Source organism: Anolis sagrei, chromosome 3 (genome assembly GCF_037176765.1).
Source record: "Anolis sagrei isolate rAnoSag1 chromosome 3, rAnoSag1.mat, whole genome shotgun sequence".
Taxonomy (NCBI): Eukaryota; Metazoa; Chordata; class Lepidosauria; order Squamata; family Dactyloidae; genus Anolis; species Anolis sagrei.
In genome coordinates, this window is record NC_090023.1 from 144,599,834 (window position 1) to 145,753,266 (window position 1,153,433).

Below are 1,153,433 nucleotides of genomic sequence, written 5' to 3' on the forward strand. Positions count from 1 at the left end.
GACAGAAATGTGGAAGAGTAAATAATGTATAGAAAAACAACACAAAGACCGCTATGTGCATGTATGAGTGCGAGAGACTTGTGTGCTGTATAAGTAGGTAAGTCATTAATTTGGTAGCTAAACTGATTTGATTCATGTTGCAAAAGCAACATGAATCAATATAAAAGTTAAATTCAAAATATTTACGATAGGTTTTGTGCAGCATTATTCCCACATATTTTGTGGTAGATATTCTGATGCAAATGAAATAGCTGCTGTTTTCTAATGTTAATGTACCATAATCTTCAGCCCTTTAAGGCCTGTCCACAGGGGAGCTTGAAACTACTCATTTTTTGTAAGGTGTGTCGAAATGCCTACTGCGTATGTAAGATGATACAGAGGAGGATGCCACCAGCAATGTTCTTGATGTTTTACAAAGTGACTTTATAAAAAGAGATATTCAATATAAAAACTAAAGGAGAAGCAACAAAAGAAGAGGAAGGAGGAAAAAAGATAAACACATATAATGTATGCAGAGTATAAATTACACATATTTAAGCTGTAAAATATTTACAGAGAGTTTTCATTTAGAATGAAAACCACACTATTATGCCAAAGAAACCAGTTATTTTATGTTTATATAAATCTTGGTATGTCTTGTACAGGAACAGAATAAATCACAGTGATAGAAATCCAATTTTGGTAGCACATCAATAACAATTAAGAGTAGAGTTTCCCGAAGTGGGCAGTATTGCTCCCTAGGGCGTGATGGAACGATTCAAGGGGGCAGTAGTAGCCTGGGGTGCAATTGACAGGCATTAAATAAGAATAGGGGTTTGTGCATGGAAATATAAAGAAAGAAGAGAAGGAAAGAAGATTCCACTTGAACATTAGAAAGAACTTTGTGACCGTAAGAGGTGTTCAACAGTGGAACACTCTGCCTTGGAGTATGGAGAGGTTCCTTGTCTGGAGGTTTTTTAGCAGGGACTAGATGGCTGGACTGGATGGCCCATATGATGTCTTCCAACTCTATGATTTATGAGAAAAAAATGAAAAACAATTTGTACATGTTTCATCTATTGTGTAACATAGACTAAAAACCATAGTGATTACCATATATACTCGACTATAAGCCGTGTTTTTCAGCCCCCTTTTTAGGCTGAAAAAGTCCCCCTCAACTTAGACTCGAGTCAAAGTTATTTATTATTTTACTCTGTAATTATTATTATTATTATTTGAAACACAACAAGATTAGTACACAGCAAACAAGATCACTATGTTGGCTGTTGTATTGAATCACACGTCGGATGCTTCCCAAGTGTCTAGGACTGTGTAATGTATTGGTGAATAATGCGTGCAGGTCCGAGTAGGGTGGCCTTTGGCAGCTGACAATTGTTAATGTCAGTGCCAATTGTGTTTAAGTGCAGGCCAAGGTCTTTAGGCATTGCACCCAGTGTGCCGATCACCACCGGGACCACCTTTACTGCCTTGTGCCAGAGTCTTTGTAGTTTGATCTTTAAATCCTCATATCGTGCCAGTTTTTCCAGCTGTTTCTCTTCAATCCAGCTGTCGCCTGGGATTGCAACATCGATGATCCATACTTGGTTTTTTAACATGATCGTGAAGTCAGGAGTGTTGTGCTTCAAAACTCCGTCAGTCTGAATTTGAAAGTCCCAGAGTAGTTTGACACGCACGTTTTCTGTAACTTTTTAAGGCTTGTATTATTACTATTATTATTACATTTCTTCTTTTACTCTATTATTATTACATTTATTATTTTACTCTGTTTATTATTCTTATTATTCCATTTATTATTTTACTCTATTATTATTGGAAGGATATATAAGCATATTTACATTTTTTATAAATATCTTTATTAGCATTTTCATATTTACATTACATATTACATTAAAGAAGGTTCGAATAATGGTTTAATTAGAGTTGGACAGTCTTATCTTAAATTACAGTTTTATGTAAATATTCAAAAACATTTAACCTACTGATGCCTCAATTAATGTAATTATATTGGTATCTATTTTTATTTTGAAATTTACCAGTAGCTGCTGCATTTCTCACCCTCGGCTTATACTCGAGTCAATACGTTTTCCCAGTTTTTTGAGTCGGCTTATACTCAAAACTTTTCCAAATGAACACACAAAGTGCAAGCTATAACCAAACAGTTAGCAAGTCAGCTGATGGGTCTGACTAAGCGAGTGTTGGCAGGCAAGCATGTCACACATTGTCAGGAACTCCAGCATGCATCAGCAGGAATATGTGGATGTGATGACTTGTTTATAATACAACATTATAAATAGGTTTATACAATTTAATTTAGATTGCTTCAGAACTGAATAACATGCAATTAATAATAGTGCAATGGTAATAAATGTTTAATTTATGATGCTGACAAAAATAGAAGTGAACATTAATAAATTGTTAAAGGATGTAGATAGAAATACAGATAAATAAAGGAATGCAAATTTGTTACTTCATATTTTTCTTTGTTTGCTTAAAGAAGATAGCTTTCTAGGGGTGTGCTAAGTATTTTTTAAAAAAGGAGATGACAAGCCAAATAATTTTGGGAATCTCTGATTTAGAAAAAACAAGAAATAGATTAAGCCATAAAACACATATGAGGCACAGATAGTACTGTTGTTTTAAAAGCCTTGGCAAATAAACAGAAAAGTGTTAGTCTGATTCAAAATTCATGTCCATAACACTTCTTCTTTGGGGAAACTTTTGGTGTCAACACAGAAAATATGTTATCTTCTGCAGAAATGTATTATGTCTCTGAAAGAAAGAACTCATAGGCTTACAGTCTCTTACAGTCAGGAAGTTGTATTGTCGAAGGCTTTCATGGCCGGAATCATTGGGTTGTTGTAGGTTTTTTCGGGCTATATGGCCATGGTCCAGAGGTATTCTCTCCTGACGTTTCGCCTGCATCTATGCCAAGCATCCTCGGAGGCAAGCATCCTCATTACCTCTGAGGATGCTTGCCATAGATGCAGGTGAAACATCAGGAGAGAATGCCTCTAGACTATGGCCATATAGCCTGAAAAAACCTACAATAACCCAGTCAGGAAGTTCTTCCTAATGTTCAGATGGAATCTCCTTTCTTGTAGTTTGAAGCCATTGTTCCGCGTTCTAGCAGAAAACAAGCTTGCTCCCTCTTCCCTATGACTTCCTCTCACATATTTATGCATGGCTATCATGTCTCCTCTCAGCCTTCTCTTCTTCATGCTAAACATGCCCAGCTCTTTCAGCCGCTCCTCATAGGTCTTGTTCTCTTGATCGTTTTAGTCACCCTCCTCTGGACACATTCCAGATTGTCAACATCTCCCTTCAATTGTGATGGACACGGTATTCCAGGTGTGGTCTAACCAATACAGAATACAGGGGTAGCATGACTTCCCTGGATCTAGACACTAGACTCCTATTTATGCAGGCCAAAATCCCGTTGGCTTCATCATTGTCATGATTCATCAGTCATTATCATTGTCATAATTTCCCAACATGGAACTTGTCCTTGCTATTTGTTACTTTGGGGGTGGTTGGAGATGGAAAGCTTAACCAAGAAAGTGCTATTCCCTTTTATTATTATTCTCCATAGCTACAGAAAAATCCCTGCCTGCAATGGTCTTGGGCTTTATATGTGCACATTAACACATGATGTATTTATGCTATAGTTGCAAAGCTTAATTGACAAGTGAATTTGGAAGAAATAGAGAAGGAAATAAAGTCTTCAAATAATGTAGGATCTTAGTTATGGTTGTTCATTAGCTTTATGGTTTATCATTTGCTACTGGTAGGTCTTCCTGCAGGAAAACTGAAATCTAGAACAAATACCTGTTCAGGAAAATAAGCACATTGAAATGAAAATAATTGTGAAATCCTATACTTGCACTTCACAATTTGGAACTTTGAGAAATGTCCACAAAATCATTAACTTCTTGCAGACTCAGTATCTTGTTTATATTGAAGATTCAGCCATCAGCATGTTGGCAGACTGCAAATGCAAACTTGTGGTGGATGATCTGTGTGAATAGTCATGTTTTGCATATGTTGATTTCATCCTAAGATTAGACATTGTCTCATGCAATCCCAATTGTGGGGAATTTGTAGATTATAAATAAAGATAATAATGATCTAACTGTCTGCATTTTTTTTTTAAATACACCATTTATACATAAATAGCAATGTCTTCACCAATCTCATAAACTTTGCAACCACTGGACACACCACTTGAGCAACCAAAGTGCAAATGTCAGATTTCACAATGTGATGAGCAGGTCAGACAAAATAAAAGACACATGAAGCACATCATTGCTATGCTTTTCTGTCATTGTGTCAGTCAGATATGACATCTCCTCCTCTTCTTGATGTCAGCAATGCCAAGACCGAACAGTGATGAATCTGCATCTCTTGACATCCCAGGCAGACTGACAATGTCCTCAGATTCAACTCAGATTTTCATTACTTCTAAGTCTACTGGGAAGAGATTACTTTTGTGTTGCTCACACCATTGAGGGCTGTTCGGCTTCTGTGGTAATGGTATGTTACCATTATCCTGTATTTATAACACACATTAACTCATAACAATGACTGGATTAGCAAGCCGTATTTTTGGCTTGGACTTCAGTTAAGAAGAGACTTCGGGAATAGCTTGACACAGGATGCCTGAGGGCCTTGGTCAACTCTTAAGCTAGAAGGGTTTGAAAACATCTGGATTTGGGAAGCCTAAGATTTAAAACAGCAGTTCCCAACCTTTTTTTGACCAGGGACCACTCTACAACATTAGGACCAATAGGGTTGCGAATCAGTTTTTGTTCAACTTTAAATTTGGTTTGGTTATTTGAGGTCCTGATTCAGAAAATTGCATTGGATGGACCACCTCAGTTTCTGATACGGAACATATGCCACCTAGTAGTCACCATCTGCTCATCCACAGAAAACCATATTTAATAAGCCTTGGCACTATAAGAGAGTTTTGCAAGTCCAGTCACACTCGTTGGAATGGTGCAGAAACGGTGAGGCTGCAGACCATATTTGGTTCTTGTGGACCACTGGTGGTCCATGGACCACAGGTTGGGAACCATTGGTTTAAAAGTACAGCATTACAATGCCTGAGGTTTAGTGGAGTTTCAAGTGCTCTCCCTTATCTTTAGAACTGCAGATTCAGCCAAAACTGAAGATACACTCTGCATTTATTAGGGTTTTCAGGGGTAGGTGGTTAGGGATGGTATTTTGGACCAGGCTGAAATTTAACTTATGATATTTCTGTAACTTTGCAGCCACATTATATCTGAACCTGGAGAATGATGCCACCTTTGTTAGAAGTGATGTCTAATTTTCCTTCCCCCTCTGCTACATTTTACACTTGTTAGCATTAGCAGATGAGGGTGTACTACAGATCTTACCCATTTGTGGGAAAAGAAAAGGACTTCATGTTGGCTGGGAGGACTACATGTGGCCAGGTTTTTCCTATAGTGAGGAGGAAGAGCTAGGAAGACAAGAGAGAAAACCCCTGGCAGCCCATTCTCCAGATGTCAATAATTGGTGCTTCCCAATAGGGAAGTGGGTGGCAGCCAACTCGAAAGCACAGAAGAGAAAGAAAAAGCTCCCAAATTACATTGGGAGCTCCAACTCCACTAGACATCAGTGACAAGTAGTGACAACTGTCTTTGGAGCAAAAACACTATTGGGAATGACTTGTTTTCATCATTACTCTAAGCAACCAAGAGAGATTTCTCTTACGGAGTAGCATATAAATATTGCTAATAAATAATATATAATTTCACTTGAAAGAGTATGTGAGAGACCATCTGGTCACAGCCGTCTAGTCTGTCTTTAGGCTTATAATAATAATGAATGATCTCAGGCTTACATTCATTGTCTGAAAGTGTAACATCTCCATACACAGAGGAAAGGATAAGCACTCTAGGGTACTTTGTCACATAACGGACAAGTGTCAAATCTTTATGAAAACCCCAAATGCTGCTTTTCACACATGCAGATCTGTGGGCAGAGAATACTGGGGGGGGGGGAGTTCTACTTTGCTTGTTTTGAACACATTAAGTAGATTTTTTTAAACTAATGAGTGAGTGGCACATTGATGAAAAGGCTGGCAGTTGTAGTTCCTCTGGAAACTTACAAATATGACATTGCTTATTGAAACATTCAATAGATTAGTGTGTGGGCTGTTAGGCCAACCCTACATAATGTCAGAACCACAAATCTATTTTTAAATCTCAATTTTGGATGGTCTATCTTTCCTGGCTGAGTATTTTTCACTGGTGACTGCATATTATTTGAGCACAGTGTCTTACAATTCTTATTGAAATGTCTCAAAAAGTTGCATTAGAATACATTTATGTGGAAGAGTTATTTTGCTTCCCTGGAAAAGAATTATTTAAAAATCAGACTAAAAGGGTTCTGTGAACCTATAGTTTACTGGTGACCCCATTGATAATGGTGAAGGTAGACAATGATTATACTGTCTGTAATGGAAACAGAGAAAATATACCCTCTAAGTGTCCTTTTTTTCATGGAAAATGGACAGAACGATTTTAGATCTAAACTTCTATAGATGTGTTAGATGACTAATAAATGTGAACATCATCTCATGCAATACTGGTAGAAGAACCATCCAAGTGCTTTATTGAATACTTTTAATGATCTCAAGAAGAAAATTGATCCCAGAACCTGAAAAAGTAAAAATATTTTGGGTTGTTGTAGGTTTTTTCGGGCTATATGGCCATGTTCTAGAGGCATTCTCTCCTGATGTTTTGCCTGCATCTATGGCAAGCATCCTCAGAGGTAGTGAGGTCTGTTGGAACTAGGAAAAAGGGTTTATATATCTGTGGAATGACCAGGGTGGGACAAAGGACTCTTGTCTGCTGGAGCTAGGTGTGAATGTTTCAACTGACCACCTTGATTAGCATTTGATGGCCTGGCAGTGCCTGCGGCAATCTTTTGTTGAGAGGTGATTAGATGTCCCAGATTGTTTCCTCTCTGCTGTTGTGCTGTTGTAATTTTAGATTTTTTTTAATACTGGTATCCAGATTTTGTTCATTTCCATGGTCTCTTCCTTTCTGTTGAAATTGTCCACATGCTTGTGGATTTCAATGGCTTCTCTATGTAGTCTGACATGGTGGTTGTGAGAGTGGTCCAGCATTTCTGTGTTCTCAAATAATATGATGTGTTCAGGTTGGTTCATCAGGTGCTCTCCTATGGCTGACTTCTCTGGTTGAAGTAGTCTGCAGTGCCTTTCATGTTCCTTAATTCGTGTGGGCAATGCTGCGTTTGGTGGTCCCTATGTAGACTTGTCCACAGCTGCATGGTATCCGGTAGACTCCTGCAGAAATGAGAGGATCCCTCTTGTTCTTTGCTGAATGTAGAATTTGTTGGATTTTCTTGGTGGGTCTGTAGATAGTTTGTATGTTGTGTTTCCTCATCAGCTTCCCTATGCGGTCAGTGGTTCCCTTGATGTATGACAAGAACACTTTTCCTCTGGGTGGATCTTTGTCTTTACTCCCGAGGCTTGTTCTCGGTCTTGCAGCTCTTCTGATGTCTGAGGTGGAGTATCCATTGGCCTGGAGAGCCCAGTTGAGGTGGTTCAGTTCATCTTGGAGGAGGTGGGGTTCGCAGATTCTTTTTGCCAAGGCTTTAATGGTGCTTCTTTTTTGACTTGAGTGATGGTTGGAGTTTTTATGTAGATATCTATCTTTGTTTGTGGGTTTTCTGTAAACGGTGTGACCCAATTGTTGATCTGGTTTACAGATGACTAGGACATCTAGAAAAGGCAGTTTTCCTTCATTTTCTTTTTTCATCGTGAACTGGATGTTTGGGTGGATGCTGTTAAGGTGGTCCAGGAACCTGTTTAGTTCTTCTCCTCCATGGCTTCAAATGGTGAAAGTGTTTTCCACATATCTGAACCATATAGTGGGCTTTTTTGTTGCTGTTTCCAGGGCTTGTTTTTCAAAGTGTTCCATGTAGAAATTAGCTATGACTGGGCTGAGAGGGCTCCCCATAGCTACTCCATCTTTCTGTTTGTAAAATTCATTGTCCCACCGAAAGTAGCTGGTGGTGAGGCAATGGTGAAACAGAGCTGTGATATCTTCTGAGAACTTCTTTCAGTGGGACAATGAATTCTATGAACAGAAAGATGGAGTAGCTATGGGGAGCCCTTTCAGCCTGGTCATAGCTAATTTCTACATGGAACACTTTTTTTCCTTCCTTTCCCCTCAGCATCATTATTTTCTCCAAGCTTTCATGTCTTCTCATTATATGGCCAAAGTATTTCATCTTTGCCTCTAACATCCTTCCCTCCAGTGAGCCGTTGGGCTTTATTTCCTGGAGTATGGACTGGTTTGATCTTCTTGTGGTCCAAGGCACTTTCAGAATTTTCCTCCAACACCACAGTTCAAAAGCGTCTCTCTTCCTTCTTGTTATAGTTGAAGATGATCTGGAAGGAGGTGTTGTGGAAGACATACATAAAGATGCTGTGAAAGTTTATCAGTGGTTTCACAGTGTTATTCACCTTCTTGTTGGTAGAGGATTTAGTTATATACAGACTCTTAGTTTTTATTCCATGTGAAAAAAGCAACGTATCACTGAAATATCCCCGGTGGACTCTGTGGCTAACTTATCTCTAAAGACATGATTGCTTTCAACTAGCTATTATGAGCAGCATAGTCGTATTTGTTGGTGCGATGAAATAGGTCTTGTCACTGGTCTACTTTCCTTTGTGTAGTTGCATACAGGAACATAATTATTAAAATAAGCAGATCCTGCTGACCTTCACGTGTTTTGCATTCTGTGGATTGCGAGCATTAGCTTTAAAAGGGCAGCCAGGAGCCTATTCCTGCCTGTTCAATGAAAGCTCTGTTTACCACCATCTCTTTGTCTTTGCTCTCTGTTTCTGTCTCTGTGTGCAAAGAGAGAGAGACAGAGACAGCACATCTCTTTTAAATAGCCCGGCTGCTGGATTGTCAGGAAAAGGTGCATAAAGTGTAACTGTTGGTTTGTGAGTAAGTGTGTGTATGCGTATAATGAGCAAAACTTAAATCATGGCATTAAAATGCTCGCTGACAGGCTGTCAAGATAACAAGCTAATTATGGCAAGCACATGGTGTCTAAAAGCAGCTAAGTACTTTGCAGGAAAATATACATTCAAAACAACTAATCAACCTGAAGAAAGGGAATGGGAGCAGTTATCCTATTGGAAAAAAAATCAAAACCTGCTTTGATTTTAATGGATCAGGATTCCTTATGGACAAGTGCACATCTTCAAGGTTTTTTGCCTACAGCCTAAAACACATTTTTAAAAAACCGATATAGGGAGAATTTTACAAAAAAAGTGGTATCTACAAATGTGTTACATTCCTTCATATAGTAATTGTCAAGGTGATTTTGGTCAATTACAACTGATCTAAGAATTTTCCAAATTCCTGTCTGTGTTTTCTTTTGTTAAGTTATAGTGGGCTACATTGATGGTGGTAAATAAACTGGAAATATTGATGCAGATGCGTTTAGTGGCTTATAGCAAAAGTTAATTGTGCCACGTGAATTCAGTAAGGGACTCTCGAGTGGAAGTCTGGTGGAGTTTTAAGGCATGAAAACACCAAATGTCCTCATTCCACATGTCTGGGTAGTTGCTTCCACAGCAGAGCCTTCCAACAGGAAAACAAAATCCAGTTCAAATAATTTGCAGGACTCATCTTAGCCCCGAATCTGTTGCATCTCACTTTGTTTGGCAGCATTGCCATGAGGAGACCTTATTTGGCTTGTCTTCAATGGTTCAGACTTCCTTGTTGCCTACTACGTGACTTTGGTATTGTACTTGTGTGTGGACCATGAACACCCTTCAGAGATCCCTTACATGGATTTCTACCATAGAGCTAAAAGTAACAATATTTTCAATACAGTTGGCTGCATGATCAGACAGTTGCTCTAACATTTTTCCATAATATGCTGAAATGTGTCAGCAGAAATAATATAGACCCAAAGTATATGTTGAAAAAGTAAAAAGGTTACTTTCTCTCAAGGCTTTTGGGTTAATGGTCCTGGTAGTGTTCTTATGTTAAATCCAGAAACAAGAGGAAGCAAGTTTTCCAGTAAGTTTTCCACTAAGGGTCCTGTATAGGGTACAGGGTAACTTTGTGAGTTGTGTTTGTCACAAAAATTTAATGTGCAGATTTTATAAATGTGGATTTAATATGATGTATGGGAATGAATGGAAAAATGGAAGGATGTATGGAGTTAATAATTTTGGAGACACCAGTCTAGTATTAAGGCCTGCAATGACTAACTACCTGCTTGCTGGACTGTGATTAAAACCTGCTAATAAGAGCTGAAAAGTAAACTCTGATCAAGACTGTGACAACGGTTCTTTCAAGTTAAGGAAATGTTTGCAACATTCCTTATGTTAAGAAGGAAGTCAACACAAGCCTTGTGTTTGTCAACACCAATCAAGAAGATCAACATCTGGCCAGGAAACCGAGATGGATCCAGGAAGGAAGACGCCCATCATTAATTTACAACTTTGGGACTACATCAGCAGAAAATTAGACTCAGTCTAATAATACTCGAAGTGTGGCTGACCTGAGGAGTCTGTTCCACTCACTATGCTCTGCTCCATGGGAAGGAGAGAGATAGTGTACCTATGGAGAGTGTCAGATTTGCACTGGAGCAGTCTGGTCACTTTAGGACTTCTTTCTCAAGGGAAGAGGAAGAAGTGCGCTTTTGGAGTCTTGGGTTTTGTTTTCTATGTTAAGAGGTTAATATGGAATGTTTGGAACCTTTCTCTCTTACATATCAAGGCTATTTCAAACTCAGCAGGACTCATTCATCTTCATATCGTCCCTTTTTATAAACCATATCAGAAGTGCTTTGAGAAATTGCAAGTCGCCTTTGAGAAATTGCAAGTGTGAGAAAACCGGCCGTCTGCAAGGATGTTACTTGGGGATGCCTGGATGCAGGCATGTAGTCGGTGGTCCGCGAGAAGGCCTTACTGGTACATTATTTAAACTGTTATGTTTATTCATATCATGATCTGTTCACTATGCTCAATATATCCCATATGCATGGGGGTATTGGGGTAACGATACAAAAGGTTTGCAAGGGTAGACCCTCTTTCACTTAGACTCAGCCCCCCCCGAACCAAACTCAGCCCCCCCTCCGAAACAAAATCCTGGCTATGGGCCTGCCTGGATGTGTTACCATCCTGTGGGAGGCTTCTCTCATGTCCCCGCATGGGAAGCTGGAGCTGACAGATGGGAGCTCACCCTGTCTCATGGATTCAAACCACCAACAGCAGTTCAGTCAACACAAGGGTTTAACCCATTGCGCCACTGCAGCTCCTATATCATTCCTGTAACTATGCAAATAATTTAGCAGAGAAGGATGAAATAAGACTGAGACTTGCTGCTCTGGCTAGGAATGCTCACATCTTGACCTGGTTGTGAAGGACTTTTTCTCAGCTAAAGGAATCTCTGCAACCTTCTTAAGGTACTGGCACATGTGCCACATTTATTAAAGAAAAAGCTTGATCCTCCCAGTGCTCCCCAAGTAACCCTTCTCAGCGATGCCATTTATACAACAACTCAAAAGATTAAAAAAAAAAAACCCAATAGAAGCCTGTGAACAGCAAGCATAAAAAAGAATTGGTAGTGACGTGCCATTGTTTTAGCTGGGCACTCTCAAAAATGTTTTTAAGGTTAAGTTAAATCACTTTAGCAGTCCATTGGCCTGGATTGGCATTTTGATGTTCTCAGGGGAGTTATTAATTTTTAATATTGCCCAGAACAGCTAGATGTACTCTGCTCTTAAAATGGATCCCCTGATCTATTACTAACTTCTTAGGAAACGTGTTGTTGAAGGCTTTCATGGCTGGAACCACTGGGTTGCCGTGAGTTTTCTGGTCTGTATGGCTATGAAAATAAAACTGGGATTGCAACAAAGGGTTATGCATTGTCTCAGGATACTGAGTCTCTATAATCTATTAACAAGATTTTGAGTGTGCGCCACACTAGAGGGGCATCTATGTTTACATCAACCTTCTCAGATTACTCTGTTATCAATGGATTAGCTTTCAGTGGACTCTTATGTCATTCTCTTATGTCAACTAGGTCTTGAAGAATGATTCACAATAGCAATGGACTTGCTTATATAGCTCCACCCAGTAAAATAACAGGGTCAGTGGTCACTAGATTTTTTCATGGCTAAATATCCCATGGCCAGGATGGTGTGAGCTAACATAAGTTGCTCTCTTCTGGAGGGCATGGAACTATTGCTACCTCTATTTCCCTTTCTTTCCACTTTAGTCCCCGAAATAGCAGGGCTCCTCAAGAGTTTGAAATGGAATATTTCCTCTTCACCTGTTCTCCTCTTGCTCCTTTTCGTTTAACAGTATAAGGTATATTTGTGGGCACTATGCCACCCACACATCCACCATGCAGATTTCATTAAGAAACTATTTCTACTGCAGATGAAACAGTGCAGTCTCAGGGCCCTCTGTTCTTATGGCACTACTATGTGCTGGTTAGTAAGCTGCCCCAAGTGGTTCTCAACTTGTGGGTCCCCAGATGTTTTGGCCTGCAAGTCCCTGAAATCGTAACAGCTGCTGCTACACTGGCTGGGATTTCTGGAAGTTGTAGGCCAAAATACTTTATCATCTTATGACAGTGGTTCTCAACCCATGGGTCCCCAGGTTTTTTGGCCTACAACTCTCAGAAATCCCATCTAGTTTACCAGCTGTTAGGATTTCTGGGAGTTGAAGACCAAAACATAGAATCATAGAGTTGGAAGAGACCTTGTGGGCCATCCAGTCCAACCCCCTGCCAAGAAGCAGGACAATCACATTCAAAGCACAGATGGCTATCCAGCCTGTTGCACTCCAGATCAGGAAGAAGCCCTCTGACTTTAAAACATCATATGAAAAGTGAAGAAACAAATCTTCTTTTATTGAAGCTTAGTGAATAGTCAGAAGAAATAAATGCTTCTAAGAAAATAAGAAGATTCCAAAAAGTAATAAGTCCATAAAAAGAAGTAACACAAAGCAAAGTCCACACAAGTAATAAAAGCAATCCAAGATAGCATTAATCCAGACAAGAATCACACAGGATGCAAAGACAATCAAAAAGGCTAAAAAAACTCCACAGGAACAAGGCCCCTTGAACAGGATTTCCATGGCACATGAACTTGGTTTCCAAATGATGCTTGATCTAATAGGTTTCCCCTTGAGGTAAACCTTTTATCTCAAAACTCAGGAATTGGTTTCGCTTCCCCCCATTTTTCCCCCTTATCAGACGAAGTCTTTCGGAACGGCGTAAATACTGAGCTTGTTGTCGATCCTGACTAATCTCCAGCCGCTTATTCTTCAGCTCCCTATCTGGCTGCTCATTAAAATTCCCAGGTGTCAGATTGTTTTCTGAACCCAAATCTTGAGAGCTCACAGAGAAAGGGAGTGAACTCTCATTGCTAGGCCCAGCAGGAATGTTCTCATGAGAAACTGCCCTTTGCACTGGGGCCTCTCTGTCATTGTCTGCCTGAAAATCATTGACAAAACCATCTCCATCTTGTACCTCAGCCTTTGCACCATCATTTCCCTCATCATTTCCCACATCAGGATCCTGAAACACAAACACAGGCTGATTCCCAACACAGCCTCTGTTTAAAAACCTCCATAGAAGGAGCCTCTACCACACTTCGGGGTAGAGAGTTCCACTGCTGAACAGCAATCACCGTTAGGAGGTTCTGTCTAACGTTCAGGTGGAATCTCCTTTCCTGTAGTTTGAAGCCTGGGGACCCACAGGTTTAGAACCACTGTCTTATGGCATTAGTTTTCACTTTCCACCCCAGTGTGAATGGGTGCATTCCTCACTTCTATGGGAGGTCCTTCAATCACTGTTGGCAACAATTCTTCTGATATGTTCAGTTTATTAAGGATTGCTGTCTTCACTTCTTGTAGTATCCTGCCTCCTTCAAGATTAGCATCTCTATTGCTTCTTTAATAAGACCTGGTAAACAAGGCAGTAAGGCTAATGCACACTGGGTCTTGAGCCCTCTTGTTGCTCTGGCCACTTTCTTGAAGGTATTTAGAAAAGATTCTCTTCAAAGTGTTCTTTCCTTCTTTCTCTTTCTGCAACAATGACCACCTGATCATGGCCAGGTGGTCATTGTTGAAGCAGACATCTGTCCTTGCCTGCCCGTGTCAGTGATCTCTGGGGAATGGGCCTCCACAGTTGGTCCTTGTCTCTGGTCCTTATATTTATAATGGCAAGATGGCAGTTGTCAGGCTCTATGTCTGTCTGTGTCTGCTGAGGAGCAGAGACACTGATTCTCTTGGGAGGGACAGCACTGCCCTCAATGCTACTTCATCTCACTCCCTTCCCACCCATCGCTGCACTTCTTCACTGCTGCTATCATTATAACTCACAAGATTTCATGGTTGCCACTGATCCTATTTCATCTTCTGCATTTTATGGAGCAAGGTTTAGCAAGTCAATGGGCTATTTTTGTATTGCCTGTAATACTGAAGTGTCTCTGTGTCTTTGTGTCTAAGAGCTGCAGATGACAGATCATGCGGTTGCCTATACGGTTCTTTTGAGCTTAGGTTTAAAAATCTAACAAAACAGAACACCACAGGAGGGGATAATAAAATAAATAAAGATGATCAGAGGAAAATTTGACATTTCCATTAAGAATGATTCAGTTCAGCCAGTTTTTTTTTTTTAAAAAAATAAAAAGCATGGGTTACAGATAATTTTACATTAAATTGTATGTGTCTCGCTGCTTCTGGAATACTTGATAAAAACGTTATGCTCGTGTGTATATCTGAGCAGGGAAGAGATGAAATTCCGCTTGTTTTGAAATCTTTCCAGACTGAAAAAACACGCCGTGCATATTTAACTGCAATTTCCCCATCACTTTCAAAAAGGCCTGCTGCATTCCACGTTGCCTTTACTTAGTACATACCCAAGTTCACATTTTACAGAAATGTTAAAGATGAATGATAAACTATTTAATTTTTTTTAAAAAGAAACTCTATTAGTTTTTCCTCTCATGTGGTCATAGACATTACTCTGATGGACACCATTCAGGATGACACAGTGTGGCGAATGAGGCCAAGCGGAGCATGTCTTCCTATCTACTGGCTCCGGGAAGTTCCTTCTTTTCCCTCCAGAGTGTAAGCAGTTAACTCACACACCTTAAGCAGTGAATTAGTTTGTATGTTTTGCCCTTTACATGGATGTCCTTGAGTTGCTCGGTGTAATTTGTGTCAGTTCTGTTCTGTTGTCACTGCACAAACTGAAGCTATGACACGTAACTCTGCCAGCCAGAGGAAAAAGCCACACAGAGAGGCAAGACAAGCCTGTATCGCTTAAATCAGGCAAGGGAGTAGGATGGAGGCGGCTTCTCTTGCTTACGATTGGGTTATCAAGAAACCCCCAATGTATGTAGCATTTTACAGCAGCCTTTAATAATGTAAAAATGTTAAATTCTCAAGCAGACACAAACTAAAGGGAATTCAATATGTAAATACAACGGTGCCCTAACAATAATCCATCATATAACCACAAAAGAGGCCAATTATAGATTCAGCCGAATTACCATATGTTGTGCAAATATTTAAGCTGACAGGGGACAAACGGATAAAATCTTATTGATGAGATAGTTTGTAGCCTCTACCTTATCTTTTTAAAGGAGTGCCAGGTGTATGCACTCAGCTTATCTTGCAATAATGAAAAATACCTACCGGGAATTCCCTCCTACACCCTCATTAAAAATAGCATGACAGATAATATATATGAATAGGCCACGTACCAGTGACAAATAGAGAATACATACATTATATTTTAAGACATTGCTCTCATGCCAGTAGTCAACATTTAGGATGACTTTTGCAATTTCTGCTGAGTACCAAATGGTTATTCTTTTCTTTTTCTTGGGGATCACAGTTCAAATGAGAGCAGGAGGAGTAGAATATGCCACATCTGAAGCAGTTTGGACAATGTCCCAAGCACAAGGAGAAATTGATTCACCTGGACAAACTGCAGCACTTTCAAATAAGGTCCCAAGAGGATAGACAGAAAGTCTGTGAAGATCTGAATGGACGACACTGCTTTGTGAAGGAATGCACCATAGACTGCATGCATCAAACCATAGATTGCATGCGAATCTAGGCCACCATCTTTTATGTGGCTCTCCAGATGCTGGACTACAGCTCTTCTATTCCTCATCATGACTAGAGCTAATGGGAGTTGTGATCCCGTATTATGTGGGAGGATGCCTTTTATTCTATAATCTTTTGTATCTTTTATCTATCTGTATCTTTTTTTATGATATTATTATTCTGATTAGTCAGGAGAGTGAGATTTTGGCAACCTCAGAGCCACAAATGTTGTTGGGTTGCAATTCCCATTATCCCCAGTCTGTATGGTAGATAACCAAAAGTGATGGGAGTTGTCATTCAATAACACCTGGGGACCCAAACTAAGTAAAAACCAAAGAGCACTGACCATTGTGTGAAACAACGATAATTGCCCTCTGTATCCACGGATTCTCCGTCCATGGATTTAAGCCTTTTGAAGAAACCATGAGGCTGATGTGGCCCTTGATAGAAATGAAATTGATACCCCTGCCATAGATGATGTGGCTGATCCTGTGGCAAACAGCAAGCTCTGAGAAAAGCTCTTTTACCAAATTCACACTCAGAGTGAGTGTGCTGCCACACGCTGGGCCTGTAATAATTGATTTTTTAAACAGGACATGCTCTTTGTGCCCAGCGGGGAGCCAGGGTGCCACAGGTGAGAGGCCTTCAAGGATTTTCCCATACACAGTCTTTAGAAGGCTTGAAATGTTTAACAAAGTTCTTTATTATTGCTTAGGTCTTCAATAAAACAACAAACACTTCTTGGATCTTCAACAGATTAAACATATGCTTCTTAACTTGCCCCAAAATGGACAGGCACCTTGCTTGGAGAACTATTTTTTTTCTTTAACAAGGAAAACCCTTTTTAACCCCTCCCAAGCAATCTACTGTCTAAGCTTTGCTGATGTGGGTTCTACTAGCAGTTCCAATCTGCGTCTTGGGTCCCGAGTAGACCTACCAATTAAGGCTACGTAGATTCTCCAGCTGGAGTTCTTTGGGTCTGCAAAACTGTTTTCTTCTGAAACTTTAGGACTGTTTCCCTCAGATGCTGTAAAGCTGAGAGGCTGTAAGCTCCCAGCCAAAGCTTTGGGACTGTTTTCCCCTGGAATTTCTGCCCCGGATGCTGTAGAAAATGAAGCTTTTCTATGGATGGAGCTAATCCACGTCCTGTAGCTTAGCTTTCCACTATAAGACTGAACTAAAAATGGCTCCCTCTCTTCCCATGGCCCTGGGGAAAGGGGCAGAACCAAAACTTAACAATGATAGACAGGTGGCTAGCCCTATGATTGCAAACCAAGGGAAGCCACCTTGTTGCAAATGCATGGAACATTTCTCCTTCCTCTAACTCACCCCCCCATTATATATATATATATATATATATATATATATATATATATATATATATACAGGAATAGTTATGGTGACGATAAAACAAAACACCAAGTCCCTGTTGTGGTGAAAAGCAATAGTAAAGTAAAGGTAACGTCTAGTCGTGTCCAATTCTGGGGGTTGGTTCTCATCTCCATTTCTTAGCTGAAGAGCCAGCATTGTCTGTAGATGCCTCCAAGATCATATGGCCAGCATGACTGCATGGAGCGCCATTACATTTCCGCCTAAGTGGCACCTATTGATGTACTCACATTTGCATGTTTTCGAACTGCTAGGTTGGCGGAAGTTGGATCTAACAGCGGGAACTCACTCTGCTCCCTGGATTCAATCCACCAAACTTTTGGTCAGCAAGGTCAGCAGTAAAAGAAGGCAATAAAATTATTTCCTGTGTTCCCAATTACTTCATGGCCATGAATAGAAGGTGAGGGCAGGGACCTTGTTCAGGCCTGAACCTTCTGCCTGCACAGACCTTCTAACACAGGCATGGGCAAATTTCGTCCCTTCACGTGTTTTGGAATTCAGCTCCCACAATTCTTAAGAGCTAGTAAACTGGCTGGGAGTTGAAGTCCAAAACACTGGAAAGCCAAAGTGTGCCCATGCCTGTTCTCACATCTTAAACAAGCAGAATGCAGACTGGTGACAAAATCATTCTTCTCCTTTTGAATGATTTTTAAAAGTACATCTGCTTGATAAAGAAGCCAGTGGGCATCAAAAGTTAGCGGGATGATTTTTTGCATCTTGTGGTTGGCCTAATATAGGTGTCACCACAATGTGGACTTTGGGTTTCACTTTTTTCAATGTGATTACAGCACAGGAACTGCAATGCAATACATCAAAGGAACACAAAATTCTTAATATTTTACTGATCATCAGTTTCTTTCCCCCTGAACTGGCAGCTGTTTACAAAAGAAGGGGGAGTTTGTGTATTCCTACAGCACTGGAGAATTTACGCCCTCCCTGTGGCCCTCTTCTCGTGGCTTCTTGAAAGGTGCTCTGTGTTTCAGTTCCTTTGAATGTGTTCAAGCCTGGGAATGTCAGACAGGAAGGAGCCAGGAGAGGTGCGTCTGTCTTTTTATCCCCTCTTTGCCTCTCAAGCCATTCTCCCCCATTGTCCCTGTGGGATGCGGCCAGCCTTCCAGGGTAGCTCCTTCCTGCAGTTGCTCATCTATAATTTAAGGTACGATTTACTCTGTAACTAAGCCAACAGAATCGAGAGCTTTTTTCCCTGCCTTAGTAACTAATGAAACCTCACTTTCTGTTGTTTAGCTGAATATGAGCTCTCCTCCATACCAAGTACTGTACAAGTTAAAATGACAAGGCGTTGTATTAAAAGATATTGAAATGACGGGACACACCACAAAATAAGAATGGTGTTTATTTTTTCCTTTATCACTAGCCATCCCCTGCCACACATTGCTGTGGCCCAGTCTGTGTATATGTGTTTGGTGTGTGTATATATTTCTGTATATGTGTGTTTGTGTATATATGTGTGGTTTTGCACATGTGCTGTAATGTATTATTTGGTTTTTTTGCTTTTTAGGTCTCTCCTGTTGTGTTTTTCAGTGTTTTTATGAGTGATGGTCACCTGTTGGCCTGTTAGGTGTATTGTGTCCAAATTTGGTGTCAATTAACCCAATGGTTTTTGAGTTACGTTAATCCCACAAATTAACATTACATTTTTATTTATATAGACTAGCCGTCCCCTGCCACACATTGCTGTGGGTCAGTCTGATGATCTGGAAAACAAAGTAATGAGAAAGTGTTGGTTTCTAATATACGTAATTTATGTATGCTTTGAGTAAACAGTATTTCTTGTTGTTTCTTTGTCAGTGTGATGTCTGGTTTGCCCACTCGGGAACATGCAACATATAATTGTCCTTCTTTAGGGATCCCTTTCAAAACTATGATGCTATATCTGTTTGTGCATGTGCGTGAATCATATCTATCTATCTAAATCTATGGCTGGATGGATCTTTGTCAGGAGGGCTTTGATTACGTTTTCTTGCCCTGGTGAAGGAAGTTGGACTCAATGGCCTTAAGTATTTTCTGTTGGTCATGGGGGTTCTGGGTGGGAAGTTTGCCCCAATTCTATCGTTCATGGGGTTCAAAATGCTCTTTGATTGTAGGTGAACTATAAATCTCAGTAACTACAACTCCCAAATGTCAAGGTCTGTTTCCTCTCAAAGCCGATCTGTGTTCACATTTGGACATATGTAGTATTCAAACCAAGTTTGGTCTATATCCATCATTGTTTGAGTCCACAGTGCTCTCTGGATGTAGGTGAACTACAACTCCCAAACTCAAGGTCAATGCCCACCAAACATTTCAAGTGCTTTCTGTTGGTCATGGGAGTTCTATGTGCTACGTTTGGTTCAATTCCATCGTTGGTGGAGTTTAGAATGCTCTTTAATTGTAGGTAAACTATAAATCCCAGCAACTACAACTTCCAAATGGCAAAATCAATTTTTTTGAGTGATAGTCACGTGTTGGCCTGATAGGTGTCTTGTGTCCAAATTTGGTGTCAATTCGTCCAGTGGTTTTTGAGTTATGTTAATCCCACAAACAAACATTGCATTTTTATTTATATAGATTTAGAAAGTAACTGTAATCTTGGATTGAGTAGGTTCCTTGCCTCACAGTGTGGGGATAAAAGTACACTCTTTGTGGTGTTTCTTTGCATTAAGCATGCAAAGTATCACAATCCTCCCCTTTCGGTTACAGAACTACGTTCTTTTCCCCATTGGGAGGTAAACACAACCTTTGGAAGCATCATTACCGTTCTAACAGTGGGTGCCAGTGTTGACAAATTGATTGAATGATTTGATTAACTGACTGATGAAGTTTAAACAGCTGCCATGTCCATTACGAATAATCTTGGGGTGGTTTACAGAGAAGAAGCATTAACTTTGGGATCAATCACAGCTTTTCCTAAGAGCTGTGTATGCTAATCTTAGGGTTGCAGCGAGAACCTCCTGAAGTTTCAGATCATTCTCCATGATGGAGATTTTTCCATGGGTTTACAGAAATTTTCTATAAGAATGATCTGGATCCACACTCATGGGCTGCAAACCCAGTGGACTAATAGAGGTTTCTCATTAAATTTCCTTCCTAGATGTGGGAGTGCAAATAATTAAATAGAAAATCACATCCTACTGTTGTCGATTGGCTAGTAACATGTAACATTTTATTTGTTTGTTTTTAAATAATTATTTAAGTATTGGTTTATTGTGTCTTATCTTACAAAGATTGTCAAGGTGATATTAAATACCACCCTGGTTTTTTTGTGCCAAAAGCTCTACAAAATAATACAACTCTGACTGATTCTTGCACTTGCTGCTGCCCTTGCTTTCATCTTGTAATTTAATCCAATTCTATCAAACTTCTTATTTAATCAGGTTTAATTGTGTTTTAATTAATTTTAGTTAACTATGAGAGGGGTTTAAGGATAGTGATTAGTTTTTATTTGTCTGTGTATTTTTTGGTATTTTATTGTTGATATGGCCAGTGAACTAATCAACAAACAGATCTATCTATCTATTAGGAATATGCAAAAAAAATCAGAAATTGGATCAGGTTAGTATGACTCGTACTAATCTGATGTGCATGTGCAGTCTGCACCAAAAATTAAGAAATTGAAACTTACCCCATACTTTTTGTTTTAGTTGTGTAAATCTCGGAAGGCTTCCAAAGTCAGTTTCATATTTGGTGCAAGGAAGCAAAGCTCAGAAAGCAAAGCCAAAAAGGGTGCCTTAGTGCCTGTCTTCCCTGTTCTCTGTAAATTAATGGGCTCTCACCATTAGGAGAGGTCAGATGTGACCCTCTGTAGCCAACCAGAGTTCCAATAAATTATGGTTTTTATTCCTGGGTTATAAAGTCAGCCAACGCTCCCTAGTTTTGTGATGACTTTTGAACAATTTTATGGATTGCACATCCCTACTATCCATCTATCAATACAACTCAGCTATCTGACAAAAGTAGAACAGGGATGGCACCTGGTCTCCCTTCATACTACACAGTAATTGCAGTGTGACTCGACTTTAGTTGCCATGGTTCCATTGTCTAGAATCCTGGGACAGACAGTTTAGGCCAGGGGTCCTCAAACTTTTTAAACAGAGGGCCAGGTCACAGTCCCTCAAACTGTTGGAGGACTGGATTATAATTTTAAAAAATTTGAATAAATTTCTATTCACACTGCACATATCTTATTTGTAGTGCAAAAACACTTTAAAACAATACAATAATTAAAATGAAGAACAATTTTAACAAATATAAACTTATTAGTATTTCAATGGGAAGCATGGGCCTGCTTTGGGCTGATGAGATGGGAATGTTGTTGGTGCTGCTGTTGTTGTGTGCTTTCAAGTCGTTTCACTTAGGTTGACCATGAACGAGGGTTGGATAAATGATCTTGCAAGGCCATATCCAGCCCTTGGGCCTTATTTTGAGGACCCCTGGTTTAGGACTTTGGAATTATCAACAAATGAAAGGCTTCACGGGAAGTTGTTATGGCAGTTAAAGTGGAATCACAGTGCCATAATTATGTAGTGTAAATGGGTCCCAACCTGACTTCATTTGGGAGGGCATATGATTGGGAAAGACTTGTCTAGTGTACTTCCCAACCTAGTCTTGAGAAGTTTGAGCCATACAACAGGGTCTTCACTGGATTGTGGTTTCTACAGGCAGTCCCAGTGGCAAAATGCATGATCATGAAGAACTGGAAGTCCCCAAATGCAGCAGACAGGCTGCTGGACAAACAAGTCATTCTTGAGTTCTTTCTCTTCTCTTTTGTTACACCAGCTAACGAAAGAAAGAGTATGAGTGTTGAATAGGAGGGAAGCAGGAAGAAAAAAATGTCTGAGTATATTATTTGCTTTCTTGGAATGGTCCAAAGCTTAAATTAGATTGAGGATGCCTTTGCAGCACTGTAAGGCAGGGGTCAACTTTAACTCAACCCCCTCAACTTATATCTGTTTGCTTTAACGGTATGTATGTGTAGACTGGATATTGAATCCCACCCATTGGAGAAAAGTGGGATAACAATAAATAAATAAATAAATAAATAAATAAATAAATAAGATTTTGGAATAACCACAGCTGTGATTATACATATACAGGGATGGCAAGAGAGGGTTATGATGGAGAAGTCTGGATAGGTCAAAAGATAATGAATAATATGGTTTTGCGGATCAGATTAAATATATTTTTAAAACTCTGTAATTGCTGTGGACTTTGTCCTGCCATGAAGACCAATATAGTAATTCCACAGGGCAGCTAGAAGCCTACTATATAAGCATGAACAGAAGATCTTTTCAAATGAAATTGCCAGTACAAATGTTGGAAATTGTGACCCATCTTCTTGAGAGAGGGCTGAAAGGGAGGAAAGAAGGAGTTCGAGGCAGACGTACAAAGAAAAAATCAGAATGCAAAGTTTTCTGGAAGAGGTTGCTAAAATCAAGGCTCACTCTTAGGATGTTGACAGCTGCTTCCAACTCATTGGAAACAAGCATTTGCTCTGGTTTTGAAAGGAGCTGTCCCAAGTCCTGAAACCAAAGTACTTTCTCTGAGTGCTTATGGGACTCATCCTCAAGGCAAGGCCAAAAGTGCAGGCAGCTAGGTTGATTCAGATTAACAACTCACTTCTAGCAGGTTTAGGCTCCACCAAGAGGTCTTTTGTACATCCAATGTGTTTTTATTATTCATCCAAGACAAAGTCAGTCTTTCTCTCTCTGAAAGGCAGGATGATGACCCAATAAATGATTTTGCTTTCCCCAATTTCAAGGCATTTCATTTTAGGTCTACTTCTTAAACATTTTCCACCTGCTACCCTTTTCTGCCTGAGATTTTTCTATGGGACCTTAGATATATACGTATTTTAAAAAATCAAACTTTTCCTGATAATCAACCAGCATTTGCAAGGCTTGCCAAACAAAATAAAAAAATCTGTTCCTGGTTTAAAAGTGTCAATTTCTGTTTAAGTGTGCAATAAAGCACTGAGCTGCTGAGCTTGTTGACCAAAAGTTCACAGGTTCGATTCCAGGGAGCGGCGTGAGTTTCTGCTGTCAGCCCTAGCTTCTGCCAACCTAGCAGTTCGAAAACATGCAAATGTGAGTAGATCAATAGGTACCGCTCCGGCGGGAAGGTAACGGCGCTCCATGCGGTCATGCTGGCCACATGACCTTGGAGGTGTCTATGGACAATGCTGGCTCTTTGGCTTAGAAATGGAGATGAGCACCACACCCCAAAGTCAGACATGACTGGACTTAATGTCAGGGGACAACCTTTACCTACTTCCTTTGAAAGTAGTTGTGATACTCCAGAAACTTTATTTTGGTGGCTGCCATAAACTATATTGAACTGGTTGAGACTCGATGAGATATTCATTGAAAAACTATAGCAATCTGCGATATGGCAGGATGTCCTGCAAACACAAAGTTTTTGCAGGTTAATAAACTTTCCCCATGTTTTCATAATAGAACCAATTAGGAAATGACATTGATAATGCAGGAATAAAAAACTGTGTTATATAGTGTTATCTATCATGCAGACTGGGGATAATGGGAATTGTAACCTATCACCCCCTCATGGCTGTAATGGCTGTGAAAGGGCATTTTCAAATCAGACATTGTATCCACAAACCTTGTATATAAATTCACGCTCTGTCCTGGTCCACCCACATTTCTTCTATTTCCCTGAAAGCACAAGTTAGCAGATCTGCCATTTTGTGTTTTAGCATTACCAAAAGGGGTCGGTATTTACCAGGCTTGGGTAAACTTTGGCGCTCAAGCTGTTTTGGACTTCAGTCCCCACAATCCCTAACAGCCTGCTATATGTTAGGAATTGTGGGAGTTGAAGTCCAAAACACCTGGAGGACCAAAGATTGCCCATGCCTGGTATATACCATCAGCTATTTAAAAATGTAATGCCAAGACGCATCCAGCACCTGGATTGGTGGCTCAACACCTAAGATAGATTAGCACCAACCACAGTTCTTGAGGGCCGTCTTCCAGTTCCCCAGATGTGTGCCATCCTGTGTCTTACTGTTAAAATCTGGGGAAATCCCCCTGTCAACAAAAGCTTGGTGGTGGGCCCTTAAATATTGGATTACGGTCAGTGTTTTCAGACTGGGCTCAGGTCTGATTTACCATCTAGCTCAGAATGATTACACCAGCAACTGGTTAAAGCTTAACTCTTCTATTGCCTCTTCTATTGGCCTCTCTTCCTCCCTCTTATCTCATATTGGCACTTTAATCTATCAAACAAAGACTGTAGGACAGTGTTTCTCAACCTGGAGGTCGGGACCCCTGGGAAGGTCGCAAGGGGCTTTCAGAGGGGTCACCAAAGACCATCAGAAAACACTGTATTTTCTGTTGGTCATGGGGATTCTGTGTGGGAAGTTTGGCCCAATTCTATCATTGGTGGGGTTTAGAATGCTCTTTGATTGTAGGTGAACTATAAATCCCAGCAACTATGACTCCCAAATTTCAAGGTCTATTTTCCCCAAACTCCACCAGTGTTCACATCTGGGCATCTCGTGCCAAGTTTGGTCCACATCCTTCATTGCTTGAGTCCACAGTGTTCTCTGGATGTTGGTGAACTACAATGCCAAAACTCAAGGTCAATGCCCACCAAACCCTTCCAGTATTTTCTGCTGGTCATGGGAGTTCTGTGTGCCAAGTTTGGTTCAATTCCACCGATGGTGGACTTCAGAATGCTCTTGGATTGTAGGCGAACTATAAATCTACAACTCCCAAATGACAAACTCATTCCCCCCTCCAACCCCACCAGTATTCAAATTTGGGCGTATAGGGTATTTGTGAATGAAAATACATCCTGCATGTCAGATATTTACATTATGATTCATAACAATAGCAAAATTCCAGTTATGAATTAGCAACGAAAATAATATTATGACTGGGGGTCATCACAACATGAGGAACTGTATTAAGGGGTCACAATATTAGGAAGGTTGAGAAACAGTGCTGTAAGACATTGCCTTCGGTGAGCTGCATTACTGCTCATATGTTTCTTCTTCCCCAAGTGCACTGAGCATACACTTTGCTGGCCCTTTTCATGAAGCAAATTATCTTAAAAATGTGTCTGTGGCCAAATATCGCCACCTATTCTCCAAGCCAAGGTGCAATGTGTTCCCATCCGAAGTGCTTTGGGGTAAATTTGCAGAGTCTCATGCAATGCAAGACTTTGCCTTTGTAATAACCAAGATGTTGAATGTATGGACCCTTCCACACTGCCCTTTATACCAGGATCTGATCCTAGATTATCTGCTTTAAACTGGAATATATGAGTCGCCACTGCCAGATAACCTAGAGCCCCTCCCACACAGCAGAATAAAATCCCACATTATCTGCTTTGAACTGGAATATATGGCAGTGTGGACTCAGATAAGCCAGTTCAAAGCAGATATTATGGGATTTTCTGCCTTGAAATTCTGAGTTATATGGCTGTATGGAAGGGCCCTGGGGTAAAATGATAAACTGGGATCAGATCCTGGGATAAAGAGGTAGTGTGGAAGGGCCCTATGCCTCACATTTTATTGTCCTGCAGTTTTTACAAACAAGCTCAGCTACATATTAGTAACCTACTACTGATACTGGAGCCCCCGGTGGTGCAGTGGGTTAAAGCACTGAGCTGGTGAGCTTGTTGACTGAAAGGTTGCAGGTTCAAATCCGGGGAGCGGCGTGAGCTTCCAGTGTCAGCCCCAGCTTCTGCCAACCCAGCAGTTTGAAAACATGCAAATGTGAGTAGATCAATAGGTACTGCTATGGTGGGAAGGTAACAGCGTTTCATGCAGTCATGCCGGCCACATGACCTTGGAGGTGTCTACGGACAATGCTGGTTCTTTGGCTTAGAAATGGAGATGAGCATCAACCCCTAAAGTCAGACACGACTGGACTTCATGTCAGGGGAAAACCTTTACCTTTACCCTACTACTGAGAAACCTTCCCAATAGATCAGCCCAAATCCAAATAAAGTTCTTACTAGGTTTTTTTTCTTCAAATTCCCCTACGTGACCATTATTGTTGCCAAACTTCTCTCTGAGGTAGCCAGGATAAGACAACTTCTGCTGTCAAGAATTCAATGACTGCACGTTGCTTAAGTCGCATTGACGTACTGCCTGCACAGGGTTCCATACTTCTCACTTTAACAACACAACCGTTCAATGCTAAGGTTTCCTGCCAAAATGGAACTGTAGAGGAGTGTCTACTGAACAAGCCAGTACCTGCTGCATACCAGTACTGCCATCTGTTGAGGAGTTACAGTACCTGCTGCATAGCAGTACTGCCTTCTGTTGAGGCATTACTTTTCATTCAACCCTGGAATTATATAAAGGAAGGGGGGCCATAGAAAAGTCCAGAGGCTCGGGGGGGGGAGGGTTCTGGGCTTGGGTCTCCCCCCCCCCCCCAGTTCCCTTCCAGGTGAGCAGGAGGAGGGTGCCTTGTTTCCATTGGAGTAACAGGGGCGTTCAATGACTGCACGTTGCTTAAGTCGCATTGACCGACCGTCTGCGCAGGGTTCCATAATTTGCACTTTAACAACAAAGCCGTTCAATGCTAAGGCTTCCTGCCAAAATGGAACTGTAGAGGAGTGTCTACTGAACAAGCCAGTACCTGCTGCATACCAGTACTGCCATCTGTTGAGGAGTTACAATGGTGGAGGCATTACTTTTCATCCAAACCTGGTAGTATAGAAAGGAAGGGGGCCCATAGGGGCTCCGGGGGAGGGGGTCTGGGCTTGGGTCCCTCCTTCCTCCTTTCCCCCCAGTTCCCTTCCAGGTGAGCAGGAGGAGGGCGCCTTGCTTCCATTGGAGTAACGGGGGCGGGGGGTGCTCCTGGGCGGCCCTCCTGGAGCTCTGCGACGCACCTGGCGAACGCGTTGTCTGCGCTTGTCCTCGGCGGCAGAATTTCGCCTCGGTCCCTTGCAGCAGCCAGTCAGTGAGAGAGAGCGAGAGAGAGAGGCGGCAGGAGCAGCAGCAGCAGCATCCGCTCCTCCTCCTCCTCTTGCTGCTGCTGCTGCCTGGGTCCAGCTCGCCTTCGCCCAGCCTCCTCTCCCTCCCTGCCTGCCTGCCTGCTTCGCTCGCCCACCCGGGCTGCTGACAACCCGCGCGGCGCCACCGGGATCTGGCTGGACTTCTGCGCGCAGGTAAGGGAAGGGGAAGAAAGGAAAGGGAAGGGGAGGAAGGGGCAGCCCCGGAGAGCGGGCGGCAATGGCAGCAGCAGCAGCGGCAGCATCCACCCGGCGGGGTCCCGCTTCCCATCCTCAGTGGGGAGAAGGGAGCAGGCCGGGCCAGGCAGCCAGGCAGCCAGCCTGCGAGGGGCTTGGGGCAGATGGGCGGCGCGGAGGGGCTCCTCCTCTGCCTCCTCTTCCTCCTCTGCTTCTGCCCTTGGTCTCCATCCCTCCTCCTCTTCCTCCTGCCAACCCCAGAGTCCAAAAGTTTCCTCCTCTCCCGGCCTGGCGCCCCTTCCTCCTCTCTTCCTCTCGGGAAAGGGGAGCAGACCCTCCCCGCCCCTCGGTTGGCCCCTCCGTCCACCCCCAGGCGGCTCTTGCAAAGGAAGGGAGGACTTTGTGCCTTGAAGGCGCTTTGCCATCACCCCCCTTCCTCCTGAAAGTTTCCTCCTGTCACTGAAGGGGGGGGGGGGTTGGAGCCAGTCCTCAGTCCACAGGGATGGAGAGGGTCGTGTCCCTAGTGCCATCTCCTGCCCAAGGCGAGACCTAGGAGAGCAAGGACCAAGGAGCTGACTTGACAGCAAAAGTTTCCTAGATGCTTTGTGGGCTTTTTGGGGGTTGATAGTGGAGGTTCTGAAAACTTGATAGTATCCATTTTCAAGACCTGAATGGCTTCATTTCACCTGAACTTTCTGACCTTAAGAGCTGTTCAACAGTGGAACTCTCCCTGCCTTGGAGTGTAGTAGAAGCTTTAAATCAAAGAGTTGGAAGAGACCTCATGGGTCATCTAGTCCAACCCCATTCTGCCAAGAAGCAGGAAAATTGCATTCAAAGCACCCCCCGACAGATGGCCATCCAGCTTCTGTTTAAAAGCTTCCAAAGAAGGAGCCCCTACCACACTCCGGGGCAGAGAGTTCCACTGCTGAACAGCTCTCACAGTCAGGAAGTTCTTCCTCATGTTCAGATGGAATCTCCTTTCTTGAAGCCATTGTTCTGCGTCCTAATCTTCAGAGCAGCAGAAAACAAGTAGGAGAGGCTGGATGACCATCTGCTGGGGGTGTTTTGATTGTGCTTTTCCTGCATGGCAAGGGGTTCTCCTATAGATGGCCCATGTGGTCTCTTCCAACTATTATTCTAATGTTGGTCACGCGTCAGGGCATGTCAGAGGCAAATGGGCAATTGGTCCATCCCTTTCCATCAACCAGAAGGAAAAGAGAGCTTGGGTTGTTGGGAGTTTTTCAGACTGTCTGGCCATGTTCTGGAAGCATTCTTTCCTGATGTTTTGCCTGCATGTATGGCAGACATCCTCAGAGGTTGTGAGGTGTGTTGGAAACCAGGAAAATAGGGTTTATATATCTGTGGAATGTCCAGGGTCGGAGAAAGAACTCTTATTTATTGTTTTATTTATTATTTTACTATATTTGCATTCTGCCTTTGTCCCCAAGGAAACTCAAGGTGGATTGCTGTGAGTTTTGTGGGCTGTCTGGCCATGTTCTAGAAGCATTCTCTCCTGACATTTCACCTGCATCTATGGCAGGCATCCTCAGAGGTTGTGAGGTGTGTTGGAAACTAGGAAAATTGGGTTTATATATCTGTGGAATGTCCAGGGTGGGAAAAAGAACTCTTATTTATTATTATTATTATTATTATTATTATTATTATTATTATTTTACTATATATATTTACTTCCTGCCTTTGTCTCCAAGGAGACTCAAGTTTTTTTTTTGTCGTGTCAGGAGCGACTTGAGAAACTGCAAGTCGCTTCTGGTGTGAGAGAATTGGCCGTCCACAAGGATGTTGCCCAGGGGACGCCCGGATGTCTTGATGTTTTACCATCCATGTGGAAGGCTTCTCTCATGTCCCCGCATGAGGAGCTGGAGCTGACAGAGGGAGCTCATCCACGCTGTCCCCGAATTCGAACCTGCAACCTGTGGGTCTTCAGTCCTACCGGCACAGGGGTTTAACCCACTGTGCTACCGGGGGCTCTGAGACTCAAGGTGGATTGCTGTGAGTTTTCTGGGCTGTCTGGTCATGTTCCAGAAGCATTCTCTCCTGATGTTTTGCCCACATCGATGACAGGCATCTTCAGAGTTTGTGAGGTCTGTTGGAAACAAAGCAAGTGGGGTTTATGTATCTGTGGAATGTCCAGGGTGGGAGGAAGAACTCTTGTCTGAATGAGAGCTTGTTTCAACTCAGGAGAGTTGGACAGCATCCTTCCTTCTCTCCTGAGGGGAGCAGCCTCGCTTCAGGAACAGGGCATCAGTCGCTTGCTCGCTTCTTTCTCTCTCTCTGTCTGCCCCAGAGGTGACTCCCTAATGTAAGGTCTGGCTTTCTTGGGTGTCATTGCCGCAGGGAAAAAAAGCTATCCAAAAGATGGTGAAAATATTGGCTAGTCTCCCAGGGGTGCCCCCCCCCCCCCACTTTCCCCTCTTCTTGGATGAGTGCCAAGGGTGAGAGATCACAGTCTGCAGGCTGGGAAATGAACAGCCCAACCACCACCTCCTTGCAATTTCAGGAGACGGTGGTGTGGAAACGAGTTGCACTTCATAAAAGCCCACGCGTTTATTTAGCTTTGTTTTTCTTAAGTGTCTCTATCTGTTTGTGCCTCTTATTTTTGATTGCCAGTGTAAAAAATACCCAAGAACCAAGTCTTTGTCAAAGAGAAAAAGTCTTTCAGATGGCAGACAGGCAGCTCTTCAAATTCTAGACTTGATTGACAGGAGCTTGGAAAGTCTTTCCCTCTCATTCACATGTTGTGCATGTGGGGGTCTCGAGGGTCTCTAGCATCCCAGATTTATTACTAGCCGTCCCCAGCCACACATTGCTGTGGCCCAATCTGTGCATATGTGTTCTATGTGTGTATATGTGTGCATATATTTATGTATATGTGTGTATGTGTGTTTGCGCATATATATATGTGTGTGTGTGGTTTTTGCGCATGAGTTGTAATGTAATTTTTATTTTTTGGCTTTTTAAGTCTCTTTTGCTGTGTTTTTATGAGTGCTGGCCACTCGTTGGCCTGATAGGTGTATTGTGTCCAAATTTGGTGTCAGTTCATCCAGTGGTTTTTGAGCTATGTCAATCCCACAAACAAACATTACATTTTTATTTATATAGATTTTGCTATATTTACATCCTGCCTTTCTCCTCGAGGAGACTCAAGGTGGATTGCTGTGAGTTTTCTGGGCTGTCTGGCCATGTTACAGAAGTATTCTCTCCTGACGTTTTGCCCACATCTATGACAGGCATCTTCAGAGTTTGTGAGGTCTGTTTGAAACCAAGCAAGTGGGGTTTATATATCTGTGGAACGTCCAGGGTGGGAGAAAAAACTCTTGTCTCTTTGAGGCAAGTGTGGATGTAAAGTGTGAAGCCTTGTAGCTTCAAGGCTTGGCTGCTTCCTGCCTGTGGGAATCCTTTGTTGGGAGGTGTTAGCTGGCCCAGATTGATTCTTGTCTGTAATTCCCCAGCTTTTTGAGTATTGTTCTTTATTTACTGTCCTGATTTTAGAGTTTTGTAAAAAACACTGGTAGCCAAATTTCGTTCATTTTCATGGTTTCCTCCTTTCTGTTCAAATTGTCCACATGTTTGTGGATTTCAATGTCTTCTCTGTGTAGTCTGACATGGTGGTTGTTAGAGTGGACAAGTCTACATAGGGACCACCAAACACAGCATTGCCCAAACACGAATCAAGGAACATGAAAGGCACTGCAAACTAAGTCAAACTGAAATGTCAGGCATAGCAGAGCACCTAATGCATTCTGCATTCTGTATTTTATTTTGCTGTATTGTATTTTTGGGCTTGGCCTCACGTTAGCCGCCCTGACCCCCCTTTGGGGAGATGGTGGTGGGGTATAAATAAAGATTATTATTATTATTATTATTATTATTATTAATGAACCAACCTGGGCACAGCATATTATTTGAGAACACAGAAGTACTGGACCACTCTAACAACCACCATGTGTAAAGAAAGCAAGCAAAGGTGTTTTGGCCTCAGTTTTTAGACTACCAAAATCTGGGAAGTCAATGAGTGAGATATGTATGAAAGGAAGCAGTTCTTTACACATATGAAATTAACTGCCACAAGAAAGAGTCCACCAACTTGACTAAACAAATTCATAAAGGTGGCTGTACTTGGTTCCAAAGAGTTAGAAATTCGGGGGGGGGGGGGGGGGGGGTCCATTGATCCCCTTCTTTTGGGAATCCCGAATGCACCTAATTGTTGCTTCCTATCCCATCTCTTATCTGTCCTCCATAACCACTGCGGTCTCAAGCATTTATTTCAAGCAACTTTTAAAAGACTCCCAGCCTCGGTGGGAATTGCATTCTTATTCAAAGCATGTTTACTCTGATGCACTGTGCTCAATGGTCCTTGCTACACGGGAAGCACACACCAGATTGCAGCCCGAATCATCTTAAATACTTCATGTTAACTGCCTACAGCTTCAAACTGTCAGTCCTGCTCCTCTCAATCTGGGTTGCAAACTTGTTCATTATTTTCAAACCTCTGAAATCGTAAGGACACATCCTTTCACTTCTCATTGAAAACACAACATATTTGGGTGTGACAATAGAAGAAGCCTCCATACAAGAACTAGTCCAGAACTGCCTACTTTGCAAGACAACTCCTGGCCTGGGCAGCAGTTTCTTTTCATCCCAATTGCTCATAGCTGAGCAGGTTGTGGGTGGGATTTTTTTGGGGAGGGGGAATTATGCATTTTAATGCATTTTAATTGTATTTAATATGTTTTAATTGAATTTTTAACCAGACACACAATACTATTTAATTATTTATTAATTTTCCTATTTGCTTTGTTTTAAATGGATCAAAGTGTGTGATTGTTAGCCACTTCGAGTTTAATGTGTTGTCGAAGACTTTCATGGTCAGAATCACTGGGTTGCTGTGAGTTTTGATTCTGTCAATTCTTTCCCATTTCTCTCCTTACCTAACTCATCTTCTAAACAGAAGAGACCTAAGGCTGACAGGAGAATTGCTCCAGTCCATGTTTCATCGGGGGTTGCCTGTTTCTGCACCTTTTCTGGAAAATAGTGTGCAAATGTTGAGAATCATGGTGACAACTGATTTACATGTAGTCAGAATATCATAATGTATGCGGAGAGGTAAAATGTTAACTAAAGTATCCATGGTCTCAATTCACCTATTTTGCCCTGTATGAGGGTTATATTTGGCCAGTAGAGGTAGTCTCAGTTTAACATATTTGCAGAACCAGGCAGGACAAGGTAATTGAATCCAGTTGTTTTGGGACTTCATGGCTGCTATGACAAGTGTAGGATTGTCCCAAGGGGACTCAGGGCAGCCTCACATAGGCAACAATTCAATGCCACACAGACACACACACACACACACACACACATACACACAGCTAGATAAATAAACAAAGCATTAAAATCCAAAATAATTAAAACATCAAATATTAAACAATTAAAATCACACAATCCAAGACATATTCTAAGGCTGGTCCAAGTTGTCATTATGATATTTGTAATCTCTTATTGCACAGCTCCACTTTACTCACAAAAAGCTTGGTTCCAAAGTCATGTTTTAGTTTTTTTCTGAAGTCCAGGAGGGAGGTGGGTGACCTAATTTCACTGAGGAGGGGGTTCCATAGATGAGGGGCCACTACTGAGAAGGCCCTGCCTATCATTCCCACCAGTTGCACTTGCAAGGGAGAGCGAAGGACCAAGAACAGGGCCTCCCCCGATGATCTTAGCTTCTGAGGTGGATCATAGAGGGAGATACATTCGAATAGGTAAGCTGGGCCGGAACCATTTAGGGCAGTGGTTCTCAACTTGTGAGTCCCCAGATGTTTTGGCCTTCAACTCCCAGCTGGTAAACTCGCTGGGATTTCAGGGAGCTGTAGGCCAAAACACCTGGGGATCCACAGGTTGAAGACCACTGATTTAGGGTTTTATAGACTAACGCCAGCACTTTAAATTGTGCTCGGTAACAGACTGGCAACTGGGGGGGGGGGGGGGGTAGGGTTTGTCTGCTCCCTGAACTCCTCTCCAGTGAGCAATCTGGCTGTCACCCGGACCACAATTGCATCCCAGCACATATAACAGGTTATATGTTGGATTTCCTGGATACTGGAGTTCTTTTGGTGCTGAATAGTGACATTTGTTACGGTTCTGAAATAAAGTGAATTGGTAGTAAGTGATGCAGCAGAAGCTATACACCAGAGCTTCTGCTGAAATACTTCCAGAAAAGGAGACTCCACAATCCTCAGAGGCTGTGTATTACAGAGAAGCTGCCTTAAAACCTTTGCTGGGAAGAGGCTGGCTTAGAAATAAAATGCAATAAATAAAAAAAAGCATTCCACTCCAGTTGCTATTGGGATCAGCTTCTCTTCCCAGCCAATAGTAGAACAACTAATGCTACCCAGACTATCCTTGCCTGGCCGTCCATTTCCCTATTGCTGGTTATGGGGTGAAAGGATTGAGGTGAACCAATGGAAGATGATATCCCAAGGGTTATAGAGAAACAAACAAAGGAAACCCAAGTGTGCAAGCCTCATACAAAAAGTCTCAAGCAAGGCCACTAATATAACAAGCCTTTCATGCCAGTAGGCACCTAGATATGATGCCAACAAGGAATCCAGAGCATATGTGTCTCTTGGCAGAGGCCCATCTCAGTACGCTCCACAGTGGCCATATACCACAGCCATTCAAAAATGAATAAATAACATTAATTAATGCCTTCTTGTTTAAAGACTTTCTTGAGCATCTAGAAGCCAAATATTTTCAGAAAATATTTGCAAATACGTACTGTTGAAGGCTTTCATGGCTGGAATCACCGGGGTGTTGTGTGGTTTCCGAACTGTATGGCCGTGTTCTAGCAGCATTTTCTCCTGACATTGTGCCTGCATCTGTGGATTGTATCTTCATACCAAACATTTGTTTTGATCCCAGGGTGGCTCGAGGGACCTCTTCACACTCAGTTGAGGACTTTATAGAGCATTTTGAGGCCACAACTGTAGTTCTAAGGGCTGCACTTTGCACAGGGCTTTGGAGTGTTTTCTGGTTAGTATAGCTAGTGCTCCTATTGATCTTGCATGGTTTGTGGAAAGTTGAAATGAACTGGGTGGACATTAGTTGGATAAAATAAAAGAATGTTTTGAATTGCCTGTAAATAAGCTAAATTTTATCCAGTGCTCTCTTCTAGTTATTAGATAAAAATAGGCTTAATATTTGCTATGGGATGCTTGATGTATTTGTAAAGTTATAATAGTTTTTTTTTTAATAATCACTGGCTCCATGTGTCAAAGTCCTTGCTGTGACCAGCAATTAATTCTTATTACAACCAGAACACAGAGTAGTGAAGGCTCATATCCTACGGCTGAGATGTTCAAGAGGAGCTACATGGTCTCTCTGGATGAAAATTAAATTTTGGTTCTGTTTCAGGCTTGCCTGCTGTGTTAAAACCTTGACCCAGAATGCAGGTCTTAGCCTGTTACTGTCTGGCCTCTGAGCTGTTCCTGGATGAATCCCGCGTGAAGATACTTCATTTCATCAGTTTTCTCCATCACAGTTTTCTGCAGCCTGTGATTTCTGTTCACTTGCCCTTTCTTTCAGATCTCCCACTTCCTCAGAATTAGTTGGAGAAAGAGATGCTGCAGAATACTTTGTAACAACTCCTCAGAATTAAAGAGACTCATGCTCTAGGTATTTTTTGAGAGAGTTGTCTATAAAGATCCCTATTGTCCACATGCTAAGGTCTCAGGTTTGTGTTGTTATGTCCAGAGTACCGTGGGCCCCTGGTGGTGCAGCAGGTTAAACCACTGAGCTGCTGAACTTGCTGACCAAAAGGTTGGCTGTTTGAATCTGAGGAGCGGGGTGAGCTCCTGCTCTTAGCCCCAGCTTTTGCCAACCTAGCAATTTGAAAACATGCAAGTGTAAGTAGAACAATAGGTACCACTTCTGTGGGAAAGTAATGGCGCTCCATGCAGTCATGCCAGCCACATGACCTTGGAGGTGTCTATGGACAACGCTTGCTCTTCGGCTTAGAAATGGATATGAGCACCACCCCTCAGAGTCGGACACAATTAGACAATGTCAGGGGAAACCTTTACCTTTACCTTGTCTAGAGTACGATTGTGAGGTCACATTCCATAGCAATAGGAACAGGGAAATAGATCCTACTATTTCAGAAGAAGGAGTAGCAAAAGCACCTCGGAGTAGTCCTTGTCTAAGAAAACTTTATGAAATGCAAAGCTATACTATACGTTGACAGGCAACTTGAAGGCATACCCACATAGAACCTGAACAGATTCTTTCTCACAGTATATATAGTGTCTCAGAAAATATTGACACATTTTTACCCTTCGGAATGAAATTGAAAGTATATAAATATAATTTTGTTACCTGTTCTTGTCAATTGTCTTTCATTGGGGCAGGGAAACATTTGACTTGCTGCTGGGAATATCACTAAACCAGTGGGAGGTTATTTTCCTTACCAACCTGAATCCAGTATATTGGTAGTTTGTAGTGAAACTTGGCTGAAATATCCAGAGGAGGAATTGCATTCAAAGGACAAATGTATCAATTTTCACTTTTAGCTTGATGTAGCTGTAGAAATGTATATTGGGTTAATTAGATATTTGGCACATCCATAGAGCTCTCCTAGTAGAACATGGATAGGGCATCACGTTGTTAGAACAGCAGGTGTTATTTTAATAAACAATATAACTTTGAGCCTTACAATGACAATAACTGCTACTTTTTTGCAATTCACCTCAAGGAAGCATGTCTTTTAATGTATCTTTAATAAGTAATAAATGGAGTGGGTCCCCACAATGGAAGAAAGAGAATTGACTTGGTCATGTTACAAAAAAGAGCAATAACCATTTTCTTGCAAAATATTACTGTTGGTTTCAATGGCCTGAGTATTTGTGAGCTGCCTTTTTACATTTTCAGTCATGGAGAAATGTCAAGCTATTTCATATTTCTCTTTTAGCAGTATTCTGCCAATGACATTTAGTCCCTCACTCACTGTGTGTGGTCCTATGTTGAATGTTTAGAAAGAAACATTGCTACATCCATTGGAAAACAGAGCACTGGTGATCTGGTCATGGCATTTTGCAGTCACTTAGGAATTTATTGCATGAAGGTGGCAGATCAGCATAGAAGCAGGATGTATCACTTGGCATTGTGCGCCACCTTTTTCTGGTCTGCTAATTCTCGGCAACAAACCCGTCGCCTGCTATTTTGTGGCAAAATCCATCAAAGTTCCTGATCACATCATGGAACTGCAGCCTACCTTGTGCGATGACCCCGAGCTGCTTCTGTGCGCCGTACTGAAACAGAAGAGATCTCAGGGGGCACGATTTTCCTGCTCTCCCCCTCTCCCCCTTGCAGTAAGTAAAGAATATACATTTATTTTTATTGTATTTTTTTTACTAAACTTTGTCGGTACTGCAAACTTGTTTTCAAAATACCGTATATTCCAGCATATAAGACGACTGGGTGTATAAGGCGACCCCCAACTTTTCCAGTTAAAAATAGAGTTTGGAATATACTCGTCGTATAAGACTACCCCTCTTCCAACACACACCAAATAGAATTTTTAAAAGCATCAGATTTGATTTCAATATGGTAATTTTCCTATTACTGTCCCTCTCAGATCTCGCACATGCGCACCTGCACCACTTCACTGCAGTCTTCAGGAGCGAGATCTGAGAGGCAGAGGAGGAGGTACAGTAATAGGATACAAGGGTGGGACAGACAGATAAAAGAGGTGTGTTTTTCTGGGCCTAGAGCTACTCTATCTCTTTTTTCCATACCCCGGGCGCCCCAGATGCCTGTAGCTTGCTCCGCCCTTCACTTACACCTTCCTGGTGAGGCGCCCCTTCACCTCACCATTGGGACCGCATTAAGTCCACGAATCCTGATAAATGGATTTTCTTTTTCTATACTTGCACAGTGTCACCCTTAATGCTTTCATACAATCGCTGCATACGGCAGGGACGTCACCACTACCATTTTGAGTCCCCCCCCCCCCCAATATGCAGCAACCACAGATTCTCCAATCCGGATTGGAAGTTTCAGTACCCACTCTATAAGATGACTCCCGGCATATAAGACTACTCCCACATATAAGATGACTCCCATACATAAGGCTACTCCAGCATATAAGACAACTCTCACGTATAAGACGACTCCCGCGCATAAGATGACCCCTGACTTTTGAGAATATTTTCTTGGGTTAAAAAGTAGTCTTAAATGCCAGAATATACGGTAAAAGCCTATGGAGCTGCAGGAAGGTAGAGTTGTATCCCTGGCAGGAAGCATGACCATAGCGCCACAAACTGGCTAATCCAGGGGTGTCCAAACTTTTTAGCCAAGGGCCAGTTCACAGTCCCTCAGCCTGGGGGGGGGGGGAGGGCAGAATATAGTTTGAAAAAAGCATTAACACATTCCTAAGCACACTGCATGTATCTTATTTGAAGTGGGGGGGGGGGCATATTTATTTATTTATTTATTTTCTATATTTATACCCTGCCCTTCTCCCCCTGAAAGGGGACTCAGGGCAGCCTAACAAAAGCATCATACGATGCTAGCATCATAAAAACAACCACAGTACAATAAAAAATTAAAATTAAAACAATTAAAACAATTAATTAAGACACATCCATTAAAATCGAAATCCAAAAACCAGTCTGAGTCAATTCATTGCCATAAGTTGTGTGATCTTCTTCCACTTGCTGCTAACTGATCAAACGCTTGGTCCCATAACCAGGTCTTGATTTTCCTTCTAAAAGACAAGAGGGAGGTGGCCAATCTGATATCTCTAGGGAGGGCATTCTATAGGTGGGGGCCACTGCTGAGAAGGCCCTTTCTCTCATCCCCATCAACCGTGTTTGCGATAGTGGTGGGATCGAGAGCAGGGCGTCTCCTGAAGATCTTAAACTTCGTGATGGTTTATGGCAGGAGATACATTTGGACAGGTAGTCTGGGCCAGAATCATTTAGAACTTTAAAAGATAAAACCAGCACTTTGAATTTATTTACAGTATTTATATTCCACCCTTCTCACCCCACAGGGGACTCAGGGCAGATTACAATGCACATATACATGGCAACCATTCATTGCCATTTAAACATACAACATCTATAGACAGACACAGAGGCAATTTAACATTCCGGGTTTTTTCAGCTTCATGAGGGTATGCTTGATTCTGGCCACAGGGGGAGCTGCTGCTTCACCTTCCACTTGTGACACTGAGTCCTTTGATGGAGTACTTCCTCATTCTTCTGCCTACGCAGCTGGAAGTTAAATTAGCCTCTCTTCATAAAGCGGTACATAAATTTCCTACTTGACAGATGCAACTGTCTTTCAGGCAGCATAGGTCAACAGCAAGTTAGACTTTTGATGGTGGGGAGCTCACTCCGACCCGGGCTGGCTTCAAACTCTTGACCTTTCAGTCAGTAGTGATTTAATGCAGCTGGCTACTAACTAGCTGCACCACAGCCCTTTCTACGAAACAGCAATACAATATATAAAATGAAGAAAATAAATTAACTAGCGTAAACATACCAGTCTTTCAATGGGAAGTGGGGGTCTGCATTTGGCTGTTGAGAAAGTTAAGTTAATTAGGATTCTTTTTGTGTGCCATAAAGCTATTTCAGACAGTGGCTTATGCTGCCCCAGAGTCTGGTGGAGTCTTCTTCTCTGGAGGTTTGTCAGCAGAGGCAGCATGGCCATCTGTTGGGAGGGCTTTGATTATGGCAGGGGGGTTTAGAGTTGTCTCCTTTATCTTTCCTTTTCTGCTCAAGGGAGGAGCCACAGCAAAAGGGCTACTGGGACAGAATGCCTGAGGCTGAAACCACCCAAGGAGAAGGCAACACTTAATTGGGGCAAAGGGATGTAAGAGGCTGCCATCTCTCTTTCTCTTCTTTCATAGATCGTGTCTTATCCAGACCCCTGATCCTCAAGAAAGAAGGAGCAAAGAGGGAAATGAAGTCAAGGAAGGGAGGAAAGAAACAAGGGAGGGAAAGAAACAAGGGAAGCCTGGAGAGGAAGGGCTAGTGGAAATTTGAACAGGGGCTGCAATTGGCCTCTGGGCCGGACTTTGGACATGCTTGGGCTCACCTCTGCTGTCGTGCAACTGAAGAGATACCAAAGATGATTGTCCCAATAAGTAACTGGCATCTATGATCACACAAATGCTGGCTTCATGTGCCAAAGTCATTGCTGTGACCAGCAATTCATCCTTACTAACTGGAACACAGAATAGTGAAGGCTCATATCCTACGGCTGAGATGTTCAAGGGTCTCTCTGGATGAAAATTGGTTGTTGGTGTGTCTTTGTGCATGTGTGTGTTTGTGCAGGGTTGTGGAGCAACGGAAGACTTTATTCCTCAGCTCAGTGGTGATAACTCTACTCAGTTCATAATCCAAATATTAATTGGAAATCTTTTAACTGAAGAAGAGTGCTTTTCCCTTGAGACCTGCCCAAGGAAACGAAAATAACATTGCATAACTGCAAGGAACCATGTATGGGAAATGAGTATATCATTAGAACATTATGAGTACTTTAAAAACATTTCAGAATGTGAACATGATAGAAGTTGAAGTTATTGATTATCTGCTGAAGTAAAAATGAAAGTATTTTTGAAACTTATTTGCTGTTATTGGGGTCTAGTTTATATTTATTGCTGCCTGAATGGTGTTGTGTAACACTCTTCCTTCAGTATCCCATTGTGGCACCATGTCTTTTATCTCTTGCTCCAGGCACTGCATCTATGCTTCCCGTCCCCTTGCTTTCCTTCCTGCTTAGAGCTGCTCCATGGAGGAGCCCCAGAATCCAGCATTTGCTGCAGTAATCTCATAAAACCTGGCATATGTGTGGCATATGTTTGGAGGTGCATCTCTTTCTCTCTGTTTTGCATTTCACATACTGGCTGCATTCTTTCTCCTTGAGTACATAATTTCTTTTAAAAAAATATTCTGTCTTTAATTCTGCTTTCCCACGAATGCCGTTAAACATAAAAGAATGTTAATACCTCGTACATGAAGAAATAAACAAAAGTTAAATTCAATTTTCATCCTAATGTTTTGAATACCTGATACTGCCATCATTAAGTTATTGACTACAGAATGACCCAGGCAAGAACTTTTCCCAGTTCTGCTACCTGGCTGCGGTGGTCTCACTATGAGTCAGGGAATTTGGATCTGGGCCTTGTGCATGCATGCAAAACAAATATTGCAGCACTGAGCTTGGGAATACCATGTTAGCAGGGTTTTATCCACTTGAATTTTAAATCAGGGTGAGGAAACTAGTGGCCTGCCAGATTTCAGGACTATACATGGAAATCTTGATGTTAAGAACAAAATAGATTATGTTGGTTTATTCTTAAGTTGAATTTGTATGTAAGTCGGAATAGGTACATTTTAAAAAGTGTAACTCCAGCCAAACACACACACATAGAGCTTTGGATAGCATAGGGAAGGGTTTACACCCCTCTAGTGTTTCTTTTGCTGTCTGTGCCCCTGTTCAGGAGACTTCACCTCACTTGTCCCTTGTTGTTTATTCGTTCAGTCGCTTCCGACTCTTCGTGACCTCATGGAGCAGCCCACGCCAGAGCTCCCTGTCAGCCATCACCACCCTCAGCTCCTTCAGGGTCAAGCCAGTCACTTCAATGATACCATCTATCCATCTTGCCCTTGGTTGGCCCCTGTTCTTTTTTCCTTCTATTTTCCTCAGCATCATTGTCTTCTCTAAGTTTTCCTGTCTTCTCATTATGTGGCTATTATTATTATTATTATTATTATTATTATTATTATTATTATATGAGTCCACAGCAGACAAGATCACTCTGCTGGTTGTTGTTGTTGTTATTGTTATTATTTGAAACATCACAAGATGAGTCCACAGCAGACACTCTGCTAACTGTTGTATTGGTTCACATGTCAGACACTTCCCAAGTGTCTAGGACTGTGTGATGTATCGGCGAATAATGTGTTCCGATCCCAGTAAGGTGGCCTTTTGCAGCTGACAGATGGTAATCTTGTCAGCGCCGATTGTATGCACGCCAAGGTCTTTAGGCACTGCACCCAGTGTGCCCATCACTACTGGGACCACCTTTACTGGTTTGTGCCAGAGTCTTTGCAGTTCGATCTTTAAATCCTCATATCGTGTCATCTTTTCCAGTTGTTTTTTTTTTCAATCCTGCTGTCACCTGGGATTGCAACATCGACAATCCATACTTTGTTTTTAACACGATCATGAGGTCAGGAGTATTGTGCTCCAAAACTCTGTCTGTCTGAATCCGGAAGTCCCAGAGGAGTTTGACATGTTCATTTTCTGTAACTTTTTCCGGCTTGTGATCCCACCAGGTCTTTGTCTCAGGCAGATGGTATTTGTGGCATAAGTTCCAATGAATCATCTAAGCAATGTTGTTATGCCTCTGCTTGTAGACTGTCTGTGCAATCTTCTTGCAGCAGCTGAGGATGTGATCTATTGTTTCATCTGCTTCCTTGCAGAGTCTACATTTGGGATCTGTCATCGACTTTCCAATTCTGGCTTTGATGGCATTGGTTCTAATGGCTTGTTCTTGGGCTGCCAGAATCAGGCCCTCCGTCTCCTTTTTCAAAGTTCCATTTGTGAGCCACAACCATGTTTTAATTTGTAAATTTTGCTCTCACTTTTTGCCAGGAACTGTCCATGGAGAGCCTTCTTTTGCCAATTTTCTCTTCTGCTCTGGATTATGTTTTTATGGTATTCCCTCTTTGCCTTTTGCACTTTAAGCAGTTTACTACTATTGACCCTCAATGTTAGTTCTTGACTGCCTTTTACATAATCTGCCAGTGTGTGTTTCTCTTTTTCTACCCTTTGTTTCACTTGCACAAGCCCTTCTGCCTCCTGATTTTCTGGGCAGGTAAAGTCTGTTGACATCATTACGCAGGTGTAATGCGTAGTGGATTGTCATCAGTTTTCTTTTTTCCCCTGTCCAGATCATCCAGCTCTGCTTGTGTCCAGTTCACAATTCCAGCAGTGTATCTAATGACGGGGATGGCCCAGGTGTTGATAGACTTGATTGTATTTCCAACATTTAATTTGCTCTTCAAAACCTTTCTGACTCTTTGGATATATTCTTTTCTGACCACATTTTTCACTTGCCCATGCTTGATATTGTCCAACTGTAGTATGCCCAGATATTTATAGGCTTCAAGCTGATTGCATTTTATGGTTTGTCCATTTGGCATCTCTATGCCCTCGCTGTGAGTAATTTTCCCTTTCTTTAATGCCACTGTCTAGGCCAAACTTCATACTGATGTCAGTGCTGAAAATTCTGACTGTGTTGGTCAGTGACTGGATTTCTGTTTCTGATTTTCTGTAAAGCTTTAGATCATCCATGTAAAGCAAGTGGGAAATTTTTGGTGAATTTCTTGCTGTATTATTATTATTATTATTATTATTATTATTATTATGTCCCTGCAATACTTGAATTTTGAAAAAAATTGGCTTATTATGGAAACAAGGATTGGTGAGAAAGCTTCAGTGGAGACATTTCCCCCCCATGATAGTTCTTCCTGGAATGAATTTCCCTTCCAAGGGGTAGATTTATCTAACTTCCTGTTGTCTCACTCTCATTCTTAACTATGAGTCAGATGTTTGTAACTCGGGGACTGCCTGGACTTTGCATCATCTTTGACCCAACTGCCCATCCTCACTGGCTGGGTTTCCTGGGAGCTGAAAAGCCATCAACTCTGCAACCCTGCTTTGAAATCTGATTTCGCTTCTGCTGAAATTGTTCTAAAACTCCAGCAGCGGGAGACTTTGATCCTGAACTATGCAGTCATTTTATATACATCATCTGTTTTCATTTTCTTATGCCTGTGGTTTGAGACTGTAGCCAGCAAAATGTATCTTGGCACTGGGCAGTAGTGTAACTTCAGAGATACTGAATGTGCATTGTGCCTCGCTAGAAAAAAAATTAAGTCAGGCATCTGCATTTCCTGATGGCCAATTTGCAGCTGCTTAGTACTCCCATGTCTTTAACATTCTGGTGAAACTATTGAGCCGTGCTGGGAAAGGGAGCATTGCAAGTCCTTTGCAGTGTGGACTTTGGTACCTAAAATTTCATACTCTCGATGGGTCGGTTTATTTATTGAAATTTACAGTTTTCCTTTTTCCTTTGAAGCAGTTTTCAGCATACCATTTTGCTGTTACTTATAAAATATTAATTATTAGGTCCCAGAGTTATCTTATCAGTAGCTATGGCTTCTGGGGTGAGAATAGGATACAATAATGGCCAGTGTGCAAAAATGAATAATTCCAGCAGTTTTTTTTCTTTGCTGTGCAGAAATGTTGCTTTTTGTAGAAAAGGCACATGCTTGAGTGGGAATGAATTTTGTGTGGAAAGTCCTAAAACTACATAATCTTTCCCCCAATTATGTCAGTGTATATAGTCCTTACGGTCAAGATGCAGTCTTTCTATGAAGGGATAAGAACATGTTTTGTATTCCTCTTTTTACATCTGTTGTATCCTAAATCTCATTTTCCTGGCTTTTACATTTTGCTCCCTGGGATTCCATCTTGGGAGACACATACTTAGCGGAATACTCTGGATCAGCATCCTGGAAGTCCGTGCAGCCAGTTGTTGATGTGGCTCATCACACTGTCCACACTTTGCTGTTGTGTTGTTCCAGTAGCTGAATGGAGTCTGTATAGTCCAGAGTTGTTGCTGCTGTATTATTAGATTGTTTGTTGAATCTTATTTATTCCTGACTCCACATTTCTCTTTCTCTGTAACATATGTTTCTCTCTCTCTCTCTCTCTCTGTGCGTATGGGGGGGGGGGGCAATAAGAAGTAGAGTTAGAATTTCTGATGTTTACTCTCTCTCTCTCTCTCTCTCTCTCTCTATATATATATATATATATCCCCTTCTCTAGATGACAGGTGTTTGTGGGATTTTTTTTGTTTTTTTAAGGAAATGTTCCCTTCACTGGGAGGAGAAATTTAATATATGTATGGGAGAGGGAAAGGGAGATGGGAAGTTTTTTATTTTTGTTTTGTGTCAAAGCGTTGCATAAATAAATAAGTATAAAACTGATAAAATAGAGGGAGCACAATTGGCTAAATAATTTCAGACCAAAAACGGGCAACAGCGACTGCATTGTCTGTAGCTTTAAACAGTCCTTCCTCTGTACATGAGGCAGGGCATTGTGGGCAAGCATACAGATGCTGAATTGTTTGTTCTGCTCCATAGTTGCACAAGGTGGAGGATTCTTCTTAGTAGATCAGAAGGAGTACTGGCACAATCAGCAAGAAAGAGAGGATTACTTTACTCCGTCCTCTTGCTAGTTCCCTATTACGATCTCAGCAAACATGGCAGGCAAATGGCAAGGAACTCATACAGAGCTTCATGGTCAGCAAGGCATGGCGGTGGCATCACATGGAAAAGGGCTAGCAAGGGGATGGACTGGAGCAGTCATCCTCAAATTGCAGCCCTCCTGCTGTTTGGGTCTCCAACTCCCAGAAGCCCCAATGAGCTTGTTCAATTGTCAGGAATTCTGGGAGTTGAAGGCCCAAACAGCTGGAGGGTCACACTTTGAGGATGCCTGGACTGGACTATTTGGATATATGGCCCAACATTCAACATATAAATGCCTTGAATCAACCTGCCCATGTTGATGTGACCTGAGATGTTTTGCTGAACAGCACCATAATTTAGCTAAGGACATCCCATGTTCTAAAGAAAGCCAATCTTCCAACAGTGTTGAACATCAGTTTTTTTCTCTTTCTCTGAAATATTTTAGGGCATGTTATAAAAAGTTACTTGCAGCTGAAGTGTGTGGCAATGTTGTATTTACTCAACATGTAAGAATATAAAGTGCACCCTGAACATTCTGGGTTATGGGGCAGAGAGACCTCCTAAGAAACCATTGATCATAAACTAAGCTCCTTTTTGACAGAAACAGAAAAGAAAGCACAGAACTAATAATGGTCTTGTTTCTTTTTGGTAATTAAAGGGATAGAGAGTTCTCTCCTATTGATGTTGCACACCTGGGGTGGGGGCATTGCACCTAGAAGCCTTGCCAACAGCCAGAGGATTTGGCTGGAGATCAGCAATTGAAGCCACTGAGAGAGACCAGTTTATATTGGAATCTGGTATTTTACACCAGTCTTAGCAGGTGGGAGGGGCCTGAGCAGGAGGTTAAGCAGCTGCCCCCCCCCCCCGCTCCTGCTTCAGATGTTCATCCGACGACCCACCTGCCTGCCCTCAGCACAATATGAGTGAATGCTGGTCGCACTAGGGGCTGGGTAGGACTTTTCAATCTCCTAAGGAGGGGAGGGGTTCGTCTGCCCCATATTGTGTTAATTGAAGGAATTTATTTGGGTGGTGCTGTTAACTAAGTTTCCAGTGGCAGGAACTGGGGGGAGAACATTGTTGGTGTTCACCTTGGCATGCTCAATTTGCGGATGAAGGGGGCTAACTGGGATGGCCCTTATAAGTTCCGAGGCTTGGGGGTATCTTGAGATTTTCTCCCTTGGGGCTGGACCAGGGGATACCCACTTTTTCTTATAAAGTTTTGGGGCTCAGGAGAGAGTGCCCTTGGAATGGCCTTCCAGTTATGACCATCTGGGCCAGCAAATCCGGGACTGCCTCTGGGGTTAGGTGTTCGCCCAGAGGTAGACGAGGAGGTAGCCATTGGGGATATCTTTTCCTCTGTCATGACCTATGTCTTTGTTAATCCCTCCAGGCTATTTTTTGCTGCAGAGGATTGAGTTTAAATAGGTCAACAAACAGCCCTTTGTTCCATATTTTTGTTGCCTGGTCCCTTATTTCACGGTGTTACTTCAAGTCCTGGATACTGTCTCCTGCATCACCCTTAAATGTTCATATATTGTTGTAGTTTATTTATATGAACATTTTATAACCTATATAATTCTATTCATTTTATATTTTTTATTTTATTTTATTTTATTTAGGGAAGAGTCCTTTTTATTTACATACATTAACAACTTACAGTATAAACAAAACAGAAAACAGTGAACATTTAGAAACACAGAACCCCACCACCAAGGCCTGAACCAGTATCCTTTCCTTTGCCATATATTTATAAATCAACCATTAATCAAATGTCATATCCAAAATTCCCGACCAACAAGGTTATATTGTTTTCCATTTTCACTCTCTAAAGCATATTTAACAAAAACCAACCAGTAATAATTCTATTCATAAAGTGAGAAATTAAGTAAGATAATTTGATTTGTGCTGGCAGTTTATGTGGTTTACAGCAATTTCCTGTAAGTTTGCTGAGTCTTTTGCCTTTACTCTAACTTTAAGGGATACTTTGGAGCTTGCAGACAACTTCGGAGTAACTAGGAGCTTCATGGATTCTGGACAGCTTGAGCTGTTTTCACCTAATCCATTATGAAGATGTACAACACTGCCATCTTTTTTCCTTTGCTAATCATCAAAGTAAAAGGCCAATGGATGGCTCCTGGTTACTGTTACTGTTCCTTGTCAGCATCTTTCAGTCATCTTATATTTGATAATTCAGGAGAAAGCGTTATTGATTTCAATGGTTCTTCTGAGTCAATTAGTCTGGGCCTGATCTGTCCCTCCTTTCCTTGGGATTCAGGCATGTAGTCGGGGGGGGGGGGGGGCTTGAGGGGTTTCAGCCCCTCCCTCGAAATTCTCATGGTGGTCTGCGAAAAGGCCTTACTGGTACATTATTTAAACTGTTATGTTTATTCATATCATGATCTGATTACCATGCTCAATATATCTCATATGCATGGGGGTATTGGGTATTGGGGTAACGATACAAAAGGTTTGCTAGGGTAGATCCTCTTTCACTCAGACTCAGCCCCCCCATCAAACTCAGCCCCCCCCCCCCCCCAAATCAAAATCCTGGCTATGGGCCTGCTGGTGGTGCTCATGTGGAGAGGACTGGTCTGCATCTGACCTGGCCATGCTATTTAGATTGTGCCCAAAGTGCAGGGTTGTCCTGATATTCCTTAGTGTGGGGTTAAGCTGGTTTTACTCCGTTTACTCTGTGTTCAGGACTGGAAGTTTTGGATGTCATGTAGACATCTCGGAATGGTTCTATGTGAACAAAAGGTTGAGGTGGAATGCAGAAGGAGATATACAGAGAATTTACTCCCACACTGTTATATCTTTGAGCTTAAGGAGGAAACATTTGCTCACCCTTCACATCTTTGTCTAGAACTGCACCTTCTGTGTTGTTTGTGAATATAACATCTCAGCAGTGGATGAAGGATGTCTTTTGGGATCCGTGTGAAAATTGCAACAGCTCTTTTGCAAAGGTGTGAAAGGAAGTCCTAAAGTGGCAGCTTTTTATTTGTGACCACATCCATACGACATCACATTAAAATAAAAATAGACCAGCCGAAGAGTTTTGGAATTTGCAGGTTTTTAGTTATAAAATCTTGCAGAATCTTTACTGTCTTTAGTTCTGCATTTTCTAATACAGTTTTCTGAGCTTCAATTACATTCCCATTTCTTTTTACATTTTGATCCTATCTGTTAAAGGAGTTTTTCAGTTCAGTGCTTCCCATGAGACTAAGGCTGCCTATTGGGTCCCAGGTGTTGGAACTTCCTGGATGGGCCTCAGCTGGCATCCAGACAGCACTCCTCCCAGTTTGTCTTTAAGCCTCCTTACACAAGGCTGCTACCTGGCAATTGCTTCAGGATAATCATATCTTTGGCTGTGGCTGATCACAAGATGTAGTTTTTTTTCTGTATTCTTTCATACAATTTGGAAGCTTGGAAAATGGGTTGCTTTGAGTTTTCCAGACTGTATGGCCATGTTCCAGAAGCATTCTCTCCTGACATTTCACCCACATCTATGGCAGGCATGCTCAGAGGTTGAGAGGTCTGCTGGAAACCAGGCAAGTGAGGTTTATATATCTGGGGAATGCCCAGGGTTGGAGAAAGAACTCCTGTCTGCTTGAGGCAAGTGTGGATGTTGCAATTGGCCACCTTGATTAGCATTGAATGGCCTTGCAGCTTCAAAGCCTGGCTGATTCCTGCCTGGGGGAATCCTTTGTTGGGAGGTGTTAGCTGGCCCTGATTGATTCTTGTCTGGAATTCCCCTGCCTTTTAAGTGTTGCTCTCTTTTAACTGTCCTGATTTTAGAGTTTTTAAAATATTGGTAGCCTGATTTTGTTCATTTTCATGGTTTCCTTCTTTCTGTCAAAATTATCCACCTGCTTGTGGATTTCAATGGCTTCTTTGTGTAGTCTGACATGGTGGTTGTTAGAGTGGTCCTGTATTTCTATGTTCCCAAATGATATGCTGTGTCCAGGTTGGTTTATCAGGTGCTCTGCTATGGCTGACTTCTTTGTGTGAATTAATCTGCAGTGCCTTTCATGTTCCTTGATTTGTGTCTGGGCAATGCTGCATTTGGTGGTGCCTATGTAGACTTGTCCACAGCTGCATGGTATATGGTAGACTTCTGTACAGTTAAGGGGATCCTGCATGTCCTTTGCTGAATGTAGCATCTGTTGATTTTCTTCGTGGGTCTGGGACTGTGTTTCGTCATCAGCTTCCCTATGCGGTCAGTGATTTCCTTGATGTATGGCAAGAACACCTTTCCTCTGGTTGGATCTTTGTCTTTCCTCCTGTGGCTTGTTCTTGGTCTTGCAGCTCTTCTGATGTCTGAGGTGGAGTATCCATTGGCCTGTAGAGGTTAAGTTCACCTTGGAGGTGGGGTTCACAGATTATTTTTTGCACGGTCTGCCAGTGCTTTAATTGTTAGGCCTGGGCGGTTTCGTTTCGTTAATTCGTAATTTGTTAATAATTCGTTAATTTTTCCAATTACAAAACGATAACGAACCATTCTGGAGCAATCATTAAAAAAAACGAATTTTTAAACACGTTTTGTAAATGCTTCGTATTTCGTTATTGTATTCGTTTCGTTATTGTTCTGAGGTCGTTTCGTTATTATTTCCGCATGTCTGGGCCAGTTTTATGGTTTAATTAGTGAAAAAAAAATATAATATCACACCAACAGTCAAGAACAGAGGGAGAGGGAAGCTTCAGAAGTTTTTGGAGGTTTTTTAGCGTATTTCGCGGTCGCGTCCGCCATTAACGAATTGATTCGTTATTGTTTCGGAAATCGATTCGTTAATTTTTTACCATTTACGAAATTTCGTAAATATCGAACTTTTTAAAAGGAAAATTTTGTAATTATTTTAAATATCGAAACAAAAAAACCCCCCAAATACAAATCGATTTTAGAAACAAATTTTTGCGTTGTTACCCAGGCCTATTAATTGTGCTTCTTTTTTGACTTGGGTGATGGTGGGAGTTTTATGTAGGCATCTCTCTGTATGTGTTCCTTTTCTGTAAAGTGTGTAATCCAATTGTTGATTGTGTTTGTGGATGACTAGGACATCTAGAAATAGCTGTTTTCCTTCATTTCCCCCCCATGGTGAATTGGATGTTTGTGTGGATGCTGTTGAGGTAGTCCAGGAACTTATTTAGTTCTTCTTCTCCATGGCTCCAAATAGTGAAGGTGTTATCCACATATCTGAACCATGTAGTGGGCTTTTTGTTGCTGTTTCCAAGGCTTGTTTTTCAAAGTGTTCCATCTAGAAATATGCTCTGACCAGGCTAAGAGGGCTTCCCATTGCTACTCCATCTTTCTGTTCATAGAATTCATTGTCCCACTGGAAGTAGCTTGTGGTGAGGCAATGGTGAAACAAGGCTGTGATGTCTTCTGGGAAATTCTGGTTGATTAGTGTTATAGTGTCTTCTACCGGGACCTTGGTGAACAGAGACACCACATTGAAGCTGATTAGTTTGTCATTGGTGTTGAGCTTGAGGTTGCTGATTTTTTCTTTGATGTGGGCTGAGTCCTTGATGTAGTGTGCAGTGAGCCCAACTGTTTGTAACTGTGTGGCCAGAAATTTTGCCAAACTGTATGTGGGGGATCCAATGACACTCATGATGGGTCTGAGTGGGGTGGAGTCCTTATGGATTTTTGGGAGTCTGTAAAGCCTAGGTGGGAGGAAAACGTTAATGTCCTCCTTTCCTGTTCCTGTTCTACCACACTTTCTTGTGTGAAAGTTTGATTCTAGTTTAATGTTGGCTTTAGATTGTCAGTGTGTGGTAATCACCGGGCATGCTTTGGGCATGGTTAGTTGATCAGGTGAGAAGGAGAAAGGATAAACATTTCACTTTTTGCAAAGAGTCTCTCCTGTCCTTTCTCTTCTCACCATAATGAATGAACTCATTTCTCCCCCACCTCCCCGAGTATTATCTCTTTCACTTTTCAGCATCTGCTTAGGAAGGAAGGAAGGAATTAACGAAGTCAATGCTTTTTAAAATGTAAAACTTTTTCATCTATATTTATGTGTGTAAAAGGATTATATGTGATTTGCCATGGTTTACATTAAAGAGAAATGATTTTAATCAGGGAGGCGGAAGTGAGGCTGATCTTCAGAGAGGCAAAGTCAAATTAGGAAAAGGGGCAGGGATAGGAGGGACTGGGTGGGTAGTCCCAAATGTGTGGCAAGCTTTTAAGTACAAACTAAAGATTGCAATCCCAGAAAAGTTCCTCAGGCGCGATAGGAAGAAGCACAATCTTGATTGCATAGCATTTTTAGCAACAACACGGCTGTAGCAGGGAGGACCTTGTGTGATAGAGCCCTTTGACGTTCCTCTGACAGCTCATCAGATGTTTTAGCCCACCTTGCAGAATCTGCCAAGCTCTTTCCTGCTGGGCTGTTTGGCTTCTCTTTGACTATTTCTGAAGTAGATGGACAAAGATCAGAGTAATACATGCCTACTCCTCGCAAACATCCGACTTGATTTAGGATTTCAGTCAGCCTCTGTTAAGAGGAGCACAACATCTGCATACAAGTGAGTGTTGTGCTTTGGAGGAGGTGTTTTGGAGAAAAGATGGAGATGGCAATTTAATAAGATTTATCTTTGCTGCAGCCTTAACTATATTTTCCTCTGATTGCCTTTTGCTAGAAAGCCAAAACAACCACCACTGGAATGTGATCAAGCGAAGCAAGGGGCGTGTGTGTGTGTCAGATTTCCACTGCACTGTTTAATTGCCCTATTTGTAAAAAAGGTGGCTAAAGTATATGTTGTCAACGAAACTCAGATGATTGACAATTTATGGCTTTTGTCATACAGGTATTATAAGTGGGCGCCTACAATCTCAGCCACTGCCTGCAGTGTGATCACGAATTTTGGGACTGTCAAAAGCCATTCTTTCTTAACCACACCACATCTCCTAGCTAGATATAATGTGGGAATAACAACACTGGATTACCCTGGAAAACAATTCCATTAAAAACAAAATGAACTCCACATTTTTTGCCAGACAAGAAGACCTTAGTTTTAAATAGCCTGTGTTCTGTCTCTACATCAAATTGCCTTTCAGGGTTGGAGGAGGCAGGTGAGTGTGCTGCTTCTAAATAACGGCAACAATAAACTCTTGGGTTTCTCTATTGTCTTGCGTGAGCAGCTGTCATTGTCACTAGGCTTAGGAGCTGCTGTTCAGCTTCTTTGCAATTTCTGCAGGAACAGTACAATTAAATTGTAATGCTCATACATACTCATAGCCTACATCACCTGCCGTTGCGCCCAAAGCTGCAATCATAGGAGCTAATTGTTTATCATTTGGTGGTATATCTGCTTGACTCAGAAAGGAGACAGTTACAACATGCACTTGAGATAACTGACTTGGTTGAGTTTCAGAAATCAGCTGCATAGGAATGAAGGTCGAATTGATGCCTTTTGCTTTTCATTCAAAACTCTGTATGCTTTTTTAAAATGGCAGAAGTCTTACACCAAGCTCTTATATGGTTTTTGATCATATGCTTATACATCAGTATGTGCAGAGCTGGAGATAGTCAGTCTGCTTTGAACCTGGGTTGCATAGGCTTTCCTACACACACACACACACACACACACACACACAAGGATATGCACCAATGGCTCCGGTGGCGCAATGGGTTAAACCCTTGTGCCAGCTGGACTGAAGAACAACACGTCAGAAGTTCGAATCCGGGGAGAGTGCGGATGAGCTCCCTTTGTTAGCTCCAGCTCCCCATACGGGGACATAAGAGAAGCCTCCCACAAGGATGGTAAAACATCAAAAACATCTGGGTGTCCCCTGGGCAGTGTCCTTGCAGACGGCCAATTCTCTCACACCAGAAGTGACTTGTAGTTTCTCAAGTCACTCCTGACACAGAAAAAACAACAAAAAAACCCGGCATGATGCAGTTGGGAGTACAACCCACTTATTCAGAAAACATCCCAATTCTACTTGGAGCATTTTGAAGGCTGCTTGATATGACTTGAGCCCTAATTTGATTCTTGAGCCAGAAATTCAAACCATTATGTCAACTCTTAGCTATTGTATTTTTTTGGTGGAACATCGTAATGGAGATTATATACATAGCTGAGAAATCAAAAAAAAAAAAAGAGTTTAGAATAGCTGGTAAAGTTTTTCATGGAAAGGAAGTTGTTCAAACTTTCTAGATGAGGAGAGATTTTTTTACTTTTGAAAGATATTTGGGGGGGGGGCATTTCTTAAAAATGGTGAGTCAGAGAAATGTTGCTAGGCAAGTTACCTACACAATTTCTTAACATTGAACGACATCGATAAACATGTATGCAGGAACTGGGGAGTCTTTGTGAAATATGAACAGGTGTTTGTTGGGTTTCTTATCTGCCTATTTGGTATCACTGTCACAAAAAAAAATACAATACAGCAGGAGTAGATGATGTCTGGATAGCATACATTAGGACATGAATCCCTTAGACATTTTCAATCAAATAGACAGTACTACAATTTCTAAGGGCACCATGTTTTTTAACCTTCCAACATGTCCTCAAATTCCCAGTAAAGAGTCCTGGACACTGAGAAAGAATTGTAATTTGCATTACATTCATGTTTTATCCCCAATGTCCCAAGCCATTGTTTTGTTGAAGGCTTTCATGGCCGGAATCACTGGGTTTCTGTGAGTTTTCTGGGCTGTATGGCCATGGTCCAGACTTTTCGTCCACATCTATGGCAGGCAAAGAGGCTGTGTACTTGTACATAGAGGCTGTGTACCTGTAGCTTGTACAAGGGTTGAATGCAAAGTAATGCCTCCACCTTCGTTACATGGGTTTAGATGGGAATATTTTAATAAATCAAATGCAGAAATAATTCTTAGAATGTGCTCTTTAACTACGACTATTCATTTTTCCACATAATCACCAGACAATTGGATACATTTCTGCCAACAATGAACAAGTTTTCTGAAGCCCTCACAGAAGAAGTCGACACTGTTTCTGCAACCCATCGTGCACAGATCTTTCGATAGCCAAGCAAAGCAATAATGTGACCCACACATTCTTGTGAAATGCCGATTATGCTTGAAATTTCTCTCTGAGCGATATGATGATCGTCCTGAATCAATTTGTCAACCTTTTGCTTGTGAAACTCGGTAGTTGCTGTCACAGGACGTCCAACCTTTGTTTGTCATGCAAGTCAGATGTTCCCATCTTTAAACTTACTCGCCCAACAATGCACAGTGCTCACATCAACACAATCACCATAAACAGCTTGCATTCTCTGATGAATCTCCTTTGGGGTGACATCTTTTGCTGTCAAGAATTCAATGACTGTATGTTGCTTAAGTCACATTGACCAACTGTCTGTGCAGGGTGTCATACTTCACATTTAACAACACAACCGTTCAATGCTAAGGCTTCCCGTCAAATGGAACCGTAGAGGAGAGTCTACTGAACAAGCCAGTACCTGCCGCATACTAGTACTGTCATCTGTTGAGGAGTTACAAAGGTGGAGGCATTACTTTTCATTCAACTCTGGTATATAGCAGTCTTAACACCTTTTTTTTCAAATGTACATGCTAAAGTAGGGACGTATGGCCATGATCCCAACACATGGGTGAGCATTGCTTCTGTATATCTCTTGTATCTGTACAAACCTGTCTGTTTGGCTTTGGGATTTGGCTGAACCGAAGCATACTTGCAGCTGTTGTACCCTAGACATGCTCAATGTAATGTCTGCAGTGGCTCTGTGTGATCGGCTTGCAAAGGAGTTCTTCTGCCTTATTGGTGATTGGCCTATTCATTCTTTTCCATTATTGGAGCCCTTCTTCTAATAAAGTAGCCTAATGTTTTTGTGCCTTTGTACCCTTAGCAACCGTTTGAGATAATTACCTTGCTGATTACTTCTGCCATTTATTTCCATTTCAACGTGGCTACTTCACAAACCCATCTCAAGGTTTTCACTTCTGCCCCTGTCTTTTGACATGTAGCATCAAATGCATTAGGAGTGCTCCTGCAGAACATCAGAATTCAAAGAAGAAGGGAAAGCTGATAGTGAGGAGTGTGGGCAGGAGGGTGGATCTTGGCTTGAATTCCCAAAGAAGACAGTATGAAGGCATAGGAAATGTGCAAAGGTCAGTGAGAGACATGAGTGAAATGGAAGGTGACAAGTGTTGGGCCAGATTTACCCTGAAAGATAATGGGAAAGGACCCAAAGAAGCTGCGGGCATGATTTTCAAGGAACACTAGAAAGTTAGAGGCAGCAAATTAGTTCCTGATGGAAATGAATTGATTTGACAAACCTGGGAAGTGCTAATGCAAGAGCCTGTTCGTTGACATTCAAGCTGTTTTATTTTTCTTAAAAGAAGGTTCTTTTTTTCTGGTTGGTGTCCTTAACTGCTTTATAGATGTCAGCACTACAACTTTTAAATGGAAAAAATATAACTTTCTTAGGTGTTGGCTATACAACTTTTAAATGGAAAGGAATAAGATCTGGTGATGAGATTGTGCTTAAAAACAGTCTAGACCAGTGGTTCTCAACCTGTGGGTCCCCAGGTATTTTGGCCTTCAACTCCCAGAAATCCTAAACGGCCTGGGATTTCTGGGAATTGTAGGCCAAAATACCTGGGGACCCACAGGTTGAGAACCACTGGTCTAGAACAGGAGTCCTCAAACTAAGGCCCGAGGGCCGAATACGGCCCTCGAAGGTCATTTACTCCACCCTTGCTCAGGGTCAACCTAAGTCTGAAACGGCCTGAAAGCACACAACAACAACAACAATCCTATCTCATCAGCCAAAAGCAGGCCCACACTCCCCACTGAAATACTAATAAGTTTATATTTGTTAGTTCTTCATTTTAATAATTGTATTGTTTTAAAGTGGGTTTTTTTTTTTTGCACTACAAATAAGATATGTGCAGTGTGCATAGGAATTCATGTTTTTTTCCCCCAAATTCATGTTTTTTCCCCCCAAATTATACTCCAGCCCTCCAACATTTTGAGGGACTGTGACCTGGCCCTCTGTTTAAAAAGTTTGAGGATCCCTGGTCTAGAAGGTCCCACTGGTGTAGACTGCATTTGCTCCTAGCTTTCTGGAGAAGCTCAGGGTTTCTTAATACTTCTTTTGGACAAGCTGCCTTGCCTATTTGCTTGCTTCCAGGGCCAGTTAGGATGCTGGAACTAAGCATCCTAATTGGATACATATTTATATATTTAGAATGCATATTTGTATATTTTAAATTGTATACTAATGCTTTTATGTCAAGCCGCTTTGTGTCCCCTTTGGGGAGATAAAGTGGGGTATAAATAAATAATACTTTAGGATCGGGTTATTTAAAAGGGAGCTCCCAGTAGTGCAGTGGATTACACCACTGAGCTGCTGAACTTGCTGACCGAAAGGTCGGTGATTCAAATTGGAGAGTAAGGTACCACTCTGGCGGGAAGGTAACAGTGCTCCATGCAGTCATGCCAGCCACATAACCTAGGGGATGTCTATGGACAACGTCAGCTCTTTGGCTTAGAAATGGAGATGAGCACCTCTCTCCAGAGTCAGACACGACTAGACTTAATGTCAAGGGGAAACCTTTACCTTTACTTATTTAAAGGATTACCCAAGAGGCCCAGCCTGAGTATGAAGATCATAACCTGAGTGCCACTTTTTCTGATGCTCCTGGTGTCTTTGGATTGTTTTCTCTTGGAAAGTGTGTGGCTTTGCTAACTTTTAGGAAATGGATTCATTTTCCAATCTGCATTAGATTAATTTCAGTGAGAATTGTTGAAGCCCTTGGGAAAAGCTTTTCAATACCCCTCCCCCTTTTATGGAAGAATGTTTAGCTTTTTTTAAATTGGAAAAACTGGGAGCTATGAAGAACATGGATGAAATCTCAAGTGAAATATTTTCCCATTTGGAATGCCTGATACTGCCTATTATAAGATTTGTGCATACGATAGCTAACAAAATTAAAGAATGACGCCCAGAAGAACTGCAGAACGAGACATTTGGTGCATGCAATAGGCTCCAGGGAAGTCCATCATTCTTTTTTGAACTTAAGTCAGCACTACTATCTTTGGTGTTAGCGCAAGGGCTGACTTTATTGCCTGTGGATTGCTGCTTGCATTCTTCTGTCAATAATTTAAATTTGAAGCTTTCAATTTTAATTGAATTTTGTGTTAACTTGTCCTATGTCAGGAGAGAAGGCAAGATAGATAGATAGCACAGCAGGTTAACCCAGCTGCAGTAAATCTTGCCAACCGAAAGGTTGACAGTTTGAAGCCTGGGTCAGGTTGAGCTCCTGGCCTTTAGCCCAACTTCTGTCTACCTACAGTAACATTTTCGAAAACAGCAAAGTTGATGAATAGGTCCTGCTTAATCAGGGAGGTATTTAAAGCACCCATAAGGAAATGCCAGAGAAATGCCGGTGATTCAATCAAGGAAAGTTTACGAACAAAGCTCTTTGGCAGGGAAGATGGAGCAAAAATACCTCCCATGTCTGGAACCAAGCACAGCCTCTAAGATACTGAGGATGAGAAAGCCTATATATGTATCATTGTCTGCCTTGTCAGTGTATAAGTGCTTTGAATGTTTGACTTATATGTGTTCTGTGATCCACTCCGAGTCCCCTTTGGGTTTTTTTTCCGTGTCAGGAGCAGATTTGGGAAACTGCAAGTTGCTTCTGGTGTGAGAGAATTGGCCATCTGCAAGGACATTGCCCAGGGGACTCCAGGATGTTTTGATCTTTTAGCATCCTTGTGGGAGGCTTCTCTCATGTCCCTGCATGGGGAGCTGGAGCTGACAGAGGGAGCTCATCTGTGCTCTCCCCGGATTAGAACCTCTAACCTGTTGGTCTTCAGTCCTGCTGGCACAAAGATTTAACCCACTGTGCCATCGGGGGCTCCTCCCTTTGGGGTGAGAAGGGCGGAATATAAATACTGTAAATAATAGATAGATAGATAGATAGATAGATAGATTGATTGATTGATTGATTGATCTTGGCCAGGGATAAGTCGAAAGGACATCTGAAAAAGAACACATGCCCCTCTTATGACTGTATCCTCAATCTAGAATAAATAGCAATAACATTCACCATCTTGACCATACTTTGATGTTGGACAATAATGCAGTATGCCAGTGTAGTGTCATGATCTGAGGGTTGGAGGCTGGGGTTCAAATCCCTGTTCAGCAATGGAAACCATTGAGTGACTTCCAACAAATCATTCTCTCAGCCTCAGAGGAAGGCAAAACCAAACCTTCCCTGAACAAATTGTGCCAAGAAAACCCTAAGATAGGGTCACCTTAGGGTTGCTATTTTTTGGAACCAACTTGAAGGTGACAACCACATAGCAATACAATGCTGTATTTAATTAAAGGCCTATATTTGTGAAGACAGGAAGAAAATGAGCTTAAGTGGCACCGTGTGTACATTTTGTGGTTGTTCTATCCTTGATTTATATAGCTTTTCTAATAGCAAAATGAGAAATTCCAGTTATTGAATTTATTCGTTCTTTTGGTTTGTTATGTGCATCAGCCTATAATTCCAGTGCCTCCTTCGAATGTTTTTTCTTTTCTTGGAAAGCAATGGATATTACAATCTTTTCCAGATTAATTTTGCATTCACCTTGCTCGGAGTCTAAGCAATTTGTTGTACCAGCCTGCTAAACTTTTCCAGACAATATTTGACAGGGAAAGTGACATTGCCTCCTATGTTTTCTCAATTTATTTCCTTGACTTAACCAGTTGTTAATCCCAAAGGGAGTAGATCCATTGAATTGATAACAATTTGGTAACCCATGTGTATTTTATTGATTTGGCAGATCTGCTCTAGTTGGAGCTAAGATTTGGCCTTAGGCAGGCCCATAGCCAGGATTTCGTTTCGGGGGGGGGGGGGTAAAAATCTTTCAGGGGGGTTTGGGGGGGCTGAGTTTCGGGGGGGGGCTGAGTCTGAGTGAAAGAGGGTCTAGCTTAGCAAACCTTTTGTATCATTACCCCAATACCCCCATGCATATGGGATATATTGAGTATGGTGATCGGATCATGATATGAATAAACATAACAGTTTAAATAATGCACCAGTAAGGCCTTTTCGTGAACCACCATGAGAATTTCAGGGGGGGCTGAAGCCCCTCAACCCCCCCCCCCCCGGACTTAGGTAATAGTGGTAAAACTTTGAGGATCATTTGCCTGATCCAGCAGGATCTTTTTTGACTTTGCCTGAGAAGCATATTCATTTACTCACCCTAGTGTCATGGCTATTTTTGCCCTGGCAGAAGCCTTCTCTGTTATGGTTTGGTTATACGTGTAGACCAGCAGAAGATTAGTCCTTTGTATGTTCAAAAAAGAGCAACACAAGTCGAAGAAAATGCAGAACTTAAACTTTACTCTTGCGCAGCAGAGTTCATGGAAAAGCAACAACTTCAACCCAAACTTTCTATTAATAATACAGTCACAGTTTCTCTGGAGTATCAAAATCACATATGGTACTTGCATTTAATTCATGCAATGCTTTCCATAAGAAAATATTCTTTCTCCCAGTCTTCATTTCTTGTTCATGGAAACAAGCATGGAAGACAAACTTGCCAGTGTGTAATAGGCTGCAAGCCAGGCACTTACGCTGAGTGGGCTCAGAAGTGAACATTCAGTAAGCCCAAAAACATATAACAAACTCTCCCCAGATGTTGGTTTTTTAAATTGATTTTTATAGCTTTATGGTTTTTAATGCATTTTATATGTATTTAAGATGTGTTTTAATTGCTTTTATTGATATATGTATTTCTATATGGCATCTAATTGTTGCTGATCTGTACTCCGCACTGAGTCGCCTTCGGACTGAAATGGGCGGGATAAAAATGTCGTAAATAAATAAATAAAAATAATAAATACCCCTTCAGGAGTGGTTCAAAACTTGTTGATCTTAATTACCCCAATTACGCAGCCTGTGGATTGTAATCAACTAGGGTGAGCCTTTCTCTCTTAACACACACACACGTACACACACGATAGTGATCCCACAGAAACTTGTGATCATAGATAACTAAGGTAAGGTAAAGGTAGTCCCCTGACATTAAGTCCAGTCATGTCTGACTCTGGGGTGTGGTGCTCATCTCCATTTCTAAGCCGAAGAGCCAGCGTTGTCCGTAGACACCTCCAAGGTCATGTGGCCAGCATGACTGCATGGAGCGCCGTTACCTTCCCGCCGGAGCGGTACCTATTGATCTACTCACATTTGCATGTTTTCGAACTGCTAGGTTGGCAGAAGCTAGGGCTGACAGCGGAAGCTCACGCCGCTCCCCGGAATTGAACCTGCGACCTTTCGATCAACAAGCTCAGCAGCTCAGTGCTTTAACCCACTGCGCCACCGGGGGACCCCATAGATAGATAACTAGTAGAACGTTAATGAGCTTTTCCCCTTGTTTTCTTCCTACTATTGTTGTAGAAATTTCTGGTCTCTTATAATGCTATAATAATATAGGATTCCAGATTATACATATTTTTAAGGGCAAATGAAGAACCTTTGATCCTAGATGTCTGTTCTCGGGGTTATTCGAGGTAATTCTTGATTTGCTCCCACAGAGGTCTATATGACCTTTTACTAAAGGTCCTGGAAAGTAAAATAGAGGCTATCTGGGACTGATGGACAGCATAATTATCTGCAAAAGCTTTCAGTAAGCACTGTTGTTAGAGCTGTGAAAATGCAGATTTCCAGTGGACTTCTACACTAACTAAGCTTTTCCTGGAGAGCAATCACTTTCCTTTCACTGCTAAGTACAAGGCCATTACATGCCTAGCCAGCAGATACTGGCCATTATAACAGGTATTTTCCTGTCCACGTGAATGGCTTTGGAGCTCTTGTCTATCAGAAAATGGCTATCTAAAATTAACAGCAAAATTTGATTCCTAGAAGCCAACCCATTGCCAGAGTCAAGCCTGAAGATAAAGTGTTGTTGTATGTTAGTCTGTCAACACTTTATCCCCCCCCCCCCCCCATAGAAGTAGATATAAGAGTCTGATCTGAATGGCCTCTTTCATTCCAATGGGTGAATCCATGGGAGTTTTCAGGGTGGTGAATTTGATCAGAAGGATCCTCTGTTCCTCCGTCTCATCTTTTATTATTCTGAAAAAAATACTTCTTTGTTGCTGTTGTTTAAAAAATACTTTCTGTGAGTTGCATGTGTCTACAGTCTCCCCCACCTCCTACCACTTTCAAGGTAGAATTTACCATCCTGCTTTTGGCCTGGGAAATGTAGTTGGGAGCAATGATTTTATGAGTAAGTTATATGAGGTAGTCAACATGAAAAGGAAAGATGCTCCATGACCGGTTCTGTCATTACAGCAGAGTGAGGCAGAAGTAGCAGGCTCCACCCATTATTATGGAGACATTATCTCCCACAGGTATGAAGGAGGAAGCTACCTCATGCTTACTGTTGAAGTAGGAGTTAACTGCCAGACATATGGCACCTATACATGGAAAGAAGTGTGTGTGTGTGCTCTTGACTCAGATGGCCAAACGTGTAGAAGACAACAGTACTGAGATGTCCCTTCTATATTGCACAATGGCCAATTTTGGGAGTGACATAATGCTGGCATCAGCTGTTCTGTTGAACATGGGCTCTGCTGCTTCTCAAGAGCACAGAACATGATTGGCTGGTGCATGCTGGTCCTGAGCTGTCCATCTGCTCATTAGTCTTTTGGGCTTTGAAAGAATGATGTGCACCACTTAACATCTAGGCTTAAGAGGAAGCAAACAAATTGCTGGGACTCAGCCATTCCTCGGAGGAAAGTCATTTCTTCAAGAAGCAGCTTTTGTCTGACCTTACTGCAACAGATGTGAGATTGGCATGCTGCTTGAAGTCCTCCATTTTCCCATATGGTGATAAACTGGTGGAGGATATTCTGTAGATAGATTTTCCATGGAGGTTGACGGTTTTGTGCTGTCAGATTACAGGCAGTCCCCGGGTTAGGAACAATATAGGTTCTGTAGATTTGTTCTTAAGTTGAATTAGTATTCAAGTCCGAACAGGTACATTTTAAAAGTGTAACTCGTATTTTAATTTTGGACAGCGTTGGAAAGGATTAACACCCCTGTTAACAGCAAATACTGTTTTTTCTTTTGCCCTGTGTGCCTCTGTTCAGGGGATTTCACCTTGCTTTCTGTCCCTGTGATAATTTGATTTTGAAAAATGTGGCTTGTTGTGGAAGCAAGGATTAGTGATAAAGCTTCAGTGGAGAACCTTTTCCCCCATGATAAATCTTTCAGGAGTGAATTTCCTTTCCGAGGGGTAGATTTCTCACACTTCCTGTTGTCTCACCCCTGATTGTAACTATGAGCCATTTGTAAGTCAGATGTTTGTAACAGAACTGCCTGTACTCCTTATTAAGAGTCCAGTTGGAGTTTAGCTGCCTATAGCAGAAAAAGATTTGAAGTCATACCTAAGAAATAGTATTTGGCAGTGGACCATGGATCTGATCCCATACTATATACATGTACTGGGCTTTGTCAAAAGTACATTAGGACTTAACCATAGAGGAAAACATGTCCTTTGCTGCTAGTTCCTCTGTGGAGGAACACATGGCTCAGATGCCAAGTACGTAGGCTTCTAATGTGGACATTTATACAATTAAAATTTAAGCCCCCAACTTCCATGACACTACATTTAAAAAGACAGAATGATGCAACAGAAACAGTCCTAATGAAAACATTTAACTGGGCAAAATATTTTCTTCAGATCTCCTCCAGCATTTAAGAAAGAGTTGACCTTGGATCCTCATAGCTTCTACTTCTACAGTGTTCTCATAATCCTAGACTCAGATATATATTTTTGCATTGATTTTATTTGTTGTTCAGCATTGTATGCTATTGTTTCATTCACATATGTTCTGAAATGTGCCTCTTCTGTCAATCAAGAGGAAAACGTGGCTGGACAGTCTACATTCAAAGTCATATGATCCACTGGGCAGTGCGACCTTCAGGATGTCCATAGGTGTTGTCTCTTTGCTCTTGCAATATAGAGAGCTTGAATTTCTAGCTTAGCCTGCTCCCCACCCCTGCTGCCCCATGGTATCTTAACTTTTCATGAGCAGAATCCTTAATGGTAGAAGGGAATTTTCAAAATAAGCAAATCTTCACATGTAGAATTTTAAGTAAGTCCACATAATCTTCTAATAGTCAGTTGACTGCCCACGATTTGGTAGGCATGTATACCACATCAGTAATATGGAAGGAGAAGGCACATCCACAAGCTATTTTCCAGTTCTAAAACCTTCTCTGGGAGATCGCCTGAAAGCAATTTGTACTGCAAGTGATCAGGCAAATTTACAAGCCAGGTCTGGTCATGAGAGAACTGCATTAACACAGTTGCATGGGCTCTAATCCATATGTGAAGGAAATGGCTTGTTCAGTTACTCCCTTTCAGCAGTATCTTCTTTGCCCAATGACGTTAGCATGCCCTGCTCAATTGTACTCGGCGATTATAGCATAACCAGTGAAGAAGAAATGAAATAATGAAATTCTTAATTAAAATTGCAGAGTAAGCTTGAGGATGCAGAATGTAATTGCATGCATGAATCAGCAGACGTGTTTAAAGGAAACATGGTCAATATGCTGGCATTTATGAAAAGCATTTTAGATCTTTAATAATGACCAACATTTTTGGTAGCCCATCCTTTTTTTATAGAATCATAGAGTTGGAAGAGACCACAAGGGCAGGCAAACCCCCTTGCCATGAAGAAGCATCCCAACAAAGCATCTCCAACATATGGCCATAGGACTCTATCAGGGTTGGAAGGGTTTTTAATGCTGTTCCTGGCCCCCCTTTTTCCACTGGTTTATTTCCAAATTGAAAGTTATCTGGGAAGGTCCAAGAGCTTGAACGCTATTATACTACTACTACTACTACTGCTACTATTACTGTTTTATTTATAGCTCACCCTATCTCTCCAAAGGGACTCAAGGCGGCTTACAACAAAATAAAACACAGTGGCAAACGTTCAGTGCTGAGGATAACATATAACAAATAATAAACAAGCTAAATAAAAATTATAAAAGCAACTTAAATAAACAAGACATAATACAATCCATACAATTGTTGTTGTTTATTCATTCAGTCATTTCCGACTCTTCGTGACCTCATGGACCAGCCCACACCAGAGCTCCCTGTTGGCCGTGGCCACCTCCAGTTCCTTCAAAGTCAAACCAGTCACTTCAAGGATGCCATCCATCCATCTTGCCTTGGTTTTGCCCCCTCTTCCTTTTCCCCAGCATCATTGTATTCTCCAAGCTTTCATTGTCTTTCCATGATGTGACCAAAGTACTTCATCTTGGCCTCTAATATCCTTCCCTCCAATGAGCAGCCGGGCTTTATTTCCTGGAGTATGGACTAGTTTGATCTTATCGTAGTCCCAGGCACTCTCAGAATTTTCCTTCAGCACCACACTTCAAAAGTGTCTATTTTCCTTTGCTCAGCCTTCCTTATGGTCCACTTCTCGCATCCGTAGGTTACTACGGGGAATACCATTGCTTTAACTATGTAGATCTTGGTTGCCAGTGTGATGTTTCTACTCTTCACTATTTTATCGAGATTGGTCATTGCTCTCCTCTCAAGAAGTAAACGTCTTCTGATTTCCTGGCTGCAGTCTGTGTCTGCAGTAATCTTTGTGCCTAGAAATACAAAGTCTGGCACTGCCTCCATGTTTTCTCCCTCTATTTGCCAGTTATCAATCTGCCTGGTTGCAGATCTCTCTCTCTCTCTCTCTCTCTATCTCTCTATCTATCTATCTATTTATCTGCAACCCTGCTTTTGTACTTTCTTCTTTCACCTTGGTTAGAAGACTGCTCAACACCTCCTCGCTTTCGGCCATCAGTGGTATCATCTGCATATCTAAGGTTGTGAATGTTTCTTTCACACACTTACAACATATTAAATTCTTAATATGTTCCCACTCTAAATATCTCGGCATCATCTTAGATCAAACACTGTGTGAGCACCAAGCACAAAGTAGCTGCATGTAAAAACATCCTGCACAAACTTACTGATAGTGCATGGGCTGCAGACCCAAAAGTAATAAGAACATCAGCCCTGGCCTTGCCTTACTCAGCTGCTGAGTATGCCTGCCCCGTTTGGCACAAATCTGCCCACGCAAAGCAGGTGAATATAGCACTGAATGAGACATGTAGAATAACCATAGGATGTCTTAAACCTACATCTGTTGATAGACTCTATATAAGCTAGCTGGCATTGCCCATTCTGATGTGCAATGAGAAGTTGAAGCCAGTTGCAAGAGAAATGAGGTTGAACACTGTGAAAGCCACCCACTGTATGGCGATCAGGCACCTCCCAGCAGACTTAAATCAAGGAAAAGTTTCATGAGAACCACCACCCCTTTTAATGTTCCTCCAGCAACAGCAAGAATATCTCTGTGGGTATTTAAAATCAAGCAATTCCAACTGGGTGGCCCCCTACGAAAGTCTTCCTCCAGGACAAGCCAAAAATGGAAGTCCCTGAACAGACTCAGAAGTGGTTGGCAGATCTAAAGACAATCTGGCAAAATGGGACTACTTAGAAGACTCCTCCACCTTGTGTGACTGTGGAGCAGAACAAACAACTCAGCATCTGTATGCTTGCCCACAATGCCCTCCCTCATGCACAGAAGAAGAATTGTTTAAAGCTACAGACAAAAGGTTGCTGTTGCCCATTTTTGGTCTAAAATTATTTAGTTGCTTGTGCTCCCTCTATTTTATCAGTTTTATACTTATTTATTTATGCAATGATTTTGACACAAAATAAATAAATAAATTTCTGTCTGCAATCTGCCTTCCTGCATATCGCACCAAAGAGACTAGTGAGATAAAAGACAAGTTGACAAGAGATTTAAATTCCAATCTTTTCAATAGCTCTATTATGAACTCTAGGTCCAATCCTATAAGAAAGAGTAGTTAAAAACCAACTTACAGAGAATATGTTAATTGACGGTGTGAATTTCAGTCTCTGGCTTCTTCTCTTCTTTTCCTACTTGTACTCTCAAACTGCAGGCTGACAGTTGGGAAACAGCTGCAGACATGAATCTTTAATATGTGAAAAATGAAGTCTGAGACTTACCTGGGGAAAAGGTCCCAAAAGTTTGTTTGCTGTTCATATTATAGGCAGGTATTTTCAGACATTCATTTTAAGACTGTATATTTAATTTATTTACTTTAAGATGTATATTCCAAATTCTGTATATATTTTTTAAAAAACCAAACCAAACCAAAACAGAATTGGTGTTGAAAGTGAAAAAACAGCAACACTTTTCTATAGCTCAATTAGGAACAAAGGGAACCCTGTAGCACATGCCTACTGCCTTGTTCTTCATCCTTACTTCTCAGATCTATGTAACTCAAACGTGTTGCTTCCTGCCTGTATGTTGCAGGTCACTTTCCTGATTGTCCCAGAAGTTTATTATCCTTTGTTTGAGAAGGGAGCATTATAGGCTTCCCTGCCTCAAGGTGCCTTACGCAGACATGAGAGTCAGCATTAGAGACTTTTGTATCACAGCTAGGTAATTCTTTCTTTTGTCTGTCTACTTTTTCATCCAAAATGCGTTAACCTGTAACAATAAAAGTAAAGAAATTTTAAAAATCTTTTTAAAAAAGCCTTGTTGGAACATCCTTTGTATTTTCTCTCCTTTTTCCTACTATAAACTCATTTATAGCTCTGACTAAGTTCTACTCTGCTATAGATAAATGTAAAATGTAGACCAAACATTACAACCTGTATTGATATATGAAGATTGATAAGGCAGACAAGCAAATCAACTGGAATGGCAAGTTAATGCATTTAATGGGTATTTGCTGCAGTGGTGCAGTGGGTTAAACCACTAAAGCTGCAGAATTTGCTGACCGGAAGGTTGGCGGTTCGAATCCGTGGGTCAGGATGAGCTCCCGTCATTAGCCCCAGCTTCTGTCAACCTAGCAGTTCGAAAACATGCAAATGTGAGTAGATTAATAGGTACCGCTTCTGCAGGAAGGTAACGGCACTCCGTGCAGTCATGCTGGTCACATGACCTTGGGGGTGTCTATGGACAATACTGGCTCTTCAGCTTAGAAATGGAGATGAGCACCACCCCCCAGTCGGACTTGACTAGACTTAATGTCAAGGGGAAACCTTTACTATGGACCTGATCATGAGAAATCAGTGTTTTAATTGAAATTTACGAAGAGAGACATCTGAATTGTCCCCATAAAGCTTGCTTTGGATGGGCCATTGGAATGGGGTTGTTGATCCAAGTAAAGATAAATATTCCAGTAAAGATATTAAGGAAGATTAAGGGAGAACAAGTCAAAACGTTCTTAAAGTATTCAAAGTATTTCAGATTTCGATATGCAGCCACTGTCCAGAGACAATATTTCTTTTTCAAATCATCATAATTTCTCCCCAAGAATCGACATATTCTGAATATCTAAAATATGGTCTCCCCCCCCCCTTCTCTCTCTCTATATGTATATGTATATAGATTGATAATCCTACCACAGTAACCTCCCAACGTAGCTGAGATGGAGTAAATACATCTGAGGCTGGAAATATTACAGTATTGAGAAAATACTTTGAATTGAACAGACACAAGGGTACCTGACCCACAATAGTTTGAGATGCAAGCAAAGCTAATGTGGGAGCGGAATTTATAAAATATGGTTACAGATTGAAAATAATTATAAAGCTAAAGAAAACAAGTTGATGGACAAATGATAGGCAATGGAGCAAAAGATTAAGAAAAAACCCCCGAGTTACCTTAATCTTTTCAGATTTCATTGTACAGTCCAAGAAATGAAAACCAAACTAAGCAAAATAAATTTAAATTTGTAAACAAACCTGTAAAGTGGTTTTCTTTTTAGTAGAGGTAGGTAAAGGAATCTGCCACAAAGATTAAGAGGAAAGATCATGTTGTTATGGACAAACTGAAAATATTAAAATCCTTTGATAAATACTACAGAGACTGTATATATGGGTTAGGAAAATATATGGAATATTACTTGGATAAACCACAATTGGATGAATCATGCCTTGAATTAAAGCAAAGTCTGAATGTACTGGTAAAAACTATGGAACTTGCTTAAGCAATTAAAAAAAATTAAATCTAGAAAAGTGCCAGGCCCAGATGCATTATTATAATAAATTTGAAGATGAGCTACTCAGGCCACTAAAGATGATGGGTGATGAATTATTAGAAAAAAGGAAGTTGCCAGATCTTGGAGAAATGCTTATATTACAGTGAAACATAAAGAAAATATAGATGAGACTTTAACAAACAATTGAAAACCTAGTTCATGATTAAACAATGATTATAAAATAGTATTATTGTGGTAAGCTGAGTGGGAAAACATATTGATATATTTGAGGACTGGAAAGTTTTCCCAAGGAGTAATGTGAGAACTATTCTTAATTTGATTGAATTTTTTTTTTGGAACAGCATAATGACAAAAAAGGTTGTTTTTATTTCTTTTAGAAACAGGCAAAACATTTGACAATATTTCTTGGACCTAATTATTTCAAGAATTGGAAATAATGTACTTTGCAATAAAATTGGGCAATAATGTTCAAAAGGTTCGGATTTTAGTAAGAAGCGATGTAACAAAACCAATTGAAATGTAAAGGGGACTGACTATCCATGGTTGAACTGTTCTTATCTTTCCTTTTTATTTTGGAATTGGGGAGCATCTTAAAATACATTAAACAATACAACCAAATATGGCATGAGAAGTAATAAAAGAACAGTATTAGTTGAGATATGCAGATAATCTTGTAATAATGACATAAAACTCATTTGATTTAATGAAGGCACTTCGGGGGGAAAATGACATTTGGGATATGGTCCACATTTAAAGTGAAATGTGATAAAATAAGTTTGATGGCAAAACAATGACCCAGAAGGTTTTTTTCATCTCAGGAGCGATGTGAGAAATGCAAGTTGCTTCTGATGTGAGAGAATTGGCTGACTGCAAGGACGTTGTCCAGGAGATGCTGGGATGGGTTTCTTTTTATGTTTTATCATCCTTGTGGGAGGCTTCTCACATATCCTTGCATGGGGAGCTGGAGCTGACAGAGGGAGCTCATCCACGCTCTCCCTGGATTTCAATCTCTAACCTGTCGGTGTGCTGGTATGGCTGTACCAGGAGCTCCTACTTCATTTTCTTTCTATTGAGTGTTTGCAAGTATTCCAAGATTCCATGCATTTTGCAATAAGGTGGTTTCCCTTGCTTTGCAATTATAGGGCCAATGACCCGTCAATCATCATTATGTTCTTTAGTTCCGCCCCTTTCCCCAGGGATCTGGGAGGGAAAAGAAAGACTTCAGGCAGTCTTTCGGTTTGGAAGCCCAGTTACAGGACGTGAGCTTTCTCCACCTGTAGAAAAGCTTCATTTCTCACAACATCCGGGGGGAACAGCCCTAAGGCTTATAAGGAAAACAGTTTTACAGCACAACCCTTGTTGGGGTTAAAGATACAAATCCACATCATTCATGGAGAAAAACCAAAAGGACTCCAGCTGGAAAATCTACAAGGTCTTGGCTGGTAGGTCTACTTGGGTAACCAGAAGCAATTGGAGCCGGGAGTAGGGCCCACACCACAGAGCCTAGAAAACAGATTGCCCAGAAGGGGTCAAAAAGGGTTTTTCTTGTTAAAGAAAGAAATAGTTCTCCAAGCAAGGTGCCCACCAGTTGATTCAAAGCCTTGAAGCATTTGTTTAATTTGTTGAAGATCTAAGAAGTATTTGATAGTTTGTTGAAAACTTAAGCAATAAAGGATTTTGTTAAACCTTTCAAGCTTCTAAAGACTCTGTATAGGAAAATCCTTAGGGCGTCTCAGTCGAGGTACCCTGGCTTCCCGCTGGGCACAAAGAGCACATCCTGTTCAAAAGCCAACTGCTATAGGCCCAGTGTGTGACAGCACAGTTGGTCTTCAGTCCTGCTGCCACATGGGTTTAACCCATTGAGCCACCAAGGGGTCCTACTTGGAAGGCGACAGTGGATTAACCGTTCTTTCAGAATTTTAAGTGGGGAAAAGGGGATCAAATATTTGGGTGTCATAATTACCTACCTTTACCTAATTATGAAGAATAAGTGTTCATTATTTCAAAGTAACTATGAAAATCTATGTACATAAATTTAAAGAAATTTAGAAGTGGAGAAAGGTAAAGTTATCCCTTTTGGGTAGAATCATAGAATCACAGAGTTGGAAGAGACCTCATGGGCCATCCAGTCCAACCCCCTAGATGTGGTTAATATGCAGTAATGCAGATGTGCAGTAATGAGGGAAATGTTTTGCCAAGGCTTATATTTCTCTTCGAAATGGCAGAAAGAGATTTCTTGATTTTGTTTTGTTTTGCCAGGCTAGGAAATCCAAATAAAACATAAAATGCTGCATACTGCAAAGGCCTGTTGTTCTAGGGATATTTGTTCTGGTACGGCCATACCAAGAGCTCCAGCGTACCTTGCTATTTGTTATTTGTTGCATGTATTTTAACGTTCTATGCTTTTGCAGGTAGATGGCTTTCCTTACTTTTCAGTTAATGGGTCAATGACCTGTCAATTATCATTAGGTTCCCTAGTTCCGCCCCCTTTCTGGGTTTTGGTGAGAATTAGGAACCATTTTAGCTCAGTCCACACAGAGAAGCCTTCCTTACAGGACCTAAACCAGGACCTCCTGTAAAAGGCTTCATCATTTACAGCTTGGCCGGGGAGAAATAGCCCCATAGCTTGGCCGGGGAGAAACAGCCCCGTAGCTTGGCCGGGAAGAAAAGGCCCCATAGCTTGGCCAGGGATATACAGATACAGCCTCACAGCTTTCTTGCTAGGGATCCAGTCCCACAGCGCTTCAGCCAGCCATCACTGGGAAGTGAACATCTTCCTCCTCCTGGAAGTTCTGCAAGGGACTTCCAGGAGTTCGGTAAGTTCGGTAAGGGACCTTCGCGGCAATCATAAAGCAGATTGGACCCGGTGTAGGGGTCCCATGCCAACAGAAGAGAAGACAGATTGCCCAGGGAGAGGTCGGGGATTTTCCCAACAATGAAGGAACAGTTGCCTGCCCTTGGGGGCAAGATTGAGAAAGCCAATAGTTTATTAAGAAAACTTTGAAGCTAATCGTTGAAGATGTGTTATTGGTTCAGTAACAAAGATTTTGTTGCATCTTTAAAGACTTTGAAGCCCATCTTTTCAGGAAAATCCCCAAAAACCTCTCTCTGAGGCAACCCCGGCATCCCGTTGGGCTCAGAAATTAAGTCCTGTTTACAGTCTTTTATAGGAGCCCAGCGTGCGACAGCACAATATTGCTTAGGGATAAGAGACTTTTGGAACTTAAAGGTCATGATTTAAGATTGGATTACCCTGGTTGTTTTGGGTACGGTAAGGTTACGGCACGTGTTGAAATTTAAAATCATTGCATTAGAAAGGCTCTCCTACAAGTCTGATATAAGTATAAACAGAGACCTTTTGCTAAGATAATATTAGCTACCTCACTGCAAGAAGCCTCTTTAAAGGAAGTTATTACTGTATGATGATCTTTTGTACTTAGAACAAGATATCTGGAAAGTGAAAAGAGGCAAAGATCTCAATTGGTTTGATTGTATGCAACTTAGATTTAATCAAGATTAGAGAAATGCAGCCACAGATGTTGGAGAAAATGAGGTCTATTTATAATTGTGTAAAGATGATGACCAGGTAATTAAAGAAGTGTTTAACTTTTTTAAACTAGAGATAGAAGTTGAACCTATACACAGGTTCACGATAAGGTAGGCTCCAAACTTGGGACATAATGTTCATATGGATGCATGGGGAAAATGTGGTTGAAAGATATAAAATGTACTTTGTGTACTAATTTAAAAGAAAACCTATATACGTTGCTGTGCAGATGTATTGGCAGCAATTATTCAATATTTCTCTGTGGATCAGCTTTGTCAGAAAGATTCCCTACAACTGGCAGACTTGCAAGGCTATGGTGTAAGTATTTTCCCTTCTCAGCAGCAGCTGGACAGTTAATCCATAATAATTCTACATTCTCAGTATTCACTGTGCAGCCTAATATTTGACACAGAATTTGGTTTCCTGAGAATCACAGTGTTCACTTAAAAGTAAAACTCATTTGCAGACGTGGTAAGCATCTGAGAACAGAGAGGCTTTGAAAGAGACTGAAGCTACATGCTGGGCTATGGAGGATGGGCTGTAGGATGAGGGAGCGGTGGAGTAGGATGGGGTGGCCTGGCTAGAGGTAAACATACTAAACAATAATGCTGCCTGGGGATGGGTGGTAGGTTGCGATGGACTATAATGGACTGTAAAGGCTCAACTCAATGTCCTTATTTGTCTTTATTACAATCTCCTGCACTAGAAACAACCTTGTGGTTTCAAGACACACTCTCATAGATTTTACCATCCACAAAAAGTGCTGCTGCCCCAGTGGTACAGGTAAGTGTTGAGTGTTGGCCTGAGCAGTCATAAAAAGGAGCTCTACTCCCACTTGGCTGTTCTCTTCCCTATGTGCATTGGGGGTGGGGGCCATGAGCAGCAGCAACTTCTACCAGATAGAGGAGTCTCCAGGCCATGCAGGCAGAGGGAGAGAGGGAGAGAAAAAGACTTAGGCACATGTGTTGCGGTGCAGAAGAAAAGCCAGGCAAGTCATAGCAGGAGAATACCATATGTAGTAAATAGCTTGTCCCTACTACTTGTACTCCTGGAAATCACTGCCCTTTCAGCAGGGTGGGTAACACTGAACTACCAGTCCAGGTAAATATCTGCAGATTGAATATAGGGGGGAAGAGTCTTGTCTATTGCTTCTTCTCAAGCAATCCCTCATTGTCCAAGTAGGATAGTCTTCCAAGATCAGTGTACTGGTGGTGGATCCGTAGGTGATTTGGAGCCTTATTCTTGATCTGCATATTCTCTCGCAATGAGGGCATTGGTCTCCAGGTGGAAGGTGGTCCCAGTCGGGGTTGGCTTGACATGCCTTCCTCTTGGTATGTTTCTCTCTTTCGCCCTCCATTCGTTGCCTCTTCAAATTCTACAGCACTGCTGGCCACAGCTGACCTCCAGCTGGAATGCTCAAGGGCCAGGGCTCCCCAGTTCTCAGTGTCTATGCCAGAGTTTTTAAGGTTGGCTTTGAGCCCATTTTTAAATCTCTTTTCCTGCCCACCGTTTTCCATTCTTGAGTTCAGAGTAGAGCAACTGCTTTGGGAGAAGATGGTCGGGCATTCGGACAACATGGCTGGTCCAGCGGAGTTGATGGCGGAGGACCATCGCTTCAATGCTGGTAGTCTTTGCTTCTTCCAGCATGCTGACATTTGTCCATTGGTTCAGGTGATGTAATGTGGTACATTGTTCATCTGAAGTGAGGGGCAAAGGTGGCAGAGGCAGCAGATCCCCCAGGGAAGTGAACTTCAGGTGATTGGAGGACTTTCTGAGCTGTGAGCTGTTGTTATAGGTCTCCAATGAGCATGAGATCTCTAGATAATACAACTTCCAGATAACCAGTTTGCTTCAAGAAATGTACTGCATGCAATGTTTCTGAAGTTAATAAGGAACAATATGTGGCTCACTTGCATGTTGTATATCTTGGAAGATGCCTGTGCGTGGATTTGTTTCATGCGTGTAGATCGGTGCACAATGAGCAACACAGTCTTCACAGAAAGAGGCATTGATCCAGAGGCATGGTTAACGCGATGACCACTGACTTCTTATTTGCTGTCACAGCTGTTGAGCATGCTCCATGTTATCATTTGCTTGCTCTGCCGTTGAAGTCTTATTTCTTTGGACGATGGTTGTTCTGGTTTCTCCCCTGTGACCTTGATGTCAAGGGAGACCCATCTGGGAGTACATGACACCCAATGGCTTTACTCACAGGTTCACTGGAACATGCAAACCCCCTTACCATGTCAAGGTGACGATCCATCAAGGAGGATATATTGGTAATAGCAGAGCAAGCAAATGATAACATGGAGCATGCTCAACAGCTGTGACAGCAGATAAGAAGTCAGTGGTCATCGGGTTAACCATGCCTCTGGATCAATGCCTCTTTCTGTGAAGACTGTGTTGCTCACTGTGCTCCGATCTACACGCATGAAACAATGGCCTATACAACCTCCTGTAATAATGAAGATGCCAAGAGGAGGGGTAGGTGAGGAGCATGGCATCAGGTTGGCTTACCTATGAATGCAGCTCCTGAGTCAGACGAGTTTGCTCGGGAATCAATTCTCTGTGTTTTAATGGTTTTGCTCTTTCACAGCTCCTGCAATATTCTTCTTGCAGTGGGCTAATGCTGAGTAATGATGAAACCAAGGAAGTCGGAGATCACATGCTGCTATAATGGTCTCATCAATTGATTGAAACTATTGGATTTTCTTTTTAACAGTAGAACTGGGCCTGGTAAAGAAAGAATAAAGACTGGCAGTTACTTATATTAGCTTTCTGTACGGAGATTGTTTGTGTAAAGGAAAGCATGGTTACTGAGAAGTATGAAATGCATTTTTTTTTACTGCTAGACACATAGTCAGCTATTTACACAGAGCATGGGGGCACCTGCGTTGAAACTTATGTCAGGGAGAACCTGTCTCAAGTCAGCTCTTTGAAAAGAAATAAAAGATAAAAAGTGGTGAAACTAGGGCTTAGCCATTTAAAAACAAATCAGTGTTTTTCTCCTAGCACAATAATTTATACAGAAAAGAAAATGTTCTTCCTAATATGGGCAGATATATCTGTCTACCTGCATGTGCAGACACAGAATTGTCAGTGCTGGGCTGCTGGGGGGAGGGGGAGGGAGGGAGGAGGGCATTTGCATAGCTGACAGCATTATTATAACAGATTAGAGAGATGGGCAAAAAGTAACAAAATGAAGTTCAACAGTGACAAATGCAAGATACTCCACTTAGGCAGAAAAAAATGAAAGGCAAAGATACAGAATGGGAGACGCATGGCTTGAAAGCAGTACGTGTGAAAAAGATCTTGGAGTCCTCGTGGACAACAAGTTAAACATGAGCCAACAATGTGATGCGGCGGCAAAAAAAGCCAATGGGATTTTGGCCTACATCAATAGGCGTATAGTGTCTAGATTCAGGGATGTCATGCTTCCCCTCTATTCTGCCTTGGTTAGACCACAACTGGAATATTGTGTCCAATTCTGGGCACCACAATTGAAGGGAGATGTTGATTAGCTGGAATGTGTCCGGAGAAAGGCAACTAAAATGATCAAGGGTCTGGAGAACAAGCCCTTTGAGGAGCGGCTTAAAGAGCTGGGCATGTTTAGCCTGAAGAAGAGAAGGCTGAGAGTAGACATGATAGTCATGTATAAGTATGTGAGAGGAAGTCATAGGGAGGAGGGAGCAAGCTTGTTTTCTGCTGCCCTGGAGACAAGGATGCGGAACAATGGCTTCAAACTACAAGAAAGGAGATTCCATCTGAACATTAGAAAGAACTTCCTGACTGTGAGAGCTGTTCAGCAGTGGAACTCTCTGCCCCGGAGTGTGGTGGAGTCTCCTTATTTGGAGGCTTTGAAACAGAGGCTAGATGGCCATCTGTGGGGGGTGCTTTGAATGCAATTTTCCTGCTTCTTGAAAGGGGGTTGGACTAGATGGCCCACGAGGTATCTTCCAATTCTATGATTCTATTCAGACAGAAGCCCAACCTGACTAAAGTCTCCTGGGAAAGTTAGGATGGCATATCGATAAGTGTGCCTGTTCTAACTATGTGCTGTGCCATAGTTAGGTGACTTTATTGTTGCATCAGGAAAACATGTCCAAATTATGGACAACACAAATAAAATTGCTGGTTATCTTTAGAGAAGGTTGAGAGGAGACAATATGTGAAAAGGAAGAGGGAGCAAGCTTGTTTTCTGCTACCCGGGAGACTAGGGGCCCTTCCACACAGCTATATAAACCAGTATATCAAGGCAGAAAAACCCACAATATCTGCTTTGAACAGGGTTATCTGAGTCCACACTGCCATATATCCCAGTTCAAAGCAGATAATGTGGAATTTTATTCAGCTGTGTGGAAGGGGCCTAAGACTGGGAGCAATTGGTTCAAATTACAGGAAAGGAGATTCCACCTGAACATTAGGAAGAACCTCCTGACTGCAAGAGCGGTTCAACAGTGGAATGCTCTGCCTCGGAGTATGGTGGAGGCTTCTTCCTCGAAGGCTTTTAAACAGAGGCTGGATGGCCATCTTTTGGGGGTGCTTTGATTGTGCTTTTTTGCATGGCAGGAGTTTGGACTGGATGGCCCACGTGGTCTCTTCCAATTCTATGATTCTATGAAAACTGGCAATGGACAATGAAACTTTGGCCCATAGTATATACAAGGGTTATCCAGAAAGTAAGGCTGTAAGATTTTTTTAAATACAAAGAATGAATATACTTTAATAAAACTTACAAGGATTGTAGCATAGGAATTACATTATTTTTCCACATAATTACCATTCAGTTCAATACATTTTGTCATCTGTGGGAAGAGTTTTTGATGCCTGTGTCATAGAAGTTTCCCTCCACCTTTTTTTTTATTTTCACCTCATCATCATTGGAAAAGTGTTTTCACCTCGTTGTGTTCCTTCAGTTTGGTGAATGGATGATAGTCACTGGGTGCGAGATCAGGTCTGTGAGAGGGATGGTTTAAAACATCCCAAACAAATCAAGTTTTGCATGAGCGGTGTGCGGATGCGTATTGTCATGAAGGAGACAGACTCCCGCCGTTAGCATCCCACAATGTTTGTTTTGGATGGCTCTGCGAAGTTTCTTCATGGTCTCACAATATATTCCGTACCCATTTTGTCACATGCTGTCTTGACATTACATCCTCTCCATAAACTGAAATGACGTGTGCATAATTAAATAAGGATGGGAATGCGTGCCACTTCATACAGTGGGCCAAACTGGAACTGTCCAAACTGGTTCCCCATTGTGTCCTCCAAGAGAGTGGAGACGTTTGTGTCGATCACATGTGTTCTTGTGTATGTATGCCCAAAACTGACAATTGATGAGTGAAAGCATAAAAATAGATAAACTAGGAACACAATGTTGCACATTAGAGAAACTGAATGACAAATTAGGAGTACACTAGGTTTAGTATCATTTTTGCTGTGTTAAATCCAGTAAGGTAGGTAAAATAACCTGACCAATCTTTGCAATAGAGGAGGATAGTTCTGAATGTTTTTCAAAAATGTCCCAATTCCCAATTTCCCAATTAATGGATTCATACAAGATTCTGTTAACAATACGTGGCATGTATGATTGTGTGGCCACAGACCCTGGGATGGCTCTCTGCTCATAGTTATCTGTCTAAGGAAAAAGAAATACCTATGGTCTTGTAACTCCTGCTGACATGCGCTGCCTAAAGTTGTGACGCCAATTGAGTAGTGGCTCTCTGCCAGAATATGAATATAATCAGTTTAGAGCTATAATTTGCATTTCTCATTCCTCCATGCGAATGTCATTCAACAAACCCTCATTTTTCCGAACAATACGCCTATGATTGCAGACGTCTTGCTTGACATCTCAGCTTGGCTGTTTCCATGAAGCTTGAATCTAAGAGACTTGGGTTGGGAGACGTTTTGCTAAAAGAAGGCCAGCTGCCAATAAACCTGTTCCTTCAGAGACTGGGAACCTCATACCATTACTGAAAAGTTGTACCACTTTTCTCGGTGGCTATTCAGTTCTACTGCTTTGTGGGCTATTCAGCTCTCATTAACTTGTGTTACAGTGTAACTACTGCTATTTTCAAGTGGAGAGAGCCTTCTTTGTTGTAATGAAATAAAGCAAATTATTTTACATTAGCCGCAATTAACTTTGCTAACCTCCCTGGTGGTTATATCCTGCAGAGGTTCCAAGAAGTCAATTCCACGAGAATAAGAGATCAGAGTACCAATGGCGGCTGTGGAACAGACCTTGGTCTTTAGAAAAACTAGTGTTTAAATAAAGCTGCAAGATGATATTGCTGAAATGGTTGAAAAAAATCATCTTGGCATGATTTAGGCCAGACTAACTGCCATTTTTTCTTTTCTTTTTAAAAAGTGTTTTAGCACATTCCTTCTTTATGGCTAAAACCTATAGGTTTTGCAGCTCCTCTTGCACAGTGAAAGCATGTTCCTTGTCTGAAAAATAATGTAATATCCAATATAAGTATTTTTTTAATGGAGATCCTCTTCACTTGATTCCCCCTGGCACCTTCTACACTGCCATATAAAATCCAGATTATCTGTTTTGAACTGGATTACGTGGTAGTGTAGACTCATATAATCCAGTTCAAAGCAGATAATGTGGATTATCTGATTTGATAATCTGGATGATATGGCAATGTAGAAGGGACCCCTAAGTACTGTGTATTATTGAGTGGGCAAATAAGGTGATGGCAGGAAAAGTAGTAAATAAATATAATAGCCAAGAGGGAAAGATCTTATCAATAATATACACCAGAGGTGTACTACAATGCAGCCTGATCCCTGCACAATGGAGGACCTTCTTACAGCGACACCAGAAGCACTCCCAAGTGGTCAGCTTCTGGTCAAAGGACATTTAGTATAATGCCAAGTTTTTTTAACTTTGTTTGTGTTTTTAAAAATACATTATAACTGTACCCTCAATTTGCTTCTGTAAGATGTTCAGCTGTCTGATCTTTCTCAACTCACCTCTTCCCCTCCCTTGCAAAATACCCACACGGGTTGATATCAAAGGAGGACAGGAAGAATGGTAAAGGATGCTCAACCTTCTCTTCCCTTCAGTGCCTTTCCTATGCACTCGAGAAAGATGTTATCCCCTTCCCCTTGCTGACTACAAGTTTGATGAGATGGCAATTTTGAGAGGATGCATGGCAGAAAGGGAAAAGGCTTAGGTATCCTTTACCACTTTTCCTGCTTTTGATTTTAACTCTTAGGCTACTTTTCAAGTAAAACAATTATAACTATAAAAATAAAACTCAGGAAGAAAGAATCGTGTAACTGACTGAGTTAAAATCTTAATGAGATTCCTCTGCCACCTCTTGGAAACCATCAGAACCCTATTTAAAAGTTATTTCATAGAGATTGTTTAACTAATTGGCTTAACGAACCACATCTGATACTGATAAATGGACCATTGACAGGTGATAGGATTATTATTGCCGTGCATCATAAAATTGTTTTATAACCGTATTTAATGGCAGGCAGCATTGGTACTTCCTACTTGTCCTCGTGCCCTCCTGCCTTTCTCTGCTGTGCGTTGATGGGATGTCGCTTTGGAAGTAGGGACTGGCAGCGTGGCGCTGCATACTTAAAGCCTGTAATATGGGAGTTGCAAATATGTTAAGCATTGGGTCAAAGAAATAAAAATCCAAGTTTAATTGAAGCCATAGAGCCGGAAGCTATTGTAGCCCATTTAGTTATCCTTCCTGCTCAGTGCCGGAAAAGGAGAGCTAGAACGTCCTCACCAGATACGTAGCTGTTTGATTAAATGTTTCCAGCTACTGCCACTTTCGTCACTTCTTTCATTGGGTAGTTTCATTTACAGATTTTAAAAAGTCTTTTTTGTAAGCTAGGTCTCTCTAGAGTATGCTTCAAAACATAAGCATGAAGTTTCAATATTCTGTCCAATGGCGAGTAAGTAGGACTGAAACTCAGCCTCTTATGTATATGTGTGTAAACATGCACACACGCACGCACGCACGCACACACACACACACACAAGGGCCCATTCACTGCAGCAAATAAAAGAAGCATATTGGGAAAGAAGAAAACATCCTTCTCTTATCAGTTTTAAATCTATTTGCTTTGATACATTGTACTTCTGGTTTCTTTATTTTTATTTTGAAATATCTTTCATATTTTTATTGTATTTGAGCAGACTATTGACTTGCCTTTATTATTTAAAATGTATGCAATACCTAGACCCAGATGTAACATGAACACATTTGTTGAACTACAGTTTTTATTAATTCCAAAATTTAGCAGTGTCCAATTTCCCAGGTGTACCTTTATTCTCCACTTGTATATTTTCCTACTCACATCCTCTTTCTCGTCTGTATGTGGACCGAATTATTCAGTGCAGTCATTTTAGCAGGATAAAGCAACTCACCTTTATTTTGTAGTAGTTATGTTTTGCCAGTCTCTAGTGTAGTATTTGAAGAACTGTTGTTTACATTACAAAACATTTCCCCAATTGTTTCTTTTAAATTTTGTCTTATGCCCTATTTACAAATCCAAATCCTAATTCTTCTCATCTTGATCATGCTTCTGGAGCAATAGGTTACTTTTCTATGAAAATCCGTAATTCTTTTAAAATGATATTTTACTATTATAATATATGTACTGAGGAGCCTTCTAATCAAGCCTTCTAATCAAGGTGAAAGAAGAAAGTGCAAAAGCTGGGTTGCAGTTAAACATAAAAAAACAAAGATTATGGCAACCGGTCTGATTGATAATTGGCAAATAGAGGGAGAAAATGTGGAGGCCGTGACAGACTTTGTATTTCTAGGTGCAAAGATTACTGCAGACGTAGATTGCAGCCAGGAAATCAGAAGACGTTTACTTCTTGGGAGGAGAGAAATGACCAATCTCGATAAAATAGTGAAGAGTAGAGACATCACACTGGCAACCAAGATCCACATAGTTAAAGCAATGGTATTCCCCATAGTCACCTACGGATGTGGGAGCTGGACCGTGCTTTTGAACTGTGATGTTGGAGGAAAATTTTGAGAGTGCCTTGGACCGCAAGAAGATCCAACCAGTCCATACTTCAGGACATAAAGCCCGACTGCTCATTGGAGGGAAGGATATCAGAGGCAAAGATGAAGTACTTTGGCCACATCATGAGAAGACAGGAAAGCTTAGAGAAGACAATGATGCTTGGGAAAATGGAAGGAAAAAGAAAGAGGGGGCGACCAAGGGCAAGATGAATGGATGGCATCCTTGAAGTGACTGGATTGACCTTGAAGGAGCTGGAGGTGGTGACAGCCCACGGGTAGCTCTGCCGTGGGCTAGTCCATGAGGTCACGAAGAGTCGGAAGCGACTGAATGAATGAAGAACAACAAATATATGTACAATGTATATATTGCACAAAAGGGCCACTGTAGCTCAGCTGGTTAAACTGCCTAGCTGCAGAAAAACTTGCTGACTGGGATGTTGGCAGTTTGAAGCCATGGATCGGGGTGAGCTCCCACTATCCGTCCTATCTTCTGCCTACCTAGCAGTTTGAAAACATATAATGTGAGTAGATCATTAGGTACCATCTCAGTAGGAAGGTAAAAGGCGCCTTGCAGCCATGCCGGCAAAATATGACCAGGAGAGTCTATGGACAACGGGCTCCTCAGCATGAAAAAATAGAACAAGAGCACCTCCCCATGGCAAGAGCTGAGCATCACCTCTCAATGCCAGAGATGGAAAGGGAAACCTTTGCCTGTGTTTGTGTATTGTATGTCATTGTTCACTGAATAAAAGGCATTGAATGTTTGCTTATATATGTGTATCCTGGAACCTGCTCTTGAGTCCCCTGTGGAAATAAATTGGAATATAAATAAATTGTATTATTATTATTATTATTATTATTATTATTATTATTAAAGTGTATTGTTACATCCAGTATAACAGTAGCGTTAATACATAATAGATAACTTATATTGCATTTATTATATAATTCCTACCTAAAAAGCATTTCCCCCCTCCTCCACATATAAACATTGAAATTGACTTTGGGCTTTAATCTGAACTTTAAGAGCTTTCTAAGGAGACGAGCTTATGGTTCCATCTACTCTGGCCAGACAACAAACTCCCACACATACATGAAATAAAATCCTCAATGCGCACCAGTGCTTTGTGTTTGTGTCATTACCATCCAGGCTTTTTACCGATTCCCAGATTTATGTGTTTATCTGTACAACAAAACCACTTTTTAAAATAACACATTAAGTGGTCAGTATAAATGCGGCCTGCCTTAGTGTTACAAATTGGTTCCTTGAATAGGTCCTTTGAAATCTGGACTAAAAACTGGATTAGACTCACTGCATCACTAACATGGAGCCATGAGCTGCTGTCACTAGAGTTGTGTGCAGAATTCATTTCTCCCTGTTCTTTTGTTTCTTTTCATGTCTTTCATTTCTTTAGGAGCACAGAACAGGAAGACCCCTCCTGGTACAAAAATCTGCTCAACACGAAAGCAGGCAGAAGCCGGTCCCGGCTCCTGGCTTGCTTTTTGGCATCATAGAGTAAGAGGCACTCGACTGCAGGCACTGGCAGGCACGGGTGTGTTCTGGGCCTGCACACCACACACACTCTCCTTGGAAAGAGAGTGTGTTTGTGGCATGCAGACCCAGAAAGTGTCCATGCCTGCCTGTGCCTGCAGCTGAGCGCATCCTCTAGAGTAGAAACTGCAGGTAAGAAGAAGCCTCCTTAAAGTGCATGCTGGGAAAGGGAGCCTGGGCGGTAAGCCCCCCCTCATAATGGGCCGATAGAAAACTGATCATTCGGTACCAACGAACAAAAACAGATATCTGCCCTCCCAATTGTGGAAGGCTCCCACAAAACAGATCTGGGCCCCCACTGAAAGCTGGGAAATGAAACAGGATGAGGTTTACCCCGAATGCACAACCCTAGCTGTCACTCTCTGCCCCAATGTGCGCACAATCTCTTCCTGTCTCCCGTTACAGGAACTTCTCCCTTACTCTGCTGCTGATGGCTCCATTGTGCCAGAGCTTGCCATAGCCAAGCAGGAATGTATTCATTGTGATGAATGACAGTGGCTGGAATTAAACAAGAATATGGAAACAAAGGGAGATGTCTACAATACTTAATTATGATCATTAGCTATCCAGTGTTCAAAAGGAACTTCAAGAATTGTGAAGCTCTGAGGGATGTTTTTGGGACCAAAATGCATTTGGTATCATATGTGGATTTTTAAATGTCCATGTTGGAGTTTACATCTTGCATGTTCTGACAAATATGTATTAAAATGACAAATAATATAAACGTAGTATGGATGGTTTTTTTTTTAAAAAAAATAGTGTTTTAAAATGGTAATACTTAAAAAAAACTTTATAACACTGCAGAGTGATTTTCTAAGCAGAAAAAGGTTGCATTGAGAAGTCATTCTGATAATATACATTATCATACTTTATGTATTTGTACATTTGTGGTTTTGTGTCCAAAATCAATGATGATGGTAAATTTGTTCCTCTTGTTACACAGAATTCTGGTTCTTTGAATAAAATAGGAAGAAACTTATCCTTTCCATTTTATCCGGAGCTCATATTGAACATGTTGTTAGTATTAAGAAAATATTTCATTTTGTTTAAAAATAATTGTAACTTTTGCTTTTTTTTTTGTATTTGTATTTTTTGTAAATACAATAGGCTGAACACTATTTTAGTGCTGACTAGAGAAGAGAGATTAGGGTGTATTATCTTAAATACCATTGACTTCCACTCTGATTCAAGCGAAATTTTGATTTTGTACAAGAAGAAGAGCAGTAGAGAAAACTTGTTTTATTTCTTGTGTTTAGTAGTATTTAAACTGATCTAGATTGCCAAGTATCCTTGATAGGAAATTTGCATCTGTTACTAGTTGGAATTGAATATTTCAGAATCACAGTTAAGCAGGGCCTTCATTCGAAAGCATTTTGCTTGTTTGTTTGTTTGTTTATTTACAGTATTTATATTCCACCCTTCTCACCCCACAGGGGACTCAGGGCAGATAACAATGCACATATACATGGTAAACATTCAATGCCAGTCAGACATACAACATATATAGACAGATGAAGAGGCAATTTTAACATTCCAGTTGTGCTCAAGCTTTTTCCAGCTTCATGAGGGTATGGTGGATTCCAGCTCGATTCCAGTCATGGAGTGTATGGGCAAATGAGAGAGAGGTATGTTGTCTATTACATATGGGGCCAGTTTGATATGGATGTATCCGTGCCTAAAAGAATTTCCTGCAGTTTTCCCATAATGCAGCAACATTTGGGAACGTTTCCAGGATTTTCTCAGAGGACTTGTAAATTAGCAATGCACTTTCTTTAGCTGCTGTTGTGTGAAACCCTTTTGCGTTTGAAATCTTGTTTGGATATAACCATTTTATTTCTTGTTTTGCACAGTTCCCTTTGGGAGTGCTGGATAGGGGCAAATGATTTACCCAAAATTATTTTTCCTCTAGTAGAGAATGCCTCCTATTGTGAAATACTTTGTGCTTGGGCAAAACGAAATTAGCAGTCAGTGTAATTAATGTAAAGTAAATCATCTCTAAGGTTTTCTTTCCCCATGAAACTAATTTCATGACTGACTCTTCATGTGTTTAAAAATAGCTTGCCTATTAGTTCAAGATGCTTGTACTGTGTTTTGTGAAGTGCACTTTAATTCAGGTGTAAAAAAATCTTGTAGACTAGAGACTGAACAGCAAGAGTAGTGTTGGTTTCCACCAGAAAAAAAAACTCCAATGACATGAAGAAAAATGGTAAGCCATTGGCAACTAGCACCCAGTTAGATACTCAATAGACCAGTGGTTCTTAAGATGTGGGTCCCCAGATGTTTTGGCCTTCAACTCCCAGAAATCCTACCAGCTGGTAAACTGATGGGGATTTCTGGAAGTTGTAGGCCAACACACCAGGGACCCACAGGTTGAGTGAGCTTCCGACCAATTTGTGTAGCTTGCTGTCGAACTTTGCAGCCTGAAAGAAAGTTGCATCTGTCAAGTAGGAAATTTAGGTACCGCTTATGCAGGGAGGCTAATGTAACTAATTTACGAGACCATAAAAATCTCCAGAAAGCAAGCAAAGAATGAGGAAGTACTTTATCAGTGTCATAAATGGTTGGTGAAGGGATAGCTCCCCTGGTGGCCAAAATACCCTCAAGAAAAGCTGGAATGTTAAATTGCCTCTGTATCTGTCTATATATGTTGTGTGCCTATGGCATGTGATGTTTGCCATATATATGTGCATTGTAATCCGCCCTGAGTCTCCTGCGGGGTGAGAAGGGCAGAGTATAAATACTGTAAAAATACTGTAAACAAACAAACCTTGCCTGGAAGGAAGTGCTACTTGCTAGAGGTGGATAGTCCATTGTCAGCCTTCATATATGTTAAGAGTTTGCTTCTCATCTGCTTTACACATTGTCTTGGTGTATACAAAGGCCCTGTTAGACTACTGTGTACAACTATGTGCAATTTTCTTGGTGGTATAACTGTTCAATATCTGAAATGATACCATGTGATGCTATTTGAAAGAAGAGATTGACATCACTTTTTCCTTGCAAAATGCACATCCTGGAGCTGTTGCATTCACAGGAACAGCGGGTCTAAATGTGCTTTATCAAGAACAGACATTGAATAGAAGGGAATGCTGACATGGAGATGGGGGTCGGGGGACTGCAGTCGCTTTGGTGAAAATCAAGTTTTCTTCCAAATAAGTTGGGTAAACAACACGGCTTCCATTCCCTCCCCTGAAAAAGCTATGATCTTATCTCTGTAATTGAAAATAATCTTCCAAGGCACTTTTTAACTGGAGTTACACAATCACCTTTTAAATCAGCTGTTATCTTCCACTGATTTTCCCCGTAAATGTTACTGGCCGCACTTGGATGGCATGGTCTTGTATAACAAGCTAGGCTCAGCAAGCAAAACAGGAGAAATCCGTGCCCTAGTTGTAGTGGCTCTGTAAACAGTGTTAGTGCAAGATAAAAAGTTTTCTTTTGCTGGTGTTGCTCTTATGCACTGAATTGATGTGGGGCGGTGTGGATTGCTGGTTTCTTGCTGAACAGAAATGTATTGAACTTTAATTTGAAACAAAATTTCAGTTTGTTTAGCATGACTTTAGTTATGAAGGCAATTTTGAGTTCTAGAGTATTCAAATCCCTCTTGATATATTTAACTTTGATCACAACACGCGAATGTATTTACATAGAAAATAGAAATTAAAATAATGTTAAATGGAGAGTTCTCCGGCTTCAGTTTTCAGCCCATAAATTGCAAAGTTAAAACGAGGGGGGAGGACTCCCCTTCCCTTCACCTCATGGCAGTAATTTCTACAGTCTTACAACTACATTACGGAACTTATATAGGAGACAACTTCACAATAGCGACATAGCCATGCGGACATGCCATTAAATGCCCATCCAGCTCAAGATACTGGTTGGTAATTATTGCCACACTAGCCATGGGGTGATCCTAAGTGATTAGGAATCATTCTGTACATTTAGTAGCTTCTTACCAGAAATATTACTAAAAGAGGAGAACCTTGAGAGCTATAAAATGTATTTCACATTACATTTGTCAATCACATCTGTGGATTCTGCACCCACATATTCAACCATTATGGCCTTTAAAAAAAACACTTGACTTTTGCTATTTTATACAATTACAATTTTTTTTATTTATTGAATTTTTGTACCACTTTTCTCACCCTTGGGGGGATTCAAAGCAGTTTACAACATAATAAATGGCAAAATTCAGTGCCTCACATACATGTAAAAATACATCACATATCTAAAAATAACATATAACTGTGGATTGAAATCATTAAACCTATAAAACATGGGACATAGACATGAAACATTTTACTTTTATAAGTGACAATATTTAACATTGCTACTGTATGTAATTGGACTTGGACATCAACAAATGTTGGTACCCACAGTATGTGTGTGTGTGCTGGCATAAACTCCAACAGATATCAAGGGCCCATTATATGCTCATTGTGATCCAGACTGATCTAGAACAGGACTTCTTAAACTTTTTCACTTTTGGCCTGACATTTTTTACAGTATCCACAGTTTAAGAAACAGTGATCTAGAGCACATTACAAACAACAACTGTGGTACTTGCTCAAATTTAGAATTCACCAGTACACAATACAATCAAAGTTACGGTGTAATTGCCAGCTTCACCTTCATGATGTAAAGATACTTCAAAGCTCTAATAGTAGTTACACTCAAGCGTTTGTAAGGCTGTAGTCATACAGAGCAAGAAGTGATCCTAAGTCCCAGCCTCTGGGCACATCTATGCTAAATTATAGTACAAAGAGGCCCCGAATCAGCTCTGTGACAGCTAAAAGTTGTTCAGATCTGATCTGGGATAATGCAATGCAAGACCACTTTAATGTGATATCGACTCTTATTAGCCAATTCACAGGATATTCTGAATTCTAGCCCAGAATTTGGAGCAACCTGTAACTTTGTGCCCATGTAAACAGCAACTGTTTACACTTCCTGGTCTTGGGTCACCTGAGGACAAGAGGAGGCACTTATTGTCCCACTTTCCATGTTACAGAGATTTCTAGCTGCAACATGGATCCTGCTGGTCATCTGTCATAGCATTAGGGTGATTGGGGAAGGGCAGAGTTGAGGAGGGGTGATCCCCCCCACATCTTTCATAGTCCTGACTGATGTCACAGAAGGCAGTGGCTGATTTCAAAGACCCATTTTGCACCTAGAAAACAGCACGATACAGAGAATGGGAGGGAAATGGTAAGAGTGGCCATCCAGTGTTGCTGGACTGGCTTCAGTGACATCCGGTGGTCAGTACTCTCTCAGTGGTTGTGGGGATGGCCGTTAAACTATCCTGGGCCTGATCTGGTATATGCCATGCCTAAAAAGCCCAGAGATTTTCTCTCTACTATGCGTTTCAAGTAAATGTATCTGAGGTGGAATTATATTTTAGGCTGTTTTGATCTCACACTGATTACTAGAGGAGGGCCTCATCTGCACAGAGGTCCTTTCTCTGGCAAAATAGGCAGTCTTGAATAGCTAAAACCTACATTTTATGATCTTTGGGACTCTATGATCTTTGCTTCTGGTTTGTATGCATTTGAAAGAAAGGATCAGTTGATTTTCTCCTAAGAAACCTCTGAGCCCTGATTATTTCCACACTGCTCCCTCTAGGTTTCTATCCAACTTGTATTTGAGTTATTGTCCTATTGCATTGGATTCTATTGCCTAATGGATGTGGAATACAACGTTGATCTGTGTCCTCAGGTATTTATACCTGTGTGCTCTGAGCATTGTTATACCTGCATTTATGCTTCAGAATTTTTCTTCATAGGCAGAAATGTAATGAAAGTTTCTGAGATGAGATTTTAAGCACACTATCTTGTCATGTGTGTTTCCACAACCTGCTTCCATAGACTATAATGCAGGCATGGGCAAACTCCAGCCCTCCAGGCTGTTAGGAATTGTGGGAGTTGAAGTCCAAACACCTGGAGGGCCGAAGTTTGCTCATGCCTGCTATAGTGGGAATGCATAATTGTCAAGACATGCCCCTCCAACATTTGTAAACTATAGAGCTGGATATCTTCTGTTTTAGAAAGGCAAACCATAACGTCCACATTCCAAGTACATGTTGTATCTGTACTATAGATTTTATAGGAATAACTGGTAGAAGTGAAAAGTGAGAAGATCTATAGAGAGCCATCTTAGGGATGAAGCTATAGATGGGGAAACTCTGGCTCTTTGCAATTAATAGAGACAATTTTGTGGTCTCGCAGTCCTATACTAACTTCCCAAATGCCCACAAACTCTTGAAGTGGCCAGTATATGTGGGGAAGAATTGACAATAATTATAAATTACAAATATAAAATGAAGTAATTATAAAATGAAGTACTTTGGCCACATCATGAGAAAACAGGAAAGCTTAGAGAAGACAATGATGCTGGGGAAAATGGAAGGAAAAAGGAAGAGGGGCCGATCAAGGGCAAGATGGATGGATGGTATCATTGAAGTGACTGGCTTGACTCTGAAGGAGCTGGGGGTGGTGAAGGCTGACAGGGAGCTCTGGCATGGGCTGGTCCATGAGGTCATGAAGTCGGAAGCGTCTGAACGAATAAACAACAACATAAATTACAACTCTAGGATTGGTGCAAAGGAAAAAAAACTCCAACATGAAAATTAGCCCCCAAAAGATGAACAATAATTCATTTCTTCTTTAGTTTTTGCTTATGCAGAGTCAAATCTTCAGATGGATTCAGCCTTTCTATGGGGACACTGGGGCAAAAACCGATTCCCACGCTCTTTGCAGTTGCTCATCCCTGCGGTAGATGTTACTGCTTATAAGCTGGTTGAAAAAGAAAATACTTGCTCACTTACACAGTCCTTTTCACTTTGTTGAATGTGCCACTATTTGGTTTTCAGGGTTTATATGTCAACATATATAAAACCAGGGCTGTGGTTCTATACCTATTTCCTAGGCCTGTCCCTGTCAGTAGTAACCACAAAACAGTTTTTTTTTAAAAGAGAGAGAATGCACAGGAAAGAAGTGATTTCAGCTCACGGTTAAAATGTTTAAAAAGATAAATGTGTTAATCTGAGAGGTAGTTAAAATGATGAGCAAATATTAGAGATGCCCTTTTCATCTCCACTGCACATTCCATTTCCTTAAGCAAGACAGATGGGAGAAATAGCCCAGATGTTACTTTTGATCTTTCTCTGCCAATAGAATAAAATAAAATAAAACCACAGAGAAAAGTGTATGGGCGCACTGCATTTAAGAAGACAGCCTCTTCTCTTAAGATCAGCATCACAACTTGTGAGACCAATATCAAAATATAGCCCTGCAGCCATGTGTTTTGGCTTGCCAGCAGGTTTACAATCGCCTGTTCTTTTAGTTCCACATAAGTACCAGCACCTGGAGGGCTGATCAGTTTCTGTTGAATTACCACTTCTGGTAGGACATTCGGGAGGGTTGAGAGGTGATTGTCAACAAAATGGCCAACAGCAGCCTGCCAGAAAGGGAGTCTATGCTGCTGATGGTGGTTTCAGAAGAGAAGGATGGGTGGGTGGATGGGTGTTGTTTTGAATTCAAACTTTCCCACTCAAAAATACTATCGAAACAGTATCTGACCCTCCTATTTAGAACAGGAAACCTTTGAACTGGGAACTTCCATTTGATCACTGTAAGAAATACATGAAGAAATAAGGGAGTTCCTCCTCACCAGGCATGTAGTGGGGGGGGGGGGGGGGGGCTTGAAGGGCTTCACCCCCCCTCGAAACATTTGGCGTGGTCCGTGAGAAGGCCTTACTGGTACATTATTTAAACTGTTATGCTTATTCATATCATGATCTGATCACCATTCTCAATGTATCTCATATGCATGGGGGTATTGGGGTAAAGATACAAAAGGTTTGCTAGGGCAGATCCTCTCTCACTCAGACTCAGCCCCCCCCCCCCCCAAATCAGACCTCCCCCCTTGAATCAAAATCCTGGCTATGGGCCTGCTCCTCTCCCTTTTCGGCTTTCTCTTTCAGAGTTTCCTGGAGCAGACTCTTCCCCTACAAACTAGGATCTTCATTACTTCAGTCTCATTGCTCCAAGTCTTGTAATATCTTGCAAGGGAAGCTAGGTGTCTTTCAGAGCTACTCAGCCTTTACATCCTACGATAAACAAACTTGTGCTTCATGGCAGTGTGGGGCATTTTCTTCTCCTATGTGTTCTGTGGGAGTACCAAATAAATCCTCCATATTAAAAATAGTGTTTATAAAGTGTGTTCTACCAAAACATTCAGAAATACTACATTCTAAAGTGGAATAAAAGTACAATTCAGATACACTAAAGTATAGACTCCAGTTAATTTTAAAGAAATTTTCAATTATGATGTTCAGTGAATATCGTAAGCATAGCTACTTACAACAAAATACATCACTTCTGCTTCCTTGCATTATGAGCAAACATGGAACATTTTTCCAGTAAGTTTCTTTCATTAAGACATAAAAAGTACTGTACACCATTTGCAGAAATCAGCAGATTTACTTGTACTTGGTTGCCCCCCAGCTTGTTTTAAAATGAAACTTTGGATATTTGTACATTTTGCCTTTGGGACAATAATGTCCACAATGTCCCAGTGTATTGGGAAAGATTCAAGGGTTATTTCTGACTGGTGCACTTATTTCCCAGTTATACACATCTAGTGCCTAATCATATAATTACGGCCCATTATACAGCATTAAATTAGTTTGTTTCTGAGATGGGCCCCATCTACGCTGACTAAAAGTTATTGTAATATGTATGAGGACAGATAATAAACTCCCACAAAGGAACACGAAAAGAAAGCCCTTAATGTTAATCAGTGATTTATGATTTGTTTAATCACTCCAGGATTTTCTATTTACATCGTGAAATCATTTTCTTCAGTATCACTTTGAAAATGCATTAAATTGTCAGTTTAGGTGGAATCTTTGTCCCAAGTCAGTTCTGGCTATGAGTTATATGTATCTTGAGTTACTTGTTTGTCACATTATAGCGTAGGTGAAAATATGTGTTATCCTTTGTTGTTTTATGGGAAACACCATGATGTGTTGTCGAAGGCTTTCATGGCCGGAATCATTGGGTTGCTGTGAGTTTTCTGGGCTGTATGGCCATGTTCTAGAAGCATTCTCTCCCGACATTTTGCCCACATCTGTGGCAGGCATTCTCAGAGATTGTGAGGTCTTTTGGAAACTAGGCAAGTGGGGTTTATTTACCCTGTTTCCCCGAAAATAAGACATACCCATAAAATAATTTGTGGCAGTATTTCTAAGCATTTGCGCAATATAAGCCATACCTCGAAAATAAGACATAGTGATAGGCATGGCTCCCCCTGCCTATAGAAAGTCAAAATAAACATCTCCACAGTGAAGTGAGGAGCAGGACACTCTGCTTTATGTATTGTGTGTTCTCAGGAGGAAGAAGTAAAGATGTGACTGCCGTCTTATTCAGCACTGTGGGTCTCGCTCCCCCAGCACCAACCAGAAACAGTTAGTGGGTCCCTCTCATCCCCCACAAATACCAGTAAAGCGGGTGCTCTCCAGCACTGACCAGTAACAGTCTGTGGGTCTTTCTCACCCCACACTAACACCAGGAGATATGGGAAAATCTTCAACAAGTGTCTACTACTGAGCCCAGAGAGATCATACTATAAATACAGATTGTTGTAGTAGCTATATAAATAAAACTGTAATGTTCATATGTGGGATTAACATAATTCAAAAACCACTGGACAAATTGACACCAAATTTGGACACAATACACCTAACAGATCAATGAGTGACCATTACTCATAAAACACTGAAAAACATAGCAGAAGAGACTTTAAAAGCCAAATAAATAAATAAAAATACATTACAACGCATGCGCAAAACCACATACACACACATATATACACACACATATACACAGACTGGGCCACAGCAACGCATGGCAGGGGATGGCTAGTACTTAATAAAAATAAGACATCCCCTGAAAATAAGCCATAATGTGTCTTCCTGAGGAAAAATAAATATAAGACAGTGTCTTATTTTCAGGGAAATATGGTATCTGTGGAATGTCCAGGGTGGGAGAAAGAACTCTTGTCTGTTTGGGGCAAGTGTGAATGTTGCAATTAGCCACTTTGATTAGCATTTAATGCCCTTGCACCATGATGCTTTTACCACAATTATTTTGTGTAAGGAACTCCCCAAACTATCTTGATATTACTCATGCCTTCCTTCTTGGATGTGTTCTTCCTTGCTTATTTCTTCTTGTTATCCTTGGCTTTGTTTGTTTGTGTAATGCACTTTTACAAGCCAGGAAGGAGTCTCTGAACAGTTGACAGTTAATTAGAAAACTAGGCTGACTGGTGTCTTCACCACACAAAAAAGAAAAAAAATGGATGGAAACAAGGACACTTTTGTGCCTTACCCCTCCTCTTCCTTGGTATTGTGAACCCTGTTTTAATTTATTGATTTTGAGATCTTACCCATCTCCCTCCCTGGCAATAATTGCTTTGGCTACACCAAGTGGCATGTTTACAGATAAAGGAGCCATTGCTGAATGGTAAAGGATATATTTGAATCCAGAAGATCCTGATTCAGAACCCAGCCTTTTCTTTTTAAAATGATGATGTCAAAACAGGCAAGCATTTTTTTTCTGTATAGAACAAGGAAAAGGATTATTCAGGAGTATGAAATGCTCTTGTCAGTAATTTATAAGTGGCATTTCAGTTGTGTTGTATATATCTCCATCAAAATATATCTCACTACATTGGGTACCTTAGCACTACGGAGAGTGATTTCTTGATGGAAGTATGGGTTCAAGGTTGGTGCTGGATTAATTGTATTCGTCTTCCTGAATCCTCTTTTGGCAGGAGTTGATTTTTAATGTATGAAAAGCATGGGTGTCTTTTAATTTAATAGCACAAAAGAGCTGAAAGCTTTAGAGTTATTGATGCAAACTTTGTTCCAGGCATAATTAAATGTGCCTATCTTTTGCCCTCTGTGCAGCTCTGAGGTAGTTGGAAATGCTGTGTCAGCTACTACCGTTTCAGGGGATGAATGAAGTCATAACTGAACATCCAAGAGGTAAATTTAAACTCTGCCCATCATTGGCATCCCTTTTATCCCTTGTTGGAAATAAATCCAATTATATGGGCTGTGGTATTTCAACAGCACATCAGTCAGTTAAGAATATCTAGTGCACCTACAGAGCATCATTATAAATATGCTCCAGGTTGCCATGTTTCAAATAGCAAGATAATTTGCATCCATGTGCATATGCAAGAACACATACTTGGCATGCAAAAGGTTCAAGATTCAGTCCCCAAGTCTGGCTAGGGAAAAATCTTGCTTGAATTTTCAAGAGATTTGGAGACAGTCAGCACACACAGAAATGTGCCAGAGGGACCAATGGTTTGGATCTGCAGAAGGCTGTTTTCTATTTCCCTACCTTGTGCATCATCTGTGCAAACAGCATTACTATTATTATTTTGGTTTAAACCTAAGAAGTGTTACTGCTTATGCCAAATAATTTTTTACAGCTCTTTCCTAAGTATGTTGAGATGCTCATCTTTTTATCATAGTCATTTCAACATCTGAACAGGTTATTTGAATGTCTTCCCTTCTGGATAATGAATTTGTTTTTTGTAAACATATAGAGCTAGTAGAAGAAAGGACTGTGGTGGATCAGATGGATTAGATAAATCCCTGTACACCTGGCTCCAGGGCCGGACTGTAGCCAGAAAAAAATGGGGGGGGGGGGTGTATGTGAATTTTTTTAGCGAATCATGAGAAGTAGCTCCATAACACAAAGTAATTTAATAGTGTGGTTCATTCTATATTTTATATAGACTTAATTAAATCAATTTTCTTGTCTCCTTCATGGGGGGCTTCAAATTTTCCCCATGCTTTAGGCTTTGCCTACCAGTTGTGGGTGGGCCAACTTGGTTGCTTCCGCTATTTCAGCTATTGCTGCAAGTGATGACTGAATAAATGGTCAACATTTGCTTGAGATAGTGCTTGCAGTTCTGGAGGGACTTTTAAAATTTTTGCTCCTCATAAATGTAGCATGGGTATTTGGTTAATCAGTTAAAATTCATGAGTAAGCCAGGTTTTTCTTTTTAACCTGAAAAATTTCGGGGGGGGGGGGGTTGAACCTCTAACCTCTCCCCCCCACCCCCACCCTTGGCTACAGCCCTGCTCCAGAGCAACTATAGTTTATCTTGGTCTAGTGGCACCTTCAAATCTAGTTTGGAAAGTTGTACCCAGAATGACAGAGCAGATGGATGACCATTTCATATTTAATTTTTGAGATGCCAATTGATAACTTAAAATATGTCAAAAGCTGATAATATGTAGGAGAGTCCTTGGCTTGACTGAACATCTTGGATCTAGGAAAGCTAATGTGCAAAGTTCTTGAGAAGAATCATAGTCTGATGTGACATCTGTCTCATAAGTTCACTTCTATTCATCAATAACAGAAATTGCACATAATGCAGCATATACCTTGCCTGATAAAATAGAGGATTGTTGTTATATGACTGATGGTGACCTTATCTTTTGATCTTTTCAAAAGAAAAATTGATTGTTTTACCATTGCCTTTTGCTTAAGTTGAGAGACTGTGCCTGTTGGACTTCCATATCTGAGTGTAGATTTGAATCCTGGTCTCTCAAAATCTTAGTGCAACACACTGGTCACTACACCTCACTATGAATGCACACTATACTACATCTCTAAAGGAAATTTTGTGATGGGTTATTTAAAATAACACTCTGGAATTTAACCCATTAGCGACTCATTAACAGTTTTACCTGAAACTATCCAAGACCCAAAGAAGTTCAAGGATGCTGGAATTATGCTTTCTCTAATGTTATTATTATCACTGCCTACATATGAAATCAAATTTCTTATTTGTGTTTCTGTAATGTATATGATTCTGTCCTTTCTAGGTAATGCATTTTTTTTAAAAAAACAACAACAACAACAAGCAGTGTCACAAGGCTTGCTCCTCTGAAGTCAATAATTAACTTAGTGATTTTACCAGGGGCTGCTTTTAATAACTATTGTCTTAGTTCTTTGATAATTGCAAAACCAATTTAGATTTCTCATTTGCTTTAAACCTCCTCTGCATTTTTTCTTTCAGTAATATTCTGATCTTTACCAGTATTTGGGTATACTTAATACAGCAGAGTCTTGCTTATCCAACTTTCGCTCATCCAACGTTCTGTATTATCTAACGCAGTCTGCCTTCTGCCCGGATCTACAACTGTTTCATGTTTGGGTGATAAATTCGTAATCAGAGTAATTACTACATAACGTTACGTTGTATTGAACTACTTTTTCTGTCGATTTGTTGTAAAACATGGTGTTTTGGTCCTTAATTTGTAAAATCATAACATAATTTGATGTTTAATATGCTTTTCCTTAATCCCTCCTTATTATCCAACATTTTCACTTATCCAATGTTCTGCTAACCCATTATGTTGGATAAGCAAGACTCTACTGTATGTGGTAATAGCAAGTGTGAATTGGGGTTGGTGGAAACATTTGCGGTAGCCAGCGTACCACAAGTGGGTGCAGAAGAAGCTGAATGTGTTGGGAGCTTGAGAACATAAAATGGGAAAGGAGAAGCGATGAGCAGAATTTCAGAGCAGGCACTGTGGTAAAAGGTGGAAGGTGAGATCTAGCTTGGATATCAGCTTTGGTGAACTCTTGGATTCAGGTCTGAGCTTGGCAGCCCTGCAGCCTCATCATAAAGGCCAGGCGAAGCATCCTGTTTTGCCTGGCATTTGGGAGGAAAGAGGAAGCAGCAGGGTGAAATTGTCACCCTGCATGCAGCTCCCTCTACGCAGTACTTTCCCCATCACATGGGGAAAGCGTCACCCCCATGGAGAGGCCTCATGCTGGCTCCATTGGAGCCTGCACAATATGGGAAGCCTCCCATGTTGTGGGAAAGCGTCCAGCAACACTTTCACCCCAGTTGGAGGCAGGATCTCTCCCGGAACTCACACAATGTCATGTGATGTCTGAAGTGGGGCTCCATCCTCTAGATCAGTGGTTCTCAACCTGGGGTCCCCGGATGTTTTTGGCCTTCAATTCCCAGAAATCCTAACAGTGGGTAAGCTGGCTGGGATTTCTGGGAGTTGTAGGCCAAAAACATCTGAAGATAATTTACTGTCTCAAGGACTACAAGATAACTAAGTAACATTCAGTTTTGTTTTGTGATTCATGTGCAGTGTATTTACACGCTTTATGTTAACACAGTTCTGTTTTGATAATGCTTTGCAACTTGTGTTTTGTTATTGTTCATAGATATCTGTGTTTCTTGGATGGAACGAGACAGGAGTTCCACACTCCAGTAGCGACATTGCTTGATCTGAAATCCTAAAAGCTCTCTCCTTAATTTAAGGATGCAAAACATGAACACATTCCTTTGACCTTGAGAGGCTTGCTTCTGCCTCTCTTTCTCATGGGTTTTCTTGCACCTGAATCTCTGTCTTCTCAGAAGCTGCCTGGTATCTCTGTCTAAGCCAGCTGCTTCCTTGGATGAGCTAATGTTATCTTCCCCTCCCTCCCTGTTGGCTTCCAAAACGGATTCACTCTCATACTTTGTCTCAGCAATAGCATCTTGCTCCAAAACCCCCTCCGTTCCCTCAACTCGAGAACCACCCTGCTCTAAAAACCCTTCTGTTTCCCCCTCTGTTTGCTCACTTAGAGAACCATCAAGCCCCGAATCCCCAAACCCCTCATCTGGCTGAACCACAACACTTCCTTGTTCTCATTCAAGAAGCCAGGGACAGCGCAGGATGAAGCTGGAGTAGATGGGACACACTGTGAAACGGTAAGGAGGTGATACAGGATGCTGTCCGACAGTTTTCCCCACTGCCCCACAGATTCACCCTGTTGCTCCACAGATTCACCTTCTCCACCTAATGAGGTCATAAGACACAGTCTGGACTCTGGAATTCACTCCTTGGTGAGATTAGGCAACCCCCTATCTTAGCAGCCTTCCAGAAGGATCTCAAAACTTGGCTTTTGTGTTGCGCTTTCAGAGAGTGACCATGTACCTCCTTTTTGTCATTCCTCCCACAATGTTGTACTTTTACTGTATTTCCCCCCACCTGTGTGAAAACCTGTTCTTCGCTATTTCATCTTACAAGTTTATCCCTTACAAACATTTCCCTTTCATTTTCTCATCCAGAGTTTTATCATTTTATGTTGTACATGTGGCCCGCTCACTGTTTTGTTTTATTGTATTCCTATGCTTTATTTCATTGTGATGTTAGTTCTGTTGTTTTGGTTTTATTTTATTGTATTCTGTTGTAATGTACAGGGTTAATTTTCTTATTGGCCTATTCATTTTGACTAACCCTGTATTTCTGGGCTCGGCCTCATGTAAGCCACCCCGAGTCCCCTTTGGGGAGATGGTGGTGGGATATAAATAAAGATTATTATTACTATTATTACTAATATCATTAATATCATTAATATTATTATTAATTGCAGCAAAGATAGAGACCAAATCCCAGGCCTGGAATTCACAGGCAAGTAGACCACATTATTACATTTCCTGGCATAACACTGGCATGTTTCTTTCCTTTCTTTTATGGCCCAAAGTGTATGAAGGAATTAAGAAAGAGCTTGCTCAAGGCATTTTTCTGCCAGAGGTGGAGCAGCAGATGGCACCCATCTCACTTAAATAATGGCACTCAGTAACAAAGGACAACCAAATTGTTTTGGCATCTGAGGTGCAGTATCCCCAAACAGCTCGCTCAGTCTCTCAGACAACAAACAAATGATAATATTAAACAGAGAATGATCAATTTGTTGTCTTTTCATTATACTCATAATCTGCTGCCTATTTTGGCGGCTTTGTTCTGAAGGGGCTGACCCTGAGCAATGAACACAGGTGTCTTTTTAGCTATGTTGCGAAAACAGCTTGTTTTGCTGAAAATGTTGTTCTTTTTATGAAATCGTGTTTAATTATATTTGTATCTAAAATAATGCAGTGGCTTAAATCCAATTAGTCATCCCAACTGGAGTAGACTCGTTGAATTGATGGAATTTACATAATGGTTGATTTAGTATTTAGCCTACTTTAATTGGAATGAGTGATTGCGTTTAGGCCAATATAGAACCATTTAGAAGAGCAACGTGCTTTGAAGATGATGAGGGTGATGATAATAATACGTACAAAGAAGATGATCAAAATATAAATAAAACTTCAAAATTGAAGTAATTCATGTGGAATGCTATGATGAAAATGCTCATTGTAATATAATAATGAGTGAAATCAATTATTTTGGAAGCAGAACTCTAGAAATAAGTGTGGAGACAGAATTCAATGGATTTGCCCCTAAGTAAGCAAGTGCAAGAATGCAGGATAGGAGCATATCACTGTGGGTCATGTTTCTTACTAGGAAGAGTGGAATGAGAATACTTTTGCAGTATTGTGACTTGATGACTCAACAAAATGTCAAAGATAAAGCCAACATTTTGTACCATTCAATTGAGTTAACGGTGATCTTGCAAAGAATATATGACAAGGCAAGCCATAGTGAAGTAATGATGAAACATCCAAACAAGATAATCAGAATTTTTTATCCAATTTTGTTAAGACAGAAGCTTAAGATGATGTCAAGGCTTTGCTGTTCTACTAACAACTGATATATTTACTAAACTAGCCTAAAATCACCACTAGTTGGGAAGCCAGGTCAAATGCGTAATACTAGAACATTAATCTTTCTAATACATACCCTTTGGTTTAGGAACCCTTATTGGCTTTTCTCTAATTCCACAACAAAGTTTGTGCAGATAAGACTGTATATATGAGCCCAGAAGGAAACACTAATAAGTTGTGGGGTTTACTCTTAGTTAATTGTAAGAGAATTGTATTGTTCTTGTTCAGAATTTGCTTATTCTCTTTTGCAGAATAGTAAGAAGTAAGACCCAAGGTTTGTTCAACTTGACCTTTGCAGATCTAATACATTTTATATTATCCTAACCTGTATTTGCCTTATTTTCAACTGGGAAATAATTCACCATAAAACGTTTTGGAGTGGGGGCTGCTTTGTGAGTTGTTCATAAGAGATATGATGACTTTTTCATAGAATGCACATTTTGAAAAAAATATGTTTAAGGAAAATAGATATAACGACACAGAGCCCATGTGTAACAGCAATGGAATGATAAGACTCTGGTCACAGCATATTATGCTAAACTTCGTATTCTAAGCTATCATATATTACGAAGTGTAGATATGAAATTTTGTTTGTCATTCTGCATTCAAATCAGTGCATCCTTTCATATTACTTCAAAGTGCTACTTTTGACACTTGTGGGCTGAATAAGCTGAGTTAAGAATTATATCATTAATCATAAGTAAGATTCTACACAGTTGAGTGAAATGTAAGGAATCTGAAAGGGTGACTCCACTATGGCTCTCCTGTCACTACCCCTGGGATGCTCAGTTGTGCTGTGATCACCCCATCCCCACAGCCTCTTCATAGCTGGTGGAAGGAGGATCAGAGAAATGCCTAACTAACTATATCCCCATAGCCAGATGCAGAAAGACAACACCATTGGCTGAGATTTCCAGAGGACCCCAGTGGATCTTGGAGAAAAAGTCGTAAGTCTGTGTCCAGTTATGGAGACATAGATACTTATCCAATCTGGCCTATTTTCTTCAAAACCAAGTGAATGGCTGTGTAGAGGCTTTGGATGTTGCACAGTGATGTTGCAGCAACCAAAAATGATATGTATGTATACAATGAATTTATACTTGCCTGTGTCACTAGCCAAATGCCACCTATAGTTTACTTCTTCAATTTTCCATTTGAAACCTCTTGCTTGGATAGAATGACCCATAAGAAATTGACAAATCCTTCGGAGTTCTACTTGGATTGTTTTCAGGCTTTCCTATGATTTAAAAAACCTTGAAAAATTCAGAAAAGTCCTGAGAAATGAGTGAGAGCACGGAAAGGCATTGTCCTGTTCCCTGCTTATGTCCAGTCTCTCTGCATTTGTCAAAGTGATCCACACAATTGCCCAAAACTCTCCCTCATCAAGTGGAAAAGGGTAATCTGGAGCACGGAGTCACCTCTCTTCACTGCTCCAGAAGGTAGAGCTAACAGATGAGAATTTTTAAAAAGTGCCTTTTCCCAAAGAATCTCAGAACTGGGAGACTTGTCAGCAGGAGGAGGCTTCTGTGTCTTTGATACCACTTCATTACACTTCACTTGGATCCCATTTTCACAGTCAAGGGTAACACCACATTCAATTGAGCACAGGAAGGGGTTGTCATCTTTCTGCCTGCACCAAAACCTGAAAGAGAGAAGCAATGGCACAAGAAGATGTTAGCAGGGCATCAAAGATCTGTCTAACTGTCCAAGACTAACAATTTTATACTTTCCAATTCCTTCTTTTTTATTTTTATCTAGTCTTCATGGGATGAAGAATATTCAATCATATGTATGGCTCAGAAGCTCACTCTGTTCCTTCCCAAGTTAGGATGTAGTCTGCATATACTTCTGGGAATGTCTCTTTCCTTATTTGTAGAATTAGATTAGGTTTGAAATCTGTAGTTTGTTGACCTGAATTATGAAGGGAGAGGGCTCTCTTCTTTCAGAAAAAAACAATATTTTTTTTGCCCTTGAAAATCATGATTGGCTGTCCCTGCTTTCTGGAGGAGTGAGGAGAAGCCCATGAGGCTGTTTGAGTGTTAATAGAAAAGAGCAGCAGAGACACACGGGAGTAGGACATGTGTGTGTTGAGAAACTAATTTCCCTGCATAGAAATCCGATTGGCAGAGGAAATTCTGGACTCGTAAAGTTCATATTTCCTTTTATGGTGGTGTTTCTTTGATCTCCAATTGTTTTCCAGGCCTGACTTTGGAAAAATCTATTATCCTTTCAATGCACAACAGTCAAGGAAAGGACATCCTTGTCTGTTGCCATACTGAAGACTAAATTCCGCACATAGTAAATTATTACACTTTTCATGAAGGTAGATTGTTGTTTCATATTGACTTTTATTTTTCCCAGAACAAATGCATAATTAGTTATTTAAAATAAGGGTTTTCCATCCAATTAACCTCCCTTTTTTGCATTTTAAAGCATTAAAGCACACATTCCCTTTATATGAAGGCTGATAAGCCTGGAATTCTAGGACCATATCTTGAGGCCTAGGGACAGATCCATTTAGCCTGATACATTGAACATCATCTACCGTTGTGTAAAATATACCCTTCAAACAGCAAACACAAAGTCTACTAAATAAGGAAATACTTATCTAGTTGGGAATTGAGTTTCTTAAGCTCTATTTTTGAAACAGAAAAGAGAAAAGTTCCTAGGCTTTCCCAAGATCTCCCTTAAAAAGAAACAAGCACATATCTCTCTGACTCTGTAGTAACACATTTGCAATCACTACAGTCAGACAAACAATCAAAACCTTTTCCAAGCAAAACCAAAGTTTTCTAGACTTTGGTTTTGATAGATGCCCCCAATAAGTATTGACCACTGCCGACTCCATTTCTCCCTCCAGGTTAGGTTTTAGAGTCCTCTTTCAGCCCCTCTCAATCGTTGTGATGATAATAGTCACCAAATATTTGGAGGAAGAAGAAATGGTGGTAATAGTAGTGGCGATAGAAATGATAAATATACATGAATAAGACCATAGAGATTACCAAGTTTTCATAAATATAAACCCCAATTGATTTAATGAGGCTTAAGCATTGGATGAAATGTAAATATGTAAAATGGTGCACATTTAAACATATCCAAGATATAGTTTCAGGGTTTTCACTGCAGAAAGATTTTGAGAGATAGAAAAAGGAAAAGCAAATTATCATTTTAAACAACAACAAAAATACAGAGATATAGCATGGGTGACACCTGGCTTGAAAACAGTATGTGTGAAAGGGATCTAGGTGTCTTAGGAGATCTGGGCTTTCCACAGAAGTTGAGGAAGCAGGAACCCATTTTGTTTCCTTCTGCTTCAGGGTAAGCTTGTTTGAATTTAACAGCTTTCAGGGCTGCTCTCTTTGAGAGGCGGGGCTTCCTGAGTTTAAAAACTAACTGCTAAGAGGCGGGGCTTCCTGGTTATCCTATATAAACCAGTGTCTGAACCCAAGGGGCAGCTGGGCTTTCCACAGAAGTTGAGGAAGCAGGAACCCATTTTGTTTCCTTCTGCTTCAGGGTAAGCTTGTTTGAATTTAACAGCTTTCAGGGCTCATACACTCAGTAACCTATACTTTCACCCCTGCATACAGACAACAACATCAAACACACACCAAGAGCATTAGCAACCTCCAGATGGAACAAACACGGAAACTTCCCATCTCATGCACAAGCTGTGGCATGTTCAGCTTTTTCACACTACAATTACTCAATTACATCTGCCCCAAGTGTACACAGATCACTCGCATGGAACACAGGATACGACAACTCGAGGACCGTATTAAGACCCTTAAGGACATTCAGGAACTTGAGCTCTTCTTAGACACCACTCACCACACTGGCCTAGACACGCAGCCCATATCACACCAACATTACGGGGAGGCTCAACAGAACAGCACCTCAGATGTGGACAACCCTCAGGCTTGGAGAAATGTCACCCTTAGAAGGACACATAGGACCCGGAAGCCTCCTCAGAATACCTCCGCTCAGCTGCAGTTACACAATAGATTCCAAATTCTCACACAACTAGCACCTGACCAAGAAACACAACATATTGGGGAAGACCAGAATGGCTTAGATACTGATCAGTGGCTCATCCTTGATCAGTGTGCGGAGGATAGCCCTGACCGGGACAACACTTCACAACATTCACACTTGCACAATCGTGCAGGTGTACCATCCCCAACCATAGACCAGGAGCAACAGGAACACATACAGGAGAACCATAGGCTCTCGGACGAATCTCAATGGATTGTCCTTGACGAATGCACCGGGGATGTCGAGGAGGAGGACAACACTTTTCACCTACACAATTCACACCAACAGGATCACTTTTCTGGAGACCTACACACTACATTGCACAAAAGGGGCGCTGTCATTCCTGAAAGTAAACAGGTCTTGGTAGTAGGCGACTCCCTCCTTAGAGGAACGGAAGCTGTCATTTCCAGACCAGATGGGATGGCTCGAGAAATATGCTGCCTACCGGGGGCAAAAATACACCATATCACTCAGAGGCTCACCAGGCTCCTCAAGCCCTATCACCGTCCTCCCCTCATGTTGATTCATGTAGGAACCAATGATACTGCAAGGCATACGTTTCAAAAGATCACAAATGATTTTCGAGCTCTAGGAGCAATACTAAAAGAATGTAATGTACAGGTGGTCTTTTCATCCCTCCTCCCTGTTGTAAGACACGGACCCACAAGAGCCAGAAAAATAGTACAGGTCAATGACTGGCTTAGAAAATGGTGTCAGGAGGAACGCTTTGGCTTCCTCGACCATGGCCTGCTATTCCAGGAGGATGGCCTACTGGCAAGGGATGGGGTGCATCTCACACAAGTAGGAAAACACTTTTTTGCTCACAGACTCGCAAACCTCATTAGACGCACTTTAAACTAGGTCCACCGGGGGAGGGGGACAACAGCCTTGCGAACGCTACTTTACCCATAATGTCTGGGAATCGCCAGAAGGCTAAACGGAGGGCTGCACAAACACAACAAGGACCACGTACCAAAAGCACAATAATCCCAATTAAACAGCTCAAGGGAAGATCCCAGGGGCTCACATGTCTTTACACTAATGCACAGAGCATGGGAAATAAACAAGACGAACTCCAACTTCTAGCACAACACCACAAATATGATATCATAGCCATCACTGAAACCTGGTGGGATGACTCCTATCGCTGGAATGTAGATATCGAGGGGTATAACCTCTTTCACAGAAACCGAACAAAGGGGAGAGGAGGCGGAGTAGCCTTATATGTCAAAAACTCTTATGCTGCAGAAGAAATTCAAGACAGCAATCTGGGAAACCAGCTTGAAATCATCTGGATAAGAATCAAGGGAACTGGGACTCAAAAAGATGTCGTTGTAGGCGTCTACTACAGACCCCCAAGCCAGGAGGAAGATCTTGATGAAGTCTTCTGCCAACAGTTGACCAAACAGGCACAGAAAAGAGATGTAGTAGTCATGGGCGATTTCAACTATCCCGATATTTGCTGGAAAACAAACTCGGCCAAGAGTACAAGGTCCAACAAATTTCTCGCTTGCCTTGCAGACAATTTCATGGTCCAGAAGGTAGAAGAGGCAACAAGGGGATTGGCTACTCTTGATCTCATCCTAACAAATGTGGAGGACCTGATTGATGCGGTCGAAGTGGTAGGATCCTTAGGGGCAAGTGACCATGTGCTCCTGCAATTTGAGGTACAAAGGAAGGCCGAAACTAAGACAAGTCAAACCCGCATTTTGGACTTTAGGAGAGCTGATTTCCAAAAAATGAAGGAAACGCTGAGCAGCATTCCGTGGACACAGATACTAAAAGACAAGGGAGCTACGGATGGATGGGAACTTCTCAAGAGTGAAATACTCAAGGCGCAATTGCAAACCGTGCCAACAAAGAGAAAAAATAGGACAAGTGCAAAGAGGCCAGAATGGATGTCCAAAGAACTTCTAACTGTGCTAAGACACAAAAGAGACATGCACAAGAAGTGGAAAAAGGGAGAAATCACCAAAGAAGAATTCAAACAAATAGCCAACACCTGTAGGGAAAAGGTCCGCAAAGCTAAAGCAAAAAACGAGCTCAGACTTGCCAGGGACATTAAAAACAATAAAAAGGGCTTCTATTCTTATGTCAGTAGAAAAAGGAAAAACAAGGAGGCGATAGGACCTCTTCGAGGAGAAGATGGGGCAATGCTGACAGGGGATAGGGAAAAGGCAGAACTACTTAATGCCTTCTTTGCCTCGGTCTTCTCACAAAAAGAGAGTCTTCAACCTCAGCAAGATGGAGTGGATGAGGGATTGGAGGACATCCAACCCCAAATTGGGAAAGAAGTCGTCCAGGAATACCTGGCCGCTCTTAATGAGTTCAAGTCCCCAGGGCCAGATCAACTACACCCAAGAGTACTGAAGGAACTAGCGGAAGTCATTTCGGAACCATTGGCAACCATCTTTGAGAGTTCTTGGAGAACGGGAGAAGTTCCAGCAGATTGGAGGAGGGCCAATGTGGTCCCAATCTTCAAGAAGGGAAAAAAGGATGACCCAAACAACTACCGTCCGGTCAGCCTCACGTCGATACCGGGCAAGATTCTGGAAAAGATTGTTAAGGAAGCGGTCTGCAAACACTTAGAAACAAATGCAGTCATCGCTAATAGTCAACATGGATTTATCAAAAACAAGTCATGTCAGACTAATCTGATCTCTTTCTTCGATAGAGCTACAAGCTGGGTAGATGCGGGGAATGCCGTGGATGTAGCGTACCTGGATTTCAGTAAGGCCTTCGACAAGGTCCCCCATGACCTTCTGGCAAGGAAACTAGTCCAATGTGGGCTAGGCAAAACTACGGTGAGGTGGATCTGTAATTGGTTAAGTGGACGAACACAGAGAGTGCTCACTAATGCTTCCTCTTCATCTTGGAAAGAAGTGACGAGCGGAGTGCCGCAGGGTTCCGTCCTGGGCCCGGTCCTGTTCAACATCTTTATTAATGACTTAGATGAAGGGCTAGAAGGCATGATCATCAAGTTTGCAGACGACACCAAATTGGGAGGGATAGCCAATAGTCCAGAGGACAGGAGCAGAATTCAAAACGATCTTGACAGATTAGAGAGATGGGCCAAAACTAACAAAATGAAGTTCAACAGTGACAAATGCAAGATACTCCACTTTGGCAGAAAAAATGAGATGCAAAGATACAGAATGGGGGACGCCTGGCTCGAGAGCAGTACGTGTGAAAAAGATCTTGGAGTCCTCGTGGACAACAAGTTAAACATGAGCCAACAATGTGATGTGGCGGCAAAAAAAGCCAATGGGATTTTGGCCTGCATCAATAGGAGCATAGTGTCTAGATCTAAGGAAGTAATGCTACCCCTCTATTCTGCTTTGGTTAGACCACATCTGGAATATTGTGTCCAATTCTGGGCACCACAGTTCAAGAGAGATATTGACAAGCTGGAAAGTGTCCAGAGGAGGGCGACTAAAATGATCAAGGGTCTGGAGAACAAGCCCTATGAGGAGCGGCTTAGGGAACTGGGCATGTTTAGCCTGAAGAAGAGAAGGCTGAGAGGAGATATGATAGCCATGTATAAATATGTGAGAGGAAGCCACAGGGAGGAGGGAGCAAGCTTGTTTTCTGCTTCCTTGGAGACTAGGACACGGAACAATGGCTTCAAACTACAAGAAAGGAGATTCCATCTGAACATTAGGAAGAACTTCCTGACTGTGAGAGCCGTTCAGCAGTGGAACTCTCTGCCCCGGAGTGTGGTGGAGGCTCCTTCCTTGGAAGCTTTTAAACAGAGGCTGGATGGCCATCTGTCAGGGGTGATTTGAATGCAATATTCCTGCTTCTTGGCAGGGGGTTGGACTGGATGGCCCATGAGGTCTCTTCCAACTCTTTGATTCTATGATTCTATGATTCTATTCTATGATTCTATGATCACAAGGTGAGCATGAGCCAACATTGTGATGTGGCAGCTAAAAACGCCAATGCAATTCTATACTGCATTAATAGGAGTATAGAGTCTGTATCAAGGGAAGACATACTACCTTGTCACACATGCCACCAAAGGAGACCTGGATTGCTTTGTTCCGCCAGCAGTCGTGTGTGGGACATGGGGACTCGCCTCCCCTCACCCTGTTCTGAGGTAGCTTTCCCCTTCCTTTTTTGGTGGCTAACTCATAATTCCTTATGGAAAGTCAGGGAGCCTGACATTGTCGGCTGTCACAATTTTTTGAGTGGCATCAGCACTCCAGCCACTGAGCTGTCACAGAAATAGTGTGATGAGAGCCATTGGGCACTGTGGCTGAAATCCAAAAATGCAATCAAACCCTGTAAAATAAGGTTTGTGTGAAAAGGTCCTTAGTCTCACTCCATTTTGCTTTGGTCAGACCTCACCTGGAATCAGGGCCGTAGCTGAGGGGGGGGGGGGGGGGTTAAAGATTTAACCCTGCCCTGAAATGTGTCAGTTTAAAAAGGAAACCTGGTTTACTGATAACTTGGTTAACCAGTTAAAATTCTTGAGCAAACCAATAGTAGAATGTGCTGCCTTGGAGTGTGGTGCAGTTGCCTTCACTGGAGCCTTTTAAGCCTTGTGTGTTGTGTGCTGCCTGGCAAGGTGCCAAGTTATCCCAGTGGATGGCTGGAGTCCACATGTCCCAGTAGCACTGAACCACCCTTACTGTCCCCCTCCTCCCCTTTCCCTTCTCTGTCGCTCAGCGTGAGTGGATGTGACAAGGGATGACCACAAAGAATTTTGCACCTGGTGGTTACTGCAAAGCTCAGGACAAGAAGGGGATGGTAAGTGTTATCCCTTATCCCTGGGCTGCCTGAGCTTGGGGAAAGCTGGATGGATCTGTGAATAGCTGTGGCTGGTTCTGAGGGAGAACCCGTCCAGCTATTTACATAAAGAAAGTGCAGACAAGCTCTGGAGCTTTGAGTAGCTTTAGTGTATCTCTCAACTTTGGTTAATAGGGGCCAAGGATGTGTTAAATAGCCTTGGCAGGCATTAGGATGCACTGTGCATCATAGAATCAGTTCACCTCTACACCTCATTTAGATGTTGTAGATCAGGGGTCCTCAAACTAAAGCTTGGGGGTCAGATACGGCTCTCCAAGGTCATTTACCCTGCCCTCATTCAAAATCAACCTAAGTCTGAAATGACTTGAAAGCAAACAACAACAACATCCCTATCTCATCAGTCAAAAGCAGGTCCACACTTCCCATTGAAATACTAATAAGTTTATATTTGTTAAAATTGTTCTTTATTTTAATTATTGTATTGTTTTAAAGTATTTTTTTTGCACTATGAATAAGATATAATCCGGCCCTCCAACAGTTTGAGGGACTGTGACCTGGCCCTCCCTCTGTTTAAATAGTTTGAGGACCCCTGGTGTAGATGGTCCTCAAGATCCTGTGATTCTATGAATCCCTTCTTAAACATTTTCGGTTCAATTTTTATTTGGTTATATTATCTCGTTTCTGTATTTTAGTGTTCAATATCCTACTTATTATTTCCTAATTATTTACTTATTACCCCTGATTTATTTTCTGCCGCACTGATTTTTCCCCAGCTAAAGCATTCTAAGGATTATTAATGTGTGTGATTCCTTCACTGACCTGTTTTGTCCATTCTTTCAGCCTCTTTATCTGCTTATAAAGACCTTAATGCCAAATCAATTTAAGGAAATAATAATCAAGTAACTCCAAAATTAATTAATCAAATTATCAATTTGTTGACTTTAGTTCCCTTTTACTCTCATAGTGTATTCATTTCTTTTTAATCCCTTGGCCCAAGATTAGTCTTCTTCAGCACAGCTCAAGATCAGCTTCGGTTTGAAACATTTACTCTGTGTTTCTGGGAGCATTATTCAGTTCCTCGGGCCGCTATTGGAGCCATGTTCAATCAGACAAGTCCCACTGTGTTTAATGAGGCTTAATCCTGAGCAAGTGTGCATACGATTGAAGCCATCATTTATTAAGTGTTCAGCTCATTAACTAGATTATCTAGTAGTCAAACAATCAGTTTACTAGCTACTTTGTTTATAAATCCCATGCCAGTTTCCCTTGAAAAGATATTAAATCATTAATGGAAGGTCTTTCCTACAGTAATGGCTTGCAGAAAGTTTCTTCACTGCTTTACATGTTGAGGATTCCAGATGTGGATTCTACTCTAAACATAATTGTTAATCCCAAATAGAGTAGAATCAATGGCATTGATGTATATGTGGACTTATCTAGTTCATGTTGATTCACTAGAACTTCTCCAGTTGCTTCTAAGAATGGGACATAGACCTCTGTTAGTTCAACATGGACTTGAAGATCACAGTAATGTGCATTTCAGATGCATCTCAACACAAGAACTAGTTTAGTGGCCCAAGCGTAAACAATTCTTCAAGATGTCACTTCTCTTAGACAGGATTTATGCATTACCGTGTAACCTTTCTTGACCTATTTCCCTAATTGGAATGCGGTTAGTGGCCTAGGAAACTCTCACTTTCACCTGGCCTTTCCTGCTTCTGTCTTAATGAAATTAATTGTAAACAGTCATGGCAAAATGCTCAGAATAATTTGTTTCAGGCCATCTAGGTCAAACTCACAGACAGCGCACATGGAGGTATTGATTTTTGATGAGTGACATCTACTTTGCTTGATGCAATGGACCAGCTATACGTGCTGACTTGCAGGGCATTCAGTTTTTCCTTTCAAGATATTACCTAATAGCTGTCCACATACACCCTGCTGTTGTGAATATTTTAACACTAGCCAGGATCATTAGTGGATCTGTATTTCTGAAGTCAACACACATTAGTGCTGCAATGAAGTGAATAGAGAAGCATTGGCTTTTGAAGGAAAGTTAGTGTTCTAAACACCTAAAATGTAAATCTTACAGTAAAATTGGGGAGAGGAAGCTATTTTTCATAGCTTAGTGATAGCTTTGCCTCTCTCAAAGTTGACATACCAGTAATTGTGTGTATGGTTCTTTGCTACTCCAAAACTCAGACCGCAGAGGTCACCAGTAAGGATGAGTTTAGTCTGACAGAAAAAGGAAAATGATTTTAAATTAGATGTCTGTTGAGATTAGCATAACCACAGGCAATTGCTCTGCTGATCATAATGTCGTCGTGTCCCCCCCCCCCCCCCCAAAATATTCCCTTTGTTAGCTGAATTTGAAGAAACTGGGATTCCCTTATCAGGGGAGATATTTGTTGGGGAGAATGTTTTCTGGATCCTGCTCAGTCCTTTAGCAACAACAGTATCATATTTGTATCTGTGTTTCTGTATGCATTCATATGTCATTTTAGTCTAACCTTTGGGATTCTATATTATGTATAATTTGGGTCATGGTTTAGCACAGTGAGTTAAACCACCAGTTGCAATAAATCTTGCCGACTAGAAGGTTGGCAGTTCAAGTTGCGGGCGGGGTGAGATCCTTCTGCTGACGTAGCAGTTCGAAAACAGTAATGTGAGCAGATCTATAGGTACCATTTTGGTGGAAAGGTAAAAGGTGCCCATGAAGACATGCTGGCAATTCAATTAGGAAGGCGTCTATGGACAACAGGCTCCTCGGCATGGAAAAATGGAACAGCAGCACCTCTCCATGGCCAAAGTTGTACATAGCCTCCAGAAAACAAGCTTGCTCCCTCCTCCCTCTCACATATTTATACATGGCTATCATGTCTCCTCTCAGCCTTCCTTACTTCAGGCTAAACATGCCCAGCTCTTTGAGCCACTCCTCATAGGGCTTGTTCTCCAGACCCCTGATAATTTTAGTCGCCCTCCTCTGGACACATTCCAGCTTGTCAATATCTCTCTTCATTTGTGATGCCCAGAATTGGACACAATATTCCAGGTGTGATCTCACCAAGGCAGAATAGAGGGGTAGCATGACTTCTCTGGATCTAGACACTATACTCCTATTGATGCAGGCCAAAATCCCATTGGGTTTTTTTGCTGCCACATGACATTGTTGGCTTATGTTTAACTTGTTGTCCACGAGGAGCCCAAGATCTTTTTCACACCTACTGCTCTCGAGTCACGCGTCCCCTATTCTGTATCTTTGCATTTCATTTTTTCTGCCTAAGTGGAGTATCTTGCATTTGTCCCTGCTGAACTTCATTTTGTTAGTTTTGGCCCATCTCTCTAATCAGAAATGAAAGAGGAAAGCCTTGCCTCTATCTACGTACTGTCTGTCTTTGTTGTTAATTGTATAACAGCATTGAATGTTTGCCATATATGTATTCTGTAATTCGCTCTGAGTCACTTCAGGGAGATAGAGCAGAATATAAATAAAGTATATTATATTATTATTATTAATTTACTAGGCACACTGCTGCATTTACTCATTTTACTGTTTTCACTTTCTGAGAAGAGTGGAAATCTATATTGAACTCAACTGGTTTTGATGAAAGGGGAGAGATAAGACAACATCTTTAATATCTGAAGGGGTCCCTTGTAGAATATTCCACAAAGCTGTTCTTTGCTGTTCTACTAAGAACAAAACATAAAGATTTCAGAGAAGCACATTTTGAGCAAGGCTTCCAAGAAAATCCCTCATGCTCTAGGTTTTTTTTGACAGTGTAGCAGAATGCTGGAAGAAGTGGTAGGTTCCCCTTGAGAAGGATTTGAGCACAAGCTGGATGGAGATCTGTCTTGGATGCCATAATTTTATTCTGCAGCACTGTTACAATGCCAGGGCTCTGCTGTTATTCAAGCAGAGGTGAATCAAACAAACACCTAGTTTGTATCAGACAGTTTAATTGAATCAGCACTTACTTCCTGGCTGTTTTAATAGTCCAAAATATATAACATAAAGATAGCACTCAGCCATAGAATATAAAACAAAAACTGATAGCAAACGCTACACCGTAGTCAAAGGGTCCAGTCCGGTGGTCAAATGCTGAGAGTTCAATGACCAAAGTCCAGGAATCAAGAGTCTATACTGTAGTCAGAAGCCAGTCCAAAGATTCAAGGTTCCAGGATTCCAAAGGCTCAGGAAACAGGTCAGGATACTGAAAATCCATAAACCTGGGGGGAAACGAGCAGCATCTACCACCAAGATAAAACAAGTAATTTTCTCTTAGTTCCTTATATCCAGAAACACCCAGCTGCAACCTGTCTCTTGCATACCTCCACCTTTAATTGCTTTCACCCATGAACTCTTACTTACAGATTATTCAACCCTTTAGAACTAAGACATATATTAACCTTTCCATCACCAACTGGTAGTCCTACCACCACCAACCACCATCAACTGCAGAACATGATACATGACAGACACACTTTCTTTATCAGGAAGGAGCCTGTAGTATAGATGATTTTCAGCATACACTGGCGATTTTTTCAACTCCATAAGTCTGTGTATATTTTGGCGGGACTCTTCAAAGGCTTAGTAGGATCAAATGTCCAGTGTATGCTGAAAAATGTAAATACAAGATCCGTTCTTGTCTAATTAAATCATATCCTAATTCATCTATCTGACAATATCTGCTAGACATGCAAGATTCTGAAAGGACGCCATTATCAACTTTTCAATGCTATTGGTACCCTCCCTTTTCACGGAGATTCCTCTGAGAATGCCTTGACTGGAAGTAATCCTAATTTTAGCTCCTAGGAACTCTGTGAGGTAATTAGGGCTAAGTTCAAATTTTCTCATTAGTGTCATGACAAAATTGAAATTTCTCATGTAAAGTATTTAAAGCAAAGAGCATATGGTGAGGAAACACTTCTGTATCACAGCCTTCCTCAAAAAATTCACCCCCTCTCCCTGCATTGCCAACCATTCTCAAAGTCAGGTTGGGCAATTTATGTTTGAGTGAGGACTTGAACCCATTTCACCCTGATCTACACCCCACTGTTCTATCCCAACTTCACCCACCTACCATCCTCCCAACTACAACTCTCATCATCCTCAGTTAGGTGAATTGAGTAGATAAAGGTGATAGGATAAGGCAACCAAGTTGCGGAAGGCTGTTTTATCCATGACTCCATACAGCAGTGGTTCTCAACCTGTGGGTCTCCATGTGCCTACAACTCCCAGAAATCCCAGCCAGTTTACCAGCTGTTGGGATTTCTTGAAGTTGAAGGCTAAAACATCTGAGGACCCACAGGTTGAGAACCACTGCCATACAGGTTTCTATGTACTGCTGAATCTGGAGCATCTTAAGAAAAAAAATCTTGATTGAGAAATATTTGTATACAATTTAATTCCTTAAATCGACAGTCTGAATCCTACAAATGACACACGATACCATTCAAAATCCAGTATAATTCAAGGAGCAAATCATTGACAGTTCAAACCCATTGCCATTCCTTCAGTGTTTTTTTTTCCTTTAAAGGTAAATTTGCAGTGGGGAATATAGACTTTAATAATATGTGATGCTGTGTTTTAACAGCTGGGTGGTATAACTATTAAATTATAGTATAGGTCATTAAACTTCCTTAATTATAGTAAAAAAAAATCTAGAGAGTGGCTTTACTCCCTCCTATCTACCAAGGAAGTACTATTTAATTCCACTAAAGGTTAACCATTATCATTAGAAAGTTAAATTATTAAATATTAAATTTAAAGCTGTCCTTTTTGTGGGATCCTAGAAAAGGTTTGTTTTTTCTTTTAGAAAAAAGCAAAGGGGTGCAATTTTTAAATTTCAAAATCATTTTTAAGGTGCTGGATGTGCCAGTTTTTTTTAATTTGAAAAGAAGTGGGTTGTTTTAATGAGGAACCTGTTAATGAAATCGATAAGTGAAAGGTAAAGGTTTCCCCTGACATTAAGTCTAGTCATGTCCGACTCTGTAGGGTGGTGCTCATCTCCATTTCTAAACTGAAGAGCTGGCATTGTCCGTAGACACCTCCAAGGTCACGTAGCCAGCATGACCGCATGAAGCGCCATTATGAAACTTTTTTGTGTGTGTCAGGAGCAACTTGAGAAACTGCAAGTTGCTTCTGGTGTGAGAGAATTGGCCATCTGCAATGATGTTGCCCAGGGGATACCCAAATGTTTTGATGTTTTACCATCCTTGTGGGAAGCTTCTCTCATGTCCCTGCATGGGAAGCTGGAGCTGACAGAGGAAGCTCATCCATGTTTTCCCTGGATCCAAACCTCTGACCTGTCAGTCTTTGGTCCTGCTGGCACAAGGGTTTAACCCATTGCACCACCGGAGGCCTCCATTATGAAACCGATATAAGGAATTAAAATGCTGATCAGAAGTCTGGGAGTCTCTGGTCCTGTCTACACTGACCATTTCAAGCTAGCTTTAAACTGTGGTGGCCAGACAACAAAAGTATCACAAAGTCCCACAAAAGGAAGCCCTTAATGTGCACTAGAGCTCCGTGGTTTGTGTCATTGCCATCTAAGCCTCAATCATGTTCCAGGTTTTGTTTCATATGTAATTTTGCACACACAAATCACTTTTTTGATTTGTACTGGTTTGAAACTGCATTAAATATTCTGCATCAATAGGGCACTTGTGGCAAAATAAAAAGTATAAATTAAATCTGTTACCTACAGGCAGGTCCCAGGAACATATAGGAATTTGTATTTCTCTGGATGTGACTTGGCTGCTGGTTCTCTGCTCATCTTTCTGTGAAAAGTCTAGTTTGCAGAAAAGTGAATTTTCATAGTCTTACATAATCCTCCAAAATCAAGGTCGGTGGGAGTTAAAGTTGGCAATTAGGACTGATAATTAGCCCTCAAGTCATCCAACTTGTATATTATGTGGGCGTCCAAAAGAGTAGTGCATGAATTTTACATATAAGCTTCAGTCCTTGGGCAGAATAGGGTAAATTAAGGACAGCATGTCAGATGCAATTTTCATCTTTAAACCTTGATCTGCATCCCCTTCTTCTTTGGGCATAACGTAAATGCAAGTGTTTTGCTTTTTGCCTTTCTAATAACTTTTTATTATGTACAATTTGCCACTAAATCATAGCCGTTGTCTTTTGATTTCCCCTCCCCCATCTGCAAATTTTACATTAAAGAAAACATTTGACGTGCTACAATGATCACCATAAACAATTTACATGTCCTTTCATTATTTGACAAATGTTACAACACAGCTTGCTGCAAGAACAGTGAAAATGTTCAGTACGCTTCCCTTGTAGTTGTGCAGCCCTGCTTCATAAAAGGTTGTTGTTTTTACTAGGTGATAATCTAAAATGTCACACTTGCAAATAAGTTTTAAGTGCTTCCTGGATGCAGGTATTTCGATGCCCGAATAAATTTTGAGTATTGCCATTACCTCTTTGGAAAATACCCACCATGGACTGATAAAATTTATGTAGTTTCTCTACCTGTGAATTTCCTTGTATAATGCATTACATTTTATACGAAGTACCATTGTTCAGTTTCCCAAACTCATGCTAGGGTGAGCTAAACAACTTTGAAAACACAATGGATTTCAAGCATGGCTTACCTCCAACCACACTGGCTTCAGAAAAAAATAAATAACAGGGGCATTCTAGGAGAAATAATCGAAAGAAGTAACTTTTCCAACCTCACCTTCCAGGTTCTGGTCCAAGAAACAGTGGCAAACGTGTATTTCAGGGTAAAACAGAGACAAATTGGGACTGGTTTGAGAGGATTGAGAATTAATTTTTTGTTTGCCATTTGATCCTCTCCCATCTCTGCATACTTATGGCACATTTATACTATACAATCATAGCACTGGGTTGTTATGAGTTTTCCAAGCTGTATGGCTGTGTTCCAGAAGCATTCTCTTCTGACGTTCCACCCACCTCTATGGCAGGCACCCTCAGAGATTGTGAGGCCTGTTGGAAACTAGGCAAATGAGGTTTATATATCTGTGGAATGTTTAGGATGGGAGAAAGAACTCTTGTCTGGGTTGCTGTGAGTTTTCTGAGCTGTATGGCCATGTTCCAGAAGCATTCCCTCCTGACGTTTCACCCACATTTATGGCAGGCATCCTCAGAGGTTGTGAGGTCTGTTGGAAACTAGGTAAGTGAGGTTTATATATCTGTGGAATGTTTAGGGTGGGAGAAAGAACTCTTGTCTGTTTGAGTCAAGTGTGGATGTTGCAATTGGACATCTTGATTAGCGTTTAATGGCATTGCAGCTTCAAATCATAGCACTAGTATTCCACTTTGTATACCATGGCTGCATCATATGGAATTCCGAGGCATGTAGTTTTGCAAGGCATTTAGAGCAGTTCTTTGGATAAGATTTCTAAATGCCCTCCTTGCAGGCCTGTAGCGAGGGGGTGGTTTTAGGGGTTCAAACCCCCCCGAAATGTTTCAGATTTTTTTAAAAAAACCTGGTTTACTCATGAATTTTAACTGGTTAACCAAATCCCCATGCTAAGTCTATGAGATGCAAAAAATTATGAGTCCCTCCAGAACTGTAAGCACTATCTCAAGCAAATATTGACAATTTATTCACACTGGCATTACTTGCAGCAATAGCCGATGTAGTGAAGCAACCAAGTTGGGGGTGTGTGTGTTGAATGCTCTCATTAAGGAGGCCAGACTTGGTGGAGGTGCTTGACAGGGGCGGAGATGCAGGATATTGAAGGTTGCTCTGCCCCCTGCTGTGCTCTTGGCTTCAGCGTGAGCTAGGTGGCAGGTTTCAACCCCACCCCCACCCCCAAATTTTCAACCCTCCCCGAAATTTTCACCCCCCCCAAAAAAATTTCAACCCCCCCCCCCCCCCCCCAAATTGTCAACCCTCCCCGAATTTTTTTTCTGGCTACGGCCCTGCCTCCTTGAACTTTCAATCCCAGTTAAAGTGGAATAATTTTGAAGACGGAATGAGCCCCTATTATTTTCAATATAGATAATGATTTCATCAGTGCTATCCCAGGTGATTAACAACGTTATTAAAAATACAATCAAAATGAAAATCAAAGAATTACTTCCCCAGGAATAGTGAGGGGAGAGGATGGAGACTAGGAAAGGAGGAGAATCCTATCGCTTGATGTCATCTCACAGCTGGCATGCCAACAAAAAGTGGAATGGACTCATTATACTAGGGAACTGATGAAACCATGGCACAATCTATAGCTATTGATAGGTTTTCCTATCAATAACAGGCAACAGATATATCATAAGGAGGAGGCAGACTGACAGCCTTTGGTGATTATCCTGCCTCATTGTTGGTTTGTGTCCTTTGTGTGATGAGGTCTTCCTAAGGTCCAAACAGAACTCTCCCAGTACCTGTTAAATGGTTCATGTGTGTTTGCAGTCAATAAGCATTCAAACATGGTGACAAAATGTAAAAATGCGACAAAAAGAATAAGAATAATATTTCCTGTGTTAATTTTAAGATTTCCTTTTATTTGAATGGAAGAAATTACGAGGCTGATGGTCTTAAACACAAAAAGAATTGGCAGAAAGCAATAATAATATTCTAAAGCTTCAGCAGTCCCAAGTGGCTGTGTTACTCTGCAGCAGAAATGTTTGTTATTGCACCCTGACCTTTCTGAATTCACAGAGGAATCTAATTCTTGCGCTTAGAAAGCACAGAGTTCAAAATGCTCCCAATATTCTTCATTTATATGAGTGGGTGGTGGATTTTTTCACCATTTTGTAGAGCACAGTATAGGAAATGTGAGAGCAGGAGACAGGAATGATGAATTATTGTGCTTCCCTGAAAATAAGACACTGTCTTAAATGTATTTCTTCTCAAGAAGACACACTATGGCTTATTTTCAGGGGATGTCTTATTTTTATTAAGTACTATTTTGGGGACCCGGCGATGCCCAGGTTATTTGGGAAAGGTATTGTTTTTCTGTGCTTCAAGTTTAGTCTATATCCAATGTCAGATGAGTTCAGAGGGTGCGGGTGAACTATTTATTTATTTATTTATTTATTTATTATTTACAGTTCTTATATTCCGCCCTTCTCACCCCGCAGGGGACTCAGGGCGGATTACAGTCAACACATATATGGCAAACATTCAATGCCAGTTTTGACAAACAACGTTTAACACACAAATACACCAAGGCTATTTAACTTTTTTCTGGCCGCCAGGGGAGCTGCTGCTTTTCATCGTCCATCAGCGACACCGATGAAGTTCTTCCGCATTCCACATTCCCCGGAGTCTTTTTTCTTTATGGCCTCATAAATTAGTTAAATTTAGCCTCCCACACAAGGTGGTGCCTTATTTTCCTACTTGACAGATGCAACTGTCTTTCGGGTTGCAAAGGTCGACAACGGGCTACACAATGGCTGGACACCCACTCCAGCCCGGGCTGGCTTCGAACTCATGACCTTTTGGTCAGAGTGATCTTAATGCAGCTGACACTCAGCCAGCTGCGCCACAATCCCGGTGCTACAACTTCCATATGCAAGTCCCATGGTCCATCCTCCACCAAATCGCACCAGGATGTAGAGTGGGTCATGGGGGCTCTGTGTGCTAAGTTTGTTCTTTTTTTTAAATCTTTATTTGGCTTAAAAACAGGATACATTTTATGTGTGCCAAGTTTGTTCTTTATTGGTCATTGGATGAGGGTTGCAGTTGTCTCTGGAAATGAGTGGAGGTACTACAAATCCCATCATCCATTGTCCGTTGTCCCCCAAACTGCACCAAGATGTAGATTGGGTGATGGGGGCTCTATGTGCCAAGCTTGGTCTAGATCAGTCATTGGTGAGGGTCACAGTAGTCTCAGGAAGTGAGTGAAGGTACTGAAAGTCCCATCATCCATGGTCCGTCCTCCTCTAAACTGGATCAGGATGTAGAGTGGGTCATGGGAGTTCTGTGTGCCAAGTTTGGTCTTTATTGATCATTGGATGAGGGTCACAGCGCTCTCAGGATGTGAGTGAAGGTACGTCAAGTCCCATCATCCAATGTCTGTCCTCCCCCAAACCGCACCAGGATGTAGAGTGAGTCATGGGGGCTTTGTGTGCCAAGTTTGGTCTGTATCGATAATTGGATGAGGGTCGCAGTGGTCTTAGGAAGTTATTTATGGTACTGCAGGTCCCATCATCCATGAGCCACTCTCCCCCAAACCACACGAGGACATAAAGGGGATCATGGGGGTTATGTGTGCCAAGTTTGGTCCAGGTCCCTCACCCGTGCAAGTCGCAGTGGCCTGTGAAAGTGGAGGCCAATCGGAAAGCTGCCACATACATACACTGCCCTCCTTCCCTCCTGCCGCCCAGTAGTAGACTTCTTGCTGAAACTTTCCCCCTATCCCCTGGTGTTTGTGTGTGATGAGAGAGACCCACAGACTGTTGTTGGTTAGTGCTGGGGAGCAGGAGCTTTACTGGTGTTTGCAGGGGGTGAGAGAGATCCATAGACTGTTGCTGGTTGGTGCTGGGAGAGAGAGAGACCCACAGTGCTGAGTAAAATGGCAGCCACAGCTTTACTTCTTCCCTCTGAGGACACACAATACCTAAAGCAGAATGTCCTGCTCCTCACTTCACTGAGGAGAGTTTTGCTTTCACTCTCTATGTCTCCCTCTATGCCTCAGCTTGCAACATGCACAGAATGACCAGGACTTGACAGAGGGAGCAGATCTTGTGTGCTGCATAGCCATGCATATCACTATGTCTTATGTTAAGTCCATAGCTTATACTGAACAAATGCATAGAAATCCTGCCACGATAGCCATGTTGAGGTTTTAGTTATGATAACAGTTTAACAGAAAAGGACATTTTTGATCTAGCAGCATACCCAACCTGCAAAATATATTGGGGAGGAGCATAACTAAATGAAGTTGAACATGACACATTCAAACATAGAAAGAGCTGCTCATAGATTTTAAGTCTAAAGTATGTGCCCGACCACCGTCTCCCAAAGCAGTTGCTCTACTCCGAACTCAAGAATGGAAAACGGAATGTTGGTGGACAGGAAAAGAGATTGAAAGATGGGCTCAAAGCCAACCGTCAAAACTCTGGCATAGACACTGAGAACTGGGAAGCCCTGGCCCTTGAGCGCTCCAGCTGGAGGTCAGCTCTAACCAGCAGTGCTGCAGAATTTGAAGAGGCACGAATGGAGGGTGAAAGAGAGAAACGTGCCAAACGGAAGGCACATCAAGCTAACCCCGACTGGGACCGCCTTCCACCTGGAAACGAATGCCCTCACTGCAGGAGAAGATGCAGATCAAGAATAAGACTCCACAGTCACCTATGGACCCACTGCTAGTACACTGACCCTGGAAGACTATCCTACTTGGAGAACGAGGAATCGCCTAAGGATGTTCAGTAAAATGGAACCCCATGGAACTCCATAACAGGAATGCCATACAACCCAGTAAGGTCCTCCAGCAATGTGTTCTGATGATGATTGTCCAGATGTGAAGATTCTCCCCACATTGCCATAACACAAAAATCTTAGTACCCTCTATAGTGTCAATACTGCTTATAAAATGAAAGGCCGTGATCAGGGTGAGCAAGGAGTTTCCATATCAAAACCACACCAGAGGTCTGACTAAAATTGATCTAGAAAATCAGATTTATAAAAATGTTTGTCTTCTCATGGGCATCATACTATTCTAACAATATGTTGGTGAATGGAAAAAAGTGAATGAGTTATGAGCAGTGTTTTCTTTGTTTATCATAGCTTGATGTATTGGATGAATTAGATCGTATTCCACAAAAATTCATGCCACAGTAATTACCTAAAGGGGACATAATACTCCGTTCGCTGTTTTTAAAACAGGGAAATTAACTTAATTATCATTCTGAAAATGATCTGTCACGGTTTCTCTTATCCTGCATATTATATTCTCCATCGACAGTACATAATCCCACTACACAGGTCTTACTTACTTTTACTTAGGCGGATCTTCGTAGTCCAAGGATGATGGTCTTCCAGATGTGATGTCTTGGTAGTGGGTTTGTAGGTGGCTGTGGAGCCCTATTCTTGATCCGCATGTTCTTCCGCAGTGAGGACATTGGTGTCCACATGGAAGGTGGTCTCAGTTAAGGTTGGCTTGATGAGTCTTCCTTTTGGCACATTTCTCCCTTTCATCCTCCATTTGTGCCTCTTCAAATTTTTCAGCACTGCTGGTCACAGCTGACCTCCAGCTGGAGCGCTCAAGGGCCAGGGCTTCCCAGTTCTCTGTGTCTATGCCACAGTTTTTGAGGTTGGTTTTAAGCACATCTTTAAATTTCGTTTCCTGTCCTCCAACATTCTGTGTTCTGTTTTTGAGTTTGGAGTAGAGCAACTGCTTTGGGAGATGGTGGTCGGGCATTTGGACAACAGGGCCAGTCCAGCAGAGTTGATGGTGACATAATTGATGTATTGGATGAACTAGATTGTAATCCACAAAAATTCATGCCACAATAATTACCTAAAGGGGACATAATACGCCTTTCCCTGTTTTTAAAACAGGGAAATTAACTTAATTATCATTTTGAAAATGATCTGTCACTGTTTCTCTTTTCCTGCATATTACATTCTTCATCGACAGCACATAATCCTGCTACACAGGTCCAGCAGACAGCTAGCTATATGTTGAAATGGCAGTTTTCCTAAATTGCTGAATACAACACCTTCCAAGGTCAGGTTTTGTGTGCGCAAGGTGTTGCCCTTTCCAATGATGAAAAGCAACCATTCGGCAATTGTTCCTCCTTGTTTCCACAAATTTGTGTCAGTAGAAGGGATTGAATGCAATGACACTGAAATGACTTTAGATCTCTTTCAAATACTTTCCTACTTTTTAGTGTCCAGCCACAGAGATTTTTTTTTTACAAAAAACATTCCTATGAAAGGCCTTTAATTAGTAAAATGCAACTTTCCTACTAACTTCATCACACTAGAGAATGAATCCACTTTAGTTGAGGTTTCTGCCTCCTGCAGAATTCTGGGGTTTGCAGTTTTGTGAGGCTGTTAAAGGCTTCTCCCTAAACTACAAATCCTGAATTCTGCAGGAGGTAGCAACCAGATTTAGAGTGAATTCATTCTCTAGTGTGATGTTTGAATCAAACGTATTTTATTTGTTTGTGACGCCTTGCTTTTATTATGATCTGAGTTCAGAAGTAGAGCACCATGATGTCAGAGGCACAAACAAGCTGCATGCCTATGGATCTGGAAGTCTAGACTGCAAAACCCTGGGAACAATTTGACGTGGCAATCAGCATTGCTTTTGTTGCTGCCCCTATCATTCTTATTGATGAGAGTTATTCTTCAGCAGGCTTGAAGCAGCTTGATTTAAGAAGGTCTTTGCTGAGTTGACAATTAATGAAAATTAATCTGGGTAAGAGTTTCTTAATAGTGTGTAAGGCTAAAGATGCTGAATTTGTCTTGCCTCGTTAATTCGTTAAGTGCCTAAAATTTGGAAATTTATGGATTAACTGGGGTTTGATTTGTTTTCAGCCTAATCCAGATGCCAAACCAAGTGCTCCGCTTCTGTTTAAATTGGTAAGAGCCTTATTAGTCGTCAGTTGGACGACAAGTTTAGAACCCCAAGCCTGTTTAAAATTGGATTGCATTTAAAAAGTAATAGTCTTTCTAGTTTGAAAAACTCCTGTGCAAAATAATGCATTCTTTTTTGAACAAGCAACATGTAGAAAACCTTCTTATATTAACATCATTATTTATCATTATTTTTTAAAACAAAAAATGAGCTTGATTGAGACTGAAACAGCCAGCAGTTTTAACTTTTTCTTCGTGGTCTCTGTGAATGCACACATGTGGAGTGTCTGCGCCTGCGTGGGCACCAACAGAAACTTCTCTAGTTTAAACCCTAACCCCGCCCAGTCCCTGGCAGGGCATAAAAGGTGCCCCGCGCGCATGATCCGCAGTTCCTGTTTTTCCGCCGCAAGGCTCACTTCGGAACTTCTAGCGATGTCCACAACTCGTTTTAAACACTGTATGCCGTGTTCAAGGAAAATACCGGATTCGGACAAGCACTCTCTGTGCCTTCTTTGCCCTGGCGAGGAACATATCGCCGCTTCTTGCTGTCATTGCCAGGCTTTGCCGGCACAGTCTCAAAAAAATCGAGCACATCAACTGCGGTACCTGTTGTACCAGCAGTCTCTGGCACCGATACCGTCGACATCAACTGCTCGTCCATCGACATCAGCGGCAGTACCGGCATTGACATCAACGTCGGGGAACCCATCCACTTTAGCAGCTCACCCCTCAGCTCAACCGACAAAGTGGCCAAAGGCCCACAGAAGTTTTTACTCCTCTCTTCCTAAAATGGATAATGTATCTTAGCTTCAGAAACAAGCAACATATCACATGCCTTGGATAGTAATAAATTAATTGTAGGGCAGTGTCACAGCTAATTGGTTGCTGGATCCTGCTATTTATTCTTAAGGCAGAATGCTAATATTTGGCTATTTGTGTTTCTAACAACAAAAACCAGAATTCTATATGTCTTTGACAACTATAAGTCATTAGTTCATTATGTAAAATACCTTGCAATAAGGAAATACTTTTGATTGGTGCCCAACTTGGAGTTTCAAATCCAAATTCCAAATATGGGAGGCTGAAGACGGGGGGAGAGGAGGTGTCCTATGAAGCAATGATGCCTTGGTAATCTCCCAAATCCAGCTGTCTGATCCTTGCAAAGTATTTTTTAATTAAATATACTCAGTAGAAATTGCGCTACTTCAGGAGATCCTCACTATGCTTTCACTTGATTCTAATCTTTCAAAATTGTGCTTTTCCTGCCTTTTCTTTCTTCTTTTTAGAGCTTGATTTAGCGGTCCATAAAAAGCCAATTGAGAGGGAGAACAGAAAAACCCATGTGGAGAAATAGGCTCTGCCCTAAGAACAATGTTTCCTGTCTCCTCAAAAGTAGGGCCACTGGTCTCCCACCAGTGAAATCATGAGACAACACCACGGTGTAGGTTAACTATGGGCAACCTTTATTATAAGTTAACAGTCGATTTCTGTGTGATCTACCAACCAAATTTAAGGATTTAAACATGAACTTGAACTTGTACATGAACTTAAATTTATCCTTGAATTTGTTATGTCATAATGTGAGACAGTGGCTCTCAGAGGCCACCTCATCCTCCAACAAGGATGAGACACCACAGTCCCCAGATGCAACCCACATGTTGCTCCCAAGGGGACCCATCAGGTAAACGGGTGGAGAATTTAGCTTCAATCTCCACCTCCTGTGGTACACACCAATGTGTGCTGTACCTACTATACACTTGAAGCCTATTTAGGAGCCCTTCACCTAATTTGCCATGGATTAGCAGTGTAAAGTAAGTACCCTACCCACCCCAGAATTTAAGGGGAAAAAAATCCTACCCCGTCCCTGTTGGTGACCCTTATAAAGTACATTGTAGAAGAGGCGGGTGGGTGGGTCACCATCGAGGATGAAATGAAGTGGGTGGGGAGTGCACTCTGGCTGGCCCGACTCACAACTAGTCCTGGCTGGGACTACTTTGCCTCTCCCTTCACTGGTAGGTGTCATGCATTATGTTCTGCAGTTGATGGTGGTTGGTGGTGGTAGGCCTAGCAGTTGGTGATGGAAGGGTTAATGTAAGTCCTATTCTAAAGGGTTGAGAAATCTGTAAGTAAGAGTTCATGGGTGAAAGCAATTAAAGGTGGAGGTATGCAAGAGATGGGTTGCAGATGGGCATTTCTGGATATAAGGAGCTAGCCTTGGGACTGATCTTCGGGAGAAAAGTATTTGTCTTATTTTGGTGGTAGATGTTGCTGATTTTTCCCCAGGTTTGTGGCTTTTCGGTGTCCTGACCTGTCTCCTGAACCTTTGGACTGGCTTTTGACTACAGTATAGACTCTTGATCCCTGGACTTTGTTTACTGAACTCTCGGCGTTTGACCACTGGATTGGACCTTTTGACTACGCAGTTATCTTGAACCTGCAACAGTGTTTGCTGTTTTTGTTTTATATTCTGTGGCTGAGTGCAATCTTCTTTTTTATATTTTGGACTATTAAAAGAACCAGAAAGTAAGAGCTGTTTTAATTAAATTGTTTTATACAAACTGGGTTTTTGTTTGGTTCATTTCTGCCTATGTAAAGGCAGAACCCTGGCATCATGACAGTAGGGAACACAGTGCTTTCCTGCCCTCATGCTGAGGGCGGGAAAGGAATTGATCTTCCCCCAGTGAAATCATGAGACAACACTGCAGTCTGGGTTAACTATGGGAAACCTTTATTATATGTTACCAATCAATTTCTGTGTGATCTACCAGCCAAATTTAAGGATTTAAACATAAAGTTGAACTAGTACATGAACTTGAGCTTGAATTTACACTTGAATTTGTTATGTCATAACATGAGGCAGTAGCCCCCGGAAACCATGTTATCCTCCAACAAGGGCAAGATGCCACGGTCCCTGGATGCAACCCACACTGTGCTCCCAAGGAGACCCATCAGGTAAATGGGTGGATAATTTAAGCTCTGCTTATGAGGGTTTGCTTACCGCCTCAGATTACTGGCAAGCATCCACTTAGCCACGCTAAGGAAATGAAGTGGGCAGGGAGTGCTCTCTAGCTGGCCCCGCCCACAACGAGTCCCGGCCAGGACTATTTTGCCTCTCCCTTTGCTAAAAAGGAGCAAAACTCTTCCCCACTTTCATGCTGAGGGCGGGAAAGCACTTATATGTATCTATATATTTTATTTTGAATGAGTTTTTAAAAGGTGGCATTAAAGTTACACTAATTGCTCTTGTCAAGAGATTTGTGGGACTATGGAAGAGGTTATTTTGTTCAGTTGAGTCCCTGCATTCACACAAAAACTATTCCCAAAGATGATTTGTTGAGGGCACTTGGATTACAGGGGAGGACAATCTTATTATGTGAGTCAAAGTCCATCTGCATGGTATTGGATTTTGTCAACATGGGGTATTTATTTACCAGCAACAACTCTGGTAAATAGAGGCAATAATCTCCTGTTGCTTGCTGCTTAGTTTGTTTTTTTAAAAAGAAAACTCTTAAGCAACATAAAATAATACAAACTTTTTTGTCCTTGTCCTTGTTTTTCAACCTTTGTTTTTTTTCCAGTGAACACTATTTTTATATGGAGGAATGTTCAGTGGGTTCTGAAACGGTGCTGTGCAGTTTACGACTTCAGTAAGACTTAAGCGACAATATTGCATTGCGATATATAGTCCAAATTACTTTGAAGTGATGCTTACAATGTTTAGAATGCACTAAAACATAATCAAATGATTGATAAAAGGGTTCAAGTAAGATTTTGTGTCAATATGAAACAGAATTATGAAATTATTTGACTGTCTTATAATCATTGTGAGTAGTTATATTTTGCTTGTTTCTTCTCTTCATATGTTATCGTCTCATTTACTCATTATAGGACCCTGTACACATTTTAAAAAATTCTGCTCCATAGAACAGCTGTCAAAATTAACTGTGTGTGTCAGATTAATCAGTGCAAGAATGAAAACTGAAATTTGAGGCTGGGTGGAATATTTTCACTGAATATTATTGGGAAAGATCCAATATTAATATTCATTGTGTTTCTATAATGCATGGCTTTAATAAACATTGTAATTATACCCTTCTTTCATCTTCTCTCAGCATCTGAATTGTTGGGTGCTCCAACAGAATATTGAATCATTAGACATAAGAAAAGTAACATTTTTGAAATAGATGACTTCCAGTTAGGAATTTCAAAAAAAATGTTACATTTCTATTATATTTTATACCCTTTAATGATAGATTTATTTATTAGCACAATCATATTATGCATAAAGTTAAGAACAGTAAAGCATATTGTATGTGTGTGTGTATATATATATATACACACACACACCTGTTTCTTATAGTGTTATTCCTTCACTGGCAAAATATGTTGTATCACTTTGAGAACAAGAAGTTGGAATTGGAGCCCTTCTCTAATACTAGAGCATTCTTCATGTGAATGGAAACCTAATGGGTTCCTTAGTTTTGTGGAGAACGTTGGGACCGGAGGCAGGGCAGAGTTAATGTGGTTCTTTCTTTGTACCATTGTGTGAAAGCAAATGAGCAGAGAGGGCTTTAATCTGTTGCGTTAAGATGTCAAAGAGCTCTGTGTGACTTTCTAGGATGTGATGCAAGTTTCTTCAAGTACATGTTGGTTTGCTTCTTACATTGCTATAGGACTTCATGTTATTTTTCCCCGTTTCGTTTTCTTTTTGGATTGAGACTGAGAAGGTAAATTCTCCAGGTTCTCATCCCACGGAGGCAATGATTCAGTTGATGTTAGGACCCAGATCAGATTATTCAGTTCAGTTATTGGACAAAATATTTGGATGATAGTCATCAAGCTGAGTAGTTTTCCTTCAGTATATAAAGCTTTTATCGATTCCTCTTTCCCCAGGGGCTCTTTCCAAAAGCTTAGGCTTAGTGCACCCAAAGTGATTTATTAAGAACCAGCATGATTTGGTCAGAAAGATTTATTGAGAGATAATCTGATAGCAAATGACATCTATTTCAAGTAGTACAAGAATGGGTTTGTCGTGCTGCCGTGTTTGGCCCTGGGCCTTTAAGCATTTTATAAACTCTCAAGATAGTTATCTCTTGCTCCCTCATTTATTATAAATGTGGGTATTTGTTCCACACTTTGATTTCTGGTTTGGAATTTAGAACACATAAACCAATGGGGGTTTGGGTTTTTCTTTCCTTGTAAAAATATTTTCCGCCTATTCAAGGAGAGATCTGTGCCTTATAGACAAATATGATAAATCGGAACAGCTTAATTACAAATATAATATTTAAAAACCAACAATGACGTGTACAAATGACTCCATTCCACTCTCATACTATGTTAAGTCTTGCAACTGACCTTTTGGGGGAATTTCCCTTGATTCAGCACATGTATGTCAGGGGTGATGTGGAAATCAACCTGAAAGTATTCTGTTTGTACTAGGTGCTTAATCCAGTGTAGTTTGTGAGTTTCCAGATTTATCTATGGCAGACGTGCACAACTTGGCCATAGGTGGGGGCCAAAAGTAAAATAAGCTAAATTTATTTGCGACACAGATAGGCTTTTAGCTCTTCATCCAGGATTCCATAGCATTGAACATGGCAGTTAAACTGATGTGTTTGCTTGTTGTTAGAAGGAATTCTCTGTGTTCCTTGTACATGTGCAATCCATATGCTGTTGCTACAAATAACCGGGCAAGGAGAGGAGAAAGGGAGGCCTCTTGCAGCTGTCTTGAGCTGAGAAAGGAGGAAAGCCATGTTTCTCTCCCTGCTCCTCAGAGCTTGGGTAGTTCCCATGTTCTTCTGCCCATGTTCTTCTGCCAATCCAGGGTGCTTCCTCTTTACCACTAGGACTTGGGTGAACCTTTATTTTCTTTTACACCCTCTACATTTTTCATGGGTTGGTAGAACTCCTTTGTTGGGCACCAAGCAGCCTGCAGGCTATATACTGTGCAAGTCTGATCTATGATAATATAGATTGCTAGGAATTCTCTTTTTCTTCCTCTTCTCATCTAGTGTCAGTCCTAATCAGAAATGAATCTGATGAATGGAAACTGATGCCTTCCAGGTGTTTGTTGCTGGACTCCAACTGCCATTAGTCTCATCAAAATAATAAGTGGTAAGGCATTTTAAGCGTCATAGGCCCCTTCCACACAGCTGAATAAAATCACACACTATCTTTTTTGAACTGGGAGTTTGGACTCAGATATTCCAGTTCAAAGCAAATATTGTGGGTTATTTTGCCTTGATATTCTGGGTTATATGACTGTGTGGAAGGACCCCTACTGCATTACCATATGGAAGATCAGAGGTGTTGCATTTCCAGTATAAATATACTCAGCATGCAGATAATTCAAATTGTGGTTGCTTTGCAGTTGGGGTCCTACACTATGTAAAAATGTTTACATAACCGATGTAAACATGACGTAATAATGTTTGTGTTAGTGATCTCAGAAGTTGCACTAAGTCTACAAAAGTCAACATTTCCGTAAGTACATGCATACATACAGTCTCATACTTGACTTGGTAGATGTGATCACAATGTGATCAAACCTAACTAGTTGGTGCATATTTATGCTGTTAAGAGGGCACAAGATCTTGGCCTGCCTGCAAAAGCTTTTATGTGTTTGTGTGATGGCCAAGGGTTACAAATCCATGCTGCCATAAATTTAATAGGTGAATTAAGCAACCCACTGGCTCACAGCATTATAAGAGGGTAATTGTATTATCTACCTAGGATCAGCATTTTATGCCTGAAGTGGAACAACAGATACACACCCACTTCCAGCCAAGTCAAGATGTATGACATCAGGCCTGGCCAATTTATTTGGTACCAGAGGCAGAAAATTCTACAAATGCATCCTTGAAAGTCACAGACAGAATAATAAATTAAGTAGCTGACAATTTGCCACTCTTTGACATCTCAAAATAGCTGCTCTAGGCCCAATGGCAGACTGGCTCTAAATTACTTTTGTAAATAAGTTGTTGCGATGACCACACCAAGGTAATATAATTTGAAATGTTCTAAATATTTGAAAGCAGTATATAAATCATGATGGTCGCAAGGGATTTGTATTCTGTTCCTCCATTAACATGCAGATGGAAGCGAGCAGTGTTGCCAAAACCAAATCAATACAAAATTATTAAAGATAAAAATTTGATTTTGTTGAAAAATGAGCTCCGTGCATAAATTTTTGGTACTCACCACCTTGTTTAAAAAGTGGTAATGTGCTGTCCTGTATGATTTATGCAGTGTTGGTATATTCCTATTGCGTTCTGAACCAGACAAGAATAACAAATAAGATATTACAGTACTGAAAGGGAAAATGGTGTGCTGATATGGAAAGTCAAGATGTAGAAGTAAAAAGATAGCTTGGGCGAGTTAGAGGCACCCTCTTAGTATGCAAACCCATAGCTAGTATTATTCAAGGGAAATATATAGTCCCACTTATTTTCTTACTTTCTAATAAGGATCTGTTTCTCCTTCATGGTCTCTGTGAAATCGCATATATGGTAGTTTGTTGTGCACTATCATATATGCGGATTTCACAGATGACCACCTGAAACAATACAGTTACGGGTAAGTAATGTTTGGGATAAAATTGTATTCACACCAAGGTCTTTGAGCACAAGAATTCTAGCCCTCTGTGTGTGTTCATTTCGCATCTGCTTCAGGCAGCAAAATGTTTTGGCTAGTGTTGTAAGGGAGAGGGGATACCTCTTAGAGTTGTGCCTTAATATTTTATTGATCTCATTCCAATCATCTAGTGTCAGGGGTATCATGATCCCATGAAAACTAGACTCATCTTGCTTTCATAGAATCATGGTACTCTTGACACCAGAGTATATGCACTTGAAAAAAGGCCAAGCCCTAGTAAGCTAACTGCAAAGCTGACTTCTTTTGTAACTGTTACTGTTGACAGAAACAAAGGGAATAGATTAAGGACACAGAAAACACTTTCTGTTCATCAGCAGTTTCTCAGAGTCCAGCACTGGCAACATGACCAAAATAGTGATCTTGAAGCTTTTTGGGCTGTGGGCATGTTTAGAAATCTGAGAAACAATTGCAATTTATCATAAGATAATACCTGGTCAAAAAGTGGCTGTTGTAGGATCATGTTACAAAACAAAAGAAGACCAATTTAATTTTTTTGAACATAATAAAAAGGATATTTGAATCTCAAATGATAAATCACTTTTTTTCCTTCCCAGTAAGTCCAACAGAATGCCAATTGACAAGGGTCGGAGTTGCCTCCAAAACTGAATAGTATTTGTTAGGGCTGTGCAAAACTTCATTTGTAACTCATTTGTTGTGTCTATTTCATAACATTTGTACATATAAAGTGATATGAAGAAACTGGAGGGGTGGTCACACAAAAACTTAAGATTGAAAACACTGACCTTTGGGAAGAGTTATGTATGTCTCATAAATGGCTCCAGGTCTCTGTTGCGGGTGCCGCTTTCTCCCCCAAAGGGCTGGGTTTGGTTCCCCCAAAGGGCCCTGAGGAGGATGGTGAGTGGAGGGAGAAGCCCTACTCTTTCCCCAAAGGAGGTGGTGAAGAGGGAGGGATGCCTGGCTGAATGGCCGGACAAGGAAGAAGCATGTCTGGCACATGACTGGCCCAGAGAGACAGACAGAGACCACACTCACATTGAGGCTTTAATGCGGGAAGCAGAATTCTGGGAAATGTAGTTTAGGGTGGGGCCTTTTGAATTCTCTGTCTTCCCAAACTACATTCCTTAGAATTCTGCTTGCCACCCTCTCTTCCTTGAAAGTTTTGATGGGGGGAAACCTGTGTTCATTCTCTAAAGGTGTTTTGAGATAAAAGGGGATTGTTGGGAGTTGAATTAACCCTGTGAGATAGACAAAGCTGAGTGGCAGTAACTCCAAAGTTCACCTAGTGGGTTGTTTCTTCTTCTTCTTCTTCTACTACTACTACTACTACTACTACTAAAGGCTGGGTGGGCATTTTTTGGGGGGTGGTTTGACTATGTTTTTCTGCTTGGCAGAAGGGGGTTGGACTAGATGACCCCTGGGATCTTCCAGTGAAATAGTACTGTTAAGCTTATGCTAGTTAACATTCCCTAAAATCAGTGGATGTGTAAGCCGCGCTGAGTCCCTTGGGGAGATGGTAGCGGGGTACAAATAAAGTATTATTATTATTATAAATCTTTTTGAAACATTGGGGTGGGGAGGTATGATGCCCTGGTTACGTTGTATAATTGAAAATAGGAATTCAAGGAGATAACTCTTCTAGTTTTTTTAAAAAGAAATCTTGTTCATTTTTCAATTCCCCCAAATCAGTGGATAAGTGAAATGTTCTGAAACTTGGGGTGGTGGTGGTAAATGTGTTTTACCATTGTAGCAAGTTTCATCCCAATAGCTCTAAAAAGACAGAGAAAGGAACCCTGGAAGCTCCTCCCTTATTCAATTACATGATGAAAAAGTAACGAAAATCATTATAGTTATTATACAGACCCTTTACTATACTTTAGAAATGATCCTCCCCTCTAATTTAGTAATAAGTATTTAAACATTTTTTCATTGATTGCACAGGTCTAGTATTTTGGTACGAGCCCCAATTGCAGCACCCAAAACATAACAAAATGGCAATATGAAAATATTTCAGCTGGCCCTGTGTTCTTCCTCATCCTAAGAATTATGGTTGACCCAGAGGCAATTTGGGGACAGGAAGAGGGCAAGGGCATTTGTTTTCTAGCACTGCCCAGGACTTGACTTTGTAGGCCTCAGGTTTAGTACAATGCTGTGAATTGGGACTCAACAGAGGAACATTTCCCAGCCCTGTTGGGGTAAAAAAAAAACATGTGGGGAAGTTGGAGAAAAATTTCTAGGTTCTTGTATTGAATTTTTAATTACAATTAATTTTAATTGTCATGTTTTAGTAACACTTACTAAGTCAAAGATTGACTATGCCACATTTTCTTTTGCTTCTGCTTTGATATAGCTTATTGTATGTTTTCTAACATGGTTTAACTACTAAAGGATGTGGTTAAGATCTTGAAGATCTCCAAATCCCATGATCCCCCTTATGCTGTCAGTTTGTATCCATGGTATTAGATTTGAGCCTTCTGTGTAGTTTTAGTTGTTTAAACCTCTGTGTGGGGTAGAGGGCATACTGTGTGCTTGTCGTACAGCCTTAGCAAACTTGAGACTTGCTGGAAAAATGTGATTGAACTGTCATTCATGCAGACATCCTCCGTTGGCTTTCCTATTTTAACCCAAAGTCTGATCTCAAGCTACTATCTGTCTGGTACTGTGATAGGGCTGTGATATCCTCCTGTTGTATTTAGAAAACAAGCCATGGAATGAGCTCAATGCTGTGCTAAGACCAGCAGGGAAAGAACCTAGGCTACAGGTATCAGTTCCCAACTTTATTTTTCACTGGACTTGTGTTATTAGATTTCTTAGTGTAATAGTCTTCTTATGGAATCAACCAAAGTATTCACAAGTGAGAGTGGGGGATCACAGAGGTATGGGGGGGAGGGGCTCTTTCATCCTATTGCTGATGCCCAAAGTAGTTAATTCAGTTTGCATTGAAGTCTTCCTGGTGATTAATTTGACCACAAATTTCTACACATTTTGTGCAAAAAACTGGAGCTTAGCAGAAAAAAAAAAAAGATTCTAGCCTGAATCTGGAACATAACAGTTTTGATCCCGCCTTTGGCTCAGTTTCTCACAGAACTTGGAATGTTAGATTTGGAAATTAATTCAGAAAGGTGGAGGTTGATTTATTGCCACTAGCATTAAGAACTGAAATTGTTTACTTGGTTGAATTATAATTATTTACTTATTTTTATTTGTTTTTTCAAAGCAATCCATTATATTATTTCCATAAAATGGCACCATGAACTGCCCAAGGCATATTTTAATTTTTGAATAGCTCTTTTTTTATTTGTTTTTTTATTATTTCCCCCAATTTTGGGGTTTTTTTCAGGGTAGTCTAATAAACCCATTATACAATGGTTATCTGGGAAAGGAGCTGTGGTGGCACAACGGGTTAAATCCTTATGCTGGCTGAACTGCAGTCCTGAAGGTTTGCAGTTTGAATCCGCAAGATGGGGTAAGCTCCTATGTCAGCTCCAGCTTCCCATGTGAGGACATGAGAGAAGCCTCCCACAGGATGGAAACACATCCGGGCGTCCCCTCTGCGGACAGCCAATTCTCTCACATGAGAAGAGACTTTCAGTTTCTCAAGTCGCTTCTGACACAATAAAAAAGCTGGGAAAGGTGAAATTCCAACACAATCCTCACCTTTCTCTTTCCATTCTTCTTTAATTGCCTCCAAAACCCAGATTTTCAAATGCTTGTCAGGTTTTCTACTCCTGGGACCAAGATGTTTTTCTGTCTCTTGCTGCTTCCAAAGAAAGTGATGCTACAGGATTAGCCTGACTAACAACAAGGCCATTTGATGCATTTTTTTCCGATTTAATATCTTTTTTCCCCCTGAGGTCTCCCTGTTTTACTCAATCAGGTTGAGGGGCATTTTGCTGTTGTTAACTTTTTTAATATTCCATTTTCTCCCCAAGCCTGGGACTCAGGGCAGTTTATACATTTTAAAATTACCACAATTAATAGCATACAAAAAGCCTCATTGAAATATAATTAAACTAAGAACTGTATTAAAAACACACACTCTAAAGGGCCTCAAAAACAATACAATTTAAAACTCTGCCCTTTTTTCAATTCTAAAAACCTGTATGAATAAAGAGTCCTGGCCTGATGATGGAAGGACAGCAAAGACGGGCCATTCTAGCCTCCCTGGGGAGGTCTTTATACAATCAATCATCAAAACGCCTGTCCAAACAGAAAGAAATATTGACTTGTCTGCAAAAAGAAAGTAGGGAGGAGTTAGTTCGTCTGCCTTCTTTGTGAGGTTGTTCCAGTGTATTTCCACTGCCATATCCATGTAGGTAATGGGGCTGACAGAAGGTCCTCTCCTGTGGGTCTCCGAGGCTGGACATTTCCTTTTGGGAAATACATTCTGTCAGATAGCTTGGACCTACAACATAGAAGCCGTCCCCTGCCATGCATTGGTGTGGCCCAGTCTGGTGATCTGGAAAATAAAGTAATGAGAAAGTGTTGGTTTCTAATACATGTAATTTCTTTATGCTTGTGGGTAAACGGTATCTGTTGCTGTTTCTTTGTCAGTGTTGATATGGAGATTGTCTGGTTTGCCTACTCTGGAACATGCAACATATAGTTGTCCTTCTTTAGAGGTCCCTTTCAAATCTATGATACTATATCTCTCTGTGTGTGAATCATATATATTTATCTATATGGCTGGATGGCTCTTTGTCATGAGGGCTTTGATTATGTTTTCTTGCCCTGGTGAAGGGAGTTGGACTGGATGGCCTTAAGTATTTTCTGTTGGTCATGGGGGTTCTGTGTGGGAGGTTTTCCCCAATTCTGTCATTGTTGGGGTTCAGAATGTTCTTTGATTGTAGGTGAACTATAAATCCCAGTAACTACAACACCAAATGTCAAGGTCTATTTCCCCCAAACTCTATCTGTGTTCATACTTGGGCATATGGAATATTCATGCCAAGTTTGGTCCAGATCCATCATTGTTTGAATCCACAGTACTCTCTGGATGTGGGTGAGCTACAACTCCCAAACTCAAGGTCAATGCCCAACAACCCTTCCAGTGTTTTCTGTTGGTCATGGGAGTCCTGTGTGCCAAGTTTGGTTCAGTTCCATTGTTGGTGGAGTTCAGAATGCTCTTTGATTGTAGGTTAACTATAAATCTCAGGTACTACAACTCCCAGATGACAAATCAAATTTTTTGGGTTATAGTCACTCTTTAGGCTAGTAGGTGTCTTGTGGCTAAATTTGGCGGCAATTCATCCAGTGGTTTTTGAGTTCTGTTAATTCCACAAACGAACATTGCATTTTTATTTATATAGACAACTAGCACACCAACAACTCGCAATCAATTAACCGTGTTAAAGCATAGGATGAACTTCAGAACTGACCAGGAGATCTTGTGACTGAAGCCATCTTGCAAGAATATCTGACACATTAATAATTCAATACACCAATTAACTAGTTATTTCTAAGCTTGGAGTTCTCAGACGTTCATTGAAAGAAAAATATGCACAAGAGTTTAGCTTTGTAAAACAAATCTTTTTAAATAGAGCTTATCAAATAACATTAGTTAGATCTGAATTATTCAGAGGTCTACTTTCTGAGCAGATGTAGACAGTTTACAGTGGAAAGCAGGGTAATGGTCGAGCTTTCAGAAGCAACACTTTAGCAAAAATGTGGGTGAAAGGAAAAGATGCTGATTGCTTTGTGGGTGAAAGGTAGGTGCTTAAAGGAAGAGGAAATAAGAAGATGCTCATTACTTCTAGCATACCAAGAGACTCTTTCCCCCAAATAATAATAACAATAAATAATAAACTTTATTTATATCCCACCACCATCTCCCAAAAAAGATTTGAGGTGGCTTACAAAGCACTACAAGTGTAGTATATAACATATAGACAGTACGTGAGTATAAAAACAATATCAGATAAGAACTATAAAAACAACCACTATTAACACATCGAATAAAATAAAAACGCAGACCATCTGTAGTTAAAACTAGCTGCCTTCAAATCACAACTAAAGTGCCAAAGTGTCAACCTCATATGGGCCCATTTCAGCCTACTTGAGGTCAAAGGCCTGCTTAAAAATGCAAGTTTTTAGGCTGAATCAGAAGGAGTCAAGGGTGGGGGCTAACCTAATCTCTTTTGGGAGGATATTCCAGATATTGAAGACACAAAGCCTTCCTCTTGATGCCAAAGAGCTGGTTTGAAGGGCTGGGCATGAAGTATGAATCTTAAGGGTATAAACGTTTTCCCCAAATAGGACTCAAAGTATCTTATGAAAGTTAAAAAAAACTTCAAATTCTATATCTAATGAAAATATTGCCATTACAGTGTTAAAACTAAACTACACATCAGATACTGAAAAACTAAAAAACAGCATACCGAATTAAATTTTACCCATCACTTGGTGCAGGGATTGTCTGTGTACCCTTTTAAATGAAAGCAGGAGAGAAAAATGGCCAGCAAATAAGGAATGTATTCACACATGACCTTAAAAGTGACGTTTGCGTTTCCCGTGTCACTGATTTGACAAGGCATGTATGCACTGGCTAGGGTTGTATATTTGCTTCAAAACTGCCCACTCCAGTGCACAAGGGAATCACAAACACGGCTCAGAGAGACAGTGACATGTCATCTGTTAGGATGCCCTGAGTCACTCAGAGAGAGCCAGCCAGGCTGCATGCGCCTGGGTTGTAGTAACTATGGCAACATAAACGAGAAGTTCAACAAGCTGCAAAGATCGCAAATGTGATGAAACCCGAGACTGGGAAGATGGCAATGCTAATGCTTCCTACTCCCTTGACAGCTTGTGGATGGTGTCAGGTTCCACTTTGGAGAGTCCTTGTGGTAGCAAAAACAGCAGCCAGAATGCTCTCTCTGCCTCTTTTCACTTCCCTCGTATCTTTAATGCTGTCTTTGCAGCCCAGTTTGACTTCTCCCCCAACTTGAATCTTTAATCTTAACACCTACTTATCTCCATCATTGTGGTGGTAAAAGCTGAGGGAGTAGATATAGCTTATTTTTAAAAAGGCAACCTCTGAAATATATAGTCCACAAACATGTTTTGCTACCTTCTGCCTCCTGATTCCCTTAATCCACAAGGAATCCTGACACGGGAAGACCTTGTGAACTTTAGATGGTCCTTTTAGCAAGATCTCATCCTATTCACCTCAAAAAACTCCTAGGACGCTTTCACCTTATCTTCTGGACAGAGCCCCACATTGGCCATCAAAAGACATCATGAAAACATCACTGGAGGCTTCCTTCACAACATGAGAGGCTTCCCGTGTTCTCTCCAGAAGGGTGATGCTTCCCCCGTGTGATGGGGAAAGCATCGTCGAGAGGGAGCTGGATGAGAGCTATACAATTCTGGCTGTCTATACATTTTCAAGCAGACCCTGATAGCTATACTTCCTCTTTGTTATCAAATCATTTTATTTCAGAATGGTATTCTTTGGTTGTCAGAAAAATAGAAGCAATTGTCCTGTCTTTCAAAGCAGTCTTAACGCTTTCAAATGTGGACGCCTACAAGTCAGTCATGAGCAGACTTTTGGATCTTGACTTTCATAATCTGACTCTTGCAGCAAATACATATAACTTGTTCCCCTACCACGTTATTAATTCCATGTGAGTGTGGAGTATATCTCCTCATTTTGATTAATCCCACCCAAAGGAGAGCTTTGGCAACTGCAAGATGTAATGTGTTGCCATCAGGTCTTTTGGATGGAAGATATAAAAATGTGAACATTCTAAAAGGGTTTGTTCTTGTTACTTGGTTTCTGTTGAAACACTTGACCATTCTATGTTTGTTTGTCCCAGGTACGATAATATATGTTTGAAATACAAGAATTCCAGTTTTTTTACAGTGTTCCCAATGGCAGGGGTGTTATAAAATTGCATATCTTTTGAACAGCTCTGATGCATTCTTTTGTGAGACTGTTTCAAATTTTATTCTTGAGATTAGTAATTTTAAGTATCTTTTCCTTTTTATCTGTGACTTCCTCTTATTGTATATGCCTTAGTGAAGATTTTACTGTTGTATGCCATCACCTATGATTATCCACCATGTAGACTGGGCATAATAGGAATTGAAACCCAATGCCACTTGTGGCCCTGAGGTTGTAGAAAGGATAAGGGACATTTTAAAGTCAGGCTTCATATCCACAAGCTTTCTATCTGTGTAAATTCAAACCCTACTCTGTTGACTAACTAGAACAAACTGCAACCTTCCAGGTGTGACTGTATCACAACTCCCATCTGCTGTACTCATTATGTCTAATGATAAGGAATACAGGAGTTGTAGTCCAGCACCCAGAGGGCCACATACAATGACACGATGGGACATAGGCTTTGGGTTTGACACAAGAACAGATTGATTAAAGGCAGCTAAGAAAATATAATAACCTATAATCGTATATTATTTCAGCTCCCTGAAGCCATAGGTAGTTTCCCTCTCTTTCTTGAATTCATTCCTCTTTCTACTTCACCTCTAATCTCTCTCTCCATGAGCTCAAAGCCCCATCTATGTCAAGTTCACCTGATGAGTGCCAGCGCAAAGCTGGTCTGAAGCCCACAGAGATGTCTTCTGATTCCCAGAAGCCCATCTTCACAGCTTCCTTGAGCCATGATTGGCTGCCCTCATGCCAAACCTAGCCAGTGCTTTCTTCAGCATTAGTCTTTCTTTACTACCAGAACTTGGAAAGTTAATCTTGAAAAGTAAATAATTACCTATCCTAGGATCTCAAAAGTAGTTATTTACTATTATTATTCCAAAGCATCCCCTCCTTTTCTGTTACTTAGAAATAACTAACATAGTTTCTTTACTCTTGACTTTGAAAAATCTACCTATCTGTCTGTCAAAGTATGGATATGTATGTATGTTTGCCTTTCTGTCTGTCTTGTCTATTGCTAGATGAAGTGATTTCACTGGGAAAGAAAAATAAGGTGTATGAGGGGAAGCGAAGGAAAGAACCAAAGAAAAAGTAAGGAAAGAAAGAAAAGGTGAAGGAAGGGGGGGGAGAGAAAGAAAAAAGAGGGAAGGAAGGAAGAGTAAGGAAAAGGGAAAATAGGAGTGGAGGAAAGGGAAGCAAGAGAAAGAAAGGACTAGAAAAGAAGGGAAATAAAGATAGAAAAACAGACAGAAAGAAGAGGGAGAAGGTGTGTAAGGGAAAGCAAGAAAAGAAAGAAAGAAAAAAAAGAGAGGGGAAGATGATATATTAGGAAATGGAGAAAAGAAAGAAAAGTCACAAAGAGATCCTGCCCACCATTGTCAGAGCTAGAGAAGGGATAAAGTAAGTAGGCAGCAGCCCCCCATCCCGATACCTGCACAATGCTGAGTATATGCTAGTTCTGAATAACAGAAGCCACTACCATGAAGTACACATTCTTCCCATCCATCTCATGGTCCTTTCACACCTGTTTTGCGGAACAGGAGGCAGTAACAAAAGCTAGCTCCTTGAATCATGTGCTATTCCTCTTGGCCACATCCCGCAAATAAAAATTCCCATTAAACCATTAGGGAGTGAAGTTATCCTTTCTTTATTGGAAAAAGGAGTTAATCACATGTCTAGTTATCTGTAATTACTTTCTTTGGGATTATCATATCTGTGGCTGGAAACCTGTATCACAGTGTCAGATGGTGTGGTTTTGTGTAGCCCAGCTATATGTCTTCTCTCCTTCCCTCCCTCCCCAAATACAATTCTGAAGCAACTTGTACATGATGCCTTGAAATGATTCTTGTGTGTTCTATTCAGAGCTACTCATGACTAGGAAATTGCATTTAGAACACAATGCAGCAGTACATACAGTTAATACAAATAAGTTACTTAAACAAAGATTAATAAGCTTAATAAGTTGCTAGAAACACACATTCTTGCTGCTTGAAGAGCTATACTGGCTCCTAGCTGATTTCTGAGCTACAACTTCTAAAAGCATTAATAGTTTCCTTTCACGTTCAACTTGGGTTAGGACATAGGACCTGAGGGAACATCTTTTCCCATATTGGTGCTATGATTAGATTTGGAGGCCCTTGTTCAGGTGCTTCGATTTCTAGGCAAGGTCAGTGTGGTGAGTTCCCGCTTTTGGACCGCAGCTTCTTGAATTTTTCGCCTTTCGAAAACAGTCTCCCAGGAGCCCTAGTTCATTCTGCACTACATTAAGATCTGTCTTCCCCCAAGCTTTAAAGCATCTATTGAGCTACTAATGCTGCTATTTTTAACTGTTTTTATTGATTCAGCATCATTTTTATGGATCTCGATTTGCTGCTGTCTTTTCTTCGTTGTTGCAAATGGCTTTGGAAATGTTTGTTTTCTCTGTGCCTTTCTTTAGCTCTTTTCAATAAACAAATGCCATGGCTGACATTCACAGCACCATTCTGAAGCCCACCTGGCTACTTAAAGAAAGAAAAGGAAAGTGTTGAGAGCTTTCACCACAGATTTGGGATTTGAAGGAGCAAGCTAACCTCATTGGAAGGATTCAAGAAATTGCTGGCAAAAACATAGGCCAAGATGTGATAACAAAGATATTTCAAACTTTAAATTATTCTAGCCGTGAATGCGCTTCCTTGCATTTCTAAAATCCTGGTAGCTTACAAAAACTAATCTAGCAATGTGCCAAAGTAATTAAAGCAAAGCAAATAATCTCCAGTGTTCTTATTCCCCACAGAAATTGTTTAATATCTTATCTTTCCAAGCTAGTTTTTTGCTTATTCATGGTGTCCGTGGAAAGGTTCTTCAGCATAGAGAGAAGATAGCAGTTTTTCCATCAGAGTGAGAATGTCTCCAAACTACTATGGGGTGTGTGATTTGCTTTGGGAATTGTATCCTCTCCAATAAATGGGATGTGTAAGGATTAAAGGACACAGTCCAGTGAGTAGGCGATCTGGTGCAAGTTTCATAGCCATAAATGGGAATAGAAGTGTGCTTTTGTTCAACTTGCATTCATATGAATAGGCTTGTGCTACTGAATTCTCTAATGCAGTGGGCACCATGTTGGCAGATCCTCCCAAAGTTAACATGGAAAGTCAGTCTAAAGCAGTGTTTCTCAACCTGGGGGTCGGGACCCCTGGAGGGGTTGCGAGGGGGTGTCAGAGGGATCGCCAAAGTCCATCAGAAAACACATTATTTTATGTGGGTCATGGGGGTTCTGTGTGGGAGGTTTGGCCCAATTCTATCGCTTGTGGGGTTCAGAATGCTCTTTGATTGTAGGTCAACTATAAATCCCAGCAAGTACAACTCCCAAATGTCAAAATCTATTTCCCCCAAACTCCACCAGTGTTCACATTTGGGCATATTGAGTATTCATGCCAAGCTTGGTCCAGATCCATCATTGTTTGAGTCCACAGTGCTCTCTGGATATAGGTGAACTACAACTCCAAAACTCAAGGTCAATGCCCACTAAACCCTTCTAGTATTTTCTGTTGGTCATGGGAGTTCTGTGTGCCAAGTGTGGTTCAATTCCATCATTGGTAGAGTTCAGAATGCTCTTTGATTGTAGTTTAACTATAAATCCCAGCAACTACATCTCCCAAATGACAAAATCAACCCATCCCAGCCCCAGTATTCAAATTTGGCCGTATTGGGTATTGCCAAATTTGGGCCCATGAATGAATGAAGATACGCCCTGCATGTCATATATTTACATTACAATTCATAACAGTAGTAAAATTACAGTTATGAAGTAGTAATGAAAATAATGTTATGGTTGGGGGTGTCCACAACATGAGGATCTGTATTAAGGGGTCACGGTACTAGGAAGGTTGAGAATCTTTAGTCTAAAGTATATTATTTCAGGCCTGTTTTGTGGTAAATGAATTCTGTGTCACTCTCTGTCATAATAATATTTAATATTTTAAATATAGTTTTATGTATTATTTTTAATCTTGTGCATTCTACCCTCTGAAAGTCTCTGAGACAATTGATAAGCTATACAGCAATAACACAGATGCTGTATTGATTAAATAAGACTATTGAGAGCTACTCATAATCCAGTAAAGCCAAGCATAATGTCATTGAATAAACTAGGAATCACGGTAGCACAGTGGATTAAAACACTAGCTGCAGAAAAGCTGCTGACCAGAAGATTGGCAGTTCAAAGCCACAAGTTGGGATGAGCTCCTGACTGTCAGCTCTAGCTTCTGCCAATCTAGCAGTTTGAAAGCATGCAATGTGAGTAGATCAGTAGGTACCGCCTCAGCAGGAAAGTAAAAGGGTGCCCCATGCATATGCAGATATGCCGGTAACACAGTCAGAGGCTCCTTGGCATGGAAAAATGGAACAAGAGCACCTCCCCATGGCCAGAGTTGAGCATCGCCTCCAGATGCTGGAGATGGAAAAAGGGGAAGGCCTTTACCTTTGTCTGTATGTCTGTGTGTAAAAGGCATTTAATATTTGACTCATATGTATTGTAATCTGCTCTGAGTCCCTCCAAGGAGATAAAGTGGAATATAAATAAAGTGTATTACTATTATTATTATTATTATTATTATTATTATTTAAAGAAAAGGATTCAATATATTCAAGTAAAACTATTCTTCAAAATAATACTGATTATGAATGAAGAATATAAAAGTTAGTAATATATTTAATATTTTGACAGAATTCGCAGATGGAAAGCATTTGTGCAATCCCTGCAACAATGAGTATTATTGTCCCTGTTACGCAGTTCATGGGGGTCAAAAGAATGGCTTGCTTAGGGTTACCATACTGTATACATCCATAGCAATGGTGAAACTAACAAAGAGAGTCTGCCCTACCATACAAGGTGAAGTAGCCTGTTAATTCATAGTTCAGCTCTGCCTTACAAACTCTGGGACTAATAATGTGACTGTATTAATAGCATATATTGTTTACAGATACAAAGCCTGAAAATACAAATGTGAGTTGCAACTGATACATTTTTAGAAGAAAAATTCCTTGTCACAAGAAAAATAGCTTTTCATTAGGCAGCCTCTGTGACGTTGTTGTTGTTGTTGTTGTTGTTGTTGTGTGCTTTCAAGTAATTTCTGACTCAAGGCAACCCTATTCTAAGGTTTCCTGGCAAGATTTGTTTAGGGTAGGTAGGTGGAAGGAATCTTTGCCATCTCGAAGACTGAAAGTGTTCTCAAGGTCACCCAGTGGAGCTCCATAGCTGAGCATTGATTTGAACCCTGATCTCCAGAGTCATTGTCCACACTCAAACCCTTACATGATGTTGGTTCCTTTGGACTTCATAGTCACCCAGTTTTCTCCACCAAAGGAAGGCATGTGTATATGTGTACGATTAAAACTGAACATCAGTGATGGTGAATGGAAAGGTATCTAAAACTATATTATAAATGTTAGCCAAAGGGGGAATAGTTATAAGTGATCTCTCCTTCAGTGTTTTTTTTTTAATGTATTTTAATGTGTGTGAGAGAACGGAGGTGGCTTAAGATCTCTATGTCAACGCGGTGACAACCCTACTTCAGATTTCAATAAACGGAAGGAGCTGAATCCTATTCCCCCAAATGAGTGTTCCATTTTGGATATTGCTTGCAAAACTGGGCTAAAGACTGGAACAGATTTATTGGCCTACAGCAGCCACTGTTGCTCTGTATATGTTTTGTGGAAAAACAGGACAACTGTGTATTGTTATCTGCCCTTCTTTCTGCAATACCCAAGTTTAATCTTGGATTGCAAAATCTGTTTTGAGAATGTAGATTGTATTCTGAAGTGACACCAGTGCTACAGAGGAAACTGGTTTAAGTAGTCCTGGAAGGTTCAAGTTGCAATGTAGGGAAGGAGAGTTGGATGAGCCTATGCATGTTCTTCATATAATGAATTATGGTCATTCTTCAGATGTTCTTGTATTGGAGCTCCCACCAGCCCTGACCAGCACAATGATATTGAATGATGGGAGCTGCAATCCATAACCAGCTGGGTAGGGACACAGGTTGCTCATTCTAAATCAAGATAATGTCTTAGTGGGATGTTTGCTTGTGCCAATGGATAGGAGAGGAAGATAACAGATGGGTTGTTGTGAGTTTTCCGGGCTGTATGGCTATGTTCCAGAAGCATTCTCTCCCGATGTTTCACCCACATCTATGGCAGGCATCCTCAGAGGTTGTGAAGTCTTTTGGAAACTAGGCAAGTGGGGTTTATACATCTGGGGAATGTCCAGGATGATAACAGAGTTTATGCTAATGTGAAGGTGGTGGTGCTGGGTCTGAAAGAAAAATGCTTCCCCTGACCTGTCTAGTAAGCCCCCCCTCTCCTCTCTCCATCTGAGCAGCTTTTATAAAAAAACAGTGATTTCTGATTTTTTTTTAAAATGTGGTTTCCTGTGTGTCCCACAGGACTTGGTTGAGCCTGAGTAGACAATAATGAATGATTCCCTTTTGCGAGCATTTCCAAGGCAAGAACTTTCCACTTTCTTACAAGGCTGTTTCACTTGTGCTCAGTTGAGACGTGCTGAATTTGCTGCTTGTGGACAGCAGTAGTTTGTCATAGACGGAAGTGAGTGGGGATGAGAAACCAGAAAATGAACCTGTGTTTTACTCCTGTCAGCTGTTCTGCCTGGTCAGCTGCAATGCAATACATAACAGGCAGCAGTACGGCAGTTTCCTTGTGGGCGCCCTGCTCTTTTGTCTGAGAAAACAGCAAATGGGGTGGAGGAAGGAAAGAAAGAGGGAATGATAAATAGCAGGATGATGTGGGAAGGGGTTTAGGATATGCAGGAGCAGAGGCACTAAACCTTCTCAAGAGGCCATATTTAAAACTGGGCTACAGTCTAGAAATAAAGAGTTAACATTGACCCATTCTTTTGCTTTCTGTTTGAATATTGGAGCAGAACCATCAACTGAATGCAGTATGTGCAAACCGATTTTGCCAGTCCTGGATGGATAGACACTTCTTACTTTTTCAATACTTCTCAGAGGGTTGGAACTTGCAATGTCTGGTATCCAAACGAGTACGTTTTGGAGTTTTAAAATCTTTCTCTTGAGGCATTTTTGTGTGTCTGTCTGGGCACATGCACACTCCCTCTCAAATCAAAGAGACAGGTGTTAACATTTGGAAATTAAAATATTAAGAAAATGCTGCTTACATACCAGTTGTTGTAGAAGGTTTGTAGCAGAAGAGTTTGAAAGGTTCCTGTTTGATCTGTGTTGATAATTACATTTCTTGATTCATTCATCATGACTGTGATTAAGTTGACTTTGAAAAGGGCCAGTGCCTGGGGATACGATTGTCAGTGATCTGTCAAAGAGGATGGAACCAGGAATTATTAGAATACACAAAGAAACCAAGTGATGGAGTGGCATAATGGCCTTGGAAATTATCATATGGACTTCCTTGAGCAATTCGACTGACAGTCCCCCTCCCCACCTGAACATAGATAATGACAACAACGGAGGATGGAGCGACTACTAATGAGCAAAGAAAACAAACATCAGCAAATTTCACAAAAATAATAATCTGGAACATGAAAATCTGTGTACATTGCAGGGGTCACAGTTTTTCCTAAAGAAGTCCCCTGAAGAGGACAAGATCATTCACATTGCTATGGAGGATTTCCCTTCTCAATAGATTATAATGCTAGTGTTCATGAAAAGGATAATAGCTATTTGGATCCTGACTAAATTGTTTGAAAATACTTACACATGCTTGCTTGCTTGCTTGCTTATTTATTTATTTATTTATTTATTTCTAATATTTATATCCTGTCCTTCTCACCCCTGGAGCGGGACTCAGGGTGACTTACAACCAGCAACCATTAGATGCCAACAACAATAATAAAAGCATACTTAAACATTAATTAAAACACCATCAAAAGTTAAAAAGACAATTTAAAAAAGACAAATCCAAGTCCAGAGTCATAATCCAAAATCCACCCATTATCAATCTCCAGAATTTGTTTATAATTGTTACTGCTGTGACTGCTGCTCAAAAGCTTGGTCCCACAGCCATGATTTCAATTTCTTACTGAAGGTCAGGAGAGAGGGGGTTGACCTGATATCATTAGGGAGTGTGTTCCACAGACAGGGGCCACCACTGAGAAGGCCCTGTCCTTTGTCCCCTCCAAACGCACCTGCGAAGGTGGTGCGATCGAGAGCAGGGACTCCTCCGATGATCTTAACCTCTGAGGTGGATCATAGAGGGAGATATGTTCGGAGGAGTAAGCTGGACCAGAACTTTTTAGGGCTTTATAGGCTCGAGCCAGCACTTTGAATTGTAGCAGACCGGCAGCCAGTGGAGCTGATGTATTAGGGGGATGGTATGCTCCCTCTACTCTGCTCCAGTGAACAATTTGGCTGCCGCCCATTGGACTAGATTCAGCTTCCAAACAGTCTACAAAGGCAACCCAACATAGTTTCCATGCTTCAGTTTCCATGGGAGGAAAGTGATGGAAACATTTTTAGTTCTTATTTTCTTGTGTGCATCTGCACTATAGAAATAATGCACTTCAACACCACTTCAGCTGCTATGGCTCAATGCTATTGAATCATAGCATAAGAGAAGGCTAAAGACCTTGGAAGACCATTTCTCCCTTGATTACATAGCATTGAATCATGGCAGTTAAAGTGATGTCAAACTGCATTAATCAGGTACATTCTAATTCTACTTCTGTATTTTGATTGCTTATCATTGCATAGAATCTTTACCTTTGATAGCAATGTGGACTTTTTCTTCCTTTTTTCTCTCCCCCTCCTCAAAACACATAACTTCTATTAAAAGATGTCACTACAGTTTCTGGGTAACATAATGTGAGCCACGAATGCTTTTGCAGAAATAGTGGATGCCTTCTCCTATCCTCCGCTTTCCTGTGACAATGATTTATCCTGTGTATCTTCTTCAAGATCACAAATAAAGTGATCTGGTGAGTGAGGAAACATGGGTTTGGTGGGATGGAGTGATGCATGACTTATAGCTACTCTTCTCTTCCACCAATTCTTCCTTGAAAGTGTTCTTCTTGATCCTACGTTAGCACTATCAGATGAACATGACCCGAGGCTCCCTTTGGACTGCATTTTGTTCTGGTGTCAACAGAAAAAGTAGCCTCTTTTAGAGAATTTTAAAATGCTGCTTAGCAATCCAAAATGACCATATGAAATGGCTAGAGATTTGAGACTTTCTACTGCCCTTCCAAGGCCAGTAACAATAAGTTACTGGCCTGGGAAGGAGATATTGAAAATCAGATGATTAATCTTTTGGTAAAGATTGGTAAGGATTTCAGTACATGTGAGCTCACTGTGTGGGTGTTGAGTGCTTGTTAAATATTCTCTCTGAAGTATTAATCATAATGCTCATGAGAGAGATAATTTAGCACCCCACCCTCTCTCAAGGGCTCCGGGCAGCATGAAGTATTGTAACATTACCTCCTCCTTCGCTCATCTTATGTCCGATTCTCCTAATCACTATCCTTTCCGTTTTGACTGATTTAAATGATCTCAAAACAAATTATCAGAAAATTGCTTTTACTCCCATTTTAAAAATTGTTTACTGATTCATATTTTAAACGTTTTCTTCATTGGGAATACAAGGTGAAGAACTGACATTAGTTTAAAAAAAGTTTTAAATCTCACTAAATTAATTAAGAAGAACAGTAAGAACAGCAGTTACTTATAAATTCGAAACAAACAAGCAAAACTTCCCTAGGGCTATTAAAACATTTAGCCAAACATACTTTTAAAGAATGAGGCTTTTTTTTTTGCAAATTCCTCAAAGCAATGCAGTAAGACCTCTGTAAATGTGGAACCCATATTAATAGTTTCCATTACCTGTGCCAGTGTAACTGCCAGGGAGAAAATAGTCTCTCTAGGAATTTGCTAGTTCCTATTGATGGTTTAAATGCATGCTATTCCTAGAGGTGACTAAACAGTCAACCTAGTAAAGGTAAAAGTTATTCCCTGACATTAAGTCCAGTCATGTTGGACTCTGGGGTGTGGTGCTCATCTCCATTTCTAAGCCGAAGAGCCGGCGTTGTCCATAGACACCTCCAAGGTCATGTGGCTGGCATGACTGCATGGAGCGCCCTTACCTCCCCTTACCTACCTATTGATCTACTCACATTTGATGTTTTCGAACTGCTAGGTTGGCAGAAGCTATGGCTGACAGTGGAAGCTCACGCCGCTCCCCGGAATCGAACCTGTGACCTTTCGGCAACAAACTCAGCAGCTCAGCGCTTTAATCCACTGCACCATCGGGGGTACAAAGATCAAGTCACCCTGGGGGATCCAGCAAATTCCTACAAAGAAAAACTCTCTAAAACTGTTTAGATCGTCCAGAGTGACTCTATGGTATGCTGGAACTGGAAGTCAGAGAATTTAATGGCATTTGGTTGTATCCATGGTTTCTGCTAACTGAGGTTCAGCTGGAAGTGTAGTCGTCACAGTGGCACTGTACTTGAGTTTATTTATTTATTTATTTTGTATCAAAAGCATTGCATAAATTAGTATAAAACCTATAAAAATAGAAGGAGTGCAGGTGGCTAAATATCTTTTGACCAAAAACAGGCAACAGCAATGGCATTGTCTGTCACCTCCAACAATTATTCCTATGTACATGAGGCAGGGCAAAGTGGACAAGCATACAGATGCGGAGTTTTCTGTTCTGTTCCACAGTCACACAAGGCGTGAGATTCTTTTAGGTAATGCCTAAAACTGCCCACTCCACTTCTGAGTCTGTTCAGGGACTTCCAAGTTGCCCATTCTTGATTTGCCCCTAGAGGAGGACCCTCGTGGGGGGCCATCCAGTTGGGATTTCCTGATTTAGCTGCCCAGAGGGATACCCATGCTGTTGCTGGGGGGACGCCAAGAGGAGTGGTAGTTCTCATAAAGCCTTTCCTTGATTTGAGTCTATTGTGAGGAGGCTGGTAGCCATGTAATGGATGGCTTTCACAGTGTTCAACCTTATTTCTCTCACATTTAGCAGCTACTTCCTGTCACACTTGGGGAGGGGGGGGGCAATGCCAGTTAGCTTCTAGAGTTTATCAACAGGTGTAGGTTTAAGACATCCTGGGATCATTCTGCATGTTTTGTTCAATGCTATGTTCACCTGCTTTGCATGGCAGACCTATGCCAAACAGGGCAGGCATACTCAGCAATTGAGTAAGACAAGGCGAGGGCTGATGTTCTTATTAATTTTGGGTCTGCACCCCATGTGCTGCCAGTAAGTTTCCACAGGATGTTATTGCATGCAGCTACTTTGTTCTTGGTGTTCAAGAAGTGTTTCCTATATGTTAGTGTTCGATCTAAGGTGAGACCGAGATATTTAGGATGGAAACAATGTTCAAGCTCATGACATGATCAATGTTCAAGCTCATGAGTTCATGACATTCAGGTATGGTTTCAAAGCAGAGATTTGGTAGGGATGTTTGTCAGAGGTAGGTTAGTGACATCAAGGCCCCATTTGTACCGACTATTTAATGCAGTTCAAAGTTAGCTGCAAACTGCAGTGGCCAGACAACAAACTCCCACAAAAGTGCACAAAAGAAAGCCCTTAATGTGCATTAGTGCTATGTGGCTTGTTTAGTCACCATCCAAGTATCAAACTTGTTTCAATATCTCCTTTGTAATCATCTACAAAGTGAGACTACTTTTTTCAATACCGAATTGAAACTGCATTAAATGATCAGTGTAGATGTGCTCTAAGTAATCTGATTACGCTTGCATTTCAAGCTCCCTTTAAACTGGCAGTTTGTTTTGCATGCGGCGTATGATTAGCTGATATTATGAACAAGGGGAAGCCTGTGTAGACATAGGATGCTGTCATTTTTTTTAGCAGAAGATGTACATCAACTGGATACATTTAAAAATGTGTGTGAATTAAAATCTCCTCAATGGTGTGTTGATAAGGGAATAGCTCAGTTTCTCCCTGAGAGGTTCTGTGGTCAAAGTCCCTGTTATCCTTCATGCCTTCTCACCAGTAGCTGATGCCGTATCTGGGTGAAGATGTGAGCTTCCTTTGACTGTTGTGTTCCTGTTCAAGATAGGCAGAAGACATTTTATCTGATTTCCTGATTGGTTTGCTTTCTTGGTGTCAGCTGCTGCTAGGAACAGCTCTTCAGCAGAGGAGGACTCTTTTTAGTGTTGCAACAAGCTTTGGAAGGATTGACCTGACCTCCTCCTCAAGGGAAGCATCACAGGCACCTGGGATTATCTGTGAAAACTTGATGAAATAAGCAGAAGCTGAGATCTCTTGATAAAAAGGGGTCTGGAAGAGATAGCTCTTTGGTAACAGATAATGTCATACCTTGGTAATCTTGTCTTGGATCTGCTGTTCCTGGGGTTGAATTCTGTACCCTGTTTTTGCTGTAATCCTGTTCTGAATCCTTGACTCTGAATTTTGGACTAACTTCCTGGCTTTGATTTGTGGACTTGGACTTCAGTTTAACCCTTGTCTACTTGGCCTGACTTCAGTTTGTATGCTTGAATTCTTGAACTTATTTTAAGAACAATAAGTGAACTCCTATCAACTTTGGCTATTTTTATCCTTCCTTCTGAACTGGCTCAGTAGTACTTGGCTTGTCTGCATTGATTGGACTCTTGACCTTGATTTTTATTCATCATTAATTTGGCTGTGTGCTGCAATTCTGTTTTGTTGGCCAGACCTTTGAATGACTCAAGGCTTTAGTTTTCCTTATAACTAAATATGGTATTGGCTTATTTTGTGTTTGTTTGAATAAACTTCAGCACTTTATACTTGGTGAGAATCCAGCCATCCATGACACCCTTAAGAGAGAGTGCTCATTGTGGACTGTTTATTGAACTGTGATATATGCTTAAATCAACCCCAACACTTTCAGCAAATACCCTTTATATATGTTGAGGATGAGATGGCTATTTAAAATAAGCATCTTCTGACGCCATCGCTCCGAAAACCTGACAACAGTCATCAAGAAAATCTACAGAGTTTACCTTTATGAGGGATGACACAGATTTTCTCTAGCTGTGCTTTGTACTTTTCAACTCCTGTCAGCATTTGCCAAATTTACTTTTTATCCTCCTGCCATGAAGGGATCAGGGTAGAAATCCTACTTCAGTGAGGGATGTTCTGTGTTCCTGTTGGGGGTCCTTTGCTCTTCATAGGTTGTGTGGTCTGTGAACTGATGCGCCCTCTGTTCAACATGCTGTTAAGTGAGACCATCAATTATTTGAAACAGTCTGGAAAACTGCAAGTCAACTAATGTTAGAGTCCATTTTCCCCTATGACTATATAAGGCTGTTAGCATCTGTGTTTGTACTTTGCTTTGTCTCATAAAAGGAAAGTTTTGTGTTTGCTGTTTCCAGCATCCAGTTTAAGTGCAGTCTATTTCACAAGTCCCAATTTGTCAAGGACAGTTTGAATTAATTCTCTGCCCCCTCCACTTTCAGGGGCTTTAAAAAGTCTTGGTTTCTTTTCCCCCATCTCCCTCAACCCCTTTGTCCACAGCATATTTCAGTATCTTCAGATTGAGGACCCTTCCATATTGCCCTTTATCTTTGTATCTGATCCTAGATTATCTGTTTATCCCAGTTTATCTTCCAGATCAAAGCAGATAATCTGGGATCAGATTCTGGAATAAAGGGCGGTGTGGAAGGACCCTCAGTTAGAAGCCAGTTAATTCAGCATAGGGGAAAATCTTGCCTTTCCCAGTATGTTCGGGTAAAAGCATACACTAGTAACTTCTCCTAGTTTGCATTTTCCTTTAAGACTATTCCCCATCTTCATCACACTGATATTGCTTAGTTGCATGTGTCCGTTCCACTGCTGCACACCCTCCACTTCAAAAATGTTTCCAGAAGACTGAAAAACATTCTAGAACAGCATAAAAAGCAGGAAGGAATTGGCCGGGGGGGGGGGGGGGGAGAGGGGAGGGTGATAATGTGTCAACACCTTTAAGATGCATTGGATGTGTTTTTATAGTTATCAACCCGCTTCTTCAGATGCAGTACACCATTCATTCCTTTAGATCAGTGTTTCTCAACCTGGGGGTTGGCACCCGTCCATGGCTCACAAGGGGGTTTCAGAGGGGTCACCAAAGACTATAAGAAAACACATATTTCTGATGGTCTTAGGAACCCCTTTGACGTAGTCATTTGGGTTCACAGTGACCTCTGGATGTAGGTGAACTACATCTCCCCTAAATCACTGTCAATTCATCCCAAATCCCTCCAGTACTTTCTGTTGGTCATGGTAGTTCTGTGTGGGAAGTTGGGCCCAATTCTATCGTTGGTGGGGTTCAGAATACTCTTTGATTGTAGGTGATCTATAAATCACAGCAACTACAACTCCCAAATGTCAAGCTCTATTTTCCCCAAACACCACTAGTGTTCACATTTGAGCATATTGAGTAATCATGCCAAGTTTGGTCCAGATCCATCATTGTTTGAGTCCACAGTGCTCTCTGGATGCAGGTGAACTACAACTCCAAAACTCAAGATCAATGCCCACCAAACCCTTCCAGTGTTTTCTGTTGGTCATGGGAGTTCTTTGTACCAAGTTTGGTTCACTTCCATCATTGGTGGCATTCAGAATGCTCTTTGTTTGTAGGTTAACTATAAATCCCAGCAACTACAATTCCCAAATGATAAAGTCAATCCCACCCACCCCACCAGTATTCAACTTTGGGCGTATTGGGTATTTGTGTCAAATTTGATCCAGTGAATGAAAATACATCCAGCATATCAGATAGTTATATTAAGTAAAAAATATAACAGTAAAAAATAATTATTATTATTAAGTAGCAAAAAAAAAAATTATGGTGGGGGGTCCCCACAACATGAGGAACTGTATTAAGGGGTTGCAGCATTAGGAAGGACTGGAAATACTGCTTTAGATACAAGGGAGTAACATGGCTACTTCTTTTGAACCTCCTCACCCCCCCCCCCCCCATACCTTGAAAAGGTCTTTAGTAGCTTGAAGGGATGGAATGGAAACAAAGGGGAATAAGTTCTGTTGTGCCAGATTTGGGGCACATGTCAATGAATGTTATTGCTAAACACCTTGGACGAAGAAGCGTAGGATCAAATGGGAGTGTCTAGTGACCAGCTGAGGAATCAGCTTTACCAGTTCATTTGCCAGAGGAAAAGTTTGTGAACAGGAAGCATTCAGCTCCTTTTGTTTCTAGTGCTTCAGAGACCAGTTCCTGTTACCCAAATCACTGTGGAAAAGAATAACCTGCAGGCTTCTGAAGATTTTTGAGATCTTTTTCTACCTTTCTCTGTTTGTTTCCTCCTGATGTATTATTGTTGCAAGATCTTTTGTGTAGCGAAGATTGTGGGAGTTTGGATGAGAATTGTAAGGCGACACTTGTGTGCAATATCATTGTAATAACAGGACAATAAAAATAAGATTACAGTCTCAGCTGACAGAGCTGAGATGGAAAGGCTGCATAATACGTATCAATCAGTTCCTCCAGGAGGAGCAGACCTGTTGCAGAAGGAAAACTTGAAAAGCCTTTCAGGAGCTGATGCCATCGTGCCTGTTGAAAGCTGATAGATGGGTCTGCTGGCCAGTTGTTCAATGTTGTGTTGTGATGAACGGGCCATTCAATTACTCCGACACTTGCCCAGGTTGTTGTTTAGCACTCAAGGGAGATGAGTAAAGACATTCATGGAACCTATGTCTCAACTTGCATGTCACTAAGTGTCAGAAGGTATGCGTATTGGTTCTGAGTTAAGCAGCAAGGAAGTGAGCTGCAAGGGAAACAATTTTCCGAAGAAAGATAAGGAGAGCTGGCCCCGTGACAAAGTCTGCAACCCAATGCACACTGAATTGGGAGGGGTATAGTCACACTGAATTTCCTTTTGAAACGACATGCATAAGATTGCATTATAAAAACCCATCAATTTGCATCACAACTAACTGGTTTATATAACTGCTAACATATGAGTAAGCCATGTAATGCCTGAAAAGTTCAGGGGTGGAATTCCTGCCTCTGTGTCTTCTGTGAACATGTGCTTATGCTTTGCCCTGCTTGCAGGACTAGATAATTCACACAAACAGTTATTTCCATAAAATGATCCTGATGTGGAAGATGGCTTTATTGTCTTGAAGTCTCCTATAGTGTTAAAGTTTCACAAAGCAGGTGTTCTTTGTATTGTCAAAGGCTTTCATGGCTGGAATCACTGGGTTGTTGTAGGTTTTTTGGGCTTTATGGCCATGTTCTAGAAGCATTCTGCCCTGACATTTCACCTGCAGCTATGGCAAGCATCCTCAGAGGTTGTGAGGTCATATAGCCCGAAAAACTTACAACCAAGTGTTTTCTCTTTTTTTTAAAAAAAAAATGGGAATGTTCCAATGACATATTTTTAATATGTGAACTGGTATAGTACTAGAACAGGAATAGGGAGGGGTGGAGGGTCATTTTGAAGTGTAAAGAAGAATAATTCCAGCCACGAAAGCCTTTGACAACACAAAGAAGCATGTCATTGTGTGAAGAGGGGATGCCAGGCTCACACAGCAGCAGCAGAAGCCTTGAGAATTCCTACTTGTAGGTAGGTCTGCAGGTTCCTTGAGAAATTCCTTGGGTAGATCTGTGGGATAGTGGCAATTATAGGGGACATCATTTTCTCCCTGGACAAGTGGTTCCCAACCTTTTTTTTTGCATCACTTTGACCAGGGACCACTCTCCAACATTAGTACCAAAAGGGTTAGGAATCAGTTTTTGGTCAGCTTTAGATTCTGTTTGGTTATTTGGGGAGCTGATTCACTAAATTGCATTTGATAGACCACATCAGCACTAGTTTCTGATACAGAACATATGCCATCCAGTAGTCGCCGTCTCCTCGCCCATAGAAAGCTATATTTCATAATATAGAGCTGAAGTAGTAGTAGTAATATTTCATGGGTAGTCAGCCTCCCCCTTCCCGACATCCCTAGGCACTATAAACGGGTTTCGTGACCAGCTGCTCTCATTGCTGCATGGTTTTGAGGCAATAATGTAGTAATGGTGAGGCTGTGGACTATATGTTTGTTCTTGTGGACCACTGGTGGTCTGTGGACCACAGGTTGGGAACCACTGCCCTAGATGGATAGAAGACATGGAATAACTACACATGTTGGGCTCTTCATTAATCTAGTGCTGAGGACATTGGATCTTTTCCTCTTTTAAGCATTGCTATTATGGCCTGCATTAAAAATGCTTAGGCAGTGAGAAAGAATAGACTGAACTGCCTCAGAAGCATTGGCACTGTGTATCTTAATTGGGTGCCCAATTACAATTACACAGATTTCAGCATTTAGCCATCATTTACTATGTCTAAACATAGTTTATTTTCATTTATCGGCATGATAACTTTAGAAACCATTTGTGGGATGCATTAGTTTCCATTTCCAAGGCTATAAAATAGGAGGACATATCAGGCTAATTTTCCACATGTCCTTTAGTTTTTTTTTTCTCCCTTGTAATTAAATTTTAAAAATTAATAAGCGAATTAGGGCAGGAAAACCTGATGCATCAATCCTTTCATCCTTTCTTGAATTTCTTAGGAAGATATATTTAGCAAGAGATTTTTTTTCCAGATGAAGGTAGGAGAATTAATGTAGAAAGCCAGAAAGAAATGCTTTCTAATATATTTAATGCAGAGATGATTCCATTACTTCTGTTTAGAAATGTGTATCAAATATGCTATTTCATGAATTGTATGGACATGGGAAAACTTAAATTTATTTGTATTGTATATAAATAGAACTATATAAGACTGGATATTTATTTTCATCGCATAGTGTCTTCTGAACAAGCCCTGCAAAGGAAATCCTGAGATAGAGGTTTCCATAGGATCTCCATAGGTTAGAAACCACATGAAAGTTCACAACTGCAAACTGGTAGCATGTATGTAATTATTCTACTGAGTCCATTTTTTTTTCCATGTCAGGGGCGACTTAAGAAACTGCAAGTTACTTCTGGTGTGAGAGAATTGGCTGTCTGCAAGGACATTGCCTAGGGGACGTCTGGATGTTTTGATGTATTACCATCATTGTGGGAGGCTTCTCTCATGTACACACATTGGGAGCTGAAGCTGACAGAGGGAACCAATCTGTGCTCTCCCTGGATTGTGGTTCAAATGGTCATGGAAACTGCAGTGATTACCATTATCCTATGGACTCAGGAACCCTAGGTGGCACAATGGGTTAAACCCTTGTGCTACCTGGGGTTCCTGAGTCCATAGGATAATGGTAATCACTGCAGTTTCCATGACCATTTGAACCACAATTGCATAGAACAGAATTTTATGCTAGTATACAATTCAAGGAATTCTGTAATAATAATAATAATAAAATATTAATTGTAAGTATTAATTATTAATTATTATTATTAATAATAATTATGCATTACTCGCTGATACATCACATAGTCCTAGACACTTGGGAAGTATCTGACGTGTGATCCAATTCAACAGCTAGCAGAGTATCTGCTATGGACTCATCTTGTTGTGTTTCAAATAATAATAATAATACACTTTATTTATATTCTGTCCTTCTCCCAGTGGCAACTCAGAGCAGATTATAGTATAAACAGGTACTGGCAGACATTCAATGCCTTGCTGCAATACAATGAGACACACCAACACAAACAAAGGCGAAGTCTTCTTTCATTTCTGGCTTTGGAGGTGGTGGTAATCACTGGCTCTGGGGGCGGTACTGTTCTCCATTTCCAAGCCGAGGAGCTTGCATTGTCACCTTCTGGTGATGTGACCAGCATGACTGCTTGGAGCATCTTATGCCTTTCCCACAGAAGCGTACCTATTTATCTACTCACATTTGCATGTTTTCAAACTGCTAGGTTGGCAGGAGGTATGGCTAACAGCAGGATCTCACCCTCTCCCACAGACTTGAGCTGCCAACCTTTAGGTCAGTAGTTCAGTAGCACAAGGGTTTAACCCATTGCAGCACCACAGCCCCTATGGTCTGGCCCAAAAAGTGGTGGCCACCATGATGGCTGCACTGTAGGATACAAATGTGGGGAATAGTCCAAATTGTAGAGGAAAGGGGATTTTGGCTGTGGCATTTTTCAAAGCAATTCCTTTCTCTTTTGAAAAATGTGTCCAAATTGAATCATCTTTGACAGTCGGAGTGAAAGAGATGGAGGAATCCATATGTGAAATGATGATCTTTCTTCCCATATGTGCTGTCACCAGCATTTCTTCTCCTTTTCCATTTTCAGTAATACATTTTACAGTTGCTGACTGAAGAACAGTCAAGAAAAGGAAGGAAGGTACCAGTTCTAAAAATGGAAGGTGAAAGGAATTTTTTTTCTGTTTTTGCTTGCCTGTGGCTATTTACTTCCAATGTATGCCAGGTCAGCAAACCTATATACAAAGCCAGTCTGCACGTAATGCTCTTCACATGTTGAAGCAAGCAGGCTTATCCTTGCTGACTTGCATTTGTAAAACAAAAACGAAAACAACAATCATCAGTTCTAAAATGTGATCTTGATTAGAGTCATTGCACTGACTTTCTTTACTGTAGGATAGTCTAGGTCTCAGACTCAATCTTGATAGCTACTCGTTCCACATTAGTTTAAGGATTGTTAACTAAGAGACACTAATGATGTTGGTTTTCTTGTTTCTGTTGTGGTTTTATATTGTTTTAATGTTTAATTTGTATTTTGATATTATGTGTACTGGCTTATTGTAAACCGCCTTGAGTCGCCGATAGGCTGAGAAAGGCGGTATACAAGTATAGTAAATAAATTAATAAATAGTTGATCTGAGCAGAGAAATGTGAGGGAAAGCATTTCTTTTTGTTTTGACTTTCAAGTCTAATTCAGCAAAGGTATCCTTATGCTGATATCTCTAGGTTTAATTGTGCTAAGGTTTACAATGAGATTGGGATCTACAAGAATTCACTGAAATGCAACATGTAAGGACAATGTTTTATGCAGACCATTTCTAGAAAAAAAAATCTCCCTTTTGTTAATTAGGAGCATAGATTACAGCTCATAACCTCATTGTAGTGTGTCTGTTTGCTTATCTTATCTCTCTCTTGTTAAATGTGTAGAATTAAACTGGTTTTTAGTTGCAGGAAAAGAAAACAATCCTGGCTTGTGAAGGGCAACATACACATGATAAACGTTTTGTGATCTGAGTTTTGAAAATCATTTTACTAGAATTTCTTATTTTTTGGCATGTTTCATTGACAGGTTTGTGACATTTTTGTCTGTTGTGTAGAGTCACACCTGCTTTTAAGACCTAGCTTAAGAACTGTGATCATTTCCAATGTTTTATGATAGTTTGGAGAGGGGTGGAGGGAACTTTTTCACATTGTGGTTCTTATCAGATGTTTTCTTTTTGAAATCTGTGGAAGAATACTTAGATTCCAAAGTGACTTCTATCAGGTGCATAATGCATCAAATGACTTTAATAGAGTGTTTTGTCAAAAGCGATTGGCTATCAAAAGCTGTTGGTTTTCCTGCTGTTGGCTGTCAAACAACTTATTACTTCTGGCTTCACAACCTGCTGTTTACTGCTGCTATCTTATGGGGTTTATAGGATTTACAGCGTTTATTATTCTGCTGCTGCTCCTCTACTTTTGTTGTAGGCTTATGATTATGACTGTAATCACCAGTGTTTTGTTTTGTATGTGCGTTGTCTCCGGTACTTTAGCAGAAAAGCAATTAATGAATATATTAGATAACCTGGCAACCTCAGCTCTACATCAGTACATTGCATTATTTTTTATTGTTGCTGTAGTTAAAATTCTTGGTGATCCTCAAAAGGACTTCCAGTTGATTGGTTTCAGTACTGTTATTTTTATATTTTCTATTTAATAATGGTTCTATTTCCTGTTTTTAATATCTAGCTCTAAGTGACTTTGAATCCATTCTCAGTAATGGTTAAGTGGTTTGTAAATTATGTATGTATGTAAGTAAATAAATACATTCTTGAGGGATAATAGTCTAAGCTTTGGGAACCTGATGATCGCAAAATTTACTCACTGGCCAATACTTTTCTGTGGAAATGAAAATCCAAGGAGCTTATCACAATTTCTGTTCGTTACATGTAAAAGATAACTCTGAAAATCTTAAAAGTATACACATTTACTGAAATGGTGTTTTAAGCAATAATTGGTTACACTAATGACTAACAAAAATGCTACCTGCTTCTCGGAAGCAGTTACTTTTGGGACTACAACTCCCAGAATCGCAGTATGCAAAATATAACAGTTCCATGCTCTGCTGTGGGGATGGAGGTGGGAGTCAGGAATCTGTTTGAACATCTAGGATGATATATAGGTTGCTGCTTAGGGGGGTGAGCTGTAAATCTAATTGCCAGTCTCAACTAATGTAGAGCAGTTGACTCAATTGCTCAACTGTAAACCAACATTTCCCTGGCACCCCTTTCATTTAATAGGTCCACTCTAGTCCAGATCAGCAGTTTGATTTTGGTCTCCACAAAATAACTTTTCCAAACTTACTGCAGTGTGATTATGGAAAAATATTGTAGATTAAAACAACCTGAATCCAATGAAGGGGATGGTGAAGGAGATGGTGAACCTTGAACTCATGAGGAAGGTGTAATACTTGGTTTTATTCTATAACAATTAAAAGGCATAAGCTTGGTTCTTAGTAGTTGAATGGAATCATAGAATCATAGAATCATAGAATCAAAGAGTTGGAAGAGACCTCATGGGCCATCTAGTCCAACCCCCTGCCAAGAAGTAGGAATATTGCATTCAAATCACCCCTGACAGATGGCCATCCAGCCTCTGTTTAAAAGCTTCCAAAGAAGGAGCCTCCACCACACTCCAGGGCAGAGAGTTCCACTGCTGAACGGCTCTCCCAGTCAGGAAGTTCTTCCTAATGTTCAGATGGAATCTCCTCTCTTGTAGTTTGAAGCCATTGTTCCGCGTCCTAGTCTCCAGGGAAGCAGAAAACAAGCTTGCTCCCTCCTCCCTGTGGCTTCCTCTCACATATTTATACATGGCTATCATATCCCCTCTCAGCCTTCTCTAAATAAATAAAGCAATAGCCAGTTTTGGCAGAAGACAGTGAAGCTTAATGTAGGCATTTCTCCACTTTTTGAATATTTATATGACACCACCCCCACTCCTACTCCTGCAAAGATACTGGTTGACTTCCCCAAGCGTTTGCTTTGCATCCTTCTTTGGGTAAGTGTTCTTGGTGCTTCTGGACTCTCAAAAGACTGAGGAAGCCTGTTAAAGGATTTCCCCAGCTCTGTTGCCTCTTGGGGGCATCTCTGCCAGATGGTAATCTCCTTGGAAGTGTATTACTATCACCAAACCCAGGTGCTCCTGGTATTTTAACCAAAAGGGTGCATCTATCTATCTATCTATCTATCTATCTATCTATCTATCTATCTATCTTATGTAATACTCAAATATGTGACTCAAGATCTCCGTCTCCACACTTGGATGGAACTCAGTTTCTTTGAGAATCACTTAGCAAGTTACTTTCTATATTCATGTATAAGCCTGGATATTTTAGTTTAAAAAACTAACCCCAAAACCTGGATCATACTGTGTCAAGGAAAAACTGTAAGGAAAAAAACACATTATCATTATTGGTTCACCTCCATACTCACCCCTCTGTATGTCAAAGGTAAAGGTTTCCCCTGATACGAAGTCTAGTCATGTCCGACTCTGGGGGGTGGTGCTCATCTCCATTTCTAAGCTGAAGAGCCAGCATTGTCCATAGACACCCCCAAGGCCATGTGGCCAGCATGACTGCATGGAGCACCGTTACCTTCCCGCAGAAGTGGTACCTATTGATCTACTCAAATTTGCATGTTTTCAAATTGGTAGATTGGCAGAAGCTGGAGCTAACAGTGAGAGCTCATCTTACTCCCTGGATTCGCACCGCCAACCTTTCAGTCAGCAAGTTCAGCAGCTCAGTGGTTTAACCAACTGTGCCACCAGGGGGCACACAAATTTCCCTTAAATGGAAAGAGTGGGCTCTTATTTCAAGCTGTTGAGATTTCATAAATGATTCTCAATAGTATGTGTGGAGAGCTGGGTTAATTGACCTAGATGAGTTATTTGCAAGGGCTGTCCCATCACAGGCTCCAAATCAGAAAAAATGAAAATCTAAAGGTGTGAACAGGCCACAAAAAATCCTAAAATTAAGGGCAAAACATCAACACCCAACTTTGGGAGAAAGTAGTTAGTCTTGAAACTTTGATTTGATTGCCCTACAAAATCCTTAAATTGTGGACTCCTGCAGCTTATTGCTATTCTTTGATTTTCCTACCCTTCCTTCTAAGTCTTTGATGAGAGCACCCTTTCAAATAAAACATAACTCTCCTAGTCTGCCTGTCTCCACATAACGTTGTGAGCAAATTGTGCATATCCACAGCTTAAAGGGAGCTATATCTGGGCAATTGCCACAAAGTCCCTGATTTGAGAACATCCCACAGAGCTTCAGGGCTTTTCTTTCCAGCAGACTGAAACAGCATTTCACTGATGCCTAAAGAAATATGCATACAATATTTTCAAAGTATGTACAGACTTTCCTTTTAACTGCAATGTCCTTTGAATGGAGCCATAAACGACTAAAGAAACTGGAGTAATCAGGGTTTAAACCAACCATGTAATGGTATGAACAAGAGGATAACTGGATAAAGAACACCATTTTGGAAAACCAAATGAATGTATTTGGAGGGAAAATAGCTCAAAACTCAAATATTTAGGAGGGAAGAAATCAACTAGAAACCCATTCCACCAAAAAATGCACTTAAGAGTACTAATAGACAGGCGAAGTTAGCAATTAACAGTGTTGTGGAATCTATGCTTTCAAATGATACACTCCCTTGATATATAATTATCTTTGAATCCTTTATCATAATTTTTGAACAAATGTAGCAGACATAATTGCATCTACAATATTAACTTTTTATGCCTAGGAAACCTAACTTTTGGAAATCTTGAAAACAACTATGGCATTTTGCTTGACTGGCTGTCATGGGCTTTTCTGTGACAATAATTACCAGAACCAAATCTCCAGAAGAGACCAACTTAATTAACAACTTGATTAAGGGCATCGTGTATAGCAGCAAGATGACACAGGTTTTAGAAATCTGATTCATGATCATCAAGTTTGCAGACAACACTAAATTGGGAGGGATAGCCAATACTCCAGAACACAGGAGCAGAATTCAAAATGCTCTGAACAGATTAGAGAGCTGGGCCAAAACTAACAAAATGAAGTTCAACAGGGACAAATGCAAGATACTCCACTTAGGCAGAAAAAATGAAATGCAAAGATACAGAATGGGGGACGTGTGGTTCGAGAGCAGTACGCGTGAAAAAGATCTTGGGGTCCTCGTGGACAAGTTAAACATGATCCAACAATGTCATGCAGCGGCAAAAAAGAAAAAAGAAAAAAAAAGCCTGTAGCATTTTGGCCTGCATCAATAGGAGTCTAGTGTCTAGATCCAGGGAAGTCATGCTACCCATCTATTCTGCCTTGGTTAGACCACACCTGGAATATTGTGTCCAATTCTGGGCACCACAATTGAAGGGAGATGTTGACAAGCTGGAATGTGTTCAGAGGAGGGCGGCGACTAAAATGATCAAGGGTCTGGAGAACAAGCCCTATGAGGAGTGGCTTAAAGAGCTGGGTTTAGCCTGAAGAAGAGAAGGCTGAGAGGAGACATGATAGCCATGTATAAATATTAGGGCTGGGCGGTTTCGTTCGTTAATTTTGTATATCGTTTTTCCCCCCGTTAATTTTCCATATACGAAACGATATCAAACTTTTTTCCAAACCCGGAAGTGTATTTTAAAAATCGAAACAGCATGCACCAAATATTTTTGTATTTCCGTCCATTTCGGAAATACGTAAGATGGCTAGATGCTTGCTGGGAGCTCCGGGAGCCAATCAGAAGAACCCACGGAGCTGATTGCCCTGTGGGTTCTCCTGATTGGGCGGGCTCAGGGGCGGCTCAACCATTACGCGAAGCAAGTAAGCCATTGTGGAACACTTTATTTTGGCAGGGGCGCCGAGAGCGAGGGACGCAGGAAGCTATCAGAGGCCAGAGGGACCCTGCTGCTGGTGGTATCGAAGCCTGCTGCTGCTCCTCCTCCCATCCTCCTCCTTCTCCACCTCCAGCAGCAGCAGCAGCAGGGTCCCTCTTCCTCCCCGCCCCCACCGAGCGGCGCAGCCTGCTGCTCTTGCCCTGGCTGCTCTTGCCCCGCCCCTGTGGATGGCCCCTTCCACTGCCGGCGCCCCCCGTCACTCCAGGCTTGACAGGGAGCCAGGGGCAGGGACAGCTCAGCTGGCCACCACCCCGCCAGTCTCCCTGGTCATGGGGGCCTTCCGTTCCTCCCCCCCCTCAATCCTCCGACCCTTTCTCTTCCTCCTCCTCCTCAGGCCGCGCCGCTCGGAGATGCTGAGGGCGAGGGGGGAGGAAGAGGAGGAGGAGCGGCAGGCCCGGTTATCAGGGAGACTGGTGGGGTGGTGGCCAGCTGAGCTGTCCCTGCCCCCGGCTCCATCTCAAGCTTGGAGTGACTGGGCAGCGGCGGCAGGAAGGGGCATCCATGGGGGCGGGGCAAGAGCAGCCGGGGGCGACCTCTCCCGCCGACCTCCTCACTCCACTCCCAGCCACCCATCTTTACAAAACATTTTGTAAATATTAACGAAATTTCGTAAATACCAAACTTTTTTTAGGGAAAATTTCAGATATATTTTAAAATACAAAACGCTGAGGCACCCTAAAAACGAATCGATTTTAAAAACAAATTTTTCCGTTGTTACCCAGGCCTAATAAATATGTGAAACGAAGTCATAGGGAGGATGGTGCAAGTTGGTTTCCTCTGCCCTGGAGACTAGGACACTGAGGTATTGCTTCAAACTACAAGAAAGGAGATTCCACCTGAAAATGAGCAAGAACTTCCTGACTGTGAGAGTAGTTCAGCAGCAGAACTCGCTGCCCTGGAGTGTGGAGGCTCCTTCTTTGGAGGCTTTTAAACAAAGCCTGGATGGCCATCTGTCAAGGGTGCTTTGAATGCAATTTTCCTGCTTCTTGGCAGGGGGTTGGACTGGATGGCTCACCAGGTCTCTTCCAACTCTATAATTCTATGATTCAGGATGGGCATCTTGAGTCATACATTTATCTTCTAACAACTCAGGCATTTGATGAACACTGGATAAACTGGTCTCTGAAATCCCACACCCTTGGCTAAATTATAGTGAAAAGGGCATCGCTCAACAATCCTAAACAAAAGTTAATTCTATATTCAGAGTAAGTATCTCTCATAAAGTATTTGTTTATGCTCTTGCTATGCCTATTCATCACCTGTGTGAGAAAAAGAAATCAAGTGGAAACTTGTGCTGAGAAGAGTCAAATAGAGTACAGAAATACAACTTGCAGACAGTTATGGATACAGAAGCAGATGAATATTACTTAAATCTGCAATCTGTAGGGAAATATTCCAACCTGTTGGCTACCTATTCCTCTTCCTCTTTTAGGAGAAGCATGAGGCTCGAAGGGTTCTGGGAGGCAAGATCACCTTGATCCAAGTAGTGTCTTGTAGATCAGTTTGCAGGAATGCTGAAAAAAGTAAGATTACTTGGTGTATTTTATTCAATTGCAACCAGACCATAAATTTACTGTAGACTATGAATGATAATTCAGAGAGCTTGACTGAACAAACAAAATAATAATAAGACCACATGTGATCGAATTTATTTATTTATCGTGTCAGAAGTGAAGCAAACAGTTGTATTGTATTTAAAAACAAAACAAAACAAACCTACACACGTTTGCAAACTTGGCATTCTATTAAATGTCCTTTGACCAGTAGCTGGTCACTTGGAGTGCCTCTGGTGTTGCTATAAGAAGGTCCTCCATTGTGCATGTGGCAGGGCTCAGGTTACATTGTAGTAGGTGGTCTGTGGTTTGTTCTTCTCCTCACTCGCTTGTCGTGGATTCTACTCTGTAGCCCCATTTCTTAAGGTTGGCTTTGCATCTCATGGTCCCAGAGCACAGTCTGTTCAGCGCTTTCCAATTCGCCCAGCTTTCTGTGTGCCCAGAAGGGAGTCTCTCATTTTGTATCAGCCATGGATTGAGGTTCTGGGTTTTAGCCTGCCACTTTTGGACTCTTGCTTGCTGAGGTGTTCCAGTGAGTGTCTCTGTAGATCTTAGAATATTATTTCTTGATTTAAGTTGTTGGCGTGCTGGCTGATATCCAAACAGGGGATGGTCCGGAGATGTCACTGCTTTGGTCCTTTATATTAGTTGCTACTTCCCGGTGGATGTCAGGTGGTGCAATATCGGCTAAATAGTGTAATTTCTCCAGTGGTGTAGGGCACAGACACACCGTGATAATGCTGCATGTCTCATTAAGAGCCATATCCACTGTTTTAGCATGGTGAGATGTGTTCCACAGTGGGCATGCATACTCAGTAGCAGAGTAGCAAAGCGCAAGGGCAGATGTCTTCACTGTATCTGGTTGTGATCCCCAGGTTGTGCTAGACAGCTTTCGCATGATATTGTTTCTAGCACCCACTTTTTGCTTGATATTCAGGCAGTGCTTCTTATAGGTCAGAGAACGGTCCAGGGTAACTCCCAGGGATTTAGGTGTGCTTTAATGCTCCAGTAGGATTCCTTCCCAGATAATTCTCAGAGCATGTGATCAAATAATTAGCACATTTAAAAGGGTTTAATATTAATTTGTATGGAATTTCCATAGAACTGTAAGGTATCATCTAGACCAGGAATGGATGACAGTAACCTTACGAGTGGCCCATTGTCAAGGAGGATAGGTAATGGGAACACTGTCTGTTTGTCTGTCTATCTATCTATCTATCTATCTATCTATCTATCTATCTATCTATCTATCTTCATAGCCACAGAATACAAAACTGTGCCCATTTTCCTACTTTTTTGCTATTTCTATTGGTTTCCACACATGCAGGAGCAACTACTTACATTTACCTGCAACCAGCACATCTATATCAAGCAATTGTTTGGGAGATTTCCTTGTGGAAAGGTGTTGACACAGTAAGATCATGTGTTTTGCTGAAGCACATGAATCCAACAGCAAGCTTCTATTGTTTGGATGCCCAAATCGAACAGACATACATAAAACTTACGTTATTCTTATCTGGTTAGCATCTACTAAAGACATGTGTCAACCCCAAAGAAAGGAGGAATAGAGATTCTTCCGTAATGAAGAGAAACCAAAATTCCTTTCTCAACCTGGGATTTCTCATCAGGTCAGTAGATGTTCTGCTAGAGATCATGACTGAAGAAAATAAACATTTTAAAAGTATAGATATGACTTTAATGCAATAGTTCCCAAATACCTAAAATTCAAACTCAATCTCACGATAAAAAGTTTAAGAAAGAATGGTATAATAAGCTGTATCATCGACCCATCAATGGGACAAATTTAAAGTAGCAAGATTAAGATTCCTCTCAGTGTCTCCAAGAAAAAAAGCAAGGGAAATTTCTTTCCTTCCCAAATGAAGTAATTGCTTCTTAGTAACAAAACAAAAAAGACACATCTATCTTGCATTTAATGTGTTAAGAATGGTTGCCGAAATAACACTGCAGAAAAATGTAGTACTGTTGCTCCTTCCCCTCATGAAATACTATTACAAGAAAAATTGACCTTGTGTTATAAATGTATTGATCATTATTTTTGCAGCACCAGCTACTCATAATTGGTTTAAACTCTGTAGTTCTCGAATGCCAATGACTTTCAGGAAAATTACCAACAGGATGTTGCTGCAATGTCTTTATGCACTGCTCCTATTTTCTGTAGAAAAAAAGGGCCCAATCAGATGTGACAGCATTATCACATCGGGTTATTTACAAGACCGATAGGTCGCAGGTTCAAATCCACGGAGAGCGCGGATGAGCTCCCTCTATCAGCTATAGCTCCCCATGTGGGGACATGAGAGAAGCCTTCCTACAAGGATGGTAAAACATCAAACCATCTGGGCAACGTCCTTGCAGATGGCAAATTCTCTCACACCAGAAGCAACTCGCAGTTTCTCAAGTCGCTCCTGACAATAAATAAATAAGTTTCAAGTTTGCTCTGTTCAGATAGACATTGTACAGTTTGGGAAGTAGGGAGGGGTGGGGTTTGTTACAGTAAATGCATGTATATGACTAAGCTTCTGTAAGAATCGTCTCCTCTGTGTGTGTGTTGTGGAAAAACACCTGGATAATTGAAGCAATCAAGGATAACAAGCTTGAACCACTCCCTGAATGGAGTATAACATGAGGAGTGTTTGTACTGGATTTTGGGACTTACTGAACCACTTGCTTCAAGACTTGTCTCCTTGCACCATTGAGGAAGAAGAAGATGCATGTATTTAATGCATATGATTTTGTGTGAGTTTTATTTCTGCAAATGGACTGAATTATGGTTATTTTTGTGAAGCTGCTTATTTAACTCTGTTACCTAAGAGTAAATTTTGTTTTTCTCATTTTCTTGGCTCATATCTATTCTTTGTGAATGAACAAAGGGCTGGGAAGTCTGGACAGGACTGCATGTTTTCTGGGTTAGCTTTCGTATAAACCGCAACAGGGTGGGATGTGATGTATCCCCATATTTTATAGCAGAAGGGTTTGTGTATTTGAGAATATCTCACCTCCATCTTTCTTTCCCACAATCTTTTGCTCTGGGAATTTTTCTATCCTGTCTTATTTTAACACTGGTGGCAGTTGGGACAGTATATGACTGATCCATATATACTCATGTATGTTGCCCTCCTGAATAAGTCGGGGGTAGGATTGGGGGCCAAAATTATGGATTTTATATGATCCATGGATAAGTTGAGGGTCCTTCTGTGGAAAGGGGAAAGGGGCTCCACCACAGCCAGGCATTCAAAAAATCCAAAAACATCCATGGTGGAGAGAATAGATGGGGGTCAAGGTGTCTTTTAGGTCCTCCTGGGATGGACCGAGTTTTCACCTTTCATCACTCTATTCAGATAAGGAGATGATTTATTTTTTGGTAAGAATTCTGGTGCAGTCCTTTAACTGAGCCATGGATAAGTCAAAATAGGACATCTTGATCTGTAACATTTCATGTTTCTTCTCACTTCTTAAATTAAATCTCATTGATATCAATGGGCCTGCTCATAAGAATTACTAAGTCTGAATCAATTCCTTTGGCTGTGATGGATAAAATTGGGGATTAAAACCAATTAATTCACTGGGTTGTTGTAGGTTTTTTGGGGCTGTATGGCCATGTTCTAGAGGCATTCTCTCCTGACATTTCGCCTGCATCTATGGCAAACATCCTCACCTCACTACCTCTGAGGATGCTTGCCATAGATGCAGGCGATACATCAGGAGAGAATGCCTCTAGAACATGGCTATATAGCCCGAAAAAACCTACAACAACCCAGTGATTCCGGCCATGAAAACCTTCGACAATAAATTACTTCACTGGTTGAAATATTAACCTTGATCTTGAGGAAGAATTTATTTACTGGAACTGCTGTTTGATAGTGGAATAGATATCCTCAAAGGGTTAGACCTTTGGAGGTCTTTAAACTGAGATTGGATGGGCATCTTCTTGGATTTCTTTAGTTGTGTATTTCTACATAGCATGCGGTTGAACTAGATTGACTTTGTGGTCCCTTCTAACTGTTATTCAGTGATTATATGATTCTAGCACTTGTCTGCCCAAATCATATTCATTTCAGCTTTTCCATGAGTCAGTCTAACATATGCTCCCTTTGCAATATCCCAGTAGCTAAACCGTTAAGCTTATTGCTTTTGCAAGGTTGCCATTTCCCTATAGTTGAAATCTGGGTGGCCTAATAGGCATCATATGTATATTAGATATACTAATCATGGAAATTAGTCTCACCAAATTAGTATGTGTCATTTTGCATTTCCTCCTATTGCCTTATCTCAGCTTACAGAAAGTTTTGGAGGCAGGAGGTAGAAGGAAAAGGAGAAAAAGGCCTTGGCAGTTTTCCTACAATTACCTTGTGATCTTAGTATTGGGCTCCTGATTTGCTGATAAAACAGTATAAATCTGTGCTGCAACACCATGCTGCTTGCTTTATTTCTCAAATCAGTGGGTCCTCTTTAAGCCAAAGCCTTCAGATGAAAACCACAAAGGACACAATTCAATACTTGCTATCCAGTGCAAGCCTTAATAAAAGCATGGTCTTACAGAGTTCCTGTCTATTTAATGTATTTGTAACCTTGTATTTTTGGTGCTAGTAATATTAGATCAAATAATAACATGCATAAAAGGTATTTAAATTCAACTATTTTCAAAGTAAACCCTTTAAGTTTGGGGATGGCGTGGCAGACATGACGGGAAAAACGCTATCTGCATCTGTAGCAGAATATAATTTTCCTTTCCAGGAGATTAAACTGTTGGTTCTGTTTGTGTAGCACACGGCTGCCAAGCCACCATATACAAAAGAGAGGAAAATTATCTTGAGGAAACCAAACTAGCTTTATTTCGAAGACAAATTGGATTGCTGGATCTCTGTAGATTTCTTCCTAAGTTTGTTATTTAATGATGGGGTCCCAGGCCTTTCCTATAATCTAGCAATTTGCATACTTTCATTAAGCTAAGTGACAGGGATGTTTGGTGAAAGGTTGTTTTTGTGCCTCGTTGTAGCTTCATGCAGAGTGGTTTTTAAGCAAAGACTGTGGTCTTTAGTGACCTGAAAAGGGGCAATGCCATATCGTGAATCAGGAAGTGCTAGATTTATTTTAATTAAATAATTACCAATCAAGCATTTGAAATGAGCCATTATCTTTACAGATGCCAATGCAATATATGACTTCTGTTAAACCAGTATAATATTATTTATTAATAATTTATTTACGATATTTCAATCCCATCTTTCTCGAACTTGAAGGTGACTGCTGTTAAACCAGTATAATATTATTTATTTTTTATTTATTTACAATATTTCTATCCCACTTTTCTCAAACCTGAAAGTGACTCAAGGTGGCTTTTAGCTAGGCAGCCATTTGATGTCTTAACAATATACACTTAAAACCACATTGAAAACAGAATTTTAAAAGTACGTAAAATAAGACCTTTAAAAACATATAAAACCAATATATAAAACCAGTACCTTCACTGTTAGCCTCATTGTCCAATCAGCCCTCCACACTCAGTCAGCCTTCCACATTCTCTGGGGTTAGGGGTTCAGGACCCCCACAAAAGTGAAAAATATATATATCAAAATGCTTTTAAAAAGAAAATTGAACAATCTCTGTTTAAAGACCTCAAAAGATCTCTAACACTTTGAGGCTATCTATTCTACTACCAAACAGCAGTTGCAGTAAATAAATTCTTATGCTGGAAATAGAAAAGAAAAACAGGAACTTTCCAAATGTGATGGACCTGCCCAAGAGCTAGAGTTTTGAATAAAAATACATAGTGACATGCAAATAATATTAAACAACAAAATAACACTGAAACCAGAAACTATTCTATTGGCAAATACCAAAACACCAAGAGAGCATCTTCCTCTATATGACAACAGCAGCAAGAATTGAATATGCAAAATTATGGAAGCAACAAACTACACCAACAACTGATGATTGGATTACAAAAGTTTTTGAAATGGCTGACATGGACAAATTAACTTTAATTTTACAACAAGCTAATTCACAGAAACTGCAAGAAGAGTGGAAACCTTTTATGAACTTCATAAAAATCAGAAAAATATTATCATAACAGGATTTGTGGACTAACGATAAGTCCAGCTGTGCCCTTCCCTCCTTGTGCCCCCTTGTGTTTCCTGAGTTATTTAAATATACAAGCTTTAATGACGTTTTAAGTTTTATACCTAGCACTGTTGTTTTTAAACTCACATTTTAGAAGTTGTGTTTTGATGTCCAAATGTATGACTTGCTCATGTCTTACTGGTTCTTTTAATGCTGGTCATTGACCAAAATAAAAATGTTCAGACTAAATTTATTTATTATTTACCGTATTTATACCCAGCCTTCCTCTTCCCCAAAGGGGACTCAAGGTGGCTTACATATGGCAGTTATTCAATGCCTTGGAACATATGCACACATTAAACTTAAAATCAATTGAATTAAAATACATATTACACAGTTACATTACATTTAGTGTTAAGATAATACGAATAATATGTTTGTATTTTGTACTCTAAAACATAAAAGATTGAAGATAATTGTTGAGTTAATAGTTTGAATAACATAATAGCAATGTATAGAATTTCAATGATGTGGATGCTAAAGAAACACACACACACACATAGACACTTATATATACAGAATCTGCATAGAAGATGCATTAATACAATAAGTATTTAGATATTTACATATGCATTATTAGCAATAGAATCTATACAAAAGTATTAAGAAAATAACCAACTATGAGATATGATACTGGATGGGTATTAATAAAGCTAAGGGGGAAATACAGTATGTAAGTAAAATGATAAAACAAGCAAAATGAACACATATTTCATAGATTTAGAGGTAAAGATAAGAAAAATGATGGGACGATATAAGAAGACAGCAAAACCAATGTGAATGCTAGATGATAATAATTAATTTGCTTTTGGAATAGAAGATCAGCTGGAACATATAATATTCTTTATGTGTTAAAGGATTATTTTTGATATATATTATTGTGATAATTTTATGCTTATATTGTTTTGTTAATTTTATGTTATGCTGTTTTGGTGATGTTGCTTGGAAACCACCCTGAGTCCGCCTCAGGGAGAGAGAGCGGTATATAAACAAAGTTTTATTATTTTATTATTATTAAAGAATATTAACAATGATTTTCCCCCTCTTTCCACCTCTGGTGATACAACAGATTCACACGTAAAATTAATCAAAACTCTGTGACCAACATATATTTTTTATTATCTCCCATTTTTTCCCCTTCCCCTGTCCCCATTTCCTTTATGCCATAAACTGTGAAAATTGAATAAATTATAATTTGAAAAGAAAAAAAAATCTTCTTCAAGTAATTGTTTTTAATTCCCAATTTATCAAATCACACCAAAGGACCTAGAGATTCTTAGAGAGCACATTAAATTCAGGTCTGTGAATAACCATATCCGCTGAAGAAACCCACAAATATGGCGAGCTAACTGTAAAATTGAAAAAAAAAACATATCAAGAAAGAGAAAAACCATAAGCTCCCATCTCTGCAATTAAATAACCTGATGGGCTTAGATTTATTTATTTATTTATTTGGGGTTCTTTTACCCCGCCCTTCTCACCCCGAAGGGGACTCAGGGGATCCCCCTCTTGTTTTAAATAGCCAGCATAACAAATGCTGTCAGCTACATTCAGGATCAGGAAGGAACTGATGAAACCACCTTTGACCATTCCTTGTCTAAGAAAACCTATTGCTGATAGGAAACTTGAAAACACCCCCACACACAAACTCTAGAATGGTAGAAGCATAGATTTAGAAGGGGCAATGGAGTCCAAGTCCTTCCTCAGTAGTGAATTTTCAAGTAAAGCATCCCCAGCAGCTAACTGCCCAACCTGCTTTTGAATATATCTAGAGATCTCACCACATTTGTAGTTAATTTGTCCCTTTGCTAAAATGCTCTTGCAGTTAATCATTTCCTTCTAATTTTGACTTGAAAGCTACCTTTCCCAAACTTAGACCGAGTTCTATTATTTATTTATTTTCAAGATTTATATGCCACCCTTCTCACCCTGAAGGGGACAAAGAGTGGCTTATAAGATATATATATATACATACAATCAGGGCCGTAGCCAGAAAAAAATTTTGGGGAGGGTTGACAATTTCAGGGGGGGGGGGGTTTGAAAATTTCGGGGAGGGTTGAAAATTTCGGCCGGGGGGGTTGGTTGAAACCTGCCTCATAGCTCACGCCGAAGCCAAGAGCACAGCAGGGGGCAGAGCAGCCTTCCATAGCCTGCAGCTACACCCCTGTCAACCACCTCCACCAAGTCTGGCCTCCTTAAGGAGAGCATTCAACACACACCCACCCAGCTTGGTTGCTTCACTACATCGGCTATTGCTGCAAGTAATGACAGTGTGAATAAATTGTCAATATTTGCTTGAGATAGTGCTTACAGTTCTGGAGGGACTCTTGATTTTTTGCATCTCAAAGACTTAGCATGGGGATTTGGTTAACTAGTTAAAATTCATGAGTAAACCAGGTTTTTTAAAAAAATCTGAAACATTTCGGGGGGGAGGGGGTTGAACCCCTAAAACCACCCCCTCGCTACAGGCCTGCATACAATATATTATTAGTATTATATATTACTATATTGTACTATACCATTATATTGTAATATTATTAGTAATATTACATGTAATATAAAATATATAATTAAAATAGCATATTATTAGAATTATATTGTATTACATTATAATATTATAAATATTATATGTATATCCAACATATTATATTACATTATATCATTTTATATTATTATCATAGCACAGGAGACAAGGTAGAACTGTCCCTTGCCCCCCCCCCCCCCCCTTCACTCTGGCCCAGAGCAGTTCTACCCTCTGTGTAGCAGGGAATAAGCCTACATCCTCTCTGTGTGACAACCATCGAAGTATCTAAAGAATGCAATCATGTTACGCTTCAGTCTTCTCTAGACCAAACTGCATAAGCCCAGATATTTCAATATTTATAATATATTTTGTTATCCATATCTTTTAACCTTCATTTTTGCCCTTCTCAGAACCCTAACTTGCATGTTTCTTTCTTAAAATGTGGCATCCAGAACTGAATGCAGTTTTCTGTATTAGGCCTGACCCAAAATTGGGTTTCCCCTTCCAACCATGCTGGATGGGGAGGGCTATTTGCCACCCCGATGAATGAGACCAAGTTCTGGAGGTGGGGCACAATATATAGGCGCCCACCCCTCTCAGCTCTTATTTGCCTTCTTTGCTGCAATATCATACTGCTTTGAGATATTGCAGCAAAGAAATTTGATATGCAATACTGCCAACTGAAGTATTCTCTATCTAGTTTAATCATTAAGTTTAATCATAGAAGTTGGCACTTGTCTCTGTTGAATTTCATGTTATACATTTTGTACTTGGATCTGTTTTTAATTTTGGCCAATTTTCTAGCCCTTTCAACTTTGTCATCTTCCAATGTGTTAGCCATCCCTTCCAGTTTTGTATCATCTGCAAAACTGATAAGGATGTCTTCACCATTCCAATTAAATCATTAATACAATGTTGAAGAGGAGATGCCCCATGACATAATTTCCTAGCAATCTACTTGAAACCTCTTTCCAGTTTGAAGTGTATCTAGTGATGGTTAATCCTTGAGCACAAATTAGGGACCCCTCTGTCAGAGTTTCCATCTATTTCATATTTAATCAGTGTTTTATATAAAATATTATAGGGTACCTTATCAGATATTTTACTTAAATCCAGATAAATGCCACCCACAGCGTTCCCACCATCTACTAAATGAGTAACCCAATTAAAAAATATATATTCTTGACAAACTCATAGTGGCTCCTACTAAACATTACATTGTCATAAATATATTTTCAGACTCCTGTATAATGGGTTTTAATATTTTTGCTGTTATTGATATGAGCCTGAGTAGCCTATAGTTTCCCTGAATATCCTTTTGCCCTTGAAGACAGGGACCAAGTTCTAGTCATCAGGCTCCCCTCCCATTTCTTGGAAATTATAAGAAATGAGGGCAAATGGTTCGGAGAGTAAATCAGTAAGTTTCTTCAAGATTTTGGGGTGCATTTCTTTCTTCAATTGAATTGTTTGTAATTGTGTGTTTTTTTTCAACTCCTTTAAAAGCTCCCATTCTTGCTGGGTATTTTTGTCCTTTAGCATTGGAAGCAGTAGAAACTTATCAGCTTTCCTGAAATACAAATTCTGTGTTTGACTATCCTCTTCCTTGCCCTGTTCCACAGTAATAAATCTTAGCATTACATAGCAATTTCCCCCCAAATCAGCAACTCTTGTGATTCCATGCGTTGTCAAAGGCTCAGAAACTAGGCAATTTTGATTCCAAACTAATTTCTTTTAGAATCGAGTCCAGGATGGCTATTGTTCCTTCTTTATTTTTGAAAGAGGAATTATATAGAAGGCACATCAGGAATTTGTTGGACAGTCTTTGCTTAGCAGAGTTAGTTTCCCAGGAATTATCAGGATATTCAAAGTCCTTTAGAACTTCCAATTCTTGCATCATCAAGATTTCTGAGAGTTGTTTTAGAGAAGCACCTCACAACCTCTGAGGATGCCTGTGACAGATGCAGGCGAAACATCAGGAGAGAATATTTCTGGAACATGGCCATACAGCCCAGAAAACACACAACAACCCACTTCTTCTTGGTTTGGTGGCCTGTAGTATGCTCCTTTTTTGATGGCTTGTAGTAAATTTGTCTTTGGGTCTGTCCACTCTTCTTCAACAGATTATCCTTCAGTTCTTGTATTCTAATCAGGGAAGTCATTACACCAATTCTCTGTTATGCCTATGAAATCATGTACATTTTCATGCACAATGGCTTCAAGCCCATCTTGTTCATGCCTAAAAAGTGTGTTGGTTTATCGACATCTAAAGCCTTGTTTGTTTTCACCTTTAATTTACACTGGGTTTTAATGGGGCTTCCATCCCTCTCAGCTCTTCCTGTGGAATTCAAATCCTTGAGTTTAGAGTTAGTCTTTAGGTAGATCTTTAAGCCATCATCTCCAAACCCCCTAATGATCTAGTTTAAAACCCTCATGATAAAACTCAACATCAGTTTCTTTTTGTTGTTAGTTACCATCACCTTGACTTCATTTTATGGCAACCCAATGAACACGAGACCTCCAAGAGTTGCCTTCTCAGACAAACTATGGTCATCTTGATTATTACATGGTCATCTTCAGGATCCAAGTGGTAAAACTGACCTGTTATACAGGGGTGTATATGGAAGTTTGAGCACTTCAGATACATATATTAATAGACAAAAGATCAGTTTAAAACTTTTTATTAATAATAGATTTCGGACAAACATGTAGCATACAGGATTCCATGTTTGAAAGGATCTTTGGTAACTTCAAAGAACCCCTTTAAAATCATCCTCTTCAACTAGAGGCATACATTAGTGCAACCACTGATTTAACACATAACCCATCAAAAAATCTTGGTGTCTTGGTTTTTAGGTCTGTTTCTGGTGTTATTTGGGGTACTGTTTCAGAAAATTGCATTGCAAATTCTGCATCAGCTCTACTTCCTGAGATACAGTGATCATGGTTTTCTATGGGCAACCAGATGGCATATGTTCTGTGTCTCACAAACTAGAGCTGATGGGGGAAACTGGTGCCATTTTTTGAAACAGCAGGTAAACATGCCCAGAAACAGGGCCAACATTTGAGTCATCCAAATATGTATTGGCCAGTGGAAGCACCACCATAACATCCAACAGTCCCACTTCTCTTCAGCGTTGTATTGGAGCATCACCTTCTTGTTTGAACCACCACAAGTTAAATAACCAAGGTATTTCCAAGTAATGTGAATGACAGGTTTCTACATCTGTTGTTTTGTTTTCTTTCTTATAAACCTAATACAGAAAGGCATTTTCTTCACCGTCTCAACTGGTTAATGATCTTTTACAGTTTTACATACTTTCAATACTGGAATGATTTTTGAGCTATGCCATTAGTAGTGACACAGGGACTGTAAAGCTCTTTGTAGAGTAAAATCGTTATATGAATGATTAATAAAATGGCTTGTTTTTATTTATATATGAATCTCACTCTAGCCTTAGGGCTCGGATTAGCATGAATAAACATGTTTTCCCTCCCATTCCAAATATAAATATATTTAAAAATACATACGTTGCAAAAACAGCAGTGTGTGGATTATGTAGATATTGTCAGCATTATTCTGGAAATACCCGACAAAGATCGGAAAGCCTGAAAGATTTATTGAGAGTAATCATATTACAGATTTTATGGCTTATTGTAAGCTATTCAGGGTCCCCCCTGAACTGAGCTGGATGCAAATAACGGTCAAATTACCAATAGTATAAAGCAAACAAGGCAAAGTAATGTAGCAGCATGACCAGAAGAAACCAAAATGGGAAAAATAACCATAATGCAGTGATAAAGCCTAATTTGAATGCAATAAAATTATTAACTCCCCTGAAAAACAGAGTACAGTAAACAAGCAAGTGTGGGCTCCCAAGAGACTTCTTCACAAATTCCAAAATGTCAGTGTCTCTCCGAAGAAATTGCTCTTGTGCACCAGCATGAATATTGTACATTTTATGGCAGGAATCTGAAACAGCCACCTTCACTGGTCTCACAGGATTGTAGAAAATACCTTGAAAAATGTCATTAAATTATTTGGAAGTGGTCACCAGGACTTGGCACTGCGGTATAGTCAAAATTCTTATGTTCAGAGTGTGAATTATTGGAGGTAGGTGGTGGATGTGGGAGGCAATTCTTGTCTGAATAAATCATGTATTAAATCACTTCTTGAGATGTTCCAGTGTGTGAGAGATTTCTCTTTCCAATCAACTCTTCACCCTGACACGATTCAGGGTGAAAAGCACCTTGGAAAAGCACCTTGGACCCAGATGTATTTTAAGATTATAGGAGTTGTTAAAATAGACGAGAAACTTTAGGTAGAAGAGCATCTCCCAGTGATGGCAGAGCCTAGCACTCAAAATGGGGGGGGGGGGGAGCCTTATTTCGATTCTCTGACTAGTGTTGCCTACTGTCAAAAATGTACTTGGAGCTGTCCATGGTGCTGCCTGGAAGATAATTTTTTAAAAAAATTGCTCTGTTCAGCAGAAAGATTACTTTGACAATGTAGTCCTATGCATATTCATTCTGAAATAAGGTTCCTAGAATTCAGTGAAACATTCTTCGACTTAAGTGTGTAGGTGGGATTTCTTGGACCTCTTCGCATGAGTTTTTTTTCGGCGGCGGCAGCAACAGGTTTTTTGAAGCTTGCCCACAGAGCTCCCACACACCCATTGCAAGTAATTCCAAGGAGGCTACGTCGTTCCATTAGGAAACATGGGTTGAGGTTTCTTACACAAAAGACAATGGATTCCCACAATCATAACAAACACAAATCCAGAGGTTTTCACACACTTGTAGTGGATTTGTGTTTGTTGAAGTGCCTTACCCCACATATGATAGGGTAGGGGGGAAGCCGGGATGGTGTGGGGTGGGAAGTGACTACTTCCCATGCCCTCTGGACGGGCTTATGGGTTAGAAGTCATCCTGAAGTAGAGGCAACAGCAGCAAGTGGAGAGAGACAGGAGGAAGACCTGTGTACCAGGAGTGTGAGGTGGCAGCTCTCCATTGCTCTTGGGGCACAGGGTGTCTTCCTGTCTCCTTGTCCCCCCATCACAGCCACTTCTGAAGAGAGGGGGGTCCCACTCTCTCAACTGCCATTCTTTTTCATCCCCTTAATTCAAAATAGGCTGAAGGTGGTGTGTGTGTGTGATGTATCATGTTCTGCAGTTGATGGTGGTTGGTGGTGGCAGGCCTAACAGTTGGTGATGGAAGGGTTAATGTAAGTCTTAGTTCTAAAGAGTTGAGTAATCTGTAAGTAAGAGTTCATAGGTGAAAGCAATTAAGGGTGGAGGTATACAAGAGATAGGTTGCAGCTGGGTGTTTCTGGATATAAGGAGTTAGCCTTGGGACTGATCTTTGGGAGAAAAGTATTTGTTTTATTTTGGTAGTAGATGCTGCTGGTTTTCCCCCAGGTTTGTGGTTTTTCGGTATCCTGACATGTCTCCTGTACTCTTGGAACCCTGGAACCTTGAATTTCTGGACTGGCTTCTGATCCCTGGACTTGCTAATTGAACTCTCGGCGTTTGACCACTGGACTGGACCTTTTGACTATGGTGTTATCTTGAACCTGCAACAGCATTTGCTGTCAGTTGTTGTTTTATATTCTGCGTCTGAGTGCTATCTTTTATGTTTTATATTTTGGACTATTAAAATATCCAGACAGTAAGTGCTGCTTTAATTAAACTGATACAAACTGGGTGATTGTTTGATTCACCTCTGCCGGAATAACAGCAGAGCCCTGGCATCATGACCGGGGGGGGGGGGGTGGAGGGGTGTCCCCATGGTCATAGCCTCCCTTCATGTGGTGGCCTCGGGTCTGTAGATGAGAAAGGCCATCTACCAGCATTCTCACTGCCCCATGGCCCTAGACCACCTCATTGCACTGTGTGTGTATGGCGGGTGGGCGGGGGGGGGGGGGGGTTGAGGGAGGTCTATCTCTCACCAGACACGGGGGGGGGGGGGTTCTTGCCCAAGGCTCTGGCGCCAGTTGTCCACGTAACATGACATGAGGCAGGAGGCAAGGCATAATGAGGTACCTCCTTGGCTCACCTTCCTCCCCCCCCCCCCATGCCATGAGGGGAACCTGGGAGAGAGTGGGGCATGCCCCCCCCCCCCCCGACAGGCCAGACTGGCTAATTCTGTCAGTGTGTGTGACAAAGCCTCCTAGTTTTAGCTCTATGTTATTAGGCAGCTGTGGGAATTGTGCAACCTCAGGAAAGGCATGGGGGGGGGGGGGGGATCCATAACTTCTTGGATGCCTCGGACTCCTGCTATCTTCGTAAAAAGTTGATGAAAACTGATGATTGCTTTTTCTCTTGAAGCCTCCAAGATTTGGAATTCCCAATTAGAAACCCAAAAAAACAAACAAACTAGATAGCTAGAGTATCTTTCTTGATTTGTCAAAAACAGTGTAGTGTTGTCTGAAAGGTTCCAGGGGTCCTGAAAAAGATGTAGGTGCTTCTTCCAAACTTCTGCATCTGTCCATAACTTCTCCAAACATTATCCCATCAGATGCAAAGAATATTACTCTGAAATAATTGGGAGTATTTCTGAAAGATCCAGTTATAAAGACATCTCACAGGCATGATTTTGCAATAAAAACACATATAGCCAATTGGATTGTGTGTCATGATTGACTTTAGGTCTTGCTAAATGCTTCATATTAAGGATCTGTGGATTAGGAATTTAAAGTAGGACATCTTTTTATATTGGAAAGGTACAAATTTTGTTTGCTTTTGTTTCATTCAGTGTTACTCCAAGTCACAGTGTGTTTTAAGGAGAAGGAAAAGATAAAAAGTAAAAAGGTTTATACTGTTTTCATTGTGACCCTTGGTCAGGCTGATATGAATTAATCATTCTGGATAGTCAGTTATATCTAAAATGCCTTGACTCAAATCAGTACATTAGAACTAGTTGGACAGAAACCTACAGCTGACATGTTGGCTGACAACTGAAGACTATGGGTGGATAATAGTCAGACTAAAAAGGGAAGATATGCCTGAATGAGTAAAGTGATGGAGAAGAACTAAAATGGGCCTATATCATCAGGGTAACTTATAAAAGGTCATGGAGACTGTCACATTGACATCATAAGAAAATCTTGTATATTTGCAAGTATATTGAAAATACGATGACCAAACTAAATGATGAACGTGAAAAAAAAAAGCAGGTTAAAAAGTGGTGAGAAGGTTTGTAGCCTTTCCATGAGGCACTCGTCGTTTCTTTCAACCAAATAACTGCTACCTGTTTGTAGGCAAATGCCTCTCTGCTTTTCACATTAGTTTTAATGGATTCCCTTTGTAGTCCCTATACTTCTCACTTGTGAAGTTCTGTCACTTCAGAGGTTCTGTAAAAGCTGGTACAATGTATTCTGTTGCTTTTATTTATTTATTTTTCTGTGCCACTTTTTTAATGTTCAAGGCTACTTTCTCTGTCTTAGAACTAAAAAGGGAGAAATTGTAATAACATCAGTTTCAGGTTAGTATATTAATGACCTCTAGCAAAAGTAAGATGGGGAGGAGATAGTTGCGTAGGTATTTCATTTATTGCATCAGGAGCAAACCATTAAGTTGAAAAAAACACAAAATTTAAAAACTTTGCATTCTATTAAATGTCCTTTGACCAGTAACTGGTTACTTGGAGTGTCTCTGGTGTTGCTATAAGAAGGTCCTCCATTGTGCATATGGCAGGGCTCAGACTGCATTGGTGAGCTGTGGCTTGCTCTTCTCCACACTTGCATGTTGTGGGCTCCATTTTGTGGCTCCATTGCTTAAGGTTGGCTCTGCATCTCATAGTGCCAGAGAGCAGTCTGTTCAGCACATTACAAGTTTCCTAGTCTTCTGTGTGCCCAGGAGGGAGTCTCTCATTTGATATCAGCCATAGATTGATGTGCTGGGTTTTAGCCTGCCACTTTTAGACTCTCGCTTGCTGAGGTGTTTCTGCATGTATCTCTGTAGATTTTAGAAAACTATTTCTTGATTTAAGGTGTTAGTGTGCTGGCTGATATTCGAACAGGGGATGGTCCGGAGATGTCACTGCCTTGGTTCTTTCATTATTGGCTGCTATTTCCCAGCGGATGTCAGGTGGTGAAATGCTGGCTAGACAGTGCAATTTCTCCAGTGGTGTAGGGCGCAGACAGCCTGTGATAATGTGGCAAGTCTCATTAAGAGCCACATCCATTGTTTTAGTGTAGTGAGATGTGTTCCACACTGGGCATGCATACTCAGCAGCAGAGTAGCAAATCACAAGGGCAGTTGTCTTCACTGTATCTGATTGTGATCCCCAGGTTGTGCCAGTCAGCTTTCGTATGATATTGTTTCTAGCGCCCACTTTGCTTGGTATTGAGGCAGTGCTTCTCTTAGGTTAGAGAATGGTCCAGGGTAACTCCCAAGTGTTTGGGTGTGCTGCAATGCTCCAGTGGGATTCTTTCCCAGGTTATCCTCAGAGCCTGAGATGCAGAAGTGACCAGAAGTTGCATAGATGTAAGCCAGGAATCCCCAAATTTCTGCTTCAGAATTACATTAAGAATTTTGAGTATTTGCAAACGAAAAGCATCCTCAGTTATGCTTGTTCATAGATTTTCACCTTTCTTCAACTATTACAAATGAAAAATGGTAGCCTTGGTCCAGTAGCTAAAATTGAATTAAAGTGGTTGTGTTTGACAGTTTCCATGATGTTCCTGTCATGCCTCCTCAAGCTTTCTCACTGTTCGCTTCTGTTAAGCTCTTATTTAGAGGGCATTCGTATTTTATGTATAGTTTGTGGAATTAGTTTAGATAACCTTTTCTTTCTGGCATTTGAAACCTCCCTTGCCCTGTCCCTTTAAGACTCCTCTCAGGGGAGAGCCAAGGAACCAAGGACAGCCTCCAAGATGCCGAAGATGGAAAGGTCTATATATACCTCTATCTATGTATAGTTGTCTGTCTTGTCAGTGCCTAACAGCATTGAATGTTTGCTGTGATCCACACTTGAGTCCCCTTCTGGGTGTGAAGGGAAGAATATAAATACTGTTGAGTCTCTTCCAGTCCCAACATGAGAGACAAATAGCCCTTGAGTAGTTCAGGGAGTGTATCATGAATGAGGTCAACATAAGGGAAGATAACCCCTTGCCTTTGAGCCTGGATCAAGGTCGCTCTTTAAAGATGAGCATTGTGTTCAGGACTGGAAGACAGGATGAAATTACTTGTAAGCACCTCTAATTATTGCCAGTAAAAGTTGCTGACTTGGAGCTTCCCATGAAGTTACAACCACTGTTTTGCCCACCAGGTATTTGTAATAGATGCACCAGAACAGAGGATCTGATATTTCAATGTGTAAAATTTTGTAGGCATTGGAAAATGAAATGGAACATATATGTAACAAGGAAGAAGGATTACAGGTTGACTTAGAATTGTTTAAGCCTGTTTGCAGTAATGGGCCTGCCCAGTGGTAATTGGCTGTGTTAATGCCTCTTCCATTACTTGTACTTGACGAACAGCTCATTCTGTTACAAAAAAGGACAAGGAGCCAAGGAAGATTATCATGTCTTTTTAATTCCAAAAGGATTTGAGGATCTAAGTAGTTTTCTCTCCACGTAGATATGAAGAAAAACAGGTGGATTTGACCACATTTATTTGATCTCTAGAAGCATGAAAGGAGCCAACAGTTAGAGCGGAATTGATTACTTGGAAGAAAGAAGACCAGTGTCAGACAGACAAAATCTGAGGTTTAAGCTGGTTGGTCTTTAATGATATCATTTATATTTCCTCTTTCATCTTGTTCTCAGAAATCATTTTTGCAAAGCTGGAGCTGTTACTATTTTGGTTTTATAGCTGGGAAAAGAGAGAACTTTGTAGGAAAAGTGTTTTGGGCACCTTTAACCTTCTTAAATTCAGCTGCTACCTTGTCCTTGTATTTAATTAATCATGAGCCACTTTTCTCTATGGGAATGGTTTTGGTGTGAGCACTGTTTTATTTTATACAGAGAACTTTTAAACTGCCTTTCAGAATAAATGATTCTCTGAAGCTGTTTATAAGAGTCAGTAGAGAAAATAATGAAATCACAAAAATAATATTAAAATATCAGTGAATGACTTAATAATAAGAGATCAAAACAGTGGTGGCAATTTGAAACATTACTAGAGCATTTGCAGATGAAACAGTTATAACATTAAAACTATTCATATGCTGACTAGGCTTGTGAACCTTGGCCCATTTTGTGACCCGGGTTTCGATGAGGGCCCCAATCGGTTTTTTGGGAGCCTCCAAAGATCCGTTTTCTATCGGCCCATTATCGGGGAGGGGGACTTCCCAGGCTCTCCTTCCTGTCATAGGCATTTAAGCTGTTTCTACTCTAGAGGAGAGGCACTCCGCTACAGGCAGGCATGCGCTTTAAGGTGGCTTCTTATCTGTTTCCTTACTCTAGAGGAGAGGCTCTCGGCTGCAGCCAGGTGCACACATTTTCTGGGCCTGCATGCGACACATGCACTCTTTCCAAGGCAAGTTGTTTCTTACTCTAGAGGAGGCGCTTGGCCACAGGTGGGCACATGAGCTTTCTGGGCCTGCACACTATACACACACTTTTTCCAAGGCAAGGGGACTGCTTGCAAAAATCAGGCAAGCAGCTAGGATCAGCGTCCGCTTACGTTCACATCAAGCTGATTTTTGCACTGGGAGGGGGCTTCCCGTTATGTGCTCCTGAAGTTAATGAAAGTAATGAAAGTATAGATGTAACAAAGGAAAACAGATCTGTGCACAACTCTAATGCTGACTGTCTGGTTTGGGCAGGGTATTCAAGAAGACACCACAGAAAAGGCTATCCTATCAGTCAGCACAGCTCCTGTTGCTGTTGGATGAAAGAACAGGATCTCAGATACCAGCCAAGGCAGTTACACACATGAGTACTGTATTAATCCAGGTTACTTCATTGATATGTGCTTCCAAGATTTCTGGTTCTAACATTCATATTAGAAATGAATAAGCAATGCAAAGTGCATGACAGCAATCCATGATTGGAAATGTCCATTAGTCCCTGAAACGATGTTTGTCTACAGAAGAACTTGCTGACATGAAGTTGGTCAGAAGTGTCTCACTGATAATAACTGTGCCTTCATGGAGTGTGCCAAGTCCTGGAGTACGCCCAAACTACAGATTTGATCATTAGGGGGAATGCAATCCCATTAAGGACCAGTTGGAACCTGTACTGGAGTGAATCTACAATAAATAATAAGTCATGTCTGTCTGGAGTTGACATGCTACCACTTATACAAGTGACTTGCATTGAAAATGCCAAATTAGAAATTGCAATCATTTCCTGAGCCATGAAATATACATCTGATTTTTCATTTATTTTTTTCACTTTTCATTTTCTTCTTTAGAACCATTGGGACTCCATTATCCCTTAGTGAGGTGTTTTTATCTGAGCTACTGCCCATAGTTAGAAGCCAGTTTCAAAAGCCAGGATGGGCAAAGAACCCAAGAGCAGGTGGTTGGTTTCACCTTTCTATTCTAAGCAGCTTGTCATCAACCTTAGACTGCGTGATCTAGAAATTATCATAACAGAACCAGAAAACTTCTTGTCTCCATATCTGATGCTGTTTGAATTATGGCATCTAGCCTGAATCAGATATTTGAATGATTTTTGTCCGCAAAATACAAGACAAACTGAAGGCAACCTGTTCTCTGTTAAATCTGTTGGAAGTACAACAGTGTGTCAAGGATGTATCAGAGTAGTCATTAATAACAGGAATAGTTTGAATGATCCAAAATGTTCTTCCTTTTTGTCGATCTATCCTGACTCTTCTGCAATGTGAATTGATACTTTTAAAGATTTTTTTCACCTCTTTCTCCCTGAATTTTTTTCTCTCAGCTCTTCTCTAGAATAAACCTAGTTTAGATTAGCACCCCAAGCAACTAGCAAAAATTATTGCAGATGAATGGGATCTCATCAGAAGTAGTTTCAGTGTCTCAAGGCAAAAATTGAAATTACAGTTTCTCCTGCATGAAACTCCTCATGTTTTAAATCCTTCTTCTTGAAGAACCTTTTCCCCATGGAGACTAGAGTCTCTCTATATCCAGAGCAAGGCTTTCTGTTAAACACCACTGTGATGGGACAATCTTCCTAATGATCCCACCAGGCAACTTCTGTGTATACAACTATGTGTTGTTTTCCATTGACCTATCTTGGTCATCTCTGCAGCTTGACTGGCTATAGAGCTTGTAAGAATTCAGAAAATATGGGGAGATGGGGAACAAGTAGAGTAATATTCATGATTATGGAGGAAATATGTTAAAACGTAGGTACTTGCTGCTTTTGAGAAAAGTAACAATACTCCTCTTCCCTGATGTAACTATAAAGACAACAGGTAAGATGTTTCCAAAGTTAGTAGGGTGATAATAATTAGTTGACACCAATTGCAGGAAGCTGTGCCAAAAGATGATTACAGGGCACAGTTGCTAGTTTCATATTTCCTTCTCTCTGGAGAACCCTGTACAGTCCAGCTGTTTTGTAACAGAGTCTCCCTTTCTAAAAGGTAGTTTTAGGTGTCCTGTAAAATAATACTTTATAGATTGCTTATATAAGAATGCAGTAAACACATTTGAACCTGGCATGTGAGTTTTCTTTATTTCCTTCCTGCAGTTTTATTTCCCTGCTCTGCAAGTAGACTGGCCCCAGTGTGTTCTAATGATACATATAATGACAGTTAATTCATTATATTATTATTAGTTTTTGCTTCTTAGCAATATTGGAGGGGCATACTATATTCTTTGTTAAGATGGGACACTGAGCATAGACTAACATAAATTGGTCACAAGTGGATATTTTAGAAGATGTATTATGACAGAGTGAATATCTGCATGTTATACTTGCTTTAAATATCATTCAGTCATTTGTGCCGCAGTCTCTCCTCTTCTGCACTTGAAACATGTAAATTATGTACTACATTTTAGTTGTCTTTGACCAACTTTCCAGTTGAGATGGTGTCGCTGAGGACAATTCCCAGTTCATTATTCAAATTCCTAACAAATAGTTACTTCTGTTTTCCATGGAGAGTGGGAAACAGGGCAGAGGGAAGGCAGGGAAGAGAGATGAGTCATTTTTCGCAAATGTCATTACTGTGAATTGTCGAAAGACTATTGTCTGATTTTAAACCCCTCCTGTCCTATAAGTCCATGAGCAAACTTTTGAGGGATGGAATTGTTCCTTTTTTTCAGTACAAACCTCTGCATGGATATGGAATATGCTTGTAGAGCAAAACCTGACATTTTACAAGTTATTTGGTTAGGCTCATTCTAAATTGTTGATAATACATTAGAGAGCAATTGCATTTTTCTTGGTCTTAAAGGAGTATGCTGTTTTTATCTGTGAAATATTTTGTGTGTGTATGAGAGAGAGAGAGAGAAAGAAAATGGGGAGGGAGGGAGAGGGGGGGCAGGATATGTGTATTTCCCCTCTAATTCTACTTCATTATAGCAAAGCAATCTTTTTCTTAATAATAACAAAATTTGGTCAGGGAAAAAAAAACTATAGGACTGCAGTAGGGCAAAGGTAGCCTTCATAAACAAGTGAGTCACTTGTTTATGAAGTGTTTCATAAACAAGTGAGTAAATGAAAATGAAGCCAGCAAAGTGCTTTCATGGAACATAACAGAACTCCAGGAAGTCCTGCATGAAAAAATGAATTCTTACATTTCTCTACAAGAAGAGAATGATATGTGCTTATTGTTTATTGCTTATATAATTTACTGTATTTGTTTGGTTGTTGTAAGATGCCCTGACTCCCTTTGGAAAGAGAGGGGGTATGATACAAATAAAGATGATGAAGATGATGATGATGATAAAACTGCACTCCAAACCAGATCTGACAGCTGGCACAACAAAGCATTGCATGGGCAGTTCTTTGACAAAATTGAAGGAAAAGTTGATAAGGAGAAGACCTGGTTATGGCTCACGAATGGAACCCTGGAGAAGGAGACAGAAGGCCTGATTCTTGCAGCCCAGGAGCAAGCCATCCGAACAAATGCAATAAAGGCCAGGATTAAAAAATCAGCTGATGACCCAAAATGCAGACTGTGGAAGGAAGCTGATGAAATCATTGATCATATCCTCAACTGCTGCAAGAAAATCGCACAGACGGACTACGAACAGAGGCACAACTCTGTGACCGAAATGATTCATTGGAACTTATGTCACAGGCAGGCCTGTAGCGAGGGGGGGGGGGGGTTAGGCGTTCAACCATCCCCCCCGAAATGTTTCAGATTTTTTAAAAAACCTGGTTTACTCATGAATTTTAACTGGTTAACCAAATCCCCATGCTAAGTCTATGAGATGCAAAAAATTAAGAGTCCCTCCAGAACTGCAAGCACTATCTCAGGCAAATATTGACAATTTATTCACACTGTCATTACTTGCAGCAATAGCCGATGTAGTGAAGCAACCAAGTTGGGGGGGGGGGGAGTGTTGAATGCTCTCATTAAGGAGGCCAGACTTGGTGGAGGTGGTTGACAGGGGCGGAGCTGCAGGCTATAGAAGGCTGCTCTGCCCTCTTCTGTGCTCTTTGCTTCAGTGTGAGCTAGGAGGCAAGTTTCAACCCCCCCCTCCACAAAAATTTCACCCCCCCCCCCCCCCGAAAATTTCAACCCTCCCGAATTTTTTTTCTGGCTACAGCCCTGGTCACAGATATCACCTGCCAGGAGTAAAGAATTGGTGGGATCATAAACCTGCAAAGGTAGTAGAAAATGAACACACACAAATATTTTGGGACTTTTGAATCCAGACTGAAAAAGTTTTGGAACGCAATACACCAGACATCATGATTGTGGAAAAGAAAAAAGTTTTGATTATTGATGTTGTCATACCGGGTGACAGTCGCATTGAGGAAAAACAACAGGAAAAACTCAGCCATTATCAGGACCTCAAAATCGAACTGCAAAGGCTCTGGCATAAACCAGTACGGGTGGTTCCAGTTGTCATTGGCACACTGGGTGCCGTGCCAAAAGATCTCAGCCGACATTTGGAAACAATAAAACATTGACAAAATCACAATCTGTCAACTGCAAAAGGCCACCTTACTTGCATCTGCACACATCATTCGAAAATACATCACACAGTCCTTGGGAAGTGTTCGACTTGTGATTTTGTGATACAAAATCTAGCATATATATCTCGTTTGCTGTGACATACTGTGTTTTTGTGTCAGTAAAATAATAATAATAATTAATAATAATAATAATAATAATAATAATAATAATCCAAAAGTACATTGGCCAAAATGTTGGTTGAAAATGATGGAGGGTATAGTCAGACATCTGGAAAGCATCAGGTTGTGGAGGCTGCTCCAAATATATTGTTGGGTTGTTGTAGGTTTTTGAGGCTATATGTCCATGTTCTAGAAACATTCTCTCCTGATGTTTCGCTTGCATATATGGCAGTCATCCTCTGTGATTGGAGATCTTACTACTACCTCTTAGGATGCCTGCCATAGATGCAGGCAAAACGTGAGGTGAGAATGCTTCTAGAACATGACCATATAGCCCGAAAAACCTCCAACAACCCAGTGATTCCAGCCATGAAAACCTTTGATAATACAAATATATTACTGTCTGTTTTTTCTTTCTAGTAGATTCAAGCTAAGAAGAAGAACTATTAGCCTTACTTGGGCGTTGCAAAAGAGAAAGAAAGATGTACATTTTTTATAGCCCCATATAATTGGAGTTTATAAAATAAAACTCCATAAAGATATATCACAGCCACAGAAGAGGTGTTGGAGCGCTCTCCAAGTCCTGATATTGTAAGGTGATGGCAGGATGAGATTATTAGTTCTTAAACTTTGGTTCTCCAGACATTTTGGATTTCTGCTCCCCAGAATTCCTTCCAACATGGCCAGTAGTAAGAGATTCAGAAACACCTGGAGGACAAAGAATGTAATAAGCAATACTATATTTAGCAAAGGCATCCCTAGTACAGCAAACATATCTTTAATCATATTTTAAAAATCAAAACAATCTCCCAAATTTTCAGCACTAGCTGTGAAGCAATCCTAAGCTTTGTGCATTCTACCTGAGGATATGGTGGGCAAAGGCTGATTTGAATGCACAGAATAAGGTACTTTTCACTTTCAGAACATTGTCCATCAGCTAAAAATTAACTCAATTATTTATCAGTCATCCACTTGCTAATGAATCCTGACAATCTAAATTGCTCCTCTGTCAGGAACTCAACCACCAACTATGTTGTTATACTGGTAATTACCGTAAGAGGATGTAGTCACTGTACTCTTTCTAAATGTAAAGCAAATGCTTTTTGATTTTTAAAAATACTTTCAATTCCAGGCTGCCATTAATTTAATTACATTTAATTAGTTTGACAATAAAAGAGCCACCGTCTTAATTCCCCAGCCTGTTTCTTGGAATTTTATTCCTAAGAGAATGGGACAGGCTGCTGATTAACAGCTGAATAGGGTTGTGGGACAAAAGAAGCTCCGATAATGGATGTGGTGCCGCACAAGCTTTGTGTGGATGGTAACATTTGGCACTACTATTCATTATTGCAACCACTTTGTCCTATGATTTAATGTAACATAAAGCAAATGTTTTCTCTATTATTGTTTCCCAAATGCAGCAGACACTTTCTTGGGGAAAAAAAACCTGGTGGTTACTCATGGAAGATGGTCACTCTGCATGGAGTCCTACATACCTTGGCTTGCTCATTTTAGCTGCCAATGCATTCTGCGACAAATGACTGTCCATCTCAATAATGAAAACAGAAAATAATGAAAACAAATTAATGAATGAGAGCTTCATTTTATTAATTTGGGCCAGTGTTAAGTGGTGAAGGTGAATTTTAACCTGTAGGTCTATAAAAGTAAGAGCACACATGCTATTTGTGGAAGGCATTGTAGTTATTGTATTCTCATGTAATATGAAATGACAGAAAGTACTTTAATAACCTCCTTTTCCCAGTTGCAGTCTCTTCAGTTTAGTAAACAAAGGGTATTTTATGTACCTGCTTCGTTATTTCAAAAAGACAGCTATTCCAATTTTAGTTATAAGTTTGCTTAAATAGTGATGAACCGTCTTGGACACAGCATATTATTTGAGAACACAGAAATGGTGGACCACTCTAATAACTGCCCTGTCGGACTACACAGAGAAGCCACAAGCATGTGGACAATTTCAGCAGAAAGGAAGAAACCATCAAAATGAACAAAATCTTGCTACCCGTATTAAAAAAACCCTCTAAAATCATAACAGTAAATAAAGAACAACATTAAGAAAACCAGGGGAACTCCAGACAAGAAACAATTAGGAACAGCTAATCACCTCTCAACAAAGGATTCCCCCAGGCAGTAAGAAGTCACACCTTAAAAACTGCTAGGCCATTAATTGCTAATCAAGGTGGCCAGTTGAAACATTCACACCTACCTCCAACAGACTAGAGTTCTTTCTCCCACCCTGGACCTTCCACAGATACATAAACCCAATTTTCCTACTTTCCAACAGATCTCATAACCTCTGAGGATGCCTGCCATAGATGTGAGCAAAATGTCAGGAGAGAATGCTTCTGGAACATGGCCACAAAGCCCAAAAAACTTACAGCATCCATTGCTGTTTTATCTTTATTAATTTGTAAACCTTCTAGATCTCCACAGTTCTTTAAAATCTATATTAAAGTCCCTGCAAATTCCAATTATTTTTCCCAAAAAATGACCAGATTTACCAAATAAAATTAATTTGTTTATTCTTTTTAATTTCTTATAACTCTATTCAAAACCTCTAAATACAATATGAAGTCAAGAGAAGGTATATTTGTCTTGTTCCTTTTTTTGTATCATAAAATTTGGTAGTTTCTCCATTAACCAAAATCAATACCCTAGTAATAAAATTCATATATACATATTGTATTTTCTTATAGGTAGAAAACCAGACTGGACCTCACATATTAATTGCAAGTCTACTCCATCCAAACAACCATACATAACATCAGTATAATTTTTGGAACAAAAAAAAAGCCACAACTTTATTGGATGCAGCTAACAATGGGTTGGACACACATATGGGCAGAGTTGATGCCTGCCATAGATGCAGGCAAAACGTCAGCAGAGAATGCTTCTGGAACATGGCTATACAGCCCAGAAAACTCATAGCAACCCAGTGATTTGGGCCATGAAAGCCTTCGACAATACATAAAACAGCAATGTTTATTCAAAATATGAGCCAAGATTATGAAAAAGGATTAATAGGCAAGACTGATTTTATAATAGAGAGGAGATATTTGAGTACTATGATCAAATCAAAATTCGAAGCTGTTCCAAAAAACGGTTAAAATTTGGAATGGACTCAAACAAGGTTTGAAAAAAATGGAGTAAAGTGAGATTATCACTGATGGGAAGAATTTCAGTAATTAAGGTGAATGTTTTGTCTGAAATGTTATGTCTGTTTTGGACGCTACCAATTTTGACTAATTACATACCATTTATGTAATTACAAAAGGTTTTGGCAAGGTTAGATGCCTAGAGTTAGATTTAACATACTCCAAGATACAAAAAAGAGGAGGTTTGGGACTTCCATATCTGAAACTATACTTTATTGATGGCTTGGATAAAAAAAAAACCTGGATGAATTTGGGGGAAAAGATTTGCAATTGGAAGGTCTTCACCTGAAGTTTGGATAGCATGGGAATCACTTTATTAGACAACCTCTATTAAGGATATGGAATATATATAATATAAGATTGTCCAAAATTGCCATTATGGATATAATCCAATGAAGCTTCTTTTAAAAGAGTAATTAAATCTATAGATACATGGATAACACATAAAGATTAGCCTGCAATGGGAAAAGGTACATAAGAATGAGAATAATGGAAGAACTAGAAATGAAGGGTATAAACCACACTGGCATTCATATAGACAGCTTGCTGAGAGGTTTAAAATAGGTTGAACCAAGTAAATTGGAGTTTGAAAATCAGTTGTGTACGGATGACGAACATTTAATTATGAAGATATGTAAATTATTGTTGGAAATAGAAATTGAGGATGAACAAGAAATTGTTTTGTTAAATAGATGATAGTTCATTAGAAATATATGTCAAAACATATAAAAACAATGCCAATAATGGCTGGAAATGTACTGATAAAGAAGGTATATCTTATCACCTATGGAATATGTGATAAAGCAAAAAAAAAAAAAAAACTGGAGAGAAATCTATCCCTTAATGGAGGACATTTTTAAACTCCATCTGTAACCAGAACTTTTCTTGCTGGGACTGATAGACCATCGCCTATTGAAATTGTGCAGTATATCATTAGAGGTGCCGAACTACTTTATGCACAGAAATTGATAAATTGATGATGCTAATTAAACAGAAATGATAAACTAACTTTGAACAAGACTGAAAAACAATTTCATTTCAAAGAAACTACTGGGGGAGATTATTAGTATTTTGGTTTGAAGAAAAGTAGAGGTCACATATAATTAGAAAAATGCTTAGACTAAACTGAAGAATTAAGGAAGTTATGGGTGCAAATATTACCATCAGCAGCAGGCTTTAGCCAGAAAAAATATCAGGAAATATGTGTGTGTGTTTGAAACAATTTTCAATTTTTAGCAAATCACAAAGAGTAGGTCCATAACATAAAATAATTTAAATTCTATGACTAATTCTATATTTTATATAGACGTAATCAAATCACATTTCTATTTTAGCTACAAAAGTTGAAATCTTGAAAAAAACTGAAACTGGCTCTTAATTGGTAATTTAGTTGTTATAAAAGAATAGCACAACACCTATTGGAAACACTTGAAAACTGTGTCAAAATGCTGTGACAGATTCTGATATCAGTTTTGGTGGCTTATATTGCCTTAATGTCGAAAATGTTAATTAAACATCAGTGACGCCAAAACTTGGCTGCTTCCACTATGTTGGCTATTGCAGCTTTTGCTACATAAATTGGTGGAAAGCTAGATAACGATAGTGTTAATAAATTACCAACATTTGGTTGAGATAGTACTAGTAGTTCTGGAGGAACTAGAATTTTTTCTTATCATAGACAGCATGAGGATGTGCTTAACCAGTTAAAATTCATGAGTAAACCAGATTGTTTTTAACCAGAAACCTTTCCCGGGGGTTGGGGGGTTGAACCTGTAGTCCCTCCCCCCAGCTTGGCTACAGGCTTGATCAGCAGGGTAGCTGGAAGTCATGTCTTATTCCTTTTCTTATCTTATTGGGTTTTTAATATCCTAATTGTTAGTATGTAGTGTAGTTTTGTTTAGATGTTGCTTTTTTATATGGTTACTTTGTTGTAGTTTTCCTTATATATAGTTTAATATCATATGTAAGATTTCTTTTGTATTCTTCTTTGTTTATTAAAGATACTATTTAAAAATATGGGAGCCCCCGGTGGCGCAGTGGGTTAAAGCACTGAGCTGCTGAGCTTGTTGAACAAAAGGTCGCAAGTTTGATTCTGTGGAGCGGCACGAGCTTCCGCTGTCAGCCCTAGCTTCTGCCAGCCTAGCAGTTCAAAAACATGCAAATGTGAGTAGATCACATTACCTTCCGCTGTCAGCCCTAGCTTCTGCCAGCCTAGCAGTTCAAAAACATGCAAATGTGAGTAGATCACATTACCTTCCGCTGTCAGCCCTAGCTTCTGCCAGCCTAGCAGTTCAAAAACATGCAAATGTGAGTAGATCACATTACCTTCCGCTGTCAGCCCTAGCTTCTGCCAGCCTAGCAGTTCAAAAACATGCAAATGTGAGTAGATCACCGTTACCTTCCCGGCGGGAAGGTAACGGTGCTCCATGCAGTCATGCCAGCCACATGACCTTGGAGGTGTCTATGGACAATGCTGGCTTTTCAGCTTAGAAATGGAGATGGGCACCACACCCCAGAGTTTGACATGACTGGTCTTAATGTCAGGGGACAACCTTTACCTTTTTTTACCATTTAGAAACGTCTTGGTTGTGCAGCCAGTTCTGTGATTAATGTACTTAAACTTTAGAAACACTTATCAAATACATCTTTGTGCTTTCAAAGAAAACTTTGTGTGTGTGTGTGTGTGTGTATTAAAAGGTGTTCTTTGAAGATGTGCAAAGGAATCTTGAGAAAATAACAGCATGGGAATATTAGCATGGTTCTCTGCCTCTCAGGGGATCATTTATTTTCTGTGCTCTTTTGGCAAAAAAACAAAACAGCCTTGCAGCTTTAAAGTTGATTTGGCTTTGCAGATCAGCTGGATAAGTCAGCTAGGTCAGTGATTCATCTAGCAGAATGCCCTTGTGCAATACAAATTGGGCACAGTTTTGGAGTAATTATAGCCATACGGTGTTGGGTAGTATCCTGACATTATTGAGAGGTTACTTTGTCATTTTGGGTGACTTCCGTAGGTTCCACAGTAAAGAAAATATAGTATTTGGCTTTAACATAATGAGTTAATTTTATTCTCATCATCATGAGAATTCTCGGAGGGAATTGTGCCTTGCCTTGGCTCCAGTGTTATTTCCAATAAATATGGAAATAATGTCTCGCAGTGCTGCAACCTGTTTGGAGATCTCGTGGGAAATATCACAAGATTACGTGATGAGTGTGAAATTAATCCATGGCTCCATTACATTTGCACCGTATTGTTTCTGTGCCTGTTACAGGGAATGGTAAATACCTTCATCCAAAATTGGTAACAGGGCTAGAAGCATGGTATTTCTGCTAAAAGTAATGTATTTATTTATATTAATCATGCTGTAGAAACATAGTTTTATAATATTCTTGGACATCACACAAGAATATGCTGGTTGTTTGTGTGTTTCTGCTGCTTTGTGACCTCATTGGTCAGGTTTCTTGAATTTCTGTTACTTAACACTGTTTCTGATATTCATCTTTGCTTGTTACTTCAAATAACAACATTGTTTGGTACTGTTTTAAATAATAAATGAATAAGGGCTAGGAGAAGTAAAAAGAAGATATCGATTCTTATAGAACTGTGTGCTTCCAGGTGTCGTTTCTATTTCTTTGTTTGTATTTTTGCCTAAAATGCTCTGGAGACTTTTCTTAAGAACTGTTCTTTTCATTACAGGAATCTTGCATGGATCTCTTTCCTGAGTACAAAAACTGCATTTACATCTTTTGCTGAGACCAATGCATTTGTTTTAAGGACATCATTGAAAAGTAGGTGGTTAGAATTACTCTTTTTGTCAATGTTTTCCAATGTTTTTAACCATTCTTAAATCATTGATTATAATACAAATATGTTACTACCATGACTTCACCATCACAATGAAATGTGTAGGTTTTCTGAATCCCTGTCAGCGCAGATATGGGAAGTATGTCACTTTCTGTCATTTCACAGAAAATGAACTTTCTCATTTAACAACAACCACAACCAATGGAATCTAAAATAAACATGGCTAATGAAGTTATTTGTTAAAATAGCTGGGTAATTCTTATTAAGCCAGGCCCGTAGACAGGATTTCGTTTCGGGGGGGGGGGGGGGGGCTAAAAAATTTTCAGGGGGGGTTTCGGGGGGGGGGGCTGAGTTTCGGGGGGGGGGGCTGAGTCTGAGTGAAAGAGGGTCTAGCCTAGCAAACCTTTTGTATCATTACCCCAATACCCCCATGCATATGGGATATATTGAGAATGGTGATCAAATCATGATATTAATAAACATAACAGTTTAAATAATGCACCAGTAAGGCCTTTTCGCGAACCACCATGAGAATTTGAGGGGGGGGGGGCTGAAGCCCCCCGAGCCCCCCCCCCCCCCCCGGCTACATGCCTGTATTAAGCGTGCTGGATTTAACCAGAAACTGGACAATATGTGGTGATTCGATGAACACTTTACAGCTTGATTTGTGTTGCAATTCCTAAATAATTGCAAAAGTCATTTTTCAGGATAGCAGTATGCACTTACCTGTATTTAGTTGTGCCCCAAATAATGCTGCATGCTAACAATAATAGCAAAGTGGATTTTTTCTTTTTTGTTCCCAATTCTGTGTAGACAAAAGCATGTTTTTCAGCAAAGCTATAAGAGTTGGAAGTGACCTAGGATGTCATCTTAGTTTATTCCAATCCAATATATTTTTGCCTTCAGGATTTTAAAACTGCAGTCTCCAAGGCAAGCTGTGTATAATTTGCTTTCACAGAGGTTGAAGTCTGCTTGAAAAGAAATGAAGAGCATTTTGAATTGCATTGATATAAACATTATGTGTGTGTGACTTTGCTGTAATGGGTTCTGGTTCCATTTGATCTGCTGTATGGGGTTGTATCGCTCACATGTTTGCAAATATAGAAAAGAACTCTGGAGTATTATTCAGAGCAGAAAGGAAGCAAAAAGAAAACAAAAAGGATGGAAGCAGCGGCCTCCTTGGAAAGGTTGCAAGAGCTGGATATTTTTAGTTGATGACAGCTTTCAGATGCCTTTAGGCTTCTAGAAGGAAGAGGAAGACCAAATGTGCCAAAAGGCCATGAAACAGATTCAGAGTGGTAGTAAGAAAATGCTGCAACAACAACAACAAAAAACCCAGAACATATTATTCAAGACTGCAAAAGGGAAGGATCAAAAGAGAAAGCATAACAAAGGTTTGTTTTTAGGTTTTGATTGTTTCCATAGTTGTTGTCTGAATAGATGAAGACAAGCATTTAAGAGCAGACTTCATGATGTATTTTCACTATAGGTATTTGATTCTATATCTGCATTGTGAATGGTATATGTCGGCAAGGGGTGAAACACTTGAGAGTTATAATTGTGTTGTTGATGTGATGTGTGTATGTATTGTTTACTAGTCATTGCAGTCCTGTCTTTCCCTCCCAATTCTTATTGTCCACCTAAAGCTGATGGTTGCCTATTTCTTGCATTTCAAGTTGAATACAGACATCTACTTTGCATTTACATCCACAGTAGAAGAGATCTAGCTAGTCATCAAACTGGTGATGAAATGACAGATTGGTTCAATGAGATGAATGTATTTAGTGTCATAAAAATAGCATATTGCTCCTTATTTCACTAGTTGTATTTTTACTGGAGGAAAATTCAAAGAGTGCCTCGGACTGTGAGAAGATCCAGCCAGTCCATACTTCAGGAAATAATGCTTGGCTCCTCATTGGAGGGAAGGATATTAGAGGCAAAGTTGAAGTACTTTGGCCACATTATGAGAAGACAGGAAAGTTTAGAGAAGACAATTATGCTGGGGAAAATGGATGAAAAGAGGAAGAGGGGGCAACCAAGGGCAAGATGGATGCATGTATCCTTGAAGTGTTTGGCTTGACTCTGAAGAAGCTGGGGGTGGCGATGGTCAACAGGGAACTCTGGTCCATGAGGTCATGAAGTGTCAGAAGCAACTGAACAAATAAACAACAACATTTTTACTGCTAGGTAGATGGAAATGTTCTTTCATCCACCACTGTGATGGAAGTCTTCTCCAGGGTGGCATTGCTGTTCTATCCCTGTCAGTCACCATTCCCCTTTTCCTGGCAAAGATCCCCCTCTTCATGTGGTACTCAGGCCTCAAAGTGATGCTCATTGGGTTCAACATGACAAAGCATGGCCTGTTCAATTCTTAAATGAAAACAGGCTCAAAGTGTAAAAAATCAGGCAAGTGAAAGATTTATTATATAAGAATGAGTTTAGATGTGAACTCCTTAAACTTATTCCAAACAGGGTATAGGGTCACAGCCTGTGCTGGATGGGGTTACACTCCCCTTGAAGGCACAGGTTCACAGCTTGGGTGTCCTCCTGGACTCATCGCTATGCCTGGAATACAGGGGAGCTTTCGCACAATTAAAACTTGTGTGCCAGCTGTGCCCATACCTTGGGAAGTCAGACTTGGCCACAGTGGTCCATGCTCTCGTTACATCTGAGATAGACTACTGCAACACACTCTATGTGGGGTTGCCTTTGAAGACTGCTCAGAAGCTTCAAATAGTCCAATGAGAGGCAGCCAGGTTAATAATTGGGGCGGCATACAAGGAGCATAAAACTCCCATGTTACATCAGCTCCATTGGCTGCCAGTTTGCTACTGGGCACAATTTAAAGTGCTGGCTTTGGCCTATAAAGCCCTAAACAGCCCCGGCCCAATTTACCTGTCCAAACGCATCTCCCCCAATGAACCATCGTGGAGATTAAGATCCTCCGGGGAGGCACTACTTTTCATCCTGCCATTGTCACAGACACAATTGGTAGGGACGAGAGACAGGGCCTACACGGTGATTGCCCCCCGGCTATGGAACTTGGGACAACTTTTGGGATAGGGCAATAAAGCAGCAATAGGAAAGATTACCAGGCCAATTAGATTTGACGCTGATGACCAGGACGGTTTTAAATGGTGTATTTTAATATTGAGATAAATGTTTTAATGTTTTTGTATGTGTATATGAATTCTTGTCCCGACATTGAATGTTTGCCATATATATGCTGTACTGTGTCCTGAGTCCCCTTCGGGGTGAGAAGGGCGGAATATAAATGTTTTAAATAAATAAATAAGAAATAATTCCTCATTCATGGCTCCTAAAATGCACTTGAGTTCTTATCAGTTCCCCTCTTCCTAACTGGATTTCACTCTGGCTCTGTCTTCCATAACCAGGCTTCATCCATCTCCTATTTTATTCTTCAAGAAACAAGCCTCTAGGTTATATTCTCCATAGACTCCCCTTCGCAGTGTTCTGACAGTTACGATTGTCTGACTCTAATCGGCCAGCTTCTCATTTCGTACTCACTATGCCACTTTGTACATAAATAGGAAGGGTGGGAATGAATAAACATTGTTTTTTGCCTTATGCGTATCTCATGAGGCTTCACGAAACAGGCGTCAAAGGGGTTCAGGAACAATGTAGCTTTGCAAGCCTTAAGAATGATAGCCCAAGCAGGTAACTAAGGTAACCTTCATGTCCGTAGCTTGTTGGGTTATTTCTTTGCCATCAAAATCCTTTGCTTCTAGTTGCGGACTGTGATATTGTGTCTTCTCTTCGGTATAGCTTACCAGGAGGGAGAGCCAGCTTTTCCTTGTGAGCCTTAGTTCATACCAGCATCATCATGTTGTATTTCTGGGGGTCCAGAGACTGTTGCTGAGGTGATTACACGGGATGTCATTGTCAGCGTGATTACAAGGTCAATGTGTCAGCTCATTATTAAAGGAAATTATGTATAATGAGCAAAAAGCCCATGGTGAGCCTTCTTTCACAGACCTTGGCTAGGATCCAAAGAAGCAATAAACTCGTGTGAGAGAAATCATGCGTGCAAACATTGGGTATTATAATTAACGCAAATATGCAATCTTTCTCTCTTCAATCTTAATGGTGCATTGTTTTTATTTGCTCAAACAATAGAGTACTCATCTGTCACAAAAATAGTAGTGATGTGTTCTTTGAATTTTCATAATGATCTACTGTTTCCTTTTCATGATTTTATTTGATGTTGAATCAATGGAGACCGTGAAGGAGACTGACTTTTTTTTCCTGGGATGGGGAAGAATAATTACTTTAATACAAGTTAGACAGTTTCTGTGGCCTTTCCACCCCTTCCTCTTCATCTTTTCTGATGGCACTCCCTCTAATTTTATACTCAAATAATGAGTGCCAAAAGGGCTGGCGCCAATATGGCACTCCTGAAAGCTGTAGAGAGAACGTGTAAGAGAAATTTGAAGTTTATCAGAAATATAAAAAGCTTAGAGAGAGAAAATGAATATATTTATTTACTAAAGATGTTTAGCTTACATTCTCTAAGATAAAAGAATCACTATTCAAATTTTACCCTTCATATAACAATAGTGGGGGAGAACTACCATCTTTTTTCAATTGTAAGAAGCTATTGATTATTAGACACATACTCATTTTAGTTCCACCACCAACAGCAAAAGCACATAAGATGGCCCAGCTTATTTGTCTTAACGCATCTCCCTCTACGTCCCGCCTCGCAGTTTAAGATCATCCGGGGAGGCCCTGCTCTTGCTCCTGCTAGCGTCACAAATACGTCTGGCGGGGAAGAGAGACAGGGCCTTCTTGGCTGTGGCCCCCCGCCTGTGGAGCTAGCTCCCCAAAGAGGTTAGATCAACTCCGTCCCTCTTGCCATTTAGGTTGAAATTCGTAGTTTTGGGATCAAGCTTTTGGACAACAGAAATAGATAGCGCTTTGGACATGGAATTGGATATGGAATTGACTGGAATGATGTTACTTCTATTAATACTGTTTTTTACTGTTTTAATGAATGATTTATTTATTGTTTTAATTGCTTTTATATTGCTGTGTTATATGTAGTGGCATTGAATTGCTGCCAAATGTAAGCTGTCCTGAGTCCCCCTTGAGAAGGAATGGGATAGAAATACCGGAAATAATAAATAAATAAATAAATAAATAAATAAGATATGCTTGAGATTCTAAGATGCACCCCATTTTTAGCCACGTTCTTATAGTGAAAAAGTGCATCTTAGAATGGAAGAAATACAGTATATAGTACATCAAAAATAACAATAAAATGAATACAAATAGTTAAATGATTTCTGCATCAAACTAAATAAGCATCATCATAAAGTTTCTTTACGAAAAGACATTCCCATTGGAAAGGCAGTCCCACTCTCTTCATTTCCTTCCTACCATATGCTAAAATAAAATAAAACAAACCCTTGAGTCTAGTTCTAGTGGATGAAAAGAAACTAGAGAACCGGCATTACTTTTTTTTTTAAAAAAAAAATAGCAGATGGTAGGAAAAAAGTGGAGTGGGAGAGGAGAGGAGAAAGATAACCTTCAAGGAATTATCTTGCAATCAGGCTAGGAAATGTTCTGAATGAATGTATATAAAACTGGGCAAAGATCAAGTCTTTTATTTAGACCTCAAAGAACTAAAGATTTTGATTTTAAAATTCACTTTATTATTTGAAAAAAGAATTTTATTATTAGTTTATTTTTTGTTTCAGTAAATGGAATGGGATTTTCAGCCTCAGCAATTTCTGCTGTTTGATGGTATGGGCTTTAAGCCTGTAGGCTTTAAGCAATGTACAACACTTGGAGAGGTATCTCTGCCCCCCCCGCCCCCCCCCCCCGGTGAATTTCAAGTTGGGTGCTCTCCAGTATCTGCCTCTTCTACTTGGAATTCATCGAACTGTTGCTTGTTCTAAATAAAGTTAGTTAATAAACTGAGGTAGTTAATCGGTAGTTCATCATGTCTGTTATAATTCAACAAAATTTATCCATAAATCTAGACACTTACTGTATATACTTGTGTATAAGTTGACATCATGTATAAGTCAAGGGCAGGGTTGGGGATTTTGACATAACCCATGCATAAGTTGCGGGTCAGTCTGCAGACAGGAAAAAGCAGCACCACCATATCAAGAGATCTGTTACCCATTTTACCAGCCAGACATTCAAAAATAACTTTTGCCACTCTTCTTAAAGAAGGGGGCTCTTATTTTCTAAAATAAAATTGAAAGTGCAGTACTAACAGAAATAGAACCATCCCCTTCTCTGTGTAGGGTGATAAAGAGTTCAGCCAATTCTGGGAGACCATTAAAGGCCTGGTCCTGTTCAACATCTTTATTAATGGCATAGATGAAGCGTTAGAAGACATGATCATCAAGTTTTCAGATGACACCAAATTGGGAGGAATAGCCAATACTCCAGAAGACAGGAGTAGAATTCTAAACAATCTTAACAGATTAGAAAGATGGGCCAAATAAAATTTGAAGATACAGAATGGGGGACATGTGGTTCGAGAGCAGTACGTGTGAAAAAGATCTTGGAGTCCTCGTGGACAACAAGTTAAACATGAACCGACAATGCGATGCGGTGGCAAAAAAAAAAAAAAAAGCCAATGGGATAAGTCAACCCAGTTTTTTTGCGGGAGGTGGGGAGGTGAGTTTATTTTGCTAACATTTCTAGATGTATACATGAATATATACAAAAGAAAGAATTTAAGTAAAGAGTAGCTTCCATGCTATTACTGAAGTTTGGACATAATATAAACATATATAAGGGAAGGGGAGTGGGTTTCAGTTGAGTGTCCTTGAAGAACCCAGTTGATGTCTCTGAACTACAACCTATACTGAACAGGATGGTCTATTGTTCTCATTCAGTTTAGTTGCTCTCATATTCCTATGAATGCAGGATCTTATTTCATGCATGCTTCTTATTAAACACTAACAGGGTATCGGTTTAATCTGAGTTATGCTCAAATGATTGTTTTTCCCTTGCATGCCAAAGTAATTTGGAATTATAATGCTGAAGCTCTGTTCTTTTGGAAAAAATAGCAAGCTGCTGAGCAATTCTTTTCTTTTCCAGTCTCACCATTGTTTTTGTCATTGACTTGAAGTTCAAGGGCTTGGTTTATTTCTCTCTAGACAACAATTTTTCTCTGTTTAACATGAGGTATGCAGAGCTTTTTGGCTTCATTTTTATTACTTATTTATTGTGAGAATCATCTGTCTTTTTCTTCCATTTTATGAGAAATGAGTCTCTACACTAAGAGGACATGATCCTTCAGCACAGGGAAGATAAACCCTCTCCCATTTCAGAATATTTAGCAGTATAAGATAAAATAATTCAGGTTACTTAAATTTTTGCTGGTAATGACCCTCTTGTTTTCTTTTAAAACACAAGCTTCTGTCTGATCTCTGATAATGCAAAAATATTGCAGAGTAGCTAGATATGATCTGAAATTTTTGTTTGCTTGTTTGTATTATTTGACCATTGTATTGGGTGGCAACCTGTCCTGGATGGGGTTGCACTTCCCCTGAAATCACAGGTCCGCAGTTTGGGGGTCCTCCTGGACTCAGCGTTGATGCTTGATGCACAAGTGTCGGCGGTGGCCGGGAGGGCCTTCGCACAATTAAAACTCATGCACCAACTGTGACCTTACCTTGTGAAGATTGACTTGACCATGGTGGTCCATGCCTTAGTTACCTCTAGACTAGACTACTGCAATGCACTCTACTTGGGGCTACCCTTGAAGACAGCCCAGAAACTACAACTTGTCCAACGTTCGACAGCCAGATTAATAACTGGGGCAAGTTATAGGGAGCGGTCGACCCCCCTGTTTAAGGAGCTTCACTGGCTGCCATTTATTTTCCGGTCCCAATTAAAGGTGCAGGTTATCACCAATAAAGCCTTAAAAGGTTTGGGACCCACCTACCTTTGTGACCCTATCTCCCTCCATGAACCAGCTCGGGCCCTCGATCTTTGGGGCAAGCCCTCCTTTCACCCCTATCAATCTCACAGGCTCGACTTGTGGGTCCAAGGAGAGAGCCTTCTCCTCTGTGCCCCCCCCCGACTCTGGAACTCATTATCCGGAGAGATTAGGAAAGCCCCCACCTTAGAAACCTTTAAAAAGAACCTTAAAACCTGGCTTTTCCGCTGTGCCTTTGGTGAGTAGGCACGCAACCTCACACTATTGCTCCTCTCAACGTTTCTGCCATTGGAGTACACATCCCCTTCATGGGAAAATTTGGTTATACAACCCCGTTCTATGAGCCCTCCTTCGCACATAACCTGCTCCTCTTTTATCACACCCCGAGTTTTTAACATTTTATCCTGCACATGCGGCTCACCCATTGTTATTGTGATTGTGTATACTGTTCACTGTATTATATGTTTTTATGTAAAATGTTATTGCTTTTGTTTTTGTTTTATTTTGTTGTAATTTGTTGTTTGGGCTTGGCCTCATGTAAGCCGCCCCGAGTCCCCATTGGGGGAGATGGTGGCGGGGTATAAATAATAATAATAATAATAATAATAATAATAATAATAATAATTATTATTATTATTTATTTGGAATGCAGCTCCTAGAATTGCTGAGCCAGCTAGTAGTTACACCGGCTTGACAATATTGGGAGTTGTAGTCCAAAATGTCTTGCTCCTTTTCTGTGTACATCGAAATAATCAAATCTTACTCCAAAACATGCCACAATTAGAGAAATGTACATATCCAAATTAGGACATTCATGATTGCCCTAATTGCTTTGTTACTTAAATTCCCCTTTCTTCCAAAAGCAACCACCCCCTCCAATTCTGTGGTTGCCTGAAAAATTACTAAAAAGGCAAATGAAAGAATTAGCTCAAGAAATTCTTGAGCATAAATCCACTGTGCGTGCATTAAGGGGATGTGAAAACATGCAGATAGGGGAGGCCATAGAAGTCAGCATGTGACATATTTCTTGTTTTAGATATAATAATTTTATGGATCGTTGGTTATGGTCTAGAGGCATATGATACATCAGCCTTATTGAAATTAAGAAAATGTTTTCTTATTGTTTTTTTTCCTCTGCTGAAACCCAAATTTAGGCATGCTATGCTTTTTCTTGTAGTTGCAAATCTTGGATCCTGCTTCCATAAGAAAACAGGCCAAGCATGCAATGCAATGGATAGGATAGGACTCCTGAAGTTTTCTTAACAGTTTTATAAAAGTAAATAAAAAACAAAACTCAAACATAGGGGAACTTCAGAGAAGAAACAATCAGGAACAACTAACCACCTCTCAACAAGGAATTTCCCCAGGCAGTAACAAGCCACACCGAAAAACTGTCAGACCATCAAATGCTAATCAAGGTGGCCAATGGAAACATTTGAAAAGTGTTTTATGATTTTCCTGCTTTTTGTTGGACCTTGACCATGCTTTGAAATGTATCAGCAAGGTCTCTGTTAACTTTGCCCATTGTGAAACATGTACTAGGATGTTTGTCTGCTTTGATAGCATCCTTTTTTCATGGAAGAAGAAGGATGTGTGAAGATTGTGTGGACAGCTTTCGATGATCTCTGCTTTTTAACTTTTTTTTTTTTGCATAGTATGATTGTAATCTTCCAAGGTGCCACAAGGAAACTGAAATGTAAGATTGTCAGCTGTACAGAATATTGTGTGTCATGGAAGACCCCATTTCAAAACTGAAGAGAAAAGAACAGGAAACATTCTATGGAAGCTCAGGACAGGAAAATGTCTATGGAAGAGATTTCTGTTGTCATTCTCTAGCTGACAACAGAAATTCATATAGGAAGCCTGTAAGATATTGACATTGGATAGAATACCTAGGGAAGTGGTGTGATGTTGAAACAGCGGGGTTTTAAAAAACAACAACAAAAAACAAAAATAAATGCAATGCTCTTACTTTATAATGATGTGACATGGGAAGATTTACAGACTCTTGCTATAGCATTCCATAATGAAATCTGACAAACTGTAAAATGAGTACCTCTAAAATACACACACAAACACTACTGGGAGTTGTCTTTTAAGAATTGGAACAAGGCCAGAAAGATACAGAGGTTTTCAGACAGCTTCCAAAAGATAATGGCATCCAAGGAAGCAAGTGGTGTCTCTTATATCATCATCATTATCTTCATCAATAATTTTATTTCTTACTCATCTCTCTGCATGGCCCAAGGCGGGTTACAGCATAATTAAAACAAATAAACATTGTAAAAGTTTTATAAGTATACATATTTCTATAAAAGATCCATATTAAAATGTATTTCTATTATTATTATTATTATTATTATTAATAATAATTAATATTAGTTACCCCCTTCTCATAATGGCTTGAGGTGGAATGCAACAAAGTTGAAAGGTATTGACATAAAATACATACACTAAAATACATATATCAAAACACAAAGACCATCAAACAGCGGCAATAGATGCAAATAAAAAAAAAAACCACGATTCAAAATTTACTGTGGAAGAGATGGGTCTTGTGATGTGTCTTAAATTCTGACAGCTCATTTAACTGCTGGACTCTTCTGGCAGGTCATTCCACAGTCTTGGGGTGGCCGATGTGATTCAGTCCTGTGTGTACTTTCCTCTGTGAAAAGATTTTCAGTTTGGCGACACAACTGCAAACAAAGACAAAAACAAAGTGAGAAATAGGTTTGTGAAAACTGAGCTAGATCTGGAATTAAACATTAATAATATATCTCCAGAGCATTTGGATCCATGAAAAAAAAAAACCAGATTTGCAAAAAATAGAAAGAGGTAAAAATACCTTGTTGTATTTCAGTTTAGTATCAAAGTGATGTATTGGCCATTGATTTGCAGACAGATTGTATTTAAAAAGTGATAGAAATTGCTTCCAATAATGGCTGTCTTTGAAAACTTTGATAGAGATTTACTTTTTTTAAAAAAAATGATTCACTTTATTTTGAAGGGGTTTTCCATATTTGTTACTGAATGAAATGCTGGGGAAAATGGTATGGGAGAACACAACACAAAAAGAACAAGAATAGTATCAAATGCAAAACAGAGGGCTGACCATTGCTTACATTTAACTGTGTAAATTAGTGCAATTTAAACAAATTATACTGGTTTGATTAGAACACAATGGTTTTATGTGCAGAAAAACTACATGAATTTTTGGATGTGAAGAAAGCATGGGCATCTGTGTATTTTCTACCCTGCAAACCTTCCTTCCTATGTGCAATCTTGCACAAATAAATTTTCCAAATAAAGTCTGGAAGTAAATGTATTTCTTAAAGTTTGTGCAGAAGCCCACGTAGTCTCTCAGAGCAAGAAAGAAATGGCAAGAATTATGTGTTCTAACACATGGGAATAAAGTGAGAGTTTACATGTCTACTAGGGGTGTCATTAATCCTTGTAAGTCAGATCAAATTAGTTAAATTTGTACTTATGAGGCAATATCCGACATGTTGGCGTGGTCCACGCCAAAAACTTAAGAATCAAAACTTAGCCAATACTTTTTGTTTGCATTTTGTAAATCTCGAAAGTCTCCCAAAGTCAATTTCATTTTCAGCACAAGCAAGCAAAGCAAAGCCAAAAGGGCTGCCTTTCCTCTTTAGATCAGTGGTCTGTTGCCATTAGGAAAGGGAAAGCAGGGAGCAGAGTTTGCTTGAAAAAAAAGACTGAGAAAGCACAGAACTCTGGGAAATGTACTTTGGGAAGGTGAGGAGCCCTATGCTAGAGAATTCAAAAGGCCCTGCTGTAAACTACATTTCCCAGAATTCTGCCAGAAAACCCCAATCAGGCGAGGGGAGAGATTTGTCCCTTCATAGCAGCAGCCAGCCAGAGTTCCAAGAAATTGTTGACTCTGCAAAGAGAAGGGCTGACTTATACTTCTAGTAAGTAGTAAGTAAATATCTCTGCTGGTCTGGAAAGAAATCCCTAAATGGATAGCCAATTGGGGTCCCTTCCAACTCAACAGGGGAAGCATATTAATTAGTTTAAAGGCTAGACGGCCATCTATCAGGAGAGTTTTGATGGTGCCCTATTGCCTGGAAGAATGGAATTGGTCTAGATGTCCTTTGAAGGTCCCCTCCAACTCTAGGATTCTATGAAAATGTGAACTTGACTAGTATTAGTTTATATTGGTTAATATGAGAGACATTCAATGGGATAGCTGCTATGGCTTTAAAAAAAATATCTTTGATACCACTTCAACTGCCATGGCACAATTCTATGGAACAATGGGAGTTGTAGTCTGGGGAGAGGCCAGCACTCTTTGTCAGAGGAGGCGAAAGATCTTGTAAAACTACACTGATGGCCAACCCTTCTAACTTACCAGTTCCTAGAATTCCTAGTATTATCCTGTATCCCTTTGTGTACTGGGCAAGGATCTAGTGCAGGGGTCCTCAAACTTTTTAAACAGAGGGCCAGGTCACAGTCCCTCAAATTGTCGGAGGGCTGGATTATAATTTGAAAAAAAACCCCATGAATGAATTCCTATGTACACTGCACATATCTTATTTGTAGTGCAAGAAAACAACAACTTTCAAACAATACAATGATTAAAATGAAGAACAATTTTAACAAATGTAAATTTATTAGTATTTCAATTGGAAGTGTGGGCCTGTTTTTGGCTGATAAGGTTGTTGTTGTTGTTGTTGTTGTTGTTGTTGTTGTTGTTGTTGTGTGCTTTCAAGTCATTTCAGACTTAAGTTGACCCTGACTGAGGGCCAGGTAAATGACCTTGGAGGACCGTCTCCAGCTCTCGGGGCTTAGTTTGAGGACCCCTGATCTAGTGCATCCCTCTCACCCTCCCACCCCCAATTGCAAAGAGTCAGCTGGCTGTTAGACAGTCAGTCTGAAAAAAGAAAAGCAGCTTGCTGATAAGTAATAATAGAGCAGGGACCAAATATCATCAGTCCACCTCTTTCTGTTGTGTTCTTCTCTGTGCACGGTACCCTCTCATTCCATCTTTGAAGTCTTCAGCTTTTGAAAAAGGATTCCTTTGCAATGCATCAGGACACTATTAGAGATTAGGACAGTCTGTCTGGATTCCTGAGGGTCAAGGCTTTAATAAACACAAAGGAGTCACTCACTTCCATTGCGTGCAGAATCATTCCATCCCTCCACAATACCACCTGCTGCAATTTAACCATGAAGATGTTCAAAACCCTTAGCTGACCTTGCTGAAACGTAACTGGTATACACTGAAATCTCATTACATAAAACCATTGGGAAAGCAAAGAAATCGAGTTTCAGATATTTCTTGCTGTGCCCTAGATGATAAAAGAGAAAAAATGCAGAGAAAATAGGATTCCAGTGGAGCTATGTTGTGGCTCCAGTGCTTTGTCCTTTTTTGACTTGATTTTTAAATGGCCTTTAAAAATGGTCTCGAGGAAATTAGTGTTTTGTATTCAGCAGCTTGCCCTTGATGTGATCTCCTTCTGGTGGAGTCCTGGAGTCTGTCGTGTTGCTGGCTGCTTCTTTTTCTTGAAAACATTCTTTATCAGAAGGATTGTCCAGAACAAGGCTTAATCTGTTTGGAAAGGACTAAGAATATCCGGGCATTGCTATTTGGGATCAGTTGAGACTTCTTTGAAGCAGGATTTCCTTAATGTACCAGTCAACATTTTGAAAATCTAAAGAAGGCAGAACTGGACATCTTTGTGGTTTGAATTAATACAAGACAGATTCATCTGAAAATAAAACATATACAAAGCTGTCTACACGCAACACAAAGGAGCTGAATTGTGTTTCTAACTTTTTTTTGTGTCAGGAGCGACTTGAGAAACTGCAAGTCGCTTCTGATATGAGAGAATTGGCCGTCTCCAAGGACGTTGTCCAGGGGACACCCAGATGTTTTACCAACCAATGGGAAGCTTCTCACTTGTCCCTGCAGAAGAAGGTGGAGCTGACAGATGGGACACCCCTCCCCCCACTCCCCCGATTTGAACTACCAACCTTTTCGTCAATGATCTTTTGGTGAGCAGTCCTGCCAGCACAAGGGTTTGAGTTGCCTTCGGGCTGAGAAAGGTGGGATAGAAATATCATAAATGAATGAATGAATGAATGAATTTAATCCATTGTGCCACCAATAGCTCCTTTCCTAACTTGTAACAAAGGTGCTTGAGAGTGCAGGGATGCAGAAGATTAACGCAGCTGGGAGTGAGTTTACCTTTATTGTTGTGACTGCTATTTTAAATAATAATAATAATAATAATAATAATAATAATAATTAAACAGCAGCAGCAGAAACTTGTACATAACGACACAGCACACATGCATATTAGGTCCAAGTGTCTGGGATTTGTCTCAATATCAGGCTCTTCCCAAGGGCCTAGGATATTAGAGGTATTTTTGCAGAATGTGCGCAAGTCCAAGAAGTGCTGCTTTCTACAGCACATGGATTGATGTGCCCAAATTAAGGCTTTTCCAGTGCTTTTCAGGGTTTCTTGGAATGCCTCCAAGCACGCCAACCACTATTGGTACCACTGTTGTTCTCTTTTGCCATAGTTATCCAATTTCAATTTGTAAGCCGTTGTATTTTGTGATCTTTTTGAGTTCTTTGTCCTCTACTCTATGGTCTTCTGGTACTGCAAGGTCTAGAATAAAAACATCCCCCTCCCACAGCTGTTATATCTGGTGTGTTATGTGGCAAGTGTTCATCTGTTTGGATTCTAAAATCCCACCGTATTTTTGCATTGTTATTATTATTATTGTTATGGAAATAATAATAGTACCAATAACACAACAAAAACAACATGTTTATGTATTCTGGTCACAACTATTATATATATACTAGCTTGGGGACCCGGCGTTGCCCGAGTTATTAGAGAAAGTGGGTAATGGTGGTTCTGTATGCCAAGTTTGGTCTTTATTGGTCTTTGGATAATGGCTGCATTATTTTCAGGGAGTGAAGGTACTTGAAGTCCCATCATCCATGGGCCATCCTCCTACAAACAGCAGCAGGATATAGAGTGGGTCATGGGGGCTCTGTGTGCCAAGTTTGGTCTTTATCAGTCATTAGATGAGGGTGGCAGTGGTGTCAGTAAGTGAGTGAAGGTATTGCAAGTCCCATCATCCAAAGTCCATCCCCTTTCAAACTGCAGCAGGATGTAGAGTGGATCATGGGGGCTCTGTGTGCCAAGTGTGGTCTTGATTGGTCATTAGAAGAGGGTTGCAGCAATCTTTGGAAGGGAGTGGAGGTACTTGAAGTCCCATCATCCATGGTCTGTCCTCCTCCAAACTGCACCAGGATGTAGAGTGGGTCATTGGAGCTCCATGTGCCAAGTTTTGTCTTGATTAGTCATTGGCGAGGGTCTCAGTGGTCTCAGGAAGTGAGCAAAGGTATTGCAAGTCCCATCATCCATCTCCAAAATTTTCCAAATAACACCAGGACGTAAAGTGGGTCATGAGAGGTCTATGTGCCAAGTTTGGTCTTGATCCGTCATTGGATGAGGTTTGCAGAGGTCTCAGAATGTGAGTGAAGGTACTGGAAGTTCCATCATCCATGGTCCACCCTTCTCCAAAACTGCAGCAGGATGTAGAGTGGGTCATGGGGGCTCTGTGTGCCAACTTTGGTCTTGATTGGTCATTAGATGAGTTTTGCAGCAGTCTTGGGTAGTGGAGGTAATTGAAGTCCCATCATCCATGGTCTGTCGTCCTCCAAACTGCTCCAGGATGTAGAGTGGGTCATTGAAGCTCCATGTGCCAAGTTTAGTCTTGATGAGTCATTGGTGAGGGTCTCAGTGGTCTCAGGAAGTGAGTGAAGTGACTGCAAGTCCCATCATCCATTGTCAAATTTTTCCAAACCGCACCAGGATGTAGAGTGAGTTATGCGGGCTCTCCTGATCCATCATTGTTGGCAGTTATAATGGTCTTAGGAAAGGAGTGCAGGTATTGCAAGTCCCATCGTCCATGGTGCATCCTCCTTCAAACTGCACCTGGATGTAGAGTGCGTCATGGAGACTCAGTGTGCCAAGTTTGGTATTTATTGGTTATTTGGATGAGGGTTGCAGTGGTCTGAAGAATTGAGCAATGGTACTGCAAGTCCCATAATCCACGGTCCATCCCCGGCCAAACCACACCAGGACGTAAAGTGGGTCATGAGAGGTCTCTGTGCGAAGTGTGGTCCTGATCAGTCATTGGATAAGGTTAACAGCGGTCTCAGAATGTGAGTGGTGGTACTGCAAGTCCCATCATCCATGGTTCATAGTCCTCCAAACTGCAGTAGGATGTAGAGTGGGTGATGGGGGCTCTGTGTGCCAATTTCGGTCTGTATTGGTAGTGTTCTGACCCAGCCCCTTCTGGCCTTTCCTTTCCTCTCTTTGTCATCTCGGAATGTTGGATTTGAGGCTGGCCAATCAGAGACCATATGCAAATTTCCTTCTGTCATGCCCCGTTTCTGCCATGAACCCTCTTCTCCACCAGGGGCTCCTCTTGAAGCTGGCCAATCAGAGACCATATGCAAATAGCACCACTGCGGCAGCCAATCCGAATGTTGGAACTTTCAGGCTGGCCAATCAAAACGCTGGCACATACACCGCCCTATGTCCTTCCTCTGTCCGATACAAACAAACACTCTTCTTTATTATATAGATATATATATATATATCCAACATGATAATAAATTACAATAATCTGACCTTGTTTTTTCCCTCATCCCACCTCTCTTAACCCTTTTCTACTGACTTCCCATTCCCTGAGCTGAAGACATATCTTTTTCTTTTAAAATGAAATTTAATAATGTTTTCAGACCTTTCTAAAACTCTTTCAAGATTTTTCTTTAAGCATAATTTTAAGTTGTTCACTTTTGCTATAATTTGAAGATTTTTGTTATTCATTCTTCTGATGTTGACACCTCTGCCTTTCCACAACTTTTTGTGTTTAATATTCTCATTCCTAATGTCTTATAATTAAAATAATAATAATAATAATAACAACAACAACAACAACAACACTTTATATCACTCAGAGTGGTTTCCAAGTAACATCATCAATACATACAGAGTAAACAACATAACCATAAGATTAACAATATAAACATAAAAATTGTCGCCATAACACACATATATTAAAAGTAATACTGCCTGTTCAACACAACTTAAAAGGCTGGGCCGGGCTGAGAATTTGATTAGCGCAAAAATTCTAGGGGCCTTGGGAATTAAGTGCATTGCTATAGCAGGCAACAACAACAAGAAAACAATAAAACTAAAGGGAAAACAGGTGATGGCTGTTTTAACTTGAAAGCAGTTAAGGATTTCTCCCCCAGTATTGGCACTTAGGCATGTTGGGATAAATAAGAACTGAAGCACAACACTCAGTATGTCCAGAGTAAAGCATTCATCCACCAGTTCTGTTTCTGTACACTCCAAAGTAAATCTTTACTTTGTGGGTCTGGTAAACTGGTGATTGCTTCTTGGGTGGAAGTGGCTCATTTTAACCTTCAGACTGGAAATACATGACAGAAACAAAACTGGGGCAACCACTCTACAAAGCCTAGTGTTTTTTAAAATCCTGGAGTAAGAGAAGGAGGTAATTGACCTATAGGTGGATGGGGGAGATGGATACACAAAAAGAAAAGGCTGATGTGTGTGTGTGTGTGTTCAGTTCCCTCTGAGAAACTAGATTGAACCTTTGTTGGGATATGATGTTCTTGAGGTCTGTTAGAGGGAACCTGAGATATTTTCAGGGTTTCAGGTCTCAGCCTCAGGTAATGATCTGAATTTAGTCTGAGCAAACCTGTCGAGTCAACTGGGAATCAGGACATATGAGCATGACCAGAGACAAAGAAAGGGGTTAGCCTTGTTGCTGAGGCTGCAACAGCAATTACTCTTTTTTGCTCAGAAGGATCAATAGCCTTTGCTGTTCTGTATCTGGAATAATCTTTGTTTCGAAGCTGCAGTGATGAACCATTGGCCTTACTGGTTAGTGGATTCGAGATACAGTTTAAACATGTTTCCAAATTTTTCTGAACAACCTGTTTCTTGCCTAAACATTAGTGGGAGACTGCCAGTGCAGCAGTGCATAGAGAGCAATGGAACCATGGATGCATGGCAGCGCTTACTTTCAGCCCAGTTGCTAATGGTTTGCAACCTCATTCTGTCATGATGTGCAGAAATGGCTTCTGCTCTGCATTTATATACTGTTGAGCATTGTCAGCATTTGTTAGCTAGCTATTTTTCTTGATTTGTGTAGCACCACCAGGTGTGTAGCACTTAATATTGTTCAAGGAACCTGTCTTGGTTTTCAGAATGGAAAGAACAGTTCGACTTTGATAAATATGAAGAGATACTTCATATCTCTATGGCAGAGATACTTCCTAGAATTTGAAAAGTTATATTTTAAATTTACAAAGATACAGTAAACTTTGCATAATTTGCTCCTCAAAATTACAGTTTAGAAGTAACATTGAGCTATTTTTTTTCAAAAGGAACAAAGATACAGTTAAAATGCAATAATGTTGATGATGTGTTCCTGGGTACTACTTTAACAGGTAATATGGTACCAGAATCAGGAATATAACATAAAAAAATAAGAATAGTTTTTGTATCATGGACTGTTTTTTAAAATCTTGCAATATCTACATGTGAAATAAAATAGCTGGATCATGAAATGCTTGCATACGTAAACAAAAACTTCCAACTTCTACTTCTAAGATTTTTCCAATATATATGCTGAGATTTTTTTCCCTTTCAACAACTTCTATTTTTCTTATAATTTCCATTTTGGTGTTCAAAAGTATATACAGTTAGGGTGCTGCTATGAAACTTTCACCTACATGGACGAACAGGAAATGATTCCAACATAAAAAGACTTTAGGACGTTATCATATGAGGCTGATAAAGCACAATTGTGATAGGATAAAAGTGCCTTTCTTTGACACTTACTGCATGTCCCACCTGTAGCTGCATTGTGCTTGAATTGGGGTTGGGTACTCTCTTTTTATTACTGGGAAAACCCATCAGTGAATCCACCATTGCTGCTTTTCTGCCACTCATTGTTACGTGATAATTTTCTTCTGCTGCAGTCCTATTATTGGAAGACAGAGGAAGATCATGGGAGAACTCCACAAGTGTGTGACTATGCAATTGTAGCAAAACAGAAAACAAAATATCTCAATTTGCATGGACTGGATAGGGCTATGAGGAAGACGGATCTGGGGAATTTGTATTAACAATGTGTCAGCATAGCACAATTGTACCAAGGTGCGAAAGTGATCATTTCAATAGTGTGTGTGTGTGTGTGTGTGTGTGTGTGTGTGTGTATATATATATATATATAGAGTCTATGAGCAGCACTAAAAAAAATGAACAAACATCAGAATAGGAATATCTACATAATGTTTAGGTATTAAAAAACACTGTCAAAAGCAAAGTTAAAACCCAGCATTGAATATGATAATGGTTTTTCATTGTCTTCATGCAATTAGCATGAGACAACTGGCTGGTGTGATAAAGAGCCTCATTGCCAGTGGCTTTGTTGATGACTTTGTTGTGACTGGAGTTGGTCGTGTTATTTCAGCAATACCTGGCCTCTACTGTAAATATCACCAAAGGAGTGAGACTTCTTAGAAACTATAAAAGTAGTAGCAAAGAACTGTAGTTATATTTACTTGTAACATCGCAACAGTAAAGCAACTCATATTTCCATAGTGCAAAGCAAATTTGGGCAGTTTTTGTGACTCCCAAATCTAGTATAACAGTATCAGGAGGGCCAAATTTACCTACACCTCCCTGTACTGTTATTGGTATTATTATCCCACCTTTTCTAAAGTGTGAGACTCAAGACAGCTTACAACGAGTAGAAACAAATAGTTAAAAAGTAATTCAACCATAAAAATGAAACTATTTTAAACAAATTAAAGCAGTTCCTTATACTGCTACTCCTATTACTACTGCTGCTGCTATTATTACAAGTCTGGGACACTATACAAGGCCTGCTTCCCCTGAAAAATGCATTCTCACTGACCTGCTAGAATAAAAATCTTGTGGAAATATAGTAAGGAACGTGCCAGTCAATAAGCTCAATAGCCTGAGAGCAGCCATTGAGAAGGCCCTCTTCTATGTTCTCAAAAAATGTGCATAAGACTGTGTCCAGAAACAGAGTTTCCCCATATATCATCAACATGGGCAAGTTTGTATGGGAAACTATGGTTCTTCAAATAACATGGTCGTGAACTGCAGAAGGTTTTATAGGTCTATATAAAATTTAAAACTGGATTTTTATTGTTGCTATAAAATGTGGGGATAGTCACTGGGTTGGATTGCTTTCAAAAGACACAAGGCTCTCCAAAGTGGTTTTTATCTTCCAATGAGTCACCTCTCATTGGAATCCTACTTTTCTCTGTGAAAAAAAGGTGGAGACTGAGTTGGCTATTAGCTTCCAGACCTAACTGTGAGCTTCTTGAAAGCATCAATGTGACTACAGTGGGGAAGAGGAAGTTGGTCTAGACCAGTGGTTCCCAATCTTTATTCCTCCAGTTGTTGGACTTCAAGTCCCAGAAATCCCAGCCAGCTAGCCAGCTGTTAGGAATTGTGGGAGCTGAAGTCCAAAACATCTGGAGGACCAAACATTGGGAACCACTGGTCTAGACCAACTTCTTCTTCCCCGCTATAGTCACATTGGGAACCACTGGTCTTAACCTTTACTTTCCAGAAGATACTGCACTACAGCTCCCATCTTCTCTGACTATTGATCATGCTGGCTAAGGCTGATAGATGCCTATTGACATCTGTAGAAAAAAACATGCATTTTATGAGCATTAGCCTGATTATTCAGACCTTAAATTCAGAAACAGTTAATGAAAGACTTTTCGGCTCTGTATGAATATATCATAATTTCTGGATTATTTATGATGTGCCAGTTCATTGTGTAATAATTGGACCGCTACTGTTGTCACCATTTTGTACTTCTTGAGGGCCTTCTTTTGCTTGACCTCAGAAGTTCACTGCAAAAATGTTAAAATGTGTGTAATAGCAGAAAGCTCCCTTGAAATATATTTCCCACACAAGTCAGATGGATTGTTTTTGGAGTGGGTGGGAAGATGTACCGCAGTCAGTGTGTAGCCCTGGGAAAGAAAACCACAGCGTGGAGAACAGCAGCTGAAGAGGCAGTTTCTAGGGATACCGCTTCTCAAATAAGCTGATGTTACAACTCCTTAGAGGACTGGGGAGAATGAATGCTCCAAGCAGAAGACTCAGAAGTACTCTTTAAAAGTCCACTTAAGAGATGTTGATGGCTGCATATGCACATACTTCAGGCGGAAGATCGCCTCTTAGGAAACTGGTTGTGGGAGAGGGGAGAACAACACAGGATAATGCATTTGTACAGCTTGCATGTGAGGAAGACCTTCCTGGCAGATTCAGACCTCCACTTTACCCACCCCCCTTTTGCTGAATTAGTGCAGAGCATTAAAATACTGCAGCTGTTTTGATGACATAGCTATTCAAACTTGTGGGTGTGACAACTCTTGAGAAAGTCATGCAAGTGTACTTTTTGGCTCTTTGTATCAACATGGGTGGGGTGAGGCAAAACAACAGCAGACACCCGAACACACAAACTTCACATAACAGCTGCTTTCAAAAATACAAATAAGTAACCAGACATTTAATCCAATTACATGACCAGGACTGGGAATTACCGGGATTTTTACACTGCTGCTATTTAATGAAATATTAGTTGAGCTGTCTGAGAGAGGATTTAATTATGATAGTTAGCTGTATGGATTTGTTTTCTCCCCTCCACACAAAAAAAAAATAGGAAAAGACTAGCCAGTAGATTATAAAGCCAGATGTATTGCATGAAATGAAATACCATCTCAGTTTTTTTTTTTTTTGGTAATTTTTATCTTGTACTGAGGAAAATTGATCAACTTGGACAACTCTATACCATTATCCCAACAGTTGCTTTATCAGCTGTTATATGAATTTGTCCTTGGAAAAATTGGAAGAGAACTGATTTTTCATTAATCCACTACTGCCACTTAAAAATGTGCAGTAAAGCTTAAAAATCCTAGTTCTGTTCTGCTTCAAAATTATTCAATCTTCTACAACATACTTTTGTTTTTGTTACTGTCAAGACAGACACAGAAGGAAACGCCCTGTATATCATATTTGTATTCCTCCCATTCTCAAGAGATTGGTGCGTGTTTGTGACATATATGTGCGATATTCTCTAACAAACTTAAAAGAGTCCTCTAACATAGATTTGGGAGAGAGATTGAGAGAAAAAAAGGAAGAAGCAGGGGAGGGAGCTAGAAGACTGAGATCGCCCAGTGAGTGAAGTAGTAGCTAGTACATGAATGTATTACTCACATGTGGGAAGCCTGTGCTCATTAATTTCACAGTCTGACCTTTCATTAAGCTGCTGATTCACTTTCCCCATTGTAGAATGGCAATAGCTATCAACACAAGCATTGGGTTGTTGTGCGTAGAGGACAAATACGATTTGATTGCAAAAGCTTTTGCAAACTAATAATAGTGATGAATTAGGTTCTGAATTGGGCCATTTTGGAAAACTGTTCTTTTTAGCATGTGAGTTCAGAGTCTTTGTTTTTACGTCTTTGGAGCAATGCAAAAATGTTTAAAGATTTTTTTAAACGGTTCATTCTGTATCTGATTTTAATTGGGACATATTAAACCAACAACAAGATGGCTTTTCAGAAACCATCTGGAAAGGGTACGCCCAGTTCTTCCTTTGACATCTGTTTAGTGGCAAGTGAAAAAATGCTTATGAATTTTTACTCTAGAAGCTCATTGCTGTCTTTTTCATTATGCACAGAGATAGTTTTGAATTATATTTAAGAATTTGAGAAGGAATTGGGGCTGTCTAATAAAAATGGGAATGGTATATAAAATATAAAGACATTGAGAAATGTGAGCACTTTCTTTCTCTTCTTCTTCTTCTTCTTCTTCTTCTTCTTCTTTTGATTAAGCACTTTGTCTGGTCTGCATGGTGTCTACAAGGTGTCTGGTCTACATGGTGTCTACACTGCCATGAAAACTGTGTTGGCACTTGTCCATCTTTGTAGGATGATGGATCTGCCCTGTCCCTTCTAGAAGGTTTTATTAGTTTAAGCTTCATTTCCTCTTGTGAACAAAGAATTTGAACCTGAACTTAAAGGCCTGCCATAAGAAAGTCACCTCTATAATTTCCTGTGTATAAATCATGTCATGCCCATTCTTCTTCCATAGCTTTAGAAATAAATACACCTTGTGTTATGTTTGCTGCTCCAAGATGTAGGGTGTCTCTGTAATTTACCCAAATGTCTCTACTTGTTGATATTAATGACAGAATTACTCATGACTCATCTGTGCACTTTAAAGTAAATTCCTTGGGTGTTTTCCATTTTTATGTGTATATCCCACTATAAAGAACCTTTTTCACTGTGCCTACAATTTGCATTTTATTTATGTGTCATGACTAGAGTCAGTCTGCATGTTACAGTGGTGTCACAGTTGAAAACCATCTATAACTGCCTCCCACAGTAGTGATACAAATTACCACATATGCATTTAATTTTACTCATCTACACTTTATTGTTGTCTGTATAACTCTGAATTTCTATAAAATACTGGTACTTGAAATTAATATAATCACTCTTAACCAGTGCTGTGAGAAGGCTGGACTATAAGTACTGTTAGAACTTGCTGGACTCTTTGGCCAAAGTTGTTGTTTGTTGTCTGTTTGTTGCTCAAAGTTGTTGTTTGTTGCTCAATTTCAGGGCTCATACAAGCTTTGTGTCTCATTTGGGAGATACAATATGGCTGATATTTCAGATCCTACCCAACATTGTCAAATGCCCAATTTCTATCTGTCTGTCTGTCTGTCTGTCTGTCTGTCTGTACATTTAGGACAAGCTGGGAGAAGTTACTTTTAGAACTGCAAATTTCAGAATCCATTAAACAGAATAGATAGTATTGTAGTTGTCCTGTGTTTCAGCCAGAAAATGATCCAAGAAGTTGGTGATTGGACAAAGGGTTGAAAGCAACAAAGCTGCCAGGAAGTGGGTGGGAGATTTATAGGTATTTGTTTCTGGACACCAGGTGCCTAATTAGGAGAGTGTCCTCCACTTAATAATGACTGAGTGAACCCCAATCTCTCTCCTTATCTTCATCATTTGATAAATGAAGACAATAAACCTTCAGCAAATGCAATTTCTTGGTGTGGAGTAGGAGTCCCTTCTACCCCCAACCCTTTGCTCCTCAGATTCAGAAAGTGCATCCTTCTCAGAAGATGCAGAGCTTTGGCAATCAGTCTTCTTCTCTCCATCTGAATGGCCTGGCTCTAGAGAGCAAGTCATGATAGCAGTCAATCGAAGTAACATTTCAAATTTACTCTACATTTAAGTGCTTGTATGGACAGACCTCTACATAGCAAGGATCCATCATGGCCATGCCTTCAATCCACTCTTAAGCAGTCAAGAAATATCTTCTAGAGATAAGCAATTGATTGTTTTGACTATACCTCATTGAAAAATAAGCAATAAACTTGAACAGCTCTGGAGGGTTTGTTGTCAACATGGTTGATTTCTTGACTTAGGATAAACAGAATATATATGGAAAGAAGATCTTTTGTGATTACAGTTTCCATCATCCATAACCTCAGACAAGGGGACCAGCAGGATGAATGATGGTGGCTACAGTTCCACTACCTCTTGAAGGCTACAGTTTGTGGGAAGCTGGATCAGCAGGTCCTCTATAGAGCCCCAAACATGGCACTTTTCTCCCTGTAAGGCATGAACTTAGTTGCTGAGCTTTCACGCCAGAACTAGAAAGAATAAGGGTTTTCTTTGCTTTGTTTACATTGGGAATACGTCATTACTTGAACTGATGACTTCTTGGAAAAGATGCTTGTGCTCTAATATTGAAGTGCGGGCCCAACAAATACTGCTAAGTATGTGTGGATGAATATAAATATTTAAATACCTAGCCAGGTTTTGCTAGCTTTGTTTTTAGCCTAAGGCAAATGTGATTGTCATAATGGTTGGCAATGTGTTTGCTTTTCTTATTAGTTTCTCATACTAATGCCATACAAGACTGATTTAGTATAATGAGGAATGACTTGGTGATAGAGGGGGGAAAACAGAGAATAACCGAAAGAGAAAAAGAATGTGAAGAGGAGCAAGATTTCTGAGTCTCAGCTGGTATTCTTTGATACTACTAGTTATGCCAGTGTTTGGACTAGAAAATTAATATAACTTGAGAGTGTCTAATTTTCCAAAATAGCAATGCATAGAAATAAACAAATTTGTTCAAGTGGCTCTTGTTTGTGATGTTGCTGGGCATTCTTCAGCTCATAGGCAGTTGCAATCTGACCACAGGTGAATCACACAGAGTTGCCCATAATTTTCTTTGTTACTGTGAAGCTTCTCCTTGCTACCTGTTATGTGTGTGATTCCAGGGGCGGGTCAACCCATTACGCAAACTAAGCCTTTGCAGTAGAGTTGATTTTGCCCAGGGGCGCTCTTGAAGCACTCTTGGGGAAAAATAGACCTTGACATATGCGAGTTGTACTTACTGGGATGTATAGTTCACCTACAATCAAAGAGCATTCTGAACTCCACCAAATATGGCACACAGAACTCCCACGACGAACAGAAAATATATATCAGTGATTGGTGGGTGGGGTGGGGGCGCCAAAGTACTGTTTGCTTACCATTGAAAATTACCTAGGGCCGCCTCTGTGTGATTTCTCTGCAGCACTGCACAGTGATTGGTAGATACAGAATCCCAGAGATGTCCATGATGACTTGCTCCAATAATGCAAGAGATTGAGTATTATCACAGTCTTAGCAGGGAAATAACACACATGTTTATAAGTTTGATGCCACTGGCAGAAAACTATAGTTGGCAACTTCCCTCCTATTCTGCATCACTAACTATGGAGCATGCACTGCGGTATATTTGATGGATTTGTGGGAGAAGGCTGACATATTTGTCAAAATGTCAGCTGAAGATTGATCAGCCCTCTCAACTCTTCAACAGGAGGCCACTTTGTTAGCCACAATCAAACACAACTCACCAAGCACATAGTCGACGCAGTGGGTAAACTTTTCTCCAAGATTCTTCATGACCAAGGATTCCAGGAAGGAAATGTGTCCATACCACTAATATTTGACTTCTTCACTGGGCTCACCTCTACGGGTCTTTCTCTAACATTGGTTAGTTGTTACCCGTCTCACTCTTATGGCACCTCTAACGTAGAAATACTTTGGCCACATCATGAGGAGACAGGAAAGCCTAGAGAAGACAATTATGCTGGGGAAAGTGGAAGGAAAAAGGAAGAGGGGCCGACCAAGGGCAAGATGGATGGATGGCATCCTTGAAGTGACTGGACTGACCTTGAGGGAGCTGGGGGTGGTGACGGCCGACAGGGAGCTCTGGCGTGGGCTGGTCCATGAGGTCACGAAGAGTCGGAGACGACTGAACGAATGAACAACAACAACGTAGGGGCCACCCATTGTGTTTTTCTTACCCATTCATGAGAACTTTCCTCCAAGGTTATAAGAACCTTTTCCCTCCAATAATTCCACCAGCCCTGGGATAGAGCCTGCAGCTCATACTTCCACAGTTTTTGGATGTACCCTTTGAATCTTGGCAACCTGTGAATGATACCTCCTCTCCTGAAAGGTTACTTTTTTGATGGCTGTGACCTCAGCACATAGTACCTTGAACTTTCTGCCCTATGGATTGATTCTTGATACCTCACCTTCCATCTGGATTATGTGGGCCTCTGGCCAGGCCCGTAGCCAGGATTTCGATTCGGGGGAGGGGGGGGGCTGAGTTTTTTTCAGGGGAGGATTCGGGGGGGGGGGGGTGAGTTTCGGGGGGGGGGGCTGAGTCTGAGTGAAAGAGAGTCTAGCCTAGCAAACCTTTTGTATCATTAGCCCAATACCCCCATGCATATGGGATATATTGAGTATGGTGATCAGATCATGATATGAATAAACATAACAGTTTAAATAATGCACCAGTAAGGCCTTTTCGCGAACCACCATGAGAATTTGGGGGGGGGGGTGAAGCCCCTCAAGCCCCCCCCCCCCCCCCCCCCCCCCCCGGCTACATGCTTGCCTCTGGCTTAACATTTCCTTCCTTCCAAAGATGTGTTGACCTTCCACATCAATCAGAACATTGTCTTGCCAGAATTAGCACAGAACCCGAGCATTTCTTTGGAAAAGAAGCTCCACTACCTCAATATACGGCATGTACTGCTGTTTTATGGACAGTATACGGCACCGTATTGCCACTCCAACAAACTGTTCCTATGCTATGCCAGCCCCAGTCAAGGCAAGCAATTATTGACACAGAGACTGTCTAATTGGATTTCATCCACAATTGAACTTTGTTACACCATGGCTCAAAGGGATCCACACAGCATGTGCACCCTCACTCCACTAGGGTATTCCTTCAGGGTATCCCACTAAATTCAGTCTGTAAAGCAGCTACATGAGTAAATACAGTTACAGGTAAGCAACCTGTCCTTTTGTTGACCAGAGGCCAGGTCCATTTCGATCTTTTTGCTATTACTGCCTGACATTTTGTGTGATGAAATTTCAAATGGCATCTTGACAGGCAAGGAGACAAGAACTTTAAAACTTGTTGGCAGGGACATGGATTGTATTCACATTGTCATCAAATTTTGTGGCGCTTTATAGAGAAGAATGAACAAACAAACCAAACAGAGTGCACCATTTAAATTTAATTGCAGGCGAAATAAACAATGGAAGTAGGATAGTTAGTTATGGGCAGACTATTGTTTCTTTGTGCTTTAATTTAACCAGTGTATTTGCTACATGTATATCCTTGCTTTTTTCAGAGAGCTCAAAGTGGCATACATTAACTCAAGGTCCAAACGGGACAAGGCATCTCATGTGCTCAGATAAAAGGGATGCCACCGGCATGCTTATTTATCAATTATGAAGGCACACAAAAGCATGTTTTAAATTGACATAGTGTAGCAATAGTTTAATTCTGTTTTAATATTGATGTTTTGAAGTTAACTGTATTCAATTAATTTGTAAGCTGCCCCTGAGTTCTGGCTTGGAGAGTGCAAGGCAGGAAATAAACATTGTCATCATCACCATCACCATTGATGCAAGGTTTAATGTATTGTCGAAGGGTTTAATGTAATCCTCAGAGGTAGTGAGGTCTTCAACAATACATTAAACCTTCCATCGAAGCAAGGTTTAATGTATTGTCGAAGACCTCACAACCTCTGAGGATGCTTGCCATAGGTGCAGGCGAAAAATCAGGAGATAATGCCTCTAGAACATGACCACATAGCCTGAAAAAACCTACAACAACCCGATGCAAGATTTGTTCTAGGGAGATTTGCAGAGATCTTGGGCAAACTCCTAGAGGACAGCTGTGCATGTATGACCTCAGAAAATGCAAACACCATGGCTGCCTTCTAGTAATTTTGCAAGGACTGTCCAGAAGCAATTTAGAAGACTCTACAGCAAATATTGTCCCTTTTGGAAGTAATGCATGCATGGACAAGTCAGTCCAAAGTAAATATGACCCAAGTAGGGATGGCTAGATTTCACTTTTTTATTGTGGGGAAGTTTATATTTAGTGTAATTTACAGATATAGCATTAAAATTTAGTTATTAACCCCATTGAATCTGAAGAAGGCCTGCAAATAGCAAGGCCAGAATTTTACAGTTTGCAAGGGTTCTTCTTTACCTAAATAGGTAGACTGGAGAATTCAGCCAGATTGACTCACAGTTCCATAACACTGTTATCCTTTGGATTGTGTATTTGTCTAAATTGTGAAATTATAATTTTCGTATCCAAAAATACATACTTATTTTATATAGAAACCCATACTTTTTTTTAAAAAAAAGATAAGAATTGCAAAAAACAAAGTAGATGCCATTTCAAAAAAGGACACATGTGAAAGTACCATTTACTGAAAGTAGACTGCTCTTCTCCCTCAACATAGGTGGTATTTTATTGGTCCTTATTTTATTTGAATGTATTTAATTATCCAAGAATGACTATGTAATACAGACTTTCGGGTTTTCCAGTGGAAAGTCAAAAAGTGGACTGCATGATGAGTCCTTGAATACTGGTTGAATTACATTTTAGGCTTAGCTGATGCACTTCTGATAGTTTCACTGATGTCTTGTTAGCATACTTTCAGTTCCAAAGTCACAAGTTGAAGCAATAGCTCATCCTGTAAAGATGCCACATAGGTAGACATGAAATGGATCTTAAGATTCTCAAGCTAGCATACGTGCCTGAATAGTGGAAATAGCAAAAGATAATTGGCATAAAAGTAAGGGAAAATGTGTTTTCTGCTCTCAGATCATGGTTGAATAACAGCCTGTACACATCTGGAGCAGTTCATCAGAACAGAGCAGATGCTAGTGTGAAATAGGTCATTTGTGCAATGAGGCATTAGAAGACATTTCTTCTTGTATCTTCTTTTTTCCATGGAGCAACTGCTATTTATTTTTTGTCTGAAACACTTATCAAGAAACTAAGTTTAAAAAGCTGTATTTGGATGGATGCTTCTGAAGGGCATGGGTCCAAAAACTGAAACCTACAGTTGGACTGTCTTCATTATATCTAATGTCTAAATAAGCCAGGCTTATAGCTGTGGTGTTTTTTTTAAAAAAACAACCCAACAACAACAATTCTCTGTTGTAAAATAAATATTGTGACTTTCAATATTATCAATATTATCAACATGTATCTGTGGTTGTTTACTTATTTTACATACTTTTGTAACCTCTATGAATTATTACCTCTATGAAACCACCCAATACCAAACTTAAAACTATACTATATAGCAAATCAGTTAAGGTATATTATTGAAGGGTCAAAAGAATTTAAAATGGTTAGAAGAAGATAGTGAAGATATAGATATGAAACTAGAATATATTTTCTTTATAGGGAGAATTAGGAATCTAGAGAAGAAATGGTATAACAAAATAGAGTGTTGTGGTTCAGCACCAACTTGATGGGAATGGGAGTGAGGAGAGTGCTGGGAATGCTAGTGCAGATGTGGGCTCTCAGTTTTCTTCCCATGAATTTAGAGACAGGCAATTTAGAGACAGGTCTGTGTCTTCAATGTTTTCACAAGATTGGAATGTGGTTGATAAGACAGTTGCTGGGAAGCAAGGTCAGACGGTTCCTGGGTTGCAAGGCCGCGCAGGACAGGTGGTGCGAAGGAGTGCGCGGCTGGCAGAGAAGTGTTGACCTCATCTGTGGGAAAACTGCTAGTTAAGGCTTGTTTGATGTTTGCTGTTTTGATGTGTAATGTATAAGTAATCTGCCTGGACATGGATCCTGTGTTAGTTTCAACGTTGCAATATGGCTTGCAGTAGCTCCAGTCCGGGGGCTAGGGATTTAGAAACGGCCTGCTTCATGTAACCTTAAGCTGCTTCCTGGTCTTGGCTTCTTGCTTTACTTCATGTCACTCCAAAGGATTATATTGAACTTTTTACCTTGTAACCACTGAATTTTTACTGCTTTTACTTTGATTGTTTCAATAAACTTCCTACTTCTCAAGATTGGCTGGTTTTGTCAGAGAAAGCAAGGTGAATCTATTCTGAGGCACAACATAGAGGACCCTTTAAAAAAATATTGGAAATATGGTCTAAGTATGAAGAAAAATTAATACTGCCAATCTCCCCATTAACTCCAGTGTTGATTACAAATAATTTCCCTATAAATCTCAAAAAGGAGTTAAAAAAAAGAGAATTCAAGGAAAAAGGAATAACGAAATTAAAAGATTGGGAATCAAAGATGAAAAATATAGAGGAGATAAAGGACCAGTTATCAGGAGGAAGTATTAGATGGTACAAAGTTCTACAACTGGAAAGATGGTTTAGGGAAATAAGAAAGAAATATAAAGGAGATAGAGAACTTACCAAATTTGAAGAATTGATTAGCCAAAGAGGGAGTAAGGAAGAAAAAGAAAGAGCAAAAGGTATAACAAGTGATACCTAAAAATGCTGTTGGAGGGAGTCCAGGAGCAGGGTCACCTCAAAAAAGTGGGAGTCAGATTGTAATAAAGTAATAACACACCCTCAAAACTGGAAAGGAATGTGGAATATGCGTATATTAAAAATATGTCAATAAATATGAAACCAGCCAACTTTTCCTGTGCATTTACAAGTACATGGTTACAGCCTTAAAGACTAGAAATTTGGTAATTAAAAACAATTCCAGGAATGTATTGTCGAAGGTTTTCATGGCTGGAATCACTGGGTTGTTATATTTTTTTTGGGCTATATGGCCATGTTCTAGAAGCATTCTCTCCTGACGTTTCACCTGCATCTATGGCAAGCATTCTCAGAGGTTGTGAAGTCTGTTGGAAACTAGGAAATGGCTCTCCACACCAACAGACAAAAACAAAAAATCCACAAACACCAAAAGCAACAGCTGAAACCAGAACTGGATACATCGCGGACCATCATCTACTTGACAGACAGACAATTTTCTGAAGACCAAGTGTCCATACTAGCAAAAGGAGGAAATTTTGCTGTCACCGCCATCAGGATCCCAGTAGAAAACATAATTGCCAATGTCAAATCAGCAATTTACCGCCTCCCTGAGGAAGAAGCAGAAGAAATAAGAGGGGAAACAGCAAGGATCCTGAAAAAGGAAAAACTTCCCCCAGCAACATAACAAGGAAGGAAAGACAAGCCACCACAGACCTGAACTCAGATCCAGATATCATCATTCTCCCAGCAGATAAGGGGAATGCCACAGTAACCATGGAAACAGAACAATACAAAGAAAAGATCAGAAAACCCCTGGATACAACTAGATACAGAAAACTTAAACAAGACCCAACTTCCAAAATAATCAGAAAAACCAACACTCTGATCAAGAACTCCTTGATAAACTTTGGCATATGCCAACAACTCCCTCCCTCCCTCCTTCTCTCTCTTCCTCCCTCCCTCTCTCTCTATCTCTCTCTCCACACACACACATACACACACATATATGTACACACACACACACCTAAGCTTTGGATAGCATAAGGACAAGTTAACATCCCTGTAGTGTATGTTTTGTTGTCTGTGCCCCTTTTTGGAAAATCTAACCTCACTTCCTGTCTCTGTAATTATTGGATTTTGAAAAATGTGGCTTGTTTTGGAAACAAGGATTGATAATAAAGTTTCAGTGGAGACACCTTTTCCCCATGATACCTCTTTCAGGAATGAATTTCCTGTCCTAGGGACTGATTTCTCTCATTTCCTGTTGTCTTGCCCTGTTCTTAACTATGAGTCGTTTGCAAGTCGGATGTTGGTGACTTGGGGACTGCCTGTACTCCATTTGGACTATGGCTATTAGAAATGCCATTTGACTTGGCTTGGTAAGCACACGGTCTAGCAAATAACCTCCATCCCTCCTGGGTTCATCCAGGGCGTTGAGATTTCCTTTCTTTTTCAGGACAAGCATCGACGGTGAGTGCCACCTAGATGGCAAATGCCCAGCAGCAGAGATGTTAATTCACAAGCCCTTCATCCGTCATTTCTAAGGAGAGGTCACACAGATAAGAAGAATGAACAGCATGCAGCAGGCACAGCTGTGACATTCGATGAGTCCTTGTCATTGGCAGCCATTAGCATGCAGGCCAGTGTGGCTTTCTTTCTGAGTCACAAGTGAACGTTCCCTGACCCAGGCAGTGAGCCTTTCAAGGAACTGATGTAGCAACTAATACTGTCCAAGTTGTTTTGTACTACAGTGGGTTTTTTAAAAAAAGCACGGTGGTGAAATTGTTCCGCTCCTTTCTGTGCCTTTTAAAAAAGAACATAAACAGACGCATTGTTTAGATGCAGGAGTAATGGAATGACTCAATAGAATCTGCAATGAGGATGGTGTAACATTTTCTTGTCCCCGAGGCAGGAATTGATTGCGCATGTTAACTGGAAAAAGTTGCCCCGGGGAGGCCTCGATAATTATCTTTTGCAACCAGAAGCCGCCTGTCCCCCAAGGCGCTCAAACATTATCCCAGACTGGACTGAGTCTGTCGCATTGTTGCCATGGTGGAGACCCAAGCCAGAGCTGTGTCAGAAGGAATGAAAGATGGTTTTCTCCAGTTATAGCCCAATGGAACATGCATGCATTTCTCTCCCCTCCCCACTGTTTCCGATGTTCCCTTTCCTTTTCCTTTTTAAAGAAAGATGAAACTCTCTGCTAAAAAAGGCCAAAGGTCTTCCAGTCGAGCATCCCGCTTGAAACTGTGGCCTGTCGGTGCCTTTGGGGAAATCTTCCTACCCTTGTGTCGCCTGGCAACTGGCATTTAGAAACAGCAACAAGGAAGTTTCCTTTGCCAGTCGGATCGTCCACACCTTATAGCCACTGACATACTTTCCCGTATGTTTTAAAGCCTCATGACACAGCAACCTTCTCTCCTCTGCATCTTGTATCACATAACTTAAGTCACTTTTTTGGGGGGGGGGGTGTACCTTTCTGTTCTGCTAACCCATTTCATCTGGGTAATCCGAAATTGTTTTATTGTGTTTGTATGTTTTAAATCACTAGCAACCTTTCGTTGCAGTCCAGTAGTGATCCTCCAGGTTACTGTTTCTTAAACTGTGGGTCCCCACCCCTTAGCTCAATGTTGGGGGTCACAAAAGATTTGGTAAACAGCCAAGGATTTCTGAATGCCAACTGGATGCTTACAAAATTGATTAGCAACATCATTTATTTATTTATTTGCCACACTTTTATCCCGCCCTTTTCCGCCCGAAGGTGACTCGGGGCAGATGCCGAACACACATAAATACATTGTTTAAAACAGGTTAAATCACATAATAAAAACAATTTAAAACTATAAAAATCAATGACTTCCAGGTTTAAATGTAGAATGATAAACCCTTGTGTTGACTGAACTGCTGATCTGAAGGTCGACGGTATGAAACCGCGAGACAGGTTGAGCTCCCATCTGTCAGCCCCAGCTTCCCATGTGGGGACATGAGCGAAGCCTCCCACAGGATGGTAACACAACCAGGCATCCCCTGGGCAATGTCCTTGCAGGCGGCCAATTCATTCACATCAGAAGTGACTTGCAATATATTCTCAAGTTTCATCTGACATGATACAAAACAAACATGTGGACTTTAGAAAATACATCATAAAAAGGAAAATCGACATGTTTAACGAGCATTGCAAATGTGGGTTGATCATCAGTAAAGGGTTGATTTTTATTTCTATTTTTGTATACCTATATACCCAGGGTTGTGTAAAAAATTATTGGGTGAAAAGGGGTCATGAATAAAATCCTCAAGCAAAAAGGGTTCATGAGTGTAAAAAAATTTAAGAACCCTCTTTGGATTGTGGCACCCATCCTCTCTCACCACTGGCTATCCTGCCTTGGGACCTTTCTACCAAATACACCCAATGGGCTGCATGTTGCCCATCCTTGCCCTATTCAATGCACAATTTGAGAAAGGATTTTCTGAAAAGTATTTTTCAAAGCTGCACCCATGAGCAAAGAGCAACATAGGTCAGCCGACATGGCTGCTTTGCCCTTTCCCTTCTGCCATTTGTCTGTTCAACCTTTTCCCAGCTGCTTAGCCTGAGCAAAATACCTACAAAGACCTAATGTCTCTGTGAGAAGGAAAATACAATGGTCACTCATTTTTTCCCTTGACTGGACATCTGCTCATGATTGCAACTCCCCACCCCTTCAACTGCCTGACCTTAGAAAAGCCCCCAAACAACATGTCAGGTGAGAATTACACTGAACTGCTCAGAATATATCCCGAAGCAGCTTTGAGAGGATTTGGGGATGGAGCGGAGGTCAGGCAATCCATTTAAAGCTGAGGCATTTATTTATTCTTGATTTTTTTTATTCTTTCCTTCAAAGGAGAGCGGACTGAATATGGGAAGGACAGCCAGTGCAACCACAAGCCTATTTTTGGGTCTTGTTGAACTAAAAGCCTGCAAATGCCATGTCTAGGAAGAAATGTTTATTTCTTTTGATATGTTATATGTTTGAAAATGCACTCTTAGATGTGTGCTATAGGCATTTCAAAGAGAATATAAATTGAGGAGGCATTCTTTTTATCCTTTTCAGTTGCGTATGTATCCGTTTCTCAGGCATCAAAACAGTTTCCAGAGGCCTATTCAAGTAGGCGATTGCGTCTTTTGTTGTCTTCTGCACTCAGTCCCAGAGCAATTCAAAATGCTTCTTCTAGAAGTCATTCTCAAATGGGGCTAACTTTTGACAGGCAGTGTCAGCCATTGTGCTCATCCCTGGGTCACATACATGGAAATCAAATAGTTTATGCCTCTTGTGCCTTTCCATGGATATATTACCCAGAACAGAGCTTTCCAAAATATGTGTTCCGACACATTTGTGTGTTGGTGCCATCTGTAGATGTGTCATGCAAACGTAATGGGAAACCTCAGAGCCTGTGTGAAATATGCAATAAATCACATATTTTTAAAAATATAGCTGAAAGGTTTTCAAGAGCTATGCTAGGTCCCAAATATTTTGTTATTACAATTTATGTGTGTGTCTGTATCTCTTATAAGAGGGTTGGTTGTTAATAAAAACTGAATGTCTGTGCCATAAAAGGGTGAGTGTCTCAAAAGTGTGTCACCAACATGAAGTTTTTGGAAAACTTTGATCCAGAACAATGAAATTCAGGGATTTTTTTAAAAAAACTCTAAAGCAAAATGATGGGGATTTGAGTGTAGATATGAGGCTAGGTGCAATTTAAATTTAAATATAAACATTTCATTGCATCTTACTCATGCTTCCATCTATAAAAACACATCACATGAGTTTTTATAAACTCTGCAAAGTCTCTCACTTTCTGGAAATAAGTCCCTTTCTGCAGAAGGGAGGAAGGATGTGTAATACATTGTTACCTGTCAACACACCCTTGGAGTTTAGAATTGAAGCACCTCCTGACCAGTGCCACCATTAAATCAGATACATATCAAGTGTGCATGGGGCTCAAAATCCTCCTATATTTCAGTAGTGGAATCACTAACAGTTTCCCATGCAATTATTTCATTGCAAAAGGTCTCACACAATGGGTTAGAGATGATATGTCTTTTGTCATGCAGCTGCAGTTGAAGCTGCTTAAAAAAACATGTCCATGCTTGCCTGCAAGTTCCTGCTTAGTTAAACCTTTGAGTCTGAGCTGAGCCTGCTTAGCTAAATCTTTGAGCTATGTATGCAGATCCCTGAGGAATGGTCTGGTTATGTTTTCAAAGGATGGATCCGAATTTGAAATCGTTATATCTCTGCAACCAGGAACCGCCCAGAAGTGAAACTCTTACCACATGCAAGGGTGGGGCATAGGGTTTCAAATGATTTGTTAGATGCCTGTCCTAGTGCACAAACAGCCCCTGATATCTCCGTCATTTGCAAGATAGTAGCCTATAACATAAGGCCTGATGAGATAATCTCCATTAATGGGGTTATTTTTTAGATTTGTTTCTGTCTCAAAATGGTTAGTAGATAACTCATGAAAGCATTTGTAATTTTTTGTGTAATTGTAACATTTGTTATCATGAAATACACTGTTTTGAAATTAGGTCCATCCTTTGAAATGCTCTATACTCTCTGTTCTCAGACTGAGCTGGCCCTGCAGATGCTGGCTCCTCATTACTGTCATATCCTTCTAGAGATATGTATGACAGATGGCCTTCCCTGTGTCCTGTAAACTATGCTCAGATATGGGGTGAAGCAATGCTTTTGGCATCCTCCCCCCATGTGTGACAGAAGGTTTATTTATTTATTTTATTTATTCCCTATATTTATACCCCGCCCTTCTCCTCCCGAAAGGGGACTCAGGGCGGCCCAACAAAAGCATCATATGATGCTAGCATCATAAAAACAACCACAATACAATCAAAATATTAAAAATTAAAACAACAATTAAAACAATTAATTAAGACACATCCATTAAAATCGAAATCCAAAAACCAGTCCGGGTCAATTCATTAAGACAAATCCATTAAAATCGAAATCCAAAAACCAGTCAGGGTCAATTCATTGTCATAAGTTGTGTGATCTTCTTCCACTTGCTGCTCACTGATCAAATGCTTGGTCCCATAACTAGGTCTTGATTTTCCTTCTAAAAGAGAAGAGGGAGGTGGCCAATCTGATATCTCTAGGCGGGGCGTTCCATAGTTAGGTTGCCTCTAACTGCAAGAGAAATAAGGTTGAACACTGTGAAAGCCATTCACTGCATGTCTATCAGTCTCCACCCAGTAGACTTAAATCAAGGGAAAGCTTCATGAGAACCACCACTCCTCTTAACATCCCCCCAGCAACAGCAAGAGTATCCCTCTGGACAGCTAAATCAGGAAATTCCAAATGGATGGCCTCCCACGAGGGTCTTCTTCCAGGGGCAAACCAAGAATCGGCAACTTGGAAGTCCCTGAACAGACTCAGAAGTGGGGTGGGCAGATCAAAAGACAATCAGTCAAAATGGCACTACCTAAAAGAATCCCACACCTTATGTGACTGTGGAACAGAACAACTTCACATCTGTATGCTTGCCCACAGAGGAAGAACTGTTTAAAGCTACAGACAATGCGGTTGCTGTTGCCCGTTTTTGATCTCAAATTATTTCACCGCTTGTGCGCTCTCCATTTTATCAGTTTTATACTTATTTTATGCAATGCTTTGACACGAAATAAAAAGGTATGGGGTTTCTGTGTTTCCAAGACTCACTTGACTGCACAGTCTCTTTGTATGGAGTGCAGAAGATGCATTTTATCTTCTGGCTCAGGCAGCCAAATGTTTTGAACAGCTCTGCACTCATCTACTGAACTTATAATCTGGTTTGCACTGTCAGTAGAGATTTAAAACAACATCCCTATCCTGTTTGGACTATCAATCTTCACGTTTTTACCAATTGTTATATGTAATTTGTGCTAATCTGATTCCAACCTTAAAGATGACTCTGTAGGTTAGTTGCTTTCCTGTCTGTGTTGGAGTTTCACATTTTTTTTGGTTAGGAACCTTCTGTTCTGGCCACAATCCATTAAGCACATTTTGTGCTAATTTCGACATATCTTTGGTGGGTGGAATATTTGGCTGGTTTCTACTCATTGGCAAAAACAGAGACTGAAATACTGAGCTTAGCCATGAGATCAATTTGAGTACTGTAACCTTCCATTGCTTCCTTTGTGTGTTTTTCCCCTTTAAAGATAATCTTTCTTTTCAGAGAAACCGTGTACTTTTCCTTCCTCTTCATTAGCCCTTGTTTGTTCCCTCTCTGCCCCTTCAGTTTTATTCTCAGTGCCTTCTGCTACAGACTGATTGGCTTCCAGTAATACATACAGATAGGAGCTTGAAGGTGCCTCAAAGCCCAGCTTGCATCTTTTGGAAGAAAGAGGATCTTTAAGTCGGGGGTGGATGAGAAAGAGGATAAATCTTTGGGATTTTTAAAAGTAAAAAATAAAACAAGTCGAACTCTTTCTGAAGATGTGGGATTTGCTCTCATGTTACTTTCAAGTATTTCCATCCTCTCTGTCTTTGAAGAGTCATTTTTTCAGTGTTCTCTTTCTTTTGTATTAGTTTTTTTTAATATTAAGTAATTGTTTATATTGAGGTGGAAGTGTGGATTACTGGCTGGCACCTCATACTGTTGTTTGAAGTTGCCTGTGTTTCAGATATATAAAACCAACTGCATTTCAAAATGCAGTTGTACTACTTTTTTCCTGGTGTAAACCCATATGAAATATTGTTATTATATTTATTTACATTCCACTTTTATCTTGATTGGGCTGAAAAGCAGCTCACAACATTAAAAACAGAGCCATTTAAAACCAACAATATACAAATATTAAAATAGATTTAACACACCAGTCAATTAAAATCCCTTAAAACACTTCAAACAATTAAAATTGTTTAAATAATCAAATACCATCCAGCACCCTTGCTTGCTATTAAAGTCTGTCTTTAAAAGCCCGTGTGAATAAAAATCCTTGCCTCCATAGATAGAGTTAAATATGAGTTAGTCCTTGGTAGTTTTGTCATGAATATTACACCTTGAGCTTCTCTTCTAAGAGTAATAGAATAAGAATATACAAAACTACTTTATACTGAATCTGACTATTGGGCCATCTAGTCCCTCAAGAACATGAGAACAGAACAAGAATTGCATTGGAGTAGACTAAAGAGCTGTCTTGTGTGTAATACTCCATTCACATAGTGCCAATCAGCTGCCCATGAGATTCTTCTCAGCTGGAAATGAGTGCAACTACACCCACCATCATGCAGTCTCCAGCAACTGGTATACAGAGGCATACTTCCTCTGACGCTACCGGTGATATGCATCCACTCTAACTATTAGGTATTTGTGGCCCTGTTCTCCATGAATTTATCCAAACTCCTCTCAAAGTCATCTAAGGACCTCATCAGATGCTGTCTTCTTTGTGTCTTCTCTATGTCTTCTCTCTGTTTCTCTGCACTGCCAAATGGTCCCACTGAGGCCATCACATCTCGCAGTGCAGAGAAACAGAGCCCAGAATGCCTTTTGAAGAGTTGGTTGTTACCCAACACCAAACGAGAGAAAGCGGGGGAAAGACAAACAGGTAAAGGACATGGGATGGCTGGCTATTCCAGAAGATGGACCTCGACGAGAGGGAATGGAGTAAGAGGGTTCCCTCCACTTTCCCCTCCACTCATGGAATGAGGTCCTAAGTGTTTACAATTCGGACTATTTATTTATTTATTTATTATTTATTTACTTTATTTGTATACCGCACTCTCTCAGCCTGTAGGCAACTCAGTGCAGTTTACAACAAAACCAATATACAAAGTGCACAACATTAGCAATTAAAATAGTAACTAAGGCAACTACGTCAATATAACAATACATCAGTACATCAATATAACATCAATACATCCATATAAGTAATCCATCACGTCTCATCAGTAAAGTCAGAATCCGATCTTCTCGTCCATTATTCCAAGTTCCAAGATCAATCAATTAATTGCACTGCTTAATTAAATGCCTGTTCAAAGAGCCAGGTCTTCACTCTTCTCCTGAACACCAGCAGGGAGGGGGCTGATCTAATATCTGCGGGAAGGGCGTTCCACAGCCGAGGGGCCACCACTGAGAAGGCCCTGTCTCTCGTCCCCGCCAGCCGTGCTTGTGAGGCTGGCGGGATCGAGAGCAGGGCCTCCCCGGATGATCTTAATGTCCTAAGGCCCGTCGCAAACTAGGTTCCTGCTGGAGGAAAATTGCTAGCATGTCCCTGACGTCACGAGACTCCGCCTCTCGCCCCGCCCCTTTCTCCGCCCCTTTCTCTTTGCGAGCGTGGTTTTTCCTGTGCTAGGGCAGCATTGCCCGCATTTTCTCTCAGTTGGCAGAATTCAACTGAGAGAAAATGCGGGCAATGCTGCCCTAGCAAAGGAAAAACCACGCTCGCAAAGAGAAAGGGGCGGAGAAAGGGGCGGGGAGAGAGGCGCAGGCTCATGAAGTCAGGAACTTGCTAGCAAGGTTTTCTCCAGCAGGAACCTAGTTTGCGACGGGCCTAAGACTAGCAACAGTGGTGTCCGCCGGAATTTCAGGCTGGATTCTATCCTAACTCTGATGATCCCTTGTGTTGGCTGGTGCCTCCCATTTAAGCATAAAATAAACATTTACCCTGCTTTTCAAATCAGATTATACGTGGGAGGGGGTGTGTGCATCTGTATTGTATAATTAACAGCATTTAGATGTCAGTGTACTTGTTGTGGCTTCTTCCTGTGGAATCCTGTAATTTCTAGTTTGGGATGTGTGTACAGCCCTTAAAGTTTCCTTAAAAGAACCTCTAGTCCACCTTTCACTGCAGTATTGCAGCACTCCCTCAACCTAAGAGAGAATCTAAGCAACTCACCATATTATAAATTCAGGATTTCTGGGGATGGGACATGGCAATTAAAATTGTGTCCATCTGCTATAATTGTACACTGTGGATATGTCCTGAATATAATAGGATTTACATGGTAGCTCTGCCCTTCAGATTTAGTGTCAGCGTTGCTGGGATCCAATTGTTCAAATCTAGTAGAATTTTGGACTGTACCCCTTCAAGGCTGGGCATCATATTTTTGTGTGCTTGTATAAACAGATTCCTGCATCAAATAAATCAGAACAGTCCCCATTTTGGTTTGTGGTTTAGTGCATGCAAGAGAGCATTTTATATGTGGGAGCATTCCAAACTGTTGAGTGATCAGTAGTGGTTTGAGTGTTGGGCTAGGACTGTGGGAGATCATTGTTCAAGTCCCATTTGGTCACTAAAGTCCACTGAATGGCCTTAGACACATCACATTCTTTCAGCACCCTTTGCATGAGAAAACCCTGTCATAGGTTCACCTTAGGGTTCCCACAAGTTGGAAATGATCTCAAGGTGTGCAACAGTGATAACATAGTGGGTTAGATCAATGATCTGTTCTCCATCTAACCCAGTGGTTCTCAACCTGGGGTCCCCAGATGTTTTTAGCCTACAACTCCCAGAAATCCCAGCCAGTTTACCAGCTGTCAGGATTTCTGGGAGTTGAAGGCCAAAACCATCTGGGGACCCCAGGTTGAGAACCACCGAGTCCTCTTTAACAATAATTCTTCAGTGTAAACATGCAGGCTGTATTCTTATCTCTGAGAGCCAAAATCTTTTCATTGGGGATGTAAACACAGCTCTGAGTCATGCTTCAGTATATGACAGCTCGAGGGAGGCAGGTATTGGAAAGTGTCAGCCCTTTTTAGGGGCCAATGTAATATCATTAAAATATTCTGTATATCGGAGGAGCCCCTGGTGACGCAGTAGGTTAAAGCGCTGAGCTGCTGAGCTTGTTGACCGAAAGATTGCAGGTTCGAATCCAGGGAGCGGCGTGAGCTTCCGCTGTGACCCCCAGCTTCTGCCAACCTAGCAATTTGAAAATATGCAAATGTGAGTAGATCAATAGGTACTGCTCTGGCGGGAAGATTATGGTGCTCCATGCCAGCCACATGGCCTTGGAGTGTCTACGGATAATGCCAGCTCTTTGGCTTAGAAACAGAGATGAGCACCACACCCCAGAGTTGGATACGACTGTACTTCATGTCAGAGGAAAACCTTTACCTTTACCTATGCTATATATCAGGTTCAAAAATCTCGGTGAAGCAGGAGTGTGCAGGAGGCCCTGGACAAATTGTAATCCCTCCTCCTAACCTTCACTGCAGTATTGCAAGGATAGAAAAACCTAAGAGCTTTAAGACATTGGAAACGATGCCTTGGAAATCATTTTAATTGAGGCCAGTCACAACCTTCTTGTCAAGAGGACTTAGGTCCAGAAAACACAATTCTTTTCTAAGTGCTTTTTTGAGCAAGATCCTGGCAATTACTGGCTTAGGACGAGCTGTCACTTAGTTCTCCGGAAATCTTTCCAGGAACAGGCCACACATTCTTGGTCTTATCAGCCAAGAGTGGCATCGATCTAATTTGCAGGTTACAGTCTGATTCTCCCTAAGTACTCAGAAAGCTTCAGCGAGTGACACTTGCTGAAACCTGCAGTTTTTACCCCCGGCTTTTGTACACTGAATTTAAGCAACCAGTTCCTTAGAATCCAAGCCACTATGTCAATAAAACAGTTGAAAATGTATTTGCGCATAGCTGCTACCTTATGCTTACATCATGCTCTCTTAACGGCTTTGGAATTCCTGAAGGAGTTAAGGGGAAATAATCACCTCAAACCCTATAAAACATGTTTAGGGAAGATAAGTTTATAAAACTCCTTTAATCTCTGTGTGTCTTTGAAATCACTTGTATATTCACATTTATATTTATTCTTCTTCTCCAAAAGCTTGTTAACAATGATTCGCTATGCTTTACCTGCAATAACATAAAAGAAATTAGTGTAAGAATCATTCACTTACAGATCGATTTAGAATAAGGGAACAATTTTCTTCTGTTCTCAACATGTCAACTTAATAAGGAAACCATAGCAACAGAAATAATGACTGGGGAAAGTATTAATTGTTGATAGAAATTGGCATAAAGGAACTAACAAAATTATTCTGGGATCTGTTTATTACATTGCCCTTGGCTTTGTCTGTTTTGGTATGGAAAGTCCAAAAGCCTGACCTGTGGAACTAAAGCCTGTCCATCAGGTTTGACTCTTGCAGTGAAAAGTGCTGTCACAATCCAGTCCTTTTTATAAAGAATACATTACATCAATTTATTGTGGGTGTTTGTGTTCTTTTTTTTAAAATCCCAAACTGGATTAAAATGATTAACCATGCTTCCTCCAAACCACCTAATGCCCTTAGAAAACATAGCACATTATTAAACATTTCATTGATGTCAGGGTCTGCTCTTCAATGCAGCCCAGAAGCATGCTTCATACCTTGTCTATTGTTTATGAGCTTATAATTACTCATTGTTCATAACTCAGACCTCAGTTATTTACCATTCAGTTTATAAATATACCTTTTCCCAATCTGAAACATTCTTAACAAAGGTGTACAAATAATGATCAATGAAGGAATGGGATTCCCCACAGAACACAGTAGCCAATGCAACAACAACAACAACAACAATATTTTATTTCTTACCTGTTTCTCCTCATGGTTTGAAGCAGGTCACAGCACAGTCAAAAACACACAAATACTATAAAAATTCTTCAAACACACATATTTCATCCTGTTTCATTGATTCAAAGATGCATGTTGCCCATGCATGGAAGTGCAATCTGGTGTTGTTTGAAGCAATGCATTTAGCCCTTATCCATTATGAATTGATTTAATAAATATTTGCATATCTCCCTCCCAGTCCACAAGGCGGTACACAACAAGATGTTTAAGATAGAACAGAGATAAGAAAATAAAAAAGGAACATTCAAATAATATTTTAAAAAGTTAACATCAGGTTAAAAGCAATCTTTAAATATAATTTTAAAACAATTAAGGCAGGAGTTTCAGCCTTCAAGGTCACTATAGAACAACACTACTGTAGCTGCCCACCAGAAGCTCCAAACAGATAGAGTCAGCCATTCTTTGATAGCCTAGTTTCCTTTGAGAGGGAATTCCACAATCAGAGTGCTGCTACTGAGAAAGACCTGCTTTTTTGCACACCAGCCTAACTTCATATGGTCTTGAGATGAATTTCAGACAGATCTATCAGGAAAGATATACTGACCCCCAAGCCATTTAGAGCTTTGCAATTTGGAAACAAATTGGAAGCCATTTCGGTTCTTGCAAGATTGGGGTTATACGGTCTCTAATATGTACTGCCAACACCACTCTGGTGGGGTTTCTTTGCACTAGTTGAAGCATCCAAATACAATGTGCTCTACATGGAGCTTCCTAGATAGCTCCATGAAGAGCACATTGTAATGCCTAATTGGGAGATAACCAAGCCATAAACTTCCGTGGCAAAACCTGCCCTCCCCAGGTAAAGGTATACCAAGCAAATGTAGGCAGAGGGAGGCCTTTGACAAGGTCCCCCATGATAAAGAAGTAAAATGTGGGCTAGACAATGCTACTGTTAGGTAGATTAGTCATTGGTTAAATGTCCAAACTCAAGGGTGTTTAACAATGGCTTCTCATCATGGAGAAAACTAACCAACATAGTGTCAATGACATGGACAATGGAAAGAGGACATGCTCATCAAATTTGCAGAACACCAAATGGGGAGGTTTAGCTAGTACCCCAGAGGACAGGTTAAGAATCCAAAATGACCTCAACAGATTAGAGAGCTGAGTCAAAAGTAACAAAAATGAATTGTAACAGGAGAAAATGTAAGGTACTATACTTAAGACAACAAACAAATGAAATGGATAGATACAGGATGGGTGAAAGTTAGCTTGAAAACACTGCATATCTTTCTATGGTTCTATGATTCTATAAGAAGTGCTGAGCCCAAAAGCACCATCAAGTGTGAACCTCATCCTTCACATTTGAGTACAATCTCCTTTAAAAAAAACCTGCCATCCCAATCTCAGAGTGTATTTGCCTACTGTCCAGCAGAACTTGGAAGGGGCCACGAAAGCCGTCTAGCTGCAGAATTTGAAGAGGCATGAATGGAGATTGAAAGAGAGAAATGTGCCAAGAGGAAGGCATGTCAAGCCATCCCTGACCGGGACCACCTTCCTTTTGGAAACCAATGTCCTCACTGCGGGAGAACATGCGGATCAAGAATAGGGCTCCACAGCCACCTACGGACCCATCACCAAGACACCACAGCTGGAAGACAATCATCCTCGAACTATGAGGGATTGCCTAAGAAGAAGTGCAGCACCTACCATACACTGAAATATGCCCATCCAATCTCTCATTAAATAACTCAGAAGATCCAGACTTCGTAATTCCATCTAGACAGTTGAACAGTTTTCACAGTAAAGAAGTCCTTTCTGATGCTGAAATTGAATCTTTTAATTTAATTTCAATCATTTTCAATAAATTCTAGTTCTAGTTTTCTGTTTTGTCTGAATTGACCCTCAAATTATTCACTGACATCGATTCCTTTAAAGCATTAATAGTTCAAGGCTTCAATCATTTAGTTAAAATCACCTATAAAGGGGAGATATGGCCATTTCTGAGACTCGAGATGACTTCCCCCATGGCTTCATGTAGATGTTAAAAAGCATAGAGGACAAAATTGAACACTGTGGATCCTCACAGGCTACTTGCCAAAAGGACAATGGTTCTGCACCACAACTTTCTGGGAATATTCCACTAAGAAAATGTGGAACCACTGTAGAGTGATTTTGCCAAGTCCTACAGCCAAATAAGCCCAGGAGGATCTTATGACAATTCTGGAGAAAATACTAAGTTTTCCCATGATGAAATGTGTTACACATTAGAGAGTTTTTTGTTAATTGTCCTGAAGTTCAGTACATTTCTATTATTTCCTGTGTTTTGAAAGCCTTTGTGACTGAGTAGGAACAAAAACAAGAAACAGGTGGTGTGACTAGCTGTCAGCTGTTTCTATTTGAATCTACCCCCTATGATATCTGTACCCAACAGGATGTCATCGGGTAGCTCCATTGACTCAGGTTCTTGCATATTTACTAGCTTGTTAATTGGGAATATGCTGTTCCAGTGAGCTGGGCTCCTGATCTCTGTGTTCTAATTTATCAAGTCATTCTTTGCCAATGATTCAAAATGCTAACATATCTAGCATGCATTTTGTACTTGGAGTTTCCTTTTGTTCACCAATTAGGTCTTTACAATCTAAATCCTGTTTTATTTGTCAATGGGGAAATATCAAGTTTTTGGTGGAATAAGGTTTTCTTCAGCTTCCAAGTGCTGTTTGATAAAATGATTTATTAAGGTACTAGAAGAATTATTGATCTGGCTAATAGCTTCTGCCTTGGTGCATAATGCCTTACATTTTACTCAGCTGAAAGGGTCCCATATTCCTTTGCTCATCCTCTGATTAACCTTAAATGTTTTGGCCTTTCCCCTAGCAATTATCACATTGAACAATAGTTATAGATAAAAATCCAGTATTTGCAGACAGATTTACAAAGCCAACATGTTGATCAGTGATGGGATCCCTTAAAGGATGTTTCAATGGGATTCTAAAGGGCCAAATATTTATTTAACCATTCTCACTAGAAGATTCACCAGAGCCATACACAAGAATGAGAGTGAAGGTCTAGAAGAGACAACCTGAAAGTTCTAGTCTATTTCTTTGGGAAGCAATGGTAGACCAAGCCAGGTGATCTGGCCCAAGTACCAGTTTCTTCCAGACATGCAAAATAACTAATCTCCAAATGACAGGCAGTTCATCGAATCCAGGGAAGATGAGACTATTGTTGATAAGAAGGCTTACAGTAATCTATTTTTGATCGAGCATGCCTACAATTTCCCCAATTTTCAGGAATTTGCCTATTCGTAGTTTGCTAGAAGCTATGAAGGGGCCCACCAGATTCTCTAGGTTTTAGGAAATGCAGTGGTGGAGCTTAGAAGGTGAATTTTGTTGTGCTAAAGTGGGTTTTTGTCAGGTCCAATGCAGAAGACACAATAACATTGCACACAGGCAAGAGGAAAATGAACAGAATTTTTTTACTCTTATCAGCAGAGTTAAAACATAAACTTGCAGTGTTGCAAACAAAACAAACAGTGCGACAAACTTACATAGTCCTTGTAAGCAATACAGAATAAGGTTTCTTCCATTTTCTCCAAATGAGAGAGTAGTACAAATGGTTGAGCAAAATGCCTGAGGAAAGACTCCTCAGAGCAAAAGCTGAACTGTATTCTAAAATCCATACAGTTATACCCCACCGGGTGTGGTCCAAACTTACTAGTTGACCTACATTAGCAGCTGCACATAATAATCAACAGTATAAGGTTTTCTTTAACACACATACATACTTGATCCGTTATGACTTACTGTAAGAAATTCTGATTAGCAATATATTGATTTAATAGATTGCCTTCCACTTTCAGAGTTGCGAAATATAGAGAAATGAAAGAGCTGTTTGGGGCAGGAGATCGTGGTGGTTGCACTAACATTTCCTCTAGTGGACATGACTTAATAAAATAAAACAGGTAGTGTCAGATTGGGAGGGGGGGCATGCTTTAGAATGGGAGAGGAAGTTGTCAAAGAAACACAACCAAGGAAGTTGTGACTAACGTAAGCTACTTTTGGTCCATCAGAGTAACAGGAACTATTGCAGAAGTCAGCATGAATGCCAAGGCCTCTCATATTTGTCTGCTTAGCAAAACTCCCCCAAAGTTGCTGCTGTTTTTTTTTTTTTGTTTCTCTTTACATATATTTGCATGTGCAAGAAGAAAACAGCTAAGAAGGAGGAAGTTGCTTGTTAAAGCCTACAGGCTGAATGTAGGAGCTCACCAGGGTGCTGAAACTATCTGCTTCTAGGGAGGGAGTGAAACATCAGTGAATAAAGTATGCAGTAACTGCTTGGTTGCCTTTTCTAATAAAAACTCTTGATGGTCTATGTTTAGTGTTTGCAAATAGTGTGTTTACAGTGAAAGCAAGGGCTGAGTTAGGCACCAATGTTTTCCTGGTTAATACACTCCAGATGTCAGCTAGCTTGAATATATAAATACCTGATTATGCAGCAGTGGTATCCCCCCTTGGTATCCTTGTCCAAGAGGGAATGTCTAATTTCATATTAGTCTCCAAAGCATCATCCTGGGTTGTACTCTAATGAGGATCTTGGTTTGCTGTTGTTGTCTTCTATCAAGTTGTTTATGACTTGATAGGAGTATAGTGTCTAGATCCAGGGAAGTCATGCTACCCCTTTATTCTGCCTTGGTTAGACCACATCTGGAATACTGTGTCCAATTTTGGGCACCGCAATTGAAGGGAGATGTTGACAAGCTAGAATGTGTCCAGAGGAGGGTGACTAAAATGATCAAGGGCCTGGAGAACAAGCCCTATGAGGAGCGGCTTAAGGAGCTCGGCATGTTTAGCCTGAAGAAGAGAAGACTGAGAGGAGATATGATAGCCAAGCATAAGTATGTGAAAGGAAGTCATAGGGAGGAAGGAGCAAGCTTGTTTTCTGCTGCCCTGGAGACTAGGACGCAGAGCAATGGCTTCAAACTACAAGAAAGGAGATTCCATCTGAAAGTTAGGAAGAATTTCCTGACTATGAGGGCCATTAAGCAGTGGAACTCTCTGCCCCGGAGTGTGGTGGAGGCTCCTTCTTTGGAAGCTTTTAAACAGAGGCTGGATGGCCATCTGTCAGGGGTGCTTTGAATGCAATTTCCTTGCTTCTTGGCAGGGGGTTGGACTGGATAGCCCATGAGATCTCTTCCAGTGCTATGATTCTATGACTTGTGATGACCGTAAAGTAAACCTAGCATGATTTTTTTGTATGATTGGATCTAAGGAGGGTTACATTTACTTTCTTCTAAAGCTGAAAGACTATCACTTGCCTAAGCATTAGAGATTTGAATGCTGCTCCCCAGAGTCCTAGATTGACACTCAAACCACTATACCTTGCTGGCTCTCACTTTAATAGCACTGTTGTCATAAATCTTGCCAGAACAATAACAAAAGCAAGCAATTCTTTATTACCCTGCAAATCCAGATTCATCATGAAAAATACAACATATAAGATAAATTAAGAACAGAAAGAACAATCGGTGAAATCACGCAGTCAGAGCTTATTTTAAACATATACTTACCTGGCAGGGGAGATATTATGATTGTGAAGACAATAATATAATGTAATTATGCTAACTTGGTAAAACTTGGGTTATGAAGTGGAAAAAAAGGATTTTATTTGAATGTAGATATTACTGCTTGTACCTCCTCAGCTGGCAATTCACATGTTCCAGTGCTCAAGCATTACACATAGAAAACTAGATGCTAAAAAGAAAGCTTCGTTAGAACCTTTCTCTCTGACATAATAGTTTTTTGTATGGAGAGTTTTTAAAAATCTGTTTTTTTGTCTTAGTGGTCATGTAGGCCCCCATTGCAGCAAGAAATTGTGTGATGCATTCCTAGAGTACATTGGGAAGGGTGTCGGTATTGCGGTGTTTCATTGCCAATCCCACTTGTTGTTACTTATTTATTAGAGTATTTCTTGATTGCTTTTCTGCGTCAAAGGTTTTTAAAAATCTGCACAACTACTGTGCTGCTGCAGAGAATGCTCTCCCTTAGGACCTGGAGGAATCAGTTCAAATTACAGGAAAGAAGATTTCTCCTGAACATTAGGAAGAACCTCCTGACCATAAGAGATGTTCAACAGTGGAACTCTCTGCCTTGGAGTGTGATTGAAGCTCCTTCTTTGGAGGCTTCTAAACAAAGGTTGGATGGTCATTTGTTGGGAGTGCTTTGATTGTGATTGTCCTGCATGGCATAGGGTTGGACTAGATGGCCCATGTGGTCTCCTCTAACTCTTTGATTCTATGATGGTTCATTCATCAGCCTCAGCCCGGAGGGCAAGGCCTCTGCTGTAGATAACTTCTGGGCAGCCTGATATCGCAAGAGGCGGCCGTTCAGATAGCTTGCCTCTGAATGTTCATTGATGTTTTAATGTTGGGTATTTTTAATTTGTTTTGGGTTTTAATGCATTTGTTTATTTATTTTTATATATGTGTGTAGCATGGAATTGTTGCCTTTGTAAGGCCGCTCTGAGTCCTCTTCGGGGTGAGAAGGGCAGGATACAAGTGTGGTAAATCTATATAAATAAAAATTTAATGTTCACTTGTGGGATTAACACAACTCAAAAACCACTGGATGAATTGCCACCACATTTGGCCACAAGACACCTACTAACCCAAGGAGTGACCATCACTCAAAAATTGATTTTGTCATTTGGGAGTTGTAGTTGCTGGGATTTATAGTTCACCTACAATCAAAGAGCATTCTGACCTCCACCCGTGATGGAATTGAACCAAATGTGGCACACAGGACTCCCATGACCAACAGAAAACACTAGAAGGGTTTGGTGGGCATTGACCTTGTGTTTGGAAGTTGTAGTTCACCTACATCCAGAGGGCACTGTGGACTCAAACAATGATGGATCTGGACCAAACCTGGCATGAATATTTCATATGCCCAAATATGAACACGGATAGAGTTTGGGGTAATAGACCTTGACATTTGGGAGTTGTAGTTACTGGGATTTATAGTTCACCTACAATAAAAGAGTATTCTGAACCCCACCAATGACAGAATTAGGGAAAACTTCCCACACAAAACCCCCATGACCAACAGAAAATACCTAAGACCATTCAATTCAACTCCCTTCACCAGGGCAAGAAAACATAATCAAAGTCCTCCTGACAAAGAGCCATCCAGCCATAGAGATAGATAGATATGATTCACACACACACAGATATAGTATCATAGATTTGAAAGGGACCCCTAAAGAAGGACAATTATATGTTGCATGTTCCAGAGTGGGCAAACAAGACAATCTCCACATCAACACTGACAAAGAAACAGCAAGAAATACTGTTTACCCACAAGCATCAAGACATTACATATATTAGAAACCAACACTTTCTCATTATTTTATTTTCCAGCTCATCAGACTGGGCCACAGCAACGCATGGCAGGGGATCGCTAGTAAATAAATAAATATTTTTGTATTGAATTTCTCCATTATTAATTGCAGTGCATTCCCACTCCCATTTTTTCATTAGTCCTGTTTTCAGGCTTTTCAGCCATGTCCTGAAACCACTGTCCGAAGCGGTTTTACTTAAATATTCTGAAACCACCAGATTCCATCTGATTTTGGAAATTAATCAGGGAGGACGACTGCCAGGGAATACTAGATGCTGCAGGCTATTTGGCAACCCTCTTCTGGGTATTCATTGCCTAAGAAAATCTTATGAAATTCATGAGAACACCACAAGTCAACAAATAATTTGGAAGTCACAGATTCACTTTGCAGAAACCTAACTACTAGGCTTTTTACCCACAACCCTTTGAATGCTTGTCTTTCATTTGAATCTGTCTTCAAGAAGCGTAATCCTTAGCATTTTTGAGTTCAGCTTCAATGACCTTTGAGTAGGCTCAAAATCTTTGCCCTGTGACTTTTTGAAGGCTCAATGCAACAGAATTTCAGATCCTTGTTCATCAACATATCTCTAGGCTCGGAGTCTAAATGTTTTGAGCTCATGCCGATTAGTCACCCAGGTACTGCTTCCCAAACAATGTTGCCTAGTGATGTTGTATCAGCAAAGGAGCGAGGAAATTGCATGTGCTGTGATATAAGGAAAGAGCTTCTCCTGGCAACAGACATCGTATTTCCTGTATACAAAGAGCAATTGCGGAGTTCCTATTAGAATATAATCTTTGAGAGCATATCACTGCAAACAAGCACTTGGTGGCATTAAAATAATAATTAAAATAAAATGGAAAGGTCAGTAGCTTCTTGGAGATGAGGGAGGGTGGGGGGAAAATCCCAGAAACACAAGCAGTTGACATGCTTCAGCTTTACTGCTCCTCCTGACATCTCAATATGGGCAAATGTCAGCCGCTTTCTGTATGCATATCTGGTCTGCAAGGAGACAGGAAGAATGATTGGTTTGTACAGCTTTAGTGGGAAAAGACAGAAAGAGGCTGCTGCTTGTCTCTGTGTGTTTCTGCTTCTAAATAAGCAAACACTGCAAAATGCCTTTCTGGTTACACAAGGTCTCACCTACCTAATTAGTTTAGAGATGACTTTCTTTGTGAGTCCTGTCCCCCTTCAAGACAGCCTCATGCCACACACTTAGAAAGGCATTTTTGTTTTGACTCATTTTTTATTCCCCTAAGAGAAGTTGAAAAGCTCCCTGATCATTTGTGCTAATAAATGTTAATTATCTCTCTTTGGATATTGTATATTGCAGATTTCCCCAATTCCTAGTATTTCTCATACACCACAATGCATTAAAATATATGCATATCCAATATATAGTGCTGCAGCGGGTTAAACCACTGAGCTGCTGAACTTGCTGACCAAAAGTTTGGTGGTACAGATCTGGGGAGTGGGGTGAGCTCCTGTTGTTAGGCCCAGCTTCTGCCAACATAGCAATTTGAAAACATACAAATGTGAATAGATCAATAGGTACTGCTTCTAGAATCATAGAATCATAGAGTTTGAAGAGACTTCATGGCCATCCAGTCCAGTCCCCTGCCAAGAAGCAGGAAAATTGCATTCAAAGCACCCTAGACAGATGGCCATCCAGCCTCTGTTTAAAAGCATCCAAAGAAGGAGTCTCCACCACACTCTGGGGCAGAGAGTTCCACTGCTGAACAGCTCCCACAGTCAGGAAGTTCTTTCTAATGTTCAGATGGAATGTTCTGAGGGAAGGTAGCGCCACTCCATGCAGTCATGGTGGCCACATGACCTAGGAGGTGTCTACTGACAACACCGGCTCTTCGGCTTAAAAATGGAGATGAGCACCACCCCCCAGAGTTGGATACAACTAGACTTTATGTCAGGAAACCTTTACCTTTACTACTGGAGATGCATTACACAGGTGTGTACTGCACTCTCATAGGATCAACCTGGCTATGTCTTTTAAAAATAATAACTAAGCAGAATGTCCAAATTTTGACTTGTTTCTGAAATCATACTAAGGTAAAGGGAAAGGTTGTTCCCTGACATTAAGTCCAGTCATGTCTGTCTCTGGGGGTTGGTGCTTATCTCCATTTCTAAGCCGAAGAGCCAGTGTTGTCCGTAGACACCTCCAAGGTCATGTGGTCAGCATGGCTGCGTGGAGCGGCGTTACCTTCCCACCGGAGCGGTACCTATTGATCTACTCACATTTGCATGTTTTTGAACTGCTAGGTTGGCAGAAGCTGGGGCTGACAGCAGAAGCTCACGCCGTTCCAAACCTGTGACCTTTTGGTCAACAAGCTCAGCAGCTCAGTGCTTTAACCCACTGCGCCACTAGGAGCTCTGAAATCATACTAAAAGGTCCCTTAATTCTTCTAAACCTCAAAGGAGTGTGAAATATGACTAATGTTTAAGGGACACAGTTTAATTGTAATGAAAATGTAAAAAGAAAACCCATGTTCATTACACAAATCTAGCAGTAATTGAGACCACTTTGCAAGGTTTCAGCTTTACAGAATCCTGATATTTTTAGATTCATGAATTGCTTAGAATTGTCTGCCTGAGAGATCCAGCCCACTCTTCACTGAACTTCCAGGGTAGTGAAATCAATGTGCTGTAAATGTGCAGTGTAGATATATCCCTAGTCTCCCACAACTCCATTTTATAGGAAGTCTTCAGCAGCGATACAGATGTGAATCACGGTTTGGTGTTCAATGAAAAACCAGCTACACCAAATTCCCCTTAATGTTATTAATTGATTTCTCTGTCTATAAATTCTCAGTTATAGATGACTGCCTTAGGCAGCTGGTTGAGAATATTGGGTTGTTTATGGGTGATTATGAGTGTCATTAAACTGCAAGTTATTTAATTACAGGTGGTCCCCAAGTTGCAAGAACAACAACAACCACCACCATAATCTTTATTTATACCCCTCTTTGTCCTTCATGGGATCCAAAGCAGCTTACCACATATTAAAATCATACAAAGAGCAGTCCAAATACATCAATAATAAATATAAAACATCATAAAATAAGCAATTTAAAAACAAACTACAATTGTTGTTTATTTGTTCAGTTGCTTCCGACTCTTCATGACCTCATGGACCAGCCCATGCCAGAGCTGCCTGTCGGCCATCACCACCCACAGCTCCTTCAGAGTCAAGCCATTCACTTCAAGGATACCATCCATCCATCTTGCCCTTGTCGGCCCCTCTTCCTTTTTCCTTCCATTTCCCCCAGCATCATTGTCTTTCCCAAACTTTCCTGTCTTCTCATTATGTGGCCAGAGTACTTCATATTTGCCTCTAATATCCTTCCCTCCAGTGAGTAGTTGGGCTTTATTTCCTGGAGTATGCACAAACTACAATACAAAAAAGATAGGTTCTGTACATTTGTCCTTAAGCTGAATTAGTATGTTAGTCAGAACAGGTATAGGAAAGCTGTTGTGTCAACCAGTTGATACAATGGCAGAAATCTCCATGAAGGATATACTCCATCCAGCTATTTTGTTTCCTCTACCACACACAGCTGATGTCAAATATGGTAACTGGACAAAAGACTTCTCAAGTAGCATGCTGCTAAGGAGCTGTTATAATGATGGGGTACATATGTCTTTCTAGATTCACAGGGGTTATTCAGAACCCCACATGCACTTGTGTTAGTTTTGTGTACTGTATACTGTGAGAATTGTTGACTTCTATGACTTGTTCACAATAGCATGAACTCACACACTCACAAAACGTGTTCCATGACATGTATTGCTAGTATGTTTTTTTTGAAGGGGGGGGGGTACATTTGAATCCTGTACCATATTTAATTGATGGAAGACTAATGAGTCTTTAATTACATCAGCCGGCTGTCGTTAGAAGGTGCATTCAGAAATGTAAGAAATATCACCAGGCGCCAGCTTCTGGGTTCTTAAATAATCCTTTAAACATGCTGTGAGCAGTAGTGGCAGAGAATAGAGGCCCTAAATCTTCCTGCGTAAATTCTGGTGTTCCTAATTGCTTTTAGGTAAAATCAGGCTTTTCTTTGCTGTTCATAGTTGACCTAGCAAAAGATCACTTAATTTTTCTATTAAGATAAAGTGGCTTAGAGTTTTTTTGTTGTTCCTAGCATTTTTTAATGGATCCAGGCAGCCAAGAAGGCTTTTAGGCAGGTATGCTTTGGCCCAAAGGGCTCAGAGATTAGCTTCTAATGCATGCAGCACATAACCTTCCGCATGACATTTCGATTTCTGTTAAGTATAGTGAGCATTCAGAGGTGAAGCTTGTCTCCCTGGTAACTGCAGTTAGGTTAAACAAAAATATCCAATATTCCAAACATCCAAACTCTGCAAAGATTTGTTTTTTGTGCTGCTTTCATTGTCTTCTGGGCAGTTTGTGCAGGGGCAATTTCGCGCGTGTTATGTCTACTAATTGGGTGTATCATAATGAGAAGACATTCCTAAGCACAGATACGGTTGCTATGTCAGATGTTGGTGAGTAAGTGACATTGTTCTGATGTGTGATGTTTCATTTGGGATGGCTAACAGTGAAGAACTCTGGAAAATTAGCTGTCATACACTATGTCAGAGGACTAATTCATTTCACATGGTCTTGTCTGTTCCAGGGTAGGCAACTCCAGGGAGGACAAAGGCATCAATTTTTGCCCCTTTGAAAGCTATACTCACACAACCTGGCATAGCCTTGGTGTTAGAGTCTCAGTGGCTAATAGTGCTGGGAGACTTCAACATCTATGCTGAGACTGCCCTGTTGGGAGTGGCTCAGGACTTCATGGTCACCATAAGTCTGTCCCAAACTGCACCAGTTGCTTGATACATCCCTTAGTTTAACCATGTCTGGATTACTGTAATGCACTTTACATGGGGTTGCCTCTATAAATTGTGCTCAGAAACTTCAGCTGGTCCAAAGAGCTGCAGCCAGATTGCTAAGTGGGCCTGGCTGCAGGGAGAGGACAACCCCCTGTTGAAGCAATTCCACTGGTTGCAAGTCTGTTACCAGGCACAATTCAAAGTGCTAGTTATGACCTGTAAAACACTAGATGGTTCAGGTCCTATGGCCTTACTTTACTTACTTAGTCGATCCCTTGTTGTCTGAGTAAGATTTTACTCCAAATTCGGTGTCCTGGCAGTGGGTATGTAGGTCCTATTCTTAACCTGCATGTTCTCCCACAGTGAGGTTATCAGTTTCCAGGTGGAGGGCGATCCCAGTCTTGACGTACCTTCCTCTTGGCATGTTTCTCTCTTTCACCCTCCATTCATGCCTCTTCAAATTCTACAGCACTGCTGGTCACAGGTGACCCCCAACTAGAGTGCTCAAGGGCCAGGGCTTCCCAGTTTTTGGTGTCTATGCTGCATTTTGGCTTTGAGTCCATCTTTAAATCTCCTTTCCTGTCCTCCAACATTCCGTTTTCTGTTCTCAACTGCTTTGAGCGATGGTGATCTTCAATGCTGGTGGTCTTTGCTTCTTCCAGCATGCTGACATTTGTCCGCCTGTCTTCCCAAGAGAGTTGCAGGATTTTTCGGAGGCAGCGCTGATGGAATCATTCCAGGAGTTGCATGTGATGTCTGTAAATAGTCCACTTTTTAACAGGCATATAGCAGGGTTGGGTGGACAATAGCTTTATAAACAAGCATCTTGGTATCCCTACAGATGTCCCGGTCCTCAATCACTCTGTGCTTCATTTCGAAAAATGCTGCACTCGCAGAGCTCAGGCGGTATTGTATTTCAGTGTCAATTTTGACTCTTGTGGAGAGGTGGCTGCCAAGGTAGTGGAAATGGTCAGCATTTTCTAATGTTACACCATTAAGCTTTTTTTCTGGCCTATTAGGGCTCACAAGACAATGCTCAACATTTTTTTTTAAAAAAATCAAAGCAATTGTTTTTGTTTTCCCTTTTTGTCTCTACAGTCCTATAACACAAGTAAACTGAGATTAATTAACCAGTGATCATAAATGCAATCTTTAACACATAGGAGTTGTGTCAGAAGCCTATGGTGTAAGTTAAATTAAGTCAGAATTTTTTTTAAAAAAGTAGGAGGAAGCCAGTGGTTCTCATTGTAGACCTTTAAAAATGGTTGCAACCAGATTTTATTTAAAATAGATACATACGCGCACACAGGGAATTACTACTTTTTCCCTTTGAAAAGTTGTAAAATGCATCTCGGTTTCCAGCTGCATTCATCAATGTCTTTATAGTGTAATTACAAATCCTGTGAATGTCGAGATCCCTAAATTGAAATACAGAGAGGAGTCCGGAAAATGCTGCCATGTCAGCACTGTTAGTGCAATAAATATGAGGCGCAAAGTAAACGCAGGCGCTGAAGCTGTCTAAGCAGGCATCGTTTTTCTTTCTTTGTGACATATGGTTCTCTGCCCCCTTTCTTTTTCATTTCAAGGTTATGTTTTGTCTGAGTTTGGGAGAGTTGAAGAATTGCCACATCCCAAGAGGCATCTCTCCCCCGCTTCCCTGCTTTTGTTTTGGAGCCATATGTGACTTTATTTCTGCTACAAATAGCTTCAGTAATACATACCAATATGTTGTCATCTCTCGACATATGGTTGACAGGTAGACTGGTGGAGCAGGAGGAGAGAGGATCGCCTGCTCCCAGAGGTCATGGCTATGACTGCAAAGAGAAAGTGCTTTGAGGGATTTTTTTTTTAAAAAAGGGCAGGCTTCCTTTGTAGAGCTCTGTTCAAGTAAGCTTTTTACTATACAATTCAGAAGGTGTGCAGCTGGCAGCCCTGAGACTTTATGCCCTCTTTGGCTGCTTTCAGCTTGACCCTTGCTGTTGGATGGATCCCACCCTTTCTTTTGAGCAGAGGAAAAAATACATTCCTTGACTACATAGATCATTAGAGGAATCACCTGGGATTTTCACATCCGCCACACCATAGCAATGAGTGGAGAAGAGAGGTTTAACTTACATTTATATATGCCCCCTTGGTCAATAATGAATGCAGCCATTAGGGCTGAAAAACTTCTGTGCCCCCATCTAGTTACCGGGGTATGAGGAGGAGGACTAAATTCCCAAGACCAACTAAGCTCTTGCCTTTCCCATCTTATGTTCTGTGGCACCCTTCTGTTGCTTCAGACACCTTTTGCTTGGTTCTCACTTTCAGCACTTTATCTTCATCAAGAGACAAGCAAACAGTGGCATCTGAGTTATAGGAGAAGGGAGGTAATGATGTGGCTCCTTCCATCCCTTTGCACCCTTTCCTACCCAATAGTATGATCCTTCCAACTTTTGTATGAGCAACTGCCCTTGAAGATGATTTGGAAACTACAGCTGGTGCGAAGGTCGGCAACCAGATTGTTAACTGGAGCAAGTTACAGGAAGTGGTCAACCCCCCTGTTTAAACACCTCCACCAGCTGCCAATAAGTTTCCGATCCCAATTCAAGGTGCAGAATTTATTACCTATAAAGCTCGAAATGGTTCAGGACCTGCCTATCTTCATGACTATATCTTCCCCTACAAGCCCACAAGATCTTCTGGGGAGGCTCTTCTCTTGCTCCCACCCCTGTCTCAGGTGTGGTTGGTGGGGACGAGAGAAAGGGCATTTTTGGTGGTGGCCCCTCATCTCTGGAACTCCCTTCCCAAGGAAGGAACTAAAGATGTGGATATTCCATTGTGCTTTTGATCGACAATTCCTTTGATAGATGGTCCCTACCCATGGCCTAAAATCAAGTTTCTGTATTTGATTACTGAACGTAAAGTTACAATAATCCTGTCACAACTGCTCTAGTCCCCCCCCCCCCATGAGACTAATGAGACTAGAAGTATTTCTGGTTGTTGCTATGATGCTTGTTTTATTATTGTTTATGATATTGTTTTTATGCTGTTTTAGTATTTTATTTGCTTTGTTTAAACTGTATGTTGTTTTGGGCTTGGCCCCATGTGAGGTGCCCCAAATCCCTTCGGGGAGATGCAGGCAGGGTATAAAAATAAAGTTTTCCTCCCCCCCCCCCTCCTCCTCTTCTTCTTTTTCTTCTGGGACAGGAGCAACTAATGTTAAAGTTGAGCCTTATAAAGACATTAAACAGCACTTTATAAAATACTTTGATGATAGAAACTTTATTTTTTTAAAAAATCAACACCTCAAAACCTGGGTTGACATATCTATTGATCAGTATGAATATTGCACCATAATTTTTATCACAATGGTACTATTCCTTTACCTGAAATAGAATCACTTCAGGTAAACCCTAGTCTAACCCCCTGCCATGCAGGAAAAGCACCATCAAAATACCCCTGACAGATAATCATAGAATAGGGAAAGACAAACCTTTAGTCTGTCTTGGGGGAATGGGAAATAAGCATTGACCTCTCTCTCTCTTCTTTCTACTGTAGCACTACTTCTGGCCTTTTTGGGCGAGGAAGTGGTGGTAGTCCGGAGCAGTTGCCCCCCTGAGGTGGCCTTGGTACTTTCTCCTCTGCACAGGTCATATCAAAATCTATAATTTTGATTCCCAGTCTTGCTCTTGACTTATAAACAAGGTCAGCTTATACATGAGTATATACAGTAGTTATAGTTTCAACACCCACGAATAATGCACAATTACCATTGTAGTTATAGATGTTTAAAGCAACTAAAATACTTCTATGGTTTTTTTTTAAAATAAGGATAAAAGAATAATGGTGTATATGGTACAAAATACACTATCCACTATATTGCTTCAACATATACAAGCCAGGAATTTAACTGTATGATGTTCCTTCTCCACTATTTAATATGGCAACCTCTATAAAAATAACTAAAATGTACAATTACTGTGCAAAAGAAGTGAATGCATCCATTGATATGTAATGTTAGTTCTGTTTGTTTTATTGTAAAAAGAGTGAATTCCAAGTAACTAATTTTTAATTAGTTAAGTATGGCAATGACTTTGTTCTTGAATTAGTTTTGAAATAGTTTGTGTAAAGACAGGGTGCATTAATAGCATGAGTAATTATTCAATAAAATGGCAGGACTTTGGCAGTGAGTGGATGGGTGGAGATATATGCGGAAGAAGTCATTGCCTCAGTATCCCTGAAACATTTGAATGGCACTAATAGCAAAAGGCCAAATATCATAACAAACCAGGGGATGGGGATTTGGAAGAAGGTCAGTGGAAGATAAGTGAACTTGTGATGCTTTTGTGATGCTGCTGCTGATACAGTGAAGTTTTGTATGCTCAACATACAGCGCTAAACTAAGCATATGAAATTGTTTCACCCAGTCTTAGGCTGGGTGAGTGATGGTGGTGTAGAGATTTTGTTGCCACTTCAATGTATTGACTGAATTTGACACGTTGCTACAGAAAGGATTTTGCTTATGTTCCCTCATGGTATGTTAAGGGATCCAGGGAAGCTCTGGCCAGCCTTTCCTTACTGGTCCCAACTGCTTCATCAGCTTAGCTGTGCCCCAGGTTTCTTTCTTTGCTTGAAGAGTCCTATACCAATATTCTATTAATATGCAGAGCAACTACTCAATGGCAGGTTAGGGCTGTGCTTGCAAGGCTTATTAATGCCTTTCACATTCTGCTCACAATGTTTTTATGTGGACCTACTTTTATGGTCTCTGTAGGCACAGGTAGTATCCTTCTCTCCACCAGCCCTTCCATCTGCCTGTGGGCAGAAACTACGCAAGTAAGCCACATGAAGATATTCCCTGAAGATACAGAGTATGGGGCTGGTTAGCATCATTGTGTATTGATTGATATGCAGATGAAACACCTACAAAGAGACAGCATATAGGACCTAAGAACTGTTGGAAATTGAACACCTGGTGTTTCTTCTTTTAAGCACCATCCTTCCATCCCTGATTAAAGTATTCATGGTATTTTTTCTGAGTTCTTCTAAAGGATATTGAAGCACTCTGCTTGAATTTCCCCGTGGCACAGGTTCATTATATTCCTAATCAGCAGTCCACTTGGCATCTCCTGTGTGTGAAAAAATGTTATTCTGTATATAGTTAACATTTGTATCAAGCCATTGCTCTCAGAAAGAATCCAAAAAAGTACAGAAGCAATGAAATAATTTTCCCCATCTATTCAATGGATAGAGTGGCAATCTAGGTATCTGCTCACAGAAAAGGTGACACAGCGGACATAACGGTGATGATATTTGAAATTATTTGGAAATATGGCAGTGCGTTGGCTGTGTGAATTAATGCCATGCTACCTCTTGCACTATATGAGTCCCTTGCTGCTATGTCTTATAAAAACCCTATTAACAGCAGGGTGGAGGTATGTAGATGTTTACTTTTCAGCCATAATATATAGGTTTCATCAGAGCCTACGTGGCTCTGATGAAACCTATACCTTAGGCCTCTTCCACACAGCTGAAGAAAATCCCACATTTTCTGCTTTGAACTTCAATATATGGCAGCGTGGACACAGATGACCTAGTTCAAAGCAGATATTGTGGGATTTTCTGCCATGATATTCTGAGATACTGGGCTGTGTGGAAGTGCCCATAGTTGTCAAGTATCTTGGGAAGAAAGTTTACATTGCTGGCAGTATTTCTTTTCTTGAGAAGTAGTTAAAATTCACTGGGGCTGTGGTTAACTTCCTTTCCCACTTAGTCTCCCCCCTGTATTATCAATTTAAGCCAGGCATGGGCAATCTTAAGACCTAGGGCCTGGAGGCAGCCTCCTGGGTGGCTGCATCCAGGGTGGCTGCATCATTTTCCCTGTCCTCTTGGCATAAGGACACAGTGGCCCGCTACATCCTAATGCCAAAAAGATGGGGGAGGAAAGCACGTAGCAGCTGAGAGCCCTCTGGAATGCTCCCAGCCATCATGTGTCTCATCCTCCTCCTGGCATAAGGACAGTGTGGGCGACCCCATCCTTATGCTGGGAGGATGGCTTGAGGAAGGCATGCAGTGGCTGAGAGCCATCGAGAACACACTCAGCTGCTGCCTGTCTTGCTATTCTTCCGGCATAATACCAAGAGAACAGCCTGAGGATAAGGGAGGAGGATGAGAAGGAGGATTTTATGAGCAACCCTGTTCTTATGCTGGGAGGACAACCTGAGTATGATCCAGGCCCTGCCCTGTCCCCTCCTGGCCTGTCCTTTCCCGGGCCCTCCCCACCTAGCGTGTGCCCAGCCTCCCTCCCTCCTGGCCCGGCCCTCCCCTCCCAACCGGGCCCACAGTGCAGCCCCAAGTCAAAAAAGTTTGCTTATGGCTTGTTTAAGCAGTAAGTAATGTAGTTAGCATCATTTTCCTCACCCCTTCCATTTCAAATGTGCATCTTAGATATACCAGCATTGTGCGCTAATGAACATTGATTGTCCTCTTCTATCACTCTTTTAAGAAACTTAAACCTAAGTAAATCATCTTTGCTTTGATTCCCCAAAGAAAAGCCTAGATCAAAGCTCCCCTCCCCTCAATCTGGTGGTAAGTTACAAAAACAGCTGTATCAGGCTTTCCAGATGATCGGTTTATAGAGCAACTGATGTATTCTTGTTCATTTGTTGCTGTGAATCCAGATGTCGTTCCCTCAAGGAAATATTTGTACTTTGGTGGCATTGCATTTCTCAGTCCTTGGGAAAGAAGAGAAATGTGATTTCTTTTTCAAGTAGCAGGGTGAATGTAATTAGAGATGCTCTCAGAGGATGAGGAGGAAAATATTCAAGGCTGGCTACCCTTGTGACAACCTTGACTTCGGTCTTAGCCCCACCTTTTCTAAAATAACAAAGGACGAGTGCAAAACTCTTTTGCAAACAAAAAAGTAGTCTCCTGTTCTCCCTCCTGTCTGCCTTACCATATTTTCATCATGTGTACAAATGAGTTTTAGCTCAAATGGTTGAGACTATTCCTTTAAAACAAGCTTACTGTTAGAAGCCGATTTCCATTGTTGGTTTATGGTGTGGCAAAATGGTTAAAGTGAAGCAGTAGTTAGGAAGTACAACATGTCATCTGGAATTAACCAAGCATCCGCCTCACGGAATTAGTCTTAAAAATTACACAGAAATACAATGTTACCTCTGATCTACTAATTACCTGAAAAGCTTTTCCCTTTCTGATCTGTCATTCAACATTGAGTTACAACTGATTTGAAATTACTGTATTTTCATGAAAGGCCCTTGCAGGTCAAAGTAATTGGCAAGCTTTGCTGGCTGGAAACGCTGGAAGGTCAGTGGCTGTCACCAGTATAAAAAATATATATTGTTCTGGAAGAAGAAGCATTGTTCCTTCCAAATCTTTTCGAAGTAAGAGAGTGAATTGCTCCTTTCTCATTCCTCATATCTCCTCACTCTCACACAGCCAAGGCATTAATTCTAAAAATACTCTAGTTTCTTCTGGTTCTTATCCCTTTCAAGCCAGGAAGAAGTACTATGAGCAGGAAGAGCATGTTTTCAGAACCCTTCTGAACAGAAAAGCGACAAAAGCAAATGTTTCAGTTTTCCAGTTTAATATAATTCCAGGTCTCTGTGGTTGTTGTAATTTTCTATCACCTGGCATTGTTTGGTCAGCAGAGATAGAAACATGTTCCTACTACATCTTCAGTGAAAGTCTTTTGCACTACCCCTGCCACGCTCTGTTTGTTGATTCAACAAAATCAAATATATGGGCAGAAAAAGTCATGATAAATAAGCAATATCTGCCAGTTGCCAGCAGGCAGTTGGAGATTCATTTAAAAGAGAACAAACATGGAATAATCTCTAAAGAAGTCCTGCTCTGAGCCCCTGCCCTCGAAGTTACCTGCACAAATTTGAAAGATGGCATAATATCCTCATTGATAGAGGCAGAGGGTGGGTAGGGAAATGTTTAACACAGAAGAAGTCCAGATTGCTTTAAAAATCATTTTAAAACTTGATTCTTGTGTATATTGAAGAAATACTGCCCATGCAACAGTGGAATCAAAGGTAACTTTGAGGAAGGTATTGGAGGATGAGGACAACTTCATGCATTCATATTCCTCAGTCCTATTCTCTCTCTCTCTCTCAACATAATAAAAAATAAGAAATATTCAGTACAGTTGATTTGCACAATTAAAATATTAGAATCATAGAGTTGGAAGAGACCTCGTGGGCCATCCAGTCCAACCCCCTGGCAAGAAGCAGGAAAATCACATTCAAAGCACCCCCAACACATGGCCATCCAGCTTCTGCTTGTAAAGGTAAAGGTTTTCCCCTCACATTAAGTCCAGTCTTGTCCAACTCTAGGGGTTGGTGCCCATCTCCATTTCTAAGCTGAAGAGCTGACGTTGGCCGTAGACACCTCCAAGGTCGTGTGGCCGGCATGACTGCATGGAGCACCATTACCTTCCTGCCAGAGCAGTCCCTATTGATCTACTCACATTTGCATGTTTTCGAACTGCTAGATTGGCTGACAGCGGAAGCTCACATCGCTCCCAGGATTCAAACCTGTGACCTTTCGGTCAACAAGCTCAGCAGCTCAGCAGTTTAATCCACTGCACCACTGGGGCCTCCCAGTGCTGCTTAAAAGCCTCCAAAGAAGGAGCCTCCATCACACAGAAAGTTACTTACAAAAAAACCCTGATATTGTACCTTGTTGATACATGTGCCAACAAGGTACAGTGTAAGAATGCCAGAAGTGGACTGAGTTCTTAGATTATGTGCTCCAGGCTTCCTCCTTGACTGTAAACAAAACTGACCTCACTCACTCTTTAAGCACTCCTGCAGAAAATACCCTAAGCTTTTGTGGACTACTGTATGGGGTTAGAAATTGATTCCGTACCCTGATTATACAATTTGGAAGCATCTCCTTACAAATTGCTGTCCCCTACTTAATACAAGTATATGCTGGCTGGAGATAATGAGAGGATTGTGGTCCAACACCTGGGAGGAGTGCTAAATTGGAGAAGGCTGCTTTAAGGCAAGACTGCCTGGGGATTAGAATCTGCATTAGAATATCCATTGAAAAATATGAGTTGCCAGACTTTCAATGTGATCCAGAAGAAGACTGGATTAGATTGGCTCTGCTGCACTGATTGGCATTTAGGGTTTATGTATATACAATAGAGTCTCCCTTATCCAACATAAATGGACTAGCAGAATGTTGGATAAGTGAAAATGTTGAATAATAAGGAAGGGTTAAGGAAAAGCCTATTAAACGTCAAATTACGTTATGATTTTACAAATTAAGCACCAAAACAGCATGTTTTACAACAAATCAACAGAAAAAGCAGTTCAGTACACTGTAATGTTATGTAGTAATTACTGTATTTACGAATCTAGCACCAAACATCACAATGTATTGAAACAGCAGTGGATCCAGGTGGGAGGCAGACTGCATTGGATAATCCAGAATGTTGGATGAGTGAAGTTTGGATAAGCAAGACTCTACTGTATATTTTTTGCCTATTGCAGTGGTTGGTTCTCTACTATATCCTGCTTTATTTTTAGTATCCTTCTGGTCTTTCCCACTTTTTGCTTATTCCTAGTGACCTTCTCATATGGTACCTGCTATTCCCCTTTAGTGTCATTTTCTCAAGCTTTGCATCTCCCATAGAGATGAGAATTTAAGAGGTACTTCTAGAACAGTGGTTCTCAACCTGTGGGTTCCTAGATGTTTTAGCCGTCAACTCCCAGAAATCCTATAAGTGGTAAACTTGCTGGGAATTCTAAGAGTTGTAGGCCAAAACACCTGGGGACCCACAGGTTGAGAACCACTGTTCTAGAAGATGTTCACTCTTTGTTGGGCAGATTTGTACAAGAGCCGTCTTGAGTCCCTTGAGGTTGAGATAGGACGGGATATAAAAGCCCAAAATAAATAAATAAATAAATAAATGCATCAAAAGTCTAAAGGTTTTATAAACAAATGATTGGAATAAAGAGGATACACATATATATTCTGGTATAAACAGACTTCATGTATAAACTGAATTTCTGGGGCCAAAATTATGAATTTGATACAACTAGTAGATAAGTCCAGGGTCATTGTGTGAAAAGACGAAATCACCAGTGCCATCTTAGGAATCAGCAATGGCCATTTCCATTCTCAGGCATTCAAAAAGTCCAGAAGCGGCCCATGGTGGAGAGATTAGATGGGGTCAGTGCTTCTTTTAGGTTTTCCCAGGATGGACCGAGCTTTCACCTTTGACCTCTGTCCTCTGAGAAAGTGATATTCCGTTTTCATCAGAGGTAATGTTCAGTACTTACATTGATCCGTGGATAAATCAATGCAGGCTTTTAGGGTTAATTTTTGACTAAAATTTCTAGACTTCTACATGAGTATATAGAGTTTTCCTTTTTTTAACCCATGATTTCAGGCCTTTGCAAAAGTGTGTGTTTCCTGCTCAGAGTGTATATCTAATGGCTGGGCTTTGTATGTTATATCACATTTTTAGCCATTCTGATGGGGCTTGTCAGTTTTAGTTGTAAAGTATACTTCAGGATGACTGTTTTATGTTTTCTCTTGCATTGTTTAAATCTCTGGTTGCATTGGAAAGCAGTGCAGAGAATGACTAACAGGGTTCTGGCCTTCATTGTGCCCTATCTGGAATAATAAAAACAACAAAACAGCATGGATTGTTCAACCAACATTGATAAATTAGTTGCTAGGCGTTCCTTTTTCATTAGGACCAGTTTTTGCCAGATGGGATTATTTGACTTTAACATTTTGGCATTATTTTAAAAGGCAGAGAGAAATTAAATTTTCTTCTAAGCAGTGCCTTCTGCCAGTTCATTTAACCACAAAATGATTATGTGTGATTGTATATCTTGTGGGCAGCATAGTGAACAATTTGTACTTTACATGCTAATGAGTTTGTTATGTATCCTTTGTTTATGTTCCTGACAACTACCTGAAACATTTGGAGGGCCTGTGTATGTCTGTCATTACAAGGGAACACAGGCTTCTGCATCTTGGGTCCCTTCTACACTATTTTATAAAATCCAGATTATCTGCTTTGAATGGGATTATATGGCAGTGTAGACTCATATAATCCAGTTCAAAGCAGATAATGTGGATCGATCAATATAATAAAATACCACCTGTTTTGGGTGTGTTTAACTTACAAAGGAGCCAAAGAAAAGGTAAGCTCAATACTTTTTTGAAGAGTAGAATAATTATTTTAGTGATATAAATGATCTGAGCCAAACAAGAACAAAAGCAAGCAAGTCAAATAAATGTATGCAAAAGGATCTTGTAGCACCTTAGAGACTAACTGGGAAAACAAAGTTGGTGGCATAAGGTTTTCTTGACTCATGGCCTGGCCACGCGGAGGAAAGAGAAGAGCAGCAGGACAAATCCATCACCCTGTATGCAGCTCCCTCTCAGCAATGCTTTCCGCATCACACTTCCACTGGAGCCTCCATTGGAAGTCTCCTGTGTTGTGAGGGAAGCATCCAAGGATGCCTCTACCCCAGTTGAGGCCGAGCCTCCGCAGGAAGTCCCATGACATGTGATGGCCGGCGTGGGACGTGGGACACTGAATTTGCTGAGTGATGAGGTTGTCAATCTAGTCCTTTAGATGCATGGAGTAAAGTGCATAGGGACACATTTTTCTAGGTGGACTGTGTGTATAAATAACTACAGAAATGCAAAACTTGGGAGTATGGTGATAAGGTGACATGCTCAGATTTAACCAAAGTTGTTGTTGAACATAGACAGGAGATAGGATGTTACCTAAAGCCAAAATAAGTATATAGGCAGTAGCAGAAGTAGCCTTTTGGCTGAACTTGCTGACCTAAAGGTCGCAGGTCATAGCATCATAGAATCAAAGAGTTGGAAGAGACCTCATGGGCCATCCAGTCCAACCCCCTGCCAAGAAGCAGGAATATTGCATTCAAATCACCCCTGACAGATGGCCATCCAGCCTCTGTTTAAAATCTTCCAAAGAAGGAGTCTCCACCACACTCCGGGGCAGAGAGTTCCACTGCTGAACGGCTCTCACAGTCAGGAAGTTCTTCCTCATGTTCAGATGGAATCTCCTCTCTTGTAGTTTGAAGCCGTTGTTCTGCGTCCTAGTCTCCAGGGAAACAGAAAACAAGCTTGCTCCCTCCTCCCTGTGGCTTCTTCTCACATATTTACACATGGCTATCATATCCCCTCTCAGCCTTCTCTTCTTCAGGCTAAACAGAGAGCTGGGTGAGCTCCCGCTGTTAGCCCCAGCTTCTGCCAACCTAGCAGTTTGAAAACAGGCAAATGTGAATAGATCAATAGGTACTGCTCCGTTGGGAAGGTAACAGTGCTCCGTATAGTCATTTCGGCCGAATGACCTTGGAGGTGTCTACGGACAATGCTGGCTCTTCAGTTTAGAAATAGAGATGAGCCCAGAATGTCAGGGGAAAACCTTTACCCTTACTACTGAATACCTAATACAATTTGAAGGCAGTTTGACAGCATTGCATTTAGATACTGTAGGTTGCAAACTGTCCTGAGTTGCCCTTCAAAAACGGCCTTTAGACAATGTGCAAGTAAAAGAAAAACGCTTTACTTCAGCAAACACAAAGGATAAGCAAATGCTATTGAAAAGTGCAAGAGAAAACAAGGAAATCTTAATCCAGACACAAATTAAAGTCTCTTACAAAATCCCAAAAGAAACACCAGTCTTCCATCAGACAGCAGGCAATGAACTAAGTCTTTAGCAGCAGACACAAAGCAGATTCCATTGGAGTGAAAACATCAGTATCAGGGTCGTTGTTACCAGCGAAAGCTGACTGCCTCTGATTTATAGCCCTGAATTCCCCACGCAGGAGGTGCTAGGGCATCTCCCAATTAGCTCAGCGTTTTTAGCAGCTATTCTGGCTGAACGCCGTCTGTGCTCTGTCTCTTTTTGTATCTCTAGAAATGTGGGCACTTTCAAACCCTCCTCGTCGTCTTCTTCTTCTCCCTCCAATTCCTGAGCACTTCCCTGCTCCCCTTCCTCTTCCGAAGATGAAGAATCTCTAACACAAACATCCTTTAGGGCTTGAAACAATGATATGCATAGTTAGAGCATACTCTGAAATAGAACATCAGTGTACTTCACTATAAACCATATCACATGGTGAAAGCAATTAAGAGACAGGTACTTCAACAATCTGCACATGTGCATTGTGGCAGGAGGAGTTGGGGGAAAAAATCCTGAAAGCTTCATGGCTGTGACATTGTGAATACTGCGGATCCTGGAACTAGGTTGAAACTATGCTCTGCAGTATGTGTAAGCACTGTCAACGCCTTGACTCAGTTCCAGGACCTCCTGTGTAATCAGCTCCACCTTGAAATCATTCCTCCTCATTTACAAGAAACTATTAGAATGGTCCACAGATAGGGAAAATGAAAAGGAATGTATGAAAAGATGGAAAGAAAATGTAGGAAGGAATATTAGAAAAGAAGAATGGGAAGAAATATGGAATAAAAAATTAAAATATACTTGTGCGATAGATTTGAAAGAAAATTGGATAAAGATGGCATGTAAGTGGTAAGTGGTATAACCCTTGGACAGTGAGAAGATCCAACCAGTCCATACTTCAAGTAATAAAGCCTGACTGCTCATTGGAGGGAAGAATAGTAGAGGCCAAGATGAAGTACTTTGGCCACATCATGAGAAGAAAGGAAAGCTTAGAGAAGACAATGATGCTGGGGAAAATGGAAGGAAAAAGGAAGAGGGGCCGACCAAGGGCAAAATGGATGGATTGATGGTATCCTTGAAGTGGATTGACCTTGAAGGAGCTGGGGGTGGTGACGACCGACAGGGAGCTCTGGCATGGACTAGTCCATGAAGTCACTAAGAGTCAGAAATGACTGAGCAAATGAACAACAACAAGTGATATATGACACCACAGAAAATTGGGAAATATTGTAAAAACACAAATGCAGGAAAATAGAAGGCTCATACTTCCACATGTGGTGGACGTGTAGCAAACCAAAAAATTATTGGAAGAAAATCCAGAAAAATATTCAAGAAATTTTAGAGGTAAAGATACCGCTAAAACCGGAAACCTTCCTATTGGGGATACATGAACAAAAAATAGACTAAAATAAGGATAAGTTATTATTCTTATTAAATACTGCGGGAAGGCTGTGCTACGCAAGATTATGGAAAAGTAAAGAGATACCAGAAGAGGGAGACTGGATGATAAAAATTCAAGACATAAGAAATAGGGACAAATTTACATTCCTGATCTCCAGAAATAAAGAAAACTCTAGAAAAGAAACTAATTGGAACTCAGTTACAGAATATTTTAAAAGAAATAAAAAAGAAATATTGATATGAGGAGAAAAAGTAAGCATACCAGGGACTGTGGTGCACTGAGACTGTGGTGCAGCTGGCTGGGAGTCAGCTGCACTAAGATCACTACTGACCAAAAGGTCATGAGTTTGAACCCTGCCCAGGTTGGAGTAAGCTTCCAACTAATTTGTGTAGCTTGCTGTCGACCTTTGCAGCCCGGAAGACAGTTGCATCTGTCAAGTAAAAAATTTAGGTACTGCTTATGCGGGAAGGCTAATTTATGGCACCATAAAAATCTCCAGCAAGCATGCAAAGAATGAGGAAGTACTTCATCAGTGTCACAAATGGACAGTGAAGCGACAGCTCCCCTGGTGGCCAGAATACCTGCATGTTAAAATTGTCCACATGCTTGTGAAATTGTGGAATTGTGAAACATTATTCCAGCTTAATGCATATATATGTATCTTTGTATGTCAGTAGTCTCTGAAAGGGCCCCTTGGTGGTATGGTGGCATAATCCACTGATCTGCTGATCTTGCTGACCGAAAATCTGGTGGTTTGAATACAGGGAATGAGGTGAGCTCCCGCCGTTAGCCCCAGCTTCTGCCAACCTAGCAGTTCGAAAACATGCAAATTTGAGTAGATCTATAGGTACCTCTCTGGCAGGAAGGTAACGGCGTTCCATACAGTAATGACCTTGGAGTTGTCTATGGACAACGCCGGTTCTTTGGCCTAGAAATGGAGATGAGCACCATCTTCTAGAGTTGGACACGACTTGACTTAAGGTCAGGGAAAAACCTTTACCTTTGCCTAGCCTCTAAAAGCAGTGGCATGTTTCAAAAATTAAACCCATTGATATTTTCCTTTTGTATTCGTTGAGAATTAGAGAAGGGGGGCTTTTAAAATAGCACACTACTGGATATATGGACCTATATCAGCAAAATGTTTTTCATGTAATAATAATAATTAATAATAATAATAATAATAATAATTTATTATTAATAATGATACATAATAATAATAATAATAATAATAATAATAATAGCGGAAAAGAAAAAAGTCTGGATTATTGATGTCACCATACCAGTTGACAGTCGCATTGAGGAAAATCAACAGGAAAAACTCAGCTGCTATCAAGACCTCAAGATCGAACTGCAAAGGCTCTGGAATAAGCCAGTACAGGTGGTCATTGGCACACTGGGTGCTGTGCCAAAAGATCTCAGCCGGCATTTGGAAACAATAAACATCAACAAAATCACAATCTGTCCACTGCAAAAGGCCACCTTACTTGGATCTGCGCACATCATTCGAAAATACATCACACCAGTCCTAGATGTTTGGGAAGTGTTCAACTTGTGATTTTGTGATACGAAATCCAGCATATAGATCTCGTTTGCTGTGACATTCTGTGATTTTGTGTCAATAATAATAATAATAATAATAATAATAAAGATTGACCTGCAAAGATTCTGGCACAAGCCAGTAAAGGTGGTCCCAGAGGTGATCAGTACACTGAGTGCAGTGCCTAAAGACCTTGGCCTACACTTAAACACAATTGGCACTGACAAAATTACCATCTGTCAGCTGCAAAAGGCCACCTTACTGGGATGTGCACGCAGTATTCGCTGATACATCACACACTCCTAGACACTTGGGAAGTGTCTGACATGTGATCCAATACAACAGCCAGCAGAGTGATCTTGTCTGCTGTGGACTCAGCTTGTTGTGTTTCAAATAATAATAGTTTTATTTCTTGCCTGCCTCTCCTCATGGCTCGAGGTGGGTTACAGCATTACTAAAACAGAAACAAACATACAGCCATTTTAAAACACTCTGCAAAGTACGCATATTAAAACATACCTGCATAAAATGCATATCAAAATACACAAAACAAAATGAATGTAAAGCACATGCCATAAGAAATCTGATGTTCTCTTTGGCCACATATCCAAAGAACTTGCACCCAAATTAGAATTTTCTTTCCTCCAGAACTGGAATGTGTTGGAATTCAACACCACATGGTAGTTTTCCTTAACAGAATACACTGGAAATTGTGGACTGAGCAAACTTGTAAATACCACTGATTTTTTTAACACTGACTTTTTCTCTTTGTTCATCAAGACATTCCCCACTAGCTGGGCAATGCAGATCATTAATTGAGGAGAGGAAGCAACAGTGCAGAACAGTAACAGTGCAGAATCACTTAAGCTTCCCACTATTTGAAATTCAGATCTGAGAGAAAGAATACAGATTGCATGCTGCACATAACATAACTGATATCGTTTTGTGCTTGCGCTGAGGAAGACAGACAGTGAGTGGGTATTGTTGTGGAGGGAGCAATGTTTTCAGCAGCCTGACCTTTCGTTTCTGTCAGTTGCATGCAGAAGCCTCCTTCCCCTCAAATCAAAAGTCTGTTTGGATTTCAAATTGTTTAGCAGGAACTTCTCCCATCTCCCCCGGTTGTTTTTGCCGATTTTGGTTTAACAGGTGGCATTTGGAAATCACAGGAATATTTAAGATACATTGCGACATGTACTGAAAGCAGTGCACGGCACTTTGTGACAGTCACACAACTTTTGTCAAATGAAAATATATTTCCTGGTTGGTTCTTGAAAAAATGTTCATCTGACGACATCTTTTTCATTGTTTATTTTAAAATCAGTTCAGCTAAACTAGTGTTTCTCAACCTTCCCAATGCCGCAACCCCTTAATACTATTCCTCATGTTGTGGTGACCCACAACCATAAAATTATTTTCGCTGCTACTTCATTGCTGTCATTTTGCTACTGTTATGAATCGCAATGTAAATATCTGATATGCAGGATGTATTTTCATTCACCGGACCAAATATGGCACAAATATCCAATACGCCCAAATCTGAATACTGAGTTAGGGGATGGATTGATTTTGCTACTTGGGAGTTGCAGTTGCTGGGATTTGTAGTTCACCTACAATCAAGGAGCATTCTGAACTCCACCAACGATGGAATTGAACCAATCTTGGCACACAGAATTTCCATGACCAAGAGAAAATACTGGAAGAGTTTGGTGCGCATTAACCTTGCATTTTGGAGATGTAGTTCACCTCCATCCAGAGAGCACTGTGGACTCAAACAATGATAGATCTGGCCCAAACTTGGCACAAATACTCAATATACCCAAAAATGAACACTGGTGGAGTTTGAGGAAAATATTGGGAGTTGGGAGTTGACATTTGGGAGTTGTAGTTGCTGGGATTTGTAGTTTACCTACAATCAAATAGCATTCTGAACTCCACCAATGATGGAACTGAACTAATCTTGGCACACAGAACTCCCATGGCCAACAGAAAATACTGGAAGGGTTTGGTGGGCACTGACCTTGAGTTTTGGAGATGTAGTTCACCTCCATCCGGAGAGCATTGTGGATTCAAACAATGATAGATCTGGACCAAACATGGCACAAATACTCAATATACCCAAATGTGAATACTGGTGGAGTTTGGGGAAAATAGACCTTGACATTGCTGTTGTTGTTGTTGCTGGGATTTGTAGTTCACCTACATCCAGAGAGCACTGTGGCCTTAAACAATGATAGATCTGGACCAAACTTGACATGGATACTCAATATACCCAAACGTGAACACTGGTGGAGTTTGGGGAAAATAGACCTTGACATTTGGGAGTTGTAGTTGCTGGGATTTGTAGTTCACCTACAATCAAAGAGCATTCTGAACTCCACCAATGATAGAATTGGGCCAAACTTCCCACACGGAGACCCCCATGACCAACATCAAATACGGTGTTTTCTGATGGTCTTTGGCGACCCCTCTATGTGACCCTCCCCGAGGGGTCCTGACCCCCAGGTTGACAAATGCTGATAAACAGAAATGGTGATAAACAGAAATTTGTTTTGGAATATTTTAAAAAACATAAACAATGAACTGTCATAAAGTTAGTATTAATTAATTTGTATACAGTTAATATTGTATTTGCAGCGTTTTCAATGCAATTAATTATATCCCCTCCCCAATTATCACCCTTGTTCCTGTGCTGAGCTTTCGGTTGTGTTCCTTTCACACACATTTTCTGCCACACTCACCGCCTGGAACATATGACATTTTTTTCTGGAATTGATATTAGGCAAACAAATTAGCCCACACAGATTAGTTCAACAGTTCCTACACTGCCCGCCCCCCCTTTTCCTAGCCTTGATAAGGAAACCAATTAAAAGCCACAAAGCATGTTTAATGGCAATGCTAAATGGGGCACATCACAAATTAAAAATTCACCATGCAAAGAGAAAGTTATTTACTGTGGTTTGTTAACAAGATTACTTAGGAAAATAGTATCCATTATTTTTACTCCCTGTTTTAGCAGTAGATTTAAAAGTACTGCTCACAACTGCAGATGGAAGCAAACAAAATGGAATAGACTTGAGAAAGTTTAGTGGTTGCTTGACTTTGCTTGGCTGATGTCTCAGAAGTCTTTTCATCATGCTTCCCTTATGAATAACCTGTAGCTTTCAGGTGCCCAAAAGCTCTATCCTTTTTGCCATCAGTTCTCAATACTGGCAAACATTCTTGTTTATGGCAATGGCAGGAAACAATGGGCCAGGTAGGGAAAAGTTCAAAACAGCGATTAAGAAGGTAACCAAGAACATATAAGGCTTCTTTCCAGTAAACATAGAAAAAGAATCCTCTCACTCCATCCAATACACTCCAAAGACAACAACAGATCTACTGCTACTTAGGAACCCCTGGTGCAATGGGTTAAACCCTTGTGCTGGCAGGACTGAAGATCGACAGGTCGGAGGTTTGAATCTGGTGAGGGCGCAGATGAGCTCCCTCTGTCAGCTCTAGCTCTCCATGCGGGGACATGAGAGAAGCCTCCCATAGGGATGGTAAAACATCCAAACATCCGGGCATCCCCTGGGAAACGACCTTGCAGACCGCTAATTCTCTCACACCAGTAGTGACTTGACGTTTCTCGAGTTGCTCCTAATACACACACACACAAAACTCTAGTGATTGAGTTATAACAGGGGTCCTCAAACTATGGCCCAGGGGCTGGGTGCAGCCCTCCAAGGTAATTTACCCAGCCCTCGCTCAGGGTCAACCTAAGTCTGTAATTACTCGAAAGCACACAACAACAACAACAACAACAACCCTATCTCATCAGCCAAAAGCAGGCCCATACTTCCCATTGAAATACTAATAAATTTATGTTTGTTAAAATTGTTCTTCATTTTAATTATTGTATTGTTTTAAGTGGTTTTTTCACTACAAGTAACATATGTGCAGTGTGCATAGGAATTCATTCATGGTTTTTTTTTCTTAAAATTATAATCTGGCCGTCCAACAGTTTGAGGGACTGTGACCTGGCCCTCTGTTTAAAAAGTTTGAGGACCCCTGATTTATAATGATGTAACTGTATTGATTGAAATGATGACATTGCAGCAGATTGAATAGCCTGGAGCTGACAACTGGAATAAGTCTAGGGACCTATTTTCATCTTTTTATTCATATAGATCACAATCAGAAGTCACATCTGGTTAGTTTCTAGTTTCTGGTAAAATTATTTGTTGTGATTATGGCTATTTGGGAAAATTAGTAAGAATAAAGCTAAACCTTAGTGGAATTTGGTGATTTTTTTGGAAAATAATTCAGATTTGGAAGGTTTTGGGAAATTTTGAAGCAGCCTGGTTGGTGGGGCTGTAAAAAATAAAAGCTATATCCCACAGACCACTAGCAATGGAATTGTGTTTGCAGACCTGCCCTTGTTACACACTTGTTGAAGGTAGCACTTGATCTGCCAGGAGCTCAATTTGAGTCAAGGCAAAGAAGCCGAAAATCACCCTAACCATCCTTGCCATTGTCCTTAGAAGGAGAGAAGAAGAGAATGCAATCAAAAGTTAACAGCAGTGGAAATGTTCTTGCCCGCTCTGGCAGAAAGCTGTGTGGAGGAAGAATGCATGTTTATCTTCCCTTCAAACATGACCTTTTCCTCTGTTGGTTTCCATAAAATATATTCTAGTCTAGAATAGAATGTAAGATATGAAGAGAACTGAGCTTCTAATTAATATGTTACAAGTAAGAAAGTTATGTAATGTGTTACTTTTGGGAACATAGCAGTGCTATTTTTATGAGGTGGGCTCACATCTAGTGATGTGAGTGTGCAAAACTGACACGTATATGGGTTGCTATTAAAAACAAATCAAAATAGGAAAATAAAGGGTAGAAAATGCTTCTAAATTTCCTACCACTACAGAAAGCTTTAAGCTTTTGTTTAAAATATTAAAAGTTAAAAGAAACAAGACCTAACATGGGCACATCATTTTAGAAATATAATGTTCTAAACTCAGAGAATAATGAACTAGAGCAAGAGAAAGAGAGGGGTTGTAAATAAGTCACAACTAAAAATAAATGGCGCCAATGGACTGGGGCTGTTATGAGGTAAGGGGATGAGTTATCAGATGGTGTAAAATGGCATCAGTGGCTGCACTGCCCAGTGTCCATCTTTCCTGCATTTCAAATGTACTGGGAAATGCTGAAAAGGCCAGCCTGTTAGGGTAGACATGCCTGCTTCAAATTGATGGACTGGATGCTGGTTGACCTGAGTCGAAACATCCAGAGTTATTTTCACTCAGGTTGGCCGTAACCCTTTAAATTCGGGAGTTCTGGCCAACCAAACTAGTCATCTCCAAACCAGTGGCCCACTCTTGTTCCCTGTAGTCCTTTTTCCTCTTCATCACAGCTCTTAGGTCAGGCAGTTGGCATGGGTCTTGAACCTGGGAAAAGGAGTCCTATGTCTTGGGGCACTGGGCTATTGTGGGGGTCCATATGGATACCCGGGTGGGGCATGGTACGGTCAAACTACGGCATAACCATTCCACAGGATGCATCATGGGCACCTCTCTCCAGGCATACCAAAGAGTCTGGGCCAAAATGAGGCATTTTGTACAGTGGATATTCCACCTGGGATTTGGTGTGGATCGGATGTGGCAAGTTCATCAATCAGTCGACAGGTTGATCTGTGCCCAGGTCTGGACTCATGTGCAGTGCCAAATGCCTCTGTCACTTGGATCTACCAAGAGTCGTAGCCATATCTTTCCACAAAGCAATTCTGATTCATTATTTGTGAAAATGGGAACTTGTTATGAATCTACCAAAAAGCAATGCAGTTGAAAAGTATTGTTATTACCATGATTTATACTATAATTCTCATGTTTGCACCTTATGTTATGTCTTTGCATCTCTGTACATTATTACATTTGTATAATAATGATAATAATAATTTAATCCTTTACCCGCCTCTGCTCACAGCTCGAGGTGGGTCACACCATTGCTAAAACACATAATCACATGTGCCTGCCTGCACAAGTCAATGACAAACTTCCATTCAAATTATGAAAAATGCCATTTAAGATTATCTCTGCTTTTCTTTTTTTTTAATGGAACCACTTCTATTTAAGTTCTCCTGCAGACATATATTTTATACTGATTTCTATTTGTTGTATGCAAATCAAATGGCTATTTCGCTGTCACTACAAGCCATTTCATAAAATTTGTACTTTGATTTGTATGTGTTTATCTTATTTGCATATAAGTAAATCACTTGCTGATCATAAAAATATGGGTAATATAAAAGTATCTTGTTTCAATTACTTAGATGTGCAGGTACTTACTTTATTCATTAAAGAGTATCAGTTTGTGTGATGTATGGAAGAAATTTATGGGCAGTAGCTATCTATAGAAAAGTTGTAGGCGTTATTGCAATCATATCATTCCATTTAGATTTTTAATAGTTTAAAATGTTTGAGTCCTACTTGTTTTCCTTGTTATATTTGTATCTAATTTGAAATTGTGTGCACTATGGCACTTCTGGTCATTGTGATGTATGGGAGGGAACATATAGCCTGTGTCCCTCCCCCCCCCTCCCAAAAAAATTATGTGGCAACTAGAGTTCTTGCCATTTCTGAATACTTATCCCTTAAGGACTGTAAAATGAATGACATTGAGATGTGAGTGCACACCACCAATGAGAGACCAAGCAGTGGGGCTGGTGTAAGGGATGTGAAGCAGTAATTAATGTCTGCCTTGGACAATGTCAAGAATAAACTTCTGTTGTGGGCTTGGTGTTGGGTTAATTCTGAAGACTCTTATCTGTTGTCCACTGGTTGCCGATAAGTTTCTGGTCCCAATTCAAGGTGCAGGTTATTACCTATAAAGCTCTAAATAGTTCAGGACATGCCTATCTTCATGACTGCATCCTCCCCTACGAGCCCACACGGTCCTTAAGATCCTCCTGGGATGCTCTTCTCTCACTCCCACCCCCATCTCAGGTGCGGTTGGTGGGGATGAGGGAAAGGGCATTCTCAGTGGTGGCCCCTCATCTCTGGAACTCCCTCCCCAGGGAGGCTGGCACCCTCCCTAGCCACATTCTGTAAGGAATTAAAGACGTGGATGTTTCATTGTGCATTCGACTGACGACCCCTGTGACAGATTACTTATATCATGACCTGAATCATGACCTGATTCTGAATTCCTGTATTACATTACTATATATATATTCAAGTTAAACTGAATTGATCCTGTTAAATTGCTCTGTTTCCATGCTATTTCCTATGTTATTATACGCTGCTATCCACCTTATTGAACCACCTTATTCTTTAACCAGCTTACATAGTGGTCCTCTTTCCCCTCTCCAAAATTAGTCTGTTGTTGCTTTTGATGCTTGTTATTATTGTTATGCTGTTTTATGCTGTTTTAATTGTTATTGCTTTGCTTTTAATTGTATTTTGCCTTGGGCTTGGCCCCATGTAAGCCACCCCGAGTCCCTTCAGGGAGATGGAGGTGGGGTAGAAAAATAAAGTTATTCTTCTTGTTGTTGTCAAGAGAGATATTATTTGCAGAGGAACTTTTCTTTTATTGGAGGAGGGAGTTGTAGTTGTTGTTGGTAGTGAAAAACATAGCATTGTTATGTCCTGTGCTTCAATGGTTGAATTGTCTGCAAGTCAATGAACATGGCCAGATCCCTCAATCTTTTCTCTTATTTTCTGTCTTCAATACTTTTTGCATTCTTTGATGCACATCTCTGAATCTTCTCCAACTTCTCTGTATCTTTGCTTAAATGATGTACTCCAGGTGCAGCCTGGGTAGTGAATATAGTTGTGTTAGTACTTCCCTGGTCTTGGAAACTATATTTCAGTTAATGCAGGCTAGAGTATTATTTGCTATGGCATGATATTGCTGGGTCACATTCAACTTTTAATCAACAACAATCCCAAGATCCTTATCACATTTAGTTGTGCAAAACCATGTTTCCTCCATCCTAGATGTATATTTGTTTTTTTTGTAGCCTAAATGCAGAATTTTGTATTAATCTCATGTTTTTATACCTAATTTCATCAGGATACTTTAGAACTCTGTTCCTGTATATCTGGTAATTTGATAAGAAACCTTATTTCTTCTAACCAATAATCTATATAATTGATTTAAAAAACTGACGATATTTTGCGATACTCTACTCAAACCCCCGCCAGTTTGAAGGCCAGACATTGATTATTGCTCTTTGAATGCATTTGTCTAACCAATTATGGATCCATCTGACAGTATTCCCATCTAATCACCTTTAATCAATTTGCTCATCAAAAAATAACAGGGGACTTTTAAAAATGCATCACTGAAAATGAAATAAACAATATTTATAGTATTCCCACCAGTGACACAATTAAAATTATACTAGATTAGTTTTCAAAGATTTGTTCTTGATAAACTCATGCTGGCTCCTCTAATCATGTCACTTTTACAAAGATGCTTTCAAACAGACTCCTCTGTAATCCATTCTGATATTTTTGCTGGTCCTGAAGTCAGGCTAACTGATCTGTAGTTCCCTGGAAATTATTTTTTAAATCCTTTTTTGAGGAGAAGGACAAAGTTTTCTCATCTCTAGTTCTCTGGCATGTCACCTATTCCCAACCCTTTTCTGGTGTGTAACAACTACTTTCAAAGAAAGTACTTCATAATGAAATAGGAAAAAAAAAACCACTTTCAAACCAGAAACAGGTTTTTTTTTCTCAAAATGTTTACTATGCATTACAAATTTTATGTCCTTATTCTCTCTCCCCCCCCGGGGTACACCCACTTGAATATTAAGTCCAAAATTTTGGACACCTTCAATCTCCATTTCAAAATATATTTATATACTTTTAAAATAAAGTCCACAGATTTTGATTAGTGAGGAATTAACAAATTGGTATGATCCAAAAAGGGATATGGCATGACTGTCCACTATTTCTCTGCTTTTCATTTTGGCTCTTGAAGTTTTAAACAGAGCAATACAAAAATAGGAGATTATTAAAGAGTTGGGTGCTAAAATTCAAACTTTAGATTGAGGGCATCCATAGATGGTATAGTAATTGTTTTAGAAAAACCTGTGAACAATACTAATGTGTGGTTAAAATTATTTTAAAATGTGGGAAAGTGGCAGGGTTTAACATTTACAAACAGGGGAAGATAAATTGGTGGAGAAATCTGGTTTCAAATTGGAAAAAAAGATTACTGTGTGAAATAAAATTATAATTATGTGAAAACTTAGAATGAGATAAAACAAGACTTGTCACTGTTAGAAATAATTTCAATGATAAAAATGAATGTTTTACCAGAAATGCTATTTTTATTCTAGACAATACTGATTTTGAGTAATGACATGCATTCCCAAAGGTGGCAGAAGGTCTTGTGATTTCATATGTCCACTGAAAAATCAAGAGTTAAATATAAAATCCCCCAGGATGCTAAGCAAAGTGGAGGATTAGTTTACCAGATTTAAAATTGGACTTTTCTGCAGGATAAGTGTCGATAACACTGAATAATTTTGAGAATTGACCTCACTACCTCTGAGGATGCTTGCCATAGATGCAGGCGAAACGTCAGGAGAAAAATTGCCTCCAGAACATGGCCATATAGCCCGGAAAAACCTACAACAACCCAATTTTGAGAATTGTTGTTTCAATAACGTAACCTTTTACCAAGTCTCTTTGTAAAACTGCCCTCTGACTTTTACTCTAGACGTCGTATCTCCTGTAGCTATTTGTACATTTTTGCATCTCTTTTTAAAAATCTAGAAGCCATATTTTATCAATTGTCCTCTCATATAAGCTTTGCTTGCAGCCCAAACTGCTAAAATCTTTCTATATTTTTACAAGCATACAAATAACAATAAATCACATGAAGCTGCAGCAACATACAGATTGCGCTGCTGATAGTTCAGCTATCTTGGCCAGAGTCCACCACTATGCTTTTTTTGAGTAGTATTTTCTGAGTTTATTCTGCATATATTGGTAGAAACTCAACCAACTGTTCATCATTCATTAACTTGATTCCTCCTGTGTGCCACTTTTGAAGCAGTACAGTCTAGTCCTCACATCCTAAAAAGCAACTAGGTTAAGCAGTGGCTCTGTGCATAGCTCTTGTTTTCTTGTTATCAAGCTTCAAAACCTTGTGAGGTTAAAGTGACAGTGTTCTCCCTCCAATGCTCTGTTCTATTTGTTTGCTGCCAGAAGGAAAAGCCAACGAGGACTTTTTGAACTTACTTTGGAAGGAAGTTTTATAACCTCACTGTGGCCACTGAGAGTGGTGGAAGTAAGAAAACAGCCTTTGCTGTCAGTCTCAAAGTAAACACTCAGGCTTATGTAAGGCAATATGGTCTTTCAGATAGTTTGGGCCCAAATTGTATAGGAGTTTATGGAATGTATGGGTAATACTCAGCACTTTGAATTGTTTTTGAGAACAGTATGGTAGCTAACAGAGCTGTTGAACCATGAGAGTTCTATATTCTCTGAAACCTGTCCTGGCCAAGATTCAACATTTAGGACTTGCTACAATTTCTGAAAATTCACAAAGACAGCTCCATATAGAGCAGGCCTGCCCAACATGCAGCCCAGGGGCCTCACAAGGATTTGACATGGCATGCAGAGGATCTGAACCTAAGCTGTAGGGAGGGTGTTCACATGCACAAGTATAGCAGAGCAGCAATCCAAACGTGCTCTTTCCTCTAAGTGTTTTACCTCTACATGTCTCCTTTTTGTAAGTTACCAAACTGACCTGTAACAAAAGGGGTGCCACGTCAGGATGCTGGTAGTGCTGGTCTCCATTTGAAATGTGGCCAAAAGGTTGGACTCAGGTTGGAGTAGTGAGAAGTGGGAATACGCTTTTAAGGGGCATCAAACCTTTAGAAAGGTTGGAATCTTGGGCTCAAGTTTATGTTAAAATTTAACAGATTGGCCATTTAAGAATGAGAAGAAGGCAGTAAAGAAGAAGGATCATGGTTCTTGCCTCTGTTGTTCTTCCTTCCTCTTTGTCTCTGTTGTCTCCTTGTCATCAGCAGCAAATCGACCATCACCGTTTGCTTGTGGGGTAGAAACTTGGCTAAACTGCTCTTCCTTTTCCTTTGTCGCTGGGTTGCCTCTGTCATCAACTCCTCCTCTGGTGGAAAAAATTGCAAATTTTCCACCATTTATTTCCATCACTTGTGAGGGAGAAATGTAACTTCACCATGAAGTTGTTGCGGGGCTAAGTTTCTGACGCACAAATGAGGGAAATTAATGGCACAGTTAGTGGTTTTTCCCTCTGTAGGTGGAGACAACTGAGGCAAAGAGAAAGGAAGAGCAACAGAAGCAAGTGGTGAAACACTTCTTTCTCTTAGAAAAGGAAACTTGCAACCATGCTAAGGGGTGACATGGAAATTAAGGCTAATTCATTTTGCTGCTTGCCCTCTCATAAGCACAGAAGAAAATTTTGGTTGCACAATTACAAACCCATATTGGGCTCACTAAGCACTACATCAAGGACTCAGCCCACTTCATAGAAAAAATCAGCAACCTCAAGCTAAATACCAATGACAAACTGATCAGCTTTGATGTGGTGTCTCTATTTACTATGGTCCCGGTAGCAGACACCATCTCACTAATCAACCAGAAGTTCCCAGAAGACATCGCAGCTCTGTTTCACCATTGCCTCGCCACCAGCTACTTTCAGTGGGACAATGAATTCTATGAACAGAAAGATGGAGTAGCTATGCGGAACCCCCTCAGCCCAGTCATAGCAAATTTCTATTTTGAAAAACAAGCCCTGGAAACAGCAACAAAAAAGCCCACTATATGGTTCAGATATGTGGATGACACCTTCACCATTTGGAGCCATGGAGAAGAAGAACTAAACAGGATCCTGGACCACCTTAACAGCATCCACCCAAACATCCAGTTCACTATGGAAAAGGAAAATGAAGGAAGACTGCCTTTTCTAGATGTCCTAGTCATCCGTAAACCAAATCAACAATTGGGTCACACAGTCTACAGAAAACCGACACACATAGATAGATACCTACATAAAAACTCCAACCATTACCCACAGACATCAGAAGAACTGCAAGACTGAGAACAAGCCACGAGAGTAAAGACAAAGATCCACCCAGAGGAAAAGTGTTCTTGCCATACATCAAGGGAACCACTGACCAGATTGGGAAGCTGATGAGGAAACACAACATACAAACTATCTACAGACCCACCAAGAAAATCCAACAAATGCTACATTCAGCAAAGGACAAGAGGGATCCTCTCACTTCTGCAGGAGTCTACCGTATACCATGCAGCTGTGAACAAGTCTACATAGGGACCACCAAACGCAGCGCCCAAACACGAATGAAGGAACATGAAAGGCACTGCAGACTACTTCAACCAGAGAAATCAGCCATAGCAGAGCACCTGATGAACCAACCTGGACACAGCATATTATTTGAGAACACAGAAATGTTGGACCATTTTCACAACCACCATGTCAGACTACACAGAGAAGCCATTGAAATCCTCGAGCATATGGACAATTTCAACAGAAAGGAAGAAACCATGAAAATGAACAAAATCTGGCTACCACAGCAAAGCAATACTCAAATACAAGGGAACTCCAGAAGGGAAACAATCAGGGACAACTAATCACCTCTCAACAAAAGATTCCCACAGGCACTAACAAGCCACTCCTAAAAACTGCCAGGCCATCAAATGCTAATCAAGGTGGCCAATTGAAATATTCACACCTAGCTCCAACACACAAGAGTCCCACCTCCCACCCTGGACATATCACAGACATATAAACCCAGTTTTTCCTAGTTCCCAACAGACCTCACAACCTCTGAGAATGCTTGCCACAGATGCAGATGAAACATCAGGAGAGAATGCTTCTAGAACATGGCCATATAGCCCGAAAAACCTACAACAACCCACAGAGTGAAGTGTTGAAAACCTATTTGCAGCCCAAAGGGGGTTAGCCTGTTTAATATCATGCCCTTAGTACTGCCAAGTTGTGCAGGCATGATATAGAGCATATTATAGAATACCAAACAAGGTGTAATTAAGGTATATGTCACAGTGGTTATATCAGAAATAGGTACAAATAACTCACTACCTTTAATTCTACAAACATGCTCTTAGCCACTACTGGGAATTTAGGGTCAAGGCTTGAACTGAGGAGCACATTCAAACTGCAAATCAAAATATAGATTCTTCCACCCCTGCCTCTCACAACATCAATTTCTCCCCATGGTGCTTCTTAGAAAAATCTGGAAGACATACATTTCCTGTCTTGTGTTTCCTGCCTCTTGGATGATGTTGATGGTGGCCATGGGACCAATTTCTTCTATGTCTGCTTGGAAGCATTTCCAGAGGCAACTTCTCAACTGTGCTTGTACTTGACAAACACTCTGGGGAAACATCGACCTAAGGTTCTTAGTAGCTTTCAGAAGGGTAACACACTGTGTTTTCATTTTCTAATATGCACCGATCACTCTGAGAGTCCATTTGAAGAACCTGCTCTGAAGCTTCCTCTGAACTATTATATTTTTCTTTCATTGCACTTTCACATTTCAGAACAGGCAAAATACCTATGGTCAGATTTTAGTGATTTTAGAGTCCATGCCTGGTGAGTGTATGTTAAACCAGATAGGTCAGGACAGATAAACCACTCATAAAGTTGAAGATAAGCCACTGAGGTTTCACAGAATTTGGCCAAAAAAGATGCATGTACAGACAATTTGTTTCAAAAAGTTCAAGCATAAAAATACAGAGAAATGCAAGACATCCAGTTCCAACAGCCATTCAAACCTCTTGCTCCCTCCTCTGATTGGCTGGAAAGGAGACTGGTCAGGATCTACTCTGGGATTAGCTGAGAGCTGTGTTGATGTCATTGCTTCCAGGTGGGGATTCCCTTGGTGGAGGGAATAGCAGTCAGGGATTAGTCTGAGTGGAGGACCAATCAGCTGTAGAGGTGCCCTCTGGGTGGGTGCAGTCCAGGGAAAACAAATGGCACAGATATGCTGATGAGCTTTCGATTAGCTCAAATTTCCAGTTCCATGCCAAACAAAGATATGAATCTCAGGAAAAAAAAGGTTCAATACTCAGGAGACAAAAATGCTGATCTCAGGTAATCAAGGGCTTGGGTATCAATAAAAAGGTTAACAAATGCACATACTGTAAACTGTCTCTGCAAAGGAGTGGCAGACTCTCAGCTTCAGGTGAATTGCACAAACATCCTGGGCTTATCTGACTGGCAAAGGAAATCACCTAGCTTTGGATACACACAATGAATCTGATGATTACCTGGCTTGCGAAATAGCCACAGGGATTTGCCCAACCCTTTTCATTTCCCTGAGATTATTTTAACAGGGTCACAGAGGGGTGGTAGTCTCTAGGCTACATTTTGATACATTTCTAAGAAGCAATTTTTATATATTTTATATAAGAAATATATACAGTTTGAAAGATACAAGTTACACAAAAATCAATGTATTAAATGGTTAGGCACAATATAGTTCATGGAGGTACCGCTGCTGCTGGGTTTATTACCTATCTTCTAATCTTTGAACTTGTATACCTCTGGATCTTGAAGAAAGGCTTTTAACAAAAAAAATATATAAATAAAATCATATAGTTTTTCATGGTCCCTCAGTCAACTATTAATCTTTCAGGGGTGGGAGGCATGACTCAATAACAAGATGTTCAGATCTGCTACTTTTGACCATCTCTGCTTCTTTCAGAAGAAAATGGCTATTCTCACCTTCCTATCCATTGCATGATAAAGCAACAGTAACACGGAGATTTATCTACTATCTTCACTTACCTCACCAAGAAATACATGGAAATATTTGCAAATAATAAATATGTTTTTGCAAATATTTCCAAGTGATGTCTTCCAGAAATCCTGAATGCCACCATTGCTTGGCTGCATTTCACTGTCTTTCTGCATTTCACTGTCTTCCAGAAATCCTGAATGCCACCATTGCTTGGCTGCATTTCACTGTCTTGCTCTACATCAGGCTATTTATGCAGGTGGGGGGGATTTCAAGTCAAAGCTGTCAGGCAGTCTCGCTCTGAGTTGTTCTTCATTCAAACTGTCACCAACTTCTTTGCATCACAACGTCATGTTTTGACCATAAAATGGCTTGCAGTATTTTTTGTCTCAATACATGACATTGGCTGGGACAAAAAGGACCCCGGGGGCAATATGCAATAGATTTGTCAGGACAGTTTTTATCCAGCATTTTCTTTCACCTGTAAAACAATAGCAGCTGAGCATATCATGTCATGTCAGATAGCTTAAACTCAGGAATGTTGTTTATAGCTCTTCAGATGATCATGTTGATGAATTCTGGACCAAAATATGGTTTAGGGGAAATAAAGCTGTCCCTTCCATTTAGGCCATAGGTGATGCCATCATCATGATTAGAGATCACCATGGTTAAACTTATTTTAATATCTGAAAAGTTCAAGATAAGGGTGATTATATGTGCATTTCTATTACATTTATTTAAGACTAGCTGTACCCGCCACGCGTTGCTGTGGCCAACCTTCCCCTTTCTTTTATTTATCTCTTTCCTTTCCTCCCAATTTTCTTCCTTCTTTCCCTTTTTTCCTTCCTTCCTTCTCTTCCTCTTCCCTTTCTCCCTCACTCATTTACTTTCACTTCCCCTTTCTCCCCTTTTTTCCTTCTCTACCAATTCTTGGACTGCAACTCCCAACAGTCCTCCTGATCGATTGATCTATCTACCTATCTACCTATCTCCATCTAATCTATCTATCTGGAGGATTGCTGGGAGTTGCAGTCCAAGAATAGGAAATTGGAAATATGCCGGGATTGGGATGCTCTCCAAGAAATCCAAGGAGAAGAAAGCTTGCATCTTGAAAGCAGTGCATTTGGATCATCCTCCTCTCCTAAAAGGTCTGGTTGAGTGGATGCTGGGAGCTGTAGTCCAGAAGGGAGTGTGGATATGCTATTGTGGGTTTTGTTTGCCGGGGGAGTCATTTTTGTGCATGCGTTGTAGCATCTTTTTGCTTTTTTGACCTTTTAAGTCCCTTCTGCTGTGTTTTTCAGTGTTTTTTTTATGAGTGATGATCACTCATTGGCCTGATAGGTGTATTGTGTCCAAATTTGGTGTTGATTCATCCAGTGGTTTTTGAATTTTGTTAATCCCACAAACGAACATTACATTTTTATTTATATAGAAGGGTATTATAATGGGGTGTTACAAATATAGTTCTGCCCAGGTTTCCTTTGGTTGCTCAGACATGTTCTTGTTTGCATACTAATCTAAATTCTTTTCCATTATAAGAATAAGTTTAATAGCTTTAGGCAGCAATCCTCAAATTCTTTACTCTGGAATAGTTTCCTTTGACTTCCTTTTTGAAGGAAAAAGGTTTGAGGATTGTGGCGTCATCTGCTCTATCATACTACTTTGCATTAGAAATGGGGAGAGGGAGAATATAGGGAGCTTTTCTGATTCACAAATTTGGTTTTTAGGCTTTGTCAGAATAGCTCCTTTGATGTGAACAAAACTCCCAATCCTTTTTTATATTAAATTTAAGTAGGGAGCGTGTTTAAGAATGCTTATGCATTAAATGTAGATTCTATAAAACTGAGTGATAACGAAAGAACTGAGATGTCGAATGCTGCCTCAAAGAGCCTTCCATTCAATGCCTGTCTTTTGATTATTGCTGAAATACAGTTTTAAAAGTGTAATAAATTTCTATATTTTCTGTCGCAAACTGGCTTCACTGTTTGTAAGGAAGCCGTTTGGAAGAATGATTAGAACATGCACTTGCTGTTTCCTCTGGTGGTCATCAAACCCACCCCTGCTCCAACCTTTATCTTTGAAGATGGTCGTTGCTACCATCACCACTACCAAAAAATAGGAATAATACATTAAATCACAAAGAAAGCTAGGGTCATTTGACATAGTTTTAAACATTTATTCCTAGTTACACAGGAAATAGTTGTCATCAATTGCAACATTTTGCCACGAGTGGTTCTGGGTTAGTTTAGCTAATCCCTCTTCAGTATTTTTCCCCTTTCAAAAGTATGGATTTGCTTTCTTCTTAAAAATGTTCTGTATTTTTAGCTCAATTTTTACCTAAGTCTTAGACATCAAGTCTTAAAAATAAAAAAAAACCAGTTTGCTTTTAACTTATTTTTTTCTGAGAAGTCCTTCATGTCCAGTGCTTTGACAAAAACAAGAAAGTTTTTTTTTAAAAAAAATCATTTATAATTTGCATACATATTTGAAAGTCTATCCTCTGTCAAAAATGCATATTTTGACAAGAAAATAGATTTCATGTCAATAGAGTATTGCATTTGAAAAACAGAACTCACTGTTTGCCTACGCTGGGTAGCTGTTGCTGCTGGAGAGTTTGGTTGTTGGCTTCATATACAGCAGTGTTTCTCAACCTGGGGGTTGGGACCCCGGGCGGGGGGGGGGGGGGGGGTCGTGAGGGGATGTCAGAGGGGTCACCAAAGACTATCAGAAAAGACAGTATTTTCTGTTGGTCATGGAGGTTCTGTGTGGGAAGTTTGGCCCAAGTCTATTGTTGGTGGGGTTCATAATGCTTTTTGTTTGTAGGTGACCTATAAATCCCAGCAACTAAAACTCCCAAATGTAATGGTCTATTTTCCCCAAACTCTACCAGTGTTCACATTTGGGCAGATTGAGTATTTGTGCCAAGTTTGGTCCAGATCCATCATTGTTTGAGTCCACAGTGCTCTCTGGATGAAGGTGAACTATAACTCCAAAACTCAAAATGCCCACCAGTATTCAAATTCCAGTATTTTACTGTTGGTCATGGGAGTTCTGTGTGCCAAGTTTGGTTCAATTCAATCATTGGTGGAGTTCAGAAGGCTCTTTGATTGTAGGTGAACTATAAAACCCAGCAACTAGAATTCCCAAATGACAAAATCAATCCCTCCTCAATCTCACCAGTATTCAAATTTGGGTGTATCAGGTATTTGTGCCAAATTTGGTCTAGTGAATGAAAATACATCCTGCATATCAAATATTTACATGACAAGGCATAACCGGAGCAAAAGGACAGTTATGAAGTAGCAACAAAAATAATGTTAAGGTTGGGGAAACTGAGAAACTGAATTAAGGGGTCACGACACTAGGAAGGTTGAGAAATTTTGTTTCTCAGGATTTTGTTTATATGCCCCTGGTGGCACAGTGGGTTAAACCCTTGTGCCAGCAGAACTGCTGACTGACAGGTCAGCAGTTCAAATCCAGGGAGAGCAGGCTGAGCTCCCTCTGTTAGCTCCAGCTCCCCATGCAGGGACATGAGAGAAGCCTCCCACAAGCATGGTAAAACATCAAACACCCAAGCATCCCCTGAGCAACGTTCTTGCAGACGGCCAATTCTCTCACACCAGAAATGACTTGTAGTTTCTCAAGTCCTTCCTGACATGGAAAAAAATGCCACTGAGAAAATGGTTTCCCCTGTGTATTTTAAATCTCTGGCAGAGATTTAAAATACACAGGGATCTAGAGTCCTTCAGATAGACAGGTAGAACTTCATACAGTTGATCATGATCAGCATTTTGAATTGAATTTGAATTAGTCAATTGCAGGGTGGGAGAAAGAACCCTTGCCTCCAACAGACAAGAGTTCTTTCTCCCACCCTGGACATTCCACAGATATATAAACTCCACTTGACTAGTTTCCAACAGACCTCACAACCTCTGGGGATGCCTGATATAGATGTGGATTTTTTTTGTCATATCAGGAGTGACTTGAGAAACTGCAAGTCACTTCTGGTGTGAGAGAATTGGCCGTCTGCAAGGATGTTGCCCAGGGGACGCCCAGGTGTTTTGATGTTTTACCATCCTTGTGGAAGGCTTCTCTCATGTCCCCACATGAAGAGCTGGAGCTGATAGAGGGAGCTCATCCGTGCTCTCCCCGGATTCGAACCTGCGACTTGTCGGTCTTCAGTCCTGCCGGCACAGGGGTTTAACCCACTGCGCCACCAGGAGCTCCTATAGATGTTGATGAAACGTCAGGAGAGAATGCTTCTGGAACATGGCCATGCAGCCCGGAAAACTCACCGCAAGCTAGTGATTCCGGCCATGAAAGCCTTCGACAACACATTTTGAATTGAGCTTGGAAATGAACCACTAAATAGTGAAGATGCTTTAACAAGGGAGTTATTTGCTCCCTGTAGTTACTCAAATGGCACACAGTGCTGTGTGGCAGTAGCTGAACTTGCCAATTACTTTGGCTGATTATCAGCAGAAGGAGGAGTAAATGACCTCCTTTGATGTTTTCAAGAAAACGCTGGCTAGGCAAAGCTAAGGGTTGCTTGAGGTGTATGATGTCCTTGTGCCAGCAAGAAAGATGGAATATGCTTTTTGGAGTTTGTTCTTAGTCTGCAACTGTCACTGCTAGAAAGAAAAACAAAAGCCTGCCTCTGCTCCTTTAATAGACTGAGAATGTAGAACAAAAGTGGGCAAAAATACTAGAACCAAATCTCAGATGTATTGATTACATACATATATTTTTATTCACTTGTTATTTTGATTTTGATTGATGAGACTGAAATGATGCATGCACGCCTCAGAGTGTCCTTCTCTGTGATTTCTCTGTGATTTATGATGAAGGGAAAATATAACATTTTTGGAACTAGCAAAACGCTAGAGTGTAATTCTTTCATTGGTATTCACAGAATAAATGAATTGCAGTGTTCATCCATAGATGAATTTGTACCACTATGTTTGATGTGAGAAGTCCAGTTGTTGGATAATAGCTCTGTTCTTTTCATCTTCCCTATCTATATAAATAAAAATGTAATGTTAGTTTGTGGGATTAACGCAACTCAAAAACCACGGGACGAATTGACACGAAATTTGGACAATATACCCCTAACAGACCAACGAGTGATCATCACTCACAACCCCCCCCCCCAAAAAAAACAGCAGAAAGAACTTAAAACCCTAAAAAAGGTAAATGATGAAAAGAGGGAGGGAGGGAAAGAAAGAAGGAAAGAGAGAAGGAAGGAAGGAAGGAAGGAAGGAAGGAAGGAAGGAAGGAAGGAGAGAAGGAGAGAAGGAAGAAAAGAGAAAGCAGAGGGAAAAGAAAAAGGGTGGAAGGAAGGAAAGAGGTAAATAAGCAGAGGCAGCCCTAGGTAATTTTCAACGGTAAGCAAACAGTATTTTGGCACTCCCCCCCCCCTCCCCAACCAATCACTGATATATATTTCTGTTCGTCATGGGAGTTCTGTGTGCCATATTTGGTTCAATTCCATCATTGATGGAGTTCAGAATGCTCTTTGATTGTAGGTGAACTATACATCCCAGTAACTACAACTCGCATATGTCAAGGTCTATTTTCCCCCAAGAGCGCCTCAAGAGTGCCCCTGGGCAAAATCAACTATACTGCAAAGGCTTACTTTGCGTAATGGGTTGAGCCGCCCCCTGTAAATAAGCAGAGAAGGAGAGAAGGAAGGAAGGAAGGAAGGAAAGAGGTAGAGAAAGAGGAAAAGAGAAAGCGGAAGGAAAAGAAAAAAGGTGGAAGGAAGGAAAGAGGTAGGTAGGGAAGGAAGGAGAGAAGGAAAGAAAAAGGAAAGGAAGTAAAGAGGGAGCAAAGAAAGGAGGGAAAGGAGAGAAAGAAGGAAGGAAAGAGAGAAGGAAGGATGGAAACAAAAAGCAAAGGAAGGAAGGAAAGAGGTAGAGAAAGAAGGAAGGAGAGAAGGAAGGAAAAAGGAAAGGAAGGAAAGAGGTAGCAAAGGAAAGAAGGAGAGAAAGAGGGAGGGAAGGAAGGAGAGAAAGAAGGATGGAAACAAAAAGTAAAGGAAGGAAAGAGGTAGAGAAGGAAGAAAGAGGAAGAGGAAGAGAAAGAGAAAGAAAAAGGGGGAAAGGAAGGAAAGAGGTGGAGAAGAAAGGAAAAGGAGAAGGAAAGAAGAAAAGGAAGGAAGGAAAGAGGGAGTGAAGTAAAGAGGGGGAAAAAAGAGAGAAAGAGGGAGGGAAGATTGGCCACAGCAACGCGTGGTGGGTACAATTAGTTACTTATAAGCACTCCTTAGTACAGTGTTAAGGGGAAAGTTAGCACAAGTTAATTACTAATAGGAATGTAAGGAAGATCTCTTTGTTCTTGCACAATGTCCTGCTTTTGAGACAAAGTTTCAGGAATCAGTATGATGAATGATATTATATTGCTTTTAGGAACCGTAAGTATAAAGTCAGAACCTTCTTCACAAGCATACTTAAAGGTAGATGCTGTCTAGCAACCTCTTTGCTTCCAGCTGGGATTTTTCTTTGCATGAATACCCGCAGGTTCTGCTGTGTACAAACTATTGTGCAACGCTGTCAGCCAATTATCGGGCAACAGATAATAGGTAACAAACAAACAACAATACATTTATTTCTTAGCTACTTCTCCTCTTGGATTGAGGCAGGGAACAACATAGTTAAAACACAACATCATAAAAATGTATTTGCCATTACATTCTGGCAAAGGATCTGTGGTTTTCATCTGACTGGCAAACGGATCTATGGAACAAAAAAAGATTAGGAACTTATGGTGTAGAAGCACCCTAATATATAAGCTGTTATTGGTAATAATAACCTAAACTTTAAAAACAGAAAAAACTCAGCAAAATCCCTACCTCCCTTGCCCCGTCCTCCAGAACATTCAAAAATTTTGTATAAGTGAAGCAAATTTTAGTTACGACACCTGAGTCATACTGGTATTAGTATGACTCAGGTATCATATCATGTCACCTGACGCCTCTAGAAATATTTCACCTTATTGTTTAAAGTTTTCTGTAACTGAGGTGAAGGAAAAGATTGTGGGGTGTTTCACTTGTTAGGTAGCCCAGATATTACATATTGTGTATGAACTATATTGGAAAAACCAGTTATGAGAGATGAAAGGGAGACACTGAAACTGTGAATCTCCTTCCCCCAAACCAGTCTGCGTACCCACATGGACTATGGGAACTCTGTTGTTTTCCAAATTTTGATCTTCCCTTGGATTTCCCTGACAGAAATAATTCTGGTTAATGTGGTGGATAAGTTCTGATAAGGATAAGGGTGAAAGAACTTATTTTAGATTTCTGTTACTGACGTGTTTCTGAAATTTGCCTTCCCCACTTTCTTCCTCCCTGCCAGTTTGTTTTCCTTTGGTTGCTAGTCTATGACCATGCGTAGACTGCGTAGAGTCACATCATAGTTGAAGTGCTAGACACAGATAAAGAACTAACTACTGTCATGTTCATTCTTCTGCCATCTACGTTACATATCTGTCATGTCTTCTGTTCTTGAAACAAGTCCCGAAATGTTGTAAACTGTAGTGGCTTTTCATTTGTCAGGTGTGTTCCCATCCCGTATTTATTTATTTATTTATTTATTTATTTATTTAAAACATTTATATTTTGCCCTTCTCACCCCGCAGGGGTGCACAACATAAATACAGCAAACATTCAATGCTGGGACATAAAACCATAAATATATACAAACATTAAAATCACTTATATTCACATTAAAAGTTGCTTAAAACCCATCTCAGGACACCATTTTGGCTCATTGCACTGCCCCAAAGGCTCGGTCACACAGCCAGGTCTTCACCATCCTTCTGAAGGACAGGAGGGAGGGGGCTGATCTAATATTGCCAGGAAGGGAGTTTCATAACCGGGGGGCAATCACTAAGAAGGCCCTGTCTCTCGTCCCTGCCAAATGCGCCTGTGATTGTGGCGGGACGGAGAGCAAAGCCTTCCCAGAAGATCTTAGTTTCCGCAGTGGTTTGTAAAGGGAGATGCGTAAAGGGAGATGCATCTCTCTCTCTCTCTCTCTGAAAAAGGCATTGCTTACAAGTTTGTTTCTGTGCCCAATTCAAGGACTGACCTTGAGTATATTTATTAACTTCTAAAGTACTTCTAGAGAAACAGACTGGACAGAATTTGAATATCACAAGTATCCAAGTGCATATTGATTACTGTCAACTAGCCAGTTCTAGCAATTTTCATCTGTGTAGATCCAAGGCTTCTTATTTGTCCATTCAAAGTCAAGCCACCACCCTCCAAAACAAGATACCCCATAATGACAAAATGATAGTGAATTCATCATGTACAGATGCCCACCTAGGCCCCCTCCACATAGCTGTAAAAATCCACATTGAACTGGGTTATCTGTCAGTGTGGACTCAGATATTCCAGTTCAAAGCAGATATTGTAGGTTATCTGCCCTGATATTCTGGGTTATATGGCTGTGTAGAAGGGCCTTACGTAAATTATTTCTGTAGGCCCCTCTCTCCCAGTTTCATTGTTGTAAGAGATCTACAGATCCTCTAATGGAAAGAATTAGATCTCTTATACTAGCTTCTGCCCTTAATAGAAAACAGCATATTGAATGTTTTCCCTCCACATCCTGTTGATTTTCTACTCAACTTACCAGGAGGAAGTAGCTTTTCCCCAAACGTTTCTCAGTGTTCCCAGTGCCAGAAGCAGCAATATCAGTAAATGCACAACAAAGTAAAACAAAAAGCAAGAACTTCTGTGTTTTTCAGATACCGCTTGATATAAAACTGATTTTGCGTTCCTTCCATGGTTTCAGGATTGGTTAACTGCTTACAAAGAGCATAATAAATGTGAGAAGGGAAAGAGTATCCTCTACTTGGTTATAAAATAAGAATTATTTGAATTATTGGAAGAACAGTTTTGCTCTACTTATATTTGTCTATTACAACTGTGTTTAGAAGGTTTCCCCCTCCTTTTCTCCTCCTATGTGGGACCCAAGGTGACTCACATAATACGTTCAAGCTATACAGCTAAAACAATCTGAAATACAAAAAATTAAAAAAGGATGAAACACCATAACAATGGAAAGCATGCTAAAACCTACTTGGTGCTTTAAAACCTGTTCCAGCACATTAAAAGTCACGAGCCTGGTTGTCCTCGGCTTGGCCTGGAAGGGTGGGACTGCTAAAAAGGTACTCCTCGGCTATTTTGGGACTATCCCAAGGAATCATATCTGGTGAAGCAAAGTGATATCAGGTAAAGCAGATTTACGGCAGATTCTAGCCACTACAAATATGGTGTGAACTCTGCTATCACATTGCAAGAGGCACTGAATCAAGCAAAAAAGAGTTGTGGTCAGCAAAGACCCATAGTCAACTGAATCCTTTAAAATGCTGGGTGAGCCATATCTCCTGAATGCAGACTGCAGTGATTTAAGTTGCTACTGTCATTTTTGTCATCTTGTTCTTGTGCATGACAGAGGGATAGGAGTAACTGAAGGTGAATCATTTTGGGAGCCAGATGTTGGTTCCAGATGTTGGTTCCTGGATAGCTATATCAGGAATAATAATAATGATGATAATAATAATAATAATAATAATAATAATAATAATAAATGGGTTGTTGTAGGTTTTTCCGGGCTGTATGGCCATGGTCTAGGGGGACTCAGAGCGGTTTCCAAGTAACATCATCAATACATACAGAGTAAACAACATAACCATAAGATTAACAAAACAATATAAGCATAACAATTCACCATAACACACACACACACACACACACACACATATACAGTATAATCCTGCCTGTTCAATGCAATTTAAAAGACCGGGCCGAGATTAGTGCAAGCTCAAAATTTTTAGGGCCCCCGGGAATTTAGTGCAGTACTATAGCAGGCAACAACAATAATAGGTACAAGTCTATGGCTGTTCATTTCCAGGGCCTATTAGAGCAAGTGACCTGGGTAATTGGTAGGAAGAATAAGGCCATATTCAACAATGTCTAGGGCTGAGCTAGAACTAGTCATTCTCAAAGACTTGTTAAAACCACCAGGTCTTCAATCTCTTACGAAAGGAGGGGAGGGATGGGGCCTGTCTAGTTTCCCTGGGGAGGGCATTCCAGAGGCGGGGGCCACCACTGAGAAGGCCCTCCCTCTTGTCCCCACCAACCGTACTTGTGACGGTGGTGGGAGCGAAAGCAGGGCCTCCCCGGAAGATCTTAGAAGGAGATGTGATTGCGGAGATAGGTGGGGCCCGAACCGTTTAGAGCAGGAGTCCTCGAACTTTTTAAACAAAGGGCCAGGTCACAGTTCCACAAACTGTTGGAGGGCCAGATTATAATTTGAAAAAAACATGAATGAATTCCTATGCACACTGCACACATCTTATTTGTAGTGCAAAGACTACTTGAAAACAATACAATAATTAAAACAAAGAACAATTTTAAGAAATATAAACTTATTAGTATTTCAATGGGAAGTGTAGGCCTGCTTTTGGCTGATGAGATAGGATTGTTGTTGTTGTTGTTGTTGTTGTTGTGTGCTTTCAAGTAATTTCAGACTTAGGTTGACCCTGAGCGAGGGCCGGGTGAATAACCTTGGAGGGCCGTATCCGGCCCCTGGGCCTTAGCTTGAGAACCCCTGGTTTAGAGCTTTACAAACCTTGAATTTGGCTCTGCAACTTATCGGCAGCCAATGAAGCTGTTTTAATAGAGGCGTTGTATGCTACTTATACATATAGAAGGGGATGCCAGGAACTCTTCCTGAGGCTTGGAAGTCAGTGGATCGCCTGAGAGGAAGGCAGTGGCAAATCTAAGTCACCAGGGAGACATGAAGCCTTGGGCAATGTGACAATAGCAGAAGTTGTGCAAAGAGTCTGACCAATGTTATTTAGTTGGCAGAACTAAGATACTAAAAACCAACAGAAGTTTTAATACTAACAACTGTTCTGTGCTCACACAATATTTTAAGTCCATGTAGGTGAGCTGGTCGTTATCAGCCTTATGCTTCAAAGCAATAGCACAAAATTCTGCATGTTCAAAACACTCAATTTCCTTATTTGAATGCAGGATTCCAAGACAGATCACGTTTTCCCTCTTCTCCTTCCCTCTGTGAGACCTTCTGTTGGCGTAGAGACAATACATTTGGTTGCTTGCTGCTTTGTGCTTAAAAGGAAAAGTCAACGTGCAAAGTGCCCAGATTGATGGGAGCAGCAGAGTGTGCAATGTCTGTTGCTAAGCATCGTTTAAAGTGCAGCTCTCCTCTGAGAAGCAATTGCAAATATGGCACCATTGTACTCAACAGATCTTGTCCCCGGGTGTATTTGGAATCGTGCCTCTTTGTGACACGAGCCTGTCCTTAATTGCTGTTTATTTCTGTTCATTGTGCGGAGCCAGCATAGCTTTTAAAATGTAGGTTTTCTTTTTATCACCCCCAAAATGTTATAATTGTTCCCTAAAACCTACTTTAAATGCTAAATCCTGCTTCCATTGCATGTATGTTGAGTTATGTATAATAGTCTGCTTTCTGAGATACTCTTTGGGACTCTTCTAACATAAGATGTAGCGCAGCATTGCTGATGTTGGCAGAAGGTCTGTTCCAGTTCTCCTGGGTCATCCCCTGTCTATAAGACGAAGAGTTAAATATCTAAAAAATTGAATCGGGCATGGTCCAGTGGAAATTTCTAATAAAATCAGTGGGAGCTGTGTGAAACCTGTTCATTTCAGCTTGTCTGTTTGCATTTTCTGCTTTGCTTATTAAACTAGCTTGAGATCTATGTTCCACTTTATATTTCTGTATCCGGATGCATAGCCGCCTTCATCTTGAAATTCTTTGACTTTTTTTTACTGCAATTTGTACAATTCTTGAGCCCTGTTTCTGCTGGTTTAGCCTTATAGGAGCTGTACTACAATGTAATAGGAGGACACTAATTCATCACTACTGCTTTGAAGTACAAGGAGAACTTTCTGCTCAAGACAGTTAGAATATAATACATGTCAATTTACAGTGTGTGTTTGGAATACCGTATTTCATTGCATAATTGATGCCACTGTATAATAGTCGTACCCCCATTTTTGGGGTGGCAAAATTAGTATTTTTGTGTTCAATACATAATAGTCACATCATTGATTTGTCACCCCAGTGTTCTGCTGGCACAGGAGACGACCAGCACACAGTGTGGAAGAAGACAGCCTTTCCAATGTTAACAGTCTACTGGTAGCTAGACTTGACTTCCACTCAGCTGCTCTAAATAGCTTTACCTGCTTACACAACCCCTTTCAGTAAATATACTTCACTCACTCATCCTCCCACCTACTTCTTCAAGGCACAGTAGTGCACCTCACTCACCCACCTCCTTTCAGGCATGGTGCCTTCATTCAGCCACATGAAGCCCAATGATGGTGGCACTTCATTCACTCACTTGCTCACCTGTGTGTCCACTCACTTTTCATGTGGCTAATTGAAATGCTGTGCCTGAAAAGGGGTAGGTGAGTAAGTGAATGAATGAAGTCTCAATAAAGCTGTTTAGAGCAGCAAGACACATAGAAGGGGAGCCGAGGTGCTAGTAGACTGTGTTTACACTGGGGAAGGCTGTCTTCCTCCACACTGTGTGCTTGTCATCTTGTCTACTAGGAGCCCACAGTGGCACAACAGGTTAAACCCTTGTGCCGGCAGGTCTGAAGACTGACAAGTTAGAGGTTTGAATCTGGAGAGAGCATGGTTGAGCTCCCTCTATCAGCTCCAGCTCTCCATGTGGGGACATGGTAAAACATCAAAGATCTGGATATCCCCTGGGCAACGTCCTTGCAGACGGCCAATTCTCACACCAGAAGCAATTTGCAGTTTCTCAAGTCGCTCCTGACACGAAAAAAAAATCTTGTTTACTAGCAGTACATTGTTGTGCACAGAATTTCTTTCTGACCATAGAGTAAATAATAAAAACTATTCAGCAGGGTTCAAGCTACAGTTTAATAAGTTATTTTAATGATATATAAAACCAGCACAATTTTTTATTGTGGAAAAAAGGGATACTGTGATGAAATATGGCATTTCACATATTTTCAAAAATGTAACTGAGTATATGAATAAAACATAAATTGCTACTTATTTCTAGTGGCTCCATGAGAGGTCATTAACCTTAGTTTTGACCAAGAAGAAGATTGGTTTCAGCAATGTGGAGGAATAAAAGGAGTTCACATGCAAACTCAAATCCATATTCCCCCTTCTCTACTATACTACAAAATGAAAAGCTCCTTTCTTTTTCCTCAGTTATTGTCAGTGTTTTCATCAAAGATAATTATTACTATTTGACTTTATTTATTTTATTTTCCTTCTAGAATTTGGAGGATGTGAGGATCAGCGGAAGGTTTGGTAGCTGATGAATTTCCAAACTGGGTTGCAGTGCTGCCACTAGGTAAATTAATATGCTGGATGTAATGTTCTTGGGTGGAATGCCTTTAAACAGTTCACTATGTACACAGCAATTTCAACCACCATGTCTGGCCATCCCATTCTATGCTTTATAATTGATTTCAAAACATTTCTGGTGTGTTAGAGCAAAATGAAGTGAAACAAAACAACAGAGAAATGTTTTCCAATTCTATTTTTTTTTACCCTAACAAATCCAGCTTTACATTTTGAACTGACTAAAACTGTAACAACTATGGAAATAACATGAAAATTGCTTGTGGAGCTCTAATTCTAAACCTAATTACAGTGTTGCAGAAGTGAATAAAATCATCATAATTGAAAATATTTTGCACTTTTTTGTGTTGGGAGTGACTTGAGAAACTGCAAGTTACTTCTGGTGTGAGTGAACTGGCTGTCCGCAAGGATGTTGCCCAGGGGAAGCTCAGATGTTTTACCATCCTGTGAGAAGCTTCTGTCATGTTTCTGCATGAGAAGCTGGAGCTGACAGACAGGAGCTCACCCTACTTCCCAGATTCAAACTGCTGACCTTTTGGTCAGCAGTCCTGCCAGCGCAAAGGTTTAACCCATTACGCCACTGGGGGCTCCATTTTAGCATTTACACTATTCATCAAGGTTAACTTTGGACCAAGCCTAAGGCAGACTCAAACTATTTTGTTGTCTAAACCTATTTCTAAAATGTAGAAGTGAATAACATAATCTAAATTGAAAATAATTAGCACTTATACCATGCATCGAGGTGGACTTTGGTCCAAGCCTAAGGCAAACTCAAAATATGTTATTGTCTAAGAGATTTTAAAATGGTAACAGAATGACATTTCAGTTGTCCTAAAGTTACAGCTATTCTGTGATATAATTCATGTGTTAAAGCAGGAGTCCTCACATTTTTTAATCAGAGGGCCTGTTAAAGTCCCTCAGACTATTGTGGGAAGAGGAGGATGAGACTATTGTTTTAAAAAAAACATGTACACATACCTATGCACACTGCACACATCTTATTTTTAGAGCAAAAAACCATGAAAGGACAATACAATATTTAAAATGAAGAATGTATTGTCGAATGCTTTCATGACCAGAATCACTGGGTTGTTGTAGGTTTCTTGGGCTGTATGGCCATGTTCTAGAAGCATTCTCTCCTGACATTTCACCCGCATCTATGGCAAGGTTGTGAGGACCTCTAAAATGAAGAACCAATGGAATTTACCAGTATTTCAATGGGAAGTGTGGGCGGCCTGCATTTGGCTGATGGTATAGTCAAGTTAATTCGGATGGTTGTTGTTGTGTGCTTTCAAGTTGTTTCAAACTTAAAGCAATTTTAAGTCTGAAGTTTAGGGTATGGGATGGGTAAATTACCTTGGAGGGGCTTAGTGTGGAGACGCCTGCCTTAGAGCAAACACACACACCCAAAGTTACAATGCTTTTGCCATTTCCCTGTCAACATTTGTAAAGACATGATGGAGAAATAATAACAACAACAACAACAACAACAACAACACTTTATTTATATTCCGCCCTTCTCACCCCGAAGGGGACTCAGGGCAGATCACAAGTACACATACACAGCAAACATTCAATGCCATTTGTATAGACAGTACACAGACAGACAGCACAGAAGGAGGTGTTGTTTCGATGCCATGGATGGTTGGCCTCGAGTCCATAGGGCAGAGGCGGCCCTAGGTAATTTTCAATGGTAGGTGCCACCCCCCCCCCCTTACCCAATCACTGATATATATTTTCTGTTAGAGTTCTGTGTGCCATATTTGGTTCAATTCCATCATTGGTGGAGTTCAGAATGCTCTTTGATTGTAGGTGAACTATACATCCTAGTACATCCTAGAACTATACATCCTATACATCCTACAACTCGCATATGTCAAGGTCTGTTTTTCCCCAAGAGTGCCTCAAGAGCGCCCCTGGGCAAAATCAACTATACTTACTGCAAATGCTTACTTTGCGTAATGGGTTGAGCCACCCCTGCCACAGGAGGTGCTGTTGCTCCATCCTCTATGACGAAGAGCCATCAGGACTTCCTCATTCCATCATTTTCTGATCTTATTTTTCTTTATGGCCTTACCTCCCCCTCTTTTAGTGGTACCTAATTTCTCTAATTACAGCTAAAGCTGTTTTCGAACTGCTTAGGTAAACAGTGAGCAGGGCTGGCAATCGGTTGCTCACGCCGACCTGGGGCTTTGAACTTGCAACCTTTCGGTTGATAGATGCTATAGATATAGATATATAGTTGATAGATGTTATACAATAATTGCTGATGATTTACCAGCCCTGTATATGAGAAAAGGTTATGTTGAAAAGAAGATTGTGGCTACAGTTCTAATATTTTGCTGCCTTCTTGGCCATAGAACTATAATAACCAAGAATGTCTCCAAAATGTCTTTGGCAATCTGGATTTTAATTACAATTGGAGAAAAAAAGGTGTCTACTGCTTAGTGTGGCTTGGTTCTTGTGGCATGCACCACTAATCTGGGGATAATGGGAGCGGGAAAAGAGGGAAGAAAGTCACACAAACACACATAATCCTTGTTGTCCTCTTTTTCTGCCCTGTCAAAACCACATTTTCCAGTGTTCCAGCCATTGGGGGGAGGCAGAGGGAAGCACAGAAGCCAGAGAGTGGGGCTGATCACTGGCTCCTGCAGCTGTAGAAAGAGAGGAAGGTAGAGCGAGAGATTGGCAGCTGCTGTCCATGGCAGCTATCAGATAAACGGATCTAAAGTGTCTATGGAGCAAACAGTAATTACCAGCAAATTAAGCCTTTTTGAGTAAGGGAAGCCATGCCTGCTCCCATGCACTTCCTTGTACAAGGCTAGATCAAGCTTAGTAGAGCAAATACTGGCCAACAGATTTGCTTTAGCTTTGCTTCATTTAGCAGTTCTCTAGATTTTTTGGACTTCAGTTCCCAGGAGCCTCAGCAGGGATTCTAGGAGTTGAAACGCTGAACTGAGAGTCATAAAAACTATTACTGACATTTAGAATGCTATGATTTATTAGAAAAATCTGAAAATGGATTGTTTTTATTACACTTCCTTGAAATGTGTGGTCTGCCTCCTAACAGCAGCCAGCACTCTTGCTGGAGAGTGAGCCAAGTTACGCATAGACTCCATTAGCTTAGCTTCAACTAACACGCCCTCTATACTTCTGCATGCTCAGCAGATGTATGAAAGGGCTCTCTTTGTTCACAGCCTTGTCCATAACAGAAATTAAGAATACATGTAAGTTAAATTTATTAATAATGATACAGTGTCATCACAAAACTTCAGCACAGTTTTGGCTGCTAGGCTCAATAGTGAAAACACACAGAGAGATATACTTCTAGCTGCCAGGAGGTCAACTCCAACTACAGCGACATCATAGGGATTGATTTGGGGAGTGCTTGGTGTGGGATTGGATAGATGATAGAATAACATTCATATTTAAAAACTGTCTTTGGTTGGTGTATGTGTGTGTCTAGCTAGGATAGTCCATTTCCAAAGCTCATTGTCGTCATTTTCCTTGTCAATCTGCCAGATTACCCAAAGGCCTGGTCCCATATCCATGTTTTTAATTTTCTTCTAAAAGAGAGGAGGGGTGACAATAATTTAATTTCTCCAGAGAGTGAGTTCCACAGGTGGGAGACCACTACCAAGAAGGCCCTGTCCCTAATCCCCGCCAGTCTTGTTTGTGACAAGGGCAGAGCCAAGAGCAGGGCCCCTCCAGAAGATCTTAAATTCCTTGGCGGGACATAGAAGGAGATACGTTCGGACAGGTATCTCCTTCTACCACAGGGTAGGAGGGAGCCACAGGGAGGAGGGAGCAAGCTTGTTTACTGCTTCCATGGAGATTAGGACAAGGAACAATGGCTTCAAACTACAAGAAAGGAGATTCCATCTGAACATGAGGAAGAACTTCCTGACTGTGAGAGCCGTTCAGCAGTGGAACTCTCTGCCCTGGAGTGTGGTGGAGGCTCCTTCTTTGGAAGATTTTAAACAGAGGCTGGATGGCCATCTGTCAGGGGTGATCTGAATGCAATATTCCTGCTTCTTGGTAGGGGGTTGGACTGGATGGCCCATGAGGTCTCTTCCAACTCTTTGATTCTCTGATTCTATGATTCTAGGTATGCTGGGCCAGAGCCGTATAGAATTATTTAAAAACAATGGCAGGACAGTTTTGAGGGAAGGACATCTGGTCAAGGTATTAGTATTGGGTGGCAACCTGTGCTTGACAGGGTTGCACTCCCCCTGAAGACACAGGTCCACAGCTTGGGGATCCTCCTGGACTCAGCACTAATGCTTGATGCGCAGATGTTGGTGGTGGGAGGGCCTTTGCACAATTAAAACTCATGTGCCAGCTGCGACCATACCTTGTGAAGTCTGACTTGACCATGGTGGTCCTCTAGATTGGACTATTGCAATGCACTCTACATGTGGCTTCCCTTGAAGACGGCCCAGAAACTCCAATTGGTCCAGCGTTTGGCAGCCAGACTACTACCTGGGGCAAATTACAGGGAGCGGTCAACCCCCGTGTTCAAGAGCTCCATTGGTTGCAGTTCATTTTCCAGTCCCAATTCAAGGTGCAGGTCATTACCTATAAAGCCTTGAACTGTTTGGGACCCACCTACCTTTGTGACCGCATCTCCTACCATAAACCTGAATGGTCTCTTTGATCTTCTGGAGAGGCCCTCCTTTCGCCCCTTCCTCTATCACAGGCACGGCTTGTGGGAACGAGGGAGAGAGCCTTCTCTGCTGTGCCCCCCCCCCCCCCCCGGCTCTGGAACTCGCTACCTGGTGAGATTAGGCAAGCCCTTTACAAAAGATCTAAAAACTTGGCTCTTCTGGTGTGCCTTCAGAGAGTGACCATTTTGTTTGGTTCTATCTACAGTTGTCTTCATGATACACTTTCCCCTGTCTTTAACAAAGACCAAACCCCACTGTTCCCCCTTCTTGGGCTCCTCCCTCACAAATACATTTTATATACCTTTTTGTTCCTATCTCACCCAGGGTTTTAACGTTTTATCTCATTCATTTGGCCTGCCCTTTGTGTTTGATTTTTATTATGTTACTAGCTTGGGGACCCGGCGTTGCACGGGTTATTAGAGAAAGTGGGTAATGGTGGTTCTGTATGCCAAGTTTGGTCTTTATTGGTCTTTGGATAACGGCTGCATTATTTTCAGGAAGTGAGTGAAGGTACTTGAAGTCCCATCATCCATGGGCCATCCTCCTACAAACAGCAGCAGGATATAGAGTGGGTCATGGTGGCTCTGTGTGCCAAGTTTGGTCTTTATCAGTCATTAGGTGAGGGTGGCAGTGGTGTCAGTAAGTGAGTGAAGGTAGTGCAAGTCCCATCATCCAAAGTCCATCCCCTTTCAAACTGCAGCAGGATGTAGAGTGGATCATGGGGGCTTTGTGTGCCAAATGTGGTTTTGATTGGTCATTAGAAGAGGGTTGCAGCAATCTTCGGAAGGGAGTTGAGGTACTTGAAGTCCCATCATCCATGGCCTGTCCTCCTCCAAACTGCACCAGGATGTAGAGTGGGTCATTGGAGCTCCATGTGCCAAGTGTAGTCTTGATTAGTCATTGGCGAGGGTCTCAGTGGTCTCAGGAAGTGAGCAAAGGTACTGCAAGTCCCATCATCCATCTCCAAAGTTTTCCAAACAACACCAGGACGTAACGTGGGTCATGAGAGGTCTATGTGCTAAGTTTGGTCTTGATCCGTCATTGGATGAGGTTTGCAGAGGTCTCACAATGTGAGTGAAGGTACTGGAAGTTCCATCATCCATGGTCCACCCTTCTCCAAAACTGCAGCAGGATGTAGAGTGGGTCATGGGGGCTCTGTGTGCCAACTTTGGTCTTGATTGGTCATTAGATGAGTTTTGCAGCAGTCTTGGGTAGTGGAGGTACTTGAAGTCCCATCATCCATGGTCTGTCGTCCTCCAAACTGCTCCAGGATGTAGAGTGGGTCATTGAAGCTCCATGTGCCAAGTTTAGTCTTGATGAGTCATTGGCGAGGGTCTCAGGAAGTGAGTGAAGTGACTGCAAGTCCCATCATCCATTGTCAAATTCTTCCAAACCGCACCAGGATGTAGAGTGAGTTATGCAGGCTCTCTGTGTAAATTGTGGTCCTGATCCATCATTGTTGGCAGTTGTAATGGTCTTAGGAAGGGAGTTCAGGTATTGCAAGTCCCATCGTCCATGGTGCATCCTCCTTCAAACTGCACCTGGATGTAGAGTTTGTCATGGAGACTCAGTGTACCAACTTTGGTATTTATTGGTAATTGGATGAGGGTTGCAGTGGTCTGAGGAATTGAGCAATGGTACTGCAAGTCCCATAATCCACGGTCCATCCCCGGCCAAACCACACCAGGACGTAAAGTGGGTCATGAGAGGTCTCTGTGCGAAGTTTGGTCCTGATCAGTCATTGGATAAGGTTAGCAGCGGTCTCAGAATGTGAGTCGTGGTACTGCAAGTCCCATCATCTGTGGTTCATCCTCCTCCAAACTGCAGTAGGATGTCGAGTGGGTGATGGGGGCTCTGTGTGCCTATTTCGGTCTGTATTGGGAGTGTTCTGACCCAGCCCCCTTTGGCCTTTCCTTTCCTCTCTTTCTCATCTCGGAATGTTGGATTTGAGGCTGGCCAATCAGAGACCATATGCAAATTTCCTTCTGTCATGCACCGTTTCTGCCATGAACCCTCTTCTCCACCAGGGGCTCCTATTGAAGCTGCCCAATCAGAGACCATATGCAAATAGCACCACAGCGGCAGCCAATCAGAACGCTGGCACATACACCGCCCTCCACAATTCCTCTGTCCTATACAAACAAACACTCTTCTTTATTATATAGATAGATTTTGCACTGTATATTTTATTCTGTTACTTTATGTATTTTGTTGTGATGTAATTTTTCTGTTGTTTTATGTCTAACTTTGCTGTATTATTTTTGGGCTTGGCCTCATGTTAGCCACCCCTAGTCCCCTTTGGGGAAATGGTGGTGAGATATAAATAAAGTTGTTTATTATTATTATTATCATTAGTAGTAGTAGTAGTAGTAGAGGTAGTAGTAGTACAATCTCATTTAACAGAAACTAAAGGAATTGATTTTTGAAAGGTGGATTACTGCAACTAAAAAGCTTAAATGGATCAGAGAGTTATAATAAAGGATTTTTTGTGGCTAAATGAAGACAATAGTAAGAATTCCTTGCAGTAGCCCATGCATAGATTACCAACAATTTGCATATGAAGCAAAATGGTGTAAGAAATGCCTGCAGATCTGACGGGTTGAATTTTGTGTAGATCAATTTGCAGTTGAGCCAAGGCCTCATAGGATGCGATATATGAAGGCATATGTTGGTGTTGGGCATGAGTCTAGGTCAGAGGCATTCATTCTAACTCTTAGGTGGCATATCTCGAGAGACATTGTGCTGATCTGTCAGACTGAGGGATTGCAGAGTCTATGTCCTACTTTCTCACATAGAACCTTATTGATTGTTGTGTCTTGCAGGAGCCATAGTGACTATTTTAACATCTGCCAGGCACAATAAGACGGGACTTAAGCTTTCTTAGGCCCCTTCCACACAGCTGAATAAAACCCCACATTATGTGCTTTGAACTGGGATATATGGCAGTGTGGACCCAGGGCCCTTCCACACAGCCCTATAGTCTGGAATATCAAGGCAGAAAATCCCAAATTATCTGAGAGGGATTTTCTGCCTTGATATTCTGGGATATAGGACTGTGTGGAAGAACCCCCAGATAACCCAGTTCAAAGCAGATATTGTGGGTTATTCTGCCTTGATATTCTGGGTTATATGGCTGTGTGGAAGGGCCCTAAGGAACCAGAGCAAATCTAGAAACATGAAGTCACACTTCTCAACAGCAATGGTTGTGAACTATTCATAATCATACAGGAGGTGGCTTGGCATATTCTGTAAAAGCGTCAAGAAATGAAGTTTGTGAACCTGGTGCAAACTGTGCACAAGGGGAGATAAATACCCCCCCTCCCATTTTTATTCTCTTTTCTCATATTATTTGTAACATGATACTATAAAAGCCCATTGTAGGTAGAAAGTCTAGAATGGGCTTTCATACTATATCTTGGTGTTCTAAAATTAATTTATGAACACATTATGATAATTATATGTGACGGATAAAATTAGAATAATGTAGAAGTATTAGAATTGACAGTGCTGTATTTTTATAGCGCTATGTAAAAAAAGGTATTATAAAAGCCCATTGCAGTTTGAAATTGTGTTTAAGCTAAAATGGGATTTTCACTTTTTGTTCATTAATAGGAGAGATCATCTCTATACCAATAGTTAAAGGTGGGCATGGGGAGGAGATAGCATTTTCTGTACAGCGAGTGTGATATTATCAGCAATAAGTGCTAATATGGTGACACCATTGACTTCTAATGCCTACTGTTATTTTTGTTTTAGTATTAAAAGGTATCTGAAAATTCATAAGATGGCTTTCAATCTATAATGGGCTTTTATAACATGATGCTACAAATAACAGACAAAAGAGAATAAAAATATTCAATCAAACAGAACATTTAATTTATTATTTCTGATATGTATGCCCTATCTCTTATAGATAACAATAAAATGAGCAGGAAAGTGGCTGAGTAGATCTCCTTAGGAAGGTTCTCTTCCAGAATTTTGACATTACAGTTGAAAATACCCTTCCAAATAGGGGTATCCCTCTACCACAGTGGTTCTCAACCTGTGGGTCCCCAGGTGTTTTGGCCTACAACTCCCAGAAATCCCAGCTAGTTTACCAGTTGTTAGGATTTCTGGGAGTTGAAGGCCAAAACATCTGGGGACCCACAGGTTGAGAACCACTGCTCTACCATAATTGATGGTGGAAAGTCTCAAAGCATTCAGAAGATAAGCAAACTTGGCTGGACAACTCAAATGGAGGAACATGATTCCCAACTAAAATGCCTGAGTAACAGATAAAATATGAACAGAATCAGCAAGAATCTAAGCAAAATAAACATATGAAAGAGGAAACATAACCAGTTTTGAAATGCATGTCAAAAAAGGCATGTCAATAAAGGTCAATAAAGAAGAATTTACATGCTGCCCTTCATATTGCAATATTCTAGAGTATTTAGAGAATGATAAATAGAGCAAAGTAAAAATGAAAGGCCAAATATATAGCTCAATAAACCTCAATAAAAAATATAAGTAGCGTAAACCAGTGGAGTCCGCAAAATCCATTAAAATGGTATCTATAATTAGCTTAAGTGACATACTGGAAGGCCGCTCCAGGAGCATATCCCACCCACAGGTCTAGCCTCAGAAGGACAAAAGCCTTGAAGGACCTCTGAAGATTAGCACAAAATTCAGATAATTCCAAGTGGGAATAAGCGGTTCTGAGCCAATGGGATACGTGGTGTAGCATTTTCTTATCTGACAGTGGCTTTTGGATAATTGTTTCATAATAATCTTGTGATAGCAAGGACTTGTTTGAATGTTGTGGTTTCCTGGAGGGCTTTCCTCTTCTCATTACTCCTGGAACTGTTTTTATTTTTCCTCAACACTATTAGGATGACTGTTTCAATATCACCTGGAATGTTGTTGTCTCATAAAACTGTAATGTGAGCTCACCTCGTCATTGTGCAATTGAACACTGCACATCCATTTCCCAAATATGCTTGCCAGAAGATGTGCTTGACTTTCTATGTATCCCACTTCCCCTACAAAAACTCAAAAATAGGAATAAATATGAACTTTATGTGAAGTTCTTTAATGGTTGTTCCAAAAATACCACACAATAAATATATGAATATGAAGTTTCAAATTATAAGTAGGCATTTTCTTTCCTCTACACATATATCTAAAGTTGATGTCATAGCACCTTAGATAGAATATTCTCCCTTGACTCATAATGTTGTTTGTGTTGGTAATATGTATTCTTTGCTTTTCACTGCTGCCTGTACATTATAAAGACTGGGGAGAAAAATCTTCACAGCTGTATTATTCATAGCTTCCCCCACACCCCTACTGGCTTAGGAAAATAGGTGATGGTGTCAATTGTGCAGAAATAATAAGTGACAATATTTTTTCATCTCAATGAGTTATTGGACTGATGAATATGACATTAAAATGGCTCAATTTTCTTGTATTGGTCAAGAGATTTTACTGAGTGCAACTGAATAGTACAAGCAATTCACATGCCTTGTGAAGGCATAATGGGGCTTCCCAGGAAAAAAACAGCAGCAGCAAAATGAAATGAAATCATTTGCAGATATCCAGTTGCTAGCGAATATTTCTTAGAAATATTCAGGGAGGGGGTTGACAGTGAATCAGAGACAGAAGGAGATCAGGATAATGGAGTTTGCTTTTCCTGTGTGAGGCAGGAGAGTGTATGAAGGTATAGGATGTTACCTACATTTTAGGTTTCTTTTTAATTTCTGAGCTCTTGGGTTTTATTATCATGTGATCCTAGATTCATCGTTGAGCCTGGAACCCCAAGTCTCAGCGGTGGCTAGGGGAGCTTTTGCACAATTAAAACTTGAACCAGCTGCACCCATACCTTGGGAAGTATGACTTGGCCATGGTGGTCCACGCACTTGTTACATCCCGAATAGACTACTGCAATGCACTCTACATGGGGCTGCCTTTGAAGACTGCCCAGAAGCTTCAGCTAGTCCAATGGCCGGCAGCCAGGCTGCTCACCGGAGCGGCGTACAGGGAGCACACAACTCATTTGTTACGCCAGCTCCACTGGCTGCTGATCTGCTACCGAGCACAATTCAAAGTGCTGGTTTTAACCTTTAAAGCCATAACGGTTCTGGCCCAGACTACCTGTTCGAACATATATTCTGTTCCGAACCATCACGAAGTTTAAGATCATCTGGAGAGGCCCTGCTCTTGATCCCACCACCATCGCAAATGTGATTGGTAGGTACGAGGGACAGGGCCTTCTCAGTAGTGGCCCCCACCTGTGGAATTCTCTCCACAGTGGCATCAGGTTGGTCTCCTCCCTCCTGTCCTTTAGAAGGAAACTCAAGACTTGGTTGTGAGACAAAGCGTTTGACTACTGAATAGCAGCAAGTGAGAAGAAGACGTAAGCAACAATGAACTGACCTGGACTTGGATTTTAATTGGCATGTTTTTAACAACTGTTTATTTAATGTCTTGTTTTTAATGAATTTGTTGAATATTTTTATGACTGTGATGGCACAAAATGGTGCTTGCTGTGATGCTGTCCTGAGTCCCCACTCAGGGGTGAGAAAGGCAGGGTACAAATGCAGGAAATAAATAAATAAATAAATAAATATGCATTTCACATTTTAAGGTACTAAAATCTCCACATTAATGTTAAAGTGTACACTGATCTAAAATTGATGGATAGCTTAGAAACCACTATGCTTGTTGTATTTCTTTATTAATATTTGAGAGGGGATGAGTTCATAAATGTCTAAAGGCATAGGCCAAAATATCTGCAAAACACCTGATGTATAACCCCAGATTATGACGTATAACCAAGATTATGGCAACAAGAATGATTGACAACTGGGAAATAGAGGGAGAAAATGTGGAGGCAGTGACAGACTTTGTATTTCTAGGTGCAAGGATTACTGCAGACGCAAACTGCAGACACAGATTACTGCAGACGCAATCAGGAGACGCTTCTTGGGAGGAGAGCAATGATCAATCTTGATAAAATAGTGAAGAGTAGAGACATCACACTGGCAACAAAGATCCACATAGTTAAAGCAATGGTATTCCCATAGTCACCTACAGATGTGAGAGCTGGACCATAAGGAAGGCTGAGCAAAGGAAGATAGATTTTTTTGAACTGTGGTGCTGGAGGAAAGTTCTGAGAGTACCTTGGACTGTGAGAAGATCCAACCAGTTCATACGTCAGTAAATGAAGCCCGACTGCTCATTGGAGGGAAGAATAGTAAAGGCCAAGATGAAGTACATTGTGATCAAGATGTTGTCCTGCTAAGTCTTTTCAGTACACACACACACACACACACACAGATCATCTGCAAGAGTCTCTTGAGTTGCTTCAGCCTTTTCAGTTGTGCACGAAGAAAGCATTCCTGAGCACTCAGGAAAGTAAATCAAGACATCTTTATGGAATGGATTGTTTTTCAAGCAAAAGCTCTAAAGCTTTTCAGTTCAACCACTAATAGCCCTAGTACTGATGAATGTTTGGCATAACAATTTTACTTTCCTTAGTAAAATAATCCATCTATTGCACAATCTGGGATATCAGTAGGTTTTTTTATACCCTCTTGGAGTCAGAATATGAAAACATCTGTGGCAATCTGGCTTGCTTGCTAGAAACTTGTTGATTAAATGCCTAGCATCCAGTCTGACTTGGACCCTACCACGGAAACACAGGCCAAGCCTGACCTGTCTATGTGTGATTTTTTTTTTGGTCTGGATCTTTGTCAGCTGTCTTCCTGGATCTCAAAAGCAGGAATAAGCTTGATCCTGCTATATCTGTCCTGCTTAATTCAAAGCTATGAAGTGAAAGTAAGCTCCATTTCAGAAAACATTTATTAAAACCTTTTTAAACAGAATGAAGACTTCCCATAACTGCGAAGGAGACAACAGCTAGCAGTCTATCACTGCATAAATTGTCTACTGAAATATTTCCTGAAAGTGCTGAAGTGTGTGGATGCAATGTTTCTTGTTTGGCCATTTCCAGTGTGGCATTGACTTTTTTTTCTGTTGTCAGGAGCAACTTGAAAAACTGCAAGTTGCTTCTGGTGTGAGAGGATTGGCCATCTGCAAGGACATTGCCCAAGGGACGCCCAGATGTTCTGATGTTTTACCATCATTGTGGGAAGCTTCTCTCATGTCCCAACTGGAGCTGACAGAGTGAGCTCATCCGTGCTCTCCCTGGATTCGAGCCTCCGACCTGTTAGTCTTCAGTCCTGCTGGCACAAGGGTTTAACTCATTGCGCCACTGGGGGCTCCAATATGGCATTGACTGGAGTTTGGGTAGATGGTGCATTAGTATCTCTTAAGGAGAATCTTAAGATAGAAGGGAAAATATTTATCTGTTGATCTTACTGGATAACCAAGAGGCCTTTAGAAATGAGTAGCTCGTATAGCTTCTGTTGAGATGTGCTGAAAAGGAACTAATGTTCCTACCCTAGACAGGAAGCATGCTACAATACAAGCAGGGGTGGCTAACCCATTACGCAAAGTAAGCCTTTGCAGTATAGTTGATTTTGCCCAGGGGCACTCTTGAGGCGCTCTTGGGGGGAAATAGACCTTGACACATGCAAGTTGTAGTTACTGGGATGTATAGTTCACCTAAAATCAAAGAGCATTCTGAACTCCACCAACGATGGAATTGAACCAAATACGGCACACACAACTCCCACGATGAACAGAAAATATATATCAATGATTGGTTGGGGGGGGGGGGAGGCACCAAAATACTGTTTGCTTACCATTGAAAATTACCTAGGGCCGCCTCTGAATACAAGTCAAGTAGGACACATGGCTGCAATTGATCCTCAAAGTTACAAAGATAGAAACTGTTAAGCTCTGTCTCCCCAGAAGGGTTTTAGCCTCTGGATGAGGCTTATTTATTGAATTGTTACCCTTCTTTTTGCCCAGACACAATGCATTTGGTTACAAAGCAGAAACCTCAAGTCTGTTCAGAACTGCTTTTAAATGCTGCATCAAAACATTTTGCAAGTTTGAGCCTGAAAACAAAATTCAATTCAGACTAAATCATGGCCAAAAGTCTTCCATCCTCTATTATGCCATGGTCTTTGCTTCTCTGACAGAAGACTAATAGATACAGATAGTCTGCACCTCACAAAGACTAGGAAGAATGTCTTTGGTAATAGCATGGCAAGTCTGATCAAGAGGGCTTTAAACTAAATCCTTGGTGGATAGGAGATGATAGCTCAAATAATAGCCCTAAGGCAAGCTCTAAACACTCTGACATGAATTCTAGAGGAAAAGCTGAGTGAGAGAATGAGATCTACAGAAAAACGAACAATAAATTAATAGGTTAGAACAAGCAAGGCTTCAGATGACTGTACACCAGTACACATCATGGGAAGTGAACAAAATGAGCTTGAAGTCTTAGTGCAGGAAGGTAAATATGATTTTATAGGTATAATGGAGAGGAAAAACTGATAGGACAAATCACAAAGGAAGAATACAGACGAGTACAGATAGATAGCCTATGCTTGCAGAAATAGAATAAGGAAAGCTAAAATGCAGCTGAGACTGGTTAAGCAAGCAGGGAAAAAAACAAAATATTTTTTTTTCCTCAGCTACATTTGAAACAAGAGAATGAGCAAGGAAACAATGCGGTCACTGAACAATAAGCATTGCAAAAACGCTTACAGATCAGACTGAAAAGACAGAACTACTCAATACCTACTTTCTGTCTCCCCCTGCCCCCAAATGAGAACTATGTGCACCCATGCATTTTGGTAAGATATCCAGATTGCAAATCAACACTATGATATACTCATAAATAAGTCCAGAAATGTTAATAAAAATACCAACCCTCCAAAACTGGGTCAACTTATCCACAGTTGGTGTGAGTAGGGTTCCTTAACTCAAAAAAGGAATCATCCCCTTCTATGAGTATAGGCAAGATCTTAGTCCATACTGGATAACTTAAAAGAAGCATCCCCCTCTATAATTTTTGCTGTTGCACCACTTCTGGCCTTTTTGATTGTATGGCGCCAGCAGCCAGAGGCACTGATGCTTTCTCCTCTTGCAGAATGACCATCAACTTATACACAAATCATATAAAAATCTATCATTTGGGTCCCCAAACCTGCCCTCAACTTTTTCCTGAAGTTGATGTATACATTTGTACGTACAGAAATACGGAAATAGTTAGGAATCACCTAGTTCAAATCTACAGGTTCAAACAGCATTCCAGAGTACCTAGAGAACTTCCTGGTGTGCTCTCTGAACAAACTTGCCATATTTTTGAGAACTCTTGGGAACAGGTGAGGTATAAAGGTATAAAGGACGCAAGAAGATCAAATATTCTTCCTCTGTTCAGAAAAAAAAGTGACCTGAAGAACCACAGACCAGTGAGCTTGACCTCAATACTAAGAAAATTGTTAGAACTTACTTTTCTTTTCTTTTTATAATGCCTTTCTCCTTATAGGGAGTTGAAGCAGCTAACGATGGCATGGCATAACATGATAGAATTTAAAAAACAGTGCAAAAACATGTGAATACAAAAATTAGAAAACAATTCAATATTTGTGTCATGGACACAAAAGTTAAAATACAATAAAAACGTAATTAAAATTACATTTAAAAACTACTCCCTCTCAAACCCACAGATAAAAATTCCCAGCATCCTGTCCATCATCATCCTCCAAATGCCTGGTGGCAGAGGTATCTTTCCTCCTGTTTGAAAAGGGAAACAGGGATGTGAGGTCTGTTGACAAGTATCTAGATGACAATGCAGTGATTAGTTGCAGCCAGCATGGATTTTTGGAGAAGAAATACTGCCAAACTAATTTTGTCCCATTTTTGTAAGGTTACTAGTTAATGGATGGTGGGAATGATTCAATATAATTGATAAACTTCCCCATGATATTTTGATTAGTGAGTTCATCTACTCTAGAATAAATGAAAACACCACTAGATAGATCTATAATTTGTTGGCAAACCTTGCTCAAAGAGTTGTCAGTGGTTGTGTTTCAAGCTGGAAAGAGGTCTTAAGTCTAGTACTATACTGTTTGTCTTGAAGCTATTAATCTTAGAATAGTGATTTAGAATATGTTAGAGGAAATCCTTATCAATGTTGCTGATGAAACAAAACTGGGAAGGATACTGAACACATTTGAAGTATCGCTTAGGATTAAAAAGAAAATGGTACACTAGAAAATTGGTTTGAAACTGATAAAATATAACTCAACAGAAAGAGAGTATTCTATATATTTAACCACAAAATCCAAATGAAAGGAGATATTTGGCTTAGCAACAATAAATGAGGAAATTATTTTTATTGTTAATCATAAATCGAACATAATCTGGCAATCTGGTGCTGCAGCAAGTAACAGTTTAGTCCCCATTAATATAATCAACCCATATAAAATTAATGGGATTACCATAAGTTGACTGGAAACTTGAAGACACACACAATAACCTAGTTTTCAACATAAGGGATGTAATACTTTCACTATATTTTACACTACTCGGTCCACCTCATTTTTTAAGAAAAGAGTATTTGCAGCAGATTTAGAGAAGTGCAACAAGTGCAACAAGAGGTATGAGGAACAAACATATAAAGAAAATGTGAAAGATGTTGGTCATGTTGAGCTTGATGAAGAAAAGACAGAGATGACATGACTATACTTTTAAAATATCTCAAGGGCTGTTACAGAGAGGTGGACAAACCCCTTCTCTCCTGCCTTGGAGAGCAGGACCAAGTTTAATGGCTTTAAGTTTCAGGAGGGTACGTTTTGATTAATCTTTAGAGCATTTTGACCATAGAACAAATGACCTAGAATAGTGATGGGGCCTCCTTTGAGTACCAGTTGAGCTTGTGCTATTTTCAACGATCAAATTGTCTGGCCAGGAAGATACTACAGTCACCCCTCCACTTTCACACGGGTGATGGGCACATCTTCCCTGTGAAAGTGAACCATGAATATCTTGAAACCGAGTGGGGAGATGGTATGCCACCATTGTGGTCTCTGGAGTAGGGCTACTTGCCAGGAGGGAAGAGAAAGAACTCACTCCATGTGTCACTTAACTTATCTGGCTCCCTTGCCTCTTTCTGCATGCCACAAGTGTCTGTTTAACCTCAGCAAAATAAGGGAAATACTGTGTGGAACAGAAACATGCAGCAAACCAGAAGAGGAATTGTCCTCATGTAAGCCTGCAAGGTTCCTTACTCAGTATATCATGTTTGTCCTCCTTTCCCCATTTGTCCCATATCCCATCCTTCTCCCGATACTTCCCTTCTTTGTCCAGGTGAAACAGATGTTCACTGCATTCAGGAATATGAGCCAGATCAAAGGGTAAATGAAGACATTCATGGGGCCAATTCCTCCTCTTCCTACATACTGTAAATGCCTATTTTGCCTGGTCAAAGCAAGGGAAGAGCACTTTGGTTTTTTCGATGTTGAGTGAGAGGCTGAGCTTCTTGTATGCTTCTGCGAAGGTGTTTAGAGTGGCTTGTAGGTCTTCTTCTGAATGTGCACAGACTACATTGTTCCTATATTCCATTGCTGAGTGAGTTCCTGTTCCAGTTATGGAATTTATAACAAATAAGTTCAAAAACATCTTTGTTTCTAATCCTGCCAAATGCTATTAATAGCAAATAATAGTAAACTGGTTTAAATATTAAGTATTGATTTATCAATCAAAATAAAATAATATTTACCCCCCCCCCCCAAAAAAAAAAAACCCAAGGGAAATACTGGGTGGAACAGGGTGGAATTATTGTGTGAATGTTCACATGAGAGCCCCAACTTTGGGGAGCAGGGCTAGCAGCACAGGTTCACAAATAATCAAATTGTGCTTGTAGAGGGATGATTGAATTTCCAAAGCTATAGTCTGATTCCTTTCTACTTTCATTTTGATGTATATGTTCACAAGACTCATAAAACCTTTTTAATATTGAAAGCCAGTGTTGGAAGACATGGTTTCACTGTTACCATTACAAACCTGCTTTGTATTCTTCAATGAATACATTAGACTCCTGTTCGGTGACAGAGTTTTCAACATGGAAACCAAAATGTGAAACACAAAGAGATTATCTTGATCTCAAGACTGTTATCCGCAGGCTAAGAAGAAAACTGGTGACCTAGAAGCAGAACAACTGAAGTGCACAAAATCTGAACTTCAGGGTTTGACAAAGCATATGATTCTAACATATGGCAAACATATCTGGCTGGGGAAAAATCAAAATGTTCATACAGAACATATTATTTTTTCAAGGTAGAAAATGCCTTGTGGAACATAAATAGCAATTAGGAATTTGATGGGATGCCTACATCACCAAAATAATTCAGCTAAAATTTGCAGTATTTTTCATTGGCTTCACCCCACTGACACTATACCTTGTCCAAATAAACTAGATTCCAACTATATCAATAACCACAGATTTCCCATACCTGCATTTAAATCATTACAAAAAGGCTGTGCCTTTGCTTTCTTTCTAGCATGCATGAATCTACCAGCCAGTAGCCTCTTTGAGTCTCCTTCGGGAGAGATATAGTGAGGTATAAATAATAATAATAATAATAATAATTATTATTATTATTATTATTATTCACCAATACATGACACAGTCCTAGACACTTGGGAAGTGTCTGATGTGTGATCCAATACAACAGTCAGCATAGTGATCTTGTTTGCTGTGTTCTAATCTTAGGGTAAAGGTAAAGGTTTTCCCCTGACATTAAGTCCAGTCGTGTCCAACTCTGGGGTGTGGTGCTCATCTCCATTTCTAAGCCAAAGAGCCGGCGTTGTCCGTAGACACCTCCAAGGTCATGTGGCCGGCATGACTGCATGGAGCGCCGTTACCTTCCTGCCAGATCTACTCACCTTTGCATGTTTTCGAACTGATAAGTTGGCAGAAGCTGGAGCCGACAGCAGAAGCTCACGCCACTACCCGGATTTGAACCCTTTCAGTCAAATCTTGTTGTGTTTCTAATAATAATAATAATAATAATAATAATAATAATAATAATAATACAGTAGAGTCTCGCTTAGCCAACCTTCATTCATCCAACGTTCTGTATTATCCAATGCAGTCTGCCTCCTGCTTGGATCCACAGCTGTTTCAATACATGGCGATGTTTTCGTGCTAAATTAGTAAATATTACATGATGTTACTGTGTATTGAACTGCTTTTTCTGTCATTTTGTTGTAAAATATAATGTTTTGGTGCTTAATTTGTAAAATTATAACATAATTTGACGTCTAATAGGCTTTTCTTTAATCCTTCCTTATTAGCCAACATTTTCGCTTATCCAAAGTTCTGCCGGCCCGTTTATGTTGGATAAGTGAGACTCTACTCTAATAGCCTTTATTGTCAATGTTACCACTCAACCTATGCTTTCATTCAGTGCCTTCTCAATTTAGTTCCCTTTCCTACTTTGTGCCCCAATGTGTGATCATGAGTAAGGAAAACATTTTCAGTGTTTTCACACACACAAACACACTGGACGGAGAAAGAAGGGAAAAGTCCCTTTCTCCTTTTCCACTTCCCACCCGAGAGAGTGGCTGATCATAGAGGTAGCAGGTAGGAGAGGAAAATGGAATATAAGATAGGGGAGGAAAGAATGATCATGCACTCCCTTAAATCAGTCATTTATTTGTGTGGGAAGACAATCAGGTGGGAAGGAAGAGGAATGGTGCCCACATCCATTAGTTCAGTCTCACACTTAGCCATATGTTTATTCACTGGAGTTTTAAAAAGTTGACTCAGGTTGAACCCTTTTGGAATCTTTCCCACTGTGATTTTGGACCACCCCTGACTCATGCATACATGTATTTGAAAGGAACCAAATACAGTCATGGTTAATATATAGTGACATTAAAAAAATGATGATCCATATACCAAGATTACCGGACCAGGTAATCTGACCCATTCCCAAATTAGCACCCCTTCTGATTCCACCCCAATCCTGACACATGTATAAAAAATATGAAAACTACAAACAGGGAGTTTTTAAAAATCACATTAATGCCTTAAAGAACCACTTTCACTGCGAAACAGGTCAAATGTCCTATTTTCTAAAATAACTAAAATAAGTTGAGCATGAGTTCATTTTTGCCTGTGTAGACAGTGCCTAAGAATAACCAAACTGGATCTTACTGAAAATTTGTAAAGTCTAGGATTCTACTTCCCAGGCATGTAGCCAGGGGGGGAGGGCTTGAGGGGCTTCACCCCCCCCCCCGAAATTCTCATGGTGGTTCGCGAAAAGGCCTTACTGGTGCATTATTTAAACTGTTATGTTTATTCATATCATGATCTGATCACCATACTCAATATATCCCATATGCATGGGGGTATTGGGGTAATGATACAAAAGGTTTGCTAGGGTAGACCCTCTTTCACTCAGACTCAGCCCCCCCAAAACACTCAGCCCCCCGAATCCCCCCTGAAAAAACTCACCCCCCCCCCCCCCCCGAATCGAAAACCTGGCTAGTGGCTACGGGCCTGCCACTTCCTCAGCATTCAACCATGTGTCTGGAAAAGCCAGAAGGAGGAGACACCTTGTTATCCAAGACTGACTTCAGCATAGCTGTACTGTCAGTCTGGTGTTCAGATGCGGAGGTGGTTCAGGATGGTCTTGTATAACTTCAGTGTAGTTTGGAACCCAGATATGTCATACCAGTTTTGAGATGCAAATTGTGCCTGTGTGGAAGGACCATGAGAGAAGGAAGTTCTTAGCATGAGCTTTTATAGTCTGATTTACTAGATGCATGGAGTCAAGTGCCTGGGAACAGACATTTATGAGCACATTGTATGTGTGAATTGCAATAGAAATACAAAATTTGCAGTAATGGATGTGAGGTGACATGTTCAGTTATAATGATGGATATTGAGGGACAAAGGTAGAAGGAAAGATATTGCCTTAAGGCAAGGTGAGTAGATAACCTTATGAAGGATAAAGGGAATTGTTGGAATGTAGTGTGGTGTTGGCTTGGAACCAGAAAGGTGTGATAAATCATCCAAGAGAGCCCTCATGAGGTTGAAGTGTCAACTAGTATTATAGTATATGATGTTCCAAGGAAACTGTTGTGCTTTTGCATTTTGGATACAGATTTCTATCACCTCTGTTTGACTTAAATTCATTGTAATAACTTTATTTTTTCCCTTCACTCACTGCTGTGATGAATTCTGTACTGTTTTGTGTCCAGAGATAAACCCAGGAGTAGAGCAGTGGGTGAACTATATATGTGCACCAACTCAGGAGGCACTTTGTTAAAATTAACATTGGGAAGCAGGCACCACTAGTTATTTCACACGTTATTAACTTATATTACAATTCAAATAAGCTTACAGCTGGCAAAAAGTCTCTTTTGTAAAGTGATCTCAAACATAATAGGCTTAATCAGAGATAAATTAAATTAGGCAGTCATGCATACTACAGCATATTAGCAGTGAGTAGTTATTAAATACACTTTCTGCTATCAGTTGCACAAGCGGGGATTGTAAGCAAACAGAAGATAAAAGCCACCAGTAAACAAAGTTTTCGAAAGAAGCCCTCTACTTTACAATTCCTTCTTTTCCTTTCTGAATATGTTGCAAGCTCTACAAACTCAAATCTTCATGTATGTTCTAACTCTACTCTTAGGCTATTAGCCAAAAGCATAGCAGACAGAACTAATGAACACTTAGACAACAGATGTTTGTTGGGCTTTCTGATGGGAACTTTTTACATGACAATTTTTTTAAAAAAAATGCATGAATGAGTCATAGCTATTGAAGTGAAAGACGATGCTGCCCATTCGTAATTTTTATAAGGTATGACTTAATGCTGGAAACTTTGCATTGCAAATATTATCCCAAGAGCTGTGAGATACTCTTGATAGGTCAATCCTGAAATTTGAGCCATTACACCCAACAAGGTGCAACAGGCATCTGAAATTGTTATATTCTGAATTAGGCAATTGGTTCATCTGTCTTAATGTAGCGTACTCACTAACAATCTTAAGCCCTTTGCCAGACTCTTTCCTATCCCTTTTCTTTTCAAGTGGATATTCTCAAGACTGAACCTGGGGAAATCTATATACCAGGCATTTGAGGAATATAATTTTATCATTTTTATCTGCAGACTACCACCACATGTCCAAATATCCTGCTGTAGATTTATGCCATTTCCTCATACTCTGGTTTCTCTTCAGATCTTATAAATCTTTTACTTTCTGTTTTCTTTATCATGCCTTGTTCTGGGCTCAAAATTGCTAAAACGAGACATCAATATTTTGCCTCTAGCTGTCATTCAGCATTGTAGGAAGTCTAAACTTTGTTCATATATATGTGTGCACTGCTTTATAACTTTAAAAATATATCCTGAGAAAACGGAAAAAGACACTTGCGTAAGGAAGGGGGAGGGAGTGTTGTGCAGGCAAAAGGTTAAGAAACTGTCTCTTTCATCAGAGTTCTTAGCTGTCAATCCTTCAAAAAAAAAAAGAATGGTATCAAGGGTTGAATTATGTACATTAAATGTATGGGATGTGCACTTAGTCTGCTTCCAACCCTGCTTTATCTTATTAAGAGTCAACTTTCCTTGACTCAAGATATAGTGAGGATGACATTGAGGACCACCATTGTTGGCCTTCATTGAGGACCACCATCATTGCTTCATCAATAGCATTAGGGTGGCAAAACTGATACAAAATAAGCTGATACTCAAATATTTCCCTCTAAATGTGCTAATGCATTTTGCTGTAGTTTATTTATTTTATTTATTTAGAACATTTATATCCCGTCCTATACTCAACCTCCAAAGAGGGACTCAGGGCAGCTACCAGCAGGCAGCAATTTGATGCCAATACAATATAAAAACAGCAATAAAATACACAATTACATAAAAGGATTATAAATATACATTGAAAATAGTTCACCAGGTTTAAAACATCCTCCAAATCAGTCCAAATTACGATCCATAAATCTCAACTTCACCAATAAAATCAATCTTGTCTATGGACGCTTGCTCCCACAGCCAGGATTTAAGCATCATGCAAAAATTCAGGAGGGAGGGGGCAAATCTAACCTTCTTAGGGAGGGATTTCCACAGCCGGGGAGCCACCACAGAGAAGGCCCTGTCTCTCGTCCCCACCAAATGGGACTGCGATGATGGCGGGACTGAGAGCAGGGCTTCCCCAGATGGTGTTAAGGTCCTTGATGGTTCATAGGGGGAGACACGTTAGGACAGGTAAGCTGGGCCAGATCCGTTTAGGGCTTTATAGGTTAAAACCAGCACTTTGAATTGTGCTTGGAAGCTAATCGGCAGCCAGTGGAAATGGTGTAGTTGAATCTTAAGATGTTTGCTTATCCACAAGTAAACTCACAGCTTAGTGTAACATTACACTGAGTGTGGGAGCATTACAGTGATGCAGATTCTAGCACCGTGGGAATTAAACTTTTATTTAATACAATATTTCTAGCTCTTTTATCTGTGAATATCTGCTTCAATGTGTTCGTGAGGGCCATCCCTGGTGAAATCACAGAAAAAAGAGGTTGATTGAGTAAGATCACCAGTCATTAGAGCACATCTGCACAACCTCTGGTCCTTCAGTTGTTTTGGACTATAGTGCCCAGAATTCCAGACTATTGGACAAACTGTCTAGGGCTTCTGGAAGTTAGAGCCCACAAACACCTGGAGGGTCACAAGTTGTACAGGTCTGCATTACAGGCAAGGCTTAAAGGTTATGCATAGCTTTTCACAGCCATTGATCAGAAAAGCTAGAATATAAATAACTCATACTCGAGGAAATTGCAGAAAAGAACACACACTGAAAGAAATATGATATACATGACTTTAATTTATAATGTTTTGTGAGATTTGTTTATGTTTTTCCAGGTATGTTTATCTTTTTCCAGGTATGAATTGACAAACCATACTTCTAAAAGCACAATACTATAAAAAGTAATTCTTCAAGTGCATTGTGACCACCTTTTCTTCAAGGCACCCAAAGGAGTGCATGTTGCTGTCCCTCTTTCCAGTATTATCATCACCCAAACTCTGTAAAATTGATTGGACCTGAGAGATATCAAACTTCATAATGAAGTATTAATTTGATCCTGTTCACTTAGGTGTTCAGCTGATCCTCCTTACCTATAAACAAAAAAGAACAGAGAGCCCATCTAAACAGTGGTAAGAACTTCTTAACTGTAAGTGCTATTTAATTGTGGAATGGACTGCTGGGCTGGGAGTGGACTCTCCTTCTTTGTAATATGACTACTACAACTACTACTACTGCTACTAATAATAATAACAAAATTTATTTGTATCCTGCCCATCTACCTGAGGGGACTTGGGGCAGCTCACAACAATATAGTTATACAAATTATCTCAATAACAGTACACATAGATATATTCAATTTAAATTTGTAGGTTTTAAACAGAGGTTGGATGGGCATCTCTTGGGAGTGCTTTAGTTATGTATTTCTACAGTGTGGAGGTGGGTCTAGGACTAGGTGATCCTCATGGTCTTTTCCAATCCTTATTATCTTGTTATTCTATAGAATGTCCATGTGAAAGACAGGGATTCAGGTGACATCATCTTCTGAAATTCCTGTTTCTGCTTTTAAAATAGTCACAACTGATTATTACACCATGATTAATGGTGATACTGCTTCTAGAAGTGGCATTTTCTTTAACAAGTACAGATGCAGGAGATGACGGATTAAGGCTTTGAGAGCAATTGTTGATGCCTCGGGTTTGCTTGTTTGGAGAGATGCAAGCAAATCAGTGGATGATGTATTAATTGAACTCTTGGATGAAATAGATTATTTGATTCATCACAATCTGGATTCAGACCTGGTTATGGGACAGAGGCAGCTTTGGTTGCCTTGGTGGATGACCTACACAGAAAGCTGGACAGGGGGAGTATGTCTCTCTTGGTTCTGCTGGACCTCTCAGTGGCTTTCAATGCCATTAACCATGGTATCCTTCTGCTCCGTCTTGCTGAGATGAGACTTTGGACCTCATCACATTGAGCTAAGGGACAGTGGGAACATCCATGTGGCAGTGGAGCAAATCCACCAGGCAGCAAATCCATCTTCCCGTGCTCTGCACCTCCCTCTTCCCCATCACATGTGGGAAACTGTTGCTGCCCAGCTTCCCCCTGCGCTTTTCCTGGCTTACCTAATGAGAACATGGGTAGCCACCCATGTTCTCAGGACTCCATCCCAGGATGCTTCCAGGATGGAGTCAGGATGGAGTCCTGCCGAAAGTAGCGTTGCATCATATGATGGACTCTGACTCCAGCCTGAAAGCGCCCTAGGATGGTGCCCAAGCCTCATCTGATGAAGTCCTTGGAGGCACTTTTTTTTGCAATGGCTCAATTCATTCCTGGAGAGGAAAACCCAGAGGTTGGTGTTAGGGAACTCCTGTTTAGATTACTGTAATGTGCTCTACTTGCAGCTGCTTTTGAAGAGTGAAAACTTCAGCTAATCCCAAGAGCTGTGGCCAGGTTGTTGACTAGGACTGGCCACAGAGAGAAGGCAAGTAACCTTTTGTACTAGCTCCACTGGCTGCCAGTTTGTTTCTAGCCACAATTCAAAGTGCTAGTTATGACCTATTTTGCAGACTATATCTCCCAGTATGAACCTGCCTGGGCCCTGAGATCCTCAGGAGAGGCCTTTCTCTTGGTTCCATCAGTATCACAAGCTTGATTGTGATGTAAACCTGTTGCCCTACACCTTCATTGCCAAACTCACCTATGTCCCCATACCATGAGGGGAAGCATCTGCTGCCTGGCTTCCCTACATTGATCCACAACAACACAGGAAGCCTCCTGTGTTGCTGTTTTCTGTGTGTGTGTGTGTGTCTGTGTCTGTGTGTGGCGGGGGGTTGGCATACACTGCTTTGCCTTCTCCTTTAAAATGGTACAGACATTGCAGTGTGTTGTGTAATGAGAACCTGCAGAGTCTGTTTTAAAGGAGAAGGCAAACTGGCGCATGCCGCCAATTTCTCCCCCATGTGATGAGGTTGTTAGTATGTCTTTTAGGGTTTAAATGGTATATTCTATTGTTTTTAGTGTTGTTAGCCTCTTTGGGTCTCTTTTTCTTGAGAGAGAGAAAACATAACATGAATTGATAATAATAATAATAACAACAACAAATAAAATTCAAGGACTCACTTGTAGAGACTTAGAAGCCCATTCCTCATTTCAAGTTTTTCATGTGTTTGTAAATGTGGAGAAAATGTGAGATTGGAGAGGACACTATAACTGATGGTGTTACTGATCTAGCTACTCCCCCCCCCCCCTGCCAAGCCTTCCTCTGAGGTCTAAAGAGAAGCCACAACTAGTGTCAGCCCATAGAGGCAGCATCAGCATTTCCCTGCTCAGTCAACATTTTTCTGAAAAAGAATGAGGTATAACAGCACTCTGTCCTATTTGACAGGAAAAATACATTTGCGACAGGATTCAGGCAGCTTGCCTTGTTCATTCATCCATCTCTTAGAAACCTATCAGTGCTGAACCCAGAGATGGCGTACGTTCCTGAACATGACCCTAAAGTCTTTGGAACACGCCTGACATTCTCTTATGCTCTGCACATTTAAGACTCAATGTAAGGTGACAAGAACATTAAGCTGCCCACAGAGCAAATTGTGTAACTAATCTTTATCTGTTCTGAGCCACAGGTACAATAATTGGAAAATTAAAGTGCCTGTAAGCTTCTAGGCTGGCTGCATTGAAATGCAACATTTTGAAATGATTAATGAAGACAAAGGTATGCAACTATTTCTATCGACATGCCTTTCAGACATCCGGAGAGGAAGAGTAGCATTTTGTTTGCTCCTTCTCTTCCTGTAAAATCCATCCATTTTTCAATCCAGAAATATTCCATCCAAATAAAATAATCCTTATTCATAAAGGCATCAACTAGGAAACTCTGGGAATGTTAATTAAGAGGAACCCCATTCAATCATTTTCTTCATTGTTTAATGAGTGTGGAAGTGGGGGGGGGGGGGGGGGGGGAGGAAGGCGGCACAAACTTGTTTTGCCCCCTGATGTTGTCTTTTTTTTTATTATCTTCCAGATGTTGAAGATGAGTGCCTGCAGCAAGGGGCCATCCCTATCCATGTAGGGGCTCTCAGACAATTTAGATCCCAGTTTAGTAAATGATCGCCACAGTCATACTGGCATTAGCTGACCCTAACAATCAATCAAAATAGTTTATTGTATGGGCCCAAGGCCATGACAAAAAGATCCACATGTGCACAATAGTGCCTTCGAAGCAACAGGCACCAAAGATGCTAAACAGAAACCATAATCATGCTCCCACAAAGAGCAAAAACAATGCAAGTTAACAATAATTAAAGTACATTTTGGGAGAGGGTCCAGTTAAACCTTAGAGTCTCCTCAGCAGTTGATGGCAATTTTATCTAACTCTGTCTTTCTGATCTTTTTTGCAGATAGAGCAAAATTAATTTGCAAATAAATTTGTTAAAAATCAGACAATGTGATTTTCTGGATGTGTTTCTCATGTTATTTCTCATAGTTGAGATCTACCTATGATGTCAATTACAGGCCTCTCTCATCTTTTGAAGTGGGAGAACTTGTACAATTGGTATCTGACTAAATCCTTCCCCTCCCCACCCCCACACACTGTATTTTGTAAGTTACAAAGTCATTTGTGTCGCTCAGCAGAAACTGCACTGCTTTTGCAATAGAGTAGCAGTGGTTCTCAATCTGTGGGTCCCCAGATGTTTTGGCCTTCAACACCCAGAAATCCTAACAGCTGGTAAACTGGCTGGGATTTCTGGGAGTTGTAGGCCAAAACACCTGGACAAGGCTTTCTTGTTAGAGTTCATTTCTGAAGTAACAAGTAGTAAATGATGTAAGTGATGCCAGGATCAATGCAGCAGGGAATGAGCCAAACCACCTGGACAATATTGGGTGGTTACAGCCAGGGTGGGGCAGCTGTAAGGAGAATAAAGGAACCAAAGCACTACTCCTTGGTGTGGGTTGTTGGCGGTGGATTGTTGGAGGTGGATTGTTGGAGGTGGATTGTTGGGGAGAGGTTTGTTGGAAGGAGTTTGGAGTTCCACAAGGCTTGTGTCTCAAAGAGAACATTTGGATTCTGTATATATTTTCTTTTATAAACTCTGTGAAAGACAATGACTAAGTTTGTTCCTTGATCAAAGGCAAAAGGCTTCCACGTTTGTGAATGTCTGCATTCATCATCATCATGATATTTCTCTTGGGTCACTATACAATGGGCAGACTAACAAATGATGCACAATGTCTTCTACCTGACATTGACTACAAATACATAGTCTGTTTTCATATGGCATATTATGGTAGTGACCATCTAACACTACAGTAGGAATTACTTGGAATCGCAGCTCAGTGAAGGCAGTTCTTAAGGAAGGTGACTTAAACTTAATTTGGCTCTGCAATGTTCAGTTTTCAAAAAGGGGAACCATGGGAAAAATTTTTAATTCCTGGTTGATTTCAGAGTCCTTCCTGAATCAATCTAAAATAGCCAGTCTCTTAGCTGACTCTAATCCATGTATATGGCAGAATTCAATTCAGAAAGATAGTAGTTGAGTAGGAGGTTTTCTAGGCTGGATTTCCAGTGTTGATTATTACTCATTTCCTTGTAGTACAACACTATTTGTACCTGGGACAATGTCTTCCAAAAACCATCACCTTTGTCTTAGAGTAGTTTATTGATAGATATTTTTCTTGGCAATATTTACTGAAAGCCTTCAAAAGATTTTTAAGACCCAACCAAGAAAGGGATAACAGCACTAAATCATCTGCGTACATCAGAATGAAAATCTTTTGACTAAACATGGAACTAAATAGATGTTAAAAAGTGTGGGAGCCAATAAACATCCCTGTTTTACTCCTCTTGTTGTAGAAAAGGCTTCTGTCAGTGAAACATTTTTGCCAGCTCTGACCCTCATGTCTGTGTTGGTGGATAGTTCCTGAATCAGTCTCACCAATCTGCAATCTATATCCAAATTTTGTAACATTCCCCATAACCATTTTCTGTTAATGGAGTCGAAAGCAGAAGAAAGGTCAATGAAAGCAGCAAAGACATTATTGTTGTCTTGCTTTGTTTATTTCCTTATGATATGGTTTAGTGTGAAGCATTGGTCTGTGGTGCTATGTCCATTTTTAAAGTCCAGTCTGCTCTTCATGTATTCATTGTTTTTCTTGTAACCAGTTTGTCAGTTTATGTAGCAGGTGTTGAGCTGACTCTAAAAGTTTGGTGATCAAATCAATTAAGTAAATCACAAAATATTTTCATAAACAATACAATATGTGCTCTCTCTAGCTATCTATCTAGCTATCTATATTAGATACAAGCTTTTAACATTTTTTCAAGACTGATAAGAAAAATGAACAGAGCAAAGTGAAAACGTTATGCTGTAGGAAGTGTGGTTCTGCTCTGATACTTCTTTGTGAAATTAAATCTTTTTGCCTTCAGAAAGCAAGCAATTCTGAAAAGGGGTGGTGGAGTGTAGATAGAGTCATTGCACGTACAAAACCTCAATTCCATGTACCATTTGGCAAGTTTGTGAAGTTTCAACCTGTTCTGCCCCCAGGGCTCAGTAAGTACCAAAAAGCAGCATCCTTGAAAACGTGCAGGGTATTTTTTGTGTATTTCTGAAACAATTACAGTTGGACTGCTTCAGACAAAAGAGTCAAGTTCCCTGGCAAATCTTAGACCTGACCATGGATCCGTGGAATACAAAAGGGGAAGAGGATATTGAAGGGTCTCGCAGAATACAATCCATACTTATTTGATTCCATTCAGCTCTCTGGGGAGTCAGGCGCAACGGATGGATGAGATGCTTAGAGAATATTTTCGCTGTCCCTTATGTGTGCTGTGAGACAGGTGGAATGTATAATGCTTACCACTTTGAGACATATTTTCTAAACACTTGCTTTTTGTATTTACATGCGCACAGGCATGGCTAAGTACAAATATCACTCCATTATTAAAAACATCTTTCTCCGTCCTATTCCATTTCTGAGTGCTGTTCAAACCCTGGCACTTATTTTTCAAGGACTTCACAGTTTTGGATACAGGTAACTGAGCAAATATCCTTCCTTATGGGCTTTTGAACCTTGTTTTATATTAGTACTTTGTACATTTTAATTTTTGTTCTGAATGACTCTTCTGTAACTCCCCCCTGACTGCAGAGTCTTGTATGTATGTGTGCGCGTGTATAATCAGTTTTTCTTCATGATTTCAAAGTACATTACTCTGACACAGATAAAGTGATGCACTGATTCAGTGTATGAACCTTCCCAAGTAATGATCTTCCATGTCACATGCCTCAACATAAGCACAGAGGCATTTCATATTTAGAGCACAAGATCTAAAGGTGAAAACTTTAGAAGGGTTCAATCCTTTTAGAAGGATTGAGGTTGACAAGCAAGTGATCTAAATATGGAAGCATGTCTCCCTCCAAATTTAGACTAGAAATCTTATTGAAGTTCAAGAGAACAAGAAAAAAGAGATGTGTGCTCGATAATACAATGTTCAGTCTTGTTAATTTACAATATAGAATGTGCGACTCTGAGGTTATTGCCAAGAATATATGCAATTCTTTCTCCTTCCAATAAGACAATGTCATTCAGTAAAGAGTTTGGCATGTAAACAGAAGGAACAGGCAGCTTCTTGAAATGGAGAGGTTTAAGCTTCATTCAGAAAATGAAAAATTGTGTGGCAGACACAGAAAAGGTACAGCGCCTCTCTAAATACATGGAGCAATATCTGCAATTTCCAGTTTAACCAAAAAGAAGATTCTGCCATATAGCAGAGTGATGAGACAACAAATCAATAGCTGAAAGAAAGATTTATTAACAACTTGGTTTCCAAATGTCTTAATGGGTTCCCAGCATAAATGGCTTCTTCTGTGTGGAGAGCTATTCAGCATATAAATTAAAGAAACCAATATTAGCTAAGTGGAGGGAGTGGTTTCTCTGGCTAGTGCACTAAATTGGCGAGGGTTTTCTTTTTAATCTTTGGTAAATCTACAGCTGTTGAATAATTATCTTTGAGTAATTTTTAGGACCTTGAATTCTGTAAGTATACCGACAATTTCCTTTTAGAGAGACCATTATGTTTTTTTCTAGATCGCAGTTTGTAAGCTGTACTACTGTGCCACAAACCTTTGGGATTCTTGATTAGCTGCAGGTATATAGGAGCTGTAGGTTTATTGCATGCTTGGAAGCTGTAAAGAAACATTGTTAGCATTGACTTACGATAAACTTATTAGTGGTTGTGTGAAATGTCAGGCTTATGCCTATGTTCAGAGAGCAATATGTGGTGGGCAAGGTGGATTAAAGTGCTTGGGGCTTTGGAGCATTTACTAAAACAGGCCTCCCTTTGTGTTCATGGGCAAACTATTATAAGCGGAGTGGCATTAAAGAAATCAAACAAACAAGATACAAAGTATAATTTTGGTGGATACGGCAAAACAAAGCCATTCATTCTGCTATAAAGAGATTATGAAAGTCAACTCTTGTTTCATGTTGTCTGTTTGCCATGCATTGGGTTCTAATAAAATACTTTACATGAGCTACAATTTGCATTGGGTTCTAGGAAAAGATAATACTTTACATGAGCTGGAATATGAGTGAAGGTGTGGAAAATGAGATGGATAGACAACTGCTAAGGGAGCTGGTTAAGTTTAAATTGGGGGAAACAAGCTGGAGATAATATGATAAACATCTTTAAATATTTGAAGAGAGGTCACATACAAGATGGAACAAATATTGATGTGAATATATGAAAAAGTAAAGCTAATATGATTTTGCTGCATACTACCAAGACAACATATTTGTTAGGCTGCAGTCCTAAACAAACTAATTAGAGAATCAGTCTCAGGGTATATCTACACTGTAGAATTAATGAAGTTTGACACACTTTAACCTTCATTGCTTAATGACATGGAATCATGGGAGTTGGAGTTTTACAATATCTTTAGCTTTCTCTGCCAAAGAATGCTAGTGCCTCACCAAACTACAAATCCTGGGATTCTATAGCACTGAATAATAGCAGTTAAAGTGGTATCAAACTGCATTAATTCTGCTGTGTAGATGTACTCTCAATCTTTAGAGTCAAATGAGATGTTAAGCCACAAGTCTGCCTTAGAATATGTGCATAAAGTCCAAAATTAGGATCAGAAGGTAGTTGGGAAAGGTTGCAACCTCTCATTTGTTCTTCATTTTATTTCATCATCTTCTGGATCTGTTTGGAGAACACACTGAATGAAAGTGTGTTCTCCAAATAACAATTGCTCCAGCACACAGAGACATTACTACACTTGGGCCTGCAGCAGTTGTAACCAAGTGGGCCATTGATAATCCAGTTCTACTCATGGATATATATGTTGTGCTGCTGTAGCAATGTTGGAAGTGGCAAATAGCAGAGAAAGTAAAAAAAAAATGTTTCTTACATTTCATGTGTTCTCCTAGAGCAGGGGTTCTCGGTGGTGGCCCCCCAGCTCTGGAACTCTCTCCCCAGGGAGATTAGATTAGCCCCCACCTTGTCCACCTTTCAGAAAGACCTGAAGACTTAGATGCTCCAATGTGCTTTCGAATAATAGTTCAGCTACTGATCATGTCTGCTCAGCCCTCATCTTTTGGTGGGATCTCCAGCACTTTATTCCAAGCTCTCGGCCTTACAGTTTACGTTGCACTAGCCCTGTCCTCCTGCTCTATTAGTCTCAAATCTGCACATGCCCAGTTTTCTCAGCTACTGGTTGTTTGTTGCTTTATGTTTTATTATGTCTTTGATTTTATTGATATTTTGTTGGTTTAATTTTTAAATACTGTTGATTGTTATATGTTTTAATGGTATTACTTTGCAACCTTGTTTATATTGGGCTTAGTCCCCCATGTAAGCCGCCCCAAGTCCCTTTCAGGAGATGGAGGTGGGATATAAGTATAAAGTTATTATTGTTATTATTATTATTATTATTATTATTATTATTAATGTTTTCAGTCATGGAGCCCTTTTTGAAGCAAAGGTTTCTCATGAAGCCCCAAGAAATATTTATATATTATATTATATATAATGTATATATATCAAGCATGAGCCGGGCCAGTGGTGGATGGATGGAGAGTTTTGTGTGAACTAATTCACACAGTGCAAAAAGAAAGAAAGAACAATACAATATTTAAAATGAAGAACAATTTAACCAATATAAACTTAACAGTATTTTGGTGGAAGACTGCATTTTATGAATAGACTGGTTATACAGTTGGGGGGGGGTATTTAGTCAGATACCAATTGTACAAGTTCTCCCACTTCAAAAGATGAAAGAGGCCTGTAATTGACATCATAAGTACACCTCAACTATGAGGGACAACATGGGAAAACACATCTAGAAAATCACATTGTCTGATTTTTAACTAATTTATTTGCAAATTATGGTTGATTTCTTCACACCAAGCTGCTTGCCTATTGCAGAGTCAGACTTCCCAGTCTGGTGGAGGGCGACAATTTTGTTTCTGGTGTCCTTTGATAGCTCTTTGACCTTCACCATAGTGGAGTTTGGAGTGTGTCTGCTTGAGGTTGTGGACAGGTGTCTTTTATACTGAGAAGTTCAAATACGTGCAATTACTAAAGGTAATGCGTGGAGGATAGAGCAGCCTCTTAAAGAAGAAGTTAGAGATCTGTGAGACCCAGATATCTTGCTTGTTTGTAGGTGAACAAATACTTATTTTCCACCATAATTTGCAAATAAATTTGATAAAAATCAGAGAATGTGATTTTCTGGATGTGTTTTCTCATGTTGTCTCTCATAGTTGAGGTCTACCTATGATGTCAATTACAGGCCTCTCTCATCTTTTTAAGTGGGAGAACTTGTACAATTGGTATCTGACTAAATACCCCCCCCCCCCCACACACACACCGCCACTGTATGTACATACAGCGAGGCTAACATAAAATGAAGGAAGCAATTTCTCATGAGACCAGAACTACTGACCATGTTTTCCTCTGCTGTTCTGCCACTACAGCAGCACAATAGAAACAGTTATTCAGTGGAAAATATAGAAGACTAAAGAGCTTTATAGCATAACAAAAAAACTAGGTAACAAACACCATGATTCCGAATTGTAGCTAAGATCGTACCAGCATTCTGTTCGTGCAGTTTCTATGGGCACCATTTCTTGCACCTGGCTGCAATTTTGCAGTGAATCCTGCTTCCTAAGTGCCCACTGAGTATGCTTGTGTACACTGAGTATATATGGGAGGGGACTTATCTTCTCTTATTTGTGGAACTGCACAACCCATATGTTCCCTTACCCTGGCCACTAAATAACTCAGGCCTGTGCTGCAGTGTTGGGAACTACCTTCCATATGGGAGAAGAGTGCATGCATAAGGAGGCATTTAATGCAGGTTTCTCCCATTTATCCATCTTTGTATATGTTGGCTTGCCTTCGGTTACCACACTATATTCACCAGCACACAACAACACATGGGATGGGTTGGTCAGACGTTGCGGGAAAACATGAAGTGGTTGCATTTTGTTGGAGTAGCAACACTCTAGGTATAAAACAATTCATAGTAAGGGGGCTTGGGGGGCTTAAAGAATTATTTTAGAAATGTTTGAGTCTGTTTTAGGAATGCTGATTAATAGTTAACCTGTGTGTAAAAAGGCTGGAGGAATTGAGGAACTTGAGAGGTGTGTCTTTGGGTGGATCATATAGCATAATTTAATAATCATGTTAGCATGAGCTGATTGGACCCTTAAATATACACATACTTCTGGGGAAATGAAAGTTTTGTAGAAACTTAGCACTGTGCATGAGCACGCTTCAGCCAATAAGGATAAGACACTTGATTTCTGGGACGTCAGCTGTTTCTTAAGAAATAGAAAGTAAACTTTGAGAAAGAGTATAAAAAGCACACCCATCTGTGTTCGGGGTGGCAGTTTCACTTTTTACCTGTGCTAACAGGACTATCCACCTGTTTTTCTGGCCAGAAAATAAATCTGGTTGTTTCCAGTTAGTTTGTTTTCTCTTCCTGCGCCTTCTCAAATCCTGCGTCTTCACAAATCCACTACAGTAGGATTTACTTCCACTGAGAATGGAGAAACCTACTCTATTGGAGGGTTACAGCAAGAAATTGTCGCCTTAAATACTTAAGATTTATGATGTCATATACTTTCCTGAACTAAAACTCATGAAATAAATTAAAATGGCCCTGCATTATGATGGAATTTGAGATGTTTAGGTGCTAGTCTGGAATTTTTGATTAACTCTGCTGTCTCTAGTAGCTGTATGGCTTAAATATACTGTCTGGAAAATAGTTTTGTGGGGACAAGTGTTCTATTGTATGGATGGAAATAACCTGTGATCCTGAAAACGTACTCCTATAACTCTTCCAGTACTGGCAGCCCAAACCGTAAATCATATAAAAGAAATCTTACTGTTTTAAAAACTCTTGGTTGCTCTGTGATATTCTCCTCATCTTTATCTGTCACTTTTCCCTTAGCCTTTTTCTAAATCCTTTCATGTATCCCGGTATTATTCTTAAACCCAAGAAATGGTATCATTGCCTTTTCAGAACAGGTGAAATTATCTCTTGCAGTTTCACATCAAGAAAGATTTCTGTTATTTGGATCACTCACTCACTCTTCATTCTCAGTGTCCATAAAATATTATCTCCCACTTTGTATTTTCACCCATTCACTGGTGCACACATCCACTTTAGTATATAATTTGTTCTCCTTTTATCAAGTAAAGATTCTCTTACTCCCCTCTCATTAAAAAAATAACATTAGTCAGTATCAGTATTGGTACCCACATGGGGGCTGTGGTGCAAAAATGTGGTAAGAGCACTGCAAGAAAGGAGCCTGCCATAATCCATAGACGTGGCCAGTAACTATTCAGCAGGAACTGTCTGAAAAACTTTGTCAAAGATACTTGTGGTCATAAAGGTTCTGCAAGCATCTGTTACATTTCTGAACAACGCATCTCAGTTGTGGTGGTGTGGAGATAATGTTTTTGCCGTTTCTGGAATTAATGAAGGGTTTAAATAACACCCCCGCATATCCTGACTATTTGAAATAAAATTGGAAATGTAGAATATGGATCCAGGTTAGTTTATTTTTTACTGCCTACTTGCCAGCTGGCATTGTTTTGTGCCAGTATGAATGCCCATAGGCAGCTGGTGAGATCAGAAAACGCACCCCCCATGTCTCTCTTCATGGCTCTTTGAAGCAGCTCCTTTATTTCACAAACACCTCTTCCTTGTCTGTTTTTTCAAACCTTAAGGCGCACTTTATTTTGACAATGATATGCAAATGGAAAAAACTGAGGAAGAAGTTGGCCAATGTTATTTTTTAGAGAATATATATCTTATGTAAATGTTACTCTCCCCCCCCCTCCTTATTTGTTCCTTCAAATTGTTATTTTAAAATTGATAGCCTTTGGCAGTAGGTATCTGTCACAGATGGGAAAGACTCGGTGTTAACTACAACAGCTGATGCAGTCCATCTTGCTGCAGATTTCCCTGCACGCTTTCTGTTTTTCCATTATTTAGATTTCTGATCTTCAAAACATGTGCAAATAGATAATCCACAGCTCAGTTTGCAGTTTTTAAGGCCCGATGCAGTAATCCTTTATACTTGCTGCTGTCCATCCACAAGCATGTTGGCTGGGCGAGAGGAGGTCCGTACCTAGAGACATAGGAAGTAAACCCCTAACACCAATTGTCACAGAGCCAATTTCCATAATTAAAGCTATCTGTGGCAATGATGAGATCCAAAATGTTTCACATACAAGTGCATAGAATGGAAAAATTATTGGAAAGATTCTGCTGAGACATTAATGAAAGCTGAATCTACATCAGCATGTAGGGACTTTTTCTCTGTTATTAGATTGGTGATTGGTGCATCACAGAAAGGAAAGGTAATGTTACTTGTGATGGACTTGCAAATTAAAGTAGGGGAATCTAGGCATGGGCAAACTTTGCCCCTCCCCCAAGGTGTTTTGGACTTCAACTCCCACAATTCCTAACAGACTACTGTGAGTTGAAATCCAAAACACCCATAGGGCCGAAGTTTGCCCATGCCTGATCTAGACTGTGACTTGCATTTCTGCTGCATCGACTATTATTCAGGTATTATCATGGAATTTGTTTCAGTTTTTATAGCTCTTGATATACTCTCTTACCATCTCCTGTCTGGGAAAAGCAGATCCACTTACGTTTAACTCATCTTCCACCCCATTTAAAGATACTTGCAGCACAATCCTATTGATGTCCACTCATAACTAACTGGTGGATTTATGTTACTTCAAAGTAAATTAATTTAGAATTTCAGCCTCTTAATATATCAATGTAGCTTTTCTCCCTTTTATATCCATTCTGAGGATTATTTGTTTTCAGTTCATTTTCCGCTGCAAATGAAACACAGTATGAATGAATAAATGAATGAATGAAACTTTATTCATAGCCCACCCTATCTCCCCAAGGGACTCGGGCGGCTTACAACAAATACAGGGTTGAGAACAGTGGGGCATAAATGCAGTAAATACATACATACATACATACATACATACATACATACTATATAAAATAAATAAAATTGTCCACATAGGTGACTGAGACAACAATACCTTTGCTTGCTGATGGTTCAACTTTGTTTTATGCACAAAGTATTTAAAATATTACCTTAAGGCTATATGAATAAAGTATATAACATAAATGAAGTTTGTGTTTAGACTTGGTTCTCATTTCTAAAATACCTCATTATCTATATCTAGATCAGGGGTCCTCAAAATTTTTAAACAGAGGGCCAGGTCACAGTCCCTCAAACTGTAGGAAGGCCAGTTTATAATTTGCAAAAAAACATAATTTGAATTCCTATGCTCACTGCACATATCTTATTTGTAGTGTAAAAACACTTAAAAACAATACAATAATTAAAATGAAGAACAGTTTTAACAAATATAAACTTATTAGTATTTCAATGGGAAGTGTGGGCCTGCTTTTGGCTGATGAGCTAGGACTGCTGTTTTTGTGGGCTTTCAAGTCATTTCAGACTTAGGTTGACCCTGAGTGAGGGCTGGGTAAATGACCTTGGAGGGCTGTATCTGGCCACCCGGCCTTCGTTTGAGGACCCCTGATCTAGATAGTCCATACTCTGGTCCCAAGCATTTTTCATAAGGGATACTTAACCCGTAACATTTTTTCTAAATTGCTAGTCTAAGTTTTGCAGAAAGTAGTTTGCTGGTTTGATCCTTTTGTCTGTAAAAGGATCAAAGAAGTCGGTGAAATCCATAGGAGACCCTTCAATGGTCTCCTGTGGATTTCACTGACTTCTTTGATCCTTTTACAGACAAACCAGACTTCTAGACAAGGCAACAAGGCATTTTCTGAATTGTAGGACATTGTGGACAAAAAGCAGACCTATAGCTACCCTATATTGCATTGCACCTGTACTAGGCATCTTTGAATGTACCATAAATGTTTTCAAAGAGGGCTCTTTTGCACACATGCAGTGGCCTCCATGAGAGTCATTAACCTTGATAGCACACATATTTGCTGTTCCAAACATCTTCATCCCGATATCTAATTTAAAAAAAATCATTTGCAACAAACTATATCCATTAAGTTGTTTTGTTTTGCAGCCTGAGCTCATTGCCTTGTAATATACAGATAATAATGCTGTTGCAGAATGACTGAGATAGTGTATGTGAAACAATTTAGAGATTCAGGAGTACTGTTATTGTTTCTTGTACTGCATCCAGCATTCCTTTTATGAGTTTCAAGTCATTCCAAAGATATCATTTATAATAGTGTACGGAATAATAATAATAATACACTTTGCTTACATTCCGCTCTATCTCCCTGAGGGGACTCAGAGAGGATTACAACCTACACAGATAGGCAAGTATTCAATGCTTTTAGTACAGTGAAATAACAATGACACACAATTACACAGAACAAAGGTAAAGCCCTCCCCTTTTATCTCCAGCTTTTGGAGGTGGTGCTCAACACCGGTCATGGGGAGGTGCTCTTTTTCCATTTCCAAGCCAAGGAGTTGTTGTCCATAGACACCTCCTGGTTGTGTTGCAGGTACCGCCAGAGTGGTACCTTTTGATCTACTCATATTTGCATGTTTTCAAACTTCTAGGCTAGCAGGTGCTAAGGCTAACAGTGGGAGTTCACCCTGACCTGCGGCTTCGAACTGCCAACTTTTAAGTCAGCAGATTCAACAGTTCAACGGTTTAACCCGTTGCTCCACCACAGAACTTACAAGTTTCCAAGATGATAATGAATTCCAAAGTCTTTTAGTGTAGTACGTGTATTGAGGAAGGGCAGTGGTGGAAAGAGGTTCATAAAGTATAAGAAAAGTGTAAATGCTTTCTTCTTGCTTTTCACTTTAAGAACTGTTTCCTATATAGATAAAGGTTTAAGTTTAACTGTTTTTCTCAGTAAAAGTAGATCCACAGGTAATTTATTATTATTGAATTACAGAATCCCCATTGCTTCAGTAGGTCTGAGTCTAACAACTGGATTTCAGCCACAATAAAACCTATTTCTAGCATTGCAATTTAGAGGAATTATACCTTGTGAGCTATTTGAATCTTCAGGGAAGCTGCATAGGTTCATAAGTGAAGCTTCGGGCAACACATAAGGTGTTTTTACCTTAATGTTCTATTTACTGTTTTAAGCTGTTGTTATGCTTGTTTATATTTGTATTATCTTGCGGCATCGAACTGTTGCCGGTTTGTAAGCCGCCCTGTGTCCCCCCTCTGGGGTTGAGAAGGGCGGGATGGAAATGTTGGAAATAAATAAATAAATAAATAAATGCTCTTTTTCCTTTTTACCTTAATTCTGTTTTGTGGGGCACAGAGCAAAATAATCATATATTAGAAATTATTTTTTGGGACCCCCTTGAAAAGCATTTATCTGCAGAAAGGCCAGCAATGTTTGACAGCAGGATCTTAAAGAGAAAAAAACCCCAACCATTATTATCTTGAGGCACTAAATGCAAAAATATGAAAGCCTTTTCTTTAGTGTAGTTCAGTCTGCAGATATTTTACTGTTAACAACTGTATCAGCCCAGACTTTTATCAGATGATTGATTATTAAACATTTCATCCATTTTTAAAGACATAATTGCAAGATGAGTGGGGCACGCTCCTGAAAAGAGTAAATAGATGTGCAACATTTTAATCTCTAGAAAGAATTAAATAGATATCAAGTACATTGATTCGTCCTGGCGTGCTCTAGTGATCTGGAAAAGGCCATGATGTAACAATGAATCACCAGATACCATGCATTTACAAAGGTTATTCACTGAGGTTTTCCTTGAGAAAGTTCTTTGTCCTTTCTGAAGGAGTTTATCAGGTTCATTGGGAATATCATTAGGAGGCTACTTATTCCTGTGTGACAGCATTGCACGTTGGACATTAGCAAAGGATTGCTGAGAGCCATAAAATGAATCCATCACTGGTTTTGTCACCTTCAGTGCATTAGGCAAACTCTTAACATTCGCTTTAAAACAGAGGTGTGCTCATGGGAATTACAGCTCTAAAGTGTAAAGTTGGAAGAAAGCATATGTCTGTTTCAGAGTTGACCCAAAATGTTAATCAGCGCCTGTCTCGGTTAGCAGAAAAATGGTTAAGGTCTGTGTAAAACCTGGGAGTGCCAAGCCTCAGGAGGCTGGCTGACGTGTCCAGGAGCTTGTGTGCTTCCTTGAATCTCCAGGAGATGAGACAAATTACAGAGTGAGCAATGCTCGAGAAAGTTTAATTTTATTATATGAGATGGTTTTAAAGACTAGATATCAATTTCCTTTTCTTAATACAAATTAGTAGCTGCAATACAGGATAAAATAAGCCATTTTGCAAATGATGCTTAATGACTTTCAGGCCCCAACTTTTAAAAGATGATTATATATCTGAGTCACAGTTCGGAGCACAATGAAATCAGTTTGGATCCATTAGCAGAACTAATAGTAACTGTCATCTATGTTGGAGGAGGTCCTCGGGATGTATAAACTCCATAATCTTTGTTTAGGAAATAGCATCAAATGCAGATATAAAAATAAAAAATAAAACTTTATTTATATCCCGTCCTAGAAGGGACTTGGAGTGACTCACAAAAGCACTTAGTAGTGCGGCAAAATACAGTAAAATGCATGAACATATATAAAACAATAATTATGTAAATTTACATAAAACAAATATACATAAAACATCATATAAAACCCCTACTAATTTAAAAAGATATTCAATAAAATGCAGCAATGATGTGGATATAAAATAGGCCATACTGAAATTCAGTCACATAAAGTGCCAGAGCGAAACAATTTGCTTGGTCCTCAAGTTTTAACATTTGAAGTTCTAATCATGTTTGAAGGCCTGTTTGAAGAGCCATGTTTCCAAATTTTTCCAAAAACATTGAAGTGTGGGGGCTAGCCTGATTTCTCTAGGGAGGGCATTCCAAAGCCAGGGGGCCACCACTGAGAAGGCCCCCTCTCTTGTTCCCACCAGCCACGCTTGAAATGGTGATGGGACCGAGAGGAGGGACTTCCTGGGAGATCTTAGAGCCCTTGCTGATTCATAGGAGGAGATGTGGTCTTGAAGATGGGTTAGACCCAAACCATGTAGGGCTTTGTAGGTAATAACCTGCACTTTGAATTAGGCCCGGAAACTTGTTGGCAGCCAGCGGAGCTGCTTTAATAGGGGCGTGGTATGCTCCCTATAGCTAGTAATCTGCCTGCTGACCTTTGTACTAAACTGCAGTTTCTGAGCAGTCTTCAAAGGCAGACCCACGTAAAGTACATTGCAAATAATCTATTCTAGGTGTAACAAAGGTGTGGATCACCATGGCCAAGTCAGGCTTTTTGAGGTACAGTCACAGCTGACATACAAGTTTTAACTCCGCAAAGGCCCTTCTGGCCACCGCAGACACCTGGGCGACACCAAGTGTCAGCACTGAGTCCAGGAGGATCCCCAGACTGCGGATCTGTGTCCTTGGGGGAGTGTAACCCTGTCGAGCCCAGGTTGCCACCCTATATCCCAATCAGCCTTGGAATAGGCCAGGAGGTCCTCTGTCTTATCTAGATTAAGCCTCAGCTTGTTGACCCTCATCCAGTCCATTACAACTTGTTGGTCCTCATCCAGTCCATCACAGATTGTCCTGCTCACTCTTTAATGCATGTGTACATGCACATACACATTATGTTAACATTGCTACAGGACACCACTCTTTGTTACTTCACAGGGTTTTGACCAATCCCATGTTTTGGTTAGGGGAAGGAACTCCGCTGACCTGGCAACAACTTCCCATAGCACATGCTGAATCAATTGAAAGCCCTTTCATTCCATTATTTACATTGTATGGCCATTCTACATTTTGCTCTTCCAGATTTTGTTAAATTTGAAGAGGTCTTGGTTTGGCAGATGTCTCTATAAAGCTGAGACACATTCCAAACATTTCTAAAACAAAAATTGCAACCAACTCATCTTCTACCTAACCTTAGTCTTTTATATTCCACAAAGAAGGAAAGAAAGAAGTAATCTACCTTTGCTGAATATAGCAAGACAAGGAACTTTAAAATGAAAACAGCAGCAGCTGGTGAGGAAGGAAACTTTAACCTTTCCTCCCTGGTGATCCTGAGAAAAATCCCTTCTCTGAAGCTGGCATTTACTTTCACTAGGATGTATCCCATTGGTGCCAGGGTAGGATTTCATTTCAATGCAAATACCAAATGAGAGGTTTTTCTCAGGGCTGCAGGAGTGAAAGAAAGAATATCTATGTCCACATCCAATACAAATGTAATAATGTCTCCAGTCAGCCAAGAATATTTTAAAACTGCTACTTGTTAAAAGGGAAAGTCGCACGTAACATTGTGGTGTAAATGAGGTTGCTGATCAATTAGGGTGAAACCACTTCATCAATTGCTGAGTAATTGATGAACACTGACGAAAGAAGCATTGATTCAGTGGGTCTCTTGAAGCTGGAAATAGCAGTTAGATTTAGGTCTATGTCTGCTTTGGCTCTCAAGCCCTTCCTTTTCTCAAAAGCTTATAGTGTTGTGTTTGAGAATGGGACATATCTCAGCAGTTATTTTGACCATTATATGAGAGATAACTCTTAACAAGATGTTATGTGGTAAGTATTCCCATTCAAAATAATTGACTTTTAAAAATCTTTCCAATTATTCAAAAGTTTGAAAATTGATTTATTCTTATTTGTTTTGGGGCTCCAATTCACCTAACAGTCTTGGAACAAGGGTGGAAAACTATCCTCTCTTTCATTACCCTCCGGTGGCGCAGTGGGTTAAAGCACTGAGCTGTTGAGCTTGTTGACTGAAAGGTCACAGGTTCGAATCCAGGGAGCAGCATTAGCTTCCGCTGAGAGCCCCAGCTTCTGCCAACCTAGCAGTTCGAAAACATGCAAATGTGAGTAGATCAATAGGTACTACTCCAGCCGGAAGGTAATGGTGCTCCATGCAGTCATGCTGGCCACATGACCTTGGAAGTGTCTACGGACAACACTGACTCTTTGGTTTAGAAATGGAGATGAGCACCACACCCCAGAGTTGGACACGACTGGACTTCATGTCAGGGGAAAACCTTTACCCATATATATATATATATATATATATATATATATATAATACATATATGCACACACACACACATACACACACACACACAACATCAAGGAGCTAGTCTCAATGCATGGGACAGGAGTCCCATGGAAATCCCAAGGAGGCCATCACATGACGTAAGGGTACTTTTGGTGGGTTTCTGTGGAGCTCTGTTTCCACAGCACATGGAAACAGAGCCAAAAGTCCATCTTCAGGAATCGGGTTTAAGCCAAATGGCTTAAAGTGGGAAAAGATGGGCAGAAGATGGGGAAAGGATGTGGCGTGGCTGGCCATCCAATAAGATGGGGAAAGATGGTAGGGAATGAAGATGATTCCCTTTGCTTTCCCCCACTTTCTCCCCACCCATGGGATGAAGTCCTAAGAGAGTTTCCCTTTACACATTCACTGGTGTTTTTAGATCGGCAGTCAATACATTCCATTTTTGTTGCTGTTAACTGTTTGTATGTATTGCTCTTTTTATGTCTTTTTCTATAGGGATTTAATTTACAGTTTTTATTGTATAAGGATTTTTTTTTGCTTTAAATTAACTGTGGGGTCCTTGTAGGGACTAAAAGTGATATGTATATGTTTCAGTAGATGGATAAACAGCTCTGATAAACATTGTACTTCTGAAAATAATTGCTGGAATATGTCAGCAAACCTGTATAGATTGTAAAGTACACATCTAAGGAGGAACACTGAACTATTCTTTTTCACACCTTTCAAATTGCTTGAAAGAGAAGGGGAAAAGGCAGAGGGATTAGAGGTAAAGTACGTTATAAAGAATATCCAAAAACAGAGTAAGTCTGTTGACAAGCCTAAGAAAATTAGGTAGAAATCTATCCCCGATATGTTGAAACTGTAAAAGGCGGAAGACTAGTTCATACTGTTGACAACATTCACTAGGGTTATCTCTGTAATTTCAAACTTTTTCTCGAGGTTTATTCATTCAGTTGACAGGAGTGTCCAGGGTGGATGGAAGGGAACCACATCATCATGACACAATGCACACTTCGTATATTTCAGCAAGAGATAACCTGGGTTGATACTGTCATTTTGCTGCTGGAGCAATTTCTTCTGTGTCAGCCTTTTCTTCTCTTACTGTTGTAGGATCTCTAAAATAAGAAAGTCGTGATACAGAAGCTCATATGAACCTACATCCTGTGTTTGAATTGTATGAAAAGCAGGCACAGACCAGAAAAAGGTAAAAATTTAAGTCGTGCTCAATCTCAATTCCACTGCATTTAAATGTTCTTTGTATGCTTTTCACATTTAATTCATGTTATGATTATCTTAGACCATCTGATGTGGGGCCTTTAGTTTTTAAAGTGGGTGGCATATTTTAACATAAAGATGTCAAAGCTTTTTCCAGCAAATATATTTGTACTGCACAAAGAGTGGGGGTCAGAGGTACAAATTGATGCATTGCATATACATTTCTATATTTTATACCATTTTGCTCAATTTGCACAATTTATTCCAAGTACAGTGTATGACATTTAGCTGAACATCTGTGTTCTACTCCAAGAATATTAAATGTTTTTTGTCATATATAGTTCTGTTACTTGGAAAATTATAGCCATAAGTATAGGGGTAGGTTTTTTACTGCAAAGAAAGTGCTGCTACAGTCCTTTACACGCATTCTTAAAATGTTTAAAATGTTTAAAATTGTATTGAATTTTTTTGAATAGGCCAATTTAACTGGGTTTTAAGGTTGAATTTAGTTTCCTATGTTAATCTACATTATAAGATGCCTCAGCCCTGAATTTTGGGAAATATATATGATTGTACACAAAACTCCATTCTTTTGAGGAAGATGTATGCGTACGTATCATCAAATTGTCTGCTGATTTATGGCAAATCCATTATTTTCATATATTTTTTCTTAGACAAGTTATATTCAGAGGTGGTTTTGCCAGTTAATTCCTTTGAAATATAGGCTGCCATGCTTGGAATTCATTGGCTGTGTCCTATCCAAAACCCTTCTTGAGTAAACATGGATATCAATTGATTGTGAGATGATAGTATAGATACTATACTAACTTACCTAGGAGCAAGCACCCACAAAACAATGAAACTTATGCTTGTTTAGATACATCCATGGTTGCTTTGTGAAACCTTTGAAATGTTATCATGTCTGTTTTGGAATAGATGTGCTTAGGATTTCTGCTCCTGCTCAAGATGTGTTCCAACCTGTTCCAGTTTCATGTCTAGGTATACCTATGTGGAATCATAAATATTTGAATATCCCTGTAAATAAGTAGAATATAAGTAGTATTGATATATATACTATAAGTAGTATTGCTATATAAGTAGTATTGCATAAGATGATTGCTATGTGACTGCTATATAAATGTTGCAGGATATTACCACTTAACCATGCAAAATATGTAAAAGGTTTACAAATATGTTAAAAATATTCTTCATTAGATACATATGCAAGATAAGTCTGGCTGTGCAACATCACGGAGACATATATATGGATTGTAATGGTGTATATATTTGGACAATTCAAGAAGTGTGGTTTTGAATATGGTTTGTCCTGCCATTCTCTATGACATTCCTGTTCTATGTATTGAAGATACAGGGTCACACATTTGGATTTTTTGATTACCACCATAGAAGGCACACTTGCATATGAGCTCATTGGACATGGTTTCAGTTATACTTGAAGAGCTTGGAATACCATAAAATTGTATAGGAGGATTTGTTGATGTGTTCTTTCCTGGCCTTCAGTTTGATTTTATGGTCAGCTTCCAATGGGAATTCACATTGGACTTGAGAAAACACTTGGTAGATCCTACTATGTGATTCTGCTAGAAGTCCAATACATCATTAATTTCAGGTAGGAAAAATAAAGTTTCAGATTATACATGCTTACAGATAAATTACATTACATTTGACCCTTGGTTGGTTAAAAAAGGTGTCTAATCATTAAAGAGATTAGACTAGCCCCTACTCTTCAAGTTTTCAGAACAAATCTGAAAACATGGCTCTTCAAATAGGCCTTTGACCATGTTTAGAATTCTACCTGTTATATTCTAGGAACTAATGATTTGTTTCACCCTTGCACATACTACTTGCACTTTATGAAACTGATTTTAATTACAGTTTTATTTTTATATCCGTAGCCACTGCAGCATTTTATTGATTCTTTTAAGTCGGTATGTTTTATACAATGTTTATATAATTTGTTTATGTGGACTTTATTGTTATTTTGTGATTTTGTTTATGTGCCTTGTTGTATTTATATGTTTACACCATTGAGTGCTTTTGTGAGCTGCCCTGAGTCCCTTCAGGGAGATGGTGGTGGGACACAATATTATTATTATTATTATTATTATTATTATTATTATATATTGAGGATATGGTTTTGATTTCTTTTTTTCATAGAAGTCTAAGGAGGCTGTTCTCTAATCACAATTTATTTTGTTCTAGACAAAAGTTAAACATCAATGAGGAATGGATCTATTGTGTAGTATGTGGGCATACTGTAAAAGAAAAAAAAGGAGCAACAATTCCTCTCTAGGAATTTTTTGCCTCCTCCAGGGTTTTTTATTTTGTATCAAAAGGATTGCATGAATAAATTAGTCTAAAACTGACAAAATAAAGGGAGCACAAGCAGCTCAATAATTTTGACCAAAACCCAAAATCATCCAGGTTGATTCTATGGTAACTTCTGCTAGAATCGTTAATTTCAGTCGGGTTCACTTTCATTTATTTTATGGTAGCAAGTCACAACCATCACTTATATATAGTCACTATAGTCATCTTTTCAAAAAAGGGAAAGCAGGAAAATGTTAATGCACAATGAAAGGGGGGGGGGTGTTAAAAGTTGTCTCCATGGACACTCCTCCCAGTGCCTTTGTTTCCATGATCCCTGAGAGCCACCAAATGTATTTTTATTGAACCAGCAACTGTGTATTCCCTGTTGTCCTTCCAGTGAAGACTAGGGAACTCCAGAACACTGCTGCTGTTGCCAGTGTTTTCATCTCTCTCCTCTTTCTTCACATGGCTACTGAAAAAAGAAAAGAAGAGGCAAGGCTGTCATTGTCACTGGCATCATAATATTTCCACCCCTCACATATACACACACTTTGTCAGGAAAATAGGTAGAAACTGATTGAGGTCAAGAGGAGATAAAATTTACTCTCCAACTGTCTGACTGTACTCACAACAGAATTAGCTCACTCTCCAACTGCCTGGCCATTCTCACAAATAGAAAGTTTTATGAAACACTGGTTCTTGCTGGAGATGAAAAATGCTAAAATAATCTATCTGTCTGACAGCATGGCTATTCTTACATTTGGATTCTTCTTGTGGGTTGTGCTATAGGGATTATTATGATGGGAGCTTATACTTTAAATCTGACCACTACATCACAGGCTGTGGCCATAAATCCCTGGTAATGGAGGCATGAGAATCTGCATCCCTCCATCTCTTCCAATATTATGAAAACAGGAATAACTCCTTTGTGTTTCAGGGCATCACCCACAGAGTGTATTCACTTCCCCAATATGCCAATGATGCCCAAACATTTTCATTACATTCTCATTCACGTCCGTTTCATCTTTGTTTGGTTATTTTTTCTTCATACATTCTCTTCCATATAGAAAAGCTTTTGAATCTCTGGGACTCCCAAGGCTGTTTCTCATCATCAACTTGCTAAACGACTCTGTTATCTAACCTGTCTATATTTATACAGTCACTTTCCCCCCTGAAAAACAAGCTTACATTTGTCTAATGCTCTCCCTGTACAGTGTTTCAGAAGCAGGAATAATCATTTTAAAAAGCATTGTGATAAACATTATGTTGCGTTAAACCTCTTGCTGTGCTCCAGTGATTGTTGTTTTGTCTGTCATTTAAGTTTTAAATAATGAAGGATAAGATGTCATGCAGGGATGAACATGTAATGCAATGTGGTTTCTAGACAAATAGAATGATAATATGATTAATTACATTGATGCAGCAATAACATTTTCAAATCCTGGCTTATTAGTGAAACATTAAATGAACAAGTGCAGTTCTTAGAATTACATCCCAATCCTGTGTATATTCATCCAGACATAATCACTACTGGTTTCAGGAGGACTTACATCTAGGTAAGCATACATAAGATTGTGTTGTTTTATGCGTCCTTCAGTAGAATGTCGATTTCTCAGTGGCATATTCTGTATTTGCCATGGGGTAAGAGGGTGTAATCAATATGACTGGAGGCTATTCACAGGTGGAATACACTTGAAATATTTATTTAAATCACAGCAAGTAAACAGAGGATCAGGTCTGTGAGAAGGAGTCACAAAACAGTAGTAAAGTAAAAGAATTTCAGGCTGGTGCTCTTCCTCTGCTCTTGAATTTATAAAGGAAAAGAAAAGGTTCTGGGTAGACTTTCTTAAAACCCTGTTTGCCTCACGTTCATCCTTAAGCATGCAGCAAATATTGGGGATACTTCTTTCTGTGAAGTGAGGTGAAGTAGTTGATGGATTGCAGCCCGTATGGTCACATTAATGGAAGACATTATCTGGGAACTAGGAAGGGATGTGTTTCCTTGTGAGATCTGCAGGATACCTAGTGCCTTTTAATAGTATCATTCAAAGCATCCTAAAGCTGTGGACAAGATATTATTTAATTTATACCCAAATAACATATCAGCATTGTCTGACCTAGAATTTTTTTCTTCCCTCAATTGGTCAAAGAAGGCATCTATTCTTTTATATGCTGATGACATGGCTTTAATTTCTTTTTCTCATATAGGTCTAAGGAGGGTGCTCCCTAAGCTTGGTTTATTTTGTTATAGAGACAAGCTAAACATCGATTATACCAAAATAAGGGTGATGGGTTTTGGAAAAAGGCACTCAGTTTCAATGGTCTATCAGTGGTCACCAGATTGAACAATGTCAGGAACTTTAAATACCTGGGCCTTCATTTTACAGAAAACATCTCCTGGAAGCCCCACATAGAAGCAACTAGAGCAGTGACTTTGAGGTCTATTGAAGCAATCTTTAGATTTTACAAAATTACAAGGGCAGCCTAGTTATCCCAGCCCTGAAAATATTCTTGGAAAACAATCACGGCCCAGATTCTGTATGCTACTGCTGTCTGGGGATGGGGTGACTCGCAGGCAGCTAAATCGGAGGCCCCTCAGAATACATTTCTCAAAAATCAATACTTCCACCTGATACTCTTTCAGCTCTTGTTTAAAAGTCTGGCTTGCCTTCTATTAGATCTCTCATTCATTTATTTTCATTTAGCTACTGTCGAATTTTAAAAGATTCTTTAATTAGGAGTTCTCCCACACTCATGGTACGAACAGCTATCAAACTGTGAAGTTTGGAGCTCAAGACATCAAAAGTTGTTTCAATCATATCCTATTCTGCTTGGATTTTTTCTATCCTGAACTCAAAAGAGAAGCTTCATGAATACGTTTTTTGGTCACAGTGTACAACCAGAAAGAAAGGCTATTAACAATTCTAATTTTTCAAAATGATATAGACTTTATCAATTTAATCAAGAAAGGGCTGTAACTGGGTAAGTTCACATTTCCAAAACCTGGGAAAGTTTTGACACCTCTTCATCTTCAAACCATGCCTACAGCTACAATCATTGGCAGATATTCTCATACCTTGTGGCTGTCTATTTGTGCATTATAAACCCAGAAATAGAAAATTTGCTACATTATTTGCTCTCCTCATTATATTCTGAACCAAGATGCAAATCCTTAAATCTATTTAAATTCTAATAATGTTTTGAAAAAGTTTTCTATCTTCTATGTGATAACTATTATACGATAACTTACAGGATTTTTCTTTTTGCTCTGACAGTAATGGACATTTGAGTGAAATTTATCACTAATATTGCAATTTATTTTTCTTGGGTTGCTCCTTTCCAGATCTAATTTTATATAGTTTAGTGTTTTTGTATACATTTAAATGTTGTATTTTAATTGTATTTTTAATTTGCAAGATCTGTATGCTAGTCTTATGTAGTACTTTCATATTGTGGCACTTTTATATCATATTTATTTGTTTTTTATGCAAATTACTTATGGCCTAAGACAGGAAAGATGAGCCTGCCGCCTTAAGGCTGCATATGGCCTTCTAGGTCTTTGTTTTGAATGGTTTTAACATTGTTATTAGCTTGATTCTGTTCAAATGTTGACTTTTTGTATAGTTTTAAATGTATTATGTCATTAATTTGTAGCATATCTTAGGATCTAGCTTCCTTGTGGGCCTGGGGAAAATGTACCATGAAATTTTGACACATACATTTTTCTACTATGTTTGCTTAGTGCTTCTTATGTGTTATATTTGTATCTCAGGTTTTGCCGACAGTAATTTCCCCAAAATCCATTCTGTGGCTAACTGGCAAAATGCATGTAGGTGTTCTTGGTCCTAATACAAGCATGTTTTTCTTGGCCCCTATCCCAGCTTCTATGAGAAAGCACTCACTATTTTGCTGATGCTGATTTTAACATCAATTTGAGAAGTGAAGTTCCATGTTTCTCATCAGTTTCCATTTGTAGTTGAATGATCTGGCAGAGAAATTCAGAACTTTTGCATAGCTTAGAAACTTACATGTTTAGTGCTGGTTTTTAATAACTCCTAGCTGACAAAAATTAAAATTGCTTTGTAGAGCACATACAGCTTGACATTTTAAGGCTGAACATTTTAAATAAAAAGAGGATACGAGAATGTGGGCATCTAAGAGCTGTCATCTGAGGAGTCATTTGTACTACTTGTTTTCACAAAGTGAATTTTTGCAGTCACTTTGTGAGTGAAAATGCAAATCTGTGCGTCCTTTGCTGTTCACACTGATTGCTAATAATTAATATATTTTAGGACTATATGGTCAGGTTAAAGTAGTAACAGCCATCCCAGTTATGTCAGATGTTTTTTCAAAATCACAGAGGCTGGGAAACACAGAAATTAGTCAGCTGATCAGTCTTAAAGGTTTCTCCAGGCAGGTGAAATGTGTCACGTGGTACTTGTTATTGCAGTTCATGTGTTTGTTAAAAATATCTCAACAAGATTTTGGTTGTCTAAACCTGTTTTGTGGCAATTGCAGTACAACCTGCAACATTTTATTCCCACCACCATGTGAGGTCATTTTGGAAGAAAAAAGTTGCCATGTGCTTTTTCTATTTTTTAATCATTTTTCTTTCATTTTATTGCATTCTAGATAATTAGAATATCAGTGAAATACCAGTTTTGTACTGTAAGATTATGACATTTTAAAAAGGTTTTCTTTTTTAAAAAAAAAAACTAGAGGGGGGAAATTTGTTTTTCAAACTGTAGGGCCGTTCCAGAAAAACATATTGTTTCAAACATTTAAGCTATTTCTGACTTTTGGTGACTCTAAGGCAAAAGTACCATGAAATTTTCCTGGCAGAATTTGTTTAGAGGGGTTGATTTCTGCTGAGGCTGAGGCTAAGGAAGTCACCTAGTGGTTTTCCATGGTCAAGCAAAGATCCGAGCCTTGGTCTCCTGATATCCTAGTCCAATACTTGAAACATTACACCATGCGGAGTCTACCAGAAAAATCATGCACCAGCTCTTTTTTTTTAAACAACCTTTGACAGATTGGAGAAATTGCGAGAAACATCTCCTGCAACATAATGGAACAAGCGGAAATGGAAGGAATCTTATTACGTGAACTCATGATTCTTTATTCCAATATGGAAGAACCCTAAGGCTCTGTGCCAATTACTGCTGTCTTTTACTTGTCTCTAGGATGACACTTTATCTTAGTGATCAGGTAATTTTGATAGAAAGCTTGTTCTTGGAAGATTTATTTGACTTGCTGAAGAAATGGCAGCAGGGTAATAAGTGCCTATCCTCAATGACAAATGTTCATCATACTTTTTGGAAATTGTATTGGTATGAGATTTTTGTAGGCCGGTCCAGTAGATCTTGTTGCCTTTTTAATGTTCTGAAATTAGGCAAGTGCTTTTGCCCTCTATAAATGAGAAGCATAGACTGAGTGGTTGCATACACTATATGCATTCATTGTTCTCCCAATTCCTTAAATCTTATAGCAATCCGTTTTTAAAAATATGTGTGCATTCCTGGCACTTTAAATATATCTGCTATTACCACTCCAGTGAGGAAAGGTGAAGTACATATGAAGGAGGTGTGTAGCACATTCACTATTGCTCTTTTTTTATATAATTATATGCCAAAATATGGGTTTTTCGATCTGTCTTCTTTTGCAATGTGGCTTCTTAAAATTGTGAGACTCAGCACTATTTGAAGAGCTGGGTTTGCTCACTGTGATCTGTTATGACGCCCTTGTCCTCAAAGCCAGGCTGAAGTATTTAATTATTCAGTGTTTATAACTGTTTTTCTTAAGTAACATCATTTTTAAAATAACAAAATAGGTAAATTTAATGAAGTGTATGATGGTCAGGTTGGGCAGCAGCAACTGCATGCCATGCTGTCTAAATAGCAGCTGTTGGTGATGATAAGAAATATGAGTGAAATTGAAAGGGACAGGTTTGATTCCTGCTGTGGGCCCTGGCTCTTGCATCAAAGGGTTATGGTAGATTTGTGGAGAAGGGAGAAGACAGGGAAGAGAAACATATAAATTGAAAACATGGCAGAAATCACAAAAGGATGTGTTATGAAAATAAATCAGCCACTGTCAGCATCTGATTTCCATAAATCTATATTTTGGTGAACATTTGAAAGGCTCACAAAGCCTAGAAAGCATCAGGGATTTTCAATGTACAGCTAAATTATTTTGTTTAAAAGGGGATTTAGTGAAAATTGGATGGACTAATACCATTAGAGTGCTTGAACTAGTTTTAATAGAAATGTCTACCTTATATTTTCTCAAATGAACAACAATTTCATGTGACAAAATACACATGAAAAAGGTGGTGCTTCTTTCTGCTCCCCACAATGAGCTCTCATGGGTAGTGCATGGACCAAGTGGGGGAGGATATCCCTGCCCGTTTGGGGTGTGTGAAAGCATGCCAATGTGATTTGTTCTCCCCATGCATTTTTCATGTATGGATTTAAGAGATGCTTTTATATCTTTATTGTAATGCCACTCAGTGGCTTACTTTACCTGAAGTACAAATCTTGTTATGCTACAGCATTTGCCTTATATAAGGCTTTCTGTACCTGGAGATCGTGCATGGGAGGATCCCAAAAGACACAGTTAGTTTTGGTGGTGTATTTTTGTAAAAACACGCTTTCTTACACTACTATATCTATCAATTACAAAAGACCCAGATTCAACAATTGCTGCAATCTTTCCTAATCAAATCAGCCCTTGCAAATCAGGTAGGTCAAGTGCTACCTGTATATTGCTAGGTGAGCAACTTGACATTTTCCTTAAGTCTTGTGGTAGTTAAGAAACGAAATGCTTAAAATACCATTTAGGTTGTTCCCTGTAGCGTAATTATAGCCTTTTCAGTAAGTGAAGTAATTTTTAAATTATAGATTAGTCTAGTCATTTAATTTGATAGGAACAATTGTGGTTAATTTTACAATTTCTTATGCTACAACAACAGTGACAAAATGATTTTGTAGTTGCCTCTCTTTGTTCCCAACTGTCTGTCATTAAAAGTATGGATTTTTACACTTAGAAAAAGACAAATGGCATTATAAATTAATCAGGTTGTTTTTGTTGAATACGCTTGTGAAGGAGGAGTGGTGCTGAAAATAGGGACCAAGACCAATTCATGATGAAAACCCTGGGTGGAAACATATGGTACACAATGCTGGCAAAGTGAGGTCTAAAGACTCAAGAAATAAGGTACTAATTGTAAACCGCCCCGAGTCGCCTGCGGGCTGAAAGGGACAATATATAAATATAGCAAATAAATAAATACCTAACACCCTTGTGTTGGAAGTGTCTTCCCTTTGGTATCTACCGGTCTCTTTGTTTCTCTTATATATTTTCTGAACAACCCAACAGACCAGAATGCTGTAAAGCAATGGGCTGCTACCGGTTCTGTCTATTGGATCAACAAACTGGGCTCAAAATAATGGATTTGTGGTTTTAGACTGGATCCCAGACCTTTGTCTGCCTTGTATTTCTTGTCCTTGGGCAACCCTCTCACAGTCAATTTGTTTTGAAAAATTGAGTGGAGCCATCTTCCATTTTTTGTTGTTGTAAGAACAACTAGAAGAACTTTGAAAACTGGTCCAATGTAGATATTTTCATCCATGTTCCAGTAAGTATCAAAGATATCTGTATGAATATTTCAGCTAATATTGTGTAATTATCTTCTTGTTCACTCAGATAAAAAATTCTAGCTATTGGTAAGAGTATTATTAAAGAGAATTTTATTTGTGCCATTATTTTTATAAAAGAATCTACCTAGACTTATTGCATTAAAAATAGTTAAATGTCTGTGTTAGGGCAGGGAGGCAAGAATTTTGGTTGAGGCAAACACCGTGTTCCCATACTTTAAAGTAGTTATTCATTGCTTTATAGTATGTGTGTTTGACATATTTGGGGAATATCCAAGTTGCCCCTTACAGCTTGGTGCTGGCAAAAATGATCCTAGCTATCAGATGAGAACAATGTTGTGTTTGGAAGTAAGTTTTTTATATGCATGGAAGCAGTGGATATGAAAGCAGGATTTAATATCCATTTTCTACACCTTCCTGGGTATTTCACATGAAAGGATAGTAGTTTACAAACCGAAGTAGCATGTAGTCTGAACAAGGGGTCTAGAGTGGAGAGTGAAGCACACTTTGCTTTTCAGACTCCAGGCTATATGTATTTTAAGTGTATGAAGAATGAGAGGAAATGAAAGTCACCCAGCTTTGAACTCAATGTATTTTTCTAGCCAAGGTAGGTTCCATATTTCAATTGCTCAAAATACAGAAAGCAATTCAACCATTGCTTGAAAATATGACCTTAGCATGTGGGAGAACAATGGAACATGCAAGGGTCACCAGTTTCATCCATACAGTTACCATCAATTCAATGAAATGAAGGCAAGCAGGGTAGCTCATCAAGTGACCCAAAACCTCTCAATCAAGTGGATTTTTCTGTTGGATTTTTCATTGACTTTATGGCACACTTTTTTGAAACTATCCCCTGAAGAAAGATAGTGTAATAAATGGGATCTCTGCCATTGAGCAGATGGGTTTCAAGTCCTTATAAGTATCATGTCCAAACATTAACAGCTATCCACTGTAGAATAAGACTCCATTTGTGCTTTTGTATTAACTTGACTGGGAAAAGACCCGGAGGCTGAGAACAGATTGGGGAGGGGAAATCTTTTTTGGTTCTAACCTGTTTGCAGGGGTCACACTGCAACCCCCAACACATGGCCATCTAGCTTCTGCCTAAAAGCCTCCAAAGAGTTTCCAATGCACTCTGAAGCAGAGAGTTCCACTGCTTAACAGCAGTTTCAAACAGAAAGTTCTTCCTAATGTTAAAGTGAAATCTCCTTTCCCATAATTTGAACCCATTGCTCTAGGTCCTAGTCTCCAGGACAGCAGAAAACAAGCCTGCTTCCTGACTCATTTGTAGGTTTTGGTATGTGTGTAAGTGGAATTTGTTATTACTCATGGTTGATACATTTATATATTTACTTATTTAATTAACAGTATTTCTATTCCACCCTTCTCACCCCATAGGGGACTCAGGGCAGATTACAATGTACATATACATGGCAAACATTCAATGCCATAGACACACAACATATGTAGACAGACACACAGAGGACATTTAACATTCCAGCTTCATGAGGGTATTCTGGCCACCAGGGGAGCTGTCACTTTACTGTCCATTTGTGACACTGATGGAGTACTTCCTCATTCTTTGCATGCTTGCTGGAGATTTTCTCTATTCTTTATTTTCTTAAAATGCCTGTGAGTCAAAACCGGTTGAATGTTGGAGTCTTCTCTTGTGTAATGAAGAAAATAGGACATTTACTGTGCTAGGACTTGGGATCTACTGATCTGTAGTAGAGACACAAGGACTATTTCCACGCACGTGAAGGTTTTTTTTCATATTTCAAGAAAATAACAAATTATTTCTGTTAAATGTGAATGTAACAATCCTATGTTTTATCAACGTTTGTATCTGTATGCATACATTGAGTTTCTATGTCTTTAGATACATTTGTCTTGAACTTGCCCAGGCCTACCATTGGGAACTCTTATTGTCCAGGAGGAACTGTAGCTCACTGATGTTCCATTTGAACCTTTTCCACTGAGAACTGCCTGTGAGAATAAGTGGGTTTCTACCACATTGTCTTCCCTGTTTGACTTGTCATAAATCATATCCGTCTGTCAACGTGTTTTGTCACTTTGTTGTAATTTGAGAAATGCCTGTTGAAAAATTCTCGAGTTGTGAGTCTGTGTCCAATGAGTCAGAACAGATGTGGTTGCATTTATAGTGTTTGACTGGAGACAGTGGATTTTCTGGCATGTTCTTGGCAAGAGTCATGTAAATATATGCAGTCACAGTCATTTTTGGGATATGAGAAGAATATGTGTTCCTTATCTAAATAAGAAAGCTTGTCCATCTTCATCATCGGTTTTACTTACTATATTGGTCTGCAGCTATGACTTGCAAAGTGATGGTGGCCATGCTGATAAGCAATGGTTTTGATCCTGGCAGCCATGCTTAGAAAACAGTGACAAGTTAGGCATAGCTAGCATTAGTCTCATTAGTTCAGAAGATCTAAATCTGTATTAATTTATTTTATTTATTTACAGTATTTATATTCTGCCCTTCTCACCCCGCAGGGGACTCAGGGCGGATTACAATGTACATATACATGGCAAACATTCAATGCCATAGACACACAATATATATAGACAGACACAGAGGCAATTTAACATTCCAGCTTTTTCATGAGGGTATTCTGGCCACCAGGGGAGCTATTGCTTCACCATCTATTTGTGACACTGATGAAGTACTTCCTCATTCTTTGCATGCTTGCTGGAGATTTCTATGGCATCGTAAATTAGCCTCCCTGCATAAGCGGTACCTAAATTTCCTACTTGAAAGATGCAACTGTCTTTCAGGCTGCAAAGGTCGACAGCAAGCTACACAATTTGCTTGGAAGCTCACTCTGACCCAGGCTGGTTTTGAACTCATGACCTTTTGGTCAGTAGTGATTTTAATGCCGCTGACTGCCAGCCAGCTGCGCCACAGTCCCAGTGTATGTAACTCAATACTGGATTGTTGTAGGTTTTTTCGGGCTATATGGCCATGTTCTAGAGGCATTCTCTCCTGACGTTTCGCCTGCATCAATGGCAAGCATCCTCAGAGGTAGTGAGGTCTCAGAGGTAGTAACGCAATGCTTTTTAATATAGATCTCCAAGGTTTAGTTGGTAGCTATATCAGCTAACCCTTTCTCTTATTATTTGGTTCATAATTTAATCAAAGGTGCCCATAATTGTCATGTTATTCGAAAAGGGAATATCAAAAGATGACTTTTTCCCCTTACTATGAGTAGTTATTTTCATTTATTCAGTTGTAAGTTATTGCTTGCTTTCCTCTATTAGAACATAGTTTTGTTGAGGTTTCCATTTAAATTAATTTGATTAATCAATTGGGTTAAAAGGCAGTTGATTAATCAAACTAAAATTGTTTCATTGTGACAGCTCTACCTTAATTATCAATAAATCCCTTAGGAAATGGCTATTATCCATCAGCACTAACAGGGGTTTCAGGGGTAATAAAGAAAATTGGGTAGCCTCACCGGAATCACCCAAATGTCACTCGACATCTCTATTGAACTTGCATTTTTATTTTCAAATTGACAGTGCTCCAGCCTTCTCTGTCAATAGCAGTAATTGGAAATGAACACGCAGATTGATCTTCTGGATCTTTAGCCAGTGGGCTCCTGATAAAACTGTCTTCCTCTCTTGTGGCAGTGTTTGTTTATTTTTTCCTCTTTTTACAGAAGGCTGTTGAGTGTTAAGCACATGAACTTCAGAGCAGTCTGTTTCTTCTCTTCCTTATTTGTAATGAACCGTAATTAGTTGAGTTCCCCCAGGCAGACTCCGGTTTTGCCAGCAAGATACATGGATTCTAGGTTTCAGTCCATTTTCCAGCACTTTTTAGAATCTATATGAGCAATTCCACAGGAAAAAAAGAATGTGTATTCATGTCCCTGGTGCTTGTTATATTCCTGTGTGTTTTCCCTTGATGGCAATAACATTAGACTTGTTGATTTTATTTTGATGTTTTCTGCATAATAATAATTTCCAGTCTGAGAAAGAGATTTTGTTTTTTAAAAAAATAGGTTTAATTTGTGTTAATGAAAAACATTGTTTCACTGAATACTTGTTTTAAGTTTTTCCAAAAATCTTGTGAAGTAACTTTGTATTTAAATAAAAAGCCCCTTTGAAGCAAGGTTAAAAAAACACCCTTGTAAAATTGATTTTTCTCCATACAGAAGGCTCTTGTAAATATTTCTTTGAAAATCCAGCAATCATGAGATAAAAGCTAAGTCTTTTTCTTAGATTGCTAGTTCAATGTCATGAAAAAGAGCAATCAGGAAACCAAAGGTAAATGAAGGGGGTAAATGGAAACAGGGAGCACTATTTAAAGTGCTGGGTATCCGAGAGCACCCTTCATGACTTGAATCCAAATTCATACTCTCCCAAATATTATACTCCTAGAGATCCTTTGCTCTATCCTCTCCACTTTTGGCCCATTAGGGTCCAGATCATACCATGTTGTTATTTTGTTCGAAAACCACTTCAAGGCTATAGTTGATTGCTGGTGCAGTGCATTGCGACTTTGCCCCATTTCTACTTTTGTGATTTCAACTCCACACCACTCCATTGGCAGTAATGCTAGTATTGATTTGGACATGAGAAAGGGTAATGTTAGGGTTGGAAGGCATGATCATCAAGTTTGCAGACGACACCAAATTGGGAGGGATAGCCAACATCCCAGAAGACAGAAGCAGAATTCAAAACAGTCTTCACAGATTAGAGAGATGAATGGCCAAAACTAACAAAATGAAGTTCAACAGTGACAAATCTGAGATACTCCACTTAGGCAGAAAAAATGAAATGCAAAGATACAGAATGGGGGGGCGCCTGGCTTGAGAGCAGTACCTGTGAAAAAGATCTTGGAGTCCTCATGGACAACAAGTTAAACATAATCCAACAATGTCATGCGGTGGCAAAAAAAAAAAAGCCAGTGGAATTTTGGCCTGCATCAATAGGAGTTTAGTGTCTAGATCCAAGGAAGTCATGCTACCCTTCCATTCTGCCTTGGTTAGACCACATCTGGAATACTGTGAGCAATTCTGGGCACCACAATTGAAGGGAGATGTTGACAAGCTGGAACGTGTCCAGAGGAAGGCAACCAAAATGATCAAGAGTCTGGAGAACAAGCCCTATGAGGAGTGGCTTAAAGAGCTGGGCATGTTTAGCCTTCAGGAGAGAAGGTTGAGAGGAGACATGATGGCCATGTATAAATATGTGAGGGGAAGTGACAGGGAGGAGGGAGTAAGCTTTTTTTCTGCTGCCCTAGAGACTAGGATACAGAACAATGGCTTCAAACTACAGGAAAGGAGATTCCACCTGAACATGAAGAACTTCCTGACTGTGACAGCTGTTCAGCAGTGGAACTCTCTGTCCTGGAGTGTTTTGGAGGCTTTTAAGTAGAGGCTGGATGGTCATCTCTTTGGGGTGCTTTGAATGCGATTTTCCTGCTTCTTGGCAGGGGGCTGGACTGGATGGCTCACAAAGTTTCTTCCAACTCTATGATTCTAATGTAACATCCTTCTAAGTAGTGTTAGGCTGGTGTTCTCCCTAGTCTTCTATTAATAGAAAAGCCCTTTTTATGCAAGAGAGCACCCAGGTAGGCTGTCTTTACCACAGTTGTCCTTATCTTTAGTGGCTTGGGTGCTTGATCGTGGCTTTCAATGGGCAGGTATGGTATTTTAGTTTGCAAACACTATTATTTTAAGCACTATGCTTTTATAAACCAGTTCTAATTCAATTGTGTTGTCACACTATAACTAATTTAATTGCATTTTAATATTTTACCATAGTGTTTTCTGGCATTTTACATGTTTTATTATATTATGTCCACCTTGGGCCTCACCTCTTAGCAAAACATGGGATAGAAATTTAAATTTAATCAATCAATGAAGGAGTTTTCATAATGAAGTAACAATAATGGGATTTCCAAGATATGTGAAATGCTATTGTTCTATAGTTTTCTTTATTTCATTTTTCTTTTGGAGCTTTTTTCTGCCAGAGGAACGTTTAAAGCTGCTAAAAATAAACAAAAACAAATGGAATAGCAAACCAAATAGTGTGAAAAAAAATCTAAAAACAACATCCAATACATTTATATTAACTACTTTAAATGTAATTAATATATTCAAAATTATGAATAGCAGCTCTTATGTAGTGATTACTGAATATTGAGGGAAATCACTTATGGAGCAACTCTCTACTACATGTGTATAAACTAATACCTACAGCTTTCATAGATTTAGCCAACATTGATCTTCCATTTTACAGTTTGGTCACTGAGTGTCTGGGAGCATGAAAGGCAGACCAATAACTTTCTAGAACAAAGCCAGAAGCACAGAGAAGAAGGGGATAATGCATCATCAGAGCTGGGTGACATTTCTGAGACCTTTTACCTAGGGTTGTTTCAAGTCAAATGTCAGTTTCCTTTGTGCAGGAGATAGCCATGTCAAAGTGCTACAAATTTGAGCAGGCTGTGCTTAATTTATACAATTATAATGCATTAATCTTGAATATGTTTATCTCAAAGCTAGTCTCAAAAAATAGAATAGACATTTTTTCCATTAAAGAGGATTAAGATTATGCTGCAAGTAGAGCTAGGCTTGTTATTTGTGTATGTCAGCCATATCAGATTGCAAATACAGAGAGGAAGGGGGGTTAAATGTTAAGAGGTCAGACCAATATTGCTGCCCTATGTTCCCTGAGCTAGGACTTCATCAGACAAACTTTTGGCTCCATTTCCATGTGCTTCAGAAATGGAGACTCATGGGAGACCCGTGGAGGCTGTCACATGATGTGCAGGCACTTCCAGTCCCAGGACTCTGGGACTCTGTTTCTACAGTGCATGGAAACCGAGCCAGAATTCCATCTTCAGGAGTTGGGTAAGATCCAACTCCAAATCTGAGAAAGTGGGGAAAAAAGCAGATAAAAGACAAGGACAGGACATGGGATGGATGGCTATTCCAGAAGAACAGGATAAGACGGTTCCCTTCGCTTTCCCTCCACCCGTCTGACGAAGTCTCTAGTCTGTTCTCTGCAGGTGAAGAGGAGGATGCTCTTCCATTTGTCAGCATTCCCTACACTGGTGAGCTCTATAAACAAAATGCAGAAAAATGCCATCTTGTATTTTATCAAAATATTGCACGATGGCCTTGGCTATAAGACCTAGCATGAATCTACACAGGCATGAAAATCAAGACTCACCCTGAATTGACTCTTATTTCTATACTTCTGGTGAATCTTTCAGGCTATCCTGGGTTAAACCAGCTTAGCCTCACTTCAGGAAAAATCTGGGGAGGTTCTGGAATTTGAAACTCTGGAGTATCCTGTGGGTTCTGTGAAGTGTGGAAAGCTGGATCAGATCCAATTCAGACTGGCCTGCTGTCCACACTGAACACCACCACCCTCTCCTGTGGTCATCAGTGGAGAACCAGTGGAGGAGGGGTGGACCATATTGTGTCCCCACTACCTCTAGCCAGCCATAGAATTCCATGTGAGCTTCTGATATTTGCAGGTTTCTTATCCTGACACCAATGGAGGTGCCTATACTACCAGGAAAGAGGTGGGAAATCAGCCTTTGCCTTTTCCTGTATTGCCTCTGCTGATGTCAGAATGGGGCACCTCTGGTGACTAGGAATCCACACACAGCTCTGTGGTGGGCTGGGAGCGGGAACGACAATGGTGATGGTGAGCTGACAGTTTAGTGAGAACTGGCCAGTGTAGACTCACCCCAAAAAAGGAACACATAGATTGGGTTTGGAAAATAATACCAAAGGAGGATACCCTGTCAAAGATAACTAACAGAGACCAATTGTTGCAAAATCTAATCAAGGGTCCCACATATCTCAAGAAGTTTGGACATGAGTCTGCAAATATCATTTTAAAGCAAACAAACAGTAGTTGTTTCTCTCTGAGCTTTATGCTGGCTTTGAGACATGTATGCGTGGTTAAACACAGACAAATGCACATACTTACACTTCTTTTCTTCCTGCTTGTTTCCTCTTTCTTACTTGTTCCCATCTTTTGACATTATCTTCCCATGGTCTAATAGTGTGCTGAGGCATTACAATTCCATTCTCTGTGAAAACAGGAACACATCGATATTGCTTTTCTTCCTATTGTTGCATTTCAGCCACCTGAGGATGATCATGGAAACAGAGCCAGATGATGAGGGGTTTGGAAGTGCAGGGCCTGCTGGGCCTGATGCTTCAGTTGAGGATGATGATCAGGGGTTTGGGGGTGCAGGGCCTGATGCTTCTGAAGGTGCTCAGACAGATGGGATGTTGAAACAGGATGGTGATTCCCCAGTTGGGAGAACAGAGGGGGATTTGGTTGATTCTCTGTGTGAAAAAAAAAACTGTTTTAGAAGCTGACAGGCAGAGAAGGGAGGAAGGGAGGGGTTGTACAGAGATTCAAAGCTGCTCCTGCGGGAGAAGAATTCCAGGTGCAAGTCGAGCCATGGGAAAAGGAAGCAGAGGCCAAGAGAGACTTCTCAAGGCCAATGGAATGCTTTCATACATTGCTATCCTTAATTAGAGAAAGACTAGCTCTCAGGTCTCCGATCAAGCAACGTAGCAAATTAAGCAAGAAGCTCCTGCCTTATTCCTGCTCCTATTTTAGTTTCTAGCCAAATTTTCTAGTCAAGTTTTGCTACCAGTCTTGGGGATTTTACCATGGACTCAAGCTAATGTTTTGTTCTTTGTTTCTTGGACTACTCAAGTTCATGTTTTATTCCTTGTCTCTTGGATTAATCAAGCTCATGTTTATCCCATGCACCTTGGATTAATGCTCATGCTTTAATCTTTGCATTGGAGATTATTTCTGGCTTTTGGGACTCTTTCTAGCTTTACATATTTGGATTTTTAACTCTTTTACTGTGTGTACTTTAACAATAAACTATTTATTACTATGCTTGGCTTTCTGGTAAGTGCTTGAGCAAGGTGAATTCTAGCTGAGGTGCAACACCTATTGCATTCCCCTACTCCAGTAATGCTCTATTAACACACAATGTGCTTACCTTAACACTTTTAAACCTCCTTCGCTCATCGCTTTTCATGTTTTGCTTTTCTAGTGCATATTTCCTTTAAAAAAATAACCAAAAGAACAGTCCAATTCCAAGATTTGGCTCATTATCACTAATTTTGTGTTTTTGCTGGTTTGTGATTTTGGGGTTGCTTAGAAATGTTTTTTTTCTCCCTGGGTTGCTGTGCACATATTTGTCTTTCTGTACCTGTATGGCAGTGGATTTCCAATCCCAGCTCTATACTCATAATTGCATGCTGCCAGTGGTTGGTGCAATTTTCAGTGACAAATCTGCTTTTGGGATGCTGGGGACACCCCAGAAGAATTCCAAGTGTTACAGTTGGTGACAATGTTTGTCAATTGAATCCAACATATCACGTCACAATTAAAGGTATGTATCCTCATTAACATTGCATCCTTGTATCAAATCAGCACTGTTTGCAAATGTGTGAATGTAGCTGAACACACAAAGCCGTAACTTTTCAAAAAAAAATCTCTACAGTATATAATACTTGCTTAGTCAACAAACTAAAAAGCAGATTTGTGCCAGGAAAGAACTGTGGAATTGTGCAGTTAAATCATTTTTTTTTAAACGCTGGCAAACAGGCCAAAAAGGCAACTAATAGGAGTGCAGCTGGAGATCCTCATTATCTGCTCACTGGAAGTTGAATGGCCTCATTTTGTGAACATGGAAATGAAGCAGAGAAAAGTTGCACTCACAAGAGGAAGGCGAGTAAAATGATCAAAGATCTGAAAACCATGCCCTCTGAAGAGCTGGGTATGCTTACTCTGCATAAGAGAGGGGTGAGAGGAAGCATGATAGCCATGTACAAATATGTGAAAGGATACCAAAAGGAAGAGATAGCAGGCTTGTTTCTTGCTGCCCTGGGGACTAGGATTCAGAAACATGGGTTGAAATGACAGAAAAGGAGATTCCACTGGAACATTAGGAAAAACTTCCTGGCTATAAGAGCTGTTCAACAGTGGAACTCACTGTCTTGTAGTGTTATGACAGTGGATGTTTCATTGTGCATTCGATTGATGATTCCTTTGATAGATAGTCCCTAACCATGACTTGAATTCAAGTTACTATTTTTGATTACTACACTTTTAAGTTAAGCTGAAATGATCCTGTTATAATTGCTCTATTCCTATGCTCCTTTGCGTTCTATCCACTTTTTGACCAACCTATCCTCTAACTCGGTTCCACATCGGTCCCCTCTCCCCCAAAAATGAGACTAGAGATATCTCTGTTGTTGCTTATGATGCTGCTGTTTATGTTATTATTGTTTATGATGATGCTGTTCTTATGTTTTAATACTTTATTGTTATGTTTTTAATTGTATGTTGGGCTTGGCTCCATGTAAGCCACCCTGAGTCCCTTCCGGGAGATGGAGGCGGGGTAGAAAAATAAACTTCTTCTTCTTCTTCTTCTTCTTCTTCTTCTTCTTCTTCTTCTTCTTCTTCTTCCTCCTCCTCCTCCTCCTCCTCCTCCTCCTCCTCCTCCTCCTCCTCCTCTTCCTCCTCTCCTCCTTATTTGAGGTTTTTACATAGAGGCTGGATGGCTATATGTTGGAAGTGCTATCATTGTGTTTTTCCTGCATAGCATGTGGTTGAACTAGATGGCCCATGTGGTCTCTCCCAACACTATGATTCTACAACATACCTACATTACAACATGGTAAATACCCATTATCGTGGCTACGGTGCTAGTTGTTTATTGCACCAGTGTCAAGCCTGGACTGAAGCACTTTTAGGTCCCTATTCACAAATTTCCCATGAATTACAACATATGGCCAAACATTGGAGAGAAACCTGAAATGCTACTGGTATGCTATGATACCATATTCTCTTAAGCAGCAACTAATGCACACTTCTTTTGATGCCACTATAATCTATCCTGTGGTGATACTACTATATTCACATGATACCTAGCTAAAAGCATATGCTGTTTCCCCCCTTTTAAGAAGCCTTGTTGTTCAAAGAATAGGATATAAATAAGCCACAAATAACCTTTCTCTTCGGGAGTCAGTTGCGGCTGTAGCTACAACCTCATGGGGTAATAGTGATACTGAAATGAAACCCTAATTCCTGTTCAGAATGGCCATCTGTTCTTCTATGGTACATTGAATTCTGCTCTGCATCTTAGTTTAATTACAGTACATTTAACTTAAACATTACCTGGTTCGAGCACTATCTCTGTGCTGCAGGCTGTGGGTTGGGCTGACCCAGTTCTTCTTGTATGTATAATGAACTGAATTGCTATTGAATGCATGTACTGATATACATATAAATGTATGTACATATGTATAATGGGTTGAGTTAAATAAGCAAATCATAAAAAATAAGCAACCCTATATGGAGACAGATAAATGGTTTATGTGGTACGGTAGCATGCTTCCAATTGAGGGCAGCTCCTGGGAATTGCATAGGCACACAAGGTCACTCATTCACATGTGTGCACACTCACTTACTTCAGCTGCAAGCTTTTTGCGTTTAGTGACTAACTTCTAAAGGTTTTGTTTATCTATTATAGCAGTCATTGAGAGACTAACCTCTTCCATTAAATTAAACCCCATTTAAGGCCATTTCAATAGTGCCTGTCAACACATCTTGTAGTGGAGAAGCCCCTGACTTAATTGTACCTTGTGTGAAGAAGTGCCTTGCTTGTCAAGCTAATGTGAGAAATCTGTGCTGTTTCCTTCACCCATTATTTTCGTTTGGAAGGGATTTAAACTTTATCTTTATAGTAACATCAAGTGGAAGAAATGTTGGATGAAATATAGTAATTTGGGTTTTTCTTTAAAAAAAGTCAGAAAAGAGAAAATACCTTAATGCATTTGTGTAAAAGACATGATGGGAAGATCAGTTTTAAGCTGTTGAATTTTTTTCAGTGCAGTTACTTGCCTTTGGCAGCCGAGGAAAGCCTTTTTATGTTAGCTACACAATTGCTCTTGGGATATCTATAGATGGCAGAAAGCTCTAATGCTCTTGAGATGGATGTTGGCAACACAGAACAGGATCCTTCCTGTGATATGCAAATCAAGCTCCCATTTAAACAGGGAAGACAGGTAGAGATAACCTTAATCACTGTATCAAAATCTGGAGATTGAAAAATACATTCCCCAGAATTGGAGTGATGTAGTACAATTGTGTAGAAGAACTCTCACTCCTTCTGCACACTATATTTTAGTTGCATAGGTTGCAGTACAACCCTATGTTTTTAATCATACTATAGTTTATAGTCTAGTCTACTACTAACCATTTATGAGCTACATTTCAGCTCAAACTCCAAACTTTTTTTGCCATTTATTAATCTCTAGTAGTATAGAGAAATGCTTACTAAGCTAAAAGACATTTTTTTATTTAAAATATTCACATCTGGTTTTTCTAGTACTCCAAGTCAGCTAACAATAAATGAAAATGAATGCACTATAACTTGTAAAGCTTCTCTGCGGACATTGATAGAAAGACACCTGCTGCCTTTATCGTTTGTACCACATAATTCAGTAATACCTACTGAGTCCTGCATCAAGATATGCATATTCAGAAGCTGGGGTCTAAAATACCTTAATGCCATCAGATCCTATCTGATAGTGGAAGCTAATCAGGGTTAGCCCTGATTAGTACTTACTTAGGAGACTACTACAAACAACAGATGCGGAGGGCTGTATTTCAGCCAAAGGAACTGGAAAAACGACCTCCGAGGGTTCATTGCCTAAGGACCTCTTTTCATGGCCCATGCAGGCCATGCCATTGCACCAGAAGTCACCAGCGAAAGGGAAGGCACACCATGCGCACCCTCCCTCCTTCCCCCATCACATGAACCTCTTGCATGAATTCAAACATCTAAACATCAGCATGGGTTAGGCTAAAGTAGGAAGTTAGATCAGGTCTTGAAATTGGCATTTAACATGGGCAGTTGTTGAAGTAACAGAATCACAGGAGGAGTTTCCTGAGCCATTGAATCGAACTCCCTGTTTGTGATGGCACGCCCAAAGTCTTTGGGAAAAGCTATAGTGTCTGTTTTTACTTGAGGGCTATCTGTATACCTTCTGTTAAGTAAAGACCCTTAACAGACAGAGGCACTTTAGGCAAGGTGAAAAGACAACCAATATGAGTTTACTGAAAACAAGATGAATAAAGAATTAACTCCACCTGGGACTGTTATAAAATAGCTTAAAACAATAGATTATAAAAAGAGATTTTGCTGGTTGGAGTCTTTGAAAGTCTCCTGCCTCTGGTGCAAAGCAATAGTTTACAAGCTCCATCTTCTTCCTTTTGGAGTTTAAGCTGTTCAAAAGCTTCTGTTGTCTCTGGGACTGCTGGGATATAAATACTGGCTGAATGCAGATGCTAGGAATTCCTATTTTGGATTGCTTGGGCCTAGGATTACCAGACAATGACCAAGCCTCTGGTCACTGTAGCTCTGCTGCAGAAAGAGGAATCTAGCAAGAGAGCTCTGTACAGGCAAATGGAATAGACCAACTAAGGCTAGCCTCTAGGGCAGCAGTTCTCAACCTGGGGGTCGCGACCCCCAGGGGGGTCGTTTGACAATTTCGGAGGGGTCGCGAGGCTGCCTCCTTAGGCCCTGCCCCAATGCTGCACCCAGCCGAGGGCTCTCCTCGCGCGAATTCTCCCTCGGCTGGGCCGCAGTCCCGCCTTCCGGCGAGGCCGCGATCCAGCCGAGGGCTCTTCTCGCGAGGAGTCCCCCTCGGCTGGGCCGCGGTCCCGCCTTCCGGCGAGGCCGCGATCCAGCTGAGGGCTCTCCTTGCAAGAAGGCTTCCTTCCTGGGCCACAGTCACGCCTCGAAAGAATTATAAATCCCAGAAACTACAACTCTCAAATATCGAGGTCTGTTTTTCCCAAACTCCACCACATTTGGGTATATTATTTGTGCTAATTCTGGTCCAGATCTATCATTGTCCACAGTGCCCTCTGGATGTAGGTGAACTACAACTCCAAAACTCAAGGTCAGTGCTCACCAAACCCTTCCAGTATTTTCTGTTGGTCATGGGAATTCTGTGTACCAAGTTTGGTTCAATTTCATCGTTTTTGGAGTTCAGAATGCTCTTTGATTGTAGGTGAACTATAAATCCCAGCAATTACAACTCTCAAATGACAAAATAAATCCTCCCCAACCCCACCAGTATTTAAATGCGGGCATATTAGATATCCGTGCCAAATTTGGTCCAGTGAATGAAAATACACCTGCATATCAGATATTTACATTATGATTCATAACAGTAGCAAAATGACAGTTATGAAGTAGCAACAGAAATAATTTTATGGTTGGGGGTCACCACAACATGAGGGACTGGATTAAGGGGTCACGGCATTAGGAAGGTTGAGAACCACTGCTCTAGGGGGTTTTTATGCTCCACTCAAAACTAATACAAAGGAAGATATCTACATTATTGGGAAAACCTATAAACGGGGGAACTAAAGCAGAGGAAAGGAACAGGCAAAGCCAAGAATTCACACTGTTTAGCAAAGGATCTCCAACTAAAGCACCTCCCAGGAGACAGCTGTTGATGACAGTTCTTTTACAAGATGCCCTTATTTGGGTTAGAGAATTGGAAACTCTTCCAATTCTCTAAGCCAGTGTTTCTCAAACTGTGTTCCTCCAGGTGTTTTGGACTTCAGCTCCCAGAAATCCCAGCCAGCTCACTTCTACTCCAATTTTTGGGTTCTAAGGGCTTCCAAAATGGACATCCACAGGCTATATGCTTCTCTTAATCTGGATTTGGAGAGGCAAGGGAGACATTTGCAGCAGTTCTCCAGTTCAGGATGGATATTTCCTATCTGTATCTGTGTGTGACTGCTCTGTCCCAGAACCCCAATTGTTAACAACTCCTCTCTTTTATGTGGAGAGTCCTTCCCTTTGTATGCAGACTACCTTTCCCCCATAGAATCTCTCTCATAATGAAGTAATTATGTATGATGAGATGAAAGAAATAAAGCCTCACTATACATCAAATTCATTTTCTATCAATATAATGAGCTTTCTGTAACAGTGGCGGTGTGTTGTTTGGTGCCGTGTTACACAACACCCCCAGTTCTGTTGTTCCAAGGCAATAGTTCTTAACCTTTTATGGGGCACAGATTCCACCTGATAATTTGATGAAAGTTATTAACCATTCCCCCGTAAAATGGTGATAACAACAATGCTATTTTACATGACCATATATAGTAGGAACACAAAGATTTAAAAAGCTCTCAGATACTAAAAGCCATTGCAAGAAATAAATAATACCACCTGAACATTAGAAAGAACTTCCTGGCTGTGAGAGCTGTTCAACAGTGGAACTCTTTGCTTTGGAGTGTGGCAGATGTTCCTTTTTGGAGGCGCTTAAACAGAGGCTGGATGGTCATCTGTCAAGGGTGCTTTGATTGTGCTTTTCCTGCATAGAACCGGGGTTGAACTAGATGGTCCATGTGATTTTTCTCCAACTTTATGATTCTATGAAACAATACTTTAGGAACCTAATTTGATGAAAAAGAAATCTTAACATTTTAAAAAAATAGTAGGAAGGAATGTGAAGGCAACAGGAAGCTTTTTTTGCACTCAGTTCATGGACCTCCTGACATTTAGGGATTACCTTAGCAGTCACCTTAAATCCATGAATCCATGTTTGGAAATGGATGGAAAATACACAATCTGTTACCTGAGCTACTATTGTTGAAGGGGCTTTGGATTTGACCTCAGCCTATGTCAGCCATTCTGCCAGCAGACATGCTATGGAAAACTACTCGTATGTTGGGATATCTGAACTTCCAGCAGCCTAGTGGTGGAACCCTGGCAGCATATCTATAGTTCCAGTGGCACAACTCAATTCCCTGTCATTACAATCACCTCGATATGGTGGATATTCATGTTAGAATCACATTACTGGTCTCTGGTTGTATTTCTTTATGACCACACTTGGCTGTGTTTAATCAAGTCTTGACAGATATTTAATCAATTTCTATTCCTCTTTTCTGTCTATTTTCTGTTCAAGGCAACTCTTAAAATTGAAAGCAATTTATAGCAGTTTTAAACAGTATTATAACCAAGCAAACAATTGAAAGCAGAAATTCATCAACATGAAAGCAGTGCTGGCAATGGGAAAACACTGCTTGTAAGAAAAATGTGGCACAGGACACACTGTACTGGACTGAGCCACCATTTTAGTTGATTACTTTTTAATGTCTTTTTTCCAGGAGTGCTTGTAATTTCCTTTTCCAAGCCACTAGAAGAATCAACTCTAAATTTACAGTTGAATAATTGTGAGATGACCCTCTGGGATGATGTTAATTGCCACCTGAAGCAGAAACCTCAAGGAATAAAAAGAATAGCAATTCTTCTTATTGGCCAGTAATAAAAGCAGATCAGTTCAAGTCAAAGGTTTTATCAGTGAGGCCTTCCTTCTCTCTCTAAAATGTTTTCTCTCCATGTCTCAGCCCCTTCTCTAGCACTGGTGTACTTACTTACTTAGGCGATCACTTGTTGTCCAAGTAGGATAGTCTTCCAGGATCAGTGTACTGGCAGTGGGTCTGTAAGTGGCTGTGGAGCCCTATTCCTGATCTGCATCTTCTCCCGCAGAGAGGGCGTTGGTTTCCAGGTGGAAGGCGGTCCTGGTAGGGGTTGGCTTGATGCGCCTTCCTCTTGGCACATTTCTCTCTTTTGCCCTCCATTCGTGCCTCTTCAACTTCTACGGCACTGTTGGTCACAGCTGACCTCCAGCTGGAGCGCTCAAGGGCCAGGGCTTCCCAGTTCTCCGTGTCTATGCCACAGTTTTTAAGGTTGGCTTTGAGCCCATCTTTAAATCTCTTTTCCTGCCCACCAACATTCCGTTTTCCATTCTTGAGTTCGGAGTAGAGCAACTGCTTTGGGAGATGAGGGTTGGGCACCCAGACAACGTGGGCGGTCCAGCAAAATTGATGGCGGAGGACCATCGCTTCAGTGCTGGTGGTCTTTGCTTCTTCCAGCACGCTGACGTTTTGTCCGCTTGTCTTCCCAAGAGATTTGTAGGATTTTTAGGAGGCAATGCTGATGGAATCATTCTAGGAGTTACATGTGATGTCTGTAGACAGTCCACGTCTTGCAGGTGTATAGCAGGGTTGGGAGGACAATAGCTTTATAAACAATATATAGCACTGGAGTAACCACACCAGCAAGCAATTGATTAAAGGGGAATAGTACTAGTAATGCGTGACAATGGCACATAGGGAGCAATTGTCTTGTGCTTCAAAACATTTTATGCAAGATAAAAGCAGGTTGTTTGAGAATCTACATGAGTATGTAATTGTTTTCCTATTGAAAATCTTGGATATTCTGGCATGGGCAAGGCAAAGGCATGGCAAGGATGGGGTCTTTCTGGCTTCTGGGAGTTCCCCAGCTTACCAACAGCATCTTGGTGCTATCTTTGAGCTACCTTTAAAGTCTAGTAGTTGAACTCTAAAGAATTGTGCTCTGGCTTGTAGCTGGAGAAAGATCTTCCACAGAACTTACATCGTAGTGAAGTGTTGCATTGATGGTTACACTTGGATAGGTGTGCATAGAAGGTATCACAGCCGCCTCCACGCACTTTTTTGTGGTCTTGCCCTTTGCTTCATCACTGGTTGGAAGCTGATTCCTGAAATCTGTTCCAGATTGGAATTCACCTCCTGTGCCAAAAAAAGAGCCCCCAACCTTTCTGTAAAGGTTCCATGCTCCTATTCGCATATGTCATTTAGCATAAAATTATAGAATCAGAGTTGGAAGGAGACACAAGGACCTTGGTCCAACCTTGTCCTGAAGGAATACACAAATTAAATACTTCTGGAAATAATTAAGTTACTGAAACTACATGACTACTGACTACGTGTCTCCATCCAGATTCCTTGATAGACAGGTGTGGTTTTAGAGTTTTGATTTCATAAAACAATCTCTTATCGCTGGTTTTTCTTTTAGGTTATATGTGAGAACAGTTCTGCTTATGCATGCTATTGAAGAAGGAAGGTGACAAATGACTTTAGGAAATTGCTGAGGGCTTTATTTTTGTGTATTTTTTATTAGTATGGTATTATGGGCCTCTGTCTTTTTTCTGGTATTGTGATTTTAAATTTCGAATTACTTCGTAGGTCCCAGGGCTATTTACAGTGGAAAAGTAGAATAGAAAAAAATTAAACAAACAAGAAAAATGCTTAGTTAAACCACTGAAAAAAAGAAAACGTGTGCTAGGGTGGGAAAAAGCAAGAAGATTACTCCCCTCCCCAGGCAATCCAGGATGCTTCTTTTTCCACTTTGTGAAGAATGTGGGCTATGTTGAGAGCAGAATTATATCATCTAAGGCTCCAAAATATAGAAAGAAAGTGAACCTGGGAATTTCTGCTGGTTTTAAACAAGAACCAAGTGCCCTTCTGCACTTTCTGCTATAGCAAAACTCTTTCTCAAGTCTGAAAAGGGTAGGCTTGTTTAGGGGGATCACTGAATAGCACAATGCTATTCTTGGTTTCATCCTAAGACAGCTTTGTTCATGAAGTTTATTTGCTGGCTATAAAAATCAAGCATATCAAAAGTGATGAACTCTGTTGCATTGCTAACTACAGGCCAAATGCTTTATTCATAATACCGCAATATGTTTGTTTAAAGAGTAACTAACATGCTGTTTGTGGCTCTCAAAAATGTCTTAAGCAGAACAAGTTGTTAGTTGACGTGGCTTACATTCTGCAGTACATTCCCCTTGCAGGCAAGTTGACCCAGATTTTTTTTCCTGCTGTAATGGCAGGATGCAGGTAACTAATTTACCAAGGTTTTTCCATACCTTCCTTCAAGGCTGATCACTCATCCTTTAAGATTAACATTTTTATCAAGTAAGTCAACATTTCACTGCCGATCCAGTTGCATTTTTTTCTGCTTGTGAACTATAAGGTTGAGGATTTAGTAATAATAATAATTATTATTATTATTAATAATAATATTAATATTATTTATATAATGCCACCATCTCCCCAAAGGGGACTCAGGGTGGCTAGCATGAGGCCAAGCCCAAGGATACAATACAGAAAAATAAAATACAGAATGCAGACAACAAAAAATTACATCAGAATAAAATACATACAGTATCAAAATAAAATAAATAAAGCAAATTAACACAATATAAAAACAAACAGATTGGGCAGGCCAAATGGACGAGACATTTTTTTAAAAAATAATTTTTATTAGTTAAAAGAAAAAAACTATTTGCAATATCATAAAAAGGGGGAGAAGAAAAAGACAAAACAAGAGAAAAAAATAAGGAAGTATTAAGGGTAAAATTTGAAGGTAAACACTTTAATACCTGTGCACAGTGAATTATACTATAAAAATGATAAAAAGAACAACAAAATAGAAAAAAAAACATACTAGGGGATTTGGGGAGTGGGGGAGGATAGGCAATAGAAAAAGAAAGGGGAAAAGAAAGACTTCCAATCTTCTCCACCATGGCCAACATTTTCTGTTTTTAGTTCTTTATAGTGTTCCTCTCCCTCCTTAACTTCACGTTTGGGTGAAAATTTTCTTCCTTACTTTCACTTTAAGTCTGTTAGTAGTTTTATTTTTTTCTCGTAGCATATAATCTCTTATTAGTGTCCATTCTGTTGTATCTTGAGACCAGCAGAAGATTTGTTCAGTACTTGAGTTAGTTTATCCATATTCATTACATCAATTATGTTCAATATCCACTCCTATTTTGTGGGTATCTCTTTTATTTGCCAGTATCACGCATATGTTATTCTAGCTTTATAATTGAATAGTCTATCTTTATTTTTAACCATTTCTATTGAAAATAGACTTTTAAAAACAAAGGACAATTGGAATAGAAGTTTCTAGAAATTTTTGATACTCATGAAAACCACTTATCTGGAAGAGGTGGTGCTTTCCCGGGATGGAACATTGGGAGAGAACAAGTGAGTGAAAGTGACTGAATACACATTGTTCTCTTCAGTTGTCCATGACCAACCCATTGAGAAGAGGTTGACCTGTGGCTTTTTGCTGCTGGTTGTATCAAAATAACCCTGCACTTTTATTAGCAAAAAATTATTTTAATTGGAGGTGCAGGGTACCTACTGACCTCAATACGATCTGCATGAAAAGCATGTGCTCAGTCCCTAAGCATTGGTTTCCTTCTCAGTCATAAACTTCTTTTACCCACGTACAAGAAATATCTAAACAATAAGAGGTAATATGTTTGCCTTTGATCTATATTAGAAATGAGGGGAAAAAACACAGGAACCTTAAAAGTAATGAAATGTAGATTCTGATTTTGCAAAAACAGCAGGATATAATCTACAAATGGGGGATTAAGGATAAACTGTGTTTCACCGCATAATAGTCACCCCCAAATCTTGGGCCCCCAAATCAGCATGTTGCTTACCTTGCATAGTAGCCGCAGTCTTGATTCATCACCCTGTTGTACTGCTGGTAGACAACAAGTATACTGTGCAGTCAACAGAGGAAGACAGCCTTTCAACTGTAAATAGTCTAGCTAGGCTTCTCTCTCCAGGTGTCTTACTACATTACACAAACAACAGCTTCATCTTCCCACCTCTCTCACCCTGCTTCTGATTTTCCTGATCACATAATGTTGATAGCTACCATCAAGTTGATATCAACTTCAGGTGACCCTATGAATAATAGACCTCCAGTACACCCTATTATCAACTACAGGTAATCCCCAAGTTATAAACAAGGTTCTGTAGGTTTGCTTTTATGTTGAATCTGTATGTAAGTTGGAACTGCCACATTTTAAGTGTAGCTCCAGCCAAAAATATATTAGCTTTGGATAGCACAGAGAAGGATTGTTGAGCTTGAGGTGCTTGTTTTTCTGTCTGTGTCCCTGTTCAGAGGATTTCACCTCATTTTCTGTTCCTGTGAGAATTCGATTTTGAAAAATGTGACTTTTTGTGGAAACAAAGACTAGAGATAAAGCTTTAGTGGAAATACTTTTTCCCCATGAAAACATTTTTAGGAGTGAATTTGCCTTCCTGGGGATTAATTTATCTTCCTGTTGACTCACTCCCACTCTTAACTATGAGTCATTTATAAGTTGGATGTTTGTAACTCGGGGACATTCTGTACACTGTTCAGATATTGCAGACTCACGTCCAAGGCTTTCTTCATTGAGTCTATCCATGTAAGATGCAATCTTATTTTTCTGCTGCTTTTTGTCTTGTTGTGTGCTTTCTGTCTTATGCTTTCAAGTATTTCTGACCTAGGGTGGCTCCAAGGCAACACTATTACAGGGTTTTCTTGACAAGATTTGTTCAAGAGAGATTTGTCATTGTCTTTTTCTGAGGCTAAGAGAGTTTGACTTGCTGAAAGCCATCTAGGTAGGTCCATGGTCCATTATGGATAAAATCCAATCCTGTAGTGTAGTGCCACAACCACTACCAAATATTAATATTTGTCTACAGCTTTGAGCTGTAAGAAGAAGCAGGCAACAAATAAAATTTATTATTAAAATGTATTGTTGTTGTAGTATTTATTTGGACTCATGGAAACCTATTTGATTTTGTTTTTGTAGCCACTGTATATTTGATCTGCTTTTTTCCTTTGTTTCTGCTCAGTAAGGTGAGGATTGGACATTTCCATCGTATTTCTTCAACCTTGATAGAAATGTTCATAAAAAGACATATGCACAATCTCTTGATTGTACAAGTTGTAAAATCTTAAATTAAAACAATTTGGGATTGGTGTGCCCTTTCTCTTTGGAGGTTTTTCTCAAGTAAAATGAGAAAAACGGCATAATTTATTCAATGAGCCTCTCTCTACTTCAAGATAGGAGAGTGATTCACATTTTAAAATCAAATTCTAGGCAGAATGAAAAATGGAGACAGAGGCATTGAGATATGGTGCTACTTTGTATATGAGCAACAGCCAGACCTGGTTTTTATCACCAGCACAGCGACTGCAGGCTTGCAAACTCGCTTTTCTCTAGATGATTTTTTTGTACTGCATATGCTTTTGTTATCGCAAAGCTGGCCTTCCATAATGCCTCATTTAATGGGTCTCCAGATTCTGTTATTTATAGATGTAGGTTTAGTCAGACTGCAGCTGCTGGCATGATCCAAGAAAGAAACTAGCACAATTCAAACCCGCTAAGAGCGCACACCAGTTCCCAATGATCTGGATTTAGCTTTAACTATTATAGAGATCACATTTAAAAGTGCATCTCAAGGGATGAGCTGTTTCACTTGCAGATTGTTGTTGTTCCTGTTTTGTAATTTTTATGCCTTCCTGTGTTCTGCTTCCTGAAGGAAGTCTGATTTATGTGTTCATTACAAATATTATATCTAAAAATTGCTTAGGTAGCCATTCAGCATCCTAGATGAGCATACTCTCTCCCAGCAAATGTTGGCCTTTGCTGGAAGTGAGAGTAAACTCTCTCTCTCTCTCTCTCTCTCTCTCTCTCTCTCTCTATATATATATATATATATATTAGCCATCCCCTGCCACACGTTGCTGTGGCCCAGTCTGGTGATCTCGACAATAAAGTAATGAGAAGGTGTTATTTTCTAATATATATAATTTCTTTATGCTTGTGGATAAACAGTATTTCTTGTTGTTTCTTTGTCAGTGTTGATATGGAGATTGTCTGGTTTGCCTACTCTGGAACATGCAACATTGTCTTTCTTTAGGTTTGCCTTTCAAATCTATGATAGTATATATCTCTCTGTGTGTGAATTACAGTTCACCTACAATCAAAGAGCATTCTGAACTCCAACAATGGAATTGAACCAAACATGGCACACAGAACTCTGATGACCAAGAGAAAACACTAGAAGGGTTTGGTGGGCATTGACCTTGAGTTTGGGAGTTGTAGTTCACCTACATCCAGAGAGCACTGTGGACTCAAACAATGATCGATCTGGACCAAACTTGGCACGAATACTCCATATGTCCAAATATGAACACAGAGTTTGGGGGAAATAGACCTTGACATTTGGGAGTTGTAGTTACTGGGATTTTTAGTTCACCTACAATCAAAGAGCATTCTGAACCCCACAAACGACAGAATTGGGGCAAACTTCCCACACAGAACCCCCATGACCAACAGAAAATACTTAAGCCCATCCAGTCCTACTCCCTTCACCAGGGCAAAAAAACGTAATTAAAGCCCTCCTGACAAAGAGCCATCCAGTCATATATACAGATAGATAAATATGAATCCCAGTAACTACAACTCCCAAATGACAAAATCATTTTTTGAGTGATGGTCACTCCTTGGGCTAGTAGGTGTCTTGTGGCGGCAATTCGTCTAGTGGTTTTTGAGTTATGTTAATTCCACAAACAAACATTACATTTATAGATGGATAGATAGATAGATAGATAGATAGATAGATAGATAGATAGAGATAGAGATATATGTTATACAAATATTTTGGCTTCAGAACTATGGATATTCTGTTTTTGTGTATTCATGAGTTCTGTATCCACAGGTTCCCCTATTTTATTGTGAGACTTTTGGTATTTGCTTGCGGCCCTGCAACCAAATCCCAGTACAAACTGAAGGGCCCACTGTATTGTACTATAACTTGGCATGAAGCATAATTTCATGCACACTGAATAGTTTATGAATAATTGTTTCTGTATGCAAAACCACAAAAGCAATACATTGAAGAAGAAGTGAGTAGCATCATTTACATGATCATCATTGTGTAGTATATATGGTTTCTGTGCTGAATTTTGTGTGCTACTTATTTTAATGCTGGACAGACCTATGTGACCGCAGGACCCTGCAGCCTGTCTGGAAAAGTTTGTATTCACAATGAAACAGCTCTATTCTTTGCCTGACATTTTAAGGTTGCTTCAAAGCTGGGTAATGTGACATTGTTTAACTGAAATATTAAATGACCGCTCCAGTTACATAATTGATGAATCAACTGTCGCAAAGTGTTATCACTCAGAGGCCATGTTCTCATACCTGCGGCAGTGTAGGAATAATGTGGAATATGACAATGGGAGTCCGGCATTAAAAAAAAAGGCCAAATGCCCAGCTCTTTCACTCAGGCCAAGACAAAAGGTTGCTAGGAAACAGGAAGCTTGGAAATGCAGAGAACCATTGTTTAGCTTCTCCGCTCGTGGCAGGAGAGGAAATGATTATCTACCACCATGTTTCTAGGGGACAAATTTTGCTTGGATTACTCATATTTACTCAAATCTAATGCTCACCTTTTTTTGGGGCTAAATTACCTCACCAACATTAGGGTGTGCCGAGCCAAAGCAAAATGGAAAGTTGTTTCAGGAGCAATATAGCACAATGCTATTCCATCTTGGGATTTCTCGTTTGGTGAGGAATCAGTATTCTTTGGCAGAGAAAGCTCAAGACCTTGTAAAACTATATCCCCCATGACTCGATAGCATTGAACCAAGGCAATTAAAGGGGATTTATTATACAGCATAGATGCATTCCAAGGTTTTGTTCTCATTGCTGGAAACACGACATGCGAGTGCTACAATGCAACCTGAGCCCTGCCACATGCACAATGGAGGACCTTCTTGCAGCAACACCAGAGGCACTCCAAGTGTATTGTTGAAGGCTTTCATGGCCGGAATCACTGGGTTGCTGTAGGTTTTTTTCGGGCTATATGGCCATGTTCTAGAGGCATTTTCTCCTGACGTTTTGCCTGCATCTGTGGCAGGCATCCTCAGAGGTATGACCCTTCAGTTTGTACTGGGATTTGGTTGCGGGACCACCAGAATATCCATAGTTCTGAAGACAAAATATTTGTATAACATATCTCTCTCTATCTATCTATCTATCTATCTATCTATCTCTCTATCAATGTAATGTTCATTTGTGGGAATAACATAACTCAAAAACCATTGAACGAATTGCCGCCTCACAACCTCTGAGGATGCTTGCCGAAACGTCAGGAGAAAATGTCTCTAGAACCTGGCCATATAGCTCGAAAAAACCATATAGCTCGAAAAAACCTACAGCAATGCACTCCAAGAGGCCAGCTACTGGTCAAAGGACATTTAATCAACTACCAAGCTTGCAAACTTTGTGTTTTGTTTGTCTGTTTGTTTGTTTAAAAATGCAATGCAACTGTCTGGTCTGCCCCTGACATGATAAATAAATTGCTAGAAACATTGGTGTTCAAACACTTTTGTTTTTAAAGAAAAAATCTAAGCAGGCCAGACAGTAATACATGCATACCTTTTTGCCCAAATTATAAAGAGTGCATTTTTGCCACTGCACTGCACTCCAGCATTTATTTATTTTTTGCATTTCAGAGTTTTGAAAATCGAGATGCACATTAGATTTGATGGTGCATTATATGAGTAAATGTACATTGTAAGATATGATTTTGTTGTTATCATTTCACTGCATAGGGCTTGTCGGTTATTCCAATATTTATTTCCTACACATCGTTGCAAAGTTTGGATTTATCAAGCAATCTACACAAGTTGTATTGGGGAAGAAATTAACTGAATTTGGATATCCATCTACTTTCATGCTTTTGCAGTTGGAGGTGTGTCTTATCATTATTTATTTGTGTCCTACAGTTCATTCCAAAAAGAAGTCAGAAATGGCTTAACAATTACAAAACGCAGTAGCAAAAGAACTCACAAGAACCAGAATGGTGTACTAGTTTGAGCATTGAGCTACAACTCTGGAGAACAAGAAACTCATTGGGTTACCTTAGGTAAGTCAGACTCAGGCCCCTTCTCCACCGCCATACAATCCTGATTATCAAAGCAGATGATCCACATTATCTGCTTTGAACTGGATTATATGAGTCTACACTGCCATATAATCCAGTTTGAAGCAGTTTATCTAGATTGTATATGGAGTGTAGAAGGGTCCTCACAGGAAGGCCAAGTCAAATCCTTCTGAATAAATCTTGCCCAGAAAATCCTGTGGTAGATCCACCTTAGGGCTGCCATAAGCTGGAAATGACTTGAAGGACAAACCGTGACAAATTTTCAGTATTTAAGAAAATATCAGTGGGATAAAACAAGTTAATAACATTGTTATAAGTAGGCTTTGCATTGAATGTCAATTCAGAGCAATACTTTTGATGGACAGGACTCTTTGTTAGGAACTTCTGTTATGTTTGTATCTGAAATTCAGCATCTTGAAAAAGATTTTTGCAAACCGTATTTGCTAACCATAATCTGTGATGTCACTATTAACCAAAGTCATAGCCATTGTTGTATTCACTAAGGAAGTGGCAATTTAGTGATGAGATGAACTGATGCACCAAAATTCTAAGGGCCACAAAAATGAAGCAGGCAGGAGGTCATCTACATAATACATATTTGGCAGCTCAAAACCTGATTTGGGATTTGAAACAACAGTCGATGCAAACTTTAGTTTATTGTGGTAAATGAATTAAGCTGAATAATTTCTTCTAATAATTTTCTAGCTGAAGTGTGCTACTTAATTTATTAGTTGACCAAGATTGGTGCATTAAATAAATCAACAATCCACAGGAACTATTTTTCAAGCCAAAACAAATTCTCCATTGTGAGAAGTGGCCTACAGGTTTTACAGAGAACCATAGCACCACATTCTTCAGCTGCACAACTCTTAAAGGGGTTGATGCAAAAGACTACCAAAAAAAAAAACCAAACCAAAAACACAAACAACAATAAAACAGAGAAAGCAATTTATACATTTTGACAAGAAAATTTGACAAGAAAAAAAATCTGGGAAATACCAAACTTCCCATGGAACAATATCACAGGGTTTTTCCCATTATAACATTCTACCTCACCATGCTCCTTCCCTGGGTTTGCCAGGTTAATAAGGAACAGGGAGACTTGGTGGCCATCTGTTGGGATGCTTTGATTGTGTTTTTCATGTATGGCAGGGGATTGGACTGGATGACCCATATGGTCCCTATCACCTCTATTATTCTATTCTATGAGTGGTAGCCTCAGATAAAATAAGGTGGGAAGAGAAGATCAGAGGTGCAAGTAGCAAGGGAGAAGAACATAACAAAGGTGGAAGGTGAGGCAAAGAAGGGAGGAAAGTGAAGCTGTGGAGTGAGGACTAGTGACTATAAAGTAAGACAAGAGAAGGCAGTCATTAATGTGTTGGATTTATATATTTGGCATATAAATTAATACATACATAATGATAATTGGCATAATATAGAAAATAGATCACCAGATTTGATGAGCTGGAATATGACAAACCTATATACATATCTTAGTAAACTAATGGTAGGGGGGAAATGAACAATTCTAAGATTTGTTTTGCCTAGTCACTTTGTGTTGGTTGTTGCTGTTCTGAGGTGATCTGGGTGTTCAGAAGTCCATAGACAACAAACCTTTTATCCTCACTTTAATTCAGTGTGATGACAAAGATGGCAAAGTCAACTCATTTATATTATGTTATTTTGAGGAGCATAAGGAAATGCCTGCTTTTTCCATAATTTTAGGTGGACCGTTAGCATACCATCTTTCACTTTTCTATGTCTTATAACAGTTTCTTAGCTCATGCACTTATTTCTAAATTATTCCCAAGGTTGTTGCTTCACACACACACATACGCATAGAAGCACACCACAGTACCTCCAGTGCATCTGGGAATTTATTTAACAGGCAACAGTTTTCTTCAAACTTTCAGTATCAATTAATTTTTAACTTTTTAAAAAATTCATTTGCAGCCTCAAGTACGTCCTTCCAGTGTAAGCCAGCTTGTTAAGGCGGCTGTGCAGGTGCTGATAAGACCTAAACTGTGGAGAGGTTGCTCAGCCCAGCGGCTAGGCATTAAGCAAGTTCCTCCGTGGCACCGTTTGTTGTGTTCTCAATCAACAAGAGTTCGGGTTTGCTTAATTCCCCTTTGAATGCCTGGGGAAGGAGAGTGGGTGAAGTTGCTCAGAAGACCCAGTTCGGAGTGGTTAGCTGTTCTGTATGGATTTCCTACAAGTATCTGTTTTGAAAAGATATACTGAAACAGTATTTAGTTTTTGACTTTCTCCCCTTTTCTAGGACATAATGTTCTAAATGTGGATCCAGCATCCAAGGATGGAGAGACCATTTCACCTTTCAAGTTGTTAGCACTATAGCAAATGAGGAAGTCAAAGAGCATCAAGCTGAAGCAAGAGAAAAACTGGAAGAAATACCTACTAGAACAATGGCAACAGGTGAAAGAAGTGATTAAATGTGGTGTATCTCACTTTGGTCACGGTGGATGCACGGGCTTTCAATGTTTCTCTTCTTAACCAGAATGTGATATCGCCTTGAGAATCTCTGACAGTTTTACTCTAGTACCTTCTTCATTTTGGTGCTTAAATGTATTTCATTCTCAAATCCAGGGGAGTTTGTGTTGGTTAGGTGTAGCAAAAACATTAAAAAGTCTTTTGGCATTGTAAAAATGGGCAAAAGGTACAATGGTGTTCGGTTTCATGGACTACAATCCAATAAAGGAGCACTATGGTCCTCAAAAGCTTTTTGCTATTGTGAATTTATCAGTCGTTAAGGGTGCCACAAGATTCTGCCATTCTAAATTCGTTATACTTGCAAACATATCAACATCCTTGGGAATTTGTTTCCATAGGAACCTTTGCCCCTTATTGGATTAGGTTTCTACAGATACTGTGTATTGGATTTTTTGTTTGCTGTCTGTTATACTGCAAGTTTTCCCAGAAATAGTCAGGAATGGATGGCTGAAGTCCAAAGATCACAATGCTGCAAGAATTTTATCAGATTTTTTTCTAGTTTTTAATTTGCTTGCATTGCTTCTTTGTTTATAAGCTTAGAATGTATTTCTTTTCTTACAGCAGCTGATGGCTTGGGAAGCATAGCTATAGACACCACACAACTTAACATGTCAGTCACTGATCCAGCAGCTTGGGCAACTGCTATGAATAACCTGGGGATGGTTCCAGTGGGATTAACGGGACAACAGCTTGTGACGGGTAAGGTTTTGGGGTGAGATTTGTTGCATTGGCTTATGGATTTTTGTAGCGACCTCAGATAAATGGCTGATGTTCATTTTCAGAAGGTACATACGCTGTGTGTGTATGTGTGTGTGTTTAATATTTTTACAGAGCAATTTTTTTTCTAAAGGCATAGGTCCCCTTTATTAATATTGAGTTGGAGACATTAATCTCCTGGTATTAGCAAGCATCTAATCCATAGTGCTTCTTTAAGTTAGTGGAAGCAGCTGGAATTCCTTGGGGAAATGTTTAGTTTTTAAAGCCACTGAATGATGTGCTGAGTTGAATCAGAAAGTGAGATGTAATACAGATACATATGGGGGTGCTTTTTATTACATGTGATTACTTAGTTAGGGAGTAGGGGTGATGCTGTTACAGATAAATCAAAACCACCCTCTGTTCACATCCTCTCTGCTTACACCGTCTGTCCTTAGCCTACACTTTCAAGGAAGAAATTACATCCTTACTCATTAATAACAGATAGCCAAAAAGGAGTAAAATGTTGTTTTATAAAGGTTTTCTTTCAAGATGGTTGAATTACTTTGAAAGAAGCACAGAGTTAATTTATCTTCTAATTTCTATTTGAAATGGAAATATCTAGATTGAAGATATAAATCATCAGCTATTACATTCTCACATGGGAGAATGAATAGTTCATAAAGTTTTCTCCCTGCTGTGGGAAAGTTTCAAAAATACATGTGGATTTTTGTGCATGGGGGTTTCGTGCTAAAAAAGATTTTTCAGAAATAATGCAATTTTCAGAGGGACACATTTTGTGCAAAATGTCTTTTTTTGTGTACACAGGCACGATTTAGAGGCAAGCTCCGCCCATGTGTATTCTCAAATACTGTGTCCAGAAGCAGATATCCATTTTTACATTAAAATCATAGGAGGCTGTTTGAAAAACACATTTCAATGCAGGAGAACCTGTTAAAAACACACGTGAATGTATCGTATAAAATTCTTACATCTCTCTTTGCATAAAGCGGCTTTTTAATTTTTTCCTGCTCCATTTAATAAGAGATGTAACTGAAAGAACATCCAAGTTTTTATACATTTTTCAGTTTGACAGGTGATAATGTTTGAATTGAGTCTATATGAAAATCTCCTTCATTACATTCCATATTTGTCCACAGAACCTAGATATCACTTTTAGCCAACCACAAGGAGGGTGTTTTCATTGAATGGAATCATAATACAATTCAAAATTAAATATAATTGCATCTCCCTTTTTAGACAGAACACACACTTCACAGGGAGAAGCTCCCGCTTTCACAATCTCACCTACTATTTTCAAGTCAGAAGTATGTAAGATATCAAATCTAGAAAAAGACATCTTTCTAGATGTCCAAAGTCAACAGTTATGGACTATGTAGTGGTTCCCATGTCATTAATATTTTGGATACATTTTTGGTGTTACAATGTACCTTCAATGAGCTGTCCAAAGTGCTGAGCATAGACAGCATTCAGCACTTGAGATAGAAAGCCCCTTTAAAATTCAGATTAACTTCTCCAATGATACTGTGAATCTGTTATTTTTATGAAATATTTATTAATAAAAATTGTTAGGGAAAACTACCCTAAATATAGCAGAGTATCCAAAAAACAAACAGGATACAAAAAAGTTGAACGTTCCCTTTTAATAAGAGCTAGCAAAGAGTGAAGTGCCATGTGATGTGGCTGTAAAGAATTAAGAGCTTAGGAGGCAAACATGCAGAGTCCAGTTTTAAAAATCACAAAAGGTTTGTTTACAGTAATATGAAATAACTGCATTTCTAATAGGTACAGAACTGGGTCTGAACTACTCTAACACCCATCTCTTCTAAGGTTTCAAGGGGGGGGGGGATACTAATCACTACATCTCTTCTGACACACAAGGGATCTCAAAGCACACAGCACACTCCAAGATGGAAAAACCGAAGTCAAAGTAAAGGCTTGCAATAGAAAAGTATCCGTTCTACAGAACCAATCAGAATGAGAGCAGAAACACAGAGAGAAGAACAAAATAGATACATCCGTCATACATGAAACATGGAAGAAGGGGACCCCTTAGTCTTTATTAAACTAACTACACTGTTCCTCATTGAGAACTTAAGACTTAGGCAGTGTAGGGTTGAATTCCAAGAATAACATTCTAGTCAGAAGGTTGCTGAGGGTTTTCCAGGCTGTATGGCCGTTCCAGTATCATTCTCTCCTGATGTTTCACCTGCATCTATGGCTGGCATTGCATAGCCAATGAAGCTGCAAGGTGTATCAATGAGGGGATCTGCATAGAGGTAGCCTTGCTTCTGCTGCCTGAAGGCATCCTCTGTTTGGGAGGTGTTAACTTGCACTTGATTGTTTGCTGTCTGGAGTTCCCCTGTTTCTGAGTGGTTCCTTATTTACTGTCTTGTTTCTGGTGGGTTTTTTAAAATATATTGGTAACCAGATTTTGTTCATGTTCATAGTTTCCTCCGTTCTGTTGAAATTGTTCACAAGCTTGTGGATTTCAATGGCTTCTCTATGTAGTCTGACATGATGGTTGTCAGACTGGTCCAGCATTTCTGTGTTCTCAAATAATATGCTGTGTCCAGGTTGGTTCATGAAGTGCTCTGCTATAGCTGACATCTCTGGTAGAATTACCCTGCAGTGTCTTATATGTTCTTTGATTTGTGTTTGGGTGTTTCATTTGGTGGTCCCTATCTAAACTTGTCCACAATTCCATGGTATACAGTAGACTCCTGCATTGGTTAGACTGAGGATCCCTCTTATCCTATGGTATTCAACATAACATTTGTTGAATTTTGTTAGTGGATCTGTAGATTGTTTGTAGGTTGTGTTTCTTCATCAGCTTCCCTATGCAGTCAGTGGTTCCCTTGCTGTAGGGTAAGAACACTTTTTCTCTAGGTGGATCTTTGTCTTTACTCTCATGGTTTATTCTTGATCTTGCAGCTTTTCCGATGTCTGTGGTGGAGTATCTATTGACATGTAAAGCCTGGTTTAGGTGGTTCAGTTCCCTTGGAGGAGGTGGGGTTTGCAGATCCTGTTTGCGTTGTCTACCAGTGCTTTGATTGTGCTTCTTTTTTTACTTGGGTGATGGTTGGAGTTTTTATGTAGGTACATATCAGTGTGTGTAGGTTTTCTGTAAACTGTGTGGCCCAATTGTTGATTCAGTTTGCAGATGACTAGGACATCTAGAAATGGTATTTTCCTTTATTTTCTTTTTCCATGGTAAACTGGATGTTTGGGTGGATGTTGTTTATGTAGTCCAGGAACTTCTTCAAGGCTCCAAATGGTGAAAGTATAATTTACAAATCAGAACCATATAGTGGGCTTTTTAGGTACTGTTTACAGGACTTGTTTCTCAAAGTGTTCGATGTTAAAAAAATTCTTATGCCAGGAGTACGGCTACTCCATCTTTCTGTTTATAGAATTCATTATCCCACTGGACGTAGCTTGCAGTGAGAAAATGTTGAAACAGGGCTGTGATGTCTTCTGGGAAATCCCGACTGACGACTGCAATGGGGTCTATTATAGGGACCTTGGTGAATAGAGACACCACATCTAGGAGTTGTCTGATTTTTTTCTTTGTATTGTTCTGTTTTCATGATTACCACAGCATTCCCCTTGTCTACTGGGAGAACGATGGTTTCTGAATCTGAATTGAGGTCTTTGATGGCTTTTCTAGCCAGAGTTTTCATCTCTGTCATAGAAAATTTATCACCTGCAACAATTACTTGAATTCATAACCCTAGACTCTTTTCATTTTCCCCTTCTATTTTAACTTGTCTCTTACAGTTGCTTATCTTCTTTTTTTTCTCATTCATTAAAAACAGTTTTTCATGGGTTTTTTTAACTTACTAAAAGCAGCTACTCAGAAAAGAGAAAGTAAAGATTTCATTTCTGAAAACTACAACTATAACAGTCATGTTTGGGGACATGGGGTGCTTGGCTATCATTAATTAAACATTTATAGTTATCTCTCAATATTTGGAAATTACGTTATGAGCAAATTTGTATAGATTTTAATGTATGGGCATGTATGGGCATTTCAGGAAGAAGTTCTTGAAATACTTTGCAAGATATTGTCTGTTAAAATTAACACTTTGAATTGGAATGTGTCCTCTGGACCCTGGATTACATCTGCCAAGTCTGGGAATTTATGAATACTTTGACTTTTAGAAACAGTTTGCATGATTTATTTTCCATTGCATTTCACTTCCTGTGATTTTAGTTGTAAGTAAGCTAGATGTTTGCACCTTTTCTTTTTCCTTTTCTTTTTTCGGGGAAAGCAAACAAATTTCAAACAGAGATTTCCATTAAATAAGGCCATGCAGTTTGCTTAACAGAAGCATTGCCTTTCGCATACAAACATTAAAAACATGGCAGCAAAGTGCTTCTCATGCATTTTTACAGTGTTCGAAGTGCTGCCCTGAGAGAGAACTCTAACTTGTCTGAGATCATTCCTCAGTCAATACATTGCAGAGGTGGCTTTGAACTGAGGTTTTATTGAATCCACAAATAGGTAGGTTCCTGCTCTCTCATCTTTGGCAGATGCTGAAGGTTATCAGGAGTACATGCTTTTGCAATGGCTTTAATAGTTTATAAACTATTCATATAAGCAGTTCATATAAAGGGCCATGCAAAGTTTGGATTTTTTTTTGTTATTCCCTCCTGGGAAATACAGTACTTTGTCTGTGCATATGCCTATATGAAAATCTGACTAGGCTAAATGGAGAATCAATTTTATCATTGTTCAGCTAGTCAGATATTCTTTCTGTACTGGACAATTCTTTTTCTTTAATAAAATGCTACAAAACCAGATATTTTATCAGAGCAACTATCAAAGTGTAAATGCGCAGTGATGTTAACAATTATTTCTGTTTCGTGCTTTTTAACTTTTCTCTTCTATTCCAAAATGTATGTTCCCCACCCTGTAGATTTGGCTGATAAATATATATCATCTTAATCTTAGAATAAGATTTATACAAAGCATAGCTGGTTAATTATGCAATTCTTTGAATGGCTTAAAACTGATCCAGTATGTGATTATTGATGATAATTGACTTCCTTATTAATCATTATATGTATATTTAAAATTAAACCAGTAACTGAAATATCACGAGTATTGTCTGATTCTGTATATTAAAAATTTTGGGAAGATTTGTAGGAAATGTGTTAAAACTTTAAAAGTAATAAAGCAAATAAAGTAAAATAAAAAATGAACAAAATGTAAGGTGCCTTGGACCCCATATTGGAAGAACTGTAGGATTCAAACAACATTATTATTATGTTATGTTATTATGTTATTATTATTATTATATTTATTTATTTATACTCTGCTTTTTCTCTCCACAAGGAGACTCAAAGCAGCTTACATTAAAAGCATTTCAGTTCAATTTAAAATCTACACATATATAAACATTAAAACAGCATTAAATATCATTGGTATTAAATTTTTTTAATTAAACTCAATAAATACGTTAGGAAAAGAATTAGATGAAATGATGGCTGAGGCTACTTTACACTCTAATTCTATGAACAGTAAAATAAGGTGTAAATGAAGCTGAATCGACACTGTGCTGTCGAGTGCTGGGCCTATAGCAATTGGCTTTTGAACAGGACGTGCTCTTTGTGACCAGTGGGAAACAGGGGTGCTTCGGCTGAGAGGCCCTATGGGTTTTCCTATACAATGTCTTTAGAAGTTTAAAGGTTTAACAAAGTTCTTTATTATTGCTTAGGTCTTCAACAAACAATCTACAATGGACAGGCAACTTGCTTAGGGAACTATTTCTTTCCTTTATGAGGAAAACCCTTTTTAACCCCTCCCTGGGCAATCTGCTTTCTAGACTTCGCTGGTGTGGGCTCTACTCCCGACTCCAAAATGCTTCTTGGGTACCCGAATAGCCCTACAAGCCAAGGCTCTGAAGGATTTCCAGCTGGAGTCCTTAGGATTTTTCCCATGCAAGTTGTAGGTCTGTTTCTCTAACCCCAACGAGGGTTGTGCTGTAAAGCTATTTCTCTTAAAAGCCTTTCTTTAGAGACTGTTCTTAAAGCTGTGAGGCTGTAAATTCCCCAGCCAGAGCTTTTGGGACTGTTATCCCCCGGACTTAGTAAGAAACGAAGCTTCTCTACAGGTAGAAATCTTTCACGTCCTGTAGCTGAGCTTCCAACTGTAAGACTGAACTAAAATGGTTCCCTTTCCCTTCTGAACCTGGAAAAAGGGGCAGAATTAAAACTTAATGATGATAGACAGGTGGCTAGCCCCATGACTGCAGCCTAGCAGGAACCATCCAACTGCAAAATGCATGGCCAGAACAAGCACATGCAAATGCTCAAAGAACGAAAGGGAGTTTGGAGTTCCTGATACAGCCGTACCAGCACAGACACTATAGAATTAATGCAGTTTGACATCATTTTAAATGTCATGGGGATAATGCTTGGGGTCCTGGGATTTATTGTTTGTCGAGGACCAACACTTTTTGGCAGAGAAGGTTAAACCACTTGCAAAATTACAATAGCAAGCATTCCATAGCATTGAGCCATGGTAGTTAAAGTGGTGTCAAACTGCATTAATTCTAATACTACCTGTGAAAGGAGGAGAGGTGAATCAGCTGTGCCTGGTACCAGGTGAAGTTGGGAAAAGAAGGGTTTACAGATCCTGTGCTAGACACAGAGAAATCTGATTGACCCTTAGGCCAATATGGGAATCTTAGCCCAGTGAGATTTTCATATAGGCATATGCACAGAAAAAAATCTGTTACCAAAGAAAAATCTTGGAAGATTCCTTAGACGTGTCATTGAGCTCTGTCAATACCCTAAATGTGCCCAGCATTCACTGTAGAAAAGGCCACAAGAACAGCTCAAATCTGTCTTTTATTCCACCCAAAATTATTAAAATAAACCAAAGCCTGGATGTAATGGAACCAGCCTGGGGGGAAAACTGTCCTAGTGAAAACTGTTGAACTGCTGTAAAAACCCTAGTTTATTACCCACATAGCTTTGGTATCCACTGTTTGACTATAACTGCAATATATTTGTTTTCGTAGGTAAATGTCTTACATGATTGTAACAAATGCAGCACATGTGTTTTATGACCCCCCCCCCCCAAACAACCATCAGATCCTTTTGACACTAATTATGTTGCTTTTCTTTCCTGTGCTTCCATTTCTTATTTGAGTAGTCACTCGAGTTCTTGTTTTGCCTTTGATTCATTTGTATACATTATGCTGGAAACAAAGGAAACCCTCAAACACATTTTTTACTTCACTTGTAATCCATTTACAGTTGGGAAATGAACATCCTTTGTTTGCATATTCTAGGAGTGCAGATCCACTGTAAAGGGCTGATGAGAAGACCATTTCATGGAGTTATATATTTATTGGAGTCTGAGTAAAACCAGAAAACAGATCTCAGTTTGTATTATTCCCATTCCAGAAAAGATTATTCTAGGAAGTGTTAGCTGTTCTAACTGTCTATCTATCTAGTAAAAGAGCAGGCTTAAATTATACTGCAGGCCACATGGAACTGCTGCTCTGGACCAGAGTGAAGGGCGGGGGGGGGGGGGGGGGCAGTTCCACCTTGTCTCCTGTGCTATACTAATAATATAATATAATAATATAATATAATATAATATAATATATTGTGTATACATATAATATTTGTAATATTATAATGTAATGAATATAATACTAATAATAATAATATGAGATGATAATTATATATTTTATATTACATGTAATATTACTGATCATATTACAATATAATGGTGTAGTACAATATAGTAATAGATAATGCTGATATTGTACTATGCGAATAGTATAATGTATTGTATGTATATATATATCTTGTAAGCCGCTCTGATTTCCCTTTGGGGTGAGAAGGGCGGCATATAAATGTTGTAAACAAATGAATAATAAATAAGCTCTGAATAGGAATGAACAGAATATTTGAAAAATGATTTTTAAAAATGTTTCTTGAATATCTGGAAACCATGAGGAGGATGCGGGACTGTTGAGACTCTTCAGAGTTTTGGTTTAATTCTGTGCAAAACCTGCAGAATTTCCCCCTGTATAGTAATGTCTCTCCAAATGACTTTTCTCCTGGAGAAATAGTATTTTCCCACAGAAAAATCTGCATCATGTGCAGAAATACTACATGTGAATTTTGTGCAGAGTAAGTCCTGAAATGATCATCTTAGTCAGTGCTTCCTTTGAGAATAAATAAGTGAGGAAATGAATTCTTAGCTCTTCCTTGGTAGCAGCTGGGACCCACTCTATTGATGCCTCAAGGCTCGGCCATGCCAGTTGAGAACTTGCTTTTCTTGTTTATCACTTAACACTGTCTTGCAAAAACAGCTCCAGCTTCAAGCAAAAATATTAAAGTTAAAATCAGCTACCTTAAGTCAGTTGCTTTATTAGGACATTACTACACCCATTTCAGGAGCAGGGTATCTAATTTCTCTGGAGTGCTTGGACGCTGTACTTTCCCCATCCTGGCCTAAATTGCCCCTCTCCATGATAGCTGGAATATCTCTTACTTAAATCCCAAACTTCTTGTGTTAGGAACTCATTGTATACTTCTGTCTAGAATAGTCATTTTTAAATCTCTCAACTTGACACACTTTGAGACCACAAAGATTATGGCACATTGTGCTAATACATTGAGTCTGTTTAATGAGGTGCAAAAGAACAGAACCAAACAAGTATTCCTGTATCAGAGGAGAAACTGGATGCATCTGTGAACATCAGAGATTTGTCCTTCGTTGTATCCTTCTGAAGGCCTTTGTTGTATCCTGGTCTACATGTTGTATTACCTGAGGTGAGGAAGGAATCTGTCCCCAAGGCTGCCCTGGGGATTTCCTTTCACTTATGGTACCCTGTGACTTGGGTGGGAGTGCCATGGGTTTACCTTTCAATAAGTCACCACCCAGGAAGGAAACGAAGTACTTTGTTGGATTGCATGTGGGGATCAAGTTTTTCATCCAATGGAAGGCTGAGGAGGTAATCTAGTGTACACATCTTGGCCTTAGCTGGACTCTCTTGACCCTTTCAGATCCAATTAATGTAATCAGGATGTACATCAAATACAATGACAGTTATTTAATTTAGCTTTTTGTGTTTGGTCCCATTATTATATGGTTGGACGTTAATTGTATCATGTGCCTACTGACATTTATTCCAAAAGTGTACACCAAAGTTTTGAATTCTCCCCCAACTGTTTGTCACATGAAAGCCTACTTTAGGACACCACTGTAAGTCAATTATCAAAACTCTTCAGATAATTTTGGAGTAGATTAAAAAGATGGAGAAGATTCAGACCTGTTTCTGAAGTGACCAGTAAGTTCACACACTGCACTGAGAGCAAGAAGGTGGGCAACTTTACTACAATCCAAAGAAGCACATGATGGGGCCACCCAAGCCTTAAATAACCTATCAGCTCATCCCCATCATGTGCTGCATTCTGCTGCCTGGCACTATAGGCAAGACCACTTGACCTCTTACCATAGTGGTATCAAAAGCATACTCTCTGTTGCAGTGCTGATCCAGGTATGTAATTTTGTTATTTTGTAGCCCAGTTTCACTGTGGAATTGCCTAAGGACTCTAAGGACTTCATCATACATGTCTTTTGATCCAGTTGATCCACGGAGCCCCACTCCGCCCATCACACAAAACATGCTCACTTCCAGTAGGCCTCTGTAGATCAACTGTGCCACAAGCTTCCTATGACACTGTGCCCAGAGCATGGAAAGCTTGGGAACAGCAGGGCCAACATGGGAGGAAGCCATGTGTTGACACTTCCCCATGTGTGATGGTAAAGCTATACTGCAGGCGAGGCAGGGTGCTGGGATTGTCCTGTTGTCCCACCGGTTCACCACAGAGGTTGGTGAATTGCCTCACATGACCTCCTCAATGTGATGGAGTTGTAAGACGGATACCGTTGGGACTTGGACATCAAGGCTAACTCTACCAATAGGAAGGATTAAATGCCTTAAGGGACACATTGTGTGGTACAAAGGAATAGTCCAGTGTTGAAGTAAGATTAAATTTTCAGTTCAGTCTGCTTCTGTACATGGAATAGAATGAGGCATGGAAAACTTATTCAGACAACAGAATGCATTTGGATGGCTCTGTTGGTGATTGATTTGCTTTCAAGTTTCTCAGTAAGATTTTAGAACTTAATGTCTTGTCAAATTTTTAACACTTTGCAGATGAATTTAATTTTGCTGTCATGTTTCCCCGTGTTTCTAATGCGCAGCTTGAGAGTAAGGTAAAACATATCCTTTTTTGCTTTAGTTGAAATTGAGCTGCCATTGTAAATTGAGTAGATTTTGTAATTATGATATTATTTGTAACACTTTTCTGATTCGTTGTCTTGCTGACTAGAAAACAGTTTCAGTTTTACATACTGAAATCGATGAAGTGTAATAATGGATCTCCAAACTGAATTGACAAGCAATGTTTTAGGGGAAAACATTTTTCACTAGAAGTGATAGACTATGCATTTTTAAAGTGTTTCAGGTGATGAGACACTTCTGCTTCTACTCCTCTTTATTCCCCCACTCTTCATAAACACTTTCTTCATCCTTGCTTTCTTTTTTCATAACAGTGCTTGGAAAATATTTGTGCATCATCTTAGTTTTATATTCAGAGAGATGACTGTGTCAGTCTGCTTTAGCATACAAAGTTATTAAGGAATCTTATAGCACTTTTTACACAAATTGGTAGAAAGGTGAGGTGCAAAAAATATCCTCGTGTATTTAATGAAGTGAGAAGAAATCCTCCAAACTTATGCTAGAAATGTCTTTATAGTAGGATTTCATCACACAGACAAATTTACTTTTCATACAACACTTTCACCACAGTTTGGGATGGAACCCACCAGATCCCATCAAAAGATGTAGAGCTACTTCCAGTAAGGCTCTGTCCCTGAACTGTCATGAAAGTGTCGTATGAGAGAACAAAGAGAACACAGGGGTTTACTTTTGCCTTTTCCCTGAGACTGAGAGAATGTGGTTTGCCAAAAAAAAAATACCCAACGTATTTCCTTGGCTTAATTCGCACACTGTTTTCCAAAGTCCAAATATGTTATCACATGCATTTCATAAAATGTGTTCTCCCATGATTAATGCATCTTGGCTGAGATGGGAACATGCCTGCCTAGTCCCACGTCCTATTACACAGTTGCTTTTTGAATGTGTCTTGAGTCAATTGAATTTACTGCACATGAAGGATCACACTCTTTAAATACCCCAAGGACTGTCATAGAGGGGAGAGGAAAGGGCTGTCTCTGATGTCCAGGATGGTAGGGCTAGGTCTACTAATTCAAAATTACAGGAAAGTAGACTTGGATTGAACATTAGAAGGGATTCCTTGGTGGTAAAATTGGTTCAGCACTGGAATCAATTGTATAAAGTCATGGTGGGATGGTCTTATTTGGACATCTTCAAAAAGAGACTGGGAAGATATCTTCTGGGGATACTTATTTATTTATTTACTACACTTTTATCCCGCCCTTTTCAGCCCGAAGGCAACTCAGGGCGGCGTACAGACTAGCAACAATTAGATGCCGAACACACATAAATACATCGTTTAAAAGAGGTTAAATCACATAATAAAATTCATATAAAACAATTTAAAACTATAAAAATCAATGACTTCTGGATTTAAATCCATGTCCATTTGTTTTAACTGAAGATCTTGTGCTGATCAGGGGATTAATTAGACTTGTTGGACCAAGTTTAATTTATATACAGTGTACAACTTTCCCCCTTTATCAACATGGTGGCAACATGGCAAACTCCTTTTTTGCCCCTTATCATTGTAGGAGGCAAGAACCTCAATTGCTGGAAACAGGGCCTTTTTAGTGGTGGCCTAGAGGCTACTGGATGAACTGAGCACCGAATCAAGATTGCCTTTGATTGTCCTCTAGTCAGCTTTTGGCCTGCCTTAAGAAATATGAGATGAGCTGTTTGGGCACGTTGTGTCTATAAAAGATGTTTTATATAATTCTTGTGTGCTTTTATCATGTTGTTTTTCCCTTTACAGTAATGTTTTCTTTAAATGTATTTATTATTTATTCCAAACATCTCTGTGCATTCAAACACTTGTTATTCATGCTAAGCCACTTAGAGGTAGCGAGAAAGCAGTCTTTAATTTTTAAAATACAGATAAAATCAACCTGGACCACCTTATGCAACAAAACAAACATGACAGCATTTTAGTCCATAAAAAATAAAGGGCCTTTTTTCTCTTTAAAAAGAAATTTTATGTCAAATAAAGGCTATTTGACATCATTTGAACTCTGCCCTTTTAAAGCTGACACAGGCAATCTGAGATTTACTCCACTCTCCTCTCCCCAGTGCCATTTCCCGTCTTCCCGTCTGTTGAGTAATATGCCAGGAGTATAATACTCAGTTTCTCAGCAAAATTGTACTTAAATCAGAAGTAAAGTTCTGCAGAAAACAAGACATGTGTTCCCTTCATGCCATGTTTCCCAATAGAATCAATGGGATTGCGGCAGTGGAGACAGTGGCAGCCATTGAATGGAGAACGATAAGACCCTCAACCCGCAGGAAATTGCCCACATCTTTATCTCCAGATCCAAAAGGCTTTTTAATTGCTCATAAAATCCCCATGCTACTGAAATCATGTCAAAATGAATTTCATATAAAAGCCTTGGAATGATAAGAAAGACTAATAATACCTTGAATCGCTTTTAGGTCATTAAATTATATATACATTGTTGTGCTGACAAATGAGAGATATGAAGGTAGCCAAAAAACAGAGAAAAGACTCGGATTCTAGCCATAAATTCTTCAAAGATCACAGATTGTATGAAAACTAAAGCGCCACTTTAAATTAAAATATAACTAAAATGCAAGCAACCAAAACAAAAAGAGTTTGGATTTAACACTAATTGAAAAAGAGCTAAACTTATTTTAAAACCAGCATCTCTGCTGTGTTCTCTAAAATATGCTGCTTGGTTATAAAGCCAAAGATTTCCTGCCTGTGAAGAATGAATAATGAAATCATTCTTTGTAAGAAAGTCTAAAGTGCTGCATTTTAAAGAAGCGATTTCTTTCTCTGTATGATTTACTTTTAAATCCCATTGAAGATTCTAAAACATACTGTGAGTGAGTCATTTCTCTCCTTTATAGATGTTTATCAATTTTTCTATGTTCACAAAGAAAAAAAAAGATTTTTTCTCTCTGAGTATAATAGTTGGTATGCAGAGCTTGGAAACATTTCTTTAAAAAGCAATAGACTACTTGTTTTTTCATTTTATCAGAGTAACATATTTTCAATCATTAGTAGTCAGTACTGAAAAATGTTACTAAGGCTTTAGTATAATTAATATTTTCATATTCATTTTTGAATATTTTCTTCAACAACCCCTGGATCCCTTACCATAACAAAATCTACGAGGGGCAGTGAAAACTACTGTGTTTGTTCCTTCTCCAACAGCAATGTAATATGGGATATCTAGGAAACACGGACAGGGCATTTTTTTGTGTGTGTTGGGAGCGACTTGAGAAACTGCAAGCTGTTTCTGGTGTGAGAGAATTGACTGTCTGCAAGGATGTTGCCCAGGGGATGCCTGGATGTTTTACCATCCTGTGGTAGGCTTCTTTCATGTCCCTGCATGGGAAGCTGGAGCTGATGGATGGGAGCTCACCCTGCTCCCCGGATTCAACCTGCCAACCTTTCGGTCAGCAGTCCTGCCGGCACAAGGGTTTAACCCATTGTACTACTGGGTGTTCGAGACAGGCCATAAGTGAAGTATATGGAAAAGCCATATATTTTATTTATTTATTCATTCATTTGATTTATTTACCACTTTTCTCGCAAATGGGACTCTTTCTCATTTACAGTGTTCTGTGAAGCAGGCTTGCAAGGAGCTATATGTGAGCCATGTGTGTATATCAATTAAAGAAAGAACATAACAAAAAGGTTGGTCTTCAATACAAAGAGGTGGCCAAGTACACGCATATTCATTTTCAGAGTAATCTGGCTTCCAGAAAGAAACTGCATAAATTGTCTGCTTAGTAATATTACACATTATGAGTAATGTGAAGATGTATCTTCTGTGAGCCATTTCTTACTCTCTGCTTACTGGCATTGGCTTCTGTATTCTTTAGTCCATTCCAAATATCTCACTGTTCTTGTGAATTTCCCAATCAAATTAAAGTAATATGCTATAGATATAAGGATGAACATCGAGAAAACCAGTGCTTTTCCAGCACCAGCCAATCGCCTCTGCAATGCTAGAAATACAGCTTAATGGTGTACCATTAGAAAATGTTGACCCTTTTCACTACCTTGGCAGTCACCGCTCCACAAAAATCAACATCGACAGTGAAATGTAACATCGCCTGAGCTCTGCGAGTGCAGCATTTACCTGAATGAAGCAGAGAGTGTTTGAGGATCAGGACATCAGTAGGGATACCAAGGTGCTTGTTTATAAATCTATTGTCTCTCAACCCTATTATACACCTACGAAACAGATGTCACACTCCACTCCTGGAATGATTCCATCAATGCTGTCTCCAAAAAATCCTGCAAATCTCTTGGGAAGAAAGGCGGACAAATGTCAGCATGCTGATGAAGCAAAGACTACCAGCATTGAAGCGAGGCTCCTATGCCATCAACTCCGCTGGACTGGCCACATTGTCCGAATGCCTGATCACCATCTCCCAATGCAGAGATTTAAATATGGGCTTAAAGCTAACCTTAAAAACAGTGAAGCCCTGGCCCTTGGGCGCTCTAACTGGAGGTCAGCTGTGACCAGCATATGGTGGAATTCAAAGAGGCATAAATGGAGGGAGAAACCTGCCAAAAGGAAGGCGCATTAAGCCAACCTTCCACCTTGGAGACCAATGTTCTCACTGTGGAAGAACATGTGGGTCAAGAATAGGAGCCTACAGTCACCTATGTATCCACCACCAAGAGATTATACTCTGATAACAAGGGATTGCTTAAGTAAGTAAAGTAAGTACCGATGGTACCGCAGTTGCCTTTGAGCCTTGTTTGCAACAAGTAACAACAACTAGATGCCTACTTACATTTTGTCTCCAAACTTTTGAGAATCCTATCTGAAACTATTACCTGGATCCTTTTGGTACATCCCACCTAAAGGAGATGAAGCAGCAGGATTTATGAACAGCAGTGATAAAACAGGCTCATTTTTGCTCAAGTGATTGATAGAGTTTGCTTGGTTGGGACAAACCAACAGGATCCAAGCCAACGTTTTCTGCATTCACCAAGCAAATTTAACATAGGAAAAGATCACATATTCAAAGTGATCTGATACCACTTGAGGGAGTGGACTTTGGCAAATGCTGGTACATTCCAACACAGATGTGCACATAGACATGTGTTTAAAATGTGCAGTACAGTCTGTTAGTAGTCTTTTAAAACACAGATTTGTTGTATCCTGTTGCCACATAAAGGTACTTTTTAAAAATGGCACAAAATTAAATTTATCTTTACAGACATTTCCCTTAATATATGTATTTAATGCAATTTTGTGAATATACAGATTTTTGCAAGCAGGTTCGTTAATGTTATATATGTTCTCATATATATGTGTGTGTGTGTGTGTGCATGTGTATATATGTGTGTTTGTGTGTGTATGTGTGTGTGTGTATATATATATATATATACATACACACACACACACACACACAGGCAGTCCCCAAGTTATGTATGTAAGTCAGAACTTACTGGGATGTTTGTATGTTAAAATGGCACTCAAAAGTTAAAGAGAAATTCAGGCCAAGTGACGGCTCGAAAGTCAAAAAGTATGTGTTGTGACGCTTGTAAGATGGGTTCCACTTATATATATTACTTTTGGATACCAAAGAGAAGGGTTAACACCCCTGTGGTGTGTGTTTTGCTGTCTGTGCTCCTCTCTGTTTCACATCACTCTCTGTTTCTGTGATAGATTTTTTTTAAAAAAAATGGTTTGTTGCGAAAACAAAGATTGGTGATAAAGCTTCAGTGGAGACACCTTTTCCCCATGATAGCTCTTTCCTAGGGGTAGATTTATCTTACTTCCTATTGGCCCATCCCTGTTCTTAACTATGAGTTATTTGCAAGTCAGATGTTTGTAACTCGAGAACTGCCTGTATATATATATTTGTGTGTGTGTGCAGGTACATGCACACACACACACACTTACTCCTAATTGAGACATTTTGTATATATGTATTTCTTGGACAACCACACCAGAAAATGCAGAGGTAAGTGTAAGGACAGCTGCATTCTTGTTCTTTTGTTGGTTCAGAAAGTGCAAATTAGGTCAATTAGGGTGAGATGGGACAAAATTTGCTCCCATCCCTAAATCTTCGTGGGCTTTTCATGTGGAATCCTTCATAGATCTCTTGCTGTATTTGAGTGAAAGACTAACTGCTTGTTAGAAGCTAAAAAAGTGAGTAGTTTCAACTAATAGATAGAAGGCATGTCAGAAGAACTAGGCTTTCCTCCTTTTTGTAAACTGATGGATGGAAAGTGATAGAATTATTATTATTTTTTTGCAAAGGTTGGCTTTGAAGAGACTGATATAATCTTTCCACATGGAAAACCGAAAGAAAAACAGAAAACACATTTTAATGGTTCTAGAACATCTACTAAGTTCCTTAAAAGAAATACACCACCCTGAGTCCCCTTGGGGAGGTAGGATGGGATAAAAATTAAGTATTATTATTATTATTATTATTATTATTACTAATATGTAACTATTAAGAATTGTTGACTCATACAGCCCTTAATTTTGAAAACTATCACCTAGATAGAACATTTAAACATTTAAAGCTGGTGCAGATTCTAGAAGCACCAAATTCAATTAATTCACAAGAGTAGTAAGAAATAGTAACAACTGCAGAAGAGACATGACTTTTCTTCTGTTCTGTAATGGAAAACCCACAAACAAAAAATGCCTTGTAAACATTTATAAGATGAAGAATTTCACTGTATGTCAGCATTTTATTTGGAGGAAGAGTGACAAGCCTACTTAGTTTTACTAAGTTTGCAATTTAGCATATTAGAGAGGAGAAAATAGTTGTATAATAAGTGGATAAGAACATTTGGATTTTGTAATTAGGATGGACAGCATGATTTTTCATGCTTAGCTCTGTTCCAAGTATATTTGGATTTGCCAGGTTGCACATTAGACCTTTCCTGGGCTATTTATTTATTTATTTATTTATTTATTGCATTTATATTCCAGCCTTCTCACTGCGAAGGGGACTCAGGGCGGAGCACAATATAAAAACGGCAAACATTCAATGCCAAAACATACAAGACCATACACACACAAAAACATAAACATCACTTATCTTGACATTAAAATCCTCTAGTTAAAACTTTCTCAACAACTATATCGAATAAGAGTTCCTATCGCCACCTCATTACACAGTCCCAAAGGCTCGGTTCCACAGCCACGTTTTTATCATCCTCCTCAAGGACAAGAGGGAGGGGGCTGACCTGATCTCATTAGAAAGGTAGTTACATAGCCAAGGGGCAATCACTGAGAAGGCCCTGTCTCTCGTTCCTGCCAAACGCACCTCTGATGGTGGCGGGACTGAGAGCAGGGCCTCCCCAGAAGATCTTAATCTCTGCGGTGGTTCATAGGGGGAGATGTGTTCAGACAGGTAAATTGGGACAGGTAAATTTACTGGGCAGTGTAGAAGTGGATCAGTGACAAAGAAGTCCTACGGCTTGACTCATGGAGCATGAAAATGAAACTAACATCCAGCTACAGAAAAATCCAAATAGTGTGGGTTTTGTGGAGATGAGGGAGAACACATGCCATAGTTGCACATATGTATTTCTGATCTAGGATCTGCTAACTTTAAAGCTATAAGAAATCAAATCCTCTATTCAGTCTGGCAACACTAAGTAAATTCAAATTAACCACTGAAATTTAATTACACTCATGGGTAGAAGAGATACAGCATTATGACTGAGGAAATGAGAACCTCACTTTAGATCCACAGGACCACCACAGGCTTTTAGGTAACTGAAGACTCCATAGTACAGTGTTCCCGCACTTATGGTGGGTGTTATGTTCCAGGACTATCCATGAAAAGTGAAAATCTGCGACGTAGGGATGCTATATATGTATATAGCATTCTGAGGATGAGGCAGAAGCGAGGAGAGATTTAAAGGCACTGCACACCTTTTTTTTGGTAGCTATCTCTACTTTGCTTTGTAATCTTTTGATTGGCTGCCTCTCTCCCGAGGGGGAGGGTAGAACCCCCTCCCCACTCCATCGTTGCCAAGCATGCTCTGGGCAACAGCAACCATTCATAAACTGGGAGGCAAAAACCTGCGAAACAGCGAGTCCGCAAAAAGGGAACCTCGAAGTAGTGAGGGAACACTGTAAACCACAGATCAAGCAGATATATAGATAGGTAGTGAACCAGTACCAATTAGAATTCTGACTGAGACCATGTGCTAACAACTGAGTTGGCAGCATGGTTCTGTTTATGTTTTACTTGAGTATAGACAAGAGTGCAAAAATACATGCTGCATGTAATTTTGCCCAAATTTAGCACCCTTGAGACTCACTGGTGTCAAAGGGAAAGTTAAACATACGCTTACATCTAACTGAAATCAGTAGGACAAAAACATTGCTTAATTTTGTCTGGATTGTATCCAGCTCATAGCGTGTCAGTTATAAACTGCACTTATATGTGACTAGCCAAGTGTTATGTGGAATTTACAGCAAGTTCTCATAAGTATTTGAGGTCTTTGTGGCTTTCTTGTTTGCAAGAAAGTTTAAAGATGAGCATCAGAATTTAATTTTAAAACTGATTTTTCATGGCTGCATAAATGCCAAAATTAAAAGAAAGAGTGCTGTCACCTGTCTCAAACTATAGAGATAAATCCAATTAAAATTATTTTCAGAAAATTTGATTTTTCTGAGCAGTTGTAGAAGTTGCACACTTAGTAGGGCCAATCCAAGTTGCCATGCTCTATTTTCTGAATCTGAAAATATGAAAACAGATTACTGATTTCAGAGTGTATAACTCTAGAGTTACATGGAAGAACACATAATTGCTTTCTGTCCTGTAATGAAACATAAAATTAATATTAATTGTTTTCCAACTACCATTTCAAGTCTTCTCATTCACATCCACTAGACAATGTCAAGAGTTTTCCCATGGAGAGCAAAGATGTAGTATTATGACAGGGTTGGATTACCTCACATAATTGACCCCAGGTTGGATCTACACTGCCATATAATGCGGTTTGAACTGCATTATATGGTCAGTGTAGTAAACATATATACTTTAGTCTACACTGTTCAAACTGCATTATATGGCAGTGTAGTTCCTAGATGTAGATGCTAAGACTTGATGCATTTGGCTAAGCATCATAAAATTTTGGTTATCTATCCACTACCAAAGCCCCAGCAACTCTCTGATCCAACTCACCTTGAGAGAACTCCATCACTCAAAATGGTGCTCAACAGTTCTAGCAAAGATCGAGGAATTGGGATATGATAGCGACTTCTTGAACTTGCTAACTTTCACCGAGATCTTTACCCTTATCAAAAAGAGGCTGCTAGAAAGGGATTATAACCTATTGTTGTGCTTGGCCAATAAATCTTGTTCACCCTTGAACATGGCAATTCCATTAATACAGGGAAACCCAGCGTTTTACATTGCAGCGTTCACCAACCCCTCTTACAGGAGAGCCTACGTGCTGGCTAGATTTAATATTATGCCATCTCCGCTCCATAGAGGAAGACTCAATGGTCTACCAAGCAATAAGAGGCTTTGTCCCAGTAGCACAGGACAGCTGGATTCTGTTCCGCATATTCTTCTGCACTGCCCACTTTACCAGGAACCAAGATCTACAACACGTTATAGATTCCTTGGAAAATCACAGTGACCTAAGCAAAGTAATTATGCTTTTAAATTGTCAAGATTTTAACTGCTGCATTTCAGTGGCAAGATTCCTGAATGAAGTCTGTAAACCGAATGTGTAGCAAATCTAAAGTTCCCTTTTCTATGGCTTGTACTGTATCTTATACCTTTTTGCTATGTATATGCCAATAAAGGCGGATTGGATTAGATTAGATTGGATTGGATTGGACTAGATTTATATGAGAGTGACTACAAACACAGAATTTCCATTTTCTTAACTTTCTATCCCTTTGCTGAGACATCAGAATTCAAATAGAAACCCACTCACTGCATTATCTTGTACAAGTTGCACTGCTTCAGTTTGAGAAAGAGAATGGTAACCCCCCCCCCCCCCAGAACAAATAAAATAATTCCACCTTTTCATCCAAAAGAGTTTATCTTGGGTCAGAAAAAGGATAAAAGTGGAGTGGGGGACATGTAATGGTTACAAAGGAGATAATAACATTTCCCCATCCCACGATACACTTGTCTGAACAAAGTAGTGGGATTAGCCTATACAAATGTCATCTGCAACCTCACTCCTCCACAGATATTGCCTTTTTTTAGTTACTGAAGTCTTAGATTGGGTGAAAATTGTGGTTCTCCAAATTTTATTAAATAGACATTCCCTGCATTCCTTACTATTGGTGGGCTATATAGGCCCTCATGTTGTGGAGGACAATGAGTGTAGCAATCATTCATCCAAATGCCATCCTATTCACTCTATTAATCCTAGCCAACATTTATTTGAAGCTGTTGGTGTCATTATGGTGAATGAATGGATGAAACAGCTGGAAAAGCTGACCATTCTGTATAGGTCTCTGTGGGTGCATTTACACTGGAGAAATAATGCAGTTTGACACCACTTTTCCTGCTCTAGTTCAATGCTATAGTGTCATAGGAGTTGTGATTTTTTAAAGGCATCAGCTCTCTTCAACATAGAATTTTGCAAAGCTATTATTATGTCATGGCATTGAGCTATGGCAGTTAAAGTAGTGTCAAACTTTATTGATTCCACAGTGTAGATGCACCCTGCAAATCTGGCACAAAAGAAATAGTTGATAGATTTTGGTAAAATTGCCCTTAGTTCAGGTACACAACCAAAACTCTTCATCCAGGAAAAAAGTTTGTTTGCTTGTCTTTCATCACCAGATTGTTCCTTTTGTAGATGAATGGCATAGCAACAGCCTCAATGAAACAGATGCTAGCTTTTACTAATTTGGACAGCAGAGCAATCAGGCAATTGCTCTTAGTCTTTCAGAAATTCTTTGACTTTTAGCTTCCACTTAGCTATCAATGGCCATTGAAAGATGCAGCCAACTAATCTGATTAATCCATTTAGGCCATCGGAGCTGCAAGCTGTCACTGTGTCTTGTGTCCCTGTAATCCATATCTTGATTATTTGCTTTTTGAAGAAGTCCTTTAATTTTTACCTGTTTTGAACCTGCTTATTTCCTCTGTTGGGTGACTCCAGGTTCTTATGAGTACAAGACAAATTCTCTTTATCTGTCTTTTTTATATTGCACATGATATTACACCCTTCTGTTATAGAGGGTGAATGGGATTCCTGAGAACAATAATGGGACATGGAGCTGAACCGCTGACCTGCTCTGAAGTCATGTGTCCCTTCAGCCTTAATGTCTGTTTGTTAAATGTGAAGATATAAAGAAGTCAGCATACGTGCATAAAACCCTATTGTGCATATCATCCCTTTCTTCAGATGTCCTCTCTTTATGCACAGAGGTCCAGAGTAGGATAAAGGAGAAGCACGATGCAGCCCAACATCTGGTTAATATTGTGGCAAATCTTCACGGATATAACTGATGAAGCAGGGGAGAGAGAGCTTGTTGCTTTGCTCATTTTGGCAGACATTTTCCATTTTTTGCTGTTCTGTCTGAACTGAGACATATTCAGGTACAGTGGTATTTCTATGGAGACTGTGGGGCCAGCCCATTTCCCTTCTGACTCTACCATCACACTGGTCTTATATATGGGGCAGGTTTGCAGAGGGATAGCTTGCTGAAGAACAATGGATGTGAATCCTGAACAGTCAGAATTCAGGAGTTGTTGGCATTTCTCATTGGCAAATGTGCCCTCATTGCATGCACTTGTGGATCTAGGGAATGCGGAAGTCTCGCTTTCCCTTCTTGTAGTTTTTATCATATGAAGTACAGAACAGTTGGATAAGCCTCATAGTTCCACCATTTATTTATTTATTTGCAACATTTATACCCCACCCTTCTCAACCCCCCCCCCCCCCCCCCGGTGGGGTGTGGGACTCAGAATGGTACTGTGCTGTAGATTTATATGAAGTGACTGGACTGACCTTGAAGGAGCTGGGGGTGGTGACGGCCGACAGGGAGCTCTGGCGTGGGCTGGTCCATGAGGTCACAAAGAGTCGGAGACGAATGAACAACAACAAACACAGAATTTCCATTTTCTTAACTTTCTATCCCTTTGCTAATAACTGACATTGATTTTTTTCCCCTGCTGTACTGAGTTGATATTTCAGTGAGCCATGAATTCCAGGATCTCATTCTTACTTAATCATCACCAGTTGAGCATCTTTGGTGTATTTATGAAGTTGAGATTTATTTATTTATTGTCCTCAAAAGAATGGGTTCATTGTTCTTTTTACACTGAAAAAAATGCTGTATTTATTGCAGATAGGAACGTAAAAATGGCAGAGGTGGGAATTCACTATAGCTTTGCAATAGTTTTAGTACAATGTGAAGCAATTTGCAAGGGTGTGTGGTTACAAGTATCCCAATCATCTCATGTAGCGTATTTTATTCAAGACACCCGTTAGTTTATAAATGGGTATATACTAGGCCTGGGCGGTTTCGTTCGTTAATTTTGTAATTCGTTAAATATTCGTTATTTTTAACAATTACAAAACGATTACAAAACTTATTTTCAAACCCGGAAGTGTTTTTCAATATCGAAACGGCATCCTCCATCTTTTTTACGAGCTTCCGCCCGTTTCGGAAATGACGTTTTAGGGATGGAGGATGCTGGGTGCGCCGGGAGCCAATCCGGCGCTCCCAAGCACCGTGGCTCATTGTGATTGGGCGGGCTGCCCTTTAAAAGCGGCTCCGCGTGGCCGCATTGCTCATTGCGAAGGAGACGGGAGGTGCGGGAGGGAGGCTTGGTTGGCTCTTGGCTGCTTGCTTGCATTCATTCATTCGTTCATTGCTTGCTTGCATTCATTCATTCATTGCTTGTGCTTGCATTCATTCATTCATTCATTGCTGGGAGCAGCGGGGAGGCTTTGCCCTGTTTTCACCCCACAACAGGGCAGGGCAAGCATTTTGTTAATTTTCCATTTTTAAATATTTCTGATAAATATTTCTTTTATTCTTAAAAAAATTCAAAAAATATTCTAAAAAAAGAAAAAAAAGTGATTTGCGCATGCGCGGGGGGTTCGCCATCTTAACGAATCGATTCGTTAATAATAACGAAATTTCGTAAATACCGAACTTTTTTAAAGGAAAATTTTGTAATTCTTTTAAATAACGAAACGCAAAAAACCCCCAAAAACGAATCGATTTTAGAAACAAATTTTTGCGTTGTTACCCAGGCCTAGTATATACATATAGTAATAACCTATTTGGAATATTTCAATGGGTTTTTCTGATTTAGGGTTCTATGGTTTAGAGCAGTGGTTCCCAACCTTGTTTTGAACAGAGACCACTCTCCAACAATAGTACCAAAAGGGTTACAAATCCGTTTTTGGTCAATTTTAGATTTGATTGGTTATTTGGGGTGCTGATTTTGAAAATTGCATTGGATAGACCACATCAGCTCAAGTTTCTCATACAGAACATATACCATCCAGTAGTCACCATCTGTTTGCCCACAGAAAACCATATTTCATAAGCCTCAGTGCTATAAGAGAATTTTGTGAGACCAGTTGCACTTATTGCAATGGTGTAATAATGGTGAGGTCACGGACCATATTTTAGTTCTTGCGGACTACTGATTTCCCACGGACCATAGGTTGGGAACCACTGGTTTCGAGTTAAGGCTGGTTGTTGTTTTCTAGAATCTAGCAGTCTGACATATGGCTGCAAATAAAGAGGCATTTTTTTGTTCATGCCTCTTTTTCTTTCTTCTGTTTATTAGTTCAGCTACAACTCCCAAGTTGCCAAACCCTTGATTGTACTTGTTATCATTAAATATTGCTGAGCTGTTATCCAAAAGCTGTACAACAAACTTGTGGGAACACCCAAATAACTACTTGCTTCTGAATAATTGATGGCATCAAATAGCAGCAGGGTTGTATCAACAAAAAGATTGCCTTCTCAAAATAGTTTAATGTATCTCAAGAAACAAAAAGTCTTATTTTATTCAGCTCCCACCTCAAAGGAAAGAGCTGATGAGATTGGCTTTGAATTCTTCTAACACATCTGCTGCTTATATTCCGTAGCCTTGTAATTTTGGGTGCTATAGAGCAAACATCTGTTTCATCTTTGAACTTTGTGTGTGTGTGATGGGGCGGGAAGAAAAAGAGAGGGAAAGAGGAGAGGGATGATAAAAAATTATGATTCTGGAAGCAATTTCTGGACTAAAGAGTGAAGGCAAGCCAAAATTTTGAACCAGAGAGAGTGGGATTCAATATTACCTAATGGCCCCAGGCAAGTGCTTCCAGTCTAATTTAGTTTACAGTTGGATAATCTCCAGAGCTGAGCTTATGAACTAATAAGAGATGACACGACAGTGGGAAGGACATACATCCTTATGATCAGAGGTGGCCCTAGGTAATTTTCAACGGTAAGCAAACAGTATTTTGCCCCCCCCCCCCCAACCAATCACAGATATATATTTTCTGTTCATCGTGGGAGTTCTGTGTGCCAAATTTGGTTCAATTCCATCATTGGTGGAGTTCAGAATGCTCTTTGATTTTAGGTGAACTATACATCCCAGTAACTACAATTCACATATGTCAAGGTCTATTTCCCCCCAAGAGTGCCCCTGGGTAAAATCAACTATACTGCAAATGCTTACTTTGCGTAATGGGTTGAGCTGCCCCTGCTTATGATCATGGTGGTGCTGAAAGCTTCTGTGACAAGCATGATACCACAGACCTTTCAATACTTTATGAATGAAATTAAGGATACTCATTACCTGGTAGTCAGCAGTGGGGATCAAACCAACCAAATGTAGAATCTGAGAAGTGAAAAAAATGTATGTAGTAGATTAATTCATGAATCAGTGAAGCAATTTAGCCATTCTCAGTAGTCATTTTTCTATGATATGTACTGCAAGGTCCTAGGACCCCCCCTCCCCCAGTGGCGCAATGGGTTAAATCCTTGTGCCGGCAGGACTGAAGACCAACAGGTTGCAGGTTCAAGTCTGGGGTGAGCATGGATGAGCTCCCTCTATCAGCTATAGCTCCCCATGCAGGGGTATGGGAAAAGCCTCCCACAAGGATGGTAAAACATCAAAAAAACATCTGGGTGTCCCCTTGGCAATGTCCTTGCAGACGCCCAATTCTCTCACACCAGAAGCGACTTGCAGTTTCTCAAGCCGCTCCTGACATGAAAAAAAAACCTCCATTGGTCTTATGCCCCTCCCCCAGTTCTGTGTGCATTCCCCAGATTCAGGAATCCTCCCCCCCCCCCCCCACACTACCCCAGAGCTAGTGGACTTTGTAAACTTCTGTTGTAATCCCTCATTACAAATAAGGAGATACTAGATATTTGATTGAGCATAGTGGAAAATCCTGGACTAGGTGGACATTTGTGATTCTAAGTTCTGTGAATAACAATCATGGGTTTGTTTTGTTTTTTTTAAAAAAAATCTAAATAATATACAGCCAAGGTTTTTTCTTTTTGCTAGTGGTAATAAGAAAGCCACTTTTAAAAAATTCATTGAAATGAAGCATAAACATGTGCCCTGTTTTATAACAGAATGATAGTTTTGGAAGGTTTCTGGAAGCATAATTGCGCTTAAAACAAGATATGTTCTCCATGTGTCATTGAAATTCAGTGATACAACAGAAGGCTTAGGAATTAAATGGGATAACAAGGCAAGGTGGCACATGCAGCTTGCAGCCCATCCTGATCTAAACTCTTTGAAAGCATAGGAATGTAGCAAGGCCGCTTTCTACAGCATTTTCAAAAATCAGCCTGTGGAAAGAAGCAGTGAACTGGTATTGAAAGTCAAACAGTTATCCAAAAAAGTAGGAGTGGTTCTAATGCAAGTTTTTGCATCAGTATATAATCAATCATATTTATAATTATATATGTTTCTATCTTAATGAAGTATTCTTGTTTTTCAGAAGTAGGACTTGGCTGCAATATCCACATGTGTATGCTGAAGGGGTGGTTAACAGTGAGCAGTAAATAGAAACCCTTTGAACACTTAAAAGCCAAAATCTTGTGTTCTGTGTTTGCAGATTCAATATGTGTGCGGGGATTTGATCCAAACCTCAGTATGATGACTGGAATAACTCCAATTAACCCAATGTTGCCGGGCATGGGATTAGTACCCCAACCACCAGTGACAGAGATACCTGTCATTAAAGAAATAATGCACTGTAAAAGCTGCACGCTCTTCCCTCCAAACCCAAGTAAGTGAGGCTGATTAATTTAATTTGACTCAAAGCTACTGGACTTGAACAAGTGTAGTTTTTATGCACTCGTTATCTTTTTTAGTGAAAAATTTCTGCAAGGAAAATTATCCCACAGCTTTGATATGGGCAGCATTATTAGGATAGTCTGTGCATGTCATCTGGAAATCTTTTAGATGTTAAAATATAATCTCATCATTTTTTTGGTGTGAGTCTTGTGTGCTGCTCCTACACATTTAAGTGAGATTAAAATGTCTATATATAGGTTTATATATTCTTTGGTTTTATTATTGACTAAATTCTAGGAACTGGGAGATATTATATTACCAGCATCACCAACATGATGCCCAATATCATAAGAGGAAGATGCCTGATAATGACCTGGTCCTTCCAAGTTGCGCCATTATGCAGAATACTTGTACATGCCATGCAGTGTAAAAAGCACATGTACACATGTAGCTGCATAGGTTTAAAGTATTTGTTTTTGCCATTTTACATTTTCCAACAATGCCTGAAAATGTACAACAGGGATTTTCAAACTTTTTAACTGAGGGTCCGGTTCACGGTTCCTCAGACTGTTGGGGAGCCAAACTATATTTGGGGGGGGGGGGGAATGAACTGATTCCTATACACACTGCATATATCTTATCTACAATGCAAAAAAAAATCAATAAAAGACAAAACAATATTTAAAATGAAGAACAATTTTCTCCAACATAATCTTACCCATCTTTAAATGGGAAGTGTGGGCCTACTTTTGGATGATGAAATAGTCAAGTTAATTAGGATTGTTGTTGTGTGCCTTCTAGTAATTTCAGACTTAAGGCAAACCTAAGTCTAAAGTTTAGTGCAGGGGCCAGATAAATGACCTTGGAGGGCCACATCTGGCCCATGGGCCTTACTTTGGTGGCCCCTGGTATACAAAAAGTGGGACAAGGAGCATTGGTAGCACATATGCTCCCATGAGGTCCATGATATTTGTTGAACCTTCACACATTTAGAAGAAAAGTTTGAAGAGAGTGCTGTACGTCTGCCCAACTGAACACTGTTAACAAAGCTCTCATGATTGGGGATCCAGTCTAGGCAAGATCTTCAAGTGTTAAAGCAGTGATGGGCAACCTTTTGAGCTTGGTGTGTCAAAATTTGCCAAAAAACTGAGCATATCTTGGGTGGGGTGTCAACTTCGAGAAAAAATAAACATAATTTTGCAATATTTGTAGTTTAAATAAGAAAAATGTATATATATGTTATGGAGTGAACAATGCTCAAACGCGCAGATATTAAATTTGTAGAGCCTTTTACAAATTTAAGGATGGAATTAGATTGGCTCTTATAAGGTGTACTTCTCTGTATGTGGCTGCGTGTCATTAAAAATAGTGCTGACACGCGTGTCATAGGTTCACCATCACGGTGTTAAAGACATATAATTAAATATCAAAGTCAAGATCATCCATGTTGTGATATTTTTATACAGGGTTAGTCAAAATGAATAGGCCAATAAGAAAATTAATTGTAGCCGAATTGGCCTATTCATTTTGACTAACCCTGTATATTGCTATGAAAGATGGACTGTAAAGAAAATCCACTGATTATTAATGTGGTGCTTGATGACAGTACCATTAATACTGCAGATTGCCTAAATGTCTACTAAAAGGGTCAAAGAGTAAATTGATCTTGAATTCTCCCTAGAGGCTAAAATGACCAAACTGAGGCTGTCATACTTTGTTGAGATGACATTACTCATAGAAAAAACAATAGAGCTAAGTGATGTAGGAAAAGAAGAAGGCCACAGCCCAGGTGGGTTGACACAATCAAGGAAACCCTGACACAAGGCTGTCTTGGAGGTTTCTTCATTTGTAGAGTCTCCACAGATCAATGCTGACCTGATGGTCATGCCAGTGCAATGCTCAAATTGATGCTTATTTTTTTCCTTAGATCTTCCACCACCTTCAACAAGAGAGAGACCTCCTGGGTGTAAAACTGTGTTTGTTGGAGGACTACCAGAAAATGCCACAGAGGAAATAATTCAGGAAGTTTTTGACCAGTGTGGGGACATCACAGCAATTCGGAAAAGCAAGAAGAATTTTTGTCATATTCGATTCTCAGAAGAGTTCATGGTTGATAAAGCAATTTACCTTTCTGGTATTCATCACATTCTTCAATAGATATTCTTCCTGCTTCTAATATATGCTTTGTGATGCCAGTGTGATCTTACTTTCTATGATTACTGTTTTTCCCCCCATCAAAACTCAGTCTTGCATGGTTTAATGTGACTTTCTGGCACTCTGTGGTAATTCAGAAGATAATGGTCTCAACATTATGTTGGGAAGTATTTGTTTTGTATGGGTTTATTAATTTCAAGTATAGATCTGAACCTGTACTTCATGAAAGGAGACCAGGACCATTAGCATTAGTTTTCTCTACATTCAGTGGCTACAATCCTGTTGGCGTCATACTTAGATATAACCCCTGTAAAGGAATTTCGTATCTGTTTTGCTACTTCATTGTGAAAACACAATTGATGTAGCCTTCATATCTAGCATTGTTTGTGAGAATCATTGAAAATCATTGATTGTTTCTGCTGCTGTGGAAGATGAGTGTCATTGTCTCAGAGTTCACCAAGGCTCTTCATAGTGTACAGCAGCCTCGCTGACTCTTGAGAGAGCATGCCTCTCCATAATAGCTGAAAATACATTACTTCTGCATTAATGAACAAGAATTCCCTCTCCCGCCATGAATTTTCTGCCCAAATTTCAAGTAAGGCCATCCCAAAAATGTTGTCCAAACTTGAAGAAAAGCCAAATAAAATGTTGACATGTTTTAACAAGCTATCCAAAACATGCCCTTTGAACTAGCTGAAAGTGTTTCTTTCTGAGAAACAGACATATAGGCAGAAAAATAATTTGATTTCTATTGCTTTCAAATCAAATTGGATTGTAGAAGTAGAATCCAAAATGTCTTGCAACAATAACTGAAATAGGTAAAGTGAGGTGCAGTGAGTTATAATACTGAAACACAATTAAACAAGCTATAAAATAGTTGGATTACAAATATTTTTATAAGTTTGATACTGAGCTGAATAATTTGCCTATATTATTTATTTCTAGCATTTCTACCCTGTCCTTCTCAACCTCCAAAGAGGGACTTGTGATGGCTTACACTTGGCAAAAATTGGATGCCGTTACATATAACAAATACAATAAAACAACAATTAAAACAATAGAGTATTAATTAAAACCATAAAACAGTAATGTCAGCCATATCCCCATTCCAGTCGAATTCCACATCCAAAGTGCTATTATGCCTGCTGTCCAAAAGCCTGGTCCAAGAACCACCATTTTAATTTCTTCCTAAAAGACAGGAAGGATAAGGCCGATCTTACTTGTTTGTAGATTCTCTTGGATTTCACCAAGAAAGTTTATAATAGACATTCCATTTTTGATTATGATTATCTGATTTGTATAATGCATCAGTTGTTTGTAATACATTACTTTTTATAGTTCTGAGATATGAAAGTAGTCTTTTTTCAAAATAACTTAATGATTGGTAAGAAAATATATAGCAAGCACCTTTTGCTTATTGTTTTTTCTTACTACTTCTGAGAAACTTTATAAACATTTTAAGACCATTTTCTTACATTGTAACTTTGCTCCTCCCAAGTACTGCAAAAGCAGCACAGAATGTAATGAGCCACTAAATTAATGGTAATTATTTATCCCAGAAGTGGGGGTTCTGAATGGTGCATTACTTTTTAACAGCTTTCCAAGTTCTGCCTCAGTCAGTGGGAACTTGCATGAAAAGAAATTATTTGAGTTGAGGCAGATAAGAAGCCATTCTCAACTTTCTGCTCAAAAGCACCGGAAAAGTCTATCTTTTAAAAATGGCTGAATATTTGTGTGTTGAGTCGGTATTGGCAAACAGAGTTAATATGGGAGCTGGAAGGAAGTTAATGCTTGGTTCTTACTAGGTTGTATCTATGTAAATTGATTTTAATGGCTCAAGCCACAGGAAGAGGCTATTATTATTATTATTATTATTATTATTATTATTATTATTATTATTATTTGAAACACAAGAAGATGAGTCCACAGCAGACACTCTGCTGGCTGTTGTATTGGATCACACATCAGACACTTCCCAAGCATCTAGGACTGTGTGATGTATTGGCGAATAATGCTTGCAGATCCCAGTAAGGTGGCCTTCTGAAGCTGGCAGATGGTAATTTTTGGCACTGCCGATTGTGTTTAAGTGCAAGCCAAGGTCTTTAGGCACTGTACCCAGTGTTGTTGTTGTTGTTATTATTATTACCATGTTTATCATATGTCTTGAGATCTGAGATTGTGAGCGGTTATATATAATACCTAAAATAACAAATAGTTGTGGAATGTTTGAATTTTTGACTTGACATGCTTGGAGGAGATCTGTTTTTGGATGCTTTGATTCTAGGAAATATGATCCATGTCTATTGGATGTGACTCATAACAGTGAATGGATAGAACCTCTCTGAACATCTATAGTTAACCTAAAATGTGAGGTTTTCCATTTTAAGTCTAGGGCTTGAGCAACCTCTGCATTATCTGAGATTTTGGAAAGCTGTGCTGTTGGTTGTTCTTTTCGTTCAGCTGTGAGAGGATGCACGTTTTCAAACTGTAGATGGATGGATGTGTGATTGGCTTCTTGTTTGTCAGGAAAAGCAATGTTTTTATAGACAAAGCAGTAACTATGAATATCAGTGCTCTGACATGATGATTTATTGAATGAAGGAAAAGCCTGATTAAAGCAATTCTCTAAAAACGTTACCACAAAGAAAGGAGGAAGAGCTGCCATGTTTTTGCTTGTTATTTTTAGGTTATCGCATGAGATTAGGATCTAGCACAGACAAAAAGGATTCAGGTCGCCTTCACGTTGATTTTGCTCAGGCAAGAGATGACTTTTATGAATGGGAATGTAAGCAAAGGATGTTGGCTAGAGAGGAACGTCACAGGCGCAAAATAGAAGAAGATCGAATGCGGCCTCCATCTCCTCCAGCGATAATGCATTATTCGGAACATGAAGCAACTTTGCTGGCTGAAAAATTGAAAGGTAAGGGAACATTTTGGGCACTTGATAAAGCTGCAATTCCACACAAAAAGAGATTGATTTTTCATGTTAACATGCATTGACAAGTCTTTTTCTTACTTGTCTTCCTAGCCTATCACTATCACTGTTGTTCAGCTATCTGAAAAGCTAAGATTAAACTTAGCTTTTTTTCAGCTGGTTGTGTCTAATGTTATTGAAGTCGCCATACAATATCAAAATGCTAACCTATCATTAATAGGACAAAATTTGAGGGGGTTGCAACCAATAATAGTTTACTCATAAATGCATGTATTGTCATGAGGAATTTTCATTACTGCTATAGAGTATGGTGTTATAAGCAGGATGCTGATTTGGGTTCTAATGTTACAATTTTAAGGTCCTTAAGACAGGATAGAAAATGATTAATTGTGTTTGTAAAGCATAAAAATGAATTATAAAGCTTAAATGTTAACACAGAAATGTCTCTGTGTTTAATACTGCTTGTTGACCGATGACACATTATACTTTTGGGCCAGGGTATCTAAAGGAACCCTTTTCCCCATATTAGCCTGTCAGAAATTTGAAATCTTCAGAGGAGGCCCAACTGCATATGGAGCAGTAGGCCCTATAGCCAGGAATAAAGTGGTCACAGTTTATTCTGTCATAAAGAAAAGACCACTGAACTATTCTGTATCATGTATAGATCATGGAAGGTAAATCATCAGCGGTCTTAGGATCCTTCCATCTTGTGCTGAAGATCATGAAGAAGAAAACCACAAAACATGGAAAATAAAAGCAACTCAAGTTCATCTACATCATATAACTTGTCATAGGGGTGGTATATCAAATAGAAGGTAGAAATTGCAACATTTACTCATGCTGCCTGTTGCTTAGACATGTGTGAGTAAAGATGGTGGTCTTCTGGCTTAATAAGGCAAGCATTAACATTTAATACATCAACACGTAGTAGCCAGAAATTTTCTACTAACAATGAAGAATTGACAATATTTGTCTGCTGAAATGCACATGTAGTTAACATTTGACAGTTTCGGATATGCCAGCCTTATTTGTATTTGTTTATTTTTTATCTAATCAATATATTGTCTATCAAATTGGTCCCAGGGTAATTTAATTTTGAGGAATAAAGTACAAAAACTAAGGAATACCACCATAATCATTAAAATGAGAATGTTAAAATATCTGGAAGACTTTTTTTTAAGTGCCCAAAAGTTCATATGAATTGGAAATGCTTTTAGAGGGCATATAGTCTTATCTGCTTGCTATAAGGTCTATAATGCAATCTGTACCTATTGTGTGGTCCACAAATTACTACTACCCAATATGCTTCAAACCCTCTTAGAAGTGAAGACTTGCCACTACTGGAATGATACTTTTTAATTGTAGAAGATCTCACACTATTAATACTTTTTTGTAATGTTTAGCTAATATATTTTGCTCAGTTTCTAGTTCTGTTTTCTGGAGCAACAGAAAACAGCAGCCCCTCAGGATAAATAGTGGTGCCACTTCCTGTCTCTCAGAGAATATGAGCAGAAATTAATTATACTCATCAATATTTCAATAGATTGGAAAATAGTGGTGGTATCTGATAAGGAGACCTTCTGTGGGATTTATTATTAATACCATTCATGTATTTAGCCAATCAAAAATGCATTGTGAATAGGAAACAAACCCAATATGGTTGATCTTTATAAAACCCAACCATTGAATGTTAAGGTTAAATTTTTCAGTGAAAAAACTACAAAATTTGAAATCCCACTGAATTGTTTATTTTTCCACCATACTGGTTCTTTTACAAGATCCACTGCTTTATAAAGTACTATGAATTTTGCATTTTTAAAAAAGTGATCCTTATTTGTTTCCTTAGCTCCACACCTAATATTTTATACCACTTTGCCAAGCAGAGCTGAAATGTCTATATGAGCTCCAAGGTCATGTTTAGCTCACTAGTTAGTAGCCGCAGTGGCACAATGGATTTGTACCAGCTGAACTGCTGACCTGAAGGTCGGTGGTTTGAATCCACAAGACAGGGTGAGATCCCATTTTTCAGTCCCAGCTTTCCATGCAGGGACATGAGATAAGCCTCCCACAGGATGGTAACACATCCAGGTATCCCCTGGACAATGACATTGCAGATGGCCAATCCTCTCACATCAGAAGTGACTTGCCCCAAGCCACTTCTGATAAAATAAAATAAAAGTTCACTAGTTGAGTCAGAATTGGAGTGTATATTTGGAATCATGTACAAATGCCTGTGAACATTCAATCTCAATTAGTTATACATGATTACATGTAATCAGACTTCTCTCTAAGGGATGAGGTGAAAAGCTTCACATAAACTTCACTCACCTCCCTTGCCAGAGCAAGGGAGGAAAGGGAGAAAAACATTAGCTACTAAGCAATCCAAAGGAAAATAATGAATACAAAAGCTTCTACAAAGCATCATGTTGTTTTTTAAATGTACATCTTTTAAAACTCAGTCACATAAAATAATCCATACATATTTAGGGATGTGTGCATGCATATAATACTAAAATCACAGAACCTGCCATTTTATCTGATCTTGTGTTGAAGAGAGAAGAGATTTAAAATTTAAATGAATATGTAGGGGCAAGTATGGAAGAAATTTACTAGATTTTTGCTTATGCAAGGCTTGGGTAACATGGAACTGGGAGAGAGAGATAATCAGAAATTCAAACATTTAATAGCTGACGGTGCTCTAGGGCGGTTGGTTTTATACATCACTCTATCAAGTTACATGAAGCTGATGTGGATTGCTGCCCAGCTCTTTGATTATTCAAGGAACATCTTAATATCTTTTGTGCAACAACTTGACACTTAAAAAAAGGAATGCCTGTTGGTAACTTAAATTTATCCCAAGTCAGGCAGAAGGTAATGAGAGTTTCAAGTCTGAATGGGCTAGGCTCTGTATATATAAGTTAAAACAAAATCTATTCTACTTATAATATAGGTCTTAACTTGAAAGCCAGTTATTTTTTATCCAGTCAAATCTATAGATCTGTTTACAACAATAATAGTTTACACAGCACCATAAATGCACAATAGCATAAACCAAAAATGAGAAGTAGCTTACTCTAGTGGTTGTGGCAGATCCGTTTGATGATCTAGGCCAATATTTCAGGATGCTCCAGGCAAAGCACAAATTAGTTGTCCATAGTACATAGACTGGCCTGGCAGAGAAAGGCAGAGAGGTGGGAAGGGATTCAGGGAGAAAGAGCAGAGTCTGCAAGGGAGCAATCATAACATGAAATGTTATATCTGTCAGGCTCAACATGAATGAAGAATCTTGTTTCTAAGAATCTCATGCTTGTAAACACAACACTTGTAATCTACATTTTAATGCAGAGGAGCAGGCGATAGAAAGAATGTGAAAGGCATTTGAAAATGTTCCAGATAAGAGCATTTCTAGAAACAGTATCATCGAAAATGTGAAATAACATATTTCACTGGTTGACATGTGATCCAGATACTAGATTGCAGATGCTCAACCTCAGGATGTGGCAAAAATCATATTTATTCAGAAGAGAAGTTACAAATTAATAACAACTACTAAGAAAGTATTCTCATGCTCAGAATCCTAGAATCATAGAGTTGAAAGACACCACATGGGCCATCTCGTCCAACCCCCTGCCATGCATAATCAAAGTATCCCTGACAGAACGTATAATAAGAATGTACATATGCATGATCTGTATTTTTACACTTACAATTAAAGTTGATTTCTCTGAGCTACATATGACCAGATCATCTGACTAACAGTCTTCTGTCGTTCTTCCAGTTTGAGGCAGTAGTTCTCTATCATTTGGACTTCATACATTTCACAGTGACAAAAAAAAGTATAAAGACATGGCTAAAATTAGTTCCCAAATGAACATACTAACAAATCAGTTGCATGCCCATATTTAACAGTGTGAGTCATTGTTCTACTGTTACATATTTCAACTATGTCATACATTCTGTGCGCATAATACCTGTGGCCAATTTATCATTTGTTGACCAAAGTGCTGGTGATGAGCCTCTGTCAAACCAGGGTTCTGCTTAAAACTTTATCAGCTTGTAGAACTGCCAGAGCCTATATTCTGGTGACATAATGTTCAGTAGCTTAAGGTCATTTTTCTGCCAGGATGAAGTGGGAGAGAGTAGGACTTTGACGAAACAGTCTGATGTTCATACAAGGCCAAATTCAAGCCAGAAGAACAGGCTTACTGGCGCTATGAAAACCTGGGTTGGTTTTTTTTTATGAATTTGCTGTGGAACCTCAAAATTTTGTCTTACTGGTTGAGATCAAGGGAAATCTTTTTGTAGCAGAAGTACATGGTGCCAATTCACTTGGCTCCTTGTAATGTGAAGAGAGCAATTCACATTCCCATTCTGGAGTTAGTTTTCAAAAATAAAGCAAGAAACAAGCATTACACTAAATATGCTCTGTGTGTGCGCGTGTGTGTACACCCAAAGCATATGAAAATAGACAAACAACTGAAACTCGATAGCCAATTTGGTGATTGTATATCTGGCCTTTCAAACACAAGAGATGGCTAGATTTACTATACAAAGGAAATATTCAGTGCAATTTTATTGCTCTCCCACTCATGAACTCACGAGACAACACCATAGTGTGGGTTAACTATGGGCAACTTTTATTATATGTTACCAATCAATTTCTGTGTGATTTGCCAACAAAATTTAAGAATTTAGACATAAACTTGAAATTGTGTACGAACTTGTACTTGAATTTGAACTTAGATTTGAATTAGTTATGTCATAACGCGAGGGCAAAACTCTTCTTTTAAAAAGTTACAGTGTGCCTTTCATGTTAAAGTTATAGTGTGCCATTCATGTTAAAGATGAAGGCATGTAGAATGGTACAGATATTATGCTCATCTGGAATATGAAGTGGAGATATAGGAAGGTAGTTAAACAGTATTGAATAGCACTTGAGAGCATTTTACTACACTGGAGAGAGTCAAGTACAAATCCACACGCAGCCATGAAGTTCATTGACCAATGATGTACTCTCATTCTTGTCGTCCTTGTAAGTTTGTTGTGAAAATAAAACAACGAGGGGAATAACAGCACATTAGTTTGAGTTATTTGAATGAAATACAGTATATAATTCGATAAAATAAGTAAATAGGAATCAGTGTTTATGTATCAGCTTGCTCCTGTATGTAACAGGTGGAAAATAAGCTAGATATTGTTGAATTGCAGCTATCAGCATTCTTCAGTCTTGTCTGAAATTGCTACAGATGCTGAGATTTATAATCCGTCAGCTATACAGTCACATTATGTGAATGATACATTCACCATTTGGAGCCACGGAAAAGAAGAAGTAAACAATAGGGCTCTGCACAGATCTCTGGCTGTTCTGGCTCTTTTGGACAGCTGTAACAACTCACTATTTTTTTTGTGTCACCTAAGTTGGCATCTGCAGGCTAATGGTTACTCTTCTTCAGATATCAGGAGAGCTGCAAGACCTAGAATAAGCTACAGGAATAAAGATAAAGAGCCACCTAGAGGGAGGGTGTTCTTACCATATATCAAGAGAACCATTGACCGTGTAGGGAAGCTGATGAAGAAACATAACCTACAAACTATCTGTACACCCACTAAGAAAATCCAACAAATGCAAGGCATTTGTTGGATTTGTTGAAAATCCAACAAATGTGGTTGGCAAAGGATAAGAGGGATCCCCTCACCACTGCAAGAGTCTACCGCATACCGTGTAGTTGGGGACAAGTTTACAAAGGGACCACCAAACGCAGTGCCCATACATGAATAAAAAAATTATGAAATGCACTGCAGATTAATTCAGCCAGAAAAATCAGCAATAGAAGAACACATGATAAACCAAGCTGGATTTTATTTTTTAAAATCTCTTCTTCCAAAACGACTTCACCGCAGAGTTGTTATATGCCGGACTGGCGCTTAAACATTGAGACTTCCAGAACAGACTTATCCATGATTGATGCAGGATCAAAGAAATCCGGCTTTAGCTCTGTCCTCTCTCTCCTCTTTTTTGAAGGTGGTAGATCTATGTTCATGGTGTCAAAATCCATGCCTTCGTTGAGATCCTCAATGTTGTGTTTGAGATCTCATGTTTGAAAACACAGAAATTCTGGACCACTCTGGCAACCACTTTGTCAGACTACACAGAGAAGCCATTGAAATCCACAAGCACGTGAAAAAAATCAACAGAAAAGAAGAAACCATGAAAATGAACAAAGCCTTACTACCAGTATTGAGAAACACCAGAATCAAGATAGTAAATAATGAACACCACCCAGACACAGGAAGCCCCCAGGGAGCAAGCAATTAAGGGCCAGTGAACACCACGAAGGATGTGTCCAGGCAATAATAACTCCAAGGGAATAAAGGCCTAGCTCCCTCCAGGTCGATGCTCTCACTATTTGTTATGCAATCTTCACAGTTACTCATATTCTAATTGATGGATCCCTTTCAAAAACTTGCAAATCAGGCTTGCTAATTGCACCCTATATGCTTGATTAATAGACATTGGTTCTTTCTCCCACTCTGGACATTTCACAGATACATATACACCACTTGCTTCTACCATCATCAGATGCTCTGAAGCCACAGAAGCAGGTGAAACACGAGGAGAAAATGCTGCTAGGACCACAGCCACACAGTCCAGAAACCACACAACACCCCAGTGATTCTGGCCACAAAAGCCTTCAACAATACAGATTGGCCCCATCTTTTTTTAAACTTCTAGCGGGCAACCAACATGGTGCTATTCTCTCTTCAGTGTTTGAAATTGCAGTTTTAATTTTTTTAAAGCTGGATTTTTGACTTGTTTTTAGAATTTAATTTGTTTTTAAAATATAGAAATATGGAGGGAGGGAAGTTACATTGATTTATATGGTTGCCCGTGTATACCCTCTGAAATGGAACCATTGTGCATGTGGTGCCCAAGCTTATAGCCTCCATGCAGAGGCCCTAGCTCTCACAAACACTGACTTTGATGTGAATGATCCTCAGGAGTAGCTCTCCCCTCCCTATGAACACACTCCCAAGACACACACATGGAGGATATATCAATTGTGAGCAAGGCTGATATTCTCTTTGATTTTGTTTTGGATCCTTGTAAATTGAGAGTTTCTGTCTGCAGATTTGAAACCCCGAGGATCAAAAACTGGCAAGGATAATTTACAATGGACACCCAGCTGGCTGACATTGATAAACTGATGGTATTCAAAGATATACATCAGAGCTTTCAAGACAAGTCCTGCTTTACAAGACATAAGTGCAGCTTCCCATAAGTATGTGTATGTTTGAGTAATTGACGAGCTGTCATCACAGCAATAATTTCTCTAAAACATGCTTTAAAGTTGGGGAAGAATGACTTCTTAGAGCAAAAAAGTACTCACGCTTATGGTGGATTTTAAAAGAGCAATTATGCAAAGAAACCTAGCTAGTACATCTATCTAAGCAACAAGGCATTATGCTTTTATTGTCATTTGGTTGAGAAAATATTTTTAACAGTGTCTGCTTGTCTTCAAAAGTGGAAAAAGACAAGCCCTGATTTTAAAACAGGATTCTATTATTTGCTTTCATAGACAGAAATTGAATTTACTGTAAGGGATCAAGGTAAATTTCAGGTGCAACAATGAAAATGAATTGGGCAGTCAATCCATCTCTTTCCAAAGCAAGGAGTGAATATGAAATTAGATTTTTTTAAAATAACCCATAGAAAGGACATGAAGTTAGTTGCCTATTTTTACCGTGAATAATTTCCCTCTAGAGCACTGCTTCTTAAACTGTGAGTCCCAACCCCAAATAGATCAATGGTCTGCAACAGACTGCAATAGGGAGGGTTCCTTTAAACCCACAATGCTCTCACACAACTTCTATTCCCTATAGTGGTTCCAGTTCAGAAGGACTTCACACTGGATTGTATGAAGTCCCATCTATAAATCCACATCTGGCTTTCTTCCATATGGGGTTGACTCTGAAATATGAGGTGTTGACTCTGAAAAAAAAGAACAATAGTTATTGTTCCTTTTTTTTCTATGAAATTTACATGGTGGTGCCATGAATGTATTGTTTTCCTTGGGATTCCTGAGTATCTTTTTAAATTGAAGGAAATGTAACTATTTTAGATTACTAGCATATCCATTGCTCATGTGGGTCACCCTAGCACCACTCTTCTTATTCATAATATTTAATGCATTTTTCCATCACTGAATGCAAGGAGATAAGCAAACAAAGAAAAAGTGATATCCCCCGGCCCAGTGGTTCTCAACCTGTAGGTCCCCAGATGTTTTGGCCTTCAACTCCCAGAAATCCTAACAGCTGGTAAACTGGATGGGCTTTCTGGGAGTTATAGGCCAAAACACCTGGGGACCCACAGGCTGAGAACCACTGCCCCACCCCAAGCAAAGTGTAAAAAGTAAATTCCTGTTTTGCGTGTAGAAAAACTGATGAGATACTCCCAAAAGCCACCAATCTGGAAACACTATAGATGCATGGATGTTTATGAAACACTCATGAAAAGCTCTATAGAGAGTATATTAATGGTTTTTATCTTAGTCTGGTGCTGGGGGTGGGAGGGGGAACACACATACGTAATAACACTTAACATTTAATTATTCCCAGAATGAAGCTGCTTCATCTTGCTGGAACAGTGTAAAGAGTGAATGAAATTTCAAGCCACAACATTTTACTAGACTCAGGATAATCAGGGCTTTGGAGAGCAATTTATAAAGTTTTATGTTAGGGTGTAAAGTAAGCTCTAGTATAAGATATATCGTAAACATTCTTTATGAGATTATTAATTCATAAGGGCAGAAGTGTATTCTGAATAAGAAGCATGTGGCCATCAATTAAATGTTTGAATTGATAATTCTAGATGACGGCAAGTTTTCAGAGGCCATAACAGTGTTGCTCACCTGGATAGAGCGAGGGGAGGTCAACCGCCGTACTGCCAACCAGTTCTATTCAATGGTGCAGTCAGCTAATAGCCACGTCCGGCGACTCATGAACGAAAAAGCAACTCATGAACAAGAAATGGAGCAAGCCAAGGAAAATTTTAAAAATGCCTTAACAGGAATCCTTACTCAATGTAAGTAAACCATTAGTCCTGTGTTGTTGGTGGTGTTGTGTTAATTGGTGGTGTTTTTTTAACCATGAGGGTAAGTAGTTGTGATATCGTCATTTTCTGTTCATATCCCATGGCACTTTGGAAGAACCAGGACCATCCTTAAGCCATTACTCCTCAAGGTGAGCAAAGTTGTAGTACTTTCTTTCTTTCTTTTGTAACTAAACCGAAGTTGTATAAATATGAGAAAACTGGCCATATAATAGTACTTTTCATCTTGAACAATTTATTTGCTTTTAGGGTGGGATTAATTAATCAGATTATCAGTAAATACTCTCGAGCTATAACAATTCATATAATTTGTGAAACTTTGCTTGAAGCACCACACATTTTCAACATTTTCAGTGTGTGGCCTTGCTTGAAAAACAAGGAAGCAATAAAATCCACAGGCTTGGAGGGTTAGGAGAAGGACTAGACAGCCATGAAACACGACATTGAGAGAAGGACCAAATAGCTAGGAAACAGAAGGTCCAGCAGCACTTGCTATAGATGAGTTCTTTCCCTCTGCCCTTAAGGAGTAGAAAAAGCCTATATTCCAAGATGGAAGGCAGGGCATGCTGTATGCCAAAGAGGTCAGAAACAGTCTAATAATAATGATAATAATAATAATAATAATAATAATAATAATAATAATAATAATAATGTGTCCCTCCATCATCTCCCCGAAGGGACTTAGGGTGGTTTAGATGGGACCAAGCCTAGAAAAGCAGAAATTAAAACATAACACTATAAAATTCATCAATGATCAAACCATCAAAACAACCAATAGCCTAAACTAGGGCCAGGTTTAATTTAATTTTCTGTTTTATATCTCGTCTTGGCACACTTTTCTGTGGTATTGGGGTTGCATGCTCCAGTGATGTAAATATGTATGTTGATAGTAGCACTTCTGCTAGTACGATCACCATCATGAGATAGGCTTTTGTTGAGGATCCAGACTAAATGAGAGAAACAGCTACTTCACAGCAGCCGTATTGGGTAACCTAAGTGGAAGATCTCTCAGAGACAATGACATTGATACCCTAGCTACCCGTAAAGGAGCTAGTACTGCACAGAAGAAGGCAGTAGCAAAGCATCCCTGAATGCCTTTTAGCTTGAAAACTGTATGGTGATACAACCCAAAATTAAATAAGAAATAAGCCTGACTTGAGCTCTTTGAAGTCTTTCACTCATAGGATCACCATAACAGCACAACAACTGTTTTATATAAGCTGAATGGGACTCCTTCAAGATTGAAAGCTGGGATACATCAGACAAATAAGTAGATAAACATGAGCTCTAATATGCAAATTGTACTTTGCATACAGATATTAATTTTCTCAGGCAGCTTCCAGTAGGCAAAAAGGAATGTGCTGCAGAACTTTTGGCAGGAACATCATTCCACTGATTTTCTGCAAATGCTTACTTGGCAGAAGACCTCTCTTTAATATTTAGCGCTGGCAGTTTTTCTGTGGACAAAATATAATCAGTTTTGTTACCTTAATGGGCCTTGCTCATAAAACAATAATCAGAATAATTGTCTGGTGGATTATATTTTCTTTTTTTAATGTGTTCTTTTGCTATTTTAATGATGAAAATGTACAATACATGGTCAAAGAAAGAAGCATGGAAACCTTATTTTTCTCAGATTGTGTGGGAAATCATTTGGATCCAGTTAATCGTGAGCAATGATCATTAGACTGGTGTTTTATTTATGATGAAATATGCCTTTCATAATTTATTGGGCAAAAAAATTCACATAGTATGATTAAATATGAAATATTTACCAGTATCCAAGAACACAGCTACATAAATTAAGAACCAAATGAAAAATAATCATTTCTTTGAAAACAGCAGGTGTCATGAAGGCCCAAATTAGATTTCTTCTTTATGGGCTAGAAATGCATGTGGGTACAGTTTGCTCTAATTAGAGGGTTTGCACTGCTTTGGGTCAGATCACAGGGCACCTCTTTTGACTCAGGTGTAAATCTAAATCCCAGTTTGGAAATCCATGTATTTCTGCCTCTGTGTTTCAATACAAAGTTATAATATTTCCCCCTTTGTTTGAATATGATTCAGTCTGTAGACCGCATGGGCTCCTCCTTTATGAAATTGTGCATACCATTAAAAACAATCTGTTGATTTGATGAAAGTTACAAGGCTGTGTCCCTAAATAAGAGGAAGTAAAATGCAGATTAAAAATTACAAGCAGCAAAGTGCAAAAACAGACGTTTCCAAAATGATACCCTTATCTCCCTGAAAAATTTCAGAAGGCTCGATACTGTGATATGTATGTGTGTAAATAAATTTGCAGGGGAAAGCAGCTTACTTCCTGCTTTTATTTGATTTCTTTTTTTGTTTTGTATGAAAATAGCAAATATCATATTGATATTCCTAGACCAGAAACTACAAATTTCAGACCCGTTACTGGGAAATGTTGATGAATGGGGGGGGGGGGGGGGATTCTTCCCTGTTGGCAGGAAAGGCAGATGAGTTTAAGAGTATAAGAGGGCAGGGGTGGATAATAAATCCTGACCACTAAGTGGCAAAAGAAGAAGAAAACATTACATTCCAACATTTATGAGGCAAGCAAGCACACAATGTAGTGAGCAATGTGGAAGACTCCCAAGACAAGCATTTCAGACACTTGTCTTATTACAGGGTGGGTCATCCCACATTTTGAAAGCATATAAAATGAACAAAGCTATCTTTTTAAAAATTGTGTATATTACAGAAAAGTACAGTTTTGTTTTAATGGGTTTTAAAAATCATATCAGGGATTTTCTTTTCAGTGTGGATACAGTAGCCCAAAGAATAAAAATCCATAGCAAAATCATTTTTAATCTGATACAGATGCATTTTGACTGAGCATGAAGTATGTACAGTATCTATGTTGTTTTCACAGAATAGTTGTTCTCATAATACCCTTGAACAACAAAGCCCTGATGTTCACCAGTCCATCTCATGATGGATACTGAAAAGGGCAGAGTCTAACCTACCGAATTAGACCTCCCCACCTCTCTACCCCCACTACTGCTCACACGGAGCCCCCGGTGGCGCAGTGGGTTAAACCCCTGTGCCGGCAGGACTGAAGACTGACAGGTCACAGGTTTGAATCCGAGGAGAGGCAGATGAGCTCCCTCTACCAGCTCCAGCTCCTCATGCGGTGACATGAAAGAAGCCTCCCACAAGGATGATAAAAACATCAAATAATCATCCGGGCGTCCCCTGGGCACCGTCCTTGCAGACAGCCAATTCTCTCACACCAGAAGCGACTTGCGGTTTCTCAAGTCTCTCCTGACACAACAACAACAAAAAAAGCCCACACGGTGTCTCTTTGAAATATGGAAGCTTTATGTCCCACCCTGTGCAAATTGTTTTGCCTCATAACCAAGGCCATCACGACTATCCACTTCAAGTGCTCTAGAAATGGGCCAACTAGAATAGATGTGTCTCATTTAAACCTCATGCAGAGCATCTTAAAACCACCAAAGTGTAATGTCCCAGTATCTCAGTACAACTCATTCTTTTTTTTAAGCCTGTCAAAATACAGATGCTTGCATGCAACCTCTTTTTCTCTGGAGATTTTCTTTGAGGGACTCTTTTCTGATCATATAAACATAAAACTAACACCTCTATAGTTAGCAAGGTTATTTTTAAAATGGAAGAGAAGTGAAGAAATACTCTTGCATAAATAAATCCCAATTAGGAAGATGATAGACAAGTCCCATGCATGGGTGTTGGTTGCACTTTCCTGTGGTCCAGGGATCCCTGAGTTTGGGCTCCAGTGCCCAACTGAGGGAAATCAGTCCCAAGTAAATTTCAGATCATACTGGAGTATGTTTAGGAACACTTGTTTCCATGAATCCATGGTCCCTATTGTTGAGATTTAAGATCTATATGGAACTGTAATGGCATTAGGACTTTGGGGGTTGGATGCTATCAATATGCTGATTAAACTTAGGCCTACTCTTGCTGCTCTTTCAAATTAGTTAGGGCTGTGCAGCTGCCTAGACTAACCAGGAAAATCTGTTGACCCATTTGAGTTGAAAACTGAGATGCCTCTTCTTATCCACAGGAAATACATATGCTGGCAATGGAGTTCATGGATTTTGCACTAATTGAGCTTTCACTTGGTGATCAGAAATAGTCTTGTTCAAATAAAGTCCAAGGCCTAACAATGACATAGCTTCTTGTCTTTGCTCCTGTTCCATGGCTTCTTTGGCAGGGCTTGGATTAGATGAACCTGTCAATACAAACCTCAGTTTCCACAGTTCCCTCGGATTCCACCTGTACTTCAGGTGTGCATGTTCTGGGGTCTTCATCTGCAATGGTTCTTCACCCTAATGCATTCTTCATCTTCAATATTTGGCTTTTTCTTTTTTCCATGAACTCAAAAACATTCAGTAGCTTTAATAGGCATCTTCTGGAGTCAGGTGGAAAGATTTCAGGGGAGGGGGGTTGATCCCGTAAACAGCCCCCCACCCCCTACAGGCTTGGGTGTTATGTTCATTGTGCCCTTTAAAAATGTATCCTAAAGGTTTAATGATTCTATTTACTTCAAGAAATTTATTATATGGCAGAATACCAAAGCCTTGCATAACACAGAAGAGCTAGCCACTTTGATTGTAGATCTCAACCTATTTTCTATCTAAAGGCATTTTATAAAGGCATTTTGAGAAACAGAATTTTCAAATGTTCCCTTACTCATTTCTCTTTACTTTATGGATATTCTGTTTATTTCAGTATGTAACAAGAACTGTTACTACAATTCTCATAGATGATGCTTCTGAATTATTAATACCAATCTTCAGAACATGGGATTGTACATGTTTTGTTATGGAGTATGAGGCAGATGGAAGTTAAAGTATTCCCAAGGTATCTCCAAGCAATCCTTTTCACTGTAATTTTTCCTTCCAAGAAAAACTAACATAAGAGAACAAACAGTATCCACAGCTAGAGCAATCATGTAAACACATAGGTACTATAAAGTTTTTTTTTTATGCAATGAGGACATTGGTTATGTTCTTGAGTCCTTGAACTTACTTTTGTTTTGATATTTTTTTTCCATTTTATTAGTATAGAGAGTAAAAAATATGTGATACAACCTAGGCAATATTTTCCAGTATGATACACATAATTACACATTCTTTTTGTTTTTATTTTACTTTCATTTCAAATTCTTTATGGTCTTGCATTGAGCCTCAGTGCAATTTTGTAAGGCAAATCGATCTATTTCTTATAGAAACATAAACCTGAAGTTGAGAGAATGATGTAAATGTTAAAAGGCTGTTAAACTCAGCAGCTGCAGTGATGAAACCCCAGAGTGACTACCAGACTCTGAACTAACAGGTATTTTCTACAAAAGGAAGCTCCACTATGTTTTCCCACATTTATTATTATATTATTTTACTTAAAATATTTCTATTCCACCTTTCATCACACTGTGATTTTAGAACATGGTAAATAACTCTTATAAGAGACTTGGAAACATGATTTTGCAATACTGGGGCAAGAAAGCAGTTCTTGTTTGGTACCAATAGATTTGTAATCTAGGCCTCAGACTAGCCTTCTTTTGTAAAGGTATTGCAGAACCAGAGCCCTTTTCTCCAGAAGACTAGCTTCTTGTTGTTGTTAAAATAGAAATTACAAAGGCTCCCAAAAACAGATCTTAAATTATTTAAAGGTTGATATGAGAAGCCCTTGTTCATGTATTTGGGTCTGGGTCTTATGTTCTTTGGACCTTGAAGGTGTATGCAACAATGTGGTGTAGTATTCGTCTTAGAATAATAGAATTATGAATTTGGAAGAGACCACATGGGCCATCCAGTCCAGTCACCTGCCAGAATCATAGTACCCTCTCAGGTGGCCATCCAGACTCTTTTTTCAATGGCTCCAAATAAGGAGCCTCCACCGCACTCTAAGGCAGTGAGTTCCATTATTGAACAGCTCCTACAGTCAGGAAGTTCTTCCTAATGTTCCAATGGAATCCCATTTCCTGTCATTTGAACCCATTACTTCAAGTCCTAGACTCTAGGGCACCAAAATAAGCCTGCTCCCTCTTCTTTATGGCATCCTTTCAAATATTTAAACATAGCCATCCTGTTTCCTCTCAACTTTCTCTTCTGTAGGCTAAGCATGCCCAGCAGCTCTTTAAGACACTTCTTATAGGGCATGGTCTCCAGACCTTTGATCATTTTAGTTACCTTCCTCTGGACACCTTCCATCTTGTTGATATCCCTCTTAAATTGTAGTGCACAGAACTTGACACAGTGTGATTCCAAATGAGGTCTGACCAAAGCAGAAGAGAAGGATATCATTACTTCCCTTAATCTAAATCTATACTTTTGATACAGCACAAAATCTCATTGGCTTTTTTAGCTGCTATATCAAATTGTTGTCTCATGTTCAACTTGTAGTCTACTAAAACACCAAGATCTTTTTCACATGACTGTTTCTGAGCCATCCTGTATCTGCACATTTTTTTTGCTTACGTATAGTATCTTAAATTTCTACTTGTTGAAATTAATTGTTAGTTTTGATCAATTAGCTCTCTAATCTGTTAAATTCATGTTGAATTCTGATCCTGTCCTCTGAAGTATTAGCTATCTCTTCCAATTTGCAAACTTGATAAACATGCCCTCTAAACCTTCATTCAGGACATTAATAAAGTTGTTGAACAGCACTGGGCCCAAGAAAAAATCCTGTGATACCCCACTAGCCATGAAAGGGAACTATTGGTGAGCACCCTTTGGGTTTGGTCACTCAACCAATTACAAATCCACCTAACAGTAGTATTATCTAACCCACATTATAATTCAGAGAATTTGAGCAAAACTAACTGGAAACTTCTATCAACGTGTGTATGTATGTATGTATGTATGCACGCGCGTGTGTGTGTACGTGTGTGTGATACATCTGCTGATTATTGCAGATGTGGAACTGAAGACTTCACATATTCATCATCATCAAATAATCTCTGTTGCAAAGCAATCCTTTGAAAAACATTACCTTTTGGTTACAAAGCTGGCATCAGAGTCCAATCTATTCATTACAGTATCTCACCTTGACTACTATAATTCTTACTGCCAAATCAATCGTCAGACTTCAATTTATTTGTGCTTCTAAGCATCTAACCAGGATCCCATTGAATGTATAAATTCTCTGTTTCATGGAGTTTCGTCCTTGGCTGCTGGAGAGACATGAATAGAGTAATTTGAAAGCTGCCCCCCATTTTCTGAATCTGTATTTGTTACTATAAGGACTGAAACACTGCTCTGTCTGAACCACTCCTCTTTAAAAAAATTTTTTTTGCTAAAATGCATATCAGGGAGCACAGCTAAGTTGAGCATTGTGCATAAGAATAATAGAATCATAAAGTTGGAAGAGATCACAAGGGCTGTTCAGGTTAACCCCCTGTTATGCATTTAATTTGAATCAGTTCTCAGATGAGATTTGCACTTAACATTGTTTTGTACCAATATGCTTGCAAATATTTTTGAGTCACACCTATGCTTTTAAGGTAATTCAACAGGCATTTAAACATATGTGAAGTTTTGACAAATAATTAACTTTATATTGATAGTTAGGGGATATTGAATATTGACAGCACTGAAAACAAACAAGGAGTATGCCTCCAAAAAAAGCAGTGTTCCAAGTAGGCTTCAATCCGAATTGCAACAAGATGGCAAGTGGTCCTCTTGATGAAGTCATATATACATACCTTTTTTACAATGATATTTTGAGGTCATTTGTATCCTATATAAAACAGCAGTGAAACGTGTACAAAATAATCCACATAATATGTTGACATATGTAACTTCAAAGTTACTGATGAAGAATTTGTTAAAGATTTTCCTTACATTGGTTAAGATATCAACTAAGCCAGATACTATAGTATTTCCAATTTCTATCATCAAATGTAGAAGGTAAAAAAAATGAAAAAAGCTAACAGGCTAAGAAAAACAACTTATTCAAAATATTACATTGAAATAAATTTTTAGAGATGCCATGGAACTGCAAAATAAAAGATAAAAGGGTTCTAGACCAAATCAAATCTGAACTCTCACTAGAAGCCAAAATCACTATAGTGATTATACTTTGGGTAGCTAACTATTAGAAGCATAACTCATTGGCAAAGACAGTAATGCTGGGAAAATCTGACGACAACAGGAAAAGAGAAAAAGCGCACTATGGATGGATTGATTCAATAAGGAAAGCCATGGCCCTGAGTCTCCAAGACCCAAAGATAGCTGTTAATAACAGGGCTTTCATGCTTAAGGTAAAGGTAAAGGTTTCCCCCTGACATTAAGTCCAGTCGTATCTGACTCTGAGGGTTGGTGCTCATCTCCATTTCTAAGGCAAAGAGCCGACGTTGTCCTTAAACACCTTCAAAGTCATGTGGCTGGCATGACTGCATGGAGTGCCGTTACCTTCCTGCCAAAGTGGTACCTGTTGTTCTACTCACACTTACATGTTTTCAAACTGCTAGTTTGGCAGAAGCTGGAGCTAACAGCGGGAGCTCACCCTGCTCCCCAAATATGAACTTGTGACCTTTCGGTCAACAAGGGGGAATGTTTAACATGCCATAAGTCAAAGGTGTCTTGTTGATGCTAACAAACAAGTATCAATGTAATTGTTGGCTTATACAGGTTTAGACCAAAAGTTTTTTTTAATGTGGGAATAGTACAATGAATATTTAAGAACCTCTCACTTTTCATAATCAATAAATTATTCAATTTCCTTATTGTCAGCTGAGATATTGCCAGTTATCAATAGTACAGCTCTATACTACACTCTACTTGTCTGTTATCTTTCTGTTTATATATCATTAAAAACTAGTATAATCCAATCAAAGTCACCAAAAATGTCCTTGACCTAGGTGTCCAGCTCCCCCTCAAACATTTATCCCATCTGATGATACATGTTAAATAGGGAATATGTGTAAATAACAAAAGTGCCGGTATGATCCTCATACTAATTCCTATCAACATTGTTTTGAGAAATAATCTATATTACATTACATTGGACAGTTTACAGAAAATATAGAGGGTTGGTTTTCCCTGAAAACAAATTTTCACCCACCTCCCGCTTTCCCAGAATGTTTTATGTTTAGAAGAAGAATTGCTTTTCAATGCTCCGTTTATTGATGGGGAGACAAAGTGTTGCATCTGGCTAATGAAAGTTTTATACGGCATTAGATTAATCAACAGATGTTTGTTGATGAATATTTAATCATGCTTATTGCACTTCGGCTGTATGGTGCTGCTCGACTACAGCTTTGTAAGCATCATTCACCTGTTTTCAGTTATGGAACTTGCTGGCATTCACATACGTGTAGCCATTGCCATCACCAAGGAATCCCTGGTATTTCTAACAGGTGGAAGTAGCATGATGCTTCCCTGATCTATGCCAAATCTTCAAAATCTTTGTAGTCAAAATGCAGAAACTAGAATAGGGGAAATGGACTGATTTTACCACTGATAACCAAATGAACAAACAAAAAAAATGGCCACTGAAAGACTCCCAACAGGGCATAATAAAATGATGCTCCAGTCTATGTTCAGTGTACTTTGGCCACATCATGAGAAGACAGAAAAGCTTAGAGAAGACAATAATGCTGGGGGAAATGGAAGGAAAAAGGAAGAGGGGCCGTCCAAGGGCAAGGTGGATGAATGGTATCCTTGAAGTGAATGGCTTGACTCTGAAGGAGCTGGGGGTGGTGACGGCCAACAGGGAGCTCTGGCGTGGGGTGACCATGAGGTCACGAAGAGTTGGAAGCAACTGAATGAATAAACAACAACAACAAATAGTAGTTTGGATAATGGACAAGAGCTGCAGACCAGGATTTGATTTCCTGCTCTGCAACATCAGCACACTAGTTGTCCTTGGCTGAGTCTCTCATCCTTAGAGCAATGACAAACCCTCTCTGAATATATAATGCCAAGAAAACTCCATGTAACAAACTCCATCATGTGTCAGAGTCAGCTTGAAGGCACATAACAACCAAAGCTCTCTGTAATCTGAATAGGGCTGAACCAGATAGATGATGATTCTTTGATAGTGACAAAATAGGCAATCTTCTTCTGGTAATTTGGGGCTGAGAATGTATTCGCATTATGGGGCTGCAGAAGTGTTCATTTTCTGATCTTAGCTTGATAAGTGGCTCACATGAACTGTATCCAAAGTATCCAAACTTTGTTTCTGATCACACAATTTAAAAAACAATGGTGTAAAAATATATTGTATAATGGGTTTTGTCAGTCCCAAGATATGCTAAGTAGGAAAAAAAAAGTTAACTTTTTGATCTAACACTATGGCGCATAGTTTTGAGCTGAGCATAACTCTTCCATTGGACAGGATGAAGAATCTAATTTTCAGCTTCAAAGAGCTCAGGGTCAGTTACAGTTCCCAGTAACTAGTAGAGTTCAGTTGGATTAATATTTTCTATCTCTATATTTGAGGCCTAGTGGTCCATCACCTTCCCACCAGACAAATAGTCCAGGTTGAAAACCTTGCATAGTTTTTGCAACTGGATGTTCATTCACTGATAGCACAGTCATGTAGACTGAGTTGAATATGGCCTAGTTCCTTATAAGTGTGTATAGGACTGCAGTGTACATTATATTGTTTTACCTATACATTGAAGCCCGGGTAGCACAATGAGTTAAACCCTTGTGCCAACAGGATTGCTGACTGATAGGTCAGTGGTTCAAATCCGGGGAGAGCGGGTTGATCTCCCTCTGTCAGCTCCAGCTCCCCATGCAGGGACATGAGAGAAGCCTTTCACAAGGATGGTAAAACATCAAACATTTGGGCGTCCCCTGGGCAACGTCCTTGCAGACAGCCAATTCTCTCACACTAGAAGTGACTTGCAGTTGCTCCTGACATGAAAAAACCCTATACATTTCTCATCTCCTAGTGTTGTAGCAGCCAACTGTATTTCATAATTAAAGTGCTGCAGGTTTTATGATGTTTCATGTGCTGAAATCTTTTTGAGTGATCAGATAAGGATTTATAATTAATGCTAACACCTGTGGAAAAACTCTCAGCCATTTTCATAATTAGACACTTCAAAGTTCAAGAGTTTCAGCAAAAGAATTCTGATACTTCCACTTATACCTTTTCGGTATAAAATGGTAAAATAATAATTTCCTTCCATCTTCAGGGATATTTTCTACTTGAATCTTCTGTCACTAATTACTTATACATAGATTGTTAATTAAGTTCAGTGCTCTTTGCACTTGTGATGGGTACAACAGAATAAAGATGAGAATCTACACTTCACTATTGAAATAGATTTCTTAATGATAAGCCTTACCTATTTTCCTATACTTCTTCAATTTAATTTAATAAAATTATGAAATACAAACTGCAAATTGGAATATGTTATCATTTATATTAAAGATTTATATTTCATCTATGAATCAGGTTGTCTCCCACCTATTAGCAGGAAAAGAGGACTGGTTTCCTCATGCGTATATAGCTGGACTGGGTTTATTATTTTAAAAAGTCCAACACATTTCCTGTACGTACATTAATTGGCCTTCTTTGGAGACTATACCAATGCATACATTAACTTAAACATTTACAAAAGGACAACATACAAATGAAAACATATTCGTAATATTATACTGCAAATACTAGGTTAGTGTTAAATTACATGCATACCATTAATCAAATCAACAGCAGATGTTTCTGGAATTATAAATGCACTTTCTCAATTAGCAGGACAAATAAACAGTAAGAGAAGACAATTTCAAATTTATTTTATATTTATATATTCCAGTGGGTAGTCAGAAATAGAAGAGGGCCTAAAGAGTGCAGTGTAACCAGTTCAAAGCACAGCTCATGCATTTCCACAGAAATGTTACCTTGCTTTTTGTTTGTTATGTGGAGTAGAAAGCAGATAGATCCTCACTGAGACCTAAGCACATGGAAACCAGTCTGCCTTTTCTGCAAATTCTGTACAATATGCAAGGTTGTATCCAAGGGAGGGGGGGATAGGTGTTCAACCCCCTCCCCCAACAAAATTTTTCAGGTTAAAAAATATTAATTTTTTCAGGTTAAAAAATACTCATGAATTTTAACTGGTTAACCAAATCTATGAGAAGCAAAAAAATAAACAAGTCCCTTCAGAACTGCAAGCACTATCTCAAGCAAATTTTGACAATGTATTCACACTCATAACTTGCAGCAATAGCCAATATAGTGGAAGTAACCAAGTTGACCTGCCTATAGCTAGCAGGCACAGCCTAAGGCATTGGGGAGGGGATTTGAAGGCCCTCATGAAGGAGACCAGACTTGGTAGGGGTGGAGCTGCAGGCTATTTAAGGCTGCTCCATACTCTGCTGTGTTCTTGCTTCAGCGTGAGGTGGGAGGCAGGTTCCTGATGGTTTTCTTGAGCATTGCTTTCACTGAGGTCCAACACTGCTGTTTTATATTTTTAGTTTTTTAATTAATTGTGTTTTTATGTGGATTGTTATGTTATACTATGTTCCAATTTTAATTGTGTTTTTGCTTTAATGTTTTGTTTTATATTTATATCTTGCAGGCATTTTGTCCTATATGTAAGCTGCCCCGAGTCCCTTCGGGGAGATAGTGGTGGGGTATAAGAATAAAGTTGATCATAATAATAGTAATAATAATAATAATAATAATAATAATGAGGGTTAAGCCTTTTCCTCCTTGCTCCTTCCCCTCCCCTTTTCCAGATAGTAGGGTTCCCATTGCAGCCATAATATGATAGCTGGGACCCTACGCTAGTTGTGCAACGCAGGTCAGAATTAATGAAGGGAACACATGTGCAAGACAGTGGAGTGAGTGAGAGACACAGCTGCGACAGGATAGCAGTGAAATAATTTAACTCAGGGGGGACAGAATAAGGGTGAGGTAATGTAACAGTATTTTCCCCCTCCTTTTTATCCTTCCTTCCATTGCAATGATTTCGCCGCAGCTGCGTCTCTCACTCGGTGTGCTCATTCGTACATGTGTTCCCCTAATTCAGACCTGCGCTGCACAAGCAGCATAGCATAAGGTCCCAGCTATCATACTATTCCCCCCATTGCTATGCCTTTACCCCAGGGTTTCACCCTGGTTCCTGAGCAGCTTCTGCCCTTGGCATTTCTTTTCCAACAGAACATAAGGGCTGGTAGTTTAGGTGGCAGCACTAAGCAGCGTTCCTCTCCTGGGTTACCTCATGTTCAGCTTTATAGCCTTTGCCAGTATATTAGGAAGCCTTCATTTGGAGGCCTGTCTCCATTTAGTTCAGACTACAAGTTGGGATTCATGCCTTTGAGCTGTTGTTGCCTCAAGCTGGGGGCAATCTAGAGGGGACGACGTGGTCTTCTTCTGTATCTGAGAGACCCTCCAGTTTCTGCCTGGTCAGGCTCATGACCTAACAATCCAGAAGGCATCAGATCTGGTCTGTTCTGGAAGCCATGCAGCCATACAAACTTGCTGCGGAGAGCTCTAAAAGAGAGGAACAGGGTAAGTTAGTGGGAAATGAGGTTTCATAGAGAAAAGCAAAGAAGAGGGAACAAAAAACAAAGCTGTTGTGCTGAGAAAGGGTGAGCCGTGAAATAGATGAAAGAAAGATCCAATTGTTTTAGAAGTTGTGGTGTGGATAACTATGTTTAGTCTCATCGGACTTCTAAAGGTGTCGGGTAAATTTAGTCCCTGCATTTGAGGTTCAAATTTCTCATCATGCCTACTAATAAAATTAACTGGGAATTGAAGTGTTCTCATTCCAGTATTCATACTCCTGCATTCTTGATTGTCCACCAAAGTTTATCGATGGAGTATGATTTCTGTCAAAGTGTATTGGCACAGTTTTCAAGTGTTTCCAACAGACGTTGTAGTATTCTTTTGTAACTATAAATTGCCAATTAACAGACATTTTAGTTATTTTAAGACTTGTCACTTTTAACTAAAATAAAAACTTGATCTCTATGGAACTATTCTTCATTATTCACTAAAAAAGTTACACACACACACACATAATTTTTTTCTGGGTATGGCCCTGACAATCTGCCACATCCACAGACTGAACCATTCACTATTCAAAGAACACCCTCACATTCTAAAAGGTATACCTTGATTTTTGCCATTTTAAATAAGGGACACCATGTTAATAGACTCTTGTATATAATAAGATTTGAGCATTCTTGGATTTTGGATTTTGGTATCCACCAGGAAACCTGGAACCAAAACCCTAAGATCTACTATGCATTCCTTTCAGTATCTATTGCTGGTCCCATCTCACCTATTAATGTCAATCTTTCTTTCCTGCATACAAATCAAGTGGTTTTTACATTAAAAAGCCTCTTAAGTAATCAAGTAGTAGTGATTACAACAGCAGTAGGAAGAAAATTGGGATGAGGAGAGCCAAGCTGCCACATTGGAGCAGTCCAGTTCTTACAGAACCTGACTTTGAGTCAAAGAAGGGCATGGTGGCCTTGTAGTCCATAGCATACTTCCTAGAGCCCTTGAATCCAAGGACCCTGGAAGGCAGGCATTGGAGAAGTAGCTTTCATGTTCTGATAATGGAAATGGTGACGTCAGCTGTCTTTACTGTGCAGCCCCGAAAGAAAGTGTTGTATGCCACATGTTACTAAGTGAGTGGACTGTATTGAGAAGATCAATTTCTACCAGAGATGGAGCAGTTCTGTTGTCTTATAACTGTTCCTTGCCTTGCCAGTGGTTGAGGCCAGGCTAATCTGCCCATTGCCATATTGATCTCCTGGTAAGCGCCAAATTTTCCTAGTGGACCCTGTTCTGAGGCTCACATTAGAAGCTAGGCTGTCCCCCTCTTTACTTCAGCTTTCCAATCCAAGGGCCACCATGGCATTGGCTTGTTCCTCTGGTTGGGGAATGGGCAGCTCATCCCTATCCACTTCCTCTCAAAAATAAATTTCACCACTTGGAAGGGGCTTACTTATATACATTATTGCTACCTAGATTAGTTGTTCTTATTTTAAAGAGTAGAAAGAGAACAGCCCTCTCAGTGAGAGAAACCAGACAGGGAAATAGTTATAATGTTCAATGCAAAACCACCTTCTTGCTTTCAGGAAAGACATATCTGACAAGCATAGTAAGTACCGCGTATGTGAATTTGTCACCAAATTGTTGTTATGCAACATTTTAAAAGAGACTGTTTGCACAAACCGACTTCTCATGCATCAGTCACATATATACTGTGATGCTAATGCTTGCAGAATGAAACTGGCTCCACTTATATACAAAAATGAAAGGGATGAACATGGTTACCCAAACCTTGAGGTTTACAGAAGTGCAATATAGGTTGAAAAATGTAAAAGAAAAGAAAATATATTCTGTTGCCACTATGAGATCCAGGGCTCATGCAGCAATATTATGCAAACTCCAGGCTAAACATAACGCAGCACTGAAACAGAGGAAGTTGGAGGTAAATCCTTGGAGGGAATGATTCTGAGTGATGGGCAGCCAGCCCAGGTTATGCTTTCAAAGCTTTTCTTTTTCACGCAGAAGGGAAACTAATTACACACATCTGAGGGGTGATGCCTTCGAGGGGACTCACTGGGATGGGATCCAATCTCTGTCCTCACAGTAAAATCATCTTGTGTACTTGGAAGGGCATGAGAATGGTTTGTGCACTTGATCCACTCTTTTAAAGCTCACCCTGCTTCTTGTGCTCTTGGTTGTGCTTGAAGGCCTGGATCATGTCAGTTGTCAACAGTAGGCCTGTTTGATCAAGAAAAAATTTGTTTCTAAATTCGATTCTTAATTGGGGTGTTTTTTTGTTTCGATATTAAAAATATTTACAAAACTTTCCAAAAAAATGTTTTGTTATTTACGAATTTTCGTAAATATTTTACAAAACATTTTAGAAAAAAAAATTTTCTTGATCAAACAGGCTAAGTGTGAATGTTGCAGTAATGATTAGCATTGAATGGCTTTCTCCCACCCTGGACATTCCATAGTATTAGATGATATATAACTCACCATTTGCCTAGTTTCCAACAGACCTCTGAGGATGCTTGCCATAGATGTGGGCAAAATGTCAGGAGAGAATGCTTCTGGAACATGGTCATACAGCCCTGAAAAGTTACACAAGCCGGATGGCGCGCGGAGGCCGCTTGTGAGCGCGCGCGCGCCATCCAATGGGCTCCGGCTCCTGCGCCCCCCTCCTCCTCCTCCTCCTCCTCCTCCTCCTCCTCCCATCTGGCAAGACGCGTTTCGGCTGTGCTCCAGGTCGGTGGGGAGCACTTTGGGAAGGAGGGTGCTTTTCCTCCTTCCCCTGCGAGGGCAGCCAGGAGCCTCGGCGTGGGTCGCTCCGGTTCGCCGCGTGGGCAGCCAGGAGCCTCGGCGTGGGTCGCTCCGGTTCGCCGGCGATTGGGCGGCTCTCGGCCCCAGTTTGAAGCAGCTCGCCTCTGTGCTTGGTCCCGGCCGGGTAGCGAGCGGCGGGGCCTAGTCGGGAAGGCCTCCGGTGCCGAGCTGTGGGAGCGCAGCGCGAGCGGCGCGTGTGCTTGTGGCCGCGCCTTACGTCACAATTTGCGGCAGTTACTTTGCCGATCGCCCCCCCCCCCTTTTTTATTCGCGGCGCGGTAACAAAGGCCGCGAGTTGAGTGGCGCGGGGGAAGTTTGTGAGCCGGATGGCGCGCGGAGGCCGCTTGTGAGCGCGCGCGCGCCATCCAATGGGTTCCGGCTTCTTCGCCCCCCTCCTCCTCCTCCTCCTCCTCCTCCTCCTCCCACTGCAGCACCACTCAGCAGCAGCCTCCATGCCATTAACGAGCGGAGCTTCAGCTCGTAAAATACATGGGGCTGCTGCTTCGATATTTTTAAACCCTTCCGGGTTTAAAAATATGTTTTGATATCGCTTCGGATATGCAAAAAAAACGATTTTAATACGAAAATAACGAATTAACGAAACGAAACCGACAGGCCTAGTCAACAGGCATGACCTGTCTCTTCAGAGCACCATTCTCAAGTGGAAAGATATTTCCAGTTTGGTTACCCTTTCTCTAATAAGGAGGCAAATTGGAGCCTCATGTAGTCTGAGTTCCAGCTTATTTGCTCTGTTTCCACTATTGAGACACTAGTTTTATTTATGGAGCCAAAAGAGAACTGCCTACACTCAAGAGGGAAGAATTAGCTGGCTTGGGAAGAATACATGAGTACAAAAAACTGGGAGGGACATGGGAGTATAAAGAGGGAAATACAGAGCAACCTAATATTGACTCAATATACTTAGTGACTACAAAGGGCTGCCAATTTGGCAGACAATCAATGAAAAACTAGATAGGAGGGAAATGGAATGGACTATTATGAAATCAGGCAATGAGTAGGAATACTCCTTACTATAGCCTTTCGAGGGTTGTCGAAGTGAGATTTAGAGAGGGCTCCTGTATCTTTAATTTTTGTGTAGTAGCAGTAGTAATAGTAGTCCTAGTCATAGCCGTAGTCATAGTAGTAGTAGTGGAAGAGGAGGACAGCCAGTTTAGTGCACTGTTTTGAGAGTTGAGCTAGGACTCTAGGAGACCACAGTTCAGTATCCTTGCTCAGCCCATTGGGTGACCTGAGTCCTAGCCACTCTCTTGGACTCAGAGAGAGATAATGGCAAACTTCCTCTGAATTAATCCTGCCAAGAAAACCTCATAATAGATTCACTTTAGGGTTTCCATAAGTAAGAAATGACTTGAAGATATATAACACTAACACTTTAGTTTCAAAAGGCATTTCTTGTCATGTAACCAGATAATCAATATCGGCTGGAATGCCCTCATCTACACATCCATTAAAGAGATAGAATCACTCTCCAGTTTGTTTGTTTTTTCAGGCAAACCTATTTGTATCCTTATTGGTAATAATTTTGGTACAAGTAACTGTGGAAATAATCCTGTGTGAAATAAAATTGGGATGTCATCCTGATTATCCTTTGAAATACTAGACTTGATATATCAAACTCTTCTTGTTCTTATTTTCCATACTGTTTATAGAAATTGTATAGAATTTAATTCCATAGGAAATAGGTAGACTAAAAGATGCAGTAAAGCAATCCTAAAGAGATAGTGTGAAAAGCTGAGGAGTTAGAAATGCAGCTGACAAACTTTAGATCTTAAACTCTAAACTTAATACAAGGCTTTACACCGAGAATGTCCATGTTCCATTTAAATAAAAAAATAAAACACAATTGAGAAACATGGAATATTTCCAGATGATATAGTCCTTCAATCAAGTGAAAGTACTGATGGCTTGTTTTGAGTAAATGTAATTTGACTAAACCCAGTTAAAGCAGAAAATTTGATTCACTGAGAAAGTTCTACTGAGTTTAATATCCTCCATATAAATCTTTTCGATGGCATGTCATGATTGCCTCTAAGAAATGTGATAAAGGAAATATCTTGTATTTTCTTTAATACAATTTCATTGTAAAAGTAATAATGCAAATGAGTTCATATTGGTGCAGAGAATGGAGGAATAGTTTTCCATATTAGAGATTTAAACATTTTATTTCTCGGGTACAATATGTTTTTTAATCCTAAATACAAGCGTACACATTGTGTAGTCTAGTTAATGTCTATGATTTGCTTCTCTGGTGAATCTGTGAACTGCAGTATTTCAGAATTTTATTTCTAATGTCCATGTTACACATAAGATTTCGACGATGTTTCTTACACTCTAGCTTGGCAGTACAAATGTTATGCTTTGGTTTGAAAATGTAGCTTGTGGAGGGGAGGACCAAGAGAGGATAGCATAATTTTCTCAGAAAGGAAAGAGGAATGCCAGTTTGCCCTGAATTAGCAACACAGACACTTTTAGTAGTCCTAAAAACCCAAGTTCGGTTACAAGAACATGACTTTCTTCTGTAGAAAGAGTGATTTATTATCAAGACGTGAAGAAGCCACCCTTGAAATCAGGGCTGGAAGTGTTGCTGAACTGTAGCTCGCATCATATCTCTCCATTAGTTTTCTGGCCCAAGACTGATGGGAGCACATCAAATACCATCTGTTTCTCACCCAGTGAAGTCTGGTGTTTCAAATATTTAAGGGGAAGGTGAATCCGCGTTGAGTTTTGATGCAAACTTTACAGGTGCTGTCCAAGGTGCTGAACCTGTTCTGTTAATGGGTTTCAGCAATTTGTGGTTTCAGCAATTTGGATTACTCCTTTCGATTTCAGAGAAAAACTGAGTGTATTCGCCACTTCACTAATCTTGAAGTAATTCATTCATTGCTTTAAATGAAAAGGTAACTAGATACTAAGAACAATCTTAATTGGTCTGAGTTAAATGTAGGTTTCAAATTGAAAAGACCTTTAAGACTTTGACAATGCAATCATATACATGTCCATTAATTCCCATCAAGCTCATTGAGGCTGATTCTAAGGATAGATAGGATTATCGCCTCAGGTAGATTTTTAATCACTTTGTCTCTCATGGCTCCTCCCACAAATTAGATTCCCATGAACACAAATCAGTCAGTAACAGAAAAGGCTAATGTGTTTGGGTAAACCGCATGCAGATTTGTCAGCATTCTATATATAGTTTGTGTGTACTAAAGTTATGGAGACAGACTTGAAGGAGACATCTCCAACAATTCTAAAATGTAAGTACAAAAAGACACATGATTGGATGGATATTGATGATGTTGTTACAGCAGTGACATCATCCATAGACTCCTAGTGTCTTTGCTTTGCATTTTTTTTCTTTAGCAATCACAACATAAATTGCTTGTCTTGTTTGACTTCCTTGTTCACCAAAGTTGAGCAGATTGTGGCCGTTTTCAACGCCTCCACCAGACAAAAAGCCTGGGACCATTTCTCGAAAGCTCAGCGCAAGAACATAGACATTTGGCGAAAGCACTCTGAGGTTGGTGAATTTCTTCTCATTTATCCATCATCTCACAGCCTGGAAAAAGGCCAGGGGAAGTAAGTGTGCCTGCTGTTAGTTGTGATCTTTTAGCAACGCTTAATTGCTGTAAGTTGAGAATTTATAAGTAATTAAGACATGGTTATGAAATCTATCTGAGATTAGGTGTAGCAATGTAAAATATAAATTCAGAGAAATTAGAGTAGAAAACCAAGAGTCCATCAGCTTCCAAGAAAATGGAATCATTTACTAAAATATTGAATTAATCCCCTCTTACTCCAAGAGACATATTTTTCTTTAAATATTGAATTGAGGGACCTATCAAAGCCATGATAAAAATAAAGTTTTATTCCTGCCTTTAATTTATACTGGAAATAATCTATTTCACAATTGATGAATATGAAATAACAGATTCGTTTGTTCTGTTGCCTTATCATTAATCTTCATGATAAAATGTCTTTACTGTTAAAAGAGAAATCCAATTTTCTTTTCTTAATAATTAGTAAAGTGTTTTCAGTCTAGATGGATTAAGCCCCCTTTCCAACATGGACCTTTTGACAAAATAAAAACAATGAGTCTTTCTTGACCATAATTCAGGGAGCTAAGGAGATACTTACAGTGTAGTACACTGTAACAGAATTCCAGATTTTTTTCTTTAATAAGACCACACAAGTAATGGGATTCTTAAAGATGTAACCCCTTCCCCCTGCAAGAAGTACCCACTTCTAAACTTTGCATGTGTGATAAGAAAATGCATGTCTGTGTTTCCTACATCCCATTGTGAGTATATGTTTCATACATGCATGTCTCTTTGATCATGCCATGCATATGCAGCTTTAGTTTCATGAGTTATGTGGTCTGAATGGAAGCTATTTCCTGCTTTTTGGCTGTGTCAAACTTGTGGGCTGGATTGTGTTGTGAGCTGCATCAGCTTGATGTCTTATGTGAGAATGGTTGTCTAACAGCAGAGAACTGGTAAGCTCATACACATGAAATGATATGAGCATTTTGATGGGTTCTCACTGGGATCCAGTCTTGAGCAAACATTGACTTCTGGACATTTCAAGTCCCTCAGAATTGCAAGAGTTGCCACCCAAATCACCAATCCAGGTTCAAGTACCTACTTGGCCCCTAACCTCTTGCTCCCATAACCTATGATGAATGTTTCTTTTTAAAATTAGTGTTCCATATTGTGTATGTCAAGCTGCTTTGAGCCCCCTTTGAGGAGATAAAGTGTGGTGTAAATAAATAAATAAATAAATATTTCCTTCATTTATACCCCATTTTTCTCACCCCACACGGAAGCTTACAAGGCAGCTTACAAACTGGCAAAAATTCAATACCGCATATAGACATAACAAAAAAAACCCCCAACATACCCCATCAAACTATAAAACAATTTAAACACATGAGCAAATAAAATACATAAAACAATAAAACAGATTTAAAACATATAAAGTGCCGGGTCTTGATTCCATAATTATTAATTGATCCATAATGCTTATTCAGACTGTTGAGGTTGAATCTCATAATACTCCACTCTCAAAATGCCTGCATACGAAGCCAGATCTTTAGCTTTTTTTCTGAAGACCAGAAGGGATGAGTCCTGCCTGATGTTACTAGGGTGGGAGTTCTGCAACCAAGGGGCCACCACTGAGAAGGCTCTGTCTCTCGTTCCCACCAGTTGTGCTTGTGAAGGGGGTGGGATTGAGAGCAAGGCCTCCCCAGCATATCTTAAAGCTCTAGTTGGCTCATAAAGGGAGGTGTGTTCAGACAGGTAAGTTGGGCCAGAACCGTTTTGGGCTTTATAGACCAAAGCCAGCACTATGAATTGGACCTGGTAGCAAACCCATGGCCAGTGGAGCTGACGCAACAGGGAGTTGTATGCTCCCTGTACAGTGCTCCAGTGAGGAACCTCAGAGTTTAAGATCATTTGGGGAGGCCCTGCTCTCAGTCCCTCCTTCTTTGTAGGCACAACTGGCGGGGACAAGAGACAGGGCCTTCTCATTCGTGGTCCCTTGGCTGTGGAACTCCCTCCCCAGGAATATTAGATCAGCCCCCTCCCTCCTGACATTCCATAAAAAGTGAATATATGGCTCTTTGATCAAGCCTTTGGAGAACCTGTGCAATAGACAGATACAGAATTGTGTGTAAGGATTACTTTAACAGCCTGGATTATCATTATGAACAGCATGATTTAACAGTGGTAATACTGGTTTAAATGTTTTAAATGTTTTGATGTATTTATAATCCTATTTTAAATGTTAATTTTAATTTTACATTGTTTTTAATGGCATCAAATAGTTGCCTATGTTGTTAAGCCACCTTGGGTCCCCTCCGGGGTTGAGAAAGACAGGTTAGAAATGTTGAAAATAAATAAATAAATAAATAAATAAATTTGGCTGCCGCCCATTGGACTTCTTGAAGTGTCAGGACCGTCTTCAAAGACAACCCCACGTAGAGCTCATTCCAGTAGTCTATTTGAGATGTAACAAGAATTATTCTTATTCTTATGCCATGGAGTATATCAGAGAGAAGGCCAGACATAACAAATCAGCATGATACATGTATGATCCTACACACATTTCCCCCCCCCCCCCCCCAAAACAACAATCACTGGTGAAAAACCAATGGCTGGTATTTTCTGAACAGTATCCAGTGAAACTATTTGCATCCAAACTGACAACCATGCACAAAAAATATACAACTTTGCTCAAAAGAAGCCACTTCTCATTTAAAATGACCTATCAATGGGTGAACAAAATACATTGTTCTCCATACTATAGATTTATCTCTTCGTTAGACAAGAATCTTGGAACTGCTGTAAACATATGACTTTGAGTGTCCCAGGTGAGGCCTTTTCTGTGGAACTACAGTGGACATTTGTGAGAGGTCCAGATAGTGTCATCTTCAGCTTGCAGCCCTGCTGTTTTTGCATTTTCTCCCAACTTATTTCTTACTTGAGAAAATCCGATCAGGAAAAATATAGAATGGCTGCCTATTTCTTTCAGTTGTGACCTCTGCTGCTCCCTGAGTCTACCAGATATCTGGAAACATCCACAATAACTAAACTTTATTTGTGCATTCTATGTTTGCTTTAAATTTAGTATACCGTGCAATGAGACTCTTCTTTCTGCAAAACAAGTACAACAGTCTCAATCCATTTTCCATTTTCCTTTATTTTGAAAAGAATCTAAATAGTATAGATCCATTTGCTTAGCACTTGGTTGCTTTAGCATATCAGTTGTTAACGGCACACTCCTCTTAATGTTTCCTTGCCTAACAGCATTTACAAGATGCATTTATTGAATTATTTTCTCCTCTGTTTGTAGAAGAAGGGTTGAATGGTTACAATTCAAAAGAAAACCAAATTGTGCTGAGATTTAAATCATTTGGGGTAACATTTTAAGAGCTCGTTAAAAATGCTAAACTGAACAGTGGTGGAACCAAATGTAACATTTACATGAATACAAAATGAATCCTTTATTATCACTGCTATTATATCACAAAACAACTTAATAATAAATGTGCCCTTTGTATATAATGTTAGCCTTTTATTAATGGGAGCATTATTTTATAGTTATACTTTTAAGGGGTTCAAATTCGTAGCAAAAAAAGGGGAACGTTTTGCTAATCTGGTTGGTTGTTTTTCTAATCTGCTACAGATGTATAAACCTTGAAGTTTGTGTGTTTTTCCTATTAGCAACATTAAAGATATTCAAGAGGGAACTAATTTGTTAGCATTTGAATTTTTAATGTGGCAAAATGCACTGGAAAAAAACCCTTTCCATTAATGTAAATCTAGAAAACATCTTTGCTTGGTTAACAGTTATTATCCTCCTGTCCTTTGTTGTTGTGTTTTGAAAAAGCAGCAGAGATTTTTTTGTAAAAAAAAAAAAAAAGGCTTCAAATGAAGGTATAACTTGGATCCTAAGATTGCTTTGTGTGCTTGATTTGCATGAGTAGGACATTTCTTTTCTTTTATAGTCTCTCTCCCGGCACCTCAAGTTCCTGCTTCAAAGCTACTTGATCTGGTTCCCCATCTCTCCTATGCTCAGGAGGCAGCCGAGGTGAAGATACTGGGGGGTAGGAAAAACTTCCAAGCAAGCAGTAGTCTTTTGGGGTCTCTTCCTCAAAGCCAGTTTCAACTGCTGCTCTGGGAACACTGTGAAGAGAGGGGCCAGGAAGACAGTTCCACATATAATAATATAATATAATATAATATAATATAATATAATATAATATAATATATTGCGTATACATATAATATTGATAATATTATAACATGATTATAATGATATATTTTATATTACATGTAATATTACTAATAATATTACAGTATAATGGTGTAGTACAATATAGTAATATATAATACTAATATTGTGCTATGGTATTAATATAATATATTGTATTTACATATTACTTGTAAGCCACTCTGAGTCTCCTTCGGGGTGAGAAGGGCGGCATATAAAGGTCGTAAATAAATAAATAGATAGATAAATTCTCCAAATGTAGTTGTTATGAGGGTAAGTCAAAAAGTTTTTCCTCCTGTGTCATAAAAACATTATGAATGAAACACACAACAGCAGAAGTTGCTACAGATCATAGCCTGAACTGTCCTCTACACAATACTACATAGTCAGCATCACTTTGTACACATTTGCACCATTCTTTAACCCAGCATCAAACCCATTTTGGAAAAATTCAGGGTTTTGCTTCGTGACCCATGATTTTAAAGCTGTTCCAACGTCATTCAAGTCATTGAATCTGAAACCATATAGATTGTCTTTCAGAGGTCCAAACAGACAACCTATGTGGTTTCAGATTCAATGACTTGAATCTGAAGTTTTGTGTAGAGGACAGGTTCAGGCTATGATCTGTAGCAACTTCTGCTGTTATATGTTCACAACATTTTTATGACACAGGAGGCAAAACTTTTTGACCCACCCTCGTATTAACATTGTTCGAAATAACCATTCAGTGTAATGAACAGCAAATATACTTCAAAAGGGGCTTTTAAAAATAACTGTTAAAGGGTACTCAAATATGAGACATTTACATGCTTGTGACTCAGCTTGATGTATAGCATCAAAACTTCACACATTAACCTATATGGCATTTGATGGATGTTATACTGAGTGGTTGTTGATTGAACATATGCACGTTGCATTGCAATTTACTTAAATTTATTCTGTTTATTCCTAACGTTTCCATCTATCAGACAGAATCCTGTTTCTCTTACATCCCACACCTTTCCATTCAACATAAATGTTTCATGGCCTGACGCTGTGACCAGCCGTTTCGGTGTGAAAACTTAACTGACCTCAGTTTCCAATGCTACCAGCTGTCAACCCATCCTGAAGGGAAGGAGAGCCTTGAAATACATCTCTTGGAACTGAGCCCCCATCTACCCTGATGATTTAATGCTGTTCAAAGCTAGATTCAGGCCCCTTCCATACAGCATACAGAATAAAATCCCACAATATCTACTTTGAACTGGGATATATGGCAGTGTAGCCTCAGATAACTCAGTCAAAATTTGCAAATTGCCACAAAATTGTGCATAAAAAAACCTTAATGTGCATCACTGCTTTTGTTTTGTATAATCACAATCTGGTCCAGGATTCCCCATGTAATCATAGTAGCCACGGTGGTACAATGGGTTAAACCCTCGTGCCAGTGGAACTGCTGACCTGAAATTTGGTGGTTCAAATCCACTATCAGCCCCAGCTTCCCATGCAGGGACATGAGAGAATCCTCCCACAGGAAGTAACTCATCCAGGCGTCCCCTGGGCAATGTCTCTGCAGACGGCCAATTCTCTCACACCAGACTTGCAGTTTCTCAAGTCACTTTTGACATGATAAAAAAATCTGCACAGTGAAATCACTTTCTTCAATACCAATTTGAAATTGCATCAAATGGTTAGTGTTAATGGGGCAAGAGTCACCAATCATTGGCAGCATTTTGTTTTTCAGTTTTGATTACATGAAATAATTTGTCATTTGCTGACATACATGGCCCTTGCATTAATCCCATATATGGTGCTCGTGCTTTTAGTTGTACATTTGGGCATATTTTGGTAATGAACAAGGATTGCAAAGACATAAGACTTGAAGAAATAACATTGGCAGTCCCAAAATTCAGACACACAAATGTTTTGGCATGGCAGATCCCTAATGTTGCAGTGGGAATAGCTAGTGCTACAAACTTGTGAAAGCTGAAATCCAATTAGATCTATTTCGCGAAATGTAAGTTAGAAATTGCTGGGCTAGACAGACAAAAAAACTGACCCTAACAAAGACACATTCACATTTTCAGTAGACCAATTCTCTTTGGGTAGACAGAACTAGCTGGATGGTTACTTAATGCAGGATCTGATTTCCTTATAAATGTCATGACCATTTATAAGTATGTGCATTATGATGCATTTATGTAATGTTGGTTGTTTGTGCTGCACACATTCACACATTTCAGGAACAGGATTCATGCACTCCATTACTTTAAAAAAAATCCTGATTTTCTAAGTACAGTATTCATATGTAAAACATACATTAATCAACGTCAGTGCCTCTCCAGTGATTAAGGGCTATGCACACCTTTATTATAATGGATTAGATTATTGATGAACTCTGGGTGCATCTCTCAAAGGAATTCTTTCAGGTTCTCATTATGTGCGAGGAATAAATAGCATGTTCTTTCGGTAACACTCATTCCTTGGATGTGACTTCTTTTCCTCATTTCAAAGATTTCAAACCACCTCTGTGGGAATTGGGCTCTTTGTCGATAGAAAAATTAGCTGTCTGCAGACTGAAAAGCCTGGCACTAATCACTGGTCTGCATCCTTGTGTTTCACCTGACAGTATTATTAGGAGAAAATAGAATTCCCTCAATCTTTCTTTTGCCCCTGTTAAGGAAGGCACCAATTACACTTACCCAATACTTTTCTGTGGAAACAAAAGCAATCTGAGATTTTCTGAAGCCTATACATTTGCAAATGGCATTCCCAGGCTGCTCTTCCTTCCAGTGATTTCTCTTCGGATTGCCTATTATTCCCCCCTCATTTGTTTCATAAATGCACAACTTTCTATAGAGGCTTATGGTTTTCGTCTTTCCTCTTAAAAATACTAAAAGAAAATACCTAGTTGATATGAAAGTAGTCTTTGGTGATGTATTGTGTTGAGGACTGGATCCTTCTTCCTCAGTCTGGAAGGCATACAAAAATAGGTAAGACAGTATCTTTTATTGGGACAGTTTCTGTCAAAAGACAAAGCACAGAGTTAAGTATCTCACTCTGGTAAGTATCACAATATTTTGAGAATATGAATTTCAATATGACAATGAAATTTGTAATCTTTAAGAGTGCAGTGATACAATTATGAAAATTCTCCCAGTAGAAATGCCACTTCATTTACATCTCATCATAGAATTAAAAAAACGTTAGGTTGAAGAATGTAAGAGAACCATAAGCACAGAATTGTAATATCTCAATCAAGTAGATAGCAAGAATGGTCACTGCAAGAGGGTACAACGTGCGCACACTGTAGCTGAACCTGCTGAAAAACACTGACAAGCAGTAATTCCTTTCCTTGTGTATATACTGTCATTTGTGACAGAAGCATATCCAAACAGTTTTGTTTCATCATTACCCTGAAGTGCTTAAGGTATCATTGTAAACATATGTTTTTACTTTCTCTTTATTATATCCAATTTTAATACATACTGTTCACATTGTAATAGTCTTCTTCAAATGAAAGCAATGATCGTAACAATGGAGTAAAATAGAGAAGCACCTATCAGGATCACATCTCAGTCAAAACGAAAATTAATACAAAATCTAATGTCCTTTCTTTGGATTGTAATAAGTTAAATATCTTCTAGAAATGTATTTATATGTTAACCTAAGCTAACAAAGTAAGATTTTGGGTTTTTTCGTCATTCATAGGAACTCAGGAATGCTCACAGTGAACAACTAATGGGAATACGGCGGGAAGAAGAAATGGAAATGTCTGACGATGACAGTACAGACAATCCCAGTAATAAAAAATTGAGAGTTGACGAATCAGGTAAACATACAAACCCCACAATTTCTGTACCTTGAAATATCATCTTGTTGAAATTTCTGTTCCTTAAAATGTCAAATTGTGGGTTGTCCATCTAGATTCCTTTTATGGCACATCCCTTTTTCTTTTTTCCCTTTTTTTCTGTAAGTACAGTATGTCAGTGTCAGCAGCCTAACCATTACACTCCAATAAAATGCTTATTATCTTGTTATCAAAATCTGACCAAAGGATAAAAAGTGATAGTTTTCCTAGCACCATGTTTACTTCCACTGGCAATAACAAGCTGGAAGAAACAGGTAACAAATTTCATTTTCTAGGAATTTTTTTCTGGGTTGTTTGCAAATGATTGTAATCGTAGCTGATTTAAGAGGTGAGCAAACTTGAAAATAGATTCAGGACCAACCTAATGATTTTTAAGTTAATGTTTGCAAGACATACCTTCCCTCCTATCCATTTGCACAAGCTGAACTACTTCATGATGTATTATATGCCTCTCAGCCTGGAATCTATTTCTGCTATTCCACGAAAAGAAGAGATGTGTTCAAATGTAACAGATCACAGTTTAGATTTTTTTTAAAAAAGGAAACTCCTATAAATCTACGGAGTAACAAGAAAATGAAGCTCTGATAGTACAAGTCCTTTATTTATTGGTTTTTGGAGATTTACTGTCGTTAAGTTGTCCACTTCTTGCAGTGATGTGACTCTTGAAGTGCTATGCACTTTACACTTTGCATCCAATTTATAATTTTTCCTATGCCTTTAAATACCTACTTGCTGATATTTTGTTTAGGTTTTGTTCTATTTAGTGTTTCTTTTGCTGTAATTGATATTTATTATGCACAAGAATCCTAGAAGCAGATCAGACCAAGACAGAGATGTGATCAGGATCACTGAATGAATTTCATAACTAAACAGAAAAAAATGATTCTATATCCATAGTAAAGTTGTTTTCTAACTCATTGGTTCACAACTTGAATATCCCATAAGCTGCTGGACTACCATTTTTGAAATCTCTTCCCAAATGATAACAAGATGACATTGGTGACTACATGTTTTAATAGTTTTATATATGTTTTTATATCGTTATGTTGACTGTTTTTAATCGCACTTTTATGAATGCATGGCATCGAATCGTGCCAATCTTTAACCCGCCTTGAGTCGCCATATGGTTGAGAAAGGTGGGCTATAAATGCCATAAAAATAATAAATAATGCTAGCTGCGTCTTCTGGGAAGCCCAACTACACCTGTGGATCCTAAAACATGAGCTACTTTTCCAACCACCACAAAATGCTGGCTGATAAAATAGCAACAGTGGTGGCTGAGTGATTGTTATAGTTAGCTGCTCATTGGGAAAATCTAGGTGGAATTAAGATATATTTTCAGACCAAATAAATAGAAACAAGCTTCTTAAGATATATTCTCAATTCACCAAGCTGGAAAAATGAAAACTTGACATATATCCTCTTCTTTTCCTGCTCCTTCATATTGTTTGTTTATATAATGACATCAAATGTACATGGTGCTTTACAATAAAATAAGAAAAAAACAATTGGTCCTACCAAAGGTTTACAATCTAGACCAAAGGTGTCAAACTTGTGACCCTACAGATGTTTGGGTCTCCAACTTCCAGGAGCCATAGCCAGTGTGTCCAATGGCCAGGAATTCTGGGAGTTGAAGTCAAAAACATTTGAAGGGCCACAAGTTTGACACCAATGATCTAGGCTTTATGTATGTACACACACACACAGGGAAGGAGCAATGAGAAATCATATGACCCTAGCACTGATATTTTCACATACAAGGTTTGAATCACATATAGGGGAAAAGTATAAAGAGCATCTAAGGTAGGAAACCTTAGATGTTCAGTCAAAGAAAAGACCCAATACACACAGAGAAGGCTGCCTTCTTCAAACTTCTGCTTCTTTGGTGTGTGGGAAGCTTTAGAAGGAACAATAAAGACTGACTGAATGAACAGCATAGCTCTAGTGAAGGTTCTTAAATTGTAGTGAACAGTATAGGAAAAGTCACTCATTTTATTATAATTAGTCTGCTTTTGAAGTACACATTGCCCATGCAAGAATTTTTTCAAATTGGTTTTAAATTAAGAAATAAAGCAAACATGTAATTACCAGCAGCTGAGATACTGACACTTTTGCTTTCTGATAGCTTAGTGTACAGAAACTATGTTTTATGCACAAGCAAATTACCTTCAGCTATGTGTAGGAGGTATATATGAAACATACACAAATTTTGCATTCAGCCTTGTGTTTTGTCTCCAAGATACCTCATGTGCATATGTGCAAATACAGGTATCCCAAAATCAGAAACAATTCATAATCCAAATCCAAAACATCTCTGGTCCCAAGCTTTTCAGATAAGGGATACTCAACCTGTAGTAGAATATAGTTCTGGTTTATCATTTTAGTCTGCTCTAGAGCAGGAGATAACATGTACAGAGAGTTATAGTGGCTTCATTCAGCACTTTATACTCAGACAGGGCTCAACACTCATGTCTGCTATTGGTTATTTTCGAATTGTATCCCCATGACATTATGCACCAAGAAGCTCACTAGCTCTACACCAGGGGTCCCCAAACTAAGGCTCACAGGCCAGATGCATCCCTCTGAGGTCATTTAGTTAGCCCCTGCCCTTAACATTAGACTTAGGGGTGCCCTAAATCTGAAGTGACTTGAAGGCACACAACAACAACATCAACAACAACAACAACAATCCTAATTAACTTGACTATCTCATCAGCCAAAATCTGGCCCACACTACCCATTGTGCATAGGTTTTCTTTCATGGTGTTTTGAGGCTGTAGCCTGGCCTCCCAATAGTTTGAGGACCGTGATCTGACCCTCTGCTTAAAAAGTTTGAGGACTCCTGCTCTAGATTGTTTAAATTTCTATAAAGACCAGAGTGATGCCATATCAGCTACATTGCCCAAAATTAAAAGCATAGCTAAACCAAACTGTCTGGTTCTCTGCTCCTGCCTCCATCACCCGGCAAGCCCTCCAGGACCTCCCAATTGGAAGCTTGGAAGCTTGGAAATGACTTCAAGGAAAATACTACTTAATTCTTTCATGGATTTTATAGATTGTCATTGCTCTACTTTGCACTTGTAGAAGTACTTCACTGCATGAAGAAAGTTACTTTAATGCTGATAATGGGATTTTTAAAAAGCAGTGCTCTTGTCATCCAACATGTGAACTTTTTGTTCCTCGTCTTTCTGTAATGAAATTTCTAGCTAAGGGCTAACACCAGCCTTCATAAAGGAGATAGATTGCTGATTAAACTTACCTACTTCAAATTGGTTCTAAAAGAACATTCATACTTACAATTTATTCCTTGAGAAGTTAAAATCGATTGTGGCAACAACTTTGCTTCTCATGATCAATGTCCCCAAATCACTCCTGATACATTTATTCCATATTTGCATTGTCTTTTTTGTCTTTGTACATTGTTCTTAATCCCTACAGTTGTAAGTTGTAGAAGGACGTAACACAACAAACAGTCATGGACATGAAAATAGTATTGTGCTCGTTGCTCCTGCTTGTACTTGTTTGAAACTGGTTGTCACATACTTCTTTGTCCCATACTTCATTGATAAGGCAGGTTAAGGATAATCAACCTTTCTCCAATTTATTATTCAAGAAAAATTGATACATGTATAAAGAAAGCTTCTAATCTTCTTTAAAAATATTTTCTTCTTTTTTTCTTTTTTATATCTCAACTGTTAAATGCATCTGCAATGGAATGGAGTTCTGATTTTCTCTTCTGCCTCACTTCCCTTTCCCGAGTATTTAAAGCAAGATACCCATTCCTTGTATAATCACTTTCCTTTTACTTTTACATACCGATACTTCAGGTTACTGTTTTAAATGGATAAGTAAACAAATAAATATGAAGGAGTTCTACTTTCAGTTATCTCTACAGTCTGCCAGTCAGCAACATGTTTGGAGTTTTAAGTACAAATGAAACTAGGTTTATATCAACGTGATACTAAAGCAAAGCATCTGTCCAAAACTGGTGTGAGTCTGGTCCTAAAAGAAACTTCAGGCAACTAGTTCATTCTGAGAATGATTTACTTAGCCATTTTACATTTGTAGGGTGCATGCAATGAGAATTTGGCCTATTGTTTCTGTTAAGATGTCTTTCATTAGGCTTGGCATTCACAGTTGCTTTTATGATGGTGTTCTTGGTTATTCTTCCAATGAGAACAACTTTTTATTGTTGTACCACTCCGGTAACACTTATAACCATGGTTCTCAACCTGTGGGTCCCCAGATGTTTTGGCCTTCAACTCTCAGAAATCCTAACAACTGGTAAACTGGCTGGGATTTCTCAGCGTTGTAAGCCAAAATACCTGGGGACCCGCAGGTTGAGAGCCACTGACTTATAACCTCACACCACAACTCACTTCTTTAGAGATGTCAATGTCCGTCCTATGCTTTTTATGCTTCTGGTTTTTTTCTCTCTGGTTCATTGATACAAAACTAGGATAGCTTATGTCTGTCTGAATGCTACTTCATACCCTATGCAAAGAAATAGACAAATTTTCTCCCTCCACGGCAAATCTGTCTGTCTGCCTTTTCTGTCCCTCTTCCTCTCCCCCCCCCCACCTTTTTCTTATTATTTGGCTGGGAGATAAATACATTACCTTTTGGAGATCCATTATGAGGTCATGGCTGCTGGGCAAGTGTTTCTCATGTGTTTCTATTCAGGCATCTCCCTCTTATATGTCACATAAAAGAGGGCAGCGGGTGCTTTGTGGAAATGACATCAATAATCTTGTCTGAAATAAATGAAATAGTGCTCATTTTAACATAAAAGGCATGAGGGAGAGAACATAAAAGATAATGCATGTGTACTTCAGGAGAGGAGAATAATAAGCCGTAACAACGCACTACCTTTGATGAATTGGGCTAAAAAAGAGTTGGGTATAGACATTCCTTCCAGATGTGTTGGCTTTCATTACATGTAGAATAATCTAGTCTATATATGAAATATTCCTACATAGCTAAAATTCATTAACAGCACCTCACAGAAGCCAACTTGACAATTTGGGATGGACAGAGCTGCTAAAGGGGGTTTTGACTGCAGATTAGGGGCAGAAGGTGGGATGTGATAATCAGAGAAGAAGAAGAAATTACGCTGTTTCTTTAAAAACAAGAGAAAATAAGCAAAAACCATTCACGTTGGCTTTGGACACTCAGCTAAAGCAATGAAGTTTTAGCCACTTTATGCGGAAACCCTGTCTCATTTGCATTCCAGCTGAGGTAAAGAATGGAATGAAAATCTGAAATAGCTGTTTGCCGAAGTAAAGCTGTGCATGATTTTCTGAAGGAATGGACCACTGGCTAGACTTAATAAAAATGGAAAAAAATTAAGATGGAGCTACTGAAGCATTTGTTCAGGAAAAAGTTGTCCCTCCCATCCATAAAATCTTCAAATCAAATGCCATCTTGTGGGTTCCTGCTCTCCTGCCTGTTGGCACCGAGAGCAAAGGCCTCAACGTGAAAGACTCTGAAGTAATTTTAAGAATTATTGAAGTGCAGCTGTGTGCACACAGCTAGCTGGAAAGAATTTTACCCTTAGGATATATTTGTAATTTCCCATGTAATGGAAGGGTGGTATTGTCACGCTTCTAATGCAGCAGTGGCACACAGAGGTTTTGTATTACAGTTTCGATGAGTGAAAGGCTTTAGGGAGAAGCATATAAAAGAGTGGGAAAGGGTGGGAAGGGGATGCTCCCTAACAATGGCCCACTGAAAGAAGAGCTTCACAAGGTCAACACTAGCCACAGGCTCCCTTGATCCCTCTGAGGTTTTTCAGAATCATTGTCCTCATTGTTATTCCAGCAATATCCACTCATTATATTACATTTGGAACTGGGGTATGCCCTTGCACCCATCACTAGCCATATGTAGGTTCTGAGTGTTAGAGCTGGCAAGGCCAAGGAAACTGAGGTGGATGAGGAGAGTGTAGGAAGGAAGTCAGTGGCCAGCTTTCTGTTTGCTGTATGCTTAACTTTATTTCCTCTACAACTCTCTATTCCTCCCCATTTCAATCTCTGTGGATAATATAAGTGATATAAAGGAGCAGACATACAGGAGTGGGCACGTAAAAAAAAATCCGACAGTAGTTCTGTGATTCTACCTTCAGGATTTGGAGCAGACTCTAAACCTGACCTACAGAGGTTGTTTTTGACATGACAATGCAATAGGAAGCAGGGCTCACATTCTTTGTCTTCGGGACAGCCAAAAAGGTATACATTTTCTAAAAATGTTATCCAGTATTCTGTATCAGCTTTTTCCTGGTCTCATCCCCTTCCCGAATGTGACCAAAACATCATTTGTCTGTGTGATTGTGTCGCCAGCAGAATGGATCTCTTTCATCCCGTGCAGCTCATGCCTGTTAAAGTATAATTGTGGAGGGAGTTATGACTGTGGCAATGGTGTCACAATCATGACTAAGCAGCAATCGTAGACACAGAACAGTTAAATACAGTAATTCTGAAATAGACAAATTTAGACCATTTTTAAAATTGGCAAGTAGGATATAAATTGCTAGTTTGATGTAAAGAAAAAGCATACATCAAATATAATTTTTCACAAGTGCGACCCAGTTCATGTGCTCAGTCCTCCCTTATGATCACCTATAAGAAAAAGTTTGATTACTGTTTGAAGTAACATGGACACAGTGGTCTTTGTGAACTGGAATGTCTAATATAATTTATACAGTCAGTCCATATCCCTGGATTTTGAAACCAGAGATTCAGCCATCCACGACTTGAAAATACCTCTCCCCTCGTCCACAAAAAATCCAAAAAGCTAATCTTTATTTTGCTATTTTATATAAGGGACAGCACTTTACTACATTATTGTATGTAATGGAACGTGAGCACCTATATATACTAGCATTAATGGGTGGATACCAGCAAATACCAAGTGTCCACTGCATGTCTATGACCACAGTATATTCACAGATGCACAATCCCAGTTGGAGAAGTACTAATTCCTACAACCAGTGTCTCACTTAATACTCACTAAACTGCAGGCTTAGCAGCAAGCTAACAAGTCCAGTATGCAACTGACAATCAGTCCTGAATGTGTGTGTGTGTGTGTGTGTGTATCTCACATTGTTTACTTAATTTAAACCAGCCAAAAAGTGTACTTAAGAAATACTCAAATCCCTGTTCAAACATTCACAACATATGCTATCACAATCCTTGTGCTAGCCCAATAATTCTTATGGCTTCTTTGCCATAAGAATCTGTTTCTCTCCTTCAACAGAGAAATAGATCCTTGAGGTACTCCAGACTTTCCCCAGTTCCTTTCCCTATCTTTTCTCTTTGGTGCATTAAAGAGTCTAAAGCAGTGATGGGGTGCTTTTCAGGTTGGCTGTGTGCTCAAGGGTACCAATTTCTTGTTTTGTTGTTTTTAATGCTTTAAACTTTGAAAGGCTTTTTGAAAACTAAAAATATGCACATTATAAATAAAATAACATAAAGTCAACCTATTTATTTACTTGTTTATTTATTATGACCTCCCATTCATTATTAACTCATGAATATTTGTTTAAATCTAATTGTATATATACCTATAAATGACATGGTACTGCTTTGAGTGAAATACTTCAAATTCACCATGTTAACAACAATCATTCACAAATTTGGAGCCTTTGCTGGCTTGATTGATGGTTCTGAATATCACAATCCTTAATGTTGCCTTTCTTGGGCATATTTTTAGCCTGTGGGCATTATTCCGTCTTTCGTATTTATTGGCAGATAATAGTTAGAACTTGAGTGGACTCTGTCTCTGTAGTTTAAAGCAGGCCTATTAGTATGCTATCTATTCCTGGTTATTTATTTATCTCTAACTAACTGTTGCATGTCACTCTTTAAAATTGTTCAGATGGGTCTTCCTAAAATGACTCTGTGATCTTACCATCTCTTTTATAAAGTTCTTCCTTGTATGATTTTCATTGTCTTTTTTTTCCCTTCTTGATCCTTAGATGCATTCCTCTAGTGCTTGTATGGAATCTCTACTCTTGGTTTAAATTTGCCTTTGATTTCTTGAATCTTGTGAAAGAGATGCCCTTTTCTACCATTTTTGTTGTCTTTTATAGTAGTTCTCTTTGTCCTTGCACATAAGTTAAGAAAAGGTTTCATTCAAAGTTCTGGAAGGTTTCACTGTTACTTTTTGTCTGGGTTTAACTGTCTGGAAAGTCTCATCTGCCATCTAATGTTTTTTCTTTCTTTGGCTATTGCTAGCATTCTCTCATAATGCTTCTGGTTTCAACCCAGAGATCTGCTAGCTTCAAATGTATTAGGATTAATAGTATATTATCTTTAAGTTTTACAGCAATTTACTTTAGTTTGTATTTTAACATGATGGTTGATTTAGCAACGTTCTTAATACTTATTATAGTTTTTTGATATTAGCAATTTATGATCTGGGCCACAATCTGCTCCTGATCTTGTTTTTGCAGGAGAAATGAGTTATCAATCTTCTGCTTCCAATTATGTAATTGATTTAACTTCTGTTTTAACCATCAGCTGATATTGATGTAATAATAACTTTATTTTTTTTATATCCCGCCTCCATCTCCCTGAAAGGACTGGGGGCGGCTTACACGGGGCCAGGCCCAATAGAACAATGAAAACATAACATTTTAAAATGCATATCAAGAAAATGATAACAAAAACAATATAATAAAATAAAAACAACATTAAACAGTATATAAAAGATACATCAAAACCAACACCCAATAGAAAAGTTCAATGTCTTGCCGTGGATGGGCGGACTGGTGCTACAACATTAAGAGGATAGAACTAATGTGTAAGGTGCAAATATCAGATAGAAACGATGAGGATTTACCATTAAGTATTTAGATATAACCATCGTAAAGTGTTTGAGAACAAGATTTTTTGGGAGGGAGGGGTCCTAACAGGGGCCAGTTGTCCAAGGAATTGCTTAGCCAAAAGCACAACAGAACATCCACGTCTTTAGGTCCTTGCAGAAGGTGGAGAGCAAGGGTGCTAGCCTGATCTCCTTGGGGAGGGAGTAATAATAGTGAGAAAAGATGTAGCAAAAGCAGTCAGAGTATATAAGGCAAAATCTTATGAATAATATCAGTATGACTTCAGGGAAAACACATCATTACCACTATAATAGAAATTTAGGCTCCAGCTACAGAGGTGGAAGAGGAAGAAATTTAAAGATTAATTTCAGGAGTCCAAGAGCAAATTGGTCACACATTGAAGCAGACATGTTGATGAGTATAGACAATTCGAATGGACAAGTAGGAAACCAAAATTGTTGGAGAGTTTTCTGGCTTGGGATCAAGAAATAAAACAGTAGATCACTTCTGAATTTTGTGATTTTGTTCATTGGAAACACATTATTCAGACAACAAAGGAGATGATTATGTACATTAGGTTCTTGTGGGTTTTTTCGGGCTATAGAGCCATGTTCTAGAGGCATTTCTCCTGACGTTTCGCCTGCATCTATGGCAAGCATCCTCAGAGGTAGAGGTCTGTTGGAATTAGGACAATGGGTTTATATATATCTGTGGAATGGCTGGGGTGGGGCAAGGAGCTCTTCCCTACTGCAGTTAGGTGTGAATGTTCAGCTGATCACCTTCATTAGCATTTGAAGGCCTGCCTGCGCCTGGGAAAATCTGTTGCTGGGAGGTGTTAATCTGTGCCTGGTTTTTTCCTCTCTGTTGTTTAGCTGTTATAATTTTATAATAATTATGTACATTGTTAACTGGAGCAAACTACAGGGAGCGGTCTACCCTCTGTTTAAACAGCTCCACTGACTACCGATAAATTTCTGGTTACAATTCAAGGTGCAGGTCATCACCTATAAAGCTCTAAACGGTTCAGGACCTGCCTATCTTCATGACCGCATCTTTTCCTACGAACCTACACAGTCTTTAAGGTCTTCTGGGGAGGTTCTTCTCTTGCTCCCACTTTTTCAGCCTCAGAGAAGGGCAAAGGTAAATCCCCTCTGAACAATTTTTGCCGTATAAACCCCCTGATAGATCTGCCTTAGGATCAGAAATGGTTTGAAGTTATATCAGAACAGTAACAGTTTCACAAAGCTTGGTTTTCTACCGTTTACCTTTTCTACATAGCAAAGCATTAATCACGCTTACAATCGAAATTGGAACAGGGAAGGGAAAGAATCTTAAGTAGCTCTTTTTTTTAAAAAAAACCCTACAGAATTTTATTGGAAAATCACCAAGTTTCACAGTTTATTACATGTCAAGTTCTAAAGGAGGATTTTAATTGCATGTGAGAATCTGCATCACTAGATACCATTCGGTAAGCTACATTGGAACTGCACTTGTATTGCCATATTTGTGGCTTGACAGTAATTAATAAGGAAATATGAAAAGGTGGGTTGGGCCCTAAATATGCTTTCATAAATTAGTATAAGAATTGCATTACGCTGAGAGGTGTTGAATGTGGGTGCAGAGAAATTGATGAGTGTTTTCTTACCAAGCTCTGAAGTTGCCTCCCAGCATGCTTGCTTGGAAAGCCTTAGCAGCATGGAGGAGAAAGAGGAGAAGGGGATATAGCTAATGAAACCCCACTGCTCCTCCTCCGTGGGCTCCTCCCTCACAAGCACACTTCCTCTATCCCTATTTCATCCAGGGTTTTAACATTTTATCTTGTGCATTTGACCAACCCTTTCTTGGACTGCAACTCCCAGCAATCCTCCAGATAGATAGATTAGATAGAGATAGATAGGTAGGTAGGTAGAGTGATTGACCAGGAGGTGCTGCTGGGAATTGCAGTCCAAGAATAGGTAGAGAAGGAAGAAAGGGGAGAAAGGAAGAGAAAGAAAAGTTGGGGGGGAGGGGAGAAGGAGAGAAGGAAGGATGGAGAGAAAGAAAGAAAGAAAGAAAGGGAAGGAAGGAAGGAAAGAGGGAGGGAATGAAGGAGAGAAAGAAAAATGAGAAAGAGGGAGGGAAGGTTGGTCACAGCAACGTGTGGCAGGTACAGCTGGTACACTAAAAAAAACACTTAATGCTCTGCCTAATTTGCAGTATGAGGATGGCAATTTATAGGTGTATCAGGACAGTTCTGTAGACACTCTTAGACACTATAAAAGATTTTGCCCATTCATTGGTTTGGCAACCAGACTTGCAAGAATTGGGGAGTCTCCCTAATCTGAAGAGGTTTTATTTGAATGATGCATGTACCGTTAAGTTATTTCAGTATGAGATCTGCTGATGCCGGGTAAACCATATATACTCACATATAACACAACCTCATGTATAAGTCAAAGGAAGGTTTGAGGGTCAGCATTAAGGGTTTTGATATGAGCCATAGATAAGTCAAGGGTTATTTCACAGAGAGGGGAAAACAGTGCTGCTTCAGACTAACATCTTTCTCTGGCAGCCACTCCCAGTGACCTGCCCAGGCATTACAAAAGGCCACATCAGAGATAGTAGAGGGGCTATATACTTCTTTTAGGTTCTTCCAGGATGGACTAAGCTCAGATAAGCTGATGATTCTTTTTTATAAATAAGAGTTAAAGACACTGTACTCACATTGATCTGTAAATAAGTCAACACAGGGGTTTTTTATAGACTTATATATGAGTATATATGGTAGGTTTTTTCCTCTTATTGTGTTTTTTTTTATGTCAGGAGCTACTTGAGAAACTGCAAGTCGATTCTGGTGTGAGAGAATTGGCTGCAAGTATGTTGCTCAGGGGGTGTTTTGCCATCCTTTGGGAGGCTTCTCTCATGTCCCCACATGGGGAGCTAGAGCTGACAGAGGGAGCTCATCTACGCTCTCCCTGAATTTGAATCTATGACCTGTCAGTCTTCAGTCCTGCCGGCACAAGGGTTTATCTCATTGCGTCACCACTATTGTGGTGTTATGATAACTTTGTCAGTATTGATGCAAATGACTAATATTGATGAAAACAACTATGAATCAAGAGAGTGAATTTAATTAAGTTTTAAAAAATAGCCATCGAATATCTAAGGGATTTAATCAAGTAAACCTTTTGGTGCCTAAAATCTCCCTGATGTTGGGAGACAATGTCCTGTTTAAGAAGACTGAAGAAGCTGTCAGAAACCTGGCTATTTTAGGGTAAATTCTATTGTAAGAAAAGCGATTGAAAAACAGGAGGTAGAAGGCATGCCCGGGCAGTGAATGGATGGGAATGATCATGAAATTATAGATGTTCAGATTCCAAAGAAAGAGAGCAGAAAAACATAGATATTATACGTTAGAACAGCAGGGATAAATTAAATAGCACATGAAGGGGAACAGCAATTCTGCTATAAGTCTTGTGGTAAACTTATTCAGATGCCAAAAAAAGCAGAAAATCAATTTGCCTGCCCAGGGTGCTTTTGAACCAAAGTAAAAGGAAGGTCAGGTTGTGAAGAATAAATACAGTCACTAAAGTATGGTTATATCCAGGCATTTTTTAAAAGTAAGAGCACAAGACTAACCCTGCAAAAGAATTTTGAAACAGAGTAAAATAACAAATGTCTTTGGATTATTTCCCAATTAAGAATAAGACATTTTAAAATCTACTTTATTTTCGCGTACATCTTTGCATTGCTTTGAAAAAGGAATAATAAATAAGAAGAATGTAACCTTTCTGATGGACAGTGTGGATCGGGAAATGTCAGTGCTCGGGTTTACAGCAGAATTCATGAAAGAACACATAGATATAGGATTCAGCAAAGGTTATTTGAGCTTATCTCAGAAATGTTGGCTGTAATATATGTAAATTAGAGAACATTTCTGAAAGATTGGAGAACAAATGTAAAGATTATATTCTTAAAAATGAAGACTGTCAGTCCAGTGAATTGAAGACCTGTTAATCTAGCTTCTATAATTAGGAAGATACCAAGGTAAAAGCATAAAATTCTTTTGTAGGTACCTAGCAGTAAATGGAGTTATTTTTCATTTTACAAAGAACAAGTCCAAGTCATACTAGAGCAGTTGATGCAGGTTCCTTATGGGCATATTACAAATGTCAGAGATTCACCTGTTAGAGATGCTTTCAATGTGCCACGTGCACATTCTACAATCTTTTAAAGACCATAATGAAAGACTTTTTAAAAAAGAATCAGAACCCTCAGATAGAAAGTTGTTACTGTTTAGTAGGTTCTCTTACCAATTATTTTATTATAATAGAGTTGAGAAGTTCTGGCTTTTGGGAGGCAACATTGGTTCCTCTAAACCTGCTAAGAGATATACCCAACTCTTGCTTACCGTACTTCGCTTGCATGGTTATGTGGAATGGTGCATTTTCTTTGCAAAGGGACTGCATATTTGCAGTAGCCTTCGGCACTGGTATTTTATTTATTTATTTCATGAATTTCTACCCCACCCTTCTCCCCGCAAAGAGAGACTTGGGGCGGCCTCACACAAGCATCATGTGACGCTATCAACATATAAACAACAAGAATTACAGTTAAAAACAGTAAAAATCATTAAAACACATTATGTAAATTCATTAAACAAGTTCATTAAACAATAAATTAACATGCCAATTAAAACCAAGACCAAGTTAAGGTAAATCCAATGTCGCAGATGTCCAAAATTTTCTTTCCAATTGCTGCTGTCCAGTAATTGAATGCCTGGTCCCAAAGCAAGGTCTTCAGTTGTCTTCTGAAGGACAGGAGGGAGGTGGCCAACCTGATGTCCTTAGGGAGGGAGTTCCACAGATGGGGGGCTACTGCCGAGAAGGCCCTGTCTCTCGTCCCCATCAACCATGTTTGCGAAAGTGATGGGATCGAGAGCAGGGCCTCTCCTGACAGTCTTAAGCTTCATGATGGTTCGTAACAGGAGATACGTTCGGCTGGTAGTCACTAAGTATGGCACATAAATGGCCCACGGACTATATGTTGCCCACTTCTACATTACCACAAACAGTTTCTTAAACAGTAACCTTTTTGTAATCCTATATCTACACATGTATTAAAAAGAAGCCTTGACTCCAGGAGATTTTCAAGAATTATTTCATTAGCAGCAGGATCTTGCAGTATGGCATCTCTCCCAGGCTCTGAATTTATTACCTTTCCCCAAAAGCCCTAGGAAAATGTTGAACTGCTTTCTGAGAGCATTCTCCCAGCTAATGGTGCTGCATGCACACACCTTATTACAGTGAAAATGGTAGTTTGTATCACATGCATGACTGACAATGCAGTAAATGTGGATGCTACAACATCATGGCTTAGATATTATTGTATCCATTTACTTATGGGCCACGGTGTTTCTAAATTACTTATCCTTTTAAGAATTTAATGTAATTTCACAGTAATCAATGAGCATTTCATTGAGTAAGTTATTAATATTAAAGAACTTCTGTGCATGCAGTTACAAAGTTGTTGGCTTTGGCTGGCTGTGCTCCTGAATGACACAGGCATTCTGAGCTGAAAGAAAACATCTGTTGAAAATGTGCTCAGTTTGTAACACAGTTGAGCATTTCATGATGGATTAACTTGTGTACTGAATGAGGTAACTTAAAGTTTGATGACATTACTAGCAGTTTCATTCCTGGACCTAAGATCTTGCTCTTGAGTTCTTCCAGAAAGCTCCCACAAGGATTTTGTGTTACAACAAAATGTTTCCATATTTTGTATATGGATTTCTTGTAAAGTATACAATTTAGTTGTGTTACATTTTGAAGTTTTTTTGTATGATTTCTGACTTCTAAAGTTTATGTTGTAACATTATTTTTAAAAGTTTCCCTCACTAATTGATGTCTAAAACACACTTTATTTACACCAAATTGTATGATGAAATCATTACTTAGTCCAGAAACCAAATGTCCTGCAGAGAATTGTTTCCAGCCAACAAACATCCTGTATGTTGAATGTTTCTGGCAAATTGTGATCCTTTCTGTAGTAACTTCCTACATGACATCCATGGCTATAGGATTCTGTACTAAACAAAATTGGAGATTTATTTTCATTTTAGATACAATTTTGCTGCAATGTATATTTATTTTTCAAATTAAAGGTGGTAAGGAGGGACATTTTGCAACAATAACAACAGGGTAATAAAACATCAAGTGATTTTTAAATTCATAGTTAAAACTAACTGGGTAGGTCGTGTTGTGTTTTAAATTCCAACAGCTCATTTAGCTGTTGTATCTCTTCCACAGGTCATTCCACAGTCTTGGGGCAGCCAATGAAAGGGTCCTCTGAGTGATGGTCACCAGTTGGGTGTTTCAAGCTGGAGTAGCTCCCACTCCCAGAGGACCTAATTGGCAATCAGTGAAATGACTTTAGTATAGTTACAATATGCTTACTTTTTGATGTTCCTGTAATTAGTCCGGTTGCCATGTTTTGAATTCATTGGAGTTTCTGAACTTGAGACAAAGGTAGCCCAATGTAAAGCATATTGCAGAAGTCCAACACTGAGGTTAGAGCAGGTATGGCAAACTTGGGCCCTCCAAGCGTTTTGGATTTCAACTCCCACTATTTCTAACAGTTGGTAGGCTGTTAGGAATTGTGGGAGTTGAAGTCCAAAACACCTGGAGGGCTGAAGTTTGCCCATGTCTGGGTTACAAGCATGTGCACTACCATGTTTAGGTCATTCAAATCTAGGAAGGGGCACAACTGGCATATCAGCCGAAGCTTGTAGTAAGCACTCCTGATCATCTCATCTAGTTGAGCTGACATTTGGAGAGATAGATCCAGGAGCACTCCCAGTGAATGCAGTCTTTCAGTCTATCAATCATCTAAAATTGGTAGATACATTTCCCAGGTTGGGACCATTGGTGGCAAGCACCTCTGTTCTGTCTGGATCCAGTTTCAAATCGTTTCCCCTCATCCAGTCCATTACCTCCTCAAGTCATTCATTCAGAGGAGACGCATTGTCTCTAGTTGAGTCTATTTTGAAGGCATGGAGAAATAAGTTTGGGTATCATCAGCATACTGATAACATCCCACCCCATGCCTTCGGGTGATCCCTCCCAGCAGTTTCATGGAAATGTTAAAAAGCATTGGGAAACCACTGCAGCTCGGTTCCTCCAATTCCCAACCACTCCAGGCATTCCAGAAGGATTTCATGGTCAATGGTATCAAAAGATCTAGAAGCACCAACAAGGACATACACTCCTTGTCAGGATCAAGACACAGATCAACCACAAAAGTGACTATAGCAGTCTTAACTCCGAATTATGCTCTGAAGCCAGTTTGAAATGGATCAAGGATGTGTGTGTCACCCAAGACTGCTTTGAGTTGGAAAGCAGCTTTCTTTTCAATCACCTTAACCAAAAAAAGAAGGTTAGACACTGGTCTGTAGTTATCAAGGTCCAGCTGATCCAGGGAGTTTTTTTTTTTCAGCACTGGTCTAACTACTGCTTCTTTTAAACAGGATGGAAACTTTTCTTCTGTGAGAGACGCAGTGATAATTTGTTTTTGTTTTTTGAAATCAAATTGCATCTCCTCTCTGAATGACCAGCTAAGAGAGGCAGGGATCAAGAAAGCAAATAATCCTTGTCCACTTTAGTAATATACTATTTATGTAAATTCATTCTGTGTTTTGATTATTATATTGTTGAAGTAGCTTGAAAAATGTCTGGAATTGGTTGAGAACGTGCATGATGGAATGGTAGAAAGGTCCACGCACTGCAGTGTGAATTTTTGCATCTTTCTATATTACTGTAGCTATACTTCGAATCTCTGTTTCTCAACCTTCTTGGGTTAGGGTTAAGGTTAGGGTTAGGGTTGGCTCTGCATCTATGGAATGCTCTCCCTAGAGCAGTGGTTCTCAACCTGTGGGTCCCCAGATGTTTTGGCCTTCAACTTCCAGAAATCCGAAGAGCTGGTAAACAGGCTGGGTTTTCTTGGAGTTGTAAGCCAAAACACCTGGAGACCCACAGGTTGAGAACCACTACTCTAGGGAAACCCAGTGCCCTAGAGAAACCCAGAAAGCACCATTTTATACTTTTTCAGCTTCAGACCTTACCTCCTAGTTCTTTTGAGTTAATGTACTTCTTGATATTGTTTATATTCTGTGTTTATAGAATTCTTCTGCTCAGTAATTTTAATGGCTCAGTTTTTATCTTAATTTTAAAAAAGGTAAACATTAGTTTCAAGTAAATAGGGTAGATTGTTCATATGTAGCATGCTATTATATTTTATTGTAGCATGATCTTTAAATGTTTACTGTTATATTCTGTAAGCTATCCAGAGAGCGTCCTGTAATTCATAACCTAAAAATAGCATAAATAAGTAAAATAAAATGAAGCATAAAATGAAGCAAAACACACCTGAAATTTAGGTAAAGTATGAAATGTCTGCTTTGTAAACCTTCTGTTATCATATTGTAAAGTTCATCCGATTAGTTCAGCATATCAAAGGACACTATCATACTTCAATTCATCACAGCAATGAAAGGTTTATTAACCTTACTTTTGTATGTGTGTATTTTTTCCCAAAAAAACAAGAAAACAGAACTTTCAAGAAAACATATTTAATAAGGGCTTTGGAAAAATGACTGGCTAACTACAAACAGTATTGAAATGCCTGTGGAGCTGCGATGCCTTTGATCTGCCAGAAAAGCTATTATCTAGATTACGTTTTATTATGTTTTCTGGTTTTTCATCCTGATAAGGTTTAATGCGGGATCATTACATATGAGAATAGATTTAATCCTGTTTTCTTAGCAGGCTTTAAGGACACCAAGGGGATTATTTATATAATAAGATGCAAGGTTGCTATGGAAAACTCTATAGCAACCTAACATCTTCACAAAAGCAAGCAGCCACTTGTGACAGCAATCTAAATTTACATTTATTTTAGTGTCATTTTTATCGGCACTCTTAGTCTCTCATTTTGACAAGATGCTAAAATATGTTTTGGGGTTTGTGCTTGAGCAGAATTAACAGTGCAGTACTAGTGTTAAAACAGTTCATAAAAATATTTTGGAAGAAATGGTATAATAGCTTAGCTTTCACAAAATAACATTTTAAAGTAATATAAAAAAGATGTTTGTCTTCTTTCTTCACAAGAATTATCATTATTTACCTTGCAGTTGTATATTTTGCAAAGGAGTTAAAGGTCTATGTTACCTTATCAATCTGCAGTTATGAAACATGCTGTGTCATGTTTATTCATTGCTTAGACTATAGGTCTTTTACATATAGGACAAACAAATAAATGCATAAAAACCAGATTATAAAATACAATACAAAATACACCATTAAAATACTATGTAAATCATTTAAAGACTAGATACATCAATTGTGAAATGCCTCCTTAAAATACTGCATAAAATGCTATATGAACTAGCTCTTGCGTAGTTAAAACCAAAATTCGGTATTAGTAAAACTTAAGTAAGAAACACTTTGAATATAAACAACCACACTATGATTAGATGAAAGCATCCCCAGAAGAGTCAACTGCGATATCGGAAATCTGCAGTTATGATGTGAAAGTCCCCAGGGCAACTTGGGATGATTAAGGTGGTTGTAAGGTACTCAGAAATTATTTCATGGCCACATAGTCCATCTGACCACTACTTTGGAAATAGTACCATGGACTAGCTTTTATACAACAATAAAGTAATAAAACAAGGTGCAGGTTGAGCATTCTTCCTCCAGAATATGAATTATTTCAAAATCCAAAATTGTATGTATGTATTTTGACTAAGGTGACCATGTGAAGCTCCAAACACACGGAGATCCATTGTCAGAACTTTAATCTTTTTTGCACTTTTAAATAACTATAGATGATGCCAAAGTGGACTGATGATGGAGATCTCAACCCTACTTGGTGTCATTCCATCTATCTAATTTACTTCCACTATTCCAATCTAATTTGAATTCCAAAACACTTGGAGGACCAAAGTTTGTCCATTCCTTGTTTAGCCTGAGTTATGAGAAGTGGAATCTAACAAACTCTCTTCAGTGTCCCCTGGAGTTAGGAAAAAACAAAGGAATTGATAGAGAATTCTCAGTCTCCATCCTTCTGCCAGTAGGCTGTTTGGGAATGTCCACGGCCTCCTGCATTAATGTGCCATAGTTCAAGATGACTTGCCAGATATTTCAGCTCCCTGCCTCTAACATTGGTATGGCCCAAATCTGGGCTAAAGTGGATTACAGAGGCACCATATGTTCCAAGTTTGAAATCATTAAGTCACCCCACATTATGGTGTCTTTTCTAGATTTGAGAAATTCCAATAAAATAAATTCCATGAGATTTTGAGACTAGAATTGATGATAAATCACTGCTGAAATTCTGGTCTTATCACTGGGTTTACACTGACACTGAGAAAACTTTGATTCTTCTGAGTTCTCAGAAATTTGGTTCTCTGGAGGCTACACCCTGTTCCCTCTGCTAGAAAGGGGATTTAGTGTGGAAAAAAAGATGAATGCCAGTAAAGCTAGTGCCCACACCTGCTCCATACAAAGGCAATGTTTAATGTTTCAATGTTTAATGTTTTATTTTTAATATTTTACTGTATATTTGTAATCCTTTTGTTCACCTAATTGTCAATTTGTTTTGTAATGTCATTGATGTTTTTGTTGGCACCAAATGGTTGCCATTTGTAAGCCTCCCTGAGTCCCCTCTCTGGGGTTGAGAAGGATGGGATAGAAATGTTTGAAATAAATAATAATAATAAATATTCCGCTACTGTTTTGAAAAGGGAATTTCAGCATAGAAAATTTTATCAGGCAAAAGTGCTTTTGAACTGTGCAGTAGCTTTTCTGCCATCGACTGTATGTACAAAACTCTGTTGACAGTCCATAGACCTCATCGATGTGACAAGGCCCCCAGTGTCGATTTAACAGCCTCCATGGTGAATTGGCTTGGCAGCAGGACAGTCCCAGTAACCTGATCCTAATCAGGCTAAGGATTTCATCACATTGAAGTTTCCATCCATTTTCTCTTCATTTTCATACGCTGGCAAAACAGAGTCCCACAGAGTACTCTGTTTTGCATGACCACTTTTGGGGCCAGCCATGGGAATTTGTCTCAGTGTGCTAAAATAGAGTGAAGACTACCTTTTTAGGAGTAGGGTGTTACCCGACTCCTGATTTATGAAACCAGGGGAGGCGGGTAGTGGGAGAAAGCAGAAAGAAGATGAGGAAAAGATGTGGAATTGCTGGCCATCCTCAAAGACAGACCTTGCTGGGAGAAAATGGGGTAAGATGTGTCCTGCCCCCCCCCCCCCGCCTCCCGCTTCCTCTCACCCATCTGATGAAGTCTTAGGATGGAAAGGGTGGGGCCAGGGCCATAATCCAGCAACTCTCCCTATGTTAAATAAATAGATATTTGCCCTTTAGGGGGAAATGGGCCAGCAGGCTAGATTTTGACCCACAACATAAAGGTGTGTGCATCTTGACTATATTTGATATCAACTTTTGACTTCTGTAGAGATCCAGGTTTTGAAGGTCCACTTTTAGCTTTAAAAATCTAGATTTATACACAAGTATATACATAATTTGGAGGGTTACTTTGCCTTGATTCTTCAATTTGGTCTCATTCTGTCTTTATACCTTCTTACCCATTTATTTTTTTAAAACTAGTACTTTTTCAATACTGGAGATGTTCTTAGAGGTTATCTTTTTCCCTTTAATGTAGTTTTCATTCTCTTGCTTGCTTCCTTTTTAAATGCATATTACTATTTTAATGTAAAAATATGAAATATGTGATTTGTCAGAGCCTTAAGAGTATTGTTATATCTGGTAAAGGACCCTGATGGCCAGCATGACAATGAGAGTCAAAGCTTAGAACATTATTTTTGAATATTAATGGCTTTCTTTTCTTTTCTTTTCTTTTCTTTTCTTTCTTTCTTTCTTTCTTTGGTTATTCTCTAAATTTGGTTGTTATTTAAACAGTTACTCATTGCTAGCTCATTCTGTTTTGACTGATTTTTTATTCCCCTCCAAAGTAATATTTGGGACATAGTAAGTGAACATTACTTATTGTGCCCAGACTAAAAAATTAATGATTCCCCATAGCTGTGCTCTCTTTAAAAGAAACAAAATTGCAATGGTCTTTGCCCAAAATCACTCATTACAAGTGAATTGTTACTATAAAACATTATTTCTAAGGTCTGGTGAGAAGATCTATATACACACTGTGGCCTGGATCCAAAAAACAAAACAAAACAACAACCCCTACACTGCAGTGTGATATGCCTCCAAACAGCACCCTGTCACAATCCCCATGGCCTTTGTTTTATATAGGTTTTGTGAAGAGTTTCTTGTATAGTCTGTAATGTGGGGGTGATGGGGGTGGGGAGTGGGGCTATGTGCTTTCAAGGGGTAGCTGGAGTCCTTAAGGATTTGAACATAGCTTCAATTTAGAGAACTGGAACTAGAGAAGTCCTATTTAAATGGTCTAAAGTAGATATTAACTTGTTTACAGCTCCTTATGACAGCTCCCCTCCCAGTTGGAGAGTTATGGGCTTTAGACAACAGAAACATCATAATTGAAACAAAATATACCATAGTCCTTTTATGGGGGGAGGTGTCCTCCATTATTAATATTCTCATGAGATGGCTCCAAACAGCTCCATTTCTCAGCTGAAGAGAGGCAAGGCACTTTACATTTGATTAATGGTACTTGAGGACTTGAGAAAAATGTTCATATAATTTCTGTGAAAGAATAAAACATCGCCATCTGATGAATTAACCTTTTAAAGAAACCCTTAAAATCATGCCAGAAATGTTGGAAATCCTTTTCTCTTGCCGTTTTTAACAAATCATTGCAAATTATATTAATTATAAAGACGTGAGTGTTGCTATACATTACAGAGATCTTGTTGAGTAATTTTTATTATCCCAAAATGTCTAGCATCCTCCAGATGTAACTTTTATAATGGAGCAAGCACTGGGGCAGGAAACAAAGAGATTGAGGAAAACAGCATTTTTAAAAAGATCTGAAGCGTAAAACTGCCTTCTGGAAGACACGCAAACATGCCCAGACCCCATGGCAGAGGTCTATCCAGTCTCAAGCATCTCCATCTGCTGCTTAGTTGTATACCCTTCAACATTTTACACATGAATACTAGGGCACAATTAGATGAACATTCGAGTATGGCCAGGCAAAAATAGAGCAAAATTATTAATATAGAAGAGTACACAAAACTGCCATTTGAAGCAGAGAATCCTTGGAATTTGTGTGCTGAATTTGGGAAAGCTGAGAAAAAAAGTTGTAAAATCAGCACACGTTTATGAGACCCTCCTCAAAATTGCAATTTTCTTTCTTAACTATGGTGACTGCAAGACAGCAATGAACACATGTGATATATCAGATCAAACCTCAAATTTCCACACAATCTTCGTTCTTCACTTCGACCCATTCAGCCTCTCGACCTAACATACTTCACAGGGGTTTTTTTCTTAAAATAACAATGGGGATGGGAAAATGGGCAATACTCTCTGTTCCAGGGATCAAATAGTTAAAACAAATATGGTTGAAAATATGTTCTAGAGCACAAATGCCAGATGCAAGGCTTGTGGGCCAAATCAGGCCCACTATGTCATTTTAGTGGTCCGCGATGCTTTCAATGCCATGGCAACATAGTTATACTTATAGTTTTACAATTACCAACAGCCCTTTGAAGGCAGCCATAAAGCCGATGTGGCCCTTGGTGAAAATAAATTCAAAAGCATGCCAATAGTGTCTTAGAATCACTTGGGTTACAATTCTATACTATGTTTCACTGAACTCATTGGGCTTACTTCTGAATAGATATGTGTAATGAATATACAACTGGCTCTGCATAGAAAGACTCTAAAAATAGAAACAATATTATATATCCCCAGAACCAGAGTTGGAGATGGGGTGGAGATATTTTTCAGATCAGGATTGCTTCTCTGCAGTATGTTATCAAAAGATGGAGCACGGATTCCCAGGAGAGATGTTGATGTATCTCAGCAATGGAGAGAAAGCCCACAGTTGTGAGGTGCCTATTCAAAGGGGATCTTCCTAAGAAAACCCTGTTTTGCTTGGACGTACTCTCCAACTTTCCTGTTTCTACAAAGTTCTATGTATTTCCTTTTATAGTGAAGCTCTTCAAAGAATCATAGGCTAGGAAGAAATCCAAGGCTCTATCCAGTTCCATTTTCCTGCGTACGAATTCTGTATCAGAGCACTATTGTTTAAAATCCTCCAGAGAATGAGATCCCATTACTCTCTAGGCAGCATATGGCACTGTCAAACAGCTCTTACAATCAGGATGTTCTTAACAAAGTTTAGATGGAATATCTTTCCCTTCAACTTGAATCCATTACTTCATCTCTTAAGACCTCATCACATGAGGTCTTGGTTCCATCCTAGGATGCTTCCTGGATGGAACCAGGATGGATTCTATCACATGATGCAGGGCTTCATCCTGACTCTGTCCTGGGAGCATCCTAGGACATAGCCTTGAGAACACAAGAGGCTTTCCGTGTTCTTATTTGGAGTGCGGGGGGAAGCTGGGTGATGATGCCTTCCCCCATGGGATGAGAAAGGCAGTGATGCAGGTGATGTGGGGTTACGGTTTCCCCTGCTGCCTACTGGATTCACCACACTGCCTGGCAAATCCCTCTGCTGTTGCCTGCTTTTTTGGCCATAATGTGATGAGATCCTTATCTCCAGAGCAGCAGAAACCAAGAAAACAACCCTGCACCCTCCTCAATATATTTCACATATTTAAACATGGCTGTAATGTCTCCTCACAACCTTCGAGAGTATTTAATCCAAAACAGTAGCAGTCTGTGTTAATTAACGGGCATTTTAGAATGCATGTTTTCTTTTCTTTGTAGTACCTGATCTTCCAAATAGCATTTGTGCCTGAATAGGACATCTCTGTCTCTTGGCGTTGTAGAATGATTGGCTCGTCTGACACAATGTTGCATAATGTTATGGCGTTATCTCCTTTGTTGGCTGCTATTATATATTGCAATGTTGTTTCTGTAGTCACTATAAATATTTATGTAGGTTGATTTCTAAACATTTCTTCTTGGCGGTTTTCTCATACTCTATTTGGTTAACATCTGCTTTAGTCTTTTCTGATGACCAAGTTCTGGTATGACACTTGTAAATATCATCTTACTGTTTTTCATGTGTTCTTGTGGTCTAATGTATTGCAGATCGAAACTATTAAATTGGGGATTAAATCTGGAGGGTCTTCCTGTCATCACATGAATAATTCAGTGGCAACATCCTAGTCCTCTGGATCACACCAAAGATTCAGATTCAGATTCATACCTGCTCATATACCTCCCATGAGCTTATCAAATAGCTGCAGATCAATGCAGCTATTTGATATGCACCTCGGTGATGTCTCAGTCTGTCCCTGGAGTAAAACTGGTAAATGTCACATTAAAACACCCCCAGGCCTGCCCTTTTATTCATAATCCCCTCTGTGAGTGAGTCAGTCAATCTACTCCTCATTCCCGCAGCCCTAAAATTAAGGCCTTGTGAAATTGTGCATTCCAGATGAATTGGAACAGGGGAGAATAATGATCTTTAAAATATTCCAACTCCCACATACTCACTCATGTTAGCCATATGATCTTATTAATATTACTTTCCAGCCATCACTGGTTACAGTCTTCACTGTATTTTTTCATGCTCTGATTTACGTTTTTCTGAATGTAATATGAAAGTGTCTCATACATATCTTCTTTTGAAACTTGTACAATATCTACAACAAAGAATCTGAGGGATTCCGTGCCATGATTTTCCTTCAAGACATTATAGGGACCAAAACTTATTTTTATTAGCTTTTGTTTTTTTAATAAGAAACTTATTTGATTACATCTTGAATTATTATAGTTCCGTAAATTGTGAATAATTTCAGCCTGACAAAGATTCTGCTGGTGCAAGTTATCATTATGAGTTTGAACCCCTTTTCAGCCATTATACTCATGTGTCCACAACCTCACAAGTAGCCTAGAAACAAGAAACAAATCTCACACAGAGTTTGAAAGATTGATATTACTCTGATTGCTGCTATCCCTGGAGAGAAAAAGGCAGGTGTTGAAGCTGATGTGTTAAAGAAAAGAAATCCTGGGAAGTAGAAATGATCTCAGGAGCTGATGCCTCTTTTCCAGTTCTTAGGACAAGGAGGAGAATGTCTTGAAAAGTGTATATAGTCTCCTCCTTACTTAAATGTATTTTAATTGGAATTGCATACTCTGTGTAGTGGTGGTTGATGCTTAATTTATTAGGATGAATGACATTGCCAGAGGTTGCCCCTTGTAATCTTAATCTGATAACATCACCGGGACCCACCTCAAATCACATCACAAGGAATAAGTAAAGATAATTTTATTTCTTTATTTATTTACTTCATATTTATTTATTAGCTCACCCCAGCGGGGGACTCAAAGTGGTTTCCAACATAATTATGGCAAACTTTAATGCCTCACATACAGAAACCAATAGTAGTAGTAATAATGATAATGATGATGATGATGCAATCCCAGGCAACAGAAGGATTGAAGAGAAACAACAGGAAAAGCTGACACGATATGAGGATTTAAAGATCAAACTGCAGAGACTCTGGCACAAGCCAGTCAAGGTGGTCCCAATGGTGCAGTGCCTAAAGACCTTGGCCTGCACTTAAACACAATCGGCGCTGACAAGATTACCATCTGCCAGCTGCAAAAGGCCACCCTACTGGGATCTGCGCCATTATTTGCCGATACATCACACAGTCCTAGACACTTGGGAAGTGTCCGTGGTGTGATCTAATACAACCGCCAGCAGAGTGATCTTGTTTGCTGTGGACTCATCTTGTTGTGTTTCAAATAATAGTAACAACAACAACAACAACAACATACAATTATCTATTAAATCATAAAACATGACATAAAGGTTTCTCCTTGACATTAAATCAAGTCGTGTCTGACTCTAGGGGGTGGTGCTCATCTCCATTTCTAAGCCATAGAGCCAGCATTGTTTGTAGATGCCTTCAAGGTCATGCGGCCAGCAGTATGTATTCATCTACTCACATTTGCATGTTTTCAAACTGCTAGTTGGCAGAAGCTGGGGCTAACAGCGGAAGCTCACCCTGCTCCCTGGATTTGAGCTGTCAACCTTTCAGTCAGCAAGTTCAGCAGCTCAGCGGTTTGACCCGCTGCATCACCAGGGGCTCACAAAGAATATTCCCCAAATAAAAGTCACCTGGTATTAGTCAGACTCCACATTAAATGCAGTGGCTCAATGTTATGGAATCATGAGAGTTTTAATTTGGTGAGACATCGACACTCTTGAACAGAGAAGGCTAAACACCGTGTTAAACTACAGTTCCTATGATTCTATTACATTAAACCATAGCAGTTAAAGTGGTATCAAAGAGGTCCAGTCAAAGGTGGAGATTCCTTCAGACTGTTGGCTTATATCTTGGCTGAACCAAGTCAAGTAGGACAGTAGAATGGCCTTTAGGGATAGAGAGAAAGCATATGTCCTTTTCTACCTCAGAAAGTGGTTTGAATGTGTAGGGGGGGACGGGACTACTGTATGCTATGGGCCAAATTGCCCTCCCATGTAACCTTGAACTGATGCATCTATTTATTGCATTCCAGGCACATATGAAACACCGCACATTCCTCCCAATCCCCCCCTAGTGCAGTTTTGCTATATTTTGGACTCCCCTAAACTATGTTGGCCCCAGGAGGTAGAAAGTGAGCTGAAAGTCGCTTCTTGTTCAATTCCTTTTTAAATAAAGTCCCAGGAAGGGTAAAGGGGGAACAAAATGCCTCCATACTTCCTAGTTTTTGGTTTGAGGTGGATAGAGAGCGAAAAAAACAGCTCTGGGGCTGCATGTGGCCTGTTCCATCCATTTATTCAACCTTTTGTGTGAATGAGTGGCCTGTCTGTCCTATGGCCTTCATGGGGGGGGGGGGGGGGGTGTCATCACTCCGGAGCTGGATCCAGTACTTCTCCTGTTTAGATCATTGGTTTCTAATGGCCCTTTTCTGCCTTCCAGTTCTACTGTAAGGGGCTTTTTCCAATTTGTCAGTTGGTGGAAGAGTTGATTAACAAATATTCTAATATTTAACCTTGCTGTTTTACTTGAAGAGATGGATTTGTTCCCCAGTATGTTCGGTCACCTTTTGAAGTTAGTACCATCCATAATTTATCTATATTGCTTATGTCAAACAGCAATTAAAGATTCAATAACATTGAATATGAAAATTATATAATCAGTAGTGCAAATCAATATTTTGTCCTTCATTTCAAATGCTCATAGAATAGGTCCTGGTTATGAATTTAATTAAAGCAACTTCAGAGTGATAAGATTTTATCACAGTCCTAGAATACATTCTATCACATATTTGTTCAGGCAGATAGAACTTGTTCTGGCCAAATGCAAGAACCCAGAGGAAAATTAGCCCATAGGATTATAATAATATTCCTAAAATGCTAGGTAACACACTCTCCTTCCCCATCTATATTTATGCTCAAATAATTTATTTAAATAATGTTGCTTTATGGCTTCCTGCATTTTGCCACACAAATTTCAGTCTACACTGCAGACGGTGCAATTCATTTGCTAAATGTAATTTCCATCCCTGCATACTAATCGATTTCTCCGCAAACACCTGCTATCAGTTATGATAATAAAACTGCCATTCTAAATTGAAAAGAGGCCAAATGGAGCTTCCTAAGGAAATGACTTAAGTGTCTTTCAATGCTACTAATGCAGTAATGCTTCTGTAGCATCAACATTTTTCCAAGCATTTGCATTTTATATCATTTTGTTCTGTTCTATCTGTCTAAACATAACCTGAAGGTGACGGGGGTGCAGGGGGAGGCATGATGGGATGGGACAGGATGGGGGGACAACAGAAATCCATAGGGAAAATGTACTGTTTTGAGGGTATCATTCTTGAACTAACATCCCTGCTTCAAGTGGACAGAGGGTAATGTGAGAAGGGCAGATGGCATTTCCTAAGCATGTGAGTCCTGTTATACTGTAAATATTAGAATGAATATGCACATAACTAAGGTAAAAGGTAAAGGTTTTCCCCTGACATTAAGTCCAGCCGTGTCCAACTCTAGGGGTTGGTGCTCATCTCTATTTCTAAGCTGAAGAGCCATCGTTGTCCATAGACACCTCCAAGGTCATGTGGCCAGCATGACTGCATGGAGCGCCGTTACATTCCCGCTAGAGTGGCACTTATTGATCTACTCACATTTGCATGTTTTCAAACTGCAGAAGCTGGGACTAACAGCGGGAGCTCACGGTGCTTCCCGCATTCGAATCTGTGACCTTTCGATTAGCAAGTTCAGCAGCTCAATGGTTGGCATATAACTCAATGTTTATTCAGAAAACTATACAACTAAATCTATATACTCAGGAGTGCTTTGAACATGTGTTTCTTCAAATCAGCTACTCCCTAATTAACAAAGCACACTGTATTTTGAGAATCAGTAGAGTTTCAAAATACATTTGTGGCCGTACATGCATGTCTGCAGTACAATTGCTCAGAACTGTGTACTGTTGTCAGTCTAACTTGAAACTGCAGAACAGAGAGGAGGCCATATTGGCTCAGCCATTCTGCCAGTAACATATGTGCATACTGTCTATGAGGTGGACCAAAGATGGGATGCCTTCTTCTTCTCATAGATATGTGAATGATGTGGTACGAAAATGTTAATGCATGTGCATTGGACAGAGCCATACCACAAGCTGCATTTGTCATATATGACACTCATACAGTGAGATGGGACAGAACAAGAACTGTGCAGGTCTTTTGGTCTTGTGATTCTTAATTTAAGACAGCCATCCCAAACAAGAGCCTGTGAAATTAAATTGTGTTCAGCCTAAGACATACTTAGAATAGATCCACTGCAACCAATGAGACTTAAGAGGTAATAGTTAACTTGACTAACCTAAATCATGTTTATTTCAATCGGCCTATTCTAAGTATGTCCCTGATATTTCTTTGTCCATACTTTTAAAACCTCGGATGTAAAATAAAACAAACATCTGATTTATCTTGGTGTATTAAACATTTGGAAAAAATATAAAAACAATTTTTCATCTATTTTGTTTTGTATTTTTTCTGGTGTAAATCTGCCCCCGAGCAGTTCTAGATTCAGTACATCCATGCCAAATTTGGGACTATTGTCCAGGTAGCCTCGGACCACATGTGTTCCACTGTGGCAACTCACTTATCACATTTTTTGTGTTGCAACTACTGGCGGCTAGCCATGGAACTCATGGAGTTCAAGCACTTGATCACTGCTGATGTCAGAAAGGCACCATAAACAAGAAGGCATGGAAACTGCCCCCATATTTTTGCTGGATGACGAGGAGGCAATGCAATGGTCCAGAGTTCGAAAGAAGTTCCGTATCCACTTAATAACAGTGGCACCAACTACATGGCTGAGTGGGCACTATGCATTACTTTTCTTCCACTGATAAGAGTGGGGAAAGGGTGATGAAACCAGTTTCTAGTCTGGATAATGTATCAGTCTAAATGACACCCAATCCCACTGTTCAGATCTAAACCCCAGAGTATCCCCCAAATTTGTTCAATGTGGAACAAACCCATGGTACTCACTGGAAGTTGGTGTGTGTCATGAAAAACAGCCAGCAATCCATTTGGGGAAAATTTGGGATTTTGAGCGGGTGTACACAAGCTTTAGTAGAGAATTTCCTTCACTTTGGATTACTTTTCCCCCTAGATGAATTATTTTACTTAACCCACAAGCTTCCTTTGTTGTGTAGTACTTTGTTAACTTTATCTTTTTTTCATCCACAGCTCTCTCACTCTATTCAGACATGTCATTATATTTAAGGTTGTTTTGAAGCAATTTTGCAACGTGTGGTTGTATTAATAGTAATTTAGGATAATGAATGCTCTTGCTCCATTCAGTCATGTATTAAATATATCTTGAATTGACTATGGGAGGTGGCAGAACGGTTAGATAGAAACTCAGTATATAAAGGTGATAGGTTGGTAGGTAGGAAAGAAGGAAGATGAGAAAAACATCAAATAGATTAAAAGCCATGGTTTATGTTTTGGGTTTATATTTGTGTTCTAAACTATGGTTACTTCTAATTGTGATTACTTTATTATGCCTGAACAGAACCTGAACAATTTATTTTGGCCCCTTTATTCTATGTTGTGTTAACTTGGTTTCTGCTGGGTGGTTTCTTAGAGTATTGAGCAAAGGAATGTCTGTAAAAGGTTGGTCTATTATTATTCTATAAAAGAAGGCACATACTAAAAGTGACCCCAGTGAAGCAACTATTTATTTATTTTTTATAATTGTAGCAGCTGCCACACAGAGATGTCTTATTTGTTCTGTTTGACCCAGCATGTTATTTGATGAATGTGTTTCCCTTTATATTAACTGCCACATTGTTTTTCTTCTCTCAGCATTAGCTGCCCAAGCTTACGCACTTAGAGAAGAAAACGACAGCCTCCGGTGGCAACTGGATGCATACCGAAATGAGGTGGAACTCCTAAAGCAGGAAAAGGGCCAACTTTTTCGAACTGAAGAAAGCTTGACCAAGGACCAACAGCTGCAGTTCTTGCAACAAACATTACAAGGCATGCAGCAGGTACTACTGCCCAAATTGCACTGCTGTGTTGTGCATCTTGACCATTTAAAACTAAAGTTGATGTTGTGCATGTGTGCTCCCTTTATCCTTTTCCTCTGCTGTTTATGAATTGATGAAGAGACACAAAGAAGAGATCATGTTGAGTTTTATTGACCTCATATCCATAGGTGAAGAAGAGTTATAGTTTAGTGCTACAGTTTTAAATTATAATCTTTCATGTGGTAGATGTTCGGTTCAGTTGTGAGTACAGCGGAAAGAGTACATTTGAAGTCTTGTACTGTAGCTCCCATAAAACCTTTATTGATGGCCAATCTGCTAAGGGCTTATAAGAGAGTGATCCAAAGAAATCCTGGTGGATATTACTTGCTAGTTGTGCTGCCCTAGTATTTTTGGAAGACACTTTTTGGAGATCATGACTTTTCAAGAAAAGCATGACCTTTCACAGAAGAGCCAAAAACCCTTTAGAGTAGAATCTTCTCTTATGGGACACAACCAGATGTAATTATGCTAGGCAATGGTTTTGGTTGTTAGACTGAATAGCCTGTTGTCTCTGATCTGTTAGAAAAACAGAGATTTTGGCAGTGCATAAAAAACAGCAGTGCTTCAGAAGTGTTTTTCAGTGCCCAAAAATATGGACTCTCCCATAAAACAACTTGTTTCATATCATGCACTCAAGAGACAAAAATGAAGTAGACTTTGATAAAAAAAAACATATTTGGTTTACTCACAGCCTTCATGTGTTCAGCATACACAGGTACAAAACTTATCAGCCCAGTTTCAGATATGTTTGAGATAATTCTCTGTGCCATCCGGCCAGGACCTCTCTCATAGCAAAACAGCAAGCGCGTGATCTGATGTCTGAAGTAGTCTGTAGTGATCGTGTAGTCTCCAAGCCCTTCTATAACTTCTCAGGAACCATAGAGTAAAGGAAGCTGCATACCAGAACAAACATACAGGAAACAGTAAGCAACAGGATCATAGATAAACATTACTAGAGAAGGCTTGAAGAAGGTTGTCATTTCCAGCAAGTATCTTCTGTTGAAGGATCTTAAAGGAATATGCAACAGCCTTTGCCTCCATTTGATGAAACTGTATGTTTTCATATGATGTAACTGTGTGTTTTCATAGCGTTATAGGACAAAAGAACACAGAATAAGAGCTGTGTCAACTATGAAATAATTGTTTTTCTCCAATATATCAGGAATCAGGATTTGTAGCCCAAAGACTACAATTCCTTCTTTCTTTCCTGGAAACTCTCGAGGAAATGAGAGCTGATAACTTGTGGATCTTCACTAGTCGATGAACTGCTACTGATGTCCTGGACACAGCACCTTGGGTCATGTGCTGGATAAAAACTGGAATAGAAATAAAAAAAATTAGAATGCTAAAATATACATTGCTAGGCATTGTTGGTATCTCTAGTATTAACAAATAGATTGGAGTCAACAGATTATTTGTGTCAGTTTCAACTGCAATGTCTGGGTTGATAAGGAGTGGAACGACTGAACTTACCTAGTTGAAAAAATGTAAGAACAGGGAAAATGTGATTTCCCTGCAATTAAAATGATGAAGATGTTTCAGTATGTCTGCAATTTTAATTCCTGTGTAAGTACTTGGGGAAAATATTCAACAGCTGACTAAGAACTGCATATTCCTTGTGCAATGAACAAATCTTCTGGGAAAATGCAAAATATATAGAAGTCTATCAGAAAAAAATGGATGTGTTTTCTCTTTTTAAAAAGTAAAGTAAATATTGCAAAACTAGTTTGGTTGCAAGTTCCTAGTACAATTTCTTCCTCCTCTGTTCCATTTCTGGATTCTTTTCCCTCTTCTCCTCTGGCAGAGGAAATAAAAAAAATCAGATGATATCTTTCTCAGTTCTACATACCAGCATCTTTTGGATAGAAATAATAGTTCTGCATTTGATCCTGCCTGGAAATAAAAATCCATTCAATTTAGTGGCAGTTCAGGCGCTGTGCTTATACTTTTTCCTTTCAGATAATTCTTGCCATAAAGCTATGTTACAGTTTAATTTCATACCCAGTATGAGGTCTCTAACAAACAAATGGAAATAATGTCCCGTATCCATGGTAACAAATGAGATATGCGTTACCTGAACTTAAGATGGAATTGAATTATAAAACTATGCCATTTTAACACTGAAAAGAGCCTTTAAGACTTACATTCCCTCAGCCTTAAAATAGACAGGTATTGTATCCTCATTGCATGTAAATTAGAGCCATTCACTCCTAAACCAACCCTGACAGAACTCTTATGAAGTCCATATTTAAAACCCGGCTCCTGTCCTGTACACAATTACTACTGTGCAGCCATCACGGAAAGTATAGCTATTAGATGAAGGTAACCACTCTTGTGGTTAGGAAAGGGACTGTAATTATTGTGGCAGAGGGAGGTGTTTCATGTATAAGACTATCGATAAACAACTCCCACTCCCTCTGTCCCCTTCAGGGGGAAACACAAAAGAGTGGTTTCATAACAAAACCCAATCAGCTACTCAAAGAACATTCCAGGGGTGAGGTTGTGGGTCTCATGGACTATTCCTGTCTCCACCCACAACATGAGACTGCCAAGTCGTTAGCCTTTTGTGCAGAATACATCTGAAGGACCTGTAGGTGTGTTCCAATAATGCAAATAGAATTCCACTACATGAAGAAGAATATGGAGTCCTTCCTCGTGAGGAGTTTTGTATCAATACCCATATATTTTTCAGAGCCCATACAGAGGTTGAGGTCATAGGGCCATCAGGATGATTGGGGTGGTGGAAAAGCAAAACTAGCTCATGAGGCCCGTTAATATTCCACCTTGCATGCTCTCTTAGCATGGAAGGTTCCCAAAACTGAAATTCTGAAATTCAATTTTCTCATTCCACGTTGTTCTGCAGTAGGGGTAGGAGGGGATATGATGGCAATTTTTAAATGTTATGGGAAGGGTCCCCAAACTAATGGTTGGTTGTGGCCTCCACAATTATTACACGGCCCCCATCCTAAACTTTAGACTTAAGGTTGCCCTAAGTCTGAAATGACTTGAAGGCACACTACAACAACAGTCCTAATTAACTTGTCTATCTCATCAGTCAAAAGCAGTCAAAAGCAGTCCACACTTCCCACTGAAATACTGTTAAGTTTATGTTGGTTAACATTGTTACTCATTTTAAATATTGAATTGTTCTTTCATATTATTTTGCACTACAAATAAAATATGTGCCATGTGTATAGGCATTTGAGCATTTTTTTTCAAACTATACTCGTTGTCCCCCAGGGGTTTGAGGACCCCTGGTCTAGGGTCTATCAGAAGAACATATTTCTTGACAGTAAGAACCTCATCACATTGATGATGTTCCCCATGCTGATTCTCCAGTCTCTGTGGTGAATTGGCTGGGTGAGTAAATCCCAGCACCCCATGCCCTGCCTGGTTCGCAGTAATGCTTTCACATCGTAGCTTGTCCTGCAGTAGCCTTGTCCTGCAGTAGCCACCATGGCTTGTCCTGCAGTCGCCACCTTGTTCCAAATAGAATACAGAGAGGCTCCCTTGTTGGCAGTGCAGTGTCCTACTACGTTGTCACCCCAGTTGGGCAACGGAGCCCTGTCAGAAATGAGACTATGTCATGTGATGGGTAACATGGGGCTCCATCATTTAACTGGAGTAGAAGCATCCTGAGATGCTGAAAATTCTTCATGTGATTAGGTCCTAAGAGATGTTCAGCAGATGAATCAACTTCCTTGGAAAGTGGTAGAGTCTCCTTCACTGGAGCTTTCTTAAATAGAAGCTGGAAGAACACTGCTCAGGAATACCTTAGCGTTCCATAAGAAAAGATGTTATAGTAGATGTACCATGTGGTTCCTTCCAATTCTGCAATTTGTGAAAGGTGGATCACTTTTTAGTTTGGCTTTTACCAAATAAGCTTTCCTTTTATGTATAATAGCACAAATCACCTCTCACCCATCCCTTCCTAAAAGAGCAAACTATTACCAATTTGGTCTTCAGAACTTTTGGTCTTCTGCAATTCAACTTTTTTTCTTGTTTTTTCTAAGCAAGTAAATTTTGCTTTGCAAAGTTTTGACTACAGGGATATGGAGTTACTTATTCAGCTGTTGTTTCTTAGATTTTTTTTCAATGTTGCTACAGAAGAAAAAAAACAGTTAATCTATTGGCTTTTGAACATCTGCTTCTAAAATCTTTGTGCTTTGAGCATTTATTTTTAATCTGTCTACCCTGATATGTTTTTAAATTATATAGGTAACACCACAAGGGGTTTGCCAAAACTGATGAAATAGGTATCCATGAGGATGATGCCTAAGCCTGTTTTTGATTACTACCAGCTGAATTTACAAATCCTCAGGAAATTGCCATTATCATCTCTATTCCAAACAATAGTTCTCATGGTCAGTTTATCTTTGCAGTGAGATCTCTAGCTAAGTATTGAAAATAGAACACTTTTTAAATTTTAAAAGAAGGTCCTTGCTTTGACTGTATGCGAGGATCATTTAGAAAAGGTTCTTTAGGAAAACATTGGGCAAATACAAGTGAAATGAAAAATGCAGCACAATGTTTCCTAATACTACACAGTGTTATGTTTCGCACACACAGATTGAATATCCCTTATACTGAAATTTTTAGGACCAGAAGTGTTCTGTATTTTTTATTTTTTCAGATTTTGAAATACTTGAACTCTGGTTTAAACATGTAATTCATTGATGTTTCATATATATATATATATATATATATATATATATATATATATATATATATATATCATACATTACACACACAGAGAGAGAGAGAGCCTGAAGGTCATTTTTTGCACAGTGTTTGTAATAATTTAATGCTTATTTATTTGTGTATATGGAACTTTCGAAAGGCAAAGGTGTCACCGTCTCAGCCATTCATGTGGACTATTTTGGATTTGTAGTATTTTGGATTTTAGAATTCCAGACTTTCTCAACTTGTAATATAACCACTAAGGCCAAAAGATCTTATAAAGGAAATTCAAGTATGTAGTTCAGCATTCTTCTTTGTCCCCACAGCTCCTTATCTTAAAATAAAATTAACACAAAATGCATGTAACAAGTTCACTTTGAGCACCAACAGCCCCTTCCACACAGCTGAATAAAATCCCACATTTTCTGCTTTGAACTGGTATATATGGCAATGTGGACTCAGATAACCCAGTTCAAAGCAGATAATGTGGGATTTTCTGCCTTGATATTTTGGGTTATATGGCTGTTTGGAAGGGCCCTAAGAAGCAGTATTAGCAGTAGTGAAGAGGATTAGTTTATAGGCAAAAACTATTTTTTTCCTTGTTACTTGCAATGTTTCTGAATTACAGAACTATAGCAATTTGATTTCACTTCTGTGACTCCATCCTATGTTAAGATTATATGTTTATGAGACACTTAGCATTCTTTGCTAGAGACCTGCAGTCTTGGAGTTTAGTACTAGAACACTGTAATTCCATTCTTTGTAATTTATATTAAGAAAAAAAAATCTGGCAGTTAGCCTTGGTCTATTTTGTTATCCTGCTCCACTATCTGAGCAAGGGTGTCAGTTAAAGTGAAGAAGTTGATGAAAAGGTAAAGGTTTTCCCCTTGACATTGAGTCTAGTTGTGTCCGACTCTGGGGGATGGTGCTCATCTCTATTTCTAAGCTGAAGAGCTGGCATTGTGCATAGACACCTCCAAGGTCATGCGGCATTGTGACTGCATGGAGCACCGTTATCTTCCTGCCAGAGCGGTACCTATTGATCTACTCACATTTGCATGTTTTCGAACTGCTGTGGAGATACCTGAGCAGAAAATACAGAAGTAGGATGTTTCTTTCCCCTCTGCCTTTGCGTGTCTGAAGTTGCCCTCAAAGTCTTTGAATTTCATAATATATTAGGGGATATATATATATATATATATATATATATATATCCTGGCATATTATCATATTAGAGAACTGCAAAATACAGTGATTGGTAAAGATGCTGCGTTGGAATACACATATCTGGCAAGTAGCCTTGATACATTTCCTGGTGCAGCCCTTTCAAAACCCACCCTTTTGTCAGCTCTCCTACCTCCAGTGGCCCTTTCTGTGCCAGTGAAATCCAGCTATTTTCCTTTAGCTGGGTGCTTCAGTGATCTGTGGGAAGTCCTTGAGGAATGACATTATTACTGTGCATCAAACTAAAGGAACATTTGCATACTGAAATATAACTGTCCTGCTCTATTGCTAAATAATCTCAGGGTAACATACAAATGAAACAGAATGTCCAACTCAGTAGTAAGCAAAATATTATTGAACCATTGTATTTCATTAATAAGTTGACTTCTGGCATTTTACAAATTGGTTATACTTGTGCCTTGCTAGGGAGCCAGTATTGTGTAGTGGTTTCGTGCTGAACTAGAGACTAAATCTGAATCCCACCTTAAGGCATAGAAACCCACTCTCTCAGCAGAAGGCTCTAGCTTATGGCCTCTGAATAATTTTTTCCAATGAAACTGTTGGATGAGAGTATGATAAGTTGGATTTGTTTTGTCGTCCAAATATCAGAAATGAATGACCGAGTTGCTAGGCCTGACATACCTGAAGGCCTTTAGATGACAGTCATGTTTGCTAAAGTAGATTCCCTGAATAAATAGAAAAGGCAAACCAAGAAAAGTGAAATATCTAATGTGTTGGCTTTGCATTGTCCGTTTACAGAAGATTGTTTATGTGCTGTTCCATTAGCAGATGGTCAATGTGCACTTTGCTACTCCTCAGGACAAAGTTCACTTTGAAAAATGCACCTGGGTTTATAGGAAGACCTTGGTGTCAGCCAGACAATATGTTTGGTGTATGCTAACAGTCTCTGCATTAGTCAGGTCACAACCTTAATTCCATTAAAAGTCCCACGAGCCAACAAAGTAATGCGGTGACCATTTATTCTGACTATTTAGACTGTGAAGCCGACGGGTAGAACAACTGCCATTAGAAAATCATGCAGGGTGTGGAGAAAAATAAATGCAGAAATTTTCTCTCCTTCTCATAGCACTAGAATATGGGGTGACCCAGGGAACTGAATGGTAGGAAATTCAAGATGCATAAAAGGAAGGATTTCTTCATACCGTGAACATGCTGAACTATGGAATTTTCTTTCCTAATGTATAATGATGGCTGCCACCTTGAATGGCTTTAAAAGGGAATAAATTCATGGAGGGCAAAGCTAACAATGGCTACACATCATGATGCCTAAGTGTGATCCCCTGTATAGTCTGTCACATTTGCTGGGGAACATGAGCACAAAGGTGCTATCATGATGAGGTCCACCTGCTTTGGGACTGCCTTAAAGGCGTCTACTTAGTGCAGGAAACAGGATGCTGAACTAGAAAAAGCCATGCATATTAATAAGGGATGTTCTTCTTAGGCTATTTCCTTTTTTCCTTTCTTTCTGTCTGTCTGTCTGTCTGTCTCTCTTTCCTTCCTCCCTTTGCCATGACCAGCAGCCATATTACTGAAATACTACAAAGCTTTTAATGAGTAAAATTCTTACTCATGTGCAATACCACACTTTGCAGGGTTTCCTATGCATGCATGCTGCAGTTTACGTAACCTAATGATCAGAAATCCCTAAAGAAGACAGAATCGTTGGCCTAACTTTGACCTTGTCTTCTTTCTTTGGTGATTCTACGGTTCTCATGAATGTTTAGTTATCAGCATATATTTCCATAGCTATTAAGAAATGTACCCATTAGTCAAGAGTTCCATATGTTGGTTGTTAATAATGTAAACACCTAGGGGAACAAACAGACTTGCTATTGTTACTGGACCAATCAGGCAAATTCACACAGGGGCATATCTATCAGTTGTGGCAGATGAATTGGACTTTCATAAACAGAAGCACTGTACTTTTAATACCAGTTACTGGAACAGTTCCTGCCTTCAAGCTCTGCTGGTGGGTTTGTCACTATTAGAAACAGTGTACTGGAACATTTGAAGTATTGGTAATTCAGCACACTTCTTCTGGCAGTCACTGAATTAAGTACTGTGAGATGGTTTCTATACATGCTGCTTGTGAGTCAGTGTTACCTGGAGCCTGCTCCTTTTATTGTAGAGGACATTGGACTTTATCTATTGAGATGTCTTATTGTGGAAGAAGTATGGGCTGTAGGTTGAAGTCCAAAACATCCCTCCAGGTGTTTTGGACTTCCACAATTCAAAACAGCTGATAAGCTGGCTGGGATGTCTGGGAATTGAAGACCGAAACACCTAGAGGGCTGAAGTTTACCTATGCCTGTTGTATCCTCATTTGAGTGGATGTATTTTCCAACTCGGAGTCCCTAATGCCTTTTGGTGGAGAGTAGTGTTGGAAGGTCTTGCTCTGTTGGCCATGAAAATGTACTAAGGGGGAAATATTTGTGCTAAACTTGGAAAACTTTGTATTGCGGTGTGGTAAAAGCCAGGTTTGTGTTCTGTTCTGCCTAAAATCACATAGTGCCTTCATGGCAAATGTAATGTTTCCAAGCAAAGTGTTTCTCAGGCATCAGACTAAATTGATTCTCATGATTTGTCAGAATTTCAAAATATTTTGGAGGAATGCAATGTTTTGATAATATTTGCAGATCTAAGTACATTTTATTTATTTATTTATTATTCATGCCTTGTACCATAAGATCCCAGGCAGAGGACAAGTAAAATATTTCTTAATCTGGAGGAGGGGAAGTTCTGATTATGTCAAATACAAGGTGGCAGAAAGTTATGATCCATTGCTTCAAGCAGCTTCTGTGGCATCTTTCACTGAGATGGCCCAATGCTTCATAACAGCATTGTTTCTTGGATCATGATAGGTGGGCAGATAGGGTGGTTGGTCTTAAATATTCTTCCCTCTAGTTCTGACACAGCATTATTTTCATTGCCCAATTCTTCATGAGAAATGTTGCTGGGCTGCTGCTTATTGTGACTCCATAACTCATTGCAGATCCTGCAAAACTTTTTTTTTCAAATACTATATGAAACAGAAGTTGGCACCTTTGTTCCTCTCAATTTTGTGGGACTGCAATTTTTGTTGGTCCTAACATGCACCATGCATGGTGAAATATCAGGGAAACTTCAATCCAATGACATCTGGAAGCCCACATGTTCCCCGTCCTTGAGCTGAAAAGAAAACTGAAATGAAGGTCTGGCACCCTGACATCAAAAGTCCCCAAAAATCTTCACTATGTTTCAGAAGAATCAAATTACTCCATAGATGTATATGTAGAGGAGGCATGGTAAGGCCAGCCTAGAAACAAGAACAAGGCCTCATTCATACTACATGTTTATAGCACTATGATTCTACTTTAACTGTCATAGCCTCCTATGGAATTCTGAAGCACTAGCAGACATCTTCAAACTGTGGCCCTCCAGCTGTTTGGGCCTCCAACTCCCAGAAGCCCCAACAAGCTTGTTCAGTTGTCAAAAATTTTGGGAGTTGAAGGCCCAAACAACTGGAGGGCCACAGTTTGAGGATGCCTGGGCTAGAGCTTTCACACAAAGTGCAATCAAGTCTTATGAAGCCTTGTTGTTTGGTTTGGTATTCTGATGTGGCCTAAGGGCTAATCAATAAAATTAGTACTACTACTACTACTACTACACTAGAGACTTTTGGTTGATGCAGCATAACAGCATTTTGTACTGCCTAAAAGGTTGTAGTAAGACTGTTACTAGAGGTGGGAAGTCTCTGGACCTTACCATGCTAGATAATTATAAGTCAGTCTCATATATTCTTTTATTGAGCACGTTTCTAGAACATGTGGTGACAGTCTGAGGACTGATGAACAAAGCAGATTTTCTAAATTCATTTCAATCCTAGTTATGGAAGAATATGGTTTTGGTTGTCTTGATTGATATGATTCTCATTGCTTGGATGGATAACCTATACAGGTAACTGGATGAGGTCCTGTGGCTTTGTTGGTTCTTATAGAATTGGAAGAGACTACAAGGACCACCCATAGACCTGAGGCACTGCTCTAAAGATAGACACTACTTTGGGGATACTTGACATTCTCCTCCAATCCCACTCTTCCTGAGGAGACAGGAAGCCTTGTTCTTTAGGCAGACCCCCCCCCCCCTCCACACACACCCACTTCTCTTGGCTTCTTCCTCCCAATCTCATTATTCCCAAACTTGGAAATCCAAAACAAAGTTTAAAAGCTAACAGTAGTGCAATTTTGAAAGCCAAAATTACTGTAAAGGTGAAATGACCGGGGAAACAATCTGGTGTTATCTTGAAATTTTGGTATTTCTGATTATTAAATTAAATTACCATGCCAGGCTCACAAAGCAGGATTTTGTGAGAGAAATGTCAATGCTTGGTAGGAGACCGCTCATATGTACACCCATTAGTCCGCATCACTGAAACGATTCAGCATGGGCAAATTTGGCAGATCTTTTCCCTATCTGACTCCTCCCTTCCCCCTCCCATTTCTTCACACTTTTTAAACACTTCACTAATGAAGTAAGATGGATGCAAGGGGAAAATCTCCCTGCATCATGTGATATGATAACTTTGTTTCCTTCTTGTTTTTGAAATGTTAAAAAAGGCAGTGTGTTAAATAACGTCCCAGGATTTCCTATGTAATTATCTACACTGCAGAACCATGTTCATTTTGAATCTGCATTAAACGTTGAGCTATTCTCTCCTGCATCTGATGATCTCTTGTCTTCAAGAAAACTGTCTCCTCCCACATAACTCATTTCAAAGTCTTATTGTTTAGATTTGTAAGATTCTCAGCAAAATCATTCCTTCCAACTGCTATGATGTGCGACTTACCACTTGCCAGAGTCCATCTTCATGAAACAAAGTCCATAGTCTAAAAAGCCTTTTTTTTTCTGGGCAGCACCATCTGTGGAACTATTCTTCCCTCTCTTCCTGGGCTTTGTCCTCCAACTGGCATGGTAGAGTGTTGTTGTTTTGCTTTTTTAAAAACTTGTGTATGCCTTTTTACTGACTTTATACTGTTTATAAGTTTTCATTAAGTATATTGTTTTGTTTCAAAATTGTGTTTCAATTTTACTGTTAGATTTTATTTTATTTCCAAATCCTTTGGTAAGCCACCTTGCACCTTGTGAGAAGGTGGTATATAAAATGAATAAATAAATAATATTCTAAATCATCATCTTTGAACTACAGATCCCAGGATCCTTTAAGGTGGTACTGTGGCAGTTAACATTGAATCATTGTGCAATAATTGTGTAATGTGAAGCCCCCTAGTGCCCACAACTACATAAACTGGGCTGTCCAAAAATATTGCCATTTATTTGACATTTCCTAAAGTTGCAGAAAAATCTTTGTAAATATTTTTTTAATATTTCCCTAACCTTGATTGAAAGCGGTCTCTGATTTATTCAGGTCCTATCTACACTGCCATATATATAATCCAGTATGACAGTATAGACTCATATAATCCAGTTCAAAACAGATAATCTGGGTTCAGAAACTGGAGTGTTGATCCAGCCTTGGAACTCACACTCACAGCTTTACTACTTCAATTTTCCCTCCTCTGGTGCAACACACCTGGAATATTTATTTTGTTCATATGGAATTAAAAAGTGAATAGCAATAGATAGACTGTGAATCTTTAACCTAAATGCTTGTAGAGATTGTAATAGGATATCAAGATTATTGCCTCCAGGTTTTTGATTCATACGGTACCCTGGGTAAATAAAGCTATTCACAAAGCATGATTTATTCACATGAAAAAAGAGTTGTGAAGATGGATTTAAGAACCTGACTACAATACTTTATTTTGGTGCCACGTTGTGATAGTTTTATTTTTTTTCTAAAGAGGCAGTTGAAGGGGAGGGAGACTGTATAGCTGTAATTTCCTGACTTTCATTTAGGTGCCTCAAAAGTTGAGAACAGATCTATTTAATCCCTCCCAAGCAATTCCAAGAAAATGCATTTCGTTGAATATAGAATCATGCCCTCTTGTCACACAGCAACTGCCAATTAGATGACATTTGTAACCTGACAATTAGCAAGCATTTTGGATTGCAGGATTTGACATGTTTGTGACCACAATGACAATAAATCATTCAGCTTGAGACTGAAAAAAAATCTAAAATAAGTGCTATTCCAGGACAGGGGGTCCAGAGATTAAGCAGTAGTCTGTACTTTACCAGCAAGACACTTTACACATGCTCTAAACAGCAGCCATTCTCTTAAACACAGCCACTCACTATCATGCTTATCAGTGCATGCTTAAGTTGCTAGTACACAGAAATATATGTATGGTAATGTTTCAGTACAGTGGTCCTTAAACACTAGTTCCACTATTGGGGCTTCTTAAGGCAAGTGCTCGAAGAAAAAATGATCCTGAAGTGCTCAATGTTCCCTAGGTGTTTTATGGAGGCAATGTGAACAGGCAAATTTGAACAACAGCCTTCAGTACAGCAAACCGTCAGTGCTGCTGATGTTTACTAACTTGCATATATTAAAGGTGGAAGGTTTCCATTCACCTGAAACTGAGATGAAGTGGGCAAAAGTGTTTATTTCTATTGAAAGCCTAGAATATATATGGTTCAGCTTTAGGTTCTGGAGGATCCCTGGACAATCTATATTTCCCTATCAGTTCTGCACATCTTTATGTATTTATTTATTTATTTACTGTATTTGTATATCGCCCTTCTCAGCCGACTCAGCGTGGTTTACAATGGCAACGATTCAATGCCCAAAAACACCATAAAACATTTAAAAACATTAACACATAATATAAAACAATTACAAGAATATTAAAACATGGATCACTTGCGTCTCTTAATAATAAACATTGTCCCATCTCATTGTCCAGTTGTTCCAATTCCTGTGTCTTTTACCTTGTATTTTCAAACGTTTCAAATGCTTGCTCAAACAACCAAGACTTGATTCTTTTCTGAAATGTAAAGTGGGAGGGGGCCGATCTAATGTCCTCAGGAAGGGCATTCCATAGCCCTTTCTGGGTCATATCCAATCTATAAAGCACTCCAGAGGAGGAGAAGGCAGGGTCTAGTGTGCATAGGGATTTATTTCATAGAATCATAGAATCAAAGAGTTGGAAGAGACCTCATGGGCCATCCAGCCCAACCCCCTTATTTATTTATTTATTTATTTATTTATTTATTTATTTATATCCTGTCTTCAAAATATATGTTAAAACAATGGCTAATAAAAATTTAAAATTTATACTAAAATTTTAATTATGACAATTAAAAGGGGAGTAATAATGTTGATAAAAGAAACAGATGGCGATACTCAACACCACCAGGTAAGTAAAAGATCTTTGCTTCCTGGTGGAAAAAGAGCAGAGCTAAAGTTAACTGAGATTTCCATAAGAAGGAATTGTACAACCTGGGAACAGAAACTGGAAAGGATCTTCTCTGTCACTTCACCTAAAATGTCTGTGATGTTGATGGGGCTGAGGTAAAGATTTTCCCCAAGGATCTCAAAACCTAGGCTCCCGATTGTCAGCCCAGCTTTATCCAACCTAACAATTTGAAGGCATGCAACATGAGTAGATCAATAGGTGATGCCTTGGTAGGAAGATAAAAGGATGCCCCATGCAGATATGCAAACATACCAGCAACACAATCAGAGATGTCTGTGGATATCAGGCTTCTGAGCATGGAAAAAAATGGAACAAGAGCACCTCCCCATGGCTGGAGTTGAACATTGCCTCCAGACACCAGAAGTGGAAAAAAGGGAAGGCCTTTACCTTTGTCTTTGTTGTATGTCGTTGTTCACTATGTATAAAAAGCAATGAATGTTTGCCTCATATGTATATATTATAATCCTCTCTGAGTACCTCCAGGAGATAAAACAGCATATAAATAAAGTGCATTAGTGATATTATTATACTGGAGATGGAGAGTTTCAGATACTGTAGCTTGGACTTGGGCCATATAGAACTTAGAGGATATAACAATGAGGCAAAAGGGATGGAGCAGCATGAGGTGAATCAAATATGGAGAATCTGAAGACCCAAGTTATTCCTGGCAGCTGCACCATACTGTGAATTGGATTAGATCTGGACATCTCATGTGGCAAATTTTCAGATGAACATGTACAGATATGGGTAACTCGGGATGAAAGTGCATTGCAACTATATGCTGTTAACAAGAATTCACATGCTGGTGCCTTTACTCTTTGGAATTTTCATATTATTTGGAGCATTTTATGCTGTCTTGGTATTAGTATTCTTGGCCATGCCGACAATATATATTGCAGAGGCCTGAGTAATTCAGTGGGCTTCTATAATGCTTTCTATATTTACTGTTTCAGAAGCACTGAAGATTGGTTTTAAGATGGTAATTTTCTACATGCAGTAGTGAGATCCGTGCACTGTGGGTGATGGTTACAGAACGAGATTGAGCACAGAATGGGTTTCAGAAACCAACCTGATTGACTTCTACAGAGATGATTTTATAAATGCTATTTCAGCTTTCATGGATTATGTTGCATAAATAACAGCAGAGCCTTAGGGGTCCTATTTATTTTAAAAGCCCATCACAAAAAGTTTGATTCTCCCCTACTGTGCTCATCCAATTACCTTGCCATTATTAAAGGCACACAGGTTACCGTCCCTGACCTAGATTTCTCGTATTTCTCCCCAAACCACTGCAACCACCTGGCACTTGTCACTGCATTTCCTCAAGCAACAGTGAGACTAAATGTTACAAAACAGCCTAATCACGTGTGCATTTACTGAGGATTAAATCCCACTGAACTGAGCGGGGCTTACTTTGAGGAAAACATGTATAAATATAGGAGTCTTTGATCGTATTTGTGTGTATTCTGTCCAAATTCTTAAAACATACATTAAAATCAAGTTGCTCTATATTTTCATAATTTAAAGGCATGGATTTTATTTTCTGTGTTTATTCTCTGTGTAAAAGGTTGACTCAATAGACTTCAAGTTGGCTCTTCAATAGCTTGGGCTGAGATACTTGGGAACTTGAGCATCTTTCTTCTATAATGAGATGCCAGATTTTGGATGAATGTGGAACTTTCCTCTAGCTATAGTCCTTGAGTTTATTTTATTTTACTGTGTTCTATTATCTGTTATAAAGACACCATGAGTTACATTTATACAATAAAGTAGATTTCAGAAGAGCATTCAAAACCATTACATTACTTTTGTGTGAAATAACTGTGGAGTAGTCAAGTGAATACAACAATTCCACTTAAAGAACCAACTGCTGAAGTCTCTTTCTCAGAGTGCGGTGGAAGCTCCTTCCTTGGAGGCTTTTCAACAGATGTTGGATGGACATCTGTCAGGGGTACTGTGATTGTACCTTTTTTGCATGGCAGGGAGTTGGAATAGATGGCCCATCTGGTCTCTTCCAACTCTATTATTCCATGAGTATTCTATGATTATATGCTACCATCCTGGGAGGATGGGTAATAAGAATGGAGCAACCATTATGACTGTAGCCATTATGTGCCCAGTTACCACAACCACATAGGATATTGCTCATTTGCTATTCTTTGCTATTCAAAGTGTCTCACTTTGAAATTCTGATCACTGGTAGCATGCCACTATCCAGAACCTATGGGCCACAAAACAGTGCCTTTCTAAGTTAGCAGAGAAGCTTAGTAAAGCTGAGGTGAGGAAATTGTACCTCAAAAGTGAATGAGCAGAACCTTGTTTGGTTTATTTATTTATTTACAGAATTTATTTTCCACCCTTCTCATCCTGAAGGGGACTCAAAGCAGATCACAGAACACATATACGGCAAACATTCAATGCTATTATACACTAACAAGACAGACAACTGTACATAGATAGAGGTATATATACGCTTTCCCATCTTTGGCATCTTGGAGGCTGTGCTTGGTTCTGGCTGTGGGGGGGGGGGGGTTGCTCCACTTTCTCTGCCGAAGAGCTTTGTTTGTAAACTTCCTCCTTGATTGAATGTCAGCATTTTTCTGACGTTTCCTTATGGACACCTTAAATAAATTCCCACATTAAGTGGTACCTATTTATCTACTCACATTGCTGTTTCAAAACTGCTAGTTAGGCAGAAGCTGGGCTAAAGGCCAGGAGCTCACCCTGACTTCGAACTTTTAACCTTTGGTTGCAAGATTTACTGCAGCTGAAGGTTAACCCACTGTGCTAAAGCCCAGCCTACTGTGGAGTCTGACAAATACAAGAGCAGAATACCAAATATCTTTATGCCAAACAGAAACCAAAAAACATTTGGGGGGGGGGGAGAGACAGCTTCCCATTTAGCGCTGTGAATTTAATAGCTAGATTTTCTTTTTTAATCTCTTAGAGGGATGGACAGGGTTCATCACCATCACTGGGCATTTAAGGTCGTAGCTTGAAGACCTTTTTGACTGTGTCACTGGAAGGGAGATGTTCTTGCATGTAAAACTGGTATCGTTTCTCCAGGCCTATTTGTTGGTGAATATGCAAAGCAACCGAGCTCTTAGAGTTTGAATAATTCTTGAGGCTAAAACATTCAGAGCAAAATACAGAACACTAAGAAGAAAGCCGGGATAGATTGAGTTAGCATACCAAAGACACTGAGGATGCTGCATTTCCACCCAAAAGCATAAAGATGCCTTGTCAAACTGTGACATTATTTCATAAAACTAATCCTGACACCCGAGCAGCACTGGGGGAGTTTTCGTGCTTGAGATCACCATTAAATAAATGCTCCAATTCATAATTCATATTCTCATGATCTCTCATGTGTAGTTGCAGTCTGAATTTGTTTAAATAATCAGCATGGACATTGAAGCAAAGGCTATCCACAGAGTCCTTCCTCTAGAGGGGAAGAAGGAAAATAATGAATGATTATATTCAGCACATTTTTCCATATATGTATGTGATCTCTTTTTGATGTTGTACAGGAAAAAAAAATGAGTTTTTCCACAGCCTGTACTGCTATATATACTGCTCTAAGAGAAGCTACCCACCTGAATTTAAAAACAGATACAGAAACAAAATCCAGCCAAATAATTTCAAACATTATGCTGCATGCTATTTTCATTTCTGCCAAGTAGCAGGGTTTGGAGCCAAACAGGAAATTTGCAAACTGTCTAACTGCTCTGCAGTCTTGCCCAACCTGGTACCTTTTGATTAAGTGAGAGTTTATTAAGCAGAGATAACTGGATTTACTGACAGACTGGATTGCGATATAAGAAGATTAAGTAGGCAACCTGGATCTCAAAGTTTAAGACAAAGCTTCCTTCTCAGGATCGAGTGAAAGAGTTTAGGTCTTGAAAAAAGTGACCAGAAGCAAAGAAAAATCAACATGCTGATTGTCTTGAGTTGATCCTGCCCTCATTAGCTTAATTCCATTCAAAACTGCCCAAAGCAGAGTTAAGAAAATTAGACGGGAAATGCTATTGTATTATGTTTATACTAAAAAGCCTTTGGAAAAGAACAACCATTTGTCGCATTTACATTTAAAGGGGGACATTTATTTTAACCTAGCATTTAAATTTACATTACATTCCTCCACTAACTAGCTTACCAGAAGGAAGATTAATTTTATACAAGATTTTATTGCTGTCCCAACCCTGTTTGATCTTGGGAGAGAGGGAAAAGCAGCTGCATGAATTTTGGAAAAACAAATTTCTCAACTACCCCACCCACTAGAAAGTATATATATATATATATATATATATATATATATATATATAAATGCACACGCACACACAGAAGGGTGGGGGAGGAAGCAAAACAAAACAAAACCAAAAAATGTTTATAAATTGGAGCTAAAAGTGAGACCCAACCCACCCCTGTTAATAATAACACACAATAAAATTTATTTTATTTATTTATTTATTTGATGCATTTATTAACCGCCATTCTCAGCCCTTTAGGGCGACTCATGGCGGTGTACACACATATAAAAGACAATTTACAAAGAGGCAATTACAACAACATATAAACTACACAACAATTACAAAGCTACACTAAAAATCCACTTCGTCTCATAGTGGAATCATAACCAATCTCATATTCCTTGTTCCATTCCAGTCATCTTTACCACATTGTTATAGCACTTAATTAAATGCCTTCTTGAACAGCCATGTCTTGAGGCTTTTTCGGAAGGACATGAGGGAGGGCGCCTGTCTGATGTCTGCAGGGAGAGTGTTCCACAGCCGGGGGGCCACCACCGAGAAGGCCCTCTCCCTCGTCCCCGCCAGACGTGCCTGTGAGGCAGGCGGGATCGAGAGAAGGGCCTCCCCAGACGATCTCAAGGTCCTCGTGGGCTCGTAGGCCAAGATGCGGTCCGAAAGGTATTTTGGGCCGGAACCGTTTAGGGCTTTGTAGGCCAAAACCAGCACCTTAAATTGGGTCCGGTAGCAAATCGGCAGCCAATGGAGCTGGGACAACAAGGGCGTTGTGTGCTCCCTGCCACCCGCTCCCGTTAGTAACATGGCTGCCGCGCGCTGAACCAGCTGAAGCTTCCGGGCTGTCTTCAAGGGCAGCCCCACGTAGAGAGCGTTGCAGTAGTCAAGGCGGGATGTGACCAGAGCGTGTACCACCGTGGCCAAGTCAGACTTCCCGAGATACGGGCGCAGCTGGCGCACGAGCCTGAGCTGTGCAAATGCTCCCCTGGTCACCGCTGACACCTGGGGATCCAGGCTCAACGATGAGTCCAGGGTCACACCCAAGCTGCGAACCTGCGCCTTTAAGGGGAGTGCGACCCCATCCAGCACAGGCTGTAACCCTATACCCCGTTCGGCCTTGCGACTGACCAGGAGTACAATAAAAATCAGAGTCTTACACACATTAACACTTTGAGGTCCCCTTTGTGGACAGAAAAAGTGGGGCATAAATAAACATAATATAATAATAATATTATAAACAATTATCTTATTCCTGATCAGAAATATTTAGAAAAACAGACAATAGTGATGGTGCATTGTTAGCGGGGAGAAGGGAATGATATGACTCTGCAGCTTTCTTTTTGTCATCTTCCAACAATATCCATTATTTATTTTTAATACACCCACAACAGAAGAAAGGGAGGAATCCTGAGGAAAAAAAATTAAAATTGAAACACGAGGGGGGGGGGGGGGGGTTGTTACAGTAATCTCAAAAACCAACTTAGGGTTTGTCTACAAAAAGCAACTTAGGGTTTATCTACACTGATTAAAAAAAAACAGTTTGCAATACATTTTTCAAGTCCACTTTCTTCCTACAGTGACCCTGTTAATGCCCCACACATATTTTAGTTAAATTGCCATAGGCAACTACACATTTTCCCCTGGTGAACTCATCATTCTGTTAGGGCACCAAATTATGTGCATTGTTTTCAGCCACATAGCTGTGGACACCCCCCTCTTATTTTTTATTTTCCCATCATCAAGTCAACACTATACTCCTATCAATGCAGCCTGGAATTACACTGGCTTTTTTAGGTGCTGCATCACTCTGTTAAGTCATATTCCACTTGTGGTCTGCCAAGACTCCTAGATCCCTTTCACATACACTATTTTCAAGCCAAACATCATTGATTCCATATCTGTGCATTTCATTATTTTTCTGCCTAAGTGCAGTACTGTACATTTTCCCCTGTTCTACTTCATTTTGTTAATTTTGGCCCAGCTCTCTAGTGTGTTAAGGTCATTTTGGATTCTGATTCTACCCTCTGGGGTATCAGCTGTCTGTCCCAATTTGGGGTTATCTGCAAACTTGATAAGTAAGCATACCCTCTTAACATTCATCTAAGGGCCCTTCCACACAGCCCTATATCCCAAAATATCAAAGCAGAAAATCTGATATTATCTGAGTGTGGACCCAGTTCAAAGCAGATATTGTGGGATTTTCTGCCTTGATACTCTGGATATAGGACTGTGTGGAAGGGCCCCAGGTCAGTGGTTCTCAACCTGTGGGTCCCCAGATGTTTTGGGCTTCAACTTCCAGAAATCCTAACAGCTGGCAAACTGGCTAGGATTTCTGGGTGTTGTAGGCCAAACCACCTAGGAACCCACAGGTTGAGAACCACTGATCTAAGTCATTAATAAAGATGTTGATCAGTACTGGATCCAGGACAGAACCCTGTGGCACCTTATTGGTCACTTCTCTCCACGATGAGGAGGAGCCATTGGTCAGCACCCTTTGGATTCAGCCAGTTAATCAGTTCCCAATCTACCAATGAGTAACGTTTTCTAGCCCACATTTTACTAGCTCCTTTGTGAGAATATCATGGGGATGCTTGATGAAGGCCTTACTGAAACAGGATATTCTCTAGCCACAACATTCCCTTAATATACAAATGTTGAAATTCTGTCAAAAAGAGAGAGATAAGCTTTGTCTGACATGACTTGATTCTGAGAAACCCATGCTGATGTTTTAGTCCTTTCTCAATGCTTACAGATTGTGTGTTGCGGATTTGGGTGTCTGTCTTTCTTCCCTCTTTTTATATATCTTAGTGTCTTCCCATATCTTTCTTTTCCTGCCTCACATCCTTATTTATAGCTACTCCCTCTCTCATACTACATGTTGCAGCTTCCTTCCTGTCCATACATGCTTCACCATAAGGCAACATCGCATGGGCTTCCTTTTTCTGTCCCTCCCTTTCATTCTCTGCTGCCCTGTTGATCATTCTTGCCATTTGTACCCACTCATTCTGGAGTATAAATTCTGGCAAGGAAAATGAAAGAGAGAACTAAAGAAAGAACCCTTGTAGATAAAAATGCTCACCAGGATTTTGTTCCTCAGAAAATGTCCTCGAAACTACATTGAATGTTGTGTTTAAAAAGAAAACACTTTGCAATCTGATTTATGCTTTTAAATATATAAAAATGTAATTCATAATAGTAACATATGCATTGTGATCACCTTCATCATCACAAAATAGTGTCCTTGTCCTGTTTTTCTGCATTCTGCTCCTTCCTGGCTTGGCTCTGTATCCCATATCTTAGATACTGATAGTCCAATAAGTAAGGGTGCATCTGCACTGGAAAATTAATGCAGTTTGATATCCTCTAACTGCCCTGGTTCAATGCTGTGGAATCCAGGAATTTGTAATTTGATGCAGCACCTGCATATATTGGCAGGGAAGTGAAAATACCATGGAAAACTACAATTCCAATGTTTCAATAGCATTGCTCAGTCAAAGTGGTGTCAAGCTGTTTTAATTCTGTGGTGTAGATGCACCCTAAGCTCTAAGCAAGCAAATGCTTTCCTCTTTTATTTCATGCTTTCCCAGGACAAATAACTTTGGAAATTGAGACTGCTCTAGTAAATAAAACAAAAATTAAATAGAATGTCTTGTGACAATCTTATGATTATAAATAAATTGAATGAATAAATTTCTATCTTCTATCACATGCATTCAGAATTTTAAAACAATCAGGTGATTAAATCTTTTGGGTCTTGGAAAATGCAGATAAAGTGATGGCAGAAAGCAAAGACATTCTGAGGTGGAGATAAAGCATTTGGACTTGTATCCATGTCACTATGAGACATTTGCTTCCAAGGAAGAAAATGTGTATTGAACTCACTTCCACCATATGTCGAATGCCTATTTGTTTTCATTTTATTATGTGATTTCTTACTGGACTGGAGAACACGAAGTCCTTCTTTTAAAACCTTGAAACATCTTGTAAATGGAAGACTGTCTTTGGCAATGAAGCACCTGTCTTAAATCAACATTTTCTCTGCTGATGCATTGGTTTTCAGGGCTTCGGTCTCACTCATCTAATCATTAAACCCTGCAACCGTAGACCAGCGGAAAAAAAGCTGTGTTTTGCCTTCTTGGCAACTCAGCACAAATACATTTCAGATTATGGCTTTGTGCAAAATGAGATGGCTGTGGGCCAGTGACTAATTATATTAAAGGGCTGTGTTCGTAAATTATTTATGGGTGAAATGTTTATTCCAGGATTATTAAACCCAAAGTGTCTCCTTCTACAAATAAGCCTTCGGTTCAGATGGATGTGACAGTTCCTCTGCAGATGGTATATCCAGCCAGGAGTTTGTGTGTTTTAATGTGTGGTTATCTGTTACATTAAGAGAAATGCATTTCCTTGCTGAGCAGCAGAAAACGCAGGCAGATATAATTTATGTCATGTTCGGCTTAGACATAACAGTCAAAGCAATAAAAACAGAAAATAGGAACAAACGTGAAAAATACTGCTTGCGTGAGACTTTGCAGTCCTGGATATTTATTCACAGGGTCTCAGACATCAGTAATCAGAAACATCTTTTCTTTCATGCAGCAACTTTTGAAAATCCAAGAAGAATTAAACAACAAAAAGTCAGAGCTTGAGCAAGCGAAAGAAGAACACACACACACGCAGGCCATGCTGAAAATTCTTCAGGAACAAGTGAGTAGCACCTATAGGACCAGAATTACCTGTGCTGTGCCTTGGGTGAGCAATACAGCACTGATTTCATTGGCTTTGTTATCTGCCACCTGCGGCCCATGTTGTTCCAGTTATTTGCAAGTTCACCTTACTTTGGATAAGCATGCCATTTTATTCAAGATGATTGTGTCAAAGCATAATAGAACCTTGCCTCTTTGGCAGCTCATGATCTTTTATTGCATCTCTTGTAGCACATTTTCCTCTGCACAGATACCAACAATGTGTTTTTCTATCTAAAGACAAATGGATCTGGGGAAAGTTAAATATACTGGAAAAGCAAACATATTTCAAATAAAACAGCCATTTCTTTGAAGACTAGTAGCAGAGAAAATGAGTTTAGCATCTCCCGTCTCATTCGGGCAGATGCATGCGTGCACGAGTGAATCATGATGACAATAAAAGATCCCCAGCATTTCTGTGCGCTTACCCAACAGTGGCTTGAAACAAGCTTTTTCTGTACTTGATAGATCTGTTAGCTACAGTAGTCTTTAACACTATTTGATGCTGAAGGACATGGCCTTTCTATTGATGGATAGGCCTGTAATAAAGAAACAGCTCTGTGATTCTCAAATAAAATATTGGACATGACTGTATATCATGTACACATGCTAAATTTATGTTGATAGCTAAAAGTTCATTTTCCATTTGGTTACTATTCTTATTGTCCATAGGGTTGCCAGGTTGGATATGGGATGGGGCTCTTGAAACTTTATGTGAAATAAAGTTTCTTGAACAGTTTGTGAAATAGGACAAGGTGCTTTAGGCATCCATCAAGAGAGATTACGGTACCTGTCCTCCCTTATATGCCAAATATCAACTTCTAGCTGGAGATATCACCTCACAACATTTGTATTTCATCACTGGTGGAAAGCAGAAGATCCATCGAGGAGCACTCAGCTTTGTTATTGTTGCAGAGACCTCCATGCTTCCTTCTCTCTGCACTAGCAACGCAATAGCTGTGTGGGGAGGGGATGGCTGTGACTGAACTATTGGGAAGACCTTTATCCCATTTGACACAGTGTTGTGGTGCCTCATCCTACTACAGGATCTCTTCAGTGTTAAAGTTACATGTGGCTAATGACATATCCAACCTAGCAACCTTGTTAGTTCATGCTGGCATTTTCTTTCTCAAAGATTGGGGTGAATAAGACAAAACCATATCTTCCTCTTCAGCATTGCAAAAGTCCATTTTATAACAAAAAAAGGCACACTGTCTGTTGTCTGTAGTGCATTCTCCCAGCCTGGCCCTTCTCCATTGTTGAGCAAAGTCTCTGGAGAAAGTGTATAAGGAGGCAAGATTGGGACCGGCTCATTCTGCTGGAAAGTGGGAGCCTACCCACACAGTAGTTTCAAGAACATGAGGAGGACACTCATGCAGGTTCATAAACTAATTCTCTCTTTTCTTGTCAAGAATGTTCAGAGATATATACAGTAAGTTAATCTCTATTATCTAGTTATAACATCTGTCTGAACTAAACAGCACTAGGGAAACAAGAGAGGATATTAGGCTCAGGAAAGCCTCAATATTTGCAGAAGTGGGGGGGGGGATGTCTAGGAAAACAAATTCAGAGAATATAGAAGTGAGAAAAAGGCCATGTTTTCTCCTTTATTTCAGTCAGCAAACTTTGGGTTGTCCCTGCTTTTGATGGAAAGAAGAAAGACTTTGGAATAAAATAGGAGTCATTCCAACTGAGGGGGCAGAGATATTCTGCCTTCATATCCTTCCATAAAGGTAGTTTTATTTGTTCAGCAGCTTTTGATGGGAAGAAGAGAGACTAAGGAGTAAAATAGGGTCATTCTCATTCAGGGGACAGAGATACTCTACCCTTCATATCATTCTATAAAGGCAGTTTTATTTGTGCTGCCGCTTCCCTTTGTAGAATAGGAGGCCATCACCAAAGATGTCTATATGGTTTTCTCCATATAGATTCTTCCTGAATCTCATGATGGCATAAAGAGAATAAGGGTCTATCATCTTGCATAACAAGGGAAGGAGAAGATGAGGTTTTTGGGCTTGATTACTAGGGACCAGCAAGACCAGGTTTCCAGAGCAGATGTTTTAGGTTGCTGTAATGATCATGTATTCACCAGTTCCTGGGCTACTTCAGTTCATTTCCAATGCTTTGTTGCAAATGTTTCATGAATCGTGTTAAAGAAAGAAAACAAAATGAGTGGAGGAAACCAGTAACATCTGGTAGCTTCTATGGGCGCTTCCAGACAGACCCCAAATTTGTACCAAAGCAGGTTTTAAAAGGCCGCTTTGGTGCAAATTTGAGTCCCCATGCTGGCCAAAAACTCCAGACTTTCACAAGGGAAGGGCTTGTCTATATTCCATTCCAATTACAATCGGGATGGCTTGATGCCACCCTGACCCCCCTCCCCAATTTCCCCATAAAAATAAAGTTAAACTTACCCTGCTGCCATGACTTTTCTCCTTGTGACAGGAAGGTACAAGGAGGAACGTTATGGCAGCCAGGTAAGTTTAACTTCATTTTTATGGGGAAATGTGGGGCTGGGAGTAGTGGGTGGGTGGGTGGGTGGTTGGGCACCATCCTGGATGTTTGGACTCCAGAAGTCCAGTAGGTTCAGGATGGCAAATGGGGACTCACCTCTGGGTAGTCCCAGGAGTACCTGGAAGTGAGTCCCCACAGGCCCAATATCCAATTAGACCTGGGCCTCGGGAAGGCTTGGATCTAATAGGGTATTTAATTAATAGCTTAGGTTATTCTGAATTAATTCATTTTTACCGGAAGCATCATTTGGATGCCCCCAGTAAAAACCCAGACAAGTCCCACATTGTGGACCTGTCTAGATGGGCCCTATGTTAGTGGGTGAGTGAATACAGTTTAGGTTTATCCAGGTTTCAGCACCTTGGAAAGTGCTTTCAAACTGTCCAAAACCTAGAGTGAATTAACTGCCTTAACAGCCACCACTGGTGTAAACATTATTGTATTGGACAACGGAGAAAAGAACAAAGAGTATTGCAGTAAGATGGATGCTGAATGCAATGGGCTTCTTGAATCCCTGCTTTAAAAAAGCCCACAGGTGAATTTTAGAACCGTACCAAGAATCCAGTCTGTGCTTCTTGACTGAAAGTGGGGAGGTAGAGAGGATGCAATGTTCCCTAGATGCCCAAAGATATTCAGAACATTTCTCATAAAGAATTATCCATCCTTTATTCACTGACTACTCTGCAGACCAGTGGTTCTCAACCTGGGGGTCCCCAAATGTTTTTGGGCTTCAACTCCCAGAAATCCTAACAGGTGGTAACTTGGCTGGGAGACAATCACCGACAATCGCTGCATTGGGTCATGGTCAGTTGCTTGAGCCAAACATATAGTTCCTTATTAACTTTAAACATTGTTCTTAGAATGACTATTAGTTGTGAAATGTTTTAGGACAGCTTTATATAACTCAGGCATGGGCAAACATCCGTCCTCCAGGTGTTTTGAACTTCAACTCCCAGAAATCCCAACCAGTTTACTGGCTCTTAGGAATTGTGGAAGCTGAAGTCAAAACACCTGGAGGACTACAGTTTACCCATGCCTGATGTAACCTGACAATAATTAGACATTCCATATGCAAAAAACATACAATGGGCTTTGTAGTCCATTTGGGGGGGAAAGTTGTGGAAAGGCAACTTCAAAGAGAACAAAAGAGCTTCAGAGATCAAAGGCATCAACCTCAATATCTTCTCTGTAAATCCTATGTCCTGTTATGAATTAATTAATCACAGTTTAATGAGTTAAATTGCCTCAGTTTATGGTGTTAATGACAATGAATTAGTCTCTCAATTTAGCATCAGCAAATTAATTTTCAGACCCAACTTTTCAACTCAGCTCCCTAATAAGCATAAGTATGATCACAGCTTTGTTTCTTTTCTACATGTAGATCCTCAAAGTGATTTATAGTAGCAAGGTCAGTAACAGGTCAAAGAGTAAAACCAAGAAAAATGCTGTCAATTAATATATAAGGTGTAAGTGGATTGGTAGCTCACTCATGGTTAAATAGCAAAACCAAGAAAACATGCAGTAAAATAAATATAGACAGATTGGCAACTCACTCATCATCAGCTTGACCAACACCTCCTCTAGACATCCATTCTCATTGAGATGTTAATTTTATTTGTCTGCATGAGTGCCAGTCAGATTGATATGTGAGGCCTGACTATTTCTGGAACATTGTTGTTGTAGCGAAGGTGCAAATCTAGACAGGAACATCACCTATACATGATTTTTTTGTTCTGTTAATCTGAGAACAATGAATGTTGCTCTTTGCAGGCTAAATTCTGAAGCCTTAAGTGGATCAATACAAATCTTGCCTTTTACAAGCACTCTTTGTCAGTTGCATGTTCTTCATGAATGTGCCGTTCCAAGCATTTGTTCGTGAACAACATAACAAGAGCTTGTCAAGGTATCACCATAAATGAAGGAAGAGATGGCAGCTTTTTAAAGACAGCAGCTAAGGGTAGCAGCTCCCTATCCTTTAGATAAAACCCAATTGCATCCTGATATATTTGGGGTCTCAGGGAAATGGTAATTGGCCAGCTGAGAAATTGACTGCATAGACAAGGGCTGGGAATTAAGCCTTACATTATTGCAGCCAGAGTAATTTAAGCTGAAGTGGATAAAGCTTTGTAATTTTGAAGTCTAATTGAATTGAATTTATTCTTGATTATCAAGCTATTATACAACTGCCCGAATGTAGAAAGATACAGTATCTAACTTACATACTTTTTACTCAGAAGTAAGTTCTATTGAGTGTGGTAGGGCTTATTGCAGATGCAACGGTAGGGCTCAAGACTTAATGAAGTAGCAGAAGGTTTTTGAATGTACATTTGGATTAAAATTAGGAGAGACTTCTAAGAAAGTCCTTTCTAATGAGTTTTAAGAATGTCCTTTCCAATGCAGGAGTGTGATGACATTCAGTGCTCTCTCTCTCTTGTTAATCAGTGCACTTTCCAGTATTTCACAGATATACAAACTAATACTCTTATATGTTTGCAACTAGTGTGTGCAAAACATATTGTATTGTTTTGTTTAATTAGTGAGTTAATCATTCTTTAAAGATCTTGTTTGTTTTCCAATTCATTCATAATTATCACATTTCATTTTTCTTTCCAGGCAACCAGATCAATTCATACAATATTAAACAACAACGACAGTAATTGTTCTAGCAGTTTTTATTTCACCAGAATTAGATTTTTTTTCAGAGCCATAGCTTGAAAACTTAACTCCAAACGTCCAGTTTTACCCTTAAAAAACATATTTCTATATAATAATAACCCTCTGATACTTAATATTTCAGCCAGAACTCAAACTACAAAAGCTGTCTGTGATGGCCTCTTCAGTGATCACCTAAACCAACATTTGATAAATAATGAATTAATATTACTCATCACACCAAAACCAAGTTAATGCTTGCATTATTTCACAGAAATGCATGATGTTATGTCCTTTTTAGCACTACCCCTCTCCCCCACCACCCAATGATGTAGTACAGCTAGCATTGCTACATGTAGTGTGTTGTTTCCAAGCTAGGCAATTATCCATATAGGACAAATCCATCTTAAAATACTTTGCAGTTTTGTAAGCAGCCTTAACCGTATAGCTAGGGGAAAGACAGGATGACATGATGGTGTTCTTTGTGATGTTGGTGTTTTGTTTTGTTTTTGTCGTGTCAGAATTGACTCGAGAAACTGCAAGTTACCTCTGGTGTGAGAGAACTGGCCGTCTGCAAGGACGTTGCCCAGGGGACGCCCAGATGTTTTGATGTTTTTACCATCCTTCTGGGAGGCTTCTCTCATGCCCCCGCATGAGGAGCTGGAGCTGATAGAGGGAGCTCATCCACGCTCTTCCCGGATTTGAACCTGTGACCTGTCGGTCTTCAGTCCTGCTGGCACAGGGGTTTAACCCACTGCACCACTGGGAGCTCCTGTTGGTGGTGCTCATGGGGAAATGCATCTCCCTCCATCAGCTACTGTGAAAATAGCTAAGCATGACAGGCATGGAAGTTATTATTATGCTGTTGTTGTTATTATTATTATTATATTTATTTATACCCCACTTTATCTCTCCCAAAAGGGACTCAAAGCAGTTTAACATAAAAACACCAGTTATGGAATTAACATAACTCAAAAACCACAGGACGAATTGACATCAAATTTGGACACAATACACCTATCAGGCCAAGGAGTGATCATCACTCATAAAAACACTGAAAAACACAGCAGAAGGGACTTAAAAGCCAAAAAAAAAAAAAAACCACCCCACATTACACTAAACTACATATATACACATACATATACACAAATATACACACGCATATACACACACATATATATATACATACAAAACACATATACATAGACTGAGCCACAGCAATGCATGACGGGATGGCTAGTTAAATATAAACAGTATTAAAAATTCACAGTTAAAATACCATTCAAATATATTCAATGCATATTTAAGTTAAAACCACAGCACCTCCTATTCATCCAAAAGTACAGGGTGAGGCCTCCAGATCCGATAGCTTTGGCTGCGTGCATGTTAACATTCATTGACTTTTAAATTTGATTGTAATATTTATTTCTTTTATTTTTATTTCACCCCAACTTGTAGCAGACAATCAGTCCTTGCACTTGCCATTTTACTTTCCTTGTCCCTGCCGTTTTAATTTTCCTGGGTATTTTATTATTCATAGAGGAGGAATCACGCTCCCTCAGGAGCTACTTAAAACAAGGTAATGTCCACAGGTCATTGGGTTTTACTAATGGATTGTTTGTGGCAGGAGGATAGATTAGATGGCTCTTGCAGTATCTGATTGTTTTCTAATTGTATAATTCAAAAATGCTTGGAAGCATTAACAGAATACAAAATGATGGCCACTTAAACCTACAATTGTTCCTACCATTACAAAAATTAATATCCCCACTCTTCGCAAATGGTAAGAGGAGATATGAATAGGAACAGGCTGCCTCAAACCATCCAGAGCTACCAATGGTGCACCATTTTTCTACAGCTCCATTAGCCTTAAGGCCAACCCAAGTATTGTGCCAGCTGAGACGCACACCTCCCTCTAGTACTCTAGCAAATAAGAAACAGTAATGATACATTAATAATGGACAATCTCTGTCTTATTATATATCAGGAATGAATACGAGTAAAAAGAACTCAGAGTTTGGGAATATTACTTTTTAAGGGATTATAACTCTCATGACCTCTCCACCAGTTGTATGATGGCTGGGGGATTCTGGGAGCTGTAGTCCAAAAAGGTGACTTTTCCAAACTTTTTATAACTCATCCCATTCATTTAATTCATCTGTCCATTTTTTCAGTTGAAAGGGCGCCATTTAGGTCAGTGTTTAAGTGTGTGCTGAATGGGATATGCATCACTGTATGTTTCATCCAGTGTCCTCATCAAGACCCTTTAATGACCCACAAAAACGTCTTGATTTCTTCAGCCAGTATATATATGTTGCTGAAGGCTGTTTGCTGCATCTGGTATTTTTTTACCTGGAAACATCCCAACTTGCTTTAGCGTTTGAAGCAGAATGCTTCCTAAAGTGACCATTAGGATGGTTTTTCAGTTTAATCATTTTTAATTTAATGTTTATTCTCACAATTGATCTGTTTGTATTCATATACTATAGCTGCAGCTCAAACATATTTGACAACATTTAGAACCTCACTAAAACATGGTAAGAGCATAAAAAAGAACAGTGCACTGGCATTTTATATAATGTATGAGAGTTTATGGGCATGCAAATAAAGTTGAGAAGAATCCGAACTCCTACAATGGATATTTAATTGTAATCCCATTCATGCATTCCTGGAAATAAGCCGCAGTGCACTGAGTGGATTTTGCTTTGAATAGACAAACATGGGAATACACTGTTAGCATTAGGACACATGTGGAAAGGAACACAGTACTATACATATCAATGTGTCATGGTACTTTCCTCTACCACAAAACACCATGCGTAGAAAGTCATAGGTGGGCTTGATGCCCTTCTCCCATGTGACAAAACATCTTTAGGAATTTATGAAAATGAGTAGGAGGAAAAGAGTTAATCTTTCTCTCTCCTTGTCTGCCCTTTGCTCAGTATTGCAATGGATGTGGAATATAAAATACAAAGGATAAAGAATCATTGCACGGCACATGAGCTATCATTCCTTTTACCAAGCTCTGTTCTGAATCCTAATGGATTTTGTTATAGAACTTGGGTTTGCAGCATTACTTTCAGCAGTGACTTGTTCTTTTCCTGTTCTACACATAAACAGCTGGTCTATACATATTCTTTCTGTACACATGTAAGATGAGAGGAGTTGCCATATGTTGTAGTAACTGCTTCTGAATTCTCTAGATTAATTGATGTGGAATTAGGTGACAGGCAAATGTTATTTGCAGAATAATTCCTGGTTTCTTGTGAACATATCAGGTCATCAAAGTGTATTACTGATTTTCAGCCATATCCTTGATGGGGTTTTTTGCAAAACGTTTTGTAAAACTAAAACTGAAGACATACATACATATATGAAAATAAGGACTTCATCAGATTGAGCGAGGGGAAATGTGGGAAAGTAGAGGGAAACATTTTACCCCATTCCCTCCCATCTTTCCCAATCTTGTGCTCTGATGATGATGATGATGATGATGATAATGGATGATTTTATTTATAACCCGCCCTGTCTTCCCAAAGGGTATGGCCGGCCATCCCATGTCCTTACTGAGTTGATGCCCATATTTCCTCCACTTTATCCTATCTTAAAGCTGTTTGGAGTTGGGTAACACCCAACTCCTGAATATGGATGAAGGGCTCAATTTCCATGCACTGTGGAAGTGGAGTTCCACTGGAAATGCCCTTAGTCATGTGATGATCTCTGTGGGCTCCCATGGTGCATGGAAATGGAGCCCTACACCCGTCTGATGATGTCCAAAGTCTTATTCAGCATATAAAATTGCTGAATAAAATTGTAGAGGACTGAGCCCAATATGCAGAGAACTGCATGAAAAATAAAGTACTCAACAAAGTTTCTGTACTTTCCCCCAAAGTTGAATAGCAGCTTTAGAACAAGGACTGAAATCAGGAAACTGGCATAGGGGGAATTATTAACTTAATTCCACACATTGAATAAAAAGTATCTAATCTGAATTGATTTCTCCATACTTTATTTCAAAAAGAAGTAAATCCTCTTATTGAATCTTCCATGTCATGTCTCGCTGAGTCCTCATCATGGAAAGTTTAAGGGATCATACCTCCGCAGCCCTGCCATTCACACCTAAGTGAGACATCATCACATACAGTAACCCTGCAAGCAACTTTCTGTTTCAACTTTTAGAACTGGATCTGTTTTTTTAAAAAAAACTAAAGCAATACATACTCAATATTAAATTGTAAAAATGAAGTACAACCCAAAATCCATTTGTTTATTACATTTATTAAGAAAAACTCAAACAAGTGTGGCAAAGTTACCAAGCATGAATTTAAAACAAAGTGAGTTTATGCCATTGATACGACTGGAACAATGGTCGTTTGGAGTGTTGAAGTAGGAAACTGAGAAAATGGAAAGGTCCAAAGGAATTGCATTGGTGTTGAAAGTGGGTGGCTGGGCTATCATTCACCTTCTCTCAATGGTGACCTGCTTCTGTGATCTCATGTGCCATTTTCTTTTATTCCTAGAAAGATTTTTCTCTTCCTGATATTCTGGAATCAATTAGACTTTGAGGAGATCTGTCAACCATTTGGGATATAAATGAGCTCCTCTTTCTTCTTCCAGGCATCTCCTTAAGAAGGAAAGCTTCTCATAGGCTTCTAAAGCACTCAGAATGTATCACTCAAAAGGAATCATTAGCCGACTGCTATTTAGCTAGCAGCAAGTTGCAACCACTGCAAAGTTTCAAATTAATAGCAACAAGAATGGGAAATGAAATCATTTATTACTCCTGAAAGCCAATTTTACACACTTCTTTTGTCTTGAGACTGCTTTCTAATCTTATTATTTAAAAAATAATGATCCAATCTTAGCCTTGGTTCTTCAGTTCTTTTCTAAGCCAGCCTTTCAGACCTTCGGTACTGTATGTTCGTTTCAAACTGGTTTCAGCAAAAACTCATTAGAATTATATGCCCCATCTGTTTTACTCACTGGGCGCCTTACAAAGAATGGTACTTTAAATAAATCAACAATAACTATGTGCACTACTCAAGTAATTGGGATTTTTTTTCCTTCACAGTTAAAAAAAAGTACCAAGGACTTAGCAGAGACTAATGGCCATGACGAATCTCAGGCAAATGTAGGTACAACTTTTTATTTCTGTGTCAAGTTTCTGTTTACTATTTATACTCCGAAAAAATAGTAGTTGCAGTGGATTAATGTTCCAGAGAAATTGTCATTTTTCTTTGGAGTCATAGGTTTACATTTCAGGATACCTGTTTCAATATGAATTGATTGGATTTTTTCAATTTTCTAAGAGCAGTTTTTCAGACTTTATGATAATAAAATCACCATGAAGACTCAGTGAGTCCCTTCATCTTATTTTTCAATCACTCAGTCACTATATTTCTGTCTTTGTAAATTAACAAAATAATATTTAAGACCTCACTTCACATCTATCAAACCTTTATCAAAGCAATTTACCATAATCAGGCTCGTAGCCAGGATTTCGATTCGAGGGGGGGGGCTGAGTTTGTTTCGGGGGGGGGGGCTGAGTCGGAGTGAAAGAGGGTCTACCCTAGCAAACATTTCACACCTAAAACCTTTTGTATTGTTACCCCAATACCCCCATGCATATGGTATATATTGAGTATGGTGATCAGATTATAATATAAATAAACATAACAGTTTAAATAATGCACCAGTAAGGCCTTTTTCTCGAACCACCATGAGAAATTTGGGGGGGGGGGGGCTGAAGCCCCTCAAGCCCCCCCCCCCCTCCGGCTACATGCCTGACCATAATCATATATAGCGCCATAAAAGCACCGGGGGGGGGGGGGATGGAATAGTAGAAAAGCAATATAGGCCCCTTCCACACAGCCCTATATCTCAGAATATCAAGGCAGAAAATCCCACAATATCTGTTTTGAACTGGGTGATCTGAGTCCACACTCAGATAATGTGGTAGTTTCTCCCTTGATATTCTGGGATATATGGCTGTGTGGAAGGGCCCTGAGACAGGCAATTTGAACCAGTAAAATGGTAATGGGTGAAACTGGCGTTTAATCCACCCTTGTTGCTTACCCTTCCCAAGTCTTCTTTTTACCTAAGAAAAGGGAAGTTTTTATCATATCAATATAACAAGCCATTTCACACCTAAAACCAAATATGATTAGTAGTGTGATGACATGGTTCCTGGACAAATCTCTCAAGCTGGCAATGTTTTCCCTAAGCCTTTAATCTACCAAGGCCCCTTCCACACAGCTGTAAAAAATCCACATTGAACTGGATTATATGGCAATGTGGACTCAGATAACTCAGTTCAAAGCAGATATTGTGAATTTTCTGCTTCCTGATATGACTTGGGCCATTGCCTCAGCTAGGATATTATAGCATACAGTGACTGGCAATGGTTCTTCGGGTATTGTTTTGTTTTGTTTGTTTTTGGTTTGTTTTCGGTTTTGTGGGGTTTTGGGGGGGTTGGAACTGTGAGATAGTTGTGTCAGACTCTAGGACCTTTTGAATGAGGGGCTTCTTGTCCTTTGGCAAGAAGAGAAAACTGAGGGCAAGAGTGGAGGACAACTCATTCACAAAGCATGCACAAATGTGTTAGTCATACCGATAGAATGAAAATATATGTATTATACAAATATAACAACTTCCTTTTCAGGGACCTAAAAATTACTGCGCAGTTTAAAACATCTGGATTTGCTTCCTACCCTTTACCAATATAATAATTTATCTGTAATTTGATTCAAAATGAGCAATGGAGACAAAAGGAAAGTGCATCTCGGGAACAGTTTCCATGGCACTAGAAATCATGAATTCACAATGTATGAGAGATTAATTCTATTTGGGTGGATTATACTTTCAAATTAATTTACTCTAGGGCTACAGCATTAAAGTAGCCTGACAAGAATGTGTTCTTCATCTGGAAATCCCAGACAGTCTAAGGCACTACCTCTCATGCATTGGAATTGATGGGGATCATGAGAGTCCCCCAGGTGCCAAGGAATGAAGGCAACACCATGTGTCAAATGCATTGCCTTAAGGCTATATTCTTGCTTCATCTGGACTTAGTCTCACAGCCAGTGACAGAATCGGATCTCAAAACAAATTCTACTTGGACTTATCTCTCAGCTGACAATCAAATCAAATGTACAGAGCTGGACAAAGGGAACTCTAAATGTGCTTTAAGTCTATATTGTTAAGCCATCAAATGGCTGCCTGGTTGTAAGCCACCTTGAGTCACCTTCGGGTTCAAGAAAGGCAGGATAGAAATATAGTAAATAAATAAATAAATAAACCCTTGAATTGAGGTGCTCCTTTCCCAAGGCAAAGCCAATAAAAGATGGCCCCTTGAGGATTAGGTAGTGCAGAAGCAAACAAAAAACATTGGCAAATCTGACCCAGCTCCTTGTCCCCAATAGCTATGAGAACAGGTCAAGCAGATTAGGAGCAGAGAAAAACCCATTCTCCCAGTCCATTCCCAGTCTATTCCCATTGTTTAATGAATGCAAAATGTATCCAACAAGATCTTTAATACAAATTAATCTTTTCATGCCTCTGCCTAACTTAGCATTTGGCCATGATGCTAACAGAGATTGAAAATCAACCTGGTGGCAGTGGAAAGGGTTATAATTTCCCCCATTTATTTGAAGTATTAAAATAGAATTCAAGAGATGCATCTCTTCAAAATCCATTAATAGAATCATAGAATCCTAGAGTTGGAAGATACCTCATGGGCCATCCAGTCCCTGCCAAGAAACAGGAAAATTGCATTCAAAGCACCCCTGACAGATGGCCATCCAAGCTCTGTTTAAAAGCTTCCAAAGAAGGAGCCGCTACCACACTTTGGGGCAGAGAGTTCCACTGCTGAACGGCTCTCACAGTCAGGAAGTTCTTCCTAATGTTCTGGTGGAATCTCCTTTCTTGTAGTTTGAAGCCATTGTTCTGCGTCGTAGTCTCCAGGGCAGCAGATAACAAGCTTGCTCCCTCTTCCCTATGACTTCCTCTCACGTATTTATACATGGCTATCATGTCTCCTCTCACCTTTCTCTTCTTCAGGCTAAACATGCCCAGCTCTTCAAGCTGCTCCTCATAGGGCTTGTTCTCCAGACCCTTGATCATTTTAGTCGCCCTCCTCTGGACACATTCCAGCTTGTCAATATCAGTTTAAACATTCAGTTTAAACAGCCTTCGAACTATGGTGAAAAGTTTGAAAAGTAGAACCATGAATGTTTGTGTGTACTGAGCATAAGAATAGACATGCAGGATCAGCAGGATGGTCCATCTAGCATCATATATCCCATAACTGCTAGCATACATGTTTCTGAGGCCCCTTCCACACAGCAGAATAAAAACCCACATTATCTGCTTTGAACTGGACTATATGGTGGCATGGGCTCAGATAATTCAGTTCAAAGCAGATATTGTGGGATTTTTTTGCCTTGATATTCTGGGTTATATGGCTGTGTGGAAGGGCCCTGAGATGTCAATAAGTTGGAAGTCAAAAGAGTAGTTCTTTCTTATTCCTCTCTATTACTGAGGGGTCTGTTTTACCCTCAGACCATGCAGGCTCTTCATGTAGACAGCCAGGTATCAAGGCTGGGCATCTAATGCACTTTCTCTCCTGCTGGGCTTCACACTACACTTTGCATTTGCACTCTGATTGATTTGCTGAGTGTCAACAAACATGGTTCCAGAAAACTGTGGCTAGGAAATATGGACCATATATTCAACTTGTTATATTAATAATGAATAATAATGAAGGTTTCACTTGCTGCAGTAATGAAGATTATTGATGGACGATATGCCCTGTAAAAAGCATATCATGACTAACACTTCTTTTAATATAGTGGGTATTAATATGCAAGGCTGACTTTTCTGGGAAAAAGCTCTCAAAACTGCATTTATTACTAAGGAAAGTTTACAAGTTCCTTTTCCCTTGAGGCTCATCTCTATGTCTGAGCAGATCAAAATGCCCTGAGAGGGAAGGATTTGGTGGCTCTTGCTTGGTTATTAGTGGTCTGTGATGCATTTAATGGGATTAGTACCTATTTGATACAGTTGACAAGTTGGATTTAGCAAATACCCTCATATTCAGTGCAAGATCAGTGCAGTGTTGGCAAGGAAATGCAGAGATGCCTGTCCTGCATTTTGAAATATCTATGAGAGGGTGTTACTTAAAAGTCCATAAAGAGGCATATTTCAAACAAGCCTGGCATTTTTGTCATATTGCGCATGGCAAAGCTACAAGTGCAAGAAACGCTGACCTGTTACAATTTTTGTTTTTAAAGCGCAACTGTGAAATGCTTTCTACCTTGGGACTGATGTTGTGCAGTAATTTGATACATTTCACTGTTGTTTCTTTCTCGGTTAAAAGAGAAACAAATAAAATGCAGGCACATTAAACATGAAATGAAGTGATGGCATAGAACGAAGCTCTTTGAAATGCCAGCTTTTAGCTTGAAGCATTTGCAAATAGGGAAATGGTACTACTCCAAAATTACCAACTGTGCATTGTAAGATTTTGTCATGTTCACTGGAGACGTGTTTGCATGATTAGGCACTACTAGGCAACTTGGACTTGTGAAATATTGCTCTTAACCTTCTCATCGCCTTCATCGCTTGAATACTGATGTAAAGGAAATATTCCAAGGATCCAGGTTTTGGGGATTAGGCAGGTATTGGGTTATTCTCAGGGAGATATCCACCTTCATTTTGTTTAGACTCCTCAAACTTCATTGGTATTTTCATTGGTACACATCTCACCATGCTAAAACACTGGATGTGGCTCTTCATGAGACATGCTACATTATCACAGGCTTTCTGCGCCCTACACCACTGGAGAAATTACACTGTCTAGCCGGTATTGCACCACCTGTCATCCGCCGGGAAGTAACAGCCAGAAATGAAAAGACCAAGGCATTGACATCTCTGGACCATCCTCTGTTCGGACATCAGCCAGCAAGCCAATGCCTTAAATCAAGAAATTGTTTTTTTAAGATCTACAGAGATACTCGCAGGAGCACCTCAGTAAGCAAGAGTCCAAAAGTGGCAGGCTAAAATTCAGCACCTCAATCAGTGGCTGATATCAAATGGGAGACTCTCTCCTGGGCACATAGAAAACTGGGAGACTTGAAAGGTGCTGAACAGACTGCACTCTGGCACCACGAGATGCAGAGCCAACCTTAAGAAATGCGGCTACAAAGTGGAGTCCACAACATGCAAGTATGGAGAAGAGCAAACCACAGACCACCTACGACAATGCAACCTGAGCCCTGCCACATGCACAACGGAGGACCTTCTTACAGCAACACCAGAGGCACTCCAAGTGGCCAGCTACTGGTCAAAGGACATTTAATACAATACCAAGTTTTTAAACTATTGTGTTTTCTCAAATACATTGGTTTGTTCCTGATACGATAAATAAATTGGTATTTTGAGCCGTCATCTAGTCAATGCACCGCAGAAGTCTCTTTACACTTGTTCATTGGCTGTCCAAACAGAGCCTGGATGGCCATCTGCCAGGGTTATTTGATTGTGCTTTTCCTGCATGGCAGAGGGTTGGCATGGATTGCTCATATGGTCTCTTAATCCTATGATTCTATGATGAGAGTCAATGGAGGAACATCTTAAGGACATGTTATTCCTGGCAATACTGTTTTTCAGACCTCAAAAGCTGTAGGTCTAGTGAGAGCTGCATTTTTTGCTTTCTTTTTCTGATATGTAGAGATCTCCTGCTCAGCCATTTGTCTGCCCTTATCCCCGATTCTTAATGGCTCTTGGAAGCTGCAAAAGTTTTTTCATTTGTTTTGAAAACTCTTCTTATAGAAGAACTATTTCATGCTCTATTTGTCTTGTTTCATGATCAACTTTGACATCTGTAGTTGTGGATTAGAGGATGGCTGTGCTGTTGGATGACAAGTCAAATAAAACGTATAATATAGTGAAGAAAAAAGGAGAATGCATTCACATCTCTTTATCTTGCCCCATTGTAGCACCACAGAATTGGGTAAGCTAGAACATAGAAAACTAAAGATGTTATTGCATTTGTTAGCCTAGAGAGTAATTACTAAGGACCCTTTTAAGCTACAAAATTATAGCATTATGATTTCACATTAATTGACATGACAACAATCTATGGAATCCTGGGATTTGCAATTTAGGAGAGGGTACTTAAAATTCTCAGTCTGAGAGCTCTAGTATCTCAGCAAATAGTGAAACCCATCATTCCATCAGATCCAGCCACAACTATTTAATGGGTTGTTGTAGGGTTTTTTGGGCTATATGGCCATGTTCTAGAGGCATTCTCTCCTGACATTTTGCCTGCATCTATGGCAAGCATCCTCACTACCTCTGAGGATACTTGCCATAGATGCAGGCGAAACGTCAGGAAAGAATGCCTCTAGAACATGGCCATACAGCCCGAAAAAACCTATAACAACCCAGTGATTCCGGCCATGAAAGCCTTATAATAACAACAATAATAATAATAATAATAATAATAATAATAATAATCCTTTATTTATATTCCACCCTTCTCACTCCAAAGAGGACTCAGGGTGGATCACAGTACACATACACGGCAAACATTCAATGCCATTCTTTTTGGATGGGACAAAGACAGACAGAACAAAAAGGAGGTATATTGTGTTGTGTTGACATCCAGTTGAACATCCAGCTTGTCGGTGCCTTTGGAAGTTGCCAGAACATGGTTTATATTTTGATAAATGAGATTATGAAGGCTTGACATAAGATAAAAGAAGATGAGATCAAACGTTTCCAGTTATATAATATTATTTGGGGCAAGATTTCAACAAAGACAGTACATTTGTCAGATATTGCCACAGCGTAGTGGAATCGCGGTGACATAATGGGTTAAACCTTTGAGCTGGCTGAACTGCTGACCTGAAGGTCGGCAGTTTGAATCCACAAGACAGCGTGATCTCCTGTCTTTCAGCTCCAGTTCCCATGCGGGGACATGAGAGAAGCCTCCCACAGGATGGTAACATATCTGGGCATCCCCTGGGCAACATCTCTGCAGATGGCAAAATCTCTCACACCAGAAGCGACTTGCAGTTTCTCAAGTCACTTCTGACACAATAAAAAAGTCTACAGCTTAAAAAGAGAATCTGTTTGCAGATATTTGAATTTCTTTTGTGATTATCTGTTGAAGAGGTAGTCTCTAATTGTTAGTGACTTTCCCCTGAAGCCTCAGAAGTCATTTCAAAGAAATGTTACAAAGTAAACATCTTCAGAGGCAAATGGATTTGCGATTTATCATGTCGTAACAAACTTAATTTCAATGGGGATTGCTCTAAATAGGACCATATCAAAATCCTGTATGTTAAAACTAATGGCAAGGTTGCATTTCTGTAAGGTCAGCTCAGGAACAGTACAAACTACCAGGAGAAGCGACTGGATTCTTTCCCAATAGACATTTTGATGTCAGAGGTGTACAGTAGCATGGTGTCTGGGCAGAAAGTTAATACAGAATTGCTGTACAAGTGGACCAGTAAGCCCTGTTCATTTTAGTGAGGTTGTGTTCAGCTAAGTAGGTCAAGGATTCTGGCTGAAATGAAGGGTTTCTCTGCACTACAGTTTTATATGTGAATTTTAAAGTGCAGATTTGATTTGACCTTTCTCATATAATCTAGCTGTATCATACTTTGGTTGGGAGGCTAAGAATTCTTAATGTATAATTCCCCCAAAAATGTGATAAATGTTTAGACAAGCTTAAAATAAACACTGAAGTGGTTTACCTCTCTAAAATAAACTATCTTAGATAGGTATTCTTCTCCTTGATTTTGTGACTGTATATATGAGCCATTTATTCTCTGATAAGTAGGTAACACATGCACATAATTACTATAAAAAAAACCCTCAAACAATGCAAGCAAGACTCATGCATCCAGATTAGAACAGTCTTAGAATTTTTCAAGACAAAAAATTGAATAAAATATGAAATGTTTTGACATGCACTCAGACTTTATGCTGAAACATTTCATATTTTGATGTTTTATTAATATGAAGTTTACAATGAAATTCATTAACACAAAAATATAGACAAGTAAAGGAACATGACTTGTAGGATAACATGCAAATGAGAAAATGCGTTGAAATGTGTTTTTAACAAAGGTCAGTTGCAAACTCTATTGATCATGAAGGAATCAAACACTGCAACTGTTTTTAGTCTTTATAAAAGGACATAAGTTATCAAAATGTGTTGGTTTTAGAAGCTTTAAAACTTTTCCAGGGTCCAGGTGTCCCATATTCTTTTTCACCAATGGTCCATTTTGGGGTCTCTGCTTTTCCAGCTTAAGCAGTTGTCATAAAGGAAGCAATAGAGCAGTGGTTCTCAACCTGTGGGTCCCCAGATGTTTTGGCCTTCAACTCCCAGAAATCCTAACAGCTGGTAAACTGGAATTTCTGGGAGTTGTAGGCCAACACACCAGGGACCCACAGGTTGAGAACCATTGCAATAGAGTCTCTTTAAATGACAATTTCCTTTAGAGTAAGTAGAGTAAGAAAAGGCATAGCGTTCCAAAATAAAACTCCAAAAGCACTTTGTTTTTGGACATATAAGTCCCTTAAAGGTCACATCCCCTCCAAAACCATGGTGACACAAGTTTCACTATTCTTACAAACCTAATAGATGTGAGATACCAATTATGGGTGAATTTGAGATCACACTGTTGAGTAAAGAATGAGTGAGAACTGAAACCTGGAAAGGACCAAACATGGGAGCAATAACTTCAAATGCGGATATCCCAGATTTGGACCACCATCCTAATCTATGATAATGTTGCTTCCCCTCATTATTATAAATATTAGTTCAATATCTTACCTTCCCCCCCCCCCCAGTTTTGCACTCCTAGTAGCTTATAACAGTTAAAACATTGTTTAAAAATCTCAGTGTGCATAAGTAAAAAATAATTAAACCATCATAATATTAAAATTGTGTCCCATCTACACATGCTGTAAAAATCCAGAATAATGTGCATCATAAGGGAAGGGTGGATAGAAAATGCACACCCTCTAATGAGCGCTGTAACATTCATCCACATGGGAAACGTGTTACTAAAAGTCAGGAGAAAATCCAAAATTAGTGATAGAATATGCTGTAGCTGATCAGTGTATGCGTATTGCAGAGCATAAATTTGGGAGCAGCATGCACAGCACTCATGTAAACAGCGTCACCAGTGGAAAATTTGGATAATCAAATATGGCATTCTAAGAAAGGAAAACAAACACCTCCCCTCCCCCCAAAAAAGGAAACTGCACCCGTCTTTTTGTTTTTGAGTTGGAAGATGAGCTCCATTGCTGATTCTCATTTGATAGGCTCCTGCAATTCAGCACATTTCTCCAAATGGGTTAAGAAAAAAAAATGTTGTTCTGTTGGATAGTTCAACACACGGGAATCTTTGTAGACATCACACGAGCTGTTTTGTGGATGCAATTGAGACTCTCCGGAGTGAAACTGGATTTCTGGAATCCACTTTATGATCTGGATCATGTGGCTATGTAGAAGCAGCCCTAGATTAGTCCTGCTTAACATTTATATGGATATCCTGTCTCTATGCACGTTAAGTCAAAAACAGCAAAGAACTTAAAAGTTTCTCCTATACAGGTCAAATGTGCAGCAATAGAGATTATGTGATATAAATGATTCCAAGCTTTGTATTCAATAACTATAAAAATGCTTAACCACTGTTTTAAGTTTTCATATCTTAAAGAGATCCTGAATTATGAATGTCAGTATCTATCATGTGAATTTAACTGGCATGAAAATCATGGATTAAGAAGAAAAGGTCTAGTAGGAGAGAAAGAATTCCAGGGAGGATATTGCAAGTTTTTCAAGAAATATTATAATCTTGTCAACATAAAGAACTCAAATCAAATATTTTATTTCGGTCAGTGACCAGCATTACATAAAGAACTCTTTTGTTTATTTCTAGTCTGTTGGTCCCTCTGCATTATGAAACTGCTTTATATGACAGTGTAGATGGAGCCTGTCAATCAATTAGAGATCCACCTAACTGTAGCACTGTCCACAGTTTGCCTGCTTGCCTGCAAGAATATCATGGGAGACCTTTTTAAAAGCCTCACTGGAATGAAGATACATTACACCCACAGCACTCCCCTGATCTGAAAAGCTTGTTACTCTGGTTAAAAAAGAAATAAGGTTCATTTGGCGTGACCCATGCTAGCTGTTAGTAATCATAGCATTTCTTTCTAAGTGTACACAGGTTGATTGTTCAATGATTTGTAAGACTATTCAGTCATGGAATAGACTTTCACGGGAGAGCTCCAGGCAGGTTTGATTAAAGCAGGAAAGTGCAAATGATGGTGGATTGCCTTGTTCACCTTCAAATAAATATTGCAGCATTCCTGTGTGTTTTCAGGGTCTTCTACCTTGTTTTGTAGGTACTTCTAATATATGAATTCTATCATATTTGATGGCAGTTTCCTCCATGCCATATATACATCTTGAGAGAGCTTATTTATTTATCATGTCCGGAGCAAACCAAACAGTTGTATTTCATTTAAAACACACACACACACACACACACACACACACAAAGTTTGCAAACTTGGCATTCTATTAAATGCCCTTTGACCAGTAGCTGGCCACTTGTAGTGCCTGTGGTGTTGCTATAAGAAAGTCCTCCATTGTGCACATGGCAGGGCTCTGGTTGCATTGTAGTAGGTGGACTGTGGTTTGCTCTTCTCCATACTCCCAAGTCGTGGATTCCACTTTGTAGCCCCATTTCTTAAGGTTGGCTCTTCATCTCATGGTGCTAGAGAGCAGTCTGTTCAGTGGCTTCCAAGTCACCCAGTTTTCTGTGTGCCCAGGAGGGAGTCTCTCATTTGGTATCAGCCATTGATTGAGGTTCTGGGTTTTAGCCTGTCACTTTTGGACTCTTGCTTGCTGAGGTGTTTCAGTGAGTGTCTCTGTAGATCTTACTATTTCTTGATTTAAGTCATTGGCGTGTTGGCTGATATCCAAATGGGATGGGCCAGAGATGTCACTGCCTTGGTCCTTTCACTCTTGGTTGTTACTTCCCAGTGGATGTCAGGTGGTGCAATACCAGCTAAACAGTGTAATTTCTCCAGTGGTGTAGGGTGCAGACATCCTGTGATAATGCAGTATGTCTCATGAAGAGCAACATCTGCTGTTTTAGCGTGATGAGATGTGTTCCACACTGGGCATGCATACTCAGCAGCAGAGTAGCAAAATGCAAGGGCAGATATCTTCACTGTATCTGGTTGTGATCCCCAGGTTGTGCCAGTCAGCTTTCGTGTGATATTATTTCTTGTGCCCACTTTTTGCTTGATATTCAGGCAGTGCTTCTTGTAGGTCAGAGAACAGTCCAGGGTAACTCTCAGGTTTGAGAGAGCTGAAAGTTTAGAATCCATTGGTTCAAGAGCAAGTGGCCAGTCCTGTTAGAGATCTTTCGCTAACTGTTTACAGTAGATCTGTAGACAGGAGATGTGTTTCTGCTTGTGCTCCATCTTCCCCTTTCATTCACTTTCCTGAGCCTACGTATAGTGTTTTAATCACAAAGCTTTCTGCTTCTTCCAAGAGTGGTTTAGACTTTTGCAAGGGGAGTCAGAAGCCCCAAATCAACTGATCTGTATACATTGAGGCCCAGTATTTGTAAAACCATTTGTTTCTGCTCCAGTTTTGAGGGAATTGCTGAGGCTATGCTTAGTGTTCTTGCTTGGTGGCTGCTATGTTGAAATTAGCCTTTGTACTTATTAGCAGTGTTCTCATTCTTGTTTAGCACATCTTCTTGTGTCTTAATCAGTTTATTTATCTGTGTTTGCATTGTGTATCTTTGGCTGTTGAACTATTTGGGTCTTTGGACAAGCTTATGTTTGTTTTTGCTGTGTTGGATGGTCAGTGGTGCCCCTCAACATTTTATATATTATGAAATCTTTACAAAATGCCCATGTTTATAAAGTAGGAGAGTGAGACTTGAAGTCCTTCAAAGAAGTCCCATTTGTTTCCTACACCTAAACCAAGTCTGGTTTCCTCTGTCCCCATTCAGGTGTTTCCCAGGCCCTTTTTCATTTTAGTCTTTACCCCCATTTTACATTATTGGAATGGCTCAATTAAAGTTTGGCTTCCAGTAGTAAGAGCCTTTCAATGGAGCATACAGGTATTTAGTCCAGAATCCTGTTGGTGCATTATGCTAGTGTGCATTTTAGAAATAAAAGGCTTTCAGGAACTGTTTACTATTGCCTTCTTTTGTGCAGAACTGGCTCCTTCACTGTTACCAAAGGTGCCACTGTGTTATTTCCTTGTAATACAGTCATATAAAGTAAATTGAAAAGGAGAAACCACTCTCAAACATTAAAGTTGTAAGATCCCAATGTATACAGGTTTCAGAGAAGCATATTATATTTGAGAGCAGTTGCTCCTTTTCACTTCACTTTATGTGAATACACTGAACTATGTACTGAATATCATATACTTCATGCTCCTTGAGTATTATTTTTTTCCTGACATAGATTGTGTATTTTGATACCCAACAAGTATTCTGGGATAGTGTATAGTACTGTGTTATTTCTGACAGATTCTCTGCCAGTGTCACACATACAATCCTCGCTACTCCTGCTATCTCGAATCTGTTTGGTATACTCTACAAAGGGTTGTCTGGCTTGGGAGAGCCTACCAGTGGCAGTTCTGCCAGCAGCATAATTGCTTACTTCACTGAAGCACTCAGTCCCATGACCACAGAAAGGTAGTGCCAAGTGTGATGGTGCGAGTGGCGCCACCTATATGTAGAACTGTAAGTTGCAGGATTTGAACTGTTGTATCATGCCTGATTTTGCCTTTTTACCCTGTAAATGTATAGTTGGATTGGTTATTTATAGCTGTCAATCAATGTTGTTTGCACCAGTTGAATTGCTCCTCCTGCTCAGTTGTTTGACCCCACCTCTTCCTAGAGAGCAGAACAGTGTTTCCTTTTCCATTCCACCATCAAACTTTCTATCAGATGGACGTGAGAGAGGTACTTGGCTCTGAAGCCCTTGATTAAGTTACCTCTCAGCACCAATTCTGAGGTTCTTACCCTTGAGACTTATGCTTCATGTTCAGATCAACCTGGACAACGTTGAGAAGTCTCAAGCACCTTCAAACCAGTTCTTTGGCACCAGAGGAAGGTTTTCTGCTTTCAAAATATAGGCAATCGGAATTGGGTTTGTGATTATTCCAATATTCACAGCCATTGAGAAAGAGGGACCTGGAAAAGCTTCTCAGCTACAAAACTCCTTGGACCCAAGACAACCAGAGACTGCAATGTAAATTTTCCTTTACCCCTTTGAAACTTCCAGCTTATTGCCTTAAAGGGATAACTCTTTGTGAACAATTAAACTTACTTTGAGTTATCTACAGTGTTTTAGTCTTTGGGAGTTCCGGTTTTCCTAAAGGAAGGCAGGAAGCAATTCCTTGGGGGAAAGATGTCATGTCCATGCCTCTTTCACTAAGAGTTATAGCCCCCAGTCGCGACGGCACACCAAGGTAGTCAGAACATAGCAAAGACTTAGAGCAACAATTTCTGAAAGTTAAGGGAAAAAATTGAAAAGTATAGCCACAACTAAATATTAAGAAAAAATACTAATGGTCACGAGTGGTTTACATGAATTTATGAGAATAAGAAGGCATCAAAGTAGTTAAAAGACCAGTCATTAATCAAAATGGAATGGAGCCCCGGAGGTTCTAATCCGGGGTGAGAGCAGATGAGCTCCCTCTGTCAGCTCCAGCTCCCCATGCGGGGACATGAGAGAAGTCTCCCACAAAACATCAAAACATCCAGGCATCCCCTGGGTAACATCTTTGCAGACGGCCAATTCTCTCACACAAGAAGCAACTTGCAGTTTCTCAAGTCACTCCTGACACGAAAAAAAAATCAAAATGGAAACTCAAGTCAAGAAATGATAGCTGGCAGGGCAGCTATAAAAGCACTAAATTAGATCCTCAAGTGTAAAGATACATCACTGGATACCAAAATCAGAATCAGCCAGGCAAACAGAATTCCCCATTTCTATATATGAAGCGAAAGCTGGACAGTGAAAAAAGCTGACAGGAAGAAAAATCAATGCTTTTGAAATGTGGTGCTGGATGAGAATTCTATGAATATCATAGGCTGCTAACATGACAAATGAATGGGCTCCAGGGCAAATCAGGCCTGAATTCCTGGAAGGCAAAAGAAAAAGGGGAAGACCACATTACCGCTTGATTGATGCAACCAAGTAAGCACAGTCTGAGCCTGCAGGACCGGAGCAGGGCAGTTGATGAGGTCTTTCATTCACATACGTCCCATATGTCAAAGTAGACTTAATACAAATACAAATCACAGGTACACTAACAGCTGCATTGTTTTCTCTCCTTGTGCTGGGAAGAGGAAGGGGACAGGGCAGCTGCCTTCTCCTGTGACCATCACTGCTGCCAATGCTTTCTCCCCTAAGATCTCTTCCTCCTTCCCACAAAGTAGGAACATTATTTCAATCTGAGGATATACGTTGTTTGCCATGGCTCTGTCTTTTGGCTCTTAACAGTGCAAAAATATTTCTGTTATTTTATGCCACCAGTAGAATTGGCTTTCTGAGAATGTCTCTAGACTTGACATCTATCCTCAGATTGAAATAATGTTCCTACTTTTGTCATCAACTGAATGTGTAGTTTTTAGTTATTCATGTTGTTTGAGGTATTTCATTGTGCAGTTGTTTTCTGTATAAACAAACTAGACAGTGTCTTCTCTGTTTGGTAGTCAGCCCAGACAATTTATCCAGCGCTGGGGCAGAAGGTCTGTGAGCAAAAGATAAAGGGCAGCCATGCTCTTGCCCAACTCTAATTCATTCTAATGGAGGTTGTGCATGAGAACTTCCCAGTGGATTGGGCACAAAATGGGATAATGCTGCATTTCTCAGTATTAAAATTCATGAAGAGCAGTGCAGCAGGAATGGCATTCTCTGCCTGTGTTGTGTATTATTTGTGGCAGAGGAAGAATAACTTAAGTGCAAGACTCTGCCTGACAGTCATGAAGCCATTTCACGAATGGCTGGCCAGGTGCATATCGAAATATTTGTTACAGTTGGATGCTTTTCACATGGTTTGAAGTAGTTTACCATCCATTGCTGGGGTCCATCTTGCCAGCATTGTATTCTGGCACAGCAGGTGCCAGAAACAAAAAAAATCATTAGAACAATAAAAAAACTACATGAATGAGAACTGTCTTATTGCACAGTACAGTAACAAGTCCTGTTGCTTTGATGCAGTGATCTCCATTTTGAGTATGATGTAGCCTACAGAAATGATTGACTGTCCTTAATTCTTCCAGATTGCTGCAGTTGCACATCAATTCAGGAAGTATGTTAGTTTTAAAAATCTAAAATTATATAAGCAAAAAAAAACCAGATTCATCACGCAGAGGGAAAGATGAAGAGAATGCTGGATGCATTTGGTTTTCTCATATCTGCGCTTCTAAACTGGGGCTCATTCTCTGTTTTTTGTTTTGTTTTGTTTGGTGCTGAGAGAGATTGGGTTCCATTCTGTCTTTACTCTTTGAATCACACATATTCTTGGCTTTTCATCTAGTGTGGACTTGGTTTTTCCAGAGTTGACAAGGTTGCTTCATGATTATCACACAAAACCAGCAATTAATTTTGTCTTGACACTAAGAGCAGTTTGGCAGTGGAACCAATTGTCTAGATAAGTGGGGGAGGTTTCTCCTTCTCGTGCCGTGCCGTCTCATGCCAATCTCAGGCTGGAAGGTGTCACTTTCACTTCTGCCACATCACTGAGGGCATACCTACATTGACCATTTAGGTTGATTTGGAACTGGTTTGACAGGAACTTTTTTCACTGTATGGGTGATTAGTTTGACAGGTCTGGTCAGGAAGGTGGTTACCTTTACCAGGGAATCTTTTAGTACAACCTAGCCTCAAACCACTCTGGGTTATTTTCCAGGAGAGATGTGCATCAGCGTCCCAGAGCCACACCCTGTGACTTTGCTTTATGTGCTGTAAGCCATTTAATTTGCACTGCAGTACGAATTGAAGGTGTGCATTTTGTAGCTACTGCAGTTTCAAGTTATCTTAAAGATGGATAAACGTGGGGATGAATTTCACCATTGAACTAGAAGGACTTATTTTGTTATTTATTCATTCGGTCACTTCCAACTCTTTGTGACTTCATGGACCAGCCCACATCAGAGCTCCCTGTCGGCTGCCCCCATCCCCAGCTCCTTCAGAGTCAAGCCAGTCACTTCAAGAAGGAGCCTCCGGTGGTGCAGTGGGTTAAACCCTTGTGCTGGCAGGACTGAAGACCAACAGGTTGCAGGTTCAAATCCGGGGAGAGGCGGATGAGCTTCCTCTATCAGCTCCAGTTCCTCATGCGGGGACATGAAAGAAGCCTCCCACAAGGATAATAAAAACATCAAATCATCCGGGCATCCCCTGGATAACGTCCTTGCAGACAGCCAATTCTCTCACACCAGAAGCAACTTGCAGCTTCTCAAGTCGCTCCTGACACGACAAAAAAGTCACTTCAAGGATACCATCCATCATGCCATCTTCCTTTTTCCTTCCATTTTTCCCAGCATCATTGTCTTCTCTAAGCTTTCCTGTCTTCTTCTGATGAAAGACTTATTGAATAAGCAGAAAATATATTGGTCCACTGAACTAGCAGTTGCATAGGAAATGCTTGCTTCAGTGGGAATTTCCAGTTGGCCACAATTTTTAACAACATATAGTGAACACCTTTTAATTGCTACTCAAATCTCAGTTTTTGTAGTGTGATTTTTGAGGGTCCTGTGAGGCTCAGTGCTCTTCATCCTTGGTTTCGAATGAGGAGAAACTGATTTCTCTGGAACTGATTTCTCAGGGATTAGTGTTTGTATATACAACCCAATTGAAGTACATCTTCATACTGAGCTCAGTGCTCAAATTATGTGTGTCTCAATGTACTCTTGTTGAATCTGGATTTTTGGTTACTTTGTGAAGTTGAAAATTGAAGAACAGAGGAATTGAATCTGGGACTTTCTGGTCTTTCTTATTCAGTCTGAATGCAGCCTGATTTAGGGAAGAATTTGAACAGTATGATCTGGAACTATGTGTTCCACATAATTGGGAGGATGAGTCAAGAGGACAAGAGTACTTGTTGAAAACATGGAAGAAATAAGGGGAGGAAAAACACCTACAGATGGGCACAGGGTAATAATGGCCATGCAGGGTGGAGGAGTACAATAGTAGCTCTTTCTTATAGCAGTCCTCTTGAAACTATCACTAGTGGTGTAGAATGAGCTTTTCTGGGTCATATCACAACAGGAATTGCAGAATATTAATTCCTGAAGGTTGTGATAGCCAACAACTCAGTAGTGCAGTAGAAATCATATTCTGATTTCTTTCCCAGTATGATTTTAATCATTAAATAAAACTTCAGTACACAGAGCAAAGTTGAATTTCTATCATTTATCTTGGAAGTTATTTTTATTGGCAGAAATAATACTTGGCATTGTACCACCAAAAAGCAGATGGAAAGGGCGTGCATGTTGAATGCTGCCACGTATTTTAAAAAAACAAGCTGTCTGTAGGTGCATAGAGAAGTCTGGATTAGATTTTCTTTCTCGCACATTAGCTTTGTGATCATTGAATGTTTTTTATACACAAGGGATCTGTGAATGTGATAATCTTCCAGCAGTTTCAAGAAATGTATCACTTACTTTTCTGAACATTGGCAAGTTGAAAAAACTGGCATGCAATTCTCTGCCTCTTTCTTCCCATGATGCAATGCCAAGGCAGCTTTCCACTAGTGACAATAATGCAAAGTAATGAAGTGGGAATTATTGTAACTTAATTGGCATAGATTTAGCAAATGCAGAATTGGAAAGGAATAATCCAGAAGAGGGAATGTAACTTCTACTCTGAGGTACATAAATGTTACAGAATGACACTTGCATCTGTAGGATACACATAGGATACTCATGCGTAACCAAAAAACCCTCTCTAGTCATTTTCTAATTATGGATCTACACTGCCACATAATCCAGTTTCAGAATGCAGATTAACTGCATTGAACTAGATTATATGAGTCTACATTGTCAGAAGACACTGTTCCATTTTCTGCGTGGAGGCCACAAGGGGATGCTACAGAGAAGATAGTCCATTTTACAGCGGTGGGGTGGGTTGAAGGAGGAAAACCATTTTTCCCTGTTTTCCTGTTATCCTCCTCACCCATGTCCCCATCATGGAAATAACCTTTGTTTATTATAGGGGAAGGGGGGAGGGGGACTAACTCTCCCTCCCCCATAAAATGGACTATCCTTCTCTCTCAAGCTCCTCTTTGTGGCCTTCACCCAGATAATGGAACAACACTGTAATTCAAGTCAATACAATTCACATTTTCACTGTAACTCCAGAATTATTTGTCCCACAGGTATGAGGTACTATTGTAAGGGAAGAGGGGGTCCATAGACCCTCCGGGATCTTACCAGGTCGCTATGGATCACACCCAGAGTCCAAACAGTTAGAGAGCAAAACACCAGTTTATTTCATATTGTGCAATAGAAAGGCGGACAGACAGCTTACATAGAGTAGTGCTGGTACCAAGCTGCCGCCCAGACTGGCACGACTGTTGAGTTTATATCTCACAGGAGGGCGGTGGTCCAACTTCTCTCTTTGCCTTATTTAGACATTCCTTGCATGGTGGTAACTTTCCTTTCTGTCCCTATTTGGGCATATGTACATTGGACCATCCCAGACTCTCCTCTTCCCAGAATAACATACATCAAGTGAACACTTCCAGTAACATAACATGCCCCTTGTACCCTGGTGATCAACCCTGTGGTCAGCTACCAGTAAACATGTAGCACCTATGTACCCTATTGTTAGCTGTTGTTCCAAGGAGCTATGGGGCAACTATGTTCTCTTGTGGTTGGCCAGTTCCAGGCAACCATGGGGCAATCATGTACCTTTGTGATCAAGTAGTAGCATAATTGGGCAAGTGTGCCTTGGTCAATCATCCTGTTTATCACAAGAGACCAAGTACGACACTGCCCCAGACATCTTGCAATGTTCCCAATATAATATGCATGCAGCCTATATTTCTGAAGAACCCCAAAAGCCCCTAAATATGGCTTATTGTCCCCCTCACTATACCATTATTTTCTCTTCCAAAAGAGGCTGATGGCAGCTTTCATTATTTAGTGAAATATTGGAAGTGCCTATAAAAATATTACCACATGAAGGAGGTCTAAGGGACTCATTCTTACATTTGCTGAAACACTTTCAACTGACATCAGTTAATGATAGCACAACTCATATAAGCATTAAAGTAATTATTCAAGAAGATTCACACCTTTGTGAGCCAAAGTGATAGCTTGGCTGGTTTTCTGGTCTTGCATCCATAGAAAAATGACATAAATAGACAGTATTAAACATTTTTCTTGACACTCGGTATTCATGACTCCTAGAACATTGGTACGGGGTTGGCATAAAGACTTCCAAGAGAAGTCCTTAGTAAGATTAGTAGATTTAATTCTGAGGGGATGCACAGTATTACTTTAGAAATCAAGTGAAGGTTCACATTTTAATGCTCATTTAGATTTTTAAACACATACACATCTCCCTGTAAGTAGAAAGTATTATGCAGCAAGGAGCAGGCTGAGGAAAAGCCTTTCTTTTTGAAATTCTACTGTTAGTATGTATATCTGGTTATTTTGTGGGTTTTTTTGTAATTTAGGAAATCATTCAAAAATCAGAAAATAAGAAAGAGTGCATATCTACAGTCTAACCACCTTATCATATTGGGGTTTTTTGCCCCTCTGAAGCACTTTGGGGACAGGGCATGCCAAGTGCCATCACTTGACGCTCAGCAGGTCCCACCGCATTTTCCCTCCAAGTGCTGAGGAAGCATTACAAGATGCTTCCTTGGCAACTACAGAAAGGTAAGTGTGTTTTGGGTAGCTCCAATGAAGATAACCAATTTTTTTTTGCCCTTTCCTCCATCTGATGGAGACAGAGAAAGGGCGCCAATGCGCCTTTACCCATCCCCACCATGTTATGGGGGAAGGAGGGAGGGCACACAGGGCACCATAATGCTTCCTTAGCAACTATGGAAAGGTAAATATGTTTTGGGTAGCTCCAATGGAGCTGCCCACATTTTTTGCCCTGCGGATGGGGACAGGGACAGGTCGCCAGTCCACCTTTTCCTGTCACCACTATGTGGAGGGGGAAGGAGGGAGGGCATGCACGAGGCACCCTGCACGCCTGCTGTTTCACTGGCAACTGCTGGTGAAACAGAACAGGGCCAGGGACCGTGTGAAGAGCTCCAAGGTAATGTAGCCCATTCTGTCACTTTGTTCTGCTACATGTATACATCAGCCAAAAGATGCATAGCGGAAACTATCTTAGGCTCCCTGAGATTACTTGCTTTCTGAAACTACTGTGGGGAGATAGTCCCTTTCAAAGGCATGGCTGAACACATCTGATTTCTGACATTTTTCTGCACAAAAGCAATCAATAATTCAAAGGTACACTTTGCAAATGGAAGATTTTTGGACTCTATTTAACACCTAAAAGTCTGACATTAGTTTGATATAAATATCAGATTAGCATTTGTTGTTTGTTTTGTAGTATGTTTTCATTCTCAAATAATCATATGTATCAAAAAAGAAACACTAACAAGCCCTCTTCTAAACTTTATCCTTATCCAATCAAAATCAAAATTTGGCCAGCACCCTGATATTGACATATGTAAGCAGTTGTGCCACTAGGGTTGGTGTCTCCCAGTGCATTGAGTCATCATGCCATTTACATGGACCTCTTCCCATACTGGACCGTACTAAAATATTGTACTTAAAAAACAAGAAAATTTGACACAATCAACAACTATGAAAAATAAGCAGTGCAAGTGGGCAGCTTATGCAGATGAAATCTTTTTGTTCGAAGCATCGTTGCAATAGGGTAATAATGACGGCGCTAATCAGAGCATGTGCACACTAAAAGGTTCAAAAAATTAATTAACAGAGATTTTTAGTCATGTAGAAATAGTGACACAATACATGAACGCTGGGATTACAAAACGTGTTTTTTGTAATCACCAATATATCTAACTATTGGGATTTTAAAAAATAAAATTTAAAAAATTCTGCTGAAAGACTGCACAAAAAAAATTATGGAGTCATTTTGCTATCACTCCTTTGATGGTTCAACATGTTGGAGTTTGTACACACATTCCATGGCACGACTGTAAGTAGGTATATGTCTAATAGAATCATAGAATCAAAGAGTTGGAAGAGACCTCATGGGCCATCCAGTCCAACCCCCTGCCAAGAAGAAGGAAAATTGCATTCAAATCACCCCTGACAGATGGCCACCCAGCCTCTGTTTAAAAGCTTCCAAAGAAGGAGCCTCCACCACACTCCGGGGCAGAGAGTTCCACTGCTGAACGGCTCTCACAGTCAGGAAGTTCTTCCTCGTGTTCAGATGGAATCTCCTCTCTTGTAGTTTGAAGCCATTGCTCCGTGTCCTAGTCTCCAAGGAAGCAGAAAACAAGCTTGCTCCCCCCTCCCTGTGGCTTCCTCTCACATATTTATACATGGCTATCATATCTCCTCTCAGCCTTCTCTTCTTCAGGCTAAACATGCCCAGCTCCTTAAGCCGCTCCTCATAGGGCTTGTTCTCCAGACCCTTGATCATTTTAGTCGCCTTCCTCTAGACACATTCCAATACATGCCTCCATGTGTCCTCTTTTGTCATTGCTGAAGTTGGTGTTCTCTTACTCTGCAATAATCAGAATGCATCACCAGCTAACCTTTAGTTGTGAATGCTTCTTTCCACGGTCTTTTAATGGACAGTGGAAAGTCGATGGATCAGAAAAGCTTTGGGTTATATGGACCTTCATAGACCTCAGTATAGTGAGCCCTGGGGAAGGTTGGAGTGCAGCAGTAGTATAGCTCCACCTATCTTACACAGGTGAATAAACATTTCTGAGTGCTCATGTTTCCACAGTGATGCATACATCAGTGTTGCAGCATGTTTCTATGCCGCTACAGATGTGCTTTTCTCTTTCTTGTTCTACTCCCAACACTGTGAGTACCAGTTATAGCAGGTTCATAAGAAGACACCTGTTTACAAAAACAGATCACATTGTCTGAATCAGGGCACTTGCCTAGATGCTGTATCTCATGTCAAAGTTATTCTCACCCATGTACTCCTTCAGCAATTTATTTATTTTTCATTTTAGCACTTGTCGCTAGATGCACTTGTGAACTCATCACCCTCATAAAAAATAGACCAGAAAAGATAGGATTTTAATGGATTTCTAAAGTGTCTGACTCTGAGAATTAGGAAAAGTGTAATTCAGCATGTCCTGAAAGGAAATAACAGGATGAAGGGAATGTATGACTATAACATCACCAGAGTAGTAGTGGAGGTTTAATGAAATCCAGGCTTTGATAAAGATGGCTACTAAAAGAATAGGGAGCAGGCTTTGTGAGCTTCTTTGTCACGTCAGCATCAGATTCTGTGTTGTTGTTTTTCGGTTTGATTTTTGTTGATGTTTTCCCAAACAGAGAGTCCAGAGTTTGAGTATGAAACTAGGGTTTCATGAGACATTCCACATCATGAATCATATTCGCCCACAAATGTAAATCCATTCCCAACTTCAAAGCTCATTTCTCCCCCCACCCAACCCAGAAACCTAGGAGACAAATATTATTATCCTCACTTTCACTTATTTTTCAATGCAGAACAATTGGTTATATCCTCTTTCTTCTTCAAGAAATGCTTTCTCACTTATTTTCCTCTACTGTGCTCACAAAATGTATCAGTAGATTCAGCTCCCCGTTCTTTTGTGTACTTACTGTTTTCTCCACAGCTTTAATGGAGTTGTCCTTGCTCTTGATAATCTTGCTCAACTTTCTTTATTCAGCTAGGTAGTTACACTTGTATTCTATATTTCTATCCCTTTCTTTTTATTGACTTTGGCCATTACCCTCAAATTTTGAACTATCAATTTGAATTGAGGGGGGAAAGGACTTGCAGCACTTTAAGGTAGCTAACATATTGTATCTGGCATAAGCTTTCTTGCACTATTAAGACTAGTTGTCTAGGAACCAGAAGAATTCTGAAGGCAGGAAAAGTGTCAGGGAGACACTGTCTCCACTAAAAAGAAAAGGATATTTCAATGAATGACAGATCAAACTGTTTAATCAATTAAGGACAGATGAGATGTGAAATTAAAAGTGGATAGAAATAGTGTAGGAAACCCTGAATGCGGTTTTCAGGGAAACTACTATAATAATCAATGCAGAGAAATAGAAAGTGACAAGGAAAAAAGGAAGAACAAGAGGCCTTGTCCACAAGATCAGAAAAAAATCAAAGGGAAATTTAAACCAAGAGTGTGATGGCCAGCTCAGATAGTGATGACAAGGAGTTGCTTCAAGGGCCATCAGAGGAGATGCGGGTTAGCAGTTCAGAGTAGACTGCCTAGCCTAGCTCAGCCATTGCTGCAGATGAACCTTCAGCAGAAGCAAACACTCCTCAGCAGCCTGAAGCAAGCACATCTTGAGTAAGCTGCAGAAGAGTTAACCATATCCACACCCCTAAAATGTAGGAACGAGCAGGCAGGATATTGTAGGTCTCAGAGATTAGCTGAGAAAGTATCAGTAATCAAGTAACAGCTAAGACCTTAAGATAAAAAGACCTCTGTGTTGTGACTCTATGTAACAGACAGCATTGTGTTGCCTAGCTTGAGTCCAATGCTGTTTACTTGTGTCTTGGGAGCTGATTTTGCTGTTTCTTGGTTTGCTACTCCAAGAACTTCTGCTTTGAGTTCAGATATTCTTTTGGCTATGGCATGTTGTTTGTTTGAACCGCATGTTTCTGACTCTAAACCAGATTTATTTATTTTTTTGCTATTCTACTGTTTTTTAAGAACTCTGGTAATTAGCATCTATGACCCTGGACTGTTAACCTTGTTTGTTTAAGTGAGTTTGTTTTGACTTTGCTTCTACACAATGACTCTGTTTACAACAAAGTGTTGTACATGACCAATTAAAAATAGAAAGGTGAAATAATACTTGGAACAACAGTATAAAAGAATTGAATGGGTGACAGATTCATCCAAGGAAGAACAATATGAAAACAAACCTCCAATTATAGAAGTGAGTGGGAGAAATAAATCATTGGGAACAGATGGCACATCAATTGAACTGCTTCAGTCTACTCTAAATCTAACTAAAATCTGTCAAGATGAATCTACTCTAGAATCTAATTAAAATTTAAATCTGACAACAAATAGAAAACAATGCCCCACAGATATACATTCCCAGGAAAGGGGACACCAGGGATTGGAGTAACCACAGGGCCAGTGCATTAATTTCTCATATACAGTAGGTGATACTCAAAAATCTACTACAAAGTCTTCTACCATATACAGAGCAAAAATGGCAAATGTCCAAGCTGGGTTCGGGAAAGTAAGAGACACTACGGATCATATTGCAAACATAAATTGTATACTGGAGTACACCAAAGAATTTTTAAGCAATCAGCCTGTTTTACAAAATTTAAAGAAATGTCAGTGCCATACCATTTGATTATCCCAATTATGCATAACCTTACTTAGGTCAAGAGGCTATTGTTAGGAGAGAATTCAGAGAAACAGAATAGTTTCTCATTGACAAGGGGTCAGGTAAGGCTGCATTTATGTTTAATTTGTATTCTGAACATATACATAAAGCAGGTTTATTCTTGGAGGAAGGAGGAATGAAAATTGGAGAAAGGACATAAACAATTTAAGATGTGCAGACGACACCAAATTATTACCAGAAATAACAAACACTTAATACACTTACTGAATAAAATCATGGAATAAAGTGTAATCAGGTTTACAACTGAACATTAAGAAACAGAAATAATCATGACCAAATGTTTTATATACCTGTTTAGTAGGCAGTGAAGACATTGAAATAGTACAAGATTTTCCAAACCTTGGCTCAGATATTAATCAAATAGAGACTGCAGTCAAGAAATTAGAAGAAAACTTTGGCCCCATCTACACTGATCACTTAGGTTTATGTAGAAGCAGACCAGCCGTGAAGGCCAAACACTGCACAGGGCTGATCTGGAGTAACAGAAGTTGAGCTTTTCCCCTGATTATGGGAATAGTTGGGTTAGTTACAGCAGCCAGGGACGTGGGATGGCAGTCTCTTTCCCTGCATCCATGTCATAGTGTGATGAATTCCCTACCTTTTTAGGCCCAGGGAAAGCTCAGGAAGTAGGCCCAGGAAGTTCAGCAGCCATTTTATGAGATGGTGCAAGGAGGCAGCCATCTTAGGGTACCCATTTCCTAGAGGGGGCGATGCTTAGGAGCAGCCTGCAGGGAAATGTGGAGAAAAAGCTGTGTAATTGGCTGGGAGAGAGTGGGCGGAGCTTAGCTATAGGGCAGAGAAAAAAAGCCTTGAAGTAGGTGTATTTTAAAATCTGACAGCTCAGTTAGGGTCTGTCATTTGAAGAAGCAGTTAGGGTTTGGTGTTTAAAGAAGCAGTTGGGGTCTGGTGTTTGAAGAGTGGAGAGGGTTGGTGTGTTAGAAAAAGAATTAGTGAAGCCAGGAGTTGGTCAGTTAGTAAAGAGCTATTAGAGAGAATAGCTAGTCTAGAGTAAAGACAGATCCAAGGGAAAGGACTGCCTAGAGATTTAAAGAAGTCTAGTCAGAGGGAAGTCTGCTAGATTCCTAAGGGAGAGGAGAGTTGTTTGGAAACTATACCTTGAACTATTTTTAAACTAACTACACACTTTTATTCATTATTGCAACCGCTAAGCTTAAGTGCCTGTTTTGTCAAAGTTCTCTCAAATAAACAACTTTATTCTTTATTTAACAACTGTCTCAAAGTGCCTCTGTCTACAGAAGTTATATATCACTATCTAGGGGACCAAAATACCCAGATTGGTGGCAGCAAACTACGAGAAGGTTTTCACTTTAATTTACCTCAGAGTTCAGAGCCCTGAGTGTGAATCCAGCACAACACGGTTTACTTGAAACCTCTAGCCAAACCAGAAGCTTAGTGTGGTGGTTGCCAGTGATCACAGAACTTTACCTCAGAAAATAGTGTGTTGGTGGCAAAGTTTCAGCAGTCCCAAAGACTTAATTGAATTTATTTAATAACTTTTTACTGAGTGTGTGGATCTAGAAATTAACAAATAATCCATTACACATAGCAATCTCCAGCTATGATACAGATTGAATCTGTCCACTGTTGTGTGCCAATCTGTGCTGGGAAGGGACAGCTAGGAAGGGAGGGGAAGAAGAGGGTGTTTCCTTGATCTCCTCTTCCTTGATGCCCTGTCGCCCCAGCTGGCATGGGGCAATGGTGCCCCATGGCATGCATCAGATAGGACCTATACCACAGCTGTGGACTATCATGACATAGAATGTGGAAGAAGGAGAACAATTAGGGTGGCTGCCAGTGGTGGTGGGACATCTCTCCTTCCTCCACAACTGCTGTGTAGACCATACCTTGGATTGATCAGCATTCAGTGTGCTGAATCAGCCCTAAGCTATGGGTCCATGTAGATCTTCTATATCATTGAATGCTAAAATTAGGATTGCCTTTAGGATTCCCATTTTTCTGTGTGCTTGTGAATATTGGACTATGAAGAAAGCTGATAGGAAGAAAATTTGAAAGTGGTGTTGGAGAAGAGTTATAATACCTAAGCTGCTAAAAAGACAGATAAATGATTCCCAGAGCAAGTCAAGCCTGAACTCTCACCAGAAACCAAGATGACTAGACTGAGTCTGTCATGCTGTTGACATATCCTGAGAAGACATGACTCACTAGAAAAGACAATAAGGCAGAAAGAAGTAGGAAAAAGAGGATGAATTCATTCCACATGAATAGACTCAATCAAGGAACCCACAACTCTAACTCTGTAAGATCCAAACAGGGTTGTTGATGATAGAGTGACTTGGAGGTCTCTCATTCATGGGGTTGCCATATGTCAAAGTCAACTGGATAGCAGTTAGCAACAATAAGCACACTTTCTGGGATGTGGTGCCACTAGTTAGTAGCCAGCTGCATTAAATCACTACTGACTGAGAGATCATGAGTTCAAAGCCAGCCTGGATCAGAGTGAGCTCCTAATGATTAATAGTCCAGTTTGCTGTTGACTTATGCAGCCTGAAAGACAGTTGCATCTGTCAAGTAGGAAATTTAGGTACCGCTTTATGTAGGGAGGCTAATTTAACTAATTTACAACACACGCACAAAACCTTCCAGCAGTGTGTATAAGAATGAGGAAATATTCCATCAAGGACTTGGTGTCACAAGTGGACGGTGAAGTGGCAGCTCCCCCTGTGGCCGGAATCAAGCATACCCTCATGAAGCTGGAAAGCTGGAATTTTAAATTGCCTCTGTATGTGTATATATATGTTGTATGCCTAATGGCATTGAATGTCTAATTTAGGGGAGGGAAAGGCAGAATATAAATGCTGTAAATAAATAAATGCTGTAAATAAATAAATAAATAAATAAATAAATTTCTCGGATGGACCATTTTATGAAATGGGTTTTAATCCATTAAAGCTTTACCAAATAAAGCATGTTGATTGCATTTTGGGTTTTTTTTTTGTTGCTGTTGTTGAGGAAGCAGCACAAGAGCAATAGTTTCCTTTCTGGAAAGCATTTGAACTAATAATTCATAGCTTTCATCCCAGCTATTGGTGTCGTAGTTTTATCAAGGATTAATCATATTGTAGCGCAGATGTTGTTTTGGTAGACTATAAAATGCACTTACAAATTTATCTTCTAGGTGCATTATGTTCTTGTTTGGAACACTACACCACTAAGGCAGAAGATCAATAGCATTAATTAAGATATATTTTCTCCTTCTGGGTACATCTACAGACCTCATTAGGATATTTTTCATGATCATGAGCAAATGCTTGTTCTGAGCCCTTTGAATTTACTTGAATCCCCCTGCTTTTTTAAGCACTTAATGGATTTAGTACTAGATCTATCAATTTACATCTATCCAGGGAGCTATGTTGCTTGTCATTTCTTTAAATTGTTCCTTTAATACTAAGCTGAAAGCAATGTGACAATCTTTATAAAGTGATAGTCTCCAACAGGGCAATTGTATTTTATACATAAATGGAAGGGCCCTACTCAAAGGGAAGTTAGTCACTCTTAAACCACAGTGAAATTGATGGATATTAAGTTAGTCACACAAGTTTAATTCTCATCTTGTGAGACAGGACGTTTTAGTACTCTGGAGTCATGTTTTGTTGGAGAATTCATACTTTACTAAACCTACAAGGTAGACTTTTTGTGCTATTGTCACTTCCAGGGTTTCAAACAATATCCATGAGTTTCAGCTGCCTCCCACGTACAGAGAGGTTTTTTTAATGGACAAAGAAATGTCATTTCTTCCACTGGGTAATTTTTAGACCTCACTATATAATATATATAACATAATGTCACAGTCCAAAATGTAGTTGAAACATGCTAAGATGTGAAACAATACACACCCCAAAGATGGGAAAGTCAGTGGGAACAAGTTGACTTGATGCTCTCCAAGAAGCACCAGATATCAGGAAAGGCAAGGATAGAAAGACTCAGTAGATGTGTCCATAAACATTTAGAAATAAACAGCCAGAGAGATCATTAGGAAATGCCCAGGCCCCCCCCAAAAAAAAAGGTGCAGGCAAAGAAATGGTGCAAGAAAATCTTGAATTGCCCCTCACAGAAAGTGTACTTTGAAAGATATGAAACAAGGAAACTCACCTGAAGCAACATGTAGACACCCCCTGAGTGAAAACTTGCATTGGTCTCTTCCTGGTGTATCATGGGCAACCTGTAGCTTTGGAAGAATTGTATTGTCAGCATGTTGCCACAGAGCAATGAGCTCAAACACATTGTGTGCACTCATAAAGCACTTGAAGTTCAGCCAGGGAACAAGAGTGAGGCTAAACTGGTTGCCTTTAGCACATGTGAACTATGTCTCTGAGTAGCACTGAATGTGACGCAACCAAAGAACCTCTTATGAACAGCTGATTGAGTTCAGAGATAAGTGCCATAAGGAGGAGGCCGCTGTGCCTAATCCCTCTCTCCCAGGTGCTGTATGCTGAGACTGCACCTGTATGATGAAATTAATACAGTTTGACACCACTTGAACTGCAACACTATGGAATCTTGGGACTTGAAGTTTTGCAAGGTCTTTAGCATCTACCCATGAATGCTAATGCCACACCAACTATAAATCACAAGATTCCTTAGCATTGAGCCGTTTTGTGTCCGCTTTGGGGGAGATATAGCAGGATATAAATGAATATAATAATAATAATAATAATAATAATAATAATAATAATAAATAAATAATAATAATGTGGTGTCAAACAGCATTAATTCTATGATGTAGGTGCACCCTGAGTCACCTGCCTCCCTCTGCTTAACAGAAAGGCCAATCCTATTGCATGTTGGTCAATAATTATAATAATGATAATTCTGACCTCATGATCATGTTAAAAACAAAGTATGGATTGTTGATGTTGCAATCCCAGGTGACAGCAGGATTGAGGAGAAACAACTGGAAAAGCTGACACAATATGAGGATTTAAAGAACTGCAAAGACTCTTGCACAAGCCAGTAAAATTGGTCCCAGTGGTGATCGGCACACTGGGTGTAGTGCCTAATGACCTTGGTCTGCACTTAAGCACAGTCGGCATTGACAAAATTACCATCTGCCAGCTGGGATCTGCACACATTATTCGCTGATACATCACACAGTCCTAGACACTTGGGAAGTGTCCGATATGTGATCCAATACAATGGCCAGCAGAGTGATCTTGTCTGCTGTGGACTCATCTTGTTGTGTTTCTAATTATTATTATTATTATTATTATTATTATTATTATTATTATTATTACCCCACTTTATCTCTCTTGATAATGACCTTGTGGAACAAGTTGCTTCAGGAAAGCATTATATTTTCTCTTTGCCACAGGAGGTATGGGTAAAAATCTCTGTATTCACCACTGCTTGTGGTAGCAAAATCAACTTAGTGTTGTGACATCATAAAAACTAACAAGTCATATTTGGTATACATTTTCAAGGAATCCGATCCACTCAAATACTTACAGCTATGGTGAATGCTAACTGCTAAAACCTTGTGCCAAAACAAAAAAATCTTTAAAGTGCTATAAGGATCTTTGTTATTGCTTTTTGCCATTTTAAAAGAAAGGGGTGGATAAAGCCTCCCAGTGCATGCAACCATTCTGCTTAGTTTTGCAATTCCAGCAAAATTTATGTTTGCAGAACAAGACCTCAAAGTGCAAACCCTTCTACTAATTTCACCTGTGAAAATGTATTAACACATACTTTTTGTGAAGATTTTTGTTCACAGAAACATGTGCCAAATGGCCTGTGGTCCAGATGCATTTTTGCCCACTTTGGGGGGGATAGAAATTGTAACTAGAGCATCTAATTGAATTGACACATAGCTATTTTAAATTGTGTGTTTTGACTGAAACATGTTATTTTTTATGGAGATGCCTATTACCATATGGATACTTTCCACTCCGTGCTTAACCTTGATAAACTTGTTAACTTGTGGTGAACATCAGCATATAGAGTGTCCAGTTGTTCTGCAAGTGCATTATCTTTACAATCACCATAACAATGGTAGACATAGTGAAAGAAAAACTTCCATTTTTCAAGGCAGAAGGAAATATATTCTGAATGCTCAAACTGCGATAACTCTGCAGCAAAAAATGCTGCCTTGAAGGAAGACAGCTGGAGTAAAACCACATAATTATTGTGTAGAAAAGCAGTTGTATTGAAAGATTTCATGCATTACAAAACAGTTACAACATAATTAGGATTATATGTATCCATGTGCCACTCGATTGTGCAGCTGCCCAGTTAAAAAGACCACTCTATATTTTAATAACCTGGTGCTGCCATATGTAAACAGGCCAACTCTATTCATTTTGTCCTAACACATACTATAAAATGTACCAGTAATATTTCCCAAGTTGGTTGGGCATCTTTGTTTGTGTGACTTGTTTTTATTAATGCCATCAAGATGGCTTTTGACTTATGGCAATCCTATGGATGAGAGACCTATAAATCACTCTGCCATTAACAACCCTGCTCAGATTCCACAAATTCGGGGTCATAGCTTCCTTGATTTGAGTCTTTTAATTATATTATATATTATATTATAATTATAATTATATTATATTAACTTTCCCCTGCCACGCATTGCTGTGGCCCAGTCTGGTGATCTGGAAAATAAAGTAATGAGAAAGTGCTGGTTTCTAATATATGTTATTTCTTTATGTTTGTTGGTAAACAGTATTTCTTGTTGTTTCTTTGGTAGTGTTGATATAGAGATTGTCTGGTTTGCCTACTCTGGAACATGCAACATATCATTGTCCTTTTAAGGGGTCCTTTTCAAATTTATGATACTATATCTTTGCGTGTGTGAATGATATATATCTATCTATATCTATGGCTGGATGGCTCTTTGTCAGGAGGGCTTTGATTACGTTTTCTTGCCCTGGTGAAGGGAGTTGTACTGGGTGGCCTTAAGTATTTTCTGTTGGTCACGAGAGTTCTGTGTGGGAAGTTTGCCCCAATTCTGTCGTTGTTGGGGTTCAAAATGCACTTTGATTGTAGGTGAACTATAAAAAATAAAGATTAATCACTTCGGGGGGGGGGGGTGAGGTATAAATCAAGATTATTATTATTTGAAATACAACAAGATGAGTCCACAGCAGACACTCTGCTGGCTGTTGAATTGGATCACACGTCGGACACTTCCCAAGTGTCTAGGACTGTGTGATGTAGTGGCAAATAATGTGTGCAGATCCCAGCAAGGTGGCCTTCTGCAGCTGGCAGATGGTAATTTTGTCAGCACCAATTGTGTTTAAGTGCAGGCCAAGGTCTTTAGGCACTGCACCCAGTGTGCCGATCACCACTGGGACCAACTTTACTGGTTTGTGCCAGAGTCTTTGCAATTTGATTTTTAAATCCTCATATCGTGTCAGCTTTTCCAGTTGTTTCTCTGCAATCCTGATGTCACCTGCAACATCAACGATCCATACTTTGTTTTTTAATACGATTGTGAGGTCAGTAGTATTATGCTCCAAAACTCTGTCTGTCTGAATCTGGAAGTCCCAGAGGAGTTTGGCGTGTTCATTCTCTGTAACTTTTTCCGGCTTGTGATCCCACCAGTTCTTTGTCGCAGGCAGATGGTATTTGTGGCACAAGTTCCAATGAATCATCTGAGCAACGGTGTTGTGCCTCTGCTTGTAGTCTGTCTGCGCAATCTTCTTGCAGCAGCTCAGGATGTGATCTATTGTTTCATCTGCTTCCTTGGAGAGTCTACATTTGGGATCTGTTGTCGACTTTTCAATTCTGGCTTTGATGGCATTGGTTCTAATGGCTTGTTATTATTAGTAGTAGTCTTAGTCTTAGTATTTGTATTTGTATTTTATTTGCTTTCCTCCCTAAATAAGCATTTGCTACACTTTTTTGAGCAAAAATACCCCATCCCAAAATTCAGACAAACACAATCTGAAGGCAAACTGTTTTCTATCCACTATTAGTTTATAAAGTGCAGATAAGATTTAAAATGCCAACTGTACAAAATTATCTTTTATTCCTACCGAAAAGTGATCTTTCACATTCGAATAATAGATGCCGCCAATATTTATCACAATCTATTTTATAAGATCATATTATTTTCTTTTTACATCCCAAGCAAAGCATTTTCTTTTCAAGCGAAACCCTGTTGGAGGGAGACCTGAATGAAGTATTGTCAACAGGGAAGTTAGTGAGTTCTTGGAAACATTAGAAGTAGTCAGTATGGTATTTTTCAATTGAGTTATTTGCTTTTTGCAGGAATTCTATATGTATCATTGCATGAAAAGTGGTAATTTCAGGTATGAAATGGATTATTCACAGTCCCATCTGTATTTTTCCAACTGCAAGAGAAGGAAATGAGATAAATGTGATAGGCTCTTGCCATTACATTATATTACATGTATTTGTCTTGATTCTGAAATCATCTGCAGCGGTGTCAAATCTTAGCTTAGCTTGTTGGGGAAATAGCGAATCCAAAAGAGATTCTCTTTTATTGCTCAATCCGAACCTCTCAGTCATAAAGATGTGGGAAAGACAAAGCTAGCTGCTTCTTTTTCTTCTGTTGCCATTGGGAATATAGTGTCTGGAAACAGTTCAATAATTTATAATTGTCTTGTCTGTAGCTGTAAAATTAAAGTAATGATTTTTTTATAGAGATGAAGAATGTCAGCAATACTTATTTAAATGGATGAATTCCACATAAGCACCTGTTTTATTTAGTTTTGTTTTTAAACTTTATAGGAAATCAATGTGTTGACGGTACCTTCGGTCAACCAAGACAGAGAAAAAAATTCTGAGAAGCGAAGTCAGCCATTAAAATCAGAGAAAGAGGCGCTGTTGATAGGTAAGGCAACTTCCTGTGCTACTGTACCAATCATAACATCGCCTGTGGCAAACTCAAGGTAGTTGAAATAGCTTTGAAATATCTTTGCGATTTCAGAGTACTATGCCACAGCCAGACCAATTTTTAATTATCAGATATGGTTAACTATAGTCAATGCCATGGCCAATGTTGTGTCTTACCTCTGCAGTACTGGCCATGATTTAAAGAATATCAGATTAGTGAAATGTGTGTACTATATGAAATGATCACAAATGTGGTCTTCAGATGCTGTCACCTCTTTCACACAATATATGTTTCAGAATTTTGGATGTACTCACAAGAGCATCATTTCAAGTTTTGGTGGGCAAAGGCACATCAAAACTTCTCTTGGGATATGTTTCACATTTAATTGTAGGCAGGCCCATAGCCAGGATTTTGATTCAGGGGGTGCTGAGTTTGATTTGGGGGGGGGGGGGGCGCTGAGGATCTACCCTAGCAAACCTTTTGTATTATTATCCCAATAGCCCCATGCATATGGGATATATCTAGCATGGTGATCAGATCATGATATGAATAAACATAACAGTTTAAATAATGTACCAGTAAGGCCTTCTCGTGGACCACCCTGAGAATTTCCGGGGGGGGGGGGGAGCCTCTCAACCCCCCCCCCCCGCTACATGCCTGATTGTAGGAGTTGCATTTGAGTTCAACTACTTTTTAGTACATCAAAATCATATATACCTAAATATAGTCTCCTGAGAAGTGATAATGTCCCATAAAATAGGTCAATAACAACCACATTCTCATTGTTACTTTTGGACCATTTCCAAACTATTTGATGGAAGATTGCTATAGAGGCCATGCTACTTAACAATTATATGAATTCCTATTTCAATTACGAAAGTAAGACATGGATTTGCATATTCTAAGAAATGGACACTTGCTGTTTATGGTGTCTCAAATGGCCACATGTGTTTATACACACATTATTATAACTTAAAAAGAAACAGAAAACATCCCTCACCTCTAGTTATAATAGGGCCAATCCAGACAAGCCTTTAAACCAAGAGATGTCTTGGTTTTACCGTAGGTGTCCAAACAACACCTCTGGTAAAACAGAATTAATTTGGATCAAACCAGGGTTTCTTTGGTTTGATCCAAATTAATTAGATACCCCCATTAGATCTGGGCCTTCCTGAAAGACCTGGGTCTAAAGGGTTATTGGGCCCATGGGAACCCATCCCTGGGTAGTTCCAAGACCAACTGGAACTACTCAGGGGTGAGTCCCCACAGCTGTCTCTCACCTTTTGGGCTCCTGCATCCTCCTGGTGTGTAGAAATTATTCCTTCCCTTATATTTCATTTGATGTCCACCAATAACCATCCAGCAGACAAAGAACTCAGATCTTATGAAGGATATGTTCATGTTCCCTAGGAAAGGAAAATATGTAATGCCCATAGATAGTTAATATTTGTAAGAGAGACCACCAGGGAATACCAAATGCTGTTGGTTAAGCTCACAAAACAGCCATGACAAACCATCTCTGAGTATCCCTTGCCTGTGTTGATGCCATAATTCCATGGGTGAAGGTGCATGCTACTCTTCCTACTATAGCTGTGTTTACTGAATTAAATTAAATTCTAGATTTACTTCTTGACTGTAATAGAAGTCATAGAGCACAACCACTGGAGGTTATGGTTTTGTTGATTTTGCCATTTCCAATCATTTGAGTTCAGATTCCCAGAAAAGCATCTCAGTCTGAGAGAGATACCACCTATGAAACAATTTAAGCACGTGTTCCTTAATGGAAAGAGAGATTGAACAAATAGGTCCATTACAACAGACCTGATTCCATTTAGCATCCTCAATCCTTCTCCCAGACTACCTTATATCCCCCCTGAAGCAGTTAGAGAAACCTCAATCACAATATATGCCTTGGACATTAGAGCCCGATCTTGACTCAGAGCTGGTAATCACTGGTTTCAAAGGGATCAGTACTTGAAAGGCAGTGTATAACACTTACAGATGTACAGATACGTGTTTCAAAATATCTGCAGACATTGGGTTGGTCTACTCTAACTGAGCTTTGGTCTTCAGAGCTCAGCTGTTTTTGGCAAAGCGTGAGAATATAAATCTTGATATCAATACATACAACACCTTTTCCATTCTCAAATCCACTTATCTACGTCATCAAATAAAAGATATGTTAAATATATAATATAGAATTGGCACCATATAAAGTTTCTTAAATTTAGTTGAATTCATTAAATTATTTTTCATTTCTTCTGCATTTTCAATAAATCATTTAAGAGAAACTTTGCAATCAGGAGATAAATGCATTTGAAACTGGAAGAATAATAAACTTGTGAGGCTATTGGTTTTGCTTTTGTGAGACATCCTGCAGCACATTTTGCTATAGTTTTTCAATGAGTATCTCAACCAATTCAACATAGTTTGTGGCAGCCACAAAAATGAAGTTCTGGAATATAGCAACTACTGTCAAAGTAAGTACCACACAATGGGCTTGTTACCTCTACTCTAGAGTAGAAAGTAGAAACAGCTTTAAGGAAGCATTAAATTCAAAGAAGAAAGGCCTAAGGGGGGGAAACAGCCTGCAATGAAAATCAAGAGAAAAGAGAGGGCTTTTTAAAGGAAGGCCAAGGTAGGATAGCTCCAGGTCATTGCTTTTCCCTTTCCTGGGAAGTGGGAAGCCTCCTTAAAATGCCTTGGAATGCTGCATGCAGGGAGAGAGCACATGCTGTCTCCTCTAGAGTAGAAACAGCTTTAACAAAGAGTTAAACCCAGATCTCTTCTACAGACCAATGGGAAAGAATTGCAGAAAGAGTGGTATCTTAAGTCCTTTCTTTAAGCCCAGGTGTCCTCTGCAGACCGAAGGGGAAAGGATTGCAGAAAGAGTGGTAACTTAACTCTGATGTTTTTTAATCCAGGTCTTAATGAAGGATATTAGGACAAATGATGCCACTGCCTAAAATGATGGGAAGGGGAGCCTTCCCCTATGTTATTTTAAAAATTATTTATTTATTTATTTAAAACTTTTATATCCCGATCTTCTCAACCTCCACAGAGGGACTCAGACTGGCTAACAGCAAGGATTCAATGCCATAATACAGTCTAAAACATCATACAACGACAATAGATTAAAATACATATAAAATAAAATACATATAAGCCAGTTTGCCAAGAAAAAATCATGTCCAACTTACTCCACATATGTCAATAACTTCAGTCTGTTGCCGGTCTCAGCCATTATTCTGGGAATGCTTCATTCCATAGCCAGGGATTCACTAACTTCCTGAAGGTCAGGAGGGAGGGGGCAATCTCATTTGGGAGAGAGTTCCATAGCCGAGGGGCCACCACGGAAAAGACCCTGTCTCTCCTCCCCACCAGACGCAATTGCAAAAATGGCGGGACCGAGAGCAGGGCCCCTTCAGAAGATCTTAACAGTCTTGATGGTTCATAGGGGAGAATACTAGGGTTGGGCGGTTTCGTTTTGTTAATTCGTAATTCGTTAATAATTCGTTAATTTTTTCAATTACAAAACGATAACAAACCATTCTGGAGCAATTTTTTTAAAAAATGAATTTTTAAACACGTTTTGTAAATGCTTCGTATTTTGTTATTGTATTCGTTTCGTTATTGTTCTGAGGTCGTTTTGTTATTATTTCCGCATGTCTGGGGCAAGTTTTTTGTTTAATTAGTGAAAAAAATTATAATATCACACCAACAGTCAACAACAGAGGGAGAGGGAAGCTTCAGAAGTTTTTGGAGGTTTTTTAGCGTATTTAGCGGTCGCGTCCGCCATTAACGAATCGATTCGTTATTGTTTCGGAAATCGATTCGTTAATGTTTTGTAATTTTTTTCACATTTACGAAATTTCGTAAATATTGAACTTTTTAAAAGGAAAATTTTGTAATTATTTTAAATATCGAAACAAAAAAACCCCCCAAATACAAATCGATTTTAGAAACAAATTTTTGCGTTGTTACCCAGGCCTAGAGAATACATTTGGACAGGTAAACTGGGCCAGAACCATATAGGGTTTTGCCACCTAGCCATATTTTCCAGCTGTGGTCTGAAAGTGGCCATCTGGCTGTGCGCCCGTTTTTGGGAGGCACACAAAAACAGATACCAGGGCCTACCAGTATCCAGCCAGCAGAAACGGATCAAGGTTCAGCCAAAATGCACAAGCCTACCACACAATTAAACGGGATACAACACTTTCAAACCAGGAACAGGTTTCTTTTTTCAAATTTTGTTACATAATGTTACAAGTAGATTCCAAGGAAAGGGACCAAATGTTCACAATGCAGCAATTCTCATTAAGGAACATCAACACAAGAACAGAAATAATTTGGCAACTGTTTCTTGGCACCTTCTGTTAAAAGTCCCTTAGATTTTCTTAGATTTGAGTGGGGAAAGACTGCCTTGTATTTCAGCCAAACATTCAGCATTTTCCCACTGTTTCTGAGACCAGTTCTCAACAGAGAACTCCTAACCAACTCAGCCATGAAACTCATAGTTAATACATGACACCAAGGTTGCTCTCCTCAAAGGACCAAAAAGGAGAGATCTAGGATTTGAAACACAGAAAAATATGCCATTCTAGCAAAACAGCTAGGTCGGTCTCAGGCAGAATTACAGCAATAATCTAGTGCCGGTTTTAAAAATAACAAAACCCTAGTTCCTTGTGGCATGAGCTGTGTATGAGGAAAGAGGCAATAGCAGGTCAAGTCTCTTCCTATAAGACACAAGTCTCCTTCCTTATTTGTTGCATGAGGATACAGATAAGATAGACAAAATTGGTTTTTAAATGGGAAAATGTAAACAAAGATGCTTGGGAAAAATGGTTCTGTTTGCTCACTAATCTGGATTAAACACAACTCATGCTGAAATTATTAAGGAAACGCAAGGCAGTACAATTTTGAATGCAGTTGATATTCAACATTTTCATGACAAGAGCCATTGAAGGAGAAAAAAGCAGCAATTTTATCATCCCGATGCCTATATTTTTTTACTGGCAAATCAAGCATAAAATTGGGAGCCGAAACAAATGCTTCCAGCAAGGCTGTCTCAAAATCTGTCTCTTCGTCTTGGTCACTTGGTTACAAACGGCTGTCATTCTTGAAACAAAGTGCTTTTGTTTAAATGTGCTCTTCTTGCTGAAATGTTTGAGAAATAAGAGGTAACCGTTTGTTTTGGTACAGAGCAAGCTCTGTCATAGAAAAATATTTCTTTTTTCTTGTTTGTTAGGTTTTTCGTAAGAAAATGTTCCTATTTATCTTCATTTTTGTGCTGTGTGTGTTTTTAATACAGGCATCATATCAACGTTTCTTCACGTCCACCCTTTTGGGGCCAATATAGAATATCTTTGGTCTTATATGCAGCAGTTGGATTCCAAGGTAAATTAAGTTTGTTGATACTGGTTGTGGTGTTATAGACTATAAGCCTGTACAGTAGTGGTTCTCAGCCTGTGCTTCATAGATCACCAGTGGTCCCCAAGAACTAAAATATGGTCCGCAGCCTCACCGTTACTACACCGCAAGGCACCTTGGTGTCTTCGTTTTTAGGCCTGTTCCTGGGGTATTTGGGGTGCTGACTCAGAAAATTGCATTAGATAGACCACATCAGCTCTAGATTATTAAATATGGTTTTCTGTGGATGAGCAGATGGCGACTACTGGATGGCATATGTTCTGTATCAGAAACTAGAGCTGATGTGGTCTATTCAATGCAATTTTCTGAATCAGGACCACAAATAACCAAACCGAATCTAAAGTTGGTCAAAAACCAATTTGTAACTCCTTTGGTACTAATGTTAGAGAGTGGTCCCTGGTCAAAGTGGTCCCTGATTTTTTTAAGGTTGGGAACCACTGCTTTACAGGATCAGATAAGGTATTTGAACCAAGGGAAGAAAACTATGACCTTCTGGATGTTTTTGGAATGCAATTTCCACAACTCCTTGCCATTGGCTATACTGGGTAGATGGAAGGGAGGATTTGTAGGAAAGCAACATAGGAAAGTCACAACTGCTTACTCCTGACATACACCAATAAAAGGCCAAAAGTAGCAATCTTCCCTTAAGCCATTGAAGAGCTAATCAATCTCATTTGTATTAATTAAAATACAAACAATCTTCAGAATCCTCTATTGAGAGACATATCTCCAGAATATTATATCTACAATAAGTCTTCTTTCCAGTGTGGAACCCCTCTCCACCCAAGATAGGGATTCTCGTGTTGGTGAGAATTGTAACAGATTAGCCTACCGTGGTGTAAAGTCAGAAAACAGGCCCATCTTGCAAAAGCTAAGCAGAGCTAAGGGGGTGGGGCGATCAGGCAGCCTCTTAGCTAGAAGTTCCGTCTGAATGGCTGATGAAATTGGAGGGAAAAGCTTAGCAACTGGTGATGGTTAGAGCCAGAGGAAACGAGAAGAAGTTGAGGCAGCCATTTTAGTTCAGTTAGAAATTTGGTGTGGAAGAAAAAGAGTTAGGAATTTTGAAGGGGGAAGGAAGGAAGGAAGCGATTTGGGAACTTTTTGTTAAATGAAAGATACCTCTTTGAGGACAATAGTTAATAGGCCTCTATAGTGATTAGAGTGCTGTGGGAGGAAGGGAGATTCAAAAGGTTTAAAAGAAAAAGCATAGCAATTGGAGATGAGCAGAGCCAGAGGAAAAGAGAAGAAGTTGAGGCAGCCATTTTAATTCAGTTAGAAGTTTGGTGTGGAAGAAGAAGAGCTAGGAGTTTGGTGTGGAAGAAGACAAGTTAGGAGTTTTGAAGGGGGAAGGAAGGAAGAGATTTGGGAACTGTTTGCTATATGAAAAATACCTCTTTGAGGACAATAGTTAATAGGCCTCTATAGTGATTAGAGTGCTGAGGGAGGAAGGGAGATTCAAAAGGTTTAAAAGATCCTGTTTGGATTCCTGTGTGGGGAACTTTGTTTTAAGAAACTCAAGACAAAAGTACCATCCTCTGTAAGAAGTAAAGCCTGACAAGTTATTTGAAACCATTACGCATATTGGCTGTTCAAAATAAACAACATATTCCTGTTTTATTCCAACTGAAGGCTTCATGTGGCTTTTTAAACGTTTCATTGAAGGAGGTGGCCTATGAAATAATAAATTGGTGGCAGCAAAAGAACCTTTAATAAATAATTGGAGGCAGCAAAGGCAAAATATAATATACAGTGGTGGCTTCCCACTGCCTGGCCCTGTGTGTGGCGGGGGGTGTCTCTGATCCCCTCAAAGTCTTGCCTTGGTCCAGACCTTGCTGTTTTGTCCTTTGTCCTCCATCTTGTGTCTTGTTGTGTTGTGGTGCCTGTTGCAAGTATCATGGGAATCAGCAGGGATATGCCCAGCTTTTCCTTTGCTTGATATACTGTGACAGGCAGAGAGCCAATGTGGTATACTGGTCAGGGCACGGCATTGTGACTATTCAAATCCTTGCAAAATTGGAAACCTTGGGCACATTTTCTATGCTACAGAAAGAAGCAGAATAAATCTTTCCAACAAACACCAGTGATAGGTTCAACTTAGAGTTGCCATAATTTGGAAATGACCTGAAAACTCAGCATCCTCTGAGTCTTTGGAAGATCTCTGAAAATATCATTATTGCTGTGCCTCCTCCTAAAGGAGAACAGCCATCATGAAGGACTGCCACACTGAAAAAGTAAGTTTGAAGGGAATTTTATTCTTCACTACTATGTAGTTGAAACAGAAAAAGTGGGTTTTTGTGGCATGCCTTAGATTTATACTAGTGTAACGCACTGACAGGATGCTCATCCATGTTACATTCAGACCCATTCTCTATCATGTTTTAATCTGAAAAAAAGTGTTCATGGATATCTTTAGATAGAGGAGCTCAACAAGGAACATTCCATCCATCTAAATAAGTCCAACCAAACATTTATTTTATCTGATTTTAAAACAGATTAGATAAATGTGCTGGACTTGTTCTGTATATCGATCAACCTTATCATAAACCGAACAGAAGGAAGAAACCATTCTGCCCCATTTCAAGTATTTTAAAGGCAGTCAGATAAGATCTGTGGCTATTGTTAATGTGGAATAGGCACCAGTTTCTACTCCCTTTTTCTCATGGTTGTGTTCCTTTCCATCATTTCAAGCTCCTCTTAAGACCCTTTAAAAGGAAGTAGCAGATATTGATGTGTAAGAAGCAAGGGAAATGCATAAACATTAAACTAAATACAAATTCTTTATGGCACAGGAAGTATGCCATGTCTGTGCTCTTAATACCCTGTGGACTCACTACCCCAGTGGTTGTTCTGTAGTTTGTAGAGAACACACATCTGTGTATATGCGAGAGAGGGGGGAATAATCTAGCCATGTCCCCGCAGCCAAGCACAGAATGCTTGTATCATGCACTTTCAGGGTCCTTTGGGGTTATCATTCAGCATCTGATTATAGGAATATAGCCAGAAACTTCTCTGAACACCACCACCATCCCAGCAAATGCTCCACCAGCAGCAGAATGGAGGTGAGGAGTATCAAGCAACTAAAGAGTGAGTCTGTTAGTTGCAGATAGTCAAATATGAAATCTCTGTAACAACTAAAAAAACCACATATGTAGGCACAAAATGCACTTATGCCTACATATGCCAGCTAACGTGTGCCAACTAAGTACTGCCCAAGCTAAAGCAAAATGAAGCATGAAACATTGAATACAGCAATATCACCAGAGAATCTGCTACCCCGCTCTCCTCAGATACCAAGCTAATTTAGTTTTCTGATGCCAAGCAAGAAGAGATTTTCACACATTTATCAGAGACGAGATCTTATTCACCTGTAGTCTTTGATTCATTCATCCATTCATGCACTCACAGATAAATGCAAGATATTTTCCTTACTCTATTTTGTTGCTGTTCTGATAGAGGCTGGTGATGCAAGTGATTTTTTTCAAGAAAATGTGTATTTCTGTCTAGGGGAAATGTGTACTTCATAACAAAATAAAAAGAGAAGCACGGCCATTAAGTGCTGTAGAGTGCTTAATAATATTCTCCTGTTAGGAATCTTGAAGACAAGTATTCAGGGCTAGAGATGTTAAAGAAAGAAATCTTTCCTACTAAAGGTAATAAGTAGCATCACAACTTCATGTTGTGCTTGGTAGAAAAAAGGAAGATCATAAAAGTTTGTTCATGAGAGATGATCCACAGCATTCCTTATATGACTTCATTCCCATTCAATTTTTTTTAACGTAGGATAAATAAAGACGATGAAAGGGAGGATAAAGAGGAGTGGGACATTTTTTAAAAAAATCATCTTTATTGAGATGATAAATACTAGGTCAGTCAGTATTAAACTCTTGTGCCACCATAACTGAAGGCTGACAGGTCGTAGGTTCGAATCCAGGGAGAGTGCGGATGAGCTCCCTCTGTCAGCTCCAGCTCCCCATTCAGGGGCATGAGAGAAGCCTCCCACAAGGATGGTCAAACATCAAAACATCTGGGTGTCCCCTGGGCACCGTCCTTGCAGATGGCCAATTCTCTCACACCAGAAGTGACTTGCAGTTTCTCAAGTCACTTCTGACACGAAAAACAAAAAAAAAGTCATTAAAGAAGTAGGAGCAGGATATAGAACTGCATGATACTTCCATCTCCTTTTAAAAAACATACTTAAATAATATGTCTCACTGATATTAACCACAGTCAGAGATGGAAACATTACTTATTACAGGAACATAGCATACATTGGTCAAGTAAGTCATTCCAGTTCCACCCCGCCCCCACCCCCAAATTAGTAATTTCTCATATATCTTATTATGTCCCTTTTTTAGATTAAATCCATCTAAAAATTATAAAATACTTTAGAATGTGGACTCTTTTCCTAAAGGCATTTTAGGTCTCATCAGAGAGGGTTAGAGTTAGGGTTAGGGTTAGGGTTAGGGTTAGGAACATACCACGCACTGCTCAAGTAAGTCATTCTGATTTTCCTCCCCCCCCCCCCCCCGCCACCATTAGTAATTTCTCATATAGTCTATTATGCCCCTTTTAAAGATTAAATCCATCTAAAGATTATAAAGTAGTTTAGAATTTCGACTATCTTCCTAAAGGCATTTTAGCTCTCATCAGAGAGGGTTAGGGTTAGGGACAGAGAAGAAAATAAAAGCAACTGTTACAATATGCACCAAAAAAAGAGAGTAACAATATCTCTAGTCACTGGTCACTCTCCTCCATGTGCCTTGTTATGACAATAAGCTGTGCCTATCTTTGGCAGATAGTTTAATCTCGCCATTAACTAACTATACTCTTGACCAAGGGCTTCCTTCATTTCATTCTGTCTTGCTGGTCCTTATAGTAATAGAACTTCTCTTTTTTCCCAATCATTTTGGATGAACTCATTAGATCTTATTCCCAACCAACTCAAAGCTTACATGTGCAGTTAGCTGAATTTTCTCAAGTACTTTTTTAATGCCCTTACCTCTCTGTCTCTGCTGCTGTCAACATTTAACATAATAAGCCTGCAGCAGCCATGTATTATAGCTCACCTGGGGCTCTATAAACCTTCCGTTCTTTAAAGAGGGGGTTAGTATTGCCCACAATACATTAAGAGGCCACACTATATTTACGTTGATGAGTCGTGAATTGTTGCCCCCAGGTATGGCCTGTAATGCACACTGATTGTGCTGTATAAATAATAAAGGCTCTCAGGCTCAATGAATAGTTTAGACCCAAGTTTTGTATTTTCTTTTTCAACAGATATAGTTTGTACTATATCTGCTTCTCACTTACAAGCAAGAAGACTGATAAAAAGGAGATGTATTTGTGCCTTGGGTTGAGTTGGAAATAATACAACTCCTCTGTTCCGCTGTTTTTCGAGCCGGTCTGAAATCTCTTTTTTCCACATTGAAAAAGCAAAAGGTGCAGTGGCCTTTGGGATGTGCAGTATTCCCAAGGGTTACTGTACTTATTTTAGCCTGACCCCAAGAGAAATTGGATGGCTTGTTAAGCTTTCCTGTCATTTCACCAGGGTTGTTTCAAACTGCCAGCATTCTTTGTTGAGTCTGGCTCAGGAGAATTTTGCTGGTTTCTCTGGATGAAATATAAGACAATTCTATAAGTGCCACCAAAGGCTTTACCGAAATAAGCATGATAAACCTCCACTGTCAGAATGGCTGATCGTGTCAATCCATCCCGAGATCCCAGAAACATCTTTTGCTGTTTTTCTTCTTTCCTAGATCTCTGCAAACGAAATAGAAATGCTTTTGATGAAGCTTCCACGCATGTTTAAGCAAGAATTTTCTGGTGTCGGAGCAACGCTGGAGAAGAGATGGAAGTTCTGTGCCTTTGAAGGAATTAAAACAACTTGACGGTGGATTGGATTGGAGGTGACTGGTGAGGGGGAAATCTTCATGAGTTATGACAGCAGGAGTTCTTCAAAGTTATCAATGGAAGACAATTGGGTTTGGCATATACATTTCCAGAGTGCTCCAAGCCTGGCTTTAGTTACATTTGTAATGTCCTCTTGTGAAAATGTAGTTGTGTACCAATTTCAAAATGCAAAATGGGGGAGAAAGACTTCTGAAATGTGACCAGTGTTTCCTATGAAAACTCAGTAAAAAAAATACTACAATCATAATGATATTATTTAAAATAGGCTCCTTTTAAAACTAGCTCCCTGAGCAAGTAGAACGAATTCTGAGCTTACTAAGCTCCAACAATGTATATGTAATATGTAGTAGATCTTCCTCAAGTTCCATTCCTGAGAGTCTTTCCGTTTAATAAGAAGACAGAAGTGATTTCACAATGAGAGAAAGCATACCAAAAGTAAACTTGAAAATGTGTCTCAACAGTTATTGTATTTTGTAAATTACGTTATCTGCCGTACCAGGGACTTTTGCCTTATTGCTAGAGGCCTGAAAAAATGTGATTGGATTCCTTGAGAATGCTTTATCCAAAATATTATTTTTCTAACTATTCTCCATTCTGAGTTCATTTAACATGGATCGCATATTGATTTTCATAAACGTGTAAATAAAGAGGAAGGCAGTGTTACTGTATTGTATTTGGTATGTAACATTCAGGATTATGCATCCAAAAATAAGTATCCAGTTGCATTACTGTTACAGATTTTATAGCAAATATATTAATTTTTTTTCAATAAATAGGAATTCTACCCTATTGGTTTTTGTGTCTGCCTTTCATTCTCTGCTTTAAAATCATAAATACACATACAGTCATCTTTCTGCTGTGAAAACTATAGAGCCTGTTGCTATATATTAACTCCTCTGTTTAAGGAGTTATGTGGAAAAGCATCAAGCATCATCAGTTTGAGTCCAAAAACCTCATCATATTTGCCAGTGGGGAGAACCTGTCGCCCCACACCCCACATCATCCGACTTATCCCTAACCCCATCTCATAGGGGAAAATGTCCACCACCCAGCTTCCCCCCCCCCCCCCCTTGTTGCTAATAAAACATAGGAAGCTCTCTCCTGTTGCCATGGTGGTGGCAAATGCTGGCTCCTTTTCAGTTTTGCTATGGAACCCCACTGGAAGTAGCTGTACACCATGGAATAACAGCCAGTAGGCTCTGTGGCAAAGTTGAAGGGGAACCGGAATATGCCGCTGAATTTTGGGCTGTGTAATGAGGTTGTGTGAAAGGAAAATAAAACCTCGGAGCAGTGATACATAGAATACCTATATTGCAGAAAGTGAACTAATTTAATAATCAATAAAACATCTTGTTTTTGGGGGGGTTTTTTGCTTAAAATTCATAATAAACTTTACACGTTTTTCCATGTTATGGTTTGTATCAAAAACAACATAAATTAATATTTTTTAAAAAATTCCCCCAAGAATTTGCTGTCGAATTAGAGATGTTGTATCTTAAATGTGGTAATAGGATTCCTCTAAAATATTTATTAGTATCCATTTTATTTATTTATTTACTGTATTTGTATACCGCCCTTCTCAGCCCTCAGGCGACTCAGGGCAGTTTACAGAGACAATGATTCAATGCCCAAAGAACACCGTAAAATGTTTAAAAGCATGAACACATCATATAAAACCATAACAATAGTATTAAAGACATACATCAATTATGTCTCCTAATAAAAACATTGTCCAATCTCGTTGTCTAGTCATTTCAATTCCTATGTCATTTACCTTGCATTTTCAAACCCTTGTTCAAACAACCAAGTCTTCACTTTTTTCCGAAATGTTAAGAGGGAGTGGGCCAATCTTATGTCCCCAGAAAGGGCGTTCCATAGCCGAGGGGCCACCATTGACAAAGAACCTGTCTCACTTCCCCACCAAATGTATTTGTGACACAGGTGGGATAGAGATCAGGGTCTCCCCAGATAATCTTAAAGTCCTAGCAGGTTCATAAGGGATGATGCGTTTGGACAGATAAGTTGGGCCAGAACCATTTAGGACTTTATAGGCTAAAGCCAGCACATTTTGGGAGTTCTTTTGAAAGCAGAATGGATTCAAACCACTTTAATGAACCTTAAACTCATTTTTAAGCAAAATAAAACAGATCTATGTTTTCTGGAAGTGAATCATCCTGAGAGTTACAGTCTCATTTATGCAGATGCAAAAATCTCCAACAGACTTAATTGCACAAAAGTGGAGCATCCAAAGGACAAAGCTAGGATGCAACAGGATTTGGGGTGGGGCAGAATGCATGTGGATACACCCAGATTTGGTCCTCACATGTTCAACAGTATGCTTGAAGAGAGCTAAATTAAACTCTAGAATTCATGCCGAAATTGCATCTGTAGCATCTAAAACACTATTTTTACTTTCTATTGGTTCACTGCTTCCAGCTCACAAAACTAGACTAGGGGATTACTCTATAAAATTGTGGAATGGAAAATTAGTTGGATTTTGCTCTGGACAGTTCCTTCTGTTACAAAATGAATAAATAAATACAAAATTTCCTGCCAGCACATATTCCCTTCCACATGCTGTGGAAGTTTGTATAAATCTCATATTGAAATGAGATGAAATAGCTCCAAATAACTGAATGTGCACAAGTTGTTCCTTATTCCTCTCTGCAGTTGTATAAGAAAATGGGTTGTGTATGTTTTGGTAAATATGGAAAATTCTGAGGGAGGAAAACTTGTCCTCGCAGATGCAGGAATGTGATATGCTGCTCACTGCTGGACTCTGCTCATTATCCCTTATTTTAATAAACAAAGAGCTGGGACTCTGTTTCTGTGATGAGAAACGACAAAATCTTTTACACAGGAAGACATATTTGATTAAATGATGCCAGATGGTTGCTGAGAACCAGTGGTTAGGGGAGAGTTTTCATTTTTATTTTGCAATGTGCAATTTGGAAGCTGAAACCTATTTATTTGCAGAACATGTGCCATGCAGTTTGAGGGTTCCAGAAGCATTTTGTATCCCCAGCCTTTCTCTACCATCTGCTGCAACCACATCGATCTGCTGTAATGAACTCCTGTTGCCTTGGAACTACGGGAACCACCCATTTTCAAAAAATATGACTACCTGAAGGCGTTTGAGAGAGGTTTTTCTCTATTGTGAAACTTCTACTCTGCAAACATTCAGAAGAAATTACCTACCCCAGTGCCTTCACATAAAATATTTAGTACCCCATCAAATGGTGAAATCAGCTCTTAGTATTCTCAAAATATGAAAGGTCAGGAAACCCAAGTCCTATGAGGAACATCTCAGGGAGATGGATATGTTAAGCTTGGGGAAGTTGAAGAGGATATATTATAATCCTCTTTAAATATCTGAAGGGATGTCATGTAAATGATGGAGTGAGCTTTCTTGTCCCTCTGCTGCTTCAGAAACTAGAACAGAACCACTAGATGGAAAATACATAAAAATAAACTTCATTAAACATTAGGAAGAATTTCTAAACTGTAAAAGCTGTTCAACAGTGGAACAGACTGCCTTGGAGGGTGGTGGACTCTGCTTGGAAGTCTTTAGAGAGAGATTGAGTAGCTTTCTTTCAGGAGTGCTCATTTGTGTATTCATGCGTGGCTGAGGTTGAACTAGGTGGCCCTTGCGCTCCTTACTAAATCTACAGGGGACGTAAAGGGCAAGCAAAATGTTTCAGTGTCCCCAGCTCCTCTCTTTCTCCCCTTCCTTCTTCCCTTAAATCTCATGGTATAATTTTCAGAGCATCCCTCCTTCCCAAAAAAAAGGAAATGTGTTCAAAGTTATCTATAATATGTGTTGGGGGGGGGGAGGTTTAAGAGACAGGGAGATCTTGCGAGTACAAAGGGACATCTCTACAGGTGCGAACGGGGTCACAAAAGCAAATCATATTATGTGAGAAAGCTCATTTGAAGTTATAAAGAGTGTTATACAGGCAATCTTTGGGTTATGAACAAGAATATTTTTAAGGGTAAGTCAGAACAGGTACATTTTAAAGTGTAACTCCAGCCAAAAATACTTTTGAAAAATTGTTTTGGATAGCATAAGGAAGGCTTAACACTCCTGGAACATTTGTTTTCCTGTTGACACCCCTGTTCATTTTCTGTCCCTGTGATAATTGGATTTTGAAAATTTTGAGTTGTTGTGGAAACAAGGTGTAGTGACAAAGCTTCAGAGGAGACGTCTTTTCTGCAAGATAACTATTTCAGGATTGAATTTTCTTTCCAATGGGCAGATTTCCTCTCACTTCCTGTTGTCTCACCCCCATTTGTAACTAAGAGTTGAATATAAGTCAGATGTTTGTAACTTGGGGCTGCCTGTATAAATAATAAGCTTTGCAAGCACTAACTTAACACAGTAAGGTGGCTGTTTTAGGACTTCATCAGACAGGCAGGTGGGAAGTGGGGGAAAATGTTCCAAAGAGCAGGGAAACCATTTTATCCCATTCTCTCCCAGCAGGGTCTGTCATCCCACAACCTTTCCCAGTCATTTATTCACTTTCTCTTGCCGCCCCGCCCCCCCAATTTCTGGAAGCAGGAGTCAGGTAACACCCTGCTCCTGAAAAGGGAGCCTTCTCTCCCTTGTAGCATGCTGGCAAAATGGAGCACCACTGGTGGCCACCAAAAATAGGCATGTGTCATCGGATGGCCTCTGTGAGACTCCGTTTCTCCAGCGTGTGAAAATGAACAGAACACAGAGGCAAACATCCATGTGATGTGGTCCCTAAACTGCGACTTGATAGAGAGTGCCCTCCATTGATCTTACTAGAACATCTAAGTTAATATGTTGTGGAGTAAACATATTTAAAATGCTAATGGAATCTACTCTAATTATTTCATTGACTGAGTTTGATAGGAAATAAACTAATTACGTCTTTAAATGCAGTCTGACTTTGTTTGATAGTCTTCTAGCCATGGGAGATGTTTGCTAACAGCCATATACCTCTGTGTGTTTGTTGAATGGAGCAAGAAGACCAAGGCTAATTCACATTATGAACTAGCTCATGTAAACACAGTGAAACATCTTATTGGCTCGTCAGGGAGCCATTTGCTACTAAGAAAAATCGCACCAAGAGAGAGAAGCCCAACACATTTCTCACAGCTTCAAAGAGTAGAAAATCAATGCAGAGCAATACATCTGTAGACAAATCATAGCTTTACGTCTTTAAAGTTACCCTAAAGTCTTATTGAGAGATTAAGAAAAATATTTTGGGGGTTATAACTGCCAGAGTCTCTAACCAACATGGACTTCCTGGTGAGAGATTCTGGAATTTTTCCAAGCTCCAAATTTACCTTTGGCTTCATACCATTTCTACTATAGGTTCGTCTACATCTCTTTTTTGCCATCTCATCTGCAGAGCACCCAACTGTATTAAGTTCAAAATTATAAAGTTAATAACTTTTGCAAAATCAATGAACTTGCATTATTTTTAGACTTTTTATAACTTATTGTGCACAAAGCAATGCCATCAGTGTGGAAACTGGCTTTCTATTGGCACAGAATCTGAGTGGCTTTGATGGACCCTGTTAGTGGCACTAAACATCTAATTCATTACTAAGGACCATATGACATCAATACAGTTTTCTACATAGGTCTCCAAGTACTTTCTTCCTATTCATCCTGTGAGAAAGTAAGTATTTGTCATCATATCATCATTATGGAAGCAACCATTGGCATGCTTGTTATGAATTACATTTATATCATATAAATGCCCATTGTTCTCAAAAACAGTGATAAAAATTCCATCACAGAAGTGCCATGTTGGAACAGACCAAAGATCAATATGTAGAACCATCAACCCAGAGACACATTCGAGCAAGCCCCTCCAGAAGACCAGGAAGTCAGAGAGAAGAGGGGCAATTTCCTCACGGCTCAAGTCCCCAGATAAAACAACAGGGATGCCTGTGCCACTCACCCTCCCTCAACCAGTGGGCAAAGAAGGCTTTATACATCAAATGGAGACTCCAGCAACAGGTTGAAACCAGAAAGTGGGATGTTTCCACCTCTTAGAAGCAGAAGTTGAGTGAGCCAAAAAAAGAAGTGAGGAGGGGGTGCAAAGATAACCTAAGGCACTAGCTAGAAAAGATCCAAGCTGTGCTTTGTGAAGGCTCCTCCAATGAAGTCATAGCATGTAGGATGTTCCTTCATGTCATCAGGGGTAGAAGAGAATCTATTCCCTTGTCCCCAAATATCTACTGCCCATACCAAAAGCAGAACATGCCCAGCGTTCAATTTCCGCAATGACCAACCAGATATTGAATGGAAACCCATGTGGAGAACAGTAAGACAATAGTACCTTCCATCTCTCATGCTACAAAAAGCATTATGAAAGATATATTGTGTCCAAAACCAAAGGTAAATATTCGGCTACCATCCACAACTAATTTCTCTGGACATATATTCAAGCTATAATGTTGGAAGAAATCATCATAATGTAATAAGAAATCCAGAATCATGAATGAGAATGAACTATTTACTCCATCTCTCTATACACACACACACACAGCCTAATTTCATAAACTCTTATCTAGTCCTTCGCTCATCACTTTTCTGAGCTAAAAAGTCCAAAATGTTTTAACTGTCCCAAATTTCATGGGAATTTGGGACCAATCCTTTTGGTTGTCTTTTTCTGTATTATGTATCCTGATTTGAAATGCCAGAACTGTACACAACATTCCAACTGTGGTCACATCATAGATTTGTATAAAGGCATTACAATATTGGCAGTTCTACTTTTGATCCTTTTCCTAATGATCCCCAACATGGAATTCAGCTTTTTCACAGCTGCTACACAATTGGTTGGCAATTTCATTGAGCTATCCCAGCATGACTCCAAAATCTCTGTTGTGGTCAATCACTGTCAGCTCAGAACTTGATCAGTAGATATATGCAATGGGTTTTATTAAATGAATTTTGTTTTGATTTTGCTTATTGACTTTACACTTAGTTATACTGAACTATTTCCTCATGTAAAGATCCCAGAGAACCAGCCTTTGGGAGTCAGAATGGAGGTCCACAACATTCACTCTGAAAGGCACCAATTGACCTCCTATTCAGGAAGGGAACTGGATTAGAGTTCCCTCTCCCTCACTGTATCTGCACACACTTTTTTCTCTTTCTTTCCTCAACTTCTGTTACCTCGACACCTCCCAATCAGGTATATCAGATTTGCTCTGTTTGTAAGATGTCGATTCATAGCTCATCTAATTCCTTCGCCCCCTTATTTGAAGTAAAGCTCTCCTTCTTACATTCTTCATCCTCTTTCTTTGTCATTCCATTTTATATTCCTTTTTTCTGTGTACCTCTTTAGCCAAGATGCGATTGCCTCGGTAGCTGGGCATATTGGCAGTTAGCAAGCAAAGGCTGTTTCCTTTCTGAGTGCACAAGGTTTCCCAGATGTATCTTCACCCTTCAGCCCTGGTTGGCTGGGATGGAGGTCCCAAGACACTGTACAACTCCCCTTATGCACCCCGAGGAGAAGAGATCACTGCCAACATTTGCCAAGGATGTTTGTTTTTCTAACAGAAGCCAAGATTAGTTAAATTATAAATGTTTGGAACTCAGAAACTGCATATTTGAGTTCTTTAAGCATTCCTTGGTAGGTTATCAGTTGGACCTGATTACTCATTGTTGTTAAACTTGTTTTTGCTGAGATATGTCATATCCTAGTCCTACAAAACAGCATGCAAACTACAGTATAGACTCCGGTTTCATAACCTTTCCACAGCACCAGAAAAACACTAAAACTAAAAGTCTGAAAATGGACAAAAAATGAACATGGGATTGTTCATGATAAGTCATAATACAAAAAAAAATGCAATACATGATTACCCATATGTTTTGCGAAATAGCAATATGGAGGTTCTGCAAGTCCTTGTGCTATACAGTTTCTGGGAGGGAGAAACACTTCTTTGAATATTGGGTCGATACACGTATAACATTTAAGAATGGATTCCTACTTCTTAAACTTCAGTACTAATAGCACTGAGGAGCAAAGTCCAATAATTATATATCTGTGGAAAGTCCAGGGTGGGAGAAAGAACTCTTGTCTGTTAGAGCTACACCTCATTTCCTCTCTTATTTTTCACAGGACACATCTGTCCCTTGTCCCCTTCCTCCAAAATAGCTATCTAATGACCAGGGAAGAGTAAAGGCAATGGTCGGATATCTGGTTATGTCCCTATTGCCATACACACCTTGACAAATGCATCCCTGGGAACTCCTGCAGATAACCTGGATTCAGGGGCGGCTCAACCCATTATGCAAAGTAAGCATTTTCAGTATAGTTGATTTTGACCTTGACATATGCGAGTTGTAGTTACTGGGATGTATAGTTCACCTAAAATCAAAGAGCATTCTGAATTCCACCAATGATGGAATTGAACCAAATATGGCACACAGAACTCCCATGACGAACAGAAAATATATATCAATGATTGGTTGGGGGGGGGGGGGGCGCCAAAATACGGTTTGCTTACCGTTGAAAATTACCCAGGGCCGCCTCTGCCTGGATTTAAAGTAGGGTGATATCATCCAATTAAAGGGATATGGCCAGATCCCCTGCCTCCCCAGCACTATACTGGTAATTATTTGAGAGCAGCAGCAAAAGATAGGTAAATTTTGAGAGAATTGCTATTGTTGCATGAGGGAAGCTGAATTCTCTCTTCTCAAAGTCAATAAAAAAGACATAGGCCAATTTTATGTCACTAGCAAAATGCCAGAATTGGGAAGAATGACTGACCACTCAGAGAGAGAGGCAGGTGATGATAAGCCAGGCATACCAGGAATTTCAAAGGCTGCTGCTGGTCACCCACCTATTTTGAAAAAATATATATACTTGTAGGCATCCAGGCATGCACATGATTATAGATGCTATTATTACCTTAAAATATGTGTTCTTTTCTTTTTTGCAATAAAGTGGTGTTTATTTCCAAATAAATGTGTTTAGTAGCAGGGAAGCAGAAGCAAACCCCATTTTATTTCTGCCATTGTTACAATGCTATGATTTAAGTGAGCCCATAGTGCAAAACTGTCTGTACTTAGTCCCCCCGCCCTCCAATAGTTGGTGAATAGATCATTTTTGTTTTGCTCAATAACAGAAAAATTCTATAAACAGCAGTAAAGCACGTAAAGGAGTAAATGGGGAAATGAGATACTACTTCTGTGTGTCCCTCCACATGGCTGCTTGAAGCAGGGGTCCATAAAACAATTGCTTTCTAAAATTACTGCCTCAAAGTATCTATAGCACAACTGCAACCAAGGCAAACTATAGGAGATGGTGGGGATAGCTATGCTGCACCTTAAGTCAAGTTGTCATTGGGCAAAACAGACCATCCTTCCTCCACTGTGGCTAAATTCATTACTTGGTCAGTCTCAATAGCCCCTTCTACACTGCCATATAATCCAGATCATCAAAGCAGATAATCCACATTATCTGCTTTGAACTGGATTATATGAGTCTATACTTCAAAGCAGATAATGTGGATTTTATAAGGCTGTGTAGAAGAAGCCTATGATAAGTCATTCTACTGGGCTTGGGGAAGGGGAGATTGACTTGGTCAATCTCGATAGCCCCTTCTACACTGCCATATAATCCAGATCATCAAAGCAGATAATCCACATTATCTGCTTTGAATTGGATTATATGAGTCTATACTTAAAGAGAGTACACTCTCTTTAACAGCCATGGCTATAACTTTTAATGCCTTGTCCTATGTCTACTATATACAAGGGTGAAAAATTGTCTCAGGTGTCATCGACTGTAAAATGCATACCCAAATACTTCCAAAGCACAGTGGAGATGTTCAGTTCTCCTTATATGCGGCTTCCACATTTAGTCTTTGTTCTGATCCTGAACTTACATCCAAGTTGTCATTCCAGCCCTGCACCCAATTCCCTTCTCTGTTTCATACCACCTCAAACTATTTTTTGTCCTAGCCCAGCCATGTCAAGTCAAAACTAGTAAAGGTCATGCATCACATCTGACAGAGCATCCTTTCTCATAATTGTATTCTTTTTTTAAAAGTTTGGCCTTCTTTGACCTGTCTAGCCCAGAAAAGAAGAGACAAGAAGAGAAGCACTCTATTGAATCAGTCCCAGACTTTCAACCTTATCATACTTGGGCTTTTGGCTCCTTGCTTCTCTTCTGGGTTGGCTCCGCCACATTGATCCCTGAAATGGTAAGGAAGCATCGCAAGAGAACAACAGAAAGGTAAGTGGCTTTGCAATATCTCCAACGGAGCTCCCCACCTTTTAGGGCCTCTCCCTAGGTGATGGGGGAAAGGACAACACGGGAATGTGTGTTGCTGTTCTTTTCCCCGTCTGATAGGGACAACCTGCCAAAGTGCCTTGTCCCAGTGTCCTCATCTTCTGGTGCCAATTGCCAATAAAATGGAACAAAATGGGAAAGGGGAGGTTAGTGTGAAGAGGTCCTTTATCTAGGCGGGTTGAATGAAAAGTAATGCCTCCACCTCTGTTACTTGGGTTTGGATGAGAATATTTTAATAAGTCAAATGCAGAAATAATCCTTAGAATGTGCTCTTTAACTACCATTATTAACTTTTCCACATAATCACCAGACAATTGGATACATTTCTGCCACTGATGAAGAAGTTTTCTGAAACCATCTCGGAAGAAGTTGACACGCTGTTTCCACAACCAGAGTCTCACAGTTCTCTCAATGTCTTCATCAGAAGCATCATGATGTCCCCACAGATCTTTCATTATCGGGAAAAGATGGAAGTCAGACGGTGCTAAATCTGGACTGTATGGAGGATGTCGTATGGTGGTGAGATCCAGTCTCTGAAGTTTCAAGTCTGTGTGCTTTCATTTCAGGCATCAGCATCCTGGGTACCCATTGTGCACAGATCTTCTGATAGACAATAAAGCAATAATGTGACCCACACATTCTTGTGAAATGCCGATTATGCTTGAAATTTCTCTCTGAGTGATACGGCGATCATCCTGAATCAATCTGTCAATCTTTTGCTTGTGAAATTCTGTGGTTGCTGTCATAGGACGTCCAACTCTTTGTCACACAAGTCAGATGTTCCCACCTCAACATCTTTAAACGTACTCACCAATGACACAAATTACTCACATCAATACAATCACCATAAACAGCTTGCATTCTCTGATGAACCTCCTTTGGGGTGACACTATCTGCTGTCAAGAATTCAATGACTGTACATTGCTTAAGACGCATTGACCGACTGTCTGCCCAGGGTTCCATACTGTGCAGGGTTCCATACAAAAGAAATGAAGAAGGGGTGCAATGACAAGCTAAGGCACTAGCTAGAAAAGATCCAAGCTGTGCTTTGTGAAGGCCCCTTCAATGAATTCATAGCATGCAGGATGTTCTTTCATGTCTTCAGTGGTAGAAGATAATTTAACTACACAACCGTTCAATGTTAAGGCATCCCGCCAAAATGGAACTGAAGAGGAGAGTCTACTGAACAAACCAGTACCTGCCACATACCAGTACTGCCATCTGTTGAGGAGTTACAAAGATGGAGGCATTACTTTTCATTCAACCCTCGTATCAATTAAGTTTCCAACAGTGGCCAGCTAGAAACTGGTATTCAGAGTTACACATCCTCTGAACACAGAAATGATACTCACTACCCAGGTTAATAATTTGACTTTGCCATTATTCATTCACAAGCATGCCTTTTCTGATCAGTTTTAATTTTTCTCAATTTTATATAGCAAAAAAAAAAAATACTCATGGGAGGAAAAGGTGATACTGCTTTTCAAAATGTTTTATCAGATCCAAAACATCTTACTGCCATATATTCAGGGAGCTCTTAACCTAAATCACTTAATCTACTCTTATGCCCTGATGAGCAAGAACTGCTCCCCCATCTTTGGGCTCCTTGTTCACATCTGTGCACGGTGCCTTTAATTGGTTCATTTATGTGATTTTTGTTTGTGTTACTGTAAGCCTTATGATTAAAATGTAAAAAAAATACTAAAGGATGAATCATTTTATCAACCTGTGTAATAAAATATGTATAATGACAATGTTCCACATAGGACAAATTTACATGTAAATGGCCACCCATACAATTTACAAAGAAAGCGAGAAGCTAGCAATTACTATGAGAAACCCATAAAGATTGCTATAAATGCACAACATGAATTAGCCCAGAAAGATGAAAGTCAACTCACTGACGGTTATTTAACTCCTGAGAGATGAAAGGCTACCAGCTGACTGGCATGTAGATTTACATCCAGATTTCTCATATGTGAAGGATGGGAGCTGAGCCCAGCGCATTGGAGTTTCATTCGGATGCCAGACAAATTGTGGCAGTGAACATCTTTAGTCCAAGATTGATGCTGGGATCACAGGGTTGCATTTCTCAGTGATTGTCATGGCACAGTTTTTTCTGTTAAACACACACCTGTTCATCCCCTCCTGCCAGCTTCACTGATTCACAATGGCTACCAAAATGCCAAATCTTGTGAGATGGCTGAACTCCAGCAAATTCTGTGTTCTGCTTTGCTTCCTTGGAATGGGGAAGGCCTGTTTCCCAAGCAACATAGTCTGTAAAATAGGAACATGTCTAGGGTAGCTCGGCATGAACGGACTGGATTATTGTAGAAAGTGCTCATGAAAAAGAATACTTATAAGGGAACAACCCTGCCAACACAATCAAAATTGTTCTGAGCCTACTTCTGACCACATCAACAACTTGAACTGATTTCTCCTGGGTTCACAGCAGTCAATGTCTTAGCCCATCTGTTTTGAAATCTTTTAGCTTGTCTACCTAGAAGATGAGTCAAATATTTGTTTTTACACAGGCCAGCATTGCATATAGCTCAAACTCTTACATGCCTCTAGGCATCACCACATCTCATTTGGCATTTACACTGAATTCTGACAGGACCTTTATGCTTAACCACATGACTTTTCCCAAGGCATCACCTTATTGAGCTGGGTAGAGGGGTAGTCACTCAGTCAATAATTTATTGGCTTAAAACTGAAGGTCTATATAAATGAAAATGTAATGTTTTTGGGATTAACATAACTCAGAAACCACTGGATGAATTGACACCATATTTGGACACAATACACCTATCAGGTCAACAAGTGACCATCAATCCTAAAAACCCTGAAAAACACAATGGAAGAGACTTTGAAAGCAAAAAAAACCATTACAACGCATGCGCAAAACCACATATATACACACACATATATATATTTATTTATTTATGACATTTTTAAAATATTCTTTATTGAAGTTTTCATAAAACATAACAGAAAAAAAACAAAACAAAAAAAAACAAAGAATGAGAAAAAAAGATAAATCAGAGAAAAAAGAGAGGAAAAAAAGTAGAGAAGAGTGAGAATAAAGAGAAAAGAAAAAGAAAGAGAAGAAAAAAAGAGAATAAAGAAAAATAAAAAATTAAAAGTTGACCTCCTGGTATCTTCAGAAAATCTTATCCATCTTCTTGTTATTTATGTTCTTAAATTTTCTTCTTTCCCTCTTTTTAACGTAGTTCAGTCTATTTTTGTATTTCTTACAATACTATTTCTTTTTTCTTCTTTTTTAGGTATTCTGTAACGTCACTCCAATCCGTTTCTTTCCTTTTGATTTCTTTATTCTTTAACAATAGAAAGGTTAGCTTGTCTAGGTTCCTTATATCCAGTATTTTTGTTACCCAATCATTTATCTCTGGGATCTCTTCTTGCCTCCATACTTTGGCGTAGCACATCCTTGCTGCTGTCAATATCAAAAATAGTATTTTATCTTTATTCTCTTCCAATTTTCTATCATACATCCCCAACAGAAAGATCTCCGGTTTTAAGGGCAATTGTATTTTCAACATAGTTTGAATTTCCTTATGTATTCCCCTCCAGAATTTTCTCGCTTTGTCACACGTCCACCATTTATTTATGACATTTATATGCCGCCCTTCTCACCCCGAAGGGGACTCAGAGCGGCTTACAAGATATATATACATGCAATATATTATATTATGAGCATAGTAGAATATCAGTATTAAATATTACTTTATTGTACTATACAGTTATATTGTAATATTATTAGTAATATTACATGTAATATAAATATATAATTATAATATCATATTATTAATATTAGTATTATATTGCACTACATTATTTTTTATTTTTTATTCAAACTTATATGCTGCCACTCCCCTGGGGCTCGGAGCGGCTTACAAGAGCAGGCTAAAATCTAACACAATTTAAAAACAATTTAAAACAATTTAAAAACAGCAATATCAAAGATCAAAGGCCTGTCAAAACAGATATGTCTTACATGCCCTGCGGAAAGCTGATAAGTCCCGCAAGGCATGGACTTCAGGTGGCAGAGTATTCCAGAGTGATGGTGCCACTGCTGTAAAGGCTCTGCGTCTGGTTGCTGTTAGATGCAAGATCTTGACATTGGGAATTTCCAACAAATCTTGGTCCTCAGAACGGAGGGATCTCTGGGGTTGGAATAGCACAGGAGACAAGGTGGAACTGTCCCCTAGCTCCCTCTCTTTTCACTCTGGTCCAGAGCAGCAGTTGGTGCTGGGGAGAGGGGTCCCCAGCTGATGACATATGCAGGAGACAAGATGGAACTGTCCCCTGACCGCCTTTCACTTAACTCTTACACAAATATATATACACACAAACAACACATATACACAGACTGGGCCACAGCAACATGTGGCAGGGGACAACTAGTAGAACCATAAAATCTAGGTGATTCCAAGAAAAATAGAAAGGAGAGCAAATCAGTGCACGTTATGTATTGCTTGTATTGGATGATTTCAAAAGTCTGCCCAATGTGTTTTCTAGAGGAGAGGATGCACAGATTCAGGAAGCAGCATTGGAGTCATAGAGGAGAAAGGGTGATACTGTGTTCTTGCCTCCAAACTGTCTCCCAGATCAAATAGCCTGGATACCCTTGGAATTTCCCACTAGCTTGAAAAGGCAACTGTTCAATGCCTGGACAGTGAATGGAAACACATATGCTAATCTGAATAATTTGATCTGGATGAGTGTGCCAACCTAGCCTGTATTACAGAGACTTGGGTAAATGTGGTGGGTTCTGATGACCAATTTTTTCTGTGCAGCAACAAGTGAGATCTGAAAGGCAGGGAAACTCTCAAACTTTTTCAGCCTCAGAGCCCTTCTTGAAGAAAAAGTTTCTCATGGAGCCCAAAGAAATGTAATGTTATATTATATTATATTATATTATATTATATTATATCATATTATATATCAGACATGGGCAATCTTTTTGTCACATTGTGTTTTAAAATTTGACAGACAGGCTGGGCCAGTAGCAGATGGATGGAGAGTGTTTGTATGGACTATTGGGGAAAAAAACAAATTGGTTTTTTTAAGTTGTGAGCTGCCTCAAAGTCCAATTTTGGTGAGGAAAGTGGGATATAAATAAATATATGATGGTGGTGGCGACGATTGCTCTAAGATGATTCATACATTAACCAATGCAAAGAACTAGTAGCTTTTCTTTCAGCTACTGCAGAAAATGTGATCATATATTCTGCACACAAAAAGAAGAAGAAATGTATCAGAGATAGATAGCCAAAAACTGAAACAAATCAGGCTCCATTGATCTTTGCTGGAACAATACAAAATGCCATGAACAACAACTTGTACATTTTGTGCTCAGACAGAAAGATGTACTTTTGGAAATATCCATTTATACTGATTACTGTATTGTTGTTGGTATTGACTGAAATGCTGGTTTTTTTTACCCACATCCTCTTCAAACTATGAAAAATGAGCTTTGCAAACAATAGTGTTAGGGTATTATAATTGTTAATGTTTACTGTGAAGAGATAAAGCAAGAGGACAGGAGATGGGAAGTATGGGAAAGCATGCAGGGAGAAAGCTAAAAAAAAATGATCCCCAAAACTAGCTAACTAAGACACAGTATTAATTTAAAAATAATTATATATATGTAAAGTTATAACAATTGCAGAGCTGTGTGGGATTCTCCCATTTTTAATCTTGAGTAATTCAGTGAGACCCCACTACAAAAGCAATAGATAAAACAACTACAAAGTTGGGTTGCTGTGAGTTTTCCAGGCTGTATGTCCGTGTTCCAGAAGCATTCTCTCCTGACATTTTGCCTACATCTATGGCAAACATCCTCAGAGGTTGTGAGGTCTGCCATAGAAGTGGGCAAAACATCAAGAGAGAATGTTTCTGGAACATGGTCATAAAGCCCAAAAAATTCACAGCAACCCAGTGATTCCAGCCATGAAAGCCTTCGACAACACAACTACAAAGTTGCTTAACACCAGTAGGGTTTAACCATGTTAAAACAGAACATTATTCATTGTGTTGAAATTCATGAGTAATTAAAAGGGAATTGCATAGCTGAGGTGCCACAAAAAGTGTGAAAAACATGTACAACTTTAAAACAGAACATTATCCATTCTGTTGAAATTCATGAGTAATTAAAAGGGAATTGCATAGCTGAGGTGCCACAAAAAGTGTGAAAAACATGTACAACTTTTTTGTCATTGACAAGTAAATGTTTTGAGACACTGTGTGGTGAAAAATGAAGTGCCTCAAACCTTGTTTTGCATTTCAGTACTTTTTGTGAAAAGTTTGGGATGCTGTTAGAGATATTACAGGAAGGAAGACGCAGAGGAGAGGGCAGAAGGATCCATGGTGCCCTGCTGCAATGTATGTGCAAAGTTTGTCTTGGCAGAACAACTCAACAACTACACCTGCAGCAAGTACAAATTGGTAACTGTCTTGGAACAGAAGGTCAGTGAACTACAGCAGCTATGTGTTGAGTCCCTTCAATGCATCAGAGAACATGAGGACTTCCTGGATAGAACAAAAGGAGAATTGATCTTACAGAACCAGCAGGGAGAAACTGCCAAGGAAACTGAAGAGTAACTGTGAGGAAATAACCTGGAAAACAATCACAGTCAGAAGCAGTCCATACCAAAGGGATTCAGAATTGCTCCAATTAAACAATTGTTCCCTACCTCTTCAGGAGGATAGCAACACTGAAGATGCTCAAACAGAAAACCAACAACAAGGGACATTGCACACCAAAGAAGGAGTCAAGGTAACTGCCAACTGCAACTAGAAGAAACGAAAGGTGTAGGGGGTCGAAGACTCAGCGGCATAGAGATACCTTTGTGCCAGCCTGACAAGATTAATCAGAAAGAGTGCTTTCTTCCTGGTACGTGTATCTTGGATGTCACTGACAACTTGCCAAAACTCATCGACATCAGTACTCTTATCCTCCTTATTCATATGGGCAACAGTATGGCCAAGAACATTACTGAGCAGATCACCTTTGACTATGAAGCTTTGGGCAAGAAGCTGAAATGTTTTGAGGCACAGGTGGTATTTTTATCAGTCCTGTCAGTGAAGTAGAAATATATATGGATAGGAAAATGCTCAACTTAATTACTGATTACATTGATGGTGTAAACAAAAAAGGTGTTACTTCTGGGAGCAGTCTTTACTTCTTGGACAGGCTACAGATGGCCTGCAACTCACAAAAACAGGATGATGTCTTTAGTAATAGAATTGCAAATCTGATCAAGAAGGCTTTAACCTAAATTCTTGGGGAGTTGGAGGTGATAACATCAAACCAAAGGCTAGCTCTAAACACAATGATGTGAATTCTCAAGGAAAAGCCAAGGAAGAAAAACTGTCAGTAAATTAATAGGTTAGAACAAATGAAGCTTCAACTATCTATACATCAATGCTCAGAGTTTAGAAAACAAACAAGATGAGCTCGAAGTCATAGTGCAGAAAAGTAAATATGACTTTAAAGGATAACAGATGCTTTTGAGCTGTGGTGTTGGAGGAAAGTACTGAGAGTGCCTTGGACTGCGAGAAGATCCAACCAGTCCATCCTCCAGGAAATAAAGCCCGACTGCTCACTGGAGGGAAGGATACTACAGACAAAGCTGAAGTACTTTGGCCACATCATGAGGAGACAGGAAAGCCTAGAGAAGACAATTATGCTGGGGAAAGTGGAAGGAAAAAGGAAGAGGGGCTGACCAAGGGCAAGATGGATGGATGGCATCCTTGAAGTGACTGGACTGACCTTGAAGGAGCTGGGGGTGGTGACAGCCAACAGGGAACTCTGGCGTGGGCTGGTCTGTGAGGTCACGGGGAGTCGGAGACGACTGAACGAATGAACAACAACAACAACAAAGGATAACAAAAATCTGGTAGAATGACTCTCATTACAATTGAAGGTAAAATTACAATTGAAGGGAAAACGTATTTAAAAAGAATGGATGTGACAGAAACTGTATAGAAATCCAGGAGAATAATGATGGTAAACTAAGAGCATTTGGGTAAAAATAAATGGAGAAATAAATGCCATTTTGAGCCCTGCCAGAAGTAACTGTACGTCATGGAATGGGCTCCGTGGCAAAAGGGGAGAGCAAGTGATGTACGGCAGGCAAATTAGCCCGTATGATGTCCATAGTCGTGCTTCCTTGTAAGTGGAGGTTAGTGGACCACTAGTAAAGTAAACTAGGGGCTACATAGGGATTTTCAAAAAAATTGCAAGTGAATAAATCTAGGTTACATCTCTGTAACAGGAATTTACCTGTTGATATTAAATTGCTGCATGAGTTATTTGCCTAAATCAAAACATAAGTAAATCCCATTGATTAAGTTGGTCTACTCTATTTGGAACTACCACTTGTATTTAGGTATTTCTACTCTAACTGAAGATTAATGTTGTGATTTCCACCAAAATTTTCTCAATATTTCTCCTGCTTTGTAGGGAAAAAATTAAAGAAATTCTAATCTTAAATTTTACTAACTTTATTAATTGAGCACCTCAGACTCCCCACAAAATATAGTGTACTGGAAAGAGATAGATGATGCATAGACAATAGCTTCTCTCCTTATCCATCTCATTAATGACCTTATCAGAATGGCCAGGCTTCTAGCAAGGAAAGAGGGAACAGTGGGATGAATCTGTCACCCCATCTGCAACTCCCTCTTGCAACGCTTTCCCATCACATAGAGGAAGCACTGCCCCCACGGGGAGGCTCCCTGCTGACTCCATTGGAGCCAGAAGAACACATCAAGACTTTCACCTCAGTTGGGAACGTGATGTCCAACATTGGCCTCCTCCCCCCAGATGAGGTAAAAGCATCTTAGGATGCCAATTTTACCCCATCTGATGAGATCGTAAAGATGCATACACACACACATACAGATGGACAGAATGTCCAGAAAACTGTCATTTGTCAAAACTGTACCTGATTCCTTCCTTCCAACAGTTCCTGCAGTGATAGCACACATATATTCTCTTCCTCACCTTCAAAGCAGAAAGAGAATGTCTGATTGTAAGTAGTTGGCAAGGACATGACCATCCTGAGGCATAAAGGCCTCAAGAATTAATTAAGATTACAACAATCCTGTAAATGATCAATTAGGGTGTCTGTAGATGCAAAAGACCTGGCAGTCATACATTCTCCCGTTTAAAGGTGGATGTCCTGTTTAAATGCTCTGTGTATAATAAAGTACAAATGAATTGATCTAATGCAGATCAGGCGTAAAGAAGAGGGCTATTCTGGCTCAATGAAAAGTAACCAAGAATCGCGTGCAGTTAAATTGTGCTCTTCCATATTACTGATTTGCAGGAAATAATTATTTTATAATATTCATAGTGGCTGACCATGAATACAGACCATTCTAGTCCGAGGATAACATTCATAGGGAAGAAGATAACATACAAGTATTGTTAGTTTGGCGCTGTTAATAACTGCAATCTGATGAAAAGTGCAAGATGTCTTAATGCCAGTTGATATTTCTTTAATGGACAATCCGAATACATGGAACACTTTCTTATCTCTGATGACTGGATATAACAGCAGAAGTAGTTTGCTGATGGATAGGATATATTTGATTCATGGTCTCAGATCACCATGGAATGACCAAGGCAACTAGGGCTTGTCCTCTCCATGCCTGGAATCCCTACTTTAAAGAGTGTCTTTAAAGAGAGCCTTTTCCCCCCACTTCTTATCTACTAGTCATAATACCAGCTCTTGCTTATGATTAGGCTTGTGCAAGACTTGATGGTTTCAACAAATCTTCAAGAGTGACCAGTGCTAGCTCAGCCCAGACACTGTCTGGACATGACCTAGGCCCCTATATATTACCCTGGTCATTCTCCTAACAGGCCCCTGGAAACAGCCCATCCCCACTTTTGTTGTTTACCTATTACAGTACTGTACCCAAATGCCAATCCCATCTTATTTCAATTTGTATCAGTCTTAACCCAGCATTTTTAATTGTCCTGACCCATTCCTTTTCCATGCCCTAACAAATAGACATGAAGAGCAAGCAGGATTCTTTCTTTTAATATTTCTGTGTTGTTGGGTAATTCCATGATTATGTTGCTGTTACTGTTATTTTTTTGCTCATGTTGTGACTCTGTATGTTTTGATGCAGTTGCTTGGAAACCGCCCTGAATCCCCCCGGGGAGATAGAGTGGTATATAAATAAAGTTATTATTATTATTATTATTATTATTATTATTATTATTATTATTTCAGCTGAATCTCAATCAGTTTCTGCTGGCCGGATACTGGTAGACCCCAGTATCTATTTTCACACACCTACCAAAAACGGGCAGGTAGCTAGATACCCTTTTTTGTTCCTCGCCCGAAAGTACGGCTAGATCTCACCCATTGGTGGTAATGGGGAACTAACAAAGCTTCCATTTCTGTTCCTGGGACCCTTTACTTTCTTCCTTTTAAGGAAGCCTGGGTTTCAGAAATGGAGTTAAGGGAGCACCCTTTCCTGGTACCCTTTCCTTTTTTTTTCCCCTTCAAGGGAGCCTGGGTTTCAGCAACGGGGTTAAGGAAGCACCCTATCCGGGCCCATTATGGGAGGGAAGGACTTCCCAGGCTCACTTCCCATCATTTTACGCATTGTTTGTCCTTATAGCCTTCATTAAGACCTGGATTAAAACATCAGAGTTAAGATACCACTCCTTCTGCTATCCTTTCTTTTCTGTCTGTAAAGGAGACCAGGTTTAATGCTTCATTAAAGCTGTTTCTACTCTAGAGGAGAAGCATTGCAGGCAGGTGTGCGCTTCTCTCTTCCTTCAGCACGATTTCCAAGGCATTTTAAGAAGGCCCAGGGAAGCAAGAGCTATGTCCTGGAGCTTTCTCTTTTTTCTCTACTGCAGGCCCTGCCTGGAGTGGCACTCTTCAATCTCCTTTCTGCATCAAGTTTAATGCTTCCTCAAAGCTGTTTCTACTTTCTACTCTCTAGGAGAGGTAACAAGGTGGTAGTAGTTTATATTATTATTATTTAATCATTATCTTTTAGAAGTATTTACTGAAGAGAAAGAAGGGAAGGAGAAAAAGAAGCTAAAACTCTACTAGCCCCCAAACATGTATGTGTGTGTGTTTGTGCCCATCCCATCTGCCCTGCATGTCCCCAACTCCCAGTTAGTCTCACTAAATAAAAACGAATCAAGAAAATAAAGGAAAATCAAAAAGTTTCAACTGTGATGCCAAATAAGGGAGGAGGAGCTGCAATTGGCTGCTGCATGATTTCGTTACAGATGGGAAACGGTGATGGCTGGGCCCTTGCCATTATGGCCTTCCGATGAAGCCGAAGGAAATGACTAAAAATGGATCTACAGTCAAGCCTACTAATGATTACTACAGTTTGAAAACTTCAAAGTTTCTGCAACTAAATAATTTGCAATAACTCAGCAGGGACAAATATGGGAAGAGGATAAGAGAGGAAGGGTAGAAATTGGCAGCCACTCTTGCTTTGAAATCCAAGTTGCCATGTTCCCCTTCAAGAGACAAAGTGATTCTTTTTTCTCTAAAAAGGGGGGAAAGAATAAACACAAGAAGATGTGGAGAATCTTGCTAACTAAAAGGACTTTCCATGAAGGGATTCCACCTGAATTATAGCACCCCCAGAATTCTTCACCAAACTCCCCCATAATCACATTTAATGGAGTTTATCCTTCTCCTACATCTGCAACTTCCCTACAATAGAATCTCTAATGCAGACAATTGTGCTTTGAAAATATTTTACTCCCTCCCTTTCACTTCTCTATAGATTTGTATATTTTGGAAACAAGCATAAACTTTATATTTTTAAATCTTAGTTTTACTGAATAGGATATAAAGTTTTCTTCTCTCTTAAACTACCAATCCTCTGTGCATATGTGTGGGTGTTGCATATTGCCACAGGGAAAAAAAAACTTGTAGTAATACAGCATTGAGAGAGATGTACTAGCTTATTACGTTCAGAGTCTGCAAAGCAATATTACCTTATATTTACATAACAAAGCAATCATACACGCATTTAATCAAAAGCACAAAGTTGTTGCTCTGATCTTGCACCTAAGTAGAAAATTGTAGTAAAACTGAGACTGCAAAAATGCATGGATTTGTTTATGACAATCATGCTTTCTTCCAGTGAAAACTTTCTCATCTAATTTAATTTCATATATTTCCTGGAGCTAAAAATATAGTCTGAGATCTTGCATGGAGAAACTCCCCAAAAATCAACTTTTTCAGCAGTGCAGCCCTTCCTCCTCCCTTCCTGTCCCACAGAAGGATTTGCGGCACTGGAGAGCAGCAAAGTGTATTAGAAGAGGAGGAGGAGGAGGAGGAGGAAGGTGATGACTTTATTTGTATTCCGCCTTATCTCCTCTAGGGAACTCAAGGCGGATGTTATAACTCTCTCCTAGCAGTGTGGGATTTAACTATAGGGAAGTTGTGATATGATCCTTCAGTTTGATAAGACCTTTTTATTTTACAACACTGTATTATATATTAATTATGACTCATGGTCATTCTTCTTGGGCCTTCTTCTGGGATGCCTTATTTCCTATTTGCCACAGAAAATGCAACAAACTCATCATGATGTCCATACACACAGTATGTAGTAATCCTCAATGGCAGTTCACACACATATTGTAACTAAGTCCATTCTGGTGGATTGTCCCACTTAACTAAGTTCAAGCCATAAAGCTGTCAGAAAAGGGGCAGTAAACCTGCCCATGTCAGTGGAGTCCTCTAACCAGGGCCTTCTCGGTGGTGGCCCCCTGCCTATGGAATTTACTCCCTAGGGAAATTAGGTCATGTTCATCCCTCCTCTCTTTCAGAAAGAAGTTAAAAATGTGGATGTGGGACCAGGCCTTTGGGTAACTATGCTGACAAGGACAATGACAGTGATGACAATTGCTATGGTAATGGACTATGGACAAGCTTGATGGAGATCACAGAATTTGGCTAGCTAGGCCATAAAGGTATTACATTTAAGCATATTTTTAATTGATTTGATGTAATGTTTTTAATTGTATGCAATTATTGGTTTTATTATATATTTTATTATGTACACACAGAGGCATCAAATCGTGCTGGCTGGAAGCCGCCCTGAGTCTCTCCCCCCCCCCCCCGGGGGGGGGGGGTTGAGAAGGGCAAGCTACAAATATTTGAAATAAATAAATAAATAAATAAATAACCAGTGTTTGGGTCTTTGCACTTAAAAGCAGATAGGGGTTGATCTTAACTACTAGTATATAAAAGTCGTCTTCAAGGTTTATAAGAACCATTCCTTTACTAGCACCATTTGTGGCTAGCAAGGTGTATGAGGTGTATGAGAGGGTGGATTGTAACATTCCTTTACTTACTTCAGCTCCTTTATGGCAAATAAGTCCTGTACAAATCTGTATTCCTCAGAGTGAAGCTTATTCACAGGTTAAAAGTGAAGTATTAAAAGGTGAAACATCTTGTTGTAGCAGCCTGCATTTTAGAAGTTTCTCAATTAAGCATTTCAGTTATTTCTTAGCCGCCAAACTAATTGGCTGCTGTAAAGGTTTTAGGGCACATTGTTTATTTTCAAGGGAATCTCTATCAAACTGGTTTTCCGCTCCCAACTTGGCTTCTCCCCATCCCACACATCAGGAGCATCTTTTCCACAGCATGTGGAATGCATACTAGCATTTCGATCTTAGCCGAAACCAAATATATTTGGACCTTTGGAAAGACATGTGTAAGGTAACTTGGTTAATCCTAAAGGAAGGAGTCCTATGGATCCATTAATCCAACTGTCCTTCTAGCTGACAAGAGTGATCCAAGCCATGGCAGAAAACCGATGCCTTTATGTGGGAGCTCCCACTTTCTTTGCTATCAAAAAATAGACCAGATTTGGGAAAGTTAAAAGACAAGGATTGATTAGAAAAAAAAATGCATGAATGAGGAAATGCAGTGTGGGTCCTACTAAACAAATGATGCATTATCTTATATAGTCATTGATTTCTGTTGTGGGAATTCTTCCAAAGGTATTTTCTTATAAAGGTATGTTTTCCCATTGGTTTTGCCCACCCCCTCCATATGTAACTCACTCAAATGATGGTAGACAAATACTCCCAAATTATTTCTGTCAAGACCTTCACATTTATTAATCTAAGGCTTTGATGTCTTTTGCAGGCTTTCCCAAACTCAGTATGTTAATTCCAAGGTGTCCTTTCTTAAAATAGCTGTTTTAAATTCTCATTTAACTACTTGTGTACCTGTCCATATCCTGATTGAGTTGTTTTGTCTCTCCCTTTAGAACACACTCAGATGTCTTTTAGCTACACGTGCCCCTATTTTAATTTATGAGATGTTGGGCAATATGATGTATAGAGGACTCTGAAATTATACAATTACTTCATCTACAGGGAGGAGTATTAGGTCTCAAAAAAGGTATCAGCAAAAATTAGGCTTTGGGTATCAGGCATCATATGCCAACTCCTGTTCAACTTGGCTATTAGTTGTTTACTAACTTTTGGGTAGCCTCTTCAGTTTTGAGTACATTTTGTGATTTTATCCTTCTTGAAAGCCACAGAAAGGAAGGACTGTGATATAACAGCTAACCTTGTTCTGTCTTCCAACATGCTTAACCAAATAAAAATGCTTTAAGGTATTGTTGAGAAGAGAGAGCACTGGATACAAAAAGGAAAACATAATTAAAGCTTATGAATGTTATGAATGTGTGACAAAGGCAAAACTGTGTGGGACATATATAGTCATCTAAGTTCCCACTTCAGTGTCCAAGGATAAAAATCATCACCGTCATTTTTATTTCTATCCCACCCCATTTCCCCGAAAAGACTTAGGGTGGCTCACAACATGAGTAAAACACAATACACAATATATTGAAAGTAAATGATAAATTAATAAGGAAAACACAACAAAATAACAATTAAACAGTAAAACATTAATTAAACACTAGGGCTGGGCGATTTCGTTAGTTAATTTCGTAATTCGTTATTAATTCGTTTTTGTTTTTTTGATAACGAAGCAATATTGAACCATTCAGGAGCAACTAAAAAACGAAACAAATTTTTCAATTCGTTTCGTAATTGTTTCGAAATCGTTTCGGAATCGTTTCGGAATCGTTTCGAAATCGTTTCGAAATCGTTTCGAAATCGTTTCGAAATCGTTTCGTTATTATTTCCGCATGTCTGGTGCAAGTTTTAGAGTTGCTGTTTGTTTTCTCAGTGAAAAAAAATATAATTATCGCTCCAACAGTCAACAACAGAGGGAGAGGGAAGCTTCAGAAGTTCCCCCTGTCCCATTTGGAGGTTTTTTAGCGTATTGCGCGATCGCGTCCGCCATTAACAAATCGATTCATTATTGTTTCGTAATTGTTTCATAATTTCCGAAATTTCGTAAATTTCAAACTTTTTTTAAGGAAAATTTCGCAATTCTTTTAAAAATCGAAACGCAAAAAACCCCTAAAAACGAATCGAGTTTAGAAACAAATTTTTCCGTGGTTGCCCAGCCCTATTAAACACATCTAAAACAAAACAAGCAATATAAAATGCATACTGCTCACCCTGCTATCTTTCTCCCAACTTCTTGATTCTTGCTGAAAACAATGCATCTAAATTGTGTAGTGCCAATGGGACATGGGTGGGACACAGCAAAGTACAGCACATTAATGCATTACATCACAGAGTTCAGTTCTAAGGAAAAGGTAGGAATACCCATAGAGAGGCATTGCTTCATTTCACTTATAAGAGCTTGTTTGAACTGTACCCATGGATTACACCAACTTTCCATCTATCTCTGTGTTGTGCAAGCTGAGAAGAATAACTTATTTTCTCCTGTTACTGGGTGTTCCTCTTCTCCTGAGAGAGGAAGGCAAACAGTGTGGCTTCCATGTCAACAGTGTCTCCTTTTGCCCTGTGGGTCACTTAAATAGTCCATGAACAACAGTGTACTTACAAATGCTGTTGTGTCCTTGGTTTTGGCTTTCAGTCTGCTGAGGTTAAATAGCTTGTCATCTGTCCGATAGATGATTTCCACGCCGGTGGGAAGCTTCCCATCAACAAGATGAAGTATAATAGCAATGAAGGTGGAAAATATGGTTTGGACAATAACACATCCCTGTTTGACATCTGATTCCACCTTAAAACCAAGGTCACAACTCAAAAAGTTAATGAAATGTCATTTGTGCACATTCAGAAGAAGACCTGCAAGCCACTCTAAACACCTTTGCAGAAGCATATGAGAAACGCGGCCTCTCATTGAACATCGAGAAAACCAAAGTGCTCTTCCAGCAGTCACCAGCCAATCCCTCTGCAATGCCAGAAATACAGCTTAATGGTGTAACATTAGAAAATGTTGAACATTTCTGCTACCTTGGTAGCCACCTCTCCACAAAAGACAACATTGACACTGAAATGCAACATCGTCTGAGCTCTGCGAGTGCAGCATTTTTTTTTTTTGAATGGAGCAGAGTGTTTGAGGATCAGAACATCCGTAGGGATACCAAGGTGCTTGTTTATAAAGTTATTGTCCTCCCAACCCTGCTATATGTCTGCAAAACGTTGACTGTCTACAGACGTCATATGTAACTCCTGGAACGATTCCATCAGTGCTACCTCTGAAGAATCCTGCAAATCTCTCAGGAAGACAGATGGACAAATGTCAGCATGCTGGAAAAAGCAAAGACCACCAGCATTGAAGCAATTCTCCTCTGCCATCAACTCTGCTGGACTGGCCACGTTGTCCAAATGCCCGATCACCGTCTCCCAAAGCAGTTACTCTACTCTGAACTCAAGAATGGGAAACAGAATGTTGGTAGACAGGAAAAGAAATTTAAAGATGGGCTTAAAGCCAACCCTAAAAACTGTGGCATAGACACTGAGAACTGGGAAGCCCTGGCCCTTGAGCACTCTAACTGAAGGTCAGCTGTGACCAGCAGTGCTGTAGAATTCGAAGAGGTATGAATGGGCGGTGAAAGGGAGAAACATGCCAAGAGGAAGCTGTGTCAAGCCAACCCTGACAGGGACCACCTTCCATCTGGAAACTGATGTCCTCACTAAGGGAGAACATGTGGATCAAGAATAGGGCTTCACAGCTACCTACAGAACCATCTCCAAGACATCACATCTGGAAGACCATCATCCTCAAGTTACGAGGGATCGACTAAGTAAGTAAGTACTTAGAAAAGTTCCTTTATTCCATTCTCATCCCCAGCTTCCTTCCTTTTCTACCCACCTTATCATACAGCTTCCTACCATCAGCACATTTCCAGCCTCCACTTGCATATCTCTCCATGGAGTTAAAAAGCCAGTGCACTCAACACCTCTTACACCCCTCCCCCGCTTCTCAGGAAGGTAAAAAATCACAATCACTGCTCAACCCTGGCACATCCACAGCAGTCTAATTTACCTCCTACCACCCTCCATACCTTTCTTGATTGGACCCATAGCAACATGCTCTTCTTAATCTAAATGGTGAAGCTGTTCTCCATCGCAAAGTGCACATTAATTTGTATGAAAGAGCTGTCGCTGACAATCGCTTCTGACTGAGCTCGTCTGACCTTGCTTCATTTCAGTACATCCTCTGATGCATAAGAGATCTAATGGCCTTGACAATTCATTTGAGCAACCACTTTGCATGTCCTCGACCCCACCTCTTTCAGATGAGGTTCATATTCAGTATACTCACTAAAACTTTGTACAGGTAAACAAGTTGGTTGCATTAAGGTATACTTCATTCCTATAAGAATGTTGGGAGCAAATGGAAAGAAGAGAACATAACAGCAAAAAACCCCACACAGTTAAGCATTGTTTAACTGTGCAATGTATAATTGTTTTCATGTTGATGTATTTTAAGTATTATGTATTTTATGTATGGCATCTTTGTGTGCTATTTTGTAAGCCGCCCCAAGTCCCTATGGGGAATGATAGCAGGGTATAAATAAAGTTTTATTATATTTATTATTATAAGCAGAGGAGAAAACATTCAGTGCCAAACTGTCCGTATGTGGTTTTCCAAGATGTCAATATTCCTGGCCTAGAAGCAGCACCAGAAGATCAGGGATCATATCACAAGATAGAAAATAGAATCATAGAGTTGGAAGAGACCTCATGGGCCATCAAGTCCAACCCCCTGCCAAGAAGCAGGAAAATTGCATTCCAAGCACAACCAACAGATGGCCATCCAGCCTCTGTTTAAAAGCCAACAAAGAAGGAGCCTTCACCACACTCCAGGGCAGAGAGTTCCACTGCTGAACAGCTCTCACAGTTAGGAAGCTCTTCCGCATGTTCAGGTGGAATCTCCTTGCTGTAGTTTGAAGCCATTGCTCCACGTCCTAGTCTCCAGGGCAGCAAAAAACAAGCTTAATTCCTTCTCCCTATTCCCTCCCCTCACGTATTTATACATGGCCATCATGTCTCCTCTCAGCCTTCTCTTCTTCAGGCTAAACCTGCCCAGCTCTTTAAACCACTCCTCATAGGGCTTGTTCTCCGGGCTTCTGACCATTCCAGTCACTCTCCTCTGGATACATTCCAGCTTGTCAATATCTCCCTTCAATTGTGGTGTCCAGAATTGAACACAGTGTGATTCCAGGTGTGGTCTGACCAAGGCAGAATAGAGGGGCAGCACAACCTCCCTGGATCTCCATTACTCTCCTATTTATTCAGGCCAAAATCCCATTGGCTCATTTTGCCACTGCATGATATTGTTGGCTCATGTTTAACTTGTATCCATGAGGACTCTGAGATCTCCAAGATCTTTTTCACATGCCTACCTGACCTCCAAAAACATTGCAGAACCCCACCGCACTCACCCCCCAAACATCATTTGGTGGCATCCAAAAATGCAAACAGTTGAATAGGATACTCCCAGACAGGAGGTATTTTACTACCATTATATCATCCTCAGGAAGCCCACCACACTTTTCACTGGACTGGTGTAAGAGTTTCTTTTAACATTTTTATTCTATTTCTCACCAAATTTTTGTTGGGTCTGAGAACTACTTGCCTCATCACCCTACATCATCTGGGGGGAAAAAAGGTCATATCTAAGGATCAAGCAAGAAGGAAGCTATCAACAGTACTCCTCTTGTTAGATAATACTACTCATTCTTTAATGCTAAAAATGGAAAGCCTTAAAGGAGTGTCCACTGCTTTAAAATCTGAAGCCTATAACCTAAGATCTCAGTTAGATCTTTATCATCTTTGTGCTCATTGTGTTCCCTCCATTCTGTCCAGAGAGTCTTCTCTCTCTCAAAGTCACATTAGCTCACTAAACACTCTCAACTCTCCTGGAATGCCACCCAGATTTTCCTCATGTTTTAGTCAGCAAGGAAAGCTTCCCTCATTCACTTTTATTAGATCGTGTGTCTCACTGCCTCAGATTGTGTTTTCCTCTTCCTTCCTGTCAACAATACTCCCCCACAGCAACCAATTATACACACATTAGTTCTGTTTTTCAGCATTTATGGAATAATTAGCTTTTATGAATTATTTTAACCCTGCAAGTGCTTGCTATCATTTAGTATTATTGCACAGCTGCTTAAAATGATTAGAATCATAGAGTGAGAAGGGGTCTCCTGGGCCATCAGTTCCAACCCCGTGTTCAGTACAAATTTCCAACTAAAGCAGGGATGTCAACACATGTAGCCATCCAGATGTTTTGGACTCCAACTCCCAGAAACCCTAGCCAGCTTGTCCAATGACCAGACCAGGAGTTCTGGGAGCTGGTGCCCAAAAACACCTGGAGGGCCATACGTTTGACACCACAGGTCAAGCAGGTTGGACAGCAACCTGTTAGAAATGCAGGACAGCATCTCTAACAGGTTGCTGTCCAGCTACCTTTTGAAGATGTTGAAAAAAGATTCAACCACATCTCTGGACAATTGATACCAGTGCTAAACCACTCTTGTTGCCAGGGAGTTTCTTCTATTGTTCTTTTATTTTATTTAGTTTATCTAGGCCCTTTAAAATACTATTCTTATTTTCCCTTGTGTTAACCACTCCCCATTTGCAGACTTGATCAAGATCCCACCCCCCGTAATCTAAGCCATTAATAAGAATATTAAAGAGTAATTATCATAGGAAAAAACTCTGATATACTCTACTTGAAATTCCTTTTGGTATGAAGGACAAGCATCAATTATGATTCTTTGAGCATGGTTTTCCAACCAGTTATGGATCCATTTGACCGTGTTCCCATCTTTAAGCAGCTTTGTGATCACAACACCTTATCAATAGCTTTGCTGAAGTAAATTTAAATGACTTCTATAGCATTCTCACTAGTAGCATTTATGTTAACTTGAATGTATGAATCTAGTCGTTCTTAATCATTTTAAATGATCTGTCTCTATGATCTTTGATTTAATTTTCCTTAGGTTGCTGAGTGTAAGGTGCTTGTCTGAATCCTGGCACCTTTGCAGTCATAGAATCATAGAATCAAAGAGTTGGAAGAGACCTCGTGGGCCATCCAGTCCAACCCCCTGCCAAGAAGCAGGAATATTGCATTCAAATCACCCCTGACAGATGGCCATCCAGCCTCTGTTTAAAAGCTTCCAAGGAAGGAGCCTCCACCACACTCTGGGGCAGAGAGTTCCACTGCTGAACGGCTCTCACAGTCAGGAAGTTCTTCCTCATGTTCAGATGGAATCTCCTTTCTTGTAGTTTGAAGCCATTGTTCCGCATCCTAGTCTCCATGGAAGCAGAAAACAAGCTTGCTCCCTCCGCCCTGTGGCTTCCTCTCACATATTTATTATGCATGGCTATCATATCTCCTCTCAGCCTCTCTTCTTCAGGCTAAACATGCCCAGCTCTTTAAGCCGCTCCTCATAGGGCTTGTTCTCCAGACCCTTGATCATTTTAGTCGCCCTCCTCTGGACACATTCCAGCTTGTCAATATCTCTCTTGAATTGTGGTGCCCAGAATTGGACACAATATTCCAGGTGTGGTCTAACCAAAGTGGAATAGAGGGGTAGCATTACTTCCCTAGATCTAGACACTAGACTCCTATTGATGCAGGCCAAAATCCCATTGGGGTTTTTTTGCCACCACAAAAAAAGGGAAAATCATAGTAAATGGTGCCAGACACACTCAGCACTCAAGATTAAAGCATCACTATAGGTTGTATCTGATTAAGCAGACACCAATATGTTAACATGGGGAATTCTCTGTAAAGGGAAGAAGTGGACTAGAGGAAGAGCTACATGTTTTGTTTTAAAAGCAACAGCTTCTCAATCCCTCTCCCCCTTTGTAAGTTTCTTTCTTTAGCTCTTTGCCCTTTCACACTGTGCATCTCCAGGGCTGTGCTCCCATTTTAATTGCCCAGGCAACATCTAATTAAGTTCTGAGTAGGGGTTTAGGAAGGGACCTTTTGAATTCTTAGCCAAAGAGAGACCCTCTGGGATTTTTATCCAAAAAACAAATCCCAGAATTCCATAGGATGCAGCTATGACACTTAGTGGTGAATATACCACATGTGTATGTTTGTGCGTAGTATGAAATATCCTCAAGATTGATAAATGTTCAATGGAAAAAGGCTGTTAGATTACATAGGGGCTATATATACCATACCATATCATGTATGGCCTTTGACTGTGATATTGGATAATGTGATTTAAATAATTTTAATGTCTGATATGTTTTAGCAATTGCTTTTAATGTATATGTTTATTTTATTGGATATATGTTCGAATTGTGTCTTTATGTGAGCCGCTCTGAGACCCCTTCAGGGTGAGAAGGGCAGGCTATAATTATGGTAAATAAATAAATAAATAAAAAAACCTGTCCCTGCTCTTTTTTGGTCCTTTGGCTGGTACAAAAGCATTTTAATATAAACAGAAACCAGTTTAGAAGGCCACATAAGATCCCCATTATGTAGCCATACTAGAGCAAAGGAGGGTTGCTATTGTGTGTATGTGCATGCCATGTCTGTTCATGACATAACCAGGACCACTGAGTATGATGGTGGTGATGATTGATGCATGTGCATAATCACTTAACCAACTAGCCTTTCTTTTCCTTTCGTTCTGACTGTTGCCCTACACTTCTATAAAGTGAGGCTAGTAAACAAAGGGGAGGCGATGAAATTCTGACCTGTGAATGAGTGCATACAAACATCAAAAAGGGTGAAAGGGCAACAACAGCTGCACCCGTACCTTGTAAAGCCTTATCTAGTCACAGTGGTCCACGCTCTGGTTACATCCCAAATAGATTACTGCAATGCACTGTATGTGGGGCTGCCTTTGAAGACTGTTCGGAAACTCCAACTAGTCCAACGGGCAGTAGCTAGATTACTCACCGGAGCATCATACAGGGAGCATACCACTCCTCTGATATGTGAGCTCCACTGGCTGCCAATCCAATTCTGAGCACAATTCAAAGTGCTAATTTTGACCTATAAAGCTCTATATGGCTCTGGCCCAGCTTACCTATCCAAACGTATCTCCCTCTACATCCCACCTCAAAGTTTAAGATCTTCTGGGGAGGCCCTGCTCTCTTCCCTGCCTTTGGCACAAACATGCTTGGTGGGGACGAGGAACAGGGCCTTCTCGGTGGTAGCCCCCCGCCTGTGGAACTTGCTCCCCAGTGAAATCAGGTCAACAACATCCCTCCTCTCCTTCAGGAGGAATTTTAAAATGTGGTTATGGGACCAAGCCTTTGGTTAGCTTGCAGATAATTGACAATTACAATGATGATAATGCTATGGAAAATGGACTATGGAAAGGCTTCCGATTGTGTTGTGTTTCCTGAATTCGTTTCTAGATAAGGCTAGACAGCCAATATTATCATACTTTTATCATTGGACTTTCTATTTTAAAACTAATTTAAAACTAATTTTAATGTATTATCCATAGGTAATTGCTGTATGTATTATTTGTAAGTGGGGAAAGTGGAAGGCAAAAGGAAGAGGGGCCGACCAAGGGCAAGATGGATGGATGGCATCCTTGAAGTGACTGGACTGACCTTGAAGGAGCTGGGGGTGGTGACGGCCGACAGGGAGCTCTGGCGTGGGCTGGTCCATGAGGTCACGAAGAGTCGGAGACGACTGAATGAATGAACAACATTATTTGTTATGTAGTGGCATCAAATTGTGCCGGCTGTAAGCCGCCCTGAGTCCCCCCTCTGGGGGTTGAGAAGGGTGAGGAACAAATACCTGAAATAAATAATAAATAAATAAGATGTTGATACAAACAAGGCAACTATTCTTCTAGAGTGGGCATGATCAAGTCACCTGGATAGCCCTCTGACCAACATCACACACGCACAGCCTAATTCCACTACAATCCCAACTGAGGACTCACCGACCAGTTCTTCCCCAGAATAGTGTACTAAACTGGAGGGTTTTTTTAAAAAAAAATATTCAGCCATCAAGTACAAATAAGAAGTGTTTTCATACTTTTTACAAGGTCGAAGGAGAGGAACATTGTGTGTTTCAACAGAGCTGCAACTGAGGAAAGGGCACATTATATAGCCTTGTAAATTCAGCCAGAGAGAACTGCCTTGACATATAGTACTTCATTCAACAGCAAGATTTCCACTTCACTTCTGAGAAAACACATTTTCAGTGGGTTGTAGAGAGCACATGCAAAAAATGAAGGGGAAGCATAATACTGATATGAAACATGTCAAACTTTTTAAATCTATCTGTTCATAATTGTATTGAAGCTAAGAGCTGCAAACATAAAGTAGAAGAAAAATTTAATACCAATCTAAATAAGTGTTCTGTATCATATATGTTTGGGGGGCAGGTGGTTTTGCACACGTATTTGAAACCATTGCTAGGGCAACCATAGGGCTACTAGATACCTGAAATCAAAAATCTTATGTGGAGTTTCTAGTAGTTGAACAGAAGATGAAAATCACAAAACCAGAAGAACAGAATTTTGGAAGTAGTCAAAAATCTTAGAGACTTTCCACAAACAGAGCCGGAAAACATGAGATATCCCCGCACCCACCTATTAAATCTGTGGTGGAGAACAACACAAATATTATCCCTATTCCACCCTCTAAATAATTTAATTTTTACATAAAAAGTGGCCAGTGACAGAATACTTTGTTTTTCCAATCCACAATGAAGCGACTCAGTTGCAATGTCCCCTTCCCAGAAAATAGGAACTGGGAAATTATTGTACTCACATTAAGCCCTAAATCAGCAATATATTCTTTTGTTTCTACAGTGCATTTGGTATCATTGATGGACTCTCTCAAATAGTCATTGGTTGCCTTCTTGTCTTCATATATTCCTGTCATGTTTTCTACACATTCATTCTATTTTCTATGATGAGAATTTTCTTCTTTTTCTAAATAGCAGAGCAGAGGTGGGGGTGAATCAGTGCTGGCAGCCCACAAAAAGAGTGCGTTGGAAAAGCTCATCAGATGGGTTTTGCTTCACCAGGTATTACTGATTGCAGTATTTGGGAGTGAGAAAATAATTTACGGCTGTGTCAGATTTCAGACGAGAGAGTGAGGTATGGAATGTGATGTGGCCCACTTGAATTCAGATCATATATGCTGCCCTGCTATAATATTTAACTGATTAGTCCCATTTATTTGCTAAAGAAAAGTTAAGGAAAAGTGTTCCTGAGGTGTTGCATATCAGGATTTTGGAAAATGGAAAAGATTACCAGATAAACTACAAACTTAGACTGCCTAAATGTAGAACAAAAACTAAGACTAACAATAGTGATTTAGAATAAGTTTTTCTAAGTTTTCAAATGTCCATCGGGGATTTCCAATGTTTCAAAAACATTACTAATGATTTTTCATTCATCAAAATAAACAATTTAGCAAGTTTGCCTAAATGTTCAGTTTTAATTAAGCTTCTTTAGTAGGATTTCTGTGTATACACTAGTCTTGCAGCCATTTCCATATATATTTTCTAGTTGGTCATTCATCAGTCCTAGAAGAAAATGTTCAGGTTTTAATTGGATATTGATCTTGAAAATTACCTGTATCAAAGTATTATTTGGACCCAATTCTTTTTCACAAGTTCACAACATATGGTTAAAAAGTTTCTTCTTGTTTTTCATCTTTTCAACATATATTCGGCATTTCCTTATACATCTTAGAGAGTTTCTCAGGTGTCATGTATCTATGAAACATCATTTTACAAATAATAACATACTGTAAATTTCAATCTTTTTGACCACATCCTTTGCTCCATTGCATATTGTGCACATTATTACTAGACAGTATAATCACCAAGTTTTATCTGGTCCTCTGTGTACCAATTGTTCTCACAATCAGTACCAACTCTAAGTAGGGGATATATATATATATATATATATATATATATATATATATATACACACACACACACACACACACACACACACACATACATACATACACATACTTATTTACTGTATTTGTATTTCTCAGCCAATTGGCGACTCAAGGCGGTTTCCAACAAATCAGTATACATAAAACATAATATAGATTAAAAACATTAAACAGTATAAAACATCAAAAAGGCAATAAATAACATCATTAGCATCTTGTTATTATCAAGCATTGTCCAGTTTCATTGTCAGGTCATTTGATTTCCTATATTAGCTACTCTATATTTGTAAAAGCTTGCTCAAACAGCCACATTTTAGCTTGCCTCCGAAACGTTAAGAGGGAGGGAGCAGATCTGATCTCCCTAGGGAGGGCATTCCATAGCCGAGGCGCCACCACTGAGAAAGCCCTGTCTCTTGTCCCCACCAAACGTGCTTGTGATGAAGGCGGGACTGAGAGCAGGGCCTCTCCAGATGACCTTAAAGTCCTCAATGGTTCATAAGGGGAGATACGTTCGGACAGGTAAGTTGGGCCAGAACTGTTTAGGGCTTTATAGGCCAAAAACTATACTGCTGTTCTTCCTACATTGACCCTAGGATGATTTACATAGCCACCCTTCCAGCTGCTGCAGATCTGGGTGGAGCCCCAATGGCATAAAACCTGGCTTGTAGCCACCGGACCATCACCCTTACCATCCTCTCCTATTCTCCTTGTTGTGAGGGTCTTCGGGCATGACATGGGTCCTGCTAGTAGGCTGTCACCTGCAGTAATAATGGTCCAGGATGCCAGAGAGATGAGGGAGGACGAATTACATTCCCATATTGCCCTGTCACCCCAGCCAACATTACAATGTGGACAAAAAACCTGAAGGACCCGTGCCATGCTCAAAGACTGCCACACAATGAGAAGTGAAGGGCTCAGTAAATGTTACCCCATGTCCCTGGACTGCCCAAGCCTGTGAAATATAGGATGACCATGTAAACATTTGAGCCACTACATGTTTATATGGCCCTCAAGTCAACTTTACTTAATCCAGGTCAAAGTGGCCATGCCCCACATTACCCTGAATCAGCAGTGTCTCTTGTTGGACTGCCATGGAACTGATTCAGGGGCTCTTCGTGGTAAGTGTCCAGCTTTGATGTGTTCTATATCCTGCAGGAATATGTCTGAGCATGGCGAACGTATGAATAGGTTTTCTTGTATTTAACAAAACAAATTAAAACTTTGTATGAAAAAGCAAGCAATAAATGAATGTTACATCAAAGAAAAAATGTTTCCAAGGGGAATGATAAGAACCAGAGAAGGCCAAAGAAAGGAAGGAAGAATGGATAAAGGCAAAAGGTATGCAGGACTAGGTAGTATAGTGTTGTTTATTAAGGCTAGAGTTTGATTTGAAATAACTAACCAGCCATATTGTGGAGTGCAAATCTTACTTACTTACTTACTTACTAACTAACTAACTTAGGCGATTCCTCATTGACTGAGTAGGATAGTCTTCCAAGATCAGCGTACTGGCAGTGGGTCCATAGCTGACTGTGGAGCACTATTCTTGATCTGCATCTTCTCCTGCAGTGAGGGCATTGGTTTCCAAGTGGAAGGCTGTCCCGGTCAGAGTTGGCTTGATGTGCCTTCCGCTTGGCACATTTCTCTCTTTTGCACTCCATTCATGCCTCTTCAAATTCTACAGCACCGCTAGTCACAGCTGACCTCCATCTTGAGTTCTCAAGGGCCAGGGATTCCCAGTTCTCAGTGTCTATTCCAGAGTTTTTAAGGTTGGCTTTGAGCCCATCTTTAAATCTCTTTTCCTGTCCACAAACATTCCGTTTTCCATTTTTGAGTTCAGAGTAGAGTAACTGCTTTGGGAGACAGTGGTTGGGCATCTGGACAACGTGGTCGGTCCAGTGGACTTGATGGCGGAGGACCATCGCTTCAATGCTGGTGGTATTTGCTTCTTCCAGCATGCTGACATTTGTCCGCTTGTCTATCCAAGAGATTTGCAGGATTTTCCGGATGCAACACTGATGGAATTGTTTCAGGAGTTGCATGTGACGACTGCAGACAGTCTATGTCTCGCAGGCATATAGCAGGGTTGGGAGGACAATCGCCTTATAAACAAGCACCTTGAAATCCCTACTGATGTCCCAGTCCTCAAACACTCTCTGCTTCATTCAGAAAAAAGCTGCACTCGCAGAGCTCAGGCGGTGTTGTATTTCATGTGCAAATTTATTATCTTAATGTAAAATTTTAAAATTTTATGGTAAGTTGTTTCTTTATTAAATCTCTCCGTTGTCCACCAGATGATGATTTCTTGAAGGTTCGTATACAAAGCATAAGATGCAGTGAAACATAACATAAAGGTCTACAAAGATAAGCCAAAGCAGGATAAACCAAACCAGCGTCAAATCAAATTGTCCTATTTCCATTTATGCCAAAAGGTCAGAAGAGTTTAATCTCAGGAATTCAATAATGGGTGCAATTTTTTTGTGTCAAAGTGTGGGAGTTCTGCAAAATGAGGCATCATGCTAACCAGAAGAAATTCTGCAGTGTCTGTCACTTTGCTGCCTTTAGCTTTGTTTTACACTCAGGGCCTTTTTCAAAAGCCTGTCACTTACCAAAGGTTGTCAATGGGGAGGTTGAATGTTCAGGAAAGGGCACAAGGGCCAAAGAAGTCGACCCTCCTTTTGCACTAATGACTGAAATGTGTATGTTCTGGAATCTGAAATTATGTCACCATATCTTTCTACATCTCATTAATAAGTGCTAAAAAGGGAAGAGGGCCAACAAATACACAAAGAAAACATACAATCAAACCAAGTGTCACGCAGCTGCTTTTTATACTTAAGGATATAAAATTGTGACTATAGGCAGCTAATGTTGTTCTTCAGAGATAACCACGGTTGCTATGGTGAGGAAGTTTCCTGTCAGTCACTACGGGGCAGATGGCTTCCATGCCATCATCTGTCTGAAGACATTTTTGTTATTCAAACTTGTTGTTGTAGTCATTAAACAACTTCAGACTGGAAAATGTATGCTTATAAATATATACATTTTGTGTCATCGCAGCAGGATGGCACTTTTAAGAAAAACAGGTAAGCGTTGTGGTAAAGGCTGAGGCTGAAGAAAAACACAGGAAAGTATTACAGCTTGTTTTTATAGATAACAATGATCTTTAAGACTGTAATCCTGCTGTTCTGGATTTCTTCTTAGGGCAGAGTGAACAGGGCGCAACCTCAAAGCGGGAGATCTGACCCGTAATCCTCTTCCTAGCTGCCATGGAAATGTGTTCGGCCCTTTGTGTTGTAAAATCTGAGCTCCAACATCAGCAGAGAAGGAAAAGAGGAGTCCTCCTGCATGTGGATCAGGGAAAGGCTGGTGCCAAAAAATGCACACACATATAGACACACACAATCAGCAATACATGGAAGTCCACATCTGGTACTGAAAAGGAAACATAAAAAAACTGGCACTATTTAAGCTGCACCCAAGGTAATAATAATAATAATAATAATAATAATAATAATCTGATCTGCACATATTATTTATTTCTCATATTTCTATCCCGTCACTTCTCAAGGAGGGGACTCAGGACAGCTTACAATGGGCCCCATTATGAGGACACTATAGAACAATTACAATAATAAAACCACAATTGAACATAAATCATAATTAAGCAATGCATAAGCAATCAATAAAACAGTAAAACAGTCTTGTCAGTCGTATCTTCGTTCCAGTCATGTCCCTCTAAAGTGCTGCTTACATCTATTGTCTGAAAGCTTGATCCCAAAATCATGCCTTTAATTTCTTTCAGAAAGCCAGGAAGGAAGGAGCCAATCTTACCTCCATTGGGAGTGTGCTCCATAAGTGGGGAGCCACCGCCGAGAAGGCCCTGTCTCTTATCCACACCAGACAGATGATCTTAGATTACAAGGTGGGATGTAGGGGTGGATGCATTTGGACAAGTAAGCTGGGCCAGAACTGTATAGAGCATTATAGGTCAAAACCAGCACTTTGAATTGGGCACAGAGATGGACCAGCAGCCAGTGGAGCTGACACAAGGGGGTGGTATGTTCTCTATATGTCACCGCAGTTAGTAATCTGGCTGTCGACCGTTGGACTAATTGAAGTTTTCAAACCGTCTTCAAAGGCAGTCCCACGTAGAATGTGTTGCAGTAATCTATTCGGGATGTAACCGGCCTGTGGACTACCATGGCCAAGTCAGACTTCCCAACGTACGGGCGCAGCTGGCGCACAAGTTTTAACTTTGCAAAAGCTCCCCTGGCCACCACCGAAACCTGGGGTTCCAGGCTCAGCGATGAATCCAGGATCACTCCCAAGCTGCGAACCTGCGTCTTCAGGGGGACTGTAACCCCATCCAACACAGGCTGTAACCCTATGCCCTGTTCAGCCTTTCAACTGACCAGGAGGGCCTCTGTCTTGTCTGGATTCAATTTCAATTTGTTAGCCATCATCCAGTCCGAAATAGCAGCCAAGTACCGGTTCAAGGTCTGGACAGCCTCCTTTGTGACATTATTCACTGATACATCACACAGTCCTAGACACTTGGGAAGTGTCCAACGTGTGATCCAATGCAAAAGCCAGCAGAGTGATCATGTTTGCTGTGCACCAATCTTGTTGTGTATCTAATTATTATTATTATTATTATTATTATTATTATTATTATTTATTACTCACCTTCCCTAATAGCTCAAGACAGGGTACAACAAAGTCAAAAATGTATGATCATAAAATATATACAATAAATTACATAGATAAAAACACAAAAATATAAAACATGTACCAAACACAGATACAAAATTGACATATAGTAGCAATAGAATGTAAATCATAACTCATGATTGAAAGTTGACTGGGTAGGCTATCTGGAAGAGATGGGTCTTCAATTCCATTTTAAATTCCCATGGATGTCACATCCCTTCCAGTAAGTCATTCCACAATCATGGGATGGCCAATGAAAAGTCCCTTTGGATAATAGTCTCCACTTCGGTTCAAACTAGTTGGAGTAGCTACTCTGCAGAAGACCTTAGTGTTCTAAAACGCGTATTGTGCTGGAGAAGGTGATCCTGTAGGTAATTGGGACTCAAACCATGTAGGGCTTTAAAGGTTAAAGGTTAATTACTGTTGGCGTAGGCTTCAAAAAAAAGCAATTCACCTCTTTTTCCTGAAAAAAAAAGCAGTTCAGGAAATTTAGATAGGTGGGAGTGTGCAATAAGGAAAGGGGAAGAAGTAAAAATTACTGTATTTACTCAAGTATAAGGCACCATTGAATGTAATGTGCATCTCTATTTTTAAGGTGTGCACTATTAAAAATGGATTTGTTGTCAAAGGTGGCAGTGGCTGTGAAAAGGCTGGTGGGAAGCTGCACCCCTCAATCAGGAGTGATAGAAAGCCAGTAGTGGCCACGAAAAGGCTGGTGGAAAGCCATGCTCCTGCATCTGGTCTTCTTACCAGCCTTTTTGTGGCCTCCACTGACTGTTCGTCCTCAATCTCAGCTGGGATCTCTTGCCCAAAAGCACAAGCTGGTTTAGACGTGCAATTCTGATGCACCATCAAATCTAATGGACACCTCAATTTTAGCAATGAATTTAGCCAAAAAAGGTGAGTGTTAAGACTCAAGTAAATATGGCATTGCTCCTTCTTCTCTACCCTGAAATCAATGGCCTCCTCCACTTGCAGATTTCTCCCCTCTGTAAAAGATTGCTCTTTCCATCAGCAACACTCCAGACTAACCCATTTTTAAAATGCCCAGTACAATTGGTTCAGAAGAAATCAGTTGATTTAGTTAGGTCTCTTTATGCTAAATTTCTTTAGGGCCTGACCTTGTTCTTTTCCACTCTAATGATCTGCACTTTCTTCTGAAATTTATTCAAGCAATAAGCCACAAGAAATTGGTGATTTTCAGGCCTTTATGATGTCTTATTTAACACTGGATGGAACAGCAGTTTGTTTTGTGAAAAACTAATTCTGAGAGGTTTATTGCAGTTGAAAATGGCAATCAACCATTTTCATTACTACTACCTTTTTTTAAAAAGGTGTAACACAAATGACTAGTTATATGGGACAAATGCTAAAAATATTTACTTTGAAATTATGACTAATGATTTTTTTGCCTTAGATGTCAATTCTACCTGGAGAAATTGCTCAGTAATCTTTTATCATACTCATTCCTTTTCAAGTACAAGTATGTTTTTTAAAAACCAAGCACAATGAGAACACATCAATGAGTTGCATAGTGTCCAAGAAAGTCAGTTCACTATTTTGAAGTGTCACAGATATTTTATCTTTGTATTTTATAATGTACCTTCTATCCAAATGACTCATCTGTTAAAACAAGGTAGCTGACTATGAAGCAAGCCAAATCAATGACATAAAACCACAGAGACACAAACTCATAATCATGAGGGCAAACAGGAAAATTTGAGATTTCATTCAGATCTTTTCTTCCTTTCTTGATATTCAATTAAAAAGCAAAGGGAGTACAAGAATGCTCCATGATTTTTTTTAGGAAATAATGAAAATAAAAAAGCGTTATCTGAGCTCTTCCTTCCTTCTTTTATTTTCTCTAACCTTCCAGGAGTCTGGAGGAGTGATTAATGTATCCATATCCTTTGTTCTGTATGTGTTCGGGTAAGCAAAATTTCTCTTTGAACCAGCATAAGTAGCCTGGGTCAGAGTCCTGTCTTCAAAACTATATGAAAAGATGGAAGGAAAATATTGGAAGGACAATAAAGAAAGATGAATGGGAGGAAATTTGGAAAAGAAAAATTAAATACACGTATGCAACAGAATTAAAGGAGAATTGGATAAAGATGTCACATAGGTGATACATAACCCCACAAAAATTAGGGGAAAGTTATAAAAATATGAACCCGAAATACTGGAAATGTGGAAAGGTGGAAGGATCATACTTCCACAGGTGGTGGTCATGTGAGAAATCAGAAACATATTGGAAAAATATACAAGCCAAATTACAAGAAATTTTAAATCCCTCTGAAACCAGAGATATTCCTGCTTGGTATGAAAGGTCAGGATCTAGAAAAAAATACCAACAAACTCCTATTTCTTTTAAACATGACAGCAAGAATTTGTTACGCAAAAGTTTGGAAAAAGGAAGAGATACCAGATGAAGAACCTTGGATGGAGAAAATTGCAGATATCAGACTGACATATCTAACAGCCAAAAATAAGGCGACCCCGATAAAAGAAACAGATTGGACAAAAGTGACAGAATATTTGAAACAAAAAAACAGAAACATATGGATATAGAAAGAAGAGAGGAAAAGATAATAGGCATAAGGATAAAGAAAAAAAGGAAAAGGAAGAACCCACATGGACGATACTCAGGAAGTTAATAAGTTTACTATCTATATTTCTCTCCCTCTCCACTTTTTCCTTTTCTTTTTTTCTTTTTCTTCTTTTTCTTTCTTCTTTTCTAGAGATTTTATTCTGTTATTAAGAAAATTTTCAATAAAGATTATTTAAAAAATCAAACTCTTCTCAATGTTTCATGCTAGTGCAAAACCAATGGTCACATGTCCCTACAGAGGAAAACATGAGTACAGAGCCTTATGTAGCCATTTCTTCATATGTGGGTAACATGGCTGCCAAACACCATGATGATATCACATGTTCATAGAGGAGGAAGGAATGCCCCCACTGGCCATTTCCTCCCACATGCATCACTGGATTCTCAAACCTTCGGTAGTTAATATGTGGAGGGTCTTACATGCTAGTAAAGCAGTCACATACCTCACTGGATGTCCTTGCTGAAGGGAAGAACTTTTATATTTGGTATGGTCTCCATCAAGGGACCTATTTGCCTCTCAGTAAGATAGATGGCTAGTTTTCGCAAGCCAGTGAACTGATCACACTGGCATGCAAAAAAAAAATCCTTTGATGACCCCACTGGTTTGTGAAATCTAGCCATTTATTGCTACTACCTGTTTTCCTTTATTTAACCATTTACTATTACACAATGGATTTTTTTTACACCATGAAGACTAGGATTTCTGAGAAATCTTTAGTGATGGACTTTATCAGAGAGCTTTTGGAAGTATGAGTAAACACTATCTAAAACAAACATGGGCAAACTTCGGCCCTCCGAGTGTTTTGGACTTCAACTCCCACAATTCCTAACAGCCTTTGTGGGAGTTGAAGTTCAACTAGTCCTACTGGCTGTTAGAAATTGTGGGAGTTGAAGTCCAAAACACCTGGAGGGCTGAAATTTGCCCATGCCTGGTCTAAAATATAATCCTTGGCCTTATAGTTGTAGTTATGTGCCTTTTTGTCATTTCCAAGTTAATGGCAACATATATGGTCACCAAAGGATCTGTAATGCAACCAGCTCTTTGTGAAAGTCAAGGGGCACATCTACACTGACCATGGTAATGCAGCTTGGAACTGGTTTGATAGGAACCAGTTTTGCTGCATGGCTGATTAGACTGACAGTCAGGAACTAATCTGAGGCCAGGAAGGTGATTACACTTGCCACAAAACATAACCTCAAATTGTTCTGCAGAATTTTTTCCCAATTTCCAGTAGAGATGTGCATCAGTGCTCCAGAGGCATAGGAGGTGAAAAGAATGCAGGTAATTAGTTATCTCTCTCAGAGGGTCAAATAGCCCCCTGCTAGCCAGCTATGCCCTTGGGGCATTTTTTGCCAGCACCTTACCCTTCATTCTGATTTCTACAAAGCACATCAAGAAGGGAAAGGAGCCTTCAGTGGTGCAGTGGGTTAAACCCTTGTACTGGCAGGACTGAAGACCGACAGGTCGCAGGTTCGAATCCGGGGAGAGCGTGGATGAACTCCCTCTGTTAGCTCCAGCTCACCATACGGGGACATGAGAGAAGCCTCCCACAAGGATGGTAAAACATCAAAATATCGGGGCGTCCCCTGGGCAACATCCTTGCAGACGGCCAATTCTCTCACACCAGAAGCGACTTGCAGTTTCTCAAGTCGCTCCTGACACAAAAAAATAAATGGAGAGTGTCTACAATGAATTTTGCACTCTGCCGAGCCAGTTTTGCCCTGGGATGTGGAATATATTGGGATCTCCAGGAACAGATTAAGGAACTCCTTTAATTGCCCTATTTACCCTTTAATCTGTGCTGAAGCTCATATTGGCGACATGGATTTTTAAAGTCACCATTATTTCAAATCAGCTTGAAGTCACATTCAATGGTTAGTTCACACAGCACACAGTTAAATTGGCCAGCTCACTACCACAAATTTCCAACTTGGTTAGAAGCAGGGAATTAGATGTATTCATGAAAGTTATTGTTGCTGATGACTACTAATTGGGATGGCTATACACTGGACGATGAGACTGGGAAATGATTTTAGTAAGGAGACACTGAGGATTTATGTTTTTATTGCTTTGTACGGTTTTATATTTTATATGCTAATGTTTTAATTGTATTTTATACTGTTGGATGCATCGAATTGTGCTGACTGTAAATTGCCTTGAGTCGCCTCTGGGCGGAGAAAGGTGGTATATAAATACGATAAGTAAAGAAATAAGTAAATAAAATACACTGACTCCAGTATCAGAGCAAATGTGTCTTTGTATGTCAGAGTTATTTTGAATGGGACTGCGAGAGGCAGTTGCACCAAAGGCCTACTTGTGGGCTATCAATTGCATCACTTAATTGGATACTATGGGAACATAATGCTGGGTTATGTAGACCCTTAGACTGATCCATCAAAGCTCTTTATGTATTTTTAAATCATTGTGATTACTCCAGCCTTTTTACATCTACAAATGTATGGTTAGTTCTGAACAACCTAGAAGCAAAAGTAAAATTTTTGTAGCATTTATGGTCACAGGATGGTTGCTTATTTTGCACATTGGAGTTGTTTTACACATCAACAGGTGCATAGGAAGAGATGAAGCTGACGTCTATCAAGTTAGTAAACCCTGGTTTCTGTGGGATTTAAACAAGCTTAAACTGTGCTGTCATATTCCCCATTTTAGGGTTGTCACATTCTTATCAGTTCTCAACAAGAAAATGTGCATAGAAATTTAATTTTTCCTCCCTTGCAATGATCTCCAGAGAGCAAAGAGGCAGCCATATTTTCTTCCCATTTAATTCATTCCATTAAAATAACAACCTAATTTTTAATATGTAACACAAGTAATTAGTCTAGAAGTAGATAAAGAGGATTACAAGTTCCAGAAGTCCCCTGGGAAATCAGTTGGAAGGAATTTTGAGATAGTCTCAACATCTAACGTAAAACCTGGATAAAGCAGCCAGGAGCTGAGGAAAATCTTCTCCTAGACCTGCTGGGAAGGATTTGCCAAATCTGCAAAGTCTTCATTAGGCAGTTATCCTGTGCCAGTGGGATGTTTTTAAAAAAGCGGGGGGGGGGGGGGGAACAAGAAAGAAAATTCCTCACTATGATGTATAAAAACTTTAGATGTGTGTACCTAACAAACTATTGCTTATCATGTGTTACCAAAGTGCTTCCCATGCTGTTCTAGTGTGTATAGAAATAAGGCTGAGTGGGTGGGTAAACGGTGTTTTTGAGTTGTATGTGCCCACATGCGTTCTTGATCTTTTGCATCCAGGAAGCCAGTTAATCAGAACATTTCCTGTCATTTCTTTATGTGTGTGGGTCTATATTTCAGAATGTCAGCGATAGAAATTGCCAAGGCAATACTGGCTTTGTCCCAGAGAAGAAAAAGGAGCCATTTGTGAGGGGTTCTTGCCACTGAAAGATTGAAGATTTCCCAAACAAAATATTTTAATCTCACTTCTGCAGGAGTCTGCCGTATACCATGCAGCTGTGGACAAGTCTACATAGAGACCACCAAGCGCAGCATTGCCCAAACACAAATCAAGGAACATGAAAGGCACTGCAGACTACTCCAACCAGAGAAATCAGCCATAGCAGAGCACCTGATGAACCAACCTGGACACAGCATTTTATTTGAGAACACAGAAATGCTGGACCACTCTCACAACCACCATGTCAGGCTACACAGAGAAGCCATTGAAATCCATAAGCATGTGGACAATTTCAACAGAAAGGAGGAAACCATGAAAATGAACAAAATCTGGCTACCAGTATTAAAAAACTCTAAAATTACAACAGCACAACAGAGAGGAAACAAACAAGGACATCTAATCACCTCTCAACAAAGGTTTGCTCTAGGCACTGTCAGGCCATTATATGCTAATCAAGGTGGTCTGTTGAAACATTCACACCTAGCTCCTGTAGACAAGAGTCCTTTGTCTCACCCTGGTCATTCCACAGATATATAAACCCCTTTTCCTAGTTCCAACAGACGTCGCTACCTCTGAGAATGCTTGCCATAGGTGCAGGCGAAACGTCAGGAGCGAATGCCTCTAGACCATGGCCATATAGCCCGAAAAAACCTACAACAACCCAAAATATTTTAATTGTTTCTCTCCACTAGTTTTTTACTGATACACTTTCTGTTCTCATAAGGGTATGGAAAAAAGAGATAGAGCGGTGCTGTGCTCAGAAAAACACACCTCTTTCAACTGTCTGGCCCGCCATTGTATCCTATTACCGTACTTCCTTCTCGGCCTCTCAGATCTCTCTCCTGAGGACTGCCGTGAAGTCATGCACATGCGCAAGTGCGAGATTTGAGAAGCAGAAGAGGAGGTACAGTAATAGGAAAATTACCACATTAAAATCAAATCTGATGGTTTTTTAAAAAAAATTATTTGGTGTGTTGGAAGAGGGATAGTCTTATACAGCGGGTATATCCCAAACTCTATATTTTAACTGGAAAAGTCAGAGGTCGTCTTATAAGCCCAGTCATCTTATACGCTGGAAAATATGGTACCTGTGCGGCATTGATTTTTGCTGAATTTGTAAGTTGCCTTAAGCCCCCTCTTGGGTTGAGAAAAGTGGGGTAAAAATGAAGTAAAATAAATAAATAAATAAATTCCAGTTCTTACGTCTAGCTTCCTTGATGCATGCTTCTCATATTCCACATTTTTATAATATTTATTATGTAGATCCAGACTTTCCCTTTGTACCTGAGCACATCTTTTCTGGTTAAATCTAGTTGAGCTATTAGCCATTAGTGCCACAGATAGCCTTCCTTTGCTGTATCCCAGTAGCTTGTTGAGTGCCTTCTGACCTGGGAGTTCCATTTTGGATTATTTCATATTTGCCATTAGTACTGTGCAGTAATCTCAAGTGTTATCCATGTGTGGACAATATGTGTAGGCCCTTAAGCCTTCCACATAATATTCTGTCCATAACGTAGTACCATATATACTCATGTATATATCAACTTCACAGAGTCCGGCAACAATGCGGGGAAGACCTTTTGGGTGCTTGAGAAGAAGTAGCAGTGGAGATTTTAAGTAAGAGGTTAAGTGCATGAGTTCTTTGCAGAGAGGTGTGATGGCCACATTAAATTCAAAACGGCCACCACAGTGTCTGCAATGAACCTTATGCACTTAATTCCATATTTGAAATGGCCACTGCCTCAGTCATCCATAATAGCGCTCTCTTATTGCTTCTCAGGATGAAAAAAGAAGATAAGGAAAGGTGGCCTCTCTTTCTTCTGTTTGGACACGGGATGAGAAATGGGGTGGGAGACTTATTGCATCTGGCTCTTGTCTCCCCCTTTGCACTGAGTCCCTATTCAAGCACATTTATAAGTTGATTCAGGTTTTGTGGGTGATTTATTTGCCTTTTTAAAACTTATATATGAGTGCATGCGGTATAATTAAGCAAAGTATCTCATGGATTTGGCATAACCTTACTTTGCTACCTTGCATTCTAATGAAATCGAGTCTGAAGGGGAGACAGGTGCTCTGGTAACATCTGCAGAATCATATGTATCATCGTGTAGCTGAAATATGTGACCTAAACCAACTCCATGTAGTGTGAAAAGGCTTAATTGTGTATCATCAACATATGTAGGTTCCAACTGAGCATGAAAACAACTTGCAGATGTTACATCTTGCCTTCACACCTGGTTTGCAGCCTACAAATTCCCCAGGCCTTTGCTGAGTGCTTTTTTCATGCTAGAAATGGTGCTTCAACATTCCTCGGAGAATACAAACAATGCAATACAATATTCTACATGGCTCTGTCCCCTCATCTAATATATTCTTGGGATGAGTCACACATTGGCCCCTTCCACACAGCTGAATAAAATCCCACATTATCAGCTTTGAACTGGAATATGTGGCCGTGTGGACTCAGATAACTCAGTTCAAAGGAGCTCCTGGTGACACAATAGGATAAACCCTTGTGCCGTCAGGACTGCTGACTGACAGGTTAGCGGTTCGAATCTGGGGAGAGTGGGTTGAGCTATCCCTGTCAGCTCTAGCTCCCCATGAGAGAAGCCTCCCACAGGAATGGTAAAAACATCAAAGGTCCTTGCAGATGACCAATTTTCTCACACCAGAGCAACTTGCAGTTTCTCACGTCACTCCTAACATGAAAAAAACAGTTCAAAGAAGATATTGTGGGATTTTCTGCCTTGATATTCTAGGTTATATAACTATGTGCCTTTAGACATTCAGGAATGTTTTAATATTGGTGGGACAATTTAAATAGACTTGTGGAAACCTTTAATTTAACACAAGCCAAATGTGAACTTTGTGCAATGGACATGTTTTCAAGGCCAGAAACTAGGACAAAAAGAACAAGACATTTGTCCATGCTTTTTTTATCATATCAGAAGTGACTTGAGAAATTGCAAGTCGCTTCTGATGTAAGAGAATTAGCCATCTGCACGGATGTTGCCCAGGGGATGCCTGGGTTTTTTTGATGTTATACCATCCTTGTGGGAGGCTTCTCTCATGTCCCCACATGAGGAGCTGGAGCTGACAGAGGGAGCTCATCAACGCTCTCCCCGGATTCGAACCTCCAACCTGTCCATCTTCAGTCCTGCCAGCACAAGGGTTTAACCCATTGCTCCACCGGGGGCTCCTGACCATGTTAATTAATATGTATAAGTGTGTTTTGAGAAGTAATGAGATATTGTTGTTATTGTTATGTGAGTTCAAGTAGTTTCTGATTTATAACAACCCCAAAATGCCCCTATCACAGGATTTTCTTAGTGCCCTATATCCCAGAATATCAAGGCAGAAAATCCCACAATAATCTGCTTTGAACTGGGTTATCTGAATCCACACTCAGATAATGTGGGATTTTCTGCCTTGATGTTCTGGGATATAGGGCTGTGTGGAAGGGTCCTCAGTTTGTTTACCTCTGAGATCTAGAATGATCGTGTGAGTTGCCTGAGATCAAAAGTGTGTTTCTATTCCAAATTAATATTACAATCGCAAACCACCATGATGGTTCTATTTAAGGGAACATTATATTCAGTATATTTCATCATAGCATGAAAGACCTAAATGCCACTCAGTTGGCTGCACGTGTGTGGCCAAGATAGCAGGAGAATGAGGGAAAACACCAAAGCTAGGAGGGAGTGTAGGTGTTTGTTTTTGTTCTTATTGTCCTCTTTCCCTGAGTGTAAATTGTTTCTGTTCTTATTGTCCTCTTTCCCTGAGTGTAAATTGTTCTTGCACTTTGAACTCAGGGCTTGTATACACAAGCCCAAAAACTAGGATGACAGAGGATTAACGGGACTGTCCCTGCCAAATCATGAGTTTGAGGGTATGCCAACCCTCTCCCAAAAGAACCCCATAACTCTGGATGGATTGTTGACTGTTCCATGATGCACAGCCGTGTCAGATGAGTATCATAGGTTTTTTCCCCAGTTCAATCTGACTTTGGCTGGCAAGAAGTAGTAATGGCAGAAATATGGAGGAAGCAAGAGGCAGACCACCACAGTAAAGCAAATGTACATCTAGGCCACCTAGATCAGTAATGGGCAACTTTTTGAGCTTGGTGTGTCAAAATTCACCAAAAAAGCGAGCATAATTCAGGTGGGGTGCCACTTTGAGAAAAAAACCCATAATATTGCGATATTTATAGTTTAAATAACAAAAATGCATAACTGTAATATATAACCGTATTTAATAACCCCAAAACTAATTATTTAACTTACCTGCTTAGTGACTTCTTTGTTCATCCTTCAGTCTGTTTCTTTTGTTGGTCTTGATATTATTTAGCTTGTGTGGGTTGCCATAAACTAAGATAAGTGAGTGGGAGGTGAAATTCTTTAGCTAAGCTGCTTATTAGTAACTTTTTTGTTGCTGAATTTCATTGACTAAATCTTCAATTGAAGGTTGGTATTTTGTACACTTCAAGCTCAAGCAAGTGCTACTAACATCATCTGTCAATCTGTTTCTTTTGATGGTTTTGATATTATTTAACACTGAGAATAAGGTCTCACAAAAGTATATGGCCGTGTGTCATCAAAAATGGTTATGCGTGCCAGTGCTGACACACGTCATAGGTTCGCCATCATGGACCTAGATAATGGTCCAGGATATGGCATGAATGTATTAAATCAGAGACTGCTCCAAGACCTATTTATACCAGACTAAAGTGATTTTAATGTTTGTATATATTTATGGTTTTATGTCCCGGCACTGAATGTTTGCCGTATATATGTTGTGCTCCGCACTGAGTCTCCTGCAGGGTGAGAAGGGCGGAATATAAATGTTTTAAATTAATAAATAAATATTCTGGAGAAGATAAGCTCTCAGTTTGCAGCAGCTGAAGTAAAATGTGGATGAAGGGATAAAGTGAAAGGGAGACATAGAAGAAGTAGTTGACAAACTAGGATGACAGAGGATTAACGGGACTGTCCCTGCCAAATCATGTTTGAGGGTATGCCAACCCTCTCCCAAAAGAACCCCAAAACACTTGGAGGCTGCTTTGGTGCCCTATATAAACTGTCTTCATCACTGTGTACAACTTGGATTATTTGGATGATCACATGGAGGACATAAATCTCATTGTTGCCTCTCTGCACTTCTTTTGCACTAAACCTATATCAAAAATGGCCCATAGTAGCCTTCAGGGTCTCCAGCAGGTGTGATTATTTGACTCCATTTTTAGCCTTCATTCGCCTAATTAAGAGACCCACCTAAATCACACTACATTCCTCCTCCATTTCAGTGTAATGGTCATTTACAGAGGACACTCAAGGGTGATAAAATGACCTTGGCACTTTCATATTTTCCAGAAGCTGAGATATGTCCAAACCTGCAGGATATCAAAGCAAGCTAAACACCTGGGCTCTGCGAATACAGAAGACAAGGAAGAAAGCATGCATGGCTGTCATTGTGCAACTGGACAGCCTCTTTCATTACAGATCTTTTGGTTTCAATTTTATTGCATTTCTTTGAATCCCATCTCCATTTTCTTCCTATCCTTGCATCATATTTGAATGTGTTACTCTGTCTTTTCATACAGAAATCTCTGTGGATTTTAATGCATTTTTCTTAGTTAGCATTTTCTTAGAACACTTATGTTTTCTTAATTATGAATTTCCCCTGACTAGCATGTTTGTGAAATAATTATTTTCATAAATAATTGTTTCAGCTGTTCGCAGTTTGAAATACAAACATTGATTTGTGGGTACATTATTTCTCCAAAATATCCTATATGCCTTCCAAATGCAGTAATTTTAGAGGTAATTTCTTTCTCACAACAAATTCTAAAAGTGTGGAAACACTATTTTGATCAAGACTGGTCAAATACTTTTCCATGCCCATCTTTAGCCAGTTCAGTGCTTGTTGAATCATATTTATTAGAGCCTTGATATTCCTCAGAGTTGATCCATGAGTGCTTCAGAATAACAAACTTTCCAGAAAGACAGCTTGTCCACTTTGACCCATTTTCTTACTAGTACGAGTTAGAAATTGCAGTCTGTATGCACTCTTCACAAAAAGTAGTGTCAAAAATTAATGCACAACTTAAGATATCTGAGAACACTTTGGCAGACAAGTTTGGCAATTGGCAGACAAGTTGATGTGGAAAGGTTGCCTTGAGTGCAAGAAACATGAAGACTATTGATCTGTCCCTTCGGCAGCTCTACATATCTCCCCTACATTTTCCTTTCTACAGCACCATATAAATAAATGCTGCTTTGTTGTGAAAGAAATAGGAAGACAGTTATCAACAACTCTATAAAACATAATATGCCTCAAACCTTTGCCCTCTGTCCTGACAGGTAATAGAGAAATCGTTGAATTATTTCAGCTCCACTAAAACCAGGGGTGTGGGGCTGGCATATCTAGCTTCCCAGAAGGCCAAATCAGACACAGACAGGTAGAAGGCAAAAATAGAAGTTTATTCTCAATTATCAGAGAAAATGACAGCAGAGAAAGCACTCCAAGGTACTGACATAATACAATTGAAAATACAGAGCACTTGTATTTCATCTTCCAGCTATTCAAGAAACCCACACCAGCTCCTGATTGGCTGAAAAACTGTCTAACTAGGATCCATAACTTGATTGGTTCAGAACTCCATCGGATGTCACCGGTGGTTGGCTCTTTGCAGTGGTGGGAAATATAGTAAACAGTCATTTAACTTATAATTAAACGTAACTATAACTAATCCCTAGTTATATTTGCCCAGTCCCTAGTTACCAGATAGTACTCTGTTCTGTGTACTTCCAACTCCCCGGCCCTATCCTTGAGTCACTGCACCAAAATGAAGGGTCACGGCTCTCATGAGAGACGTGCCCCTTCGCTATGATATGTTGTTTTGCACTATTCCATCCTCAGCCCTTTTTATAGCCTGTTCACAGGCATTTTAGTATATCTGATTATTGGTCTTTTCAAGAATTATTTTGATGGAGTTTCAATGCTGCTGTTTTATTTTCTTATGCTTTAGTTATTATTTATTTATTTACAGTATTTATATTCCGCCCTTCTCACCCCGCACAGGACTCAGGGTGGATCACAATGTACATATGCATGGCAAACATTCAATGCAATAGACACACAACATATATAGACAGACAAACGGTGGCTATTTAACTTTCCAGCTTTCATGAGGGTATTCTGGCCACCAGGGGACTATCGCTTCACCGTCCATTTGAGGAGTACTTCCTCATTCTTTTTTGTTTGCTTGCTGGAGATTTTATGATGTCGTAAATTAGTTAAATTAGCCTCCCCGCATAAGCGGTTCTTAAATTTCCTACTTGACAGATGCAACTGTCTTTCAGGCTGCAAAGATCAACAGCAAGCCACACAAAGGTCGGAAACTCACTGCTACCCAGGCTGGCTTCAAACTCATGACCTTTATTTCATTGTGTTTTTATCTGGATTGTTATATCTTACTAGGTTTAATTTAATGTGTTTTTAATATAATCTTTATTGAAAATTTTATTTTAAAATACAAAATAATAGAGATAGTAATAACACCAAAAAAAATTTAAAAAATTATTTATTTATTTATTTATTTATTTACATTGCTTCTACCCTACCCTTCTCACCCCCGAGGGGGGACTCAGGGCGGCTTACATGGGCAACAATTCAATGCCATAATGTCAATACAACAACATAAAATCAAATACATAAAAATTAACAATAACATTAATTAAAATCACATACTCATATACTAACATAGTCGCCTAATCAAAATCACATATCTGTTTTCTATTGTCATAATCCTATGGTCCGGTTCAGTGTCCAAGTGCTGCTAAGTCCACTAGCCAAAAGCCTGACTCCAAAACCACGACTTTAGTTTTTTCCTAAAAGTGAGGAAGGAGGATGCCGATCTAATCTCATTGGGGAGTGAATTCCACAAGCGAGGGGGCACCACTGAGAAGGCCCTGTCCCTCGTCCCCACCAGACACGTTTGTGACGCCGGTGGGACCGAAAGCAGGGCCTCCCAGTAGATCTTAAATTATGAGGTGGAACGTAGAGAGAGATACGTTCAGATAAGTAAGCTGGGCCGGAGCCGATAAGTAGTTAAAACCAGGAGAAGGATAGTATATATCTCCTTTATTGACTTCTTAAGTATTTTCAGAGTGGTTTTTCCTTTTCTTTCTTTTATCTTGTCTTTTCTTCCATCTTATTTTCTCTTCCTTTTATATTATCGTATTTCCATTCTTCTGTTTCAGATAGTTTGCCACTTTTGTCCAATCAGTTTCTCTTACTGGGGTCTCCTTATTTTTTGATATTTAGTATGTTAGTTGTGTTTTTGTTTTAGTGGATTGTTTTGCTTTTGTGTCTTGTGGGCACTCTGTCCCATATGTAAGCCACCCCGAGTTTGGGGAGATGGTAGCAGGATATAAGAATAAAGTTATTATTATTATTTGAAGTTTCCACCATTTAATGGTCCACCTCTGAAAGGGGTGGGCTCTGGAAGGAATATGGTGTGGCAATATACAATGAGTCATTGATGGGCTTCATAAATTAGTTCTGGTTAGCACCATAGGATTAGGCTAACATACACAATGGATCCTCAGGGATGATGAACATCCCAATAGATGAAACCGGTTTGAGGGATTTGCGTGATATATTTCCCATATATAGCCCCAATCTTATCAATGGGAGCAGGAAATGGACCCAAGGAGCTCTGATGTACACTCATTGAGTGACTTCCCCTATCTCCCAGTTCATGGTGAGGGGGTTGTGGAAATTAAAGCAAGAGGTTTGAGGTGTGACCAGACAACAGTCCAAACGTCATTCATAACAAAGGCATAGGTAAGGCATATCTGTGTGCCCGCCAGGTCTGCACACATATGAATGGGGCTTATGTTGACCCCATGAATTATATAGGATTTTCTTATGCAAGATGGTTTTGTGAGTTTCTTCTTCTGAAATATGGTTTATAGCACCTGGTATTTGTTCTCAATCCCACATCTAAGTACTAACCAAAGCTGACCCTGCTTAGTTACCAAGATCAGATAGAATCGGATGCCTTTAAAGTATTCAGGCTAAAAGGCACATATGCCTGAAGGCAAATAAACTTATCATACAGTACTAAGTTCTCTTAAGACTGGCTAGCTTTGGAGTTTTAAATGTTTAAGCTTGGCCCTGGGAGACACCCCCCTTCCCCCAGTTGATTGGAATAGTGTAAGAGGAGAGATGAGATGCATCATATTCTCCAAATATTAATTTACAACAAAGAAAAATAGAGAAATCAATAGAAACATGGCACCTTATTAGCTTACAGTATTTTTCCCAGTATGAACTTATGTCTAGAACAAATAAATCTAATGTTTCCACCAATTGTGCCTGAAGGGGAAATGTTGTATTCCATCATTTAAATGAAGGGACTTGGACCGCAGTCAGTAACCTTAGGACTCAAGTCTTCACACTTCGCTTACCAGATCAATTTGTCCCCTAAAGCAATTTATACTACCATGATTCCCACTGATGCCAATGAAGGAAGGATAAAGTGTTTACTGACTAGCCTGCTGCTGGGTTCATATAAGTAGGTTACTCTCAGCAGGGCATCCAGCGGGCATTTTTCCTCTCACTTTAGGCCAATGGCTTCTATACGAAACATGCCTCTTTCTAAAATACTAATGGTCAGCGTACAACTGCGGCTTGAATGTGGTCTCAAGGGAAACAGTTTCCCTCAACCAGCACTTATAAACCTGTTGGAATTTCAGCCTCAGGATTGCCGAGTTTTGGGGGTACAATTGTTCAGGGCATGTTTGATCTTTCAAAGATTAAGAATCTAGAAACTAAAGAACAACTTGCTCAACTGACCTACTATTTGTTTCATTCTTCTTCTTTTGGACAGATCCATGCTGAGCAGGAAAAGAGTACTGTTGTGGATGTCTCAGCCGCATCTGGAAATAAAACCACATAGATTTTAAACTTAGAACACTGAAAAAATGTGGTTGTTGGGCTGTGCATTCAAATCATCTCCAAATTCTGGAGCTCCAAAAGCAACCCTATCATAGAAGTTTCTTGGCAGAAATTGTTCAGAAGAGATTTGCCTTTGCAAAGGGAAAGTGGGTTTCATGGTCAGTCATAGGGTGTGTCAACGCTTGAACTGCCATAGAATCTTGGGAATTGTAGTTTGATGAGGCACTAGCACTCTGTGGCAGAGAAAGCTAAAGATCTTGTGAAAAAACATCTACCAGGATTCCATAGCTTTGAGTGATGGCAGTTAAAGTGGTGTCACACTGTTAATTCTACATCAGGGTCCCCAAACTAAGGCCTGGGGCCAGATACGGCCCTACAGGGTCATTTACCCGGCCCTCACTCAGGGTCAACCTAAGTCTGAAATGACTTGAAAGCACACAACAACAATCCTATCTCATCAGTCAAAAGCAGGCCCACACTTTTCATTAAAATACTAATAAGTTTATATTTGATAAAATTGTTCTTCATTTTATTTATTGCATTGTTTTAAAGTGTTTTTTGCACAACAAATAAGATATGTGCAGTCTGCATAGGAATTCATTCATATTTTTTGTCAAATTATAATCTGGCCCTCCAACAGTTTGAGGGACTCTGACCTGGCCCTCTGTTTAAAAAGTTTGAGAACCCCTGTTCTACATTGTAGTTGCACCCTAAGAGTAGCTGTGACACTTCCAGTCACCAGTCTAAGAAAGTAAAACTGAGATATTTTGAAGTTATAGGGGGTTGTTCAGTGTGGAGCTATTTATGTACATTTGGAATGATGTTATTGCAATTTTCAAGCAAAAACAAGAAACTACATATTTTGGGGGATGAGAGGGGTGGGAGTAGATTTCAAGTTGATGGCAGACAATTCTGAAAGCACAAAAATAGATCCACGAAACCATCAGTAACCACATAAAATCAGCAGCATTAAACCCTCCACACCATTCTGTATAAACCCTATTGTCTGACTCTAAGATAACATATCAATCAACCAACAAGTTAATTAACAATAACTTAGTGAATTGAACAATTTCGTTTATCAGTGTTTGTGCTAATGAATTAATTTTCCCAAGTCTACCATTTAATATTATCAAATTAATGTTCAAGCCTAGCAGTCCAAGCTGTGGCACAGCAGACTTTGCTGCCTCATTTGTCTGAGACTGTATTCTCAGCTAACTAGTGTGTACTAGGCCTGGGTAACAACGGAAAAATTTGTTTCTAAAATCGATTTGTATTTGGGGTTTTTTTTTTGTTTCGATATTTAAAATAATTACAAAATTTTCCTTTTTAAAAGTTCGATATTTACGAAATTTCGTAAATGTGAAAAAAATTACAAAACATTAACGAATCAATTTCCGAAACAATAACGAATTGATTCGTTAATGGCGGACGCGACCGCGAAATACGCTAAAAAACCTCCAAAAACTTCTGAAGCTTCCCTCTCCCTCTGTTGTTGACTGTTGGTGTGATATTATAATTTTTTTTCACTAATTAAACAAAAAACTTGCCCCAGACATGCGGAAATAATAATGAAACGACCTCAGAACAATAACGAAACGAATACAATAACGAAATACGAAGCATTTACAAAACGTGTTTAAAAATTCGTTTTTTAAAAAAATTGCTCCAGAATGGTTTGTTATCGTTTTGTAATTGAAAAAATTAACGAATTATTAACGAATTACGAATTAACGAAACGAAACCGCCCAGCCCTAGTGTGTACAGCTAGGACTACTGTGTTCAAATTGGACTACACACTCAAGAAACTGCATTCTTTCTATATGAGTACTTTTTAATTTTAAACTAAGGCTCTTGGTCTGTTAACCTAAGATCACATTCCAGACGAATTAAGGAAGCCATGGCTCTGAGTCTGCAAGTACTGAGTAGAGCTATGAGCAATAAGGTGACTTGGTGGTCTCTCATTCATAGGGTCATCATAAGGTGGGTTTCAACGTTGTATTTTTTTTCCTTTGTACCTCTGCAAAACTAAAATCCTCACTATTGCAGAAATATTATGAGCACTGCCTCACCTTTGTGTTGGAAACAAGACAACTGGCAGGAATTTAATACCTTGAATATTTTTTTCTAATACTGCACCAACTGTTGTTTTCCAGGCTATTAACAAGTCTGTCACTTTGTTTCCTACAATTGCAATATCTCTTTCTCTGCTTTGTTTCCTCACAATTTCTTCCAGTTGTCAATTCCAAAAAATCCCTGACTGTTTTCTCCACGAATTCTGCTTAGCCATCAAGGACCCGTGGAGCAGTCTCTCCGCTAGCTGCTATTGCCACAGGGCTTTACTTCCAGCGCCGAGACTCAACACAACTTGAATATCTCTCAAAGACATTACAAAGTGTTTTCTTTCCCCCAGGAATGCTTCAGGAATCCACATAGTATAAAATACATTTTTTAAGGTTTAGGAATTAGTACGGATTAGATTATCATTTCCTGGACATTTATATTTTGGATTCTAAGCATGGATCCCAGAAGAAGCTCAAGTCCTACTACAACTAGGATGAGGGACTGGCCTTCCTCCTGAAATGATATGGCAAAACTGTTCCTATCTAGCTGCACCTGCTCAGAATTAATACTACTAATTATTAAACATTAACAAACATTAAAATGGATGTTGTCGATCCTTCTCACGAACACCAGTTTGCTTACAACCCACCTGATGCACACTCACATTAGAGTAGGGAATTTCTTTGCATTTTCTTCACTGACTTGCCCAAACATGAATCAAAGAATATGAAAAGCACTGCAGACTAATTCAACCAGAGAAGTCAGCCATAGCAGAGCACTCGATGAACCAACCTGGACACAGAGTACACGTTGATGCTGGACCACTCCAGCAACCACCATATCAGACTACACAGAGAAGCCATTGAAATCCACAAGCATGTGGACTGTTTCAGCAGAAAGGAGGAAACTATGAAAATGAACAAAATCTGGTTACCAGTATTTTAAAAACTCTAAAATCAGGACAATAAATAAAGAACAACACTCAAAAAAATAGAAGAATTCCAGACTTGAATCAATCAGTGCCAGCTAACAAGGGATTCCCCCAGGCAGTAAGCAGCCAGACCTTGAAGCTGAAAGATTATTCAATTCTAATCAAGGTGGCCAATTGCAACTTTCACATCTGCCTCAAACAGAGAAGAGTTCTTTCTTCCACCCTGGATATTCCCCAGATATATAAACCCCAATTGCCTAGTTTCCAACATACCTCACAAACTCTGAGGATGTCTGTGATAGATGCAGGTGAAACGTCAGGAAAGAATGCTTCTGGAATATGGACATACAGCCAAGAAAACTCAAAGCAACCCAGTGATTCCAACCATGAAAGCCTTTGACAACATGTTCACTGACTTTGCTCAGTAATCGTTGCAAGTCTTTGAGGTTTTCTGCTTTCTAAAATTGTTGATGTTCCTTCTCAGATTTTCACTCCGCTGTCCTCTGAGCCTGATCCAGCTTTGCATTAGATGTTCAGCATACAAGTTAAACAGAGAAGAGTTATATAAAAAAAGTCTTGTCTGACCCCTCTGACAAGTGGAAACCATTCCATTGCTCTAGGATAATGTTTCTCAAAGGTGTTTGGACTTCAGCTTCCAGAAATCCCAGCCAGTTTACCAACTGTTAGGAATTGTAGGAGCTGAAGTCCAAAACATCTGGAGGGGCACAAATTGAGAAATTCTGCTCTAGGGATATCTGCTGTCGGAATAGGACAAAGTGATACATGCCTTAATTACTGAGTATTTAAAACAAGGTACTTTATGTAGAAAAAGCATCCAAAAGCATCAGCCAGTTCAATTTGTTACAGAAACAGGATGCAAGACTTCCACTGAACAGATGTCACATTGGCTCCATCAATGGTCTGCTTAAGGGTATAGTTCAAATATTGGCTATAATTTTAGAATCAGGCTGCAAGAACTTCATGACATGGGGGCAGGCTTCTTTTGGCATCCCGAGGAAGGGCCTTTAATTCTTTCCCACTACCACGAATGGCAGAACGCAGGGATGGTTTTTTTGGCGGGGTTACCTAGGGAGGCCAGCCCAGTTCCAGCTGCAGTGGCCTTCTGCCAACAGGCGAAGTCATGCTTGTTCAAGACAGAGGCTTGGCTTTTACATTGCCTTCCATTGTTTTTGATTGAAGTTATACCCAAAGGGTCATGGCCATTATTCCATGTTATTTTCTTTTTTGTGATTTGCCTTAGGAGTATACTTTTGGGTTTTACTGCTGTAAGCTGCTTTCCTTTGTAGTGAACAGATAGGCTATAAAAGTAAGAACTGTTCCCTTTCTTATAAAACTCCCTCACCATTTTGATTTTGGTTTTTTTCTAAGCAGTAGGCTTGAAAATTTTATCTTTAGTTTATTTAGAGTATTTTACCCCACTTTTCTCTGCATTGCAGACGCAAGGCGGCTTACATCATAAAAAGATACAAATTTCAACAATACAAAATTTGTAAACAATAAAATAAGACCATGTTTTTGTTTGTTTTTTGTTTGTTTGTTTGTTTTGTCGTGTCAGGAGAGACTTGAGAAACTACAAGTTGCTTCTGGTGTGAGAGAATTGACTGCCTGCAAGGACATTGCCCAGGGGACGCCCAGATGGTTTGTTTTTTTTTTATCATCCTTGTGGGAGGCTTCTCTCATGTCCCCACATGAGGAGCTGGAGCTGATAGAGGGAGCTCATCCACACTCTCCCCGGAGTCGAACCTGTGACCTGTCGGTCTTCAGTCCTGCCGGCACAGGGGTTTAACCCACTGCACCACTGGGTAAAAACACTGGGTAAGACCATGGTAAAAACACACAACAATAAAACCAATAACATTCTTATCTGTAACTTTCTCTACCGGAGACACCCATGCTATTTACAGACTAAAATTCCCAATAATCCTACAATGAATTACTCAAAGACTTGCTTAAATAGACACCTTTCTTAAAAGTAAGTAGGGATTGTGCCGCTTTTAATTCTTCAGGGAGGGCATTTCAGAGAGCAAGTGATGCCCTCGAAAAGGATCCTTCTCTCATGCTGTGGAACCGCATACTTGTAAAATTTATTTATTTATTTCAAATATTTGTACCCCACCCTTCTCAACCCCCTGGGGAGAACTCAGGGTGGCTTCTAATAAAAGCACATGTGGAGATGAGTGTTTCCCCACTGGATCAGAGTGCTCACCCTGGTATGCAGCAAGGGACACAGTGCTTCAGGAAAGGGCTTTATAGGTGATAACCAGCACCTTGAATTGAGCCCAGAAACTGACAAGCAACCAATGGAGCCACTTCCGGATAGTCATGGTGCGCTCCCTGAAGTTGGCTCCCGTTAGAAGCCTGGCTGCAGCTCTTTGAACAAACTATAATTTCCAGGCACTTTTCAAGAGCAGACTTATATATAGCGTATTGCAATAGTCCAATCTGAATGTACTATTTTCTTCACTGTCTCCAGGAACGGACGCAGTTGGTGCACTAGCTTTAACTGTGTAAAGGCCGACCGAGTCACCGCTGCCACCTGGGCCTCCAGGTTTAAAGTGGAGTCTAGGATGACCCCCAAACTGCGCATCTGAGGTTTCCAGGGGAGTGTAACCTTGTCCATCTCAGGCTGGAATACTGCTCTCAGAACCACCTTCCAAGAGGTACCTCCTTGTCTGGATTGAGCTTCAATTTATTAACCCTCATCCAGTCCATCACTGCCTTCAGACAACAGTCCAAGGGGAGGACCGCTTCCTTGGCATCGGGAGAAAAGGAGTAGTAGAACTGGGCATCATCTGCATATAGATGACACCAAACTCAAAAACTCCGGATGATCTCTCCCAGATGCTTCAGGTAGATGTTATATAACATTAGGAATAGCAATGAGCCTGCAGGACCCCACTGGCCATGAAGTCAAGCAGGACTCTTCCAATACCACCTTTTGGGACCGGTCCGCAAGGAAGGATTGGAAGCACTGTAGTATAGTGCCTCCTATCCCTATCCCCTCCAGCCTTCCCAGGAAGATAACATGATTGATGGTATCTAAGGCTGCTGAGAGGTCCAGGAGTGTTAACAGGGTCACACTCCCCCCGTCAAGCTCTCCCCATATATTAGTGGTACTCAACTTGTGGGTCCCCAGATGTTTTTGGCCTTCAACTTTCAGAAATCCTAACAGCTGGTAAGCTGGCTGGGATTTCTGGGAGTTGTAGCCCAAAACACCCGGGACCCACAGGTTGAGAAGCACTGCCATAGATCATCCATCAAGGCAACTAAAGCTGTTTCTTTACCACGTCCTGGTATGAAGCCAGACTGGAATGGATCCAGCTAATCAACCTCATCCAAGAATCCCTGGAGTTATTTATTAGGAAGATCCTGCTTCAAGATCTTCCTAATAAATGGTAAGTTTGATACCCAACGGTTCCATTGCTTATGGCATAAGTAGCTAAATTAACTTATATATGTGAAGACTTTGTAATCTAAACCACAAATGAATGTGAATAGAAATCTAATTTGGAAAGTTAAAAAGGTAAAAACACAAGCAGTATTTGTGACTTAATCCCCTCCCATATTCCATTTTGTTCCTTTTTTGTCATGCTATAAATGGATGCAAGTCTTAGGGCAGGAAATGTGTTTTTACTTGTAAAACACCATGTTACAGGGATTGCGTTATATGTATAATGATGATGATATGGAGATAAAGCCCTTTCCCAAACTTCTTGAGGAGGACAAAAATACTCAAAGAGGGGAATACTTAATATGATGTAAAAGGATGAAGAAAAGACAAAAGGTAGTAACACAAATAAAGGGATGTTTAATTTAAAGCAGAAAGGAACATTAACAGTTTTATGTGTATTTATGTTTCCATTAAAATTTTATGTGAATTTTTAATAAATTATTTCCCCTAGCTTAGCAACAAAACAGGACATTTAGATGGGAACAGCAACAGTCATCAGATCATAAAATGGGTCAGAAGAACATTTTCATTGCCTACCAGAGAAATTGCGCTTTTGGGCAATGTGCCAGATAGCATACAGATTGCAGTGGGAACCAAGAAACTTTTGCATTTCTCCTCACAGCTCCCTTATTAGTGAAAGGTAAATCAAGCTTTCAGTGTGCAGGCAAGATATTCAGGCAATCATTTAAAGGCACTTTTTAAATTAGTCTGGTGTAGAAACTGTCAAAAATATATCATATAGAAGAAAAAATAAAATAACCTGTGGATAATAAGTACAATAAGCTGTGGAACTTTTATCCGGGCACAAATGATAAACACAAATGAAAAGTACATTCAATAAAACAAGCATTATCAAGACTCTTGAGTACTATTGCCTGCATGTTTCAACAGTAAATCTATTAAAGATAGATCATGACATTATTTTAAAAAGTAGATATTTCACTGACTGTGAATGTGCTCAGTGTGCAAGGGTGAGGAGTCATAAAAGCTCTGTCTAAAATTAATATTGTGAAGATACAGAGAACTGACAAAAAGGAATGCAACTGTTACAGGAAATAGCACTAAAAAGAGTACAAAGACATCCGTTTGAAAACAACGTTCACAGATGATAATTAGACAAGATCAACAAAATTTGCAGTGTTCCATAATATTCTGGAGAACAGTTGGGTCAGCACTTCTCCATCATTATTAAGTGACAGATGTTGGGAAAAGTTAGGTAAACTCATAAAATCTTTAGGCTGAAAAGCAAGTGGGTTTTTGCCATGTTCAATGCCACTTTCTTCTGTAAAGAAATATGTATAATCACAGCACTCTCTCTATAACACTCTTGTAGGTCTTTGGGTAGTCTTTAGGGTTGCCAGGTAGATTACGGAACAGGGCTCCTGTATGTTTAATAATTAATGGTGGAGACTGCTTCTTCAGAGGCTTTTAAACAGAGGCTGGATGGCCATCTGTTGGGGTTGCTTTGAATGCAATTTTCCTGCTTCTTGGTAGCGGGTTGGACTGGATGGCCCACGAGGTATCTTCCAACTCTGTGATTCTATAATAGATCATAGTTCAGATAGATGCAACGTATAATTCTTTTGGAGATAACTATGCTATCCCCTCCCCCCTTTTCCCGGCTTTATCAATGAGGTCCACCCTGTTATAGGGATATAATTAGACGCTTCTCTGCTGCTACTGCAGCTCTGCACTGGCTAATACGTAGCCATGCTGTGGGAGGAAGGCAGGAATAAGATATTTGTGTGGATTGTGAAAGATGAGGTGTTGTGTAGCTCTGCATAGTGGAACTATGGAAAGTCATGGCACTGATTGTGAATATTTTCTGTAGGCTAGAGTCATGCTTCAAATGTAATATCATGTAATGCACTTTTCCTGCAAGAATTGCACAAGTGAAATTCCATTCCAAACGCAGAGCTGACTTTTATTATTCAATCATGAAATGGAATCTTCAGTGTTTGTGGAACCATTAACAGATGCAGACATCCATAATTTTGTCCAGCATTCAACAGGAATCAACTGCGCTGGAAATCTTTTGGTGACTCATTTCCATTTTTGCACATTTAATCAGAAGTTCTGCAGTTCTTAATGTTTATTGCTGGATTCCAACAAGTCTTTTGCTTCATTGATTTTTGTTGCTAAGTAGGGAGAGCCACCTAAAGAAAAAGAATAGAAAGAAAATATCACTATTTATTTATTCATTTAATCTATTTATACCCCGCCTTACTCTACCGTGAATGGAGCTAAAAGCGGGGTATAAACAGAGTAAATAAAGACAATTATTTACATATAGACAATTATTCAATGCCTTAAACACATAAAATTCCAGTAACATTAACATTAATACATATTAAGAATTTAAAACATTTAAAAACATTACATTCAATATAAATTACGCCATTCATAATCGTAGTCCAAGGACGTTCTGGAGTCATTGCACATATTCCAAATCTGTTATTGTACTGCCTGATCCCAAAGCCAAGTTTTACTTTCCTTCTGTAGGCTAGGAGGAAGGGGCTAATCTAATGTCACTAGAGAGGGAGTTCCACAGCCAAGGGGCCACCACTGAAAAGACCCTGTCCCTTATCCCCACCTGTCACCCTTGCGAGGAAGGTAGGACCAAGAGCAGGGCCTCCCCAGACGATCTTCATCACCGAGGTGGTTCATAGAGGGAGATACATTCGGACAGGTAAGCTGGGCCATAATTACAATGGATTTATCCTAACATCATGATCCCTTGTTATGTGAATATATTTTACACATCTTTTCACAAATTAAGTTTCATGCAAGAATTTAACACAATTTCAAATGAATACCTTTTCAAAAGTACAGGAAAGCTCCCATAGGTCTTTCCCGTGCTCCCATCCATAGCCTTGTGTCATGTCTGACTGAGGAATTAGTGTTCTGGAAGATCCATGGGCAAAACTTTGAAGTGCTACATTACACTGCAGGCTTCGTTAATAATGTTACATTTATTTATGCACACCCAGGAGCTGCTTGTGGGAATCATCCTGTTACTTCTTTTAAAACCCCACAGGACTTGAAAATCATGTACTGTCTACTATCACATCAGAGTGAAGCACTAATGATGTCTTTCATGAATTTTTGGCCTAGTGCAGATATTATGCAGCAAGAACAGTTCCATCTTTAATGTATCCATTTTGATGTGCACTTAATAGTATCAAAAACCAGAGGTATTTTATGTCTCTCCAGTAAATTCTTTTAATATTTTGATAACATTCTTGAATAAAATGCTTGTAGGAATACTTTTAATGCAGATTTATTAAGTGTTCCGTTCATTCTTGATTGAAGGCAAAGGCACACCAGCCAAGAGCATCACAATAAACCTATTTAAAACACAGAATGCCTTCCTCTTCCCAGTTTTCAACACTGTCATTGCTTTCCAGTCCATCTAACAATCTGATTACAGTTCAGCAGTCTTGGTGTTTTGTTTGTTTTTTTACTCTCCCCTTGGGTGCCAACCATCTGCCTCCTGCTGCTGAAAACATCCAAAGGTCTGCTGTCATGACTTGCAATTGCACACACCTACGTGTTTGCCTGTGAAGATGTACACAAAGCTGTTCAAGGGAATGCCATCATGTGAAAGTACCAGTGCAAACGCAGTATTAGAACACAAGGTATATGACTATGTGAAATCTCTGGTGATCTTTTTAAAAATTCTGGCACAAACTCATGCGCTAGACCCTCTCTACTCAGCCACCAACAACTGTTTAGAGCTAGAAAAAAGGAAACATGGATGTATACACATACAGACCGAAGCACAGATATAGAACTCTTTGAAGCTCAATGCAGAACCCCATGAAGAACACAAATTTTATGTCTCTCACACTTGCTACAAGACTTTAAAATGCAGTCATACATATATAAAGCCATATAAATGTGGGGTGATCTAGCATGATGATGCAGTCAGGAAATTATTTTTCCATCAGAGAAACAGTGGGATGAATGGTCAAAATGTGAGACATGGCTGCATTCCCAAATGCCAGATCATGGCCACATCCAGATCTACAATACTCACACATGCTTTACCATTCATCAAATGTCTTAGGACCAGATCAACATAGATAAGTAATAGGAAATAAACTAGCTGCAGACTTTATTTTTTGTTGTTGTTGTTGTTCATTCGTTCAGTCGTTTCCAACTCTTCATGACCCCATGGACCAGCCCACGCCAGAGCTCCCTGTTGGCCGTCAACACCCTCAGCTCCTTCAAGGTCAATCCAGTCACTTCAAGGATACCATCCATCCATCTTGCCCTTGGTTGGCCCCTCTTCCTTTTTCCTTCCATTTTCCCCAGCATCATTGTCTTATCTAAGCTTTCCTTTCTTCTCATGATGTGGCTAAAGTACTTCATCTTTGCCTCTACTATCCTTCCATCCAATGAGCAGTCGGGCTTTACTTCCTGAAGCATGGACTGGTTGGATCTTCTGGCGGTCCAAGGCACTCTCAGAACTTTCCTCCAACACCACAATTCAAAAGCATCTATCTTCCTTTGCTCAGCCTTCCTTATGGTCCAGCTCTCATGCCAAATAGTCTTACTCATCTAAGACACTCCTACAAAATGATTGGTGTATCATCACTGGAAAGACCTAAATGGCGCTAAGTGAGAGAATTCCCAGCAGATGTTGCTCCTCATGTGGTCTTCAGCATATCCTCTGCTGCTACTCACATCAAACAGTACTAGTGTTGAGAAGCTTGCACTAGATTGAATACACTGAAAACAAGGAACTATAGAACTGTACAGTGGTATGTGAAATAATTTACAAACTAAGAGTTTCAAAGTAAAATATGTTACCAAGTTAGATAGAGAAGAACAAACACAGAGAAGTATTGATACTACATGTGTCTATTGAATAATTGTGTATTCCTTTTGTTGGAACTCAGTCACACCCTACACAAGTGCATAGTCTTCATCAAGGGAATAGACAGGCAGATGAGTTAGCTGGTAGGAAAAGGCCTTCCCCCATTGCTCACTTTGTCTGCCTGTCTCTCTATTCTCTTACTTTTCTGTTTGTTACACTGATCGTTCTCAAGGACATGCCTCTTTTTATTCAAAATTTCCAAATCGTATGGCAAGTCTGAGTCCTCAATTTTGCTCTTTTCCTGTGAGCATGGAGAGAGACAGGATGTTTCCAGAAAGATAGGCAGATAGCTAGACCCTTACTTTCCTATATAGAAATGTAATTCTTTTAATAAGCCTTTTATAACTTTTAAAGTTTGACTTTGCTTCTGTAATTGCTGAAGCCTATTCGTTCTACTGCTAGTTCAAGAAGCTTCTGATCCGCTAAAACTCCTGCTGTTGCTGCTTTACATTTCTAAATGCTTTTCCTTTTTTTGAAATTACCCAACATCTTTTTACAGTCTTCATTCAAGCCTCCAAAGAAAGCACATGGACACTGTAACTGACACTGTACCTCTAGTATTTCCATTGTGGGCAATTACACGAAGTGTTCTTATCATAACTTGATGCCAGAACTGATGTCTTAGTGAAGGTCTGACTCTTTAAAAATGCTTGAATATTCATATCCATCTGTGAAGACCAGGGCTGGGAAAACTCCTATGAAACAGGTCAGGAAAAAAACCTCTAACATTGGGCCTAAAAATGTAAAATGCATTTGCTGCCTGGGAATGTAAACAAAGGACCAGAGGAGACGAATGAGGTGAAAAGGAGCAAAGGGAGCCTGTGCCAGATGCTCACTTAAGTCGTTGCTGAGGACTGAGTCACAACTGCAATATGGTGACTTTTAGACAAAGCCCCTTCAAAAATGGCATCAGGTGCAAGCCAGACTTGCTATCCGCAACTCTCCCAGGAGCAAAGCTACAGTACAATAATGCAGAATTAAATGCAGACTCTCAGTATTCTGATCACTGTTCCATCACAATTACAATTCTTCACACCCATAAATGTTTTATTCTATGGCTGACTCAATCTGGATACACACTGTAAATCTAATGGCTAATTAAGTTAAAAATAACCATTGGAAAACCAAAAGTGTCTGTAATCCATACCTTTCACCTTAATGAGGTCAGAATTAATTTTATACTCCTGAAATGACAAAGAATAAACTACAAATCTGTCAAACAGATATAAAAAATCTTGACTTTCCCCTTTCTGGCTTTTTAAATACTGTGCAACTCTCAGCCATCTGTTGTATCAAAGTACAAACAGCAACGAACATATGGGCTTTCCCTTCTCAACCAGCTGTAGTGTAGTTAAAGTTATAATAAGAGCTTTTTGGGGAGGGGGGAGGATCAGTTTACATTAAAAACCTGGCTAGTTAAAACATCTGTTCGTGATTTTATTGTTTTAAGAGCACTAAAATATAGTACATATATTTGTCATTTCTACCACATTTTGTTAAAAATGTATGTGTTTGTCTATGTATAGTTGCAAAGATCCTATACAAGTAGATGTGGATGTTTTCACAGCTTCATGGCTAACATTTCCTCTTCTTCAAAAGCTGGCAGCTTGACAGATCAGCTCCACAAACTCGCTCTTGACAGCTAGTTAGGCTTGTGATCTAGTGAATGACCCCAAAGGCAACCATTACATTTCCTGCTACGGTTCATAGCGGAGGGATGTTAAACTGTTTGATACAAGCTGAAAATACTGCAGGTAACCGTTGATGCTTTGCTTTGAAACATCTTGCACAGAGAAACTGTAAAGTTAGCAACCAAGAGCAATCATTGAGTAATGAGGGAGGGTTTGTCAGCACGCTAATCTTCATGAAATACAAAAACATACCTTTATCGGGATGATTCAGAATCATGATTTGTCTGTGAGCAGCTCTAATTTTGTTCTTGCCAGCAGATGGGCTATAAAGATAAATTAATGTGCTTACTATAGGTAATTATTCCTGCAAACTGTAAAATAGCCATTTGTTCACTTCTGAAAAGCAAAAAAACTAGGGGCACTTGCCATCTGGTGGTTAGGAGATGATACTACGTTTCTGAAGAGAGGTCTCCCAAAGTTTATCTGTTCTGGGTTGCAGTCTGTTCTGTGCTCCACCCACCTTTGCACAAGAGGTGGTCTGGCCACTGGCATAAGCACCCGCAAACAATGCCAACAGCTGCATAGAGGCCCATCTTTGGACCAGAGCCTGTTTTTCTTGGCTAAGATCTGTGAGCTGGGATTCCTCAGTCAACAGCCCACTGCAAATTCCATGGCAGTATGTAAAGGTCAATACAAGTAACTACGTAATTCAAAAGCAAAGCATTTGCTAATAAAGGGATAAAAATCCACATACATTTGTGTACAAGCCCTTTTAAAAATATACTTAATCACAACTAAAATTATTTAGTGGAATATTTCTGTCCTACATTTTATATCATTTTTCATTTCAGATGAAAGCGATGTTATTTCTATGCAGAACACTTACCTTATGCCTAAAATAAGGCTAGCTTCTCGTCTATTCATTTTCTGCTCAAATCCTCCTTTGTAATATGAAGAAAGACTCTGTATGAGACAGGAAAGATAAAATAATTAGATCGATTAATGTTCTCTCATGCAGATGGCACTTTTTTTTATCTGGAGCCACAAAACTATGGCTGAATAGTATATAAGCTCCAGCTCTACAAGAGAAGCAAGAAATGTCCATATATGTTTATCTTTTCTTTCATTCATCTGTAATCTAAGCACAGTTGAGTTATGAAAGTTGAAAACTGGAATGAACTTAGGAGGTGATCTGTCTTAGATCACCATTTCTGCAATTTACCAAAGAACTGCTTGAGTCTGCTAATTGGCGATTTAAAAACCTATGGGAGATACAAAAAATGCCTCTCAGTTTGTCTTTCAACTACCTTCCCCTTCTCCTTTTGTAAAAAATAAAATGTGCCAAGTACCATACACAACCATGGCATTGTAAATGTCATTATTAATGTTCTCTAGGAAAAAAATGCAGGATACAGAGTTCCTTGAAGTGCTAAAATGCTATTATCTGGAATGGTTTCAGTATTTCTGTGCTTTGATTTCCAAATGTATTGATTTACATGCTATAGAAGGATGTTAAAGTATATGACAGTACCTCTAAGCCCCCCCCCCCCCAAGTCTAAATGTCTCATTAATGTAGCCAATACAATGCTAATGGGAGATATTTTAACCATGTGTCCAACTGAAATTAATGGAATAATGAGTTTGAGATGGACTATGGAGGTCAAATTACAATTTAGCCAATTATAAAAATTTAAAAAAATTAAGTTGAATTTCAATTTCATTAGGCCCAGACTCCTCCAGATCCACTGGAAAACGTCAATCATCAACCAAAAAACATACTGGCTGAATATAATAGAAATTTTAGTCTAAAATGTCTAAAAAGAAAAATCTGATTGAGATCTGAATTAGGTATCAATGAAAATCTTTTAAAATATATTCATTGAGTGCCATGCCCCACAGAAGCCTCTGCCATTTCCCTGAGCTTGGGCCTTTATTAGTTAGGAAAAATCTAGTTTTCTGTGTATAATAATCATGGGGACGGGGGACACTACAGTTAGCCCTTTCCTTTAAGACAATGGTTCTCAACCTGTGGGTCTCCAGGTGTTTTGGCCTACAACTCCCAGAAATCCCAGCCAGTTTACTAGCTATTAGGATTTCTGCAATGTGAAGGCCAAAACATCTAGGGACCCACAGGTTGAGAACCACTGCTTTAATAAATCCCTTTCCCCTGCCCCTTTAAGAATCCTCTCCAGGGTGGAGCCTCATAGCCAGATCCAATTGCTCCCTTGGAATTGTCTATTTTGGAGTAGCGGAAGGCTGGAGAGAAGCACAATGAGCATGTTACATCGGAGCTCCATTACTAGAGACAGATGAACGAAGGAACAAGAAGTCATCACACAAGATAAAGTTAAGTAAATAGAAGCCTCACATCTGCAAGATTTCCACCTTTTCTTAACAAAGACTCTGTCATGGGAGGAGAGAGAATTTGAACTTTGTTGTTTATTAAATTTTTGTTTACCGTTTATTTATGTATTCCAATCTGCTCTCAGCGAGATCAAGGCACCTTCCACATAAATAGCTTGCGCAAACAGAACATTGAGTGTTAAGGGAATAAAAGGCAGAGAGGGTAACTTATAATTAAGGATTTTACTGTTATTCCCAAACTTAGGATAAACTCTGAAAAGACTTCGGATCACAAATACTACCTTTGGTCTGTAGGGTATGAATACTATGAAGGTCTCATGTAGAGACACAAAAGGTTCAGATTTGATCTTGAAACATGATCAATGTAACAAGATTTTTCTGTCTTTTTTGTAGAGGTTTCATTGCTTCGGGAGATAAGGCCAACTTTTATCTTTTAAAAGCAAGTCATATTTGACATAATAGCTAAGAGCAAAGAGAAGCATAGGATCTTTTTGCACTTTCTAAAAACCATTTTTAACACTGAGGTCTTAAAAGGTGTAATTCAAATAACAGCGTCCTTTTATTGGCATACAAATAATAAGCAAGTACATATGTGGATCGATATCTTTTGATTTATAGAAATGAAACACTGAGAAGTCCTTTGGATAAAATCCCTTGCATTTCAAACTCAGTCAGACATAAAGAAAGGCTTTTGAAAACTGTATTCTCTGCATCTAATACCAATAAACTTAAATAGCAAGTTACTAGTGAATACTCTTGGAAAGTCTCTGTGTAAAAGAGTACTTTCTTCTTTAAATTGTGCAATTACAAATATATAAATGTTATATTTAAAAGTTATAGTTGTAACATCTGATCAAAGTGACTATGCAGTTTGAACCTAGCTCACCTAATCTGACCAAACTGAAAAGGAATGCTTGCCTTGAAGTTAAATTCAGTTGTCAATTCCAACTAGAACAGGTCCATTGAATGAATGGAATATGTTAAAGTAAAATCTTTGTACACTGTTTCTGATTTAGGGATTTTATTTTACTTGGGGCAACGAATTGCATTTAGCTCATTCTTCCTACAGAGGAATGTTTAGAACATGCATGTGATATTACAACAATACTTTATTAGTTCAATCCATTATCAGAATACATTATTTTAAAAATGATGCCCTTGGTGACAAATTAGGATGCATTATACCAACATGAAGGAAATTACCAGTATTGGACATCTGAACTGTAAAGGGCCTAATTTGCACTTACAGTGTCCCTCGACTATAGCGCATAAAATATTAAGACACTTAGAAAATGTTCTTGAATTGCAAAAATATGTTTCAAAACTTCGTATGTGCTCTCTCTCTCTCTCTCTCTCTCTATATATATATATATATATACCATATATACTCAAAGATAAGCCGAGTTTTTCAGCCCCCCTTTTCTTAGCTGAAAACATCTCCCTCGGCTTATAATGGGGTCAAGGCCAGGCAACAGAGCCTGGAAGCCATTGCTTGGAATAGATAATATTTTTCTCTCTCTTCTTCACCTCCCTTGCCAGTGTGTTGTTTTTTTTAGTCGAGGTGGGGGTGTGAGATATATTTCATGTCCTCCTTGTTTGTATGGCTCTCTTTCGAACCCATCCAATTTTCTAATCATATGTTTGCAGGTCTTTGCAAATCCTATATAGATATAATTATCTATCTATCTATCTATCTATCTATCTATCTATGAGTATAGATATATTGGGCTTGCAAATATTAAAGGGGGGAAATGCACGCACACATACATGTCTAGATAGATATAAACATAGATATATAGGGTTTGTAAATATTGTAGGAGGAAAATACACCTATAGAGAGAGAGGATTTGCAAACATTTCAGGGGTAAATGCATATGTGAAATTAGTATATATAATTATAGATCTATATCTAGCTCTGCATTGTTTATATAGGCATTGAATGTTTGCCTGTTAGTATGTTAGAAGCTGGCCTGAGTCCCCATTGGGAGATAGGGTAGGATACAAATGAAATTTTATTATGATGATGATTAAGTTATTATTGATACCATATTGTTTTTGTTGACCCTACTTTTCCACTTACAGAGATAGTTTTCTGTTTTTATTTGAAATACGGCAGATATTCAAAAACATTTAACCTACTGATGCCTCAATTAATGTAATTTTATTATTATCTATTTTTATTTTGAAATTTACCAGTAGCTGGTACATTTCTCACCCTCAGCTTATACTCGAGTCAAAAAGTTTTCCCAGTTTTTTGTGGTAAAATTGGGTGCCTTGGCTTATATTCGGGTCGGCTTATACTTGAGTATACATTACATAGCCACTTGGAAAACAAAAAAAGGAGTAGCTCTATTAATCTACTGCAAGAAAAATAAACTTGTGAAAAATATTAAAGATTGATCCATCATAGCACAAACATCTGTTGGTCAGTTCACAATTCATCTCTTGAATAAACAGCTAACCTGAATTAGGTATTTACACCTGAATATCATCTAACGTTTTTTTAAAAAACCCATAAATGAGATCTCAGCACTAAACTCACAGCAGTTGAGATTTTTCTTGCTGTTTCTGTGAAAACTTGTTCTAGTGGTTTCCAGAGATGGAATGCATAACGACCTATAAATATGGAAAGAAAAGTCAACTTAACATCTGTTCTTCGGATAAACAAGCAAGCAATAATAGTAATTTCGGGGAGGAGGGGCACAGAAAAGTATGTGATTTTTCATCTCATTGGTCTAAAGGTGCAAATTGGTGCCCTTCTCCAGACTCAAACCGTTCTCTGAGTGGCTGATTTTGGATGCAAGCCTAGTATAGCACCAAGATGAGTTGGCAAGTACAAGCAGTCTTTGCCGTTTATGGCATCATAGGGGAAAACATTTCTTTTTTAAAAAGAAATACTTACAAATTACAGCAATCACATATCATTACATTTAATATTCATGCGTGCTTTTAAATACAATATTTTGAATTTCAGGCAAAGCTAGGATAATTTCACTGATTATTTCATTTGGAAGGGGCTCATAACTAAATCTTCAATGTGACTTTCACTCTGGTTCAAAATACGAATTTTTTTCAACAGACTGGTAATGGCCTCATTCAAGAGTGCTGCAAGGAAAACTCTCCAAAAGTCATCAAATGGTACAGTTACAAGAGTAGTACAAGAACCGGCAGGATTTATGTGCACTTTTACTTGGAATATGTACCACTGGACTAAGCCATAAGATCGGAACAAACATACATGCAGATGGGGAAGTTTATGTATGAAGCAAATCCCAATTAATTTGTTTCCGAATGAGCCTATCCTATGACTGGCTGTTGGATTACAATTGGCATATGATTTATACAATAAATAAACTTAAAACAGGAGAAGAGGGGAAAGTAATTTACATGCTGTTTTTATTATCTTTAATTATTTTCTAATAGAATGTCTGAAGACAATATGCAAAAAGTAGAACACACCAAATAAACATAGTTCACAAAGGGACACAATAAAAAGATTCCATAAATGGACACTAAAAAATTAGGCTTAAACAAAACACTAGCAGCGCTTTTGTATTGCCTGGGATGAATACGGCAAGACTAGAATCTTTTAAAAGGAGGATTCAGAAGGAAAGAATATCTTACCATTGGAAATACCTCCTTTTCATGCTATTCATTTTCTGTCTTTAAAGACACTGACAAAAAGCTCAGTTTGTCTGAAACTTATTAAAGACACTAACTGCCAGATTCCTGGAAACATTACTACTGAAGATCTTCCCCAGATATTTGGGAACAAATAGCTTATGAACCCAAGTCTTTCTCAGGTTCCTTTCAGCTGCTGCACCAGCACAAACTCAAAAGTTTATTCTTACATCTCAGGGACAGTAGATAGAATCGTAGAATCAAAGTTAGAAGAGACCTCATGGGCCATCCAGTCCAACCCCCTGCCAAGAAGCAGGAATATTGCATTCAATCACCCCTGACAGATGGCCATCCAGCCTCTGTTTAAAAGCTTCCAAAGAAGGAGCCTCCACCACACTCCGGGACAGAGAGTTCCACTGCTGAACAGCTCTCACAGTCAGGAAGTTCTTCCTCATGTTCAGATGGAATCTCCTTTCTTGTAGTTTGAAGCCATTGTTCCTCATCCTAGTCTCCATGGAAGCAGAAAACAGGCTTGCTCCCTCCTCCCTGTGGCTTCCTCTCACATATTTATACATGGCTATCATATCTCCTCTCAGTCTTTTCTTCCAACTAAACATGCCCAGCTCCTTAAGCCACTCTTCATAGGGCTTGTTCTCCAGACTCTTGATCATTTTAGTCGCCCTCCTCTGGACACATTCCAGCTTGTCAATATCTCTCTTGAATTGTGGTGCCCAGAATTGGACACAATATTCCAGGTATGGTCTAACCAAAGCGGAATAGAGGGGTAGCATGACTTCCCTAGATCTAGACACTATGCTCCTATTGATGCAGGCCAAAATCCCATTGGCTTTTTTTTGCCGCCACATCACATTGTTGGCTCATATTTAATTTGTTGTCCACGAGGACTCCCAAGATCATTTTCACACGTACTGCTCTCGAGCCAGGCATCCCCCACAGCAAGACAACACCGGAAGTGGCTCCTAAGATATTATAGGGCTCCAGGCCGAGACAGGAAAATACAGGGGAATACTGACCAATTTCTTGTCAACCATCTTATATCCCATTGCTGTCTCAGTATACTGCAAAAAGGTTAATCTTGAGCTGATCTGACAAGCAACTTTTAATGTCCTTAAGCAGAATACATAGCCACTTATAAAGGGATATAAAATTTATTATATTTTCAAGCCATTGGAGCTGGGGGTTTTTAATGAAAGAACATAATATTGGTATCTGATACCCCCTACAAATGAGAAAATTGTTTTGTTACATTGATAGTATTGAGGACTGTGGCCCAATTATTAGGGTGATCCCACCGCTTGGCACCAATTATAAAGAAATCAGCCCACCAATAATCACACACAATGGAAGACTTTTGAGCCACTTCACCTCTCTCTGAGGGCTTACTAGGCTTAATCTTTTTTTTTTTTTACTTTCTTCTTCTGAGCTGAAGGATCGGTCTTTTCTGAATCTTCTATTGCAATGGAAGGAAGCAGAGCTTGTTCATACAACGCCGCTTTCAAACGTAACTCCCTATTTTTCCTTGTTTGCGGCATGAAAGCTCTACAAATGTCACATGCCTGGGAGAGATGTTCTTCTCCCAGGCAAACAAGGCAATTAGGGTGTGCATCGTTGTCCGGGTATTTATTGGGACACGATACACACTTTTTGAAAGACGTAGTGGTCATTGTTTTTAAGTAAAAGAGTCTCTCTCTCTTCGTTGCTGCTTTTTAGCGCGGGGAGAGGGGCGGGAGGGGCTGCTCCAACTGACTTTGAGTCTCGTGAACCTTCTGTTGCTGCCGGCGCGAGCGCCGGATATTACCATATGTGTAAATTGCAGTGACCACGTGGGGAAACTAACCCTTTACACACCAACTCTTTAGGGTAGCCCAATCCGTTACAGATAGCATTAAATATGTTGTGTATAATTTTCATATGTGATAAAAGTATCATATCTTACAAGGACAATTTACTTGAAAAATAATTACAAATAATTACATGAAACCACTGGGAGAGATCATCTGGAGTTTTGGAGTCTGTGTCACATTTATGTGAATTACACCCAACTCTTATTAAATTGATTACTCCTTTCCACTGAATGCCAAGGATGCCATTCTGCTCCTAAACTAGTGCCTGTCATCAGTGATGGACTGGATGAGGCTAATAAATTAAACTAAATCCAGACAAAACAGAGCTACGCCTGATCAGTCGGAAGGCGGACCAGTGTGTGGCATTACAGCCTGTATTGGAGGGGTTCACACTCCCCCTGAAGACATAGGTCCGCTGTCTGGGGGTGATCCTGGATTCATTGCTGATACTGGAATCCCGGGTGTTAGCAGTGGCCAGGATTGTCTTTGCACAATTAAAACTTGTGTGCCAGCTGCGCCCATATCTTGAGATGTCAGATCTGGCCATGGTAGACTACGCCTTAATCACATCCCTCCTGGATTACAGCAATGCTCTCTATGTGGAGCTGCCCCTGAAGATAGTTCGGAAGTTGCAACTGGTTGAGAGATCAGCAGCCATATTACTAACTGAAGTGCCGTATAGGGAGTGGACAATTTCTATGTTGCAGCAGCTCCACTGGCTGCCAGTCTGCTTCCAGGCCAAATACAAAGTGCTAGTCATTACCTATAAAGCCAAAATGTTTCAGGCCCAGACTATTAGAAAAACTGCATTTCTGTATACAAACCACGAGTGCTGCAGTTTGCAGAGGAGGCCCTCCTCTTGGTCCCTGCCCTGTCTCAAGTGCAGCTGGAGGGGACAAAAGAGCTTCCCGTCTCGGAAGAACAAAAAAATGGCCCCCTTTCTCCTCTAATAAGTTCCTAAAACTTATCTATACACTTTAGCCTATGTAGAGGAGGAGGACTAATTACACCTTATACGTATATCCTGCCTAGTTGTTGAACACCTACCTTCGTTAGTCTGCCGTATACCACTTGAATTCCAATAATTTTAGTTGATTTTAAGAGTTTTAAAGAATTTAATATGTGGTAAAAGAGTGAATGTACTATGTCATGTTTACTTAAATCACTAATTTATCATTTTTATTTACCTTGTTTTTGACTTGTTATATATTACTCTTGGCGTTGAATGTTTACCACTGTGTTTTACTTTGTTGTAAGCTGCCCTTAGTCCCTCTGGGGATATAGAGCATTATTATTGTTATTATTAGTATTAAAATGATTATTTTAGAAACAAATTCTTACATATGGAGTCATGAGGTCCTGAACTGTAAAGAATACCAGTGCTATAAGAAATCTCTTTGGTTCTGAATGTTTATAAGGAGCAGATTTTAAAAACCTAATAAAAAACAGAAGAAGCCATCAACATTAATAAAACAAAAGCAATTATTTTGTCTCTATCTTGCCAAGCAAGCAATAAAGTACTCATTCCCATAAAGCGAGCTGAGAAAGCTAAAGTAAGGCCATGAATTGCAATGGGGTGAAATAATGTATGCAGTCTTTTATTAAAGTCTACCTGTTGTTTAGTTTTTAGAAATAATTTGTGGGGTGTAAATATAGAGACATTCTGTCCTATATATTCCATTCATGGTTTTAAAAGGAAATATTCATTAATCCGGTTTTTCCAGTGTTTTCAAAATACAATGCTAGGATGGAGGGGCTTCCAAATTTTAGGTGTTTTTTTTAAATGTAAACACTTTAATGAGACTATGTAAGTATTTCACCAAGACTAACTTGGCTAATATTTAACTCTCTGAATATAGAAATATTAGCTTAACAACTAATCTCTGAACTGGTTCAATTTAACCTGTAACTTATATAGGATGGACTGAAAGTCACAAAGGTGCCTGATGTTTTAATAACTTTTAAAAATGCTATTTGCAGAATTTTATATAATATCATTTTATTTCTTAATATACTGTATATGATGCTATGGTATTGTAAATTAAAAACCCAAAATACATTATTAAATATCGAGGCCCCTTTGTGACTGCTGACCCACCCTGTACAAGACATTTCCATGTGAATACCTTGTATAAGTATTATCATTTTCCAAATACGCACAGTTGCATTCTTCCTACTGAACATATGCATTTCATTTAAATCTCATGAAGTGTAACTGTCCTAGTTTGCCTACAATCTATCAAATCTTTATTCAGCCTGTCAGTCATAGACATTTAGGTTTCTTTCTTGTAGAAATAGACTGGGGCTAGACAGCGTGAGCGTGAAACAGAAAGGAGGAACATGAGATAGTAGTGAGGTGCTCAAATTCAAGTAATTATTTACAAAATATAAAAGCAAAGTGCAATGAAAATCTTGAGTTTGCCTTGACAAAACATTTTAGAGCTTCTCCTGTGTCTTGATTCAGGTTTATGGTTTGTCAATAAACAGAGGGGCGAGAAGACTCACATACATATACACAAAAACTGGGATGCAACCATAGACATATTCCCGGGCACCCAAAGAAACATGATAAAATATATGAACTGGTGAAACTGTTGCGGTGGGAGAGGGTTGAACATCCAGAAAGCCAGCCTGATATCCAGCTAAAAGAGAATCCCCTCAGGGAAGCAAGGCCTCTTTAGAGATGTAAATAAGGCCAGATTCCAAGAAAGTCATCCAGGTGTTTCAGAAATTTCAGATGAGATATGTGCCTCAGTGAAATCTGTACTGTGTTATATGTTTCTTATTCAGTGTCTATATTTGCATAAGATTTGTCTTTTGTCACTGAGTCTGGCTTCTATTGTAAACCCATAATCTCCATTCGGGACTATTTCTCACTTTTCCTTAGTTTTGCCCTTTTTCTCCTGGGAGGATCTTCCAAATGGCTCCCACTTCAAATGGACAATTAGCAACTCTCAATTTTTCCCACCACAAGGGAGACTTTATCCATCTCTGACATCACAGGGAGTCCCTAGCCAGTGACAGCTCAGATCCTAGCTCAACCATTCCTGGGCCAATCAAGAGAAGGAGTTAAGTCTTCTGAATGGCTGCCACAGAGGATAAAATGCTTTGCAGTGAATTATATATTATGTCGGTTCTTTGGAGTGATTCTGCTGTTCTGACAGCCATCTGGCCAGATGAATAAAATTTCTGTTACAGGTTTCAAACCCAGGTACATTTTTCCTGGCTGTCAAAGCAGCACAGCGTGTCAGGCTGCCTCCTTGTGGTAGATAGCTGATTTCAGTAACATGATTTGTTCCCAAAAGCAGCCACTTTTCCGGAAAATCCCCTCAGTGATAGAGGGGTTTTTCTCCTTTCTTTCTCTGCCGAGAAAGAAGGTGGCCTTATTTCTCTTCAGAGAGAAATGCAACTTCAGTAACTTCTCTTCGCAGAGAAAGTAAACAGACTTCTTTCTCTTGGAAAAGCAAAGCAAATTGGTTTTAGTAGTTTCTCTCACCAGAAGAAAATATATGGCTTTGCACAACCACACTTCCTGGTAGGATTTGGAATCTGGAGAGAGATGAGATGGGAAGACTGCCTCCCTCCAAACAGGTGAGTCTTCCTTTCATCTACTCTCCTCTCTGTGACCACCAGGTGAGTGAGGGGGGGTATCCAGATGTTACTGGGGGGGTGTGTCCAGATGTTACATAAAAACCATATTGTGCAAGGGTACCATAAAAGACTTCTAGCATAATATGTGGGCCTAGTGTATTTAACCAACCTTCTCCTTTACCTCCCCCTCCCTCCAAAAGCAGTCACAGTCAACAGAAATGACGGATTTTTTAAAAACAACTGACTAAATAATCTCTGAACAACAGTTGCAAGCAGAGTTCTAAAAGAAGCCGAAGACCTCTTCAGCTTTGGCCTTTGCGAGTGCAGTGTGGTCTGTACCCAGATGCTACCCAGATGAATATCTAGTATGTTCTGCTTCTGCTACCCAGATGAATATCTAAGAGGTGGACCAGTCAATGCAGTAAAAGAATGCTGTTGGAGAATGAGCATACCTTTGCAGAAAGCATGTCCACTTGCCAAAGTGGAAGCTCTCCATATCTAAAAGTTAAGATTCCATTCCTCCTTGAAAAGCTACCAGTGTAGCCCTTTCAGCATAGATTAAGACAAAGGGCAAAGAAGTATAATAGATGGACAGGAAGATCAGTAAAAATTTGATGCTGTGAGTTATATAACCAGATGTACTCCCCCACTAAGGCAAAACCTTTATTTGGCAAACCCAATGCCTATCCCCTAGGTAAATAAAAAAGGCTCTATGCAAAACATCATTCTCATAACAGCAGCTGAAATAGCACTGTTCTAGAAGTTTGAACATTTCCTAAATGTAATGTTCCTTCAACAGTCTTGAAGCGTAAGACATAAAGCCAGCTCTGTACAGTCTACCACAAAGATGTACTCCAGCATGCCAATGTTGCTCCATCAAACACCTTCTTTGCAAGATGGGTCCAGCCAGTACAGAACTGAAGAACCAACATGGGAACAAAAAGGTGATGAGGGCACATGCCAAATGGTTTAAGTCAAAAAATAGGAACAGAATGTTTTAAAAGAAAAGCATCATCTGAATTATTAGACTGTATTGTATCATATTACACTCTGCACAGAGCTTCACCTTTTAATATAGCTCAGTGCCAGAACACATATTTTACATCCAATTCTTCAGGTTCAGAAACCTCTCCCGAATGAAACATAGTACATTATCATAGAGCTTATCTATTATGAAACACACATACAATCATTACACTTACCTGCAAAAGCAACAGCTGCAACGCCAAGACCAACAGCTATCATAGAACTGGCCTGTTTAAAAAACATAGAAGAAATGAAGTAAGAATTAAATTATTTTGGTGCAAGATCACTTAATATTCTATAAAGAAAACTACTACCAATACAGATATGATTGTGGGGAGTGCACTAGAAATGTATTCTCCCTGCAGTGCAAAGTCAAATGTGTAGATTGTTTTAATGATAAAAACCAACCAAGAAATCATTTAAGGGGCAGATAAATAAATGGAGCTTGCTTCCTACAGCTCCCTTGTGGTGCAGAAGAGATTTAAAGTACAGTATGAGTGGGGACAAATTCTCTCAAACTCTTCTCAGCAATTATTTTCTAACTATACATACTATAAAGGATTATACCAGAGCAAAAGGCACTGACTCCTAGCGTAATTGTTTTTAATTTGCTTTAGGTTCTGTATTGTTATGTTGTGTATTGAGGCCTTGGCCTTTGTAAGCCGCATCGAGTCCTTCGGGAGATGCTAGCAGGGTACAAATAAAGTTATTAGTATTATTATTATTATTATTATTAATAATAATAATAATAATAGCTCAAACTGTCTCCAACTGACTCAAACTTATTTTTTAAAATTCCCTCAAGGTTCCCTTTTTTTTCTTCTCTTGACCAAGCTCCGTCCACCTTTCCTCTAGGACTCCCATCCAATCAGGTGGCACTACACATTCCTCCAGGCTGCCTTCTGGCTCCGCCCCCTTCTGGCAATGTGTGCACAAGATGGATGTCTGCTGGCTCCTCCACAAAATGGATACCTAGCTGTTGGGCCTCTAACAGCTAAAACTGGTCCTGCAAGGTAGGACAGTTTGTTACACCTAGCTTCTATATTATTTACTTCTATATTTTCATTAAATGAAATGTTCTTTTTGCTCTGTGCTCATCATGCATGAGCACAGAGAAGAACATGCATGAATATAGAAATTTTAACTTAAAATTCATCACACTTCTTAAGGCAACTAAATTTTATTGTCTTGAACACTACTAACAGAGAGATAATGCACTATACGGATGCGGAGCTTGCCTTCATTCCCTAAGAAATCACATTAATATTCTTTAGCACCCCAGCAGATGCACTTCAAGTGATTACAGTTCACTGTTGGAATTCTTGTCATGTTTTGCCTTGTTACAGAAACCCAACTCATCATTTTCAAGAATAATTCTTACCACTTGTATAGCATCTTTAATCTAAGCCTCTTGAAAGAGTTTACAAACATTAATTCTTACAATATGAGACGCAAGGTAATTAGGGTGCTCATTTCACTAATGGGAAAAGGCGATGTTTGTTGCCCCTGCCCTTGAAAGTATGACAAAAGAAACCAGATACATTATGCTACATGAGCAGGAATATTAGTAGGCACCATCACAAAAATTGATCAAGGAGGGATTAGGGTAGTAGGATGGCTCGCCTTAATGGCAAGCAGCCAAGCAGTCTTCTAGCCCTTCTGTTAGGCAGTGCTATTTTCTTAAAATGTGTGTATGACTTTCATTTGATATAAGAACATAGAACACTGCCATATAAACACCATAAACATCTGACATAAAATATTTAGAGACATGCAGACACACAGGAACATACTTAAACATTAATATCAAGAAATGGAGCCATCTCGGAGGTGAACTCCCTATCACAGAAAATTGGCTTGGTCACTTTATTTTATGTGTTTGTAATATCTTTAATAATCATAATAATAATAATAATAATAATAATAAACTTTATTTGTACCCCGCCACCATCTCCCCAAAGGGGACTCGGAGCGGCTTACATGGCGCCAAGCCCAAACAAGAATTACAATATAACAATACAAATTGCAATAAAATAAAAAAAACATAACATTAAAATATAAAACATCAAAGTATATTTATTTATTTATTTATTTATTTAGCTTATATACCGCTGTATCTCAAGCCCGAAGGCGACTCACAGCGGTTACACAAAACTAAAGCATAATGACAGAAAGACAAAGGGCAGGCCGCATGATTAAAAAACTCCGGGTGAGATAAGGGGGCAGGACTAATTGCAAGGGAGAACTCATAGAGAGATAGGAAAATAAGCCAACCTTTGTATGGGGGGGGGGGGGCGCGGGCGGACTCCTGGGACAAGAACATTGGAGGAGCACTAGCATAAAATTATGTGGCTACTCTTCGAAGGCGCGACGGCAGAGCATTTAATTATATAGGACTATCAAAATACACTATCAAAATAATAAAAGAGGTAGATATATCTGTCAGGGGCAGACAAAGATCTTGAGGTTTACTTCTGTTCTTCTTGCATTGATGATAAGTTGGTGCAAGTGCTTCACTACTGTACATTAGATGCTTATTGGTGTACATTAGATGGTGTTCATCAAAAGTTTGTATTTTATAGTATGTTTATATTATTATACTTGTGTCTCACACACACACACACACAAGAGTTAAATATAGTCTATAATCATTTTAAACAAACAAACAAATAAATAAATAGTAGAAGCAGGATCTCTCAACGTTACTTGAACAATAGATTAATGTATGCTAGTGGGTCAAACTAGATGTCCCTTCTATCTTTAGAATTCTTGATTGCAATAATATTTTCTGGAGATAAGAGTGTTACTGTTCAATTGATACCTGGCTAGAGAATATATTGGATGGAAGTGTCGCTTCCAAGTAAAATCTCAAAGTGAATACAATTAAACACAAATATATTAATACAACATAATAAAAAAGCAGTTTTGAAATAGTTCTTTAAAATGTTAAGACACGTGAACAGTACACAAGTACAATAAGACAAGGAAGGCATGCATAAATCAATACAAGTGAGTGTTTATACTGCCTTAATTACACAGGTAAGAATGTTCCAAAAGGTGAATGGGACGACTGAAAAGATCAAACTTGAAAAGTAGCTGAAGTATTCTGTTCATTAGGGTGCAAAAAATAAGACCTTCAATGAAGATCAGAGGAGTTGAGTAAATAATTTAGGCATGTGCGATCAATAAAAAAATGTTTCAAAAATCATTACAAAATTAGGGGGCGCTGGCATTTTGTAACTTGCAACAATGGTAGAACATATTTACCATAGCTAACTCATCAAGTTTCAGAACATTTCTCTTATCCATGAATTTTTGGGGATTTTTTTAAAAAAAAACTACAAAAGCTATCTCCTTGAATTTTCTATACAACGACACAAGATATTTATTTATTTATTTATTTATTTATTTATTTATTTATTTATTTACAGCATTTTTACCCCACCCTTCTCAACCCCCTGGAGGGGGGGATCATTCTCTCCAACTTTCAGAAATATTTGTACATCTACTGATTTTAGGGAAATTTTTAAAGTTTTGACAAAAACATTTTTAAAAAGCCACAGCAGCTATTTTATTGAATGTTTATTATATTAACCAATAGAAACCAGTATTAACCAATTCCACATTTTCATAGAATCCTAGAGTTGGAGGGGACCCCCAAGGGCCATCTAGTCCAACTCTCTTCTTCCAGGTAGAAAGGCACCATCAAAACTCTCGTAACATATGGCCATCCAGCCTCTAAACTAATTAATATGCTTCCCCTATTGAGTTGGAAGGGCCCCACAAGGGCCATCCATTTTTGAGACTTCTTCCCAGCTCAGCACAGAAATTCTGCTGTTCTGACTAACGAAAAAAATGCACACCTCTAGTAAGAATTATAGAAAAAAGGAGACTGAGAATATCTTGATATCAACAATAAAGCCTTTAACATAGCATGCTGGCTGACAGGCAGCCAGTGAAAAATTTTCAATCACAGGCAGTTACGTGCACTGAGCAATCCCATAGGAACCCGAAATACTCAAGAATAAACTCCACTATTCTTCATATTAAAGATCTCTGGGTATAATGTGTGAAATCAAAATAAAAGGAACCCTGATTGTTACAAGTGGCATCTGCTCCAATGGATGAGTACATACTATTTAAAATACACAGAGTATGTTTAATGCAATGCATGATGAACCCTTTGACATAATCACTATACCAATTTATACTTTTGCTGATTAAATTTAGGATTAACGCTTTTGTTGGAATAAATATATTTAATTGATATATCACCAAGATCAAAGTTCTTGGGAATGTGCTTTCTGATGATATAAGCTGCAGAAATCATGACCTCTGAAACGGCTACTATTGAACTAAGAATCTATTAGAATGCCCCCCCCCCTCCTTATTTTTGAAAATGTCGGCTATAAACAGTAAGATTGGCTATGATGAAAATTGCATTATTGTTTCCACAAGAAGAATGATCACATTGACATTTACAGTAAAAAAAAACAAAAAAAAATTTACTTCTGGGATATCAGTGAGAACCAGGTGATTTCTGCATGATAAGACAGGGCTGATTGAGTCGGCACATACTGAAAACCCCAGATAACCTAATCACCACCTACATACATTTATAACATGCCTCGGAAATCTTACTATTGAGGACTTTGGAGCTGATTGTGACAATTATAGCTCTGGCATTTCTGTTTTCATTCATCATCAGGACATGCATGTCTTTTCAGGCTTAGTTATCTAGAAATCTATTCTGTTACACTCCCCACTAACCAGTATTAAGATATGTATTTCCTTTTAATACTGGAGGCATATAGAGAGAGCGCCACCAGACCTAATAGCCATTTGTCCATTAAAAAAACTTCCAAGTTGTGGCCACGTGGCCTCCTGGGGTTAGTTAAATTTCTGCAATCTAAAAAATGTTTCATTTTGTCAGGTGGGCAATATTTCACTGCACTGAAGTGCAGGTTTTGATTTTATAAAAAAAATGTATTTGGGACTACTGAATTTAGATTGTTATATGGAAGACATTGTCAATATCAGATTAAAAATGTGAAGATTGATGACATATTATCGTATATACTTGAGTATAAGCCAACCCGACTATAAGCTGAGAAACCCAATTTTACTTGAAAAAAAATGGGAAAACTTATTGACTTGAGTATAAGCCTGGGATGGAAAATGCAGCAGTTACTGATAAATTTCAAAATAAAAATAGATACCAATAAAATTACATTAATTGAGGCATATAGCTTCTCCTCTCGGCACAGCAACCCAGGGTGCGTGTATTCCTCTTCTCCTCTCTCGGCACAGAGATCCAGCTAGATTGCTGTGCCGAAAGTGGAGGAGGCACACAGCTGGTAGAAGGCCTTTAAAGGGCTTCTTTCAGCCCCACACCTTCTTGCCAGGACCCTCACTCAAGCATAAGCTGAGGGGACCTTTTTCAGCATCAAAAATGTGCTGAAAAACCAGGCTTATGCTCGAGTATATACAGTACTTTACAAAATTGGTGTAGTTACATTTTCAAGTTTCCTACTGGACATGAGAAGATTACTGACATACCAGTAATTTTGTGTTTTTTGCATAGAAAATAATTTAGTTATTAAAAGAAAAATTAATTAATGCTGCCAGCTTGTGTGCAAATTAAAACAGACATCTACGTCTTAGGTATCCAGGAAATGCATATCCAATCCTACACATTTTTAGAGCCATGGTAGATCCACTATTTGGTAGTTTCCAAAAAGGGATCTTGTAACACCTTAAAGACTAACTGAAAGAACAAAGTTGATCGTGTACAGCTAAGAAAGTAAACTTAAGAGTACATCTACAGTGTAGAACTAATGAGTTTGACACTTTAACGATACTTTGTCATGTCTCAATGTGAATCTAGGAATTGGTAATTTATGAAATCATAAAAATCTCCAGCAAGCATGCAAAGAATGAGGAAGTACTTCATCAGTGTCACAAATGGACGATGAAGCGACAGCTCCCCAGGTGGCCAGAATACCCTCATTTAAATAACCTGTGTCTGTCTGTCTATATATGTTGTGTGTCTATGGTATTGAATGTTTGGCATGTTTATGTATTTTGTAATCTGCCCGGAGTCCCCTGTAGGGTGAGAAATTCTGTAAATAAATAAATAATAAAATAATTGGTAGTTTTGCAGGGTCTTTTGCCTTTTCTGCCAAAGAATGATGGTACTTCAACAAATGACAACTCCCAGGACTTCTTTGCATGGAGCCATGGCATCAAACTACATTAATTTTGCAGTCAATGCACCCTATTTCTAAGCTTATGCTATCAATGTCGTTCTCTCAATTAGCCTTTAAGATGCTACAAGATCCGATTGCATACTAATACTCCTCACTACCGTTTCTATGTATTTGATTTTTTTTTACAACTGAAAGGGTACAAAGCCATACAATTACAGGAAAGTCAAGCTGCAGTTAAACAAGAGTTAGACTTTGACACAATGTGTGATGGGGATCCTGTTAAAATACTTTTACCTGCTGATGGAGATTACCACAATATAAAAGATAAACTACTTAAGAGCTTTCCTAAAGGAACACCTGGCATTAACATCACATAATTTTTGGTTTCTGAAATTTTGAAGTCTATCATCATAGTATGCTTTTTTAAGTGCAGCTAATTAAACTCATTAGAAAATCCATCTAAAACACAGTTAAATGCATATCTGATATAGGAATACAAATGGATACACGTCTCTTTTTTCATTAACTAAAACAAGCTAATTGGAGAGTGCTATATGTCATAATCAGTATGAAAAAATATATCATTTCCTATGAAAGTGGCTTACTGGAATGATCACATCTGTCTCCATTTTGAACAGCTGAAATTAATTGTTCAAAAGGACAGATTTGGTGGTATTCCAGCCTTAAAACACACTATATATGTGTGTGTAGCTGGATCACTGTAGGATTTCTCTCCCAGAATATCAAAACAAAACTTTAGGCAACTATATTTAAGGTCTCCACTAAAGAAAACAAAACACTGGCAAACAAACAGGAACTTTTTGATAGAAGGAATAAATAATGTGGTACTCAGAGAAGTATCACTTTTGCAGCTGACTTTAAAAAGCAGGAAAGGATTTCTAAATGCAATTGACACAGTCTGGACAAGGATTATGAACAAGGATTATGGATTAATGGAATCAAGTACTTTATATGTTTTAATCTGTTTTATTGTTCTATGTGTTTTGCTTGCTCATGTGTTTTAACTGTTTCATAGCTGTCTAGGGTTATGTTATGTTCATGTGCAGCACTGAATTTTGCTGGTGTTTGTAAGCTGCCTTGAGTCCCCTGTGGGGGAAGAAAAGTTGGATATAAATGAAGTAAACAAATAAGTAAAATAAATTGCAGTTAACTCCCAGGGAAACTGAATAAGGGTACCCATTTAGCTTAATAAGTTTTTCTGAGATATGTAGTGCTCTTCATCCATACTACTGTATCTTTAATTAACCACATGAGTAAAATTCAAAAGTTTTAAATGTATTTTAAAACTTTACTATAAATAACTTAAACATGGGGTTTAAATGGCTTTGATATGATCTTCTGACTAATTTAAATCATTTGATGTTGGTGATAAAACACATCCATTTCTCTATTCCAGGATTCTGGTTCAGTTCAGTTTTGGATGTATTAGCAAATCAGTTGAGTTGCAGCTGACTGAAAACTGAAGAGCAGACAATGAGAAGCTTCCTTTACTGCTTTTTGATGTGAGATAATTCTGAATTGACTGCACTTTATTAGTGTGATTGAGTAACAGTTCTTCAACATGATCACCTCAATCTAACAGCATCATTTTAATTTCTGTACTTTAACCTATTTTATATTAAATTATTTGCTGCCTTAACAGGTGGGGGCAGTGTTATTATGCACCTGGAGAAAGTAAAAACCAGGAAGGATGGGCATACGTAATACAGTAGCCAAAAGTAGAGAAGATGTGGGGCTGTACTAACCAGTAGGCTTGTGCACAGATTCGGTTTGGTTGGTTCCTTTAGCCAACCCAACTTGTTTGGCTGGTCGTAATGCTAAGGGCTCAGCTGCCTTATTTTTTTCGACCAAAACCAGCCACGCAGCAGCCGGTCACAGCTCATCCTCTCCGATTAGGCATCATGTGGTGTGCAAAGAGGCTGCCGCACACTTGCACGGGGTTTCCCTGTGAGCCCTGCCTGTTGAACCAATCAGAACAGAAGAATGCCATGACGTGTCTTATGCAAGGTGTGTCCATTTAATGGGGTGAGTGCTTCCATTGCTCTCAGTTGCATTCTGGCTTTAGAGAGTTGCTTCAATCCAATTTCCTTGCTGCTCGCTCTCAGCTTAATTTTTGGCTTGGCTTGGCTTCTCTCTACCATTTAATCTTTTTGATTTTCCTTTATTTTCTTGATTCTTTTTAGTCAGTAGGGCTGAATAAAGCCCCCCCCCCCCCCCCATTGCCACTAATGGGCTAGATCTACCCACATTTTTCAGCTGCGGACCAAAAATGGCTATCACGCATTTTTGGGAGGCGCTCGAAAACAGGTTCAGGGATCTCCCAAAATTCAGCCAGCGAATTGAGGTTCAGCCGAAATGCACAAGCCTACTAACCAGTTGAGAAGTTAGATAGGAGTTGACACAGAGCTATCCCTTGTTCTGGTTCCCGTTCCCATTCAACCTACCCCATTAACTTATCTCTAGTCTGAAAACACCGCTTATAAATGACAAGTCAGTCTAGAATAAAACAACTCTCATCTAGAAATCCACCACATAACTCAGTGGCTGACAAGACTCATCAGGCCCACTGAGCCTCCTCTTTTCATGTAGGAACCAATGATACTGCAAGGTGTAATCTTCAAAAAATCATAAAGGATTTTGAAGCTCTTGGAAGTAGCTGAAAGATCTTAATGTACCAGTGGTCTTTCCATCTCCCCTCCTGGTTATATGACACAGGCAAGAAAAATAGTAGAGGTAAATAACTGACTCTGCAGATGGTGTCAAGAAGAACATTTTGGTTGCCTGGACCATGGTCTGCTTTTCCAGGAAGATGGGCTACTGGCACTAGATAAGTTGTACCTCATAGAAGTAGGAAGGAATGTTTTTGCTCAGAGACTGGCAGTCCTGATCAGATTGACTTTAAACTAGGTTGTGTGGAGAAGCATGACAATATCCTTGGAATCAATAGTTTATCAAGACCCGGAGCAAGATGACAATAATCTTAAATAAACAGCTAAGAGGAACGTCCTACAGGCTTAGATGTCTTTACACTAACACCCAGATCATGAGAAACAGACAAGATGAGCTGGAACTCTTAGCACAACAAAACAGTTACAATGTAATAGATATAACTGAAACCTGGTGGAATGAGTCCTATAATTGGAAATGTAATAATGGAGGGGTATAACCTATTTCAGAGAACTAGACTAAACAGGAGAGGTGTGGAGTAGCACTATATGTCAAAAATGTTTACACCTCTGAAGAGATGCAAGACTTCAATTCTGGAAATCAGGCTGCTATCACCTGGATAAGAATTAAGGGAACATGGACTGAAAAAGATGTTATTTTGGAGGTGTACTACACACGTCCAAGCCAGGCTGAAGAACTGGATGAAGCCTTCCTTGCCCAGATGACCATGCACGCAGAAAGAAGAGATACAGTAGTAATGGGGGATTTCAACTACTCTGCTATTTGTTGGATTTGCCAAGAGTACAAAGTCCAATAAATTCCTCACTTGCCTTGCAGATAATTTTATTGTCCAGAAGGTAGAAAAGGCAACAACAAAGGGATCAGATATTCCAGACTTGATCCTAACCAACACTGGGGACCTGGTCAATGGAGTGGAAGTGATGGGATTCTTAGATGGGAGGAATGACCGTGTGCTCCTGGAGTTTGTGATAAAAAGGAAGGAGAAAACTAAGAGAAATCAAACATGTATTTTAGACTTTAGGAAAGCTGACTTCTGGAAATTTAAGAAAATACTGAGTGTAATTCCATGGACAGGAATACCGAAAAGTAAAAAGAGAGAGAGAGAGAGTTAATGATGGGTTGGAGTTACTTAAAAGTGAGATACAGAAGGTACAATTGCAAACAATGTCAGCAAAGAGAGAGAGAAAAGAGAACTCTAAAGAAATCAGAATGGATGTCCAAAGAACTTTCAACTGAACTAAGACTTAAAAGGGACATGTATAAGAAATTGGGGGGGGGGGTATCACTAAAGAGGAATTCAAACAAATAACTAACACATGTAGGGAAAAGATTTATAAGGGTAAAGTGCAAACTGAATTCAGGCTTGCCAGAGAGACTAAAAACAGTATTTTTGTTATTGGTTACATCAATAGAAAAAGGAAGAAAAAGGGAAAGGGTAGGCCTTTGCATGGAGAAGGTAGTGAAATGCTAACAGTGGATAGGGAAAAGGTAGAGCTGCTCAACAACTTATTTGCCTCAGTCTTCTCCTGAAAGGACATTGGTGTCATCTGACAGGGGTACTTTGATTGTGCTTTTCCTGCATGGCAGGGGGTTGGACTAGATGGCCCATGTGGTCTTTTTTAACTCTATGATTCGGATGCACTGGTGATATCTGCATGAGAACCTACAAATAAGCTATCCAAGCTATCCCTCAGAATCATGCTATTAAAGTTATCTGTGTATGACAAGGATGAATAAGGAAAAAGGTTGTTTTGGTAACAGACTACCACTTTTAGTGGAGAACAAGAACAGTATATGCATGAAGCGTGCTTTGCAAAGTCAAAGGAAAACCACACTAATCTGACCTTAGATCTTTAGATAGAAATTATCCTGAACATATACATGAAGATAAAGCCTGATTCAGTGTGCACCATGAAGAATAAAGAAATGATAAAGACTCACATAAGAAAGGTGTACTGTTAAGTATGGTTAAGGCTGACTGTCACTGCAAACATTGAGCAATCTACTGGAGTGAGAAAGTCATCGCCCTTGTTGTTGTTGCTCTTGTGTGCCTCCAAATTGTTTCTGATTAATGGAAACCATAAAATGAACCTATCACAGGGATTTTGCATTGGCAAGATTTGTCTTTTGCTGGGGTTGAGAGAGTGCAACTTCAAGATCACCCTGGAGTTTCCATGGCTGAACAAGGATTCAAACTCTGGTCATAGTTCAATGTTCAAACCACAAAACCACTAGGCTGGTTCCACCATCCTACTGGACATAAATCAGAAAACATTCAGAATCTAATAGGACACAGCCCTGAACCTAACTATCACTTCTTGGGGTGGTTTAACCTGCTCTTACTTCCCCTGGCTATGTGAAATGCCACATGAGCATAGTTTCTGACAGTGAAATATTGTTTTATGTTATGATCAGCAGAAGCTCACAGGGAAGCTCCAGCCAGCCACAATTATGTAAAAGAAGGAATAAAAATAAGCCCATGAAAGTCTGTGGGTAAGGAAAATATTATGATAGCGACAGTGATTGTACCAATAAAATTATCACATGTTTCCAGGTTAGACATCCAACAGCCTTCCAGAAATTTATGAGTGGTTCTTATAATTTAAAACAAGCATCACAGACTGCGCATGAAGGCACTGTTGGTATGCAGGACTATTCATGAATGGGGAAGAAAAAATTCTTACATCAAAAGACTTTCACAGCATGTTCATAAATGTATAAACAGATATCTTCATCTCTTCCTGAAAAAATCTCAGAGGTACAACAACACCAATATTTAATCATTTATTTCTTGAACTACTGGATTTTGTCATGTGAAATTGTCATAAGCAGACTGTAAATTTTGCACACAATAAATCAGAGTTTGGACCACTATTGTAAAAAGTGTAGTAGTAAAAATGGTACTGTTCCATTATCCGGGCAGAGGCCACTAGGAGGTGCTAGAGAGAGGAATAGTCCACTTTTGGGGGGGTTTGAAGGAGTTAAACCATTTCCCCCTGTTTTCATGTTATTCCCTCCACCCATGTCACCATAGTGAAAGCAACCCTCATTTATGAAATAGGAAAAGGGGGAGGAGGAATAACCAGCAAAAACAGTGGAAATTGTTTTCCTCCTTTCACTCACCCACCCCCCATAAAATGGACTATCCTTCTTTATCTAGGCCATCTTTTGGAGTCCGCCCGAATAATGGAACAGTACCATAAAAATATTAGAGGATCCTAAAACCTAATTCTGTTTTCATTAATATTAGTGAATATATTTATTAATACATCAAATCAACGGTTACACTTCGTGTCATGATAGGTTTGTAAGAAATTCCAATCGGAAGCATGTGCTATTGCAGTTAACACTGTTGCCTTCAGTGGCTCAATTTGTTCTTTGATTAAACTTCTACTTCTGGTTGTCTATTGCTCTATCTATTCTGCCACAATTAAACTGTATTATTAGAGTTTACACTGATCATATAATGCAGTTTCAAATGGCATTGTATGACAGTGTAGTCAGGGCCTTCTTCAACCTCCCCGTGCTCATATGCTCTCAATTACACACTGCACAATTCAATTGCTGTTTGTAATACAAATCCTCTGAAACTACCAGGTAGGGAAAGGCTATCCTAACACATCATATCGAAGAATCAATTTTCATCTTTCTCCTTTAGTGCCCCACCCACCATCCCTGTGATGGATGGGCAACATGTGAACCATTCTGTCACAAATCAAACAACATGATTTTTTGTCTGTATTATAGAAGATTAATAGGAATTACCAGCTAAATCCAATTAGTACCTAAAAGAGTAGACCAGTCGAAAATAGCAAAACTTAGTAAATCAACACTGATGTATGTCACATTCATTAAATAAATCTACTCTAATTAGGACTAGAAATTAGATTAAGTGTCAAATTTACACAAATTAGGTGACACTTGCAAGATTTCCCTGCTGTTAGATTTCTACACACAATGTAAGTGATATATTTGTAGAAGAGCATTAAGATGACTCAGTTTCCACTAGAAATCAGAAAGTATGTCAGCCCTGACAGGTTTCTCATTTTGACAATGAAAAAACTAGATATGCAAATGTTTATTTATTAAAATGTTTATATGCTGCCCAGCACAGTATCAAAATAACCCCCAAGAAGCAAATCGTTTTCACCTACTTCAAAGAACTAGACCTTAAGATGTTTGTTTATTAAAATGTTTACATCTGCCCAGCACAGTATCTAAAGTTGAAAAAAAAACATTTCAGTTGCTTTCAACTCAGGCAAAGGAGAATATGATCATCTCCCAGATCAGCTAAGAGAGTCCTGTACCTACTTTAAACTGCAAGAGAGCAGCACAGTAGTAGTTATTTCAAGATCAATACAGTCCCTCCTTACAGCTGCCCACAGCAATTTAGACTGATTCCCAACTATCATTAAAGTTGTGGGTCTGCTGGTAATATTTTTGGTATACCTTAAGTTAAATATTGACTGTAGTGACATTGGGAGGTTAATAAATTAATTCATTTGCATAGTTGATTAATGTAAAACCTTTGTAATCACAGACACTAATAGTATGGAAATGAACTAAACTAGTTTGGAAGATCTAAGGGGCTGAAAAAGATGGATCTAATCCAACAATATCATACAAATCTAAGTCTGTGGACTTCAAGTCAGTCAGTATTTTAAAAAATATATATTTAAAGTTGTAAAGCAGTAGCTTATAACTCTCAACCATCCTGTTGTCCTGTCTCTGACTTCCCACTTTTCTACAACCCGTCAACCATGGAGTTGAATGAATTGTTTATTGTACCAGCCACAGGCCATGACATCAAATGGTATACAACATTGAAAAGTACAATAAGCACTTTCCCATATCAACATTCCAATATAAACATTAACTTTCTGTCAGCCAAGGTGGGACTGTCCCAATCACCCAGATCCCCAATCCACAAAAATACTTTTTTTTGTGCTACAAAAGCAGCTTCTATCTTTCTTGTGGCAAGGGATCTCTGCTTGCACAAAAAAAAAAAAAAGACTACAAGTGAAGTAGCCTATTTTTTTCGAATCAGTTGCTATGAGTTGCTTGTTTTCAGACCTGAAAACCAAACATTGCTGCAGTTTCAAAGTTTTCTATGGCTGCACAGCTCAAACATCTTCCCCCCCCCCCCCAAATGACCAAATCAATACCCAGTAATAAACATTACATTAATATGTTATCCTATAGATTTGTTGTAAATGCAAAGAATCCACTGAATGCTGTTTCACTAATTTCTGGGATCCGAAAGATTAAAAACATCTCTAAACATATTACACTTACAATAGCCTAGCAACTGGACTGCAGAGTGAATTTTATTAATATATATGAGACTTCACTCTTTCAGCCCAGATGAGAAACTGAGTATTCCACCAGATGTGGGTGAGTTATAATTCTCAACATTCCTCACCATTAGCTATATTGACTAGGACTGATGGGAGGTACAATAAAGAAGACCACACAATTTCTATCCTTGCTTTCCAAATAATAGTACACAACTGAACAACATAAGCCAGCCTTTCTAAGTGGATGATAATATGCATGTGACCAAATCTGAACTCAATTTCAATTTTTGGAGCATGACTTATTTGATGCATCTTAAAATGGTAATTAATATGATTAATGTCTGTTCATTGAATTCTGGATAAAAAGGCTTTTGCACACTGAGTCTTTGCTGCTTGGGTTCTTTGCTCCAAACTGTGATTTTCCTGCTTCTTGGCAGGGGGCCCATGAGGTGTCTTCCAACTCTATGATTCTATAAAGCTGTGTGTGTCCCAATGACAGCCAAGACCATCATACTGAATTGCAAATGATGAGTCACTGAAACTATGCCTTATTAAATAATGGTTGCTATCCAAATAGATATAAAGTGGCATTGTGTTTCTTAAACACCCACTGCTTCTGACAAAAGTCCTGTGAATATATTCTAACATGGTGATTCTCAACATCTGGGTCCCCAACTCCCAAAAATCCTAACAGTTGGTAACTGGCTGGGATTTCTGGGAGTTGTAGGACAAAATACCTGAGGACCCACAGACTGAGAACCACTGTTCTAACAGGTCATTCATGAAGTTGAGAAAGAAAGGGGAATTATGTATGTCCTGCTTTTGTCATTGTATGTCTTAAAGTCATTTCCAACTTACGTTTGTCCCAAGATGAAGAAATCATCAGATTTTTTTGAGAAGGTTGGTTCAAAGAACCAACCCAGGGTCATGTAAAACAATTACACTATGTAACAAAATTTGGCTGAAAAACTGTCCGCACTTAAAACAACACTATATAACAAAATTTGGGGGAAAAATATGTTCTTGTGTTTGAAAGTGTTGTTTCCTGTTTAATTCTGTGGTACTTACTTTGAGAGCACTTGTTCTACTCCAGAAACTTTGTTTTTGTGGCTGCCACAAACTATGTTGAAGTGATTGAGGCTCTATGAGATATTTATTGAAAGACTATAGCAAAATGTGCTAAAGGATCTTTCTGCAGTTTCATACACTTCCCAAGGTTTTTTTTTTATGGTAGAACCAATTAGGAAATTGCACTTATGATCCAGTAACAAAAATAATGTTGCATAGTGAAGTTGTTCCTATTTTCTCTGTTCTTCTGGTCTGTAGGGAATTTGGAGCTGCACCATGATGTCCTGAGGTGGAACAAATTTAGTAGCTCTTGGCAAACTCTCTCACTGTCAGTAAACAATTTGTTTGGCAAGGGCAGCTTTGCATGTATTATTGGCCTGCTTTTTCCAGCACTTCTCACCACTGGCTCTATTAGTTAGGACTGATGGAAGTTTCTGTCCTGGGACATCTGGATTGGACTTTGGCCACCTCTGCTTCAGAGCAGGGCCAAAAAATGCTTGTGATTCCTATCCATAAAGAGCAAGGAGGAGGAGCCAGCCCAATGTATGGAATGATAATGATGTCATCAGCTGGGGACCCCTCCCCCCAGCACCAACTGCCGCTCTGGGCCAGATTGAAAGGGGGGGGGGGGCAGGGGACAGTTCCATCTTGTCTCCTGCATATGTCATCACTTGGGGACCCCTCCCCCCAGCACTAACTGCCGCTCTGGACCAGAGGGGGGGGGGGCAGAAGTCAGTCCCACCTTGTCTATGCTTATAATATAATGTAATATGTTGTATATACATATATTTATATTATAATGTAATGCAATATAATACTAATATATTATAATTATATATTTATATTACATGTAATCTTACTAACATTACAATATAATGATATAGTGCAATATAGTAATATTTAATACTGATATGCTATGCTAATAATAATATGCTATGCAAGGCTGGGGTGAAAATTGCTGGAATAAACATTAACAACCTCAGATATGCAGATGACACCACTCTGATGGCAGAAAGCGAGGAGGAGCTGAGGAGCCTTCTAATCAAGGTGAAAGATTAAAGTGCAAAAGCCGGGCTGCAGCTAAACATCAAAAAAAGCAAGATTATGGCAACAAGAATGATTGACAACTGCGAAACAGAGGGAGAAAATGTGGAGGCCGTGACAGACTTTGTATTTCTAGGTGCAAAGATTACTGCAGATGCAGACTGTGGCCAGGAAATCAGAAGACGCTTACTTCTTGGGAGGAGAGCAATGTCTAATCTCGATAAAATAGTAAAGAGTAGAGACATCACACTGGTAACAAAGATCCGCATAGTCAAAGCCATGGTATTCCCTGTAGTCACCTACGGATATGAGAGCTGGACCTTAGGGAAGGCTGAGCGAAGGAAGATAGATGCTTTTGAGCTGTGGTGTTGGAGGAAAGTTCTGAGAGTGCCTTGGACTGCGAGAAGATCCCACCAGTCCATCCTCCAGGAAATAAAGCCCAGCTGCTCATTGGAGGGAAGGATACTAGAGACAAAGTTGAAGTACTTTGGCCACATCATGAGGAGACAGCAAAGCTTAGAGAAGACAATTATGCTGGGGAAAGTGGAAGGTAAAAGGAAGAGGGGCCGACCAAGGGTGAGATGGATGGATGGCATCCTTGAAGTGACTGGACTGACCTTGAAGGAGCTGGGGGTGGTGACGGCCGACAGGGAGCTCTGGCGTGGGCTGGTCCATGAGGTCACAAAGAGTCGGAGACGACTGAACGAATGAACAACAACAATGCTAATAATATAACATATTGTAATGTATGTATATGTGTGTATACATCTTGTAAGCCGCTCTGAGTCCCCTTAGGGGTGAGAAGGGCGGCAAAATAAATAAATAAATAATCCCTTATCTGCTGGACTAAGAGTGGACTTATCTGGCAAAAGAAGGTGGTGCTGTGGGAGAGGGTGGTTTACAAGATAACACTGTAGGTCAGGGCTCTCCAGATCCTGGAACGCCAGTCCCTTCTAGCTAGGCCTGACAAGAGAGCGTTTCACTACTATAGCAGCTTGTCTGAAAAGTAATTCCTGCTATACTCCAACCTCCTCGCTTTCTAGCTTCAGATCCTGCCCCTGAAGGCCCCTCTCCTCTCCGGGGGTCCTCCCATGCTGAGCCAAAACCAAAAACACTCTGACTGACTTCTCTACTCTATCCGCAGCCAGTACTGTGAAGGGAGCGTTGCCAGGGCAACACCAGGCCGAACCGGCCGCCTGGCAGTCACCAGTGCGCATGCTCACGCCGGCGCCGGCTAGGCCCGAGCCACACGCGCTTTCCTCGACCCTCTCTGCCGAGTTGTACTCACCAGGCCCGGCTTGACGCCCGGCCCGTTGCCAGGTGCGTACTCGGCGTAGCGAAGGGCCTCCGAAGAACTCCCCATGGCTTCCTTCTCCTCCCAAAGGAAGCCCGGGAAGCACAAAATTCCCCTCACGCCGAGGCAGCTCTCAAACCTATGACACGCTGAAGGCTGGAGTCTAGTGAGCATGCGCCGACCCAGTCTGAGCATGCGCACCACTAGAAAGCGAAGTCGCAAACTCGCCGGTTTACCTTTACGTGAAAGGGAGAGGAGCCGCCGTTCCAAGGCGATATTATACTACAACTCCCAGGATGCCTCACGACAAGCCGTAGTGGTTGGGTCGTCTGGGAGTTGGAGTCTAACGGAGTTTGGGGAGCCAGGGCATTTGGTACAACCAACTCTTATGCTTTCCCATTGCCTAATTACAGCACTGCAATTCTATATTACAGCCGCCTCCTGGGGAAGCGTGGGTTTTGTGATCTGCTGAGGGTTTGGTTTTTTTTTTAAGAGCAATTACTCAACTTTATACAGAGTAAGAGGGAGTGCATTTACACCATTGTTCAGTTGCAGCACAAATTTATGATCTGCCACAGTACTGATAGGTAGGTATCAGGCTTCACACGATATAAGCAACTGCTGTTCTTTACAGGTTTTTACATCACCATTGTTTATTAAAGGAACAGGAGAAACAACACTTTAAATGGAAGTTCCAGAAACCTCAAAAGGCCAAACTGTTTAGCCATATCAGAAATACTAGTACTGTAGTACTTTGTACTAAACTGAGAGCTTAACAATTAAACATAAATCAGTTTTTAAAACCCTCCAATTAACTGGAGAATAAGCTAAGCAATTGTACCTAATAAACACCCTAATAAACACAATATACACCATATTCGATTTTAAAGTGGCATAACACTACCACTACGCAACGAATTAAGGAGAAAAACAATACAGCATTGTTTTATATTCACGATTCCTTATTTGCATAGAAAGCCACAGTCTGTACACTAAGTTGTGAAAACTATAGCCATTTGTTCTATGAGTAGTTTACCATGTTGGCATCATATCATAGCACCGCGACTGTGGCGCAGCTGTCTGAGTGTCAGCTGCATTAAGATCACTTCTGACCACAAGGTCATGAGTTCGAAGCCAGACCAGCTCGGAGTGAGCTTCCGACCAATTGTGTAGCTTGTTGTCAACCTTTGCAACCCAAAAGGCAGTTGCATTTGTCAAGTAGGAAAATTAGGTACCACCTATGTGTGGGGAGGCTAATTTAACAAAAATTTACGAGGCCATAAAAAAGACTCCAGCAAAAAGCATGTGGGGAATGTGGAAGTACTTCAGTGTCGCAGATGGACGATGAAAACGACAGCTCCCCTGGCGGCCAGAAAAAGTTAAATAGCCTCTGACTGTTTGTCTCTATCTGTTGCATGTCTTGGCATTGAATGTTTGCCATATATTTATTTATTTATTTATTTGATGCACTTATTAACCGCCATTCTCAGCCCTACGGGCGACTCATGGCGGTGTACAGTACACATATAAAAGACAATTACAAAAGGCCAGTGTCAACAACATAGAACTATACAACACTTACAGACTACACAAAATCCGCTTCGTCTCTTAGTGGAATCATAGCCAGTCTCATATTCCTTATATATGTGTACATTGTAATCTGCCCTGAGTCCCCTTATAGGGACTGCAGCCCTTCCTCCACTTCTCTCAAACACTTTGTCCCTCTTTTTACTTTCAGTCTTCTCTTGCTTTTCTTCATACACCTTTCCCTCTCTCTTTCCTTTCTCTTTCTTTCCTTCCCTTAGGCCTTTCCCTCCACCCTTCCTTCCCCTTCTTTTTCTTTCATCCCTTCCTTCCTGTCTTCCCCATACACATGTCACCTAGCAACAGCCAGTCCACTTTGTTCCCTATCTTTTCCTCAGCTGTAGGCCCTAAATGAGTGGGGTTTTGTTGAAATTATATTAAATTGGATAATGAAGAGTAGGCATTGCACCAGGACTGTGGCGCACCTGGCTGGGAATCAGCTGCATTAAGATCACTACTGACCAAAAGGTCATGAGTTTGAAGCCAGCCTGAGTCGGAATGAGCTTCCAACCAAATTGTGTAGCTTGCTGTCGACCTTTGCAGCCCGAAAGACAGTTGCATCAGTCAAGTAGGAAATTTAGGTACCACTTGTGCGGGGAGGCTAATTTACGATACCATAAAAATCTCTAGTAAGCATGCAAAGAATTAGGAAGTACTTCATCGGTGTCACAAATGGACGGTGAAACGACAGCTCCCCTGGTGGTCAGAATACCCTCATGAAAAAGCTGGAATGTTAAAAGCCTCTGTGTGTCTGTCTGTATATGTTGTGTGTCTATGGCATTGAACGTTTGCCATGTATATGTACATTGTATTCCACCCTGAGTGCCCTTTGGGGAATATAAATACTGTATATAAATAAATAATAAATCGTTTGTGGGAGTTTACCGGGGTAGTATCCTTATGTGCAGAGAAGAGTTTCCAGGCAGAATGTCCAGTTCTGAGAATTCAGGCCCATATTCTTCAAAAGGGGTGGCAGTTGGAAAGCAGGGAAGCAATAGCACATCTCAGTCTTGCCTCTTTGATGCAGTCAAATCTGTCAGCAAACCAATCAAGATTTGGGTAACAGGACTTGTTGTTTGAGCATAACCGATACCCGCTAAAATGCCTCAGCATTTTCTGGCCCCATTGCTCCAAGAGACAAGAAAAGAAAACAAAATGAAGAAAAGCCACAAAGTTAGGCAAGTTACAACTTGCCATGCAAATGGCACCATGTCAAAGAAAACGTAAGTTTCTGTTCTATTTCAGTAGTAGTTGCCCCTTCAGTGTCATAAAGATTTGGGAATCCCTTTGTGTATATATATAGTAGATAACCTCTTGCCCTATTTATTAGCTCGCTTGGGAGATTTTCAGTGGTGGAGAACTCCTTTCTAACATGAGGATAGTGTTTGTATAAGCTTATCAATGCTACTACATACCGTGCATGCGTTATTATATGTCCCACAATAAATATTGACGTAGTTTCATTAGCCCTGCATACATTCCATAGCGACCAGCCAAGGCAAAGAGCCTCCTGGAGATTCAGACACATGCATATAATCAAAAAGAGACTCGGGAAGAAGAGGACAACCACAAGGTTGAGCATATAAAATATTTCAAAGGGAAGATAATGACAAACAGAAATAGAGGAAGCAATCATAATGGCTATGTGAATGGGAGCTTTCTTCTCATAGAATACGGAGATAAACCAGAGGAATCTATTTTAATAATTACTCCTTTTCATTGATTGTAGCATAGTGGGCCTCTGGTACCCACTGGGGTTTGATTCCAAGGCTCCTTGTCGATACTAAAACCTATAGATACATAAGTCACTTAAATGTAAGAGGATTTGTGTGTGTGTGTGTGTCAGGAGTGACTTGAGAAACTGCAAGTCACTTCTGGAGTGAGAGAATTGGCCGTCTGCAAGGATGTTGCCCAGGGAATGCCTGGATGTTTTATCATCCTGTGGGAGGTTTCCCTCATGTCCCGACATAAGAAGCTGGAGCTGACAGATGGGAGCTCACCCCACTCCCCAGATTCGAACCACCAACCTTGCGATCAGCAGTCCTGCCGGCACAAGGATTTAACCCATTGTGCCGCTGGTGGCTCCCTGTAACAGATAATTTTTAAAAAGGTGTCTCTTGTATAATATGCAAAATTGGGATTTGCTTTCTGGATTTGGGCTTTGTAGATGGTCGAATACTTGGATGCAGAATCCATGAGCAGAGCGCTGGCTGTACATGCACCTACAAGGTAACCTCCTCAGCCTGAAAATCAACTCACATTTCATAGAACAAACTGCAGAAGAACACTGAGTAGAAATAACACCCAGTTTGTAATATGCTACGAATTAAAAGATAAAATATTCACATTCTGAATTACGTTTGACAACATCTAGCATAAAATGGAAAGAAAACATATTCCCCTTTGCAGAACAAACTGAGGCTTTCTCTACTGCATATCTCTCACCCCTTCTATTTCTACATTTTGTTTATTTATTATAAAATAATTTGCATTTTCCTTAAAGGAGTGCATGATAAGTTTTTTTCCCCTCTCATTTTATCATCAACTGTGTGAGGTTGGCTGGTCAAAGTCACATAGGAGTGCAGATTTAAAACAGAGATCTTCCCTGATCTATGTCCAGTATTCTGTGCACTGTATCATATAAAATATCTATTGCACTTTGGAGAAAATTACATAGCAGCTAAGTAATTTTAGACACTAGATCTAACTATCGAATGCTCTCCAATCTTTGAAAGTCCATACATCAGTTAAACACTTTAGTTAAGCAGATAAACCACATATCTTTCACCTGGCATACTTCTGTTTTGTTACCATATATCTGTACTGGCAATCCTCAAGTTACATACAAGATAGCTTCTGTAGGTTTGTTCTAAAGATGAATTTGTATGTAAGCTGAATTTTGTAAGTGTAACTCCACAAGCATACACACACACACAAGCTTAGGTACCCAGCGTTGCACGGGTTATTTGAAAAAGTCAATTTTAATTGTACAAAATGCATAAAGTTGTGGGTGAACTACAACTCACATCATGCAGGGTTAACCCAAAAAAACCATCAGTACTTAAGGTTTGTTATGTTGGGCAAGTTTGCTCTAGAATCTAGATGCGTCATCGGTGGGGTTCAGTGTGCCCTCTGGCTGTAGGGCGAAGTACAACTCCCACTATGGTGAGTCAATCCCCTCAAACCCCTCCAGTAGAGAGAATCATAGCATCATAGAGTTGAAAAAGATCTCGTTGGTCATTCAGTCCAACCCCCTGCCAAGAAGCAGGAAAATTGGATTCAAAGCACCCCTGACAGATGGCCATCCAGCCCCTGCTTAAAAGCCTCCAAAGAGTCAGCCAAGGGGGTTCTGTGTGCCAAGTTTGGTTGAGGTCCATCTGTTAGAAGTATTGTAAAATGTGCAAAATTATACTGTTCATTGTATGTATTTGGTTATATTTGTGTAAGTAAGTTTGTGCCTTTAATTGCTGAAATGCTTGTGGTTTGGGTTTGGTCAATTGGGTGCAGGTGGATCTCATTGCTGCTGTTATAATGGTTTGCATCTGCCTGCAGTCTTTAGGTATTGGTCTTGGATTTGGTTGGAGGTTTTTGTTTAGGGTCTGATGTCTGATTTCTGAGTTTCCACTATGAAGCTATAATAAAGTAAGCTTCTGCTGTAGTATTGTTATTTTTTATTTGATATTATAACTCTGCTGACAGGTTATGGGCCCAGAACGCTGCATAATCCATGTGTCTGAGGTGATGTTTGTTTTTGAAATATGTGGTGGAACATTAAGAAGTTTTTTGAAGGCATTTTTGAGTCTTCTGCTCCTGGCTGCTTTGGTGAGCAGCGAGGTTTAAAGTGATAGCTTGCTGCTGAACACTAAACCTTGGAAGATTTGCCTTCAGAGAAATCAAGAAGATTTATGGCTTGCTATGTTGGAGAATTTGCCTTCTACGTGCCTGAGCAGCAAGGGCCAACTATGTTGTTTTCCTGTCTTGCCTTGCACAAAAGGTTTTTTCAGCAAATGTTTCTGAAGCCAAAAGAAGAAGCAAACAGTTTGTGAGTCAGACCCTGTGTTTGAATTCCAGAGAATTACTGCAAAGTTTTGAAAGATATTGGACTGCTAGAAGCCAATTTTACTTGAAGAAGTGAATATAAATTGGCTGGGCTGAAACCCGGGTATACTGGGGGTCCTTTCTTTTTTGGTGCAGTAAGTATTTGTTTCTGGAACTTTGGGACTTTAAAGTGAAATACCAAAATGGCTTTGCCGCCTCTTCAAGTTGGTTCACTCCCTTTTGATAAACTATCTGATAGTAACTGGCTCAGTTGGAGCATCAGATTTAAAGCTTATCTTGTTTCCCAGAATTTATGGGACATAATTGAGAATTTGCCAGCTCAACTAACTCCTGCGGATCAACAAAAAGATGAAAGAGCTTTGGCGCTTCTTCAGTTGTCTGTGTCAGATTCTTTGTTGGTTCACCTTCATAATATTCCTCATGCACAAACTGCGTGGAATCTGTTTAAAGATATGTTTCAACGACAATCAAGTGGCTCAAAGGTAATTATGGAATTTGAAGCTCAACGCAAATTGAGAAGTTTTGCTCCTATGCAGAAGAGTTCAAGTTCTGGAACTGCTTCTAATGACACTGCTTGTGTTGCTAAGCCAAAGTCACAAATTGTGTGCTTTAAATGTAAAAAGAAAGGGCATTATGCTAAGAATTGCAAACAGAATCCAGGACAATGGAGAAACAAGCAAGTGGAGAGACCTAGTTCTTCAAAGGACTTACAGCATGCTTTCCTGGTGACCTCTAAGAAGGATACAATGAACTCTTTCATTATTGACTCAGGCTGTTCTCAGCATTTGGTAAAAACTATAGAACTGTTGACAAATGTGAGAGACTCTGATATAAACTTTATTTCTTTGGCAGATGATAGAAAAGTTAAAGTATTTTCTTGTGGTGATCTTTATATTGACAGTCTGAAATGTACTCTTGAGAATGTGTACTATGTACCAGAAATTATGTATAATATTCTCAGTGTCAACAAACTTTTGGATGAAGGTTTTGAGGTGTCTTTAAAGAAAGAAAAGTCTATGCTAATTGATCTTCAAGGTAATGAAGTGCAACTGAGACAAGAAAAGGGATTTTTTGTTTTAAAGTCTGCTACAAATGTGTCTGCTTGCATTAAGCAGATACCTGATAATCCCAGGCCATTACACGACAAATGTATTCATGAATTTCACAGGAAAATGGGTCATTTGTCATGGCAGTATCTAAGACAGACAGCTGAGTTGTGTGAGATTCCTATTCAAGGATGTAAGAATTTTCTAGATTGTGAAATTTGTGCAGCAGAAAATCTTAAGAAAGCTCCTATAGCAAAATACAGTGCTAGAGTTTCAAAAAGGGTCTTAGAGCTTGTCCATATTGATGTATCTGGTCCTCATCCTACTTCTGTAGGCGGGTCGAAATATTTTTTGATTTTGGTAGATGATTTTTCAAGGCTGAAGTTCACCTTCTTTCTAAGAACTAAAGGTGAAGTTTTTCAAAAAATTTCTGCTTGGCTGAAGCTAATGCAAACACAGTTTCCTGAGTACCCAGTACAAGCTTTTCAGAGTGATCGTGGTGCTGAGTTTATGTCCAAACAAATGCAAAATTTGCTTGAAAAGTTTGGCATAGTTCACAGGTTAACAAATCCTTACTCACCCAGTGAAAATGGGGTTGCAGAAAGGTGGATAGGTGTTGTAAAGGTTGTGGCTAGAAAAATGTTAAGAGATGCTAGTTTATCTGATGGATTGTGGGCTGAAGCCGTGGCAAACGCCACCTTTGTGCTCAATCGTTCTTTTTGCAAAAGTGTCAATAGTATTCCTTATGTGTTGTTTTTTGGAAAAACTCCTGATTTGAGTTCAATCAGAGTTTTTGGAAGTGACTCATATGTCTTAATTCCTTCTCAACAAAGACATAAAAAGGATTCTATTTGGAAGAAATTGAAATATCTAGGCCCTGCTTCTGAGTCAAAAGGTTGGAGATTTTGGTGTGGTAATAATAGGGTGTTAGTTTCTAAAAATGTGAAGTTCCAACAACACAGTGGTTGGGAAAGGATTCATTCAAATAAGGAAGTGTTTCTGCCTTTCAATACTACTCAAAGGCACACACCACTAACCACACAGCCAACTACACAGCAAGTTTCACAGCGGCCTGCTACACAAGTGCAATCAGTTTCACAACAGACTGCACAGCAAAATATACAACCAAGCACATCTCAAGATACACAGTTTGGAACACAAGTGCAAGTGAAGCAAGAATCTGTTTCTAGTCAGTTACAAGGCAGTAGTCCTGTAATTAAAAGGACAGAACCTCAGAAGAGAAAAGCTGAAGCTGAATCTTCTAGTTCAGAAAGTACTAGCTCTAGTAATTCAGAAACTGATGAGACTGATGGAGGAGATAGTACTAGGACCATTCCTAGGCGCAGTTCTAGGACAACTAAGGGTATTCCTCCAAAGAGATACCATTGTGAAGTTGTGAAAATACAAGAACATGACTGGTCTGAACCTCAAAGTTATAAAGAGATGTTGAAAAGCAATGCAAAGTGAATTTGATGCTTTGAAAGATTTGCAAGTCATGGAGAAGTCTAAAACAGTTGACAATGTAAAGGTTCTAAGTTGTCGTTGGGTTTATAGACGTAAACAAACAAAGGATGGTGGTTTTTTGTACAAAGCCAGGTTAGTTGCTAGAGGTTTTGAACAGATATATGGAGAAAATTTTAATGAGATATTTAGCCCCACAGTGTCTGGGGAAGCACTAAAAATAACCCTTGCAATTGCCAGTAATAGGAATTTAAAAGTCAAACATTTTGATGTGAATACTGCGTATCTTCATGCAGACTTGGAGGAGAAAGTTTATATATCTGCTATCCCAGGTTTTGAATCTGACCTTCCTGAAGGGACTTATCTTCTTAAGAAAAGTCTTTATGGTCTTAAACAAAGTGCACGTAATTGGAACCTACATTTAGACAAAGTGTTGACAAAGTTGAATTTTGTTGCCAATAGTTTTGATCCTTGTTTGTACTCAAAAGGAAGTGGAGACACACAAATGTTTATTGTAATTTATGTGGATGATGTGTTATGTATTGGATCTGAGGAAAACATTCAGGAAGTATTTCAGAATTTGAGCAAAGTATTGAAAATCAAAAATCTTGGAGATGTTAATAGATATCTTGGCATAAATATTGCCAGAAATGAAAGTGGTTTTGAATTAAACTAAACTGACAAGATTTATGATCTTTTGAGAAGAACCAGAATGGAAAATGCAAACACTGTTAATACACCCATGGCTCTTCAGTTTTTACAACATGTAGATGGAGAAGTGTTTGATAACAATTTCATTTATCGTTCAGTTATTGGCTCTTTATTGTACATTGCAAACAACACAAGGCCTGACATTTCTTTTTCTGTTGGTATCCTAAGTCAAAGGATTCAAAATCCCTCACATACAGACTGGGCTGGAGTAAAAAGAGTTCTGAGATATTTAAAACAAACTGCTGAAAAAGTTTTCAGAATTTGTCCAGATGACAAAAAGTCTTTAGAAATACATTGCGATAGTTCTTTCGCAAATCTAAAGGAAAATAAATCTGTTACTGGATTTGTAATAAAATATGCAAATACACCAGTGTGCTGGAAGAGCAGAAAACAGAACATTGTGGCATTAAGTACTGGAGAAGCTGAATTCTCAGCGTTGTCTGATGCTTTGACATCAGCAGAATGGCTAGAATCTTTGATTAAAAGTCTGAACATTGATTTAGAATTGCCAATACAAGTTTATGTTGATTCTCAAACCTGCATCGCTTTGGGTAAAAGTCAAAATATGAATACGAAGTCTAGATACATTAATGTTAGATATTCAAATGTGCAACAATTTGTTAAGGACAAAAGAATTGTTCTCAATTATGTTCCTTCAGTTGAAAATGTTGCAGATATTTTGACGAAACCTCTTACTTGTGAAAAACATAACCAGTTTTGTGAAAAATTGAATTTATGAATGTATAAATATGAACTAATATAATTTTGTGGAGGAGTGTTAGAAGTATTGTAAAATGTGCAAAATTATATTGTTCATTGTATGTATTTGGTTATATTTGTGTAAGTAAGTTTGTGCCTTTAATTGCTGAAATGCTTGTGGTTTGGGTTTGGTCAATTGGGTGCAGGTGGATCTCATTGCTGCTGTTATAATGGTTTGCATCTGCCTGCAGTCTTTAGGTATTGGTCTTGGATTTGGTTGGAGGTTTTTGTTTAGGGTCTGATGTCTGATTTCTGAGTTTCCACTATGAAGCTATAATAAAGTAAGCTTCTGCTGTAGTATTGTTATTTTTTATTTGATATTATAACTCTGCTGACACCATCATTGGTGAAAGTCACAGTTTCCCTGGTTGTGGGTGAACTACAACTCCCAGAACGGAAGATCAGTTCCCCCCAAACCCCTCCAGTAATCACATTTCAGCATATCAGGTATGTGTGCCAGATCCATCAGGGTTTGGGTTCACAATGCTCTCTGGATTTATTTATTTATTTATTTCATATACTTGTACCCCATCCTTCTCACCCCCAAGGGGGGATTCAGGGCAACCTCACAGCAAACACCATTCAGTGCCATCATAATGATAAGAACAATTAACAAATTCATTAAAGCAAAACATTAAATAAACAGTTGTTAAAACATGCCAATTAAAATCCAGGTCAGGGTCAATTCATTGTCACTTCGAAATTGCTTGTCTTCTTTATACAAGCTGCTATTCAATGGTCAAATGCAAGGTCCCACAGCCAAGTCATGAGTTTCCTTCTAAAGGACAGGAGGGAGAGGGCCAATCTGATGTCTTTGGGGAGGGAATTCCACAGACAGGGAGCCACTGTTGAGAAGGCCCTGTCTCTCGTCTCCACCAATCGCGTTTAGGTGAACTACAACTCCTATAGATCCCTCCAAAGACTTCCAGTATTTTTTGTTGGTCATGGGAGTTCTGTGTGCCAAGTTAGTTCCAGGTCCATCACTGGTGGAGTTTAGAGTGCTCTTAGATTGCAGGTAAACTATACATCTCAGTACCTACAACTCCTATAAATCATGGTGAATTCTCCCCAAACCTCAGTTTGCTGCATGCCATAGAAAAGAATAGGAAAGGGTTAAGGGAGAGGCAGTTGGCAGGGTCATGCAAAAGTCAAACCAGTGGAGAGAGTAAGAAACACTGGGATGTCTGTGATGAAGGAAACACAGACAATCTAGGATGAAATTGTCCCCATATGAAAGCATTCATTTCGGTGGTGAGCAGTATGGTGTTTGTGGAGGACATTGGCAGGGCTCTTATGCATGGTTACTGTGCTCTCTATAAACTAAAATGTCATTGGAGGGAGGGCCATTGGTGTCTCCTGAGTAATGGGAGCTATAGCTGTTTGTGGAGGCAAGAGGTTGTCTGTGTAAGTGGACACTCCAGGCACACACATACATATTTTCACTTTTATTATGTGGATGGATGGATGGATGGATGGATGGATGGATGGATGGATAGATAGATAGATAGATAGATAGATAGATAGATAGATAGATAGATAGATAGAAGCAGAAGCTTTGGGTAACATTTAGGAAGGGCATGCATCCCAAGATGTTTGTTTTGCTGTCTGCCCCTGTTCAGAAGATTGCACCTCGCTTTCTGTCCCTGTAAGAATTGGATTTTAACAAATCCAGTCAAAAACTATAATGAAAGCCATTTTAAAAAATCAAAAGCCAAGCATAATAACACAGTTAAATGCCAGCTGGGAACTCAACAAGAATAAAAAAAAATATGAAAATTTCATTTTTTTACCACGTGGAGTGGGGGAAAAAAATGAAAGTTCAAACTTAACAGCCTGTTACCTGCTTCAAAATTGTTTTTGTCTGGATATTCTTCCAATGACACTCCAGTTCTGCATGCAATCCTTGTTTTGAAATGCACAATTTTATATATAAATCTAGCTGTCAGTTTACTGGTTGACACAAGTAAATACAGTACAATTTAGTTAAGTATGTTTATTTAACATACACATTTGAACAGGATGTCAGTTAGGACAGTAAGTGACAATGAGATTGAAAAATCAAGCAGATTTTAAGACAAGACACAGATTTCAAGATGAGTATTTTTAAAACAAAAAACAAAAAACAAACCACACACACCCAAAATCACAACACTTGCCAAAATATACAGTATTCTAGTGCTTGCTATTAGATGTTTTATCTTAGAATACAAATTGGTGGTCTCTTCAAGATGAATCAAAGTATCCCCAGTGTGATCTCTTTAAATACAACCTAAGTCCTCCCTTTAAGCCCTTTAATTATGTCTATTGGCAATATATTTTCAACAATTACTCTTTAGTGGGTTGCTGTGAGTTTTCTGGACTGTATGACAATGTTCCAGAAGCATTCTATTCTGACGTTTCGCCTACATCTATGGCAGGCATCCTCAGAGGTTGTGAGGTCTGTTGGAAACTAGGCAAGTGGGTTTTATATATTTGTGGAAGGTCCAGGGTGGGAGAAAGAACTCTTGTCTGCTTGAGGGGAGTGTGAATGTTGCAATTGGCCACCTAATTCAAACAGATCAGAGTTCTTTCTCCCACCCTGGACCTTACACAGATATATAAACCCCACTTGCCTAGTTTCCAACAGAACCCTCAACCTCTGAGGATGCCTGCCATAGATGTAGGTGAAACGTCAGGAGTGAATGCTTCTGGAACATGGCCAAACAGGCTGGAATACTCACAGCACACCAGTGATTTCATGGCTGGCCATGAAAGCCTCTGACAATAATTACTTTTTATTCCTTAAGGTTTGGAAAATCTATACCAAATAAGCCATTGTGGGTTTTTTCCAGGGCCCATTTAGAAGGGAAATTTTTATTTGGTATGCTTGTATACCGCTAATATCTCAGCCTGTGCGGCGACTCATTGCGGTTTACAACATGTTAAAATATACAATTCATTTAAGCATATAAAATTAAAATAAAAATACATACAAAAAACATACACAGTATTGGGCCACCAATACAGATCGGGACATCTCATAGTTAAAATCATCATCCAATTCGTTATCTTGATTGCTAATCCATGGTCAGATAAAACATCACATCGAAGGTCAATTGAAGACTTGCTCAAACATCCAGGTTTTTAGTTTTTTCCTAAATGCCATTAGCGAGGTGGCTGATCTTAATTCAGTAGGGAGGGCATTCCAAAGCCGGGGGGCCACCACAGAAAAGGCCCTATCTCTCGTTCCCACGAGCCGCACCTGTGAAGCAGGTGGGATAGAGAGAAGGGCTTCTCCTGAAGATCTAAGGGTCCTGGTGGGCTGATAGGCCGAGATACGTTCGGATAGGTATGTAGGGCCAGAACCGTTTAGGGCTTTAAAGGTCAAAACCAGCACTTTGAATTGGGCTCGGTAGCTAATCGGTAGCCAGTGAAGCTGGTACAGCAGAGGAGTTGTGTGCTCCCTGCGTCCAGCCCCTGTTAATACCATGGCTGCCGCCCGTTGGACTAGTTGGAGCTTCCGGGCCGTCTTCAAAGGCAACCCCACGTAGAGAGCGTTGCAGTAATCAAGACGGGATGTAACCAGAGCGTGGACTACCGTGGCCAAGTCAGACTTCCCAAGGTACGGTCGCAGTTGGCGCACGAGTCTTAACTGTGCGAATGCTCCCCTGGTCACCGCCGAAACCTGGGGCTCCAGGCTCAGCGATGAGTCCAGGATCACACCCAAACTGCGAACCTGTGTCTTCAGGGGGAGTGCGACCCCGTCTAACACAGGCTGTAACCCTATACCCTGTTTGGCCTTGCGACTGACCAGGAGCACCTCTGTCTTGTCTGGATTCAATTTCAATTTGTTCGCCCCCATCCAGACCGTCACAGCGGCCAAGCACCGGTTCAGGACTTCGACAGCCTCCTTAGTAGCAGGTGGGAAGGAGTGACAGAGTTGGACATCATCTGCGTACAGATGACACCGCACTCCGAAACTCCGGATGATCTCACCCAGCGGCTTCATGTAGATGTTAAACAACATGGGGGACAGTATTGAACCCTGAGGAACCCCACAAGACAAAGGTTGTGGGGTAGAGCAGGAGTCCCCCAGTGACACCTTCTGAGACCGACCCTCGAGGAATGACCGGAGCCACTGCAAAACAGTACCTCCGAGACCCATTCCCGCGAGGCGTCCCAGAAGGATACCGTGGTCGACGGTATCGAAGGCCGCTGAGAGGTCGAGTAGCACCAACAGGGACACACTCCCCCTGTCGAGCTCCCGACGGAGATCATCCACTAAGGCGACCAAGGCTGTCTCGGTACCATGTCCCGGCCTAAAGCCAGACTGTGCCGGATCTAGATAATCCGTGTCTACCAAGAATGCCTGGAGTTGTGAGGCCACCACACGTTCCATGACTTTGCCCAAAAAGGGAAGATTGGAAACAGGCCGATAGTTTACCAATTGAGTGGGGTAACCTGCCAGCCCCCTACTTAGTTAATTGAGTTCAAACTTGTTTTGCAAATTGTTTCTGGAGGTTCTTCAGGTCATGCCTGTGGCAATGTAAATCCTGGAGGCGATGCAATCAGAATTAGATGGAAAAGAAGCCCGTTCTCTCTATGGGTTCATATCACTATTCAGTTAGAAAACAAGGTAGTTAGAGCCTGCCATCTGTAGACAATCAAGAAAAAAAATAAGCAACTGCCACACCAGGGAAATCAGCACGCTTGTTATTACCATGGAAAAAAGCAAAAATTATTAAATCAACAAACCCATACCTTTTGTCCTACATATTCAGAAATGTATCTGTGGAGACAATGCTGTCAGGCAAGTTCTTGAATCACAGGAAAATGGGTGATTTAAAACCGTTTGTCTCCTCTTGGTTTTGCTCCTTGTCCCATTTCGTAAGCTACTGGTACCTGTTTGTTTCTGATGCATTTATATTATTAACCCCCCCCCCCCCCGCCTCGTCCACACACACACACACAACTAAAATGATTAAGGTTCTGGAGAACAAGCCCTATGAGGAGTGGCTTAAAGAGCTGGACATGTTTAGCCTGAAGAAGAGAAGACTGAGAGGAGACATGATAGCCATGTATAAATATGTGAGAGAAAGTCATAGGGAGGAGGGAGTGAACTAGTTTTCTGCTGCCTTCAGGGGCGGCTGAACCCATTACGCAAATAAGCATTCGCAGTATACTTGATTTTGCCCAGGGGCGTTCTTGAGGCGCTCTTGGGGGAAAATAGACCTTGACATATGCGAGTTGTAGTTACTGGGATGTATAGTTCACCTACAATCAAAGAGCATTCTGAACTCCACCAATGACGGAATTGAACCAAATATGGCACACAGAACTCCCACGACAAACAAAATATATATCAGTGATTGGTTGGGGGGGGAGGGCAAAATACTGTTTGCTTACCACTGAAAATTACCTAGGGCTGCCTCTGGCTGCCTTGGAGACTAGGATGCGGAATAATGGCTTCAAAGGGGATTCCATCTGAACATTAGGAAAAACTTCCTGACTGTGAGAGCTGTTCAGCAGTGGAACTCTCTGCCTTGGAGTGTGGTGGAGGCTCCTTCTTTGGAGGCTTTTAAACAGAGTCTGGATGGCCATCTGTCAGGGGTGCTTTGAATGCAATTTTCCTGCTTCTTGGCAGGGGGTTGGACTAGATGGCCCATGGGGTCTCTTCCAACTCTAGGATTCTAACAACAATCCTATCTCATCAGCCAAAAGCTGGCCCACACTTCCCATTTGTTAAAAATGTTCCTCATTTTAATTATTGTATTGTTTTAAGTGGGTTTTTTTTTTTTTGCACAAGTAAGATATGTGCAGTGTTCATAGGAATTCATTCATTTTTTTTTCAAATTATAATCCGGCCCGCCAACAGTTTGAGGGGCTGTGACCTGGCCCTCTGTTTGAAAAGTGTAAGGGCCCCTGATCTAGATTATCAAATCAGATAATCCACATTATCTTCCTTGAACTGGATTGAGTCTACACTACCATATAATCCAGTTCAAAGCAGAGCATCTGGATTGGATTTGGCTGTGTAGAAGGGGCCTCAGGAAGAACAGCCTGGGCAGCCATGCCCTCAACTGTCGGGCAGGGCCTTTAAAAGGCTGCTAGGTCTCCTCTTATGGCAGTTTCCACAGCTAACTTCTCTGAGAGTCACTTGCATGGCTCCAGCTGTGGAAATGGTGCAGGTGAAGAGAATAAAGGTGAGGGAAAGTTCAGAGAGCGATCATGGCTAGAGGGACGAGGAAAGGGAAAGAAGGAAGTTGTTGCTTGCTTGCTTTCTGCAACACCCGGCCCTTTGGAAAGGGAGCATCCCACAAGAGAAGGGAAACTCCAGGGTTCGGTTTCGTTTCGTTTGTGAAGACGGACAGAGCCATTCCCCCGCGACTGAGAGCGATGAGTTGCCCAAGAAATGGAGCCCGAGGCTGTGGAGCCTGCGATGCGTTTTCGCCACGGGGCGGGCGTCTAGACGCCAGGGATCCCGGAGCAGCAGGGCAAGAGGACTGGCAGCAGCAGGAGCAACAGCGCCCGGAGCAGCAGTAAGTCAGTCTCCCAAGCGGGGAAGACAACAAGGGGATTGCCTTGGGAATCTGTTTCAGTTTTGTCAAGTAGGTGGGAAAGTATCAGAAAGGATCACAGTTTAGCAGTGGAAGCCTCCTACCTTTCAAGGCAGCCTGTCTGGTTTTTGAAGCTACCTGGTTCTTATATGGATGGGAGACTGCCAATGAAGCCTAGGTGCTGCTGAAACCTTTCCACGCAGAACCCTTTTTGTTTTCCCACCAAAGTTGGGCGGTGTATATGATAATCTATATTATGACCACATAATGAGAAGACAGGAAAATGAAGTACTTTGGCCACATCATGAGAAGAAAGGAAAGCATAGAGAAGACCATTATGTTGAGGGGCCGACCAAGGGCAAGATGGATGGACAATATCCTTGAAATGACTGGCTTGACCTTGAAGGAGCTGGGGGTGGTGATGGCCTGAGAAAGTTTGTGTGACCCTGGTCCCCTCGGTAATTTGATGGTGTTCATCTTCCGGTCTCAATTCAAGGTGCAGGTGCTTACCTACAAAGCCCTAAACGGTTTGGGACCCGCCTACCTGCGTGACTGCATCTCCTTATATGAACCCACACGTTCCCTTTGATCATCTGGAGAGGCCCTGCTCACGATCCCACCTGCATCGCAAGCGCGTTTGGTGGGGACGAGGGACAGGGCCTTCTCTGTGGTGGCTCCCCGACTCTGGAACTATCTCCCCAAGGACATCAGACAAGCCCCAACGTTGACAATCTTTAGGAAGAGCCTGAAGACCTGGCTGTTCCAGTGTGCCTTTCCAGAATAGGAAACTCCCTGGCATTATGTCCCAAATGCACTTTGTTAGAGATTCAGGATTGTCTGCACATTGCACTTACCTCCAAAAACCTCTACATGTTAACCTGTCAAGACCAGCACTTTCTAATTTGTCCACTACATTTGGCCCAGCCTTTAGGTTTTAAATGTGTCATGGTGTCATTGTTTGCTTGATGTTTTATTATTTGCTTATGAGTTTTATTGTTGTATTTGTATACTGTTGTTTGTTGGCAGCCTTGGCCTTTGTAAGCTGCATCGAGTCCTTCGGGAGATTTTGTGGGGTATAAATAAAGTTAATAATAATAATAATGGTGGTGCATAAGGATTTGTCTGTGGATTGAGACTTCCTCTTTCAGCCTGGTCTTTTCCTTTCCTGGGTGTGTTTTTCCTTCCAATATCTTCCTGATTCCTTCTGAGGGGTGGGCCCTGACTCCTTCCCTTGTTTGGGCCCCCTCTTCCCCTGCCAAGTACCCTTTCATCTCTTTTTCTTCTTCTACATCCTCTGAACCAGTGGTTCTCCAGCTGTTGGTCTCCAAATATTTTGGCCTTCAACTGCCAGAAATCCTAATGTGCCGTCACACCCAGACCCTATAAAATTAAAACTAAGATGTGCTTCTCTCTTTGTCTGGGTGGACCGCGGGGGTCTTTCTTTAGAAGCTCAAAATTTCTCAGCAACTGAGGCCACTTCAGGTTTGGAACATCAAACAGAATATTTATTTTCAAAGTCCTTGACAGACTTGGCACAGCTTGAAGAAGTTACAACACAAATAGTCAATTTGGTAAACCATAGAGATGATCTTTCTTTCTTTTTCCTTCAGTTACTGAGGTAACTTCCCCAAATGGTAGAAAATATCCTGGGATCCTTTCACCCTAACCCTGAGCTGGTATGGTTAGAAAAAACAGGTTTTTCCCTATCTATAGCTCAAGGTTATCTTTGGAGATGAAGTAATGCTCAATAATATTCAATAACTTTTCTATAACTCAATTGCTCAATTACTCAATTGCTAGTCTATCTATCAATCTATCTCAATTAGCTTCTTTATATAACTCAATCGTACTTACAATGATTTTTTCAGAGCTACCTGCCTGACCAACAGCACATCTGAAGCTTTCTTTCTCTACTGAAGAAGGCAGGGGAGATTCCAAAATGGAGATCTCAACCCAAGAAAAAAGGTGGTCCCTAGACCCAAAAAGATACTTTTCTAAACCAATAACTGCAGAGGGCCTGCAGTCTGGCTTTACAGACTCGGATACTGTTTAACTTTCAAGGTGCTGCTGGGTCTGTAGCAACCCTGGGGAAATGCAAAGGAATACTATCCCATGCAACTATGCTCCTGGAAGACAGAACAACTAACAGCTGGTAAATTGGCTAAGAATTCTGGGAGTTGTAGACCAAAACACAGGTTGAGAAGCACTGCTCTGGACCATCCTTTTGTGTTTAGCAGCTCTCCTCTGTCACAGGGAGAATGTCCCTACGGCTTGGGTGGTAGCCTCAAAATATAGTCTTGACTCTCGTTAATTCTATTTTTTGGTGGTGCTTTTAACAGTGAAAACAAGTGTAACAATATTTACCATAGAAGGTAGTGTTATAGCCTTGTTGTGATTCTGCAAAGGGTTAAATGTGTTTGCTCCTTGTTTTGGTAGATTTTGCAAAAAGGCTATTGTGTTAAATAGAGTTCTGTCTATGTCTAGAATACCCTGTATGCATAATAAAATAAGATTTATGGCCTTTACCCAATGTGCTGACAATTCTTGTGAATTCCATAGCTTTCTAGTATCTCAGAAAACTAGAACCTATCTTTTTCTATTACCCAAAACTACACGAGCCTTTATCTTTAACTTGGCTGCCATGAAAATATAATGAGAATTTACCCATTCTGCGAGAGAGAGAGCTCCAAGTCCAGGTAGCAGGAGACAGATGATTATCATCTTAGTTTTGTTCTGGGAAATAAAAGTACATCATTTCCTGCTGCAGAAGTATTTGCACTGGTACTTTAACCACTTCTATTCCCCTCCCCTTAACATATATGGCTTTTGTCAGGAGATATAACTCCATTTAAGGCTGCTGGAGATGGCAAAGCCATGCTCAGTTCCTGTTAATCTAAAGTACCAGGTGTAAGTTTAAGTAAAGGGAAGAATAAGCTAGAAGGACCATTTCATATATCTTTGGCTCCTAATATTGAGTACTGTAACTGTGTGGCATAATTATGTATCAATATACAGTGATCAACTTGTGGCATAAAGCAGTTAAGTATAAAGCCATGGAGAAAGCCCAGGGTGTGATTGATAAGAGGATGGCACTTGCATCCCAATACAAAGCCTATCCTAATGCAAATGCGGGGAGGTAGTAGAATGTGTAGCCCGCCTTCTGGCTATCCTAATCAGCATGGCCAGTGGCCAATGATAATAAGAGTTGTTTACAATAACTCCTGAACTAAGATGGGATGTGTTTGTACTAAAGGTGTTGGTTGCTCTTGGTTATAGCCTTCAAGTCGGCTTCAACTTTATGATCTTGTGAGCGACAGCTCTCCAAGGCACCATGTTGTTAACAGCCCTGTTTAATGTATTGTCGAAGGCTTTCATGGCTAGAATCACTGGGTTGTTGTAGGTTTTTCGGGCTATATGGCCATGTTCTAGAAGCATTCGCCTGCATCTGTGGCAAGCATCCTCGAAGGTTGTGAGGTCTGTTGGACCTAGAAAAATTGGGTTTATATATATCGCAATATAAACCCAATTTTCCTAGTTCCAACAGACCTCACAACTAGGTTCTTGTGGGTTTTTTCGGGCTATAGAGCCATGTTCTAGAGGCATTTCTCCTGATGTTTCGCCTGCATCTATGGCAAGCATCCTCAGAGGTTGAGAAGGTCTGTTGGAAGTAGGAAAAATGGGTTTATATATCTGTGGAATGGCTGGGGTGGGGCAAGGAGCTCTTCCCTGCTGCAGTTAGGTGTGAATGTTTAGCTGATCACCTTCATTAGCATTTGAAGGCCTGCCTGAGTCTGGGAAAATCTGTTGCTGGGAGGTGTTAATCTGTGCCTGGTTTTTTCCTCTCTGTTGTTTAGCTGTTATAATTTTAGAGTTTTTTAATACGTCAGAAGAAATGCCTCTAGAACATGGCTCTATAGCCCGAAAAAACCCACAAGAACCTAGTGATTCCAGCCATGAAAGCCTTCGACAATAGACCTCACAACCTCTGAGGATGGTTGCCATAGATGCAGGCAAAACGTCAGGAGAGAATGCTTCTAGAACATGGCCATATAGCCTGAAAAACCTACAACAACCCAGCCCTGTTTAATTTTGAACTCACAGCAACACATTTTCTGGTCACTTGCCTGAAGCTGAGGGCCCTTCCATGCAACTATAAACAGATTGAACTAATTTATTGGGCAGTGTGGACTCAGATATTCCAGTTCAAAGCAGATATTGTGGATTATCTGCCTTGATATTCTGGGTTACATGTCTGTGTGGAAGGGCCCTGTCTAGGATAGCCAGTACCCTATTTTCTCCCTCAGTTTCAATTGGATGACCTCCTTAGACTGGCTGTCCATCATATCAGTATCTTTTCATTTCTTGATGAAGAGTTGTCTTTACAACTACATCAGTTATTCTTGATGTATTCCATGCAGCTACTGGAAATATCATACTAGATGCTTTAAAAAAACACATTCAGAAAAGTTAAATTAGCGCCTAAAGCAGAAATGGGAATCATGCAGCCCTTCAGTATTGCTCACCATTGGCTACATTGGCTAGGAATGATGCGAGTTGCACTCTGACAATATTTAGAGCACCGCACTGCTCTAAAATCTTGATGAACACATTTTTTGGAGGTGCTACCTAAACCTCTATATTTGTAAAGTCCTATATCTTTTAAATGGCATACTATTTTAAACCATACAAGCAATTAATTCATCTCCCCCTTTTTTCTCTCTATAGTTCAGATGCATATGTTATGATAGCCCCAAATCCAACAAAGAGGGATCAGTTACAGAAAAGTAAGTATATGGCTTAGCATTGGTCTACTATTTGAATTTTGCATAGAATTAGCTCCTATATTCTGCAGACTGTGTTTGAAACCTCACTTCTGCATTTGATATTTCCACCAAAATGCTGATTTAGCAAGTCAGATATGTCTATTGTGTTTCATAATATCTGTACGATTCCCACTACAGTGAAATGGGTCATGAGCGGAGTGATTAACATGTTTACTTTGAAATAAGCACAAGTGATTCTATACATTACTTCCTGAAATAAATGAATTATAAAAATTGATTGAAAATTTCGCTTTATAGATCATTGGTTGGAGTCTTATTGGAATATTACATTAATGTGTCTGCTTTTTCCAGACCTAATGATAGGCTGTTTTGGGTCCACAGACTTTGTCTATATACCTTTAATGTCTTCTTTCTTTTATTATTGCCCACACTAGTGTAAGTAGTGTGCATCAAAGTATTTTTAAGTAATACTTCAGGAACAAGAGAGAAACCCATCTCAGACCCCTTCTACATTGCCATATAAAATCCAGATTATCTTCTTTGAACTGGATTATGTGGTCATGTAGACTCATATAATTCAGTTCAAAGATGATAATGTGGATTATCTGCTTTGATAATCTGGATTATATGTCAGTGTAGAAGGGGACTCAGTGAATGCTCCCTCTCTGGAGAGGCCAGGATGGTTCTGTCCCTACATTTCCGTTTTGTAGGCAGGTAGAAACATTCCTCTCATTATAAAATGAAGACTATTGGGCTTTAAGACAGTGTGATTGGGATATTAAGATGTGTATAACATTGTAAAGCTTTTTAACATTCAGTGCTTTCAGTAACAAATTATTTAATTGTTTTTAATGTTTATATTTATTATAGTTTAATGTACTCTCATTGTTTTTAATCACAGTTGTTGTTTTTTAATTTTTAGCCACCTTGAGTCCCTATATTAAGAGAAAGGCTAAATAAAACTAAAGTAAACAAAAACAAATATTTTTGTGTGAAAACCGATACAACGTGGGAACAAATAAGGTTGTATAATGAAATCAATGAACAATGGGATTCCCATTTCTGTTTCAATGTCTTCCAAGTGCTACAAAGTGCAAGCCAAAAATAAAAACAATCCCTAGAGGAGTTGTATTTTATACCAATTTTTCTAAGCTTTGATTACAAAAAATGTTAGGGATTTTCATTCTTCTGAATGAAAACCTTCTGAATGAAAACCATTTCTGAAGGTGGACAGGATAATGCAATTACTATTAGGATACTTGGATCTGTAAATGTGTTTGCTGCTCTTTATTGAATTCCCCATTCCTCTAAACAATTACTTTCAATATAGTCTGAATGTCAAGATAGTATGTAGTAGAAAAACTTCTAGTCACAAACCTTGCAAATAGCAGTATTGTCTTCAGAAGTGTCCTGAATAGGAAACCAATGGAATTCCAGCCAGTATGTTCTGGAGACGTATAGTCCAAAGATGTTAAGTCAGCTGTCATAAGAAAGGACAATTTGTTTGCATGAGACATCTAAAACTACTTTGCTTGTACCCTGTGCTATTTCCATTTTCATGGATGAATGTCATTCTATCCTATATTAGATTGGAGAATAGGTAGGTGTATATGGATGGAAGGGCCTACTGTTGATGGTGCTTTAGATGGTGCTCCTTTGGGGATCAGTACTGGGACCATGTTTTTCTTCCTGTACCCATCATGAAATGAAGTATTTTCACTAATGTTCTCGCTCTTTGCCTTGTTTACTGCATTTCAGTTGCTAATAAAGAGCTGGAAGACCTTGCAAAATGGAAGGAGCAGCGCAGGCCACAAGTGCTTAATCTGGCACCCCAGAAACTGGGTGAGTGGGCATACATATCTGAGACACATTCTCAAAGATGCCTGATTGAGATGCTCCTGCTGCTTTCTCTAAACATACTAAGCTAAATAATTCAAACCATGTTTAAGTGCTTAAAGTTCCCTTAAGTCTGGAAGTATTGTCTTGTTTGTAGGTAGGTTTGAGTGAGCCACATTTTGTCATTAACAAATCAAACGTAACAGCAAACAATGATATAGAATTTGTTGTCACTGCAGTGATGCAGCCTCAGGCAATAATTACTGGAGGATTATTTTTAAAAATCTTAGCAACATTTGAAGGGATTGTCAAAGGCTTTCATGGCTGGAATCACTGGGTTGCTGTGAGTTTTCAGGGCTGTATGGCCATGTTCCAGAAGCATTCTCTCCTGACATTTTGCCCACATTTATGGCAGGCATCCTCAGAGATTGTGAGGTCTGTTGGAAACTAGGCAAGTGGGTATATCTATATCTGTGGAATGTCCAGGGTGGGAGAAAGAACCTTTGCCTGCTTGAGGCAAGTGTGAATGTTGCAATTGGACACCTTAATTAGCCTTGAATGGCCTTGCAGATTCAAAGCCTGGCTTCTTCCTGCCTGGAGAATAATTTGTTGAGAGGTTTCGCTGGTACCGATTATTTCCTGTCAGAAATTACTTTGTTTTTGGAGTGTTCCTCCTTATGTATTGTCCTGATTTTACATTTTTTTAATACTGGTAGCCAGAGAAACCATTGAAATCCACAAGCAGGTGGACAATTTCAACATAAAGGAGGAAACCAAGATAATGAACAGAATCTGTCTACTCATATTTAAAAAACTCTAAAATTAGGACAGTAAATAAAGAGGAACATTCAGAAAACTGGGGAATTCCAGACAATAGAGTATTTTGCCCTACATATTTTATCTTGTCTCAAAGTTCAACATTGTTGTAATGTTGAATAGTTTTGAAAGACTGATGAAGTGTTGGAACTTATGGCAGCTAATAATGAAATATCGAACAGAGGTTGAATATTTGCCTCAACAGCTAATTCAGCAATACAGTGTTCCCTCACTTGTTTCAGGGTTATGTTCCAGGATCACTCACGATAAGTGAAAAATCGGGGTGTAGGGATGCTATACTGTATATGTACAGTATATCTCTGCCCACTCCTCTCACCCGCGCCCCCCTCTCTCTCACTCACTCAATCAATCCCTCTTTCCTCTCCTCTTTCCCCCTCCCTTACTCCCTCCCTCCCTCCTTCTCTTGCTGGAGCCACCCTTCTCCCTCCCTCCCTGCTTCCCCAACTGGCATGGGTCTCTCACCTAGTCACCCTGAGGAAGAAGCCCCGGTGGAAGCTGACTTGGCAGCCCTCTCCACACCCCTCGCTGGTGCCGGACAGGACTCTTTGCCAGCTCATTGCCAGCCACACACACATTTCCCTCGCAACCCACTACCTCCGCCAGCCAGGGTGACACTTTCGGCTTCTGGGAAGCACTGCCAAGGGGTTCCTGGCTTGCCCCTCCCCACCCCCCACCCCCGGGCAGTGCGAGAGCCATTCTTTTGTTCCGTAACTCTAGTCTGTGAGTAACTTTGCATTTCAAGTCTGTAGCAGGATCTATGCTGGAGAAACAACACACTTTGATAATGGGTATATTGTGTTCCCTTGCTACTTGCATTTTAAATTCTTTAAAAAAAACCTGTGAAACAGCGAGTCTGCATGAAGTGAACCGCAAAACAGCGAGGGAACACTGTATTTCAATGGGGAAATTATAGTACAGCTTTTTAACATCTGGGTTGATCCATATTGAGATACTGCTGGAACAATGTTTTTCTGTAATTTGCCAGAAGTTCAATTTAAAATGATGAGTCCATGTTGTTAAACAACAACAACAACAATCTAAGCAAGTCTTTCAACAACATTCTTTGCTAATAAGAACTTCCCAGCCTGCAGTTCTCACCTCCTGAGTGCTTCATAGTGAATAGTCATCCATTTGTTTCTTCAAACAACTTCACCAAATTGTTCTGATACCAGTTTATGTTTCCGGAATTTGGGGGGGGGGGGGTAATTATAGTTTTCCTTGCTGCATTTTTAACAAACTTGTCACTCAAATGAACTCAAAGCAGCTAATAATATTAAAGATCTTAGAACATATACAAGCATTTACTTCCTCCCAGAAAATTGATCATCGTGGAATAACAACAACAACTTTATTTACCGTATATTCTGCTCCCTCTCCAAAAGGACTCAGGGCAGCTTACAACTAATAAACTAAAATAGAATATAATACATAATTCCAAATCAAAAATCATCACAACTAACTAATATTATCATAACAAAATACACAAATTAAATTTAGCAGGATTTAAAACACATTGTGCACCAGGGCAAAACGAGGTCAAACCAGTTGGTGTTTGTCCAACTATAAAAGCCACCATCATAATAAATTATAGTTAATCCTTCCCGAATGCTTGCTTCCGCATCCCATGTTTTCAGTTCCTTCCTGAAGGTATCTAGAGAGGGAGCCTATCTGATTTCTTTGGGAAGTGTGTTCCAGAGCTGGAGTGCCACCACTAAGAAGGCCCTTTTCCCGTTCCCACCAGCCATGCTTGTGAGGGTGGTGGGACTGTGAGAAGGACCTCCCCAGAGGACCTTAATGCCCAAATGGCTACGTAGGTTCCAATGAGGAAGAACTTCCTGACTGTGAGAGCCGTTCAGCAGTGGAACTCTCTGCCCTGGAGTGTGGTGGAGGCTCCTTCTTTGGAAGCTTTTAAACAGAGGCTGGATGGCCATCTGTCAGGGGTGATTTGAATGCAACATTCCTGCTTCTTGGCAGGGGGTTGGGCTGAATGGCCCATGAGGTCTCTTCCAACTCTTTGATTCTATGATTCTATGATCTCCTGAAATCACTGTTTTCCCTCTATCCTCAGGTTAATAGAAACACATACCTTTTTTTTTAGAATGTTGCTGTTTTCTACAAATGTTTTGCAGTTTAATTTTTGAGAAATCACTACTTGTTGTCCTTTCTTCTATCACAGAGGTATTTTGTGCAAGTCTTAGTGATTCAAATAGGAAAGTATGGTGGATTGAAATAAAACCTCTATTCTGTTCAGAACGTGGTTAGAACACTGTTAGGAAAGAGGAGTAGAGTATTGTCCAGGACCAGCTATTAGGTTGAGAGAATGCAGATGTCTAGTATTTAAAATGTATTTGTGCTTTTGTTTTAAAAATGAAAATTAAGCCTGTGTTATTTTCAATGTACTTGTTCAACATGCCTTGAATACAAAACTAGGTATCTGACATGCAAAACTTGCCATTAATTGGCAAAGACACTGGTTTGTTGTTCAGGTACACACACACATGGCCAGTCATTTTAACATGATGGGAATTAAAATCTCAGTATTTGAGGTGAGGCATGTCAGTAGACCAGTTACTATGCAATATATGGTCATCCTGCCTTTTGGATACTATTCTTGTAGTGTTCTCCTGACTTGTTTAATATGTGCTCTTTCCAGGTGGGAAAACATCAGAGGCTGAAGTGAGGCGAAAGCAGCAACTTGAACATATGCAGTCCAAATACCGGCAAAAGGTCAGGAAGAATGTATTTGTCATTTCCTTGGCCATTGCATGGAATAAGAAGAAGAGCTCTGTTATCTGACTTGACTTCTCCCATTCTTTGTTAAAAACAAAGCACATTGAATATAGATCATTACAGTGAACAGCCAGAAGTCATAATTTGCTTTTGGACAACACTTCCAAATTATCAACAATGCGAAATGAAAGCTACTTGTGATCCCATCAGTTTTGGATAAGGAAAGGCATTTTTTTCTAAATTAAATATTGTTCTCTATATATTTATCCCTATGCCTGGTTGATCTCAAATTTCTGCAAAGCTGAGAGAAACACTATAACCTAGATAATGCTGAAGCTGCAGAAAGATCATGAGACTCTGGTCATCCAGTTTCCTCTTTTGACATGTGTGCTTGAAAATGCAGTAATGAAAACAACAAAGCCAGTTGAAATGTGTTCAGATTTTTTAAATCATTTTGTAGGGAATTTATTATTCATCAGATGACTCAGATTTCATGATTCATATTATTGCTCTGCACACTATAGATTTGTGAATGCCGGCATGTACAATTTCTATCACATGTTTACTTTAAGTAGTTTTCTTGCTTGACTTCTACTGTAGAAAATGGCAATTTTGAATATAATTATCAGGGCCCTTGGGCACTTTATTTATTTATTTGCACAATATCTGGGCCCATCCTTTGCCTAGAAGCTGGCACGGTCTATCGTATATGCATACACATATCTGGGATCCAGCAAGAATATATTTTAAGTTGTATTTAAAAGCTCCTATATGTGGAATGGGATCAGTGGAGAACAGGTGTAGCTCCCGTTCATGGCGACCTGAGATGTGGTTTGGAGCTCATCAAGTTTATTTCTTGACTGCCTAAGGGTCCCCTTATTGCCAGTGAGAAAAATTCAGTCTAAATCTATTGTGCCTCTCAAAATATGGTTGCACTCTAGCTTTCGCCTGATGGTCCCTGTACACAAAGGCATATTCTCCATCATAGCCTGATATTCATGGAATCTGAGAGGAGACCCCGGTGTATTGGAAGCCTAGTTTGTCCTTTTCTTCCTTGACATGTTTAGTCTGGATGTAAGTTGTAGTAAATGCAGTCTCTGTAATAAGCCTAGCTTTCTCTCTCACAATAGCTGAAGAGAGAGGAAGATGAACGAATCAGGAGGGAGGCAGAAGAAGCTGACATTTTGAAAAAGAAAGCAATTCAAAGAGAAAAGGTAAGACAGACGTAATCAGGCCAGGATTGTTTTCTCTCCCTGCAGGCACCTATAGAGCCTGGAAGTAGCACATTGAAAGACATATTGTCAGTGGTTATCTACTTTGTGTGTGTGTGGTGAGGGACAACATACATTACTTTGAAATCTTTTAACAGGAATGAGGTAGGTGTTCAGGTTCACTGCTGTAACAAATAACGCTTATCTGTTGCCTTGAGTCCCAAACTGGGAAAGAAGTGGGATATAAAGAAAAATAACAACCACCACCTATTACTTCAAATTGTTAGTTTCAATGACATTATTTTGGGTATCTGGGGGATTTTTTTCTATTGTAAAAGTGGCTCCAAATACCATGTTGCTAATGGGTAATTCTCCTTGCGATAATGAATCAGTGTTATGTGCCTTCAAGTCAACTTAGACATGTAGAGCTCTTGTGATGGAGTTTTCTTGACAAGATTGATTCAGAGGGGGGTTGCCATGGCCTTCCTCTGAGCCTGAGAAAGTGTGACCGGCCCAAGGCTGCGCAGCACGTTTCCATAGCCAAGCAGGAGGGATGCCAATCCTTGTCTCCCAGACTGCTAGTCAAACAGACAGACCAGATGAATCGTAGCCAATGGCAAACAATTTGTTTCTTGAAAAAGAATGTAGCAACACTCATATTTCCTCAGTGAAGTTCTCAAGGTCTGCATTTCATGATTTTTACACATAACATAATTCTTTACACTCAAATGTACCCTGCCATCTTTAGGACTATTCTTTCGTGTGTGATTTTAAATGATAATTTGGCATTCTATGCATAAGTATAAACATGCCTATTCCTCCATCTCCACTTGCATGTTTTTGTTCTTTGTGTGTGTGTGTGGAGTGACTTAAGAAACTGCAAATCACTTCTGGTTTGAGAGAATTGGCCATCTACAAGGACGTTGCCCAGGGGACGCCTAGATATTTTGATGTTTTACCATCCTTGTGGGAAGCTTCTTTCATGTCCCAGCATGGGGATCTGGAACGAACAGAAAGAGCTCATCTGCGCTCTTCCTGGATTCGAACCTCTGGCATGTCAGTCTTCAGTCCTGCCGGCACAAGGGTTTAATCTATTGTGCCACTGGGGGCTCCACTTGCATGGTGTAGGGAAGACAACAAAAGCTTTTGATCCTGCTTTAAACTAATCACTTGCATTTGCCACATTTGAACTTCAGCAAATTGTGTGATATTAGCATTTTATTCAAACTGTAGTATCATGGTTTGTGATCTAACTTGTTTCCTAAAGCAAAATTAACTACATTTCTGGTTTTGGGCTTAGATATAAGATTCAGGTGGTTATTATTATTATTATTATTATTATTATACTTATTTATACCCCATGTTATCTCCCCTGAAGAGGACTCAGAGCAGCTTAACATAAAGCATCAGCATAACAAATAAAAGCATACAAGTATGTGAACATTAAAACAAGATTAAATATAAACAATATTACAATTCCCAGTTAAAAACCATTAAAACATATTCAAAGTTAAAAGTTAAACTTGTTATGCTAAACTATGGTTTAAGGTAATGCATGTTATGCTAAACTATGATTTGTCTTATTTGGGCCAGTCTTTCATACTATTTCTACCGGCTGGGTTGTGTACATATCATATCTTTACATCTATATCTAACCTTGTTGCAATCAGATATAATTCTCAAATTAGAGCTAGCATAGCATAATAGAGTATTATTAGAGTAGGTCTTGGAAAAAGCAGCTTTCACTATGGAGTTTGTGGAGCTCATCAAAATTACCTTAATCATAAGGTTGTGTTGAGGATAAAATTGAATGGAGAATAAGCCATGTGCACCACACTGAACCCCTTGAATGAAGTGGAAGATAAATATAGAATTTTTCAATAAGAATCTCAAGGAGGTTGGACTCATTGTGTGTCAAACATATGCTTCTGTAGTATACCTTGCGTGACGCATATGCTTCTGTAGTATTAATTTTAAGTGATGACTATCGGATGTGTGTGCTTTGCTTCTAGCAGGTGGTCTCTATTTCTAGTATTGGATCAATAATTAATTACAATGTTCTGATGTTCTCATATTCTAGGCCAATAAACTTGAAGAAAAACAAAGGCAACAAGAATGGCAAAGACGGCAGATGTTTGATGAGGACCATTTCGTGTAAGTTGGATTTGAACTTTAATAGAGAAAGATGATGCTTCAGCTTCCTGGGTGCAGGCTTTTACCTCCAATTCCTCATAATAAGTAACTATTATTCTTCAATTCCTGGATATGTCCTTACAGCTTTATGTTACTATCCCACCATGCAGCAGCTGCTCCCTTTTCCTATTGTTTGATTGAGTTTCATTTAGTACAAAGGGATTTGTGACCTCTTGGCTTCCTTTTTTTCAGCTTAGTATTTGCTAGCTCTTTGATATGCTGCTGTAAAGAGCTAGTTGCAAACTAAAAGAGGGTATTGAAAATGTGCTTCTACATCTCCCTGGAAGTGGACATAAGGATTTTGATGTATTTGGGATGGACGAAGTACTTCATTTTTCTTATGTGGTAGACATAGTTGGAATATTACTATTCTGTGACCTGAACAGAATTTGGCATGCATCTTACTCCTATGTTTTCAGGATTTTTTTAAAAAGTAGATAACTAACCCACCTTCTTATTCTTCAAGCTAAATTTCTGAAATGCTGATGAGGCTGAACTGACAAATCATCCGCAAAAATTGTTTTGTGTTTGTGAATTTCCCTATTTTTACATGCAAAAAATTGTATTTTTTTCATTGAAAAATTAGCAAAGTTCCTAGAGAGATGGTCTGAACATAAAATTGCCCCCAAAGAATGCAATCTCAAAACACAAAATATAATCCATCCCTCAGAATGATCATATCTTCTTTCCACCATATAAAACTTGATGACAGCAGAATGATTTTATTTAAAATTCCATAAAAACCAAAATAAGAAATCCCATTCTGTCATAAACTAAACACGAGTCACTTATTTTAATCTCATGTCTGCCATCAGAGTAGTAAACTGGAAACTGTTTGGTATTGATGAAATATTGTAATTTTTAAAATGATGCTTAAAATTAAGTGCTTCCCTTTCAAGATGGCATTCTGTTAGAGCCAACACAAAACAGTTGCTGCCTGTGGCAGAATGGGGCACCAAAAATGCCCCACATCTATATAGGCGAGTTGTAATGCAACCCGAGGCAGAAAAGAGCAAAATCCTATCCTTCTATTCGCAACGTCAAGATATAGATACTAAGCTGAATGTCTAACAATTTCAAAACAGAATAATCATTATTAGGTAGGTAGGTAGGTAGGTAGATATTAAAAATTGGCTACCAGGCTGTTCCAAGTATGTGTAGCTGTGTAAATGTATGTATTTTATTTACCCAACACTAATAGGCACTTACTGCAGAAGTCATACATACTGCTTTCAAGCTTTTGCAGGGTATAGTGTGGAATATTTTTTAAAATCTACACAAAGATTTTGACAAGGGGAAACTGGCAAGACACCAATTAGTAAACCCTACTGGCGGTAAAGCAGTAGCAGCATGTGCCTTGCAGAACTAAGCAAAAACATTTTGACAAAACTGATAAATTTATGCTTTTTCAACATGCCAAGGTCACTGATAAAGCAGGTTAACCTACTTTTTCCGTTTCTTTCCATTTTGCTCTGCACACATGCTCAGTATTTTTTTGTATGCAGCTATTTACTTCACCAGTTGCACATACACAGCTGCAGCAGGATTATGAAGAACAGAATCTCATTTTTATCTAATCAAGTTTTTTTCCCTACGCACACATAATTGCCACCCCCCCACACTGAAAGTTTGTCTTTTTCCAGCTGTCTGTTACAATGGCCTCAAGTCTGATGCTGCAAGGAAGAAGAAAAAAACGCCCAACCAAGAAGGACTCTCATAAAAATATTTAATAAAAGGAGTTTCTTTGCCATAAGCTTTATTTTGCCAATATGTTTATATCACCAAAAAACCCCACCCTATGCAAAAGCTTAAAATGTAACTAGACTATGCATTAAATTAAAACCAGTTAGATATAACTATTAAAAAGAAAACAACAAATAGACAATACAGAAAACTACAACAGAACCTTTTAAGGCTTTAATGGTTTGCCTAAAAACAAACCCTCAAAATTTGTGTAAAGATAGCAAGAAGGGTGCCAGTCTAAATCTTCTTGTAAGGAAGTTCCAGAGCTTGGGAGCAGCTACTAATAAGGCCCTTCCACATGTTGTCACTACGTGTCTTTGTGGGGATGATGGAACCGCTCCAAGTCGCCTCTGGGCTGAGAGGGGCAATATATAAATATAATAAATAAATAAATTTCCAGAAAAACTGAAGAAATAGGAAGTATTGTCAGAGAGAAGTTATTCACCTAACCTGGACCTGAACTTCATTGGTCATAAAAGAAATACCAGAAGTGTCCAATAAAATCCATAGGAAATACTGCACATACATCTCCAAGTGCTCATTCAATTGGTGCTTTCTTGCAGATAAGACCAAATGCATTTCAGACACAAAGAAATATGAATTAGTTTTATATTAGCAGATTGTCATGGGAGGGAGTTAAGTAGCATTCAAGGATGTATCAATTTACCTGGTCTGAAAGAAGCAAATACAATCAGAGACCTCCAAGAGGCATTGTTACATCTCTTTAGACCAAGTAACTGCCCACGTAGAGCATGTTATAATCCAAATGTATGATAACTAAATCTGTATCAGTGTCATTTAAGGTGTCAGTGCAACTGGTGCACAAGTGCCTTAAAAGTGCACCCTTAGCCACCAGTGAAGTCTTGAGTTTCCAGATTCAGGATTGAGTCCAGGAATACACCCAAGCTATGTACTTGTATTTTCAAAGAGACTCCATGGAAGAAACAAGGGAAGAAGTAGCGGATTCCAAATCACAACCGAATCCACTTGATCTGACTCATCTGCCTTATATGTTTCCAAGATTAAATTTAAGTGTTTTCATACTCATCCAGTCATTACTAAAGACAGCAATCAGTTCAGAACTGAAGCAGCTTCATTTGATCTAGGTAAGAAAGAGTAACTGTAATGAAAGCATCAAACCCCCAAATCTTGGCCTAATTCATCTAGTAGTACAAGGACCAAAGCCGAGGGACCCCCAGGCCAGAAGCCACAATGTTTTCCACCAGCATCCTATGACTGCCTCTGTCCCATCTCAAAAAAAATCAGTTCAGTGGAATACCATGGGGTATAGTACTGAAAGCTGCCAAAAGAGCCAGCAAAACCAATAGGCACTCATTCTTGTGTATTTCTCCACACTGGTCATCCACCAAGGTGATCAAAAATGTTCTTATCCATAGTCTGATATACCTTTCCAAAAATCTTTCCTACATCTCTGGCTGAACACATTGAAAAGTGTCCATTATCAGTGATCAAACAAGGGACCAAAGCTACATCACCACATCTGTAGTGATAGCATCCCAATTGGAGCAGATCTGGGTGATTTTATCTGTACAGTGCTATATTTCCAATGGGCTGTCAGATGGTCCGGGCTCTTCTGGTATTGTCCAGTAAGTAAATAGTTACACAATAGTCCAGAACTACAAAATCCTTGTTTGAATATTACAAAACCCCACAAGAACGGTAGCAATAAGTACCAGAGCATCACAATTCATTTCTGCATCAGAAGCAGCCCAAACATAGTCGTTCTTGCAGTCTGTTTTGGAGAAGCTTGTTAGAAGTTCTGAGGCTAGAACACCTGCTGTTTAATTTTCACATATAAGGTGGCAAGTTCTTAAATCATAACAAATTTTCTGTGAAAGGAAGGAATATGGAAGGAATAGTGGGAAAGCATAGAAGGGTTGTAAATAGAATATGACATTTGAATGTACCAAAAAATTCTATAAATGGTTAGGCTGAATGGATTTATATACAATGAAAGTTTTCTATAAAAGTACTTGAGCCTCCTTTTTTTTAATCTTTCTGAAGGATGCTATCTTTAATAATCAAAATCTCCATTCAAGGTGACCGTATTTTCTTTTCTTTTCAACAACACTACATGTGAAAGTAACCTATCTCTTTTCATTGTCATCATGAATTCACAATTGTTAGCTTGCTTTTATTCCTTTTTAAAATTGAAGAGTTTCTCTTTTTTAAAGAATAGTTATGCTCTCTAAGCGTTGTCATTCCTTAACTTTGTTCACCAGACTTCAGAAAAGACATAACTTTAGTCACCAGATTTATTCATCAGAATAAATTTATGTCTTTTCTGAAGTGATTCGTCGATCTGAGTTTAAGCTTTTCTGTACTAGAAGAGCTTTACCTTTGTTAACAAAGCAGATGCATTCCTGGCTATTACTTCTTCAAAAGAACAAATGGTACCAGAGAAAGAAACGACATAGGGTGCATTTGCAGTGTAGAACAAATTGGACTTGACACCGCTTTAACTGCCAAGTCTCAGTGCTATCAGAGCCACTGTATTTTTACAAGGCATTTCGTCTTCTCTGCCAAAAAGTGCTGGTGTCCCCCCAAACTACAACGCCCAGAATAGTGGTGAGCCATGAGAGTTAAAGCAGGACCAAACTGAATTAATTCTGCAGTGTAGATGCACTTACAGAAAAAATAGGGATATGTTGATGTTATTTATTTATTTATTTATTTATTTATTTCAAACATTTGTACCCCATCCATCTCAAACCCCCGCAGAGGGACTCAGAGCAGCTTACAGACGGCAACAATTTGATGCCCCACATACAACATAAAATACAGTAATTACATAAATAACATTAGATTAGATTAAAATTAAGTCCATTTAATTTTCATAAGATTTTCATATCATAAGAAGAAGAACATATCAACATGTTGCAGCAAACTTTTCATCCAAAACAAATGAAATTCACATGTGAAATGGAGTAACCACCAAGTCAGAGGAGCTTTGGTTAAATAAACAAAAATAATTTTGAATCTTCTAGAGCAGTGGTTCTCAACCTGTGGGTCCCCAGATGTTTTGGCTTTCAATTTCCAGAAATCCTAACAGCTGGTAAACTGACTGGGATTTCTGGGAGTTGTAGGCCAAAACACCTGGGGACCCACAGGTTGAGAACCACTGTCCTACATCCGTGTTGAAAGTTTTGTCCAAAATGCATCCAACAATGATCCTTTCTCCAGTCTCCACTTTTCTTATGATCTTCATTGTGGTGGCCATACTTATAGATTGATGCTTTTAAAATATGCACTGAATAAGTGATGAATCAGGCTTGTCTTTCTCCTTTTCTCTGTCACTTTCAGATCACAAATGTTCTGTAAGGCATTCTGAAGGAAGCTGCTGTTTATCTTGCCTGTGACAGACATGCACACAAAGCCACTGTAGCAGAAGTTAGTTAGAATTCTTTCCCAGCCCAAGTTTTATTGAATTGTTTACTGCAGATGTGATGTTGCAATCCAAGAACAAAAAATTATGTTTCTCCATCTTTCCTTCATCCTCCTCTCCATGCCACTACTGCTAAATAAAAGTCCAACTACACCAGTGGTTCCCAACCTTTGGGCCTCCATTTGTTTGGACTTCAACTCCCAGAAATCCCACCCAGCTTACCAGCTGTTAGGAACTGTGGGAGCTGAAGTCCAAAACACCTGGAGGCCCGAGGGCTGGGAACCACTGAACTATAAAGAAAACGAGGAAAGAAGGCTTGATGGGTATATAAAGATTTTGTAAAAATGAGCTGCTTTTGTTAAATGAAGCATGCCTATAACCTAAATCTATCCCAAATAGAAATGTACACCCCATTGGATTTGTTTTTTAGGTGTGGGGGAACCTAGATATGGCCAAGGCAGGCCCGTAGCCAGGATTTTGATTCGGGGGGGGGGGGGATGAGTCTGAGTGAAAGAGTGTCTACCCTAGCAAACCTTTTGTATTGTTACCCCAATATGCCATGTATATGGGATATATTGAGCATGGTGATCAGATCATGATATGAATAAACATAACAGTTTAAATAATGTACCAGTAAGGCCTTTTCGCGGACCACCATGAAGCCCCCAAAGCCCCCCCCCCCCCCCCGGCTACATGCCTGGGCCAAGGTGTTCCTTATTTGTATCAAGGGACACTTACTCATCTCAATAAGTCTTTTGCAATAGATTGTTCTGTTAACAACCAATTTTTAGCAGAATTTTGCTAAAACAACATAAGGTTCTCATTTTCAGACAGGGGATCTGAATCAAACAGCTTTTCAGGTTTGATTATTCAAATATCCACCTTCATAGTTAAAGGCCTCATGAATCAAAACTGGAGAAGTGGCACCACATCCTGGTCTGTCATCAGTAGCAAGAAACACCTTACATGAGGGATGGGCAAATATTCTGCACTTTTGCACAATGTTTCCCCAAAAATTAGTCTTTCTTTCTCATTATGAAGCAAAGCAGACAGATACAGCAAGCCTAATGATGTACTAACAGCCCATACAGTGTTCCGGATTTTAAATGTCAGTTCAGTACAACTGTAGCTATCATAACTCACCTATACAAAAATGCACAAAATCTTGCCAACAGAAAATCATCCTGTAAGTGATGGGAAGTGTTTTGTGGTTTCTTGTTGCCACACATGAAAATGAAGATAGGCAAGGATTTACATCTGTATTAGACTTGCTCCTTTCATTGCTGTGTCTAGTTTTGTTTTTGCTGCTATATATATTTTTTGCTAGAATCAAGTACTTTGCTAACTGGCAGAAAACTAGGCTTCTATAGACCCCCCTCTCGAGTGCAGTAATGAAGGCAGTTTGAATGCCTGCGAGGGCACCTTCTAATTGTGCCCATTAATCTGCCCACTCAAGCTGGCTGAAAATATAGGAACAGATTGGCCATACAGATGGGGAGCCTACGACGGCTTGCAAGGCAAGACCTCCACAGTGTACTCAGAGCTGTAATTTCCTTGGTCTGTGGGATTCATGTCAACTGTTTCAAAATAATAAATGAAATCTTGATGCCTGAAATTGCCTCCAGCATCACCCTAATAGGTTAGTGTAAAAGGAAGGTGGGCAAGCAGAGAAACTATGCCAGCAGCCAAGAAAGAGACGTGAAATAACATCAAGGTATTGGCAATAAAAATGCCTAATTGGAAAAGTTAATGAGAACTGAAATAAGATGACGCTGTGAAATTTCCTATTGATCTCATTCCAGCCATTGCTATCACAGAAAACAAGTTTAGATTACCTGATACTTGCATTGTTTACCAAGCAGGATAGCCTGGCTAAAATTAGGGTGTGGAGGAAGGAAACACTCTGTCTTAGGGCAGGCGGTATTTCTAAATAATGTCATTCTGTGGAAGGGATGGGCGGGCTGCTATGATGGCAGACTACCTTTTCATTATGGAACTCAGGATCTCTTACAGACGCTTCTACTTTCAATTTCATTTGAAAGGACAGTGACAAGAGTAATGGGATCAGTGTCTGTCTCATCTTAGAACAATAGATAGGAAGGGCTTGATGGGGTGAAACTGCCTTCAGAACAATACTAATTCCCAGAGTAGCTGATACTACCATGTTCACAGTGGTAACAAGCTTGCCAGGTTGGGAATAATTGGCCCAATACACTAACATATCTTCAAGGAACCAATCTGGGGAACTGCAACTGCTATCAGTAGCATTCTTTCTGTGGCAAGCTGCCTCCCTGTATTTCTAATTTTTTGTTATATTTGCTAGTATTTAGTCATGTCATGTGTCTAGAATAGAATATGGAGAAATATCAAAACTTAACTTCCCCCCTGGAATATCTAATTTTGATCATATTGTTTCTACAGAAAAAACACCCAGTTTCTAAATAGAATGGATTTAAGTCCGTGTGATCGAAGATCCTATCAAACAGACTATCGTAGTCTGGAGTCTACTTCTTGGGTAAGTTTGCCTGTTGTGTGTGTGTTGACAGATGTCTTTTGTATGTTTTGCTATGGACTAGACAATATTCCCCAGCCGTTGCCTTCATGTTAGTTTCAACTTCAGTGCCCAGAATATCCTTGACCAGGCTGACTGGGGTATGTACATCTAAAACAGGTGGAGGCTCAAAGTGTGAAGACCACTTGGATAGCAACAGACAGACAGACATGACTATGGAATCATTAGTGTGAAGAGCATGTATAATTTCTTTAAAAGGCAATTCACCACTAACAGATTTTATATATAGAATATATGCTCTTATTTAGGTAGTGAGTAGGCCTGCAGAACTCTCTAGTGAACACTACCTGCCTCATTTGACCTTGTCAGATGTCACATTCATGCATTTAAAGGGTATGTTTAAATGTATACTGCATCAGAATATTTTAAGTAAAACAATCACAGCCATATATGCATGCAGATGTATGCATATTTGCATATTCATATAAACCAGTAGGCTTTCTCATTCTCCTGTCATTCTGGTGGCTCACATGCATTGCCACTGGATGTGAGTCTCTCTCAGTAGTCTACAACCTCTCCACTGTATGAGTATGTCTGTCTGTTGGAAGAATGAAATTATTTATTTATTTATTTAAAACCTTTATATGCCATCCCTTTCAACCCTCCGGAAGGGGACTCAGGGTGGCTTACAATTGGCAATCATTAGATGCTGACAAAAACAGTTAAAGCACACCAATTAACATCGAATATGTCAAAAACAGTAAAAATACATTAAATTACATTAAAATAATGGCCTTTAAAATATTAACATAACAGCAAGTCTGAGTCTGCAAATCCAAATCATAGTCCAGAGTTCCAGTCCAAGGCCTCTTCATTGACAATTCTCACGAGTCGCTACAGTTGTTGCTCAGCCAGCTGCCTGAATGTTTGGTCCCAACATTCTTAAACTGAGTTTAAGAAGCTCAGTTTTTTCCTGAAGGAGAGGAGAAATAGAGTCGCCCTGATTTCACTGGGGAGTGCAGTCCACAGACGGGTGGCCACCACCGAGAAGGCCCTGTCCATCCTCGAAGTTGCGAGCGTGGTGGAATCAAGAGCAGGGCCTCCCCCAACAATCGTAAACTTCGAGGTATATATATATAATACCTTATTCAGACTAGACCAGCTTCTTAAACTGGGAGTCCCGATTCCCTTAGCTCAATATTGGGATCACAAAATATTGGCAATATTAGAATGTTTCTCAACACTCCCTAGAGGCTATGTTAGATATTTACATGAATCTATTAGCAACAACATGTAGTGTTTACAGTGGACTGCAGAAAATGCTTCAGCAGTGTTTCATAAAAGAAAAAAATGAGGCTGTTTAGCAAGCCTTGCAAATGCTGATTTATTACTAGTAAATGTTTGATTTTATATCTATTCAATATACCTATATATCCAGGGTCTATAAATAATTCTGGGGTGGGAAGGGGTCATGAGTGGAAAAGTTTTAGACGCTTGCCAGACATGAATGCCAAGATAAATGCTTTTGGGACACATCCCTCCATGAACTTTGCCCATCTGCCACCTATACATTCACTGCATGTTAGTTCTAAAAGGGATGCCTTCATTTCAGGAGACCTGCTAGCCTTTGATTATTGTAATATGCACTTATCAGTTATATGAGTGTAAAAACAAAAGGATAATACCATGCTTCCTGGACCATGTTAACCTTTTAGTCACCCCACTTATGATTTGAGACAGCAGGTACCTGTGTTTTTAAAAAGCCAGTTTTTAGTAGAAAATATGGAGTCCCTGATAGCACAGTGGGTTAAACCGCTGAGCTGCTGAACTTGCTGACCAGAAAGTTGGCGGTTCGAATCTAGGAAGCAGGGTGAGCTCCCACTGTTAGCCCCAGCCTCTGCCAACCTAGCAGTTCGAAAGCATGCAAATGTAAGTAGCTCAATAGGTACCGCTCTGGTAGGAAAGTAACAGCGCTCCATGCAGTCATGCTGGCCACTATGGACAACACTGGCTCTTCATCTTAGAAATGGAGATTAACACCACCACCTAGAGTCGGACTCAACCAGACTTAATGTCAGGGAAAACCTTTACCTTTATGAATTTTTAAAAATCACATCAAAGCCCTAGGGTGTTTAAAATAAGTGCTTTCACTTCAAAAACAGTGAGCCATCATGTGTTCAAAAAAGATCAGGACTGAGATAAGGAAGAATTATTTTGCAAATGTGGATTAAGCCCTGGAATGAACAGTAACTGGGCCAGGCATTTTCAGATTTTAGTTTAGTTGATGTTCCTAGATATGTATACTTTTATGAAGTATATTCTGATAGTCAGTCGAAGCCCCTATATTTCAGAATGAAATCATCAACGCTACTAAATATTAGTGTTTAAAAGGCATCATACCAATGGGTAGGCAGTAAATCACTTCAGGGACTGATGCATATATCTTGTGCATCTTGAAACTCTTCCAAATCTAAGCTGCAGAATTCAAAATGTTCATACTTCAAAGTGACATATTCCATTTGGGGGCTGTATAAGATACCCTTCCATTCTCCTTCAGGAACTATGAATGCTGATAGATTTCTGAACACCTCCTGAGAAAAAAGGAGTTGTCAGCAGCTGTGGAATACTGAACTATTAAATAAAACCATCCTTGAATGTCAAGTCTGTTCATCTCTTTCCAGAGTATTCCTTGGCTTCTCTGACTGTATCTTTGAAAATGTGGTCACAAAAAACTAATTGTGATCTGTGACACACAACTAGTATGCAGTGCCCTCTCCCTCTTGCTTTATGCAAATCCTATACTCTTATTGATATTGGAAAGAAATAGGGGCAGGTCAAAGCCGTTTCCCTCCTTCTAGAACAGTGGTTCTCAACCTGTGGGTCCCCATGTGTTTTGGCCTACGACTCCCAGATATCCCAGCCAGTTTACCAGCTGTTAGGATTTATGGGAGTTGAAGGCCAAAACATCTGGGGACCCACAGGTTGAGGACCACTGTTCTGGCAGAAATTGATTTTCAACTGCAGGGAAGGAAGTCTTGAGACTGAAGCTTGGACTCCGGAAGACCATCAATGGAGAACCACATTGGGTGCTTTGATAGGAATGTGAAAATCTGTCTGCTTCATTTTCAGTGTATTTCTCAGAACCCACCAGCATATTTTTCCTGTCTGGGCTATTTATTAGATTGCAAAAAGGTTGTCTTTCCTTCCATATGGACAGAGTTTGCTACACACTTTCCTAACCATATATGGCTTTTTTACTGTATATATGCTACCCCAATTGGAATGCTATTGTGAGTGCATTTTTCACATTAAATGCATTTTTAATCTGGCACATCTACTTGTTATGTAGTGATTTCAGCATTACACTATGGAGTTTATCCCACCATGCAGGAAAATCACAATTACAATTGGACAACTGTATCTTTGCCTTGGAGTTATCATATGATGTCGTTCCTTTTTTTTGCTTCTTTCCTGATGGAAAGCATGCAAAAGGTTTCTTTTACACAGTGTTTCTCAACCTTCCTAATGCCGCGACCCCTTAATATAGTTCCTCATGTTGTGGTGACCCCCAACCATAACATTATTTTTGTTGCTACTTCATAACTGTAATTTTGCTACTGTTATGAATCATAATGTAATTTCCAATATGCAGGATGTATTTTCATTCACTGGACCAAATTTGGCACAAATATCCAATACGCCTAAATTTGAATACTGGCAGGGTGGGGGGGGGGTGATTTTTTCATTTGGGAGTTGTAGTTGCTGGGATTTATAGTTCACCCAAAATCATAGAGCATTTTGAACACCAACAATGGAGTTGAACCAAACTTGGCACACAGAACTCCCATGACCAACAGAAAATACTGGAAGGGTTTGGTGGGCATTGACCCTGAGTTTGGGAGTTGTAGTTCACCTACATCCAGAGAGCACTGTGGATTCAAACAATAATGGATCTGGACCAAATTTGGCAGAAATACTCAATATGCCCAAATGTGAACACTGGCAGAGTTTGGGGAAAATAGACCTTGACATTGGGGAGTTGTAGCTGCTGGGATTTATAGTTCATCTACAGTCATATCACATTTTGAACCCCACCAACAATAGAATAGGGCCAAACTTCCCACACAGAACCCCCATGACCAACAGAAAGTACTGTGTTTTCTGATGCTCTTTGGCAACCCCTCTGACACCCCTTCACAACCCCCCCAGGGGCCCCGACCCCCAGGTTGAGAAACACAGTTTTACAGATACAAATAATCTGTTAATGACTTCCTTTCCATAAAAGAAACACCTTCTGATGCTATCCTACTGAGAGGCAATGGTAAAGAAGTGACATGTGATCCATGGCAAAGATGCTGTTGTTTGGCTGTAATTCAGTTGCTTATCTCGTGTGATAAGCTCCTATGACTCTAGAGATAAAAGTTCACCTATTTTAATCCCTCTGTTTTGTAGAGGTGTTTTCCCACCTCCTTTCTTTCCACCAGTCCCTATCTCAGACCTTTCCTAGAGTAAAGCTTAGTGTCCTAACTTTCCCATCCTCAAAGAAGTTTCTATAACAAAGGACTAGATGGTTGTTGTGGTCTCTCTGAACACTGATTCTAAGTCTTGAGCATTTTTCTCTACAGCATTGCTTTCCTCTTAATCAGGACAGCTAGCTGCTGCATGAATCTCCACATGTATTCATGAATATATTGGTTTACATTTTCCCTAATGTTTATGGCTGTTTTAGGGAGGCTTGCAGTTCTCAGGAGTAATAGTATGCTATTTTGGCTAGATGTCTTCTGTAATAGTATTGGTTAACTGGTTCAGCCATTTTTGTTCCAATTTGCAATAGGCCAGAAACCACACATACAGAGAACTCCAAAGGCAAGAGGAAAACAGAAAGCTGCAGGAGATGAAGGAAGAACAGCGAAGAAAGGTGACAAATTGCAGCCAACATTGGCAGGCCATTTCTGTAACTTAGTGCACAGCTTGTCCATGTTTGAACTGGGAACTACTTTTGTTATGAAGCCTTAACTACATAGTTTTAATATCTATTCCGAATAAGCCAAATTTTCAAGGCTGGACTACTCCATAGTCCTTCCCTGCATTTCAAGATTGTACATCTTTGCTTCCATAACTAGTATGTTTCCAGTAATACAAATGTTGTTCCAATTATCATTAGTTATTTTCTCCCACAGTTGTATTGCAATCTTCTCTGTTGGTTTTCCATTTTCTGGGTAGGAGATATTACTACTTTGATAATGTATTAACAAATATCTTCTAGAATAGCAACACTAGGCTAACACCCTTTAGCTGAATGTTGTTTTTAGATATTTCTAATGTAAAATTACTCCTGCTTCAAACTCATTTGCAGCCTTCGATCCATAGTTGTGTTCCTTTTTTTCTTTTTTAATAACATTTTAAAATGGTTCCCAGTTTGAGTTAATTTACACCCATCATTATTAACTTAGATCTGAAATAATCTAGCTTGACTTCACTATTTTTGGTTATCCTCATAAAAAATACAATTGCCAAAGATTTTGTAACACAGCCATCTAACCTATGGCACATGGAGTAATTTAGTTTCAGAATGAACTGTCAAGGCAGCCAATACAAGACTATACAGAGGCACTAGAAAATCCAAACAGATAACCTTGTGAATGCTTATGGATGAAAAAAGGTAGGAATAAAAAAAGTGAATTGGATACAGAGATAGCCTGAGTTCATGTTTACTGACAGCTCAGGCACAGAGCTACGCATGTCAGTGATCTCTTGCTGATACGAGCTATGGATTGGGTTGGCTGTGGCTATCTGGGTAGGACCCCCATAGTAACATTGTTGCAAAACATATTACCAGTTATTCTAGTATTTTAGTATATGAAGCCCATCTAATATTGGTGATATAGGTTAAAGATAACAAAACATAAATGGATTTGTGAGTACTGGTAAGTATTGAGTTGTTGTAGGTTTTTCGGGCTATATGGCCATGTTCTAGAAGCATTCTCTCCTGACATTTTGGCTGCATCTATGGCAAGAATCTTCAGAGGTAGTGAGGTCTCTGAGGATGCTTGCTATAGATGCAGGCAAAACATCAGGAGAGAATGCCTCTAGAACATGGCCGTATAGCCCAAAAGAAACCTACAAAAACCCAGTGATTCCAGCAATGAAAGCCTTCATCAATACACTGGTAAGTATTGTCTACCTTGAGTACAGCAGAGTAACCAAGTGTGGGGAAACTGGGTTGTGAGGTTCCTGGAACATCTCAGTATGAAACTGTTTAGTGACAGACAATGATAACTGAAGGAACTCCTGAATAGCTAAGGCCTAGATGAGGTTTTAGAGCAGTGGTTCTCAAGTAAGTAAGTAAGTCTCAATCTGTGGGTCCCCAGGTGTTTTGGCCTATAACTTCCAGAAATCCCAGCCAGTTTACCAGTTGTTAGGATTTTGGGGAGTTGAAGGCCAAAACATCTGGGGACCTACAGGTTGAGAACCACTGTTTTAGAGGAAAGGATGTGAAATAAATACCTAATGCACAATGTTGGGCTTTCAGATAGACTACTCTTTTTGGCTTTCTGTTTGCCACCCAAGTTTAGAAACATTCCTTTTGGGATTAAAAATCCCACAATCCCCAGTCAGCATTGATATTTATCATTATGGTGTATATTCAAAAAAAGTTGTGTTCCCAAACTGTAGTCTGCATTCTCCAAAAAACAAATTTTCACTCTAGAAACCCGAATGTGATTCTTATCCACAGAAGCCAGTCTGATGTTACATAGATGGAAGTTTCATACCGAATGAAGCCCACTGGCCTCTCTCTCTTTCCTTCTATCTTTGTTTTCATTGATATTAAATCTTAATCAATGTTCCCAGCATATTGTATTATGAAGAAGGAAAGGACAATAACACAGTAACTGTTTCCTGATACTGTTTATCCACTTCAGCTTTTCGGGCAGCTGTTTTTAAAATGTTTTCTGATTGGTCCAAAATACTTGCAACTTGCAAGGAAAATAATTTTTCTCAAAAAGAAAATGGAGAATCACTGTGTTTTAATTATAGTGAGCATTATATTCAAAATATTTTTCATAGTTACAAGCATAAACAGATATTAGAAATCAAGTGTTTTAATGATTGTTTTACACTTAATTACAGTATGCTAAACTTATTTTGTAAATCCTTTTTTCAAACATACAAAGACAAAACATACTTATAAAATGCAACAACACAAAATAAATTTAAAACTACCATAAAAACATTTTTATTATATTCAGAAGTAGCTAATGCTCTTTTGTGTCAACATACAACCTACACATTCTAAACAAAGAGCTACTAAGCTGATCTATAAGCCTCCCACTCGTTATCTGTTAATTTTAACTTCTTATGTGTTAGTCCCTTTAAGTATCACTTTATTTCTACTTTTCTACTTTAAATAACACTCTTCTGCATCAGAAAACTAATACAGTAGAGTCTCGCTTATTCAACATAAATGGGCCAGCAGAATATTGGATCAGCGAAAACGTTGAGAAAAAAACCTATTAACCATCAAATGACATTATGATTTTACAAATTAAGCACCAAAACATCATGTTTTACAACAAATCAACAAAAAAGCAGTTCAATACATGGTAACATTATGTAGCAATTACTGCATTTACGAATTTAGCACCAAAACATCACAACGTATTGAACAAGTTGTGGCTCCAGGTGGGAGCCAGACTGCGTTGGATAATATTTATTTATTTATTTATTTATTTATTTATTTATTTATAACATTTGTAACCCGCCCTTCTCAACCCCACCCCCCCCCCCCGGGGGGGGGACTCAGGGCGGCTTACATCCGGCACAATTCGATGCCATTAGATATAAATAATACATATAGAACGTTGGATGAGCGAAGGTTGGATAAGCGAGACTCTACTGTATTGAAGATTGTCTCCATCTTTGCTGTATAAAAGCAATAAATATGCCCCCATCTTTCTTGAATTTGGTCAAGGATTTCTCCTTAATCAACATTATCCATTTGTCCATTTCCGCTAATTCACATATCTTCATCAGCCTATCTTTTTGCATCAGTATATCTGTTTCTTACCATCTCTGGGCATAGATTATCCATGCTGCTGCAATCATGTAATCATGGAACAATGTAGTCATATATAATATACAAAGAAAAATGGAATAATTTTCCATGTTCCTTTTCTAGAAAAAGTATAATAACATTATGGTAATCATTAATTTGCAGGGGTTTGTTGTTTGCAGGCTGAACTATTAGAACGTAAACAAAGGCTAGAGGAGAAAATGAGACTAAGAAAGCATCAGAATGAGCAGCAAAGGTAAAATTAATGGAATAAATTATTAAAACATGTTCAAATTCTTCATGTCTGTAGAACCATGGAAATTCTTGGCCATAGTGTGAAGTTTTTCTAAGTTTATACTCAGTGATAAATTGTGGTGTTGTTTCCTATATTCTTCCCATGACAGTTATTGCATATGGCTAAAATTTATAGTATTGATCAGTGGTATTTTGAGAATTCTGAAGTGGGATACAAATGCTAGTGAGGTGGCGTAGAGCTGACTTCCTATTAAACTCAAATTCTTACTCCTCATCTCATTCAAATGACAGTGGTTCTAAATCTGTCCGGGCAAAATCTGGTTGATTTGTATTGGTAGTAACCAAATGTTCAGCGCTTTCTTCCAAACTGATATACTAGGTGTCTCCTTTCTCAAACTACATTGTCTGCTTCAAATATATAATGAAGAATTGGTTTCCATTAACCATGAGTGACTCAAGCAGCCTTCTGAAATAAATTGTGCACCGTTACTTGAATAGTTATTATGTAATGCCTGTATTACAGCATGTAACACACTTTTTGTTCCTGGGTTATAAATGTCATTTCCTAATTTGTTCTATCATAAAAAACATGTAAAGGTTTTTTGAACTGCAAAGACTTTGTTTTAGCAGGACACCCTGCAGCACATTTTGCTGACTTTTTCAGTGAATATCTCACCGAGTCCCAACCAATTCAACATAGTTTGTGGCAGCCACAAAAATGAAGTTTTGGAATTATAACAACTACTTTCAAAGTAAGAGCTGCACAATTAAAAAGGAAATTACACTTTCAAACCAGGAAGAGATTTTTTTTCCAAATTTGATTACATAGTGTTATTTATAAGCGAAAATACAAAATGATTTAGGTATGTCTAAGTCACATCAATAGAGTACCATTTTAGATACTATTCTGAATATTATATATATATATATATATATATATATATATATATATATATAAATGCTCTGTGCATAATGAGTACCTTAAAAACAGAAGAACCAATGAACAAAATTACACCAAATTTGGCAACAAAACGTCTCACTATACATGGAGTGACCATCACTCAAAAAATTATGATTTTGTCATTTGGGAGTTGTAGTTGCTGGGATTTATAGTTCACCTATAATCAAAGAACATTCTGAACTCCACCAACAATGGAATTGAACCAAACTTGGCACACAGAACTCCCCTGACCAACAAAAAAAACTAGAAGGGTTTGGTGGGCATTGACTTTGGGTTTTGGAGTTGTAGTTCACTTACATCTAGAGAGCACTGTGGACGCAAACAATGATGGATCTAAACCAAACTTGGCACGAATACTCAATATGCCCAAATATAAACACAGATAGAGTTTGGGGGGAAATAGACCTTGACATTTGGGAGTTGTAGTTACTGGGATTTATAGTTCACCTACAATCAAGGAACATTCTGAACCCCACCAAGGACAGAATTGGGGCAAACTTCCCACACAGAACCCTCACGACCAGCAGAAAATACTGTGTTTTCTGGTGGTCTTTGGTGACCCTTCTGACACCCCCTCACAACCCCCCCCCCCGGAGTCCCAAACCCCAGGTTGAGAAATGCTGCCTAAAGCCATCCAGTCCAACTCCCTTCCCCAGAGCAAGAAATCATAAAGCCCTCCTGACAAAGGGCCATCCAGCCATTCACACACACACATATGTATATGACAGATGCACTATCAAAGATTTGAAAGGGACCCCTAAAGGACAATGATATGTTGCATATACCAGAGTAGGCAAACCAGACAACCTCCACATCAACACTCACAAAGAAACAGCAAGAAATACTGTTTACCCACAAGCATAAAGGAATTACATATATTAGAAACCAACAGTTTCTCATTACTTTATTTTCCAGATCACCAGACTGGGCCACAGCAACGTGTGGCAGGGGACCGCTAGTATTATATATTTTATATATTATATATAAAATTATATTTTATTATATAATATTTTATTTTATATAATTTAATTTTAATATGTGTGTGTGTGTGTGTGTGTATGTATGTATGAATGAATATATAAAACCTAGTGTTAGTTCAGTGTTAGCTTAGAAATGCTGTTCTAAACCATAATAAACCAATTTCATCTTAAGAGAGGGACATCTGCTTAAAGTTTTTGCTCTTTTCCTTTATGCACCAACCTTGTCATTTTATCTATGACAGCCAGTTCTAGCACCTTTAAATGACAATTTTCATAGTACTTTGTACAGTTGCTGACTTTTAGTACTTTGCCAACCTGGTCAGATTGAATATTTATTAATATTTTGTAGTGAGTATAGGGTAGTTAATGTCCTCAAATATAGGGCCGTTTTGGAAAACGTTGCCATCATAGTCAAAACTGGTGCGACAAAGTTGGAAAGCTGGAATATTTCAATAGAAGATTTATAGTTTAAACTTGAAACTGGCCATCATACTTACATTACCAATGCAATCTGTTTTTCTTGCCATAAAATTCAGTTCACGCTTGTGTGTTGCATTCACTTCCTTAATCTGAGCCTTCTGGTGAAACTCTGTTAACATTCATTCCCCGATTTCTATTTCTTAGGGTGAATAATGCATTTCTGGACAGGCTACAAAGCAATAGTCAGCCAGGTGGCATTTACCAGTCTGGATGTCTTGGGAATATGGGTTTTACTGCTGACAGCTGGGTGAGTAACAAACCTCATCTTTCAAAGTCCCAAAGAATAAAAACAATGAGTTGCTGTTGTTTTAAAATAGCCCACTACCTGAATAGTCTGCTTGTAATATTCATTGTCTGGGGTCGGCATGAAGCCAAGGTGATGAATAAAAATTCGGCAATCACTTCTGAGGAGGAGGAAATCGGGACTTTATCTAAACACAAAATGACAGCTGCCTGCTTCTGCAGGGTTTAGATTGCCTTGAATATGCTGCTTTTATCACTCTTTCTGTATAGTGCAACAGAAAGGAATCTTGGAAAAAATGTGTTTATCTGTGAAGGCAGAAATAATAGCTGCTCTGTAAGTATGGCAAACAATGCACAGTATGTCCTAAAGTGAATATGAAATATTTAGAAGATGGATGCTTTAGGCAGGCTTTAAATGTTGCTTAAAGGACATTCATTTCTAGATGCCAAGTAATTGTAGTTATAGAAATTGCATATTTCCAGTCTAGAGTCCAAAGCCTCAAAGTCTTTACACAGGCTTGAGCCTTTTGTACCAGTGCAACAGCATTTATTGAGATACTAGAAATGTGTTTGTATTGGTTGGCCTTGCTTGGAGCTCCAGCATTTGCATAGCCGTGAGTAGTACAAATATTGGGTTTGCACAATGACTTCTACTTTTTAATCACATCCCGAATTATTTCCTTTTCATGAGAGCCCCATTTGTAGTCTTATTCCACATGTGTTAACTTGGAAAAAATTCCCACTGCTTCGGTGTGGCTTATATGGACATAAATGTGTGTGCTAAAACTGACATGCCATTTTCCAAAACTGAAGGTTTGGAGCCGAAGTCAGTTATGAACTGATGTCGCAAGAAGAATGGATACACACTTCAGATCCAATATAACTCCAAAATCAGGAAGTTTGTGCTTCCCATTGACTACCATGGGAGATACAGAAATGATTAAACTCTTCAGGATTGGAGTGTTTGGGGGAGCAATTATACCTTTCACCACAAGGATTTTGTGCAAGAGTAGGATTTCCATTTAAATTCTGTACCAAAAATAAACTTACCCTTAATCTCCCTGAGTCAAATCTAATTGTTGCTTCCCATGAAAGTAGACCTATTGAGTGAATGGATACCTATTGATTCAGTGACTCTATGTGGGACGAAGAGTTGTTTTTGGGTCCCTATGTTGGATTTATGCCACTGGACCATGGCAATGGAAGTGACAGAAAGCCTAGCATTGGCACCAAATAACAAACCTGTAAAACATTTAAGACCGTCCTAAATTTCTGAAGGAGTATGTGAGAGAGTGGCTTGTTTTCCTTTTCTTCTTCCATTTTTTTTGGTGGGGTACTTTGCATAAAATTAAGATTAACTGTTCCAGATGAAATACACATTATCGTCATAGAGAAGCAAACAAAAGTAACATTATATCAATCCTCTTTGGAGTCCCTCCTGGTGTCCTATCTGCTCAGGTCATAGGGTTGACTAGAGGGATACCAAGAGATGGGGTCTGACTCCATGTTACAGCACAGAAGATGCTGATATGCAGGAAAGCCCCAGGTCAGTTCAATTCCAGTTTATTGAATCTTGAAGAGCAAGGTTGGAGATCTTTACCTGAAAACCCTGGCATGCAACGTAATAGTAAACATGGCAGTATAGGTGATAGTGCTATATATGACATTTTTGATTTCTCAGGAAGACACAGAGAGGCAAAAGGAAGTAATGAGCAAAGCAGAAACAACTGGACAGCTAAAATAGATAACACCCTTGCTAGTGAAAGGACTTCAAAAGAAAGCTCTAATAAGGCTGAAATGCCATCCTTATGATCAAGCCACAGACCAGCCTGGAGTTCAGCTAATGCCAGCAACTTTAATAAAAGCAGAAAGTGGGTGACAAGTCCTCATTTACATATAACTTTTTACATCTTCTTTTGAATAATTTAAATGTATTTTGTCACTGTAGTGTTTTTTAATATGCATGCACTCACATATCTATTTGTTTTGCTTACTAGCAGTATTATATTCATCCAGTCATAGTTGATGTTAATAGATCAACTGGTAATATAAATCTACTGTTTAAACTGAAATATTTTGCCAGACTAAATTTGAAGGACAAGAATTCCCCAGTGTGGCCTATTGCTGCAGAACGAACAATAAATGGCTGATGGAGTGAGTTACTCTTGGTATTGTTGTTTTATGAGCACTATAATTGAGCAATATTAAAAGCATACCTTAGTTAACAAAATCTCTAACAGCAAAGCTGCTTTTTCCAAATGTTTTGCCTATCCAGCTCCAATTTTTCTCCTCATCATATTCCTGTCTGGATATTTTTAGCTGCACTAATATTGGGGAAAATGTGTTTGCAGCAAACAACACAGTAAGCAAAACTTTTACTGAGGAAAAATAGGATTCTCCTCTGGTCTCTTCTGCTAAAGCCATGTGGGCCTCCCTGCAACAGGCAAAGTCAGCAGCTGCTGCCTCCAAAATACCTTACCAAGCACAATCAAACAGCAAAAAGAGAGGAAGAGGGGAAGCAACTCCAAAAATAGAAATCATAAGAAAAGTGAGGAACTTGTGGAAAAGTTATCTCTGTAAGCTACTAGGAGGTAGCCTTTGGTCTCCTGAAGGATGAAAAATGTTTTTGCTCATTTAATGCAAGGATTACTTGACCCAATTGTTTAATTTCATATGTACATATTGTTTGTTTTGAATTCTTAAAATCCCAAAATGATTTAAATTAACCTTTTTTTTCTGGGGGGAATGGGGTGTTTGAATCTATCCCCATTCCTCATGGATTATTTTGCTTCTAGTATCATTATTTTCTGTTGAAGACATGATGCCCAGGAATGCATCTACTTCAGCATAGCTGTAGTCTGGTCTCATATAAGGCTGTGTCACATATTTGTGAGAGCTATTGGCCTTCACACTACCTGTCTCTTCCTGCCTAGTGCATGAGGCAACAATTGGGCATACTTTTTCCTCTTTACCTGCCCAAAATGACAATAAGCTATTATCATGAATGAGGATCTTCTTAGTGCTGCTGTGCTTAACATTGTTTCATTTTTCTGTTCTTATTGGGTTGATCAGTGTTATTGAGAGTTTTATCAATTGTGTTTTCATGATGCACAACTTTCAAATGTATTTTTATATTGAGCATTTTCCAATCTTAGAACTCATCTTGGAAGTGTTAAGTCTGAAGAACAGCTTGTAATATTTTGAATAAATAAATATGCTAATAGAAATTCTCATTTCTACAGGAATATGACTATTTCCAGTAAAATGTGAGCAACTGCACAAAAACAATTAGACAGGTAAGTCTTCAAAAATATACCATCATTCTTGCATTGAAATACTGATTTAGGCATCTAACTTGGCCATTTAAAATGCTTAGACAATTTTAAACCCAGACATAGGAATGAGAGAGGCTCTTGGGAATGAGTAATGTCCCTGTGCTGAATACAACGAGACTGTCTGAAAACCCAGGGGACTCAGTCAGTGCATGAAAATCATTCGGTAACTGTCTGAGATCATTACTATATTGCTATGAGAAATTCAGCCTTTGAATACTTACAGATGGTCTGCCATATACACTTCCTTTTAAAATGTATTATTCATGTTCTTAATCCTTTCATGTCTAAGGGGTTATATAACCAGAGCTTGGTGCAATTATATGTAGGAAGTCCCTTAGAATTAATTCCTCCACCTAGTAATGAAAACATAATTCTATTACTTTAGAGTTGTAACTATGTAAAGGTGTTTGTATTATTTCCTATATGACTGTAATTTGTAGAGTTACTTTTTGTAGTTATGGGTGGAGAAAAATATTGCATAGATCCAGTGATGATTTGTGCTGGGCCACATCCTTCTGCCTCATGGTCTGTTGTGGGTATTGAGGCAATGCAAGAAAGACTATGCTCTGTACAGCAAGCCAGCTGCTTCTAGCATTAATGTGATTTTTTTAAAAAATATGTAAAAGTAACTTTTATTTTAAGAAACCAGCAAGTAACATTTATTTTATAAATTGCAAGTAATGGCAACCAATTGCTTCATGGGCATGCAATTATAGCTAAAATTATTTTTAAAGGTAGCTTTCAGAGCTTTGTTTAACTCAGTAGTTCCCAACCTATGGTCCATAGACCACCAGTGGTCCCTAAGAACTAAAATATGGCCAGTGGCTTCACCATTACTACACCATTGTATCAAAAGCGACTGGTTTTGCGAAACCCTTTTATAGTGTTGGGAAGTGAGAAGCTGACTACCCATGAAAGACATGACAACAGGCCTCCTGACTGCTGCTTCTCCCCCTTCCTTCCCCTAAGTGAGGTCATTCCAGGTGGTGCCTGGAAGCAGGGTCACCTTGATGTCTTCATTTTTAGGCCTGTTCCTGGGGTTATTTGGAGTGCTGATTCAGAAAATTGCATTGGAGAGACCACATCAGCTCTAGATTATTGAATATGGTTTTCTGTGGGTGAGCAGATCGCAACTACTGGATGGCATGTGTTCTGTATCAGAAACTAGAACTGATGTGGTCTATCCAGTGTGATTTTCTGAATCAGCACCCCAAATAACCAATCTAAAGTTGACCAAAAACTGATTTGTAACCCTTTTTAGTACTAATGTCAGAGAGTGGTCCCTGGTCAAAGTGGTTCCTACTCAAGTAGTCCCTGGTCAAAAGAGGTTGGGAACCACTGATTTAACTGATCTCAAAAAATAGACCAAGGTATATTAATTTCAATAAACCTCAAATATTTCACACACCATTCTCCCACAATAATGGGATCAAATTATTCCTGTGGTTCAAATAGTTGCAGGGTGGGAAGCATGGGGTCCTCAAGATGATGGTGGACTGCAACTGGTGGAAGTCTTAACCAGCATATATAATGCTCAGAAATGCTGGGAATTGCAATCCTACTGCATATGAAAGGGCCCATGGTCCCGTCCCCCCCCCCCCCCCCCGCTTCCAAAAGAGTGTGAGAATACTTTCAATACATCATTTAAATCCTGCAAAATATTGTGAGTAGTACGTAAAGGACAAAAAAGTTCCATTTGGCAGAGGTTTTTGTAGACTCCATTCCTCTTCAGATGACTTTGCTGCCAAATAAATCTTTTTAGTCTTTAAGGTGCCACATAACTGTCCTTTTTGCTGCAACACACACAGCTACTGTCTCTTGAAATGTCTGTCAAATCTTGTTGCCAGCCTTTCTTGCTCAAAGACAAACCTGAGATAAATTGCTTCATACCGGTCTAGTGTCCCTGTATCCCATATTAATCAATCAGTGGGTTTTTTCCTACCTCCAGGAAGGACAGCTCTCTAGCAAAATCCCTGTGTGTCCCAACACAACTGCATCTAAATTATTATTTGTATGATTATTGTATGCCTCCTTTTAGGATTGATTTTTTGGGTCCCACACATAATAAATGTCTTGATAGATGAGATATATTATCAGACTTAAAGGCAAGCACACAGCAATATTATCCAATGTGTAAAGTAAATAGTTATGACTATTTTCTTAATTGTATACAAACAGCTTAGGCTAAATACAATTTTAACTTTGCAGCAATTCAGACTTGGGGGAAGGTGAAAATATGAGACTTTTATTAGTCCTCTTTCAATACAATGAGAAATGAAGTCATAGGTAGAGAGTACGCATACAAAACTTGGAGGCCACCTCTGTAAAGGTCGTATTTCTCATCCACCCACTAAATAGCTCTTAGAGTTGAACTACTGTTTATAACTCAGAGGACAGTGCAGTTAGTAAGATGTCAATAATATGTGATCTTTCTGTACACACATCTGGCCACCACATAATTGCATTTCTTGAAGTTTGTAAACTCTTTAAGAACAGCTCTGCATACAGTTCACTCCAGTATTTTAATTGTAAGCCACTAAAAGTGTGAACCACTGTGACCACTTCTGTCCTGTCTATGAAAGTAACTAACCAAAATAGAGCAAAAACAAATCTGTTCTCTGAAGACCAATTCTGGTTCCAAGTGCATCCTCAAACTATGAAATGGATATATGAGAGGAGTCCAGCCCCATCCAGCATATGTTTTTGTCTCAATCCCACCGCAATTTTCTTACCAGGCAACCAAATTTCCATCTTGAACCATAGTTTATTCACCTGTTTTCAATGCTGGGAGCCTCCAGTGGCATAGCGGGTTAAACCGAAAGATTGATGGTTCAAATCCAGGGAGGGGGTTGAGTTTCTGCTGTTAGCCCCAGCTTCTGCCAACCTAGCAGTTTGAAAACATGCAAATATGAGTAGATCAATAGGTACCACTCTGGTAGGAAGGTAATGCCTCTCCATGCAGTCATGCTGGCCACAAGACTTTGGAGGCATCTATGGACAACAATGGCTCTTCAGCTTAGAAATGGAGATGAGCACCACCCCCCAGAGTCAAACACGACTAGACTCAATGTCAAGGGGAAACCTTTACCTTTACTCTATTCAGTACTGACTAACAGTCAAGTAGCTGTATTCTTCACTGGTTGATGTTTCCAGATTAGCCCCATATACAGCATGTTAAATTAGGCAATCCTAGATACAGTTCATGTATGAATAACTGAAACAACATTCAATGTCTCCTTATACTATTGCAGACTGCAATCCAGTCTAAGCAGATAAGGTCCTCTTCCCTTAGCCATTAGTTCTACCCACATAGTACATTGTGTAGAAGGAGAAGCTCATAGTTACTAATTTGGACTTGAGGTGTAGGACAGTTGTCATCCTTTCACCTTACAAAGTATTAGATATCAGTTCTCCAACTTTTTTCATCATACCATACCATCAAACCATTTCAGAAGCATTGCAAGTGACCTGATTTTCAAAACAAACCATCAAATTAGATTTTCCTTCAGATGATTACTAATTGATTACTAATAGTTATTCTGCTTTTCATAATTGTTTGTTAATATGTTACTGTATTTTGCTCAATTCATCCTCATGACTTTATTATGCTTTGTGTAATAAAGGATAGTATTTAGTATGAACAAGCTTTGTTACAGGATTTGCTTTGTAAACAATAAAAGAAAGGTATCTGCCGATTTTATAAACCGTCTCAAATGTTTTTTAAAAGAAATGTGCTAGTTCTATTTAACTGGAATGCTTCAACTTTTTTCATTCTTTCAACAGCTTTCTTTCCTCCACACAACAACACTAATTCTGATTTTATTTTTACAGGATTCCTGCCACAGCACTTGGAAGAGCTGCCTTGCAAAAACCTTCAGAGATTTATTTCTTCTTCTTCTTTCTCTCATCCTTTTATTCAGACTTACTTGTTTGACCTGCTGTCTTTCCTATTACTCGCAAGTATTTTCAAGCTATTGATTATGGTTCTGGTATTAAATCTCAAAGAAACTGTGTGTTTTTTCTTTATCTCTTTCTCTTTCCCTTTTATAGCTTTTGTGTACCCAACTTGTACCTCTAAGAGGACTTTTTAAAAAATCTTTGTATATGGGGGCATCAATAATGCATTTTTACTCTTTTGACGAGCAAGCCCATCTGAATTGTAGAGGCTTGAAAGTTTTGTCTGTTTGTGAATCCCTGTTTTAAAAATGTTGCCGAGACAGAAAAGAACTCTTATCCTGTGGATTTTAACTGGTTTTGATTCAGTGTTCTTTATGTGGGAAAATGTACCAAATATCAAATGAATAAAAGCTTTAAATCATTGTGGATGGGATACAAACCTTGGCAGGGTCATTTGCACTACCAGGTGCTTCTGTGTGCTGCTTGAAGAGTCATTTATTTGCTGTAGCGGTTCACAGTAAATGTGATTCTGTTGGCTGAGGCAGCGAGAGAACTAATGAAAGAAAGACATAAGAGCCAGGGAAGAGATCTGAGAGAGGAAGCAGGGGTCCAGGAAGCCAATGAGCTATTTCTTATTAATAGGTGGTAGAAAGTAGTCTTTCCTGCTCTAATGAGGGCAGGAGTGACAGGCAGCTGGATGGCATAGCTCTGTGAATGCAGTAGCTTAGTTCAATGCATCGTGGGGGGAGGGCTGCCAGAATATTGAGCCCCAGGATCATATCTACCATGCTGGGAATGACTGTGTGTTTATATATACAGTGCTGGCAAAACAAAACAACATTATTGGCAAACTGCTGCTGAACCAAGTCGTAGGCATGCAGGGTTTTTTTGACATCGCAGTGCAGCAAACATCCTTATTATCTGACAACCAACACTCTGCTTTTTGAGAAACTGAAAAGCAGAAATTAGTAACACAGTTCAATATAGTTTCAGGTTTTCAGCTTCGGCCCTCTCCTAGAATTTGTTTGGCACTAGAACAACAGCATGGATATGTGGGCTCATGTTGGGGTGCCATACATAGGTGCCAGTACCCGATTAAGCATGTTGTTGCTGAATGTGAAATCTCATATAGGTATTAGTGTTATAAATCTACTATCTTGTTTAAACAGAATCTGAGGATTATCCCAAATAGCTAAACACATTTGAGAGGGCTGAGTAATATGGGTCAGTCAATAACCTAATCCTTGCTGCTTCGTTTAAAAACAACAACAATGGCCAGCAGTAAAACCGCACATCAGAAAATTAAATATAGTCTAGGTGTTTCTTTGAGATTGCCATACACCTATACACTCAAGCATAAGCCGATCCAAATATAAGCTGAGGCACGTAATTTCACCACAAAAAAACTGAAAATGTATTGCCTCGAATATAAGCCGAGGGTGGGAAATGCAGCAGCACTGGTAAATTTCAAAATAAAAATAGATACCAATAAAATTACATTACTTAAAGCATCAGTAGGTTAAATGTTTTTGAATATTTACCCTATTTCAAAGAAAAACAGTAAACTATCTCCGTAAGTGGAAAAGTAGGGTCAACAAGAACAATATGGTAGCAACAAAAACTTTATAATAATAATAATAATAAAACTTCATTTGTATCCCACCTTATTTCCCAAAGGGGTCTCAGGCCAGCTTCCAGCATAGTTACAGGCAAATATTGAGGAGGCTTTCTTAGAATTGATCTTAAACTACCTACTTACATACTCACCCTGAGCTAAGTGATGAATCAAACCAGATCCTAAACTAAAAGTCTGATCTTTTTACAGGCAAATATTGAGGAGGCTTTCTTAGAACTGAAACTTGTGAGCCCTCCATGTATCTTGTAGACCACACTTTTCCTGTCTTAATTTACTGTATTCTAAATGCCAATGAACTTTGCAATAGTCTAGGACAAGTTCATACAATCTGACTGGAAAGGACATGTAAAGAAATTAAACGATTTCTAATCCATATTAGAAATGGCGCTCCATGCAGTCATGCCGGCCACATGACCTTGGAGGTTTCTACGGACAACACCTACTCTTCAGCTTAGAAATGGAGATGAGCACCAACCCCTAGAGTTGGACATGACTGGACTTAATGTCAGGGGACAACCTTTACCTTGCCTTAATCCATATTCTCGGTCTGCCCATTTCCACAGAATGATGAATATGAAAGATGTGAAAAACATCTTTGGGTCCTTATGTACTAACACTTATCTGGCTCATCTCCATTTTTATGCTGAATATCCAGTGTTGTCCGTAGACACTTCCAAGGTCATATGGCCAGCATGGCAGCATGGAGCACTGTCACCATCCCACTGGAGCAGTGTGTTTTTGAATTGCATGTTTTGGAATTCCTAATTGGCAGAAGCTGGGCCTAACAGCAGGAGCTCACCCCTTTGCCCAGATTTGAACTGCCAACCCTTCAGTCAGCAAGCTCAACAGCTCAGTGGTTTGGCCCATTGTGCCACCTGGGGACCCTTCCAACTCTTTGAGGTCTCTTCCAACTCTTTGATTCTGTGATTCCCATTTTAACTTCAGCTGAGAAGTATATGAAAAGATAAGTCACAGAATTCAAAATCCTTATAGTGTTATACATTTCTGTAAAGTCTATTTCTGCTATTTGCATGAAATATAGCACAAGTCAAATACAACTTTTGCAATTCCTGCTTTCCAGATTATGGTCCTTAAACTGGTTGCATTCCTACTGAAAGTAAAGAAGGCTTAGGGCTGAAAAAGGCTGTCTGGATTTTTATACATCCTTCATTTGACTCTTTCAGATGCTGCATGATGCCATGTCATCGTGATCGTTAGATATTCTTTGTGTTCTTTAACTACATGGGAACAAACCTGCTGAAGTGTCAATTGGAAATGAATTTTTTAAAGGCAAAATCTGTCTTCTGACTTTGCCATTTGAAAAGTGTGAAACTGCTTCAGATCTTTTAAGTATCTCATCTAGTGCAATACATTTGAATCACACTGTTCCTTTTTTCCTTGCATATGAGGCAGATAAGAAGGAAAACCAAAATAGACATTCTTCCCTATTTAACTTAACCAACCTATTGATTAAAATGACACTAACTTTCTTAGTAGGCATACCTGTACTTCTGTGTTTCTTGAGAACACCATGGAACTCCGTGGAAGCTTTTGACACACTCTGCAACCCTCAAGATAAAATAAAGTTTCTGTGTATCTATCTCTGCAAGCTGTATCTGATTTTATATGGTGTTGAAGAATTCCCATAGTTTTTGAACCTCTTGGGAACCTCTTCTTTTAATGACAGAAAACTAGAATCCTTTTGTGCCAGTTTGTTGCTGTTCATTCATTCAGTCGCTTCTGACTCTTCGTGACCCCATGGACCAGCCCACGCCAGAGCTCCCGGTCAGCTGTCACCATCCCCAGCTCCTTCAAGGTCAAGCCAGTTGCTTCAAGGATAACATCCATCCACCCTGATCCCAGTAGTACTTCCAAATTTATTTTCCAATCTCTTGGTTGCTTTAGATTTTTAAAAATATATAAGATGGTAAAGTACAGAGGCACTTTAAAGTCTGCACAGTAATGCCTCACACTAATTTTCCTTAAATATTCAATCTTGAATTTCTTCTTGTGTCTTTGTCAATTTGAAGAATGTTGTTCTCTCCGTACACTTTACTGAAGATAACTTTAAATACGGTTTGACTTTCCTGGATGTTCAAGATCGTCTGGCTGGTAAAACTGGACCTTTGATTTCTTACTGTATACTAATTTGCATAGCAATGAGACATTTGAAAACACAACTTAGCAGTGATAGTATAATGAAATAATATAGATAACCGATACACACAAATAATGCATTGTGATTGCTTAGGGCATGGGTCCTCAAACTTTTTAAACAGAGGGACAGATCACAGACCCTCAAACTGTTGGAGGGCCAGATTATAATTTGAAAAAAAACCATGAATTAATTCCTATACATACTGCATGTATCTTATTTATAATGCAAAAAAACCACTTAATACAATAATTAAATAGAAGAACAATTTAAAGAAATATAAACTTATTAATATTTCAGTGGGAAGTGTTGGCCTGCTTTTGGCTGATGAGATAGGATTGTTGTTGTTGTGACCCTGAGTGAGGGCCGGGTAAATGACCTTGGAGGGCCGTATTCAGACCCCAGGCCTTAGTTTGAGGACCCCTGGCTTAGGGCATTAATGACAACAGATACTTCAGACGTCTTCCCTTTCTATGTGAGGAAGTAAAGGACTGCTAACAAACTGATAATTATATTCTCCCTAGTGAGGCCATAGGGGCAAAATCCCATTCAGTAAGAGTAGGGCTGGCCAACCATATTATGACGTCATCCACTGGTACCATCTACAGACCTGCTATCCATGTGAGATCATTACATCCATAATCTAAAATTACCTTGCTTGGCCCTATCCAAGAAGCAGTTATCCTGATTTTTTTTTTTTGAGAAAATGAAATTCAGTGATGGGTTTTCAGTGTAAGTCTGTCCTAAGAATCTTCATCTGCAAGTCCCTGGGAAAAGGACTTTTGATTCAGATATTTATAGTACAATCAGACTTCAAGTCTACATCATTTGACCTTGCATGCAAAGAGATGAGAGTTAGGTCAGGTCTACTGTGAGAGCTGAATATTGATTTCTCTAGCCCACTTTAAATCTGCTATCCTTTTAACATTCGCACTGCATCATCTTTATCATTTGGGTTTAATGCTAATGTGAAACAATCAACACTGATGTATTTCATACACACTGAATATCATGCTAAAAAAACCTGGCTGGTTATATTGGATGCACATCTATTGCTTGCTCAGTGAATAAATATTTGATCAATTTGTCTGTGTACGAGAGGGAGAGATCTGATATTATTCTTAAAAACCTTCTGCACTAATAAAAATATTAATACATGGGTGCTGAGGTCTAACAAGAACTCACAATCCCAGTCCTAATACATTACCATTATCTGTAAATGTTTAATATGGTGCATTATTTTGGCTTATTATTTTAGTTATGAGAAATCTCTTAACATTAATCTTAGTGTAGTTAATGCCTTAAAAACAGACCAAATGACAATTTAAAAATAACGTTACCTGAGTGAGGAATAAATGTTACTCAGTTCCACCATCAGAATACAGGATTAAGCTTTAGGAGATAAGTGTCATTACCCATTACAATTAGAAGTATTATATTACAAGTAAATGTAAAACATTGGCTGAGATTCTGCGTCATTGATATGGAGCATGCTGTAAGTTTCTACCTATCCTTCCACTACTCTCATCTGAAGACTTCCACTAATCTCACCCACTAATACCCAGGGACAGAGTGTTTCATCTATGCTGATGATCGTGCTATCACCGCTGAAGCGGAGAGCTTTGAAATAGTTGAACAGAAGATCTCCAAAGTTTTAGGTGCCCTTATTGCATATTACAGGGAAAACCATCTGATTCCTAATCCATTTAAAACACAGATATATGTTTTTCATCTTAAGAACAGACAAGCATCGCGAGCTCTGAGGATTGCCTGGGGAGGAATCCCACTGGAGCATTGCAGCACACCCAAATACCTGGGAGTTACTCTAGACTGTGCTCTGAAAGAAACAACTGGGTGCTAGAAATAATATCATACGAAAGCTGACTGGCACAACCTGGGGATCACAACCAGACACAATGAAGGTGTCTGCCTTTGCGCTTTGCTACTCTGCTGCTGAGTATGCATGCCCAGTATGGAATACATCTCACCATGTTAAAACAATGGATGTGGCTTTTAATGAGATGCTGCATTATCACAACATGTCTATGCTCCACACCACTGGAGAAATTATACTGTTTAGCCAGTATTGCACCACCTGACATCCATCAGGAAGTAGCAACCTGTAATGAAAGGACCAAGGCATGGACATCTCCGGCCCATCCTCTGTTCGAATATCAGCCAGCACACCCATCCCTTAAATCAAGATATAGCTTTCTAAGATCTACAGAGGTACTCACAGGGACACCTCAGCAAGCAAGAGTCCAAAAGTGGCAGGCTAGAAACTAGAACTTCTATCCATGGCTGATACCGGATGAGAGACTTTCCCCCTGTGCACACAGAAGACTGGACAACTTGGAAGATGCAGAACAGACTGCGCTCTAGCACCATGAGGTGCAGAGGCAATCTTCAGAAATGGAGACACTAAGTGAAGTCCACAACATGCGAGTGGGAGAAGCACAAACCACAGAACACTTACTACAATGCAGCTTGAGCCCTGCCATATGCACAATGGAAGACCTTCTTAGAGCCACACCAAAGGCATTCAAAGTAGCCTGCTTCTGGTCAAAGGGCATTTAGTACAATGTCAAGTTTTCAACTTTGTGTTTTTAAATACATTATAACTGTACCTTCAGTTTGCTTCTGACACGATAAATATATACTAAGATAAGGCTTTCCTTTATCCTCACCTCTTAACCAATGTGAAGACCTTCTCCTCTCCTATCATCATGGCTTCCAATTGTGGGGGCCTCCTAGATGCCCTTGGGATTCCTGTGTGAGATATTATTCATATATTATCCCTATCAGGCAGGCTTCCTTTTTATAAACTGCTGCCACCAGTTAATAAAAAGCAGTACTGCCACAAAGATCAAAGTGCGATAAAAAATAATGCTTCATTTGAACACTAATTAATTGATATATTTAAAATGTGTTTCCCACTCTTATCTCCAAGCTCATTCAGACCCTCTCTAACTCTCCTAATCACTCAGACTCTTAAACCCCATTCACTAGCCAAACCTGAAAGACTGCTTGCTGTAATTAAGTAACCCCAACTGACTACATTGCTCTTTACCAACTGTCATACATCCGCCTTCTCCAAATCCCTTCTCAAACATTCTACTAATTACAACTCATTCCTGATATTCCATTCCCCTCCAATCATAACTTTATCGCCTCTAATAAACGAAACACATTTACCCTTGAACTATCTAAAACATCACATGCACCTTTCCCCTGCCACTGTCAAGCCCCAAAAGGCACTGCTATGGGCATTCCGTGTGTGTGGAGTGGGAAGAGGAAGAAGAAAGGTAACTTCCTCCTGCCGTTATCCAGGAACACATGGAAGATGCATGGCAACCTTTTTTTTCTGCATCTAGAGAATGGAAGTTGACAAGATACAATCCTTGCTACTCAATGATTCCTTACACCTCACAGCTGGGTCCCAGTGGTGCCTTTCAGGGCTTGGTGGTAGTGAAAAAACAACTTCAGAACAAGAACAATATTAGCTGCTTTGAGTCTGGAGGGAAAAAAGCAAGGCAAGAAGAAGAGGAAGGAGGAGGAGGAGAAAGAAGAAGAAGAAGAAGAAGAAGAAGAAGAAGAAGAAGAAGAAGAAGAAGAAGAAGAAGAACAACAACAACAACAACAACAACAACAACAACAACAACAACAACAAGAAGTAACTTGGTTTTTGTTCCTGGGTTATAAATGTCATTTCCTAACTGGTTCTATCATAAAAACATAGAAAAGGTTTATTAAACTGCAAAAACTTTGTTTTTGCGGAACATCACCCAGCACATTTTGCTATAGTTTTTCAATGAATATCTCACAGAGCCTCAACTAATTCAACATAGTTTGTGTCGGCTACAAAAATGAAGTTTCTGGAATATAACACAGAGCTGAACAGCTCTCACAGTTAGGAAGTTATTCCACCTGAACATGAGGAAGGACTTCCTAACTGTGTTAGGAAATGTGGTGGAGGCTCCTTCTTTCAAGGCTTTTAAACAGAGGCTGGATGGGCATCTGTCAGGGGTGCTTTGAATGCAATTTTCCTGCTTCTTGGCAGGGGTTGGACTGGATAGCCCACAAGGTCTCTTCCAACTCTATGATTCTATGATTTATTTATTTATTTCAAGCATTTCTACCCCGCCCTTCTCAACCCCCTAGGGGGGACTCCAGATGGCTTCCAGCTGACACATATTCGATGCCTACAATTCAACACAACAAAATAACAAAATACACAACCACAGTAATTGTAAATAGTTAAAACATTAAATTAATACAAGAAAATCTCATAGAAAAAGCCAGCCTGATGGCCATTGTTTCACCAAGCTCTGTAATTTGTAAGTCCATTCAGCTTATCATAATCCGTTTCCAAAGCTCATGTCACAATTAAAAAGGAATAAAACTCTCAAACCAGCAATGTGATTTTTTTCAAATTTTGTTACATAGTGTAATATGAACTATTATCACGGGTCGTTATATACAGCTTTCTTTGCTTCCAAATTTTGGGGTACCTTTTTCTATGAAGCAGGGATACTGTTATTTTTTTATGTTTCATTAGGTTTTCAGAATTTAATTTTTTGAAGAAAAGAGGTAAACAATTACTTCTGAAGTTGCCTTCAGACCATACTGTTTCTTGGAAGAGATATTATGTATCCAATAAGAGCATTTAAGAGAGGTGTTCATCATCATCATCCTCTATATACACTTTGCCATCACTGCCCATGGTGTCTTACAAGTAAAAGGGGGAAAAACAGTTCCCTATCCTCAGAGTTTAAAACATTACACAAATAGAAAAATTGACACTGCGGACTACTTCAACCAGAAAAGTCAGCCATAGCAGAGCATCTGATGAACCAACGTGGACACAGCATATTATTTGAGAACACAGAAATGCCATGTCAGACTACACAGAGAAGCCATTGAAATCCACAAGCATGTGGACAATTTCAACAAAAAGGAAGAAGCCTTGAAAATGAACACAATCTGGCTACCAGTATTAAAAAACTCTAAAATCATAACAATAAATAAAGACAGGGAAGCTCCAGGCAAGAAACAATCAGGGACAGCTTATCATCTCTCAACAAAGTATGGCACCAGGCAGGCATGTAGCCGGGGGGGGGGGGGGGGTTGAGGGGCTTCAGCCCCCCCCCCCCTGAAATTCTCATAGTGGTTCGCAAAAAGGCCTTACTGGTGCATTATTTAAACTGTTATGTTTATTCATATCATTATCTGATCACTATAATATATCCCATATGCATGGGGGTATTGGGGTAACGATACAAAAGGTTTGCTAGGCTAGACCCTCTTTGACTCAGACTCAGCCCCCCCCCCCCCCCCCCCCCGGAATCGAAATCCTTGCTACGGACCTGGACCCAGGCAGTAAGAAGCCACACCTGGAAAACTGCTAGGGCATTAAATGCTAATCAAGTTGGCCAACTGAAACATTCACACCTGCATCCAGCAGACAAGGGTTCTTTGTCCCACCCTGGACATTCCACAGGTATATAAATCCCATTTTCCTAGTTTCCAACAGACCTCTTTCTTTTCTCTCTCCATAACCAGGTCAGTGTCACTTGGGATGGAGGAGGGGCCTTTCAATGTGAGAAGACCTCCTCTACTCCCGCTGGTTGTTCTATGTCACTGAGATAGAGAATCTCATCTGGAGTTTATTTTCACTTTAAAGGAACAATCCAAAGTACTAAATGTAAAGCAAGGATAGGCTTCAGCACAATGGACAGCTGCTTTTAGTTTCAAATAAAACCCCAATGATACAGCAGAGCTAGCAGCTGCCATGGTCTTATTGCTTTTCCTTGCAATAAAACCTATTGTAACAGCTGGAAGGAGTTGATTTTAAATCATTATTGTTAAGAATGATTTAAAATTGCTATTGTTAAGAAACTACTGAAGAAGAAAAATTTCTTACTTAGAGTTCTGAAATTCAGGGTTGTATTGGGCATACAGAATAGTCACAGATTTAAGTCAATAAATAATTGATCCTCCTCCTCCAATAATGTGATTAGGGCCTACAATGGCATGGGAGCTCATACCTCATGCTGAAGTTGTCCATGTTTTTCACTCTGTGATATTCCATCTCCTTGCCCACAAGCTTGGTTTTAGTTTTCCCCTTAGCATTTTGTGACCTCTGGACATGCAGTCTTTGTGAGAGAGCTTTACAGTGTCCCTCTTTGTGTTTATTTCTTACTTTTTTGTATTTCTGAAAATGCAGATTTCATGGTTTTTCTTTATGCCCTCTGGTACTTACCTTTTGTGCAGATATGGTATGAAAATCTGGCAAAATGTTGTGGCAACAGCTGGCACATATGTCTTCTTTACAGCCTCTGATGAACACAGTAGTTACAGGTTGTCACTGTCTTCCAACCTCTGTACCTTCCCTCATTTCCAAGCCATTCTGCATGTTTGACCTACGAGGGTTGAATGAAAAGTAATGCCTCCACCTTCGTTACTTGGGTTTGGATGGGAATATTTTAATAAATCAAATGCAGAAATAATCCTTAGAATGTGCTCTTTAACTACCACTATTCGCTTTTCCACATAATTACCAGACAATTGGATACATTTCTGCTAATGATGAACAAGTTTTCTGAAGCCGTAATGGAAGAAGTCGACACTCTGTTTCCGCAACCAGCATCTCACAGTTCTCTCAACGTCTTTATCAGAAGCATAATTATATCCCTGCAGATCTTCTTTCATTGTCAGGAACAGATGGAAGTCAGATGGTGCTAAATCTGGACTGTATGGAGGATGTTGTACGGTGGTGAGATCCAGTCTCTGAAGTTTCAAGTCTGTGCACTTTCATTTCAGGCGTCAGTATTCTTGGTACCCATCATGCACAAATCTTCTGATAGCCAAGTAAAGCAATAATGTGACCCACACATTCTTGTGAAATGCCAATTGTACATGAAATTCCTCTCCGAGTGATACGACGATCGCCCTGAATCAATCTGTCAACCTTTTGCTTGGGAAACTCGGTGGTTGCTGTCACAGGATGTCCAACTCTTTCTTTGTCATGCAAGTCAGATGTTCCCACCTCAATATCTTTAAACTTACTCACCCAATGATGCACAGTATTCACATCACCATAAAGAGCTTGTATTCTCTGTTGAATCTCCTTCGGGGTGACACCTTCTGCTGTCAAGAATTCAATGGCTGCATGTTGCTTAAGTCGCATTGACCTACCATCTGCGCAGGGTTCCATACTTTGCACCTTAACAACACAACCATTCAATGCTAAGGCTTCCCACCAAAATGGAACTGTAGAGGAGAGTCTACTGAACAAGCCAGTACCTGCCACATACCAATACTGCCATCTGTTGAAAAGTTATGAAGGTGGAGGCATTACCTTTCATTCAACCTTCATACTTGGCTTTAAGAGGAGATGGGAACTTGTGTGTGATGTCTCTCCTTGTATGTGTTGTATGTCTGCTGTATTGCTAGGAATTGTCAGCAAAACACTGCTGTAAAGAAAAGAAAAAGATGATTGCTCTCCGGCTTTGTAACTTCATGGCCACAGTGCAGTGCATCCACATGATGCTCTCAGCTGGAGCCTGGCTTTCTTTCCAGGATTCTCTGTCATATTTTACTTCCCATTCAGAAAGCCTCTCTGCATGTCTATATATCTTTAAAAGATTTTGCTCTTAATGGAATTTCAGCTACAGCTGAACTGACCACAGCAGGAAGTGTCAATACAGTAAAAAGAAAGAAAAGTCAAATGTATGCTGCAACTGCTTCATTTCATTCTCATTCAGCCCTTTGGCAATTTCCTTAGAAAAGAGAGCAATATGTATGTATGTGTGTGTGTTCTTATAAACAATAACTGTTTTTTTTAATTATTTTTAATCTTCTCATTTAGAGCTTTCTCATTTGCACATCAGAAAAATCTTCTTTACATATAGTTACAGTTTCTCAATATTGCTATACAGGAGACTCTTGCTTATCCAAAATAAATGGGCCAGCAGAATGTTGGACAAGCCAAAATCTATATAAATAAAAAAAGTAATGCTCGTTTGTGGGATTAACATAACTCAAAAACCGCTGAATGAATTGACACGACATTTGGACACAATGCATCTATCAAGCCAACACGTGAACACCACTCATAAAACACTGAAAAACACAACGGAATGGTTTTAAAAAGCCAAAAAAGACTGCAGCGCTTGCGCAAAATGACTCCCTCTGGCAAACAAAACACACAAAAAGCATATCCACACTTTCTTTCGGACTACAGCTCCCAGCATCCCCTAGACCAGGCCTTTAGGAGAGGAAGATGATCCAGATGTACTGCTTCCAAGATGCAAGTTTTCTTCCTGGATTTCTTTGAGAGCATCCCAATCCCTGCATATTTCCAATTTCCTATTCCTGGACTGCAACTCCCAGCAATCCTCCAGATTGATAGATTAGATAGAGATAGGTAGGTAGGTAGGTAGGTAGGTAGGTAGATGATCAAGAGGACTGCTGGGAGTTGCAGTCCAAGAATAGGTAGAAAAGGAAGAAAGGGGAGAAAGAGGAAGGGAAAGAAAAGGGGGAAGGAAGGGAAAAGGAAGAGAAGGAAGAAAGGAAGGAAGGAAGGAAGGAAGGAAAGAAGGAGAGAAGGAAAGAAAAAAGGGAAGGAAGGAAAGAGGGAGGGAAGGAAGGAGAGAAAGAAAGAAGAGAACGAGGGAGGGGAGGCTGGCCACAGCAATGCATGGCAGGTCCGACTAGTGTTGAATTATAAGGATTAGGAAAAGCCCATTAAATGTCAAATTATGTTATGATTTTACAAATAAGACAACAAAGCATCATGTTTTACAACAAATCAACAGAAAAAGCAATTGAACACAAGGTAACATTATGTAGTAATTGCTGTATTTACGAATTCAACACCAAAACATCACAATATATTGAGACAACTATAGATCTGGGCGGGAGGCAGACTGCATTGGATAATACAGAACATTGGATGAGCGAAGATTGGATAAGTGAGACTCTATTGTACCTTGAAATGATTAAATGAGAAAAAACAGTACAATAAGTAAAAATGCTGTTACTGTACAAGTGATAAGCTCCCCAGTCAAAGCCTATCTATGCAAAATGAATATATTCTTTCCTTTCCAGCTTCTTAGAACTACGCCAATATTTTCCCACTCTCTCAGGCCCCTTCTACACTGTCCTTATATCCTAAGATCTGATACCAGATTATCTGATTATCCTGAATTATATGGCAGTGGAGATTCATCTAATCCAATTCAAAGCAGATAACATCAGATTCTGGGATATAAGGACAGTGTAAAAGGGGCCTCAGTATTTCTTGTTTGGAGAAGGATCTATATAGCCAAAAGTAGAAGGATCTGTATGGCCAAAACTAGAGCAGTCTGGAAAAGAAAGGAAACTTTTAAGCTACCCACATATTTGGATGTTGTGGCTGATCAATAAGGAAGTCTATTATTCCACCGTCTTCAAATAAATAGTTTTTTTCTTGTTTTTATTTACATTCAATTGTTTTCATAAATAATTCCCTTTCAAATCAGAGATGACTAGTTCCTGCTTGATGATTCCTGTATGGGTGTTTGTTTCATGAAAGAAGCAGCACAATGAAACCGAGTTTGAAAAATGGGGGGGGGGGGGATTTTTTTAAAAAATCCACCAAACTGTTAGCAAACACAATTTGCTGGGAGGGGGAGAGATGCCTGGGCACATTTGACTGCAACATGAGTACAGAAGCTTGTTGAGTGCTTCACAAAACTGTGTCAGTTGTACAAGTATTTCTCAGAAGGTAGTAATCCTGACTGTCAAATGTTCTATTATTTATTAGGTAAGTATAAAGCACTTTCTACTTCCCATGTCATGATGAATTTACAAAAGTGGGAGGAAAACAAACCAGTTTTGCTAGCAGCACTAGCACGTTTCATCAAGAAAGCCATGAATTCTCAGGTGCTGCTGGACTCTAGTGTTGTGTCACCTCTCATATACTGTACAAGGTGAAGGGACTCAGTCACTTGTAGAAGCAGGTTTATGGTTTTAAAGATCACTGCAGCGTGGTTTGGCATCATAAGTGATCATCACAGCACTGTCTCATCTCTCATCCAATTGCCTTCTTGTGCAAGGCAGGAAGATAGTTCATCTGAAGCATCCCTGGCAGACATGTGTATAACCTTTTCTTTTTTTAATATAGAGAAACCATCAAAAGAACTTCCCCAACTTCCTTCAACAGCTTGTTCAGCACTGAATAGCCCACAATCATGCTATTTCCACTAGCCACCCATCATTGCCTTTTGCTTATCATGGCAACCATTATTATTTACACAGCACCTTTCAGATACCATTAATCAGTTTTTACCTTATCCCCACACCAATTTTTTTGCCACAGATAAATCTGAGGATGCACCTCCTGCTGTCTGTAGCTGCTTTTGTTGAAGGACGTTCTGTGTGATAATAGAAAGCTAGTTGTGGTGAGGTAAGTCACCGTGGAGCAATTGATGGAGTGCTGGGGCTGTCCTTTCAAATCTTGTAGCATTTAAAATGTCACCAACTTTAGTTTCCCCAACATAAATTCAAAATAATTGCAACCTTATAGAATGCAGGCCAAGGTTAGTGGAGGTTCCTAGTCTGTTTGATTGGGCAATGGTTTGCAGACTTCTCAAAAAGGGGAACAGTAAGGCCAGTTTTATTACATACTAGCCGTCCTCTGCTATGCATCACTGTGGCCCAATCTGTGTATATGTGTTTTGGGTGTGTATATGTGTGTGTATATATTTGTGTATATGTGTGTTTGCATGTATATGTGTGTGTGTGGTTTTGTGCATGCATTGTAATGTATTTTTGGTTTTTTGGCTTTTAAAGGCTCTTCTGTTGTAGTTTCTATGAGTGATGGTCACTCGTTTGCCTGATAGGTGCCTTGTGTCCAGATTTGGTGTCAATGCATCCAGTGGCTTTTGAGTAATGTTAATCCCACAAACAAACATTACATTTTTATTTATATAGATTAGCTTGGGGATGCGGTGATGCCCAGGTGATTTGAAAAAGGCTTTGTTTGTTTTGGGAAGTTTGATAATATCTCTGGATGTAGGGTCAACTACAACTCCCACACAGGTGGGTAATCCCCCCCCCCCCCCACAATCCCTCCAGTATGTTATATTGATTGCCAGGGTTCTGTGTGCCAAGTTTCATGCAGATCTAGTCGTTGGCTGGGTTCAGTGCTCTGTGGATAAGGGTGAACTACAACTCCCAAAATCAAAGTCAATTCTCAAAACCCCTTGCAGTATGTTCAGTTGGTCATGGGGCTTGTCTGTGTCAAGTTTGGTCCTGGTCCATTATCGGTGGGGGGTCACAGTATCTGTGGATGCAGATGAACTACAACTCCAAAAATCAAGATCAGGAGAGAATGCCTCTAGACCACGGCCATATAGCCCGAAAAAACCTACAACAACCCAGTGATTCCAGCCATGAACGTCTTCAACAATACATCAACCTTAAAAACTCTGGCATAGACACTGAGAACTGGGAAGCCCTGACCCTTGAGCACTCCAGCTGGAGGTCAGCTGTGGCCAGTAGTGCTGTAGAATTTGAAGAGGCATGAATGGAGGGTGCAAGAGAGAAACGTGCCAAGAGGAAGGCATGTCAAGCAAACCCTGACCGAGACCGCCTTCCAACTGGAAACCAATGCCCTCACTGTGGCAGAAAATACAGATCAAGAATAGGGCCTACCAGTACACTGATCTTGGGAGACAATCCTACTCGGCCAACGAGGGATCGCCTAAGTAAATAAGTAGTAATAAGAAGTTGTAGGAAACCAATGAATAATCAAAACTGTGAATGCAAGTGTGGAGGGCCAACTGTATGTAATTACTATCTCCACTAATGCAATTGTAGCAGAACAATGGGTTGATCTGAGAAAGCCCTGCGTTATTCAAGCCATCTCTTCATACTCTTATCTATGGCTCCCTTACATTAATATAACCAGTACATTAATTAGATTGGGGGGGGGGGGGGAGAAAAGAGAGAAGGAGAGACATTTCTTGCATGACTACAAGAGATGCTTGATCTGGGAATGAAGATCTGTTGCTGCCATGATGCACAGGCAGGTCATTGTCAGTCCAACCCCCATTTTCTGAGGAAGCCTCAGCCTTCATTGGAAGTACATAGCACTTAGAATATTTAGGCTGAAGGTTATAACAGAATTTTAAAATGAAGAAATACTGCTGAGAAACCTAATTACCTTCCTAAATAACACATAACTTCAGAAATGTGGCAGAATCAAATGTGACCAGGTGTATCCGGATGGGAACAGGCTGCAACCCCTATGGAGAGGGAAATTAGCACAAGCCAGTCAGCAGACACATTGGGTTATGCTCTGTTTGAAGCAAAAGGCTTTTTAAAGGCTTAGAAGAAGCTGCTCTGATTTCTATGCAAGAGAATTAAAATTCGGAGGGAGGTCACCGCCCAGTAATACAAATGCGATGCTGCACTATTTATAGCGGCACAAAGCCCTGACCTGCGAGCCTGGGATTAGGAGAGGTATAAAATGCAAATCCCTGTGCTTTAGCAGAAAATCAGGATTCTAAGAGCAGCTCAGAGCAATTTTATGTTAGATAATTTTACACCCAGAACTCAGTTTACAAAATGATTGCAGTTGTTACATAATAATTCCCCAGCCAGTGCCCTCTTTCTCTTCCAGATTAATCACTGTGTTTATAAACCCTTAGCAATAGCTGTTCGAGATAGCACTGACACTATAGGGATTTGTGTTGGTGCATTATCTGTCACAGCTGGTGGCCTGAACATCAGTAGGGTTTCAATCCTTTTTTGATTGTAGTCTAAATTTGAAGAGAATTATTTAAAACAGTGAACCTATTTCAGGGGTGGTGGCTGGCATATTGCATAGTTTGGCCAGAAACCTGGCAGCAGAAACTCTGCCAACTGGCATGGAAGCCACAGGCAACTATCAGAAGATATGTTCCTAGACCAGGCATGGGCAAACTTTTTTGACTTGTAGCTGAAGTGGGCCCGGCCAGGAGGGCCAAGCCAGAAGGAAGTGGGCCAGGCACACACTGGGAAAGGGCAGGGCAGGGGTCATCCTCAGGTTGTTCTCCCAGTATAAGGATGGGGCTACTCATCCTTATACTGGTAATCGCTTGTCCTTTGTCCTTCCACATCCTCCTCCCTCGATCCCCGGGCTGTCCTCCTGGCATTATGTCAAGAGGAGGGCGAGACAGGCAGTGGCTCTGAGAGTCAGCCACCATGTGCCTTCCTTGAGCCATCCTCCTGACATAAGGATGGGACTACTTGCACTGTCCTTATGCCAGGAGGGGGGCGAGGCACATGATGACTGAGAGCACTCCAGAGGGCTCTCAGCTGCTGCGTGCCTTCCTCCCTCATCCTTTTGGCATTAGGATGTGGTGGGCCACCATGTCCTTATGCCAAGAGGACAAGGAAAATATGTCATGAATAACTTTTCAATAACTTTAAATCATAGGGTTTTTTATTGCAATTTCCAGTGTGAGAGAGTACATCAGATTACAGAAAAACCTTTAGACAAAGAATGACATTGGACATTCAGACATACGGATTATATGCAACTACATTGGATTTGCAATTACATTGGCTAACAAACAAACAAAAGAGAATTACATTTTCAATCCCCACAGGGTTGTGGAACCAAACTTTCCCACTGGGGGGGGGGGGCATGTACTCCAGTGACAGAAACGTTGAGGGGAGCAGTAGTGTCATGTTGTGCACCTACTCACCAAACGTGCAGCAGAAGAGCCAGGTTTTAAGTTTTTTTTAAAAAAGGTTTCTAGAGTAGGGGGTTTCCTGATCTCTCCGGGTAATGAGTTCCAAAGTCGGGGAGCCACAGAGGAGAAGGCTCTCTCCCTTGTGCACACAAGACGAGCTTGTGAAACTGGCAGGGGCGAAAGGAGGGCCTCCCCCGAAGATCGAAGGGCCCAGGTTGGTTCATGGAGAGAGATACAGTCACGAAGGTAGACAGGTCCCAAACCGTTTAGGGCTTTATAGGTGGTAACCTGTACCTTGAATTGGGCCCAGAAAATAAACAGCAGCCAGTGGAGCTCCTTAAACAGAGGGTCAACTGCTCCCTATAACTAGCCCCAGTTATTAATCTGGCTGCCTAATGTTGGACAAGTTGTAGTTTCCGGGCTGTCTTCAATCCACGTAGAGTGCATTGCAGTAGTCCAGTCTAGAGGTAACTAAGGTGTGGACCACCGTGGTCAAGCCAGACTTCTTGAGGTATGGTCACAACTGGGTTTTAACTGTGCGAAGGCCCTCCCGGCAACCGGCAACACCTGTGCATCTCGCATCAGTGCTGAATCCAGGAGGACCCCCAAACTGCGGACCTGTGACTTCAGGGGGAGCGCAACCCCGTCCAGTACAGGTTGCCACCCAGTACAACTGACCTGGGCAACTGACCTGGAGGACCTCTGTCTTGTCTGGATTGATCCCCAGCTTGTTCACCCTCATCCAGATCATCACAGTGGCCAGGCACTGGTCCAGTATGCTCGGGGCTTCCTTGGAAATGAGTAGTTGAGTTGGGTGTTGTCTGCATAGAGATGGCTCCGGATGACCTCTCCGGACTGAGTCTTTTATGGGAATGTTCTGCTGATGTAGTCCCAAAGTTGTAAATTAATTATAGATGTCTTCCATCCTGATTCCATCTCAGTTTCCTGGCCAGATGTTGATTTTTCCTAATTGGTGTTAGCCTTGTGTTGACTTCCTCCTTAACATAAAGAATATTGCAAACATTTCCTTAACCTGAAAGAACCATTGTCACAGTTCTTATCAGAGTTTACTTTTTCAGTTCTTATTAGCAACTTTTAATTACAGGCCAGCAAGCAGGTAGTTATCATTGCAGGCCGTAATATTTTACTGGTGTCTCCAAAATTATTAATTCCATCCATACATCCTTCCATTCTTCCATTCATTCCCACACATCATATTAAATCCAAATTTATCAAATCTGCACATTGAATTTTTGTGACAAGTAAACATGACCTGAGGTAAGCATCCAGGGGACCGCATCTGGGCCTCACTTTGCCCATGCCTGTCCTAGACACTGATATGAAAAAGTGTACCACTAATGCTCTGAGCTTGCAAATAACACATCAGGTAGTATCTGTAGCAAATTGTGGAGTGTGGGCTGTAATGAGGGCATAATGAAGTGCAGTGCATCAAATGAAGAAAAGTCCAGCATTGAAAGTCCCTGAGGCAAAGATTAGGTTTGCTGCACCCAATCTCCTAATATATGGCAGCAGTAGTTTCCAATTTTTGATCAAAGTCAGGATTCAGAAATCCCAAGTCTGAACATTCTTCTAGTATGGAAGAAAAGATGCCCTGAGGTGGTGGTGCTACTTAAAATACTGCCAAATGCTCCAACAATTTATATTCTTATGTAGAAAGCGAGAAAATGCAAACCTTATTAGAGATGTGTTTTGAATAAGAAAAAGCAGAGGATTTGTTTTAACTACCTCAAAAAAGATATATTAACAGGGCTGCTGGCAATGCCAAATGTAAATCTATATTACCAGGTTCTCGGTGGCTGTGGAAGCTTAGTTAAATCCCAAATAGAAAAAAAATGTTTGTTATGCTTTTGGAACATGAAGTATCGAAAATTTGCTTTGAAATACCTCACTTGGGCGAACAAAAGAAAAGTGTGTTTTTGGCTCAGTGAAATGTAACCATAAACTCATCCATGAGAACCTGGAATAAATATAAAAAGTATTACAGTACTCATATATTAAACATGCACAGAGTAGGGTGGTATCCACTCATTGACTTAAAAGGGTATATAAATGGCTGAATAAGTAAGAGGCAGTGTGCCTAGAGTGTTTGTGAAATCCAAGTTTACATTCTCATTTGACCAGCTAACTCTTAGATGACCTTAGGACATATATTGCTTGCTTTTGGATTACTTGTACCTGTCATGGTTTCTTTGGGGGTAATCTCCAACCCTAGAGGGTCACTTGTTCTCGTTAATTATTTGCAGCTCACGAACCACCCTGAGTCCCCTCAGGGAGATAGATGCGGGATATAAGTAAATTATTATTATTATTATTATTTGAAACACAACAAGATGAGTCCACAACAGACACAGAGATTATTATTATTATTATTATTATTATTATTATTATTATTAGATTTATCCTTCTACTGTCTTGCCAATTACTTTGTAAATTGTAGGTGCAGGATATAAATAAATACATTATTATTATTATTATTATTATTATTATTATTATTAGATTTATCCTTCTACTGTCTTGCCAATTCCTGATGCTTTGTAAATTGTAGGTGCAGGATATAAATAAAGTATTATTATTATTATTATTATTATTATTATTATTATTATCCTTCTACTGTCTTGTCAATTTTTGATGCTTTGTAAATTGTGTCCTATTGACAGACTTATCCCCCCCCCCCCAACAGTATATTATTACATCAGTGTGCTAGAAGAAGCAAAGACCACCAGCATTGAAGCGATGCTCCTCTGCCATCAACTCCGCTGGACTGGCCACATTGTTCAAATGCCTGATCACCATCTCCCAAAGCAGTTACTATACTTCCAACTCAAGAATGGGAAATCTAATGTTGGTGGACAGGAAAAGAGATTTAAAGTTGGGCTTAAAGCCAACCTTAAAAACTGTGGCATAAACACCAAGCATTGGGAAGCCCTGGCCCTTGAGTGCTCTAACTGGAGGTCAGCTGTGACCAGCAGTGGTGCAGAATTCGAAGTGGCATGAATGGAGGGTGAAAGGGAGAAATGTGCCAAGAGGAAGGTGCATCAAGACAACCCAGATTGGAACCGCCTTCCGTCTGGAAACTGATGTCCTCACTGCAGGAGAACATGCAGATTAAGATTACAGCTCCGCAGCCACCTACAGACCTATCACCAAGACACTACACTTGGACGACCATCATCCTCGGGCTATGAGGGATCACCTAAGTAATTAACTAAGTAAGTAACATTAGGTGGCTACCAAAGGGCAGGGATAGATTTCAGGTAGGTGGAAATCTCCCAACGTTGCATTGGGTGTGACGGGACCAGGCTTTGTGGCATGGAGTAGGCAGAAGAAGTAATTCTGGCCATGAAAGCCTTTGACAATACATTAGGCAGAAGATAATTTTTGAGAAAAACAACAATCAGCAGTGAAACCAGGGACTTGCATGACTTGGATTAAAGTCTTGATCATAGAACTATGTAGCCAGTGGCCTCATTATGGCTAAGAAAAAATATATATAGTTCTGCCAATTTCATAACTCTGGTGCCTTTTTTGCTAGTTTTGACAGTTTTATCATTCATGGAGCCTGACTACTCAAGTGAAGCTGTCTGTTTGAACAATAAAATACAATTCAATTCCAGTGCCTGGATCATTGTGGGAAGATAAGGCTGCCCTCCCTGAGAATATCGAATGCAAACAGAACATCCAATTGCTGCACTCAGTGGGAGTCAATTTCAATCTTCTTCTGTCCTCCATTAATCTATATAATTGACTGATGCTACCTAAGGGTTCATATGAGCTTTGTAATGCACAAGGTTAGCCTCCTATATTGAGGTGTCCAAGAAATGTGAGTACCAATCTTCTTCAGATTGAAGATTTAAACAGAAGAGGTTTACCATTGCCTTCCTCTAAGAGAGTGTGACTTGCCTAACATCACACAGTGGGACTTCTGTGGCTGATTGGGGATTCAAACCCTAGTCAAAGAATTATAGAGTTGAAAAGACCAGATGAGACATCCAGTCCAACCCTTGGCCACACAAGAAAAGCACAAACAAAGTAGCACCAACAAATGGCCATCCAACCTCTGCTTAAAAGCCTCCAATGAAGGAGTCTCCACCACACTCTGAAGCAGAGAGTTCTACTGTTGCACAACTTTCACAATCAGAATGTTCTTCTTAATGTTCAGATGAATTCTCCTTTTCTTTAATTTGAACCCATTGCTCCGAGTCCTAGTCTCCATGGCAGTAGTAAATAAGCCTACTCCCTCTTCCTTAGGACATCCTTTCACTTTTTGGATTTGTAGTCCACTGTACAAACCACTATACCACTCTGGTTCTGTCATCTCTCATGCAAAACACCCAAATAACTTCTGGAAGAATAAACTAATTTAACTAATTTACAAGACCATAAAAATCTCCAGCAAGCATGCAAAGAATGTGGAAGGACTTCATCAGTGTCACAAATGGATGGTGAAGCAACAGCTCCCCTGGTGGCCAGAATACCCTCATGAAAAAAAGCTGGAATGTTAAATAGCCTCTGAGTGTCTATTTATTTATTTATTTATTTATTTGCTTCACTTTTATACCGCATATTTCAGCCTTTGACAGGCGACTCTAGCTATATATGTTGTGTGTCTATGGCATTGAATGTTTGCCATGTATATGTACATTGTAATCCGCCCTGAGTCCCTTGTGGGATGAGAAGGGCAGAATATAAATACTGTAAATAATAAATAAATAAATAATAAATAAGCCCTGAATAGGGAAGTCTAATTATAGGAATAAAAACAAAAGGTGTTATCCAAATTGTATGAATGTTTTACTTCATTTTGTGTTTCTCAAACTCTGCTCCTCCAAATGTTTTGGACTTCCCATGATTCTTAATAGCTAGCAAGCTGGCTGGGATTTTGGGGAGCTGGAGTCCAAAACACCTGGAGGAACACAGTTTGAGAAACACTCCTGTATAGTGTAGTGGTTTGAGTGTTGGAATTAGAGTGTTGGTCTCTGAGATAAAGGTTTGAATCCCCACTCAGCTATGGAAATCATAGAATCATAGAATCAAAGAGTTGGAAGAGACCTCATGGGCCATCCAGTCCAACCCCCTGCCAAGAAGCAGGAATATTGCATTCAAATCACCCCTGACAAATGGCCATCCAGCCTCTGCTTAAAAGCTTCCAAAGAAGGAGCCTCCACCACACTCCGGGGCAGAGAGTTCCACTGCTGAACGGCTCTCACAGTCAGGAAGTTCTTCCTAATGTTCAGATGGAATCTCCTCTCTTGTAGTTTGAAGCCATTGTTCCGCGTCCTAGTCTCCAAGGAAGCAGAAAACAAGCTTGCTCCCTCCTTCCTGTGGCTTCCTCTCACATATTTATACATGGCTATCATATCTCCTCTCAGCCTTCTCTTCTTCAGGCTAAACATGCCCAGTTCCCTAAGCCGCTCCTCATAGGGCTTGTTCTCCAGACCCTTGATCATTTTAGTCGCCCTCCTCTGGACACATTCCAGCTTGTCAATATCTCTCTTGAATTGTGGTGCCCAGAATTGGACACAGTATTCCAGATGTGGTCTAACCAAAGCAGAATAGAGGGGTAGCATTACTTCCTTAGATCTAGACACTATGCTCCTATTGATGCAGGCCAAAATCCCATTGGCTTTTTTTGCCGCCACATCACATTGTTGGCTCATGTTTAACTTGTTGTCCACGAGGACTCCAAGATCTTTTTCACACGTACTGCTCTCGAGCCAGGCGTCCCCCATTCTGTATCTTTGCATTTCATTTTTTCTGCCAAAGTGGAGTATCTTGCATTTGTCACTGTTGAACTTCATTTTGTTAGTTTTGGCCCATCTCTCTAATCTGGGCCAAAACTAACAAAATGAAGTTCAACAGTGACAAATTCAATGAGTGACCTTGGGCAAGTCACACCGTGTTAGCCACAGAGGAAGGCAATGGCAAACCTTCTTCCATAAGACAGAAACAATGTTATGGTACACAACATCTCCAACAACAACAAAAATCAACACAGGCGTATTTCTGGTTCTTATGACTGAATATGACCAAGTTAAATGCAAATAAATCACTTTAGGTTGTCATAGGGAAGAGAGAAGGGGCAGGTAGAAATAAAGTACTAAACTCTATTTCGTTTGAAAGTATTCCTCTTCACCCTGGAGCTACTTACACATTATACAGTTACAGCAATGTGAGCCCACTGTAATGAATTAGTTACTTTTAATAGTAATTTTAATAAATGTTTTATTGAGTAATATATAGTGCAAGCAGGCCAGTTTAAACTGTAGCTGCTTGTTGGCTGCATTGCCATAGCAATGTAGGTTTCATTAGACATGTATCCAGGCAGGAGCCAAAAGGGGTGGAACTGCCAACTAGAGTGGAGCAGACATTTAAAAAAATTCAGTCTTTGACCGGGGAGTCAAAGTGGAAGGTTGGTTCTGGGTAGTTGGGAGCTGAGCCAAGAGTTCTAAGCCTTCAGCCTGATTTGTTTAAAGTGCCAATTGAACCTGTTTGAATTAGTAAATAGCTTTTCAGCTAAAAGGGGAAAGAAACCCCAGGATTGTTCTATAACTTCAGTGGGATAACTGAAGGGAAGAAAAGGCAAGCCAATGTTTCAAATATCAGTCAGGAGAGAGAAAAACTTTAAAGTAAAATAAGTTTAAACCAGTCTGGTGAAAGGAAAAGCCATTCTGGGGTCATATTGGAAACTGTTTCAAGTGCTTGTGACAACATAAACTAAGTGTAACAGCGTCTAAGAAATACTGAGTAACCAGCAAGATTTGTTAGCCTGAGAATTCTTGAATAAACATTTTCTTGTTCAGTTCATCACAATAAAGACTTGTGTCTAGTTATTGAGGAGAAGATTTACCTCAAAAAGAAGGTCGCTGAAGATTTTGAAGAAAGGATCCAGGTTATGGTAATGCTTTATTCCTTTTAAGTGCCTCGGGCATTTTAAAAAGTTAAGCCTCACATCAGCAAATACAGGCCTAACTCAAACATACAAACTTAAAGAAATAAATTGCTCAGCCACAGTTAAGCTACACACACTAACATTTTCAAATCTTCCTCAACAGCTCTGGTTGTTCTATATTATATTTATTGGTGGCAGGTCCCCCCGACACACCAACTGGCCTGTGCCTCCAAACCACTTTAACAGCCATGGCAAGAGGCTATGGTTTGCATTTGGGGGCACCAGAGTTGCTCTACAAACCCCTCCCTAAACTGGAAATTTCCCAAAGCAGATAAATGAAGTGTAACATGAGGCGAGTAAGTTATCTGACACTTGCACATTTAATTTATAAACTACAAATTTAAGATTATCTGGTATAGCGTGCACATGTGCAAGCATGCATGAACACATTTATCTCTGTATGTGCATTGGTTGTTAGACGGAAACCAAGAGCATTACACCATGAATGAAGGCTTGTGCAATATTTGATGTCAGAATTCAAACCAATTCATGTTTTGTCAGGGTTAATTTGTATTTTATTCTCCTTTAATTTTTTTAGCTGTATGTCTCTCCTAACAGAATGCAGCTATGTCCAACAGGTGGCAGTGTATCTTTGACAATTTAATGAAACATACTGAAATTGATGCAATATCTTGCTGGAAAGGATGAATGTTTAAATATATAAAGCCAGTTTGCACTTCCAGCAGCAGGTTTGAACAGTAGGTCCTTAGATTCACATATTACGATGTGTATAAAGTTTATAGGATCAGAGAATCACAACATCCGAAGGGGCCTTATGGCCCTTCAAGTCTGACCTCCTACGCAATGCGGGACCTCCATTTAGTATCACAGCAGGTTGCTATCCAATTGTTTTTGGAAAATGTTCAGAGAAGGAGATATCTCTCTAGACCAGGAGTTCTTAGCCTTTCTTGTTCCACAGATCCTTTTGCCAGTGAGGTGAAAACAATGGACCACTTCTCTGAAGTAGCAGACAGTTTTGTGACACTCAACCTCAACATGTCTTTAAATTAAATTTTAGGTTTATTCAAAATTATGTTTTACAGCTTTCCCACAGTTGATAATAAAAAAAGATAAAGGTTTCCCCTGACATTAAGTCTAGTCGTGTCTGACTCTAGGGAGTGGTGCTCTCCTCAATTTCTAAGCTGAAGAGCCGGCGTTGTCTGTAGATTGCTCCAAGGTCATGTGGCCAGCATGACTGCATGGAATGCCGTTACCTTCCTGCAGAAGCGGTACCTATTCATCTATTCACATTTGCATGTCTTCGAACTGCTAGGTTGACAAAAACTGGGGCTAACAGTGGGAGCTCACCCCGCTCCCCGGATTCAAATCGCCGAACTTTCGGTCAGCAAGTTCAGCAAATAAGCTGCTTAATCCACTGTGTCACTTGGGGGTGGGGGTGGGGTGGGCTTTCAATACTATATAACTTTGCACAATGCAACAACTGTCATTTCTATGAGTGTAAGCGATTTTCGAGATACACAACAACAGTAATGTGAAATGAAATGAATATCACTACAATGTATTGCCTAAAAAAACTTTATTATCTTTATTTTCTAGATTTCAGAGGTCAGAGAAAATAAAGATAATAAAGATTTGTTTTCAACTCAAGCTTATAGACCCCCTGGAAAACCTTTCCATTGTCACCCATAGTTAATAATCTCTGTTCTTCCTTTTAATGTTCAATCCAAATCTACTCTTCTGTAATTACAAATCATTAAACCTGGTTTTACCTTCTTGGGCAGCAGAGAACAGCTCTCTTTTAGACACTTTTTGGGGGTGTTTAAAGAGTGCGATCATGTCATCCCTCAATCTTCTCTTCTCCAAGGTGAACAAGCCCTGTTCCTTCAGGTTTTCCTGATGTGTTTTGGTCTTCCTATAACTTATCCTTGTTGCCCTTCCCTGAACTTGCTCCAACTGTCTATACCCTTGTTACATCGCAGCATAGAGAACAGGGGCCCTTTCCACACAGCTGAATAAAATCCCACAATTTCTATTTTGAACTGAAATATGTGGCAGTGTGGACTCAGATAACCCAGTTCAAAGCAGATATTGTGGGAATTTCTGCCTTGATATTCTGGCTGTGTGGAAGGGTCCTAAGACAGTATTTAAGATAGGGCTTGGCCATTGCAGAATTTAGTGGGGCTATTGCTTCACTCAACTTGGAAACTATACTTTTATTGATGCAGTTTCTATTAATACTTTTAATATCCATCTTCTTTCCACAGCTTCACACTGCTGGGTGATGTTTAGTGTATGGTCAACAATAATTTGAAGGTACTTTTTGCGTGCAGTACTGCTGAGTCATATATCCCCCATCCTATACCTGTACATTTGGTTTTTGTGGTCTGAATTGAGAGCATTTGTCTATATTGAATTTCATTTTATTAATTTCTGCTTAGTTTATCTAGGTACTTTTGAATTCTGTTCCTATCTTCTAGGGTGTTAACTATCCCAGTTTTATGTTATGCCATCTTCAAGTTCATTCAATAGTCAGCGGTGCAGATCATCTGGCCCTGCAGATTTGAACTCATTTAGGTTAACTAGGAGAGTCGTGGCTTTCTCAATCTTGATTTGCAACCTGAGCTCTGAATTCTCCGCTGCTGCACAGAAGCACACCATTCTCTTTCTGGGAGAAAATTGAAGAAAAATAGAAAGTAGTTCAACCTTTTTACTGCAATCTGTTGGCATTTTACCATTCTTACTGAACAGCAGCTTCACTGTCTCCTTCTCTTGCCTCAAATGTATCTTAAAACCTCTTTTCATTCCTAGCCTGCCAAGCCAGTTTCAGCTCATTTGGAGCTTTAGCTTTTCTTACGTTATTCCTGCAAAGCTCGACTGTTCTCTTCCTTGGTAATTTGTCCTTCCTTCCATTCTGGATACATACTCCTTTTTTCTTTTCACTCCCTCCTTGAGTTTGATGCCACATTGTTTTTTTCAGATTTTCCCAATTTTTCTTCTTTCATGGAATGGCTCGTTATTTTACTTTTTGCAACTCTTTTTTCAAGAACTCCCATCTTCTTAGCATGTCCAGCCATGGGGTCCCACCAAGTATTTCTTTGAACTTGTTAAAATCAGTTTTTCTGAAACCTAGGATACATCTTTCACTTTCTTTCTTTCTTTCTTTCCTGTATTTGTATACCACTCTTCTCAGCCAGAGGCGACTCAGGGCAATTTACAGTGGCAACAATTTGATGCCCCAAAACAGCATAAACATTTTAAAACATAACACATAATATAAAACCATAACAAGAATATTAAAAACATAGATCATTTGTGTCTTTTACTAAAAAATATTGTCCCAATTCTTCGTCCAGTCGTTCCAATTCCAGTGTCTTTACTTTGCATTTTCAAATGTTTGCTCAAACAACCACACCTTGACTCTTTTCCGAAATGTTAAGAGGGAGGGGGCTGATCTAATGCCCCCAGGAAGGGCATTCCATAGCTGAGGGGCCGCCACTAAGAAGGCCCTATCTCTCGTCCCCCACCAAACGTGATGCAGGCGAGATCAAGAGCAGGGCCTCCCGGACAATCTTAGAGTCCTAGCAGGTTCATAAGGGAAGATGCATTCAGACAGGTAAGTTGGGCCAGAACCATTTAGGTCTTTATAGGTTAAAGCCAGAACTTTGAATTGTGCCAGGTAGCAGACTGGCAGCCATTGGAGCTGGTGCAACAGAGGAGTTGTATGCTCCCTGAGCGCCGCCCCTGCTAGTAATCTGGCTGCCATCTGTTGGACCATTTGAAGCTTCTGGACAATCTTCAAAGATAACCCCACATAGAGCACGTTGCAGTAGTCTATATGGGATGCAACCAGAATGTGGACTACTATGGCAAAGTCAGACTTCCCAAGGTATAGGTGCAGCTGGCGCGCAAATATACTCTTCTTTGTCCTGGTCCACAACAGCGAATTCTAGCATTATATGGTCACTTTGCCCTAAATTATGAATCCTTTTAATTCCAGTGACTTTCTGCTTCCTATTGGTTAGGATCAAGTCCTAGATTGTTGATCCCATGTTCTTTCCTTTACCATCTGTGAGGCAGTATAACAATGTGTTGAAGAGCCTATGTATAGCAGAGCAACAGCAAGTCTAAACTGGCAGCAGCGGTGATGATGGCCAGATATATTGTGCTGGATTCACTGTGGTGCTGCATTGGCATCCAGACAATCCAGCTGGTCAGTGACTGCCACACTGCACTATCACCTCACCCTTCATGTCACTGTGACTGCTTCTTGCCAACCACAGGGCTCTGTGCAATGCCCTGGCTGTTATTAGAAGTCAGCATATGTCATTGGGGCAGCCATCAGTAGTTTTGAGTAAACTTGTCATTCATCTCACAGTAGATATCAGGGTAATTGAAGTCCCCCCCCCCTCCCCAATAACTGCATACTACTTTTTGTATAATCTAGCTACTATTTTTTGCATGCTGCATGGAAGGCCCATGTATACACATCACCACCCTCAATCTCGACATACAGGGTTGGAGAGGTCTAATATCTGATATCTGCTATAAATGGCTTCAGGAGATGGGGAGCAGAGTTGGGGAGAGGTTAAAGACACACACGCGCGCACACAGGTGATTCTGATGAAGATTGCTACCACTTTCTTCCAGCAACAAGGAAACAGCAGGCTTGGAAGCAGTAGGATTGCTATTAATAGCACTGATCATCGCAGCACTAGAAGTCCCTGACAGCTGGTCAACAGGATGGCAAAGCAAAGTGGATATTTTTCCCTGAGGCATTGCTGCCTTCATCTGTGCTGATATAAGCCCTTGTGTGTGAAATATTTAATGTTGGCATAAGCTCAATACTATTAACCCACACTGTAAATTGAAACTTGAAGGTTAAGGCAGACAGCACAGAAGCAAGTATGCTTGTCTGCATGGTCATTCATGGCTAAAAGGATGGTGAGATGGGACATATGTTTTAGGAGACATATAGGTTGGCAGTCTGAATCCAGGGAGCGAGGTGAGCTCCCACTGTTAGGCCCACCTTCTCCAACCTAGCAGTTCAAATACATGCAAATGTGAGTAGATCAATAGGTACCACTTCTGTGGGAAGGTAACAGTGCTCCGTGCAGCCATGCTGGTAAAATGACCTTGGAGATGTCTATGGACAAAGCCTGTTCTTAGGTCTAGAAATGGAGTTTAGCACCACCCTCCAGAGTCAGACACAACTAGACTTAATATCAAGGGAAACCTTTACCTATAGGCAAGCCCTTCCATTTCTCATTTCTGACCTGCATTCCCCAACAAAGTTAGGTTTGCTGTGACAGACGTAAAGCGTCAGAACCAAGTTGATCAGAGGGCAAGGTATCCTTTGCTGGGCATTGGGCCCCAGGCACTTGCTCTTCCCAGATGAGAAAAAAAGATGAAATTCTATGAATCCAAATGTTTGTTATCCAATGGGAAATGAAGATGGATGCAAAAAGAAAACATTTGTCCTCTGGAGTAAACATGTTTACTTTCGTTCTCTTTCTACCAAGACAAGGAAATCTGAAATGCTCTATTTTGTTTATGGTGATAGTCAATTATAGTTTGAGACAACCACCTTTTACAGTCACTGCAGTCAATTTCTCGACTGTCTAATAAAGGAACCAAAATAGCTTCATGTTATGTTTTAATATCGACTGTTTTTGCTAGTAATTGCTTTCTTTGTATACACTGACAACATTTTTCTTTTTCCTTGAATTTTATTCCTACATGTGTGATGGGAAAAGCTGTGTGTGCCCTTGCTGAAATAATTGCTCCATAAACTGTTTGCCCCGTTTACATTATAGCTGAAAGCAGTAAAAAATACATAGGAGGAAACAGCAGCTGCAGCCCTGTCTGTGAGCAGTAATATCACAAGGTGTGCATGTGTGTTTAATATATAAATGTTTGTTCTCCACACATACATTTCTCATTCAAACATTGGTGTGTCCTCAGAGGTTCCTGAAACTAACCTAAAACGTATATATTGTTACAGAAGAGTTTGACAGTGATAGCCTGCATCCTTTATGCTTATTAGCAACCTCAGTCCCTCCTGTCCAGATAATGTTTTCCATTCCTGAAAAACTAGCAAAGTCTGAGTCTTCAAGCCTGACAGGAATGAGGCAAGAGCTCCAGATGGCTGCAGATTTTAACAGTATACATATTTATACTGAATAAATTGTTGCCTTTAGGCAGATATGTACCAATATGTGGATTTATGTGGCTACCTGCCAGCTCACCACAATGTCAACTAGCACACAAGTAGCGAAATACATCACTGGACCACCAAGTAACTGGGAGCCTACAGCCGGCAAAAGAGGTAGAGAAGGATAGATAAGATTTCCTACTGAGCTCCCCTGATTGTCTGCATTCTCCCCTGTAGATGGAGAATCTCAAGCAGTGACTTCCGTGTGAGTTGGATAGGGAAACCTCGCCTGGGGTTACTTGGAGAAACTTGGTCGGCTCCATTAAAGTTCACACCAGAGTAGATTTATTACCCCATGAAATTGAATTTACCAGCTCCTAACGCTCTTCACTTCTTTTCATATGCATTTCCTTTAGTCCTATTTGTAGCCAAAGGCAGAAGATTTTATCTTTCTCTCTCTCTTAAATACAGTTTGTAACAAAATTTTCTCAGAAAGTTCAGATCTCAATTAAATCAGTGTTAAACTACAGTAGGTTGATCTCGTTTTTCAGTTCTAGTGCTCATGTTCCATTGTCCCCCCCCCCTCCTGCTGTGCCTCTTTTCTCTTCTATGCTCCCTCTGTCCACACTATGACAGATATATACACACATACACACACACACACACAATCTCATCAGACTTGCCACAGGAATTGCCACACATTGTGATGAATCCGGCAGTGCCTGATGGGGGGGGGGAGAGGGACGAACCCATCACCCCATGCCTCATATTGCCCGGCATCCCCCCAACCTGATTCCACAGGGGGAATGTCCACTGTCTGGCTTCTCCTGGTTGATTTATATAGTAACATGGGAAGCGTCCTGTGTTGACACCATGGTGGCATATGACGATTGACCTTCCCTTTCTCAATAGAGTCCCACTGGAAATGGTTCTATGTTGTGGGATGGGAGCTGGTGTGCTGCGTTTCAAAAAAGAAGGTCAACTGGCAAAAAGCACCCCATTGGATGAGATCATTAGATTCTAGATTTGTCTAAGGCAGAAAAATTTCTTAGATCAGCTTTCTTTCCAATTTTCTAATTTAAAATTATCTCATTGTTTGAAAAGTGGAGTGTTATGGACATTGGCTCTCATAATCCCCACAGCAGAGTGCCTATCTATGGCCCCATCTACACTGCCATATAATCCAGTTTCTGAATCCAGATTACCTGCTTTGAACTGGATGATATGGCAGTGTAGACTCATATAGTTCCGTTCAAAGTAGATAATCTGAGTTCAGAAACTCAGATTATTATGGCAATGTAGATCCAGCCAGTAACTTTCCCAAGATCTAGTTTTATCTTGACTGTATTCTAGTGCTTCAAACTAGCAGAGGGAATTTGAGTTTCTCTCTCTCTCTCTTCCATGCAAGACTATGATATGGATAGAAACTTTTAATAACATAAAGGAGCGAAGATCCTGACCCCTGGCATGATCAGGAATGGCATTATCCAACCACAGACTGTTTTGGTTTTCCTTAAATTGAAACCTTGACATGATGGCAGGTAGGTGTGGTTACACATAGAATCCAATACATTTTGAGGATACCAAGTGGGATAAGGTTGGTCTATTTTAAGCACCAGAGCCCTTTTATAGTTATTACTTTAATGGAAATACTAAGACTCCAGGTTTAGTAGTGTCTGAGAAAGTAATCCTCAGGCGAATCTATAATGCATTTGTGGAATCAATGCATTCCTAATTCCTTTTGCTACTGTTTTCTGGAGGATAAATCTTTTAAGTTGCATCTTATATTCTGAAACATCTTATATCATCTGTGATTTCTCTAACATGTTCTTATTTACTTTTTACTTTAATATCTCTGTTTATAAAAGCATATACAAATATTATGTTAGTCCAGAAGAGATGTGTGGCAGGTCCCATCACTGTAGCCTTTGAGTATAGTGAAGCTATGGTACAATACAGACAATCCCCAAGTTACAAACAAGATAGGTTGCATAAGTTTGTTCTTAAGTTGAATCTGTATGAAAGCCAGAAAAGGTACATTTTTCAAATATAACTCCAGATAGATAGATAGATAGATAGATAGATAGATAGATGGGGATAGCAATAGGGAAGGCTTAAATCCCCTGTGATGTTTATCTTGCTGTCTATGCCCCTGTACCTCACTTGGATTTAAAAAAAATGGCTTGTTCTGGAAACAAGAACTGGTGATAAAGTCTCAATTGAGACACCTTTTCCCCATGAGAGAATGTTCTTTCTTGGAATAGATTTCTCTCGCTTCCTGTTATCTCACTGTCGTTCTTACTTATTTATATATTTACTGTATTTTTACCCCATTTTATCTAAACCCCGAAGGGGACTCAGAGCGGCTTCCAAGTTGACAATAATTCAATGCTGCATTAACATAAAACAAAGTAATAGACATTATGCATTAAAATCATGAAATATATAAATACATTAAATAAGCTGTTAAAAGCATTGCACATAGACCCAAAGTCATAATCCAGAAGCCATTCCAATCACGTTGCATTCACTTCATAGCTGCATATAGCCATGTACTACTCCAAATGCTTGGTTCTATAGCCAGATTTTAGCTTTCTTTCTAAAGGTCAGAAGGGTGGGAGCTGATCTAATTTCACTGGGAAGGGAGTTACACTGCCAAGGGGCCACCACTGAGAAGGTCCTGTCCCTCTTCCCCACCACCTGCACCTGCGAAGGGGGTGAGACCAAGAGCAGGACCTCCCCAGAAGATCTTAGCAACCCGGATGTTCATAGGGGGAGATGCATTCGGACAGGTAAGCTATGAGTCATTTGTTCTTTGTTTTGTTCTTAACTATGAGTAAATCAGACTGACTGTACAAGCTGCCACTTTCCAATAGTCTCCATTGCATTGTGCTTATAGCTGTGTCCTAAAATTTATGAAACAGGCAGATGTTTTGTTTGTTGCCGTTCCTCCTGTGCTATATTTGACTTTCCCACAGTGTGTGATCATCAATATGTGAACGACAGGTACACATTCTGTCAGTGTGAATGACAGGTACACATTCTGTCAGTGTGAACGACAGGTATACATTCTTGTCAAGCATTCAAGAAAGGGAGCTAAGGAGCCCAAACTAATGAAAGAGGTCTTGTTTCATCATGGTTATTGTGGAGACATTTGCTTGGAAGAAGAGCCAGTGGTTAACTTCTGACAAAGCTTGCTGGCACTGAAGCTTGCCAGGAAACTATGCCAACCCTCAGGGAAATCCCTCTCAGTGAAGTAAGCCACTGATGTGTCATAGGGCAAGAAAAAACCTGGGCAACATGGACCCCTGAAAAATCAAGATAAGGTAGTCTGGGTAAAGGTTTGTTGTAGGCCAGTGGTTCTCAACCTTCCTAATTCTGTGACCCCATAATACAGTTCCTCATGTTGTGGTGACCCCCAAACCATAAAGTTATTTTCGCTGCTACTTCATAACTGTAATTTTGCTACTGTTATGAATCATAATGTAAACATCTGATATTCAGGATGTATTTTCATTCACTGGACAAAATATGGCACAAATTTGGTACTGAGACACACAAATTTGAATACTTGTGGGGTTGCGGGGGGGGGGGGGACGACTGATTTTGTCATTCGGGAATTATAGTTGCTGGGATTTATAGTTAACCTACAATCAAAGAGCATTCTGAACTCCACCAATGATGGAATTGAACCAAACTTGGCACACAGAACTCCCATGAATCGTAACAGCAAATCCTGAAAGGATTTGGTGGGCATTGACCTTGAGTTCTGGAGTTGTAGTTAACTTACATCCAAACAGCACTGTGGACTCAAACAATGATTAATCTGGACCAAACTTGGCATCAATACTCAATATGCCCAAATGTGAACAATGGTGGAGTTTGTGGAAAACAGACCTTGACATTTGGGAGTTGTAGTTGCTGGGATTTATAGTTCACCTACAATCAAAGAGAATTCTGAACCCCATCAATGATGGAATTGAACCAATCTTGGTACACAGAGCTCCCATGACCAACAGAAAATACTGGAAGGGTTTGTGGGCATTGACCTTGAGTTTTGGAGTGTTGGTTCACTAATATCCAAAGAGCAGGAGGGAGGGCAGTTTGGTGGGAGAGTTTGCTGTCTGTTTCCAAAATGGAATTGAAGGACAGGTGGAGAAATTTTTTTTCTGCCAAAGGGGTTCCTAAAACCATCAGAATTATGTGCTTTCTGATAGTCTTTGGTGACACCCCCCCCCCCAGCAGGGGTCCCGACCCCCAGGTTGAGAAACGCTGTTGTAGGCACGCAAGAGGTTGTGACATTTCACAGCAACATTTTGGATCACAGGACAGTTATTTTATATGCTTATCAACCTTTTCAGTCCATTTCCTGATTTGATGATGCTTGAACCAACACGAAGCAGCCTTGACTCCGAACCCAAATACTCCTAGCTTGCACTTTGGTCCTAACTGAGTACCTTTTTGATTACAGAATCCTTCTGGCATTTGAAAAAGAAAAATGATACTTACAGTGGTTGCATAATCTGATTTCTTCCTTGTTAATCTGTATGATACATGGGATTAAATAATAACAATAATTATTTCATTTTAAGGTACACACGTCACTTGGGTGTTTTTTTTAAGTGAAGATCTTGCACAATTAACAAATGTAACATATTTGATGAGGAAACTGATGAGGAAACACAACATACAAACCACTTACAGACTCACCAAGAAAATCCAACAAATGCTACGTTCAGCAAAGGACAAGAGGGATCCTCTCACCTCTGCAGGAATCTACCGTATACCATGCAGCTGTGGACAAGTCTACATAGGGACCACCAAACGCAGCGCCCAGACACGCATCAAGGAACATGAAAGGCACTGCAAACTACTCCAACCAGAGAAATCAGCCATAGCAGAGCACCTGATGAACCAACCTGGACACAGCATATTATTTGAGAACACAGAAGTGCTGGACCACCATGAAGATGAACAAAATCTGGCTACCAGTATTAAAAAACTCAAAAATTACAACAGCAAAACAACAGAGGGGAAACAAATAGGCACATAAAATCACTCTCAATAAGAGATTCCCCCCAGGCACTTCCAAGCCATTGAATGCTAATCAAGGTGATCAGCTGAAACATTCACAGCTAGCCCCAGCAGAAAAAGTCCTTTGTCTCACCCTGGTCATTCCACAGATATATAAACCCATTTTTCCTACTTCCAACAGACCTCACTACCTCTGAGGATGCTTGCCATAGATGCAGGCGAAACGTCAGGAGAAAAATTGCCTCCAGAACATGGCCATATAGCCCGGAAAAACCTACAACAACCCAGTGATCCCGGCCATGAAAGCCTTCGACAATACATTGTAACATATTTGCTACCCCATACAAAGCTGCAGTTCCACTCTTGCTTGTCTCTCCCCAAAAGACAGCATCTACTTTTCAGGCAGGTTTGTACTAAACCTGAATCATAGTTGGAAGAGACCTCATGGGCCATCCCATCCAACCTCCTGCCAAGAAGCAGGAAAATAACATTCAAAGCACCCTCAACAGATGACTTTCCTCTTCCTTCTCTTCTCTCAGATGTTCCATCTATCATAGAAAAGGTTAAGATGTATCATTTACTTCTCTCTCATCGCTACAGAATTTCCTATTATACTATATTTCCTATTATTTCCGATTATACTATAGAGAGAGAGAGAGAGAGAGAGAGAGAGTATAATACACATCTTGTAGCACAAAGAAGCAGAGCATGTAGCACAGAGTAACAAGAGATGGCAACATAAGCAGAATTCAAAACATCATTTTAAATGTGTCAGTAAGGAAAGTAGGTAAAGGTAAGGTTTTTCCCTGACATTAAGTCTAGTCATGTCAGACTCTGAGGGGTGGTGCTCATCTCCATTTCTAAGCTGAAAAGCTGACATTGTCCGTAGACGCCTCCAATGTCATGTGGCCAGCATGACTGTATGGAGCACCGTTACCTTCCCGCCAGATCAGTACCTATTTATCTACTCACATTTGCATGTTTTCAAACTGCTAGGTTGGCAGAAGCTGGAGCTAACAGTGGGAGTCACCCCACTCTCTAGATTCGAACCACGGACCTTTTGGTCAGCAAGTTCAGCAGCTCGGGGGTTTAACCCGCTGCACCACCAGGGGCTCCAAGAAAAGTACAGGATCTAAATGATAACAAGCCAGACTTACATCGGACAATCAATTGACAACAATTTGCCTGAATAAAGGCCTTATTTGCTAGCAGAAGGATGACAGGAATGAATCAGCATAGTTTCCTTTAGCAGGGAGCCTTGAAGCAATCACCGAAAAAGTCCTTAAAATCAAAATAATGGCTTTGTGCTATTTTTTTCAGTATTTTCCCAACTGGCATCCATGATCTTATATAGTAGTTTCATTGTGCTGATGGAAGAAATTCACTTATCTAGCAGAAAGCATCAGACGGTCATTATATTAAATTCACAGCAACCCTTTATGAGGCATGTTTGCTTCTTTGATCTTTGGCTCGCAGTACACCTAGATAGACAGAGAGCTAAGTATGTCAAGAGCAGGTTGAGGAAAGCATGGTTCTCCAAGTGTTCTTGAAGACTAATTTCCATCAGCTGTAGACAACCTGGCTGACAGTAAGGCATGGAAGGAGTATAGGTAAATCAATACTTGCAAGACAGGTCTCCAGTCTTGCTTTAGAAATTGTTGACATCAGTTATTTGTATGTATTTGTTTAAATGCATTTTATTTCAAAAGGAAAACCTGAAAATGTATGCGTTTTTTGGGGAGGAGGTGTTTCTAAAATCAGGATTGGCAGTTTAAAAATATTAGAGAACATAGCCTTTTCGACAAGAGCCAAAAATCCCTTAGAAAAGAATCTTCTCTTGTAGGATACAACCAAATGTAATTATACTAGGTAATTGTTTCAGTTGTTAGACTGAATAACCAGCAATCTCCGATCTGTCGGGAAAACGGAGATTTGCCAGTGCATGAAAACAGCAGAGCTTTTTAAAATCAGTGCCCCCAAAAAGGTACTCTCCCATAATAAAAAAAAAACTTGTTTTATATCATGCACTCAAGAAACAAAAATAAAGTTAACTTTGATGGAAATAGCTTTTTTTTTTAACTCACAACTTTCATGTATCCGGCATACACAGGTACAAAAACTTATTAGTTTACTTTCAAATATCTTTGAGATGGTTCCCTGTGTCAGCCAGGCAGGCACCTCTCTTGTAACAAAAAAGCTATCAACAGGTCACGTTGTCAAAAGGAGAGAGAGAGGATATGGTCTGCAGACCCTTTTATAATTTCTCAGAAACCATAAGGTAAAGGAAGCTGGACACCAGAACATACACACAGGAAACAGTAAGGAACAAGATCATAGACAAACAGTTTGCTAGAGAAGGCTTGAGGAAGGTTGTCATTTCCAAAAAAAGGTCCTGCCATTGTGCTCATTCCCAAACTATCACCAGAAGCTTGGCCAGGAAATACAAAAGGTTGTTTAACCAAGCCTTCCCCAACCTCAAGGACCTCTCATATTTGAGTCCTAAATGACATAATTTCACTCTGGTTTTTCTGGCTGAAAATGAAGGTGGATCTACTCTGCCATATAATCCAGTTTCTGATCCCAAATTATCTGTTTTGGATTATATGAGTCTACATTGCCATATAATCCAGTTCAAAGCAGATAATATGGAACCAGAAACTGGATTATATGGCAGTGTATGTCCAGCCTGAGGAGCACGGCAGTCTAGAGGCATTGCATTATGGGTGGGAAGATTGTGAGTTTAATCCTTTTTGCTCAAACTATTTACTGAGTACCAAACTTCCCTCTTTCTTTCTCTCTGTACAGGGAAAATAAAAAAAATACCATCAACTTGCTTCCCACATGTGGAAACACAGCTGTGGTTGATGTGCTGAGTGGAAAAGAAAATTGGTGAAAACATTGGGCTGCCCTTGTTGCTCCCATCAGTCTTCACTCAATATTGCTGCTTCAGCAGCTTTTTTCCCCCTCTGGGGGTGGGAAGCACAACTTGAGCCATCATCACCAAGTCTGGAGGCGGGTGGGTGTAAATAACTTGAGTTTTCCAGAAGAATGTGTTAATTTTAGCCATATATTTTTTCTGTCCCTGAACATCATGTTAAGCTGTGCTGCAGATGATCTTCACTACTTTTTGTACCTATGGCAACACTGAAATGAGAATTATTCTTTTGGCACAAACATTTTAATGTAATAATCATGCCTTCTTTTATTATTTGGTGACACCTGCAAATGTGCAGGTGCTGTACATTAGAATACATTGATGTTATGTAATTATATGTGTTTTATATTATTTTTGCTGTCACAGCTTCCCCCAAAATAATCCAAATATTACATCTTAGTGCTGTGCTATTTACGCTATCTTTTACTCAAAGAAGGAGCCCCCAGTGGCACAGTGGGTTAAACCGCTGAGCTGCTAAGCTTGTTGACTGAAAGGTCATAGGCTCAAATCCGAGGAGCTGCATGAGCTTCCGCTGTCAGCCCCAGCTTCTGCCAACCTAGCAGTTTGAAAACATGCAAATGCAAGTAGATCAATAGGTACCGCTCTGGCCAGAAGGTAATGGCACTCCATGTAGTCATGCCGGCCACATGACCTTGGAGGTGTCTACGGACAATGCCGGCTCTTCAGCTTGGAAATGGAGATGAGCACCACACTCCAGAGTCGGACACAACTGAACTTAATGTCAGGGGAAAACCTTTACCTTTACCCTACTCAAAGAAAGGGGGCTATGACATTTTTAAAAAGCCCTCTGCTGTTTTTCAGTTTAGCCCTGTGTTTATGAATTTCCATTCAAGAGTCACATACTAACATAGAAGACTATGGACCATTTTAGACATATACGAAATATCATTGTCTGTAATGAAGACCCACTTCAAAGAAGACTCCTGAGGCCTGAAACTCCTTTGCCAATACACATTCCTACCACTATGGGCCTGTCCAGACAGTACCTTTATCCCAGGAGCTTCAGCAGCAAACAGGAGGGTGGCCAGATACCGTTCCCTGTAAACGTCAAAGCAATTACTATAAAAGGAAAAAAATGCGAGATTTCCAGGCACAGGAATATTGCGGTTTTGAGCCATATATGCGGATCTTCAAATGTTTGTATGTCCTTGCAATCGGAAATTACGGGATTTTTTACCTAGATTTGTTCCTGGGTTTTAGATGTTTGTTCCTGATTGGTCAGTTCCTAAATAATAAGGTGACTCTTGAGTAGAAGGCAAAAACTTTGTTTGTGTGGCAGATACTTCATGAGACGTCCAGAAAAATGTGGGAATACCTACCCCCCTCCTCCAAAGCCCCCAAACCCCTTTGAAAAGTTAAGAAAACTTACCCGGCCTCCAGTACAGTGTTGCAGCAGCTCTCCCAGCATGTAGAAATGATGCACAAGGAAAGCAGGGGAAGTGGGGATAAAAGTCACTCCCCCGCCCCCACTTTATTTATTATTTATTTATTTACAGTATTTATATTCCACCCTTCTCACCCCGAAAGGGACTCAGGGTGGATCAAAATTCAATGCCGTTTTGACATACAAGGCATACAGACAGATAGAGGCCATTCATTCAGCAGTGCTTCCACTTCCAATCCTCCTGGAGGTTGTTCGATTCAGCCACAGGGGGAGCTGTTGCTTCATCCACTACGACGCCGAGCCTTTTTGATCGTAGTATTTCCTCCTTGCTCTCCGGCATTTTTATGATGTCATAAATTAGCCTCCCCGCTTTAAGCGGTGCCTAATTTTTCTACTCACAGCTCATAGCTGTTTTCGAACTGCATAGGTCAACAGTGAGCTGGGCATTTTTTGTTTGTTTGTTTTAAAGCTTTTTTTTTAGCACTGTTAATAGTCAGGCGCTCTAGCCTGACCAGGGTTTCGAACTTGCAGTGATTTATTGCAACTGATTAACCAGTTGTGCTACCAGCCCGGCCCTTTCCTGTTGTGCCATTTCTACACACCGGGAGAGCTGCTGCAACACTGTACTGATGGCTGGATAAGTTTTCTTTACTTTTCAAAGGGGTTTGGGGTAGCGGGGGGAGGGCTGATGTTCTCGTGAGCCAGTCCTATAAGAGCATCTGGACACCCACGCCAGAAAGCGCATGCTTTCTGGGGTGTGTATGAACAGACCCCCAGGGACATCCACGTTTTTAAAACGGGGATTGTCCTGGGGTAACAGCCTGTCTGAAAGCACCCTCAGTGAACAGAGGTACATTGTTTTGAACTCTGTGTGAATGAACTCTGTCTGTCTTTTCCAACATTTCCTTTAATTGACTCTTTTTTCCTCAGATCTTTTGTTGCTTTAGATAACTTTTAAGGAGACGAAGTTTATCCATGCCGCATCTTAAATCATTCATTTTCTCATTTGCTGAGTGCTGACTAGAGACTTCCCCCATGCAATCAGGCAGAATGTTATGTGTTTGTAATGTCTCTGTTTTCTAGCAAGCAAATATAAGGAGTTCAAAATAAAATGATTTCCTTCTGTTCGCGGGATAGAACAGTTGGCAATGCACTGAAAGCTTTTACTCTGTTAAATTAGCTCAACTCAAATGTATGTGCTGAGAGGCGATAAGACTCTGATGAGAGACAGAAAAGATACAGAGATATAAAAACTGTTTCTTTTGGATCAGAAGACAAAAGAAAGTCAGTCCAGGATTTTGTTGTATTTTTTGTCAGCTCTGGATGGCCAACCTTTCTTCTTGTCCTAGTATCAGGGGTATCTTTAATGGGAATGACTAGCAACAGTTGACCAAGCTGCCCTTCCAACTCTGATTGCCAGCCAGGCCTTGAAACTGCAGGCCATTAAATGCTAATCCAAATTTTAACATTCACACATACCAAGAGTTCTTTCCCCTACCCTGGACATTCCACAGAAATATAAACCTCACTGAGTTTCCAACAGACCCCTCAACCTCTGAGGATGCCTGCCATAGATGTGGGCGAAACATCAGAAGAGAATGCTTTTGGAACACGGCCATACAGCCCCGAAAACTCACAGCAACCCAATCTGATTGGTCTGCTTATAAGCTTTGTAAACTAAAAAGCAGTGTGATATAGTGGTTTTAATGTTGAACTAGGACTCTGAGAAACCAGGGTTCGAATCCCCAGCCAGTTACTGAAGTCCAACAGATGACTTGGCCACCTCATATTTTCTCAGACTAAGGGCCCATTCATGTAATGCTATTAGAACTGCATTACAACTGTCAGTGTGTAGACTCATATAATGCAGATTGAACTGGATTATATAAGTCTACACTGCCATAAATCCAGTTCAATGCAGTTAATCTGCATTCTGAAACTGGGTTATATGGCAGTATAGATGGGGCCCAAGAGGAAAACTATGGCAAACATTTTCATAAATATTGCTTTTACAAAACACCCGTATGATAGAGTGTCCATAGACTGATGTTGATCTGCAAACACACAACAACCTAAAGGGAAGAGTTTCTACATATTAGTAATATGTAATTACTAGGCCTGGGTGGTTTCGTTTCGTTAATTCGTAATTCGTTAATAATTCGTTAATTTTTCCAATTACAAAACGATAACGAACCATTCTGGAGCAATTATTTAAAAAAAATGAATTTTTAAATATGTTTTGTAAATGCTTCGTATTTCGTTATTGTATTCGTTTCGTTATTGTTCCGAGATCGTTTCGTTATTATTTCCGCATGTCTGGGCCAGTTTTATGGTTTAATTAGTGAAAGAAAATTATAATATCACACCAACAGTCAAGAACAGAGGGAGAGGGAAGCTTCAGAAGTTTTTGGAGGTTTTTTAGCGTATTTCGCGGTCGCGTCCGCCATTAACGAATCGATTCGTTATTGTTTCGGAAATCGATTCGTTAATTTTTTACCATTTACGAAATTTCGTAAATATCGAACTTTTTAAAAGGAAAATTTTGTGATTATTTTAAATATCGAAACAAAAAAAACCCCCAAATACAAATCGATTTTAGAAACAAATTTTTGCGTTGTTACCCAGGCCTAGTAATTACTAGTCATTAGTAGTAGTAGTAGTTGTAGTAATAGTAGTTTTATTTATCTGCCTCTTCTCGTGGCTCAAGGTGTTTTAACATAGTTGAAACACTTTATCATAAAACATTATATAAAATACATATTAAAATGTATTTCTATGAAATACATCGAACAAAGATTAAAACACAGGAAATAAACTTGAAATCCATAGTTAAGAACTGATTGGGTCGGCCTGCCAGAAGAGATAGATCTTCAATTGTGTCTTAAATTCTGACAGCTGATTTAGTTGTCGGAGCTCTTCCAGCAAGTCATTCCAGTCTTGGGGCAGCTGGAGAAAAAACCATTTGGGTGATAATTGCCAGTCAGATAAAATCCAGCAATAACAACAACATTTTTTCTTCTTTTTTTGTTCCTGGTTTGAAAATGTTATTTCCTGTTTTAATTGTGACGTACATACTTTGAAAGTAGTTTTTATACTCTATAAAATTCTTTTGTGCCTGTCACAAATTATGCTAAATTGGATGAGACTCTAAGGACCTCTTCACATGGCCCTTTTGGGCCATGCCATTATTTATTTATCATGTCAGGAGCAGACCAAACAGTTGTACTGTATTTTTAACAAAACAAACAAACAAACAAAACACAAAGTTTGCAAGCCATGCCATTGCGCTGGCAAAAAGGAAGGTGTTCAGGGTGGCTCTTGGCAACCCTGTGTGCTCTCCCTCCTTTTCCATCACATGGTGGGGATGAGACAGGGAGCATTGGCACCCTGTCCCCATCAGATAGGGAAACGGGTGGCAACACATCGCAACGTACGTTGCCCCGCTGCCTCCCCCCCCCCCCATCATAGGGAGAAAGGGGAGGAAAGTGTGGGTAGCTCCACTACTTTCCTCCCTGTAGTGGTGCCTTTTGGCACTTCCACCCCACTTTGGGAGGAATGTGGGCGGGGCCTGCTATATGTCATGTGGTGGTGCATGGCAGGCCCTGTCCTTGCCACACAACAAAGCAGCAAAACGGGGCAAAAGTGCCCCGTGTGAAGAGGTGGAATGAAACATTCCTTGAAAAACTAAAAAAAAAAAAAATGCTGCAGAATGTTCCATAAAAACAAAGTTTTTGCAGTTTAATAAACTTTTTCCATGTTTTTATGACAGAACCAATTAGGAAATGACATTTATAACCCAGGAGCAAAAATCCTGTTACATAGTGGACTATACTGAGACAAAACTCTAAGAAAAGTCATGTTATAAGAGTAATGTGGCCCTTTGCTTTGCTTTTTTGCTTTGGTGCAATGGTTCAGTGGGGCTTACTTCCTTGTAAGTGTGATTTGGAATATACTTGTAGAAAGTTATTTCAGGTGATTCAAAGCATGTGAATTTCAGCATATTTTGGTGCCTCGTGTCTTTATGGAAATTATAGAAATGTCATTTAAATTATTGCCTGGACAATCACATGTGTGCATGTTTCCCTTCCATGTATAGGTGTTAGAGCAGTTGTTCTCAACCTGTGGGTCCCCAGGTGTTTAGGCCTACAACTCCCAGAAATCCCAGCCAGTTTACTAGCTGTTAGGATTTCTGGGAGTTGAAGGCCAAAACATCTGGGGAGCCACAGGTTGAGAACCACTGTGTTAGAGGAATTAGTATTGTCGTCTTACAGTACAGCCTTGGAAAGCCTCACTACCCAGCCATTCTGTGCTTCATAAGGTCTTGGCAGGATCAGAGACATGTCCTGTCTCCATGGGTAGGCATAAAATGATTACAGTACTGCTGCAATCTCTAGAGAACCAAAGCAGATTTCAGCACTGTGGCAATGCATTTTTAGGGATTTCCAGGCACTTCTGTGATCCTTCCAATGTGCTCAAGGAATATGCAGGGAGCTTCAGAAGCTGCAGAAGTCTGGGATGGTGATGGTATAAAGCTCAGTCTAGCATAGATCTGCTTACAGAACTACTATGCTATACTGAACCATACAGGATTACAGCCAATGACAGCTATCAGTATTGATAAATGGAGTTCTCAATCTGAGAAAGATGGGATTGGAGCAGAAGCAATTCAATACAATTTTGTTGATGATACTTTACTTCAGTGGTTCTCAACCTGTGGCTCCCTAGATTTTTTGGCCTTCAATTCCCAGAAATCCTAACAGCTGATGAACTGGCTGGGATTTCTGGGAGTTGTAGGGCAAAATACCTGGGGATCCACAGGTTGAGAACCACTGCTTTACTTAATGTAGACATTTAGGGCTGTGCCAAAGCAGAGTGTGGTATCTATTCCCCTATTTTATTCCTTTGTGTGCTTGTGTGTGCATACATGGGCTATAATTGGCATCAGAGTTGGACAGCTTTATCTTAAATTACAATTTTATGTAAATGTTTTTGAATATTTACTCTACTGATGCCTCAATTAATGTAATTTTATTGGTATCTATTTCTATTTTGAAACTTACCAGTAGATGCTGCATTTCTCACGCTCGTTTTCTACTCGAGTCAATACATTTTCCCAGTTTTTTGTGGTAAAATTAGGTGCCTTGGCTTATATTCGGGTCGGCTTATACTCAAGTATATAAGGTAGTTTTCCAACTCCTAGTTTCTTCTTTGCACTTGGTATCATCAAGCAGTAACCAACACTGCTAAAAATTATTACTTTGTTAGAGCTCAAAGGGTGTTGTTTTCTAATATAACCCAATAAAAATGGATTAACCCAAAGTTTAATTTGAGGAACAGGGATATATAACTTAGGCCTTTATTAAATTTAAGATCCATTTTGAACTTTTGTGGAAATAAAGAACTAGGTATAAGTAAAGAATCCCCATGTGACAAAAGCAGTACAGCTGGTGTCTATTTGCGTAGGATCTGTTTATGTAGGATCAGGAACTTGTCTTGCTTGGCTTTTCAGCATTTTAGATGTTGGTCTGAAATGTTTCCAAGTAACATATTTAAGTAGGATTAAGAGAGCTTTTGAGTTTCACACAAATTATATTCAAGTTGTGAAGAGGCAAGAACAAAATGCAGAGCTCCTCTTTTTTTGAAAAGTAAAGCAGTGATGAACCATGTCAAGCTGGCTTGGATAGTTAGCACTTCAAATGCACTGGAAACAAAGCAAGTTCATTCATAGCGACATTTAGATGCTAATGTAATTAGGAACAATGTTTTATTTCTGCCTTTGTTCTGGAATATCATCTTGTTAAATTAGATGCTTCCTCATTATGGTTCTTATTTGAGCCATGCACAATCTATGTCTACAATCTCATCATCTCATGCAGCCCACTTTCTTTATTTCGCACAGTAATTTCTCTCATATTAATAAACAGCCTTGTTCTCAAGCCAAACCAGACAGCATGAACAGATGAGAGTTAATATAGCCCCAATGAAGTAAATATAAACAATTATGCCTTGATCCAGCTACTTTAGTTTAACTGGGTCACATATAAATCAGGCTGTAAAATGCCCATTTCATACTTCTTTCTGACCAGCGTAGTCCTAAGTACCATTGTAAAACACACCAAATGTGTTGGTTTGGTTCTTGCTGTTTATGTTTCTAATATTACATTATTATGATAGACCAATTCTAGACTTGGCTAAGAATCAAAGAGCTACCTTAGAAGCACCAGAGGGGTGTGTACAGATTGTGGGTTTTTAAAAATATCATCTCCCCATGAATGGCAGGCCATATCACAAACTACTCGAGAAATTTCAAAAAGGGCTTTCTGTCAGGAAAGAAAATCTGGTGATTAGCCCACACAGTTCCAGATATCCTTCAGGCTTGTTGTACTGTCAGACATCATGGTGTAGTAGTTTCGGGGTTGGATTGAGACATAGATGATCTTAGGCAAGGCACACTTTTGAGAATGGAGATGTATGAGGAGCAGCCAACATTTTCAAATACAATTACAGGGCAATTCTATGAAAGCTTACTCAGGAGAAGTATGTTGTGTGAGGTATACTATCTATGATATCTGCCAAAGTCATAGTGGTTTTGGGCCCTATTTTTTTTAAAATGTCAGGATTCTCCCACGAGCTCTTCACAGACAGCAGTTGTGCATAATGAGCAAACGGCATGGTAGATATTAGGCCTGGGTAACAACGCAAAAATTTGTTTCTAAAATCAATTTGTATTTGGGGGGTTTTTGCGTTTCGATATTTAAAATAATTACAAAATTTTCCTTTGAAAAAGTTCAGTATTTACGAAATTTCTTTAATTTCGTTAATTTCGTTTTTAGAATATTTTTTGATTTTTTTTTTGAAATATCTATTTATAAATATTTTTTGAAATATTTAAAAATGGAAAGTTAACAATGCTTGCCCTGTTGTGGAGCGAACACAGCCACAGGACAGGGACAAACTCACACACACAGGCACACAAGGGTCTTTTCTTTTTTTAGAATATTTTTTGAATTTTTTGAAGAATAAAAGAAAAAGATATCTTTCAGAAATATTTAAAAATGGAAAATTAACAAAATGCTTGCCCTACCCTGTTGTGGGGCGAAAACAGGGCAAAGCCTCCCCGCTGCTCCCAGCAATGAATGAATGAATGAATGCAAGCACAAGCAATGAATGAATGAATGAATGAATGAATGCAAGCAAGCAGCCAAGAGCCAACCATCAAGCCTCCCTCCCGCACCTCCCGTCTCCTTCGCAATGAACAATGCGGCCACGCGGAGCTGCTTTTAAAGGGCAGCCCGACCAATAACAATGAGCCACGGTGCTTGGGAGCGCCGGATTGGCTCCCGGCGCACCCAGCATCCTCCATCCCTAAAATGTCATTTCCAAAACGGGCGGAAGCCCGTAAAAAAGATGGATGATGCCGTTTCGATATTTAAAAACACTTCCGGGTTTGAAAATATGTTTTGTAATCGTTTTGTAATTGTTAAAAATAACGAATATTTAACGAATTACAAAATTAACGAACGAAACCGCCCAGGCCTAGTAGATATCTGTAGGTCAGATGGTCAGCCAAGTGGGCCAAGTGTGGTAGGGCTATTATTATTATTATTATTATTATTATTATTATTATTATTATTTGAAACACAACAAGATGAGCCCACAGCAGATACTCTGCTGGCTGTTGAATTGGATCACACATCGAACACTTCCCAAGTGTCTAGGACTGTGTGATGTATCAGCGAATGATTCGTGCAGATTCCAGTAAGGTGGCTTTCTGCAGCTGGCAGACGGTAATTTTGTCAGTGCCAATTGTGATTAAGTGCAGGCCAAGGTCTTTAGGCACTGTACCTAGTATGCCGATCACCACTGGGACCACCTTGACTGGCTTGTGCCAGAGTCTTTGAAGTTCGATCCTCAAATCCTCATGTCGTGTGAGCTTTTCCAGTTGTTTCTCTTCAATCCTGCTGTCACCTAGGACTGCAACATCAACAATCCATACTTTGTTTTTTAACATGATCGTGAGGTCAGGAGTATTATGCTCCAAAACTCTGTCTGTCTGAATTTGGAAGTCCCAGAGTAGTTTGATGTGTTCATTCTCTTTAACTTTTTCCGGCTTGTTATCCCACCAGTTCTTTGTCGCAGGCAGATGGTATTTGTGGCACAAATTCCAATTAATCATCTGAGCAACGGTGTTATGCCTCTGCTTGTAGTCTGTCTGCGCAATCTTCTTCTTCTACTAATTCTTATTCTTATTCTTATTTGGTGTGTGGAGCAGCCTGAAGCCTAAAAAAGGAGGGAATTTCAACCTTTTCTCCTTCAGTCAGGTAGCAATATTAGAAGTGACAGGAGCAACTCTTAAATAATGAAGCTTTCTTTTCTGGCTCAACAGGTAGCAATTTTGAGTCTCTAGTGGACTCTTTACACACTTTCACATTTTGTATAACATTATTAATATCTTTGAAATTTACTAATTTTACAATAGATCTGAGACACAATAGATTATTAATGACACTCAGCTTTACTGGAGATCACTTGTAGCTGGGTATGATTGTCTTCCAAAGATAGAGTGTTGGTGATGGGTTGACAAGTGACTGTGAAGACCTATTCTGGGTCAACACAGTCTTTCACATATCCATATCCACTACCCAAGTGCCAGTTCATGACTAGGGGCTTCCAGATTTCACTCTCCTGTTCCCATTGTCTTTCACAAGCCACCATGGGAATTTTGTTGGTTTTGGTTTGCTTGGAATGAATTTGTTTTATGTTTGGGAATTGGTGCAAAGCAATCAACACACTATCTTCACAGAATGAGGTACTAATCCAATGGTGCAAATACCATGCTGATTTGGTAGCCTCTTATGTCTTGCAGTCTTTATCTGCCTGTGCAACCATTTTTAAACGCATCATCCTCAGTCTGCCTGTTCTGCCATTGAAGAATTCCCCAGATTGTTCTATGTAATGTAGCTGTGCCTTGCAGTCCGTCTGCCTTCCTCCCACTCAACTGTTCTTTTTCCTTCTCTCCCCATTCTCTTCCTCCCTGCCTTCTCTCTTCTTCTTCTTCTCCCTGCTTCTTCCCCTTCTCTTCCTCCCTGCTCCTCTTTTTCTTCTGGGAAGGAGACACTCCATAAACACTGCACCCTTTCCTCTCCCTGCAGGCCTGGGGCTTGGTCTGAGCCAGGAAACCAGGTAGGATACAAGGGAGAGTGTCTGCCAGGCTTTTCCCATCGTGGGGAGGGAAGGGGGGGCATGATCATGCTTGGGATCTCCCCTTCCCTCCCCCAGTGAAGTGGTTCCTAACCTTTGGCCCCCCAGGCACTTTGGACTTCAACTTCAACAAAATCCCAGCCAGCTTACCAGGTATTAGGAATTGTGAATTAAAAGAAATTTGGTACAAGATGTTCTTTCGTTGGTACATCACGTCACAGAAATTGGGCCTAATGTATAAAAAGGCCCTAAACAAATGTTGGAAATGCAAAACGCAGGTAGGAACACTGTATCATATGTGGTGGTCCTGCCCTAAAGTAAGAAGATATTGGAAAATGATACATGAAGCCAGCCAGAAGATCTTACAAACCACAATTCAACTCAAACCAGAGTATTTCTTACTTGGAATTACAGATGAATACATTGAGCTGGATAAAAACAAAGACAAACTGTTCACCTATTTGACTACTGCTGCTCGGATAGTATTAGCTAGGAAATGGAAAATAAAGGAAACTGCATCTAAAGAAGATTGGGAGAACAAATTATGGGAATTAATGGGCATTGATACATTGACCTATTACTTAAGAGATTCAGGGCGGAAACCACTGAATCCTACCAATTGGACATTATTCAAAGACTACATGAAAGCCCATCAAAGCTCATAATGATGCCAAACTACAAGATAAAAAGGGATTATGCAGGTCTAAGATCTGCCAAAAAACATAGAGAAGTGTCCCATAGTTAACCAATGGAATTGAGATAGAACAAGATCATGACGTAGGGAAAACGAAGGTGGAAGTCTTCTCTATTTGTTTGTTCATTTTTTTCTTTTTAGTTTGTGTCTGCCTACCCCTACCCCTTCTTCCACACCCCAGTTTTCCTTCTTCTTCCCATTGGATGCCCCCAACCCTTCACCTCTTGGTTTGCCCATAACTAACCAATCCCCACCCTCCTTGATTGTTTTTCAGTTTTTAAACTATATGTAAGCAAAATCCTAATAAAGGTATTTTTAAAAAAAGAAATTGTGGGATCTGAAGTCCAAAACATCTGAGGGACCAAAAGTTGGGAGCCACTGACCTAGTGGCTTCTCTCTCTCTATCTCTTTCGCCCACTTCTCCATAACCACCCCACCCAAAGCACCGCACACACAGGGCGAGGCTGTAAATTTAATAGAGAAATGAAAGGGAACCAGGAGGATCCCCCCCCCACCCCCAAAATAGCTAAAACACGAGGGGTTCTAGAAAATACAGGCACTTGGTCTCTCTATTTGTCAACCTTCTCAGTGACCATGTCAATTCTTGCTAAATCTAAACAATTTCAACTATTTTCTTGTAATACGGTTCAGATTGTTTTCCCCTCACTGTTTTGCCCAAGTGATTTAACAGCAATTTATACATTTACTACCAATAACCTTGGTAAAGTTTAGTAAAGTCGATTTTGTTTCCTTGCATAAGATTCATCAGATTCAGAATTATTATTTGACACACACCTTGTGATATAATACTTAATACATCAAAAGATTTATTAATACTAGTGCTCCACCATATGCATTATGCATCTTCCTAAATGTCTTACATGTCCAGTATGGAAGGTACGTAACTGAAAATACTATTAAGCTTGTGTTTACCATTGAAGCAAAGCGTGTAAAGAGGTCAATGGTTTTGGAGCTGGACCCAGGATGGAACAGAATGAAGGAATCAATATTGTGATGAATGAAAGGAGATCTCAAGGTGGCTCCTTGGTTCTTTGTTGAAATAATTTATAAGGAGCAGGATTTTGACCTTGAGACTATAGTGTCACTGTTCACAAATCATACTAATCCCGTCTCTGTTACTGGATGACTGCCAACCATGATATCATCACTGTAATGATATGGTTTTAAGCAACTGTTTTTAAAATGGATATAAGTGATTTTAATGTTTGTGTATGTGTGTGGTTTTATGTTTTATATATGTTGTGCTCTGCCCTGAGTCCCCTGTGGAAAGAGAAGGGCAGAATAAAAATGTTTCAAATAATAAATAAATAAATAAATAAATATTCCATAATCTTACCTTACTTGAAGTACAATACATACAGTATTCCTAGGCATAAGACTAAAAACATTGCCTCTCAGATAAATTTACCACCAACAGCATCTTCTTCTCCACTCCTCTGCATACAACTTCCTCATATTGTGTTCTTCAGTCAGTTTGTCATGTGTCATGTTCTGCAGTTGATGGTGGCTGGTGGTGGCAGGTCTAGCAGCTGGCGATGAAAGAGTTAATCTAAGTCTTAGTTCTAAAGGGTTGAGTAATCTGTAAGTAAGAGTTCATGGGTGAAAGCAATTAAGGGTGGATGTATGCAAGAGATAGGTTGCAGCTGGGTGTTTCTAGATATAAGGAGCTAGACTTGGGACTGATCTTTGGGGGGACTTATTTTGGTGGTAGATGCTGCTGGTTTTCCCCCAGGTTTGTGGTTTTTCGGTATCCTGACATGTTTCTTGAACCCTTGGAACCTTGAATCTTAGAACTGGCTTTTGACTACGAACCTGGACTTTGCTCATTGAACTCTCGGTGTTTGACCACTGGGCTGGACCTCTTGACTACTGTGTTATCTTGAACCTGCAACAGTGTTTGCTGTCAGTTTTGTTTTCTGTGGCTGAGTGCTATCTTTATGTTTTATGTTTTGGACTATTAAAACAGCCAGAAAGTAAGTGCTGCTTTAATTAAATTGTTTGGTTCACCTCTGCCAGAATAACGGCAGAGCCCTGGCATCATGACACATTTCAACTCTGGTCTCATTGCTGACCATTCACTCAATGATCTGAGTCTCTTCTTCCTTCTGGGTTGATGATGCCTAGTCTTATCTTCAATTCTACACAGAACATCGAATGCCAAGGTGATGCAATGCAATATCGAAAGCCACAACCCACACATGTAGTAGAAAGCCAGCATGGCTGAATATCCTTGAAACAAGGATCTATATATCTTCAGAAGCTGTCTTCTTCCTGGCCTGCTCCCCACATGGGCAGAGAGATGTAATAAAATTGTTCTATCAGTTTGCAACATACTTTTCCCAGTGCACTTCTGTAATTGCTAGTCGGCTCATAACACGTTGTAACAAAGAGAAAAAAAACACATTGTAAAAACAAAGTGCTATGCTTAAAAATGTATCAGCAAGAGGCAACAGTCAGATACAGTCTGCCTTTATTTTCATCTATTTTTCTTTGCATTAATTCTGAACATGAATAGTCTAATCTGCAATCAAAGTAATATACATTCAATCAAGAAAGCATCAGAAAGAAGAAAAGGAAAAGCAAAGCAAACAGAGAACTAAAACACAGCAGGGTTCTAAATTCCCCCCAACCCTGACTGAGATCAAAGGTTTAAAAATCCCACCACTACAGATCCAAGTAAATAATCCTACTAAAATTATAGTAATTATAGTAGCCATAATCACAGTTTAGTGCATTGTTACAAGGAGAAATGGTGTATATGTTCCCGCACACACTTGCTCACCCACTTGGGCAGAAGGGATGAAGGAGAAGGAGGTGGGTGGTGCCCAGATCTCTAAGGCAGATGGAAGAAGTGAATGGGGGTGGAGGAGGAGAGATTTGGGGAAGGTAGGATGGTAGTGGGAGGAGGGCAAGGGCATCAGAAACAGGCGGTGGCAGCTTCTCTTATGGTCATGGCACCTCCTCCATCCCAAAGACCTGTTCATCTGTTGCACATTTCAAAAATCATTTTTATGTTTTTTAAAATCACATGTTAATAGTCTTAACACAGCTCTAAATAAAATTGGCTACATTTCTCTTATGCTGATTACATCTCTACTTAAACATAAACATAATAATAGTTGGTCTGTAAACTATGAAAACTATTCTTTGAGTAGGTTAATCTTTTTTTTAGTCTCTATTTTCTCCAATTTCTATATTTCATCTTCACATCCTCTTTTTGACTTTTGTGCCCCAGAAATCAGCATTCATATTTTATAAATTTTCCTCTTAAATAATCTTTCCTTGTATCTCAGTTGTAAACGATGTATGTTGTTATAATATTTCCATAATAAAAATAGCCATTGAATCCTCATTTAAACTGCATTTGCTCCATTTTCAGGGACATTGTGGTATGGACATTGTAAAAATGTCCATACACTTGACTATGTTAGTGATACCCTTAAAAATCCAGTATTCAAATTACCTATTTGCGGGGGGGGGGGGGGGGGGGAGCATAATCTCTAAAGTTTGTCTGTTAAGTGTCTCTGAATTCAAAGTCCAGGAATCTGCATCTTCTGATAACAGTGGTTTTTCTGAATCCAGGAGCCAGGGATTGAGGCAGGGGAAGGGGGTTTTTCCCAGTAGGATGATGCAGACACCAAAGTCACATTGTCACCATTCATTGAGTGATGAAGGGACATGGGGAGAGTCTACTATTCACCGTAAGCAGGCCCATAGCCAGGATTTTGTTTCGGGGGGGGGGGGGTCTGAATTTTTTTCAGGGGGGGTTTCGGGGAGCTGAGTTTAGGGGGGGGTGAGTCTGAGTGAAAGAGGGTCTACCCTAGCAAACCTTTTGTATCATTACCCCAATACCCCCATGCATATGGGATATATTGAGTATGGTGATCAGATCATGATATGAATAAACATAACAGTTTAAGTAATGGACCAGTAAGGCCTTTTCGTGAACCACCATGAGAATTTCGGGGGGGGGGGTGAAGCCCCCCCAAGCCCCCCCCCCCAGCTACATGCCTGACCGTAAGTATTAAATAGGCAGCACTTACTAATTCAGCGCCAGTGTGTATAAATCTCCCATCTATCCCCTTACAGTTTTAAAGCTTTCAACGTATTTCTTGACAAGTAGCAATACTTTTCCATGTTTGTGTTTTTTTGACCTTGGACTGGCTACAATATACAACAATATTGATTTCCTCTTTCCTGAATTATAGTGCTGACACAAACTTTTTAATTGGAGGTGCCAAACCTATTTCTTAGTTCCAGTCCAAATCGTCACTCAGTTTAATCTTCAATTTTGAGCACTATGCTATCCCCTTCTCTCAGAAATTACTTTAACTTTCAAGTAGTTTGTCAATGGAGACTGCACTTCAATTTTTATGATGCAAAATGTTTGTGCTCACTTGAGCATAATAAATTGCCAACCAAGAGGGGATCTCTCCATCTATGTCAGTATGGACCACCCAATGCACTTCTATGTTATTATAACCCTTTGTTTGGAAAAGCTTCTGTCTCTGCAACCTTACTGAATTTTTGTGATTTTTAGTCCAATCTTGGGGTGCTATCCAGGAGATTGTGTTTCTGCTTTTGTAGAATCCTTCCATATCTTTATATGTTTTAAAATAATAATAAGTCCTGCAAAACTAAAAGCTGTGCTACTTGTAGGCCATCTAGTCCAGAATCCTATCTTCATCTACTTCTGTTTGAGCCAAAGACAATAATTCTGGGCATATGGTGATAGAACTTTGGCCTGACTTCAAATGAAAACTGCCTGTTGGATTCACATTTGCAGTACTATTTGCTCCCAATACATTCTGAGGCTCTAAAGCAGGCATCCTCCAGATATGGCCCTCCAGCTGTTTGGGCCTTCAACTCCCAGAAGCCTTAGCCAGCTTGTTCAATGATCAGGCATTTTGGGCATTAGAGGTCCAAACTGCTGGAGGGCTGCAGTTTGAGATTGCCTGCTCTGAAGCCACATTTTTCCCCATCATAATGAAAAGTACAGATCACACCCAGACCATGCATTAATTAAGAATGTGCCCTTAGTGTACAGTGTTGTTGTATCCCAGGACAGGAAAGGCCCGCTGACTTGAAACATCACACCGTTGGATGGAAAACAATCCTTTTATTGAAGATAATTAAAAAGCAGTAAGGTAAAAAATGCTTTAAAGAAATAGGTAAATCCAATTGGGTAGGAAGATAAGCAGGAGCAAAGTAGTCCAGGGTAATAGTCCAGCAAAGTCCATAAAAACAAGGTCAAAACTTTCCAAATAAAATGCAAGAAATCAGGAAACATGAATCTAAGGCATGAATATGGTAGCATAGATCAAAACCATGAAACAAAAGGCACTTATACCATGGAGGAGGAGGAGGAGGAGGAGGAGGAGGAGGAGACATGAGAGCGGGGAAGGGGAAAGAGGAGGAGGAGTGGAGGGGGAGCCAGGTACACTAGGAGGAGCCAATGGAAAGTGTGGTGTGCAAGGGGAGGGAGGAAGGGAGGAAGGGAGGGAAAAAGAGGAGAGGAAAGAGAAGGCGAAGGGATTGAGTGAGAGTGAGGGGAGGGTGAGAGAGGAGTGGGCGATCCAAAAGTTGCTGCACAACTAAAGTGACAGAAGCATTTTGTTTATAAGGTAAAGAAAAGGGGTTATGTAATGTATAAGTGTGTGGGGAGGGTTTATAAAGACTTAAATAAGTGTATAAACTACTGAAATAATGTATAAATATTAAAATAAATATAGCGTCCCTACTTCGTGGATTTTCACTTATCGTGGGTGGTCCTGGAACGTAACACCCGCGATAAGTGAGGTAACACTGTATGCCCAAGAATGATGAGAAAACAGGTCCAATAGGCATGATTCTTAGCCAGTTGGGCCAGGCATTCATGGTGCAAAACCAGACCAGTCTGAAAACTGCTAGTGTCATGAGCAGAATGATCGTTCACAATTTTATTATTTATTTACAGCTCCTTTATCTTGTAATTATTTCCATGACATCATTGCCTTACTTTTTCCTCCTCTCCCTCCAGTGGTGGGACCTCCCTGCACCCCCTGCCCCTAGAATCATAGAATCATAGAGTTGAAAGAGACTTCATGTGCCATCCTGTCCAACCCCCTGCCAAGAAGCAGGAAAATTGCATTCAAAGCACTATCCAGCCTCTGTTTAAAAGCTTCCAAAGAAGAAGCCTCCACCACACTCCGGAGTTCCACTGCTGAACGGCTCTCACAGTCAGGAAGTTCTTCCTAATGTTCAAAAGGAATCTCCTTTCTTGTAGTTTGAAGTCATTGTTCTGTATCCTAGTCTCCAGGGCAGCAGAAAACAAGTTTGCTCCCTCTTTCCTATGACTTCCTCTCGCATATTTATACATGGCTATCATGTCTCCTCTCAGCCTTCTCTTCTTCCGGTTAAACATGCCCAGCTCTTTAAGCCACTGCTCATAGGGCTTGTTCTCCAGGCCCTTTATCATTTTAGTCACCCTCCTCTGGACACATTCCAGCTTGTCAATATCTCTCTTCAATTGTGGTGCCCAGAATTGGACACAATATTCCAGGTGTGGTGTGACCAAGGCAGAATAGAGGGGTAGCATGACTCTCCTGGATCTAGACACTATACTTCTATTGATGCAGGCCAAAATCCCATTGCCTTTTTTTGCCGCCGCATCACATTGTTGGCTCATATTTAACTTATTGTCCACAAGGACTCCAAGATCTTTTTCACACGTACTGCTCTCAAAATTTTAATCATTACATTTGGCCCGGCCTTAGTTTTAAATGTATCATGGTGTTGTTTCATTGATGTGTTGGGCCTTGGTCTCTTGCAAGCCGCACCGAGTCCTTCGGGAGATGTTAGCGGGGTATAAATAAAGGATTATTATTATTATTATTATTATTATTATTATTATTATTAAGGCCTAGCTGAGAGCCAGCTGTCTGCAAGGAATTTTGCTGTCTGTGAGGTTGCAGTCATGCACTATAATAATTCAAATCACTTCCCTAGAGCAAAGGTGGCACCCCATGGCACTGCCAATGACCATAGCCAATCAGGCAGCACTTTTAGAGATACACAGTTTAATGAACTAGAGGCATGAGAAGCAAATAAAGGGATTCCAGTCCTTCCCTTGTTCATGCTCCTGTGCCCCTGCTATTTTTTCATGGGTATTCAGGATTGATTTCAAGCAGCAGGTAAGAATGAGAAAATAGGAGTATTGATATTTATGGTGCAGGGACAGGTTAGGCTATATTGCTGCACATGCCAAAGGCAGGAACAGACTTTCCTAGACCTAACCAGTGACTTTGACAGAGACTTTAATGGATCACATTTGAGTCAGAAGGAGGGCAAAAACCAGGTAAACAAAGTTCACAAAAGGCCAAACAAAGGGTGAGAGAGAACAAGGAATTCTGAAATGAGGCATCAGGGCCAGAAACTTCACACTTCTTTTTTACAGAGGTTTCAAAAAAATTGGGACTACTGTTGCCAGAGCAGTCATATATTTTTCTCTCTCTTGACAGCCAATTTCTTGCAAAATTTTATAGCATAACCTTGTGAAATCAGCAAAGGATTGCATTGGGGGAGAAGTGCCACATAACTACAATGGGTTTGGCTGTACGAATGCAGCTGGGAAAGCAATAAAAAGGAAGTGGACTTGGAGGTTAAACCTTCCCTTTAACAAATTATGGGGCCCCTGTGGGTGGTTGGAGACAATGGAAGCATTTGCACATAACAAGCCAGAAGGGCTGGTTTTACCTAATTCACAATGAAAGAACTACGGGCTACGGAGTGCAGTTTGTTCACTTGTTCTCTTCCCATAAATTGCAAGAAAGGAAAGGGGCAAACTATTTCTAGTAAAAGATCAAAACTGGATTTTTAAAGGAATCAGTCTAGCATACTTATTGTACTTCTAATATTTTATTTCTAGTATTTATTAAAATGGGATGCAGAAATCCTCCAGAGAGAGATAGTATATTCCAGCAGTACTGGTAATCATTGTAATGTACATGCTTTTGAAAGGAACAGATATGAAATCCTATATAATGTCTATAATACATATAATGGTCATTTAGATTGAAACTATATTAATCATTCTGTGCTACATCATAACTCCATGCACTTGCTTGTAGGTTTCTGTCTATAAGATAGTCTCACTGTTATGTGCATCTTTACCAGGGTTTGGTTATAGATCTATTGGGGTAATTTCTTGCTCGTGCAAAATCTCAAAGAGTCTGGTCCAAAATGTATTTTTATTCAAAACATACAGCTTGCATTTTATTGACACAAGCTTCCAGTTGTTATAGTAATGTATAAATGTTTGGGGAAAAATGTGGGATAGCCTCTATGTTCTTTGTGACTGCCAGAACCCCCTTCTTTGCTTCTGGGCGGTCCCCATATCTATATATTCTTAGTGCCCCTCTTCCCTGAGTTTCTTGTGTCATACTTGTTGCTACATCAATTCAGATCATTTCTGAGTTATGATTTCCTTAAGGCAACACTATCATAGGATTATCTTGGCAAGAATTGTGTGTGTGTGGGGGGGGGGGGTGCCTTTTGTCATTCTCTGAAATTGAAAAAGTGTTGTTTTCCTAGGGTTACCCAGTGGGTGTCCGTAGCTAAGTGGGAATTCAAACATTATTCTCCTTCATCCTAAATCAGTGATTCCCAACCTTTGGTCCAGGGACCACCAGTGGTCCGCAAGAACTAAAATATGGTCCATGGCCCCACCATTACTACACTATTGCAAGGACAGCAACTGGTCTCAAAAAACCCTCTTATAGTGCCAAAGCAACGAGGATGTCAGGTTGGGAGATGTTGACTACCCACAAAAGGTGCAACATCAAGCCCCCTGACTGTTGTTTCTCCTCCTCCTCCCTCCCCCTGAGCGGAGTTGTTACATGTGGCATCTAGATGTGGGGGGCACCTTGGTGTCTTCATTTTTAGGCCTGGTCCTGGGTTATTTGGAGTGCTGATTCAGAAAATTGCATTAGATAGACCACATCAACTGTAGATTATTAGATATGTATATATTTTCTGTAGATTATTAGATATGTAGATTATTATTATTTTAATTGCTTTGTATTGTATTTGTTATTGCTTGTATTGATTATATTGTGGGCTTGGCCTCATGTAAGCCGCACTGAGTCCCATGGGGAGATGGTAGCGTGGTATAAATAAAGCATTATTATTATTATTATTATTATTATTATTATTATTATTATATGTATATATTTTCTGTGGGTGAGCAGAAGGTGACTACTGGATGGCATATGTTCTGTATCAGAAACTAAAACTGATGTTGTGTATCAAGTGCTGTTTTCTGAATCAGCACCCCAAATAACCCAATAAATCTAAAGTTGACCAAAAACTGATTCCTAACCCTTTTGATTCTAATGTTGGAGAACGGTCCCTGGTCAAAGTGGTCCCTGGTCAAGCGGTCCCTGGTGAAAAAAAGGTTGGGAACCACCGTCCTAGATCAATGTTCAAATTACTACACTATTCTGGCTCACATGACACCCCCTTCCCCCCCCCCCACGAAATATATCAGACTTTCACTATGTATGGCAAATTCTATAAAACTTCAAATACCTGGGTCCACATAAGGCATATACAATGATGGAGATTCTGAGCCCTTTTCAAAAGAAAGAAAGAAAGAAAGAAAGAAAGAAGGTAGGAAGGAAAGAAAGAAAGAAAGAAAGAAAGAAAGAAAGAAAAGGAAGGAGGAAAGGAAGGAAGGAAGATTAATTTTAAACAAAATAAGAGAAGAGCCATCCATCCTCTTTTGTAGGCTTATGACATGGCATCTGGATGTGTTAGTTCTTGTAGAGGGCAGAGATGGGAAAAGGTTAAATATCCAGTTCTCACAGATGAGGAAAGGTTATTATCTCTTCTCTCTTTTTCTCTTTATCACTGTTGGATTGCTTTGATTCATATTTAATTAAAGGACCCCAGCTGAGTCTTCCTGCTGTCTGCCTTCCCAGGAGGTGCTGTCGGCAGCCTTGACCCTCGGCAGGACTTCGAATCTTTCAGGTAGGAGGCATAATATTCGACTTGCTGCTTTGTGATGAGCCCTTGAACAGCATTTTAAAAGGGGTCAAGAATTGGTAAACGGGAACACAAACACATAAATACACTGGAGGAGCAGGGAGGGGGGCGAGATGGAAGTGTTATTCTAATAGCCAGCTCCGATTCTGAACTGGAAAGAAAAAAGTGCTCAGGACAGCTGAACGGCTGATATAGTGTCATCACATTAGTCAGCATGTGCAGAAGGAGGCCATAAAAGCTGATGGAATGAAAAGGGCTCCCTGCCATGCCTGGACCACAGAGTCAGAAAATAACCACGGTAATTGCAAGAGGAGTTTGTGAGCCTTCAGCTGGAAGTTGTTGTCCTGTGGTGATGTGACATGCTTTTCAATGATTGCCGGAGTGAAAGATGAGGGAGACCTACTTTGTACGGTCTTCATTTGGAGATGAACACTCCTCTCTATGCGCCTCTGTTTTCTTGCTCTGCAGTTTACACAAGCAGCCATCCTGACATGGTATTAAAAATAGTCAAGTGCCCAAGGAAGAGGGTGGTCTGTTTTTTAAACTGCTAGGAAAATAAGTCACCTCTTTTGGGTCAGCTCATCATATTTTGCTGCCTCGGACCACTGGCAAACACTGTGCCCCAACCAAATCAAAGTGTGTTATACCACAAAACAGCCTATAAGTCCGACAGACATCAGGAATATAAAGCAGGTAACTCACATAAGGATTTCTGCCAATCCTTTGCAGTAAACATACGATGACATAACTAACAATGTACAGCTCTTATTGACACACAAAAATCTGCCTCCTCCCTCCACCTCAAGGGAAGGGCAGCTGTATCCTTTGCTGTTATATCTTTGGGATTGGCCTCATTTTAGCCACCTGGAGTCCTTTTGGGGAGATGGTGGTGGGGTATAAATAAAGATTATTATTATTATTATTATTATTATTATTATTAAAAAGGTCACTTCATGCAACAATGCAGAATTAGTTCTTGGAAACAGAAAAAGGTAAATCTAGTGCAGAGTTTTTATCCTGTAAGACAACCAACCTTACTTTGAAAGGTACCTCTAATTTAATTAATAGAGTCTATCAGGGGAAAAAAAGATAATTATCATTTCCCCAAATAATTTTCCATGCAATCACTTTTCTCAGTAAATCGCTTCTTTTTTGCTCATGCATTTTGATTCCTTCTTATTCCTCCTTTTTATTATTCAGTCAAGGAGAAAAACAAGATATTCTGGGTCACAGACATGGTTTGTGTTGAGGCCAATCTCTATAAAGGGCTATATTTCACCAGGCAGCACACATGCTTTGCATGAAGATGGTCGCAGACTGAATCCTTGGCCTTCTGAAGAAAAATTAGGACAGAGTCCTGCATAAAAACCCAGAAACAGCCGCTGTGAATTAAGGTAGATGATTGTGAGTGTGTGGGAGCCACGGTCTGGCTGAGGAAAAGCTGCTTCCTATTTTTCTTGGCCTTTAACTTAAGCAAAACAGGAAAAAAATAAACCGAATAACTCATTCATATAACAGAGGAGGGGGGATGAGGGAATATGATTAGTGGCTTGCCTAAGGCTATCCTTGAGATCAGTGACTTGGCTAAGGCTTCAATAAGACTTTTAAACCCAACCATTTGTCTCCATAGACATCACACCGCAAAAGGAATTGCCTCTGGAGTCCTATGCCTGTTTTTTCCCATACAGAGCTGCTGTAGGAAGTAAACACACAGGTATGCTTAGTTCAATATTATTTTTACCAGTCTTCAACTACCCAAAAATTGTCCAGATATGTTCCCATCCAGACTGGTCCTTTGTCTCGTAAGAAGGAGTTGCTGGGGACACTTTGCCAACACAGTGTCCCCAGGGTTGCAAACAGCAACCTTTCTCTGCCCTGTCTAGAAATGCCACAGTTTAAACCTGATACCTTTTGCATAGTTTTACCATGGAGCTAAAGCACAGGTTTACTTATAAAATCCCTGAAAGAAGCAAACTTGTTCTGGAGTGTTATACTTATCAAAGTATTTGCTTAATTCCAATCTATTTCAAGGTATATCCAGCACTAGATGTAGCCGTGGACAAGCTAGGCAGTGGCCTTGTGTATAGAGAGCTAAAGCACAGATTTTCTTTAAAAAGAGGGGTGCCAATTGAATAGGGTGAATTGGTTTTGTTGACTGTATTGACTGTTTTTTGTTTGCTGTATGGTAATTTACACTGGTCTAACCCTCAGTTGTGCCAGCACCTTTCAATTTTTGGGTGTTTCACAAGGAGGTATCCAGTTTCTTCTTGTGCAAGTGCAGCCAAAGGCTAGTGATTACAACTGCCTATCTCCCTGCATCAATAGCTGGTTATAGGGCCATGCCAATGGGCTGCCTAGCTCCCCTTGGACACAGTAGCAGCAGCAGCTTTCAGTCCTGCATACAGCAACAGCCTCTGCCCTTGATTCTTCTTTATGGTGTGTACAAAAGTTACCCAATCAGCATGTGAGCACACAATGACAGTCAGGAGTATTGTGCTCCAAAACTCTGTCTGTCTGAATTCGGAAGTCCCAGAGTAGTTTGACGTGTTCATTCTCTGTAACTTTTTCCGGCTTGTGATCCCACCAGTTCTTTGTCGCAGGCAGATGGTATTTGTGGCACAAATTCCAAGGAATCATCTGAGCAATGGTGTTATGCCTCTGCTTGTAGTCTGTCTGCGCAATCTTCTTGCAGCAGCTGAGGATATGATCTATTGTTTCATCTGCTTCCTATCTACATTTGGGATCTGTGATAGACTTTTCTATTCTGGTTTTGATGGCATTGGTTATTACTATTATTATTATTATTATTATTATTATTATTATTATCAATTAGAGAGGGCCTTCTAGGTGCCATTCCCAGAGTGAGGGCAGGGGGCATATTTTGAACTCATTCTGACTCGAAAATAATGTTTTCCCCTTCAGACAGGTCTTTCTTGTGTGTGTGTCTCCTGTTAAAGGACATTCAGCTGCTTTCGTGCTCGTTCAGCTGCTTTCATGCAGCTCCATCTTTCATTGCCATATTCTTAAATAATTCGTTTGCATGTTATTTGTAATTAAGATTTTGTTTTTGCTTCTGTATGTTAACACTGCAAGCTGCCTTGCAGCGCATATTGGGTGGGCAGGGGTTGTGTGTTTTAAATCAATAACATTTGGGAATACCACAAAACCGAAGCACCAAAGGCACTGCTCACATGTGGTGCTCTTCATATTCTTCCAGAATATTTCATAGAATCATAGAATCATAGAATCAAAGAGTTGGAAGAGACCTCATGGGCCATCCAGTCCAACCCCCTGCTAAGAAGCAGGAATATTGCATTCAAATCACCCCTGACAGATGGCCATCCAGCCTCTGCTTAAAAGCTTCCAAAGAAGGAGCCTCCACCACACTCCGGGGCAGAGAGTTCCACTGCTGAACGGCTCTCACAGTCAGGAAGTTCTTCCTAATGTTCAGATGGAATCTCCTCTCTTGTAGTTTGAAGCCATTTTTCCACGTCCTAGTCTCCAAGGAAGCAGAAAACAAGCTTGCTCCCTCCTCCCTGTGGCTTCCTCCCCATTTCTTCCTTACTGGTTCTCATACTATAGGTTCATGTTCCAAATTTTAATGTCTAGAGATCAGCTGTATGTGGAGGAAAGCCCCGGTGTTTCCATATTTTTAGGAGAAATATGATGAGTGTTTTTTTTTTCTTTTAAAAGCAGCTGTGAAAATGAAACATTGTTCGTAAATCATTTATCTTGCAGCTGTCTGTGTGCGTGTTTGTATCATTTCTGTGGACAGGATCTAAAGATAAACTGCACAGTGGATGGATGTAGCATAAATAACAGCAGACCCACATCATTTCCCTGCCTGTTGTTCTCATTGCCCCTGCTGAGACTGGCAAAGCTTCTTGGCTGAAGGCTGTGTGAACTCTGTCTATAAACCACCCTGTGCTCTGGCTGTGTGTCTGATGTACCTTCATGGCCCATAAACCGCGCCTCATAATCCCCTCAAGTCCCTGGCTTTTCTCCATTGCTCTCCAATTTCTCCAGGCTGCTGATGCAAGAAGCTGCATTGGCTGACACTCACCCAGCACGTTCTGGCGCTGGAGATTGATCGCATACCGATGGTACAACATTTCCCTCGGTGCCTTGCTGTCATATATTCTCATAATGCTGTAAAAGTAGCCTCTCTGTCCTCTCTTCAAATCCTGTTAGAACAAAGCCCGAATCAGTTATAGATAGCAAAGAGATGAAAAACCCCAAAACGGCCACCCATGCAGCAAAACAACACAAAAGGAAAATGTTTGAATTTGGGGTCAGGTTAAACATTCTTTGTTCCCCTTTTCATCACTGAAAAAGGTAAATACATATGCAAACATAAACAAATGTATCTGCCTTCAGTTTGGATGAAGCTGATGGAAAAAAGATGTTTTCCCCCATCAGTTCCTTCCTAAAAATGGTTCTTCCACTGGAAAAGCTCATTCAGCAGAGAGACTGGCAAGAGCAATGGTCTAAGAAACTCTTGCAGATTAACAATCCTCCCCAGTTTCCATTTGCTTACCTAGGGGCCCTTCTAGATAGGCCCTATATCCCAGGATCTGATCACAGGTTTTCTGATTTAAAATGGATTATATGAGTCCACACTGCCAGATAATCTGGGATAAACATAAAACCTGGGATTATATCCTGGGATATAGGGTGTGTCTGGAAGGGCCGTAGGAGACTTGCATACCTTTCAGCTGCATCTCAATAGCATCAGATTCTTAGGGAGCCATTGGGGCTGAGGACTGGCATTCCATTGACAAAGTGTTTAAAACTGCACAGTACCCCAAGAGCTTTGACTGGTAACCAGGAAATAAATCCTCAAATTAAAATAAATAAAATAAGCCAGGCATCGTTTCCAGGTTTTTTGATTATTCAACTGATAAAATGATTATGATGACAATGATAATAGTTTATTTGCCAAGAAGATGGTTGGTAAGTTTCCCCACAGCTTGAAAGTCCATCTGATAATACACCTTTTATAAGAGAGTGTTAAGGTTTGTTCTTTAGCAGTGGTTCTCAGCCTGTGGGTCCCCAGATGTTTTGACTTTTAACTCCCAGAAATCCTAACAGTTGGTAAACTGGCTGGAATTTCTGGGAGTTGTTGACCAAAACGCCTGGGGACCTACAGATTGAGAACCAGTATTCTATAGGATATTTAGGCAACCCTATTTTGGGGTCTTTTTTTTTGCTAGATTTCTGCTATTGCCATTTTCACAGGCGAGAGAGTTGACTTTCCCAAGGTCACCCAGTAGGTTTCCATGGCTAAATGCTGATTCAAATTCTGGTCTCCCAGAGTTCTAGTCCAACACCCAGGGTAGACTCATATAATAAAGTTCAAATTCAAAGCATATAATCTGGATTCAGAAACTGGATTATATGGCAATGTGTATCCAGTCACAGTGGCCTAGTTCAACACTCAAACTACTGCACATGCTACCTTAAAAACAGCTCCAGGATCTCTGCCACTGATACCTGCAGTCCAAACTATTGTTTAATTCAGTGCTTTAATTCAAACTAGCTTATGGGTGAACCAGCAGGTACTTTTTCCAATGTACACTAAATCAGTTCCATGTTTTTGCCCATTGGCTGGAATTATTTTTTCCACTTTCTGGAAATTCACCTGGGATAACAACCAGTGGTTTGTGGGGTGGTACTCATCCATGGATCACCATTACAGGTAATGTTGATATAATTTATTTACTGTATTTGTATACCACCCTTCTCAGCCCCCAGGCAATTCAGGGCAGTTTACAATGGCAATGATTCAATGCTCAAAAACACCATAAAACATTTTAAAAGATTAACACATAATATAATACCATAACAAGAATATTAAAAAATAGATCGTTTGAGTCTCTTAATAATAAACATTGTCCCACCTCATCATCCAATTCCTATGTCTTTTACCTTGCAATTTCAAGTGCTTGCTCAAACAACCAAGTCTTGACTCTTTTCTGAAAGGTTAAGAGGGAGGGGGCCGATCTAATGTCCCCAGGAAGGGTGTTCCATACCCGAGGGGCCACCACTGAGAAGGCCCTGTCTTGTCCCCACCAAACGTGTTTGTGGCACAGGCGGGATTTTATTTACTGCACTTATATACTGCAATTCTCAGCCCAAGGGTGACTCATTGCGGTGTACAACATGGAAAAACAAGAGCAATTTACAAAACATAGTGTAAAATAATCCACAATTCATCATTATCAGAAAAACATCTTATCAAAACATCAACATTACTACAAAAGCAATTCCGAATCATCTCATCGTCAAACCCACAATCCGATATCATTTCCGTTGTTCCATTCCTATGGTCAAATTACCAGTCATTGCACTTCTTGATCAAATGCCTTCTTAAACAGCCAGGTCTTTAACTTCCTGCGGAATATCAACAGGAGGGGGCTAGCCTGATGTCAACGGGAAGGGTGTTCCACAGCCGAGGAGCCACCACCGAGAAGGCCCTATCTCTCGTCCCCACCAGCCATGCCTGTGACGCAGGCGGGATTGAGAGCAGGGCCTCTCCAGATGATCTTAAAGTCCTAGCAGGTTCATAAGGGAAGATGCATTCAGATAGGCAAGTTGGGCCAGAACCGTTTAGGGCTTTATAGGGTAAAGCCAGCATTTAGAATTGTGTCCGGTAGCAGACTGGCAGCCAGTGGAGCTGGTACAACAGAGGAGTTGTATGCTCCCTGAGTGTCGCTCCTGTTATTAATCTGGCTGCTGTCCGTTGGACCATTTGAAGCTTCCAGACAGTCTTCAAAGGCAGCCCCACATAGAGCGTGTTGCAGTAGTCTATATGGGATGTAACCAGAGCATGGACTACCATGGCCAAGTCAGACTTCCCACAGTATGGACACCACTGGCACACAAGTTTTTCTTATGCAAATGCTCCCCTGGTCACCACCAAAACCTGGGGATCCAGGCTCAGCGATGAATCCAGGATCACTCCCCCTGCATCTTCAGGGGGAGTGTAACCCTGTCCAACACAGGCTGTAACCCTATGCGCTGTTAACTAACTGATAACTCCAAGGTTTCAAGGAGAAGCCTTTCCTGATGCTGCCTGAAGATATCAGGCACTGAACATGGGATCTTTGGCTCTAGCCTTGAGAAGCAGCCCAGAGGAGAGAATGAGGAGGGGGAGAGCCACATCTATCACAATGAACTCATTAGGGGAAAGGCAGAATATAAATCTATCAAATTGCAGAATGCTGAGATTGCCACCAGCGATAAAGAATGCAGCTCACAGAAATACCTTCATTAAGGGGGAGTCCTGAGCAGATGAAGGGACATGTATGCAAAGAAGTTTAGGAGTATAGCAAGTGCTTCCATTTCGTTTGTAGTATTCTCCCATCCTTGTCCTGTTTCTGAAATGCAGAAAGCAAACCAACGGTGATGGTAAAATAAAAGCAAAACAACGTTGTGAAAAATAATAATGTTTAATTCCTTGAAAACAGTTATGCAATTGCAATGAAACTTCGTATTTCTTTTTAGCTGAGTCTGCCCAAGACATTTTGCTATCTGAAACAGAGTAGCTGCACACACACCTACCCGAGTCAAGATACATATTACTCAAAACTTGTCAAGTTATTTTACCACATGAGGCAGAAAATCCAATAAACAGATCTTCCTATCCCTGGTACTAAAAATGTGACAACAATAAATTAAACAACTAACCATTTGCAGACCCCATGTGGCTATACATCATAAACAACCGTACCTCTGGACAGATAATTGGATCTACAGAGAGGGATTATGGTTATAACCAGTTAAATGGGCTTATATGTTAGGTGGGTACGGTAAAGGCACAAATTGCCTTCCGTTTGAAAAAGTAGCTGCTTGTTCTGTACTTTTCTTAACAACTCATCATGAGATTAATATTTTAGAAGATATTTGTTCACTTTTCTCCACTGTTGCTCTGACAATGTTAGGGTGGTGTAGAAGGTGCTCTCTCTTCTCAGTTTGACTTTTATGGCAGCTCTATCTGGCAGGTTGGCTAAGAGCCAAGGAGATGTGGTACTGAACAAAGCTTCACAAAGCCTTTTGCCCAAAAACAATCAGCCCTCCTCCTTCACTGGGGTTAGTACATGGACCATACAAGAAATAGTTTCTTGCTGCTAATTCCAAACCTTTCACACAAACTGCAGCAGGTTAGCCATGGATAATAGGGTGCATCTATACTATAAAATGAATGCAGTTTGACAGCACTTTAACTGTTATAGCTCTGTTATTGGGAAATTGGACTCCTCTCCTAAAAGATGAACTCAACACAAGCTGCATGAATTCTTATTTTTATACAACTTCGCACTTCTGAGAAAGCGGCTTCCCTCCATGCCACCCTTTGCCCTACTTTCATTGATGCTGCCATGGAAGGCTGGCTGATTTCACACCACAAAGACATTAACATATCCCCCTATGAATGAATGGATCCCCTCAGGAAAAGTCTCCACAGGAAATGCTCTCAACCCTCCCTTTCCCCCACATGTTATTATCCCTGTATATTTAAAAAGACATTTAAAATGGGCTTTTTCTCTGCTCCTGAATCTGTCTGTGTACGTTCTTGAGATTTATTCATAAACCCTGTACAATGTCATTCATAATTCTTGCATGGTGATGTGTTCATTGATGAAAGTATAACTGTGTATGCTGTGTAGGGAGAGATGCACTTATACAGTTCAGCGTGCAACTCCCAAAAAACCTGTTACATAATATAATATGGCCAGTTTGTGTACCGGTGGCTCTTCTGGCTTCCTACTCATTGTAAAGCTCATCATGTAGGGTTTTTCCAGCTTATTGATAAGATCCTGGGGATGGGTGCACAGTTACCAGTGTATAATTTCCATTGAACCTAATTGACCACAGTGTTCACAGGACTCTTTCTTTGTGTAAACTGAACTAAATAATGAATTCTATCATGTACTGTTTTCCATACTGCCACACGACATTCCTGAGGTCTGCACCTCCCTCGGGGGCAGACATTTAAATGGACCCATATTTCAAAACAATGAATAATGGCTTTTTGAGTTTTCCAGCACCAGGAGAACCAATCAGTGGATTGTCTTATGGAGCCAACAGCCAGTGGCATCCCAAATCATAGCTGGACATGCTTTCAGTCAATCAGAGACTGCCATGGGTGCTCTGAATAGCTGTCAAAGTGTTTAAATATGTTGTGTATTTTGCATTGGGTTATGTCAGATCTTTGAAAGTGCAGACTCTATTCCGACATCCTTTCTGGCTGAAAAGAATAAACCTCTGTTCTTGTTGCCTTCAAACCTGGTTTGCATTTTATTCTTACCTTTGGAGTAGTGAAGCACACCAGGCTCCGAATCCCAACCTGTGGTTTGAGAGGATATTGAAATCAGCTCAATGTTACAGAATCATGAGAGTTGTGGTTTTATAAGGTCTTTAGCTTGTTTTGTAAAATACTGTTTGTATCTTACCAAAATACAACTTACATTATTCATATAGCATTTAAGGTGCATCTACACTGTAGAATTAAGGCCGTTTGAAACCACATTAAGTGCTATAGCTCTATGCTATGGAATCTTAGGAGTTGTAATTTGCTGAGGCACCAGCATTCTTTTGCAGAGAACACATTGCATTGAGCCATGGCAGTTAAAGCCATGTCAAATTGCATTAATTCTACACTGTATATGCATCTGAGCCATACGGTTAAAGTGTAGTCAAATGGCATTAATTTTGTAATGAAGATTCACCCTAACAATAATAATAATAATAATAATAATAATAATACTTTATTCATACCCCGCCACTATCTCCCCAAATGAGACTCGGGCGGCGTACAGGAGGCCAAGCCCAGCAGTACAATACAATAAAATAAAACCAAGACAGCATCATGATAATAACAATAAGACATAAGAATACAATAAAAACAATACAAAACTAATGCAATACAAAATCAATCCCAAGGGCGGACCACCTGTACAAATTAAAAAGATAAAAAACTCAGGATGCAATAAGGATGAAAAAGAAATGTTTGTATGGGAAAAGCTCATAGAACGGAATAGTGGAGACAGGCTTTCAGACAGGCAGGGAGAAGGACAATATGAGGACAACCCTTGTGGGAGAGCAACAAAAGGAAATATCAGATCCTTTTCCAAAGACACAACAGAAGAGCCAAGTTTTGAGATCCTTCTTGAAGGCTACTAAGGTGGGGCCTTGCCTAATCTCCCCAGGCAATGAGTTCCAGAGTTGAGGAGCCACAGAGGAGAAAGCTCTCTCCCTTGTTCCTGCAAGTCAAGCCTGTGATAAAGGAAGGGGTGAAAGGAGGGCCTCCTCCGAAGATAAAAGAGATCGGGCGGGTTTGTGGAAGAAGAGAAGGTCATGAAGGTAGGTGGGTCCCAAACCTTAGTTTGCCTAGCTGAAATGGGAGTGAACTGGATTCAAATCATGGGCCCCACTGTCATACACTGCAGTTTCAGAATGCAGTTCAACTGCATTGAACTGAATTATTTGAGTCAACATTGCCATATAGTGCATTACATGGCAGTGTAGATGAGGCCTTTGTGTAGTCTCTTTTACATTGTAATCTGCTATACAGGTGGCTATGAGAATGAAACATAGCTGAGGCCCAACAACATATTGGGGGAAAGGCAGGAAAAGAATAATTATCAAGTAATACAGTACTATCATCAAGCAACTGAACTATACATTTTCCATCTAGGTAATTGCCCAGGATTCCCATTTATTTCTAGCCAAAACAATACTGGAAATGTCACTACATTTTTCAAAGACTGCTTGCTGAGTTCAGCGCTATGCAAACACTGCTAAACAAACTCTGATACAACATCTATAATAATTGACGCAAATATATATTTGTGGGCCAAAAACATTCAATAACAAAAATTTGTCACTTCTTCTACATAGTTGGAATGTGAAAGAGTCAATATAAAATAAAATTCCTCAATCACTGACTCACCTGTGGAAAGTAGCAGCACTCTTTCTTCACAAGATAATTATAAATATTATATTCAGCATCTCCCAAGAACCACAATACCTCCTGTTCTGTTGACAAATAACCTAGCAACAGAAAAGAAAGAGCGAGGACGAGCCTTGGATGAGTGCCTGGAGGAACTGTTGACTGGCTGTCTACTTCCAGACTGGCTTATTCATTGTGTCAAATGTTTCTTACAGGCACTGACTGGATCATTATTGGCTTGGTTTTACAAAATATGTCCTTTATTGTGGACATATTGTAGACTTAAGTGAATGCATGAACAGGAAAATAGAACTTATCAGAGAAAGAATGTTTGCCCACAAGCAGCATCTCATATCTTCCCCCAATTAAAGCCAATGTTAATTCCAATATAAATCTTCCCTGACCCAGATCCATGAGGAAGGGCAGACTGAGGATGTATCTACACCAGGGCTCCTCAAACTTTTTAAACAGGGGGCCAGGTCATAGTCCCTCAAACTGTTGGAGGGCCGGATTATTATTTGAAAAAGAACATGAATAAATTCCCATGAACATGGCACATATCTTATTTGTAGTTCAAAAACACTTAAAAACAATACAATAATTAAATGAACAATTTTAACAAATATAAACTTATTAGTTTTTCAATGGGAAGTGTGGACCTGCTTTTGGCTGATGAGATAGGATTGTTGTTGCTTTGTGCTTTCAAGTAGTTTCAGACTTAGGTTGACCCTGAGCAAGGGCTGGGTAAATGACCTTGGAGGGCCATATCTGGCCCCCAAGCCGTAGTTGAGGACCCCTGATCTACACTGTATAATTAATGCAGTTATATCCCACTTTAATTAACATGGTTCAGTGCTATGGAATCATGGGAGCTGTAGTTTGGCTGGTGAGAGAGAAGACACAGAGCTGCCCCCTCACTAAACTACAAATCCCATGATTCCATAGAATTGAGCCATGACAGTTAAAGTGGTAACCAACGGCATTAATTCTAAGGCTACATGCATTCTGAAAAATTGCCCAAACATCAGTGATCTCCAGAGCTATATTGAGATTTGAACATGGATTTCCTGTCATACCCAAAGTTTAAACTTTGCACACTAGCAATTGCAGCAAACAGTAATTTTCTCTATTTCTTCTAGCTATTTAAAGCAAGCATTTATTGGACCAACCCACAAATAAATAAAGTGTATGACATGAGAAACGTATCCAGTATTCAATCTGTCAACTACTTCCTGAAGAACATATAGAGCAAATAGAAACCATCTGATTTATGGGATCAAAAAACAGTTTCATTTGAAAATACTACATCTGTGTTTATAACTGACAATTATTGGCAAGGTGTTTTCTTTCCCTTTTTGTTATTTAACTGGTGTAACCGAGAGGTATTTGTGTAACTGATGATACGCTCTCCATATGTGCAACCAGATATGATTGTCAACATGTGGTGGTGAGAATTAGAAGACAGCAGAATACCCAGAACAGTTGTTTACCATTCTTGTACAACATAACAGCATATTCCCTTAGCTAGATGGGCATTTGTCATTCGGCAAACATCAGCCAAGACTTTCCCACCATACATTCAGCTGAAGAGCTGATGGTACATATGCAGCCTTATAGCTAAAAAATTCCTGGATAGCCCTTTCTGCTTAGGGGACATAGAGATAGAGCAGTGGTTCTCAACCTTCCTAATGCCGGATTTCTAATACAGTTCCTCATGTTGTGGTGACCCCAACCATAAAATTCTTTTCATTGCTAATTCACAACTGTAATTTTGTTACTGTTATGAATTGTAATGTAAATATCTGATATGAAGGATGTATTTTCATTCACAGGACCAAATTTGGCACAAATACTCAATACACCCAAATTTGAATACTGATGGGGTTGCAGGGGGATTGATTTTGTCATTGCAGATTTGGAGTTGCTAGGATGTATAGTTAACCTACAATCAAAGAGCATTCTGAATTCCACCAACAATGGAACTGAACCAAATTTGGCACATCGAACTCCCATGACCAACAGAAAATACTGAAAGGGTTTGGTGGGCATTGAGCTTGACTTTTGGAGTTGTAGTTTATCTACATCCAGAGAGTACTGGGTATGCAGACAATGATGGATCCAGATCAAACTTGGCACAAATACTCGATACACCACAATTTAAATACTGGTGGGGTTGGGGAGGGGGTTGATTTTGCCATTTGGGAGTTGTAATTGCTGGGATTTATAGTTCACCTAAATCCAGCCCACAGCGGTGCTCCTCCTCATGATGCTGCTGGGCCACTTTCAGTCTCACGTTGTGCACACGCTTTTTCCCTACCTTGAAGAGACGTGACCCTCTCTCCAGCCTTGCACACTCTCCCTCGTCTACGCATGCACACCACACTATCATGTGCTATCATGTGCTAAGCACGCCTGCTCTTCCTTCCCTGCTTGAAGTCTCAGAAACAGCCCTCCCCTTGGCGGAGAGGCTGTCTGAGAGTCTGGCCAAACACAATGGAGGAGGACTTTTGGTGGGAGGATTCATTGTCTGCTTCCAAAAATGAAGAGAACAGACAGAGATCTTCAGCCTTCTCTGCCAAAGGGGTTCCTAAGGCCATCAGAAATGTGTGTTTTCTGATGGTCTTTGGTGACACCCCCCCCCCCCCCCCGCGGGGTCTCAACCCCAAGGTTGAGAAATGCTGAGATAGAGCATGCAAGAGAGCAGTATATATGTTTACTGTACAGGAGCACATTGGATTTTATTAAAGCTGATTAAAAGGCCCCTGTTGATGTGAAAGGTACGTTAGAATCTGGTGACCACACAATTACCGACTTCCATTACACCGGGGGTCCTCAAACTTTTTAAACAGAGGGCCAGGTCTCAGTCCCTCAAACTGTTGAAGGGCTGGATTATAATTTGCGGGGGGAAATGAATGAATTCCTATGCACACTGTATAGTGTTTTGTAGTGCAAAAAACACTTAAAATAATACAATAATTAAATTGAAGAACAATTTTAACAAATATAAACTTATTAGTATTTGAATGGGAAGTGTGGACCTGCATTTGGCTGATGAGGCAGGATTGTTGTTGGTGTTGTGTGCTTTCAAGTCGTTTCAGACTTAGGTTGACTCTGAGTGAGGGCCGAGTAAATGACCTTGGAGGGCTGTATCCGGCCTCCGGGGCCTTAGATTGAGGACCCCTGCATTAGTCTCCAGGTACATGAAGCAATATAAATGCTTTCACTCATAGACACCCACAGATCTTCCTAATAATATTGATGAAGGAGTCTGAGCTAAGACACGTGTCCCTTGTTCCTTCCATGCTTCTTCTGTAAATGTCTGAAGAGGGCTTCACAATTCTTCTGCAAAGCAAGCTGAGTTTTCTATGATTCCTGGAAGCTAAACAGCAATTATTTGGATAGTCCTTATGTCAAGGCAAACAAACATGTTCCAAACATTTTTGTGCTTTGCAGAGAAAAACACCACACAAAAGCCATTACCATCACAAGGTTTTAATTGCACCTGATCACTTGAAATACTTTAGAATCTGTGTCATTATTGTTTTAAGATTTGGGTTCTTTAATATAGTGGGAGGCAACTTGAACACATACACACACAAATCATGTTTGTGCGAGCAATAAAGATTTCCTTCCTCCTTCTTGATAAATATTTGGCTCATCCAAAAAAAAAGTGCCAGCTTAAGCATATATTTGATCAATCAATCACTTTATTTTTTTTATCTCACCTTTTCTCCAAGCATGTGGGAAAGGTGTGATGTGATTCATGTGTGCAATGGATGCCACCCAAGAGTATTTGATGACCGTAACCAAAGTGGGTTTAGCAAAGGAGTGTAAAAAAGAAGAGATTGTGTGTGCTTAATGGAGCTTGAACTGATCACTTTTCACCATTCTTTAATATCCTGAAATGAAAGATGTTTCAGAAGGCAAGAGTAAATACAGACCTGATCTCCTTTCTCTCTCGTTTAGCAATATTTCCTACACAGGCAAACATTATATCTCTCAACTGCAGGTGGTAATTCATGTGATTTAATGTTTCTCATATAAGAAAATATGCTATATGAAGAAACCAGCATATTAGGAAGAACTCGCCTAACCTTCTCTTTAATATGGAAGTTGTCTGTGCATAAGGCCTTTTATTTCTCCTTTATGGGGAAACATTTAATTGTGTGAGTAATTAAAAAAATTACACTGTCCTATATCCTGGGATCCGATTATCTGCTTTGAACTGTTTGGATTATATGAGTCTGCACTGCCAGATAATCTGGGATAAACAGAAAATCTGGGATCATACCTTGAGATGTGGGCAGTGTGTATCCAACCTCAGTAAGCACATCCCATAACTGACTTTATTGACTGTGATGCCAAACATATACCCTCAGGATGGATCTACACTGCCATATAAAATCCAGATTATCTACTGTGTACTGAGACTGGATCTACCCTGCCCTATACAACAGTTATCTGATCTCAGATTATCTGCTTTGAGTCTACACTGCCAGAAGAAGAAAATCTGGGATCAGATGCTGGGATATAGGGCAGTGTAGATCTAGCCTGAATTATATGGCAGTGTGGACTCATATAATCAGTTCAGAGCAGATAATGTGGATTATCTGATTAACTGTATTATATGGCAGTGTAGATCCAGCTTCAGTATCAACCAAAAAGGTCTCTGGATCCATCTACAGTGCTTTATAATCCAGTTTCCGATCACAGATTATCTGCTTTGAATTGGATTACATGGCAGTGTAGACTCATATAATCCATTTCAAAGCAGATAATCTGGAATCAGATACTGGATTATATGGCAGTGTAGATCCAGCTTCAATTTAAAGATCCGTAGGTGGATAGAAGGTAGCTAAAATGGAAGGATCCTTTATGCCTCTTCACTATAAAATAATGAAACTACTTCTGTAATGGGAAAGACAGACTTGTGAAGTAGCAAGATGTCTGCTATTTTATTCCTGGGCATCATAAACTAAGAATGAAAATTTTCCTGTAAGATGCGGATCTCTGCAGGTATATTTTTAACCTGGGATAAACCTGGATTAGCAGGTTTATTCTGGTTTAAAATGCATTCACCAGGTATGCTGTTTGGATGAACCAGACTAATACGCCCTCTACACTGAGTTCTCTGCCAGTGTAGATGGCCCCTGAAGGATAGGATTTGAGAATAGCACCGCTCTCCTTTTTATGACATAAATACATAATATAAAAACTATCCAAATGACCCAAGTTACTCTGGGCTTTCATTTGGGTAAGTCCATCATATTCCTGCTCTGTGTAGCTCAGTCATTTTACATGAATGTTTGCAAAAGGTTTTAGGGATCGACAGCAAAATCAACAATGGTGTCAAAAACACCCACCCTCCTTTGTTTAAGAAGCAGAGCTTATATAAAAATGGAGACATGCTTTGTTAGGGATAGAGGAAAGCTCCAGTCACTAAAAGAAAGATCATAAAATACTAACCAAAGCTGTTGCTGCCTGTTGCCAATGTGAAAACTAAAAAGGAAACAGGAAACAAAAGGAGCTACAGAACAGGTATTTATTCAAATAGATTTTTCATTTGATGTTTTGCCTCTTTTATCCTAACTTTCCACTTCAGACATCTCAGCGATATTTGAGATTGCCCAATGCTGCTCAATTCTAGGTAAAGGGTTTCCCCTGACATTAAATGCTCATCTGCATTTCTAAGCTGAAGAGCCGGCGTTGTCCGTAGACACCTCCAAGGTCATGTGGCCAGCATGACTGCATGGAGCGTTGTTGCCTTCCAACCAGAGTGGTACCTAACTGGTACCTAATTTTTCAGAATTTAGAATATACTAGTCATTACTGAAATTCAGCAAACATATGCACACCTATTGTTCATATGCAAATTCTTGAATACCAAAGAGGGCTTTGGTACTACTATTATTAGTGCAATGTGATAGGATAAACAAGTGATGTGACATGGTATGGTCTGAAGTATAGTAGAAGTATGGTAAAGGTATAGTGTGCAAATATTCAGCAATCAGTACAAGTTTTACTCTATAATGTAAAAAAGTTTGCATGCCCAGTAAACTTCTGTGCCTTGTTTTGTTTTCAGTTAGTGCACCCATACTTTAGGATTGGCTTTCTATTATATTCAGTAGTGAATACTGAGATATGGCCACTGCTTTTTATGCCTTATTTATTATCCATCAGTGTGGGTCTGTTCTGGAATATGGTTCATAACTTGGTCTTATGAATAAGCAAATTTACTGGGAGCCAGAGGGAGGCATGCCCATATTATACCTAGTTTACGATATTCACATATAATTATATTTTAAACCCAGTTCAAAGCTTTGCTTTAGACTTTGAAAGCTGTAAGTGGTCTGGTAATGCAAAAGAGCATTATGCATAAACACACACGCATAGCAGAGTGCTTTCTGCATATTTGGGAGATACCCTAAGTATGAGGAGTAAATTTACTCAGGTCTGTTCTAATGCAGTGCACACCTGACAATCTGTTAAGAGAGGATCATTGGTCTGTGACATGCTTTTCATATAGACATTATTTCTGATGAGAAACAACGTCTCCCTTTGGCCTTGGAGAGCTGCTGGCCAACAGAATAAACAGAACTGTACACACTGTTTCAGAAGATGGCCGAACTATAGGCCTCCTAGAAAACTAAACCATTGCAAATGGTTGAGTGAATCAGTGTTTTATATTTGCCTGAAGTGGCAAAAAAAATCGTTTATTAATATTCATGCTAATGCTAATGTGTTCGCTGTTGTATTATGTAACAACCAGATTAATTGATTAAATTAATTTAAAAGTATCTAATGGTGCAAATTAATTTTAAAGTACTTGTTAAAATGATAGCAGATATTAACTCCATTTTAATATTTGAGCACAGTTGCTGACATCAATGCTCTTTGCTTGGTTTTAGGTGAAAGTTCTACCAAAAAATGAAGTCACATATAATTATGTTGCTGTCCCTGGAAGTACTGGCTCTCCCTGTTTTTGAAGGTGAGAGATGATCTTATGGAAAATGTATCTTGACAGTTCCATCTTTTTAAATTAAGTTCCATCATTGCCTATTATAGGATTCTGGTAGATCGGTGTTCTCCCTGGCTTCTTCTAAAGTGACACATACAATCCAGATTATCTGCTTTAAACTGGATTATATGACAGTATAGACTCATATAATCCAGTTCAAAGCAGATATTGTGGATTATCCGATTTGATAATTTGGATTATATGGCAGTATAGAAGGGCCCCCTGATAATTTAGGGGCCCTTCCACACAGCCCTATACCCCAGCATATCATGGCAGTAAATCCCACATTATCTGAGCGTGGACTCAGGGTCCTTCCACACAGCTCTATATCCCAGAATATCAAGGCAGAAAATCCCACATTATCTGAGTGTGGATCCAGATAACTCAGTTCAAAGCAGATATTGTGGGATTTTCTGCCTTGATATTCTGGAATATAGGACTGTGTGGAAGGGCCCTCAAGTGGCATTGCCACATTCATAACACTCGGAGCCCTTCCACACAGCCCTATATCCCAGAATATCAAGGCAAGGAATCCTACAATATCTGTTTTGAACTGGGTTATCTGAGGGTCCTTCTACACAGCCCTATATCCCTGAATATCAAGGCATTAAATCCCACAATATCTGCTTTGAACTGGGTTATCGAAATCCACACTCGGATAATGTGGGATTTTCTGCTTTGATATTCTGGGATATAGAGCTTTGTGGAAGGGCCCTTAGCCCACACTGCCATATATCCCAGTTCAAAGCAGATAATGTGGAATTTTATTCAGATGTGTGGAAGGGACCTTAGAGAAAGAAAAAGGACATTCCAGGCAGACATGCTGATCTGTAGTGTGATCGCATTATTAAAAAAAGGCACTGGAAGGAGCCAAATGGCAAATACAGAATAGGCCCGTAGCCAGGATTTCGATTTGAGTTTTTTTCAGGGGGGGGGGGGGGTCGGGGGGGCTGAGTTTCAGGGGGGGGGCTGAGTCTGAGTGAAAGAGGGTCTACTCTAGCAAACCTTTTGTATCATTACCCCAATACCCCCATGCATATGGAATATATTGAGTATGGTGATCAGATCATGATATGAATAAACATAACAGTTTAAATAATGCACCAGTAAGGCCTTTTCACGAACCACCATGAAGCCTCTCAAGCCCCCCCCCCCCCCCCCGGGCTACATGCCTGTACAGAATGTAAAAGTAACTAGGGCTAAAGCAGAAGCAGTGGTATTAAGAAGTGCACAGCCTAGCCAAATGCCCCCCCCCCCCCTTTTTCCAGGAAAGTACAGCATTTGATTGAACCAATGACTCTGGACAAGAGTGTGGATTATAGAGATCAAGTTGATCTGTATGGATTGCTTTGCAGCTTACAGCCAGTTCATGTGATACCACTGTAGGTGCTTCAGAGCAAATCAAAACTCTATCATCCACATTCTGATCCAGATTAATTGCCTGTGAAGAATCAGCCTGACTGGAAAGGGATATGTACAACCAAAATCCTATACATTTTGACTGCTGTATGAAAATTAACCAGAATAATTATGCTGGGTCCCACAACTGCTCAACCAATTTTTCAATGGGTACAAAGGCCTAGAACACACTTTTTGTGCAGTGGTTGATTAGCTTCCCATCCAAAAAGCCCAGAGAGAGAGGGGGGGGGGACTATCCACACAGCTGAATAAAATCCCACATTATCTGCTTTGAACTGGATTATATGGCAGTGTGGACTCAGATTACCCACTTCACTACAGATATTGTGGGATTTTCTGCCTTCTGGGTTATATGGCTGTGTGGATGGGCTCAGAGAGATGTGTGCTTTCAAAATCATTGGCTTCATCTACCAAACCTCTAAGGAAAGCACAACTAGTAGCACAACTATTTTTAGGCTAGCATAGTGCTTCAATGAGATTTGGGGTATAATCTGTTTTCTCCTTTTGGGGTTGTGAATGACATTGAATTGCTCTGCACAAGCACATTTTTTGTGAGGGCAAAGGGCCAATTCTCATTCATTTCCAGAGATTGGACAGTATTTATTCCATCATGTGAGTCTGCATATTCTGAACATGCCAAGGTCTGGGACCCAAGAGTTTTTAATTTCTGGAATAGCTGCTAAGGGCCCTTCTACACAGCCACTAAAATTCAGTTTGAAACCAGCTCGAAGTTGGGATGTCCACAAAGCATACATCCCCAATGTGTGTTGCAATGTGTATCCAGGTGGAAACAACATATGAAACTCACAGGAAATTCTGGAATAATCCATAAATTTCGCTGAAGTCTATCAGTCACCATCCCAGATTTCAAATGGTTTCACTCCCTAACTCAGTTTGAATGGCTGCGCAGAAGCAGTTTAAGAACAAATTGACTTTGGGCCCTTCCATCCAGCCATAGAACCCAGAATATCAAGGTAGAAAATCCCACAATAACGGCACTGAGCTGGTTATCTGAGCCCACGCTGCCATATATTCCGGTTCGAAACAGAAAATGTGGGATTTTATTCAGCTGTGTGGAAGGGGCAAACAGAAAAGGTAGCTGGGTATAAGAATTTATATATTTTATTTTGATAAGTTGTTATAATGAGATGGTTCCTGGGCTAGGCAATGTATTAACCGCATGTCAGCAGCTTCTAAGAGAATTTCTGATTCACCACAATGTACGGTAATTGGAATTCTCTTCTTTAGATCTATATTATGAATCTAGGGAAGGAGGGACTCACACATCCATGCCTTTGTATAATTAGTATAATTATTAGGCAGTACCTCACAGATACCATGATAATTGGGTTGTTATAATTAATAAACAATTGAAGGATGACTATATCATCACTTTTATAATGTGGATCCAAATAGAAAGATCTCCATAATTCAAGATGTGATGTTTCGGGTTTAACATTTGGAGACACTCCTGGAAAAACTTATTTTCAAATTAGTGTAGTTTACAATTTTCATTATATTTTTGTGGTTTAAATACAGTGTCGCTTCCTAACCACGGACCTCATCTGTGCTGCCGAAACAGAGTCCATCACATGACAGAAGGCCACGTCCGGTGGTTGCCCATGGGACTCTGTTGAAGCAGTGCAGAGAAATGGAGAGAAGACTGAATTTCCAGGGGTCAGGTCTTACCCGGCTCCCAACAAGAGAAGACGGGTAGAAGCAGGGAAAGGTGGACAAGGAATTATGATAGCCACTGACCATTGCCATCACAGAAGATGGAAAGATATGAGACCTCGACCATGGGACCAAAAGAAGGCAGTTCCCTCTGCTTTTCCCTGCTTCCCTCCACTCCCCCCCCCCCCATGTGATGAAATTCCATGTTTACTCAGCACATGCATTTTCTTGGTTTTCCCCTATTATATTTATTTATTTATTTACCACACTTTTATCCCGCCATTTTCAGCCCGAAGGTGATTCAGGGCGGCGTACAGTCTGTCAACAAGATAGATGCCGGACACAATTAGATGCTGAACCCTATTTTTAGGGTTCTTCCCTATTTTTCCATAACTGCACAGTCACATAGTTCCAGTATTCTCATGAGGCATTCCATTGCTTGCGATAGCAAGACTGCAACAGAAAGATATCATTACACATGGAAGAATTGTGAAAGAACAGTGATATTATATTCGTTGACGGTTTTTTTTTCCATCAATGAAAAGAAATACTTCAATCACAATTAAAGTATATTCCAACTTTGGGAGAGTCATAAGCCTCATCAAAAGGAGATTTTGTCCTGTCATGATTGCACTTCATGAGCGCCATGTAATAATGTCCGGTGATTTAATGACAGGATGTTTAGTTGGTACCTAACATACAATGTTTAATGACATCAATAGGGATTGTCTATGGGCATCAGGCTTTGGACTGGTAACCCCAGGGCCTGGAATGGTCCTCAACTGGCAATCCTAGGGGTCAAGATTGGAGTCTTATGTGATAGCAACAAGAGTATATGCATTAATCACCTGAGGACTCTCTTGTTGTTCTTAGGAATACAACCACTCTGGTGATCAACTTTTAATTACATTCCCCTTCTATTCAGAATGCTTGTATTTTCTACAAAGGATATATGAATATTTGATTTGGGGTTTATTCCACTGGAACTTCATTATTCTGTTCATTTGTTTTTAGGCAATGAGCTTCCAGAAACCAAGGATCGTGACCGCCGGTTCTTGTTGGGAAACATTTTTGGTGGGAATAATCCCCCTACTGCTCCTGTGAATATCAAGCCCCCAGTTTTACCTGGCTCCTCCCTGATAGGCCCAGAATACTTTTGCCAAGGTGGTTGCCGTGATGGCTGGATAAGTTACATGGGCCAGTGCTACGTCTTTGTTCCAAATCAGATGACATGGGAGCAAGCCGAGGTATTGATCAGAAACATTTTCTTTCTTGAGCCTCTCTCATCATTCCTTTATTCCTTACCTAGATTTTCTTTCTGTGTAAAATTGCCCAAAAAAATCACAATTTATTTATTGATTTGCCATACTTGTACCCTGCCTTTCTCTACCTCGACAGGCAGACTCAAGGCAGCTTACAATGGCACAACGTCGTGCCTCAACACAATCACCTAAACATTTTAAAAAATGCAACATATTAAATAAAGTTAAAACAGATTTTTAAAAGTTAAAAACTTAGAAAACACGCCATCCAAGTTCATGGTCTGAGTCCATTCCAAGGTCAATTGCACAAGGTTTCGATTCAAGGTTTCCTGCATTGCCTTAGTTTCCAAAGGCCTGCTCACAGACCCAGGTTTGACTCTTTTCTTAAAGGCTAATAGGGAGGGAGCTGTTCTAATGTCACTAGGGGGGGGGGGAGTTCGACAACCAAGGAGCCACCACTGAGAAGACCCTGTCTCTCATCCCCTCCAGCTGCGCTTGTGGGGCTAGCGAGACCGAGAGCAGGGCCTCCCCAGAAAATCTTGATCTAAATAAAGTGGCCAAACAATTTCTTGCCATTTTATTCCTTTCCACTGCAGAGAGAAATGAGACTGCCAGATTTCTGACAGTCATAAACAGAACAGAATTGCAACAAATCAGTTATCCCATTTGTACTATACAATTATAGTGATATATGCTGTTTTAACTGTATCCTATAGGTTGCTCCTATGAAATCCTGAGGCTTGTCATTTGTTGAAGTACTAGAACTCTAAATGCAAATCCCAAAAATGCAGATCCTAGGATTCTATGGGATGTTGCCATGGCAGTTAAAATGGAATATAGTGCTATATACACCCTGAAAGGGCCCCAGCTTTGTAATACATTTACCTCTGAGTTTAGATATACTTCCTTCAAGTTTCTTAAAAATGCTAGTATAAGAGTGCTGCACTGAGACCTTTTTCACACTACGCCATTATGTTATGCTGTTCTGTTTGAAGTCTACTCAAATTTGTCTTGTGAAGATAGCTGATTGCTGCCACTATTTCATTCTTTCAGTCTAGCTTTATAGCATTACAGTGCCATTTGCAATTTTTTCATCTGCATTACTGGCATCATTACTGTTTCCTGTACCTTGGTCCTCCCTTCTTGATTGGTTCATCTAATTTATTTAAAAACCAGCCATAATAGCAAGGTAATACTATGATGACATCATGACAATACAACCATGCCCTCCAAAGCTCTCTGTGAGCGCTGAGATCTCTTCCTGGAAGATTTGTTTTCGTAGAGAAACAAGACAAGAAAATAAAGTGGCCACACCATTTTTTGGCATTGTATTCCGTTTTCCTGCAGAGAGAAATGAGACTGCCACATTTCTGACAGTACTAGTTTTGCCTTTCTTATAATGTTGTTTCTCAATGAAACCGATTATAATGGAGTGATTGTATTACATTATAATGGTATAACATGTGGGGGAAACCAGCCAAGAAGGTTAAGATGGATTTAAACATCTAGGAAAAGTAATCTTTCCTGCGTGAGCACTAGAAATGGTCTGGGGTATCTCTGCCAGGGATTGACGTACTTGGGAATCTTTGAGGGAGGGATAACCTGGCAGCACGCACCTCGTACACACTAATGAATCATTTGTGAAAGAAATAAAGCACAAAATGTGGCTACTGAATTGCTGTGGGAAAAGTGGTTATTAATGGACAATTTCAAGAGTTAAAAACTACATTTTAACTATGCTGTAGTGCAACAATGCCAGGAGAGCAATGGCATCATGCGATAAGGTTGAGACAATACCCCTCATGGTAATGCCCTAGGTCTGTCAAATTGTCCTTGCAAGATAGAGTTTGTATTCCTGTGATTCACAGCTCCAAGGTTCTGTCATTTGGCAATTCTGTATTCAATAAAATGACAGGCTTTAGAAAATAAGAGGCCCACTCTAATTCTGCTATACAGTGCCTGAGCTACAATGGCAATGTTTTCTGAAACAGTGTTTCATCAGTGGTGCAGTGGGTTAAATCCCTGTGCCGGCAGGACTGAAGACCGACAGGTCGCAGGTTCGAATCCAGGGAGAGGTGGATGAGCTCCCTCTATCAGCTCCAGCTCCTCATGTGGGGACATGAGAGAAGCCTCCCACAAGGATGATAAAAACATCAAAACATCAAAAATCATCTGGGCATCCCGTGGGCAATGTCCTTGCAGACTGCCAATTCTCTCACACCAGAAGCAACTTGTAGTTTCTCAGGTCACCCCTGGCATGACAAAAAAAAAAATCAGCTGCATTGACTACACATTTGGAAAAATGTATTTCCTTGTATCACTTTTTTTCCCTCACAGCTGAACACAAATCTAGACAAATTCCTCTGCCAAAATTTTCAGAGCAGCTAATGAAATCTATTTTATTTCATTTGGTCCTAAAACATGAGATGACCCAAAGAATCACAGAAAGCTTTTTCTGGAGAAAAAAAAAATCCTTGCAAAGTATTACAGATTTTAAACAATCATAAATATTTGGAGGAGGGGCAAAGAAATGTAAATTACATAAAATTCATGAGAAATAATGAAACCTATTTTTTTAACATGCCAGAAGCAACTTGAGAAACTGCAAGTCACTTCTGGTGTGAGAGAATTGGCCGTCTGCAGAGATGTTACCCAGGGGACGCCAGGATGTGTTATCTTCCTGTGGGAGGCTTTTCTTATGTCCCCGCATGGGAAGCTGGGGCTGACAGATGGGAGCTCACCGCATCTTGGGGATTTGACCTTCAGGTCAGCAGTTCATCCGGCACAAAGGTTTAACCCATTGCACCACCGCAGCTCCTAAATTTCAATGATGTGTACATCACCTTCTGCATTATTAGCACAGCCATACACAGACAGACAGACACCCTGAATCATTCCATTTCTTTACTATCTTCTTTGCATATCTTGTCATCTCCACTTTCTTTTTCTTTCCAGTGGACCTGCCAAAATCAAGCCAAAGGGGGACACCTGACCAGTATCTCAAGTGCAGAGCATAATGCTTTCCTTGTAAACCTGGCTACTTATTATGGACAAAGAACAGCCCAGTTCTGGACAGGAGGAAGCCAACGAAGAGTGAGTCCATTACTACAGACAGACTGGTTCTTGTGAGCTCCGTTTTTAATGGGGGGAGTGGGGTGTTTCACTACCTGTTAAGAAATGATGAGGCCATTAAACAAATATATACTAACAATAATTAACTCCATGAACTCAATGGATTTACCTTTGAATAGAAGTCTGTGTGTTTTGCTTATATACTTTCCAGAGATCAACAAAGGCAAAACTTTAACCCACAAGTATCCCTATTGCAAACTCAGGCTGGATCTACACTGCCCTATAATCCAGATTATCAAAGCAGATAATCCACATTATCTGCTTTGAACTGGGTTATATTAGGCCCCTTCTACACTGCCATATAAAATCCAGATTATCTGCTTTGAACTAGATTATATGGCAGTGAAGACTCATATAATCCAGTTCAAAGCAGATAATTTGGGATCGGATCCTGGGATATTGGGCAGTGTAGAAGGGGCCTGAATCTACACTGCCATGTAATCTTGTTCAAAGCAGATAATCTGGATTTTTTATGGCAGTGTAGATAGGGGCACAGGGATTTCAGCCCAAGCAGAGCACCACTGTCTGTTTCATGGGCAACAGACGGTTCCAGACAGCGGAAAAGTCCGTGCCAACCCGGGTTTAAAAAACCCAGGTCGGGTTCACTATAGTCCACATACCAGCCCCCAAAGTCCATGTTTTTCATGGATATTGCCTACAGGGAGACAGTTCCCACCCAGACCCTTTGAAAAAAAAACTTACAGAGCCAGCATTTCCCTGCTGCTAGCCATCTCCTGGCGCTTTGGTGAGGGGGTTGTTCCCTAACGGTTTTCTAGGCTGATTTAGCCCGGAAAAATGTGAGACTGCTGCCTCGACTGCTCCTTCAGAAGTAAATAACTTTCAAGAAGGTATAGAACAGACTCACTAACAAATTATCTCAGCACAAAGCAGAGTTTTCCTGCTTTGTGCTGAAAATATTCACAATGTTGTGGGTGTCATTTTAAACCACCACCACCACCCCATGAATATCCAGAAGGGCGCATGTTTTGTGCCCTGTCTGGATGCACCCAACGCCTTTTCCCTTAAAAAGATCTTTTGTTATGTAAACTGGGCCAGTATGCCTTCGGCTTTATGGAGGTGGTGTCAATATTATACATTTTCTTGCGCAGGGAGTGGATGTGTCCACTCCTCCATCATGCATAATGCATTCCTGGCTGGGTGAATGTACAAACCAACCCTTTTGCTTTGTTCTCTCATGTTAGTGATTCATTTTTTCAGCCACAAAAGTGGCATGCTCAGGGAAAAAACATGGATGCTGTCATTAATATTTGAAGGAGAAGCTGTCTGGCACACTTAGTAATAGAATAAAGCTTTAGCCTACATCTAATTAAAAGGCTCGCTTTAGAGCCTAGGAATGAAGTATGCCTGCAGAACAGTGCTGAGTAACATATTCCAGAGACCCTCAATCTGTTTGCAGACAATTTCATTTTTCTAATAAATTATGCGCCACATATTATTCATGTCACTCTAAAGTACAGAAACCTAACTGCAGGCAGTAGGCTTCTGCTCACACTGCTGTGAAATATCCCTTTGCTCATTTAACGTTTGATCCTTTGCAATATGAAAATGTCCAAACAGTTGACCAGCTGTACACTGGTGTTCCTTACATTCCTCTTTTATTTTTCTGCAGGGATCTTCCCTAAAATGGACGGATGGCTCTCTGGCAAATTTCATTCAACGTCCGCTAAGCTCACTTCTTCATGTGGTTGGGGAAACAATTAACAGCATTCTGAGTATTCGCATTTGCTTGAAGTTAAATATCAATATAGGAGGTACAGTGCTGTTCATAAATATAATTATGTATCCTAAACAAACATCTGATTAATTTGTTGTCAAAGGCTTTCATGGCTGGAACCACTGGGTTGCTGTGTGTTCTCTGGGCTGTATGGCCATGTTCCAGAAGCATTCTCTCCTGAAGTTTCACCCACATCTATGACAAACCTCACAACCTCTGAGGATGCCTTCAGGAGAGAATGCTTCTGGAACATGGCCATACAGCCCAGAAAACTCACAGCAACCAAGCTTGATTAATTTACAACTAACCTTAAAAGCTAGGTTCACCGTCATCAACAACAACAAATTTTGGAATCCTAGTTAGTAAAAGTTATTGTTGATCTCAGGAACTTTCCAAATAACAAATGGTTTTGTCACGATGCTAGGGCTCTGCCTTATTCAGGTAGAGATGAACCAAACAAACTCCCAGCTTGTGTTAAACAATTTAATTAAAGCAGCACTTACTTTCTGGCTGTTTTAATAGCCCAAAACATAAAACATAAAGATAGCACTCAGCCACAGAATATAAAGCAAAACTGACAGCTAACACTGTTGCAGGTTCAAGATAACACCATAGTCAAAAGGTCCGGTCCAGTGGTCAAATGCCAAGAGTTCAATGAGCAAAGTCCAGGGATCAAGAGTCTATACCATAGACAAAAGCCAGTCCAAAGATTCAAGGTACCAGGGTTCCAAACGTTCAAGAGACAGGTCAGGATACCGAAAATCCACAAACCTGGGGGGAAACCAGCAGCATCTACCACTGAAATAAGACAAATACTTATTTGATCAATCCCAAGGCTAGCTAATTATATCCAGAAACACCCAGCTGCAACCTATCTCTTGCATACCTCCACCGTTAATTGCTTTCACCCACTTAGAGATTATTCAACCCTTTAGAACTAAAATTTACATTAACCCTTCCATTGCCAACTGCTAGGCCTGCCACCACCAACCACCATCAACTACAGACAGGTTTGGTTAAAGTGATCCTTAACAATTTGTTGTAATACATTTAGAACATGGCAGAGTGTAAATATCAATTTTAGGATATTGTCAGTATAATCTCATTCCTGAGGTTGGACTGTAAAATGGTGGACAACCAGAAAATTTAGAGCTGATTTGTGCAATGTTTCATTTTATTTCAAATTACACAAGACTTTAAAACACAGCCATATGCACCATAGTAGCATGCCTAATTGGGCAAAGTATCATTCGGTGTATCTTCCATAGCACTGGTATATAAGGAAAACAATTGGAAGAAATTGCTGCTCTTGGCTGTATCGCCAGAGGACTGGAACAATGGACGTGAGGAAACTTCTAAGAAATGTTGTGATAATTGCCTTCCAAATTGCTTCAGCTTCCTTAGAAGCCCGATTTTTAAGACGAATGACTACATTCACCCTGAATTCCATTTCAGATATTTTGCTGGCATCAGTGCCCTGAGAAATTATGCAAGGTTTCTCAAAGCTATTTTAGCTTCCCTTTCATCACTCTATTTTTTTTTAGTCTAAGGAAGAATTCTCAAATTGCTTTGATGCTTATGTAAAATCTTGATCAAAACCCAATGCAAAACTTTGCTTCTACAGGCTTGTATCGGAATACAGTGCTGCGAATTTTAAAGGGCTTGATTGTAGTCATCCCTATACACTGAGAATGGATTTATCATGAAATCTAGCTTATCAAAGCAGATGGTCCACATGATCTGCTTTGAACTGGACTATATGAGTCTGTACTGCCATATACTCCAGTACAAAGCAGATAATCTGGATTTTATGTGGCAGTGTAGATAGGACCTCAGTTTGTTTTGGGTCCTCTAGAAACAGCACACAAGTTCTCAAGGAGTAGACCATTTAAGAATCGGCATTAAAGAATAAAGATGAAGTATTCTGAGCATGGTCAAAGTTCATAGATTCAGGCCCCTTCTACACTGCCATATAAAATCCAGGAGGAGGGAGCAAGCTTGTTTTCAGCTGCTCTGGAGACTAGGACACAGAACAATGGCTTCAAACTACAAGAAAGGAGATTCCCCCAGAACTTTAGGAAGACCTTCCTGACTGTGAGAGCTGTTCAGCAGTGGAACTCTCTGCCCCAAAGTGTGGTAGTCGCTCCTTCTTTGGAGGCTTTTAAACAGAGGCTGGATGGCCATCAGTCGGGGATGCTTTGAATGCAATTTTCCTTCTTCTTCGCAGTGGGTTGGACTGGATGGCCTATGAGGTCTCTTCCAACTCTATGATTCTATGATTCTATGAAATTTCTGGCGGACATTACACGGCAGCCATCTTGGAGGCTGCAAAATCCGTGGACAAAGCAGCAAGCGTGGACAACAGAGGCAGAAATCCCGGGACGAACAGGTCTCTATGTGGACCTCTTTTCAGGTTCTGTTTTTTGTTTTTTTTTACCCCTGACTAAAACCCTCAATTTGGGGTTGTCTAAAAGCGCCCTGAGTCTCCAATGCCATATAATCTGGAATAAGAAAATAATCTGGGATAAGATCCTGGAATATAGGGCAGTGTAGAAGCAGAAAAGGGTTGGTGAAAGAAGCCAAGCTCATACCGCTGCAGAAAAGAAACGCATGTCCTTATCTCTAGGTGTATTCACACAACACGATCACAAATGCACTGTGTGATATATTTTGGTGGCTCAATATCTTACCTCATAATAAATCTAGTATTTTAAGGTGCTGCAAAACTCTCCAATGTGAATCATTTTTAGAATTTATTTTGTGCTCACATTTATTTGTTTTCCATCTAGGCCAGGGTAACTGGGATGGCTCGGACTGCCAAAAGAAATTACCCTTCATCTGCAGCTACAAACCTAATCTGACACCACCCTAATCTACAGTGGAAAGACAACGCTGCCAGTTTCTCCTGCATAACTGTGTTGTTTGTGGAATATAGATAGATAATTCACAAATAATTACTTTCTTTTCTAGATGCTTGTATTCATTTTCTTCTTTTTTAAAAAATAAAAAGCCAAAGCATCATTTACTAATGAGAATTGGATATTGACACAAGACATTATTTAGAATACAACAGAAAGGGCATTACTTAAGCAAAGTAGGGCTTGATTTGAGTGCTTAACAAGATTATATGCTACTTATGCCCCACAGGGCTTTAAAGACTATTGACAAGCAACCTTTCATTTAAAAATAATTACAAATCAGTCATTAAAGCATTACTTATTTTTACCATTTAATGGTCAGGTCATATATTTCAAATACTGGAGGCTCTCCTTACTTGTGTCAGATAAATCCATGGAAAGTTAATTGAATGTTCTCGTGTTGAGGTTGGGTGCATAAAAGAAAAGAAATATATTGCTGCAGTTTAACATCAGTTCAACTAAAAGGCACACAACAATAAAAGGGACTGCAATACAGGAAAAAAATCATAGGTATATCATTCTATGTAGTAATATTGTTACCATAATTTGTCAATAACATTGCAGAATGCAAACTTGTTATTATGGTTTTGTATGCTAAATTGCTATGCATTGTACATCAGTGTTTTTTCTGTAAACAGACAACTTTCCTTTCCAGCCCTTAATTACGATTTATGTCTCACAGGCTCAAATGTTCAACATAACGCAGATCTGTCTAGCTGTGCAGAGACAATCTGCTAGGAAATTGTCCTGACCAGCCTCTGAAAGGAAAGTAATTTGAGTGATGCAAGAGCAGAACCACCTCTTTGTTCAGTTCCCATTTGTCCTGATAGATCGATCACAAAGAGAAAATCCCATTGGAGGAAGCTCGTAATCAACAACTGCTCAGATTTTGAAACTGGCCAACACTGAAACATGAAAGAAATAATAGTGCTCAAGAAGAATTATTATAGTTTCTCTGCCTACCAGTGGCAGATAGCAATACATTCACAATATGTACCTACCCATTGCTACAGTCCCCCAAAATTACTGCAATCCCCTAAGCAGAAAGACATTCACACAATCTAGTTGAATATTTATCCAGTCATGGGACTCACTCAGAGAAGTTCCCCAGTGACTGAAATTATAGCTAAGGTCCTGAGTTGTAGAGACATATCATAAAACACCAGTCTAACAAAACTGCAAGTAATTTCAAAATGTCTGCATCCATTCACTGGTAACATATCCTTAATCATTCATGGGTAGCATTGAAAAAGCAGCATTTGAGATAAAACCAAAATTTAGCTGGTTACTGGTAAACAAACAGGCTTGCATACTAACTATTTAATGTTATATGACCTCCAATCCTAATTGTTTAGCAGCAACTAGCTAATTTTTTTAATCTCATTTCAAGTAATGCCTTTTTCCAATGCTGCCAATGAATGGATAGTGATATCAATAAAATGGAACTTTCCTCCCAACAGAAAGAAAGTAGACAACATAGCCTCCTGTACAACTGAGTACCACATACTTGGATTGTTGTTGTTGTCGTCGTCGTTGTCATCGTTATCATCATGTGGAACTCTCTGCCCCAAAGTGTGGTGGAGGCTCCTTCTTTGGAGGCTTTTAAATAGAGGCTGAATGGCCATCTGTCAGGGGTACTTTTAATACAATTTTCCTGTTTCTTGGCAGGGGGTTGGACTGGATGGCCCATGAGGTCTCTTCCAACACTAGGATTCTATTGATCATCATCATCATTATCCCGCTTTCCTCTCCTAAAGGAAAGTAACCAGATCCAGCACAAGTCTACTTTTTATTCCTTGATCTGCCTTTCAAGTGATGAGGGACATGTAATAACTTAACTTTATTAACTTTATTCTTGTATCCTGCCACCATCTCCCCGAAGGGACTCAGGGCAGCTTACAGATGACACAAAGTGCCTAAAAACGAAACTTAAGAAAGAGCACAGTATAAAATACAGTAAAATAAAACACAGGCATGTATTAACACATCAGTTCAGACTCAATCAAGCTGCGGTCCTCTAACCGTGGTGGTAAATTGCTGTATTTTTATTAATGTTATTTATTTACCACATTTGTATACCGCCTTTCTCAGACACAGGCAAGAAACATGGCCAAGCTGTAAACATTAGGCATAAAATAAATGCCAGCTGCAGTAATGGAGAGAAGGCATGGAATAAAGTGCAAGGGCATGGAATAATGTGCGACTACTATGCAAGGTGTACAGTTATGCACGAACCAATTGTACAGGTGTGGATGATTATGGAGGGAATTAATCTCAGGCCTCAATTGTGTATAAGAATATATTATAGAGGAGGCCAATTATTACTTGTAAATTAAGGTAACTGCCACCAACGTGAGGTATTTGAGGTACCACCGTTGAGATCTGGCTTTACAGACACAGATTAATTGCGATGAGACGGTCTTCAACAAAAGATAACAAGTTTATTGTGTACAAAGCGTATGGTTGCAGGCTGTTAAATAACTTATAGAACTTTGAATATCACTTGGTTTGTAATACAGTCCACCCAAATAACACAGCTTGTGGCTAACTTTTACTGAGGTGAAGCTCTTTAGTGAACAGTGTTTCCTACTATGAATAGCCTTCCAATTTGATCTTTCCTTGATCAAATCTCTGATCTCTAGTCTTTCCTTGACTAGAGATCTTAACAAGCTTCCTTTAGTCTTCCTTGACTAAAGAAACTCACCAGGTTTTTCTCTTCAGCTCTTCTAGACTGAAAAACCTCCAGCTGCTCACACACACCTCTCTCCCAGGCTTTTCAAGCCTCCACACTCACTCACACACTCTGCCCCTTTTCCAAAGATGCACATAACTTTTCCTGCTTGGCTCCGCCCACTTTTCACTCTCCTGAGCTAGCCTGCCTGGTCTCCTTGGCAACGCTCACTGTGGATTCAAACCAGATAACTCTAGTTTTAGCTACTGTTACAAACACAAATATATACTCTAACAGTTAAACACATACATAGTATCAATGACTTCTGCACACAGGGCAACTAGGGACTAAACATTCTCTAGGATATCTACACTAACTATTAGATTGGCTTGGAACTAGTTTGGCAGAGACCAATTTCTCTGTGTGGATTATTAGATTGATATGACAGGTTTGAGGCCAGGAAGATGATTACATTAACCATGGAAGCTGTCCTCAAACCAATTTCAGAATCCACAGTATTCTTTTTTTCTCATTTCCCAGAAAGGTAGGAAAAAAATGTGTAGACCTTCAATATTTTTGAAGTGAAATCCATCACAGAAGTGATTGTTCCCTTTGTCTTATAAGACTATCAGCAAGAGTCATAAGAGTGTTGAAAAGTACAAACGTACAATACAAGACATTTCCATTATCTTGGAAAAGATGGATCTGATTCTTAGACATCACTATTGCACAAAAAGCACATAGGTTTCAGGATATATTGGTTGTTTTATATGAAAGAAATATGCAAAAGACATGGTTTTCATAAAAACTATTCAGAAATAATTTCTTGAAACACTTCAAAAGTTGTGAATGCCAGCTGAAATCTGCAAAATTCCCAGTTCTGTGTTGATTTTCCTGACCAGATTCCCCAAACATTCGGAAACCCATATTTTAGCGAATAATGTAATAATGACAAATATTCTTTCCACTCCTAATAGTTCGTGCCCCATGGAGCTACTATTTTAAATATATTTCTTCCTCATTGTAATTTTCAAAGAAATAGTAATATTAGCCTGTTACAGTGTTGTTGAACACAGTAAACCCCACCCCAAAGATTTAAAGTTTGCCAAGGACACTAAAACAAGAAATGATTTTTTTTTCTGTTTGTCCTGTTTCATGAGACCTCCACAGCCAACTGACAAGCTGGCAGCAGCCAATATCCGGGCTGAGAAAGGTGGTATATAAATATGGTAAATAAATAAATAAATATCCCTAAAAGCCCACTTGTATATTTATTTTATTAAAGGCAGATGTGCTGATATGTATCAGCAGACATGCGAACAGAGTCTTCAGCAGCGGATCTTTTGCACAACAAACTCAATTTCTCCTTTTTGTATGTATACTTTCCTCTCCAATGTGTCTATTTTTGTATACTTTTATTCCCTACCCGGTCCCATCCCATATGTCTTCCCCCATGTGCCTATATCTCTATGCCTACTCATATCTGTGCACGTGTGCATGAGCAGAGCACTATCCAGAAAATAGAAACAATGTTTTTAAGCTTTTCAAAAATATAACTAATATGATCTGCTTTGAGTGTACCCTATCCCTCCCCATATTCTTGTATAAGGATTTCCTGATCTGTTAACCACCTGCGGGTACTTGCCCAGCTGATCGCTTCCATTGAGCCGACTGTTGAAACAGGAACTCAAAGTGTACACACATACAGGATCCTTTTGACATCCAAGGCTTGATTGAAGAGAATAATCACCTTTTGTCTCAAGGTACCTCTCCTTGCCTTTCCCAGGAACCATCCTCATCACACAACATTAAGACAATTAAAACAAATACTTATTTGCATTTCCCAAGGTGGAGTGAGACTTTCTGGGGCTTGCGCCTGCCCTTCCTGAGCCAATCCCCCCCATCTCCCCCAATTCTGGAGATGTCAATGTCATTGAGACAGTGGGCAATGGGGGCAGGAATCCAAGCCAGCCTTCTTTTTGGCCAGTCAGAAATAGGCATAGGCAGAGAGTGAAGTCTGAATAGCTGTCAAGTATATAAAGTCTTGTGTCTCTATATTCATAGTTATGTGTTTATTTTTTGTGCTAGCTTTGCATGTATCCAGTTTGGCCGGATTGTGAATAAACCTCTGTTGCTGCTTTCAGCCTTGGTGAAAGTACTTTCAATTGGGGAAAATCTGATTTAGCGTAATGCTTGCCAGACAGAACCCTTCATAACTGCGGTCCTTACTTTATATTTGACCTCAGAAGCATAAAAAGTAAAAGAAAGAGGGGCAAAAACTTTTGAGTTCTGATGGAGAAGTATACACAAACTTTGTTTCATGCACAACATTATTATTTTAAAACATTGTATAAAGTTGGCCTTGGGCTATGTGTATAAGGTATATACATGTATTGTGTGCTTAGACTTGGGACTCAAGATATTTCATTGTTTGCAGGCATTCCAAAATCCAAAATGCTTCTGGTACCATGCATTTTGGATAATGGATAGTTAAATTGTACTTTTTTTTTTTTGTCGTGTCAAGAGCGACCTGAGAAACTGCAAGTCGCTTCTGGTGTGAGAGAATTGGCTGTCTGCAAGGACGTTGCCCAGGGAATGCCCAGATGATTTGATGTTTTATCACCCTTGTGGGAGGCTTCTCTCATGTCCCTGCATGAGGACCTGGAGCTGATTGAGGGAGCTCATCCGCCTCTCCCGGATTTGAACCTGCGACCTGTCGGTCTTCAGTCCTGCCGGCACCGGGGGCTCCTTTTAAATTGTACTTATTATTACAGTATGAGAGTTCACAGTCATAGTTGCATGAAATCTAGCTAGGGTAGCATTTAATAATTTAATAATATTATAAAATGTGGCACAAACATGGCTTGACATGCAGTAGAACATGTTTTGTGGGCAAGGACTATATTAGATTATATGTGGTCCTGTTTCAAGGTATTTTAGCATTAGAGTACATATGTATCTGCAGAGGGTCACACTTTTGTTTCTCTCAAATTTAGGTAGGACAACTGTGAAGGGCCACTACTAGAATAAAGGAAGGGAAGAGAAAGGAAAGGAAAGTGGGAGACTCCTGCCCCCACTCTTGCCACCCGAAGCAGGTAAAGGGCCAGGGAAGAAGCCTCTAAGGCAGGGGTCCTCAAACTTTTTAAGCAGAGGGCCAGGTCACAGTCCCTCAAACTGTTGGATGGCCGGATTATAATTTGAAAAAAAAGAATTAATTCCTATGAACACTGCACATATCTTATTTGTAGTGCAAAAACACTTTAAAACAATACAATGATTAAAATGAAGAACAATTTTAACAAATATAAGCTTATTTGTGTTTCAGTGGGAGGTGTGAGCCTGCTTTTGGCTGATGAGATAGGATTGTTGTTATTGTGTGCTTTCAAGTCATTTCAGACTTAGGTTGACCCTGAGTGAGGGCCGGGTAAATGAACTTGGAGGGTCATATCCGGCCCTCGGGCCATAGTTTGAGGATCCCTGCTCTAAGGGTTAGACAGTCATTTTGATGTCACACCTTCTGATGGTGTCCCCCAGTGCAGTCCACACCTACTGTATGCCCTTGTGATGCTATTGTTTCCTCTTTTATTTCCATAAAATATGGCAGGTCTCTGCGTAAACACAATTCCATTCGCACCCTGTATTACTCTTTGGTGAAATCAAACCACAAATCTTGCAACCTGCAAAAACTTTAATGTACCCAATTTAAAATGTGTGTATAATTTAATCCAGTGTGTTTGGTTGGCTTTGAAATTTATTGTCAGCTAAACTCCATCTAGCTTCCCAGACAATTATTCTGTGGCCAAAGGCTTGGGTCTCCATTTCTAGACAATAAATCCAGCTGTTTTCCATGCGTGGCAAATGTGGTGAAAGTTCGTTGTGTTGCCATAGCCAAAATTAAGTATTATCTTGTCATTCATTCATGATAGTTTTGGCTGCATGATATCTTTCCTGGGTTTCCCAGCTTGAAAACATGACATAGTATGGTCACTCCGCAAGCTGCTGGCTCAACATTTCACCCTAATTGTACCCTTTCAAAGAAATATGAGAGAAGAGGAAATCCTCACATTAACATATTCAGTCATATTTGAACCAAAGCAATAAACACTGCTATATATTACCGTAGACCAACCAACTTTACAGATCAACCAACTTCACATATGCCCTGCTTAACATGGTCTTATTATTATTTGAAACACAACAAGATGAGTCCACAGCAGACACTCTGCTGGCTGTTGTATTGGATTACATGTTGGACATTTCCCAAGTGTCTAGGACTGTGTGATGTATCAGCAAATAATGCTTGCAGATCCCAGTAAGGTGGCCTTTTGCAGCTGGCAGATGGTAATCTTGTCAGCACCGATTGTGTTTAAGTGCAGGCCAAGGTCTTTAGGCACTGCACCCAGTGTGCCAATCACCACTGGGACCACCTTGATTGGCTTGTGCCAGAATCCTTGCTCATATTGTGTCAGTTGTTTCTCTTCAATCCCACTGTAACCTGGGATTGCAACATCAACAATCCATACTTTGTTTTTTAACACGATTGTGAGGTCAGGAGTATTGTGCTCCAAAACTCTGTCTGTCTGAACAGAGAAGTCCCATAGTGTTCATTCTCTGTAACTTTTTTCAGCTTGTGATCCCTCCAGTTCTTTGTCGCAGGCAGTTGGCATTTGTGGCATAAGTTCCAATGAATCATCTGAGCAACAGTGTTATGCCTCTGCTTATAGTCTGTCTGCGCAATCTTCTTGCAGCAGCTGAGGATGTGATCTATTGTTTCATCTGCTTCCTTGCAGAGTCTACACTCGGGATCTGTCATCAACTTTTCAATTCTGGCTTTATTTATTTATTTGTTATTGTTATTGTTATTGTTATTATTTCTCTCACTTAAATTAGTGATATATGCAGCAGATGAGCTCCCATACTTAGGAAACTGTGGAAAATATTTTCTGAAATTACTTTTACATATTGTACAAATATGAACTAATTTTTTCTTTGAGTGGATTAAACACTAGTTCAGGAACCTGAAAACCTTGCCAGAGGGATCAGCATAACACTGATTCTCACTGTCTACAGTGCTTTGGTTTACAGACCTCTTTCTTGCTTATGAGGTAAGGGATACTGGTGCTTGTAGTTCTTGATATGACAGATCATTGCAAAAGGAAGATATTAAGAGAATTTAAAAAAAAAACTAAAAATGGACAAAATTTAATAACATTCAATTCAACAGTGAAAATGCAAAATTCTACTTTTAAGCCAGCCACACACCAAAAATGCATAGGTTTCAGATGGGGATACATAGCTCAACATTATCACATGCAAAAAAGATTTGGGGATTATTGTTGATAAATTGAACTACCAATGTGATGCTCCAGCAAAGAAGGTAAATGCAATTTTCGCCTGCAGTAATACAAAAATAGTTTGCATTCTGAGAGAAGGAATAATTCCATATGTCAAGACTCATCCAGATTGCTGGATTCAGTTCTGGGTACCTCATTTTAAGAAGGATATAGACAAGTAGGAGCAGGTTCAGAGAAGGGCAACAAGAATGATAAGAAGTATGGAGAATATATTTTGTGATAACTGTGAGGTATGAAATCATAAATATCTGATTATCTATTTGTGTTTTGTTTGCATTACTGAAATAGCTTAGAATTGGAAAAAATAAAGCACTGTTTTGCTGAAATCAGATATAAAAAGACTGAGAAACAGCACTTACAGAAATGCTGACATTGACAGTTAGAACTGAGCTTCTTTTCAGCATGGTCCTTTTATTAATTTCATAATCACATTTGGATCTATGAAGAAATGCCTTAGGTTGGATCTGCACTGGCATATAATCCAGTTTTTTAATCCAGATAATCTGCTTTGAACTGGATTATATGAGTCTACACTGCCATATGATCCAATTTAAAGCAGAAAATCTTGATTCAGAAATAGGTAATATGGCAATATAGATGGGGCCTTAGTTGAATGGTAAAATAATTGTGTGTGTGTGTACATATACATGTGTGTGTGTAAGTATGTATGTTTGTTCCACAAAGGCTCTTATATGGCTTGATGGATCTGGACCAAACTTGGTACACATACTCTTCATTATCCATCTTAAAACACTAAAAGGGTTTCAACTAAAAATCCACCCTGTTCAGGGCTAGGGTCCCAAAAACAAATACATTGGTATCTATGTATATAGTAGTCAGATGTAAACACAAGAGGGCAATATATAGATAGAAAGGATACCTTAAAGGGAGAAATAAATAGAAGAGGGTAAGAGCATCAGCAGGGAGATACTCTCAGAGTTCCTTTCAAAGGGCTATACCATTGCCATGGAGGCATCCTAAGAGAAACCTTCTCAGAGGGACAAGGTAGAGAAGGAAGTGAGCTTGAGGAAGGATAAAGTAGTGGGGACAAAACCTTGGAATTCAGTTTTTAAGAAATTCTGTATTCAGAACAGTGTATTTGTTATGCATAGAGAAAGAATTGACCAAAGATAATCTGTGCTGAGAAGCTGAGTTCTGAAACCTTTATAAAACACTACTGTATGTACCCAGTGTTGCCAAGGCATGCTAATGAGGACATTCATAAAATCATAAAGCTAACAACAGATATTTCTAACAAACAGCATTTCAAAATCCATATTAGGGCAACACTGGGTACATAAACTACTTTCCACATAAACTCTGAAAATCTTTCTTTTGAGTGAAATTATGTTTGTTGGTGGCTTTTTTCTTGGGATTGTTCTACTGAACAGAATTTCTAAATGCAGAGCTGCATTTTTACATTACAGATTTCTTATTAAGGGCAATGTCCTCACACTACACCCCACCACTCCTAGGAGATGCTCCTGGTGAAAATTTCACCTACAAAACATTGCCAGGAGGGTTTCCTATTTGTTTTGCCTCCCACATTTTCATAAAGTCAAAGTTTTGAAACTTTAGACCAGCATTTCTCAACCTGTAGGTCAGGACCCTGAGGGGTCAAGAGAGGGTTGCAGAGGGTCATCAAAGACCATCAGAAAACATATATTTCTGATGGTCTTAGGAAGCCCTTTTGCAGAGAAAGCTGAAGATCTCTCTGCCTGTCCTTCTCTTCCTTTATGCAAGCAGACGGTGAATCCTTCCATCAAAAGCCCTCCTCTGCTGTGATTGGCTGGCCTTTCAGCCAAGTTGAGAGCTATTTCTGAAACTCCAGGTGGGGAAGGGAGAGCAGGCGTGCTCATAGTGCGCATGCATGGGTGACAGAGAGTGCACTAGGCTGGCGGGAGGCTTGTGCCAGAGAGTCCCTTCAAGGCATGTGGGTTCTGTATGGGAAGATTTACCTAATTCTATTGTTGGCGGGGTTCAGAATGATTGTTGATTGTAGGTGAACTATAAATCCCAGCAACTACAACTCCGAAATGTCAAGGTCTCTTTTCCCCAAACTCCACCAGCATTCACATTTGGACACATTGAGTATTTGTGCCAAGTTTGATCCACATCGGTCCATTGTTTGAGTCCACAGTGCTCTCTAGATGTAAGTGAACTACAACTCCAAAATTCAAGGTCAGTGCCCACCAAACCCTCCCAGTATTTTCTGATGGTCATGGGAGTTCTGTGAGTCGAGTTTGGTTCAATTCCAATTGGTTCAGTTGGTGGCATTCAGAATACTCTTTGATTGTAGGTTAATTGCAAATCCCAGCAACGACAACTCCCAAATGACAAAATCAATCCCCCTCAGCCCCACTGGACCAAATTTGGATGTATTGGGTATTTATTTGTGCCAAACTTGGTCCAGTGAATGAAAATACATCCTATATATTAGACATTTACATTACAGTTCATAACAGTACCAAAATTACAGTTATGAAGTAGCAATTAAAATAATATTATGGTTGAGGAACTGCATGGTATTAGGTTGAGAAATACTGCTTTAGACTCTTGAGATTTTGCATTGTAAACTTCAGTCTTTAAGTTTTAAAAGTTGTCCAGACAGAGATCATTTTTAAAGTTTAGCACTGTGGAAGCATTATTCTGATTTTGTCAAACTCTGGTGACTGCTTTTGAGCTGGAACCCTGAAAACCTTTGATATAAAGGCTGACTAGTCAAATGAGCGATGCCAGTATTTCCACAAAGACATGATTAACCTTTTTTATTTCTGGTGAGTGATTTGAAAAGTCTAGTGCTTCTGACATATGAAATGTCCTTGATAAAATGCCATTTTTGATAGGATGAAATTCCATGACACTATTCATTCTTTATTAAGGAACCGATGACTTAAAGCGGCCAAAGATGAATTATTTTACAAGAGGCGCCCTCAGCTGGAGGGCAGAAAGGACAGTATTAATTGGTAGCTCACTTATTTTGATGCCTGGCATTGCTGTGCTATGGGTAGATGACTTTTGAAATTTAATATTATTTCAAGAGAATTGCATTTGTGTACAAATCTACAGAACAATGCAGAAAAGCACTCAGATAACCCAGTTCAAAGCAGATATTGTGGATTAATCTGCCTTGATACTCTGGGTTATATGACTGTGGAAGGGCCCTGGGTTGCTTAAAAGTGACAGGTTGGCAATTCTGACTAGGGGGAAATGGAGAGGATAAGCTGGAGTAGGAGAAGTTCGGTAAGGACCGGATCACCTGAAGTAGCTTGAAAAGCTAGCTGAGGCATCATGGTGATATGTGATTTCAAGACAGCCCAGCCACCTTTTAAACTTGCCTCCATCGAATCCAACAGCTTCAACCACTCTTTTTACTCCACTATATCCCTTCTATTTCCTGCAGAGACAAAATCTCCACTCTCTTGCTGCCCATTTCAATCACAGGCTGTAAAAAAGGAAAAGAAAGAAAAGAAAAACCCCTGCCAAAACAAACAAACAATACACTTGCTTCCAAACAGCCCCAAAAAATCTATTATTGAGGCTACTTGGAAGTGAAGTTTCATCATGTTGCCTACTCTCAGGCCCCTTCCACACAAAATCCACATTGAACTGGATTATCTGGCAGTGCAGACTCAAATCATTCAGTTCAAAGCAGATATTGTGGATTCTCTGCCTTGATATTCTGCGTTATATGGCTGTGTAGAAGGGCCCTCAAACAGCACTGACACATTCATCACACTCAGGGCCCTTCAACATAGCTCTATATCCCAGAATAGTAAGGCAAAGAATCCCACAATATCTGCTTTGAACTGGGTTATCTGAGTCCACACTATCATATATTCCAGTTCAAAGCAGATAATGTGGGATTTTATTCAGATGTGTGGAAGGGGCCACACAAGGCCAGGACTTGGCATCTTTGCTTGTCTCCTTTGCATCTTCTGAGCTCTGGCTCCCTTCTTGCACAGCTGCACCATAATGCTTGGAGTCTCCAGTGCAGGAAGAGATGCCATGGGATAGTGCTTAGCCCTCTCTACTCCCTTCTCACAGTCCCATGTGTTGTCACCATTACTGCTCCCATCATCACTGCCACCTTTTACCATGCACTCCTGCAACATTGCTTCACGAAGGAGGAATCCAGGAACTGCTGTATCAATTTTACTCCCTGGGGTCTAAGATTTTCCCAGTTTCCTAGGCTGGATAGCATTATTTTATCCTTGAGGGCGATGCAGCCTCTTTTAAAAAGCGCTACCACAATCTCTCTGTAGAGAAGCTTATGCAAAACATGGTGACTGCTGCTCCGCTCCAACTGGAGCACCCAAAATAGCTCCCTCACATTTCTGATAAATTCTATTCAGGCCAAAAAAAAAAAAAAGGTGAGAAAAGTGGGAAGGAGGGAGGGCTGTCATTTTTTCTCCAGGTCAAGGGAGGAGTAACTGAGGCCTCTTCCACACCACTGAATAAAATTCCCCCATCTTCTGCTTTGAACTGGAATATATGGCAGTGTGGACTTGGATAACCCAATTGAAAGTAGATATTGTGGGAATTTCTGCCTTGATGTTCTGGGTTATATGGCTGTGTCGATGGGCCCTGAGTATGAGCAATTCTCACCTCAATCCCTTGTCATTGCCTGTTGTCATTTGGTCCCTTATAGAGGCAGGTTGCTTTCCTACTCTCTATTTTTTTCAGGCATTATTCTGAGTCTTTCCCTTATTTCCCCCTACCTGTAATTTGTATGGATGTAAATATAAAACGACTCCAGCCCTGTTTACCTCTCCGAACGTATTATCCCCTACGAACCATCAAGACCACTAAGATCGTCTGGAGGGGCCCTGCTCTCGGTCCCTCCGCCTGCACAAGCACAGCTGGTGGGGATGAGGGACAGGGCCTTCTCGATGGTGGCCCCTCGACTTTGGAACTCCCTGCCATTAGAGATCAGAACTGCCCCCTCCCTCATGACGTTCAGGAAACTAACAAAGACCTGGTTGTGGAACGCGGCATTTGACAACTGATTTAATTCTTTGCCCACATGAAAGGAGGATGATGAATGGGATTGTGATGGTGTCGGACGATTTGGCTCTTTTAACTGTGATGATAATGTTTTAACGTGTATAGTGCTGATATTTTAACCGTGTAATGAAGTGGCATTGTGTTGTTATTGTATATTTTTTGTATGTTAACACATGTTGTGAACCGGTCCGAATCCCTCTTTGAAGGTGAGAGGGTCGGTATATAAAACCTCGAAATAAATAAATAAATAAATAAATAATATTTTAAAATCAGCAATGTAATTTTCTCCCCACCCCATTACAATTAGATCAACCCCAAGATTCAATGTTCTGAGTGAAGCAAATTTAGCAGACAAACTACAAGAAATTCTTGTAGTTTTATGTACATAACTATATGAAATGGTCTTAGAAGAACTACAAGTCCTACAGCTCTTGAGTACTTTATGTATATGAAGGACAAACCCACAATGGACACTACCAATGGCCAGCAGAAGGTCAGGACAAGCACCAGGTTCATCAAAAATATACAGAAACGAAGAGACAGGAGATGTCAAATGCTGCTAATACAATTTATAGGCTACAGAACATATGTAAGTAAATAAGCTAGCAATCTAGACTCCCTACCTTCCCAGAAATAAGAAATCATTTCAAAAATGTGTCACTTCTGTAGAATTAATATCCATACATGCCATGCTGTCATGTCTGGTTATAAATTCAAATCAAGCAACCAGAAACATCAGGAGTGAAAAAGACTAAAACAAAGTAATGAGTGCCACTAAACCTCTTAGAGTGTTAGAGCTATTTCTCATTCATTTTTCCAAAAATGACAAATGGTTGTGGGCGCCCTACAAAATAAAATTCCTAGAACTCGGAGAGAAACAGAGTGGTGAATGTACATGACAAGAGCTGACTTGAAGCCACTATGTGATGTGCTGATGTGTTTTAGGCGAAGAAGAGGAAAGAGTCCCATCTTCTCATGCAGCTTTCTAAGTAGGGCATGCAGGGAAAAGGCTGGGGAAAAAGAGAGTGGCCCCTGGATGTGTGGCACCACCATCTCGTCCTCAGGTTGCCAGGCACTGTGGCAATAGGAATACAGCCTCTTTTTCTTACATAACCTTCTACCCAAGCAGTAGTTGAACTAGCTCCAGCATGTGGTTATGGTGATGAGTATCTACCATGACATTTACTGTTCTGTTTGGAAAACAGAAGTAAATTTCTTTTCTCAGAACCAGAGTAGTGTGCAACAAAAGTGTCCACCAGCACTTTGGGGAAAGTGATTTCCTTGTCCACATTATCTTTTTTAAATATACCATTGCTGAGTGGCAAACATGCTACTCAGCCCTGCCTGCCCACTCATCCCCACCAGTCCAGTTTGCTGAGTAAACAGGGACAACTGCTGCAACACAACTGGTTTGGAAAAAAAATAAGATAATGGAACACCCATGCTTTGTAGTAAGCTGGGCAAGCAAGTTTGAGAACAGGGGACTGAACGGCATCTTGCTTGGAATCCCCAAATGTACCAGCACCCTGCCATTTGTGCCTCACAAAAAAAGAGTTATTCCATCTCCTTGTTTACAACAAAAAAATCATTATATTTGGCAAAGGTTGGAAAGTAAGCAAACCAAATGAGCCAAATTGGTTGGATTCTGGTTTCACTAAACATTCAACTCAGACAAGAGTCTCCAAAGTTGTTACCAAAACCATTCGCTAACTTTTAGGCAAGCCAGAAATGTGGTTAGAGTGATCAGGACAGGGAGTTTGGATTATAAAATGTATATAGATGATTTGAGGTGGAAACCCTGGACAATCCAATTATTTTATGCGACTTTCCATCTGGAACTAAGTAAAACATGGGTTTAGTTCATTTTCATTGCAGAGTGGTTTGGGGTGTTGGATACAGGAGTTACTCATAATGAAGTCATGAGCAAATGTAAGGCACGAAGCCTCCAAATGAATAGTGCAGAAGGTTCATGTGCAGGTCAGAAAACAGAAACCACTGAATACTTCAGTTAATGGGAACTGGTGTGAACCAGTGACCACAATGTAGAATGGAGCCCTGAATTCGAAGAATAGTATATCCAGTCTCCCTCACAGTATTTTTTATTAACATAATCAAAATCTAGTGTCCCTTAGAACCTGTTTACCTTCCAAGAGCTAGTCATTGTCTATGCAAAGTCAAGGTAGTTAAGCAAAAGGGACAATGGTGACCCTTATATTAATATAGGTCAACCTTAGTATCATGACGGATTTACTGTATTTATACCCAGCTCTTCTCACCCTAAAGGGGATTCAGAGCAGCCTTACAATAGACAACAATTTGATGCCACATAAAGCAGACATGTTGTATAATAAAATGAACATATAACAACAACTTTTTATTGATTGGCCAGTTGGCCTTCTCAAAAGACAGTGCAAACACAACATACAACATACATCTAGTCCTCTTAAAATAAAATACCAATACAAATATACAGCTGCTTGTTAGCTTGAAACCAATGTAGCTTACCCGTAGATATATACATCCACTATCCTCGTCTCCTCTACACTGCACCTTCAAACAAAATTTAAAGCTTATAAACATTAAAAACCAATTCTTTAAAAAACCACACAATCTGAAATCAATATTGGTTTCAACTCCAATAACACCCCAGAAACATTTGTTACTCTTGTTATCTCGTTTCCCTCCAGTTTTTAACTCATGGCTGCTAACAGCAGTTAGAAGTTGAGACAAACATTGAAAATAAATAACTGCATACAGTAATTAAAAAGCAATTAAGACATCATAAAATCAAAACCAGTTAAAACAAAACAAGACAGCAGCAACAACAACAAATAAAAAATCCATCACATTCTGGCTGCTTGTCCCAATGTAGTCTATTCCCACAGGCCTGCCAGAATCAAGAGGACGTTACTTGACCTTTGCTATAAATATTTTAAGAGTATTTACAATGCCTATGCTGTTACATTAACATCACATTAAATAGGCTGCAATTATGGTAGAGTAAATGAAAGAAACATATTAAATGCTATATAACACACTTTATTTATATCCCATTTTATCTCCCCAGAGGGACTCAGAGCGGATTACAGTTCATATAAGACATTCAATGCCTTTTAACATGAACAACATGTTAAAAGGCATTGAAGGTTTGTCTTACATGTACTGTAATGTTTGCCTTATATGTACTTATATGTAAAGGTCTTTCCCTTTTACCCTTTCTGGTGTCTGAAGGTGATGCTCAACTTCCAGCCATGGGGAGGTGCTGTTGTTCCATTTTTCCATGCCGAAAGGGTTTGCTGGCCCTTTGCCACCATGTCTGCATTTCTGCATGGGGCGCCCTTTTTACCTTCCTGCTTCCGGCAGTACTTATCTGTTTGCATTGCATGCTTTCAAACTGCTAGGAAGGCAGAGAGCTAAGACTGACAGTTGAGTGCTCACCCTGACTAGCAGCTTGAACTGTTGACCTTCTGGTCAGAAGCCTTTTCTGCAGTTAGCAGTTTTAAACTGCTGTGCTACCGTGTTATGTATAAATGGAATAAATTTCTCATTCTATTTATTAGCAAAACCAGTCCTTAAAAAATATCCATGGAGTTCATATATGATTTGTTGCTGCTGCTGTTGTTGAGGTTGTTGTTGTTGTGTGCCTTCAAGTCATTTTTAATTTATGAAGAACTTAAGGCAACCCTGTCAATATCTTTTGGCAATAATTTATCAGACAAGGTTTGCCCTTGCCTACACCTGAAACTGAGACCAGGGCCTACATCAGTGTTTCTCAACCTGGTGATCGGGGCCCCTGGGGGGGGTCGTGAGAGGGTGTCAGAGGGGTCGCCAAAGACCATCACAAAACACAGTATATTCCGTTGGTCATGGGGGTTCTGTGTGGGAAGTCTGACCCAACTCTATCGTTGGTGGGGTTCAGAATGCTCTTTGAGTGTAGGTGAACTATAAATCCCAGCAACTACAACTCCCAAATGTCAAAGTCTATTTTTCTCAAACTCCAATAGTCTTCACATTTGGGCATATTGAGTATCCATGCCAAGTTTAGTTCAGATCTATCATTGCTTGAGTCCACAGTGCTCTCTGGAGGTAGGTGAACTACAACTCCCAACTTGAGGTCATTGCTCACCAAACCCTTCCAATATTTTCTGGTGGTCATGGGATGTCTGTGTGCCAAGCTTGGTTCAATTCCATTGTTGATGGAGTTCAGAACGCTCTTTGATTGTAGGTTGACTATAAATGCCAGCAACTACAACTCCCAAATGACAAAATCGACACCCCCCCCCCCAACCCCATCAATATTCAAATTTGGGCCTATTGGGTATTTGTGCCAAATTTGGTCCAGTGAATGAAAATACATCCTGCATATCAGATATTTACATTACAATTCACAACAGTAGCAAAATTACAGTTGTGAAGTAGCAATGACAATAATTTTATGGTTGGGGGTCATCACAACATAAGGAACTGCATCAAGGGGTCGTGGCATTAGGAAGGTTGAGAACCCCTGGTCTACATGGACCAAATAGAACTGATTCAATTTGCAACTGCTGTGAAGTGTCCACATGAAGTATGTCTGGTTTTGCAGCAGAAATACTGTTTCCCACTGTTAATCCAGTGGAAGGGGGGTCTCAATTTACTCCAGAGCTTCCAGGAACTATAGAAAAACATTATCAAAATGGGAAGTGAGACATAACGGATATTTAAGCAGAGACTGGTGGTCTCCTTGTAAGATATGATGCACACAATGAACCACAGATCCTGTATTAATCAAGAGCCCTTGCAATTCCACATAGCTATAATTAAAATAGCATTTGAATTGCCGATAAGAAGAAGGAGAAGAAGGAAGAGGAGCAGATGGAGGAAGATGAATGCTGTACTGCAGCCAGTATTTTCCCAAGACTTGGAATTAACATGAAATGGAGAAAGTAAGGTCTTAAATGTGTAGTTAATGATCTTGTGGTTTAACACCTTGTACATTTTCATATACTGTCAATTGACCAATTACACCTAAGAGAGTGGCTTCCTCAAAAGCATCCACAGAGGGTACTTCCACAAAGCCATATAACCCAGAATATTAAGGCAGATAATCCACCATATCTGCTTTAAACTGGGTTATCTGAGGCCATACTGCCATATAATCCAGTTCAGTGTTAATTTTATACAGCTGTGTGGAAAGGGTCTGCCTTTAAAAGATTTTGTTTTCTTCTACATGGAAACATAATTTGGTGCTCTATTTGGCTTGCATTGCTAGCACAATAAATCAGATATCTGTATTTATGTACAAGATGGAGAGTTCCTTCTATTTTATTTTAAATTGATGGATCTCAAAGGCATTTTGTGGTTCAGAAACACTCCATTTCAAATTTGTAATTATATCTTCTTAGACTGTAGTACAATCACTGTTATAGGGCAAGTAAAATAAAAACAGAGTAATTTACTTCTCTTCTCCTTTTATCTTTGTCTCCATGTCTTTGTATTGTGTTGGTATTATTATATTTTATTTAAACTATTTCATTTCTCCCCTCCTTACCCGGTGGGGATTAAGACTACAACAAAACAAAGCAGGGTTATCAAACCAAATTCAATTTCACAAGATTCTAAAGGGAAATATTTATGAACATGCCACCATTAGAAAAGATAAGTTTCCTGTCTCACTTTTTTTTCATACAGCTGACATTATGATTCAGAGCTGAATATATCAGGATTACAATTTTCTGAGGGGAAAAGTGTGTTAGTCACATAACTTTTTTAATATTAGAAAACTTACTTTTGCTTCGCCTGATAATGTCCTTCAAACCTTTTATCTGTTTGTGTTTCCTGCAAAGGGAAGCCAGTTTGTCACTTTAATTGCAGGCTTTCCTGATCCAGCAGTAGCGGACAACAAAACACCCAGCTGCCCAACACTCACTGATCTTGATCTTGGATTTTGTGTGGGAGTCCTACACCAAAGTGGACTTTTTGTTTCCTCTGCCATCTGCTGGGTGTCGGCGAGAACTCTCTATGCCCTCTGCATTCTTTGTGTCCCTTGTTTTTCTACTGGTTTCTTCATTTATCATCTTAGACTTGATGGACACTTAGACTTTTGATACCACCGTTTATATAGATGACCAAGCAGTACCTATTAGGGTTGTGTATTTGGGGTAAACCTTGACCCATTTCATGTAACAGCTTTCGGTAGAGGCCCCAATCCTTTTTTTGTGGGGGGAGCCTCCCGAAATCAGGAGGGCAGATATCTGTTTTCATTCTGGGGCACCAAAAGATCCATTTTCTATCAACCCATAATGGGGGGAGGAGGGCTTCTCAGGCTTCCCTTCCTGACATTTTCCTCATTTAAGCTATTTTACTCTAGAGGAGAGGTGCTCAGCTGCAGGCAGGCACACACTTTAAGGAGGTTTCTTACCTGTTTCTTACTCTCGAGGAGGTGTTCAGCTGCAAGCAGGCATGCACACTTTCTGGGCCTGCATGCCACACACTCTTTCCAAGGAAAGGAGGTGTGGGAGCACCACGTGTTCATGGAAAGCAAGCAAGGAGCCGGGATCAGCTCCTGCTTGCTCTCATGTCGAGCTGATTTTTGTACTGATAGGGGCCTTCCCATTATTTGCTTCTGAAGATAATGAAAGTAATGAAAGAATGGATGAAACGAAGGAAAACAGTTCCATGCACAACCTTAGTACCTACCAGGTAAGTTGAAATTGTCATTAACACAATACTCCCATTATTTTTTTTATGGATTTTAAATTGGAAGGAGAAGAATTCTTTAGTAAAATATTAGTAAAATATTTTAGGTTTTAAACCAAAATATGGACCCAAAATTTGAAGTTCTTGAGCAAAATACACCACAGTTTAAGGGGTTAAGCATGTAATGTGTTTTACTTGTACAGTGGTTCTCTACCTATCTAAAAGTATTATTTTCCTGTAAGAGTCTTTAAATTATCTTTCTCCACATTTATCCTGATCATATAATATCAGGGTTATATCATTTATATCATTTAAAATAAATGACAATATAAATTATAATTAAGTATTTGTAAATATCCAAGTGAGTGCCTTTGGATGAGAGGTTAATGCCTATGTAAACAGATGAACTTGAGATTTATTGCCAAGTGACCAACTGGAGTACAGATACAACACATTAATAATGTGCACATTTGATAATGTAAATCGCCTGGAGCATCTCGGATGGAGGGCGATTAATAAGTAATTAAAGATGATGATGATGATGATGATGATGATGATGATGATTGGACATGGTTGTACATGAAAAAATAAGACACCCCCTGAAAATAAGCCCTAATGAATCTTTTAGAGCAAAAATTAATATAAGACCCAGTCTTATTTTCCGGGAAGTTGGTAGGAAGGAGAGAGAATAGGTGTTTGGAATGACAGACAACTGGTAGCTCTGGTAGGCATATGTAGTGAAATCTACCTTTTAGGCGAACAGGCCGAAGCCTGAATATCAGTAGCTTTCATCTGGAAAGACAGGCAGCAGCAGGAGGAGGAGTCAAGCCGACTCCTGATTGGGTAGAGCAATTAGGGGAGGAGTCGGTTGAGAGAGGGAAAAAGGCTGTCAGCTTTTGACAGGGGGAGAGAAGTGTCTTGACATCAGACACAGAAGGATAGGATTTTAGGAGAGGAAGCTAGATGGAGTTCTGACAGGGAAGAAGAGTTTTTAAAGTGAACCTTAAGGTTAGGGAATAAGGTTGAGACAAAGGCTAGGGTTTTACTGGGTTGAGAGGACCAGTAAAGAAGAGTTTTGTCTTATTAAACTTAGGAGAAGTTTAAGATATCTTATTGCCCTGTGTGTGAGACAGACAGGAGTCTGTTCTCTAAGAGATACTGTTTCTATGAATAGAACAGTGTGTTTAAGGAAGCTCATAGTTTTAATAGCTTTTTGGTCAGTAGAACTAACTGTTTAATCCATCTAAGTCTCTGCAACTGAATTACGCTTCTGTACCGCTCATTCTATGAGTAGATGTTTGTTTAAAGCTCAATAAACTTTTTCTCATTCACTTTTAGCTGGTGTAAGCCTCAGTCTGTCAAGCACTTTTAAAGTCCAGTCAGCCAGTTAAGGAGTAATAGAAGATACCCAGGGCAAACACACCTTTACCTACAACACATTCACACCTTTGGTTCCTCAGACCAATAAAGCTGAGGTGGTGGCGGCTAATACTACCAATAACATCGGTCATTGATATATTCAACTTATGGTCAGCCTTAATTTTGTTATACTTGTGGCAGCGGTGGGATTCGTTGTTCCCCCCTGCCCTAGATATCCTTAATTTCTATTATACTGGTGGCAGCGGTGGGATTCGTTGTTCCCCCCTGCCCTAGATATCCTTAATTTCTATTACAGCATACAACTGGTAGGCATGCATATTGGGGCAAGGGGAAGCTGGCCCCTTTGGACACACTGCCCATGGGTTTGGAGAGTTGTAGTCACAAACATCTGGTTTCTAGCCCCCATACTAAGGTGATACATTTGACCCCTACTTTTCAATTATGAGGCCACAAGATCAAATGTTTCTCCATCAAGAAACATTTGCGTGACCGCATTTCTGTGTACAAACCCACACGATCTCTTCGATCATCTGGAGAGGCCCTCCTCACGCTCCCACCTCCTTTGCAGGGGCGATTGGTGGAGACGAGGGAGAGGGCCTTCTCGATGGTGGCCCCCTGACTCTGGAACTCACTTCCCAGGGACATTAGACATGCCCCACATTGGCAGTCTTTAGGAGGAGCCTGAAAACGTGGTTGTTCCAGTGTGCCTTCCCAGAATAAGAACTCTCAGCAATATGTCCTCAAACTGCACTTTAATACTGACTTAGGATGGACTGTGCTCCCTCATTTCTCTCCAAAAAAATCCTATCCTAGTTATATTTTACCTTGTTCACGGCAGCATATTTTCAATTTTAATATATTACATTTGACCCGGCCATTTTAAAAATTGTTTATATCACTATTGTTTTTTGTTTATGTGATTTATATGATTTGTATTTTATTGATTGTTTATTGGTGTTGTGTTTATTGATGTTTTGTTTGATGTACTTTGGGCTTGGCCTCATGTAAGCTGCACTGAGTCCCTTGGGGAGATGATAGCGGGGTACAAATAAAGTTTATTATTATTTATTATAACAAACATCCCAAATGCATAAGCCTAAAAATGGATTTGTAAAAAAACAAACTGGACTAAAACTTCTCCTTGCAATGCTAGTTCACTATATATATATATATGGCACATTTAGTCATGTGGCCCTTTAGAACAGAATTATCATACAGTTAGATCTGTTTAACTACCATTCTACTGAATCCTAGGGTTTATACGAGGGTTGAATGAAAAGTAATGCACCTTCGTAACTCCTCAACAGATGGCAGTACTGGTATGTGGCAGGTACTGGCTTGTTCAGTAGACTTTCCTCTACAGTTGCATTTTGGCAGGAAGCCTTAGCAATGAACAGTTGTGTTGTTAAAGTGTGAAGTATGGAACCCTGCACAGACAGTCAGTCAATGCGACTTAAGCAACGTGCAGCATTGAATTCTTGACAGCAGGAGGTGTCATTCCAAAGGAGATTCATCAGAGAATGCAAGCTGTTTATGGTGATTGTGTAGATATGAGTACTGTGCATCACTGGGCAAGTAAGTTTAAAGATGTTGAGGTGGGAACATCTGATTTGTGCGACAAATAGAGAATTGGACATCCTGTGACAGCAACCACCAAGTTTCACAAGTAAAAGGTTGACAGATTGATTCAGGGCAATCATCATACCACTCAGATAGAAATTTCAAGCATAATCGGCATTTCAAAAGAAGGTGTGGATCACATTATTGCTTTGCTTGGCTATCGGAAGATCTGTGCACGATGGGTTGCGGAAACAGAGTGTTGACTTCTTCCATGACAGCTTCAAATAACTTGTTCATTGTTGGCATAAATGTATCCAATTGTCTGGTGGTTATGTGGGAAAGTGAATAGTGGTAGTTAAAGAGCACATTCTAAGGATTATTTCTACATTTGATTTATTAAAGTATTCCCATCCAAACCCAAGTAACGAAGGTGGAGGCATTACTTTTCATTCAACCCTCGTAGTTTGATAGGCACTTAGAATTCTTTGTTAGGGAAATATAGTGCTGTAGTTTAGATGAGAGCACTAGAGCTCTCTAGAAAATATCTAGCAAAGAATTCTAAGTACCTCACCCAGTCCAGGTTTTCATATGATGGAATGATAGCCATTAAAGTAGTATCAGAACTGCTGTGACAGTGCAGATATATATAGATCAATCCTAGGGCCCTTCCACAGTGACTCTATATCCCAGAATCTGATCCCAGATTATCTGGTAGTGGGAACTCATATATTTCAGGAGCCTTCCACACAGTTGAATAAAACCCCACATTATCTGCTTTGAACTGGAATATATGGCAATGTGGACTCATTGTGGGATTTTTTTTGCCTTGATATTCTGGATTATATGACTGTGTGGAAGGGCCTCCAGTTTAAAGCAGATAATCTGGGATCAGATCTTGGGATTAAAGGGCAGTGTGGAAGGGCCCCTAGTTTTACCACTTCAGGGCCCTTCCACACAGTCATATAACCCAAAATATCAAGGCAGATAATCCACAATATCTGCTCTGAACTGGGTTATCTGAGTCCACACTGCCATATAATCCTGTTCAATGTGGATTTTATACAGCTGTGTGGAAGGGGCCTCAGCAAGACCTAAGAAATATTAATGAACAGTGTTCAGTCTTGTCATCCCCTATATGACTCTGAACTGATATTTCCCAACACAGATTTGACTTTCACAGAGAGAAGAAGGCAATAGTTGTCCAAGAACATTGTTCTGATGTGGTTATGTAATAACAAAGTCATAACCTGCACTCAAGATGGCTTTTTGCAGCACACATACTGCTATTGTTGGATGGCTATGAAAGTGAATTTCAAGTTTTTGACAGTATATTTAGTCTACAAATAAAATTAAGTTCACACAGAGGGTGATGTGGCAAATTGGAGCATATTCTGTTCTAAGAATCATTATATAAACAAAATGTGACGTGAGCCATAAGTACAAAGGTATTCGTCAGCGACAAAGATGAAAGGACAATATTACTGTTTCCAAACATGTTGCTGAGCTTCCAGATGTCCTTCTTAAAGAATTAAAACAACAGTAAAACATTAAGACGCTGTGACAGTGCAGTTTAATCCTGCCACAACACAGAGAAGAAAAGAGAAGTTCATAAAAACAAAATCTAAGAAGGTCTACACATAAATTAACACATCACCAGAGCAGCTACTACCCAAAAAAAGAGAGAAAGAAAAGAAATCAGACGTTGCCAAGGAAACAGTATTTGGATAGCCAAGAATTAATTAGAAGTCATCCTTTAGAAAAGAGTGCCGAGTGCGTAAACAGGGTATGATTCAAGGAGCAGAGTGCAGCTTTTCTTTCTATTTCTCCCTGCCTTCAGTATTTCCGATGCTACAATGTTTTAAGCTTTAAAATGGTTATGTGGCTTGACATTTCAATTCTGATGAAACAACATAAAAGTCAAGTTCCTGGGAGTCAGCAATTCCTTAGTGTAGTCTTCTCCTTGCACTCGATCATTCACTTTGAACTACGAATGTTCTTGCATAGCTTTGACTACATCCTTCCTTCCTTTCATCCAACTTTGGCTGGAGTTGATGACTAATTTCTTCCTAAATATTCACAAACCAGAAGAAGCCCTACAGCGGGGTGATAAAGCCTTTCTGAGTGACTGGAAGATAGTGGGCTCTTTTACATATTGAGTGATAAGAATGCCTGCTTTTAATGAGAGATCACATAGATCTCAGGGTTTTAATTTGTTTTAACTACCCATTGTTATGAAATTGAAATTGAATCCAAACAAAACAGAGGTACTCCTCATCAGTCATAAGGCTGAACAGGGCATAGGGGTACAGCCTGTGTTGGATGGGGTTACACTCCCCCTGAAGACACAGGTTTGCAGCTTGCGTGTGATCCTGGACTCATCGCTGAGCCTGGAACCTCAGGTTTCGGAGGTGACCAGGGGAGCATTCGCACAGTTAAAACTTGTGTGCCAGCTGCACCCGTACCTTGGGAAGTCTGACTTGGCCTTGGTAGTCCACGCTCTGGTTACATCCCATATAGACTACTGCAACGCGCTCTACATGGGATTGCCTTTGAAGACTGTTCAGAAGTTTCAAATGGTCCAACAGACGGCAACCAGGTTACTAACAGGAGCAGCACTCAGGGAGCATACAACTCCTCTGTTGAGCCAGCTCCACTGGCTGCCAGTTTGCTACCGGGCACAATTCAAAGTGCTTGCTTTAGCCTATTAAGCCCTAAACGATTCTGGCCCAACCTACCTGTCTGAAAGCATCTCCTCCTACAAACCAGCTAGGATGTTAAGATCTTCTGAGGAGGCCCTGCTCTCAATCCCGCCTGTGTCACAAATATGTTTGGCGGGGATGAGAGACAGGGCCTTCTCAGTGGTGGCCCCTCGGCTATGCAACACCCTTCCTAGAGACATTAGATTGGCCCCTTCCTTGTTGGTATTCTTGAGGAAAGTTAAGACCTGGTTGTTTGATCAGGCATTTGAAAAGGCAGTGTAACAAACATAGGAATTGTGGCTCAGCTGGCTGAGTGTCAGCTGTATTAAGATCACTCTGACCAAAAGGTCATGAGTTCGAGGCCAGCCCGGGCTGGAGTGGGTGTCCAGCCATTGTGTAGCCCATTGTCGACCTTTGCAACCCGAAAGACAGTTGCATCTGTCAAGTAGGAAAATAAGGTACCACCTTAAAGTGTGGGAGGCTGAATTTAACTAATTTATGAGGCCATAAAGAAAGAAGACTCCGGGGAATGTGGAATGCGGAAGAACTTCATCAGTGTCGTTGATGGACGATGAAAAGCAGCAGCTCCCCTGGCGGCCAGAAAAAAGTTAAATAGCCTTGGTGTATTTGTTGTCTGTATTTGTTGTCTGTCAAACTGGCATTGAATGTTTGCCATATATGTGTTTACTGTAATCCGCCCTGAGTCCCCTGCGGGGTGAGAAGGGTGGAATATAAGAACTGTAAATAAATAAATAAATAAATAGGAATATGGAACGATTTGACAATGAGATTGGATCTTGATTTTAACTAAGAGATGCTAATGAGTTATGTCTTATTGACTTTGTAATTATCGTATATTTATGCCATTGTTTTTAATTGTGTTAAATGTTTTATGATGTTTGAGCATTGAATTTTGCGACTGTAAACCACTTTGAGTTGCCCGTGGGCTGAGAAAAGCGGTATATAAATATAGTAAGTAAGTAAGTAAGTAAGTAAGTAAGTAAATAAATAAATAAATTATTAGCAGCCACACTTTAATTCAGACTTGGAGCCTCTCCATCTAGTGCTGGGTTACATCCACCCTACAGAATTATAATAGTTTGACACCACTTTAACTGCCACGGTTTGATCGTATGTAATCCTAGGAATTTGTTGTGATACCATAACTCTCTGACAAAGAAGAGCAAATATCTTAGAAAAACACAGATCCCATCGTTCCATAGGATTGAAACATAACAATTACTGTGCTGGTGCCAAACTGCTATAATTCCACAGAATTGATACAATCTAAGGCCAGGACCTCAAATTTGAAAATCTCCACATTCATGGCCAGGTCCCCTATATATGTTCCAGTGACTGGCCAATCCAGAAGTATTGTACCGCCAATGAGTCATCATCAGAGATGGAGCAGAACATGTGCCTTTTCTTCAATGTATAAAGAAACTTGAGGTGAGAGCAGATATATTACAGGCCAGATGCTTGACTGATCTGTTTCATCTTCAACAATGCTTTCTGAGTTTAAGGCCACTGTCATACATGTAATGTTCTGCATTCTATTACATTCTGGCTCCACCTTACAACTACATCACTATGCTTAAATACCTGTGCTATGTGATTTTGGCTCCATTAAATTGTGGGTTCGGTGCCTGGAATGCCTAGCTTCCAAAGGATTGAATGAGACACAGATAGATTAAAGGTAAAATCAAAGGCATTTATTCTCCTTGCCCAAAGAGAATGTCAGCGGAGTTTGCATTCTCAAAGACTGGCATACCTCAATACAAACATACAGAAATATTTATAAGATTTTGAGAGCTCCTGATTGGTCCAAAGCTCCATCCAACACCATTGCTATCTGATCTTCAGTGTTGTGGGAAACTTTAATAAACTGTTATTGGCTTATTATTTATTGATCTACCCATGAGAGGGGCATGATTGGAAGGGGATGCAGTGAGGCAAGCAAAAATGGACTGAAATGGGTCTTGATAAATCAGCTACAGTTAATACAATGATACCAGTCCAGATAAACAAAGGGTGCTTAAGGATGTTGGCCATTGCAGTGGGAGTCACAGGTCTGGTTTGGTGACATGGGAAAAAAACTATTTCCAGGAATAAAATAGGTCGTATCAGGGAGGAATAGGAAAAAATTGGGCTCTTGCTCAAACCCGTTGTGCATCCCTAGAGCCTTAAGGGATTATGACAATTATGGGATTGTTTACTGAAGTCCAAGGTGTGTTGGGGCAACATTCCAGGGCAATTCATGAGGAGGTTACTACAAAACAAATGGAAAGGGCAGTGCAGGTTCGCTGTATGTCTAATGAAGCAGCGTCTCGTAATTCATAATTTTGGGGCCTAATTTTCAATAACACCTGTGAGTTGAATACTGTACTCCATCAGTGTATCTGAAGATACTTTGAACAATTCAAAGGAGATCACCATAGGAGGAATCATTATAATTCATAACAGGTAGGCTCAGGCAGCCCAGGGAGGTGAGATGGCAGTGCCACCCTCCACCACCCCAGTAAATTACAAAAACGGCCTCCTTACAAAGGCACAGGGCTTCCTCTAACCTATAGGTGCTGGGAAATGATGCCATGGAGCTTTGAAGAGGAGCACAGCAGCATGAATGGGTGTATGATCACACACCCCCCCCCCAACCCAAAAGGTGAGGTTTTCCCAAAAGTATGGCCTCAAATGTGAAATGAATTGGCATTTTTTCAAGTGCTGGTTCATGTCACATTTTGGCTTGTGTAGAAGGGCCCTCATAAAATACAGTTCAATGCAGTTAAACTTCATTATAAGAGTCTACAGTGACTAAATAATGCAGTTTCCTACTGCATTATATGGCAGGGAAGATGAAGTCGATACCTCTCTTTCATCTCCAATTTCCCTAAAATAGCATCAATATTGCAGAGAACCATTCCTGATTTGATTTTTTTTCTATAACATGCAGAAGGAATAGGTATGAACACAAGAGTTCATGCGGTAGTTCTGTGAGAAAGCCATCATTTAAAGCTGAATGGATAAAGACATTTTTATTTTAAATAATGTAACACATAATATTGTATTTAACATGAATCATGCTGTGTGCATATGGGCATTGATTGATTGATTGATTGTTCTTTCTTTGCTTCTTGATTGTTTTCTTTTTTGTTGTAACCTTTCTTAAACTCAGTTTAAAAATACCAGGGTTGCTCTATTTAAAATAGTCATTTTGTATGTTCTTTCTCCTTAATAACTTTTTTGTCTTGTTGGATGGCAGTTTGAAACTGCATACATGGCAGTGTAGTTGCCTGCGCTATGCCTTTTTGACTCCACTGTGATATTCCTCATCCACATGTGTCCTGTAAAAGGTCAGAGGATGTGTAAACATTTGTTGGACATGGGTCCTTGCACTGGGAATCTCAAGCAAAAAAGAAAAATATCATTATTGTGTTAATATGGGTGCACAAACCCATCCCTTAGTGTCTGTGCACACTTTACTCAGCTGGAAATCCAACTTGTTTGGTTCTTCATTCACTCCAGTCTACAAGACACTATTTATTATATGGCGAGAAAGATGACATGCTGAGGATTTAGATTACTGGCATTTCAGGATTCAAGCAATGCATAACATTGAGCATGCACAGCTTACAAATAACACTTTTTAATATTGTCTGGGCATAATAGAACTCATCTTCGTCATACTATATAGATCTTTTCTTTTTCAAAACAGGAAATACAAAGCTTGACCTTAATTACGAAGGCTGGTAAGTCAGTTACATTCAACCTCAACCATTTTTTAATAAAATGTTTGTTTAATTTTCTTTCTGAATGGGCAAAATGGACATGTCTGTTACTAGAGACCAATTTGCCTTTCTTTCTCTACAGAATTTATAAGAAGGCCACTTAATCTGTTGTATTTCTGACTGAAATATCCACTGCTGTATCCCTTTTGTGGGCAGAAAAGAGCAACTTTACAAAGGATCTAAATGTGTCTTGTTAGAAATTCATTTCAGGTTTGTCTAAACAAAATATGTCCTGTCAGCAGATTCCACAGATAGATTTATTACATAAATGTTCTTTGAAAGGTGTGAAAATCTTTGCAAAGCAAAGTGTTTTTCCTGCAAAGGAGTGAAAATAGATTACTAGACTTAAAAAAAAGATATTTATGTCATAAGCTATAAGTTTATGTAATATTCAGGCACATGTCCTTTACTTTCACACTGATAACAAGCCTACTTGGCCATATTTTCTGTCACAAGAATTGTATTCAGGAAAATCTTATGGGTCATCTTAGCAACTTTATTTGGGACAAAGTTTTATATAGCCTATATATTCATGTATAAATTTACAAACTTCCAAAACTGGATGACTTTTAAGTCAAGCCACGTTGAGTCTTAAAGCAGGGTAATAATAATAATAATAATAATAATAATAATAATAATAATAATAACCCAGAATATCGAGACAGGTAACCCACAATATCTGCTTTGAATAGAATTATGAGTAAACACACTCTCATATACTCCAGTTCAATATGGATTTTATACAGCTGTGTGGAAGGGGTCCATTTAACACAGTTTGAAGCTAGCTTCAGACTGTAGCATCCAGACAACAAACACCCTCAAAAGTGCACAAAAGCCCTTTGTAGTTTGTCTAATTACTGTGTGGTTCCAGGATTTCCTGTATAATCATCTGCAAAGCAAAAACATTTTCTTCAATACCAGTCTGAAACTGCACTAAATGGGCAGTGTAGATGAGGCCTTATCTACTGGTCAGGGGAGTACTGTACCTTAACTCTTTTTAAAGCAACCATCCCCTTCTCTGAGTAGAGGGAGGAAAGGCAAGAGCTTAGTATACTTATTATTGGAAACCAGACCCCAACAGGATGACCCACATAATCTGCAGCTCCAAAGGAACTAATTAGGGAGCCCCTGTTGACCTCATTCCTAGTGTCAAGCTACCCTTCATTTAACACCCCCTGAATGTTGCACAAGCAGTATACTTACACACCTCAGACCTCAGATGATGACCACACATTAGTTAACATAATTCCTTCACAATACCCTGAGAAGACACACAGAACACACAATGGAGTTAAGAAAGAGCCATGCTTTTTCCTGATATGATCTGATTTTATTCCTGGGAATATTCACCTCCATTACCAAATTGGAGCCCCTCCGTAGCTTGTCTGTTGAATTCGCCAACACCCTGACCACCCTTTTGTTTATCTGACTGGCATTGTACTGACCAGAGCAGAGATATCAAAATCCATTTGAACCCATTATCTCTTGCCCCTCTGCATTCTTTCCTCTCTTCTCCTTCTCTTGGGCAGATCAATAAACAGACACAAGCCTTCAAAATTTCCCGCCATGATCAGAATCAACAGCGACAGAGAAGGATGGGGCTCCTGAACTATCAGTCCGTGAATTCTAGCCGGTGCCACTTTGGACTAATCAGAAGCAGAATGACAACATCTTTCTTTTGAATAGCAGTCAGAGTGCTATAAATAAACCTGTATGTTCACGATTATGGTGTGTCAGTCTTTGGAGTGCAGATACTGTTGGCATTCACTTTGGCCTAGGTGAATAAATGCCTCTGATTTTGCCTTCAACTCATCTACATCTCATTCAATCCTTTGGGAGCTTGACATACTGGGCTTCGAACCTGTGTTGAGCTGAAATCACTCAACTCTTTCCAGGAGACCCTTTTAAAAAGCACAGACACCCTTTACTCTCTCTACCTTTTTGAACAGTGGAAGTGGTCAGGGGCAATTCATCCCTGACGTGGTGCTGGTACTTTCCACTCTCTGCTGAATAACCTTTATCCACGGGTCATATAAAAATCAAATATTTTGGTCCCAAAATCTACCCGCAAGTTATACATGAGGTCAACTTATACAGTAATTCAGCTGCTATTCTTTCTACAAAGGAAAGAAGCACCACATTGCTCAGGTCAGAAAACAACAGCTCCATCTATATAAATAAAAATGTAATGTTTGTTTGTGGGATTAACATAACTCAAAAGCCAGTGGATGAATTGGCACCAAATTTGGACACAAGACATCTATCAGGCTAACGAGTGACCATTACTCATAAAAACACTGGAAAACATGGTGGAAGGGACTTAAAAAGTCAAAAAAGCAAAAAGATGCTACAGTGCGTGCGCAAAAATGGCTCACCCCAGCAAACAAAACACACAACAGCATATCTACATTTTCTTCCAGACTACAGCTCCCAGCATCCCCTAGACCAGGCCTTTTAGGAAAGGGGGATAATCCAAATGCACTGCTTTCAAGCTGCAAGCTTTCTTCTCCTTGGATTTCTTTGAGAGGACCCCAATTCTTGCATATTTCCAATTTCCTGTTCCTGGACTGCAACTCCCAGAAACCCTCTAGACAGATAAGATAGATTAGACAGAGATAGATAGGTAGGTAGACAGATTGATCAGGATGACTGCTGGGAGCTGCAATCCAAGAATAGGTAGAAAAGGAAGAAAGGGGAGAAAGAGGAAGGGAAAGAAAAGGAGGGAAGGAAGGAAAGAGGAAGAGAAGGAAGGAAGGAAGGAAGGAGAGAAATAAAGAAGGAGAGAAAGAGGGAGGGAAGGTTGGCCATGGTGGGTACAGCTAGTCGTTAATAAAAATGAACAAGAGTTTGTATATATTTTTTAAAAATCGTTGAATTGAATGATTCCCAACTAAGGCCCTCCCACACAACTGAATAAAATCCCACACTATCTCCTTTGAACTAGAGCCTTCTGGTCTAGAGCCCCATGACCTAGAACAACCCAATTTAGATCATTATAACCTAAAACAAAAAAGATTCTTTGTGCGTCAATCTGAAAAGAAGAGCTGTGGAAAGGGCTCTTCTAGCTTAGAACCTTCAAACCTAGAGCACCCCAACCTAAAATCTCTTAATAATAAATGTTCATTTTGTTTTGATATGTTACTTATTTTGTTTTATGTTTATCCACTGTGTTTTTATGACTGTAAACCTCTTCAAGTCCCTTTTTGGGAGATAGGACGGGTTATAAATAAAGTTTTTAAATAAAGTTTATTATTAGTATGGACTCAGATAACTCAGTTCAAAGCAGATATTGTGGGATTTTCTGCCTTGATATTCTGGGTTATATGGCTATGTGGAAGGGCCCAAAGTGAACATGGGATTGCAGGATATAACAGCCTGCTCCAAAACCAAAAGCCAATTCCAGAGCATTTCAGTCTTACTAGATATATAATCAATAAGTTACAAGTAGCCTCTCTTGAATAAAACAAAACAAAAAATCAATGAAAGATGGGAAAGAGAAGCAGCTGAACTAGGATATATCCACAAATTCCAATTGATGTCAAGAATAGGAATAGAGATAATGGTTTTTTCACACAATGCATACAATAAAATACAAGTACTCATGACTGCAATTTAACAATGAGTGCAATTTAACTAAAGCATTCTCTTCAAAGGAGCCCAAGAAAGCAGACTTTTGGTAAACAGATCTATTACTTCCCCGCCTCTGTACTACAGGCCAGCTATCTGAAAGACCTGTATCATCATCTTCTTTTCATCATCATCACTTATTTATATGATGTGATCACTGTATGTGGAATTTTACAAGTAAAAGAACAACAAAAACAGTTTTCTGCCCTCAGGCTTACAATCGTAGAAGATACGAGACACAAGGCAACAGGGTGGAAGAAGGGGTCTACGTTTCTCCCTCCTGGCTGTTGGGGTGGAGGGGAGGGCCTTTCATCAGCTTCCTAACAATACTCCTTGAGGACAGGGTCAACATTTGTATCTTTCTGCTTTCTATTTCATTTCGATTCCACTGTCACAACTAGTTATGAGAACAAAGATCTCATATCTACATCCACAAAAAGGATGGACTATTTGAAGACAGCTCTAGCTATCCCCAGTTTGCATGCTTTTGTTATTAGATAATGTTATTAGGTAATGGTCAGTTAGAAAATAGGAAACGAGGAAGCCCTCCTGTTTGAGGAGCTCCACTGACTGCCGTTTATTTTCCGGTCCCAATTCAAGATGCTGGTTTTGACTTACAAAGCCCTACCTGTGCGACCGCATTTCCGTCTACGAACCCACACAACCTCTTTGATCTTCCAGAGATGCTCTTCTCTCGCTCCTGCCCTCATCACAAGCGCGACTTGTGTGGACAAGAGAGGGGGCCTTCTCTGTGGTGGCCCCTTGGCTCTGGAATTCGCTCCCCAGAGATATTAGGCAACCCCCCCCCCCCGACAATCTTCAAGAGGAGCCTGAAAATTGGTTATTCCAATGTGCCTTCAATGATTGAATGTAAGATACTCCCTGACCAAACTCTGCATAAAATGACCTCAGAAGCACTTTATTTTATGATTTGTGCAATTAAGTCTTACCTCATCCTCGGATCCCCTCCCTGATTTTTACTTTGTCTCCCAGTGTTTTAAATTTTATCATTAAATTTGACCCTGCCCGGTGTGATCATTTGTGTTTTAATGTTTGATTTTATGCGGCTGTGTTGATTATTGATATTGGTTTTGTATTTTATTTAATTTATTTTCTGATTTTCTGTTGTGTTTTTGTGTTTATATTGTGTTTACTGATGGGCATGGCCTTATGTAAGGGGAGACGGAGGCAGGGTATAAATAAAGTATTATTATTATTATTATTATTATTATTATTATTATTATTAACCAAGTAAAGGCATAAACCCTCCCCTCTCATTGGCCAGAAAGGTCATGTAATGGTGGTTAGCTAGTAGAGAGAATGTAAACTATAAAATCATTATTTTAAACAACATAAGGGTCACATATATACAGGACGGGTTGGCACTCACATGCCTGTGCTCCTCAATCACAGGCTGAATTACAACACTTAGTGTCTCTGTTACATGGCTAAGTGTATGTAAAGTTACATAACAAAATAGGTCATATACGATTCTGACCATGGTATGAAGTATCAAGACATAAATTGCATCAGCAATTGCAATAATTTAATGATAGGTCAGATTTTGCAAAACAAAACAAAAATCTGAGCTCAACAATTGATTCTATTTCCTATTATACCTTGGCAACAGTTTAAAAAGAAAAGAAAGAGAACTGTCTGCAGAATTTTAAGAATTTAAGACGGAAATAACATGCAGTCTTGATCTACATAGTTCTGCCAAGAGTAATAAAAACTGACAAAGCCAGACAGTACTATTTATTTTACCGTTTTTTAAAAAAACAAATATTTCTGGGTTTTTCTTAATCTTTTTGGTGATCCTATTATTTGTTTCTATAACCACCTTTTCCCAAAAAAATTGTATTATATTGCAGAACTACTAAACATGAAAAAAGAGCCTTTCTGTGCCCTGCACCTCCAGCATTCCCCACGACAAGTTTTATCTATTTTGGCCATTAGCTGTGATGTTATATAGCTTCTGTAAAACATTTTATACATGTTTTCTCTAACTGAACCAGTGATTGAAAATTTAAACCCCCTTTTCCAGAGATGTTCCCAATTCTCCAAATAAATATTGTTTTAATTAATTGTTTAATGTTATTAATTGTACTGTTGAATGCTTATAATTGTGACAGCACCAGATGGTGCTTGCTGTGAGGCCGCCCTGAGTCCCCCCTTGGGGGTGAGAAGGGCAGGTTACAAATGCAGGAAATAAATAAGTAAGTAAATTCAGTTCTTGTGGGTTTTTTCAGGCTATATGGCCATGTTCTAGAGGCATTTCTCCTGACGTTTCGCCTTCGACAATACAAGTAAGTAAATATTTATCCCTAAATCTTTAGCTCACAAATCATACCAGTTTTTGTTTAATTGTTCTCTATGTTATATTTAAAATATATTTGTTTAATCTGGAGATCAAGCCTTTGCTACGCTTTTAAAAAATATTTTCTAATTCCGTGTTTTCAATTAATTGGAATATCCGAATTTGGTGTGTTCCTGCTCTGGGATACAGCACCAAAGGCCTTTCCAGACAGGCCCAGTATCCAAGGAACTGATTGCAGTTTGTTTTTTTTATCCCAGATTATCTGGCAGTGCAGATTCAAATAATCCAGTTTAAAACAGAAAACCTGAAATCAGATCCTGGGATATAGGGCATGTCTGGAAGGACCCTAAGGGCCCTTCCATGCTAGAATATATAATCCAGATTATCTGCTTTGAACTGGACTATATGGCAATATAGACTCATATAATCAGGTTCAAATCAGATAATCTGGATTGTCTGCTTTGGTAATCTGGATTATATGACAATGTAAAAGGGGCCTATGAGGTCTTTATTGAATTGCAAAGAGGTGGAACAGGACACCGGCAAAAGTGTTCATAGCACATTGATGCACAATACTCATCAATATGTGATGTGCATTGGGAGCTAATATGCATCGTGTGCCAATGCCCATTAATCACCTAGGTGCATTGGGCACTTTGATGGTTCTGCTATATAGAAAAATAGAAGCACCCCCCTGTTTCTACACAACTAACTAATGCTTATTTCCACAGGTGTAAGTACACTCACAAAGAGGTACAGCCTCAAGAGGACCCCACCACCTACTTGTTTATTTGGACTATAATCTTTGGGCAAGAATCTCCTTTCACTTATATCATAGTCCAAACATTCTCTTTTGTTTTGCATATTTTCCCTATGCTATGTAAAATGAACACAGGTCACTTGTACCTGATAAAGTGTACTATGTCCTCCTGAGAATGCCATGCGGCTTTGCCTCAACATTTAGCTGTTTCTGAGTTATTATTTATAGAAAGAGTGAAGAAGGAAAAGGGTAAGTGCATGAGTGATTGTTTTTGCTGTGTTGATTTCAGATATTCTGGAAAACATCCACATTGGACAAGAACTTGAACTTGAATGTGCAAAGGCTGTCCGGGGATTTCTGGTCCATAATGGGTTAACCCAGTCTTGCCCTGCATTAAGCAAAGTTAGAGAATGTTTGGTGGCACAGGGGAAGGGGGAGGAAACAAGCTCATGTTGCCTCTTTCCATTGTAGATGATCACAGACATTTGAGAAGATCCTAGCCATCTCTAGGCATCAAAGACACCCACACAACCAAACAGAAGGAGCTGACAATGGGGACAGCAAGGATAAGGTCTGATAGACAGTCTAAACTCTACTGCAGTTGAACAGAAGCAAATAATGAATGACTGTTACCATTCAGGTCCTGGATTTAGTTATACATGTAGATGTACTGTCTTGTCAAATGCCACGCCATGCTACCCATTAGCCATGCAATGGACACCAAATTTGTCCATAAGTGAAAGTTTATTTATGTATTTATTTATTTACGGTATTTCTATCCCACCTTTCTCAGCCCAAAGGCGTCTCAAGGCGGCTTACAAATTGGCTGCAATATGATGCCACAACAGTCCTTAGTATACAATTAAAAACAATTAGAACAACATTATAAAATCCATACAAAACATATATATGTGTGTGTGTGTGTGTGTGTGTGTGTGTGTATTCACATGATGAGCTAACCTATACAATTTTGACTTCTCAATTTTTCTTTTGATAACTCTACAAAAACTGGATATACTAGTAGAGATTACAGTTTTCACCTCTTCCTTTCTTACCTAAAATATGAATTTCATCCCTAATCACATTACTTAATAGTGGATGTTATTAATACTCGTAAATAGAGCTTAATCACCCTGTTACATGACTGCAAAAGCACTAAATAGAATTGTCATTTTCTAACCTCACATATGTTCAAAACGAATGATTATACTTCCATTTTAATATTTAACCAACCAACAATACTATTTCGGAATTACAAACTTTCAGCAGCATTCATGAATAGATTCCTATCGTGGAGTTATAAATCCAAGAATAATGAGTTTTTTAATGAAAGCAGGGTGAGCACAATGTGAATTGTAGCACAGCAAATTGTATAACTGCGAGAGAAAGTTAATGACAAGTTAATGGAAACCAATTTTTTCAGACTAATCCTTAATTTATCAGAACTCCATCACTTAAAATACATCCTAAATGAGGAAAACTGTGTTCAAAGGGTGCCACATTACAATTTGGAAAGCAGCAAGAACCAACACATTGGTAGCTCTCTCTCTTGGGTGATTTATCTATTTCAGGTTGTGGTGGGTAGAAAATATTACTTGAATTTTATTTACGGTTTCAGTGTGAGGGAGAACAGCTCCAGAATTCTAATGCAGACCGGGGCTGTTTCCCCCTTCATTCGTATCCCCACCAATCTTCAAGGATTCTACCTGGCCCAAGAAATTGAATTATGTTGGATCCAGATTTAGTCACACTTAGAATTCTGTGAAAGCAATTATTCAGTGTAATCATACATAACACACTCCTCAACTATACCAATTTGACATGGCAATCCTGATTACTCCTCTGCCATCCCACTTTTCCAGTTGCTTTTACCTCGAAGTTTCTCTCTTCTTCCCATACCTCAGCTTATTTCAAATGTTGTAAACTGAATATAAAGAGTAAATGTAGTCTGTACTCAATTAACTCAGTGAGGAGAAAGGAGAGGACAGAATGTTGTCCTTCCCAGTAGTTTAAGCTGAATCTATGCAAGGACTATATCCCAGGGCACTTCTAGACAGGCCCCAAAATGCAGGGCCTATCTAACCACTGTTAGTGGTGGTATCCAAATGATACCTTCGATAAGAGAATTAATGTGGGATAATGCAGGTAACCCCTGCTTTGTCCTGAATTATTAAATACCCCATTAGACCCAGGCCTTACTGAAACTCCCGTGTATAATGGGGTATTTGGTCTGGGGGACTGATCCACAGATAGTCCCGGGGGTCAGTCCCCACAGCTCTCTTGAGTTTTCGAGCTCCCTGAACCCAAAGAACTACTGTATCTATGGTTCCAGGCATTCAAGAGGTAATGTCTTGGAATGTATTGTATTTCCTGTGGATATGGAGATCGCACTTCATGTGCATATGTATTTTTGCATAGAGTGCCAAATACACATTGAACGCACCTGCCCATAACAGCAGCCTGATTGAAATGCTGAATATTTTGAAACCTTATTGAAATGCTGAAATTTTTGGTAAAGGCAATGATGATCAGAGAAGGTAATTTGGAAGAAAAAAACAAGTTGCAACTGTTATGTGAGGAATTATAAAATACCAGAACCAGGACCCCCAAAAGGGGGTTCATCTATCATGTGATAGCGACTATTATGTGATGAAATACAGTACATGGACAGTATCCATGCCGCTATCTGCAGTTCCAAGTAAATAGTAATAGTAAAGGTGCAAGATGAAAAATTAAGGATGGTGTAGAAAAGGGAATGTTAGCAGGTGTTGCTTGTCACACAACCAGATAATAAGCAAATCTGCTGAGATTCATTCTTGTAGACAACCATGAAAAGTAGAAGAACCCTCTTCGGTTTTCACTCTGTCTAAGCTGTTAGTGATGCTGACATTTTTCATATAAGGGCAAGGAATATTTTTAAGAGGGGCAGAAATCATATAGCCCTTCACTTAAAGTTGAACAGTGACTCCAAGCAAATCTAAACAGCACAATCAACAGCAAGGAATACTGGGAGTTGCAGTCCATTGAACAGAGATCATTTCCATTGGTTTCTTCATTTTCACCTTTCATACAGGATACTTTGGGTAGAATAGCAACAACTTTTCATCTCTACTCTTCTAATTCCTTTCAGATTAAAATTAGCCAAATAATTAGGCAAATAAGAGAGTTTTAATGGGAACCTAAATTGTAATTTAAGGAAGAAAACAAAAATGATTAAACACAATCCAAGCTTATTAAGAGATTCTTATTATTTTTTAAAAAAGCAATTTAGAAGGATTAGAATAGTAAATATTTAAATAGCTTTAAATTGCTAATAGAGTAGGTGGCAGTCTATTCTAATGCTCCTTTGGTAATCCAGATTTAAAAGCATTTAAAGATTTCTGACACCTCATGTAATACCTAGTAATGTCAAGTTTACTATAGTGTTATGCCAGAGTGTAACTAGCTAGTGTCCATACAAAAGTGGTAATGATGAAACTCCACCAATTCTAGCTGAGGTTCCAATATAAATTGGGCGTTGAACCCATACCACTATTCAATCTCAAGGTGCTATTTTAGGAATAGAGTTCAGCAGCTGAAATGCTTCTTTACATTTTAAACAAAACATAGTAAAGTGTCCTCTCCCTACTTCCTTTGCCATTTCCTGTAAAGATATTTCATAAATAAAGCATAATCTCTCATACTGTGCTTTTCTACATGAATTTCAAAGCTGTTCAGTTCAAAAGCATCCCTAATTATAGTAGGCAATTCCCATATCATACTAATCTGTTCACAAGCTTCAGCCTTTCTCAAAGCTGCATGCAGGAACATCACAGCTCCATTGATTTGAGATATGAATGCATTATGTGGTTTTACATAAATACAGAAAAGGAATGGAATTTGACTGCAGAATTCAGTTATTGTGAATTCCATGCTTCATGGCTGTAGGCCTAAATCCAAATGCTAGTTTTAACTAGAGTAGACCCACTGAATAATGGAAAGTTGATATATCAATCAACAGTTGATCCTGTGCAATTACTCCGGTTGTGCCTAGCAAGAGGATTTAGGCATTAATCCTTGTGACTGAAGTCACAAGGCTAAATCCAATTTTAGTCCCAACTAGAAAACACCTAATATATCAAAGTGTCTTATATTAGTGACAAAAGCCCTCTCATAATAATAATAATAATAATAATAATAATAATAATAATAATAACTTTATTTATATACCGCCCTATCTTCCCTAGGGGTCTCAGAGCGGTTTCCACATATGCAAAATAATACAAAAATGTACAATATAAAACAAAAGCATAGGCATAAAATGTTAACATAAAATATACATTAAAATCAATTTAAAACCAGTTCTGCTGTCTTCTTCATGCAAGGTAAGCTGCCAGGGCAAAGATTTCAATAAGGGGCCTGGACTATTTGGAATGGGCTCATTTCAATGGGTCTAGATTAGATGGGATTAAAATTAGATTTAGCATCTGAGACCATAAATTTTATTACATGAGGTGGATAAAGTACAATTACAGTAGGATAATGTCCCTTTGGATTATTTTATTTATTTGCGGTATTTGTATATTACACTTCTCAACCTCAAAGGGGATTCAGGGAGGTTCACAGTGATGCATGGATCACAGTGATTGGTACTTAGCACACAACACGGTGCATGTCCCATAGTTAACATTGTTTGAATTGTAATTAGACTATCTCTTTTTATTGACAGGAAAAAAACTGTCAATGAATTCAATGTCACAATTGTTCTGCCACTACTTCTCATGGGATGGTTTCCTTCCACTGCTTTTCCAATATTGCAAGAATTCCGGAACCATGAGACTACAAAGTTGTGGCAAAATAAAATATAGCACACCTGTGCTGTGGAGGACAAACATAGGTAAGAAGTGAAACCGTGATCATGGCAAGACCAAAGTACCAGCGTAATGCAATTGCAGTACGGAGTGTAAGTTCCAATAATGGTATGTTTTCTTTGGGTAAACATTGTTATTGTGGCAAAGCTACAAGCTTGAGAAAACTGGTAAAAATCATTTTGAGGGGGAAAAAACCTGATGGCTTCATCACGTAAAAATAAATTATAAATAGACTCAGGTCTTCTTCCTGTAAAATTTGATTTTGATGTAGAAATTTTATACAATTTTTATTTACAATGCAGCACTGCAAATTTCTATTAGATTGCAATTTTACCCTTTCCCAAGCTCACTTTCGAGACACAATAAAATGTTTACTATTTTAAGCATTGCAGCAGAGCCAATATAAACGCCAGCTGTTGAACAGTAAACAGGATCACAATCTCCCTTCTACACCTTCAGCAAAATTGCTAGTCTTGTAATTGCCCTGAAAATTCAGTGGAGCTGAAGGACAAACGTGATAGTGAGATCATTACTGATTCCTGCAATGCATTCCCCTTCTTTCTCTCCTCCTCTTCTTCCTCTTCTTTTGCTTTTATTTCTTCTACAGTACTTCTGCTTATCCAGTGAATAAGAGAGGTACAGTAGAGCCTCATTGATCCAACATAAACGGGCCGGCAGAACGTTGGATAAGTGAAAATGTTGGAAAATAAGGAGGTATAATGGAAAACCCTATTACATTATGATTTTACCAATTACCATCACACAGAGCAAATTTGGTGGCATGCGCAGTTTAGCCCTGGCCACCCACTGAGCCAACCGGCTCCCATCACATGATGCCAGCACGGCTCAGTGGGTAAAGGAGGGTGGAGCTGCCATTGTAATCCATGGGGGGGGGGGGGGGCGGTAACTGTGTGCACCACCTACTCTCACGTTTTCCCCAATCTGATCACCCTCAGCTGGAGCCTCGCCATGCAGGGCACGGCGAGCCAGGTTCCCTGCACCCCTCTACGAAGTGTAGCACTTCTGGCAGCCATCTGATGAGGTCATAAGAGGTTGTCATCATGGTTGTGATGGAACAACTCTGCAGATTGGCCACAGTTCCAATCCTAGGACTTCTATCACACATCTTTCACTTTTATTTTAAGTTCCCAAACTGAAGCTTCTATTTGGACCTCAAGATGACATCTATATTAGAGAAGTGACTGTGTTGATCGATGGGTTTAGTGTGATAAAGCATGATCCTTGTTTTTTGCTAAAATAATCATGCAAACATATGTAAAAAGTAAAGCTAGTAAAGATTAATTCTATAACACAGTACACAGGAACACCTTCGTTTCAGGTAAAGTAACAAATCTCCCAAAACTAAAAAAAAATCATTTCTCACAACCCCATTGATGTACACTCCATCCCACCCACCCCCAACTTTCTCTCTGGCACTATCTCTATTTCTAGTTGCCTTAACTCTTTTGTGGGCAACCAAGAGTCTAGATAACTTCATTTCCACATAGACCTCCTCCATCATTTAATGAGCTCTGACTTGCTAGCAATACCCAGGCGTGGCCGGCTTCTCATTCCACAGTTATCCTCTTCTCCTAGCCTACCTGCCTCTCCTTCCTTTTGTTTCTAACGCTGCAGAAAAGGTAGCATTAGCCAGCCAGCATAACAGTCAACAGGGTGCTGCTTTAGTCTCTAAAGTACCTAAAAAAGTAGAAAGTGTTCAGCTGCAAGCAGCTCCTGTAGTCATTTAAAGGCAGAGAAAGGCTAAGCAGGATGGAATATGTATACATCATACATATGTCATAAGATTCTCTTGAATTGATTTCTGGTTATTTTTTATTTGGATTTTTTGCACAAAAGCAGACTGACTATTAATAATGCATCTGTATTTTTGACGTTTTCTTCAAATGACCACTTTACAAACATATATACAATATTGTATCTTCCCAAAAAATATGACTATTTGCAAACCTATCACATGTTGGATTTCAGTTCATACCTGCTATTCCCTTACTCCCATATACATATCATTTTCTGGATCCTACTCCCCTCTCCCTCATACATAAAAGCATAGAAGTGGACACTGCAATTTCCATGCTACTGAAAATCATATTACCTATTCTTTAAATAAACAAAAGCTGTGCACTGCCAAATGTCAGCATCAGTTGTACCTGCAAACCTAAGGAAGCAATATGGCTCAGTATATGTATGTGCACATGCACACAGGTCAGGCTTAAAATAAAAATATAATACAGCAAAAAGTGTGTGATAATGTGTATACATGTACAGGATTCCAGGCTGGTAGAGTTTAAGCCGTCAATGCAGAGGCAAGTTACCATTTGACTTAGGAGCAGCAAAGTGTATATCTCAACACAAGGATAGAAACAGAAGTGAAGTGCTTTTGCAGCCCTGGTGGACTGAGGTCAAGTCAAACCCTCACACTCTATTTCAAAGAAGACTGAGAGGATACGTGCTCTAAATGCATAGAGGTAAAGACACTTTTTTCTCTCTTTTATGTCTTGCAGAAGTATTCCCCACCCCCTTCCAACTTTTCCACTTAGCACTGAAATGGAGTTAATGGACATTATTGCCACCTGATGTCCCTTAGATACCGACAACTATGAAAACACAAAATATGCATATGTGGCACAAAAAGGAAAGTAAACATAACCAAACTACCACTCAGTCACATAAATACTCACATACACTTGGAGAAGCACCAATTAGAGCTGTGAGTCTTCATTGGCAAGCTTCTCTTAGATGTATGCAACTGGAAACTGCACACTTTTCTCCACACTTCCTAAAAAAAATGTTCCCGTTCTATCAGATTGAATTCAGGCTGTCCATGAGCAGCCACTTTCATGTCTTGGCACAGATTCTGAATCAGATAGAGGTCTGGGCCACTGACTGGGGGAACATCTACACTGACCCAGCAAGCAGGTTTGGTCCATCATTTCAGGTCTATGATTCTATGTTGCATCAAGGCCACAAAAGTGGCAGGGAGTTACTACATGGTTTGATGCTGCTAGGCAGGGACTCTAAAGGGGAATCCATCCCACTGTGTCTTGGATGCTCCTCTTTGGGACAGGTAGGTGAGCCCTAGTCTGTCAGTTGACTTCCAGACCACTGATGACAAGTTAGATCAGGATGTCACAGTTACCACCAGCTGTGACGCAGAGGGAGGAGACAGGAGGGGAGTACAGGTTGGCTGTCAATACAGCTATGACTGTCAAGATTCAGATTATCCTGAGTTATCTTAACCTGGCTCTGCATCAGGTTAAGCCAGATCAACCATGTGTGTTGTTTAGCCACCACAAGGCTCATCAAGTGACCACACAATCGAAACCAGGGCTCCCCAAACTATGGTCCACTGGCTGGATTAAGCTTTCCAATGTCATTGACTCTGCCCTCACCCTAAACTTTAGATTTAGGGCCATCCTAAGTCTGAAATGACTTAAAGGCACACAACAACAAAAACAACAACAACAACAACAACAACAACAACTCCTCATTAACTTGAATCTCTCATCAGCCAAAAGCAGGCCCACACTTCCCATTTAAATACTGTTAAGTTTATATTACTTTAAATTGTTTTTCATTTTAAATAATGTATAGTATATTCATAGTTTTTCACTTCAAATAAGATATCAGCAGTGTGCATAGGAATTCATTCATATATTTTTTCAAACTATAGTCCAGCCCCCCAATAGTATGAAGGACTGTGAACTTAAAAAGTTTAAGGATCCCTGAACTAAATGGTCAGTGTAGATGTGCGTCAACACAGGAGACTTCCTGTGTTACCTTTTCTGCAATGGGGGAAGCTGGGAAGCAGACGTTTCTTCCCATGGAATGAGGATGGCGGTAAGTTGAGCCATGCGGGGTGTTGGGTGATGGGTTCTCCAGCCATCAGACCCCTTGAGACCCCACAACTCACCATGATGCATGGCCAGTCCCTCACTGAATGTGATAAGGTCCTTAGTATGCAATTAAAGAGATATTACAGGTTGAGCATCCCTTTTCTAGAATTCTGAAATCTAAAACAATTCAAAATCTAAAACTGCCAACATGGATAGCAGAAATAGTGACACCTTTGCTTTGTTTCATGCACAAAATTATACATTAAAAATTATACATTATAAAAAATATTGTGTATACAATTATCTTTCAGGCTATGTGTATAAGGGCTTCATTGGACAAGCAAAATTGCCCATCCTACAACACTTTTACCTCTCTTCAGGCACCGAGCCCATCGGGTCCCATCACATGATGTTGATCTACTTCTGGTGGATCTCCGGGCCTGAAGAAAGATACAAATACCACAGGAGGTAGCACCAGCAACATGGGAGGCTTCCTTGGTTGTATAGAAAATAATGAAGGGAAGCCGGACATCTATACTTTCCCCCATTGAATGAAGTGAGGGGCAAAGGAGGTTAGGCAGGGAGGCTAGCAAATCACCCCACTGCCCCTCATCATTATGATAAGATCCATAGTATATATGAAGCATAAATGAATTTGCTGTCTAAGCTTGGGTCCTATCTCCCCATATATCTAAGTATGTACGTACATTAAGATCTCGATATTCCAAAAAAAATTAAAACCCAAAACATGTCTGACACCAAGCATTTCATTTAACAGCTGTTTGACCTTCACTAGAGCTGAAACTGAATAGTGTGTCCTTCAGGATAGATAAAAGATTTTCTACCAGTCCAAAACTTGCCTGCTGCAGCTTTTAAGATCCATAAGAGACTGCTGATGATCATGATGCTTTCTAGTGGAGAAGAGCGAAAGCAAAGAGGCATGGCAGACTATAAAGGACCAGCTTATCAGAAAGGAAACAAGATGTTATTCCTGTTTCAAAATATACCTATTATTAAAGGAACAAAAATCTTTGAGAAATGGAAAAGAGATATTACTAATTTTATTTGGGCTGGGAAAAGAGCGAGGATAGCATACCGAAATTTAATTGATGATAAAGGAAGAGGGGGGCTAAGCTTACCCGATTTAAGGACCTATTATGAGGCTGCAGCAATGTCCTGGCTGAAAGAATGGATAAAATTAGAAAACAAGACCCTACTAGATTTGGAAGGATTTGGATTACGATTCGGCTGGCACGCATATGTGTGGTACAATGGAGATAAACTAAATAAAGATTTTAATAAACATATAATTAGAGGGGGACTATTGGATATTTGGAAAAAATACAGTAAAGGTATGGAACCAAAAACCCCCCTTTGGCTGAGGCCACTAGAAGCAGTCTCAAGACCAACCTTAAGGGTAGAAACAAGAACATATAAAGAATACCTTATTAGAGAAAATGAAAAATGGAAATTAAAAGGTCGGGAAGAATTGGAGATTAATGATTGGTTTCGATATCACCAACTGCATGAAAGATACAAAAAAGATTTGAGGATTGGATTTGCAACCAAAGAATCAGAATTGGAAAGAATTTGGAAAAGGGGGGATAAAGGGTTAATCTCTAGATTATATAAATACATACTAAGTTATAACATGGAGGACAACAGAGTCAAGACAGTAATGATATCCTGGGCCAAGGACCTAGGCAGACCAATAGAATTGGACAAATGGGAATACCTATGGAATAAAGAATTTAAATTTACTTTATCGGGTTCAATCAGGGAGAATCAATACAAAATGTTTTACAGATGTTATATCACTCCAGCTACATTGGCTAAAATAGACAAATCACAACAAGGTATTTGCTGGAGGTGCAGGAAACAGAAAGGGACATTTCTCCACATGTGGTGGACCTGTGTGACCATACAGGAATTTTGGGATAAGGTAATTAAGGAGACAAATAAAATGTTACATAACAAGATTAAAAAAAGCCCAGGACTGTGTCTGCTAGGTCTACAGAGAGAAAATAATAATCAAAAGGACCAAGAAATATATCAATATAGCTTTGCAGCGGCAAGATTGACCATAGCCAAAGATTGGAAAGGGGAAAAAGGTCTAACCAAAAAGGATTGGAGGGAAAGAATGCGAGAATATATGCTAATGGCCAGATTAACTTATAACAGGAGGAATAAGAGTAATGAGGACTTTCTAGAAAAATGGAAGTTGGCCTTAGCATATCTGAATAGAGAGTCAGTAACATAGAGGTGCTCCATTAGGAATTTAGGTTTACCATGAATAAGGATAGATAAATAGGCTTAAAGGCTTCATAGTGTTTCGGTGCGGGAAGTCATGGTGAAGGGTGCACGGGTGTGGGGACGAGGGTTTAGTTCGTTCAGGATAGGGATTTGGGGTTGAGTGTAAGGTCTGGGGTATGTGTGTAAAATGCCATGTGCTGATTTCCTGTATGTTATGAAAAAAATTAATATTAAGCTCTGACTGAAAGCAGTGGAAAACAGCCAGAAATAGCAAGTTTATGTGTATTAAGATATGTAAATGATAATAATTTGTACATAACGTCAAAATTAACTGATTGATTGAATAAGGTAGATAGGCATGTACACGTCAAAAATATTGGTACCTGATTATATCTGTTTTGCCATGGTTTGCTTTTCTGTTATGTACCATAATCAAAATAAACAGTTTTAACAAAAAAAAAAAAAAAAAGAGAAAGGAAACAAGATGAGAGTGTGCTCTCACTACTCAAGGCCCATCTGTGTGGACCACAAAATCTAGGGTTGGTCTGAATCATTGGTGCTTTGGACCAGCCCTGAATTCTGCAATGATATTTACACATCTCTGTTCTAGAACTGTGACACAGGCAAAGGTTTCCAGCAATGGCCAGTGAATGTGGCAACAACAACAACAAAACAAAGGTAAGTGCCTTTCCCTTTCTCTGTTCTGTAGAGTGCAGGGAAAATGGAATAATGGGTTTGAACAGTGATTCAGAATGGCCTGGCTGTTTAGATACATTCCAATGTGCAAGGCTGCTCCAGAAGCTCTGGAGCATTCCCTGAGTTTTCCTAATGTGGGGTAAAATTGGAATAACCTGTCTTGACTTCTATTTGGAACTGGAAATCCTGGACATCATCTGGACGCCTTGGAATGACTTCTCATGAAACTTTGAGTATATGGCCAGTGTAAACAAACTTTCTGTAAAGCAGCCCCTCCGGGGATTTAATAGATGGCTCATCGCTGAGCCTGGAACCCCAGGTCTCGGCGGTGGCTGGGAGAGCTTTTGCACAATTAAAACTTGTGCACCAGCTGCGCCCGTACCTTGGGAAGTCGGATCTGGCCATGGTGGTCCACGCTCTCGTTACATCCCGGATAGATTACTGCAACACACTCTACGTGGGGTTGCCTTTGAAGACTGTTTGGAAACTTCATTTAGTCCAGCGCGAGGCAGCCAGATTACTCACCAGAGCGTCATACAGGGAGCATACCACTCCTCTGTTATGTCAGCTCCACTGGCTGCTGATCCAGTTCCAAGCACAATTCAAAGTGCTGGTTTTGACCTACAAAACCCTATACAGTTCCAGCCCAGCGTATCTGTCCGAACGTATCTCCTAGGCCTGGGTAACAATGGAAAAATTTGTTTCTAAAATCGATTCGTTTTTTGGGGTTTTTTGCGTTTCGATATTTAAAAGAATTCCGATTTTTTTTTAAAAAAGTTCGATATTTACAAAATTTCGTAAATGGTAAAAAAATTACAAAACAATAACGAAACAATAACAAAACAATAACGAATCGATTCGTTAATGGCGGACGCGACCGCACAATACGATAAAAAACCTCCAAATGGGACAGGGGGAACTTCTGAAGCTTCCCTCTCCCTCTGTTGTTGACTGTTGGTGTGATATTATAATTTTTTTTCACTAATTAAACAAAAAACAACTATAAAAGTTGCCCCAGACATGCGGAAATAATAATGAAACGACCTCAAACCAATAACGAAACGAATACATAACGAAATACGAAGCATTTATTAAACGAATTGAAAAATTCGTTTCGTGTTTAAGCTGCTCCAGAATGGTTCGTTATCGCTTCGTTAACAAAAAAATAACGAATTTTTAACGAATTACGAATTAACGAAACGAAACCGCCCAGCCCTCCCACCTCGGAATTTAAGATCTTCCGGGGAGGCCCTGCTCTCAACCCCGCCTCTATCACAAGTGAGATTGGCGGGGACGAGGAGCAGGGCTTTCTCGGTGGTGGCCCCTCACCTGTGGAATTCACTCCCCGGGGAAATTAGATCATCGTCATCCCTCCTTTCCTTTAGAAGGAAATTAAAGACATGGATTTGGGACCAGGCGTTTGGGCAATCTGGCAGATAAATAAAGGACAACGACGACCGATAGGAATGGAAAATGTGGAATGAAATTATGGACTCTGAGTTGCGAGCGCTGAGCATAAGATGGGTTTTTATTGATTAACTGTGATATATATTGATTGTTTTAACTGTTATAACTGTTTTAATTGCTGTTTATTTATTATCTGTATTACTGTGTAGGCATCGAATTGTGCCTTTTTGTAAGCCGCCCTGAGTCCCCCCTCGGAGGTTGAGAAGGGCGGGGTAGAAGTACACAAAATAAATAAATAAAAATAAATAAATAAATAAATAAATAAATAAGGGTACAAAATAGCACCATTGTTCTTATGTACATGCATGTCACTAACAGGATTGTGACCTAAGTTTCATACAAATCTTTGGAGGTCATTCCTTGTCCCATTTTACTAAAGCAATGGTTCCCAACCTTTTTTGAATCACAAACCCATTTTATAGAGACAAAGTGACTCCCGACCCCGATCATTTAAAATAGGCTTTTTCAATCTTTTCTAGCAAAGGTTTCAGCCATCAGTGCTGATACTTTTTTGTATTGCTCATTTTTACAATTTTTAATCATCTGCATATGGAAAATAAATTAGCCAAACACATCAAAATACACCAGTAAAGGTAAAGGTAAAGGTTTTCCCCTGACATTAAGTCCAGTAATGTCCAACTCTGGAGGTTGGTGCTCACCTCCATTCCTAAGCCGAAGAGCCGCCGTTGTACAAACTAATAAAATTAGCCCATGGTAATTTATATAAATACGTGGATTGCTTTTTGTTATTAGTAAAAGCTACACTGCTCCTTCCTATGTTGGTTGGTGTAGTGAAGACCCACAGCAATTTGCTTTTATTTTTTGCCCTCACCTAAGCCATTAATTTCCTCAAATACTCAAATACAGTTGGCACCCTGCCCCCAGAGAGTATCTTTAATATTTTACCTATAACTGAGTCATCTGTTGGTTACCTAACCCAACCCTTGACATATACATCTCCACCTCAGCTATTGGTTCCTTGATACGTTTTGGACTGAAATCACCTTAGACTGGGGTTCCTCAACCAGGTTCCCTGGAAGCATGGAGTTCTCCAAGAAGTCACTAGGCCATCTGAAAGAGGTTGTGATTGAAAACAAAATAACCATATTTTTTCGCTTTAGATGTAATAATTGTTATAAAAGAGTTCCCCGAGACTTGAAAATTATTTCCAGGATTCAAATATTGACAAAGACTGCCTTAAGTTAAACTGGAAAGACTATAGTCAAAATTGTATAGCTTGTGTTGGGCAACTGTCATGTTTTGCTGAGTTACTGGTGGCTGCAAAATTACAAAGTCTCTGCAGTTTTCTATTTATGTGTTGTTGATGGGGAAAACAATATGCCAAAGTTCAAGACAGGCATGGTTGAATAAGTAAAAAAATGAGATGTTTGAGAGTTTGAGTTGCTATGCCAGCTTGAAACTAGGCAACGCAGAAATACAAAAGTGATAACAAAGACTCTGTGTACATGGTAAATGTGCCCTAGTATTATTACAGCTCTTGCAGAAGAAAAAAAAGCAGTGAAAGACAGGTATAGACTATCTTAATAGTTACATAAATAAATATAGTTTTTGATTGTTTCTTATTAGTTCAAGTATAAAACACCTGGAAGAGGTTTCACCAAATATGAAGGGTGTCACAGAGATTATCTCATTTCAACCATGTGATATGTGCAAAAATCAGTTTGGATGAACTAGGCACACACCTCAATCACATTTCCATTCATGCAGAGCAGTATGGCATATTATATTGAAAGATTTCAATGAACTGGATCATTCTGAAGTTTTGTCAAAATAATAGAAATAAAATTACATTTATGTCTTTATGGCTAGTATTTTGTTAGTGAGATAGTTTACCTGTGTAAATACATCTTATAATTGTATATGTTCTGATTTGGAGGAAACGTGATGTATCTACCGTCCTCATGCAACAACCATAATTCCCTGAAAACCCATCTTTTTGTGCTGCTTCCCCATCAAAACAGTGGCTGAAAGATAGTGAGGAAAGACTGACAAGCATCTCGTATGGCCACAGCGAGATATACAGCAGTGAAAGCATTATCTGCTTCTTCTCAACTGTCTTCTGGAAGTTCAAGAAGATGATGACAACAACAATGATGATGATGATGAGTATCTGGCCTAATGGTTCTCATTCATCCCCCACTCTACCAGCCACAACATGATCATGTCGAAGATGGGGTTTAGGGAGCATGAAAAATGTGGGCATTCATGAGGAAAGAAAAGAGAGATCTTTGACTTTGTTGTTACGTTATTGCATCACTCATAAAACACTCAATGGAGTATGACCAAATTTAGAAGGGTTGTTTGGGATGCTTCATCTTAACTATGTGGAACATACTAAATCCACTTTGTTCAGACTCTGGTGGGCATCACACTTATTTTTAATTGCTTCAGATCAGTGTGTTTGGCTTGCCTTCTTCAAAGGAACTGAAACTGATGTACAACTTGAGGAAAAAAATCTATTTCTGAGTAATTTTAGGGATGCAATTTTTGCTGATTTACTGAAGGAAATAACAACTAATCTTAGCAATTTCCTTCTTTCTGTCACAAAGTCTGCACAGATCTCACTGTGCAGTTTTTGAAGACTATTCACACTTTTGCACACAATCTATTTTTTTGTGTAGAAAGCAGAATTTTCTTTGCAGAAAACAGTTTTTCCATGCAGAAATATTATTTTCTGAACAAAACGCATTTTCTATGCAGAAAATGTTCTTTCCTGCACAGAAATTTCTGTTTTCTGTGTGGAATTTTAGTTTAATCCCAAACTGCAAACATTGTCATCCATCCATGATACTTTTAGTCAAGGTTTCTTAAGAGCCAAAAAACAGTTGTGCTGGTGCTTTTTTTTTTTTTTTTTTTTTTTACTATTTAATAAATATATTCGAATGTCCTTTGGCATGTATGCTTTTTGGTAGATAAAAAGATCAATAATTTAAAAATAAGAAAAAAGTTCAATGTATTGTCGAAGGCTTTCATGGCTGGAATCACTAGGTTCTTGAAGGTTTTTCGGGCTGTAGGGCCATGTTCTAGACGCATTTCCCCTGACGTTTCGCCTGCATCTATGGCAAGCATCCTCAGAGGTAGTGAGGTCTGTTGGAAATAGGAAAATGGGTTTATATATCTGTGGAATGACTGGGGTGGGGCAAAGAGCTCTCTGCTGAAGCTAGGTGTGAATGTTTCAGCTGACCACCTTCATTAGCATTTGAAGGCCTGGCAGAACATTTTCCCAGGCTCAGCCAGGCCTTCAAATGCTAATGAAGGTGGTCAGCTGAAACATTCACACCTAGCTTCAGCAGAGAGCTCTTTGCCCCACCCCAGTCATTCCACAGATATATAAACCCATTTTCTTATTTCCAACAGACCTCACTACCTCTGAGGATGCTTGCCATAGATGCAGGCGAAACGTCAGGAGAAATGCCTCTAGAACATGGCCCTATAGCCCAAAAAAACCTACAAGAACCTAAGAAAAAACTTCTTTATCTTTACCATGTAATGGTAACCATTGGTCAAAAATCCAAAAGGCAGAGTGCGTCATCCTGCTAGTGTGCAAGGATATAGCAAACAGAATATGCGAAATGATGAATTGTGGGGAAGGAGAAGGAAAGAAAGCCACCTGGTAAGATATACATCTGTACTTAATCTGGCTCCTGTGGGCTGTGACCACATTCTCCTAGTGAATTTCCACCCTCCTTAATGAGGTCAGACAAGGCTAAAATGTATCACCCTATCTGTTTAGTTTATATGTATGATACATCATATAGGAAAATAGTATTCGTCTTGGAGGAAGGAGGCGTGAACATTGGAGGAAGAAACATTAGTAAATTAAAATATTCACAAGACACCATATTGCTGGGAGAAAATAGTAAAAACTTGTAATAATGATTGAAGAATATGAGCAAAGTATATGGAAAGGCAGGGTTATAAATGAAGATTCAAAAAATAAAAATAACGACCACCAATGATTAACTTTAACATGGGTGATGAAAACACTGAAATACAGTAGTTAGGTTTTCTATACATTAGCTAAGTTATTAACCAAAACTAAAACTATAGTCAACAAATCAGAAGAAGAGGAAGAGCACCTATAACAAAACTAGATGAGATGCTCAAGTGTAAAGATGATCTCATCAATCCAGTTTATATGTATCATTATGAGAGCTGTACAGTGAAGAAAGCTGAGAGGGGAAAAAATCAATTCATATGGTCCTGGAGGATTGCTCTACGGATACCATGGACTGCCAACATGACAAAGGAATTGACCTTTAAATAAAACAGGCCTGAACTCTCCCTAGAGGCCAAAATGACTGAAAGCTATTGTAATTTGGGCGCAACATAAGACCATATGGCTCTTCAGATAAGTTGAAGTAGATAAAACAGAATGCAGTGGGTAAAAAAGAAAGAACACGTAAGAGCCAAATTGATTCAGTCCCGAGTTTGCAAGACCTGAGCAGGGCTGTTAATAACAAGGACCAAGATCCTGTATTATAAGACATTGCCTTGATCCTCAATATACCCCCTAAAATAGCATGCCCTAGAAGCCTTGGTGCCAGGAGAGGGCTGAATGCTTATTCACTCACTGCTCAACATCTCAGAAGTCAATACCTGTGGGGTTATCTGGCTTTTAAGATATGTGAGTTATTATTTGTTTGTTTTCTCAAATAGAAGGGGGGACCTCTGTTATGAATTTCAAAATATATGATGTCCTTAGTCTGACTGAGAGCATTTTAAATATTGCACAGAATGCCAACCAGGGTGGCTCATAATTCTGTCATTTAATCAGTTTTTATGGGATCTGGGAAGTTGTAACACTGGACATTATCACATAGAATTGGCAGCACAGGTTGAAATTCCCCAGCCATGAATGGAATCACTTACCGTCATATTCCATCATTCTGCATACACCTCAAATCAATCTTCAGCATGTGTCAAAGTTGGATTTTTATTTTTAAAGGGAGCACTCCTGTTTTTAGGCATCTGAAAGCACTTTGAAATTGTCTGATGTGGTGTAGTGACCCAAAAGCACTTTAGTAGTGAATTTAGAGGCTATGATGTATCATTGTGGGCATGTTGGGGGGCTCACTTTGAACGGCTTCACTTCCCCATGCCCAGAGTGCCACTCATTTTATTTTCAGTGATCAGACCATGAGAAGCTTTGGCTGTAAAGCCATAACTATCTGTTTTTTGCCCCGTTTGCATCCTTAAAAAAAGTAATTTGTGAAACTGTACAATTTTACTGTTAATTCCAGGCACTGATAAGGATTCCCCCTTTTAAGCACTTCTATACTATTTACTGGTCCATTTAGTTTTCTTGGCAAGGATACTGGGGTGGTTTGCCATTGCCTTCCCCAGGCAACAAAGATCCAGATAGTCAAAGCCATGGTATTCCCTGTAGTAACCTACGGATGGGAGAGCTGGACCTTAGGAAAGGCTGAGCGAAGGAAGATAGATGCTTTTGAGCTGTGGTGTTGGAGGAAAGTTCTGAGAGTGCCTTGGACTGCAAGAAGATCCAACCAGTCCATCCTCCAAGAAATAAAGCCCGACTGCTCACTGGAGGGAAGGATACTAGAGACAAAGTTGAAGTACTTTGGCCACATCATGAGGAGACAGCAAAGCCTAGAGAAGACAATTATGCTGGGGAAAGTAGAAGGTAAAAGGAAGAGGGGCCGACCATGGGCAAGATGGATTGATGGCATCCTTGAAGTGACTGGACTGACCTTGAAGGAGCTGGGAGTGGTGACGGCCAACAGGAAGCTCTGGCATGGGCTGGTCCATGAGGTCACGAAGAGTCGGAGACGACTAAACGAATGAACAACAACATACTATTTACTAACTTTTAATTGTTGTTTTGAAAATGTTCCAGCAATTTGTCAGCTGCTGCACACTCCAGTCTGAAATGGTTTAGCAATGAGAAATAGACCTCCAACTTGCAGAATACACAAACTAGGGGAAGGGTTCTGATTGCAAAAAGCATCTTTCCTTTTTTTAAAATCAATATTCAAAGGTTCAAATGGACAATGCTTATGAATTTGCAGAAGTATTTAATTGAAAAGCAACAGCCTTACAAGGTTTTGAACCCACAGAATAGTGCAATTCTTCTGGGGGTAAATAATAATAATAACAATAATAATTATAATAATAACAACAAAAATAACTTTATTTATATCCCACCAACATCTCTCAGGGAGACTCAGGCGGCTTACAAGGCACTCTAAGGTGCAACACATAAAATACAAAAAATGCAGAAACAGTAATATAAAACAGTAACAGCCAACATAAATATTTCAGCTCATAAAACCCCTTGGTTAAAATCAATAAAAAACAGCAATAGCTGTGAATATAAAACAATAGTCTATCTTAGTCATGTAAAGTGCTTGGTGAAATCTATGGGTCCTCACCTATTTATTAAAGGCATCTAACTGTGGTCAAACCTTTGTCAAAACAACTATGTCTTCAATTGTGTGCAGAAAGCTTGCAAAGTGGGGCCAGTCTGCTCTCACTCAGGAGGGCATTCCAAAGACAGGGGGGGTCACCACAGAGAAGCCCCTCTCTCTCATCCCCACCAACCGCACCAGGGGAGACTTATGGATCCAGAAGGACTCCTGAGGTCTCTTGGGGATCTTCCTGTCCTGGAGACTGGCGATCCTGTCGACACGCTGATTGATCTCTGCAACAGCAAGATGTCCAGGGCAATTGACATGATCACTCCTGAACGACCCCTCTCGTTGTGTAGAGTTACATCAACTCCTTGGTTCACCGAGGAGCTGGCTGTGATGAAACATACAAGAAGGGGTCTGGAGTGCATCTGGAGGAAATCTCATGATGTCTCTGACCGAGCACAGGCTAAAGCTGCTATTAGGGCTTACACCGCGGCTATACGGGCAGCCAAGAAAGTTTTCTCGACTGCCCGCATAGCGTCTGCAGCCAATAGGCCATCAGAGTTGTTCCGGGTTGTTGGGGAGCTCCTCCACCCTCCCGAGGTGGAGGGGATCCCTGAAGACTCGGCAACTCGTTGCAGTGATTTCGTACACCATTTTGCAGATAAAGTCGCTCAGATACATCTCGAGCTGGACTCCAACTTAATTGCAATGCAAAATGAGGTAACTGAGGCTCCTGTCAGTTCGATCTTGTGGGATTCTTTTTGTCTTGTTTTGCCTGGTAACGTTGATGGGATCCTTGGGGCTGTGAGGGCGACTGCCTGTGCTCTGGACCCTTGCCTTCCTGGCTAGTTAAGCTGGCCAAGGATGGGTTGTTGGATTGGTTTGTCTCCATCATAAATGCATCACTGAGTCAGGGGAATTTCCTGTCCTGCCTTAAGCAGGCGGTAGTAAAACCATTACTGAAAAAGACCTCCCTTGACCCCTCCGGTAGATCTAAGTGCCCAAGCTGGTTCATAGAAAGAGATGCAGTCTCAACTATTGTTTGAACTCGAAACACATAGGGCTTTATAGATAATAACCTGTACTTTGAAGTGGAGCTGCTTTAATAGGGACATTGTGTGCTCCCTATCACCAGCTCCGGCTAGTAATCTGGCCGCCGACCTTTCCACTGACTAGTTTCCGAGCCATCTTCAAAGGCAGCCCCACATAGAGTGCACTGTAGTAGTCCATTCTAGATGCAACTAAGGCATGGACTACTGTGGCCAACTCAGGCTTTTCGAGGTACGGTCGCATGGCTGAACAGGTCAAAGCTTTGATTGAGAGGAGACAGGTTTCAGCAGTTGTAAGCATTTGAGGAATGGAGTAATGTGATAAGAAGAGCGGCTACCCTGGCACACTTCAGCTCATACCTAAATGGATTTGCAATACCAGGGCCCTATTTTAGAGCCTCATGTGATAGACAGGGTTTAATTGGAAAAGGGTTTAATTGGAAAAGGCTGGATGGAAAATGGAATGATTAGACTATGTGATTGGTCAATGTTTTCAGCAAGCAGACGCTAATGATATATGTTTGTTATTGATTTTGCTAAGGTTTTATATTATTTTAATATTTTTAATTGTATTTTATGGTCTTAGTACCTACTGTGAACCACCTCGAGTTGTCTGCGGCTGAAAGGGACGGTATATAAATATAGTAAATAAATAAATAATAAATATGCTCCCTGTCCATCATTCTCCCATTGCCCTATTGTACGTGAACTGAGCAGAAAAGCAAACAAACAAAAGACTTAAACTGTGTTTCGTTCATCATCATAACTCTCTATTTCCTCTACATCCCTCTGAAATTCTGCAGATTTCTTGCCTGAAGGCACCAAAATGTATTATATAAGTCACTTTTTAAAGAAACTGTTCCCCCCTTTTTTTAAAAAAAACAGTCCCAAACCCTACATACAGCAAAGCGAAGCAAATCATTTCACCATCCCCATCCCATATTGGAGAGTCATCTTAACCTTTATTCTTCTAAAATTGTATAGGATTTAAAACTTGAGCTGTATGCTACATATCATTTTTATAACAATTGCTCACCTCACTGTTCCAAAAGGTGTCAGAGAATAAATGCATCCCTTCTTTTATGGAAACCTTCAAACCGAAAGGGCTGTTCTTGCACAAAGCTCCTTGAATCTATTTCATCTCCAACTTGGCAGGCAACTATCCCTGGAAATTTCCTCCAGTTTTTAAATGTTTTGAAAAGCATATATTTTGACAGTTCCTTTTCACACAAAAAAGAAGCAAATTTGAAGGCATGAGACACAATCTCTGCTGCACTTATTTGTCTAAAACAGGATGATCACTTCCGAAGGGGTTATACCCGTAAATGTAATCCCCCCCCCCTTTTTTTTTTCAGTAACCACAGGAGTTGTAGTGACCTTGGTTTTTTGGGTTCAAATTCTAATTCAAACCCACATCAAATCAGTAGCCTCTGAATTGGTCTCAGATGAATCAGCCTCCTTTCTGAATTGTTATATCTGGATCCAAACTGAACCTTGAGGCTGGTGCACAGCCCTCGCCTTAATACAAAGTCTTAGTACATATCCACGGCGCAAAGCCTGTTGCCATGATTCTGCTTCACTGATCAGTAGAAATACCATATTCATGACATTCATTTTCAGTCTCGCTGACTGCCAAAAGCAGTCACAAAGGCCTCTATGAGCAGTCAAGCCTCCATATGTTAGAACCTTAGAGGTTTGGGGATACAATCAGATACAATTCCAGCATCTCACATTTCCTTTGAAACTAGGGTTATCTAACATTTGTACAAAATGTATGAGGAAGGTTATCTTTAAAAGCCCAATTCTCCATTTTACCATGTTCCACATTTTCCTCCTTTAAGTTTGCATTCTTGCCTTTGGCCCAAGGGTAAATTTGAAACATACCTATTTTTTACCAAAAAAAAAAGTTCTTATTCAACAAACAGCTTAACAGTAATATTTTTTCTTTTTTCAGAAAGAAAGGTCAAATAAAATTTGAAACAGTTACTATTATAAGACTAGTCAAAACCCTGCACTAGTAACCTTTTAATCTTACAGCTATAGGTATTACATGCACTTATATCTGTAGAAAAGTCAGTTGACAGGTGATTTGACCTATAATGATCTGAAAATTTGGACTTGCTTCCTAGGCAAAGAATTCTTCATAGTATACAAAAAAAAACAACAAATCAATAGAAACCATATCTGCCAGACACTTGAGTTCCTTAGTTGTTGCTATTAATGAGTTTATTCAAGGTTCCAAGTTGCATTTCCTGCGTTTATTAAAATAATTTTATATTTCTGCATATATATATATATATATATATATATATATATATATATATATAATCTTGAGATAATTTTGTCATTACACATTTGAGACATTTATCAGGCTATGGCTCAATCTACAACCAATTGAAACTCCTTGAATTTATTACCAGTCATGGACTAGCACACTGGACCTAATTCAGTCCAGTGGTTCTGCAAGCATATATTGTACGCATATATCACAGTGGATTGCTGTACACATTTTTTCCCCAGAAATAATCCTATAAACAGGATTTTACAGCCATCTATGATGATCCCTTTCATAAAAAGAACCTGGGAATATGCATAATTAATTTCAGTGTAACTTTTCTAAATGTTGTGTATATAGGAAAGCATCCAAATACATCCAGTAAGTGCAACCTGGGCATGGATTCAGAGTTGGCTTAGAAATAGATTTACTGGGTAACAGATAAGGTTATAGTGTACAATTTGTAAGTCAATCTGAGAGCAGCTCATAATTTAATAAGAAAGAGAAGCAAAGGGTCCTGGTAGATATGCTACTATTATAGCAGTACGTAAGTTAAGTAAATAAGTAAATAAAATTTTATTTCTCTCCCACCCTATCTTCCCATGGGGACTCAGGGCGGTTCACAACATAAAAAGACAAACATTCAATGCCATAAAAGTAGGCTTGGCAATTCCAATTAAATAAACGCAAACATTCAGCAATAAAAACACATCTCTTAAAAATAATTTACAAATAACACAAGATAAAGGAAAAGTCACAACCATATCCAAATTCCATTCGTTATTACAAAAACCAGATCTTAAATTCTCACCTCTAGTAGAGTGTGCTGATTAATTGGGCTAATATATAATTTCAGATACATTGTGGATATTGATCTAAATTGTACTGGCAAATACATGTAATCTATACTAATGTGATAGTTGGCCATTTATTTAAAAATTGGATTTAGTCATATAGTACAGTATTGGCTAGCATAGATATTGAGAAGACTATTCAAAAGCTTCTGGAGAAGGCTTTGGAAGTTAAGCCAGAAGAGTGTAGCCAGCTGGGAATTCACATAGTCTAAATGAGTTGTATATTGAACTATAGCCTAATACCATTTCATAAATGGCTCATATTTGTAATGACAAAATAATCTCCAAAAACATGAACATTATATATATATATAGAGAGAGAGAGAGAGAGAGAGAGAGAGAGGAAGTTCTTTTGTTTTTGTTTTGTTGTTGTTTTGCTTTTTTTGTTTTTTTGGGTTTCTCTTTCCCTCTCCCTCTCTTGTCTTTTTTTATCTTTCTTACCTTTCATTGACCTACCCCAGATCCCTAGTATTCTTGCTGATGGTTTTTCAAAATATCTTTGTATTTTTGACTCACTTAGATCCCCGCATATTAGATACTTTTGGCTATTCACAATTCCAACTATATATTTTTCTTTGAACTATATTGTACATAAGAAAACTTTTATATATATATATATATATATATATATATATATATATATATTCACATTAACCAGTCCATACTTCAGGAAATAAAGCCCGACGGCTCATTGAAGGAAAGGATAGTAGAGGCAAAGATGAAGTACTTTGGCCACATCATGAGAAGAAAGGAAAGCTTAGATAAGACAATGATGCTGGGGGAAATGGAAGGAAAAAGGAAGAGGGGCCGACCAAGGGCAAGATGGATGGATGGAATCCTTGAAGTGACTGGATTGACCTTGAAGGAGCTGGGGGTGGTGACAGCCGACAGGGAGCTCTGGCGTGGGCTGGTCCATGAGGTCACAAAGAGTCGGAAATGACTGAATGCATGAACAACAAATTCACATTAACATAATAAAGGTAGGGACCTCAACTTGGATCCCATTAAAAGCAATAACTAAGGGCTCAATTTAAGGAAGATTTACGATTTAAGGAAGATTTACATAGCTCTAGAAAGATATTGAAAAGCAGGATTGTGAGTAAGATGGGGAAAATCAAGCCTTATGAGGAACATATCGAGCTTGGAAAAGAGGAGACTATGGACTAGAAAGAGCTAGCTTCAAATACCTAAAGGAATATTATGTAGACAATGTAGCTTGCATTCTGCTGATCCAGATAGCAGAACATGGATTAATGGATTCACTCTTTGGATGGAACGAATTTATTTAGACACAGATCCGTGCTCCTTTGTACATTGCCCACTATCTTACAGTAATTTGAATTCTGTTTGGAGTCAGAAAATGTCTCACACTTTCAAGAATATACTGAAGTGGTGGATTTATGGCCCTTGAGACCATCCGTCACTGCCCTGGATTTTCAGCTTGTCCTGGGACACCCAAAAACAGTCTCAAACAGCTCAAACAGATAGATTTCTTTATTCACAGCTTTGAAGGGGCACAGTATCAGCTGTACTCAGCTCAAAGTGGATACCGCACACAGACAAAACATGTTCAATCCCTTTTTATATCTACTTATAAACATCTCAGATCACAATTCTAGCCTAGGTCATGTTTCCCATATTTGGTCATTTTATAAAAGAGTTACAGGGAGCGGTTGACTCCCCTGTTTAAGGAGCTCCACTGGCTGCCGTCACTGTGATTGTGTTTATTGTAATGTTATATTGTTAATGTATTCATATGTTTTTATGTAATTATGATGTTGTTGCTTGTTACTTATGTTTTTGGTTTTATTTTGCTGTAATACGTTTTTTGGGCTTGGCCTCATGTAAGTCGCCCTGAGTCCCCATTGGGGGAGATGGTGGCGGGGTATAAATAAAGATTATGATTATGATTATGATTGTGATTATTATTTTCATTGGCTTAAGCTCCCCTCTGCATTTTACCAAAATAGACACTACAAAAGATAGATAAAAAGACACAGTACGTGTTGCTCCTTCCCAAATGGGAGGGGGTATTCCTGCTTTTTCTAACTTTGGTTTTTTCAATACATTTGTATATTGACTAGAGATTAAGAAATTTTCCTATCAAACATGGATACTGGGTGGAGGCCAAAAGGGGGTGCTAGATAGAGAAGGATAGTCCATTTTATGGGGGAAATGGGGGATTTGAAGGAGTAAAACCATTTCCCCCTGTTTTCCTGTTATTCCCTCTACCTATGTCACAGTTGTGGAAACAATCCTTATTTAAGAAATGGGAAGTGGAGAGGGGGAATAACCAGAGAAAACAAGGGAAATGGTTTCCCTCCTTCAACTCCCCCTTCCCAATAAAATGGGAGTGCCCCCTTTTGGCCTCTGCCCAGATAATGGAACAGTACCCACACATGCATGCTACTAGAATTATCTTTACTTGAGAAAAACAATAGTTATGTTTTTAAAATTTCTTTAAAAGTCATTGAAACCTACCAGGATGAGCCTGTGGTTTTGCATCTATAGCAAAAGCTCTCTTTACCCGAATTGCTGGTGAAAGCTGAAAAATACTTTTTATCTGAAATAGTGAAGAGCAGCTTCATGTTTTAAAATTTTGCGAAGAGCTCTGTACACATGTTATTGTTCTTGTGAGTGTGTATAAAATATATATACTTGCAAGATCTTGATGCAGAAAGGGCTGAAACGACAACAAAATTGTGTTCACTTTCAATAAATAATATTTTGACCTCATCAGGATTCTTGTAAAGAAGGTAAGTGAAATCTATCCCAGTCTTCAATGTAGAGCACAAACAAACAGTGCCATCTTTTGGTGAAAGCTTGAATTCCATATAGACAGATAACATAACTAGCTACTTCAATGCAAGCCTCTGAAATAAAAGTGTGTTGTAGCTCTCCTGTAGCTGCTGCTAGGGAGGCTCAAGTCCCTCTAGACTTCTCTGCTGGAAGTGTACTGGGTCTCATAGCTAAGTGCAGTTCAAATAGACAATGGCAACATATCCCTTGACATGAGAACAAATAACAAATGCCAGGCTTACTATGTCCAAAATAGAAGGTGCTTCAAAAATATGCATCCGAATTGAAATTGCTATATCTCTGCAACTGCAAACTGCCTACAAATGAAACTGTTATCACTTGAACAAGTAGAACGAAGACCTTCAAATGACTACCGCCAGATGCCTCTCTCAGCACACAAACAGCCCCGAATCGCCGTCATTCATAAGAGGGTGGCCCCTCACAACATATGGCATTTTGTGTTATACAGTTCAGCAAGGCTGAAGCTATCATTGTGTGTTGCAGCATGAATTTCAATGGTGTTTGGGCTGTTTGATAACAGGCTGTTTATTTCACATATTGCCATTGTGAAACATGCTGCCTTGAAATTGGGTCCACCATTTTGAAACACCCTGTACTTCCACACACCAGATCCCGCTTGTTCTTGGAAGTTAAGAAGGGTCAGCCAGGGTTAATGTTTGAATGGAAGACCACCAAGAAATACCAGTGCTATAAGCCATATTTCAGAGGAAAGAAATGACAGAATCACTTCTGTGTAGTGTTCCATGTCTAAGAAAATCCTTTGAAATTTATGAGGCCACCATAAAGTCAAGGGACAAACGGAATACACTCACCAGCCTAACCTACCAGCATTTTTCTTGATTTCCTCCCTCCTACAACATTTTTCTACTCCTGAGCCCTACTCGTCTTCTGTTCACTAGGTTGTCTCCTCCCAGTGCATCATGGATGGAACTAATGGGGGAAAGCCTTTGGCAGAGCGAGCACAGAAACAAGCTGCTAGCCTAGGTGATGCACTTTAGCACTTGTTGCTCTGTGGCTCTCCGGGCACTTCCAAACAGCCCTTTATCCCAGGACCATCTGCTTTTTAAAAAATGCAGATGTTCCTTGGAGGCTGTTCACACACACCCCAGAAAGCATGTGCTTTCTAGGGTGGGTGTCCAGAGGTGGTACTGGGACTTCCCAGTACACCCTAACTCCCACCCCAAAAGCCCCCAAGCTCACTTTAAAACTAATGAAAACTTATGCAGCTCCCATCCCAGTCTTGCTAGAGCTCTCCCGGTGCATAGTAATGATGTGCCAGGAGAGCACGGGGGTGTCATTTTTACACACCGAGAGAGCTCCAGCAAGACTGGAATGGAGGCCGGGTAAGTTTTCATTATTTTTAAGGGGGTTGGGGGCTTTGGGGAAGGGGTGGGATTCCCACAGTTTTTAGCACTAATGTAGTCTGGAAAACTGTGGGACTGCAGTCCAGACGCTGGAAGTACTGAGTTTATCCCGCATCTTCCAAGAAGTTGTGGAATAAACCCCACTATCTAATGAATTTGCCACAAACCAGGGTTTTCATAGTTTATGACGAATTAATTCAGGGTTGTCCAGAACGTCATCTGGACAGCCCCCTTTTTATTGCAGAAGTTTCTAGATCCGCCCTCCATTGCACGTATTGCTCTGCTTTGGGTGCATGAGGGTAGGGTCGCCAGAGTGAAAACTGTACATGAATCTTGTACTTTTAATGATTTATAGAAGAAGGGATTTCAGTAGACTTTACTTGCTACCTGGCTGTATGACAATGCCTGCCAACATTCAATTTTCTACTCAGCCATTAAAGGTACAGAAACCCTTTATATTTTCCACTCTGGTGACCTTCCATGGTAGTGATGCACTATTGTCCTGTGTTATTGATTTAATGAGTTTGTGAGTCAAGACTTTGCAGAGCAATAGGCAACAGAAGATGGAGCTGGAAGGGTGTAATGTAGTTTCCCTTACTGTCCCACGGGTATTATTCATTTATTGATTCATTAATTTAGAGCACTTATACCCCACTCCCCAGCTCTAAATAAATAAATGAATAAATTAATAAAAATAAAAAATAATAAAAATTAATAAATAATGAGCTGCTCTCAGAGTGTCTTACAAATTGTTGATTTGTCCTCAGTTTTACAATTTAAATAAGATGTGACAAAAAGGAAAAGGAAATGACAATAAGGAAGGGAATTAAATTGACACTGCTGTTTTGTTTCTCCCTCCAAGGCCAGAGGTTTTGAAAGAATAATTGAGATCTTCTCCATTCCAGTCTCTCTACTCCATGAATGTTGCATCATCATCATCATCATCATCATCATCATCATCATCATCATTATTATTATTATTATTATAGGGTGTTCTTCTGTTTTTTTGTCTTCTTGATGACTGCAAACTAAATGGTTCATACAGGCTTTTATATATAGTCTTGTGGACTTCAGTAAATGAGGTTTCAGGGAAATAAAAATAAACCTGTTATGGTTTTTTAAAAATGTCCTATGCTTCTCAGTTGGACAAGGGCAGGCCCTCTCAGTTGATGACAGTGGGAGAGGCTCTTACCAGCTGCTGAGCCAGGACATGACGGAGCTGAGTACAGAGGAGGATCTGGCCCATCTTCAAATAAATGGTTTAGTGGATTAATATACCTTACCTTTTGCCCTAGGCAGCAAAATCTTGAGTGAACCAGGGAAAGCCTTGATCTTGCTATGCTTCTTCTAAATGTTTCCTGAGACACATGGCTAGCTAATGATTGAAGCAGAATGCCAAGTTAAATGAACTATATTGGGGGCTTTGAGATATGCTGGAGAGGTCTTTCTCCCGGTCCCACCACCATCTCAAGTACGGTTGGTGGGGACGAGCGAGAAGGCCTACTCGGTGGTGGACCCCTGGCTCTGGAATACCCTCACTAGAGAGATTAGGTTAGCCCCCATGATCCAAGCCTTTCGGGATGGTTTAAAAACATGGCTTTTTAGACAGGCCTTTGACCTTGTATAATTTTATGGCCAGATTAAGAACCCCGCAATTGTTTTACTCCAGCACTTTGGTTTATTGCTTGTAGATAGCCAGTTTTATTTGCAGGCTTCACTGCATTTTATGCATTTTACATTTTATCACATGGGGTTTATGTGTGTTCATTATTTTTAGATTTATATTGTTTTTATATGTTTGTGCATTGTTGTTTTGTGTGTGGCACTTCAAAGTGTTTCTGTGAGCCACCCCAAGTCTCTTCGGGGAAATGGAGATGGGGTACAAAGAAAACGTATTATTATTATTATTATTATTATCATCATCATCACCATCATCTACATTCACAGCACTCTGTTCTTTAGGGAGATGAAATTTATTTCCTCTGCATTGCTCTGGAGTAGAAAAACCAATCAAAACTGCAGTGTCACTTTTGGAGTTGAAAGCATCTGCTCCTCAACTCCCAGTTCTGGAAAAAGTAGTGGATATCATAGCTGCTCCCCAAATGTCTCCTCAAAATTATATGTTGTAAATTATTATACTCCATGTCTACTCTGAATGCTTCCACATTTGCAAAAAATTCAGCATTTCACAATATCAAGATGCCAAGGTGGAGGTAGAGGGCTTAGGGCCAAAGCCGGCTTGCAAAAATTTACAATGATTTAAGTAAAATGCAGTCAACAGCACAGATTTATTTGCAATTGATGGTGAACAATCAAAAGTTCACAGGCATAGAATGATCTGTTTTTTCATAATGGTGATGATAATGATGATGATGATTATTATATTATATTTATTTATTTATTTATACCCTGCTTTATACCCTAAAAGAGACTAAAAGTGGCTTAACATAAAAGCATCAGCATGCAATTTAAAATATATAAATATGCAAATATTAAAACAGGATTAAATATAAACAGTATTTTAAAAATTCCCAGTAAAAAACCATGATTGCCAGGTCTTTGCTTCTCCGACTTTTTAATTAGGGAAAGATAAGGAAGACCTTTGTTCAGAGTGTTCCTAACATTTTATGTGAAGAGATGACTTCGGGCCTTTCTGTTGCCTTGAACTATAACCACCACAGTCACTCAATTAGCCATGGTGGAGAGCAAAAAGCATATCTGTAGTAATGCAAATATGGCCAATTCATTTAATCGCATGGTACATCATGAATAGATTTGTTATCCATTGATTGATCTAATACTTCACACTGGCAACGAAGATCCTCATAGTTAAAGCAATGGTATTCCCTGTAGTAACCTACAGATGTGAAAGCTGGACCATAGGGAAGGCTGAGCGAGGGAAGATAGACGCTTTTGAACTGTGGTGCTGGAGGAAAGTCCTGAGAGTGCCTTGGACAGCAAGAAGAGGGTTAACCCTAACCCTAACCCTAACCCAGTCCATACTCCAGGAAATAATGGCTGCTCACTGGAGGGAAGGATATTAGAAGCAAAGATGAAGTACTTTGGCCACATCATGAGAAGACAGGAAAGCTTAGAGAAGACAATGATGTTGGTGAAAATGGAAGGAAAAGGGAAGAGGGGCCAATCAAGGGCAAGATGGATGGATGGTATCCTTGAAGTGACTGGCTTGACCTTGAAGGAGCTGGAGGTGACCATGGTCAACAGGGAGCTCTGGCGTGGACTGGTTCATGAGATCACAAAGAGTCGGAAGCGACTGAACGAATAAACAACAACAACAATATTTCATTTTGTCCACTATAAACAATATATAAAGTTTATCATGCAACAGAAGCCAAGTATTATGAGAAGCATCTATCTCTTTTTACTCCCTCTACGCTATTTATAATTTGTGAATCCCAGGCCTGGTATCAACACTTCACCTCCAAAAGGAACATATGCTCTATGGCTCCAGCAATAAACTGATAGTGAACATTGCTGAGTAATCTTCTCGTGCCATATACTGCAGATACATTTCCCTTATTGCTATCTCAATACAAGTCTGAAAGCAGAGAGGCAATTCAGTGCGGGTACTGAAAAATACACAACTGAAATAAAATTAAACTGCAGGATAAAGCATCATTTTAGAGTGATAGTTACCACAGTGTAAACTAAAAGCAGGTCAGAAGAAGCAATCTGCTTTTACAAATTCCACTGTAAAGGTCACATTTGTCTGAATCACCCCCCAACGCTGCCCACTGTGTAATTACATTGTCTCCTTCGGTGGTCATTTATATACAGTTGTGAATAATGGGTTCTTCTTCAGCCTAAGTTGCAACCAAGAGTGGGGTACTCTCATAGGCACCATTTGAAGGCTACAATGGGACTTAGCATCAGAGAAAGATTGCCAGCAAGCTGTAGGAAATAACAGTGTTTATTTATAAGTCCCTTTTCACCAAAGGGCAGAACATGAAATGCTTCCAATGAAAAACAAAAGCAATAAAACATCAGACTATAAATGTATTTGAAACGAAGCCTGAAACATCCCATCAGCTACTACCCATCTCTGCAATCTCATGAACAACTCAGCAGTTTAAGCCAGTGAGTCAAAGAGGAAGAGATTTAACCCCTTATAGAAATGAATCAATCCACCTCTAGTAAGAGGTCCAAAGGAAGATAATTTCACAGGTATGGAGCCAGATCTTGAAAGGCTCACAGCCTTTACGGAGTTCTGCACATTGATGGAACTGACAATAATCCTTTCCTGCAGGACCTAAATTCCATGATTGTGCACAGCTAGCCAAGTTGCCAAGTGTAGAGGGATGATTAGAGCTCAGAGCCTTAAATACTAAAACCAAGTGTTTGAAACGGACCCTTGCCTGAACTGAGATCTATGGCCAGAAAAGAGATCTGTAGGGAGAAAGAAGTTCAGAATATTTAAAAAGATGTAAAACAACTGGGAAAGCACTATTCTGAATTAAACCCAGAGGAAGAAGAAAGCAAGAAAGCTAATAGGCTATTGTAGTAATCCAGGTGTGACACAGCCAAGCAGATGGACAGCCTCAACAGTCAAAACTGAATAGATATTAAAAAGTTGAAAATTAGATGCCTTTCCTGTTGCCCCGATAAATATATGTAAGGCCAATGCTCATCTAGTAGAAGTCTGATGACCTCATCAGACAGGAGTTTTTTGAGCCATTTAATGCTGATTGCTGCATCTTTTGACTAATTTACGGCCAGCGATGCATCCTTTCACATGCCATCGGCCGCCACAATTTTCCACTTCATGTATGTGATATAGATAAGTTTTGCGCAATTTTCTACTTTTTACCACTGTTTTCGTGCTTCTCCCCGCCTGGTGAGTGGATTCTTCCACCCTTCCCTTCTCATCACACAGGAAGGAGGAGGGTGGGTGAGCATCTCATGGGTCAACTCAAGTCACCCCAAGGCCTTCCTCTAGCCTCCAAAACGTTACTGGGGGGAGGGGGATGTGATGAGGTCCCGAGAGTCCTGGCAACTGAAAGCCACTTTGCAAATCGATGAACACAGGGGAAGGGTACAGAACAGTCAGGTTGAAACATGAAAAACTCTTATTATATCCATTTTCAATGGCTGGTCATCCACAAAGGAACACTTTACAGCAGTGGTTCTCAACCTGTGGTCCCCAGGGTAGTATTGTCTTATTTTACTTCCTGCTCTACTGACTTATTACTTTGCTTTCTTTATTCAGTCCTTCTATTTCTTCTTCTGCCTTAAGCATGCTATCTCATGTCCACTATTAAATACACTTATTTTGGATCTTTACTTTACTTTAGTTGTTTTGGCCTACAACTCCCAGAAATGCCAGCCAATGTACCAGCTGTTAGGATTTCTGGGAGTTGAAGGCCAAAACATCTGGAGATCTACAGGTTGAGAACCACTGCTCTACAGGGAGTTCATCATGGGCTTCCATGCAAAGGAGTCAATTTATTTAAATTCTGGAAAAATCTAAGTGCCTTCTGTATAAAATGTGACACTGAAAACCCAATTCTGCATACAAAATCCAAGGTTATATAATGAATAAGGATGAGGACCCTTTGTAGGACATCTGCAGTTGAGATAGATTGACAGAATGAAACAGGGGGAAAATGAGGAAAAAAGAAAGATTTAAACCAGATGGAAGTGTTCCCTGTTATTCTCAATTAAATCAACCATAACAGTCGGATCTGTGGTTCAAAGTATCAAAGGCTGCAGAAAGATCCAACACAGATGTTTGATGTTGAGCCTTTGACACTAGATTATCATTTACTAGATGAGTCAAGTCTGTTTCAATGGATTGGCCAGTAGGAAACCCTGACTGAAGTGAGTCAGGAAAGTCATAATCATCAAGATAAAGCATCAGTGGGAAAAGGGCAGCTCTCTTCAAAGGTTTTTAGAAAGAGGATGGGAGAAGAGGATAATTGGCATAAAGTAAAGATCCAAAATAAGTGTATTTCATAGTGGACATGAGATAGCATGGTTAAGGCAGAAGAAGAAATAGAATGACTGAATAAAGAAAGCAAAGTAACAAGTCAGTACAGCAGGAAGTAAAATAAGACAATACTACCTCTGTGACAGGAATAAGATGTAACTCTGCCTGTAATGGTAAAGTCATGGCCTGACACAAGGACCGTGATAGATAAACTGGTGGCAATGAAAAACAACCCCATACTGCTTGTCTTTTGGCGAAACTCATAGGCCACATCTACACTAACATAGAAAATCTGCTTTGAACTGGAGTATATGGCAATGTAGATTCAGCATTAGGAGAAATATTTTGCAACCTGGCTAAATTGGAGGGATTTGCTTATGGCAAATTGAGAAGATTTCCTTGCAATAGTTTATTTGAAGTTTTGTGTGTCATTGTTTGCACATCACCACAGCTAGAGCAGGCATTGGCCTGGATGCCACCAAGAGGTCTTGCACCCAGTACACGTGCTAATCTCCAGCAAAGGTTTCCATCCATTTTAAACTGAGAATACAGTGAGAATACATGTATTTCAGTGCCCCAAAATTAAAGCAAGGAAATTACTAACATTGAAAAAGATGAATGATTTATTATGTGGAAACTACAAAAAAAATAACATGGTAAGGGCCAATTCAATTCAAGTTAACAATAGAACTGTGTGACTTAAACAGCACATGAATATTGGCCAGGGTCCTACAGGTGTTCTTCACTAATGGGTCACACTTTTTGCAGTGTTGCACCATTGTGAGAACGAAAAGAAAATCTGCTGTCCCCAAGTAGCCTGTCTCTACAATGCCTTATGTATTCCATGACCTTTTCGTGACTTTTTCCACTCTTCCACCACTGTGTATTCTGGCATAGTTATCCCCATATATTGAATGACCAGGATTCTGGTCTAGGTTTGCATATTTAAAAGACAGCTGTGTAAATGCTGGCTGGAACCCTGTTTTGGGAGAGATACATGCATCACAGAGCTACATCTTAATAACTAATGTCTCTCCATTCTATTTCCCAACCCCACCTCATAAGCAACACAGTTCCTCCACACAGATCAGAGGGGGATGGATCAGTAGGAATGCATCCAGCTGCTTTCCAGTAGCTGTACACACTGCAACGGGCAACTACCGTGGCTTCCTGGGGTTTCTAGAGGAAAATCGCTGGACACATCCCCACTGATTTCCCCACTTTTTGACAATGCCCAAAAGGCTGTGTTGGGTAGGGAGATGTGCTGCTTTAGTCATGATTGGGACAAAATTCCTACCTCAGCAATATTCCTATATCTGCAAAAAGTGAATTGCAAGATGGCATAAGTCAAATTTGCACCATCATAATTCACCAAAAGGTTTCTGGCCCTAGTTTATATAAAGCTGAAGACATTTGGACAATTCAGTGTTAGCTAGGGGGTCCTCCTTTGAAAACTTCCTAGCAAAAATAATATCAGTAAAGATTAAATGTCCCCATTCCCATCCATATCACTACATTTTCTCCTCATCTTTCTGTCATCCAGTCATCATCACTCTATCTCTTCAATCTTAGAACTTCCAGCTTTGATTTGGAAATCAATTCTCTTTAATAGGAAGCCAGGGAGCTTCATTTTATTTTCTTGAACACCAGCAATTTCAGTCAAGTACTGGACCCAAAATCAATTTATGTTATTGTGTCTATTACACTCTATTACACACAGAAATACATGTGTCCGGAATGGGCATCATGCATTCCTCGAGGTGTTGTGGGACTATGATTTCTTGCATACCTCACCACTGACACTGCTAGCGACATCATCTGGAGGGACACATAATCTATATAAATAAAATGTAATGTTCATTTGTGGGATTAACATAACTCAAAAACCACTGGACGAATTGACACCAAATTTTGACACAATACACGTATTAGGCCAGTAAGTGACTATCACTCATAAAAACACTGAAAAACACAGCAGAAGAGACTTTAAAAGCCTAAAAATAAAAAAAACACATTACAATGCATGTGCAAAACCACACATATATACACATATACACAAATACACACACACACACAAAGTACACATACACAGACTGGGCCACAGCAACGCATGGCAGGGGACGGCTCGTTCCCTATATAAATAAGGAGGTCATTCTACAAAGGTGAATTTGTTAGTTGGCTTCCAAAACGTTAAGAGAAGTACAGTAAATATGGGGATTGTGCTGGCATGGCAGTGCCAGGAGATTTGAATTTCTTTTTCTTACACTGCTAGTTTGTATGAATTTATTTAGCCATGCATTTTGCAATCAGTTAGCTTCCCTAATTGCAGTCATAGGGCCAGCAACCTGGCAATCATCGTTAGAGTCTTTAGATTTGCCCCATTTTCCCAGGGTTTTGGAGGCAAAGGAGGACTTTTGTTCAGTCTCACTGTTTGAAGCCTAACAGCAGGACTTGTGGGTTTTTCTATCCCACCTGCACAAAGGTTTCACTTCGCACAGCTCTGCTGGGGAGTAAAGGAATTTCCACAGCTCTTCTGGGGAATACAGCCAGTTTTTGCTGGGGCAAGAGCCTTCATGGAGTAAAACTAAAGGACACCTTTCAGCTTGGTAGATCTACAGCAACCATTGTCTGGTAAGGGACCACTCGGGCTATCCATAAAGCAGCTTGGAGCCGGGAGTAGGGGCCTCACACCAACAAGGTAAAGAAAGATTGCCCAGGGAGGGGTCAGAAGATTTCCCTAAGGAAGAAAGGAACAGTTTACCACCAGTTACCTGTCCTTGATAGCAGATTGAGGAAGCTACGGTTATAAAGCATTTAATTCATTTGTTTGAAGATTTAAGCCCAAATAAAGAACTTTGTAGAACTTATTTTGAGCCTCAATAGAACTCTGTGTTGGGAAATCTAAGGGGCCCTTCAGCTGAGTCACCCCGGCATCCTGTTGGGCATACAGAAGGCACGTCCTGTAAACCGACATTATTTCAGGCCCAGCGTGCGACAGCACAGGGATCGAGTGACATAAAAAGCCTATTCTCCAAAACGGTCCTTGGAAAACTGAACATGTATACTCAGTATGGAATGGTGAATGTTAGAAAGGACAGCTGAGTAAAACCGAGATTAGAATGGTGTATTGGGTGTGGGGAAGCATTGGGAAGTATATCGAATGAATGGCAAAATTTTGTAGGTCTTACTAGTTACAGAATGTGGTAGGTTCATATTCATACATGTCAATAAAAACAAGAAGTTTTCTTGCTTTTGATACAACTGTGAATTGTGGCCTTCTTATCTGTTTACAGATATGAATAAATCAGCTATATCAGACTGAAAATACCAGACAGAGAAAAGCTACATAATTGCAACTTTCACAGACTGGAAAATAATGGGCCTGAGTTTGAACAGATCTATAGAAATCACATTGCCATGAAGGTTCAAAATAAGATCTAAATGCACGAGCTAATCAAGAAACCAACCAAAGGAAGCTGCTGCAGATAAAGGATGTGCATAGGCAACCCCCCAACCAAGACATCTGCACACAAAAGATGAAGGCAGATATAATGCGGGAATAGAAAACATGCACCCTTGATCTCCATTCCATATCCATGAATTTAAAGCCATCATGAACCTGGAAGACTGCTAATCCACATTAGCGAGCAGTGACTAAAATGGAAATCTAGATGCTTAAATGTGTGGTTTCAAAGTGATTTGACTCTTTGAATCACTGCACTAAATTGCAAGGGCTGGAAATAATGTAATTCATGGCTCCAGAGATTTTAAATTTTGAGGTTCTGTGGCTATGCTTGTTTGAGCTTTGTGTGAGTTGTTATTTATCGTTCCTTCCCCTTTTGTGTTTCAGTGGATTTAAACTGCCATCAATAGATTACCACCTTGTAACAGCTAACACAAACACAAAAAGCATTACCTACCTTCCAGCAGAGGACTCCTTCTCCTTTATTTTGAACTATCACCACCTGTATTTTACAATTCAGACATGATCCAATTCAGACATGGTCCCTGCAATCTGACTTCATTGACTTGAGATCAGCTCATTTGACTTGGGGTGCAATCATGCCTCAAGATTATTATTATTTTGTCGTGTCAGGAACGACTTGAGAAACTGCAAGTTACTTTTGGTGTGAGAGAATTGGCCGTCTGCAAGGACGTTGCCCAGGGGACACCCAGATGTTTTGATGTTTTTACCATCCTTGTGGAAGGCTTCTCTCATGTCCCTGCATGTGGAGCTGGAGCTGATAGAGGGAACTCATCCGTGCTCTCCCCGTATTCGAACCTGTAACCTATCGGTCTTCAGTCCTGCCGGCACGGGGGTTTAACCCACTTCGCCACCTGGGGCTCCATGTCTCAAGTTTAAAAAGTCTCTACCACACACACTGTATCATTTATTTATTTACTGCATTTGTATACCGCCTTTTTCAACCTGGAGGTGACTTAAGGTGGTTCACAGTCAGCAGCGATTTGAAATCTTAGCAATTATAAAAATACAGTTTAAAACAATTATAAAAACAATTAAAACATTTAAAATGTGATATAAAAACAATACAACCTGTTAAAACAATATCATCAGCATCTCCTTATCAAAATGGTTGTCCAACTGCATCGTCAGTCATTCCATATTTCCATTTTTGCCTAATTATGCTGTATTAGTGAAAGCTTGCTCGAAGAGCCAGGTCTTAACCTTTTTGCGGAATGTCAGAAGGGAGGGGGCCGATCTTATATCCCTGGGATGGGCATTCCACAGCCGAGGGGCCACCACTGAGAAGGCCCTGTATCTCGTCCCCGCCAAGCGTATCAAATCAGTTTAAATGATTAAGGTTTCAATTTGTGGCTAAGAGTATTTGGTTTTTCTTTAAAAATAATTGAGCAGAGTATTTAAGTGACAATATCTAACATATTCAAACAGTCCCAAATCTCTGAACCTGTGCATCTCTTGTCATATATGATTGTATGGAAAGGGGGAAAGCACTGTTAAGGCACAACATTAAGGGAGCTCAAACACACAGAAGAAAGAATGTAACTGAACGACACTCTCCTGATGACACACACACATACAAACATCTCCAAAAAAAAAAAAACTCAAGTGCAAAATGGCAAACCACTAATGAGTAGTAAATAGGAAAAGAGATCTCTATAGCCAGATCCATAATATCCCTGCATTTGCAGACCAATTCAAACCTTGCACACTTTACTATCCATTCGCTAATTTTTTCTATCTATTCCTAAACTCCTTCTTCTGAACTACTTTTCTAACTTTTGGGTTCCTAAAACCCTTGCATCACGTGTGTTATTCTGATTTCACTTCATCTACATGGAGATGTTTTACCTTTTTAATATCTTACTTTCTCTGTTCTTCTTCTCCTGGGTCCTTAAAGCCCTCCTTTTGTCCCATGATTGTTGTTGTGTGTCTTAAATACAACTTCAGTTAATAACAACTTCACTAGGATTTTTAGACAAGATTTATGAAGAAGTTTGCCATTCTTTGGGGTCACATCTACTCTAACCACTTAAGTCAATTTGAAACCAACACTGAAGAATACCATTCTGCTGTGCAGATGATTAGAATATTAACCCTGGAACCAATGACAAGACATGGATGGTATTTACGCACACAGAGGATAGTCTCCAGCTGAATGCAGAGGATTTTTTTAAAAACACACACACACAAAACAGAAGGTGCATGTGCACATTAATAGATTACTTTGGGTATCAACATAATGATTCACATTTTGCAGAACCAAATTCAACATACAATGTGATTTATACTACAGATTACTGGAGGCTTCATTTTGGATTCTCAGACACTTTGCTTGGGTTGGATTACTGGGCTTAATGCCTGTGGCAGAACATTTTTGAAACATGCATAATCTTCCCACCATATCTTGGAGATTGCTTGAATCTGCATTAAATCATTGGTGTAGATGGGGCCATGGTCTGGGACAACCTGACCTGATCAAAAGTCACCCAAAATGTTTCTACAGCTAAACAAAGATTCAAATATTCCCCCCCCCCCCCCCAAGAGCTCTAACCCAATTTTTAAACCACTGTATCACACTGGCTCTACATTTGTGCTATCAGGATGGCAAAGCCAATCATAGCGGGTTCAAGAGTTGTCAGTGTCATTAAATACCTTTGTTAATTGCAGCAGGTAGATACACACATATGTAAACATATACACACAACTACATTGTTTGAACAGAATCTGCCCACATAATGATGTGTAAGCAATAATGAGAGGTGCATTGTTTTCAAATGATCACTTATTACCTGAAATTAAAAGGTCTTCTACACTTACCTAAAACCTGGGAGGAATTGGGTTAAAACAACCCCCTCCCAAAGCCCTGGACTGGTTAGATGCCATCTTGGGTGACACAGGATGGCATCCAACCACCCCAGCCCCCAATTTCCCCCTCAAAATTTACCCAAAGGGGCCTGCCAGCAGTGCAGGCCCCTCCAGAAAGTCCTCCTGGCTCTTGGAAATGACGGACCAGGAAGGGAGAAGAGGGAAATCCCTTCTCTCTTTCCCCCGCACTTCCTGACACATCATTTCCAAACATCAGGAGGACTGTGCAGAGGGACCCGCATTGCCTGAAGACCTCTCTGGTAACATTTGAGGGAGGAATGGGAAGCTTGGGGGGAGGAGTGCCCTCCCACATCTCCCGGCTCCAGGAACCCAAATAACTGAGAAGGCAATGAGGATTGATCCACAGACCTACCACCTCAATGGACTCAGACCTTTCAGTAAGGTCCAGAACTGTTGAGATGTTTAATTAATCCAAAGTAAACTGGGAAGGGGCCCAAGTAAAAAATTTAAAAAATTAGTTTGGACTTTGTGTTCTTCAACAGTTTTGGTCAGTTGGCATTGATTTTTGCCTACTGAGAATGCTGGTTTAATCTTTCTCTTATTCTCTGGATTAGACAGTGAGTGTTATAATTATGATTTACAAAACCTGAAAGATAGTTCACAGAATTCTAATTTCAGAATTCCTGCCCCTGCCACAAAAACATGGTCATAAACTAATCACAAGCAAGACTTCATTAATTTCCTTGTTTCCAATTTCATGCAGCAAGTTTTACATAACTCATTATTATTTTAAAAGGAACACTTATTTGCAAGTTTGTAAGTGGAAAACCATAGAGCATTAATGTGTTTGGCAATTTTATTGATGCATCTAGCTGACAGTTTAAACAAAAATAGATAATTGCCGGCACTTCTTCCCAGAATAAAATATTAATAGATATTGAGATCATATAGCTATCAAATGTTACATTCATGTTACTCCAAAGAACTCAGGACTTCATCAGATAGGCAGGGAGAAAGTGTGGGACAGCATAGGGAGCCGTCTTTCTCTGTGACCTCCTTTCCAGGTCCGTCTTCTGTCATCTCACATCCATCTTCCTCTCACGTTTCTTTGCTTTGTGCCATTCGGAGTCAAGTAACATCTGACTCCTTCAAAGGCACTCTGGGCTCCATTTCTCCTCACTGCTGAAACAGAGCCCCACAGAGTCCCACCAGAAGTCCATGTGATGGACTCAATAGGGCTACATTTCGGCAGCATGGGAAAATGGTTAGGAGACGCAGAGAAGACTGTATTTATTGTGGTTGTCGAACTTACATTCATGTTGTGGTGTCATTGTCTAATCACAACCACTTTGATGTAAACCTGTCGAGGAAGTAACTTATCAACAGCAGTGGATTTCATAGCTAAGTTGAAATTTCAGATCAGGCACCATATTTCCAATTTAATTCTCGAAATTTATTCAAAGCATTCAAATGATCAAACAACCTCAAACTCTTGGTGCTACACAGCAGCCTGCCAAAATCTTAAATAGCTCAAGATCAATAGCTGACAGCATCGTAGATGGTTGCTAAATCTGCCTAAATTTGAGCCACTGAATTAAACTCAAGTTGCCTTAATGTCTTTGTAATTATATATTTATTTATTTATTTATTTACTTATTTACTTTATTTCTATACCACTTTTCTCAGCCCTCAGGCGACTCAAAGTGGTGAACAACATCAGTACAAAATATCACAAAACAAGTATAGGGCAATTAAAAACAATTATCACATAAATCATTAACATCAGTATAACAATCATTAGCGCCTCAACAGTAAAATCAGAATCCAGTCTCGTCATCCATTATTCCGTATTCCTATGTTCAGTTACACTGTTTAATCAAATGCTTGTTCGAACAGCCAGGTCTTCACTTTCCTCCGAAACACCAGCAGGGAGGGGGCCAATCTGATATCTGCAGGCAGGGCGTTCCACAGCCAAGGGGCTACCACTGAGAAGGCCCTGTCTCTCGTCCCTGCCAGGCGCGCCTGTGATGCATACGGGACCGAGAGCAGGGCCTCCCCAGATTATCTTAGTGTCCTAGTCGGGTCATAGGAGGAGATGCGTTCGGAGAGGTAAGTAGGGCCAGAACCATTTAGGGCTTTATAGGCTAAAGCCAGCACTTTGAATTGTGCCTGGTAGCAAACTGGTAGCCAGTGGAGCTGGCGCAACAGAGGAGTAGTATGCTCCCTGAGTGCCGCTCCTGTTAGCAACCTGGCTGCCAAGCACTGGACCATTTGAAGCTTCCGAGCAGTCTTCAAAGGCAACCCCACATAGAGAGCATTGCAGTAGTCTATGCGGGATGTAACCAGAGCATGGACTACCGTGGCCAAGTCAGACTTCCCAAGGTACGGGCGCAGCTGGCGCACAAGTTTTAACTGTGCGAATGCTCCCCCGGGTCACCGCTGAAACCTGGGGTTCCAGGCTCAGCGACGAGTCCAAGATCCAGCCAAGCTGCGAACCTGCGTCTTCAGGGGGAGTGTGACCCCGTTTTGTAAGGTGTTTTCTGCTCATCAAAGTGCTGCTTAAGGCTTTGAGATAGAGCAATGGTTCTCAACCTGTGAGCAGTGGTTCTCAACCTGTGGGTCCCCAGGTGTTTTGGCCTACGGCTCACAGAAATCGCAGCCAGTTTACCAGCTGTTAGGATTTCTGGGAGTTGAAGGCCAAAACATCTGGGGACCCACAGGTTGAGAACCACTGGGCTAGGGTGCTATGAAAAAACATAAGCGGAAGCCAAAGAACATTCTCTCACTTGTACAAATAGGAATGTGATATTGGCTATAGAACTTATTCCTATATGATCACTGTATCCCTAAGAGATATGTTCCAAGACCCAATGGATATCTGAAACTATGGGGGGATAATGAACCTTAATCTGACTATTTGGGAGCTGGAATCATAGCATAGAAATACAGTGGAGAATCTAGAGGTCCACAAACACTTCCAGGGGAGATATGGGTAAGTGATGCTGTGGAAACCTTGACTAATGGGGTCATACTGTAATTTGTTGCAATAGATGGAACAAAGCTACCCTCTTCATTTTTCTGCTCACTGTTGTTTGGATATAACCCAATTGCAAAACTAAAATTTAAAAGCATACTCCTTAGTTGAAAATGTTTATTTTTGTTTTCCATGAAGGGCGTTTAATAAGAAAGAATGGCATTTAGAGTGACAAGATCCTGTTTCTATAAGATGCTATCGGATTCTGTCCATCAGCCCTAAAACCAGTCACTTCTAAAATTAGTTTGCATGAGAAATATAGCCACAGAATAATTTTGCAAAAGGTCTTCAAGGTTTGTATCAAGCAAATAGATTGTAAATGAAAATTAAAATTATCAATAGCAACAAATTCACATAGGAACTGAACTGAACAAGGAAAGGGAGGCTATAACTCTGTTCTAAAAAGAGCAAAGGCACATGATGCAGAGCTTATATAGAGTGAAAGCTCTATAAGAACCTTTAAAATAAAGGCCCATGAAAAATTAAGAACTGGGTGATGTTTTTACAAAGAAATCTGATATCCCCAGGAATTTGTTCCAGACCATAGATTGGTCTGATTACACTATGTAACCCAATTTTTGTTCCTGGGTTATAAATGTCATTTCTTCATTGGTTCTATCATTTAAAAATGGAAAAGGTTTATTAAACTGCAAAAACTTTGTTTTCGCAGGACAACCTGCAACACATTTTGCTATAGTTTCTCAATGAATATCTCAGAGAGTCTCAACCAATTCAACATAGTTTGCAGCAGCCACAAAAACAAAGTTCCCAGAGTGTAACAACTACTTTCCAAGTAAGTACCACACAATTAAACAGTAAATAATATTTTCAAACCAGGAACAGAATTTATTTTCAAATTTTGTTACATAGAATTATGTGAGAATCCTACATTTAAATAACATTATGTTTTGCAGTGAGATGTTACTTTTAATAAATACATGGAACTTTATCACCCAAGGCTGGTACAGCATGATTGCCAATGTATAGTAGTGTCTGTAGCCATTTCTTATCACATGACACAACTCTTCTGTCACTGGTGTACATTCCAGCAGTTATTGGGGAGTATCTTTTCATTAACGGGAAGCAGCCATTAATAGCTCCCAATATCACTGCTTTTTCATTACTGCCCCAGGTTTGATAGGTCCCTCCTGCTGTATTTCCAATATTGTGGTGTCCACATGATGTTAGTGGGCATTCCTTTCCTCCTCTCTCCTTCCCTATTCCCAGGCCAGTCAGCGTCTAGCGAATAGACGAGGAAGAATTCATGGTGCACTTGAAAATAATGTCACCCTGTGCTCTGTTCACTAGTATTGTGTGTGTGTGTATGTGTAGTGTAATGTTCATTTGTGGGATTAACATAACTCAAAAACCACGAATTGACACCAAATCTGGACACAAGACACCTGCTAACTCAAGGAGTGATCATCACCATTTTGTCATTTGGGAGTTGTAGTTGCTGGGATTTATAGTTCACCTACAATCAAAGAGCATTCTGAACTCCACCAAATGTGGAACTAAACCAAACATGGCACACAGAACTCCCATGACCAACAAAAAACACTAGGGGTTGGCGGGCATTGACCTTGAGTTTTGGGAGTTGTAGTACACCTACATCTAGAGAGCACTGTGGACTCAAACAATGATTGATCTAGACCATCCTTGGCATGAATATTCCATATGCCCAAATATGAACACAGATGGAGTCTGTGGAAAATAGACCTTGATATTTGGGAGTTGTAGTTACTGGGATTTATAGTTCACCTACAATCAAACAGCATTCTGAACCCCATGAACAACAATTATTGGGGCAAACTTCCTACACAGAACCCCCATGACCAAAAATACTTAAAGCCATCAAGTCCAATTCCCTTCACCATGGCAAGAAAGCATAATCAAAGCACTCCTGACAAAGCCATCCAGCCATAGATATAGATAGATATATACGATTCACACACACACAGATATAGTATCATAGATTTGAAAGGGACCCCTAAAGAAGGACAATAATATGTTGCCTGTTCCAGAGTAGGCAAACCAGACAATCTCCACATCAACACTGATTAATAAACAACAAAAAATACTGTTTATCCGCAAGCATAAAGAAATTACATATATTGGAAACCAACACTTTCTCATTACTTTATTTTCCAGATCACCAGACTGGGCCACAGCAACGTGTGGCAGGGGACAGCTTATATATAACCTGAGTAGGAAGGAGTGGTCGACAATGCAGAACAGAAATAGTCAGCTTGGATAATTAAAGGAAAACTATATCCCAAAGCAATTGTAAGAAGGCACCAAAGAAGTATTCACATTTTAAAAGCATTGGGTTAAATTGCCACCCACAAGTTATATCATTTCCAAGTACGAAGGGAGAGGAAGACCTAATCTTGAACTAAGGTTTCTTGAACTATGTGATTAAATCTAGATCCAGAAATTCAAAGACAAGTTCTGATTAAGTAACAATGACTATATAAATGACGAATGGAGGATAATGACCCATTCCCTCTGTAAAGCCTTGTTGAACTTTTAAAAGAACATTATTTCACATTTTCGAATAAGGAATGTGCAAAAGAAAGGGACTCCATTTTTTTCTGAAGGCAATTTTTAAAAATTCAGTTGTCTGGACAGCTTTTAACCACAGTAATTAAATAAAGTGCAGAAGTTTAGAAGATGTGCAGTGATGTGAGATGGTGTGTCTTGGAGCTTGGAAATATTACCTTTTGAAGTACTGTATCCATAGAAGCTGGAGGATTCTGCTATTGGCAGTCTTTAAGAAATCCTTGCTCTCATGTTCAAGACATAGACTTCCAATATTGTACATTGACCTTAGTCTTTTCTTTGCCTCTGCGTCAGCTTTGCCTAATTTGATACCTCTGCCCCAAGCTGAACACAACACCATGGCATCCTTGTATTGTGGATGGCCCAGAACCTACAACATCTTCATTTCCCATCTTTGAAACCTCAAGCAAAAAGGAAAAAAAGGTGATTTATTACCCCACCCCCACCCCAAAATGGGTCACTTTTCAGCAGGTTGGCTGCATTTGACCTAGGAAGGCACTTTCTCTTCTTCTCAAGTCACTATATCTGTTCCGCACATACCTTATATACATAGCCTGAAGGTCAATTTACCCACAATATTTTAATAGTTTCGTGCATGAAATAAAATTTGCGTACACTGAACCATAAAAGAACGAAGGTGTCACTACTTCAGTCACGCCTGTGGGCATTTTTTGGATATTGGAGTGTTTTGCATTTCAGAATTCTAGATCAGGGGTCAGTTATATTTTTCCAAGCCAAAATTAATAAATAACAAATTGTACAACTCAGTATACAAGATCTAGCCAAGTGTCAGTCTTACAAAAGCCATTGAGTTCCGTGATGAAGAACTGACGACAGGCTGCCTTCAAGTTACAAACAACCAATTTACAAATGACTCATAGTTAAGAACAGGGGTGAAACGCCAGGAAGTGAGAGAAATCTACCCCTTGGGGAAAAGGTGTCTCCACTGAAGCTTTCTCATCAATCCTTGTTTCCACAACAAACCATTTTTTTTTCAAAATCCAATTATGACAGGAACAGAAATAAGCTGAAATGTTCTAAACAGGGGCACATATAGCAAAACAAACGCCACTGGAGTATTAGCCCCTCCCTATGCTGTCCAAAGCTTATATATATATATAGGCTAGAGTTGCTCCCAGTGGCACAGTGGGTTAAAGTGCTGAGCTTGTTGACCAAAAGGTTGCAGGTTCGAATCTGGAGAGTGGCATGAGCTTCCGCTGTCAGCCCCCGCTTCTGCCAACCTAGCAGTTTGAAAACATGCAAATGTGAATAGATCAATAGGTACCGCTCCAGCGAGAAGGTAATGGCGCTCCATACAGTCATGCCAGCCACATGACCTTGGAGGTGTCTACAGACAACGGCGGCTCTTCGGTTTAGAAATGGAGATGAGCACCACACCCCAGAGTCGGACATGACTGGACTTAATGTCAGGGGACAACCTTTACCTTTATCTAGAGTTGCGCTTAAAAATGTAGCTGTTCCAACTTGCAAACAAATTATACTCAAGAATAACCCTACAGAACCTCTCTTGTTCATAACTAGGGGACTGCCTGTACTCAATTTTTTTCATTAAAATCAGTGGGGTTTCAAAGTGCATATCTACTGCTTAGTTGCAAGAAAGGATACTGCCTATACAAAGTAATGTAGTTTGCCCTGTGTGCAAAATGTGAATATTCTTTTCATGAAATACAACTTGAGCTTCAATCATCTTGTGTCCACCAGTCTGTAAAAGGAATTTGCCTTTAAGTGCCAAAATGATTACTGCCAACAAGGAGGCATCTGTTAACTATAATAGCATTCAAATGGAAGAAATTTCATAACAAATTCTTGGTAATGCTTATTTAAGTGGCTTACAAATATTTGTTATTTTGTCCCCTCTCCTGGGGACAAAATGAGCTCAAGGTCCTGCAGTTTCTTTGGTAACAGTCCCATTCCCATTGTTGATACAGACTGTCTCATGTTGGTAACAAACCCACACTTGACCAAATTTCATTCCTTCCTAACCTAAGATGACCAAAGTCAATTGGTTCTCTGTTTTGTATACAGAGGCAGCTAGATAATGCTGAGTTGGGTTCCCCATTGCCTCATTTTTCGTACAGCCCAGCCCATATTCAAACTAAGATAGGATTTATGTAAATGTATTTATTTATTTATTACACTTATATATTGCTTTTCTCAGCCCTGGGAGGAGACTCAAAGCAGTTCACAACATAATCATTGGCAAAATTCAATGCTTCACACAACTAAACATCACAAAAATTGATGACTTTCCAATCCTGGCATCTAATTTTATAGCAGGGTTGGATGAAATCTGCACATAAAAATAAAACTAAATACAATGTTCTCTCTACATAAAATAGATTTACTCAAATCAATGGCACTGAAATTAGTTAAGCCATGCCCAATTAATTTAAATAGGTGTACGCTACACAGAACTTAGAATCATAGAGTTGGAAGAGACTACAGTGGTCACCCAGTCCAACCCCCTGCCATGCAGGAAAAGCACAATCAAAGCATCCCAAACAGATGGCCATCCACCTGACTCTGGGTCAGAGAATTCTACTGCTTTTTGTTTTGTCATGTCAGGAATGACTTGAGAAACTGCAAGTAGCTTCTGGTGTGAGAGAATTGGCTGCCTGCAAGGACATTGCCCAGGGGACGCCCGGATGTTTTCATGTTTTACCATCCTTGTGGGAGGCTTCTCTCATGTCCTCGCATGATGAGCTAGACCTGATAGAGGGAGCTCATCCGTTCTCTCCCTGATTTGAACCTGTGACCTGTCGGTCTTCAGTCCTGCCGGCACAAGGCTTTAACCCACTGCGCCTCCGGGGACTCCGAATTCTACTGCTGAACAGCTATTACAGTTACGAAGTTCTTCCTAATGTTCAGATGGAATCTCCTTTCCTGTAGTTTGAATCTATTACTCTAAGTACTAGTCTCTAAGGCAGGGGTCCCCAAACTTTTTGAACAGAGGGCCGGGTCACAGTCCCGCAAACTGTTGGGGGGCCGGATTATAATTTGAAAAAAACATGAATGAATTCCTATGCACTCTGCACATATATTATTTGCAGTGCAACCCCCCCCCCCCCAAAAAAAAACAAAGACCCACACTTTTATATAAATAAAAATGTAATGTTTGTTTGTGGGATTAACAGAACTCAAAAACCACTGGACGAATTGACACCAATTTTAGACACAAGACACCTAACAACCCAATGTATGTCCTTCACTCAAAAAAAAATGATTTTGTCATTTGGGAGTTGTAGTTGCTGGGATTTATAGTTCACCTACAATCAAAGAGTATTCTGTACCCCACTAACGATAGAATTGAACCAATCTTGGCACACATTTCTCCCATGACCAACTGAAAATAGTGGAAGGGTTTGGTGGGCAGTGTCCTTTGGTTTTGGAGTTGTAGTTCACCTACATTCAGAGATCATTGTGGACACAAACAATGATGGATCGGGATCAAACTTGGCACAAATACTCAATATGCCCAAATGTGAACACTGGTGGAGTTTGGGGGAAAATAGAATCTTGACATTTGGGAGTTGTAGTTGCTGGGATTTATAGTTCACCTACAATCAAAGAGCATTCTGAACCCCATCAACGGTGGAATTGAACCAAACTTGGCACACAGTTCTCCTATGACCAACGGAAAATACTGGAAGGGTTTGGTGGGCAGTGTCCTTTGGTTTTGGAGTTGTAGTTTATCTGCCTCCTTGGAGACCAGAGCGGCCGGAGCAGAGGGTTCCAGCGATGGTCGGAGCGGCACTGGGTGGGCATGGCCAGAGAACGCCAGCGTTCCCTGGCCACGCCCACCCGGAGCCGCTCCGGCCTTCGCAGGAACCCTCTGCTCCGGCCGCTCTGGTCTCCAAGGAGGCAGGTAAACAACAAAAGGCTTCTCCCTCCCACACGAGCATAAGGGCCAGAGCAGAGGGTTCCCGCGATGGGCGGAGCAGTGCCGGGTGGGCGTAGCCAGGCCAGGCCAGGCCAGGCTGCGCGGGCCGGAGAAATGCCCTCGGCGGGCCACATATGGCCCGCGGGCCGTAGTTTGGGGACCTCTGCTCTAAGGCATTAGAAAACAAGGTTGCTCCCTCTTCATTATGACATCCTTTCAAATATTTATACATTGCTATCATGCCTCTTCTCAACCTTCAAAACTTCAATCGTCTCATAATTCTTTGCTCAGATACCAATGGCATTGCTTTCAGTATTGATCTTTTGAGTTTATATCTTCTTCATAAGTGTGACTTACCTCAATTTCATTTTTTGAAAGTGAGATTATCCAGTTTCCAGGATGTGGGTAGATAGCACACATGCACCCAACAGGCTCACAGAGATGGGGAAAAAATCAATTTCAAGCAGAATTTATACAAACCTTTCTCCTTCTAAAAAGAATACTTGCTATTACTCTGTAGAGGTAAATTTATTCCAGTGGATTTCTAATGAACGAAACATCTGTATTGCCATCTTATTAGTACCAAAGCCATGAACAGATAAGATCAAATTTGTTTGTTTATGTATATTTTAATGCTAGTTAATCCAACTTGCACATTTCGGAATAGTTAAGTCCTTTAATCTAACAGGTACATCCAAATGTAAGATTTGTCTTTTCCTTTTTGCAGGATTTTCCTTTTTGCTGGATTTGCATGTACAATGTGTTTACACCACTGGCACATATGGCATATCTCTGAAACCATTCAAGTTAATACATGAGAATCTACATAGGAATTTAAAATGGGAGTTAAACATAATTTAGGAACAGAGCTTTAACCAGATGATCCCCTAGCTATTTAGGAGAGGAGATTTCAGAGTAATCTTACAGGATGGTAAAACATGGGCAATGTCCTTGCAAACAGCCAATTCTCTCACACCAGAAGCGACTTGCAATTTCTCAAGTTGCTCCTGATATGGAAAAAAAATTATGGCTAGAAAGTACCTATATAACAAATTGAGCTTTTGCTAATTCTTTTGCTGGCCATTTTGCCATTGGACATTGGAGTTAGGAAGCACATTTTTAAAACAATCTTATGGATGAAATCAAAGCTAATTATAATAGAGGAAAACAATTTGGTGCTAGCAGAGTTTCTTTGGTTTTTCCAGTTGCACAAGAGGTTACACATTTGTACTTGTGACTTCTAGGCATGCTCTCACTTGTTCAATTGATTGTGCAAATAATTCTTCAATCAGTGGCACAATCATATACTTCTCATATACAGGTAGTTCCTGAGTTACAAACACCTGACTTACAAACAATTCCTACAGCCTCATCACATTAGAGCAGTGGTTCCCAAGGATGACTTGACCAGGGACCACTCTCCAACATTAGTACCAAAAGGGTTACAAATCAGTTTTTGGTCAACTTTAGATTTGGTTTGGTTATTTGGGGTGCTGATTCAGAAAATTGCATTGGCTAGACCACATCTAGTTTCTGATACACAACATATACCATCCAGTAGTTGCCATCTGCTGGCCCACAGAAAACCACATTTAATAATCTAGAGTTGATATGGTAGTAGTAATCATTTGTAGGTAGTCAGCCTCTCCCCTTCCGCCTTCCCAGTTGCCTCAGCACTATAGGAGGGTTTTGCAAGACCAGTCACTCTCATTGCTGTGTGGTTTCGAGGCAACAGTGTAGTAATGGTGAGACCGCGGACCACATTTTTGTTCTTGAGGACCACTGGTGGTCCATGGACCACAGGTTGGGAACCACTGCATTAGATTCATTTTAAATTCAGATTCTGCCTTCTGCAGAATTCTGGGCTTTGTAGTTTAGTGAGGTCCAGGACTTCTCTGACTGAACAGTTTAAAGGCCCCTTCCTAAACTATAAACTCCAGAATTTTGCAGGAGGCAGAAACTAGATTTAAAGTGAATCCATGCTCCAGTGTGTTGAGGTCCCTAGTTAAGAACAGGAAGTGAGAGCAATCTACCCCTCAGAAGGGAAATTCGCTCCTGAGTTATATGGGGGAAAAGGTGTCTCCACTGAAGCTTTATCATTAATTCTTATTTCACCAACATGCCAAAATATTCAAAATTTAATTATTACAGGGACAGAAAGTGATGTGACATCTTCTGAAAAGGGGCACAGATAGCAAAACAAACTCCCCAGGGGTGTTAATCCTTTACTATGCTATCCAATGCTTATGGTTGTTGTTACATTTAAAAATGTACCCTTTCCAATTTACATATAAATTCAACTGAGGAACAAATTATCTGAGGCCACGCTGCCATATAATCTAGTTCAATGTAGATTTTATATAGCTGTGTGGAAGGGCCCTCAGGCCCCATCTACACAGCCATGTAAAACCCAGATTATTTGCTTTGAACTGGATTTTATGGCACTGTAGACTAAAATAATCCAGTTCAAAGCAGATAATCTGGATTTTATATGGCAGTGTTGATGGGACTTTAGGCTAACAATCTAAGGGAGGTAGGATACACAAGGAAAGGGGGATGCAATGAGGGAAGGGATTAAGTTCGGCAGATGCTGGTTGCTCTTTTCTCCTTCAAAGGCCAGAGCAATTGTACATTGAATGCAAAGTTGTTGGGCCAAGGCATGATGGAGCTTTACCTGGTCCTAGATGGGAACTGTCTTTCAAGGTCCCTCTTAAACAATTAGAAGCCATGCTTTTTGGAATAGCTGTAATTGTGCCCGTTCTTCTTTCTCCACCATTTCTCTCTCTCCTTTCACCTCGTTTCCATCTAAATATTTCCTTCCTTTCCATTTTTGTCACTTCCCCAACTTTTAGGGCGGATGGTGGTCACCCAACCCAGCAGATTTAGCCCGATTAGCAGCAGGGGAAGGGAAATGCAGAACCCTCTGTTTTCTTTCTTGGTAGGAAGCATTCACTGCCTTTAGCTTTTAACTCACTTGTGAATGGTTGATGTGCCTTGTTATTTTTGGATATATTTTTGAGTCCTTCAGACATGATACACTGTTTTCTTTTATCAAGTATTGTCTATAAACTTTCTTGTTTGCTAACCAGCTTTGATCGAGGAGTTGTGGCTTATTAATGAAAATACTGATAGAGTGTGGAAGTGTCAAAGCAGAGAGCAGGGGAGACAGCAATAGTGAGGCTGTTTGACACAGATCTCTGTGGTTTACTCTGATGCAATCTCCAAAAATGCATGTAATCTACTGTGGGATCTTGGTATGTTTTCTGTCCTCACTCAGTCTACGTCACTCCCAAATTAAATTGGCAAGAAGACATGTGATGAGCAAAACGAAGGTGCCACCCCAAAGTCATCCGAGATGGGAAGGTATCTGCTTAAGGAAATACCTGGGAAGTGCAAATAGTGACTTACAGGTCTATAGGGACTTCAGTGGTTATTCCATCTGGATGCTACAAGTGACCTGAAATGTCATGTACTGTGATGAAGAGAAAATGTCTTTTCAATAAGAAACAAAATGGAGAATGAAAAATGACACTTATCTGGATTTCCGCAGTGATCCCTGTCACTCACTTTTGCCACAGCCAAAAGGTCATTTTCAAAATGTAAATTTAATCAACACTTATCATAAGGACATGACAGTGTTTCGGGATTAGCTGCTCTTTTGTAACAGACTAAATGACTACGTCAGCTAGATGTTTAAAAATGAATGCACATCAAAGCAAGGAGACATCTTTGAACTTAATTTAGAATGCAACGTTGGAATTTTTCATTACTGACGAGGCTTATAATTGAACACGGATGTATAGTCAAACAGAATTGGGGTGTGGGAGGCCCTCCGCAAAATATATTTTGCAGAGACCCACAATAAACTATGCCCACACAGGTACTGTGAAGACATGAGAAAAATTGTGTAGAATATGTTAAATGAATGATAAGAAGATAAGTTGTGCAGACTCAAGTGGATTAATCTCTGTTAGGTGGTAGAAGACACCAAAGACTAAGGTAAACATATAAAATTTAAATAACCCAATTCAAACCAGATATTGTGGATTTTCTACTTTGATATTCTAGGTCAGTGGTTCTCAACCTACCTAATGTCGCGACCCCTTAATACAGCTCCTCTTATTGTGGTGACCCCCAACCATAACATTATTTTTGTTGCTACTTCATAACTGTAATTTCGCTACTGTTATAATTTGTAATGTAAATATCTGATATGCAGGATGGATTTTCATTCACTGGACCAAATTTGGCACAAATACCCGATACACCCAAATTTGAATACTGGTGGAGTTGGAGGAGATTGATGTTGTCATTTGGGAGTTGTAGTTGCTGGGATGTATAGTTCGCCTACAATCAGAGAGCTTTCTGAACTCCACCAATGATGGAATTGAATCAGACATGGCCACACAGAAATGCCATGACCAACAGAAAATGCTAGAACGGCTTGGTGGTCACTGACCTTGAGTTTGGTAGTTGTAGTTTACCTAAATCCAGAGAGCACTGTGGACTCAAACAATGATCAAACTTGGCACGAACACTAAATATGTCCAAATGTGGACTCTGGTGGAGTTTGGGGAAAATAGACCTTGACATTTGGGAGTTGTAATTGCTGGGATTTATAGTTCACCTACAACCAAAGAGCATTCTGAACCCCACCAATGATAGAATTAGGCCAAACTTCCCACACAGAACCCCCATGACCAACAGAAAATATTGTATATTCTGATGGTCTTCGGGGACCCCTCTGACACCCCCTCGCGACCCCCCCAGGGGTCCCGATCCCCAGGTTGAGAAACACTGTTCTAGGTTATATAGCTGTGTGGAAGGGCCCTGGGAGAAAATAATTCCCTAAACTGCTCAGGGCCCTTTTGAATGAAGGATGGGGCATAAATACTATAAAAATAGTTTAATAAATAAAATAACAAATTTTGTCTTGGTTATAAGAAATCTCTAGGTATTCTTGCTTTCTGAGCTATATTTGTGAGTTCACTTGTCCTGGGTAGGTGCTTTTCATAAACTGTGTTTTGCTTACCTACAAAAATGCTAGAATTTCAAGGCTAAGTAGCAAATGGACAGGGAATCTGGATCAGGTGTCTGAACAGCAACCTAAAATGGGGTGAGTGGAGAGGATTGGGAATCATTTATATTACCAAGTGAAGACAAAGCACCCTGCCGTTTTTTGTTGAGCTGGCAATGGTAAATCAAGTAAGGATATGGTGTTTTCAGCGCCACTCCAAAGCAAATAATGCAGAACCTACCTAAAAGCACAAGGATTATTTTGAACGATTTATTACAGTTGTGTTTCACTCTGTGAATTAAGCTTTGCATCCAGTCACCATTTCCCCCCACAGATATGATGACAATAAGCATGTGATGATAATAAACCACAGATGTAATAATAAACCTGTGCTCGATTCAGAATATTTATCTGCAATTTGACTTTGCTGCAGGACAGAGACTAGAGGTGGGTGAGAAATCAATTTCAATGCATTTTGTACCACAGCTGATCTAATTTGAACTTCTTGGACCTGAAAATAATTTGCAGTTGATAAGAGGCAAGGACATCATTCAGTGAACAAAAATGTATACATTGGAAAACTGGATGCACGAAGAATGCATGCAGTTTCAAAACACACATTTTAATGAATAAAAGAAAATGCATACAATTGAATTTTTTTAAAGGTGCACGTGGGCCTGTGCAACAAACACAAATGCCAGAGAGGGCACACAGTCTAGATAGTTTTCATAAGTAGAGACCAGAAGGGATATAGGACCAAGACACTGCACATAACTGGGGCAGAACTGAAAGCTATGGAATGCATGTCCGTCATCTCTTGTGCCTCTTCTGAGATACACAGCACAACCCACCCGGGTCTCACCCCTTTACCTTTTTTTTCACCTAACCTGTAGTGGTACCTGGGAAACTTTGATGATTCCACTGCCGTGGCATCTGTAAATAGGCTGGTAATGACAGGTAGCAGGAAGGTAGGGATATAAGAGTACAGTGTACAGCTTCACACCTCGCAAAGGGCCGGGCTTTAGCACAGCTGGTTAATCACCAGCAGCAATAGATCTTACCAATTGAAAGGTTGCCAGTTTCGAAGCCTGGCTCAGAGTGAGCACCCAACCTTCAGCCCAGCTTACTATCCACATAAGCAGGGCAAAAACAGCTGTGAGTAGAGAAATTAGGCACAGCTTAAGCTGGGAGGTATTTTACAGCACCATAAAGGAAATACCAGAAAAATGCATCAAAGGAAGGAGGAAATCTGTGATCAAGGCTCTTTGTTATAGAAGATAGAGGGACAGCACCCTCTATGGCCAGAATCGAGCACAACCTCCAGGATGCTGAAGTTGGGGGAAAATGTCTCTATCTGTTGTCTGTCCTGTCTATTTAATGGTAGTGAATGTTTGCCGTGTATGTGTTCTGTGATCCGCCCTGGGTGCCCTTCAGAGTGAGAAGGGTGGAATATAAATACTGTAAATAAATAAATAAACTTAAGCCCATAAAGTAGTGAATTATAAGAGTCAAAGCCTGGTCAGAACTGCATAACCATAGTTGAACCACTTCTGTCAGGGGTGCTTTGATTGTGTTTTCCAGTGTAGCACAGGGTTAGACTGGATGGTTCTTGCGATCTCGTCCAATTCTGTAATTGGTGTATTGTAGTGCTGAGGTGGAAAGCAGTAAATCTATCAAAATATTTGTATGTATCTACAAATTCATTACGCAAAAGAAAACAGGGCTGCTGTTGTACAGCTTGGATTTAGTTTGCTCACAGTGAATGCAGGCACATTAACTGTTCTGCTTTGCAATGTGCTCTGAATGAATACGACTTTGTTACGAACCTTTGCACCTCCATAGTGTCATGCGGGTAATGCTATTCATAGTCAGCAGAGCTGAATCTGCAGAGAAAGGATGTGGGAACAGGAGAGAAATGCAAACCACAACCTCTCTTTTCTTAGAAATGTGTTTATTTTTTTTAAAAAAAAACTCATAATGTTCAAAAGCAATGCCTATTGTACAGTATAAAATAATTGTAACATGGGCCTGTAAGTATTTGTTGAGAAGAGGTTGTTTTGCAGAAATTTATAAGAGCACTTACAGATTTGCAACATTTATAGTATGATAAAATGTCTGTTGAATAATTGCATAAATACTCATAACAAATCTCTTTGGTCCCTTGCATATTTTTTCACAATACCAGCTACATTTGGTTAATTTCCTTCCAAAGCCACATCTTGAAGATCTGTATTGCGGCCTGTAGACCATTCTTTCACATGCCAGATACTCGTGATTTTTTGGGGGGAGCTTTATACACTGACTTAGGAAAGAATGTCCTAGAACAGTGCTTCTCAATCTGTGGGTCCCCAGATGTTTTGGCTTTCAACTCCCAGAAATACTAACAGCTGGTAAACTGACTGGGATTTCTGGGAGTTGTAGGCCAAAACACCTGGGGACCCACAGGTTGAGAACCACTGCTCTAGAACAAGTGACTTCTGGAGTAAAGCTTAGAAGTGAAAAGCACCTGAAATTATCAACAGTTGTCATCTGCTAATGTATATGATCCCTGACTCCTCAGTAACACTGATAAGATCAACCAAAAGCTATTAAATTAAGAAAATACAAAGAAATATATCACATTTGCTAGTGGCAAATGGTCATTATAGCTGCTGTTTTCCCCCACTGGGATTAAGAAAGTGCAGTAGTAATCCATATCTGTACAAACAATTTTCAAACATTAAATATACATACAGTGAAATTTTAAATATTTGTATCAAACAGTTTATAAATTACAGAACTTTTCAAATAAAAATTACATCTGAAATATAACTTGATATTACAGAATACAAAAATATTCATTTTATCTTTTTGGAAACAATGCAGTTGCATGCTCTGGCAATGAAACAATGCTGAGAATCTATGAAGAACACTTTCAGATTGTAAGCTTTGAGACTTAACATACGGGACTTGCAGCCTCCATCTGCAATGAACTTGGCACGATGTCTTAAGCTGTTAATTACATCTCTCTTTTGAGATCAACAGAGAGAAAGCTATCAAAAGATGGAGTTAATCAACAGCTTAAAACACCATGCTAACCTCAAATAATTTTATTAACTGATGACCAAGAAATTTATTCTAAACTGTGGACAGAATACAGGGTATATTGTGTGCATCAATTTCATGAAAAGGCAGAAAAGCCTTTCAATGAGGCAAAAAGAGAGAGAGCAAATATGAAAGCTAGGACACATGTTTTGCATGCAGAAGATCCCAGGCTCCATCCCTGTCATCGCCTATTTAAAGCAGAGGCAGTGGGAATGAGAATGACATTTCTGCCTGAGACGTTGACAAACCACAAGCAGAATAAACATTTCTGAGTTAAATGGACCAGCAGCCTGATTTAGTGAGTAAGCCAGGTATAACTGGAATATGCCTACATGGTATTTAGGAGTGCAGATTCAAATTCTTCGCACTGCATTCATAAAGCAATGAAAATTAAAGATTCAGATACTTGTTTTGAAAATTCCAGCTTGCTGTTGCATCTGAATATAAAAAGTTGCAGCTTGTTCAAACCACATTTTGTTAATTCCTGGTTTGATAGGAACAATAGAAGGAACAATGCCACTAGTGACTTGTCCCAATGTTCCCAACGTATACCATGGGTGACATATGTAATCTCAAGATGTTTTTTGTCAATATGTCTCATCATCGCAAGCAAAGACAAACAGTTCTGCAGGAATTACAGTTCAAAAGATGCCGATGAGCCACAACTGCTTACTCATAACCTCAAATTTTAAAAATCATATACCTCACAAAGTTGGTGTGAAGATAAAACAGTAAAGAGGAGACTATTATTGGAGGTAAAGCCGGGTATAAACTAACTAATGAAATAAAATCATAAATGAAATGTGAATCAATTACACTTTGTAACATGATTGTTTTTCCTGGGTTATAAATGTCATTTCCTAATTGGTTCTATCATAGAAAAAGTGTATTTAACTGCAAAAACTTTGTTTTGGCGAGATATCTGGCAGCCTATTTTCTATAGTTTTTAATGAATATCTGCGTAGAATCTCAATCAACTCAACCCAGTTTGTGGCAACCACAAAAATAAAGTTTCTGGAGTATAACAACTACTTTCAAAGTAAGTGCTGCACAATGAAACAGGAAATAACACTTTCAAACCAGGAATAGATTTTTTCAAATTTTGTTACATAGTGTTATTAGCATCGTTACATTGCCATGGAGTCAACTAGCCCAATTAAGGGGGGGGGGCGTTATCCAGATGGGATTTGCCCCCTTACACCCCAACAGGAAAGGCACCTTCATTAGGTTATCAGTAGGACTCAACATGTCCAATAAGCAGTCAGGGAGAAATTGAACCCTACAACTTACAGTCCTGTATACAACTTAACCAGGGAATGAGGACAAAATAAAAATAATTGAAGGCACATAGGTATAAAATTTAACAAACATAAAATGCAATTCTGCCTGCAGAAAAATGGGGGAGGGGATAATATTTTCATCATGAAAAATATTTTTAAAAAGACAATTGCATTGCTAATCAAAGATTCTAACATTTCCCTTTGAATTCAATCTCTAGGAAGCAATACACTGACTGGTGTTTTGGTTGCCAGTGCTTATTCAATGTTTCCTTAAACAGTACTATCAGAGTATGTTGCGAAGTTGCACACAACACATAATTTGAAAATGTATACCTCTAAATCTCCCATCAAAATTGTGGATTTCTGTTGTAATAAAATAAATATAGTGTGGATTGGGTCTAGAATCCTAAGCATGTCTATCTACTTGTAGGCTAGTGCAGAGTCTTGGTTAACATATTTAAACTCAACACAGGACACATACACTTTTGGAAATAAGCCTCCCTGAACTCAGTGGAACATGCCTCTGAGTAGACATGTTTAGATTGTACTTTACATTTGTTTCACTGTCTCCCTTTGATTTAATGGGTGCAAGTTAACATTCCACATTGGTTTCCATACTGTCTATGTATGGCTCACTTTGATTGGAAGGAAATTATTTTCTGCCCAGCACAAAAACAAAAATGTATTTGGATTATAATGTGCATTTACTACTGAAAGTTTAGATGCCATTTTGGATGGGCTGCCAATATCCCAATCCACAAACCAGACCACCACAACTAAGATGGGAATAAAGCACTGGAATTAAGTATTGAAACTGAGGAATCCTAAGACTGTATGGGGAGCTGTGGGTAAGGCTGCCTGGGAGAAATTCTCATTCGTGGACAACTGGACCCCACAAGCTGTTAACCATCTCTCTCAGGTCAGGTTTATTCTGATCCAGCTGAATAAACATTATTTTTTCCCCCTTTGAAAAACTGACAAGTTAGGTTCAATCAATATCCCTTACTTTAAAGGCCCCAAAATAAGTTCCTTCTGGGGAACGATCCAATAAAGAAGGGTGTGATACCTGGATACTTACTACTTCACCAGATTTCAGTTTGAAAAAGCCCCCGACATTTACAGAATAAAAATGAAATTCTGAGTCTCCCGACCAATTCTTTGTACTCCCTCCCTTCATCAGGACCACGGGGTTTTTCCTTTTGACATCCGTTTTTCTCACATACACCATCAACTGTAGAGTTTGTCCAGTTAGATTCCCCACCGTTTCATGGTGTCTAAAGCACACATTGGCATACAAATAGTAAAAGCCGTCATGGTTCGCTATTAATTTTCCATCACTGAATGTCATATTCACTACATTTGCCCAGCCTTGGTCATGATGCCAAGATGTAAGGTTCACTTTACCGGTGCCTAAGAGAAAAAAAAAAGGTTGAGGGAATAGTTATTTTTTTTATTTAGGTTTAATATTACATATAAATGATACAATATATAAATAACCTGAAATAGTTTTGGCAGCCAAGGAAATGTAAAGGACCTTTCCATTATCCTCCAAATAATCCCACATATCAAAAGAATAAAACCAGCCACTGTTAAGATTAATGTTGCTTCTGCCATTACTTATTTGAGTTTGAACCCAAATCTACTGCATCTTCATGGTAGATGATGATGATGATGATGATGATGATGATGATGACGACGACAATAACTTTCTTTTTGTACCCCAACTCCATCTCCCTGGAGGGACTCAGGGCAGATTACATGGGTTCTAAGCCTGGTCAACATAGTTTATTTATTTTATTTATTTCAGATAAACCCTTCTCAACCCCCGGAGGAGGGGGGGACGGGGACTCAGGGAGGCTTCCAGCAGGCAACTATTCAATGCCTCCAATGTATACATAATAAAATACATAATAAAATCCAATAATTACATACATTTAAAACATTAAATCATATTAATTAATTAAAATCGGTTTCAATAACAGCCTGGTGGCCTTATCTGAGCCGAATTCTGTAGTTAAATGTAACACATTAAAAACATAACAACAGCATAAAAACAGAATAAAATAACATTATAACAAAATATAAACAACCATCGAACCAACAACCAATGGACCTGAAATAGTAACCAGTATTTTTTCAACTACCAAGAATGGGTTGCCCTGATGACCTTGTTCCTCTTCCTTCCATTTAGCATGCTATAGTCAATTTAGGGAGGTCAGAGTCTTTGATCTAACTGCCATGTGAAGTTGCTTGGACCTCAAACTTCCTCTGTTTTTCTGCCATAACTACTCTGTGGATTCAGTCTCAGTGTAACTATATGGCATGCAGACCACAACTATAGCATACTGCATACCACAGAAATATGGCATGTGTACGGTATAATGAGTAGGCGGGAAAAGCTTACATTTCAAATGCTTGCCATCTGAAATCTTTACAGAGAAAAAATGTTTACAAGCTACAGTCAATGCAAAATATAAGTCAGTGTTTCATCTCTTGAATATAGTTTAGTGTTCCCTTGAAGGAACCTTCTAGTTATGCATGGAGAAGCAAAATCGGATAGCCACACAAAGGTCCTATTTATAACTAGAGATGCTTGTGTCTAGACTACAGCCAATGTGGGGCTTATAAACTATGGTTATAAGACCCACCATCCAGGGACTTAAAAATACAGGTCCTATGACACAGTGAAAATCTGTATTACCAAAAATCTGAATAATGGCCTTTCAGAGATACTGAAGAATATATAAGATGAGTCACCACCTTAGCAAAAGAAAAAAACACCTTGCAATTATTAGAAAGCCATCTTTAATTGCTGTTTTTGTTTTCATTCCCCATGATTAAAAAAAACCCTGACATCGTAAGAATCTCAGAAAAATGACATTAGCAATCTCAGTCCCATTTGTTGTTCCATTAACTTTCATTGTTCCATCATATGGAATCCTTGAAGAAAGAATTGAGGTAGTGGGGATTAGACAAAAAAATATCCCAGGACACTATATGATGGCAGTATAAAATTGGAATCATAATGTACATTTATGTAGTGTGTATGAGTATGCAGTGTAGTAATGTACATCTTCACTTATTTTGTTCTTGCACATCTGAACAAAAAAATTTAAAACTGTTGCATATATTCTTGAGCATTTTATGTATTTCAGAAACTTCTAGTATTTGTTGGTTTCTTTACAACCATTTCATTCATGCAAAAAGCAATATATTTTATATAATTACATTTTACAGGTTTCCTTTTGCACAAAATTGGATTTTGTGTAAATTAAATAGCTGTAGAAATCAACAAAATGGAACAAAGAAAGAAAAAAGATTAAGGGAAGCTCAGTGTGTCATCAGACAACCTTTTTCATTGAGGATTACAAAATGTTAGCGATATTTTAATTTCTATCAGTGCAAAATTGTTGTGCATTGATTAGTTTGTTACTTATAATGTATTATCATTTGAATCTATTAAAGGCTGGCATATACTATCCTAACCTTTGTAGATACAAGATGTCAACTAGCTGGGATTTACGAAAAAATAAATAATCTAATCAAACAAGATGATAAAATGAGCATAGCATTTTGATAGCTACATTTGAGGATATATCTAGGCTGTAAAACAAAAAATTGCTCATATTTTCCACCACTCAAGGGAAATAGACAGTTTTAGAGAATCGCATAACGAGAAAGCATGATTGTCCCATCTATCAGATTTTAATTTCAATAATGGCATGTCTTACATTTCTGAATTCTCTCAGATAGCTACGCTCACAATACATATTAGACATTTTGTTTTAAATATTTTACTTGAGAAAGCTAATAATAATGGTTAAACCTCTAAACCAGCGGTTTTCACGCTGTGCTCTTCAGAGCCCTTAGGGCTCCATGAAGCACAGTTAGGGGTTCTATGAGGTTGCTTCTACTACTACTACTACTACTATTGCAAAGGCTGGATGGCAACTGGTGGGGGGTATTTGACTGTGCCTTTCCTGCAGGGCAGAATGAGGTTGAATTGGATAGCTCCTGGGGTCTTCCACTGAAATACTGTTAAGTTTACGTTGGTTAAAATTATTCTTTTAATAATTTTAAATATTGTACTGTTCTTTCTTTCTTTCTTTTGCACTACAAACAAGATATGTGCAGTGTGCATAGGAATTTTTTTTCAATTAGTTCACACAAACATTTTCCATCCTCCTGCCACTGGCCCGGCCCATCTGTCAAATTTTAAAATGCAATGCAGCCCTTCAAAAAGGGCTCCATGACTTTAAAAATTTGAGAACCACTGCTCTATCTAAACAATAATTTTGAGTTTCCAAATCTGTAAAAAAAATACAGCTTACAGCTCCTTGTCTACTTTCATTTGCTAAATAGAGCAAAATAGTTGCAAGAGCCTCCAGATTATCAAAATGGCCAAAACAATCATTTATCAATGTAGATATCTCACCAAGTCATAATAAATGCAAATCAAGTTATTTTCAAGCATTGACTTCTCTTATTTGGGTTTGCCATATAATTCCAGACCATAGTTTATTTTAACGTCACACCAAACTTCAATTATACTTCTTTTAACCATTGTGTGGTATGATCATTTATAGCACCAAACATTAAAATGCCACTGACCTAATTAAACTTCTAAACAAAATAAAAAACTGAACTTACCAGCTGGGATTTTATTGGCATCAATGATGAGATGGGCAAATGGTGGTTTGTCATGTTTGTTTATCTTGGGCAAATCCAACCAGGAAGCTCCCATTATAGCTATAGATGAAACATCTCATTAAAATCACTGGAAAAGCACATGGCTTAAAGATCCCCATTAACAAATTGCCTATTACTTACATTTCTCTGATCTTGACTGGTCCTTCCCAATGATAATCCGCTGGACTTCCTGAAAATAAGAAGGGTATGCTTAGTTTTGCAGGCTCAAGGATGTTTGCTGCAAATATATAGCACTGCTCCATTTTCAAGGTAGGAAATGCCAGGGTTCACACTGGTCTGACAATACCACCCTCAGATTTGGAAACCCTTTTCTTCAGCACCAAGTTTCCCTGGAATCACTTTTCCTTCATCCCTATTTCACATGAACCATGTGCAAGTCCTAAAACCAGTAACATATTTTGGAGCTAAAATAACTTTGGAGAAATTCAAATTCCAGACTTCTGGATTTTCTACACAGTATCTTATATATTCTCTATGGAAAATATATAAGATATTTTACTTGAGAAAGTAGGGAAGGGAATAGTGCAATTGGGGAATGAGTTTAAAACTGCCCCTCCCTCTTTCACAAGCAAGTTTTATGCCAGTAAGTAACACATGGATACACTTATAAATGTTGTTATGATATGTGGAGTTCCATGTAATCTGAGCATAACCTAGATTCGTAGGCTAGAAATTGGTTAAGTGGCTGACATTGAGAAAAGATCAGAATCATGATCTTGCAGGAAATCCACTGGTTTGCATCTGTGCAAGTCAGGAAGGAAACTGAAAAGAAAGCACTGGTTCAAAATATTCAGAAGCAAGATGCAGAAACAGATCAATTGTATCTTGCACATGTTTAAGTAGTCTATTTTTGTGACTTAGGATATTTAAAACTGGGGTAATGCAAGAACCTCCTGATACATTCAGGTGTTTAGAAAAAGAGCAAGAGGAAGCAAGGTGAAAATATTTTAGTAGCACAACACGAGGTCAACTTGCCCACTATGAGCACAACCAAATGCCACTCTGAAGTCACTCTATGCAAACTCAGCGGAATATGCTAGATGTGCACATTACTCTGTCTTTCCCAAACCACATGAGCCAAGAACATAGACATGTAAGGGTGTTAAAGACCACCTGTCTTTAGTGCAATTGAGGCACGATTTCTCTTTAAACTTTGACTTACTCCAATTAAAACCTATTGCCATAATTTTTATTAGCAGAAGCATTGAGACATTAGAATTCCTGAAAGGCAATCAAGAGGAAATGGACCAAGAGATTCCTGCGCAAGGGGCTAATCGGAAAAAGAATACATATCAAGCGCCTACTAGTCTGTCAGCTTTTAAACAGCCCTAGATTAGACTGTAATTACATTTAAATAGAGCTTAATATGCAGTGATGCATAAGAAACCAAACACTCTATAGACCCCTTGGAAGTTAGCGAATCCATCCCTGGGACATATGGATCAGCCTTGGTGCTATACCATCTATATAAAGAAAAATGTTTGTGGGATTAACATAATTCAAAAACCACTGGACGAATTGACACCAAATTTGGACACAATACACCTATCAGGCCATTGAGTGACCATCACTCATAAAAACAACGAAAAACACTGCAGAAGAGACTTTAAAAGCCAAAAAAAATTACATTACAACACATGCGCAAAACCATATACACAGACACACACATATGCAAACTTACATATACACAAATATATACACACACATATACACACACAAAACACATATACACAGACTGGGCCACAGTAATGCATGGCAAGGGACAGTTAGTTTCATATATGTGTTTCAAAGGCTCAGTTCTCCACCCCACAGTGAGAGGCTACAGTTAGGGTGGCCTTGAAAGGGACTGTAACACTTCTGAACATCCACACAAAGGTTTATGCTAGAAGATAAGCTGATATCAACGTTTTCCCACCTATGTCCCAAGCAAACAATATTTTGGCATGAAGTTGCTTTTCAGGAATCTCCAATTCTATAAGGTCCTCCATAATATTTTGATTAGCAAACTGACTATGGAATAGATGGAAAAATTGATCGATAAACAGTTGGAAAACTGTACTCAAAAGTGTGCTTAGTAGCTGTGCTTCAAACTGGAAAGTAGTCTTAAATGGAGTGCTGCAGGGCGATGTCCTGGAGTTGACACCCTTTGCTACTTTTATCAATGGTTTGGATGCTGGGGTAAAGGGAATCCCTATCAAATTTCCAATATGAAAGTGGGTGGGGTTGTTAACAGGCTTGGAAAATATAACAAAATGTAAAAAGACCTTGATAAACTAGAAAACTGGGGTAAAAATGATAAAATAAAATTTAACAGAGAGAAATGCAAAACGTCAAGAAATTTTGAAGTGACAGGAAAAATAAAATCTTCACTATTTTCTCTCCTGAAAAAACACAGAGTTTCAGGAGAGTGCTGAATATAGTTGGGGCTATTACTTCCCTTGGCTTGGGAACTAAGTTCTGTTAATGCACATTAAGATGGCAATTGTCTTCTTTACAGCAGCATCACACTGTTTGGTTCATTTTCAGTTCAGGATCAACAATAATCCTAAGGCCCTTTTCACATTTTGTACTGTTGAGCCATGTATTCCCACATTCACATTTGGTTTTGTGGTCTAAAAATGTAGACTCTTTACAGATGCCCACATAATCCCTTCCCTAAAAACTAGTTAAAGTAGCTGCAGAATATATGACCTTTTCCATCCCCATCCAGACTGCTCAAAGACCATGCCTGATCTGCCTGGCTCCTCATTTCCTCTTGTCTAAACACTTAGGTCCAAACTAAGACATTTTCTGTCTGAGGCAAAGCAATGAATGGAACACAAAAGAATAAAAATTGGCACCTAAAGTAGAAAATCCCACAAATGAATCTCCATTTCATTGGCAGTAAAAATAGAATAAATTAGGCAGCAATCTGATGCCCTTTGGTGACACTCAAAACAGCTTTCTAAGGTGACTGCCTCATTATGGCTGTTGACTAAAATACTTGCATGTTTGCTTTGGATTTTGTAGGTGACACCAAGAAGAGAGTTGGCTGGACTACAAATTGGCAACCAGACCTGGATGGAAGATGTGAATTCAGGGTAAGGAACTGAAAATAGTGCTCTCCCAGAAATAAAGCAGCAAGTCCACAGAACTATGTCTCTCAAACTAAATTACCACAAAGAGCTGATAAAACAGTAAAATTAGAAGAGAAAAAGCTATGTACACAGTACTTTAAGAAATCTGAAGGAAGAGGCAAAATGAAAGCATCAACAAGCTACTCTTACAGGACTTCTCCCTGTATTTCCCATTACCTGTCTCCAACTATACAGAAATTCACCTCACCCAATATCCTAGTCCTCTCATTTAATCTTTGTACTCTTTCTTTATCACACTTACTATCTAATACTATGACCCATAAGTTCAAGCTTTTGTGGTAGTTTATGGAGTATTACTGAGGAGGTATGGAATAAAACAACAAGAACTTGGAATGCCTTGGAGCCTGGAAAAGAAGAGTAAATCAATATTGCTACTCCCTGACAATGTCATTCAGTTGGTGCTGTTGGTTTCCTCTGGAAAGTCAAGGAGTCATGGTGTTGCCAGACTGAAAACTGATAAAACTACTGTACTACTGTACTGTAGAAAAGGAAATATCAGCAGCAGCTGCTTTTCAGGCATCCAGGGAAGAAGCTCCATCTACTAACATTTCCTCTTCTACACAACAATGACAGGTACAAAAGTCTTCTCCAGTTTTCAGTTTGACAATCTGAAACTTCCTGCCAAAATGACCCTGTATCTCTGAATCATTATGTTAGCCATGATCTGTAAGAACAGGAAGACAAGCACTATTCATATGAATTATCTTCACAGGAAGTTATTTGAGCTTTTCCCATGTTAATTTTGAAGTGTATTTATCACATATTAAGATATTTTTCCATGACAATATTGGATGAATACTTACTGAACAGCTGTTTTAATCCTATTTAAATTTACAGAGACATTGTTGTATCTCCAAGACTTTGTATTTTGATAAGGTGGGTTTACTATGGAAAATGCATGTGACTGCACTGAACTTAAACTCTGGAAGCAAAGGCATTTGTTGTGGGAAAGCAACCCACTAGGAGCATGCCACAAACTTTGGTCTCTATGGCAGCTTTCCTTTCAAAGTAAAAGTAGTCACAGTAAGCACAGTGATTGAGTGTGTGGCCTTGTGTTTCACAAGACCACAGTACTCTGAAATAAAGAATCTTAGCAAATGTGCCTGAGGAAACTGCCTCCACCAAGGTAGCTGGAGAAATTGACTTCAGACCTGTACAAGGCCTGAACCTGTACAAGGCAGTCTGCCTGTATCATCCCTCTGTGTGACGTTTAACCCACTTTTCATTGGGACAACTCTGCAGCTTCAAGAAGAGGTAAAACTTTATAGCTGCTGGAATCAACTGACCTTTTGCATTGCTCCTTGAAAAGCTTGTTTCATCCTTCTGCATGATTCAGACATCAGTCTTTCTTGATTCAACAAGGTTGTTTCTTGCAGATCTATATTCTCTTGAAGCCTCAGGAAGGTTCTCAAACAGTGGGTATCTTCTTCTGATATTCTGTTAGGGTCCATCTGAAACAAATAATAAAAAATCAACTAACTGAAACTAAAAGCAGATAATAGACACTATCATAGAGAAACCAAAAATCCTACTCCCCATCCTGAAATCACCCTTACTCTATCTAGTCTTCTAATTCTGCCAAGCAATTCATTTATATTAAGAATCACACACTGGCAAGATATGGGTATGCAAAAGAATTTTGTAGCATCTTGAAGACCAATTGTGGGAACAAACTTGGTAGCAAATGCTTTCATAGACTATCCTATATACTCTTGTATGAGTCTAGAAATGTTAGTCAAAATGACCCCAAGAAACTGGGTTGACTACTCCACAAGTTGATGTGAGTATGGCACCTTAAGAAAAGGAAGCTTTCCCTTCTTTAAGTAGAGTAGGGAATGATGAGAGCTTAGCCCATCCTGGGAGGACCTAAAAGAAGCACTACTGCCCTCTACTCTATCTCTACTGTTGCACCGCCTTTGGCCTTTTTAAATGACTGGGGGGGGGGGCAGAAGTGACCAGGGCCAGCTGATTCCAAGGCAGTTCTTACACTTTCCACTAGCTGTGGAATAACTTTCAAGTTATCCATGAGTCCAATCAAAATAAATAAGTTTGACCTCAACACCTGACCTCAATACATGCCCTCAACTTATCCATAATGTCAACTTATACATGAGCATATACAGTAAGTCTATTTTCTTAGATACCTTAGTCCATAACTTAGTCAGATGACTTTGTCTACAAAAGTTAATGCTACTGCTTCATACTGCTTCCTAGCTCACAGGCTTAAGATTTCTGTTTTGCCACCCCAAGCAGAAAGTATATGGGCTCTCTGTCAGTTGCTGTGGTGGTTGTGACCCTATCATGAAGTTTTCTTAGCAGGATTAGTTCAAAGGGGCTTTGACTTTGACTTCCTCTGAGACTGAGAAAGTGTGACTTTCCAAGATCACAATATTACCTTGCATAATGATATTCCAGACCAGGAGTCTCCAAACTAAGGCCCATGGGCCAGATGTGGATGTCCAAGGTTAATTTCCCAGGCCCCGCCCTAAACTAGACTTAAAAGTTGTCGTAAGTATGAAACGACTTGAAGGAACACAACAGCAATCCAAATTAACTTCACTATCTCATCAGCTAAAAGCAAGTCCACACTTTCCATTGAAATGTTGTTAAGTTGATGTTGGTTAAAATTCTTCTTAATTTAAAATACTGCATTGTTCTTTCATTTACGCTACCAATAATATATATATAGTGTGCATAGGAAGTCATTCATGTTTTTTTTAAAACTAGTCTGCCCCTTTGCTTGAAAGGTTTGAGGACCCCTGTTCCAGACTAACACACTCTTTGGCTTCATCTCACAAGATATGGGTAAGCTATCTGCAGGTATTAACCACAGCAGTTACATATGGAACTGTTTTCTGCCTTTTTCCTGATCTGAGTCATATGTGAGGGGAAATCCTGAATGGCAGCCATATTTTAGAGCTTACTTACTTCTGAAAGACTCTGTAGTAGGGATAGCCAAGGCTCCATTAGCCTTGACGGACCTCTGCGGGATAGAACTATAATTACACGCGAACGCGCACACACACACACACATACATATTATTCTTTCCTTCTAACTACAAATGGTTCCTACAGACATTCCATAAATTTGGGGGTGAAAGTTGAAAGTAATGTCCAATTTATTTCCCTATTAAATGAAGATCTCTCCTAGGCCTAAAGCAGTTGGAATGGCAAAAACATGGCAGAATTTCTAGTAAAAGAAAATCAAAAGTAGGTAGCTTGGTTCCTGACTCTGAGGGATCATACTATTCCCATCCCTGCTATATAGCAAAGAGTACATACATGGTCACACAATAAGTGCAGCCCTTCTGCTTACATCTGCAATGCAAATTAGACTTAGTTGCACCAATATTATAGTTCATTTATCTGCTAACCTTTCTTTCAAAAATCATATGCAAAATAGGGCTATGATTTAAATTTTGAAGGAGAATTGAGAATTCTTCAAGTGGGGACATTTGTAAGTTTATTGACTAGGAAAGCCTTGCGTAAGCCTTAGCACCATGATTCATGCCCTTCTAGAAAAAAGATGAAAGGAGAAGCAAGATGCTGTGAAAGCTGAGTTAGGCATCACTATCATAAAACAGAGACGCAGAGTGAGATAGTTACCTCAGCTTGCAATTTTTAGTGTCATGAGAGGGCAGCAAATGGTAATTTTTTGCAAAGGACAGCAAATTAAAGTTTTACTCCCAAGGTGATTGCAGGAATTTCTACTTCTCAAGCCAAAATAACTTGTCTGGCTTTATGTAGCTGGTGACTTACCAGGTAACTAGCAAGCATGATGTAGTGGTTTGAGCATTGGACTTTAGAGATCAGGGTTCAAATCCCTACTTGGACATAGAGACCCACTGGGCCAAACCCCCTTTGAACTAATTCTGCTAAAAAAAAAATCATGAGAGGGACAACAACCACAACAACTGACAGAGAGCCCATTGGCTCTCTGCCTGAGGTCGAAAAACAGAAATCTTAAGCCTGTGAGCTAGGAAGCAATATGACTAAAGAAGACAGAAAGTAGGATTAGACACATATGAGACTACAGAAAGATTGTATACAAATGAAGTGCTGAGACCAAAAGAAAACATATTTGTGAATATGACTGGAAACCGAGAAGGGTGTGTGTAGAAGATTCAGGGGAGATGAGAGAGCAATCAGTAAGAGAACTCACGAGGTAAACCTCAATAGGGACCAGGGAGAGAAAAGATTGGGTGGTATTTGAGGGGCAGAAAAAGAGGAAACCACAAAAACACGATGAACTAATGAACAGAAAGATTCAAGAGGAAGGAGAAAAACATTTGCACATATTGAGTTGCGATAACCAATGGCATCTTCAGCTGCAAGGTTCAAACAAGGGAATGCACCAAATGTTTTCAGAAGAAAATCAGCCTGCGCTTTACAGATTATAGGTTATGAAAGCTATGTCTTGCTTTTGTTAAATGGGTGCATCACAACATTTGATTGAACTTAGGACAAGAGATTACCATCACAACAGAATATGGGGAAGCAGAATAGTTTCCAATTGGCAAGGAGGACAGGCAAGGCTGCATTTTTATCACTCTGTTTAAATTATATGATGAATATATCATAGCTAAAGCAGAAACAGATACAGAAGAAAGAGGACTGCAAATTAGAAGATGGGACATTTAAGACATGCAGATAACACCATAATACTAGTAAAATAGCAAAAATGTAAATGATCATGGAAAAAAGGCAAGGTAGAAAGTGAAAGGGCAGGCTCACAACTGAACATTAACAAAGTAAAAACAATGACCATGAATGATTTACATTACTCTAAAGCAGACAATGAAAAGATATAAAGTCTTCCATCCCTTGGCTCAGTCATAAATTAGACTGGAGACTGCAGTGAAAAAATCAGAAGCAGACTAGGACTTGGTATAGCAGCTCTAGGCAAGATCTTAAAGTATAAAGATATGTCATTCAATGCTAAAGTTAGGATTGTCCATAACACCATATTTCCCGTTTCTATGCAGATGTGAAAGCTGGACAGGAAGAATTGGAATTGAAATTGCTGAAGAGAAGTTCTATGGATGCCATGAAAAGACAAATAAATGAGTGCCATTTCACATTGAGCCTGAACAATACTTAGAAGCCGAGATGGCTTAAAAGGAGAATGTTGTACTTTGGACATATCAGAGAGTAATGCTTGGCAAAGTGGACAGCAGTAAAAATAAAAAGAGAAAGCCCCCATTCCAGATGGATAGACTCAATCTAGGAAGCCCCTGAATTTGCAGGATTGAGAAGAACTGTTGATGGGGTGACTTGGAGGTCTCTGATTCATGGGATCACCATAAATCAAAGTCAATTTGATGCAAGTTAACAGCAATGCTTTGCAACCGCACATGACCGACAATTACACAGAAACCCTTTGAAGATGTTTGTACAGTTACACCCAGGAAAAGAAAAAAGGGTACTGTAATCACTATGGAAAATGCATTTAATGCATTGAGGTCACGGGCACTCAATGAGACCATCATGAGGAGAGTATTGAACATCAATAACTGAGTGAACCAACCTTCAGTTTTCTGCAACAGTTTCTTTTTAGCACAAATCTCACACGTGCACAATGCAAAAACAGGCAGGCAAGTAACCACACGCTTTGGGTGAAATTTGTTGGGCCATTCTGTTTCCTGCTCTGGATTATTGCAGCACTTTTCACTCCGAAGTATGGTTTCTCATGTGGTTAAAGTATTCTAAACCATGACCTCAACACACAAAATGGCCCCATTCTGAGCTCTAGCCCAGGGTGGAAATCAATGCAAAATCTGTGTTTCAAAAACACTAAAGAGGCATATCTACCACATTTCAAAACATTAATGAAACTATACATTCAAATATACAGGTGTGTGTGTGTACACACAGAGAGTTGGGTAGGGGATTTCCAGTTAACTCCAATCAAGCAAAGTGAAGGTAAAAATAATGTTAAATTAGGTGACATGTTAGCAAATCTTTGTTGTTAAACAACACCTGCTGCTAAATGCACATTCAGCTCTGTGCATAGACATGAAAAAGAGGATGAAGAAAGGATACAAAAGACAAGCCTGTTCCAGGAGCTCAGTTGTCCTCTCATTCCATATAATGTTTTACTTTGCAACTTTGTAAATCACTCAAAACTGAGGTACCATATTTCTTTTTCCCCTCCAAAATAAACTCTGATTAGGAGAAAAAGAGCTAAGGACAGTGATTTGAGTTAAAAGGCTTGCCCTCTTCCTCTTAATCAGATTGCTAGACAGAACCAGCTACTACCATGTCTAATTGGCTCCTGATATATTTCTGACTTAAGGTGCTGGTATATTACCAGATCTATTGTATTGCTAAGTGATTCCTAAAATTGAATAGAAACATCAATTGTTTAGATTCTTAGGGACCTCTTTATTCTTTTTTTAAGTACAAAAAACCGTAACATATAGCAAAACTATGGGAAAAATTAAACCACTTTTTCCAGAGTTGAACTTACAGCATTTCAGTACCATGTACCCAATACTGTACTGATTTATCCAGAATGCAACAAGATTTGGGCCTCATTCAAGATGATACTACCAGTATGGACTGCCTACCTATCTGTACATGCCTATCACACCAACTTATAATACCCAACACAATCTAAAAAGTCACTGTCAGGTCTAGCCCTCTCTCAGTAAGGCAAATAAACATACACAAAAATAAAAACCCAAAGATTGTTTGCTAGTTATTAAATGTCATGGAGCACTCTGAGGGCCCTTCCACACAGCCATATAATCCAGAATATCAAGGCAGAAAATCCAAAATATCTTATTTGAACTGGATTATCTGAGTCCACACTGCCATATAAACCAGTTCAATGTGGATTTTATACAAATGTGCGGAACAGGCCTAAGAGTACAACTGGGGTGTGGGTTGTCAAAGTAGGAAAGACAGTAAAACAAAGTTCTTGAACCAAAAGCTTTTTAGCTTAAGCAGACATAAAATAATCAAGTGTTAGCCAAAGATGGAGATGAAGTAATCCATCTTCATGAAGCATAGAAGTCAACATTAACTGAAAAAAAATGTGGTTAACAAATGACAAAATATTCAATGTTGTAGTATATACTGAAGTCAGGACATTACCACATACACAAATACACAGGGACAGGTTGAATGTAGACATATATAACTAATATGATGTATTAAACAATGAGAAAAAGATAAAAGTTCTTAATAGGGCCAGCCAGTGTAATATCATATCTGAAGAGGACACAATAAAACATACATAACCAAACAAATCATACTTCAATGGGTCAGCATTTTGCCCCACATCAGAGAGGAACAGGTTGGTTTAAGTTCAAACTATGCGTAACACATGGTTTTGTTTTCCAAGACCTCACTATCTGTTTGCTTGAATCTATCAACTTAGGTGGCTGACCAAAGCCACCAAATGTTAATGCTGGCCCTCATTCCTAAACCTAAACTGCTCAAATAGACTTGCTGCAGAGGCATTCATGGGAGAGTTTCCACTGAATGGGAGTCGGACTCAGACCCCATCTATAATCCTATTCAAAGACTATCTGCTTTGAACTGGATTATAAGGTAATGTAGACTCATATAATTCTGTTCAAGGCAAATAATCTGTATTCAGAAACTGGATTATATGATAGTGTAGACGGAGACCCAAAGGCCCACGAGGCTCCTTGCAACTCTATGACTCTAAATAGGAGGCATCAGAAGAGGTAGCATGTTCTATATGGAAAAGATCAAAACTAAGAAGAGAAGAGAGGAGATGGCTTCAAAACACTGTTTCTTAGAGCTGGAGTAGGAATGGACTTGCATGCATTATTTGAACTCTATGCCTTCAACACAGAAAAATAGTTTTATGGATAATTTCAATACACTCTCTCATCTTGTATTCTTGGTCACTAGAGGGAGAAGCAAACAGATGATAACACTACATGTTGGCTTGGATGGCAGTCTATTGTCACAGAGTTACAGACACATGTGCCATGTACTTTGCATATGATGACAACTAATTGATGGGAAGAACCCCTGTTTGGCACTGCTTTTACCAATCCACATCAACTATACAGTAACCCTGTTAACATCATCATCTTTATTTATACCCTACCTTTCTCCCCATGGGGACTCGAGGCAGCTAACATTCCACACTAGACAAGTTCAAAAGGTGCAATACAAAACAAAAAACAATTAAAGAGTAACAGTGTGGTGAAAACAGAATTAAAATACAGTGAATACATTAAAATTGTCTTTAAAACTCATATGTGATGAGATTGTCTTAACCAACTGCTACATTTTTCACTGCCCAACTTACCTTGCTACTAGGGTGCAATTCACTTTTTAATCATTATTATTTTTGGTCAGACAGTCTTGGATGCTCCACCTCCCCCTCCCTCCCCCACGACATCATGCATGTGAATAAACATATTTTATTTTAAGTGGAGGTCAGCCTGGTATTCAACCTAGTAAAAAGCTTCTTCCTAGCAGGAATCCTCACCTCCCATCACCCAGTTCTTCCCACCACCAATTCCTCCCACCAACTACATAATGAAAAGCCAGCCACACGGTTAAATATCCAGGTTTTCTGCAAAGCCTTTGGGTAAAAGGTACAGTTTTTTAAGCACATGAAAACCCAAAGACATACATTCTGTATGTCAGGGTCAGAGCACCTATGAGGTGAGTACAATATTTTCAGTCCATGTTGTCAAACCTAGATAAGGAGTAAATTGTATAGAACGGATAGTGCAATGATTACAAAATCAAATGTGCAATTTACTGAAATTGTTAAATTTCAACCAACGCTGGTTTCACTAAAAGTTCTTATGACTTCGGTGTGAAATAAGGAATAGTCTCAAGTTCATAATGTCATGCTACTACAGAAATGAATGATAAAATACCCTGCACAAAGGGTGAGTAGTGATAGCTAGACTATCGGGAGGGGAGGAAGCCATTCACACCTACTAGCATTGACAAGAATTATTGAAATTTTCAGGGTTTTTTCCAATTCTTTCCATCAATCAAAACCATGAACTAAGTAATTACATAACTATTAAAGAGGGCAAAGGAAGGTGAATTGATTCAGAGTGAAACTTTTCAGTGAACCTACACTGAAGCAAAGCAGTTTTACAGACGGATCCTCGAGATGATCTTCCACTTCTTGGAAGACAGGAGAAATGAAGCCTCTCTGACCATTGAGAGTTGTAGACACTCCAACAAGGCATGTTTTACACTATCAATGTTTACACAGAGAGACCTCTGCACAGCAAGAACATAGGTACCCTTCTCAACAGGTACTAGTGGTCAGGGTTAATGTGTTAAAACCTGAATCTCATTTGGACAATCTTCTCCTTTGGTTCTTCTTTACTGATGTGTTTGACCACAATTGAAGTACTAGTTTCAAAGCAAGAAGCACATTAATTACTTGACCTTCCAACAGCATTTGCCTCTGGTCCTTCAAAGATATGATTTAAAATGAGGAGGAAGACATATAAGGGGAATTTTGCAAGTTACCATGTGGCAGAAGGGAACCCTGGATTGTGGAATCCAAAATTTCCCATCTAGTTTGGGAAAGAGAGGGAAGGGGAGTAATAACTAAGAGTATGAGCTATTCTGATTTTTCCTAAAACATCTATTTTGGTTTTTTTAATCCCCAGAGTATATTTCCCCACCTGTATGAAGGTCTATTTTTATGACCTCGTTCCTTTATGAGTTTCTCCCTCACAAACAATCTGCTCCATCCCTATCTCATCCTGATTTTAGTGTATTTAGTATTTTAGTTTTTTATCTCGAACAAGCGGCCCGCTCATTGTTATTTTATTGGTATGATTTTGCTTTATCTTCTTTTTTTGTACTCATATGTTGTATGTATTTTATTGTGTTCCTATTGTGTTTTGGTTTTATTTTATTGTAATATGCTGTTGGGCTTGGCCTCATGTAAGCCGTCCCGAGTTCCCATTGGGGAGATGGTGGCAGGGTATTAAATAAAGTATTATTATTATTATTATTATTATTATTATTATTATTTTATCCCTAAATACTTCTGTTTGAAAGACTGAGTAGTCTGACCTCAAAACCTCTGTGGATGCCCACCATAGATGCAGATGAAATGTCAGGAGAGAATGCTTCTACAAAATGGCCATTAGCCCAAAAAAGCTACAACAACCCAGTGATTCCGGCCATGAAAGCCTTTGACGATACACTGAGTAGTTTAGATGGTAAATCTGAGTTATACCTTAAGATTAGGGGACTCTTCGAGAAGTTACAGTCATACAAGGCCCATAAATGTATTTGTTGTTACCCAGATATTTTATCAATGGGTTCCTCTGGAAAAGAAATGAAAATTAAAGAAACAGTTTGCTGAAACAAAGCATGATCTTTCAAACTAATCTTTGTTTCTACTGGCAGCTCAATACCTCTGCTTATGAAGAGGGAATGAAGAAAAATATTAATCCTGTCATTTTGTGGCCCAAAATGTCTGGACAGAAATAGGATGGGCCACATCAACTTCACTGTTAGCACTGTACTAATAGGCCAAAAAAAAAAAAAAACACTAGCTGCTTTTCCAACCATGCAAGATTTTGTGAACAGTTAGCTCTTTCATGCCTTCCTTTTTCAAAACGAAAGGACTCAAACTCTTCATTTGTTTCTATATGACAAGGTGTACCATTGTTAGCTGCCCTCCTCTATCTTTTTCGGTTCCTTGTTTTTATTTGATGGGGTGACCAAAACACCATACCATATTCTGTATATAACGGAACTATGCTGGCTCTCCTTTTCTGCTCTCAGAGTTAAAAATGGAAAAAAAGAAACACTGAAGTGAGTGAAAAATGTGTTTAATGCTTTTTGTGCAAGTCAGTGCCACTATTCTAAAGGATGTGGTATTAATGCATGCAAATATAATTTGGAAAAAAGAACAGATCTTTTCTCAAGTTGCATGTTGATCACTGTGTAAATTGTACAAGAGCTCCACTGCAACTGGAAGACACTGCAGTTAGTCCAAGCTATCATACTTTATGTCCGGCCAAGCGAAATGCAGCTCACTAGGCACTCAATAATCTACCAGTTCTTGATGTCTTTCTGAGACAGCCAGGTGTCTTAGCAAGTCTATGGCAAGCTAAAGCATATGTCCTGCCTTCACCTAATGGGTTACAAACTGTGTAGGGCTGCATTAAACTATAAGAAAGTTATTTGATGTTCAAACTTAAAAGGTGCATTACAAATGGATCTGGTCAGACTATTAGAATCAGAGCTCACTCTCAATTTCCATCAGTGGCAGTTGATACCATTTGTATTTTCAGGGTGTGGACAGCTACAACGAATTTGCTACTCATCCTTGGATAGTTAGCACTTCTAAACCTGCAGGTTGGGACCCCTGGGGGGTGTCACAAGGGGGTTTCAGAGAGGTCACCAAAGACCACCAGAAAACATATATTTCTGATGGTCTTTGGAAAACCTTTAGCAGAGAAGGCTGAAGATCTCTGTGCTTGTCCTTCTCTTCTTTTTTGGAAACTGATGGCAAATTCTCCCGCCAAAAGCCCTCCTCCGCTGTGATTGGCTGGCCTCTCAGTCAAGGGGAAAGCTGTTTCTGAGACTCCACGTGAGGAGAGGAGAGCAGGTATGCTTGGCAGATGGCAGCATGGTGCACATGTGCAAGCGAGGGAGAGCATGCGAGGTGGGAAGGAGGCTCATGCCAGTGAATCCCTTCAAAACATGAGAGTTCTGTGTGGGAAGTTTGGCCCAATTCTATAATTGGTGGGGTTCAGAATTACCTTTGGTTGTAGGTGAACTATAAATCCCAACAACTACAACTACCAAATGTCAAGGTCTATTTTTCCCAAACTCCAGCAGTGTTCACATTTGGGCATATTAAGTATCTGTGCCAAGTTAGGTCCAGATTATCATTGTTTGAGTCCACAGTGCTCTCTGGATGTAGGTGAACTACAACTCCAAAACTCAAGGTCAGTGTCCACCAAACCATTCCAGTATTTTCTGTTGGTAATGGGAGTTCTGTGTGCCAAGTTTGGTTTAATTCCATTGTTGGTGGAGTTCAGAATGCTCTTTGATTGTAGGTTAACTATAAATCCCAGCAACTACAACTTCCAAATGACAAAATCAGTCCCCCCAACCCCACTAGTTTTCAAATTTGGGTGTACAGGTATTTGTACCAAGCTTGGTCCAGTGAATGAAAATACATCCTGCATATCAGATATTTACATTACAATTCATAACAGTAGCAAATTACAGTTATGAAGTAGTTACAAACATAATTTTATGGTTGGGGGTCAGCACAACATGAGAAACTTGTTTCTCAGCATTAGGAAGGCTGAGAAACACTGGTCTAAGGACATCTTGTATGCCTTTACTGGAAGGGGGCATAGCATCACATGCCCCAACCAGCAGGATTTATGTCTTTTCAATAGTTACATTTAATGAAAAAGAACAGATCAAACGGATGCAAGTCAGCCAAAGCTAAGCAGCACCTCACATACATGCACTACTTTCAACGCAGGAGATTAGATACATACTCGTATTAGTAAGAGGATATGAAAGTGCTTCATAAAGATTTTTAAACTAGCTTATTTTAAGAATGTGGACTTTCATCCATGACAGGAGCCCCCGGTGGTACAATGAGTTAAACTCTTGTGTCAGCAGGACTGAAGAACTACAGGTCAGAGGTTCAAATCTGGGAAGAGTGTAGATGAGCTCCCTCTGTCAACTCCAGCTCCCCATGCGGAGACATGAGAGAAGCCTCCACATGGTAAAAATACATCAAAACATCTGGGCATCTCCTGGGCAACGTCCTTGCAGACAGCCAATTTTCTCACACCAGAACCAACTTGAAGTTTCTCAAGTCACTCCTGACGCAAGAAAAAAATTCATTACAGTCTACTTTTGTCAAAAACAAAACATAACAGTTTTTTCATACCATAAAAGCAAACTGCTTAAATTCCTGTGATACACACAGGCATTTCTATGGTATTCTACTGCCTGCATTTCTGTCTCTCAAACAGAGATCTAAAAAAGAGAAACCCAACCCCAGAATTTGCTTGCATCTCTTGGGGAAGGGAAATAAAAGAAGGTCTCCCGCTTCCTTTAAGAAAGTTCAGAGCACTTAACCAAAGCAATAACAAAAGCCAACTCAGCCAATGAACAGGGTAATTTTCAAGGAAAAAAACAATTCCTTTCAGTCCCAATGCATAAACCACAGTATTGGCGGACTCCTCCCTCCAATCCTTTACCCCAGCAATTCAGATATAATATATGTTGTGAAGCCTCCAACACAAACTTATTTCATTCTGTGATGTCTGTGGCCAGCTGGACTTGGGGTTTCTTTTGCAAAAATGAGATAACAAGACATGGTTGGCATCCCTCAATCGAGAAAAGCAGCAGCATCTCGGGAGTTTTTTGCCACGTTTGAGAGACAAAGCTTCAGAGTCTGTCTGGTGTAATACTGAATGTGACGAGCCCCTTGGATCTTGGGGCAATTGTGTGTTGCTTTCTCTCTCTAAAACTCACAGCGTTGTTACTACAAAATGGAGAGGGAAAGAGCCATGCACACTACCTTGAGCTCACCAAAGGAAAGGTGGGATATAAATGTTAGGTAAAGGTTTTCCCTTGACATTAAGTCCAGTCGTGTCTGACTCTGGGGTGTGGTGCTCATCTCCATTTCTAAGCCGAAGAGCTGGCACTGTCCATAGACACCTCCAAGGTCATGTGGTCAGCATGATTGCATGGAGCGCCGTTACCTTCCTGCCGGAGCGGTACCTATTAAAACTCACATTTGCATGTTTTTGAACTGCTAGGTTGGCAGAAGCTGGGGCTGGCAGCGGAAGCTCACGCCGCTCTCCGGATTCGAACCTGCGACCTTTCAGTCAGCAAGCTCAGCGCTTTAAACCACTGCGCCACCAGGGACTCCTGATATAAATGTTACTGGAAAGTAAATATTTGAGAGGTATTTCTCAAAGGATTGCATTCATTCCATTTCTTGTCTGTATTAAGGTTGTTCCCTCTATATCTGGGATGTAATCCCTATTTTGATATATATGGGATTTTGGCCTGCATAAATAGAAGTCTAGAGTTTAGATCCAGGGAAGTCATACTACTACCTTTCTATTCTGCCTTGGTCAGACCATACCTGGAATCACACACTGTCCAATTCTGGGGCAACATAATTGAAGGGAGGTGTTGACAAACCGGAATGTGTTCAGAGGATGGCAACTAAAATGATCAAGGGTCTAAAGAACAAGCCCTATGAAGAGCGGCTTAAAGAGCTGGGCCTGTTTACCCTGAAGAAGAGAAGGCTAAGAGGAGATATGATGGGGGCCATGTATGTATAAAGATGTGAGGAGAAGTCATAGGGAGGAGGGAGGAGGCTTGTTTTCAGCTGCCCTGGAGATTGGGACGCAGAGCAATGGCTTCAAACTACAGGAAAGAAGATTCCACCTGATCATTAGGAAGAACTTCTTGACTGTGAGAGTTGTTCAGCAGTGGAACTCTCCACTCTGGAGTGTGGTGGAGGCTCCTTCTTTGGAGGCTTTTAAACAGAGGCTGGATGGCCCCCTGTCAGGGAGCTTTGAATACAATTTTCCTGCTTCTTGGCAGGGGGTTGGACTGGATGGCCCGTGAGGTCTCTTCCAACTCTTCTATGATTCTATTAATTTGGGGGTACAGTTTTATGTCCTTATGAAACAAAAGGGAAAAAATGCAGTACTACAACCTCTAGGCAGCTAACCTCTGTAAGTATTGTCCGTAACCATGACAGCCTCGGCATTTCCATATCTACAAAAGCACATAACTGAAGGTGCTTAAAGAAGGCAAACTTAAACACCCCACTTTCTGCCTTGATTGTACCAGATATGTCAGAGGCAAACACAAGATTCAAACTTGCAGGCTTCTTCAAGCACAGCGAAGCAGTTGTAACACAACTCACAAACTTCAAGCAAAGCCAAGAACCCGTTGCAGAAAGCCAACCTTATGATCATTTCACTGACACGAGGACAAGGAAACAGCACTCGTCTTGAAGTCACACTTTTTGCCTACCAGTCCACTTGGAACCTGCTGAATAATACTGCCACGTGCACATGGCCCGCTGCCCACCTCATTTAGTTCTGTGCTAATTCGGAGCCTCTTGGTGACCGATTTGGTGCAAAGAACTTGCCCAAACAACAGGTGTATACACACACATACTTTTATTATATTGAATTGGTCGAAACTCTATATATTCCATGATGGCTCCCATGTTCAGAGAGCACTGCGACTCCCACCAACAATGGATCTGGATCAAACTTGGCATACAGACAGACACATCCCATAACCAACAGAAAATACTGGCAGGGTTTGGAGAGGATGGACCAAAGAGAATTGTGAACCTCATCAATGACACTATACAATACAATTTTTGTTCCTGGGTTATAAATGTCATTTCCTATTTTTTTTTCTATCATAAAAACATGGAAAAGGTTTATTAAACTGCAAACACTCTTGTTTTGGTGGGACATCCTGCACTACGTTTTGCTATAGCATTTCAATAAATATCTCATTGAGCCTCAACCTATTCAACATAGTTTGCGGCAACTTTGTTTCCGTAGAAACAAAGTTTCTGGAGTAGGACAACTTTTTTCCAAGTAAGTGCCACACAATTTAAACAATGAATAATATTTTCAAACAAGGAACAATTTATTTTCAACTTTTATTACATAGTGTTATGTGAGTTTCTGGAGTATCACAACTGGCAATTGGAAAGAAACTTAGAATATCTGCGGCTTTGGATTTACCCTGACCTGGATTTGGTTTTAATTGGCATGTTTAATTTATTGTTTAATGAATTGTATAATGTGGTTTTAGAATTATTTTTATTGTTTCCAATGTAATTTTTGATTGTTTATATGCTGATGACATCATTGGATGCTTACGTGAGGTTGCCCTGAGTCCCCCTTTGGGGGGGAAAGGGCAGAGTAGAAATGCATGAAATAAATGGGTTGAATGAAAAGTAATGCCTCCACCTTTGTTACTTGGGTTTGGATGGGAATCTATATAAATAAAAATGTAATGTTCATTTGTGGGATCAACAGAACTCAAAAACCATTGGACGGATTGACACCAAATTTGGACAGCATACACCTAACAACCCAATGTATGTTCTTCACTCAAAAAAATTGATTTTGTCATTTGGGAGTCATAGTCGCTGGGATTTATAGTACACCTACAATCAAAGAGCATTCCGAACTCCACCAATGATGGAACTGAACCAATCCCATGACCAACAAAAAATACTAGAAGGGTTTGGGAGTTGTAGTTCACCTCCATCCAGACTCAAACTATGATGGATCTGGACCATCCTTGGCACGAATATTCCATATGCCCAAATATGAAGACAGATGGAGTTTGGGGGAAATAGACCTTGACTCAAATACCTTGAGTTTGGGAGTTGTAGTTCACCTCCATCCAGACTCAAACTATGATGGATCTGGACCATCCTTGGCACGAATATTCCATATGCCCAAATATGAAGACAGATGGAGTTTGGGGAAAATAGACCTTGACATTTGGGAGTTGTAGTTACTGGAATTTATAGTTCACCTACAATCAAAGAGCATTCTGAACCCCACCAATGATGGAATTGAACCAAACTTCCCACACAGAACCCCCATGACCAACAGAAAATACTTAAGGTCATCCAGTCCAACTCCCTTCACCAGGGCAAGAAAACGTAATCAAATCCCTCCTGACAAAGAGCCATCCAGCCATAGATATAGATTGATATATATATGATTCACACACACACAGATATAGTATCCTAGATCTGAAAGGGACTCCTAAAGAAGGACAATTATCTGTCGCATGTTCCAGAGTAGGCAAACCAGACAATCTCCACATCAACACTGACATAGAAACAACAAGGAATACTGTTTACCCACAAGCATAAAGGAATTGCATATATTAGAAACCATTACTTTATTTTCCAGATCACCAGACTGGGCCACAGCAACGCGTGGCAGGGGCCGGCTAGGAAATAAGAAATAAACCACTACCAAGTAAATTCCACACAATTAAACAAGAAATAACACCTTCAAACCAGGAACAGAAAAAATGTTCCAATGTTACATATAGTGCGATGGATGTGGACCAAACTTGGCACACATATCCATAAAATTCTGAAAATTTTATGGACATGTGTGCCAAGTTTGTTCCTACGTTTGCAAAGAGAGATGTGTTCCTAAAATCCAAAACCAAACCAAATCTGTCGCGAGAAGAAAGACCCAAGGCAACTAAGGTGTAATTAGTATACCTGTGGAATAACTCCAGTTCCCTAGAAGCCACGCGGAGGGAGGCATGAGCCGCGAGCTCAGTGGGGATGCGCTTACCTGGCCTCGGAAGTAGAGGAAGAGGGCGAGGCTGCAGAGGACCTGTCCGAGGCCGAGCACGGCCAGGGCGGCCAGGAGGGTCCTGGAGGCGGCGGGCGCGGGGTGGGACTGTGGGGCCGCCCCGCCTGGGCCCGGGGGCGTCGGCGGGGCGCTCTCGTGGGGGCCGCCGCCGCCCAGTTCTTCGGCGCCGCGCAAGTACTTGGAGTAGTCTCGGCTGGCGCGTCGCATCTCCGGGGGCTCCGCCGAGCAGCTCTCCCGGCCGGTGAGACCCGCCGCCGCCCCGCTGCCACATTTATCAACTCAGCCCCGCGGGGCAGCCAATCGCGTCCTTCCTTTCCAAAAGCCACGCCCCCGGGGAGCCCTAAGCTCCGCTCACTCCGAAAGAGAAGAAGTGGCCGGGGAGTTTGAGCCTCTTAACTTCAGCTTCAGAAGCCCCTCTAGCAGCGTGCGCGTGCCCAAGGCGGGAATCTTAGCTGCGCGAGGACGGCGCGCGCCTCCAGGTCACGTGACTCCACTAGACCCTAACGGAGCCCCCTTTGAGGACACGTCGAGGGACCTGAAGGCCTGACGCCTTTTGGGAATGAAGCCCTTCTACACAGTCATATAAACCAGAATATCAAGGCAGAAAATCTCACAATATCTGCTTTGAACTGGGTTATTTGAGTCCACACTGCCATATACTCCAGTTCTCCCAGTTCAAAGGAGATAAGATTTTTTTTATTTATTTTATTTAAAATTTTAATATACCGACCTTCTCACCTCTCTTGAGGGACTCAGACCGGTTTCCAACCATAATATCACATACAGTCAATAAAACATCATCATACATATTACAGTAAAACATTAAAACAGCAACTACAATCAACTATAATGGTCAGTCGTCACACTAAAATCGTTGTTCATCCTCCTCCACCCATATCTCAGGGTGTTGGCTCACTCGTCGAATGCCTGTCTTCATAACCAAGTCTTCACCTGTTTCCTAAATGTCAGGATAGACGGGGCTGTTCTGATCTCCAGTGGGAGAGAGTTCCAGAGTCGAGGGGCCACCACCGAGAAAGCTCTGTCCCTCGTCCCCACCGGACGCGCTTGCGAGGCCGGTGGGACCAAGAGCAGGGCCTCTCCAGACGATCTTAATAGTCTTGATGGTTCATAGGAGAGAATACGTTTGGAGAGGTAAACAGGACCGGAGTCGTTTCTGATAAGATGATAAGCTGCCAATCCAATTCTGAGCACAATTCAAAGTGCTGGTTTTGACCTATAAAACCCTATACAGCTCCGGTCCAGCGTACCTGTCCGAACGTATCTCCTTCTATGTCCCACCTTGGAGCTTAAGATCCTCTGGGGAGGCCCTGCTCTCTGCCCCGCCGTTGTCTCAAGCACATTTGGCGGGGACGAGGGACAGGGCCTTCTCGGTGGTAGCCCCCCGCCTGTGGAATACGCTTCCCGGGGAAATTAGATCATCGTCATCCCTCCTCACTTCAGGAAAAAAAAGGTAAAATCGTGGTTATGGGACCAGGCCTTCGGGCAATCAGGTTAAAGGACAATGGATAATATTTGACTATAGCTTGGAAGTGGATTTGGATAAGTGAAGCGGAGTTATCAATAGTATATGGCTAGATAAATAGCCACCAGATTGGCAATAGCTATATGGATAGTAAGTATACTGTTTAATTTTTATTTTAATGTTCATAGTTTTAATTGTTATTTTTGCTATTGTATTTTACGACGGCATTGAATTGTTGCCAATTGTAAGCAGTGGCGGCTCAACCATTACACAAAGTAAGCATTTGCAGTATAGTTGATTTTGCCCAGGGGCGCTCTTGAGGCACTCTTGGGGGAAAATAGACCTTGACATATGCGAGTTGTAGTTACTGGGATGTATAGTTCACCTACAATCAAAGAGCATTCTGAACTCCACCAATGATGGAATTCAACCAAATATGGCACACAGAACTCCCACGGCGAACAGAAAATATATATCAGTAATTGGTTGGGGGGGGGGGGGCGGCGCCAAAATACTGTTTGCTTACCATTGAAAATTACCTAGGGCCACCTCTGATTGTAAGCCGCCCTGAGTCCCCCTAGGGGTTGAGAAGGGTGGGGTAAAATTTTTCTAAATAAATAAATTTTATTCAACTGTGTAGAAAGGGCCTTCTGTGAGTTGGAAGGTTTCCTCGACAGTCCGACCTCCGTATCCACGGAAACACAGCTGGAGCCCCCACTATCTACACACCACAGAACTGTCCCCACAGGAGGCCCTTCCACACAGCCATATAACCCAGAATATTAAGGCAGAAAATCCCACAATACCTGCTTTGAGCTGGATTACTTTGAGTCCACACTGCCATATATTCCAGTTCAAAGCCTATAAAGTCCTAAACAATTCCGGCCCAGCTTACCTGTCCGAATGTATCTCCTCCAATGAACCATTTAGGACAGTGGTTCTCAACCTGTGGGTGTCCAGGTGTTTTGGCCTACAACTCCCAGAAATCCCAGCCAGTTTACCAGCTGTTAGGATTTTTGGGAGCTGAAGGCCAAAACATCTGAGGACCCCACAGGTTGAGAACCACTGATCTAGGAGCTTAAGATCGTCTGGGGAGGCCCTGCTCTTGATCCCACCTGCCTCGCAAGTGCAATCGGCAGAGATGAAGGACAGGGCCTTCTCAGTGGTGGCCCCGGCTATGGACCTCCCTCCCCAGGGATATTAGATCGGCCACCTCCCTCCTGGCTTTCCAAAAAAGTAAAGACCTAACTCTTTGAGCAAGCTTTTGAGAATGCAGTGGAATAGATAACACGGAACTATAAATGATGAACATGGAATGGCCAGACAATGTTACTGGGTAACGTTTTTAACAAGATGACACCAATGATTATATGCTTTAATGGTTTTTATTTGTTTTATATTGTAATGTTGATTGTTTTAATGGCACTTTTATGAATGCCATTGTGTCAATCTGTAACCCGCCTTGAGTCGCCGTATGGCTGAGAAAGGTGGGCTATAAATATCGTAAATAAATAAATAAATAAATAAATAAATTGGGATTTTATTCAGCTGTGTGGAAGGGGCCCAGATAATCCACAATATCTGCTTTGAAGTGGTAACTCTTCCAAAAAGGCTTTATCTCCCAGGATCTGATCCCACATTTTCTGCTTTAAACTAGATTATATGAGTCCATGCTGACATAATCTGGGATAAACAGAAAACATGGGATCAGATCCTGGGATAATGGAGCCTGTCTGAAAAGGCCCTGAGTTATCTGTGGCCCGTTCCACAAGCTGAATAAAATCCCACATTATCTGCTTACAACTGGAATATGAGTGTGGACTCAGATAACCCAATTCAAAGCAGGTATTGTGGGATATTCTGCCTTGATCTTCTGGGTTATATGGCTGTATGGAAGGGCCATGAGTCCACACTACCATATAATCCAGTTCAATGTGGATTTTATACAGCTGTGTGGAAGGGGCCCGAGTGATATCTTCGCTTCCCAGTGTGCCCAAACTTTGTTTTGAGCACCAAAGTATTTCAAATGCTATGTAAAGTGTATGAGGTGTACCTGAGGAGTACATGAATTTTGGCATTGAGACCAGGATCCCCTCTCCAAGACATCTTGTTACATAAACACAGGTATTCTAAAATTTACAGATTACAAAATACCTTATTAAGGATTTTTAAATTACAAATTACAATATATATTCCATTCCAGGAATTGTTTGGGTAATATTTTGACTATGGTATTTTAGCAATTTAATTTTGCGGTAGTGTTGTTCAGGTTGCTAGCCCTTCCATCAGTTCCTTCCACCAGCTCAATCCCAACTGCTGGTGGACCAGACATGGAGCTGTGTTTTTCTGGCCACCCCCTCTTCACTCTGTGGCGACAGAGTGGTAGTTGGAGTTGGGAGAGGGGCATCCAACTGCTGATGCACGAGACACGATGGAGCTGTTCAGACAGAAATGGAAAAGAAAAGCACCAGATTGTATATTTTGGCAAATTTATTTATTTATTTATTGTGCCAGGAGCAAACTAAACAGTTGTATTGCATTTTTTAACAAACAAAACACCAAGTTTGAAAGCTAGGTAGTTGATTAAATGTCCTTTGACCAGTAGCTGGCCACTTGGAGTGCCTCTGGTGTTACTATAAGAAGGTTCTCCATTGTGCATGTAGCAGGGCTCAGGTTGCATTGCAGCAGATGCTCTGTAGTTTGCTCTTTTCCACACCTGCATCTCGTGGTACCAGAGCGCAGTCTGTTCAGCGCCTTCCAAGTTGCCCAGTTTTCTGTGTGCCCAGGGGCCAGAGGGGAGTCTCTCATTTGGTATCAGCCATTGATTGAGGTTCTGGGTTTGAGCCTGCCACTTTTGGACTCTTGCTTGCTGAGGTGTTCCAGTGAGTGTCTCTGTAGATCAGTGGTTCTCAACCTTCCTAATGCCGTGACCCCTTAATACAGTTCCTTATGTTGTGGTGACCCCCAATCATAATATTGTTTTAGTTGCTACTTGATATCTGTCATTTGACTACTGTTATAAATTGTAATGTAAATATTCGATATGCAGGATGTATTTTCCTTCACTTGACCAAATTGAGCACAAATACTCGATACACCCAAGTTTAAATACTGGTGGGGTTGGGGGAGGATTGATTTTATAATGTGGGAGTTGTAGTTGCTGGGAATTGTAGTTCACCTATATCCAGAGCAGTGCTGTGGATTCACGCAATGATGGATCTGGACCAAACTTGGCACAAATACTCAATATGCCCAAATGTGAACACTGGTGGGAAAATAGACCTTGACATATGGGAGTTGTAGTTGTTGGGATTTATAGTTCACCTACAATCAAAGAGCATTCTGAACTTGACCAACAATAGAATTGGGTCAGACTTTCCACATGGAATCCTCATGACCAACAGAAAATACTATGTTTTCCAATGGTCTTTGGCGACCCCTTTGACACCCTCTCATGACCCCCTCAGGGGTCCTGACCCCCAGGTTGAGAAACACTGCTGTAGATCTTAGAAAACTATTTCTTGATTTAAGTCGTTGACGTGCTGGCTGATACCCCAATGGTAGATTTGCACAAAGCCTGAAAAGAGTGGTTCCTTAAGGGTACCCACTTCTAATCATCTTGTCTTTTCAAACCTGCTGCTTCAGCCTTGTTTTCTTTCCACACAAGATCTGTGAATAAAATGCCCCATGTGCCCTTGAAGTGATGCTGGAGGTGTCAGCCAGTGGGCGGCTTGCTTTGCAGGTCTATAACTGTAATAGGAAAGGAATAACATGAGAGCACAGCAGATAATCAGGCAGAAAATCAAAGTTTATAAGGCTCCTGCTTAGCTCCCCCATAATGGGAGAGGAACAAATTAAAGATGATTTATTTCCCATACATACGCTCCAAAAATTATTGTGTTTTTCAAAGGCATGCCAAATCCTTCTATACTTGTTTTACCAAGAGCATGGATTCTGCCTGGGAGTTCTGTTTTCCAGGTATCTTCCATGAAATGCATGCATATTTCCAGAAAGTCTCTTCTTTTTACCTTTCTATTCCACTGTTATTGCAAGAATGGGAGAAGATACCAAAGGTACAGAAAGGGGAAATTATTGATAAGGAGGCCAACACTGTATGTACTTAATGAAAGTATAACACTTTTTTTCAGCTGCTGGAGGCCAGTTTCAGGAGATACCATAGCTTCAGGTTCACTTCCTTTTCTTTCACACAAGACAATAATTTCCTCCTCTGTCCATCCTTTACCCTGTACTCCAGATGTAGTTCTTCACTAATATTCTCAGACGAAGCAGCTAGTCATTTTAGCAATTTTCTTCCCATTGAGAGAATTTTCCCCAAAGCACTCAATTTTTGAAACCTAACCATACCTTGGGACTCATTCTGTGCAAAACAACAAAGCAATATCTCCCTACTCTCTCTGTGTGACTGTTTCCTGTGCAGAAAATGCTGTTCTCTGTGCAAAACAAAGTATGTTTTGTGCAGAAAAATTCTCAAAGTGGGAAGGTTCTCATCACTATTCCTCTTAAGGTTGAAAACAATGTTTTTCAACTAGTTTCCAATAGTCTTCCCATCCTTACCATGTACCATTCCTTTGGCATTACCAATTGGCAGCCATCGTGCTCACTGTCTCTTTCCTTTTTTTCAATTCTAGAGTGCCAAGAAGAGCCTGGATACCAGATTTGGCCCATCTTCTGTTGACATGGGTAGGAAGAAACCATGGCTTGCACTGGACTGGAAGGAAAGTAAGGTGTGTATGTGTCTGTGTGTGTGCGTAGAAAATGTTATTACGAAGCATCCTTTTTATTTCAATTTTTAGATAAGACGATGAGGTCCCAGCTTGGCCTATCAGGGAATGAAGAGCTTTAGATTAAGTTCTCTCACTCACTGTCAATATTGGGAAGACTACTGGTGGAAGTTTTCCACTTATGGAGCTCCACAGGTAGATCTAAATTGCTTACAACCTGCCAGGAGGACTCTTTTGCCATCCGCATTAGCCAGTGAATCTGAAAATTTTAGCATTGTTCTGTACAACCAGAGCACTGCTCCTCAAAATGGGTGATATTGTCCCCTGGGGGCTGCAGTAATGGTCCAGAGTGGCTCTGGTAGTCTGGGGTGCAGTTGAGAAGCTTTATATAAACATAAGGAGGCAACGATTGCATAAAGAAATAAGAACGTTTTAAAAAACTATTGATACATGTTTCATTTGTTGTGTAACAGAGTTAAAGTCATAATAATCACTTTATTTTTCAAATGGACAAACAAAATGCAACTTATAAGCACTCAATGTTGACAGGCAAGTGACTCATGCATTGTCTGGAGGTCCAGCATGTATCCGCAGGAATTTGTGCATATAATGATTTGTTCGCAACATTATACAAGTACAAGTAAGTTACGTGTATTAAAGTTAATTTAGATAGTCTTAGAATTGAGTGACAAGCAGGGCTTTGATCATGTGGTCTCAGGCCACATTGTGCCCCTCTCTGACCATCACTGTGAAAAGAAAAGAGTTTTGCTGTATTCTGTTTTATGAAAAGTACCCATTTTGCACTTCCAGAGTCTGAAATTGGGAGGGCGTACATAATGCCTAAAGGTAATTGCATTTCTGAAACTTACTGTGTTTCAAAAGAGAGAGAGAATGAGCAAAAAAGTTTATATTTTAAAACTTATAATACACATAGTTTTAAAATGTCCATAAGCATACTTCTAACAATGGGGGAAATATATTACATTTGCATACCAAAATAGATTAATCTTCGGAAAGAAATAATTTAAAAAATTGCAAACACCTATGCAGGAAGTTGTGGGGGAAGTCTTTTAATCCAATACAAACTATAACAGTTTGTTGGGATTCTGAGAAATGCAAAGAATATCAAACTGACAGATTGTCAGATCCCAACCTATTAATGACTCTCATTCCCCCTTGGCAATGACAATGCTAGGTAGGGTTTAAGAGAGTTGTAGACCATCTGGAGAGGCACAAGTTGCCCACCCTGAGCTATATGAAGGAAAGAAATCTGACCTGATATAAGGCATCTTTCAGGAATCTTCATGGGAAAGATGAAGACGCGTTGTTTTTAAATGCATGAAGAAATAGAGCTCGGAAATAACTATTGCCTATCATTCAGCTGTTAGAAGACCAGAAACCTAACAGGAAAAGGTGTGAAACCTATATTGTTGGTGAATCATCTTAGTAAAAGAGAAAGTTCCAATACTAGATGCTAAGTTCAGATTTATTCTCAGAACAGGCACAGTTACATCTAGAAAAAGTGATTTCCCTTCAGTAAACTTTTCTTTGAAGCAGTTGCTTTTAAAGTCAGAGGAAAGAAGATCTTCATTGTCAAGAAGAAAAAGACCAAGTTGTTTATTTCCAGGAACTGTCATGAGAAATGATTGAAGGATGTGATAAGGAGTAAACCCTAACAGTTATACACCAAATTACAGGTTCTATATACAGAACAGACAGTTGCAGAAATGACAGACTTACCTCACTTTACAAAGTAGGCCTTTTATTTCTTGGAATAAAAGAACGGTACAGAAGTAACAAGCATATCTGGGTACAAGAACACCACAATTAACCAAGTAGTTCTGCTCCCAGGCAGAAAATTTGGTACTTGAACCAGGTGTTAATGTGGAAAAAAATAAAAATATTGTCCAATCACATAAAAGGAAGTTGGATATTTTAAAACTTAAAACTAACAGTATGCACATGTAAAATGAAACAATGAGATCAAGTTGTTTCATTTCATCTAAATATTAAATTCTGCCAAGCATTAGGAAGAATGACAGTAAGAGCTGTTTGGCAGTGGAATATACTGTCTTGGAGGGTAGTGAAGTCTTCGTCTCTGGAGGTTTTTAAGCAGAGGCTTGATGGCCATTTATTGGGAGTGCTTTGATTGCCTGGGTGAAATAAAATAATCCTCTCTAGGTATTTTCAGCATGAATCTGGAACTGTTATCACAACTTAACAATTTGTAAGCTTTTGTATTAATGATTGCTTCTTACCATATATAATCATGTATAAATCTATATAAATAAAAATGTAATGTTTGTTTGTGGGATTGACATAACACAAAAACCACTGGGCGAATTGACACCAAATTTGGACACAATTCACCTATCAGGCCGACAAATGGCCATCACTCATAAAAACGCTGAAAAACACAGCAGAAGAGTCTTTAAAAGCCAAAAAATAAAAATACATTACAATGCATGTGCAAAACCACATATATACATGTATACACAAGTATATACATACACATATACACATACAAAACACGTATACACAGACTGGGCCACAGCATCACGTGGCAGGAGACAGCTAGTAAATAATAATAATGTCAAAGGATTGACTCCCAAAACAGTAGTTAACTTGTATGCAGGTTAAAATGCTACCTATGTGTGCCCTAAACCCACTTCTGACTCTTTTGAATGCCAGCAGAAGCTTTTTGACATTAACAATCACCTTGTCTGTCTCCTGAAGAATCTGTATAAGGACCAAGTAGCAACAGTAAGAACTGACCATGGAACAACAGACTGGTTCAAGATTGGGAAAGGCGTACGGCAGGGTTGTATACCCTCACCTAAACTATTCAACTTGTATGCAGAACACATCATGCAATGTACGGGGCTTGACGAGTCCAAGGCTGGAGTTAAAATTGCTGGAAGAAACATTAACAACCTTAGATATGCAGATGATACCACTTTGAAGGCCGAAAGCGAGGAGGAGCTGAGGAGCCTTCTAACCGAGGTGAAAGAAGAAAGTGCAAAAGATGGGTGGAAGTTAAACATAAAAAAACAAAGATTATGGCAACCAGACTGATTGATAACTGGCAAAGAGAGAGAGGAAACGTGGAGGCAGTGACAGACTTTGTATTTCTAGATTTCTAGGTGCAAAGATTACTACAGAGGCAGACTGCAGCCAGGAAATCAAAAGACGTTTACTTTTTGGGAGGAGAGCAATGGCCAATCTCGATAAAATAGTGAAGAGTAGAGACATCACACTGGCAACGAAGATCTGCGTAGTCAAAGCAATGGTATACCCTGTAGTAACCTATGGATGTGAGAGCTGGACCATAAGGAAGGCTGAGCAAAGGAAGATAGATCCTTTCAAACTGTGGTGCAGGAGGAAAATTCTGAGAGTGCCTTGGAGCGTGAGAAGATCCAACCAATCCATACTTCAGGAAATAAAGCTCATTGGAGGGAAGGATATTAGAGGCAAAGATGAAGTACTTTGACCACATCATGAGAAGACAGGAGAGCTTGGAGAAAACAATGATGCTTGGGAAAATGGAAGGAAAAAGAAGAGGGGCCGACGAGGGGGCAAGATGGATGGATGGTATCCTTGAAGTGACTGGCTTGACTCTGAAGGAGCTGGGGGTGGTGACGGCCAACAAGGAGATCTGGCATGGGCTGATCCATGAGGTCACAAAGAGTCAGAAGCAACTGAACGAATAAACAACAACAGCAACAACCTTTCTTGGCAGGAAGAGCTGAGGTGTCAGTTAAATGGGTTTTTCCCAATGGATTCCTTGACATCCACTCAAAAGATTTCTAATATTTTGCGTAACTTCTCTAGCTTAACTTCACAGCCAGCCAGCCTGCTTGCTTGCTTCTTGAGAGAAGTTGGGCAGGAAGAGAAGAGAAGAGAAGAGAAGAGAAGAGAAGAGAAGAGAAGAGAAGAGAAGAGAAGAGAAGAGAGAAGAGCAGTTAGCTGCAAACCATGCGGTGGTGGGGGTTAGCAAAGTGCAGCAGGAGGAGGCAGGCAAAAGATGAGAAATTATTTCCCTTCAGTGAAATATCCCTTGAAACCAATTGTATTTCTTCACTTACATTTCAGCTTAACCCCCACCACCATCCCTGCAGTGGCTCATGAGATTACTGATTTTTCATCTTTTGCCTACTTTCTGATGGAGATCTTGATGAGTCCTGTAATAAGCTCCAAAATTGTACCCTCAATAGAGTTATAGGTCATGCCAAAATCCATTATTTTGGCCCCCAAATCTGTGTTCAAATTATACATGAGATCAACTTATAAATGAGTGTATAGTTGTGATTGTGATGGTACTGCCATGATTGTGCCCCCCCCCCCCCCAAATCTACATTTACTTCATAGGAGAAAAGAGGAGCATTCTCCCATTGATTGGCAGACATAGAAGGTTTGAAGAGGACAGGGAAGAAGAGGTTATACAGTTAATTAATGAGTGTATAGTTGTGATTGTGACGTTACTGCCATGATTGTGCCCCCCCCCCCCAAATCTACATTTAATTCATGGGAGAAAAGAGGAGCATTCTCCCACTGATTGGCAAACATGGAAGGTTTGAGGAGGACAGGGAAGAAGAGGTTATACAGTTAATTATACAGGTTGAGCATTCAACCTTGAAGATGGCCCGGAAACTTCAATTAGTCCAACACTCGGCAGCCAGACTTCTAACCAGGGCGAATTACAGAGAGCAATCAACCCTCCTGTTTAAGGAGCTCCACTGGCTGCCATTCATTTTCCAGTTCAAGGTGCAGGTTATTACCTACAAAGCCCTGAATGGTTTGGGACCCACCTACCTTTGTGACCGCATCTCCTACCACAAACCTGCACAATCCACTAAAGAGGCCCTTCTCTTGCCCCTTTCTCTATCACAGACTTGTCCTATGGGAACAAGGGAGAGGGCCTTTTCCACTGTGCCCCCCCCCCCCCCCCCCCACACACACACACTTTTTGGAATTCGCTGCCTAAGGAGATCAGATAAGCCCCTACCCTAGCTGGTTTTAAGCTGGCAAATCACAGAGAGGAAGCAGATTTAAGAAAGACCTACAAACTGGCTCTTCCGTTGTGCTTTGGAGAATGACCATTCAACCCATTTGGTTGTCTTAGTCTACAGCTGCCCTCAGAATAAAGCATCTCCCCCCCCCCCCCCCCGCCTAAAAACGGCTCCTTTCCTACAAATTCACTTTTATCCCTATCTCACCCAGGGTTTTAACTTTTTAAACATTTTACCTCACACATTTGGTCCGCCCTCCGTGTCTGGTTTTAATATGCTGTATTATATTGTTGATTTTGTTATTTTATATTTTGTTATGATGTATTTTGTTACTGTGTGTTTATTATGTTGTATTATTTTGGGCTTGGCCTCATGTTAGCCGCACCAAGTCCCCTTTGGGTTGATGATAGCGGGTTATAAATAAAGTGTATTATTATTATTATTATTATTATTATTATCATCATCATCTAAATATACGCTTTTTAAAAAGCATCTTTTGTCTAAGGAATTGTTAACTGAAGTCTACCTGTACTAGATTCCTCACATATCACAATACTGAATTTTTTGTATAATTAGGATTAGTAATTTAGCATAATTGTAGTGCTATTTCTAACCTCTCAGGAGACAGTCTGATTTTGAAAACCAGATGTGGGTAGCTGTGTACATCTTTCAGTGAAGATCAGGATGTCTTTTACCCTGACAATTGAGTTCTACAGGATAAAGACAAAATCTATTTTAAGTATAAAAAATGAGTTTGAGTTTCCAACCATCTATCTTCCTGTAATTAGATCTCTTTCTCTACTCCCACAAAGGTATTTGAGTTTATAAACACAATAGGTTTCCGTTAACTGCATGAAAATCTGTTGTATTGCTTGTTCTAAATGTCTGAGGCCAAAATTTGTGCGTAAGAGAACAACAGAATCCTGTTGCTGTTTGTTTGTTTTTTGAATAACTTGGGAAGAGCTCCAACTATGATTGCATAAGTAGATATCCATTTGTACAGTGCGGCATCCCCTTCCTGTCTTCCTCCTTGTAGCTTAATAATCATCATCATCATCATCATCATTTTATTTCTTACCCGCCTCTCCCCATGGCTCAAGACAGGTTACAGAATAATTAAAACACATAAAAATTGTAAAAAAAAAATACCACATATAAACATATTAAAATGTATTTCTATAAGATACATATTTTAAAAACACAAAACAGAGATTAAACAAAGGACACTCGTTTACAATTAATGCTTAAAAACTGACTGGGTAGGCTTGTCAGAAGAGATAGGTCTTTAAATGGTTTTAAAATTCTGACAGCTCATTTAGCTGTCAGAGCTTTTTAGGGAACATGAAGGGGACACAGGGCAGAAGGGAAAACATATTCCCCAAGTTGTGCCCATCCCACTGTTCAGTGGACAGCCCTGGAGACCCAAAGATCAGCTATTCACACCTGTAGTTTAAATACCAGGCTTTGATCCATTCTCTGAGCTCCCTCTCTGCTACCCAGAAATAATGCAACTGACTGATATAGTTAATATGATATGTGTGTATTCTTGTATTTGTTTAGTCTTTGCCTTGGTCATCCAAATATTTTGTAGCCAAAACATGCTAATTGCTAAACATGCTAAAAATAATTGTTATGCATCCTGAGATGCATCCGTCTTTCTCTCACATCTGAGGGATTGGATGATTCAGAGTGCAAGAACATAGTAGCACATGAGAAGGAGACTGTTTTGGTGGGTAATATTCCATGGCTGAACTTCCTTTAAGGGATGGCAAAAATATCATTTGTCCTGCCTTAGATACCCAAACATCTGTTAAAGTGATACCCTGTCTATTGCTTCCAATGAAACTGGTGCATTCTGTTAGCATATATAGCAGCAGGAAGAGGGGAAAGATTGTGAAGGAAAAAGAAAGGAGCTGACTGTTTTTGCCTGCCTCCCTCATTGCAAGTGTACAAACCTGAGAAATGTTCAATTGTACCAACATGAGTCTTGGCACTATTATGAGTAGTGATAGCATTGTTCATAACATATAAAGCAGTTGTGCAATTCCAACTTTTAAAAATGGAAAAGGCAAATACAACTATAAAATTTAAAATAAAAGTAAAATGGTCAGCTTTGGGATAATAAGGTAGCGAGAATGAGGGGGATAATTCTGTCCTCTGACATCACTTTCCTGCCAGACTGCCAGCACAGAAGCAGAAGGGACCCATTGCACCAAGGTGGGTGGTGTGAGTGTTCCAGGATTGTCAGCTATTGGCAAGTTTTATTCCTTATAGCTAGAGATAGGCAAATCACAGAGAGGAAGCAGATTGGCAGTGAGATGCACACTGTCATGTGGTGGGGGCATCTTCAATAATACAGCTGCAGTGCCACTTTGTCTGCGTCATGCAATAAAATTCCCAAAACCCCTGTCAAAAGGGAAATGGGTCAGCTCATTGCAATGAAGATAAATGACTGACTCATTGGAAGATGTTTGGGTTACAGACGATATTTCAATTATAAGATTCATCTCTCAGTCAAAAGTTAGGAAACATCCAAGTGACAAACATAAAAGAAATGGAAGCAAAGTCTTTTAGGTTAGTGTCTGGGCAGAGGTACTTCTGGATACATGTGATTTTGCAATTCTTATGATTAAGTTGTAAGATAAATAATATGTATGCATAATAAGGCAGAAACTGAGCAGGGCTATGTCGTTGTGTAGAAAGATTATCTGGTTGCATAAACGTGGTTTAAGGCTGAAGTCCCATGTCCAGTTATCTAGGAATAAGCACTGCTGTGGATCTGTTAGTGAGTATCTATATGTAGGTTTGCACAATGAGACTGTATCCCCTTCAAAGCACTCAGAAATGTTTTATCATTATCATTTGCTACACTAATATAATAATGGTGTTCACTACAAGCCCTAATATTAATTCCAACATATAGCAGCTCTTTCCTAAAGTTTTCTTGTCAAGTAAATTATAAAACTGATTAACTAGAGCAGCATTTCTCAACCTGGGGGTTGGGAACCCTATGGGGGTCGTGAGGGGGTGTCAGAGGGGTCATCAAAGACCATCAGAAAACACAGTATTTTCTATTGGTCATGGAGGTTCTGTGTGTGAAGTTTGGCCCAATTCTATTGTTGGTGGGGTTCAGAATGCTCTTTGATTGTAGGTGAACTGTAAATCCCAGCAACTACAAATCCCAAATGTCAAGGTCTATTTTCCCCAAACTCTACCAGTGTTCACATTGGGGCATATTGAGTATCCATGCCAAGTTTGGTCCAGATCCATCATTGTTTGTGCTCTTTTTGGCACAAGTCTGTGGGTGTGGATAAACTACAACTCCAAAACTCAAGGTCAATGCCTGCCAAACCCTTCCAGCATTTTCTTTTGGTCATGGGAGTTCTGTGTGCCAAGTTTGGTTCAATTCCATTTTTGATGGAGTTCAGTATGCTCTTTGATTGTAGGTTAACTATAAATCCCAGCAACCAGAACTCCCAAATGACAAAATTAATCTCTCCAACCCCGCCACTATTCAGATTTGGGTGCATCAGGAATTTGGTCCAGTGAATGAAAATACATCCTTCATATCAGATATTTACATTTTGATTCATAACAGCAGCAAAATTAGTTATGAAATAGCAACGAAAATAATTTTAGGGTCGGGGGTCACCACAACATGGGGAACTGTATTAAGGGGTTGCGGAATTAGGAAGGTTGAGAAACACTGAGCGAGAGGGAACAGCGGCTAAATAATTTTAGACCAAAACAGACAACAGTGACCACACTGTAGCTTTCAACAATTCTTCCTATGTGCATCAGGCAAGGCATTGTGGACAAGCAAGTTGTTTGTTTCCCTCCACAGTTGGCAGAAGGTGGAAGATCCTTCTAGGTAGTGCCATTTTGCGAGGTTGTCTTTTGATCTGCCCACTCTGTTCAGGGAATTCCAAGTTGCCATCTATTTGGGATTTCCTGGTTTAGCTGCCCAGAGGGGATACTCTTGCAGTTGAAATGTTAAGAGGAGTGGTGGCTCTCATTAAACTGTTCCTTGGCCTGATCTACTGGGATGAGGCTGATAACTTTCACAGTGTTCAACTTTATTTTCCTCACAGGTAGCAGCACTTCCCATCGCACATCGGGAGGGGGGGCAATGCCAGCTAGCTTGTAGAGTTTATCAAGAGGTGTAAATTTGAGACATCCTGCGATTATTCTACATGTTTCATTCAATGCTATATTCATCTGCTTCTCATGGACAGACTTGTGCCAAATAGGGCAGCCATACTCAGCAGCTAGCAAGACAAGGCCAGGGCTAATGTTCTTATTAATTTTTGGTCTGCAACCCATGCACTGCCAATAAGTTTTTGCAGGATGATCCAATCAATGTCATCCTATCTTTTTTCTGTGGTAGCTCTGTATATTTTCAAATCCAGGAAAGTCTGACATTTCCCTCCAGAAAAAAATAAGCTTTTGTGTTAAACAAAATATAGGTAGAGCAATATAGACTGTTTTAAATTTTAAAAATATTGTCTGCATCAGCTACTTAGTTACAGTTATGTAATTAAAAAAACATCTCCTGTCCAACCTGGGCACTGTGCAATACAGATCTGTAGTTCTAAGTTCTGTATTTGAAACTGCAATACTGAATGGCAGCTAATGAAATTAATGTTAATACAGTTAAAAACACATACAATATATTGTTTTTAAAGTACAGCACACCTCACTAAAATGGTTCTGTTTCCACAACTAAAAACATAGACCTGATAAATAAAAAGCTGGCAAAGGGGGAGCAGAAAATGTAATAGGCATGTACATCTTTATTTTCAATACACACTTGCTGTAGCTCATGTGGTGACTACCCATCTTATTACTTCACTCGTACTCAGTCTTGTAATTAGTGTTAAAATACTCTTCTCATTATATTTTCTTTTATGAAAGATACTCAGTGTGCTCTAGTGCGGTAACGTTCATTTAAAAAAATTAACAACCTTTTCTAGTCAGTTAACATTGTTACTAAAATAGTAGTGATCAGCAATTTTTAAAAAATCCTTTAAAATAAGTTAACATTATTTTATAGCATTATAACATTATAATATAATATTGCAAAATTATTTTATAGCATTATAACATGCTATAATATTGCTGTGGCTCACTTATTCTCTGTAACATTTTATTGCTAATTATAAAACTAATTATAGAAGAAACTTACGAGGTAACAAAATGGTGCTCACTGCACAAAGATTTTAGTGTATACTCTTGGATTTCCACTTTTCCATCCATAAGTGCTCTGTTATGGCTGTTATCGTGGATGCAGAAAGTGGCATTACAGTGGCATTAACTGGGGTTTGATTCAGTTCCAGGGCCCTCCATGGATATTAAAATTCATGGATACTCAAATCCCATTATGTGCAGTAATGTAGCCAAATGTGCCTCCTTATATAAAATAGAGTTTGTGTTATGAAATAGTTTCATGTTTTGGGTGGTTGAATCTGTGGATGCAGAAACTTTAGATATGGAGCGCTAGTTATATCCTCATTTGAAAAAAGGGCAGTACTGCTGATCTTGTACAATGTTTGTTATAACTTACAATCGAAATAATACTTGGGTAATATGAGGTAATCCCCATTTTAAAGCATTTAAATTCAGCAATGAAAGGGATTTTGCAGACATTAGCATAATCTGAAAACAGTGATTTCTGAAATGTGTGTGTCTTCCCAAAATGAGCACAAACAAATCTCTACCAGTAAATTCATCAGACATGAATACTGGTAAGATAAACAGAGATCTGATAGGAAAAGTTAGCTAAGCCACTTAACCTTAGATGTAAAGCTCAAGCTTTTACACAATGGATCTGAGCCAACTGAAGTTGATGGTTCTTATAGCTCATGGAATGTGAAGAACTTATTTGATGTCTTAAATCAGTGAGACACATTAATCACAACCAAGGTAAACTTTAATGATACGTACTAGAATCTCCTAGGTCTCAGCAGTCATGGGGTTATTCCATTTTTCTTTACAAGAACCCCCGGAGGCCAACTTGTAGCTATCCATCTCAGGGCCCTTCCACACACAGCCCTATATCCCAGAATATCAAGGCAGAAAATCACACAATATCTGCTTTGAACTGGGTTATCCGCAGTCAGATAATGTGGGATTTTCTGCCTTGATATTCTGGGATATAGGGCTGCATGGAAGGGCCCTCAATTGAGATAAAAGTGGGATAGGAGCAGGAGCAGGAGCAACAGTAGCAGTAGAAGTAGTTTTATGTTTTGAAAAAATTGAATTGAAGCCTAAACACTCAAGATCTAGCCTAATTTCCTCTTCCAAACGGGCTGTCATTTTGGACATCTTTTGGACAATTTCTATATCAGCAGTAGATGCTTGGTTTTATATTGGTTCGTTTTCAAAGCAGAGGAAAACCTCATCCTGCACTGGCAGAATGAGACATTCATCCTACTCAGATGAAGTTCTCATCTACACAGGCCACAAAATCCAGAATAAAGTAGATTATAAGGAGGTGGGTGGCTATAAAATGCACAGCCCTAATGTGCATTGCAACACACATCCCCAGGGAAATCGTGTGTTTTAAAAAGTAAGGAGAAAGGCTGAAATTGGTGATAAAATGTGCTGCAGCTGATCAGTGAATGGGTGTTGCAGAGCAGAAATTTGGAAGCAACATGCACAGCACTCATGTAAACAGCATCACCACTGGAAAATTCTGATGAAGGAACCAAATATGGCGCTCTCAGATAAGTAAACAAACACCCCCCCCCCCAAAAAAAAGGAAATTGCTCCTCCCTTTTTGTTTTTGAGTTGGAAGATAAGCTCCATTGCTGATTCTCATCTGGTGGGCTGTTACAGTTCAGTGCATTTCTCCAAATGGGGTAAGAAAAAAAGATACTCGATTTGGCACAGGGGAGCTGTGTGAATGCTAGAGAATGTTTTTCATGGCTCTCAGGGGGTGTGTGGAGACCTTTTGAAATGGAACTGGATTTCTTTACTCCACATTCTGGTCCAAATTATGTGACACTGTAGAAGCAGCTGAAGGGTCACCAGTACTGAGTTGTCTTCTCCAGTTAAAGAATTTGGATTAATAATGATGGGAGAGGCTTCTTTCAGTAATGACTTAGAGCAGGGGTCCTCAAACTAAGGCCCAAGGGCTGTATACGGCCCTCTGCGGTCATTTACCCGGCCCTCGCTTAGGGTCAACCTAAGTCTGAAATTACTTGAAAGCTCACAACAACAATAATCCGATCTCATCAGCCAAAAGCAGGCCCACATTTCCCATTGAAATACTTCTAAGTTTATACTTGTTAAAATTGTTCTTCATTTTAATTATTGTATTGTTTTTAAGTGCTTTTGCACTACAAATAAGATATGTGCAGTGCGCATAGGAATTCATTCTTTTTTTTCAAATTATAATATGGCCTTCCAACAGTTTGAAGGACTGTGACCTGGCCCTCTGTTTAAAAAGTTTGAGGACCCCTGACTCAGAGTCATAGTCAAAGACAAATTCACAATCCTAAACTAGAGGGACCAATGACCAACTCACTTTCAGGTAGCTCCACAAGCTAGCTGCAGAGAGAGAAATGGAAAACCTGCCCAGCTACAATATTATAGTCTTACTTCTGTTTCCTACACACTCAACAAGAAAAGTTGCCAAACATTTTATTTTGATTCCTTTACTTTTTCCACGTTTCTGTGTATGTTGGGTGAAGGGCTCGAGGTTAGTTCAAGGGTTTAATCTTTAGTAAGAGCTTCTCGTTTTTCACTCAACAAATTTCTTGGCTTTTTTGCCCAGACAGTGATAGGATTCGGAAAAGTTCGTGAAGTTCATGAACTAGCTCACCACAGTTATCTTGAAGACAAACTCAGTGATTAGTCAATAGCTTAGGAAAACAAGGTTGGCTAGCTTGTCTCCACACTATTTACCACAGTCTCAGGGCAGGGACAGAGGAAAACTATGGTTTTTCCAAATGCCTGATGCCAGACTGTTGAAACGTACAGCCTATTCTAGATAGACATCTGTTACTCACATTGGAATTGATCTCTGCATTGTGCAGCATACAAAAATATTTTGTCTTTATGCTGTGAGATGAACTTATCTTAAGCCCTATTTTAAAAAATTCGGTCTCCCACTACATCTGGCAGTTTCCTCTAGTCTGGGGAAGTAACTTACCCACAACTGTTTGAGCCACAAATGATGGTGAGACACATGAAGTAAGAAGATGCCTTTTTAAAATGTCTGTATGGGTCAGTCTTTCAACACGGAGAAGAACCAAAACAAATAAACCAAAATGGAACATACCATAAAATGTCTGCCTTACACAATAAATCTGAGCTTCAAATTTCCTCCTTCCCCTTACTGCCTCCCCTCCCTGCCCCCCATGCTCAAAACATTTGTTCCTTTGGCATTTTAAACCTGAAGTAAAATCCAGAGCACTGACATTTTCAATGTATGATGTTCTGATTTAGACCTTTGGGACAAGGGATTATAATGTGGGGAAAGGAAGGATGGGTTGAATTGGCTGAGCATAAGCACTGGTCTGTGGCAAGCTCCAATGTTCTGCATCGTCTATCTCAAAACACAAAACTTAGCTGTCTAAGCACAGAATTTATGCTATTGCCTTTATTTTGAAGAAGAAAGATCTTGAACCAATGCATTTAACCACTGAACCTTTCTGGGAGTTTTTTTTTAACTGAATGGCAGCTCATAAATATTGTTTAAATACTGCACTTTAAACTGACATTATCTAAAACTCAAGGTTTCTGTCATGTGACCAGCCTGGGAATAACTACAGTGTCCTTGGATTTTCTGTCCCACTTTGGGGTTATGTACGCTGGTCTCATTGTGCGTAAGCAAATGGTTTCACTCCTTAATTGCAAAAGGGAAGTGGTCAGACAATCCATGTTGTCCCAACAAGAAACACGGCAAAATGTCTTGGAGAAAAACCAGGAAAGAACAAATTACATGTGAAATTAAACAAGAATTGGTCTCTATTTCCCCCTCCCAATATAATTGGAACAACTTATAATGTGTTACTGAAAAAGATACAACAATTTTGAAAAGGTTTGCCATTTTCTGTTCCTGCTTGTCTCTATAAAAGCCAAAAACTAATTCTGTTTGCTTTAAATAATTCTACATGACTCATAGTTTTGCCATGAAGTAGAGGATGTGGGTTTTGGATTCTAAGTGATGTATGTTTGCCAGCCAAGCCTCAGAGTTACTGCAGGGGTCTTCAAGGAAATATTTACTATTTAAGAGACTGTGGTGCTACATCCAAACAATAATGCTCAGAATAATAACAGAATAGTTGTGCGGAGTTTGGGGAAATGTATTTTCTCACCTTGCTAATCATAACTGAAGAGTGGAGAAAAGTAAAGGAGATTAATAACAAAGAAACAAGCAGTCATGAGCAATCAGAAGGGGTTTTTCATGTGTAAAATAATCAAAAGCACTTCCCACTGGATTGTGATCCATTTCTCCCAACCCTTGTACACCAGGATGTGGCACAGTAGGATTTAGAACAAACAAAAAATATTTAAATTTATTCTTATTGTACGATGCTTTGTGAAATTCAGAAGATGTGTTATAGAGGGGGAAATGAACAAATATGACCTTTGGTTTCTCCAGCCCTACTTAATTTTAACCATTGACCTCATAAGATTTTCACTTTCTAGCTTGCTCCTGTTTGTGTCCTGGTCCTAAGTCTGCTTGCTGCTTCAAGCCCCATCCACACTGCCATATAATGCTCTGCGTTATATAGGCAGTGTAGACCAATATAATGCAGTTCAATGCAGCTAAACTGCGTTATTTGAGACTACACTGACCATAATCCAATTTCAGACTGCATTATATGGCAATGTAGATGCGGCCTTGGGTGCCTTTTGCTGGAATATCCTTTAAACCACTGGCTAGACCTTGCCTAGCCCCTTTTAAACTGAACCCACTGAATCCTTCTCTGACATCATTCATATTCTCTTTGTCTCTTATTTATTTTCTCTAGCGTTTTGCATTGAAGGATCTTGTTTACTTTGTCCTCCTCTACAGTCTTTGCCAATATCTCTCTTCTTTGTTATTCTAACTGCAAGTATAGTGTTCCACAGCAATTTTTTGCAGAATCCAGTGAGATGCAGGGAAGATAATTTTTGTTTCCACTAAATGTATTTCTTAGGGAGAAATTTATCAGTTCTACTGAGAAGTAAGTATCTTGATTGGCTCCCATTTTTGTATCTCTTTCTCCTTTATAATCATTTGATTAAACCCATTCATTGCATAATTCTAATGTATTTATACTGAGGTCCAGGAGGATAAGGGTTATTAGCTGAGTGATGGCTCTGTGGTACATCCAAGTGGGCATTTAGGTTTGGCAGTTAAGCCAAACCCAGCAGTGTCCTATGTACCACCAAGAGAAAACTGTAGAGCAAGGAAGTTCTGGATACCTCCTTACACCACAAATTATGCCAGTATAAATTGCCAAAAGAATTTTAGCCATTGCATGTAATTTGATTACTGTGTGTTTAACAAAAAAATTCCTTTAAATACCTTTGTATGAAGATGGATCTAATTTGTCTAAGGGTACATCTACACTCTAGAATTAATACAGTTTGACATCACTTTCACTGATATGGCTCACTGCTATGAAATCCTGGGAGTAGGTCCTTTAGCCTTCTCTGCCAAAGAGCAGTGGTGCCTAGCCAAACTATAATTCCCAAGATTCCATAGCAGTGAGCCATGTCTACAGTGTAGACATAACCTGTGATGTATTCATACGTTTAAAAAGAACCCTTGTAGGCATATGTGATAACATGGGTATACAGGAGGTATTTCATTTTTTCCCAAATAATTGTTTTCTTGAATTGTATACATAAGTGTAATTAAGTGTCAAACTTGTAATACAGATTCACCTCATTCACAAAGTGTATGTGTCCATGGCTATTATTTCTTTAAAATAGTATTTGGTAGCAGAAGTGGAAAGAATACTAATCCATACTTAAACCACACACAAAGATCACTTCAGCTTGTTTCCTCAAAGCTTTTATTCAAAACTAACAATATATACACATGATATAAGACTTATGTAACATAATAAAAACAAAATGCATCCAGATTTTTTTTTCTTTCACCAGTCTCCAGTTAGTCATAATTTCCATTATGGTCCATAAATCTGTGGTTTATTTGTTTGTTTGTTTGTTTTTAACCTACTGAGGATAGCTGGTGAACCAAATTACCTGCTTTTTCCTTTCCACCCCTGTTTCCTTTTCATGATGCATGCTCAGGAAGGGATTATGGAGGCGGCTGCTGATTTCCTTTCCTGTAATTGACAAATACTTACAACTACAGCAGGATTGGCTAAATTAGAATCCTATTATTTCCCGTCTGAAGCGGGGATTGTCCCTGCCAAATCCTGCTACAACCTAGCACCAAAGATCTGCATTTCTCCAGCACTTCTTCACAATTTTTTATATTTATAAAGGATGAACTTACAGAGGATGGAAAAAGGAAGGCCAGCCCTTCATAAAATGCTTTGTAAAAAGAAACTTTATTGTCAGAGGCTTTATTAACTGAGGTGTGCCTGAATGACTATCACTTTTTTTTCTTTTTGCAGAGGTTTTTCAAATGGTAAATGGCATCTCTTTCACAGAACATGCTTTTTCTCACCCGTGTATTTAAGTGTTTTGTTTTGTGAGTGGTCAGTAAGTAAACATGGAGGTAATGTAAATCTCATTGCTCAGATATCCATGGGGGATTATCTGGTTAATTACAGGAAATGCACATTGTCTTTAATGTCTGTGTTTTACTCTGAGAATCAGATGAGTGTTTGTCTGGGAGTATAACAAAGGGCAACTAGATATTGTGTAATAGATCTATAATTAGATCTTTTGATATTTTGACTTAAAAAGAGCATGCGTGTATTGGATGGATTCTGGTAAATAAACATTTTGAACCCTTTCCCAAATGCTAGTCAATTCACTAAGCCCAATTCATCTAGGATACTTTTAGGATTGTTTTCTTTCATCCAGTTTGGCTAAAAGATCTGATAGAGAAACCCCATCTACACTGCCATTGTAATGCAGATTGAACTGCATTGTATGGTCAGTGTAGACTCATATAATTCAGTTTAAATTTTGTTTTGACCATAATTGTGGAATTATATGACGATATAATCCAATTCAATCGGCATTAAAGTGGCAGAGTAGATGAAGCTTCAGTTGACATCCCTATACATGCTCCATGTGATTTTTTTTATTTTGACAGCTGCAATTTGACTGTTGCACTGTTATCCAGCAATTTAACATTTAGTCTGAACAGTAATAATTCTCATGTCAGAAGTGAAAGTACTATATCAAAAAAGAAGAATGCATACAAAAGGAAATCAACAATTTAAGCTTCCCAGTAAATCCTATTGAATGCAATGAGACTTACATCTGAGTAGACATGCGCAGGATTACACATTTGTCTAGACAGAAATATATATTTCTCATATAAATACAGGGGAAAGTAAAAAGAAAAAAATAATTGTTTTCATAAATGGGGAGAAAACTGTCATGCCATTTTATGTATTTTATTTAGCAAGGGAATGAAAAGATTCCCAGGCTTAAAAAAAAACAGTCTGAGAAATAACACATTCTCAGGCTTTTCCGTAGGTGGGCAAACTCAGAACGCCTCTGTTGTTTTGGGGTTTCTTTAGTGCTGTGAGAAACTACATTTAAACATCTTACCATGCATGTCTATGTGGATAATAACTTTACCCCTTGGCAGACTGCATTTTGTAAACTAAGAAAAGAAGAGTAATTTATAGATAGACATTTTGTAATCAGAACTATTTCTCTTTTTTTAATGAATTATATTTTTTCTTTTGTTCATTCATGACGATGGATTTAATTTTCATGATCTTTCCTTATCTGGGATTCTCTATTGTATTTTTACATGTGCCATAGGCCCCATCTACACTGCCAGATAATGTAGTTACATAATGCAGTTAGACTGCATTATATGGCAATGTAGATGGGGCTTCCCTTGGTCAATGCAACAAGGCCCCCTTCATACTGGAACAGACTGTCCCCTCATTCTATCCTCCAGATACATTACTGTGTTTTATAAATGTTAATATAGTGACATCATAAATATATGTAAGCATACATCTCTTTGTATCTCTATATAGCAGGTATAAGCAAACTTGGCCTCTCAAGGTGTTTTGGACTTCAACTCCCACAATTCCTAACAGCCTCAGGCACTTAAGCAGCTGAGGGGGAAAGGGAAGGGGCCTGGGGCTGTTAGGAATTGTGGGAGTTGAAGTCCAAAACACCTTGCCCATACCTGCTATATAAGCATAATCAGGACCTGTTATGTCTCCAGTAAAGAACATTTTCAGGTAATGGTATAATGTGCAAAAAGGAACAATTTTATTACAAGGTATCTTGCAATGATACAACATTTCCATCAAATATTTTGCATCAATGTTCTCCCAGATACATTTGTGTCATACTTTAACCTTTTCCTGAATTCTGTGTTGTTACCAACTTCTTCCCAGCTAACCAAAGGCTTATCTAACTGTTCCTTAACTAACAGAATATTTCTCCTTTGCCACACTCCAAGTCAGCCCTCTTTCTCAACAGTCAATTGGTTTCGATTAGTGAAACCAAAAGAAAGCAGACTCTAGTCCTTTCATATTAACGGACTACCTTGTAGACAGTTCTTACAGTTAGTTACATCAACATCTAATTGTATTAGCACAAACATTATTGAACGCAAGATAATGCCTATTCTGGACATGATAGTGCTGTCCTTAGAAAATAAAAGTTCATGCTTTAGGGCAGGGGTCCTCAAACGTTTTAAACAGAGGGCCCTCAAACTGTTGGAGGGTTGGATTATAATTTGGGGGAAAAATGAATGAATCCCTATGCACACTGCACATATCTTATTTGTAGTGCAAAAAAGCACTTTAAAACAATACAATAATTAAAATGAAGAACAATGTTAACAAAAATAAACTTATTAGTATTTCAATGTGATGTGTGGGCCTACTTTTGCCTGATAAGATAGGATTGCTGTTGTTGTGCTTTCAAGTAGTTTCAGATTTAGGTTGACCCTGAGCAATGGCTGGGTAAATGACCTTGGAGGGCCATATCCGGCCCCCAGGCCTTAGTTTGAGGACCCCTGCTTTAGGGGTTCTCCTGCTCTTAGTCTTGTTTTTTTATCTCCAGCTCTCCCAGCTCGTAGAAATGACACGCCAGGAGAGCAGGTGGGGCAGTTTTCCTCCCCCCCCCCCATTTATTTTATTTTTCAAAAGGGTTTGGGGGCTGTGGGGGAGGAGGTGGGTGTTCCCACAGTTTTCTGGGAATGGCGTCTGGACTGCAATCCAGACAGTGAAAGTAGTGGATTTCCCCCGTGCCTTCCAAGAAGACACGGAATAAATCCACTATCTAATTTGCCAGAATTAATTCAGGACTGTCCAGAACGTTGTCTGGGCATCCCCTTCTTTACTGCGGGAGTTACCACAATAAAGGTACTGTCTGGATGGGCCCTTAGTCTGTCTCAGGTGAAGCAAAAAGAAGTGCCCCACTTCCCCACAACCCTGCTACAACCTCTACCGAGGGGCTACTTCTGGCCTTTTTAATGTCTGGGGAAATAGTGGCAATGACCAGGGGCAGGTGGCCCTCTGAATAGGTGCTTTCTTTTCTCTGCAGAATGATCCTCTGCTTATCCGCAGGTTATATCAAAATCCACAATTTTGGTCCCCAAGCCTGCTTTTGACGTATACATGAGATTCGAACATATACGCATATACAGTACCTTCAATATACAGTGTTTTATCCCAGTGTCTTCCAGTGTGAATATATACTTGAAGTCTTCAGTAATGTCCTCCATTTACAATGTTACAATTTAGGAAATGGGTTGGAGTCATCAAAACCCCATGCTAAAATAAATGGTAGTTTTAAAGGTGCAAAATGACTTTATTATTACTCATACAGCACCTGGAAATCATTCACTAATGGAATATTGCTGCATACATTGCAGAAGCACCAAAGTTGCTGCTATATTTGGCAGTAGTTCTTTTTTATTCTCTTCTCACCTTTCCTCATATGTTAAAATAACAGTTTACATATGGTGAGGCACAAAATCAGTTATAGTAGAAATCATGTGAATAGATCTGTGGCCTAAAAAGCAATGCAATTCTCGGCTGCATACATCAACAGGGAAGTAATAATACCACACTGTTTTGTGTTGAGCAGACGTTATCTGAGGTACTGGGTTCAGTGCTGGGCACCACAGTTCAACGATATTCTTGACAAGCTAAAACATCTAGAGAAGAATGACCAAAATGTTAAAAGTTTTGGATGCCTAACCCTATAAGAAATGGCTTAGGAAGTTGAGTAAGTTTAGTTTGGAGGACAGAAGATTGAGAGATGAAGTAACTATTTTTAGATATCTGAAGGATAGCAGGTGAATGATAGAATGGGACTGGTTTGTTCCTGTTCCAGATGCTACGACATGGATCAGTGGATTCAAATTACAAGAAAAGGCATTACAGCTATATATTAGGAAGAAGACTCTGACAGTTACAGTGATCAATGGTGGAATAGATAGCCTTAAAGGTTGGTGGATTTTCTATATGGAAGGCCTTCAAACAGAGATTGGAGGGTCATCTCTTGGAAATGTTTTAACTATGTATTTCTGCATGTAAGTGGGTTATTATAAATGTACCTTTTCATGTTCAATGGTGTTATGTTTTTATGGTTATAAGACTTTGCTTTCAGCCAGATCATCTTTGTACTTGAAAAATATTTCAGCATGTGTATACATCAATAGCATATAATGATACATGCATCAATAAAAATAAATGAAACATTATACAGGGACATTTTTTCCATAAATCCACATACATATCTAGGATGGGAAGATCAATTCTTTAACAATTAACAGAAGAAATAAAACGGGGCCAGATACTGAAGAATTTAGTTTCCTGATTCAAGGCATTTTTTTGTCCTAATGATCAAAAGCTTTATGACATAGGGCTAAAATATTACAGTTTTAGCTAGATAATATCCTCTTTGACTGATACTTCTCACTGAATGGCATGAGTCGCTTATTGCTTCTTTTAATTTCAATTGTTAGTTGCCTCCATCTTTTTACTGATTAAAAAAATCAATAGCTCCCAAATGTTGCTGCTGTTCTAATACTGCCACTGGTATGATGGGTCCCTTCCACTGCCATTCTGATATTTCAGCCCTTCCTTATCATGAGTGCTCCTCCACCACCAGCCTTGATATTCCCAACAAGGATGACATTGCTTTTACTCCATTTTCTTTTCCTTTTATATATATCTCTCTTCTCTTAATTTTAAAAATTTCATTACTTTGTCTTAATTCCATAATTGTGGCCAAAATAAATTTTAAAATTGAAAGGTACTCATATGCTGGGTAAGGCATACACAGGTAGGAAGGCAGGATTAGTGAGAAAATTTTGGAGGAGTGATTGCAAGACTGTTCATCACGAAAGAAGCATCATAGCATGATTGCAGAGAGGTCTTATAATTATTGTTTCCATACCAATATGTTTCTGATTGCTTCAACAACATGTTTGCTGTGAGAAAGTAGATTGATCTGATAAAGTCCTGAAGACCAAAGTTTTATGTCTCCAATGGCTTAATAAGGTCATATTCTTAAAATAATACCTTACTGATGTTGTCCCTATGCCGGCAGTCTCCAAGTTGCGGACAAGATAGGTTCTGTAGGTTTGTTCTTAAGTTGAATTTATTTGTAAGTCAGATCCAGTACACTTTTTAAGTGTAACTCCAGATACACACATACTTTGTATAGCATAGAAAAGAGTTAACACCTCTGTCGGCTTTGTTTTGCTGTCTGTGCCCCTCCCCATTTAAAATATTTCACCTCTCCGTCCCTGTGATAACTGGATTTTGAAAAATTTGGCTTGTTGTGGTAAACAAGGATTGGTGATAAAGCTTCAGGGGACTCCTTTTTCCCGTGATAATTCATTCAGGAGCAGATTTTCGTTGTCAGGGATAGATTTTTCTCACTTCCTTTTGTCCCACCTCAATTTATTTTATGTACTTTATTTTCTGATTTTTGTTGTGTTTTTTGTGTTTATATTGTGTTCTACTATATTGATGGCCGTGGCCTTATGTAAGCCGCCCCGAGTCCCCTTGGGGGAGATGGAGGCAGGGGATAAATAAAGATGAAGATTATTATTATTATTATTATTATTATTATTATTATTATTATAACTGTGAGTAATTTGTAAGGCAGGTGTCTGTAACTCGGTGACTGCCTTTACATTGTTGGTGTGAGCTAGACAGCGCCATGACAAAATACAAGTGGTCTAAAGGTTATTTTTTGTGTTCATTATAAAGGCTGGTGAATCTTAAATGTACCACTGAGCAAATTAAATTGTGGGTCTATGGCACTAGGAGATGCGCCCTTAATATGTTGAATTGACTCTACATTTAGCAGCATATTTTTCTGCCAAAAGTTATGAACAGCACATGTGCATCGCCAGAAATTGCATCCTATGGGATGTAATGCCAGTTAGTGTCATGCCCAGTCAGCCATAACCAATAATTATGGCTCCCATGTAAGTATAGTATAACAGCACAAAGTTTAATATTATTTATTTGCAGTCATATGTGATCTATTATTTTTTAATCAGCTGTAAGGAAGTCCAGTGTAATGTAAATCATAACACTGCTGAAATGTGTTACAGAATTTTTCTTTCCTGAAGAATAATAAACCAGCAGGTTGGTCCCAATTCAGGTTACCTAAAATGAACTTGGTTTTATTTTGCCTTGTATTACATGCCACTAAGTGAACTCAGCACTGCCATCTTGTGCTGCTCTCAGCTCATGCACATGTTAACATACAACCTATGGCCAAATGCTAATGTGATTTTGTAATTCATGTTGCATATTTGTATGACAAATAACATGTTTCTTATTTATTTATTTATTTATTTATTTGGTTTACTTTTACCGCGCCCTTCTCACCCCGAAGGGGACTCAGGGCGGCTTACATATCCAAGGCACAATTCGATGCCCGTAACATACAATACAAACACAATAGCACAAAATAGCAAACAACAACAATACATCATATCTATACCCAATAAAACCAATAAAACCCATAAAAATTTCATACAAACCGATACAAACCAATTACTCCTTATTGCCGGTCAATATTCGTTATCTCAGAAGGGTATCTTTGCTTACTTGCAATGGTGATAATGATGCCAATGGTGACAATATCAATGGATAACATCAAGGCAGAGATGCTGCATGTACAAGCAACTCTGCCCAGACGTTTTCTGTTTTCTTCCACCTGCAAGTTGCTAACAGGATCCCAGCCTATGAAAGCCTGTACTGTGATTTTTTTTTACTTTTCTCTTCCCTACCTTTCTTTGTTTTCTGCCATGCCTATTATTTTCAGCCATTAATTTAAACATGTAAGCATTATTATTTCGTTGTCAAAAAGCAATCCATCTATCTTATAAATAAATAACTGATAATGAACTTGTTGGTGATGAACTGGATTTCCGTTCACCTATGCATGACGCTGGGAAGGCAACTGGTCCCTAGGGAAATCTGGCCTGGGAGCACATGTCTCTCTCAAATAGCCATCTCTTGGGTCATCTGGTAAGCCTCTCTGTAGTATAGCCAAAGTGACATTTAAAATAAAATTGCAGTGTGGATAAAAGGGGACAAGAAATTTCCAAATCCTCATGAGCACACTTAATGTAAATCCTTGAGAACTAGCTCAAAGATTTTGTTTTCTTGCCACCTAAGGTTGTATCTGGTAATTATACAGATGATTGCTATAATGAAAACTTATTAATTGGCAGGTCATGCAAAGGACCTATTCCACTCTCTAAACATTCCAGATGGAAATTTCTGAAAACCTCCCCAAAAAAGGCATGGTTTTTCAGCATCATGACCTTTATATTACTCATTGTGTATTCCTGCATGGCAAGAGGTTAGACAGGATGGCCTTGGTAGTCTCTCCCAACTCTAGGAGTCTGTTATCAATCCCGTATAAAACACCGCCAAACTGTTTAAGAAACAAAGTTATACCCATTCTCATGATTTAAACCAAAAACAGTTTTTAAAATTTAAGACATCAGTACTGAAACAGGTAACATTTATGAAATCTTGGGGGTTTTTTCGTGTTATGATATAATGGAGATATAATAGCACGGGGTTGCATGGATTAGGGAGCAACCGATGCACTTTAAGTTCAATATATTAGATGTATAGCAGGAAACAACTGATTTTTCTTCTTCTTCCAACCCCCAGACAAATATAATTCACAAGAAACATCCAATGCCAAATACAGGCAATCCCCGAATTAAAAACATCCGACTTCCAAATGACGCATATTTAAGAACAGGGATGAGACAACAGGAAATGAGAGAAATCTATCCCTCAGAAGGAAAATCCACTCCTGGGAGAGTTATATGGGGAAATGGTTTCTCCACTGAACCTTTATTATCAATCTTTGTTTCCACAAGCAAGTTTGGATAGCATAGGAAAGGGTTTTGTTGTCTGAACAGGGACACAGAGAACAAAACAACAAAACCCTTCCCTATATTATCCAAAGCTTTTTATTTATTTCGTATCTAAAGCATTGCATAAATTAGTATAAAACTGATAAAAATAGAAGGAGCACAAGGGGCTAAATATTTTTTGACCATAAAAATGGGCAACAGTGACTGCATTGTCTGTAGTCTCAAACAATTTTTTCTCTGTACATGAGGCAGGATATTATGGACAAGCATATAGATGCAGAGTTGTCTGTTCTGCTCCACAGTCGCACAAGATGGAGGATTCTTTTAGGTAGTGTCATTTTGCCAGGTTGTCTTTTGATTTGCCCACTCCACTTCTGAGTCTGTTCAGGGACTTCGAAGTTGCCCATTCTTGGTTTGCACCTGGAAGAAGACCCTTGTGTGGGGAGGGGCATCCAGTTAGGATTTCCTGGTTTAGCTGCCCAGAGGAATACTCTTGCTGTTGTTGGGGGAACATTATGAGGAGTGGTGGTTCTCATGAAGCTTTTCCTTAATTTGAGTCTACTGGGAGGAGGCTGATAGCCATGCAGTGGATGGCTTTCACAGTGTTCAAAGCTTTTATCCAAAGCTAAAAGGTATATATATATATATTTGGCAGGAGTTACACTTAAAAAACATGCCTCTCCTGACTTACAAACAAATTCAACTTAAGAACAAACCTACAGAAACCTACTTGGGGACTGCCTGTACTTATGTTATTTTGGCACCATGGGGAGAAAATCCTTTAAGCACTTCTGCCCTCCCAGACAGTAAAAATGACATAGCATGTAACAGGTCAGTTCATTTTTTCACCCGCTACTTGAGGTGCCCTGTGTATCCTGTGAATGGTAGGACAAGCCCTGCTTTCATAACCAAAATGCAATGACATCTTTCTAACTTTCAAAAAAGGTTTGCAAATTAGGAAGGAGAGTTAACCAACCAGCTCCTGCAGTTTAGACATGGCAATCTGATCAAAAAGCAATGTTTTTGGTAAATTATATTGTTGGGTCATAATAATTTTTATTTATGTAAAGCCTATGGATGTGATTTAACTTTTGGTGATGCATAAACTTCCCTACAGACGAGTCAGGAGAGGAATCTTTGCATCGTGGAAAGCTTCCTTTACTTGGAAACATTCCAATAATGAGACAAGGGAAACCGCAATGGGAAGGGAAAACCATCTAAGCAAACAATACGTTATTATGGCAACTGATTACATTACAGTCCCTGCTCCATTTTATTTCATTTTACTTGTACACACATTTTCTTCATTGGAGATTTTCCAGGAAGTGGGATGGATGCATTACATATGTGATGTTCCCAAAATAATATTTAAAAACTTCGAATACAAAAGCTGTGCTTAGCACTGAGACAGAGATGGGCTTTATGAGGGTGGAGGCCAGGGTTTGGGTGGCCATACTCAACTTCTGGCTCAGACTATCCTGTGCACCCCTTGGTCTTGCCCCACTAACAATGGAGGATGACTTCCAATCCACATGGAAGCAAGCAGTAGCATCCAAAATCTCCCCATTGGGACTTTCTCCAGATCTACTACTTGCTGTACACTGATTACAATCAAGCCAAAGCACTTATTAAACAACGTATCACAGACTCAGCACCAACTAGATCTGGCCCTGGTTCCAACCTTCCTTATCAATGAAGACAGCAGATATCTTGCCTCCCCTATGGCATATTTAACAAACTTAGAGGTTCCTATTCATCAAAGAGCTTTCACCCTGTGCTGGTCTATGACCAAAATAAATGATTTGATTTGATTTGAATAAGATGGAAATAATGTTCTGCTTAGAGGTTTCCCACCTTAGGCTTTTTGAAAAACGTAGATTTCCCACCCTAAAACATTAAAAATTGTTGACCGTTATAATCTCAACATGGATTTCCAGAATGTTTTTGAGTCCTTACCTGGTAAGATAGTGTCATGAAATCAAGCTTTATAGCACCATTCCACTGCACAGAGAGAAGCTCCAAGTTACTGTTGCTGCTATGACTAATATGATAGCTAGTGAGTTTTTCAATTTTTTTAAAAAAAGAGAAGAAACCTGGGGAAATGCTTGATGTCTTGTGTGCTCTCGGACTAAAGCTGTCTAAGATGCAAGCTCTGATGGGAATGGCAGCAATCATCACAAATTTTGCTGCTTGGCTGACTGATAAAGAAGAATCTTTTCAATTACTGTGGTTTGCCATACTACCTTGTTAAATAGGTTTTACCAGTTTCTGGCCCCGTTTAACCAAATTCCCTTTATGTCCCTTTCACAATCACTAGACCCAGTTTCCCTCCTTCCAGCCTAGCCTACCTCATCTCTGTTATATGGCTCTCCTGATTTTGAGCCTGAAATGTCAGGGAATGGGTGCCAACCCTAATCCCATTCACAAAAAAAAGGAAAAGAAAAGGAAAAGAAATATAAAACCTGACACAGATCTTCCAATTATCCCAATTTGGCAAAGGGGCAGTTTCCATTACTCCTCTACTCTTCCATCATCCCACTTTTTCAGCTACTTTTTAAATGTCCCAGTTTCCCTCTGTCCCTCCCAGCTTCCCCCTTTGTCCTCAAGTTCAAGAAGAAACAATGTTCAAAAATAGTCTGCACTCAATGAAACCAGAAGAGGGGAAGAGAAGGAAGCTGAATATTTACCTTCCCTGGAAGCTCAAGCAAAAGCAAGCTGCTATTGCCTCCTAACTTGTATGCCCTTCATCATTAGTAGCTTTTATTGACTTATTTCTTTATTTGTGACATATACCGCCCTTCTCACCCTAAGGGGACACAGAGTGGCGTACAAGTTATTAGATTGTTAGTATATAAAAATAAATGCAAGGTGAAGGCACCCTCCTACTCCCAAAATAGCCCAGATCCATAAACCAGTCTTCCTAAGTTGTCATCAAAGATGGCGGGTGTTGAGGAAGCTCCAATGAAGGACAATTTCAAATACAGCCGGAGGCAATGCTACAGCCAAGTATTGTCATGTATCATGTTCTGTCGTTGATGGTAGTTGTTAGTGGTAGGCCTAGCAGTTGGTGATGGAAGGGTTAATGTAAGTCTTAGTTCTTAAGGGTTGAGTAATCTGTAAGTAAGAGTTCACAGGTGAAAGCAATTAAGGGTGGAGGTATGAAAGAGATAGGTTGCAGCTGGGTGTTTCTGGATATAAGGAGTTAGCCTTGGGACTGATCTTTGGGAGAAAAGTATTTGTCTTATTTTGGTGGTAGATGCTGCTGCTTTTTCCCCAGGTTTGTGGATTTTCTGTGTTCTGACCTGTCTCCCAAACCTTTGGAATCCTGGAACCTTGAATCTTTGGATTGGCTTTTGACTACGGTATAGACACTTGATCCCTGGACTTTGTTTATTGAACTCTTGATGTTTGACCACTGGACTGGACCTTTTGACTATGGAGTTATCTTGAACCTGCAACAGTGTTTTCTGACAGTTTTGTTTAATATTCTGTGGCTGAGTGTCATCTTTACATTTTCTGTTTTGGACTATTAAAACAGCCAGAAAGTAAGAGCTGTTTTAATTAAATTGTTTAACACAAACTGGGAGTTTGGTTCACCTCTTCCTCACTACCTCTGAGGATGCTTCCTATGGCAAGCATCCTCAGAGGTAGTGAGGTCTAAATATTGGCAGAGCCCTGGCAATGTGACAGGTGTGCATTTCTAAAAAATTAAGTTATGACTTGGTGTTAAAATATTAAACCTACTTACTGGGTATGTTTTGAAATTACCCAGAAGCAGCTCCAAATAATTTGTCAGGACATATTCTTTCACTTTTCACACAAATAGTTCACTTACTTATTTGCTGACTGCTTAGAATCATAGAATAATATTGAAAGAGACCACATGGGCCATCCAGTCCCACCCCCTGCCATGCAGGAAAAGCACAATCAAAGTAGTTCTGACAGATGGCCATCCAGCCTCTGTCTGAAGAATCAGAATTACAAGTAAAAAATGCTTTTGCCATCTTGACTACCATCTGAGCCACATTTGTCCTGGTTCTCTGAAATTTTAGAGTATATGCAAAAATGAATTTGGCAGCAAACAGACTCAGGAAATTAATAAGTGACTCTGCTGTCTATGAATATTTAAATACATACACTAAAACCATGGCATCAGTCAGTACATTAGAAGCACATCCAGTCACAAAGTCAGTAATTTGTTAAATACAAGAAAAGTGTGCACAGCTTTATTAAATGCTAGAATCAAAGTATTTTTTAAATATCTAGCCCCCAATTTTCAGGGAAACTTTGTTGCTTTATACCTGCTGGCCATAACAAATAACGGCTATTTAAAATATTTGTGCATTTTGTCATGAGAGTTGCTGGTATGGCCCCAGAGGAAGCACTTCCTCAGTGAAACCACAAGGAAGAAAGGATGAGCAAGAAGTCATGGGGAGTCTTCCCAATGATTTTTCTTAAGGGAGATTTTAATTAGCCATGGAGCTAAGCATTCTTGTCATCATAATCTTATTTACATTTTCTGGAAGCTCTTTCCTCAAAAACAGACCTAGGCATGTCACAAATAAATATGCATCTGTTGAGCTTAACATTTGCAAACTTCCACATTGCTCCCTATTATTTCTTGTTAATTCCCTTGGCTGTTTTAAAGCAGGGAAAAATCCATGTATTTCTTTAATTGAGCATTCTGTTTCAATATCCCTCAATTTGATCTCCTGGCTTCCTCCCACCCCCAATTCTCCCCCCTCCCTGTATCTTATATAGACTGTCTTGAAGCACTCATGGAATTTCTGAAGTGACCACGGCTGAGGAGAGATTGTTTTCTTTGTGCCTCTCATCTTGTGGAAAATCATACACAACATGATTCCGGCACCAAGCAAAGCAGGAAGTGCATGCTTGCCATTGCCACACCATTTTATTAAAGAGAGCCCATCATCAACCGCAGGAGGCCCCTGTTCAAAGTCACCAGTGGGGGTAAACTACACATATATTTGTTTGTTCACTGTATTCAGGATGCCAACTGCCCTGAGGCCCTTGTCAAAGCACTTAAACAGTGGTCAGCCTGGTTCCTGAAATGGGTGCCCCAGCTAAGGCTGATGGCGGAGACATTCCAGGAATTTATTCTCACACACACATAGACACAAACCACCACCTCTTACGTCAGAGGTACAATTAGATAAGAAATACATACAAATATCTACAAGCGCATTTCCTTACCTTAATCTTAATCTCCATCTGCCTTGTTCCTTCTGTGGAGCCCATGCACATTTGAAGCTTCTTTCTTATTCTTGGAGCCAAAGTGGAACCATGGTGAACAGTGCTGATTGCTGGCCAGTAACAGAATATTTTTGAACACATCATCCAGTTGTTATAGATTGTTTGGGCAAATTTAAACATTTCAGAAATGTTCCCCCCCCCCCAACTCCCAAATTAATGATGAGCCCCTGGTAGCGCAGTGGACTATAGCACTGTGCTGCTGAGCTTGTTGACTGAAAGGTCGCAGGTTCGAATTTGGGGAGCAGCGTTAGCTTCCGCTGTCAGCCCTAGCTTCTGCCAACCTAGCAGTTCGAAAACATGCAAATGTGAGTAGATCAATAGGTACCGCTCCGGCGGGAAGGTAACAGCACTTCATGCAGTCATGCTGGCCACATGACCTTGGAGGTGTCTACGGACAACGCCAGCTCTTCGGTTTAGAAATGGAGATGAGCACCATACCCCAGTCAGACGCAACTGGATTTAATGTTAGGGGAAAACTTTTTCCTTTACCTAATAATTTAGTAAAAAATAATAATGATTAGCAATAATACTTAGCAGTCACATAATGTTCCCTGATAAAGAAGACTCAGTATGTGAAAGCTTATGCTACAACTATTTCTCAGATAGACACTCAAAGGTGCTACAGCAATCCTTTGCACAATGTGTTCAGGTATCTCAAAGTACTGTGTGCTCATTATTTTAGTAAACCTACAGTGCTTTGGTAAAGTAGATCAGTGTTTTATACAACCAGCAGTAGGACAGCTGAAGCTAAGACTGAACACTGTAAAGGTAAACATTGGCCATTGGTAAACAGTGGTCTCTTAGCAATGTGGCAAAAATAGCTGCTTTGTCTGATTTCAATTTTATGCTTCCCTTGAGATTGGTACCTTTCTGGTTTTCTTTTGTAATCAGCACATCCCTGGGTTTGATATTAAGATAAGATTATTACAGTTGTGTATGGAAGACTTTTTGACTTGAGACCTTTGACATCACAATTATATGATAACTGTTAAGAGCTTACAAAGAAATAGTATTGTCGAAGGCTTTCATGGCTGGAATCACTAGGTTCTTGTAGGTTTTTTCGGGCTATAGGGCCATGTTCTAGAGGCATTTCTCCTGACGTTTCGCCTGCATCTATGGCAAGCATCCTCAGAGGTAGTGAGGTCTGTTGGAAATAGGAATATGGGTTTATATATCTGTGGAATGACTGGGGTGGGGCAAAGAGCTCTCTGCTGAAGCTAGGTGTGAATGTTTCAGCTGACCACCTTCATTAGCATTTGAAGGCCTGGCAGAGCCTGGGAAAATGTTCTGTTGAGAGGTGTTAAGATGTGCCTGGATGTTTCCTCTCTGCTGTTTTGCTGTAGTAATTTTAGAGTTTTGTAATACTGGTAGCTAGATTTTGTTCATTTTCATGGTCTCCTCCTTTCTGTTGAAATTGTCCACATGCTTGTGGATTTCAATGGCTTCTCTGTGTAGTCTGACATGGTGGTTGTTGGAGTGGTCCAGCATTTCTGTGTTCTCAAATAATATGCTGTGTCCAGGCTGGTTCATCAGGTGCTCTGCTATGGCTGACTTCTCTGGTTGAAGTAGTCTGCAGTGCCTTTCAAGTTCCTTGATTCGTGTTTGGGCGCTGCGTTTGGTGGTCCCTATGTAGACTTGTCCACAGCTGCATGGTATACGGTAGAAGTCAGCCATAGCAGAGCACCTGATGAACCAGCCTGGACACAGCATATTATTTGAGAACACAGAAATGCTGGACCACTCCAACAAACCACCATGTCAGACTACACAGAGAAGCCATTGAAATCCACAAGCATGTGGACAATTTCAACAGAAAGGAGGAGACCATGAAAATGAACAAAATCTGGCTACCAGTATTAAAAAACTCTAAAATTACTACAGCAAAACAGCAGAGAGGAAACAACCAGGCACATCTTAACACCTCTCAACAGAACATTTTCCCAGGCTCTGCCAGGCCTTCAAATGCTAATGAAGGTGGTCAACTGAAACATTTACACCTAACTGCAGCAGGGAAGAGCTCCTTGCCCCACCCCAGCCATTCCACAGATATATAAACCCATTTTCCTATTTCCAACAGACCTCACTACCTCTGAGGATGCTTGCCATAGATGCAGGCGAAACGTCAGGAGAAATGCCTCTAGAACATGGCCCTATAGCCCGAAAGAACCTAAAGAAATAGTAGTTTCCCAAATTGAATGTAATATTGGGAGGTTTTTTAGTAGAACTCAGCTACAAACATATTTCAACAATATTTTGTCTGCAAAGTTTTAGGCAACCTAGCAAAAAATAAATCAAGCATTAAGTTAAACAAACAAGATCTAATAGAGCGACTGTCTGGTTTGGATGAGCTAAACCCAAAGGTGTGGTAGACACTGGAAACTTCTGATGACTCAGTGGGGAATAACAAGCTGCAAGCTTAAGGGTCAGCCCACACAATACTTTCGTTCCTTCTGTCTTTCTTCTTTTGAGTAATTACGTTGTTTCATTTGAGAACATTAGTGTACAAGCAGATAAATTTCAGTGTTGTCTTGCCTTTGTCAGAGGAAAGCTAAAGATGAGAGAGGGGGGTCCTTGTTACCATTATTTGTATTGATTTGGTTATGAATTGCTTTAACATTTTCCACAGTGTGGCCCTCAAGAACAGCAATTAAAACACGATAATAAACATTTCATTAAGAACTTGCCTTATATAAGCAAGAACAGTTATGGAGTTTGTTTCAAAAAGGTACCAAATCCCCCAAAATTTGAAAAATGTAGCAGCACACTGTTGGCTAGAAGTAGAATGCAGGCAGTCCCTGAGTTACAAACATCTGACTTACAAAGGACTCATAGTTAAGAATGGGGGTGAGACAACAGGAAATCTCCCCCTTGAAAGGGAAATTTACTCCTGAAAGAGTTACCATGGGGAAAAGGTGTCTCCACTGAAGCTTTCTCACCAATCCTTGTTTCCACAACAAGCTAATTTTTTCGAAATCCAATTATCACAGGGACAGAAAGTGAGGCAAATCTTCTAAACAGGGGCACAGACGGGAAAACACCCCAAGAGTGTTAACCCTTCCCTATGCTATCCAAAGCACGCACACGCGCGCACGCACTAGCTGTACCCACCATGCGTTGCTGTGTCCAATCTTCCCTCCCTCTTCCTCTCCTTTCTTTCTCTCCTTCGTTCTCTTCCTCTTCCAAGAAGAAAGCTTGCATCTTGGAAGTAGTGCATTTGGATCATCCTCCTCTCCTAAAAGGCCTGGTCAAGGGGATGCTGGGAGCTGTAGTCCATAATCAAGTGTGGATATGCTATTGTGTGTTTTGTTTGCTGGGGGAGTCGTTTTTGTAGCGTCTTTTTGGCGTTTGACTTTTTAAGTTTCAGTGTTTTTATGAGTGATGGTCACTCGTTGGCCTGATAGATGTATTGTGGCCAAATTTCGTGTCAGTTCGTCCAGTGATTTTTGAGTTATGTTAATCCCACAAACTAACATTACAATTATATATATATAGTACAGGCTCTCTCTATATATATAGAGAGAGGGGGGGGGCTGCCTGTATTATTTACACATCAAAACTATCAAAATCTACAAAATATCTTTGATACAGGGCTTGGGAAAATGCATTTTATCTCAGAAGAATGCATATCTTCAGGACTTTATTATTCCTGTAAAATTTATTCGCATGGCTTTAGTATCTTTTGGAAACAAGCTCCACAATTGCAGTGGAATTTAAAAAATCACTGGAGATGACATATGAGAGTAATATGAACGCATATCCGATCTGTGGCAAAATATTACAATTTTGACCAGATTTTGAAATGTCGGTAGAGACAAACCAGGAAGCTCTAGCTTTTTGCAGTGATGCCTATATGGTTAAATGATATACTGATGGGTTCCTTGTGCAGCCATGTATCTCAAGGGTAGGCATAATGTGATCCTTCAGATGTTGTTAGCCTGCAGCTCCGTTGACTTTCGCAAGTAGGGACAATGTGGAGCAGTACTAGCAGTAGAAGTCCGGCAGAATCTAAAAAATGATTTTCTCTCCACCTATTTACAGGATTATACAACCCCCAACCTGGTGACAACACACTATTGCAGGCTCCTGAAAAACAGCTGAGCACTAGCAAAACAACTAAGAAATAGGAATGATCCTGAAGGAATCAGGCATATGTACACAAATGTGCACGCACACATACATAAAAAAAATTATGACAGGTCCCACCCAGAGAGTTATATTAGGGCCACAGCCACAGACAATCTTCTTTCAGTTCATTTGCCATCAAGAGGAAATCCCCTGCAGATTTCAGCAGATTATGCAAGAGGAAAAAATATTTGAATATCCACACATTTTTATGTTTTAAAACATATATTATCCTCTCACTGGCATTTGAATAATCTTTTAAAGCAACAAAATGCAGTCAAAATATATTAATAAGAATGCCAGCAATATGTTTTGAATTTAATATGTTCAAAAAAATCTCAGAGGAGTCCAAATTATTAAAAATATTCTGGCTATTGATGTCCAAAGCAGTACCCAGGGTCCAATGATAATATGGATCTTCACCACATGTTCCACCACAGTCTGCTTAGAGATTCCTACAAGAAATCCAGGTTTCAGCAGTTTCCTTTATCATAACTCACTGAGTTAGTTGCAACAATCTTAAAAAATGGGCACGTCTTTCTGTAGACTTTTAACATACAATACAGTTTTCTAATGAGCTGATAAGATTTTCAGATATATAATCTTTGGCTATTAATCACCATGCAATATCAAGAATCCCATGCACAATTAATTAGTTTTATGAATCTGAATCAAGTCGTGTTTCTTTATCTCTCTCAGATTGTTTCTTACTATAATTAATAGACCTCAGGAAATTAAACTCGGGGGGGGGGGGTCAAGATTGCATGGCAACTAGAGATAAATCTCTGTTTCCAAAACATTGCATGTATGGAAGAGTAAAGTGAGCTACCATATTTTCCGGCGTATAAGACGACTGGGTGTATAAGATGACTCCCAACTTTTCCAGTTAAAATATAGAGTTTGGAATATACTCACCGTATAAGACCACCCCTCTTCCGCCTCCTCCTCCCACCCCGTGAAGGGAGGGAGGGAGAGGAAGGAGATCCAAACTAAAGAATTAAAAACATCTAGAAACAATTACATCCATTATTAAAATCACACAAACCAAACCTGTAATTTTGCTACTCTTATAAATCGTAATGTAAATATCTGATATGCAGGATGTACTTTCATTGTTACAAATGGAACATAATTAAAGCATAGTGATTAATCACAAAAACAATGTTTGGAGGACGATGGACAACGGATGATGGGATTCCTTCAACTTATTCAGCTATGACTTCCACAGACCTATGAGACCTTCACAAATTACAAACCTGGACCAAACTTGGCACACAGAACCCCCATGACCAACAGAAAATACTGGAAGGGTTTGGGAGGAATTAACAGTTATTAATGGGAGATGTAGTTCACACATCCAGAGAGCACTGTGAAGGCAAACAACTATTGATCCAGACCAAGCTTGACATGAACACTCAATATGCCCAAATTTGAACATTAGTGGAGTTTGGGGAAAATAGATCTCGACATTTGGAAACTCCTTGGATTTATAGTCCACCTGTAATCAAAGAGCACACAGAACTCCCATGAGCAACAGAGAATACTGGATGGGTCTGGGAAAAACTGACCTTGGCATTTGGGAGCTGCTGGGATTTATAGTTCACCTGCAATCTATGAGCATTCTGAACTCCAACAGCAATGGAACTGAAGCAAACTTGGCACAGAACTCGCATGAGCAACAGAGAATACTGGAGGGGTCTGGGGGAAACTGATCTTGGCATTTGGGAGCTGCTGGGATCTTCTTTCTCTGATGCTCTTCGTTTGACTCCTGCTCCCGAGTAATCCTCTTAGTATCCCTATTTACATCTACTGTATCTCCTTCCTCCTCCTCACTCACTCATTTTACTTTCGGAGAACCCCTCGAAGGACTCTTCATCAGTGGGTGACATAAGTATCTCCCGGATCCTCTTCCTCTGCTGTTCCTCATCTAACTCATGAATACCTCATTTCCCTCCTCTGACGCTCCTACTACCAGTTGCAGAGTTGCCAACAGACTCTACTACAACAGTTATTGTGGCCCAAGTAAGTCCCGCCAGGTTCCCATATTTTTTCATGGATATTGAATGATCAATGAGTTGTGTATATATTCATGTTGACAATGAATATTTGATCAATTGTGATTAAATGTTGAGAAGGCATTGTGTCTGTGAGTGTAATGTATTTAGCTGGGTTTTCTACTGCTCTTTACCTAGGATTATGGCTGAGGTTAAAATTAATAATATTATAGTTGAGAAATATTTAACAGTCCTAAGGGGATTCACATTTCCATCCTCACTGGTGTCATCTCCTTGCCAGCTTCTAGTGCTAATGTTGTGTTGGTACTGACATTAAATCACCACATGATTTATTAGAGGATTAGTTGTTTCACATTAAAGCTCATTTTGGAAGGGCTCCAAGATGGACATTAAAGTCACACACAAACACACATCAATTGGAAAATCAAGGATACCAGTAGCTGTAACTGGACACGGGTTTCAAATTCTATTTCTTGGCTGGCCAGAGACCTTAGCCATTTCATTCTGTTCAGGAATGGCTTGCTGTCAGGATCCAGCTGGCCTTGAACTGAGAAGCTTTGCATTTTGGTGCAGTTTTGCTTATGCAGTTTGCCTTCGTAAGGTTAACTTGCATCTTCTTTCACTGCTTACATGGCACCTCACAGCCTCCCATACTCACATCTCTGGCAGTTTAATATCCTCAGACCATGGGCCAAGTCCCATTACAGTTTGGTCATAGATTTTTATTAGAAAGTCCTATTCTGGTTACATCATGCTTGAACAACACAGGGACTACACTGACCATTTGTTTCAAATCAGTATTGAACAAAAGGATTTGGCTGTCAACATGGGAAATCCTTGAACCAGTTTGAGGCCCGGATAGTGATGACACAGAGCACAAATACACATTAAAGGCTTTCTTTTGCACAATTTAGTGGAGGCTTGTTGATTGGCTCCCACAGTTTGAAGCTAGCTTTGAGGTGCACTAAATGGTCAGTGTAGGTGGGGCTTCTGTTTGTCTAAAGCACACTATTATTCCCTTGGCTGCCTTTGACACTTGATTTCTAGCTTGCCCCTCAGCCTGTTTCGTGGTTAATTCTTGAGTCCTGATTTGTTTTTTGGCAGCAGCTTTTAGGCTACTTTGCCCTTTGGTCCTGACAGTCCAGCGCTCCGGGTTTCCAACTCACCTCAAACTGCTGTCCGCAGACCAGCCATAACAATTATGGTTCCCCACTTGTGTATTTCTGATTCCTGTTATTAGATTGCACACAACTATTATGGTGGGTTTATTGTTGCCAAGGCAAAACAGTAAAAGCGGATGTACAAGTGTGTCAGATAGCTACATTTTGTGTTCTTAGTTTGCTTTACCTTTTAGTAGGATGCCTGAGTTCAGATATCTGTCATCTCCTTTATGGGTATCTGAGGGTGGAACTAATTATCCGTTTGGCATTACAGCATATGCTTGAAAAGAGAATGGCTCATGCCATTGGTGTTCATTGAAATAATGTCCAAGGAGTGTCCAGAACCAGCTAGATTTTATTCTAAAAAGTAGCATTACAGTCGTAAAAAGTGTGAATTATTGTGTGTTTGTGCACGTACATATGCACATAGAACTAGAATGCATTAAGTATACAATGGAATACAATGGAATGTAATCTTTAAAACTTTTTTAAAAATCATATCAACCATGAAGAAAATACTAGGAAAAGGCAATGATGCTGGGGACAATGGAAGGAAAAAGGAAGAGGGGCAGATCAAGGGCAAGACGGATTGATGGTATCCTTGAAGTGACTGGATTGACTTTGAAGGAACTGGGGGTAGCCATGGGCAACAGGGAGCTCTGGCATGGGCTGTTCCAGGACATCACAAAGAGTCAAAAGTGACTGAATGAATAACCAACAACCCATTAAGACAATAATTCTTATGCCTATCCAAGTTGTATGATTGGAAATCAGGTTGTATTTACTTATTATATTATATTATATTATATTATATTATATTATATTATATTATTTACAGTATTTATATTCCACCCTTCTCATCCCGCAGGGGACTCAGGGCGGATTACAATGTACATATACAAGGCAAACATTCAATGCCATAGACACACAACATATATAGACAGACACTCAGAGGCTATTAACAATCCAGTTTTTTTTTTCCTGAGGGTATTCTAGCCACCAGAGGAGCTGTCGCTTCACTGTCCATTTCTGACACTGAGGAAGTACTTCCTCATTCTTTGTATGCTTGCTGGAGATTTTTATGATCTCATGAATTAGTAAATTTGCCTCCCCACATAAGAGGTACCTAAATTTCCTACTTGACAGATGCAACTGTCTTTCGGGCTGCAAAGGTCGACAACAAGCTACACAAATTGATAGGAAGCTCACTCCGAACCCGGCTGGCTTTGAACTCACGACCTTTCTGTCAGTAGTGATCTTAATGCAGCTGACTCCCAGCCAGCTGCACCACAGTCCCGGTGCTACGCCACAGTCCCGGTGTGCAGTATCTCCCATTACTTGCTTAGAATACAGCCAATCACTTAGCAGTGATATATATATATATATGCTCATGGGACTCCTATCACAGTCCCATGAGCATCTCCCATTATTTACTTAGAATACAGCCAATCATTTAGCAGTGTTATATATTTTTTTCTAATTACCCTGCATGACAGATTTTCTTCTACTTTGTTATGATTTGCTTGACATTTTTAAGGCAAGAGAGGACAATATGCACATAGCATTCCCACTCCCAGGCTATTTTTGAAGCTCTCCAGACTCAATGGATTGCCATTTTTGACCATCTACCACAGGCAATAATTCACATTTAAGATGCAGTCTTCTTCTGCATTGTGCAACATCAAAAAACCCAATTTCCAGAATCAGAAATTCTGACTACTGCTTGTTATTTTTTTATTTTATTTTATTCGGACTTGGAGGACATTTGGGGCAGTTTTCAAGGGCACCTCAGTTTGCCATAGCTGTCTAGAGATTTTCTCCTGAGATGCTAATTCAGCAATTCATATACTTCTTGGATGATTTGGTTTTAAATATTTTCCTGTTGTTAGTCAATGGGTGTATCTTTCCATGTTTGTCCTCTTGAATAAAATCTCTCAGTGAGATACAGGAAACCTAATAGTGGGGTGATTTATGGATCATCCAAGAAAGGATTGTGGTCTGGATGGCAAACAAGGGTCTTAGCAATTGGAAATTTTGATGAACCTAGGAAACATACCACATCAAACACTTTTAACAGCTGATTTCCATAAAACACTTGGCCACTAATCATGGTTTTATAAAAAGTTGAGGGTTTTTCTGTCAGAAAATTTGGTTTTCATGTGATAGAGCTGGAAAACTCTCAAATTGCTCTATTTCACAAATGAACAATATTCCCCAAATGAGACTGTTATTGCACTCTGGAACAAAACTCTTCCATATAACCCTCTGCTCTACCTTCTGAGTGTTGACTGGTTTTTATCTAACAAACAAAGCCTCATTGACTGGCACCCTGTTAGTGACAGATGCAGGTGTTGGATATGCTACAAATGCAATGAGAAATAGTCACTATTGAGCAACAGTTATAATCTGCCGATAGCAGTGGGATCAGAGTTGCATATAGTTTAACACTGCCCATTGCATATCACCTAGCATTGACTTATATTTCTCAGTGATGCTATTCTGCATAGTGGTTATAGAGTACTAATGTAGTGTGCAAATATGGAGTGCTGAAGATGTGTTTGCTTGGAGCTGCTATTTGTCATCACTAACCAAAACCAATCAACTGCAGATCCATCTGAGAAGGGGAAAAATTGACAAATGCAAATCAATTCCCCTTCAAAACAAGAGTTGGAGGAAATGTAGGGTCCTGTCAATCAAGAAGACAAGGAACCAAAGATCAGAGAAAGAAATATGTGTACCTATAATCTGTGAGTTTAAACGCTGGAGTGTAGCAGAGAAAGGAAGGATTGTCTTAAATTAGAAGCTTACATTTAAGGTGGGAAGTAAAAAAAGGTGACAGCAAAAACAGTGCAATGCCTTAATATATAGCTTGGAAGTAACATGGCTAGATGTGATATTTCATTGGAGGTAACTATGGCCCCATCTACACAGGAACTAAGATATAGTTTGGAGCTGATTGAGTTTGGGGTGTTCTAGGAATAGTTCTCCTCATTGTGAGTTCCAAAGTGAATCCAACCAGAAACAGTGTGATAAAAAAAACCTCACCAGAACTCCCAATTCCAGCCATACAATCTGCTGCATTCCTCCTGTGTACAAATGCTAAGTAGGGAGTACAAATATAAACAGGACTGAGGCTGGAGCAATTGGGGGAAAAGAACAGCTGCACAGCCCAGTCAGAAGGTAAATTAACGCCTCCCTCCGGCAATGAAACCACAGCTTTCCCAGAGGAATGCTAGCTTTTACGATCTTGCTGTGCCATGAAACAAGCACTTGGGGAAATTGCCTTTGCCAGGAGATAAGAAAAAAAGAGGGAAATTGAGTGAGCTAGGATCAGATTGTGGATTATAGGGATCTGGTTGCTCTGTGTGAACTTCCTTTGCAGCTTGCAGGTGGTTTGTGTGGTGCCTGTGTAGACACTCCAGAGTGAACCAGATCTCTATAATCCACATTCTGATCTGGAGAAGCCAACTGTGTGGATGGGCCCTATTCTGGTTTTGAGAAACAATGTAGTTTTTAATGCAATTAATATTTGCTTATTACTCTTTAATAATATTAATTCAAGGATTGGGATTATTTATAGTTGTGTTTTTTTATTTAAAGTAACTAAAAATAATGTGCAAATAGAGAATAATAGGCAGTACTAAATAATGACAAACGGCAACTAATTACTTTTAAAAAACATCTTCTAAGGCCCCTTCTACACTGCCATATAAAATCCAGATTATCTTCTTTGGATTATAGGGCAGTGTAGACTTATTATCCAGTTCACAGCAGGTAATGTGGATTATCTGCTATGATAGTCTGGATTTTATGGCAGTGTGGAAGGAGCCTAAGTTCTGTTCTCCCTATCCTGGGACTGATCATCTCTTGACAATCTTCTATCTCAGACCCATTAATCGTTTCTAATGGATGCATTTGATCTGGATTTCTTCAGGATTGGACACAAGGCAATGTAACAGCAAAGACAAAAGACATAGAAGCAAAATGGAAAAGGAGTTGATCATTATGGCTTTGTCGAAAGCATTGCTCTATGAATATTGTTGGTTGGCTTCAAATAAGACAGACCCATGTTGAATGGTGAGTCAACGTCTACATACAATTCACTCAATGGATGTACTCTAGTTTGGACTAACAGTAGAATTTAGCCTACCATGTTAATGTTCCTTAGTAGCTAGGAATCTGTGTACAACCTTAACAGAAATAAGCACCTACACTGGTAACATAATTCTCTCTACCTCAGCAGTTCTCAACCTGTGGGTTGCAGTCAGTGGATCCTTTGATGTATGGGATGTACCCATTAGCCTGTAGAGCCCAGTTTAGGTGGTTCAGTTCACCTTGGAGGAGGTGGGGTTCGTAGATCCTGTTTGCATGGTCTACAATTCTGAAACTGCATTATAAGGCAGTGTGAAATGGGCCTGAGACAGTGAACATGAGACAAAACTAATTAAGTTTCTATTTAAAAAGGCCAAGGGCAGTAGTAGAGGAAGTGAATGGCAAGCCCCACCAATTGCCTGCTTTTGCTTTGCAAAAGAAGCCAAGTCAAACCTGCCCTGCCAGCCACTCATTTTTTCTTTGCAAAGGAAAGAAAGTTGTAGCTGTGAGTCATGCTGTACCTTTTTTTGTGTGTTTAAATATGTTTTTGTTGGGATTTTAACATATTGACAACTTCCTACTTTTGGTTTGCCCCAGCTTCTTCTCACTCTCATTCTATGCCTGGAGCTTTCTGCTCCAAATCCTTAAAATGTATCATGGGCTTGGCAATGGTTCAGTTCATTTTCTATCAGTAATGGAGTTCTCCTAATAAAGATTAGTAGGTTCTGTAACTACAGATGTCCTTTGCTCCTTAAATGCCCTTCTCACAGTCACTCGGCTGTTAATTTTAATTTCAGTCTTCTAACAGTGGGTTCCAGGCCCTGTGCGCAGATACAGAATTCTGTAGCCCTTGCAACCAGGTGCACAGCCAACAAAAATATATTATTCCACCCTGTGGTCAAGATTAGCTTTTTTCGCTTTTGGAATGTATTGATTAACTTTGCTGCCAAACACGCTTAAATGTCTCATGCTGGGCTTTTGCCCATGCCACAATTCATAAAGCTTTGCCTTCCTTGCCTTTATAAGCAATCTATTTTGCAAGTAAGTAGCTGTGGCAATAGCTTCTCTCCATACGTTTTCTGGCAATTTAGTATAAAAAAGCATACACCTTACTAGTACCTCAGCCCCCGGTGGCGCAGTGGATTAAAGCGCTGAACTGCTGAAGTTGCTGACCAAAAGATAGCAGGTTCAAATCAGCGTGAGCTCCTTCTGTTAGCCCCAGCTTCTGCGAACCTAGCAGTTCGAAAACATGGAAATGCGTGTAGATGAAGGTAAGTGTTGGAGCTCATCCTGTGATTGTGTTTCAGTATCAGGGTGCTTTGGATGTGGGGAGTGATGTCAATGAGTTTCAAGATGGCAATGGTTTGGTCAATGATATTGATGCAGAGAATGAACAGGAGATCCCTGTTCAAAGTGTAGTTTCCCATGAGAATGTCCCTGAAGGGTGTGGGGATGATGGTGTACTCACTGAATTGCTACCAGAGAGTTCCCACACACACACACATATATACACACAAACATACATACATACACATACAGGTCACAATCATGATAGGTTCTGTAGTTTTGTTCTTAAGTTGAATTTGTATATCAGTTGGAACAGGTACATTTTTAAAGTATAAGTCCAATCAAAGATACGAGGATTGAATGAAAAGTAATGCCTCCACCTTCGTCACTTGGGTTTGGATGGGAATATTTTAATAAATCAAAAGCAGAAATAATCATTAGAATGTGCTCTTTAACTATCACTATACACTTTTCCACATAATCACCAGACCATTGGATACATTTCTGCCAACGATGAACAAGTTTTCTGAAGCCGTCACAAAAGAAGTCAACACTCTTTTTCTGCAACCCATTGTGCACAGATCTTCCAATGATGCACAGTACTCACATCAACACAGTCACCATAAACAGCTTGCATTCTTTGATGAATCTCCTTTGAGGTGACACCTTCTGCTGTCAAGAATTCAATGACTGCATGTTGCATGTTGCATTGAGTGACCGTCTGCGCAGGGCTCCTTACTTTGCACTTTAACAACACAACCGTTCAATGCTAAGGCTTCCTGCCAAAATGGAACTGTAGAGGAGAGTCTACAGAACAAACCAGTACCTGCAGCATACCAGTACTGCCATCTGTTGAGGAGTTACGAAGGTGGAGGCATTATTTTTCATTCAACCCTCGTAGATAGAGAGAGAGAGAAGCTTCAGATAGCATATAAAGCGTTTACACCCCTGTAGGGTTTATTTTACTATCTGTGCCCCTTCAGAAGATTGGATTTTGGGGGAAAAAATGACTTGTTGTGGAAACAAGGATTGGTGCTAAAGTTTCAGTGGAGACACTTTTCACCATGGTAACTCAGGAGTGAATTTTCCTTCCGAGGTAGATTCCTCTCACTTCCTGTTGCCTCATCCCATTCTTAACTATGAGTCATTCGTAATAGGATGTTTGTCACTCTGGGACTGCCTGTCTACTAAAATCTAAGTTTTAAAAAAAAATGTTTATCTAAATTTAAGATTCCATTTCTTTGTCTTTACATCAACCAATTTCAACAGTGTGTTTCAATGATCTGATTTGAAATATAGGTCATGTTGAGTACAAAACATTGGGGGGGGGGGCCTTGGTACAGCACCCCAATTCTTGGTCATCCAAGCAACATTGTTTGAAATATTGCAGTGAACTGTTCATTTCCCCCAAGTTTTGCTGTAGTTATGTAAATCAAATTACCTTTCAATCTGTAAGGCACATTTAGTATACAATTCATGGGGGAACACACAATTAATACACACACACTGCCTTGTGTTTGGGAGCCAGATGGGCAAAACAGTTGCAATATAATAGCTGAAGGTCTTTTTAGACTGTTTACATTTCTTTAACATTTTATTGTTTTACATTTCTTTTATTTACATGACACTCTGATGTGATAGATAGATAGATAGATAGATAGATAGATAGATAGATAGATAGATAGCGATTGCTGGTATTATCTTGATATTTCTATATTTCATGTTCTCATTTCGAATTGCCTTCTCTCACTTTTTTCTACGATCATTAAGATGAATATTATAAGAGAGCATCTGAAGGCTCTACAAATCAGGAAAACAGATGCATCACACAATGGGGATGGGGCTCCATTTACATATGTGGAAATGGCAATGGAATATGACTTGAATTTCTGAGCAGTAATTCTGCCTGTCAAGTTCATTTTTTCCCTATTACATAGTCAGACCTCTTCAGTAGAATAAAATAGGGCTGCAATAGAAATTGCCCTGGTTTCTAATCCAGTCGTGTACTAATTAACCACTTAAACCAGAATTTCTGAGAAGGTTGTGTTACTTTTCCGCTACCCTTAGAAACCGTCAAAAGATTTGCTGTTGTGGTGGGAGGCTGTGTAAACATTTGCGTCCTGCTCTCAAGAACTAGGAGTGAGAGAGGAGAACAATATCATTCTGCCTGAAGTGTAGCTAAAAATATTTCAGATCACCATTGGCAATGGCATGTGTTTGGGGGCAGGAAATAAGAAATATGATGGAGGGAGGAAAGCAAAGACAAGGAGAGCAGAGCAGGGATGGGCAGGCTGTGGAATCTGATTGCCTCTGGCTGATTTGCAACAAGTGGCCAAGGACATTTGGGGCAATCAACTGTTAAACAATAAGAAACAAAACCTCTCTCTAGACCAGAGCTTTCCAAACTTTGTGACGCAACACACTAGTATATCGCCTTAGTCCACAGGTGTGTCACATGAAAAATGCCCCCCTCCCATCCCTGCAAACAAAGGCTGCTTGACAGAAAGACACAGTCAAAGTCCTCCCAACAGACAGCCTTCCAGCCTCAGTTCAAATCTCCAAGGAAGGAAACTCCACTGGACTCCCAGGCAATCTATACATCACTAAAGTTGGAAGGGATCTCCAAAGGGCATCTAGTCCAAACCCCTTCAGCCAGGCAGGAACTCTCAGACAAAGCCCTCCCAACAAATGGCTGTCCATTTAAAAACATCCAGATAAATTTAATTCTTACAGAAGTGGAGTGCTGGTTCTATTCAAGTGTAGGTACTGTTATAATTTTCATAATTTGCACAATTTGTTGATTTACTTGCAATAATTGCCACTAAATTGGATATGTTTCTAATTAAGAAAAGGAAATCTGTTGACATTGTTTGTGATGAAAAGGCTTGGCCCGACTTACGGGGCCGAGTGGGTTGAGACGCTGGGTGTCCTGGCTGCCATCTCGCTGGGGGGTTTCTACTTCCCAGAAGACCCCGGGAGGGCTCGGGTGGCAGGAAAGTTTCCCGCCAGTGGGGCCAGCCAGACAATGGATGGGCTGCCCCCGCCCCCGCCCCGGGCCTGGCTGTGGCTGGCCCTCTCTTCCGCCCGGGCAGCCTACTTAAGGCTGTCTGAGGCCTTCCAGCAGGCACTGGACCTGCTTCAGTGTTGCCATCCCTCCCACTCTGCATGCTATTGTCTTAGTGTTCCGTTTGCCTGTTTTATTGTTAGCTTGTTTCTCTTGTCACAACTCTGTGTTTGGCGTGTGGCATGGGCCCTGGATCTGGCTGCTTTATCGCCCCTTGGTGGAAGGGGGGGGGTAACGCAGATAGGCCCTGGGGTGCTGAGTTTTCGTTGACCGGTATTGGGCTGGCGGCACCCAGGCTAGTGAGCAGCATCGGACAGCAGCGGGCTGACCGACCCTTGATCCAGGACCCATGCATGCCTGCCAACGCTTGTTCCTGTAATCAATAAACAAGTTGTGGCCATTTTATACTCCAACCTATTTGTGTATGTGTCTTCTTGGTTAACTGGAGGGAGGTGTATCACCCATGCACACGCAACTACATGGAGTGGCTGTAGAGGAAACTACACAAGAATCAACTATAGTATATAAGAAGTGTAAAGGAATCTATATTTATCATACATGAATATTGTGTGAAACTCATATAAGGGTTTAGTTTAACCTCTGATTTGCTAATAAAACTGAATTTCTGTATGGCAAAAGGTTGCATGTCTAAAAAGCATGTTACCAGCATGGAGAGCTCTGCTCTAAGTAAAAAAGTCTAGATTGCTAGTTGAACACACATATGGCGATGTACAGTATTAGCAATAAATACATTTGTGCACAGGCCCTATTTCTCCTACTGTCATGGCCTGCCTTTGTGTTCTGATAAAATGTGTTCTGATAAAAACAGAAATTAAATCCACTTCTTTATCTGGAAGAAAAAAAATGCTGCACTTATCTGACATTTAGAGTCACCTAGGTAAGTGTATTGCATCTGCTGATGAACCATGAAACTTCAAGGGTCAATTTGAGAAATATGGGCTCTGACCTTAGCCACTCTCAGAAAGCATGTAAAAATAACACACTGCAGGTTCCAACAATGTTTTGTGTTCTTGTGAATGTTTTACTTTTTTACCCAATAGGAATACTACCTTTCATGCTGATGAGTATTACATTGTGTTTTTGGGTGGAACAACACATTTCTTTCAAAGAAGTTTACATATTTGAATTGGTCTGTAATTTAATCGTTTTTTATATTCAGTCTTGTAAATCATCTTTGAGGTCCATTTTGGGAAGAAAAGTATACATCCAAATGAATGAATAAATTAGTTCATTTTAATGATTTTTAATGTGCTAACATTCAGCTTCAAAAGGAAGGAAACAAGCATGGTAGACCTTTGATGTAGTAAGTGATCCTTTCACATTAGTTTATAAATTAGTTTAGGCATTTTGAAAAATAATGAAAAGCATTTTTCATATTTAGTGCCAATTGCACATAAATTCTAGAATGTATATGCAATTATCCCAAAGAATTCAAACTCAATACATAAAAGGTGTTTTTTTAAAGGCCAAGCAGGCCAAGAAGTAATACAAGAAGCCAGGGAAGTAATGATAATGGGACCATTTTTATTCACTGCAGAGTAAAATGAATGAATCCCTTTTCAAAAAGTCACTTTCCAAGCTCTGCTGACTCGGCCATTTGTGGGAATAAAGCCAAGCTACTTAAAACACAAAAGTAGTAGAAGAATAATTCCTTTGCGAAATCAAAATGAATCTTGCCATGGGCATCGGTGACAAAGTCCAGGGAAGAGATTGTGAGATTTGGACATCACATATCTGGTCTTAAATCCCAGCCAGTTTATTTCACACACTCATGTCCAAATTCCCCATCTCTAAATGGAGAATAATTGGGTTCAAAGTTTTGAAGCATCATAGGAATTATATTCTTTCCTCTACATTCAATGAGTTTGATTGATGTGCCTAACCATTGAATGGTATTTAATGTGACAATGTGAAAGTGATTTCCCAGAGCAAATTCTGCTCTAATTAGCATATCCTACAGTTAATTTTCAATGGAGACATACATTCTCGTCTGGAGATGTCTCTCCCCCGCTTTCCTTTGGTAGTGTTCAAAACCAACATGCATCATCTATTGTGGATTTAAAGTTTCCAGGGTTAGAATTTCACATTGTTTTGGTGTGTCCCTATTATCATCTCACTCTGGAAGCAGCAGAAAAACCATCAGTGGCTGTGTGGTTAACCGACCTGGCTGCAGTATCCTGCCCAGAGAAGTGAGGGAGCAGAGATGGTGACAGCATGTCACTTCTAACAAGGACATGAACGTGTTGTTCTGCTGGATCCAAACGGATCCCTTGTGTATGGAAGTAAAATTATTGTCTACCCTAAGACTGTATAGTATTACCACTCAGTGGCCACGGGAGCTACCAAGCAAGGTGGCCAAGTCCTCATTTTCCCTTGGATTATGTTACATTTACATGCAATTTCTGAATATGTATAAGACAGGCAAGAATGTGGTCACAGATGTGCTCATAAAAACCATTATTCGCATGCTAAGCTTCTGGTTCCAAAGTCATTCTTATGGAGTGAGGATGCCATGCAACAGCAGACAAAATATGCTGGTTTTTTCTTTCTTCTTTCTCTTCTTTTTCTTTTTCTTCTCCTTTCCCTTTCTGCTTTTTTATATTATTGCTTTTCTCAATTTATTTGCACTGTATGTCATAAAATGAAACCTTTAATAAAGATGATATAAAAAAATATGCTCCCCATTAAAATTCTCTCTTACACACACACACATACAAAAGCATCAAAAGGGGGAAAAAAAGGCCCTACCATTGGAACTGCCTCCTTGCCCAAGATGTTTGTAGGTGCCATAGATAATCTGAGTGCTGGTGGGAAGGGTATAGAGTAGAAAGCATTTAGTGACAGGCCTGTAGCCGCAGGGGTTCAACCCCCCCCCCCCAATTTTTCAGGTTAAAAAAAATAGGTTGCTTACCTTTAAACATCGTTTCCCGAGTGGTTGCCTGTGAATTCACACATTTGGTATACTCCTGCGCTCGCGCAGGCAGCAACGGACACTCATGAGCTCACTCCAACTGACCATTAGAGTAGCCCCGCCCTTTTCTCTCCACTCCTATAAATAGCCCAGCCGCGGGGCTACGGACAGCGGCGGAGCTGCAGGCTATTGAAGGATGCTCTGCCCCCTGCTGTGCTCTTTGCTTCAGCGTGACCCTACCCCCCGAAATTTTCAATACCCCCCCCCCCCCCGAAATTTTCAACCTTCCCCGAAATTTTTTTCTGGCTACGGCCCTGTTTAGTGATGTATAAAATAGATATATGTGGGTGTTAGTTTGAGTTTCAACTATGACTGGAGAGCAGGGTTTTATTCCCCTCAGCCACAGAAACCCACTTGGGCAAGTCACACACAATCTCAGAAAACCCCATTGTTGGGTCAGAAATGACTTGAAAGACTTCAGTAACAATGCAAGTGGGCTAAGTGAAAAGTATTTAAGGTTAACTCCAGGAGAAAGTACATGGTTGGCAAAAACTGATCCTGAAAAAGAGGGGGAGGATCTTAAGTTAGAAGTGTGTGGATGTGTACGTGTTGTGGGTTGCAAGTTGAGATGAAAGAAAGAGATAATTTTTGCAGGGCAAAAAGAAAAAGAAATTTATAGGTTCAAAGGAGTTCCATTTCCCAGAAGGCTTAGTAGGTAGGATAAAAGAAAAATATCTTGCTCACAAAACTGAGTACAAAGAAGAGATGAGTTTACTGCTCCAAAATGCAAAGTTGCAAACACATAAACCAGTCAGCAGAAACTCCAATCCCACTATGAATCTGTACATGTGGGCACACGCACATTCCTTAAACACACAATAATAATATAAGGCAGCATACACATTCTTTTTTATTTTCCTGGACACCTAGACATGCTTGAAAATGAAGTGTTTATCTGCTGTCATACATGTTTCCAAGAACTGGAGCCCAAAGGTATTCCTGGAAATGAACCTGTTTCTGAAAACTCCAAAATTTGACAATGAAATAGGGTATGTTTTCTGATACATACTTAAGTGGAATATTTATGCTTAGGGAAGTATATCCCTGAACAGTGATAAGGAATTGGCATTTTTCCTCTTTGGACAATTATCACAGTAACATTATAAAGCGGAGGCACTCATTTCCCTATTGGCAGGTTTACTTCTGCAGAATTCTGGGAAATGTAACTTAGGGAAGCCGAGGACACCCTGTTTGAGAATTCCAAAGTCCCCTCCCTAAACGACAATTCCCAGAATTCTGGAGGACAAAACAGGGCGATAGCAAAGAGAGACTTGCGTTTTAGAACACTAATGTGAAATTGTCCAGTATCCCAGAAAGAACTAATTAGTGAGATGAGAAGCAACAAGTGGAGTGCCACAGGGTTGTCCTGGACCTAGTGGTATTCAACACCTTTATCAATGACTTGGATGATGGAATACGGGACATGCTTATCAAATGTTTATGACACCAAATTGGAGGGACAGCTAATACCCGAGGACAATATCAGAATCTAAAATGACCTTAACATGCTAGAAAGCTTTGCCAACATTAATAAAATGAATAGGAAAAATGTACAGTACCACACTTAAGGCAAAAAAAGGCACAGATAGAGGATGGGTGACACCTGGCTTGAAAACAGTACATGTATTTTATGTAAGGGACATAGGAGTCTTAGTACAGCACAAACTGAACACATGTCAAAAGTGTGATGCAGCACCCTAAAAAGTGATTTAAGGCTGCATCAATAGGTGCATAGTATCCAATCCGCACACTTGTTACATTAAACTGGATTTTGTTATTGGTTGTTGATTTTGATGCCTATTTTATACTGTTATAATGTGTTGTTTTACCTTGTTGTTACGTATTTTAATGTGTCATATTTTAACTGTTTTGATCGGGCTTGGCCCCATGTAAGCTGCCCCGAGTCCCTTGTTGCTGTTGTTGTTATTTGAAACACAACAAGGTGAGTCCGCAGCAAAAAAGATCACTCTGCTTACTGTTGTATTGGATCACACGTCGGACACTTTCCAAGTGTCTAGGACTGTGTGATGTATCGGCGAATAATGCAGATCCCAGTAGGGTGGCCTTTTGCAGTTGGCAGATGGTAATCTTGTCAGCGCCAATTGTGTTTAAGTGCAGGCCAATGTGCTGATCACCACTGGGACCACCTTTACTGGTTTGTGCCAGAGTCTTTATAGTTTGATCTTTAAATCCTCATATCGTGTCAACTTTTCCAGTTGTTTCTCTTCAATTCTGCTGTCACCTGGGATTGCAACATCAACGATCCAGGAGAGAATGCCTCTAGACCATGGCCATATAGCCCGAAAAAACCTACAACAACCCAGTGATTCCGGCCATGAAAGCCTTCGATGATCCACTGTCCTCCAAAACTCTGTCGTCATCACCATCATCATCATCATCATCATCGGAGGGCATAACAAGGACCATAGGACAGATGGTCAGAGAAAAAGGTCAGTCCTCACAGGGAGAATACCCAACCCATGGTGCTCCTTTACAGTCTCAGTAAAACATCTAAGACAGAGGTCCTGAAACTGGCTCATGGTCCCTCAGACTGTTAGGGAACTACAGTTTGAAAAAAATCATGAACCAATTCCTATGCACAGTATACATATCTTATTTGTAGTGCAAAAAACATGAAAGAAAAAGACAATGAAGAACATTTTTAAGCAATATAAACTTACCAGTATTTCAATGGTAAGTGTGGACCTACTTTTGGCTGATGAGAAAGTCAAGTTAGGGTAGGGTTGCTGTTACTATGTGCCTTCAAGTTGTTTCTGATTTGAGGCGACCCTAACACAGAGTTTTCTGATTAAGATTTATTCAAAAAGGATTTATCTTTGTCTTCATCTGAAATGGAGTGTGACTTTCCTAAAGTCATCCAGTGGATTCAGAGCCACAGTCCAAGGTTCAAACCACTACACCATGTTTTCTGAATGCGGAATTCCTTCCCTCTCTATTTCCTACTTAGCTTTCTTTCTCTCTTTTCCACTTTTCTTCCTTTCCTTCATCTTTGTCTTTCTGACCATCTTTTCTAACATATTTAGTTAGGAAATGTGGTATCATACCGCAGGTTCTGCTTTTTTCTGGTCAAGATAAAAGCAAACTAAAATTGTCAGTTGACTAGAAATTATGAAACAACGTATGATTTGTTTATATACAATTTAGTTTAATATAGTGCTACAGCAAAGACAAGTTTAGTGCAACCTGAAATTCACATTTCTTAACTGTTTCACCAAATTTCTAAAAACAGCAAAATATCAATATTACACATAGCTTCATGTTGCCTTCATTTACTACAGTCTGATAGAAAGAACTATAGTTATTCAAACTGTTTTAAACTTTATAACTGTCATTTCAAGGGTGATTTTCAATATTAGCATTTCTGGAATAAAAAAGGGCTCTTGTTTGTACAGTGAAGCATAAATACAGTATGTCTGTAGTTTATAGTATCTGGCCACCATTCACACATGTGTCTACATGACCCAGAAGATGTATATAAATGCTACATTCTGCATTAGTCATGTAGGAAAGACATAACAAAACCATCAAACAATGTTAGTCAAGGTGCACTGAAACTGCAAAGTTTAAATCATTTATTTTTCAATTTGCTATCCAGAGATGAATAGCATCAAGACTAACTTCCTCTCCAGCCTCAGCAATTGAGCTTGCAGATGGTGCAGGCATGAAGCCTTTCTCAGAAATACCAAATTTAATAAACCTAGAAAGGGAAGGACATCCTAATCCAAGCTACCTGTCATAGACTCCTCAATCCTCATCCCAAAATCTCTGCACATCCTCTTGATATGCAAATGTTTGGATTCCTTAGGATTCAGAGCCAATGGAGGCATTTTAATCACGAGGGCTGTTCATCACGCCTTCCCCAGCTGTTCTCAAGTATCCCCACTATCTCCTCTTTCTACACAGGTCTTCTGTTTCTTCAATTTCTGCTGAAGATCAAGATTCAACAGTGGAACCTGAAGCAACAGATCTTACCAGCCTGACATGTCTATGCCTTGAAATACTGTATTTGGTGAATTTTCACTTAAGATAGGTATCTGTCATACCTAAAGATGCCAAAACCAATCAAGTTCACCTCAGACTGCAATGCTGCCACAGAGAAAAAGGTTCAGCACCAATTCAGAGGCCACCATCATAGTGTGTAGTTAAGAAGGGCATCCCCTTACCATTCCTATAGCTGTCACACCTCCTATGAAGGCACCTAACTCCAGAGTACAAATCCACTGGGGACACAAGTGGGACCGACAGTTAAGAGACTACACACCCTTGTTCTGGATGTCAAATTAAGGCTTCAAGATGCAAAAATGTACACCAATAATTTTAACACTGGCTAGCTGGTATCTTAATCCAAAATGTCAAATTTTAGTGGAACTCCTTCTCAAACAAATTAACATAAAAGTAGTGGTTTGTTATCCTAACTGCTCATTTATTAAGTCTGGCATTAAGTCATATCCAAAAACTAAAACTTAGTTAACTGTCTACAATGTGGCTCCAGTTTTAACAGGAATGTACAAAGGCAGCTGAAAGTTAAAGCGAATTAAGTGGTCACAAACACACCTTGCAAACTAAACACTGATAATCAAGATGTCTCATGAAAAACTGAGAGTGCATTTTGTATTTGAAAAGATGTGACCTACACTGAGTTGGGGTCACAGGAGAAGCAGCAGCCACTAGCACTTTTCTCGCTGTTGGGAGAAAATTAACAGAAGTTGTTTCCATGTTTATAAGAGTAGCCAGCAATAAGTGCTGCCCTATTGCTCCAAGAATTAAGTATTGATACTGGCTGAGGCCCAAGTACAAAGAACTCTGACCATTTCTACTGTGCACAGCTGGTAACTAGATTGAGTTGACTCAAATCGAACTGCACAGGAACCTATTTTAAAATCTATTATTATAGAATGAGTTTATTAAAATACCTATGCAATGCTGTGTTCCATACTAATGTTCCATACTAATATGCTGCTTTAGGGAATTTGCTTTTTATAGAAAAGTTCCCAATTAATAAAAAGAAGTTTCACCATTGGTCCTAAAAAAATACTTTAACAAATTAAATATGCTTCCTGGCACAAAATAATAAAGCACAAAAATGGGCTATTTATTCTTGTTCCACTGGCCAAAAGAAGGCATTTAAATAAAAAATAACTCAGTTTTATTTATTTTTTCTTTGCACATTTGTGTAAATGCAGAGGAACACATCTATCTCCAAACAAGAAAAGGGCCTTTTGATAACAAGGCTCTTGCTAGAATACCACAAAGAATATCAAAATAAATATATTTTCATTATATTGGAGCTCTGTAGAATATACATCTAGCATACAAGTTTATTTTAATTATTTCTTTTTATTGAATTAGTTATTCAAGTTCTCACCTCTAACTGATAAAGGAGGCTGGTCTTTCAACAAGTTTTTCCAGTGAGGAAAAAGTTTTAATTCTCGGACAGATCTGAACAATTTTAGGCCATACTTGGAAGGGAGCAGCTCTCCTTCTCTGCAAAAACAACACCCAGGCCACCTGTAAGCTCCTTAGAAGCTCAAGAAAAACAACAAACTATGCCTTATGCTCCATTGTAGGGAAAACAGAAGTGGCAAATCGGCAGTGTTCACTGAACACTTTTTACAGATTGCTGAAAGCAGAAAAGGTGTGTGTGTGTGTGTAGCGTTAGGAAGAGAAAGAAAGATTGTGTAACTTTTGTCCTAGCTTGGCTTGAGACTATCATTACTACACACAAAAGACAAGTTTGTTCTCCCCACCACTACAAGCTGAACACAGCACAGGTACAAGTGAACTTGACCAGACTGAATAGAGATAATCATTATGAAGATATGAATTGGATAAAAAGCATAGCGAGCAGCACAAAGCACATGACAGTACAGCTACATTTACTTTCACCTCAATGTTTCTTACAATGCAAACAATGCTATATTTGCTAGTTAAAGTGTATTTTACACATTTCCATCTTTCCAAAGGAAGCATGAAGTGAAGAAACAGTGCATCTTTGGGTATTCAGATGTGTTCCTGAAGCCATCCCAAGAAAGTCTTACTTTCCAGGCTTCTCTCGCCATCAGCAGCCACCTTCTCCATCATGTCACAGTACTTCAGCACAGCTTGAAAGAGGTCTCCCACTTTCCAGCCTTTTTCTCGCAATTTCTTTGAAAGCTATGGACAACACCCCCAGAAAAAGAACTTAGATGTAAAACCAAATTGTGAGAGTCTGTGGTAAAGTACTTATTTGAAAGATAAGTTTCCATTCAAGTGCCAGTTTTCCAAGGATGAGAAAAATTTAATAAACATGTGAGGGAGAGGTGTAAGGTTCTCATCGCCTGTTTTGAAAACAATAGGATCGCTTTCTTCTCTTACTGTCCCATACTAAATAAAGGAAAATTAGCGACATACTATTATTTTATTCTACTTGATTATCTCTGCAATCCATTCAATAAAGCAATTAGTCTTAATTTTCTTTACTTACTAGTAGTTTTGAAATGTTATTTCTATTTTTTTAATGAAAACCAACAGCCACAGTATTAAGATTACATGCTAGTAAAAGGTTAATATTTTACAGCTGTCAAAACAAGATGCTCTCAGTCGGGATATTTTCTTTCTCTCTGATTTCCTTAAGGATGTTCTTCGGAGTAACATTCTCAGAAGATCTGTGGTCCATGGTTTTGTGGGTAGTATACAGTCGTTGTTTTTTTAAAAAAAAGATTCCGAACACAAAATTAATACATTTCTCACCATCTTTCAATAATTGCATCCCTCAGTTGCACAAATGAAAACTAAAAGGGGTCTATTCCTGCATCATCCAGAGTGTGGTTTCCTTGATATATGTACTCTGCTCTTAATGCAAACCACTGACTCCAGAGTTGCAAATTTAGGAAGTGTAAGAATGACAAAACAGAAAACTAGGATTGCCAACTAAAAGCCGAGATGAAGTAATTAAATCACTTTTCTTCTGAAAGGAATCTGAGAAAAGCAGTTACACTGTATAGGACTTTGAAAGGAACCTCATATGAATCATAGGAAATAGGAAAAGCAGCACCGACAAAACTGAAGTTGCTTCCTACTCTGAATAAAACTTTGAAATTATACAACCTCTGGACAATTATTCTGACTTAGCAGACTATGCAATATGAAGATAGAACCATGTTTTTGATTACAATGTGCTCCTACAAAAAATAACAAGAAAACAAGTACCTGCACATAAAACTAACTAGAGGCCAAAAAAAAAGTGTTAGGGTTATTTCAGTTGCATATAGTGAAACAATTGGTTGTGTATATCATCTCCTAGAATCTAAAATGGAGATCATACACAGGGTTGCCACCACATTCTTTCTCTTTGTGATATATATTAATCCGCAATGTATGTGGCAAATTCTTGGAACTTATTTTTAAAAAATCTGTACTATTTAGTAATAAGTAAAAGCAAAACAGCAAACTTTAAAAACAACCAGGAATTCAGATAAGTAAATATATGGCTGATCTATTTGCCTATGTGAGTTTCTGATGGCTTTTAAAGTTTGCTGCTTTGCTTTTACTTGTTCTCATAACAACAAATAATGTTACTTGTTCTCATAACAAAGAATGAGAATAATGATTTGTTGTTATGAGAACAAACCCACACAAGAAGACTAAAAGCTTCCTCTTCACTTGTGTCATGTTAATGCACTGGAATGAAGGATTTCAAAAGTTTTCTCCCTGCTGGGGGAAAATAAGACTTCCTATATATCTGTTAGTGACAGCTTGCATTTCATGACATTTTTTCCAAACAATTCTTTAGCACAAAACAAAAAATATGCTTGACAGTTTCCTGAGTGATGGCTAAGACGTATTGTTTTTTGTTCATCTTTTTTGTTAAAATTTGATATGGAAGATGAATTGAGCTCTGAATGTGGCTCATTGTAAACATATGTCACAGTAAGAAGAAAAGGGATGCACAATTTGAAAAATACATTGGCTTAGGATCTCTTAAAGAGAAGTTATGTAAAATTATGTTTACATGGTACCTGACACCTGCAAAAATTCTAAAATACATATAGTCTCTCCAAATATGTGTTGGAAATGAAAGAAAAAAGAAAATACTTTTTATCATTTGAGGTGGACATGTGACAACGCAAAAAATGGACATAAAATCTTCAAAAGATTGAATGAATATTGAAGATAAAGTTACAATGGAAATCAGAACTTATTTTGCTTCTATTCTTAGTGATTCAAGAAAAATATGGAAAGATTATTCTGTACTGTATATGATAACAGCAGCAATAATAGGTTATGGCTAAAAGTATAATTTAAATAGAAGTAATAATTCCAATAGATAATAAAGGAGGAAAAATTAGAGAAATCAGTTACAATTGTGAAGTGGCATGGTCGAAGCCCATTTCCTTGATTTGTGTAAGTTTTGGTTTAGTTTTTGTCCAGGACAGAGGGGGAAGGAATTACTTAGTTATTAGTAGGGTAGTTGAAAGTTTTTTTGTTTAATATCTTGTTTTTTGTACTGTTGCATTCCCTATGTATTTAATGTTTTGTTTTAATGAATTTGTTGAATGGTTTTTATGATTATGATGGCACCAAAAGGTGCCTGCTGTGAGGCTGCCCTGAGTCCCCCCCCCCCCCCCGGGGTGTGAAGGGCTGGGTACAAGCGTATGAAATAAATAAATAAATAAAATAAAATAAAATATGTGTTTTTAATGTAACTAAAATGTTGTAAATAATACATAGTGATTTAAAGCTATTCTTCCTTCTGGTAGACAAAATAGTTTTATTCTTTACAACCCTATTCCTAAAAGATTTATAACTTTTAGCCAAAGTTATTTATTTTGTTTTAATTGTATGTGTAAATCTTTATATTTTTATAGCTTTGAATGTTTGCCTTGTGTTGTGTTCGGAAATTGCCCTGAGTCCCTTCGGGGAGAGAGGTGCGGGTTAGAAATAAAATGTTATTATTGTTATAATATTATTCCTTCTAATGTAATCATAGTCCCTTATTACATCCTGGAGAACTAACCATAAGTAGAATGAACATGTGTGTGTGTGTGTATATGTTTAAACACATCTACAGTAATTAATACATCTTTTTGGGTAGCGGCCTGTGAAATTAAATATGGATTTGGGACCTGTACTCAGTTTTAACTCTGAGTGCAGTAATAGCTTTATGTACTGGGCTACAGAGACTGAAAAACTGTGATTAGTTAAGAATTGTTTTCCTCCTCTTGCATGTGGAATCAAAGGAGAAGCACATAGGCCAAAGGTTAACCAAAATTATCTGGAAATAAATTACAGTCCATAATGTATTTTCTTGTTGTTTTATATTTAGTTTCCATAAATTCAGTTATACCTTCTATTAAAACATATAAATTAGAAGAGCTGGGGGGGGGAAATTAAAGAAAATAGGAAGTGAAAAGCAAAAGCCAAAGCATCTCAGTGCCAACCACACAGAATGAACACTGCCACATGCAGTAAGTCAAATAAAGAGTGTTTCACTGCAGCGTAACTGATTGTATTGTTCATGGTCTGACTTTATAGTGTATTTTTGGAGCAATGTTATCAAGCACATCTACTAATATGTGACTTGCTCACAGCTCTGTCTCCAATTTGACACAGGTTGCCCTGGAGACAATTTAAGTTGCATAGCTAATGGGAGTGAGCTGTTTATTCTACCCAAGCTCATAATTGTAAAAGTATTTTAGATCCTGACTACTCCTGTGCAAAGTGCAACAAGCCATATGAAGGACTGGAATCACAACTTATAAAGGCACCGCACTTTTATTACTCACGAGAATAAAGTCCTCTGGAACGTCATCCTGGAAATGAAGCTCAGTGACCTCTGTTTCTGAAGCACTCAGCCACTGCAGTGTCATTCTCAGCTGGGAATCCACTACGTGTGGTCCTACGTCAACGTTTACGATTACCAGTGCATTTTCTGTGCTTCCTAACTCTACAGCAAGTAAAAGAGGATTAAAAGACAAAGCCCACAATTTAATTTAAAAATGATTATATAATTCTTCAGACAATGGCACTGGATACATTCTTGCTCACAATCTGGAGTCAGGGGTGGGAGGTTGGTGCCTATATTGATCAACCACACAAATTATGAAGGGTGGCTTGCCTAACCTCTGTGCAGAAAGATGTACACTAGAGTATAATACTAAAGAGTTGTGATTCACCAGAGAGCCTTGTTCAGACCTTTTCCTAAATGCATGAGATGCATAAAAAGGTAAAGAGATAGTGTCCACAAAAGCAAGATCCATTTTTCGCTGTATGTGCTTGGAGTCCTGACTTCCTTGGTTGAACAGGGTTCTACACACATTTACTTGATGGGGGTAGAAAGCCCTATGTGGTGAGGTACCTTGCTTTAAGTGGATTCTCTACTCTGCGGGGCATTCTACACAGCGCTGAGATTGTCAGAAGAGTAGCTCTTTAGACAAGAGGTGTAAATGTGAACAGGGCATTTCTTTTAGTGGCTCCTAAACTCCCAATTTTTCCAGGCCAAAGAAAAAAATACCCTCAAAAACTCAACCACAGTTCTGGCTGCATTAAGAAGCAGTAGAATTACTCAAAGTGCTTCGTGCCCCTGAAACTGACACACAAATAATGTATGTTTTCAATTAGTGGCTGTTTTTCAGAGGAGAATGGCAAAATGTGGCAGCTCAACCATGACAGGAAATGAAAGATGTTCCCTGCCACAGTCATTTGCCCCTATTTTTGTTTCTCAATGTGGCATGGTCATGAACCAGGAAGACACAAGTCTGTTACTTAGGGACCTCATGTATTCATGAAACCAATGAATATCGTTATAATGTCAACTAAAGTTAGCCATTGCTGAAAAAGACAATTTCCAAGTTAGAGAGCTCTGACTACTGCAGTTCAAAATAAAACTGCCAGTCACATGATGTTCTTAGAGTGAGATAATCCTGGTTATACATGGCACGGGAACAAGCGCTTTACAACATGAACATGGAGTGCATGAAGCATTGTTGAGCCTATTCTTTTAAGTTTAGGAATATCTCAATTTTCAGGGCCTACAAAATCATTGACTGTGTGGTGATGAAATCTTTTTCTGTCTAATGGAAGGTTAGAGGATTTGTGGCATTTGCAACAATTTAGTTAGGGTTTCACTTTCTCTGAGAGAAAGTAATTGCTTATACCTATAAAGTGGAACTGGGATGTTCATGCACATTTTTTTTCCCACAAACCTCTTCAAAAGCTATAATTTTCACAGACTAGGGTCTGTAGTAGTTTAGGCTTAACATAATACAAAGAATTTCCTCTTAAGCAATCTAGTATTGCTCTACTGGCACAAGACTTACCAAAGCTGACACAGAGTGAGTTTACTTTAATCAGTTCTGAACTAACTAATAGATATAGCATTACCTTCAATGTTATCCTTAAGCTCTTCTTCTTTGTCTTCTGTTCCATCACTGGGAGAGAAAAGTATAATTATTGCAGTGTGTGGTAATGCTAACATGCCCGACTTTGGAGAGACAGGGATGAACATTCAAGGAAAACTATGGATTGACAAAATTATCAAGGAATGATTGTGAAAAGGAAGCATTGCTTCTCACACCATTTCCTGTTACATGATTTGCAAATTTCTCAAGTAACAGTTCAGAAATTCTACCTTTTATTTTCAAATATGTATTCGTTTTGATGAGATAAAAATATTTCAGCCTTATTTGTACAACAAATGCCAACAGAAAAATAAATTGGAAAAAAAGAAGAAAAATCCAAAAATTTGTAGGAAGCAAGCTCTTAATTTTAATGAAGAAGTAACTGGAAGCATCTAGAATAGCAAGCACAACATGCATAAGTGTTTTCCCCATTGTGCTGGGGGCATTCATATGGTAGCACAGTAAAATGGATCCATTCAGTATGATTTTGTTAAGGAAAACCATGATTTGGTGAAAAGTGTGTGAACAATGAATCACATTCCATATATGACAATCTCTTCAGTCTCAAAAAAATGACATCATGCATTAAAATATGAGGAACCAGCCTATTTCAGTGTCTTGGTTCGACCAACCTGTCTGATGTTGGAAAGGATAAATTCTCCTCATATATATCTCCTTCTAAACCAAGACTGCTCCAGCTACTGCTGTTACCATTACTGCCAGGGGAAGAAGAGAACACAGCTGAACTAGAACAAAAATTAGTCCAAGGCAGAACCTTCATTTTCCATTTGGACTCCAAAGCAGTGGTGCTATCTTCTTCAGATGTATACAAGAACAGGATGTAAAGACACACAAAAATAATTGTCTGAAATGTTTAGAATAAATGCCCAACAACATGGCATTTTTCTCACATTGTCAAAAGCAATTTGGTTGTTGAGCAAAGGCAAAGAGTTGGGCATCCAGATGCACCTTTCACCAATCACAAGACATTATTTTCTTGTCTTGTCTTGCCTTATGTAGATTCGAGTAAATATGTTTGAGTAAGTGTGCCTGCAGCCATTTTCTTCAATAGCTTTGTTTTAGAGGCCCTCTGTAGAAATGAAGGTGGCAGACATGGAGTCATGGCAGCAGGGATCTGACTGGAGAACATTCCCTCTATTAAGAAACAGGTCTTGTTTTTTCTGCTAAAAGGGAGCATGAAATTGCCCGGACAACCTTCAAACATTGGCTGAATCATTGCTAAGCTCCACATACAAAATATGCAACACAACTTCAATCCCCACTCACAGCACACAAAGAACAAATACTCTGGCTTTCCTGAGAGCTGAAACAGTGCTGGTTCCTTTCACAAAAGCAAACTGCATGTTGGTTTCTTTATAGTAAAAGCTAGATGTGTGGCCCTCCAGATGTTTGTGGTCTACAGTTTCTATCAGCCCTTGCCAGGAAAGACAATGGTGATAGAGGATAAAAGTTGCAGTTCAGCATCTGGAGGGGTCTATCTGAGATGGAAAGAAGTCTGATAAGTAACATGTCATATTACATGAGAAGAATGTAATCAAACTAGAATGGAAAAGAGTACACTGGGCATGCTCAAATCCTTCAAGGTGCCTCATGTAATTCCTGGGATTCCAGCTAATATCTTCATGGAGAACTACAACTTTTGTTCCCATGTAGAACATTAAAAAACCATTCATTAAATGAATTGAAAACACTTATTGCTGAAAGTCAATGTTTGTCTTCCACCAGGAAATCGTAACAGAGAAACACAACTAATTTCTCTCAACGTATTACAGAATGAAACAATTTGCTTCCAGGAAAAAGTGCTGTCTCCTGAAAATTCCTCCCTCCCCCCTCCCCCCTTAATTCTTCCAGATTAAATTGTTTAATTCCTTTTGATCTGTGATAGGTCAATTTTCAAGAACAATTTTTAGTCTCTGCAGCAATCAAGGGTCTACCCAGTCACATAGCAAAGTTTGTCTCATGATCTACTTCAGGCTTGTTCAACCTGTGGCCTTCCACTCCCAGAAGTCAAAGCCAGCTTGCCCAATTGTCAGGAGTTCTGGGAGCTCAAGTCCAAAACACCTGCAGGCCTGATCTACTTGTTAGAATTGCCGCTATTTCTGAATAAAGCACAACCAGTCCTTACTGACAAAGGCCACTCTGCCATGCAGCTCATTAGATGACACTGGACCATTCCAGTAGTCTAGTGTCACATGGTTATTGTAAGGATCAACTGGGAAATACACTTACCTCAAAAAAGATTTTAAGAAAAGAAAAAATAAATGTGTAGTATTTGATTTCTTTTTCATTTGATTTCTTTCAAAACGTTGAATGTCATTGCTTCCAAATAATGTTGTGAAATTAGAATATATATTGTTTTCCTAATGTTAATACTTTAAATGTAGAAATTCAGCCAAATACTCCTTGGCAGCACATACTTTGATCTGGCTTTCCCTTGCCACTAAATGGCCGGGGGACACAGTGCCAACTGCATGTACTAGAGGAGGGGAAATACAGTTCCAAACATGTAAAGAGCTATTCTGGAGCTTGTTTATAATATCAGATTTCTATCATGCAATTTTGTGCCTCCATCAAGCTGTTCCATGCAAACTCATGTAGTATTATTACTGATTTATAGATGGGTCTGTCTTTCTTATGAAAGGAGGAGGGGAGGAGGGAGAGGAATCCATGGTACCTTCAACAGTAAAATAGCCAAATAAGGCAAAGAGACCCATAGCAACAACAAAAAAATTCAAAAGAAGCAATTATGTAAAACATGAGTTAATATTGATGGCAGAGCAGCTTCACATAATCCTAGGAGAAAAAATAACTCTGGTTTCAGGCTATAATGCAGTACTGAAGCAACCTTAACTACTCATAGTGGCAACCTAGCCTGATTAAAGACAGCAGGAGTACTATCCTGTTGACATTTCCAACTGTTTTGGTAGGTTTTGAGACTATTGATCATAGTATATTGCCAGAATATCTGAAGGTTTTACTCTTGTTGACAGGGCAGATCCCAGAGACTGTTTTGAGAGTTACTATTCATTCCCATCATTACAAAACTATGCAGTGCCACAAAATGCCCTTTTGGCTCCATGCTGGTTATTACATGAATATTCAAGAGAGCACATTAAGAGCACATTAAGTTTCCGTCTCACTGGAATCAGTTGCTGATTCTCAACCTGTGCCTGGGTGCTATAAAGGGCTGGACGAAACCCAATAAACTGCAGATGAACCCAAAGAAGAGGGCAACTATGTAGGCTGGCAGTTCCCAGGTCTGAGAATTGGGTAAAATTGTCGGAAGGGGCAATTAAGGAATTTGTTGGTAGTGATAAATCTAATTCTAGCATTTGAGGAACAAGCGGACTCTTAGGGTTAAAAGTTCCTGGACACAGTTTCAACTGGCTTGCCAGCTACAGCCTTTTCCGGACATAGAAACCCCTGATATGGTAGCCCTTGTACTGGCAATCCCCCCAATCAGATTACTGTGATGCATTCTGGGTGGAACTGTCCTTGAACAGTGAGAAAATGCACTCACTACAGAAAATACAGTGAGTGCAAAATGCAGCAAATAAATTGCTGACTGACACAGCTTATACAAACCACCACTGATTTAAAGGAAATGCACTGGCTGTCAATGTATTTCCGGTCTAAATTTAAGGTAGTGAGAAAGATATTTAAAACTTTAAATGGTCTAGAGCACCATTATTTGAAGGCACATCCTGTGTATGCTTTCCTAGGGACTGAGAACGGCTAGAAGGTCCTCCTCTGTGTCCCACCAGAGGGAATGATACAGGGAGGGAAAAAATATCAAAATGAATGAAAAGGTTCTCTTTTTTATGTACAGTTCATAGAAAAGTCACACATAAAAATGATTGCCCTGTTTCGTGAATGCACAACTTTAGCTTATCTGTGTTTATCCAGCTCTGAAATTGCCTACAGAATGATGACCCTTAGCTGAATGCCTGAAGATTTCATGCCAATCTGGTTGATATCACAGACATTGCAACTGGGATGAATGCAACTATTGAAGAAATACCCAGAAATCTGAAACTATTTATCTTTGTTGCTTATTGTTGTTTCTCTTTTTCATTTTCTCAGAAATCCAAATGGTCTGAATAATGACATACACATAATAGTTTTGTTTTGCTTAACTATACAGGCAATCCTCAAGTTACGAACAGGATAGGTTTGAAGTCAGAAAAGGTACCTTTTTACGTGTAACTCCAGCCAATAGATAGCTTTGGATAGCATAGGGAAGGGTTTACACCCCTGTGGGCTTTGTTTTGTTGTCTGTGCCCCTGTTCAGAAGATTTCACCTCATTTTCTGACCCTGTGATCATTTGATTTTTTAAATAATGACTTGTGGAAACAAGAATTGGTGATGAAGCTTCAGTGGAAACACCTTTTCCCCATGATAACTCTTTCAAGAGTGAAATTCCTTTCCAAGGGGTAGATTTTTCTCACATCCTGTTGTCTCACCCCCATTCTTAACTATTAGTCATTTGTAAGTCTGATGTTTGTAACTTACTGACTACTTGTATATGGAATGGAAATCTAGGGTTTATTTCATGAATCTTTTCCCCAAGACTCTCTTTCCTTCACAATGAATTACAAAAAAGATTACCATACAGACTCTCAATAGCATGAATTGCTTTGTATTAAGACACTTTTTAATAGACTGGTATTGAATATGCAAATCGTGTTTGCAGTTTAACTCCACATGTCATTTTTTATTGCTTAGAATAGCACATTCAAGAAGCTGAATGCAATTAAAAGAAACAAAAACAAAATTCTAAACTTTTTGAAAAATGCAGGATTAGAGGTCAAGGCACATCATCAAAGCCTGTGAGCATAAAGCAAACATATTATAATTACCTGTCACTAAGGTGTAGAAAGCTACTATTTTCATCTGGATGGTCATCTTCGAAACTTATATTGGACCAGCTACCAGTGCTATCATCACCGGTGCTCAGACTCATCTGCTGGCTGGCTGTGGAGTCAGCAGAATAAAACCCCTCTTTTCCCATGGAGCTAAATGGGAAAAAATAGTATAATTATTGTTTTCATACAGTTCCTCAATAATTCTTTTCTAACTCTGCTTTTATCCATTGGTAAAATGCTGAATGTGCTCATTAATAATACCTAATGTAGAAACCGATGTCTTGGGCAGTGAGTATGTCTTGATCTTCAAAGGTTGTTTTTGTAGCCCCAAATCTCTCTTTCTCACACCATCTTATCACCAGATTTGGTGACAAATCTATTTTTTTAAAGATGTCTGTTTTAAAGCAATTTGGCAGGTATACTATTTTTGTAACATGCTATGTCCTCCTGCCTCACTTAGTGGAGCTGTCTTTCATAGTGAAGGATCTTTTACCTTCTGCTTCACAAACAGGAAATGCAGACTGCTCAACTGCCAAGAATTTGCAAGATATTTTGCAGGCAATGTTTCTCAGATCCACTCTGGGTTGGATGCTATAAATGATGCATTTACCTTGGATATAACTTTGGCATCTCCCTGTCCTGTATTATTGGTGCAAACTGAGGATGTGGACAGACTTCTTGGAGAGATGAGAGCTAATAGCTGTGTTTGTAAGGCAAGAGCGTCAAACTCATGTTCAATGAGGGCCTTAGAGTTGCCTTTAAAGGGCCATTTGTAATTGTGCAGCCTGCAGGCCTTGGATTCGAAACATATGGTGTAAGGGGGAGGGTGAATGCCCCACTGAAGCAAGGCAGCTTTCCATCCAACCTAAAAGAGGCTATCGTGAAGCCTTTGCTGAAAAAGAATATCCCTGATCAGTACTATGTTAGAGAATGACAGACCAATCTCCAATATTCCTTGCCTCAGCAAGACTCTAGAGCAGTGGTTTTCAACCTGTGGATCCCCACATGTTTTGGCTTAAACTCCAAGAAATCCTAACAGATGGTAAACTGGCTGGGCCAAAACACCTGGGGACCCACAGGTTGAGAACCACTGCTCTAGAGTTTGTGCTGGCCTTCCAGCTCCAGGGATTTCTAGGTGACACAGATTATCTAGATTGATTGCAATCTGGCATCAGGGCTGTCTATGGAAAACAGACAGCATGTCTTTTGCTCACCTTGGATGATCTATGAAGGGAACTTGAAAGGGGAGTGCATTTTTATTAGTTCAGTTGGACCTCTTGGCACATTTTGGTACTATTAATCATGGTATCCTTCTTGAGAAGGATATGGGAAAGGTGTTGGGACACTGTTTGACAGTGGTTTTAGTCCTTCCCAGAGGGGCGGAATTGGAAGGTGGTTGTGGGGGATTCCTATTTGATGCCCTGGTTGTAAGTTCCTCCAGGCCTCAGTTCAGTCCCTCAATCCAGGCATTAGTTTTGTTCAATGTCTACATGAAATCACTGGAAATAATTATTATCTCAAATTTGGAGTTTGGTGTCACTAATATGCTGATGATATCTACCTCTATAAATCCTGGTGGAAAAAACAATTAGCAGGTAAACAAGAAGTTAATATCCTGCCTTTACGTACTTCACATCTAATAGGCATTTGTGCTCTTAGAGACACTACCTTCATTTCCTTTTTACAAATACTTAGAACTAGGAATGGAGCATTATCAAGCCTTAGTCAGCTACTTTTTGTATAATCAAAATAGTTTATCTTGTCATTGAGGACAAAAAGTTCTTTTATTCTAGAAGCACTGCAACATTATTTCAGATATTCTAGAAATATCAGACCAATACGGATGTCTGTCTCTAATGCATATAATGATAGGAAACTTTCACTTGCTTTGTTTTTTTTAATATATACACTAGCATACCAGGTATTGTCCAGATGTGCATTTTCTTTGTGAGTGTTTATTTCCTTTCTTCCTTTCACTCATACACCGTCTCCTTCTTTACTCTTTCCTTCCTTGCTTTTCCGCATACAGCTCTCCCTTCTTTCCTTTTCCTTTCTTATCTTTCCTTCTTTTTCTTTCTTTCCTCCCTTTTTTCTCCACCCCTTCCCCCCATTCCTTCTCTTCCCTAAATTAAACATGGTATGACATATTAACAGGGGATACCCATCTTTATGCAGTTTGTGTCAATCAAAATTTTGTGAATTAGAGGACATATCATGAGAAGACATGACTTGCTGCAAAGACAATAATGCTTGCAAATATAGGAAGCAGAGGAAGAGAGGGATATGGCATTACAGATGGATAAATTCAACCAAGGAAACCATGCCCTTGAGTCTGCAAGACCTGAGCACAGCTATTGAAGATAAGGTGAATTGGAGATCTCTCATTAATATGGTGGCCATGAGTCACAGCAGTCAACAACAAAATTAGAGGAAGCAATAGGTTTTTCTTTCATCACCAAGCACATTCCTTTCTCCAACTGCGCAAACTGTGCACAAACAATGCATATAGATTGCTTATGGGACACATTTGCTTTCTCCTCAAAAACAGCAAGGAGGGTCACTTTGGATTCTGCTGAGCTGTATTAGTAATGAAGACAAATCAACAACAGAGCCCAACTGAGCCTTCCAATTTAATCATGAATTTGAAAGCAAGACAGGGTAAACAGTGTTGACATTATTCATATGCAATGTGCACATATTCTGTAAATCTAATGGCGTGAAGCTTCTGTGCTTTAATTTTTTCTACTATCATCACAATGTTACTAAAAGACTAGTTTGATCTGATTTTGCATAGACATTTTCTATCCCACTAGTACTGAACAGAGTGTCCTTATTTATTTTGAAGCTTTACCATAAGACTAAAAACCTTATTTTTTTAGATTCTCCAGTTTCTTAACTTAGAACTGTGCTCATCATGAAAATACAAATGCAAATATATATATTCTTGAACTAAACATGGCTTCATTCCACAGGGATTAAAATTATATTAAAAAGTAATTTAATATTACCTTATGTTAAGAGCTGGAGCAATGTTTGTCATACAGGAAGTCATGATTTCTGTAGTAAGGCTTTCAGCAAAGCTCATTCCGTCATGTCCAATTCCACTATCAGCTGTCAAACTTGTGTTACTTAGTTGTCTTCCTGCTGTGTCAAAAGCTGTAGCCACCACATTATCTGCAAACATAACCCTCTCATCCATGTCAATATGGATTCTGGGAATATCCAAGTGAAGAACACGAGATTTTGGGCAAATATCACTTGCATTTGAAATCTGTTGAAATTTTGAGTACTCTTGTCCAGTAAGATCCAAATATGCGTTTCCAGTTGAGTACTGATGTTCTTTCATACTACAATATCTACAAGCTGTTGCAGAAAATGGAGAAATCTTTTCGGCATGTGTTGATCTTTCTCCATTTGTCCAGTTTTCAGAAATTTGCAGAGTAGCGGATTCTAAGGTTAAAGCATCATTTACTACTTTTCTTGCATATTGTTCTATGGCATTAATAACACCATCTCTGTAGGAATGTTCATTCAAACAGCCTGTGCTATGATGCAGCTTTTCTTTGTAACAAAAGGGAGATGATGTTTTAGAAAATGCTGTTTTTATATCAGTAACTTCATCAACTTTGGACTTTTCATATAAACAAGAATCAGTTAAGGATTTTGGTAAGCAAGCTGCTGACATTAATTTTTTTCTGACATCAGTTGTTATATTATATGCAAGGGATTCAGAGAAATCTATTAACTTTTTGCTTTCAGTTCTACAGGTATGGCATTTGTTTCCACACATTTGCTTTCCAGGTGAATGATTATTACTTTTTTTATGTTTCTTTATATCCACACCTTTGTTTACTACCTCAAACAGTTCAAGCTTATTGTTTAATTCAGTGCTTGGGGCAGAAGATATCTTTCTATTATACTTCATTTGGAGTTTCCTGGCCGCTTGATGCATACCAGATTTTATAGCTCGATACACAATTCTACTGGCAAACTGGTCCATTATTAGTTCATTGTTACCACCTTCTCTTTTCAAAATACGAATAATATGATCTGCATATTCATCAGTTACACTTTCACAACTTGGGTATTTAGAAGTAAGGCCTGGAGCATCTGAATTCTCTGGTAAAGACAAAACAAAGGAATCACTTTCCTTCACACACTGATCCCCCGTGGAAAACCTTGTGTCTTTTGACCAACAGTCATGACAGTTTCTTTTAAGATGGGAGCTATCAGCCTTATGATTAGATTGCTTCAACCTCAAAAGCTTGCGATGTCTAGATTTTACCATTTTCTTCGCTTCACTAATAACCTTTCCAGCCATGTCACCAGCATAAACCCTGGTTGAATGTAAGTTTTTTTCTGGAATATTCATAAATGCAGTATACCCACAACCTTTGTATTCCATGCTTACTTGATGGCATTTATTATTTTTCACCTGAAAAGCTTTATCATCTATATGTGAAGCAGCCATTTCAGTTGCCATAGAGATTATTTGAGAAGCTAGACAATCAGCATATTCTGTTGTTCTTATCGATGTTTTAAATTTCTCTGTCAGTGTTTCAGAGAGTTCTTCATCTTCACTGCTTTCAACTTCCTCAGAGAGAGACCGCATCAGTTTCAACATAAATTCTTCTTTTTCTAGCTTATGACAGTCATTTTCATATATTCCATCTGTTTCTGATCTGTAAGGTGTAGAAGGCGGTGTTGCAGGTGCAAATTCTTTTGCTAATTCACCTTTAAGTTTCTTAGTTAATTTTCTCATATTGCACTCAGAACTAGCTTGTGAGGGTATTAGAGGGGTTGGTGGTGGAGTGTCTGGTACTGCACAAAGATTTCCATCTCTGATGCTCAGCTTATCTTCCATTTGAAGCCCATCTTCACAGTTCGTTGTCACAGAACTACTGGTGTTTGTGCTGAGAAAAACTCTCTCAGAACCAACTGTAGAGCATGCTGTTGCTTTGCACAAGCTGTATTTTTCCTGTGGGAAACTTAAAGATTTTGCTGAACCTTCTGGGTCTGGAAACTCTTCAGTAGGCTTTACAAAAGCCACCGCAGAAGAAAGAAGAGGATTGCTTGCAGAAGCCCTACGAGCTTCATGTCTCTTTTTTTCCTGTACACAGTCTTTTGATCCAGAAAGTAAACACCTATTAGAATACACTGGAGTTCCATAAAATGTAGATGAGCTATTTAGGGGCATTTGCTGTTGTCCTACAATGACTGGAACACCTTTGTTCTTTTCAGATGGCTTTGCTGGAGTGGGTAACTCTTTCCTGTTGTTTTTTGAATTAGTTCCCAACCCCACACAGTATGCTAATTTCTCACCTGTTGCAGAACATGTAGACTTGGTTTCATCTACAGACTGTTTTACAATTCGCTTGGATAAATAATTAGCAAACATATTCTTACAGGTATCTTCACCAATGCATTGCAAATATGGCATTTTCTCCATTTTTAACATATCTGTATATTGATGGGCAGAATTAGAAACCTTGGAAGAAGTCACTGTTTCATATGCCTCAGTTACTATCATGTCTACCATTTTCCCAGAAAAATTACTAATGCTTGGCATACCAGTTACATCTGAAAAGTTATTGATTTTAGGATTATTTGCTTGTTTAGAGTCACTTTGTTTATGTAAAATGTGACTGTTACTTTCTCTACCTGTAGTGTTATCTGTTATTACATAAGTATTTCTAACTGATGTCACTTCACCTTTCTTTTTGACTCTACAACACAGTTCTGGAGAATCTTTGTGCATTTTCATTTGGCCATTTAAGGGTGAATAGTTCCCCACCTTTGCATCAGATGACAAAATCTGATTTCGGCAAAGTATGCTTCCAGCTAAAGGCACTGGGATTGAACTTGCAAAGCCAGAGGTGTAGAACAAGGCTTTGTGGATGGTATAATCCTTTCCAAATTCCTGTACTGGATTCAAAGTTACTGGTAATTTATCATGAATCTCCAAGGAAGCATTGGAGATTTGTGTTGACTCCAAAATGTCTTCTGCATTTATATACTTAACATTGTCCATTGAAATACTAATTGCTGCTTGTGTTGTAAATGTTATATCAACCTGCGATAACTCGATAAAAGCTTCCTGAATAACTGACTCAGACAGGTCTTTGGCATATGACTGTACAACTTGATCATTATAGTGAAAGGTCTGGTTCTGAGAAGTTGTAGGAGTTGATGGGTAAGAAAACTGACACACTTCCATGATCCCTTCAAAAATCAGTTCCTCTGCAAGGTCTGCTGCAAATTTTGCAACAGTGTTGGTAAATATTTGTCGCTTTACAGACTGTAGTTCTTTTAAAGCCCCTGTCACTGCTTCACTCACTAAAAGGCCTGCTAGCCCATTAATAGCTTTCTTCTTCAGTGCAAAGGCTTGCCGCCTCCCAATTTCATAAAAGGCCATCTGAAACACTGAAGACGTCAATTTAGCAGCCAAGTGACAGAGAGCATTCGTACAAGAAGACACACCTTTCTGGAGATCTTTAAAAGCATTGCCAAAGCTCCTTTCAACCAGGTCTGATGCAAATTTCTGTATGTGGTCTTTAATTACTAGTGGCTTGCATTTAGATTTACCTTTCTTATTTTGTCCTTTTCCACAAAGGTACCCTTTGGCTTTTGCAGTCTGAGCTTTATCTTCTTCTGAGACAAGAGTAGTACTGTTAGAAACTTCTTGCATGCATCTATGCCACGATGGGGACCTAGAATTAAAAACCGAACCTAGAATTTCAAAGGAAATGTTATTTGCAAAATCTGAGTATGTGCGATAAACTAAATTATGATTTTGGTTCATGGCATCCCTGCTGAAGCCAGTTTGACAAAGGCACTCTGTTGAAATGCAACTGCCCAGAGGACTGAAAGCTGATGATCTGATGGGACTGAACAAGCACCCGCTCTCCTCTCCTGGTGTTTTCACGGGACGGGGAGAATCAGGAACATCCGAGAGGTTGCTGTATGGTGATTCTGGTTTGCGAGGCGTTGGTTTTCTTACATTGGCTAGTAGCGTAGGACGGTCAGACTTGAATTTTTGAGGATTCATTGCAGTTGTTGCAGAACGTGGCTTTTTACACAAAAATGTTTTCTTTTGGGATGGATTACCTAGGACAGGATCCTGAGCAATTTTACAACCGTTTTCCAGAATTTGTTCGTGTTCATCAAATTGATCAAAACTATCAAAAAATTCACTTACTTCGGAATCTGAATCTTCTATACCATCTTTCATTACTGGTAATTTGGGGAGCTGAAGTTTTGCCTTCAAGCTTTTTTGATAGCCTTCTTCATCTAAGAAAATAACAGGGCTTGGACTAGAACAATCTGACTCTGATGATTCAGCAGGAGAGGAAGAAAATAATGATTTATGTAGAAGATTAATACTGTGCTCTGAATTATGTGATCTGAAGAAACTTTTCTGTATCCAAGGATCAGAAATTGAAGTCGTAACTGAATTCCTAACAGAAGTAGATATTTCTTTATGTTCCAAGATGTTAAATAAGGAAGATGACGATTTTGCAGATGGCTTCCGATACAGAGGATTAACAATTATCTTTTGATCAGCAGATTCTAAATGAGGATCCAATATGGTTTGGGAAATAGCATCTTGATGTTTCTCAGGTGTCACACAGCCTAAGCCAAAAAAGGAGGAAAAGAAACAATTAAATAAAGTATTTGAAGATAAAACATACAAGGCCATGATAACAAAAATAATTTCAAACATGAAATTCACTTGGGAAACTAACCAGATTTTGCCATCTTTGTTGCCTCATCTTCATCTAAATGCTCCAAAGCAGTAACAAAATCATCCTCAATTGATGACACAGACTGATTGGTATCATCATCCTCTGTTCGGGTTAAGCTAGACCGATTCCTCTGCAATGAATACATTTCCACAGTACATCTTATGCCCGCAGCATATTTGTTTAGCAATGTAAATATAGAATCAACTTTGAGCTTTGGAAATGAAGGGGACAATCTCATCACACACAGTATTCTCGAAGAGTATTTCTTGTAAAAAAAAAAAGAAGAAGAAGGGAGAGACAGAGAAAAAGTTAATGTAAATTTAAAATGTTTACAAATATTTTAATATTAACTACGTTAGTATAAATTAAGGAAACGTACACATCTTTCCTGGATTATATAATGTAAGTAAGGGATATAAAGTTTCTACTTTCAAGTGAAGGAAATACGACAAGATTTTTTAATATAAAGAAATATGAACTTTGCTACAAAGCCTTATTTCCTCTACAACTCCAAGTGGGCTAAACAGACATACTAAACTAGTGAGATCTACATAATTCAGCAGCTGATTCAAGTCACACCTTTTGTTATTTGCTGCATTATGCAAAACACATACTCCAGATTCCATTTTTTTTACTTGAAAAGGCTTTTTATGAAAGCAAAATGGATGCAGTATTTTGCTAATCATAGATTAATATAACTTGCAAAATAGCTTTACTCTCTTACCTTTTGTTTAGGAACATCATTAGTATCCAATCGTTTATTAATGTTCTTTAGAAATATAACTTCATTTTCATGTAAACTGCACAAGTGGAGTGACCTTAAAAGATCTGTGAGTTCAACTGGCATGGCCACCACTTCCTAAAATAAATATAATATACCTATGAGGAAAAAATTCATGCCAAAGAAACTTTCCTTTTATATCAGCCTCAGACCACTATTCAACTTAACTGCTTTGTTCCCTCAATATGCTATTGGAACCAAAACATAAGGACCACTATTTATAATAAAATGTCAGTCTCAGAAGGTCTGTGATGTTTTTGAAAAGATGAATATGTAAGATATCAGGACATGAGATACCAGACTTCTTAAACTAAAAGGCCATAGCCAAAATGTTGAACTTAGCCTTTTACTTGGTAGGTGAGTACTTCAGGCAGCTCGTGAGTTGCATTACCCCTCAGAAGATTGTGTGTGTGTGTGTGTGTGTGTGTGTATTTTGCACTCCTCCATCTGCAAAAACAAAGATTTTTTAAACCCTGAATATCCCACAATCTCTAGGATTTGTGGGGAGCATTTTACAGTATTGTATTTTTAGATCCCTTGGGCCATTTTATGCCAAGGACAGGTCTTTTTTCAAATCACTTCCAATTACTTCTGCTTCTAGCAAAGGCACTTTCTGAATCTAAAACTGCCCGGAGAAACAAAACATAGAAAAAAGGGGGCAGATTTCAGCTCACTGGGGATCCTGTCATCACCGTGGCAATCCCTGCAACAGCAGTGGTAGCACCTTATGGGGCAATGCCCCCCTGGCAGCATTGCAAGCCCACCTTATACAAATGATTCTAATGCACCATTGAATCTAGTGTACACCCTAATTTACTCAACAAAGGTGCACATTAGACTCGGGGAAATATGGCAGTTTAAATATCATGGAAGGGAGGATTATAACAGTGTTCATTCCCTCTAAACTATCTAGGACATCAAATAGCCTGAATAATTTTAGTGACCTTGATGTGAAGAAATCTGCTATAAACTTTTTGTTATGGACAGGTCATAACCTGGTTGATGTCAAAGTCACAGGGACTCAGACCCTGTGGGGGACTGATTCAAATGTTCTACCTAGGTGACTGACGAATCTAGATGGAGACTAAGCGGTTTGGGGGGGATTTTTCTGTTGCCTCAAGATTCTGTCATAGCTTGGGTGATCTCTGAAGTGGGGAAGTTGCTATGACAATGAGTTCAATCACCCCCGAGCATCCTGTCTCGCAGGGGAGTTAAACCAGCTCCCAGACTAAGCCAGAGGGTCTACCAAACATAGGCTAGAGCAGTAGTTCTCAACCTGTGGGTCCCCAAATGTTTTGGCCTTCTACTTCCAGAAATCCTAACAGATGGATTTCTAGCTGGGATTTCTGGGAGTTGTAGGCCAAAACACCTGGGGATCCACAAGTTGAGAACCACTGGGCTAGAGCCTTTTTCATGGCAGTGCAAGTAGCCAAGAAACTATTGTTTTCTGATACCATTACATCTGCAAAGATCAGCCTAGTAGAACTATCCTGTTACATTCTGGCCACTATGAACAAAATGCAGATCACTCAAGAACCCATTGCAAGACATATAGCAGATAAAGTTACTTAGACTCATTTCAGCTTGGATGTCATAGTGAATACGAGGGGCATTTTTAAAGTAAGGTCCGTTTGAACATAAGTAGACAATGAAAGTTTATTTCAAAAAAATAAATTTATTTTCAGAAAGTACATACTTCACTCTATTTTTTGACATAGTTGCCAAGTTTGTTCAAACACTTATCATACCTCTGAACCAATTTTAAAATACCCTCTTCATAAAAACTTGCCGCCTGCTCCGATAACTAAGAGTTCACTGTAATCAAAGAAGGGCGACTGGAGCAGTCCTCATCATGGACGTTGTCACAGCCATCTTTGAATTGTCGTACCCACTTACGCACTTTGCTTTCACTCATAACAGCATCACCGTACACTTCACAAATCTGCCAATGAATTTCTGCAGCAGGCAGGTTCCTTGCTGACAAAAACCGTATCACTGAGCGAACCTCACATGCGGAGGGTGAGTTAATAGTCTTAAACATTTTTAAAGCACAGAACAGAACCGTACAGGTTAGCTACAGAGCGAAAACTGAGCACAGTTGTTCCCAAGGCATGCCGGTACACGACGCATGCGCTCGTTGCGGTATGCGCACGAAGTACTAGTGTCTACAACAAAAAGGACCTTACTGTAAAAACACACCTTGTACATTCCCAAAAGATATAACCTTAGGTCCTGCTTGTCCAATAATAATGAATACTTTTCCATTTGTACAGCATGTGGATGTGGTCAGGATCCTTGGAGAGCTGAGTGGTACCAAATGTCCACTAGATGCTTCCCCTTCTTGATTCATTCAAAAGGCCAATGGGGAACTGGGTGAGTGGGTAAAAGGAGTAGTTGATGACCCCTTACATCAATTTTCCAGTGTTTTTAACTGTAATATTTTTCAAATTTTCAAAGACTGGGACAGTTTGAGTCACAGCCTTGGAAAAAAGGTAGAATAGAAATTAAAATGATAACAACAACAGCAGAGGCCACAACAACAAGCCAGATAACATTCTAATTCTATTTCACTTATCTGCAGTATAATGTAACAACATTGCATATATAGTTATGGTGTTGTAACAGCATGTTTAGCAGGCATCTTTATTTATCATATTTAGTAATAAACCTTTGCCACACAGAAGAAACAGGGCTAAATCAAATTTTTAGTTCAACCAAAGTACACCGATTGAATTATTCCCATTAATTCAGTCTATTCTACCCAGAACTACAGTTGAATTTAGCCAGGGAATGTTAAGCTCCAAAAGTCACTTTAGTGTTTTTAGTGTTTATGTAAGCAGATTATTACACCATTTTAACTTGTGTTGGTTCTGATACTATCAAAGCAAAGTCACAGCAGTCGATCAGCCATCTGTATTACTGTAGTAATGTCAAAAAATCTGGAACACAGAAGGGGAATAGCCTGTAATATGCTTCAGGCCTTCTAAGATTAATCTAAAACTACAGAAGGGAGATGCACATAGCTGCAGCTTTCACACCATTAAGGTAGGTCAGAAAGAACCATTAGTTTCTCTTGTTACCTTACTCTGTGATCTGGGATTAGATAAATAACAGATTTTTTTTTCTTAATCGGGTATAAAATGCTTTTGGGAATCTGTTATTTGAACTCCACCAGTAAATTCCAAGAGAGAAAAGCAGACCACATTCAAAAATTTAGCTCATTACAGTCAATAATGCAGAAACCATACCTTAGGAGCAACAGATGTTTGATCAGCAATACACAGAAATGTGACCTGCAAAACAAATATATATTATATAAATATACAAAATAAAATTTTAAATATCTAAAAACTTAAAATCTGTAATATCCAATTTTTGCATAACTTCCAATGCTTTCTTCTAAACATAGGAAGGTAGATTACTACTTAATTTTTATACCAGGTATGACAACAGAGTGGTTCTCATGTCTGCTTTTGTAGCTCCCAGATGTCAAAAACTATTTTTTTTTCATCTAAGCAACCATACAGTTAAAAGCAATCTGGGAAAATATTGATATATAGCAAAATATGAGTTAATATATCCATTAGGAACACATTTTAATTAACTGTTTTTTTCCTTAAAATGTGAATAAGCTTCAATGTCTAGATAACCAAGAGTTATAGAAAAATAATTCAAAATTCTATTTCTAGCAGTTTTAAAAACAATCTAGTAAATGTAAATTATCTTGTAAGTAAAGTCTACAGTGAAGATATGCTAACCTTACTGTAAGTAAAAAGTATTTTTCAAATGAATACAAAAACTCAAATGTTATCACAATGTCAAACCTCATTGAAATTGTCTTGCTCTTCCTTCAACTCTTCTGCTGAAACTATGCATAATTTTTTCTGACTTTGCAGCAAAGCCCTCATGGGAGGCAGTGCATGTTCACTAAAACCCTTAGAGAGAAAGAAAATTGAAACTTAATGAAAAACAAAAAATACATGTTATATGGATTGTCATAATACACTGTAACATTTTTCATGGATGGGTCATCAACCACTTGGAATTATGGAAGCTGTAGTTTTGCACAGTCTTAAGCATTCTCTGCCAAAACAACAATGCTGGTGCTCCACCAAAATATAACTCCCAGGATTCTATACCATTGAAATATGGGCAGTTAAATTAATATCAAACTGCACTAATTCTACAGTGTAGATGCGTCCTAAGTTGCATTTGCCATATATTGCAGTGGGACCTGGGAACTTCAATGTTAGTAGAGCAGTTCATCTGTTTGGTTTTAGTCTGAATTTTGAGGAGATATACAAGGTGTTGAACCCTATCAACATCACAGTAATCAAAATAAAATCTACAGCATATTAACTATCTCCCTGAGATTAGATATAATGGTATCCACTTGCCTATAAAGAAAAGGAAAAAAAAAAGCTGGAGCAAAAAATCGCACAAAATTATTATTCCCCAGTAAGACTTTTTCCAACTAATATAATATATTGATATTTAAAACGCCATGCCATTTTTGATGCAGCAAAGAAGTGGTGTGTTCTGGTTTTCAGGAAGTTAGTACCATCAGAGAAAAATCAACAATAGGTGTGCCTTTTTGTTCTATGCTTTTATTTTATTTTGATAACACTTTGCATTTTCTGTTTTTTATGTTTGGGTGGACAAACATCAGTCCTTTAAATATGAGGCATTTTATACTCCACAATACACTTAAATTCTTACTGGGCTCATATTTTTCCAAAGTATGATGATTACAACTTACATAAACACAACAGAAGTTGGTCATTAACTGGGATTCAAAGAATAGAAGCAAGTTGTGGGTCACTAACTGAGATAGTTGTTCTTGTTTGCCTTCAAGTTTTTTCCAACTTATGATGACACTACAGCAAACCTACTATAGGGTTTTTGGCAATGTTTGTTCAGAGAGAGTTTGCCTAACTGGCATTACAATCAGCTAAGTGTAACACTGTTTGAAAGGTGTACATATGAGGGGGAGGACTGGATACAAGGAAACACGTAATCCTAAATGTAATCCCCACTGCTTATAAAACTGCAGTATCAAATTGCAATGTAGGAAAAACACAGATGCTGGACAGGAGGACTTGCCAAAAGTTATTTTTTAACAGAAGGTATCTTTTGAAGTATTTGAGATGAAGGGCTAGTCACAGTAGCTTTGCCCATGATACTTCCAATTATTGCAAAAAGAGCAAAGATTCAAACTTCTTTTTCTCTGGCTTGAATACTGTGAGATACTAAAGCAAACATGTTTTGGTTTACACTTCAAACACTCTGATGAAAAGTAGACAAATTAATTGCAAAAGCTTTTATTGAGCTGCATTATCACATTCTGGCTAAGAGGTTGCATATTTGAATACTTTCAGATACAGGGTCTCTCCATGTGTAGATTATTTTACTTGGAACATTCTAAAAAGTGAATTCTACACCTGCCATCTGAAGTGTTACAATATTAAAAGAGCTTACTGCTTAATTCTGTTGGACTATAAAGTAGGTAACTGAGACACATTTTTCATGGCATAAGCAGGTTCGGCTGATGCCATTCACAAAATAGTATGTTCTCTATTTTTCAGCTTTATACAAACAAAAAATAATGACCACAAATATTTTCCAATACTTTATTGATGTGATAAGATTAAAGAAATCAAATAAGAATGCATCTATGGCTTGGAAAGGAAATGCTGAAAGAAAAAGATAAGATTCTCAAGAGTAAAGATATATTAAGTAAGCTAGTCATAATCATCAGTGTGATAGTATTTCTGATTTCTAGTACACAATGGGTTGCTGGGGTTAGGTTTCAGGACCCACTATGGATACCAAGATCCATAGATGCTCAAGTCCCATTTCATACGATGGTGTAGTAAGATGTTGTCTCTTATATTAAGTGGCAAAATCAAAGATTACTTTTTGGAATAAAAATATTTTCAAGATGTGGATAGTTGAATATGTGGATAAATAATCCATGAATATAGTGGGCCAACTGCATATGGTTGTGAAAGCTGGATAATGGGAAAAAGCTGATAGGAAGACAATAAACTCATTTTAAATGTGGTGCTGGAGTTTAGTTCCATGAACACCATGCATGGGCTACCAAAAATAAACAAACAAGCCTCAAAACAAAAATGAATGTGTCCCAGGGCAAATCAGGATTGATCCTTCCTTAAATTATCAAATTCTGATAATCATACTTTGAGCATAATATGAACTACTGGAAACAAGGAAAATGATCACCAAGTTAAAAGGCAATAGGAAAAGAAGAAGCATCTATAACAAATGGGTTGGTTTAATCAAGGAGAACATCGGTCTGAGTTTGCAAAACTTTATCAATGTTACCACAAGTTGATTCCCACTTACAGCTAAAAAGATCTTGTGCAATACAAAGCTGCTGAACAACCAAGTAGGAAGTAACTACTGTATTTCTTTGATTCTAAGACATACTTTTCCCCATATGAATCTCTAAAAACTTAGAATTGTGGGTGCATCTTATGTTTAGTGTGCATCTTAGAATCAAAGAAATACAGTATCAGCATTAATTTTGTCAAATCCATCTACAGATTTCAGTCAATATTTAACTTCAGAATCTTGATAATTATTGTTATTAGACCAGTTCCTGGCAACTGGAAGATGGAGAAGGTAACCATGTTTATGTAAAAGTCTGTCTAGGAATACAATACAAGTAGTTCAGATGTGTGGAAATACAATGCATAAACTTTATTGTAATTGCTCCTAAAACAAGAACAAAACCCCACTAATTTTGTATGTTAATTTAAACAGCCATCGATATAGAAAAAACTTTCAGTATGATAGAAAACTTAAGGAAAAAATCAGCAAAAATAAATTTCTGTGTAAAACAGAAGTATCTTTCTTCTCTACAATGATACATGACCCTAGCACAGTGGTTCTCAACCTGGGATTCCCAGATGTTTTTGGCCTTCAACTCCCAGAAATCCTAACAGCTGGTAAACTGACTGGGATTTCTGGGAGTTGTAGGCCAAAACACGTGGGGACCCACAAGTTGAGAACCACTGCCCTAGCAGATTCAATGGTAAATTTTATTACAAGAATGATTGAATAGCATTTAGGGTTACAAATCCAATTCCAATTCCCAATGGGTAGCAGATCCAAAATTCTTCAGATACTACTCTTTTTTAATTGTTTCCATCTGCTGTCACCACCATTTCTATTGTAGAACTTCTCAATTCTCAAATTGAAAAAACTTTCAGAAACTCAAATGTCTTTGAGGACTAGAGCTGCAGAACCTGTGAGCCATCAAACCTAATACAGTTGCCCATCAAACAAATCATCTAAAATAATTGTGCTTGATTTTTAAAAGCCTTATCTACTAATGATAAAGTAGAACAAAGGGTTAAGTCAAAACAGTAAGATAACTGAGACTGCTTTTTAAAAGAAGAATTGTTTACCTTTTTCACTGGTACTCTAGCCTTCCTCTGACAGCTTTGGACCCTTATAGGACCATCCATTGTTTATTTTGTTCCCCAGTGATGAATTCAACAATTTCTACAGAAAAACAAAAGGGTTTTGTGATATCTTTGACTAAATCCTTTCTTTACATTTTAAAAAAGGTCGGTTAAATAGAAAACAAAATCATATACATTGCTGCCAGGCTCTGACAGAGAAACCCCATGAATATAAGACAACAAGTTAAACATGAGCCAACAATGTGATGTGGCGGCAAAAAAAGCCAATGGGATTTTGGCCTGCATCAATAGGAGCATAGTGTCTAGATCTAAGGAAGTAATGCTACCCCTCTATTCTGCTTTGGTTAGACCACATCTGGAATATTGTGTCCAATTCTGGGCACCACAATTCAAGAGAGATATTGACAAGCTGGAATGTGTCCAGAGGAGGGCGACTAAAATGATCAAGGGTCTGGAGAACAAGCCCTATGAGGAGCGGCTTAGGGAACTGGGCATGTTTAGCCTGAAGAAGAGAAGGCTGAGAGGAGATATGATAGCCATGTATAAATATGTGAGAGGAAGCCACAGGGAGGAGGGAGCAAGCTTGTTTTCTGCTTCCTTGGAGACTAGGACGCGGAACAATGGCTTCAAACTACAAGAGAGGAGATTCCATCTGAACATTAGGAAGAACTTCCTGACTGTGAGAGCCGTTCAGCAGTGGAACTCTCTGCCCCGGAGTGTGGTGGAGGCTCCTTCTTTGGAAGCTTTTAAGCAGAGGCTGGATGGCCATTTGTCAGGGGTGATTTGAATGCAATATTCCTGCTTCTTGGCAGGGGGTTGGACTGGATGGCCCGTGAGGTCTCTTCCAACTCTTTGATTCTATTATTCTAGGGGTCCACAAACTTTTTAAGCAGAGGACTAGGTCACAGTCCTTCAAACTGTTGGAGGGCCGGATTATAATTTGAAAAATAAAACATGAATTTCTGTGCACGCTGCACATATCTTATTTGTAGTGTAATAAACACTTAAAAACAATACAATAATTAAAATGAGGAACAATGTTAACAAATATAAACTTATTAGTATTTCAATGGGAAATGTGGACCTGTAGGAATGTTGTTGTTATGTGCTTTCAAGTCGTTTCAGACTTAGGTTGACCCTGAGTGAGGGCCGGGTAAATGACCTTGGAGGGCCGTATCCGGGCCCCAGGCCTTAGTTTGAGGACCCCTGATATAAGAGGTTCAATAGACCACCTCAAGGGCTTCTGCTTCAAGAATCCTATTTGGATAATGACTGTCTCCTGTTCCCTGTATCCACACAAGGACAAAGAGGTTTTGGGACAATAAATCCATGTTTTTGTTTCATGCTATGCTAGGAAATTGCTAGGTTTACTGCAAGGGCGTCAAACTCATTTTTATCAAGTGCGTCCGTGTTATGGTTGCCTTCAAAGGGCGTGGAATCTGTGGAAAGAGAATTCATGAATTCAGAAGACCAACTATAGATTCTTTTTTTTACAAAATTGTCAGTGCTCTTTAGTTTTTAACCAATTTGGGTACCTAAACGTTATAGAATGAGAACTCCCGTCACTTTCGATTATATGTCCTGTGGGCTAGAGATAATGGAAATTGCAACCCAACAGTCCTTGTGGCTCTGAGGTTGGGGAAGGGAATTTAAAAGTCAGACATCATATTCACAAGCCTTGTTTCTAAATTCAAACTCCACTCTCCTTACTAAACAGAACCAACTGCAGCCTTCCAGAAGTTACTGTATCAAAACTCCCACTAACTATAATCACGATGTCTAATGATGAGGAATACAGGGGTTGTCTTCCAGCATCTGGAAGGCCACATGAAATGACATGGCAGGCTGGATTCAACTCACAGACCTTGAGTTTTACACTTGTGGCTTACTGTCTCAGAAAACATAGCATGAGACAACTGAATAACAAGGGCCTTCTCACAAAGTTCCAGAGAATAAAATATCTCCAATGTTTTTCCCCCATTGGAGTATAGAGGTACTGAAATAACAAAACTTCATTTCACTGCTTCTGACTAAAGGGCACAAAGAATCATGTTTCTCTCTCCTGAACCTTTTGCGATTCATGGGTAGAAAAGAATTATTCACATAATATGCTGCCTGCCTTGGGGGCATTAGAAAAACTAAATTAGTGCAAAGGAACTGACGGTCACTGATTTGGATACACAGCAATGATAAATAATGACCAACTTCCAAGGCAAAATAGAATCTGCCAATCCCTGAAAATAACAGCATAATAAATAGTCACTAAAAGAGAAAAAGCTGCAGTCTGAAAGTGGTTTATTTCATTATTCATTGTGCAATATATAACCAACAATAGGTAAAGGTAAAGGTTGTCCCCTGACATTAAGTCCAGTCATGTCTGACTCTGGGGTGTGGTGCTCATCTCCATTTCCAAGCCGAAGAGCCAGCGTTGTCCGTAGACACCTCCAAGGTCATGTGGCCGGCATGACTGCATGGAGCGCCGTTACCTTCCCGCCAGAGCGGTACCTATTGATCTACTCACATTTGCATGTTTTCGAACTGCTAGGTTGGCAGAAGCTAGGACTGACAGCAGAAGCTCACGCCGCTCCCCGGAATCGAACCTGTGACCTTTCGATCAACAAGCTCAGCAGCTCAGTGCTTTAACCCACTGCGCCAACAATACGGCTTTGGATTTGAATGTGTTCAATAATGTTAAGAAATTGAAGAATAATTCACTGGTTCCTCTGTTAATAACAGCATTGGCTTAATTGGATAAATAATCAAATAGGCTTGTTGAATTTCCAAGTAGGGCCATGGGATTTACAGAGAATGGCATGGAGGATGTCATAATTGATCCTGGAAGTAAATTTCATTATTGGCAGCCTCAAAAGTCTCCTTTTCCCTCCTTTTAAAATTGACTTATCTTAATTTGGAAACTCATTCTCACATCAATTTAAAATCCCATCATTTAAGTGTAGCTACTTCAACACATCTGGGAATTGTCATGTTTCAAGAATCTGTTCTAAACAATAGGCTCTCACTTTTCTATTTGTGCAATTACATTTTGTTACTCATTTGCATCCTTCCTCTCACTCTCACTATCCTGGGAGCAGAAAACAGCTGCACAACAACCCAGCTACAAACTACAGTGATCAATGCTTTTCTCTGTTCTTGAGGCAGTACTTGGAGGTTGGGTACTTCAGAATCTAAGCAAGGTGTTACTCCTACTGAGCATGGAGACACTGCTCCAATACAGCCCAGCCTCCAGCTTGATAATGGAAACATGACTACAAGTTGAGCACTCCTAACCTACAATTCTCTAAAATCCACATCAGTGGCTGAGACAGTGACACCTTTGCTTTCTAATAGTTCTATGTTCACGTACTTTGTTTCACATACAAAATTATTGAGAAGACAGTGTATAAAATTATTTTCAGGCTAAGTTTTAAGATTTCCTTTTTCATGGCAGGAGCGACTTGAGAAAATGCAAGTCACTTCTGGTGTGAGGGAATTGGCCGTCACCAGAAGCAAAGTTTTAAGATGTATATGAAACATAAATGATTTTTGTGTTTCAACTTAGGTAAGGGTCCTATTTCCAAACACAGGTATTCCAAAATCCAAAATAATTTTAGTCCACAGGTTTCCAGAGAAGGAGTAATCAATACGCAACATTTTGGAATGTGATATGTGTTTCTATTCTTTCAAGAATTCTCTGAAGAAGAAAAAAAAACCAGATCAAGCCTGAAAGAATCCCACCATTTCCATAATTTACCCTTTCTACATTTATTTGTTGTAAAGTGGAGATCATATATACTGAACAGACCCAAAACATTTGCTGATATTAGAAATTGCTGCTGTTAAAAATTTTCCTGACCAAAGCATCATGAGGAACCAAAAAACAAAAGGGCAGGTCTTGAAGTAAACAATACTAATTTAAAAGTGTAAATATCTTTAACATTGTAGATTTCATTTTCTCCAAATCAACTGAATGGAACAACCAACCACCGTTCCTAAAAGTTAATATACCAATAATTAATGTACCAATAAATAATTAATAATTAATGTCAATGTATCAATCATTCATTGGCTAGCATGTTTATGGATACACCAGTAATAACTGGGTGTAGGGTGTTGCCTGTCTCTCTTCAAAAGAACTTAGTGGATAGAGATATGATTACCTCAGTAAAAATTTCAGATAGCAAAACAGTTTTAAGATTTTTTTAAAGAGCTGGACATTTCAGTATCCAAAATCCTGTCAATCTATACCTGATTAAAAATATAAACTTCATTAAAAAGTTAATGATAAGGATATTTTAATGAACATGATAATTCAACATCAATATATTTGATAATTTGGCCATTAAAAACACTTACTGCACTTAAAACATTTAAAACATTCAAACATTTTCCTCAGCAAAAATTCTCATAGAGCGGCTTTCAGACAACCAGTAAGACAGTTCTTGTGCACAGAGTTATGGTAAATAATTACTTATGATTTATCTTTATGTTGCTAAACACACTCACATGATTAGAACTGCACTGGATCACATTGTAAAGGTTTTTAAAAAAATTTATACCAAAGACCAGTCCTTCACAAGACCTTTACAGAGAAGACAAGAACCGCACAGCAAATGGATGGTGTATTCCCAGGTTCTAGTAGGAAGTAAAATGAGTCATGAGTGTCCCAAGCAGTGGTTGTGTGCCTGCAGTTACAGAAGGCTAACAGTCAATGCTTGGTCTTGCTTAGTGATTTGACTCCCTGACAACTGCAGGGCAGGGGACCTAGCAGCTTTTACTCCTGCCCTTTCATTTAAAAAAAATAGCAGGAAGCAAAGGCTTACATAGTGACATTCATGGCCTTGTGGAATATTTGGCAATGCCTGGCCACAGCAAAATAAGAACAAACATTTTTACTACCTAGTGCCAATCTGTTTATATAACTTTCTTGCAGGAAAAGAATCTAGATAATATTTCCTAATATTTCAAAAATACAAATTTTGCTCTATGAAATCGTCATCCTATTCTCATATTTCCAAGTGAGACAAAATTAGTCTAGGTATTTATGTTTACTTCCTGAGTGAATATGAGTAACGGAATAGCATCACTGCATGCCATAAAGTTATGCTCCCTGCCAAACTTCTGCTTGTAACCAATGAAAGGAAAGTAATTTTCAAAGAAGCAGTCAATAACTAGCAATATAACTGCCTTACTTAAAGTACAATAAACTTATATGGTACGAATATTGGGATGGAACTGGAGTTGCCACATGGATTAGGACCAGTTTAATAAACTGTAACGTTTATGGATGATATCAACCAATGTATATAAAGCACAACTGAAAAAATGAACTAAAATTATTAATTTACTCAAAAGCTTATATGCCAATTTCAGATGTATAAACTCACATAATTTAACACTTTGCTGTAATCTAGAAAGGAAAGGAATATGTCTATGCCATCAAGTTAATTCAGGCATTATATTCAGAATATGCAGTTAGGGAGTTATCCACTGGTTTACCTACCACTAAATATTTAAAAGGGCAAAAATCACTGATTTTTATAAATTTAGGAGTTACCTCCAAAACATATTTTATTTTAAAGTATTTTAATTTAAGAATACAGACGTTCTAAAATTGTCTGACATTTTAGAATGGTTTCAAATAGATAAAATGATTTCGATTTGTAATTGATAAACCTGAACTTGTTCTAGACTCTGGAGATGACCACTTAATTGCTAAGCTGTATAAATTGTTAAAATTTGAAATGGAGGAGGAACAGGTGAAAGAATGTATGGTCAAGTGGGCACAAAATTTTGGTAAACAGATAGAAATGGAAAAATGGAATGGTCTGGACAAAGAGTTTGAAATTTCCATTGAGTAATAACTGGAAAGAAAATTTCTATAAGATGATGTACAGATATCTGACACTGGAAAGGATTGCTATGATGCATAAAAATAGTTCTAGCAAATGTAAATGTGAGGAGTTGACAGCTTTTATCATACGTGGTGGTTGTGTAAAGGGACCCAGAAATGCTGGGCACAAATACATATGATTTTAGAAGAAAATGTTAAAGTTAAATTTGAACTCTATCTGCTTGGGATGTTAGATGATCAACTCAATAGAATATGTGGATGGTTATTACCATAGATGACTATGGCATCGAGACTTATCTATGCTCAAAGATGGAAAAACTTAATGATTCGGATACAAAACAATTTGCTTATGAAAATTGCAAAAATTTATAAACTTACTATGTTAATTACCGAGAGATCTTTAACTGATCTGAAGAAAGAAAGGCCCATTTGTTGTGTTCCTCCAGCAAAGATGGGGTCAAACCTCAATCACTGGTTTTGGGGGTTTTTTTTTATTAGAGTGTTATTATGTGAAGAAAGGGTTTATCCATGGTTCTTTTTCACTTAATGGGGGTAGAAAGTGAGAGAATATAACCATCAGACAGAGAATGTAAAACCTTTAGAAATTATAGAGCGTATGTAGTTAATGTTTTCTGACGGATAGTTTATTCTAGAAAAAGTGTTTTTAACTTTGTTTTTGTTAACTTGTTTGTACATTCCTTTGTAGATTTTGTATTAATTTGTCTAAATAAAATTAATTTTAAAAAGAATAGAGATGTTCTAACTTTAAAAATATACACATGAAAACAAACTATAAGAGAAGATTGCACCATATGTTATTCTTGGTGTCCTATCTTTACTTTCAGTAGGATGTGTATGTTAGTAAACAATGACACCTAACTGGTCTCCAAATAAAACTCCACCCTAACAAATATTGATTAATAGTTAAACCACTATTTTACTACAATAAAATTAATATATATTAATAGCTACCATGGCTGTAAGGAGAGAATGCTTCTGGGAGATGGCCATACAGTCCAGAAAACTCACAGTAACCCATGACATTTTTGCTTGCAAAATTCTGCCTCCTTGAGGCTAAATGAATGGGCATATGCATATATATTATTTACAAGGAAAAAACAATATTTCAAAAACATTAAAGTGTATTTTTTAACACTGGAAGGAAGCTCTCTTACCCGTCTAAAGTATCTGGCCACCTAGACTGACTATTGGCAGTGTTTGCCAAAGACGTGCCCCCTTGTAGTAATATCTTTTATATCTTATAGTCCACCAATCACTTTGTCAAGGAACCTTGTGAAGCCAGTTTTTTATTGAAGAAGTTTATTCTCTACTCTGAGGTTGGCTCCACAACTTCTGAGCATTCAAAGAACACACAGAGTTCCACCACATGTGTTCTACAAAATAATACCAAAGGCTTTGTAGTAGTTTTCTTAGACTTTTTAACTTACTGGCGATCTGTCTTCTTTGTTTGTTTGTTCGATAAACTGGGTTTTTTGGATCGCCCAAAATAAGGAGAACCTTCTAAATGTCTGCTAAAGATAGAGAAGCCCATCTCTCTCTATATCCAGCCATCTGGGCAAGCAATAAGGACATTCCTTTTTAAAAAATAAGGCACGCAACAGATTGAAAATCTAACATCAATCTGACTGACTCTGACCTCTGCCAACCTAGTTAAACTCGACAGATGTCAGCTTACTCGGGTGGTTTGAAATGGATCTCCCTCCTCCCTCCACTTCTTAACTGTTGTGAAATCCTGCAGTGCAGAAAGTAGTCATATTTCGAGATGGGGGGCATTAAAGGCAGTGACATTGGTATACTCAATTACTACAATTCTATGATTGGTCCATTCTTCCCTCAGATTGATTTAAAAAAAAACACTGGGTTGCACTGCAAATGATATCAGTTCCCCCTTAAAACACATTTTTAGCAGCAGCAAGATGTGCCAATTGCTACAATCACCATTACTTTCCTTCCACAATACTTTTGGGACTTTGCCCCAACGCATACACTGTGTCTGATCTACAGGAATCAGAAATAAGGGAGATTATGATAGCTATAGTTAACTTGTTCAGCTGCCCTCTTTATAGTATTATGCTTATAGAGTACCAAGAAGTGAGACCTGCACTGCTTTAAATATTGAGGCCTATTTTGCTATCATCCATCAATGTCTACATCCTGACATGTTTGTTTTTTGTTTTTTGTTTTTTTTTTTGGGGGGGGGGGGGGTTGGAGAGCACCAGCAAGAACAGAAAACATGTTGTTCAGGAATCCATCAAACTTTGTTCCTGTTCTGGTTGTTTTTGTACTTTTTATGGATAATTCAAAGGAAGCTAAATAAATGTTCACTGATATCATAACTTATGAAAATAAACAGACAGAAAAATGTGTTTACTGCATATTTGCTGCAGATGACCAAAGAGTGAAAGGCTGGGCTGAATAAATTTCCTATAATAAAGAGATTTGAGAAATATGTAGAAAAACCTTGCCCCTAACGGACTCATACACCCTTATTCTGTCAATAAATACATTTACTTCCTTACATTGGTTTATGTATATCAAGTATTTCAGTTTGTTTATTTATATGTGTGTTTATATTCCACCATCCTTGCAGAGCTTAGGTGACAAATGTAACTCTCATTCTCATTTGAATCCCACAATAAATCTGTGACTGGTTCAATGTCATCGGCTGAGATTCATGGCTGAGTAAGGATTTGATTGGTGTGCTTTCCTTTTGAGGGAAAGGAGGGAGGCTTTAAGCTGCTCAACCAGAGAGTACCTGGGCCTCACTAAAGAACAAACCCCAGTAATTAACAGTTAATTTATTTTGCATTTCTTATGGTTCTGGGTGTCTCATATACAGTGTCTAAATATATATTGTGACATACACATTTTAAAAATTAAAACCAGAATGTCAAGGAAAGTCAGCTGGTAACACTAAGGGGCCTCCCACATCACCCTTTATCCCAGGATCAGATGCCAGATTATCTGCTTTAAACTGGATATATATGAATCCCCACTGCCAGATAACCTGGGATAACCAGATAATCTGGGATCAGATCCTGGGATATATGGACAGTGTGGAAGGGCTCCAAAAGAGAGGAAAGAATGGGGAGATCATAGAGTGAACTAGAGAGCGCAGGAGCACAGAAAAAGGATGCAGCTTTTATCTCAAACACCCCACTCTTCCTCTCAGTGTCCTTTTAAAATTGCAAACTATACAAAATGTATAAAATTGTCTTTTATGCCATTCTCTGGGAGCTTCTTTAGACCATGTTAATGACCTTTTGGACTTCCTCTACATGAATAAATCGGAGTTCTCTTTTTGAATGATAAGAATTGTTTGTTTTAATGATGAAATATGAACTTCCACTCTTTAACTTTTTTTTCTGTATTTTATGGAAATATGTTTTAATATGTGTATTTTGCTGCGTGTTTTTAAATGATTGTGTATTTAGATTACGTGTTTTAGCAATGTAACCAGCCTTGAGCTATGAGGAGTGGCGGGGAAGAAATTATTATTATTATTATTATTATTATTATTATTATTATTATTATTTGTCGGGAGGAGGGCATCAGGATTGTAGATACTTAAGTGGGGCATGGACCAAAAAAAAAAAAAGGTTGGAACCACTGCTCTAGTGAGATAAGATGCTAAAGGATAGTGTCTCTCCTCTGAATGCCTGGAGCAGGTAATGAGTTGGATGAGGAAAAACAAATTGAAACCGAATCCAGACAAAACAGAGATGCTTGCCATCAGGGGTCCTCATCTGGGGATGGAGGTATGTCAACCAGTTCTGGATGGGGTTACACTCCCCCTGACTGTGTTCGCAGCTTGGGAGTACTTCTGGATCCATCTCTCCAAATGTCGGCTCAGGTAGATGCTATAGCCGGGAATGCTTACTATCAGCTTCGGCTGATCCGCCAGCTGTGCCCCTTCCTACATTTGGAGGACCTGAAGATGGTAGTGCATTCACTGGTAACTCAAGATTGGAGTTCTGCAATGTGTTTTACATTGGGCTACCTTGTATCAAGTTTGGAAACTCCAGCTGGTTCAAAATACAGCAGTTAGAATGTTTATGAGAACATCCAGGATTGAGAATATCACCCCTATCCTAAAATCACTCCACTGCCAATCGGTTTCAAGGCAACGTACAAGGTGATAGTTTTGACATTCAAAACCCTACATAAGGCATGGGAGCCTGGAGGGAGGGGGGGTTCTCCCCAAGTCTCCTTCCTGACCTTTCCTCTTCTCTTTTAGAGGCAGAAAGTAAAGGAAAGACACGAAAAGTTTGGATCCCAAAAGGGTTTGCCTTGGTCAAGATAAGATGGTGGATGGGAGAGAAAAAGTGTATCCATTAGACACCGCATTGCCTACTCCTGATACATCATCCTATAATCAAAAATCTGGAAGAAACCCCCAAGGGCCATCCAGTCCAATCCCCTGCCATGCAGGAAGGCACAATCAGGGCACTCCCAATAACCTCTGTGGAAAAACCTCCAGAGAAGGAGACTTCACCACACTCTGAGGCAGCCTATGCCACTCTCCAGCAGCTCTTACTCTCAGGAAATTCTTCCTAATCTTTTCAGTTGAATCTTTTTCTCTACCATTTCAAACCATTGCTCTTTTGTGCCCTAGTCTCTAGAGCAGCAAAAAGTCAGTTTTCCCTCTCTTCCCCAATGGGACACCCCTTTAACTCTTGAAACATGGTTCTCACGTTCCCTCTCTAGCTTCTCTTCTCCCAGCTAAACATCCCCAAGGAGGAAAGGAGGAAGAAAGAAGGGAGGGAGGGAGGGTGGAAGGGAGGGAAGGAAGGAAGTGAGGGAAGGGAGAAGGAAGGAAAAACGGAAGGAAGGGAGGAAGATAGGAAGGAGAAAGAGAGAGGGAAGGAGGGAGGAAAGAGGGAAGGAAGGACGAAAGGGTGGAAGGGAATGAAGGAAGGAGGAGAAGGGAGGTAGGGAAGGAGGAAGGTAGAAAACAGAGAATGAAGGAAGAATAGGATGGTGAGAAAGGGGAGCACCTCAGAAAAGAGCCCATGAGGCCGCATCCGGGCCCCAGGCCTGGGTTTACCCATACCTGCCCTACATGGTTTGGGTCCAGGTTACCTAAAGGATTGCTTTCTTCCATACAATCCACCCTGAATACTGAGATCCTTTTGGGGGAGGGGTGCTCCAACCAGTCAGAACCTGACTGGCAACCATCTCCCAGAGGACCTTTTCAATGGCCAGCCCACGACTGTGGAATGACCTGTCAAAAGACATTTGAGAGCTAAATGAGCTGCCAGAATGTAAAAACCATGTAGACCTATCTCTTCCAGCAGGCCTACCCAGACATACTTTAAACATGAATTTCAAGTGTCCTTTGTTTGAGCTCTGCTTTGTGTGTTTTAGGATGTATTTTGCCGAGATACATTTTGGTGCGTAAATTTTATGGAGGTACGTTTTAGTGTGTGTATTTGTCATGTTTTTGCTGTGTTTGTGTGTTTTAATTCCTTTATAATCACCCTCAAGCCATGAGAAGAGGTGGGGAAGAAATAAAATTATTGTGTTGCTGGGAGCTTTCCAGGCTGCATAATCATGTTCCAAAGGCAGTCTCTCCTGATGTTTGGCCCACATTTATGCCCGGCATGCTCAGAGATTGTGAGGTATGTTGGAAACTAGGCAAGTGGGATTTATATATCTGTGGAATGTCCAGGGTGGGAGAAAGAACTCTTGTCTACTTGGGGAGAGTGAATGTTGCAATTGTCCACCTTGATTAGCCTTGCAGCTTCAAAGCCTGGCTGGTTGCTGCCTGGGGCATCCTTTGTTGGGATATGTTAGCTGGCCCTGGTTGATTCTTGTCTGGAATTCCCCTGTTTTTCAGAGTGTTGTTCTTTATTTCCTGTCCTGATTTTAGTGGGGTTTTTTTCCATACTGGTAGCTAGATTTTGTTTATTTTCATGGTTTCCTCCTTTCTATTGAAATTGTCCACACGCTTGTGGATTCCAATGGCTTCTCTGTCTGTATTATTATCTATCTATCTATCTATCTATCTATCTAAATGCTCTGTTTGTTTTGAGTGACATCATAACTCAAAATCTGCTGGACGAATTGCCGCCAAATTTGGCCACAAGACACCTACTAACCCAAGGAGTGACCATCACTAAAAAAAATGATTTTGTCATTCGGAAGTTGTAGTTGCTGGGATTTATAATTAACCTACAATCAAAGAGCATTCTGAACTCCACCAATGATGGAATTAACCAAACGTCACACACAGGCCTCCCATGACCAACTCCCTTCACCAGGGTAAGAAAACGTAATCAAATCCCTCCTGACAAGGAGCCATCCAGCCATAGATATAGATAGATATATATGATTCACACACACACAGATATAGTATCCTAGATCTGAAAGGGACTCCTAAAGAAGGACAATTATTTATTTATTTATTTATTTATTTATTTAAAGCATTTATATTCCGCCCTTCTCACCCCGAAGGGGACTCAGGGCGTAGCACAACATATAAACTGCAAACATTCAATGCCGAAACATATTAGACCATACACATGCAAAAGCATTAAAACCACTTATCTTGACATTAAAATCCACTACTTAAAACTGTCTGAACAACCATATCAAATTTGGTTGGCATACTAAAGGTTCCTATCGCTGCTTCATTGCACAGTCCCAAACGTGCACAGTCTGCATGTTCCAGAGTAGGCAAACCAGATAATCTCCTCATCAACACTGACAAAGAAACAGCAAGAAATACTACTCACCCAAAAGCATAAAGAAATTACATATATTAGAAACCAACACTTTCTCTTTACTTTATTTTCCAGATCACCAGACTGGGCCATAGCAATGCATGGCAGGGGACGGCTAGTTATTATTATCTATATAAATAAAAATGTAATGTTTGTTTGTAGGATTAACACAACTCAAAACCCACTGGACAAATTGACACCAAATTTGGACGGCATACACCTAACAACCTAATGTATGTCCTTCACTAAAAAAAAAAATTGATTTTGTCATTTGGGAGTTGTAGCTCCTGGGATTTATAATTAACCTACAATCAAAGAGCATTCTGAACTCCATCAATGATGGAATTGAACCAAATGTGGCACACAGGATTCCCATGACCAACAGAAAAGACTAGAAGGGTTTGGTAGGCATTGACCTTGAGTTTGGGAGTTGTAGTACACTTATACCCAGAGAGCACTGTGGACTCAAACAATGATGCATCTGGACCAAACTTGGCACGGATGCTCCATATGCCCAAATATGAACACAGATGGAGTTTGGGGGAAATAGACCCTGACATTTGGGAGTTGTAGTTACTGGGATTTATAGTTCACCTACAATCAAAAAGCATGCTGAACCCCACAAATGACAGAATTGGGGCAAACTTCCCACACAGAACCCCCATACTTAAGGGCATCCAGTCCAACTCCCTTCACCAGGGCAAGAAAATGTATTCAAAGCCCTCCTGATAAAGAGCCATCTAGCCACAGATAAAAAGGTAAAGGTTGTCCCCTGACATTAAGTCCAGTCGTGTCCGACTCTGGGGTTTGGTGCTCATCTCCATTTCTAAGCCGAAGAGCCAGCGTTGTCCATAGACACCTCCAAGGTCATGTGGCCAGCATGGCCGCATGGAGCGCCGTTACCTTCCCGCCGGAGCGGTACCTATTGATCTACTCACATTTGCATGTTGTCAAACTGCTAGGTTGGCAGAAACTAGGACTGACAGCGGAAGCTCACACCACTCCCTGGAATCGAACCTGCGACCTTTTGGTCAACAAACTCAGCAGCTCAGTGCTTTAACCCACTGCGCCACCGGGGGGGCCAAGATATAGATAGATATATATGATTCACACACACACACACAGATATTGTATCCTAGATTTGAAAGGGACCCCTAAAGAAGGACAATTATATGTTGCATGTTCCAGAGAAGGCAGACCAGACAATCTCTATACCAATATTGACAAAGAAACAAGAAGAAATACTGTTTACCCACAAGCAGAAAGAAATTACATATATTAGAAACCAACACTTTCTCGTCACTTTATTTTCCAGATCACCAGACTGGGCCACAGCAACGCGTGGCAGGGGACAGCTAGTTGTTATTATTGTCGTTGTTGTTATTATTACTAAAGTTGTATCCTGAGGCGAAGCTGTGAGACAAGCTGTCAGAGGCTGTCAGACTCTGTTCCTTCGCGGGTATTGGACTTCAACTCCCAGAAGCCTTGGCTGCCTAGGCCGACGCTCAGGGATTCTGGGAGTTGAAGTCCAAAACGCCTGGCAGCCCGTAACCCCTTCGTGGCCGAAGCAATTGGGAGTTGACTCCGGCCCCAAGCGACCTAAAAACGCCTCAACGGCCCGCCTCAGAAATCCTTCCTTTGGGCATTGGTCAAGTATTAACCTTCCCTGGGCTGTGTGTGTGTGTGAGAGAGAGATAACCCGTGAGGGAAATGGGGCGAAGAGGCATGCGGGGCCTGACAGGCCTCCTTCCTTCGGCCGCCACCATTGGGCTCCTTTCCCTTCGTCTTTCTGAGGGGCCGCCGCCTTACCTGCCGCCGGCCAATTGCCTCAGACCTCCGCCGCGCCCTCCTCACCGCAGCCCAAACCACCTCGCCGCCGCAGCTGGGGCCCCTTCGCCACTTCCTCTCGCGAGACTCGTGGCCTCCATCCCCAACTGCCTCTCCGGACGGCGGCCGCCGCGGCCCCCTTCAGTCTCCATCTGCCGCACGCGCCCCCGCCGCGTCGCCTGACGTACCGCGCATGCGCAGGAGCGCCCTTGAGGTGCCACTGCCAGGGCCCGGGCTGAGGAAGAGGACACACCTGGGGCCTTCACTGCAACACGTTACAGCAGGCTTGGGGCAAAACTTGGGCCCTCCAGGTGTATTGGACTTCAACTCCCACAATTCCTAACAGCCTCAGGCCTCTTCCTTTTCCTCCTCAGCCGTTTAAGGAAGAAGCCTGAGGCTGTTAGGAATTGTGGGAGTTGAAGTCCAAAACACCCGGAGGGCCCAAGTTTGCCCCATGCCTGCGTTACAATGTTAGTCCTTAAAAGACCAACATTTCATTAATATCAGCAGATCTGTGTGCAAAGTAACATATATTAGAATATTATATGATATTTCTAGGTGCAAAGATTACTGCAGATGCAGACTGTGGCCAGGAAATCAGATGAAATCTTCTTGGGAAGAGAGCAATGTCCACTCTAAATAAAATAGTAAAGAGCAGAGACATCAGACTGGCAACAAAGATCTGCCTAGTCAAAGCCATGGTATTCCCTGTAGTAAGCTACAGATGTGAGAGCTGGACCTTAGGGAAGGCTGAGCGAAGGAAGATCGATGCTTTTGAGCTGTAGTGCTGGAGGAAAGTGCTGAGAGTGCCTTGGACTGCGAGAAGATCCAACCAGTCCATCCTCCAGGAAATAAAGCCCGGCTGCTCACTGGAAGGAAGGATACTAGAGACAAAGTTGAAGTACTTTGGTCACATCATGAGGAGACAGCAAAGCCTAGAGAAGACAATTATGCTGGGGAAGGTGGAAGGCAAAAGGAAGAGGGGCCAACCAAGGGCAAGATGGATGGATGGCATCCTTGAAGTGACTGGACTGACCTTGAAGGAGCTGGGGGTGGTGACGGCCGACAGGGAGCTCTGGCGTGGGCTGGTCCATGAGGTCACGAAGAGTCGGAGACGACTGAACGAATGAACAACATGATATGCCAATGGTATTGATTCTATATCATTATAGAGTGGCTTTCAAAATCTAGGCCAGGGATCTTCAAACTTTGTAAACAGAGGGCCAGGTCACAGTTCCTCAAACTGTTGGATGGCCGGATTATAATTTGGAAAAAAAAACCATGAATGAATTCCTATGCACACTGCACATCTTATTTGTAGTGCAAAAAACACTTGAAAACAATACAATAATTAAAATAAAAAATTTAACAAATATAAACTTATTAGTATTTCAATGGGAAGTGTGGACCTACTTTTGCCTAATGAGATAGGATTGTTGTTATTGGTGTGTGTTTTCAAGTAGTTTCAGACTTAGGTTGACCCTGAGCGAGGGCCGGGTAAATGACCTTGGAGGGACGTATCTGGCCCCTGGGCCTTAGTTTGAGGACCCCTGATCTAGGTTATCTGAGTCCTCATTGCCATATTCCCAGGGCCCTTCCACATAGCCCTTTATCCCAGAATATCAAGGCAGAAAATGCCACATTATCTGAGTGTGGACTTAGATAACCCAGTTCAAAGCAGATATTGTGGGATTTTCTGCCTTGATATTCTGGTATATAGGGCTGTGATCGGAGGTCACCCGCCCCCCCACCCACCCCTACCCCACCCCCGGAATTCTGAACAAATAGTTCAAAATTAGGGAATTCATAGTTTTGCCAAGGGCATCAGGCTGGAATGATCCCATAATCCCCTATCTCTCCTCCTGTTTTTATGAATGGACTCCGACTACTCAGTGCTCCCCTGAACTTCCATGCACCCACCCCCATGAACTCTTATGTGTTCATATGAACTTTCATGAAATTTATGGGAACTTTTATAAACTTTTGCCAAACATTATGAACTTTTATGGGCTTTTGGGGGGCTTACATGATTTCCCCTTAGACCCTGCATGATTCCCCCTCCCCCCATAAACTCTATGTATGCTCCCATACCCCCATCCCCTGCATCTATGTATGTCTATTAGGCCTGTCGGTTTTAGTTCGTTAATTCGTTATTTCGTAATTTAATCGTTATTTTTACCATATCCGACGCGATTTCAAAACATATTTTCAAACCCGGAAGGGTTTAAAAATATCGAAACAGCAGCCCCATTTTTTTTACGAGCTTCAGCTCGTCTCGTTAATGGGATGGAGGCTGCTGTGCTGCTGGTGCCTGGGAGCCAATCCGGCGCTCCCAAGCACCCAGCAGTAAATGGGGCGGGCGGGGTGAAGGGGCGGCGCGAGCAACACAGCTGGGAGGAGGAGGAGGAGGAGGAGGGCGCAGCAGCCGGAGCCGATTGGATGGCGTGCGCGCTCCTGCGCCCTCCTCCTCCTCCTCCTCCTCCTGGCACTTCCTGCAACACAGCTGGGAGGAGGAGGAGGAGGAGGAGGGCGCAGGAGCGCGCGCGCCATCCAATCGGCTCCGGCTGCTGCGCCCTCCTCCTCCTCCTCCTCCTCCCAGCTATGTTGCAGGAAGTGCCAGGAGGAGGAGGAGGGCGCAGCAGCCGGAGCCGATTGGATGGCGCGCGCGCTCCTGCGCCCTCCTCCTCCTCCTCCTCCTCCTCCTGGCACTTCCTGCAACACAGCTAGGAGGAGGAGGAGGAGGAGGAGGGCGCAGGAGCGCGCGCGCCATCCAATCGGCTCCGGCTGCTGCGCCCTCCTCCTCCTCCTCCTCCCAGCTGTGTTGCAGGAAGTGCCAGGAGGAGGAGGAGGAGGGCGCAGCAGCCGGAGCCGATTGGATGGCGCGCGCGCTCCTGCGCCCTCCTCCTCCTGGCACTTCCTGCAACACAGCTGGGAGGAGGAGGAGGAGGAGGAGGGCGCAGGAGCGCGCGCGCCATCCAATCGGCTCCGGCTGCTGCGCCCTCCTCCTCCTCCTCCTCCTCCCAGCTATGTTGCAGGAAGTGCCAGGAGGAGGAGGAGGAGGAGGAGGGCGCAGCAGCCGGAGCCGATTGGATGGCGCGCGCGCTCCTGCGCCCTCCTCCTCCTCCTCCTCCTCCTCCTGGCACTTCCTGCAACACAGCTGGGAGGAGGAGGAGGAGGAGGAGGGCGCAGGAGCGCGCGCGCCATCCAATCGGCTCCGGCTGCTGCGCCCTCCTCCTCCTCCTCCTCCCAGCTGTGTTGCAGGAAGTGCCAGGAGGAGGAGGAGGAGGGCGCAGCAGCCGGAGCCGATTGGATGGCGCGCGCGCTCCTGCGCCCTCCTCCTCCTCCTCCTCCTGGCACTTCCTGCAACACAGCTGGGAGGAGGAGGAGGAGGAGGAGGAGGGCGCAGGAGCGCGCGCGCCATCCAATCGGCTCCGGCTGCTGCGCCCTCCTCCTCCTCCTCCTCCTCCCAGCTGTGTTGCAGGAAGTGCCAGGAGGAGGAGGAGGAGGAGGAGGAGGGCGCAGGAGCCGGAGCCGATCGGATGGCGCTCTTGCTGTGAGTTTTCAGGCTCTTTTGCTGTGAGTTTTCAGGGCTGTATGTATGACCATGTTCCAGAAGCATTCTCTCCTGACATTTTGCCCACATCTATGGCAGGCCTCCTCAGAGGTCTGTTGGAAACTAGGCAAATGGAGTTTCAGTTTATCTATGGAATGTCCAGGGTGGGAGAAATGAAAGCCATTCAATGCTAATCAAGGTGACCATTACTGCAACATTCACACTTACTAGGCCTGTTTGATCAAGAAAAAATTTGTTTCTAAAATGTTTTGTAAATATTTACGAAATTTCGTAAATAACAAAACATTTTTTTGGAAAGTTTTGTAAATATTTTAAATATCGAAACAAAAAAACACCCCAATTACAAATCGATTTTAGAAACAATTTTTTTCTTGATCAAACAGGCCTAATGTCTATATTAGAAAATATTAAGGAAAACAACCTTTACATGATCCAGCAACTCATGGCTCTTGGAGTTTCCAAACTTCCTGGGCTGATAGTCCCCTAAAAAAGGACTCAACCAGATCCATTTGCATGGACAATAAGTAAATGGCTCTATCTATCTGGACCTCGGAGGGCTGATAGCCAGGCCATCCAGAACAATGGAGTCTATGGACATACTGGATCACCCAACACAAAAAAAAATCTCTCCATCTGTGAGGAACCCGGGGATTTGTCATCAACCTCCCTGCTGTGCCACATCCTGTTCTCCCGAAACTAGCATCAACTTCATCAATGAACTCCATATCACAGGACAGTGTGACAAAGAACCTAGCCTCTCAGGGCTAGATAGGAATGTTAATTCACAGAATCAAACAATAACCTAGGCCAGTCTTGAGAGCCTAAAGCTATCACCCAGCCATTTGGCAAACACCAGTCACCTTAATCCAGTCAACTAGACATTTCTTCATTGTTTCCCTGTTGCCCACCTCCCACTTCATTGGCTGAGCGGCCAAAAGCAGGGTCAGAGCCCTCACTGGGTCTCCTCCTGGCTTGCTGATGTCACAGCCAATCATAACAAAGCCAGCTCAAGGGGGGGGGGGCATGGAAACTTTTGAATCTGAAGGCTATATATATTGTATTTCTCTTCCCAGTGGGCATGTCGATTTTGTTGGCAGGCTACTGCAATCGTCAACCTTTCCAGCTGGAATGAAATAAAAACCTTGGTGGCTTTCTCTTCAACTTGGTGAGATTTATTCTGGAATACTGACTTCTTTTCTCACCAAGCAACCTACAATGGCTTGAATCTCTCTATCCACAGCCATTCTAAATTGCTCGACAACAGGGCTGTGTGGAAGGGCCCCCAGTTCAAAGCAGAAAATGTGGGATTTTATTCAGCTGTGTGGAAGGCGCCTCAGTGAAAATGGACTTCAACTGAACATACCCAAAACAGACTATCTGGAATGTGGTCTCCAAACTGAAAAAAAAAAAAACAATTCAAATTAATGGACAAACACTAAAGAAGGCCACCCAATTTAAATACCTAGGGTCACTGGTATCCACAGATGGTGACACAATGCCAGATGTACAGTCACAAATAAATGCAGCCTGTTTGAAATGGCAACAAACTACTGGCATTTTGTGTGACTCAAAAATGCCTGAACAGGCTCAGCTACCCCAACCTCTGCTTAAGAATCTCTTAAGCTTTGGACTTGTAGGAAATATATATAATGGAATAGTATCATAATACATCTCCAGTTGAACATTTTCTTTTTCATAGCCATTGTGTAGTCTAGGCAGATTGTTATTACAGGTGGAGTGTCCTTTTTCCCAAATACATGGCACCATACTTTTTAAAAAAAAAATCAGACCTTCGTTGATTTTGGAATAGCTGTATTTGCATATGTGTAGTGATTGAGGAAAGGGAGTGAGAAAGGACTGCTGACACAAGGGCCCTGTAAAAAAGCAGACTTTTCAGATGGCTCCCCCAGTTGTCACCACTTTTATTTATTTTTAAAGTAGCTTTGTGACCTCCATCTTCCAGGGAGCAGAGATATTGACTTCCATGCGCATAAGCCTGTCATAACATCATACCACTAGTACTGATACACATTTTTCAAAAGACTAAACTGAGTAATCTTATAGGTAAAGGTAAACGTTTCCCCCGACATTAAGTCTAGTCGTGTCCAACTATGGGGGGTGGTGCTCACCTCCACTTCTAAGCCCAAGAGCTGGCATTTTCCATAGCCACCTCCAAGATCATGTGGCCAGTATGACTGCATGGAGTGCCATTACCTTCCCATAGAAGTGGAACCTATTGATCTATTCATATTTGCATGTTTTCGAACTGCAGTTGGCGCAGAAGAGTAATCTTATATGAAAGACAAAAATACATATGTCTGTCTCAATTTTCTCTGCAGGAGGAAAGAATAAAATACGAACATTGTAGTGTCGCTTGGCGTGGCCATTTTCCTTTCCTGTGTCATGGGAAACAGATCTTGGTGGTTGTGGAGGATTTCGTAATGATGCTGTTTCCATTGTTCAGTAATTAGGACATGGCATTATTGTACTATTTTAGCTGAGCCAATCATGAAGCGAGTAGCTTGGCACAGGATGTCGTAATGATGCCATTAATGCAGAAATTAAAATTGATAAATGGCAGTATTAAAATGCAAGTATGGCAAAGTATGGAGAACATCAACAATCAGCTACTCTCATGAGAGCAGCTGGAGCAGATTTCAAGCACAATAATGTAGCATAAATTAGCGGTATGATAAGCCCCTAGTTGATCCTATTGTGTTTCTGCCTAAAACAAAGAAAATGAGCAGCAGCTTTCTCCAGAATCCCTTAGCACATGCGAACAACAAAACAGAGAAAGGAAAAAGGAAATAAGCCTGCTTTATCAGCACTTTAAAAAGCATAGATCTATTCATATGAGATCATAAGAAAAACTGGAATTGTAAGAAAAATACAACTAGGTTGTAAGCAGTTGATATTTCCTCATCCAATAAAGAAATGGTTTTCAATCAGAAATGCTCCAGGGCTTTGTGTTATCTTTACATAGCTGCTACACTAAACTCTCCACATTCGCAGTAGTTAGGTGTGCAGAAACTCAGTGAAAGTAGAAGACCCATGAATAACTAATGGGAAGTCATTATTAAAAAAGGGATACAATTCTACTTTAGTCTGGGTCAGGTGTGGTTACACATATGTCCTCTCTACTTCCCCCCAAAATCGGACAGCACATAAACAATGTACTTTAAGTAAGATTGAAAAAGTAATTGGAATGCCACAACTTTGTCTGGAATAATTATCTGTCAAATGTATCCACAGACAAACACTAAAAAGTTGACCAGTTTACTAGATACTGTGCCTGTTCATGCCAATGCTGAAAAGGGAAAACAGATCTGGAAATCTACAGCAAGACATGCGTGAATAGAGAAGAGAGGCTTGTGTGTTCATGTGAAAACAAGCAGCAATAAATTGTGCAGTATATTTAGGAGAAGCTAACAGAGTGAACGTGTTCTCCCAATCAAGAAGAAATTTGTGGAATGAAGGTGGCACCATGGAGGAGCTCAAAGTATTTGTGTTTTTTTGTGTATCACTGTTGCAAATTACTGTCTTGAATATCCTTATTCAAGACAGTGAGACTTCCACCCTATGTTTAAAAAGGCAATCTTTCATCTTTTGCTGTGAGTGAAAAAAGGAATCCTTAAGTAACATCAACAGCTATGATATAATGAAGTTTTCCTGTGATGGATCTGCATGCATGAAAGCACCCACTTGCCACCACTCCCTTCAAGCAATGTTTAATGTTTTTCTGGTAAAAACACTGCTGGTGTAGTAACTGGTGCTTTCTACCTTACCTCTGTGACCTGCGTGGCCTGGCTGGAACACACTTCTCCCACACCTGCCTGGCTGGAACACACTTCTCCCACACCTGCCTGGCTGGAACACACTTCTCCCACACCTTGACAACAAAACAAGTAGGTCCCAAACGTAGAGAGATACCCACTCAGGGATTGACTTGGCATGATGGTGGCGGATATGGAATAAATTATTGTTAAGATGCTGCAAACAGTCAAAGTCAGAATTATAGTGTTGGGGAACATGGGAGATGGCTGGTTAGCATAAATACATTATGTTGCTATGTATTCTTTCAGACCATTTATCTGTAACACTCCTAGTTGAGATCCATTAACTGGATTTATCAGGGACCGTGTGGAACCACCTCTGTGCAAATTTTGCTCATTTTCCAGATCCATTGAGTCCAACTTAGTACAGAGATCATGAAAGTTTGAGAAGGCAGAGACTAGGAAATCAAGTATTTTAAATCGAATTGCTTCTTAATAAGGTTTTGTTCTATATACTCTGTCGTCTGTGGCATAAATTATAATTTGTTGCTGTTATTGCCATCACTTATGATTCCCCAAAAATCTTCAAAAGTCATTTTATTTACCTAGGTATCAAGTGCTCTGCTCAGACCTTGCAAATGTTGTTGACTGAATCAATCCACTTGTAATATGGTCTCCTCTTTTCCAATTGCCTTCTACTTTCTGAGCATTATATTTTGCGGTAGGGCAGATCACCTCAGTGTAAAAGACCAGTTCCCTACTTTAGGAGTTTCTGCAGGTTCAACACCAAATTCTATCTCATGCAAATGCTAGAATCGCCTCTATGAAAAACAGGCCCTTCGTTGTGATATCCCTGATGCCCTGAATCCTAAGAAGTTCGTAGTTTCAACCCTCATTCCCCCCCCCCCCCCAATGCACCCCAGATAGCCAAATATTTGTCTTTTCTCCCAGATGGCCTTCTTCTGTTCATTGTTTGAATTTTTTTCATGTCAGGAGTGACTTGAGAAACTGCAAGTCACTTCTGGTGTGAGACAATTGACTGTCTGCAAGGATGTTGCTCTGGGGACTCCTGGATGTTTTACCATCCTGTGGGTTTCTCTCATGTTTGAATAAATATTGTTTCTACTATTTTATTTTTAAAATGTAAGACATTCTATAAACACTTCTAAACAGATAACAATCAATTATGTGTTTTCATCTTATTAACCAAGATTTCAAAGACTGGACGATATTCATTGAGATTTTATGTATCTGTTTATTTCAGAAGGAAGATCAAGCGAGTGCTCTTTAAGGGAGGCAACTCTTATAAATTTACAATAGAATCAACAATTGCTTCCAGCAGCATACAAAATACACATCTCCATTACTTCCATACAATAATAAATAGGTAATCATGCACCCAATAATAAAAAGGCACAGAAAACTGGTCACTTAACGAGCCATAAAATTACTATTAACAGAACCACCCAAATATTCTGTACACAGAAATGTAACAATATATCCCAAAGGTGCAAAACACATAAAACATCTTTCAAAATATATATGCAATAAATATATCAATTATTGTATATATTAAAATAAACCTGTGCCATTGTAAACAGCATGTAAACGAACAAAACTCACCGTTTCTTAAAAATGATTACCGGTATTTGTAAATACATCCCAAACTTTCATTTCTGCTCAACAGATTTTATGGGCAAGTTTGTTAGGCATTTAAAATCTTGCAAAATGATTGGTGCACTGATTGGAAGGAGGTTATTCCTGCTACAGTGAGGCTGTTTCACCCCTTAGACAGAGAACTGAACAGATTCAATAATATCTATAAACCTGTAAGCAATGAACCAAATGAATCTAATCTTGGTAGTAACAAGTTCAAATGTGGTGAAGTGATCACCTGAACAGCACTCATAATCTATACAACTCCAGACTACAGGAAGGATCCATTCTCAGTCCCACTTAAGAGTAAAACTATCAAAATTAATGTGGTCTACATTTGGATATGATTAATGTCAGCCCTGGTGATTTCAATAGATTAGCTTAAAATATGACTTAGTATGGATCTTATCTTCTGTTTCCAAACAGGCCTGATAAACATAATCTCATTTCTCCAAATGAGAAAACATAGGCACAGATAGGCTGGATAGTTGGGGGCCGAAGAACTGTGGCACCCTTGTGGAAGTACAACAGCAGGGAGTTAGACTGGATGGTACAACTCTATGAGTCTACGATCTTGCCTTCTCTTAGGTGTCAGTGAAACATATTTTTATTTATCTGTGTATTAAGCAGATATTAATTTGATCAACTTTAGATCTTTCAAGGTTTTAGTTCCTGATTGTAGTACAGTATTTGTGTTTTAGTACACTAATCCTTCTGTACAGTATGTTAGGATAAAGAGCACTACATAATTTTAATAAAATAAAAACAAATGGTTTTCCAGATAGATTTCAGTTTTCTCCACTTTATAATGGCATTTCAAAAAGAAAAGACACAGCCTATACACTCACAGTTTCTTTAGAGAAATACCCCAAAGGAGGAAACACCCATTAGCCCTGAAATATTTAACATGAAGACATGCATCTGTTCAATAGCTGGTAGCTAGCTAGGAAGTGTCTTAGACATGCAAACAAAATCAAATGTGGAAGAAAAAAAGGACAAAAGGGGTAGATTACGCAAGTGTTACTATCTGAGGGACCGCTTCCTCCTAAAAACAGTGAGAGCCACCTTCAATTAAACAAAAATTAAGTTAGACGCCCTAACAATGGTGCAATATGACAATTATGGACAGTTCCATGTGACTGTGGAATTGATAAATATCAGGGCTCTGTGACTAATTCTTACTGAGAGTTCATTTCTGTTTTGTTCACTGAAAGATGCAGATCTTACACAAAGGGATAACAGCATGCTACATATTTTGTAAACTTCCAATATTTTCCATCTCTTTCCTCTACTGGTAGGACTGCTGAGTCATGTATAAGCAAGAGCCAAGTTGCTTTGGAGGCTGACATCAGATCATATATGAGAATGACATACTAGCCCTATCAATAAACAGTAAAACCTAAAAACACAGAGATAGAAGAGTTCAACACAAGCTATATATTACACTTCCTCTATACACACACCCAGAAAGGATGGAGGGAACAATGTTATACCTGTTGACCAAGTAAACCTTTGTTTTCCTCATATCTAATTCTGTTTGGCGCCTTTGTTAAGCATACCACAAATACTTAGTATTTGCACACCTGGGTTGGTGTGAACACTTGATTCACAAAACTATGGAGTAGTTGCAACACACACACAAATCATCACATAATAAATCATTGCTTAGCAGGAGAAATTTAGTTCTCAGAGAGCTTACATTGGGTTAAAATAGCATGGATTTCAACTATGTGAAACTGCACTAAACATACAACTGTTCTGGTCCAGATTTAGGTACATAACCTCACACTATCACTCAGCTTCAACGTTTCTGTCACTGGAGTACACGTCCACCCCCCTTGTGGGAAAGCTTGGTTCCACAACCCTGTTTTTAATGAGCTCCCCTTGCAAATAACCTGCTCCTCCTTTTATCTCACCTGAGTTTTTAATCATTTTAATCTGCACATGTGGCCCGCCCATTGTCACTGTGATTGTAATTTTATATTGCTAATGTATTTATATGTTTTTTTTTCTTTTTCTTTTATTATTATGTAGTTATGATGCTGTTGCTTGTTGCTTGTGTTTTGGGTTTTACTTTGCTGCAATCTGTTTGGGCCTGGCCTCATGTAAGCTGCCCTGAGTCCCTATTGGCTGAGATGGTGACGGGGTATAAATAAAGTTTATTATTATTATTATTATTATTATTATTATTATTTTATCATGGCAGCAACTGATTGCATAGTGAATTCATGCTTATTAAAAAGCAGTTTTCTAGCATCTCGCACAACTGCGGAATAGTTCTAAATTAAAACTGAAAGTAACACATTGAGCTTTTTGGGGAAACAACACAGTACTATAATTTTGCCAGTTCCTGTATCTATTTCAGTCTTTCAGGAAAGATGCAGCCACAGTTTCTCAAGTCGTTCCTGACATGAAAAAGACCTTAAGTACTTTTAAATCCCAATTAAGCGATAAAAGATTTATCCATATGCATTATTACACAATGAAAATCAATGAGAAGAGTAGTTAACTTTTGCTGGATCGTATCTTTAAGGAGGAGTTTGATGCCTGCAGAACTCCAAGACTGAGCTCCAGTATATTCAGGTAAATTACTAGTACATTTCTGCATTATTTTTTAAAACTGTTGGTGGAGCTTTTTGTTTCCGGAGCTTTTTAAAAATCATGCGAAGATGCAGGACAACTGTGGAATGGGAAAGTACAGGTTGAATATTCCTTATCTGAAATACTTGGGGGTAGAAATGTTTTGGATTTTTTCAATTTTTTTGGAATATTTGTACAAAGTAAGATATCTTGGAATGAGATTCAAATCTATATGTGATCATGCAGCCCGAAAAACTTACAGTAACCCAATGAATAAATAACTGTAGTGGGGAAGAACAATGAAAAATGGGTTTTATTACTTGCAGATAATATACATTATAGACAATAAAAACTTTGTTAAGTTATCTTAGGTTGAGTTTCCTGTGTTATACAATAAATGATAGTCAAAACCTCTGTTGCCTTAAATTGCACGATTATAAATACCTAAACTATTAAAAGAGTGTGATCCTATACAGTAAGGTGGGCCTTGTTGTTGGGTGCCTTCAAGTTGTTTCCATCCTATGGTGATCCTAAGGCAAATATATAATGGGTTTTTCTTAGCAATATTTGTTTCAGAGTGGGGTTTGTCTTTTGTCAGATTAAATCTTTAATTCTTAAACTACAATGTTGATGCTGAGTTAGGTTTGCCTATGAGTTTGTAAACATTTGGACAGAAGAACAACAGGAAGCCATGAGGAGGAACAGAGCAATGATTCTGCTGCCATATTTCAATATCTGGTGGCTTGTACTAGTACTAAACATTGTATGCACAATGTCCCTGGATTTACAGAAATGACAGGATTACCTACATTATCTTCATGGATGACAGAGATTGAATTATTGCAATAGGTTCACCTCAGGAAGTTGTTCTCAATTTTTTGTACTCCATATACTGGAATTTTGGGCTCCTTTCCCAGAATTCCTGAGCATTGATCACAGTAGCTGGTACCTCTTGGGAAATTGAATAGTTTTTGGAACAAGATGTTAATTTCTTTTCAAATATTGGAATAAAGCTATCATGTCACCTATTCACCATGCATAATGGTGAATATTGGGATGTAAAACTGTCTTCCCTATAACTCTGTCACATTGTGCCATGTTTGTGGGTTTTCTGCTAGCAGACATTTTTTGCCTGTATGCAGTGAAGGATTTTGCTATGCAGGAGGTTGCTCCCAGCACTGTACTATGGCCATTTCCACAGTCACCTGATTACAATCCTAACCCTTCAAGCTACCAATAAGGAGGGTGGGGATGAAAAAACTGCACTAATATAGGCAGACAGACATAGATATATATCTTAAACTTGTTATTTATGAATAATTCAGCATTAAAAATATCGTTTTCCCCGTGACACAATTTGAGTCTTCACGACAAGAATGATTGTTTCTATTTTCTAATATTTAGATGCGTTGATGGGACTCATCCTCTAAGATGATGTACACATTGCACACATTGCCCTTTCAGGATGATATGTTCTGGAATGTAAAGCAATTTGTTTTTAATGTAAACAAAACTCTCAAATGGATGCGATTTCAATAGCCTTTCAGAAATAAAGCTTTCAATGCTTTTACTGTCTTTTCAGTCTTTCACTCTTTACTGTAATTATTACATATTATTACATAATATTTTTTTTAAAGCAGGGCAGAAATTTTAATAAATAAATAAAATAAATAATAGCTCAATGCCTGTGTACAAAAGATTATTATTTCAATGTATGACTGAGGTGGAAATCTTAAGAGAGGGGCAACCAGTGGATACAATGCTCCTGGGGTGGTGAGTCTACCCATTTTTCCTGCTGCCCTGGGATGGTGTGGATGATCAGTAGCTGGGAGAGCTCCCCAAAGACCTCAGAGACATGGTAGCAGAAGAATAAGTGTTTATCAAGTGTGGATCCACCAGATCATGGTAACAGATACTTTTATTAGACTGTAACTTCTGCCATTCCTTACCATTGGCTTGGACTTATGAGGATTGCTGTCAAACACCACTTGGATGGCTACCTGTGATAAAACACTCACTAGGTCACTCAGAAGTAAGACCTAGTGCATTAGTTCTCAATCTGTGGGTCCCCACATGTTTCAGCCTTCAACTTCCAGAAATCCTGACAGGTGGTAAACTGGCTGGGATTTCTGGGAGTTGTAGGCCAAAATACCTGGGGACCCACAGCTTGAAAACCATTGCACTAGGTCTTACTTCTGAGTAGACCTGTACAGCAATGGCCTTATTAACCAAACCTATATATCATTAATTCATAATTTACATGATAAAAAAAATTAGGGTAGCAAAATCATTAACAGATTATTCAGTTTGTTGAAAGAACTTGATGGTGCTTTTCCTGCATGGCTGTAAGTTGGACTAGATGGCCTATGAGGTCGCTTCCAACTCTATTATTCTATGATTCTAACTTGCCATTCTCTACAGATATCAACTCACTTTTAGAATGTTTACAAAATCCCATCTACAAGTTGAGGGACCTAAATAAAAGCAACTTGTTAAACACAGATTCAACTAATATCCAGTCAATGCCACAAAGTTGAATGGCTTAGGCTGAAATGTGTAGCTTCTGCTAGTGTTTGCTACTTCATTGCTATTGATTATTGGGTGATTCCCCTTTCTGGAGTTTAAATTTTTAAAAAGATTTTTTCAACATTTTAGAATTTTTTAAAAAAAATTCCTCTGTTTCTCCAACAGTCTTACTTCCAATGGGTGGGAGGTTAGGAGGGGGAGGAAAAAATTACAAAAAATTTTTTTTCTAAGAATTAAATATTTTTGTTCAAAAATTGAAGCTTCAAAAAGGGCAGTGAATCTTGGAATTGAAAATTCTCCCCCCCCCCCCCCACTAAAACTGACACACCAAAAAGGAGGTTGCATCTTATAAGACTTAAACAGACAACATTACTTCCAAATGTCCAAATGTGAAGAAACCTGAAGTTCTCTTCATAAATCTTTCTCACTAAGCCTATGGTTCCATTGGAGAGGCAGTGGAAACAGGAAGTGGCCTTAGCTCAGCCAAATTGGCTGAGGGTAAAATGGTGTGGGCTGCCACCATTTTTCCTTGTACCTTTTTCCCTGTTTAGAACCCCCCCCCCCCCCCCCCCCGCAACCGGTGAATCTAAGATGCCATTGATTGTAAGACACAACTGCTTTTTGGAGCTCCTTAAATGGGAAAAAGTGAATCTTGCAATCAGTGAATTACAGCATTTATTCTATAGCCAACAGGTTCAACAGGATAATTCTGGAACTGGGCAGCCCTCCAAATGTAGTTGATGAATGGTAACGCCTAACATTCCTCACCATTAGCTCAGTTGGTTAGTATTGCTGGAGAACACATCTGAAAAGCCACACAATTTTCATCTCTGACTTGGAACAGCAATCTTTTCCAGAACATACTCATTTCCTTCAAAACAAACTGACATCAGTCCAGAATATATACTAAAACATCACAGTGAATCTATACATGCAGCAACTGCAGCAAAGCATAAAGTCAACTCTTGTCCTACAAACCACATTTCTTTTTCCTCTCCACGGCTATTGGATAACAAGATCAATCTGGGTGCTTCCAACTTAATGCTCACTACTCTCACCTTTAAATCTTTTCTCAAGAAAGAAAGAAAAAGATGGAAGCAGCATAGAGAAATACATAAGAGCTACAGAGTATTACAGGTTGGTCTCAAAGATATTTTCTGAAAAAAAGAAATGAAACCAGTGTTATTTTAAGTCAGATTTAGTCCAAGAAACTCAGTGCTATTTTAAATGTGTCATCTTTGAAAAGCTGTTTTCTAAATAAATATGTATTTGGTAGCTTGAGTTTCACTTATGATTGTAGACGGACCTACTCAAACTGGTAGGGGGACAAACTCCGAAACAGAAATTGCTTTCTTCTGTTTCTTAGAGCCCAGGAGATGTTGGAATGAAAAAAAAAGATTTGTAAATGTAAGATGGCATGTATAATGTGGTTTTGTGTATTCAAACTGCTTAATGGCCTTTTTGGCCATATACCTCTTGGGAATCTTTTATTTAGTACAGAACTCTGTGACTTCACCCTTGCTCACTTAATTTCTTAAACTGATGCTGCGTTATACAAAAACTGTGTTATTAAAATAATTTTACGATAGGTATAATTCTCTATGGGTATTTTTATGTAAATTTACTTGCAACACCGCCTGGAAAGTATGGAAGCAGCCATTATTGTAAACTTCTGTGACTGCACTGATGCTTATGGGAGAAATTGTAATTTATCACAATACAAAATGCTTATGGTTTACATATTCTTCATTATTGTAAACCAGGTGGATCATTACGATAAGACTGAAATTCGATAGGCACTTCCTTGAAGAAAATTCTGTTCAATTCATTATGGTTAACTTCTCAGAAAAGCACCAAGGGATCTGGTTGGTCTAAGAGGATGATGCAGTGACAATTTGGACTGCTAAATTTGAAGCAATCATTCATAAATGTAAATGTTTCATTAACAACCCAGCTGAAGGTTATTTAAGGCTGCAGAATTCTGCACCCAAAACAATTTATGTTCTTCAATGTTTACACTCATTGTTGCAGCTAGCTAAATGATTTCATATAAACATGACTATAAAATTCCAGACTTTCACCTGTAAGTCACTACAGATTAGCAATGATGTGCTGTGCATCTACAAGATTATTTTTGGTTAAACCCTAAAACTCTGATTAATAGAGTTCAGGTAATAACTGATTTAAAAACAAAACAAAACATGTTTTTCAGCTGGACAACTACACTTGAAGGTGCCTGAATTTCAGCGGTGGAATTTCATGTGCTGAAATCCAGATGAACCTAGTTAAGGTCTTAAACATGTATGTACTCTCTGTTTCATGACCTGAATATTCTCTGTGATTTCAGAATGACATTTTAGTCAGGTTTGTTTATTCCTTTTTTTACAAATGTCATTAAGAAGAATACTGAATGTAAAATGTCTTTCTTTGCACTATAAAGAAGCCACAAGATCATACTATATTTTTACTATTTACAAATGTATATCATCCCTGAACTCCATCAAATTACAAAAGACTGTCATTATGAGCAGCCCTATATACACTGTCATACAATTGAGTTTGAAACTGCATTATATGTTCAATGAAGACTTCTTTAATACAGTGTGGTCAAACTGCATTACATGATGCCACACAAAACATGTAATGTAGTTTGAAACTGCATTATATGACAGTGTAGACGGGACCATAGAGGGTATTTCACCCTCTATTTCACCCTCAGCATGAACTATCCAGATACATGATTGAATAATAGTGTTCTATTGCTATTGAAGCATTCTTTAACAATGTATTTTCTTGTTAAAGTAACAAACAAACAAGATAACCATAAATAAATGTGGTACTTTGCCAATGATGTAGGCTTCTTTCTTTCTTTCCAATTTGAATTTTTGTGCTCAATTAACAAGAATTTTATTTTATCTCAACACCAGACTTAAATATTAATAAAATCAAACACAGAGTCAATACATTATACACTACTGCGGATACATTACACATATTTAATTTGTTAATATGCCCACTTCTCTTCCACTGAAATCAATGGGATCTAAGAAATGCTTCAATGGCAGAATCAATTTCCAATTAAACTATCACTCCTAAGTAATTTGCACAGTGTCTTGGATTTAATTTTGTTATTGCAGTCTGCAATATCCCTTTAATCCAACAATGGATTCCACTTGTTTGAGACTATCACATGTGCATGCACACAAAATATACACATGGTGGTTAGTAGAACTTTCACACATGTTTGCTAACCAAAGGTTACATATATATGAAAAGAAATATAGACTCTAGCAATGTCATCATAGATATTAAGAACCAATTTTTCTCTTTTTAGATCTAATATGGTACATACATGGAACATACTATAGTATTTCAAACTCTTTCCACCATGATGATAAACTTTTAGCTCTTCAGTCACTTTCAGTGTGAGAGAATCACGAGATGCAGAGCTAACCTTAAGAAATGGGGATACAGGGTGGAGTCCTTGATATGCAAGTATGGAGAAGAACAAACCACAGACCACTTACTACAATGCATTCTAAGCCCCGCCACATGCACAATGGAGGACCGTCTCACAGCGACACCAGAGACACTCGAAGCAGCCAGCTTCTGTTCAAAGGAAATCTAGTACAATGCCAAGTTTTTAACTTTGTGTTTTTTTCAGATACATTGTAACTATCCCCCAATTCTATTCTGACACAATAAATAAATAGCTCTTCAGATTTTTTAGGCTATGATTTTTACAATCCTTAATGCTATTCTGACTATAAAGTGCAGTAGTTTAATTTCAAAATGCCTCTGGGCCAAAGATTTCTCATCCCTTTAAAAACATAATATGTATTTCTGTAATCTCTCTTATCTGTACATGTGATACATTATGAACAGTATGCAATGGTGTTATTCCCCTAGTAGAAATGTTGCACCAATTGAACTCTAGTTCTGAACTAGACTCAAGAATAAACCCAACATGCTTTTTTTGTTCCTAGCGACCACAAGAACGAGTGTGCTATTGCTTGTGCAAAAGAGAAAAATACCGATATTTATGGAAAGCTGCTAGAGCTGCTCTCTTCTGCTGCTCTCTTTCTTTGCAGTCACACATTAAATTAGAGGGCCTTCTAGATAAAACATAAGGTTACCACCACAATAAGAAAACAAATGTGATCTGTATAACCTAATGGGGGAAACTTAAATATGATGAAGAACTTATAGAACAGCTCTTTTGAAGTGACTTGGCATCCATTCCCAGTTGACAAGCAAGAAGCATATTAATATATTTTAGTATTTGTTGGTAATAGTTCAGTGAATGCACAGAATGAAAAAAAAATGTTAAAAGAAGCTATGGAATACTCTTAAAGTTTGATTAGTAGGAAAACTGGTGGAAATTCTATTTCAAATACTAAACACTCATGTTTAGCAAAAACAATTCCCTGTGCCTGTCCAGAGTGTTATAATCAAGATACTATTCTCTATATCACATGTGTTGATATTCTATAAAAAACATGGGTCTTACATGTGGAAACTGACATGATCAGAATGAATACAATTATAGCTTCCCTTCTTAGGTTAAATACATTTAAGATATTATATTAGTTCTGCATTTTAGCTTTTGTCAGAAGGCCTATTTGAAGAAGGCTTTATGTATTTTAAAACCAAAAAATGTAACTTTTTGAGTAAACAATGCAATAAAAATGAGTAAAAAAAATCAGAAATAGATATCAATGTCATTTGAGGCAATATATAAATGTTTAATTCACAGTGTCTTCTGCTCTTTCAGGAAGCTAAGTCATCACATCTGTCATGCCAGTTTCAAAGTCCACCACCCACAGCCATTTTATTTTGTAATCACTTTCAAGTTACCTGTTTTCATATACAAACCAAGCCCCCATAAATCTATATTAAGTTACTGACTATACTAATCTTAAGCTTCATGTGTTCTAATCTTTGGTATGTGGTACTTCATATTATTTATGTTATTTATCCTCAAAAGTTGAGGCTTTTGCAGCTACACATCACAAGGCATGCATAGGCCTGCCCTCCCCTGGTGAATGTCCAAGTGAATGAAAAAGACCTCTTCATTCACCTCTTTTTAGAGGGCAGCCTGTGTCCATATAAAAGTGCCCACAAATCTTTGGAGTAGAGCCACTGGAAAAGATGTAGCCTTTTTCTGTATTAGAAATCTACAACTGGCAGTTATCAACTGCTGAAAATATTGGCATTTTAGAGGATATAGAAGGCTTTTACAAAGGACTGCGAACACGTATTGCAAAATAAGGAGGCTGGCAAAAGTATGGTTTTTAAAAAAGAGTAGCAACATTATAGTACTAGCTATCTGCCAAATAAGCATGTATCTTGGCAGGGACATTGATGTAAAACTTCACTACTTAATCCGTACAATTATAATTAGCTTCTGCAAGAGAAATCTGAGAAAACACTATTTCTATAATTTAAAAAGTAGTATGTTCCTTTTGTGAGTTTTGTTGTTTTTGCTGTTGTGTGCTTTCAAGTCATTTCCAATTTATGGCACCCCAAAAGTAAACTTGCTGTGGGTTTTCTTGGCAAAAATTGATTGGCAAGAGCTGATTACTGATTTTCTTTGAGGCTGGGATAGTGTGACCTGTTCAAGATCATCCAGTGGATTTCCATGGCTAAATGGAGGTTCAAATTCTCACATCCTAGAGTCCTAGACGAATACAGTTCAAGTATCCCTTATCAAGAAAGTTTGAGGCCCAATGAGTTTTTGATTTTGAGATATCTGTATTTGCATATATGTATATAATATATCCTAATGATGGAGCTCAAGTCGAAATGTGAAATTCATTGATGTTTCACATACACTTTAAAGAAATAGCCTGAAGAAAGTTTTTAAAATATGTTTTGTACATGAAACAAACCGTATCTACACTGAACCATCAGAAAGAAAAGGTGTCACTATCTTGGCTATCCATGTGGACTTTTTTGGATTTTGGAATTTCAGATAAGGGATATTTATCCCGTACTCAAACTGATATATCACACAGCTGCCCCTGCTTTTATATGGTGCTTTTATATGGTGCTTTTATATGGTGCATTTTATTTTCATCATCATGAAACTAGCAAATTCCTATTGTGCGCATTTTGCACCACAGATTACAAAAAAACCCAACCTGAAATATCCCACTAAAGAAATAACAAGTCTCACCTCACAATAAATGGTCAGTGTTAATTACTGATCTTTTAAAGCATATGAAACAAATAACCTGCTCATACAGTATTAGTATCAAAGTAAACCTATTGGATACTTAACACTGTTTTTGTAAATCTTCACCTATTTTTAGAGGAAATTCCTGCTTTTTTATCATCTGCTTTCATCAGTTTGGGGAACAACTATTGGTACTTGATCTTAATAAATTTATTTCATAAATATTTCAATGGATTACATTGCTTGGGCTTATAGTAGCATTATGTAAGATCCCCGTTGCTCACTGCTACCTAAGTAAAAAGGGAAAGTGACACTTACAGTCAGTCCTCCACATTTGAAGGTTTGACTTTTGATGAGTATGTTTTCTAGAAGAATCTCTATGTCTTCCAGCACAACTCTGGTCAGCTTCTGCCAGTAGTTGATTGCTGAGTTGCGTTGGAGGACCTAGAGATTCCTCAAAAAATGTTCTCTTGGGTTAAAGAAGTGCTTTTTTTCATTTGCAGTTTCCCCACTTATGTTGGTGTCCTGAGCTCCTAATCCAAGAGAATGTGGAGGGCCCAATGTACGTTCAAAATAGATTGCGAGTCTTTGAGTAGATAATGGCTGCACTCAGATGCAACTATAAGCAAAAATTAGCTTATTGTTCACAGTGTGTTTGTGCATACTGTCCAATGCTCTTGACTGTTTTTTCCCCACGTTCTAAACTTCTAAACAAGCCAGGAATGAGAAAGCTTTTGATTTTGACTCATTGAGATAAATGACAAACCAAGGGTCTTGGTGCAGACACAGCACAAGCCGTTTGCATCCTGATTGGTTTTTGAGTTCTTTAATTGTGCCTATGACCATCAGGAGTCATCAGGCAGTGCACAGCTAGCCAGTGATAAGCTGGAATTCTCTTGTGGCTATGAAGGTATTATATAGTTAGAAAATCTTTAAATATATGTCTCAGATAAATTTTAGAACTGGTATCCTTTTTGAAAAAATGGGAAACCCTTAAGCATGATACCTGAAAAACCACTGGCCCAGTAGGGTAATAAAAAAGAATTCAATTTGTAATAAACTCTAGAAAGACATTAATGTTGTCAAATGGACATTTTTAGACCATTACCTAATCATATAAACATTTACACTTAAGAAAAACAGCTTTCAAATATATCTCAGGCATTATACATTTCTGAAGAGGGTTATAAATTTCTATACTGAAAGAAGTTTCTGTTTAATGTGTACAGGAAACCAGGTATGCCATATAGTGATAAACTGCATACTATGAACTTCACCTTATTTGTAACATTTACTGATTTTATAAAAATTGCATAATCAAGCCCTGATATTTGCAAAATTGGTCCCTGTGGCGTCTTCAATATGAAGTAATCTTAGGTCACTGTATACAATTAGGCTGTTGCCACTTAATTAGCAAATACATGCCTCACTATTAGTCAGAACACTGTAATGCTTTGAAATCCAGACAATTAGCTTAACCTAGCCATTGCCTGAAGAAAGGCTATAAGAAATAAACTTTGCATATTTTATAGCCTAAAAGGAAATATTCAGGTAATACTCTCTCCTGGGAGCCAGCACATAATTTGTGAGGTACCAGTATTATAAAAATACTTGGAAGATATTTGAATCAAGAGCACAAAAACTGTTTTAGAACATATTTAGTCCACATACCTTGCTAGATTATGACAGAAATATATATATATATATATATATCCACCAAATACACCACATTTAGGTAACATTTCAGAAAAAAATCTGACAAAGTAGCAACATGAGACAAAGTAAGCAATATGACACAGAGAATTGTAATAAATTAAATCTTATTAAAAACAGATATAAAAATTTTCAAGTGTTTTAAGTATCTGATGTGTCATGCAAGAAAATGTTCGGTTAGGGAATCCATGCATTAGAGTTTGCTTCCCTATGGGTATAACATATGTCCCCAGCCTGATTTCTTGGCCAGTGAAGGAAAGAGGCAAAGAGAGGAAAAGAAAGTGAGAAGCTGCTGAGGTATCACAGTGTCAGCCAAACCTCCAAACATCACCAGTCTTTGCCACACTTATGTAAGAGATTGCAGGTAAGCTTATTCCTTAGGAATGCTTCAAACCAAGTGTTATTAGATGTTGCACCAAAAACTACATCATATGTTGTTTGGCAATAAATAAGTTACCTTGGGAAACATATTTACCCGAACATATACATTTCAACAGCTCTTCACAATATACTTCACAGCATCTTTAGGCACATCTTTTCAAGTTCTTACTTCTAGTTCTTTTGTCAAATGACAACCCAAACACAATACATTTGTCACATACTGATGCTCACTCATCCATGGAGTAACCTATTCAGAAGGTTACATGATTCCCCAGCTTTGCATAAGTAGTGTTTCTTTCTTTAGAACAGAAGCAATAGCACTACGCTTCAGCTACGGAGGTGGTCCTCTCAAGTTCTTTAATTCCCTGGAGAATTCGCTTCATATGACCCACCTTCGTTATCCCCAGGTCCTAGAAAACAAGGAGAACAAAAAGACCATTTTACAGAATAAAGCTCACTTTTCAGAAAACAAAAAAATATCTATTGACCTCTAATCTTTAATAATCTTGGCCAACAACCTCATTTTCATTGAGGGAGAAAACAATCAAAGGAAAGAATTTATGGAAGGTATTCCACATTAAGCAACAGCACTGGTGTAGTTCTTATATTATAAACATAGATTCATATGATTAGTTTGGTCTTGGGTAGTTGCACCAAAATACCTACAACAATGAAGATCATTATGAGTAACATAATTGTTAAGAATTTATAACACAGGATTTCTCAAATTTCTTAAAATTTTATTTACTGGTATCTATAGCATGAAGATTTCTCCAGCCAAACCACTTCCGATTTGTGTTTCGGTATTTTTATGCCTCAAAAAAGCCCAGTTTAGATTACATCTCTTAGAAAATCGGACAACTCTCCATCAGAGAACAATAGCCAAGGACAATTTTAAACACATACATACTTATCAAGTTCAATGTATTTATATTACTCTTGAGTACACAGGCAGGAAAGCCACTTTATACGCACTGACATACATTTCAGAATGAGCAGTACCACATTTTTGTATATAGAGATTATTGTGAAGAAACTCCTGTGATGCATGTACCCTGAAAAGGGATACAGCTAGTAATGAAAAAATAGACAGAATATCTCTTACCCACTAAGAATTTATACAACAAAAGGGTTTATACTGTTGCTTTACAATGGCAGTAATATAGTAAATCTAGAAATTATCTCTTTTGGAATCAGCTCCTGTAAAACAATCTACTTTAAAGAAAAGCTCTAAACAGTCTTCCAAATTACTGTACATCTCTCATAAAGTCTCATAACAATCTGTTTTATTTGTAGTGTAGTTCCTTCTACTGATATATTTCAAGTGTGCTTCCCTTTTCTTTCTCAAAACACTGATGAAAATTCCTTTGTTTTAATGGCTATAATTATAATTTATTACTATAAACATAGGGAGGTGAATATCTCTATTGTGTTTGACATCTTTAATTCCACAATGGGTACATAAGGACCAAGTGAGCTGATTCCAATAATGAGTACCCCAAAGTCCAAGCCAATACAATCTTACTTAGGTTTTCTGGGGCTATAACGTTTAGAGGACAGATGGAGTTTTCTTATGTTTGGAGAGTTTTTTTTAACTCTTAATTTCTTAACCCAAACATGGATAATTGGTATGTCAGAGAGAAGGATAAAATAGAGACATTGCGAGAACATTGGCCTTTCTTTATGCAGAGGCAGAGTAGAGCATTCAGATGTACTCTTTGCAACTGCAGGATGTGACAACCCATTGGTGAATGAACCATATTACTTTTCTAGGTTAAAAACAACACCCCCCCCCCCAAAAAAAAGATCTAGTACTTCCCACAACACCACTCTGCCATATAGAATGCTCTTATTCAGCTTATCAGGCCTTCTCTCTTCCATAAAACCTTCCACTCAGCTTCCCAGGAAGCTGAGTAGCCCCTGAGTAACTAAGGAGCCCCCAGCGGCTCAATGGGTTAAATCCTTGTGCCGGCAGGATTGAAAACCAACAGCTCAGAAGTTCGAATCCAGGAGGGCATGGATGAGCTCCATCTGTCACCTCCAGCTCTCTATGCAGGGACCCTAACTGCCCCATAATGTCTCAAACCCCTGCCTAAATTAAATCAAGTTAATTTAAAGCAGATTTGAGAGTTCTCTGCTTTTGCACTTAGCTTTGGACAACCAATTGGCGAGAAAGCTTTCATTTACCATCTCCACCTGGCAAATGGCAGATTCTGCCCAAAGACCAGGAAAACCAACAGCTTGGCAATTCTAGGCATTCCAGATTTTTCCATGGGTCCATTCATACTGCAACTTTGGTGGGAGGCTAGTCTGCTCCTCTAATTTGTTCATCTCAGTTGTAGTTACTTTCAAGTGAATGAAAGGTTGGTTTACCCCTATTGCCTCACAACACAGCTTTGTATTCAATAAAGGCCCATTCTCAGTGACGTGTAAGAAGAACATGAAAGACTTCAACAGGAAAAGAGATGCTTTTTCAGAATTAAAGCTAAACTGGATATTGGGAATGCTGGGGTGCTTTGGTTTTGTTTGTTTGTTTTTAACTCCAGTTATACATTTTAAGAGTAGGCAGAAATGTAATACATTCTCTCAAAAGAATAGTGTTGAATTCTTCTATGCAAATATTTGTAAAATGTAGAAGGAACTTGAACTTGTTGAACTTGAACTCAAACTGATTTGTCTAGAAGAGGATTCCCCCCCCCTCCCCTTCCTTCCTTCATTGAACTTTAAAGTTTTAACTGAATTGTATTTTCATCTCCTGCTGTTCTTATCCACTCTGAACTTCATTTGAAAATGCAAACTTTTTCCCTCCTCAGATTCATTCTTTGAATCCAGAGTCTTTCTTATTTCACAGGTTAACTCCAGACACCCGGCAGTGCTTTATTGCCCCCTTATGCTCATTTCTGATTAGTGCAGCTGTTGAATGGTTTCCAAGGTCCTTCTCAACGAACCCAGTAGCAATGCATGCTCTGGTATAGCACATTATAAATAATCACATATGACTGTGAAAAGTTACAAGGTATTTATATGCCAAACCCATGCCTTTGTGTCATGGAAATGGCTGTAGGGAAAACCCTATTTTGCAGAATATCATTTTAAAGAAGCAGTCTGTTGATTCTGTTGGGGAACAGTTACCCTGACTTGCATTACATAATCAAGACAGAAGGAAGACTGGGATGAATTAAATGCCTTTAGAGAGACTTCATAGGATGGGATCATTGAAATTTTTGTACCAGTATGAAAAGTCACCTGAGCTACACTTCTACACTTACCTTCATTTGTTTTCCTACTTTATATTTGTTTCCCTTAGGTAGACATGCAAACCAGTTTAAAGTGCTGGTCGTTAACTTTAAATCCCTAAACCGTTAGGGTCCAGACTATCTAATCAACACTGCACTCCTCCTTTCAATTCCACCCCCATCTCAACCCAGGTTGGTGGGGAGAAGACAGAGGGCCTTCCCTGCTATTGCCCCTTGTCTCTGAAACTTTCTCCCGAAGGATATTAGAAGAGCCCCATCACTGTCCTCGTTTAGAAAACAATTAAAAACCTGTGTACCCTAGCTTATGGAGAGACAAACGATTGAAGAGCTGTCCTTAGGGTTTATAGAAATTGCTTTACATTTTTTTGCTCTCATTGATGTTATTTGATATGTTTTTATCAGTTTTATATATTATTGCTTTTATAAGTGATTGTTTACACTATTTAATTGTATTGTTTATTTATTATTACTGTATTGCATTGGATATTTGCCTTTTTATGCTGTAAGCTGCCCTGTGCCCCATGGCCTCGGTGAAGAGAGTAGATGGGTTGGTGCTTCTTTTAGATTCTCCTGCCATTCAGAGAAGAGAATGGTTCTTTTGTTGGTAAGAGCCAAGGTATAGTGTTCACTAAAATTTCTAGACTCATACATGAATATATAAGATGGACTACATTTTCTATCTCTGGATTATTTTGATACTGATTGCATTAATCAGTCTTCATTAGTTGCTTTGAGCTTCCAGCATATTTGTTTCTAAAACCCTTATCTGATTATTGGTTCAGTGGCAGTATTTTCAGGGCAAAATTAGCAGGCTAAAGGAATAGTGCATAATACCTGAAATATCACTTCTACACATAATTTTGTCTCAACTAAGTCTATTAAAGTCTTCTGAGTTTAATGTGGTTAAGTATCCTGAACAAAGGAACAGGCTAAAATAATAGTCCTGAGAGGATTTTCAAATTCACAGAAGGTTAAACCTGACTGCTTACTGGTAAAGATTCCCACCCCTTACACAGCTGCACTGTATATTACTGTAACTGTCTTAGTCTCCTAATGTCTCATTTTACTCTTATTCTATATTACTTTAGCTTTGAACCCACACTTCTGTCTTCTAGCAGAAGCACAAGTGTACCAGTTATTCAAGACATTGTGACTGGCATCTGTGATAGAGGATGCACTTTTTACTGATGTATTTTAACAGCTTTTCAAGTTACTATGTTTTAATCTTAGCAATTATTAAATTGTGTTTTATTATAATTTGTGTGTTTTACCCGTACATGCTAATTTCGGTATAAGCTGCTCTGGGCCTCAGTTTTGAGAAAAAGACAGAACAAAAATCAAGTAAATAAATACATTAAAAGGTACTTGCAGAAATTCTAATGTTTACCTACAAACCACTAAGTACTTATGAACAAGGTCCACGTATGATCTTTTCTGTAAATATGTTCTGTTAGTATCATTTTTTTTTCTTGGCAGACAAAAACAATGGTGGCATGTAGTATTAGTGAAAAAGTTAGTTTCAGTGCATATGAACCTGGAGCAAGCTGGACCAGGCATGTATTAGGCACTACCTCTGTCCCTATAGGTCAGAAAAAAACTCCAAAATCCAAAACATTTCAGGTACCGAGCACTTTGGATAATGGATACCCAGCCTGAATAATGGATACCCAGTCTGTATTGCTAGAGAAAGTTCAGCAAACATTTTAAATGACTTTTTGTATTATATGCATTGTGATAATCATAAGGTCAGTTAGTACTTCTCAAGTTATTTTCTACACATTTTTATAACACATTGTTAGTTTAAAATTATGCTACTTACACAGTTAGCAGTATAATGATGTCCACACAAGTTAGTGACTTCCCCAATCCTGATTCTACTATGAGCCTGCATACATTCTTAAACAAGCCCTCACCAGTCACATTTCAAAATGCAAGTATAATCTCACAGTGTATTAATTTGGGCTGTGTGTGCATGCATGTGTGAGTGTTCTGAAAGTTTGCACACTGAAAGCCAAGCTATAAGCACACAAATAGATTGGGATCAGAGGAAAGATTTTAAATAATCTCTGGGTTAAAAAAAACTCTTGTAAGCAGAAAAATAGCACAAAGAAAATACCTTAAGGTCTCGCCTTTCCAGATGTAAAAGCTCAGAGCCTCGGATGTCATGGCTGATGAAGATTTCTTTGTACTCTCCCAAACTGAGCAGATCCAGCCAAGCAGCAACTTCATCTGTGCCCCATTTCTGAACTACCAAAGTTAAAAGCAGAACCCCCTTAATTTCTACATGCTCAACTGCATTACAAGCAAAGGTTAGGCCATAGAGAGTGGAAAATAGAACAATGCAGTGACAGAAAGTCATCTATAGATATGGATATAATGAAGAAAAAAAGTAGTTTATTTTCATGCAAGTTACTGGGAAGGAGAATGTATGGGGGAGCGGGGGAGGACAGGACAATCTGGACTGCAGCCATGCTTTCAGCTTCAGCATCAAAGCTATCAAGCTTCTAAACATCAAGTAATTTATTTCTAACCATATTACTATATGTAGTACAAAGTTTGTGTATTCTCTGCTCTACACTAATCATATTTTATTGTTTACAGTGTAAGTTGGAAAAAATGGTATTCATAGAAACATAAACAACTGCCATTCTTAATTCAGCAAATCATCCATATTTAAAAGTTCCTTCAACAATTGTTCTCTAAGGTTAGTTGCCCACAAAAAACCTGAACAAGTAGTAGTATGTAAGCTAGTGTTTTGATTGTCACATATTTTATTTTTTCCTACTGCACTTCAAAAAACACAATATGGCAAATAATATTTGTTAGCAATAGCTAATTGGTTAATATTTTCAGTAAAGTATCCTCCTCTTTTCAATAAGTTATTAGGTTCAGTTCTGTTGTTTGGTTTGCTGTCTGGGAGAAGAGGGGGGAATTGCTTGCTAAAGAAACCTTTTATCAGATTATTCTATAAATAGAAATGAGGTGCCATGCATATAGTCTATATTAATGAGGAAAGAAGATCGTGATATCTGCTCAATTTGATTCATAACGAAGAGGACCAGTTAGCAGTTATTTTTAGGAAATGCAGTACATGTAAGCAATTTTGATTATATTAAGCAACTGCCTTTCTAACTTCCTAGGGACACTCTGAATGTTGTTCTATCTGTCAAGGAAACCAGATCACATCAAAGAATTCTGGGCAATGACATATCATAACCATATGTGTCACTAACAAACTTTGGGTCCTCTCAGTTGCTATTCTTAAACTGAGTGTACATTATGGAAAACACACAACCTTTGCTTATAACTGTATATTACAGAGGAAGCTTAGTATAGGAAGAATCTGTTGGCCATGAAAGACATTTTCAGTGAGGAACATTTGATAAGCTTCCAAGAAACTGCAGTATGTCCTGGGAAGATTTTGAAAACCAATGGCCCAAGAGTAAGACTTCAGGAGACAGATAATCCATTTCCAGATAAATCAGTGAAATATGCATAATATAATTTCATCAGCAAAATAATATAGAAATCCTTTATGTATCAGTACACCTCCAGTGTGCACCTCCAAGTCACATCCGAGATCAACCTGTGACAAGGCACGCAAAGCTTAATAGGATAAGCACAGGTCATGATTGGCACATGGAATGAAAGATGTAAAGCTGAAAATTTCCCACAAAGCAGTTTTTAAAAAAAGCATACCAGGCTGAGGGCTAGTCTTCTGTTTTTGAGACTTTTCCTTTTTAAACTTTGGCACTATGCGAAATACTGTGCTTCTGTTTCTTTTGGCATATTCCAAAGGAGGATCCTAAGAATGAGAGGAATTTTTTTCAAGTTCAGCGTGAAATTAAAAAAAAATTACAAAATATAAATACAGAATAAAAAGGTAGCAAAAAAGATATACCAAAAATCAATTTTTCTAAAAATCAGAAAGAAAATTCTCAAGGATAGGATAGCTTAAATGAAAAGATGAAGATGCCCAAAGATTATTCCACAAAGTGTTATGTAACCTGATCCCCAAAACATTGTTGGAGAATATTTGCAGATAAGAACTTGTATCCATTCTAATTTAGAGATAGAAATGTACAGCTTCCTAAAGGCTTAAATCAGAGGTGGGGTAAGCTGAACCCTCACTAACCATCCATTTCTCAAACCCATTCTGAAGGTCCCAGGAACATCCCTAAACCCTGCAACCTGCTGATTCTGATAACAATTTCCTCCCAAATGGCTCCAAAATCCTCAGATCTGCTCCCAATCATATCAGATTGCATCAGCTCCAAATCCACAGCATCTGGGGAAATGGCCAAGGATCTGTAGAAACCGGAATTGGGGGGCGGGGGGGGGGGGGAAAGGATTTCACTTCTGGGATTGGCACTCAGTCCTTCAGTTGCTCACCTCCCCACTGTAGAAAAAAGCATGCACTGTATCTCCAGAGAAGGCATGCATCCGATAATGGAAATAATATACCATCATAACTGGATACCTATAGTATTATATTCCTTTTTTTTTCTAGCCCATGTAATTATCACTGAAATAAGCCATTTGTAAATCAGATGTTTGTAATACGGGTACTGCCTGTAGTTTCTTTCTCTAAGCTTTTGGTCCCTTGCTCATGTTGGTACTATTTCTTGTCCATTCTAGCTGAGAATTTGTTATCATGCCTATAGTATCCACAAAGCATTTTGGAGAGTCTTGACACCTTGGGGTAGGCTCAAACAATGGATGTCTGCTGTTCAAGTAGTAGAATCTAGAATTATGAGTCTGGATGATTTCTTTTTCCCTCGACAGCTCCTGCCCCCATCAAAGACTTCTTTAGCGGAATGGAAAACCATCTAGAACTGATTTTCAGGTAACTTAAAAGGGATTTTTTGTTTGTTTGTTTGTTTTTTGGGAGGAAGTAGAGGCGAATTTAATCCTGCATTTGGCATCCAGTATTGGCGGGGTCATCCGAAAATGGGCAAATATGTACGCTCAAGGCAAATTTGAGGAGAAACAAAGAAAAGAAGAAGATAACATTTTGAAAAAGTGCCACATCTTCTTAAAATATCTTGAATTTCCAAAAAATTGCTTGCCTCCTGGATAAATTACGTTTTAGCCCCTAACTATGCAAAATGCATTACCAAAAAAGCATTTCACAGGGAACCCAGAAACGAAGATGAATATCTCAGTTCTTGTGGGTTTTTTCGGGCTATATGGCCATGTTCTAGAGACATTTCTCCTGATGTTTCGCCTGCAGAAATGCCTCTAGAACTGGCCATATAGCCCGAAAAAACCCACAAGAACTGAGTGATTCCAGCCATGAAAGCCTTCGACAATACATTGAAGATGAATATCTGTAGTGTTCGCTATGAACACTTTCAACAGAATAATATGGTAAGCTTTGCACATAACAGTTGGCTTGCACTTGAAAAGAAATTTAAAGTATGACTGGAGAAAGCAAAGACATTTTCCAGGTGGTAGTAAATAATGTGATGGTTTGTTTTGAATAATGTCAGCGGACTGGCTTATTGTAGGATTTAGCAGCAATTTACAATACTCTGCAAAAATAACAATACTTGGAGAGATGAACATTATATATATAGGAGGGTTTTAGGGTGACAGTGTAATTGAATTTACTCATTTAATAAATAGAAAGCAGACTTAGAAGTGTGAATTTCACCCACCGGAGCCCCCGGTGGCGCAGTGGGTTAAACCCCTGTGCCGGCAGGACTGAAGACCGACAGGTCGCAGGTTCGAATCTGGGGAGAGGCGGATGAGCTCCCTCTATCAGCTCCAGCTCCTCATGCGGGGACATGAGAGAAGCCTCCCACAAGGATGATAAAAACATCAAAATCATCCAGGCGTCCCCTGGGCAACGTCCTTGCAGACGGCCAATTCTCTCACACCAGAAGTGACTTGCAGTTTCTCAAGTCGCTCCTGACACGACAAAAAAAAACCCACCTCATCATCACTTAGTTGTAGAACATGACAGAGCCAAGGAATTTCAGCAAGCTTCCTTAATTCAGTTTCCAGGCTTTGAACAGCTGTTGAGAGTAGCTCTTCTTGAAGAGATTCTAGCTGCTACAGAAATAAACCACAAGATTATATCAGCGTTGTGTCCTTTAGAAGCAAATACCTAACAGCCAGCTTTTACAATAAATATGTTCCATAACATTCAAAAATTGAGATCAATATCTCACCATCAAATTTACTGCTTCTAGAATTGTAGCATTTGCTTTTTATTAAAACAGATATGGAATTAAAACATGAAGATGAGCTATTTAGCAGGCAGATGCCACATTATGGCATGTTTCAAAAGTAATCACAGGAGGGATTTATATTGGTGTACTCCCTCAAACTCTAATATGTAATCCAAGCTATATTTAAACAACTGATTTCCCAGGTCCTGAAAGAAAGTGCTTCTTTTCCAGACTAAATGGACTCATACCTCTAGTGGGAGAGTTAAAAGGTAGCACCATTCAGGAAGCTGGCAGAGGACACAATGTTTTGTCATGAAAGGAATACCCAACTAAGGCCCTCCTTGAAGATACCATTCAAGTGCCGTTTAAAGAACTCCAAAGTTCATCCTCCTCCTATCTAAATTATTCTACTGTCAAACTGTTCTTACAGTAGAATTCAAAGACATAGCCACATTCGCCTGGAATATCGGCATGCAAAGGGATCTTTTAGCATCTTACTTTTGTGCTAAGAAAACTTATGCTACCAAATTCTTGCTCTGAGTTGGTTTCTAAGATGCTGTAAGATCCCTTTCCAGTTCTTCCTGTAGTAAATAGTTCTTAAAGTTTAGATGAAATCTCTCTCTCTCTTCCTTTTTTCCTCTCTTTTATTTTGCAATTTGAATCCATTGGTTTAAGTTTTAGTCCTTGGAGCAGAAGCAAAAAAGGTTGATTCACATCCTACATAGCATCCCTTCAACTATTTAAAGAAAGCTATCTTAAAGTTATCATGTTGTGAAAAGCAAAAAATGAAAAATACACATTTACTAAATGACTATGAACAACCAATTTCTATTATGACTCTCACTTTAAATATCTCCATTACCTAAGTTGTCTTAATAGTCAGTAAAAATATATCCAATTTTCATAGTATTTAAGTAGGAATATTTTTACCTTCTCTTTCCCCCTCTGCCGAGAGTCATCTCACCCACTCCAGCAAGCTGCCCTGTTCAGTCATCAATCCCAAGAAGCTAGGGTCTACCTTGTCCCCAAGATCTGTCTCCATTCTCCCCCAATCCACCCAAGTTGATCTCTCTCACCCTCCTTCTCCCTTTCTCATTCTTTCTTTTAAAAATCCCCAAACATACTTTAAATTCTTCCCAGACAAAACTTTTTCTCTGAAATAAAGGATATAGCAGGAATAAGCACATGTACGTAGTCCTAGCTATCACTTCCCTTCTCAACCTTCTCTTCTCCAAACTAAGTCATTCCACATAATGTTTAGTTTCTAGGTTTTGATAATCTTGGTCATCCCTGCTTGTTGATATTATTCTTGAACTGTGGTTTCCAGAACTGGACCCAGCATTTCAGGCAAGACCTGATTAAAGAAAGCTGAGCAGCACTTCTACTTCCCTTTATCTGGGCACTATGTTCCTCTTGAAGCAGCCCATAATTACACTGGTATTTTGGCCTCCATGTCACACTGTTGACGCGTGTTTATCCTTTGTTCTACTAAGACCCCTAGATCTTTTCACATGTATCATTTCAAACCAGTGTCACCCATCCTATATTTATACCTTTCATGTTTCTAAATATATTTATCCATCTTCAAATTCATTTTGTTAGTGTTGGCCCAGTTCTCCAATCTGTCAATACCATTTTGATTCTGGAGTTTTAACTACTCTAAACTCATTTGGTGACAATTGGCAGTGTGCTTTCTATTCCAAGTACAGACTGATTGTTTTAATGATATCTTCTAGAACCTTTCCTGGTATTAGCATCAAATGAATGGTTAGTAGTTGCTTGTGGTCTTCTTTTTTGCCATTTTTTAAGATGGGGACATTTACAATTCTCCAGCTGAGGAGACTTCTGCTGATCTCCAAGAATTCTCAAAGAAGTTGGTCACAATTAGATTTGCATTCACATTTTAAAAGGGGTGGGATTGGTGGAAATCCCTACACACGAAAAGCTATGGATGCTGTAAAGAAAATAGTTAAGTCTAATCTCTCTATAGAGTGCTCATTTTCCAAATATATGTTGACACCTCAGAGGACTCCTACCATACCTATTTACTGGTTTATTTAAACTGGTTCCATTGGTTAACTGGAGAAGTACTTTCTTCACTGGTCGGCCAGACAGAAATGAAATCAGAGTAAAGTTAACAAATTTCAACAAATGTTGAAACATCTATGTATCAAAAGTAGCTATGGAATGTGCACCATGTCTTTTGTCTAAAGCAAATACTGTATAGATTGGACATCAGTTTCTATCAAAAGACAGTATAAAGTGAACAAGTAAAAGCACTGTTCCTATCAACATCTTACCAAAGGAACCTTCCCAATTAACAAGGATTCAGTTTCATTATGCAGTGCCTTCATATTGACAGCTACTTCAAGGGCTGTACTTCTGGTGAGGCTCTGTGGGAAGAAAGTATGATGACTAAAAACAAGCCATAACCCTAGATGGGGAAATACATCCAATCAAAACAAATGTAAATCGTGTTTTCTATCAGAATTTTAATCAGACCTGCACAACTTGGGACTAAATGTCTTTGGGCTGGAGATAGATTTCCAAGTGAACATAGAATTTATGATAAGGGATTTTGCAAATAGATCGTATTATAAAAAGGGGTAATTTCAATTAATTGATATTAATTGACATCTCTACTTTTTATAGTTTGATCTATTTGTAAAGTCCTTTATAATTAATTATATTAACTGCTTATTACTTAAGATTTTTCTTCATCATGAAATCATATTAAAGAAATACTGAACTGAGTATCTGATTTTGGAGCTAGACACTCATGTAACGTGGGGGAAGTCTGTGAAATGAGGGAAGGGGAGACGACCTGACATTGTTGCCACTCATTGCATAGTGGACATCAGCTCGCTGTTATGTGGCTGCACTTGCTTTGTCCTCGTTCCATGCCAGTAACAACCAAAACACGGCGAAACGATACAATGACTCTCACTCCTCTCAGACTAGAGACATGCTGATGATGGTCAATTACCATGGGTCACGTGACAAACGGGAAAGAGCATAAAGTCGCAACATGCCTGCTTAGTTACATCATGGGCACAATAGTGACTACTGAAAGACAAGTTAAGCCAGGTGGCACCAGATAACACCAGACACAAGTTATAAATGGGGAGAGCACTTGTTACATCTTTACACTCTTTTAGATCCTCTTCATTTTTCATGGGCTAGCTTTGTCAGGCTGTAAGCAGCCCACGGGCCACACGTTGTACAGAACTCATTTAAATAGAGTTTTCTCATTTTTTAAACATTTTTGTTTAAAACCTGTCTTGCCACATTTGAAATAAATAAAGATATTATAATGGATACTTTCTGTATTTAAATCAGAAAGGGCATTTCTTTCATGACAGGAAAGCTAATAAGTGTGGAAGATTTCACATAGCAAACTGATTGTGTCACCTGATGCAAGTTACTGCTTCTGTTATTGTTAACTTCTGCCATGGTATCTGCTGTCCTTCTGTGATTTTGTGTCATCTTGTCTGAACAGGTTGGGGGTGGGGTGAAAGAAGGAAAGGAGGACAACAATTGCCCCCACTGCCTGAGCTGTAAGGCATATCCTAGAGCAGTGTTTCTCAACCTGTGGGTCCCCAGTCAGTTTACCAGCTGTTAGGATTACTGGGAGTTGAAGGTCAAGACATCTGGGACCCACAGGTTGAGAAACACTGTCCTAGAGCCTCACTGCGTATCAAAACTAAATGATATACCTTAAGTATTCCTGTACTGTTTAAACTCTAGCTTTCAGGTACTTTTTGAAGATAAAGGAATATTTTTAACCAACATAGCAATGAATTTGACAAAAACGGTGCAAGTGTTAATTGTTACTGTTTTATTTACGTTAGATGTTACATATAAAGCATCAACATTTTACTTTACCTCAGGACATCTTAGACTGGCTTTGTTTAAGGCATGAGAACATGCATTTACAGCATGAGCCAATTCTTGTTCCAACAAGGTGTGTATTTTTGCAGCTTCACAGATTCTGCAAGAATTGAGGGCACAGCAGAGAGATAGGGAATTAGGAATGCATTGGCTATTGATCAACTGTTTGAAAAAAATCTGACAAAAATAACACAAATCTATATCATTGGTAACGTTTTGGTAAGACTATAGCAACCGCAACAGGCTTTTCTGAAAATATCTCTAATTTACAAGGTACAAGTGCAGCTCAAAGTGTTTTCAAGCAAGGCCATTGGACTGAATGAGAAAGTGCTCTTAGGAGTCAGAGTAAATTCACTGCAGACAAAGTCACCAAGATGAACTGTGCTCTTTATGGGGAGGGGGGGAAAAGAAAAAGGCTAAACTTATCATATCAAGATTCAAAAGTTTAAAAGAAAACCCAAACAGTACTAAATAATCTCTTAATATTAGCACTACTTTTGAAATTTCAAAATGTTTTAAAATGAAAAGTGACATACAAGCATTGCAAGCTAAATAAAGGTGTAACAAATTGAAGGCATTCAAAAATGTTGGAATAAGTTGAACACTAAAACAGAAAAAATTCTTCTGATTCTACTTAGTGATAACTTCCTTTTTCAAAACAAATAATTAATGAACAAGACCCAGCATCATAGGCATTAGCTACAATAGTCATCTCCTATTCTAACCTCTTAGGCCACCTTAAAAGCCAGCTAGTTGTCCTGAGTGATGGCCTTTTGGTGGTGCTGGTGAGTTGATGTGATCAACCCCTTTCTTCAACAAAGAATTGCAATAGGACCCTACAGAGGACCCTGCTTCTGCTTCTCACATTATTACTGTATTTACTCAAATATAATGCACCATTTAATGTATTATGCACATTATTTTGAAGGTGCACATTAAAATGGATTTGTTATATAATTGTTGCCATTGTTGTTTTCCAAAGATCCAATGTGTGCTGTGACTGACAACTACTTTTCTCTGTGTTTGGTCAATTTTGCAATGCACCATCCTTATCTTTACAGCATATGTAACACATTCTAATAACATGAGCTATTCTAATGCACCATCAAATCGAATGTGTATTAGACGCAAGTAAATATGGTATTCTTTTTCAGGAGAGGCGCAGTCAAACCATCCTACAGTACCCCATTCTCCAGTGCTTCAAAGCTCAGTCGCTTGGGACAGTTGGATGGCTTTTGAGAAGGGTCTCAGAGACATTTATAATCATCGCAATGGGTATCACAATTATTAATACTTGTATGGAACTGCTACACAACACACAACTGATTAAAGGATACCATACAATACAATATCTCCATATTAATAAAATGTCAATAAGTATTCTTCCCCATCATCCCATCCTCAATACCTGGTAATCAGTTCTTCGGCCGTCTGAGAACATAGCTGAATCTGTAAAGCCTCTTCCTCAGTAGCCAGTTCTACCGCCTGCTGAGGATACAGAGGTGACCTCACAACTGGTTTGCAGGAATCACACTTCTGCTTGTCTTCCCAGGACTTTAGTGTACTCTCAAAGGCCTGTTTAGAATTGAATTATGGACATTATGCACACATCAATTCAAAATTTATTTTTTTAATAATTATTCAAATTTTAATAGTTTTTTATTATATTTAATAGCGCAAAAACTAACAATCAAGATCTAGTTTTGAGAATGTGGAGATATTCATTTTAACACTGAAGACCTGAGAGAAGGGACTAAGACATCTGTCTCAAAATCACATAGACACACAGACACTGATCAGTTTCAATATCATTTCATACTACATACACATACAATATTTAGAAGTTTACATTTCAGCTGACCTATTTATGTTCTTTTTTCAGGTGTTGCTTTTTTATCAGAGAAACTTGAGCTAAATCCCACACAAAGGGAATTTATATAGCAAGGGATAATATACAGGCTAGGACATAAAGATCTCCCATATTTCAAGGGACCACTGTGTGGGCTGTAGTGGGGGTAGAGAGGTAAAGGAGGTGTCATTTGGTAGGTCAGGCTCTGCCATTTTCAGTACCCATCATTGGACCGATGAACATCAGGGATTTTTGTTCAAATATTATGAGAACAACAATTCTGCAATAACAACACAGGGAGGTTTTTGTACACACTTTGTGTTTGGTTGAAATGAATTTGTACTACATCAGAAAATGATTTTGCTATGGATTTCTAACTTTTGAGCAACTGGATCCACACTGAAAAGAAAATCCCTGGTAGACCTAGAGTTAGAGGCCAGAAAATGAGGAAGCAGGAAGGGCATCAACTCAGCAACTGCCAAGGTATTCCAATCATAAGTCTGCCATGGTACTGGGGATATCAAGTCAGAGTTTGAGGATTATTCTGCATGCCGATATTTACAAAATCATTTGTTTGAGATGATTTTCAAAACCCATTGAAACAAAAATGTTTTATGTACTTTTCAAAAATATATACAACTTTTCTTCAAGATAGCTTCATTCATTTTATACCCTTTCAAAATGTTGGAGATCTTTATGCCCCACCCAGTATTATACAAAATATTCTTTCCATTCAGCTTCTTTGAATCCCAATCTGGCAAAAAGGCAGGATATACATTCAATAAATAAACAAGTAAAATACCCTGTCTCTTGTTAGCATCTGTGCTCTGTTTTTATGCACAATTTTAATAATTCCTGGAGGCTGGATCCATGCCTCTCCATCGACTTGTACTGGGACGCCTTCATCTCCTAGTATGGTGATTTTTACTGACCGGCACTGAAAGAGAATAAACAGATTTTAAAGGAGACAAATATGTTCACATAGCAATTCCCACAAAGACGTGTGGTTATTTGCAGCTATGGCTTCTGTCCAGAGAAATCTCAAGGGCAAAAGCTCTTGCATTTTGGCATTTATGATGATTTGTTACACACTTAAAATGAAAACAAAAAGTCAAGACTTGACTAATGTGTACTTTAGGCATCTCTTGAACAATCGTGCCAGTTCATTTCTTTGCTTCTGGAGCAATACATACCTGAGCTATCCTGTGGTGCTGTAGCTTAATGACACGAGAAACTGCCATCTGCATGCTACCAAAAACTGCAACAACTTCCAAGATCTTATCATCAAATGATGGGGCCCCAAATATCTGATGGCAAGGGGAAAGGAAGCATCAGTTTGGTTGGAAGTCTAGAGGCAAGCTCAGACCTGAGTTTTTTCCGACGCACTCTGTCATTTATCAAAGGTGCTTAAATATTTACAGGATCAATGTATTTTCAGGTATTCAGAGTACATACTCAAACATATAAATCAGTATTTTGTAGACATCAATGAAGAATTAGAGTATTTGCCATGCAATGTAAATTATAAAGTCGAAGACAAGATCACATTTGAGCAGGCATGGGGAAACTTCGGCGCTCCAGGTGTTTTGGGCTTCAACTTCCAGAAACCCAGCCAGCTTAGTGACTGTTAGAAAGTGTAGGAGTTAGAAGTTCAAAACACTTGGAGGGCTGACATTTGTTCATGCCTGCATTTGAGGAACCTATAAATATCTAGAAAGCAAAAAAATTATGTATATCAGTATGCTGAAAATAAAAAAGTGCCATTAACACTAACAAAGCTATTTCTAGCAGATGTTTCATTTTCACTCATTTTATAAAGAAGTGCACTTCTGATTCTCGAAAAGAACAGAAAAATTTCTGTTGGGAGCTGAACATTGTGGCCAAATAAACTTCCGTGACCTTTTCATGATCTTGTGTTTACTCCTGCCTATCTCACTGAGCACAGAAGTACTGAGTTCCTATTCTAGCTAGAGACAATCTCTGAACTCATTCTGCAACTTTGTTCATCAAACTATAAGATTTTTTATTACATTTTTCTTAAATTGTTTTGTATCCTGCTTGCCCCCCAATATGGTATCCAAAGTAGGTCACAATATAACAAAATAGCTAAAACAATATATGGCACAATTTTTTAAAAAATTGAACGATCAGTTAAATTAAAATATTTTTAATTTAAAACAATGGAAGCACAAAAGCACACTTAGCCAATGAAAATATAATACACTCCTTCCATCCCAATCAGTTAAAGACTGGTGGTCTGTTTAAATAGGGTCTTAAACCATTTGAAAACTAAAGTAAATATTGTGTTTTTCAAACATATTAAAAAGATCAAGCTACTTCTAACCTATTCGTTGAAAGTAAATAAATTTAGAACTCTTAAAGATTAAGTATAATACCAAAGGGTCGGAAATTATTGATATATTCCTTCATTCCAAATAGTGTAAAATAATCCTTTTTAATCAATGGAAAATTATGGCTTTGATTCATCCCTTTAAAATGTATAAAAGCTACATAAATAATAAATATGTATGAATTTTTAAAGAAAAGATTTTAAAATATTAACAAGGAGTCTTGACATTTGCATGTAAATTATATTTTCTTAGTATAATAATTCTAAAAACTGGCCATACAGCAAACATTTATTTTATACTCACATCATCCTCCTTGGTGCCACCCCAGAAATTAGTCCCACCAGCATAACTTGGGATATTCAAGACAGCTATACCTTGAAGACTTGGGAGGGGTATATATTGTCCATCACACTGCAATGCAAACATTACCATATATAATCACTGAAAATGATCTGTCATTCCAAACCACAGTTGATGATAACTTTGTCTACTTTCTCATTAGTCAAGATGTTCTATTCTTGTTTAGTAAATCTACTTGAGGCATCAAGTCCCTTCAGTTTATTCAGTTTCATGCTCATCACGCATTGCTACTGGAGAAAAGAAATTGAGCAACAAAATCCTGCCATAGAAGTGATTGACTGGAAAAAAGTCCCAGCAGCTAAAGCAAGAGATTACAGTGGAAGCAGAATGCTCCAAAACTATTAGGCAGCATTTTTACTCCAAACAATGCATCCACATAGAGCACTAAGCATGAGCCAAAGATCTGTCTTTTGAGAGCTGTCCAAAATTTGTAATTAGTACAGAATGTAGTAGTTAGATTGTTTCCCAGGGTTAGATTCACTGAACACGTGACTGCTCTTTAACATCAACTGCCCTTGCACTGGTTCTCAGTCTATTTATAGTCACAGTTTGAAGTGTCTGTCATAACCATAACTTAGGAATTAACAAAGTGCAGACCTCCAGATATTGTTCAACTGCAACTCCCCAAATTCCTCAGTACTGGTTGCTGAGTGCTGTAATCCCATAATATCTAGATTGCTGCCTTTTCCCCACCTGACTGAGTGAATAATACTGATCATCCACTAATCTTTATGAGTGGATACCTTCTAATATATTTGGATTCTGGTGAAGTTGATGCAAGGCTTTTGCAGTCCTTGCTCCCAGGATTTGTAGCTCCCCATGTTGACGCCCTTCACTGCTCAGTGGCATGCAACCAAATTTTATCACAGTACTTGATTTTAACAGGTCAAAGACTTAGATGCTCACTGATATTGCTAACTCTTATTGTTAAAGCTCCATTTTGATCTGTTGATTCTTTAGTTGTGGTTACATTGTGCTTATGTCTTTTAATTCTGCAGTTAACTCCCTTTAGTGGTTCATGTTTTGATCTGGAAAACCAGGATATATTGTACACATTTCTAATTAATAACAAAAAAAGGAATTGATTTGATGCAGTCTTTTGAACCATATGTCACAGTAATATTTGTGCAGTATAGACCAAAGTTAGACATTTTCTATCAATCAATGTTGAGGTATTCTTACATTATGGTGAAAAAAGCAATAGCTGTACAGGGCCATTAGAAGAAAATCCAACTAACACACTACAAAAAAGCAAATGTACATAAAAGAACTGAAATGTTGAGACAGGGAACAGAGCTGAAGCTCTGTGTCTCAAGCCCAAATTTGATAGGGATATGGCTAGTCGTGGCATACAAATATTACCTCAAGCTGAACTTTTTGCTCTAAGTTTTTGTAGGTCCGTTGCAGTAATTCTTTTGTACCAAGCACACCATACCACATCATGTTTTTTGTCCTGCTTCTAAAAGGAGAAGAAAAGTGATCACAGTGAGGCACACAATCAGTCATATTCTGTAAAATAACAACTACTGCTCAGACATTGAAGAAAAGCAGACAGAATTGCAGAATTACTTGTTTTAAATATCCCAATTACCTGCATTTTTCAGGGTGTTCTTCTCGCTTATTGTTAAATTCTAACGAAATCTTTGCATCTAATCCAATACCAAAATAATTATTCATGACACACTTCTCTGAATATCCTTCCCTGTTGGCAAAAATACGATGAGAGTTAAGGTAGATAGTAGGTACCACAGCCAAATTTCTAGTTCATCACATGATTTCACACTAGCTTCCCCTGCCTTGCTCTCTACATCATTCACTTTCCCAAATATGTAACAGTAACAGAACTGTGCTAAGTAGATGGGTGTTAAATGTTAACGATGCAGCAAGTAAGCAAAATGTAATGACTCATTGTTTACGCTGACTTCTGTCTTTAAAATCCTGGCTATCCAGAGAAGCTAACCAAAGTTCCTGGCTCTATAAACTAAGGGAATATAAATTATTTGAAATACTTTTGGGTTTGTTTTCCATTTTTATGAAGAAGAAAATAAAAGGATCCTGTGTATAGGTGAAATACGAATACATATCATGTCAGATCAGTTTTTGTATAGTAAATTTTATAGTTTTTTGTATAGAATATGTATAGTAAACATATTCCATTTGATGTTAGTGCTAATGAATAGCACCATACTCCATACTTAGACTATCACATGCACACCCCAAAATTTTAAGTCCTGCTATAAAATAACCACAGTGACAATCCAAGGAAAAACAAATTTCACAATGTATTAATCTGTCCTAGTGTACTAAGTGGCTTGACAACATCACTAGATGAAACTAAGAAGGACAAAAACCTTGCCTATTATTGCAACATCCAAACTGACCCTAAGGAGTGTATCAACTCAAAACATGGAGTCTATATGACAAGTGAAATATCTTGTCTCAGTCTGGTTACTTTAACTTCTTTTGTGATTTTACCAAGCAAGGTCTAGTAGTGCCAAAACAATAGCAAGCACCTTGAAGATAATCTCCCAGAAAATCTCTCTTTACTCCATGTGTTAGCAACCATTCATATGATAAGTGGTCTGCTTGTTATTGAGGTTCTAGACCAGGTGTGGGAAAAGTATGACTTACTAAGGGTGTTCCTATGAGCCTCCTAAGAGTTCCCTTGGAGTTCTCCAAGAACCCACCAGGAAAACATATTCCAAAAGAAAAACAGAGAACCATTCTATATGGTTGAATAAAAACCACAACTGAATGTAACAGCACCCTTTTAAATGAGAAAGTTTTGAACTACTGAATCCATAAAAAATAAGTTATTTTATAAAACATTAATCTTGTAAAAGATAACACTAAATAACAAAGCCAACTAAATAGGAAATAGAAGCAAGGAAGAATCTGACAAACTATTTGCTTACAATGATTCTGGATCCGGATCAATAAAGGGTGTGGCTCCAAATGGGTCAATGTTGGCGAGTAACATTTTGCTGATAATAGAGCTTCCTGCAATAGATGCAGCTAGACCTGCTCTTAGACCTGATAAGAAAAGGGAGAAATCCATTTTGTAATTTTCTCATATTGCAGTTACCTTAAATCATTTTTAGAAATTATCTCAAAGAAAATGGCAAATAAAACCATTTACTTGACACTTTAAATGAGAAAATATTCTGCTTGAGTTTTTTTTCTTTTCGGTGTGTTTAGTTTAAAATATTTAATTTTTCAACTAGAAATTCTGAGTATAAAATAAGAAGAAACAAATCAATTGCTGGTGATCCGCTATATATCCACTATAACTGTCCATCTGCTAATCTTCTTTGGGGAAGGCCTGCTTCCAAAGGAAGGTTTTAACCTGCTTCTGAAATGGCAGCAGGGAGGGGGTCATTCTAACCTCTCTAGGGAGGGAGTTCCAGAGCCACGGTGCTACTACCAAGAAGGCCCTCTCTCTCATTTCCACCAGCCGCTTGAGACGATGGTAGAACCAAAAGCAGGGCCTCTCTTGATGACCTCAGGGTTCATGTGGGCTTATAGCAGAAGATGCAGTTTCCTTACTTCTGTCTTTCCTTCTCATCCTCTTTTTTTCTTTTCCTCTCTCATCCTTTTCTTTCTTCCTCTTTCCTTCCTTTCTTTTCCTTCCTTATCGCTTTCCCTCTTAATATAATAATTCTAAAAACCTGCCCATCTTTCCTTCTTCCAATTTCCCCTCATCTTCCTTTCCTTCCCATCTTCCCATCATGGGTTACCTGATTATCTGGTACTTTCCATTGCTGGAAGATTTGGTGATCCAACAGTTTTTATTTTAAAAGAAGGAATTCTAAGCACACAGCAACTGTAATGCACACCATTTTGGAACAAATTACTAAGAGTGCATTTTTTGCGGCTGCACAGCAAGCAAATTCACCAGCAAATGCTTTTTTTGATTTCAGGGTTTTGAAAATTAAGGTCCACACTAGATTCGATGACACACTAGATTTGAGTAAACACGGGTATATGAACTCTGTAATTCAGCATCATATTCACACTATCCAATCTGTTATATTCATTCCTTTACAAAATTTCATACACGAATTATAGTATCAAACAATGTGCAGACACTTTCAAATTATGCTTAACAAATGAACCAAATACTTTTGAAATATCCTAAAGAAAACATCTGGTATATTTTATGTCAATGAAAGCAATAAATATGTTGTTACCTGGGCAAATAATCCTTGTATTAAGTACTGGAAGATTTTCTTTGCTTCCTGTGCAGGGTGGGACTGAAAAAGAACTTGTATATGAAGGAATGCGACTTCTTTGTCCACCTGGAGATTTGGGACCAATTTTAACTGTTAAAAATAATACGCAACACAAATAAAGTACTGCATATTGCATTTCCTATATGATACTTGTTATGTCTCAGAATATTCCTTTCAGACTTTAAAAACAAGACACAGTAGAAATTTGATGGCATTTCCCTTTGTTTTCATGGAAACAGAAAAATGTGGAATGCAAAAAACAAAGGACTCCCTGCACATCCAGAGCAGATCTGTGAGGTATATGGGAGCTACAGTACCACTTGAATCTATTATTTAATCAGCAGAAATCCAGTGATGGATTTATAAATAACAAACAAGGTATACAGTTCCTAAAATAGTTCAATGTCACAGTTCTTCCTCCATGGTACATGTTATCTGAGGAGCTCTTTTTAAGATAAATAGATAGACAGATATATAGACCTTTTATGTTTTGAACAAATTCATATTTGAAGCAGTCCTATCCATCTTTACCTTGGAGTGCGTCTAATGGAAATAACTAAGCAATTACTCGAATAGACATGAATAGGTCCTTCTGAGTTTATTTTTCAATATTCAATACCAGTTGCCTACCAAAAATGTGTCAGTGAAAAAATAAAATCAACTCAAATTTATGATTTAGAATTCATATGCAATTATTTTTTTTCTGTATACTTACTTGGATCAGATTCAGATTCCTTTGTATCTTCATCTTTTTCTTCTTTGGATTCTTCCAATTCTTTACAATAATCCATTGATGAGTGATTTATTTGCTCTTCCGTATGGGCATTCTGTTCATCCACAACTATAAAAACATATAAATATCAATTGAGTACTTTGACTATTTCCTACAAAATCTATCTTTTAGCGTGAATTAGCTATGGTCATGGAAAAAATACAACAAATTCTCTGTTAGGCTTCTAATTACTATTTCTCTTGAAAATAGGTAGATTTACAAATTTCACATATGAAAAAGAATGCCTGTCTCCTCAACTTGTGATTATTGTCTTGTTAAAAGGGCCGTGCCCTCATATCCCGTTCTGGCTAGATGTCTGTGGCACAGATTTAATCCCCCTAGAAAATGTGTTCAAAATCGTGGGATTGCCTATACAGTCATTCTTTTCTAAAAAATAAAGTCATACTCTCATTTCAAGAATCAAAAGTATGTAATACTAATGGGATATTATTGGGAAAATGCCCTTGTCTAGAAATGATATTTATCGGATAAATATCCTGAATCCAGAAATGTAAGTCCCAACTGGAACATTACCTGAAATCATTAGGTTGTTTGGTTATATATTTTAAATACAAACTTTCAGAGTTTTGCAGGAATGCAATGTAAGTAAGAAAATTAGGTTTGCTTACAGTAAGGACATAATGACCATTGTGTATAATAAATGTAATGACTAGTGGTGTTATAGTCTGAATTTGTAAAAAGATGTTAGAAGTAACAATACTAATTACTATTAAAATGTTACTGTTTAGGGCAGTGGTTCTCAAATTTTGGTCATCAACTCCCAGAAATTCCAGTCAGCATAGCAGCTGTTAGGAATTGGGAGCTGAAGTCCAAAGGTTGGGAGCAACTGGTTTAGGGGAACCAGAAACCAGTTTTGGAGTTCAGAAAACTGCATTGGATAGATCACATCAGCTGGTTTTGATACAGAACATATGCCATCCAGTAGTCGCTATTTGCTTGCCCACAAAAAAACCATATTTAACCATCTAGGGCTGATGTGGTAGTAGTAATATTTCACAGGGAGTCAGCCTTTCCCGTCCCAACATCCCCGTTGCCTCAGCACTATAATAGGGTTTCAAGGCAACAGTGTAGTAATGGTAGGCTGCCGTCAGGAACCACTGATTTAGAGGTATGAATGGTTGCTTCCAAAGTTTTACTTCTTAAAGTGCTTCCATGTTAGCTCTGAACCAGTTCTTCATGTCAATAAGAAAGTTACCAAGCAGGGTTAAGAAGCAAAATCAAGCATATTTATCTTCCACACCTTTTTCTGCTTGCTCAATGATGTGTCTTAGAGCTTTCTTTAAACTGTTTGCTCTCAGCATTAGCTGTTCTCTTGGCTTGAAGATCTGGTGTGAGGGAGATACAGAATTGCTTTCTGTCAACTGTTCCTTAACATCAGATAAAGATTCCTCGCTTGAGGATTCTTCCGTTTCTTCTTCTACAATAGGGGGAGCAATCCGTGGCGGCAAAGGTGCAAGTTGGGCTTCAGCATCGAGAGCCTGCAGCAACATGTTCAGCTTCTCATTCAGTTCTGAGCACTAACAAAATTATGTGGAAAAGAAAGGGGTAAAGCACATACATTAGTAAGCATGGTAACAATTTTTTTTTTAATTAAGAGCTTGTTAATCAACTGGTTTTTGTCAGAAATCATGGAACCAAAATAAGATTTTGCAAATACTGCATTTTATCGCACAATAGTCACACCCCCTTCTCAGGGGTCTCGATTTTGATGTTTTTTGTTTCCTCACATAATAGTTGCACTCCTTCCTGAACACCTGCCTCTTGGAGCAGCCCCCATAACTCCAAGGGGCAGGCATATGGATGAGTGAAGGTGTGAGGGCTAGGAGGCTTCCCTCAGGTGCCAGCAGGCACATTGGTAGCTAAACAAAGTCTCATAGCAAAAAAAAAGGAGGAGTGTCTATTGTGTGGACAGACATAGATCGCAACTGTATTGTCAGTGCTTCTCTAATATAGCATTCTCTATCACATAGTATACTATGTGATGCAGCAAGTGAAATTTCTATTAAGGTATGATTTCATGTAGATCACATAACAGATTTTTGCCTAGTAAAATATTATCTCAGGTACTTTACAATGGTTCAATGTCTCTGCTTCTCTGTCCCTGCAAAGGAAATTGTGAAACTGCTCCTTTAGTATCATGGCTTCCAAGATTCCACTTTTAGCCCGTATGTAGCCATGGAGTTATGTACAGTTGCCGAAAACCTGAAAGAGCTGCCTGATTATGCCACAGCTTGACTTCTCCCTATTTTCTCTATTTCATAATCTCCTCCATGGGAAACATGTAGGTCAATACTGTGAAACACTCTTGTCAAGATAGAGCTACAACATAGATATAATGAAGGCTACACTAGCTATTTTGGGGGAGACCTAAATGTGATTTATAAAAAATTTACTCTGCTTTCCCAAGTAAAGCTCATGGCAGTTTATAATAAATTAAAACTAACAAAACCAAACAAAAATACATTGTAGATATCTGCCTCCATGTTTTCAGTTGACTTACAGTGACTCCATTAATTTTTCATAGAATTTTTTAAGGCAAGGAATCTTCAGAGATGGTTCTGCTAGGGCTTCCTCTGAATACAGCAACCCTCCAAGTACTAACCAGGGCCGACCCTGTTTTTTGTGTATCTATACAAAGAGGAAAATCCTAAACATTGAAGAAAGTATTTCAAGGAAAGAAATATATTTCTTACTTTAATGGCCATCGCGTCAGTTTCAGAATTTTCCACTGGTCTTTCACAGGTCTTTCCAATTTTAGCAACAAAGCCTTTTACAGTTTCACATAATATCCTTTTGAGAGACAGAAAAAAATGTCAAAGTAAAGAGAAAGGACATTGATGGTGTTGAAACATTAATCTTGAATGAGGCAATAATATCGTTTTGCTATTCCTAATGAAAATCCATTAAGATTTTATCTCACAAGTGCAAAGTTCATGAGGGAAGAGAAGAAAATATTTAACCCTCTCTTCCATTTCCACTTTCTCCTCCTCCCACCCCCAGAATTGGCTTGGAGCCAGGACTAGATGCTTGCTGCTCTCCATTGTTTCCTTACTGTTACAACCACCCTGCTTTCTCACTGCAAGAGAGGGCACTTGAGATGATGGTGGTGACAGAAGCAGTTGCTTTGTTTTCACAAGAGCAAATACATTAGCAATCCCCAAGAGCAAACAAATCAGCATTATAGTCATTGGAATATTTTGAATGTTCCATCTTCTTAGAATACAAGCAGTCCCTGAGTTACAGACATCTGATTTGCAAATGACTCAAGTTCAGAATAAAGCGAGACAACTGGAAGACAGAAATCTACCCCTAGAAAGGGAAATTCACTCCTGGAAGAGTTATCATTGGGAAAAGGTGTTTCCACTGAAGCTTTCTCCCCAATCCTTGTTTCCACATAAGCCAATTTTTTCAAAATCTAATTATCACAGCTGCGCCCCTTCCCAGAATTGGAGGACCTAAAGATGGTAGTGCACAGACTAGTAACCTCAAGTTTGGACTTCGGCAATGTGCTTTACCTCTATATCAAGTTCAAAAACTCCAATTAGTTCAAAACACTGCAGCCAGATTGGAACACCTAGGAGTGAGCACATTACATCTATACTAAAATCACCTCCCTTGCTGCCAACTAGTTTCCAGGCAAAGTACAAAGTATTGGTCATTACCTTTAAAGCCCTACATGGTTTAGATCCCGGTCAACTTCTTCCATATAATCCATCAATATACTTAGATCCTCTTTGGGACCCTTATTCCAATCAACCAGAACTCAACTGACAACCGTCACCTAAAGGATTTTTTCATCAGCCACTCCCAGAATGTGAAATGACCTGCCTGAAGAAGTTTGATAGCTAAACAAGATGTAAGGTTTTTTTAAAAAAATTAAAGACCCATCTCTTCTGGCAGGTCTACTCAGTTAATTTTAAACCATGAATTTTAAATTTACATCTTGCTAGTATTGGTATTTTAATTTGTGTTTTGTTTTTAATACTGTATATGGATATTATGGTTCTTTGTTTTATCTATATATTTTGACTGTGTTGTACCTCACCTTGAGCCACGAAGAGAAGCAGGTGACAAATATAATGATTATTGTTGAAAACATGGGGATTCCAAATTTAATCAGAATTATGCATTAACCCAAATTCTTTAGAACAAATATGGTATTGAGAAAATTTCATGTCCCTCTATATGACATGTAAATTTATGAAAGGCGGGGACTTACAAGAAAATGTGATTCAAACACATGCAATCTCGTACGTGTAACATCTGAGATAGATTGAGGTAAAACTGCAATTTACAACTAAAAAAAAAAGATGTGACACATACATTTCAAAGTAAAGAACTTACTTAGCTGATGATATGACCACAGAATGCTGATCAGAATCAAGGATCTTGGCAAGATGAGCAGCAATTGAATCTTCATACACTGACATCTGAAAATAAAAATGAAAATAATAACAATGCCATTCCGCTTGCAACTGCAAAATCCAGTATCTCATATATGCACAGATTTTTACCCACACACTCATATATTGTGTTATTTTAATACTAGATATGAGTGCACTCTTCCCACCCCACCCCCAATCCCAATGCAAATAAGATGCACTATAGAACTGATTATATTTTCCTTTTTAAAACGTTTTAATGTCCTATAGATTCAGAGATAGGGCAGATCAGGATTTCAGACCATGCTCCCATTCATAAACTTATATTCTTGAGTAATATTGCTCTAAACCTTTTCTCATGGAAATTCGGCCCACAGTAAATGTGTAGGCAGGAGATAATAGAATGAATTCAATCAGTCATAATCAAGTTTATTTCAGAAAATTTAACATTTTTTTTTTAAAAAAAATGAATTAGATTTTTTCCTTCAAAATATAGACTACACCAAACTATGGAAGACGAACAGGCCAAAGAATGCATGATAAAAAGGGCTAAGAATTTTGGTCATAACACACAGCTGGACCAGTGGAAACATATGTGGTCAAATGGACTGAAATACATTATATTATGATCAAAATGAGTTATCAGTGATTTATGTCACCAGAGAAGTAGTCCTGAATGTATGAAGAGCTTTCCAATGCATGCTGGAAATCCAAACAATGTAAAGGGATGTTTTATTATATGTGTGAACATTTGAAAATATTAAAAAATATATTGGGTTCAAATATATACATTAATGAAGAGATTCCAGATTTTTGCAATATATGATCTCAGCAGCAAAACTGTTATATGTACTAAGATGGAAGAATGCAGATATACCAACTATGGAGCACTTGTTTGCAAATTTGACAAGTATAATGGAAATACATAAATTGTCAAACTTGATTAAATAAGTCATGAGGGACATTTCATAAAGAAGAATAAACATTTATGGACTTTTTGCAAAAAAAGAAAATAAGAAAACAACTTTATAATTTTTGGTTTCGATGATTAGAAAGGATTGTTGTGGAAGAAAGTGAACTTGCATTAATATTAGAGAGGATAGTATTAATCTTTATGGGCATGTACTGTAACTGCCTACAGGAAAACTGAAAATCATCTATCTTTTTTGCCTTTTCCTTTCCTTTTTTGTTTTTTTTTTCTTTATATCTCGCCTTCCTGTGTGCTACTCAGACCCTCTCGAACTCCCCTCCTTGAGGGAGGAGAGATCTTTGGGGTCTTCGAGCTCAGTTTGGGATTCGCGACACCTTTGCACTCAATCCGGCAAAGGGGGTAGCTTTCCAGCTCAACCTGTCCGCCTCTACGCAGGTCCTCGTCAGGAGCTAGCTCTCAACGAGGCAGCCCCGTCGCCATGTCCACCGGACTAACCTTTATCATAGGATTGCTCTGAGAATAAAATATTGGAAACAATGTGTATTTTCCCTGAGTACAAGATATCAATAAATTACTGATAAGTAATTAATGGAAATTCCGAAATTCCTAAAGTGATAATTTTAGAAAACCTACCTGTTGAAAATCAGTTCTATAGTTGGTTATCTAAATGGTACAAGTTTTGATTGTAGAACATGATCTCAATTGTAGAATTCCCCACCTCCGTTCTGATACAACCCTTACTCTGTGACTCTTTACATATTTAGGAATAAGTTTACTGACATTAACAGGGCGTTCCCAGAAGAGACGTGCTGTTAATTTTACTTCATTTTGCAGATGTATATAATTCAATTATATGTTTAAAAAATATTATTCACCTGACACTCCTCAGACTCTTCTTCTGGAGTAACAGGAAGCACAGATTGCTTTGATGGTAATTTCAGTTCATAGGACATTATACTCCACCTGAAATTTAGATGAGTTCATATGATCAAACCTACAATTTATCCAGGAAAAATTAAATTTGGGGGGGGGGGGGTTGCAGTAACGACAGCATGACAAGAAAAGTTAGTCACCCAAAGACAATTCAGACTTTACGGCTGGAAAAACGCACACAAACAATGAAAACAGACTTTACTCACCTGTCTAACATTTTGGTGCTAGCCCGTTCTAACTTTTCTAAAATTTGAGGAAGTTGTGTATCATCATCACATGACCCTCCCCAGCCAAGGACACGGGCAAGGTCATTTCCTGTACCAAGGGGTAACACTCCCAAATGACACTAAAATCAAGGAAGAAATAGTTGTGATTCAAGTTGACTTATAAAAGTATTTTTTAATCACAACCATGGAAAAGATACATTATTTTTCTTTACTCTCAAAACCCATCCACTTTACTCTATTTTCTGCTCCCAACAAAAAAGAAAAGAGCACGTGCCTGTTTGTGCAAGCTGAGTTTATCGATTTCAGACAACACCCAACCAACACTTCCATCTCCTCCACACACGAGAATTCGGAAATTGTCAAACTTCTGAAACAATCGTAAACTGAAAAAGAGTACATTTTCTGTATTCAAATTCACATGCATATACCATATACACATCATAAAATGACAGTGTAATCTGTGTAAAAGTTGAAAGCTGATTATGAAACATTTCTCTGGAAAATGACATGTTCTAGAAAGTCTGATAAACTCTGCCATCGTGAACTTCACAGAAAAGGAGAACATCAAAGGCCCAATCTACACTGACCATTTAACACCAAACCAACTTTCACACAAAAGTTCACGAAATAAAGCCCTTAATGAACCTCAGTGCTCTGCGGTTTGTATAATTGCTATCTGGGCCTCAAATTGGTTCCAGGATTTCCTATTTCATCATCTGTACAGCAAAACCACTTTCTTCATACTGGTCTGAAATGACATTAAATAGCTGAAGAGAGAGGGAAAGATAGAGTAATTGTACTTCTTTTCAGGTAGTCACTTGGGATAAAAATACAATATAACTGATATATAATATCACAGTGCCTCTTCCTCATAAACTGAAGTGATAACTGATATTTTAGTGATATAAAGAATGTTAGGAAATGCCCTCATCCTCAAAAAGACTGCACAGAGACTTCATGAAAAAAATCTGTTAATCACCATGAGATGTTATGCTCCCAGTATCTGTAATAGTAAATGAACCTTGCATTATATGGAGAAAGACTTCCTTTCCCCAAAATAGTAAAATGAAAATATAAAAATTTCACCAACAAATAATAGAAAATCACAAAAATATGCAAAATCTTTTTTTAAAAAAATCACTCCTGCAGCCCAGAATAGAATAAACAAATATTAGCATTCCTTTTTAAAAACACCCCCGCTCCTCATTTTGACACAAATCTGCTAAAGTCTGAAGAAACTAGTAAAGAAGGTTCGGATGCATAGGATAAGCAGGTTGCTTACCTGTAATTGAGGTTAAGCAGTCATCGCTGCACTCATACAAATAGGTCTTACACCTGTATGGTGACTTGTTCAGAACGTTTTAGAGCTGAGTAGTTTCAGTGAGAACCCTGCCCTCTCCTCCATAACATGCATGCTCCAGCCCACTAAAGCTATTCTCTCCTCATTTTCATAGTCCACCAAAAGGAAAAGAATCCTGGATCTGAAAAAAAGGCGATGAAGGGTTGAATGAGTGCAGAGAGGACTACTCAAAGAACCACAGTTACAGGGGCAACCCTGTTCTTAATTGTGGTCTCTGCAACTCACGCAAATGGGTGCTAAACTCCCTAACTTGCTGACAGAAGTTTGGATGAGAGATGAACTCAAGATAACACTGCCTCTGCCTAAGACTTTAGTCCAGACAAGTAATGATGGAGTGAACTATCATTCTTTAGAGAACATGAGTTATGTAAACCATAAACTATTCTCATTGTTTCAACTACCAATTGAAAGAGCCTTTACACCACAGCAACGAACAAATGAGTTGATCACTGAAATTTCACAATGAGGACTGTGTAAAATACTAAGGTACATTTCATATCCAAAGAATGAAGCAATACTTTTTACTGTGGAGATGGATTCTGCATAAAAAATGGTATGACAATGTCTTGATTCAAACTAAAATGGGAAGCCTCTGTTGAAAGAAAAGTATCATCTGAATGAACCACAATTTTGTCTTTATGAATTATTGAACACGGTGTGTTGCACCAAAATGTTGGTAGATTATTCACCTTAAGAGCAGACATCATAAACGTTAGAGTTAGATTTTTATTATAAAAAATGGAGGTCTGAAGATGCCAAAGCTTCAAATCATTTCAGCATTAACTAAGAATGGTAAAAAAATAAGGACCAAAGAGTTTGAGGTAACAGAAAATGCAAATGGTTAGTAAGCTCCTTCACAGTTGGATCAATGAATAGCTAGATACTACAGACTGGGGTGGATAATGAGCCACTATAGCAGTAAGAGACTCAGAGCAAGATGTTCGCGAAGTAATTTAAAAAAACAGCATTAGGGAAACATCTGACATTCTATGCTATGCCTAAATAGATGTTACAAAGGCATAAAAATATCTACTTATGAGTTAAGGCTTTTGTGTGACTAATTTACAAGACATCACCATAATGCTCAACAGTTGTCAATCCACAACCAAAACGTTAGATGAGGTGACTGAACCTTACCTACAGAATGTTAAAACTGCCCCCCTGAAGTATCACAACTACTTTTGCCATGTCATGGCAACTATTATGGGATAAAATATAGTATGTGTTTGTAACATGCCAGGGTAGCTGGTAAACTAAGCTAATCTGCTTTCCTCTTTTTTTCTGCTTTACTCTTCACATATGCTTAGTAAAGGATTTTGAAGGCAGCTGGTCAATTTGGCTGTTATCTGTGAATACACAGCTACAACAGGATTATCAATAGTTTCACCCAATTCTTTATGATATCAAACTTGCCCAATTGATTACTACCGATACACAGTTCACACTCAACACTTAAAGTCTTTTTCTCATTTCTCTTTTTTATCATCCTCCTAATGCCAATGCTAGAAAAAAGGGTGGAATAGCCTGGGATGCCACAAAGAGACTTCGTAAAGAAGAACTTCATTGTCATAGACTTTGTTAACTAAGATATGCCTGTATAGCATTTTAACATAGGGTCTGTGATCTTCCAGAAGTGACAATGGTGTCATGTTCCTAATGACTTGGATGAAGGAGTATTTATAAAAAAAGAATTAGCCATAATTGGTTTCAGACAAGTTATAGTAAAGGAATGACAGTAACATAAGGCTGCTGTCATGAGGTTGATGTGACAGCTGTGGAAGTGTATTGGAGTACATGTGAAGATTATAAAAAGATTAAGTAATCTATATACTCATGTATGTTTTGAACCTCTAGTAAAAAAGATCAACTAAAAAACCCCTAAGCTGAGTTATCCATGCATATATAAGGAGTGTATCTTAACTGTTATAAACAGTAAACATCTATCTCTTGCTCTGCTCTGAGTAGAATGATAAAAAGCAAACACTTAGTCCATCCCATGAAAGAGAACTGTCTCTCTCTAACCTGTCATGATACCACTTTTGGTCTTTTTGAAAATATTTGCCCCCCCCCCCCCAAAAAAAACAAACAAACCTGTCCTCGAAGTAGACATGAGGTCACCTTATACATAAGTATATAAGGAGTAGCCATAAGGGGTAGTGTACAACATATAGATACACAATACTCCATGAGTGCTATTGGAACCAGTTGAGCAGAAACAGTAGTTGGTAGCAAAGTAATTTCAAAATCAGCATTGTCAGCCTATAATCCAATGAAGATGAAGGGGTGAATCATGGTGGAGATTCACTGCTTCAATACTTATGGTGATGAAGAGAACCGTGATAAAGCCCCTTTGTGTCATGCAACAAGAGCTATTCTCCAGTCAGTTGATATAGTAGTGGCATCTAACATTAAAGGTTCCCTCAGAGCGGACTTGTGATGGCAGCAGTCAATAATATCAAATATCCTAATAATAGACATGAGGACTCATAGATAAATGTTACTGGTGTTTGGAGTGATCCAAAATGGGGACCAATATTGACTCTGGGCAAAATCATGGATCACTGATCAGAATAGTTGGCAAGAATGAGGTGAGAACCCTGGACATTTGCTACTGTCTGTACCTTTCTCTTTTGGCGATGGAAAGTGTAATAGTATCAGGTCATCCAAAGGAACAAGTTGACACAAAGAGAAGAAAAGAGAAGGGGGAATAAGGCAACAAAGAAAAGATTAAGAGAAGAACATTCCAAATGAAGTTTCTCTTTTTGTGATCAAAAAGGGCCGTAGGAGACAGTAGCTTTCGCAAATTTGAGCATATGTAATGCAGCGAGAGGGCAGGATTTCCTCTAACATTCATCAGTTCAAGATCACTCTGAACAAGTCTCTGAACAGCCATAAAACCCCTTCGTGTCATGCAACAAGAGCTATGAAGAAGGACCTAGTTTATCACTGCCACTCAAAGCACGCCTTGTTGCAAAGGATAAAACAGCACTTCTGTTTAAATGAGCAAATTATTTTCAGAGTAAAATGGTGAAAGCCATTACTTTCACAGCAGCATGATGCAAGATGCTAAAGGTATAATTCCAAAGTAGCCCAGAGAGCTGCAAACGCAAACCCAAGTGGTGGTTATTGTATATTTAGTAGGAAACATTTTCCTGCCAGAGTATCTGAGGTGTCCACCTAAAGCAAAGAGTGCAAAGTAGCACTGAGCCACAATAATAGCTATAAAGAAGGGGTAAAACCTTTCATCTTAGTACCTATGACATTAAAACCTTGTAAGAGAAGGCTCTGGGTATTCATGAGCATAGGGCTAATATTTTTAAATGAAGCATACATAAAAATAGACATAAAAGATTATGTTTCTCAAAATCTGGGGATCAATCTGTACATTGTGTGTATTTGTTAAAAGGAGATGTGCTCTTAAATGTTCTGTGTACATCAGAATTACTGTGACGTAAAACTTACAACTCTGATGTAACCATTATCACATTAAAGAGCTAAGAAAAATAAACACCAGTAGAATTAAGTATACTTTAAGTGGAGCGATTTTACAATAATCTTTTCTGATCATTTAAAAAGAAAAACAATACCAGAAAGACAGCAAAACTCATTACCCTAAATGAGGACCTCCATTCATTAAATCAAACACCTGAGCTGGATTTAGCGACTGCTTGAATCGTCGGAGAAATTTTACTCCCTGATTGTCTCCACTCTTTGAATTAACAAAAACCAAGAGAGGACTGGCACAAGTTGGTGGGCACGTGGCTTTCCAGAATCCTGCAAATAGGCAAGGAATAAAATGATGTCAATATGACAGAGGGAGCCAAATTCCTCTGTATTCTCTAGCAAGTTCACTACAAGTAGTTTATCAGACAAAGAAAGAACCAAAGTCTCATTGTCCCCTTTTCAGATAAAGGAAGCCACCACCACCACCCACACACAAAACGTAATTTGGTGGCAAGCTCTGGCACCTACCCACTGGAAAAGGATTCTTTGTGCAGTGCAAGACATCTTTACAATGGTTTCCCACCAAATATCCAGTCTAGCCAGCCACACACTTATGGCAGCAAAGAATAGCAACAGGTTTTATTTTTAAAAAACAGCATTTGTCTTTATGAGCACTTCCAAAAACAATAAAACTGTATCCATGGCTCCAGCAACTTTAGAATGCATCTCTTAATAAATATGAAATAATGCTATGAAAATTGAATCCAGATACCATTGAGTGTCAGGCATGTTCTGACAATTTTTAAATAAAAAAAAAACCATGAATAAATCCAAACAGATAAAGTGGTTATGAAATTCCAAACATAAAAAATGTGAGATTAGAAGAATAGGAAATTGGATACAATTCCATCTGATATTAATGCTTATTCTAAAAGACGCAAGCAAGCTGACAGCACTAAAATGAGAGCTATTACAAAACAACCACAATAGTACTACTTTAGCCAAAGATGTCAGCTGATTATTACATACAGCACATGAACATCTGCTGAAAGCATCCGCATTATTAAATACTAAAAATATATTGAATTAATGATATGTTTGCAATGTGTCCCTTTCAGCCCTAAGCTAAGACATACTCTGACTAGATCCCTCTCTTAATCCTTCAATATCCAGCTAGCAAGCACATTTTCATAAGTCGGATCTCACTTCGAAACTAGTCATTGGTCAAGTTGTGCTTCCCATTTTGGCTGTACAGATCAATATTTCTAAATAATGGTTTGGATCACAGATTATTCCTTCCACCCAGAAAAGAGCTGGTCAAGTGGAGACCCGCACTTAAAAAATTGGGAGAGAAGAGATGACTGTTGTCAATCCTTCTGGTTCCCAATGCAGGGTTCTATCCTGTGCTTCTTCTTCTGGAGGATCTTCAAAACTTCCAGAACGGATTCATTATTGGAACGCTTTTCTTCAGCACAGTCCTTTCCTAGCACTTTATAGTTACTTCTGCTACCAATTCATGATGTGCTAACACTGGTTTCTAAAAATTTGTAAAGCAATTACGTAATGTTTTTCCTTCATCCTATTTTGCATACCCTAGATATGCATGTTACATCAGTGTTTGTACCCAAACGCATTGATGACCATATTAATCATCTCCCATTAAAATGGGTAAAAGTACAAGACAAAGTTACTCTGGGAGAATACATAGAAGATATCACCTGTGTGCATGAAAGTGCACTGCACAAGGATAGTGAGCATGCTATTTGTAGTCTGCATTTGGATTTGATAGTCTAGTGTTCACCTGCATGATTCCATAACATTCCACTCATTGCCTTAGAGATGAGCTTCCCTTCATGGAAAGAGTCAACAAATCCATTTCTGGATTTTGTAAATAGAAATGGGAAGGATAAATTATTTCCTCTGACTCCTCTTCTCTGCCCACACAAATCTCAGTTATAAATTTCCAGACCACATTGTTAGGAGCGACACAGAGAGATCAACAAAAGCCACTTCCCCTGAGAGCTATGAACGTATTTTCTATGAATGAAACTCCAATTATGGGATTTTAGGATTCAACCCACTTTTCTTTGGCAATGTCAGAGGAAATACGTCCAGGGTCATGTTCAATATTCTCTCTGTGCACTGTCATGTGCATGTCCACTCATTTCCAACACAAAACATATGGATAAAATACCTTAGCACCTATCTGGATCTATAAATATCATCTAGGATTACACTGACATGAAGTAGTTCTTGTTTTTGTAATTAGCATCACTACCCTCTGCCTGACTGCCAGAAAGAACATCCTCACTGACTTATGCAAGGCCTTGTCCTGCATAATGGCACTAAGGCAAGGCCTACAAGAATGGCCTAAAAACGGCATTGTCACATTAAAATATACCCTGTGTTACCCTACACTACTATGTAATGCCCGTATACCCAATCCTATTTTCAAGCATATCAGTCTTATGTGAAAGAGAAAGATGTCAGAACTCATACATACCATCAGAGTCAATGCTGTTCAGTGCTGTGGGAGGAATAATGGATACTTTACATTGGCCAAGTGGACACTTGCGGGGATATAAATCTCTGCAAGCTGTGTGCACCTAGGAAAAATTTAATAATGGACGTGTGAGTTGTTATTATCAATGCTGCCTGGGAATATTCCCCTGGTATTAAGCAACCCAAATATGACAGCAAAAGCTATATAACCAAATTGTATAAATCAGTAAGATCATTTGCAAAGAAGAAATCAAGTACAATTTCTGAACCATTAGGCTGAATGCAGCCTGCAATCAATATATGGCAAGAAGTTCACCAGAAGTCTGACAAATGTATTCCTTGGTTTTGTTGTTCACTGAGCACTAACAAATAAACAACACAACAAGTCAGAATCTGGCTCATTTAGAAACTATTCCCTATTGTTTTAGCATCTAGAAAGAAGATACTAAACATCATCTTCTAAGGCAGAGCTTTCTAAACTGTGTGTCAAGACATGTTAGTGTGTCAGCTACAGTGTGTAGGCGTGTTGCCCAAATGTAACAAGAAATGACAAAAATTTTGAAAATGTATATTATTATCTTATAAATCACGCATTTTAATTATATAAATGAAGCACTTTCATGAGGTGTGTTGTTTCACATACATTTTGTTATTATGACTCCTGTATGTGTCTGTATCTCTTATTAAGATTTGGTTTAACCTCTGGTTTGCTAGTTAACCTGAATTACTGTATTGCAATGCAAATCTAAAAAAATGGGTCACCAAGATGAAATGTTTAGAAAGCTCCGCTCTAAGGAAATCAGTAACTAATTTAGAGAGAAATGCAAATTGTGGCTATCATACAATATATCCTTGGGGAAAAGAAAAATTGTGCTTGGAAGGTATTGATCATTCACTAACCTAGAACACATTCTTGTCACTAAAATACCATATGGAAAGAGAGGTGGCCACAGGTTCAAAGAGTTACAGCCTATATGGACAGTTATTAGTACTATTAAATAATGAGTGATAAATTCAACATCTTAGAAACATCTTAAAAAGAAACCTTTCTCGGAAACCTTTCTCAGAATGCACATAAACTAGAATTACATTATTATTTTTATTAATTGCTCAAAAGCTCTTTGATTGATCTACCAAAGAAGAGTCAGTATGTTGACATCTCCAGTCAAAACTAAAGCTCATCACAAACCATGCTGAGGGGAATCAAAAAGGTATTTAAAAAAAAAAGAATTCAACCATTTGAACATACCATAGTTTTACACCAAAGGCACTTCCAATCTTGCAAGCGTAGGACACTGCCACAGGTCTTGTCGCAGACTGCGCATTTGGCACTCACAGGCAGATTTCCTTCTAACCACTGGTGAGGCATGGCCACCTACAGTGAAATGTCATGGCCAAAAGGGGGGGGGGGTAGGAAAATCACTTTGCTTCCATGGTTCTCAAAATTCAGCATTGTCCTCACTACATATTTTCTAACTCATTTGGAGAACTTTTAGGCTGTGCATATTTACCAAGTATAACAGAACATATGTCATGTTGCCTAATTGAATGGTGCCCCAGGGATTCCACAAAGCATTGTAGACTGACTCTGGGGTGGTGAGCAGTGCTACTTCTGGAAACCACAAACTGATTGGCTATGGCCCTCTGTACCATGATATTATTGACCTTCAGACTTCTAACAGTGATGTTTGTATATTGGCTATGGAAAGAAAGCCCTTTAACCTTCTGGTGCGTAAAACCGGGGCGGGGGGGGGGGCAATCTATTGTGAAATACCTAAAAATGCAATCACTTCCTGCAGAAGAAAATGATCTTGTATCACAAAGAAACACAGGCCACAAAAGATGGAATTTGATCTCTCCTATGCTTTGCTCGAAGAAGATTAATTTTGCCCTAAAGTAGACAGGATCCATAATCAGCTATAATTATTTTAACAACTATAAAATGAAGGCAGTGATGTGCTGTTTGTGATTTTATACAAATACTTACACCATCTTCATCCTCAATAATATCTTTTCCAATTGAAGTCAGCGTTGTCCATTTGCAGTTGTTTACTGCCCGGACAGCACATCTTTTATGAGCCTTAAACTTGCAAACTAGGGGGGAAACAGGAGAAACACATTCCTGAGGTGTTCTCTGAATATTGTATCTACAAATGCACCTAATCTTTCAGGGGCATTATCACTTCAAAATAATGATTCATTACGTAATAATATATCATATTCACCACGTAATGGTCACACTTTTTATCCTTTTTTGGCCAAAAAAGTGGGTGCAACTATTATGCAGTGGGAAAAAAATCCAGCTATAGGGCTTTGGCCGACCAGCAGCCGAGTGGAGCCCTGTAGCTGGAAAGGAGGTAGGATCATGGGTGAGTCAAAGGAAAGGGGGCTGCTGGCCAAAGGAAGCCCATGGCTGGAATACCATTTTGAGGAATACCATTTTGAGGCCTCAAAAAAGGAAAGCGTATCTATTACATGGTGATGACTATTACATCAAAGATAATGTCTTATGCTGCACCACAGTACTTAATGTGAGGGGTGGGGAGCAATGTTTAACTTTACCTTCACAAGACAGGCCATGAGAAGTCACTCCAGAAAGGCTCTCTCTACATACATTGCAGAAGGTGGGTCGAGCATGGGAGCAGGCATACCAGTTATGCATTCCTGAGAAATGTTCCACATTAAACTGTGCAGTCTAATGAAGGGGAAATTAAAACAAATGTTCAAGTACAGAAAATAACTACAAAAATAAAAACACCTCATTTTTTAACATTTTGTCTTGTAATGCATATGTCCTAGTCTCTTGAAACAAAAGTAATATAAAATATATCTAACTAACTAGCTATCTAGCTATCTTGAGCTAAATCTGTATTTTGGTTCTATGGCATTTTTAATACTTCATCAAGATTGCAACTTCTTCCTTCCTTCACATGTTAAATCAAAATGGACAAGATTTATCAATAGTATCATTGATTTACCTCATAGTTTTCCCGAGATTGTACAGACTTCAGTGAGCTGATCCAATCCTCCATCTCTTTTCTGTTCTCTGCACACAATATTAATCTCCTGAATGGTGTAATTACCTGTAAAAGACCTATTGATATAATTATTCTGAAATGCTGTTAAGTGAGGACAAATCAACACAGAACGTAAGAACAAGGTAACTGTAAACATGAATCTTGTAGAATCCTGGTTGTAACTACATAGGCCAATTTTGTTACTAGATATAAGCAATCAATGATATTTATCTTGTAATTCATAAATATTTTTCCCAATTTTGTATCAGTTTCTCCTATCAGGATTATTTAAATTAAAAATATTTTCACAACTGTATATACATATGAGATAGTCAGGGAAATATTTAAACTAATCAACAAAAGACAACAAATTCATATGTGTTCAGTACAAATTAAAATATCTTAGCAATAGGGAGTAAATAGTTTCAAAGAAGCATGTTGTTGGTTTTCTTGTAGGGATTTATTCATGTATTTGTTTGTTCCATATTTTATTACAGTAACTGGAACACCTCCTGGTTTAAACAAGCTGACAATTTTCTCAGATCCCTAAAAATGAAAAGTATTCTCTGAGGGCTCTCTTAAACAGCCCAAAAAATATGTAAAATTAAACAGATTCTGGGCAACATTTGAACAACTATAAATAAGAGGGGAAATTGAAATGTTTTGCTAATACATTTAAACAGATCTGCTTGTTAATCCCTTTAATATATACATTACTTGATTAACTGCATCTTCTGTGATCTGGAACAAACTTGGCAGTGCTGTCTGTTTTTTTTTTTTTTAATCATACACATACATGATTTAACAGGAAACAGACTCGATCTTTTTCAAAAGGGGTCATTTCTTCTTTAAAACTGCAGGCAGATAAAAGAAGTCTCTTGTCATCTTCTCTTAGCTTTAATGGACATTTATTAGGGTGTAAGATAGAGGGCAGGTCTGCTCCAGTCACTGCAATAACTGTATTCAACTAATTATATTGACATTTTAGTGTAGCCAAAATAACGTTTTGGATTTCCTTTCTTTTTCTACCCTCAAATAAGCATCACTTGAGACTTCCTGGATCTACCCTTGCTCCCAGACAGTGATACAGGCTGTGGTTGAACATATTGCATAGACATCCTATTCCGACAGGACCATTCTTCAGGTTGGCTCTAAAAGATATGGGATTACCACAACCTTTGACTACACTCTTTACAAGAGACAACTCTCAGGAAAAGTTTCCCATCAGCAAGGGAAATTGCTGCCCTTTTATCTGTTTAACTGATACACAGAACACATAACACACTTAGCAGAAACAGGCATGAAAACTTAGAGAAGGAACACACAAGATGACAATATATTGTACAAAACATTGAAGACTGAATGACTACTGATGAAATTTAAAGAGGAAAATGCAAAAGCAGGGTTAGAATTAAATATTAAGAAGACAAAAATATTAAGAAGACAAAAATAATGACCACAATTATTGACATATACTGAGGTTCCACATATATATATATACCTAACTTACCTAATTTCCAACAGACCCCTCAACCTCTGAGGATGTATACCATAGATGAGGGTGAAACGTTAGGAGAGAATGCTTCTGGAACATGGCCAGTCAGCCCAGAAAACTCACAGCAACCTATACTGAGGTGTACTCCTACATATGTGTACTCCAATGTTTGATGGAATATATCTGAAATGTTAAGTTTATAACTGTTCCACTAACTTTGCTTTGGCCTCGCCTACTATGTTTTTGATGTTTCCTGCCACTGCACTCTCCCTCCACCTCCCACCACAATTTCCTTTAAATTGGAATCCAGTCCCTGGGGCTGTTTTCAGATTTGGTTCTAAAGAATGTAACTTTATATTTCATTATAAAAGGATCAGCCTCTTTCCACTTGTCTCTTTCATACTGTAACAGTGAGAGCAGAGACTGTCATTTCATAGATTTTTGTGAGCTGCACTTGGAGTCTTTATCATCGGGTGTGAGGGTAATAAAAGTCCTCCACATTTAAAAAAAAAATCTCTCTTTGAACAGAGGATAATTCAGCAGATATACTGTTTAGGTGCAGCAGGAAATAAAGGTTGCTTACCTGTAACCGTATTTCTTCGAGTGTCCATCCGTGAAATTCACACTTATGGGTTATCCCTTCGCGCATGCGCAGCAATCCGGAACTTTCTAGAGATTTTAATGATTTAAAAATGATTATTTGAGTACAACACAAGCCCCGCCCATCCCCCGCCCCCCCGGTATATAGGCCGTGGCGTGCGTCTGAGAGGTAGTTCCCAAGCGCCAAATAGTGACATAATACATATAGGCATGACAGAGGGGAGGACGGGCGGGTCGTGTGAATTTCACGGATGGACACTCGAAGAAATACGGTTACAGGTAAGCAACCTTTATTTATTCTTCGTGTCCTCCGTGAAATGCACACTTATGGGTGAATAGCAAGCTACTGACCTGGAGGTGGGTCATGCCACGCAGGAAAACAGTACAGCTCTGCCGAATGCGGCATCCTTCTTGGCTAGTATATCCAACTTGTAGTGGGATGCAAACGTGGACGGCGTGGACCACGTAGCAGCTCTACAGATTTGATCCAGCGGAACTCCACGCAAAAAGGCTTGAGAGGTGGAGACCGACCTGGTTGAATGGGCCACCAAGTGAGATGGTGGTTGTTTCCCTGCCAATTGGTAGGCTAGACGGATCGTAGAGACGATCCATGAGGCTAATCCCTGAGAAGATACAGGGTGCCCCATCGTGTCTTTCCTGTATTTTAAAAAGAGTCTGGGAGACTTTCTGTGAGTGGATGTTCTATGGAGGTAGAATGATAGGGCTCTTTTGACATCCAATGAGTGAAGGGCCACCTCGAGAGGAGAGGATGGATTTGGGAAGAAGGCCGGCAGTATGATGTCCTGAGACATGTGGAAGTGGGAGACTACCTTCGGTAGGAAAGTGACGTCGGTTCGCAGTATAACCTTGTCATCATGGAATCGTATATATGGAGGGTCTGATCGGAGGGCCGCTAGTTCACTGGTCCTCCTGGCCGAGGTGATGGCCACTAGGAATGCCACCTTCCATGAGAGATGGGAGATATCATTAGAGGACATGGGCTCAAAGGGAGGTTTTGACAGTTGAGACAGTACTAGCTCCAGGCTCCATTGTGGTGGAGGGAGGGAGACAGGAGGGTGAACATTTTTATACCCCTTTAGAAACAATTGGACCAGATTGTCTTGAAAAAGGGACGGCAAGCCACGTTTCTTTCTAAAGGAAGAGATAGCGGCTAGGTAACATTTTACAGAGGAGAGAGAAAAACCTTTCTTGGAGAGGTGAACTAAAAAATCCAGTACCACCTTTGTGGGTGCAGAGATGGGCTCGTGGCCCACTGATTTTGTAAATTTTGAAAATAATGACCACTTGTAAGTATATGATTTTGTAGTGGATGGTTTATGAGCAGCTAGGAGTATACGCGATACTTCGTCTGACAAGTTTACTGTGGTATGATCCTCCATGCCGTCAGGCGGAGGGAGTGGAGGTCTGGGTGGAGAACGAGCCCGTTCTCCACTGTGAGGAGGTCCGGAATGGGGGCAAGGTGGAAGTAGTCCCCGTTGGAGATTTGGAGGAGGGTGGCAAACCAATGTTGGCGTGGCCACCAAGGGGTGATCAGGATGCAGTTGGCGTTGTCCTGGATTATCTTGGCTATGACATGTGACAGGAGGGGGAGGGGGGGAAAAAGGTAGACGAGGTCTGGTGTCCAGCGGAAGAGAAAAGCGTCTCCTAGACAGCCTGGGGATACGTGAGGGCGGAGTCTTGCGCAGTATATTGGGCAGTGAGTGTTCACTGGGGATGCGAACAGGTCTACTGTCGGTGTTCCCCATTTGTGTGTGATGGCTTGGAACTGAGACTTGTGGAGATGCCATTCGTGATTGTTTTTCCCTGTTCTGCTCAGAGAGTCTGCTAGAGTGTTGTCTTGGCCCGGTAGATGAATGGCTGTGAGGAGGATGTTTCTCTGAATGCACCATTCCCAGATGCGTGTTGATATTGACGTCAGTGTCTGAGACCGTGTTCCCCCTTGTTTGTTGATATAGAATTTTACTGCAGTGTTGTCTGTCACTACCTGGATTATGCGGTTGGAGACGATGCGGGTGAAGGCCCGAAGGGCTTTCTCTACCGCCATCATCTCCAGGGCGTTTATATGGAAATGTTTTTCCTGAGGGAGCCAGTGACCACTGATTCTGAACCCTTTGAGATGTGCTCCCCAGCCCGAGTTGGAGGCATCTGTTGTCAGGGACATGGATGGGTGTGGCTGTATGAAGGGCATGCCTAGGCGAACATTGTGTGCTTTTGTCCACCATTTGAGGGACTGGAGTACCTTTTGTGGTGGGTGAAGGAGTCGGGACTGTGGATCGTGGAGGGGGTCGAACACCCTGATGAACCAGTTTTGCAGAGGCCTCATCCGAAGCCGAGCAAAGGGGGTTACAGCTGTAGTGGAAGACATGTGGCCAAGTATAGACTGGATGGCCCAAGCCGAGGCTTGTCGGGAGTGGAGGAGGGAGAAAATAGCCTGTTGGAGTCTTAAGAAACGATCCTCTGGGAGGAAGGCTCTTTGAATTGTGGAGTCTATGATGGCTCCTATGAATTGAATACGCTGGGTTGGTTGGAGTTGCGATTTTTCGTGGTTCACCACTAGGCCGAGATCCTGCAAAAGAGATAAGGTATAATGAATATCTGTGCATAATTGAGCTTTAGAGGATGAGGCCAACATCCAGTCATCCAGGTAAGGAAAAACCGTTATGCCTTGTTGGCGGAGGTGTGCGGCTATGACCGCCATGCACTTTGTGAACACCCTGGGGGCGGTGGATAAACCGAACGGGAGAGAATTGAACGAGAAGTGGTAGTGGTGAACTGCGAAGGTGAGAAACCTCCGGTGTGAATGTCTAATTGAAATGTGGAAGTATGCTTCTCGTAGGTCTATAGTTGCTAGCCAGGAGCCTTTAGGAATGAAAGGGAGGATGTTGGAGAGAGTGACCATACGAAATTTGCGTGGGGTAATGAAAGTGTTGAGTTTGCGAAGGTCAAGGATAGGTCTTAATCCTCCATCCTTTTTGTCTATGAGAAAGTAGCGGGAGTAGAAACATGTGTTGGACGTATGTGGAGGTATGGGAGATATGGCTCCTTTGAGGAGTAATGATTGGACCTCTTCCCATATGGTCTGGGAGGGTTGTGTAAGAATGACTTTTCCCACTGGTGGATATTCGTTAAATTCAATCGCATATCCTCTGTCAACTATATCCAGGACCCAAGTGTCAGATGTGATGGACTGCCACTGTGGGAGAAAAGAGTGTAGTCTGTCAAGGTAGGTGATTGGTTGTGTGGGGGAAGGGGGGGGGAGGGGAGAGGTTATGCTAAAAACGACGTTTGTTGTTGTTAGAGGGCCTGGTACCACGGTACTGACCTCTAGACGGAAGTGAAGGGCGTCTTGTGGATGCTGCCGGCATATATGGCCTCTGTCGTCCTCTGTAGAAAGAGTTGTTGTATGGTCTGTTGTAGTATTGGGGGCGATAGTAATAGGAGCCCCAACGTTGTCTTTGATAAGTGTACGGTTGTTGGTCATATTTGTACACTGTTTGTTTCATCTTATGAGAGTGCTCCAATTGTGAGTCAGTCTCAGGATTAAACAGGCCTGCTTCATCCATTGGGAGGTTCTCAATGAGAGAGCGTTGAGCCTGGGTAAGAATTGCTGCCCTAAGCCATGCATGGCGGCGAAGGGCTACTGATCCTGCAATAAGTTTTCCAGAGGTATCAGCTGTATTTTTTGCTAGGTCTTTTTGTAATTTTGCCAACAGAAGGGCTTCCCCATGGAAGGCTTTAGCCAATGGTTGTTCTGCTGGTGGTAGCAGGTCTAGGTATGGGGATATTTTGTTCCAGAGGTAAGTTTGGTATACACTCATATAAACCCCATAATGGGCCATGCGTGCGAAAAGGCATGCTGAGGAATAGAATTTTTTGGCCATAGAGTCTAGTTTTCTCCCTTCTTTGTCAGAAGGGGATGCTTGGTTTATTTGTACTGGTTTTGGTTGAGCATCAGTTACCACAGAGTTTGCCTTGGGCATCTTAGAGAGCCATGAGGCTGTGGATAAATCAATACGGTACAAGTTTTCTGCTCTTTTAGGAGTTGCTGGAACCAGGGCTGGTGCAACTCCTGTATTCTTTAGGATTTTCAACAAATATGGAAGAGTGGGCAACACAGTGGATGCAGGTGTTTGTTGTTCAGTGGAGGTGAAGCATGGGTCTGTCACAGTGTCCGTGGGTTCAGGTGTGGTGAGGTTTAAGGATCTAGCAAGCCTTATCAGTAGTGCTGAGAATTTTTTAAAATCCTCTAAATGTTGAGGGGAAGGATCAGGGTCTGGTTGAGGGTCTTGGATGACTGGTGTGTCATCTGTAGCATCCAGTTCAATGGTTTCTGGGTCTAATTGGGGGGGCATGATTGCATCCAGAGGGAAGGTTTGGGGTTCCAAGTCTGTTTGGGGATCCGGAGGGCGAGAGAGTGTGGCTGAGGGAGGGTCACGTGGGGGTTGGGGAAAATTTGGATCCAAGGGGAGAGGAGAGTGGGGTCCTCTGAAGGTATCAGGGGGATGGGGGTAGTAATAGGGATAAAAGGGGAAAGGAGGAGGAGGAGGAGGGTAAAGGTGGTAAGGGTAGCCATGAGGAGGATAAGGCTGTTGGTGCTCTAAAAGCACAGAGCGTGCCTTCTTGGGAGGGGGAAGAGAGGAAGCTTCGGAGCGGCGCGGAGCCGGGGAAGGAGAGCGGCGGCGGCGTCCGGCCGCGTACGCCGAGGTGTTGGGCTGTGCGGGCGAAGGGGAGTCGCCCGGATCCGGGGATTGAGGAGGGCTGGGGGAGGGGGGAGGTGAGGCTTGAGAAGGAGGAAGGGGAGGAGGTGAGGCGGAGAGATCCTCCGGAGGCTGCGTCTCGAGCTCCAAGTGTGGAGCTAAGAGCTCCAAGGGGGGGAGGTGGGAGGGGTTTTCCATTTGGAGCATGCTGGGGAGCGGTTCCTGCAGATGCACGGAACCGGGAAGGAAAGGCACAGTTTGCAACATAGGAGGACTCAAGGGCTGTGTGCCAGTGAGTTGCCGTCCCTTTTTTTGTTTGTTAGCTTTTTCCTTTGTTTTAGAAGACCTCGTGGTCTGTTTTGTTGTTTTAGATTTTTTTCTCGGCGGCTCCTCAATGGGAGCGTCTGCCTGATCTTTGCCCCGCCTATCCCCAGCGTGTGGGGAGGAAGGCTGGGAGGTCTCCTGTATCGGGGAAGATTGGGAGGGAGTGGGAGCCGTTTGCGGAGCCAGGGCCCGCTCATAAAGCAGCGCTTTGAGCCTCGCATCCCTGCTCTTGCGCGCTCTGGAAGTGAAGGTTTGGCAAATCTCGCATGTTTGGAGATTGTGGGTTTCTCCTAGGCAAAGGAGACATTTAGAGTGCCTGTCTGCCTCGGGGAGATTAGCCCCGCAGGCAGAGCAATTTTTAAAAGACAGGGAAGACATGCTAGCCTGAAAGAGTCGTCAGCCGGTCCGAGTCTGGTAAGGAGAGTTTGGGAGGTCGATAAACAGTCCTGGTAAAGAAGCCAAAGAAGTCCGATTGCAGAGAGAAAGTCCTAAGATGCTGCCTGTTTGGCGCGGAAAAAGGAACTACCTCTCAGACGCACGCCACGGCCTATATACCGGGGGGGCGGGGGATGGGCGGGGCTTGTGTTGTACTCAAATAATCATTTTTAAATCATTAAAATCTCTAGAAAGTTCCGGATTGCTGCGCATGCGCGAAGGGATAACCCATAAGTGTGCATTTCACGGAGGACACGAAGAATAAATATTTTTCTCTAATAGTTTTTTTAAGTAATCAAATTGAAAAACTCAAAACATTACAGATTACATTAGTAACAGTTGAGTATATTGACGGCATACCGTAAAGCTGTTGTTGACATTTTTTGTGCTCGATTCAGCAACGCTGGCATCTGACAGATCAACTTCATCAAATATTAACGACTGTGAAAATAAAATAGAGATATATGTCACTTCTACATACATGGTAATTCAGATTTTTGTTACTATTTTAGTCTTTTTTCAAAGAAAAAGAAAAATATAAAAACCCAGGGCTTGCATATTTAGCTATTAAATCATTCTAATAGCTAGACCTGAGAGTCGCACATTAAAGAAAGGGTTCAGATGCACCAGCTGCCTGATCATGAAAAAGAGCTTCATACCCAAGAATGCCATTAAAGATCTGGATCTACATGTGCATGCAGCTATTTCTTGATTTAATTACCAGAGTAAAATCATACAGTTGCTAACCAGAAAGGTTGCTTCGAATTACCAGGGAAAACAATCAATCCCAAATGACCTCTACCTATCTATGAGTTCCTTAAGTAAATTACTGATTACAAATACACCTGATGTTCTTCTTTTGCCTGGGAATTGCGCTAGGCATCTGATGAAAAATCAACCAAGACACAAAGCACCTCATTCAACCTTCTATGCAGTAGATGGAACCTAACATATGTTCACTCCATTTTCAGACTAAACCGCAAAAGTCTTAGCACTTTATTTAAAACCATATAACTATTTTTGAAAATCGAGATCATTGTTTTCTATTTGTGTATCCCTCACACTAATGTGTCTTCGTTCTGCAGATAAACCAAGGATTCAGTTAGTTTCGATATCATTCTTCCCCATGACTCTTCACTAGCACAATTCTCTATTGTATTCTCTCATTCAGCCCATATTTCATGAATCAGAAGTCCCCTTAGGCTTTCCTATTGAACTGATTATTTCAGATGCATTTTGTCCAGAAAAAGCTTTTTGGACAGAGAAGGAATGCTTTGCAACATTAGCATAATGCTTCTTAGCTTGATAGCTTGTGTTGCACATTATCCTTGTAAGATCAAGCAACCAATCGAACAGGCGTTTGAATAGTGCAATAGAGAACTGGCCTAATTGTTGCAACACAATTGACAACTCCTGGACTAAGTATCACAATTTTAATCATTTTATGGTATTGATATGTTTTAATATGTTTTATGTAAGTGATATATTGTATTTTACTTGTTATATATGCCACATTGAATATTGTCATACTGTAAGCTTCCCTGAATCCCCTTTGAGGTGAGAGAAGGATATAAATATAGTCAATAAATAAATTTCTAAGACCTTGATTTGAAATTTAAACTCTAAATCCAGAAACATGGAGGCTGCGATATATGATCACAAAATTTAGGAAAAGAGCTATCAAAGAGTTTCCAGTAAGTGAAACATACCTGAATTTAACAGGAAACATTCCTAAGGCTCTTTCCCAAAAATGTGTTTAATCAAAGTCACGTTGACCTCATAAATTGAACTAATAAGGGCTTATATTCCCTTAATTCCCTCTGATATCACTGCAAAATGACCAAAGCTGTTTCTTGGTAATCTGGTTTTCAAGAATTTCTAAAGAGGCTTGAACACAATGGACCAAAGGCTTTCTTTATTTCCTGTCATTACAGATGTATTAATTTCTGCCACAATCCTATCCTCTTAACCTGGGGCTCTGATATTTCCTTCTGTAGTATTTGGCAAACAATAACTTCTCCAATCTTTGAAACTCTAGTAATTTGTGAATTCTGTCTTAATCTGTAGACCAAGACATTTTTCTCTTCTGTAAGAAACATTGGGGGGAGGGGTGTTAATTCACCAAAATCTGCAAAAAAAAAAAATCACTTGGAAATTTAAATGGACAGTAATTATTCTCCAATTTAAATGGACATTAATTATTCTCCAATTATTACAGGGACATTTAGAAATAATTTCTCTTTAGATAAGAATATCACATGAAAACATGCTACACACCTATGAGAATTAGAGGAGTGTCTAAAAAGTTGCAATATACCTGAAAAGGCAAGTTATTGCTTTCAAAAAGAAAAATGAACAAGGATGTTCAATCTATAACAACATACCAAGCATATGTATTACAGCATTTTGAATGTTTTTCTTTCATTCCAATACATCATCAGTGTTATTATTCTTGTGCATAAATATAACACTGAACAAAGAGAAACTGTAGCCAGCTTGTTGCTCTCCACATACTTGGGAGCTCAGGTTCTCAGCAATCCTACTTAGAATAGCCAATGGTCAAGAGTGCAAATGGTGTAGTCCAAAACATCTAGTTTTATCATATTGATCTGAAATGTGCGGTTTCTGCACACAAGGGACTCTAAGCAGTTGTCAACATATTCTTTTCCTGATGTTTTATACCTTCTCCTTGAATGGGAAGGGGAATTTGTAATCTGCAGGTGTAACTGTACTGGAATTCCCATTTTCCTTCATTGTTAGCTATGTTAACTGAGATGAAAGGAGTTGATATTCAAAAACATTAGAACAACTAATTTTAAGCATTATTTGAGGCCTGCTTTGAGGGCAATACAGAGGTCCAGAACTCTGAAAAACCAAAGGTATCATTATATTTTGATATAAGCCAGCAAAAACAGTAAGAGAATGGCTGCACTGAATCTTTGATGTTGAAGCAGTGAAAAACTTCCCTTGTGATTCACCCTCTATTTCTTTGTGATGTCGAGATCTTTTAAATGTACCTTATGGCAATGTGAATTTTTAGATCACAGCAACTGTACCTTATGGCATTTTAGATCACAGATACAGCAACTTTAATTAGGGTCAGTTTGGAACAAACACCAAGAACGGGATTTTTATTTCGTAAGATTCCTTAACATTTTCTGGCAGATATGAAAAGCTGAACTGCTATTTATCTGGGCTTTCCCCCCTAAGAGTCTTAGAAATTAGGAAAAGAACTACAGATGATATATCATTTTATTATATAAAGTTAATTATGAAAGTGGTAATGAATGGTGCTTTAAATCTGCGATTACAATAACGAAAAGATAAACAAATCCCATTAGTGTGACTGAGCAATTACATTAATTGCTAACAGGATAAATCCTTACCTTTGAATCCTTCGCATAGTAAAGAGTACGCCCCCGTAGTTTAAAATAACGTTTTTTCCACCTCTGGAAAGAGCTGGTTTGCTTCAAAAGTAATCCTTCCTTTACACTGGTCTAGAGCAAAGAAGAAAAACATTTACAATGCAAAATTCCCAATGTCCAAAAGTATTTTTATTGTGTATAATTATTGCACAATTATTTTAATGATTCTCTTTCTGATTCTCTAGGAAGATCTGCCACTAGGGGTAGTCCCCAAGTTACAAACATCCGACTTACAAACAACTCATAGTTAAGAATGGGGATGAGACAACCGGAAGTGAGAGAAATCTGCCCCTAGGAAGGGAAATTCACTAATGAAAGAGTTATCATAGGAAAAAGGTGTCTACACTGAAGCTTTGTCACCAATCCTTATTTCCACAACAAGCCAGATTTTTCAAAATCCAATTATTACATGGACAGAAAGTGAGGTGAAATCTTTTGAACGGAGCACATACAGCAAAACAAACACCACAGGGGTATTAACCCTTTCCTGTGCTATCCAAAACGCTGTATGTGTGTGGATTTACACACATGTACCTGTTCTAACTTATGTACAAATTCAGCTTAAGAACAAACCTACAGAACCTATCTTGTTTGTGGCTTGGGGACTTCCTGTATACAGTAATGAAGTGCAGGGCTGATAGCCACCTGCAATGGAAGAGTCCTGTAGTGCTGTATCACCAGGGGCAATATGAGAAAGGAGAAATACATTCCTTCACCCCAATCCTGCGAAAACATTTTCCTGACTACTATGAGTCCCAAATAGCAGTAGATATACACACACATATATATGGGAGCAGATCACATGAATTCAGCCACTCTCAGAAGTGTGTGGATCACTGCAACACAAAGCACATCTGCTATGGGCAGCCTGGGAAGTATTGTATCTGCTAAGTATTGTATCTGCCAATTGCCCAAAGGGACATCTTTGACTTAGCTTCTTGTTTTGTAGAAGTCATCTTTGCCCACGCAGTTCTAATTCTATACATCTGGAGTCTCAGGATGCAGTTTTACAAGGTCTTTAGCATTCTCTGCCGAAGAGTGATAGCACCTCACTAAACTACAGTTCCCAGGATTCCATAACACTGAGCCAGGGCAGTTAAAGAGGTGTCAAACTGCATTCATTACACAGAGCAGGTGCACCCTCAAATCTCCTATTCAGTAACATCAAGACATGAATTATCTAGGCAGCTTTAAAGCAATATCAACTTCAAACCATTTTGCTAATTTGAATTTTTAAACATTAACTATTTTTGCACACAGTGTATATTAATCTGTTATCACCATAATGCACTATGAAGTTCAAGAGGAAAGAGAGATGAGAAGGAAGTGGAGGAAATTTGAAATGGAAATTACATTAATTTTTTTCAGTTAGACAGCTACTGTTCAGATACAGGCAACTATGGATCTGATGGTGGCATCTAAAAGCCAAAAGACTGCTGTATGTATGAAAAGTGGTATTTCCTTCTTTATAAGCTTTCACTTTTCAATACTTCTGCCATCATCCCAATTGTTCATGAAAAATATGATTTCCACAAGGTGGCAGTACAGCTTTATTAAATGTGCTCAAACCCATTTCAACACTGACCATAAAGTACTATGTTTTGTTGGTAGAACATGCTTCACACAGTTAAGTTCTCACTCAAGCTCTGAATCACACTTTCTATTCCAAGACTCATTAAATTGTTGCAAAGCCCATGTGAATTTTGACCCAGAGGAAAAAGCAAAGAAACATTACTGGAAGTTCTTTTCAAGGCAATGTTGAAAAATGTGATGTGACTCTTGGCTATAGCTTTTATTGTTCCACTGACATAAACCAGAAGTGACTCATATAAATCTGAGACCACTCTCGGTCAGATAGGCTACCTTTCAACTGGAGGGCATACAAATACCAGAAAAGGGTTCCACCTGTGGAAATACCAAATATAACTCTAAAATCAATATGTTGATATTGGGAATGGTGCATTTATTTGCATCATGCCCAATGGATTTCATCGGGCTTTCTTGGGCAAGAAATACTCAGTAGTAGTTTTGTCTATTTACCATAAATATCCAATCATTTTTACAGCTTCTAAATCAGTGGTGAACATTTTGTGGCCCAACAGGGGCTGCTGGACTGCAGCTCCCTGTGCTGCTCTCCTTCATCTATGTTGGCTACGGCAGATGAGATTTGCAGTTAAAGGCCATATGACTCCCCACCATTACCTAAATAAGTAATTCCCAAACTCTGACCCACTAGGTGTTTTTGACTTCAACACCCAATAGCCTTGGCCACTTTGGACAATGGCCAACTATTCTTGGAGTTCCAGAGTTTTGGTACTTGGTATCTACCATTCCCAGGGAGTTTGGATTGCATTTCCTCATCAGATCAATGCTTCATTCCCTGTAGCCCTGTCCACCACTGTCAACATTAAAATTATGGACCAAATTAAGCATACAAACAACAACACATCAGGGTTTATTTATATGGGGTTCCATATATTTGACACTCCAAAACATAAGTAGCATTGGTACACCTGCTTCTATCCATACTACAGGAGCCCTGGGTGACACAATGAGTTAAACCCTTATACTGACAGGACTGCTGGCTGAAAGGTCAGTGGTTCAAATCCAGGGAGTGGAGTGAGCTCCCATCTGTCAGCTCCAACTTCCCATGTGGGGACATGAAAGAAGCCTCCCACAGGATGATAAAACATCCGGGCCTCCCCTTGGCAACGTCCTTGCATACAGCCAATTCTCTCACACCAGAAGTGACTTTCTCAAGTTGCTCCTGACACGGAAAAAAAAATCGAGACAACAGGTGTCTGGTTTGTCAATTCTGTGCACAGAGGGACTCAAGATGTAATGCCACACTCCCTGTATGGGATCCTAGGCACATACTTTTTTTGCTACTCCTTTGTTATACTTGCATGTGATCTTCCCTTTCTAGTCATTATTTTGCAATAAATCAAAGATTAAATACATGGCATTTTAGTCAGTTTTATAACCATAATCCAGAGAGGGACAGGAACCATTCACGAATGTTTTCCCATCCAGGCATTCAAAACTTGAAAAGTGGCACATAGTGAAGAGAGTTCAGGGAATGGGTGTCTCTTTTAGGTTATTCCAGAATGGGTTAAACTCTCACCATTAGCCATTCTACTCAGATAAAAAGATGCTTCTTCTTGTTTAATAAAAATAAGGTACAGTATTCACATTGATCTGTGGATAAGTTTTGGCCAGGGGGAGAGATTTTTTTTACTAAAATCTCAAGACTTATACATGAATATATAGGAGAAACTGAAATGCCACCTTTACAAAGCAAAATCTCACATATAAAATTATCATATTATGAATCTTCATTACAGATGCAAATTAATTTTGGCATATAAAGTTGGCATTATTTAAAGGTTATTTTTCTGTAAACAGTATTTTCTGCATGGAGCCTCAATTAACCAATGTAAACAAATAAACAAGTCACATACCATCTGTTTCTTTCAGGCAAAATGAAATGAGTAGGAGAAACAAATAAGGTAAACATTAGGTCTGTCTGATTTCCCAAATAATATGTATGACAAATGTTATTCCTTATTATAGGTGCATTGGGCAAGTCACTACATATTTTTTTCTCATCTGCTTCTAATTTACAGAGAAGAACTGTTGTTGCAACATTATATCAAAGAAAATGTCAATAGGAAATCAAAAGTAGTGAAGTCAACATCTGCTAAGAAGACATATTTACAGTTGATTACCACATTCTCCTATTTACATCACAATAGAAAACATGATGTTTTCAATGAAGTTTATTTTCAGAACAAGTTAGCATAAGTTCAAATGCAGCCGAATTTTAGAAAGTATATAGAATACACTAATGGAAGGAAGTAATTTTAAAGAGAAAAAAAAGTCACAGATGACATGCATTAGTTTGAATCTAGGCTAAGTTTAAAATAAACCCCACTTACATCAGTGAAACCTACAACATTATTTCTATCCTAACGAAGATCCAAACGCAATCAATTAATCTTGAATCGAATCTGTGATTCTTAAGTGCATGGCATTATTTTGACATAAAACCGATCTATTCCAAAGGGCAGAACTGGAGGAGTCTTGTAAATTTCATTCTAAAACACCTGTTTCTAAAACACCTGATCTTGGGGAAACATTAGAACCATTCCTTACTTCTTATTGTGCCAATGTTTCAGACTTACAGTATATTAACTGCCTCAGTAGTCACAAATTATCATTTTGTGCTTTATTCCAGTGGAAGTTGTCAAATAATATTTCATTATGGTAGCAGATAGCACCATAAAAAGGCTAAATACTCAGAAAAGTTCACAAACATATTCCTCAAATCACATTGAATGTATCCACATGGTCTAGGAGTGCCTGTACTTCTTTTTCCTCACTGGACCAAGAAAGTGTTTCCCAGCATATTTCATATATTTGAAGTATAACATGGACTGAACGGTAACACTTGAACAATTAAAACAAATTCCACGTTAAAGTTAAACCTAGTGCTAAAAAGTAATTAACATAAGGAAAGCTGTGGATTCAAACCTCAATTCAACCATAATTTCCTTTTCCTTCACTTCACCATTCCTGCCTCCTTTTATTGTTATACACTTACTTTGAAGCACAAAGTAACATAATCAAAAGTATAGAGCAAACAATCTAAATTTAGATGGCAAGGGGCAGAAGTCACTGGAAACAAAATATCTATAGAACAAAACTGCTCATTTTGAGAAAGCTTTTTGAGCAATTTTATTAACAGAACATTATTAATACAACATTGTTTGATTGATTTAGAGATTGCATAGAATTCTCAATTAGTAGAGGGTGCAGCATATGAATAACTGATAAAAAACGATGATCTAGAAAAAGCTGTATAGTACAAGCTGCACAATTACAGGCTGTACAGTACAAGCTGTACAAAACAAGTGATGAAGTGTAAAACTAAAGGGAAACGCTAACACAAAGGGTTAACTCGGTCGAGTGAAGTCTTCTTCCATCAGCAGTCAAAAGGATAACAAAGTGTATAGCCTCACCTCTAAGTGGGAGCTGGTCTCTAACCAGGGTGTTAATACATGAAGAACCTGTTTTGAACACCAATCTATTTTACCTGGGTGGAACGTTCTGATGATGAATGAAATTACTGGCAGGTTGAAACAGGAGGGGGTAATCTTTCTGATCCCTTGGCCCCTTACTTTAGGTTTAAATTGGATTTTCTACTTGATTGATTGGCTACTGGAAGCAAGTGTTTCTAGACTTCTTGTTCTATTGTTTGTTAACAGTCACACCAGATAAGTATCGAGTTGCCACATTTTGTACTACTTTGTGCTCTTCAAGGCAATTCCATTCAAGGCATGTGATAGTAAACTAAATGTTTAGTGATTAAAGTAAGGAACATCATGACCACATCAGAGCTTAACAATACAATCGCTTGTATATCTGAGTACTGTGAAAATATAAATGTCACCCGTTTTCTATAATGTGCTCTTTATATCTCACACATCTTATGGGCATAATTCCAATGTTTGTAGACTACTTTTAAAAGAGATTTAAAAAATCATCAATCTTTATGGATAGTGTGATTTTGTGCCACCTTGATGGAAGGCTGATTTTTATCAAAATAGATGTAAATTAGTATAGCTAAACGAGACATAGACACAGGAAAGAAAATGTCCACATGAATATGTGATGCAACGAGTACTAACAACTTCATACTTAAATAAGAAAAAGAAATCCCACAATAAGCACGTCAAATGCCCATTTTCACTCTTCCTCTTTGCTATGATAGTTATCTTGGAAACTTAGCTGGTCCAACAATAAGCATCCATACAAAAACAAGGTAGCAGGTAAAGATGGTAGACTATCAGCCTTGAGTACATCAGATCTATAGTTACTTGCAATCCAAGGCCGACTGACAAGCAATAGACTGGAGAGAGCTGAGTGGTGCCCAGGTTCTTGGCTCTAGGTATCTCCCACCCCACAGCCCACATTAGACTGAAATTTGTTTCTTATCTTCGGAGAAATGTTCCATCTTACCACTCCTAATATTTTAACTAGCATGTCATAAACAACTTAAGTGCCATCTTTCCGTCTTCCTGATGATTATTTGTGTGTTATCTATTTGAGGGAAAATCTCTTGCCACAATATTTTTGAGAGAGAAGTAAAAACATACATTTCTCATATTTTCACAATAGTTAAGGTACCTTGAATGATGACAGCACCCAACTATAGGGTTCAAGTTCATAGAGATACTAAAAAGTATGATGCTACTACTATTTATGAAGCCAAAAAGGGGAAAGAGAGAAAGGGGGGCACAGTATGCCCAAATGCATATAATGAAATATATAGACATATCTTTGTATGTTTTTATGACAGAGAATGAACTAACCTTCAGTTAGTTCTAATGACTTCCCAATGACATTTGATAGGTTCAAGGAATGGATGGATCTTTCGTTCTTTCTTTCTTTCTCAAGCTGACACTGTTGATTTCCCTCACTACAGGCAAAAGTCTTAAGTTTAGCCTTGATATTTCCAGTTAAGAAGAGCTTCATGAAAGGCTTCTGCAAGGATCTTGGAGAACACCAATCAGGCAGTTGCACACAGACAAACAGTTTGGACCAATATAAGATAGCTTAAAAAATGCTTAACTAAGCTGCAAATGCCCAGACCCGTAATGTCTTCATCTATGCGACATAACAGCTAACCTGTGAAATGGGATTTATATTCATGACAATGGACATACTATTATAGTTCTGCAGTTGAATTTCATTACTTTAGCCCTTGTCCTAGCTAACAGCAATAAAATGAAACATAACGTGAGGACATACAAACAGTTAGATACTGATCTGGACTGTTTTAGAAACTGCTTCTAGTATCAGTGCTTTAAAAAGTTCCTAACTTTACAAGGTATGCTAATGCTCCACCTTTTAGAGAAAAGTGTAAAGGTTTTTTTCACATTTTATTTTGGCTAATTGAAGAGCTACAAGGAAACCCAGTGCATACTGCTGCTGTCCAGAAAAACCCCTAACTTTCTTGATCTTTCTATGCACAGAACAATGCATGCAACATGCAGAAAGGTTCTTTAGGTAAAAAGACCATAGTACAAAGCTTAATTTTTTTCAACTTCCCCATGTTCTGATAACTAATAAAGAAACACATTACTATTTTTCAAATATTTGCAAAAAGGAGGTGGGAAAGTGAACACAACGTTAGAAAAGATACAAGAGGTTTCTCAAAAATAACTGTTTACAAAAAGCCATATTGTGCACAGAGAGGCCATCAGCAGACACCTACTAGTTATTGCGCTTACCATTTAAGCCAGCAGAAGATAACAGCTACTGCAGCAAGTTTTACCCTTTGTTACCATACATACGTTTATGCTTCACATATACTGAACCATAACAAGAATATGGAATGTTTATGCGATTATTCCTAACTCTGTAGTTTGAAGAGTCTTTGATTCTTCAAAGAGACCAACATTTTGAAAGTAACGATATAAAACCAGAACAGATTCTTCCTACAAGCTTGAATTGTTATGAGATGAACTAAGGGCTATACGAACAGAAAACATCTTTGTTTTCTGATGGTTCAATGTATGCAAACTTTGTTTCATGCACAAAATTATTAAAAATCTATATAAATAAAAATGTAATGTTTGTTTGTGGGATTAACATAACTCAGAAACCACTGGATAAATTGACACCAAATTTGGACACAATACACCTAACAGGCCAATGAGTGACCATCACTTATAAAAAAAACTGGAAAACACAGCAGGAGACGTAAAAAAGCCAAAAAACAAAAATTACATTGCAAAGCATGCACAAAACCACACACACACACATGCAAACACACATGTACACACATATACACAAATACACACACACACATATGCACACAGAAAACACATATACACAGACTGGGCCACAGGAACGCTTGGCAGGGATGGCTAGTAGTATATAAAATTACTCTCAGACTATGCAATATATATGAATCAGAAATGAATTTGATGTTTAGACTTGATTCTTTTCTTCAAGATATCAAGATATCAAATTCAAATCCAAAACATTTCTGGTCTCAAGCTTGTTAATTAAGAGATTCTCAACCTGTACAGCATCATAACAGGTCTGGATCTACCCAACAGGCAGTTGTAGTTAAGCCCCTTAGAGCTCATCATTGGCAGGTATTTTCTGATACTGCTACTACTGTTCAGATCACTGGTAAATCTTGTGTGGAAAACATTTAGCATTACTTGTGAAGAATGACAATAATAGTTACAGACATATCCTAACTGCTGATTAAATTATTTTGTATCAACAATATATCATAGCAAAACCAAACTTGGAATGACTACTAAAGACTGTCAAGGAAGAAAGTGCAAAGGTGGACCTACAGCTGAACATTAAGCAAACAAAAATAGTGACCACAGATTATTTACAGTTGACAATGAAAACATTGTGATAGTCAAAATTTTACTTGGCACAGTTATCAAAGTAGAGACTGCAGTCAAAAAATCAGAAGAAGGCTAGGGACACCTCAATACTGATCACTTAAAGGTGTGGGAATCAGCAGGGTTAAAACCATTTCAAAGTGGAGCTGATTACACAGGACACCATGGAACCAGGTTGAGTCCCAGACTGTGCTTATACAAACCAGAGAGTTTGGCTCTGACCCAGTTCAAGATCTGCAGTATCTGCGGTTTAATGGTTGTGAATTATTCAATTTTTTTTAAATTCCCCCACTGCAGTGTGCTGATCACATGAGCAAATGTGCCTTAATCATTTTCACCATTCAATGTGGTTTACATTTACTCATGCTGATGCACATGATAGTGCCTATTTTGTAGTATTCCCTGACTTTCCTGGTCCCAGGTTAAAGTCTTTAATTTCTGTTGCTGTGCACGTTTGTGTCATTTAAACACTTATGTTTTCAAGATGCCTTTAATTCACATGGAGTGGTCAATCAAGATGTGTCCTAGGACTTGTAAGGGCATCGATGACAGTACTAGACAGGATCCTCAAGGATATATCACTGAATATCAATGTCCCTGCCATTGTATATCTGATTTCTATATATGGTTTTGAAAGCTGACAGGAAGAAAATCAACTAATTTAAAATGTGGTGCTGGAGGACAGTTCTACAAATACTATGGGCTGCTAAAAAGAGAAACAAATGAGTCCTAGAACAAATCAAGTCTGCACTCTCTCTAAAAGCCAAGATGACTCAACCGAGACAGTTGTACTTTGGACACACCATGAAAAGACATAAAATGCTAGAAAATACATTAATGCTTGGTAAGATAAAAGGTGGTAGGAAATGAGGAGGTCTGCATTCTAGATGAAGACTCAACCAAGCAAGTCATGACCCTGAGTGCAAGACCCAAACAGGGCTCTTGGTTATTGGGTGACTAGGGAGCCTCATAAAGTCACCATAAAACCAAAGTCAACATGATCAAAGTTATCAATAAATATAGCAAAGTTTTTAATTAATATATGACAAAGAAAGATGTAAAAGAATACTAAAATCTCCCCAACACTGTGTTGGATATGACTTGCTAATTTGGGAGGGTATAATGCCATATATGCATTGTAGGTTCTTAACAGAAAACAGATACATTTAAAAAGAAACATAATCTCTATTTTGTTCCACCTTTGATATGAGATAGTTATTGTGAAACCAATTTCCCAAACAGTTTCTATGGAATCATTTAATACTGGGATATTTAATGCCTATTAACAAACCATAAATTTTAGATACATGACCTTTCATGAATGTTCAAGGTCTGCAATGCATCTCCTCAAGCTGTACATGTGTCCTTGGCAGTCCATAGATTTTTGTTATGTATTTTTAAAAGGTAAGCAGCTGTATTTATTGGAACCAATTCAGGGTGACAGTCTGCAATTCAACTGTGCATACATGTAAAGTTAACTATGCTTGGATACTTAAATAAAAACAGTTCTTTAATCCTGAACAATCTGTGTTGTTTCCATTACTTAAAACTTCTTAAATTTGTATATGGCCATAGATGATATGAAGAAATTAATTTATAATAATAAAGAAGAAAGGAAAGAACACGAGCACTGAGATTGACTGACTGAACTGAGTAAATATTTTGTGGTAAATATGTAAAGCAGTGCTTCTCAAATTGTGCTCCTCCAGATGTTTTGGACTTCAGTTCCCACAATTCCTAACAGCTGGTAAACTGGCTGGGATTTCTGGGAGCTGAAGTGCAAAACACCTGGAGAAGCATAGTTTGAGAAACACTGATGTAGAGGCCCCACAGACATCATACTATTTCAATTGTTCTCCTTTAGTATGTTTTATTTATATTCACAGAGGGTCCCGGAATCAAAATCCAGCAATACTGAGACCACTAAAATCTGCTGAAATTCTTTCAGAAACTCTTTACAGCATTATCAGCCTTATCTCATTGATCATGGTTGACAATTATATGAGGTGGCTTTTCTAACATCACTTAATGAGTTCTTGGCAGAAAGACATCAACAGAACTCCTGATTTATCGATCACTCTTCAGTCACCAAACTAAGGCCCGGGGGCCGGATACGGCTCTCCAAGGTCATTTACCTGGCCCTCACTCAGGGTAAACCTACGTCTGAAACAACTTGAAAGCACACAACAACAATAACAATCCTATCTCATCAGCCAAAAGCAAGTCCACACTTCCCATTGAAATACTAATACGTTTATATATTTGTTAAAATTGTTATTTTAATTATTGTATTGTTTTCATAAGTTTTTTGCACTAAAAATAAGATAAGTGCAGTGTACATAGGAATTCATTCATGTTTTTCTCAAATTATAATCTGGCCTTCCAACAGTCTGAGGGACTGTGACCTGGCCCTCTGTTTAAAATGTTTGAGGACTCCTGACCTAAACTAAATGGTCAGGGAAAAACATCATAACAATTCCTTATTGTACTTCCGGGAAGACCACTTATAGTTTAAAAACAAGAAACATCCAAAAGATATGAAATCCAGTAATAGATTACTTTCCACACCATTTATAATAGGTAACTGAGAAATCAATGCTTTAAAAATGGATTAAACATTTCAATTTATAAAACCAATCAATACAAACTATGCAGCCAAGAAAGGTGAAACCTATATGAATTGTCTGAATAGTTCATACCTAAAGGTAGTGACAGCTTAGGGTAGACATTACTGGACACCTGCCAAGGCCCATGTCCCTGCACAGGTCCTAATGTCTCTGCCAAGATGTTCCTGTGCACAGTGCTATCCTGCTTTGTTATCAACTTGCCATCTCTGAGCAGGAGAAGAAAAGAGCAGCTTTCCTCTTCTAGCTTTCATTCTCTCTCTGAGTGGCAATACACAGAGACTCAAGGGGAGAAAGCAAATGAGCAAGGGGTAGAGACAGACATGAGTGGGAGAAGTGAACACTACAGGGAAGTCAGTAACATGACTTATTTGTCCTAGGTTAAAACTAGATTGTGTAATTTCTTTTTACAGTGATTCAGTGACCTATGTGCAATTTTCTGCTGCACTGAAACAGCAGTCCAGACTTAGCCCCAGTATTATAAGCATGTTTAGGTTTTACAGTGTAAAGCAAGTGTTAAACACATTCACATAGAATTCAATACTAAATTACAGTTAACCAGGATTTAGTTTCTAAAGGTAAAGATAAATGTAAAGGTTTTCCCCTGACATTAAGTCCAGTCGTGTCTGACTCTGGGGTGTGGTGTTCATCTCCATTTCTAAGCCAAAGAGCTGGTGTTGTCCATAGACACCTCCAAGGTCATGTGGCTGGCATGATTGCATGGAGTGCCGTTACCTTCCTGCCGAAGCGGTACCTATTGATCTACTCACATTTGCATGTTTTTGAACTGCTAGGTTGGCAGAAGTTGGGGCTGACAGTGGAAGCTCACACCGCTCCCCAGATTTGAACCTGCGACCTTTCGTTCAACAAGCCCAGCAGGTCAGCGCTTTAACCCACTGCACCACCAGGGGCTCAGTTTAGTTTCAAAACTGTCCTTTAATTCCAGAGTTGGTTACTGGCAATCATGACTGAGAATGAAACTCACCCCACTATTTGACACAATTTATTCCTGATAACTATTTCACATTTTCAGTGGTGTGAACTACTGAGGTAACCACCTTTGCGAGAGGAAACCTGGCCTATTTCACATGCATATTTTTGAAAACATGCATAAAAGAAGGGAAGTTTCTATAATATTTAAAGTAGTTGAAAAGAAAGGACTAAACTAGTCAGTGTTGTCTGTGATCCAGATATTAGCCTTAGGTAGGCTCACAGACCTCGAAGAGTACATTAAACACCACCACCTTGGTGAAACATGGGTTTTTTTCATGTTCGTGTTGGCTAGGAGACCAACTGTAGATTCACACCAGCTTATGTATGTTTATGTATGGGTTCATGAGATTTGGAGTGGGGAAGTGCTTAAAATTCTCTGCCAAACTTTGGAGTACTAAGCCTCTGTTCCACTCCTCACTTTGCTCAACAAGGCAAGCAACAACAACAACAGTACATACTCTCACAGCAGCATCCAGCCTTCTTTTGCCAGAGGGAACAGGGAAATCATTATACCAATGATTTTGCTTTCTTTCTTGCTGTCTGCTTTACAAAGACTTAGTTGTATATCCTCAAATTGGGAGGCAGAGTCCACAGCAGGCTGACAGCTCTCTGTGACAAGACACGAAGCTGCAAGCACATATTTTCTGGTAGTTTGCCTCCATCCCTCTCTCCACAGCCTACCACTTGAGAGTAATTATACTTGGCCATGAGAACATGAGGAAATGTGATATTGAAACATCTAGAAGAAAACATTTTCAGAAACAAGAAGAAATGTGCCATAATTAACGATGTTACCCACAGTGCATTACATTACAAATGAGAGAACACAGATACTATTTTTTCAAAGTAACACACACTATTAATTTTACCACAATAAATCTTGTCAACATTTTCTTTAAATATTCTAAGTACATTTTTTAAAAAGTCATTTTAGTTTGTAAGTACATTTTAATAAACAATGCCAATGTAATGCTTTTAAAAAGTGTTGTAAGCTCAGGACTTTTTAACATTTGGTTTCTTAAATTGATGTTTTCTTTCATTCTTCCCGCAGTTAGGCTGCAGATGAGACCTGCAATCTTGTACATTCCTATCCTGTAGGACTAAGACCACCAGAGAAGAAACAGATCAAGTTAGGATCATATACAGTGCCCGAGATGACGGCTTTAGGTGGCCATGGGAAAAAAAACATACAAAATCCTTGCAGAGATTATAAGAGCTGAATGGGGTAACAAAAAAAAAACCTGGAGAGCTTCCAATTTTTTTGGAATATTGACTAAAATTAAATCCACTAAAAACAAGATAGAGGTTAGCAGAAGTTACATGAAAAAATGTCTAACTCACACCGGTAGCAGGTTAATATGTCAATCATTTTATGGTCAGTTCTGAAAGAGAGCAGGACACCCTGCAGATTGTTAAAGGATAATTGCACAATAATTTGTCCAAAGGTGTGTTTTGTTGGTTGGAAAAATAGCCAATAATAATAACAACTTTATTTTTTTATCCCGCCACCATCTTACATGGCTTACATGGGGACAAGCCCAGTCAAAGATACAGTAAAATGTATAAAACAACATTATAAAACAACATAAAACAACCATCAAACAAATGATCAATAGCCAGATATGGTAACCAAATACTGAGCACAGTCAGGAGGGCCAGTGCAATTCCATTGCAAGGACAGGGCTGATGAATAAAGAGCAGAAGCCATTTGATAAGTTAGGACTAAGAGGGCAATATGAAATAGAATACCATATTTATAGGGCAGGAAGCAGTAGTAAAGTGCAAGGGTAAGACATTGAGTTATGGCTATGGGGGGGGGGTCAAAATTATCTGGTGAACTGCTTAATCAAAGGCACAATGGAACATCCATGTTTTTAGGTCTTTACAAAAAGTGGACATGGTGGGCGCCATTCCAATTCTCCATGGGGATTACATTCCATGCATTTTTGCATACTTTACAAAAATATAGTGTAGGGGAATATTTTAAAAGGTTTGAAAAAGATAGTAAACAACTATCATACAAGCTGGTGTATAATATGACCCATGGATAGACCGAAGGTCATATCACAGAAAAGCGAAAACACCATTGACAAATGTTGGGGACATTCAAAAAAGCCAGAAAGATCACAATGGAGAGAATGGAGAGAATCAGTGCTTCTTTTAGGTTCTCCCAGGATGGGCTAAGCTCTCACACCTTTTACAACTCAGAGAAAGGGATAATTCCTTTTTTAAAATAAGCATTAAGGTACAGTACTCATATACAGATCCACAGATAAGTTCACCCAGGTTTTTGGGTTAATTTTTAACTAAAATTTCTAGACTTATACATGAGTATAATCAGCATTATTTCCTGTACAGTCAGTTCTCTGGTATCCAAGGGGCAATGGGGACAGAACACCTGCAAAAGTAGGAAAACTGTAAGTAGGAAGAGGGAGAGTCCCTCCTTCCTCCCATTCCATCCATTTCCTCTTCTATGTGCACATGCACAGAGGATAGAAAAGGGATGGAATGGGAGGAAGGAGGGACATTGCATGTTTACTCACCCACAAGGGGGAAGGGGAAGGGGGAGGGGGAGGGGCTGGGACAAGAGAAGGAAAAGGAAACCAGCCCCATCCCCCTTCCCCCTCCCACTCATGCAAGAGAGCAAATGAACACACCCTCCCTCCCACCATGCTATTGCCTTTCCCTCCCCTGCTAACACTTGAGCAAATGTGCATGCCCTCCCATTCCATTCCATTCCTTTCCCCCCCTCTTGCCCATGCAAGGAGCAAGGGAACATGCATGCAGCCAAGCCCAGTCCCCTTCCAGTTTGATTTCCTTACACCAATACTGGGTTTATCGAAGTCCCTGGGCTCTTCTACACTGATCCATAAAGGAGGCCAAATCCAGCATCTGACATGCCAGATAAGGCCACTTTTTGGCTCAACAGAGACTCCTTGAGCCACCTTGGTGGCAGCAGATAATCTCCATTGCCCAGCCATGTCAAATACCTATCATCCACACTGCCATGTGCCATGGCTACAACCAAAACATTGGCACCTCCCTTACCTCCTCCAAGTCTGCTTTGCAAGTCACAAGACCTGCCAGAAGACCAGTGAACCCCGAGGGTAAGGCCTGTGTCCTACTGCATAGGAGAAGGCCAGCAGAGGGCAGCCATCCTACATCCCCAGCACTGCTACCAGTTGCACTTAGGAACCATCCAAGTTGTCTCAATAGATCATAACTCAGGGGAGAACCCAAATCCTGTCTTAGGATTCGTTGTATTCTTCCAAGTGGAATTAACCTATGGTGAAAACTGTGTCAAGCAGCTTTCTCCAGATTAATCTGGATCAGCCCCCTGCGGCATTTAGCCACTGCAGGGCTCATCACACTACACACTGACTTAAGATGTGCTCCTTGTTTAAAATGCTATAGAGCAGTGGCTTTAACAAATATAATAATCCGTGAATAATCAAATCCATGAATGTTTAATTTGCAAATGTGAAAGGCCGGCTGCCATTGCTCATTGCAAAAAGGCAATTAAGATAAAGACTTTGCAATAATAGACTAGGTGATTTTAGAGTAAATCCCTGGTATATACCATATGAATGCATGGGTTTGCTCTTAATTATTCAATATATCAGCAGGACATCCTCTGCAATGATATCAGTCTGTATTTATTCAATTCATCTTGCTTTTGAGTCATTTCATTTTTTATGTGTAATGTTTTATCTTTTGCCTCTCTTTACAGTAACATTCTGTAGTTTGCTCATTGCCAATTACTGCATGAATTCCCATTGAAGGATTACTGCAACCAAAAGAATGGAAGTAGGTCAGAGGCAGCTGTATTTGGGGGATGGGAACAGCAAGGACACAGAGGAAAAGATGAACGCTCTTGTTTCTTTTAACCTGCAGCAATTACAGCACTATTAAATTCTTCTACATTTTAAGTTAAGAAGAGAAAACAAGCTGCAAAACAAAAATTGCAGAAATGAAAAAGGATTATTCATAGGGTATTAATGACGTAATTTTTAAGCAGAAAAAGTAGCACTAAATAGTAATGCAAATATACAGACCTGGACACAAGAAAAACATTTTAGCTAAAAACAACAGAGGCATCGCTACAAGAGCACTTAACATTTAACGCTATAAAATGAAAAATTCTCTGCTCTATTAATTTCACTCTTCCTTCATCCTGTTGTTTGAAGAGGTTACTTGAATAAAAGCTTACATCCATGATCAGTGATCTTATTTTCCATATTGTACAGAACACAATGTGTGTGTGTGTGTGTTGCCATTATTTGTCATCTTTTTCTATTATTGTTGTTGTGCTTTGTGTTGGGGTGCTCTATGAAAAGCTTCAGATATGACAAAGGTGTGGAGCTCAAGAGAACAGGAAGCAAAAGCACTTCACGCTTTCCTGTCTTTCTACTTCTCCACTGCAGCTGAAAAACAACTTTTTTTTTTTGCTTTAGCAGAGTAGGGAAATTTATATACTCCATTCAAACCTGTCAGAAAAGCATGAAAACAAGAGTTCTGATGGGTCTCTAACTGCCATGTTTTCATGACTTAAAAGACATCCTTGGTGCTTCATGGATACTTGTTATTTCATTGCCAGGAGCAATCTTTGCCAAAAGCACCCAAGGAAATCAGTTTTGCAGTTCCTTTAGACTGGATCTACACTGTCAACTAATGCAGTTTGAATTGCATTATATGGTCAGTGTATATCAATATAATGCAGTTCAATGCAGTTCAAAATACATCTTTAACTACTGGTCTTTGGCTTCTGCTTTTTGCAGACCAGTAACTGCACCTTCTAGGCACCCAAATTGTTATTAAAGCTGAAACTGTGTTAGCTTTGGGATCCTGGAGTTATATTGCATGTAGAGATAAGGAAGCAAAAGAGAAATGATTTCAGGCACAACAACACACAAGGAAAAATAGGGCCAGCAATAATAGAAAAATGCTGCCAGATCTGAATGTGGCTATTTCTACATACTATGGGTAATGTAAGGTTACATATTATATAGTCAGCATAGTTTACAAAACAAAAACATAGAGACTCATCTTATGTAAATCCACAAGGTGAGGGTTTACATAACAACAACAACAACAACAACAACAACAACAACAACAACAATCTGCATTTATAGCCTGCCCACTCTCACAGAGGGGACTGAGGGCAGTTTACACACAAAAAGGTAAACATTCAATGCCAAAATGAGGGAATAAAGGAATGATAAAGGAAAATCTGGAAAAACTAAAGGAATTTTATGATAAATAAAATACACATATTTTATGTTATTTTTAATATAAAGGCAGTCTAGGGTTTTTGAAAAACAACATGACAGTGAAAGAAAGAGTTCCAATAAAGAAAGAATACACACGTTATCTTTGATTTATTTGTACGTTTGCAGGAGGAAAGTTCTCATTTTCTATTTAAACTATTGCAAATGTTGTCCAGTTCCGTTCAAAAAGAGAAAAGGGAGGGGGAGGGGGGGAAAAAAGGAAAGTCGCAGCATCTTTAAAGCATCTGTAGAACCTGATACAATATGCCAAAAGAAAAAGATGCATTTTGTATTAAAGGTACAATTCATCACAGTAATAAATGTTACCACTACAAAGACGCTATGGCATGAGTGTCGAATGTGTATATTTGAATAGCCAATACAGCATAACTTTCTCCCAAGAGTAAACCAAACATAGTGCAGGAAGTAAAAAGGTTATATACAGATGTGTCCAGAAATAATTTTGTGTATTCTATTCAGATAAGATGCCTTTGGATGCATTCAAATAGCTTGTTTTCTACTATGCAGAACACATGAACTTCATGTATATCTTATACAATAAATGGAAGATGATTGACGAAACACATGGGGACCTGCTTTTTTGAACTGAAGAATGCGTGAATCTTAAAATAATGGAAGAATCCACAGAGATTACTTAACCCAAGAATGGGGAAGACTGCCATTCAAATGTTGTTGGATGGCAAGTCCCATCATCCCCCACTACTGCGGCTGGTGAAAAGTGATGGAACTCATAGTTCAACAGCACCTGGAGAACCACATCTTCTTTAACCCTGAACTAAGCAGCAAGACTGCCGCTAGGTATTCTTTAACAAGCCCCATCTATTTTCCAGTCCCTAACCCAGCTATTTCCTTTTTAAAGCCCTTCTCCAGGCTTTGCCAAGATAACTTTTAAAAAAACATGTATATAGACAGATATGTTAACATGAGCAAATGAGCAATGGCTTTTCTTCCCACACAACGACAGCTTATGAGAGGTGGCAACTGTGTGACATCCTTTCCAACAAGAAAGTAGATTTAAGTAACAAAGTGATTCTAAAGAGAGGGAAAGAGAGGCTAAACTAAAATAAAGCATCATAAAAATAAACCACAAAGAGCAGAAAAATGTATACTTTTAGTATTAATATTGTGCTTTATACCACAATTTTAAACATAGCCATCACCTGCACTGACCATTAAATGGACGTTGAAACTAGCTTCAAATTGTATTCACCAGACAACAAATACCCACAAAAGCATGTGGGAAAAAAGCCTTTAATGTGCATCAGTACTCTGTGGTTTGTGTAATATTGGTGTGAAACTGCATTAAATGGTCAGTGTAGATGGGGCCATAGTATTCAATCATTGATAAAGGAGAATAACACAAAACAAAAATCTAAAAGTAATTAGATGAAAGCAGAGACAGTAAATGAGTAGCTCAGTTTTTAAATGCAGGGTAACACTAAAGTTCACAGAATAATTAGCTGCAAAAGTTGTGGTAATACAATTCAAATTCTATCACTGTTCTTAAAACCAAAATGCAGTAATTTTACATGTTCTACTCAGTAAAGACTTTAATTAGATTCTAAGCTCACAAATATAGATAGATAGATAGATAGATAGATAGATAGATAGATTTAACAAACACCCCATCAGTCTCCTAAATTTCAATGTACTTACTAGTTTGGATACAGACTTCAACACAACTGCCTGAGCATCAGTACTTGAAAAGACTGGCACAACTCCTCCATATTTATAGCAAGTCTACTGTTCCTCTCTAATTATCTCTGTTATCAACTATTACTTTAATATAATTGAAAACAGTCCAGATCATCTGGGTTGCCTAAAACACCCAAATTATAAATCTACATAAAATGTGTCATGGGCTTGAAGAATGCTTTTAGTAGTGCAAAACAATAATTCCAATTTTATATATTGTTTAATGCCTTGTTCTTCAATGAATCAATCAGAAGCCACCAATAAATTACATTTTCTTTACTTATTTCCCTGGATGTTTTTAAGTGATGTAGGAATGTGAGTGGATGGAGGTGAAGACAGATTTATTTCTATCGCTCTATACTAGTATAAAGTGTAATGATATTAATTTGCTACTCTCTCGCCAGCCCCAATGCTAGGGATTCAGACAATACAAGGTACTTTTTCAAAGTCTTCTCCTCCATCCAGCCTCATAACATTGACATGTAGCCATGCCCTTTATGTTTTTTTTAACACACTGCTTCTGGTTTGATGCATATTAGGGGTGTGCGTTTAGTGAGCACTCCACCCTCGAGTTGCCCTTGAATTGCATTATAGTGTTTGAAAGTCTGCCTCCAATATTTCCCTTTTCAGAAACAACTATCCATTATGAACTCCTTTCTCTTTTAGTATTGCTGACCATGGAATTACACTCAATTAAAGTCTAGAATGCTTGTCTGACTAGGTTCGACTTCTCCTTTCCGCTATATAACAAACTCTAGAACAGTGGTTCTCAACCTGTGGGTCCCCAGGTGTTTTGGCCTACAGTTTACCAGCTGTTAGGATTTCTGGGAGTTAAACATCTGGGTACCCACAGGTTCAGAACCACTGCTCTGGAAGAACATGCTCACTGCTGCCTAAGGAATTCACCACTTTCACCCATTTACAAGATCATTACTGTTGGTTAGGATCAGATCTAAAACAGCTGATCCTCTTGTTGCCTCTTCCATCTTCTGGACAATTAAATTGTCTGCAAGACAGGTGAGGAATTTGTTGGACCTGATATTTGTTGGAAGACAAACTAATAGGAATATCAGGATAGTTAACATCTGCCACAATAGCAATTCCTAAAAAATCCACGGCTTCTAACATCCTGGTTGGTTAATGAAACTCCACATGATGAAAGCAGGGCACAAGGCAGGGAGATGTTACCCTCTTTTCCCTAAGTCATATGCCTTTGCTGAGATCAGCAGGGGCACCCAGCAACAGCCAAGTGTACCCGAAACTCTGTGGCCACTGCTGCCACAACTAATAACAAAAAAGGTAAGTGCCATTCCCTTTTCCACAGACGGCAGAATACAGAAAAAAATGGGATACATCATTGGCTGTGTGAACAACTGGGCTGGTTCAAAGTAGAACTGCCCTAGCTGTTCTAGAGTGTAGAGCTGCTCCAGAGATGCAGGAAAGGTACAGAGAATCCCCTATCTTCTACTAATGAGGGATAAAATTGTGTTAGTCGTTTTTTCCCTGTGTTATGGGCTGGAAGTCCCTGGATGTCATCTGAACACTCAAGGGCAGCTTTCAAGTATTTTGCCAGAGTAGTCAGACCCTTAATTTGGTTGTGGGAAACCTGAAAACCCAGCTTCAGACCTACAACCGTCCCCCATGTACATATGATTTATTAACACAGTAGAAGACAATTATTTGAAGAAGAAAAAAAGCTTACTTCACTATAAAATTTTGGAAACTGAGCCAAATTGCCTCTTAAGCAAACACATAAAATCCTTAATCTAATATGAAGAAAATTAACTCTCTGATATTTGCTTTAATTTTATTTTCCTATAATTAATTAAATTAGCCCTCTATGTCCTGGTTTAGTCTCATCTGTTGCTTTTAAGGATACCACGCAATAGGTACTTCATGTGTGGTACTCAAGACAGTTTTAATGATGATTTTTTAATCTTCCATTTTATGTCTAACTTTCGTTTTGTGTATTTTAATATGCATTTTATGGAAATATGTTTTAATATCTGCATTCTATAGAGTGTTTTAGATGATTTTGTGTTTTGAATATTTATTTCAGCAATACTGTAACTCACATTGAGCTGTAAAGTCAGGCAGGAAAGAAATAAAAATTATTGTTGTTGTTGTTAATGACTGCTGCCGTAATGTCATCGTGGAGGAGCTGCAAGATGTTCACAAATTTATCGAGGTATCCGATTTTTAACAGGACGATCTAGAGAGCACTGTGGATTCACTTCCTGTGCTGCAAGATCTTGAGCTTTCATAATTCAAAATGTATGTTTCTGCATGCTCAACTAGCATATTGTGTAATGTTGCTCTAAAGACCACTTTTTATGTTTATAGCAAAAGAACACACAGACAATTAACATGTCTATCTGAAGAAGCAAAACGGAGCTATATTCTTGGCTACTAAACTGCCTCAATGACATAATGCATAAAACAGCTTCCAATCTCTTTCCCATGCCTACAGTATCTGGAATAAACTAATGACTCCTGCACTTCTTCCTGCTTCCTTGTACTGTCCTAGTTCCATCTTCTCTTTTGGTTTTGGTGTAATTAAAGTGTTATTTTGAGTCTCTTGTTATGGAGGCCCCTGGGATCCAAGGGACAATTACAAAAACTAAATTACATTACTGCCTATTGACTCTATGCAAACCTACTGTCTAGATCCCTCTTTAACCGGCAGCAGGAATTTGTGATACAATTTAGTGCAATCAATCCATCCATTCAAATTGTTGCCATTAATGTTGTCATTCTTTAAAAATGATATATAAAAACAATACAAAATATGGGGAAATTCCCTCAAATTCCCTAAATCCATCCCAAAAAAGAAATTATAAAAACTAAGAAGTAAATGTTATTAAATCCCTGAAAAAAATGGCATTATCATTTGCTGGATTACTTGAAAAATAAATGTTATCTTGCCCATGGTATCTCAAAAGTAACAGATTTTTTCACAAGGTCTGAAGATCAAGTGCTCTGGCAGGATAAGTAGTGACATACAAATAATAATAATAATAACAATAACAACAACAACTTTATTTACAGACCGCCGTATCTCCACAAGGGGACTCAGGGCAGTTTACACACAAAAAGGCAATCATTCAATGCCCAGGCAAGTGCAAATACATTAAAGCAAAACAACAAATACAAATAATAACAACAGTGACCTAATCACATAAAAGACTTAAACATGAAAATAAGAAACGGGATACAAATAATCACAAAAACAAGATATATTTTTTAAAAAATCAACATTAAAACAGCTACCATAGTAATAACAATTAAAATAGATGTGAATTGGCTGTTATGGTTGTTCTTTAAAATGACAAATATGTTATCATAAAATGATAATAAGATAAGATTACTTAAACCTTCTGGTCAGATCACAAAGGGTTACTTAATCAAAAAGTCATATTTAATTTTCAGTCAAGGAGTAAGAAACCAAAACAGCTCTAGAGACAGACATAGACCCCATACTCCCATATACTGTACCTTGCTTAGCTGAGCTAGAAATCAAATTCCCAATGAGTCCTCTCATTACAAAATTGCAGTGTAAAGTCCAGGTAGAACTTCATCTCAAGCCGGAACAGCTGGAAATGATATCTTAATAGATAATTTACTCTGAAGAAAGGCCTGAGGGTCTCTGTAGCTTGCAATATCACTGACATAATATCACTCAAGGCTGCTTGGCTGTAGTCGTAGATACAGCAGGAGACACAGTGTTATGGCTTTATATCTCTGAGGGTTTGAAAGTATTTTCTGTAGGTTGCTATTATTTTGCTATTTTGATTTATTGTGATGATTCTTTGCTATTTTTCCAATTTCTTTGTAAATTTTATTACGAACTGTAATTGTACTCTCCTTTCTGCCCCCCCCCCCAATTTCTGTTTTTTGAAGGCACAATAAGAGGGCATTTGCCCTAAGAGCAACTCATCAATATTTTTAAATAAAGGATGCAAAATAAAATTTGATTATATAGTTATAAAAAATTGGCCATGAAACTATGTTGAAGACCTAATTTTATCAAGGTTTTCTTATATGAACTCCACAAATAGGACAGATCTGTATATCCCCTTTCCCTCTTATTACATCACTGTCCAAGATGCAATAAAAGTTTTTTAAAAAATAGTACAGTAGTTTGAAATATATTTTGTTTGAAATCCAATGAGAACAGATATAGATTTATTGCTGATAATATATAATTTGGACGGCCTAATTCATTATCTTCCAAACTCAGGAGCACCATGTGAACTAGCTTGTAAAGCAAATAATTCAAGACAATTCATACAAATAAACCAAGGAAAACACAGCATGAGGCAATAAGAGGACTGCTGACAAAAATGATTCAAGGAGAACTTATTTGCAATTCCAAATATGGGAAATGCTAGCCATGACTGATTGTTTGCTGCTGCTTGTAATATTTACATTCCATGACAGAGGGGGAAAAACGTATTAAAAAAAAACCCGGGACACTTCTAGGATCAAAGCTAATTTTAAAAAAGAAAATTAGTTCAACATTTAGGGGAGAGCTTTGGTGTTTTTGTTTTGTTTTATTTTGAACAAAATTCAGAAACCTAAAAAAATCAAAGCAACATACCGCAAGCTCTACTAAACAGAAATATAACATACACTTGAATAATATTTTTGAACACTGCAACAGTATTACTAAATGGTATTAGTATCCAGATACTATCATGTTCAGAAAAAAACTTTTAGCTGCCAGGGGTTAATTTTGGTTGAAAAATAGAATAAAATATACAAACAGACCCGGCAAAGAAGATGGCCCAAAGTAAGAAAAGCAGGAAGCTCACTGCTTCCATGTAGGCAGGACAAAATAAAGAGATAAATCTCAACCAACTAACATTAAAATGATCAAAATAAATGTGGCTAATTACTCATCATATAAATCTTACTTTTTTCAATGGATCCACTCTAGTTGCCACTATATTTTGTCTAAATAATACTGCAATTGATTTACAGGCACACCTCAAAAAGGAATTAGTATTCCTAGAAATTTTGTTTAGGAGACAGGATTATTCCTCTGATTCTCAATTATCAAATAAAAAATTAACAACACTCTTGAGACGAGATGCATAAATGCCCATATCAAATCCAAGTAAGGAGATTCATGGCAGACCATATTATATTTAAATACAGATGAGGCATTTGGATATGATCTATCAAGGCACTTCAAAACTCAATTAGACTGTCTAGTACTCTAGTACTAAGAATACCACTGTGTGTGGTAATGGCAAATTGACAAGTGACAGAAAGAAAATGGGTTCTTGTTAGTGAAGAAAGGATTAATGGTACTAAAGAGTGATTAATTAAATTGGATACCTCTTGTGCATTTAAGTAACAAAGCTGGCACTAGCTTATCAGTAACACAAAGACTAAAAGTTTCTTTGTGGTACAGAAAGAACAGACATAATACATACAGTAAAGAAGGAACATCCACTTTTGGTTCTAAAATGATGATGGAACGCTGATTTTTTTTCTTTTTTTACAGAATTATTTGGCACCTCAGAATAGCAACTGCTTACTTTTGTAGCTACTTGCTTTGAGGCATTAAATGTCTGTTCAACCACTAGCTCTCTATATTTAATGGCATTTATAACAGCTGTAAGCATATTCTGTATTATCTTTAGAACTGATTATAGATATGGATGTTTATTGCTTCCATGCATACAGCTCTAAAAAGTGAATAATATTTACCTTTTTAATAGTTGGAATTGTTGCAAAGCAAACAAGTGGTTTGAGCATTGGCCTAATATTCCAGAGACCAGGGTTTGAATCTCTGCTCAGGCTTGGAAACCTTGGCAACTTATAGGCTGGATCCATACTACCATAATCTAGTTTATCAATTCAGGTTTGTTTGTGATTTATTTATTTTTTTGTCGTGTCAGGAGCAACCTGAGAAACTGCAAGTCACTTCCGGTTTGAGAGAATTGGCTATCTGCAAGGACATTGCCCAGGGGACACCCAGATGATTTGATGTTTTATCATCCTTGTGGGAGGCTTCTCTCATGTCCCCGCATGAGGAGCTGGAGCTGATAGAGGGAGCTCATCCGCCTCTCCCCGGATTCGAACCTGCGACCTGTCGGTCTTCAGTCCTGCCGGCACAGGGGTTTAACCCACTGCACCACCGGGGGGTTCTATCAATTCAGGTTATCTGCTATAAAGAGGATTATATGAGTCTACACTGCCATAAAATCAGGTTCAAAGCAGATAATCTGGATTCAGAAACTGGATTATGTGGAGGTGTAGATGGGGCTGTAGTCTCTCAGCTTCAGAGGAAGGAAATGGCAAGCCCCTATGCACAAATCATGCCAATAAAATCCTGTGAAAGGTTTGCTTTATGGCCACCATAAATTGCAAATGACTTGGAAGACACACAATAGCAAAACTGCTGCACCTGAATACCAAACCAGTATAAAATACAATGTTATCATTTCTGCTAACTGTAGTTCAGTGTTACATACATATGTGTTACGAAAGGCAATTTCTTCCCAAACCTACATCATCCCATCCTGAACTTGTAAATAAACCACAAGAGCTTGCTGGTCTTTCACTATCATGTAGGTTTGCTGAGCAGATCAATCAATCCATGATTCATATATCTGTATTTTTGTCAGGATTAAGGCAACAAACCATTGTTGAACATTGTGCATTGCTGGGCATTGAAATAAACTTAACAAATTACTTTGTTAAAAGGTGACACACAGAGAAAGCAGTGTACTCAGAGATGTACTGAGTACTCCGTGTACTCAGCCCTTTTGCATTTGAATTCATGAACCATGGCAGAGGCCACTCTTCCATTCTCACGTAGAGTCTACCTGGCAAAGATAAGCATTGCCACCACTCTGCCTAGACTAATATGCTATTAAATATTTTAAACTTCTTTATCTTGGGCATTTTGATACTGCAAGCGCAGAACTACATAAATGACACACACTTCTAATTAAATAAAAACATGCATTATCTAATTCAGTACTATGTAACAGTGAACAAGCAAGATTGGGGGGGGAAACCAATTTCACTTGATAGCATATGTAAACTTAATTATCTATTAATTTGATTCTGTTTTCTGATTATATTGTCTGGTCATAAATCAGCGTTAATTATCTTCCTTAAGCAAATAATATATTTTATTCAAGTGGTTAGTTCAGACGTCTAAAAACAGAACTGTCTTTGATCTTTTAATAATATTGTCTCTCTGGGAAGGTGCATCTACTTTAGTCCATTATTGCTAATTGGCAGCCTGCTTTAATAAAATCTCCATGTATACTTTCTCTGTCTGTAAAGGGCTTTGAAGTGACAAAGCCATTGAAGGTCACGTTCAGCCCAGCTATCATTGCCAACCTGCTCTGCCATGCAAATATTAGAGTAATAGGCTACTGCAAAGACTCAGATTCAAATCCTCACTCAATCATGAAGCTTAGTAAGTGAATTTGATATTTCTCATTGTAACCAATCCCCAAAGCTAATACGAGGAAAGGAGGATACACTCTATACCAGTGGTTCTCAACCTGGGCCCCGCAGATGTTTTTGGTCTACAACTCCCAGAAATTCCAGCCAGCTTACCAGCTGTTAGGATTTCTGGGAGTTGAAGGCCAAAAACATCTGGGGACCCCAGGTTGAGAACCACTGATCTATACTATCAAAAGAGAATGTATGCCTGACTCCCACAAAGTTTCAAGACCAAGGAGTCAAGACACTTGAAACTTGATTTACAAAGCAATCAACAAGCTGTGTGCTTGCACATTATTTGGGTATTTAAAGGTATTAATTAATGGCAATTAACTGTAGAGCTTCTCGGTCACAAGATGGTAGGTTTTTTCAAATTAAAAATGGTATGTATGTAGTTGATACAGCTTCATACCCAAATAAATAACTGCAAGACAATGTTTTAGGGCTTCCCTTCCCCAAAAGCACCATGGCATTGGAAAAGCCCAGGAGTCCCATCAGTAATAGCTGCACAATTTTGTTTGAGGCATATCAAACAAGCCATTATTCCAGCCACCCAAAAGCTATGAGTTTTTACTGGTAATAAATTAATAAAGCCTAGAACAAATCCAATTGCCAGTTTCCATGATAACAACACATTAGATTAATGACATTTACATACATATACTTACCATTCAGGGATTGGCTTAATCGTACTGCTCTGATTGGGATTTGAAAAATGGATTTAGACCCCACTAATTTGAAGGGAAGCCTTAAACCATTCTTCTCTAATGTACAAAAGGAGGCCATAGCTTAAGAAAGAATGCAGAAAACATCAATCTGAGAAGCCAAAATGTGTTCTACAAAGAGGACCACATAAAAACAGTTTTGCATGTGCTGATAAGGCATGGTTTATCAGACAGAGATTGTGACCTTTGAATTGGTTCTGTGTGTGCTTTATTGATTATTTCCTAATTAAACATTTCTGTTATATTGTATTTTCTGCTTGTTTGGAAATACTCTTAGATATAGGGTAGCAGGTAAAATTCAGATTAGCTTTAGAAAACATACATATAAAGTCTTGGCTCAAATCATAAATGCAACCTATTATACTATGTAACACATTTTTTGTTCCTGGGTTATAAATATTATTTCCTAATTAGTTCTATCATAAGAACATGGGAAAAGATTAATAAACTGCAAAAACCTCACAACCTCTGAGGATAGAGCTGGATATAAATTAAGTAAATAAATAAATAAGTAAATAAATCAGTCTGAAATTGGGCTTACTATGTACAAAATATTATTTGCTCTGCAACTCTTAAATATGCATGTTTTATGTACTCCTTAAAAACACAGACATAAAAAGCCTCTAAAAATCACCCGCCATGCCTACTCAGCTGGTCTCCAAGTAGCACCAGTCCTGCTTGAGTTTGCTAATACAGTCAGCCATCCCCAGATACCATCTTTTCAAACCTATCTACGTGGTTGCCCAATTATATTTCGCACACTGAGATCAACCAGATGTTAGAAAGAGCCCCTGGATAATTAGAGCTTTTGACTTCTGTTTTTCCTCAATATGAGTGGCTGGTTAAAAAGCATTGTCATGTTCTGAGGACTACAGAAATACATTGCATTCACTGTTTCTTACCAAGATCCAATAAGTATGTTTGTGTTTTGAAGTCTGCACTACCATAAGTCCCTCCTTAAAAACAAATCGACATTATCAATTCAAGAAATAACCTTTAGAACATGTGACTAAACCTTCTCTAAATGCTTTTAATAAGTTAAAATAAAATGTTTCTTGAACTGCCTGATGTGTAGGATGGGCAGCATTGTTTCCTCAGTCTGCCATGGACTGGCACCATCTTTGTGCCCAATGGTTTTTCCTACCAACTGGCACCCAGTAGCTCACATTACATATCACTGGTTTAAACCGAAAACATATTACTTTAGAAAAGGATGTTGATAGCCAATTTACATATGTAATAAAGGTGATAACATCACCCTATATTTTAAGCAAATAAATATTATAGTTCAACAGTCTTTCAAAGAAAAAAACATTCTTAGCATATAAACAAATGCTATATTAAGAAGGCAGAACTACAATCATATCCTCTGTATGTCATTTTTCTGCCTATAAGGAATGGTTTCCCCATCTCCTGCTTGCTGCAGTTCATAAAAGAGGTATGTTACTCGGAAATGCTCCAACCTGGAAACTGTATGACACCATGAAATGTTGGACCAAATGTGTCAGATGGGTTCTTTCTCTATTTGTTAGGATAAAAAGCAAGGGATATTGTGAATTTTACTCTTCAATCTTTTGAGAAGTAATGGAAAACAAACCCATAGTAATTAAAAAGAAAATGTCCTATTTACCTGTTTAACTATAGTAGCCACAATTCACTGGTATGTTGTGCTACAATCCTCAAAACCAGGTTTTTTAATTGTCATCGTAGTTGAACTGCCAGGTGTAAAGTCAAAAAGCCAGTATTTCAAAGATGTGGTAAACTACAGTCCTTGTATCTGTGAGGAATATGTTCTTGAATTTAGCATGAAAACAGAAAACTATGGATAATAGTGAATCCTTTTGAAATAAACTACATTTTCTGAAAGTTACCATACAGTGTCATTGGAGGACCTTGGTCCTGCTAGGTCTTCAAGGGCAGCTCTATAGCAACTTCCAGAGGAAATGTGCCATAGAATCACTTAGATGTTCTGGAAAATTCCATAAGAGATCCAATTTTGTTGATGCAGATAAGTGAAACTGTGAGTATTTGGTCCCACAGTTTATGGGGGTCATACTGTGTTAGATATGGATCTAGTAATGCTGGATACAATCAAGGAAGAATTATCATGCATGATTCTGCTGCTTGAAATGTATTACTTAGATTTATATCTATGATCCATTGTTATTACTATTATTCTTTTGATGAATAGGAACATCAATTAAAACTACCACCTGCATCTTTCACACAGCTTCACTTTCATATTAAAATACTTCTAAATCATGAATTTGGCAAAAGATCAACTGTGCAAGCTAAATACAATCCAATGCACTCTGTGAAATTTAAAAAAGCTTTTCTTCCAGTACAAAGATTTCAATTTGTATTCTTGCAAGAGGTCATCAAATACTGTGGATATTAGTAACTACAATTGCCAAGAAAATGTCATTGCATTGCTTCATATAAGAGTACATGATTTCCCCTCAATTACGTTGTGAGCAAATTCACAATAATCTCATTTCAATATACTGTACACAATTAGAGGAATTAATTAAAGCACATGTCCTTTAATGTAAAGGCTATAGCATGAACAAGAGAAAACAGGTTTCTGCAAATGCAAACATGTATCAGTCAAGTCACTGAACACAAAACAATAATTCAAACACATTGCGAAATCATAGTCTGGCATTGAATGAGCCTCCAAGTTTGAGTATAAATTACCCTTTCGTCTCCCTGAAACTCGGCCTCCCACATTTCCCCCTTAGTAACAAACAAAGGTATACTATTACATATGAATTGGAAAATTAGTTTGGTCTTGCTCTCGCAAATAAGAGTTAGAACCTCAATGAATCCTGTAGTTATGAGTATTGGTGCACTCAGTATTAAAGAAATATACCATCCCATCCTTCCCCCCCCCCCCCCAAAAAAACCCTCTTTTTCATTTCTGGAAAGTCAGCAGTAGGTACTTTTTACATATTCTCAAGCAGCCATTTTCAAGCAGAAGCTTTAATAAAAGCCATTAACACTAAATTATGTACAAGATCAACTTCTGCTGCTTTTTCCTGTGTCAAACAGAATTGCCCACAGTCTGGTTTAAAATCTTCAAAATGAGTTTTGTCCAGATTTTAGCACTAACCATGTTGCGTATAATACAGTTGTAAAAAGTCACCACAAGAGCAGAACCACCAAGCAGCACCCATAGTTCCTGAACAACATAGTCAGTAACAGATATCGGTATCTCATGCGTCTATTTCTTCCAACAATAGCATCCTCTGTTGTTAATAGAACCACATAGCCCTATTCACACTTTCCTCCAACTGGCTTTGATTGGGCACCAATACCAAAATTATTTCTTTTCTATATTGATGCACAGTTACCTAAATATTTTGAAGGAATCAGATTCCATATGATCTTGGAAGCTAGGCAGGATCAGCCTGCTTAGTATTTGGAGGAGAGATTGCCAGGAAATTCTACTTCTCTGGGCATTTCTACATGGACCACTTACCTTTAAGGACTCGACAATCAGCTCCATGGCAGCTAAACAACAGATGGAGCTGATTTGAGTTAATGAATGCCAAAGATGCTTAATGCATCCTTAAACTACAACAACCAAAGTTGTTGGATCCAAACTGAAACTTTAGGACTGTGTAAGCAGCCAGACCAGTTCTGGGAGAGAACAGGCAGCAACTAATTACAGAGCCATCCTATATTCCCCAGGCTTGATCAGGCCAGGGATACAAGAATATGTTCAACATCCCTTTCCCATTCTCATTATACCAGTGGCATGACATGGGTTGTGCTAGTTGCTTGTTGACTGGAGTGATGGTAGACAGACCAAAGAGGCAATCAGAGAAGGGAGGGGTGAGAAGAAGGGCGAGCTGTCCTTCCCCTCCCCTTCTTAATCACTCCAGCACACAGTCAATGAGTGACCAGCATGGTCCATGGCATCCACTGGCTGCTGCTACTACAACAATGTGTAAGAGTGGCCTTCTGGTTTGATGCCACCAGATAGCCAAGACTCCCTCCTGCTTCCACAATGGCCTGAATGGGTGGCAGTCTAAACCATTCTGGGGTCAATCCAATATTCACCACTCTGATTCAGTCCTGAGACAGGTGGTCCATATAGTGCCAGATATATATTAGAGGAACACACTGGCAACCACATCTTAGTATTGCATGCCTAAGAGAATCCTATGAACTCCATGGGGTCTCCAAGAGTCAATGGGTGACCGGAAGCCACATACCTTACGTTTACTTTATTTTTATCCTTTTCCCTAATGAGCTCAAGACAGTGTTTTCATTTCTCTCCGTACCTCATAAAAGGTATGTCAGTTTGAGAGTGAATAAGAGCAAGTGGGTCTCATTGCTCACGGGGAACTTAAATCTGGATCTCTCCAGTTCTCCCCTAGGACTCTAACCATTGTTCTGCTTTGCTTCTTTAATTTTCATGAGTACAGCTTTCTCTTCTTGTTGGACTACAACAAATCCCTTTTATCACATACAATATCCAATTTTTTGAGAAATTGTAAGAGCAAAATACAAATACGCTAATACTACATTTTATTAAAGCAAGATAAAACCAATAGCAAAAACATTGCACCATAAATACTGTAACAGCAGAATAAAAACATGAAGTCAAATTGCTGACAACAGTTTTTTAAATGCCTGGGAGAATATATAGTGTCTTCTGAGTCAAAATAGAACTATGTAAGCACCAGTCAAGACTCTCTGGCGAGGGGGTTCAACATACAGTGTGCTACAACTGAAATGTCCTCTTGCATGCCACCTACCTCTTTTGAATGAGTCTCAGGTAATAATGTTAGGATCCAGATTAATCATGAAAATAAAACTGTCCCTGCATGAACTTCTACTGACAGTTTGATATGGATTTTCTTTTGATCTCAACTCCCGCCAACTTGGCCCCAAGCTGTTTAGGGTTTATAAACTTACATCTATACACTTATTTGTGTCTGGATAGGGTTTGCATCGATCAACACCAGTCAACAGTCTGTTTTCCCTGTTTTAAACTAAATGGAATTTCCAGGCCACTTTTCAAGCCACGTTGCGTCTAAATGGGAAGTTATCAACGCATGAACAGGCTTGTAGCTACAGGCCTGCTGTCACAAAAGATTGCAATGTAAGGGGTTCCATTTTAAAATTCCACACACATTTATTAGCCTCTTCTGATCTGAACAGCCCAGAATTACTTCATTTCAGTCTTCACAGCTAAACTAAAAGGGCAAATGTTATTCCTCTAAGGCAGTATTTACCAATCTAGTATGCTCCAGATATCTAGAGCTACAATTTCTATAATCAATGATCTTGGCCTTTTCTAGAAAGAGATGCTGGAAATAGTTATCTAAAACTTTTGTAATCCAAGATTACTATTTTGTTGAAGACTGCCAAGGGAAGAAGCTAGCTGAACAAACAAATACTAAGGGCTGGTGGTAACTCTAAAAAAATCTATGCCACAGAATTTTAAAACTCTGTATTCTATTAATTCAGCAACTAGTTTTAGTATATGAATCACTTAAATGTTTTCGGTTTGGTTTAATTTAAGTGATAAAGCTACAAAACCAGATACCCTATTAATTTAGCTTTTTTTATTTATTTAACCTATGTCCTATTTTCTTCTCAGAGTGGAATCCAAACTGGTTATCATGCTCATTATGAAAGGTTTAGGAGTAAGGTAAAGACCCCAGGGTAGGACAAACTAGTGTTATTTATAAACCTAATAAAGTTGTTTCTTAATATTCTGTTATATTACCAACTTTTGCACCTATATAAATAAAAAGGTAATGTTAGTTTATGGGATTAACATAACTCAAAAACCACTCGACAAATTGACATGAAATTTGGAGACTACACCCCTAATAGACCAACGAGTGACTATCACTCATAACTCCCCCCCCCCCCCAAAAAAGGATTTTAAAACCCAAACCTGAATGACAAGACAGTGCATGTGCAAAAATGACTCCCCTGGTGCCACCCTCCTCCTGTGTAAGGGAAAAGAAACAGCAGCCGAGAAAGAGGCAACTTGAGAGAAGGAGGGAAAGGTGGTCCATTGATCCTCTCGCTTCCCCCTCCATCAGCTTTGGTAATCATCTGGTTTGGTAGACGCTGCCCCAATGAGCAAGATCCCTTCCTGAAACAGTCCTGAAGCAACAATATATTCTGATTTCACTTCCTCCAACCATTCCTCAGCACAACCGAACAACTACAGGTGGATCCATACTGCATCTCTCTAGCTAGCCTTTCTTTACAACTTACTTTCTCCAGCAGCTCTTCAGCTGGGGACCCGCCTTCCTCTTCTTCTTCCTCCTCCTCCATGTCTTTAGCCTGGCCCATCTTTCCCACCGTGGAGAGGTAGAGTGCCTGCCGGAGCCACCTAGCCTTGCTTTTGCCCATCATCCTGGAAAGAGATTCCAGGAAGCAGGCAGAAAGCAAGACCAAGGGTGGCCTCTTTCTCCTCCTCTTCCCCAGTTCCCACATGTGTGGCTCTTGCCCATGCATCATGCAAAGTCCACACAGGGCTCTGCCAGAGGCTATAAAGGTGCTCCCTTCTCTTCCGGACTACAGCTCCCAGCATCCCCTAGACCAGGCCCTTTGTGGGAGGGGGAGGGAAGGGTGCTCCAAATGCACTGCTTCCAAGCTGTAAGCTTTCTTCTCCTGGGAATTCTTTGAGAGCATCCCAATCCATGCATATTTCCAATTTCCTATTCCTGGATTGCAACTCCCAGCAATCCTCCAAGTAGATAAGATAGATAAATTAGATAGAGATAGATAGGTATGAAGATAGATCAATCAGGAAGACTGCTGGGAGTTGCAGTTCAAGAATAGGTAGAGAAGGAAGAAAGGAGAGAAGGGAAGGGAAAGAAAAATGGAGGGGAAGGAAGAAAAGAGGCAGAGAAGGAAGGAGAGAAGGAAAGGAAAGGAAAGGAAAGGAAAGGAAAGGAAAGGAAAGGAAAGGAAAGGAAAGGAAAGGAAGGACAGTGGGAGCGAAGGAAAGAGAAAGAAACAAGGAGAGAAAGAGAGAGGGAAGGTTGGCCACAGCAATGTGTGGTGGGTACAGCTAGTAAGGCATAAATGAACAGTCAGATATGACAGAAAATCCCAAACCACCTCATCTATTCAAGTCTAAGAACTGTAGTAAAACAAATCAACCCAAATTACCAGAGTTCACTATTTATCCATCAATTTGAGTACTGAACCCTAACTCCTATTTAAAAAAAGGAACAATGGACCTCATCACATGAAAGCAGAGAAAAGCAGAAGGAATCATCTTCTTTCATTCCATACCATCGAGGCCCCATGCCTTTCTGTCTTCTGGGGTGGCAGCCATTCCACATTCCCCACTTCTATCCACCTTCTCTCAGTCTTCTGTTGTTGGGAGTTGGGTAGCACACAACTCTTGAAAATGAAGTTTTCTCTCTGTTTCCCTACTACGCTGCTGCAACTAAATCCCATAGGCAACAGCCAGAAGTGGCCTTAATTCATGTGATGGCCTCTGTAGGATTGCTTCAGCAGCACAAGGAAAAAGGAGGGAAGACGGAGAGAAGACTGAGTGGGATGAAGTCCTGAGTACAGTGGTAAAATGCAAAAACCTGGTCAATCCCCAGAGAACCTCACAGGAGCACCAGACTCCTCTATACTTTATGCTGTGGCACTGCTTCTTGCCTTTTTGAAAGATTTTTTTGTCCCTTCTTTTTGGCTGTCATGCTCTATTTCTCTGTATTGATTATTATAGTAACTCTCTTTGTCTCTGTGGACTGATCAGTTTCATTCAGAATTCTATTTCTGTCACCTTTAACGTTTGCTTTTTGTTTGCTTTTTGTTTGTCATAAACTAGCTGAAGAGTGCCTTTTGCCATCCCATTAAGGCATTTCTTTCTTTTTGGCTACAGATAGGCTCATTTTGCATACTTTCTTGACAATATCCCTGGGACTAAAGTTCTTCGGGTCCTCAGTCAATTAGTCTTAATTTTTAAATTAATCATAAATTCCATGAGGACTTTCTTCAGATTGTATTTTGACATAATGACTCACTTGGGGTTCTTTATCTTTACTCCCATTTTTTCTGGAGCCCCCGGTAGCACAGTGGATTGTGCTGGCAGGACTGAAGACCGACAAATCAGAGGCTCGAATATGGGGAGAGCGCGGGCGAGCTCCCTCTGTTGGTTCCAGCTTCTCATGCAGGGACATGAGAGAAGCCTCCCACAAGGATGGTAACAACATCAAAAACATCCGGGGGTCCCCTGGGCAACGTCTCTGCAGATGGACAATTCTCTCAAACCAAAAGTGACTTGGAGTTTCTCAAGTCACTCCTGACATGAAAAAAATGCTATTAGCAATTCATGGTCTGTTCCGCAATCTGCCCCTTGTTTTGCAAAAAGAGGGCAACCTCCTCATCTTCTGCTTCCAAGTATGTAGTCTATTTTATTTCTATTTTGGCCATCAGGTAATGATCATGTCATCGCTTTGGTTTCTTGAAGAATACATTTGTAATGAACAAATGTTGACCTACAAAATCAGTCAGCCACTCCTGTTTATTTCTAAACCATTATAGGGCCAATCCAGTATCTTAGGCAAAAATTTCCAACAATTTTTGGTTCTGCTCCATAGCTTGTTGCCATACTTAGCCCTGTTCCTCACCAAAAGCCTGTCTAACATTGGAGATTCTGCCAGCAGCACTGTTACAGTTAGCATAACTCTTGTCTCACAGGAGTATGCAATCCCACCACTGCAGAAAGGTAGTGCTACTGGTGATTAACACAATTGCACAATAAAAAGGGAGAAAAACCTTCAACCTACAGAGCACAAACTGGACCAGACATGGCTCAACCAACCTTGGTTTTTAACATGGTAGCATATTAGCACTTATACTGACCTTAAAGATTTTCCATTTTTGTATCTTTTAAATTAAAAAAGAAAAATAAAACCTATGTAGACGTTGGAATTACATTCAGAATGTTAATTTTACTACCAGATTTTTAGAAGTGATAAGTATGTTTCTAAAAAGGAGTTCAGCAAATAACCCTGCTGACATACACCCATTTGTTAAATATTGCGATATGCACATCATGATCTCCACTACTGAACAATTCCATCTGCAAAGACACCACACCATATGCTGGTTTTCAGCTATGATTAACTGTACCAAAACAGCTAAAAATAGTATCTTCGCACACTGAACATGCAAAACATTTAACAAATGTAAGCTATAGAATATTATTTCAATTTGCAGCAGTGTGTTCACTCAAACACAGCCAAGAAAAACAAGCATATTACGCTATACTAACCAATCATTCTTTAGTATAATGTAATGTGCATGTTTAGATCCCTATTTTAGATGCAAATCAAACCCAATCTATTTAATTAAAACCCTTAAGATTTCAAATGCATTTATTCAGAAAAGTGAAGTTTAATGTATCTAATTTAAATATAAAAGATCATCTTAGTAAAAGACCTGTTTCACTCATGAGCCCTCTCCTCCAGTGGTTTCTTGTAACCACAGGCCAACCACCACTAGAAGAGGAAGCATTCAACATGCCAAACTAAAAGGGAATTTCCTGTCTAAATATAGCTACTTTTAAATAATACATCATGAGTAAATAACTTCCTTTGTAAGTTTTATCAAATAATAAAGAATACTATCTTTCTAGTTTCACGCTCATCATACTCTCATACAGAAATATTTGCATCAAATATTTCTATGTAGAGTAACAGAAACATTGCCAGCAAAACACATACATTATGTACACATACATGTGTAATATGAGTATACACTTGCAAAACACTGGTGCACACATACATTTACAATGAATTGTCAGGAAACAAATGCACAAGCACACATACACACACAAATATATTCCATCTTCCATACTGGCAGCTTTAAATTCTGCGGATTTGATTACTAGTATTTTCTTTCTTTCTAGAAATCTCTGGGCCCTTCCACACAGCCAGAATATCAAGACATAAAATTCCACAATATCTGCTTTGAACTGGGTTATCTGAGTCCACACTGCCTTTTATTTCAGTTCAAAGCAGAAAATGTGGGATTTTATTCAGCTGTGTGGAAGAGGCCTCTATGTCCTCCAACATGATTCCACAGAGTTGTGCTGCAAGACCTAGAAATTCTTAAAGAGAACAGTTCTATAGTTCTGTTCCTCTACATCACTTTTATCTCTCCACCGAGATTCAAAATGACTCACAACATTTAAAAATGCAATATAAAATCCACAATGTACAAATATTAAAACAGAAGTTAATTAAAATTGCTTAAAACACTTGTAAACTATTAAAGCACGACAATCAAATACCATACAGCACCACTCATATACACCTTATATACTTCTATAAACAATATTTTAATAATTGTATGTATGAAACAAAATATGTGTACATTAACGTACCAAAAAGCAAAAGCATCAGTATCTTAGTCACCAATTTTAGAGTTTGGAATATTGTATTTTAGATTTTAGAATTCCAGATAAGGGATAGTCAGTCTATACATGCTTCTGAAATTTCAATACAAAACTATGCCATTAATACAGATGCCACAAATATTCTGTTTGTTGCTTCAGGAATCTCCTAAGAACTCAGCCAAATATCATCTCAGTACCAAACTTCCATCCATATATTCCTTCAATTCTCTGCACAAACAGATGCACTTTCAATTCAATCAGCTCTCAGAATTGTCAACAGGTACGATGCAAGACTGACAGTTTGCACTCACTCAGGTTAGAGTCAAATACTATACATGAAGTTTTCAACTAATTTGAGCATTTCCTGAGCAGTATAATTTACCAAGGAAATCCAAAAAAAATTTCAAGTTTGTACATATACACCAGGCATGGGCAACTTTTTTGCCTGGGAGCTACATTGCAGGTCTGGCCAGGAGGGCTGGGCCAGGAGGGAGGGGGGGCATGCACATGCTGGACAGAGAGGGTCCAGGAGAGAGGGGGGCAGAAGGGGGCAGGGCAGGGCCCGGGTCATCCTGAGGTTGCCTCCCAGCATAAGAATTGGGCTACTTGCCCCATTCTTATGCTGGGTGGAAGGCAGGATACACAACAACTGCCCCAATCTTCCCTGATCCTTGATTTTCCTCTCTATCCTCCTCCGATCCTCTTGGCATTATGCTAGAAGGGTGAGACAGGCGCAACTGAGAGTGATCCAGGTGGCCCTCAGCTGCCACATGCCTTCCTCCCTCATCTTTTTGGCATAAGGAATGCAGCGGGCCACCATGTCCTTATGCCAAGAGAGCAGGAAAAATTAGGGAGGCCTGAGGTAAACACCCAGGGGGATGCATTTGGCCCCCGGGCCTTAGTTTGCCCATGCCTTATTTACACTATGTTAAATAACTTACTTGAAGACTAAGGTGGAACTATGGAAAGTAAACATACAAGCTGTTCAGCTCTCAATGTGTATTTATACTTTGTACAGTAAAATGTTATTGGCAACAACTGAATTTATGCCGTGCTATGTGTGAGCAGTATTTTTACTACTAAATGGAAGATGAAACATCACTGCTTAAGAAGCTTACTGTCTAGAATTTACAATAACTAATGGGAAGAAACACAGAGGAAAAATAAGTATTCAGTTAGGCCAGGCATGGGCCTCAAGCTTAAGCAGCTGAAGGGGGAAAGGAAAGGGCCTGAGGCTTTTAGGAATTGTGGGAGCTGAAGTACACCCTCCCTGTAGACATCAGACAGGCGCCCTCCCTTATGACATTCCGCAAGAGACTAAAGACGTGGTTGTTTGAGAAGGCGTTTGACTAAGTGCTACAACAATTAGCAATGATGATTGGAACGGAATATGGAAAACGAGATTGGATTGTGATTCTATGATGAGACGTCGCGAATGATTTAGTGTAATTGTATTATTGATAGTGATGTTGTTATTGTTGTTTGTGATATTGCCTTTATTGTAAATTGTTTTTATATGTTGTACACCGCCATGAGTCGCCCTAGGGCTGAGAACGGCGGTCTACAAGTGCAGTAAATAAATAAATAAATAAATAAAACACCTGGAGGGACAAAGTTTGCCCGTGTCAGAGTTAGGTTGTGTTACAATAAGGCAGCCATAGTTGTTCATCCACCTAAGTCATGAATGCTGATGGACTGACCATTACCTTTATTACTGGGACTTGTGACGTTAATAAGCTGACAATATCTGGGGACACATTTGGGAACCACCACAAAATATAGGTTTTAACATAATCACAGAGGTTTGGAATTGGATGGACTCCAACGATCATCTATATATATAGAAATTCAAACGTAAAGCATTTCTGACAGATGAAGGAGCTGCGGTAGAGCAATGGGTTAAACCCTTGCGCCGGCTGAACAGCTGATCTGAAGGTTGGCAGTTTGAATCTGTGAGGTGGGATGCGCTCCTGTCTCTCAGCTCCAGCTTCCCATGCAGGGACATGAGAGAAGACTCCCACAGGATGGTAAAACATCTGGGCATTCTTGCAAATGGCCAATTCTCTCACACCAGAAGAGACATGCTGTTTCTCAAGTTGCTTCTGATACAAAAAAAACCACAACCCACCAACTTCTATTTAGAAACCTCCAACAGAGGATTTCTGGAACATGGTTTTCTGAAAAGCTTAAATTCAAAGAGTCCAGCTATCAGAGGCATTTCAATCGAAAAGGGGCAGCAAGGCTGAAATCAAAGCCATTTAGGAATGCAAGAGATCACTGGATATGAAGGATATAATTCAAAAATGCCATTTATTTGATCTTTAGTTGTCCATTCTTCAGATTATTTAACCTTTTATCTTAACCTTTTTTCTTTTGCTAGTTTTCTCTTTTGTTTTATACTAAATGTAAACGTCATTTTTCAATCAATCATAGAATCATTGAGTGAAAAGTAACCATGATGAAGACTCCAGGCATTTTGACAATGAAGAGAATAGGGCACAGCACCACAAGCAGCATCCAAGGCATGTGCAGAAGGATCTTTCAGGGTCTGAGCCTCTTGAGGCAGGAGGGGGGAAAGGGGAATATTACGGAACTCCTCCGGCAAAGATAAATTCCTTGTCTCTCCCACAAGAGACCTTGTGGGCCATCCAGTCCAACACCCTGCCAAAGCACCCCTAACAGGTGGCCATCTAGCCTCTGCTTAAAAGCCTCCAAAGAAGGAGCCTCTACCACACTCTGGGGCAGAGACGAATCTCCTTTCCTGTAGTCTGAAGCCATTGTTCTGCGTCCTAGTCTCCAGGTCAGCAGAAAACAAGATAGTTGCCTTCTCCCTAGGACTTCTCCTCACATATTTATGCATGTATCCTCTGAGCCTTCTCTTTTCAGGCTAAACATGCCCGGCTCTTTAAGATGCTCCTCATATGGCTTGTTCTCCAGACCCTTGATCATTTTAGTCGCCCTCCTTTGGACACATTCCAGCTTGTCAACATCTTCTTTCAATTGTGGTGCCCAGAATTGGATACAATATTCCAGATGTGATCTGACCACATCTAATGAACGCTTAGACCAGGGGTCCTCAAACTAAGGCCCGGGGGCCAGATACTCCAAGGTCATTTACCTGGCTCTCGATCAGAGTCGACCTAAGTCTGAAATGACTTGAAAGCACACAACAACAACGCTATCTCATCCACCAAAGCAGGCCCACACTTCCCACTGAAATACTAATAAGTTTATATTTGTTAGAATTGTTCTTCATTTTAATTATTGTATTGCATTTAAGTGTTTTTTGCACTAGAAATAAGATATCTGCAGCATGCATAGGAATTCATTCATGTTTTTGTTTTTTTTCAAATTATAATCCGGCCCTCCAACAGTTTGAGGGACTGTGACCTGGCCCTCTGTTTAAAAAGTTTGTAGATCCCTGGCTTAGACTTTAAGTGGAAAATACACATTGTCAGAAAAGATAGATTCTCTTTTGAACTTATTGGATTTGGGACACAGATCTCCCAAGCAGAATGTCAGTTGGTGGCTCCAGATGGAGAAGCTCTTGAAGTACAAAGGAAAATTTGGGCATCATTAGTGCATACAAGGCAATGGAAATTGGATTTTATATTAATTAACAAATTTGACATTTTATCTCATACATACGGTTTCTTCTCCTAATTATGTACTCCCAATTTGGTATTAAAATAATTACTTAGCAACAGACTTAACAATCTAGTTAACATAAGCTATATAGAGATTATTATATTATAAGGTCAAAACGCTGTCTATATTTAGGTTAGTAGTATTAAGAATGAATTATAATGAGAGCCCTGATGGAGCACCCATAGCCCCAGCTACACTGACCATTTGATGCAGCGTAGAGTCAGCTTCAAAGAGCAGCAACTACATAGAGTACGCCATGAAAGCACACCACAGTATGCTTTATGCCTTAAACCAAAGTTGGAGTAAAGTCCAAAAGAAAGTCCTTTTTGCACACCAAAGTAAACCACTTTGCAGGGTGAAATCGGCTCTGCAAAATGGGAATACTGTGCAAATGACTGAAGTGTTCTGCTGGTGTGAACATGTGCATTCCAGCAGAGGGAATTTTTAAAAATACCGCAGATCTTGGAGTCAGTATAAAGCCAACTTCTGTATTTGCATAGGCACTATCTAGGCTTCACAACCTTTCCCTAGAGATCACTCTAACTATCCGCACTGTAAAGCTAGTTTCTGCTATTACAGTTCAGAATCAACATAAATGGTCAGTGTAGATGTGCCTCAAGATTCCCTACATTTTATCATCTTTCCTGAAAGGGAGTATTGAAAAGCTTTCATATTTTCCTTACATTTTGGTTGGTCCTAATAAAGATGAGTTTTTAAATGCCAGTACTTTTCTCTCATAGACTTATGTTGTGTCATTACTCTTTATATACTTTCTATCTTGTTTTAAGCAGTAGCCAGCCATATAGCCTCAGAAAATGTACGGTATGTGCCTGTGTATATGCCTTCAAGTTGCCTGTTGACTTATTGCAACACTCCATTTTGTTGGCTTTTCTTAAGCAAAAAATATTCAGAGGTGATTTTGCCAGTTATTTCCTCTGAAATAACCTACAGCACCTTGCATTTGTTGGTGGTAAAATCCAAGACTGACCCTGCTTAGCTTTCAAGCTCAGATAGGATCTGATTCCTGGAAGATAATAGTGAAACCCATCTTAATAGTTGAACATCATCATCTAATATTTAGATGTATGCTACTGCTAAACATAGCAGTTCCATTAAATTATAACGGCTAATAGCCACTAGCACACTTCTTCTGTATGAATATTCCCCTTCTTTAAATTTCTCAATCTGAACTATTTTCCACTTGAACTGATTCCTACAAAATAAGAGATCTCTTACTTATAGGTAACTTAGAACTCAAATTCTGTTAATACAGCCTGTAAAAGTTACAAACCACTTTAACTTTCCCATCTCTGCACACATACTTATAGCAAGTATTTGTGGTCCCATAAAAGGGTGGTGGTGGTTTAGTAAATATTCAGCACTTAAAAGTTATTTCCATTTAAATCTAATATTTTCATTACTCATTCTTTATATTGCCAAAACGTTCACATCTTCTACATAAAAAATTTTTGGCAGGTTAAAAAGGTGCTTTTCTGTTCAAATGTTTTTTTAAAAAAAACCAAATCCTTGCACTTTTTTGTCGCACCAACAGTTTGCTAAAATGCTAAAAGTTATATCTATGTGATTTTTTAAAAAAGAATACTCCAAAGATAAAGAAATTTGATGTCCAAGTGATTGCAATGTTTTCATATTACACCACAGTTAAGCAACGTATGAACTAAGCAGTCGGCATTTTAAAACTCACCCAAGTTGCACAAAAGTAATTTCCAGCATTATTCTCACACTGGTTCAGAAACCCCACTTTCACCAAGCTACATTTCTTCCAATTTGCTTTGCAAACTGCCATACTTTGGATGCCTGATACCGGGTTTCATGGTTCCTGTCCATGATGAGGCACAACGTCACATTGGCAACACGCAATCAGAGAGAAGCTTTAGGACCGAAAGGGCTGAACCCTGATGGGGGTTGTGCCAAAAGTTTAAGGAAATGAACTGCAGTGTGCTCCTGAAGCCAGGGATGGAAGTATCTTGAAGGAAACAGAAAGCATGGATGTGGTACATAACAGCAGTGCCAATCCAAATATGTTTTGGTGCTATTTATTGGCCTGCTGAAAACAACAAAAAATAATACCAGTTCTCCAGTTCACTTTCTGAAAGGTTGCTGAATGTGTATCTTCTCCATGAAACTGTCCCTTTAGCCTACTGACAGGGCACAAAAGCACAGCAGTGCCTTTAAAAGGGAAGGTCAGAAGATGGCCTGGTATGTAGACAAAAGAGTTCTGAAGGGCATTTGAATGACTTTAAGCCATCACTTTCCAAACCGTGTGTTGTCTGGGAACCGTGAAAAGTTCGTTGTTGGGTGCAGTGTGAAGATTTGTTGCGTGAATTAAATAAGGACAAAAATCTTGGAAATGTATGTTTTTATTTTACAAATCCTATTTTGATCATATAAAATAAAGGTTTTCATGAGTTATGTTGTGTTCCCATCCATTTCAATATCAGAAGTTATGTAGGCAGAGGTTGTTTAAGCTCCAGTTTGCTAGTAACACTGAATGACCATGTGGCAAAATGACGCAGTATGTCACTAGCATAAAAAGCTGGGAAACCTCTATTTGAAACCAAGATGCTACAAGTGTGACATGAACTTCAAATGTTCCCAGAGCTTTCCAAACAGTGTCGTGACGTGTTCATATGTCGGATGCAGTGTGTAGGTGTGCCATGCGAACAAAATGAGAACAGAGAAAAATCTTGGAAATGTATATTGAAAGATTTCCATGAGTTATGTTGTGTTCCCATTGAGTTCATTATTAGAATTTAGGGAGATATCTCTTATAAGGGCATGGTTTGAGTCTCCTTTGTGGAGAGAAAAAGTGGGGTATAAACATAATAATAATAATAATAATAATAATAATAATAATAATAATAATTGCTTGAACCTCAGTTCTGAATGACTGTGCTGTGAAATGATGCACATCTAAAAAGCATATGTTTGCAAAAAAAATGTATTTTTTTCATCTTTTAAACCGCCCTGAGTTGCCCTTGGGCTGAGAATGCTGGTATAGATATATTATAACTAAATAAATAAATATTACAAATCATATTATTAAAAACGTAAATGAATTTTTTGTGAGATATGTTGTGTCCCCATCCATTTCATTATGAGAATATATATAGATGTCAGTATCTCTTATAAGGAGTTGTTTAACATCCAGTTTGCTAGCAACACTGAACGACTGCGTGTAAAACTGATGCAGGTCGAAAAAGTGTCACCAGCACGAAAGTTTAGAAAGTCCTCTTTTAGATGCTACAAGTGTGACATGAACTTGAAATGTTCCTAATGCATAGTGTAGCCAGAGCTTTCCTAACTGTGTTGTGACACATTTGTGCATTGACTGCAATGTGTTGCACAAATGAAACGAGAATGGAGAAAAATCTTGGAAATGTATGTTTTGATCTTGCAAATAATTCATGTGTGTGTGTGTGTGTGTGTGTGTGTGTGGTTTTCATATGTTGTATCCCCATCCATTTCGTGATTACAATTTATGTAGGCATCTCTTATAAGGGAATGGTTTAAACTCTGTTTCGAGAGTAAAAAAAACATCTGAACATGCCAGCCACCAATGCAGGTGAAACATCAGGAGAAACTGCTGCTAGAACATGACCATACAGCCCTGAAACCATACAACACCCAAGTGATTCTGGCTGTGAAAGCCTTCGACAACACAAAAACGGAATGACTGTATCCTGAAATGATGCAGGTCTAAAAAGTATGCCACCAACATAAAAAGTTTAGAAAGCCCTGTTTCCGATGCTACAAGTATGACACGAACTTGAAATGTTCCTAATGCATAGTGTAGCCCAGAGCTTTCCAAACTGTGTTGGGACGCATTTGTGTGTTAGCTGCAACATGTTCCGTGAATGAAATGAGAATGGAGAAAAATCTTAAAATACAAATAAAAATGTAATGTTCATTTGTGAGATTAACAGAACTCAAAACCCACTGGACAAATTGACACCAAATTTGGACACAAGACACCTAACAACCCAATGTATGTCCTTCACTCAAAAAAAAATTGATCTTGTCATTTGGGAGATGTAGTTGCTGGGACCAGGCCTTCGGGCAATCTGCTAACTAGATAAGGACAACCAGATGAATAGGACTGACAGGACTGACAATTGTGGAATTGGAATTTGAACTATGAGATAGCGAACGCTGACCGGCAATAAGGAGTAATTGGTTTGTATTGGTTTGTATGGATTTTTATTGGTCTTATTGGTTTTATCGGTTTATAGATGTAATGTATAATTGTGGTTTGATTGCTAATTTATGCTATTTTGTTTTATTACTGTTGTATGATACGGGCATCGAATTGTGCCTTGTTTTTGTAAGCTGCCCTGAGTCCCCTTCGGGATAAGAAGGGCGGGGTAGAAGTAAACCAAATAAATAAATAAATTGCTGGGATTTATAGTTCACCTACAATCAAAGAGCATTCTGAACCCCATCAACGATGACATTGAACCAAACTTGGCACACAGTTCTCCCATGACCAACAGAAAATATTGGAAGGGTTTGGTGGGCAGTGTCCTTTGGTTTTGGAGTTATGGTTCACCTACATCCAGAGATCACTGCGGACTCAAACAATGATGGATCTGGACCAAACTCTATACGAATACTCAAAATGCCCAATTGTGAACACTGGTAGAGTTTGGGGAAAATAGAAACTTGACATTCGGGAGTTGTAGTTGCTGAGATTTATAATTCACTTACAATCACAGAGCATTCTGAATCCCACCAACGATAGAATTGGGCCAAACCTCCCACACAGAACCCCCATGTGGCAGGGGACAGCATATATATATATATATATATATATATATATACCTGTTTTGCAAGTAAAAATCATCTAGAGATGCCAGCCACAGATCCAGGCAAAACATCAGGAGAAAATTCTGCTAGAACATGACCATGCAGCCTGGAAACCACGCAACATCCTAGTAATTCTGGCTGTGAAAGCCTTCAATACAAAAACAGAATGTATCGTGAAATGATACAGGACTGAGAAGTGTGTCGCCAGCATGAAAAGTTTGGAAAAGCCCTGCTTTCGATGCTACAAGTGTGACGCGAACTTTAAACACTCCTAATGAATGTATAGTGCAACCTTTCGTCATGAAACCACTCCCTTTCCATTACCCTGCTTCAGACATCCTCACTGTCACTGCTCTGAGAAGGAACCCAGCAAAACCCAGCTGAACTAGAGACCCCAAGCTCTGCTCTCCTCCTTGGGCTGCTTTTGTTGTGGGTAGACACAAGGGGCATCCCTGAAGTATATATTATTCCTCGAAGGGAAGTTCCGGATAATGAGGATCCTGTCAGTGTGAAGGAGGAGGAGGAGACACGCCCATGACTCAGGGGCCCAGAGGCAGAGGGAGCCCTTCTTTCTCTTTCTCTGTGTGTGCGAGGCAAGTCCAAGCAGAGCAACAGCTGGAAGGGAAAGGGAGGGAAGGAAGGGAAGAGCCCGGAGGCGTGTTTGGACGCTCAGGCTCCAGAGAGGAAGAGGCGAGGAAAGAGACGCTCGCGAGGAGAGAGAGAGAGAGAGGGAGGGAGGAAGGAAGCGAGGCAGATGTGCCTGCAGCTGGAACAAGGAGGAGGAGGGGGGGAGCGGAAGGGAAGGGAGGGCGCGAGGATGCTAGTGTGTTGTCCCCTCATCATCCGCCGCTTCCTCTCCTCTCCCCTCACAAAAGCTCTGAGGAAAGACCCCCTCACCCCACCCCTAATGCCCCCCTCCCTCCCTCCCTCCCTCACCTTGCTCCGGATCTGCCCCGAGGTGGAGACTTTGCGGATGAGCTTCTGGGGCGCGCCCTCGTGCTCCCCTTCGCTGTCCGAGGACTCTTCTCCCGCCGGGTCTCCCGGCCCCGCCTCGGCCATCTTCCGCCCGCGAGGCGAGGCGACGCCGCCGCCAGCCAAGGAGCCCGGCTCCGGCTCCCTCTCCCTCACTCTCTCCCTCGTGGTGAAGCTCCTCCTCCTCCTCCTTCCCGGGGCGGGGACGGGGGATCAAAGCGGCGAGGAGGGGCCGCCACAGACAGGCTCAGTCCCGCCCGCCCACCGCGACGCCGCCATCTTCCGCCGCCTCTTTCCTCCTCCTCCTCCTCCTCAGGAGGGCGCGCGCGAGCCAGCTCCCCTCCAATTGCCCCCGCCCCGCCCAAACTGAAGGAGCGCGAGCGGGCAAAGCAAACACCGTCCTCTTGTGTTTGCTCTCAGAAGCAGCTGCGAGGTTCAGGGGCCAGGGGCGCGCGCGCGTTCTCTGAACACGAGCCTTTCCTCTCGCGCTGAGGGGAGAGGTCCCTCTTATTTATTTATCGTGTCAAGAGCAGACCAAACAGTTGCATTGCATTTTTTAACAAACAAACAAACAAAGCACAAAGTTTGCAAGCTTGGTAGTTAATTAAAAGTGCTGTTCCAGCAGTCCCCAGCCATCCCCTCCCCAATGCCAGAGATACAGCTTAATGGTGTAACATTACAAAATGTTGACCATTTCCGCTACCTTGGCAGCCACCTCTCCACCAAAGTTAACATTGACACCGAAATACAACATCGCCTGAGCTCTGCGAGTGCAGCATTTTCCGGAATGAAGCAGAGAGTGTTTGAGGACCGGGACATCCATACGGATACCAAGGTGCTTGTTTATAAAGCTATTGTCCTCCAGGCATGTAGCCAGGGGGAGGGGGCTTGAGGGGCTTCACCCCCCCCCCCGAAATTCTCATGGTGGTTCGCGAAAAGGCCTTTCTGGTGCATTACTTAAACTGTTATGTTTATTCATATCATGATCTGATCACCATACTCAATATGTCCCATATGCATGGGGGTATTGGGGTAATGATACAAAAGGTTTGCTAGGGTAGACCCTCTTTCACTCTGACTCAGCCCCCTCCCAAAACTCAGCCCCCCCCCCGAAACCCCCCCCCCCTGAAAAAATTCACACACACACACACACCCGAAACGAAATCCTGGCTACGGGCCTGTTGTCCTCCCAACCCTGCTATATGCCTACGAAACATGGACTCTCTACAGACATCACATGCAACTCCTGGAACGATTCCATCAGCAATGCCTCCGGAAAATCCTGCAAATCTTTTGGGAAGACAAGCGGACAAACGTCAGCATGCTGGAAGAAGCAAAGACCACCAGCATTGAAGCAATGGTCCTCTGCCATCAACTCCGCTGGACCGGCCACATTGTCCGGATGCCTGTCCACCGTCTCCCAAAGCAGTTGCTCTACTCTGAACTTAAGAACGGAAAACGGAATGTTGGAGGGCAGGAAAAGAGATTTAAAGATGGCCTCAAAGCCAACCTTAAAAACTCTGGCATAGACACTGAGAACTGAGAAGCCCTGGCCCTTGAGCACTCCAGCTGAAGGTCAGCTGTGACCAGCAGTGCTGCAGAATTTGAGGAGGCACGAGTGGAGGGTGAAAGAGAGAAACGTGCCAGGAGGAAGGCGCGTCAAGCCAATCCCGACCGGGACCGCCTTCCACCTGGAAAGCAATGCCTTCACTGTGGGAGAAGATGCGGGTCAAGAATAGGGCTCCACAGCCACTTACGAATCCACAAGGAAACGCATCATGGAAGACCATCTTACTCATCCAACGAGGGATCGCCTAAGTAAAGTAAGTAATTAAATGTCCTTTGACCAGTAGCTGACCACTTGGAGTGCCTCTGGTGTTGCTGCAAGAAGGTCCTCCATTGTGCATGTAGCAGGGCTCAGGTTGCATTGCAAATCTTCTGACCTTTTGCCTGCATCTATGGCAGGCATCCTCAGAGGTTTGTTCAGAGGTCTGTGGGAATAAGGCAGGTGGGGTGTATATATACCTGTGGAATGTCCAGGGTGGGAGTAAGAACTCTTGTCTGCTTGAAGCAAGTGGAAATGTTGCAAGTGGCCAGCTTGATTAGCATTGAAAAGCCTTGGAGTTTCACAGCCTGGCTGTTGGTGCCTGCCATAGATGCAGGCGAAAAGTCAGGAGAGAATACTTCTAGAACATGGCGATGCAGCCTAAAAAACCTACAACAACCTACCAATGGAATTGCTAACCCAGCAGATGGAATAATTGTGAGCTTCTCACTCTCTTCCTCAATGCTAGAGGTTTGAGAACTGGTGGAAAATTTCATTGGAGCAGACAGAGTTCCTAATGGGAGCAAAGCCTCCATTTTCCCTTCTACTGCAGATACACTCCTGCATACATGCAGAGTACGTTATTTTGAGTATTTTTTTAAAAAAAATAACACCTAGTAGCCTAATCTATTCAAAGTTATCAGCTGTCATGAATAAAACGCCCATCAAATTCTACCAAAGTGACCACAGATTTACTACTTAAGTAAGACAGTACAGAGCCCATGGTTATTTGGAAAATAACAATCAACCTCGGAAATTACCCGAAATGCCCTGCTACTACAGATGAGACTAGTTACTCTTGCAGTTTGATAAAGACAGACTGCTAGCTGTTCCCTAAGAAGTATAATAAGTGGAGAAAAAGCTGGAGCAAAGGAAGAGGCGTTTGGCAATGTAGACTGAAAAAGAGATAGGGAAACACTTTCCTTTTTAGTATCAGAATAATACTGTTTCCTGTAGTGGTTTGCAGTCCAAATGAGAGAAGCGTCCCTTGCCGACAGATATTTGTTTTGGAGTTAAAAGAGCATCCGGAGAGATAGCTTACCCAATAAGGCACAATGACGTAACAAATAGAGAGTGTAAACTCCAAGTAACCCCCATGTGGTTTCTGTCAGGGTGAAAATGAGAGTAGATAGCAACTAAAGAAATACCAAATACATTTCCCTTTACTTTGCCGATCACTCATTAAAGTGCCTTTGCATTTAATGGCCAGTACACGGAAAGACATAGGTTCATTTTGTATTTAATATTTTGTTGTTGTTAATCGTCTTCAGTTTGGCTTCGACTTATAATGACCTTATGAGTGAGAGACCTCAGTGACATCTGTTATTACAGCCGTGCACCGATCTTATGGGCTCTGGGGAGTGACTTCTGTTCCTTGCCTGCCTCACACTTTTTTGTGCATCATTGTCATTTCTAACTAATGATACTGTCTTATGAAATGTCCACAGTAAAGCAGCCTTTAGTCATCTTCTTTTTCCTCGAACTTATTTATTTGTCTTTCCTGGAGTCCATGGTATTTGTTGAGCACTCTTCCAGCACCACATGTCACTTGAGTTGAGTCCCTCAGCTCTTCTTGACTGTCCAACCTTAACAACCATACACAGAAATAACAAGAAGACAACTTAGCAGAAATACAAATAATCATATATCCACATGCATAATGGGAAGAGGGGAGAAAGTGAAGTGTCCTCTGCCATGTGGCCATCAATACTACAAATGAGGGATTTTTTCTGAAAGCAAGCTCACATCTAGATGAGTTCAATCAGTGTACAGCATCACGGGATGGACTCACAATGTGTGTGCTGAGTGTGGCACTAATGAGGCAAATGTTCAAAACTGTTCTTTTAAATTGTTCCATTGTTTTCATGATCTACATCAGGGGTTCCCAATCTAAGGCCCTCCAAGATCATTTACACTGCCCCCACCCTAACAGACCCCAAGACTGAAATTATTTGAAAGCACACAACCATCCTAATTAACAAAATATCTCATCAGCAAAAGCAGACTCACACTTCCCATTGAAATACTGGTAAGTTGATGTTGGTTAAAATGTTATTCATATTAAATACTGTATTGTTCTTTCATTTCTTTTCTGCACTGCAAATAAAATATGTGCAGTGTGCATAGGAATTCGTTCATGTTTTTTCACTCTATAGTCTAGTACCCAAACTGGCCCTCAGCTTAAAAAGGTTGAGGACTCCTCATATACCTAATACAGGGTGAGGCAGCAAAACTTCCTTTTTTAAAATGCACGCCATTCAGTCTGTTGAAGATGTAGCGGAGCGCTAGTAGTCTTGTTTGAGAGGCAGGAGTATAAAGTTTTGTCCTGACACAGTTCAGTTGCCATCATGCATTGGAACAGTGAGGAGTGTGCTTTTGCCGTTGAGGCCTACTTTTCGGGCGGATTTGGAGTGGACGGCCCGCTCTCCAGATTTGGCCCCTTGTGATGTTTTTCTATGGGTTTTTTTTTAAATCCTGTGTTTATGTGAACCATCCAAGGACCCTACAAGATTTGAAGACCAACATCCAGGAAGAAATTGCCAACATAATGCCTGCTATGCTGGCAAGAGTCATGACAAACGCCAGAAATCGGTTTACTCAGTGTATGGAGAATGGGGGACATCACCTACCTAATTTGATCTTCAAACAAAACTTTAGCTATGTGCCTACATTATATATATAAAAAATTCTGATTCATACAATGGGTTTTATTAAGTTTTGAAAAAAGGAAGTTATGCTGCCTCATCCTGTAAAAGGGTTTATTATGGGGATAGAGATTATCCAGTCTCTTTTTAATTATGTTCGGCATTGTTCCAGATGATTTCATTCAATTCTGATTCTTAATTCAATCTAGTGTCATCTAGAACTTGTGAATTTCTACAGATCTTGAGGACAACAGGTTGGAGAAGGCTGTTTAAGGAATGAGAGCAGCCAGTGTAGCTTTCCCTAGGGCAAAATATCTTAATAATTGACCAAAGTACATTCTCAATCTTTCTAGCCATTAAGCTATAGCAAAAGAGGCATGCACAACTCATTGACATTTTTTGTTCTTATCTCCTGCCACTACCACACAACAACAAATGAAGGGCTCTCTACCTTCTTTTCTTGAGATGCATTGTAGTGGTTTAAGCATTGGGCTATGACTCTGGAGATAAGAGTTCAAATCCTCACTCAACCACTGAGCGATCTTGGGCAAGTCACTCATTCTCAGCCTCAGAAAAAAAGCAAAGACAAACCCCCACTGAAAAAGTCTTGTCTAGAAAACCCATTGATAGGTTCACCATAGGTTACCAGAAGTTTGAAACAACCTGGAGGCACATAGCAACAAAGGTCATTCTGAACTGAATAAGTGTAACTTGAATCAAAGAGCCACGGGAATACATCTTAGGTTTTCAAATAGGAATAGTTTAGATATGTCTTACTTTGATTTAATTACAAGCTATGACCAAAGTCAACATCACTGGCTTTTGTGATATATCTATATATATATCTATATATATAGATATAGATATCGATATATAGATACACACACAGTCATCAGCCTTCATTACTTTTGTATTTTTATATGTACTCACATACTCATAACTGCATCTCAACATAAGCCTTTGAAAACAGATTATCCTGGGTAATTTTCAATTGAATCACTAAAATTCCCAATAACCAGATTAAACACCCAGCATGTAGCCATGTTGCAATTATTTTGCAGATGCTTATAAAATGACAGAAGCCATAAACCTGTTTTTTGCATCTTTCTTATTCTCAAAATAGTTATATTTGCTTTAAAAATTGAACCTATTAACATCCAAATCAACACATGGGAACATTCAATCATGATGTTTTGATATCCTGACAAACACAAACTGTAAACAACAGAAAGACCTCTCTGGTTATTCATTTGGTGAAATATTTGACCTGGAGCTGTGACAAAGCTTTCAGCTGACTCTTTGGCATATTACTGGGGTTTGTCCAGTCCTGTCTTGTCCACCGGTGAAATGAACAAGACACTCTGTCCCCTTCATGTGTCCCAAATATACTTTTTTGGAAGGGGGGGATAGGGCCTGGGGCATTTTCCAAGGCAACTTTTGCATGCAAGGGGAAAGAAACTAAGAGGAAACCCTACTGTATGATTAGAAGTCCGCTCATGTGACACTGAATATAGCCAAGATTTTTTTAGTCTCAATTTTCCATCTGTAAAATACAGATAAGTATAACAACATATGACAGGGATAGTATAATCCATTACCTTGTAAGACACCATCAACATCTCCACATCAATTATTAATCATTCAAAGCTGTCAGACGTTCTCATACACTAATAGCTTTAACATAGTGGTGATCATCTGGGATAGCCAAATGGCAAGATTTCATCCCTAATTACAGAAAATCTGTTTCCCTCCCTACAAAGTACTTGATTACATTTTGGGCACAATTACTGAAATCTGGTGATGAAAGGTAATGTGCTAAAATACACAGAATAAGTGCTGTAATCACCACTATCATTATTAGTATTTATAATGGATTATGATCTCTTAGAAATACTTTATTAGAAAAACAATTACAATGCCTTTGATATACAGCTAGCTTTTAAATAACTATTTACTTTTAAAAGGGATTAATTCACACAGAAATGGAACTCTCTGCTACTATTCTCTGGTGAGGAAATAAAGCCTCTTGCCAATCTAATTATTTAGTACTTGAAAAAAACATTGTAAACCTCACCTTATGCTGTATGTCATTCAGGAGAATGTGCCTTTGTTCACCTCAGTGTGATCCATAAATGTGGAAGATCTTATGTGGAAATTTAACTATGCTTGGGTTTCCTTTTCATTAAAAACCATGTTAACTGACATTAACAATTAGAGCTACATTATACATAACATATATTGCTCTTACTTGAATTGACTTTTTTTCAATCACCTTTCTCAAATACCTATGCCTTCCACTTGAAATAAATGGTTTTGGCATATACACAAATAGAACAAAACTAGCATCCTTATACCTAATTAAGAAGTTTGGTAACATAACTCCAGATGTGGAGGCTGAGAAAGCCACAGAAGGAGGCTTCATCATTAGAAATAGATTAGTTCAGAAAGTGCAACGAATGCAGTTGGGTAAGCTGAGGAAAACTTTTAGATGGTGGTTGTATTGGTTATGAATGTTAGAGAACACGTGGCCAACATTGTTTATTGTCCTCTATAATCTATAGCAACAGGAATTCTTTGGTATTTTCACAACCAAGTACTAACCAGGAATGAACTTGCTTAGCTTCCATGGTCTGGGGTATAAACACACAATTAATTCCTGCGGAGCTTGTTTCCCATATAGCCATAATGCAAAACGGGTTGTCTGGCCTGAATTAAAGGTAAGGGAACACTTGACTGGTCACAAGCAATATGATATACTCGTACTTACTCGAGTCTAATGTGTGTTTGAATCTAATGCGCACCTCAATTTTCAAAACCCTGAATTTTTTAAAAAAAGATTGGCTGTTGAATATAATGTGCAGCGCCAAAAAGTGCATTCTTTGTAATTTGGCCAAAAACACATGCATTACAGTTGCTGCCTGCTAAGAATTCCTTCTTTTTTTAAAAAAAGTGTTAGAACACCAAAGCTTCCAGCAATTGAAAGGAAAATCTTGAGGTGGATCTATTGCCGCTTCCACACAGCTGTATAAAATCCACATTGAATTGGATTATATGGCAATGTGGATTCAGATAATCCAGTTCAAAGCAGATATTGTGGGTTATATATTTTGGGTAATATGGCAATGTGGAAAGGCCCTGTCCTGTAAAATGAATCCACTTTAATTGTCTTGGTTCATTGCTATGGAACCAAGCCATTTCTGCCAAAAATGCTTGATGCCTCACCAAACTACAAATCCTAGGATGACCTAGCATTGAGTCATAGCAATTAAATTAGAGATGAGTTCCCTCAAAAAGGATCTCCAGGTGCTCCTGAAGTAGCTTCTTTTTTTGTTTTGGGTCTGCACTAACCTAACTATGACACAAATCTAATGTGCACCCTAATTTTGGCAAGGTCATTTAGCCAAAAAAGGTGAGCATTAGATTTGAGTAAATAAGTACTCAGATTTATTCCATCCTCCCTCAATAATCTAAATAACTTGGTATCTGAAAATTACCATGTAGTGTCATTAATTCACTAATACTGACAAATAATGTGTATAGTGGTAACATTATATTTCTATTTAAACAATCTTTATCCATTTACCTATTCTCACTCTGCTGAGAGGACTAGGATGGCCAGGCTACAGTCACTGTGAATTCATTCCACAACAAACAACAGCATGAATTTTACTGAGACTTCCATCAATCAAGATTTCATTTGCATGTATTGATGGTTCTCTTCATTTTTGATACTCTAATGCACGGCTTTTGGAAGTTTACATGGCCCAGTCGGTTACAAATTGTAGTCCAAAACTAATGTTCCTGATCCGCACTGAAAGAGATAAAATACCCACTGTGAAATGAATCATAATGTGATAAAGAGGACATGCATACCAGCAGATACCTTGCCCCGCTTTGTAGTTCAGATGCATACAAAGCTACCAGTGTCTTAGTTCAGGATGTAATGTAAAATGATATTAATAGAAAGAACACAACAGCTTGTTCTTTACAATCCAGTAAATGTTAAGTCCTAATTGCTTCTAGCATTTCTATCACACAGTAACGTTAAAAGAGACCAAAGATAGCTTACATCATCATTCAACTATAACACAAAGTATCTTCTTCATTAAAATCAATTTCATTCCATATTATTGAGGTATCTTTATTTTTGTCACTGTTGCAGATCTATTATCGACTTCTCCCTCAGGGGAACCCAGATCTGTCAAAAGCCACTAAAAGATTTGCATTTTTCATGTTTGCAATTTGAACAAAGTCAGCTCTTCAACTTTCAGATACATTCCAAATGAATTACAGCAGGCCCTAATGACATTAAATCGGATGCTTTTACAGCTTTCGAAAAAGAAAGCATGATGTGATGGATTGAGGAGAAGCCACACAGGGTCACAACGTTTTACTGTATTTAACCATTTTGTGAGTGCCAGTTCAAGGACAATAGTATAATGCAACAAGGAGATTTTCTCATTATAGATGACAGATTCACTAGTATACAAGCTTTAAAAAAATGTCTGGCCTTTGTGCTAAGAACTTCTTATCAGTTGCTCCAGCATCCTTTTTCTATGCTATAGCTTTCCTCTGCTATTTTATCATTTCTGGCTGATGAAGTCTTGGTTTATCTGCTATGGTCATCACTGTCAGTTTAAGCCTTTCTTACATACATTTGGTAGCTTAAACATCCTAAAGAAGTGGTTCCCAGCCTTTGTTCCTCCAGGTGTTTTGGACTTCAGCTCACACAATTCCCAACAGCTGGTAAACTTCACTTCACTTTATTTCTTAATTAGTCGCTCTCCACCAAGGTGCTCCGAGTGACTTACAGTCTAAAATAGCATTTACACAATATAAAAACATTCAACATAAAAACATTCAACAGTGACTATTTGGCAAATTAGATCTGTTTACTTAAATGCACAACCAAACAGCCAAGTCTTGAGTGCCTTTACAAAAGGTCGCAACTCTGACATTGCTCTAATGTATGGAGGCAAAGAGTTCCACAGAATTGGAGCATAGATTGAAAAAGTTCTATGCCTTGTAGCTTCCAGGTGTACCTCCCTAGGGCCCGGTATGTATAGGAGATTTTCCTGGGTGGATCGAGGTGACCACTGATGGAGAAAAGGAATGAGGCGGTCCCTAAGATATAAAGGTCCTTGGCCATTTTGAGCTCTAAATGTCAGGATCAGTATCTTGTAAGAGATCCGATGTTATATTGGTAGCCAATGCAGTTGTTGTAGAATCGGTGTAATATGGGATCTTATAGATGATCCCGCTAGCAGCCTGGCCACTGCATTTTGGACCATCCGAATCTTCTGGGTTGTTGATTTTGGAAAGCCGGCATACAAGGCATTGCAATAGCCCAACCTCGTGGTGACTGTTGCGTGGATTACTGGCTGGGAATTCTGGGAGTTGAAATCCAAAACAACTGAAGAACCAAAGGCTGGGAACCACTGCCCTAAAGGCATCTGGCTCTTTTTGGTTCTGGAAACTAAGCAAAGTCAGCTCTGGTTAGTACTTGTCAAGAAATACCAGACCATGTAGGCTACATTCAAATTAATCATGCTCCCCCAGTGTCCTAAATTTACCATACAGGGAGCCATTTAAGACATGTGAATACCTAAAAAGCCTTACAGTGACTAAATATTTTAGACTCTTAACAAAGGCAAGATAAAATGTATTTCCCTCAGAGCTGCTAAGAGGCAGACTGCCTAGAATTCCTTACTCCCAAAGACTATGCCCCTGTGGAGGAAATGAAATAGAAACAATACAACACATTTTATTGCAGTGCCACTACTACATAGCTACTGGTCAAAGGACATTTAATAGAATACCAAGTCAGCAAACTTTGTGTTTTGTTTGTTTGTTTGTCTGTTTTTAATGCAATACAACTGTGTTGGTTCACTCCTGACATGATAAATAAATATATACTACACAGTGCAATACACAATACTACTACACAGTCAACTTTTATATCCAATCCTTTCCCGCATGACCAATCATCCCCCTTCAGAGGATTGTTAGATATCTTTTACAGGACAAGTGTCACAGGGTGACTCTCATAGTGGCAAAATTCCTCACAGTGGCAACAAGGTTGAGAAAGCAACTAACCTCAGATAGGGGTATTACTTGAAACCATGTAGATGTAACTTATACAATGGACTTCTGAGATGGGAGAATTTATTATGACTGTTGGTTTTACTGATGGGTCTATGGACCGCAATAAATGTTGTTGTTGTTGTGTTTGCTATATTTCAGAGGAAGGTACTGATAAAACCATCTTTGAGTATTCCTGGCTTGAAAGATTCCTGAATTTCATAGGGTTAACATAACTCAAAAAAGTAACTTAAAGGTGCACATGTAAACACACACACACACACACACACACACACACACACTTTTGATTATTTACATTCATTGTGCTGAAATACTATTAATCAAGGCATAGTCCTGACTACTCCAAGTATTAATCAAGGCATAGTCCTGACTACTGCCATAGTCCTGACTACTGCTTTTTTGCAACCAATTTAATACATTTACTGATATCCATAGTCATGATCCAATGTTGAAACCACACCATGCTGGTTCTCATACACAGATATAAGCCACAAATTAAAAAAAGAGAGAGATCCATGTTGAATCTGAAACAGGGTTAAGGAATGAGGCTGAATTTAACTCAGCACATTCCCAAGTCATAGCAGCAGACAATAGTATCTAGTGAGTCTCTAGTTTGTTTGTTTATTTATTATATTTACTAGCTGTGCCCTGCCACGCGTTGCTGTGGCCTATAGTAAAACTTATCAAAGTTGAGGTAGATATCTGGACTATTATGAAAGAGAGGTCCCTACCTATTCCTTCCCCCTTTTCCTCCCCCTTTCTCTCCTTTCTTCCTTCTCTACCTCTTTCTTTCTTTCCTTCTTTCACTACTTGGTTTCATCCTTCTCTCTTTCCTTCATTCCCTCCCCCTTTCTTCCTTTGCCTTTCTTCCCTCCCTGTTTGCCTCCTTCTTTCTCTTTTTATTTCCTTTTATTTCACCACCATCATAACAATAATGCAATGCATTGCCTCCGGGACCTGACACCTCTCCCATTCCCCCTAAAAGGGTCTCAGAGGAACAATAGCATAATAATAATAGAAATAACAACCTTTACCCGCCACGTCTTACTGTGGCCAATCTTCCCTCTTTCTCTCCTTCTTTCCCTCCTTCCTTCCTTCCTTCCTTCCCATCTTTCCTTCTCCTCTTCTTTCTCTATCTCTTTCCTTCCTTCCCCCTTTTTCTTTCTCTTCTGCTGTCTCTCTTTTCTTTCCTTCCATCTTTCCTTTTCTTTCCTTTTCTTCTTCCTCTAACTTTCCTTCCTTCCCCCTTTTTCTTTACCTCCCTTTCTCTTTCTTCCTTCTTTCCTTCCTTCCTGTCTTTCCTAGATTTTGACAGGGCGGGAAGGGGCGGGGTGGGGTTTGGAGGTGGCATGAAGTAAAAGGAGGTAAGATTGGGGCAGGGGAGTGATGGAGCGTGGGGTTGCGTGTGTGTGTGCGGCGGCGGGGGGAGTGATGGAGCGTGGGGTTGCGTGTGTGTGTGTGCGGCGGCGGGGGGAGTGGGGTTGTATGTGTGTGTGCGGCGGCGGGGGGAGTGGGGTTGCGTGTGTGTGCGGCGGTGGGGGGAGTGATGGAGCGTGGGGTTGCGTGTGTGTGTGCGGCGGCGGGGGGAGTGATGGAGCGTGGGGTTGCGTGTGTGTGTGCGGCAGGGGGTGTGTGTGTGCGGGAAGCGGCGCGGCGGGGCTTGGAGTGGGCATGGTTTCCGCAGAGGGAACGTTGGCCGATGGAACTTGCGGCTGGGCGCCAATGCGCATGCTCAGTTGTTTTGCCGTTTTGTGAGTGTGTTGTGTTGTTTTTCATTTTGAGTAGATATGTTTGTACCTTGTGGGTTGTGTTATGGGCATGGGAATTTTGGTTAAGTTTCGTTGGGGGTTTTTTGAGTTTTGTTCTTTTGCCGTTTTG

At 39.6% G+C, this 1,153,433-nt stretch overlaps 8 protein-coding genes across 15 annotated transcripts; 3 read left to right on the plus strand and 5 right to left on the minus strand.

Moving 5' to 3' along the window:
• Positions 1 to 27,468: 27,468 nt before the first annotated feature.
• Positions 27,469 to 555,140, plus strand: ENOX1 (ecto-NOX disulfide-thiol exchanger 1). 5 transcript variants are annotated; one of them, XM_067466940.1, is made up of 19 exons: positions 27,470 to 27,679; positions 96,886 to 97,011; positions 194,951 to 195,042; positions 294,471 to 294,547; positions 338,916 to 339,009; positions 376,980 to 377,134; positions 377,771 to 377,908; positions 404,225 to 404,398; positions 406,334 to 406,540; positions 409,247 to 409,480; positions 418,365 to 418,577; positions 438,329 to 438,435; positions 446,379 to 446,499; positions 476,836 to 477,020; positions 499,204 to 499,311; positions 509,584 to 509,643; positions 542,906 to 543,008; positions 548,323 to 548,408; positions 554,198 to 555,140. In XM_067466940.1, exons 6-19 carry the CDS (start codon positions 377,125 to 377,127, stop codon positions 554,327 to 554,329), a joined length of 1,878 nt encoding a protein of 625 aa, XP_067323041.1. In that variant the 5' UTR covers positions 27,470 to 27,679; positions 96,886 to 97,011; positions 194,951 to 195,042; positions 294,471 to 294,547; positions 338,916 to 339,009; positions 376,980 to 377,124; the 3' UTR covers positions 554,330 to 555,140. The 5 variants fall into 5 exon arrangements, with proteins under 5 accessions (XP_067323044.1, XP_067323041.1, XP_067323043.1 ...); XM_067466942.1 differs by having other exon boundaries at positions 377,774 to 377,908; XM_067466943.1 differs by lacking the exon at positions 509,584 to 509,643 and having other exon boundaries at positions 27,469 to 27,679.
• A 62,301-nt stretch (positions 555,141 to 617,441) lies between these two features.
• Positions 617,442 to 653,890, minus strand: DNAJC15 (DnaJ heat shock protein family (Hsp40) member C15). Its single transcript, XM_060769248.2, has 6 exons — positions 653,700 to 653,890; positions 636,261 to 636,312; positions 628,524 to 628,597; positions 624,504 to 624,580; positions 623,870 to 623,940; positions 617,442 to 619,260 (listed from the first exon to the last, which is right to left on the minus strand). Exons 1-6 carry the CDS (start codon positions 653,877 to 653,879, stop codon positions 619,190 to 619,192), a joined length of 525 nt encoding a protein of 174 aa, XP_060625231.2. The 5' UTR covers positions 653,880 to 653,890; the 3' UTR covers positions 617,442 to 619,189.
• A 15,768-nt stretch (positions 653,891 to 669,658) lies between these two features.
• Positions 669,659 to 709,431, plus strand: EPSTI1 (epithelial stromal interaction 1). Its single transcript, XM_060769247.2, has 12 exons — positions 669,659 to 669,843; positions 674,587 to 674,645; positions 676,404 to 676,487; positions 679,972 to 680,045; positions 681,179 to 681,262; positions 683,340 to 683,413; positions 691,023 to 691,116; positions 695,948 to 696,031; positions 699,349 to 699,422; positions 701,987 to 702,089; positions 705,328 to 705,381; positions 709,252 to 709,431. Exons 1-11 carry the CDS (start codon positions 669,701 to 669,703, stop codon positions 705,346 to 705,348), a joined length of 894 nt encoding a protein of 297 aa, XP_060625230.2. The 5' UTR covers positions 669,659 to 669,700; the 3' UTR covers positions 705,349 to 705,381; positions 709,252 to 709,431.
• A 59,534-nt stretch (positions 709,432 to 768,965) lies between these two features.
• On the minus strand, positions 768,966 to 785,787 carry FAM216B (family with sequence similarity 216 member B). Its single transcript, XM_060767074.2, has 7 exons — positions 785,772 to 785,787; positions 785,648 to 785,680; positions 782,990 to 783,065; positions 778,538 to 778,576; positions 776,498 to 776,609; positions 773,294 to 773,414; positions 768,966 to 769,256 (listed from the first exon to the last, which is right to left on the minus strand). The coding sequence occupies exons 1-7, from the start codon at positions 785,785 to 785,787 to the stop codon at positions 769,120 to 769,122; spliced, it is 534 nt and encodes a 177-aa protein (XP_060623057.2). The 3' UTR covers positions 768,966 to 769,119.
• A 1,306-nt stretch (positions 785,788 to 787,093) lies between these two features.
• On the plus strand, positions 787,094 to 799,844 carry LOC132769658 (snaclec coagulation factor IX-binding protein subunit A-like). Its single transcript, XM_060766585.2, has 5 exons — positions 787,094 to 787,169; positions 791,307 to 791,539; positions 794,510 to 794,647; positions 796,317 to 796,458; positions 799,211 to 799,844. Exons 1-5 carry the CDS (start codon positions 787,109 to 787,111, stop codon positions 799,291 to 799,293), a joined length of 657 nt encoding a protein of 218 aa, XP_060622568.1. The 5' UTR covers positions 787,094 to 787,108; the 3' UTR covers positions 799,294 to 799,844.
• Positions 799,845 to 891,790: 91,946 nt separating this feature from the next.
• TNFSF11 (TNF superfamily member 11) lies at positions 891,791 to 919,629 on the minus strand. The gene is made up of 5 exons (XM_060769246.2): positions 919,379 to 919,629; positions 903,323 to 903,487; positions 899,020 to 899,068; positions 898,840 to 898,938; positions 891,791 to 895,599 (listed from the first exon to the last, which is right to left on the minus strand). Exons 1-5 carry the CDS (start codon positions 919,604 to 919,606, stop codon positions 895,178 to 895,180), a joined length of 963 nt encoding a protein of 320 aa, XP_060625229.2. The 5' UTR covers positions 919,607 to 919,629; the 3' UTR covers positions 891,791 to 895,177.
• Positions 919,630 to 977,279: 57,650 nt separating this feature from the next.
• AKAP11 (A-kinase anchoring protein 11) lies at positions 977,280 to 1,021,022 on the minus strand. Of its 2 annotated transcripts, XM_060769244.2 has the most exons (12): positions 1,020,804 to 1,021,022; positions 1,006,380 to 1,006,476; positions 1,002,771 to 1,002,881; positions 1,002,195 to 1,002,239; positions 998,890 to 999,024; positions 998,166 to 998,430; positions 993,429 to 998,052; positions 990,415 to 990,570; positions 986,166 to 986,249; positions 985,517 to 985,563; positions 983,920 to 984,080; positions 977,280 to 980,308 (listed from the first exon to the last, which is right to left on the minus strand). In XM_060769244.2, the coding sequence occupies exons 2-12, from the start codon at positions 1,006,437 to 1,006,439 to the stop codon at positions 980,156 to 980,158; spliced, it is 5,841 nt and encodes a 1,946-aa protein (XP_060625227.2). In that variant the 5' UTR covers positions 1,006,440 to 1,006,476; positions 1,020,804 to 1,021,022; the 3' UTR covers positions 977,280 to 980,155. The 2 variants fall into 2 exon arrangements, with proteins under 2 accessions (XP_060625227.2, XP_060625228.2); XM_060769245.2 differs by lacking the exon at positions 986,166 to 986,249.
• Positions 1,021,023 to 1,037,537: 16,515 nt separating this feature from the next.
• DGKH (diacylglycerol kinase eta) lies at positions 1,037,538 to 1,141,230 on the minus strand. 3 transcript variants are annotated; one of them, XM_060769240.2, is made up of 30 exons: positions 1,140,948 to 1,141,230; positions 1,093,866 to 1,093,976; positions 1,090,840 to 1,090,920; positions 1,082,869 to 1,082,973; positions 1,082,453 to 1,082,585; positions 1,081,878 to 1,081,984; positions 1,081,140 to 1,081,265; positions 1,079,892 to 1,079,994; positions 1,077,556 to 1,077,718; positions 1,072,859 to 1,072,967; positions 1,072,564 to 1,072,703; positions 1,072,300 to 1,072,387; positions 1,070,456 to 1,070,541; positions 1,068,805 to 1,068,901; positions 1,067,352 to 1,067,628; positions 1,066,034 to 1,066,159; positions 1,065,277 to 1,065,384; positions 1,064,002 to 1,064,119; positions 1,062,678 to 1,062,788; positions 1,062,449 to 1,062,545; positions 1,061,030 to 1,061,137; positions 1,059,569 to 1,059,682; positions 1,059,178 to 1,059,312; positions 1,057,935 to 1,058,101; positions 1,056,521 to 1,056,626; positions 1,054,936 to 1,055,028; positions 1,052,397 to 1,052,516; positions 1,050,159 to 1,050,264; positions 1,048,576 to 1,048,706; positions 1,037,538 to 1,043,612 (listed from the first exon to the last, which is right to left on the minus strand). In XM_060769240.2, the coding sequence occupies exons 1-30, from the start codon at positions 1,141,068 to 1,141,070 to the stop codon at positions 1,043,523 to 1,043,525; spliced, it is 3,579 nt and encodes a 1,192-aa protein (XP_060625223.2). In that variant the 5' UTR covers positions 1,141,071 to 1,141,230; the 3' UTR covers positions 1,037,538 to 1,043,522. The 3 variants fall into 3 exon arrangements, with proteins under 3 accessions (XP_060625223.2, XP_060625226.2, XP_060625224.2); XM_060769243.2 differs by lacking the exon at positions 1,140,948 to 1,141,230 and adding an exon at positions 1,109,005 to 1,109,024; XM_060769241.2 differs by lacking the exon at positions 1,048,576 to 1,048,706.
• Positions 1,141,231 to 1,153,433: the final 12,203 nt, after the last annotated feature.

Coding starts and splice junctions, on each gene's coding strand:
- FAM216B (XM_060767074.2), bottom strand. Junction 778,577..782,989: donor CCCCGGTGTAATGGAAGTCG/GTAATTGTGTGG, acceptor CTCAAACCACAG/GTTGGGATTCGGAGCCTGGT. Junction 776,610..778,537: donor TGTGCTTCACTACTCCAAAG/GTAAGAATAAAA, acceptor TCTGCATTTCAG/AAACAGGACAAGGATGGGAG.
- LOC132769658 (XM_060766585.2), top strand. CDS start 787,109: ATGAAGTCACATATAATTATGTTGCTGTCCCTGGAAGTACTGGCTCTC. Junction 787,170..791,306: donor GGCTCTCCCTGTTTTTGAAG/GTGAGAGATGAT, acceptor ATTTGTTTTTAG/GCAATGAGCTTCCAGAAACC. Junction 796,459..799,210: donor GTTAAATATCAATATAGGAG/GTACAGTGCTGT, acceptor TTTTCCATCTAG/GCCAGGGTAACTGGGATGGC.
- ENOX1 (XM_067466940.1), top strand. Junction 404,399..406,333: donor GCTCTTCCCTCCAAACCCAA/GTAAGTGAGGCT, acceptor TTTTTTCCTTAG/ATCTTCCACCACCTTCAACA. Junction 418,578..438,328: donor AACAGGAATCCTTACTCAAT/GTAAGTAAACCA, acceptor TGTTCACCAAAG/TTGAGCAGATTGTGGCCGTT.
- EPSTI1 (XM_060769247.2), top strand. CDS start 669,701: ATGAGTTGCCCAAGAAATGGAGCCCGAGGCTGTGGAGCCTGCGATGCG. Junction 669,844..674,586: donor CAACAGCGCCCGGAGCAGCA/GTAAGTCAGTCT, acceptor TTCTCTCTATAG/TTCAGATGCATATGTTATGA. Junction 696,032..699,348: donor AGGAAGAACAGCGAAGAAAG/GTGACAAATTGC, acceptor TGTTGTTTGCAG/GCTGAACTATTAGAACGTAA.
- DGKH (XM_060769240.2), bottom strand. CDS start 1,141,070: ATGGCCGAGGCGGGGCCGGGAGACCCGGCGGGAGAAGAGTCCTCGGAC. Junction 1,055,029..1,056,520: donor CCAGTCTAAGATGTCCTGAG/GTAAAGTAAAAT, acceptor TTCTTCCCACAG/AGCCTCACCAGAAGTACAGC. Junction 1,050,265..1,052,396: donor TACAACTAAGTGATGATGAG/GTGGGTTTTTTT, acceptor TCTCATTCTTAG/GATCCTCCTTTGGAATATGC.
- AKAP11 (XM_060769244.2), bottom strand. CDS start 1,006,439: ATGGATGGTCCTATAAGGGTCCAAAGCTGTCAGAGGAAGGCTAGAGTA. Junction 999,025..1,002,194: donor AAACATCTGTTGCTCCTAAG/GTATGGTTTCTG, acceptor TATTTATTTTAG/GAAGTGGTGGCCATGCCAGT. Junction 986,250..990,414: donor TTTCTACACCTTAGTGACAG/GTAATTATAATA, acceptor TTCCCCTGGCAG/TAATGGTAACAGCAGTAGCT.
- DNAJC15 (XM_060769248.2), bottom strand. CDS start 653,879: ATGCTCACTAGACTCCAGCCTTCAGCGTGTCATAGGTTTGAGAGCTGC. Junction 628,598..636,260: donor TGCAGCTGTTGCTTTTGCAG/GTAAGTGTAATG, acceptor CCATATTTATAG/GTCGTTATGCATTCCATCTC. Junction 624,581..628,523: donor CAAGAAAAATCTCAACTGCT/GTGAGTTTAGTG, acceptor TGTCTCATACAG/AGTCTTTCTTCATATTACAA.
- TNFSF11 (XM_060769246.2), bottom strand. CDS start 919,606: ATGCGACGCGCCAGCCGAGACTACTCCAAGTACTTGCGCGGCGCCGAA. Junction 903,488..919,378: donor TCCTCTACTTCCGAGGCCAG/GTAAGCGCATCC, acceptor TATTTGTTTCAG/ATGGACCCTAACAGAATATC. Junction 895,600..898,839: donor TGCCAATAAAATCCCAGCTG/GTAAGTTCAGTT, acceptor TTTTTCTCTTAG/GCACCGGTAAAGTGAACCTT.